The sequence below is a fragment of the Schistocerca gregaria genome, chromosome 7 (assembly GCF_023897955.1).
Source record: "Schistocerca gregaria isolate iqSchGreg1 chromosome 7, iqSchGreg1.2, whole genome shotgun sequence".
NCBI classification, from domain to species: domain Eukaryota; kingdom Metazoa; phylum Arthropoda; class Insecta; order Orthoptera; family Acrididae; genus Schistocerca; species Schistocerca gregaria.
Genome location: NC_064926.1, coordinates 499,043,672 through 500,197,104, shown reverse-complemented (window position 1 = coordinate 500,197,104; position 1,153,433 = coordinate 499,043,672). Strand labels below are relative to the sequence as shown.

The 1,153,433-nt window shown below is 42.0% G+C and overlaps 4 protein-coding genes and 1 pseudogene across 11 annotated transcripts; 3 read left to right on the top strand and 2 right to left on the bottom strand.

Annotated features, from left to right (window-relative positions):
* The first annotated feature begins 66,977 nt into the window (after positions 1-66,977).
* Positions 66,978-67,804, top strand: LOC126281463 (cytochrome c oxidase assembly protein COX16 homolog, mitochondrial). The gene is made up of 3 exons (XM_049980455.1): positions 66,978-67,173; positions 67,245-67,359; positions 67,545-67,804. The coding sequence occupies exons 1-3, from the start codon at positions 67,079-67,081 to the stop codon at positions 67,629-67,631; spliced, it is 297 nt and encodes a 98-aa protein (XP_049836412.1). The 5' UTR covers positions 66,978-67,078; the 3' UTR covers positions 67,632-67,804.
* Positions 67,805-116,901: 49,097 nt separating this feature from the next.
* On the bottom strand, positions 116,902-208,522 carry LOC126281374 (uncharacterized). Of its 2 annotated transcripts, none has more exons than XM_049980293.1 (8): positions 208,418-208,522; positions 199,201-199,382; positions 183,912-184,039; positions 180,120-180,374; positions 178,799-178,891; positions 170,925-171,948; positions 151,277-151,807; positions 116,902-120,440 (listed from the first exon to the last, which is right to left on the bottom strand). In XM_049980293.1, the coding sequence occupies exons 2-8, from the start codon at positions 199,333-199,335 to the stop codon at positions 118,326-118,328; spliced, it is 4,281 nt and encodes a 1,426-aa protein (XP_049836250.1). In that variant the 5' UTR covers positions 199,336-199,382; positions 208,418-208,522; the 3' UTR covers positions 116,902-118,325. The 2 variants fall into 2 exon arrangements, with proteins under 2 accessions (XP_049836250.1, XP_049836249.1); XM_049980292.1 differs by having other exon boundaries at positions 208,113-208,460.
* Positions 208,523-306,313: 97,791 nt separating this feature from the next.
* On the top strand, positions 306,314-306,431 carry LOC126282693 (5S ribosomal RNA; annotated as a pseudogene).
* A 145,404-nt stretch (positions 306,432-451,835) lies between these two features.
* Positions 451,836-970,035, bottom strand: LOC126281656 (protein SPT2 homolog). Of its 2 annotated transcripts, XM_049980795.1 has the most exons (9): positions 969,890-970,035; positions 757,951-758,253; positions 493,132-493,278; positions 472,327-472,462; positions 466,639-466,799; positions 462,188-464,975; positions 459,636-459,765; positions 458,339-458,424; positions 451,836-452,451 (listed from the first exon to the last, which is right to left on the bottom strand). In XM_049980795.1, the coding sequence occupies exons 1-9, from the start codon at positions 969,953-969,955 to the stop codon at positions 452,366-452,368; spliced, it is 3,903 nt and encodes a 1,300-aa protein (XP_049836752.1). In that variant the 5' UTR covers positions 969,956-970,035; the 3' UTR covers positions 451,836-452,365. The 2 variants fall into 2 exon arrangements, with proteins under 2 accessions (XP_049836752.1, XP_049836753.1); XM_049980796.1 differs by lacking the exons at positions 757,951-758,253; positions 969,890-970,035 and adding an exon at positions 493,460-493,889.
* On the top strand, positions 595,063-1,151,775 carry LOC126281658 (zinc transporter 1). Of its 6 annotated transcripts, XM_049980800.1 has the most exons (12): positions 595,079-595,196; positions 820,610-820,665; positions 1,016,491-1,016,592; positions 1,058,002-1,058,192; positions 1,078,950-1,079,078; positions 1,094,563-1,094,836; positions 1,109,684-1,109,875; positions 1,124,035-1,124,160; positions 1,124,243-1,124,421; positions 1,146,488-1,146,574; positions 1,147,079-1,147,261; positions 1,150,976-1,151,775. In XM_049980800.1, the coding sequence occupies exons 4-12, from the start codon at positions 1,058,004-1,058,006 to the stop codon at positions 1,151,231-1,151,233; spliced, it is 1,617 nt and encodes a 538-aa protein (XP_049836757.1). In that variant the 5' UTR covers positions 595,079-595,196; positions 820,610-820,665; positions 1,016,491-1,016,592; positions 1,058,002-1,058,003; the 3' UTR covers positions 1,151,234-1,151,775. The 6 variants fall into 6 exon arrangements, with proteins under 6 accessions (XP_049836756.1, XP_049836757.1, XP_049836762.1 ...); XM_049980799.1 differs by lacking the exon at positions 1,016,491-1,016,592 and having other exon boundaries at positions 595,063-595,196; XM_049980804.1 differs by lacking the exons at positions 595,079-595,196; positions 820,610-820,665 and adding an exon at positions 839,235-839,249.
* The last annotated feature ends 1,658 nt before the right edge of the window (positions 1,151,776-1,153,433 follow it).

The window sequence follows — 1,153,433 nt, the reverse complement described above, 5'->3', positions numbered from 1 at the left end:
CTAGAAGCTTTCGAAATGTGGTGCTACAGAAGAATGCTGAAGATTAGATTGGTAGATCACATAACTAATGAGGAGGTATTGAATAGAATTGGGGAGAAGATAAGTTTGTGGCACAACTTGACGAGAAGAAGGGACCGGTTGGTAGGACATGTTCTGAGGCATCAAGGGATCACAAATTTAGCATTGGAGGGCAGTGTGGAGGGTAAAAATCATAGAGGGAGACCAAGAGATGAATACACTAAGTAGATTCAGAAGGATGTAGGTTGCAGTAGGTACTGGGAGATGAAGAAGTTTGCACAGGATAGGGTAGCATGGAGAGCTGCATCAAACCAGTCTCAGGACTGAAGACCACAACAACAACAACACTAAAAGATTGAAGGAAAAAAGGGAAGACAGGCCTCCATAATTTTACAGCACAGGAACCATGATTGACCGTACATGGGCAAAGGAAAACTTTGAAATGTGCCACGTGATGACCAGAATGGCAGTCCATAGTTTCCACCACCTTACTTGCAAAAACACGTCGTATCATGAACCAAAAGCAATGTGTGAGTGTAAACTGTGTCATCAAATATGCAAACGTTACCATATGGAACTCTGTACCAAAAGAACACCCTCAGTAAGTGACTATTCAAATCACAATACGTAAAATTTCTAATTTAGTTTAGTATTATCATTGTACTTTGACTTTGTATGTCTATTTGGCTGCAATAAGCTTACTATTATTTTTATTTTTTCTTTAAGATTAGCTGCCCACGTCCGTAGAAGAATACTACACGTATATTTTCCAATGTATATTGAAATATAGTTGTCCTTATTCGTCTACTAATTGTATGCCTGGTGACTGAATTAAAAAGAAAATGGAAAAAGTAAAAAACACTAAATGAACAGAAAAATTACTTGAAACTGTTATCGCTGTATTTTCTGTAGTGAACCTTGATTCACAATCAGCCACAAGCGCCAGTTTTCGAAAAGGTGACTCGTTATGCGTGATCTTCCGTGAAATTATTGCCAACGCGTGAAATCTTCAGAAATGTTAACGACATTTCTTTCCCGAGTGATATTCATGAGAAGAAATATCCCTGCGGCAAAGGGGATTGCACCAACTCTTCCCGAAGAAAAAATGTATTAATAAGATATAAGAATTAAGAATTGATTTAAGAATGAAATAGAAGAAAATGTAAATTAAAAACGAAATACCGTACACACATATGTTATATAAAAATGTATTACACTTATTGTGAAACTTAGTTATAATTTTACAGTTAATACCACGCCCTTTTATTCCCTAACCTGAGAAGAAACATTCATCTAGTAACCACCTATGTACATGAGTAGATAAATGAACAAAATAAAATAAAATGAACTAACAGACTAAATAGGACTAAAAATATCATTTGATATAACACATTTCGTTACAAATATCAGCTACACCCATCCAAATCTTAAAATTCAGGAACACAAATATTTAAAACAAAAGAAAAGATAGCCATCGAAAATGGAGTATGTACAACGGGTAGGGCATTCCAAATGACTAAAAACATATATAACAAAAAAACTTTGTACTGGAACACAAAACTAAGACACCATTAAATAGTTGTAAGCCCTGAAACACTGTATGCAGCAGGAACACTTAAACAAACAATATATGGCGATCTTGAGAAACTGGAGAAACTGGGAGCTAGAAGCAATACCGATGTTGAATAGAAATTAAGATCTGACAGAGAGTTCTATTTGTAAATGGAAAAGCTAACTGATGTAATGAGCAAAAAAAAGTTCATTGTCACATATACCGAATGGATAATAATAGACTAACTAAGCAGACCTTCGCCGTGTGGGATAGCCTAGAGGTCTGGGGCTCCTTGTCACGGTCCATGCAGCTCTACCCGTCGGAGGTTCGAATCCTCCCTCGGGCATCGGTGTGTGTGTTGTTCTTGGCATAGGTTAGTTTAAGTTAGATTAAGTAATTTGTAAGCTTTGGGACCGATGACGTCATCAGTTTGGTCCCATAAAACCTTATCACAAATTTCCAATTTCCAGATCTTCAATTTGCTATACAGTTACAAATCCAAACCCATATGATTCACAGAAATTAACCAAGATATGAAGAACAGCAGTTAGAATAGATATAACAGATAAGAGAACAACTTTTAGAGAAGCAACACAAAAGGGAGAATTTCAGGAAAGAAACAGGTCTGCAAAAAGAAGAAAGTGGACCCAGGAAGAAAAGGAATAACACTCTCAAAGGATGAAGGAAGTCTGGCAGCAACGAAAATTAAATTTAAAGAAGCAAAACTAAAGTTCATTTATCGTACCCTCTAAAAGGGTTATTCGAATAAATAAATAAAACAACGATCGGGTTTCGAACACTGAACATATAAGTAAGAGACCGCGGCGCTGGACACTGGGCTACCAGTTAGGCCGAGTACATCCCGGTCTAAAACGCATATAATTTACATGACTTTCGTGTTCTCAGAATAATCAAGTATCTGCTGATAAACAGAGACACATGTTCGCTTATTTTCGCTCCCCTTCCCCTGAGCAAAGCTTCTCAGTAATCGGTTTGTGGCATTTGCTGTTTTCTACTTCTTCACCTACACCGCCCGATACTAAACGTGAAGCAACCAAAAAGACATGGTCGGATGTTAACGTAACTTACAGTAGTACACATACACACCTTCGACGAGTTTGTAAATGAGTATGGTTGCTTCCCAAAATACAGAAAGCAAAGATATTACGGCAGAAGAGGCCCTCTGCATTCTTATTCTTAATGTGATATCTGTTTCATTATGTTGTTTGATTGACCCTCTACGTAAATGTTCACATTTTCTGTAAAGTTATCTCACAAGAAACAATCCTGCTGCAGGAACATCAGCAACTGAGCAGTATAACAGAGGTTGAAGATACCGCTTTAGTTGTGTGTGTGTGTTTTTTTTTTATATTTAAATACGTAAAGGACGAGCGGTTTCGGCCTCTTATATACCCATCATCAGGTGTGAGAACTTTGTGCTGCGACGCCGAGCGCCGTGATGGACGAGTACAGGACGCGGTGTACTACCAGCGAGCGAGAGTCCTTGCTCTGCAAAAGGAAGAAGTTGGACCGAGGAAGAAGAGGAACGACCCTCTCAAAGCCTGGGAGCAACGAAAGTTACGCGCGACTCTGTACTCTGCGCTCTCTGGTGATAAGCCTCGTCCTGTACTTGCCCATCAAGGCGATCGGGGTCACAGCACTAAGTTCTCACACCTGATGATGAGCATGTAAGAAACCCGAAACCCGATGTGCTTTAAGTATCGGAAAATAAAAAGAACCTTACAACCTCTTCTATCTCACAAGAATCACTGTATACATATACTATTAAAAACTACGCTCTGATAATCACTAATATGTTAGTATTTGTAGAAACGGTTCACGCACGGGTACGTATGTGTGTACGCATATAAACATGGAGGGAAGTCTCTCCGCTGCGAAAAGCGATAGGCAGGAATAGAAAAGGTGGATTTTGGCGGTAGAATCGCAGAGAGTCTTTGTGGCATAGTGAGTCGGTGGTTAACATTCAAATTGTTCACATCTCGTGTGAAAAAGAAGGCAATGAAAGCAGAAATACTGAACAATAATGCCTCGGATGTGGAAATTTACTGGTTAGTAATTTATGTCTTTTATTAGTTAGCCCTGAAACATAAAAATCCAGCGCCAAGATCGCAATTTTCTGAGCATTTACACTTCAAGAGCCATCATAACATTTGCCGCCTTTACTTTCAGCCACAGAAGATCACCACAGCAACCACCTTCAAATCAAGGAAAAATTTAATATTATAAGCGTCTGCATGGACCAGTAATTTACTTCGGATGCACATAACAAGCACTTTGCTTTCAACTTAGTGTTGAGAACATTAATTCGTCCTTCAGTTATTTTACCTAGACAGAATCCTTTCCCGAGAGGTGCAGTATATCTAAAAGTGTTTTATTAAACAGCAGAGTATTTGTTACTTTAAAAGTGCTCATTAACTTTTGTAGAGTAGAAAATTTCTTAAGTGTTCATGTAGTTTTGCTCCTGGAATACTCCACGTGAACTGCATAGATGGATAGTTGCAGTTTTGTCAAAGGTGTGAATGTAAAGAAAAGGATTCATTAATTTGCCTAGATATCATTCTTGACAAAAATTTAGTTCGGTTTTAAAAGTAAGTCAATAAAATAATGATCATAAAAAGGGATTGCAGACCATTACAGTTTAAGGGCCAACAGGATGATTACCTGCTTCACAGGCTTGTAAAAATTTTGTTTCATTCATTCATTCGTGTTTATCCTTAACATGACTTTCCAGAAGTATTTGTTTTCATCCCAGTCAACAGAGAGAATAGTTTCTGGGTCCCCATGTTAAATGTAGAACCGGTATTATAGTCATTATTAAACTGAAAGTACTAATGAAGTTCAGTAATCATTTTATTAGATTTTGTGTTCTTGAAAGATTACCTGCCTACAACTTGTTCAGATCGTAGTAGATTCAGGGGCCCCATTTTCCCTGATTCTCTACTTAATGCAAAGAAATACGTAATCCCCCTGAAAAATTATGGTAATGATATCAGTCGGTACAGGAATTTAAAGATCATTTCTGTGTCAGTGTCATTCAACAGTTAGGTGGTGAAACCTCCTCACCTCCAAATTAGTTGTCCTCCTCCCTTATGTAGTGACACTGTGTAACGAATATTAGCTTTCTTGCTTTGAATACATATAGTATATGTTAGTGAGAGATAGTTTGTTGCCGGAACATTGTAATCTTATATCTGTACTACTCATGTAAAACTTCTTTTCCAATACTTGCTAGACTGTGCTACTGTTTCAGTCCTATTTGCCAAACAGATTTTAGAATCGAGTAAACTCATGTACAGAAGTTAATTTTCTTGATGAACAGTATAATCACTTGGTACAACTTTGTCTAATTAAGCTGGTGACTGTTTTTCTCATTTACGTAATTGCAGTTTACTTTAGAACTGCCATAATTTGGTTCGATTCCTGCAAGTTAAACTACAGCTCCCTATTAAAATTAATCATTCGGGTAACGAAACTAGTCCGTTACCTTTAGCATTAGCACACGATCACAGTAACCCAAAATCCTTTCGTAAGAGTAACATTATCGGCGCAATGCCTGCGTAGTAGTAACTGGTAGTACAGGGTGATTCAAAAAGAATACCACAACTTTAGGAATTTAAAACTCTGCAACGACAAAAGGCAGAGCTAAGCACTATCTGTCGGCGGATTAAGGGAGCTATAAAGTTTCATTTAGTTGTACATTTGTTCGCTTGAGGCGCTGTTGACTAGGCGTCAGCGACAGTTGATGCTAAGATGGCGACCGCTCAACAGAAAGCTTTTTGTGTTATTGAGTACGGCAGAAGTCAATCGACGACAGTTGTTCAGCGTGCATTTCGAACGAAGTATGGTGTTAAACCTCCTGATAGGTGATGTATTAAACGTTGGTATAAACATTTAACAGAGAATGGGTGTTTGTGCAAAGGGAAAAGTTCTGGACGGCCGAGAACGAGTGATGAAAATGTAGCACGCATCCAGCAAGCATTTGTTCGCAGCCCAGGAAAATCGACTCGCAGAGCTAGCAGAGAGCTGCAAATTCCACAATCAACTGTATGGAGAGTCCTACAAAAAAGGTTAGTTATGAAACCTTATGGTCTGAAATTGGTTCAAGCACTGTCTGCAGCTGATAAGATTAAAAGAATCCATTTCTGTGATTTTATCCTTGCTCAAATGGAAACAGATGAATCTTTCGTTTCAAAGATTGTGTTTAGTGATGAAGCAACTTTCCACACTAACGGGAAAGTCAACCGTCACAATTTCTGTATATGGGGCACTGAGAATCCGCGGGAAACAACTCTGTATGAACGTGACTCGCCTAAGGTGAACGTTTTCTGTGCCATTTCAGCCAATAAAGTTTTTGGTCCCTTTTTCTTCGAAGGTGCTACTGTAACTGGACTACAGTATCTGGAGATGTTAGAGAATTGGCTGTTCCCTCAGCTCGAACAAGAAGCACAATAATTCATATTTCAGCAAGATGGAGCGCCACCACATTGGCACTTATCTATCCGTAACTACCTGAACGTCAACTAACCGAGGTGATGGATCGGCCGCCAGGCAGCCCGTGTCAGAGCACTTCATCACTGGCCTCCAAGAAGCCCTGATCTTACCCCCTGTGATTTTTTCTTATGGGGGTATGTTAAGGATATGGTGTTTTGGCCACCTCTCCCAGCCACCATTGATGATTTGAAACGAGAAATAACAGCAGCTATCCAAACTGTTATGCCTGATATGCTACAGAGAGTGTGGAACGAGTTGGAGTATCGGGTTGATATTGCTCGAGTGTCTGGAGGGGGCCATATTGAACATCTCTGAACTTGTTTTTGAGTGAAAAAAAACCTTTTTAAATACTCTTTGTAATGATGTATAACAGAAGGTTATATTATGTTTCTTTCATTAAATACACATTTTTAAAGTTGTGGTATTCTTTTTGAATCACCCTGTATTTTATACCTTACCTCAAATTGATACATTTATTCTTCTCCGTCATCCCTGAAAGTTTTTAACGCCGTCACTGAATCACCCTGTAGATGAAGATATAGATGTATTGAGTTTTCTAAAATAATGAACTCTTTGCACATACAAGAACACAGTAAAATTAATTTAAGTAAGATAAGACTTTACATCACTAAGCACATACATTTCATTGTCAGTTTACTTTATAACATGGAGTTTCAAGCTTATGTAAGCTGTTGAAATTATCTCTTTGTTTCTGTTTTATCTAGCAGTACTGTGTTAATATAATATATCTTTTTGTGGCGTTATTCACTTCAGGAGTTAATTAATATTTAATATTTTTTATTCCGAACTCTTGGCTTAGCAATTAAGATGGTCAGTTACTAAATAAGTCGCAAACCGGGTAGGGACATTAGGGTCGCTTGTAGCAGCCTGAAATTTATTTTCCTTTTCAGTACATTCCCCCTATGAACTTAAACACTTATCCCATCGCTCGACAAGGCGTTAAAAGCCTGCAACACAAAACTCTAACGGTGGCGTCCGCATCTAACGAGTGACCTTTCGGGATATAACAACTTTAGTTGATTTCTTAACTTGCTGCAACCCGCAAAACAATGTGTCCTTGTGGTAGCGAAATACCCCTAGACGCCCTAACAATGTGCCATCACTGGGTAAGAGTGGCCAGGAAAATCCTTGTTTGTGATTTTTGATATTTTCTTGTCATTTAATAAGTTCCTGTATCCAACTGAACAAAAATTTCCATGAAATAAAGTTCTAACCAAATAAGGGACGAATTTCGCCATGGACGTGCTCCGCGAGCAGTTCCTCTGCTCATAAAAATCGCGTTGTTCTCTTCGAGTGCACACTCATAGCACACCTGCCGTCCAGATCCAACTGCAGATCATTAATCATTGGAATACTGTGTATCTGCTACCTTCCACGCGACATATGCCACTACCTTCTGGAGACATTGTTGTTGTTGTGGTCTCCAGTCCGAAGACTGGCTTGATGCAGCTCTCCATGCTACTGTATCTTGTGCGAATCACTTCATCTCCTTGTGACTCTGCAACCTACATCTTTCTGAATCTCCTCACTGTATTCGTTTCTTGGTCTCCCTTAAGATTTCTGCCACCCATACTTCTCTTCAGTACCAAATTGGTGATCCCTTGATGACTCAGAATGTGTTCTCTCAACCAATCCCTTCTTTTGATCAAGCTTTGCAGAAGTTCGTTATCTCCCCACATCTATTCAGTGCCTCCTCATTAGTTACACTGTCGACCCATCTAATCTTCAGCATTCTTCTATACCACCACATTTCGAAAACTTCTATTCCCATTCTATCTAAACTGTTTATCCTCCATATTTCACTCTAGACAATTATCTTTAGAAAAGACTTCCTAATACTTAAATCTATATTCGTTTTTAGCAAATTTCTCTTCTTCAGAAATGCTTTTCTTGCCATTACCAGTCTATGTTTTATATCCTCTCTACTTCGGCTATCGTCAGTCATTTTGCTGCCCAAATAGTAAAACTCATCTACTACTTTAAATGTCTCGTTTCCTAATCTAATTCCCTCACCATCACCTGTTTTAAGTCGACTACATATCATTATCCTCATCTCATATCCTCCTTTCAAGGCACTTTACATTCCGTTCAACTGCTCTTCCTTGTCCTTTGCTGTCTCTGACAGAATTACAATATCGTCGCAAGTTTCAAGGTTGTTATTTCCTTTCCCTGGATTTTAATTCCAATTCCAAATTTTTCTTTGGTTTTTCTTTACTGCTTTTTCAACGAATATGTTGCATATCATTGGAGAGAGGCCTGTCTCACTCCCCTCCCAACCACTGCTTCCCTTTCATGCCCTTCGACTCTTTTAACTACCATCTAGTTTCTGTATAATTTGTAAATAGCGTTTCGCTCCCTGTGCTTTACCCCTGCTACATTCAGAATTTCAAACAGACTATTCCAGTCAACCTTATCAAAGACTTTCTCAAAGTCCACAAATGTTATATATGTAGGTTTTTCTTTCCTTAATCTGTCTCATAAGATAAGTCGTAGGTCAGTATTGCCTCACGTACTCCTAAATTTCTCCAGAACCCACACTGATCTTCCCCGAGGTGTGCTTTTACCAGTTTCTCCTATCTTCCGTAAAGAATTCGTGTTAGTACTTTGCAGCAATGACGTATTAAAATGATTGTTCGGTAATTTTCACACCTGTCAACATTTGTTTTCTTTGGAAATGGAATTACTATATTCTTCTTCAAAACTGAGGGTATTTCATCTGCCTCATATATCTTGCACACCAGATGGAAGAGTTTTGTCATGACTGGCTCTCCCAAGGCAATCAGTAGTTCTGACGAAATATCGTCTATTATTTCTATTATCTCTTTGTTTCTGTTTTATCTAGCAGTACTGAGCTTTGTCAAATTCTTCTTGGAGGATTATATGTTGCGTCTCATCTTCATCTACGTCCACTTCCCTTTCTATAATATTGCTTTCAAGCTCATCTCCTTTGCATAGATCCTCTCTATATACTCCTTCCATCTTTCAGCTTTCCCTTCTTTGGTTAGGACTGGTTTGCCACCTTAGCCCTTGATATTCATACAGTTCTTTCTCTTTTCCCCAAAGGCCTCTTTAATTTTCCTGTAGGCAGTATCTGTCTCTTCCCTAGCGAAATGCCAGCCGGTGTGGCCGATTGGTTCTAGGCGCTTCAGTCTGGAACCGTGCAGGTTCGGATCCTGCCTCGGGCATGGATGTGTGTGATGTCCTTAGGTTAGTTAGGTTTAAGTAGTTCTAAGATCTAGGGGACTAATGACCTCAGAATTAAGTCCCATAGTGCTCAGAGCCATTTGAACCTACTGAAATATGCTTCTATATCCTTGCTTATGGCCTCTAGCCATTCCTACTTAGGATTATTGCACTTGCTGTCAATCTCAGTTTTTAAACGCTTGTATTTCCTTTCGCCTGTTTACTTTGCTGCATTTTTAAATTTTCTCATTTCATCATTATGGCTCTCTTTACCGAAGAATATAAAATCTACATCATAAAAGAGACTGAAGTAGCAGCTGAGGAAGAATTGTTGCTAATATTAACAGTAAAATAAAACAGACTGCATGTTTCAGTTTCTCTTGCTTATTTCACTTTTTGACTCAAGCAGGAAGAGAGTGTCTGAGGTAGTATTCTGAAGTAAGGCGTGTATATTTGGAGCGAGGGGGGGAGAGGGTGTAAGGAAGGGGTAGCTGTCTGAGAGAAACGATGTGAGGGCGAGCCTTCGTTAGGTCGGGAATGCAGGAGGGGAAGGGGACCTGCTTTGAAGTACTTGCCCAAAGGTCCCCTCGCCCCCCATCATGTGGTTACATCAGCCCTGCCTATCCACTCTCCCAATGTTAATTCCTTGTGACATTTCATCTTCTAATATTATTCTTACTTGTTAATTCTATAAATCCTTTTTCCAAGTCAGCGAAAGATGCACAAATTCCCCACATTATTCTAGTTTTTCCCCATTATTTGCAATAATCCAATTGCACCTCTTCTCCCGTCCCGTGTTTTGGAGAAGAAACTATTCTTCATCCAATTTTCTCTCATCGTTTTATTGCAATCGTCTATTCATAATTCTTAGTACGATTTTTACTAAATGATATTTAGTATTTCGTGCATTTCGTTTCAACTGTTGTTACCCCGAGTCGCAACCCTGGCAAGACAGATTGTCCTCCAGCAAAAGATGGAAACGGGACAGCCTATGCGGCCAGAATGTGAGAATATTCAATATGGACATGTGTCTGCCCTGGACCATTATTCTCTCCCATATAAATTGTTCTATTGACTGCTTCTTCACATTTGCTATCTATATCTGATAGAGAGAAGATCGATTGTGGTGTGCGTTGAGTGCCTCTCGCAGATGAAAGACGGGTGGAGGACACGTTTGCTGGTTCTCTAGACATGAGAAACACCTTAGTTGAATTTGTAAATTATGAGGACGGTTTGGAATCTGTTATATCACCGCCATCAGTATCGCGAGTGGTAATATCAGTTTACTCTATTTTTTTCGAGTCTTCACGTAAAGGTCTTCGCAAACGGGATACGTTTCTAGTTACTCAATGCCTCACAATGATTTCTTAGTCAGGGGGAAATTCTGTGATCTGGGTGGTGGAAGCTATGCTTGGAATGCACTGACACAAACTCCAACTTATCAGTCTGAATATATACACTACTGGCCATTAAAATTGCTACACCAAGAAGAAATGCAGATGATAAACAGGTGTTAATTGGACAAATATATTATACTAGAACTGACATGTCATTACATTTTCACGCAATTTGAGTGCATAGATCCTGAGAAATCAGTACTCGGAACAACCACCTCTGGCCGTAATAACGGCCTTGATACGCCTGGGCTTTGAGTCAGAGCTTGGATGACGTGTACAGATACTGCCCATGCAGCTTCCACACGATACCACAGTTCATCAAGAGTAGTGACTGGCGTATTGTGACTAGCTAGTTGTTCGGCCACCATTGACCACACGTTTACAGTTGGTGAGAGATCTGGAGAATGGTGCTGGCCAAGGCAGCAGTCGAACATTTTCTGCATCCAGAAAGGCCCATACAGGACCTGCAACATGCATTATCCTGCTGAAATGTAGGCTTTTGCAGGGATCCAATGAACGGTAGAGCCACGGGTCTTCACACATCTGAAATGTAACGTCCACTGTTCAAAGTGCCGTCAATGTGAACAAGAGGTGACCGAGACGTGTAACCAATGGCATCCCGTACCATCACGCCGGGTGATACGCCAGTACGACGATGACGAATACGCGCTTTCAATGTGCGTTCACCGCGATATCGCCAAACACGGATGCGACCATCATGATGCTGTAAACAGAACCTGGATTCAACCGAAAAAATACGTTTTGCTATTCGTGCACCCAGGTTCGTCATTGAGTACACCATCGCAGGCGTTCCTGTCTGTGATGCAGCGTCAAGGTAACCGCAGCCATGGTCTTCGAGCTGATAGTCGGTGCTGATGCAAACGTCGTCGAACTGTTCGTGCAGATGGTTGTTGTCTTGCAAACGTCCCCACCTGTTGACTCAGGGATAGATACGTGTCTGCACGATCCGTTACAACCATGCGGATAAGATGCCTGTCATCTCGACTGCTAGTGGTATGAGGCCGTTGGGATCCAGCACGGCGTTCCGTATTACCCTCCTGAACCCACAGATTCCATATTCTGCTAACAGTCATTGGATCTCGACCAACGCGAGCAGCAATGTCGCGATACTATAAACCGCAATCGTGATAAGCTACAATCCGAACTTTATCAAAGTCGGAAACGTGATGGTGCGCATTTCTCCTCCTTACACGAGGCATCACAACAACGTTTCACCAGGCAACGCCGGTCAACTGCTACTTGTGTATGAGAAATCGGTTGGAAACATTCCTCATGTCAGCACGTTGTAGGTGTCGCCATCGGCGCCAACCTTGTTTGAATGCTCTGAAAAGCTAATCATTTGCATATGACAGCATCTTCTTCCTGTCGGTTAAATTTAGCGTCTGTAGCACGTCACCTTCGTGGTGCAGTAATTTTAATGGCCAGTAGTGTATGTAAAAGACGTCACTGTGTGTTCGCTGGATTTATAAGTAACGAAAATACCAAAAGGTTTCGTGGGAGAGTCTGGGACTTTTTCAAATTGTAGTTAAATCCTTTATTCATCGATAAATACGTAATGGTTGGAGGCTTATTTGCAGTGCGAAAACGACACCCGGCTGATGCTAGTGTGGACGTATCATTCTGTTTATACACCTATAATTGATAGTCAGAGATGTTATGCTCCTGCTTGAACGTAAAGGTACCGTGGCTTATGTTTGTGAGAAGTAATCAAACTACTATTCACTACTATCACGTATATATAGTTGAAACGTCCCCTTAGAAAAGTTATACACGACTGTGCTTAAACTGACACACAAAATTTTTTAGCGCAACGCAATCTGACTTTCAGTAATCCCTACAAAAGAATGGCCCTGACTAACATTAACCTATATGTTTCACAAATCACTTACCTCACAAAAATCTTCGTTACTCGAACTACTGCAATACAGCGAGCACCACTACTGCCAGCTAACTAAAAGAATCAAACTACGGAAGTCACTAACTACTGATAGGCACAGTTAGCAAATGAAAGATTTTAATAGAGAACAAACAATGTATTTACCTTTATAGTCATAATACATATACCAGTTCATGAGACCAATTCTTACAAATTTCAAAACTCCACCATCTCTCTCCCCACGTCCACCACTGCTGGCGGCTCACCTCCAACTGCGCAACGCTACGCGCTGTTAACAGCCAGCTGCTTCTGCCCGACACTACAATTTCAGACAACAATGCAAACTAGCCACAGAATGCGCACAGCGCAGCCAGTGATTTTTCATACAGAGCGCTATGTGGCGTTACCAATAAGAAAACCTAAACAGCCTACTTACATAGTCGTAAAGGAAGGATAGATTGGACACGATTAATTGTGATTTCAACGCCCTGAAGAGCATATCCCAACGTAGGGGGTGATGGATTCATTTCGTAAGCGGCTGCACTATATAGCAATGCTAGGGCTCAACTGGACGTGCTGTAGTGTACAAACAGCACGGGCAATACGGCTGTAAAGAAAACGTCCCCTCATCGGCACCCCCTAAGCGTATCCTCGCGTCTTCCTTGTCGCATCATCGACAGTGATGTTGATTGCAGTACACTAACCCGTATCGGTGACGTCTTTCCAACCCTTTCGGCCACGAGGGCGTTGTCGATTATCACACAGTGCCGGACGCCTGTGCTTTATAACACTTGTTTGAGAGAGTCTTGACAGGGTGCAGCACCTGCCGAAAGCGCTGACTGGGAAACGTAAACGTCAGATAATTTCCTTCAACTGAAGAGAATCAAGACACATAGCTCGTGTGAGTGAGGGCGTACCATTAATTTTTCGGGCACTGTACACATATAAACCATAACTGCACTGTTTGTCTGAAGTGCGTATATATTGCAGTGTAATGTTACTGTGGCTTATGTTCAGGCATGTCCAGAGAAAATTGCTGTGTGTCCTATCGTGAGGGAAGTATACATTCAGCACGTCGATAGTCGTAAGGGGAATGAAGGTTTTTTTTTTTACGTGCCAAACTATATGTGCTATAGATACTGAGATTGGCCCCAGACCCACGATCGTAATGGTTCAAATGGCTCTGAGCACTATGGGACTTAACTTCTGAGTCATCAGTCCCCTACAACTTAGAACTACTTAAACCTAACTAACCTAAGGACATCACACACACCCATGCCCGAGGCAGGATTCGAACCCGCGACCGTAGCGGTCGCGCGGTTCCAGACTGTAGCGCCTAGAACCGCTCGGCTACTCCGGCCGGCTCACGATCGTAAAGAGTAGACATATCCAGTACATTGTTCTGTGCCAGACTTCGGCGACGATCCTAATATTTAACTGTAGTTACACCAAATTGATTCGAACAAGATGGAGGCAAGGTATCTACGGTAATTTCTGAGAAAGAAAGTGTTCAAAGACAAGTTGAAGCAGACCATTCATCTCTGGGCCATTTTTCTCTTCTTAGGACAGTCCTTCGAATTCTGTTTGTGTAATTCTTCCGATTCTCCCGCTTGTGCTTAGACAGTGCTCTCTTTCCAAACAGCAAGAATGCTTTTATAATTAACTGTGTTTCCGCGAGCGTGCACAGACATGATGAGGGCTTTTCGCGGTGAAAACTTTTATCTTTTCTGAGACGTATGTTGAAAGCAGGACGTCACGATTTCCGGGAAGGGAACACGTGGTGACTCGTTAGGACCAGCAGGAAGAATGCATTCGGTGTTACTCTGGGCTATATTCATAAGCACGACCTGTTAGGACAAGAACTTCCATGCAGACAAGCCGAGACATCACGAAAGCTCCTACAAAAGCGACGGTTAATTATTTCTGCAGCACTTTGCGAATTCCAGAAAGGGACTGGTAAGTAATGGACGGGCTGTCCCGTTACATCTCTCTCAGCGCTGGACCTGCAGCTATGCGTCATCGCTCCAGCAACGGTGGACACGTATTTCGTCAGGTACTTCTTAGGTGTCATGTGTCAAAGGGATGCCGCCGCCTCATCCTTGCTGGACCCGAACTGACACCTGCACGTCGTTCGGCAGCTGACGGCCGCGTCTCCACTTCCCGGGGAGCACCGATGCATGCCGACTCCTGGGAGCGTTTGTGGCAGCGCCCTGTGCGGTCCAGTGGACAAGGGACGGCGTGTGGTGGGCTGTGTAATTACGTGTGATGTGTGTTTCATGCCGGTATTCCTTGCGCAGTCGGATTAAAAAAATAAATTCCATTGATGTAATTACTTCTCACAAGACCTGCATCTTTCCAAACAACAGAGAGTGATGAGCAAGTGAAATCCAAGCCCCGCAAACTTTTTTTTTTTTTTATAAAAGAACAATATACCCTTATTTTTGTATTCGTGAGATTCTTCATCTCCAGGTAGAGCAGAGGAGGGGGAGAGGGGAGGAGGAGATGGGGGTGGAATGGGGTGGTGGGGGTGGTGATTGATTTCCCTGAAAAATTCGTAAATAAATAAACTATATTCCACACACTACTTTGAATCCGCTAAATTGTTTAAATAAACAATATACCACACATTGCCTAAATTGTTTAAACAATATTCCCTACACAGCAAAGGATTTCCAGACAAATTCTTTAGCTAAATAAATAAACTATATTCCATACACTGCTATAAATGACTAAACAATATTACATTTATTGTAAATGAAAAATGAAATGTCGTGTGACGAGGGTCTCCCGTCGGGTAGACCGTTCGCCTGGTGCAAGTCTTTCGATTTGACGCCACTGCGGCGACTTGCGCGTCGATGGGGATGAAATGATGATGATTAGGACAACACAACACCCAGTCCCTGAGTGGAGAAAACCTCCGACTCAGCCGGGAATCGAACCCGGACCCTTTGCATTGACAGTCTGTCGCGCTGACCACTCAGCTACTGGGGTGGAATATATTTATTGTATAAATTGTTTAAACAATATTTCATATACTACAATCGAATTCCCTCCAAATGACCGATCAACTGAGTCTTTTTCCCACCACTTTCCGAGATGGAGGGTGGGAGGGGAGGAGGTTTACCAGGGGGGAGAGGTTAATTAATTGATCGAGTTAATTAAGAAGTCAATCAAACTGATAACAGTGATAGGGGCTTTTCTAATAACTCAGACCTGAAAGTGTACCTGTAGCAGTTGGAGGGGGGGGGGGGAGGATTCCTAACGGGTGGGGGGGACAGGGGAGCAGTAGGTTAAGTGCCTGTCAATCAAAAGAAAGGATCCTTTTAGCAGAATAATAGGTTAATTACATGTCAGTCAAAGGAGAACAATAGGTTAAGTCCTGTCAATCATAGGAGAACAATAGGTTTGCCCCTGAGTGCAAAACTGCCCATGATGTAGGCAACCCCCACTAACAAAATGCACTGAAACATAATTTGTTCTACTACTGTTGTCAACACCCTTCGGTGGTGACGAAGTGTAGGACCAACAGCATCTATATCTATGTACACACGACCACTCTACAGTTCACATTTAGGTGTTTGGCAGAGAATTCATAGACTATGTTTAGACTGCTCCTTGACAGTTACAATCTTGAGCAGCAAGTCGGAAAAATTAAAATCTAAATCTTTTTTATCAGACTCTTAGTTCATCATTAGAGAGGAAGGTTGTTGGCACCTTTGAGCCAAATTTCAAACTTACGTGTCACAATAGGAGACAGTTACGGGGTTTCGAAACAGTGGTCGTCTATTTGTGTTGTGCAGTGTAGAAAGTGCGGAAGCAGAAATCGTTGTGGGTACTGAAAGCTGACGAAAACCAGAGATAACTTCTGCTGCATTTTTTACCACGGATCTAACGGTATTCAGGAGGTATGGACTAAATTCAGTTGGTAGTGTTGTGTCTGATGCTGTTGGCAGTACAATGAAGCGCCAAGGAGACTGGTATAGGCATGCATGTTCAAATACAGAGATATTTAAACAGGTAGAATACGGCTCTGTGGTCGGCAACGCTTATATAAGGCAACAAATGTCTGGCGCAGTTGTTAGATCGGTTACTGCTGCTACAACAGCAGGTTATCAAGATTTAAGTGAGTGTGAACGTGGTGGTATAGTCGGTCCACGAGCATGGGACACAACATCTTCGAGATAGCGATGAAGTGGAGATTTTCCAATTTCACTAGTCTACCGTGAATATCAGAAATCCAGTAAAACATCAAATCTCCGACATCGCTACGGGCAGAAAAAGTTCCTGCAACAACACGGCCGACGACGGTGAAAGAGAATCGTGACAGAAGTCCAACCCTTCCGCAAACTGCTGCAAATTTCAATGCTCGGCCATCAAGTGTCAGCGTGTGAACCATTCAACGCAATAACATCGATATGGGCTTTCGGAGCCGAAGGCTCGTTCGTCTACCCTTGATGACTGCACGATACAAACCTTTACGCCTCGCCTGGGCCCGTCTACGCCGATATTAGACTGTTGATGACTGGAAACATGTCGCCTAGTCGGACGAGTCTCCTTTCAAATTGTATCCGACGGATGAACTTGTACGGGCATTGAGACATCATGAATCCATGGACCCTGTATATCAGCAGGGGACTGTTCAACCTGGTGGAGGTTCTGCAATGGTGTGGGATGTGCAGTTGGAATGATATGGGACCCTGAAACGTCTAGATACGACTCTGATAGGTGACACGTACATAAACATCCTATCTGACCCTCTGCATCCATTCATGACCATTATGCATTCCGATGGACTTTGGCAATTCCAGCAGGACACGAGAGACCCACGCGTCCAGAATTTCTACAGGTTGGTTCCAGGAACACTCTTCTGAGTTTAAACACTTCCACTGGCCACCGAACTCCCCAGACATAAACATTATTGAACATATCTGGCATGCATTGCAAGGTGCTGTTCAGAAGAGATCTCCGCCCGTTCGTACTCTTACGGATTTATGGACACCCGTGCAGGATACATGGCGTCAGTTCCCTCCAGCACTACTTCAGACATTAGTCGAGCCCAGGCCACGTCGTGTTGCGGCACTTCTGCGTGCTCACGGGGCCCCTACACGATATCAGGCAGGTGTACCAGTTTCTTTGGCTCTTCAATGTAATTTACCTTGCACTAAAATAGAAGCAGATAGTTACTGTGAGTCTTGATAGAAGCTATACTGGACATCCGGAATTTCGTAATTCGTTCATTCTAACACTCCTTCAGATTATATAGCTGCTGAAGTATTCAAGAAAAATTGGAGTCTCATTTCGAATTGGTATCTGAATCACGCTTTAAAGTTAGATGAGACGTCAATCCAACCCTGATATGTTGGCGAAAATTCATGTTTAAAGTAGGTTATGGGCATAAAACATTTCCTAAATTGTAGTAAATGCTACATCCGACTCTTCAGCAATTACTTCACGAGGCCACATGAAGTGTAATTGGTTGCGACACCGTACCGGATTTTTTTAGCGACAAACAATCCTGACCAAGCAAAGAGTGTAATAACGGGTACAGGGGTTGATGACAACGAATCGTTGTAGCGAGGCTGAATACCGTAAATTCCAATTCCATCAAAACTAAACGCAAAATATATCTACTAGAAACGCAGATAAAAATTCAGTTCATGCCTTCCTAACAGACAGCCTCCACTATTTCCGAACTATGTAAGAGATAGCCAAATGGAACCCAACATCCACAATCACTACCTTCACTGCGTGACAGCAATGATAATGTTACTGAAGACTGGATTTCTAAAGCGAATTTCTAAACACTGTTTTCGGAAATTCTTTCAAAGGAAATTCAGTAAATATTCCAGAATTCGAATCACGAACACCTCTCAAAACGAGGTACTTGTTAGTAGACACCTCGGTGTAGCGAAATATCTTAATTCACATAGTAAAGGCAAGTCTTCCCGTACAGATCGTATACAAATTAAGTTCCTTTCGGATTATGGTGATGAAATAGCTCCATTTTGGGCACTCATATACGAGGGCTGTTCGGAAAGTAAGGTCCGATCCGTCGCGAAATTGAAATCACAGCTAAAATGAAAAATGTTTTATTTACAATAGTTAGCTACACTATCCAACTACTTTTCTGCACAGTCGCCGCCCTGACTGAGACACTTGTCGTAGCTCTGAACCAACTTCCCAACAACCTCGTCACAGAAGGCAGCTGCCTGTACTTGCTATTAATTCTCTATGTTGATCTGCTGCTTGTTACCGTGACAGAATGTTATCTTCATATCCAGCGGTTCATGTGATCAGAGAGGGAACTGTGAAGGAGCCAAGTCCGAGTTGTATGGTGGGTGGCTAAACACTTCCCGTCGAAAACGCTGCAGGAGCTACCTCGTTGCCCCTGCAGTGTGCGGACGAGACTTGTCACGAAGAAGGAAATGCATGACAGTTGCGTTGTGTGGACTGTATGATATCAGCCGAAACATCTCACAGGCACTCGTACTTGGCGGTAAACACCGTTTTCCAGGCTTCTTTACGCGTTCAGAATTGAAAAGAGCGACGTGCTGCCATCGTTGGTCATACTAGAGACACTTTCCAACACATCAGTGCGAAGCTTCGTCTGATTTTCACTGTGGTTTCAAATTCGCGATCGACCGGATCTTAGTCGATGTGGCCGAGCGGTTCTAGGCGCTTCAGTCTGGAACCGCGCGACCACTACGGTCGCAGGTTCGAATCCTGACTCCGGCATGGATGTGTGTGATGTCCTTAGGTTAGTTAGGTTTAAGTAGTTCTAAGTTCTACAGGACTGATGACCTCAGATGTTAAGTCCCATAGTGCTCAGAGCGATTTTTCGACCGGATCTTACTTCCTGAATAGCCCTCATAGAACCATTCTCTCGACGGAAGATGCTTACCTAAAGACTGAAATGTTGCACATGTTACATAAATACACAAAAAGGAAATATAAGTAAACCGCTGAATTAGAGGCCCATATCATTGGCATCGATTTGTAATTGGATTTTGGAACGTATACTGTCTTAGAACATCATTAAATACTTCAGAAAATATCATTCTCGTGAAATACAACTGACTCCTTATTCACACGAAGTAGTTAGTACTATCTTCACAGGATCTCAAGTTGATGCCATATCTTCGAATTTCCAGACCGCTTTTGACATTATTCCTCACAAGCGGCTTCTTGTTGCAAATCTCAGTCCCGCAAATCGTATGAATTAGAGCACTTAAGAGTTAAGCAGCTACGAGGAAGCCTCGGGGAGGAAGCGTTGCCTCAAGATTTGATAAGAGATAATGGTCAGCAACGACAAAGTGGCCCCAGGGAACAAGTAGGGCTACGTGCCAAGCAGTGCCCGCAGGCCCAGGTCACGCCAGGGGAAATTTCCCCGCCTCATCTTATATGGAAATTGCAGTATGCTGAATACGTGACTAGTCCTGCCTAGTGCGTCATAGAATGTTCTAGATTCCGCCCTATTACGTCATACGAACCGTATAAATACCAGCTCGCGAGGACCCAATAGGTAGTCGAGATCTGGGTGTATAGCGACGCAGCCTCTGTGTTGTTCTGCGCCAGACACAGAACTTAGAAGTATTCGCTAGCCTCCACTCAGTGGTACTCAAGGATATACGGGGTGGTCCATTGATCTTGGCCGGGCCAAATATCTCACGAAATAAACGTCAAACGAAAAAACTACGAAGAACGAAACTTGTCTAGCTTGAAGGGGGAAACCAGATGGCGCTATGGTTGGCCCGCTAGATGGCGCTGCCATAGGTCAAACGGATATCAACAGCGTTTTTTTAATAGGAACCCCCATTTTTATTACATATTCGTGTAGTACGTAAAGAAATATGAATGTTTTAGTTGGACCACTTTTTTCGCTTTGTGATAGATGGCGAGCACAGAAATACGGTACGGGTGCAATCGATGTTGATGTAGCATTCTCAACACCCGCGCTCTTGAGATTCCCGATTCTCGCGTAATTTGTCTGTTACCGATGTGCGGATTAGCCGCGACAGGAGCTAAAACACCAACTTGGGCATCATAATTTGTTGCAGGTCGTGGTTGACGTTTCACATGTGGCTGAATACTTCCTGTTTCCTTAAATAACGGAACTATCCGGCGAACGGTGCGGACACTTGGATGATGTCGTCCAGGATACCGAGCAGCATACATAGCACACGCCCGTTGGGCATTTTGATCACAACAGCCATACATCAACACGATATCGACCTTTTCCGCAATTGGTAAACGGTCCATTGTAACAAGAGTAATTTATCACGAAGCAAATATCGTCCGCACTGGCGGAATGCTACATGATACCATGTACTTATACGTTTGTGACTATTACAGCGCCATTTATCACAAAGCGAAAAAAGTGGTCCAACTAAAACATTCAAATTTCTTTACGTACTACACGAATATGTAATAAAAATGGGGGTTCCTATTTAAAAAACGCAGTTAATATACGTTCGAGTTCTAGCAGCGCCATCTAGCTGGCCAACCATAGCGCCATCTGGTTTCCCCCTTCAAGCTAGACAAGTTTCGTTGTTTGTGGTTTTTTCGTTTGACTCTTATTTCGTGAGATATTTGGCCCGGTCACGATCAATGAACCACCCTGTAGATTCAGTGGATTGGAAGATGAGTGATAGTGGGAATAAGTAACAGTGCCACTTAGACTGTCCATTGTTCAGATGAGTGGGAACTTATGATTTACACCCTGCTTCCCTGACCGATCCTCACCGTGTTCTATGCATGCTCTGCACCACCTCATAGCTTGATTCTTCCAGCTGGCCGAGTTTCGGAAGATGCCCATGCCTACTTCCACTCCTCGACAAAGGTGAGACCCATGGGTTGTAGAAACGGGTCTACGTCACTACCTCTCGGGACACGACATTCTAAGCAAACATTGTGACTATGAAATACAGTCTCAGCGGGAGTAGATTCGTGATTTCATGTCAGAATGGTCGCAGTTCGTAGTGATGACACGAAGGAGTGGATGTAATATCTGGGATTCCCCAGAAAAGTGTTCCTAATCTGTATTAACGACGTAGGAGGCAATATGAGCAGCCCTGTCAGATTGTTTTCAGGCGATGCTGTCATTTACCGTCGAGAAAAACCATCAGAACATCGATAGGAATTGCACAGTTGTGCGAAAAGTGCCTATTGACTCTAAACAGCAGCACGGGTGAGGACCTGTACAGGAGTACCAAAAAATCTGTTAAATTTCCGTTACACTACAAATCACAAATTTAAATGTTCTCTATTCAAGTAAGTACCAACCGATTACTATTAGGAGCAACTTTAACTGGGATCATCACATATAAAATGTTGTGGGGACAGTAGGCGAATCATAGGCTGCGTTTTATTGCCAGAACACTTAGCACATGCAACAAATTTATTAAAAAGAAATTCCACACTTCGCTTGCCGGTAGAATACTGTTGCGCGTTTTGACTTCAGTCAGGTCTTCGAAGAAAGCACTTGAGAGCTACAAATTCACGACATCCAAAAACTTATGGTTCTAGTATGTCAATATCGATTATTTTTCAAAGGTGTATGTGGGGCCAGAAGATGGCATAATGAATTGCCGAAACAGGCAGCGAAAATACAATAAAACAACATTTCAGTTACACGGCTATTTGGTGAATTTGATTGTTAAATACAGTACTCTTCTGTGGTTTCGTTGCGAGATGCCAGCCTTGTTTTGGCACCCTGCTCTTCAGACGGTACCACAAAAGCTTTCTTACTGCAATCGATGACAACGAACACGAAACTCGTGTTAAGACACAGATGTGGTCAACTACAAAACATAATCACTGGATGGAACCATCAAAAGAAGGAGCCCCTGGCCATGTCGAAAACTGGGAATTCTAGATATCTCTCGACTGAATACCAATTGTAACAAGAAGATCGCAAACAAATCTTGTAAAATGAGTACACACGGTACATTGTGACCTGTTCAGTTGCGTTGGGATTCAGACAGCCCGACTGCTATATTCCTGCCTGCTTGCCCTCAATCAGTATAATAGCGAGGTGCTCACTTTAACGACTCCTGATGCAACTGATGTCGCCCACTTCTAAGCGAAAAAACCCAAATTCATTGTTGTTTATTTATATTTACTTTGTGTTAAAAAATCACAAGTGCTGATCATAAAATGTACTCCTTTTCTCTGTTTTCAATTTCTAAGCTGCTGCTTCTAATACGAATTTTACAAAATTTACAATTATTTTCTTATTGTTATGAGACAGACTGATGTACGATTATCTAAGTTATAATGTGTTCGCTGTGCGACTGTTACTTTGTTTCTTTCGGGGCACACCATTGCAGTTTTGACTTCGTAGCCATTGTCACAATGATTCTCCAATTAACATACAAATTTCAGCATTAATACATTATTCTCTCTCTCTCTCTCTCTTTAGCGTTCAACCCTGAGGCTGATTTGCAGCAGTACGCCTTTCTCTTCATTTACGCCTGTGTATTGCATCCCGCATCGTTCATAATCTGCTGCATGTACGATATCCTCAGTCGTCTCCGGTGATTCTTTCCCTCAGTAGGTCCTTTTGTTATTGTTCCACTGCTGTTATTGAGTCTCAAAAGGTGTCTTACGAGTTTGTCTCTACTTATCTGGTTGTGCCTCCACAGAGATCTGGTTTCTTATACTCTTCTCAGCACGCACCTCATTATTAGTAACTCTGTGTTTCCGGATGATCTTTATCATCCTTCTGTACCACCAAATCTCCAAGGCTTATGGCCGTCTTCTCTGTTGTTTACCTACTGCCCAAGTTTCACACCTGTGAAGGGCCACTCGCCAAACAAATGCTTTCATAACCCGTTTCCTTATTTCCAGGCTGACATTCTTGCAGGTGAGTAAGTTCTTTCTCAAATTAAATGCAATTTTTGCCTCTGTTCATAATTTTTCTCTGGCTTCTACCATCCCTTGTAATCCAGCTTCCCAAATAGGTAAATTCTTTTACAATTTCTAGCTCCTCTCTCCCAATCGTTATTCTTAAAGGTTGATACTCTTCTTCTGACCTGCATACCATTACTTTAGTCTTTCACTTGTCTATTCTCATACGACACTGACTGCAGAAAATCAGCAATAGCAGTATCATCTGCGTAACGTAACATCACTATGTTCTGCCCACTAATTTTGATCCTCACCTCAGCAGTTTCACGACCTTGGTCTACAACTTGCTGGATATAAGCATTGAATATAAGAGGAGAAAGAGCACATCCTTCTCTCACGTATTCTCTTATTTTGCTTCTTGTTCCTGATGAAAATTCCCAACCACAACCACTTCGTTCTTTGCGTATCATTTGTAAGTCTTTGTATTTACAGAATGAAAAGTCACATCGAGAAGCTGTTAATGAGAAACATCCTTTCGATGTTAGTTGTATTGCATGCAGTAATCTGTTGTCACTTTTTATTTGTAGTTCACTGTTGTTGTTTGAGTTTACATATTGTCATTTTGTCATTTGTAAATAGTGGGTGGAGCTGTGGATGCTAGAAAATTGAGTGCCAAGTGGAGAAATCGGAACATTTCCAACATATTCTTCTGTTTGTGTTCAGTAGAAGGGTGACAGCAGCGGAGACGAGAGGAAACGTTTGCTCCGTGTATGAGGATAATTCCATTCGACAGAGCACGTGAAGAAAACGGTTTTCTCGTTTTAAACGGGATCGTTTTGACTATCCAAGTTCAGGAAGACCTTTGGGTTTGATGAAGATCGTCTAGACGCATTAACCCACAATGATCCGCGTCAGTATACTTTAGAACTGGCAAAGGCGATGACCGTTCCACCATAATGAGACATTTTCATGCAATAGAAGAAGTTCAAAAACCGGGTGTATTGGTATTCTGGATGGTCTAAGTCAGAATCACACAGATCAGCGGGTGGCCAAATGTGCATCTCTGCGGATCCTCATCAATTGGCTCGTGAACAACACCGACCATTCCTACCCTGCATCGTTACTGGTGACGAGAAATGGTTCTTGTATACTAACATAAGGATAAGAAAGGAATAGTAGAGCCCAAACAAACTATCAACTCCCTGTACAAAGACGTGCTCGCAACCGGAAAAATAATGTTAAGCATCTCGTGAAACACCAACGGTGTAGTGTACTACCAATTGCTTTCCCGAGGTGTAACCATCCTGCTGACATTTATTACCAATAACCGAAATGTCTTCCAGACGCAGTACAAGAGGCTACATCAGAAAGTCTTCGTGAAGTGATGCTACTGCACCTTAACGTCCGCCGGCATTCTACTGGACCGACACAAAACTTCATACAGGAGTTCGTTTGGGCAGTCATCCCACACCCAACTTATTCACCTGATGTTGCGCCCTCAGATTTTCGCCTTTTCCGCCCTGTATCGAACAGCCTTCAAGAGCCACCCTTTCCGGATGAAAATGCGCTCCGAACATGGCTCGACGATTCTTCGTCTCAAAACCACGTGATTTCTACAGGCGCGGAATAGAAAGATTACACCAGCGTTGGCAGATTGATGAAAATTGTGAAGGAGAATATATTACTGAGGGTTAAAGTCTCTGTTATGTGTATCTCATGTGTTTATGAAATTTATGAAGAAACGCTACTAACTTATGCAGTTCGCGTATATGAACTCGCGGTTAGGTTGGGCAGCAATCTGTGGTTGTATGCTGACGAATTTGGTGTACGATAAGCTGTCGAAGTAGAGTGACTGTAGGATGATACAAGATGACCTAGTCAAAATTTCCATTTGGTGTAAAGAATGGCAGCTGGCGCTAAATGTAGAACAACGTTAGTTAATGAGAATGAGTAGGATAAACAAACCCATAATGTTTGGATCTAGCATTAGTAGTGTCCCATTATATACAATCACGTCGTCTAAATATCTGGGCGTAACGATACAAAGTGGTATGAAATGAACCTAGCGTGCGAGGACCGTGGTAGGGAGGGCAAATGGTCGACTTTGGTTTTTGGAGTATTTTAGGTAAATGTGGTTCATCTGTAAAGGTGGCCTCATATAGGATCCTCATGCGAACTACTCGAGTGTTTGGGACCCGTACACCAGGTCGGATTGTAGGAAGACATCGGAGCAGTTCAGAGGCGGGCTGCTAGATTTGTTACCGTTAGGTTCTAACAACACGTTAGTGTTACGGAGATGCTTCGGGATCTCAAACTAGAATCCCTGGATAAAAGACGAGGTTCTTTTCAAGGAACACTATTGAGAAAATTTAGACAAACGTCATTTGAAACTAACTGCCGAACAATTCTACAGTCGTCAACGTGCGTAAGAAGCACGAAGATAAGATACGAGAAATTAGGGTTCACATGGAGGCATATACAGAGTCCACCAGAAAAATGTATACACTCTTTGTCAGGCTCTGTCGAGATATCGATATTGTCTTTCGATTGAGTTACGAGTGTGTAGTAGTATGCTCTTTGGCTCAAAAGATGTTAGTACATTCATCTCCGTATTGAGAGAATGAGATGCCTGGAGCACGCTTGACATTCGAGCAATGAAAATGCATTGTGAAGTGATTTTTCAAGTTTGATAATGCAGTTGAAGTGCAACGTTAGTGGAGGCGGGAGTTTGAAACAGAACCGCCAACCTGCTAACAGTTAAAAGTGCCATTGACAATTTTGAACTGCATGGAACGATTTGTGATATCCACAAAGGAGGATCAGGAAGACAGCGTACAGCTACGAGTCCTGCTTCGCCCGCTCTCGTGTTGGAAACGTTTGTTAATTCTACAAAGAAGTCTGCTGTGCAATGTGCACGTGAAGTAGGGTTAGCAGTCTGAGTGTACGAAGGATTCTGAACGCTGCAAAGTGGGAAGTTTACATTCCGCGATTACTCACGCGATTAATGATTTCGATCATGATTAGTGAATACAGTTTTGCAAATGGTACCAGTAAATTATAACCGATGACGAACAATTTTCGTCGAAGGTAGTGTGGAGTGACGAGGCACAATTGAAACTTAATCGAACCGTGAATCGGTATAACAATGTGTACTGGGCACCGGAGAATACGCATGTGGATAAAGCGCTCAATCTACCAGGGGTTCTTGTGTGGTGTGGACTGTCATCTAGGGGCTTGGTAGGACCCTTTTTCTTTGATGCTACTGTCACTGGAGAAGTGTGCCTGGAAATGTTACGCACATCAACTTTGTCAGGTATAATTTCGCTTTATGGAGCTGATGGTCTACCAACAGGACGGGGCGCAACCACACTACCACCTAGCCATACGAGCTTTCCTGGATGACAGTTTTCCTGGGCATTGGACGGTCGCCAGATCTAACACCTATGGACTTTCACTTGTGGGGAAATGTGAAAGATAACGTCTATCTACGTCAGCCGCACACGCTGGAGGAACTTCGCCAGGAGATTACAGCGGCATGTGCAGCGGACTCCACTGTAACATTGTCTGACGTGGTTGAGGAGACCGCTCGTCGTTCTGTTATGTATATAGCCGCCAACGGTAAACATTTTGAAGATTTAGAGTAACCATTTGCTAAACTGAAGGTTCTACAACTTCTGTTGCAACGTAATCTTCCAGTACTGGTGGTGGTATAAGTCCACCTAAGTAGGTAGATTACCGTCGCGGCCGCGGTGGTCTCGCGGTTAAGGCGCTCAGTCCGGAACCGCGTGACTGCTACGGTCGCAGGTTCGAATCCTGCCTCGGGCATGGATGTGTGTGATGTCCTTAGGTTAGTTAGGTTTAAGTAGTTCTAAGTTCTAGGGGACTGATGACCACAGATGTTAAGTCCCATAGTGCTCAGAGCCATTTGAACCATTACCGTCGCTTTGACATTTCCTACCGCTCCTGCAAGCTACCGTCTGTAGTAAATGGTTTCTTAAATTCGTGTGGTCCACGAAATTACTGGCCCCTGCGAGTTATTGCGGATATTAATAATTTCTAGCGGAAGGTTTTAACGAACCGGTAGAAATTTGAACGCAACGGATAACGCATTTCTTGAACCACTACAGAAGGCACCAATACAGGACTTATTAGGCGTTATATAGCTTTTATTTGCTTTCATGACCCAGAATTCGACTATGGTACTGACTGCCGCCTATTCTTTATGATGGAAGGAGTAAATAATCAGTCGAGGGTAGAGATTAATTGATATTTATTCAGTACCGATGGTATTTCAACAACTAGTCGTGTTTCTCTTGCAATGTACATCATCAAAACCGGTCTCTAGTTAACATGGTTCAGTTTCGCCACGTAATTATGGAATGGGACAGAGGAGTGCAGACCTGGCTTCAATGTAATTCTATAGAACCGCACATTTATACCTAAACCCTCGGTTATTACATTTAGTTAGTATAGATTACTCAGAATAAGTTCCGCAAAGACAATATAAGCAAAACTAGGTCAGGGTGGAAGAGTATTTCGCAAATCTTTATCAAATCAGTGGGCATTAAAATCCTCTACTTTTCCTAGTGGCACGAGTATTTTACTTAACGCACAACATCGCCAACAAATCAACTCGTTATGGGTGTGCACAAGAAACATCACTTCAATGCTGTTCAACCCACATGGCCAAGTTTCAGTAGCCAACAGAAACCCATAAAAATATGGACACACACGATTATTCCTTCCCTATTTTACACTCGCTCACTATCGTATGATTGTTCATCGTGCACAATATATTTTCAGACCAAAACTACAATTTATCTGTGCGGCGGTTGCTCCAACCGACCACGTGGCGCGAAAGCAAGTTCACAAAGAAAACATATGGAAAATAAATAAAAATCCCCAAAATATTACTGTAAATGGAAGAGCAGATTAAAATACATTTAATGAGTAAATTTCCGTTAAGCACAGAGCAATTACGTGACCGTGAGTTTAAGGCACATGGTGCGTTGCCTGAACAAGGCGCTAACGCAAGGTCTACTGAAGTTCGAGTAAATTAAGAAAATCCATTCCCTTATGGGGTTCAGTGGTAATTTCGCACCTGATGTCAACATCTGGACTTCATTACAGAGCAGATTTCAGACAATCTAATACCTACGTTAACATTACCAAAACGAGAGCTGCGTCTCCATGTCCGTCCAGCACCACGACCCAGGAACAAGTGCTCTTCCCACCGAATTCGCCCAACCGTTCCGCTTACAAACGTGGTGGGGGTGGCGCCCCAACCTGACAGAGCCAATTCGCGCGCCTACGTGTTTGCCCTGACTTGCAAACTTGGTCTCTGCTAAACCTGTTCACACTTGGGTGGTTGGTACTACCCTATCCCAGAACAACCATTCATGCAGTGTTACAATCTGTGCCTCAAGCTTTTGCTAGTTCACACACTCACTCATTTATACCGTGCAGGCCGCACAAAGGAAAGGAAAATGGGAAACGTGGTACACATAAGAAATAATTCAATAAATAACCCTGTTTAGTCCATTCTCTCCTTTTGGACACCAGCTGAGGTATTACCTGCAAGAGCAGAAACTCTTGCTAATAATTTCTGCGTGCTAGCAATTTAATAAAACATTGGAACAGTACAACTAGTTCCGTTTCACTGTGATCAATTATTAAATGTAAAATAAACACATAAGTAATACTTTTCGTTCCTGAAAGTGTGTATACGTTTTCCTGGCGGACTTCGTAAGTAGTCTTTGTCCCTCTCTCCGTTTGCGAGTGGAACAGGAAAGGAAATAGTAGTAGTGATGCAGGGTACCCTCGCCAAGCGCCGTACGGTGGCTTGCGCAGTGTCTACGTAGCTGTAGCTGTAGCTGTAGATGTAAACGATGTAACGTATCAAATTTTTATCTTAACGATATTTCCCAGCAGAACCTCCCCTGATGGAGCGCGTTCTCCTTCTCTGTTATCTCGTGGATTTCGCTTTCGGCTCTTGCTCCGCCAACTTAACTTCACGCTCCCTGCAACTTTCCCGGTGGATGTGAACCCTTCATCGCCTTGGCTTCGTGAGGCAGCCCGTGTTCATCTTGGCCCTCATTCGCTTCCTAAGGACACTACTCCAGCCTCGCTCTGTCGCATTCAGTTTCACGACCTTCTCATGGAATTTCGCGATAGTGCCTTTGTGTACACTGACGGCTCTCGGACTGACCGTGGTGTGGGTGTGACATCGTCATTGGCGCCGACGTATATCGCTATCGTCTTCCGGAACACTTCTCAGTACTTCCAGCAGAGCTTTCCACCCTGTATCAGGACATGCAGTACATCCGGCGACACAGGCTTTTCATCTGCGTCACCTGCTCAGACTCTCTCAGGCCCTTCAAAGCCTATGCATGGTGTAAACCATCCACTCCGTCGTGCATCGGGTCCAGGAAAGCTGTCACTCGCTCAGTGGTGATGAAGCCACTGTGGTGTTTATGTGGGTTCCTGGTCACGACGGTCTGACAGGAAACGAGGCCGTTGACGCTGCTGCCAAGGTTTCAGTCCTCGTACCTCATCCCTCTAGTTCTTAGATTCTGTGTCGCCGTCTGTCAGCAAGTGATGTCACTTCGGAATCATCACTAGTCCTCCCTTCATGGGAACAAGCTCCGGGGTATTAAGCCTCACCCAGTGGCCTGGACGGCCTCCTCTCGCCGCGAGATCATTTTAATTAGATTGCGTATTGGACTCTGTCTCTTCAGCCACCGCTATTTGTTAAGTGGTGCTCCCCTACCACTTTGTGCACATTGCGCCCAACTTTTGACTGTCCGCCACTTCCTCGCGGAATGCCCCTTTGTTAACCGCTTACGTTCCCGTTATGTACGTAACCGCTTACGTACGGAGTGTAGCCATGTATGGAAGTGGAACATGGACGATAGATAGTTTAGACAAGAAGAGAATAGAAACTCTCGAAATGTGGTGCTACAGAAGAATGCTGAAGATTAGATGGGTAGATCACATAACTAATGATGAGGTACTGAATAGAATTGGGGAGAAGAGGAGTTTGTGGCACAACTTGACTACAAGAAGGGACCGGTTGGTAGGACATGTTCTGAGGCATCAAGGGATCACCAATGCAGTACTGGAGGGCAGCGTGGAGATGAATACACTAAACAGATTCAGAAGGATGTAGGGTGCAGTAGGTACTTGGACATGAAGAAGTTTGCATAGGATAGAGTAGCATGGAGAGCTGCATCAAAAGAGTCTCAGGACTGAAGACCACAACAACAACAACGTTCCCGTTTGTGTTTGCCGCCTGAGTTATCGGCCGTTTTAGTGAACGACGCACGGGGTGTCGAACGCGTCTTACTTTTTATCCGTCGTAGCAATACGGGAGGGCTATTTAATTTTTAGTTCAGGACCTCCGTTTCTCTATGGCGTACTTTCTATACCTCTCTCCACGTCCCAATTTTTAGCTGTCTTCTCTTCCGTCGATTGGGATTGACGTGTAGTCGTTTTTTAACTCCCCTCTCTGTCATCGTGTCCTAGTTTTGACACAGGCGCGTATGACCCTAGTTGTTTTTGCGCCCTAAAAAAATCGTTCATATGGCTCTGAGCACTATGGGACTTAACATCTGAGGTCATCAGTCCCCTAGAACTTAGAACTACTTAAACCTAACTAACCTAAGGACATCACACCCATCCATGCCCGAGGCAGGATTCGAACCTGCGACCGTAGTTGCGCCCTAAAACAAAACAAAACAAACAACCACCACTGCAACAACAACCTGAGATTTTCGGACTGTTTCTGACCACCCCATTAAGGGTAATGTACTAATACTAAATATGTACGTTAATTGAAGAATCGATTGACAATGGCTATAAAGCTGAAATTGCAGTAGTCTGACAAGATGGAATACAATAAGTTTAAAGTGGCGAAAACATTATCTTTCAGACAAAACCTTTCTTTTTCTGTCCGGGTGGCAGAAGTTAGAAAAATACGAGCCGCTTAAACGGACCAGATCGACATGCCTCTTCACGATCTCCCGTCGGCGAGAACTGGAGACGGGAATCGAAGCCATGATCCGCTGGCGGCGGTCAAATATGGATACGGGTGTAGCGGGGGCGGCTGACAGGCTGCGCGGCTGTATTATTGAGGTGCGTGCCGCTGCCCCCGCCGTGTGCGTGTGTGCGTGGCGCGGCGGCCGGTCGTCGACCCCGCGAACACGCGCCGCTCCCCCCACCACCGCCGCCTCCCCCCACCACGGCGCCCTGCCCTGGCCCGGGGATGCTCATTCGATCCCGGGCGGCAGCAGACGCGGCGGCGGCGGCGGCTGGCCCGGCACTCCCCGGCCGCTCTACGGAAGTCGCCACCTGCGCAGCGGCAGTGACGTCACCCACTACTGGCGCCTCCTGCAACACACAGACACGTGGCAGCCTTTATGGTAAATAATGGGGCCAAGACAAACCCTTAATTCATTCCAGGAAGTAATGTTGGAGGTACAAACTTACGGAAATGGGATCTGAGTAAAACGAAGCAACCAGAGGTTGTCGGGAGTTTCAGAGGGAGCATTAGGCAAATGAGATGGAAATCGGTAGATGTGTTGTACACGTACGGACAAACAAATGATTAAAATTTCAGAAAAATTGTATAATTTATTCGAAAGACAGTATTCACAAATTATACAAGTCAGTAACGCATTGGTCCACCTCTGGCCCTTACGCAAGCAATTATTCGGCTTGGCACTGATTGACAGAATTGTCGGATGTCCTTCTGAGGGATATCGTCCCCAATTCTGTCCAACTGGTGCGTTATATGGTCAGAATCCCAAGCTGGATGGAGGACCCGGCCCATAATGCTCCAAACGGACTTTATGGCGGGTGACAGTCAGGTTGGTTTCCCACTGTAATCTGGGGCGTCGCCTGATACGTCTTCAGCCTGGAATCTTATTGACTGGAGTAGACAGTCATCAGTGATGAGTTCCTCCTCGAATTTAGGTCCAACCAGCAGTGTTGGTCAGGCGTGCTATTTCTTTTCATAGGCAGACCCCTTCGGTTGTCATCCACAGCTCCGTTACGGCACAGCCATAAGTCGACGATATTCTATGCCCTGCTTCGTTGCCCTTCATGGCATGCCATCGTGGGCTTACACTCCAGCAAGATAATGCCCGCCCGCACACAGTGAGAGTTTCCACTGCTTGTCTTCGTTCTTGCCAAATCCTACCTTGCGCAGAAAGGTCGCCAGATCTCTCCCAGTTGCGAACGTTTGCAGTTTTGTGGGCAGGGCCTTTCAACCAGTTCTGGATTCTGACGATCGACACCTTTCCAGAAAAATGTTTGCAGCTGCCTAATAAACCATGATTGCGTCAGTTCGGAAAAGTTCGGTCATGAATCTCTTTCTATAGGTCTCCAGTACCATGGAAATCACAGGGGGGACATCGGGACTGTATGCAGTACGTGTAAGAACTTCCCAGCGAAACGTCTGCAGGTAAGTCGAAATAATCTTGGCAACACGTGGCCAGGCATTTTGTGGGCAGGTTGATTCGGCTACGCTGCAGAAGTTTCCTGGAAAACCCTCGCACATCCTCCATACAGTCCCGATCTCTCCCCAAGCTATTTCTGGAGCGTTGAAGAGACGTTCGAGGCTGTCGATTTGCTTCTGACGAAGAGCTGCACGCCTTGGTACAGTCACGGTTCAGTAGGCAACAACAGACGTTTTTTCATGGAAACATTTACGGTTGTTTCACAGTGGAATAAATGTATTAACAGTTACGGCGACTGCTTTTGAAATAATACACAGTTCACTTACATTTTTTTCGTTTTGTCTTGTTTTCCATTTGACTGGTCCTTACAGATGGATATGAGATGGGAAGTGTGATATTGCCAGAAGCATTTGACAGAGCAGAAACAAGGCGCCTGGAATAGAAATGTGACAGGAAATAGCAGGAGTAGGAAGGTCGAATCGAACACTGTTTTCCGCCATTCTCATTGCAACTGACAGTGTCAAACGGCTCTGGATTCAAAATACTTTCTGTGGGTTCCTATCTTCAGTTGGCGATAGCTTTTCTTCTGTTAACAGCCAGTTTCAAAACCTACGAAATTATGAAACGTATTCTAATTTATCCAAGCCTACTGTGGTCGCAACAAATTTCATACACACTAATCCTTCTCAGTCATGTACATTATACATAGTAGGTATCTGTTACAAGGTTGCAGCATTAATTCCTTTGGTTATTCATAAACACCGTGTTTCATCAGTTTTGAGTTTTATTGTGGCCTGAGTTCCCAGTTGGTGCACATCGACAGCGCAGAAAGATACGTATATAGCTTCTTTTCTGTGTTTACTTCGTAGATTCTTACTTACATTGCGTGTGAGTTTCGTATAGGAGGTGCAATCTCGAGTTTTAGTTACTGTAATCGTAAATTCAGGCAGATTGTAGCGCAGTCGTTAGGCATTTGTACAGGTTAGTTCATACATTCTTTGCATGTTTCCCTTGCGTTATCTAGGCACGGACTCGTGTTTCAGTAACTGTTGTTCAACATCGATTAGAATGGACAGGGACTGTGACTGCTGTGTTCGGATGAGGACTGAGTTGGCATCCCTATGCTCACACCTGCAGGCAGCACTGACTTCGGTCACGCAGCTTGAGGCTGTTGCCAATGGGCACCACTGTGGGGAGCCGGACTTGGGTATCACGGGGATGTCATCCTCGTCCCATCTGTCCCCAGATCGGTCTGCCGCTGTGGTTGCCCAAGTTGCTGCCCACAGTGGGGCTGAGCTCTCGCCTGTGGTTGATTGGGAGGTTTTTCCTAGGCGTGGCAGGCAGCGAAAGACGTCCCTTGGAGGCTCATCAGACAGCCTCCCCGGTGCGTCTGACAAACAGGTTTCAGGTACTGTCCCTGGCTGAGCCAAATGCAGCTGCCTGCCCTGTTTCAGAGGATGATTCTCAGCCTTCAAGGTCCGGGCAATGGCAGAGGGTGGGCTTATTGGTAGTTGGGAGCTCCAATGTAAGGCGCGTAATGGGGCCCCTTAGGGATATGGCGGCTAAGGAGGGGAAGAAATTCAGTGTGCACTCTGTGTGCATTCCGGGTGGAGTCATTCCTGATGTGGAAAGGGTCCTTCCAGATGCCATGAAGAGCACAGGGTGCAGCCAGTTGCAGGTGGTGGCACATGTCGGCACTAATGACGAGTGTCGATTTGGATCTGAGGAACTTCTCTCTGGAGTCCAGCGGCTATCTGATTTGGTGAAGGCTGCCGGTCTTGCTTACGAGATGAAGGCAGAGCTCACCATCTGCAGCATCGTTGACAGAACCGACTGCGGACCTTTGGTGCAGAGCCGGGTGGCGGGTCTGAATCAAGGGCTCAGACAGTTTTGCGACCGTGTTGGCTGCAGATTCCTTGACTTGCACCATAGGGTGGTGGGGTAAGGAGTTCACTACACTCAGTTGGCGGCTACACGGGTAGCGGAGGCTGTGTGGCGTGGACTGGACGGTTTTTTAGGTTAGAAGGCCTCAGGAAACTACAGGGTGGGCTGCAATCTCAAAAGGTGCATGGTAAATACAGGACGTGCTTGGATCAAGGAACAGTCGGAATTGTAGTTGTAAATTGTTGTAGTTGTGCTAGGAAAGCGCTTCAAGCGCTAATAGAAAGCACAGAAGCTGAAGTCGTTATAGGTACAGAAAGCTGGCTAAAGCCTGAAATAAGTTCTGCAGAATTTTTTACGAAGTCTCAGACGGTGTTCAGGAAAGATAGATTAGGCAGAATTGGTGGTGGAGTGTTTGTGTCTGTCAGTAGTGGTTTATCTTGTAGTGAAGTCGAAGCAGATAATCCGTGCGAATTGAGATGGGTGGAGGTTATACTTAACAGCCGAACTAAGTTAATAATTGGCTCCTTCTACCGACCCCCAGACTCCGATGATATAGTTGCTGAACAGTTCAGAGAAAATTTGAGTCTCGTAACAAATAAATACCTCGCTCATACGGTTATAGTTGGTGGGGACTTCAACCTTCCCTCGATATGTTGACGCAAGAATACTTGTTCAAAACCGGTGGTAGGTAGAAAAAATCTTCCGAGATTGTTCTAAATGCTTTCTCCGAAAATTATTTCAAGCAGTTAGTCCACGAACCCACACGAATTGTAAATGGTTGCGAAAACACACTTGACCTCTTAGCCACAAACGATCCAGAGCTAATAGAGAGCATCATGACTGATACAGGGATTAGTGATCAAAAGGTCGTTGAAGCTAGGCTCAATACCGTTTCTTCCAAATCCACCAGAAACAAACGCAAAATAATTTTATTTAAAAAAGCGGATAAAGTGTCACTAGAAGCCTTCCTAAGAGACAATCTCCATTCCTTCCGAACCGACTATGCAAATGTAGACGAGATGTGGCTCAAATTCAAAGATATAGTAGCAACAGCAATTGAGAGATTCATACCTCATAAACTGGTAAGAGATGGAACTGATCCCCCATGGTACACAAAACAGGTCCGAACGCTGTTGCAGAGGCAACGGAAAGAGCATGCGAAGTTCAGAAGAACGCTAAATCCCGAAGATTGGCTAAAATTTACAGACGCGCGAAATTTGACACGGACTTCAATGCGAGATGCCTGTAATAGGTTCCACAACGAAACATTGTCTCGAAATTTGGTAGAAAATCCGAAGAAATTCTGGTCATATGTAAAATACACAAGCGGCAAGACGCAGTCTATACCTTCGCTGCGCAGTGCCGATGGTATTGTTACCGACGACTGTGCCGCTGAGTTATTGAAGGCAGTTTTCCGAAATTCCTTCACCAGGGAAGACGAACAGAATATTCCAGAATTTGAAACACGAACAGCTGCCAGCATGAGTTTCTTATTAGTAGGTACCTTAGGGGTTGCGAAGCAACTCAAATCGCTTGATACGGGCAAGTCTTCAGGTCCAGATTGTATACTGATTAGGTTCCTTTCAGATTACGCTGATACAATAGCTCCTTACTTAGCAATCATATACAACCGCTCGCTCACCGATAGATCTGTATCTACAGATTGGAAAATTGTTCAGGTCCCACCAGTGTTTAAGAAGAGTAGTAGGAGTAATCCATCTGACTACAGACCTATATCACTGACGTCGGTTTGCAGTAGGGTTTTGGAGCGTATACCGTATTCAAACATTGCAAATCACCTCGAAGTATCTATTGATATGTAATCAGCATGGTTTCAGAAAACATCGTTCTTGTGCAAAGCAGCTAGCTCTTTATTCGCACGAAGTAATGGCCGCTATCGACAGGGGATCTCAGGTTGATTCCGTATTTCTGGATTTCCGGAAAGTTTTTGACACCGTTCCTCACAAGCGAGTCCTAATCAAGCTGCTGGCCTATGGGGTATCGTCTCAGTTGTGCGACTGGATTCGTGATTTCCTGTCAGGAAGGTCACATTTCGTAGTAATAGACGGCAAATCATCGAGTAAAACTAAAGTGCAATCAGGTGTTCCCCAGGGAAGCGTCCTGGGACCTCTGCTGTTTTTTATCTATGTGAATGACCCGGGTGACACTCTGAGCAATTCTCTTAGGTTGTTCGCAGATGATGCTGTAATTTACCGTCTAGGAAGGTCATCCGATGACCAGTATCAGTTGCAAAGCGATATAGAAAAGATTGCTGTATGGTGTGGCAGGTGGCAGTTGACGCTAAATAACGAAACGTGTGAGGTGATCCACATGAGTTCCAGAAGAAATCTGTTGGAATTCGATTACTCGATAAATAGTACAATTCTCAAGGCAGTCAATTCAACTTAGCACCTGGGTGTTAAAATTACGAACAACTTCAGTTGGAAAGACCACATAGATAATATTGTGGGGAAGGCGAGCCAAACGTTGCGTTTTGTTGGCAGGACACTTAGAAGATGCAACAAGTTCACTAAAGATACAGAACACTACACTCGTTCGTCCTCTGTTAGAACATTGCTGCGCGGTGTGGGATCCTTACCAGGTGGGATTGACGGAGGACATCGAAAGGGTGCAAAAAAGGGCAGCTCGTTTTGTATTATCACATAATAGGGGAGAGAGTGTGGCAGATATGATACGCGAGTTGGGATGGAAGTCATTAACGCAAAGACGTTTTTCGTCGCGTTGAGATCTATTTACGAAATTTCAGTTGTCAACTTTCTCTTCCGAATGCGAAAACATTTTGTTGAGCCCAACATACATAGGTAGGAATGATCAACAGAATAAAATAAGAGAAATCAGAGCTCGAACAGAAAGGTTTAGGTGTTCGTTTATCCCGCGCGCTGTTCGGGAGTGGAATGGTAGAGAGATAGTATGATTGTGGTTCGATGAACCCTCTGCCAAGCACTTAAATGTGAATTGCAGAAATGAATTTCTGCTTTATTTCTTCCAAACCTCCCTCTGCAGTGAAAGTAATACGACTTCTCCTTACCCTCCTCACGGCCCAATAGTTCAGACCCGGTGCTTGCTTAGTAAATCATTCGTGTACTAATATTTGTTGCAATTCCTCCATGGGTTTGAAAGGTATTGCTGCCTTTAACCTGTAACCTCTTGTACCAACTTAAGTAAAGTGGTATGGCATAAATGGCTGCGAGTCTCCGAAGGCCAGGTTGGCTAACTAATGGAAAAACTTCTTCCTATCCTCCGCCCACAGGCAACTTTCCTTCGCAAGGTATGAGGGCTGTATTAGTAAGTGTATCTATAAACTGTAGGTGACGGTAATGTACTGTCTGTTAGGTAAGGTCATATTCGCCATTACACACACATGTTAAAAGATATCGCCTTACTTCTTTCACAGCCCAATACAAGGAACCATTGACCTTCACGCAATCTCAATAACGCGTTAGATTACGTTGAATTCGCAACTGATGCAGCAGAAGAGATGTGAGTACAGCTTACGCGCCCTATTTTGAGGCTCTGTTTCAATGTAGTCCAAAAATGAGTCTTGCCGCGGCGTGTAAATACAGGATGTTACAAAAAGGTACGGCCAAACTTTCGGGAAACATTCCTCACACACAAAGAAAGAAAATATGTCATGGGGGACATGTGTCCGGAAACGCTTACTTTCCATGTCAAAGCTCATTTTATTACTGCTCTTCAAATCATATTAATCATGGAATTGAAACACACAACAACAGAACGTACCAGCGTGACTTCAAACACTTTGTTACAGGAAATGTTCAAAATATCCTCCGTTAGCGAGGATACATGCATCCACCCTCCTGATGCGCTGATGCAGCCCTGGAGAATGGCGTATTGTATCACAGCCGTCCACAATATGAGCACGAAGAGTCTCTACATTTGGTACCGAGGTTGCTTTGACAAGAGCTTTCAAATGCCCCCATAAATGAAAGTCAGGAGGGGTTGAGGTCAGGAGGGCGTGGAGGCCATAGAATTGGTCCGCCTCTACCAATCCATCGGTCACCGAATCTGTTGTTGAGAAGCATACGAACACTTCGACTGAAATGTGCAAGAGCTCCATCGTGCATGAACCACATGTTGTGTCGTACTTGTAAAGGCACAAATGTTCTAGCAGCACAGGTAGAGAGTATCCTGTATGAAATCATGGCGGTGAATCGAGGAAGTACAGTACCCACTGACGAAACGAAAATGAGCTCTAACATGGAAATTAAGCGTTTCTGGACACATGTCCACATAACATCTTTTCTTTATTTGTGTGTGAGGAATATTTCCTGAAAGTTTGGCCTACCGTTTTGTAACACCCTGTATATGGGAAAATCGAAGTCATTTGTTGAAAAGTGGGTAACACGCTATAAGTTGGTTAAAGAACAACGTAGCTCAACTGGTAAAGTGACTCCAAAAAAGAAATAATGATTATTGACCTTTTTTCGGGAAATCCATTCTTAAAACTGCGTCAAGCGCAAACACAATCCACTTTGAAACAGCTGTTAGCACACATTCGACGCATTTGGAGGTCTTCAACGTGAATATGCAGGAAACTTGCTTTCAAGCATGTCTAGGAGACGTCAAGCAATTATCGACAATGCAGGTGATGGCACGTATTGTTAACTGTAGTTGCATTTTTCTTTAATTTGTAGCGGCACCACCGTTTAGGATAGGGAAAGTTAGTTTTGTGCGATATTTTGAGCACAAGTTACAGCCAGGTGCGGGCCAGATTGTAGTAAGTTACGCATACCAGCAGTTACGAAGGCAAATAGAGGCCACAGGAATACAGAACTGCTGGAGAGGTTTTACACAGCAGTTTCCATGGCGCAAGTCACAGGCAGAGAAGGGCCACTGGCCAACCTAAGTGTTATGCATACGTGACGCGAAGCGGCGTGCTTGGCAAAACAGAGGTGCACAGCCGAGTATAACTAGGTGCTGTTTTCTAATGAGATTCATTCGAGTGTGGCAGTTCTCCTGATTGGCAGGGCATGTCACACCGCCGGGCTACACGCAGCCACAGATGGGGCGACAGTGTCCCAGTCCACGGTTCGATCCGCTGAGGCTGACGCGTGGTCCGCAGCCAGCCAGCGGCGGGCCACTCTTCGGCTCGCTACCCCGGGCACTCGTCTCGGCTCCCAACACACACCAGGCTCTTCGTGAGGCGAGGGCCGCAGATTCGGACGCCGGATAGCGGGCGCTTGTTCGTCGCCACGATCTCACCCACGCCGACAAGGAGCAGCGCTGAGTCGTCAGGAACGCAGACCGCTGAGCCAACTCCTGGCATCCTGACGACGACGCACTCCCCTGGCGTACGAGGCTGACGCAGCCGCATTGCGCATGGTCGCTGGGGTGGTGGCCTCAGCGTTGCATGACCCTGTGACGTGGACCGAGGTGAATGGGGCGCTGTAGTGGAAAGAAATAAATCATTTGGAAAGTTCTTGCCGAGTTTTAATACGGCACCTCCTGGCACCCATCCACTACATTTGGTGTCAAAATAGCACACGTTGTCTGTCCAGTATGACGTTCGAGCCAACCGCATGCATTATGGTCACAAGATATAGTGAGTGCTGACCAAATTGTCCTTTTTGAGTGTTGGGCTTTTTCTTTCTTTTTTCGAGTATGACTCCTGGCAAGCCACATTTTAGATGTTTTGCGTGGGCATAGCATTTTTGGTTGTCAGAGTAAGTGTTAGTGTATTTGTGGTAGTAAGATTTATTATTTTTTCGTGGCATTTAATTACTTTTGTATTCGTTTATGATGATACTGAGCATCACGATATGAGGATGTAGGAAGTCAGGTTGTTCTTGTACGTAAACGTTATGTTTCGGGACTAACTGGGAACGAAAGAAACACAATGGCAGAGTCAAGGACGCAAGGTCTGTCGGAACCAGAAGCCGTGATGATTTTGATGGAAAATGTACCACAATTGATAGCGGACAATACGTAGTTGAGAAGTGAATTAGCATCTAGAAGTTAGCGTGAAACCGCATCTGATCAGTCCTTGTTGCCTAGGGAGCAGGAAATTGATCCGGCCGCCGTGAATTTGATTATTCCATTGTCTGGCAAGGCATCTGAGGATGTGCGTTCGTTTGTGGAGGACTTGGAAATTTCAGCTGAGATGAATGGTTGGTCTGGTGAACAATCGTTACGTGTAGCCAAGATTAGATTAACAGGTGAAGGGAAAACACATGTCGGCTGGTCCTGGTGGAGGTTCGAATCCTCCTTCAGGCATGGGTGTATGTGTTTGTCTTACGATAATTTAGGTTACGTAGTGTGTAAGCTTAGGGACTGATGACCCTAGCAGTTAAGTCGCATAAGATTTCACACACATTTGAACATTTTTGAAAACATATGTACGGTGTTCTGAGGCCTTAAGGAAGACAGGACAGTTTAAGCAGTTAAAGGAAGGGCTTTTGCAAAGGTACAAGAAACAGAATAGCGCTCGGTACTTTAGGGAGAGGTTAAGTACAATGACAAAGAGACAGGGGGAGACGGTGGAGATATTTGCGGACAGGATAAGGGAAATTAATGACTATACTTACGAGTTGGGTCAGAGCAATGAAGCGAATAGTGTTCTGTTGCAGGAGGCCGAGCAAAGGGCACTTGATGTATTTTTGAGAGGGTTACCGGCGCATATGTCATGGACAGTGCGTGAAGGGAATCCGAAAGATTTGTATTCGGTCATTCATCTGGCAATTGGATGTGAGGAAATAGACGTGGCAACAGGGGTACGCGAGAGGCAAACAGTATTTGCAGGAGGTACAAAATCTTATAAGTGTGGTTGTACGGGACATGTGCAGAGGCAATGTACCCAGTCACCGAAGAATAGGGGAAAGGGTGGAAATCAGCAGCGTGGAGATAGGAGAGGTGGACAAGCGTTAAGCGGCAGAGGGGGCCCAAGACACAACTAAGGGAGCTCCCGTTTAATTTCAATGCTACGAATATGTATGCAGAGGTGAAATGTTCAGCGGTATGATCCGTAGGAACTAAAAAGTTTAAGATTTTGTTGGACGCAGGGGTGCAAGTGTCAGTGGCTATTAAGAATATAATGGGACGAAGGAAGTTGGACCCACCACGTTATGGGTAGCGTGGAGTGGGGGATAAGGAGGTCACGCCTCTGGGATCGGTGACAGTTGACTTTCGCATAGGGATTTAATGCATGCATGGAGGTAGCACCAAGGGTAATTGAGGGCTACGACGTGATCCTAGGAGTAGATTTATTGCATCAACATCATGACAAAATTGACCTTGGACAACGAACTGTGGAACATGGTGGAATGTTATTTCCATTTGAAAGGAAGATAAAAAGAGCATATGGAAGAATGCAGGGGCATTCAACGTAATAAACAAACCAATTGAACCGCGTACATTAGCATTAAGGCTAAATTCGCATGAGTGTGTGTCTAGTGGCACCGGGGAGTCGCTTTAGGTGAGTTTGGAGTCGAATCTGCCTGTGGATACGGTATGTGCTATTGAACCATTGGAGGGTAATGAAGATTTGGGTTAATTGGGTTGTTTTGTGAAACGTAGTGTTGTACGCGTACAGGAGGGGAACGACGGGCTAGTAGTTCCGGTGAACGTGGATAATTTTAGCGGTGTAGACGGAAATTTAAGGAAAGGAGTTTTAGTAGCAAATTTGGATGTACCAGGTGATCAAGATTGGTGTTCAAGAGGTAGGCGAAGCGATCAACCACTATCTGCCGATAGAACAGCATTGCATGACAAAATTAACCATTTGAAAGGAAGATAAAAAGAGCATATGGAAGAATTATTGTGGGAATTTAAGGATTTGTTTTTTTCGCAAGATTGAAGATGATGGAAGAAGGGAAAGGTTGAGACCAGGTGCCACCACATAGCCTACTCCTCTCGATGAGCATCAAGAAGCCTGCCAAACTAACATTCCCATCCAAGGACAGGATCGCCATCAGCAGTGTCGCATGCCCTCACATCGTGAGACACTGCGGGGAGGTTTGGAATTTAATCCTCAACACTGGCGCAAAGACTGACGATAAGGGATTTTACGCCTCCACCCCTCCTATCCCTTATGGCGTAAAGTCAAAGGAAAACTGCCACCAGCGTACGGCGTACTTAGACGGTCATCCATCCAGATACTTGCCACAGCCAACGATTCTTAACTTTGACCACTTAATGTGAACCGGTGTGTCCACCTAGGCACAGCTGTTGACTTAAGGACTACCGATGAGTCACTTATGGGATAAGTAGTGCTTGGTGTACTGTGATTTAGTTGCGTTGTTAGACCTGCTCCACTCACAATTGGAAGGCTTCAGACACGACCAACCAAGTCGGCTAATATTTGGTACTTCGCTTGTGTACAACAAAATTTAAAAGACCCTAAAATATTTTGGCTCAACATCCACCCACTTTAGACAAAACCATCACTAAAGTTCATGACGCACAATCGCCTCAAAGGTCACAGAATTGACAGATAATTGAAAACTGAGCATTTTTCATCTTCTTATGAGATACGCAAACGCATATTTTGCTAGAAATCGAGGAAAGGAACTGTTACGAATGCTGCTTGTGTACCCGAAACGTAAATAGTGGTCAACAAAACATTTCTTGCCTATCGAACAAAGCATCTGGCTGGGGAGCAGAAAACCTGTGTTCGATTCTCGAACGCATCTTGCCGGGTTTTTAATATTTTTTTCCTTATCGAAGTTGCCAGGATTAGAAGGATTAATTTAGTACTCAATAAGAAATAACAACAAGATAGGCAAATAAATTTCTTTGATGACTCAGTAAAAATTAAAATTTAAGCTTAGTAGTACATCTCTGAGTAACACTGCTGCAAATCCATCAGGGAGGACCACAGATAGCAGACCGCGAGATGTTTGTTAACAGCGAAGGCGAGTGCAGAACTTTATTTGGAGGTTTCACAGTTACAATCTGCTTCTAGAAATCCAGTGAGAACTGCACAGCAACGTGATTGCAACAACAGTTCATAGCAAATTCATGACCTAGTTTCAATCCGTATTTTTTCGGGCGATGTTACCGTATGCGTGATATGTATTAATGTTAATATTTTTAAACGTTAACCAAGTGCATTTTCTGCCACATCTTCGGAAGGAAAGATGTTCAGGGTAGTCATGTGGGAATGTAATCCGGTAGAAGGAAAAGTAATAGGTGAATACGGAATGATGGTAAGAAATGAAAGAGGAAGCCGCCTGGTAGAATTTTGCACAGAGCATAACTTAATCATAGCTAACACTTGGTTTAAGAATCATGAAAGAAAGTTGTATACATGGAAGAGGCCTGGGTCACTGGGAGGTTTCAGATAGATCATGTAATGGTAAGATAGAGATTTAGGAACCAGGTTTTAAACTGTAAGACATTTCTAGACTCTGACAACAATCTATTGGTTATGAACTGGAGACTAAAACTGAAGAAACTGCAAAAAGGTGGGAACTTAAGGAGATGGGACCAGGATAAACTGAAAGAACCAGAGATTGTAGAAAGTTTCAGAGAGAGTATTAGGGAACGAGTGACAAGTACGGGATCAAAAATACAGTACAAGAAGAATAGGTAACTTTGAGGGACGAAATAATGGAGGCAGCAGACGATCAAATAGGTAAGGGCTAGTAGAAATCCTTGGGTAACAAAAGAGATATTGAATTTAATTTGTTGAAAGGAGGAAATATAAAAATACAGTAAATCAGGCAGAAAGGAATACAAATGTCTCAAAAATGAGATCGACAGGAAGTGCAAAATGGCTAAGCATGGATGGCTACAGGACAGATGTAGGGATGTAGAGGAATATATCACTAGGGGTAAGACAGATACTGCCTACAGGAAAATTAAAGAGACATTTGGAGAAAAGAGAAACGCTTGTATGAATATCAAGAGCTCTGATGGAAAACCACTTCTAAGCAAAGAAGGGAAGGCAGAAAGGTGAAAGGAGTACACAGAGGGTCTACACAAGGGCGATGTACTGGAGGGCAATATTATGGAAATGGAAGAGGATGGTGATGAAGATGAAATGGAAAATATGATACTGAGAGAAGAATTTGACAGAGCACTGAAAGACTTAAGTCAAAACAAGGCCCCGGGAGTAGACAACATTCCTTTAAAACTACTGATAGCCTTGGGAGAGCCAGCATTGACAAAACTCTTCCTTCTGGTGAACAAGATGCATGAGACAGGCGAAATACCCTCAGACTATAAGAAGAATATAATAATTCCAATCCCAAAGAAAGCTAGTGTTGACAGGCGTGGAAATTACCGAACTATCAGTTTAATAAGTCACGGCTGAAAAATATTGACAAGAATTCTTTATTGACAAATGGAAAAACTGGTAAAAGCAGACCATGTGGAAGATCAGTTTGGATTCCGTAGAAATGTCGGAAAACGTCAGGCAATACTGACCCTATGACTCATCTTAGGAAATGGATAAAGGAAAGGCAAACCTACGTTTCTAGCATTTGTAGACTTAGAGAAAGCTTTTGACAATGCTGACTGCTATACTCTCTTCAAATTCTGAATGTGACAGGGTTCAAATAAAGGGATCGAAAGGCTATTCACAATTTGGAGTAGGAATTAAGATCCATGGAGAAGAAATAAAAGGTTTCAGTTTTGCCAATGACATTGTAATTCTGTCAGAGACAGCAAATTGCCTGGAAGAACAGTTGAACGAAATGGATAGTGTCCTGAAAGGAGGATATAAGATGCATATCAACGAAAGCAAAATGAGGATAATGGAATGTAGTCAGATTAAATCAGGTTATACTGAGTGAATTAGATTAGGAAATGAGACACTTAAAGTAGTAGATGAGTTTTGTAATTTGGGGAGCAAAGTCACCGACGATGGTTGAAGTAGACTGGTAGTGGCAAGGAAAGAGTTTCTGAAGAAGAGGAATTTGTTAACATTGAGTACAGATTTCAGTGTCAGGAAGTCTTTGCTGAAAGTATTTGTACGGAGTGTAGCCACGTATGGAAGTGAAACATGTACGATAAATAGTTTAGACAAGAAGAGAATAGACGCTTTCGAAATGTGGTGCTACAGAAGAATGTTGAAGGTTAGATGGGTAGATCATGTAAATAACGAGGAGGTACTGAATACAACTGAGGAGAAGATAGTCCTGTAGCAAAGAGTAGAGAGTCATGCTACTGACTAAAGAGTTTTGCTATATTACTTGACGAAATCACTGCTGGGTCGTGCCAAAGCATTGTCAGCTACACATTGATGACAAGACTCTAAGGGCATAGCATGCTGATGACATTTTCTTTGTTAGTATACTTTTGTGTTCAACCAACCCCCAGAAGAGAGTCAGAACCAACTCCTAAAAATTTTGTGTTTGTTATAAAATCTACGAAATTTTACTCCACGTTTAATTTTGCAGAATGATTTATTCCTTTAAGAAGAAATTCGCGCCATTAGTTTTTTATGTTCAGTGTAAGTTTGTTGCTTGATGACCATTTATAAACATCTTTTAGAGTTTCGTTTGCTTTCTCTGCTAGGAGGTCTGGTTTTTATCTGCGATTAAAATGTTGGTGTCATCTGCAAAAATAATTTTTTCAATTGTTTTTGGCGTCAAGGAAGTCATTGATGTACTGTGTAACAAAAACAATATGGGTCCATTGCCTCCCAAGTGCTAAAAAGACCTTTGAGAGGTTTAAAAATATACCTGTGGCACAATCATCTTTGTATAGTGCATTTAGTACCACTTTTGTGGTACCGAGTGAGGTGGCGCAGTGGTTAGCACACTAGACTCGCATTCGGGAGGACAACGGTTCAATCCCGCGTCTGACCATCCTGATTTAGGTTTTCCGTGATTTCCCTAGATCGCTCCAGGCAAATGCTGGGATGGCTCCTTTGAAAGGACATGGCTGACTTCCTTCCCCATCCTTCTCTAACCCAATAAGACTGATGACCTCGCTGTTTGGTATCTTCCCCCACACAACCCAACTCAACCACTTTTGTGAATTCTATGATGGCTGATACTCTACTTTAACTACACACACTGGCTGATACTCTACTTTAACTGCTCCAGAAACTTAACTGTACCTCACTGAGGAAATTATATTTATTCTAATAATTCACTGGTCTGTCTTTCAGTGTGTATTGTATACAGCATTGTTCCTTTTGAACTGCAGTGGATTATTTACAACAAACTTCATGAGGGAATAAATATGCCCAACTCCTTAAGCAGCTGTCTACAATATCATCGTGGGTGAGGACCCATATTATTTTTACACCACACATTTTGTCCAACAAAGACTTTCTTCCTTAATGATAAGTTACCCCAGAATATTATTCCATATGACATTACTGAATGAAAATATGCAAAATATGTCAACTCACTGTTTTGCCTCTCCCCAAGATTTGCAATGATTCCAAGTGCAAATCTGGCTGAACTAGTTTCTTTTAGCAGTCCCAAAATGCACTTTTGAAAATTTAAATTCTCATCAATATGGACGCCTAACAATTTGGAAGTTTCTACCCTGTTTATTATTTCCTTACCATGCATGATACTTATCATTGGTGAAGTACCCCTAGATGTGTAGAAGTGAATATGTCGACTTTTTAAAATTGAGAGTGAGACCATTCTCAAGAAAAACAGGCAACAATATTTTGAAGAACTTTGTTTGACATTTCCTCTGTTTCTGTATGAATGCTTGGATTGATTACAATACTAGCATCATTTGATAAAAGAACTAACTGTGCTTGTTGTATGTTAGACAGAAGTTCGTTTAGATATATGAGGAATAATAGTGGATCTCAGACTGAGCCTTAGGGAGCCCTATATGGGATTTCTCCCAACCCAGAATTATGTCCTCCGACTATACTGGTGGAGTGTGCAAGTTTCTGCATTCTTTTTGTTAAATATGACATTATCCATTGGTTGGCTGTATCATCAGTCCCATAAAACTTCAATTTATCAAAGAGAATGCTGCAATTCACACAGTAAAATGGCTTAGATAGGTCGTCCAAAATACCAACTGGCACTATTTTTTATTTAATGCTTGTAAAATCTGGTGGTTGAAAGTGTAAATGGCATTCTCAGTAGAACAACCCTTCTGAAATCCAAATTGTGAGTTGGTGAGGATATTATCGTTGCTAAGGTGAAGTATTATTCTGGAATACATCACATTCTCAAACATTTTGGAAAATGATGTCAACATTGAAACAGGTTGGTAGTTATTGAGATGTCTCTTATCACCATTCTTAAAGAGAAGTTTATTAATGACATATTTCACTTCCTCTGGTAAAATGCCTTGAGTTTGTGGTCCACTGCGTATTTCTGATAAGACTGAGCTTATTATGTGGCAAAAAATCTGTATTATTGTATTGAAAATATCATCAAAGCCAGATAAGCTCTTATTTTTAAGAGAATATACAATTTTCTTAATTTCAGAAGGAGAAGTTGGTGATGCATTCATTTGACTGAGTTTTATAGGAGTTACTTTTGGAACATACTGCTGTGCTTTCTCTCTTGAAGTATTTCTACCTATAATCTCTTCTACATTTAAGACATGATTCTTAAGTATATTTGCTGTCCATTATTCACCATTTTAGCCCTCCATTCAGTTCCATAGTGATGATGTCTTGTTCTGGAGCTCATTGTCCAGTTTCTCTTTCCACTACATTCCATATAGCCTCAGCAGAGCTGAAAGATTCATTTTAGAAGTTAGTTAATGGGCTTGTATATTATCTATGAATTCTTTAAGTACAAAGATAAGCTCTTCATCTACTACTGCTGTCTTCTTATTTTTTTACTGTTTTCCTGGTTTCATGCTTTGTGGTACTTAATAGCGTCATTGTACTTCAGACATAATTTTTTTACTGGAACAGTGTTTGATTTTAAGAATAACTGTTGTAGTTTCTATTCTATATCTGAAAAATATTCGTTCCAGAAATTTGCATAGTCTCTTTGGATTATTTATCAACCTATACCTGTCTTTTCACATTAGCTATTGTTTCTGTTTCTATGTTCCTTGTTTCAAACCTTATTGGCAGCTTTCCTTTTATTCTCAGCATTTAGCATTATTTTCACATTTGCTGACTTTTTCTGGCATGCAACACTTTCCTGCAAATCTTCTTGCATCTTCAATAATGGTTTAAGAACTCTGGCTCTCTAATTTTTTTCTGGATCCTTTTTTAATCGAACAGAGATATAGATAGTCTGGGAGGATTTCTTAATATGAATGGTGGGCTCCATGTGGTTCTTAATATCTGCTGTTATCCACTTGTTCTTGTTGATCATTGCTGTTCATACGAATATTTTTGATTTTGGGAAATGACTGCTCAAAGTTTAGTTTAAAAATTGTACAGAATTTAGATAATTTTGCATCTACATTGTTATCTGTGTACACTTCATCCCACCTTCATTCTGATAATACCGTTGATAAATCCTGAATTTTGGAATTTGAAAGAGATCTTTTGTATATCTGCAGTTTGCTGTGCTAATCCAATGCAGCTTTTACTTTTATTAAATGGCAAAAAGAGAAGAGAGTTAAAGATCTTTTACATATACAACACAGTGTTCCCTATCTATATTTGTAACAACATGATCAGTTACTGACATTTACATACCAAAATTGTGAAGAATGGTATTGAGACTGCTGCTGTTAAGTCCATGATATTTTCATTTATATTTTCGTCTCCACATCAGATTATCTTGTTCTTGGACACTGAAATTTGTCCAGAACTTCAGATAATTTGAATAAAAAAGTATTTGTCACTCACAAATTTGTCAGTAAACACAAAGAATTTTTTTTGTAAATCCCAAAATCTGTTAGGTCAATACTTGATATTTCAAATGTCTCTTATCACTAACTCTGGTAACATTATGGCTGAGTTTAGGGGTTCCCTATTTGATATATATAATCTGCCTCGATTAAAGGAATTTGTACAAGAGAGACTTCCATCTTAAATGAGGAAAATGTTTTATTTGGATTTCTGTATCTATGCACCAGAGTTCTGTGATGAAAATAACTGTACAGTTTAAAGTCTGAAATTCACTTTCAAATGGGTGTATTTCATTTTTTTATTGATGGAATGTTTTCATGAAGAAATTTTAGACCTGTATGAACTTCAGTGTTACATGTCCTTATGACCTTTCACTGATTCTGCTGCCTAATAAGAGAGTTTTTTGATCTGATGAACTCCATCCTTTGTAGGCTAACTGTAGAAGTTCCTATATAATGTGATGTACATAGTGCTCCAAATACACAGCGAGGATGTTGGCTAATAACTTTGCCAGTTTGTATGATGGTGAACCAATGATAGATATGATGAGATGAGGTGGAAGGGTGTGCCACCATTATGAATCATGAGTGGATATAGACAGTAGGTGGCTGTGACATTTTAGCCGTTTGACATCGCTGAAAGCCAAAGAACATTTCACTTAGTTTGTTTAAACTAGGCCTGCTGAGTTTCTTTTCTTCTGTGGAGCTAAAAATTTTATTTATTCCAAGTAAGAACTGAAGTAATTAGTACACTAAACGACATTTATATTAATGCAGCTGAAAAACCTATGCTAAAGATTACTAGTTCCCAAAAACTTTTTGAAGTTATAATCACTAAGAAGTATGATAACAGTGTTAATTTATGATAAATGTAAATAATATACACTCTTCTTGAAAGGGAAAACTAGATTTAACATGACATGTTCATTAAAATATGTGCTACAGCAACTAAATCACAAAGAGCGAGTTACTATGAAATAGCTTATGCTAACAATTGCAACTTTCGGAGATTCCCAAAAAAATACGTTATTCATGCTGGTCTGCACTGGAATTCCAGGTGAAGTACTCTTTGGCAGTAATTATAAATCACAAATACTGATATCCTACGAAATAAGCTATTCACAACACTCATAACTGACGAAAATTTTCAAAAATATGCTTTTGTAAGCATATGGAAATTTTCAGTCACAAACTTATGTGTCACAGATTACACAGTTGAATCGGGAATTTTTTTTGACGAAGCTAGGCCCACTATTACCAAAAAATTCTAAAAGAGCACAATTTAAGCTTTAGTTTATAGTTGACAACAATACAGGTTTATTACACATATCTACAACTGTCTCCTCCTACGTAACAAGTGACAGTGGGTAAAATGTGAAAGAGGTTCTTCTCTAGAAACTTACTATTTTCTGTTTTCAACAATTGATTGTGGCTCACTGGATATCGAAACAATTATCAAGGATTACTTTATTACATAGATTATCATACATTTATATGAACACATGTTGTCATGATAATAAAAGTACAAGTTGAAGCCGATTCACACTGGCTGTCATGGCACCGTCATGTCTCGGCACCAAAACATCAAGGTGTATTCACACTGTCCATCATGTTGAGGCATTCAGGTTCCACAATCTCAATTTGCTTGGATGTCAACTGTTTTATGTGTCATGTGCACATACACGATGCAGTAGCTTATATACATGATGTTGGAGTCCATATTTTTACGAAAAAGGCATTTATTGGACTGTTATTATTTGTAGTTTGCAGATATAACTTGTATAGTGGAGAAAGAAGACAGATGTGCAAAATGATCCAAAGAAAGGGGGTGGATCTGACAAAGTCATTACATGGTACAGAAAGGGACTTTGGCACACTATGCCAGGAGCTCAAGAAAGCAGAATCTAAATTTTATAGTTCGAAAGGCAAAGCACCAGCTTTTTTCATTTGTTACATCAAACAGCCCACAGAGTTAATAAAACAAACAGTATTATGAGCTGCCATCACATCCCATGAAAAACTGGTTTGGTTAAGGTTAAGTTTAGCTGCCAGTCCAGCTAATTTTTTGTGCTACAGACTTATCTTCCTCAGTCCCTTTCCCCTCAAGATCTATGGGTTTCCTTTACATCTTGTATTTGACTTTCAATACTTCAAATGCCTTATTTGTATTGGGATTAACTAATGAAACCATATTAATATTGATCACTTATGCTTGCAAAACTGCTTGACATACATTCGAGACAGCTACTTAACAACAAATAAGCCTGCATCAAACACATATTTAAACAAGCAACTCTAATATATTACTCAACATATATTTTTAAAAACCATCATTTTTTTTCCTCTGTTGCAATGTCAGAAGATTTTAGTCCATTTCTTTGTGAAACACTTGAAACCTCTGATGACATTCACATAAATTCCACTTACCAGTCGATCTGATTCTACCGACAGTACTTTTTTCACTTTGTCTTACAGCCATACTGCAATCCATTCCATTGTAAAATATTACATTTGGTATCACTAAGTATAAAAACCCATTTTATAAATGTAATAGAGGACAAGTAATTTAGTATGTTCATGTTGTACAATTTAGACTGCTGCTTCACGGCTTCTATTAATATTTCGTCATCTATTGCTGATTTTAATGAAACAAAACAATGAAACAAAACAATTTATAACAAAAACAACCAACAAACAGCTGATATCAACCATGAAAACCATGACAAAACGAAATATGGAGATCTATCTGTGGGGTGGCGGGTGCTAATAAAGAATTATTTCTATTATTTGTTGCCATTCTCAACACAGGCCCTCTAACTACAATGTTGGCAACCAGAAAGTGATTATCAAAACGTGTTGACTGCAATTAAAGTTCACTGTGCCCACTCTGATGGAGAATTTAAGTCATTGATTATTGAAGTTCATTACTTTGAGGATTTAGGATGATGTCTGGGATTCATAGGAAATGCAGTTTACTATAACAATTTTCACTATGTTCTGAAAACCATAAAGCATAAAATATCAGACAAATGATTACCCATATTCGCTATTGTACTATCAGAGCTGTTCAGAGTCTATTGGGCGGATCCTATTATCCCTAGATAACGAACCTGTTCAATAATCGTTATCGATGTAAATGTTCAAAGTGAATTCTCGCCAAAATTTGGTATTAATACCCATCAAACGCCACACTAGCAATGGTAGAAAGTCTGTCCTGCGGCGACACGTGAAAATACGACATCCGCAAACTGAGAATAAATCATTGAAGTTGTGGCGCTATTAACACTTTACCCCAATGCGAACTCATTGTTATGTGCATACCGAGTTACGTAATACGGCATCCAAGGCTGTTGCTTCCAACTGCACAAATGCAACGCGGTTTCTGACATGGAGTGTGCGCTGATACGAATCTAGAAGAGAACTGGGGCCTTACACTAGCTCGCACACTTTTATTTATATAGCCATGGTGCGGACCGCCGAAGGCGCAGTCGACAAAATTTGCCTTCCAGACCAGCAGCCAGGCCTAGCAGAACAACACTTCGCGTTATTACATAATTAATTGCTTCATTCGCTGAAGGCCAATGAAGCTCTCGATTTAATTGTGCAATCAGCACATAGGTAAGTATCTATAATAAAATTCTAATGTGGCTAGGTTAAATACTTTTGGCGAGAGAATTATTTTAGCTGTACTGCACACAATAGATGACCTCTGAACTTGCGCTTTGGAGAGACGCTACAGCTATAGTTTTATAGCTACCTTTTTGAAACTTCTCACATCTTTGTTATTATAGTGTATCTCCATTCTACCTAAATTTAAACATCCTAGCTTTATCTAATAACTTACTTAATCTATCTTGCTTCCATACTGTTAGGACACAAAAACAGAAAATCATAAATTTCAACCAAAATATTACTTTTGAGATCCAGCGTGCTATTTCCATTAAATTACAATGAAAAACAAATCCGAATATAAATTTTGAAGTTTATAGCTCCTTCCTGTTGCGCCGATGATTTTTTATGTAAAACATCCAAATTTCGAAAACTGTTAAAGCTACTAAACTGAAACTTAACACATTATCATTTTAGCGTCACTCCTGACATGCTATCAACTTTTCAGATTATTTACTTTATTTTAAGGTATTGCGGAACATTCATGATGTCATAGCTAGTTACAGAGGAATAGGTTGGCACACAATGGAAAGTATTTGAATTCTATATGGCGTGAGTAGGCTGCTTCCCTACATGCCAATGGCTGTGTATCAGAAGAAAATGAGTCTGGGATCACATGATCAACAACGAATAGATGATGTCAGCTGTCAAAACTATCTTCCCAAGAAACCTTGCCAGTGTCATGATATGTGTTCTGAATTGAAGCATGTTTTGACAGGACATACTGTGATGTGACACAACAGCCAGCGTGAACTGGCCTTTAGAAAAGAAGGAAATATTACATCATTTACTTTTATATGCTTTATGGTTAACAGGTTGATGAGCTGACAATATTACTCAATATGTGAGGCCCCTTTAAAATCATCTTTAGGACAAGTTTCGTACTCTTCCATTGTATAAAAAGCCCTATCTCTAAGTCATTTCTATATGGCATTTGTAACAGCAATTCACAATAGCTATCACAGAATTATCATGTCACAGCACAGTCATGTCAAGATGTATTCACACTGTCAGTCACATCACAGCATTTCAAGTCAATATAGGTCAAGTGATCTTAACTTGGATGACTCTCCTAAAACGTTTTTCGTGAGAACTTCAATCTTTGCAAGATGATTTTCAGTTGAATGGTATTTTCACCCTGCAGTGGAGTGTTCGCAGATATGAAACTTCCTGGCAGATTAAAACTGTGTGCCAGACTGAGACTCAAAATTGGGACCTTTGCCTTTCGAGGGCAAGTGCTCTACAATCACATCTCACAACCTGTCCTCACTGCCTTACCTCCGTTAGTACCTCGTCTACTACCTTCCAAACTCCAAAGAAACGCTCCTGCAAGAGCAGAACTAGCATTCCTGGGTGAAAGGATATTGTGGAGACACGGCTTTGCAACAGCCAGGGAAATGTTTCCAGAGTGAGATTGTCACTGATATGAAACCTCCTGACAGATTATAGCTGTGTGCCACACAGAGAGTCGAACTCTAGACCTTTGCCTTTCATGGGCAAGTGCTCTACCAACTGAGCTATCCAAGCACGAATCACGACCCATCCTCAGAGTCCTCAGTCTGGCACACAGTTTTAATCTGGCAGGTGGTTTCATATCAGTGCCCACTCAGCTGCAGAGCGAAAATCTCATTCTGGAAACATCCCCCAGGATTTGGCAAAGCCATGTCTCTGCAATATCCTTTCTTCCAGGAGTGCTAGTTCTGCAAGTTTTGCAGAAGAGTTTCTGTGAAGTTTGGAAGGTAGGAGACGGCGGAAGTTAAGGCTGTGAGGAGGGGTTGTGAGTTGTGCACGGGTAGCTCAGTTTGTAGAGCACTTGCTTGTGAAAGGCAAAGGTCCTGAGTTTGAGTCTCGGTCCACCACGCAATTTAAATCTGCCAGGAAATTTCGTTTGATTTTCAATTGCTTTTACGTATGAAGCTGACATACACAATGTGGTAGCAAATACACTCCTGGAAATGGAAAAAAGAACACATTGACACCGGTGTGTCAGACCCACCATACTTGCTCTGGACACTGCGAGAGGGCTGTACAAGCAATGATCACACGCACGGCACAGCGGACACACCAGGAACCGCGGTGTTGGCCGTCGAATGGCGCTAGATGTGCAGCATTTGTGCACCGCCGCCGTCAGTGTCAGCCAGTTTGCCGTGGTATACGGAGCTCCATCGCAGTCCTTAACACTGGTAGCATGCCGCGACAGAGTGGACGTGAACCGTATGTGCAGTTGACGGACTTTGAGCGAGGGCATATAGTGGGCATGCGGGAGGCCGGGTGGACGTACCGCCGAATTGCTCAACACGTGGGGCGTGAGGTCTCCATAGTACATCGATGTTGTCGCCAGTGGTCGGCGGAAGGTGCACGTGCCCGTCGACCTGGGACCGGACCGCAGCAATGCACGGATGCACGCCAAGACCGTAGGATCCTACGCAGTGCCGTAGGGGACTGCACCGCCACTTCCCAGCAAATTAGGGACACTGTTGCTCCTGGGGTATCGGCGAGGACCATTCACAACCGTCTCCATGAAGCTGGGCTACGGTCCCGCACACCGTTAGGCCGTCTTCCGCTTACGCCCCAACATCGTGCAGCCCGCCTACAGTGGTGTCGCGACAGGCGTGAATGGAGGGACGAATGGAGACGTGTCGTCTTCAGCGATGAGAGTCGCTTCTGCCTTGGTCCCAATGATGGTCGTATGCGTGTTTGGCGCCGTCCAGATGAGCGCTACAATCAGGACTGCATACGACCGGGGCACACAGGGTCAACACCCGGCATCATGGTTTGGGGAGCGATCTCCTACACTGTCCATACACCTCTGGTGATCGTCGAGTGGACACTGAATAGTGCACGGTACATCCAAACCGTCATCGAACCCATCGTTCTACCATTCCTAGACCGGCAAGGGAACTTGCTGTTCCAACAGGACAATGCACGTCCGCATGTATCCCGTGCCACCCAACGTGCTCTAGAAGGTGTAAGTCAACTACCCTGGCTAGCAAGATCTCTGGATCTGTCCCCCATTGAGCATGTTTGGAACTGGATGAAGCGTCGTCTCACGCGGTCTGCACGTCCAGCACGAACGCTGGTCCAACTAAGGCGCCAGGTGGAAATGGCATGGCAAGCCGTTCCACAGGACTACATCCAGCATCTCTACGATCGTCTCCATGGGAGAACAGCAGCCTGCATTGCTGCGAAAGGTGGATATACACTGTACTAGTGCCGACATTGTGCATGCTCTGTTGCCTGTGTCTATGTGCCTGTGGTTCTGTCAGTGTGATCATGTGATGTATCTGACCCCAGGAATGTGTCAATGAAGCTTCCCCTTCCTGGGACAATGAATTCACGGTGTTCTTATTTCAATTTCCAGGAGTGTATATGTGGATGCTGGATTCCATATTTATACGAAAATGAAATCAGATTCAAATGGTTTGCCACTTGCAGAGATGGCTTGTATATTAAAGAAGTAAGACAGAATTGCAAAAGAACGCAAAAACAAGTATTGGTCGGAAAAATGTCATTATGTGGTGTAGAAGGGAATTTCATTCACTACACAAGGAGCACAAGGAAGAGGAATTTTCATCTTATAAATATTTTATAAAGTCAAAGCACCAGTTTTTTTTTTCATTTGTAATATGAAACTGCACTCAAAAAATACTAATAGGAACAATGTTATGCGCTACCATCACATCTAATAAAAAAATTATTTGTTTCAGGTTAAGTTTTGTTACCAGTCCAGCGAAAATATTTGTGCAGTAGTCACATCTCCATCGATACCTTTCCCTTCAAAATCTATAGGTTTCTTTTACGTTTTATATTTGGCTTATAATGGTTCAAGTGCATTATTTTCACTGGGGTTAGCCATAGAAAATAAATAAATATTGACCAATGATGCTTGCAGAACCGTTCACACACAATTCAGAGAGCTACCTAACAATAAATAAGCCTGCCACAGACACACACTTAAACAAACAAATTTAATACATCACTTGATGCAAACTTCACAAAAACGTCATTTTGCCACTGTTGCAGGGCCTGAAGGTTTCAGTCCATTTCTTCAAGAAACAAATGCTTGATAATATACAAATAAGTTCCACTTACTAATCAATCTTATTCTATCGACAGTACTTTTATCACTTCAAGTTGCACCCATATTGCAATGCATTTAATTGTAAAATATTAAATATGGTACCAGTATGCCCAAAAATCCATTTCATAAATGCAGTAGAAGATAATTTTGTAGAATTCAGACTGCTGCCCCCCCTGCTTCAATTAATCTTTTGTCATTCACCATAAAATTATAAATAGAAATAATGAAAGGAAACAATTTAAAACAAATAACAAAAATACTGAACAACCAACAACTGATATCAACAATGAAAACCAAAACGAAATGTAATATGAAGTTGTGTGCATGTTGTGTATTGGAAGGAAATGAGCTTTGGGGTCACATGATCAATCCAATAGATGATGTAAGCTGTCAAAACTTTCTACCTGAGAAACACTGGCTGTGCCACGATGTGATGTGACAACCAGTGCGGATGCTGCAATTTGAAATGCGTTGCAAAATGCCTTTAGACACACTCAGTGACACATTGCGTTCCTATGCTGATAACCTGTTAAATAGTTTTGCCGCCATGTACCGTCAAATGGGACTACTTGGCAAGGATTCAACTTTCAAATTACTGCACAGTTTAGAAATTTTGCATGACAGACACATTGATTGTAAATAAACTCCTTTGGCCATAAGTTGTAGTTAGTCTTCATCGTGAAATGAATGTTTATCTTTTGCTTGTGCCTGAAACGTTCATTGTTCTTGATGTCACAAGTTACCCTTCAGATGGGTAACTTGAGAAACTAACTTAATCTCAATAGTAATCCTATGTTTTGATATCTGAGTTCAAAGTTAAACTTTGTTTAGGTTATTTAGTAGATGGCAGAAACAACCAATAAGAGAAATCATTAATCAACTGTCAAACTAATGCATTTATCTCATCTTTATTACAAAATACAACTAAATACAAAATATCTCACTTGATTCAAATATGACGAGGCACATTGAATACATATCTACCCCTAATCATTACTTAATTTGTACAATAACCTTCATTAACTGATGTGTCTGAAAATTGTCTGTGTCATCAGCTGCAGGAAATACAAATATATTTGTTTCCTTTTATTGGTAGCTATGAAGAAATTTGCACTCATGGGCTCTATCAGTTTCTATTGAAAGTATTTTCTCTTCAAATAATTTTCCTTTAGCTTCTTAGTGCCTTCATCATAAATGAGTTTAATCATTACAAAATTACTAACACTTGGCTCTATATTTCCAGAGCGCTCCTCAAAATTTTTGTTACCATCATTTGCAATGGGTTCCCAAAACTCTGTGTCACATTCTTCATCTGATGCATAAAAATTATCAAATTCATCACTTGTATCACGAACTAAGAATGATTAATTATCAGCTTTGGACTCTGAGTCATCATTGTTACATTGCTTTTGTTTTTGGGTCTCAGGCAGAACTAAACTGGATCTGCCCCCTTTCACTTCACTGGAGTCAATAATTCTGCTTGGTATTGACACCTTTGCTCTTGTTGTTCTTCAGATCTCCAAGCATTTGTTTTGAAATGCTTTGACCTGCAGTGAGCTGAAGCCTCTTTAGCTTTTTCAGTATACAATTTACAGAAGTCTGAGTCTCGTGCAATATTTTTTCCAGTGTTGCTTTCTGATGACTCTCTTCAATAGCTCTTTTTGGTATCCTTCCCAACACTTGTTGTACATCAAGAGGCGTGATTCCACTTGCCTGAAATCCTCTTATTAGATTCTTACCTGCTTTCGCACCCATATGACATAAACATTTCTCCGCACAATTTGGAAGGTGTCAGGAGTTGTCCTGTCACGTTTGTATTTCTATTAATAAAGTACATTTCTCCATTCAACTTTGAAGGGTCTGAAGAATTCTAGGTCTAACGACTTACACAGATGTGTTGCATTGGGTGCCAGTAGAACAACTTTGATATTGTTCTTCTCACAGTCTTGTATCACCCTTATAGAAATATGACTTGGGAGAATGTCACCAATAATAACCTTTGGTCCATATCCTAAGGATTTCAGATATGGTAAAGCTAAGGTACAGAAACAATTTTCAAAAATTCGGTCTTTTGTGTCTGGCTCTCTAAGGCCTACTTCCACCCATGTTTGATACAGGTGATCTGCCTTATAAACAATGTAACGGAGTAGTGAATGTCTACTAGCTGTTCCAGCACACATTGGTGATGTGTTTGAGTTGGAGGAGTCTACGGACCATTCTGGACGTTTGTAGGTCTGTCAAACAATAACATTCTTCCATCCTGGTTCTTCACACAAGTTGGTCTGGTCATAATTTATAATAGCGTCAGTGTGTATGTCATTTAGTGTTACTTCTAATGTTTTAAAGTAGTTTGTTATTGATTCTTGATCAACAGCAGCTCTGAAACACTTGATGTTCTCTCTAAATCTCACTTTCATTTCATCAAGTTGTCTCTTCAGAAATTATTTCACCCAGTCAGCACCAGTTCTGTGTTTTTATATCTTCATTGTTGCACAATAATTTTTTCAAGATCTTTTGACTATCAGTGACACATCAAACTCAGTCAAAGGGAAATCCTAGTCTGCAGTCAACAGTAAAGAATCTGTCAACCTTTCTTTATCATCTGTTGATAGAATACATACACTCATATAAAAATATTTTGGAGTTTTTTGCCAACTTATTCTACCAACAATTGTACTCTTAGACACATCATACATCTCATGATCTTTCCTTACTGACATTTCTTTCTTCTTCACACCTCAAGCACGTTGCAGGTTCTCAAATGAAAAATCATGGTATTTTCGGCATCCAAACCGCCTATTGTACTGACTTGGCACGTTATTTGGTCTGAAACGTAATTAAAACTATTAACTGTATTTAATTTTGTGGATACCTACCACAGGATGTGTAATTTGGCCAACTGTCCAAAGTGTACTCAAAATTACAATTTATCTCTTAAATAAATATTACTTTCTTAGGTTGGCAGCAGTGCAAAATACAAATCATTTGATGTTGTTGAAAAGTGGGATTATAAAATTACGATATTCTCAGCTTTATAATTTCATTGTCTCAGCTAATGCACACAAAGTTTTTATGTATATTTTTCGAGAAAAACAGGTGCAGCGCATAAATCCAACCACAGTTACGCCCTGAACTTGATATTTCCTGGAAAAATATATATCTTACAAGTAAACATTATGTTGCAGTCACCTGTTGTGTTATGGCAGTTCTAACTGATGCAATTCTTGTCAAAGATATTCCAATGTATTGGTTCACATCGTCTCCATTCGGACTTCAACCCAAATAACCTACATCTACATCTTTAGCGTGAGGTGCGTGGCAGAGGGTGTATCCCACTATACAAATTAATAGGGTTCCTTCCTTTTCAATTCACGTGTGAAGTGCAGGATGAATGACTGTTTGAATGCCTCTGTGCATAGTAATTATTCTAATCTTTTTCTCACGATCCCTATGTGAGTGATGCATACGGGGTTTTTGTATATTTCTAGAGTCATCATTTAAGCCCAGTTCTTGAAACTCTACTAATAGACTTTATCAGGATAGTTCACATCTTCCATTTCAGTTCTTCACTATCTCTACAACACAGTCCCACAGATTAAACAGACCTATGGCCATTAGTGCTGCCCTTCTCTATATGTGTTCAACATCCCCGACATATCTACGCAGTGCATGGTCAACTATTCTTTTCAGCTTGAGCCTGAGCTGCTCTACATACTCCTCCCTGTACTGAAAGTTTCAAGTTCTCCATTGGGATATGACACTATTGATTTTTATCTAGTTTACTGAACATATATATCTTTCTGATTATTTTAATTGTCCTTTTTACTTTGTCAGTCCTAGTTTCCACAACTGTGTCGTGGTCACTGATACCAGTTTTGATCTGGACATCCTCAAAGAGATCAAGTCTATTAGTTGCCATTAGATCCAACATATCTCCATCATGAATGGGGTTCCAAACTATCTGTTATAGGTAGTTTTCAGAAAAGGCATTTAATGAAGTTTCACAGGATGTATTGTCACACCCACCAATAACAAAATTGTTATTTTGCCAGTTCATTGTTGGATGATCAAAGTCGCCTAGTGTGATTTCAATATGATTAGGAAACTTATGTAAAAGTGAACTGAGGTTTTCTCTAAAGTTTTCTATTACACCAGGAGATGAGTCTTGTGGGTGATGGAAGGATCCAGTTATCATTTTATGCCCTGCCCTGGTGCTGAATCTTGCCCAAACAATCTCACATGCAGCTTCACATTCTGTCTCAGTGGACTTGAGTTTTCCTGTCTACTATGACGAATACACCACCTCCATTTCCCATTTGCCTATCCTTCCGATGTACATTTAAATTTTCCCTGAAAATCTCACTGCTATAAATTTCAGGTTTCAAACAGCTTTCTGTATCTGGTATTACACGAGCTTCACTGCTTGTCATGAGTGATTCAAACTCTGGCACTTTGTTGCGAATGCTTTGGCAGTTTACCATTAGGATTTTAATACTCTCACCTGTGGGAGGCATTTCTTTCGATTTTACACTGATCTTCTATGTTTCCTACAACTATCGTTATCTGGAATGGATGGAGGATCACCTAATCTAAGGAACCCTTGTGTAGAACACACAAACACATTGAGCTACCTGAGTAACAGCCTCTGATGTGTAGTGTACACCTGACCTATTTAGGGGGACCTTACATTTCTCAACTATATGGCGCAAGTCCAGGATGTCTCAGCCTACCTTGTCACAGAGCTTTCGAAATCTATGGTTCAGTTCTTCAAGAGCCACAATCAGTTCTGGGGAAAATGCTGCAAGGCTGGTCTTGTCAAACTTCTCTGCTAGTCACAGGAGTGACACAAGCATGACCTCGAAGCCCAGACGACAAGCATCATTTGTTTCAACATGTGCCACAATCTGGAGTTGGTTGCACCCTGTTGCCTCAATGGCTGCCAGAAAGCCTCTTCAATATGTTAAATGAGGTCCCCAGGCAAAGACACTGAGTGTACCAGGTGTTCTTTCCCGTCCCTTACTGCCATTTCCCTAAGGGTACCATCATTTGCCACACGTCTGAACTGCCAACGAGAAATATATTAATTTTGCAGTTGTCTTCTCTTGACATTGGACAAATCAAGTTCCCTCAAAACCAGTGACATGGGTCCCACTGACCCAGTTTCAGTTTCAGTGAAAGACAATACCTCAAACTTGTTGGTTAGGGAAAGCTGTACAACATCCTCATTCCTCCCTGGAGCCCTTCCACACCACACAGGACGTCTAGGTCTACCATTGGCATCCCACTCACAATCAAGTGGACAGGTATTGACAGATCCTGTACTTTCTGCAGAGGAGAACCGATCCACAGGAGAGGATAGTACTTGAGGTACTGGTTCCTCTGGTACAGGTATCACAGGTACACGACTCTAAGGGGTTCTTACAACACACTGATTCGCACCAGCTGGTAACTGCTTGACAGTAGTCAGAGCGATTTTCAGCTACTTACGAACGTCAACCTGTGTTTGATAACAGCATTCACAGTGCATCTGTATTTTGGCTGGTGCAATGTATTACAAGGCAGTGAACAAATAACTTTAATGGTAAAATACCAGTGGTCACAGGTGTCAGAAGGATGCCTTTTTAGGATAGGGAAGGGGGAAAGAAGACTAATTTTAAGAGAGATTGGCAGACACACTCAGTTTAAGAAAACAGATGAGCAGGAGTCAGATTTTAGCGTACAGCCTCCATTTAAACAATGTTTAACAGAAAGTAATCAGAAACTGCCAGTTCATCTTCGCCAAAGCAGTTATAATCCCATTACTATGCAGTATCAGTTATCTTTATTACAACAGAACATTCCGGGACTCAGAAATGAAGCTGATGAACTACTCATTTGTATTGATGAAATGAATTCATCTAAATTGACATAATCTGCCTCTCTGAACATCAAGTGACCACTGGTATAGACATGTTAGACATTTCAGGATTTAAGCTACCTTCCTACTTCTGCAGAGTATATGTGGATGAAGGAGGAGTTGCCACATTTTTAAAAGCTGTCATAAAATCAAGGACATTGACATTAATAAATTCTGTTTAGAGCAGCATCTAGAAGCATGTGCAACAGAAGTAGTTACATAACAGATCCTATATAATAGTAACTATTTACCACGAACCTGCAGGAAATTATAATCTATTCATAAATCATTTAGAAGCTCTTTTGGGTTATTTAACAGGAAGAAACAAATAAATTTTGATTACTGGTGACTTTAATACAGATTTTCTAATGCAGTCTTCCAGTAAACATTTACTGCAGTTAGTAATGTTGTCTTTCAATCTAACTCACACTGTAAACTTTCCAACTAGGATCACTAAATCCTTAAGAACAACCATTGATAACATTTTTAAAGACAAATCAAAGGAACAAAATCGTATCGTAAAACCTGTAATAAATGGGCTATCAGATCATGACATGCAGCTCCTTGTTTTAGATGTAACCTTCAGGAACAATGTCAGTGCCATGTTTGAAAACTGTTTTCCTCTAAAAGTTACTCAAATTAAACAGAAGTCTATAATTAAACCATGGATTACACAAGCAATAAAGATTTCCTGTAAGACGAAAAGGAAAATGTATCTGTAGACCAGGAATAGCTCCAATGCTGATGATTTAGCTAAATACAAGGAATACTGTAAAATATTTTTAAAAAAGGAATTCAGTCATCTAAACAACTGCACTACTTGAAGAAGATAGCAATGTCAGGGAACAAAATGAAAACAATATGGGATATCGTGAAACAGGAGACAGGTAGAACCAGAAAGGAACAGGAGCAAAGAGCATTAAACGTAGATGACACATTTGTAACCCATGGGCATAGTGTGGCAAATCTGTTTAACAAGTAGTTTATATCCATTACTGATAGAATGGGATCAGTAAATAATCCCCTTGAATATCTGAAACTAGCCTTTACAAATAGCTTCAGGTACATGAATATGTCACTCACTTCACCAAAAGAAATAACTTCTATAATAAAATCTTTAAAAACAAAGCATTCTAGTGGTTACGATGAAATATCAACAAAGTTAATTAAGGCATGTTCTTGTGAGTTTAGTACAATTCTAAGCTACTTGTGTAACCAGCCAATTATAACTGAGACATTTCCTGACTGGCTAAAATATGCAGATTTTAAGCCTCTAATCAAGAAAGAGATACCATCAAACTACGGACTGATTTCACTTTTGCCAGCATTCTCAAAAGTTTTAGAAAAAGTAATGTACAGACAGCTTCTCAACCATCTGACCACAAATAACATATTATCAAGAACACTGTTTGGATTTCTGAAGGGTTCTGATATCGAGAAGGCTATTTACACCTACAGTGAAAATGTACTTAATTCATTAAATAACAACTTACAAGCAGCAGGTATTTTCTGTGATTTGTCAAAGGCATTCGATTGTGTAAACCACAACATCCTTTTAAATAAATTAGAATTCTATGTGTCACGGGCAGTGCTGCAAAATGGTTCAAGTCATATCTCGCTAACAGGAAACAAAGGGTGTCAGTGCAAGGGACTAGTGGATTAAGTCATCAGTCATCATCAGAATGGGAAGAAATTACATGTGGTGTCCCACAAGGATCCATCTTAGGCCCATTGCTTTTTCTTGTGTACATTAATGATCTCTCATCAGTTACACTGCCAGAATCAGAGTTCGTTTTGTTTGCAGATGACACAAGTATTGCAATAAATAGTATGTCGAGTGTAGTTCTAGAAAGATCTGCTAATGATATTTTCATGGATATTAATAAATGGTCTAAAGCCAACTCACTGACATTAAACTTCGAAAAGACTCACTATATGCAATTCAGAACCTGTAAGAGCTTTCCACCCAGCATATGCATAAAGTACGAAGAAGAGCAGATAGAAGAGGTTGACAGTCTTAAATTCCTGGGATTACAACTTGGTAATAAATTCAGTTGGGAGGAGCACACCACAGAACTGCAGAAACGCCTTGACAAATCTGTATTTGCCATTCGAGTGTTAGCAGACATAGGCGACATAAAAATGAAAAAGCTTGCATACTTTGCCTACTTTCATTCCATAATGTTATATGGTATAATATTTTGGGGTAACTCTTCAAGTCCAACAAAAGTTTTCAGAGTCCAAAAGCATGTACTACGTATTATTTGTGGAGTAAATTCATGGACATCCTGTAGAAACCTCATCATAGAACTGGGTATACTAACTACTGCCTCTCAGTATATTTACTCCTTAATGAAATTTGCCCTAAATAATATATCTCTTTCTCCATCAAACAGCTCAGTTCATACATACAATACCAGGAACAAAAATGATCTGCACAAGGACTTAAAAGCACTTACTTTAGTCCAAAAAGGCGTCCACTACTCAGGAACACTGATATTCAGTAATTTGCCAGCAAACATAAAAAAAATTAGTTACAAATAAAGATCAGCTTAAAAGGAGCCTGAAAGACTTACTAGTGGCCAACTCCTACTCCATTCAGGAATTTTTTAATAGAACCAAATTATATATTGTATATACTCATACTATTAGTACTGTTATTTCAGCTTAAAAAAATGATATGTTCCACATCCACGAGGATGTCCTCAGCACGGATCTATGGAACGAAAAACTAATCTAATCTTAGCTTAAATTAAGTCCACCGATTGTCTTTCAGTCTGTTGAGCTACAAAGTTGTTGATTTTATATAAGAAATGAAACAAATACGCAAAACAAGATTTCTGTTAGGGCAGCACAAAAACCTGTGGTAAAAACTACTAGTTTCCTGAAACTCGAAAACAGACTTAATTTACGAAAAATGCAACAATATTTAGGGCTACTCCTCTTTAAGACAAAACCAGATGTAACTGGATATGTTAATTGAAAATCCACATACGCCGATTTGCTACAAACTGATCGTAGATTATGCATAGCTTCCGAAAATTCTCAACAACGCACGTTTATTTGCGTTGATATACAATGAAATTCAGGAGTGGTGTATTCTTTGTCTGAATTGTGGACCGAAAACGCTGATTTGCAACGAATTAAATTACGTATCAGAAAAACTCGTACCAGTAACTTACGAAAATATAGTTTTGTAAGCACCCGAAAAGTCTCACACTCCTGTTTCTGGCTTAATTGTGCAATGAAAATGGAGACCGATTTTCTGAACGAGAACAGGCTTACTTTTCTCCAGATTTTAAAAGAGTACAATTTACTTTAACCCCACAACTAGTTTATCGCGGCCCTTGCGAATGTTCAAAATTTCACGATACAATCGGGTTTGCTACAATCAATGAAAGATTACGCAGAAGCAACACGAACAGTAAAATATGAGAATCTAGAACTTTAAATCGGTACACAATCTTGTACTCGCGGTCTCACACAAGGGCAAGTTCCGGAATCGTCTGTTATGTATAAATAAACGTACGTATAGCACGGATTTTCCACTTAGCTGATTCTGTGTACACTTGTACACTACATGCCGAATAAGAACACTGTAGCGTAGGTTTATCTCGATCAAAATCGCTAAAATCTGCAACACCAACAAATTACGTTTATTTCCTGTTGCAGCTAACAGAAACCCCGATTGACGACATTTGCAACTGTCTTGAGTTTCAAAAACAGCACGGAATAACCGTTTACAACGTACCTTTAAACATTTTTCGTTTGTTATAAGACTTAAATACTTTGGTACAATATGTTTGTCCAAAGGATATAGCACCAAGATAAGGCGATTTGCCGCATAATGTATGCCTATCTTCCAGCTGTTGTAGCTTTGGTTTTCTTGTGGCAAGGGGGAATATGAACACTTGGAGATAGTTGTCCAAGTTATGGGTTCGAAAAACAAATTTCTGCGATATGGACTACCGTTTGTGACGATGGTTGTGGTTGGATCATTTGGTTTAAAAGAATTTTCCGAGGTTAGGTATGCTATCATACTGTAATACATTTTCAAAAGAAACGGAAGAGAATTTGTTACATTTATGTTGTTTATAGGTACAAATTCAGGAAGTTCATGCCCCTAAAACCTGAAGAAGTCGAAAAGGCCAACATAAAAATGAAGAAACCTGGTGAAGTGACTTTAGAAAGCGAATACGAAAAATTGAAGCAGGTGGTTACCACTTAGACTTTGTTGTTTGTTTGAATTCAGTGCACTCTTTAGTAAATAAAGTACTACACGACATTTAATGTGTTGCTTACAGTATTTCTTAGAGTGATCGTAAATAAGTTATTCGAATTTACGGCGAGTGCAGTGTTTTTGTTAACCTTGATACAAACGAAATTTCTTATTTTCAGATTGACATTGATAACTGGCAAAGCATAAGAGGTCCAAGGCCGTGGGAAGAAGACACTCTCCACAAGAAGGATAAAAAATCAGCATAAACTATCTGCAGATGCAAGGGAATGTCAGCCTGCCAGTATGATTGACGTAGAGATCAGGTGATGCAAGAATTGTGAAGCAGAAACAAATTTCCTTACGAAAGAATGTTGGCATTGTAATTCGAACACTGTCAAATAGCGAATGTTGTTTTGTAATAAATGTAGTAACAAATCTTTGATAGCAGTTTTAATTTCTGAATGAGATGCCCCCATACAGACAAAGAGTGAATTTGTTTTCCCCATAGTGGTTTGATCTGGAAAGAGAGAGAGAGAAAGAAAAAAGGGCCGTGGAGATGTTATGATAAGAGTGTTTCAGAACAAACTAATTTTTGTATGTAGGCATTTATAGTAGCAGTAATCATTGCATTTGTTTAAAGTAGCCTAAATAGGGAAACTTTTTGTTGGTAAATTCAAGTCCAGAAAGCAACTGTTTGAAACTGCCATTTACGAATGCATTAAAATTTGTTGCTGTAGAATTATCTTCTTTTAGACACACACACGAAGCCTGCAACATGTTTGTATAATGTCAACAGTATTACGGTGTCCACACGTGTGTGCTGTGACATGCATGCTTTCAGAGTTGTAATGTGTTCTTTCGGTGGAAACAAGTTTAGCCAGTTTTGTTTTGAAAGATATTTTTAATATGAATGTTACATTCAGCCAACATATTGCCATGCCATTCAAAAATAAAAGATTTGTATGTGAACATACTTTACCCAATACTACCCTTATTGTAGTCTGTACACATTTGGCAAAAGAGTAGTTAATTGCTACTCTACACATTATTTATACAGCTTACTGTACTGAATGTGATATTAAAGTAGTGGTGAATGAACAAAAAGTTAAAAATCATCAAAAGATGCCTTGAACCATTAATTAAAGTGTTGATAACAGTCAATCCCAGCTATTCAATGAATATCTGTAGTGCCTTCAGTGGTGTTCGTTACCTTCTGTCAGCATTTTCAAATTTAGCACAAAATTTCAGTACGTGTAAAACCAATGTAATTGTAAACAAAGATCCAGCCTGTGAATCCAAAGGACTCAGGTTCAGTTTCCAGTCATCCCTAGGAGTATTGTTTGTCACTTACCTCTCATTTTGTCTCTAGTAATGTTTGTTGTAAAAAAAAAAAAAAAAATACATTGTGGTACAGAGTCCATATTGAACTACAGATTCCCCCATTATTGGCCAAGTGAGTCAGTTCAGCGTCCAAATGAAGGTAATGGTATACAACCTTCGCTAGGACACTTCTTAGTAAGGTACTGTGGTGTTCAAATCATGCTGCTTAATCCATACTGTTTGGAAAATTATGCATCTGTAAAAATATTCAACTAGCTCCATAATGAGCTAAATAAGTTGACCATGTAAGAAACCAATTTAATTTCTTTTAGTTCAACCATACTTAATCCATAAGTAATTTTTTTAGTAGATTAAATTGTGTGTCCTACTCAGGAGGACATCCCCATCAGGAGAAACAAAACACATTCTAAGGATCAGAGTATGGAATGTCGGGTCCCTTAATCAAGCAGGTAGGTTAGAAAATTTAAAAAGGGAAATGGAGAGGTTATAGTGGGAATTAGTGAAGTTCAGTGGCAGGAGCAACAAGACTTCTGGTCAGGTGAATACGGGGTTGTAAATACAAAATCAAATAGGGGTAATGTAGGAGTAGGTTTAATAATGAATATGAACAGAATAGTGAACACGTTATTGTAGCCCAGATAGACATGAAGCCCACGCTTACCACAGCAGTACAAGTTTACATGCCAACTAGCTCTGCAGACAATGAAGAGATTGAAGAAATTTATGATGAGATAGAAATTATTTAGATAGTGAAAGGAGACGAAAATTTAATAGTCATGGGGGACTGGAATTCGACAGTAGGAAAAGGAAGAGAAGGAATAAGACTAGGTGAATATGGAATGGGAGTAAGGAATGAAAGAGGAAGCTGCCTGGTAGAATTTTGCACAGAGCATAACTTAATCATAGTTAACACTTGGTTTAAGAATCATGAAAGAAAGCTGTATATGTGGAAGAGTCCTGGAAACACTGGAGGGTTTCAGACAGATCATATCATGGTAAGATGAGACTTAGGAACCAGGCTTTAAAATGTAAAACATTTCCAGGGGCAGATGTGAATTCTGAGCACAGCTTATTCGCTATGAACTGTAGATTAAAGCAAGAAACTGCAAAAAGCTGCAAATTTAAGGAGATGGGACCTGGATAAACTGAAAGAACCAGAGGTTGTAGAGAGTTTCAGAGAGAGCATTCAGGACCGACTGACAAAAACGGGGAAAAATGCAGTAGAAGAAGAATGGGTAGACTTGAGAGATCAAATAGTGAAGGAAGCAGGGGATAACTTAGGTAAAAAGACAAGGTCTAGTAGAAATCCTTGGGTGACAGAAGAGATATTGAATTTAACTGATGAAAGGAGAAAATATAAAAATGCAGTAAATGAACCAGGAAGAAAGGAATACAAACGTCTCAAAAATGAGATCGACAGGAAGTAAAAAAGGGCTGAACAGGGATGGCTAGAGGTCAAATGTAAGGATGTACAGGCATATATCTCTAGGGGTAAGATAAATGTTGCCTACTGCAAAATTAAAGAGACCTTTGGAGAAAAGAGAATCACTTGTATAAATATCAACAGCTAAGATTAGAGAACAAATTCTAAGCAAAGAACGGAAAGGTGGAAGGAGTATATAGTTAGTCTATACAAGGGCAGCATTTTGGAAATGGAAGAGGACATAGGTGAAGATGAAATGGGAGATATGATACTACGTGAAGAATTTGACAGAGCACTGAAAGATCTAAGTCGAAATAAGGCCCCAGAAGTAGACAATATTCCATTAGAACTACTGACAGTCGTGGGAGAGCCAGCCCTGACAAAACTCTACTGTCTGCTCAGCAAGATGTATGAGACAGGCAAAATACCCTGACACTCTAAGAAGAATATGTTAATTCCAATCCCAAAGAAAGCAGTGTTGGCAGGTGTGAAAATTACCAAACTATCAGTTTAATAAGTCACAGCTGCAAAATATTGACATGAATTCTTTAGAGATTAATGGAAAAACTGGTAGAAACTGACCATGGGGAAGATCAGTTTGGATTCCATAGAAATGCTGGAGCACATGAGGCATTACTGACCCTAAAACTTAGGAGATAAATAAAGGAAAGGTAAACCTACATTTCTATCATTTGTAGACTTAGAGAAAGCTTTTGGCAATGTTGACTGGAATACTCTCTTGAAATTCTGAAGGTGGCAGGGATCAAATACAGGGCACGAAAGGCTATTCACAATTTGTACAGAAGCCAGATGGCAGTTATAAGAGTCGAGGGGCATGAAAAGAAAGGAGTAGTTGGGAAGGGAGAGGGAGACAGGGTTGTAGCCTATCCCCGATGTTATTCAATCTGTATATTGAGCAAGCAGTAAAGGAATCAAAAGAAAAGTTTGGAGTAGGAATTAAGAGCCATGGAGAAGAAATAAAAACTTTGAGGTTTGCTGATGACATTCTAATTCTGTCAGAGACAGCAAAGGACCTGGAAGAGCAGTTGAACGACAGTGTCCTGAAAGGAGGCTATAAGATGAACATCAGCAAAAGCAAAACGAGGATAATAGAATGTAGTCCCACTAAGTAAGGCGATGCTGATGGAATTAGATTAGGAAATGAGACACAAAGTAGTAGATGACTTTTGCTATTTGGGGGGGGGGGGGGGGGGGGGTAAAATAACTGATGATAGTCGAAGTTGGGAGGATATAAAATGTAGACTAGCAATGGCAAGAAATGCATTTCTGAAGAAGAGAAATCTGTTAACATCAAGTATAGCTTTAAGTGTCAGGAAGTCTTTTCTGAAAGTATTTGTATGGCGTGAAGCTACGTATGGATGTGAAACATGGGCGATAAATAGCTTAGACAAGAAGAGAATAGAAGCTATCGAAATGTGGTGCTACAGAAGAATGTTGAAGATCAGATGGGTAGATCATGTAACTAATGAGGTGGTACTGAGTGTAATTGGATAGAAGAATTTGTGGCACAACTTGTCTAGAAGAAGTGACTGGTTGGTAGGACATGTTCTGAGGCATCAAGGAATCACCAATTTAGTATTGGAGGGTGGCGTGGAGGGTAAAAATCATAAAGGGAGACCAAGAGATTAATACACTAAGCACATTCGGAAGTATGTAGGGTGCAGTAGTTGCTTGGAAATAGAAGAAGCTTGGAGAGGATAGAGTAGCACAGGGAGCTGCATCAAACCAGTCTCTAGACTGAAGACCGCAACAACAACAACAATATGTGTTTATAAAGAAGATACGTAAATGGTGAAACAACTAATATGGCAAATAACAAATCTCTTTACAAGATCCCACACTTTTAACAGTTTTTCTTTTGTTTTTGAAAAATGAGATTATTGATGAAGTTCCTGTTAGATAATGAGAATTAAAATTCTTTTGCTAGTGTTATTTGTAACTGAGCCAGAAACTGCATCAAATTTATGAAGTTCCATTGCCTACATGTGGCATCGCCTTTCATAATTTGTATTGTCAACATTTAAGTAAAACTTTGTGTTTTTCCCTCCAACACTTCCTCAGCTGGTATTACTGCAAGAACTTTGGCAGGTGTGGAAGTTACTTAAAAGGGTCCACACCAGAATATGTCTGTCTGCTCAGGAGTACAATGGTTGTATCATTACCGTCATAACCCACATCATGTAGATCTTGCAATATTACCTTGCCACATGTTGCTCGGCATTATTGTGAAACATAAAATATCTCTGATAACCAGTGAAACACATGAAATTGAACACAACAGTGGAAAATCCAGCATGGAATGCAACAATTGATACAAGAAAAGACAATTACTTAACACTGAGAGAGACTGTTAAGATTTGAGTAACAGTTACAAAACAATGTGTGTGGAGTCAACCAGAGGGAGAGTCCTACATTACACCATGGTGAGGATCTAACCAGTGTAGATACTGATGTTCAGTCTATACATACATCCTGTCCAACTGTTAGCATCCACAAGGTAACCATCATGATGCATCACTTTATGGGGAACTATACCAAACCATCCTCCAGACAGATGATGAGTTATTGTCTGCTACCCTCTGGACTAAATGTGTTACTGGTGATGTGTTCATTATTCTGCTCATAGTATTTTCTTATTAATTATTAGGCCTACTTCTGCATTACTCTTATGTGACTCTGTGTAGAGTACTCTCTATTTACCTCACCAGAAGTCCTGTTCTACTTGGCACCCACACTACACTTTATATAACTTCACCCTATCTGTTTCCCTTTTTAAAATCTTGAACCTCCCTACCTAATTAGGGACCTAAGATTTGTACTCTGACCTGCATAATGCCAGTTTTGTTTTTCTGTTGACAACATCCTCCTTATTAGTCCATACATGGAGATCCAAGCTGGGGCTATTTTACCCTAGAGGATCCCATAATCAGTAAGCCATACAGGAGAGCTCTGTGCCCTCAGGAAAAAATTGATGGCTGTAGTTTCCCCTTGGTTTCAACCGTTTGCAGTACAAGCAAAGGAAGGCCACGTTGACTAATGTTATGATGCCAGATCAGTCAAGTACTCAGCCTATTGACCATGCAACTACTGAAAAAATACTGCTCCTCTTCAGAAACCCTAGATTAGTCTGATCTCTCCATGGATACCCTTATAGCCATCCTCCCCCTCCCCCCGCACCTCTCCTCCTTCACCCTCATCAAGATCCATAGTTCATTTGCAGGTTTTTCAGCAGGGATGATAAACTGCAGAACTCTGGCATTTGATGGTGGTTAATGGAGTTGAAAGAGGAGTTAAATAATATCAAATTATAGACAGTAGGCTTATGAAGTGTACCATAAAAATATAAACCACATAGAATTAAAACTTGTTTGGCTACAGAGGAATAGTGCAAGAATGCAATTCAACTTAGGCTTTACTGTAAATAAGAAAAGTAACAACATTAAAGTAAATATTTTTCAGCGAAGCATTTGTGTGTGATAGCAGAAATGACAAAAGGTCTTTTCAGTCCAGTGAAAAACCAGCCAAAGTTGCAAATTTCACTCTTTTCATTTATTCGATGACTAGTTTCAGTCCAGGGCCCATTTTCAAATTGTCATAACAAATACTCAAAATGGTCTTTCAGAAAATTCAAAAACCACGTCAAAAATATATTCTTCAAAATGTTATAGATTTTTGACATAGTTTTTGCATTTATGGAAATACCATTTTGACTATTTGTTACAATGATTTGAAAATGGGTCCCAACCCAAAACTAGCCATTGAATAAAGAGTAAAAGTGAAATTTGCAACTTTGGCTGGTTTTTCATTGTAATGAGTAGCAGAATTTGCTGACCTACAATTATTCGAGCATGCTGGAAGTTCATAAAATGGCATATGTCAGCAGAATTTTCCAGAGGGCAATAGATGTTTGTCCTTAAGTTATTCTCCCAAAAAACTACAGTTGGAAAATGTATTCTAACATGACAAGAAGCTTGTTAAACAAAAAATATGAGGTTCTCATATCGCTGCACACAATTTAAAAATCTAAAGGTATTCATACAGCTGTGATGTGCATAACAGAATATCGTAAGGACGTTACAATAATTGAGCAGATATACTTAGATGCATAAAATTTAGCATCATATTACTGTAGCCCTGATATAAGGAATTAGGTATTGGCGATATACACAAAAAGTGGAAGAAAGTTTGAGGCCATATATGTAACTGAGTACTTCATTGCAAAGCTCTTTGTGTGCTGTACATCAATAACAGGCTTTGGAAACATCAGGTAGCAGAAATTTTAAACTTTGATAAGCAATTCAAGAGCATCCTAATAATATGTGATAGCAATAACTAGGAAGTGATTGTGAAACTCGATCTCAGCTCAAATAGCTATGATCAAGGGTGCTTAAGAGTTAATAACGTCCATCTTTGGTTTGATCCCCACATAAACATCCCCAACAAGAATAGGGCGACGTAGTGTGAAGGAAAAGAGAAAATTATTTAATGCCAAATACTTCTATTAATCAAGACTGAAAAGGACACTGCAAGTAATATTGCAAAATTCTTCGCTATTTGATGAAAAAGTCAAAACCCACGTACAATGTACAAAAAAATTCAAAATTCCCAAATTAAAGTGTGGGTAATTTATAGCATTATTAGGCAAGAAATGGATATAATCAGCAAGGCAAGTAATATTAAACACCCTGGTGACAGGAGCTATGCGACAGATATTAAATCCCAGGTCATTGGCTACTGAACTCAATGAACTCTTTCTAATAGTAGATGAAAACACAGCAAAAGAAGTTGACTGTCAGAAACAAACACAATAGAGTTACTTAGAGTCCTTTGCTGACTTGTTAGAGCCCCACTTTTGTTACCTTTGTAACTCGTCTATGATTCAAGGTGTATTTTGTGAAAGACAAGTTTGTGGTAGTAACACTCATTTATAAAAATGGAGATAAGTAAGAAACCACTTAAAAAAAAAAAAAAAAAAAAAAAAAAAAAAAAAAAAAAAAAAAAACATTGTAGCGTACAGCAGAATAAGGAGCACCTTTCTGAGAATAAGATTTTAGCAGCAACTCAGTTTGGCTTCTGTTTCATATGAACTCGACTCTGTTAGAACTAAATGACAGAAAGCATCCTGTTGGCATTTTATATGATCTTCCCAAAGTTTTCAGTTGTATAGATCGTAAAATTCTAACAACAGAAACTAAAATGATATAGTGTTACAGGCATTCCTCTTTTATTAATAGAGTCTTATCATAACAATATAAGCCCATAGTCTAGTGCTTAGCATCGGTGCCTCCAGATTGCAGGGTCCTGGATTCAATTCTGGGCTGGTTTGAAAAGTAACAGCCCATAAAAACCCACTTAATACGAACATTCTCCAGTCTAATTCGGGATCACACATGTAAACAAAAGGTCTTAATATGTAATATGCCTGAAAAATTATAGCAGCAAAACTAACTATTACATTGCAATTACCTTAAAGTACAGAAGAAGATAGGAATACTTTCTATGAAGGGAGGCTACAGTAATTAATAAAATACATAAGTACATTATTGTAATTATGTATTCGAAAAGTTATACTCAAATCAAATCACGGACACAGACAAATATAATAATGTACTTGCTGTACAGGAGCAACATACATTTATATATTTATTATCAGTTTTTAAATGCTTATTTTAATTAATATTTAATCAAAAACTCATTTTAAACATTGTTGAGGATTGTTCGGAATTGTCAGCCATGTTGGCAGAGACTGGCAGTCTTGTTTTGGTGTTTGGGTAGTAAGCACGTAGCTGCTTCATGTATATTTTAAGTATTTTGTGAATTATTGTATAATATTTCGCAAGATGTTAATAAATAGACTATTGAAATCAACTTTGATTTTGACATTAATTTAACTTAGAGTTAAATTTTGCAGTTTATACAGAGAAACCCAGGACGATAGTGAAAACAGATCTGCACATTTGTATAATGAGTACACGAAACCCCATTCTATAAAAATTTATGTAGTTGCAGAGTATTAGATAGATACTTTACAGATTGAAGGTTTTCGTCACTCAGGGGCTGGTTGTTTGTGTTGTATTCATCATTTCATCTCATCTTCATTGACATGCAGGTTGCCAAAGTGGTGTCAAATAGAAAGACTTGTGAAAGGTGGCCAAACAACCCTGGGCAATGTCTCCTGGCCTGCAATGTTGTATGAGCATTTCATTTCAGTAGAAAACAGTTGATCATGCTAACAAATGAGATGACAGGAATAAAAACAAATTTAGAGTGGTGAAGTATTAAATAGAGTGTCCCGGAAAGTTTGTTGCTTAGCTCCCTCTTGTTTTTGACTTTTCTAGATGATTAACTTGAGAATTGGGGGACTCCTCATAAACTGTGAAGTTTGCTGATAACACAACCATACTGATAAAGACCAAACACATTCACACCAGGCACAGTCAGTAGAATAATGGAACAGGCATGCAGTAGTGCCATATTGTTTCTCATACGCGTAAATAACTTTCTGCTAATATAGAACAAGCTGCATTAATTCTATTTGCACATGACACTAGTATTTTAATCAATCCAGACATACATACAGCAACAAAAGAAATTGCAAATAATGTTTTCAAAACTATTATTGAGTTTTTCCCACAACTGATCTTACGCTCTCAGTTTCAGAAAAACTCAACACATTCAGTTATGCACATTAAGAGGTGCTACACCAATGACAAATGTAATGTATAGTGATGAAGTAATAAGTAGGGGGATTGGGAGGGGGAGGAATCCAAAAATTTTAGATTGTATATTTATAACTGAAATTGAAGAAGGAGGTGGAGGGAAACCAACATCATTGCATTTTGGAACTCCTAAGGCAACTCAAGTCCAGCCAAATTTACAGTTCAAATTATTGCAGATCTCAGGGAGGGAGAAATCAGTAACATATTTTGCATATTTTCATTCATTATGTCATACGGAATAATGTTCTCTGTGGCAAATCAATATTAAGAAAGATTGCTCAACAATGTGCTGTAAGAATAATATGTGATAGCCACTTACATTCATCTTGTATTCGTCTATTTCAGAAGTTAAGCATTTTGAAACTGCTTCACAGTATATGTATCCCCTAAAGAGATTTCTCATTAATAACCTAATGTACATAATTACAATATCAGAAGAAAAAATGACATTATTTATGCCACATTAAGATTGTCTTTAGTACAAAAAGAGGTGCACAATTCTACCACTAAAATTTTTGACCACTTACCCAGTGATGTAAAATGTCTGACAGGTAATGGAAGCTGAGTCTGAAAACAAACTGAAAAAGTTTATCCTTTAAAAGAATTTCTGTATATGTTTTATATACGAATGTAAAATTATTCTTCCACATCACAGTAAATCATATTGTTACATGGATCATAAAGCTGTCTGACTAACTAACTGATAGCAAATAGCCTTAACCATACAAAGACTCATGTTATGCAGTTCATTCTTCTTCTTCTTCTTCTTCTTCTTCTTCCTCTTCTTTTTGTCAAGATGGTCTAACAGCTGTCACTGCATCTCATATCTCTGCCACCAAATGCCTTGATCTCAGCATTCTTTCTCATCCTTTTCTATTTCTCTTCTCTTCATCACTTCTTGGCTACCTTCTTGCCACCCTTTTTGTGGTCTTCCTCTTCTTTTTCTTCCAGGAAGTTCCCATGAAAGTGCTCTCTTTCGTCATCTGTCTTCTCCATTCTTTTGACATGCCCTAACCTTCCAAACAGTCTTTCTTCTATTCTGTGTCTAACACTGTACTGGGGTACTGTCCTTTCTCTTATTTCCTCATTTCTTATCCTGTCAAGTCAGGAAAATTTTGCATTCTCTTCTTAAGTGTTCCAGTTCTTGCTTTAAGTATCTTTTTAATTTTCTCAGTGAGTTCCCAACACCCACTACCATAACTTGTTATTGGTTCCACAGTAAATTTATATATGTTATGAATGTAGTAACTGAATACTACAAAATAAAAATAACATTTATTAAGAGTATTTCAGAAAGGCTGGGTATGGACTGTCCTAATAACTTAATTTTGCATGCCTTAACATTCAGGCAGGCTGGCACACAAAATGTAACTCTTGCACACCATGAAAAAATATCTGTATTCAACTCAGCAGTTCGTGGATATTTTCAAGTTGTGATTCACGTAGCTGGGTGTTGTGCCATTTCTCCAAGCTTTGTGAGGGCAAATGTGTGTATATGTCCTCTCAGCCGACAAATGAAGTCAGTCTGGTCTTAGTCATAAGAGTGCAGAGAATTTGCATCAAACTTTGTGGAATCTGTAGACATTTCAATTCATTGGAAATTTGCCTTGACATGTGGAAACTGCAATGCAGTGTTTTGCAACCAGAAAGGTGACAATCACATGGCATGTCTGGAAACTGATGGAATTGGCACAGTTAGTTCATCTGTCACCTTGCAAACTGATTTTATGGAAGTTCCTGCATTTCCCGTGTTGTTTATGTGGCTAATCACATCAGGGTCACCAGTTTCAGAAGGTTAAGGTAATGGCCATCTGAAGAATGTAACTATACATGCATCGTAATGTTCTGCCTGTCCTCCATGTATCATGGCAGATAGCTTATTCAGTATAACAGAGGAAGAAAATATGTTGTTAAGAGATCACATTTGAGAGAAGTTTTACGTGAGAGTGAAATCTCTCTTTTTAGCAGTAATGAATTTGTAACTAAAAAAGATACTGATATCAATGAATGCAGTAGTATCAAGTCGGAGAATAAAAGGAATTATCACTGCTGAAACACAGTGCCAATGTCCAAGATGTGCTTGATACCAGTGCTGAACTGGGAGATAAATTCCAAATGGTTGTATTGACACAGCGAGCAGCTATTGTCATTTTGTTGAAAGACGTAGGTGGGTTGGCTTACGATCCGTGAAGGTGTGAACTCTATGGCTTCTAACTACGGATGAAAGTACTCGATTGCCTCACAGATTGTGAGGAGCTCTTGATCATATGCATTCGACTATTGCTGTGACGGTGACAACTTACACAAATAGAAAGCGAGTGGCCGTGATGTGCCATTGTGTAGTTGTTGACAAGCTGCATTATAGCATTTTGACTCGTGTTTACCACTGACTTGAGGGTTGCATCCAGTTCAGGGCATGTCGAGAGCATGATATTTGCTATGTTCTATTTTGTCACTCTTAAATAAACCAAATGGAGTGGTGATGACTGCCAGCAGAATTTGGGTTTAAACTTAAGTACACTCTTGAATGCTGAACACAGTTGCACCACGTAAAATATAATTGTAATCAATCCTACAACTAGTGTACCAGATACTGGTCCGGCACTAAATCAGCATTAAGTGCTTGATAGTTGCCACACGATCACCACACATCACACACATTAGGCATGAGGTGGAGAGGATACGACTGTGGGCTATTCGACAGGCAAATAATGCCTTGCTTGACCAAGGAGTCACAGTGGCTAGGTGGCCAGGAGCTACTTGTCTAGGTCTACATGAGGCAGGTGGGCCACCAGTAGTCTTAATAAGAATAAGAATCTTTATTAGCCGTTCAGTATTTTCTTATACAATGGGCTTTGCCAATAAGTTCAATTACAGTATAAAGATGGTTATATTCCCATAACAATGTATATATAAATCATATGAATGTTAGTGTAGTTCAATAGCACACATTTTGAACTTTATATATTGTTAATTTTCTTCTTCTTCCTCTTCTTGCGTTACGGCCTCTGTAGAACCACAGGTAGCCCCTTTGTGGACTGCATTCCCCTCTTCCTCTCCAAGAACCTCTTCATTCTTTCTCTTCTTCTCTCCTGCTCTTCTTCCGAGATCTTCAGTGTCTGTCTATCCTGTCGGCTCCACTGTTGACACACTAATCTTTTTCTGTATTCTTCTCTGTCATTGACCTCTGGCATATTGGTCGGTGTATATTTGTTCCTGCAATTTTCCTTTCCTTCGACCTTGATCCTCAATTCCAACCAGTCCTCCCGAAGTTCAACAGCCCACTTAGTTCCTGTCTTTCCCCTTGTCCTCCCTGTTGTTTCCCACACTCTCTTCGTCATTCTGTCTATACTCATCCTAACTACATGTCCAGTAAACCTTGCCCTTTTGAGTCTGATTTCCCCGGATATTGTTCTCATGTTCCGGTACAGTTCTTCCCTAGGTCTTCGCATCCACATCTCTCCATCTCTTTTGGGACCTAGTGTTTTTCTCAGTATTTTTCTTTCTTCTGTCTCTAGTTGTTCTGCCCCATTTCTTCCTAGTGTCATCGTCTCAGCAGCATACAATACCGCATTCCTCACTGTCGCCTTGTAGTGGCTTATCTTTGTCTCTGTAGATATATTTTTTTTATTGTATATCTCTCTCATCATGCAGAAGGCTGACCTCATCTTGTTTATCCTATCTGCTATTCCCTCCTTGCTCCTGTTCCTTCCTGTTATAAATTCTCCCAGGTATTTAAATTTGTCCACCATTTCCACAGTGCCTTCCGGTGTTTCCCAATCTGCAGTGGTATTTAATGTCTTACTGTTTTTATAGGCTATCCTCAGTACCAATTTCTGGCTACCTTACTTAAATCGTCGAGTTGTGTCTTTGTGTCTTCTTCTGTGTCACTTACTATTGCTATGTCGTCTGCAAAGGCTAAGTAGTCCACTTGAGCCCTGTTGTGCTTTTTGTCCCCCACATGGGTCTTTGGTATTCCCATTTCCTCGTTTATTGCACTCCACTGCCTGATCAATTCGTCCAGTGCTATATTGAACAACAATGGTGACAATCCATCTCCCTGTTTAACACCAGTCTTGATCTCAAATTCTTCTGACAGTGCTCCTCTGAATCTCAACCTTGCTTTTGTGTCTGTCAGAATTTCTTTTATGAGTTCTTGTGTAGTTGCATCAAGTCCTCTGTTCTTCATGTTCCTAACAAGAATCTGTCTGCTGATGGAGTCGTATGCCTTTGTGAAGTCCACGAGGGTTATTACTGTCTTTTTGTTTTTTAAGGCCCTATGTTCTATCAGTTGCTTCAGGATAAATATCTGTTCTATATAACCTGTTCCCTTCCTGAATCCCGCTTGGTAGTCGCCAACTGTACTTTCTACCTGTTCTTCTACTCTATTGAGCAATAGTTTTGACAGCACCTTGTATCCGATCTCTAGTAGCGATATTCCTCTGTAGTTGTTTGCATCACCCTTGTCCCTCTTCTTCTGTTTTGGTACTACAATTGCATTCTTCCGTCCTTCTGGCAACTTCTTTGTTCTCCAGATCTAGTGAATTATGTTGTCTATTGCTTTGTTGCCTCCCCTCTTTATCATCTCGGCTGCTATACCATCTTCTCCAGCTGCCTTATTATTCTTTAGATCACTTATGGCATGTGCGATTTCCTACCTGGTTGGAGGGCGTGGCGCTCTCTCTCTCTCTCTCTTCTGTGTCAGTCCCCAGTTCCAGCTCTTCTTCAGGTGGTTTACAGTTCAGCAGGTCGTGAAAGTGCTCTGCAAAAACCTGACAGTTCTCCTTTGCACTAACAGCCAGCTCCCCTTTCTTATCTCTTATAAACAGTTCTCTACCCTTGTATCCAATCAGACTATTTTTGAATTTCCCAAAAAAGTGCCTGCTGTTCTTTTTCCTGAAGTTGGTCTCAATCTCTTCCAGTTCCTGCTTCATCTTCTCCCTTCTGGTCCATCTTATTGTTCGGGCTGCTTCCTTTCTTGCTCCTAAGAAAACTTCAAATTCTTCTGGGTCCTTCTTTCTGCTCCAGTCTCTCCAGACTTTCCTGCAAGTCACTACCGCTTCCTCACATTCCTTGTTCCACCACCAGTGCTTCCGTTTCTTTCCTTCCTTTCCCCATAGTTCAGCCTGTTTCACCATATTTCACTTCATGTCATCCCATTCATTGAAACATTCATTCCTTCCTCATATCTGAATTGATTGTGTCTTAATTTGTCTCTGTCTGCCTTAATGTTTTCTGGTCTTCTATTCGTCTGTGGCTGTCTGTCCCTGTTTGGGATCCAAAGACACTTAACTTCTGTAAGATAGTGATCCGATTCTATTCTTGTGTTCTTCCTGACCTTTGTGCTCGTGATTTCTTTAGCATTTGTCCAGCTGATTTCTATGTGTCCCCAAGGCGGGTGCATGGGTTTGCCCATGTCTTTTTCATACATGGTTTGGCCCTGAAGTGTGTTGTCATGAATCTCATTTTGTGTTCTAGACATAGTTCAATTAGTCTTTCTCCATTTTTGTTTGCCCACTGGTGTGCAGGGTACTCACCCAATATTCCTTCATGCTGCTTCTGTCTTCCCGTCTGTGCATTATAATCTCCTATGAGTATCTTTACATGTCTATATGGTATGTTTTTCAGTGTATCATCTAGCTCTTCCCAGAAACTATCTGCAACTTTCTTACCTTTCCTGTTCTTGTCATTTGTAGGTGCATGTCCATTTATTATTGTATACTTTTTGTTCCCTGCTTGAAATGTCAGTGTTGAAATCCTTTCTGACCTGCTCTTCATTTCAGTTATGCCATCCTCATATCTCTTGTCTAGTATGAACCCTGTACCAAAGCATCTCGGTGCATGTCTTTCCTTTCCCACTTTAACTCCTGATTTCCCCTTCAGTATTATGAAGCCTTCTGACTCCACAGTATCTTCATCAGTGTATCTTGTTTCTTGCATTGCTAATATTCCAATGCTTCTCTCTTTCATTTCATCTATTACCTGTTTAAGTTTACCAGTCTTAATCATTGTCTGTACATTTATGGTTCCAATTCTGAAAGTCTTTTTAGTTTTAATCTTCTTTGAGTTTCTTGGGAGCTCCAACTCTTCCCTTCTGCACTCTTTGGCAGGTTCCTCAGAATCCGAATGCCTGCTTGCGTCGACCTGGGTCAATGGGGGATCGTTCCCCTGGGGTAATCTCGATGCCATAGTGCGATCCATTCCATGAGCTAAAATTTTTTTTTTGGTGTGACGGCTCGTGTCTGTTCAGTTATTCGACTGAAGTTGTTAGCCCCAGAAGATGTGTTCAGGCCGGGGGACACATATGCCTTTGGTAGCCGCCCCTAACATGGAGTACAGCTGCTACCTGATATGTTTTAGTGGCTCTTCTGCTCTCTCTGCCATTGGGAAGCGACGTTCCTCTTATGCCTTCAGGATCGTTGGCTGGGCTTCACCTGTAACCCTACGTGGGGGCCCTAATTGGGTGCTACCATCCGGAGCCAGATGGACCCAGGTTTTTTTAACGAGGTTGTGGCTCCTCCCCCTCCTCCTTCTCCATGACTTGTGAGATGGGGCCCGAGGCTTGGGACCAGCAATGGTGGAGTTATTGTTAATTTTAAAATAAAAAAGAAAACATTATACAAATTTATATTAAGCGGGGAGTATTCATGTTGACGACACTATGTCATTATCATACACATGTTGATACCACTATGTCACTATCCTAAGATACTGATACAAATATAGAGCACTCTAAACATGTCTATGCCTATATGTTAGATATTGTTTTTCCAAATTTAGGCAGAGGTACCTTTCTCTATGTTAAAACAGCAAATCTGCCATGTTACAATCTTCATATCCATCAACTGAGTAAAATTCTTTACCTTAGAGCCATTAACCCAATGTTGTCTTAAATTTATTTTTAGATACTGTTTGTACAATTTTAGGGAGCATATTAAACAGTTTGAGGCCTACATATTTATAACTATTATGTATCTTGGACAATCTAGAGTATGGTAGATCAATTGTGTGGTTTCGTCTTGTCAGATGACCTAAGGGGATATTGAGCTATGTTTTCTTTTACGGGTAATAAGCTATAATAGATGTACAAACAAGGAACTGACATGATGTTAAGTTTTTTGAAATGTTCCCTGCAGGTATCCCTAGGAGATAAATGCAGTATACATCGAAGAGTTTTTTTTTTTTTTTTTTTTTTTTTTTTTTTTTTTTTTTTTTTTTTTGCCATCTGAAAATTTATACTGAATTGGGAGAATTTTCCCAGAGCAGAATACCATATGAAAGATGGGGGTGGATATAAGCAAAATATGAATGCACCAGTAAGTTTTGGCTGACATTATTCCTAAGCTTATAAAGTAGGAATATAGCACATGCAAGTTTAGAACAGATGTATGTGATATGTTTATCCCAGCTAAGTTTCTGGTCAATCATCATTCCTAACACTTCAACAGACTTATTTTCTTTGTTTGATACCTTCAAATTAAAGAACATTTCCTCAGTTTTTGTTTCAGTTATGTATAGTGAGTTTGCACTAAACCAATGAACCGATTTTTCAAATATTATATTACTTTTTTCTCGTACAGATTCAAGAGTCTGTCCTGAATTGATAAAAGTTGTATCGTCTGCATAGAGGACTGTTTTACAGGGTAAACACTGTGGCATATCATTAACATACACTACAAACAGGAAGGGCCCAAATATGGAGCCCTGTGGCACACTTCTTTTTATTGTTTGTGGCTTTGACAGCTGCTCATTTACACTAACAAAGTGAACTCTGTTGCTTAAGTAGGATTCTAATAATTTCAGAGTGTCCTCTTCCATGCCATAGTGTCTTAATTTCATGATCAAAGTACTATGAGGTACAGTGTCAAATCCTTTATTCAGGTCTAGGAGAGTAGCACAAAAGATTAATTTATTTTCAAAGCCATCATATATATCACTAACAATATTTTCAAGATCTTTAACTGTGGTTAGTTTAGACATGAATCCATACTGTAAATTACTTAACAAGTTATTCCTCTCAAAATAGTGATTCATTTGTTGGTGAACACAGTCTTTGATTATTTTAGATATTATTGGGATTAACGAGATAGGGCAATAGTTACTTGGATTTGATTTATCTCCTTTCTTAAATATGGGAATAGTTACTGATATTTTCAGACAGTTAGGGAAAATCTCTTGCTGTAATATACGGTTAATGAGAGTGGTTAGACAGGACAGAATATCACTTGATATCTTCTTTATGACAAAGTTTGACAGACCATAGAAGTCCTCTGCTCTGGAACTACTTAGTTTGTCTATTGCTTTGCTAACATCATTTTCAGTTACTGTTGCCCAGTAGAAATGATGAACTACGTTCTTATTTGTACCTAAAAGAGTTTTAGCATCAAGCACGGCATTGGGTTGGGGGGGGGGGGGGGGGGGGACATATCTTATTGTAAACTGAAGTTAACAAAGTGTGAGTTAAAGATATCTGGGGCTATGAGTATAGCTGGTTGAGTAGTTGGTCGATTTATTTCACTTTTAATTACTTCCCAGGCAGCTTTACAGCTGTTTCTGGATTTAAGAATATAGTTATCATTTGCTCTACGTTTTGCCAAGCTCATTTCAGATCTATAAATTTTTCTTATTCTAATGTACATCTCTTTGTACTCACTGCTATCTACATCTACATCCATACTCTGCAAGCAACCTGACGGACTGTGGCAGAGGGTACCATGAGTACCTCTATCGGTTATCCCTTCTATTCCAGTCTCGTATTGTTCGTGGAAAGAAGGATTGTCACTATGTCTCTGTGGGGGCTCTAATCTCCCTGATTTTATCCTCATGGTCTCTTCGCGAGATATACGTAGGAGGGAGCAATATACTGCTTGACTCCTCAGTTAAGGTATGTTCTCGAAACTAAAAAAAAAAAACCCGTACCAAGCTACTGAGCGTCTCTCCTGCAGTGTCTTCCACTGGAGTTTATCTGTCATATCCGTAATGCTTTCGCGATTATTAAATGATCCTGTAACGAAGCGCACTGCTCTCCGTTGGATCTTCTCTATCTCTTCTATCAACCCTATGTGGTACGGACCCCACACTGCTGAGCAGTATTCAAGCAGTGGGTGAACAAGTGTACTGTAACCTACTTCCTTTGTTTTCGGATTGCATTTCCTTAGGATTCCTCCAATGAATCTCAGTCTGGCATCTGCTTTATCAACGATCAACTTCATATGATCATTCCATTTTAAATCACTCCTAATGCGTACTCCCAGATAATTTATGGAATTAACTGCTTCCAGTTGGTGACCTGCTATTTTGTAGCTACATGATTAAGGGATCTATCTTTTTATGTATTCGCAGCACATTACACTTGTCTACATTGAGATTCCATTGCCATTCCGTGCACCATGCGTCAATTCACTGCAGTTCGTCCTGCATTTCAGTACAATTTCCCATTGTTACAACCTCTCGATACACCACAGCATCATCTGCAAAAAGCCTCAGTGAACTTCCGATGTCATCCACCAAGTCATTTATGTATATTGTGAATAGCAATGGTCCTACGACACTCCCCTGCGGCACACCTGAAATCACTCTTACTTCGGAAGACTTCTCTCCATTGAGAATGACATGCTGCATTCTGTTATCTAGGAACTCCTCAATCCAGTCACACAATTGGTCTAATAGTCCATATGCTCTTACTTTGTTGATTAAACGACTGTGGGGAACCATATCGAATGCCTTGCAGAAGTCAAGAAACTTGACATCTACCTGGGAACCTGTGTCTATGGCCCTCTGAGGCTCGTGGACGAATAGCGCGAGCTGGGTTTCACATGATCGTCTTTTTCGAAACCCATGCTGATTCCTACAGAGCAGATTTCTAGTTTCCAGAAAAGTCATTATACTCGAACATAATACGTGTTCCAAATTCTACAACTGATCGACGTTAGAGATATAGGTCTATAGTTCTGCACATCTGTTCGACGTCCCTTCTTGGAAACAGTGATGACCTGTGCCCTTTTCCAATCCTTTGGAACGCTACACTCTTCTAGAGACCTACGGTACACCACTTCAAGAAGGGGGGCAAGTTTCTTCACGTACTCTGTGTAAAATCGAACTGGTATCCCATCAGGTCCAGCGGCCTTTCTACTTTTGAGCGATTTTAATTGTTTCTCTATCCCTCTGTTGTCTATTTTGATATCTACCATTTTGTCATCAGTGCGGCAATATAGAGAAGGAACTACAGTGCAGTCTTCCTCTGTGAAACAGCTTTGGAAAAAGACATTTAGCATTTCGGCCTTTAGTCTGTCATCCTCTGTTTCAGTACCATTTTGGTCACAGAGTGTCTGAGCATTTTGTTTTGATCCACCTACCGCTTTGACATAAGACCAGAATTTCTTAGGATTTTCTGCCAAGTCAGTACATAGAACTCATAATATTATGAGTACTCATAATATTATGAGATCTGTCCTTCAACATAAGAAGCATAATCCTGATGTTGAGGTATGGTGTAAACCAATTATTTAGTCTCTGTGGTTTATGAGCTTGATTATTATTGTTTTTTTACTAACCTGGGACAACAGTCGTCAAATATTGTTGCAATTTCCCCTATAAATAATTGGCTTGTGTTATTCACACACATATCTTTGTATAATATGTCATTCCAGTTAACTGACCTTAATCTAGTTCTAAACTCTCTTATGTTGCATTCATTCATAGGTCTAACAGTTTTGAGTTGTTCATGTGGAATACTGACTGGGACTGTAATCCATAGGCCATCATGGTCAGCTAGGCCTAACTTGACTACTCCAATTTCAACATTATTTTCATGGATATTACTTATTATATTGTCTAAGCATTCATTATATCTAGTAGGCTTATCATTTAGACAATAGCAATCAATAGCTCTTAGGCTATCCGAGAATTCCAATATGATATGACTTGTACCCTGATATCCATATTAATATCACCAAAAATTTAGATTCTTTGGTATTTACACTCCTGGAAATTGAAATAAGAACACCGTGAATTCAGTGTCCAAAGAAGGGGAAACTTTATTGGAACATTCCTGGGGTCAGATACATCACATGATCACACTGACAGAACCACAGGCACATAGACACAGGCAACAGAGCATGCACAATGTCGGCACTAGTACAGTGTATATCCACCTTTCGCAGCAATGCAGGCTGCTATTCTCCCATGGAGACGATCATAGAGATGCTGGATGTAGTTCTGTGGAATGGCTTGCAATGCCATTTCCACCTGGCGCCTCAGTTGGACCAGCGTTTGTGCTGGACGTGCAGACCATGTGAGACGACGCTTCATCCAGTCCCAAACATGCTCAATGGGGGACAGATCCGGAGATCTTGCTGGCCAGGGTAGTTGACTTACACCTTCTAGAGCACGTTGGGTGGCACGGGATACATGCGGACGTGCATTGTCCTGTTGGAACAGCAAGTTCCCTTGCCGGTCTAGGAATGGTAGAACGATGGGTTCGATGACGGTTTGGATGTACCGTGCACTATTCAGTGTCCCCTTGACGATCACCAGAGGTGTACGGCCAGTGTAGGAGATCGCTCCCCACACTATGATGCCGGGTGTTGGCCCTGTGTGCCTCGGTCGTGTGCAGTCCTGATTGTGGCGCTCACCTGCACGGCGCCAAACATGCATACGGCCATCATTGGCACCAAGGCAGAAGCAACTCTCATAGCTGAAGACGACACATCTCCATTCGTCCCTCCATTCACGCCTGTCGCGACACCACTGGAGGCGGGCTGCACGATGTTGGGGCGTGAGCGGAAGACGGCCTAACGGTGTGCGGGAACGTAGCCCAGCTTCATGGAGACGGTTGCAAATGGTCCTCGCCGATACCCCAGGAGCAACAGTGTCCCTAATTTGCTGGGAAGTGGCGGTGCGGTCCCCTACGGCACTGCATAGGATCCTACGGTCTTGGCGTGCATCCGTGCGTCGCTGCGGTCCGGTCCCAGGTCGACGGGCACGTGCACCTTCCGCCGACCACTGGCGACAACATCGATGTACTGTGTAGACCTCATGCCCCACGTGTTGAGCAATTTTTTATCGGTAAGTCCACCCGGCCTCCCGCATGCCCACTATACGCCCTCGCTCAAAGTCCGTCAACTGCACATACGGTTCACGTCCACGCTGTCGCGGCATGCTACCAGTGTTAAAGACTGTGATGGAGTTCCGTATGCCACGGCAAACTAGCTGACACTGACGGCGGCGGTGCACAAATGCTGCGCAGCTAGCGCCATTCGATGGCCAACACCATGGTTCCTGGTGTGTCTGCTGTGCCGTGCGTGCGATCATTGCTTGTACAGCCCTCTCGCAGTGTCCGGAGCAAGTATGGTGGGTCTGACACACCGGTGTCAATGTGTTCTTTTTTCCATTTCCAGGAGTGTATATTTAGGCTTAGTTAGTAAGACCAACAGTTTTTTTTTAAAATTTACTATAAATTCATATTCACTAGAGGATGGTGTGCGATATACAGATGCAACAATAATATTATGTTAAGGTATATGTACAATTGCAGCCTCAAAGGTGGTGTCTATACACAGGTCTGTGACATCAATAGTAAAGTATTGTAGATTTAGTCAATTCTTAATATATATTGCCACACCCCCATGTCCAATTGTTGATCTGCAGTAACTACTAGCTAAGGAGTGACCAAATGGAATATCGAGGTCAATTTCCGACGAACTGTGGTAAATTGCTCCATAAATTTTGAGTTATTATCATCAGTAAAGTGTTGTTCATGTGATATTATAGTGGAAAAAGGTATTAGAGCATGCTCACTAACGCATAAATGGTACCACTCAAGTTGTTTTGTGAAATTAAACTCTGATAAAATCTCATGCGATTGTGGTCTGCTGTGTAACAGTCTCCAAGTAGCAACAGAAATGTGCAGTGCCGGAATTGAACTAAATGTGTTGCATGAGCTTCACGCAGCTAGAAAATATGTAGAATTCCTGGAAAATCTAAAGCAAGTATTGAGGAATCCTCTTGAAAACAAAAACTGTGAATCAGAAAGTGCTTACAGCAGGCCTAGGTCTAAAAAAACTACAGAACAATTTCGCCATTCTAGATGGTGTAAAAGCAAACAAGGAAGACTTTAATGATACTGATTGCCATCTAACAGATGCTGCTGATATACGACAATATAGAAATAGCATTGCCCCAAAAGGCAGAAATGTCATGTGTCAACCAGGAAATTATCAAGGCCAACAGGCAATTACGCAAAATATGCAAAGCATACAGAAGCACAAACTTCCTAGATGTGAAATTCTTGGAAAGGAAACACTTCACCAGGCATGGTATGAATTTAAATGTTCATGGGAAAAAGTTCATAGGTTCTAGAATAAATGAGATGGCTGAGATGATGTACACAAGAATCATCATCATGCCTATTATTGTATCAACTCAAAACAGAGAAGCCATCTCATCACAAATGATACCAGCAACAAAAAAAGGAGCAGAACAAACACAACCAATAGCAGTTAACAAAATGCAGCAGTACAAAAAATAATCGGAACAGAAATGCCAACAACAGCATCACCACCAACAGCAGCATCACAGTCAGCAGCAAAAGCAGAAATCCCGGCAACAGCAGGAGCAGCAGTAGACATGGAAACAACCATCCACGGCGCAGCAAGTAGACGGAAAAGGACACCTCCTTCCCATCTGAAGGATTTTTCAATTGCAGATATGACGAAAAAGAAGCCACCAAGATAAGTAACATTAAATGTCTAACAGTACTCCACCAAAATATACAGTGTGTAAAAAACCAAGTGCAACAGCTAGAAGTCGAGTTACAAATCTTAGACAGCATTGATATCTGTATTACAGAGCACTGGTGTAAAGAAAGTGAAATCTTATATATTAATTTACCCTCATATGCTCAAGCATGCTCTTATTGCAGAAGTGCACTCCCTGCCGCCGTTGGATAAGCAGCTGCCAGCAGCAAATCGTATAGTCTTAGCTCACTTATTTATTACATAGTTTAATTCTTAATTTCTTTGCATGTTTTTGGGTACTTGAATTGTTTAATTAATAAATTTCAGGCATATTATAGTATTTGAGAGTTGTAGCATCATACTTTAGTACCTGAATAATGTAAAATCGCGTAGTCTCCTTCTGCCACTAAGCAGTGTGTCAGCAGTTCGCAAGTAGCAGCCATACTGCATTTACTAGGCAATCTTGTATTTTAATAACCATTAAAATTTTGTGTCGAATTGTTTGTGCTCTCTGTAGATTAGTTCAGATGTTCTTTGCACAACAGTTTTTAGCATGGATAGGGACTGCGACTGCTGTGTTAGGATGCGGGCTGAGTTGGCATCCCTTCCCTCCCAGCTTCAGGCAGTGTTGGGTTCGGTTATACAGCTTGAGGCTGTTGCCAATGGGCATCACTGTGGGGGTCCGGATGGGGGTTTATTGGGGATGGGCAGCTCGTCCCACACATCCCCCAATTGGACTACGGCTGTGGCTGTCCGCGATATTGCTGACATTGAGGCCGACCCCTCACCCGTGGTAGAGTGGGAGGTCATCTCGAGGTGTGGCAGGGGGCAAAAGACGTTCCAGAGGGCTGAACGGAAGGCCTCTCCAGTTTGTCTGACGAACCGGTTTCAGGTTCTGTCTCTCGCTGATACTGATCTTCGGCCAGACATGGCTGCTTGTCCTGTTCCAGAGGTTGCCCCTCAGTCTGCAAGATGCGGGCGGTCACAGAGGGTGGGCTTACTGGTAGTTGGGAGCTCCAACGTCAGGTGCATAATGGGAACCGTTAGGGATATGGCAGCAAGAGAGGGGAAGAAAACCAATGTGCAGTCCGTGTGCATACCGCGGGGGGGAGTCATTCAAAATGTGGAAAAGGTCCTTCCGGATGCCATGAAGAGTACAGGATGCACTCATCTGCAAGTGGTCGCTCATGTCAGCACCATTGATGTGTGTCGCTATGGATCGGAGGAAATCCTCTCTGGCTTCCGGCGGCTATCTGATTTGGTGAAGACAGCCAGTCTCTTTGGTACAGAACCGAGTAGAGGGTCTGAATCAGAGAGGGTGGTGGGGTTTCGGGTTCCGCTGGATAGGTCAGGAGTCCACTATACATGGCAGATGGGTACACGGGTAGCAGGGGTTGTGTGGCGTGGACTGGGCGGTTTTTTAGGGTAGATGACCTCGGGCAAGTACAGAAGGGCCAAAAGCCTCAAAGGGTGTGGGGCAAAGTCAGGACATGCAGGGACCAAGCAGCAATTGGTATTGTAATTGTAAACTGCCGAAGCTGCACTGGTAAAGTACCAGAACTTCAAGCGCTGATAGAAAGCACCAAAGCTGAAATCGTTATAGGTATGGAAAGCTGGCTGAAGCCAGAGATAAATTCTGCCGAAATTTTTACAAAGGCACAGACGGTGTTTAGAAAGGATAGATTGCAGGCAACCAGAGGTGGCGTGTTTGTCGCTGTTAGTAGTAGTTTATCCTGTAGTGAAGTAGAAGTGGATAGTTCCTGTGGATTATTATGGGTGGAGGTTACACTCAACAACCGAGCTAGGTTAATAATTGGCTCCTTTTACTGACCTCCCAACTCAGCAGCATTAGTGGCAGAACAACTGAGAGAAAATCTGGAATATATTTCACATAAATTTCCTCAGCATGTTATAGTCTTAGGTGGAGATTTCATTTTACCAGATATAGACTGGGACACTCAGATGTTTAGGACGGGTGGTAGGGACAGAGCATCGAGTGACATTATACTGAGTGCATTATCCGAAAATTACCTTGAGCAATTCAACAGAGAACTGACTCGTGGAGATAACATCTTGGACCTACTGATAACAAACAGACCCGAACTTTTCGACTCTGTAAGCACAGAACAGGAAATCAGTGATCATAAGGCCATTGCAGACTCCCTGAATGAGGAAGTAAATAGGAATATAAAACAAGGGAGGAAGATTTATCTGTTTAGCAAGAGGAATAGAAGGCAGATTTCAGACTACGTAACAGATCAAAATGAAAATTTCTGTTCCGTCACTGACAATGTTGAGTGTTTATGGAAAAAGTTCAAGGCAATCATAAAATGCGTTTTAGACAGGTACGTGCCGAGTAAAACTGTGAGGGATGGGAAAAATCCACTGTGGTTCAACAACAAAGTTAGGAAACTACTGCAAAAGCAAAGAGAGCTTCACTCCAAGTTTAAACGCAGCCAAAACCTCTCAGACAAACAGAACCTAAACGATGTCAAAGTTAGCGTAAGGAGGGCTATGCATGAAGCATTCAGTGAATTTGAAAGTAAAGTTCTATGTAACGACTTGACAGAAAATCCTAGGAAGTTCTGGTCTTACGTTAAATCAGTAAGTGACTTGAAACAGGATATCCAGACACTCCAGGATGATGATGGCATTGAAACAGGGGATGACACACGTAAAGCTGAAATACTAAACACCTTTTTCCAAAGTTGTTTCACAGAGGAAGACCGCACTGCAGTTCCTTCTCTAAATCCTTGCACAAACGAAAAAAATGGCTGACATTGAAATAAGTGCCTACGGGATAGAAAAGCAACTGAAATCACTCGAGAGAGGAAAGTCCACTGGACATGACAGGATACCAATTCAATTCAACACAGAGTACGCGAAATAACTTGCCCCATTCCTAACAGCCATGTACCACAAGTCTCTAGAGGAACGGAAGGTTCCAAATGATTGGAAAAGAGCACAGGTAGTCCCAGCCTTCAAGGAGGGTCATCTAGCAGATACGCGAAACTATAGACCTATATCTCTGACGTCGATCTGTTGTACAATTTTAGAACATGTTTTATGCTCACGTATCATGTCGTTTCTGAAAACCCAGAATCTACTCTGTAGGAATCAACATGGATTCTGGAAACAGTGATCATGTGAGACCCAACTCGCTTTATTTTTTCATGAGACCCAGAAAATATTAGATACAGGCTCTCAGGTAGATGCCATTTTCCTTGACTTCCAGAAGGCGTTCGATACAGTTCCGCACTGTCGCCTGATAAACAAAGTAAGAGCCTACGGAATATCAGACCAGCTGTGTGGCTGGATTGAAGAGTTTTTAGCAAACAGAACACAGCATGTTGTTCTCAATGGAGAGACGTCTACAGACGTTAAAGTAACCTCTGGCGTGCCACAGGGGAGTGTTATGGGACCATTGCTTTTCACAATATATATAAATGACCTAGTAGACAGTGTCGGAAGTTCCATGCGGCTTTTCATGGATGATGCTGTAGTATACAGAGAAGTTGCAGCAGTAGAAAATTGCAGTGAAATGCCGGAAGATCTGCAGCAGATAGGCACTTGGTGTAGAGAGTGGCAACTGACCCTTAACATAGACAAATGTAATTGCAGAACGATTTGAAGTGGAATGATCATATAAAATTAATTGTTGGTAAGGCGGGTACCAGATTGAGATTCATTGGGAGAGTCCTTAGAAAATGTAGTCCATCAACAAAGGTGGTGGCTTACAAAACACTCGTTTGACCCATACTTGAGTATTGCTCATCCGTACCAGATCGGGTTGATGGAGAAGATAGAAAAGATCCAAAGAAGAGCAGCGCGTGTCGTCACAGGGTTATTTGGTAAGCATAATAGCGTTACGGAGATGTTTAGCAAACTCAAGTGGCAGACTCTGCAAGAGAGGCACTCTGTATCATAATGAAGCTTGCTGTCCAGGTTTCGAGAGCGTGCGTTTGTGGATGAGGTATCGAATATATTGCTTCCCCCTACTTATACCTCCCGAGGAGATCACGAATGTAAAATTAGAGAGATTTGAGCACGCAAGGAGGCTTTCCAGCAGTCGTTCTTTCCGCAAACCATACGCGACTGTAACAGGAAAGGGAGGTAATAACAATGACACGTAAAGTGCCCTCCGCCACACACCGTTGGGTGGCTTGTGGAGTATAAATGTAGATGTAGAAACACAATGAAAGGTGGAGGACCATGTATTTATGTTAAGAACGACATTGAATTTAAAATCAGAAATGATATTATCATGCTAAGTGTAGACAAAGACTTTGAAGTGTCAGCAATAGAGATAGTTGCTATAAATATGCCCAAGAAACTAACTATATTATGTGTATATTGTTCTCCCAGTGGTAATTTAGAGATATTCTTTTCAAAACTTATACAAAGCCTAGAACTAGTGTTGACTCTGAAACATAGTATCCTTTTGTGTGGGGACTTAAACATAAATACAATTAAAACAGATGACACTAGTAACACATTTATGAATATCCTACATAGTTTTGGTTCATCATCGCTAGTCAACTGTGCAACAAGAATAACCACACATTCATCATCTACCATTGACCATCTAGATACAGATGTAGGCAGAGAAAACTGTGATGTATTTGTCAAAAATCTGGGACTCTCTGACCATCCATGTCAGATTATAAAAGTAAAAGCTTGTGTAAAAGAAGAATCAAAACTGCATGTATATAAAAGAGTCTACTCTCAATCAGCTTTGCAAGAGTTTTCCTTAAAGTTAGCACATGAAAGTTGGGAAGGAGTATACATAGAAACTAAACTGAATAGTAAGTTCTCCAATTTTGTGTCTGAGCTTAAATTAAAATTTGAAGAAACATTCCCCAAAGCATTAATTCCCATTGGAAAACCCACCAACAATAAATGGATTACTAAAGGAATTAGAAAAAGTGCTCAAACTTGTAAATACCTAAACTCCATTAAAAAGGACAATGTGATCCAGTTTTTTTGCAGTACTACAAAAGGATCTACAGGAAGGTACTCAACACTGCGGTTCATAAATTTAGCCAATAATAAAAGTAAAGCTACATGGGTTGTAGTGAAACAAGAAACAGGAACTGTGAAGCAGAGAGGTACAAACACACAAATCAGGAACAAGGAAAACTTAGAAAGTAACCCGACAGAATTAGCAAATTATGTGAATACCTACTTTAGCAGCATTGCAATGAATTTCCAAAAGGTGCTAATCAACCAATACAGAAGCATACAGCAAACTCAAAGGTATTGCTTCCAACTACTGAGGAGGAAGTATGCAATGTTGCAAGGCAATTAAAGAACAAAAACTCTGCAGGTTTAGATGAAATCCCAATGTGTGTGCTGAAAAAATGCATAAATGGTATCAAAGCTCCACTAACAGAAATCGTAAATGAATCCTTCAAGGCTGGTTGCTTCCCTGACTATCTGAAGCATTCCAAAATTTTACCAGTTCACAAGAAAGGTAACGTAGAAAACATTGAGAACTACAGACCCATAGCCCTATTGTCATGCTTTTCCGAAGTGATAGAAACATTAATGAAAAACAGGTTTTTGAGCTATCTAAGTAAATTCAACCTCCTCTGCAATGACCAGCACAGTTTCAGGCCTGATAGAGGTACAGAATCTGCAATAGCACAATTCACAAAAACAGTTTTAGAAGCACTAGATGAGAACAGCTATGTAACTGGCCTTTTCCTAGACCTGTCTACGGCATTTGATACAGTTGACCACCAAAAGGTGTCTCATAAATTATAGGTACTAGGAGTAAGGACAAGAAGAGAATAGAAGCTTTCGAAATGTGGTGCTACAGAAGAACGCTGAAGATAAGGTGGATAGATCAAGCAACTAATGAGGAGGTATTGAATAGGATTGGGGAGAAGAGAAGTTTGTGGCACAACTTGACTAGAAGAAGGGAGCGGTTGGTAGGACATGTTCTGAGGCATCAAGGGATAACCAATTTAGTACTGGAGGGGAGCGTGGAGCGTAAAAATCGTAGAGGGAGACCAAGAGATGAATACACTAAGCAGATTCAGAAGGATGTCGGTTGCAGTAGGTACTGGGAGATGAAGATGCTTGCACAGGATAGAGTGGCATGGAGAGCTGCATCAAACCAGTCTCAGGACTGAAAACCACAACAACAGGAGTAAGGGGAGTGGTTCTCAAATGGTTTCGTTCATACCTAGAAAACAGAGTACAGTCAGTAGAGATCACACATGTCTCCAGTGGATCAAAGTACATTGAGAAATATATATCTGATCCACAATATATCAAATTGGGGTCCCTCAAGGGAGTATACTAGGTCCTGTATTATTTCTGGTGTATATAAATGATTTCCTGCAACATATCAGCCATGGACAGAAGATATTGTTTGCATATGACAGTAACATAGTAATCAACAGTAAGACAACAGCACAAATGTTGGAAAATTCTACTGAAGTGCTGAGGGATGTTCACAGATGGTTTCAGGAAAACAAAGTAACTCTAAACATAAAGAAAACAAATACAATATGATTTAGAATGAACCGAAAACTAGATAACATCTCCATAAATGATGTACATAAAACAAAATTCTTAGGGTTGCACATTGACGGCCAAAAGAAGTGGAATGAACATGCTATGAAACTCTCGAAAAAGATATCCACAACATGTTATGCACGTAAGAGTCCTTGTATCCGCATGCAGTAGTGAATGTATGAGAACTGTATACTTTAGTTATGTTCATTCAGTAATCAGTTATGGTATTATTTTCTGGGGAAACAGCGCTCAGAATTTACAAACAGTACTTAAAATGCAAAAGAGAGCAGTAAGAATTGTAGCAAAAAGCACTAGGCGGGCCCACTGCAGAGAACTTTTCAAAATGTTAGGAATTCTAACTGTTCCTTGTGAATTTATATTCCAAACCATAATGTACATTAAGAAAAATATAGAAAATTATACCACAAATAGCAATTTTCATAACTATAGTACAATAACAAGTCACTGTCTCACCCAGACAGGAAGAATAAACATAAGAATCAACATAGCTTCTTGTATGAAGGTGTAAAACTGTATAATAAACTGCCACAGAAATAAAAGAAGCAGATAACATGTACCGCTTTAGGAAAAATCTTAAATTGTTTATGCAAGAACACTGCTTTTACACTGTAAGTGAATTTCTTAGTACAAAATGATTGTAAATAGCTTTTGTTGAACAATATTTTGATAATGAGAAGAAATGATTGTAAATAACTTATATGTCACAATGTTTGACTACATGTAACAACAAACTGTATAAATATATGAATGTACGCAACTGACAACATCCATACATTTTAAAATGTCCACAGATGGCTAAATAAATAAATAAATAAAAATAAATAAATACCACAGTTGGAAGTTTCTAACCAGTACTGCAATTCTCCCAACTTCTTTCTTAAAGACTGTATATTAATATGTAAGAACAGAAGACTATTTTTGCTAACCCTGGGCAGTAAAGAAGAGGGTTCAGATTGTCTTCTTGAGGGCACCTTCTATACAACTGATATCTTGAGTTGTTTGTAAGTCTACTGCTGGTAGCCAGGCCCCATTTTGACAACGTTTGGATACATCTAGTTTTCTGGGCTCAGAGTGAATGGTTTGAAGATTATATTGATCCTGCTGGAACATACCTGTTAATATTTTGCCAGACAGACTAGCAGACTTTACAGGTTTCTCTGGTCCAGTGGTATTACTGTAAAGGTGGCCATTTCTTTGCTCACAGTTTTGGTAATCAGTTTCGAGATTAATCTTCTTCCTTGGTCATTGAGGTGGAATCTTTGTCGTGTATAGCACTCCCTGTCAAACTCGGTAGCTTTAATGACTGTGGTATTTTTGAATTTCGAACACAATTGATATAGCTGTTTGTTTACTTCCAATACCTTGTGATTTACACAGGATTGATTTGCAAGATCGTATCTAAATGGAACATCGACAACAAACACTTTTTTCTATGCGAACAGTACTATGACGTATCTCTTTAGGACCTTCAGAAAGGTGTATCAAGGCTGGAAACTGGCACAGTAGATCTGTACACTCGGACAAGCTTGGTGGTGTGCACTGCGCTAGAAACCATTATCTGTCAGGGTGGTGATGCTGTCGATGAGTCTTGCACTGTGTCTGGCAGCAGTGTGCCATGAAGTCGACTCCAGTTATCAGTTCTGGGACGTTAGCAATCATAAAATGATTGCTACAGTTTTTTCCCCGCATCTAATTCAAATGTGTCATTAATTCCCCAAATCTAATTCAAACCCTGCATACCATATGTTCATATCAAAAAATTGTTTGCCCCAGACAAGCAGAACAAATTCGGTGGTCGACTGCCACGTAACAAAGTACATGGAAATATGTGCAAATCTGATCCGATGTCCCGCCAGGAATTTCCAACCTGACCAGTCACAGACGCATCGGCACTGTGACCGTGCTTGACAGTCGATTGCCGATGCTCTTAGCCTGATGGCTGCGTGCAACATGAAGTGCAGTTGCACACCTGGTTCACAAATTTTCTGTGACACCAGCAAATGAACTGCTGTTCTGCACTGGAAGTTGAAGAGTTTGTTGAGGAACAGTTACATGACCTCTTGCAGTGCCATCCCGTTATTGCTGGGGTAGCGGTGAGTCAACAATTCACTCATTTGTTTGATAATGTGTCAACTTTTGATCTCAGCTGCAACAGAATCGTAGTTGTGTGTGTGACCACTGATGCTGATACATTGTCACATGGTGCTGTCACTGTATTGATACAAGTGGCATCAGGATATCCTGTCTTGTCAGCCACGTCTGTAACTGCACCTAAAAGCATCTTAGCCTGTGGTGCTATAACAGCTTCGACTTGTAGTGATAAAAGGCTATTCCACAAGGTATGTAGCAAGTTGTCCAGTACAGTGCCGGTATCAACTTTACTTCTCAAATGTCTCGGGTACTACAATAGTTTCAAGTCCCCAATGTATTCCTGTGTCAAAAACTGTCATAAGCGTTCTTACTGTGAGGCAGAGACTGCCAATCAGTTCGGCCTTAGAATTTTTCCTAGGAATTAATCACAGGAGGCAAGTGTTATCACGTCCTTGACCTCTGCAGCAAAATGATGATCCAGTTGGCTGACCACTAAGGTGAATGTCATGGAATCTGTAGATATTCCAGCATAACAAAAGCTTGCCCCAGCTTGTGCAAACCATAATGCGGGTTTGTGTGGAGCGGGCAGTGGCATGGCAAGTCTGGAGACCAAGTATTGTCCCAACCAATGTGTATGTCATTTTCCGAAGTTGATCTCATGCATGTTCTTGCCTTTTCTGTGCTTTTTACACAGACTGATCTCGCCAGGGTCAACAGATTCAGAAATACTAGATATGGGTCACTTCAACAACTTATTCTGCACGTTGTAATATTCAGCCAAGCTCAATGTGAAGTGTAAGTTTTCCACACTGTGGAAAAATATCTTTATTCAACACAACACAGAATGAAAATATCTCACTGAGATAGAGCAACTTAAGAGAAGCTTTGTTTCCGAGTCAAATTGTCGCTCTTGAAGAATCATCCATAACTATGTAACTATGGAAATCTGAGAAGGATGTATTCTAAAGTCAAAGAATAAACAGAAACTGTCACTGCTGAAGCAAAGCGCCTCTACCAGCTGGCGCGTAAACACTTTGACAGCTGCGATAAAAACTAAACCACACAACACAAATGTAATAGAAGGCAAACTTGACCACTACAAATATCTTCCAAAATGGTACTTAACTTTGGCACAATTTGATCTGTAGCAGTGGATGTTCAAAATGGAATAAAATGATATCTAACTAACTTCACTGTCTCTTTGCATACTATGATATTGTAAGTATCACTGATGGTAATATTTGCAGACACTCTGTTGTTGGTCATAGTTCTATGTAAATAGCAACGGCTAACTCCGAGGTTAGTCTTCAGAGTAGTGTACCGAGCTAACTGCAGGCACTGAAGTGAACTGTTGTTATTGCTGGTTCTTAACTGTCTAACTGCGGGCATGGAACTGGCTGAGTGAGTGTGGTGCATTGCGTTTGAAGCCTTTTGTCAGAAGAAAATCCATGTCTGCCTGTACACAGTGGAAGTAATGTAGTCTGTGGTTGATATTGTTCCCTACTGGCTATTGTCCGCCCTGTCAGCAAAGTACAACATTTACAACTATCTTTTGCAAGCCACCATGAGGTGGATGGCAAATGGTATGTCCCATTCAAACGGTTATTAGGGTTTCTTCCACTGCCATTCTGTAGCGAGAGAGGGAAGAGTGATTGTTTGCATGCCTCTGTGCATGCAGTAATTATTCTAATCTTATCCTCATGATCCCTATGTGAGCGATATGTAGAGGGTTACTGTATATTCCTAGAGTCATCACTTAAACCCAATTCTTGAAACTTCGTCAATAAACTTTCACAGAGTAGTTTACATTGTCTTCAAGAGTCTTCCAGATCAGTTCTTTCAGTATCTCTGTTACACTCTCCCATGGATTAAACAAACCTGTGCCCATTTGTGCTGCCCTTCTATGTATTTGTTCAAGAAATCATTTACACAGGACAATCGTACAAACATACTGTCATTTGACCATCATAGACAGACTCACATACTGACGAAATAGAAATAATCATCCCTGGCGCGGAGACACAACTGAAAGATCTGTAACTAAATAAATCACCAAGTCCAGATGGAATCCCAGATCGATTTCAGAAAGAGTGACATTGGCCCCTTGCCTAGCTTGCATTTATCATTCAGCAATCTCTTGCCAAGCACAAATTGCCAACTGACTGGAAAAGGCACAGGTGACTCCATACATAAAAACGGTAAAAGAACATGCCCACAAAATTACTGGCCAATACTTTGTGCTGCTGTAGAATCCTTCAATGTATTCTCAGTTTGAATATAGTAAACTTATGTCCTCAAATCAGCATGGTTTTAGAAGGCATCACTTGTGCCAAACTCAGCTTGCCCTTTTCTCACATGATATACTGAGAACTATGGGTAAAGAGCAACAGGCAGATTCCAGATAGCATTTGACACAGTATTCCATTGCAGACTGTTAAGGAAAGTATGAGTGTATGGAATATGTTTACAGATATGCGAGTGGCTCGAAGCCTTCCTACATAACAGAATTCAGTATGCTGACCTCGTGGCGAGTGTTTATCAGAGACAAGGGTATCGTCAGGAGTGCCCCAGAGAAATGTGATAAGACCACTGTCTTTCTCTATATACGTAAATGAGTTGGCGGACATCAACCTGCAGTTGTTTGCTGATGATGCTGTGGTATACAGTAAGTGTTGAAGTTGAGTGACTGTAAGGAGATATGAGTACGAGACCACTTAGCCAAAATTTCTAGTTGTTGTGATAAATGGCAGCTATCTCCAAATGTGAGAAACATATGTTAATGAAGATGGGCACAAAGAACAACCTGTAATGTTCAAATACAGTATTACTAGTGTCCTGCTTGACACAGTCAAGTAGTTTAAACATCTGGGCTTAATGTTGCAAAGTGATATGAGATGGAACAACCATCTGAGAACTGTGATGGGAAAGGTGAATGGTCAATTTCAGTTTATTGGAAGAATTTTAGGAAAGAGTGGTTCACCTGTAAAGGAGACTGCATACAGAATGCTGGTGCAACCTACTCTTGAGTACTGCTTGAGTGTTTGGGATTGTACCAGGTCAGATTGAAAGGGGACATCGAAGCAATTCAGAGTCAGGCTCCTAGATTTATTCCAAGTCAGTTTGAACAACATGTGTTACAGAGATGCTTAGGGAACTCAAATGGGAACCCCTGAAGGTTAGATGACATTCTTTTTGATGAACACTGTTGAGAAAAGTTAGAGAACCGGTATTTGAAGCTGATTGCTGAATGATTCTACTGCCACCAATATATAGTGCGCATAAGGGCCTTGAAGATAAGATAGAAGATATTGGGGCTCATAAGGAGGCATATAGACAGTTGTTATCCCCTCACTCTATTTGCAAGTGGAACAGGAAAGGCAATGAATAGTGGTGGTATAGGGTACCCTCTGCCATGCAAAGTATGTTAGGTTGCAGAGTATCTATGTAGATGGAGATATGTTCAGTAGCCCCTGTCAGTCCTATCTGGTATGGGTCCCACACACTTGAGCAATGTTAAAGAACCAGAGTCATTTGTAAGCAATCACCTTTGTAGATTGGTTGCACTTCCTCAGTATTCTAAATACTACCACTTTCATTACCCACAACTGATCCTATGTGGTGATTCCATTTCATATCCCTATGAAGTGTTCCACCCATGTATTTGTATGAATTAGCCGATTCTAGTAGTGACTCATTGTATTATAGTCATAGGATACTATTTTTTGCTTCCTTTTTTTTCTTCTTCATTTTATGAAGTGTAAAATTTTACATTTCAGAACATTTAGAATAAGTTGCCAATCTCTGCTCCATGTTGGAATCTTATCAAGATCTGACTGAATATTTATGAAATGTCTTTCAGACAGTACTTCATTATAGACAACTGCATCATGTGCAAGGTCACTAACATACAAGATGAACAGCAAAGATCCCAATACACTTCCCATGGACACACCCAAAGTTAGTTCTACATCTAGCAATGTATCTCCGTCCAAGATAACATACTATGTCCTCCCTACCAAAAAGACCCCAATCCAGTCACAAATTGCACTTGATACCCCACATGATCATACTTTTGACAATAGGCATAGATGTGGTACTGATTCAAATGCTTTTTATAAATAACGAAATACGGCATCTACCTGGTTGCCTCGATCTAAACCTTTCAGTACATCATGTGAGAAAAATGCGAGTTGGATTCCACATGGTCAATGTTTTTGAAATCCATGCTGGTTGACCTTGAGGTCAAATCTATTAAAGATACTTAAGATTCTACAACAAATCTCTGTCAAGGATATTGGATGGTAATTTTGTGGATCACTTCTACTACCCTTTTTGTAGATGGGGGGTAACCTGTGAACTAGCACAATTTTTTGTTTGAAGGTTCTATGTTAGATTATAATTAGAAAAGGGGCCTAACTCAGCTGCAAATTCAGTACAGAATCTAACAGGGCATGAGGCTTTGATCAATTTTAACCATTTCAGCTGTTTCTCAACACCACTGACACTAATACTTATTGCATTCATCTTTTCAGTGGTAGGATTAAATTGGGGCAATTCTCCTGGCTTTTCTTTGGTAAAGGGACATTTGAAAATCTCTCTCTCTCTCTCTCTCTCTCTCACACACACACACACACACACACACACACACACACACACACACACACACATGGAGGTCCATTGAATTTTTGTTCAGCAAGCAGTACCCTCTGTCATAACTGTGACAATAGTATAGATACTGTGGATTAGCACTGCGCTTCTGCAGAGAGCTGTGAACTGTAAGTGTCTGGAAGGACTTTCTAATACCTGCAATTATCGCTCTGTTTTCCTTAGCTGCTACTGTTGAAGTGGCTACTTTTAGAAATACAGTACATCCTCACAATTTAATTTAAACAATGAGCATAATTTAGCGTCTACATTGTTTTCCATACACATGTCATCCCACGTTTTGTTTTGTCAGTGTGCTAGCAAAAGTATATAATTTGCATTCCAAGATCTGTTTGTAGGCCCATAGTTCTACCAAACCAGTTTTTGGGTTTATTACCTGGCAGTAATAAGCAGAGGGGCCAAGACGTTTTGTAAATATTACACTATTTTCCCTGTCGATATCTGATGTTGAACACCACTAGCAGTTTTTCCCCCATCTGGGCCATGCCAAAAGTGTTCATAGTGTTTAGAAATTTCACCTGCAACACCTTTTTTAAAATTGACATCTCTAGATAGTATTGTAGTAGTTTTGGGGGATGAGACTCTTTCCAGGCCTTCAGTTAAGTTATTAAAGAGTGTCAACATTAGCAGTAGCTTAGTGGGACACACAGAATGATTTAACTTCTTACGAATGTCTAGCTTTGCTAGTTCAACAACTGACAATTCAAAATCTTTGTCTACACTAATTGGCATCAGATTTGTCTGCAGCTTTAAAATGTGCTGGAAGAAAGAAGTTTCCTCTAATGGCCATTATTCACTTTTGTTTAGCATGCTACACTGCCATGGTATTTGTGACCATTGAAAAATGGCTTGGCTGGAGAGTTGCTGTTTGTACTGTAACAAATATCATGGCTGCAGCCCTCAAGCCCAGCCAACCGTGGACTGCCCATCAAATTACTTGACAGTTACCCAAAACATATGCAGTTAATGGGCTAATGATTTTGCTTGAAAATGGCTATACAGCCAAAACATTATAGTGCACACAACAAAATGGAAATGAATAACAGCCAATACAAGAAACTTGTTTCTTTCAAGAAGTTTATCACACTTGCAGACCCTGTTGCAGCTAAATTATTTACAATGTATGTCACTTCTAATGTATATTATCCCCCACACTTTAAAGTACACTACTGGCCATAAAAATTGCTACACCAAGAAGAAATGCAGATGATAAATGGGTGTTCATTAGACAAATATATTATACTAGAATTGACACATGATTACATTTTCACTCAATTTGGGTGCATAAATCCTGTAATGTACCCTCTTTCATCCGGGGTGAAAATCAAATATCAAGCGACAAACTTTCATTTAAATGCTATTTCAAACCCTGAGATTATGATGATCAACTGATGACACCCCGCCAGCTTGGGTGGTCTGTATCTACAACAGACGATGTTAAGCTTAATATTTAGACAAAAGAATGATACATCACAGGATACTGAAACTAATTAAAATACCTTACCTTTAGATGCTGAATTTGGTCTCATTGTCTTGATTCTCGCCATGGTGCATTCCATCTATCTAACATTGTTAATATTAGGTCCGGGTCTTTGTGTGCTAATGAAAACTGTTACTCGCTTGTTGTTTTACTATTGATTCTTCATTTTTATTAATTTAACTTTTTCACAATAATTTCCATCTTCATATCACATACTATTTATAGATACACTCTATATAAGACGACAGACTTCCTTCCGTACTCCCATCAACAGTCCACCTCACAAAACCACGCTCTCCGCACAACAATCCAACTAACTCACACCAACAGTCACCTTAACAATGTCCGACTGTCTACCTTTCACACACGAATGTCTTTGGCTCACACTGGTGCCAACATATTCTCCAGAAATAAACAAATAAAGTTCACATTATAGAATAATATAATAAAAAATATTTGGGCAAAATTAAAAACTACATACAAAATATTAAATAAAAAAAATCATAGAAATGTAATTGGAGCACTGACCCTGCAAGGGCAGATGCGACTATAAGGGTGGTATCGCACTCTTCAGTAATCCGTTACATTACAATCCTCAGAAAGCAGTACACAGAACAACCACCTCTGGCCGTAATAACGGCCTTGATATACCTGGGCATTGAGTCAAACAGAGCTTGGATGGCATGTACAGGTACAGCTGCCCATGCAGCTTCAACACGATACCAGAATTCGTCAAGAGTAGTGACCGGCGTATTGTGACGAGCCAGTTGCTCGGCCACCATTGACCAGACATTTTCAATTGGTGAGAGATCTGGAGAATGTGCTGGCCAGGGCAGCAGTCGAACATTTTCTGCATCTAGAAAGGCCGGTACAGGATCTGCAACATGCGGTCATGCATTATCCTGCTGAAATGTAGGGTTTCGCAGGGATCGAATGAAGGGTAGAGCCACGGGTCATAACACATCTGAAACGTATTGTGCACTGTTCAAAGTGCCGTCAATGCGAACACAAGGTGACTGAGACGTATAACCAATGGCATCCCATACCATCACACCGGGTGATATGCCAGTATGGCAATGACGACTTCCAATGTGCGTTCTACGAAATGTCGCCAAACATGGATGCGACCATCAGGATGCTGTAAACAGAACTTGGATTCATCCGAAAAAATTACGTTTTGCCATTCGTGCACCCAGGTTCATCGTTGAGTACACCATCGCAGGCTTGCAAACGTCCCCATCTGTTGACTCAGGGATTGAGACGTGGTTGCACAATCTGTTACAGCCATGCAGTTAAGATGCCTGTCATCTTGACTGATAGTGATACGAGACCATTGGGCTGCAGCACTGAGTTCCGTATTACCCTCCTGAATCCACCGATTCCATATTCTGCTAACAGTCATTGGATCTCAACCAACGCAAGCAGCAATGTCGCAATACGATAAACCGCAATCGTGATAGGCTGCAATCCGACCTTTATCAAAGTCAGAAACATGATGGTACACATTTCTCCTCCTTACACGAGGCATCACAACAACGTTTCACCAGGCAACGCCGGTCAACTGCTGTTTATGAGAAATCGGTTGGAAACTTTCCTCCTGTCAGCACGTTGTAGGTGTCACCACCGGTGCCAACCTTGTGTGAATGTTGTGAAAAGCTAATCATTTGCATATCACAGCATCTTCTTCCTGTCGGTTAAATTTTGCGCCTGTAGCACGTCATCTTCATGGTGTAGCAATTTTAATGGCCAGTAGTGTAGTTCTGTCATAGCAACTTGACGAACAAGAGATAATTCTGAGCAAATTTCTCTGGTGTTCATCTTTTTCTCTCACAACTGCCAAGTGTGCTCTCCAGTGTGGTACATTCTGTCACCCATGTACACACTGAAAAATTTTCAAAACTGCATGACACTTTCAAGGAAGGGGAGCACATTGACATGATTGAACCTACAAAGACCATGCCCATGACAACAGATATTTAACCATGTGTGGCCCCATACCCACCTGTGATCCTCTCATTAATTCCAGTGATCTCCCCTTACCATTCTTGTTGAGGTGCAAATAATGCCTAGTATAGCCCAATCTCCTGATAGTCCCTATCAGTACCACTGCAATGTGTGCCCGGTCAGTCATCACTGCCATTTCCGGCCTTGCTTTGATTCACCGTACAGCATTGCCGAGATGAGGGTGGTGGTCATGCTGGAACAACTCAACCATGCATACACTCATGCCCCTGGTTCCACTAAATATCTAACGCCTAAGTTTTGTCCTATTATATTAAATATAATTTTGTATGAATTGGTTACTTCTCAGAAGCAACATAAAGAAATTTTAATCTCTTTATATACTACTTATATGTGTGCTTGAAGTCGCTAGATAACATTAGATGACGATAGAAGGATGCGTAGAAGGAGAGAGAATTAAAGAAGAGGGGCAGATATGTGGAAAAATAAGAGTGAAGAAATGTAAAAAATGTAGGAACTAGAACCACAAAATTGTACTCAGGAAAGCTAGCATTTGAAGACAGGAAGGGAAATGTTAGCAGAATTGTAACTGATTCTCGGGTCCGAATTATGGTTACTAAACACCAAGAAGAGTTCCACAAATGGAAAGAGTACAATAGAGAGTTGTACTAGACAACCCAAAGAGTAAAGTTCATACCTTTTGAAATGTTCCAGTGTTGGTCGAAGATGAGAAAGGATACTGTAATTTGAAATATTAGGTTGCAAAATATCTTAATGAAATGAATCACTGAAAAGCAATAAATCTAGAGATCCATTCGCTGTGTAGGTACTCACCAATAACAGCCTGACTCAAATCAAGAAAACTTTTCTCCATACTACAGAGACCCTCACTGAATAACCTTAAGCATTAAGACTTAAAGTCTTAATACAACCAAGACTTCAACATCAGAGAATTAATGTTACCATGTGAGAACTTACTTTCTGGTCATGAAGAAAGTAGATCAATGTGGAAAATGCTCAAGAGATTATGATTTGAAGTCAGCAGGTGTAAGACCAACTTGAAGAAGTGGGGATTTTTCTGTGACACCACACGGTGCTAATGCGGAGAACGGCAAACTACGCGAGCAGTGTTGAAGCACATGATCCCTAAGAGAACTGATGGCAGCTACTCTTGAAGCCTGTGAGATCACTAAATATTAGTCACAAGGCATTTACAATGTGTGTTATTAAGTAACATCTGTTTGTAGAATGCTTATTGCACCAGACTGCAATTATTGTTATGTATTGTTTTTATTATATGGTCTATGTCTCCTGGCACTATAAAATGAATTGTCCTAATGCTCTTTTCAACAACTGTCAATTAGTGCTGAAAACATGAGAAAATAAGCAAAAGTATAAGGCTTTATTGAAGAGAACCACATGGTTCTTGAAGACAAAGGAGAAAAAGAGAGAGATAAAACTACATTACTGATGAGACAGGACATAAATGTATACAGAATAATAAAGAAACACATGTCTGTGCTGACTTTTGAAAAATATTTGACAGAGTGAAATAGGCTATATTTTTTTAAGGCTATATGAAAATATGCTAATATTACAAAAGATAAACAAAAGGAGGACACTGCCTACGAAGAAATTGTGCGGCAGATACATTGGAAAGAATGGGGTCAGAAAAATTAGGAAAGAGGAGATGGATCGCAAAGTGAGACTGGAAAATAGTTTATGAATAAGGGAATGGTAGTAAACAGAGAAATATTGTGAGCCAATCTATATATGTAAAAACGTAAATGTTTCTTTGTATCAAATTGTAAATCTCCAACAGTTCTTCAGCAATTATTGGGCTTTAAAATTTTGATACAGCATTGCACTCAAATATGCACATTTTTATATACCAGTTAGAGTGCCAATATAAATATGGAGACATCTATATATATATATATTTTTTGCACAATACTCTAATGAACATTTGGACATACACAGAATACATATCTGAACAGCAGTCTTAGGTTGTTTGCAGATGATGCTATCATTGACTGCATGAAGTAATCAGAAGATCAACACAAATTGCAAAACAATTTAGAATAGATGTTTGTACGGTGCAAAAAAAGGCAACTGACCCTCAATATAAAAGAAAGTTTGAGATCATCCACATGAAAGCTAAAAGGAATCGATTAAATTTAGGTTTAAACAATAAATCAATCAAATCTAAAGACTACAATATTAGAGAAGGAAAGTTGCTACTCACCATGTAGCGGAGCTGCTGACAAGGGAACCTCCCCATCGCACCCCCCTCAGGTTTAGTTATAAGCTATGTAGTGCTGGAATGAGAACGGAGGGGGCTGGATGGGTGACGACACTGGCTAACGAAGGTTGAGGCCAGGAGGGTCTCAACCTTCGTTAGTCACTGTCCTCACCCATCCAGCCCCTTCCCTGTTCCCATTCCAGCACTGCACAGCTGTCATTTCACTGCCACATCCAGTCTTTTAATTTCTCTCCTTTCTGCAACTTACCCCCCCTCCAACCTTCTCTCCTGCCCTCCGTCTAAACTGCAACACTTCACTGTCCACCCACCCACCCACCCACCTACACACACACACACACACACACACACACACACACACACACACACGTGTCTACTGTCTCAGACAACTGAAACCATACTTTGAGAAGCAGCACCAGTGCATGGTGGGAGTGGTGACTGAGTGAGGGTAAGGAGGAGGCTGGGGCAGGGAGGAGGAAGGGTAGTATGGTGAAGGCGGTGGACAGTGAAGTGTTGCAGTTTAGACGGAGGGCAGGTTGGAAGGGGGGGAGGGGGGATAAGTTGCAGAAAGGAGAGAAATAAAAAGAAATTAAAAGACTGGTTGTGGCAGTGAAATGACAGCTGTGTAGTGCTGCAATGGGAACAGGGAAGGGGCTGGATGGGTGAGGACAGTGACTAACAAAGGTCGAGACCCTCCTGGCCTCAACCTTCGTTAGCCAGTGTCCTCACCCATCCAGCCCCCTCCGTTCTCATTCCAGCACTACATAGCTGTCATTTCACCTCCACATCCAGTCTTTTAATTTCCCTCCTTTCTGCAACTTAACACCCCCCCCCCCCCCCCCACCTCCAACCTTCTCTCCTGCCCTCCATCTAAACTTCAACACTTCACTGTCCACCACCTTCATCATACTATCCTTCCCCCTCGCTGCCACAGCCTCCTCCTTACCCTCACCCAGTCACCAGTCCCATCATGCACTGGTGCTGCTGCTCGCAGTGTGGTTTCAGTTGTCAGACAGCAGACGTGTGAAAGTTGCATATGCGTTTTTGTGTGTGTGTGTGTGTTGCTGACAAAGGCCTCAATGGCCGAAAGCTATAATTGTGTGAAACTTTTTGTTGTGCCTATCACGACTCAGCATCTCTGCTATATGGTGAGTATCAACTTTACTTCTGTAATATTGTTATATTCCATCCTGGATTTTCCATTGTTTGAAATCTAAAGGCTAAATTCAATTAAATACCTATGAATTAAAATTACGAACAACTTAAATTGGAAAGGACATGTAGAAAACGTTATGGGGAAGGTGAACCACAGACAGTGTTTTATTGTTAGAACACTCAGAAGATGCAACTAAAGAGACGCTTAAACTAGAGCTTCTCAATCCTCTTTTGGAGTAATGCTGCGTGGTGTGCGATCCTTACCAGATAGGGTTAATGGAGTACATCGAGAAAGTTCAAAGGACAGCATGTTTTGTATTATCAAGCAATAGGGGAAAGTGTCACAGACATGAGACAGGATTTTCAGTAGACATAATTAAAAAATGTATGATTAAATGATGATGTCGTCCTCTTGGGTAAAATATTCCGGAGGTAAAATAGTCCCCCATTCGGATCTCCGGGCGGGGACTACTCAAGAGGACGTCGTTATCAGGAGAAAGAAAACTGGTGTCCTACGGATTGGAGCGTGGAATGTCAGATCCCTTAATCAGGAAGGTAGGTTAGAAAATTTAAAAAGGGAAATGGATAGGTTAAAGTTAGATATAGTGGGAATTAGTGAAGTTCGGTGGCAGGAGGAACAAGACTTCTGGTCAGGTGAATACAGGGTTATAAATACAAAATCAAATAGGGGTAATGCAGGAGTAGGTTTAATAATGAATAAAAAAAATAGGGGTGCAGGTAAGCTACTACAAACAGCATGGTGAACGCATTATTGTGGCCAAGCCCACGCCTACTACAGTAGTACAAGTTTATATGCCAACTAGCTCTGCAGATGATGAAGAAATTGAGGAAATGTATGATGAAATAAAAGAAATTATTCAGGTAGTGAAGGGAGACGAAAAATTTAATAGTCATGGGTGACTGGAATTCGTCAGTAGGAAAAGGGAGAGAAGGAAACATAGTAGGTGAATATGGATTGGGGGGAAGAAATGAAAGAGGAAGGCGTCTGGTAGAATTTTGCACAGGGCATAACTTAATCATAGCTAATACTTCGTTCAAGAATCATAAAAGAAGGTTGTATACATGGAAGAATCCTAGAGATACTAGAAGGTATCAGATAGATTATATAATGGTAAGACAGAGATTTAGGAATCAGGTTTTAAATTGTAAGACAATTCCAGGGGCAGATGTGGACTCTGACCACAATCTATTGGTTATGAACTGTAGATTAAAACTGAAGAAACTACAAAAAGGTGCTAATTTAAGGAGATGGGACCCGGATAAACTGAAAGAACCAGAGGTTGTAGAGAGTTTCAGGGAGAGCATAACGGAACAATTGACAAGAGTGGAGGAAAGAAACACAGTAGAAGAAGAATGGGTAGCTCTGAGGGATGAAGTAGTGAAGGCAGCAGAGGAACAAGTAGGTAAAAAGACGAGGGCTAATAGAAATCCGTGGGTAACAGAAGAAATATTGATTTTAATTGATGAAAGGATAAAATATAAAAATGCACTAAATGAAGCAGGCAAAAGGAATACTAACGTCTCAAAAATGAGATCGACAGGAAGTGCAAAATGGCTAAGCAGGGATGGCTAGAAGACAAATGTAAGGATGTAGAGGCTTATCTCACTAGGGGTAAGTTAGATACTGCCTACAGGAAAATTAAAGAGACCTTTGGAGAAAAGAGAGCCACTTGTATGAATATCAAGAGCTCAGATGGAAACCCAGTTCTAAGCAAAGAAGGGAAGGCGGAAAGGTGGAAGGAATATATAGAAGGTTTATACAAGGGCGATGTACTGGAAATGGAAGAGGAAGCAGTTGAAGATGAAATGGGAGATATGATACTGCGGGAAGAGTTTGACAGAGAACTGAAAGACCTGAGTCGAAACAAGGCCCCGGGAGTAGACAACATTCCATTAGAACTACTGACGGCCTTGGGAGAGCCAGTCACGACAAAACTGTACCATCTGGTGAGCAAGATGTATGAAACGGACGAAATACCCTCAGACTTCAAGAAGAATATAATAATTCCAATCCCAAAGAAAGCAGATGTTGACAGATGTGAAAATTACCGAACATTCAGTTTAATAAGCCACAGCTGCAAAACACTAACACGAATTCTTTACAGACGAATGGAAAAACTGGTAGAAGCCCACCTCGGGGAAGATCAGTTTGGATTCTGTAGAAATATTGGAACATGTGAGGCAATACTGACCTTACGACTTATCTTAGAAGAAAGATTAAGGAAAGGCAAACCTATGTTTCTAGCATTTGTAGATTTAAAGAAAGCTTTTGACAATGCTGACTGGAATACACTCTTTCAAATTCTAAAGGTGGCAGGGGTAAAATACAGGGAGCAAAAGGCTGTTTACAATTTGTACAGAAACCAGATGGCAGCTATAAGAGTCGAGAGGCATGAAAGCGAAGCAGCAGTTGGGAAGGGAGTGAGACAGGGTTGTTGCCTGTCCCCGATGTTATTCAATATGTATATCGAGGAAGCAGTAAAGGAAACAAAAAAAAAATTCGGAGTAGGTATTAAAATCCATGGAGAAGACATAAAAACTTTGAAGTTCGCCGATGACATTGTAATTCTGTCAGAGACAGCAAAGGACTTGGAAGAGCAGTTGAACAGAATGGACAGTGTTTTGAAAGGAGTATATAAGATGAACATCAACAAAAGCAAAACGAGGATAATGGAATGTAGTCAAACTAAACTGGGTGATGCTCAGGGAATTAGATTAGGAAATGAGACACTTAAAGTAGTAAAGGAGTTTTGCTATTTGGGGAGCAAAATAACTGATGATGGTCGAAATAGAGAGGATATAAAATGTAGACTGGCAATGGCAAGGAAAGTGTTTCTGAAGAAGAGAAATTTGTTAACATAGAGTATAGATTTAAATGTCAGGAAGTCGTTTCTGAAAGTATTTGTATGGAGTGTAGCCATGTATGGAAGTGAAACATGGACGATAACTAGTTTGGACAAGAAGAGAATAGAAGCTTTCGAAATGTGGTGCTACAGAAGAATGCTGAAGATTAGATGGGTAGATCACATAACTAATGAGGAGGTATTGAATAGAATTGGGGAGAAGAGGAGTTTGTGGCACAACTTGACAAAAAGAAGGGACCGGTTGGTAGGACATGTTTTGAGGCATCAAGGGATCACAAATTTAGTATTGGAGGGCAGTGTGGAGGGTAAAAATCGTAGAGGGAGACCAAGAGATGAGTACACTAAGCAGATTCAGAAGGATGTAGGTTGCAGTAAGTACTGGGAGATGAAGAACGTTGCACAGGATAGAGTAGCATGGAGAGCTGCATCAAACCAGTCTGAGGACTGAAGACCATAACAACAACAATTAAAACAAAGGCATTCCTCATTGTGGCGGGATTTTCTCACGAAGTTTCAACCACCAACTTTCTCCCCTGAATGCAAAAATATTTTTTTGGCACCAACCTACACAGGGAGAAATGATCATCATGATAAAAAATAAGAGAAATCCGAGCTCACATAGAAAGATATCAGTATTCAGTTTTTCCGCTGTTTGAGAGTGAAATACTTGACAATTATTGTGGATGTGGTTTTAGGAACCCTCTGCCAGGCTCTTAAGTGTGAATTGCAGAGTATCCACAGAGAGAGGGGGGGGGGGGGTGAGAAAGGGAGGGAGAGAGAGGGAAAAGGAGGGGAGGGGAGGGAAGAGAGAGAGGGGGGAGGGGACGATGAACAGAGAAAAGGAGGAGGAGGAGAGAGAGACAAAGTGAGGGGAGGAGGAGATGGGTGAGACCAGGAAGGGGGGGGGGGGGAAGAGGGAGATTAGGATTTACCGTATTTACTCGAATTTAATCTGCACCTGAAAAATTACAACGAAATAAAGGGAAAAATTTTCCTGAATTTAAGCCGCACGTGAAATTCGAGGGGAGAGAAAAGTTTTAGGCCGCACCTCCAAATGGAAACAAAGTTGGTCCATTGTAATACGAGACACAATTTAGGTCGAATGAATGATGATACATCTACAGTAGTTTGGTTCGAGTCGTAATCTTAGCACTTAAGCTTTACCAGGTAGCCATTGCTACACGTCAGGTGCTCCGTCCGTATTTATACGGGTACCCTCCCTTTTTCACGTGCTTCGTCTGGTTTGAACCGATTGCTTATTTTGCTTTGAACTGATAAGGGCCGTTCTCTTTGTTATAGGTGTTTGCGTCATTCTAAGCTGCAATTGCGTTACTGTACTGTGTCGTGCATTGTTTGTCGCATTCTGATAATGCGTGTTTACGGCCTGCCCATGCTCGCGGCATGGCTTGCTTTTGTGCGCGCTACCGCCGCTTACAATAAAATAAAAGAGAGGAATTGTCTCTAACCGAAACAACGGCAAGAGACTGCTATTTGTTGTTACTTACACTGCTGCTTTCTTTGATAATGATCAACAAGAACCAAATAATAGACGGCGTATGATAGAATTTGTTCCGAACGAGGCTTTAGCGAAAATTTTTCCATAAGAATAATACGAATATAAACATGACATAATATGTATATTCTTCCGCATTTGCTGTTGTCTCAATCTAGTTTCGTAGTTTATTACGCAGACAGGATTTAAATGAGATAGCAGCAAACACGAAAGAATACGCGGCACAATGTTTCCATTCTTCTACCTTTCCTTTTAATTTATTTACTGACGGATAGGTTATGGCGCCAGTATTCATCTTAGTGCCTGCAAAGCATGCCTGTATAGTGCTACAAGCTACATATACTAGACGGCAGAAGTTAGTTGTGACGGCACCTACCAACATTTTTCAGAACTTCTGCATACTTTGCACTCGATTCTAGGCCGCACGCGGTTTTTTGGATTAGAAAAACCGGAAAAAAGTGCGGCTTAGATTCGATTAAATACGGTATATTCAATTTCCCACAAATATTATAAATGTGTGCTTTCTGTTTTCTTTCTTTTCCATTTAACCAGAATGAACTGCTGCAGCACTGTACGGCCGGGGAAAGAAAGTACTGTATAAAGACTCACCTACGAGAAAAAAATTACAGTTCAGAAAAGTTGTACAGATAACATGACTGTGTATCCTGAATCAAGTGTCCTTTTTAAACACTGCATGTCTGCTGTATAACACAAACTAACCAACTGGCATACCATTAAAATTCCACCTCCCTGAAACAGCAACTTTTGTAAAACACTAGCCTTCAATTTTCTTCTACAGACAAACTTGCACTCTGGTAAACAATAAAATGGCTCCTTATAAATCCTGTGCAGATTTAGGTGTTCCGTGGTTTTCCTGCACCAGATACGGCAAATGGCAGGACTATCCCTCTAATAATAATAATAATAATAATAATAAAAGAAAGCATGATCAATATCTTTCCTCTCCTCAGTCCATTCTGAGGTTGCAGTCTGTCATCAATGGGACATTAAACTATAATCATCCTTTCTTGTTTTATATTCTTCTGAAGATGTTGCCCCAAATTCCCTGAAAGAAAACCTTCAATAATGTGATATTCAGAAGTGGCTGTTGTCAGTACACCTTTGAATGTTTTAGATCATCTTCCAAATGTTCATTATGCTTTGGTGAGGAAATTCTGCATTTCACAGATATAATTTCTTACTTAGGATTTCTTTCTGATTATCTGTAAATTTACTGTTTTCTCCTGTAAAAACAGCAGTGCTTTTTATAAATGGCACACTTGAACAATGACATACAGCATGTGCCTAAAAATTCATTAACTGTTCCACAATGTACTACCTGTTTACAAACAGTTGCATAGATGTTAACTCTTTTGGAATAAACACACCCCATTTGTAATTAAGTCCATTTTACTGAAAATTTGTATTAGCTAAATAAATCCAATTAGCCTTCTATGGTTCTATTTCTGAATAATTCCAGATATTTCCTTGCCATACATACACATTCTTATTCTAAAAAGAATGCAGAACATGTCAGGAGAATATTCAAACATGTGATACTTCTCCCCTCCTACGATATGCATACCTTGTCATTCTGTGCCTGTGGACTTCTGAAGTAGCCATTATAGAAACAAATGGGAACTCTGTGTGTGTATGTGGGAGGGGGTGGGGGAGAGATGCCATTTGGAATGGAACTGCATATATGCACATATTATACAATTTTCTTAACAATGCAGCACTGTTTTTGTTCATAAGGCAAATATTTGACATTTAAAATTCATACCATCCAATGGGAAAATTAAGTAAGTCTTCTGTATCAACATGTAGTGAAAATTTTGCAGCGATCACCAATGTCACTGTAGTGAAAATTTTGCAGCGATCAACAATGTCACTATTTTAGTATTAAAAAAAAACCACACCTCTTGATGACGATAACACAAGAAACAAACTGTTACAAGCAGATTAGATTAAGAAAACAATCACTGTAAGGAATAACTGAGAACAATGGAGATAAACTACCAAGCCTGTGGCATTCAGCTAAAGAATGAACAAATGATGTGTGAAAGGTTAAACTTATTTATGTGGCGAGCCAACTTTCTGAAGGTATTACAGACATCTGGAACTAATTCTTTCCATTTTTGATGCTCAATTGGTAAATTAAATTGCTATCACAAAGTGTAAATAGTGAAGGTACAAAGACCGACATAGTACAGAAAATATAATGAAACATTAAATATGACTGCAGTTTTCTTTGTATAGTTCTAAATGTAACTTAACACTCCTGAATAATATAGATTACGGCTTATTAGCAAAACGAAGACTTCTACAATAACACAAAAAACGACAAGAGTACCTGAACAATATGTTTGTCATCCCTCTCCGTGTAAACTATATATTCAGATGAAACAATGTAACAGATCAAAACTGTGTGCTACATTAGGTATTCAAATACAAACATTGTTCCTCCAAAAAGTGAACCAAATCTTTATCTGGCTCACATTCTCTGCTTTTATATTCTACTATGGAGTAAAAGTCTCAGTCTGGAAGTACTCAAGCATTCACAGTACTCCCCGTATATTTTGTGTGTCATTTTCTTAAATACAGTGACAAATGATTAACACACAGCAACACTGCTGACATGATAAGGGACACCTATTGCAAAAGTATTCTAAGCTAACAATATCAATAAGTTTTTTAAAATTTTATTTTGGCATCCTGTAGTATCTATTGTTATCCTTATTAGCAAATGCTTTTAATATTTGTATTTACAAGGAAAAATTTTAACACAATTTTCTGAGATACTAAAGCCACATTTCAACACTTCTATATTTTCTGATTACATAGTTAACATGATATACACACATACATAACATAAATCTATGTACAAAATATCTCACAATTAAAATATGTATTGCATTCTCATTTAAAATTTGTAATGGTAATTCAACTGAAGATGACATATATAAAGGGGACAAACAGATTTCTAAACAATTTGAGAAAAAATATTTCGTAAAGCTGGCATACAAACAATTGTAAAATTTAAGCAGACATGTGCAACAGTTTATTTTAAGAGAGTTCAATGCAGTCTTTAAATATGTGTAACAAGCTAGTAACAGTCACTCAGATTAGCTACAGTTCTTAATACACTGTCAAAGTAATGAGGTCATGACACACAGGAGTCACTGTTTTCTGTATCTTTGTTTTTCTGAGCCAACTGACTTCCAACAAAGTCACATGAATCCTCATCAAATTCATCCCAGTCCTTTACGAGATCTGATGCCATCCTTCTTGCCTCACTTACATCAGGCATTTGGATATGCCTGTGAGCTGAATAACTATCACCAGCTCCATCAGGAACAATGTTTTGCATTTCTGCCATTACAAGTTCTTGTTCAGAACCTTGTCCCTCAGGCTGAACCATAGCATTACTTGTACAAGTAGTATCAAATACAGGCACCTGCTGAGCTACGGTAGTTGCGATATCTGCTTCTAGCGATACACTTTCCACTTTCACTCTCTCACTGACCGAATGTCCTGCTGCCTCACCCTGACTAATCCCAACATTGTCCATAATAGACTGCACAACAGATGCCTGCTCTGCTCTGACAGTCACAGGTCTAATTCCTCCATCCGTATCTTGTGGTTTATGTCTCACACACCGAGCATCTTGTGATATTATTGTATTTGTTCGGCTCACTACAATACCTTCACTGGTTCCTTCGACAACCTTTGCCTGTACACTGCCACTTGTTATTATATTAGTAATTTCTTGACCAATATTATTTTGTTGTACTAAATAGGCACTACTTATCAGTTCTTGATGAATTTCGGTGTTGTCATGCAAGGGCTGCTTCCTTTGTACTGACTGTTCTTGCCTTTGCTCTTGAAGCAACTGTTCTTGGAGCAACTGCTGCTGATGCTGTAGAGTTTCCACTTGGCAGTTCTGGTGGTGCTGCAGATGCTGTTCTTGAGGCTTCAGGTCTTCCTGCCTTTGCTGCCGGCATAGCACATCCTGGTGGTGTTGTGGCTGTGCTTGAACTTGCACTTGCAGTTCAGATGGTTGCTGCTGGGGCTGCAGCTGCTGCTGTTGATGCGGGGTCTGCTGCTGCCGCAATGGTGGCAGGTGTTGTTGGTGTTGTGGCTGCAACTGCTGGTCTTTATTTTGCAGATGTTGCGCAGAAGGCAACTGCTGTTCTATATGTTTATGCTGATCTTGTTTATGTTGCTGCACTGTTTGCAGTATCTTCTCTTGGGTTACCTGCTGCTGTGCTGTTTGTTGTCGTTGTGGCTGCTGCTGCTGTTGTTGTTGCTGTTGCTGCAAACACAGCTGGTCCAATTTTTGCGTCTTTTGTTCTCGAAACTGTTGCTGCTGCACAAACTGATGTTGCAGGTGCTGTGTTAGCTGATGAGTGTACACTTCAGTATGTTGCTGTGGTGCCGCAATATGTCCTGTCTGAAGAATGGTGTTCCCATTGGGTCCAGGCTGTGTGATTATGAACATCATACCTTCACCGGTCATGCCTCTTAAGGCAACCTCATTTGCATAATCGTGATCCGATATAACAACACCGATACCCTCAGCATTACCTCCCTCTGAAACCTGTATTGGTGGTGGAACAATTGCTTGATTTAATGTTGGTCTCTGTACTATTGTAGAGAAAGAGGTGCCCCCAGCTGTAGTAACAACAGTGCCTTCGTATGGGTGCACTTCCTCCCCAGACATAATTTCAGGCACTATATACTCCTGAGTGTCAGCATGCACCATCTGCTCTTCAACATAGTCTTGAACCTCTGTATCACCTGCTGATCCCAGAATGTATTCTCGATTGTCATCGAGTACAATGACCGTCTGGTCACCGTTAAGGGCACCTGTAGAAAGTCCTAAAGAAGCAGCAATTCCACTGGCAACATTGCTCAAAGCTTCTGCTTCAGACGATGGCACCAGTGTCTGAACTGGTCCTGCGGGGCCCGAAGCCAAAACAGTCACTGCTGGAGCCAATACTACTGTCCCTGCTTTACTTTGCTGCACCGTGACCATACAGTTGTTGTCAGTCACCTCATTACGTCCAGGCCGCACCTCGTGTTCAGGTTCCTCCTTATCTGCTTTCCTCGCAACATCACCGTGGGCAGTGCGGAGATGTGCCTTCAGATTGATGTTGCGCACAAATGGCTTGTGACATATGGGGCATTCATAATTCTTCTTAGCTGGATCCGAATGCAAATTAGCTTGTATGTGACCTTGTAATGCTCCATTACTTTTGAATGTTGCATTGCATACCTGTGGAACAGCAACAGGAATTAATTTTTAAAAATCTATTAAAGTAACATTAGTTTCATACAATGAAGCACATTTTGGCAATACACTTTCAAATTTTACATGAAACTTGAGAGGTAGCAGAAATACTTCAGAATCTGATGTAATATTGGCATCCATGTAAGCAATTACGAACAAGTTTTTAACAAACTGCACAATGCACAATTTACAATAACTTATAAGTCACTGTTACTGGTGTCAGTATTAATGAGGACGTCTCTGTTACAAATTATTTTCAATATTGTACATGTTCATCTGACAGCTTCAGTCTGATGTGTAATCCCCATTCAGCACTATGATTTTGGCTCATATGTAAGTGGTGTAGAATGGGCACTAACTAGAATCTGCAGTTTTATTGCATTGCTCTCCAATTTATCATTCCAATGTTATTCTGCATTTTATATTCACTTTTTTTTAATCAAGAAAAGTGTTCTTGGTTACTCAATGATGTCAACAGCATGTGTAAGGGGGACATTGCTTCTTGTGCAACACACATTCTCTTCCCCAATATATGAAAGATTCTGCGTCGAAAAATTTTTTGAGACTGAAAAATTGCAACTAGTTCACACATCAGGTGTAAGTGATAGAACCATGTCAAGGCTACAAAATAAGACTGGATGGTTTACATAATCCATCAGATGGATTTCCTCTAGTACTCTTCAAAATTTAAAGATTCTAAGTAAAACACTGAACTTTAAATTCTCAATCAAGCATCTCTACCAATTTTCACTTCAGTAAGCAGATAATTGAATATTTAAATGACAAAGAATCACCAACTAGTATTTTCTGTGACAAATATTTTGGTTTTTTATTTATGATTACCCTATAATTGAGAAGTTAAAAACAGTTTTTAAAAAATCTTGCACCATCACTGAATGGCAGCCATATTTATTTGTAAGTGCACGACAGTTTTCAATTTTGAGACATTAGGATTAATTTGAATATCTCTGCACTGATTAAGTTACAACATTGCAATCTACATGATTGTTTTAGAGAAGTCTCCTCTACAACACTGTTTATCACCCAAAATATCATACAAGGTGTACAACTTTGCTTCTGCCATTTTTTCCCCAACATTTGAGGCTTTAATGAAACAAATTGGTTACACATGTATCATTCAAAGTATTTTCCATCGCTGGCCACTACTTTCTCCCATCTTTCAGGCCATGTACGAATCTGGCATTGAAAAAATTGTTCAACTTTTGAAGCAATACACGAATCGATCCAATTTGTGACTTCTTTATGAGACTGGAAGTGTTGGTCAGCCAGGCCCTGCGCCATTTATTTAAACAGGTGATTGTCAGAGGGAGCAATGTCTGGAGAATACGGTGGGTGGGATAGAACTTCCCATTTTAATGGTTTCAGCTCACACGGGACCCAAGTTCCTTCTTTCTGAATCATGCCCATAGCCTTGAGATGTTTTGAAATGACTTGCTGTGTCACTCACACTAATCATGCCAATTCTTCTTGAGTTTCACATGAGTCTTCACTCAGCAATGTCTCCAATTCTGCATCTTCGAAAACATTCTAGCTTCCACCACTATGCCAGTCCACAACATTAAAATCACCGTTCTTGAAGTGTTGAAACCACTCATGACACGTTCTTTCACTAATAGTGTCCTTACCGTATGTACTTGAGAGCATTCGATGAGACTCAGCCCTGTTTTCTTCCTACTGAAGCAAAACAGTAACACTTCCCACAAATAACGAGAATTAGGCTCGTAAACTGACATTTTCAATCAAGAACAACTTTATGATGCAAACACATATCGACTAATGTTTGAATGAGGTGTCTGTGATCTGTTTGTTTCGATCGCTACTTACCGTTGTTGTCATCTATCGGCAAACGGCAGAAGCAAAGTTGTAAATTCAAAAATAATCAGTCAAAATGACCTCCAAAGTTTGGTATTGAAAATTTAGAAAATCCACTTTTTAGACCCGAAAATAAAAACCAAGGAGTGAGTTATCATAGTGTATTTTTTTCTCTCATTGTATATCAAACTGCTAGTCTTATGTAGAGCAAAAACACTGACAAATGTTTCCTTTTTTTAATTTTTGAAATTTTAAAATCTTAATTTTTTGTTAAGTTTGGGGCTGGGTATCTATGGTGGGACTGAACACAAAAATTTGATTTTTTGCATAACTTCAGTTCTATGTTAAAAAATTCCCCATTTACATCTATGTTTAAGCTCAATTAAGTAGCACATTATTACTAGTTCAAAATGATGAATGTAAAATAATAAACATATGAAATTTCTCTACTGTTGAGAAGCCTGCACAAGTTCAGTCCTCAAGACAAGTGTGCACAAGAGCTCAGTGGACTGAATACCAAGTCTGCACAGGTGCCCAGTAGTCACTGACAAGCCTGTACTTGAGCTGTGTACCCCCACTACACTTGCTGGGTACATTAGAGTGGATGTCCACACTTCATTGAGAGCGTAGAATATTTTATGTGCTTTTGTCGTGAGTGTAATTTTTAATAAGCTAAGGTAATTTTAAAATTTTAATAGTAAATAAATCTGGAGGACATTGTATTGCAATAAAATGGATTATCAGTTTTCTATTGGACAGATAATAGGTGAAGTGCGTTCCAAAAAAGTTTATGGTTCAGTTTCAAAAAACTTAAAAAACTTTCTCTGAGAATTAATTTGAGCCCACACGAATTGTAAATGATTGCGATAACACACTCGACCTCTTAGCCACAAATAATCCTGATCTAATAGAGAGCGTGATGACAGATACAGAGATTAGTGAACACAAGGTCATTGTAGCGAGGCTCAAAACCATATCGACCAAAACCGCTAAAAATAAATGCAAAATATATCTATTTAAAAAAGCAGATAAAAATTCGCTTGATGCCTTCCTAAGAGAGTCTCCATTCCTTCCTAGCCTCCATTCCTTCCAAACTAATTATGTAAATGTAGGCCAGATATGGCTCAAATTCAAAGATACAGAATCGACAGCAATAGATAGAGTCATATCGCATAAGTTAATAAAAGACGGGACTGATCCACCATGGTACACAAAACAAATCAGAACACTGTTGCGGGAGCAACGAAAAAAGCATGCCAAGTTCAGAAGAACTCAAAATCCCCAAGACTGGCTAAGTTCCACAGAAGCCCAAAATTTAGTGCGAGCGTCAATGCGAGATGCTTTTAATAGTTTCCACAATGAAACATTGTCTCAAAATATGGCAGAAAACCCTACGAGATTCTGGTCATATGTATAGTACACCACTGGCAAATAAACAGTCAATACTGTCACTGCGCGACAGTGATGGAAATATTACCAATGATGGTGCCACTAAAGTGGAGCTACTAAATACAGTTTTCCGTAATTCCTTCATGAAACAAGACAAAGTAAATACTCCAGAATTCAAAACAAGAACAGCTGTTGGCATGAGTGGCATAAAAGTAAATATCTTGTTCTTGCTGTTGTGCCCTCCAGTCCAGAGACTGGTTTGATGCAGCTCTCTCCATGCTATTCTATCCTGTGCAAGCTTCTTCATCTTCCTGTACCTACTGCAACCTACATCCTTCTGAATCTGTTTAGTGTATTCATCTCTTGGTCTCCCTCTATGATTTTTACCCTCCACGCTGCCCTCCAATACTAAACTGGTGATCCCTTGATGCCTCAGAATATGCTCTACCAACCAATCCCTTCTTCTAGTCAAGTTGTGCCAAAAAATTTCTCTTCTCTCCAATTCTACCCAATACCTCCTCATTAGTTATGGGATCTAATATTCAGCATTCTTCTGTAGCATCAAATTTTGAAATCTTGTATTTTCTGCTTGTCTAAACTAATTGTTGTCCACGTTTCACTTCCATACATGGCTACATTCCATACAAATACTTTCAGAAACGGCTTCCTGACACTTAAATCTATACTCGATGTTAACAAATTTCTCTTTTTCAGAAACGCTTTCCTTGCCAGTCTACGTTTTATATCATCTCTACTTCGACCATCATCAGTTATTTTGCTCCCCAAATAGCAAAACTCATTTACTACTATAAGCATCTCATTTCCTAATCTAATTCCTGCAGCATCACACGATTTAATTCAACTACATTCCATTATCCTCATTTTGCTTTTGATAATGCTCCTCTTATATCCTCATTTCAAGACACTGTCCATTCCGTTCAGCTTCTCTTCCAAGTCCTTCGCTGTCTCTGACAGAATTATAATGTCATCGGCGAACCTCAAAGTTTTTATTTCTTCTTCACGGATTTTAATTCCTACTCTGAATTTTTCTTTTGTTTCTTTTACTGCTTGCTCAATAGACAGATTAAATAACATCGGGGAGAGGTTACAACCCTGTCTCACTCCCTCCCCACCCACTGCTTCCCTTTCATGCCCCTCGACTCTTTTAACTGCCATCTGGTTTCTGTACAAATTGTAAATAGCCTTTCGCTCCCTGTATTTTACCCCTGCCACTTTCAGAATTTGAAAAAGAGTATGCCAATCAACATTGTCAAAAGCTTTCTCCAAGTCTACAAATGCTAGAAACGTAGGTTTGCCTTTCCTTAATCTTTCTTCTAAGATAAGTCGTAAGGTCAGTATTGCCTCACATGTTCCAACATTTCTACAGAATCCAAACTGATCTTCCCCGAGGTCGGCTACTACCAGTTTTTCCATTCGTCTGTAAAGAATTCGCGTTAGTATTTTGCAGCTGTGACTTATTAAACTGATAATTCGGTAATTTTCACATCTGTCAACACCTGCTTTCTTTGGGATTGGAATTATTATATTTTTCTTGAAGTCTGAGGGTATTTCGCTTGTCTCATACATCTTGCTCACCAGATGGTAGTTTTGTTAGGACTGGCTCTCCCAAGGCCGTCAGTAGTTCTAATGAAATGTTGTCTACTCCCAGAGCCTTGTTTCGACTCAGGTCTTTTAGTGCTCTGTCAAACTCTTCACGCAGTATTGTATCTCCCATTTCATCTTCATATACATCCTCTTCCACAATATAGTCATCTAGTTCATCTCTCTTGTATAGACCCTATATACAGGGTGTTACAAAAAGGTACGGCCAAACTTTCAGGAAACATTCTTCAAACAAAAAGAAAAAAAATGTTATGTGGACTGGTGTCCGGAAACGCTTACTTTCCATGTTTGAGCTCGTTTTATTACTTCTCTTCAAATCACATTAATCATGGAATGGAAACACACAGCAACAGAACGTACCAGCGTGACTTCAAACACTTTGTTACAGAAAATGTTCAAAATGTCCACCGTTAGCGAGGATACATGCATCCACCCTCTGTCGCATGGAATCCCTCATGCGCTGATGCAGCCCTGGAGAATGGCGTATTGTATCACAGCCGTCGACAATACGAGCACGAAGAGTCTCAACATTTGGTACCGGGGTTGCATAGACAAGAGCTTCCAAATGCCCCCATAAATTAAAGTCAAGAGGGTTGAGGTCAGGAGAGCGTGGAGGCCATGGAATTGGTCCGCCTCTACCAATCCATCGATCACCGAATCTGTTGTTGAGAAGCGTACGAACACTTCGAGTGCATGAGCTCCATCGTGCATGAACCGCATGTTGTGTCATACTTGTAAAGGCACATGTTCTAGCAGCACAGGTAGAGTATCCCGTATGAAATCATGATAACGTGCTCCACTGAGCGTAAGTGGAGGACGTGGGGCCCAATCGAGACATCACCAACAATGCCTGCCCAAACGTTCACAGAAAATCTGTGGTGTTGACGTGATTCCACAATTGTGTGTGGATTCTCGTCAGCCCACACATGTTGAGTGTGAAAATTTACAATTTGATCACGTTGGAATGAAGCCTCATCTGTAAAGAGAACATTTGCAATGAAATGAGGATTGACACATTGTTGGATGAACCATTCACAGAAGTGTACCCTTGGAGGCCAATCAGCTGCTGATAGTGCCTGCACACGCTGTACATGGTACAGAAACAACTGGTTCTCCCTACAGTGACGTGGTCAACGTTACCTTGTACAGCAGCAACTTCTCTGATGCTGACATTAGGGTTACCGTCAACTGCATGAAGAACTGGCTCGTCCATTGCAGGTGTCCTCATCGTTCTAAGTCTTCCCCAGTCGCGAGTCATAGGCTGAAACGTTCCGTGATCCCTAAGATGCTGATCAATTGCTTCGAACGTCTTCCTGTTGGGACACCTTCGTTCTGGAAATCTGTCTCGATACAAACGTACCGCGCCACGGCTATTGCCCCGTGCTAATCCATACATCAAATGGGCATCTTCCAACTCCGCATTTGTAAACATTGCACTGACTGCAAAACCACGTTCATGATGAACACTACCCTGTTGATGCTATGTAATGATGTACTTGATGCTAGTACTGTAGAGCAATGAGTCACATGTAAACACAAGCACTGAAGTCAACATTACCTTCCTTCATTTGGGCCAACTGGCGGTGAATCGAGGAAGTGCAGTATATACAGACAAAACTAAAATGAGCTCTAACATGGAAATTAAGTGTTTCCGGACACATGTCCACATAACATCTTTTCTTTATTTGTGTGTGAGGAATGTTTCCTTAAAGTTTGGCCATACCTTTTTGTAACACCCTATATACTTTTTCCACCTTTCTGCTTTCCCTTCTTTGCTTATAACTGGGTTTCCATCTGAGCTCTTTATGTTCATGCAAGTGGTTCTCTTTTCTCCAAAGGTCTCTCTGTAGGCAGTTTCTATCTTACCCCTAGTGATATGCACCTCTATATCCTTACATTTGTCCCCTAGCCATCTCTGCTTAGCCATTTTGCACCTCCTGTTGTCTCATTTTTGGGACTTTGTATTCCTTTTTGCCTGCTTCATTTACTGTATTTTTATATTTTCTCCTTTCATCAACTAAATTCAATATTTCTTCTGTTACCCAAGGATTTCTACTAGACCTCGTCTTTTTACCTACTTGATCCTCTGCTGCCTTCATTATTTCATATCTCAAAGCTAATCGTTCTTCTTCTACTGTATTTCTTTCCCCTATTCTTGTCAATCGTTCCACAATGCTCTCCCCGAAGCTCTCTACAACCTCTGGTTCTTTCAGTTTATGCAGGTTCCATCTCCTCAAATTCCTGCCTGTTGCAGTTTCTTCAGTTTTAATCTACAGTTCATAACCAATAGATTGTGGTCAGAGTCCACATCTGCCCCTGGAAATATCTGACAATTTAAAACCTGGTTCCTGAATCTCTGTCTTACCATTATATAATCTATCTGAGACCTTCCAGTATCTCCAGGCTTCTTCCATGTATACAACCTTCTGTTATGATTCTTGAACCAAATGTTAGCTATAATTAAATTATGCTCTGTGCAAAATTCTACCAGGCAGCTTCCTCTTTCATTCCTTACTCCCATTCCATATTCACCTACTATGTTTCCTTGTCTTTCTTTTACTACTATCGAGTTCCAGTCACCCATGACTAGTAAATTTTTGTCTCCCTTCAATATCTGAATAATTTCTTTTATCTCATAATACATTTCATCAATTTCTTCATCATCTGTGGAGCTAGTTGGCACATAAACTTATATTACTATGGTAGGCGTGGGCTTCGTATCTATCTTGGCCACAATAATGCATTCACTATGCTGTTTGTAGTAGCTTACCCGCATTCCTATTTTCCTTTTCATTATTAAACCCACTCCTGCATTACTCCTATTTGATTTTGTATTTATAACCCTGTATTCACCTGACCAGAGGTCGTGTTCCTCCTGCCACCAAACTTCACTACTTACCACTATATCTAACTTTAACCTATCCATTTCCTTTTTAAATTTTCAAACCTACCTTCCCGATTAAGGGATCTGACATTCCACGCTCCAATACGTAGAATGCCAGTTTTCTTTCTCCTGATAACAACATCTCCAAGTAGTCCCCGCCCGGAGATCCGAATGGGGGACTATTTTACCTCCGGAATATTTTACCCATGAGGAAGCCACCATCATTTAATCATACAGTAAAGCTGCATGCCCTTGGGAAAAATTACGGCTGTAGTTTCCCCTTGCTTTTAGCCATTTGCAGTACCAGCGCAGCAAGGCTGTTTTGGTTAGTGTTACAACGCCAGATCAGTCAATCATCCAGACTGTTGCCCCTGCAACTACTGAAAAGGCTGCTGCTCCTCTTCAGGAACCACACGTTTGTCTGGCCTCTCAACAGACACCCCTCCGTTGCGGTTGCACCTACGGTATGGCTATCTGTATCACTGAGGCATGCAAGCCTCCCCACCAACGGCCAGGTCCAAGGTTCATGCGGGGAGGGGGGTATATATCTTAGGTGTTGTGAAACAAATCACTTAAGAAAGGAAGTCTTCCGGTTGAGATGTTATACCAATCAGGTTCCTTTCAGAGTATGCAGACACAATAACGCCTTTCTTAGCAATCATATACAATCACTTACTTGATGAAAGTGCTGTTCCTAAAGACTGGAAAGTAGCACAGGTCACATCAATATTCAAGAAAGGAAATAGGAGTAACCCACTGAATTACTGACCCATATCACTGACCTCAATTTGCAGTAGGATTTTGGAGCATATGTTGTACTCTGACATTATGAATCACCTTGAAGAAAATGACTCCAACATTGATTCAGAAAATATCATTCTTGTGCAACTCTTTATTCCCATAAAGTAATGAATGCTGTCTACAAGGGATCTCAGACCGATCCCATAGTCCTAGATTTCCAGAAGACTTTTGATACCGTTCTTCACAAGCGACTATTAATCAAATTGCGTGCATATGGAGTATCATCTCAGTTGTGTGACTGGATTCATGATTTCTTCTCAGAGAGGTCACAGGTCGAGACTTTTTTAGTTAGAATAAAGGACCATAATAATAGTTTTCAGGGATGTATTTCGGATATGACTGAGTCCCGTGCGCGCAAAGAAAAGCCAGGCTGTGAAGTAAGTAATCAGTCATTGCATGTCAGTCCCAAAAAAACAGTGTATGCAAAATGTCATAAAAAGTTTAACTCAAACAATTTTGATTCGTGCAAGATGGTAAGTAAACAAGAAGGGATAACACCCTTAAAGTTAATGCACTTAAATGTGCAATATCTCAGAATCAAACTAGACATTCTACAAATATTCATAGAGGAACACTTGCACATGTACTAGTAATAATGGAACATGGGCTAAAATGCAGTGAAATAATATACTATAGATTAGAAGGTTACATACTAGCAAGTAATTATTGTAGGCAAAACCATAAAGGTGGTGGTGTGACAATTTATGTTAATAAGGATGTAGAAGCTAAAAAAATTTCCTTTCTTGAACACCACACCAAAGAAGGATCAATTGAAATGACAGGTATTGTACTCCACAGTAATGATCTTAAGTTACCAAAGCATAAAGTGATTGGAGTGTATAGGCCACCAAATGCTGATGTAATGCTGTTTATGGATAAACTTTGTAGTGTTGCTGGTCAGGCTGGTTCTAATGACCTTACTATATTAGGTGACTTTAATATAGATGCAAACTCAAATAGTATAGTAAACTTGAAAGTCAGTGATGTACTGACCTCATACAATCTTGTAAATATAGTGAACTCTGACACCAGAGTGATGGACCCATGTTCCACTAGAATAGATTATGCTATAATCAACAAAGCTGCTTTAGATAAGGTAAATTACAGTAACTTAGATGTTCTTTATTCTGACCACTTCTGTCAGGTGATAGAATACAAAAATTCGGTTGTGCCTAAAATAACAAAAATTGTGCTACAGAAACGAATGCTGAATACCTCAAATATTAATGCTCTTAAAGAAAAATTAGCAAATGAGAAATGGGATTCTGTGTACCAGGTAAAAGGGTCGGATGAGAAATGGAATGAATTCTACTTAACCCTATTGCATCATTATGAATATAGTTGTCCAGTCAGAGAAATACAGAAGGTAGTTAAACACTGTCAAAATGGAAGTAATCCTAGACTAAAACTCCCAACAAATCTGATCAGGCTCAGGCAACAAGTACATGATCTAAACCAGCTTTATAAAGCTACTACTATGCAGGTTTTCAAGGAAAAATACAATAGGGCCAAGCAAACTTTTAAAACTGAAATTGTTAATCTAAGGAAGCAGATTAACAGCAAAACAATAGAACAGTCTGACAACATAAGCAAAGCATCATGGAAGCTGATTGACAAATACCTTAAAGGTCCCAACAAGATGAACATGGAACCACTCAGCATAAGACATGATGGCAACATTATAAAAAAACCAGATACTATAAGTAATATTTTTAATAACTACTACATTTCTGGTGAACAATCAACACATATTACAGATTCACAGGTAGAGATCCGATGCCATCTCACACAGCGTACCGAATTTGAATTTGTGGAAGTGAATGAGCAAGAGGCCTGCAGGGCAATATACATGCTAAAGAAAAATATTTCATGTGGATGGGATGGCGTATCCAGTGCCATTATTAAAGCGTGCTTAAAAAAAAATCTCTAAACCTCTTACTCACCTGATTAATTGCAGCATTAGAGAAAACATGTACCCAACGGTTCTAAAAATGAGTGTAGTGAAACTAGTGTATAAAAAAGGGAAGTAAGAAAGAAGTCTCCAACTATAGACCAAAATCATTAATTCCCACTTTTAGTAAGATATTCGAAAGCATTATCCTTTCTCAGCTAAGTGCCTTTTTCACAAAACATAAATTGCTTATAGGTTCACAGCATGGCTTCAGAAAAGAGCTAAGTACAACCACAGCAATTACACAGTTCATTCATGAAGTTTATTGTCTGTTGGATCAGAATATGCAGACTGCAGGTATATTTTTGGACATGACAAGAGCATTTGATATGGTAAACCATAGGGTACTCCTTAAAAAGCTAAAATCTTATAGTATTGGGGATCAAGCCATGAATCTTCTAACCACTTACCTGTTGAATTGTAAGCAAAGCACTAAATTGTCATACAAGCTAGATAATAAAATCATGAACTCCCAGTTCACCAGTAAACCTGTATTACAAGGTGAACCATAGGGCTCAATCCTTGGACCCTTTCTCTTACTTATATATATATTACTGACATTGCACAACCCATTAACTTCCATATTGTAAGCTATGTAGATGACACGTCAATCTTATTCTATGCGAGTGAATCTAAAGAGCTAGAATCTCTTGCTACTAGTGGTGTAACAGAAGTAACAAAATACTTCAATGATCAGGGACTCAAGGTGAATGTCACCAAATCTCAACTACTCACATTTAAAACAGGCAGTTCCCATCGCAACAATATGAATAGTGTGTGTAATATCTCTGCAACAGAAAATGGTAACTGTAAATTCCTGGGAGTATATGTTGATGAAAATTTGCGGTGGACGTACCACATTAATTTCGTATGCGGAAAAGTCAGTAGTGCCATATTTCTCGTCAGCCAGCTCGCAAAGATAGTTCCTAGCCAAGCACTGAAATTAGTATATTATGGAACATTTTACCCCTTTCTCAATTACGGAATTGAACTATGGGGCTGTGCAGCTGATGTACATTTAAAAAGGATACTATTACTACTACTACAGAAAAGAGCAATAAGACCAAGATATTATGGAACACTTTACCCCTTTCTCAATTACGGAATTGAACTATGGGGCTGTGCAGCTGATGTACATTTAAAAAGAATACTATTACTACTGCTACAGAAAAGAGCAATAAGACTTATACATGGGATGGGACATTGAGATTCATGTCGTTAAGTGTTTGTGCAGCACGAATATCTGACAATATATTCTCTGTCCATCTTCAAAATAGTTGTATTTTTTTAAAGTCAATCAACATAAGCTATCAAGGGCAGTGAGGTACATGATCACAACACTAGAACAAAGTGTAACAATTTCCGTAACAGAACAATGTTAAAAATGACTGATAGAAGTCCATATATCAGTGGTTTGATTTGGTATAACAAGCTACCAAACTCCCTAAGAACATACATGGGAAATGTTTTTAAAACAAAATTAAAATTTTTTTCTAATAGAAAAATGTTTATATTCTTTCAATGAATTTTAAGATAGTGATTGTAACATGAGGCATTAGCGTATCAGTTGTAATGTGATAAATGTAAAAAAATAGACATAAGAAGCAACAGCTACAGAATATAGTGTATTTTATAAGTATAAATATAACCATAGTATTAAGTCTGACATTTGCAAAAGCCATCGTTACGATGGCTCCACACAAATAAAATGTAAATAAATAAATAAATAAAAAGTTCGTAGTGATGGATGGTAAATCATCAAGAAGAACAGAAGTGATATCTGACATTCTGAAAGATAGTGTCATAGGTCCTCTCCTGTTCCTGATTTACATAAATGACCTAGGTGATAATCTGAGCAGCTCCCTTAGATCGTTTCCAGATGACACTGTAATTTACCTTCTAGTAAAATAATCAGACTATCAATTCCAACTACAAAATGATCTAGAGAGAATTTCTGTATTGTGCGAAAAGTGGCAATTGGCAGTAAACAAAGAATAGTGCGAGGTCATCCACATGGATGCTAAAAGAAATCCGATAAATTTTGGGTATACAATAAATCACACAAATCTAAGGGCTGTCAATTCGACTAAATACCTAGGAATTACAATTACGAGCAACTTAAATTGGAAAGACCACATTGTGGGGAAAGTGAAACAAAGACTGCGCTTTATTGGCAAAACACTTAGAAGATGCAACAAACCCATTAAAGAGACAGCCTACATTATACTTGTCCGTCCTCTGCTGGAATATTGCTGCGCAGTATGGGATCCTTACCAGTTGGGATTGATGGAGGACATCGAAAAAGTGCAAAGAAAGGCAGCTCGTTTCGTGTTATCACGCAATAAGGGTGAGAGTGTCACTGATATGATACACGAGTTGGGGTGGCAGTTACTGAAATAAAGTCTGTTTTGTTTGCGGCGAGATTTACTTACGAAATTTCAATCACCAACTTTCTCTTCTGAATGCGAAAATATTTTGTTGACACCCACCTACGTAGGGAGAAATGATTATCGTAATAAAATAAGAGAAATCAGAGCTCAAACAGAAAGATTTAGTTGTTCCTTTTCCCCACATGCCATTTGGGAGTGGAATGGTAGAGACATAATATGAAAATGGTTCGATGAACCCTCTGCCAGGCACTTAATTGCAGAGTAACCATGTAGATGTAGATGTAAGTTGTTCTGTATCATCACTTTGTGAGCACCATTAGAAAAAATATATTCTGCCAGAATCACGTAACCTTGTTAATGACATTTATATTCCCACAGAGGAAGCTATTAGCAAATTGTATTTTACTTTTCTAATTTAGAGGTATCTCCTGCTTCAAAAAGTAGAAAACTGAGAAGCATAAAAGGAAAAGCTGCTATCGAAAGCAAGATACAATGAATTTCATACAAAATTAGAAAAGACTTAGAATCATCGTTTAATAATGCAGATACCAATCATCCAACACTGAGTATTTGAGCTTAATCAAAAAATTAGAAAGCGAGTGTCCAGTGACACCTAGAGATGAAAGAGTTAAAATTTCAAGTCTGCTCCCTGACTCATGATCAAGAGAAAAAGCAGTTCACGAGTTCATTTCTGATCAGATGGTTAGACTAACCCGAAAATCAGTGAAAGAGCAAGGCATACTATAAGTTTTAGGAAATAAGAAAGGACTAGGTATAAGTCAAACAACTTAAAAGATCCAGCAGTTCTTTGAAGACAATGAAAACAGTAGAATGGGCTGTAGCAAAGATAGAAAAAGAGTTGTTATAAAGGGAGCTAAAATAACCAATGCAAAATTGGACTGTAAAAATTTTGTGAACTTTGCCCTAAGTGGTGTATTTTTACCAGCTCCTCAGGAATACACACTGTATGTGTTTGGTTGTATCATCAACATGTCAAACTGCTGACTGCAAGAGCAAACCTTAGTGATGTAAATTACACAGAGTTACTAGATTTAATGGTCTGTGACACTAACAATTATGACTGGACGATGAGTTTGTGTGATAAATGCTCTGGTGGTTCATGGTGTGGGTTCCCATAGTCATGTCCTAGTTCATGAACCACAGGCAACGTATGAGTGGCCAAGTAAGTGGTCCCGACAGTCGGGATACCAGTTACTTTGGAATAAGGCTGGGCATCTCGGACATATTCTGAGTCGTGGTCACCTTTGTGCTCATACGGCAAAGACTACCAAATCCACCGGTTAGTCCCTCAACCGTTAGGGGTAAAACTCAATGGGACTCGGGGCAAGTAAGGCTAGCAACCTGCTTCCCCGATACTTTAAATATGATGCTGGCTACAATCAGAGCAAAATGCCTCGGACCTATGGAGGTGACGGAGTCCCACCTCTAACTGACAAACCAGGGACTCCTAAGATACGACTTGGCAAACAAATGGTAATGATATGGGGAGCTATTAATATCAATGGGGCTACTCTGGGAAGAAGGTAGAGCTGGCAGAGGCTGCATGTAAGATGGGGCTGGACGTTTTAGCTGTTAGTGACATTCGGGTAACGGGTGAGAAAGAAGAGGAAGTGGGAGAATACAAGGTCTACTTGTCAGGAGTCAAAGCAGGAATAGCACAATGGGGTGTAGGGCTTTACATCAGGAAAGAAATGGAACCCAACGTAGTTGCAGTAAGGTATGTAAGCGAACGACTGATGTGGATAAATTTGACAGTGTCTAGCAAGAAAATTAGGATTGTGTCAGTATATTCGCATTGTGAAGGGACAGATCAAGATAAGATGGATAGTTTTTATGAGGCACTCAGTGATGTAGTTGTTAGAATAAAGGACAAGGATAGTGTTCTGCTCATGGATGATTTTAATGCCAGGGTTGGAAATCGAACAGAAGGGTATGAAAAGGTTATGGGTAAATTTGGAGAGGATATGGAGGCCAACAGGAACGGGAAACAACTCTTGGATTCCTGTGCCAGTATGGGCTTAGTATTCACAAACTCTTTTTTTAAACATAAGAACATTCACCAAAATACTTGGGAAGGCAGGGTAACCAGATCTGTCATTGACTATATAATTACAGATCAGGAATTCAGAAAGGCTGTGAGGGATACACGTGTATTCAGGGGATTCTTTGATGACATTGATCTTTATTTAATCTGCAGTGAAATTGGGATTGTAAGGGCAAAAGTGCAGGAGGTCAGGTCCACATGTAGGAGGATAAGAGTGGAGAAACTTCAGGATAAGGAAATCAGGCACAAGTACATAACAGCGATCTCAGAAAGGTACCAGTTAGTTGAATGTAGTCAATTACAGTCATTGGAAAATGAATGGACAAGGTACAGGGACACAGTACTAGAAGTGGCTAAGGAATGTCTTGGAACAGTAGTATGTAAAAGTAGGATGAAGCCAACAGCTTGGTGGAATGACACAGTCAAGGCAGCCTGTAAAAGGAAAAAGAAGGCATATCAAAAATGGCTACATACTAGAACTCAGGTAGACAGAGAAAGTTATGTTGAAGAAAGAAACAAAGCCAAACAGATAATTGCAGCATCCAAGAAGAAATATTGGGAAGACTTTGGAAACAGGTTGGAGACTATGGGTCAAGCTGCTGGAAAACCATTCTGGAGTGTAATTAGCAGTCTTCGAAAGGGAGGTAAAAACGAAATGACAAGTATTTGGACAGGTCAGGAAAACTGCTGGTGAATCCTGTGGATACCTTGGGCAGATGGAGGGAATATTTTGAAGAGTTGCTCAATGCACGTGAAAATACAATCAGCAATGTTTCAGATTTCGAGGTAGAATGGGATAGGAATGATGATGGAAATAGGATCACATTTGAGGAAGTGGAGAAAATGGTCAATAGATTGCAGTGCAATAAAGCAGCTGGGGTGGATGAAATTAAGTCGGAACTCATCAAATACAGTGAAACGTCAGGTCTTAAATGGCTACACAGGATAATTGAAAGGGCGTGGGAGTCGGGACAGGTTCCATCAGACTGGACAAAAGCAGTAATCACACCAATCTTTAAACATGGAAACAGAAAAGATTGTAACAACTACAGAGGTATCTCTTTAATCAGCGTTGTGGGTAAAATCTTCTCAGGTATTAGGAGGAAGTTATTGTCTGTTCTATGAGATTATGGAATAGGAGGCAAACTTTTGCAAGCAATTAAAGGTGGATAGTCAGGCAGCAGCTAGAGTTGACGGTAAATTGAGTTCATGGTTCAGAGTAGTTTCAGGGGTAAGACAAGGCTGCAACCTGTCTCCACTGTTTTTCATATTATTTATGGATTATATGTTGAAAACAATAGACTGGCTGGGTGAGATCAAGATATGTGAACACAAAATAAGCAGTCTTGCATATGCGGATGACTTAGTTGTGATGGCAGATTCTATTGAAAGTTTGCAGAGTAATTTTTCAGAGCTAGATCAGAAATGTAAGGACTATGGTATGAAGATTAGCATCTCCAAAACGAAAGTAATGTCAGTGGGAAAGAAATATAAATAAATTGAGTGACAAATAGGAGGAACAAAGTTAGAACAAGTGGACAGTTTCAAGTACTTACGATGCATATTCTCACAGGATGGCAACATAGTAAAAGAACTGGAAGCGAGGTGTAGCAAAGCTAATGCAGTGAGCGCTCAGCTACGATCTACTCTCTTCTGCAAGAAGGAAATCAGTACCAAGACTAAGTTATCTGTGCACCGTTCAATCTTTCGACCAACTTTGTTGTATGGGAGCAAAAGCTGGGTGGATTCAGGTTACCTTATCAACAAGGTTGAGGTTACGGATATGAAAGTAGCTAGGATGACTGCAGGTACTAGTAGATGGGAACAATGGCAGGAAGGTGTCTACGATGAGGAAATCAAAGAAAAACTGGGAATGAACTCTATAGATGTAGCAGTCAGGATGAACAGGCTTAGATGGTGGGGTCATGTTACACGCATGGGAGAAGGTAGGTTACCCAAGAGACTCATGGGTTCAGCAGTGGAGGGTAAAAGGAGTCGGGGCAGACCACGGAGAAGGTACCTGGATTCGGTTAAGAAAGATTTTGAAGTAATAGGTTTAACATAAGAAGAGGCACGAATGTTAGCACTGAATAGGGGATCATGGAGGAATTTTATAAGGGGGCTATGCTCCAGACTGAATGCTGAAAGGAATAATCAGTCTTAAATAATGATGATGATGATGCTCTGATAAAGAAACCACTCTCTAACTATTTAACAAATTTGAGGAGAAATTCCCGACAGTTTTACAGTGGGTCATAACCAACAGGGCTCAAATGAAAATATTGGTTAAATCTCAGGAAGAGTACTTTGAATCTTTAATTGATAACTAAGAAAATCTTAAAAGTCACCACTATGTATCTATAATCAAAGCAAGTTTTTGAAGGACAAAAAAGTACAACTTTATGAAACTGATTTTGCAGAAAACAGTACATTTGTGGTTCAGGATGAAATATAAGGATACCACTGGGTCAATGACCAGGCAACAGTGCACCCATTTGTTCTGTATTTCGAAAATTAGAATGATGAAGTTACAGTTCTTCGATTTGCATTCTAAGTGATTACTTGGAGCACAACACTTTAGTTGTCGACGCATTTCAAATGTATGTAACAAACTACATAAAAGAGAAGTTGCCAAAGGTTGAGAAGCTGATATACTTTTCAGACAGAAGTGATAGTCAATACAAGAACAAAAAGAATTTTTCAAATCTTTGCAACCACAAAGCAGATTTCAGGCTGGAGGTCAAATGGCACTTTTTTGCCTCTTGCCCTCGTAAAACACATGCTATGGAGTAGGAAGTACAATAAAATGTCAAGTGAGTAAAGCCAGCCTACAAAGAATGACCACAGACCAAATTCATACAATATATAGGATACCATTAAAGGCATCACCTGTTTCTCCTCGTCAAGAAAGAAGAGATTGTTCTTCAGATCAAAACAACTCTTCAAACCGGATTTGAAACCTGCACAGCAAAAAGGAACAAGGCAATTCCACAAATTCCTTGGTATTGCAGAAAACTTAGTGCTATACTATGCAAGGTCAGAAACCAAAATTTACAAGGATCATTGTTTCAGTAAAATTACATCTCTGTCTTTAATACTGAGTGACATAGTGGCATGTGTGTATGATGGACAATGATGGTTTGCACAGTTTGAAAGAATAAGTTTGGAAAACAATCAAGTTTTTGTGCATTTTTGCCAGTTTTCTGGCTCAATAACAACACTCAAGAAATCTACTAGTGACAGTGGATACTAATAAAAAAACACATTCAATATGCTTTTAGTGCTTGAACTTCCCACAGCAACTTGGTGGTCTTATTCTATATCACAAAACCTGTCTGAAGAAATAAGTATTATAAACAATCACCACTAAGACTAGGAAGCACCACATCTCAAAAGTATGTTAACTGAAAATATTTATTTTGTATCTGCATATAATTCAGTACCTTAACTTCAGTACTGACTGATTACATCTAGCCAATATCACACATGAATTAAGCAACAGCCATAAGATCAATTGTAGTGTAATGTGAATTATTTCCTCATTTTCAAAAATTCACAACTTTGTCCACAGTCAAATATCAATGTTGAAATTTTTACAGGTGTACAAAATGTGCAAAAATCAAATTTTTATATTTAGTCCCACCAGAGATAACTAGCCCCAAACTTTACAAAAAATAAAGATTTTCAAATTTCAAAAAATTATAAAAAATAAGGAAACCTTTGTCATAGCTCTTGCTCTATATATGGTTAGTAGTTTATAATATCTAACAAGAGAAAAAAATACTCTGATAAATCACTCCTTAGTTTGGGTCTAAAAAGTGGATGTTCTAAATATTCAATACCAAAATTTGGAGGTCATTTTCACTGGTTATTTTCGAATTTAGGGTGATTTGGGTAATAAACAATGTTGTAGAGGAGACTTTTCTAAAAACAATTATGTCAACTGCAATGTTGTAATGCAACCAAGTGCACAGATATTCAAATTAACACTAATGTCTTCAAACTAAAAGAGAGTCATGCACTTATGAGTGAAAATGGCCCGCATTCAGCAATGGTGCAAGGTAATTTAAAAAAAACTGTTTTGAACTTCTCAACTATAGGCTGATCACATATTTTTTAAAAAAAAAACAAAATATTTAAAAATGGTCAAGCAACCAACAATATTTTTATTGGATCACTTCACTTGGATTGATCCATATACAAAACTGACTGTGCTAATCACAGGATTAGGTTATAGAAACTCTTAAACTTGTCATATAAAGGTAATACAACTCACCTAATTATGCAAAACCTCTCTCTTTTGTTTCCTTTTTTGCTTATTTTCGTTTCTTAATAGCTTACAGGCAACTGTTCTGCAGCAGTTATTCATTTAGAATGAAAGTATTTATTGCTCAGGAGCATGTGCGAAGGTGGTTATGAGGTATCTACAACTGGATGTGCTGTGAACAACCTCTGTTATATTTGCTTCCTTATAAAATTTATCACAGCTCAAAAAGTCATCATCTACCTTTAACATTTTGGCAACGAAGGGAAGCGTAGAGGGCGAAAATTGTGCGGGGAGACCAAGGCTTGAAACAGTAATCAGGTTCTACTGGCAGTTATTACGCAGGGATGAAGACACCAGCACAGGATAAACTATCTTTGAGAGCTGCATCAAATCAGTCTCTGAACTGAACACTACAATGGCATCAACAACAACCACAATCATTAACATAATACAAGATGACAAAATTATCCACACCATTCATTATATCAGTATGACACAGAAAGAAGTCAAGTATGTGGCCAGTTAACCTGTAATATGAAAGGCTGAAGTACTATTTCCTGTGAACCATTGTTTCATTTCAAAGTAGATACAATGACATTTGTTGTGAGTTAGACTGGGGCACTACATATCTGCCTTCAAAGTCAGTGTCATCCCAATAAAGCTATTAATTTATCTGAACCTGCCTTAACTATAACAAGACAACTGTGACAAGCTAAACCTGGATGGCACACCAGGATTTGAACTGAGGTTCCCACCTTTCAGGGGCACTGTTTTTACAAATGACTCATGCACAACGAATAAACTACCTTGTGCACTGATTTTAATATTTATTTTAATGGCTGGTCTGCTGTACATCTCATAAGAACAGTTTTTCATTGCAAGTTATTCTAAACTATTCATTCCACTTCCCTTCCCTTTACTTTGTTCGTTTACAAACCCGCCTGGTTGTCGGCTTGACCAGGCAGCAGGGTGGAGTGAAACAAAGCAGAATGATTGAGGTTCATTAGGGTGGCCACAGGTAGTGGATGGAATTCCTTGAATGAAGCTATAGATGCGTGGTAAACTGGCAAAAGTGTCACTTTGCAACTGTGAAATATCACTCTCAAACATTGCACGGAAAAATATTAAAGTTGAATGAAACTGACCTAGTAATGAAAAATGTAAATTCCAGGTAGGAATATCAACAATGAAGAAAAAGACAGATTGCTATTTACCATAAAGAAGACACATCACATTGCAGATAGGAACAATTAAAAGACACTTACATACACCTTTCGGCCACAGTCTTCATCAGTAAAAGAGAGATACACATCATTCACAGACACAAGCAAGAACAACTCACGCACACATCACCGCCAACTCCAGCAGCTCAAGCTGGCATTAATTGTGCCTGTCTGCAACTTTCCATGTCTTCTTTATGGTAAGTAGCACTCTGTCTTTTCTTACATTGTTGACATAATAACGAGCATATCGAATAGTGTAGCTCAACGACACGAGTTTAATGCAGCATTACATGATGCTGTATGAACTCTTTTTTTAAGAAAAAAATTGACACTGATTTTTATAAACAATCACAGCAATAACACATTAAATTATCCAACTGGCAATCAAAATAGTCACAATCATTAACTATTACGTCGAACTGGAGCTGTACTGTACAATGAACACACATCAACCTAGTTTACCTGGAAATTACTGGATCCAGAGTAAACCCAACATTGATTAAAAACCTACTACAAATTTACCAGAACCCAAAGCACTCAACAATCATATTTCATTATGCCAGCATAAACCTCACATCTTTACTCGTGTCCTAAATGTGTTTTTATTTACATATAAAATACATTTAAATGTCAAACTAGGTATTATGCAATTTGATACCACCAATTAAATCAGCCATTATTCAAATTTGTTGTGTGCTACATAAAAACCAAGGATACCGTGTAAATGAGCAAGAAATTGGAATCTGTTTTGATATCTCACACTTGTGTATACATAAATATTTACTTGTATTTTCTTGTTTTCATTAATATTTAGTGCAATATGTATGCAATAATGTTTTGTTGGAAAATCTTTAGTGTTAAGAAAAGCAATATATTTTCAGTTATGATTATTTTAATATAATTCTGAACAAGTTTTTACATGACTAACATTGTTTGCTTTTTTTCAAGTTTTTAAATAAGCAGCACTGCTGTGCCTTGTAGTCATTATTTGAAGTAAGTAGTTTCCTGTGAACAGTGGTTGGTGAGTCTGAGTATTTTTCAGCAAGAGCTGAACTTAGTTTCTAAGCGGCAGTGCAGTCACACTGTTTTAATGCTTTGGAATTTTACGGGTGATAGAATTTTGATTAGTGTATGGGGACTTACGGCATTTTCATGGTGCTTTTGAGCATTAAATGTTTTTGTGACTGGGAGACTTTAATTTTGCACTAGTGTTAGTCTATTTTGTGATGAAGTTTGGCATATAGTGAAGTACATAACTGATGAATTCGATATTATCGCATTGCCAGGATTTTATGTAAGGCCCCCTGGCAATATTCGCTGATGTGAAAAATGTCCAGCTAGGTCTCCATATAACGGGCTGGGTAGTTGGCTCAAAGGTCATAAAAAGGCAAAGGCACACCACCTCCAACAGGTGTGTGCCTACTTAAGCTCTGTTGTGATCAAAACAGACTTTAGATTGATGACAGCCTTACTTTATGTGAAGCTATCATATTTCTGTTAGTGTTATAAATGAGCAATACACATTATTCAACTTAACTTCCCCACTATGTTGACTACATTCTTTTTTACTTTGTTTCCACTGAATTTTCATTCATTTTATTTAAATTATTACATTATTTATTAACTACTGCAATATAGTCTAAATTTCACGTATCTAATCTTGGTTGTCTGACAAAACCTACTGTAGACAGCTGGAGCTGTTAGTAGGGAAGATGCACAGGGGTGGAAAACCTACTCCTACGACTGTAGACTCACTTTTTGTTGTCAAGGTCATTCATTAGGCTGGATTCGAATAAATCCAAAAACCATTTTGAGAACATTGACAACATATCATATTATTTTCTCAACTTTGAGAGGGGGTTTTACCTTATAACTTCAGAAGTATTTAACAGAGGGACATCCAATTTGAACAGCTTTTGTGGATACAGACATAAACCATACTTCTATAAGAGCACTCATGGCTTGCTATTTTCACAGCAAAGAATTATGGTTACTTTCATAATACAACTCAGTCGCACTGTTTTGAAGATTTGCTTTGTAACAACAAGAATTTCTGATTCTTAAATCGAGAAATGGTTCATCGAATTAATACAGTGAGAAGTTCATCTATTTTCTTATCAGATATTTCTTTGTATAAGTAAAGTTTCAAATACATTCTAATAAAACATATTACTATAAAAATGGTGACATTTAAAAACCTGCATACAAATAATTTTGTTAAAAATATAAAGAACTGGTATCTGAATATTGTGTCAAATCTATATGTATATACCTTATTCCTCTTGGCACACTTTTTTCAAGCCTACTGTTAAAATGTCACACTTTTTCTCTAAAATCCACATTAAGTCTACAAAACATGTCCTGAGATGACAGAATAACTCTCAACTGAGAAAGACTAAAGTTACATTCACATGCGTGTCACATAATGATTTGTCAAAAGATCCCACAATGCATTACAAATGTGTGCATTCACATTCACTGGGATGGAATGCTACAGAACTGGACACCACCAAGAAGGATACTAGTGAAGAAAGTTTTGAAACTCACGTTGGGAACAAGACACAGAGGATGAAGTAAAGTGGCATTATGTATTGCTTTCTAAATACTGCCTGACAGTTTCACATCCATATATTTTCTTGATAAAATATATGTTGATGTTCTGAAATACTCGGAAGACCATTTTCCTATTCTTTCAATTATCAGCCATGTGGAAAATTTACTCTACATTCTTTGCCAAGAACATCATCATCTTTGTATCCTTCCTGTGAGCTGGGTGCGGTGTTTATGAACAACTTGTCTCCATGTTGCTCTATCTTGATGTACAGGGTGACACAAAAGTCTGTTAACATTTGAAAATTCATATTTCACAGATTAAAGTAAGCAGAGAGGTATAAACTGAAAAGCATGTTTGAAATGATATGAGGTTTTACTGAAACCAAAGAAAGTGCACAAAATGGCCAACAGATGGCACTTTATATGATACACAAGGAATAATTAGCATAATAATTGATTTTTAGAAAAGACGATATACTTCATAACACTCAACGTGTTGGCCATCATTCGTCAACAATACCTATAGTTCAGGGACAATGTTGTGAACAGCACTGTACAGATTAGATTAGATTAATTTTTCGTTCCATAGATCCGTGTTGAGGAGATCCTCATGGATGTGGAACATGTCACGTTTTTTTATTTTTTTAAGCTGAAATAACAATACTAATAGTATAAATATATACAACACATCATTTGTGTCTATTAAAAAATTCTTTGAAGAGGTTTCTACAAGACGTCCATGAGTTTACTCCACAAATAATACGTATTACACGCTTTTGGACTCTGAAAACTTTTGTTTGACTTGAAGAGTTACCCCAAAATATTATACCATATGACATTATGGAATGAAAGTAGGCAAAGTATGCAAGCTTTTTCCACTTTTATGTCGCCTATGTCTGCTAACACTCAAATTGCAAATACAGATTTGTTAAGGCGTTTCTGCAGTTCTGTGGTGTGCTCCTCCCAACTGAATTTATTATCAAGTTGTAATCCCAGGAATTTAAGACTGTCAACCTCTTCTATCTGCTCTTCTTCGTACTTTATGCATACGCTGGGTGGAAAGCTCTTACAGGTTCTGAATTGCATATAGTGAGTCTTTTCGAAGTTTAATGTCAGTGAGTTGGCTTTAGACCATTTATTAATATCCATGAACATATCATTAGCAGATCTTTCTAGAACTACACTCGACATACTATTTATTGCAATACTTGTGTCATCTGCAAACAAAACGAACTCTGCTTCTGGCAGTGTAACTGATGAGAGATTATTAATGTACACAAAAAAAAGCAATGGGCCTAAGATGGATCCTTGTGGGACACCACATGTAATTTCTTCCCATTCTAATGATGACTGATGACTTAATCCACTAGTCCCTTGCACTGACACCCTTTGTTTCCTGTTAGCGAGATATGACTTGAACCATTTTGCAGCACTGCCCGTGACACCACAGAATTCTAATTTATTTAAAAGGATGTTGTGGTTTACACAATCGAATGCCTTTGACAAATCACAGAAAATACCTGCTGCTTGTAAGTTATTATTTAATGAATTAAGTACATTTTCACTGTAGGTGTAAATAGACTTTTCGATATCAGAACCCTTCAGAAATCCAAACTGTGTTCTTGATAATATGTTATTTGTGGTTAGATGGTTGAGAAGCTGCTTGTAGATTATTTTTTCTAAAATTTTTGAGAATGCTGGCAAAAGTGAAATCAGCCTGTAGTTTGATGGCATCTCTTTATCCCCTTTCTTGAATAGAGGCTTAACATCTGCATATTTCAGCCAGTCAGGAAATGTCCCAGTTATAATTGACTGGTTACACAAGTAACTTAGAATTGTACTAAACTCACAAGAACATGCCTTAATTAACTTTGTTGATATTTCATCATAACCACTAGAATGCTTTGTTTTTTAGCTTATTAGTATGTACGGAGAAAAATTACTGTTGGATATTGTCTTTAAGCATCCCTGATGAGAGATCAGATGAATGCAGAGACTTGAGACTTCAGTCAACTGCACAACCAATAATCACACGGACTGAGGTCTAGGGACTTTCACACATGTAGCAATATGGGGTGGAGTGCCATTTTGCGAAAAAGTCTTAGCTTCCAGCAGGTGTTTATCAGCCAGGCTGTGGATGATCTGTCTCCCTTTCTCACTACAACACTTTTTATATACGATTCTCATGTGGTGTCACTGACATGTTGCAGTCCAGTTCCATCTGTTTGCCAATTTCTGCACTTGTTTTTGGTTTCAATAAAACCCCTTGTCATTTCAAGCATGTGTATCAACTTTGACCTCTCTACCACCATTATTCCATGAATCCGTGCATTTTCAAACGTTAAGGAACTTTAGCGTTGCCCTCTACTTCTTGCCTTGATATTGTTTCCCAGTTTTCCCTTCCATTCTTCAGATATTCCTTAACCTGGTCCAGCCAACTTTTTCTGGGTCACCCTACTGATCTTCTGTGCATATTTCTATCCAAGTATTGTTTTCACTAACAGTTAACCTTCATTCTCTTCACATGTCCAAACTACTTGAGCCATTTTTTTAAGAATATCTGTTATAAATTTTGATTTAGCCATTAATAAACTCTACGATCATTAGTAGTTCCCCTAATTCCGATATCACTTTCCGACTTTTTGTAACACCGATGGTCTCTCGTAATCTCAGTTTCACCACTCAGTATTGGATTTCTACATCTACATCTATACTCTGTAAACCACTGTGAGCAGCATGACAGAGGATACATCCCACTGTACCAGTTAGTAGGGTTTCTTCCTGTTCCATTTACATATGGACTGTAGGAAGAATGATTGACTGTATGCCTCTGTGCATGCACTAATTATTCTAATCTTATCTTCACGATCCCAATGTGAGCAATATATAGGGGGTTGTAATATATTCTTAGAGTAATTATTTAAAGTCAGTTCTTGAAACTTTGTTAATGAAAATAAAAATAAAACTTTCTCAGGATAGTTTACATCTATCTTCAAGTCTTCCAGTTCAGTTCCTTCAGTATCTTTGCAACACTCTCCCAAGGATTACAAAAACCTGTGACCATCTGCGCTGCCCTTATCTGTATATATTCAATATCCCCTGCTAGTTCTATTTGGTACGGGTCCCACACACTTGAGCAATATTGTACAACTGGTCATACAAGTGATTTGTAAGCAACCTCCTTTGTAGAATGATTGCACTTCCATAGTATTCTATCAATAAACTGAAGTCTACTACCTGATGTACCAATGACTGAACCTATGTGGTCATTCTGTTTCATATCCCTACAAAGTGTTACACCCAGGTATTTGTAAGAGTTGGCTGAGTCCAACAGTGACTCATTGGTATTATAGTCACAGGATACTAAGTTTTATTCATTTTGTGAAGTGCAAATTTTTACACTTCTGGACAAACTGACAATCTCTGCACAACACTGAAATCTTATCAAGATCTGACTGAATATTTATGCAGCTTCTTCCACATAGTACTTCATTATAGACAACTGCATCATCTGGAAAAAGGCTCATTTTACTATTAACGTTGTCTGCAACATCATTAATAAACAATTTGAAAAGCAAGGGTCCCAACACTCTTCCCTGGGACACAACCAAAGTTACTTCTACATTTGACAATGACACTTCATCCAAGGTAATATGCTGTATCCTCCCTACCAAAAGGTCCTCAATCCAGTTACAAATTTCACTTGATACCCCATATGATGATCTTTTGATAATAAGCGTGGGTGTGGTACTGAGTCAATTGCTTTTCTGGTTGCCTTGATCTAAATCTTCCAGTATATCATGTAAGAAAAGTGCGAGCTGGATTTCACATGATCGATGTTTTCGAAATCCATGCTGGTTGGCATTGAGGTCTTTCTGTTCAAGATACCTCATTATGTTTGAGCTCAGAACATTTTATAAGATTCTACAACAAATCGATGTCAAGGGCGTTGGATGGTAGTTTTGTGGATCACTTCTACTAGCCTTCTTGTAGATGGGTGTGACCTGTGCCTCTTTCCAAGAACTGGGCATGATTATTTGTTTGAGGGATCTATGACAGATTATAGTTAGAAGAGGGGCTAACTCAGCCACAAATTCAGTATAGAATCTGACAGGGGTTCTATTGGGGCCTGGAGCTTTGTTCAATTTTAACGATTTCAGCTGTTTCTCAACTCCACTGACACTAATACTTATTTCATTCATCTTTTTAGGGGAACGAGGATTAAATTGCAGCAATTCTCTGGGGTTTTCCTTTGTAAAGGAACACTTGAAAATGAAATTCAGCATTTCAGATTTTCTTTGCTACCCCCAATTTCGATTCCTGTCTCATTTGCTAGGGACTGGACACTAACTTTGGTGCCACTAACAGCCTTTACACACAATCAGAATTTCTTTGGGTTCTGTGAAAGCTCACAGAAGATGTGAAAGATAAAGTGAAGTGATACCTGTGTAATGGTGATGTTCCACCTAGAGTGAAAACACCTCCATTTAACAATGGTGCACCCTCACGTTCTAGTGTGAGTCAATCTCAAGGCTCACATAGAGGATGCCAGGTGCTGTATAAAACCACCATTAAGTTCTATAACTGGTAACTCAGTTTGTCTTGACAATTACAGGAGCATGCCATATCATTACTTTATTTATGAACACAGCAGTCACAGTTTAGAGGTGTAGCACTAACCAAATAAAATGCTCTATGGATAATAGGGAAGAAGAGCTAGTGTTTGACAGTGTTCCTAACTGTCATATTGTACTAAAGCACTTTTAGAAAAAAATAACACCAAAATACAATGACTTTTAAATTCACAGTCTGAACAAACATCATTGAGGAATTATGGTAAGAAGGTTTTTAGTTTTAGGTGGCAGCATTACACTGTTCAAAGTGTAAATGAAGATATGCTTGTTTGACGTGTGTCCTACAGATGGCAGATGTACACACTATTTGAGGCTGGGCAGTCTGCAATGGCTCAGAGTATGATTCACTAGATGCCACACAAGTCAGCTCTAAAAGACTACCATCCGAAGTGGTTTAGGGCTGACACAATATTATTTGCACAATGAGTGAAAATTAAATTGTTGCACAGCAAGGGCTTTCAAGAATTTCAGTCTGACACTTACAGCTGTCTCAAATGGTATGGAGGGGCAAGTGGTTGCCTGGGGCTGTAACCAATCAGTCCCATCATTTGTGATGCGTAAAAGTCTTTTCTATGCATTGTAAATACCCAAAGTGGCATATGTTCAGATGTTTCTTGATATTAGCAACTTCTTTCATCCATAAGCTCATACTAACTGTCACTTTGATCCATCTTACACTAATAAGACTGCCTACCCATAACTGTAATCACTTTGATGGGACTCTGAAACCTTCCTCTAATATCATTATCCATTGCAGGGAACAATGCCACATTACAACTTATTGCTTCCACCTTCATCAGTCTCTTGCATCATATTTTTCATTATCAGTTAACTCCGATAACACTATTACATGTAATGCAGAGAGAGACTTAGTTCCCGGATTATACAACTCACGGGGAGGAGTAGATTAAATGGGAAAGATTGTCTGAAATAAATGCATGCACTTAAGACACGATAAATTGTTGAAATTGAGGAGCCAATGAAAAAGAAGGAAGGAAGATTAAGAGTTTAAGATCTTGACATCAACAACGTAATTAGGGGAAGACCACATGCTAGGATTTGGGAAGGAAACTGAACAGTTGCTGAAATAAACTAGGATCTGATATGAAACTTCCTGACAGATTAAAACTGTGTGCTGGATCGAGACAAACTTGGGAACCATTACCTTTCGCGCGCATGTGCTCCATCAACTGAGCTACTCAAGTGTGACTCACAAACCATCTGCACAGTTCTACTTCTACCAGTATCTGTATTCTAGCTTCCAAGCTTCAGTAGAGATGTGAGGACAGGTTATGAGTCTTCCTTGGGCAGCTCAGTTGGTAGTGAACTTGTCTGTAAAAGACAAAGGATCCTGGGTTCTAGTCTTGATCTGGCACACATTTTTAATCTGCCAGGAAGTTTCACATAAGTGCACACGCCACCACAGAGTGAAAATTTCACTCCAGATTTGACTTGTTTTAAAAATGAATAATAGATATTCCATGGAAATCATTCAAGTCTAAATATCAATATGGTCACATTCTGATGAGATTTCAATAGGGCGGAAACAAAATGGACAAATGACAGCAAATCCCACTGTAACATTAGTGGATTTTAATACAAAAGTATGTCTAACACTGGAGAATGATTCTTTAATGAATTACACTGTATATGACAACAAATTCCATTGACCACACATTTGTAGAATTTACTGAAAACAACAAAACATTCCAGAAGAAAACAAATCCATAATGTATTGGCAAAGACCAAATGGAACTGAAAATTAAGCTGACTATATTTTACCTGACAATAAAGAAATATTGCTGAATTTGAAGGTCTTAAAAGAATAAATAATATAGCCCGCTTGGCTAGCAGCGCGGTCTAACATGCTGCTTCCCGAGAGGGAAGGTGTGCTGGTCCCCAGCACGAATCCACCTGGCAGATTAATGTCAGGGCCCAGTGTGCCGGCCAGCCTGTGGATGGTTCTTAAGGCGGTTCTCCATCTGCCTCGGCAAATGCGGGCTGGTCCCCCTTATTCCGCCTCAGTTACACTATGTCGGTGATTGCCGCCCAAACAGTATCTCCAAGTATGTGTACATCATAATTCCTCTACCACGCAAACATCTGGGGTTACACTCGTCTGGTATGAGATGTTCTTGGGAGAGGGAGGTCCACTGGGGGCCAAACTACACAATAACCCTGGGTTCGATGTGGGGCGTCGGTGGAGTGGGTGGACTGTTGTGGGCTTGTGAATCACTGAGGGCTATGGCAAGACGAAGCCTCTCCATTGTTTTTTTATTTTTTTCCTCCTAGGCCCCCAGTGCACGCACAAGTGCGTATGCCGCCCCCCCCCCCCCCCCATACACACACAATACAATATATAATATAAAGTGATCAAATATAATGAAATAATAGATACAAGAGCAGAAAGACACACATTCATGCAGGACGTTAGAAATGTACATTATGATAATTTATTTAAGAACAGGACTGTAAAGCAGCAAGTTCAGCATCTTAGAAAATGAATATTACACGTATACAACAGGCAATTATTTAAAAAGTACTTATGCAAATACTAAAATGTGCTGTGGGTATGTAAAAGCCAAAAGAAAATCTAAAATGAGACAAGGTGATAAACAGAGGGTGAAAATTTGAAATAAACAATAAAATGTTCGATTAGGCAATACTGTCTGAAATGAATGAGAGGTTGTGAGAAGGTACAATGGACATCTGATCACAGGAACAATCAAAAACAAAAAGAGTATGAATAAAACAAAATGGAAGGATGTTGGTTAAACAATACATTTCATCAATTTTGGCAGTTGGTGCAGTGAGTAACAACAGAATTAAAATTCATCCAGGAGCTGAAGACTGCTTTAAATGATTATGAGTTACATACAATGGTATCATTCTTTCACTATACATATGCAAGAGAGTGGACTGCATTTGTTTACACGCTTGCTGCTACAGCATGAAAATGTTATGCTGTTCGATATGTATTTATATAATCATATATCTTGCAACCTCTGCAGATTCTCATAGTTGTTTTTTCCTTTCACAAAGAAAAATCTACTTTTATTTCAAAACAAAATCAATTCATTCTGTATCCTTCCAGTCTCCTTCTACACCTATCTGTTTTTAATTTATTGTTTTTGTATTTCTCTCCTTATTTTAAATACAACATGCTACCAATAATTATGACCAAAATATAAGATTGTACTATATTTACCTTGCATACAAATTCACGGTTGTTTGTGTGGTTGTTGCGATGTTTTATCAGCAGGCTTTCTGAGAGTGCCACATATTCACACTGGTCACAACGAGGAAACTGGCAATTGCGCGGTGGGGGTACATTGTGCCTTGTATACAGGTGGTACAGCAGTAAGTTCCGCTTGCTCGCACGGTGACCACAGTGTTCACAAATGCGTGCATCAATTTTCTCCATATGAACGTCCTGTAAATGGCGGCGATACAGGTAGTAGGTTTCGAAGTTTACAGGGTCACCATCATTTCCACATGAATAGCACAGCCATGGTCCTGTCGTGTTCTCAGCACCTGATGCCACTGGCCTTGACACAACCAGTGAGTTCTTCGCTGACACTGCAGAGGTACTGCCCGATCCCCCGCTGCCTGCTGCAGCAAGCACACTACTCGGAAGCTCTGACAGAGGCTCCACTTTGTTTCCGTGTTTGAGAGCAACACTCCCAGTTATTGGTTTCCCCTTGCTGATAGCATCTGGCTTCAAAACTACATATGACACCTGCACAAAAAGTTCACAACATTAAGAACAGAAGATGAAAAGATCTAGTCATAAGATAACAAAAATTGTTTGCCTTTACCTGTCCTTTTTTTAAAATTATTATATGTCTTTTACTTTTCTTGTTTTGAATGAGGTTTATGAGGTTATGAAACAGAAGTAATGGCTAGTACCTACTTTCAGGAGACAAAATATTTAGTACCATCAACAAACATATGTAAGGGACACTACACCATCCCAGCTTTCAGGACTATTAGTTCCTTTCACAAGGAGGAAGAGAGAGGGATAGGCTGATGAAAGTTAAAAAAGAAAATCTTTTCACTTGAAACTCCAGGGTGAGAGGGACCTCTTGTAGGGAGGATGACGGAGGCAACCTTTGCAATTTTAAACAATTCTGCAACACAGTCAATGTGAGTCCCAGGATGAGAGGGATCTGCCCTTCCTTTTTAACATTTCCCACTCTATCTTCCTCTCCTACGTGAAGAAGCAACCAACAGTTTTGAAAGCTAGGTTAGTGTTGTCTACTTTTGTGTGTGTATTGGCAGTACTGAATATTTCTACCGCTGGAGGTAATTGCAATCCCCTGCAGAAAAATAAACATCAAAGTACCCCAAAGAAATTTCCTGATGAAGGACTGAAGGCTTTAACTCTTTTTATTTTTTTTTAATAACCTGAAACAATTCTTGTTAAAGAAGACAAGGGCATATCACCTCCAACAACACACAGTGTAGTACAGTCACTTGGTGTTCAAAACTGGAAAGTTTTCTCTGAGTTTTAAAAATTAGTATTATTTTAGATTTTGATATGCTCTTTTCAAATTTTCATTTGTCGCTCATGCCACAATATTGGAAAAATGGCACCCAAAAACAGCTTTTTGACAATATCTCATTTCCAAGACATTTTACAATGAAAACAGTTACTTAACAAATTAAACTAAAGAAAAGTCCTGTAATTTACGTGGCAACATTTTCTGCCACAAGCACAAAAAAATGCACCACATGCGTTAAGGGACCTTGGTGTTCGGGTGCCCTCTTTTACAGAACACCTGCTGACAGGACTCAAATATTCTGCCTGAATCATTAGTACAAGTGTCATTAGCATTTCTAGAGCCATTGTTTCTAAGGAACTGAACTGTTTTATCCACTGCAAGGAAGTGAGGTGACTGAAGTGAAGGAAAAAGGATTTGAGTGATTTCGTAAGTCAAGCATTCAAGGCGATGAAAACAAGGGCAAACTTTTGGAGGGACTGAGGTCGATACTGGTTCACAAGGTGTGTTGAAAACACTTTAATAACAAGAAATTTATCTCTGCATCTTTGTTTAGAGGAAGCGGTGTTGCACCTTCCCACCCACATCTGCAATCCACTACCCCAACATCTCATTGAAAGGTCTTTATTTTTTATGTGCTGCTGACTTAACAGCAGAGTTTGCAACAAAACAAAAACAGGCAAGAATGTGCAATCACAATATTACGTATGGTATATGTAAATTGTTCTTTGATTTGATTTTGGTTTTATAATCCCAGCATTCATCTTACATGTGGGCAGAGATCACTCTAAAACCTCAAGAAGAGATGATACATAAACCATCTAGTCATATCTCCTCCAAGATATCTATAGCCCCTGTGATCACTGTCAGTGCTTTTTCTGTATTTGTATGCTCTTATACTTAACAGGAGACAACTAATTTCTTCACTTATGGGTGATCAGCAAACACACACATGTAATGAGTAAACGTAGCCACTATCTGTACACTGTAGGCACCAAGAAGTGGATTTGGGGGAGAGGGAGAAGGAGAGGGGGAGAGGGAAGGGGAGAGGGGGAGAGGGAAGGGGAGAGGGGGGGGCACAATCAATTCAAAAACATTACAATACTTATTTATCAATGTGTGTCACTATTGCTCAACAACCTCATTATACAGTGCATGGTTGTCTTTGATTTTATTTTTCAGCCAGGATTTTGCAGTGTTTCATAAAGGAGGTGTGGATAACATAACTTAGAGGGGGAGAAGGGACTATACAAAAAGCTACATAATCTGCACCAGAAATTGTGAGAGAACTGCAGACAGTAATGATCCTTCCTTGGATCTTAAAATTATACCTTGATTGCCTGTAACTTGTAACTCAGTTTGTAGCAATTTCGAAACACCCTCATATTTAGCACCGCTGTCACAAAATGGCTTATCCAAATATAACCAATTAGTTCATAATGTGAAATGGCAATTTTATATAGAGATAAGAACAGGATTTAAATTTAAAGTTGGACTTTACTTTGAGTAGGTCAGTGTTCACCCATCCAGCTTAGTATATGAGGTATATAAAATTTAACATATTATTCACTAATTTGAATGTGATTCAGTAGTGATAAATCTTGATGCTGATCATTCTGAAGACTGTAAAGCCTAGTGCAACTTAAATTGTGACCACCGAGGAAAACAGGGTTAAATGTTATTCATGTCAGCTCTACACAGTTCATTGTACCTTTCTTTCTTCAAATGAATTAATAATTTCTTCTTCAAATAATTTCAGGATGAGAAGATCAATCTCTGTGTGTGTCTTTACTCCTATCATAAGTTCAGAGGGTGTTTTCTCAATATCTCTGTGGTATGACAAATTTGTGGCACACTGAACTGATGGTGTCACTTTTGTACCATATCATACGGTTGTCAATACTAAGTTTAGTGATGATCGTAGCCGAAGTTGAACTGATTCTTACAATATTACAGTTGTTTCCAGAGAATCCTACCACTTTTGAAATGTGTTCAGTTCATTTTGTCCTGCGATACTCCTCAATTCTTGAGAGACAAAGCAATTCCCTATATGTAATTATTTGTACTGGAATTCCGAATTAAGTTTTCTGTATTTCTATCTTGCTAATTACTTCTGCTGATTTTGTAACCACTGTGGGCCTACATTTGGCCAGCTGGTCAAATCTTGCATCATCCCAATTTGTGGGGCATTTGGATGTGACAGTGGGCCAATGTTGACTGCATGAGATGGTAAGTGGAGACATACTCATCATCAAGCTTCTTGTTGACTACGTCTGATCAATAGAAGAGGAGTTGCCATATTGTGAACCATGCTCACTGTAACCCCTTCACAACTGCATCTGTCATCTGAGCACAAGTAATGAACTTCCTGCAACATTTTGTGTCATCCTGCACCATTGTTCAGAGATCAGCATCAGCCAGACTAAGGAATTACTGCTCACGCTTAGATGCCATAACACCACAGTATAAATGGCTGTGTTTCAATTGGTTCTGTGACCGGGAAGCATAGACTTCTGATGAATGGTGTCGCATTGTGGTCAGTGATGAATCGCAGTTCTGCACTACCCCCGGTGACCATTGGTGGCTAGTATGGCAGCGAACTGGGGAGAGGTTTTATTCTTCCTGTGTTTCTGTGAGGCACAGAGGTTATACTCCTGGCATCATGGTGTGGGGAGCTACCAGTTATGACTTTATGTCACAGATAGTAGCGACTGAGGGAACTCTTGACAGCACAATGGTACCTTACCGACTCTCAGAAATCTTGTGTATTCATATTTCACCTATCATGTGGCAGTATTATAGTGCCATTTTTTACAGAACAATGCTCGTCCAAACATGGCAAGTCTCTACAAACTATTTGTGTGATGTTGAGGTAAACCAATGATTAGCAAGATCCCTACTACATCTGTCTCCGGTACAATATTTGTGGGACGTGCTCAGATGTCAATCCCATCCCAGTGCCAGTATGCAGGGTATCAGGCTGTGGGCCTGACTGCCTCAGGAGAGGATACAATGGTTTTACTTCCTGACCGAATCAATGCACACTTCCCAGGTCACAGGGGGTCAAAGTTATACTGATAAATGGGCTCATAATGGCAAGTTCTTTGCAAATTTGACTTCATTTTGTGATAATTTCAATAACATCACATACCTTCTCAACCTATGAAGTTTTATTTCCTCTTCCACTTTTGTGCACTTCCCTTTTTGTCAGGCAGTGCACTTAGAATGTGGTTGTATCCTTATGTCGATTGAAGTGGTCCAATATGATCCGTGTGATAGGTACATAATGACTCACCCACTTTGCTTTGAATAATGGATGAAGGAAACCACCTTCCTTCCCTGATTTCTTATTCACACTTAAAACATTTTACACAACTGAATATTACTCTTTTTCTCGTCACTCAAATCTGATAAATATTAACTTTGTTTTTCTGCTTCTTCTGTTCTCTTAACAGTATAATGCCCTGTCTCATGCACAAGCTTAAGGATTACATACTGCATAGTGTGTGGCATCAATAAACTCCCTCTTCCATTGTTGAACTTGAAAAAACTAATCTCTCATTAAAATATTTTCATAAGATCGTTCTTTGACAATGAGCATGACTGCTGCAAACTATCATTCTTATCTTTAGATTTCCTGATTCCAGCCATTAAAGTACATACAAAACCAAACAGTACATTTACACAGATCAGCGTTCAATGGTGTAGGATACTCTTAAGTTCATCTTCCTGTTCTTTGTCACAACTCCTCCCTATAAATGATCTTTTTGGAATACTATTGCACAATTTGTTACAATTTTAATGTGTACTCCCAGTAAAAACATCTGGAAATTCTTTACGGCATTAACTATAGCGAACACTTAAAACTCGTAACTACTGTATTCTTCCCATTCAGGTGTTGATTTCTTAACCAAAAGCTCGTAACTACTGCATTCTTCCCATTCAGGTGTTGTTTACTTAACCATGTAAGAGACCGGCTGGAATTTGTCACATTTTTGTACTAACACAGCTCCAAAGCCTGCTTTGGTTGCATCCATATTCAGTTCAGATCCATGTTGTTGGTTGTGGATTTTTAAAACTGAATCCAACAAAAGAGTCTTTGAGTGTTTCAGTAATTTACTCAGAGGTTTGGCAATCATAGAGTAATTTGAGATAAACTCTAAAATATCCCATTAGTTCCAGGAAACTTCCTGTTGCTGCAACAGATTCTGTTTTGGAAAGTCTGGAAAGCTTTTCTCTCTTCAGAAGATGGTTGAATTTGTCCAGTAGTTCTCTTCATGAACTGACATTTTGCAAAATTAATTTCCAAGCTGTATTCTGCTGGATTTTTACCACTACATTAAGCACTTTTGGTTAGTATCATAATACTGCCCACATAAATAAATTCGATGTTACCTCGAGCCAATGCCCAAGAAGCAGTGTTTATAAAGTGGTGGGACACTGCAGATGAATTTGATAATCCGAATGGAACTTTCTTGAATTGTAACTACCCTGAGTGTGTCACAAAGTATACTTTCAGCTCTGCTCTTCAACCTTGACGTGAAAACATCTGTTCTTGAAATCTAGTGCGCGAAACACTCAGGACGCTCGTAGTATATTTAAAAGATCTTCTATAAGGGGAAACAAGTAATAATCTTTTGCTGCAATCTTATTTAATTTTCAATTATGAAAAGGATAGATTGTTACTAACTATGAAGATAACACACTGAGTAACAAACTGACCCAACAAAAGGCTTTTTGTCAAAGCCTTCTTCAGAAAAGAAACAGAAAAACACACACACATACACAAAAGCAGGCACACCTGATGCATGAATGACTACCATCCAGCCACTCTAGCCGAACTGCAACTACTGTGCTGAACAAAAGCAGCTATGGGAGTATGGCAGGGAAGGGTGAAGGAAGAACATGCTTGGACTAGAAGCCAGCAGGGCAAGGCTGTCAGGGGCAGTGTCAGGATGCCATGGGGGAGGTGGGAGGGGGGCTCAGGCTAAGAGGAGCCGAGAGAGGAAAAAGACCGGTAGTGCGTTGGCAGAGACTGAGCATAATGAAAGTGAGGGGCATGAATTCGGAGGAGGTTATAAGGCAGAGAGGGCAGAAACTGTTGGGTGAAAGGTGTGGGGAAAGTAGCTTATCATAGGTTGAGGCTGGATAATTCTGAGAGGGGAGAATGTGTTGTAAGGATAACTTCCATCTATGCAGTTCCCAAAAGTTGGTGGTGGAGGGGAGGATCTAGATTGCCCGGGTTGTGAAGTAGCCATTAAAATCAAACATGTTATGTTCGGCTGCTTGTTGTGCCACAAAGTGGTCAACTTTGCTCTTCGCCATAGTTTGGCTGTGCCCATTTATTCTGGTGGACAAGTGGTCCATAGTCATACCAAAATAAAAAGCTGTGCAATGTTTACAGCAGTTCTGGCACATGACATGACTGCTTTCACAGGTGGCCCACACTCTGATAGGGTAGGATAAGCCTGTGACAGAATTGGAAAAGGAAGTGCTAGTTAGGTGGATTGGGCAGGCCTTACACCTGGGTCTTCCACAGGGATATGATCCCTGTAACAAGGCGCTGGGATTGGGAGTGGAATTGGGATGGGCTAGGATGTCGTGGAGATTGTGTGGGCGAAAGAACATCATTTTAGGTCACCCTTTCTAAAAAGTTACAATTATTAATAGTCTTCTTATCAACACTTGTATTCATTACCCCCTTTCGGCTACTTTTCTTCTTTGTTCATTTATATGAGATATGGCCAAACTCGTTGCAATTTTAGTATATTTTGCCCTTGTTCTTATGGTTGCAATCACTTGGCCTGTGGTCACTAGTGCCACAGTTTAAACACTTCCTGTTTGGATCCCAAGCTGCACTTTTGGTGTTCTTGTCAAGTGAATCTTTAGCAACTGTTACTGGGGTTTTTGAAATTTTCATTGCTGTAACTTGTTATTTCTTTTCAGCAATTACTTCATAGCTCTTCCATAATGTCTCATTTTCTTCTTTACCTCTTTCGCATTCCCAGCATCTTATAACAGAAGTTTTGTGCCTGAATGGTCTTTTACCCCCATCAATTTACTCAGTGCAGCTCACTATATAAGACTCTTCTCACCCTGTAGAAAAAGTTTAGCAAACCTGTAGTAATTCTGCTGCAAAAATAAGCATTTTAAATTGGTTCCAAGGTGTTAAAAACTCAGTTCTCTCAAAGACTGAGATCCACTTTTTAACTGGTTGTCTGCCACTGCCACTAAATGACTCTATAGCACCTTCAATGTCATGAAATGACAGAGAAAATTTACATTTATTTAGTAATTGTGGTGAGAATTTTGCTTTGCTTCCATAGCCTGATTCTGAAACACAATCTTTTCTCCATCTTCTTTTCCAGTAAACTCTTTTACTGATACCCATTTGGATTCCACCCTCTTCTTAGTCCCGCTATCTGTGCATAATACATTGCAGACTGCTCCCAATTCTGGTTCTAAAAATGATTCTTCAATACATTACGTCAAACAAGGAGTGATCCTAAGCAGTGGGTGGACTTCTTGAAACCATTTATATGGTGATGTGGGTTAAGGTCCAAGGCATCACACCCTGCAGCCGTTCACCCTAGCAGGCCTTCGTTTGTGGGGGGGGGGGAAAAAAAAAATCAGAATTTCGCAGTAATGCTCTACAGCTTTAAAAATAATAATTTTGATCCGACCATCACCATAGTGTAGTGGTTATTGTGTGGTCCTCACACATGAAAAATCGACTTTGATTTTTGTCACATGCTTTCACATTTTTCATTTTTTAATCCTTATCAAAATGAATGAGTATTGGTTTAAATGTATTTTTTTATTTATATTGGTTTGTTATGTCAATTTAATCAGTGTATTAACTGTTTCGACTGCTCTCACTTTTTCTTATCATCATTGTATTTCCACTTGGAACCTTTGTGCATCTGAAATCATTGATATTTATTGATTTCAATTTAAATTCCTCTCTTTTATAAATTTATATTTTCATCCATGTCACTGCATCATATTTTATTTTTTCTGGAGTTTCAATTTAGTTATAATTCCTTCTTTCATTTAAATCTATATCTGCATTATTTTGTGCATAGTTAAAAAAGAATTTATATTTTAAATGTCTATATGACAACTGCTATCCAAAAAGCTGAACACTTTGTAAAGAAAAATACTTTTTTGACACCATTGCATGATCATTATGAGTAAATTATTTTGTCTTTTGTTTGTGACTGATAAATTAGGATTTTCTAAAGTTTGAATATTAGGGAGAATAAATAAAAATAATGAAGGTCACGTGTGCACACATTCAAAGCAGAAAAAGAATGGTAAGAAGGAGGAATGACAACAATTGAAGCACTTAATATGCAATGAAAACGACATGATAAAGGAATAGAAATACAACAATTACATTTAAACCAGTTAACTGAATAAAAATAGCTGACAAGTTTCGAATCCAGACGCTATTGCATGTAAGGATCGCACAATAACTGTTGCACTATGGCAACAGTCTGATTAACATTACTATTGTTAAAGCTGTAGAGTATCACACAATTCGCCGAATGTTTTTTTTTTTTTTTTTCTTCATCTAGTACTATTAAATGAGGGCCCACCAGTACAATGGCTTCCAAGTGCAATACCTTGTATCCTAACACATATAACTGTAAAGATGGTTTCAGAAAGCTGATCCCATCGTTGGGGACCTCTCCTTGGTTTCAAGTTCCCCTGCTATCAACTGAAAAATATGGCCAGAAAATTCCATCACACATTTACGATTTTCTCTGTTGTTCCATGTTCAAACTTATTTTGAGTAACAGTTTTTGTTTTGTAGAATACACCTCCTTTCACCACAACATTTAAAATTTGTCCTTGTGTCATTTAGCTACTGCTAATCTTGTTAAAATTTGAATCCCCAATGTAGATCCACAATCCATGCAGTCACACATCCTTCCAAGCAAAACAGCATTCAGAATTACTTGTTGTAAACCTAATCCTGCACAAGCTGACCAACCGAAAAACTGAATGAGTGTAATGCTTTGGAAAATATTTACAGAACGACAACTACTCCTCTCCCAGCTCCTTCTAAAGAGTGTGGAACTCTCCTCCATAATTTCAATTTTTTAACGCTTTTTTAACGCATTTCTAACCCAGACTCTTTTTGCTATCTGTTCCTCACCAAGTGCAACAGCAATCATTGCAAACTGCTTTAAACTAAATTTTGGTATTTTATGACTATCTACTATGAACTACGAAATAGCACTTCTGGTGAGTATTTTATGAACCCAGTGTAATGGCACAATGTTCTTTCCACGTTAACGTGGGGTGTACTGTGAATGTTCAGGGATTTCTCTGACCACTTTCAAGTCAACATTCATGTACGTTTGCACTTATAATAGCATTAAAAGATCTTACATTTTGTCTTAAAAGAAACAAGGCATTAGAGAATACCCCAAGAGCAACAGAATTTCATAAACTGCACTAAAAGAGCATAATTTGGTTTAAAGTGCACTTTTGTATGTCCAAATTCACACTGCAGTATTTGGTATTAAGCTTTCTTAGTGCGGTTTTTACAATGCCAGTTTTCTTAAGTATGTGATCTGTTAATGCTATACATACAAGGAAATGAAAATGCGCACTTGAAAATGAACAAACAGTGGAAACTAGCCAATGAAACACTTTGTTTCGAATAAACTGAGTGCCTCATCAGAAAAGAACAGTTCATTTCTTTAGCAAACCAAGAAAAATAGCTTCGTTGTTCTGAAAAATGATTAATGCTCGATTTGCAAACAGCATGGAAATAAAATTAAATCAGAAAATTGGAACTAATAACATATAATTTTAGTCTTCCATGATTACACAGGTGTATTTTAATTCACTTTAGAGCTCCCAGTCACAAAAATCCGTTTGATTTGACAACAGTACTGTACATTAAATAAATACAGGAACCAGCAAAATCACCATACGTAAACATGGGTCACACGGAAACTATCCTACTACAACTCATGCAGCTATGTATGTGAATGAATCTTGCTGCTTGGGAGTGCCAGAATAATTTCTCCAGACTCTGGCTGCTTCTTGCTGTTTGCTGCTTAAACAACTGACAGCTATATTCTGGATAGTTGTACTAGCAGGGCAACACTGGTTTTAGTAGTGGAAGTTATGTGAGGTGCATGATGAATTAGGAGGTCCAGCAAACAGTATTAATCTGCCAGGAAGTTTCAAGTCAGTGCATTCTCTATTGCAGAGTGGACATTCATTTTTGAAGTAGGGGGTGTAGTTTGGGGAAGCGTTGAGGGAGAGGCAATAGGGCACTGAAAGAGTATTGGTGCAAATTAATGGACATACAGATTAAGTGGGGTGGGGGAGGGAAGGCATGGTGGCAGGGGAGGAGTTGAGTGTGGAACAATGGTCAGCAGAGATTGAGCTATGGGAATTGTAGGACTGAATTATGTTTTTTTTTTATTAACAGTTCTCATTCCTGAAAATTAAAGAAACTAGTATTTGCCAGTGGTGGTTTTAGGGGAGGTGTGATGGATCCAGATGGAATGAGTTGCATAGCTTAGCTTGTTGTGCCCAGTGGCATCCCGAGTGATCGAATCTGCTCATGGCCAAGGTTGGCAACAATTCTGACAACAGCACATGTAGAAGTTGTTGCAGCTTACTTGATGTACAACATGGCTGTTTTCACAGGTTATCTGCCTCTACTGGGTTATGTAATGCATGTGACAGGACTAGACTAGGATTCATCAGGTGTATGCATGGGACACATCTTGCACCTGTGTCTTCCACTGGAATAAAACTCATGTGGCAAAGGGCTGGAGATAGGTAAAACATAATGATACAACAGACATTCTTTCCACGGGAATACAGCGGCCAGCTAACGTATGGTGTAGGTTTGTGGATTTTAAGACAGAAATAGAAGGCAGATGTACAAAAGACAGTTGGGATCAGGAAAGCAACAGATTCGCATGAGAAGTTCAGGAATGGCGCTAAAGATTTGCACGTAGATTGGAGGTTATGATGAGCTTCTGGATTTAGAACACTATGAGAGAGATTGTAGGTAACAAAGAGCCCTCTGCTAGGTAATTACTGCAACTTTTCATTACTATGGTGGAGCCTTTATCTGCAGGCAGGATGGTCCAATCAGGATTGGGTGAAGATTGTGGCTTGATGATCTTCCTTCTTCTGAGAGGTTTATGTTAATGTGAAAGGGCATAGAAAAGGAAGGTGGGGAAAGATTGGAGGTGCCTAGTTATCAGAAAATAGTCACAAATGAAACAATCAAAAATCCAGGATGGATTGCCTGCAGTCTCATCTCGCAAGTGATGAGGAAGGAGGGGAGAGAGGAGTAACAGCTCGTAAAAAAACCTGGGTCCATCTGACTCTGGATGGTAGCACCCCGTGAGGGCCCCTGCCTAGGGCTACAGGTGACACCTGCTCAACAGTCTCAAAGGCAGAAGAGGAATCCTAACTTCCAATGGCAGAGAGAGCGAAAGAACCTAATGGAGAAAACCAAGAAAAATAATCATTTCGGGCTAACAATCAGATCTTACCTTGGAATTTATTTCCTACCACATACAACGTACAATTTCAATTGCAGAATGGAAAGTCCGCTAGAAGAAAGCACTACCCCAGGTGGTAACTCGAAAGAGGAATCCACCATTGCTTTAAGCAGTGCATCAGGACCTAGGGTTCTGGGGAGTCCCAACATCTGCATTAAGGATGAGTCGCACTCTTGGTATCCTTCCAAACTCAAGTTCAAAAGGAAATTATTTGCAGGCACCTTGAATGTAAACTTATTACTAACAATTGGTAAACAAAAAGAACTTGAAATTCTCTTAGATAAGCATGAAATACAAATTTTAGCAGTTCAAGAAACAAGATTTTTGAATGAAAATGTTACAGAAACCAAAAACCACAGAATTTTTAAAGGTAAACCAGCAATAAAAATCATAAAAGGCATGCTAATACATGGTACAGCTTCCTATGTTCATAAAAATTTACTACATAACATTACAGAATTCAAATCCAGTTCAGAAAGGCTATTCTTCTCACAGTTAAATGCAAAAATAAACAGTATACCTTTGTTAATTGTCATACTCCAATCAATGATGACAATAAGAAAAATCCAAGTAAAGTAGAAGCATTCTGGGAACTTCTAGAAGAAGAAATAATATAATATTCCAAAAGCAAATGATGTTATACTAATGGGGGATTTTAATACACAAATAGGGAGGGAAAATCATTTTGAAAAATAGTAGGATATTATCCAGTCCATAAAAGAACAAACAAAAATGACAAGACTAATAAGTCAGTCAGTTGAAGGTAATGTCAACCTTCTTCAAAAAATTACCAAGAAAGGCAAAAACGTAGATCTCTCCGGATGCAATGCTGGGGAATTCCAGTTAGATCACGTGGCTATTTCTAAATGCAATTTTAAAGAAATCATGATTGTAAAAGTAGCAAGAAACAGGGAATTTGATTCTGATCATTATCCCACTAAAATTAAACTGAAACTTCTCCCCAATATAAACCAAAAGAGGCAGAAAGAACTAATTGAATATAATACAGACAGGCTCAACATCGCCAAAGAGGTAATACAAAATTTTCAAGAAGAAATAAAAGTAACTAAATCAGAGAAATGGGAAGAAATATAGAAAAAATCAACAGAGCAGAGAAAAATGTATTTGGAACAACAAAAATGAAGAAGAAAGTCAGGTGGAGTGAAATCTGTGAAGAAGCAGTTACAGAAAGAACAAAACAGTGAAAGAAATGGAAATGTTCTGGGAAGCCTGAAAACCTTGATGAATTTAGAATGCAACGGAAAGAAACAGCAAGAATAATAAAGAGTGTTAAAAGATGTTTTGAGAAACCACAACTTCATGACGTACAAAACAACTTTGTATAAAATAACTTCCAGAATTCCTATCAGATGTTTAAAATTCATCTAAAGGGCTATCAAGCTCCAAGTATTTGCTTCACAGATGAAAATGGTAACTTAGGCCTAAGCAACAACCAGAATCGTGAAATACTAAGAAAGTACTTTGAAAATTTTTTGAACTGTGAAGAATGAAACGGTAAGCTAGAAACTCCAGATCTACATGAAAATACAGAAGCAGATCCACCACCAACAGCTGAAGAAATTAAAAAAGCAATAAGTACCCTGAAAAACAACAAAGCCAGTGGAGAAGACTCTATTACAGCTGAACTTATTAAATGGTCTCAACCAAAATTAATTACTAACATTCAGCTCATGTTTGAAGAAATATGGGAAACTGAAAAAATACCAGAAGACTGGAAAGTGGCTCTCATCAATCCCTTGCACAAGAAAGGTGATAAGCGAAATGTAAATAACTACAGAGGTATATCTTTGTTGCCAGTGGGTTATAAAATATTGTCAACAATACTACTTAACAAGGTAGAAGCAACACTTGATACGCATTCGGGAGAATATCGGAGTGGATTTAGAAAGGGCAGATCTTGCTCAGAACAGATTTTCGACCTAAAGTCCATAATTCATCACAGACTTACAAATTCCAAAGATATAGTTGTAACATTTATACATTTTAAAAAGGCGTTTGACTCAGTTGATAGGGAAACACTAGCTAAAGTGACCAGAGAATTTGGCATCAAATCTAAATTAGTACACCTTATTCGTGAAACACTTACAGACACTAAATCAAAAGTAAAGTTTCGGTGTGAAATATTGAAGGCATTCAACAAAAAAACAGGTGTAAGGCAAGGTGATGGTCTGTCTCCACTCCTCTTTAACTTCTTACTAGAGAAAATAGTATGAGAATGGAAACAAAAACTAAAAGAACAGAAGCTATCACCAATCAGACTGGGAACTAAAAACAAAGGTACTGAAATTCACTGCTTAGCATTTGCGGATGACTTTGTCATTCTTTCTGAAAACCTAACAAATGCTGGAATACAAATCTCTTAGAAGAAATAGCCAACAAAGCAGGTTTAAGAATATCTGTGGAAAAAACAAAATTTATGAAAAATACAAAAAATGCTCCGGAATCCCTAGCAACAGATATTGGTCAGACAAGGGGGTAAATAAATTTAAATATTTGGGACAAATTATCCAAGAAAACAGCTTAGAAAAATTCACAGTAGAAGAAAGATTACATAAAATGAAGAGAGTTCACGGAATAACTAGGAATGTCTAAAACAAAAGGTATCAGTCTAAAAATTTGAAGATACAGCACTACCATACAGTAGTAAAACCAGAATGTCTTTATGCAAGTGAATGTTTAGTACTGAACTACAAATCACACAGAGGTATGGAAATTAAGAAGCAGTAAAGAGGTTTATTGCAACACAGAAAACATAAATGAAACACTACGAAAGAGGTGACTGCTATTTTTTGGGCACTTACACAGAATGAACAACAACAGGTTAACCAAACAGATTTTTAAATATCTTTAGGACAAGCAGGCAGCAATATCCTGGATTCAAGAAGTTAGGAAGCTTTGCAAAGGAATAACGTAAGTGAAAAAGATGCAACAGAAAGAGAAATTTTCAAGAGTAAAGTGTTAAAAATGAAAGGATTCCAAGGCAGGAGGGAGAAGAAGACAGTGTCAAAATGGTCTGAGGTGAGAAAACAAATACTTAGTGAAAAGATGCAAGAATACTGGAAGAAAAAGAAAGACGAAGAAGAAGAAGAAGAAGAAGAAGAAGAAGAAAAGGAAAGTTGCTACTCACCATATAGCGGAGATGCTGAGTCGGAGATAGGCACAACAAAAAAAGACTCTTATAATTAAAGCTTTTGGCCATTAAGGCCTTTGTCAACAACAGATGGCGACGACACCGACACACACATGCAGACACAACTCGCACATACAACTGCAGTCTCAGGCAACTGAAACCACACTGTGAGCAGCAGCACCAGTGCATGATGGGAGTGGCAACTGGGTGGGGGTAAGGAGGAGGCTGGGGTAAGGAGGGGGAGGGACAATATGATGGGGGTGGCAGACATTGAAGTGCCGCAGGGGAAAGGTACGGAGGAAGGGGGGGGGGGGGGGACTAGCGGAAAAGGTGAGAAATAAAAAGACTGGGTGTGATGGTAGAATGACAGCTGTGTAGTGCTGGAATTGGAAAGTGGAGAGGCTGGATGGGTGAGAACAATAATGAAGGTTGAGGCCATGAGGGTTACGGGAACATAGGATATATTGCAGGGAATTCAAAAAAGCTGGTGTTGGTGAGAAGGATCCATTAGCATAGGCTGTGAAGCAGTCATTGAAATGAAGGATACCATGTCCTTGTTGTTTGTCAAGCCTATATAGAACACAGCATGTAGATTACATGACTGGTTTCACAGGTAGCCCTGCCTTCAATGGGATAGGAGATGTTAGTGACTGGACTGGAGTAGGTGATGGTGGGAGGATGTATGGGACAGGTCTTGCATTTAGGTCTATTACAGGGGTATGGTCCATGAGGTAAGGTATTGGAAGCAGATGACTAGATGTTTACCTCCATCTCAAAGATGGCTACATCAATATTTCTGTCCATATAAAACCTACTAATATCTCCACTTCCACAGCTGCCACCCACTCCATACCAAGAAGTCCCTTCCATACAGCCCAGCCACCCGTGGTTGTCACATCTGCAGTGATGAGCAGTCCCTCTCAAAATATGCCGAGGGTCTCACTGAAGCCTTGACTGACCGTAATTATCCTCGCAACCTTGTACAAAAACAAATTCCTATGCCTCATCCTTCCAGTCTCCTACCACCTCCCAAAGTCCCACCGTCCGGGCACAAAGGAGCATTCCCCTCGTTACTCAGTACCACCCAGAACTGGAGCAACTGAATTACTTTCTCTGCCAGCTCTCCATGCTACTCTATCCTGTGCAAGCTTCTTCATCTGCCAGTACTTACTGCAACCAACATCCTTCTGAATCTACTTAGTGTATTCATCTCTTGGTCTCCCTCTATGATTTTTATCCTCCACGCTGCCATCTAATGCTAAATTTGTGATGCCTCAGAACATGTCCTACCAACCGATCCCTTCTTCTTGTCAAGTTATGTCACAAACTCCTCTTCTCCCCAATTCTATTCAATATCTCATCAGTTATGTGATCTACCCATCTAATCTTCAGCATTCTTCTGTAGCACCACAATTTGAAAGCTTCTATTCTCTTCTTGTCTAAACTATTTATCGTCCACGTTTCACTTCCATACATGGCTACACTCCATACAAATACTTTAAGAAATGACTTCCTGACATTTAAATCTATACTCGATGTTAAATTTTTCTTCTTCAGAAATGCTTTCCTTGCCATTGCCAGTCAACATTTTATATCCTCTCTACTTCGATCATCATCAGTTATTTTGCTCCCCAAATAGCAAAACTCCTTTACTACTTGAAGTGTCTCATTTCCTAATTTAATTCCCTCAGCATCACCTGACTTAATTTGACTACATTCCATTATCCTCGTTTTGCTTTTGTTGATGTTCATCTTGTATCCTCCTTTCAAGACACTGTCCATTCCGTTCAACTGCTCTTCCAAGTCCTTTGCTGTCTCTGACAGAATTACAATGTCCCTATAATAGACCTAAATACAAGACCTGTCCCATACATCCTCCCGTCACCACTCCAGTCTGGTCACTAACATCACTACCCCATCAGTCAGGGCTACCAGTGGAACCAATCATATCATCTACAAGTTAACCCATTACTGGCCAAAACTCTATTGGATAATTTTTTGCAAACTTTTATACATAAATACTCTACATCGAGTGATTAATTGAATAAAAAGTTGTTTCGAAAATTTCCAGTTTATTAGAACAAAAACTATAGACGGTCCTATTTTTGGGACATTGGCCAAATGCGCTATCCAAATTCACAACCTTATTCTCCATGCATAATATTGTATGAAACAACACAAACAATAAATAATGTTTTAATATTATTGAATGTCTATTCATATAATTGAGGGAAACATTCCACATGGGGAAAAATATATCTAAAAACAAAGATGATGTGACTTACGAAACTAAAGCACTGGCAGGTCGACAGACACCCAAACAAACACAAACATACACATAAAATTCAAGCTTTCACAACCACCGGTTGTATGACAATGTCTGCTTGTGTCTGTATGTGCGGATGCATATGGGAGTGTGTGCGAGTGTATACCTGTACTTTTTCCCCCCCTAAGGTAAGTCTTTCCGCTCCCGGGATTGGAATGACTCCTTACCCTCTATCTTAAAACCCACATCCTTTCGTCTTTCCCTCTCCTTCCCTCTTTCTTGATGAAGCAACCGTTGGTTCTGAAAGCTTGAATTTTATGTGTATGTTTGTTTGTTTGTGTGTCTATCGACCTGCCAGCGTTTTCATTTGGTAAGTCACATCATCTTTTTTTTAGAATGTCTATTCTATATGAAATAAAGCAAAACACTTGTCGTGTGCACCAACATTGCACCTATTACAAATTTTTGTTGTTTTTTTTCTTGCAGTAAGCACATCTCTTCTGTGTTTTACTTGGTACAATGAAATGATTTCCACGATCTAGTTGTACATCTGTGCTCACCCGTCCTCCCATCAATTTGCTTCCTTGTGGTCCTCTGCATTTTGGTACTGATCCTGTTTTCTTTGATAGGTAAAAGATCACTATTCTCCATCGGACATCCAAAAGTGAGAGCTTCTCATTAGAGTTAGCAATTTGGTATGCCCACCATGTGTTTACTACACAGATATCTATCATCTCTGTGAATAATGGCCACCACCGTTTCTTTGACCTTATCCTCATCCTATAAAGTGAGGTCTGCTTGTCCAGTAGCTCTATGCTGCCCATATGGGCACATCAACAATAAATGATAGTGTAACATGCCATTGTCCCATTATTGGGACGCATAAAATATATCGATATTGCACTTACTTGAAAAAATCTGAAGTATACGTAATCTTACACGCCCAGATAACTAAATCACAGCTCATTATCGTCCAGGAACTACCAGCAGACATACAGTGCTGCCAAGTGCGAGAACAAAAGATCGGTAAGTTTATAATTTTCCTGACATGAGGTACCTAGAAAAAAGTTATTTATTTTGCATTCACAGGCATTATAGCAGTTAGCTGAACTTACAGGTGCAACAATAAAGGCTACAAGCTCCATTGCTTACGTAGAATTAAGTAAAATCTACACGTCCCAAAAAAGGGACAATGGCCAGTAATGGGTTAAGCTGCAACCACTGTGCTGCATTCTATGTAGGCTTGCCCATCAACAAGCTGTCTGTCCACGTGAACGGACACCGACAAACTATGATAAAGAAACAAGTGGACCACCCTATTGCTGAACACAGTAGCAAACATGGTATCCTTCATTTTAATGACTGCTTCACAGCCTGTGCCATATAGATCCTTCCCACCAACACCAGCTTTTCTGAAATGTGCAGGTGGGAACTCTCCCTGCAATACATTCTATGTTCCCGTAACCCTCATGGCCTCAACCTTCATTAGTCATTGTCCTCACCAATCCAGTCTCTTCCCCATTCCCATTCCAGCACTACACAGCCATCATTCCACCATCACACCCAGTCTATGTACTTCTCTCCTTCTCCACTACTTCCCTCCCTCCCCACCTCTCTTCTGCCCTTCGTCTAAGCTGCAGCACTTCGCTGTCCGCCACCTCCATCATACTACCCCTACCCCTCCCCGGCTGAGCCTCCTCCTTACCCCCACCCAGTCGCCACTTCCATCATGCACTGGTGCTGGTGCTCGCAGTGCAGTTTCAGTTGCCTGAGACTCCAGGTTTTGTGTGAGTGTGTGTGTGTGTGTGTGTGTGGTTGACTAAGGCCGTAATGGCCAGAAGCTTTAATTGTAAGAGTATTTTTGTTGTGGCTATCTCCAACTCAGGACCGCAGCTACATGGTGAAAAAGTAAGTCACAGATAGGTAGGTGGCAAAGGGGGAGATTTGAGGTTAAGAGGTGGTATGAACTGAGAGAAGCACGATTAACTTTTGGTAGTAAAAGTATGTTAATGAAGTAGTTGTTCTGTAAGGGAGAGAAGTTATTTGGCCATTTCAGCAAGAATGAATTTGGGTGTAAATGATGTAATTGAGAAATACCCTCAACAATGCATGCAAGAATGAATTTGGATGTAAATGATGTAATTAAGAAATACCCTCAACAAAGCATATCACTGAAGTAAAAGTTTGAGATTATTCAGTGAATCACCAACTCTGCAGAAATACATAAGACCCAATATAAATGGTTGCGTAAATATTTTACAACAAGAAACTTTGAGTACAGAAATACTTTAAACCTAACACACTTGTTTCAGAATGATTCACTAATTAACATATTTCTATTATGAATTTACAGTCTTAGTTGTTTTTATGCAAAAAAACATACTTACTTTTGACTTTACTCCTTTTCCATCTACAACATTCTTACATGATGAAGTGCCATCTTGCCCCCTGCGCAGGATTTTAAGCTTGATATTCTTCTTGTTATTCACAAGATGAGGATACTTTTTGAGAACTTCTGTAATAATTTTTGCATGATTTGCCAAATTTTCTTCTGGTGGTTCCTGATTGGAAGCAACTGAATCTGCCTCACGGGTAGGAGGTGAAGTAGTAACATTTGTATCTACTTTTGCTTCATTTTCTTTGCCCTCCGAAGACTCAGTATTGTCACCCAGAGAAAAACGAACACGTTTTGGGACAGAAGCTATTACTTGAGAGTTTGCATTACTGGGTGCAGCACCATCATGTGATGCCTGAGTTTTAAGAATAGATTTGGCTGGCTGTGGTGGTGGGACAGGAGCCGGAGGTTTTGTGATGCTCTCAGGATTCTGCTGCTGGTCAACATTCTCTTCACTATTCCCACTTTCTGTTGCATTTGCATGGCCATCATCCCTACTCCCTTCCCCTTCAACTTCAGCTTCAGCATCAGCGTCAGCGTCAGCATCATCATCATCATCGTCATAATCTGCCACCGCCATGTCGTCATCTACATCTTCACTACCATCTTCTATTTCAACGAGATCCTTTCGTAGTTGATGTTCTTGTACATACTCCTTCACTGCCTGCAAATCTACCATTTTGGGTTGCTTTTCTGGTGAAGCGCCAGCGCTATCACCGTACGATGGTCTCTTTATAGCAACTGCTGTCCTTCGCACCTCTTCAAAACTAGCTATTTGTTGCACTTCTTTTTTCACATTGTTCAAAGAACCAACTGGTGTACTCGTCAAGGAGTGAGAAGAGGACTGAGACACTGGTGTTTTCGGCGTATCTGCAGGCCTCACAAGGGGTTTTGTTTCATACGTGATGTCATCAAAACTAGGATGGTAAGTCTGCGGTTTCAAATCCACATCCGGCCAATCAAAGCGCATGGGACCCGAGACATCTTCGTGACGGGCATTTGCTCCACTCTTTGCACTAAAAACAAAATAAAGTGAATTAAATCGTTAATCTCATTAAGACAGGTGATATGTTCACATTTATTAAACATAAATACATCTGTTATGTGGAAGTTATTGAAAAGTGTCCACTGTATGCAAACAACAGAAGTATCTGACTGAAAATATTTAATAATTAAAACCATTAATTACAAAAATCAAAACTGGAAAATCCACGAAGCAAAATCAATGATCAGTTATGCAAAGATTTCTTACCAATAGTACTTCGCCACAGTACACACAATGCATGCAAATTCGGCAAATAAATGTTTCAAAAAACAATACTTGCTCCTTTACTTATAAATGTATATAACTCTTTTAAACAATACAGAAGTTTTAACAATGCTAATATGCTGTCTAATATTAATGAAGTTGTACACTAACATATTCCTCAGTGCGCCTATGGAATGTATAATAAAAATCTAAAATAAATAGCTGATAACAATGAACATTATCAGTAGCTGATACGGCAGTCACGAGTGCTATACTGGAACTCAGCACTCGTGGCTGCCGCATTGCAGTCACGAAGTGGCGCTGAGGCAGTGCCAGGTTAAGTTTTACATTCTGACGATAATTTATGGACTTGCAGTTTTAGCTTGACGATGTCCACTATGGTCAAAAGATAGATACTGTTATTCTGAAGAAGGTTCAATTATCCCGACTGAAACCTAGGTAAATTTCTAGGTACATTGTGGAACTGAGGATGTTCATTATTAAAATTAATATTTACACAGTTGCTGACAGGGCCACAAAATGTTGAAGATATTTAATTATTAAAATGATCATAAACATTTAGCTGTGGAAAACTGAACCCCACCTTTGCAGCCCACTCCTCTAATTCCTGCGCTTATGTTGCAGCTGGTGAGTCCCTTTTGTAACACTAAGGAGAAACAGAAAAAGCAAAATAGTCCACAAATAAGGTGCACTTTACAGGACTCGTTACCATAGACGTGACAGTGTGTATGGCTATGGCAAAGAGGGTAACACTGCCCCGAGGGGCGCCAATCTCCTGCTCAAAATGCTCTGACAGTGCATTACCAATATGGGAACAAAAACCCAATTAGACAAGAAAGGTCGTATGAAGATGGGGAGGTGGCCACGACAGCCCCCACTGACGAACTTACTCTAGAATACTGTGTCTCCAAGTAGTGTTAAAGAAAATACTGAAACAGTGATGTTTATGCAGAAAAGCCTGCTGAATAGCCACCTCTAGCAGGGTCAGGTCGTCGACAGTGGACCGAAATATGCAGAGTCCATACTGAGAGTGGCTAAGGAGTTGCCTGGTCTCTACCAACCAGACCAGATGACAGTTAACCATTTGCTCCAGTGTCTTTCCAATGCAACCCATTAAGGCAATACTCCGGAAACTATTGGGACATGTGCGGTCCCTGCCTGATTTGAGGAGAGAGATCAAAACTTCCTTTCTCCAAGAGTCGGGAAAGTGATCTGTCTGCCATATTACACTAAAACATTTTAGGAGGATTGCCTTTGATGCCGTAGGCAGATGTCAAAGGATGCAGTACAAGGTTTGGTCATGACCAGGTACAGTATCATGAGTCTCGGGGAGTGTAGATGTCAGCTCCCACAAAGAGGTGTAGTTGTAGGTATCAGAAGTGTTGGAGCTGAAGTCTAACTTGCCTCCCTCCACAATCACACCATACCAGCAAAACGCCAGATCCTGGCTGGCATTGGTAGTCGTGTTTGTGATGCTCTGCCATCATCTGAGCGATGTTCCCAGGCATTGTTGTTGCCGCTGCTATTGGTAAATGACAGAGTTTACTGGAAATCATCCTGATGGCTTCATGACCTTTTCTTGCTCTCCTTAGCTACACATCGAGCCCCGGCTCTCACGATCTAAGAGGCTGTGAGGTTTTCTGTTGTTGGACAGTATTTTAACCATTGAAGTGCCGCACGCCTGTCCTGGATTGTTGAGCACCAGTCATCAGTTCACTGAGGTACAGGTTGCCTCCTAAGACGACCTGAGGACTTTGGGACGCGCAAGTCAACGGCATGATGAATCATTTGTGTAATGTGGACCACTCATTCCTGGACACAGTCGTGGTATTCAGACACAGTCAGCTGGCTGACCAGTGTCCTGTTAGCCCTGTTGACCATCCATTTTGGTGACTTCTGTTCAGGTAATGCTCCATCCAGTAGAGGAATCCACAGTAGGAAGCGGTCATTGCAATGAACATCATCAGCTGCTTCCAACTCAGAAGAGTGTGCAACAGCGGGAGAGCAGAAAGAGAAGTCGATGGCTGAGAATGAACCGGAAACAGCAGAGATACGAGTTGGGATTTGTATATTGAAGATGCTGAGCTCTTGTGACGTAATGAGGTTCTCCAAGACTCGGCACCTAGGCCAAGCATAGCTACTGTAGTATTTTCATCGGAGACATTTTTCAGCCATAAATTTCTTTAGATGTTGTAAGTTGAAGAAGCCATATCTCATGAATAGGACATATGCTCCACCAAGTGGGGCTTTGTTTTTCCTAACTTTCCCAATAACAAAGCACCAATTAGGGCAATGCACTGTCCTGAAAAATTTTTTTCTTTTCCACATTTTGGTTCCTCAAAATGTAGTTGTGCTTTTCTGAGCAGATGAGAACAACTTCATCTTGTTTGGTTTAGACCTCTCGGTGTCCACCCATTCCTTAGACTACTGTTTTTTTTCTCAAGTTAAATATGGACCTATATCCCACCTGCAGCAGCAAATTACCACACAGTCAGTTTCATTGCTTTCAAAGTGGTACGAACATTTCTGATATGTTGATTTCTGGCACTGTTTCAGGCCAATTCATAAATGCATCATCCAACCAGCGGAAAGCATTTTCCTGCTTACTTCTCTCTTTACAATGTATCACACAGTTCCTTCTGCTATTTCTGTTGACACAGTTATAAGAAACAACTGTTATTGCTGATTGCCTAGTAGCGAACCTGACACTAACTATAGATTTTCATCTGAGGTGGCAGTGTTCAGATGTCTTTCACATGGATAATCTTCAAGAAGAGTTAGTCCTGCAGTGAGTTTTCACTCAACAGCAGAGTATGAACTAATTTGTAATGTCTTAGTAGATTAAAACTGTATACCAGATCAAGTCTCAAAACAGGGACCATAGCCTTCTGCAGGCAAGTGCCCAAATGACTGAGCTATCCACCCCAACTAACGTAGTATCCTCACAGCTTTTCCTACATCAACAAGTCTGTCTACCCTTCTAAATTTCACACAGATTTTCTTGCTTATATTGTAGGATTAGCACTCCTGGAAGCTGGAAGAAAGGATACTCCAGAGAAATGGCTTTGCCACAGCCTGGGGGATTGTTTCCAGAATGAACATTCTCCATGCAGTGAGTGTGCATTGACTTGAAACTTCCTGGCACATTAAAACTAGGCTAGGCCATGGCAATGAAAATTCCCCAAAATATCCTTTCTTCTAGGAGTGTTAAGTTCCTAAAGGTATGCAGAAGAACTTCTGTGAAGTCTGGAAGGCGGGCGAGGTGTCATTCGTGGGTGTAAAGCAGATCCTCACTTGTGCTTGAACAGGTCAGTGGAGCACTTGCTTGCAAAATGCAACTCTCCGAGGTTCCAGTGCCTTTCTGGCATACAGTTTTAATCCAGCCAGAAGTTTCAAATGTAAGTCCATTTCTCAGATCTAAAAAATGAAGGACGCTCGATACAACTCATTTACCGATTTCCGTCAGCAATAACACATCCAAACCAAGAATTTAACTATGGTAATTTATTGTACATTTTGAATGATAAACTTGAAATTACTGTAAATATCAGCAGCAACAAAATGAGTCTGCAACACAATCTGATTTGGCTTATGACTCTGTGCAACAGTAACAATGTAACAAACAAAATTTTGTCAATACCATCAGAATTTTTGTTCCACCTTCAGAAATTTGCCCTTGACATTGTGAAACACAAACTTACAAAATCTCACATGTACACCACAAAATAAATATGGAAAGCAGAAATGAAATTTCTGTTCGCAGAAACTGACAACTTTTCTGTGTACAAAAAAGATTTAAAGATTTATTGCCATGGCCTAGCCAAGTTTTAATATGCCAGGAAGTTTCAAGTCAATACACACTCCACTGCATGGAGATTGTTCACTCTGGAAACAAAGATTTAAAGAGAAAAGGATAAAAACTGCAATTCCTAAGGAGTCAGCACTTCGATATGACAGTGGCTATAGTCAACAAACCTGAAACACAACTCATTGTTATTGAGACTGACTTTATTGCAATAAATAAAGATATGATCACGATACAAAAATCAAACAGGAACACACTGAACAGAGGACTAGAGACTAGACTGTGCTACTAATAACAAAAATTATGACAGAGGATCAACAATGACAATGAAGACCCTGAATATTAATGGGGATTGGAAAACACCAGAAAGCAGTCTGTGAAAGTTGGACAAAAATGAGTGTTTGCGTCACTGCCCGGGAGGCTCCTTACGGGGCAGGTCCTGCCGCCTTGGTGAGGTCTTATTACATTCGACACCACATTGGGCGACCTGCACACCGGATGGGGATGAAATGATCATGAAGATAACACAACACCCAGTCCCTGGGCAGAGAAAATCCCCAACCCAGCCGGGAATCGAACCAGGGCCTATAGGATGGCAATCCGTCATGTATGAAGATAAGGTGCAGTACAATGAGACACTAGTGATAAATACTAAGGAAAACAATGGAACCTAAAAGAGATGGTGAGGGACAGATGTGAAAGGCTAGGAAATAACTATGCCGGAGCAAGAGAATATTATTAGGAGATATCAAATTTAAAAGTGTAAGATTTGCAAGACATATGGTCGAGATGAATATGAATAGAATGACCTAAACAGTTTGGGAAACAACTGGTAGGATAAGAGGAAAGACAATGACCAACTGGGTTGTTGAAATCAAGGTGGAATGGTCTGACTTGAGTATCACAAGAAAGGATACAAGCTCACCAGTGGTGCAGACAAGACAAGAGGACAATGGAGATGTCTGAAAAAGAACGGGAGACAAAAATTAAAAAGTTTGGGGAGAAGAAGAAAAAAATGCAATCCAAGAAAGAGCTACCTGTGGTCCTACAGAAGCCACCAATGGAAGAGATGGAAGAAGTAGTATACAAATGATTAGTTAGTTACTTTCCTTTCCTCTCCCCCCCCCCCCCCCCCCCCCCCTAAATTTTGGACTGCTGTTATGAACAATACACACTTTACATTTTCACACAGCAGATACATGCTTCAGTTTCCGATAACAAAATTCTTTATCATCCATTAATTTACCAAATGTTTCTGAACCATATAGCAAAGCCAAAACTGTCCCTTTACAAGTTCTTGTATTTGCACAGCTATCTTCAATTCAAATCTTGGCTTGACCACAGCAGTATTTACTAGGCATGGTTTTACTGAAAAAGATAAACCATTGGCTTGTCTTTCTCCGACTTCAGCACTGAATTACCCAACCAGTTACAGGAGTGGGCAGGGTCTTACTGAAAAAGGTAGCCCTTTGCGTACCTTCCTCTGACTTCAGAACCAAATTACCCCTCCAGTCACAGGAGTGCCATCAGTTCAATGATTTTTCACATTACTAAATTATTGTCAGAGATGAAAGAATCAACAAACAACAGAAAATATCTGAAAACTGACAGATTTGTAGTATGGCGCTCTCCCCTTAATCACTGAGCCTCTTATGCATTCTCAATTATTTGTAAATCCATCACCTGTTGTGGTACAACATTTTAACAATAAAGACAGTAATGCCTTCTCTCTCAACACTGATAATTAATAGAATTTTTCTACTAGTGTGACCAAAGGTTGTTTCTTTGAGTTCTACAAACAAATTAATTGTTCCATAAGTTCTCTGGCACAAAGCTGAGATGTCATCTTCTGACAACACTTAAATCGTTGGAGAGCAGCCACTTAGAAGAATATTGAGCCTAGGAAACAAGCTATGTAAGCTGTCAAGCAAGGCATTACTGACTCATCTTTAATGGATGTATCTTCAAGGGTAATATACACTAAAAAGAACCAAGCTTCAAGATTTGTTTTCACATTTACTTTAGTTCTTTGATAAGTCACAAATTTTACAATAAAGGTGACAGAAAGTATAATTATCCTCCCAAGGAAAAAATGTATGAGGTGAGTTATTGAGGAATTTCCTCCTCCTGAGCTTCCACAATTCCTTACTCAATAAATGTGACACATTTGTGGCAGAATTACAGCAAACTGCAAAGCTTTACGAGTACACGCACAAAATTACGTCAATGTGGTCATATTGGCTCAGCCATTAGCAACAGCAGTTGTTACGTTTCCTCGAGCTTCTTTCGAAATAATCCTAGAAATTGACAACAGAAGGCCACACTAATTGAGGGACAGATAGTGAGACATCTGTACATTATTCTCATCCAAAATTAGTCCAGTTTTTGAGAGAGAGGCGGCTCGCAGATTGAGAAAATCACAGCCCAGCCAATACTTGGGTGCGGTCTTTTTAACACAAAGCTATGCTCAAGCTTGGTCTATGAAGTGTTACCTGAAGACAAACAAGTTAAAATACTGGAAAAAATATGGATTCCAAGCAGCACATCCAGAAAAATAGAATTATTGTATTAACTCACCACTTGTTTTAGCCTGGAAGATTTAGCAATCGCCCTGAAGTCCATAAAAATGCAGTTTTAAAAATCTGTTCATTCATTACACCTTACTACATAATATTCCATTAACAGGCATGTGCTATCTTGGAGAAACTAAATAGAAACCACTCTCTTCATAACATATTCAAATTTCAATTTGAACTATTTAGGCAAAGATTATATTAATTATTTTACTTACAGTAGAAGGGGTGATGAGAAAATGACAGGAGTTGAGTCTTCAATGTGTGGAGTTATAACTGGCAGAGTACTCCTCCTCTTCCAAATGGGAAGTCTGAAAATATACATTCAAATCAAACTGTGAGTTACAATGAAAAAAGTGTACAGGCTGAACTTAAGTATGTATGAATTATTGCCAGAAAAATCGTAGTACACAGGTATCTCACACAGTGTGAATAAGAGACTTGTTCTGACAATATTAAGGGTATAATGACAAGAACAGCCACCATTCTGTAAAATGAGCATTTGATATGCCACCTAAGCTGACCCCGACCCCCCCCCCCCTTTTTTTTTTACCAAAGTAGCGTTGCTCAAAATTACTACATGACACTCAAATATGTATGACTTGTAGACAGCAAAAAACTGCACTTTTGAGAGGAAGATGACAGTAGGAACTGTTAAAGTAAGAGAACACATCTGAATTGCCAACTTGGTCGAACAGCAATGTTTACTGGTTCTACTATTGTTGTGTGTGAATGTAACACAGTGGATGGATCCCAGCTTACTCATGTTTTGCATGCCTTCTGTTATGAACATATCTGAAGACAACTCACATTTTCTACTACACACGCTGTCTGTGGATGTCATCTGTTGTGATGTTTCTGAACTACTTCATCTATTTAAACATTTACACCAGTCGTCAAAGTATGAAACTTGATTGCTTTCATGCACTTTTTTCTTATTTGAAATTTCTGATTGTAGTTTGATATTTCAAATAGTTACTATTTTCATCTTTAAGTTCCTCCTCCCTGTGGAGATGGCCCTATTCAGAAAACAGAAGGAAATGGAATGAGTCTGAAATACTTTCAGAAGTTTTTGATGTAGATGTTTCTACCGAGAACGAAGATTCAGATGACAGTGTGAATGAATGTTTCTATGGTTGTGAAGACAATTCAAGTGACAGCAACATCATTAACCTGTTAAGAAGTTTAAAGTGACCATTTGTTCAAGTTATTCTGAAAATAATGATGAACGTAATTCTGTTCTTGTGAAGGATTCATTTTGTCATAACATCATCCCTTTCAAGACAGCACTGGCATCTCACTTAAGCACTGGTTATGCCAGTGCACGAGTGAGACTTGGATGACATCTTGAAAGCATTAAGCAATAGTTTGGTATCACAGGTTGGGCTATTAGACAAAGAACAAAAACAAAATAAAAAAAACACAAAAGATAATAAGGTGTACCAATGAGAATAACTTTCTGAGAGGGGCACATGTTACTACTGTAACTTTCACTGTTTTATGACAATCCTTCTGCTATAAACAACGAAACTGACTCACTTTCGACCTGGCAGTGGTTCTGGAAGCTGAGAGTCACCTGTCTTCACAACTTTCTTCACAGGCAAATTCCAGGATGTATGGGATGGCACATGAAGTTTCTTGACGGTTGCAGGTTTAAGTGACCCCTGAACAGATGCAGAATTATACTGAGCATCCAGAAGCTTTGTCAGAACTGACATGCTCATCACTTTTGCTGCTGAATACAACTTTGAGTGTAGCTCATATTTGAACTCTAGGCGGCCTGTATACATGAAGCTGCAACAGAGAAGTGTAATCTTTAACATAATAAACATCACAGATAGTAGCAAGAAATACACATTCTCTACATAATAAAAGTGATTAAGTATTACCTACACCATAAAATGTAAACTTTCATGGCCAGAAATATCACAGTTAATAAAATGTTCCAGACTATTACGCCATGGTTGAATGGATTTAACATTAAAGCCCAACATTTTATCCCCACCTACTGACAAAAAAGAGAAGCATCCAGAAGATGTGGTCAGGTGTCAATGTAGCTTTGTAAATGATTGAGAGTTGCAATTCTTTGTGACAGATAGAATGGCCAATGGAGTGCATCAGTGTTGTTCATATTTAATGTTTTCACCAGGTCTGGGAGGAAATATGGGAGTCTCTCCTAAATGTTGTCAGGCATATTTTCTTTAGCGTTTTGGCAGATACATGCAATTTCATTTTTGCAATATATAACTGGAGCCAATCCAAACAAATACTGGTTATCAAGGCTTTCATGTGATTCCTGGTGTGTAGGGGAAAAGTTGTATTGTTTCCTGTTAGAAACAAAATTATTTTTAAAATGGAATGTTATACGTCCATTCAATAGGGTGGTCCCAGATGAGTTTAGTGCGACATTTGTTTCATCAATAAGTAATAAAGGGACAATAAAACGTGAAGAATAATTAGCACTCCAGCGGCAATTGAGTAGCACTGCTGCTTGGCGGTAGCAGTCAGCATAGTCAGGGCACTGCTGTCACTACTCAAATACTGTTCATTCTTCGCGTTCCAGTTTCCCTGTTAACAAATATTGATAAAAAGGATATCGCATTTAACTGATCTGTGGCTGCTGTATGGAATGAGTTTGTAACACTCTTCTTTAAAAATCATTAGATTGTAATGGGAATTACAGGACCTCTAAGCTTTCTGTTGACACTGGGTGTCTCATGAAAGATGTGATGACCAGTATTTGTTTGACCTGACACCAGTTACATACTACAAAGACAGAATTGCACATATCACACAAAACACCAGAGAAAATGTGCCTGACAAACTTATAGTAGAGTCATGTGGTATGAGGGGTGTGAACAGTGTCACATAATGAGTGATCATTATGAAAGACATGGAGATGTCTTGTACATGTGAGATGGTATTACCAGCACTTGACAGAGATCAAAAGGGGACTCATTGTGGGTGTCTACTTGGCTGACTCATCAAATCATGCAACATCCAGATATACAGGACATTTGGATGTGATAGACATGTATATGTGCGAGACGTTTGGATATGGAAGTGGCCCAATGTTGGACTGCATCAAAATGTGGGGGTTGGCATACTCATCGTCAACGTTTCAGTACACAACATCTAGCCACCAAAAGGGAGAATCGTCACACTGTGCACCGAGCACGTTGTAATCCCTTCACATCTGCACCTGCCATCCGAGAACAAGAACTGGACTAACTTAAAATATTCAGTGTTATGCTGCACCATTGGCTGAAGACTAGGAGTAGCTGGACTACAGAGTTACCATCCCACACACTGCACGTCACCACAGCTTTACTGGGGTAATAAACAGTTCCTGCATCAATCAGAACAACATCACAGAGGAAGGAAGGGGTCGTCAGCCCGAAGTCCGGGCACAATGAGCAAGAAGGTGTATTCTGAGTGCAGGTGCACTCATTCGGAATGCTAACAAAGTGGAAGATGCCAGCCAGCACTCCTGAAGCTAAAGGTATGAAATCTTGATATCTCTGACAAGGCTTCTGCAGGAGCTGACTATGGAGGAAAACCCGGGAAAATGAAGCCATCACCGCCCAATGGTGATGCCCAACCACTCGAACCTTCAATGAGTTTTGGGTTGGAAGTGCTGCTGGTGGAGAAATACTAACCAGCCCCCAAATTGCACTCTCAGCCTCAGATTTTCATTATACCCAGCAATAACCAGGTGTGAACCCCAGCTCGTGACTGCAAGACAGGGATCACTTGCAGCACAAGGTGACTCACTCATCTCCTGTCCGCAGACTTTGCCACCAGCAGCTACAGGCTCCTGCCTGAGCCGAGGTCTGCATGCAATGAATCTGGAGCCTCTGCTCCATTGAGTCACATGCTGGACAACTACTGGCTCTTGTTGGCCATCTCCTCAGTGGGCCACGAGTTCAAGCCTGGGTCAGTTTGTTGCCTACCTACAATGTTGCTGCCATATGGCCTGTGTGGGCCTACTACACAGTCACTGACCACCACCCAGTGCGGGAACACACAATCGTCATCTATGTTAACGCATGTAATTTAATCCTGCCTGCCACCTGGTGCTGCTCCCATGTCTGTGATCAAGAGGCTACTGCCGACGTCCACACTAGCTGCTGTTAACACTGCAATGCAAGTGACTGCGTTTTGAGTGGTTCCATGACCTGGAGGTATGGCCTGCTGATGTACGATGTCACACTGTGTTCAATGATGAATCGTGGCTCTGTGCAACTATGGATGACCATCACCAATAAGTATGGTGGCGACCTGGGAGAGGTCCTGTAATTCCAACATTTTGAAGAGGCACAGAACGTTTCATTATGCGAGGAGCCATCAGGTATGACTGCAGGTCACTGTTGGTAGTGACTGAGTGAATTATGACGGCACAATGACACACCGAGGGCCTCTCATGAAAATGAATGACACTATGCACTTTGCATTTGGTGGGATTTTCGATGGGAGTGGCTGTTTCAGGTTACAGAACGAAGAGGTGTGACCATTTGGCAACAAACCGCGCGGCCTTTTGTGATAATTTGGACGTACCTCTGCTCTAAGGTGACAGAGGCATTAAAACAATCATTCTTCCCATGCTCCGTACGTGAATGAAGCAGGAAGAAACCCTAATAACTGGTACAATTGGACTTACCCTCTGCCATGCACTTCACAATGGTTTGCGTAGTACAGGTGTAGATGTACATCTCTCTTCTCACTTTCCATTTCTACCTCATTTCTTTTCCTTCCAGTCCAACTTAATGTCAGTATCCTTTCACACATGCACATGTATTTTACTTTTACTCATACAATATTCTGTCAAGCTACAATCAACAGGCAATGTGTTTTAGTATTATAATCAAAAGCTTTTGATATTATCCGCAGTTTGCTGCTTGGACTTTAGCAGTATCATGAGAGATAAGCATAAAGTGCCGCCACCAAAATGACTACATTTTACAGTTCTGCAATAGCTACTTCCGACTATTTGACTAATTGAAAGTACTCCGTTTAGGGTCCTGTACCATCTGTGTAATTGGCCCGAAAGGTCTGGGGCATCCTGTGGAGATGAATAGTTCTGTGTGTGGCATTTGGGTGAGAATGCAATCTCACCTAAGACTCAGTTCAATAATGGAGAAACAGAATATGAAATGGAAACACACAAAATTATTTTACTGAATAATTACTGTTACCACAATCATATCCCAAAACCTCAGAATACAAAACAATTAATGATAAAAACTGAAAAATTATAGTTCTGTACTAAATAAACCCTTCATTTCTTCTATAAAGCAGTTTTCCACGTCAATTACACTCTGTAAAACTTACTTTATAATTGGAACGACGACCTCTGGATCCATGTCCTCTGGCATTCGTAGTAAATGGCTGCCTGGAGGATTCTCTTTCTCTAAAAGTTGGAAGTATTCTGTACATGCATAAAGCACAACACGATGCACCTGAAATGTGTGTTTAGAACTTATTAAAATACATAAATGCTGTACAACTTCAATCAGGAGGTGTATTTAAGTACAAACTGTAAATAATAGTTTAAGAAAAGATGAGTCAACATACATTGTTGTTGTTGTGGTCTTCAGTTGGAAGACTGGTTTGATGCAGCTCTCCATGCTACTCTATCCTGTGCAAATTCTTCATCTGGCTATAACTTCTGCAACCTACATATTTCTAAATCTGCTTACTGTACTCATCTCTTGGTCTCCCTCTAGGATTTTTAGTCCCACACTTCTCTCCTATACTAAACTGGTGATCCCTTGCTATCTCAGAATGTGTCCTATCAACAATCCCTTCTTTTAGTCGAGTTATACCACAAATTTCTTGTCTCCCCAATTCTGTCCAGTACATCTGCATCAGTTATGTGATCTTCCCACCTTATCTTCAGTGTTCTTCCATAGCACCACATTTCAAAAGCTTCTATTCTCTTCCTGTCTAAACTGTTTATCGTTCATGTTTCACTTACATACATGGGAATACCTCCAGAAAATACTTCCTAACACTTAAGTGTACATTCGATGTTAACAAATTTCTCTTCTTCAGAAATGTTTTTCTTGCCACTGACAGTCTACATTTTATATCCTCTCAGCCTCAGCCATCATCAGTTATTTTGCTGCCCAAAACTCACGGATCATTCCATACCAAGTGGTCCAAGAAAAAAATAATTGGTTGCTTGACCACCTCAGAAAAATTGTACAGGTATATTTGCTGGGTGAATTCCCAATGTTTATCAGTCACAAAAATATTTTTTTTAAATTTATTGTTTATTATTTTTAAATGGTGGCCATATTTGTTCCTGGCCGCATGCTTTTTTTTTGTATTTGCAAGCATCTATATTTTTTACAATTATTCAGTAGTGGATTGTCCTAAGCCTTTCAGACAAAATGCATTTAGTTCAACACGCTCTGAGCTACCAATTAAACCATCATTATCACTTAGCTGAATGTATTCTTTAATATATTTTTAATAGTTCAAAGTTATCAGCCACAAATAAAAAAACTCAATTTTTGAACAGTAATTTTCCAAAGAAAGGTTAATTTCTCAGCTTTACATTGTATAGTATAGTTACTTTTTTTATGATAGAGTATCAATGTTGAGCAGCTTACACTTAAAAACACATTATTTTAAAATTTTTCCATGTTGTGGCCTGCAATATCTTTGTTGTGGGACCACATAAAAATCTGAAAATTTCACAGTTAATAGACCTTTATATTTCAAACTTCAATATAAATTTCAGCTTTGAGATTAAATTGGAAGTTATGGAAAAAAATCACAAACATGAGTCAAAAATACATTTCTTAACATCTGCTATATCTACGCTTATGGAATAAAATATATCAATTACAGTATACAGGGTGGTCCATTGATCGTGACCGGGCCAATTATCGCACAAAATAAGCATCAAACGAAAGAACTACAAAGAACCAAACTTGTCTAGCTTGAAGGGGGGAACCAGATGACACTATGGTTGGCCCGCTAGATAGCACTGCCCTAGGTCAAACGGATATCAACTGTGTTTTTTACAATAGGAACCCCCATTTTTTATTACATATTCGTGTAGTACGTAAAGAAATATGAATGTTTTAGTTGGACCACTTTTTTCGCTTTGTGATAGATGGCGCTGTAATAGTCACAAACGTATAAGCACGTGGTACCACATAACATTCCACCAGTGCAGACAGTATTTGCTTTGTTATACATTACCCGTCTTAAAATGGATCATTTACCAATAGCGGAAAAAGTCAATATTGTGTTGATGTATGGCAATTGTGATCAAAATGCCCAACGGGCGTGTGCTATGTACGCTGCTCAGTATCCTGGACGACATCATCTAAGTGTCCAGACTGTTCGCATGATAGTTACGTTATTTAAGGAAACATGAAGTGTTCAGCCACATGTCAACCACGACCTGCAACAAATGATGATGCCCAAGTAGATGTTTTAGCTGCTGTAGCGGCTAATCCGCACATCAGTAACAAACGAATTGCATGAGAATCGGGAATCTCAAAAATGTCGGTGTTGAGAATGCTACATCAACATTGATTGCACCCGTACCACATTTCTATGCACTAGGAATTGCATGGCGACGACTTTGAATGTCATGTACCATTCTGCCACTGGGCACAAGAGAAATTACGGGACAATGACAGATTTTTTGCACGCGTGCTATTTAGGGAGGAAGCGTCGTTCACCAATAGAGGTAACATAAACCGGCATAATATGCACTATCGGGCAACGGAAAATCCATGATGGCTGCGACAAGTGTAACATCAGCGACCTTGGCGGGTTAATGTATGGTGCGGCATTATGGGAGGAAGAATAATTGACCCCTATTTTATCGATGGCAATCTAACTGGTGCAATGTATGCTGATTTCCTACGTAATGTTCTACCGATGTTACTACAAGATGTTTCACTGCTTGACAGAATGGCAATGTACTTCCAACATGATGGATGTCCGGCACATAGCTCGCATGCGGTTGAAGCGGTATTGAATAACATATTTCATGACAAGTGGATTGGTCGTCTAAGCACCATCCCATGGCCCTCACGTTCACCAGATCTGACGTCCCTGGACTTCTTTCTGTGGAGAAAGTTGAAAGATATTTGCTATCATGATCCACCGACAACACCTTACAACATGCATCAGTGCATTGTCAACGCATGTGCGAAAATTACGGAAGGCGAACTACTCGCTGTTGAGAGGAATGTCGTTACACGTATTGCCAAATGCATTGAGGTTGACGGGCATCATTTTGAGCATTTATTGCATTAATGTGGTAATTACAGGTAATCACGCTGCAACAGCATGCGTTCTCAGAAATGATAAGTTCACAAAGGTACCTGTATCACACTGGAACAACCGAAATAAAATGTTCAAACGTACCTACGTTCTGTATTTTAATTTAAAAACCCAACCTGTTACCAACCATTCGTCTAAAATTGTGAGCCATATGTTTGTGACTATTACAGCGCCATCTATCACAAAGTGAACAGAGTGGTCCAACTAAAATATTCATATTTCTTTACGTACTATACAAATATGTAATAAAAAATGGGGGTCCCTATTTAAAAAAACGTAGTTGATATCCGTTTTACCTATGGCAGTGCCATCTAGCGGGCCAACCATAGCACCATCTGGTTTCCCCCTTCAAGGTAGACAAGTTTCGTTATTTGTAGTTTTTTCGTTTGATGCTTATTTCGTGATATATTTGGCGCGGTCACGATCAATGAACCACCCTGTATAATTTCATCATATCTATGATAACTTAATTTTTTTATTGAAAATAAGCCTACTAATTACATTACATTGTTCTCTTGTTATTTGTACTTTGTACAGTGCTCATTAAACATTTGAGAAATTTGTTCACTCAGTTTGGGTGTTAGATCATAAGCTCACCCAGTCACAATTGTAATGTTCCATGGTAGACAGCTTCCTTAGTACATTTTTAAGTAGCATCCAAACTTGATCCTTCTTAATTTTTTAAAAGACTTCCTTGGTCCTGGAGGGTGATTAAATGCAATATGTACATCTTGGTTTTGACAGTCAATATTATCAACTTCACCAATCCACCACTGTTCATTGTAAACACAAGCCACTACATCTTTATTTTGAAGAACAAGTTGTAGAAGTTTTCCACACGGATGATGATCACTATCCAGTGAAGTTGATGTGATCTTACACTTCAGTAAGTTGTGTGAATCGGGTACAAATCAATGAAAAGATCGAGTGCCTTTAAGCTTCTGACAAGTGTTGTACCCTTCCTTCAAGACACTGTCAGACTTCTCGTATTTCCTCACATTGTACAAAACATAAGTAATTCCTTTGATATGTTTTTTACAGAATTCAAAGATTTCTTGAACTGTTATGATATGATTGTCATCAGTCCACTGCAGACTTGCTTTTGTGACAGCTCGCTTTGTTGTACTCCCGACACCATCACAAGCATTCTTCCTGTGGCATAAAGCAAAAAGTGCCATTCTACAACAAACCCAAAATCTTCTTTATGAAAGGAGATATTAATAATTTTTGTTTGTTTTTATACTAACTTGCTGCCCCGTCCGAAATGTAAATCAGTTTCTTTATGGAAGGGAGGTGTTGTTTAATGTAGTTTGTTACTTTTAGTTTAAAAATGTGCACTGCTGTAGTGCTGTGTTCAAGGAAGTCACTTACTACACAAAAGCTGTGGCTCATTAGTTTATCTTCATCTTTATAATAGAATACAAATGGATGAACTGTGGCCTGTTTGTTCACCCAGTGCAGCCCTTGTACTTCATCTTGCAACAACAAAGGAATAAATTTCCGAAAAGTCAGCAAGAACTAAGCATTCATCAGCTGCCAAGATTTGCTTTTTCTCTTTCAAAAATTTACTTTGAGATTTTGCAATAAAATGATGCATTTTCAGATTTTCAAGGTTATCCACCACCACTTCAAAAAACTCTTCTTGTGATTTTATGACTGTCACCATTTCAGTTCTGTCTTGTGTCACCCGTTGTTTGTATTTTATATTGTCAGGCATCAAATCGTCTTCGGATTCTTCAAACATGTCAAGTAGGGCTTGTATGCTTGGACAATCTTCACTTTTTCCCTTCATCATACAATTGTAACAGTCAATATTGCATACCATAACTTCCAAAAGGTCTTTATAGTCAACTCTAAGATTGGCCCCATCTATCATCAACTTTACGTTTTGATGATATAAACAAATACAAACATTAAGGGTGCCAGATGCCCCGGCAACGATACACCACCTTGGTCTCAACTCGCAAAACTTTGATCTTCCAATTTTAATGTCAAGATTTTCTTTTTTAAGTTCAGTGAACAGTTCATTTAAATTACACAATATTAGCCTTTTTTGTCTTTGAATCTTAGAACCATTTTCTATCACAGAAACACAGTCTTTTTTGCCAGACATCAAATGACTGTTATTGTCATAATCATAATACTTAACAACTTTATTGATTGTGTTTTCATCTACCAAATTAGATGCACTTTTCTTTTTGTAATGCTGGAAAAATTCCCTATTGTTTCACTAATTGCCTTGTTAACAAGATATTCTGACACTTCAAATTCATCACTAACCCTTGCTCAACTCCGAGAATTCGGTAGTAAACTGATAATCTTAATTTTACCTCATTGTTTTAAGTACTACATTTAGTTTTTCTATCAAACCATCATAGTCAGTTGATGAAGTTTTAGAACTTCCATCTGTTTTAGTACAAATTGTATTTTGAAATGAAACTTCCAAAATTCTTTTTGACCGTAGCTGTCACTTTCTCAATTTTTGTATTCAAGGCACTTGGTCTTTTATCTTGACTTAGTTTTCTAATTTTACTAGCAGGCAATATACCCAGGATTTCACAAGCTGTATCTACTTTTTTAATGGTTGCTGATAAGTCATTAAGTTCTGTATCTGAGGTTTCACTATCCTTTCTTTTGTGAATTACAAATATCTTAGAATAACATGTTGGACACAATGGTTTTCCTGGTATGAGATTTAGAATAACGATCAAATGTTATTACTCGCAAACCTTTTGTTATAGGTTTCTTATGTTCACAAAAGAGTCCATGTAAGACTGACCAAAAAGGTGATGAATTTTTTTAAAGTATTGCATTCCATGGCACTTGCATGTTGATTTGACTTCTGGGCCGACTCATAAGTAAAACAACACTTTTTCTTCTTCACTGTAATCTTCGATTAAAGTAATGTCTTTATGGTACACTCCATACACACTTTTATGACAAGCTTCATTAATAATAACACCAACAGAACACTGAGACGCCATTGTTAAACTGCACACTTCAAAAACTTCTAGCTAAATAAGTGTGAGATGACAATTGTTGGTGTGAGGGGTAAGACAACAATCACACTTGAATAAGCTTGCAGATGGAATTGTTAGCCTGCTGAAACAATTACCACAGAATTGTTTCAACAAATAATCATTAGCTAGTGTAATGAGGTGTGTCACATTATGCAATTGGTATACTTTATTTGATTAGCCTACCAGATATCGCAGATGTTAAAAAATTTATTTTTCACTTGTGTTTGTAATCTTTTTCCCATAACTTCCAACTGAATCTCAAAGTTGAAATTTATACTGAAGTTTGGTATCATAAAGATCTATTAACTGTGAAATGTTCAGATTTTTATCTGGTCCCCCAACAAAGATATTGCGGGTCACAAACTGGAAAAATAAAAAATAAATCAATTTCTTAAAATAGTGTGTTTTTTAAGTAAGCTGTTCAACATTGATACCCTATATAAAAAAAATAACTATACTATACAGTGTAATAGCAGAAAAAATATTAAAGCTGAGAAATTAATATTTCTTTGGAAAACTACTGTTCAAAAATTGAGTTTTTTTTTTAATTTGTGGCTGATAACTTTGAACTATTAAAATATACTAAAGAATACATTCAGCTAAGTGATAATTAAGTTAATTTGTAGCCCAAAGTTGTTGAACTAAATGCATTTTATCTGAAAGGCTTAGAATAACCCACTCCTGAATAATTGTAAGAATGTAGATGCTTGCAAATACGAAAAAACGCATGCGACCTGAAACAAATATGGCCACATTTCAAAATAATAAACAATATTTTTTTTAAATATTTTTGTGACTACTAAACATTGGGGAATTCACACAGCAAATATAAATTTTTTCTGGGATGGTCAAGCAATCAGTGCTGGCCCATTTGGTATGGATTTACATATCTCATTACTTTATATATCTCATTTCACAACTTAATTCCTTCAGCATCACCTGATTTAATTCGACTACATCCTACTATCCTCGTCTTGCTTTTGTTGATGTTCATCTTATAATCCTCCTCTCAAGACACTGTCAATTCCGAACTGCTCTTCCAAGTCCCTTGCTGTCTTTGATAGAATTACAATATCATCAAAAAACCTCGAAGTTTTTATTTCTTTTCTCTGAACTTTCATTCCCACTCCCAATTTGTCTTTGGTTTCCTTTACTGCTTGCTCAACACACAGATTGAATAACATTGTGGGAAAGGGGGGGGGGTGTTTGTAGGCTAAAACCTTGTCTCACTCCCTTCACACCCATTGTTTTCCCTTTCATGCCACTTGAATCTCATAACTACAGTCCAGTTTGTGTCCAAGTTGAAAACAGCCTTTCCGTCACTGTATTTTACCCCCACTGCTTTCAGAATTTCAAAGAGAGCATTCCAGCCAAAATGTCAAAAGCTGTTTCCAAGTCCACAAATGCAATAAACATAGTCTTGCTTTACCTTGACCTATCCTCTCTGGTACATCGTATGGTTAGTATTGTTTCAAGTGTCCCTATATTTCTTCAAAATCCAAACCGATCTTCCTCAAGGCTGGTTTATATAAGTTTTTCCATTCTTATGTAAAGAATTTGTGACAGTATTTTGCAGCCAAGACTTATTAAACTGTTAATTCGATAATTTTCACACCTTTCAGAAACTACTTTCTTTGTAATTGGAATATTACATTCTTTGTGAAGTCTGAAGGTATTTCGCCTGTCTCATACATTTTACACACCACATGAATGAGTTGCACAGCTGGCTCTTCCAAGGCTATCAGTAGTTATGACTGGATGCCATGTATACCTGGGGCCTTGTTTCAACTAACATTTTTCAGTGCTTTATTACGTTCTTCTTGCAGTATATCACGACCTTTCAGTGCTCTGTCAAATTCTTCTTGCAGTATACTCTATGTCACATCTTCCTCCTCCAGTTCTATAGAAAGACGTTGTCTCCCTTGTGTAGACCCACTACATATTTCTTACTAGTACAAATTTGAGGACTTCTAGCCACTATTGGGGGTCAAACAACAATGAACGAGGGTGGTTTGATATGTCCAGGGGGGGAGGGGAGGGTGGAAACCAACACAGTCTCCTTTGATGACGATGAGTTGGGTTGAGGGGGCACTCGACATCATGGTCATCAGCGCCCTGACAAAAAGTCAACATGAAATCTCATGGATGGGGACGAAAGCTGTCCCCACATACAGAGCAGTTTATAACGTACTAAAGTCTGCCACCCTTCCCCATCAGTTCAGGGATGAGGCCTGATATTTGACCAAGTTTCTCCACTCTGTTAAAACTGGTATCGGTATCTGCGAGGACGGTGGGCAAATCTCCAGCGAGACCAAGAGCTGCCCTAATATCAGTATACAGGACACACGTAGCCACAATATGTTGAACTGAAAGCAGCACGCCACAAACTTCACAGAAAGGTGGATCCTCCCCCACGAGGAGGAAGCCATGTGTGAAAGGGCAATGCCCGGCGCACAGACTGATAAGCAAAACCTCCTTCCAGCAGCGAGTCTGACACGCAGTCCGCCAAGCTTTTGTGGTCGGTTTGAGTGACCGCAGTTTGTTGTCCTACACCTGCAACCATTCAATCTCCCACTGCCGCATGATACATCTGTCAGAAAACGAGATAATGGCATGCAACGGGCTGGGACATTGATGGACAGCACCATCCCAACATGCTTCCTTGGCAGCTTTATCAGCCATGTCGTTACCCTGTATCCCAACGTGGCCAGGTACCCAGCAATAGATCACCACCTTGCCACGGCATTGGAGCCGCTATAAGCAGTCATGGATGAGCTGAATCAGTGGGTCTACCAGATACATTTGGTGAAGCACTTGCAGAGCACTAAGAGAGTCGGAACAGACAAGATAACTCATACGATGATGTCTGTGAACCCTCTCCAGTGCCATTAGAATGCAATATAACTCCACATCATAATTTGTAAATTGTTCTGGAAGACGCACTTTAAAAACCCTATCAGGGAAAACCACAGAACAACTCAGAGAATTACACTGCTGGGATCCATCTGTACAAATAACAATAAAACTATGGTACATACTTAAAATAGACGAAAACAAAGTTGTAAAAACCATATCTGGAGTACAATTTTTTGGGTACTGCATCAAGCTTAAAATCACTTTGGGCCTCCGAAGACACCAAGGCGGCAGTGCATTCCATCCCTGTGTGTGTATTTTCATGCCCGAGAGATCCAGATCCTTGAGGCAGAACACAGCATGTATACCAAATGGCTGGGTCACTTGGGGCCAATTCCTAAACAGCCGGTCGAAGGTGGGTTGGATCACTGAACTAAATGCCAATGACTGGGGTGATGCTGAGATTTTCAGCGTCTGTTGAGCCAAAAGGATATGTCGCCGAATCCAGAGTGGTGGTTCACCAGCCTCTGCACACAGACTCTGAACTGGGCTGCTCCGAAATTCTCCAGTCGATATCCGAATGCCCGCATGGTGGACAGCATCTAACATCCGGAGGTAGGAAGGACGGGCCGATCCATAGACCACGCTGCCATAGTCTAAGTGTGATCGAACAAATGCCCTATAAAACTGTAGGAGGCAGGACCTGTCAGCTATCCATGTTTTTCCACCAAGGCATTTCAAAATGTTCAACAACCGGAAGCCCTTTGTTCATAGGTCTTTCAGGTGTGGGAGCCATGTTAATTTTAAGTCAAATAATAAACCCAAAAAGTGTACTGTGTCTTGAAAGAGTAAAATATGGTCACCCATTGTAAGCTATAGTTGGTTAAAACTCCGACGAGCACAATTAAAACTGACACCCACCCACACACACACACACACACACACACACACACACACACACACAGTCTTCTCTGGTGAGAACCGAAGATCAGTTGTCTGGGTCCAGGTTTCCAGCCTCCTAATGGTCAGTTGCAGCTGTCCCATCATCATCATAAGATCAGAGGAAGAGTAGAAGATTGCAAAGTTATCCACAAACAAAGAGCATTTAACAGGACTCCTGACTGTGGATGAAAAGCCAATGCTAGCAATGGCGACCAATGCCACACAGAGGACACTGCCCTGGGGCACACCATTCTTCTGAAAATAGCAAACAGACATGGCATCACCAATGCAACAACGAAAACATCTGTCCTCAAGAAAGGATTGGATCAGAAGCGGCAAGCACCCACGTAGTTCCCATTCATGAAGTTGGCGAAGGAGGTTGTATCTCCAAGTAGTGTAATACGCTTTTTTGAGGTCAAAAAAACACACAAACTAAATGGTTTCGGCGTAAGGAGGACTCCTGTATCGCCGTCTCCAGTGGAATTAAGTTGTCAAGAGTGGAACGGTAGCGCCTGAAACCACACTGGGAGCAGCGTAGGTGACCTCAGGACTCGAGCAGCCGAACGAGGAGGTGGTTAACCATGTGTTCAAGAGTCTTACCCATAAAACTAGTAAGGGCAACACTCCGATAATTGTTAGGGGCACTACAGTCCTTACCTGGTTTCCAGAATGGAATTAAGATTGCCTCCTTCCAAGTCATGGGGTACTGCCCATCAAACTCAATCTGATTGAAACAAGAGAGGAGCTGACCTTTCGCTTCAGGGCACAGATGACAAAGCATGGTATAATGGGTCTCATCAGGTCCTGGAGCAGTGTCTCTGGCTGCAGATAAAGCTGATTCCAGTTCCCACACGGAGAATGGAAGGTTGTAGAATTCTTCATTATGCGAGAAAAAACTGAGTTTCCTCATCTCTGCAGTCTGACAGAATACCTGAACAGCGAGCTTGTCTGGTTGACTTAGTAACAGTAAAAAAGTGTTCAGCTAAAATGTGAGCGATTTCTTCTGGCATGTCCACTAAGACCCCATTGTTTGACAAGGCCATAAGGGGATGTGGACTACCCTTGCCTGAAATACATCTTATTGATTCCCAAAAGTGGGCAGCGGAAGTTGACCGATTAATGGAAGTTGTGAATGTCCTCCACAAAGCTCTCTTCCGTTCTTTGATCACTCGCCTTACATGTGCTCTCGCAGACCTGAAGACATGAAGATTGTCTGTAGTTGGACACCGTTTGAAGTTCCGAAGAGCTGTCCGTCTGGCCCTGATTGCCAATCGACAGTCGTCATACCACCAAGGTATAGGCCGTCGCCCGAGGTCGTTGCTAGAGCTGGGGATGGACTCTGCGGCAGCCCTTTGGATCTCATGAGTGATATGGGTCATCACCTCTTGTGCAAAATCCTTTCATTCAAAAATAGCCTGTCGACTGTACTCTGTACTGTAATCAATATGCCCTTTGTATCATCCATCTGCGTGGTCTCCTGCTGGTCACTGTCCTAGGTGGCAGATGAATCCACACTGGGAAGTGGTCACTAGAATGTAAATGTGGAGCCACTTCCCACTGAACTGAATCTGCAATAGCTGAGGAACGAAAGCAAAGATCAATAGCTGAAAAAGACCCTGTAGCTGTGGAAAAGTGAGTCATCTGACCCGAATTCAGAAGGTAGATATCCTCAGAATGGACGAGTCGCTCGATCAGTCGACCCCTGGAGCAAGTAGTAGCAGAGTCCCACAGCACATTGTGGGCACTGAAGTCACACACATGAAGGAATGGGCGCAGGAGTGCCTGGAGGAGGTCTGCCAGTGTGTCCGCATCCAAAGCGTCATGGGGCGTCAGGTACAAAGAACACACTGTGATAGTAAACGGTGAGAGAACTTGCACAGCAACTGCTAGTTCTTTCCTTTCTCCCTCAGAGGTGGTGACTTACCGGGGAGGTCAGGGGGAACATTAGCCGGTTCTGTGATCTCTAGTTCCTTCAATTGGAAGCCCATATCTTCAAGAGCATAGTCACCATCAGACACGGAGAGTGCTCATTGATCCGAAGGTTTAAGTACCGCTTTTTTGGACTTAGGACTGCTTCTTTGAAGGACGTTTTTCTTTACAGACAGGAGGAGGAGGAGGCTGCCTGGGTTGCTGGGATGGCTAACGTGGCTTCTGAATCTGGGGAGTGGTATGTGGCTTACGTGATAAGTCTACTGCTGACAGCTTCCAAGCAACATCAGTTGCAAGTGAAGATTTTTCCCCCACAGGTACAGCGGCAAGTGCATGTGCTTGTACTTGAATCTGTGGTCTGAGTTTGTGTGGAGGCATCATGCTTAGCGATTGGTGCCTCAATGGCTGATGCCAAAGAAGTAACAAAAACCGGTGGTTGCATGACTTTGTAAGCCTTTTAGCTTCATCATACAGTATCCATCTCTGTACTTTCAACTCTTGAATTTTCTTTTCCTCGTTGTAAACCCCACACTTTCTGCTCCACATTGGATGATCCCCAGGGCAGTTAACACATTTTGGAGGAAGTGTACGAGAAGTTCCTGACTCTCGTGAGCGGAGCCTCCACAATTGCCACACGTAGCCTTCTCGATACATCCCATAGAGGTATGGCCAAATCTTTCACATTTATAGCGTCACATAAGGGTTAGAAACAAAAGGGTGAACCTTAAGGCGGATACAGCCAGCAAGGATATGTTCCAGTAAATCAGGAGTACTAAACGTTAGAATAAACGTTGCCAATTTTTCCAATTGGGCATTGACTCTCCTCATATAATTCTGCACCTCTGTGACGCCCGCATGCTTCCACTCTTCACGCAACTCTGCGGGGTCCATCTCCATTATATCGGAGCAGGTAACCACGCCCTTACTATAGTTAAGGGTGTTATGCAATTCAGCCTCGAATGGATAGTCACCTAAGGCGTTACATCCCAGAAGCTTAGATATTGGGGTGGAATTTGCAGTTTCAACCAAAAGTGTTCCATTACATAGTTGTTTGACACTTTTCAGAGACCCAGCAATACCTTCCAATGCCTTGTTAATATAGAAAGGGGATATGTTCTCAAAGCTTCCGCCATTTCGCTTGATTACAATGAGAGTGTTATGGCACACTAATGCCCTGTTACTATTACTCTGAGAATTCTTTTCGGGAGGACTGACCAACAGAGCTCTCTTTGAGGAGCGGGTGTAGGTGTTGCCTGACGGTACACCCATCCCATCAGGAATAGCACTTTCATGAGACAGTTCCATAAGGATCCCACGAGACGCTAGGGAAACAACCGTCGATCCAGGCAGAACCCTGCATATCTGAGCAAGCCTAATCCAACTGGGGTGCGGAAGGTGCCACAGAGGTTGCTCGTTAAAGATTGTTTCATCAGCACGTAGCACACCTTGAGGTTGAGTTTTTTTTTTTGAGGTGGGCACCTTTCTCGCAGTCCAGGCGGTGAAGCCAAGACTCCCGTTCTCCGAAACACACAACATTCCACTGCTGCGCCACACGGTGGTCGTTGAAGTATGACCAGAGCTTACAGTGACAGAGGACTGGCGGTGCTTGCCAGCCCCAGCTCAGGAACCCCAGGGTCACCAAGCCCGTACTCAGCAAACAAATGCTAAGCCCCTGAGGGAGTCTCCTTTGAGGGATATACACTTGGTCCAGTGATCCTCAGCCTTTTCCATCCCATTGAAAAAAAGGTTCTGTCAAACTCTGCAAAATAATCATTCATTGCTACTATCACTTCCTCATTTGATCAAAATTTCTTCTCAGAAGGAAAAGTTTCAAGTCGGGGAATAGGAAGAAATCATTTGGAACTAAGTCTGGTAAACATGGTAGCTGAGGAACCAATTCAAAGCCCAATTCATGAATTTTCACTATTGTTATTGCAAATGTGAGGGGTAGTGCACTATTCTGGTGGAAGAGCAATTTTTTGCATGCCAGCCTTCATCTTTTTCAGCAAATGCAAATGTCAAACAAACCAGCAATGAAGTGTATTAGAGTATAATTATGTTTCTGCCTTTTTTTTCCAAGTAATCTATGAGAATTTTCCCTTGGGAATCCCAAAGAACAGTGTCCATCACCTTACCAGCTGGCAAAATGGTCATTGCCTTCTTCAGTGCACTTTCACCAGCCTTTGTCCATTGTTTTGACGGCCGTTCTGAGTGGTGCATCATGATGGAGCCAGGTTTCATCAATAGTCACAAATCAGAACAAAAAGTTTTTAGACTGTGATTAAACATCACCAGGCACTGTGTTGAACTGTTGTGCCGGATGCACTTTAGGTACACTGTGAGCAATAACTGCATCCACCTCACACACAACTTCATTGCAGCCAATTCTCCACACAAGATATTACGCGCACACTCAGCTAAGATGCAATGCAGTCTCAGCAATCTCATGAATTTTTATTTGTTGGTCCTGCATTACCTTTATATCATGGATCTTGAGCATGGTTTCCTTTGTGGAGACTTCAACTGGATGGCCAGAGTGCACTTCACCTTCAATGCTCGTCTGACCATATTTAAATTCATTAACCCAAAAGTAAACAGTCTTCAGTGATGGAACATAGTTTGCATGAGCTTCACCCAATTTTGTTTTGATATGTGCAGCAGTCCAATTCTTCAAATGAAAATGTTTAAAAACAGCACAAAACTATAATTTCTCCACTTTCAATTGCAGTCAACACACAGACCAAATCAGACAGCTTTCAACAATGAACTTTGCACCGCACACTACTGAAATTCTTTATACAATCATTGGAATAATCAAGCTTACCAACCATGAAGGCACAACAAAAATGTTCCATTCTGTCGTGGAATTCTACAAGACTTATCAAACCATCCTCATACTGTACTTGCAAAGTTCCATTTTTCTATACTGTGGTTGCTTCTGAGCTAAAATGAGTGATAAAGCAATTCCTACTCCAATGTGGGCAGTGGCACTTTGTTAGGTATGTTACATATGGCAAATTTCACAAGTGCTTGGTATAAAGCACAAAGCATTGATATATCCAACACACAGAGTGACTGAAGCGTGGCTGACTCCCTACACAAAGCAGTGGTCTGTTTCAGTGTAGGGCTAATTTCTCTTATATCTCTTCTACATCATTTGAGAGAAAGTGCACAGAAAGTAATAAAGCAATGTTGTGACAGAAGCGGGGCAATCACCAAGCACTTTAGAAGTGACTACTGACCATATACAATACATGAAACTGTACTGGACACTTTAGTAGTGTCCATATAAGAAATGAAAAATCTTGAATAGGCTCATTTTGGAGCAATAATAGCATATAGTGTTTATTTATTATCATTAGTTTCACAAATTAGTACAATGGGGTGCTAAGCCCAATGATGAATCTATGAAAAAGCTTTAATTTTAGAAACACTACTTTAAAAAATAAAATAAAAAATAAATAAAAAATAAAAAAGGGTCTCATTTCACAAACACTGTCAGAGTAGTATTTTAACACAGAATGAAGACCATTTAAATGCAAGTCACTAAGCAGTATACATACCTTTATCCTTTCTGCATTCTTGAATAATAGTATAAGGTCACAGAATTCATTTTTGCTGAAAAAGTGGTGCAACCTTTGCAGGAAAAATACTCCCCAGTTATCAACCTTCACTTGCTTCAAGCCCGTTTCAGTCATTTTGAACACATTTGAATATTAATGAAAACAATCCGAAAATATGTCACCTGAAATGAAGTTGAACCATGGTAATTTTAACAGAAACATGTAAGTCCAAATGAAGTTTTAATACTTATGTAGCTGGTACTATTCATAAAAATATTATGTAAAGGATAATCTATTACTCACCGCTTTGAGAAGGCATTGACTCAAAAATAGGTTGGGGGGGGGGGGGGGGGCAGTGTGCGCATTTGCTATTTCCAAATATCTTTCGGCCGAAAACTTAAATATTTAGCAGTCTTTTTATTGTGCCTATCTGCAACTCAATGCCTCCTTTCTGTGGTGAGTAGCATTTTATTCTTTTCATATTTCTTATTATTATTCCATCCTGGACTTTCCATTGTTTGATTCTATCTACATGTATATTGCTACAATAAAAAAATTACTGGCAGCATTCCACACATTTATTTTCAAGCTGCCTAAATTTAATCCCCCATAAAAGTTTCAGAGATGGAAATTTTTGGTCACATATCATAAAATTCCACTACAGTATGAAAAAAAGCACTTAAAATAATGTCCAATCTATTTTTTATTTATTTATTTTTATTTTTTGTGCAGGACCACAGTAATAATTTCACACTGCCTTACAACATGTTGATACATGAATTGAATAACAACTTAATATATTAACAACAGCAATGCAGATGGGAAAGAAAGTACTTTGAAAAACACAAACAAAATGGGTATGATGATGGATTGCCCAAATCAGTTTCCACCTGGAACAATTTTGGAGAATTAGAGATAGCTCACAAGATGCAACAAACTAACACCGCTTACAATTATAGATGTTCTGTTACACTACATATTAACAAGTGACATGTGGCAAATAATACGAAACACAATAAGCCTTACCACTCTACAATAAACGAAGTTAGACAACCAAGAAGATACTAACAGGGAGAGGTAAGAAAAAGTTTCCAATTTAGATCAAACATCTGGGTGGTTTCTGAAATTATATTTCAGAGACATATATCACAGTGAAGAATATCATGCCAACTGTCTTGTTGATTGGGTAGTTGCAGTAGTGCAAACTGTAAAGTGAAATGTAATCCACTGGATTTGGTATAATGGTGGTCAAGTATATTACGTAACCATTTAGGTGGCAGATACATAAAGCCAGGACAAGCTACATATGTTTCTTGAAAATCAGCCAGGAATTTGGAACTATTTGAAGTGCAGCACAAATCAGGTGTCATTTTTACAACATTCATATCTATTCTTTATCCAGAAAGGAGGACAATGAGCACTGACAAGTGAGTTACATTTTTTAATTTGGTCCTAGTGCAAGGCTTTTTCTTTATATTTTCGTGTTATTCACAGATGGCATCTTGGTGTGTTTATCACAATATTCACTCTTTGAGTCGCCATATACTGCTGTTATTGATGTTACAAAAGCACAGTCAACAGCACTATACACTGCTCTGTTCCTTTTACAACAAGAACTATACTTCACCAGTGCAGAAATCAAAGCACATTTAGGTATAGCTCCATGTAACTTGCTCATCACTGTACAAAGCGTCAATGCAAAATTGTACCCATTGTGTTCTTTGAAAGGCCCTAGAACTGAAGGCATGCCACTGCCTTCTTCCAAGCTCCATATCTTGTGTGAACCAGATGCAAACAGTGTAGATGATGAGTGGACAAAATGTTGTACATAGTTTTGGAAATAAAAAATAAATAAATAAAATAAAATATTCAAAATGTTAGCATCTTCTACAGTTGCATAGTCTAGTTGATTCTTATAGCAACAAGAAGGGTCTTGAGCTTATAGTCCCACCCATTCTCAATACTGTCATATCTCCTTATTCCACAGGACGCCATACAGGGACTGAAGGTACACAACTTACAGATGAACTGAATGCCACCGACTCTCCCTGCCCCCATGCCATTACCTGGTTCAAAGTTAGGTACTCCATGGTTAAACACACCAACAAAGTCATTATTTAGAAATCTGATCCACACAAGTAAACACTGTAGTCAACCATCTATTATGAATAACATTATTTCTAAGTGGAGCACCGAATTTATCTTTAGTTTTGAGAAACCTATACTTTTTTCTGTGTTATAATCGGTCCCTTTTATGTCTCATTGGGTTTGAACACAGGTAAATTATGTAAGTCATGTTTAAAGCCCCTCCCTCCTACAATTCTCCTGATTTGTAGATCACATAATGCAATAAAACTGCGTGCCCATATTTTGTCACTACTGAGAAGCATTACATGACATGATGACATCTGCTTACAACAGTGGCCAAAACAATGGTACACCGTTGTGCAACAACACTGTCTACAACCCAAAAGAATTTTATGTGAATTTAATCTGACCACAAAAGCTTGAAGCTGTCCTGTTTTGCTATTGCTCCATTTTTCAGTTTGGGTCACACATTCTTAACAGCCATTCTATATGTATAAATGACAAACAGAAGAGATTCAAACCTAGAACTTTAAGCATACATTCTCCAGCACCCACTATGACAGCAGCTAATCTTTCATTTCACTGTGTTAACTCTGTTTTGATCAATCAAACAAAAATCAAGTGCTTTTTAGCAAATATTTACACACTAGTATCTGTGACTTAATGGATTATTTTAATTCTACACATATAATAGTAACTTTCCTCACCAACAGGGGTCTTGTCAAATAAGAAGAAATGATGCAGAATCACACTTTTCAATCTTTACTATTGAAACTGCGTGAAAAATGTGATAGAGATGTATAAATGCTTAAGTGTCTTGCACTCAGTTGCATGTTGCAGGAGATTCTGCCGCAGTCACTAAAATTTTCTAGTGATACCAGGACCAACCAAAGCAGTGTACAACACTAATGAGTGTACTCTTTGTGTCAACACCAGCAACAAAACAGGAGGTACTGCTGATGTTAGAGCCAAGCCATGTGCAAGTCCTGTGATGACAGTGATAGCAATATGCCATGTGGTTAATTGCTCCTTGCTGGAGGAAGAATACAGAATAATAAAGAAAAATAACAACCTGTACACACTGTTCCTCAAACAGTTAAAAATTATTGGGTGTTTTCCCAAAAATAAACTTCACTTGCTCAAACAACGTGTATGCCAAGCACCTCTTGTGTATCCTTGGCAAGTTGCCAAAAATTTTATCAATGTACCATATAAGTTATTACATATTGTAATTCACTTATATCAGTTACATTAGATAAATTAAGATATAACACAGGATGAGAAGAGGGTGAAATGTAAAAATGTTATAAAATGACTTGTTGGTATTTGTTTCATGTATTTAGTTGACTTGGAATACTTTAAAAATATGAAGTACAAAATCTGTCTCTCTCATTTGTGTTGCTCAGTGTGTTAACAAAGTCACAAGAAGAGCACTACACTGAGGCAATAATTTTGTCAATGTGTTTTAGAACATACTATCATGCTACACCACTGAATAGCATGAATTGTGTGTGCAATATGGGTAAAACTGCGGGTAAGAAGCTAGTGCAAAAACACTTGCCTTATTAACACCAAAATCTCATAAGAAAGTTCAAATACATGCAGAAAGGAATTTCCAGCAAAAAATAATGCTCACTAATGTAATGTAACTGGTCAATACTCTTTTTTTTATCATCAAATATCAGAGAACCTGATACACTATAATTTAGAAAACAATCAAAAGACATAGAAATTGCTTTTTTTTAAAAAATAATTTTGACGTAAATGTACATTGATGAAGCATAATGCTGGCATAAGCTTAATACTCTTATGAGAAATATGATTATTTTTGTATTTCTAATGTACTCATAGCCTAATGGAAATAACAACACTGCAATTAGACTCTGTTACTCTGTATGGTTCTAAAGTGAGTGGACAGGTCAGACTGCTTGCCGACACACATACAGGGTGTTTATAAATGAATATTGAGGTGTTAATGCTTTATAATATTTATTACGTTAAACTTACAGTTATAAATGATACGCCAAATGAAAGAGCAACTCAAACAGTTGTGTTTGGCACCAGTGCACATGCACAGCACGCAATGTTTCTGCTGCAATTGATAGAACTTCTCTGTACCCAAGGGCTTGATAGGCCACAAGGGGGCCAATGACACTGCTTGTTTTGCATGGCCTCCACATTTACCCATCCTAATGCCATGCGATTTTTTCCTCGGGGGCTTCATCAAGTATAGTATGTATGTGCCTTCACTACCAGCAGACCTCCCTGAATTAAGAAACCGGATTGAAGCAGCTGTTGCTACAATCACTGAAGACATGCTTATCAATGTTTGGGAAGAACTCGGCTATAGACTTTGTGTGTGCCGTGTCACAAATGGTGCTCACATTGAACATTTATAAGGTTGTTGGTAAAACTGTTTGAGTTGCTCTTTCATGTGACATATCATTTACAACTGTAAGTTTAATATAATAAATATTATAAAGCATTAAAACCCCGATACTCATTTACAAAAACACCCTGTATAAGAAAACTGAGTTTAATTCACTGTAACACTAATCACTGGTTTATAATTGTTTAAATTGAATTAATGAACATCTGGGCAACAGTAATATCTCACACTATGTATCACATAAACTTCCAGGAAAAAACGTCACAAAATAAATCAAATTTTGTTTCGTGTAAGTTTAAAGACAGTTGCAAACTAACTAAATTCTAAGTGCAGATCAGTCACAAATAACCATGGTAAGGTCTTAGATTTCAGATTAGTTGCCTAACATGGAATATTCAAATTCCTCAAACTGAAAATATTTCAGAGTATTTGCTAGTGACACAAGAATCAATTGCTAGTCTGCAGCTCAGCACTTAGAAAAACTTTGACATACTTGAGACATGACCTACTGCCAGTCGTAAGTAATGCCTCTCCCAGGATTCAAAGCCGACTGCTCCATTTATCTGAATAATGTGGCCCGTGCAAGATAGCTGACACTATTCTAGAATATAGCTGACATTTCTACATAAGTCTGGAGGGACTGTGCCACTCAGGTGGTGAACTGCTGCAGAAGCCAAGAGCCACCAATGCCACTCAGCTGCAGGACTGCTGTACCAGATTTACCTCTCTTGGTATTTCTCTGCTTCACTACACTCAGTTTTTGTGGAAGTTTGACCTATGTGGCATCTAGTAGCTGTCTTCGAAGACTGTAGTAAACAATAGTATCCCCAGATGACAGTTGTGTTCAGTTTCAAAGTGCAGTTCACATAGTAGAACGCACAGGGACCAACAGTTCAAGAGAAAGATCACAGCAATGTGTTAAAGAAGTAACTCTCATCAAATTACATCATATGAATGGATCACCAACTTCTACTTCTGATATTAAGAGTCGCACATTCTCTCAAGAATAAAAGCTGTTCTGGTTTGGTCGTGTTTCAGATAGAGTACTAAAGATTTGTTCCCATGCAATAAGTCCAGTATTGTCAGAAATATGTAATACATCACCAAGTCAAGGCATTTTTCCAGAGAGACTAAAATATGCCATTGTTAAACCCCTCTTTAAGAAAAGTGGAAACAGAAATGTCAGTAACTATCAACCAATTTCACGGCTGACATCATTTTCCAAAATTTTTGAAAAGGTGATGTATTCTAGAATAGTATCTCACCATGGAAACAATAATATCCTCAGCAAATCACAGTTTGGGTTTCAGAAGGGTTGCTCTACTGAGAATGCCATTTACATGTTCACACACCAGATATTACAAGCATTAAATAACAAAATAGCACCAGTAGGTATTTCCTGTGACCTATCCAAGGCATTTGATTGTGTGAATCATAGTATACTCATAGATAAACTGAAGTTTTATGGGATTGATGGTATAGACAACCAATGGATCATGCCATATTTAACCAAATGAATGTAAAAAGTTGTACTTAGTAGTAATTCAACAAACAGAATCCAGGGACATAATACTGACTGGGGAGAAATCACGTATGGGGTTACCCAAGACGCCATTCTTAGGTCCACTACTGTTTCTCATATATCTAAATGATCTACCATCTAATGTACAACATGCATAATTAGTTCTTTTTACACATGACATCAGTAGTGTAATCACTCCCAGTATACATACAGAAATGGAAGAAATGGTGAATAAAGTTCTCAAAAGTATCATTGATGGGTTTTCTAGGAATGGTCTCACCCTGAATTTCACAAAGACACATAATACTCAGTTGTGCACCTCTACAGGTACTGCACCAGTGATAAGTGTAACACTTGATGATGAAGTAATACATAGGGTGGAAATTTCCAATTTCTTAGGTGTCCATACTGATGCAAATTTAAAATGGAAAAAACCCATTCTGGAACTTCTAGAACAACTTAGTTAGGCCACATTTCCACTTAGAATCATAGCAAGTTTTGGGGAGAGAGAAATCAGTCAGTTGACGTATTTTGCTTATTTTCATTCAATAAGGTCTTCATTGCCCAATAAATTGCTCTAAGAATAATATGTGGCATTCATCCACGGTCATCTTGTAGACATCTGTTTATGGAGTTGAGCATTCCGACTCCTACATCATAGTATTATTATTCCCTCATGAAGTTTGTTGTGAATAATCCACTACAGTTCGAAAGGAACAGTGAGGTACATAATTACAATACTGGAACAAAAAATGGCATTCATTACTCAACATTGTTGTTGTCTTTAGCAAAGAAAGGAATGCACAATGCTGCAACAAAAATTTTTGACCACTTATCCAGTGATATAAAATGTCTAACAGACAGCTACATAAAATTTGATAATAAATTGAAAAAGTTTCTCCTTGATAGCTCCTTCTACTCTGTAGAAGATTTTCTATGTTTGTAACATGTAAAAGGTGGTGGGTACGAATTGCAAGCTCAATCTGTATATCTTGTTTTCATTTTGGGGGGGAGGGGGGGGGGGGACCATGACGATGATGATAATAATAATAATAATACTGTGATGTTTAGAGAACAATCTGATTTGCAATACAAGTGTAAAACGACTCAATCCACATCATGGTGATTTATCATGGAAAATGATCTATGGAACATGAAAGTACGTAACTGACTTCTATGAAATACGCCAATACATCATATACTATTTTGAACACTTGTACCTAATTTGAAAATTTCCTTTTGACTCTCCCAAAGAGTGTCTTGATAGTTACTTTCAATCACAGAAGTGTTACAAAGCTGTTAATGTATTTTACATGATTTTTCAAGAACCATATCAGTTAAATGCAAGTTTTCAGACATCAATATCAAATCACTCATAATGAAGCAAAGAATACACCAAACACTTCTTACAGGGAAATGATTCAGAAGCAAAGTAATTTTTTTTTTTTTTTAATCACAAGCAAGATTTCAGTGAAGGGGTGAGATGTCCTAGTATCACATTCTAGCCATGATGCTAATGTTAACCCACCCACTGAATGGTGACAAAGCTAAACACTATGTTTTGCAGGTCAAGTGCCAGCTCTATGTTTCAGCCTTCGTTTATTTTTTTATTTCATATCTATCAACAACAGTAACACAAACTACATTTGAATGCACACAATGTACCTAGTCCATAGGTTGTAGGAAAACAAAGTATGATATCAAAATAAAACTGGCATAGTCCCTCAAGATATTTTTTCCCTTCCTGTGAAATAAGTATACTTAAAATTACTAGCTGTAAATAACATTTAGGCAAATTGCAGATAATCTTGTTCTCAGTATTGCAACATGGTTCTTTTAACAGCCCTACTCCCTTCAAGACCTGTTTGCCCCTCACTATTAGCAGCCACTGGTAATGATACTCAATTTTTATCCGCACTGGTGATACATTGTGTATTACCACGTATATAGTTCACATGTCAAGCTCTCAGTGTTTATTTTTATAAATATAATATATCCTTTATCAACAAACATTTCATGAAAAACGTTTATTATTTGCCCCTTCGCACTCTCCTGCCTGCAATTTAATGCAGTTGCAGCCGTGGATAAAAAGAGTTCAATCTCAATCTTCTTGACGGCTAAAGTTCTTGCAAAAACATTTGGTGCCCTTGCAACGGAAAAAGACCTGTGAAATACATCTTCAACGTTCTAACAACACGTTTTCTCACTGCTATTAAAATGAAGGAATCTACGCTACATCCACGAAGGTAAAATGATAAAAAATAACATTTGGTAATTCAGAGATTCAGCTTAAACTAACAAGAAAACAAATAGTTATCCGAAGTTTATGATGTACATCAACACTTCGTCTAATTAATTTTTTGTTTCGCCAATAAAAAAGGCCTTACAATGGCAACAATGTTTTAAGAGAAACAGAAATTACCGAACTATAGGTTCCAACAAGGTATAAATTTATAAGTCAAAACAACGACTTCTCAAGCCTACGAAGGCACATTCTGCTGCCTTCTGATGTCGGGGAATTAATTTTGACATGTTACAAATCTATCAAATTATTCAAAATAGCATCGTTATATGGAGGAATTAATACGATTTGACGAGTATATTCTATTAAAATATTGCATTCGCATATGGTAACTAAATACCATCCCACAGACACATCATCTATCAGTTGTGCATCATAACAGTATATGTTTTCCTAGACGTTGACATCTAAATGATGACAGGGAAACCTCTTTCAGTCTAATTCATCTCATCAATCTCTCGCAAAACACCACATCTGAAAATGCTATGGTCACAAATACTATGCTCACCGGTTCAAAACACAATGTTTATGTTACTTAACAATTTATCAACACACAATTGATATTTGTGGTCAAACAATGTCCAGATTACGTGTTTCTAGTTTCAGTTTACCTTTTCAACAAATGCTTTCTGCATTTCCAACTACTGTCACATTCTTTGTCCATCTCACTAACTACTTTAAGAAATGTTAAGGCACAACAATTTATTCTTCACGAGATTTCAGACATAACTCCTTCGATACCGAACATTAACATTTAGGTAAACGAAAATATAACATTACGCAAGGTCATTCCACCGCTATTGTCGCTAACTAAAACATAATCACAGTGTGCGGTATCATCACTATCCCTTCGACCATCACTCAATTCACTATCATGGATTGCCATGATGTGTTCAACTAATTCAAATATACAAACCAGAAGACGAAAGGCACAAATGTCCGTCCCAGCTCCATCTCTTAGCTCAACCTCAATTGCCAACGAAATATTGAACAACTTAGTTCAGAAAAGCTTCGCATAGATAGCGCCACGAACCACTTGAGCGCGAAAGTTCGCTGTCAAAATGCGTTAATCAATACAGACGGACATGAAATCTTGACAATCTACCTTTCAACCTTAATACTACAAAGGAAAACTATACTGCTACATCTTATCGCAAATGCTTAACATAAAATCTGACTCATTTTCGCACTAAAGCAAACATTAAAGTCTCCAGTTCGCAGAAACTCGTCCCATTACCAGCAGACTGGGAGTTGAAATCCAGATGAAATAAAATAAAGCGTAATAATTAATTTGTGGAAGGAGTAGCGGAAGGAATTATATGTCAGATTTCCCTCACAGTGCTTTTGTATCACTCTGAAAATTGTTAGCAACTATTTAAAGAGGTACAGATAATGGCAGATCAGAAAGGAAGTAAGCCACGTAGCAGCTTCCACGAAAGAATACATTTTAACACATTGACTGCCACGTGAGTTAAATATAACTCACAGGAAGTGTTCTCTTCGGGCCACGTGAAGTAAATACAACTCAAGGACATTTTTCCATTTAAAGCTCCGTGGTGCAGTTGTAACACACGAGCGTGCTGTGACTCGGTGTTATACTAGGTTATGGCCCCAGTAACAAATCATGTTTGTGGCCTACAGTTTTCAAGAGCTCAAGAGTAGTTATTGTAATTCGTGAGTTATATATAACTAGCCCCCGCCCCATGAACCATGGATCTTGCCGTTGGTGGGGAGGCTTGCGTGCCTCAGCGATACAGATGGCCGTACCCTAGGTGCAACCACAACGGAGGGGTATCTGTTGAGAGGCCAGACAAGCGTGTGGTTCCTGAAGAGGGGCAGCAGCCTTTTCAGTAATTGCAAGGGCAGTAGTCTGGATGATTGACTGATCTGGCCTTGTAACACTAACCAAGACGGCCTTGCCGTGCTGGTACTGCGAACGGCTGAAAGCAAGGGGAAACTACAGCCGTAATCTTTCCCGAGGGCATGCAGCTTTACTGTATGATTAAATGCTGATGGCGTCCTCTTAGGTAAAATATTCCGGAGGTAAAATAGTCCCCCATTCGGATCTCCGGGCGGAGACTACTCAAGAGGATTTCGTTATCAGGAGAAAGAAAACTGGCATTCTACGGATCGGAGTGTGGAATGTCAGATCCCTTAATCGGGCAGGTAGGGTAGAAAATTTAAGAAGGGAAATGGATAGGTTAAAGTTAGATATTGTGGGAATTGTGAAGTTCGGTGTCAGGAGGAACAATACTTTTGGTCAGGTGAATAGAGGGTTATAAATAAAAAATCAAATAGGGGTAATGCAGGAGTAGGTTTAATAATGAATAAAAAAATAGGAGTGCAGGTAAGCTACTACAAACAGCATAGTGAACGTATTATAGTGGCCAAGATAGGCACGAAGCCCACACCTACTACAGTAGTACAAGTTTATATGCCAACTAGCTCAGCAGATGACGAAGAAATTGGAGAAATGTATGAGGTGATAAAAGAAATTATTCAGGTATTGAAAGGAGACGATAATTTAATAGTCATTGGTGACTGGAATTCGATAGTAGGAAGCGACGGAAATGTAGTAGGTGAATATGAATTGGGGGGAAGAAATGAAAGAGGAGTCGCCTGGTAGAAATTGCTACAGAGCATAACTTAATCACTGCTAATACTTGCTGCAAGATTCATAAAAGAAGGTTGTATACTTGGAAGAAGCCTGGAAAATGGAAGGTCTCAGATGGATTTTATAATGGTAAGACAGAGATTCAGGAACCAGGTTTTAAATTGTTAGACATTTCCAGGGGAAGATGTGGACTCTGACCACAATCTATTCGTCATGAACTGTAGATTAAAACTGAAGAAACTGCAAAAAGCTGTGAATTTAAGGAGATGGGACCTGGATAACCTAACTAAACCAGAGGTTGTACACCGGCCAGAGTGACCAAGCGGTTCTAGGCGCTACAGTCTGGAGCCGCGCGACCGCTATGGTCGCAGGTTCGAATCCAGCCTCAGGCATGGATGTTTGTGATGTCCTTAGGTTAGTTAGGTTTAAGTAGTTCTAAGCTCTAGGGGACTGATGACCTCAGAAGTTCAGTCCCATAGTGCTCAGAACCATTTGAACCAGAGGTTGTACAGAGTTTCTGGGACAGTGTAAGGGAAAATTGACAGTAATGGCGGAAAGAAATACAGCAGAAGAAGAATGGGTAGCTCTGAGGGCTGAAGTAGTTAAGCCAGCAGAGGATGAGGTAATTAAAAAGGCGGGGGCCAGTAGAAATCCTTGGGTAACAGAAGAAATATCAAGTTCAATTGATGAAAGGAGAAAATATAAAAAACGCAGTAAATGAAGCAGGCAAAAAGGAATACAAATGTCTTAAAAGTGAGATCGACAGGAAGTGCAAAACGTCTAAGCAGGGATGGCTAGAGGACAAGTGTAAGGATGTAGAGGCTTATGTCACTATGGGTAAGATAGATACTGCCTACAGAAAAATTAAAGAGACCTTTGGAGAAACGAGAACCACTTGTATGAATATCAAGAGCTCAGATGGAAACCCAGTTCTAAGCAAAGAAGGGAAAGCAGAAAGGTAGACGGAGTACACAGAAGGTCTATACAAGGGCGATGTACTTGAGGACAATATTATGGAAATGAAACAGGATGTAGGTGAAGATGAAATGGGAGATATGATACTGCGTGAAGAGTATGACAGAGCACTAAAAGACCTAAGTCGAAACAAGGCCCCAGGAGTAGACAATATTCCATTAGAACAACTGACAGCCTTGGCAGAGCCAGTCCTGACAAAACTCTACCATCTGGTGAGCAAGCTGTATGAGACAAGGGAAAAACCGCCAGACTTCAAGAAGAATGTAATAATTCCAAACCCAAAAAAACAGGTGTTGACAGATGTGAAAATTACCGAACTAGCAGTTTAATAAGTCACAGCTGCAAAATACTAACGGGAATTCTTTATAGACGAATGGAAAAACTGGTACGAGTAGAAGCGGACCTCGGGGAAGATCAATTTGGATTCCATAGAAATATTGGAACATGTGAGCCAATACTAACCTTACTACTCACCTTAGAAGAAAGATTAAGGAAAGGCAAACCTACGTTTCTAGCATTTGTAGACTTAGAGGAAGCTTTTGACAATTTTGACTGGAATACTCACTTTCAAATTCTCAAGGTGGCAGGCGTAAAATACAGGGAGCGAAAGGCTATTTACAATCTATACAGAAACCAGATGGCAGTTATAAGAGTCGAGGGGCATGAAAGGGAAGCAGCGGTTGGGAAGGGAGTGAGACAGGGTTGTAGCCTCTCCCTGGTGTTATTCAATCTGTATATTGAGCAAGGAGTGAAGGGAACCAAAGAAAAATTCGGAGAAGAAATAAAAACTTTGAGGTCCGCCGATGACATTGTAATTCTGTTAGAGAGAGTAAAGAACTTGGAAGAGCAGCTGAACGGAATGGACAGTGTCTTGAAAGGATAGTATAAGATGAACATCAACAAAAGGAAAACGAGAGTAATGGAACGTAGTCGAATTAAGTCTGGTGATGCTGAGGGAATTAGATTAGGAAATGAGACACTTCAAGTAGTAAATGAGTTTTGCCATTTGGGGAGCAAAATAACTGATGATGGTCGAAGTAGAGAGGATATAAAATGTAGACTGGCAATGGCAAGGAAAACGTTTCTGAAGAAGAGGAATTTGTTAACATCGAGTATAGATTTAAGTGTCAGGAAGTCGTTTCTGAAAGTATTTGTATTGAGTGTAACCATGTATGGAAGTGAAACGTGGACGATAAATAGTTTTGACAGGAAGAGGATTGAAGCTTTCAAAATGTGGTGCTACAGAAGAATGCTGAAGATTAGATGGGTAGATCATATAACTAATGAGGAGGTATTGAATAGGGTTGGGGAGAAGAGGAGTTTGTGACACAACTTGACTAGAAGAAGGGATCAGCTGTAAGGACATGTTCTGAGGCATCAAGGGATCACGAATTTAGTATTGGAGGGCAGTGTGGAGGGTAAAAATCTTAAAGGGAGACCAAAAGATGAATACACTAAGCAGATTCAGAAGGATGTAGGTTGCAGTACGTACTGGGAGATGAAGAAGCTTGCACAGGATAGAGTAGCATGGAGGGCTGCATCAAACCAGTCTCGGGACTGAAGACCACAACAACAACAACAATATAACTCAAATGGCTCAGTCGTATTGGGCTTTCCTTCCTTTTATTATTTATTTATTAATTAGTTCGACATATTACTTACACAGTAGATGCAAATCACATACAGTTTCATTTACATTATTCAACTCTACTTGCAACAACAATGAAATTGTTTCTCGAACACCTGTATGCACTGTGCTTAATGAAAAAACATTCTACGAAAAAACATGAGTCACAATTCTTACATTCCGATGCAGTTTGTTTGCATTCCTTGACAGCTTGCCCTCGTCCAAATTCATTCTTCATTTTTTCGTAGCACACTGTACACCTACGTCTGGCTGCTCCGACGTTCACAAGTGCACAATATGCAGGTAACGCAGTGGCTTTGGTGAGAGATATCTCAGGCTCATCAGCATCTTCTATATGGAGCAGTCTCACAATCACTTCCCGTTTGAATTCTGTGTTTGAGAATTTCTTGTTGTTGATGTATCGGTAAATCACATGAGCATTTGCCAGTGCTGACCCTGTAAACAATTCAGTTGCAAGCTTCCTGTACCATTTCACATCCCGTATTAGACAATGCGAGTACGACTTCATTTCGTCAGAAAGATCTATAAAAGACTTTGATTTATTATAGTCAATTGTCATTGCTGGTTTTTTTCTTTGTGCCCTTCCTGGTTTGCTGATTTGAATTTCTGCTTCTTCTTCTCCATGAACAGCACACAGCACCAGAACATCCCTCTTATCTTTACATTTCAGTACTACTAAACTTGTGCTACTTTCCATTACTTTGTGTTCCCCGTTCTTCAGTTTTGCCTGTACAAGATCTTGAGGATTCAGTTTTCCGTTTGATCTTACAGTACCAACTGAATGTATTGATTGTTCAAGAAACTCGAGTGCTAGATGGACACTTGTGTTAAAATTGTCTGTATATAAGATTCTGCCCTCATTTAGTAATCATAAAGTTCATAACAACAGAAGTGGCAAGAGGAACACCAAGATTCGCATTCTTCCCACAGTAAACTTTCATATTCCAGGTGTAGCCATCACTTAGACAAAGTTTGAACAATTTAATTCCGAATTTATGGCGCTTATTCTTTGTATACTGAATGAAAATTAGTATTCCTCGAAATGGCACAAGTGTTTCTTCAATGCAAACTTCTTTCTCCGGCACGACTGCAACTTGAAATCTCTGCAGTAATTTATCAATAAGAGGTTGAATATTGAATATGCGGTTTCCCAGTGGGCACTGATTGTTATCGGAAAATGCCACATACGTAAAAGCAGTTCAAAACGATTGCGTGACATAACATTTTTTACATTGTTGTGATATTACATATTTCTTGACCAATAATTTGGAATCCTCGGTTTTACATTTAGTGACATCCATAACAAAAATCGTAAAAAAACTGTTCAATTTCAGTTTTGCTGACATCAGTCCACTATTTCAGTCGTGAATTAACAGTTACTGAATGACTTTCTCAGACTTGTTGTGCGTACCATTCAGTTTGTTGAATCACATATTCTAAAATTTCATCAGTTACAAAATATTCGAAGAAATCGTATGGTGTCTTGCCTTTGAGATTCAGTGCAACAGAAGAATTTACATAAGAACTGGAATGAATAAATGTAAAGTTTTTCGTATTTTTACCCGTAACTGGCCCCCAGACAATCTCATTAGAATTTGTTCTAAGTGTGTCATGTTCAGAACTTTCTGATGTTACTCTTACTTCAATTGAACCTGAATCAACTGCAATAGTTGTAGCACCTTGTTGCCTGGTTTTTACAGCTGTGAAGTCTGTTCCTTTGACTGAATGTGGACATAAAACTCTTCTTCCTACCTTCACTGATGTGATTCCATCATCAGAACTTCCGGTTTCGCTTCTGATCTCCTCTGGTAAAAATTCGTCTGAGCTATCACCAAATAAAGACACAGAATCTTCATCACTTTTGTCCATAACTTCATTTAAAAGCTGCTGTACATGCCTTTATTCATCTTCATAACTTCTACTCGACATTTTCTTCTGCCACAATATGACTTTGTTACAGAGCAAACAACAGTGAATAAAGACTGTAGCAACAATGCAGGAAAGCAATAATTGAACTGTACATAAATAATGCTCTGGAATGAAAAACTGACAGGAGTTCAAACTTAAAATTATTAGCGACATAGCAAATGACAGACCTGGCACCTTTACACTGGGGTCATGTGAATAATATGTTACTCACGTAAAGAAAATTAGAAAAAGGTACTAAAATGCCATATTGTCACTTTATTTGCGCTTAACAAGTTTACTTGGAGCAAACTAAAGCAGGATAGTGAAAAAAAGTAAATGGCCCCAAGGGGTCGGTAAGCCATCAATCTGTTAACTTAAAGTAATTTTCAAGCGACATTTTCAGTAAATAGAAAGTCAGAAATCACTCTGTTCGTTAATTCCAATGCCTGTAGGCATGCTGTGAGCGCAAAACCTGTAAGCTTATTTTGGCCTATGTAACGTAACCAAAACTATCATTGTCGTCATCGGCAATACTGCCATTAAATGCGGCTTAAATGCAGCTTTACCACTGAGCTGCCAATATTACATAAAGCCATAGTCACCAGTTATCCTCACTGTCACTTTCTCATCGTTGAATTCATCTGCGCAACATTCGCAACATCTGTTGTTGAAATTTGACACAAGCGCTAAATTTTGTCACTGGACCAACGTAGACTAAAAGAAGGCTTTTAATGATATCAGGGCTCCATCAAACACCCACATTGTTTATGTTCCTGGTCGTTGATTTCGTTAACTAGAGTAACATGCATCTCACTTTTCATGTCCTCCTTTTCCTGCTGTCCTCCCACAAGCAAATGTCTAATGGATAAGACTGGGCAAGCCAAAGCACTGGACCTAAATGTCCGATGCAGGAGCTTGGAAATGTGTTGTCTGGTAATTAACGCACAGACCACACAACATGGTGAAATATTAGGGGAATATGGCACATTTTTCAGTAATTTTGCAGTAGCTAGCTCAAAACTAGAAGTGTATTCTTCCATTCCGTCGTCATGCGACTACTCAGGAGTTTATCATGGATCATAATACGCTACTTTCATCCAAATTAATTTTAGTTATTATCCGCAACAACGTCACAAGAATTATACATCACTTTTGAATGTGATCTATTTGGCGAAAAAAGTTTCATATTTGGGATACAACACATATTTTTCACAAAAGCTGTAATTCAATGCTAACACTTCATAGGGCGCATGCTCATAGGAACACGTTGTGTTGGCTCATGCTGGCAATCCCTCCTCGGTGTCAGTTACAACTATTACCCATAGACTCCTTCATGTCAACGTGAATTGTACAAACACTGACAGTAAGTGCCTCACGTCTGGTATCTGAGCACCATAACAGCTACATCACCATCCACTTAATTCTTGCTCCCTGTCTATTCCAATAGATCACTGGTGCCTAACCCAACAAGGAAGTATGCCTAAGGGTCTAAGAACATTGTGTATGAACAAAAGTATGACATCATGTTCTGGTGCTCCAGTTTGTACCGTAAGTGGTCTCAAGTTCTCCAAATTTTGCTCATCAATTACTGCTATTGGAGTAAAGATGAAGACAATTAAGTAGTATCCTTCCTTCAATTCATTCCCTGAATTGTATTCAAACAAGATAACACTCATTCACATGATCAAAAGAATAAAAAAAATATCTTCTTGTTGCCTGATGTATTACTTAATCAACATACGAGGTGATACATCAGACAGAAAACTCATTGTGACTCTTATCCAGTAGCTGATGGAAACTCTAGACTTAGACTGAAGCCGTACAATATACGTATATCAACATTCTATTTTATTTTTACATCATTGCGTACAGATCATTACGACATGACAAGGTGGCTTGACAAATAAGGCACATTGCTCTAAATCTACCTAATTTCCTTCTCGGGAAAACTGTGTTCATGAGCTATATGGATATTTATTATGGTGAAGCGCGTTTTATGGCAACAAACCGTTTCTAAATCCATTTTATCCGCTGTAACTGTAGTTCCACAGTTTAAACCTGATCTGTCTGGCAGTAGCCACTGTATTGGAACGTGTGGTACTTTAATTGGAAAGTTTGTCAAACAATATTATTATGAGGCTTAGAGTTTATACACTGAAGAGCCAAACACTGTCTAATATCGTGTAGGGCCCCCACGAGCACACACAGGTGCCACAATGTGACATTGCATGGGCTCAACTAGTGTCTGAAGTAGTGTTGGAAGGAACTGACACCATGAATCTTGCATGGCTGTCCATAAGCCCGTAAGAGTATGGGGGTGGAGATCTCTTCTGAATAGCACGTTGCAAGGCATTCTAGATATGTTCAATAATGTTAATGTCTGCAAAGTTTGGTGTCCAGCAGAAGTGCTTAAACTCAAGAGTGTTCCTGGAGCCACTCTGTAGAAATTGTGGGCATGTGGGATGTCGCATTGTCCTGGTGGAATTGCCCAAGTCCATCGGAATGCACAATGGACATGAATGGATACAGGTGATCAGACAGGATGCACATGTAAGTGTCACCTGTCAGAGTCATATCTAGATGTATCAAGGGTCCCATATCACTCCAACTGCGCACACCCCACACCATTACAGAGCCTCCACCAGTTGAAGAGTCCCCTATTGACATGCAGGGTCCATGGATTCATGAGGTTGTCTCCATATCTGTAAATATCAATCCGCTCCATACAATTTGAAACGAGACTCGTCCGACCAGGCGACTTGCTTCCAGTCATCAACAGTCCAGTATCAGTGTTGACGGGCGCTGGCAAGGCGTAAAGCCTTGTGTCGTGCCATCATCAATGATATACGAGTGGGCCTTTGGCTTTGAAAGCCCATATCGATTATGTTTCGTTGAATAGTTCGCACACTGACACTTGTTGATGGTCCACCACTGAAATCTGCAGCAATTTGCGGAACGGCTGCACTTCTCTCATATTGAACGATTCTCTTCAGTTGCCGTTGGTCCAGTTCTTGATATTCTACCAGTTGCAGCGACGTCGGAGATTTGATGTTTTACCGGATTCCTGGTATTCACGGTACACTCGTGAAAAGGTCATATGGGAAGATCTCCGCTTCATAGTTACCTCAGAGATGCTGTGTCTCATCGTTCGAGCGCCGACTATAACATCATTTTCAAACTCACTTAAATCTTGATAACATGCCATTATAGTAACAGTAACCGATCTAACAATTGTGTCAGACACTGGTCTTGTATAGGCGTTACGAAGAGCAGCGCCCTATTCTGCCTGTTGACATATCTCTGTATTTGAATACGCATGTCTATACCAGTTTCCTTGGCGCTTCAGTGTAGTGTGTGTGTTGGGAAGCAGTTGGCAATGTTGCTCCCAACCAATGTCCCCAGTTCTGAGTTGAGTGAAAGGCTTGAACCATAAGTGACAAGATAGGTTGTGACTTCCTTCACTTACAGTAGATAACTGTGAACTGAAAGGTTCCCTGAATACCTTGGGGGTAACTACATGTCACAGCTCCTACCCAGGTAGTTGACTGTGTGTGGGATGTACTCTTAGTTTTTAGATTAGGCAACTGTCCATTTTGTCCATATAATGACAGCTGTAGGAGACTCCTAAGTTGCAGTGTAAGAACTGAAGAAATACACCCTACAGAAATCACAGCTTAAATAGAAATAATCAACATCTAAAAAGCCTTTCTCAAAATAGTGCCAAAAAGCAGTGGAGTTCGCAAAATACTGGGTAAATGAAATTGATTACAACTCAAAGAGCGGTTTTTGGTCTAAATCTAGTGGTACATTTAATGATTAGCAAATAGGAAAGGGACGTGGTCTATTTACTGCAATAGGTCTTGTTGTGGCCTAATATAGACTCACACAGAAAGGGCAATTCCCAGGTAGACAATTAATAATGAACACTTGATGAGCAGTAAAATAAAAAGAGAAAATGCTTTTTAACGTCAAGGGTTGCAGTTAAACCTGTCACAGACTTCAGGGTGCAATAAGAATTGGTAGCTGTCTTATAGCTTGATAATTTGTAACAACTCTTAATTGCAGTTTCCTGTTAAATACTCTCGCTCTAGGTCTGACGGAATAAATTTCTACACCCAGATGGACCACTATATGGACGGCGTCCGAAATGGGCAGTCATAGAAGAAGACTAAGATCGGTAAATACAGACCCTTGCGTTGGAGTCCATGGAGTCCAAGGTCACAGAAAATTGTTCGTGGTGGACTTCTGGCAGCTCGTAGAGGGCTCCAAAGTTGTTGATGTCTAGGATGTTCATCATCTTCAACCGGGTCATGGTTCAGTGCTGGGATTACAAGCCGTATGGATCCTTCAGAGAGATGATCCTCGATTGGTTCAGCAACTGAACTGCTTTTGCAGCTTTTTAAAAACATAGGATGGAGCCTCTCCACACCCATCAATGTCGTGACCATCACAAAAATTGTACTGTCACCTCCATGCTGTTAGTTTAAATGGAGGTCACAGAATGTGGGACTGTGATGCTGTCTGTATGTCTAAGTAGGATTACCCAGTAACACAAGTCCATCTAGGGGATAGAAGTGGTTGAAAAGCGAATGAAGGTTAGTGTCTTTAAGGGAAGAGGGAAAGAAATGCAAAGGCAAGCGCCAAGGGATAGTCAGGACGTGTAATACCAGTAGTAGTGACTTCCTTGCTATCTGCAATACATCATGCAAGGTTAAGGTTGTGGTTAGTTTTTGGGTATCGTGCAATGTTCAGAACCATTGGATAGCTCATGGTCGTCATAAAGAGTACCCATCCAGTCGGGAAGGGGTACTGCTGAGTCTGGGCACCTATGATGTCTTCTGGGCCAGCTGCAGCGTCTGTACCTGTTGCATGCCAAGGTTGTGATATGAGCGGCCAACTCGTCATAAATCGATCGCACAATGTGTGTTTGTGTTTAGTGTGCAATACAACTTCCCTGCATTGGACGCAGGATGGTCGGCTTTGTACTTTCAACTGGCATTGCCAGTTAGTTTTGTTGCAATGCAGGGGTTCACCAGTATTTGCTTTCTTCCTGAGCTTGCACTAGCCTTAGATAGTTTAACTGGCCCTAGAAAACAGTGATATTGGGCGATTATATTTCTATTTACGGCTGTGATCGTAGTTTTCCAGGTTTAGGACGAAGGGCTGTTTGAGTGTTTCGAGTTTATGTACATTTGTATAGCGAGCATTTTGAACACTTCCATGAGAGTCTCAAGCCAGTATTCCCTGTGGAGGTCCGCAGTGCATGTGTATTGTGGAACATTGCTAAAGATATGTAGCACCTTGTTCTGTATGACCTGTAGGTGATGCCAGCAAGCTGGAGCTGCATAACCCCAGACTAGAGCTGCATACATCAGCAGAGGTCTCCACGATGTTGGTTTCCACTCTACCCAGACACTGAGGTAGCGAACTTTCACAGCGGCTAGGCAGCTCCCTAAGTATGTGCCCAGTGGAAGGATACCTGTGCGTCACTCAGAGGGCAAGTGACTCACAAAGGAAAAGCAGAGCTCGCGATTGCAGCGCTGTTGAGAGTGGTACTTGTGCCACTGGTGCTAAGGCTGGCACCTCTCACTGAGTCCAGCATCACATGTTACTGTATCAGCTGCAGGAGTTTACTTTGGCAACAAATCAGACTGTTGATGTTCATGTCTGGAATGATTCTATACATGTGGTGCACACACTGGCCAGTACACTATACCTCGCTAATCTGGCCATTCCTCCCACATACGAGTGCCAGATTAGCGGAGTGCCGGATTATTGAGAGTCTGAAGTTTATTTTAGAAATATATGCGAGGCTTGTGAGAAAATAATGAGACTAATTTTTTTTTATCTCACAAAGTTTTTTTTTTAGACAACAATATTCTCCCCTTCAAAGTAGTTTTTTCCGGCAGCTATACACTGGCAGAGTCGTATTTCCAGTCTTGGTAGCAGTGGTGAATGCCTTTAACTGGTACTGCCTTTAACCTGTAGATCTCATTCTTTTGAATGTTCTCCACAGTCCCAAAATGACGTCCATTTAAGGTATTTTTAAATTTTGAGAAGAGAGAGAAGTCACAAGGACGCAGATTAGGGGAACAGGGCTGTGGAGTAACAGGTGTGCCTTTTGAGGACAAAAATTTCGTGGTGGAAGTGGCCGTGTGACATGGTGCATTGTCATGATGCAACATCCACTTGTCTGTCGTGTCCAGTCTCACTCGATTCATCCTTTTCCGTAACCTTACAATGCCAACTTTGTAAAAGACCTGGTTGAAAGTTTGTCCTGAAGGAACAAATTCTTTATGCAAAATAATGATACTGTCAAAAAACCAAATCAGCTTTGTTTTGATCCGAGATTTGCTTATTCGAGCTTTTCCAATCGAGGCGATGTCTCAGTGAGCCACTCCTCACTTTCCCACTTTGTCTCAGGATCGTGCTAAAAAATCCAACGACTGAAGCTTTTGTGGTCATTGGCAATTCTCTCAAGAAGATCAGCACACACGTTTCTTCAATTGTCCTTTTGCTCAACAGTTAGGTTTTCGGCACCATTTTGGCACAAACATATCACTTGTGCAAAACTTTGGTCAAAATCTGATGTAAGTTGAAAGTATTTATGTTTAAAAATCACCCATCATCCTTGTTGTTAAACAGCGGTCTGATCTCACAAGAGCAAGCATACATTCGACGTTTTGGTCGGTTTTTAAGGTTGAAGGTCTCCCTGAACGAGGTCCAGCTTAAGACAAAATAAAACAAATGCAATAAGAAAATTGTTAAACCCCCCACATACAAATCATACTTTAGTTTTCATACCTACAACAGATACAGGAGTGTCAAACCTAATAAAACAACTTAAAATTAAACATTCATCTTCCTTAGATGGTGTCACAGCACATTTCATAAAGGAATGCAGTGAATGTATATTAAAACCATTGACACACATGCTGAATGCTGCGATAGAAGAAGGTATATTTCCAGATTCACTGAAAGTAAGTAAAGTGAAGCCAGTATTTAAGAGAGGGAACAGGGATGAATTAGGAAATTACAGGCCAATATAATTGATCTCAACATTTGCTAAAATCTATGAAATGATAATAAAGAATAGAATTGTAAGTTTTATAACAAAGTACAGTATACTGCATTCATCACAACATGGTTTCAGAGAAGGGAAGTCAACAAAAACAGCGTCAACAGATATAATTGAGCACATTATTAATTTACTTGACAGGCAAAAAAAGACTTGTGGGATTTTTATGGACCTATCTAAGGCATTTGATTGTGTGAACCACTCAAAATTAATGATGAAATTGTATGAGTATGGAATTAGAGTAAAATCCTATGACATACATAAATCATACATTACAAATTGGAAACAATGCACGGAAATCAGACGTACTAGTGGGGGAAATATAACAAACAACAGATCAGAATTGCAAACAGTTAAACACGGTGTGCCACAAGGGTCAGTGCTTGGGCCAATACCTCCTATGTAAATGACTTCCCTAGCCATATAAATCAGAAACTTATAATGTATGCTGATGACACAACAATCATTTGCACAGCTGACGCAAAGGAGGAGCTCAAGAAGGAAGCACTCCTCAATATCGAAAACGCAAATAAATATTTAACACAAAACAACCTGTTTATGAATCAGTCTAAAACAATGAATGTAGTATTTCAGACCAAGCATAGTGAAAATTATAATATAAATTTTAATATAAATGGAAAGACTATTAAAGGGGTAACCAGCACAAACTTTCTAGGAACTATAATACACAAACATTTGGCATGGGGGGAGCACATAGATGCACTGTGTAAAAAGATAAACAAACAGATCTTCATCATGCATAAAACAGCTAAGACTGTGGATGATAAAGTCCTCAGATCAATGTATTATGGACTTGTCTTCCCACATTTGTCTTATTCAGTTAATGTATGGGGAAGTGCACAAGCTGACTATTTAAAAAGAATATTCACAATTAAGAAAACGGCAGCGAGATGCATTGCATAAATACCACCAAGACAGACCTGTAGGCAAGCTTTTGTACACTATAATATTATGATAGTGTATTCACTGTACATATACCAAAGCATAATGGCGGTAAGGTCAAGCAATAAACACCTCCTAAATAAAAATGTACACAAACACGGTACAAGAGGAAATGAAAATTACTACATGATAAACAGAAATCTAAAACTTTCTATGTCTGCCCCTGAAGAAGCAGGCAAAAGGTTTTTTAATAAACTCCCCAAAATCATTAAAAAAGAAACAGATGTAAAATTCGATGAGATTTCGGGATTGCAGCCGGATCACGTTGACTTCTTGCCACGATATTTCGGCTGGCAATCGTCCAGCCATCTTCAGGTGAGTGTGCGTCACTGGAGACTGCAAGTTCCGGGAGTCAGCTTTATAGCAAAAAATTGGAGCGAAAACGCATGCGCATTGGCCACCGTCACAGGAGCGTCCTCTGTCGAAGTCCGCGCCCTCTGGAGCTACTGTTCTATCTTTGGAGCGCAGGCACATGCGTAAAGGTGAAAACTACATGTCCGCCCTCTGTCGGAATGCGCGCCCGCGTCGCTAAAAAACAGACGTCAGATGTCGCTAGACGTGTCATTTAGAATAAACCGTCTTCTCTCAGAGGAAATTAGAGAGATCACCGGGTCCCAAGCCTTGTCCAGTTGAAAACCGCCGTCACGATTTATAAGATTTTGCGCTAGGCGTATCTCCACAGATTCTTTAATAACGGAATCCCAAAAAGTTTTCGCTGGGGCCAAGATTTTCGTGGCCGAAAATTCCATAGCGTGTCCTGTGGTAATACAATGCTCAGCTACGGCCGACTTACTGGGCTGCAAAAGGCGAGTGTGGCGTTCGTGTTCAACGCACCTTTCATGTACTGTGCGCGTCGTCTGACCGATGTAAGCTTTGCCACACTGGCAAGGAATTTTATAGATTCCGGCCTTCCGCAGACCCAGATCGTCCTTTACCGAACCGAGAAGGGCACTAATCTTCGCCGGTGGCCGGAAGATTACTTTTACTTGATGTTTCCTTAGGATCCTGCCTATTTTAGATGAAAGGTTGCCGGCGTATGGAAGGAACGCCCTGGACCTGAAAAGCTCCTTATCTTCTTGATGTGAGTGGTCACGTTTCTTCCTTCTTAGCGCTGCTCTAATCTGATGTGGAGAGTAACCATTACCTCTGAACACCGACTCTAAATGTTCCAGCTCCTTTGTAAGGCTGTCTCCATCAGAAACAACATGAGCCCGGTGCACCAACGTTCTAAGGACACCAGTAGTTTGTGAAGGATGATGACAACTCGACGCTTGCAGGTAGAGGTCCGTATGTGTGGGCTTACGGTAGACAGAATGCCCTAATGACCCGTCCACTCTCTTGGTAACCAAGACGTCCAAAAACGGCAAGCAACCATCCTTCTCTATTTCCATCGGGAACTGGATGTTATTGTGGATTGCATTCAGATGCTGCAAGAATCGTGACAGTTCTTCTTCACCATGGGGCCACACTGCAAAAGTGTCATCTACGTACCGCCAGAATACACTCGGTTTAAGTTCTGCCGAATCTAGTGCCCTTTCCTCAAAGTCTTCCATAAAAAAGTTTGCTACCAAAGGCGAGAGAGGACTTCCCATGGCAACACCGTCAGTCTGCTCAAAATACTCGTTATTAAATAAAAAGTAGGTTGAGGAAAGGACGTGATGGAAAAGTGCTGTTATGTCGGCCGTGAACTTATTGCTGATGAGAGACAAAGAGTCCATAAGAGGAACCTTAGTGAAAAGTGAGATGACGTCGAAGCTGACTAGTAAGTCAGTTTCACTGAGCCGAAGTGACTTTAGTTTACTAATAAAGTCAGCCGAATTGCGAACATGATGCGCACACTTCCCCACAAAAGGTCTCAGTAGAGAGGCGAGATGTGTCGCCAAATCATACGTGGGGGCGTCGATATTACTGACGATCGGCCGTAAAGGAACCTCTTTCTTATGGATCTTCGGAAGACCGTATAACCTGGATGGCACAGAACTGTGAGGTCTTAGTCTTTTCGCCACTTCTTGCGGAATAGAAGAAGAATTTAGCAGTGCTGATGTTTTCCTTTCCACTTTCGCTGTGGGGTCTTTGCCAATCTTCCGATACATTGGTTCATTCAGCAAATTGTAAATCTTCTGATTATAGACCTCACGTGGCAAAAGCACTGTAGCGTTTCCCTTATCCGCTGGTAAGATCACTGTATGAGGATCTTCTCGTAGCTTTCGTAATGCGGCCCTTTCCATGGCAGAAATGTTGCTCTTCTGACGTGGAGCTTTCGTGAGTGCACGGCAGGTTTCACGTCTAATTTCTTCTGCAGCATCACTAGGAAGAGGTCTTACAGCTTCCTCAACAGCACTAATAAAATCAGTTAAAGGCAGGGTCCTCGGCGTAGGAGCGAAGTTCAGGCCTTTCCCAAGCACAGACAGTGTTACGTTGTCCAAAACTTTATCCGTTAAATTGACCACGGAGCGTCGTAAAGCATCTTCTTGCGGTAACGTTGCTGACAGCCGGGTGAACTTCGAAACCTGTCTTGATGTAGATTCTTTATGAACCCAGTCCGATTTAGCCCAGGTCACGCCATCGACCCATGCCCAGGAAAGTGATGGCAGGCTGGATGCAATCTCCATATGCAGATGAAACAGCTGTTTCGATATGGCGTCCAGTTCACGCCGAGTAAACCGGATCCTCTCCTTCACTAATGCCAAGCTCGCCTTTCGTGTAATGAATTTTGCAGCGGCGGTCTGGATAAAATGCCTCACTCTGGCAAACTTCGGTATAAGGCCATTGTCCCGACACTTCAGTAAAAAACACAGAGAACTTAACAGTCTCGCTCGCTTATTGCGTAGCTTGTCCAACCTCTGGATTTGTAATGCCATCGCCTCCCCGAAGAGGTATCTGATGTGATTCTTGAAGTTTTCCCGGCGTACTGAGTATTCGATGAGATTTCGGGATTGCAGCCGGATCACGTTGACTTCTTGCCACGATATTTCGGCTGGCAATCGTCCAGCCATCTTCAGGTGAGTGTGCGTCACTGGAGACTGCAAGTTCCGGGAGTCAGCTTTATAGCAAAAAATTGGAGCGAAAACGCATGCGCATTGGCCACCGTCACAGGAGCGTCCTCTGTCGAAGTCCGCGCCATCTGGAGCTACTGTTCTATCTTTGGAGCGCAGGCACATGCGTAAAGGTGAAAACTACATGTCCGCCCTCTGTCGGAATGCGCGCCCGCGTCGCTAAAAAACAGACGTCAGATGTCGCTAGACGTGTCATTTAGAATAAACCGTCTTCTCTCAGAGGAAATTAGAGAGATCACCGGGTCCCAAGCCTTGTCCAGTTGAAAACCGCCGTCACGATTTATAAGATTTTGCGCTAGGCGTATCTCCACAGATTCTTTAATAACGGAATCCCAAAAAGTTTTCGCTGGGGCCAAGATTTTCGTGGCCGAAAATTCCATAGGGTGTCCTGTGGTAATACAATGCTCAGCTACGGCCGACTTACTGGGCTGCAAAAGGCGAGTGTGGCGTTCGTGTTCAACGCACCTTTCATGTACTGTGCGCGTCGTCTGACCGATGTAAGCTTTGCCACACTGGCAAGGAATTTTATAGATTCCGGCCTTCCGCAGACCCAGATCGTCCTTTACCGAACCGAGAAGGGCACTAATCTTCGCCGGTGGCCGGAAGATTACTTTTACTTGATGTTTCCTTAGGATCCTGCCTATTTTAGATGAAAGGTTGCCGGCGTATGGAAGGAACGCCCTGGACCTGAAAAGCTCCTTATCTTCTTGATGTGAGTGGTCACGTTTCTTCCTTCTTAGCGCTGCTCTAATCTGATGTGGAGAGTAACCATTACCTCTGAACACCGACTCTAAATGTTCCAGCTCCTTTGTAAGGCTGTCTCCATCAGAAACAACATGAGCCCGGTGCACCAACGTTCTAAGGACACCAGTAGTTTGTGAAGGATGATGACAACTCGACGCTTGCAGGTAGAGGTCCGTATGTGTGGGCTTACGGTAGACAGAATGCCCTAATGACCCGTCCACTCTCTTGGTAACCAAGACGTCCAAAAACGGCAAGCAACCATCCTTCTCTATTTCCATCGTGAACTGGATGTTATTGTGGATTGCATTCAGATGCTGCAAGAACCGTGACAGTTCTTCTTCACCATGGGGCCACACTACAAAAGTGTCATCTACGTACCGCCAGAATACACTCGGTTTAAGTTCTGCCGAATCTAGTGCCCTTTCCTCAAAGTCTTCCATAAAAAAGTGGAAAGGAAAACATCAGCACTGCTAAATTCTTCTTCTATTCCGCAAGAAGTGGCGAAAAGACTAAGACCTCACAGTTCTGTGCCACCCAGGTTATACGGTCTTCCGAAGATCCATAAGAAAGAGGTTCCTTTACGGCCGATCGTCAGTAATATCGACGCCCCCACGTATGATTTGGCGACACATCTCGCCTCTCTACTGAGACCTTTTGTGGGGAAGTGTGCGCATCATGTTCGCAATTCGGCTGACTTTATTAGTAAACTAAAGTCACTTCGGCTCAGTGAAACTGACTTACTAGTCAGCTTCGACGTCATCTCACTTTTCACTAAGGTTCCTCTTATGGACTCTTTGTCTCTCATCAGCAATAAGTTCACGGCCGACATAACAGCACTTTTCCATCACGTCCTTTCCTCAACCTACTTTTTATTTAATAACGAGTATTTTGAGCAGACTGACGGTGTTGCCATGGGAAGTCCTCTCTCGCCTTTGGTAGCAAACTTTTTTATGGAAGACTTTGAGGAAAGGGCACTAGATTCGGCAGAACTTAAACCGAGTGTATTCTGGCGGTACGTAGATGACACTTTTGTAGTGTGGCCCCATGGTGAAGAAGAACTGTCACGGTTCTTGCAGCATCTGAATGCAATCCACAATAACATCCAGTTCCCGATGGAAATAGAGAAGGATGGTTGCTTGCCGTTTTTGGACGTCTTGGTTATCAAGAGAGTGGACGGGTCATTAGGGCATTCTGTCTACCGTAAGCCCACACATACGGACCTCTACCTGCAAGCGTCGAGTTGTCATCATCCTTCACAAACTACTGGTGTCCTTAGAACGTTGGTGCACCGGGCTCATGTTGTTTCTGATGGAGACAGCCTTACAAAGGAGCTGGAACATTTAGAGTCGGTGTTCAGAGGTAATGGTTACTCTCCACATCAGATTAGAGCAGCGCTAAGAAGGAAGAAACGTGACCACTCACATCAAGAAGATAAGGAGCTTTTCAGGTCCAGGGCGTTCCTTCCATACGCCGGCAACCTTTCATCTAAAATAGGCAGGATCCTAAGGAAACATCAAGTAAAAGTAATCTTCCGGCCACCGGCGAAGATTAGTGCCCTTCTCGGTTCGGTAAAGGACGATCTGGGTCTGCGGAAGGCCGGAATCTATAAAATTCCTTGCCAGTGTGGCAAAGCTTACATCGGTCAGACGACGCGCACAGTACATGAAAGGTGCGTTGAACACGAACGCCACACTCGCCTTTTGCAGCCCAGTAAGTCGGCCGTAGCTGAGCATTGTATTACCACAGGACACGCTATGGAATTTTCGGCCACGAAAATCTTGGCCCCAGCGAAAACTTTTTGGGATTCCGTTATTAAAGAATCTGTGGAGATACGCCTAGCGCAAAATCTTATAAATCGTGACGGCGGTTTTCAACTGGACAAGGCTTGGGACCCGGTGATCTCTCTAATTTCCTCTGAGAGAAGACGGTTTATTCTAAATGACACGTCTAGCGACATCTGACGTCTGTTTTTTAGCGACGCGGGCGCGCATTCCGACAGAGGGCGGACATGTAGTTTTCACCTTTACGCATGTGCCTGCGCTCCAAAGATAGAACAGTAGCTCCAGAGGGCGCGGACTTCGACAGAGGACGCTCCTGTGACGGTGGCCAATGCGCATGCGTTTTCGCGCCAATTTTTTGCTATAAAGCTGACTCCCGGAACTTGCAGTCTCCAGTGACGCACACTCACCTGAAGATGGCTGGACGATTGCCAGCCGAAATATCGTGGCAAGAAGTCAACGTGATCCGGCTGCAATCCCGAAATCTCATCGAATACTCAGTACGCCGGGAAAACTTCAAGAATCACATCAGATGTAAAATGTTTTAAAAATCATTTGAAACTATATCTCACAGAGAAATGTATATACAGTTTGAGTGAATACTAAGATGGTGTTTACACTGGGCAAAGAATAAATAAATAAATAAACTTATTCTTGGCCTTCCAAAAATGATTTGTGTTAGAGAAAAACTGGTGCTCCCGACAAAGAAAGTTTCCCATAGGCTTTTTTAACATAAAATGCGATGGCATAACGTTGCTCTAAATTCTGTTGTTCCATTTTCGTAAAAAACAACAAAAACACTACTTCACTGATGGCCCTATCAAAACTCATGTGATAGCTGAGCGGTGCTGCAACTAGGACTGAGAATCTAGAATGGATGAACACACTGCTCTACACAACAAGTAAATCAACACAGTTTTGCCAGATCGGTTACCTTGTTGCCAGTCTCATTACTTTTCCACACACCTCATACTTTATTAAATCCAAAGATACAATTTTAAAAAATATGGGGGGACATACTTTATTAATCACAAAGATATACACTCCTGGAAATTGAAATAAGAACACCGTGAATTCATTGTCCCAGGAAGGGGAAACTTTATTGACACATTCCTGGGGTCAGATACATCACATGATCACACTGACAGAACCACAGGCACATAGACACAGGCAACAGAGCATGCACAATGTCGGCACTAGTACAGTGTATATCCACCTTTCGCAGCAATGCAGGCTGCTATTCTCCCATGGAGACGATCGTAGAGATGCTGGATGTAGTCCTGTGGAACGGCTTGCCATGCCATTTCCACCTGACGCCTCAGTTGGACCAGCGTTCGTGCTGGACGTGAAGACCGCGTGAGACGACGCTTCATCCAGTCCCAAACATGCTCAATGGGGGACAGATCCAGAGATCTTGCTGGCCAGGGTAGTTGACTTACACCTTCTAGAGCACGTTGGGTGGCACGGGATACATGCGGACGTGCATTGTCCTGTTGGAACAGCAAGTTCCCTTGCCGGTCTAGGAATGGTAGAACGATGGGTTCGATGACGGTTTGGATGTACCGTGCACTATTCAGTGTCCCTCGACGATCACCAGAGGTGTACGGACAGTGTAGGAGATCGCTCCCCACACCACGTTGCTGGGTGCTGGCCCTATGTGCTTCGGTCGTATGCAGTCCTGATTGTGGCGCTCACCTGCACGGCGCCAAACACGCATACGACCATCATTGGCACCAAGGCAAAAGCGACTCTCATCGCTGAAGACGACACGTCTCCATTCGTCCCTCCATTCACGCCTGTCGCGACACCACTGGAGGCGGGCTGCACGATGTTGGGGCGTGAGCGGAAGACGGCCTAACGGTGTGCGGGACCGTAGCCCAGCTTCATGGAGACGGTTGCGAATGGTCCTCGCCGATACCCCAGGAGCAACAGTGTCCCTAATTTGCTGGGAAGTGGCGGTGCGGTCCCCTACGGCACTGCATAGGATCCTACGGTCTTGGCGTGCATCCGTTTGTCGCTGCGGTCCGGTCCCAGGTTGACGGGCACGTGCACCTTCCGCCGACCACTGGCGACAACATCGATGTACTGTGGAGACCTCACGTCCCACGTGTTGAGCAATTCGGCGGTACGTCCACCCGGCCTCCCGCATGCCCACTATACGCCCTCGCTCAAAGTCCGTCAACTGCACATACGGTTCACGTCCACGCTGTCGCGGCATGCTACCAGTGTTAAAGACTGCGATGGAGCTCCGTATGCCACGGCAAACTGGCTGACACTGACGGCGGCGGTGCACAAATGCTGCACAGCTAGCGCCATTCGACGGCCAACACCGCGGTTCCTAGTGTGACCGCTGTACCGTGCGTGTGATCATTGCTTGTACAGCCCTCTCGCAGTGTCAGGAGCAAGTATGGTGGGTCTGACACACCGGTGTCAATGTGTTCTTTTTTCCATTTCCAGGAGTGTAATTTTGAACATGTAGGGGATTTAATTTATTAAATCAAAAGATAAATTCATTTTCAAAGAACACTTTGTCCTTGAGTGTGTACATAATGACACAGTAGTATCTCTCTCCCAAATTTTTAAGTATCATGATATACTATAGTAGCATGTTTTATCACAGAACCACTTTAAAAGCATTACATTGGTACTGTGTGTATCTATTTGTTGCATAATATACTCCAGGAAGATGCCTGTAGTTTCATCTCCAGCAGTGTGAAAAATCCTCATGCTCTCTGTCCTAAGTCCCCTTCTTAAATACTTTCATCAGTACTTACATACTTACTTGCACACTTTTGACTATTTCTTCATCTGTTAAAATCTGATCAGTCTTACAGTTTTCCTGACTCATCCACTTAGGAACATCTTCATCGTCGATTTCTCCTCCTACTGGAAGCTTTTCGAACATGCCACTGTACAAAGTATCTGCAACCAACGATTCCGAACTCACTGACTCATGACTTTCGCTCAGTATTGTACCGAGCACTGCGTAAATGGATTGCCACATTCTTCTGCAGCCTTTCGTTATGGTAGCTCTCTCCATTTCATCCCATGCTTTGGCTGCTTGGAAAACAAATCACATCTTTCTTGAGGGTATTTTTGTTCTGTCGTTGCAACTACAAAAATGCGTGATTTTTGCACCAGCTGCGTTTCGCTTTATTGAGGTAAAGAGTCATCAGCGGTTTAATTAAGTTAGTTATATTTCGATTTGCTTTTTCGGCTCATTCCTCGCTTACATCGTAAAATGCCATCTGCTAGCACATCGTTTTTCTGTGTTAGACACTGATAATTTTTGGTCTAATTTTTAGATGTTCTGCAGCACTACGCATTTCTCACAACACACTTTTATGTACAACACTGTATCCTGTTTGTTTTTGTACTTCAAATATGTGTTGTAGTTTGTGTTTTGTAGTGTTGCCAACATAACATTTCCATTACTTTGCCTTTGACCTACAACATTCTTTTTTTAATTGGATTACTGTATGTGTGTAAATCTCTTTCATTATGTTTCTGTGTATTTATGTACTCTGTAACAGCCTACTCTTGCGATGGAGTTTTTTCTTTTCTTTTTTTTAAGGGGAGGGGGAAACCATGGTGAGTGGACATAAGTATGTAGCAGTGTGATGGAGTGTGAGTTAGAGGACAAAGTGAGGAGCGAGAAGCGAATGAAACTCTGAGTGGGCGGTGGGAGTGGTGGGGGGGGGGTGGTTGTAGGAGAGTGGGGAAGGGTGAAGGATGGAAAAGGCTCTTTTCTTTTTCATATAATTTCATCAATTATTCTATATGGAGTCTGGTCTCCAATATTTGTCTGACATTGAGCAACTGTTTACTTTGTGTTAATACTCTTTCTATGTGTATGCATTAACATCAAATCATACACGTTCAGCATAGTCTCGCTAGACTCGTCTTCACATTCATTCGGCATGGAGACGACAAGTGCATGTTGATAATGACATTTACTTGATTCCAAAATTCCATGACCATGGGCTGAATCAGGGCTGTCACATTGGGTGGAAGAAAGAGTGCTTGTATATCTGACCTTAGAGTCACATCAGAAGGATGATTGGGAGCATTGTCAGTAGGAAGGATAGCTTTCAATGGAAGCTTTATCTTCTTCAGCTCCTTCCTCACTGCTGGTAAAAATGTTTTGTGCAATCACTGACAGAATATTTCTCTGTCTATCTACGATTTTTCTGAGTGCAATACTGCACTGGTAGTGTATTTATGTCACTATTTTCCACTCACCATGAGCGGTAGTTTATGATCCCATTTGCGTTACAACACGCCGTAAATGATATGCACTGCCCTGTTGCTTTTACCCACGAGATTGATGAAAGTGATGAAGAAGAGGACATAGGAGTAGGGAACATGTTTTTAAAGGAACCTTCTCGTAAAATGAGTCTGGTTTCATCAGCTCAGTACAAGGCATCAGCAGTTAAGTCTTCTTCCGCTATTATTTTCCATATTTTGTTTACAAACTCATTTATATCTTTTTCGTTAGCTGTGTGACTCTCCCCAGGGACTGTCCCCTGCCAAACACAGTATCGTTTCTCGAAGTTTGATGACCAACCCTCGCTTGCTGCAAACAAGTTACTACCGCTAAGTCGTTTCATTTCATTCATTATCATCCTTTGCGTCATTTGCTTGATATAGGAATTGTCATAATACTGTCCAGAATATGCACAGCAGAATATCACAAATCTCTATCAAACACATAAAACTAACATTATACAATATGTTGAAAATGAAAACATTGAAGTAATGGGTTGTTGTCTTACATGCTCTTTTCACATGTACCATATGTGATGAATTTATATATATTTAGTACATTTTTGAAAACACATATTAGACATAATTTAGAGTTAAAAGAGTACAAACGATATGTAGAACTGACAATGAGAACAATGTGATATTGACAACACAACTATCAGTTAGTGATTTAAGGATTCAAAACATTCCTGTATGACATAAAACATTTATTTATCACATACCTTTTTAATTCTGACTTAAATTTTTCTTCATCTTCTGTTCCCCTGATGCAGAGTGGCAGAGCATTATCAAGCTTTATTTCATAGTGGCTGACATGTTTTTGTTTTTCTTGTTCTTTCTACATGCAGATTCTTACAGATACATGTATTGTAGTCATGAAGATCTGAATTTACACGTAAACTACTCAAGTGTGTTCTTGTATGCAGTATGCTTTTTAATAAGTACAAAGATGGTACTGTATGTTCAGCTACGTGAACAAGGGTTTGCAGAGTGTTTGTGGAGAGCCGTGTGTAATAATTCTAATGGCCCTTTTCTGTACTTTAAAAACCTCTCTCAAGCGATGTTTAGTTAGACCCAGAATGTTATTCCATAGGATATAAAAGAATCGAAATAAGCCATATACACTAATCACATACACTCTGCACTGCAAACTCTATAAATTATTCTCAGTGCAAAGCATGCTGAATTGTGTTTTTTTGGATATGTATGTGACATGGTCTTTCCAGCTCAAGTGCTGATCGATGTACATGCCCAAAAATTTTGTAGACCAGACTTTCTCTATTTCATGGTCACTCATTAATAAATGGTGATCATACTTCTCATTTACTTTACCATACTGTATGCAATTTGTTTTATTTAAAGTGAGTGTTACCTTATTAGCGAAAAACCACTGATGCACACTCTTCAGAACTTTTTCAGCTGTAGTGAATAAGGATTTGCTGTCATCACTTATAATTATACTCGTGTTGTTGTTGTGGTCTTCAGTCCTGAGACTGGTTTGATGCAGCTCTCCATGCTACTCTATCCTGCGCTAGCTTCTTCATCTCCCAGTACTTACTGCAACCTACATCCTTCTGAATCTGCTTAGTGTATTCAGCTCTTGGTCTCCCTCTACGATTTTTACCCTCCATGCTGCCCTCCAATACGAAACTGGTCATCCCTTGATGCCTCAGAACATGTCCTACCAACCGATCCCTTCCTCTGGTCAAGTTGTGCCACAAACTTCTCTTCTCCCCAATCCTATTCAATACTTCCTCATTAAATATGTGATCTGTCCACCTAATCTTCAGCATTCTTCTGTAGCACCACATTTCAAAAGCTTCTATTCTCTTCTTGTCTAAACTATTTATCGCCCATGTTTCACTTCCATACATGGCTACACTCCATACAAATACTTTCAGAAATGACTTCCTGACACTTAAATCTGTACTCGATGTTAACAAATTTCTCTTCTTCAGAAACGATTTCCTTGCCAATGCCAGTCTACATTTTATATCCTCTCCACTTCGACCATCATCAGCTATTTTGCTCCCCAAATAGGAAAACTCCTTTACTACTTTAAGTGTCTCATTTCTTAATTAATTCCCTCAGCATCACCCGACTTAATTTGACTACATTCCATTATCTTCGTTTTGCTTTTGTTGATGTTCATCTTATATCGTGCTTTCAAGACACTGTCCATTCCGTTCAACTGCTCTTCCAAGTCCTTTGCTCTCTCTGATAGAATTAAGATGTCATCGGCAAACCTCAAAGTTTTTTTTTCTTCTCCATGGATTTTAATACCTACTCCGAATTTTTCTTTTGTTTCCACCACTGCTTCCTCAATATACAGATTGAATAACATCGGGGAGAGACTACAACCCTGTCTCACTCCCTTCCCAACCACTGCTTCCCTTTCATGTCCCTCGACTCTTATAACTGCAATCTGGTTTCTGGACTAATTGTAAATAGGCTTTTGCTCCCTGTATTTTACCCCTGCCACCTTCAGAATTTGAAAGAGAGTATTCCAGTCAACATTGTGAAAAGCTTTCTCTAAGTCTACAAATGCTAGAAACGTAAGTTTGCCTTTTCTTAATCTTTCTTCTAAGATAAGTCGTAAGGTCAGTATTGCCTCACGTGTTCCAACATTTCGACGGAATCCAAACTGATCCTCCCCGAGGTCCGCATCTACCAGTTTTTCCATTCGTCTGTAAAGAATTCGCGTTAGTATTTTGCAGCTGTGACTTATTAAACTGATAGTTCGGTAATTTTCACATCTGTCAACACCTGCTCTCTTTGGGATTGGAATTATTATATTCTTCTTGGAATCTGAGGGTATTTCGCCTGTCTCAAACATCTTGCTCACCAGATGGTAGAGTTTCGTCAGGACTGGCTCTCCCAAGGCCGTCAGTAGTTCCAATGGAATGTTGTCTACTCCGGGGTCTTGTTTCGACTCAGGTCTTCCAGTGCTCTGTCAAACTCTTCACGCAGTATCGTATCTCCCATTTCATCTTCATCTACATCCTCTTCCATTTCCATAATATTGTCCTCAAGTACATCGCCCTTGTACAGATCCTCTATATACTTCTTCCACCTTTCTGCTTTCCCTTCTTTGCTTAGAACTGGGTTTCCATCTGAGCTCTTGATGTTCATACAAGTAGTTCTCTTATCTCCAAAGGTTTCTTTAATTTTCCTGTAGGCAGTATCTATTTACCCCTAGTGAGATAAGCCTCTACATCCTTACATTTGTCCTCTAGCCATGCCTGCTTAGCCATTTTGAACTTCCCTCTACATCCTTACATTTGTCCTCTAGCCATGCCTGCTTAGCCATTTTGAACTTCCCGTCAATCTTATTTTTGAGACGTCTGTATTCCTTTTTGCCTGCTTCATTTACTGCATTTCTATATTTTCTCCTTTCATCAATTAAATTCAGTATTTCTTCTGTTAGCCAAGGATTTCTACTGGCCCTCGTCTTTTTACCTACTTGATCCTCTGCTGCCTTCACTACTTCATCCCTCAAAGCTACCCATTCTTCTTCTATTGTATTTCCCCCATTCCTGTCAATTGCTCCCTTATGCTCTCCCTAAAACTATGTACAACCTCTGGTTCTTTTAGTTTATCCAGGTCCCATCTCCTTAAATTCCAATCTTTTTGCAGTTTCTTCAGTTTTTATCTACAGGTCATAACCAATAGATTGTGGTCAGAGTCGACATCTGCCCTTGGAAATGTCTTACAATTTTAAACCTGGTTCCTAAATCTCTGTCTTACCATTATATAATCTATCTGAAACCTGTCAGTATCTCCAGGCTTCTTCCATGTATACAGCCATCTTTTATGATTCTTGAATGAAGTGTTAGGTATGATTAAGTTGTGCTCTGTGCAAAATTCTACCAGGCGGCTTCCTCTTTCATTTCTTTGCCCCAGTCCATATTCACCTACTACGTTTCCTTCTCTCCCTTTTCCTACTACCGAATTCCAGTCACCCATGACTATTGAATTTTCGTCACCCTTCACTATCTGAATTATTTCTTTTATTTGATCATACATTTCTTCAATTTCTTCGTCATCTGCAGAGCTAGTTGACATGTAAACTTGCACTACTGTACTAGGCGTGGGCTTCGTATCTATCTTGGCCACAATAATGCGTTCACTATGCTGTTTGTAGTAGCTTACCCGCATTCCTATTTTCCTATTCATTATTAAACCTACTCCTGCATTACTCCTATTTGATTTTATGTTTATAATCCTGTAGTCACCTGACCAGAAATCTTGTTCCTCCTGCCACCGAACTTCACTAATTCCCACTATATCTAACTTTAACCTATCCATTTCCCTTTTTAAATTTTCTAACCTACCTGACCGATTAAGGAATTTGACATTCCACACTCCGATCCGTAGAACGCCAGTTTTCTTTCTCCTGGTAACGACATCCTCTTGAGTAGTCCTCACCCGGAGATCCGAATGGGGGACTATTTTACCTCCAGAATATTTTACCCAAGAGAACGCCATCATCATTTAATCATACAGTAAAGCTGCATGCCCTCAGGAAAAATTACGGCTGTAGTTTCCCCTTGCTTTCAGCCATTCACAGTACCAGCACAGCAAGACCGTTTTGCTTATTGTTACAAGGCCAGATCAGTCAATCATCCAGACTGTTGCCCGTGCAACTACTGAAAAGGCTGCTGCCCCTCTTCAGGAACCACACGTTTGTCTGGCCTCTCAACAGATACCCCTCCATTGTGGTTGCATCTACAGTACGGATATCTGTATTGCTGAGGCATGCAAGCCTCCCCACCAACGGCAAGGTCCACGGGTCATTGGGGGGTGGGGGGGGGGAAATTATGCTCTTACCATCTGCAAATAACATAAGTTTGGATGATCTGTTGGTCCTTTCAATGTCATTTATATAGATTAGGAATAATAGGGGGCCAAGAACACTACCCTGAGTGACACCAATTGTCACTTTCTTAGCATCAGATACCCACTTTATTTTTTGCTTATTCTGAGATGAGTTGATGATCTATGGTAATGGAGGCCTTTGAAAGATGTAGGTTGATTCCTACCACACATTTGCTACTGTATATATTTCTAATAGTTTCTTCCATATAGGCCTGTATAGCTGTTTCTGTTCCGTGACCTGTATGAAAACCATGTTGATTACAATTTAGAAGATTAAAGGTGTCAAGGTAGCTTATGAGTCTAATTTTCGTAAGTTTTTTAAAAAATTTAGATAAATATGGAAAGGGGGATATAGGTCTATAGTTCTGTATAATTTTGAATAATGGTTTAACCTTAGAAATTTTCAGCCTTTGTGACAACACACCTACATTGAATGATAAATTGGCAATATGTACCAGTGGTTCCAAGAGCTGTGAGGTGACTTTTTTATTATTGTCACATCATCCAATCCTGCAGACATTTTGGGTTTCATACTGTTAATTACTGCAAAATACTAATACGAATTCCTTACAGACAAATGGAAAAACTGGTAGAAGCCGACCTCAGGGAAGATCAGTTTGGATTCTGCAGAAATGTTGGAACACGTGAGGAAGTATTGAATCGGACTTGGGAGAAGAGAAATTTGTGGCACAACTTGACTAGAAGAAGGGATAGGTTGGTAGGACATGTTCTGAGGCATCAAGGGATCACCAATTTCGTATTGGAGGGCAGTGTGGAGGGTAAAAATCGTAGAGGGAGACCAAGAGATGAATACACTAAACAGATTCAGAAGCATGTATGTTGCAGTAGGTACTGGCAAATGAAGAACTTTGTGCAGGATAGAGTACCATGGTGAGCTGCATCAAAGCAGTCTCAGGACTGAAGACCACAACAATAACAACAGTTAATTACTTTCAATATTTCATATTTATTAGTGGGACTTATCATCATGCTACTGACTACTTTTGGTGCTGTTGTTTTCTCTTCTTTGGTAAGGCTCTTGCTTATCAGGTACACTTAGAAAGTAGTTGTTATTGTAATTGCGCAAGACTTCCTTCTTTATTTCAATGTTATCACTAGATTTAAGTACAATATCCTCATCTTTAGATCATTTTCCTATTTCTCTTTTAACAATTTCCCAAGTTGTCCTTGATTTATTGTCTGACTTCATTATTAGTTCGTCGTTACTTAATAGTTTTGCTAGAATAGTTACCCTTCTACATACCTTACTATAGTTGCTAACATATCTTTTAAAATTATGTTCAGTATTAGTTTTCATTGCAGAGTTTAGTCTTTTCATAGTCTTGGAAGAGATTCTAATGTCAGATGTGATCCAAGAAGTTGTGTGTCTATGGCTAGACGAGTTGATTTTTAACTAATCTTTTTGGAAATCACATTTCAAAGTAGGTCATGAAAAAGAGGATAAAACATTGTATGCAGCATCTGTATCAGTTTGTGACAATAGTTCTGTCCATGATTGGTTAGTCGGTGTGATACCAAACTGGCTGCAGTTTATGGGACAGAAAATTCTCTTATACATATGATGTATTGTTTTTGTATGTATTGGAACTGTGAGCACTTTAATAATAAGTGCATTATGATCAGATATTCCGAGGTCTATATTCAAAACTTCTGTATCTCGGTTTTCTATATTGAAAATATATCATCTATAAGACTTTTTGAAGTTGTTGTTACCCTTGTAGGACTGTTTATATTAGAATATAGTTTGAAATTGTGCAGAATATTGAGAAATTTCATTTTAAATGAACTATCTACCAATATATTGACATTAAAGTCCCCACATACAATTATTGATGACTTCTCATCATGTAAGATGCTCAGCAGTTCTTCAATCTTGTTTTAAAAATCTTCTGGGTCACCACTTGGTGATCTATATACTGACATGACTGTTATTTTCCTACTTCTTTGATTCATTTGCACTGCAGTTGCCTCAAAATGTTTTTCTATGCTCAGGTGTTCAGCTTCAGGTCTGTTTTTTTACTTTAATATCTGGTTTTACACAAATACAGACACCCCCATTCTTGGCTTCCTTCCTAGAAAAATGATCAACCAAGGTATATGGGGAAATATTAATGTTTTCTAATTCATAATTTTTGCACCTGTCAGTACTGGTTTGAATTACCGCGACCGACGGTTTAACATCTGCGTGTGCTTGTAGGTTGCATAAGAGAAGTAGGATTGTCTCAGATTGATGAAATAATTTATTTACGAAACCCTGCGGTCTTAACAGACAATATTATACTGCAACCGACAACTCGTGCGAAGGCGTGAGAAAAGTTCAGTAAGGTAAATTATTCCGTATCTGACGCACTTGGATTCACGTTTTCGCCACGGAGTAGAACGTGGAAACAGAAATCAACAATCAAAGAATAAAACACTGAACAAATGTTGCTTGTGTATAGCGTCTCTGGCGCCCAACGGGAATGTTTCGCAGCACTGTACTTTCAAACAGCAGAGTATGTCATGGCGCTCGACAAAGACGCCAAATCAGCCCCCATGGTGGAAGCGGAGCGTCATTCCAAATAGCATGCTGAAAAATTGACATGTCGTACGCATCTTGAGGTACGTGGTGGTGGGTCAACTGTGGCCGCCGGCTGCGTCTGTGTCGGCGATGACGTTGACGAAGTGATCGCTGAGGCGGAAGCCGTGGTAGGTCAGGCGTCATTGCTTCCGGAAAGACGTACGCCGGTTTCACGCGGTCAATGGAGACTGTAGTCGCTTTTCCATTGATCAAGATGTCCAGGGTCTTGCTTCCTCTGGTTACGACACGCTGTGGGCCGGAATATGGTGGTTTGAGCGAGGGTTTAATAGCTTCCGTTCGTAGCATGATCTGTGTACAGGAGGATAGGTCGCGATGGACAAACGTGGCAGGAGTCCTGTGTCGGTGAGGTTGTTGCGGACGGAGGCGAGCCACATGTTGTCGCAGTTGGCGGAGAAAGCCATAGGGCTCGGCAGAGCGTCGGTAGCTACGAATTCTCCCGGCAGGAGCAATGCTTCGCCATAAACCAATTCGGCTGAAGAAGCATCCAGGTATGGCTTGAACGTGCTTCGGAGTCCAAGTAATACCACAGGAAGTGCTTTGGTCCATCTGGTGTCATGACACATTAGGGCAGCTTTTAGAGTACGGTGTCATCGCTTTATTAAACCATTGCTGGCAGGGTGATAGCTCGTTGTCCGGTGGTGAAGTGTGCCACAAAAAACTCTCGAAACAAATCGGAGTCGAATTGACGTCCCCTGTCTGTCGTAATGTGCAGCGGGCAACCAAAACGTGACACCCAGTGTGTGATTAAGGTATGCGATAGTTTCTGCTGTAACATTGTCCACTGGTGCAGCTTCTGGTCATCGAGTGTACCGATCAGTCATCGTAAGTACGTAACGGTGACCATCGGATGATGACAGAGGACCAACAACGTCAAGGTGGACATGCGTGAATCGTGCTGTCGTGATTGGAAAGCTTCCTACCGGTGAGTGGACGTGGCGATTTATCTTGCTGGCGTTTCAAGCAGCGTTTCGCCCATTGGCGGCAGTCCATTTGCATTCCAGGCCACACGTAACGTGTTGTTACAAAGCGTGTCGTAGCTCGTATGCCTGGATGACATAGTTGTGCAACAAATGGAAAGTGTCCTTCCGAAATTCTAGACGTAGGAAGGGCCTCGGCTTCGATGTGGACATATCATAATATAGCTTTACGTCGTTTCCAGCCATGTCTACCAGCTGCAGGTCCACCGCTGATTCACCATTTGACAGAATCGCTTGTAATTCGGCATCAGCTTGCTGTGCTGCAGCGAGGTATTGGCAATGCTGCTGAGGCTGGACAAACAATCGGCCACTGTGTTGTCTGGGGGAACAGTTCATGTTGTTCTGACGGAATGCATATGTTAGTGGCTTGTGATTCGGAAAGAAAACAAAGTCACGTGCTTCTAGTTGCGGTCTGAAGTACCTGACAGATTCGTAAATGGCCAGAAGTTCTCTGTCGTATACGCTCCAAAGTCTTTGTGAGGTTGTCAACTTGCGTGAAAAAAATGCAAGTGACTGCCACGTGTCACTACACTGTTGTTGCAGCACAGCGCCGACTGCGGTCTGCCTAGCATCGACTACCAGCGCTAACGTGGCGGTAGGATCTGGATGTGCCAGCAGGGCTGCGTTGGCGATGCTTTTCTTGGCCGCTTCAAATGCGACAGTCATTTCGTGAGTCCAAGTTATGGGCGCGTTACCCTTGGCTTTTGGACCAGTTAGCGCTGCGACTAAAGGTTCCTGTAGCTCAGCAGAGTGTGGCAAATGGCGGCGGTAAAAATTTAACATCCTGAGGAAACGCCGTAGTTCCTTGGCTGTAGCGGGTCTCGGAATGCGCGAAATGGCTTCCACCTTCTCAGGTACTGGTAGCGATCCTGCTGCAGAAATTCTATGACCGAGACCAAAGACACAGGCTGACGAAAGACACATTTTGAGGTATTGAGCACGATTCCGTAGTGTTCCAATCGCTTGAATACTTCGGATAGGTGGTGGCGATGTTCCTCAGGCGACGACGACAAAACCAAAATGTCGTAAACCCTGTAGCACAGAATCTATGAAGCGCTGCCATTTTTGTGTGGCAATCCTCAGTCCAAAAGTCATGAACATGCTCTCGAATGAACCAAAAGGACTGATGATGGCTGTCTTTGGAACGTCACGTTCGGCTAAGGGGAACTGTGTGTAGGCCTTTGCACAGTCTAACAGTGAACATTACTGAGCCACTCACTGCGTAATTGTAATTGCGCAACAAGGGTACGGGTTAACGATCGGTTATTGTTTGGGCGTTCAGGGCTCTATAATCGCGGCACGGTCTCCATGCACGCTCCTTCTTTGGCACTAGAAGTAATAGTGAGAACCAAAGGCTGTTGGAAGGCCAGCCGGCGGTGGTGGCCGAGCGGTTCTGGGCACTACAGTCTAGAACCGCGCGACTGCTACGGTCGTAGGTTCAAATCCTTCCTCAGGCATGGATGTGTGTTATGCCCTTAGGTTAGTTAGGTTTCAGTAGTTCTAAGTTCTAGGGGACTGATGACCTCAGAAGTTAAGTCCCATTGTGCTCAGAGCCATATGAACCATTTTTTTGTTAGAAGGCCAGATTACACCTTCGCGCAACATACAGTCAAATTCTGCCTTTGCTATTTTGAGGCGATCTGGGGCTAAACGTAGCGGCCTACATGAAGTAGGTGATCCGTCAGTAGTCTCCATATAGTGGACAGTACCATGTCTTACCTCCGTAGGTGCTCCGGGTGGTCGCATCAGGGTTGGAAATCCTTGCAGTAACTCCGCGTACTCGCCATCCACTACCTGAATTACCTTGGCAGTATGGACAGCGGCAACTCGATGGAATCAAGAAGTTGTTAGGCCGGTCGTGTTGTCGACCAGGCGAGAGCTTCTTATGTCAGGCAGCAGGTTGTAGTATGCGAGGAAGTCGGCTCCGATGATTGATTCGGCGACGTCAGCGACGGTGAAGTCCCACGCGAAAGCGCGCCGCAACCCGAGGACGAGATCTAAGCGCATCGTGCCATACGTCGTAATCCGGGAGTTATTAGCAGCTGTGAGGCATATGGGCGTAGACGGTCGTTTCTGACGTAGCATGGTTCGAGGAAAGATTGACAAATCGGAACCAGTGTCTACTAAGTAGTTCCAGGTGGAACGTCGGTCACTTACAAACAGGCGCCTGGATGTCGGACAGCAACCGGAGGAGGCGCTTACTTCCGATCGCCGCTGCCATTTGGGTAGGCACAGGGCGTCGTACACGTAGGTGCTTCCTCGCCAAACTTGTGATGGTACAAACAGACTGTTTGTTCTGTCCCTCTCGTAGTCAAGGCTGCGTGAGCGACGACGGAATCGATGTCGGCTCCCGTTGTCCGTATCGCGGCGGTGTAACAGCTCGCTGATTTGCCGTGATAATAAGTCCACTTTCTTGGCGAGAACATCATAATCCGCGCGCGAGACAATTGTCGCCGCGCAGGCGCACGCCGCGGTGGCGGAGCTAAATATTGACGGCGTCATTGCCTCTTGGATCTTATCGGTTAAATCGGCCACTGCATCTTAAGACGCGTCAGTCTGTGACACCACCATTGCCTTCACTGGTGGCGGTAACCGGCTGCTCCAGATCGCGCGCAGTAAGCTGTCCGGGACTGTACCTGCGTCTACTTTACTCCGCAGATGACGTAGGTGCTGCGAAGATTTCTTGTCGCTGATGTCCTCGTGGGTAAGCACCTGACGTATTCGTTCTTCTTGCGAAGCGGACACGCGTTGAATTAGTTCTGCTTTCAATCGGTTGTAGCTGTTCGTTCCCGGCGGGATAATTATGATGTCTTGAACCTCAGCGGCGTACTGGTGATCTAGTAGGCTGACCACCAGCGCGAATTTCGTGGCGTCGACCGTGATATCCGTGTAGGAAAAATTTGCTTCGACTTGCGCAAACCACAGGGATGGATTGTGCGGCCAGAAGGGTGGTAGTTGCACCTCTAGACGCGCCACACAAGTACACTACTGGCCATTAAAATTGCTACACCACGAAGATGACGTGCTACAGACGCAAAATTTAACCGACAGGGAGAAGATGCTGTGATATGCAAATGATTAGCTTTTCAGACTATTCACACACTGTTATTCGGGAGGACAACGGTTCAATCCCGTCTCCAGCCATCCTGATTTAGGTTTTCCGTGATTTCCCTAAATCGTTTCAGGCAAAAGCCGGGATGGTTCCTTTGAAAAGGCACGGCCGATTTCCTTCCCAATCCTTCCCTAACCCGAGCTTGCGCTCCGTCTCTAATGACCTCGTTGTCGACGGGACGTTAAACAATAACCACCACCACCACCACACGGTTGGCGCCGGTGGCGACACATACAACGTGCTCAAAATAGGAAAATTTCCAACCGATTTCTCATACACAAACAGCAGTTGATCGGCATTGCCTGGTGAAACATTGTTCTGATGCTTCGTGCAAGGAGGAGAAATGCGTACCCTTACGTTTCCGACTTTGATAAAGGTCGGATTGTAGCCTATCAAGGTTGCGGTATATCGTATCGCGACATTGCTGCTCGCGTTGGTCGAGATCCAGTGACTGTTAGCAGAATATGGAATCGGTGGGTTCAGGAGCGTAATACGGAACGCCGTGCTGGATCCCAACGGCCTCGTATCACCGGCAGTCGAGATGACAGGCATCTTATCCGCATGGCTATAACGGATCGTGCAGCCACGTCTCGATCCCTGAGTCAACAGATGAGGACGTTTGCAAGACAACAACCATCTGCACGAACAGTTCGACGACGTTTGCAGCAGCATGGACTGTCAGATCGGCGACCATGGCTGCGGTTACCCTTGACGCTGCATCACAGACAGGAGCGCCTGCGATGGTGTACTCAACGACGAACCTGGATGCACGAATGGAAAAACGTCATTTTTTTCGGATGAATCCAGGTTCTGTTTACAGCATCATGATGGTCGCATCCGTGTTTGGTGACATGCGGTGAACGCTCATAGGAAGCATGTATTCGTCATCGCCATACTGGAGTATCACCAGGTGTGATGGTATGGGGTGCCATTGCTTCCACGTCTCGGTCACCTCTTGTTCGCATTGACGGTACTTTGAACAGTGGACGTTACGTTTCAGATGCGTTACGACCCCTGGCTCTACCTTTCATTCGATCCCTGCGAAACCCTACATTTCAGCAGGATAATGCACGACCGCATGGTGCAGGTCCTGTACGGGCCTTGCTGGATACAGAAAATATTCGACTGTTGCCGTGGCCAGCACATTCTCCAGATCTCTCACCAATTGAAAAGGTCTGGTCAATGGTGGCAGAGCAACTGGTTCGTCACAATACGCCAGTCACTACTCTTGATGAACTGTGGTATCGCGCTCAAGCTGCATGGGCAGCTGTACCTATACATGCCATCCAAGCTCTGTTCGACTCAATGCCCTGGCGTATCAAGGCCGTTATTACGGCCAGAGGTGATTGTTCTGGGTACTGATTTCTCAGGATCTATGCACCCAAATTGCGTGAAAATGTAATCACATGTCAGTTCTAGTATAATATATTTGTCCAATGAATACCCGCTTTCATCTGCATTTCTTCTAGTTGTAGCAATTTTAATGGCCAGTAGTGTATTTGTCGGCTCTGGTGGATTCGCCATCTCAATTTCTTGCAAGGACTTCTCGTAAATTCAGCGCTCCCGCAGGAGAACACTTCGGGGTCACCACCTTGTCGGTACCGGTTTGAATTACCTCGATCGACGGTTTAACATCTGCGTGTGCTTGTAGGCTGAATAAGAGAAGTAAGGCTTGTCTCAGCTTGATGGAATAATTTATTTACGAAACCCTGCGGTCGGAACAGACAATATTATACTGCAACCAATAATTCGTGCGAAGGCGTGAGAAAAGTTCAGTACGGTAAATTATTCCGTATCTAACACACTTGGATTCACGCTTTCGCCACGGAGTAGAATGTGGAAACAGAAATCAACAATCAAAGAATAAAACACAGAACAAATGTTGCTTGTGTATAGCGTCTCTGGGGTCCAGTGGGAAAGTTCTGCAGCACTGTACTTTCAAACACCTGAGCATGTCACGGTGCTAGACGATGACAGAAGACGCCACAGCACCAATGCACTTGAATACAAATACATATACAATCGACACAATATTCACTGGCCTCAATCTCGAGATCTAGAATTTTATTTTTGAGACACTGTATGTTAAGGCTAAGTAATTTGAAGCTGTTGGAAATCGGTTGAGAGGAACTCTTACTTGTATTGCCTGGTGTTAACGGTTTCTTCGTGTTGAGGTTGGGTACTAAAAATCCTTTAGGGACACATGTTTCTAGCGTCTTGTCTTTCTTTCTTCTGGATGTGCTGCAGTTTTTGAGGCTGGAACTCCTGTTGTATCTGATGACTCGCTGCCCGTAAGCACATTTCTTGCTAATGATGCCGCTGTATAGTCTGTAGCTGCGTCTGATACTGTTGAAGTTGTTGTGGAGGCTTCATTTGCTTCAGCAACTTTTGTGGCAAGTCAAGATTCTACTGCTGGATCTGTTGCTGGTGAATCAGTTTCATTTTTACGTTGGAGAATTTTAGTTGCTGTGATAGGTGGTGTTAGTGCTATGGTATGGCAATTCTTGTCTTCAACTGCTAACATTGCATTTAGTATTTCTAGACTAATTAATGCTTTTCCAACTTTATTTCTGTGTAGCCCATGCCTGGTACAATGTCTTATTTCTGAAGATGGTACATTCACATATGTGGCATTCGGGAAGCTTCGATATATTTTTTTCAAATTTTCTGTTAGTAACAGCGATTTCTTTGTTGACACAAGATTTTTCCATCAGATCATGTCTTTGTGGTATACTTGCAATATAGAAGTTCAGATTTGTAATTTTCTGTAGTGTGCTTCTTAGCGCTCTTGTGGCGAGTTTACCCTCATTCCTATAAACGTCATTAGCGCCCCAGATTATTAAAAAGTTTCTTCCAGGCTCCAAAAAATGTTCACAGTTTTTTTAGAATTTCATTCAAGGGAGCGCCTGGTTTCGTTATTCCACTAACCTTAAACGTAGTTTGCATGTTACACATGATACTAGCTATCCCCTTTCAATGACCGTCTGAGAGCAAGTTAATATTTTCTTTGTTCTTATTACTTGTGGTTGTCATGTTCTCATGATATGTATGTTCCCTGCAAATTATAATACCGGAATTTCCTTGCTTGTTATTACAATGCTTCGTACTTGACTGATTTTTAATCTCTGCATTTGGTGGAAGTACTTCCTTTCTTTCGCTATTTTCACATCTTTTAGACTCATCACCGGTTAAAAGTTCAAAATTATTTGCTACTGGGAGAGTGCAGTTGTTCTGCTTACTGTTAACATGATGGAACTTTTAAGGCCATATGATGTTATCGTTTTGCCCATTTGCAACAGTTTCACTACACTCTGAATGGACTTCTATCACTTTTTCAAACTTCTGTACATACAGTTTGGCTAACATAAGGTCGTATTTTAATTAAGCAATCACACAGTGGTCTCGACATTCCTTTTGCAAACACAATATATCATGATAACTACAAGCACATTTCCACAGCCACAAATCATGTTTCTTTCTTCTAAAGTATTTAAACATTGTCGATGGATCCATTTTTGCGACCATGGGCTTAATTTAACACCGTTTCTCACCTTCTTACTACATTTTACACACGCACAGGATTTAAAAACTCGTAATTTTCCGTGGATCTGTTGATTAGTATGTGTATAAGCGGCGCTGCCATCTTATCCTTCATACGTTCGTTAAATGCAGTTATTTTTTCCTTTATTATCGACCCACGGACTGGAATACTTATACTGTGTTGTTAAACGAACCATCCATACACGTTCAGTTCTTCATTCTAACTCTTTCACATAACTTTCAGTTTTCCCAACTCATTATCCATCTGGGTTGTGTAATGTCGAACAACATCTTCTGTCTTTTTGATGTCATAAATACGCTCTAAGATCAAAAAAAGACGCACCACGAAAGAATTACCCAAATAGGACGGAAATCCGTAGATGTGACGTGCATGTATAGACAAACCACATGATTAGAATTACAGAAAAATTGAATGATTTATGCGACCAAAGACGTTCTGTTGTGAAATGAAATGGCACCCTAGGCCATCACTCCCGGCTGTCAGGCCGCATGGCGGATTACAGTAAGATTGGTATCCCACCACTGTCTGGGGGGTCTCCAGACATGTCTCCGATTGTCAGTGGAACCTGGAATCTAAGTGACTGGAATACGAGGGTCATTTTGAAAGTAAGAACCAACTTGCAATTGAGTAAGAGAAACTTAATTGACGACTGTAAATTGTATCACAAGCTGCAATATACACGTTTTTTTCATCTTTTAGCAAAGTCGTCATCAACATTTAAATACTTGTCAAACTGCGGCACCAGCCTTTTGATCCCAGCACCAAAGAACTCTGCCACCTGACCGTTAAACCAGTTAGTAACAGTTTCTTTCAACTATCATCATTTTCCAAGCGCTTTCCACCAAAAAATTCCTTCAGTTTTGGAAACAGATCAGTCTCATGGTGCTAAGTCAGGGCTGTATGGTGGATGATCCAGTAATTCCCAATGAAACATGTCCAGTTGTGTCTTTGCTCTTGCCGCAACATGAATCCCAGCATTGTTGTGAAGCAGAACGGTGCCACTAGAGAGCAGGCATTGGGCTTTAATAATGTTTTGCAACATCACTAAGCCTTTATTGTCAAACCCTTGGTAAAAAATCTAACGCCATAACTTTCTGCGTTGAAGGTTCTTGTTAGAATTTTCCTTCGTTTCGTCGTGGAGTTTGAATGTGCCGCTCACTGGATTGACGTATATTCTTGGGAGTTCAGTGTGCAATCTACGTTTCATCACTGGTCGCAATGTGACTGAAGAACGTATCACCATCCTTGTGACAGCGCTCCAAAACGGACAAAGAATGTGCCATTCACTTTGTTTTGTGTTCTTCTCTGAACATTTTCCTCGCCCATTTCATACACATTTTTCTCTAGTGAAGTTTGTCAGTAAAAGTGTGAAAAACTATCGATCTTGAAACTTGCAGAAATTCTGATGCAGATCGTCAATAGTGAAGCATGTGTTTTGACGAATTGCCTCTTCAGCTTTTTGTGCCACGTCTTTATTCATGATAGTAGGCCGGCCAGACCGTTCTTCATCATGAACATTTGTCCTCCTTCATTAACCATCAATTTAGGAAAATTTTCATCTTTTATTACACCTGCATCATAAACTTCAACAAGCTGCCGGCGAATTTCAGCTGGACGAACTTGTATTGCATTTATGAACCGAATAACTAGCGCACTTTATAATTGGCGGGATTACTGACTGACACAGCGACAAAAGAATCAGTATGATCATACAACCAGAATCGGCACAAACGTGAAACGTAATGAAAGTGAAATGAAGGACTGGTCCAGACTGGCCGACCGTGAACGGACGTCATGTGACATGATGCGTGGATACTATGCGTTATCAGTTGTTAGTCTAAAAATGCCCCTCACAGATTGTGTCCAGTGATGAGTCCCACTTCGCCCAGATGATCAGCAAAAACATGTCTAGAGATATTCCAGACAGTGGTGAGATACTAAGCCGACTGTCACCTGCCCTATGGCCTGACAACTGGGAGTGATGGTCGGGCGCCCCATTCCATTTCACAGCAGGAACCATCTGACTGTCATCCGCAAAACCCTTACAGCACAGTGCTACGTCAACGATATCCTACGCCCATTTTTGTTGCCATTCGTGGCAAGCCACCCATGGCTTATATTTCAGCAAGATAATCCTGGTCCGCACATGACGAAAGTTTATGCTGCTTGTCTTCGCACCTGTCATGGTCATCAGTCCCCTAGAACTTAGAACTGCTTAAACCTAACTAACCTAGGGACATCACACACATCCATGCCCGAGGCAGGATTCGAACCTGCGACCGTAGCAGTCCCGCGGTTCAGGACTGAGCGCCTGAACCGCTAGACCACCGCGGCCGGCTTTCGCACCTGTCAAACCCTACCTTGCCCAGCAAGATCCGCAGACTTATCCCCTACCCAGAACGTTTGGAGCATAAAGGGCAGGACCCTCCAACCAGCTAGGGTTTTTGACGATCTAACGCTCCAAATGGACGGAATGTGGCACAGTATCCCTCTGAGGACATCCAACAACTTTCTCAATCAACGCCAAGGCGAATAACTACTTGCATAAGGACCAGAGCATTTCCAGGGGCATATGTGGACTCTGACTACAATATATTGGTTATGAAAAGTAGATTAAACCTGAAGAAACTGCAAAAAGGTGGAAATTTAAGGATATGGGACCTGAATAAACGGACTAAACCAGAGGTTGTACACTGATGGCCTTGGGAGAGCCAGTCCTGACGGCCTTGGGAGGGCCAGTCCTGACAAAACTCTACCATCTGGTGAGCAAGATGTATGAGACAGGCGAAATACCCTCAGACTTCAAGAAGAATGTAATAATTACAATTCCAAAGAAAGCAGGTGTTGACAGATGTGAAAATTACCGAACTATCAGTTTAATAAGTCACAGCTGCAAAATACTAACGCGAATTCTTTACAGATGAATGGAAAAACTGGTAGAAGCTGACCTCGGGGAAGAATAGTTTGGATTCTGTAGAGATGTTGGAACACGTGAGGCAATACTGACCCTACGAGTTATCTTAGAAAACAAATTAAGAAAAGGCAAACCCTACGTTTTTAGCATTTGTGGACTTAGAGAAAGCATTTGACGTTGTTGACTGGAATACTCTCTTTCAAATTCTGAAGGTGGCAGGGATAAAATACAGGGAGAGAAAGGCTATTTACAATTTGATCAGAAACCTGATGGCAGTTATAAGAGTCGAGGGGCATGAAACGGAAGCAGTGGTTGGGAAGGGAGTGATACAGGGTTGTAGCCTCTCCCCGATGTTATTTAATCTGTATATTGAGCAAGCAGTGAAGAAAACAAAAGAAAAATTCGGAGTAGGTATTAAAATCCATGGAGAAGAAATAAAAACTTTGAGGTTCGCTGATGACATTGTAATTCTGTCAGAGACAGCAAAGGACTTGGAACAGCAGTTGAACAGAACGGACAGTGTCTTGAAAGGAGGATATAAGATGAACATCAACAAAAGCAAAACGAGGATAATGGTTTGTAGTCGAATTAAGTCTGGTGATGCTGAGGGAATTGGATTAGGAAATGAGACACTTAAAGTAGTAAATGAGTTTTGCCATTTGGCGAGCAAAATAACTGATGATGGTCGAAGTAGAGAGGATATAAAATGTAGACTGGCAATGGCAAGGAAAGCGTTTCTGAAGAAGAGGAATTTGTTAACATCGAGTATAGATTTAAGTGTCAGGAAGTCGTTTCTGAAAGTATTTGTATGGAGTGTAGCCATGTACGGAAGTGAAACATGGACGATAAATAGATTGGACAAGAAGAGGATGGAAGCTTTCGAAATGTGGTGCTACAGAAGAATGCTGAAGATTAGATGGGTAGATCACATAACTAATGAGGAGGTATTGAATAGAGTTGGGGAGAAGAGGAATTTGTGACACAACTTGACTAGAAGAAGGCACCGGTTGGTAGGACATGTTCTGAGGCATCAAGGGATTACCAATTTAGTATTGGTAGAGGGAGACCAAGAGACGAATACACTAAGCAGATTCAGAAGGATGTAGGTTGCAGTAGGTACTGGGAGATGAAGAAACTTGTACAGGATATAGCATGGAGAGCTGCATCAAACCAGTCTCAGGACTGAAGACCACACCAACAACAATAAGGATCAGAGGTGGACAAACGTATTACTGATTTTCTCAATTTATGAGGCACTTTCTCACAAATTTCATCAAATTTTTCTGAAATTGTAGTCATTTGTTTGTACATGTACTCCACACCTACCGATTTCCATCCCTGTCGTATAATTTCTTCATTGTGATCCTTTTTTTTGTCTTAGAGTGTAGTTGTTCGTCCAGCATTACACTCAGTAGCAGTACCTTTCTGTGAAGAAACTTGCTTCAATTCACAATATCTATGATTTAGAGTTTCCTCTTGACATGTAGCGTAGTGTGTTTACTTTTAAAAGACATAATACTGAACTGTAAAGAATGCCACAGTATAACTCTTCACCTGAACAGGCCTTGGAAGGCCAACAGCACCAGATGAAGGCATCACTGGATGCAGATATGGAGAGTAATATGGTCGGCACACCACTCCCCAGGCCACTGTCAGTTCTCGTGACCAGATCCACTACTTCTGAATGGAGTAGCTCCTCAATTGGCCTCACAAGTGCTGAGTGTAGCCAGCTTCCCAACAACACGGGGCCAACTTGGACAGTGACCCTTCCAAGTGCTAGCCAAGCCCGACAGCACTTAAATCCGGTGATCTGACAGGAACCAATGTTACTGCTGCGGCAAGACCGTTGGCCAAATCTGGATACCATTGTTTAATATTGTAATTCAATAACAATACTGCTGCGAACAACAATCAATTTTGTGTGACATTTCAGATGTGGGCTGGATCACTGAGAGGCGGACTAACGAGGGCTGGACTACTGAGAGTTCAATGTATTTAGCTTTCCGGCCTGTGTGCTGATTTTGGAGAGAGATGTTCACAATACTCAAGCAGAGTAATACACCTGACGTGGAGGGTCCCGGATGGCTGTAATGGCTGGCGAATAGTTAGGATATAGTGTCCCTCCCCCTTTCGAAGAGATGGTGAAGCCATCTTGGTGAAGTGTGATGACTTAGCCCTCTTTCTCCACTCCACCCCTTCCCCGCCTGAGTTATGTACGAGTACGAATGTATCATGTATGCATTTTGTTGTAGTAAGAGAACGGTTTGGGAGGAAGCGAGAAGTTGCCGTTTCTTGGTTCAAATGGCTCTGAGCACTATGGGACTTAACTGATGAGGTCATCAGTCGCCTAGAACTTAGAACTACTTAAACCTAACTAACCTAAGGACATCACACACATCCATGCCCGAGGCAGGATTCGAACCTGCGACCGTAGCGGTCGTGCGGTTTCAGACTGTAGCGCCTAGAACCGCACGGCCACTACGGCCGGCTTGCCGTTTCTTTCGAGGTCAGACACACTTGTATAACAACGTTACCATGGAGATAAAAATGAGGAGAGTTGTAATGATGTCAAATACTTGAAGCCGACTTCCGCCATCTTAACTGCCCTTAACTACTTCCTTCATGTGTTTCGGTTGTTTCGAGTGGTGAAAGCTGATTGTTCAAAAACGCCAGCTTGCGTCGTTTATGGCTGAACTACTCATTATCATCTTAGTCTAAAGTTTTTTTTTATTGGTAAGTGTTTCATCATAATATATAAAATGCAAGAGTTCCAAAAGACAGTAGATGAATAATGAATGAATAAAATCATATCTGCCTGGAGTGACATTCATCATTGGTTGAAATATTAGGAAGTGGGAGATTCTTTTGGTAATCAATACAGATTGTTTTCTTAATCACAGATTTTATGGACTTCAAACATTCAGAACGTTTCATCTAGAAAAATGTTTCTGCTTTTTTCTTATGTAGCTCATTTTAAGCCATTAGATGGTGTTTCCATTTATTAAAAGTTTGTATCTCAGATGCATCTCTCTCTTGTTGGTTATCTGTAAATCACGTTTAAAAAAGGTTGGCTCTAAATTTGTTACACACTGAATATGCGTGTGTTCTGGTGAACCAAAAATTCGTGTCGTAGTTAGTTACAAAAATCAATCGATATTGTTTCCATGACATAAGGTTGGTAGGATGTTTGTCTGAATATAACAGATATAGTTTTCAAATATTAAGCTCCTCTGGTAAATATAGCCGTTCGCTACCATGAATGTTATAATGTGAACTCTGGTCTCTCAATGTCTGTATATACTGATACACTTTAGATATGGTTTCTCCTTTAAGCATGTTTGGTCTAGAGTTACATTTTCCTCTGGTCTCCACATGTGCTTTCATTGCAGTAGCCAATGTCTTTCTACAAGTCAGTTGATGATACTGTAATAAACCCCCTTGTCCTCTATAATTCTTCCCTCGTACAAAAAGAATTCATCCCCGAATTCAACCGAAAAGTCAAAACAACTACAGTTCACATCACAAACTCCACAAAATGCGATTGATTCACTATTTACACTGTGTTCATACACTTCTATCCTCAGTCTAATCTTTGTTCATAAACATTACTCAGTGTTCTGCTGCAGTGCCTCACAACTGTTGAGTGATTTTGTCTGGACCCTTAGGTTAAAGGTTGGAAGGGGCGGGATTTGGGCTACCTTCCTCTTGAGTCGATAGTACACTAATCCTACGACCAAGATAAAAATACAGGTGGCGGTGGTTGATGATCCAATAACTAGTAAGCGTTGCTTATGTTCATTATGGTACTCATGTCCTACTCGAAAATGATGCTCCATAGTTATACGTCCATCCTGAGCTGCTAACATCCGGTCCAAAGAGAAGAGCAAAGTCGGGTCTAATGCGCTATAAAAAAAAAAAAAAATTAGATTTTCTTACGTGACGAATTGCACTGGTTGGTAGGGTACATAGATCAATGTGCATGTTATTTTCATGATTGTAGCTCCAGTAATCACGGCTGGTAAATGGAAAGTTGGCGCTGAAATGTCACACTGTGTGCCGTTAATTAACAGTCCCTTCCCCTGCAATTCTATTCTTTGCGTACTCCCTTGCTTACCCTGATCGTAAAAAAATCAAATAAGGACTGTGTTTTCCATTACTGAAAATACCCAATGTCGACCCAATTGCTGAAAGAACTGCACCATGCCTGCTATAATTTCCTTAGGGCACTCCACGACTGGTTTTTGAGAACGGAATAGAGAATACTAACAAGATTTGGGAACAGTGTGTAACAATTTCGCGGGGCAGATGGTAACTAGACCTGTTTGACAACGCAGCAAGTCTTCTGCAGTGAGGAACGCATGAGCTTGTCTGTTATGTGCCACTAACAGTATTTCCCGTACGGTTAATTGTACGAATTTCTGCAAAATTTCCCACTTCACTGGATATGTATGCAAGGCGTAACATTCAAATTTACAATCCTTACATGTTAATGGTATTATGATATGAATTCTCAGCAGGGTACCCGTCCACGTACTGGTAACAGTGGCCATTTTGTAGTACAGAGATAAGTGTTCGTCTGTTAATGTCGTCAGTAGCTCCAGGGGTGCGGGCAATACCGATTGAACTTTCCGTAATCCTTCCCGAAGTTGTTCCGAAAGTAACAGTACCGGGGTTAGGTGCCCGCGCATTGCGTGCAACAAAGCCACCTGTAGTTCCGTGGCTTCTGTGCGTGCTTCCGTAAGCAAGAAAACAGAGCAGCTTAGCGATTATCAGTTGTGAATCGATGTTATCCAACCGGTACTTGATTATACCCAAGTCGTGATAGGTTGTGTCGGCTGTGGCCTTAATGTGGGACATCAAGGTCGCAGCGAAAGCTCGCAATTGGCGCGTATTATTAACTACAAAATGGTTCAAATGGCTCTGAGCACTATGGGACTCAACTGCTGTGGTCATCAGTCCCCTAGAACTTAGAACTACTTAAACCTAACTAACCTAAGGACATCACACACATCCATGCCCGAGGCAGGATTCGAACCTGCGACCGTAGCATATTAACTACATCTTTCTCCATACTCTCTAATTGGGTTGTGTGAATATCTAACATTCCCTGGTTGTTATTCACATTATCCTGTACCTGCCGTAGCCTTTCATTAATACTTTTAATATCTTCCGCGTCAACGGTCCCAAAAACAGTCTTTAGGATACGGCCACCTGCGTCTTCTAACCATCCTCCTTTGCTACGGACGTGCGGGATTAACCCTGCAGTTTGCCGCAACTGAGCTTGTAAGAGTGCAAAAGCTGATTGTAGTAGCTGATATTCCCCCGGTGTGTCATTAAACCTTGACTGATTAGCCACCATGGAATGAAGTTCATTAAATATATCCCCTAATTTACAGATTTCGTCTTCAGCCGTCCAAATATTACAGTCCACCCTTAAGGTCCATTGATGTCTGGACATAATTACGTCCGCTTGTCTCGAGGACAAAACACCAATTGATATAGGACATACCTTCAAGGCTTCAGTTAAGTTGCAACAGCAAAACAGAATATCTATGCTGAGAGATAGTGCACACCTTCCCTCTTCAGCGCAACCCATGACGTTGGTATTGCTGGTCTTACCAGAACGTCACGCCTCCAGAGAAACAAAAGAAAAACAGCTCACATTAGCTCTTCCTTTTTACGCGTGGCCTAAGAGCATAATAGCATGTCTGATCGCTTCCACAACTAACTTGGTTCTCTTGTTTATCTACTCCTTTCTTATTCCTTTTCTTAGATTCATCTTTCTCTCCACTAGAAGTTATTGCACACAATGAAGGAAGTTCCTCACAATTCCCCCTGAAAGGCCTAATTCGGCTCACATGCACAATAGTAGGGCGAGTTGGGGGCTGTAATTATACATTCACCGCCGATGTCATCTCGATCACCTGGAAAGGACCTTGATAATGGGATACAATTTTTTTCGTTTTGCCTTTTGGTGCATATGGATTAGTCAAAATGGTTCAAATGGCTCTAAGTACTATGGGATTTAACATCTGAGGTCATCAGTCCCCTAAACTTAGAACTACTTAAACCTAACTAACCTAAGGACATCACACACACCCAGTTCCGGACTGAAGCGCCTAGAACCGCTCAGCCACCGCGGCCGGCTATGGATTAGTCATCATCACCCATTTTCCTACATGATATTTCGGTAAAGCCGCCTTTCTATTGTGAACTTCGTCCTGTCTCTCTAACGCTTAAGTGTTCATTATTTTCACCTTCCGCCAGATTGTTTTCAACTTTGTGGATAAATCCTTAACAGCTGAAACATCGTTTCCTGGTGGGGTCTTGAGCAATTCAAACGGAGACTGCATCTTCCGATCGAACAGTACTTCATACGGAGACAAACCTGTACTTTCATACACTTTGAGTTATACATTGTGGTTAGAAAAGCTAATAGGGTATCCCAATTGTTGTGTTGCGAATTTATATAATAACTTAACATCTTAGCTATTGTATGATGAACTCTCTCGGTCCGACCATTAGACTGCGGGTGTATCGCGCTCATTCTCAATTTCTTTACTTGCAACAACTTGCATAACTGTTTTATCAAATCGGACATAAAGTTTGTCCCTTGATCTGTAATTCTAGTTTCAGGTGTTCCGAGTTTCAATATCCATTGATGTACCATGGCGTGAGCCACTGTTTCGGATCGCTGGTCCGGGATAACTGTCATAGACACCTAGCGATTACCCTCTGGTGTTTGCACAAACGGTTGCATACGTCTAAGCCAAGTAATTGAAAAGGTCTACCCCCTTCCGGTAGTCATTGAAACACAATTTTCTGATGACCCAATTCCGCCCATTGAGCACACGGAATGCAATTCTTTACATACTGATCGACGTCTTGTCTATGTGTTGACCACCAATAACTCTGTGCTACCCTACTTTCCATTGCTCTTTGTCCTGAATGACCAGAAAACATTGAATTATGTGCTTGCCTTAAAATTTCTCTTCACCATTTTTATGGTACAACCATGCGTGGACCGTACCTAGTTTTACGGTACATTATCCCGTCTTCCACGACGAACTGTCACTGTGAGGTAAATCGTTGACAATTTGCGTCGGCGGTTTGTGCCTCCTTCCATTCATTCTCATTTATTCCTGTGCATTCCATGGCACACACTTTACGACTCAGATCATCCGTGTTTCCGTGCGATCTACCCTGTCAATGAATCACTTCAAAATCGTACTCACTAAGACACAAAGCCCACTTAGTTAATCTACTCGTTGGGTCTGTATGCCCTAACAGTCACTTGAGTGCTGCATGGTCAGTAATCACCTTGAAACGTCGTCCATACAGATAACACCGGAAATAAGTTATTCCGAAAATTAATGTCAGTAACTCCTCGGTTGTTGAGTAATTTTTTTCTGCATTGTTTAGCTGTCTGGAAGCATATGCTATCGGGTGTTCCTGTACCTCTTGTAAAAATTGGCGAGACTTAAATAAGACTGCAACTCTTTTACTTTTGTAGGTATCGGAAAATTCATTACCGCCTCTACAAGTTTAGGATCCGCGAGGACACCCTCCTGTCCTGTAATATGACCTAAATAACGAACTTCTTCCAACAAAAAATAACATTTTTCCATATGAAGAGTTAACCGCACTGCTTTCAGACGATTGAAAACTTCGCGCAAACGGCGCACATGCCCTTGCACGTCCTTTGAGAAAACAATTATGTCGTCCAAATATACCATACACTGAGTAGGTTCCAGCCCTTGTAACACGCTATCTAGTAACCATTGGAAAGTTGCCGGAACATTTTAGAGTCCGAAAGGCATTCGCCGATACTGAAAATGACCTGTAGGTGTTGAAAAACCTGTCTTCGGTCGGTCTTCCGGGGCGCCTCCAACTGGTGGTACCCGCTTCGAAGATCCAAGGTCGTGAAGTACCGACACTGACATAAATTATCCAGAGTTTCAGTGATATTAGGCATTGGGTACGCATCCAATACAGTTTTTTGATTCAGGAAACGACAATCAGGACAATAACGATATGCCTTGCCCCCATCAGGTGACTTTTTAGCCAGTATTACGACAGGAACGCACCAGGGACTACTACTCGTTTCTGTTATCCCATGCCTAAGCTGATGATTAATAAATTCTTCCATGACAGGCTGTAAACTTCTTTATTCCCAGTGGGGATGTAATGCTGACCTAACGGTGTGGCGGGCAGTGGACCATGAGAATTAAATAACTTTTTATATTCTGTCAAAATTTCTCCATGACTTCTCTGTCTTGCCCTTCTAAATGTGATACTTTACCCCTCAGTGCGGACAAGCTGACAGACTCTCTCGGCATTGTATAATCTGCTGCTAAATCCTTATCCAGTTCATCTTCCCCTATTATCTCCAGATTCGCTATTATGGTACCACCCCGTGCTAACTGCGCCTCTTCAAGGACAAAATTGTCAATTCTGACAGGCACAACCTTTTTTCCTTCTATCCCCCATACGTAGGACACGCTACGGCGCGTAAAACACTTCATTTTATCTAGTGGCACATTCTCAGACGAAGGTTCATCCCTAAGGGAGCCAGTACGCAGTTCAGGTGGCCCACCCGACGTATGGGCGGTTCCTTGCTACAGTAATGGTTTTTCGTCCCCAGAACCTACGCGAAATTTCCAGTTCTACTGTACGCCATTGCAGATTAACTTTTGCATGATGCGCAACCAGGAAATCCAATCCCAGTATGACATCATAGCTGCTGCCAACAACTGGAAGAACTTCTACTTTCACCTGGAAGTTCCTCATTTCCACTCGGAAGTTTAACACTGCTGATCCGAGTGACTTCACCTGTCCCCCACCCCCGTCACTTATCGTCCAGCATGATGGTTTTAATTCTGCTTTACCGAGTACATTTCTACTCGCCACGGATACCTGAGACCCGGTATCCAATAAAAATTGGCACGGTCTGCCCCTCTCCAAGTCTGCCACTGATTCTGCACTAGCATTAATCCTTACCGGGGGTGTTGCACAGTGGACACACCACCCATCTACCCTGTTTAACTGAGGGGGGTGAGGCCCACCTTGCAGTTTCCTATCAGGACCCATTGGAATTACGCTCCCAATGACCCCAACGTCTGCATTTCCTGCACTACACTTCCTTGCAATCGCGTCTAGTGTGTCCCATCTGACCACATCTGAAACATTTTATTTCTGCATTAAACACTGCTTTGCCGTCCCGCATCTTTGTTACTGCTTCAACTTCCTCTAACGCCACAGCGATTCCGACTGCCTAATTGAGAGTCTTAGGTAATTCCATCCTAATCTTGAGGGACGTTTCGGGTTATATTCCCAGCAAAAATGAGTCTACTGCCCTCTGCTCAGCTTCCTGCAGAATGGCTTCATTAACCCTATTAGAATCCATTAGCTCATAGGTATTAACATTAATTTTTCGATTTCGATCTACAAAAGCTTCTATTGATTCCCCATTCCTTTGAAATATTCTATTGAATTGTTCCCGATAATATGTAGACGTATTTTTCCTCCGATACCTTTCCAGCAACCCTTTTTCGAATACTTCAAAAGTCCGAGCATCCCTTCATTCTTCATGGCATGTAACGTATGCTCTGGCATCCCCAGTTACTTTCAACTTAGCCACATACAAAAGTGTTTCTGCGCCAAAATTTCCCAATTTAGCGGTCGTGCTAAGATTTTCAAAAAACTCATAACATCCTCCCCAGCTTTTCTCGAGAAAGGGGTGACCAAAGACGCAGCGTTAGTGTCAAGAATTACTGTATTAACTGGAAACCATTCCCTGCTCGCTTCTTTAGACCGAGCAAGCTCTCTCTCTAATTCCGACACTCGCTCAAGTAGCTGCTGAATAGCCACCTATGCTGACACAGACTGCTCCGTAACTACCAGCTATCGAATCAAGACTACAGTAAGCCCAGAAAGAAGAACAGGACGGGAAGATGGACTATGCTACAGGTTCAGACAAACCACCAAACGAATAATTGGCACTTACTTGTCATGTTGCAGGAGTTGTTGATCCATTGTTGCTCTTCTCAGGTGCCACATATCCTCGTCGATTACCAGCCACAATTCCCTCCAAATCGAGGGAGAAGACCACTACTGTCACTAATTGTAAGAGGAGTGTGTGATGCGCAGGTTGCCTGACTGACACCACGTGTAATAGGATGACCAGACGTGGTCAGGGTTATAGCGCATGGCTGGGTAGAAGAAGGTGGCTCTTTTTAGCAATCTTCCTCTTTATTGCTGGTTCTTCCAATACATTTTCCGATAGCTCAGCCCCATTGCTCGTGTCGTGGTGGAGACGCGCTGATGCACGCAGTCCGGGGAATGTGTGCCGTGCTCGGTCAGCGGCTGTGCAGGCGGTAGGAGGTTGGCAGCACGAGGCCGGGCCTATCTCACCTCCTGCAGACGCTGTGGCTCGTGACGACTCCGGTGCAGCAGTTGGCGACACCCTCCGCCGGCCAGTCCTTGGGGACAGCGTCACTGATGAAGACTACGTAACAGCGACCGAACTCCCAATCGGTCGAATCGATGCCGACGCCCACCTCTGATGCCCTTAAATAGTGCAGACCACTGCTGAATCCGCCAGTTACGCAGTGGCATGTTTATTATAATGTTCCCGATGAGTTGACTAACGCAACCACGCCACACGCGGCCCGCGCCTGCGTAATTCTGCTAATGCTGCATTCTGGCTTTTGATGGCTGCCGCGCACGTACACACATACCGACGCTCGTTGCAGAACTGTGTCGCCTGCATAACGCACTGGCCAGCCTTCGTCCACCGTCTGGAATGATGCTGGCGCATCGCGCACTGAAACACACTAAATCAAAATTTCGCACCATTTTTCCTAAAAATAACCCCTTGTCCTCTACAATACTATGAAATGTCAAGAATCCTGGTTAATATATCTTAAATCTTGTATTTCTCCATCTGTATTAATGCACTCCTCATAGACACATGAAAAATCGGTAAAAATTTGACTTGTAGCTTTATTTGGACTTTTCTTTGGTCTTCTTTGCATTACAGAATTTACACTGATAAGGCTAATCAGGTGAAGTCTGTTAGTCATAGGAAGCCATTTCATTGATTTCCTTCATTAATCTACTCCTTTCTATAAGTTGAACATTCTAGAACCATCCCATACTTAAGTGCATAGAATCGTCACCTGTGATGTGACGCATGGCTCATAATCTTTTTGAAGAATCAGAAATACGCCCAAACAGTTTTCTTTTCCTTGTATTCTGCATGGGGCTGGAATGTTGATCATCATTCTCCATCATTTCTGATGCCTTCATTTAACTTAAGAAATAACTTTGTGCACAATCTTGGTAACAGTAACACAAGAATGTTTCTGCTCAACGTACGAGAGAAACTCCTACTTTTGATGCACAATTTTTAGGGAACCTTTCCATTGTCATGGGAAAATTACAAAAATATGAGGTTTACAAAAAATTACTTAGAGGAAGATGCTTCACATTGGACAATGCTGAATTAGAATCGATTGTCCACTGTCAAAGACTTCACTATAGCGTTTAAGGTCAAGTATCAATTTTCCAAAGGAAATTGATGTTAGAGTTATTTGGGTCACAACGATATCAGCATATCTGGGGTGAATATAGGAACTTTGCAGAGTATCGTTTGAAACAAGCATTGTACCTGGATGAAACAGTCGTTTAATTGCACTTGATTGACGTGTTAATTACTCAGTTAATTGATAATATGTGAGAATGTTTGGTGGTTGAGAGATGGACACAGGCCCAGCATCTATTAACGTCGTCCGACCAGCTAGATTATTTTAATAAACTAAAGCTAAAGCGAAAATGAGAACATCTAACTGGATTGAAGTTAACAGGACTGTAAACAAATTCATTAAAGGAAGAAGTTAATGACATGAGAGGAATAGAGTAATTACACTCAGTATAGCAATCCAAATTACTCCAAGGTAAGAAACAAATGGGGATGAAATAATCAGCAGTTATGATAATTACAATGGGAATAACAACAATGATGATGATAATAATAACAATAGCAGACATAGTAAGTATCATAAGAGGAACTATACTTATGAGAATGGATGATTAGGAGTAATGATAGTCAGGATCATGGTATTACAGAGAGTTCTAATCTAGTAAGGGACAGAGTTGTGACCTACGGGAGAGTGTTCAAACCATCACTATGCCTATCACATCACAAATCTCTAATAATTAAAAAAAGTATATTTCTTAAATACTAAGAGCTATCAATAGATAAAGAGTTGCTTATGGAGAAATAACAGCATAGAAATATCACAAGATTAAATGGGCAAGGATATACTGAGAACCAGTTGGTAGAGTTTATTTTAGACAAGGATAGTCATGTAGAAAATAGGAGAAAGTGGAGATCTCAATCTTTTCCAGTAACCAATGTACAGGTGGCAGGGTTAACTGGCAATAAAGATAAAAAGGTAGAAGAAGAAGTGTTACTGACATTCAGTATTTCTGGGGTTGCTATACAACAGTCAATGCTAATGGTTGCTTACATTTATTTGCCAGTATTGTTAGGGATGGACTGTATGGTCAGCTAACCCAAAGTGTGTATGCTTATTCATGTTTCTATTAAGTTAAACATGGGATAAATCCACACTGATTCCTACGACAAGGTAAGTAGTTGGAAGCTAAAACTTGAACAAAATGTAGCATTGTCACGTGAGGAAGGTACAGTTGAAATGAATGGCATGAATGAGAGTAGCAAATAGGCAAATCAGATTAAAGAGAAGCATCACGAATCCTCTGAGCTGTCAGAGGGGAAAATAAAATTGGTAGAAATGCTAAAAAGCCACAAGAAAGCTTTTAGTGGTAAATCAGAGATAACTGGGAAGGTGAGGCGTAGCGTCGTATAACGATTCTGCCTTGGAGGCGGTTAAGTGGGAGATGTGTCTCAGTGCTGGATAGTGACAGATGGTGACGCGAGACTGGACACGCACGTAATTTATGTATCAGCCGATAGAGGACGATATAGGATAGGGGACTGATTTAGTTTCCATTGTGCCCAGTAGAGTGAAGTAAAATAATAGAATGATTTTCATAAATTGTTCTGGTATTTTCATAAAGTGTTATGTCTTTTTGTGTAGGTAAAATGTTATAAATGTGTTTTAGCAGAATCAATGATGCGTGAGTGTGGATTAATGTTAATATGAAGATGATTGTTTAACGAGTTATGTAGTAGGATTTAGTGTGGCAACATTTAGAAGAAGTATGGATATGAACAAAGGGGATTTTTGTAGAATAGATTTGTAAAGTAAGTTTATGACAAAGGGAAAGTTAATTCAGGTATAACAATAGTAAATAACTTTATGCATAAGCAAAACTTCAGCGTATTAGGTAGTTACGTCGGTAAAAACTGCAGTCGTTAGGTTCACTATTTTGCGATTGCTTATTGATGAAAAGGGCGGATTGACGCGGGAGAATGTCGTAATGCTATTAGCTGTTGAGTAAGCTGACCAATGGTAAAGCAATATTCTTCGCGCGCCTTTCTCTGCTGGTAGAGAAGTATTCTAGATAAGAGTCGAAGTCTAGCCATGAAAGAGATCGGACGTGTGCAGTAGTAGTTCCGATGGAAATGATAAGTTACCCTATGTAGCAGTGTTTCATACATCAAAAGTGTTGAAAAGTGACGGCATAATTATTCCGATTGTGTGAAGAAATTTCGGAATTTTTCAGTGAATTTTGTGACGAGAAAAGACATATATTCGGCGTGGCGTAGTGAGCAGGTCGGTGGCTAAAAACTGTGACTGCATTTGGTACCGACAGACTTAATATTTGGCGAGCATTATCGATCTAAAACAGTCAGCATTTTTGTAGCTATTACGTTTTCTGGAAATGCAACACCATAAACTTGCTAACGTGAGTGAAAGGGATTGTGAGTGACTGTGTTAAGAGTAGCACGGGCTTGGCAGTGATACTTGTTCACCGAAGTTTCAGAATATATTAATTGAGGACAAAATTGCCAACCTTTCATTTCTTGTGAAAACTTTCTCCCGAAACGTAGATTAGTGACTTTAATTGTAGCCTGGTTCACGTCGAAGTACAGCAGGTTTCGCTCGGCTTCCCTGCTGATGAAATGCTGAGACCATGTCCAAGATAGGTGCAGGTTCGTCGTAAAGGGACAGAAAGAACCGCGCCGCAGCAAAGGGTATGAGTGAAAACTTAATGTCAAGCCACACATACCATTTTTCAAGACACCCCATCCCATTGCTTTGAGGATAAGGGAAGCAATGTGGAAGGAGTTAAATCGAATGCTCAGCTGGAGGTTCCAATATAGACACAAGCATTAGCGACCATGAAGTCACTGTAGCGACAACGGTTACAGAAGTTAATAAATCAATCAAGGAGGACAGGAGAGCATTTCTGTTAGAAAGAGCAGATTACAATTGTTAGCATCCCACTTAGACAATGAACTGACATAATTTAGTTCCAGTATTATAGATGTAGAGGAATTATGGGCAAAGTTGAAACAGATGCTCTGGAGAAATTTGTGACTAGAAATCGATTAAAGGACGGAAAAGACCCAATGTGGTGTAACTACGAAATTCTAAAAATGCTTTGTAAACAAACGCTTTTGCACTCTTGGTTCGAAAGAGAACGCACAAATGACGACAGGCAAAAATTAGTAGAAATTCATGTGGCTGTAAAAAAGCGATGCTTGCACCATACAACTACCACCGTCAAGCCTTAGCAAAAGATCTTGCCGAGAATCTGAGAAAAATCAGGTCCTACGTTAAACAACCAAGTGGGTCTGAGGCTTCTGTCCAGTCACTCACTAGGAAAGTCAAAGTCTCAAATTTCTCATTTAAGAAATCGTTCACGCAGGAGAATCTTACAAATGTAGTGTCGTTTGACCATCGCACAGACTCCCTTGTGGACACAGTAATAAGCATCCCTGGCGTAAAGAAACAACTGAAAGAGTTGAAAGCAAATAAGTCGCCAGGTACAGATGGAACTCAAATCCGGTTTCACAAAGAATACTCTACAGCACTGGCCCCTTACGTAGCTTGCACTTTCTGCGAATCTCTTGCCCAGTGGAATGTCCCATGGGACTGGAAAACAAACGCAGGTGACTCCTGTATATTACAAGGGTAAAAAAACGAATCCGCAAAATTACAGGCCAATATCCTTAACATCGAGTTGCTGTAGAATTCTTGACCATATTCGAGTTTGCAAATGACACATTTCCTAAAACGGAAAAGCTTATGTTCATGAATCAGCATGGTTTTAGAGGGTATTGTTCTTGAGAAACTCAGAATGCCCTTTCCTCACATGATATCCCGTGAACCGTGGGTGAAGGGCTACAGGCTGATCCCATATTCCTTGATGACCGAAAAGCATTTGACGTGATGCTCCACTGCGGATTGTTAATGAAAGTACGAACATACGGCATAGGTTCCCAGACGTGTGAGAAGCCAAAGACTTCTTTAGTAGCAGAATCCAGTATGTTGTTCTCGACGACTCAGAGACAAGGTATCATCAGGAGTGCCCCAGGGAAGCTTGACATGACACCTGTTATTTTCTATAGATATAAATGGTCTAGCAGACAGACCAAGCAGCAGTCTGCAACTTTTTGCTGATAATGGTGTGGTATCCGGGAGGTAGTGTCAAGTTACTGTTGGGGGATACAAGATATATTGGAAAAAATTTCTAAGTGGTGTGATGAATGGCAGTTAAATGTAGAAAAATATAAGTTAATGCAGATGAGTAGAGAATACAAATCGATAATGTCCGAATACAGCATTAGTAGTGTGACTGTGTCAAGTATACAGTCACATTGATTAAATATCTAGGTGTAATCCAGAATGAGATATTCACTCTGAAGCGGAGTATGTGCTGATATGAAACTTCCTGGCAGATTAAAACTGTGTGCCGGACAGAGACTCGAACACAGACCCTTGCCTTTCGCGGGCAAGTGCTCTACCAACTGAGTTACCCAAGCACGACTCACGCCCCGTCCTCACAGCTTTACTCCTGCCAGTATCTCGTCTCCTACCTTCCAAACTTCACAGAAGCTCTTCTGCGAACCTTGCAGAATTAGCACTCCTGAAAGAAAGGATATTGCGCAGACATGGCTTAGCCACAGCCTGGAGGATGTTTCCAGAATGAGATGTTCACTCTGCAACGGAGTGTGCGCTGATATGAAACTTCCTGGCAGATTAAAACTGTGTGCCGGACCGAGACTCGAACTCGGAACCTTTGCCTTTCGCTGGCAAGTGCTCTACCACTGAGCCATGTTTTCGCAATATCCTTTCTTTCAGGAGTGCTAGTTCTGCAAGGTTCGCAGGAGAGCTTCTGTAAAGTTTGCAAGGCAGGAGACGAGATACTTGCAGAAATAAAGGTGTGAGGGCGGGGCGTGAGTCGTGCTTGAGTAGCTCAGTTAGCAGAGCGCTTGCCCACGAAAGGCAAAGGTTCCAAGATCGAGTCTCGGTCCACCACACAGTTTTAATCTGCCAGGAAGTTTCATCTAGGCGTAATGTTGCAGAACATGAGGGGTGTAGTGGGGAAGGCGAATGGTCTACTTTGATATATTGGGAGAATTTTAGCAAAATATTGTTCATCTATAAAGGAGATTGAACAGAGAACAATAGTGCGACCCAGTCTTGAGTACTGCTCTAGTGTTTGAAATATGCACTATGCCAGATTGAAGGAAGACATCAAAGCAGTTCAGGGATGGGCTGCTATATTTGATACTGGTAGCTATGAACAACATACACGTATTGCTTCAGGAACTCAAGATGTTTCAAGATGCTTCAGGAACTCAAATCTGAATCCCAATTTGGAAGGGAACATTCTTTTCGAGGAATACTATTGAAAAAATTTAGAGAACTGGAATTTGATGCAGATTGCAAAACGATTCTACTGCCACCAACGTAAATTTTGTGCAAGGATCGTGAAAATAAAATAAGGGAAATGAAGGGTACTACAGAGACATATAGACAGTTGTTTCTCCCTCACTCTAGTTGTGAGTGGAACAGTAAGTAAATGACTGCTTGTGGTAGAGTGTACCCTCTACCACGCTCCACACAATAGCACGGGGAGTATGTATGTAGATGTAGATGTTGGCGTAAATATAACTCCAATAATTCACATAGCAACCCAACAGATAATGTTAAAAAATCGAATGGCAATATTAGACTGGTTCTTGACGCCATCACCCTAAGATAATTAAAACTGAGAAAGACTGGCCACCATCTACTGATGAGATCTTGGTCAGTTTTCACAATGCCAAATATTTAAGTACTGTAGATCTCATATTGGGTATTGGCAAGTTTCTTTACTGTGGGATCTAGGAAGTATGCAGCTTTTCTATTTGATGGAAGGTGTTACCAGTTTAATGTACTACCTTTTGGCCTTAATATTGCAGTGAGGAAGGCAATTGGCACTTTTGATTTGCCATTCAGGGTTAATTACTTGGAAAAGGATTCATCTATGTTAATTATGTTATGTTTGTGACTAAGAGTTTGGAGGACCTCTTTTACTGTGTGAGAAATCACCTAAAAAGGTAATTGAAAAGGGTATAGTTATTAAGTTTACAAAAGCCCACTTTGGAAGTGATGAAATAAAGTTTTTGGGAATGCTTTGAGCCTGATCCCAAAAATATAGCGGTGATGAAAAAACTGTCCTCCTCCAAAGAATAAGAAGCAGCTAGAATCTTTTCTACAGAAATTCTATGCTAGGCCAAATCACGAACAGCCTTAAGTCCAAAGTGGTTTTAAAAGTAAAAACTCATTGGTTGAGGGGTGTAAAATGTCATGGAGGGTGGTAAACATTAAAATGGGAGCTTAAAAATCTTAAGTCTTTAAGAATTTGATTTTAGAAAAGGAATTTTGTATGGTGGTAGGTGCCTTTGGATATGGAATTGGATGCCAATTGTTTGAGTAGTATGAGAATCCAGGGGAAAAGACAATAATGACTAACTTTTGCTAGTCGAATGCTAATGGCACTGATATAAATTACTCTATACCAAAAAAGTAGTGCAGTATATTAAAAAATTCAGTTAGTTGTTTCATGGTCCTAACTTAAAAAAGTAGTGCAGTATATTAAAAAATTCAGTTAGTTGTTTCATGGTCCTAACTTAATTGTGTATTCTGACTATAAAACTTAAAAATTTTTAATGATGAATAAATTATTAGTTGACATAAAAGTTTTCTGGGTTTGGTATAGCATCATAATGTAAAAGCTACTGCTGCTATAGAAAAGCCAACGTTTCGGCCATGATTGCAACAGCCTTCTTATGGGTCTAATGGAGCGTTCTAGTTATGCAGTGTCTTTTATATTACTAGATGACTAATTAGGGGGACCCTTTTTCTACTAGAATGTGGCCTAGAGATGTGATAAATAAAAAAGGAAGAAAATAAAGTACCTAATGCACTCTCTCATTTACAAGTTGGGATGCAGGTTACTTGAATTGCATTGAGATTGGAAAGGAATTAACAAAATGTGAGGTTAGTTGTTTGGGATATGAAAAGGAATTGAAACAGTTAGTAAAAAAAATTGGCAAAGAACATGAGAAAGATTATTGGCCTAATAAGCATCTGATAACAAGGATTGTTGCGAAAAAAAATCGGTTTGGCGTAAAGGGTGATAAAGTGTTATACAGATAGAGAGCATGTATTCCCAAGGTGTGTGTTTAGAAATTAGTGTAATATGTTCACAATGTATTTGATCATTTTGGGATAAAATTGCTTAGTCCATATCAGAATTACTGTATAATACCATCATAGATGTGGGCTTTATCAGCTACTGGTATTTTTATGCTATTACTTCAAGGAGTAGGAGATGAGGTTTATATAGCAGTGATAATGGAAATGGTTCAAGTACATGAAATTATGTCTGGTAAGGCTACCCATTAATCTAACTATAATTAGAGATTTGTAAAAGGAGTACATCCCTGAAGTAGGAAAAAATAGATGTTTGATTCAGGTAATGGAGCTCAATTCACTTCACAAGCTTTGAAAGACTTTCTGAGGGCAAATGAAGTACAACAATGTTAACTGCAAAATACCACCCCCAGGCAAGTGCCTCAGACCGAGTAATGAGAGACTTATGGCATTTAGGGAGAACTAATTGTTTGAACAAATACACTAAATGGCCAATGTTTCTAGAGAATTTGAAAGAATACTAAATGATCTTTCTCATAACTGCACTGGGGTAGCTCCAAGGGAAATACCGGTAGTAACTGCTACAATCTAGTGAGATAGGTTGCTGGATAGAATTTAGCACTTCTCTCAGGAAAAGGGATGGGAGAAGGAAATAAGGAAATTGATAGATAGAAACTTTAAAAGAGGGCTTCAGAAAGAATGTCTAACTGTTTCCAAGGCATTATACCCATTCCGTTTCGTATTGGTGAGAAACTGTTGACCAGAAACCATTTGAAAAGTAAGAAGGATGATTAACATATAAAGAAATTTTATCTTTATGAGCGACCTTTTTGAGATAAAAGAAATCCCTCACCCCATGATTGTAGTTGTAAATGAGAGTAGGGAAGTATCATCTTCATGATGTAGGGTAATATGTGATGGCTCAGTCATATGTTGGGTCTAGTAGATATAACCATCAAGATGCAGAGACAAAAGAAGGGAAGAATCTCCTGTTGAGTCTATTTTTGGATAAGTCTATGAGATAAGGGACAAAGGTATGAGATAGAAAGAAGTAAGGCTACATCCATAACTGTTGACGGATTAAATAACAGGAGAGTACAGATAACCCTGTATTTGCGTAATAAGAGAGCAATATGAAAAATGAGAATATGACGATCAGTGAAGAGGACGAACATACATAGACAAATCAACATCGAAATAAGACAGAAATACGCTATAGAAAAAGATCCCAGGAAAAAAGGTCCGAGGCAGAAGACAGAAAATTTCAGGCTTACCAAAAGTAATTTGGTGAGTGGTGCTTCGATGAGAGGGGCAGCAAATGTTGGTACAGGTTTCCATTAATTGAAACCACAGGACAAAGGAAAATTTTTACATACTAAATGGCATTAAGTTTTTTTGAGTATTCTCACTTTTGTATTTTTATATGAAAGTCCATGTTATTCTTTCAGTGTTGATGTCCATCTGAAGTAGTAAAGGCTGTCAAGAGGAACTGTGTGTCAAGTTTTGTTGCTTCGTAATTATGGGTGGCATTTAGCTTTTGCATCATAAAAGCTGCTTAAGGTTGTAAGATGTGTTAGCTGGAGGCACACTCTTTTGAGATTACCTAAAACATGATATCTTCTACCTTCTTTAAAGATTGTTTTGGTGTTGAGTATCTAATTAAAGTGTTAAATGCAATCAGAGGCTGCCTAGTATTAAATGGGGTAACTCCATTATTGCGGGAGTAGTCAGTAATGGTTAGTACTATAGAGTAAACGAACTTCAACCAGTTATCAGCAGTTAGTGGATTTAAAGTAGTGAGGAATCGGGGCTACTTTTTGAAGCTCAGTGCTATGAAGCTGGAGATCAGCTGTCCACAGAACAGAGTTGATGAATAACTCTATTGACTGGCCCCCAGTGAAGAATGGCCTGGCGAGGGATTCCTTAGGGTGGGGGAGGGAGGAGGGTATCAATCAATAAGGAACTATTGTCTTTCTTTCTTGGGCTCTGATTTCCTCAATTGTTTGTTTTTCTTTCTTTCTCCCTCTAGTAGTAGAGGGAGCAGACTTATTTTCACCACAACTCAAAATATCATTAAGATACCCTTATTATTCCCATGAGTAACAATTTTATTTTAGTAAACCTAAATATTTGATATCAACTGGAGAGCTCGTTTGAGGAGTGCCATTCAGGGCATCCTAGGTGGAAGGATAATTGCAACCTGAAGGTATACATTCATGTGGGGGAGCTGAACATGAAAATAAAACATAAAAGAAAGAAACAGAGATAGGAAGTTAAGGTGTGGAAATTCCCTCTCCATGTGACTATAGTAAGAGTAAATCTAGTTGTGGTGAAAGAGGGGAAGAATGTGTATGACCCCTGGACTTTACACAAAGTTCAAAAAATGTTAATGGAAAAAATCTTAAGTTTAAAGTGGGATAACATATCAGATTGGTTAAAAAACTTTTGGTGGGAAACTCGAGATTTTCAAAAGAGAAATAGAAGTTTGACTTCCCATCCACAGAAGCAGTGTTTGAATTGAGTCACTCTGTCTGGTTTAATTTAAGTGCAGTAATATAACATAATGTTTACAGAAAGAGAAAGAATTAAATGTTAATTATTTTTAAGAGTGGGTCCATAATAGGGTGAGGCGGGGAGGAGGCTCGGTAACGTGCCAAAATAATTTTGCAGCGTATGTAACAAGTGATGTGTCACCTTAATTCATTACAGACAGAATTACGCCAATTGTGAAGCTAGAACGTACATATATGATGGTGTAGTGTACCATGATGTTATACATGTTGATGTATATTTTTGTAGAGAGAGAGAAAGATTTGGGATGAAGCGAGAAGTTGCCACTACTGGTGGGACCAAAGACACTCACTTAATAATGTTATGAGTGGCAAAGGTGCAGTGCCGGCTACTGGGGTAGGCTGCTATTTCACATCACGGTGCCTGAAACTGATAATCTGTACATTGTTAAAAAGTGACCTAACTGTATTCAGTTATTCGTGTTAATGGTTCCATCATGGTTTTATGTGGTTCCAACAGCCATTCCAGTCTCGTATTGTTCGTGGGAAGAAGGATTGTCGGTATGACTCTGTGTGGGCTCTAGTCTCTCTGATTTTATCCTCATGGTCTCTTCGCGAGATATACGTAGGAGGGAGCAATATACTGCTTGACTCCACGTTGAAGGTATGTTCTCGAAATTTCAACAAAAGCCCATACCGAGCTACTGAGCGACTCTCCTGCAGAGTCTTCCACTGGAGTTTATCTATCAACTCCGTAACGCTTTCGTGATTACTAAATGATCGTGCAACGAAGTGCGTTGCTCTCCGTTGTATCTTCTCTATCTCTTCTATCAACCCTATCTGGTAGTGATCCCACACTGCTGAGTAGTATTCAAGCAGTGGGTGAACAAGCGTACTGTAACCTACTTCCTTTGTTTTCGGATTGCATTCCCTTAGGATTCTTCCAATGAATCTCAGTCTGGCATCTGCTTTACCGACGATCAATTTTATATGATAATTCCATTTTAAATCACTCATAATGCGTACTGCCAGATAATTTATGGAATTAACTGCTTCCAGTTGCTGACCTATATTGTAGCTAAATGATAAGGGATGTTTCTTTCTATGTATTCGCATTACATTACACTTGTCTACATTGAGATTCAGTTGCCATTCCCTGCACCATGCGTCCATTCGCTGCAGATTCTCTTGCATTTTAGTACAATTTTCCATTGTTACAACCTCTCGATATACTACAGCATCATCTGCAAAAGCCTCAGTGAACTTCCAATGTCATCCGCAAGGTCATTTATGTATATTGTAATAGCAACGGTCCTACGACACTCCCCTGCGGCACACCTGAAATCACTCTTACTTCGGAAGACTTCTGTCCATTGAGAATGACATGCTGCTTTCTGTTATCTAGGAACGCTTCAATCCAATCACACAATTGGTCTGATAGTCCATATGCTCTTACTTTGTTCATTAAATGACTGTGGGGAACTGCATCGAACGCCGCTACCTGGGAACCCGTGTCTATGGCCCTCTGAGTCTCGTGGACGAATAGCGCTTCTTGCGTGTAGTGTATGCCTGACCTATTCAGGGGGATCCTACATTTCTCCACCCGATGAGGAGGTCGAGAAATTTGCACCCCAGATCTCTGCAAATTCGTCTGAGCAGCGATCGATTCTGGAAACGATAATACAAATAGTTAGCTCAGATTCCACCCTGCGAACGAGGTTTCCCACCTTCACCAACTCCGCCAACCGCCTGTATGAACTGAGGATGATCTCTGAACCCAGACGGCAGGAATCAATGGTGCCGACATGAGCAACAATTTGCAGTTGGGTACACCCAGTGCTCTCTATCGGCGCCAAAAGGGCCTCCTCCACATCTCGGATGAGACCCCCGGCAAGCAGACAGAGTGAACACTGGTTTCTTCCCCGACCTTTCCGCTATTTCCCAAAGGGGCTCCATCACCCGCCTAACGTTGGAGCTCCCAATCACTAATAAACCCCTCACTGAGCTGAATTTGGTTGGCAGGCACTAAATAAATCGTACTGAAACTATTTAGCTTCTTGATATCACTTTTTTCTGGTTGATTAATAAGCCACCTCAATGATAGGTTTAGGGGAACATGAGAACTTGCAGCAATATATATATATATATATATATATATATATATATATATATATATATATATATATATATATATATATATGTGTGTGTGTGTGTGTGTGTGTGTGTGTGGCTACTTTTGAATATATCACATTTTATGTGGAAGTTTGAAAGAAAGAATTTAAAAGAGCGAACTGGATACTTTAGGAATTAACATTTCGGTAACCCCATTCCAATTTAAAATAAAAGCAAAATAAAAGATAAAAAGAAGCACAAAAGAACATAGAATAATCTTATTTATGGGCTCTTCTATCACTTGATATTAGAATATTTCCATATTTAAGGTTGAATAATATGTAAAAATAGTTTGCTTGTTAGTCAATCTTAAAAAAGATCAATATACACTGAAGAGCCAAATAAACTGGTCCACCTGCCTAATACCATGTAGGGCCCCCGCAGAGCAAGCAAAAGTGCCACGACACGACGAGGCATGAACTCGACTATGTCTGAAGTAGTACTGGAGAGAACTGACACCATGAATCCCGTAGGGTTGTCCATAAATCCGTAAGTGTTCGAGAGGATGGAGATCTCTTCTCAACAGCTCGTTCAAGGCATAATGTTCATGTCTCGCGAATTTGGTGGCCAGTGGAAGGGTTTAAACTGAGAAGAGTGTTCTTGGGTCCACTCTGAAGCAATTGTGGACGTCTGGGATGTCACATCGTCCTGCTGGAATTGCCCAAGACTATCAGAATGAACTGTGGGCATGAATGGATGCAGGTGATCAGACAGGATGCTTATGTACATGTCACCTGTCAGAGTCATATCTAGATGTATAATGGGTCCCACATCACTCCAACTACACACACCTGACACCATTATAGAGCCTCCACTGGCTTCAACAGTCCCCTGCTGCCATGCATAGTCCATGGATTCACGAGGTTGTCTGCACATCTATATACGTCCATCCACTCGATACAATTTGAAACGCGACTCGTCTGATCAGGCAATATGTTCCCAATCATTAACAGTCTAGTGTCAGTGTTGAAAGGCCCAAGCGAATTGTAAGGCTTTGTGTTGTGCAGTCATCAAGGATACACGAGTGGGCCTTCGGCTTCGAAAGCTCTTATCGATGACGCTTCGTTGAATGGTTCGCAAGCTAACACTTGTTGATGTCCCCTCATTGAAATCTGCAGCAATATGCAGAAGAGTTGCACTTCTGTCACATTGAACGATTCTCTTCAGTCGTCGTTGGTCCCGTTCTTGCAGCATCTTTTTCTGGCCACAGCGATGTCCGAGATTTGATGTTTTACCGGATTCCTGATGTTCATGGCACACTTTTGAAATGGTCATAAGGGAAATTTCCCACTTCGATGTTATCTCGGAGATGCTGTGTCCCATCGCTCGTGTGCCGACTATAAACCACGTTCATACCTACTTAACTCTTGATAACCTGCCATTGTAGCAGTAGTAACCGATTTAACAACTGTGCCAGACGCTTGTTGACTTATATAGCCGTTGCCGACCTCAGCGCCAGATTCTGCCTGTTTACAGATCTCTATGTTTGAATGTGCATGTCTATACCATCTTCTTTGGCGCTTCAGTGTATTACCTAATGTGTTACTGTCAAGGAATTAAGTCACTTCAGCGATAATATTTGAAAGAACTAGCATAATAAAATCTACAGATAGTAACATTTAGAAAAAAATTAAAGCCAAATGATACTCATGATCTAGTCAGGAATATTCGTTAATCACTGATACGATTTTAGCGAGTTTATTTGAGAGGGCAATAAAACACAAAAAAGGAAGGACATCAAAAAGTATTTCGTTGGGTTACCATGAAAGAATTACTGAGAGGATTAATGCTGTAACACTACCTGGTTAATAGTTGAATTTTTGTTTACGAAAGATGTTCAACTCGGAAAACAATATGTGGAACCACTCGTAATGTTATTAAAAGGAGGAGGTAGTTACTCAATTTTGATGTGGGTTTCTTTAATATAAAATGGTATTACACATTTTTTTGAGAATTGCTACAGGCAGTTGTGCCCTTCTGGCCCATATATTGCAGAGAGCCTCACTATATGATATATAGTTAATGTTACAAAACATTTGGTTTATGCTACACTCACTAAACAATTGACTACCTACTTATATTCGATAGCAAAGGATTAATGTGATAGTAATATAATACTATGCATATTTCTGTGGTGTCTGGGGCAGTGGTGTCTAAAGTAATACATGGATATACTAGTGTATAAAGCTAGTCAAGTAGCAAATGTCCTTCCATAGTCTTGAATATATAGCGACAATTTATAATGGGGGAAGACATGAAAGCTTTCCGATATACGCAAGGTGAAGAAGAAAATGGTGCACTTGACGATCAGGATGCGATCCCTCATCCAAATTCGAGACAAAAGAGTATCTAGTCCCTCCAATAGGTTTAATAGAAATACAATTTAAAAAAAAAAACAACGCTAATGCAACACTGTAACTGCGTGCAGTGTGACCGAGAACAGGCAACAAGAACTCTGCACTGTGCCAGAGATGTCCTGTTAGCTCTGTGAGATGAGCAGTGCTGTGCAGAATGGATATGCAAGCTCACTGATGTTCAAGTTGAGTTCACGCCACACGCTTATTTGTTCAATTAAAACATAAAATTGTATCCAATTGACACTTCCAAAACCCGGTATCTTGCCTATTTCTTTCTGTTACTCTTATCTTTATTTAAACATTGAGATACAACATGAACACATTCCAGACATAAACAACAATCCTGTTTCGTCCATTAAAGAAATAAAGCCAACAGAAAATAATAGCAGATACAGTAACATCATTTGTATCCAATGAGCTACATACAATTAATTCAATAGATAGGCTACACTAGATCGTACATTATGCTACACACTGTAATTCCATTCTGTACATTTGACGTCTAGGCTTATTGTCACAGAGCGAGTACATACACGTACAAACAACGTTAACTTCAGAGATGTTCAAAGCGACCAGCTTCCATTTAAATTGCAAGCACACAACCTATTAGGTTGTGTACACCCATGGGCAGAGTACTATAAACTTGTTCCCTTAAGTGTTCACACAGGTAAAAATCTGATGAATTAAGGTCAGGGGAACATGATATGGAATGACGAATCTAACTTCACTTGTGAATATATTTTAAAACTCCACAATAGCCATTATAGGTCATAACACAACCCACAACTCACCCATGAACGTGTTTTCAGGCAAAAACATATGGGCTGGAATAGTGGGAAGAGGACTCCTCCAACGATTCCTGCCCACAGATTTATGTTCCATCCAATATATTTCCCTGAAACGCTTCGTTTAAATAGTTATTAACATTCATTTCAAAGTTTGATGGTGCACCACCATGCTGTCGCAGAACACTAGTGTGGGAAGTTTTATAGTGCCTCAGAGAAAGCACTGCAAAGAAAGGTAATGGTAGTAGTAGCCTTATTCATCTGTAGATCTCTTTTTACAAGGATATAGGACATGTCAAGTATTTATAAATTTAGATCATTTTAAAATAAACTAATTCGTATACACGTATATTTAACAGATTTCTAGTTAGAGACAATCATTAGATTTACCCCTGATATACAATACTTTTTTTTACTAATAACTTCTTAAATAATGTAATGCCACACTGAATAATGTAATGCCACACTGTTCACTAATATCTCACTATCAGTCACTGTACACACTATACACACATTGTTTCATAACACTTCACTCACTACACACACACACACACACACACACACACACACACATTGGTGATCTCTGGGCCATTTTCTGTACTGCAGCTTCCCATTTGCTATCCTGAAAAACTGAGTCAGCATCCCTCCATAATGAGTGAGATGATGAGCTCAGAAGGAGGAAGAGGTGTTAGTATTGTGGGTAAGTATTTCTAGAAAGGAAAAAAACATAAAGTGAAGGCGTTATACAGAATGTTGGATATTTTATAATCATCATTATTATTATTTATTTGTATAACATTTTTTATCAAACCCCTACTCTGTTTTAGCTAAGTAATCCTTCAATGTGTAATATGTATTGCATAACTGATACTTTTCAGCTGCCTTTTAAATAAGTGTATTTTTGCAGTTTCTTTCATCTCTTTTGGTAGTTTATTGAACAGTTTTATTCCTTGGTAGGAAATGCTGTTTTGAGTTTTATGTTTATTTTTTCTTGGTAAATGTAAGTTGAGTCTATCTCTTGTTGCATGGTAATGGACAGAGCTGTTGGTGCAGTAATTACCAATGTTCTTTTTGATGTGCACAGCTGACTGGTAAATGTATTCACATGGAGCAGTTAAAATCCCCAGTGTTTTGAACAGATCTTTACAATGAGCATGACTAGTATTTTTGGTTATTATTCTTATGGATCTTTTCTGCAGTTTGAAAATTGTGTTCATATTTTGTGCATTTGTTCCCCAAAAAAGAATGCCATAGCTAAGAATTGAGTGTAGATATGAATAATATGTAGCTAAAAACCACTGCATGTTACATACTGATGATAGGATTCTAAGAGCATAACATGCTGATGACATTCTGTTTGCAAGTATCTTTGTGTGTTCGCACCACTTCAACTGAGAATCAATATTCATTCCTATAAATTTTGCATTTGTTACACAGGCTGTAGAGTTGCCTTCTACATTTAATTTAACATTGTCATTTTTCCTCTTCAAACTAAAATTAATGGAATTAGTTTTTTATGTTCAATGTCACTTTATTGCTTATTGAGCAATCATAAACTTCCTTTGATTTTCATTTGCTTTCTCAGCAAGTAGTTCTCTTGTTTTCTCAGTGACTATAATATTGCTGTCATCAGCGAAGAGAATTTTTTCACCATGAGTAACACTACTGGGAAAGTCATTGCTGTATATCAAGAACAGTATTGGTCCTAATATACTACCTTATAGGACCCATATATTAATGTATTTTGGTTCTGATAAGTGTTTTACTAAATATTTAGCTCTATTTGATGTATGTGTTATCTCTACTCTTTGTACACTATCTGTTATGTATGATTGAAACCAGTCATTAGCTACCCCTATTATTTCTTAAGCTTCTAATTTATTTAACAGAATCTTGTGGTCGACTGTATCAAACGTCTTAGAAAGATCCAAAAATATGCCTGTGACACAATCATCTTTATCAGGAGCATCAAGTACAACTTTTGTTAATTCTACTATGGCAGACTCTCTGTTTTTGCCACTTCGGAAACCAAACTGTGATTCACTTAAAAGATTGTATTTATTCAGGTAATTCATTACTCTGTCTTCCATAATTGCTTCTATTATTTTTGAGAATGCTGACAACAGGGAAATGGGACAGTAATTTTCTATGTCTTCTGCATTACCTTTCTTAAGCAACGATACAACTCTTGCCTGTTTTAACTGCACTGGAAATGTCCCTATGTGAAGGATTCATTTATTATATTTGTTAAGGGGCCTTGTATACTCCCTATTCATTGTTTGAGTTCACACATTGGTACCTCATCTAAGCCTACTGACTTTTTATTTTTTTGTCTTTGAACAGCTTTATTGACTTAATTCTCTATGTTTGGAAGTACCATCATTGTATTTAGTGCAACATTATTTACAGATGTTATATCTGTTTGGGGGAATTTTTGCTGTAGCGTCTCTGCAATACTTGAAAAATGCTCGTTTACATAGTTTTCTAAGTGTTGTGGATCATTCATTACCTTATCCTTCTCCCTTAGCAGTATGTTATTGTGCGTTTGTTTGCCTCTCCCCGTTTCCCTTTTTATAACATCCCAGACTGCTTTTCTTTTATTCTCTGCATTATATATTATTTTGTCATTAAATGACTTTTTGCAGCAATCAGCACCTTTTGTATCTATGATAGAATTTAAGAATTCTGGATAATTGCGAATCTTTTTCATGCAACTGAGGTGTTTAAGTGTTTAGGAGGACTTTTTAATACCTGCTGTTATCCATCTGTTCTTGTGAGATGTTGATACAGACATGCATACTTCTGAAAATGAATTTTCAAAGTTCATACAGGTGGGCATTCAACTTATTTGGTAATAGGTAAGGTACCAAAAGCACTCCTCCCACGATTCCAACACACAGGTTTATGTCAAAGCATATCTGAAAACACGTTCATGGGTGACTTGTGTTCCGACCAACTATGGCTGTTGTGAAGGTTTAAAATAGATTCACAAGTGAAGCTGGATTCGTCAATCCATATCACATTATTTATAAAATATTCTTTCTTCTTCCACTTGGTGAAAAATCCACTCACAAAACTGGACTTACCGAATGTGGTCTTCTGGCCGCTAGTGTTAACTATAATGATGTGGATGCAGTTCTTCATTGCACAACACTTCAACAACCAGTCTTTGACGTATCTGGAACTGCTTTTCAGTATCATGGATACTTCGCTGAAGTGACTGATGTACGATTTCGAGAATCTTGTCCTCTGTTTGTGGAATACGTCTGGTCCTTGGATGACCTCTGCCCATTACACGCCAGCAACAGCAGCAGCTTAGTCATCGGATGCACCCAGTGTATGTGTCCATAGACGTTTCCACAGTTTGTGTGCTCCATAGGGAAGATTCCTTCTATGAACTTTATAGGACCATTTACGGTTGTGCACTGCGCGGTAAGTAGACACATGCATGCAATTTAAAGGATCCCACTGTCATGTGGCAGGCCATTGTCATGTGAAAAATTGATGTGCTGCATATAACGACAAGAACTAGGAAAAGGACGCTGAAAAAATAAGAAAAGAACCTGGCAGGGACTCGACCCATATCTCCAAGGTAGATATGGCATAGAGGTCTCAGCAGTCTACTCAGTGAGGTACGACAGCTGGTACAATAGGGTAGGGTGATACTAGTTCCTCTCAACGTTCTGATGCGCTCCTCATTTTCGTATATGTGTTCAGAGGAGCAGATCCCCTCGCCGCCTATCCAGGCGGGATACATAATTTAGAATATTGCAAGAAACATTTATGTCGCTGACTGTAGTGTCTGTAAAATTGGCTGTTTAATTCTCTATCTGTCTGGATAGGCGGCGCGGGTATCTGCTCCCGTGAACTGCTTCTGCAAAATAGGCCGAGAGCGAAGGACGCGAGTAGGAGCAGGAAAAGGTGAAGTACTTCGGTACTGCCTGTAGATTTTACAAGTTTACTACAGGCAAAAATATGAGTACATAAATGGTTACTTACCTTTGGCTGAGATGAGCATGTAGGTGCGAAGCTGTACAGGTATAAAGCTAACAGCTACTAGAAGTTACAAAGGCAAAATCTGTAGTGGCACGCCCACTATGAAATAGGAACAATGTTGCTTTCTTTCTTATAACCCATTCACATTCGCCGTATTGCATGTGACAATATTTATTTTGGGACGTGACAATATTTATTTTGTGTAATCAGCAGCATCCTTTTCTCATCCATTCCATATCTGAGAGTACTGTCTGCAAGTGCGAGGGCTGGAACTTTAATAGTGGCAACTATTTATTCACAACCGATACGAAAGAGTTACGTGTTTTCACTTGTTACTGTCCTTCAAAGTAGTCACCAGCGTTGAGTAAAACCCATTGCCAGCGATGTGGAAGGCTTAGTATACCGTTAGAAGATCCTGTTCTATTGATGGAGCGAATGGAGCGGTCTACTGCCTGTCGATTCTCTGGAACAGTTCTGAAGCGAATGCCACGAAGTGGTTTCTTTATCTTCGGAATCAAATCAAAGTCACGAGGAGTTAAGTCCCGGGAGTATGGTGGATGGTACAGTACTTCCCAGTCCCATCGACCGAACAGAGCAGCCACAGCTTGCGCTTTATGCGCCTGCGCATTCTCATGCAAAATGATGGGTGGGTTGCGTAGAAAATGTCGCCGCTTCTTTCGCAAAGCTGGTCGGAGGTGATGCTCCAAAAACGAACAGTAATACTATGCATTGAAGATCTGCCGTGGAGGAACGTAATGCGTTAGGATAACATCACCACAGTCGTACACGAGAATCACAATAACTTTAGACCGCTTCATTCGCACCATACAGAATAGGCTCTGCTAACGGTATACTACGCCTTCCACATTGCTGGCAACGGGTTCTACACAATGCTGGTAACTACTTTGAACGACAGTAACAGGTGCAAACATGTAACTCTTTCGTATCAGTTGTGAATAAATAATTGTCACTATTTCAGTTCCAACCCTCGTACGAATGTCTCAGTGTGTGTGTGAACTTGTCAGTGAGGGAAACAGAGACTCCCTTGTGTTGTCTGGTAGTGTATTGCCCATCTTGCTGGGCTTCTCCAAAGAGGCCCAGCAAAGTGCTTATTTTTGAGTCAAAGCATTCACATTGTTTTCTCTGTAAAATATTGGTAATGCGACTGGTCTTCATGGCATCTGACGATGGCTGTCCTTTTGTAATGGTTGAGCAAGTTTGATTCTCTGCGAATCAGAGCATTTTCTGCTCTTCCGTGTCCGGGAGCCTCGGCTGTCCACCACACCCACCTTAAAAAGAACATCTGGTTCCCTTGGCGACAGCCACTGGCCAGAGCTTCAGGATCCTTAGGTGCAGTAACCTTGATGTTCTTCGGAAGAAGTTTTGGTACATCTTTATGTTTCAGTTAGTGAGGACATACGCTAGTTTTGGTTGGGAAACTGCTTCATTTGTTTCATTAAGCATTCGGGAGTGTTCGTTGTTTCGAATTTTTGCAGTTCTTTTTGATCAGTTCTCCTAGATGACGTTTGAATTAGATTTCTTTTTATGTTTATGTTAAAGTGGACTATGTGCCATCAGCACTGGTGTTCCTTCAATTGGGAAACTGAATTTGTAAGTTACTTTTCTATAGTCGGGAACCTAACAACACTGATTACATTTGGTCCCTTGGTGCAAACAGGGTGATGATTACGAGTAATGAGTCCTGTGCAAAACTAACGCAGGTTAAAGTTTGCATCTGCCCTGTGTGAATAATAGCCTGCAGTGATAACCAAGTAATCTTAACGATTCGATCGCGAGTTTTGAATTATGTACCTTTGTTACTGGAGCAGGGGTTTTTGTCTAGGTGGCCGCCATGTGTATACAATGAGGAAACAGTGCATGTATTGGTCTTATTAATGAGTGAGACAAACAGTTCTGTGCGGAATGAGTCCCAGTCTATACAACGATTTTTAAATACCAAGGAAATTACGAAATATATTACGTTTAATAGGAAAGACTTGACTTCGCCTTAAGCAGCTGTGTAATGTGGCCTCTTGCTCTCTTGTGATACAAAACAGGGAGCTTTATTCCTTCCTGTTACTATGTTGTATGTGTCCACTTTAATATTAATGCTATATTATTTTCCCTTTTAGCATGAATTTCCAACTTTCAAATAATTATTTTTGAGGTCATCTATGCCATTGCTTCCTTGTAACTGCATTTAAGCCTGACATGTGGAAATGAGGGAGTGTGTAAATTTTATTCTTAGTCAAATGTTATGCTGTGTATTCCATGTGAATTATATCATGCAATAAATTCTGTCTTAGTGAGGGTTCACTCTCAAATATTTCCGTTCGCCATCTTCTTTTTCACCATTCACATCCCTTAATTGTATGTGAATAGCTGTCGAAAAATCCGTTTCTTAATTTTTGTCTTAAGAACTTCTCTGTAGTTTTCAGAATGTGAAAAAATTTACGTCTAGGAAAATGGATCACAGAAAGTACCAGAATTAGAGGAATTTATAAGTGGCTCCACGCACGTCGACGTCCCAATGGCAGACAGTGAGTTCTGTTTAAAAAATGTTTTGCTCTAATTTGTTTCGTTTTTATGACTTTTTAGTCCCTTAAGTTCGCTAACCTGCGAAAGCTTTACAGTTGCTTATCTTTTGTTTATACAGACAGTTTCGTCATTGTTTGCTGTTGTTTTGGAGCGAATATTTTGTACACAGCGAAGTTATTGCGTGCATGAGTTTCTTATTCCACTTGCAAGCAATGGGAAGAATTAAGAAGTTTGGTGTTAAACAATGTAATTGTGAAATGTATTAGCAAGTACTGTCATGGCTGTGCCGTGAAACTGAAAATAATAAATGTTTGATTAATTTTAGTCGTTATAGTGGAGTGATGGAATTTGAAGGTGTTGTGAATATATTTCACAGGTCAGTGGAGAAATATGGTATGATGTATTCATTTTGCGGCGTGCACTGCAGCTGTAGCGGTAATAAAGCTAAGTAGTGACACACTTATTTGTGCTGTGTAATACAGTTATTAAATTTAATAGATTTTAGCGGTGTTGCGTGCATCGTTCGCTCGCTGTGTTTTGTTATAGTTTTCTGTGCGTCGAAGTCGTTTGGTAAATTTCGTGCTTTAGTTTTAAACTGACGTTTATTATTGTTTCTAGTGAAATATTTCAGTATAAATTTCATTCAGTGTTTTAACGTCACTTAGTGTTACAGTGGCCGTTTGAATTTTTTGATTTTAGTTAATAATTTTGTGAAGTTTTGTTGATATTGGTATTAGCTGTAGTGTAGTATTATTAATACAAGTTGTTGATTTCTTAGGAGGCAGAGAATTTCGAGACCATTATTGTTAGTTCTTGAATAGTTCTACTGGTGTAACTGAACTTTGGTAACGTAGATGTATAGTTTTTTCAGTAACTGTAAAATTTAACCATGAGTGAGAAGTGTGGGCTCTGTTGTAGGTTTGTGAGTAGTGGATTACTGGGTTGGGATTTGTTCAAACTATTTTCACTGGGGGGAATGCAGTGGGGAAGCCAGTGGTCATTTTAGTAAGGTCCCCTCCTGAGACTGCACAAACTGTAGTAGAAACAAGTTGACAGAGGAACAGGAGTGTAAGATCAATGCCCTTCAGGTGCAGTTACAATTCTCAAAGGAGGAACTAGATAGGTTGAGGAGGGTGAAGGTTGGTGGGGAATGAGAACTGGCAGTTGGCAAGAAGGCAGCTTCCTGGTAAGAAGGCTGCTAGGAAGAGGAGGTATTCAGACAGGTTTACTTTGCATACACACAATAGGTATGATCAACTGTAAGAGTTGAGTGGAGAGGAGACTCGTGTAGCTGTAGATGTAGGGCACTTGCAGCAGTCCTCAGCAATTGGGAGGTCTAGGTTAGTTGCAAAGTCTAGCAGAAAGAAGTTTCTGCTGCTAGGTAGTTCCCACGGTAGAGGTGTGGGCCAGCAGTTGCAGGAAGTGTTGGGGAGTGAGTACGAGCTCACCAGCACTGTGAAGCCTAGTGCAGGGTTGGCTCAGGTGACTGAAAGCATTGGGGAATTACGTAAGAATTTTACGAAGGAGGATCAGGTAGTGTTAGTGGATGGAGCAGTAAACAGTCTCGATAGGGACAGGGAATATGACGTCAGTGGTGACTTGGTTAAGATAGCTACTCAAACTGGTGGCACTAATATGCATTTCATGCAACTGTTTCAGCGTCATGATCGGCCTCACCTTAATGCAGCTGTTAGGCACGTTAACCTGGGGTTTGGCTGGGCACTGATGGCAGAGGGTATGGGTCACATCTCAGTGGTGCCAGTTGGGTCTGTCAGTAGATCGTGTTTCACTAGGCATGGCCTGCACCTCAATAGGTTTGAGAAGGGGAGGCTGGCTAAGCTTATAGGTGACAGTGTAGTGGGTGGTGGTGGTGGTGTGACTCATGGAAAAATTCCTGTAGTAGTTGGTGTTAGAGCTGCACCTTTTTTAGATTGAAGTCAGCAGATACATGTACCTGCTTAAAGGAAGTCCCTCTAATTAAGGGCTTACCTTCAGAGGATGTAATGTCTCGAAGTAGAGAAGGAATTGGCATATTTCATCAAAATATAAGAGGTATTAGAGATAAAGTTAGTGAACTGCCAATAGATGTTGACTCTGAAATTATTGGTATATCAGAGCACCACTTAAATAATTTGATAATTCAGAGGCTTCCTTTACCAGGCTACAGATTAGCTGGCTGTTTCTCAAGGAGTTCTCTGCGGGGTGGGGGAGTGGCTCTGTACATAAAAAACAGTATTCCATTTGAGTCCATAGATGTATCATGACACTGCACTTAACAGATATTTGAAAGTTGTGCAGCGTTAGTAGAATTTAGTGAAACTGAACTTCTAATTGTTGTTGTTTATGGATCCCCTAACTCTGACTTCAGAGCATTTCTGCTCAAGCTAGAGAGGCTTCTTGATTCACTTTGTAGGAAGTACCAGAAACTAGTTATATGTGGTGACTTCAATATTCATATTGTATACGACTGTGCAAGAAAAAGGATGTTGGTAGATCTCCTAAATTCATATGATCTGATGCAAACTGTGTTTTTCCACCTAGGGTGCAGGGCAACAGTAGCACTGTCATAGACAATATTTTTATTCATTCTTCATTACTAGATGGGCATTCTGTTAGTGAAAGCATGACTGGTCTTTCAGACCATGATGCACAAATTTTAACACTCAAAGGCTTTTGTACTCAAACCAATGTCATATTTAATTACAAATTATGTAGGAAAGTTAATCCAACAGCAATAGAGAGTTTTTTAAAACTTGTCAAGGAACAAGAGTGGCAGGATGTTTATAGTGCTGATAGCATATATGATAAATACAGTGCTGTCCATAACACATTTCTCATGCTCTTTGAGAGTTGCTTTCCATTAGAACATTCTAAATGGTGTACTAGCAGTAATGGGCAGCCCGGATGGATGACTAGTGGGATAAGGATATCATGTAGAACAAAGTGGGAATTATATAAAAAGGTTAGAAGTAGTCATAATCAAGCTACAGTAGCCCATTACAAACAGTATTGTAAGGTGCATAAAATGTTATTAGGAAGGCAAAGAGTATGTGGTATACAAATAAAATACCTAATTCACAGGATAAAATTAAAACCATATGGTCAGTTGTGAAAGAAGTGTTTGGTCAGCAGCACAAAGTCAATTCACAGTAAAAATATTTCTGTTACTGATAAATCAGATATATGTACAGTATTTAACAATCATTTTCTGAGCATTGCTGGTGAATTAAATAAAAAATTAGTTTCTAAAGGAAATCATATAACTTTCTTGGCAAATGCCTTTCTGAGACTGATGTCTGAAATAGTCCTCTGTGATACAGACAAGAGGGAGACTGAGCCAATAATTAAATCACTGAAGACTAAGGACTCTCATGGTTATGATGGAGTGTCTGGCAGAACATTAAAGTGCTGTGCTGCACATGTTAGCACTGTATTTAGCCATATTTGTAATTTTTCCTTTAGGAATGGTCAGTTTCCTGAGCGATTAAAGTACTCAGTAGTCAAGCTGCTTTATAAAAAAGGAGAAAGGGATAATGTAGATAATTTTAGACCTATTTCTATGCCATCAGTGTTTGCAAAAGTTATTGGAAAGGCTGTGTATGTAAGGATAATTGAAGATTTTATATCATACGATTTGCTATCAAACATACAGTTCGGCTTTAGAAGTCGTTTAACAACTGAAAATGCTATATTCTCTTTTCTCTGTGAGGTAATGGATGGGCTAACCAAAAAGTTTCGAACGCTTGGCATATTTATTGATTTAACTAAGACATTTGATTGTGTTGATCACAAAATATTGCTCCAGAAGTTGGACTATTACAGAATATGGGGAGTAGCTCACAATTGGTTCATCTCTTACTTTAGCAACAGGCAGTAAAAGGTCATTATTCACAATGTTGATAACGTCTGTGATGTGGGATGTGAGTGGGGTACTGTCAAGTGGGGGGTGCCCCAGGGATCAGTGTTGGGGCCACTGCTGTTCTTCATTTATATAAATGATATGCCCTAGTATTATGGGTAACTCTAAAATATTTCTGTTTGCTGATGACACTAGCTTGGTAGTAAAGGATGCTGTGTGCAACATTGGCTCGGTTTCAAATAGTGCATTACATGGCCTCAGTTCATGGCTTGTAGAAAACAAACTAACGTTAAGTCACAGTAAGACTCAGTTTTTACAGTTTCTAACACACAATTCAACAATACATGACGTTTTAATTTTATAGAATGGGCATATGAACAGTTCAAATTTCTGGGTGTTCAGATAGATAGTAAGCTGTCATGAAAAGCCCATATTTAGGATTTTGTTCGAAGACTAAATACTGCCATTTTTACTATTCGAACAGTATCAGAAGTGAGTGATACTTCGACACGAAAATTAGTCTACTTTGCTTTTTTTTATATTCGGTTAATGGTATTATATTCTGGGACAACTCTTCCCATTCTAAAAGGATATTTTTTGCTCAGAAACAGGCGGTTCGGGCAATAAGTGGTGTGAGTTCACGAACCTCCTGTCGACATCTGTTCACGAGTATGGGTATTTTGACAATGGCCTCTCAATATGTCCATTCCTTATTATAGTTTCTTGTTACCAATATAAGTTTATTCCCAAGAATAAGCAGCTTTCACTCGGTTAATACTCGGCAGAAATCAAACCTGGATTCGGATCGGACTTCCTTAATTCTGGTGCAAAACGTTGTGCAGTATACTGCTGCATCTATTTTCAATAAACTGCCATTCAAATTCAAAAATATTAGCAGCAATCCACGAGCTTTCAAATCGAAACTGCAGAGTTTCATCATGGGCCACTCCTTCTATTCTGGCGAGTTCCTTGAAAGATTAAGCTGATTCTTATTGTATTGCTGATGTTGTTGTTGTGGTCTTCAGTCCTGAGACTGGTTTGATGCAGCTCTCCATGCTACCCTATCCTGTGCAAATTTCTTCATCTCCCAGTACCTACTGCAACCTACATCCTTCTGAATCTGCTTGTTGTATTCATCTCTTGGTCTCTCTCTACGATTTTTACCCTCCACACTGCCCTCCAATACTAAATTGGTGATCCCTTGATGCCTCAGAACATGACCTACCAACCGATCCCTTCTTCTGGTCAAGTTGTGCCACAGACTTCTCTTCTCCCCAATCCTATTCAATACTTCCTCATTAGTTACGTGATCTACCTATCTAATCTTCAGCATTCTTCTGTAGCACCACATTTCGAAAGCTTCTATTCTCTTCTTGTCCAAACTATTTATCGTCCATGTTTCACTTCCATACATGGCACCACTCCATACAAATACTTTCAGAAAAGACTTCCTGACACTTAAATCTATACTCGATGTTAACAAATTTCTCTTCTTCAGAAACGCTTTCCTTGCCATTGCCAATCTACATTTTATATCCTCTCTACTTCGGCCATTATCAGTTATTTTGCTCCCCAAATAGCAAAACTCCTTTAGTACTTTAAGTGTCTCATTTCCTAATCTAATTCCCTCAGCATCACCCGACATAATTCGACTATATTCCATTATCCTCGTTTTGCTTTAGTTGATGTTCAGCTTATATCCTGCTTTCAAGACACTGTCCATTCCATTCAACTGCTCTTCCTAGTCCTTTGCTGTCTCTGACAGAATTACAATGTCATCGGCGAACCTCAAAGTTTTTATTTCTTCTCCATGGATTTTAATACCTACTCCGAATTTTTCTTTTGTTTCCTTCACTGCTTGCTCAATATACAGATTGAATAACATCAGGAAGAGACTACAACCCTGTCTCACTCCCTTCCCAACCACTGCTTCCCTTTCATGTCCTCCGACTCTTATTACTGCCATCTGGTTTCTGTATAAATTGTAAATAGCCTTTCGCTCCCTGTATGTTACCCCTGCCACCATTAGAATTTGAAAGAGAGTATTCCAGTCAACATTGTCAAAACCTTCCTCTAAGTCTACAAACGCTAGAAACGTAGGTTTGCCTTTCCTTAATCTTTCTTCTAAGATAAGTCGTAAGGTCAGTATTGCCTTACGTGTTCCAGTATTTGTACGGAATCCAAACTGATCTTCCCCGAGGTCGGCTTCTATTAATTTTTTCATTCATCCGTAAAGAATTCGCGTTAGTATTTTGCAGCTGTGGCTCATTAAACTGATTGTTCGGTAATGTTCACATCTGTCAACACCTGCTTTCTTTGGGATTAGAATTATTATATTGTTCTTGAAGTCTGAGGGTATTTCGCCTGTTTCATACATATTGCTCACCAGATGGGTGAGTTTTGTCAGGACTAGCTCTCCCAAGGCTGTCAGTAGTTCTAATGGAATGTTGTCTACTCCAGAGGCCTTGTTTCGACTCAGGTCTTTCAGTGCTCTGTCAAACTCTTCACGCAGTATCGTATCTCCCATTTCATCTTCATCTACATCTTCTTCTATTTCCATAATATTGTCCTCAAGTACATCGCCCTTGTATAGACCCTCTATATATTCCTTCCACCTTTCTGCTTTCCCTTCTTTGCTTAGAACTGGGTTTCCATCTGAGCTCTTGATGTTCATACAAGTGGTTCTCTTGTCTCGAAAGGTCTCTTTAATTTTCCTGTAGGCAGTATCTATTTGCCCCTAGTGAGATAAACCTCTACATCCTTACATTTGTCCTCTAGCCATCCCTGCTTAGCCATTTTGCTCTTCCTGTCGATCTCATTTTTGAGACGTTTGTATTCCTTTTTGCCTGCTTCATTTATTGCATTTTTATATTTTCTCCTTTCATCAATTAAATTCAATATTTCTTCTGTTACCCAAGGATGACTACTAGCCCTCGTCTTTTTACCTACTTGATCCTCTGCTGCCTTCACTACTTCATCCCTCAAAGCTACCCATTCTTCTTCTACTGTATTTCTTTCCCCTATTCCTGTCAATTGTTCCCTTATGCTCTCCCTGAAACTCTGTACAACCTCTGGTTCTTTCATTTATCCAGGTCCCATCTCCTTAAATTCCCACCTTTTTGCAGTTTCTTCAGTTTTAATCTACAGATCATAACCAATAGATTGTGGTCAGAGTCCACATCTTCCCCTGGAAATGTCTTGCAATTTCAAACCTGGTTCCTAAATCTCTGTCTTACCATTATATAATCTATCTGATACCTTTTAGTATCTCCAGGGTTCTTCCATGTATACAACCTTCTTTCATGATTCTTAAACAAAGTGTTAGCTATGATTATGTTGTGCTCTGTGCAAAATTCTACCAAGCGGCTTTCTCTTTCATTTCTTAGCCCCAATCCATATCCACCTACTACGTTTCCTTCTCTTCTGTTGCCCCTGCAACTACTGAAAAGGCTGCTGCCCCTCTTCAGAAACCACACGTTTGTCTGGCCTCTCAACAGATACCCCTCCGTTGTGGTTGCACCTATGGTACGGCTATCTGTATTGCTGAGGCACGCAAGCCTCCCCACCAACAGAAAGGTCCATGGTTCATGGAGGGGGGGTGGTGGTATTGCTGATAGCGTTTATTTAAACTTATGCATTGACTTTTTTCAGGTTCATGAACATTTACTTTTATCTGTTATTACTTTTATGTTGTAATTTCATGTACTGGCATGTTCCATGACCTTGGAGATTTGCTCCGCAATTTGGTCCTATGGAACGTGACTTGTAAATAAATAAATAAAAATCTTACCTAGGAGATGTAGACTCAAATGGGGACCAAAGAGTTTGTGAATCCAAATCTTATGCTGACACAAAAATTGGAAAAATGGAATGTGTTGGACATTTCCAGAAAAGGTATGGTACAAGATGGAGGAAGTTGAAGAGGAATTTGAAGGAAAAGAAATTAGTTGATGGTAAGTGCATTAGCAGATGTGGTCGGCTTATAGACGAAAAATAGACAGGTTGCAGTAGTATTATGTACAAGCCATAAGACAAAATAAAAATGATCTCAAGTGAATGAAAAAGGCAATATTGACTACCTTCTTTCATAAATCCTCCACAGATGACAACCCATATCATGCACTCTGCCCACCAGGCAGTGATTCATGGTATAACTACCAGAGGGCTGTTACTCAAGATGAGAGCGACAATCATTCTTTGTCATTTGCTATAATGGAAGTTATGAAACCTATTTATCAGGATCTTTGTGACACAAGATTATTAAAGAAATGTTTACATGGTAGGACTCAAAATCCAAATGGAAGTTTCAACAATTGTATGTGGGAACATATATTAAAAACTGTTCTTATAGGACTAAATACTTTGAAAATAGGTGTGCTAGATGCTGTTCTATGCTTTAATTACGGTGCAGAGTTAAGGCTTAATGTTATGGAACTGATGGGAGTGCCTGGTGAACTAAATATACATAGAGCTCTCATAGCCATTGACCGAAGGAGACTCTTCAAAGCAGAAAAATCATAGTTAGAAGCAATCAAAGAAGGAAGGATAAGAAGTGTGAAAAACAGATTGGAGGAAGAACAACACAGGAAGCAAGCTGAAAATGGATCTGGGATGCATTAGTACCATGCAAGTTAATAAAAAAAAAGCAAGTTTTAACTTTAACTTGAATTTCCTGAAAGTTAAATTATTTTATGTTATGGTACACTTCTGCTAACAACTATTAAAGACAGAGAGCTGAAATTTTGTATACTGTCTTAATACATGCTTAACTAAAGATTGGATTACTCTTGTGACTTAACTTTGAACAACAAAATGCTTATTTGAAGAAAAACCCGGAATTCATTTCCCAAATTTCTGATAATCATACTTAAATTTTTTGTGTCTCAGTTTATGACACTACAATTTTGTCAGTAGTCTGCTTTTAAGATAATAGTGTAAAGAACTTGCAGGAAAAAATAAACCTTCCAATTTGCTTGTATTTTGAGTGATGTGTACCTATGATTAGCATTGTTTATTTCACTTGCAACAAAAAAATACAATTAGAAAAATGTATGTGAGCTAAAGCTGTGGTTAATACACAAAAATGTTCCGATAACATGTCTTAAAAGATGGTAAGTATTATAAAGGTTTATAAATATTAAGAGTTACAAAGTTTAGAAAACTGACAGTTTTTTCAAAGATGCCCCTAGTATTTGTGGGTCAGTCCCCTTAATCATATTTTTATGTACACTCCTGGAAATGGAAAAAAGAACACATTGACACCGGTGTGTCAGACCCACCATACTTGCTCCGGACACTGCGAGAGGGCTGTACAAGCAATGATCACACGCACGGCACAGCGGACACACCAGGAACCGCGGTGTTGGCCGTCGAATGGCGCTAGCTGCGCAGCATTTGTGCACCGCCGCCGTCAGTGTCCGCCAGTTTGCCGTGGCATACGGAGCTCCATCGCAGTCTTTAACACTGGTAGCATGCCGTGACAGCGTGGACGTGAACTGTGTGTGCAGTTGACGGACTTTGAGCGAGGGCGTATAGTGGGCATGCGGGAGGCCGGGTGGACGTACCGCCGAATTGCTCAACACGTGGGGCGTGAGGTCTCCACAGTACATCGATGTTGTCGCCAGTGGTCGGTGGAAGGTGCACGTGCCCGTCGACCTAGGACCGGACCGTGGCGACGTACGGATGCACGCCAAGACCTTAGGATCCTACGCAGTGCCGTAGGGGACCGCACCGCCACTTCCCAGCAAATTAGGGACACTGTTGCTCCTGGGGTATCGGCGAGGACCATTCGCAACCGTCTCCATGAAGCTGGGCTACGGTGCCGCAGATCGTTAGGCCGTCTTCCGCTCACGCCCCAACATCATGCAGCCCGCCTCCAGTGGTGTCGCGACAGGCGTGAATGTAGGGACGAATGGAGACGTGTCGTCTCCAGCGATGAGAGTCGCTTCGGCCTTGGTGCCAATGATGGTCGTATGCGTGTTTGGCGCCGTGCAGGTGAGCGCCACAATCAGGACTGCATACGACCGAGGCACACAGGGCCAACACCCGGCATCATGGTGTGGGGAGCGATCTCCTACACTGGCCGTACAGCTCTGGTGATCGTCGAGGGGACACTGAATAGTGCACGGTACATCCAAACCGTCATCGAACCCATCATTCTACCATTCCTAGACCGGCAAGGGAACTTGCTGTTCCAACAGGACAATGCACGTCCGCATGTATCCCGTGCCACCCAACGTGCTCTAGAAGGTGTAAGTCAACTACCCTGGCCAGCAAGATCTCCGGATCTGTCCCCCATTGAGCATGTTTGGGACTGGATGAAGCGTCGTCTCACGCGGTGTGCACGTCCAGCATGAACGCTGGTCCAGCTGAGGCGCCAGGTGGAAATGGCATGGCAAGCCGTTCCACAGGACTACATCCAGCATCTCTACGATCGTCTCCATGTTAGAATAGCAGCCTGCATTGCTGGGAAAGGTGGATATACACTGTACTAGTGCCGACATTGTGCATGCTCTGTTGCCTGTGTCTATGTGCCTGTGGTTCTGTCACTGTAATCATGTGATGTATCTGACCCCAGGAATGTGTCAATAAAGTTTCCCCTTCCTGGGACAATGAATTCAAGGTGTTCTTATTTCAATTTCCAGGAGTGTATATTTATGTATAATATATATTTGGAATGCAAAAAAGAGAATACTTTCCATATTTTGGAAGTTAAAAAAGAGGACATTTTATTCACCAGTTGTTAACTATATATCAGGAATGGAAAAGTGATAAAATGAGCGCCATTTATGTAATAAATAGTTTGAACTCAATAATGTGTAGGAATCCTTTCTGTATGAGTATCTGATGAATGTAGTGACCTAGAAAAGAGGAAAAAATAGACAGTCCTCATAAAACCACAATCTAATGTAACTTTTTCCAAACAGATCCAGAAAACTGTGGTAGCAACATTTACATTGAGGACCACTGACGGTTCACCAATTGTTGACCCATTAAATTTTATGGGCTCAGGGAGCATAGGAAGAAGGACTAGACTACTGCAGGTCAGGATAAATATAAGATTAAGTATTTCCTTTCCTATAAATTGAATAGGTTTGCAGAATATAAGTATCATAAAGTCTCAAGCAAATTCATCCACTTCAAAAAATGTCTCTGAGCACTATGGGACTTAACATCTCAGGTCATCAGTCCCCTAGAACTTAGAACTACATAAACCTAACTAACCTAAGGGCATCACACACATCCATGCCCGAGGCAGGATTCGAACCTGCCACCGTAGCGGATCCACTTCAAATGAAGTAAAAAGGCGAAGTGCTACTATTCTCATTTACGATTCAAATTTTTGTGATCACTGATTATTTCTTATGGCAAAATGAATAGTATTCATTGACTTGGGTGGAACGTATGAAATTTAGTTTCAGGCCAAGAACTCATTCTCGGTTACTGGCGTGTTCGATGATGAACGGCATTTTAGAAGTAGTTAATGTTAATTCAGGTGAAGTTATTTTGTATAAAGTTACCAGACTTTGAATTAAGATCCAGGTTGGACCTCATAATAATAAAATAACTAGTGACAGAGTGCTTAAGGCGCTTCCAACATAATTTAAACAGCCAGAAGTTAACTGCAAGATTTTATTGAAACAGAAGAACTAAGAAGTTTCTCGTTTTAAAAAATGGAACAAGTTTTAAATGTAATATCCCAGTTATAATCAATAAAAGTCACAGCGAGTACACTTATACCTGTTATGTGATGATGCCAGAAAGGGAAGAAGGAAACAATTTAATGTTGCACAAAATGATTCCGCCCTCATAGAACAAAGATTACCATAGCATAAGGGGTTTACAGACATTAATTTTACCAAGACTTCCTTTTTATAAGTACAATTAAAAGCAATAATTTTTTACTATTCATTGAATGTAGCTGCTATAATTCTGTAAACATTTTAACTCAAATAACATTAGGAATGATTATATTGAAGTACATAAGCAGAAATATCACTTGACATTATTATTATTATTATCATGTATCTTCAGGACTATTCAATCATGTAGAAGTGTTCACCTTCGATTTTATCAAAAGTTGTGTTATAGACAGAATGCTCCTGCCAAAGTGGTCTGTGGTATTGATCATCTCCCATGTCAGAAATGAAATATGGAAGTAATAAGATTTCCTAAAAGTGTGTTAAAGGAACATTCATGTTCCAATGTGTCGTGTATATGAAATTGAAATGAGACTGTTGTAATCCAATTGTTGTTAGGTCATATAGTTCGGCAATAGCAGCGTGTAACACAGAGTCTTCTGATTTATATAATAGAGTATGGATCAGAACAATTGAGTCATGGATCAAGAGAATGTAAACAGTCTATGAATATGCTTTATTTCTACATTTTATATTTAGAAACCATTACATATCCTACAACATGTTTCCTGTTATTTGCTCCTGGTTAATGGTAACCCAAGAATATTTTTCTGTAGAACTTTTCTGTCTCAGTAGTCGTTTACCATTCATTTGACAGCTGTGGAATTCATTGCAACTAAAATTTTTGTAATTAAACTATACTTGCAGACGATCTCGAAGGGTGTCTACAGACAGGGAGTTTCTCTATTTTCTCCACTGACTATGCATTAGAGAGAAAAGTGTTTCTGTTATCTCATTGTGGGACGTAATGGCAAAGAAAATTGCGCAATTTTAGCTGTTCTGAATGGCAGGAAGAAGGTCTGAATTTCTCGTAATGCATGGACCACTTTTTGCAAGGTTGAATTTTAAGAAATTATGGTTATGTTCATATTCTACATTAACAAATTTCTTCAGGCATAGAATTCAGAGAAATACTGCACATCATTTACAGGCACATCTCTATCCAAAACGTATTTAATGGTTGGTTCCACATTCATCGACTAAGGCGATTTTTGAAGGCATGCCCACATAAAACACATGAACTCTTGCATAGATGTCAACCATATTTGGGGATATTTTATACATCTTTCGTAGAGTCCAAATACTGCTTCAGTGAGTTTCTCTCATTGAGTGTCTGGTCCATGTTTACGTTTCTCTTTCAGTAATGCTTCCGGTTTTATTCTTGTAAATGTATTGGTATCATGATGAGTGAGCATGTTATTAGTGGTCAATAAGAGCAAGTGAATTAGCTTCTTTCTCAAACTTTGCTGTGTTTTAATGAACTCTACCAGAAATTGTTTGCAGGTGGTATAGATAGATCTTGATAATTTCATTTTCAAAGGACCTCTTAATGATCATAGATGGTTTACACTGTGGGAGAAAGTGTGATTTCATAGCAGGGAACACGTGAATGAGTTTGTTTATCTCTGGAAGTAACGATAACCTCCTCGTCTTGCTAAGCAATTGGCAATACTTCTTCTATTCAGTATCGATAAATTATTAAAATACTTGAAGTTAAATAGTCCAGACTGTATAGTTCTGGAAATCCTGAAACAACTCGGAAATAGTACTTTCCATATCATTCTCCAATATGTCCACGGTTTGAGGAATGCAGTTACTTAGGACATGAGCAACCCTAGTCAAAAGTTTTCCTTCTAAGAGTATTTTTAAGATTTGGAAAAACGTTTTTCCCTTCTGAACCCCGAAGCAATCCTCGAAACGTTGTGTCATACTTATCTTCTGCGAATGCCATACATTTATCAAGGAACCCATTATCCTGGACAACAGTTTAAAAAAAGAAGATATAGCGTCTGCTATCTCATTAGGTTGATGATTTAATTCAATTGCTGTGGATTACAAATCACCAATTTTCCAATCAAAATATTGAATAATGATTAGGAATATTTTCACTGACCCACAATTGTTGCTATCGGTAGAAATGCCATTATCTTTTGAATCTGTCTAGAATCAGTCTAGAAATGTCATTATCTTTGAAATATTTCATAACGCTTTCATCAGAATGAGGACCATGTACTGAGTTCATTATTGCTTCTGTTTTCGTTCTTAAACTCGAAAACTTTTCTATCATACTGGTACCTGGAAGAAAAGGATTTTATCAAACTAACTGTGCAGTCCATCACGTTATAGCTATTACGAAGCTTCACAAGCTGAAACGCAGAAGTACGTTCAGTGGCACACTCTACATTTCTCCTATACTCCTTGGTTTCACGAAAAAAATTAAATTTTGAAGATGATGCTTCTCCTCGGATAGTTCTTTTGTGCTTTTCAGACTCCAAATATGTTTGTAAATTTCGCCCTCCTTTCTTTCCCGCAGACACTTTTGTACTGGATTATTGAACCATATACTTGAAATTGAATGCAACCCTGCCACAGCTGAAACAAGCATACTTGCGTGACAGTTGCATATTGATATGGCAAAGGTCATGGATTAGCGATATGCACGTATAAAGATCGTGGTAATATCACTGCACTAGGTATAAAACGATAGTGTATTGGCATGGCCATCATTTGTACTCAGGTGATTCATGTGAACAGGTTTGCAACGGCATTATGGGCGCACGACGGAAGTTAACATAATTTGAGCATGGAATGGTAGTTGGAGCTAAATTTATGGGACATTCCATTTCGAAAATCATTATGGAATTAAATATTCAAAGATCCACAGACTCTTGAGACTGCCGAGAAAGCCAGATTTGAGGCATTACTTCTCACTTCAGACAATGTAGTGGCTGGTGGCTTTCACTTAATAGCCGAGAGAAGTGGCGTTTACGTAAGTAGTAGGGCAAGGGGGTTATCACCGCACGTTTTGGGTCGACTACCCCAGGGGCAAGCATACATTTAGGATAAACATATTGTTCTCTTTTAATTGACAGATCCTAAACCTATTGTTCGCCCTCTCCTTCCCCCTCCTCCTACTCCTCTCCCTCCATCCCTCAGGGAACTCCCATCACCCCTACAGGCACACATTTGTTTTCAGTTTGATTCACTAATTAATTAAATTGATCAATTAAATCCACACTCAGGGAAACCCACAGCACTCCCCCTCCCCTTCCCCTCTCCTCCACTTTCCTGGAAACAGGCGGAAAAAGTCTCAGTTGATCGTTCATTTAGAGGGAAACCGATTGCAGTGTATGGAACATTGTTGAAACAATTTAGACAGTGTGTGGTATGTTGTTTATTTAAACAACTTATGGGATTAAAGGCAGTATATGGAATATAATTCATTTATTTGATTCAGGAACTTTTTGGGAAATCGATTGTAGTGTAGGGAATATTGTTTAAATAATTTATACAATGTGTGTAATACTGTTTATTTAAACAATTTACGCGATGCAAGCTGTGTTTGGAATATAGTTTATTTATTTAGTTAAAGAATTTATCGGTAAATAGATTGCAGCGTAAAGAATACTGTTTACTTAAACATTTTACAGGATACAGAATGGTGTAAGGCATATGGTTTATTTAAAGAACTTGTCAGGAAATTGATCGCAGTGTGGAATATTTAAACAATTGCGGCCCTTTTTTATTCTGATAGCGCTTCGAAACGCTGAGTAGGCTGAGTTTATAGGGACGTTAAGGCTCATATTATTAATTTTTATCACTTTTCGAAGCATACTGGAATCTAAGCACAGACGGGAAAATCAGAACAATTACGTATCTAGAAGTTCATGACATATTTCCAAACCAAGTTCTGCAGACAGACAAATTACTAGAATCTCAGTGGCAATCTGATTTGTACAGACCAAAAAACATACAGCAGTCATATTGCACTGAAAGTTAAACCCTGCTAAAGTGATGGTATGAAATGCGGTATGGTAGTCGCCATTTGGGGTCACCCTTACATGCCTCTATGTCAGGTCACCACTACGAAGGTCAAAACGACCCAGTCAGAATCAGAATCAGAATTTTATTGTTTCGTAATGTACAAGTAAAATTATTGATTTTATGTACAGGAGACTTGTCAGCTTATAACTATGATAAATTAATACATGGAATACAATATTTTATATATAATCACAATAAAATCTGAATATTATTTATTATTATTGTTTTTATCCTGCTCAGATGGTCAGGTCAGTAAAACTTCATCAGAAGAATAATAACATTTCTGCACCAGGGTGCTATACAATTCTCTTTTTCCTGTCTCAATTTGAACCTTTCTGAAATTTGTGTCTTTCAGTTTATTGTATACTTTCATTCCCATATATTGTGGACTCTGTGCAAAAAGATTAAGTCTGTGAAGCTTTCTTTGTTTCCAGTTTCGGACCTATGCTGGAAATTATTTGACAAAAAGAGTTTCAGGTTATTACTTGTGAAAAGAATTATTTCATACAGATACAATAATGGAACGCTTAGTATCTTAAGATCTCTTAATAATGGCCAACAAGATTCTCTTCACTTTTCACTGCATATGTTTCTGATAATTTCATGTGCAAAGTTAATATTTTTGTCATATTGCTAGCATTCCTCCAGAAGACAATACTGTATCTCCCTACTGACTCAAAGTAACTACAGTATACTACTTTTTTGTGTGTATACTAGTGTCATTGGCTAAGATTGTCATAGCAAACGCCAAGCTGTTTAATTTATTTTTTAGGTAACCTATGTGTGAGGACCATGATAGGTTTCTGTCCAATTGCATTCCTAAGAATTTAATATGCACTGCTTTATTTAGCTCCTGGCTTCTGTGAATAGTGTGAATATGGTTTATTCGAGATTGTTTTGTCTTAAACTGTATCAGTTGTGTTTTTGAAATATTTAGCTTTAGGCCATTTAGATGGAACAAAACATCTAGGTTTCCTAGAGTTTCTATGGCATTTTCATGAATTTCTTCAATGTTTTTATTTTCTAACAGTACTGGTGTGTCATCAGGAAATAAAACTGAATGATAATTTATATTTAAGGGTGAGTCATTTACATAAAAAAGAGGATTGGGCCCAGAATTGAGCCTTGTGGTACTCCCTGTGAGATGGTTCCCCACTTCGAGGAGTATTTCCCTTTGCTTGATGTTATGACAGCCCTTTGCTTTCTCTCCATTAGATATTACTTACACCACTGTAAGGCGATACCCATAATTCTATATTTTTCATTTTATATAATAGTAAGGAGTGATTCACACAGTCAAATGCTTTGGATAAGTCACAGAAGATTCCCACAGCTTTTTGTGATTTGCACAGAGTGGAACTAAGTTTAGTCACAAATTCATTGATTGCATTAATTGTACTTTTGCCTTTCTGGAATCCAAATTGTATTTTTGAGATTACATCGTATTTGTAGCACAAATTTTGAATTTGAATTGCAACAATCATTTCAAATATCTTAGATAACGCAGGAAGAAAGGAAATTTGACGGTAATTCCCCGTATCATCTTTGGAGCCTTTCTTAAATACTGGTTTGACTTCTGCATATTTTAGAAAGTACCCTTCTTCAAGTCCTCTAATTACAGATCACATTACTAAATACAACTGACCATGGACCACATATCGGCCTCCTTCGATTTCGCAGAACCCCAAACAAAGCATCAAGTGGCGGCATTCTGTTGATCGGGAAATTCCAGAGTCTCTTCCTGTTTCTTGTCTTTCTGAAGAGGCCACTCCCTGATTGTCTGCGTGAACCAACCTCCCAAAACATGCGGACGGACGTATTGTTTAACATTTGGCGGTTTGTATGAGGGTTATGTCTCTCTTTCTAACATGCAGTGGTACCACTTGCAAGAAAAACTTATGAAACATGTCCGTCCATTGCTGATTTTCTCTGAGTATTATTTCGTATCTCCAGCAGTCAGTTATTTGTGGAGTATTATAATGGCTCTGGGCACTATGCGATTTAACTTGTGAGGTCATCAGTCGCCTAGAACTTAGAACTACTTAAACTTAACTAACCTAAGGACATCACACATATCCATGACCGAGGCAGGATTCGAACTTGCGACCGTAGCGGTCGTTCGGCTCTAGACTGTAGCGCCTAGAACTGCACGGCCACTTCGACTGGCAGTATCATACTTAGTAGTAGGGAATGCGTGATAGTTTCGCCTTGAACATCAGGCTTATAAAGTATATGTGTGTGTTACGACATGTGCAAAGGGAATGACTATGTCCAGTCGTAAGGAAGGTATGGATTTGATATGGAATACTGTGATAGCATAGGGGAAAGTATGTCAAGTCATAAGAATGGTACAGATATTTCTATTTCCAGAGCCACAGCCATTACAGCGTGTATTTCCGATACTTCGCTCATTGTAGAAAGTCGTCCAATTGAGACCGCAATCGTAATATTTAACTGTAACTACAGTGTAAAATATATATGTGGTCGGTTTCCTAGGATTCTTGTGGTAGGAATGATTCACGTTTCCAGCTAATGGTAGGAGCTGTCCGAATGGAGAGGCCTGTTGGGATGCAGGAATGTAGCTGACTTAACCGAGTCATCCTCTAGACGGCCGAATAGCGAACTAATACTTAGTATGTGTTGAATAGCTTTCTTGATATCGCGGAAATTTTTTGGAAGATTCTGGTCCCGGCGGAGGTTCGAGTCCTCCCTCAGGCATGGGTGTGTGTGTTTGTCCTTAGGATAATTTAGGTTAAGTAGTGCGTAAGCTTAGGGACCGATGACCTTAGCAGTTAAGTCCAATAAGAATTCACACATTTTTTAGAAGATTCAATATGGATGTCTGCCTGCCCTGGACCATTATTTCCTGCCACGTAAATTACTTGGTTGACTGCTTCTACACATTTCGCGCCTTTATTTGGTTGAGGGAACATCGATTGTGGTGTGTGCATTTAGCAGGTGAAAGACACATTCGCTGGTTCTCTAGACATGAGAAACTCCTTATTTGACTTTGTAAATTATAAGAATGCTTTGGAATCTGTTACATCGCCAACATCGGTTTCCTCTTTTTTTTTCGAGTTCACAATTAAAGGTCTTCCCCAACAGGATAAGGCTCTAGTTACTCAGTGGTTTACAGCATACTCCACCTTGCAGAGGTTCAGGGTTTCTAGAGAAATAATTTCCAGTCTATATCTAGAGAATTATACTGTGCAAGTGATACTACTGCTATGCAAGCAATATTGCTGTGTGCTTGATATCGAGAAGTATCGTGTAATTAGTATAATATTCTGGAAAACTAAGTGAAATTACATATGTTGTTGTAATCCCAGAGTCTATAGATGGGTGTAGAAGGCAAGCAACCAAGCAAGTTGGGGCCAGAAATAGTAACACCTTTGCTCCGAGGGGAAACAAGCCCATCGTTGTACAACAGTTCAGAGAGTGACTTCGGTCCACTGAGGGCACTCTGGTCACACGTCAGGAGTGGATGACTTGTGACCGTCGGCTGCGGTGGAGGACCGCCCGACCTTGTGGGAAAATATCTAGTGCTGCGAAGAGTGTACCTATGGTGCATGTGATTATGCTGTCTGTCTTTGCGATGTTTGTACGAGTGCCTGGCGGTCGGCAGCAATATGAATAATGCAAAAGGAGCGATTTTTTATGGTGCAGGATAAGAATTGCATGTTTACTACATCGACACAGTACGCAGTGGAATATTGTCGTGTTGGAGATTTGTGTCACACTGTAATATTCCAGCTTCCTTCCTTAGTGGCAGAGCAGTGTTACTGAGTAAGAGTCTTTCCATATTTGACGATCTGTAGGCTACTTTTGCAGGTTTCAACTGTCAGTGCAATATGGCGATCTGTACGAAATAGTTTTGCCGCTGAAAATCTCATCTGGGAAAAGAAAAAGGCAAACACTGGCAGCATCAGTATTTGGCGGGTTAAGTTCAGTAAGAGCCTGTCATAATGATCCATTCATTCACAAGACATCCTTTGTGTTGCGATGTAAGGGCCTCTACATAGCGGTGAAAACATCTGTATTTCGGAGATGTTCTTTGAAAGCAGGACTTAACGATTTCCAGGAAGGGTAACTCGTGATAGGGTGCCACGTTAGGACCATCAGGAGGAATGCATTCGGCGCTGTTGTGGGCTATTTTCTTAAACAAGTCCTGTTAGGACAAGAATTTCCATTCAGACAAGCTGAGACATCACGGAAGCCACTACAAAAGCGATGGTTAACTATTTCTGCAGCACTTTACTGTTTCTGAGAGGTAGACTTGGCTCTTATTTACATAGCCATGTGACATCAGTATAACAATGAGAGCCTTTTAGATGCGCCTGTGATGGTGAGTCGCTACGCGAACGTTTTGCAGTGATGCATCAGCCACACTGGGGTCAGATGCAGCTCGCATGTCCCATTAGGATGGCTAGGAATAACGCACCCTGTGTAATTCTGGGAAGCATTGCAACAGATTTCTACAGCGCGACCCCTGGCGTTAGAACCTTTTAGCCGCAAACATCTCTCTCGGTGCTAGACTGCAAGTAGAGGGGCATCGCGCCAGAAACAATGGAAAACATGTGCACGTGACCCAGAGGTGTCTCTCGTATGGGACCAGAATGAGCTTGCTGCCCAGCATTCGTACCTTGGGGCTCTGTAGGGAAGAGTTCGAGGACACGTTGCGCTTGACGGTATTTTGAAAGTGTTTTTACGTGCAATGAGTGCTTTTGCAATGCATCATTTTCGGCCGTTTAATTATTGTGAGTGTGTTTGCATAGCGTTTCACATGCTGTTCATTTTCAAAATTTACGATTTGTTTTCGTGCCTGTTGCATTATTTTGTGAACAGTTGTTGAGCCTGTGCGATGCATTAGTTTGACAGTTTATATTTAGTGAGCGTGTTTGCAGAGCGTTTTACATGCATTATTTTGACAATTTACGAGTTGTTTGTGTCTCTACACATCAGTGTACTGCATTGTTTGGGTGACGTACGAGTTTTTTGCAGGTCTCTATGCTGTATACTGTATTATTTTGGTAATTTACGAGTTGTTTTCGTTTCTGAACAACAGTGTTCTGCATTAATTTGGTTACTTACGAGTAGTTTTCAGGTCTGTAGGCTGTGTATTCTGACCCCAAGCATGTCAGGGCGAGTGCTTTGTATCAGTGTAATAAATAAATAAACTATATGAAATACATCCCTAAATAAATTGCTCCAAAATAAATAAAGTACACTCCTACCTCTCTCCAGCAGCCCAGAACAGGCTGAGTCCTTTTCCCACCAATTCCTAGGAAGAGGTGGTGGTCGAATGACTTAGGTTAGTGAAGCTTGCCCAAGTGACCTTTTTTCCCACCATTTTCTTAGGTTAGTGGTGGTAGCCCAAGTGACCTTTTTGCCACCAAAATTTGAACTTCCTGCCATTTTGTGGGGGGGGGGGGGGGAAGGGAGGAGGGATTAGTTTAGTGGAGGTAGCTCAATTAACCTATATTCCCATCACAATTCGAACTTCTCACAATGACATCATTGTGACATTGCCATATTTATCATCTCTATCTTGGATCCTACATCTTGAATAAATTTGGTAACAGTGCAATGTGGTTTGGTGCTCTCTTTGCCCTACTACTCCAGTGCGCTTCATGCAACCCACTACAGACCAGTACAACATGAACTACCCAAGGCGTATTGGTGATTGAAGCATCCATCCCACATGAATGGATAGAAGTGGAATAGAAACTGTCCTGAGAATCATATTCGACACCATATCAAAAAGATGATAGACAGAATCACCAAGAATGAGACTACCAGTGACGAGAGGATGCAGAAATTTTAGAGGTACACAGTCCCTGTCTGTGAAGAAATGAATGAGAATCTGACAGAGAGCAAAAAAATAGGCATGATTGATTAGCGGCAGAGGCTCTTTCTTCACTGCGAGATGGTATCCAATTTCCTGGCGCCTAACTCTTAAACTGTGAACAATTAAAAATGAAACTGTCAGAAGATGTTGTTAAGTTTGATAATCAAACAGAAGAGGCCATGTATCTAACAACTAATATGCAGTTGGGTGTCATAACAGTGCCATATGTTCTGGATTCAGGCAGTCAAGTCTTAGTACTGGATAACAATGTCTATGAAATGTGCAAAACGAAAAGAAGTGGCAAGTGTTCAAGATGTGGCCAGTGTTCAAACTACAGTGAGTGCGGACAGTGCAGTACACAGGAAGTAGACAGAGATTAAAGAACAGGTCAACCACACACTCAGCGACAATTTTCTAGTTATACATAATCAGTTAGTGAAGGTGATATTTGGGCTCGACCTTTTGAAATTCTACAGAGTGATACTTTACCTGAAACAGACATGTATGTTAGTAAGTTTAGACAAATTAAACTAACCTTAAAGGATAATCAGGACAGCTCAGCCAATGAGATCATAGCATTGTTAGGTATCGCACTGACTGGTGGATGGAGAATTTTACCAGGAGACAAGAGTGTACAGTCAATGAAAATAGATGAGAAGTTCTGAGGACAGAGGGAATGACAGAAGTAGTCACAGAATGATATCCATTAGAGTTACGAGAATGTTGTGAAGATGATGGTGAGTGGATGTTTCGACCAGTGACTCCAGAAAAGAGGAGATAAGTTACGAACACTTGGAATATAATATGCTAACAGAGATGGGCAAAACGTTTGACTTGTTTCTCCACACGAAAGAGAGTGTAGATGAAACGTTAGATTTACCGTAGGAAGATGATGATTCGACCAGAGATGAATTTGAAAGCTTCAACGGCAAAATGACGAAAACGACGAGAGATCAGTTGTGTTACTGAAAGAGAATGTCAAGCGGTTCTGATGGTAGAAAAAAGGAATAAAGTAGAAGGAACAACGCACGGTATTCAATTTGAGAGATGAGCAAAGCCAATAAGTACTGGAAGTAGCGTAATGTGTGTTACAAGTAGTTAGTGACGAAATTTCGACATGTACCTGTGCACAAGTTAAATTTATGCATTGTGATGAATAAAGAGAGCACAGTAAGGTGAATCAAGTTCCCAGAAGGCGATAAAGTTCTGCTAAATGCAAGGAAAAGATGACGGAAGAGCAAGTTTGTGAGTCAAACTTTTTTACACCTGTTCTATACTGTGCCGGGAGGCAACGGCCTTGCCACAGTGGATACACCGGTTCCCATGAGATCACCGAAGTTAAGCGCTGTCGGGCGTGGTCGGCATTTGGATGGGTGACCATCCAGGCCACCATGCGCTGTTGCCATTTTTCGGTCTGCACTCAGCCTCGTGATGCCAATTGAGGAGCTACTCGATCGATTAGTAGTGGCTTCGGTCAAGAATACCATCATGACGACCTGGAGAGCGGTGTGCTGACTCCATGCCCGTACTATCCGCACTCTCCACTGAGGATGACACGGCGGTCGGATGGTCCCGGTAGGCCACTAATGGCCTGAAGACGGAGTGCTATACTCTGCCAGGTTGCTAGATCATACATGACAACTCGGTGGAGATTGAGATCCTCAAAAGTCACAAATCAAAGGTACACCAACATGCAGAGTGGCCATAATTAAACTTTTGCTATTTGTGAGGGCTCCCTAAAAACGAGTGATCGCAGGACTATGAAACATTTGTAAGGACATGCGAAAGAGAAATAATGAATAAACCAATGAAAGAAACACATTTTAATTTCCACATGAGATGGTAACATTTGTTAATTGATTGCCGTGTTTATGTTCCAGGTTGCAAACACTGGTCAATGTGTTGACCGTCTGTATCCACTACAGCCTGGAACCTCTTACCACTTCACAACTGTTCGCAACACTTTTCGAAAGATGGACCATGGAGTGTTCAGCTGTCGCCACACACCTCGTGCACTGATTGATGATCGCACATTGCACCCATCATTCTCAGCCATGTCAACAGTTACAACAATTGGCCGCTGGCCTCTCCATGGAGCACTTATCAAATCGCCAATTAATTCGAACTTCCGAATCACGTTCTTCGACCCCAGTGAAGAAAGACGACATCGTATTCCTTTAATGTGTCCATACTCACGGAGAGAGCTCTCGGCTGTGATGCGAGTACGTCTACAGAGCGGCAAGTTAAGTGTTTATCCTTTTCTGTGTTTTCCAAGTAATATATTTATTAAATTTCGTGCGGGTCTGCTTTTATAGTTCTCTTCTTCAGTTAGTCTTGCTAGGATGGACAGGGTGTGTGCATAATGTGTGCAGTCGCAAGAGGAGCTGGCCGCAGTTCGCTAACAGTTGGACGTGCTGTTAGCTAGAACACTTTCAGGCTGTTGCCTGGGGGTATAGCAGTGGCGGAGAATCCGGCTCGTCGCATTCGACACTTCAGGTGTCACTTGTTTTGCCGTCGGTCTCTGTTTCCGAGGCACCTCCTAGTGCACACGACGCGGTGGATTTGCCCTCACAGCAAAGAGAGTGGCGGGTAGTAACGCGTTCTTGCCACTCGAGGGAGGGCCGGCCAATGCGGAGACTGGCCACCTGGCCTCGCGCATTCACCCTGTGAGTGGACAGGTGGCCGCCTCTTCAGTAGGGTCCGAGCAGGCGGGGAATGGCTTTAGTGGTTATTGGTAGCTCCAATGTTAGGAACGTTATGGAGCCCCATAGGCGGATAGCGAGCAGTGCTGGAAATGTGCACTGTATATATCTGCCAGGGGGACACATCTGAGATGTGGAGGCGGCCTCCCCTGAGGCTATCGAGCGTGCAGGGTTCAGTTGTCTGGATGTTGTGGCTCATGTCGGCAGCAGCGTCGCCTGTCGCATGGTTTGCACAGGCGGCTGCTGGAGGTGGTGGAGACTGATGGCCTCTCTCGCGGGGAGCAAGCGGAGCTCGCAATTTGTAGCATCGTTCCCAGAGTTGACCGGTCTCGTTTGGTTTGGAGCCTAGTGGAAGGTCTCAACCAAAGGCTTCATCGACTCTGTGAAGTTCTTGGCTGCAGATTTCTGGACCTGCGTTATTGTGTGGTGATTTGTATAACTCCTCTTGATACGTCAAGGGTGCACTACACAAAGCAAGTGACTACTTGGGTTGCAGAGTACTTGTGGAGTGCACATGAGGGTTTTTAGGCTAGGCGGTAGGTTGAGGTGCTCTGATGAACACTCGCCAGTCGTTTCACAGCAAGGGAAGTCAAATGGTGTTCAGAACAAAGACACTTCAACTGTCACAATTTTATCAGCAAACTGTTGAAGTATTCGTAATAAAGTTCCCGAATTTACTGCCCACCAGGAAAGTTCTCGCACTCAAATTATTCTTGGATCCAGGAGTGGGTGAAACCTGGAGTGGAAAGCTCTGATATACTTAGCGAGTCGTGGAACGTGTATTGGAAAGACTAGGGATGGGCTATGATCGCTCTCGAGAAACGCGCGACGTGAAGGCAATTTCTCGAGAATTTCTCGGGTGCGATCGAGAAGTTGACAGTGCTGCGCTCTCTGAGAAATTGCACAAACCTTCAGTACACGAAACACTGAGCCGTAGCAGTCTTACTCGTCGTACGTACGTGCTCGGAAAACTTTGAAATTCTATGGTTGATATCAACTGTACTACCGTTATTAATGTCTACTGAAGTATTAGTATATGACTCATAAGACAAAAATCATAGTATTGTTGTTTATAACAAAGCACAGAATTCGCATTAAACAGAAGCTTTATTCTTACAAAATAAATTACCTTGTACATTTTGCATGTATGAATTCATGCTTAAACGTAAAAGAGAAGTGCTATAGCCTTTTATGTACAGAAACTGCGTACATGAGTTTATTTACTGAAGAAAGAAAGGAAACAAAAGTTGTTCAGCAGAAGGCATTTTTACATCCCATTGCTACACTGCCGTCGATTTTTGCTTAGAAATATGATTTTGTAAACCAATTGGTCTTTTCGTCTGCTTCTTTGTTTGTTTATAAATAGTCCTGTTTTTGAAAATATTCTTTTACTGGGAAGAGAAGTCGCAGGTATTGCAAGATTTTTTTTGCCACGACAGCTAGACCTGGGTAGCTGTTTTCATTTTTTTCCAGTAGTGTAAAGGATTATCCGTGAGTTGTAGGTACGGTTCTTCCAAATATCGTTGTACTTCCAGGTCTATGCTATCACAACCGCTTTTCATGAGATTTTTATTGGAAACCTCTTCATCGAAAGAAGCCCATAAGGAACTACTGGAGTTTTGTACGAAATTGTACTCGTGGCTAGTGTCGTTAGCAGCCGAATGAGGAGATCGTACGGTCACTACCACGTTTGTGCACTCTGCAATTACGCTTGCAACGGCATGTTTTGAATGAATGAGATTCGTAAATGGTAACGTTTTGAATCTTGGATAGAGAACAGTTGCAAACGGCATGTACTTTGTTTGTTTCTATTAATCCTAACCGGGCTATTAGTGAGTTGTGCAGATGTTGCTGTAGCTCTTGCGCTGTCGTGGTAGCCCACTTCCCATTGCATGCGGTTTTGATTAGCTGTCTAATTATTGGAATAGCTTTCGAAAGAGAGGTACAGTTTTCAGTTGAGATTTCACTTGTTACCACTTCAAATGATTCTAATACACACAAACTCCTGAATACAAAGATGATAAACAGACTGCAATGTATTCCTTTTGCTCCAATAGACGTTGCAGCATATAAAACTTACTGTTCCACTGGGTTTCGGTTTCCTGAATCAATTTATGAACAGGTTTTTTCAGTAGAGCCTGGATCTCATGGAGTTTTTCATTAGCATTGCAACTTGTTTTAATATAGATAACAATTTTTCTGGCCTTTCCCCGCATTATGCAGAGCTCACTGTTGCTGTTCAAGGAACTTTTCACAGCTAAATTGATGGTGTGTACTCTACAAGGCACATGTTGCGTATCTATGTTGCCACTGTGAATAAGTTGTAGGGCTGCCGTCATGTTACTGGCGTTGTCAGTTGTGATGCTTACAACTTTGTTTTCAATGTGCCATTTTGAAATTACGTTATCTAAGGCCTCACTAATATTTAGCGCTGTATGCTTTTCCGGGAAACGGAATGTCTCGAGAGCTAAAGCTTTCAGGCACCAATTAGTGTTAATGAAATGACCAGTTACAGCAATATATGCCTCACTATTGAGTGAGGTCCAAATATCGGTCATTAAAGAAACACAAGTAGAGTCTTCCACGGCCAAGTTTACAGCCCCTTTCTGTTTATGGTAGCCGGCCGCGGTGGTCTCGCGGTTCTAGGCGCGCAGTCCGGAACCGTGGGACTGCTACGGTCGCAGGTTCGAATCCTGCCTCGGGCATGGATGTGTGTGATGTCCTTAGGTTAGTTAGGTTTAAGTAGTTCTATGTTCTAGGGGACTGATGACCGCAGCAGTTGAGTCCCATAGTGCTCAGAGCCATTTGAACCATTTTTTTTGTTAATGGTAATCGTCCTCAATCATGAGGCGCAACTTTTTACAATTTGGTATCGAGTATTGTGGGTCCAACAGTGAAACAAAACGTCGAAAACCAGTGTCCTCGACGACTGAAAGCGGTTGAAAATCGTCTGTTATCATGGCCACTAGTGTTTCATCTAGCTGTTGTTGCCGTTTACTTTCCTCTATGAAGAGAAACGTAAGATTTAGATCAGTGCTGCTGCGAGGGGATACGTTATGCTCGACAACTAGTCCAATAAAATTACAAATGGTATGGTGCAAAAGCTAGGATAGTATAGGTTTGATTTTAGTGTATGTTGTAGATTATCGGAGTACGATTAAAAAATCAATGTTTTTTAAGCGTGGCGGACCGCTTCGGACACTATCCGAACTTTTGCACGGAATTCACTTTTTGTACCATACGTACCTGGACATTTTGTCTGCCTCGCACTATTGGAAGAATGAGCCTCTGTATCCACGGACGTCGCTCTTTTATTGCTCGATAAATTGTGCAGTTTAAGATGTCTAATCATGCCCGTTGTATTTTTTTTTATACATTACGGAGATTTTTACGACAAATGTTGCAAGTAACTTTATATCTATCGTCCGTAAAGTATTGCCAGCACCATGACGTTGGTTTTCGAGTGTCCATATTGATTTGAATATTAACTTTACTCGAATGAAACCTGAGACATACTAGTTACGAGCACAGCGAGCAGCGAGCGTGTTTGTCTAACGGCGGCATTCAATCATAAAACAGCGGCGCGGCATATGTTGTGGCAGCCAATTGGCGTGCAGCGGCACACGCCGCCGAGCCGTTTCTCGTGAGCTTCTCGAGAATTGCTTGAGAACTAGAGGCTCGAGAAATTGTCGGTGCGCCCGAGTCACCGCGCCTCGCCATCCCATCACTGGGAAAGACAGTTTAGAGGCCACAGGAGGGGGAGTATTCATTGACATTGATAAAAATATTGTGTCCTTTGAGGTCGAAGTTGAGCGTGACAGTGAAGTCACCTGGTCGCGTGTAAGAAGTGTAGGTGAAATAAGTTGCATGTTTTTACTGGCCACCGGATTCTGCTGTGACAGTCGTAGGGCCATTCAAAGGAAATCTACGGTCAATAGCGCGTAAATTCCCTTATCATGCAATAATAGTTGGAGGCGATTTTAACCTGCCGAGTATAGACTGGGATGTCTATGGATTCAATGCGTGGACTACAGACAGTAAGGCGAAATACTTTTCAACAAGTTTTCTGAAAATTATCTAGAGCAGCTACCTCGGCAGCCCACACGCAGTGGAAGTATCTTAGATGTTGTAGCTACAAATAGACCGAGTATAGACTGGGATGTCTATGGATTCAATGCGTGGGCTACAGACAGTAATGCGAAATACTTTTCAACACGTTTTCTGAAAATTATCTAGAGCAACTACCTCGGCAGCCCACACGCAGTGGAAGTATCTTAGATGTTGTAGCTACAAATAGACCGGAACCTATTGACAATGTCAGTATAGAAACGAGGATTAGCGATAGTAATGTCATTATAGCAACTATAATTATGGAAGTTAATAAATCAGTCAAGAAGGTTAGGAGAGTGTTTCTATCAGATAGAGGATAAAAGCAGCTATTAACGTCTCACTCAGACAGTGAACTGGCATCATATAGTTCCAGTAAGATAGATGTAGAGGAATTCTGCGCGAAGTTGAAGCAGATCGTAAATCGTGGTCTAAAGAGATATATACCTTGTAAGTGGATAAATGATGCTGCGGACGCTGATGAATCACAGGCTGTTGCACCCTAGGTTCAAAAGCAGACGCACAAATGACGACAAGCGATGGTTAGTAGATATTCGCACGTCTGTGAAAAGATCCATGCGCGAAGCATACAACAGCTAACACCGTCACACCTTAGCAAAAGATCTGGCAGAGAACCCGAGAAGAAAATTCTGGTCGTACATAAAACCGTTAAGTGGGTCTAAGGCTTCCATTCAGTCCCTTGTTGACCAGTCTGATGTGGCAGTAGAAGATAGCAAAACGAAAGCCGAAGTTTTAAATTTCACGTTCAAGAAATCACGCAGGAGAACCGTACAAACATCGGACAATCTACCGTATGGACGACATAGAAATAAGCATACTTGGCATGAGAAACAACGGAAAGATTTGAAAACAAGTAAAACATCATGTCCGGATGGAATCACAGTTCGATTTTACAAAGAGTACTCTATGCCATTGACCCTACCTAGCTCCCATTTGTCGTGAATCTCTGTCACAACACAAAGTCCCAAGCGACTGGAGAAAAGTGCAGGTGACTCCAGTATAAAAAAAAAGGTAAAAGGACGGACCTGCAAAGTTAAAAACCAACATTCCTAACTTCTGTTTGGTGCAGAATCCTTGAACATATTCTCAGTTCGCGACTGGAGAAAAGTGCAGGTGACTCCAGTATAAAAAAAAGGTAAAAGGACGGACCTGCAAAGTTAAAAACCAACATTCCTAACTTCTGTTTGGTGCAGAATCCTTGAACATATTTTCAGTTCGAATATAATAAACTTTTTGTTGAGACTAAGAAGTTTATGCCCACGAATCAGCATAGTTTTAGAAAAAATCGCTCGTCTCAAACTCAGCTTGCCCTTTTCTCACATGATATGCTGCGAACTATGGATGAATGGCAACAGACAGATTCCATATTTCTAGATTTCCGAAAAGCATTTGACACCTTACCCCACTATAGACTGTTAACGAAGGTTAGAACATATGATATAGGTTCCTATATATGTGAGTGGTTCGGAGACTTGTTAAGTAATAGAACTCAGTATGTTGTAGTCGAAGGCGAGTGTTGGGAAGCAATCTGCGGTTGTTTGCTGATGATGCCGTGGTGTACGGTAAGGTGTCGAAGTTTAGTGGCTGCAGGAAGATACGACTTAGACGAAATAACCCGTTGGTGTGAAGAATGGCAGCTAGCCCTAAATGTGGAGAAATGAAAGTTAAAGCGGATGAGTAGGAAGAACAAACCTGTAATGTTCGGATACAGTATTACTGGTGTCCAGCTTGACAGAGTCAAGTCGTTTGAATATCTGGGAGTAACGCTGCAAAGCGATATCAGATGGAAAGAGCATGTGAAAACTGAGGTAGGGAAGGCAAATGATCGACTTCAGTTTATTGTCATAATTTTAGGAAAGAGTGGTTCACCTGTAAAGGAGGCCACACATAGTGCGCTGGTGCAGCCTATTCTTGAATACTGCTCGAGTGTTTGGGATCCATACCAGGTCGGATTGAAGGAAGACACCGAAGCAGTTGAGTGGTGGGCTGCCAGATTTGTTACCAGTAGATTAGAACAACACGTAAGTGTTACGGAGATGCTTCGGGAACTCAAATGGGACTCCTTCGAGGGAAGGCGACGTTCTTTTCGAGAAACACTATTATATAATTTGTGGAACGGACATTTGAAGCTGACTGCCGATCGATTCGACTGACCTCCACCATACATCGCGAGTAATTACCATGAAGATAAGATTCGAGAAATGAGAGCTCATACAGAGGCATACAGACAGTCGTTCTTCCCTCGCTGTATTTGCGAGTGGCACAGGAGGAGAAATGACGAGTGGTACAGGGTACCCTCCGCCACGCACCGTACGGTGGCTTGCGGAGTATCTGTGTAGGTGTAGCGGCAGCAGCATTCCTGGTGTTCTGAAAAAAAAAATACAAAAATAACAGCTTTACGAGTTAAGCACTGTTCACCTTCTCCAAACCGATGATGACTTTCTGCACCTGTAATGCCAGTTAATGCTCGAGTTTTAGTGCTATGTCACCATACTAGTGCCGGCGCCTAATAGCAAGCCATGACATTAAAACTACTAAGTACAGAATTCCTGCAGTGCGCATTCTGAAGAGCATTGCTATGAAGCTGGACGCCCATGTGGTAAATAGTTTTGCATCTACACTGGCTGAAGTGTCGAAACTGTTATAACCACCCTGTATTTTACGCCTCAAGAGATTTATATAGTAAGCGATCTTAGAGGCCAACGAACAAGTCTCACACAGTGGGCGCGTGTACGATGAAGAATCAGGGAGAATGACCAAAATACCGAAAGTTTATTTATAATAACGCTGTATTTCACACCTCAAGACATTTATTGAATATGGAACGTTAGAATCCACACAATAATGGTCATTCCTGTGGACGTGTGTACGATGGAGAATCAGTGAGAGTGATATGGAAGAACCTTTTGTAGTTTGCGTTTGGACGACTTCACAGTAAGGTTAAAACATTGTAACAGTATGGAAGATGACAAACATAACAGCATCGGACGAGATATTGGATAAGTTTATCCTGTGAGGATGATTTGCGTGTTGTAGTTTTATTAGGAGCCAATAGTGGGAAGCACTGAACAGCAGCTGCCGCTAGCCTTGTAGCACCAAGCACTTGAGGTTTTGCCAGGTGCGACTGTAGTGTGTGTAAACTTCTAGATGGCAGACCTCTCCCTAGTCCTGAATCGGTAGAAGTCGGTAAACGTCGGGAGGCTTCGGTAGGCACGCAGTTTCGACTGCTGCCAACATTACGTAGCTGACTGTGTTGTACAAGGTAGCCATTGTCCTCTGCTTAATTATTGTTTTTCGCTGTACTGTTCTGCATGTTTTTATTGTGCAGTTGTGCTAAACATTATCAAAACGAGTGAAGAGGCAGTTGCTGGCCCATCTTGGACGTCGCCAACAACCCCTACCGGTAGGCCTACGGTTAGAAGGAAACCAGTATTACGTAGCGATGCTCGCAAAATTATATCGCATGTGATTGAATGCTACGAGAGGGAAAGGGAGTAGAAAAAATTGCTTCACTCCATTTACAAATCTTCAGTGAGGGCTGCTACATACACAGGACAAAGCATGTGTAGCACTGGAAGATTCAAACAGTTTTCCAAGAATCATCCTGGCGTATCACCACAAATGCCTGGCGAGAAAAGGTGAGTTTCCATTTCTGATATTTTGCTCGCGATCACTTTGAAAGAGCCCCCTATTTCGTCTGAATTACCTTATATTTCATTTTTCCTTGCTACCATATTGCTTTGTATGGAAACAGAACTGGTTACTGTATTATTTCGAAACACATTCATATTACAGTACATTTCGAAATGGTTTGTGAGCGCATAGTAGACAAACATACATACATTCATTTATTTATATATATATATATATATTGATTTTAATGTACATGACGATTTCAGTTTCGTAAACGAACAACATTTAAAGCGAGTTTTACTTAGAAGCCTTTCGTCTGCTTTCGTGTAAGCATGACGCTCAATTTGTAGCGCCAGCACTGCAACTTGTAGGCGTGCCTTGTCTCCCTCCTCCACCCACCCACCCAATGGCTCCTCACCCCACTACAGCCAATGCTTGTCTCCTCCTCTCCCCGCACTCCCCCCACAATTCTGCCGCCTTACAGTTAACATGCCGTACACAACGATTCTGTGGTGATTTTTTATTGTGTTTAAGAAAGCCAAAAGCATGAGGCACTAAATGTTGAAGAAGGAAGGGTAAAGTTCAGACATGCCACGTCAGGTAAACGTACGTGAATCCCATCACCTAATGATGAATGATTTGTTTGTGTATTTCATTCATACATTTCGCATCTACAGGAAGTCATTGATTGTATGAGGGCCTGCTGAAAAGTAATGCCACCGATTTTTTATGTGAAAACTCTTAAAGGCTTTTAAATAAAAGAAATGTTATTAACATTCTACAGCTTTATCCTTCATATCTACACATTTATTTCTCAACATAGTCATCCTGGCGACGGACACATTTCTCCAAACGAGAGACCAGTTTGCCGACACTGTCACTGTAGGATGCTTGACTTTGTAGACAGAGCCACAGTCTCACCTCTGCTGACACTGTTTCACCACTATCAAAACTAAGTCCTCAAAGGCGCTCTTCAAGTTTTGGAAACAGATCAAAATCGGACGAGGCCGAGACTGGAGTGTATTGTGGATGTTAAATTATAGTGAGCCGAAAGTGTCTGATTGTTGCAGAGATTACAGTGCTCGTGTGTGGTCTAGCATGGTCGTTCTGAAGGAGAGGGTACTCCATTTACGGACATGCTCTGTTCAAATTCGTGTCTTCAGTTTTCCCACGCACCGGCAAAGCTGTTTTACACACCGCCATGTTACACATTACATTTGGGATCCCTCTAGCAGCAGAAGGTTGCGCTTGAGTCAGTGAAGTGGGAAAGTCGACCGAGTAATATGCATGACGTGCAATACCTCAACTGATACTGAGAACAGAATAAACTATTCGGTGGCATTACTTTTCAGCGTCCGCTCACAATAATGAACATCATGGAACAGGAGAGGTACAGTCCACGGAGGAAATGATTTGGTAAAGAATATATAACTTGAAAATAGAGGGATGGTAAAGTTCTGAACTCAGGTACAGAAACAAATCGTTTGTATGAGGATGACCGTTACTATGGTACTCACCTCAGGATCAATTTACTTGGGAGTCAACGACATAAGCTCATCTGGTTACTCGCTGAAACTATTACGACATTCTTAAGGCATTAGAGATGGAACTTGTGACATTATGGCAGACGCTGCACGTAGTAGAGATGAGAGCTATACAGTTTTTGGTTCTAAGTGGGCTATGGGCATGAGCAATTATGCTAAACACCCTACTGATTCCGATCAAGGTGTGCTCCTAGTTATCTGAAGGAACTTTTAATCTGAACTTATAAATCTTGCAATGTGTCTGTGAGAAGAACTACTAAAACGTTAGCTCTTCCACAAACATGGCATCATATGTGCTGAGCTATTGGTCAAGACAGTTCATGTCATGAACAGCATGTTTGCCGGAGAATGCGAAATTTATTAATTCCCTTTTGTATTTTATTGGTGTATTTACTGTGTCATTGTTATTGTTTTTATGTGTATGCATTTCTTAACAAATATGTAATCCAAGACTGGTCAGTCGCCCCATTCACAATTATTACTTAATAAAATTATCTTGATGTGCACTATGGGCAGGGTTGGAACTTACGTGTTTCCAATTCTATGGTAGTTTGTCACTCAGAACTAATAATTAATGAAATGAACTTGACGTGTACTGTCTGCTGCATCCCAACTTGTATATGTTTGTAACTTTATAAAATTTCTTTCACGGGTGCTTTAATACGAAAAATATCTAGGTTTTTGTGAGACTGTTAAGTCAGACCTTTGTAAAATGTAAAGCAGTTCAAGTCATACCTCACTAACAGGAAACAAAGGGTGTCAGTGCAAGGGACTAGTGAATTAAGTCATCAGTCATCATCAGAATGGGAAGAAATTACATGTGGTTCTAACATTCTGCGTGGTGTCTGTTTGTTCTATATCGTGTCTCCCTACCACTTTCGCGTAATGATGCTCTGAGCGTTTTTATGGAATTGACTAGTTTGAACCTGGGACCTGTTGCTGGTAAGGAGATGCCAGACCACACATGACATGTAGAATTCAGAAGAGTTCAGTGAGACTAGCGATGATATAACGAAATGATTTCAGTGTCAGTTCCACTGCACTTCCTGTAAAAGAATCTTAATACTAACTAAATTTAGTGGAAGGGATTCAAGGCTTTCCTATTTTTAGTTAGCTGGTAAAATAACGTCGAAAAAGCAGTTAAGTTTACCATTGGAAATTTTATTCTACTCACAAAACATTGTTTATAAATTGCACTATTGATAAAAGGAAATGTTTTAATACAGGATGGTAAAAACCAACTGCGTTCAGCAAAAATATGAACAAATATTCCCTGAATGGGTTTCCAAGTTCTACAATGGATCGAAGAATGACCTATGCCATATCGCATCTATAATTCAGGTTTAAATTAAGTTTCACAAAAGATAAAACTATCAAAATGGTCTACAGTGACAATCAATTAGCTTTAATTACTTATCTAACTTGTCGTAAGTTACGGTGGCTGATGTGGCTTCTCAATAACTATATAACAGAAAAATCATAACGTTTCAGATTTTTACTTCAAGTGGCAAATGTGAACACCATGAGCTTTAATTGACGATCGACACTAGTATTACACAAAAAGGGGGTGTAACAGATGAGACTTCTGCAGTTCTGAGTGAAGCGTTATGCACTGTTACGCGTTCATTACCTTGTTGGTGTTCGTCAGGGGGCGGCGGGCAGCACAGCTCCGCTCACCTCGCTGTCTCAGAACCAACTCTCTCCTAATTTCTCCTTACTACAATTTACCGAAGTTGGTTTTAAAAAAACTATCTGGCTGTGTTTTCATCTGACCAATCAGAGTCCCAATGTTAACTTTAAGCTCCGCCTAAAAAAATTCTGTCTATCCAATGAGAAACGTTATACTTTTTGTAGTGGGGCAATGTTTTAAAGTTTGCAACGTAACAGAGACTCGAAAAAGTCTCACGCTAAAACTTGCAGGTGGTGTGGTCCTTTTAGCGTTATCGTAAGATCTATATTGTTCTTCTGGAGGGCTCTATCTTTTAACATGGGCTGGGGGGTGGTCCTGACGTAACAGAGACGCGAAAAAGTCTCTTGCTAAAACTTGCAGGTGTTGTGGAGCTTTTTGTGTTATCGTAAGATCTATACTGTTCTTCTGAGACCTCTAGCTTTTAACATGGCTGGGGGTGGTCCTGACGTAACAGAGATGCGAAAAAGTCTCATGCCAAAACTTGCGTCTTGGGTGGTCCTAGCGGTTAGTTGAAAACGTAGGTGTCTGTCCCTTATCGTAGGGCCTTCCAGCTTAACACGGTTCTGCTCTCGGTTTCTGTTCTCGTTTATCCCCTCGAAACTGTGTCTGTCTCACGGTGGGAAGGTATGACATACATTTAGGCACTCTTGTGTTAGTCTGTGGTATTCCATTTGCTCACTCGTTACTCGTATTACTTTGGTTAATTTAATATCACGATTTATTCAGAGCTATGTGACATACTATTGGATTTGCTTATAATGTCAGGGTTTTCATGGAAGGTGTTGGATTTGCCTGACACTTTCGACTTTAATTTTTGCACTGAATTTAGGCAATGATTGAATCGTTGTCTAACACAGTCAAAAATTATTCCTTTATCTTAATTTTGTTGCCTACTGTTCAGTCACGTTATTCTGGTTCTATGCTAGTTTGTATTACTAATTTATATTTTTATATTCTTCCACATTATTCTCAAAAATGACAAGAGAAAAATATTTTTATGGTATTATTAATTTTTAATTATTTTCTTTCTTTATTTAAGTGTGAAGTTTGTTTTTTAAGAAGTTTGTTATCGAAAGTGAGGAGTCTTTCACATCGATTTTCTTAGAAATATATTTATTTTATAAATGTAGTAATTAAGTAAAATCTATTCCCAACACATTTTCTAAATATCATGTACAAGTAAAATGTTTTTGTTTCTAGACTCTCATTTCAACATTGTTACACTAAAAAATAAGAATTATTTCCAAGAATTGCTTTGACAAAGAAATATACACACAAAAGTATTGAGACTTTATCCTAACAAATGGTACAAATGTTAAAAAAAGGGAAAACATCCAACAACATAATTTTTCATTCTTTGTTTTTATAAGGAGAAAGTAAGTAAAGTATAGTTATTCATTTATGTTTATGAGGAGAAAATTAGTGGCATATAGTTTTAGTGTTTATTATGCCTTACTTTTGTTCTTTATATACTGTCCATTTCACAACTAATGACTTATTTTTATCTATAGTCTATTTTTTAGTTAAGTCCATAGTCAATTACTGTAATTTTGTAGTTTATTAGCTGTCTGGTGGGTTTAACTTATTTAGTTTTGCACACGTTTCTTTTGCACAATTCCTACATCACATAATTTGATTTCACACATTCACACAATCCAATGAATGTTTAAGCATGAGGTTGGCGAATGTTTTTTTTTTTCTGAAAGGTGATGGACTTGAGCAAGATGGATGTGGGCAAGTATTTGATGTACAGCTTCGTTCGTCGTTCCTTGTTGGCTTTGCAAGTGTGGTTTACTGGCTTTGTATGCGTGAAAGTCATCGTTATGTGTCGCTGAAAGCGGTCGTTTTTCATTGTAATACTTCGCAGATGACTAGTTTACAATAGGATAGGGTTTTGGGAAGGTATGTCGTCTATTCTTCACCCATCTTCTTTCTTGGTCTTAATCTTGCGAATCTTCAACTTCTGTTCTTTCTGCTTTTTCTCTGCTTCTTACTTGCTTCTTCGTTCTTCTCTGGTCAGGATATGGAAATATTTATTGATAACTAGTCGCTTTGAAGTTCTCCTCTTAGTAACAGTTTGATAAATTGTTTGGGCGTGTCATTTTTACTTTGTGGAAGTTTTGTTCAGTTTCGTGTATCAGCGTGCTGTTTAATAGCAGTAGTGTGACTTTTACACTTTTTTTTGCCAGTGGTGGCTTGCCCAAGCTGTCTTATCGTCGGGCCGTTTTTTTGCTCGCTCTGCTGAGGGGGGGCGTCCAGGGGTTTACGAGCGGTGAAAGTCCGATGTTTGCTTGTCAGTCCCTGCACCGGTCCCTTCTGGCGTTTGGTGTCCTGTCGTGTGTCTGCAGGGTTCTGTGTTCTGTCTCAGCAGGGTTCTGTCTAGTGGGCAGATTTACGGTCCACTTCTGATACCGGGGCCTTCTGTTGGTCTCACTTTCCTTTCCTTTCTCTTGACGCTTCTGCCTTGTAGGAATCGTGTCTTGCTAATTAAGTCCTTTTCTTTCTTGATACTTCTCACGTTGCAACTTGTGGGTCGTTGCATCTGGTCTTTGTTGGAGTTTTTACAATGGTTCTTACAAAAAGTTTTACTTATAATCATCTAACATATGTCTAGTACCTACATTGTTTTACGCCTTCTCAAAAAGCTTTACAAATTTCGGCGCCCTTTCCATGTTACAATTCTAAGATATTTTGAGTCTCAACTTCAAGAATCCTCAAATTCGTTTTTTATTTTTGTGTAGTGTCGTGGTGTATAGCATTTTAGTATTTCATGCTGTTAGACTATCTACACTTTATTCCTTCAGCTTAATCTATGGTACTTTTCGTGTTATTTTTGTTTTTGTTTTTATTGAAACTACTTTCTTTTCCCCACCTTCCTCTCTCTTCATTCTTCTTTCTCCTGACGATCTTATCTGCAACATAATCTTGGAATATTGTGCTGATTATTTACCAGTAATAAAATTAATCTCCATACTCTTTGATATGGCTCACATGGTGACATGGTGAAGTCCTAGGGTTTTGCCTGTTTTTGGATTCATTAGTTCCACAGCATTACCATGAGCAATTCGGCTAATTATGACAGGTCCTTTGTATGCAGCATAAAACTTATGTATTTTGTGTTTCTGTTTGCTGGAGAGATGGTGTGTTTTTACAAATACTTTCTGGCCTACTGAGAATGTTCTTTTAGTTGCTGTTCTATCTCCTCTTCCTTTTCTTTTAAAGGCTGCCTTTCTGATGTTGGAGAGTGCTGTTGCTATGACTTGTTTGTGCTGTCTACGTGGTAGAATAGGAAATCTGTAGCTTAATGTGATTGTATAGGGTGGCACTCTAAATGGTTTGTGCAGTTTTACTTCAAACTTGTACTGGATGTGTTTAATACTGCCAGTCTTAGGTAAAAATACCTCTGCTTTATCTCTTAAAATACCCTCTAATTCTCTTTTACTGTGTTCTGAAATACCTTGAATTTCTTGCAATTTTTCGTCGATTTCTTTATGGAATTCTAACATGAGTTGAGGCGATTCCTCCTTTTGTGCATACCTTTCTAATTCTTCATCCTCTTTATCTCGCGTCATTCTTAATTGTTTGTTTATAACTGGTATTTCTTCTAATATTAGCTTTTGCTCAAAGAGAAGTGTGACATTCCCGAATGTTATGTTACCTTTCCCCATATCTATTATCGCTCGTCTCTCATTTAAAAAATCTGCACCTATAATCAAATCTACAGTTAGCTTAGGTATAATCACGAAGTTGGCTTCGATGTTTTGACCTTGACACGAAAGAGTTAACCTTGTTTTTCTCGTAACTTCCGCAGCATTGTTTCTAATAGGACCTCTTACTTTAATCTTACGTGTTTTCAGAACTGGCAATTCCTCGTTAGCATTACACTGCATGAATAAATTTTCTGAGATCGCAGTCAGTTCACTTCTGCTATCAATTACAATATTGACTGGGAAATGCTTTACCATGGCCTTCACAATTAGTTGAATTTGAAAGGGTTGGTTCTGTTCTTCTTCTTCTTGCATCAATGAATCCTCCACTGAATCATACATGAGTCTTTTCAGGAATTTCCCTTGTGAATTCGAACTTTCTGTAGGATAAGCTTCGACTGCTACTTCTCTCTCTTTTATTTCCTCTTCTCTATTTCTTGCATCATTTACGCTTTCTTCAACATACTCTACTTTTTCCTCATCCTCGTCTACCTTCTCCTACTTCTTTGGTACTTCCACATAATCGCATCTAAATGCTCTAATTATCACTTCACAACTTCCTTCATTATATACGTTGGGTTGTGTGCCCACTCGTAACTTATTTTCAACTTCTGTCGACTGCGCGTTATCCTCATTGAATTCGCTTTCCCTGGTTTCCATCTCAAATAGCTCTGCAATACTCATTACTTCGTCCTTTCCTCCTACATTCGTTGTGCATGCCTCTGGTAATTCATCTTCCTCATCAGCAATCTCCCAATTAATTTCGTCCCAACACGATATTGTTATTTTTTGTCTTCATTTTCATCTGGTCCCTGCGGATTTGTTTCTTCCTTCTTCTCTTCTCGTAATAAGATTTTTAGTTCTCTGTTCAAGGTGCTGCAATTGTCCTGGGTCGGTGCGTCATTCTCTTTGGCATGGTCGCTTAGCTGTCAATTCGAACGTTTATCGGGGTTTGGTGGTCTTACCTCCACCTCTTCTATCTTTATTCTCTTTTCTTGTCGAGCTTGTTGATAGTGGTTTCTTTGTTGATAATTTGTCGGTCTATTAGTTCTCCAGTACCCGTTCCGGTTGTCGTTATTCCCTCTGTAATAGTTGTTGCCGTTCCTGGGTGAATTATAGTTATTGACATATTCTCTTCTGAACCCATAACCGGTTCTTTGTTGAAATCTATTGTCGTTTCTTGGTGCGAAGTTATCACATGGTTCGTAATTATTGTTTCTTCGTACGGTGTCTTGTGGATTCCACTGCTTTTTGCATTCTTTTTCACGTGCGCATCGTCTTTTTCTTGTGTCATCTTCCGAAAATATAACTTCTAGTTCCCTTAGAATACCTTTAAATGCTTCGACGTCATTGCCTCCGCGACCTACCAATAATTGCTGGTATTTCCATGTAGCTTCATCGCGCATAATTTAATCAACTCTCCGTCACTGTGTGGTACATCTAAGCATTGATTTTTCTTCGCCATTAATTCGAAAAATTACACGGGACTCTTCTCTCCTGAGTTTTCAAAATATGGGTTCTGTAATAATTCGTACTTCACTCTGTTCTGTGCTTCTCTGGACCAATATCCTGAGAGAAACTTCTCTCTGAAATCTTCGTACGATCGGCATGTCGCTGCAACATTCTGCATGGTTTCTGCGACTGTTCCTGACATGTCTGCACATATAAAATCTAATTTGTGTGCTAGCGTCCAGTGTTCTGGCAATCCTACTCGGAATTGATCAATAAAAGTTCGTGGATGTAATGAGTTTCCTTCTCGAAAGTGTTGAAATTTTCTGACTGTGAGGAAATGATCGTTGTCGTACTTCGTCATAGTTCCATATGAAATTCGCGATTCTTCACCACTTTTGTTTCTGATCATTTCTCCCGTCGTTCTTTCCGGTTGTGGTAGATCCATTGGATATTGTCCACTGTAACTTTCGCCTACCCTTGCGTAGTATCGTTGGAATGGTACGCAATAATTTTCTTCCATCGGTTGTGAACGTGTAGCTGAATGCATTGCACTGTACTCTTCGCAACGTGGCTTTCCATTGTCAGGTATTGGTTCGGTATCTTGTGCTGCTTCATTGCACGATCCAAGCTGTCTTGAAACATACATTTGTGGTTCCGCATGTGTTTGTGATGACGTTTGTTCATCATGAATTTCGAATCATGTTTGTTGCTGTGCAGGCTGTCTGATTTCATATATGTTACTTTCCGCCTGTGATTGGAATCGCAAATGCGTTATATCTTCGTTAATTGCTTGTTTTTCCGGTGCTGTTACAGATACGGATGTGGTTGCAGACTCTGTGCTTGTTCGATCCTGTTCACTACGCTCTTCAATGGTTTGCAACAACTCTGTTCGCAATGTCTGAAATTGTCGCTTCGTTTGCGCTCCTATTTTGACTATGCGGTTATCATATCTTTTCAGTGCTGCTTTTGTGATACGTTTGTGTAACACACTGTTTTCAACAATTTCACGCGCTGTACCTGCTGCTTGTCTAGTAATTTCGTTTATCTGTTTCTCTAGTTTCTTGACTTCTCCCTGGGTGTTGTTACGAAATGTTTTGATCTCGTCCTGAGTGTCATTACGCAATGTTTGTACGTCCACTTGTACCTTGTCAATGTCTGTTCTCCATTGATTGTGACGTGTTATTAAGTTTCCTATCACTTCTCGAAATTCTTTTGCCTCGTCTTCAATATGACTTAGTTGTAACTGAATTTTTTTGTTTTGTTCTTTAATCTCACGCATTTGTCTCGTGATTTCTGCAGTCTGAATTTGAATTTGGTTCGCTATGTCTTTATTTTGCCTTGTCATGGTTTCCGTAATTTGTTGTAATAATTCTGCCAGATTGGTTGGTCCTATTGCGTTTTGTTCCGACGTCCTACGCTCTGTGTTTTCGCCCGAGTGTTGGTTCATAACCGATTGCATTGAACTGTGCTGTGACACGTTTCTGCTCGCATTCCTTATACTCTGTGGTGAGTGAGCTCTGAGTACTTGTACTATGGGTTCTATGTATTCAAGACGCAAGTTAGAATCCTCATCGACTGTCTCTCTACTTTCCTGCTCCTCTGTCGTATGCTGGCCTAGGTTTTCTATGCCTTGACGTACATTATCCTCGTTTTGGTGTGTTATCTGTCCTATTTCTCGCGATTCTGCATCGTCTGTTGTACTGTCCTCTATTCTCTGTCCATTTTCATGCTGGGTCTCTACCTCAATTCGGTCAAGGTCTCGATCTGCCATTGCTAATCTTTCCGAATCCCTTATTTTCTGTTTTAAAAACAATTCACGCGCCCTACTTCGAGTCAACATGGGCTCATACGATCTCACGCGTTTCATAAACATTTTGTTCACACGACTTGACAATCAATTCACTTACTTGTTGGGTCAGAACTTGTCAACGATGTATCCGTCACCTGTGCGCTTGCATTGAGGAGAAAACTTAATTCTAACAATATTAAAATTCATAACTTAATTATGCTATTGTCTCTGCTAGAATTCTCACTTTTTATTGAATACTTTCTTACTATCTATCGCTGCAGTACTGTATTCGACTATGTGTAACTTTAAGAAAAAAATTTTTACTACGAAAAATTTTTAACAGGATATTTTTCTGACCTAGTTAGGCATGTGGTCGACCTTCAATCATGGTATTTTACCATCCGGACAGAGTCGCCATTCTCTAACATTCTGTGTGGTGTCTGTTTGTTCTATATCGTGTCTCCCTACCACTTTCGCGCAACGACGCTCTGAGCGTGTTTTTTATGGAATTGACTAGTTTGGAACCTGGGACCTGTTGCTGGCAAGGAGACGCCAGACCACACATCACATGAAGAGTTCAGAAGAGTTCAGTGAGACTAGCGATGATATATGTTCATCAGGGGGCGGCGAGCAGCACAGCTCCGCTCACCTCGCCGTCTCAGAACCAACTCTCTCCTAACTTCTCCTTACCACAATTTACCGAAGTTGGTTTAAAAAAAAACTATCTGGCTGTGTTTTCATCTGACCAATCAGGGTCTCAATGTTAACCTTAAGCTCCGCCTACAAAAATTATGTCTATCCAATGAGAAACGTTATACTTTTTGTGGTGGAGCAATGTTTTTAAAGTTTGCAACGTAACAGAGACGCGAAAAAGTCTCACGCTAAAACTTGCGGGTGGTAGAGGCCCTTTTTGTGTTATCGTAAGATCTATACTGTTTTTCTGGAGGGCTCTAGCTTTTAACATGGGCTGGGGGGTGGTCCTTTACGTAACAGAGACACGAAAAAGCCTCACGCTAAAATGTGCGGGTTGTGTAGTCGTACAGGTAGGCTGGCCCATCCGTCCCTTATCGTAGGGCCTTCTAGCTTAACACGGTTCTGCTCTCGGCTTCTGTCCTCGTTTCTCCCCTCGGAACTGCGTCTGCCTCACGGTGGGAAGGTACGACATGCATTTAGGCATTCTTGTGTTAGTCTGTGGTATTCCATTTGCTCACTCGTTACTCGTATTACTTTGGTTAATTTAATGTCACGATTTATTTGGGGCTATGTGACATACTACTGGATTTGCTTATCATGTCAGGGTTTTCATGGAAGGTGTTGGATTTGCCTGACACCTTACATGGTGTCCCACAAGGATCCATCTTATGGCCATTTCTTTTTCTTGTGTACACTAATTATCTCTCATCAGTTACACTGTCAGAAGCAGAGCTCATTTTGTTTGCAGATGACACAAGTATTGCAATAAATAGTATGTCGAGTGTAGTTCTAGAAGGATCTGCTTACGATATTTTCTAGAAGGATCTGCGTACGATATTTTCATGGATATTAATAAATGGTTTAAAGCCAACTCACTGACATTAAACTTCGAAAAGATTCACTATATGCAATTCAGAACCTGTAAGAGGTTTCCACCCAGCATATGCATAAAGTATGGAGAAGAGCAGATAGAATAGGTTGACGGTCTTAAATTCCTGGGATTACAACTTGATAATAAATTCTGTTGGGAGGAGCACACCACAGAACTGCAGAAACGCCTTACCAAATCTGTATTTGCAATTCGAGTGTTAGCCAACATAGGCGACATAAAAATGAAAAAGCTTGCATACTTTGCCTACTTTCATTCCATAATGTCATATGGTATAATATTTTGGGGTAACTCTTCAAGACAAACAAAAGTTTTCAGAGTCTAAAAGCAAACGATGTCCTGTAGGAACGTCTTCAAAGAACTGGATATACTAACTACTGCCTCTCAGTATATTTACTCCTTAATGAAAATTATCCTAAATAATATGTCTCTTTTTCCAACAAACAGCTCAGTTGATACATACAATACCAGGAACAAAAATGATCTGCACAAAGACTTAAAAGCACTTACTTTAGTTCAAAAAGGGGTCAACTACTCAGGAACACTCAGCTTCAATAATTTGCCACCAAATATAAAAAATTTAGTTACAAATAAAGATCAGTTTAAAAGGAGCCTGAAAGACTTACTAGTGGCCAACTCCTTCTACTCCATTGACGAATTTTTTAATAGAAACAAATGATGTATTGTATATATTCATACTATTAGTATTGTTATTTCAGTTTTAAAAAAATATTGACATGTTCCACATCCACGAGGATCTCCTCAGCACAGATCTATGGAACGAAAAACTAATCTAATCCAAACTCTCACGGCCAGAAATGTCGCAGTATAGCTTTACCTGATGAGCAAATAAAGCACAGGGTTGAACAGTCGGCCATCCTTGCTCAGAAGGAACGTGAAGTGAGGACGGCTTGCATGCCATAAAGTATGTTGAAAGGAATCCTTTTTAGCAGAGGCCAAAATCTGAAATACATGAGAAAACATGAGTCTGCAGAGTGTGGAAGAAGCCACTAGGAGCAGAAGAGGCCAGCTGGAAAGTTTGTTCAAAATCAAGTAAGGAGTTCTTTGGTTGACTCACAGGAATTATTTTGTTAGTGAGGGAGAGTTCCTTAGCATGTAATGTGGACATCTTCTCACTGGCCATAGAGTGAAATCTGTTACATTGTGGGGGAGATTTTCTGACTTATTATCCATGCAAAATGGAAAATATACCTCAATGGTTAACCACAACAAAATCCCTAAGAGTAGGAAATTGGTAAGCTTGATTATTAAATTATCACTGGTCAGAACTCGAAAGGTCTTTTTCAGTTGGCCAGTGAGGTTCCAATGGTGTCAGAACCAGTTGAGTTTTTGAGTGGAAAGTAAGAGAATACTTCTCCAGAGAGCGCCATAAAGAACGCTTTCTCAACTCAGTAGTGTAGTCAGAACGTTTTCTTAGAATGTCTTAGAGATGCAGAACGAGATAACTTTCCCTGTGGTAAGTGGATTGTCAGACCATGATGCACAACTGATTAACTTACAAAGCCTAACAGAGTGTACAGTTGAGAAACCATTAAGTAAAAGTGTGAGGTTGCTCAATCTGGTATCTATAGAACACTCCAGATAAAGTTTAAGAAATGTTAATTGGGGAGATGTATATAATTAGCCAAATCCGAATGATATATGCAACAAATTTCTTGTTAAATTTATATCACTTTTTGAACATTGTTTCACAAAGAACATTACTAAATGTAGCACAACACACTTTTCAAAGAAACCTTGGATTACAACAGGTATTAAAGTGTCTTCAGAAAGAAAAAGAAAACTGTATGAGACAGCAAGAACTAGTAAAGATCCAGAAGTAGTTTTACACTATAAAAATTATTGTAACAGACTGAGAAAAGTTGTAAGGAAATTAATAAATATGTATCCTAGAGAATAAATTAACAACACTGGCAATAAAATCAAATCACTGTGGAATGTTGTTAGAAAGGAGACAGGAAAAGTAACCACTGGGGTAGGTAGTATTACTATTAAAGAGAATGAGATCATCCCAACTAACAGTACACAAATAGCTAATGTATTTAACAACCATTTCTTAAGTGTAGAAGAAAAAAATTGGTGAGAATAGTTCAAAAGAAAAAGCCAAGCAGTACATAGAAGAGTCAGTTTTGAAAAATATTAGTCCGATTAATTTTCACCGAACGACCTCTTGTGAAATAAGTAAAATTATTAAATCTTTGAAAAATAAATATTCTATTGGAGTAGATGAGATCTCTAATATGATATTAAAACAATGTGGAGCAATTACAGATGATGTTCTGAGTCAGATATGTAGTGCATCACTAATTCAAGGTACTTTCCCAGACAGGTTAAAATATGCCGTTGTCAGGTCTCTCTACAAAAAGGGGGACACCATGTATGTCAATAATTATTGGCCAATATCCTTGCTTACAGCATTTTCAAAAATCTTCGAAAAAGTAATGTACTCAAGAGTGGTTAGCCATCTCAGCGGTAATGGGATACTTAGTAAATCAGAGTTCGGATTTGAAAAATGCTGTTCCACTGAGACAGCAATATAAAATTTTACTCTCCACATAATAGAGTCTTTAAATAGAAAAATGTCACCAATAGGAATTTTCTGTGACTTGTCCAAAGCATTTGATTGTGTGAACCATGAGATTATGTTACAGAAATTACAATTCTATGGTACAAATGGCATAGCATATGAGTGGTTTAAGTCATACCTACAGAACAGGAAACAAAAAGTTTCTTTATATGGGTCAAGTGATTTAAATAAGTTTGCCACCTCACATAACTGGGGTGAAATTACATTAGGTGTTCACAGGATTCAATCATGGGGCCCCTTCTGTTTTTGATATATGTGAACGACTGCCCTTCTTATCTGAAACAAGAAGCTGAACTGACACTATTTGCTGATGATACAAGCATCACTGTTAGTCCAGTAAAAGAAACTCCAATTGAAAATGGTACAAATAAGGTCTTGGAAAAGTCATTAATTGGCTTTCTGCAAATGGGCTTGCTTTAAACTTTGAAAAAACACAGTACATCCAATTTTCTGCTGTAAAAAGTACATATAGATGAGAATCTTAATTGGAAAATTGATATTTTGGATCTTATAAAGCGACTAGGTTCAGCAACTTTCACAATGAGAATAATTGCCAATTTTGAGGATATAGAAATTAGTAAGCTAACATACTGTGCATACTTTCACTCTCTGATGTCATACAGAATAATATTTTGGGGTAACTCAACACTTAGACAAAAGGTATTCACTGCTCAAAAGACAGTGGTTAGAATAATGTGTGGGGTTCATAGTCACTAATGAAATTTGTTCTCAACAACATGGACCAGTTTAAAAATAACAGTGACATTCATGATTGAAATACCAGAAAAAAGAAAGTCTTACACTATCCTTTGCTCAACCTATCATTGGCACAGAAAGGGGTAAAATATGCTGCTATAAAGTTTTTGACAAATTATCAGATGAAATAAAATGTTTTACATACAGCAGTAATAGCTTCAAAAATAAATTGAAATCATATCTCTTTGACAACTCCTTCTATACCATAGGTGAATTCTTGAATAGGTATAAATAAATCTATAAATATAGTATATGCCTGTTGTGCCATTTAAGGGAATGGGGTGAACAATAGAAATATTAATCTGTAACATTGTACTGTACCCCTGATTCAGTGAATAAAACATTTTTGATGTCTTTAGGCAATAAATCAGTTTATCACAGTGATCATTACTCTCCTGCTTTAGGCCGATGTACCTTTTTATCAACATGTCCACCTGAGGTACAGTTCCTATTCTTTCATGTTTAATTGGGCCATTCCTGGTAATTTTAATTTAATAAGTCATTACCTATTGCATGACCAAGTTTTTCGCTTCACATGATCTTATGGGGAGCTTCCCATCTCTGTAGGTCGTCAGGGTTGGAATCTGTAGCAATCCAGGGTACGGTAAACAGCTCAGCCGACACCCCAGAGTAGCTTTGCATTTGCCGATTCTTATGAACGATAAGCAGTAACCTTGCAGCTGATGGTAGCAACCATGCATTAAGCCTGTCGCCGCCCTTGTGGTCATTCCCTTGAGGATGCCTGAACAGTCGATCAGACTGGACTTTGCAGGGAGCGGACTGTTGATGACAGACTGCAATTTACCATGTTAGTTTATAGAAAGGAAATGAAACAAGGTGACTGCGAGGTAGCCCCTTCGGGAAGGGACTGATTTGCCTGAAATGCTGACACAGGAACGTGGAACCCAGTTAATTCAGTAGTCTGAGAGCATCTGGTAATGAAATTATTTGGATATGTTGTGACCAGAAGGGGATTAGCAGTATGAGAATACCCTAAATAGAAAAGTTGAAATCTGTTGTGCCTTGAGGGCGGATAGTAGTGTGAGAGCACCTTGTAGTGAAGTTTTGTGGATGTGTTGTGCACAGAGGGTGAATATCAGTGCTGTGATGTAAGACGCGCTTTAGGTTTTGTCGAAAATGAGGACTGTCAAGAAGCTCTGTAGCAACACGGTAAACCCCATTGAATGTGTATGGTGAATATTTTCATCCACGATTGGACTGACAAGGAATCCTGTAGCGTCGTGCACCAAGGAATTGCGAAGAAGGAAGAACCAACAATGAGTCATGAAGCATCAGGACAAATGTTGCTGAATGTGGAGTGTGCACATGATCACAAGCGTTAACTATGATATTGGGTAAGGTATGAGGTTCGACTGCCATGTTCAAGTAGGTAAGCAGCTTCAGCAGCTGAAGAAGGTATGAAGAAGGCCCATAATCTCCTGATCGTCCGTGTGTGATGATCTCCTGATCGTTCATGTGTGATAAAACGCAGTTCTAGGCAGGGAATGGAGTTGGACAAGTTATATTGCCTTGTCCAAAGTGGGAACCAGCGGCAGTTCTGTCGAGAATCTGTTGACGATGTAGGCAATCTGGCGAAGGATGTTTAGCGATAAAACTTATCAGGAAACCTGGAAGGTGATCTCTTGTGCCTGATTAAACAGTCCTTAAGGGACATGATAAAAATAAGAATGTCAAGTGATATTCTTGCCAATGGACTTCTGTGTAATAATTCCTATGTCGTTTCAGTTGAAATGTTTCCAGAATTATAGCAACTACACTGAATGAGGAATAAAAACTATTTATTTTAAGTGGACTTATAAATAGCAATATCTTCGTAAAATTTACTTCTGTAAGCCCCTTATGTGATGCTAATGTTTGTTCTACAATGTTGTAATTAGTTTATCTGTGAAAACAGTGGCACTAAACAGCATCCTTCTTTCCTCTCCAGCAATGGCACGATATTGATGTAAGTATATTCACTGTAACATTTTGCCAATAACATTTGGACTATAATGTTTCAAACTTGGTTTTATTTTATAAAATTCACAACGTCTCAATTCTTTTGCTTCAATTAAATAATAAAATAATTTATGGCCATTTAAATTAAGTTGTGACACAACGATAGAGCACCATAAGCATTCTATCATTAGGTATTTTATTATTAGAAACTCGAATCTGCATCTTAATTCGAATTCTGATTAATGTTTTACAAAAGAATCTTTTATCTACAAATATTAACTACATACATGGTAATACAGTACTAAGTGCGCCATTGAATAACAATGATTATTTTGGCTTGAATTTAATTTTCTTTCAAGTTAGTAAACCAATGAACTTGATTTTATATAAGGAAGAAATATCAGCATTTACAACAATTTCAAATGCAAATGACAATTTGCTTAAAACTATGATACCCATGAACAGCGAACTTAATCTAACAATACGAATTTTACCACATCAAGTGGCGACTATTCATCATTAGATAAATATAGTTTTGTTCAGTTTCCAGGATACAAAATTTTGTCGTCATGTAATTACAAATTATATGCTTCTTTTCCATATTCACATACATGTATGATGAGATGATCTGATGTGGCAAAACGGAGTAAATAAACAATATAAATAAAATTACATTTTAAAAACAAAGAACCATTAAATTCCAAAATAAAATTTTCCATTAATGACAATGTAGAATATGCCGCTACACACACGGTAAGGTTATCAACGTGTATTCACCTAATTATAAGTGTTAAAAAGTTTAGTCAGTGGTGTACTAGTTCACAGTCCATAATCTGCCACAAAACTGTTGTTCAAATTTACTAATTAATCAGTGTCTGTAAAACATTATGCTTCCTAATGCACTTTAAAATGTCGTGTGTAAAAACAGGATTTTTTGGAGGCTCATAGCTGAGGTTCTGTTGGTGACAGGAAGGTGGGGACAAGTGTTTTTCATAGCCCTTAGGCTAGGAGCCAGTTGTACACCCAACAGAAGGATCGTCTTAGTGTCACAATGTTACTGTACGGGATCAAAGTATGAATATTATACACATCCTCCAGCTTAATAAATGGAGCAAATCGTTGGTTCTTTTCGCATCCGATGTGGTCTATGATGGGCCTTAGGGGGTTTATGCAGGTACATTAGTTCATGGCCGGTTCCGCAGAAGAACGTGCTTTTTGCCATTTTTTCGTTCCAAAATGGGCTGGGGACTGCAACGCGGCTATGCACAGACAATGACTGAAATTATTGCGATACATTCCTAAGATCTCCATGTCGAACAACACGGAATATTTTATTGAATCTTTAACCGTTTCAGAGTTACAGAGGTTCAAAGTTACCCTGTTATTCGTTATTATCGAGAAACATCCCAAAATCATGGCTTTTCGTACCAAAACTAAGCCGCAGATCCGAAGACGGTTATGCTCTACAAATGACTGCAATTTTTAGGATATATTTCCAAATCCCCATCTCGAACAACCTTGAAATTTTCTTAGCCATTTGCGAGTTACAGAAGTTGTAAGTTACCCTACTTGTACACATAAAATACACATGTAAAATCCGTTGTGAGGCGAAACCATAGTTCATAAAGTGACGTCGCAAGGAGAAATATGTTGTAAAGTATTTTCGTTATCATCAGAAGGGTTCTGGGAACCCATGCTGAACTGAAGCACACGCAAAATATAAGATTATGCATGTAAATCAGGCCTGAGGTGTAACATTAGTTTTGTGTTATTTCATATAGATAGACTATCCAAATTTTGCTGACCAACAGATTTCTTTTCGTATGAGTCACATGCCCTACTGAAACACGGAAAAGAAGGGAACCAGAGTAAAAATGCTTCTATCAGAGCACAAAAACACATATATGCTTCCACTTATTTCAAAGACTCTGACTGATAAGTGGGGTAGCAGATGTCTCATTCTACCTCCCTAAGCAGCTTTAAAAATATTCACAAAAGTATTGGCATGCAAACATATTCACGTTTTTTTTAATTATGTCATTATGAGAGAAGAGGAAACAGTGGCATTGGGGAAGAGATGGAAAAGTAATAAGTACTGGAAGTTAGTAAACAGTGGTTATGGTACATGAGCATAGAAAGTGCGAAGGAGACGATGGCAGTGCGAGAGAAAAAGAGGGACACAGTGGGATTGGAACATTGTTGACAGTGGCAGAACAGTGCTAGGAAAATAGTGGAAAAGACAAGGCCAGTTGGAGATGAGAGAAGGAGGAAGTGGATGTGGTTTAGAGTCAGCGACAGTTAGAGACAGAGTCTGTGACACCAACAGCAAGGAAGCGAGAGTGGTGACAGTGAGAAGATACAGCACCAGTGAGAAGGAATTAATGAAATAGTAGCAGTAAAACAGACGAAGGCAGGAAAATTAACATTTTAACGTCTCGTCGACATCGAGATGATTAGAGACATAGCACAAGCTCAAACAGATTTAAGGATGGGGAGGAAATTGACTGGGCCCTATCAAAGGAACCATCCTGGCATTTGCCTGATGAAGTGTAAAACTGCACTGCCAAAACGAACTTCCACAGTCAGACTCCTACAGTTAGTGTAGTGTAGTTGATGTGGGAATCATGGAAAACCTAGATCTAGATGGCTGGACACAGATTTGAACCATCATCCTCCAGAATGTGAGTCTAAGTAAGACAGAGCAAGAGGGAGTCAATGATAGTGACAGGACACTGTAGCGGAAGGACAGAACGAAAGAGACTTTGACACTGTAGGAGTAGGACAGAACCGAAGAGATTTTGGTTGTGCAACAGGAGACAGTGACAGTCAGGGAGACACAAAGAAAAATGACAAAGAGTTGTGAATGAGTAAATGAGATTGGGCAAGTGGGAGTGGATGGGTTTGATCAATTTATAGTGATGGACTAGTGGATGTGAGCGAGTTTGTGGGAGTTCGTGGGAGTTAGAGGTGTGTTGCATTTTAAAAAGAACACAAACATGTTCACATACCAAAAATTTTGGGAGCATTTTTTAACATGCTGAAGAAGGTAGAATGGGGCAGCTGGTACCCCACTTTTCAGTCATAGTCTTTTAAATAAATAGGTACATATTCGCATTTCTTGTGTACCAATAGGAGCATTTTCCCGACGGTTACTTTATTCATGAGCTTGCGGCCACAAGATGGATGCCTTTGCGCACAGCTCTGTTAACTTGTTCCTGTAGACAGAAATCAGTCAATATTACTTGTATATTTGGGATACACAAAACGCATTGAAACAATTTCAGTCATCTGTGGAGTGTAAGAATTGGTAAAATAAGAAATATGGAATCTGTAGAGAGTATTAATCGTGAATCACATGCTGATGGCAGCGATTGATGATGTAGAACATTCAGCTGGCGAAATGAAATCATAAGTTGTAGGTAAAGAGTTCACTCCGCAAACTAGCCACATTCTGTATTCATTTGTAGAGTTGTATAAAAGATCAGAAGTAATGATGAATACCAATTTCGATACTATGTCATCAAAACATGAAGCACTATTGATGCAATTTTCAATAGTATTAAATCCAAAATCTCAGCTCAGCGGTTCCAGGCGCTGCAGTCTCGAATCCTGCCTCGGGCATGGATGTGTGTGATGTCCTTAGGTTAGTTAGGTTAGGGAACTGATGACCTCAAGTGTTAAGTCCCATAGTCCTCAGAGACATTTGAACCATAATCTCAGAATTAGAGTACTCTTATAATGGCATTCCTGATGCTATAAAGAAATTAATAAACGAAGTAGGTTCAATTGAAATGGGACAACCCGTTCTGAAAGGCACTGTTCAGAAGCTAATCCAAAGAGCAAATACATCTACATCCATACTCCGCAAACCACCTGACGGTGTGTGGTGGAGGGTACCTTGAGTACCTCTATCGGTTCTCCCTTCTATTCCAGTCTCATATTGTTTGTGGAAAGAAAGATTGTCGGTATGCCTCTGTGTGGGCTCTAATCTCTCTGATTTTATGCTCATAGTCTCTTCGCGAGATATACGTAGGAGGGAGCAATATACTGCTTGACTCCTCGGTCAAGGAATGTTCTCGAAACTTCAACAAAAGCCCGTACCGAGCTACTGAGCGTCTCTCCTGCAAAGTCTTCCACTGGAGTTTATCTATCATCTCCACAACGCTTTCGCGATTCCTAAATGATCCTGTAACGAAGCGCGCTGCTCTCCGTTGGATCTTCTCTATCTCTTCTATCAACCCTATCTGGTAGTGATCCCACACTGCTGAGTAGTATTCAAGCAGTGGGTGAACAAGCGTACTGTAACCTACTTCCTTTGTTTTCGGATTGCATTCCCTTAGGATTCTTCCAATGAATCTCAGTCTGGCGTCTGCTTTACCGACGATCAACTTTATATGATCATTCCATTTTAAATCACTCCTAATGCGTACTCCCAGATAATTTATGACATTAACTGCTTCCAGTTGCTGACCTGCTATATTGTAGCTAAATGATAAGGGATCTTTCTTTCTATGTATTCGCAGCACATTACACTTGTCTACATTGAGATTCAATTGCCATTCCCTGCACCATGCGTCAATTCACTGCAGATCTTCCTGCATTTCAGTACAATTTTCCATTGTTACAACCTCTCGACATACAACAGCATCATCCGCAAAAAGCCTCAGTGAACTTCCGATGTCATCCACAAGGTCATTTATGTATATTGTGAATAGCAACAGTCCTACGACACTCCCCTGCGGCACACCTGAAATCACTCTTACTTCGGAAGACTTATCTCCATTGAGAATGACAAGCTGCATTCTGTTATCTAGGAACTCTTCAATCCAATCACACAATTTGTCTGATAGTCCATATGCTCTTACTTTGTTCATTAAACGACTGTGGGGAACTGTATCGATAGCCTTGCGGAAGTCAGAAACACGGCATCTACCTGGGAACCCGTGTCTATGGCCCTCTGAGTCTCGTGGACGAATAGCGCGAGTTGGGTTTCACACGATCGTCTTTTTCGAAACCCATGCAGACTTCTACAATGTAGATTTCTCGTATCCAGAAAAGTCATTATACCCGAACATAATACGTGTTCCAAAATTCTACAACTGATCGACTTTAGAGATATAGGTCTATAGTTCTGCACATCTGTTCGACGCCCCTTCTCGAAAACGGGGATACCTGTGCCCTTTTCCAATCCTTTGGAACGCTACGGTCTTTTAGAGACCTACGGTACACCGCTGCACTCTGTGTAAAATCGAACTGGAATCCCAGCAGGTCCAGCGGCCTTTCCTCTTTTGAGAGATTTTAATTGTTTCTCTACCACTCTGTCGTCTGTTTCGATGTCTACCATTTCCTCATCTGTGCGACAATCTAGAGAAGGAACTACTGTGTAGTCTTCCTCTGTGAAACAGCTTTGGAAAAAGACAATTAGTATTTCGGCCTTTAGTCTGTCGTCCTCTGTTTCAGTACCATTTCGGTCACAGAGTGTCTGGACATTTCGTTTTGATCCACCTTCCACTTTGACATAGACTAAAATTTCTTAGGATTTTCTGAAAAGTCAGTACATAGAACTTTACTTTCGAGTTCTTTGAACGCCTGTCGCATAGCCCTCCTCACACTACATTTCGCTTCCCGTAATTTTTGTTTGTCTGCAAGGCTTTGGCTATGTTGTGTTTGCTGTGAAGTTCCCTTTGCTTCCGCAACAGTTTTCTAATTCGGTTGTTGTACCACGGTGGCTCTTTTCCATCTCTTACGATCTTGCTTGGCACATACTCATCTAACGCATATTGTAGGATGGTTTTGAACTTTGTCCACTGATCCTCAACACTATCTGTACTTGAAATAAGACTTTTGTGTTGAGCCGTCAGGTACACTGAAATCTGCTTTTTGTCACTTTTGCTAAACAGAAAAATCTTCCTACCTTTTTTAATATTTCTATTTACGGCTGAAATCATCGCTGCAGTAACAGCTTTATGATCGCTGATTCCCTGTTCTGCGTTAACTGTTTCAAATAGTTCGGGTCTGTTTGTCACCAGAAGGTCTAATACGTTATCGCCACGAGTCGATTCTCTGTTTAACTGCTCAAGGTAGTTTTCAGATAAAGCACTTTAAAAAATTTCACTGGATTCTTTGTCTCTGCCACCCATTATGAACGTTTGAGTCTCCCAGTCTATATCCAGCAAATTAAAATCTCCACCCAGAACTATAACATAGTGGGGAAATCACTCGAAATATATTCCAAATTATCCTTCAGGTGCTCAGCCACAACAGCTGCTGAGCCAGGAAGCCTATAGAGACATCCAATTACCATGTTTGAGCCTGCTTTAACCGTGACCCTCACCCAAATTATCTCACATTTTGGATCCCCGTCAATTTCCTTCGATACTATTGCACTTCTTATCGCTATAAATTCGCCTCCCCCTTCACTGTCCAGCCTGTCTCTGCGGTATACATTCCAATCTGAGTTTAGAATTTCAATACTGTTTACATCTGGTTTCAGCCAACTTTCTGTCCCTAGTACTATGTGGACATTGGGACCGTTTATTAATGAGAGCAGTTCTGGGACCTTTCTATAGACGCTCCTGCAGTTTACTATTAGCACATTAATATTTTATTCCCTGTTGCATTTTGCCTACTCCTACCTTGCTGCGTCTCAGGGGGCGTCTTGTCGGGCCTAGGGAGGGAATTCTCTAAGCTAAAAAACCCACATTTGCACTCCATACGTACTCCGCTACCCTTGTAGCCGCTTCCTGCATGTAGTGCACGCCTGACCTATTCAGGGGGACCCTACATTTCTCCACCCGATAGCGGAGATCGAGAAATTTGCACCTAGCAAAGGTCGAGAAATTTGCACCCCACATCTCCGCAGAATCGTCTGAGCCTCTCGGCTCCAAACCAGAAGACCGCGATCGGTTCTGCGAACGATACTACAAATAGTTAGCTCAGATTCCACCCCTCGAGGGAGGCTTTCTGCCTTCACCAACTCCGCCAACCGCCTGTATGAACTGAGGATGACCTCTGAACCCAGACGGCAGGAGTCATTGGTGCCGACATGAGCAACAATTTGCATTCGGGTGCACCCAGTAATCTCTATCGCCGCCGGCAGGGTCTTCTCCACATCTCGGATGAGATCCGCCCCCCCCCCCTCCCCCCCCAGCAAGCAGACAGAGTGAACACTGGCCTTCTTCCCCGTCCTTTCCGCTATTTCCCTAAGGGGCTCCATCACTCGCCTAACGTTGGAGCTCCCAATCACTAATAAAGCCCTCCCCCGGTGTGCCTGCTCGGACCTTGCTGAAGGAGCAGCCACATGTCCACTCACAGGCAGAGCGGGCGATGCCACACGGCCAGCCTCCACATTGACCCTCCGCCTCGTGCGCCGTGAACGCCGCTGAACCCGCCACTCCCCATGGGGAGAGGGTGGCCCAATCGCGCCCGGTACCCGCGAAGATGTCTCGACAGCAGGAACCGTGGGTGATGCATGTAACACCTGGGGTGTACCATGTGACGCACCAGACTCCCCACTGCCACTACACTCCGAGGCAGTAGCCTGAAGACGGCACACTAGTCACACATCCTATCCATCCTAAGAAATCAAGTTACTGTAGAGAGTTAATCAACTTTTAACTAGACTGCTAATTGACTAAAGGTGGCTGACACTTCTTGTAGAAATCAATGAAAATAACATTACTTGTCTCTGGACTGTATTCAAAACAAACACTAGCACTACTGGCACTATGGCTGACTAAAGGGACTCTCTCTGACTGTATTCATAACAAACACGAAATCTATGGAATACTATTACTAACTTGACTACTGAATGGGAGGTGAAATTAAAAAAAATATGATGTACAGAGCGAACTTTTCTCATGGGTTACGAAATGGAGAGCTGAGGAAGGCATGAAGATTAATCAAAAGCTAGACTCTGAGTTTAAGCAATTTAGTAATAGAATGTGATGCTTTGGGGAACTAATTCAATCTGAGTTGTATCAAATTAAAACTACATTAAGCAGGGACCTCCCTGAGTTGTGTAGAAATGTATCTGCACAGATTAATGACACGAGGAGGGAGTTGTGGTGTTAAGGAAATAGAGCATGAGACACTGCCCTTTGGTACTGAGGCAAGTGATACTTATAACACACCAAGTCAGTTTGATAGGATATATAGAAACAAAATAGATCACAGCAGTCCATCATCTACCCATGTATCATGCAGGATGGCGGCAGCTCTTACCTTGCCATCTGTTCTTTTATGTGAAAGTTTGCTAAATCATAGACAAACATCCAATCATTTTTATAAAATAATTTAAAGAAGTTTTGTCTAGGACATGGACTGATTTACAAAATATAGGGTACACTACGGGATTTATCCAGGGCGAAGCAGCACTTTGGGTAGACGTGTGAACAATTTGCAAAGGCTCTTTCATTAAAATATTGGTCTGTCTGTGCTCAGGAAAGGCTCAAGAAAGAAGTTTTTATTCAAGAGCCCTTCTGTAGCTGACAAGATAATTTATATAAATTATTAATATATGAACAAAATACAGTACTAGGACGAATCGATCTCACACCATGATGTGTTGCAGATTCTTAAAGATCTGATGAACGTAAGTAAAAGAAGGAATGTGACAGTAGGTACAATATACTTTGTATACTTTGTCAATGGAGGAAATCAGAGGCATAATAATAATAACAATAGGTGGAATTCCAATTTAAGAAATCAAGGTGAATCAAATATAAATAGTACTCAGCTGGGTAACATTCAAGTGTAAAATCACACTGCTAAAACAATCTTCTACAGTCAGAATTCAACAATTAGTGTGGTGTAGTTGAAGTGCAAAGGTAGCCACTCAGCTATGCCAAATTCAACGAACCAAAAGCGTCCTCATTAGGCCCTCCTGTGTGAGTTGCCAGATGTGGTAAAAGCAACAATTCTAGTTCTGTTAACCTATTGTACTACAAAGATGGAGCAGATACTAGAGATGAGGTATGTACTGATCTTAATGTGTGTAATGAACAACATGAAAATCTAGTTCAGGCTGTTGTTAATGCTGTACTGGAAAATATACCAATGTCAGTTGCGCTAGGTATTGGAACCACTTCTAATGTAATGTCCACTTATCTATTCAACAGAATTAGTGAGATTATGAAAGTTTCTATCTCGCCAGTTCTGAATTGTGAGATTATTGGTGCGGTCATTACTGGGCCACGCAGTGCCAAGGTGCAAACAGAAGTGCCTGTAATCCTAGGAAATGGAGTCATTAGATGCATGTTCCTAATTGTAGAATGTTTAATTGTGAATTCTCTTTTTGGTATTGAATTTTATCGAGAAAGGGCCCTCAAATTAAACCTCTCTAATGCTAAACACTACCTGTGTATTGATGGAATGAATATTACTGTAGATTTACAGAAGACAAACAAAACATGGCAAGTACTGTCAAGGTGTAAAGGTCAGGTTTGTTAAGACAAAAGTGCTGCATAACAACTGTCAGCAATCTCACCTAGTGAATATCATATTAATGACAGAGTCAGAACCCAAGTATTCTTATTTCACAGCAACAAACTGAACTATGTAGATAATTTGTTACTAAATTATTTAGAATTATTTGCAGAAAAATCAGGCATCATCAGAGGCTATGGATGTAATTCAGTACAAACCCTATAGTCATGAATCTCAGTCCATCTTGTGGTAGAAACGAGAGGCTTTAAAAAATACATAAAATATTATCCCAGAAGATTACTGAGCCCTTACTTCACCATATTATATTCCACTATTAGTAGTGGCTAAACCTGATGATCGTCTTGTGTTCGACACTAAGACAATGAATCAAATTATTGCTCCTGTTTGTACTAGGCCTGAGAACCTAGATGAAAAAATACAAAAGTTTAATGGTGTAAAATTTTTGACAAGCGCTAATCTGAGAGCCTGCTATTGGGAAATAGCGTTTACAGAGGAATCTTGCAAATATAGTGCCTTACAGGTGCGTTATACCAAGTTCGTGTTTTGCCATTTGGTTTAAATGTCAGTTCAGATTTCTTTATCACTGCACTAAACACTGTGCTGGGACTTGTACTGCATATCTCCAAAAATCGAAATTTGGTAAGGATAAAATCAAATTTCTTGGACATGTAGTTTTGTCTACAGGAATAATGCCACATGGTGGCAAAATCAGTACAATAAAAAAGTTCCCCACACCCAGAAAGAAAAAAGAATTTAAAGTATTTCTAGGCTTAGCCTCGTTTTCAGAAATTTTGTAGCCAATCAGTTATTGAATAATGATATACACCTGAGTGTATTGAGAAAAAATACAGTGTTTCTAACAAAAGATTATCAAATAGCTTCTGATTCTATCAAGCATGCCTTCATGAATTCTCTACTATTACACCTTTCTGATATGACTAAGGACTCCTGTCTTCTGGGACATGCTTCCACTTGTGGCTTTGAAGCTTGTTTATTTCAAATCAATGAAGATGGGGGTAAATCAAACATTTATGTCATAGAATTTGCTGGCTGTATTCTCTCTGTGCGTGAATGAGCATATTTTGCCACTGAGTTAGAAACGTTAGCCATTGTTTCAGCTTTTAAAAAGTTCCATTATTATATTTATGGTTATCATGGCAGAGCTTTTTATAAACATCAACCTCTGAGGTTTCTTTTAAACAGCAAACTTTTACATGCCCACATAGAGTAGTATTTTTTTTAAAAAGGATATGACTTTGATATAGTTCATGTTAGTGGAGAAAGCCATGAAGTGGCAGATGCTTTATCTCACCTTCCTGAAGGGCTTCAGGAATTCTCAGAATTAAGTGAACAGACTCCAGACTACAGGTTCTTGCTTATAAAGGACAACATTTGTAGGTAATATTATGTAGACACATGAAACAGTATGGAGACTTTCCAGGATGCTAACATATGTGGAAAAGGGTTAAACAGTTATTAATAGAAGAACCCAGTGATAAACTGTTCCAACACTATAAGAACCATACTCATGTATTACTCTATAGATGTAATGTACAGCCTGATTCTTGGTGTGTGTGTGTGTGTGTGTGTGTGTGTGTGTGTGTGTGTGTGTGTGTGTGTGTGTATTCCCACAGTCTGTCAAACCAGTATAATGGGAGCATCTTTATAGGAAATTACCCTTAACTGCTATTTTCTAAACATGCATAGACGGGTACAGGAAGTTTTAAAACTTGCATGATATGTCAAAATACCAAACCATCAAACAAGTGCTGTTGCATAGAACTACTTCAATGCTGCCAACTAAAGCACTGCAAATCGAGCTGATTGACGTCTCAGACCCCTTGTCTCAACCTCAAGGTGGATTAAAATACTTGGTCACACTTTATGATATCTTTCCTAAATATATCAGGCTGTACACAATGAAAACTACCACAGCATTATCTGTTATTAAAAGAATAACAAATGACTATACACCAAGGATTGGTAAGCTTGATGCATTACTATTAGAGAATGCTTCTCACTTTTCTAGAGTAAAGTTGAAAATATTCCAATGAGAACAGGAAATTAAGAAAATTTTAATTTCAGGGTCTCATCCAGAGGCACATTCAGTGGCAAGATTTTCAGTGAATTTACTCCATTAACTTGTATGTAAGCTGCCAATCAGCACATATGCTGGTTTGTGCACCTTGGACCTTTCGAACCAATTGTCAATAATTTACCACACACCTCTACCCAGTACACTCCAGCTGAATTAATGCTTAAACTGTCAGAAGTAAAGGAGTGGGTAGACCCATTTCCCAGAAGTCCAAGGAAGGAAAGCTCCTGGGAAGGTAAAATAACACAACCACTAATTACGCTGGCAGAAAATGATTGCCTAACCAAAGTGTACTATGATAAAAGGTGGGTAACAAAATACTTTTGAAAACACACCCAAATCTGTGCCTTTTAAAGACAAAATATCCAAGTGGTAACTGATGTATTGAGGTCCATTTAAAATAGAATGCCTCATGAATGGAGCTTCTTATTAGCTGTTCCTGACACAAACAATGTTAAAGAGTAATACTCTTACAAGGACCTAAAGAAATACATACAGTAACAATAAGTTGTCTACACATACAGGTTCATGTGACTACATAAAAGCCCTGAACCATACAGAAGTTACATACTTTACAGACATTGACAAAAACCTCTTTACTTAATTTATGCAAAATCAGAATGGATATAAGTAATTGATTAGCTACAAAATTTCTGAAAACGAGGCTAAGCCTAGAAATACTTTAAATTCTTTTTTCTTTCTGGGTGTGGGGAACTTTTTTATTGTACTGATTTTGCCACCATGTGGCATTATTCCTGTAGACAAAACTACATGTCCAAAAAATAGGATTTTATCCTTACCAAATTTCGATTTTTGGAGATATGCAGTACAGGTCCCAGCACAGTGTTTAGTGTAGTGATTAATATGACCTGCACTTACGTACATATCATATATAATGTATTAATATGTAGTTCAAAGAATATACAGAAGGAGAAATTTTCTTGTGTACATTAAATTTTGGGTGGAAGAACCTGTAAGTAATTCAAGCCTGTGAACACCTGGTTTTACATGTAAACATGATAGCAAAAAACCATTTCCGAAATTTGGTTGTTGTCTTTTGGAGGTTATGTCGAATCCAAATGTAAATATAAAACTCTCACGCTGACTAAATGAATATGTGATGAAGCATGGATTCATTTGTTGATTCTCCTACTTCTCTTTCGTTAATCAAACTTCACATGCATGCTCAGTCATACCACATTGAAGTTTGTGTGTTGCATATATCACATCTTCATGCATCAAATGGACAATGCTTTATTCCTCATTATGTGCATATGACGCCACTTCGCCAACAAAGTTACTGGAGGCTGCAGAGGCAGTGGGAGGGAGATGGATAGAGCATAATTCAGCGTCTCATCATGGTACCATAATTTTAGTGGTTTCTCAATGGGATGGTTTTAATTTATTTAATCTGTCTGTAATGGGAACTTATTGTAATGTTCATAAATTTGTGAAAATACATAAAGTGTCCACCCAACAAAAAGCTAAAATGCACGTCAATATATTTTGCTACATATAGACCTACTGTGAGTGACAGTGGTGTGTATTCATCAGATACAAAGTAAGCACTGCTTACCAAGTATAAACTGGAAATAATAGGGTAGCTAATGAAGACATTGTAGTTTAAAAGCACTCCTTATAAGAGTGAGTTCTTGAACACGTTTGACAAGCGGCTACTGGAAGTATGACAAGTATGGCAGATTCCTCCGAAATCCCCCAATGACATGAATGTGGTCCTTGATGCGAAGTTAGAACAACTGAAAGTGTATTTCCTTTTCTGGCCTGTGAAAATCGTGCACATGGTTGATATAAATGACTAGTTACAATTGTGGTACATAGTCCTGTCTCACCGCCCTAAACAGACTTCACAGTTTATAATAAACATTCCATAGAATTATTGGTGCTGGTGTGAAGATAAGCAACAATGCTCATTGCAGCAGGTGACGAAATCGTAGAGATCCAAACAGGGCAGCGACAGTGTTAACATGTGATTCTACTGCATAATAACTATGCTGCACACAGTTTCCAACAGAACATGTCATAATCTAACAAGTAGGCCTAAACCTGGTTCGTGCATCATAACTTAGGTAATATCTTACCTATGGAGCTTTAATACACAACAACAGTATCGAGGGGCTGACAGGATGCTCTAATACTTTGTACACAACTACTGCAGGTGATGGCTTTTGCTTTGAAATCATAAACACATTTGGAATAGTGTTGGTTATTGCGACACATCTAACGTTAACAGAGCCAAAAAAATAAACAGTCAGTTTCACAACCATTTTATCCATAAACAATGAAAAGCTGTGCATTTAGACTAGAACTGACTTGATGTTGCATGATGAGAAGGCAGTTCGTAAGTTAGAACATGAAAATTCGTGCAGAAGAATAGTGACATAATGAAGTGCTTAGTAATCGATGAGATGGTCTTCAGAGTATGTGATGAACCACATGCGTCTCTCAATAAAGGCCATTATACGATACTTGTACATTTTCCCAGAGAAAATAGCTGAAAAATTATTTAGAAGAGTCTTCTACATTCACAGGAGTGTCAAATCTAATACACAACAAGTTGATTGCTTCTGTTTCAAACACGCTTATGAAGCATACAATTGAATTGACATTTGTCACAGTTATACTACATCAAACAGCTGACGTGACGTCTCTTCAGTATTTCGCTATATCATAGCTGTTGGGCAGGTCCATGAATTTTTTTTTTAAATTCATGAACACATCTGAAGACAGAACAGCTAAGATATTCTGCCTTTTGTAGTGCATCTCAAGCTAAGACTGTGGGTACCAGGAACAGTAGTCAATGTTGATTATCTGTATGGCCTGCACTGAGGAGTGAAAAATACGTTTATTTCTTGAAAATCTGCTGCTCTGCAGCTTGTAGAAATTGTAAATACGTCATATTAACAATTAATTGTTTGACATAAGCTGCCTCTTGCCATTCGTTTATTTTACTGTAGTAGTTTAAGATGTTGCTCATCATTAGCAGTGTAAGGGTCTACGGGTTGCACGCAGCCGTACGGTACGTTAACACGCGCCTGCCAGCCGGCCTGTCTGGAATGCTGATATTCGCTTGGCCAGTACAGTGTGTCCGGCCGAGTGCGACACAGCGAGTACGCGACTGGCCGCCGTCCTAAGTGGGCAGTACTAACTACACTCCTGGAAATGGAAAAAAGAACACATTGACACCGGTGTGTCAGACCCACCATACTTGCTCCGGACACTGCGAGAGGGCTGTACAAGCAATGATCACACGCACGGCACAGCAGACACACCAGGAACCGCGGTGTTGGCCGTCGAATGGCGCTAGCTGCGCAGCATTTGTGCACCGCCGCCGTCAGTGTCAGCCAGTTTGCCATGGCATACGGAGCTCCATCGCAGTCTTTAGCACTGGTAGCATGCCGCGACAGCGTGGACGTGAACCGTATGTGCAGTTGACGGACTTTGAGCGAGGGCGTATAGTGGGCATGCGGGAGGCTGGGTGGACGTACCGCCGAATTGCTCAACACGTGGGGCGTGAGGTCTCCACAGTACATCGATATTGTCGCCAGTGGTCGGCGGAAGGTGCACGTGCCCGTCGACCTGGGACCGGACCGCAGCGACGTACGGATGCACGCCAAGACCGTAGGATCCTACGCATTGCCGTAGGGGACCGCACCGCCACTTCCCAGCAAATTAGGGACACTGTTGCTCCTGGGGTATCGGCGAGAACCATTCGCAGCCGTCTCCATGAAGCTGGGTTACGGTCCCGCACACTGTTAGGCCGTCTTTCGCTCACGCCCCAACATCGTGCAGTCCGCCTCCAGTGGTGTCGCGACAGGCGTGAATGGAGGGACGAATGGAGACGTGTCGTCTTCAGCGATTAGAGTCGCTTCTGCCTTGGTGCCAATGATGCTCGTATGCGTGTTTGGCGCCGTGCAGGTGAGCGCCACAATCAGGACTGCATACGACCAAGGCACACAGGGCCAACACCCGGCATCATGGTGTGGAGAGCGATCTCCTACACTGGCCGTACACCTCTGGTGATCGTCGAGGGGACACTGAATAGTGCACGGTACATCCAAACCGTCATCGAACCCATCGTTCTACTATTCCTAGACCGGCAAGGGAACTTGCTGTTCCAACAGGACAATGCACGTCCGCATGTATCCCGTGCCACCCAACGTGCTCTACAAGGTGTAAGTCAACTACCCTGGCCAGCAAGATCTCCGGATCTGTCCCCCATTGAGCATGTTTGGGACTGGATGAAGCGTCGTCTCACGCGGTCTTCATGTCCAGCACGAACGCTGGTCCAACTGAGGCGCCAGGTGGAAATGGCATGGCAAGCCATTCCACAGGACTCCATCCAGCATCTCTACGATCGTCTCCATGGGAGAATAGCAGTCTGCATTGCTGCGAAAGGTGGATATACACTGTACTAGTGCCGACATTGTGCATGCTCTGTTGCCTGTGTCTATGAGCCTGTGGTTCTGTCAGTGTGATCATGTGATGTATCTGACCCCAGGAATGTGTCAATAATGTTTCCCCTTCCTGGGACAATGAATTCACGGTGTTCTTATTTCAATTTCCAGGAGTGTAGCTCGGCCTCGGACGCGAATATGTCTCTCTTCTTACCTCACCTTGGAGCCTTTCGATACGACCGTTATTAGCCGGTGTTAGGATGTCAGACACATTGATTATGGGTGCGCGTAACGTGCGTGTTTTGTATTCCGCCTTTGTTAATAAAACTGTTTAAACTTACTTCTCGGTGTTCGCATATTGCCGTACCTCAAGGACCCACCGCTTACAAATCCTGACAAAATATTCGTGTAATCATCATCCTGGGCAACAACTCAGACTAACCTCCTTATAGAAGTGGTGTCAGTATGGGGGTAATTATGGAAAATCTACAGTCCTACGAAAGAACATCCAACGCTGGAATTCAGGTTCGTCTGCTCCAGTTTGGCTAGAATACGAAAGGCAGTGATGGATTTTTATTTTACATCTGAGGGACTCATTGGCGTTAAATTAGACGAAATGTCGCAGTCCAGTCAGAGTAACGATGTCGATATACAAACTGTTATTAACGAACTGCAAGAAGAGATTCGGCAGTTAAAAGCAGAAAGAAGCGGGCGTAACATTCCGAAAGACTTGTCAAATGATAGTTCATGCAGTACAAGTACAACTACTATAAAGAATTTTTCGTTATTGCCATTAGTACCAGCGTTTAGCGGGAAACCCGAATATGATGTGGCAATGTCTTTACGTAAACTTTAAGGTGCCTCCCTGTTAGGATCATGGACAGATTCCGATAAGATAGTGGTTGCCAAATTAAGAATTCAGGGAACAGCACAACATTTGATTATCGTGGAGCCTACTTGCGTGAAAACAGGAGATTACAATGAGTTTAGAACGATTGTTGTTCAGACATTTAAAGGGAAAAACGCGATGAGATTTTACAGAGAGCAGCTTCACAGATGCGAATGCGACGAGACGAATCTATCGAGCAGTTTGCTGACAGAATTCGAAACATCAACGCTCAAACATACGAGTTAGTAGAAGGTGATAACGAAAATCGAATGCAGTTGTTCGAAGCCGACCAGAGAGTCTTGGACACAATCATTCATGTTTTGCACGGAGAGGAAGTAAGCAAAGCTGTTAGATTGTCGCGATGTAAAACGTTTCAGGAAGCAGTAGAATCAGCTGTTGGTTCGTTGAAGCACTAAGACGACCGAATGAGATGCAGAAACAAGAGCGTAGAGTTTTCAACACGACAGTACAATACTACAGATGCAATAAGCTGGGTCAGCGTAAGGATTGTAAAGAGAATCGAATCTGCTATCATTGCGGGTCCGCCTCTTACCAGAGACAGTAATTCCTGTTAGTTCTAGCGAAAATTAGACCGAAAATGACTTCGTGATAGGTGCTGTATATCGCGGGAGAAACATCAAGCTGCTCATTGACACAAGAGCACAGACCACGTTAATGTGGTGTTGCATAGATAAACGGGATAAATTGAAACCGCCGCTATTAAAAGTGCGAGGGTTAAACGGAGGAACGCTATGTAACTATGGAGAAGTTGACGTAGAATTAATTCTTGGCCAAGGCCAAGATGAAAGTGCAAATAAAGATAAATACACAGCAAGGGTGCAAATAGTTTCAAATAACGAAACGCGTTATGACGGTGTACTTGGATTTGATTTCTGGGCCGCTAATGAGGCAGAGATATTTGTCGCAGAAAGAAAGATCAGACTAGGCCGTAGTAACTACAACCTGGGAAATCGTTCTTCAGATCGTACTCAAAGAAGCAGCAATACTGACGTCGTGGAATGGACCGCCCAAACGATGCATCAGTTCAAACCGTCCGAGTCGATGTTCAAATTGATCAGCCTCAGCAGATTCCCAAGGGAGCAGGAAAGCCCATCTACGTTGAAGTTAAATCACTCCGATGCAAGGAAGGAACTTTGTTATTAATTGAGCGATCCGAGAAAAGTGAGTTATTGGACACAATGCTATTGTTATGTTGCTAGAAGTGTAGGTGTCGCTACAATGGTGAGACAGAATGTCACAAAAGTCCTGGTTACAATAACGAATATGAGCAATGACGATGTTGTTTTGCCACAAGGAACGAAAGTTCCTGTTTCGCCACAAGGAACGAAAGTTGCTGAAGTGTCGAGCGTAATTAAAAACGACGTAATACATATTCCAGATGAGGTAACAAATGCTGCAGTTATAAACATAGATTTTTGTAACAGTACCGCAAAATTGCAATGATGAGACGATGTTAATAATGAACTGAAGGGCAAGATTTGGGAAAAGACAGAACATTTGACAGTTGATTAACAGAAGATTTTAGCACCTGTTTTGCTGGAGTATGCAGATTTATTCCGAGAACGTGCAAATTTACCTGTCACTCATTTAGTTCAGCATCGTATTCATACAGGGAATGCTGCCGCAATCACACAGAAACGTTACCGAATACCATTTAGTCAAAGAGAGTTGATAGAAGACATGATTGAAGAACAATTAGAAGCTGGAATTATAAAACCAAGAGATCCTTCAGGCCCATTTTGGTGTTCGCCTGTTGTAATTGTAAAGAAGAAATCAATTTCAGGAGAACCACAGTTCCGTTTTTATGTTGATTACCGATCTTTGAATGCTGTGACCACACCAGACATTTACCCCTTACCAAATTTAGTGGAAACCTTGGATTACTTGGGCAGATGTCGAATTTTTTCAGTATATGGTTTAACAAGTGGTTATCACCAGTTAACAGTGCATCCAGATGATCAAGCAAAAACTTCATTTGTAATAGCAACAGGTGTATACAAGTATCTTTGTATGCTGTTTGGTCTTCGTAATGCTCCAGCTACACTTCAACGCCTGATGGATTCAGTTTTACGAGGGCTCACCCCAACACAAGCAGTTGTTTACCTTGATGATGTAATAATTTTTGGTGAAAACATGAAGCAGCATACTGAGAGACTACAAGCTGTTTTTGAGCGTATAAGAAGTGCAAACCTGTCTTTATCAATAGACAAAAGACATTTTGCACAAAGTAAAGTTAACTGCCTTGGTCATGCTATAACCAGTGAAAGAGTTGACCTGATCCAAAATTAATTTAAGATGTAAAGAATTTTCCTGAGCCACAGAATTTGAAAGAACTACAATCATTCTTGGGATTGTCAAATTTATACAGACGATTCATGGCCGGTTATTCGAATATAGCAGACCCAATGACACAGCTACTGAAGAAAGGAGCCACATTTAATTGGTCAACAGAATGCAAAAAGGCAATGGAAGAGCTTAAAACTTCTCTAAGCACAGCCCCAGTGTTAGCTTATCCAGATTTCAGTAAACCTTTTATTCTTTCAACCGATGCATCCAATTTTGCCATAGGTGCAATCTTGTCTCAAGAAGTTTATAGTCATGAATATCCAATCTCATTTGCTTCCAGTCAGTTAAACAAAGCAGAATGTAATTATACTGCTACTAAGAAGGAGCTTTGGTTTTTGGTGTAACACATAACAGATATTTCTTAACAGGAAGAGAATTTACAGTTATTACAGATCATGCCATGCTTAAATGGTTATTGAGCTTAAAGGATCGAAGTTCCAGATTAAGAAGATGGGTATTAAGACTGAGTGAGTACCAATTTAAGGTTATTCACTGACCTGGTAAACAACATGTAAATGCTGATGCAATGAGTCGAAAAGTCAATGTTTGTGTTACAATAAGAGTTAAAGGCAGCTCAAGAAGAAGATCCACAATGCAAATTATGGAAAAATGATCAACGTTTTGTTGCAATAGATGGATTATTGCACAAAATCATTAGTAAAGGAAACCGCCTAGTTATTCCAGAAAGCATGAAAGAACAACACGATTCTTTATTATCAGAACATTGCGGTAAAAAAGCAACAAACATTAAAATAGCTTAAATGTTTTGCTGGCCGAGTCGCAAAGCTGACTTTTTCGAGTTCGTTTCACAATGTAATTCCTGTAACAGACGGAACGATGCAGGAAAAAGTAGAGCGCCATTGCAATAACTGCCAGAAACAAGTGAACCATTTGAACGATAGGAGTAGATGTCGTAGGACCGTTGCCTAAGACTAAAGATGGAAATAAATGCATATTGACAATGTTAGATCTTTTCTCTAGACACCGTCTCATGATACCAATACCTGATCAGAGCACTGAGACTATAGCTAAAGTTTTTGTAAAAAAGTGGATTCTTAAGTTTGGATCGCCATGTATAATTAGTGATCAAGGAACGAATTTTATGAGTGAATTAAACAGACTTGTAAGTTCGTGCAAATAACTCGGTTAAGGACTACACCAGCACACCCTGCAGGAAATGGAAGAGTCGAGCGAGTCCACAGAAAATTATTAAAATGGTTAGCCATTATGTGAGCAAAAACACGACAGTTGGGATGTCTGTTCACCGTACTTGGTTACAATGCCAAAATGCACAGCTCAACTGGCCTAAGTCCATATGAGATCGTCTACGGAAGAAGAATGCATTCATCCTTGGATTTTGCATGATCGACTGCCGGAATCAGCAATGAACACATAAGGGATCTAGCATGCAAGCTAAAAGAAGCATGGAGGGGAGTGAAATGACAGAATCATCACTCCTTTCTTCAGCAAGCAATACAACACGACCGCCAAGCAGCAGTGCCATAGTATCGAGTTGGAGATGATGCGTATCTGAGCAACGTGGTTTTAAAGAAGAGTCAAGTCAAAAAGTTTAAGAAGTTTTGGCAAGGATCATATCCAATCTTGGAGGTGTTGTCACCAGTCACTCTTAAGCTCCAGCTGCCCTTTCGTTCGATTGTCGTTCATGTCAATCGTGTAAAGCCATTTCTGGGTAGATTTCCTGTAGTATCGCAAGACGACGAGGACCGACCGAGAGGCAGCCCTGCTGTTCTCAAACCCAGGAAGCGAGAATCGCGAAGTCGCAGTCCAAACTTCGAGGCTGAGGCATCGCCACGTTCTGAGCGATCCTGTTCCAGACACCACTACAATCTGCGTAAACGTGTGTAGTGTGTGAGAGTGCAATGCGTTTGTTTATTTCAGCCATGTGCTTATGTGAATGTGTTGTGAAAATTTAGTACTGAAGCTGTTGCACAAGTGAAACTAAATCTTTCATTCCACTGGTTGCCCCAAGAAACGCATTTATTTTATGTTCATTGTTAACTCTAGTATTTAGAACTAATTAACCATGTTCATTTTTATTCTAATGCTTGCTATGGTAGCGTATTCTACTAATGCTGTAGTAATAGTACCACAGAGTACAGGTGTTTTGTTTGAACCACAATTAGGCATGGTAGTTTTAACAAGTAATACAAAACTTGTCCTCAATTACAATCTGAGTGAAATCCAGCAACAGTTCAATTCTGTAAAGAAGCAAATTGACCTAATTCGTTCTGTTAAGGGTAATGAAACAATTTTGGAATTGAGTACGTCTTGGTATAATAATTGGCCGCCGTCTACAGCAGGCAGTATTAGCTAGCGCGGCCTCGGGCACGAATATGTCTCTTTTCTTAGCTCACTATGGAGCCTTTCGTTACGACTGTAATTAGTTGGTGTTAGGATGTCAGACACATTGATGATAGGTGCGCATAGTGTGCATGTTTTATAATCCGCCTTTTTTAATAAAACTGTTTAAACTTACTTCTCATGGTCACGTATTGTTGTACCTCAAGGACACACCGCTTACAAATCCTGACAAAGTATTTGTGTAATCATCACCTGGGGCAATAACACAGACTAACCCCCTTATAGCAACATCTATATTACTAAAGACACATATTTCTTATAATACTCTACTTATAGTATACATAATCACCTTTAATGCTTGTGTGATGTTTGTATCATTATAATGTGACTAGCCTTATACACTCCTAGAAATGGAAAAAAGAACACATTGACACCGGTGTGTCAGACCCACCATACTTGCTCCGGACACTGCGAGAGGGCTGTACAAGCAATGATCACACGCACGGCACAGCAGACACACCAGGAACCGCGGTGTTGGCCGTCGAATGGCGCTAGCTGCGCAGCATTTGTGTACCGCCGCCGTCAGTGTCAGCCAGTTTGCTGTGGCATACGGAGCTCCATCGCAGTCTTTAACACTGGTAGCATGCCGCGACAGCGTGGACGTGAACCGTATGTGCAGTTGACGGACTTTGAGCGAGGGCGTATAGTGGGCATGCGGGAGGCCGGGTGGACGTACCGCCGAATTGCTCAACACGTGGGGCGTGAGGTCTCCACAGTACATCGATGTTGTCGCCAGTCATCGGTGGAAGGTGCACGTGCCCGTCGACCTGGGACCAGACCGCAGCGACGTACGGATGCACGCCAAGACCGTAGGATCCTACGCAGTGCCGTAGGGGACCGCACTGCCACTTCCCAGCAAATTAGGGACACTGTTGCTCCTGGAGTATCGGCGAGGACCATTCGCAACCGTCTCCATGAAGCTGGGCTACGGTCCCGCACAACGTTAGGCCGTCTTCCGCTCACGCCCCAACATCGTGCAGCCCGCCTCCAGTGGTGTCGCGACAGGCATGAATGGAGGGACGAATGGAGACGTGTCGTCTTCAGCGAAGAGAGTCGCTTCTGCCTTGGTGCCAATGATGGTCGTATGCGTGTTTGGCGCCGTGCAGGTGAGCGCCACAATCAGCACTGCATACGACCGAGACACACAGGGCCAACACCCGGTATCATGGTGTGGGGAGCGATCTCCTACACTGACCGTACACCTCTGGTGATCGTCGAGGGAACACTGAATAGTGCACGGTACATCCAAACCGTCATCGAACCCATCGTTCTACCATTCCTAGACCGGCAAGGGAACTTGCTGTTCCAACAGGACAATGCACGTCCGCATGTATCCCGTGCCACCCAACGTGCTCTAGAAGGTGTAAGTCAACTACCCTGGCCAGCAAGATCTCCGGATCTGTCCCCCATTGAGCATGTTTGGGACTGGATGAAGCGTCGTCTCACGCGGTCTTCACGTCCAGCACGAACGCTGGTCCAACTGAGGCGCCAGGTGGAAATGGCATGGCAAGCCGTTCCACAGGACTACATCCAGCATCTCTACGATCGCCTCCCTGGGAGAATAGCAGCCTGCATTGCTGCGAAAGGTGGATATACACTGTACTAGTGCCGACATTGTGCATGCTCTGTTGCCTGTGTCTATGAGCCTGTGGTTCTGTCAGTGTGATCATGTGATGTATCTGACCCCAGGAATGTGTCAATAAAGTTTCCCCTTCCTGGGACAATGAATTTACGGTGTTCTTATTTCAATTTCCAGGAGTGTACATTATGCTTTTTAGCATATGTCAGTCCTAATAATCGTGTAATAATACGATTATATCATTTACGTATGTACATACCAGTACCTGCAATCAGCATTAGGTATTTTTTACTAAAATATGTGTAGTTGTAATTGGCAATTGCTGTACATGTGAAGTTTTTCTTTTTTTTTTGCTATAGACCATCGAATATATATAACATTACTGCCTACTTATAATTTGTATCCCGTCTGTTAGTAGAACAAAGAAATATGTTGTCCTTAAAGAGTATGTGACGTTACAGTACAATAACAATTGCTGGAGGCAGCCAGCGCGAGCCATCTAGCAACAAAAAGGTGACGCTAAGCGGTAGTATTAACATTTAATAAAGTCGAGAGAGGGCAGCAGGGAATGGAGACAGCCAGTGAGAGCCATCTAGCGCCTGAAAAGAGAACGGTACTGCTAGCCTTACCTGGGGACAGTACTCCCCCTTTGGAAAATATAAATAGTGTGCAAGGAAAATATATAATAAGTAAATAAGTAAAAATAATAATTAAGCTGTACTGATGGAAGAAGAATAGATAAAAGCAAATAGATTATAAGTAAATGAACCAGTAATTTTACAATAACAACAAGAGGAGTCCCCCCCCCCCCAAGGTTATGCGGATGGAACACCGTAGCCGGCAGGCAAGAAAAAGAACAATGATCAGTAGTCAAGTCGAGGTGGCTCACGGCAGCGGAAATTTTGCACGAGAAGTGGCAAGGCCTAAGTACGCAGTGCACTAGCTTTTGTTAATTATTATAAAAGACAGCGCAGAGACGAAGTCGTGTGGAGTGGAGCAGTGGCATATACATGTTAAAAAGGGTTGCAGAACGAGAAGTAGTATATTTCACTGATAAGGGCGTTATTGTGCAATACGGCAATGACGGTGGCAGCCAGGTATACCCACGGCTTTGGACTCCACTATGGGCTATACAGAGGCAACGGTAAAGAAGAAAGTTACTAATTGCGCTGTGTTGGGCCAAGCTGGTGAATATTAGACGCTCTCAGCACCATGAGCGATTGTATGCGCGAAACCGCGCCATAGAACAATGACCAAAAACAAACAAAAAAGTATTTGTTTTTCCAATGTAAAAGAAGTATATGTATATATATATATCTATTGTGCTATGAGTGAAAGAGCATTAAATAAGTGTTTACCCCAAATAGTGGTCCCAGTGAATGTTATTTCAGTATTAACCTGTGTCCTTCAGCACCTGCTACATGGCTTGCATACAAGTCATGGAGTACACAAGAGGTTGACAGGAGCATTAGCAGTTGCTCTGAGGCGGAGAATTTCGTTAGTGACAGTTACTCAGAAATGACAACTGTGGATGTCAACGAGCTGGAGGGATCAGAAGACACTACAAGTTACTGTACTCGCAAGTTCTGGATGCTATATTGTGGGTGAAAATGAGTGAGCAGACTAACTGCATGAAAGTTTCAAGTGATCCAAATTGAAGGATTAAGGATAATTCCTGTGATTAAATCCAAAAAGATCACCACAGCTTACTAGCCTTATCAGTGGTTATTGTAAAGCTATTAGTAGATTAGTAGATGTAATATTCTAGTAATAATCCTTGTATTGTGTAGGGGAAAGGCGTGTGAAGGAATAGAAAAAACGAGGGTTCTTAATGAAGGATATGTGTGTCTGGATAAGGGATGATTAAATAAAACAGAATACCTCAAAGGGAATCAACCCAAGTGTTACTGCATGAAGTGTTGCCGATTATTCCCCATTATAAAATTTTTGTATAATATAAACAGAGCATGAGTATTGTCAACTACAGGTGTCAAGTGTGTTGTGGAGGGCAATCTGTCAGGCAAGTGTGCAGTCGCGCCAAATGAAGTCTGATGGAAGAATCCCAGGGAGGGCACGATCACCACAAGCAGAACTGAAATTTTAACGAATTGTATTATTTAGATTTGACTGTTCATTTACAAAATGTTTCATTGTATATATGAAAATTTCGATTTATTCGAATGTATTTAGTATGCTGTATTTTTTGCTAATATGTTTGACTCATAGGCATTATGTCGTGTCACTAGCTGTGTGTGATTTTGTTCTTTCTAATGTATACTAAATGAAGATAAGTTCATGACAGTCAGGTTCAAATGTTCTTTAAATCTTGTTCAGAAATTTTATCCAGTTTTTCCTATGCAGATTTTCACACAGTTGTCACATTTTAAGTTATAAACATCTGAATTGCAAATTTACAGAACTGTCATTGTATGTTATGAAAAATTTATGATCACAACATGACATGTGTTCTGGAGCCTATTTTTAGGTTGGTTTTCTGAAGCTCATGTCAGATTTGACCCGAAATTTTTCTCTAACACAGTATCATAGTGAATTATGTATTTATGCTACAAATGGTCCTTGTTAAGGTGATGTCTTTTATTTTAATTTGTGTACAGTTTTCTGGTAAATGTTGTGCCCAGGTGTGGCTCTTACTTTGGCACTCAAGTCGATGGCTCATGTCACTTTGGGCCTTAAACCAGACCTGGTTATAACCATTATATTTTGATATTTTTCTTAGAGTAGCGAGCACCAAAGAGGGGTAAGTGAAACTATAGCATTAAGTTACTAAGAGAGAAGGAAATCGGTGACTTCCAGTCGATAGCACTAAACTAAAGGAGTTAATTAGCCCAGGAGTAAATTTTTCATTTACTTCTGAAATAAATTTATTTACTCCATTACTGGTGGAGAGTACCACCGAAGAGTATGCTACTATGTTAGTAACTTAAGGAGCAAATAAGGCCAAAATTTACTCCTAGATAGTAATAGGAGTAAAGTAAGAGAGAAGGTGCGATCTTTGAGTTCTGCGTTTAAGTGTTGAATTCTATGGATTACTTGGAGTATGAAGAATATATGGAGATGGTGGAAGAGGCGAACATCCTAAGAATGAGGGTTGTAATGGAAAGAAAATACCCATTTGTGTTGAATAGTGACAGTGATTTCAAAGAGCGGTTTGGGTTTCATGAGGAATCTTTTGAGTTGGTGCTTGGTATGCTGGAGCCATTACTGCAGCATAATTCTGAACTTCTCATGACTTTATTAGTCGATGAACGACAGCATCATTTGCAAACAACCGAAGACAGCTGCTCAGATTGTCTCCCAAATCGTTTATATAGATAAGGAACAGCAAAGGGCCTATAACACTACCTTGGGGAACGCCAGAAATCACTTCTGTTTTACTCGATGACTTTCCGTCAATTACTAATAACTGTGACCTCTCTGACAGCAAATCACGAATCCAGTCACATAACTGAGATGATATTTCATAAGCACGCATTTGACTATGCGCCGTTTGTGTGGTACTGTGTCAAAAGCATTCTGGAAATCCAGAAATATGGAATCAATCTGAAATCCCTTCTCAATAGCACTCAACACTTCATGTAAATAAAGAGCTAGTTGTATATCACAGGAACGATGTTTCTAAACCCATATTGACTGCGTGTCAATAGACCTTTTATTTTTTGAGGTAATTCATAATGTTCGAACACAATATATGTTCCAAAATCCTGCTGCATATCGACATTAACGATATGGGCCTGTAATTTAGTGGATTAGTACTACTATCTTTCTTGAATATTGGTGTGACCTGTGAAACTTTCCAGTCTTTGGGTACGGATCTTTCGTCGATCGAATGGTTGAATATGATTCTTAAGTATGGAGCTAATGCATCAGGATACTCCAAAAGGAATCTAATTGGTATACACTCTGGACCAGAAGACTTGCCTTTATTAAGTGATTTAAGTTGCTTCACTACTCCAAGGATATTTACTTCTATGTTACTCATGTTGGCAGCTGTTCTCGGTTCGAATTCTGGAATATTTACATCATCTTCTTTTGTGAAAGCATTTCGGAAGGGAGTGTTTAGTAACTCTTCTTTGGCAGCACTGTCTTTGATAGTATCTCCACTGCTATCGCACAGAGAGGGCACTGATTGTTTCTTGCCACCATACTTCACATACAACCAGAATCTCTTCGGATTTTCTCTTAGGTTTCGAGACAAAGTTTTGTTGTGGAAACTGTTATAAGCATCTCGCATTGAAGCCCGCGCTAAATTTCAAGCTTCTGTAAAAGATCGCCAATCTTGGGGGTTTTGCGTCTGTTTAATTTTGTCATGTGTGTTTCGTTGCTTCTGCAACAGTGTTCTAACCCGTTTTTAGATTTTATAGTTTTAATAATCCACTTAATAACCGTTTCTAGCTTCTAAAATTATGGGAATGAATATAAATTACTCAGAAGGTGATGCAATAATGTCTACAATCAATATTTTCCGAGAGGTAATGTAATACACATGCCAGCAGTGTGCAGAAATGGCTTACTTTTTTAGTAAAAAGGCGTTACTACTTTAGTTAAAACTAAAGAAGTATATAGAAATTGAGTTCTCCAACAGTTAATAAAAGAGTATTTATGACAGAAGTAATTTACTAAAGTAGTTCAGACTAAAAAAGCAAGAGTTACTACAAGAGTAATTTGTACTAGTTCGGTGCTCAGCACCCTTAATGTCTTTAATTCAGATGTCCTTTAATCAATGCATATCTTGAAAATCTATGCAAGTTCGAAAATACACTTCTTTTAGTGTCCCCAGATGACGAGAGTTATTGTAAGCACTCTGAGATGACAAGAGCTATTGTGTATTATGCATTCTGTGGTTGTCTGTTTTAGGTAGATGCTAAATATGTGCGCTGGTCCAATTCTGGTGATTTTGAGATTACTAATATTATTTTATTATCCTGTTTGCGTTCAGTTGTAAACATGATAACTCTATGTATAGTGATGCATTTTGGGTGGGAGTTGTGTATTTCGCTTTTTGTTTCTTCTAATAAAATTAATGTATCATTTACGTATCTGCAACTGAACTAAAGTAAGGTGGCGGCCACTGAGTGACGCTCGTTTCTTCGGCTCGCTAGTTTTTCCGCTCATTGAAGGTGTTACAGAGAAGAGCGGCAGTGCACAACGTGTGCATCCGACTAAACACGTGTTACTTGCCATGGTGTATTGTTCTCCATTGATTACCACAAGTGATAAGTGATAAGTCAGTGAAAAATGGGAAGAGCACGAGTAAGCGGCAGCAAGCGAGGCTACAGGGGCGCAGGCGGCGCGGGCGCCCGGTCTCCGGCAGAGGTGAGGCCTCGCTTCCCGATATCGGGGAGCTTGTCCGGTCCCAGGTGAGGACGGCGCTGCTCAGTAAAGACACGCTAGGCGTAATCGTGCAATCCATCACGGACTCTGTGACGGCCGCGGTCATGGACAAACTGCAAGATTCTGTCTGGCGCAACAGCACCGGAATCCAGTCTCTTAAAAAGTCCCTGTATGCACAAGAGAAAAAAGCCGCCGACCTAGAAGCGATACGGTCTGCGGCCACCGATGAAATTGAGCAGTATCAGCGAAGAAACAGCTTGCGCTTGTTCGGGGTAGCTGAAAACGATCGTGAAAACACCGACGACCTGCATTAGCCTTGTACGTGAGAAAGTTGGCGTGCAGATCGACGGCGCCGATATTGACAGAAGCCACCGTGTTGGGCGCAGGATACCAGGTGCCATGAAACCTAGGCCCATAATAATTAAATTTGTGTCTTACCGTAAAAGAGCTGAAGTGTTTGCTCAGAAAAGAAAACTCGCCAAGAGTGGGGTTACCCTGAGGGAAGATCTGACACGTGAAAGACTAAAAGTTTTGAACGCTGCGATCACACAGTTCGGCCTTCAAAATGTATGGACCCAGGATGGCAGGATCGTAGTCAAGACAGAAGGAGGGAGGAAAACGGTGACGAACATGTTCGAACTGAAAGACTGAGCGAAATCTCGCGAGACACGAAGTCTCATGTACTTCTGTCTAAAATAAGTTAATTTTTGTTCTTTCTTTTCCTTTTTTAACGTAAATATTGCTTTGTTATTTCTATAAGTACCATAAGTACTATATTTAAAATTAGTCAATTGTTTCACATAAATATTGCTTCTTTATTTGTCTATCATAAGTGCTCACGTATACTCCTGGAAATGGAAAAAAGAACACATTGACACAGGTGTGTCAGACCCACCATACTTGCTCCAGACACTGCGAGAGGGCTGTACAAGCAATGATCACACGTACGGCACAGCGGACACACCAGGAACCGCGGTGTTGGCTGTCGAATGGCGCTAGCTGCGCAGCATTTATGCACCGCCGCCGTCAGTGTCAGCCAGTTTGCCGTGGCATACGGAGCTCCATCGCAGTCTTTAACACTGGTAGCATGCCGCGACAGCGTGGACGTGAACCGTATGTGCAGTTGACGGACTTTGAGCGAGGGTGTATAGTGGGCATGCGAGAGGCCGGGTGGACGTACCGCCGAATTGCTCAACACGTGGGGCGTGAGGTCTCCACAGTACATCGATGTTGTCGCCAGTGGTCGGCGGAAGGTGCACGTGCCCGTCGACCTGTGACCGGACCGCAGCGATGCATGGCAAGACTGTAGGATCCTACGCAGTGCCGTAGGGGACCGCACCGCCACTTCCCAGTAAATTAGGGACACTGTTGCTCCTGGGGTATTGGCGAGGACCATTCGCAACCGTCTCCATGAAGCTGGGCTACGGTCCCGCACACCGTTAGGCCGTCTTCCGCTCACGCCCCAACATCGTGCAGCCCGCCTCCAGTGGTGTCGCGACAGGCGTGAATGGAGGGACGAATGGAGACGTGTCGTCTTCAGCGATGAGAGTCGCTTCTGCCTTGGTGCCAATGATGGTCGTATGTGTGTTTGGCGCCGTGCAGGTGAGCGCCACAATCAGGACTGCATACGACCGAGGCACACAGGGCCAACACCCGGCATCATGGTGTGGGGAGCGATCTCCTACACTGGCCGTACACCTCTGGTGATCGTCGAGGGGACACTGAATAGTGCACGGTACATCCAAACCGTCATCGAACCCATCGTTCTACCATTCCTAGACCGGCAAGGGAACTTACTGTTCCAACAGGACAATGCACGTCCGCATATATCCCGTGCCACCCAACGTGCTCTAGAAGGTGTATGTCAACTACCCTGGCCAGCAAGATCTCCGGATCTGTCCCCCATTGAGCATGTTTGGGACTGGATGAAGCGTCGTCTCACGCGGTCTGCACGTCCAGCACGAACGCTGGTCCAACTGAGGTGCCAGGTAGAAATGGCATGGCAAGCCGTTCCACAGGACTACATCCAGCATTTCTACGATCGTCTACATGGGAGAATAGCAGCCTGCATTGCTGCGAAAGGTGGATATACACTGTACTATTGCCGACATTGTGCATGCTCTGTTGCCTGTATCTGTGTGCCTGTGGTTCTGTCAGTGTGATCATGTGATGTATCTGACCCCAGGAATGTGTCAATAAAGTTTCCCCTTCCTGGGACAATGACTTCACGGTGTTCTTATTTCAATTTCCAGGAGTGTATATTCATATTGTCAGTCAAACAGGAATTAACATTCTCCATTCACAGGAATCTCCTTAAAACCGCATTTCTGTATCTGTTATTTTCGTCGTCGTCACAACCACTACTACTATTCTTATTATCTTTTTCGTAACCACTACTGCTACTTTCCATCTTTCTTTTCGTTCCCTTCTCTGATACCTCCAGCCTGTCTGTCACCTTTAGCCCACAGACGCGTGAGTCAGCCACGAACTTGGGCACACTTGTAAACATGTCTTCCCCAGCGAAATCCAGCTTTTGTCCCTCTTCTGCCCAGCAGGTAAACGGAGCTCGCTCGGTCCTACAGGCAGCCACAATGGGATGGACCGGTTCCTGCGGCGGGCTCTTTGTGGCCCATGCGAACGCGCAGTCGCTAACGGCTCACTTTGACGAGTTCTGTGACCTGTTCTGCCAGTCGCTGTTCCATATTATCCTCGTCTCTGAACCTTGGTTGAAACTAAACATTTCTTCCGACGCTGTCCAAATCCCTGGTTACTCTCCCCTAAGGGCAGATCGTGAAACACGACGCGAGGGTGGTGTGGGTGCCTATGTTTGCTCTGATCTGACACCTACTATACTATGCACATCGGATGTAAAGGGCGAAGGAGAAGAAGAGTTCTTGTTTTTCGAAATACATACATCAAATCAGAAACTGCTAATTGGAGTAATCTATAAACCTCCAAAAGTCGGTGCCATGTCCTCCTTCCAGTCTGCCTTGTCCTCGCCCATGTCACAGTATGAACACATAATCATTATGGGCGACACAAACATCGACTTACAGTTAAAATCTCACTCTGCAGAAAAACTAAGGAGATTGTTCCACTCCAATGATATGAGTTTAACACAGCTGGATCCAACTCATCACACGCCACACAGCCAAACACTCATAGATATAATAGCAACAAAGTGACCAGATAAAATAATTCGCGCCAGTCAGACTTCCGCTCCGGGACTCTCTGCTCATGACGTGATATTCTTAAATTACTCAATCGATTCTACCACAGAAAAATCTCACCTGGTAACCTACAGAAACCTAAGAAATGTTAACCATGACGCTCTTCGAAAGGATTGCTCAGACATTGGCATGATATATGCAATGAACCGACTTTAGACGGAAAAATTCGGGAATTATGTCGCAAAATTATTGCATTGTATGATAAACATCCTCCTCAGAGCACTGTCAAGGTAAAGAGAGCTCCCGCCCTGTGGCTCACCACTGCATTAAGCTAGTTAATGAATAAACGTGATGCTGCACATGGGGCCTTCAAGCGTAACCCAACTCCTGAGGCGTACGAAGGTTATAGGAAACTCTGAAACAGAACCAAGCAAACCGTGAGGAACACCAAAATCAGGCATGCCCGCTCTGTTGTATGCGGCGTATCAAAACTTGCTGCGCTGTGGAAAAAGCTGCGCAGTTTCGGTATAGGGAAGCGAAGATCTGACACTGTTTATCAAGCGTCTGCAGAAGAATTAAACGATTTCTTCTCAACAGCTGTAAACTGCCATGCAGCAACAAATTACCAGCCCCAAGATATCAATCTCTCGAGAGACAAGTTTTCCCTAAAACATGTCACCTTCTGAGGATGAAGTGATACCAGTTGATGTATGTGAGAATTTTCCATTGTCTATACTCTGCAGTTCTGTGTACTGATATGTCCTTGGAGATGGAAACAGGCTTCGTCTGTCCACAGAAAGTTCCATGGCCATTCCATGTCCCCTTCCATGTGAGCAACAAATTCCAGAGCGTCTTGCTGCAGGTCAGAAGGAAGCAGCTCCTGAACATGAGTGATTTTGTATGGATACCAATGCAGGATGTTTTGTAGGATTTTATGCACTGTGTTCACAGGCATGTCTAATGTTAATGCAATTCCCTATACACTATATGTTTCCACACCACCCCTTGGCTCCTGCTGTGGGCACATCTGCGACAGTCGCTGGATCAACTGTTTTCTTTCTTCTGCCACACTGAATTTGAACAGAATCTGACTCCAGACCCTTAGGAGACAATTTACAAATGCTTTTTTTGTACCTACATGACTGGAAAATATTCAAGATTATCAACAAACACAATTATTACAATAAATATAATACATTCTACAAAAATTAATGAAAATATCCATGCAGTTTGTGAAAAAACAGATACAACCAATGGTATAGTACACGAAGCAGATAAGGGCAACAGATTAGTGTTCAAGCTCAAAACATACGACATAAAAAAAAACTTAGAATTTTTCAGCAAAGACAATATTACTTGTACAGAAAAACTCAACCATTTGAGTCTAAGCCCTCACTTAAAAAAGATCCGAATAAAAGTTAGATTTATTTGGTACAAGTAAAAAACATATTGCGTCATTATGAACCCATCTGCATCCAAATCAGGATCCCAACTAAAGATTCACAAAGCAAACACCCCTATCAGACAAACAGTTAATTGCATACCCAGTCCCACATATTGGCTTAGCAAAAACTATAATTATATTCCTGCTCAAAATTACATGTATGGTAATCAGTAATAGTAAAGAACTCAAGCGACCTGATACAACAAATTAAAGGTATTCACATTATAGATTGCAAAACATACTTCCTCTGGTACTACCAACATGTACATTAAAGTACCAGCTAATGAAACTATTGAAATTAGTGTAAACAATTTATATAACATGGTAAAATGTGCATAATCGAAGTAGGAGAAGAAGAAGAAGTAGAAGAATTCATTACTATATTAAATTTGCATTCTCTTGTAATATTCTAATTTAGCAACCCACTAGCTAATATTTTTTCTTCATCTGATAGTGACCAATTTTTAATCCATCCCAAATTAACTAATAAAATTAAGTACTACTGCAGATACATAAATAATACATTACTTTTATGTGAAGGAATATAAAACAAAATAGACATCTTGAACTCACAATGGAGTAACCTACACAAATATATCATGTTTACAAGTGAACATGAACAGGTTAAAATATTCTAGTTCTCATAACCACAAGAAATGGACTAGTACATTTATGAGAGCACATAAAGCAGCATATTTTCGAACCTATATACAGAGGCTAAGATTAAGAAGAATGAAAAAAAGTAATGGTTACAGTCTTATCACAGCCAACAAATGTTATACCAGGGAACTACAAAGAAATGAAACCAAAACGAACGAGTACACAATGTTAATAAGGACAAATTATAGTAAAAATACATAAATAATTATCATATCATAGCGAAAAAAATTCAGATCAAAGCAGTCTGGTGGTTCAGAAAACCAACTGAAAAATAAGCTTCAGAACACACAAAACATTGCAAGTAACAAATTTGTCACAGACTATTTTCTTAATTTGCTCATTCAGGTGTTTATATGTGAAAATGTAATAACTTGAGAAAATATAGAGAGGACCAACTGGATGATATTTCAAGAAAGGGTTTAAAGAGCACTTGAACTTGACTTGACTGGCATCAACTTATCTTCATTTAGCATTTAGAACAAAACCACACAGCCACTGATATGACATAATGCCCATCAGTCCTAGATATTGAATACAAATGCAGTTTATAAAATGTACCAAAAGAAAGAGAAATTTTGAAATATATAATGAAGCATCTTGAAATTTTTTAAATGCTCAGACAGATCTAAATAACACAATTTGTTGAAAATTTCATTAGCATTTCTTAAGGATAACACATATTTTATTCTGCTGAGAGATTACAAATTAGACATAGGAATCATGGAGGCATAATAAGGGGAATCACACTACAGGCTTACATTGTATCCTACTTTGAAACTCTCACTGCCATGCCAGATGCCCCTGTGTAAGTTTTCCTCCATATAGTGGAAATGAATAGTCCAGTGATAACAGCTGAAAATATTTCTGACCAAACAATTTATTTTTGACCACACAACACCATAATCCTCCTCACTTTCTCTCATTATTCTGTGTGGACTAACTGTCCATAGTGCAGAGGTTCCACACCTGTGCTCAGCCATATTGGTCAATGATCTACTTTGGCTCCATGTCCGCACTCCCCAAAACTTTAGCATATTACTGTTTGCAGTTGCTTCTTTTTCTTCAGTTCTGTTGTGTGTCTGCATGTATTATTTCAAACAGAAAATGTAACAGTGTTATTGTGAACAACACAACATGAAGAAGGCTGAATGGAATGGGAAGAAGGCTTAGTAATTGATACAATGGGACGTAGTAATGGCGGCCCCCAATAGTAATGGCGGCCACTGAGTGAAGCGCGTTTCTTCGGCTCGCGTGTTTTTCCGCTCATTGAAGGTGTTACAGAGAAGTGCGGCAGTCCACAACGTGTGCATCCGACTAAACAAGTGTTACTTGCCGTGGTGTATTGTTCTCCATTGCTTACCACAAGTGATAAGTGAGTGAAAAATGGGAAGAGCACGAGTAAGCGGCAGCAGGTGAGGCTACAGGGGCGCAGGCAGCGCGGGCGCCCGGTCTCTGGCGGCAGGTGAGGCCCCGCTTCCCGACATCGGGGAGCTCGTCCGGTCTCAGGTGAGTGCGGCGCTGCACAGCAAAGACACGCTAGACGTAATCGTGCAATCCACCACGGACTCTGTGACGGCCGCGGTCATGGACAAACTAAAAGATTCTGTCTGGCGCAACAGCACCGGAATCCAGTCTCTTAAAAAGTCCCTGTATGCACAAGAGAAAAAAGCCGCCGACCTAGAGGCTAAACTGTCTGCTGCCACCGATGAAATTGAGCAGTATCAGCGAAGGAACAGCTTGCGCTTGTTCGGGGTAGCTGAAAACGATCGCGAAAACACCGACGACCTGGCCATTAGCCTCGTGCGTGAGAAACTTGGCGTGCAGATCGACGTGGCCGATATTGTGAGAAGCCACCGTGTTGGGCGCAGGATACCAGGTGCCATGAAACCCAGGCCCATAATAATTAAATTTGTGTCTTAATGGAAAAAAGCTGAAGTGTTTGCTCAGAAAAGAAAACTCGCCAAGAGTGGGGTTACCCTGAGGGAAGATCATCACACAGTTCGGCCTTCAAAATGTATGGACCCTGGGTGGCAGGATCGTAGTCAAGACGGAAGGAGGGAGGAAAACGGTGACGAACATGTTCGAACTGAAAGACTGAGCGAAATCTCGCGAGACACAAAGTCTCATATTGTAATCCGTCTAATATAAGTTAATTTTTATTCTTTCTTTTCATTTTTTTAGCTCAAATATTGCTCTGTTATTTCTATAAGTACCATAACCTGTATGTTTATACTGTTTACACTGTCAACTATATCTTAACTTATGTATTATCAAATTATTCGTTTCTCTATATAACTATTTTTTTATCTCTAATTACTTTTTCTCATGTAATTTTTGTTATTATTTGTATTATGAACTTTTCGTTTCTCCACATAACTATTTTCATCTTTAATTGTTTTTCTCATGTAATTTTGTTAATTATTACATAAGGTAGTCTCACTTTCATGCTTAATTAGCAACCCACCATCATACTTTAGTTGTAATCCTCATAAGTGAAATTAATATCACTCTCTGTTGTAACGTGCAGATTACTCCCGTTGTATTTAGTGAAATTGCTTCCCCTGCCAGCCCACGGCTGCTTCCAGAACCGTTGCAGACCTTGCCGACCTTGGCCGCAGACCCCGTTGCCTCCCCGGGGACCTGCCCCCTCCCCTTCCCGACCGCTTTCACTGCACAGAACTGGGAGGACACTCCCTCACCCCCCCTCCTTCATACGCCTTCCGCATTCCTCATGCCAGACCCTCTTGTCACCGCCAACCACGACCCGCAAACATCGGTCGGCAGTCTCCTCGGGAAATCAGCACTCGAAGGCACCAAGTTGCATATTGCACATGCAAATGTCCAGTCTCTGCCAGCTCACTTTGACGAGTTCAAATATATATTTCAAACTGCTGATATACACGTAATACTTTTGTCAGAGACTTGGCTCAAACCAAGTATTCCTACAACTTCCGTAAACCTAGATGGCTATATCTTTCTCAGGCACGACAGATACAACAGACGAGGGGGCGGAGTAGGGGCGTACATACGCTCTGATTTGTCACCTACAGTACTACACACATCTGACTACAATGTAGATAAACAAGTGGAATATATGTTCATAGAGATCAAATCGCTTAACAGAAAGTGCTTAATATGTGTCCTTTACAAACCTCCTAAAGTAGGTGGGTTCGCCTGCTTCAAAACTGCCCTCTCTCTAGTCTCGAATCGTCATATGAACATGTAATTATAGCAGGCGACACTAACATTAATTTTCTGTGCAATAGTCCTTCCACTGGGAAATTTAAGAGGATGCTTTCCTCCTCAAATATGACGCTACTTCAGCTGGCACCTACTCATCACACAACTACCAGTCACACTTTCATTGATATATTCGCAATGAAATCTCCGAACAGAATAATCCGCACCTCTCAAATATCAGCGCCTGGCATGTCTGCCCATGACATCATTTCCATGACGTATTCACTAGAATGTCCTAGAAAGAAACAAAAACTGTCTACATACCGAGACCTCAAACGCATAAATTTGCCTGAACTCGAAACTGAGGCACAAGAAATAGTTTGGGGGATGACCTCTACTCCCCTCATGGACATAAACAACAAACTCCAGGATTTCACTAACAAAATTACTCGACTCTATGACAAATATGCTCCAATAAAGACCAGAAAAGTAAAAAGGAAACCTGCACCCTGGCTGACTGATGAACTAAAACAGCTCATGAATCTCGGAGATGCTGCACATCGAGCATACAAGATACACCCTACACCTGAAAATCATACTGTATACAAGCAGAAACGAAACAAAGTCAGTCAAGCGGTGAGAAACGCTAAGCTCAGACATGCCCGTACATTAGCTGACAATAGATGTGGACCAGCTATCCTGTGGAAAAATCTTCGTAGTCTCGGTTTAGGCAAAATAAAAGTTGCAGAAAATCACATGGTCCCAGCTGAAGAACTAAACCGATTCTTCACGTTACCTACAACCAAAATTGTACCGCAAAAAAAACAGAGAATCATTGATTACTTCATGGGGTTGAACGACTGTAGCAAAGAAAAATTCCATCTACAGCACGTCACTTGCAGTAGTGTCAAGAAAGCCATAATGCGGATTAGATCAGCATCTACTGGACATGATGGTATCACTATCCAGATGGTAAAACTTATTATTGACCAACTACTGCCCTCTATAACAGACATTTTCAACGATTCATTAATCACAAGTGTTTTCCCTGAGGCCTGGAAACTGGGACAAATTAAGCCTACCTAAAAAGGCCATAGCCACAGCACCCTCTGACTACCGCCCCATCTGCCTTCTTCCTGCACTATCAAAGGCCTTAGAATATATAGTTCATGACCAGCTCACCAACTACCTCACTACTAACAACCTACTAGACGAATACCAATCAGGTTTCCGTAAACATCGAAGCACAACATCTGCTCTGATAAAGGTGACAGATGACTTGAAACTTGCCATGGACAGACAAGAAGCGACTATCATTTGCTTCTTAGATTTCAGCAAAGCATTTGATACTGTCGACTTCGACATCTTACTGGCCAAACTTAGCGGTCTAAATTTCTCACCAGGTGCAGTGCAATGGTTTCGCTCATACATGACATCTCGTCAGCAACGCGTCCTATCTGAGAATATAAAATCACAATGGCGGCAGGCAGTGTCAGGCGTTCCCCAAGGCTCAGTATTAGGTCCTATACTCTTCTCTCTGTATGTCAACTATGTGTCATCGGTTCTGACTTATTGCAAATACCATATGTATGCTGATGACCTTCAGTTGTATCTAAGTGCGAAACCAAGCAATCTCAAGAAAGCTATTGAAAATTTCAATACTGACCTCGATGCACTGTCAAAATGGGCACAGGACATAGGTCTAAAACTAAACCCATCTAAAACACAAGCGGTACTTGTTGGTCACTCTAAGCTCATTAGCCCAAAACATCGGGAATCCTTACCACCCCTTATCCTAAATGGAACAAATATTAACTTATCTCCCTCAGCAAAGAGTTTGGGAGTAATAATAGATGAAAATCTAAATTGGACAGAGCACGTAACTGCAGTGTGCAAAAAAGCATCAGCATCCCTTCATGTCCTACAAAAATATAAAAAACTCTTCCCTTTCGATCTGAAAAAGAAATTAGTACAAACGCTTATACTCCCAATCATTGACTACAGCGATATTATCCTACAAGGCCTCTCTCAGGAAAATTCCCGACGTCTAGAACTGGTCATGAATGCCTGCATCCGATATATCTGTGACGTTCGACTTTTTAATCACATTTCACCAGCATATGCAAAATTGTCCTGGCTGCGTGCAGAAAAACACTGAGATTTCCATACACTCTGTCTCATCTACTGCCTTATAAATGTAAACTGTCCCTCATATCTCTCCTCGTCCCTAACGCTCATGTCGGAACAACATGACAGAAACACACGTTTCCATTATAATAAAATCCTCTCCATTCCACTGCATCGCTCAGTCACCTTCTCCAAGTCCTTTACAGTAGCGGGAACCCGACTCTGGAATAACCTCCCTCGTTATTTTAGAGAACTTAAAAACATGTCCAGCTTCAAAAAACAGTTAATGACGTATCTGCTTAAGCAACAGTAATGCCTTCCTCTGTACATGAATGCACTTCACCTCATTACTTCCCTCTTTCCCCCTCCTTAAATCCCCATTCCCCAAAACACGCTAAACTAGTAAACATCTACTTTACACACCAAGATATTATGTACATCTGCACAAACCTTCGTTACTATTGCCAACCCTTCTCATGTTTGTCATTATTATTTGATTTTTTTTACTGTTATTATTATTGCTTATTATTGCTTTTATCATAATCTGTATGTATAGCACCTGCTGTAAAAAACTGCCATCATTTAATTTATTAAGTCTTAGTCATGTTTATCATTACATTTTATTATTGCTTTTATCATAATCTGTATGTATAGCACCTGTTGTAAAAATACTGCCGCATTTACTTAATTAGGTCTTAGTGACTACTCTTTATTCATATTGTCACTAGAGTAAGCTAACATTCTCATTTACACTATTGTCATGATGTAACTCTGATGTGTGAAATGCTGCATGTGTGGAACACTGGTCCGATGTAAGAGAGGGCCTGATGGCCCTAATCTGATCAGGTTAAATAAATAAATAAATAAAAATAAATAAATAACTTCTGTCATGCACTTTATGTTGGCTTGCAGGGTGTAGATGTTGATGTAGAAGGCATTTCCAGGCGCTTTTCTGATCTTAAAAGCGTATTAGATTCACTAATACGATGCATTTCACTTAGCTGAGGTATCTTTCTATTTGTTACATGTTTTGAACAATCAAGATGAGAAGTGTGTGATGTGAAAAGGATTTCCATCATACAAACTGACGAAACTAAGGCTTGATCTAAGTTCTATTCCCAAGAAAGCTGAGAATATATTTTGCTGTATTTGATCACTTTCCAATCTCAAGGCGCTCACCCTACAGTTTTTTGAGTTGGACTGATAGGAAATCTAAACTGAAGTGACAGATGTTAAACCATTACATTAATAGTGAACAGTGTAACCAAATTCTGTGTTTATAAAAGAAAATTCACTTACAAATGAAATGTTATTCCTTTATCAATTTGAACATAATCGGAATGATCACTGAACTAGTAAATGATGCAAGCTGGCATTTTTGATGAAACGGAAGCTGAAATGGTAGATATTGGTTTCAAGTTCGTAAGGTCATGACAGCTCCCATTGATCTACTTCCACAGTACGAAAAAACTTTGCACATACAGCAGTTTCTAATGACAATTATACACTTTTTCATAGAAAACACCTTATGCTGACTTCATATATGTACATATTAGCTGCTACCCATGACTGCCCTCCCATACCAGTTGCTCTGTTATGTGGTTATGATGAGTAGTGGTGAGTAAGTGAGCTATTGTATGTGCAGTAACATCAGCTGTCTTCATGTGTCTGCCTGCTCAGGTAAGCCTAGTTCCTGATGTGCTCCCCATTTTCTTCACTCCCAAGCTGTCCCAACACATGTGCAGTGACAGGGGTAGGAGCGTTCATCTATGCATGATGCTATTGAAGGAAGTATACATTACACATAGACATTATGCAACAAATTTAATAACTTTTCACATATTTTGTGTTCACAGATGCAAAGAAAGACGATGCATCCCATACTTCACCATATTAGCGTTGATTTTTTTCTTTCTAAAGTATCCTATGTTCTTCCTCAGCAGTCAAGTTACCTACATACCAAATTTCATTGAAATCGGTTCAGTGGTTTAGTGGTGTTAGGCAGAGTCACTTTCACATTTAATAATATAGTTATGAAAGTATGAATTTAACACATTGAAGACTGTATAAGCCTTATATTCATTATGATGAATCATATCACATAGCACATAGCACAAGAACTTCTAGTAGATAAATATCAAGAAATTAAGCAAAAAAAGTTGTCAGAAAAGTATATCAGGTTTTAATTATCTAGATGATGATGATTTTTGCAAATGGAGCAAACGAGTTTATAGAAAATTTTCAGCTTTCGAGTCAACAATATAACTTTTATAGAAAATTTTCAGCTTTCAAATCAAGAATATAACTTATGGACTGGATAATATAGATAATATTGGGAAGCCACAAGAATTTTTTAATCAAGTTATAAAAGAAATAGTTATCAAATTAAAGAATATTTTAAGACAAAGACGATCAATTAAAGATAACATGAAATTTAATTTAATTTTAAGAGACAAAGAGAAATCCAAGAAATTAATTTTAAAACATTGAATCACATTTTATTAAGAACAACAGATCCAGTAGATTATTGTCAAATTTGAATGAATAAACTAATAACTGAAATGGAAGAAAAGCAAAGAAAAAATCTGATTGGTCTCTATTTTATATAGATATACATCTCCTGAATCAAGTCTTAATCAACATTCCTCCAACAAACATAAAAATTCTCCTTGGTGACTTCAGCGCTCAACTGGGGCAATAAAGAAGATACAAAGATATCATTGGAAAATGGCCAGCACATAAATGGACCCATAAAAATGGTCAAAGGTAAATTGAAACTTGTAGAAATCATAATCTGGTCTCAAAATCAACATGTTTTAAAAGGAAACCTCGCAAATTAAAAACTTGGAAACACCCTAATTTCCGAAAGGGCGAATGGGAATTGGACCATGTATGCATGGATAAATTTCACCATCATGAAATCTACAATGTCAAAGTTTTAAGGAGTGAAGACTCTGGGTCAGACAACTGCGCTCTGAAGATTAATATAAAATTAACACCAATGGTAAAGCAAAGATCCCAGAAAGGACTAGAAGAAAATTCGACCCAACCATTTAACAAAAAATGAGGAATACACCAGGAAATCAGGTGAAGGATCTATCAGCTATAATACACTAGAAGAATTAACCACCAAATTAAAATCCATAACAGAAAAGTTGGCTCCAATAAATACCTGGAAGAAATGTGACTGGTGGAATGCAGAATGTGACCAGGCATTAGAAAGAAAACACCAAGCTTGGATAAAGCATCAAGCCGAATTCGAGTCATGAAAGGGTACAGGCAACGATAGAATACAAGACAGGAACGAAAACCAACCCATGAAGGCTAGAAAACCAGGTCTGAATATCCCGTAAGTTGGAAGAAGAACACAAAGACTTGATTTATTTCTGTCTTCCAACTACTGCCACGCTTGGCCAAGAGATGGGACCATAGCACGGAACAAGTTTGTTCTTGCTCCATCTGCTGCATATCTTTTTAAATACTTAGTTTGCAAACAGTTGGCTGATGTGATTGCATGTTTGTGTACAGCTTTTACTAATCACTAATTTTTTCTTACTACAACATACTTATATAATGTCATCGATTTCCGAGAGTGATTCTGAAGTGGCTTCATCGTTCAGAAACAAGCGCAAAAAAAAGGAGTTCGCAATGTTCGCTGCTATAAACGTGAAGTACAGAAGAGGCAGCGTCTTCTTCGTCAACAATATGTGAGTACCTCCACAAGTAACACTATTCCCACAAAATAAAAAACCAACATGTCATGGTCTTGCAAGTTGAAATGTACAGACAACTTCCCTCCTGAAGGGAAGAAATATTTTCTAGATATTTTTTGCGTCAAATACGATTTTTATCCGAAATATTATAATCAGAACCATGGATATAGATTTGGGAGGCTCCAAATTGACGTCTGTAACACATGTGGGAAATTGGAAACGAAGATCAAATCACGAGTTCTCAACGACACCGCAAAACGTGTCGCAGTCGCTGAAAAGATGGTCCATTTACGTGAGGCCAAGAAATTTTACTCTGAACAAAAAGAAATGTTGCAACTGTGCAATGAAAAAGAAGAAGTAGTGTGCCTCGTCTTTGACTACATGCAAAATCTTCCATTGCCGAAAATTCCGGTGAAAGAGATGTTCTATCTAAAAAGCTTTGGCTGTACATTTTCTGTATCCTTGATGTGAAAACAGCATCAGCAAATTTCTACACATATCCGAAAGTTGTGGCTAGGAGAGGCCCTGATGAGGTATGTAGCTTACTGTGGTTGAAAATTCAGGATATGAGTCCAACTGTCAACGAACTTCACATTTTTAGCGACGCTTGCGGTGGACAATACTGTTGTCAGGTTTTTACTTGCCTTGGTATCACTTTGCCGGTTTGCTCCAATTCACAAATATTTTTCTATTCGTGGACATTCCTGCAGTGTGATAGGATCTTCGGTACCGGCAAGCGTAAGATTAGGAAAATGTGCAGCGAATACACTCCAGGCGAGTACTGTGAACTGATGCAAACAGCGAGAGAATCAGGATATTCTGTGAGACGGTGACCTGAGAACAAATCGTTATCTATTAGGATTGGTGGACAAAGTTCTTCAATAAATCAACGAAATGTACAGACAAACATTCAAACTTTTATGTTTCTAAATACAGATGCCTTCAATATTCAATTGATTTGAAGGGTTCTGTAGTAGCCTTCGAATTCATTGATGGCATCGTTCAGACGAGATTTTTCCTTCAAAAAACAAAGTTACTGGATGAAACAAGGTTTCCTACAGAGACTGCATACACAGGAAAAATAACCATAAATGAGAAAAACATGCAAGACGTAATCACCTAATAGCTACAGAAAAGAAATAGACCTTAATGATCTGACCTACCACCTCAGATCCAGCTGATCACGATGCTGAGTGATTTTTGTGTCCAAGTTTTTTCCTCTAAATCTTTTTGTGCATTCCTGGGGTCAAATAATTGTTGCCCTTTTAAACTTGTCAACTATATACATTTTTCCAAAAACCTATAGTGTTATGTTTTTACAATTTTAATAAAATTTGAAAGTCAATATTAACTTATTTCTTTATTTTTAGTCACATTTTCAATCAGTTGGAAGAATGAAACAAATCCATCAACTTTTTTAAATTTTATGAGTCAAACTACAACACCTGGAAATTGGCCAAACATTGCAAACGGATGGAAATGTAGTTGTGCATGTGCAGTAAAAAATAATTTCTGGTTGAATGAAAAATGCATAATATACATTTTTTTTAAATTTCCCAACAAACAGGTTTATGGAGTTATTTCCTTCCTCCAACTGCCGATTCAATTGAAATGTGGATCACCGAGAAAATTCCAGAGCACTGGACCTCAGGAATAATCCATCCATATTTTAAAAAGAAGGTAGAACTAACTCAGGTTATTGCAGAGGAATTACCCTTCAGGACTGCACATAAAAAAATTTCCTCTGCATAATTTACAATAGGACCAAAAACATCCTACGGCCACAACTTGGAAAATATCAAGGAGGATTTCGACCATATAGAAACTGCTCAGATCAAACCCTTCGCCTGAAACTAATAATGGAGTATTTTTAGTATAGAAACAAACAGTTATTCATCTCATCCATAGATTTAAAAAAAGCGTATGATAGTGTTCATAAACCACACTTCTAAAAACCCTCAGATCATATGGCCTTCATCCCAAACTGGTAAGACTCATTCAGCTAACTTTAACTAATATAAATTCAAAAGTCAAGTTTAGAGGAGAAATGCCAAAAGCTTTCACAATAAAAGCAGGACTCAGACAAGGCGATGGATTATCCTCTTTGCCTTTCAATGTGGCACTCGATTAAATCATGACAATCTGGCAAAAAGAAAATCCATGTAAAATCAAAATTGGGGGAAAACCAGCAATAAGAGCAAACTGCCTTAGGTTTGCTGACGATTTAGCTCTCTTAGCTCTTGACATGGAAGAAGTTCATATTCAGGTCATGAGTCTCCATAAAATTGCTTCAAAAATACGATTACAAGTATCCTTTGCGAAAACTGAAATCATGCCCATGAAACCTATTTAGAGAGATAAAATCTTCATAAATGATGAAGAAATTAACATAGTCCTACAATTTACATATTTTGGAGAAATAATTTTTACAACTTGTGTCAGAAAACAACATGGATAAATAGAACCAACAAAATGAAAAAAACACAATTTCTGATCAAAATATAATAAGAAATGTCTGTCAATAGACACTACGACCCAACTTTACAAAACTGTAACTCTCCCAGAAGCAACTTACGCTTGTGAAACTCTGTTCCTAATTAAAAATGAAAGAAGAACTGATTAACTCCTCAAGACTGAGCTAAGAATTATCAGAACATGTATCAATAAAAAAATACCATGTTGGTGGAGTCTGGAGAATCCCCACTAATGAAACTGTCTATTGTGAGATTGACCCAATCATCATGACAATGAAGAAGAACAGAATCTCACATTTCTTTCATGCCTTAGACTGCCTGACAACAGGATTTTAAAACAGCTAGTGATGAGAAGTCTTGGAAAAGAAGACAGGAGGACAGTGGGTCAAAGAAATTCAGCAAGATCTTTAAGCAGTTGGACTTAGAATTACTGATGCAGAGAAGGGATACAAAATTAACGCTCTCTTTATGAATCATATATATTCAGCAGAAATGATGCACAGAAGACCAGTATAGATTTCAGTCGATTTAAGAAAATTGCATTCAGAAAGAATGAAAAAGTACTGGGCTGAGGGCAAGAACTAAGTAATCAAATTTTCAAAGAGAAAGTGAACATGGAGTGACTAAAGTGGTCCAATGTGGCCAATCAATTTAATAGAAGTTGACAATTTATAATTAAATTTAAATAGACACAGTCCAATTAATGTTCTTCATATATTGACATACCAAAAGCAATTATAGATCAAGAAGCTGCTGTTAATGTGAAAAACACAGATCAAAAGTGGTTTCTGTGGGCTCTAAAATCTGCATTACAGCCTCAAGATAAAAATTCAGCAATAGCAAATAATTACAAAAAATATAGGATCAAAATTAGATGAAATTTATGAAAAAGAGAAAATTGATTTTCCAGCTCAGTTAACAGATATTCCAGAATTTGAGAATAAATCAAATATTTCAATTAATGTTTATGCATATGAAAGAAGTGGTGAAGAAGGAGAAATAATTATTGTATATCCTCTTTACCACAGACAAAATAAACAAGAAACATGTATAAATAATCCTTTAATTCGAGAAGAAAATAATCCATATTTTTTTTTGATGAAAAACCTATCTAGACTACTTAGCACACAAACAAGTAATCACAATGGAAGAGTTTGTGTTTATGATCGGTGTTTAAGATTTCTTTATTCAAAAGAAAAATTAGGCATTCATGAAAACGATTGTCAAGTAGACAAAGATGTAAAAATTGAATTTAAAAATTATAATCGCTCATTACAAGATTCCTTATGTTATTTATGGAGATTTCGGGTGTTTATTACAAGATATTTAAAGTTGTCAGCCAAATCCTGAAAAATCTCATATCAACAAATATAAAAAAATTTAATTTCATTCAGTTATCATGTTAAATGCCAATACTGACCTTACGACTTATCTTAGAAGAAAGATTAAGAAAAGGGCATTTGTAGACTTGGAGAAAGCTTTTGACAATGTTGACTGGAATACACTCTTTCAAATTCTGAAGGTGGCAGGGGTAAAGTACAGGGAGCGAAAGGCTATTTACAATTTGTACAGAAACCAGATGGCAGTCATAAGAGTCGAGGGGCATGAAAGGGAAGCAGTGGTTGGGAAAGGAGTGAGACAGGATTGTAGCCTCTCCCTGATGTTATTCAATCTGTATATTGAGCAAGCAGCAAAGGAAACAAAAGAAAAATTTGGAGTAGGTATTAAAATTTGTTGGAAAAGAAGTAAAAACTTTGAGGTTCGCCGATGACATTGTAATTCTGTCAGAGACAGCAAAGGACCTGGAAGAGTAGTTGAACAGAATGGACAGTGTCTTGAAAGGAGGATATAAGATGAACATCAACAAAAGCAAAACGAGGATAATTGAATGTAGTCGAATTAAGACGGGTGATGCTGAGGGAATTAGATTAGGAAATGAGACACTTAAAGTAGTAAAGGAGTTTTGCTATTTGGGGAGCAAAATAACTGATGATGGCCGAAATAGAGAGGATACAAAGTGTAGATTGGCAATGGCAAGGAAAGCGTTTCTGAAGAAGAGAAATTTGTTAACATCGAATATAGATTTATGTATCAGGAAGTCGTTTCTGAAAGTATTTGTATGGAGTGTAGCCATGTATGGAAGTGAAACATGGACGATAAATAGTTTGACAAGAAGAGAATAGAAGCTTTTGAAATGTGGTGTTACAGAAGAATGCTGAAGATAAGGTGGATAGATCACATAACTAATGAGGATGTATCGAAGAGGATTGAGGAGAAGAGAATTTTGTGACACAACTTGACTAGAAGAAGGGATTAGTTGGTAGGACATGTTTTGAGGCATCAAGGGATCACAAATTTAGCAATGGAGGGCAGTGTGGAGGGTAAAAATCGTAGAGGGAGACCAAGAGATGAATACACCAAGCAGATTCAGAAGGATGTCGGTTGCAGTAGGTACTGGGAGATGAAGAAGCTTTCACCGGACAGAGTAGCATGGAGAGCTGCATCAAACCAGTCTCAGGACTGAAGACCACAACAACAACATCATGTTAAACGTCCGCAGCTTGTGGTCTTGCGGTAGCTTTCTACCTTCCTGGGTTCGATTCCTGGCGGTATCAGGGATTTTTCCTGCCTGGAGATGGCTGGGTGTTGTTGTGTCATCTTCATCATCATCATCATTCATCCTCATTATGGTCGGAGGAAGGCAACGACAAACCACCTCCACCAGGACCTTGCCTAGTACAGTGGTGCGGGTCTCCCGCATCATCCCCTACACTCCTCGGAGTATGGGAGCTCATCACCATCATCATGTTAAATATTTTAATGTTGATTATAAAAATCCTGTTACTTAGAAAGGTATGGATGCAGCACCAAAATTTGTTGGAAACTTAAAAAAATCAACCAAAATTGCTAAAATATATAAACGAAATATTTCAATGAATTTACTAAAGAAGATGAACTTAATTTTAAAATTTAGAATCTTGCCATATTTGTGAACGAGAATTAGACTTTGACAACAAGACGGTAAAAGAACATTGTCATTTAATAGGAAAATATCGTGCAGGTGCACATGAAGATTGCAATCTTAATTACGAAATTATAAATTTCTTCCACTTTATGTTCATAATTTAATAAATTATGATGTTCATTTATCAAAGAATTAGTAATAGATAAGAAACATACTGATGCAATTCCAAATAATGATCAAAAATATCTTCCTTTCACTGAACATATTGAAGATAAACTAACATTAAGATTTTTGGGTACATTTAAATTAATACATTAAAGTATTGATAAATTATCTTCCTTCCCTACAAAATTCAGAGAATCAGAAAAGTATTTTGAAGCAGAAGAACTAAATTTAATAGTTAAAAAAGGAGATTCTCCTTTCGAATATATGGACTCAGAAGAAAAATTGCAAGAAACCAAATTGCCCAAAAAAGAATGCTTTTTTTAGACAGTATACATTAACATATCGACATTAAAAATTAATTCCAAACAAACTAAAAGATGAGGAAAACGATTTCTTAGAAGAATCGCACAGTTGCACAGAAGATTAAAATAACAATTTAAAAAATATAAAATTAATTAGTTTTTAATATTATTTTATGACATGGTATTTTTTATGTTTCCAAATAATATCTATACACAAACTTATCACTTAACATTAAACTTTACGATATTCTCTTTCTTTATATTTTGGATGAAGAAATGCTAATTTCTCATCTTTTGAATGATCACAGTTATGAGCATACATACAACCTTTATTAATTTCCGTTCCACATATTTCGCAAACAAAAGTTTTATGATGCCAGATATGAATCTGTTATTTTTGCATCTTTTTTATACAACCTTTACAGCCCAATTTTGGTGGTAAATTACATTCTGTTATTTTAATTTCTTCGTCAATTTATTTTCTTGGCTACACAGTGGACAAATCATTTTATTTTCACTTTCCATTGATAACGAACAAAACTTAAGAAATTAAAAAATAATTAAATTTTTAATTTATAAAATGAGCCACTTGTGGATTTAACAAATAATAAACTCATTTCTAATAACAAAAATGTTATAATAATTATTGATGAAAATAATTAACTATGTTTTAATGGAACAGACATAGCTAGAATCTTTGAATATATAAGACCCAGATATGCAAATTATGATAATACAGACAAAAAGACACAAAAAATCTATCGAATTAACTGTGAGTCAATCGCCAAAGCATTATAATGTAAAACCAAACACTGTTTTATCAACGAATCAGCTCTATACAAACTTATATTCAGATCTAAAATGCCTGTAGCTGAAAAATTTCCAGATTGGGTAACTAAAGAAATTTAACCAGGAATTCGTGAACATGGAGAATATAAGACACATGTTAATGTAAAACAAATGAAGGTCAAATAAATATTTAAAAGAACTGAATAAAGTTAAGGATGATTATATAGAGAAGTCAGATGAAATATATGATAGACCTGTAGAAATGTTATGTGAAAGAAATGAGCAAATAAATACATTATAGCTACATGATGTACCACAATTTGACAATCAAAATTTAAGACCAAGTTAATTTATTTATTAATTAATTAAGTAATTTTATTGAATAATTAAGTAATTTTAATTATAGTTATTATGTTATTGACACAAGATTTGAAAATACACAAAACGAAATAGATATCATCAGAACCGTGCACCAAAACTGTAAAGAATTTTTGAGAATTAATGAAGTGCCAGATTCAATAAATATATATCATCGAAATGGTGGACACCTCAAGAATTGTTTGCTTTCGACTCATTTCAAGACTTGGCTGAGTATTCGTCAGAAAATTTGCATGGTGACATAAATAATTTAACAAACGTTTTTTGAATGTAAAGCCAAATTTCGAGGTATTTTATTATAATTAAATTTTAAAAACGTTTATAAGTATTTTATTTACTTCTAATAAACAAAATTCACTAAAATCATCTGCTTCTATCAACTCAAATTTAAAATCTTCAAAAAATTTGACATTAAGTAATATTTGTTATACTTCACCTGAGCATCAAAATAAAGTCTATCTTCTTTAACGAAACAGTTAGAGTAATGAATTTTATATTCGATGGCAAACATGGTTAAAGTTTCAATAACACTCTCCATTTACATACGAAAATTTTGACAGTTTTTTAAAAAAATAGTTTGTCTTTATTTACGCAATTTTGTGTGAATTATCAAAATCCAACCATTTAACATAAGCATATGGGAAATTCGTCTTCATAAGTTCTTGTACATAAAAATTTCCATCAATAACTTCGAATTTATATATAAAAGGGTTGGAGATCGTAACATCTTCGATTTGGAAAATTTCTGTTGCACAATTGGCAATATATCCATACTCCAAAATTCCTTTTAGCTTACTTATTTTCACTTTATTGCCAATTTTAAATTTGGGTTCAGCATTCAGTAAATTTGTTACATAAACAATTTTCTGTAAGATCTTCTCAGCGTCTTGATTTATGTATTTTGGCGCCATTTTTATAGTTCAATGTCTCCTGTTGTTGTATTTATCAACTAATATAGGAACCCATTTATAATTTCATTGAAGATCAAATTTCTTCAACATTTTTTCTTTCAGTTGCTGTTAAATCGTTCAACAACACATGTTTTTAATTCACTAAAAGTTGAATAATGGTTAATGTTAAATTATTCATAACTCTTGAAATTCTTCATTATAAAATTCTCTGCCATTATCTGTTTGTAGATTTTCTGGTCATCGAGCAATGAATATTTTTTGGAAAGAATCATTTAGATTTTTGCGTGTTTTATCATTAACTGGAACAGCCCCAGAAAACTTTGAAAATACATCTATAACAGTAATAGATATTTATATCATTTACTTACTTTTGAAATTTGTTTCAGATTACCTGAATACATTCAACTAATTCAGCTTTCCAGAGATCATCTACCAAAAATAAATTATATTTTTCTTTTAATTTTTTTCTTGTTTGTTTATGTTATTCATTTATAATTTCTTTAAGAATATTTAGACCTTCACCTACAAAATTTTTAACGAATTTTTCGTTTTACAGATTGAACAAAGACGTTCGATTCTTTGCTTTCCATTTTTCATCGTTAATCTATGAGTATGAGGTTTGTCAGTAAACTTTTTCCACTTCAAAGTGTAAAGGTGATCATGATTTTCCATTTATATAGAACAAAGTTATTTTACTAAATAAAATTATCTTTACATTGACTGTATGAAGTAACGGGCGAGTTCTGGCGTCATGGAAATATTATAAGTTCATAGTTGGTGTGGCAGCACAGGGGCCTCACAGCGGGCCATGGCCCAGCAGCAACCCCAGTGTGTGGTGTATCGGCCACGTGACTAGGAATTCCTTGGTGATGCTTTGTTGAGGAAAGAGACTTGTATGCCGACAGTGCCAAAGATGGCAGACTTTGTGAAACCTTCATGGCAGACATGTCACAATTTGTATAGAAATTAATAGTAAACAGATGAATGATGATACCTTCAAAAGAAACATGTACATTACCACTATTTGCACATCGACTCTGATGGTGTATTCAGATTTTCAATATCTGTGTTAGTTTCAAGTTTAGTATCTGACGATACATTATACAAGTAACACCCAGAAACGAATTTCCAAAATGTAAACCGTCCATCCGATTTTGTTGATCGACATGTCTTTAGAAAGCTATTAGAGTATATCTAAATTGGTATAAATTACAGGCATGTAACTTGAATATTACATGGGTTATTGGAGGTCAAAGTGGCCAATTATTATCGGTCACGCCGGGCCATAGGTACTCCACAATGACACGAAAAACGGTAGCAGCTTGCTTATAAATATATTTATTCGTCTATCTCTTTTGTTATATCCGATATATACTATTCATGAGCCTTGCCGCAATGTAACACTGTTCAGATCACTGAAGTTAAGCACTTTCAGCCTGGGCCAGCACACGGATGGGTGTCCACCAAGTCTGCCGAGCGAGTCGGGGGCACTCAGGCCTTGTGGGGCAAACCGAGCAGCTACTTGATTGATAAGTAGTGGCTCTGGTCACAGAAACTGACATACGGCGAGGAGAGCGTTGCGATGGCCACATGCCCTTCCATATCCGTATCCAATGACTCCTGTGGGTTGAGGATGACAAGGATGACACGGCGGCCAGTCGGTAACTTTGGACCTTCATGGCCTGTGTGGGAGGAGTTTAGTTTAGTTTACTTTATATACTATACATGGAGAGTCTGAGTCAGAGGGTACATAATTGGGGCATAGCACCACATTTCATTATTAATATGAAAGCCTGCAACTGGAACAGTTTTAACAAATTCTTTTTCCACCCCAGGTAGCTGAGTGGTCAGTGCGATGGACTGTCAATCCAAAGGGCCCGGGTTCGATTTCTGGCTGGGTCGGAGATTTTCTCCGCTCAGAGACTGGGTGTTGTGTAGTCCTAGACGTCGTCATTTCATTCCCAGCCACGTGCAAGTCGCAGAAGCGGCGTCAATCAAAAGACTTGCACCAGACGAGCAGTCTACCTGACTGGAGCCCCTCCTCACATGCCATTATTATTAACAACCTTATAGTAAGAAAACTCGATTTATTTACTATTATTGACTGATTAAAAGGTGTTATTTCATATATAGTATCACTCCTTAAATATCAAAGTCATTATCGATAATTTTTTATTTATGTTTTGACCTATCACAATAACATTTTTTTAAAATGAACTTGTACTCGAAATTAAGAATTCTTTGTTCACCTTGAGTCACAATAGTAGATTCAATTATTTGTTTATTATACACTTTCCCTTTAAGATTACTTATGTTCAAGTATGCAATTAAATATGTTTTTGAAAAGTAATCTGAGAAAACTTGCAATTTTATTTCTTGGAATAATAGTTTTGGGTATAGTTAGCGAATTTACATCTTGTTGTCTAGGTTCTAAAATTCTTGTTTCCAAATATTTTTTGCTAACTGCATCCAAATCATCAAGTGGATCATTGATATAGCAATACTTCAATTTTTAAAATCTATATAATCTTTAGCTACTATAAAAAATTCTATTTAATTATTTATATAATCGTTTAGTTATATTACTTATTTTTGGATCTATTGATGATTGAGAACATCTTTGATTTTTGATCGAACATCTTAAAATTTTGTGGTTAACCCAATATTAATCTGTGGTGATAATAACGGAAAATCCTTAACAAGTGTATTTCCAGAAATGTTCATTTAGTAAACTTAAAATATCAATAAACTTATAATTTTTGCATAATAGTTACAAAACATACAGACACAAATGTCCACAAATTATTTCATCGTAATCTTGAAGTCTCTCGATATTGTAGAACACATAATTTTTACCCAGATATTTAACTAATTGTTTATGAATATTTCCTCCATATGAATCAAAAACAAATTTTATATCTTTATTTTTATAAGAACAAATCCAATGAGTACCAACACGATCAGAAGTATCTAAATTTACTACTCCACATTCTAAATTTTCGGCGGCAGTCACCAATCATAAAAACGAATGAAAATGATTAATTTTTAATTATTAAACTAGTTTTTCTAAGACAGAGTTATATTATGGTTCATTAAATTTTTTGAATTATTTATTTGCAAATTTTCTAACCTTTTCACTCTAGTGCCCTTCTTTTCCATTTCCAAATTATGTCTGTTTTGCCGCTCCAGTTCCTTATCAGCTTTTTTCTAGTTTATCACCACATTTACAACTGTTACAAATCCACCAGCTAATGGGCCAACTATTGCAAGATAATGTAAAGCTGCTAAAATTAATGGAAGAAAACTGCCTTCATATTATGTTAGAACAGCGCCTTCTTTCTTTTTTGTGCAACAATCAATAATTTTTTCACTACAGGAATAGTTAAAGAAACAAGCAAGTTTCCACCATTTTTCTTTTCTATCTTCATTTTTTGAAGAGTGCTCAAAAATGGCACAATCACATTTCATTGATCATTATTGAGCTTAAGTTTAATTGATCTTGGCTTAGTTTTGTCACTTGGAAGCAAGGTATAATGAATCGAAAACTTGTTCACTTATATACACTCCTGAAAATTGAAATAAGAACATCGTGAATACATTGTCCCAGGAAGGGGAAACTTTATTGACACATTCCTGGGGTCAGATACATCACATAATCACACTGACAGAACCACAGACACATAGACACAGGCAACAGAGCATACACTATGTCGGCACTAGTACAGTGTATATCCACCTTTCTCAGCAATGCAGGCTGCTATTCTCCCATGGAGACGATCGTAGAGATGCTCGATGTAGTCCTGTGGAACTGCTTGCCATGCCATTTCCACCTGGCGCCTCAGTTGGACCAGCGTTCGTGCTGGACGTGAAGACCGCGTGAGACGACGCTTCATCCAGTCCCAAACATGCTCAATGGGGGACAGATCCGGAGATCTTGCTGGCCAGGGTAGTTGACTTACACCTTGTAGAGCACGTTGGGTGGCACGGGATACATGCGGACGTGCATTGTCCTGTTGGAACAGCAAGTTCCCTTGCCGGTCTAGGAATGGTAGAACGATGGGTTCTATGACGGTTTGAATGTACCGTGCACTATTCAGTGTCCCCTCGACAATCACCACAGTGTACGGCCAGTGTAGGAGATCGCTCCCCACACCATGATGCCGGGTGTTGGCCCTGTGTGTCTCGGTCGTATGCAGTCCTGATTGTGGCGCTCACCTGCACGGTGCCAAACACGCATATGACCATCATTGGCACCAAGGCAGAAGCGACTCTAATCGCTGAAGACGACACGTCTCCATTCGTCCCTCCAATCACGCCTGTCGCGACACCACTGGAGGCGGGCTGCACGATGTTGGGGCGTGAGCGGAAGACGGCCTAACGTTGTGCGAATGGTCCTCGCCGATACCCCAGGAGCAACAGTGTCCCTAATTTGCTGGGAAGTGGCGGTGCGGTCCCCTACGGCACTGCGTAGGATCCTACGGTCTTGGCGTGCATCCGTGCGTCGCTGCGGTCTGGTCCCAGGTCGACGGGCACGTGCACCTTCCGCCGACCACTGGCGACAACATCGATGTACTGAGAAGACCTCGCGCCCCACGTGTTGAGCAATTCGGCGGTACGTCCACCGGGCCTCCCGCATGCCCACTATACGCCCTCGCTTAAAATCCGTCAACTGCACATACGGTTCACGTCCACGCTGTCGCGGCTTGCTACCAGTGTTAAAGACTGCGATGGAGCTCCGTATGCCATGGCAAACTGGCTGACACTGACGGCGGCGGTGCACAAATGCTGCACAGCTAGCGCCATTCGACGGCCAACACCGTGTTTCCTGGTGTGTCCGCTGTGCCGTGCATGTGATCATTGCTTGTACAGCCCTCCCGCAGTGTCCGGAGCAAGTATGGTGGGTCTGACACACTGGTGTCAATGTGTTCATTTTTCCATTTCCAGTAGTGTATATTAAAAATAATAAAAAATTTAAATCCCATCCATTTTTATAAACTTCTAAGCCGATTCCTAATTTTTATTTTCCATTCATTATTCCTCTAACTACTCTAGCTGCCATTTTTCACCTAAAGGACATCAGAAGGATCCATTCTTTCTTTTGCAAATAACTGAAGTTCTTTATCAGCTTCATGTCTTTTTTCTAAATCTTTATTAACTCTATAAGCAGTATCATGTTCTTTACATTTTTCATCTAATGAATTAATTCCACTGTCATTCCTAGCTAATCTTTCATCTAATCTTTCCTGGACCACAAAATATACAGCCTGGAATATGGGTACTGAATGGTAATTTGGTAATCAAAATGGTTTCTAAACCTTTCCCGTGTTTTTCACTTTTCAAAAATGTATGAGGTAAAGTAGTTAAAAATCTCATTAAATATGGATACCTTTTGGATTCTTGATAATGAAATCGCTAAATTTGTTTGTGATAATTTTTGTTTTGCCAACTTTACTTTATCATAATTTTTATTTCTTGCTAATTCATCACCATGTATAACTGCTAATCTGTCGGTTAATTGTCGGACATCATTCATCCAAATATATTCAACTGGTTTTTCTATGTATTTTTAACTAAACCTTCAACGGTTTTTTTATAGCTATGTGAATCCAATAATTTTTGGACACATAAACATCGACAACTTCTTTTATGAAATATTTAATTTTATTATCTTTATTTGATTTTATTTCATTCGGATTATTGTCATAATGTTCCTGATTGGATCAATGTATCTGCAAAGTTTGATAAATTAGAATGTGTAAACAGTGTATTCATATCATCCTTAGCATTTGTTTTTTTGTTAAGAGATTCATTAACCCATCTGTTCCTTCATATGTTATATCACCAATTGTAATTTATCTCCTTCAAATTTTAATTGAAATTTACCAACTAATTTATGTTCCAACAGGTCTAAATCCAAAAACCGTATCTTCACTATTTATTAATATATTTTAACATTCTTTCACTTAAATTAATTTTTTTATCATTTTCTGATGATGCAGTTGCCTGTTTGTCTTTTAACTGTTTTCTGTTTTTAATTTCCTCTTCATATTCATTCAATAAATGGTGTATTTATGATTTGCTTTGTGTGAAATCTCTTTTATTGCTTTCATATTTAATTGGATAAATTTTTCTAAATAATGTCGTTTATATGGAACCATTTGATTTCAACTTCATTATTTTCTTCACGTGCTTTTAAAACTTTATCACCGAAATCTTCAATTTCTTCTTTACTGTTTCTATTGTATCTGTAACTTGTTCATCTTTTCTTTACATTTTCCGTATTCTGTTCTTGGCTGTTTTTTCCATTTCTTATACTATTCTTTTAATTGTGCTTTATTTTTTTATTTTGTCTCACTTTTTTTAACTATTTCTGGATAGAATTTTGCAAACATTTATTAAGAATAAAAATTATGATAGTCGTTTTTTTATTTTGCATTCAACATGTCTTTTTATCATTCAATGCTTATGTTTCTGTATTTCGTTCAACATTCTTTTTAATCTTTTTAAGTTTAATGTTTATGTTCAGTGTTGAAAAAATTCTTAATATCTTCTCTATATTCAATTTTATCAAATTTTCTTCACATTTTGATCGTGACAAAACCGAATTCATCCTTATTCTAACAATTACTACAAAATTATTTAACTTCATCAAACTTTACATTGCCTCCAACGAATTCAAGATTTAAATCTGTGTCATCTTGTCTACAAATATTTTAAAAATTAGATTATCTCCACTAAATGCTTCGGTATTTTTGAATATGTTTGAGTTAAATAAAAAGAATCTATTCCTTTTGTCTCAATCTATAATAATTTTCTCTAACTATATTATGGTTCTCAAGAATTAAGTCATCAAATTCAGTATCTGATTTTTCTTCAGATTCATCTAAAGGAAGAATTTCAACATTATTTTCAGTAAAACCATCAATTCTATAATTAATTTTATCCTCAAATTTTTCATGTCTTTTTATAAATTCTTTATAATTTTGGTTGATCTAAATCTTTTGATTAAATGTACAAATAATGAATTTTTTCCAATTTAACCATCCTGGTGCTAAAATATAATTGTCAATAATTATTGTTGCTTTTCCACATCTGCTGAGCCCAATTATTGTACATATGATTGAATTTGGTTAAAGTTTACCATGTTTGTTTTTTTGATTTTTTTTCTAGAAATCTTACTTTTGGCTCCTAATTGGGTCATTATTCACATAATATTTACTAATATAAGTGAGGAGATTATTTCAATTCAGTGATAATTCTTCTGTTCTGATGAAACGATTAACTGTTCCAATAAGGAATTTAGAAACTGTTTCCACTGCTTGGCTTTTACTCAACTTTTTTATCTTCAAACATTATATCAAAAAAGTAATGAACTTTACTGTGATGGAGAAATGATAGAAATTCCTGTTGGTCAATATAATCAAAAAATTTATAAAAATTTGTTCATTCGAAAAGTCCAAGTATTCACATTAAAGAAGATAAAATTTTAATCACAGTCATCATCAAAAGTGATAAAATATATATGGATATCAAAGAAAGTTCTATTGCAACTGTGCTAGGATTTAATAATCAAGTTATTCAGCCTAATCGAAAAACTGTTGCTGAAGATGTTCCTAAAATTATTCCATTTGAGTCAATTAATATAAATTTTAATTTGACTGAATGAATGTTGTTACACATTATGATCATTTACATCAAGAAATTAATGTTATTGTTCATTTAAGCCAAATTCTGAATTTGGTGGTTCAATAATTTATGAACCAAATCATCCAACAAAAATTGCAATTTTTGATATTATTCAAAATTTAGAGATAACCGTAACTGATGAAAATGATAATGTGGTTGACTTCAATGGTGTTTATGCAATTGTTGTTTTAAAAATGAATTAATAATATTTCTGCTTCATTATTCAATAACCAAATTTAGAGTTATCACTTTTATTCATCTCCTATAAATGAGAAGACTAAAAACAGTCTAAATCTTCCCTACAAGGAGACTGAAATATTAATATTGGTGACGGTTGGGTTCATCCTAATTTGTTCTCAACTTTACATGACTTTTGATGTTGTTCAAACAAGTGGAACTGATTTTTCTGCATATTATGGAAAATCAAAAATTAAAGTGATTGATAATTACAACTTAAAGTTGTTTGATGTTATTACAATTAAAAAAGGAAACAATATTTTGTCTAGAGTTGAACATCCTTTTATTTCTTCTTAAGCTCTTATTCTCTTTTGAATGAATTAAATGTGGAAGAACATATTCTCAATGATGAAAAATTAAAACTAATAAAATGTAGTTCTTCATCCACTAGAATTATTGGACAATTTTTAAAGATTGTAAAGAAATTATGTTTGAAGGTGATTTAACTGTAATTTTCAGTTGGAGTTCGAGAAAAGATCGAGAATATTTTGTTCTTCATTGGACTACTGAAATTGATAGTTCTACTTTTCTAAAAGAAGATAAAATTGTATTAAAAATTATGGAAATTGTTGTTCCTGTTGTTAAATATGAACCAGAATTTTCTCTTGAACTAAAACAAGAAACACCTAAAAATCCAAAAATTCCAATTTCCTTCTTCGAACTCTAAACAACTGAATTTGATTTTTACAGGGAAAAAGAAGTTTTGAGCTATCTACTACTAATTACTATAATTTAACTAAATTTGATATGCCTTACTTTATTTTTGTTGTTTTCCGAACTAAAAGAAAAAATAATTAATTACTGGATTCTTCTTTATTCTATCTTGTGAAATTACGAAAATATCTGTGTCAAAAATTGAAGAAATGAAGTTTTTCAACAGTAATTATGGAATCTTGATCCATCAAATAATATTTTGGAGTCTTATGATGCTTTCTGTGATTTTAAAATAATAACTCCGTTAACTAGTGATGTAAATGCGACGACTAGGTTCGGAGATTAGTTTGCTCAGACACGCATGATGGTTTTTGATAAAACTGTTAATTATAATTCTGCCCAAGCTACATGTAGAAACCTCATGAAAATTCGTCTAGTGGTTTAGGAGACCAGAATATTCAAACAGGTGAACATAATTTATATGATTTGTGTAGTTGCAGATATAAATGATATAATCTTATTATTACACAACTATACGAAAAATCGTGTTTGGTATATGCTAAAAGGCGTTACATCTAAGGCAAGTAAGATCATAATTAATTGAAAAATCACACTCATAAAACACAGTATGTATACTAAAAGTAAAGTTTTATGAGACATATGTGTCTTTTGTAATGCAGACACTGCTGGTGCTGGACAATGCCAGAAACAAGTCCACTAAAATAACGTAATATCAACAAGCTGCTTATGTGAAACAATTAATTATTCAGATGATGTATTTACATTTATTTTTCATTGTTTCGCTTACAACTCATTTTAGTCCTATCGAGAGCTTTATCACTAATCAAAGAATGCTGAACTTTTCTCCTCAATTTTAATGGTCTTGCGTTTTTCTCAAAAAGAAGACTCTAGATTTGAAGTAATAAAATGATTGCCCAGTGAATGATTGGTAGATTTTGTTAAATAAAAAATGGAGTGATGACTCATTATTTTTATTACAGTGTTTTCAAAACTAAAATACACACACACAAATATATATACACATACAAAAGTAACACTTGCTTTTCATATATTTAATAGAGTGCAAAAAATATTAATAGTGCAGAATTACACATCTAAAGCACACAAAAGTACACATTTATCATTTTCAAGGACTATTCAGTCAGATCCAATTTGAGTATAATTTATTTCACTGAGTTTTTGGCACTTTGTAAAAATTGAGTAACAGTCTTTTGAGGAGGAGCCTTTGATGTATCTTCATCATCAAACATTTTTAATTGGAAAATAATCTGCTAGCAAAGACTATCAGATTAAGAAAACACTCCAAACCATGCTTGAACCAGACTGGAGACATCAGAAAAAGCGATGTGGATTAATATCATTGGTAGTTGCTTCAGTTTCGAAGCTCAAGGGTTATATCATTCATGAAATCCAATGTAACTAAAGGAACTATAACAAAGTCTTTTTTTCAAGAAGAGATGAGATTATATTTACTTCATACAATACAGGGTGTTCATAAATTCCTATTACCAACGTCTATAACTTCTAGAAGGGGAGTGAGTACATAATATTTTGAATAGGAACCATGTCTGGAAATGTATTGTTTCTGTTCTATGATAGTTTCAATTCAGATGTTTAAGTCATCCACTTCTGCTTATTGAGAAACTGAATGAGGCATGACACAATATAGTTATTAGGTAACAGTTCGAAACGCAACATAACAAAACATCTACATCTACGTGATTACTCTGTTATTCACAATTAAGTGCCTGGCAGAGGGTATTAAGTGCCTGGCACATTTGTTATTATTAACACATTATGTGTTTACATTATTCCAAACCAAAAAGGAACTCACGTACTGTAAATACAGAACAGTGATGATACATTACAACAGTGGCCCTATGTAGCGACCATAAATTTTGTTACTGAAATTGTACACATCATCCTTTTCTGCCCTATTGTATACCAGCTCAAGGAGCTCTGAGACTTTTGTTTTTCCCTCAGCAGTTATGAACACATTGCATACCTGAATTGAAACCATCATAGAATGGAAGCGGCATGTTTCCACACATGGATACCTATACAGAATATTAGGTACTCTTTCCTCTCTAGAAGTCCTAGAAGTTTGTAACGGAAATTTCCGAATGCCCTGTATTATTCATAATATATTTGAATACAATAGAGCAGAATTATTCACGCTGGGTGATAAAAAGGGGAAGCAAATATGGGCAAAAGAACAGAGGAATCCATTTTGATTGAGTATCTGGTAACACTAGCCCAGAGTGCCTCCTCATGATGGAGTTCTTCACATCATTTCGTGGAAAACTTACACAATTATTGCAATGAACTGGTTTCAGTTTCAAGACTTAATAAATCGGTACAAAGAAGCCTATAATGCTGCTTTCGCATTTTAAATCACGTTTCAAAATATTAGTTCAAATATTTTTACATAATTTTGCAAATAACTCTCCTCTCAATCGCGCATTATTTCGCATACTGCAAACAGAGATATGTTGATGATTTGTTTAAACTTATTAAATCAGATGATCTCCATGCAGATACTGTGGATTTATTTGGGCTATTTCGGCATCCTCTGCAGGGGGCTCCTTTCTTGGGAGTATGTGGGTGGCAACCACACGGGCCCTTAGCTAAGTCTGGCATTGCTTCCACTTACTTGTGTCAAACTTCTGCTTTCTTCTTTCCTGTTGGGATCTCTTGGTCAACTCTTGCTGCTTTGACCCTGACGGTATTAGGTTGCGAGGCCCGAGAGTGTCTTTCATTTTCATTTTCTTTTCTAACACATGGCTGTTAACTGAATGGCTCCCAGTATTAGGAGACCAACCTTACCAAGTGCCAACGGCCAGTAACGGGCAGATGAGCGCGTAAGGAAGGGGCGCCCCTTGTCCCAGGGATGAGAAATTAACATGGTCAACAGCAGGAGGATGCAGAAGGCAACAGGAAACCACTGCATTAACGATCCCATACAGGATTCCCAAATAGAAATATGGCTAGATCCAATTCAAAATTTTCTGGAGTTTCAATTCCCCCAGTCGGATCTCTGGGGGGAATGTCTTGGGCAAAGCTGTAAGGAGTAAAGGAATAGAAGAACAGATGATAACTGGAACATGGACTGTCAGAACCCTGTTAAAAGATGGGAAACTAGAAGAGGTTAAGATGCTGATGGAAAAGTCACAGGTGGACATATTAGGAATCTGTGAAACTATATGGGGCAGTAATGGTGATTTTATGTCAGGATCATCCACAGTGGTAGTGCTCAAACAGGAAGAAATGGGGTCGCTATTTTGAGAGAAAAATGGAAAAACAATGTGTTGAACACATACCACTGCAGTGATAGGATAATGATGATTAAAATTAAAACACAACCCACTGATTTGTGTGTAATTACACTTTACTTACCAACAACAAACAGCAAGGATGAGGAAGTAGACGTAGTATATGAGCAAATTGATGATTTAATGAAACTGGTTAAACAAAAGGACAATCTTATTATAATTGGTGATTTCAATGTATCAATTGATGAAGATAACAAAGGATTATGGAATGGCAAGAGTGGGCCAGGAAAAATGAACACTAGAGAAGAAGGGTTGCTTGATTTCCGTGAACAGTATGAGATGACAGTGACCAACACTTGTTTTGAAATGCCTGAGAGAAGAAGATATACATGGAAAAGTCCAGCAGATGGCAAAAGGTATCACATAGATTAGATCCTAGTCAAGAAGAAATTTATGAATCAAATAAAATCTAGCCACTCATACCCTGGATATGGTATAGACAGAGACCATGTTATACTGATAGCAGGCTATAGTAGCAGATTTAAGAACTTTAAAAGAACTAACCAACACAGACGGTTTGTAGAAAAACTTAAGGAAAAGCAAGTAGCTCCTGACATGAAAGAATTGACAGATAACCTGATAGGTAACAGGGAAGGATTGAAAGGATTCAAAGAGACCGTAGAAGTAGCTGCTAAGGAACTAGTAGGATTAAGGGAACTAGAACCAGGGAAACCATGGATGACGAAGGAAATACTAGACCTTATTGAAGCATGAAACAGGCTGAGGAACAAAGATTTCAAGAAGTACAAAAGAGTAAAAAATGCAGTTACACAGAAATGTAGATTTGAAAAAGGAAAGCGGATGCACGACAAACACAAGGAAATTCAACAAGATGTAAGTGGAGGTCAAATTGATAGAGCCTACTCTATAATTAAATCAATGCAGATAAAGCGAAGAACAAAAACAAATATGGTCAAGAATAAAAACGTTGACCTACTTTTCGAATTAGAGGATGTATGCAAAAAATCTAAGGCATATATTGAGGAACCGTATGGAGAAGAAGATATTGCTGACGAAGGGGGAAGTTTGGAAGAAGAGAGCAGTGTGGATATCGACATGATAGGGCCACCTATATCTAAAGAGGATATAGCGTCCCCAGTGCTATATTACGAAAAGACTTAAAAAACAGCATTTATAAAGAAGAGACATTTAAAAATTGAACAATATATTTTTATCATGTAGCCATAAAATAATAATTTCTCTATGTAAGTTTCGATTGCAAAGAAATAATTTATGACAAAATGATCTAAAGGGGTGACAAGATACACTCTTTTGTCAATTTGTTTAGTTGTCTTCACTTCTTCTCTTGTCTTGTTTGTGTATAGACGGACATCTTGCGAGTGCTGGCAAATGTAAGCATATTTGTATGAGTTAAGCAAATTATATATTATATATATATATATATATATATATATATATATATATATATATATATAGTTAATCTTATTGTGCACTTTTAATTTGTAAGAGGTGATCCTGATTTCATGTCCGCCTTCCATGAATTAACCTGCATTTAAGTAATTTACAGTTCAACAATCATAGCGGCCGATGCAGCCAACGACGCCATTACATGGCGATATTAACTTATGAAAAATTAGCGGAAGTGAAGTACTCGCCCGCTATTAATATAATATTAATTTTTCTCCACAGCCGCATCAAGTTGCAGAAATACGTAGCTTTAAGATTCTTATTTTCAGTACCATAGCTGACCGCCAGAGCCAGGACTCCAACTACGTGGCAATGGTTAACGGAGGTAAGAGAAAAAGTACTCTCGCGCGTTTGTGGGCCGCAATTGTGGTTAATAACTAAAGATCTTTTGCTTTAAAGTGAGCTGACTAGCCAAGGAAATTAATATGAATAGTTTATTACATTGTTCAGCTTATATACTCATGTTTTAAGATTCAGCGAGTCTATCATTCATTAACGTAACAAATAATTTGAGATTAATACTGTTAAAAAGGAGAACTTCAGGAAAGCATTTAATCGTAAATCAAAATTAAATGAAATATCATTTTTATTAAGGCCCACCACGTAAGTCGGCAACAATCAAAAAATAATAACCATAATAATATATTAAATTACGAAGGCTGATAGACGCGAGAGGAAATTTAACAGTACCTTGAATGATCTACGTAATGGAAAAGTGGCGGGCACAGATAACATCCCAGCAGAAATACTGAAGGAAATTGGAGAATAAACAAAAGAGCATTTATATAAACTTATTAAAGAGTACTATCAAGATGGAAAAGGACCTTAACAGCAAAACAGTAATAATCCCAAAAAAGAAAATGCTCTGGACTGTGAGAACTATGGACCTATCTCCTTACTATCCCACACTTCCAAAGTAATGTTTAACATAATAAAAAATCTAATAAAAAAGAAAATTGAGCCAAACCTAGGAGAAGACCAATATGGTTTCAGATCCAGAAAGGAACTAGAGAGGCAATACTAGCTCTGAGTATGGTATTAGAAAGATGGATTGGAGTTAATAGGAAAACCTATTTGACCTTTATAGGTTTTCAAAAAGCATTTGACATGGTTAATTAGAAATTGTTATTCCAAACAATGAAGGAAATAAATGTTGATTGGAGGGACAGGAGATTAATTTGAAACCTGTATAAAAGGCAGAAAGCAGAGATAGAAGTGAATGGCATGAAGAAGAAAGCAAAAATAAGGAGGGGAGTAAGGCAAGGATGCCCATTATCACCATATTTGTTCAACTTATTTATCGAAAAAACCACTGAAAAACTGAAATGAAAAACCATAGGATTTAAAATTAATGGGTGGAAAATACACTGTATCCATTTTGCAGATGATATAGTAGCACTTGCTGACTCAGTAAAGAAAATGGAGTTTATGTTGCTAAAATTTGTCAAAATCCTAAGAGAATTTAAGCTAAAAATAAATAAGAAGAAAACAAAAACTATGGTAGTAGGGAACACAAAAGAAAATGGTAAAGTTAATATTAAACTAGAAGACGATGTTGTAGAGCAGGATGAGAACTTCTGTTATTTGGGGAGCACAATCACTGATGACAAGAAATGTATCACATATATAAAGAGAAGAATAGCCTTGGCAAAGCAAGCTTTCCAAAATAAAAGGAATTTACTAACAGACAATAATATAAACCTAAAAAGTAGGAAAAAGTTTGCCAAAACTTTTGTCTGGAGTGTCTTAACATATGGATGTGAAGTGTGGACTCTGGGAAAGCCAGAGAAAAAGAGACTGGAAGCAATGGAAATGTAGATATGGAGAAGAATGACGAAAACAAGCTATGTAGACAGAAAAAGTAATGAAAATGTCTTAAGAGAAGTGCATGAGAACAGAACGCTGCTAAAATATATAGGAAGAAGAAAATTAAAAATTATAGGGGACATAATGAGACACAACAAGTTCCTAAATAATGTATCTGAAGGAAAAGTTTTAGGGAAAAGACCAAGAGGCAGGCCAAGAGCAACGTATTTAAATAATATCAAAGAAGATATGGGGATAAAATCGTATGAAGAATTGAAGAGGATGACAATGGAGAGAGGGACGTGGCTAAATCGACAAGGCATAGCCTTTAGTTTATGATGATGATTTTGGCATCTAGTGCCTCGTATGAGAGATGTTTCTCACCTCTAAAAACGATAAAGAACAGTGCACTTTCTTCACAAACTCAAGATTGGCTTCCAAACATCGCTCTGATATCAACTTGAATGCGCCTCCTGTAGCAGCTGTGGTTGTAACCCAAGTCTTATAACCCAGTCATCAAGAAATTTGGCATTGGGGGACAAGGATACAGTTTCATTACATATAATGAAATTTCACATTCAAAAGTAATATGTAATTACTACTGGTAATTGATGTACCCTTGCCTTCCTCTGACCTGTTAACCAGTTTTGCAGAACTAGTTTTTAATAGAATGTGTACCATAGAGAAAATTGAAATTTTTCATACAGATAAAAAATGCCAGGAGTGTTAGCTAAGTCTGATAAGAGCTAAGTTAGCTAAGCCTGGTAAGAGTTAAGAGAGAGGAAGAATTCAATTTCAGAACTTTGAATTTGTATTCTCACACATACAAAGCCATCAGACTGAATATGACATAGAACTCTTTCAGTATCATTTGAGTATCATAAAAATTTAAGCTCTAATTTGGTTAGATAAGAATTATTGTATATAGGCGTGATACAACATTTATTGAGCATTAGTGCAGCTATAGCTTTAGCTTGTCCAAAAAAGTGAGCCTCTGAGATTTTTGTATCTTGTTATTTCTCACCAATCATCTGCCGACTGGTACCTGAATCCCAAATATAACTGTGTCAGGCATTAGGACATTTGATTTTAATCACTGTGTAGATCTAGATAAATTAAATATACTGATCTAGTGTTAATATATTATTTAACTGGTAAGATATAATTTCTAAAATTAAACCACATACACAGCAGTTCTTGTGCTGAGTGTTCTACCTTATTTATAGCTTTGGCACAGAACATAGCACATCTGCAGAAGGGGGATGTGTGGGGAGCAAATGATTTTTTATTCATTTGCTTCACTTTAAACTGTTTCTGTAAATTCAATTCATGAAAGAACGAATTTTACGTGCTACCTTTATCTCGATTTTAAACCATTGTATTTCGACAACGAACAAAGATTATGAAATAAAAAATTTCATTTTGACTTTATCCATTTATCTATCCTTGTGCACATTTTGAACCAATACGTACAAATTTAAAGTACAGAAGTGGCGCACTCTAAAAACCTTCCAGAAAAATGTTTTTCTTGTATGTAAAATCCAAACAAAGCAAGAGTTTTTCAAACGGTGAAAACTTACCTTAGACCCAGTTTCAATACACCGGTGGACCAAACTTGAACCATTACACTCCAGATTTATTTATGGGTGACTGTTTATGCACGTAAAATCCGAACAGTGCACATTAAAGTGATGCCATCAGCTAAGCATTAATCTCAGCCCAATTAAGATCTTTTACAAAAGAAATTAATCGATTTGCACAATTTGCCTTGGTGTCAGCCCCAGTTTGCTCTTCAAACTTTGTTTAACATACTGTAACATAGTTACAGTAAGACAAATGTTCAAATGGCTATACAAATGGCCGCTAGTCTGGGCTTAAGCAAAAACATTTTACCCCATGTTCCAAACTCAAATAGGAACCGAACATCAAGACCCCCCCCCCCCCCCCCCCTGAAACCATGGTTCAGCATGCGGCCTTTTCATACATATTTGTTAAGTGCTTTCGCGCTGTAATGATTACCATTACTTCGATCATAAAGGATAAAAGGATAAACCTTGGGCCTCAAATATTTGGTGTAACTGATGTGCAGTAGATCTCAGTTGTTAGTGAAACAAAGCAGTAAAGTCAATGCCATTTGCAGTTCCCATGACATAGCAAGAACCTTCAACTCATGTCAGTGATTGTCATTTTTATATGGTGCCTCATCTTAAACAGGGAATGTCAGCTATACGAGCAGTACAACATGTGGAGCTTTAACCATTCACAGTGTTGGCTTTTTTTTGTTGCCGTTATTGGAGCTTTATCTTTAATAACTGAATGGTTTGGGGCAATATCCATTACAGTGACAAATGGCCCATTTAAGTTTTCCAGTAGTTGCCCCTTCAACCACTTCAGAAAACTATCGTGGTTCATTTCCTCATGGTAATTGTTTGTTTTCCTCGATTTGTAAACCTGTTGCAGTTACAGCATGCAAGACTAATTCTCGCGTTTTTCCCCACTAGACCAGCAGCGCTTCTACATATGATATCATCTTTCCAGTCTTTTCTGACAGAATGTGTGTGTGTATGTGTGTGAAATATTATGGGACTTAGCTGCTAAGGTCATCAGTATCAAGGCTTACACACTACTTACCCTAAATTATCCTAAGGACATACACACACACCCATGCCCAAGGGAGGACTCTTAACCTCCGCCGGGACCAGCTGCACAGTCCATGACTGCAGCGCCTGTGAGCGCTCGGCTAATCCCGCGCGTCTCTGACAGAATGACCGGCGTTTATCCAGGTTTCGTCGAGCCACACAATGTTTTCAAACGGCAATTTAACTATCTATCAGTCAATCAAATCGGCGATCGAGGACCCTGTAGACCACGCGCCGACCTCACAATTCTCCTCCACAGATGGCGATCCTGTGCACTTTGGATCTAGTTGTCACGGACTCCTAGCTGGCAGAGGTCTTTCTGTAGCTCATCCTCCCATCGCTTCCTGGGTCTTCTGATTGGACGGGTACCATCGGTTCTTTCCATAAATACGGCTCCTAGCAATGTGGCCTGCCAATCTTATTCTTCGCACTTTCAGTTTTTGAACGATGTTCGGTTGCCTCATCAGCTTATACAATTCACGTTTTTTTCTCTGTCTTCACGAGCTCCCTTCCTGGACACTTTAACTATAGTTCTTAAAAAAACGATATCGCCATGAAGATATGATGTCAGCTCTTTCCATTATAATTTTCCATCCATTGATTTTTTTATAGCGAAAATCGAGGACTCTGACAACAAAGATGTTTTGCTGCAACTGAATAACTCTGCCTCGCGAAGAGTAGTGCACAATGTTTTTAATAGTTGAATGGTATTTCCTCTCGTAAGATCCATACATGTGGCTGAGAACAGGATCTTGTTGAAAAGAGTCCATGTTTGTTACATGTGGATCTGTTCTGTTCTCTCCAGGTATGCGCAGTTTGGATGAACCTGGCTCTTCCCCTTCTGCACAATATTTCTCCTTACAGATTTTGAAGACAGTATTTTTGTGTATCTTCAAGGCGTCTGCAGTTCTTTCAGCTTATTTCGTTAGAGGCAATAGAGTTACACCGTGGTATCTCTCTTTGTCGAAGTATTCTCGCATCGGGCACACAAACTCACGTGCCTGGCCACGCAAAACATGAGTAGATCACTAAACTTTCCGTTTAGCAGCCACACTTTTTTGCACACTTCCACTACAAGCTTCAGAAATTTTGTAGCGCAAAATAAACTTGCCGTAAGGAGAAACAAAGCACACACCGAAAGGAACCATAACTGTTTACGTTACCGGCCACGAGCGTCGTCTACAACTGGCTACAGTAGCCGCTAACTGCAGCAGGAGAGAGATTTGTTAGGAGTGAACGGAACAAGAGGCGCAGTCGACCGTGTTTTATGATTTGTTGTTGCTGTGGTAGCAGCCCTGTGAGCAGGTAGACGTCAATCACTTCGTCATTCTGATCCAGGTGGCTAATGCTTCTGGCTAGTAAGCAGGGGACCTGGGTTCGATTCCCATCCTTTGTAAAAGGTTTCAGTACCGGCTTCAGTCAATTAAAATCAATTAATTCCTTTTTCAAAAGATTTTAATTGGGCTCAGATTACTACTCAGTTAATGGCACCACTTGTATGTGCGCCGTTCGAATTTTAGGTGCAAATACGATCAACCACATTCGGATTTTAAGTCCAAAATAGTCACCCTCATTCGGATTTTACAGGCAGAAACAGTCAACCTTAAATAACTCCGGACTGGGGTGAGGCTCTTCGTTCAAATTTGGTCTACTGGCATATTGGACCTTGGTCTACAATAAGTTTTATCTGTTCGAAAAAAATTTGCTTCATTTGGATTTTACAAGCAAAAAAGACGTTTTTCTGGAGGGTCTCTGAAGCTTCCACACTTTAATTTTGTATGAATCGATTCAAACTTTGCATGAAGGTAGATAAACTGATACAGTCAAAACGAAATTTTTATCCAATAATTTTACCCGTTTTCGAGACACAGTGGTTTAGAGTTGAGCTAAATGTAGCATGTAAAATTCGTTCTTACAAGAACTAAATGCGCGAAAACAGCGGGAAGTGGATTAAATAAACAAAAAATGCATTCTTACGATAATATAGAAAACTTGCTTTAAAAAATCTAGATTCGTTCACCACAATTTTGTGAGTTTTTCTATGTACGCTACTTCTATGTTCAGAGTTGTGGAATCATTTCAATTTTTTTAAGATGGTACACAAATAAATGTCATCAATGGTCGTCCTGTTGTTTTCTGAAAGCTTTATCCATTGCCATGATACAAGCAACATCGTTTGAAAGACAATAAAAACTAATGCTCCTACATACACAAAAACGCTAATATGTCTTGGGCAGAGTTAGGTAAGTAAAAGACTAGAACATTTTCGACTTAACTGGCAGCTTCAATGTGGGTGGTGGTGGGATCTCTCATAGCAAAATTCCGGTAGTAGTTGTTGTTAAAGCTGCACCTTTTTTGGATTGAAGTCAGCTGATAGGTATGCCGCTTAAATGAAGTCCCTCTAACAAAGGAATCACATTCGGAGGAGGTCAGGTATGCAAGTAGAGAAGGAATTAGAGTATTTCATCAAACTATAAGAGCTATAATGGTAAGACAGAGATTTAGGAACCAGATTTTAAATTGTAAGACAATTCCAGGGACAGATGTAGAATCTGACCACAATCTATTGGTTATGAACAGTAGATTAAAACTGAAGAAACTGCAAAAAGGTGGGAATTTAAGGAGATGGGACCTGGATAAACTGACTAAACCAGAGGTTGCACAGAGTTTCAGGGAGAGCATAAGGGAACAATTGACAAGAGTGGGGGAAAGAAATACAGTAGAGGAAGAATGGGTAGCTTTGACGGATGAAGTAGTGAAGGCAGCAGAGAATCAAGTACGTAAAAAGACGAGGGCTAATAGAAATCCTTGGGTGACAGAAGAAATATTGAATTTAATTGACGAAAGGAGAAAATATAAAAATACAGTAAATGTTGTTGTTGTTGTGGTCTTCAGTCCTGAAACTGGTTTGATGCAGCTCTCCATGCTACTCTATCCTGTGCAAGATTCTTCATCTCATAGTACCTACTGCAATCTACATCCTTCTGAATCTGCTTAGTGTAGTCATCTCTTGGTCTCCCTCTACGATTTTTACCCTCCATGCTGCCCTCCAATACTAAATTGGTGATCCCTTGATGCCTCAGAACATGTCCTACCAACCGATCCCTTCTTCTAGTCAAGATGTGCCACAAACTTCTCTTCTCCACAATCCGATTCAATACTTCCTCATTAGTTATGTGATCTACCCATCTAATCTTCAGCATACTTCTGCAGCACCACATTTCGAAAGCTTCTATTCTCTTCTAGTCCAAACTATTTATCGTCCATGTTTCACTTCCATACATGGCTACACTCCATACAAATACTTCCAGAAATGACTTCCTGACACTTAAATCTATACTGGATGTTAACAAACTTCTCTTCTTCAGAAACGCTTTCCTTGCCATTGCCAGTCTACATTTCATATCCTCTCTACTTCGACCATCGTCAGTAACTTTGCTCCCCAAATAGCAAAACTCTTTTACTACTTTAAATGTCTAACTTCCTAATCTAATTCCCTCAGGATCACCCAACATTATTCGACTACATTAAATTATCCTCTTTTTGCTTTTGTTGATGGTCATCTTATATCCTCCATTCAAGACACTATCCATTCCGTTCAACTGCTCTTCCAAGTCCTTTGCTGTCTCTGACAGAATTACGATGTCATCGGCGAACCTCAAAGTTTTTATTTCTTCTCCATGGACTTTAATACCTAGTCCAAACTTTTCTTTTGTTTCCTTCACTGCTTGCTCAATATACAGATTGAATAACATCGGGGATAGACTACAGCCCTGTCTCACTCCCTTCCCAACCACCGCTTCCCTTTCATGTCCCTCGACTCTTATAACTGCCATCTGGTTTCTGTACAAATTGTAAATAGCCTTTCGCTCTCTGTATTTTACCCCTGCCACCTTCAGAATTTGAAAGAGAGTATTCCAGTCAACATTGTGAAAAGCTTTCTCTAAGTCTACAAATGCTAGAAAATAGGTTTGCCTTTCCTTAATCTAGCTTCTAAGATAAGTCGTAGGGTCAGTATTGCCTCACGTGTTCCAACATTTCTACGGAATCCAAACTGATCTCCCCGAGGTCGGCTTCTACTAGTTTTTCCATTCGCCTGTAAAGAACTCGCGTTAGTATTTTGCAGCTGTGACTTATTAAACTGATAGTTCGGTAATTTTCACATCTGTCAACACCTGCTTTCTTTGAGATTGGAATTATTATATTCTTCTTGAAGTCTGAGGGTATTTCGCCTGTGTCATACATCTTGCTCACCAGATGGTAGAGTTTTGTCAGGACTGGCTCTCCCAATGGAATGTTGTCTACTCCAGGGGCCTTGTTTCGACTCAGGTCTTTAATTGCTCTGTCAAACTCTTCACGCAGTATCGTATCTCCCATTTTATCTTCATCTACATCCTCTTCCATTTCCATAATATTGTCCTCAAGTACATCGCCCTTGTATAGACCCTCTATATACTCCTTCCACCTTTCTGCTTTCCCTTCTTTGGTTAGAACTGGGTTTCCATCTGAGTTCTTAATATTCATACAAGTCGTCCTCTTTTCTCCAAAGGTCTCTTTAATTTTCCTGTAGACGGTATCTATCTTACCCCTAGTGAGATAAGCCTCTACATCCTTACATTTGTCCTCTAGCCATCCCTGCTTAACCATTTTGTACTTCCTGTCGATGTCATTTTTGAGACGTTTGTATTCCTTTTTGCCTGCTTCATTTACTGCATTTTTATATTTTCTCCTTTCATCAATTAAATTCAAAATTTCTTCTGTTACCCAAGGATTTCTACTAGCCCTCGTCTTTTTACCTACTTGATCCTCTGCTGCCTTCAGTACTTCATGCCTCAAAGCTACCCATTCTTCTTGTATTGTATTTCTTTCCCCCATTCCTGTCAATGTCTCCCTTATGCTCTCCTTGAAACTCCGTACAACCTCTGGTTCTTTTAGTTTATCCAGGTCCCATCTCTTTAAATTCCCACCTTTTTGCAATTTCTTCAGTTTTAATCTACAGGTCATAACCAACAGATTGTGGTCAGAGTCCACATCTGCCCCTTGAAATGTCTTACAATTTAAAACCTGGTTCCTAAATCTCTGTCTTACCATTATATAATCTATCTGAAACCTGTCAGTATCTCCAGGCTTCTTCCATGTGTACAACCTTCTTTTATGATTCTTGAAACAAGTGTTACCTATGATTATGTTGTGCTCTGTGCAAAATTCTACCAGGCGGCTTCCTCTATCATTTCTTTGCCCCATTCCATATTCATCTACTATGTTTCCTTCTCTCCCTTTTCCTACTACCGAATTCCAGTCACCCATGACTATTAAATTTTCGTCACCCATCACTATCTGAATAATTTCTTTTATTTGATCATACATTTCTTCAATTTCTTCGTCATCTGCAGAGCTAGTTGGCATATTAACTTGTACTACTGTTGTAGGCGTGGGCTTCGTATGTATCTTGGCCACAATACTGCGTTCGCTATGTTGTTTGTAGTAGCTTACCCGCATTCGTATTTTCCTGTTCATTATTAATCCTACTCCTGCATTACCCCTATTTGATTTTGTGTTTATAACCCTGTAGTCACCTGACCAGAAGTCTTGTTCCTCTTGCCACCGAACTTCACTAATTCCCACTATATCTAACTTTAACCTATCCATTTCCCTTTTTAAATTTCTAACCTACCTGCCCGATAAAGGGATCTGACATTCCACGCTCCGACCCGTAGAACGCCAGTTTTCTTTCTCCTGACAACGACATCCTCTTGAGAAGTCCCCGCCCGGAGATCCGAATGGGGGACTATTTTACCTCCGGAATATTTTACACAAGAGGATGCCATCATCATTTAATCATACAGTAAAGCTGCATGCCCTCAGGAAAAATTACGGCTGTAGTTTCCCCTTGCTTTCAGCCGTTCACAGTACCAGCACATCAAGGCTGTTTTGGTTATTGTTACAAGGCCAGATCAGTCAATCATCCAGACTGTTGCCCCTGCAACTACTGAAAAGGCTGCTGCCCCTCTTCAGGAACCACACGTTTGTCTGGCCTCTCAACAGATAACCCTCCATTGTGGTTGCACCTACGGTACGGCTATCTGTATCGCTGAGGCACGCAAGCCTCCCCACCAGCGGCAAGATCCATAGTTCATGGGGGGCAGTAAATGAAGCAGGCAAAAAGGAATACAAACATGTCAAAAATGAGATCGACAGGTAGTGCAAAATGGCTAAGCAGGCATGGCTAGAGGACAAATGTAAGGATATAGAGGTTTATCTCACTAGAGCTAAGATAGATACTGCCTACAGGAAAATTAAAGGGACCTTTAGAGAAAAGAGAACGACTTGTATGAATATCAAGAGCTCAGATGGAAACCAGGTTCTAAGCAAACAAGGGAAAGCAGAAAGGTGGAAAGAGTATATAGTGGGTCTATACAAGGGTGATGTACTTGAGGACAATACTATGGAAATGGAAGAGGATGTAGATGAAGATAAAATGGGAGATACGATACTGCGTGAAGAGTTTGACAGAGCACTTAAAGGCCTGAGTCGAAACAAGGCCCCTGGTGTAGACAACATTCCATTGGAACTACTGACGGCCTTGGGAGAGCCAGTCCTGACAAAACTCTACCATCTGGTGAGCAAGATGTATGACACAGGCCAAATACCCTCAGACTTCAAGAAGAATATAATAATTCCAATCCCAAAGAAAGCAGGCGTTGACAGATGTGAAAATTACCGAACTATCAGTTTAATAAGTCATGGCTGCAAAATACTAACGCGAGTTCCTTACAGACGAATGGAAAAAGTTGTAGAAGCCGACCTTGGGGAAGATCTGTTTGGATTCCGTAGAAATATGGGGACACACGAGGCAATACTGACCCTACGACTTATTTAAGAAGGTAGATTAAGAAAAGGCAAACCTACGTTTGGTACGAAAGGGTATTTACAGTTTGTACAGAAACCAGATGGCAGTTATAAGAGTCGAGGGACATGAAAGGGAAGCAGTGGTTGGGAAGGGAGTGAGACAGGGTTGTAGCCTCTCGCTGATGTTATTCAATTGAGCGAGCAGTAAAGGAAACAAAAGAAAAATTCGGAGTACGTATTAAAACCCATGGAGAAGAAATAAAAACTTTGAGGTTCGCCGATGACATTATAATTCTGTCAGAGACAGCAAAGGACTTGGAAAAGCAGTTGGACGGAACTGACAGTGTCTTAAAAGATGGATATAAGATGAACATCAACAAAAGCAAGACGAGGATAGTGGAATGCATTCGAATTAAGTCGGGTGATGCTGAGGGAATTAGATTAGGAAACGAGACACTTAAAGCAGTAAAGGAGTTTTGCTATTTGGGGAGCAAAATAACTGTTGATGGTCGAAGTAGAGAGGATATAAAATGTCGACTGGCAATGGCAAGGAAAGCGTTTCCGAAGAAGAGAAATTTGTTAACATCAGGGATAGATTTAAGTGTTAGGAAGTCGTTTCTGAAAGTATGTGTATGAAGTGTAGCCATGTATGGAAGTGAAACATGGACGATAAATAGTTTGGACAAGAAGAGAATAGAAACTTTCGAAATGTGGTGCTTCAGAAGAATGCTGAAGATTAGATGGGTAGATTATATAACTAATGAGGAGGTACTGAGTAACGCTCGAACCCCCTCTACCTTCCCCGGGGCGGGGGGGTTGCGGGGGGGGGGGGGGGTGGGGGGGGGAAGCGGGAGGGCGGCGCCTTTGAAATCTTAAATAGGAACCCCTACAATTTATTGCGACTTTTAAATCTTAAATAGGAACCTCTACATTTTATTGCAAATATGGATTCTCCACGAAAAATACGTAACTTTTGTACGAAACATTTCTTATGTTTCCTAATAGATGGCACTGTAATCGGCAAACATGGAAATGAGGTGACAATTGTTGCAAAACGGTACTAGCTCATCCAAATACACATCCGATTAAGACAGTCGAAGTACTATTTTAATATTTGTGATAATGCTATCATGTGACAACTCCCACAATAGATTGAAGTACAGACTGTGATCATGCTCTCAGTCTGCTATCAGACTGTGCATATTAATTCATTGATTCGGACTGACAAATGTTAAAGTTCCAACAAATGCAAAATTAGTCTCTTTTGATGTGCATAAGTTGTTTACATGTATTCCAGTGTAAGACTGTATAGATATTGTGTCACAGTCATTGTATTCACACAACATAAATCTAGAAGAGCAGCTGACATTGTTAGTACAGTAGAATGTTGTTTAATCAAAATTACTTCTGCTTCCAAGGGACCTATTATCAGCAAACAGATGGTCTGGCAATGGGCTCACCTTTCCCCCTTACTAGCAGAAATGTTCATTGACAAGTGGGAGAATGATTTTCTGAAGAGAAAACCACTGGCAAAACATGTTGTGTACTGGTACAGATATGTAGGTGATATTCTTTGTATCTAGAAAGGTTCCAACAGACAACTCCATAAATTATGGAAAATATGAACCAGTGGCACACTAACATAAATGTCAGCATGGAGCTAGGAGGACCCAACATAAATTTCTTGGACATTAGCCTAGAGATAGAAAACAGTAACCATAAATTTAAAATTACTGTGAAGATTCCTTCACTGACACTTTCATCCCAGCTTCCTCCCAACATCCTACAACCTACAAACTTGCAGCATTCCATCACATGATCCACCGTCTCCATTCTATCCCTACGTCCCAAGAAGACTTTGACCAGGAACTTAACACAATAAAAATAATAGCCATAAATAATGAATTTGACCCCAACACCATTGATAAAATTTTAGGTAAAAAGATGAGGAAACATGACAGGTCCCTACTGTCCTCAATGAAAAACACAGGCAAACGGGAAAAGAAGTGGTGCAGATTACCTTTTATAGGGAAAACATCAAATAGCATAAGTAACATCTTGAAGGGAAAGGGTTTCTCTGTTTTTCTATGTTCCTCAGAAAATAGGTGGATTCCTGTCCAAAGAAAAAGACAAACAACCAGATATCACAAAAAGGGGCGTTCATAAAATCACATGCGGGGAGTGTCACTCTTGCTACATTGGACAGACGGGGTGATAAATCTGTACCAGGATTAAGGAACATCACAGAAGCTGGAGATTGAGGAAGGCTGATCCAGCCTTTGCAGAACATTGCCTGAACAATAATCACAAATACACAACAGATGTACAAGTCTGACACAAAGAGGAAAAGGCACCCAAACTCAACCAATTAGAGATTTTAGAAATTGAAAGACATATATGTATGTCCCCACACTTATTATTAAACAAGTAAACCCAATTTAATTATTCACCTCTTTTAGATGAGATCACAACCCCTGGAGAGAAGCAAAACTTTGGACCCCAGTCCATTGTAGTTAAAAATATCTTAGCTGATGCATAACTTTAGTCTGATCATTGTAGTATAATTGGTGAATGTGTAATAATGGCTGCAATTTCTTAAAAATGGTCATTGATGTAAGTGTACATTAAGCTATGGGTCGATACCTAAGAAGTTGAAATTATCTTTGCCTGTCATCATGTTTATCTATGTATTATCATCTTTGGGAATCAGTAATGTACTTGAAAATAGGCTTGTAACCTGAAACCTAGGTTGAGCAATAACATTATTAATAAATTATGAAACAAGGCTAAAAACAGTGCTTGTTTAGTTAATTTACAATGTTTCACCAAGAACCCACAGTTGATTCAATTAAAATGAGTTTAGTGAGGTGTTTTAGATATGCAGGTAATTGATCCAAACTTCATATAAGGTACTCTGACAGGTCACATGTATAGCAACATTGTGGATAATTTTTTACCCATGTTAATGGACGATGTTCCGCTTCAAACAAGACTAGATATGTGGGTTCAAGACGATCGATGCCCAGCGCATTATTCACGACTAGCTAGAGAAGTTTTGAAACGAAACTATCTTGGTCAATGGATAGGACGAGGATGGCCTCAACCATGACCCACACGTTCACCTGATTTAACTTCTGCCGATTTTTTCCTGTGGGGAGGGCTAAAAGAGATAGTTTACATGGGTATACCAACAACCACCGAAAATATGCGGCAGCGAATTCGCGACGAACGTGTAAACATTAGCGCAGAGACACAATTACATTTCGAATTGTCATCCAGACACAAGAGTTGCAATGTGCATTAGGAACAACGGACAACATTTCGAATATTTGCTGCACTGAAACATTCATGAGAGGCACGGGGACTCACTGTTATCAAGCACACTGGGATAGTGAGAGGCAATGGGACTCACCAGAATCATGTAACCCGAAGGGAACGCATTACTACTACATTCACGTCGTTGTTTGTGGGTAACGCTAAATGTAGTCTACAAATGCATCGGGAGGATAAATGCTATCACATGACACCATATTGCCAAATATCAAATAATGTACTTTGACTTTCCTAATCGAAAGAGTATTTTTGTCACATATTACAGTTTTGCAACAATTGTCACCTCATATTCATGTGTGCCGATTGCAGCACCATCTATCTTGAAACGAAAGAAATGTTTAATACAAAAGTTACATTTTTTTCTCGGAGAATTCAAATCTGCAATCAAAATAGGGGTTCCTATTTAAGATTTCAAAATCACCCCTCCCCCTCCCGCCCCCAGGTGTGGTGCATGGAGGTCGAGCATTATGTTAATGGATGTCTCTCTTCGAAGTGAACAACGTTTAGTACAACTTTTTTTTAATGTGTATTTCGCCAAATATTCCGGCAAAGAGTTTTAAATGCCTTGCCCTGTATAATTAAAAACTACGTAGGAAAGCTAATCCAATGGCAACACCGAGTTTTTTAAATCTCATTAAAGAACAAGAGTTGCAGGATATTTATACTGCCAATAATATAGCTGACAAATACGAGTATTATGCTTTCCTTAAAACATTTCTCATTCTCTTTGAAAGCTGCTTTCCATTAGAACGTACTAAACAGATTACTAGTAGTAAAAGGCAGACTGGGTGGCTGACTAGTGGGATAAGCATATTATGTAGGACAAAGTGGGAATTATATCAGATTGTTAGGAGGAGTCACAATCAAGCTACAGTAGCCCAATGCAAACAGGATTGTAATGCGCTTAAAAATGTTATTAATAAAATAGAAAGAAACTTCCACATGGGAAAAATATATTAAAAACAAAGATTCCAAGACTTACCAAGCGGGAAAGCGCCGGCAGACAGGCACATTAACAAAACACACAAACAGAATTGCTAGCTTTCGCAACCGATGGTTGCTTCTTCAGGAAGGAGAGGGAAAGACGAAAGGATGTGGGTTTTAAGGGAGAGGGTAAGGAGTCATTCCAATCCCGGGAGCGGAAAGACTTCCCTTAGGGAAAAAAAAAGGACAGGTGTACACTCGCACACACATACACACACATACCCATCCGCACATACACAGACACAAGTAGCAGTCGCACGGTTCCGGACTGCGCGCCTAGAACGGCGAGACCACCGCGGCCGGCGTATATTCTTATTTAATGTTTGAAATGTAGTCTGAAACAATTTGATTCTGTTTAAAAAAGAAAGGCACAAAGATTTTGAGTGTGGTGAGAAAGCATTGCTGCCAACTGGAATTCGTTTCCTGCAGATACTGATCTACAAATTGGCTTGCTTTTATGAAAACTGATTGAACCTGCTGAGGAGGAGAAGCAGTACAAGAGGAAGAAACACTATACTATCCTGCTTTACTGGAGAGTAAAGCATTAAACTTTCCACTTTTTTTCAAGCTAAACGTTTTGTTTGACTAGTCGGACTGATACTGGGACAAGGTGTACATAGCATAACTGTAAATAAGCTTTTGATTCTGAGCTGTATACACACTAGTGGTAATCATTTACCAGGTACAAGTTTTCGGGTTACCTCCCTCAATAATGCAGGTCTTTACTTGTGGCGAACAATACCGCATTGTACCGACTGTAAAACGTCCTTTTTTCATCGAAAGACTGCCTTCAAAATTCAGATCGGTTTTATACTCGAATTTAATATAAAAATGACCAGTGTTTGATTTAAAATTCCTGCCAGTCCTAAAAATGGTCCTATATTCGACGCCGTAGGAAACCTACCTCTATGTGTCAACACTGGATTCTACTGGCAGCGGTGCACCGATGCGAAGAACATGAGTTGTGGGGATTCACAAGCTTGTTAACACTGTTTCCTTCTACCCAACGATCACAAACCTAGAACACTATTTAACCAATCATGCGTAATTGTAGTCTACGGTGCCAGTGAACTTGAATTGAAAGTGATTTGTGTTATCGGTATCAATACAATATTTCTGTTAGTAGCTATTTCGTACTGGAAAATGTAAAAGGTATTCATATGATGCAGGCTATAACTTGAAAGTAATAGCATACGCAGAAGAAGATCGAAACAGAGTAGCTGAGCGGTATTTCGGCCCTGCAACAACTGAAAAACTATTCGCGATTGGCGGGTAAGTAAAGAAGAACTGAAAAAAATTAGTGAGACTAAAGGTGCAAGTAGAGGACTGAATGCAAAGTGGCCAAAACTGTAAGATAACGTACTGAAATGGATATAGGTACACCGTGAAAACTGCACTGCAATTAATACACAAATGATTCAAATGCGCACTCGTAAGCTAGTGCTACAATGGAACTCAACAGACTTTAAGGGTAGGGTTGGTTGGTGCTAAGCATAAGGACTTAGCATTCGAACCAAAACCAAAATATCTCGGAAACTGCGACAGGAGAAATACGAGAAAATATCATCTTTCCATCTCTTTATTATTATTCAACATCGAAAGAAAATCAATGTGGAACTAAACCAAATCGCGAATATGGGCGAAACTCCTCTTACATTTGATGTGACGAGTAACAGAACTGTTGATACTAAAGATGTCAAAACTATAATAACAAGTGAACATGAAAAAAATGCACTACACTGTTATGCTTTCCTGTTGAGCTGACGATACGAAATTAATCCAATGGTCATTTTCAAGCACAAAAAATTCTGGAACACCGCCAGGTGGTGCTGTTCACATACGTAATAGGGGTTGGATGGACGTGGCTGGTATGAAATTATGGATTAACAGAATGTGGAACAGAAGTAAAGATGCTTTATTAAAGAAAATCAGAGCTTGCAGATATGCTGGGATGGCTTACTTCACAATTGCAACCTATTGATATCTCGACAAATAAACCATTTAAAGTAAATATGAGAGCAATGGAACAAATGGATGTTGGATGAATTCACGCAGAAGAGAGCTTTAAAACAATCTACAGTAAAACAAGTGGTTATCAATAGTAGTGGCCCAGAGTGAGAGAAGATATTGTTGAATCTTCCAACAAGTGGGGCGTAATTAACGCTCCCGATGGCAGTGAAGACCATCCTTAGAGGATAACGATGACGACGAAAGGGAGGAAGAAGAAGAAAGTTCTGATGACTATCTTAGATTTTTAACGTCAGTTCGTTTTTTTTTCCTTAGTCAGCCTTTGAAATCTAATAATAAAGATGGTAAAAATTTAGGTGCTATATTCAGTGCCAAAGCTATAAATAAGGCAAGACACTGTGCACAAAAACTAGCTGCCCATGTGGTTTAATTTTAGATGCCATATTTTACCAATCAAACATAAGTCTGCTGATGATCAGTGAGGTGTAACAAGATACAAAAATCCCAGATGCGCACTTATTTGAACAAGCTGAAGGCTACGACTGCACAAATGCTCGACAAATGATGTATCATACCTATATACAACAATTCATGTCAACCAGCTTAATGTGATATTGAAAGAGGTCTAGGTGGTGTTCAGTCTGATGGCTCTATCTGTAAAAACACATATTCCAAGTTCTGAAATTGAATGCTTGCACACCCGTTTTCTTACCCTCTTTATCAGGCTAACATAGCTTACATCATTGGCATTTTTTATTTGTATGAAAAATTTCAAGCTGCTCTATGGTTCTGATTCTATGAAAAACTAGTGCTGCAAAAATGCCCTTGTTAACAGATGTATAATAAATTTTGTCAATGATTCAAACCACAGCTGCTGCAGGAAGTGCCTTTCATTTGATAACAGAGCTGAGTTACATTCCTGAGTTTGAGAACAATGTGCATTGTCGTTTATCTTTCCTAGGGCTCTAAAGCTTTTCTCATATGAGGTACTAGATGCAGGAATAACTCAAATAAATTCACAGTATACTGTTCAGAGACCACCTGAATTAATAAACTTAAACAAATCGCCAACACAACTCTGTGTGCAATACGCCAAAGAGTGCACCAGTGAGAGAAGAATTATTTGCAAAATTATGTATAAAAAGCATTGAAACTACCATCTTGAAATGTGATTTCAAATGTGAAAGCAACAGTATAGGCGTCCTTGTCCAGCTTTGCATCTCAATCTATTATTATCTTGAACACTGAACCTGTCACTGCAATATTTGCATAAGTTTGTTTTCCACCACCTCCAGCCGTGCAGTCTTCCACTGATACACGATTCATCTGTCAGGTAATGAGATGACGGCATGCAAGGGGGTAGCAATCGATACACACCACCAACCCAACATGCTTCCCTGGCTGTTTTTTAGGCCATGTAGTTCCTGCATCCCATTGTGTCATCATACATCTACATCGTTACTCTGCAATTCACACTTAAGTGCCTGGCAGAAGGTTCATCAAACCATTGTCATACTACTTCTCTGCCATTCCACTCTCGAATGGCGTGTGGGAAAAAACGAAACCAGCAAAAGATCATCTTCTTGCCACAGTGTTGGAGACCCTGTAAGTAGTCATGGATGAACTGAATCAACTGAGATACATTTTGCGGATCATTTATGGCACACTGAGCGAGTCAGAATAGGTGAAGAACCTTATATTGTGAATCCACTCCAGTGCCATCATAATGCCCCATAACTCCATATAATTTGATAATGGTTCCAGAAGGTGCACTTTGAAAACAGCTGAACAACCAAGGTATTCTCTTATACATCTGTATTAACAATGAAAAAACTGTGGTACGTACTTAAAATGGAAGGAAATAGAGTTGTAAAAACAATCTAGAGTACAAGGTTTTTTTGTACTAGATCAAGCTTACAACCACTTTGTGCTTCTGAAGACGGCAAGGTGCCAGTGTGTTCCATCCCTGGCTGTGTGTCTAGATCTATAAAATAGTCAGTAGCATGTATCCCAAGTGGCTTGATCACATAGGGACAATTCCTGAACAGCTGCTCAAAGCTGGAATGGATGACCACACTAAACACAGTGACTGATGGAATGCTGAGATTTTCAGGGCCTGTTGAACCAGGAGGTGGCACCGTCTAATCCAGAGTGATGGTTCACCAGCTTCTGTACAAAGACTTTGAACTAGGCTAGTCCGCTAGGCTCCAATCAACATCTGAATACCCACATGGTGGACAGTGTCTAACATATGAATACCCACATATTGAAACAGTGTCTTAACATCTTTAAGTAGGAAATATGGTCTGATCCATAGACTGCACTGCCATAATCTGACAAATGCAGCAGGTGGTGGGACACATCAACACCCCATGCTGAGGAATTTCAAAATACTCAAAAATTTGAAGCTCTTTGTCCATAGATCTTTCAGGTGCTAGAGCCAGGTTAATTTCAAGTCATATACTAGGCTCAAGAAGTGCTTTAAATGTTAAGTACTGTCCCCATTGTGAGCTGTGGCTGGTTAAAATTGACACACAGTCTTCTCTGGTTAGAACCTAAAACCAGTTTTATTGGCTTTAGCTTCCAACCTCCTGATGACCAGCTGAAGTTGCCTCATTGTCACTGTAATATTGGGGAGGGGAAGAGTATAAGACTGCAAGGTTAACTATAAACAAAGAGCATTTAACAGGGCTCCTGACTGTGGAAGAAATGCCATTCATAGTGACACTGAGTACACTGCCTCGGTGGGCCCCATTTTCTGAATATAATAATCACACAGCATCCACCTAAGCGATATTGAAAGCACCAGTCCTTGAGGAGGTATTGGATAAGACACAGCAGACATCCTCGTAGTTCCCACTCATTAAGTTGGTGAAAGATGATGTATCTCCAAGTGGTGTTTTACACCTTTCTGAGTTTCAAAATACACATCAACCACATGATAATGGCGAAAATAGTAATCCTATATTACTGTATTCTGAAGAATTAAATTGTCAAGGGTAGAACGGTAATGTCTGAAACTACACTGGGAGTGGCACTGATGACCTCGGAGTTCGAGGAGCCAGCAGATGAACCATGTGTTCAAGAGTTTTACCCATACAATAGGTAACGGTGAGTACGATCCAATAACAGTTATGGTCAGCTTGATCTTTGCCTGGTTTCCATAGTGGAATTAATATTTCCTCCTACCAAGTCATAGGATACTGTCCATTAAACCAGATTTGACTGAAGCAAGATAAGAGCTTGCCTTTGGCTTCGTGGCAAAGATGACAATGCGTGGCATAATGAATCTGATCAGGTGCTGTAGCAAGTGTCTCTGGCCGCAGACAGAGCTGATTCCAATTTCCACATGGAGAATGGAAGGTTGTAGACCCCCCCCCCCCCCCCCCCCCCCATTATGCAGTCTCCTCATCTCCACATTCCTACAGAACACATGGAACACAGGAGTTTGTCTAGATGACACAATGTTAGTAAAAAAATGTTCAGCTAAAACATGATCCTTGTCTTGTGGTGCATCCACCAAGACCACAATTCTCACCAAGGCCATAATGAGAGGTGTACTGCTTTTGCCTGTAATCTACTTTGTATTGTCCCAAACTTGTACAGTGGAAGTGGACTGATAGATGGAAGTTGTGAATTCCTTCCAGGAGTTCCTCTTTCATTCTTTTTATCACATGCCTTGCTTTTGCTCTCGCAGTTCTGAAAGCGCAAAGATTTTCTGTAGTTATGTGATTGAATTTCTGCTAAGCTGTATGCATGGCTCTGACTGCCGAGTGACACTCATCACTCCACAAAGGGACAAGCTGTCATCTGAGGGCCTGTTGGCTGTATTGTGACCGATTTACACTTTGAACCATCCATCTTTACAGTCTTCTGTTGACCTCCGTCTGTGTCAGCAGACAGCTCCACACTGGAAAGTGGTCACTGACATGCAAATCTGTGGCCACTTCCCACTGAACTGTGTCTGCAACAACTGGGCAGCAAAACTAAAAGGTCGGTGGCTAAGGATGACCCTTTGCCTGTAGAAAGGTGTGTCATCTGAAAGAGTTCCAAAGGCAGATCTTCACTGAATGGACAAACCATTTGATATTCGACTCCATGAGCATGTGGTACCTGAGCCCCACAGCACATTGTGCAGACTGAAATTATCCATGAGGAGGATCAGCGGGAAGTACCCAGCAAAGCTCTGTCAGTGCATCTGCATCCAAAGGATCATGAGGTTCTGCATCCAAATGATCATGAGGTGAAAGGTATAAAGAACACTTTAAATTCAACCGCTGTGAGAACTTCCACTGGAAGTGCTTGTACAGCCATGGTAAGGGGGCAGGAAACAAATGGCATCTAACATTAATGCATACAGCCACTCCACTCTTAACCCAAACTCCAATAACATAATCCTTCCTGCAGGGGTGATAACCCCTTAATGCAGGTTTATGGGCGACTTTAAAATGGGTTTCTTGTAAGCAGATGCAGAATGGTCTCTCTTGGGCCAGGAGCCATAATCCTTCTAAATGTGACTGGTACCCATTTACCTTCCTCTGCAGCACAGAAGTCCCTGGGGGAGCTATTGATTAGTGATGGTTGTCATTGTCCTCCATCCTCAGTGGAGGTGATTTATTTGAGAGGTCAGGAGGAACATTAGATGGTGCCCAGCTCTCTGGTTTCTGTATGTGGATATCAATACCCTTGACAGTAAAACTACCATCGGAATGAGAACGTCACCTATCTGAAGGTTTAGCTGCCACTTCCTAAGATTTCAAACAACTTTTTGTGTGGCTTTTCCTTGCTTTTGGAGGAGTCACTTGCATGAGTAGAGAGGGTGGCTTAGTGAGGTTCTGATGGTCAGCAGTGGCATGTGTACAAGGTTCTAAGTCCATCGTTGACAGTTGCTGAAACACTTCAGGTTCAAGTGTAGCTTTGCATCCGCAGGTGCACTGACTAGCGCATGTGCTCTTACTTGAATCTGTGGTCTGGTTTTTGTGGAGCCATCACACTTGATGACTGGCTTCTTAAGGGCCAAAGCAAAGGACATAGCAAACACTGGAGGTTGCACAGCTTTAAAAGCTTTTATAGCTTCACCATAGGGTACGATCTTTTAACTTTGAACTCATGAATTTTCCTTTCCTTATTCTAAATCTCACACATTCTGCTCCACATTGGGTGATCCCTGGAGCAGCTTATATATTTTGAAGGAAGTGTACAAGAATCACTTGGTTCATGAGCTTTCACCTGATGTGAGCTGAGACTCCACAATTTCTACATGTAGCCCTCCTGTTACATGCTACAGTGATATGACCAAATCTTTTACATTTGAAGCATATTCAACCTAAGAACCAATTACAGAGTAATTTTTGTGCTGTTGTTGCTATGTTGATTTGAACAGTTTGTTGACTAGAAGTTTATTCCACTCTTCATGGAAATTGGAGCTGCTATAGGAAGCAATATGTGATGTTCATGTCTCACTCAATGCAATCCTGTGTTTTTAAGACAAGAGGTACTTTGTCAGGCTGAATGACTTTCAGTGAAATAACATTCTCTTTCAAGGAGAAAGGGTGTTAACTTCAGGATGACGGATCATCCAAGGGGGGAAACAGCAGAACAAAAACAGAAATATCCAATGTATTTTTACTCCATGATTGCTGTTAGACCTGCATAAGAAATATATTTGTCATGTAGAGGCTCATTATTCTGATGGTGGAAAACATGAAGAACAAGGGAACAAGGGGTTGACGAAGTAGAAGAGGAAGAAAATTAAGGACAGAGAGAGTATTCGTCTACATAGAAATATATTATAAAGATCTTTAATCAGTCAAAAATAGTTTGAGGGGACAAAAGCTATTTGCTTTACCCTGTACATTTTGCTTCACCCTGTACATAATTTTTTTGTTTTTCCATCAACTTAGATTATTTCATAATGCATCCCGTGTTGATCTTCGCCAACTGAACTCACCTTTACAGGCACAATTGTACTCACCTTCACAAGTATGTTACATTTAATGTATTTTGTCAGTAATTCATCTTTCAGTATGTAATACACATCTAAACCAAATGATGAATAACTTGATTGAGAATATGAAACACAATTAATTAAGTTTTTGTGTGTCAGCTACTAAAATGTTGTAAAAAAAGCGTGAAATGTATGTTACTAAATATTTATATTAAAAACAAAGATTCCAAGACTTACCAAGCGGGAAAGCGCCGGCAGACAGGCACAATGAACAAAACACACAAACACACACACAGAATTACTAGCTTTCGCAACCGATGGTTGCTTCTTCAGGAAGGAGAGGGAAAGACGAAAGGAAGTGGGTTTTAGGGGAGAGGGTAAGGAGTCAAGGAGTCATTCCAATCCCGGGAGCGGAAAGACTTCCCATGGGGGGGAAAAAAGGACAGGTGTACACTCGTACACACAAACATACATATCCATCCGCACATACACAGACACAAGCAGACATATTTAAAGGCAAAGAGTAAGGGCAGAGATGTCAGTCGAAGCGGAAGTACAGAGGCAAAGAGGTTGTTGAAAGACAGGTGAGGTATGAGCGGCGGCAACTTGAAATTAGTGGAGGTTGAGGCCTGGCGGATATCGAGAAGAGAGGATATACTGAAGAGCGAGTTCCCATCTCCGGAGTTCGGATAGGTTGGTGTTGGTGGGAAGTATCCAGATAACTCGGACGGTGTAACACTGTGCCAAGATGTGCTGGCCGTGCACCAAGGCATGTTTAGCCACAGGGTGATCCTCATTACCAACAAACACTGTCTGCCTGTGTCCATTCATGCGAATGGACAGTTTGTTGCTGGTCATTCCCACATAGAAAGCGTTCACAGTGCAGGCAGGTCAGTTGGTAAATCACGTGGGTGCTTTCACACGTGGCTCTCCCTTTGATCGTGTACACCTTCCGGGTTACAGGACTGGAGTAGGTGGTGGTGGGAGGGTGCATAGGACAGGTTTTACACCGGGGGCGGTTGCAAGGGTAGGAGCCAGAGGGTAGGGAAGGTGGTTTGGGGATTTCATAGGGATGAACCAAGAGGTTACGAAGGTTAGGTGGACAGATGAAAGACACTCTTGGTGGAGTGGGGAGGATTTCATGAAGGATGGATCTCATTTCGGGGCAGGATTTTAGGAAGTCGTATCCCTGCTGGAGAGCCACATTCAAGGTCTTATCCAGTCCCGGGAAGTATTGTGTCACAAGTGGGGCACTTTTGGGGTTCTTCTGTGAGAGGTTCTGGGTCTGAGGGGATTAGGAAGTGGCTCTGGTTATCTGCTTCTGTACCAGGTGGGGAGGGTAGTTGCGGGATGCGAAAGCAGTTTTCAGGTTGTTGGTGTAATGGTCGAGGGAATCAGGACTGGAGCAGATTCGTTTGCCACGAAGGCCTAGGCTGTAGGGAAGGGACTGTTTGATATGGAATGGGTGGCAGCTGTCATAATGGAGGTACTGTTGCTTGTTGGTGGGTTTGATGTGGACGGATGTGTTAAGCTGGCCATTGGACAGATGGAGGTCAACGGCTAGGAAAGTGGCATGGGATTTGGAGTAGGACCAGGTGAATCTGATGGAACAAGAGTGTCTTTCCGCCGTCCACCTAACCTTCGTAACCTCTTGGTTCATCCCTATGAAATCCACAAACCACCTTCCCTACCCTCTGGTTCCTACCCTTGCAACCGCCCCCCGGTGTAAAACCTGTCCTATGCACCCTCCCACCACCACCTACTCCAGTCCTGTAACCCAGAAGGTGTACACGATCAAAGGGAGAGCCACGTGTGAAAGCACCCACATGATTTACCAACTGACCTGCCTGCACTGTGACGCTTTCTATGTGGGAATGACCAGCAACAAACTGTCCATTCGCATGAATGGACACAGGCAGACAATGTTTGTTGGTAATGAGGATCACCCTGTGGCTAAACATGCCTTGATGCACGGCCAGCACATCTTGGCACAGTGTTACACCGTCCGAGTTATCTGGATACTTCCCACCAACACCAACCTATCCGATCTCCGGAGATGGGAACTCGCCCTTCAGTATATCCTCTCTTCTCGATATCCGCCAGGCCTCAAACTCCGCTAATTTCAAGTTGCCGCCGCTCATACCTCACCTGTCTTTCAACAACTTCTTTGCCTCTGTACTTCCGCCTCGACTGACATCTCTGCCCTTACTCTTTGCCTTTAAATATGTCTGCTTGTGTCTGTGTATGTGCGGATGGATATGTATATGTGTGTGTACGAGTGTACACCTGTCCTTTTTTTCCCCCCCAAGGGAAGTCTTTCCGCTCCCGGGATGGAATGACTCCTTGACTCCTTACCCTCTCCCCTAAAACCCACTTCCTTTCGTCTTTCCCTCTCCTTCCTGAAGAAGCAACCATCGTTTGCGAAAGCTAGTAATTCTGTGTGTGTGTTTTGTTCATTGTGCCTGTCTGCCGGCGCTTTCCCGCTTGGTAAGTCTTGGAATCTTTGTTTTTAATATATTTTTCCCATGTGGAAGTTTCTTTCTATTTTATCTACATCATTACTAAATATTTATTACTACACAGTAGCATATTCTAGAGAGATGCTGATAGTTTGTATACTTCTTGGCCTATTTTGATGCCCTTCATGTAAAGATATGCATACTTTCAGCCGTATTCTGACAACTGCTTCTTCATCCCACTTACAGAGCGGAGTGGCGCTGCGGACTAGGATACATATCCCTACCTGGACATCCGGATTCAGGTTTTTGATTGATTCCCTAAATTGATTAAGGTGAATAACAGAATAATTTTTATGAAAAGAGTGAATTTTTTTCTGTATCCCTGTCGTGTCCAAGCATGTGTTCATATGGAATAATTCACAGGCTTTCTTACTTACTTACTGTTCCATTTCACTTTAGGGTTTGCTGAAAGAATTGTGAGCTGTGTACTGTCTAATATCAATTAGGAACTTAGTAAGTGGTAGCTATAAAAACTTTGTGACCAAGTATATGAGAGTTATGGAACAAATTTAAGAATGAACATATCAAATACTACTAACTGCTCACCTGGTTACACAGACTTAGATGTCATCATGGCTCCCACCACTCATGCCAGCACCCCCAACACCGTGGATTCGACATTTATTAGGTACGTTGTTTTACATTATTTTCACATGTTACCCTCTTTCCATTCCCACCTCTATCCTCATTCCCTGGTTAAAATAACTTCCAGATGCTCACTGACAGCCCAGCAGCCCAAACCCAAAGGATGGTAACTGAACAATAATGTTAGCAACATGAGGAAAAGATAGATTGCTATTCACCATAAAGGAGAAATGCTGACATGCAGACAGGAACAATGAAAAGACACTTACACATTAACTTTTTGGTCAAAGTCTTCCTCAGAAAAGGAAACACACACACACACACACACACACACACACAAACACACACACACACGTTGACCACCTCTGCCAGCTAGGACTGGAATTCATTCTGCCCCAAGCTGCCGTAGCACTGGTAAGTAGCACTCTATCTTTCCCTTATAAATCTGGAATTTACACTGTTCAATAATAATGTTAGTAGACTTGGATTATTTCTACATGTGATACCTTTCCCCTTCTGCCTAGGGGTTAAACCCTGCAGTACTTCTTCCATACAGACAGCCATACGAGTATCAGATGATGTTGACATTGGTATTTCACAGATATTTTTAGCTGTCAACAGCTTCCAACCCATATGGTGACTGTTAATGGCACACACATTTTTCTCGAATAATAAATCACATATATAAAAAAATAAAAACACACTCATAAACATTAATTTGTGTTCTTGTCATCGTTTTACTTTTACCAACCATTCTATAACAACAACAATAATAATAATAATCTTTATTTGCCCATAATAACTTCACAGTCTTGGACACTGTCAATTTTTGTTCATTTACATTAATGAAACCACACCTCAAAATTATGAATACATAAGAGAAAATATCACATTAGATATTACTAAATAAATATTAACTACCACTAATACAAAATCACATACTAAAAACAGTATTACGGATAATGGAGTTTAGAAATATTCAAGTGAGTGTAAACATATTTTCATTAATAACTGTTTCAATTTCTCTTTAAAAAATGTTTCCATGGGGTTGCTTTATATTGTTAGGCAACACGTTAATGAAATGTCTTCAAACAGAAAGCTTTTATGTTTATTTATGTTCCTAATTATCTGTAGCTCTTACATTACTTAAAGTCATACGATAATCATCTCTGGTTTACATATTGTAATGACGACTGTCTCTATGCATTGAGCTATTTCCTAAATTCTCTTTTATAAAAATAAGTTTCTTAAGAATATACAAAAAGTACATCAATTGTAAATTTAACTTAGTAAAGTAGTCTCAACAGCAACATTTGTTTAAAGTTGACATGGTCAGACAGTGGCCGTGTACAATTAATGTAGGTTGATTCTTACAGCAACCAGCCACTATTAATAATGTTACTTATTTAAGTAAACAGCACTGTAACCGGTTTCAAACTGACGAATTCATTATAAGATGGCTGTTCACAAGATGCACTTTACATAACTGTCAGTTTATGATTTTTATTCTCCCACTGTAGCAAAATATTCTTGCTGTATTGGTGCCATCGAAAATTTCACGAAATTTTGTTGCAAAGTTGCAGGTTTGTATTTTTGAAATATTAGCACCACACACACACACACACACACACACACACACACACACACACACACACACACACACACACACAAAAAGTATTTGCCACATGTGAAGTTGACAGAACTTCACATGTGGAAAATATTTTTTGATGTGTGTGTGTTTTTTGCTTTTTTATCCTAACACAACGCAGGTTTATGCATGTAATATATTCTGTGATTAGACCAAAATTCCCTTTATTGTTTTGCACTGCTAACTGTTCCACACAGCACCATCTGATAAAGGATGTATCGCCAACATAGCTCACAAACAGTTTTGTGACTATCAAATAATTAATATATGGAAGAAATGTAAATGGCCCAAGAATACTTTCATATGGGACCCTGCAAATGAGTATCTTGGGCGGTGATTTCACTGCTGAGGTTGGCTCTTCATTTTTGCAACATAGCTCAGGTTTATCAAATCTAGTACTACTTCATAACTTATATGGGAAGTTTCTAATTAGCAAAAACTTACCAAATGATTCACGGAATTGAAACGGAGCAAAGTTTCACTAATTTTGTTTATGTTGTCCAGTCGAATCAAAATTAGCCTCTCAGAAGATGACACACCAATACCGTGTAAAGCTGCCCCTAGCCTCGATAAGGGCCTCAATTCGGTGAAGAACAGAGTTCAGAAGTTTCTTCGCATACACGGCGAAGCCAGTGATCAATAATCAGATCTCATAGAGCTATCAAACTGTGAGGGCAATGACTGCTACAATTTAACTACTGTTCCAAATAGTCTCGGAAATGTTCTACAAGATAAAGATCAAGTGATGTAGCAGGCTAGTCTAGGTGTGACAGGGCGCCAGGGTGCTCATCAAACTAGGAACGTATGCTTGCAACCCTACAAAAAGAGCTGTTGTCATCTTGAAAGCATACTCATCATGTGGATGTATAATAAAAGGCAACACTCAATGAGAATGTTGAAATAAACATCCTTGAACATGTTAACAATAGCTTTATGAATGGACCCAAGTAACAATACATAAAGCATCACGAAACCACTTCTGGCATGAACTACACCCTTTATATGCTGCAGGGTACCTGCCCATTCGGCAGTCGGCTACAACAAATCAAGCAATTTCATCATGGTGTGGTCACAGGCACGTCCAGATGAGACAGCCACTCTCCATCACTATTTCACCTCTCCATGTCGACACAAGTAATTGTGACGATTTCATACAACCAACTCGCATGTACACACCAGACTCATGTCAGTAATGCAGAGTCACTTGACGACCTGGTATCAATTCACCCTCATTTACACTGACTCCTGTAATCTTTTAAGAGTGTCATAAATGTTTTTCATGGTGGGCTTAATTCTAATGTAGTCCATGTTTGGTGTGCAGGCTTTTATTTAATTCCCTTAAGTCAAGAATTGAACATTTTTCACATTCTGAGCATGATATTCTAAACCTTGCATTTGTTTTTCTTATTTCTCTCTTAACACACAAGTTGTAGATTACATCATATTGATGTTTAATGGTGACAACAACAGTATTTGTTGATTAACCTGTTCTCGTTTTCACTATAATGAGCAGTTTCATTTTGTGATGTAGGGAGCTGGATTGGAGAAAGTAGAAACTATACTTAGAATCAAATCTCATTTGTTCAGTCTGTTTGTAAATTGTCTAGGGTTGTGTGTTAATGAGTGCCTCGAAACATTATTAGTATTTCTTCTAGAAAAACTTTTGGTATCAGTAGCTCCAAAACCAATTGTACAAAAAGGACCAGAATAAAAATTAAGAAATGGAGTAAAGAACATAAGAAATGTCTGTGTCTGGAAGAGTTACTATATCATCGGAAAACCTCAAAGTTTTTATTTCTTTTCCCTGAACTTTAATTCCTACTCCAAATTTTTCTTTTGTTATCTTTACTGCTTGTTTAATGTACAGATTGAATAACATTGATGATAGGCTACAAACCTATCTCACTCTCTTCTCAACTACTGCAAATCACTCCTAAATACCAATATTCCTATTGATTTTCCTTGAAATTTGAGGATACTCATTAAAATTCTAGACTCATTAGGCCCTAGAGGTACTTCTGGTTGAGAGAATTGGTGGTTGAATGAACAGCCACTATATTCTCAGTCAATGTCAATTTCGTTTCTGGAAAGGCCTATCAATAGATGATGTTTTCTCCTTCACCAATCAAATTCTGCATTCTCTTAACAGGAAATTGTCACCAGTCAGAACCCAATGTGACATATCCAAGGCTTTCAACTAAGTCAATGATGAATAAAACAGAATTCACTGGGCTAAATGGAATAGTGAGAACATGGACTTTTATAAGGTTGCCTACGATACTAATCACAAATAGTAATTGAATTCCAAATTATTTAAGTGGAGCATAGTGAACACTGGAGTGCCACAAGGCTCGATGCTGGTGACCTTTCTGTTTCCTGTGTTTGAAAATGATCTCCCACTCATTTCACTACAGTGAGCAAGTTCACCCTCATTGCAATACTTCTCTCCTAATTGATAAAACATCAATGGAAAACCTGAAAAGCTCTGCTAACAGTGTATTCAATGATATCCTCAACAGGATTAACTGTTACGGACTCATTATCTGCACGATAAAAGGAACCTCATTAGTACAATTTCATGTGATAGAAAGAACAAGTGGACATAAATATAAAATGTAACAGGCAACCAATACAACAAGTGGATTTTGTTAAGTTCTTGGGTATGTACACTGCTAGCAAATGAAATCAGTCATGTCATGTCCTAGATCAGGCAAAATAACTTAATCTGTAAGTTTTTTCTAACACATAAGGTTGCAAACACAGCTGCTTACTTTGGCTATTTCCAGCCATTGTTGTCTTACAGTGTCATATTTTGAAGTAATCAGCCCTAGGAAAAAAGGGAACTGCCCCTCCCTCCCACACACATATTGCTTAGAAGAGAGTGATATACTTTATAAGTGGTGTTCATCTGAGACGCTCTTGCAGGAATCTGTTCCACACACTACAGGTTTTCACAATGACATCTAAGGAATTTAGCATATTGTACCCTACAATGCCCAGTATTTAAAATTCTGTGAAAACATCGTGATTGCAAACACTGTAATAACACCGACACGTTCCATATTGTAACAACTTTAATGCTATAAGGACCAATGGAACTCTTATTTGTAAATAAAACAAAATCATGAAGCATTTGTTTACTTGAACTTTTGCATCAGCATTCTGCCCCAAGTTTTCAGTGATGACATATGGTTGCCCCCTTCACACTTCATCATGTCCGCCCCCGGTAGCTGAGTGGTCAGTGCGGCAGACTGTCATTCCAAAGCGCCCGGGTTCGATTCCCGGCTGGGTCGGAGATTTTCTCCGCTCAGGGACTGGGTGTTGTGTTGTCCTAATCATCATCATTTCATCCCCATCGACGCGCAAGTCGCCGAAGTGGCATCAAATCGAAAGACTTGCACCAGGCGAACGGTCTACCCGACGGGAGGCCCCCGTCACACGACATTTCATTTTTCACTTCATCATGAAATTTTGTGCTGTTATCTTCAAATGAGGGTCTGAGTGTTCAAGTGGTACAAGAGCCTGTTGAAGTAAACTACTGAGGAAATGAATGCAACAAAAGCCATGGGATAACACTATGCACATATGCGGGTGGTGGTAGTATTGCATACACAAGGCATAAATGGGCAATGTATTGGCAGAGATGTCATTTGTAGTCAGTTGATTCATGTGAAAAGTTGTCCAATGTGCCTGGCCACACAACTGGGAATTAACAGACTCTGAACGCAGAATGGTACGTTGGAGCTAGATGCATAGGACATTCAATTTCAGAAATAATTAGGGAATTCTATTCAATACATAGTCTCAAGAGAGTGCCTAGACTACCAAATTTCAGGCATTACCTCTCACCACAGACAATGCAGTGGCCAATGGCCTTAACTTAATGACAGATAGCAGCGGCGTTTGTATAGTAGAGTTGCTACTGCTAAGAGACAAACAACACTACATGAAATAACCACAATGTGGGACATACGTTGAATGTATCCATTAGGACAATGCGGCGAATTATGGAGTTAATAGGCTATGGCAGCAGATGAGAGTGCCTTTGCTAACAGCATGACACCACCTGCAGTGCCACTCCTGGGATTGTGGCCATAATGGTACCCTAGATGACTGGAAAACCATGGCCTCGTCAGATGAGTCTCGATTGCAGTTAGTACGAGTGGTGGTAGAGTTCGAGTGCGGCACAGAACCCACAAAGCCATGGACCCTAGTTGTCAATAAGGTACTGTGCAAGCTGGTGGTGGCTCCATAATGGTGGTGCCTCCATAATAGTATGGGCTGTGTTTACATGGAATGGACTGGGTCCTCTGGTCCAACTGAACCAATCACTGACCATTTGCAGTCATTCACGAACTTCATGTTCCCAGACAATGGGATTTTTATGGACGACAATGTGCCATATCACCAGGCCACAATTGTTTGCAATGAGCCCGAAGAACATTTTGGACAATTCAAGCGAATGATTTGGCCACCCACATTGCCCAACATAAATACCACGCACATTTATGAGACATAATCAAGAGCGCATTTAATGCACAAAATCTTGCACCGGCAACACTTTCGCAATTATAGGTACCTATAGAGTCAGCATATCTCAATATTTCTGCAAAGGACTTCCAACAACTTGTTGAGTCCATGCCACATCAAGTTGCTGCACTACACCAGCTAAAAGTTCCAACATGATATTAGAGGTAGCCATGACTTCTGTAACCTCAGTGTAGTTGTAGATATGGAGGGATTGTAATGCACCTGCATTATTTGTATAATACATGCTGCAGTAAAACAAGATAGATGAGTGATTAAAGTGAAATTAATCTAACAAGCTGAAAATATATTAAAAACAAAGATTCCAAGACTTACCAAGCGGGAAAGCGCCGGCAGACAGGCACATGAAAAAAACACACACACAGAATTACTAGCTTTCGCAACTGATGGTTGCTTCTTCAAGAAGGAGAGGGAAAGACGAAAGGATGTGGGTTTTAAGGGAGAGGGTAAGGAGTCATTCCAATCCCGGGAGCGGAAAGACTTCCCTTAGGGGAAAAAATGGACAGGTGTACACTCGCGCACACACACACACACACACACACACACACACACACACACACACACACACACACACATATCCATCCGCACATACACAGACACAAGCAGACATATTTAAAGGCAAAGAGTAAGGGCAGAGATGTCAGTCGAAGCGGAAGTACAGAGGCAAAGAGGTTGTTGAAAGACAGGTGAGGTATGAGCGGCGGCAACTTGAAATTAGTGGAGGTTGAGGCCTGGCGGATATCGAGAAGAGAGGATATACTGAAGAGCGAGTTCCCATCTCCGGAGTTCGGATAGGTTGGTGTTGGTGGGAAGTATCCAGATAACTCGGACGGTGTAACACTGTGCCAAGATGTGCTGGCCGTGCACCAAGGCATGTTTAGCCACAGGGTGATCCTCATTACCAACAAACACTGTCTGCCTGTGTCCATTCATGCGAATGGACAGTTTGTTGCTGGTCATTCCCCCATAGAAAGCGTTCACAGTGCAGGCAGGTCAGTTGGTAAATCACGTGGGTGCTTTCACACGTGGCTCTCCCTTTGATCGTGTACACCTTCCGGGTTACAGGACTGGAGTAGGTGGTGGTGGGAGGGTGCATAGGACAGGTTTTACACCGGGGGCGGTTGCAAGGGTAGGAGCCAGAGGGTAGGGAAGGTGGTTTGGGGATTTCATAGGGATGAACCAAGAGGTTACGAAGGTTAGGTGGACGGCGGAAAGACACTCTTGGTGGAGTGGGGAGGATTTCATGAAGGATGGATCTCATTTCGGGGCAGGATTTTACGAAGTCGTATCCCTGCTGGAGAGCCACATTCAAGGTCTGATCCAGTCCCGGGAAGTATTCTGTCACAAGTGGGGCACTTTTGGGGTTCTTCTGTGAGAGGTTCTGGGTTTGAGAGGAAAATCAAAGTCCTCAATCTTTCCTCTCCCACATCCACACCGGCTGTACATAGCATCCTCCTACAGGCCAACCGCAAATTAGAACAACATGCCACCCTCCACCTCAAAAAACTATCCAATCTCCCGGTTTCCCACCTCCGGAAAGGCAACTCACTCACCCTCCACAACCTTTCCAACAAACCTCAACCTCCTCTCATTGCACACAGACCCAGTCTCTCCCATCTACTCAATCTCCCACTTCCAGCTCCACTCCCCCGAACACCTCAAAATTCTAGTCAACACAATCTGGAACCACAACACCCCAATTCAGTAGTTAACCTTTCCTCCAAACCCCTCTCCCAATCCGAAACCTCTGTCCTATCCAAAGGCCTCACCTTCAGCCCCACTCCCAGGTTCAACCAAACTGTCCTTGTCAAAGATTTATTGTCCTACACTCGTAGTCTCTGCTGGAAATATCACTTTCCCACGAAGAAAAATAATCCTGCTCCCACTCCTAATGATCCAACTCCCCAAGACACTATCCAAATTGAACCCTGCCTGCAACAGTTCCGTCCTCCATCACAGCGGGACCCACCTCCTCTTCCTCAAAATCACCCTCTCCAAACCTTCCAGGAATTTCTCACTTCCAGCCTTGCCTCTCAATCTTTCTTGAAAAACCTTAATCCTACTCCCAACATCACCACAGCCGAAGCCCAGGCTATCCGTGATCTGAAAGCTGACCGATCCATCATCATTCTTCCGGCTGACAAGGGTTCCACGACCGTGGTACTTGATCGTCGGGAGTATGTGGCTGAGGGACTGTGTCAGCTTTCAGACAACTCTACATACAAAGTTTGCCAAGGTAATCCCATTCCTGATGTCCAGGCGGAGCTTCAAGGAATCCTCAGAACCTTAGGCCCCCTACAAAACCTTTCACCTGACTCCATCAAACTCCTGACCCCACCGACACCTCGCACTCCTACCTTCTACCTACTTCCTAAAATTCACAAACCCAAACATCCTGGCCGCCCCCTTGTAGCTGGTTACCAAGCCCCCACAGAACGTATCTCTGCCTACGTAGATCAACACCTTCAACCCATTACATGCAGTCTCCCATCCTTCATCAAAGACACCAACCACTTTCTCGAACGCCTGGAATCTGTACCCAGTCTGTTACCCCCGGAAACCATCCTTGTAACCATTGATGCCACTTCCCTATACACGAATATCCTGCACGTCCAGGGCCTCGCTGCAATGGAGCACTTCCTTTCACACCGATCACCTGCCATCCTACCTAAAACCTCTTTCCTCGTCACCTTAGCCAGCTTCATCCTGACCCACAACTTCTTCACTTTTGAAGGCCAGACATACCAACAATTAAAGGGAACAGCCATGGGTACCAGGATGGCCCCCTCGTATGCCAACCTATTTATGGGTCGCTTAGAGGAAGCCTTCTTGGTTACCCAAGCCTGCCAACCAAAAGTTTGGTACAGATTTATTGATGACATCTTCATGATCTGGACTCACAGTGAAGAACAACTCCAGAATTTCCTCACCAACCTCAACTCCTTTGGTTCCATCAGATTCACCTAGTCTTACTCCAAATCCCATGCCACTTTCCTAGACGTTGACCTCCATCTGTCCAATGGCCAGCTTAACACATCCGTCCACATCAAACCCACCAACAAGCAACAGTACCTCCATCATGACAGCTGCCACCCATTCCATATCAAACAGTCCCTTCCCTACAGCCTAGGCCTTCGTGGCAAACGAATCTGCTCCAGTCCTTAATCCCTCGACCACTACACCAACAACCTGAAAACAGCTTTCGCATCCCGCAACTACCCTCCCAACCTGGTACAGAAGCAGATAACCAGAGCCACTTCCTCATCCCCTCAAACCCAGAACCTCTCACAGAAGAACCCCAAAAGTGCCCCACTTGTGACAGAATACTTCCCGGGACTGGATCAGACCTTGAATGTGGCTCTCCAGCAGGGATACGACTTCGTAAAATCCTGCCCCGAAATGAGATCCATCCTTCATGAAATCCTCCCCACTCCACCAAGAGTGTCTTTCCGCCGTCCACCTAACCTTCGTAACCTCTTGGTTCATCCCTATGAAATCCCCAAACCACCTTCCCTACCCTCTGGCTCCTACCCTTGCAACCGCCCCCGGTGTAAAACCTGTCCTATGCACCCTCCCACCACCACCTACTCCAGTCCTGTAACCCGGAAGGTGTACACGATTCAAAGGGAGAGCCACATGTGAAAGCACCCACGTGATTTACCAACTGACCTGCCTGCACTGTGACGCTTTGTGTGTGGGAATGACCAGCAACAAACTGTCCATTCGCATGAATGGACACAGGCAGACAGTGTTTGTTGGTAATGAGGATCACCCTGTGGCTAAACATGCCTTGATGCACGGCCAGCACATCTTGGCACAGTGTTACACCGTCCGAGTTATCTGGATACTTCCCACCAACACCAACCTATCCGAACTCCGGAGATGGGAACTCGCCCTTCAGTATATCCTCTCTTCTCGATATCCGCCAGGCCTCAACCTCCGCTAATTTCAAGTTGCAGCCGCTCATACCTCACCTGTCTTTCAACAACTTCTTTGCCTCTGTACTTCCGCCTCGACTGACATCTCTGCCCTTACTCTTTGCCTTTAAATATGTCTGCTTGTGTCTGTGTATGTGCGGATGGATATGTGTGTGTGTGTGTGTGCGTGTGTGTGTGAGTGTACACCTGTCCTTTTTTTCCCCTAAGGGAAGTCTTTCCGCTCCCGGGATTGGAATGACTCCTTACCCTCTCCCTTAAAACCCACATCCTTTCATTTTTCCCTCTCCTTCCCTCTTTCCTGACGAAGCAACTGCCAGTTGCGAAAGCTCATAATTCTGTGTGTGTGTTTGTGTGTTTTGTTCATATATTAAAAACAAAGATTCCAAGACTTACCAAGCGGGAAAGCGCCGGCAGACAGGCACATGAACAAAACACACAAACACACACACAAAATTTCTAGCTTTCGCAACCAGCGGTTGCTTCTTCAGGAAAGAGGGAAGGAGACGGAAAGACGAAAGGATGTGGGTTTTAAGGGAGAGGGTAAGGAGTCATTCCAATCCCGGGAGCGGAAAGACTTACGTTAGGGGGAAAAAAGGATAGGTATATACTCGCGCAAACACACACACACACACACACACACACGCACACACACACACACATATATATATATATCCATCCATAGTTTGGGCAGAGATGTCAGTTGAGACGGAAGTGCAGAGGTAAAGATGATGTTGAATGACAGGTGAGGTATGAGTGGCGGCAACTTGAAATTAGCGGAGGTTGAGGCCTGGTGGATAACGAGAAGAGAGGATATATTGAAGGGCAAGTTCCCATCTCCGGAGTTCGGGGAGGTTGGTGTTGGTAGGGAGTGTCCAGATAACCCGGACGGTGTAACACTGTGCCAAGATGTGCTGGCCGTGCACCAAGGCATGTTTAGCCACAGGGTGATCCTCATTACCAACAAACACTGTCTGCCTGTGTCCATTCATGCGAATGGACAGTTTGTTGCTGGTCATTCCCACATACATCGAGTTTCAAAAATGACCAGTATATTTGAAACGGCAATAAAAACTAAACAAGCAGCGATAAAAATACACCATTTGTTGCAATATGCTTGGGACAACAGTACATTTTCAGGTGGACAAACTTTCGAAATTACAGTAGTTACAATTTTCAACAACAGATTGCACTACAAGTGATGTGAAAGATATAGAAAACAACGCAGTCTGTGGGTGCGCCATTCTGAACGTCGTCTTCCTACTGTAAGCATGTGCTGTTCACAACATGCAAGTGTGCTGTGGACAACATGGTTTATCCTTAGAACAGAGGATTTTTCTGGTGTTGGAATTCCACCGCCTAGAACACAGTGTTGTTGCAACAAGACGAAGTTTTCAACAGAGGTTTAATGTAACCAAAGGACCGAAAAGCGATACAATAAAGGATCTGTTTGAAAAATTTCAACGGAATGGGAACGTGACAGATGAACGTGCTGGAAAGGTAGGGCGACCGCGTACGGCAACCACAGAGGGCAACGCGCAGCTAGTGCAGCAGGTGATCCAACAGCGGCCTCGGGTTTCCGTTCGCCACATTGCAGCTGCGGTCCAAATGATGCCAACGTCCACGTATTGTCTCATGCTCCAGAGTTTACTCCTCTATCCATACAAAATTCAAACGCGGCAACCCCTCAGCGCCGCTACCATTGCTGCACGAGAGACATTCGCTAACAATATAGTGCACAGGATTGATGGCGGCGATATACATGTGGGCAGCATTTGGTTTACTGACGAAGCTTATTTTTACCTGGATGGCTTCGTCAATAAACAGAACTGGCGCATATGGGGAACCGAAAAGCCCCATGTTGCAGTCCCATTGTCCCTGCATCCTCAAAAAGTACTGGTCTGGGCCGCCATTTCTTCCAAAGGAATCATTGGCCCATTTTTCAGATCCGAAACGATTACTGCATCACGCTATCTGGACATTCTCCGTGAATTTGTGGCAGTACACACTGCCTTAGACGACACTGCGAACACCTCGTGGTTTATGCAAGATGGTGCCCGGCCACATCACACGGCTGATGTCTTTAATTTCCTGAATGAATATTTCGATGATCGTGTGACTGCTTTGGACTATCCGAAACATACAGGAGGCGGCGTGGATTGGCCTCCCTATTCGCCAGACATGAACCCCTGTGACTTCTTTCTGTGGGGACACTTGAAAGACCAGGTGTACCGCCAGAATCCAGAAACAATTGAACAGCTGAAGCTGTACATCTCATCTGCATGTGAAGCCATTCCGCCAGACACGTTGTCAAAGGTTTCGGGTAATTTCATTCAGAGACTACGCCATATTATTGCTACGCATGGTGGATGTGTGGAAAATATCGTACTATAGAGTTTCCCAGACTGCAGCGCCATCTGTTGTTGACAATTGTAACTACTGTAATTTCGAAAGTTTGTCTGCCTGAAAATGTACTGTTGTCCCAAGCATATTGCAACAAACGGTGTATTTCTATTTCTGCTCGTTTAGTTTGTATTGCCATTTCAAATATACCGGTCATTTTTGAAACACCCTGAAGAAAGTGTCACAGTGTAGGCAGGTCAGTTGGTAAATCACGTGGGTGCTTTCACACGTGGCTCTGCCTTTGGTCGTGTACACCTTCCGGGTTACAGGACTGGAGTAGGTGGTGGTGGGAGGGTGCATAGGACAGGTTTTGCACCGGGTGCGGTTACAGGGATAGGAGCCAGAGGGTAGGGAAGGTGGTTTGGGGATTTCATAGGGATGAACCAAGAGGTTACGAAGGTTAGGTGGATGGCGGAAAGACACTCTTGGTGGAGTGGGGAGGATTTCATGAAGGATGGATCTCATTTCGGGGCAGGATTTTAGGAAGTCATATCCCTGCTGGAGAGCCACATTCAGAGTCTGATCCAGTCCCAGGAAGTATCCTGTCACAAGTGAGGCACTTTTGGGGTTCTTCTGCGAGAGGTTCTGGGTTTGAGGGGATGAGGAAGTGGCTCTGGTTATTTGCTTCTGTACCAGGTCGGGAGGGTGGTTTGCAGGATGCGAAAGCTGTTTTCAGGTTGTTGGTGTAATGGTTCAGGGATTCTGGACTGGAGCAGATTCGTTTGCCACGAAGGCCTAGGCTGTAGGGAAGGGACCGTTTGATATGGAATGGGTGGCAGCTGTCATTGCCTTTAAATATGTCTGCTTGTGTCTGTATATGTATAGATGGATGTGTGTGTGTTTGCGCTAGTATATACCTATTCTTTTTCCCCCTAAGGTAAGTCTTTCCACTCCCGGGATTGGAATGACTCCTTACCCTCACCCTTAAAACACACATCCTTTCGTCTTTCCCTCTCCTTCCCTCTTTCCTGAAGAAGCAACCGTTGGTTGCGAAAGCTAGAAATTTTGTGTGTGTGTTATTTTATATAATATTGGTATATATATACCAAGGCATCAATGATTGACATGGCAAAGGGTGGAACTCAGTATGAAGACAGTCAGCTCTGTGTGCTGTTACTGTGTGCTTATGGGCCTTTCTTGCAGACGGGAAATAGGTACTGTTAGTGACAGTGTGCAGAGCATACATAAACCACAATTTGCCCATTTAGGATCAGACAGACATAACCACATTTTTGCTATCTTTGAGTTGTTAGTACCGGAATCAAGACCTACATTATGATCAAACAAGCATAACTCTATCTTATGTGGTTTCCGTTTTATTTGTCAACGTATCTACATTTTACGAAAAATAGTAAGGATCAGATAGATGGAAGAGCTGATCCGTTTTTGGACCACAGGACACAGTGTTGTGTTAATTTGTGAAAGGAAACAGCTCTTACATTTCTCTGATCCTTACACAACTGTTAGAAGTTGCTATTCCAGCTACTTATCTCTAGGCACATTGTCGTCTGTGAGAACTATGAAGTGCACCTTCCTCATAAGGAAGATAAATATTGTTTCAATCATGAATGGGTTTACGAGCAACTAGGAACACTATAGAGTCCAGAGGAAGAAGGATGGTGAAAATGTGTCTCGAGAAGGAACAGAATTTAATGGAATCTTGTAAGTATTAGAAACTGTTTCTTACTGTATATATTTCAGTACTAAGTACTATAGTAATAATAATAATAATAATAATAATAATTATTATTATTGCTGTTACTGCTGTTGTCATTATTTTTACTATTATTATTATTTCTTATATTCATAGCTGGGGAAGAATGTGATGTGGCGATGCTCAGGACATTCATGGGTTCAGATACAGATGACGATCCTTCCTATGAACCAGGCAACACTACAGATTCTGGTGAGAAACCAAACAATTACTAGACACTATAGCAGTTCCAGTTAATTTTCTTTTCCCTTACACTGAATACCTGTCATGTTATTATTACAGACAGCAGTCTTGATTGTGGAGCATCCCTTGGAAAGAATGTCACAAAAACTGCTGAGGGTGCAACTGGTGCAGAAGTAATCAGGTCGGGGAAATTGCAGATGACAATGCTGGTATTGAGAATAGTAACAAAACAAGAAAATGAAAAAAAAGGGTAGGGTTTAAAGAGAAATGAAAAAAAACCACAAAGAAAAATCAATCAACAGCACGTTAGGGCATATATTTCTACAAAAAATTCTGAATTTCCTGCAAGAAATGTGAAGCCAAAAGATTGCTCTAAATGTTCACAACAGTGCAGCAGTAAGTTTACTGAGTAAGACAGACAATATATCCATAGAGCCTACTGGGATCTTGGATCACTTGAGCTACAAAGGCAGTACCTAGATAAGTTTGTGGAGGAAGAAGAGGAACAAAATGTGAGGACAAAATCGGATAACTCATGGAGGAGGAGGATGATGAAATTCTGTCTTATACAGGGATCTGATAAGATTCAAGTGTGTATGCAATTTTTCCTCAAGACATTTGACATTTCTGAAACCTTTGTAAGAAGTACTATTAAAAAAAGGAGACGTACATCATGTAATTGAGAATAAGCAAAGAGGATGTAATGAGCCAGGTATAGAGAGACCAGAAGAAAGTAAAGAAGCTATAAGGAAACAAATTCAGAGTTTTCCTTCTGTCTCATTACAAGAGGAAAGAATGTACAGCAGATAACTTGCCTGCCGATATTAATATTAAGATACCATATGAGTTACATTGGGAACAATGCTATTAGGAAAGAAAGACAGTCGAGAAATTATGGCTGTATAGGGAGATATTCATAAAGGAATTTAATCTGAAATTCCATGGGTCACAAAAGATGTGTGTGATAAATGTTTAAATGTTCACACCTTTCGGCTGAGGAAAAGGAAGACAAAGATTTTAAAAGGGAACAGGGAGCGCATTTGAAAAGGAATGAAATGACAAGGGAATTTAAGAACATTAAGAAAGAAAGTGGAAGAAAAGGTGAATCTTTGTTAGCTGAATTTGACTTACAAGCCAATATTGTATTAGGTACCAAAAGCTGGTTGAAACTAGACATAAAAAACAGTGAAATTTTGAACTCAGATTGGAAAATGTTTAGGAAGGATAGGACTGATGCTATGGGAGGTAGTGTGTTCATTGCACTTAAAAGCTGTTTAAATGCAGTTGAAATCGATACAGGATTGGACTGTGAAATAGTCTGGAGAAAACTGTCAATCAGACAAGGATTGACCATTGCATTAGGATATTTTTATAGACCACCAGCATCCACAACAAACATTGTAGAACGTTTCAGGGAAAGTCTTGAGTACATAGGAAATAAATATCCAAATTATCCATCAGTTATAGGTGGAGACTTTAATCTGGCATCCATTGACTGGGATAATTACATGTTTATCACAGATAAGTTATTCTAGGAGCGCTCTCAACATACAACCATGAGCAACTGAATAGAAAACCAACTCAAGATGGGAACATATTAGATATCTTGGTGACAAACAGACCTGATCTTTTTGAGGAAGTTAATCTAGAAGAAGGTATTAGCGACCATAATGTCTTGTGGCTTCTATGTCAGTGGAAGTTGCAAAAAAACCAAAGAACCGGCATAGAGTTTTCTTGTTTGGGAAACAAATAAAAGTATCATTAATGAATATTTTCATAGTCAGCTCCAAGCATTCACTGCAGAACACAAAGATAATGAGAATCTTTGGTCGGAATTTAAAGGTATTGTCCACCATGTGCTAGAGAAGTATGTGCCTATCAAAAATATAGGGGAGGGAAAGAATCCACCTTGGTACAACAAACATATTAGGAAGTTGCTGAGAAAGCAGAGAATTCTGCAGTTGTTTTAAACATAGTCACTGTCCCACTGACAAACAGATATGCGAAATGAAAGCAGCTGTTAGATAGACAATGAGAGATTCTTTTAACAAATTTGAAAGCAATATTTTTTCTGCAGATTCTAAAATAAATAAATAAATAAATAAATAAATAAAAATAAAATTAAAAAAATTTGGTCGTACGTAAAACCTATGAACGCTAAAAATAATTCAATACCTTCCCTTGCTGACAGTATGGGTAATGTAACTGATGGTGATAAACAGAATGCCAAAATTCTAAACCCAGCTTTCAAACACTCATTTACGATAGAGGACTGCAGCACCATTCCCGCTTTCAATTATTGAACAAATGCAAGGACAGCTGACATAGTGTTTAGTGTATATGAGATTGTAAAACAGTTAAGATCCTTAGATGCCAGGAAGGCATCTGGCCCAGATGGTATCCCCATAAGATTATATGTTGACTATGCTACAAATATAGCATCATTCTTATCCATCATCTACCAGAGATCATTGGAACAGTGGAAAGTTCCACGGGACAGGAAGAAGGCCCAGGTCATAGCAATCTATGAAAAGAGTAGATAATTGGATGCAAAAAATTACTGGCCAGTTTCACTGACACCGATTTGTTGTAGAATCATGGAACATATTTTGTGTTCAGACATAATGATCTTTCTAGAATCTGAGGAGCTCATCTGCAGAAACCAGCATGATTTTAGGAAACAACTGTCATGTGAGACATAGCTGGCCCTCTTTGTGCATGATACACAACAGGCTCTAGATACTGGCTCCCAGGTTGATGCCATATTTCTCAACTTTCGAAAGGCGTTCGACTCAGTTCCACACTGTCGCTTGCTCCAAAAAGTTCGCACTTACAGTCTATCCGATGACTATTTGCAGTTGGATAGAAAGTTTTCTAACAGACAGAGAGCAGTACGTTGTCCTGAATGGGGAGACTTCAACAGAAACAAGCATGACTTCAGGTGTGCCCCAGGCTTTTTACGATCTGGTTGATGCTACTGACAGCGGCATTAGACTGTTTGCCGATGATGCTGTAGTCTACAGGAAAGTAGTATCACACGAAAGTCGAGAACAAATCAATGAGGATATGCAGAAAATTAACGCATAGTGTAAGGATTGGCAGTTATCTCTCAATATTAGTAAGTGCAACGTACTGTGTATAAGAAGGCGAAAATCCCCAATAATGTATGAATACAAAATAAATGCCCTGTCTTTGGAAGCGGTAACATCTGTCAAGTATCTGGGTGTGACTATTCGTAATAATCTCAAATGGAATGATCAGATTACACAAGTAATGGGTAAGGCAAACTCTAGATTGTGGTTTATTGGTAGAATCCTGAAGCGGTGCAGTCCTTCAACAAAAGAAATCGCTTAAAATACATTAGTTCATCCAGTCTTAGAGTATTGTTTGTCTGTATGGAGCCCTTACCAGTTGGGTCTGATTCAAGAGATTGAGAAGGTCCAAAGAAGAGTGGGAAGATTCATGACTGGTACTATTAGCCATCGCGAGAGCATTACAAATCTCATAGAAAGTTTGAAATGGGACACACTTGCAGATAGACGGCATGCTAAACAGAAAGGGATATTCACTAAATTCTGAAATCCAATCTTCACTGAGGATGTAGAACATTTATTATTACCACCCACTTTCACATCGCGCAATGATCACCATTCAAAGATAAGGGAAATTAGAGCTCATACTGAGGCGTTCAGACATTCGTTTTTCCCTCATGTGATCCGCGAGTGGAACAGAGGGGGGGAATATGACTTTGGTACAAATTGTGTCCTCCGCCACACACCGCTTGGTGGCTAGCAGAGTATATGTGTAGTTGTAGATTTACTGCCCTAAAGTGAATGCAAAGGCAATATTCTATAAAAGAAGGCTCTCCATGTACAATCTCACAGTTTTTAATGTAGGAGAAAACATAACTTATTGCTACATGTGGGACGAGACAACATCTAAAATGGGGTCCATAGAAGTGGCTTCATGCCTGTGATATTTTTTGAAAAATCCTGCACAAGGAAAATCGATAACCTTGCTTTCTGATACATGTGGGGGCCAAAACAGAAATGCCAAATTGAGCACTGTGTGTTTCCATGCAGTAAAAATACACTGCACATTCCAACTATCGGCCAATGCTTTTTTGAGCCTGGACATACACAATTGGAAGTAGACTCAGTGCACACAAGTATTCGAAGAAAAAGTAAACATGCGGATGTTTTTGATCCCATTCGGTGGTTTACAATTGTAAGAATGACCTCTAACAAGTACAGAAATGGATAACACTCAAATTTTACATTTCAACCAGCTTCAGAAGAAAATAATTCGGAATAGGAAAATGGCTGAGAATGGAGGAACTGTGAAATGGCTTAAGATTGCTTGGATGCAATAAAGGAAAGATCAACCTGACATGAGGTTTTTCAAGTATTCCTACAATGATTGTGACGTTCAAGTTTTGCACGCCAAGAAAAGACCTGGCCTATGAAATCCTTCGAATTCAGGATATGAAGACGATACTCTGTGCCCAGCATATGACAGTCCTTTCTGCAAAAGTAAAGATGAGAAAAAAACTCTTATAGATTTGTGTAATAAGGGTATTATGCCTCCTAGGTATCACACATTATATCAAGGACTCAATGCTGCTAACAATTTAGAAAATGAGGAAAACTTGGAAGAATCACAGGAATAGATTTCATGTTTATTTTGGTTTTTGTCTCCTTTATTATTGTTGCTAGTTCGTCACCTTAGTGGTTCATGTAAATAACTAATTTTGGCTCATTTAATTGTCTGTCTTGTATTATTTTTAAAACAGTAATCCACAAACAGAAAAACTTGTGTGAGGGAGCACTGTGTTTTGTGAAAATGATTTTTCCAATGTTTGTTAAAAAAAAAACAAAAAACACAAGAATATTATTTCTCTTACCTGTAAATTATTTATTGCGAGTTCAATGTTACTGCACACAAATAATGCAAGATGAAAATAATAATGACATTTATGTATTCTCCATCATAGACTGATAATAAACTTCCTGAGAAACAGTTCTCTTGCTTATAGTACTCTTTTGAATAGCACTGACACACATTCCTATAGCTTATTCCATGTAATCTGTATTTATAAAGACATTATTAACACAACTGCAGTAACCTTTAATATGATAATATTGCTTAAAGCTGCGTATTTGGTTGACATTCGTATGTTATACCACAGCAGCCAGTAAGTTATGGATTGGACAAATGTAACTACATGCATAATTTAACAAAATATTTCATTATTGTCCATCGAGTAACTAGAATAGTAACAGTAGAAATAGTAGAAAACAGTCAATCAAGTATACTTTTTATTTCCCATAGAAAGGTTTGTGAAAACTATTAGAAAGTACTCAGTTTTTTGGATAAAACCTTTAAATCGAATTACCTCAAAATACTGTTTTTGGAGTTGTGTTTCTTTGATCCTAAATGGGCGAATTGTGACATTGTCATGCAGAAAACAATTATGTGCTGAAACAGCAAAAATTGATTTATAGAAGGAAATGTGACACTCTAATTGTCAGGCAGCCAAGAAGTTCAACCATTACAGTACAGTGATTTATGATTTTGTTAGATTTGGGTCAAGTTATGGACAGAATGGAAAATATGGCAAAGCAGAAAATAAACTGAGGCACTGAAACTATTATTTTGGTGCAAAGCAAGGGCCACAAAATGTTATTCTTTGCCACCTGTTGCTGGTTTACAGTCGACAGTAACTGCAAGACGTGTATGACAAATTTTGTCAAATGACAAACATCTTGCATTCAAGCAATGAGTGCAGACACCTGCTCTAACACCCAACATATGGAGAATAGGTTGGAGTTTGCTGAAAAACATTCATCACAGACTTGAGATTGGGATAAAGTGAATGTCAGTGATGAGAAGAAGTTTAATTTAGTTGGTTTCGGTGGATCTCAGTATGATTGGCACAATCTGAGAACAGAGCAGCAGGTAAGAATGAGAAGAAATTTTGGTGGTGGAAGTGTTATGACCTTGGCAGCCTTCTGCAGTAAAGGTAAATTACGAATTGCTTGGGTGAACACTTAAATGAACTCCAATATGTGCACTGAGAATGTATTATAATCTACGACCAAAAGTCTAACGTTTCAACAGAGAGAGAATTTTTGAGGCAATTCAGAAGAACGGAAGTTGGACACAGTACTAGAAACTAAAAATGCAATAACACAACAGCACAGAGTGAACCTTTGCAGAGAGAGAGAATTTTTGAGGCAATTCAGAAGAACGGAAGTTGGACACAGTACTAGAAACTAAAAATGCAATAACACAACAGCACAGAGTGAACCTTTGCAGCAGTTTCCATCCGGGAAAAGCAGACTTTTTATTTTGTTACTCATGTTATGAAAGAAACAATGTGAATCCATCATGATTGTTTACGTTTTAAATGTATCTACCACTTTCATAATAAACTCGATACATGTAAGCTCCAGACATTGTATATTATTTTTCTAGAACACTGCCTTTATACTGATTTCCGCTACTGTAGGTAGGGCCATCTGTTAAATCAGTCTTACCTTGTTCTAGCTTTGCATAGGCTTTTAAGTGAGCACGACTACCAATCACCTGACTACCAGAAAGACTACTAAACTGTGTCCAAAAGCAGAGTTGACTAACTTGAGCCGGCCGGTGTGGCCGAGTCCTTCTAGGCGCTTTAGTCTGGAACTGCAGGACAGCTAAGGTCACAGGTCCAAATCCTGCCTCGGGCATGGATGTGTGTGATGTCCTCAGGCTTGTTAGGTTTTAAGTAGTGGTAAGTTCTAGTGGATGACCTCAGATGTTAAGTCCCATAGCGCTCAGAGCCATTTGAACCATTTTGACTAACCTGTGTTGCATCACAGGCTAACCCACCTTTGCAGATTGCTCTTGTCAGTGATGCCGGATCTGTACACATTGTGTGTTTGTGCATGTTAGACAAGACAGTAGGAGGGAAGTAACACCTCAGCTCCATGTAAATTTAGAATTGCGTACATTTGTTAGCCTTTGCATGTCCAGAAAATGAGATGGGAAGGCGTACAGAGTCTGACTTGCACAAAAAGTGTTAGTACCCTCAACATCAAAAAATTTTTATTGAAAACTGTAGAGTGCGTACACTTGATACAAGTATATTTGCTGCTACAAGTCCTGTGTTGTATATTGATATACTGACTGAAACCGGTTGATATGTATGTTTAAAATAAAAGCAGCTGATGGTGAAACATTCATTTCATACCTTACTTTACAGCTATTTATAGTCATCTTCCAAACCTTTTTAGTTACGTTTATACAATGTACCTCCCCCTTTGGTAGAGAAGCAGGTGTGTGTATTCTGGCTTGCAAAGCCAATGTCTGAATGACATTGTGCAATAGATTGTCTCAAGTAACTTGCACCTTTTGTTGCAATTTGGCGGTAGTCCTTGAAGGCTCTAGAGAGTGAATAAGTTCCAATTTCACTATGTTCCAAACATGTTTAATTGGTGAGAGTTCTCATGGTCTTACTGGCCATGACAGTTGATGTACCGACAATGCCAGTCACAAATGAATCACTAACCCTACATCCTCTCAGTACATACATGTTATACCATGGTGCCATTCGACACAGTCATTGAGGGTGTTCCACTTTTCCCCTGATCAGTATAGATGGAATCAAGTGACTAACAACTATTTTCAGAAGGATGGTGACTGAAGCATAACATCAGAAAACTGTAGCTCCAGCCCTTCAGAATGAGATATGTTTTTATTTATTAGGTCTACAACTTTGCTTCCACCGTTTTGCAATAGACGGTAGTAGCGGCAAGTGGAGTTTGGACAGTTGGTCATAGGTGTAATACAATAAGCTTAGGCATCTATAAACATAATGCCTTAAAAATATAAGTCGATCTGTGATTGCATCATAACGTTATTCTCGATTAAGTATATCAACTTACATACCCATTTCTTGCTGTTTGCGGGAAGTTTTAATTTTCTGCTTTAACACAAAGAAATCTGCGGCTGTGGCTCTTAAGGGGGGTAGGACGTCAAATGGACTGACTTGGAGCAGGAGAGGCATCACAGGACATTTTAATTTCCAGTGTCTATACTTTTACAAATAAATTCATAAAACTTTGTCAGCATCACCAGAAAGGATTCAGGATTCACACTCATTGCAGTCGAAGTTCGAAAACATAACAAAATATTTTTTTTTTTTTTTATGTGTGAAATTTCATCATTTTTTTCACTCACTAATGGCTGCATTTGTTGCTATAGGTACACTTTTCTTCATAAGTTAGAGAGATTCCTCGATGAATTTTGCACAGCATACATACCATACTTACAGGTGTATGAAACTCTAAAACATATTTAATTTATGAAAAAAACGAATAATCTGTTATATTTTAAACTTCATGTTTAGAAAAAACACAAATTTTGTAGCTAATTACCTCAATTTTTAATAATTTGGAAAATTCTAGAGTTTCATACACATTTAAGTATGGTTTGTATGCTATGCAAAATTCATCGAACCATCTCTCTTTCTTTAGTAAGTGAAAAAAATGATGAAATTTCACTTGTATAATAAATTACTTCATTATGTTTTTGAACTTCCACTGCTATGAGTGTGAATTCTGAATCTTTCCTGGTCATGCTGACAAAGTTTTATGAATTTATTTGTAAAAGTATAGACAGTGGAAATTAAAATGTCCTGTGGTCCCTCTCCTGCTCCAAGTCGGCCTGTTTGACATCCTACCCCCTTAAAATGCTGGCTAAGACCAATGGCGAGGGAACTATTAGTGGAAGAACATGCAGAGAATGTTTTCAATGTCTTAAGAAAGATGATTTTGATGTCTAAGACTGGTGTGGCAGTGGAAGACAGTATGTTTTTGAAGCTACTGAAATGGACGAAAACAGTCACAGCACATCATTATTGAAAGCAATTGATGCATTTGAGCCCTGCACTGAAACACAAATAGCCACAATACAGCGATAGACACGTAAAGGTAATTTTGCAGCAGGTCAGTGCTTGAACCCATGTCGCAAAACCCGCCAAATATACACGGAAACGTTGAAATGAGAAGTCTTATCCCTACCGTTGTATTCTCCATGCATTTCTCTCTCTGACTACCATCTTTTTCGATCAGTGGCATACAGTCTGGCTGACCAGCACTTCCGATCATATGAACAGTGCAAAATTGAATTGATTCATGGATCTAGACACCCAGCTGTTCTGCTACGGGATTTGTATGCTATCCAAAAGATGGGAGAATGTAGTGGCCAGCGATGGGCAGTACTATGAATCATAATTTTTTGGTAAATTTTTCACCATAAAGTCCCGAACTTCGAGAAAAATGGCAGAAGCAAAGTTGTAGACCTAATACAAGAGTTTTTTTTTTAAGGGGGTTAAGGGAGGAGCAACAGCAAGATTGGGTGTATAAATAGGTATGAAATCTGTGGGTCTAGGTAAGGGAGCATTTCACTTGAGAAGAATGGCTACTATCAAATTTCAATCTATTATTAAGATTTTGTTTCTGATCACTTATCATCATTTCAACACAACAGCAATATGTGAGCACTGTCCAAAAGTAACCTCTGTTTCTTGTAGTATGGACAGTAGTGAAGGGAATGCAACAGCCATTACTCTGCCTTATACAGTAGCTTGGGGCACTTAGTGGTATGATAGCAAGGAAGCCACAATGTTTCTTTGCCATAGCCGTTCAGCAAGAGTGTTGCAACTGAAAATCATACGAATTGTAAAATTTGTTCCATAATACAGATTTTATTGGCAAAAATCCTAACGTAGTTGGGAGCTGTCCTCGAAGCACGTCCTTCAATCCCATAATCCTCCTGGCTTCAATCTCCACTAGCCCCTACCCCTGGGCACAAACTTTAACCACTCTCTGCTAACAACCTCTTTCCCATAGTCTCCACTCCCTCTGTTCTAACACCAACCTCTCCACCTGCATCCACTACTCCCCATCATCAATTCCCCTGCCTGCACCAGAGTGAGCTAATCAGGGCCTCATTTGTACAATTTGCACCTTTCTCCCTCTCACTTCTCACCTCCTCCTCCTCTCCCCATAACCTTCACTGCATTTGAGCTGCAGTCAGCATAATGTACTTATCAGGGACAATTTGGCTGTACAGTTTGTGTGTGTGTGTGGGGGGGGGGGGGGGGGGGGGGGGCACACGGTAACACACTACGCTCTATAACTCTGAAAAAGAATTTGTCTAAAGACTAACAAAGTTCTGTCTTGTTTACGTTCAAAGACTCGGCATCTTTTCTGTTTACTGAGTTGTTACCTACAGCACATATTCCTTAAATTATTTACATTGCACTCCACTTTCTGCTGCCTAATTTATATCTGGAAGTCAACAACTAAAAGAAAAGCAAACTAGTGATTGACTGGCAAAGGGGAAAGATCTGGGTAATTATATAGAACAAGGAGGACACCTTGGTTAACATAGTTTATATTACAGCATAATTGGACAAATATTAGTTCTACTTATCAATCAAGAGCAGGAGAACTCACACACGAAAAAGTTTCACTTACTCAAGCTTCTGGAGCCAGTGGTTCCTTCTTTTGGCAGAAGGGTTGAAGGAGAAAGAAGAGGAGTGAAGGCAAAGGAACTGGAGAGGTTTAGGAGAAGCGATAAAGAGTTCAGAAAAGTCACCCGAAACCATAAGTCAGGGAAGACTTACTGACAGAATGAGAAGGAAAGACTGATTGCAGGGGACTTTCACCAGTTTCTTTCCCTTCCCCCCCCCCCCCCTCCTCCTGCCAGGAGGAGGAGCCACTAGCTCAGAAAGCTTGCATAGGTGAAACCTTTCTTTATACGTGTTCTCCTGCTGCCTCTTGGTGAGTAGATTTTTTTTATCTATACAATTACAATATATTGTCAAAAATGGATTCTTTTTGTTATATTATGCTGACAGTTGTGTGTGTTTTTAAGGTGTGTAGATATGATCTGTCTCGCGTGTGTCCTGCTCACAGGACTCTCAAAATGCCTCAGGTAAACAGGGTTGTTAAGTGTGTTGGAAGTCATTAAGCTTAACAAGTGGAGTAAGACAACCGCTACCTTGCATCTGTATAAATGCATCATAATTTTAAAGATTTTACAAACTCAGAAAGACATTATAAAGATCATTAATATTTGCTAACACATACAGACACCAATGACAAAATGTTGTCCAAGTTTAAATGTAAAACAAGTGGTATGTGAATTCCAATATAGTTAAAATTAGCACTTTCCTTTATAAATGCACGCCCCCCCCCCCCCCCCCCCCCCCCCCCGCCATTACTCCTCTCTCTCTCTCTCTCTCTCTCTCTCTCTCTCTCTCTCTCTCTCTCTCTCACACACACACACACACACACACACACACACACACACACACACACAGATTCTGATACAAAATGTGGGTGACTACAGCTGTTAACATACAATATCAAAATACTGTCACTATAACTAGTAAGGCGAGAACTACACTGCTCTTCCAGCTATTTCTTTATGCCACTACACATCTCAAATAATACTAACTGAGTGCAAAGAAACATTCGAAAAACAAACTACTTGCAATATCAAGGTATTTTTTTCTTTCCTTTTTCTTTTCTTCTTTTAAAGGTCTGTGGCATAGTTTTTATAAATACACATAATCTGTCACATTTTGAGGAAAAAGAACAAAAGAGAATGTTCACTGTGTGTTAACTTCCACTGGGAGAGTAATCAATGTCTTGAAAAGATGCAGTGCTGCTCAAGAACAAATTAATGACACAAAAACTAATGGGGATCTCTCCTCTTTCGACAAGCAATATACACTGGAAAATTCTGCCAACTTAAATGACATCAACAAATAAAGCACATATTTCTGCTTTTTTTAAAAATGAGTATATTCAAACACGAGTAGTAATGTTGTTAACGTAACAATAACACTTGACTGTAAATATCACAGAAAAATATAAATGATATTATAGACAGCAAGCAGCCATTTCATACACTTTCTTGTTACTCTTATTTAAATGCTGTGCTATAGTTTCTTTATGTTGTGTATGCCTGCTTGGGGAAAATAAAACTCACAAAATGCTAACACCACTATAAACTGTACATGAAAATAAATATACCAACCGAGACAAGAAGCAAGCAAAAACCACTCACAAATTATATAAAACAGCTCTTAGACAGATGACATTTTACACATACAATCAGCAACAATAAGCATTATACAAATTTGTGACCATAATGTGCACAAGGTATGTACGAAAATGATGCCTTGGTAATGGGGAATGTCGAGTGTCTTTAGAATCTTTCTAACTAAAATAAAAAATTAGTAATCTGTCAAGATTATCTGATGATTCATATTGCATATGCTTTTCTTTAAAATGGATGAAAACTAACACTTGTGCTTTCACATTGATAAATCATCATTACTTTCAGAGAACATGATTCTAAAAGGTTGAGAAGTATTAAATATCAATCAGAAAAGTAACAAAATGTATTGAATATAATTAAACAAACACACATTTCAATTTATGTTTTTATGGAAAAATGCATACACATCCTGAATACTTAACAACGAAAAAAGAGACTTCAGCTGTGCGATAACTTACAAATGGAGTAATACGTGTCTGCTTTTAAGTCCCCTTTTATCATTCTTAATATTTACTTTGTTTTGTTCTTTGCAATAACATATTGTCTTTCTGCTGAGAAATATAAGAACTATTTACAGCTTACAACAAACTATGAATAACATTTACTGTTATGCACAGATTTTAAAAGTATAATGAGATCTGATAACCAAAAGGAGAAAAACAATAAATATCACTATTTTTAAATAAACTGTGATAACAACAGAACAGCATCACATATTTAATGGCTTTAACAACTTTCACGATTAAACATTTATATTCTAAAATGCAAATTATTGGCATATGAAGCACGCATAAGCCAAAGCATCAAAAGCTACGAGATTCGTAGATTAAATTCACACTTTACACTTTCTTCAATAAAAGATATTTTGGCAGTAATTACTTACACATTGAAAACAAAGTAATTATCATTATGACCAAAAAACTCACTTTCACAAGCATTCCATTACCACTTCTGACATATTTACAAGACCTAAATAGACAGCAAGGATATTGTTGCCTTTCAAAACACTCTAGCAGACCTACATAACAACTAATAAAATAAATTCTGAAGAAAAAATATATGGTTGGGTAAGGAGGGCTGGGTGGTGTTCATTTACTCAGTAACAATGCTTTCTACACTACACTGCAAGAGCAAATTTGGACTTGGTTCTCTCTCACAAGCTTAGTTGAAATGCCATACTATTTTTCAGTCTTATTCGTCTGTTGAGTGTACATCTATCAACAATACTTACTCTGACCTTAATAGTTTTATTTGGTTTAATTGTGGTGACAGTCAAGAACTTAACACAAATTGTCCCTGTGTGTGTGAGTGTGTTGATTTTTCTTCTTTTGATTCAATACGCGATTAACTTTCAATAAAATTTGCCATAAAAGAGTAATAGTCACTGACTTCTTTAAAAAATTATGTAACTCAAATTATTCATAACATCTCCCATCATTTATGACTGTATTAAATCACAAGTTATTTATTCTGAAAACCAGTACTCATAATGTCTGAGGTATTTATCTTGAACTGATGTAAAGCTGTACTGCTATAGATTTATGTCACAAAATATACACTTTTTATTAGAAGGCAAAAGTGAAATTGTCAGCACCAATCAACGTACATATCTGAGGAACATCCGCCACCAAGATCCTTCCCTGCAATGACACCCAGTTTCATTGCTTGATGTGAAACAGCATCCATATACTGACAGGTCACAAATTCCTCACAGCAGAAATGGGATACCAACACTAATGAATAAAAATCTTACTGTCAACTGTCATAATACAAATTTTGGTGCAATTGCAGTGAAGACTTTGAAGTAGTGGCACATTACTTTTTAGAGATTAAATTCATAAATACACACTTCAGATGATAATTTTTTTCCACTCCTCAAATCAAATTATTTAAAAGAAATTTGGAAACCATATGGCTTCTATATTAATACTTGCTTTTAATATTTACAGATACATTTTATATAATTATCAAATGTAATTTACAGGCAACTAATGTAATTTTATTTAGAATCAAATGCTGTTATAATGGAAGTATATTACAAACCAATTTATGTACTCTCTCTCTCTCTCTCTCTCTCTCTCTCTCTCTCTCTCTCTCTCTCTCTCTCTCTCTCACACACACACACACACACACACACACACACACACACATTCTGGCAGTGTCTTCCAGAGCTCTTAGCTGCTTGTTTTATACACTTGGGACACATTTGTTGACCACTATTAACAAAAATGCAACTAAATTAATACAAGAAGGAAATTTGTGTGACTTGCCAAACATATGATACATACTGGTTATGATCCAGAAGGATTCAAAAATATTACAAAGCAAACTTTTGTACATGCAAAGGTCCCCAGTTACAATTTCATAAAAAATCTATACTTAGATTTCTCTATCGCACTGCTCCCTTATATTACACTGGGGTAAGACGGTGTGGAAACCCACAGAACTATCTAATTTTTCTCTTCTTTAACAGGGCTTTCCTTCTTTTTTCTTCTTGTTCCTTCTTTATGTCCTCCAGATCTTCCAGTATACCTGTTAATGAAATAGCATTTAATTTGGATTACAACTAAAACAGTCATTAGTCACACAAATAAATAATCCACAAAGCATAAAATACAAATAAACTTCAAAACTGAAATTTTATATTACCAAGTGACTCACAAAACAATACATTTTTTACTGAGACTAGATCATGCAAAAGATCTGTTTTAAGGCACCACTATTCAGAAAATCAAACCTTCTTTTACACATCATTTCTCGTTAGGTATGCCTTATGAGACTCTCAAAAATGTCAACACACTTCTGACATTACAATCCTGCAGCACTCAGAGTCTTGGGACACCAACAGGATTGGACAACTTTAGAAATGGGTCAATAGGCTGAGTGATAAATGGAAGTGTGTGGGCTGCTATTCACAGCAAATAGCATACTAATCTGTTAGGTCTGCAATGGCAAACAACACACAGAGAAAATTTGTTCATTCCCTCTGAGCTGTAGCATTAATCAAGGTTGCTTAGGAAAAGAGCTGTAGTGAATGCAGTGCAGTGCGTACTGAAGACAATGATGATGATGATGATGATGATGATGATGAGGATGAGGAGGAGGAGGAGGAGGAGGAGAAACAGCCATGTCTTCATGACCCATTTTTATAATAAAAAATGGTGACACTACAGATGCTTACATAGTAAGCAAAAAAGGAAAGGAAGATAAAAATTAATGTAAACCATTTCTTTTTGTTTATTTTATTCTAAGTTTAGAACAGGTATAATGTTAACTTTTATTTGGCTGATACTTTATATCCATAAACTAAAGTAAAAGCTACAATCATATTACATATATAAATGAAATGAAAACTATGGCATTTTTAGGTATTCACTCAGTGCAAACAAAAACAGTCCTCAATAATAAACTGATAGAACAGGTACCCAATTTCAAGTATGTAGGATGTGACACATTATATGATCGATACAGATATACAGAATAAAAACTACTTCTTACCAGCGTATATGTGGCACAATAACAAAAACACTTAAGGGTAAAACAAGGAAAGGGACATAACTGATATTTTGTGAAGTCACGGCAGTTCCTACTTTATATGGGGCAAAAAGTTGGACGCTAAGGAATGAAGATTTGCAGCAACTAAAAGCATCAGAAATGAAATGTCTAAGATCTGTGAAAGGCTGCACTAACGAAGACAAAATTATAAATGAAGTAATAAGGGAAGAATTAGGAATCCAATACAAAGAAAGTTGGGGAGAACATGCAATTCATATGTCTTGTCACCACAAGGACTTCCTAAACTAACAACGGATTGTAAACCATGAAGGCAGGAGAAGTGCGGGAAGCCCAAGGATGAGATTTGAGACCAGAGCATGCCCTACACCTAAGCCTGGAGTGGAAGAAGAAGAAGAAGAAGAAGACTTCATATTCATAAAACAGTTTGTAACTTTGATTAATCAGAGTATGCTGAAAACAGAATTTCCTCAGGAGACACTTAAAAAAGGGGAGGGGCAGTTTGTCTTATATCTAGAGTTGTCTCGTATTCACACAGATTTGGTCCATTCTTACGTGTACTTTAGGGATAAAATAACATGACTTTAGAACTACAAATACTGTGGTATTTATTCGATTGGTTTTCTATGCACAGCTTAATGTTATTACTTTGTTTCCTCTATTTTCATGAACTGTAAGTGTGAAATGGATTCAGACACCTTCAAGATGAATCGATTTTTTTCCTTTTCCCTTCAAACTTAGATACTTCAGGATTGGGGCTTGTGTAGGAGGCAAGTCACCATGTTAATACGACAGTGTGCCAGAATTTGTACATGCAAAATGATTAAAAATCCTTCCCAAGGGACACTGCCCTACCGAAGGTACCTTCAGTGCCAGGCGGGAGGGTTTACGTGCTCTGATGAAGTCAAGAGCTGTGTCGGCGGTAGTGTAGATAATGGCAGGATCACCCAAGCCAGAGTGGTCTTGGCAAAGGAGCCACACAAAGTGTGTCCCACAACATAGGGCAGGGAGGGCTCTACAGGTGCAGTGAAGCCAGCTTCCCTAAAGGAGTAAACCTCATACAAATCCTGGTCCTCCAAGTTGGAGGTCGGGCAAGCGGCTAACAAACCCTTCCTTGTTCAGAAAACACAGAGTAAAGAAGCCGGATGGATTTATTGACGATGACATGTCACTGTTAAAGGCAAACAAAAACGAAAAAATGATGTGTTTATGGAACCTGGAATGTACAATCGCTGTACAGGGCAGGGGCCCTGAGGTCACTGCTAGATCAACTCAATAAAACCAAGGCACGTATAATTGCCCTACAGGAAATATTACTAGACATGGAGTGCTTGATATAGGAAGCTGGATAATTTTCTATCATGGTTCAGAGAGCTACCATGAATTTGGTACAGGAGGGGTAAGACAAAAATTAAAACACCTAGTGAGTGGATTCACTGGAATAACTTCTAGGATCTCACATATGAGATTGAAGACCCAATTCTCAAACTACTCATTGATCAATGTACATGCACCCACAGAAGTATCAGATGACCAGGATAAAGACACCTTCTTTGAGAACCTCGAGAAAACATATGACAGATGCCCTGTGTATGACACTAAAATAATTATTGGAGACCTCACTGCACAGATTTGTAAAGACGAACATTACCTCCCAGCAAGAGGAAAGAACAGCCTTCATGAATACACAAATAGCAATGGCCACAGAGGCATTCAGTTTGCACATGGCTGTAGGTAGCACTGTATTCCCACAAAAAAGGATTCATAAAGCAACATGGTGTAGCCCTGATCAGCATACCTTCAACCAAACTGATCATGTAATTATTGATAGCAGGCATTCCTCAAAGTTACTATATGTACAAACTTACAGAGGAGTTAATGTAGATTCATAGCAAAACTACAAGCTCGAATAACTATTGCAAGAGAAGTCAAGGAACACCTCGAAGTAAGTATATGGTATCGAAGTTAAAAAATGAAGACATCTTTAAAACACACTCTAAGAAGGTTGCTGAGAATCTTGCATTAAACACCCCTAGTATAAGTGATAACCAGGTTCAGGTATGGAACTCTTGCAGGGATGCAGTCATTAAAGCAGCAGAAGTAGTGCTAGGGAAAGAAGGAAAACAACTGAGGAATTCCTGATCTGATGAAGAATGTAAGAGAGTAAGTCAGGAGAAAAATCTGGCTTACAGGAAAATGCTTGAAAAATCATACACTCGTTTAGTGGTAAGAAATCATTTAGATAAAAGAAAAGAAGAAACTGCATCGGTGAAAGAAAATGGAATGGGAAAGAAAGCAAACTGAAGAACTGGAGACAATTGTAAAAGCAAAAGATGATAGAAAATTTTATCAGGATATTAAAAGTGAAAGAAGAGTATTTAAACCATGCATCAACTTGTGTAAAAGTAAAAATGGGACACTACTAACCGATGATCAAGAGGTACTGGAGTGTTGGGTACAGTATTTCAGTGACTGTTGGATGCTTCAGATTCCCCTATTGAAGATATCCCAGTCGCTCCAGAAGATGATGCCATAGTAGCTCCCCCTTCCCAAGGAGAAGTGAACAAAGCAATTACCCGACTGAAGAACAATAAAGCACCAGGGACTGACAATGTAGCATCTGAACTATTGAAAGATGTGGAGGAGTTGAGCTACATCGTAGGAGCTGCAAGATTGTGTTCTTCATCTGGGAAAAGTAACAGCTACCAGAAGAATGGAATGTACGGATAGTGCATCTGGTGCACAAGAAAGGAGATCTATTTGAATGCAGCAACTGCAGAGGCATAACACTTTTAAATATTACATACAGAGTACTATCAAATATCCTGTTTAGTAGACATTCACCTATAGCAGAAGATGATAATGGAAGCTATCAATGCGGGTTCAAACCAGGAAAGTCAACTGTAAACCAGGTATTTACTCTCCGGCGAATAGTAGAAAAGACCAATGAATTCAATGTTGGTGAGCACAATCTTTTCATTTACTAAAAATCTGCATATGACACAATAAACCAGGCCAAACTTATGAGGCAATGAGGGAATTTCAAGTGCCTGGAAAATTGGTGCGTTTAATAGAGATCACCCTAAAGTATCCCCAGTGTACCGTGCGGGTGCAGTCAAGGCTATCACCTTAGTTTCCCACTCGAACTGCACTAAGGCATGGAGATCGGATTTCCGGCCTACTTTTCAACCTGGCACTTGAAAAAGTGGTGTGCAAATCAGGTATTCAGACAAGAGAACTATCTACTATAAGTCTGTACAATTGCTGTGATATGCAGATGACCCGGATTTAATTAACAGAACACTTAGAGATCTACAAAGTGCATTTTCAGCTCTAAAACTGAGTGCAGAGAAGATGGGTCTGAGAATTAATGAAGGAGAGACGAAGTATATGTATAATGGCACTAACCAACCCTTACAGCCCACAATAACCGTTGATGGAATGACATTTGAGCGAGTGGAATGTTTCACTTATCTGGACTCAGAAGATAGAAGCAAATGGCACCATCTTTACTGAAATTAAGGCTTGCGGAAGTTCTTCTAACTGACGCTACTTTGGAATGTTGCGACATTTTAAATCCAAGCTTATATCACGAGGAACTAAGTGCCGACTTTACAAAACGCTGATACACCCAGTACTTACTTATGGCTCAGAAACATGGACAATTACGAAGCAGGGTGAAAGCAAACTGAGATCACACGAAAGAAGTATATTGAGGAGGAAATTTAGACCTGTATATGAAAATGGGACCTGGAAAAGGCAAAGAAATGACTAACTTTGTGGCTGCTATAAAGAGGATGATGTGGTAAAGTTCATAAAGGTGTGTAGACTGAGATGGGCTGGACATGTAATGCGAATTGATGAGACGGATCCTGCAAGGAAAGCCTGCTGCAGTGAACATGGAGGAAGAAGAGCAAGAGCACGATCTAGGTTGAGATGAAGGGGAGGTTGGAGAGGATGCTGCCAGAGCCGGTCACCGTTAACTGGAGGTCCACAGCGAAGTCCAGAGAGGAGTGGCAGAAAATTATTGAGGAGGGCAAGTCCCATCCCCAGATGTAGTGCCAATGGAAGAAGAGGAAGATTTATTGCATCAAATAAAATAAAACTTTCAACAGCCATCCATTTCAGATACACAACAAGTACCCAGACACTTTGGATATCCTTTTGGGACTTACTCCTGGTGTTTGCCACAGGTGCTGTAATCAGTTGCTATCGCATGCGACGCAATAATGACACTACGATTTATCATACAAGGTAGGTTAGAGCCACATTTATAGCATTTGTACATTTGGAACTATCTTTTTCCCATGTTGAAAGGCACACAATCTTTGAAATTCTGAAGTTATAAGCGATATAATACAAAGTGTTAAAGGGTATGTACAATTTGTACAAAAATCAGACTGCCAATCTAAGAGTCAAACGACATGAAAGGGAGGCATTAGTTCAGGAGGGAATGAGGCAGGACTGTAGCCTACCCATATGTTATACAAAAATGAAATACTAAACTGAACTTAAAAAGTTTCAGAACAAGAAGTTTATGTGCAATAATTATTGAAAAAATGAGGCACAACTAGAAAAAGAAGGCAGAGTACACACACACACACACACACACACACACACATACACACACACATACACACACACACACACACACACACAAACGCGCGCGCAAGCGCAACTTGCACACACGTCTGTAGTCTCACAGAGCTGAAACTACAGGTGAAACAGGTATCATTCAGAGCTGTATGTCAAGAGGTAAAAAATGATTCCCACACAATGTAAGAAATACATTCAAAAACAGGGTTAAGAGACTGACTTTTTAATTTAAGTAATTTGTGCTTATCGAGAAAAAAGATTACTACAAACTACTTAACTAGATACAGAATACCCAAAAAATGTTACATACCTATTTTTGTGCTGACAAATTCCTCCTTTAATACTTGGGCAAAATCTGCTTCCATACACTCGTCGTCATCATCTATATCAAGATACCTAAAAAAAGGGTAGGAATTATAGGCAAGATTTTAAAGGGTGTAGCCAGGTGTGAGTTACAATGGTGTACTACTATGTTAATGTTGCACACACACACACACACACACACACACACACACACACACACACACATAATGAAAACAATGGATGAGAAAACTAAGAATCAGAAGTTTGGGATTGTTGACCACATATTATATATTAGTATTAATAACAGGCATTAGTGTATGTGCTTTATACTTACAGTATGCCCCAAGAACAATGTAAAAGTTATCACCTGTGTTTTGGTTTATAAAGATCACAAACAAAGAGGAAGATGCGGTGGTAGTGTATACAGATTATCAGTGACAGGTTATTACATAGAATTTCCAAATATTATTTTTAAATCTTGAAGAAATATCCAAAAAAAGTGTTTGAAGTTTTATACCACAAATGAGTAGATTTGCAATTAAATACTGGCACTAAATGGTCCATGCATATGCCATGGAAACGCTATCACCTAAAAGAAGATTAGGTGCTCAACTGAGGCAAGTGGCATGTTACTTCCCATACAGTGGAAGAGTTGTCACAGACACGCAATATGTCATCATTCCATCCTGGATTTCACGCTGAGGTAAGTGGAGTATATTTGGAGTAATTTTAATTAACATATTAATTAATTAATAAAGCACAATAAATCAGGTACAGCTTTTTGGTGAAGGACTAAAATTCTCACACAGGCTTTTGCCCCATAATTTAAAAAAAACTCCATGTTGTAGTTGATAATTTCCACATTTTAAGAGATTAAACAGAGAGTGTGACAGCGGATGTGGTTCTTAAAAATATGTCTGTATAACTGCAGGTCGACTGCCAATATAAGACAACATACGAATGTCTGTCTTTCGACAGTTGTACAACTTTTGGTCACAGCGCAATCAAAACACTGTCCATGGTTTTTTAAAATGATTTTTCTGCCAAGTTACATGGCTGTTGCAAAAGTATTGCCTGTAGTGTAAGTACACCCCCACAGTGGCCAATTACATGTGCTTGCACAGCTGAATATTATATTTATACACCTGGCCTCACAACCCTACATGTCACAGGTTGTTTTTCTCATATTTAGAATGAAATATTTGAAACTGTAGAAAAATCCATAGTCAATAAATATTAAAGCATACAACACTGACTGATCAACAGCTAAAATTCCACAATTAAGAAAGTATGTTATACCATACCTCGATTTATCGTAACCAAAAATTTCTCTGATGTGTTTAGAGTAATCCTCTCCATCCTCTGGTCCATCGTCTATGAAGTCGTCCAGCTCTGAATCGTATTCATCTTCATCATCAGAATCTTCTATACGCCCTGCATTCACATTAATGAGGAAATGTAACACAGACAATTTGAGACTAGATTTCAAAACAGATAGCAAGCAGTTTAAACATTTAAAGTTTTTTGAGTAGAAAGAATTGCTGGCAGACATTTCCCTTCAGCGGACAAAATTCACAGTACTGTTGACAAAAACATTTAAATGTAGAAAAAATTATAAATACGGTAATGGGAAGTTGGATGAAATGTAAAAAATTTAAGGAGACAAGAATGAAAGGTGAGATGTCAAAGGGAGTACAAGGTCTAGGACAGAACACAGATAAGCATTGCTCAACTTCATTCTAGAAATCATTCCAGAACAAAGTGAGAAGTGAAGACACATCAGATGAAGAGAAATGAGAACTATATGAAAGGCAGTTTGTTTGCCATACATGTTTCACTTTCCCTCTGTTCTACCTACCCCTCCCAGTCCATTCCTCCATGTCATCGTCTGATCATTATGACACACACTCCTCTGTCTGTGCCAGAATGAGCTAACGAGTGCCACATTCCTATTCTTTGTATGTGCTGCCACTCCCTCCTAGCTGTTAGCCATTCTTCCCAAACCCTCCCTCCCACACCATGCCTCTGTTTTTCCCCTTGCCCACTCCACACAACACAACATCTCATTCCAGTCAAGTTTCGAAGTGTGTACAATGTGTAACCTATACCTCTGATAAGGATTCATCCAAAAAGTAGCAAAGTTTTTAGTCCAGTGTACTTGCCTTTCAGTGATACAGAACTACATTTGGTGAGCTGTCACCTTTCTCCTTAAATCAGTACATCCTCTTGATATGTGGATCATCCTCAACAAGACAACTCATTTTATCAATTTCTCTTCATTTTTAGTTAATCTATGGAAGTCTGCTTGCGTCTGTGTTTGTGCAGATGGATTTACCATGACATTTCTGCTTACTAGCCCCTAACGAGTAACCCACATATCATCCAATACCACACAGTCTTTGGAAATGTTATTTAATCTGTACATCGAGCAATAAAGGAAACCGAGGAGAAGACAAATGGTCGACTTCAGTATTGGGAGTATTTTCTGGAAAGTGTGGTTCATCCGTAAAGGATACCACTTATAGTACCCTGGTGCGACCTATTCTTGAGTACAGCTTGAATGTTTGGGATCTGCACTGGGTCAGATCTAAAGAAGACATCGAAACAATTCAGAGACGTGCTGCTAGATTTGTTACCAGGAGGTTCGATTGGCAGTCGAGTGTTACAGATATGCTTTGGGAGCTCAAATGGGAACCCCTGGAGGGAAGAAAACATTCATTTTGAAGAATGCTCCTGAGAAAGTGTAGAGAACCAACATCTGACGACGACTGTAGAACAATCCTATTGCCGCCAACATACATTTCGCATACGGACCACAAAGATAAGATACACGAAATTAGGGCTCGTATGGAGGCATATAAATAGTCTTTTTCCCTCACTCTACCTGGGAGTGGAACAGGAAAGAAAATGACAAGTTGTGGTACAGGGTACCCTCTGCCACGCACCGAATGGTAGCTTGTGGGTTATCTATTTAGATGTAGAATATATCTAGATATTTGAAAAGGAAAGTATAAAGTTCAGGAAAAGAAATTAAAACTTCTGAGGTTTGCCAATGACATTATAGTTCTATCAGAGACAGCACAGCACTTGGAAGAGCAGATGAAAAGAATGGACAGTGTCTTGAAAGGAGGACATAAGATGAACACCAACAAGAGCAAAATAAGGGTAATTGGATGTAGTTGAATTAAGCCATGCAACACTGTAGGAATTAGATTTGAAAATGAGGCGCTACAAGTAGTAGGTGAATTACAATATTTGGGCAGCATTGGCTGAAGTAAAGAGGATATAAAATACTATAGCATGGAAAGCACATTCTGTTAACACCTGATATAAATTTAAGGGTTAGGAATCCTGTTCTGAAGGTATAAGTACAGAGTATAGACTTGTATGGAAGTGAAATGTGGAAAATAAAACAGTTCAGGTAAGAAGAGAATAGAAGCCCTTTAAATATGATGCTACAGAAAATGCTGAAGATTAGATGGATAGATCAAGTAACTAGTGAGGTGGTGCTGAATCCAATCAGAGAAAAAGAAATTTACAAGTCAACTTGACTAAAACAAGGGCTCGATATTAAGTTGTCACGATTATTTGGAAATGAAGAGCCTTATGCAGGACAGACTAGCATGGAGAGCTGCACCAAACCAGTATTCAAAATAAAGACAATGACAAAGATGATGACAATTCAAAAATGAGGAGTGTACTGTTAACAAAGATGGTGAGTAAATTTCCAGGTATTCCTAGTTTTAAATGTCTTTTGGCAATACTTTGAATTTTACTCCTCGAAAATAAGTACTGGCCACTCATTCGGTCTCTTTGTAATTAGACACTTTTCACTAGTTTAAACACGCATACTCACGCTTTACTGGAGCTGGCTTGGGCTTCTTCCTAACATCCGGTGGTGGAAACTGTTTCGGCCTCCGAACATCAGGAGGTGGAAACTGTTTCGGTCCTCTGACGTCAGACGGGGGAAACTGTTTCGGTCCTCGAACGTCAGGTGGGGGAAACTGCTTTGGCCTGCCTTCGTTGGGTGGCAACTTCTTAGCCTTATCAGTGGACATTGCTTGCCCCGGTCTGGCCTTGCCACCCTGACTGGGTCCTCCACTTTGCCTGTTTCCAGGCTGATTCTCCCTGGTAACCGCATCCAGTTTCCTCTGACGGAACGCGTCCAGCTGCTCTTTCGAAACTGGCCGAGTGACTCCGCCGCTGCCCTTAGCCTGCACTTTGCTCATGTTGCCACCTGGACCAACACCGGTTTTCTGAGATGAAAGTGGCTTGTTGACCATCTTCTGCTCACCATTTCTTCTTTCAGAGTCATTCAAGGCACTCTGCTGACTTTTCACAACTTTAGGAACACCAGATTTAATAACGGGGAGATCAGAATCACCAAACAGGTCATCGAGATCATTTTTACGGAAACTGTCTGCTTTCTTCAGTTTATTGGTATCCGCTGCAGGAGACTTCTTTGCCTGTAATCTAGAATCATTAGTTTCCTGCTGCTTTTTGCCAAATGAGGATGTACTGGCATTTCTCGCTATAGAACCACTGCCATTCCGCCTCTCTTCCACTGTACCACTCTTAGCACTCACGTTCTGCTGTGAAAAACTAGATTTAGAACGCTCCGTAGATTTTTCTGCTGGCCCTCGGACATCTGAATCGTGATCTGACAATTTTAAAGGCTTCTGCTGAGAAACTACTGAATTATCATATCTTCGTGATACGTCTCTCTTAAAATTCTGTTGCTCTTTCTCCTGTTTGTAGGTATCCGCTTGCCTTGCCACCTTCGCTTGTAATGCACGCTTATCACTGGCAGCATTTTGCACCGAGTGGTTCAGTCTGTTACCAGATTTCGGTTCCAACCTGTCAGTTGAACCGTCATTTGTTCTGTAACCTCCATTCAGCCGTTCCTCTCTCCTTTCACTTTCAGATAATTTTGCCGTTCTCTGCTTTTCGTCCCTCCTGTCTGTGTCAGACAATTTTGGTTTCTTGGGCTTTTCATCCCTAGGCTCACCTTCAGATAACTTGCGTATCCTGGGTTTGTCGTCGCGCCTATCATTTTCAGATAGTTTGGGTATCTTTGGTCTATCGTCTCTCCTTTCACTTTCAGTTGTTCTAGGTATCCTAGGTCTTTCATCTCTCTTATCGTTTTCACCTACTTTAGGTATCCTTGGCTTTTCATCTCTCCTCTCGCTTTCAGACAATTTTGGTATCCTCGGCCTTTCATTTCTCCTCTCACTTTCAGACAATTTTGGTATCCTCGGCTTTTCTTCCCTATCATTTTCATATTTTGGTACCCTCAACCTTTCCTCCCTATCATTTTCATAATATTTTGATGCCCTAGGCCTTTCTTCCCGATCAGTTTCATAATATTTTGATGCTCGAGGCCTTTCTTCCCGATCACTTTCATAATGTTTTGATGCTCGAGGCCTTTCTTCCCGATCACTTTCATAATGTTTTGATACCCTAGGCCTTTCTTCCCGATCACTATCATAATATTTTGGTATCTTCGGCTTTTCTTCCCTATCATCTCCGTGATATTTTGGCATCCTCGGCTTTTCTTCCCTGTTATCACCATATTTCGGTATCCTCGGCTTTTCTTCCCTGTCATCGCCATGATATTTCGGTATCCTTGGCTTTTCTTCCCTATCATCTCCGTGATATTTTGGTATCCTTGGCTTTTCTTCCCTATCATCTCCGTGATATTTTGGTATCCTCGGTTTTTCTTCCCGATCATTATCGTAATATTTTGGTATCCTCGGTTTTTCGTCCCGATCATTATCGTAATATTTTGGTATCCTCTGTTTTTCGTCCCGATCATTATCGTAATATTTTGGTATCCTCTGTTTTTCGTCCCGATCATTCTCAAATCTTGGTACCTTCAGTCTTTCTTCTCGCTCATTTTCAGAAAATTTAGAAGCTCTCTGCCTTTCTTCCCTCTCACTTTGAGAAAATTTTGGTATCCTCTGCCTTTCTTCCCTTTCATTCTCCGGAAACTTTTGTATTCTAGGTTTTTCTTCCCTCCTTTCATTGTCGGAATATTTTGGCACTCTGGGTCTGTCATCCCTCCTATCGGTGTCTCTTGCCCCCCTGCCCGATGACGAGTCGGAGCCCGAGTCCTCCCTGCCATTTCTGGCCTGTGCCGCCCTGCCCCCCTCCCCAGCGGACCCCACACCCTTAGAACCACCTTTCGCACCTCGCATCCTCTCATCAAGTGCCCTCTGGCGTGCTGCATCCCTCTCCTGCCTCCTGCGGCGGGCCTCCAGCTCTTTCTCATACTCCATCTTCTGCTTCTTTGTCATTGGACGGCCCATTTCTTCCTCATCCTGAGATTTGCTCTTTGGTTCTGGCTTTGTCACAGGTTCAAATTGCTTCTGCTCTGCCAGCTTCAGCAACTGATTGAAATCCATTGGCGGTGGCATTGGTTTTCGTGGTTTGGGCGGTTTATTTTCCGGTCTCCTATGTGGTTCTTCCCTCCTCTGCGCATCTTCTCTCTCGTCGGAGCCCAGATCGCGTTTATCACTCGAGGAATAATTTATTGTCTGGTCTCCATCATCATCCTTGTCTCCTTTGTCCTTAGATTTTCGCTTTCGCTTGTGTGGCATCATTTCTTCTTCTTCGGCTTTCAGCAATGCATTTCTTACTCTGTCCTGTAACCGAGAAAAAAGAAATTGTAACAAATAGAAGTCAAAAGTTCATTTACTTTATTTAACCAAAACAGGTATTGGGGAAGGTAGTGTTAACATGGGCATTACGGCTATTAGTGTAAAGGGAGGTGGCATCAATAGTGACAAGCAGGACACCTCAGGTAAAGGGACAGGAACTGTGGAAAGTGAGTGGAGGAAATGGTTGAACATAGTCCATAGTAAACTGTTACCTTGTTGTACATAGAGCAAAGCTCAGAATATGATCTTACAAGGCGACACTGTAGTGTGGATTCTTTCATACGAAGACAGAATATGGCTACTTTTTATTTGTAATTAAGAGTGATTTGAAAATGACATGAAATACAAAAGTTACAAATGCACTTGACAATGACACTTAGTTGAATTAGCTTATCACATGATTAAATAAACTATCACATTACAGCCTCTACAGGCCATCTTTATGTTTATTAGTTGTTGATAAATGCGAAATTGGCCAAGGTGAGCAGGAAGGATGTTATATGTTTGGAATCGAGTGGAGACTGATTGAGGAAATGTTCCTGCGGAAAGCCCATATACATAATGATGATGGTATAGATGGAGGTAGCATGAGCAGTGACAAGCAAGGTGTGCGTTGGTAGTAGGATCGGTCTAGATTTCAGACGATCTAGGAAATGGTTGGCGTCTTTAATAGAGGAGGGAAGTCTTTGTACTACAGGTTGCAGCTGTTGATCAACTAAGCTAGATATATGCTTGATGGGTGCTTTGAAGCCACTAACGTTTGGACAGCAATGGTGATTGGGTTTATGGTTCTTAGGAAGATGGTAGAAGGTGGGGGTGCACAGTTTGGGTGGGTAAGAAGTTCTATGGACCAATGTGTTAGTCTCATGAGGGGCCTGAGGTTTTAAGAAGGGATTGTAGGCCAGTACGTATCACAGAGATGGGATCTTGATGGTAGACACTGTACATAGAGGTGTCAGACAGCTGCCATAGACCCTCATTTACACAGTCTTGACAGTCAAGTACCACAGTGCTAGATACCTTGACTATTGGGAGGATAATATCATCAGTTTTTAGGGTCTGAGGAAATGGTTGTGAAGCAGTGCTGGGTGTTATGGAGGCTTGTAAGCGATGATTTTCAGGTAGGGGTGGTGGATCAAGTTAGGATCATGGCTGGACCTATTCAAGGAAGAGTTCAATGTAAAATTTGTTGTTAGAATGGTTTTGGAATTGGGTTGCAAAATGATGTTTCCAGTTAACTTTACATGTGGCAGAGTAGGTCCTCCAACAAGGCAGCATCATTAAATGCAGGTTTAGGGCTGAAAGTGAGACCCTTGGATAACACAGTTAATTCAGGAGGGTAGGTGCCCTAGGTGAGAGGTTGAGAATAATGTACTGTTGAGACAGGTTCTTGTGATAATGAGTTATCGTTGCTCTGGGAGGTAGTGCTGAAGGCTGGGAATGTTAAGAAGGTTGGCTAAGCATGGTTTGTAGGAGAGGCATGATGGCTGTTTAGGGAGCTGGTGAGGGGCAGGAAGGGAAACAGCACTGCCAAGTTAGTTTATGAGAAAACAAACAATTCAGATCACCAGCTGAGCTTACTGTCAATATTTGATAATGAAACTGTGACACATTTTATGCTGGACACTGCAGTATTTTACAAAGTTACCTTTGTGCTGTTTAAATCCTTTATGACACCTTTTGGTGCTCTTTGTGGAAAAGCTGGTTCTTCAGGTGGTGCCGATTGATACTTGTCCATTAGCTTGGCGTAGAATGCACTGGCTTCCTGAGATACATAACCATAATCATCTTCATCTGGCTGCGCTGGTCCTGCAAAACAAAGAGTAACAATTTTATAATTTAAGCTTCTTATAAAATGACACACATAACAGATAATTCTGCTGATGAATAAGAACATAAAATATAGAATGAACTGATAGTGTTGTTGGGCTTTATTTATCTTCCAGAAGGACAATTTCAGTACCGTCCATAGACACATTCTAGGCCTGTTCGTTCCTCCCTCAAGCATAAAATGTGAGGGGTTCACAAATGGAAGAGCAGGAGGGGCAGGTCAGTCAGACCCCAACTGAAAGGAGCCCACGCTGTGAAGGTTGACAGATCTTTGCCTTCCTTTGTCTAAACAATAAATGGGCCCCTGTCAGATGGGGTCCAACTGAACTGCCCCTATTGTTCACTGTTCTCAAAGAATGAGGAAGGAACAATTATGAAAGCTAAGTTGCAGTTTGTTATACAATTTAACCCTGCCTTTATGTTCCCAGAATTAATGTTTTCCCGCTGTTAACATTTTTAATCACTCCGGTAAAATTTCTTATGTTGGCAATTTTAATTTGCACCCATTTTTGTGTTAACATATTTTCCTGCAATTTACCATTTATGAAATAATGTTTGTGGAGAACAAAATGGCATAAAACAACACTGGCATTGCACTGGCCTTCGAGTAGTGTTTACAAACGTTACATGGTTAACTTTCTCAACACCAGAGTGCTCCATTAAGCAAATCTGAATCCGTAAAAGTTGGAACAATTCATGATTTGCTTCCTGCCGCTGCCAATCTCTACTTAGTGCAGTGGCTGGTGGGAGTAACTGTTTTGATAGAAGTCGTAAGAAGGTGTGACTACAGAGAAACAATCACTTGTCTCTTTTCACTACCAACTTGTTCTTTAGTATTGTGTGCTACAAAATAAGTAGTATCCTCTCATTATTGTAGCAACATTCTTTCAGCATTAACTTCGCCCTGTGATTATGATCACAGGCAGAGGACATCCACTTCCCAGTGTTTGTAATTTGATAATATACGGTAGATTCCTGTATGGTTCGTATATGCACTCAACACAATGTTGTTTGCTAACTAAGGTTGACAATGTTGGCAGCACTGACAAAACTGTTCCTACAACCAAGGAGAGCCAATTTGAATTGACACAGCTACTCTTGACAACTGCTGTGGCAAGAGTTTATTGTGTGAATCGTGTAGCGTGTTCATAGCCGTGTGTTAAGTGACCAAAATTTGTTCTTTCAAGTTTCTGACTGTTTTCTGTTGCAGTTTTGAGATGGAAAATACCTATGTTATGAAGAGACAGGAAAAATCTTTTCTATGGGAGAAGATAGAAATTCTCAAAAGTGTTGAAGCTCATCATGAAACACGTGTTGCATTAGCACAGAGTATAGGAATACCTGACTCCATGCTGAATACAATTGTGAAAAATTGAGCAGAATTAGTTTCAGGCAGCATATGCTTCAAACATTCCAATGAAGAGTATGATGTTGCATGAAAAGATGCTGAAAGTCACCAATGTGCTTGGGACCGAGGACATTACCGCAACTAATGGCTCGATTGGTAGGCTTAAGAAATGGTAAATTGTTGTACATAAAACTGTAAGTCGCAAAGGAAACAATGTAAATATAAAAGCCGTTAGTAAATTGCAGTGTGGCAGGTTACAGGAACATATGAAGCAATATAAACTGAAGGACATTTTCAACATTGATGAAATAGGTCTCTCTTTCAGCATCCTGCCAAACAAAACACCTACCTTCAACAGGCAAAATTTCCCATGGAGGCAAACACAGTAAAGTTTGTCTGACAGTAATGCTAGGCACAAACGTAGATGGTTCCGAAAAAGTTAAACCATGTGAGAATGGCAAAATGAAAAACAATACATTATTTTGAAAATATAAAATCACTGCCAACAATAAAGCATGGATGACACCAAAATTATTTGAGAAGCAATTACGTTGCCTTGAAAGAATGGGAACCCACAAAAGGAAAATTCTCTTTTTTAGTCGATTGATGCCTTGCACATCCAAAAAATATAAGTTTATGTAATGTGCAATTAGAGATTCTGCTATCAAACTGCACAAGCAAATTATGGCCCTCGGCTTTGGGTAGTAGACATGCCTTCAAAACATATTACAGGAAAGCAATTGTGAAAAAGGCTTTAACTTCAATGGGGGCTAGGAAAAATCCAACCTCCTTTAAAGTGCCAATTTTATATGCTTTGCACTTTATTTCCAAAGCATGGACAGAGGTTAAGACAGCCACCATCGCCAACTGCTTCTGAAAAGCAGGGTTCATTGAAGCTGATGAAGAAAATAGATCTGATACACCAGACCTGAGTGTTAATGACACTGAAAAACTACTTGCTTCATCACAGAAAAAGATGCGGCTGAAGAATCTGGTTCAAGATTTCGTACACACTTACTATGATGTTGTCACAGTGGAAAGTGTAGCTGTTGATGACTTGACTGACTTTCAGACAGAAGAAAATGCTGACAGTGCACAAAGTAAAATGTCAGTGATGATTACGACAGGGAAGTTCCCTCAACTGCAGTTGTAAATGCAGCAGTGCAAACAATAAAAAAATTATATTTCTGATGCAGATCTTGATAACAAAGCTTTCAACTGTTTATGAACTGGAAAACAACAAGGACAAAAATTCACCAAAAAAGTTAAAAACAACCCACTTTTTTGTGCTAAAAAGTAGTGACTACTGTACCCATTTGTTCAAACAGCATGCTTACTAAATAAAAATGGCTTATTAATGTTTTATAAAATGTGTGCTTCAAAGGCTACAGTGTAGTAAGTTACCCCTCCCCTGTAATCTTGGCTGTGGATACAGAACAATCTGTGTCATAGCCCTGATGGCTAGGCTGATCTGAAGGTGACAGTCTGACTGCAAGTTGACGAAGCAGTGAGTGTGAAATAAAGGCTGCACTGACAGATGGCTCTGCAGTGTAATGATAAATTTAATGCACCTTACAATATTTCAAGCACTTTTCTTTACAAAATCTAAAACAGCTAGATAAGTTGCGTGTACTGTGTACATCTACTGATATCAGTTTTGCAGGACAGTTATTTGATGTGGTTTAGAGAGATCTTTAATGCAGGTGTACACTTGAACTGCACTTTTTGTAGACTGCAAGTATAAATACTAAAACTGCCAAATATGCCACCTTTGTTTGGAAGGCACGTAAATCAACATGGCGGCTCATTGGTTTGCATTTTTTTTAGTGCTTTGTTGGGCCATAGTGTCAGTAAATGCCATGTCAACTGCTAAACATAGCACAAAATTCAGATAACTGTCATTAGATAATAAACAAGTTTTTGATGAGTATTTTGATGCATATCGTGAACATATACAAAACTACGAAAATGCAAGGGGGCCCTAGACGTAACTTGTACAGCTTCAAAAGTTATTTCCCACATTTTACAATTTCCTGCATTTTACACCATTTTTTTCAAGTCCCTTGAAAAGTGTAGAAGCAAGATTGTACTGTACTTTTAAGTGTGTCAGCATGCAGTAGTTGGAAATTCACCTTTGTACAGCAAGTAGTTTCTAGTCTTCTGCCTTAAAGTAATTTTAATGTTTTCGAATTCAACTTCCTTTTTGGTACAAAATAAACTGCTAGCTTTAAACAACAAACTCAAATGTGATTTTCCAGTACATTATTTTACTGCTAGATGTAATTTTTGCCTATAGTTACCAGTAACATAAACCAAGGTGATGGGCTGGTAACAGAAACATCTGAGGGCTGATACACATACAAACAGAAACAAAATGATAGAGTAAGTATGCAAAGAGATAGAGGGGCTGGCCAGTACTTACCTCAGCTCAGTACAGCCTATAGATAATTTTGTGTTTCTATCAGCTGTACTGAGCTGAGGTAAGTACTGGCCAGCCCCTCTATCTCTTTGTTAGTAATTGTTTCACATCTTTATATGAGATTTTCCATTAATTAGTTAGAGTAAGTATGCAGTTTCAATCACTAAGGGTATAAAGTATCTTACTTTGGTTTGCAATAAATTGAGTAAATTCTAAAGAAAGTGTTATACAATTATCAGGACATTAATAGGGAAAACCATGAAATCAACACAAAGTTTTTTCAGTGATTGTAGTCATGTTAACATACAGCAGTGAGAACTTAACAATGAACAAGTCAGACATAAGGAAATCAGGAGCTTTTGAGACTTGATTTTTAGAGGTCTGTACCAGACTTGTGAAAACTCAAGTAATGAGACAGATACGTAACTGAAGATATTTAATATAAATGAAGCTGGACACTAAACCAGGGGAAGAAAATACTGACTAACGTAATTCCAAAGACTTTACTACAGTATATGCCCATCATAGATCCAAGCCAGCCCACATTATGCTGACAATGGTGCTTTAAGTCTCTAAGCAGCTAGGGCTAACCGGCAATGAATACTCACATCTGATAAGCAAAACTAGTAATAAGTCAAATAATACCAACATGTGCAGTTTATCTGTACATTATAACGAAACAAATGGTAGAATATGTAATCCGAACAAGTTCCACATGTAATGACTATAGCTCAGAATGTGATTGCCACAATCTATCCAGAAAAGCCACACCATGGACTTATATTTTGTATGGGCATACCAGTGATGTTACTGGAAATTTTTAAGCTCTGTGATGACACTAAGATTCAAGATAAAGCTGTATGTAACAATGTAGTGGAGACCACTATTTGAAGTAGATCTGTTCATGGAGAAATAAAGTATGCCCACCCCCCCCCCCCTTCCTCTCATTTCATCAATTCCAAGTGAATTCCCACTTGAATTCAAGAAACTGCAGTTCCCCCCAAACGAGTGCTCCACAATGATGATAAATAATACGCAGGGTCACCAAGATTTGTAGTAGTTGATCTGCCATGGGACTTTTTCCCCATGATAAGTTTCAGGTGGCAAATAGGCTCACAACGCAACCTGGTTGTTTCGGTGTCACACACCGACTTGGCAAAAAAATCTGTTTGCAAAAAGGTACGATAAAAGTCCAACACACAAAGTGACACTTATACGTTCTAATAATGTACTAAAACATACGATTCAGTGTGTTTATTTTTATCCATTTCAGATTCAGTATCTTCCACCAAATCTATCTCCTTGTAGTCTGACAACAAACAACAAACAGGGACAGGTAGCTACAAACATTAAGCACTTGACAGACATTTACTGAACAGCTGAACTATCTCAAATTCTCCAAATTTTCCCCTTTCACCTCATGTATGATGCAAGACAAAACACATTCTTTTTCTCACTGTCTACTCATGATGCAGCAGTCAATATTACTTTTAAAAAAAAAATCTCATAAAGTAACAACAGTACGCATAGGTCCTTCTATGCCATCGTGATGAGCATCTGTGAGTGCATAATAAAAGGAAAAAATAAAATAAAAGTACAAGAGAAAATAATAAAATAACATTGGTGACAATATCTTCCTACCAATGTGCAAAATAAACGCAAAAAGAAGTAGGAAGAATATGTGCATTTAGACTGATTAAAGGAACTGAATGCAACTAATGGAAGCCACTGCTACATACCGCCCAGTGTCACAGCTGTGTTATCATTGTCAACTGCATCATCTATAACAGACTTATTTGCCGCTTTTGTCCTCTTGAGCATAGCTGCAACTCTTTTCTTCGCTTTCCCATCTTGTGAACGTAGTGCCAGTAGTTCCTACAGAAAAGACCAATACAAACTTGAAAACAAATTATCTCCCCAACAATGCACTATTAAAAATTAACACTTTGCATAAGAAAATCCATTAAATTTGGCATTATTTAAGAAGCTGAAAAAATTAGCACTATTAACAGTATGGCAACAGATAAAAGTAACACAATTCTTCAAAAACAATTGTGAAAGTTATAATAGGACAGCCTGCAAAACAGAGGATAGAAGTTGTAGGGTAAAATTTTGAATGTCAGACCAATAACATCTGAATGTATTAAGTGAAGGGTAATCAAGGATCAGTAATATCAGCAACATATATATGTTTAATGCACAATTATTGGAAAGTGAAGAAAATTTGGTGGCACATTTCAGAAGCTTATATTCTCTTCTTCTTTGAACAGCATATCATCCAAGTTTCGTTTCCATACAAAACCAAAACTACACTACGGCAAAACTTTAGCAGAAATGTAAACTTACATTCAGTACTAACAAATTTCACTTTTCAGGAAAGGTTTTCTTGCTACTACTAGAGTGCATGGTATATATACTTCCTTGTTGAGCTTTCATTAGTTATTTTGCTGCCCAGATACACTATGTGATCAAAAGTATCAGAACCCCCCCCCCCCCCCAAAAAAAAACATATCTTTTTCATATTAGGTGCATTGTGCTGCCACCTTCTGCCTGGTACTCCATATCAGCAACCTCAGTAGTCATTAGACATCGTGAGATAGTAGAATGGAGAGCTCCGAGGAACTCATGGACTTCGAATGTGATCAGGTGATTGGGTCACTTGTGTCATACATCTGTATGTGAGATTTCCACACTCCTAAACATCCCTATGTCCACTGTTTCCAATGCGATAGTGAAGTGGAAACACGAAGGGAGACATACAGTACAAAAACATACAGGTCCAACTCATCAGTTGACTGACACAGACCGCCGACAGTTGAAGAGGATAGTAATGTGTAATGGGCAGACCTCTATCCAGATCATCACACAGGAATCCCAAACTGCATCAGGATCCACTGCAAGTACTATGACAGTTAGGTGGGAGGTGAGAGAACTTGGATTTCATGGCCGAACAGCTGCTCATAAGCCACTCATCATGAAGGTAAATGCCAAATGACGCCTCGCTTGGCATAAGGAGTGTAAACATTGGACGAAAACAATTGACGACTGAACAGTGGAAAAACATTGTGTGGAGTGACGAATCACGGTACACAATGTGGCGATCCGATGTCTGGGTATGAGTATGGTAAATGCCTGGTGAACGTTATCTGCCAGCGTACATGGTGCCGACAGTAAAATTTGGAGGCGGTGGTATTATGGTATGGTCGTGTTTTTCATGGAGGGGGCTTGCACCCCTTGTTGTTTTGTGTGGCACTATCACAGCACAGGCCTACATTGATATTTTTAAGCACCTTCTTGCTTCCCCCTGTTGAAGAACAATTCGGGGATGGCAATTGTATCTTTCAACACAACTGAGCACCTGTTCATAATGCACACCCTGTGGTGGTGTGGTTACACGACAATAACTTCCCTGTAATGGACTGGCCTGCGCAGTGTCCTGACCTGAATCCTATAGAACATCTCTGGGATGTTTAGAATTGCTGACTTTGTGCCAGGCCTCACCAACCGACATCGATACCTCTCCTGAGGGCAGCACTCTGGCTGCCATTCTCCAAGAAACCTTCCAGCACCTAATTGGACGTATGCCTGCGAGAGTGGAAGCTGTCATCAAAGCTAAGGGTGGGCCAACGCCATATTGAATTCCAGCATTACCGATTAAGGGCATCATGAACATTTACGTCATTTTCGGCCAGGTGCCTGGATACATAGTGTAGCAAAGTTGATCTATTACTTTTAGCACCTAATTTCCCAATCTAATTCCTTCAGCACTGCCTTGTTTTTCTTTTGGCGATGTTCTTTCTATAACTCTTTTTCGCGTCACTATCTATTCCATTCCAATGATCTTCCAGGAGTTGTGCCATCTCTTACAAAATTTCAGTTTCCTCTACCTAAATTTTACTTCCCTTTGAAAATTTCTTATTAGTATTGTTCACAGCCTGCCCGATGTACAGACTGAATAACACGGGGGACAGACTACAACTCCGTCTCACTCCCTTCTCAACTACAGTTCCCACTTCATGTCCTTCAACTGTCTGGTTTCTGCAAAAGTTACAGGCAACATTTTGCTCTCTGTATTTTATCCCTGCTACTTTCAGAATTTCAAACAGTGAACACTAGTCAATTCTGTCATATACTTTCTCTAAATCTACAAATACTATAAAGTACAAATCTTTGATCCTTGGTGTTCTACAGCTTGTAAATATTTGTTAAAGGTCATCTTCTAAACACCATGAGCCTTACTTATGATGTTTACAGCCAAACTGGTATTTGGGTGTATAACCTGTCGTCAGTGGCATCTAGTACACAGGAAAAAAACAATAGTATGTATATCACTATTTACAATGTAACATTAGAAACACATTTTACATTAAGGCCAACTTACTCAATATGTTGCTCATGACAATTAACATCAGCTTTTATTTACAGTTGAGCCACAGTGTTTTGACATTCCATGTGATTTGAGCTGGTCTTAAGAAAATTAAAATTTAACATTAAACTAGAGTAAAAAATTTGTTTTCATACACTCTCTGCAAGTACATTTCACACACTTTCAAATGTGTTACATTTTTTTAACTTTCTTTCAATTTTCCACGTACAATATGGGCAAAACTGTCCCACTTAGGATTTTCATCATTCATAATGAACAGAAATAACCCTGGCCTTAGACTGCTAGTGCATTTCTATTACAGATGGGCAGGTACCATTAGGCTTTGAGGAGTGCTTGCTCTTTCTTTGTTACCCCTTCACTAACACGGACTGTCTGACAATTAGCTGTACAGTGCATACCATCTTTACTGTTACCCTTATTGTTGTGCCTACTCAACAACAGTGGTCATTAAAATTCAGGAGTCCGAAATAGCAATACAGTACACATCTTGTAACATTGGCTGACCATTGTTGTATGAATTGTAGTCGGTTGTGTGTTTACAACTGCATCTATATTCTGAAAAACCCGAAGAAGGTGTATGGCAGAGGGTATGTCCCATTGTGTCAGTATCAGGGTTTCTTCCTGTTCCATTCACATAGGGAGCATGGAAAGAATGATTGAATGCCTCTGTGCATGCAGTAATTACTCTAATCTTATCCTCACAAGCCCTGTGTGATTGATATGTAGGGGGGTTGATGTATATATCCCTAGAGTAATCACTTAAAGCTGGTTCTTGAAACTATGTTAACAGATTTTCTCGAGATAGTGTGCATCTGTCTTCAAGAGTCTGCCACTTCAGTTACCTGAGTATCTCTGATGACACTCTCCCACGGATGAAACAAACCTGTGGTCATTCGTGCTGCCCTTCTCTGTTTACATTCAATATCCCCTGTTAGTCTTCACTGGTATGTGTCCCTGCACTGTAGTGAGCCTACCTCTGTCACATCAATTTTAAAGTGTTGTAAATATTTACAGTGTACTGTACATATGCAACTGTGTCTCTTAATGTTTTAATTCATACATTACAATGAGGGGTAGGGGTAAGAGAAAATTTGTGCCACTGAATGTGAAACTGGAGGCTTTAAAAAGACTACACAAAGGAGAAACATTAAAAACACTTGCTGCTGAGTATGAAGTTGGTGAAGTGACTGTTGGAGACGGGTGTGGAAAGAGACAAAATTGAGATATTTTCATCAAACAAGTGTGCTATTGTATCACTTGAATGGAAGTCAATGAAGAAATCTGAGTATCAAAAACCAAATGAAGCTCTGTTCATTTGGTTTACTCAACAAAAGCAAAATTGAAATCCAATTTCTGGGCCTATTCTTCAAGAAAAAGCTGTAATTTTCAGAAACAATTATAGAAAGGTGAGGACGATTTTACGCAATGAGGGTTGGATAGGTGGAAGAAGAAATATGGCGTAAGGGAGCTTGAAATTTGTGGTGAAAAACTTTCTGTGGGCTCTCAAACTGTTAGAAAATTTTGTATGAAATTGGGAAAAATTATACAAGAGGAAAAGCTCACTCCTGATCAACAGTATAACTGTGATGAAACGGTGTCACATTATAAAATGCTTCAATCTAAAATTCTAGCCTCAAAAGAAGAAAAGATTGCTCACGGCTACAAAAAACACAGAGAGTTTAACAGTTTTTGCTGCATCGAATGCAAGTGGAGACCAAAACTGAAGCTGCTGGCAATAGCAAAGGCTGCTAAGCCTAGAGCTTTAAAAAATATCACTGCTTCTGCACTGCCTGTTGCACATGCACACCAGAAATCTGCCTCTGATGGACAAAAATATCTTTAAGAACTAGTTTTTAAGATTTTGTTCCAGAGACCAAAACATATCTAAAGATGAAGTGTTTACCTTCCAAAGCAACCTTAACACTTGACAATCCTGGTTCGCACACTGATGAGGAAGAACTACAATGTGACGGTATTCGTGCCTTGTTCTTACCCCCTAACATGACAAGTTTAAATATGGCTATCGACCAAGGCATTTTACAATGCTTGGAAAAAAGGTATCGTTGTAGTCTGCTTCAAACACTTCTAAAAAGAACAGAAGGTGAAAGAAAGAACTATCAAAGAATTAAAAAATTACGACAAAAGACATGGTTTGCCGGAGAGCTGAGTCATGGTCTGAAATAAAGATGGAGGGACTAATACTAACAAAGAGATAGATGGGCTGGCCAGTACTTACCTCAGCTCAGTACAGCCGATAGACACAAAAAACAACCGAAAATTTAAGTTCCTAGCTTTCGGAATAAATGTTCCTTCTGTGTCCGTTCATGCGCTCAGCCAGTTTAGTAGTTGTTAGACGAACTGTCCGCCTAGGAGATGTCCAATACCCAGTAGCGGAGCATGCCCTCCAGCATAATTCTAGGGACCTAGGAACCTGCTACACTGTATGTGCCATTTGGATTCTCCCACCCAACACCAGTCCCTCTGAACTGTGGAGATGGGAACTTGCACTCCAACACATCCTTTCATCCCGCCATCCCCCTGGACTGAACCTACGTTAACCAACCTCACTCCCATTTACTCTTCAGTCTTCTTCTCTTTCCCTTTCCTCTTTAGCCATTCATGCATCTTTTCATCCTACATCTTTATACTATACACCTCTTTACTTCTGTATGCATCCTCTTTGGTTTGAAGCTGGCACAGTACCTACAGTAGAATATCTTTGACTTCCCTCTGACAACCATGCCTCCATCCTTGCTACCCTCCCTGTTTTCCTTTCCCTGTTGCTTCATAACCTGGGTTGTGAGTAACTAAATCCACTTTCCTTTCTTCCCTTTCTTTCCCCTCTCTCGTCCCTGATGAAGGAACATTTATTCCGAAAGCTAGGAACTTAAATTATCGGTTGTTTTTTGTGTATCTATCGGCTGTACTGAGCTGAGGTAAGTACTGGCCAGCCCCTGTATCTCTTTGTTAGTATTTGTTTCACATCTTTATATAAGATTTTCCATTAATTATTTAGATGGAGGGACTAAAGCAGTCATGGAACCAAATTTTATGGAGCATAATAGGTACCTTCAGCACAGATGAAGATGACCTAATGTTGACAGAGCTGATGAAAAAGCTTACTGGATGTAAAAATTTGAATGTGAGCGATGTTTCAGAATGGCTGAATCGAAGTGAACAGTTTGAAGTGACTAATCTTACAGTTGTTGAAATGTTTAGTAAATCCACTGAAGATGGTGACAAGGAATTACCTGGAAACATTGTAACAGTGCCACATACACCGAGGGTTTGACAACACTAGATGTGGCATTGCTTTAAATCAAGCAACAAGTGGAAGCTATTCCAACTGACAGCATACTTCGTAGAAGATGGTTCGACATTGCTGCTAGAAAACGAGGTTCTATTTTAAAACATAATATATATTTTTGCAACTTGGAAATGTGTGCCCATGTATGTACATGAAACAAAGATATGTAACACAGTATTTTTTTATAATTATTATTGTGCTCTTTAATGATTGATTTATGATTTACCCATTGCTTAAGTGTTATTTCTGTACTATCTGAGTTTTTTGTCACCTGAGGTAACCTGAATTTTTCAATCATTATTGTGCTTTTTAAAGATTTATTCATGATTTATCCTTTGATTTAGTGATATTTCCATATTATCCAAGTTTTTTTGTAATTTGAGGTAGCCTCAACCCCAATTAGCTTGAATTACCAGGGCTCTACAGTATTTATAAATATTTTATACTTCATATACTCTATTCTTACATACTAATCATCCATGGTAAAGTATTTCACAAATATTGAATGCATGGCAAAGATGCAGAGGAATATGATTTCAGAAATAACAAGAAACAGGGAGATACACACCACATTTCATTACAATGCCCAGACTGAATGGTACAAACCAAAATAATTAAAAAAATATATGATGCAAATATCAAGATTTATAGGTCAATAATAAACTATAAGAAGCATTAAAGGTTAATTTATACCAAAAGTAGTAATTAATTAAGTACAAAATATTTATCATCACTTAGCAAATACTGAATAAAGAAAAAACCAATGTAGACTCTTTGCCCTATTTGTCAGTTCCATGTTTACATAATATAACAGTTACATCCAATGTGACCATGAAATTTTACCAATGTACACAAATGTTTTTGTTGTGTTCTGTATCAGATGCCACTGACAATGTGTTACACACCCAAATAAGAATTAGGCTACATAGTTTAAGTGCAAGTGCGTCTCTTGGTGGCTAGATGTCCTTTAACATCTATAAAAGTTGGTTTGCACTTTTTTTAAATCTATCTATTAAGATAAAGTTTTAGAGTATGCATTGCCTCAGTTGTTCCTACATTTCTTCATAAGTCAAGCTGATCTTCCCCATTGTCAGCTTCTACCAACTGTTCCGCTGTACTGTAAGTAATTTGTGTCAGTATGCATGACTTACAGAACTGATGGTTCAGTAGTATTAACACCTGTAGGCACATTCTTTTTTGGGAAGTGAGATTATCTGAGTCTTCTTGAAACCTGAGAATATTTTGCCTGTCTCATTTATCTTGTTAACCATATGGAATAGTTTTGACGAGGCTGTATTTACGAAAGATCTCAATAATTCTGACCGAATGTAGAATACTCCATAGGTCCTGCTCTGACTTAGGTCTTTCAATGCTCTGTCAAACTCTTCTTGTAGTATCATTTCTCCCATCCTATCTTCATTTACTTCCTCATCCTTTGCTATAAAGTTGTCTTCAAACTCATTTCCCTTTTATAGCATTCCTATATATCCCTTCCACCCCTAAGCTTTCCTCTTTTTTGCTTAGCAGTGGCTTGTCACCTGAGCTCTCAATATTCATACAGTTACTTCTCTTTTCTCCAACTATATCTCTAATTTTCCTGCAGGTGTATGGTTATCAACCAGCTAGCTTTTTCTAAACTCGTCCAACTTTCCAAGGCTTTTTTAATGCACAGTTGGCATTTTTTATTTTTAGAAAATACTCGGCTTTTTGGTAATGAAGTAGCATTTCATCATCTCACAAATTTTTGTGTGAAGTAATTGGACTGAAGTGTAAGTTGCTCACACCTGGCTATTTTTATTTTTGCAACATCAAATGTGTAATTCTTTGGAGAATCATTGTAGTCATTCATAGATGGTGTATACAATATCTCGATTCAAGATACTGTTGTTTGCCTCACACTGTCTCAATACTGTTACACACGGAAACAAATGCTTGTTAGTTAATCATCTGAAGTTGGAGATTCCTCATTTTATCACATTTAGAAATGCTGAGTCACTGAGGCTCTTTTTAAGTACTGTTGCCCTACAAGACTGCATCTACTAATTAGAAGTCTGTCATCTTCTCATATAAAAAATAGTGACAGCTGAAAAAGTCCTGCAACATCCAAAATTGGACCATATCTACAATCCTGGATGAAAACTCTACACTAGATCAACAAAGTTGATCTTTGCTATAAAAAAAGGTCAGAATGTCAAAACATTTTGAGAAATTCTGAAAATCTGCCAATTTTTCTAGTAACCCTGCGTCTACTGAATGTGTGTTTTTTTCTCATTGCATCTCAGAGGGCAAAAGAAAGGAACAGTTTGTTAATAGACTCAGTCAAAGGAATATTATTGGTCAAGTAAAATTTTAAGGATACGTTTTGGTTAATATTTCTCCTCTTCATACTGAAAAATAAAAGTCTCAAAGGAAGCACCACTGTAAAAGACTGAAAATTACATTAAGGTAATTGTACTTATTTGTGACCACACCATCATTTAACACTAATGCAGATTTTCTACACGAGACCTGAGTCTGTCCCAGAATATATAATGTTCAATTAACTAACGGAAATGCAGCAAAGTGGCGTCGTCGACAGCGGCCAATATTTTGACAGGTGACCACACTCTCATTTTCAAGATAAAACTGCAGCCATTAGGCAGGGGGCAAAAGCATATAAATCCTTGGCCTGCAGAGAAATTCTGGAAAAATAATGCAAACTCTCTCTCACACTCTGTAAACACTAGTGCCACCACACATCTAAAGATGACTCACACCAGAAGGTCATGATAGTGAAAACTAACAAACAACGGGTGAGGTAATTGGTTGTATTATGCAGAAAAATTATATGAAATGAATTTTGCGACCTCCATCTAAGATTAGGGTCCTTTTAGGGTCTGTTAAACATGGTCTTGTTTTGCATAAGAGGGGTTTCTATTGTATTCTTGCAGCTGTGGCTTGCCATATACTGGTCAGAGTGTCAGGACTGTGGAGGACTGATGTACTGAGCGCAAGCATCCCACATGTTTACAACATCTGAGAAAATAAGCTATTGCAGAGCACTGTCTATGCACTGTGCAACCTATGAAATATAACTACACAAAGATTCTATCCTGTACTTGTAGCTGTTGGGATAGTGTTATTGAGGAAGCAGTTGAAATCAAATCAACAAGTAAGATTGTATAGAGATTGAGGTGTTTGCTTAAATTCTGTCTGGAATCCTGCTCTCTTCCTAGACAAAAAATAAATAAATAAAATAACACGGAGCTGGAGTAAATGCCATATTACCCACTGTTCAGTAATTTTCACAATCGATAACTTCTTGCATTGGTCATTTTTTGTTGTGTGGTGACCTAGTGTTTACAGAGTGTGTGTGTGTGTGTGTGTGTGTGTGTGTGTGTGTGTGTGTGTGTGTGTGTGTGCACGCGCGTGTGTGTGCGTTTTACCTTTTCAGTACTGATCTGCAAACAAAGGTTTTAAATTCCCTTCTACAGTCTGTTGCAACCTGTGGTTGTAAAGGTACAAGCCGCCCATAGTGGCTCACCTTCACACATTCCTTTTTATATATTTTGTGACTAAAGCCCTTCTGGCCTGTTAATTATTTTATATGTGACGTATAAGTACTGCCTCTGTCTTATTTTTTATTGTTAGTCAGTACTTAGACTTTTTATATAAAAAATATATTTTCCTATAAATTTGTAACTTTGTTATAGGCCATTTTGTTTTAATTCTGATGAAGGCACTCGCAGAAGTGTTGAAACCTGGTCAATAGGACTAAAAGTAGTGACCGAGGGCTCATTTGTTTCAATTTTAATTTAGAAGCGGTCACTGAACGAAGCAGCCATGTTTAAAACTTTCCCTTCCACAATGTTTACTTGCTATAATTTTGCCTTGAAAATGACAGCATTGTCACCAGTCAAAATATTGGTGGCGGTTGATGATGTCACCCAGCTGCATCTTCTGTACTCCAATTGGAAATTTTCAATGTACGATTTTCTGCTCATATCGAGATTAGCATTATCATCACCCCAATGTGTAAATTATAAATGATTTATTGATTCTTAAACAAACTATCAGGCTTTTAAAAAAATGTTCTATTTCTTGTGAAGCAGTGTCCTGATTTTGATAATTCTGTATTGTTAAACCTATACAGATGGCAACTATCTTCCGTCTAGTTATACATGCTTTCATAGCTTTAGTTTCACCTGCTTTGCCATTTTGCACAGAGAGAGGGGGAGGGAGAGGGGGGGAGAGGGGGGGAGAAGGGGGGGGAGAGGGAGAGGGAGAGGGAGAGGGAGAGGGAGAGAGAGGGAGAGAGAGGGGGAGAGAGGGGGAGAGAGGGGGAGAGAGGGGGAGAGAGGGGGAGAGAGGGGGAGAGAGGGGGAGAGAGGGAGAGATTACTAGCACAATGCAGAGGTAGCAACCGATATTTTGGAACTATAAAAACCAATACCAAGGCTCCTCTAGGCACCAATTCACAGGCAATGACAAACACCGATGGACAGAAAAAACAATTTAGTACACAGCAGTTCGCCAGGCTAATAATTGTGGGACTGTGACACAGGAAAAACTGCAGATATGACCGATGTGCGCACAATAAGAACCCAAATTATCGTCTCCATCCTCTTAATGACATATATGCATCTACAAGGTATCTTTACACCTAAAGAAATACGGAGCAAGCTACACCAAGTCTACAAAAAGTCTGGTGTCTTCTGATGAATAGGATTACTGACACTGCTGACAATCAGACTTCAAAAAATCCTGTCAGTAGAGGAGTGTGTATCAAAGATAATTTCTACAATATAAAAATAAAACAGCTTGAGTTTAATAGTTGAAGAAGAATGGACTGGTTGTATTCTACTTACAGAGCCAGGAAAATATACATGTACGGTCAAGAGTTTAGAAAGCTCATGAATCGTGGCAGACTCCGTAAAAAACTGTTGCAAGAAACAAAAAATGGCATCTATCAAACAAAGGTAAATGCACGATGGAATGTAGCAATATTATGAAAAAGAAAGTTGCTACTCACCATATAGTGGAGATGCTGAGTCGCTGACAGGCACAACAAAAAGACTCACAAATTAGCTTATGGCCAATATGGTCTTCATCAAAAATAGACTACAAACAAACACACACACACACACACACACACACACACACACACACGACTGTAGTCTCTCTAGCAGTCTGGCTTTGTTGCCAGAGACTGCAGAGTAAGTGAGTGAGTGAGTGAGTGAGTGTGTGTGACACACGTGCATGTCCACACACACACACACACACACACACACACACACACACACACACACACACACATACATACCCACACTAGTGTTTCATCTATTTTTGATCAAGGCCATATTGGTCGAAAGTTAATTTCTGACAGTCTTTTTGTTGTGCCTATCTGTGACTCAGCATCTCCACAATATGGTGAGCAGCAACTTTCCTTTTCATAAAACAATAGCATCTGTTCTAAACGACTGATTTGTGGCACTGCAACAAGATGGCAGCTGGTCAAAAATTGACACTGCAAGAGCAAACAGATAAAAAATCTTCAGCCAAGACAACAACGTAACTTCTATTCTTTTCCAAAGCAGCTGAGGAGCTTGTCCCTTCCATGGGGCCAAATCATGGACGTGTCATAAACATAACGTAGAAAAACAAGTAGGTTTCCATTTGGATGACGCCAAAGCTTCCTCCTCGAAATACTCCATATAGAAATTCGTCCTATGGAAGGGACAAGCTCCTAGACTTCCTTACACGCCTGAACTCCATACATCCGAACATCAAATTCACTATGGAGACCGAAGCAGAAGGAAGTTTACCGTTCCTGGATGTCATGGTAAAAAGAGAGGATGGCACCCTGAGCCATGGGGCATACGGGAAGAAAACGCACACCAACCTGTATTTGCATGCAAATAGCTGCCACCACCTTTCGCAGAGGAATGGTGTTCTAAAAACACTGGTGCACAGGACGCGCACCATCTCAGATGCAGAGAGTCTACCCCATGAGCTGGAACACCTTAAAACTGTATTTCGGAAAAACGGGTACTGGGAATGGCAGATCAGGTGCGCTTTCCACCCCACCTCTACAGTACAGCGTGTGGAGATGGGCAAAGTCACGGAGGTAGAGATAGCCACTGCCAATATACCGTATACTGCCACACAATGGGGGAAAATAGGACAAATATTGAGGAAACACCGAGTAGGAACTGTCTTTTGCCCACCCAATAAAACACGAGCATTATTGGGAAGTGTCAAAGACGATCTCAGTTTGCGGAAGGCCAGCATATACCAGATGCCCTGTGAGTATGGGAAGACTTACACTGGACAGACAGTGCGCACAATCGAAGATCGTTGACAAGAACATCAGAGGCACACTCAACTTATGTACCCAACAAGTCGGTAGTTGAAGGGCACTGTTTGTCTGAAAATCAGGAAATGGACTACCAACATAGCAGGGTCTTGGCACAGACATCTAAATACTGGGACAACGTCGTTATAGAGGCTATCAAAATTCGTACCAGGGACACACTCATCAAGAGAGATTGCGGCTATAACCTCAGCAAAGCATGGGAACCGGCACTGAGTCTAATTAAAAAGAGGCTCAGCAAAGAAAACGAATGAGCGACCAGGGCGGACAAGGCAGTTACACCGATGACACCACAGACGCCAACGCCAGCCTCTCATCGACCGCCGACACGTGGCCGTGGAGAGAACGCCTTGCACGGAAAGGGGATTTAGGACGACCGCCCGCCCTCAGCAGCTCAGTTCGTCAGCACACCTGACAATGGCGACATGTCTGATTGCCGAAATATTGTACACTTTGGACCGGCAGTACACCCATGGACTGTTCGAGCAAGAAACAGGCCGGGAGAAGTTGAAGAATCATACATGATGACAGTTTACTGCTTTCATAAGTATCATGTGGCAAGATGTGCAATACAGGCAGTAATGCCTGTTGGCTCATTTGTGCAGGTGGACAGTTGAATGTGGAGTCCAGAACTGAGGCAAGGGGCACAGCAGTATTTCCCAAGTCCAAGAGCCACCGATGTGTGTGTCTTAATGTGGGAGGTATTAAAGAGTGGAACTAGGTTTAACACTGAATGACTGGAAGCATACCAGGAGTCACCAGCAGGTGTCCTCAGTGTGTGGACAGTGAAGAAATAAACTACATTTTATATTGCAAGTTACCTGAAACAATTTGCAATGTAAATGAAGGAACATTATACACTGGAGAATTACCAGATAAGGCACCAGTGCTGACCTCATACACGGGAGGATGAAACTGCTCTGTCCAGCAATACTGATTTGAGTTTTCCTGGATTGCTAAGGCAATTGCCATGACAGTTCCTTAATGTAGATCACGGCCAAACACTTGCACAATGTCATTAAAGGCATAATCCGTATCACTTCAGCCAGGCGGGTTACCTTCATAGTCTCGGATGTTATTGAATTTAGCTTATGTTAAAATTCAGGAGTAAGGTAGGAACATGCAATTTTTTTTTTGTTTTCTCCAAAAAAATTCCTGCCCCGAGATACACACCTCCAAAGATGACACTGCAAACACCATTTTGAAGATGCGAATTTCAGAATTTTTTTTTTTAAATGCTGTATCTCTGCAACAGTTCTAGATATTTTGTTTTTTTTTTATTTGAAGGATACTTGCTTTATGATTACAATGGTATCATCCATTTGGACATATCTGTGAAAGTTCTTTTACTGTCGCCTTTTGAATTTTTTTTTCTTCAAAAATGCAAATCCAGAAAAGCTAAGATTTTTTCCTGTTGATTAGTACCATGTAGTACTATATTCTCTTTAAAGGACAGCTTCCGCTTTTAAGCTAGACAGGCTTTATTTTAAAAAATAATTTATTTATTTATTTATTTATTTTCAAGGGTAATGTATGTCTTCACTGAAGTTGTTTCTTATAATTTCTTTGTTACAGTGTTTATTTCGACTGTCTTTGTTGCAGTTATTTCTTATCACTTTCTTTGTCGTGATTATTTCTTTTTAATTTCATTGTTACAGACATTTCTTACACGTTGTTGCTGTTTCTTGTCGGTTTCTTTGTCGTTGTCGTCCATTGCATGTTTCTGTATTGTAGTTGTCCAGTGCTAATTTGTTTAATGAAGAGGTGCCTAAGAAATCAGAGACCATCCAGAGAGTTCTGTGCTTTCATGAGGAATTTGCCAGTTGACACAGTTGTAGTGTTTGCGGTCAGACGGTGATGGTCGTTCTGGAACTCGACGGGGACGGGAGGACTTGTTCGACAGCTAATCAGATGACAAAGCAGCCATATTTAGCATCGCTCTACTTTCCCTAATCCAGGGAGGGGCCTAGAAAAGGTGGCCTAAACATAGCCCATCTCAACTCAGTGCAAGTGGCAAACTGCGGTTACCTGTTCACCAAAATCTGCGGTCGAAAAAAAATAATAAAGGAAATACTTGCATTAAACACTTTATGAATGGTACATGGAACATCCGTACTTTACTGGATAATGACCATAATCAATGTCCAGAGGGAAAGACAGCACTTATTGCTAGGGAGTTGGCTAGATATAACATTGACATCACCGCCCCAAGTGAAACACATCTTAGTGACTACGGAGAGCTGTGTGAACAGCTCGGAGGTTACACCTACTACTGGAGTGGGAAACAATCTACCGAAAGGGCAGAAAGTGGTGTAGGCCACAGAAGTCTTGGGAAAACCTCAGAAAAAGAACCAAGATTGGTTTGACGATACAGATGCAGAGATCAAAAAGCTTGTTAATGACTTCAGAGCATCTCTTCGCAGTCCTGATATTGACAAGCGTAAAGTAGCACATTACAACATGAAAGTCAAGGTGTGTGCCCTCAAAGGCAAATGGTGTCTGAATAAAGCCAATGAAATGCAATCATATGCTGACACAAACCAAACAGGCAGATTCTTCGAGTGTCTGAAAACTACCTTTGGTCCAAAATCAAGGAAGATAGCACCTGTTTATGACAAAGATAAAATCTGTTGGCTGACGCAACAGAGTGATACCCTTGCTCGGTGGGCAGGACATTTTGATGACAATCTTAATCCCAACCATCAGACGACTAATATTCCATACATAGAAACACTTGAAGGCCTGCCCGCCGCCGAACAACTTGCTGATGCCCCTTTGTTCAGTGAATTCATTTCAGCATTGGGTAAGTTGAAAAATAACAAATAAGCAGGGGAAGACAACTTACCATCACAACTTTATAAATATAGTGGACCAAACATTACGAACCCACTGTCTGGTCTAATTTCAAAGATTTGGAAGTGCGAAATAATTCCACAAGATTGGAAAGGTGCCTGCATTTGCAAAATTTACAAAGGCAAAGGTGACATTTCTGACTGCAGTTCTCACAGGGGAATCTCTCTTCTCTCAGCAGCTGGGAAAGTCCTGGCTCCTCAGCAGCTGGGAAAGTCCTGGCTCACATACTCAACAACAGGCTAATGCACCTTGCAGAAAAAGTGCTACTAGAGACCCAGTGTGACTTTCGCTCGAACAGAGGCATAATGGATGCCATATTTGTTGTCAAAAAATGCAAAAGAAAAGCTTAGAGCAACATCAGCCTCTCTTCATGTGCTTTGTAGACCCGGAAAAAGCATTCGACCGAGTCCCACGGGAAGCTCTCTGGATTATACTAAAGAAAACCGGCTGCCATGATGAAATTATTAACTTGATTAGACAGTTTCATGACAACATGATGGCAAAAATCCGCCAAGAAAATGAGCTTTTAGACCAGTTTCCCGTGACATGTGGTGTAAAACAAGGCTGTGTACTGGCTCCCACACTCTTCTAACTTTATTTCACAGCTGTTACGTGACACGCGACCAAATCCTGCAGTGGTCAAAAGGGTCTTGACTCGAGAACAGACAAAAGTGTCTTCAACATCTCTCGCCTCAGAACAAAAAGTTGTGTAAATAAAATATCTATCTTAGAAATTCTTTATGCAGTTGATTTATGCATGATGGCTAATTCTCCTGAATCCCTCCAAACATACATGAACCTGCTAAATGACTCCTGAAGAAGAGTTGGTCTAGTCATAAGCATAACCAAGACATAAGTCCTTCAATAACCACTTAGGGGTTCCAATACAGACGACTGCAGTATTAAGCTGGACAACAAACATTTGGAAAACGTGTCACACTTTAAATATCTGGGTAGCCACATTAAAAGTGACAACAGTCTAACAGAAATTGCAGCTCGTATAGCCAATACAGCCTCAGTTTTTGGCAAACTGTATCACCAAGTATGGAAGTCACATGATCTCAGACTACAAACTAAAACTGCAGTCTACAAAGCAATAGTATTACCAACTTTACTCTACGAATTTGGAAACCTCATGCTGTTATAAAGCTGACATTAGGAGGCTAGACACCTTTCATCTTCACTGTCTGAGATAAATTCTTCGCATGAAATGGGAAGACCATGTTCCAAACACAGAGATTTTGTGTCGTGTGAAACTGCCTGGCATTGAAACTCTCTTAATGAAACACCAACTGAGATGGATAGACCGTATCATATGCATGGACAAGGTGGCCAATACCTGCGATACAAAGACACCATCAAATGTCATCTCACGGCCTGTGGCATTCCGAGCAAATTTTGGGAGGAGCTTGCATTGCACCAATCAGAGTGGCGCTCAACTGTACACAGGAGTGTGGAGTAATTCAAGCATATCAGCCTAAAGAACCTGGATGATAAACAAAAGCTCCACAAATCTAAGCCCAAGCCTAATACATCTGTGTATAACTCCACCAGGCAACTGTATTGCACTTCGTGCGACTCGATCTTCAAAGCAAAGCTCGGTTTTGCAAATCACATCTGAGCCCACCATAATACGGACTGAACCACAATATGGACTGAACGACTGACGGAGGAGGACATGATGACAAGTGTGTTTTTGAAAAGGACTGCTTGAAATGCCTTCTGACTGCAGTCACAGGAGAGTGGAGTGTGCTAACTATTTGCATATCCATAAAAGAGTGATATACAAGACAAACAAAAAAACAGCAGACTTTGTTCAGGTTGGGAATAAGTGTTCTTGTTTGAAGACTGTTTCAAAGTGAAGATGTTTCCAGTGACGACTTTTTGTGTTCTAAATGTTTTAACAGAATAACAACAATGATAGTACCTGAGCAAGGTGAAGCCTCCCTCAGTGCAGATTATGCATCAACAGAGGAAGAATTAAATACCCTGAATCAGTCAACTACAGAAGTAGGTGTTAGTCCTGTCAACAAACCGTGGTCAGTGAAGTCGAGTCATAAGCTCTATGGATCAAGAGTGTGTAGAGAAACTACTAAAGCTATGGATGAATACACTACAGCAAAACTGACCACACTCTTCAAAGTAGGAATTCCATCTTCAGAAGAAAATAAACTAAAGCACTCTTGCATCTCTTGCCAGGAATTTTTCACAAATATCAATTCAGCTGTTGAATACTGTGCACTGTACAGTGAAGTGGTGCAAGTTTTAACTATTATTCCAGAGATTTTTCAAAGAAAACAATTTTGAACCACATTCCATCAGTATCAAAGTACACAGTAGGCAAATCAAGAAATGTGAGGTATGTAAAAAGAGTCTTTCGAAGACCAGATCCCTATTATGATCATCCTGTAGAATTTGCTAAGTTCAAATAGAAAACTGTTGCCTTTGACAGTTTCATTGATGAACAAGGTAAATGGTCAGTGACAGCAGAAGAACACCAGCATATGAAGAAATTGCAGCAACAACACATTGCAGAAGTGAAAGGGTGTGTACAGGCTAAAGAACTATGTCTAGTGCTTCACTGTGATTTTGCTGAGAACAAGAAGTACATGGGTATCACTGAAGTAATGACCAGGTTTCAAATTTTACAGGAGTGACATATTTTCAAAACAAGACCACAAGTTTGCAGTTACAAGTGATGACACAGGACAAGCTTTGCTAGCAATGCGCAAAATTCTTCAACAGCAAACAGGGGCAGAGAAGGTCATCAATATTTCTGCTGGTACTACTAGTCATTTTAAAAATAGTTGCCAGCTGTTTGAATTGAGTAAGACACTTGTGCCAACTGACTGGGTATACAGCGCTACTGGTCATGGGACAGGGCCTTGCAATGGTGTAGGAGGCCTGCTGAAGCACCATGCTAGAAAACATAATCTTTTCAGAACAAATACAGCTGCAATTCAGAATGCTGAGGATTTTATGAGAGTCATGAAATCTTAAAAACATCCACAGCCCTCTTTCTGTTGTCCAAAGAGCAAATCGAAGAATTCCGTGAGCAGAAAAAAGAAGAATGGTCCAAACTAACGACTCCTGTGAAAGGAATTCAGAAGACATTTTTGGACTCAAAGTGATGGGCAAACTCATATTGCACACACTTTAAAGAACAAGAAAGAAGAAATTTCGTTGGTTCTGCCAACACCTCACAAATAGCAGATTCACTACCTGAGAAGGGGGGATATTTGTGGCAAGTGTGTATGACTGACTGGTGGATTGCAAAGATTATAGATACTAGTTATGAGTTAAATGAAATGTAGTGAACTTCATGCTACCACATGGACTAGCTACTGGATACAGGTTTCCAGCTGAAAGACAGCAACAATATCATTAGTGCTCACTTCCTGTTCACATTGTTTTGAAGAATGTAAGTGCTCCAGCTCCTATTTGTTTAACAGGAAGGCATCACTCCATATCAAAGGAAGATACTAAAGCAGTGGAACACATTTTTAGTTCATTGACTGGCTAATTTATGTACAAAACAGAGTGCACAGAAGTTGTATAAACTGAAACCTTCAAGTCTTTGAACCTTTCACATACATTTTGGAACCATTTAAAATGCTTGGAAATGAGTCTCTTACTCATCTTTCAAAATGAAAATTAATGTAAATAAGGCTAGGTTTTGATTTTTATGAGCCTATTATGTGATAATGTGGTAATAAAACAGGTTTTATGTATGGCAAAAATTTCAATTGTTTATAAAACCTGTTCGACCTAAAAATGGAAGCTCTCCTTTTCAGGGAATATAGAACTATATGGCACTAATCAACAGAAAAAAATCAAAATTTTATGGTTGGCATTTTTGAAAAAGAAAAATATATATATATATATATATATATATATATATATATATATATATATATATATCCATAAATTATAAAAAACGTTCAGAAAGCTATAGTAAAACAACTTTGACAGGTAAGTCCAAATGGAGGATTTCTCTGTAATCATAAAGCAATTATCTTTTAAATTTTAAAAAAATTGAACTGTTCCAGAGATACGGCATTTTAAATTTTTTTCCAAAATTCGCATCTTCAAACTTTTGTGCAGTGTCATCTTTGGAGAACTGTATCTTGGAGCAGAATTTTTTATTATTATTATTATTTTTTTTTTTTTTTTTTTTTTGTTGAGAAAACAAAGAAGTGCGTGTTCCTTACTTAATCCTTCATTTTAACATCATGCCTAATTCAATAGCATCTGAGACAACAAAGGTAAGATTTTTTTCTAGCCTGCCTGAATCAATATGGACTATGCCTAAAGAATCTTATGAATGCTGTCTGTTATATTTTGATCTACTGAGTGGCACTTTATTATCTAGACAAATCCTGTATCATGGTGAGATGATCCTCAAATGAAATAAGATAAATAAATAAATGTCATGGCTTCCTCTTTCTTTATAACTTCATTGACCCTCACAAGATGAGCACACCATCTTGGATACAGTGTCTTCCCCAAGAACTGAGAGCCGGACACTTTCGAATGGTACTTTGGAAAAACAGTTATAAGGACTGGCAGATTAGATGTGCTCTGCGCCCTACAACTGCAGTATGACACGTTAAGATAGATGAAGTTACAAATTTAGGTGGTGTTGCCTCTACTAAAACACTTAATTAACTTAGGTCCTATCCTTATTTTTGTGTGTTCAGGTACTGTCTCTTGTCCAAAACATATGCAACAACGGCATTAGCCACATCCTTTGCCACCATGAGGGATTCAATACTCTAGTTATACATGCTCCCATATGGAACCTAGCAGATACCCTTGAAAACGGTTTTAGCAGCACAGTACAATATGGCTTCCGTAACATATTCTTTGTTTTTACATTACTAGTGATGTACTTTCATCTGTTCACAAGTAACTAGTAAACACACGGTATTGCAAAAAGCTGCTTATTGGATCTGAAGAAGACCAGTGATGGTTGCAATGCATTAGTTGTGAACAGATAAAATCAATGTTAGATTATAAAACTATTAAAACATAATATCAAGTATGGGTGTCTGTCTTGACAATATGTTGGATTTTTCATAAAGGACTTGTTTTTAATATTTTTTTTAATGTGTCAGACTTTTCAAACTGACACATAAATTATTAATGAACTCTATACTTGCATTCTGAACTCATTTCTGTATCAACCTAAAACGGAATTGAGTTCAAAACCATTTTTCTCTTCAGGTTTTTGCACGTGTAAATGCTGATTTCCAAATGCAATTTGTTGCCAAAGACAACTGCATGTATTTCAGACTCCTTAGTACACAGAAATGTCCTCCAGTCAAAAATGCATATATTCTAGGTAAGCTATTAATATGTGATAATAATTTATAGGAAAATAATAAATTTAAAAAAAATCCCAGCGAAGATGGCGCAAATTGATAATACATGTTTGGGTAATAACAAAACTGATAAAGCTGTGTCTTGCTTATGGTTGAATTTCTCTTCAGTAAAACATTTGACCCTTTTTACATTTAAAATTAGATACTTATGAGAAATACGGTCTCGTATGCGGCTTTCTTCACATATTAGCTGCTAACAGAAAACAATGAGGGAAGGGAGAGGTTGGGGGAAGATGCAACAATTAGCCACACTATACTTACAGCCCTCCTTTGCATAGCTTCTACTTCTCTCTTCTTTTCTTCTTCTTCCTTTCTCTGCAAAAATTTCTGTATGTTTACTGACAATGATTTGGAATCCCTCACTTCCTTCTTCGGCGGATCGAAAGTAGAACGGTAACATCTCGCAGGCTGAAACATTACAAAATCATCATGACAATAACAACACTGATTCACAAATGCTGCTGATGGAAATTGATACCTGGATACCAGTAATACTTTCGTATTCATACGAGGTGAGCAAAATATAAATTGATGACAGCAACATTCAATTGAAAAAGTGTAAACAAAACGGGGAATGTAAAACATGTACCTCTTTCTTTGAGTTTCGCTCGTTCTTTTGAGCAACGTGTAATAATGACCCAAAATCCATCTCTACAGTGAATAAGTAATTGATGACAGCGAAATTACAAAAATATTAGAGGCATTTATTCAACAATCTGCTACGTGTACAAATTCGTCCATCTTTCCTGTCTCTCATTTCGTTCTTATTGCTGCCAACATCACACCGTGAAACTACTTCTGCGAGAAAAGTAGATATCTCCATCACTAAAAACTCAGGTTCCTCTGTCAATAAGTATCCGAAAGGTGCTAATTCTTCTGTAGCCGTATTTATTTAGCCGAACTGTACTTCGCCAGCCAGCAGTGTTATTCACAAACAGCTGAAGGGAAAGAATGCCAGAGTACTTGCTCGTAACAATTCGTTACTCTTTTGTCTCAACGGGGGAACGATGTCCTAAATGAGACGCAATAAGCGACGCGCCGAGCAGACGGGTTTGTGGTGTTCTGCGCACTATGTTGTCGTGGAACATATGGCGCCAACATTTGAATGTTGGCGGAGTGTTATGATTTCCAAAAGACTGAACCAGATTCGAGTCCCGGTCTGGCACACAATTTCAGTCTGCCACGAAGTTCCAAATCAGCACACAAACTGCTACTGAGTAACATTCAATGAGATACTGATTACATTACCGGTATACGTTGGGAACTGCTAGGAAAGCGGTAGGCCTACTTAAAGATATGCATTTTCATCGTGTCATTTACCCTGCAGCCATTACGCTTGTAAAATGCTTTCAGTTGGAGAAAGGAATAATGTTTGAACAAACGCGAGCTTCACTAGAGTAACCCAGAGAGAAAGTAGAGAAGCTTTCACAACGAACGATAAGAGTGTCGATAAATATATTGTTTGTTGTGCCTCAGAGAACATTACATTACCTAATTTTGAAGCAAAAGACTTGAATTTTTCATATGAGAAACGTGTGCTTGAAGTCAGAGGCAGCTACCCAAGTAGTTGCGTGTGTGTGTGGGGGGGGGGGGGGGGGGGGGGGGCGGTGCATACGAGGGATTTTTTGAAATTAATTAGGCGACTCTTCTTGCATCCCACATAACTATTGCTGTGGAAAACCCAGAAGTATCAGTGCAAGACCTCCCTCCCCCTCCCCCCCCCCCCAAAAAAAAGGCCTCCCTCAGATGACAGCATCAAAAACCTACTGGTTAAGCTCCAGAGCATTCACAACAAAGTGTTAGAATTTGAAGTGCCTCTAAAGAGCACTGAAGTCGTCATAGTATTAGGCACAGAAAGTTGGTTAAATCCTGAAGTAGACAGTAGTGAGATATTTGTAAAAAAATTAAGTGTATGCCAAAGGAATAGGGAAACGGAAAATGGAAGTGGTGTATTTGTTGCAACAGATAGCAAACTCAAATCCGTGGAGATATATAGGTGAAGCTGTACATGAGACTGTTTGGGCAAGACTCAGTATCAAGGATAGGCACAAAATTATAATAGGGTCCTACCAACTACTTGATGTAACCAAAAACTTTCGAGAAAACCTCCCTTCACTTGTACATAAGGTCCCTAATGATACTGTAATCATTGAAGGAGACTTAAAACATTCAACAGTCGATTGTGATAGTTATAATTTTGTTATTGGTGAGTGTGACAACACATCCTGTGAAATGGTACTAAATGTGTACTGTGTAAATTAACTCATTCTATGTCATTTCACCTGATCTATGAGACATGTAACTAAATAACTAAATTAGAATGCCTTTTCTGAAAACTACGTAGAACGGAGAGTTCAGAATGCCACTCATAATGGAGACAGATCTAATGTCATCAAACAGACTGACCTCTAAGGAAGCTCATATTGAATCTAGCATTAGTGATCATGTGGCAGTTATAACAACAGTTTAAACCAAAACACAAAGGGCAGCTAAAGCAAGAGAAAGATATATATGTTCAGTGAACTAGACAAAGAAGCAATAGTGTCATACCTCAATGAGGAACTTGAGGCTTTTAACTTGGGACAGGAGCATGAAATATATATGAGTTCAGTAAATTACATGAAAAATCTTTAGTGTCATAACTCAGTGAGGAAGTTGAAACTTTCAAACCAGGGCAGGAGCATGTAGAGGAACTATGGCTCAAGTTTAAAAAAATCGTTGAACATGCAATGCATAGATATGTACCCTGTAGAACAGTTCATAATGGGAGGGACCTGCCATGGTGTACAGTCACTGTAAGGAAACTGCTAAGGAAACTGAGACTACTGGATAAAAGGTGGAAAACAAAGCATAGGACTATAGCTAGAGAGATACTTAATGAAATGCACTTGATTGTCAAGAGAGCAAAGCATGAACCCTTCAGTGACTACCGTATCAGAATATTGTCGGATGATCTTTCGTAAAACCCAAAGAAATTCTGGTCATATGTAATCCGTAAAACTATCATCCAACATTCTCTACATTGCTTTGTTGCAGAATCTTAGAACGTATCTGAGTTCAAACACAATGACATGTACCTTGAAGAGAATGATCACCTTAATGGCAACCAGCATGGATTCCAAAAACATTGATCATATGAAACCCAACTCATACTTTACTAACATGCCATTCTGAAAGCTGTGTATGAATACAGTTAGGTAATACTGTATCTCTTGATTTCTGAAAACCATTGAATCAGTACTGTAACTACAATTATTGTCAGAAGTGTGATCAAATAAGGTATAAAGTGAAATTTGTGATTGGACTGAGGACTTTTTGTTAGGGAGGATGTAGCATGTTATCTTGGATGGATAGTTGTCATCAGATGTAGGAGTAACTTTGGTTGTGCCAAAGGGTAGTGTATTGGACCCTTGCTATTCATATTGTATATTAAACCCATAGCAGACAATATTAACAGTAGCCTCAGGCTTTTTGCAGATGATGCATTCATCTGTCATGAAGTACTGTCTAAAAGAAGATGCATAAATATTCAGTCAGATTTTGATAACATTTCGAAGTGGTGCAAAGATTGGCAATTTGCTTCAAATGTTCAGAAATGTAAAACTGTGCTCCTCACAAAACAAAAAAATGTAGTATCCTGTGACTATAATGTCAGTGAGTCATATTGGCCATCTCATATAAATATCTGGGTGTAACACTTTGTAGGGATACAAAATGCAATGATCACATAGGCTCAGTTGTGGGTAAAGCAGGTGGTAGACTTCAATTTATTGGCAGAAAACTGGGAAAATGCCATCAGCCTACAAAAAAGATTGCTTACATATCACTCATCCAACCCATTCTAGAATATTTCTCAAGTGCGTGCGACTCGTACCAAACTGTACTAACAGGGGATATTGAATGTACACAGAGAAGGGGGGCACAAATGGTCACAAGTGACCAATGCATAAAGACACTGAACTAGAAGACTCTTGAAGAGAAACATAAACTATCCTGGGAAAGCCTACGTACAAAGTTTAAAGAACCAGCTTCAAATGATAATTATAAGACTATACTAAAACGCCCTACATATCACTCACATGCGGATTATGAGGATAAGATTAGAATAATTATGCATGCATAGAGGCATTCAAACAACTATTCTTCCTACGCTCAATACATGAATAGAATGATAAGAAATCCTAATAACTGGTATAATGGAACATACCCTCTGCCATGAACTTCATAATGGCTTGCAGAGTACAGATGTAAATGTAATTGTATGACAGATTGCTAGCCACAAGAGAATTACTGGCATTAACTGAGAACACACAATCTAGATGACTGGTCATGATTTCTCATGGGGTTTGCTTGTACTATCAGAACCAGCCAGCCATCTCATGTTAATGTGTTTGCCAATCGATGGATACAGCAATGTGCCCAGAGAAATGGTTGTTATTAAGAACCTGGATTTCACACATACCAAGGATTTCATCACTGTTCATCCAGAAATAATTAAAATTTAGGCCAGAACGTAAAAATGTAACTGCCTGCACTGGCTGTCATCAAGAGAGGAGGTAAAGTAATTTGAGGCAGCTCATCAATGCAAAGGGTGCAAATGAACAACATATATGTAGATTAAGTAGTGTATGACCTTAAATTAATGACAGAAGTGAAGTTCCCATGATTGATATTTCTGGAATAGCAACTGTGTAGCAAGATTCCAAGATTGGTGGTGCCAATCATATAGGATATGTAAAAGGGAAAGGTAAAAAAAACCATGGGTCACACAAGAAATGGTTTCGAAGATGGAGGAGAGAAGAAAATTGAAAAACAAGAACACTGAAGATGCAAGAAAGATATACCGAAGGTTAAATAATGAACTGCGAAGAGAAACAGAGCAGGCTAGGAAAAAATGGCTAAAAGAGGAATATGATGAAATTGAAGAACTGGACAGGAAGGGAAGATACGACTTACTATATAACAGAGTAAAGACTGTGACATGGGAACAAAACAGAGCAGGAAGTGCTACTGTGGAAATTTTGAGTAAAGGCGAAGAGGTAGTGTACAAAGATCGTGACAATGTCCTCCAGAGATGGGAAGAATATATAAAAGAGCTATATGACACAAATAGCAAACCAGAAAATCTGAACTTGAATCCCACAACAGTGTAAATGATTACGAGAAAGGACCGACCATCATAATGGAAGAAGTAAAGTCTGCCGTAGCTGCAATGAAAAATGGCAAAGCGGTAGGCACAGATACAATACAGGAAGAAATACTAAAATGCTTGAACCACAATGGGATAAGAGAAATATTGAGGTTATGTAATAAAATATATGACAGTGGTGAATGGCCTGAGGACTTTCTGACAACAGTAATGATTCCATTACCGAAAAAACAAGGAACCAAGAAATGCAGCGAACACTGGACAATCAGCCTCATTTCACATGCAGCCAAAGTGGTGTTAAGAATAATTAATAAAAGACTTGAAAAAGTAATGGAGGAGAATCTTGGCGAGGAGCAGTTTGGCTTTAGATGGAATACGGGCACCAGAGATGCAATAGGGCTCCTACGAATCTTGGTTTCGAGAAAGGTTTATTGAAAAAGGAAGAGACCTATATATGTGCTTCATCGATCTAGAAAAGGCATTTGACAATGTGGTTTGGGACAAGATGGCGACTATAATGAGGGAAAAGAGAATGGACTGGAAAACCAGAAGACTTAAAAACTTATTATATCTTAATCAAAAAGTTTCAGTTAAAGTGAGAGGAGAAAGCACAAACTGGATCAGACTAGGAAAAGGAGTAAGACAAGGATGCTGTTTATCACCTACTCTTTTCAACCTCTACTTGGAAAATATGATTGACCAATGCTCATTAGATGACAAAGGAGTAGAAATTGGAGGAAGAAGAGTAGGGTGTTTGAGATTTGCTGATGATATGGTCCTTCTAGCCACAGGGGAAAAAGAATTACAGGATTTGGTGGACGCCATTGCAACTAACGGAAAAAATATGGAATGAAAATTAACACCAATAAAACAAAAGTATTGGCACTAGGAGGAAATAAGGAAATAAAAATTATGCTGAATGGAGAAACACTAGAACAGGTGCAAAATTTTAAGAATCTTGAAAGCAGGATAGACACTGGCTGGAAGTGTACCACAGAAATTAAAACAAGGATAGTAATGGCAAAAGGGGCGTTTTATAAGAAAAGGAGAATCTTCTGCAGTGGTCTGGACAGAGAACTCAGAAAGAGACTCATAAAATGTCTTGTATGGAGTGTTCTTCTATATGGTGCTGAAACATGGACTATGAGGAAAAAAGATAGAGAAAGGCTGGAGGCTTTTGAGATCTGGACATAGCAGAAGATGGAAAGAATAAGTTGGATGGACAGAGTAAAAAATTAAGAGGTACTGAGAAGAGTGGGAGAGAAAAGACAGTTACTAGATGTAATAAAGAGAAGAAAAAGAAATTGGATTGGGCATATATTAAGAAAGAATGACGGACTGATAAAAACAGTTTTAGAAGGTTATGTAGAAGGGAAAAGGAAGTGACGAAGGAAGAGATTCCAGATACTGGATGACATGATGGATGGTACAACATACAACAGCCTTAAGAAGGAAGCAATGGATCGCAGAAAATGGAGAGGCAAAGGACCTGCTAATATAGCAGATAACTGATGATGATGATGAGGTTTGGCTAATGCAACATTCCAGCTTTACTGATCAGAAAGAATGGTAATGGAACTTGCAGTATCTTCTGTAAATTGCACAGTTTGCAGGTATGTTATGTGTTTGAGCTAATGTCCATTTATATCAGCGAATTTCTTTTACATCAGTTAATATTCTCTTCATACTTTCATAGAATTCATAGAGTAGTGGTGCAACAAAGTATAAATGTGTGTGCAATAGTGGCAGTTAGATTAGCGATTTCAATTTTCTGGAATGAAATCTCTTGCATAGTTAATTAAATGAAATGGACAGTGTACATCCATCAGCTGATTTTTTTGTTTTTTAATTTTTTTAAGAAACCTCATGATACATGAAAAATGAAATAGTACTTTATCTACATCTTGTTTTTTCATTCAAACTTTTCTCTGAGCCAACTTTGAAAATTGTGTGCTCATTTCTGATGATCGTCAGGAGTGGGGCTTTATTTTACACTTTCTGAGTTCTGCATATATCCAAGAGTCATTGACAGAAATAGTCCTAGGGTCCTTGGGACGAGCTTGAAGTTACTTCAAGCATGCCCAGAGAAGTGTACTGAGCCTCTCATTGTTTATGTTGTAGTCTATACTAATGACCTGGAAAACAATAATAACAGTAGCCAAAGACTTTTTAAGATTACAAAGTTATCTATAACTATAGTTGGAATCAAGAATGATGACGGTCGAGTTTGGGCATGTTCTATGTACCTACATCACACATACTCTAATAGCGAATGAGCATTTGGTAGTGTTATGAGTGCTTTGCTCTGAATGCTGTATCTAATGTGAGCATTAAACATGATCGCATTGAGTTTTTTAGTGAATTTCAATATCATTTATTGCATGCTTTCATCACTGATGGTGATGGTAAGTCATAAATTCTGCATAAGCAAATGAGAAACATAATATGCAGGATATATTCTCCCTTCAAGAGGAGAGTGTGCACATGCGCATACCGCAACTGTCACTTGGAATCGTCAACAATGTCATTCCTATCCATGCATCAACATGCGCAAACTGCCATCATTCATGTATTGAACTATAGCTTAGTGCTCAATGCTTCTTTCTTGTAGAATGTATGGTCAGCAAAGAATTTTTTTTATTTCTTTAACTGATTTTTCATGTTGTTTACAAATTGCAACATCTGCTAAATTTTTTATGTTAGTCAAGGCCATAGATACATGGGTTGTTCAGAATATACTTATGACCAAAAAGTGATTGCAGTAGCTGGAGTGCAAGGTTGTTGTTAATCATGCCTTTTGCATTCTTTTAGTGATTTTTCCATAGAAACTTTCATCCACTAACGCCCATTTCTTTATGTCTAGCCCAGAAGTGAAATATCAGTTTCACAGCTGTAATTTTTTTTTAACAAAACGAAATATTTCTTAAAAATCTTCATACCCTGTTTCCCTCCCTTAGGGGTTGAACTCCTTAAAACACTTAAAACAGAGCAACACATTTCCCTCCCCCCTCCCCCCCCCCCCCAACCTAGAAGTCAAATGCAAATTGTCATAGATTGACCATCAGAAATGCTTTCATAATGAAATATTTGCATAGTTTTAAAAGTGCTTCGGTAGTTCTTTAGTAGGGATTTATTTTCAAAACAACTTTCACCCACTACTTTACCCCCTTAGAGGTTGAATTTCCAAAAATGCTGAAACATGTTTTTCTTTTTTTCTGCCTGAGAAACCAAATACCAATTTTCATAGGTCTAGCTTCAAAATTGCCTTAACAGAGATACACTTTCAAAAAACTTTTCATCCCCTACTTCACGCCCTTAGGGGTGGAATTTTGAAAAATCCATTCTGGAGCAATGTCTACAGTGTAAGATCAACACCTTCTGCAAATTTCAAGCTTCTATCATTAGCCGCTTAGGCTGCATGATGATGAGTCAGTCAGTCAGGGTATTGTATTTTATAGGCAGAGATGAGGCACAGTCTGAAAAAAGCTGTACAAATATCCAGTCAGATCTTGATATAATTTTAAAAGGGTGAAAATATTGGAAGCTTATTTTAAATTTTCAGAAATATAAAATTATTCACTACACAAAATGCACAAAGGTAGAATTATATGAAAGCAAAAATCAGTCAACATACAAATACCTGAGTGTAGCAATTTGAAGGTATACAAAACGGAATGATCATGCATGCACTGTCCCAGGTGAAGAAAGTGGCAGACTTTGATTCATTGGCAGGATACTGGGATAATGTAGTCAGTCTATATAGAAGTCTGCTCTCAAATCACTTGTTCGTCTCATTTTAAAATATTGCTCAAGTGTGTGAGATCCATGCCAAATAGGACTAACAAGGATTAGAACATATACATTTACTTATTTATTGTATGGCTTTTTGACACAATGAAAGAATGCATAGGGTGTAGACCATAAGATTTACAATATAAAATCTTATAAACAAACATATAGAGCATTTGTGTAATCTCCCAAACTTGGTGTCACCAACAGAAAGTCTTCTGGTCTACCACCTACATCTACAGCTATACTCTGCAAAGCTCTGTGAGATGCATGACAGAGGTTACTAGGATTTCTTCTCATTCCATTCATGTACAGATCATGGGAAGAATGATTGTTTGAATGCCTCTGTGTGTGCGGTAATTATTCTAATCTTATCCTCACTATCCCTATGTGAACACACATATGGGATTTTAGTATATTCAGATTCATCTTTTAAAGCTGGTTGTCAAGAATTTGTTAATAGACTTTCTCAAGATAGTTTACATCTCTCTTCAGGAGACTTCCAGTTCAGTACTTTCAGTGTCTGTGTGACATTCTCCCATGGATCAATCAAACCTGTAACCATTTGTGTGGCCTTTCTCTGTTCAGTATTTCCTGTTAGTCCTGTTTGATATGGGTTCCACACACTTCAGCAATATTCTAGAGCCATTCAAATGAGTGATTTGTAAGCAATCTCCTTTGTAAACTGATTATTTGAAGAAATCCCTGTTGAACAAGCACACTTCCGGCCAAAACAGGGCTGCACAGATCATGTGCTGTCACTCACCACATACAGAGGCAGGGTTTCAAAGAAAGCTTAAAACTACAGCTGCATTCACTGACTTATTAGTGGCCTATGACACAGTGTGGAGAGGAGTACGATCTCATGTAGCATTCTTCTGTGATGTGTCTGGTGGGCAGTCACAAAGTGGGAATGGTTTCTTACACCATTTGTATAAAAACTATGCACACGTGACATGTTGATCTCTAATTACATTTAGTACTCCGCATGTTTTGCGTGGCAAGTCAAATCCTGATTGTTTTTGGGTGATACATCACAGATTATTATTTTGTTGCCCAGTCCATGCATTGGTAATGTTGATATTATCTTGCACAGCAACCATTGCTGTTATTGTTTGTGGTCATCTAGAGTGGAATTGGTTATGGTTTGCATTATGGGATTCTGGATACAGATTGTAATATATGTAGTAAATAGTTTCCAAGTTTTATATATACAAAGATATTTTACCATAAAGACTGAAACACATGATAACTGCATGAAGTACAAAGGCAGACTGAATTAAACATAGTGGCTCGTCAGAGCTGTTAATATTCCAAACATAGTAATTTGTGTGGTTGATGTGACCTATCGATGCCACACTGTAACCCCCCCCCCCCCCCGCTCCCCCCCTCCCCTTCCCCGCAGTACGGTGTATGGCCTATGAGACGTGAGAGGGGGTCGTGTGTGTGGGAGTCAGGCATCGGCATGAGTGGTTTGAGTTGGTAGATCGGGAGTAGAGCTATGGGAGAGGAGGTGGCGTGCGAGTGTGTCTTCCCCAAATGCAGACTGAGCTGTCTGGAGAAATGAAAGTCACACTCTTGTGGGAGGGACAAACTGTGCTCTATCTTGACGTTGAGTTCCTCGGTGAGGGTCAGGTCTGTGCTGTCGGTGAGCAGTACAATCATGCAATTGTCTAACACCATAATCGACACGTTATCAAAGCGGTCAGGTGGAACATTGCAGCGCAAAACAAAGGACGGGACATCTGTGTCTCTAGTATCTTAAATGTCTTGAAAACCTGTGAATGAGGATGATGATGACTTGCCTGAGGAACCTGCGAACTGTGGTGGTGAATCGTTGGCAAGAGAAAACCCAACCATAGGTTGAATGGACTCGTTAGTGGGTTCTTCAAAAGAACATGTGCTTGGACAGTTTGACTGGGATGACAGAGGGGTATCGGAGTCTATGAAGGCAGTCTTGAGCCTGTGTAGAGAAACGGTTTGTAGGTGATCTCTTTTTATAATGTTGAACATTGTCTCGCCGCTCTGGAGTACTTTGAAGGAACCGCGGTAAGGGAGTTGTAAGTGTTGTCTGACAGAGCCGTCCCTGAGCATGACATGTGAGCAAGAGTTGATTGCAGTCAGCATGGAAGTGTCAGATGGGGAATGGCTGACAGGTGCGTGTAGCCGGTTGTTTCTAAAGTGTGCACACATCATGCCAATAAAGTCTGGGAAGGAGGGAGAATCCCTGGTATCTTGGGGGAGAATTAGTTCCCCATGTAAAACGGAGTTTTCGCCAAAAACGAATTTGGAAATCGTCCCATGTAAATCTGGTTTAAATGTAGAATGTAGGCCCAGCAACACCCAAGGGAGTGCCTTGGACCAGAGACAGCCGTGGCACCTGAGTGCAGTTTTAAGGGTGTGATGCCATTGTTCCACCAACCTGTTGCTTTGCGGGTGGTAGGCTGTCATATGGATCTTTTGAATACCACAAAGTTTACAGAGGATCATAAAAAGGGCAGATTCGAACTATCAACCCTGGTTGGTTGTGTTGGTGGATAAGCAGCCGAACCTAGTGATCCAAGAAGAAACGAATCCTTTGGCCACAGTTTCTGCTGTGATGTTGGGTAAGGGGATGGCTTCCACCCAACGATACATGTGGTCTATTGTGGACTGGATATACCTGTGGCCCTCCGACGGAGGCAGGGGACCAATAAGATTGATATATACATGACGGAAATGTCCCTTAGGGATGTCAGACTTGCTGAGTGGTGGAAGGTGTGGCGTCCTATTTTGTTTTGTTGACAGGAAATGTAGCTGCGTGCCAATGTTTTAAGGTCCCGTTTCACATCTTTCCACACAAAATGTCCAGTGACGAGGTGGGCGAGATTATGCAAGGCATTGAAAACCTGTTGGCACAGTGTGGTGGGAACAAAAGCCACAGAATGCTCGTAGAAGAGTTGCACCACACTTCGTCCAAAATGCCAGGGAACTTAGCCTCGGTAAACACAAGCAAAGACTGTGGGTCCGCGAGCAGAACCTGAGGTCCTCGTCCGAAGCCTGTAGAGTGGCAAGGTCGGATAAATCGACGATACTTGAAAAGGCATTGATCCAAGAGGAAATCAGCGGGGATGTTCTCCGTGCATTTGATGTAGCGTACGTCCGTTGTAAATTGGGAGACCAGGTTGAAGTGGCAGAAACGTCAGGGGGAAGGATCCTCTGGTGGGTTACAGAAGGCGCCTGCCAGCTGTTTGTGATCAGTAAGAATGAAGAAAGGGTGGCCCTTGATATCAGTGCGGAAATGTTTGACAGCCTCGTACACCACCAGAAGCTCTCTATCAAAAGTGGAATATTTCTTCTGTGCTGTAGACAGTTTTTGGGAGAAGAAATAAAGTGGTGAAACTGTGTCGCCTTTGCTCTGTTGTAATACTGTCCCAACCTCGACATCACTGGTGTCTGTCGTGATGAACAAATCGGCAGACGGATCAGGGTGTGCGGGTATGACTGTGTGAGCTAAAGCTGTTTTAAGAGCCCTGAAAGCCTCTAGCATGGCTTTAGTCCAGCGGACTGGTTTAGTGTCCAAAGTTTGTTTTTCCGGAGCATGAGTCTGGAACGGGGCCTGCACAGCAGCGGCAGAAGGTAGATGATGACGGTAGTAATTTGTAGTACCTAGGAAACGTCAGAGTTCTTTGTACGTAACTGGGGGTGGCAATGACGTTATAGCCTGCACACAGGATTTGGGAGGCTGTATTCCATCTGCGGAGACAGTGTAACCCAGAAATGTCAAAGATGACTGATGCAATTGGAATTTTTCTTTGTTGACCTTGACACCATCGGATGCCAAAGTCTGGAGGACCTGGGATAAATGATCGTCATGGTCTTCGGTCGATTTTCTGAAAATGAGTTTTCATCCAGGTGTGTGAAGCAGAACTCGAATTGTTGTAAGATTGAGTCAATGAAACGTTGCCAGGTTTGTGCCACATTCCTTAAACCGAATGGCATGAAGTTGTACTGGAACAAACCGAGTGGCATGATGATCAAAGTCTTTGGAATGTCTTCCGGCTCTACGGGAATCTGGTGATAATCACGTTTGCAGTCAATCACACTGAAGATTGTGGCGCCCGATAACATATGCGTGAAATCGTTTATGTTTGGCATAGGGTAATTATCCATGACAGTGCAAGCATTTAAACATCTGTAATCACCACACATTCGAAAAGAACCATCGTGTTTAGTGACGAGGTGAATTGGTGAAGACCAATTGCTGTCCGATGGCTGTAGGATGCCTGCCTCCAGAAGTTTTTTAATTTGCTGCCGGGCCGTGCGCAACTTAATGGGGTTTAGGCGTCTAAACTTGTGTCTAATAGGCAGTGGTTATTATCTTATGTGTTGTTCCATCAGTGATGGAAGAGACTGAGAACTGCACACAAGGCTGAGTAAATTTCTGATGTGGAGTTTTGGGACAAGTGGTATGCGATGAAGAATAGCTATTAGTGCGAGTGGGACAAGGCAGCACGAAAGTCACATGCCTAATACGTGAGCGCGGGCGTGCGCTTGTTTGTATAGGTCAGCTGCACGCGCAGCAAGGAGCGGAGTCTGTCTGTTGTTAACTTTGCCTTGTGCAACCAGCGCAGTCGAGAGAGGCGCTGGTGTCGCGTGAGGTACAGCGATGGCCACCAAGTTGCTTGGCTTGCGTGTGGGAGAGGGGGAATATTTATCAACAAGCGGTGTGGCTGCCTGCATAGTGGGTGTTGTCATGCTGCGCGAGTGACTGTTATTAGAGACACTGTTTGAAACACGAGGCACTGCGCACGGGCACTTGGGCGGTGCTGAGGTCACTGCACGCGAATTGTCACAACAATGAAAGTTTTTGAACTAACCTGATGAGTGTTCAAACTGATGCTTGGCGATGAAGTTCGATCTGGTGAAGGAACTGCGGATTGCAGTTTCAACAGCAAAACACTGAGGTGTGGGCCGCAGTGAGCTTGTCGTAAGTGTGAGCAATGCTTTGTCTCAGCTCGTCTTTCTCCTGGCAGAGGTACACCACTGAGTCATGTTCTGAAAGTAGGTTAGTGATGCAGTTCACAATCTTGCCCGCGAGGGTGGAACACTCGCGAACTAAATCCCATGTTGCGGCAGAAACGGAACAAGGAGTATGGGTGATGGAGCATGGTATCTGAGTGTTAGATGGGTGTGTAACACTGACCACTAGACTACATTCAGGGAGAGCTCGTAATGGGACAAAAGATCCATACTGATAACTGGTTTGTCGATGTTGGCGATGTAGAAGGTCCATGGCAAATCCAGAGAAGGGGATAGGTGCACCATCACTTTCAAAGAACTGACAGTTTGTAATGTTGATGTGTTGACAGCTCGTAGGAGAGACTTCGTCGGTGAAAAGTCGGTAGGAGCCAATGATCGAGGTATGATAGACACTTCAGCACCAGTGTCAATTAGGTAGACAAACTGCGATGAATTGTCTGTCACATACAAATGACCACTCGGCTGGGGAGACGAGTGGATAGAGTGCAGTGTTAGGGGATGCCAGTGAAATTCCTCATAGGACTCGGTGTCACTTAGTTCCTGTGGTCGGTGTTTTAGTGTTGGCAAGGTAACCTGCACTTCTTGGCCTCAGCATCAAAAATCTTGTGGTTCCAACAATATGGATGAGCCGGATGTGGCAGTAGCAGTGACTGTGATAGTGGGAGAGGCTTGTCCTCGTTGATCTGTTCTGGGATGTAAACTGGAACATATGGAGCTTGGGCGAGTCTTGAGTGCTCGGAAAGAGGAGAGATCGAACGAGTACTGCCTGGCGGCGTAGAATGCGTGGAAGCGGAATGGGCCCCGCCCCTGCCTGCAGACAGCTGGTAAACAGGAGATGTAGTGTCACACAGTGCGAACTCGTACTTCGGTGGCAGTGGAGGTGAAAGTAACAGAACGCAAATTAAATCCGAGTGGTTGTGAAGGTGTGTGACCAAACATAGGAACTTGGAGTTGTCATCAGTCACTTGATGCAGCTTGAAGAGGTGCTCCACCAGTGTGAACCATGAAACTGGATTGTCCTCGTATAGGGGAGGTAGCTTGGGTAGGCAGCCTAGAGGTGCGGACAAAGGGTGCTTCAGTGTGTCTTGGAAGGCCTGCGGTCCTGCTGCACAAGAGTTCATGCTGGGATCCAGCATCACCAGAGCGGAAATGTTACTAGCACACACGTTCGGAACAACGGACTGTTGTAATGTCTCTGAAGACACCTGAAAACATGACACGGCAGGCACGATCGGTACCATGGGAGTGAACGGGGGAGCGGCATGTAATGAGGGCCCGTAAACTGGACCGGAAATTGCAGGAATAGCACAGACATTGTCCAACTCGGAAATGACACAGAAGGCCAGCACGGCAGATGCAGACGGTATTGCGGAAGCAGTGAGTAGTTGTATGGTCAGAATTGAGGCCCCCTGTGGGTGTGGGTGTGTGTGTGGGGGGGGGGGGGGTAGGGGGGCGGTGTACCCTGGAACTTAAAGTGGCAAGAATGAGAGTTTTCTGCACATACTGGCCACCCACCCTTCGTGGTAGGACCATAAAACACTGGTGAAAGAAACCTGCTGGCAGTCGCACTGTCATAGTACAATGTTGCTGGGTGAAGAGGCTATGTTATGTGCACTCATACCCACATGGTCGCGAAACTGGGCCACCGATCCGGTGGTTTGTTGTGCCTAACTGGATGCATAAAAATGTCTGTTACTGATTTGTGAGGAAAGCAAGGCTGGCGTAGCTTGGTAATAGTTGACTGTGCATGCGTTTTGCATGACTGGCGGCATTGCACACAGCACTACTGTAACCAATATCGTGTTTTGTAGAGGATCAAAGCACGTGTGAGAATTTTGGTCCCTTTGAACTTCGTACAAGTGATTGATCGTCACACTATTTAGTAGATCGTCGACTTCATTTTTCACTTGTTGTTGTGTGTAATCTGGCATACCAAAGTGTGAGTCCATTGTTTGAGGTAACTGCATAACATTTGGTTGTTGTGAAGTTGCTAAAGTAGAGGTTATTCTCATCGAAGATTGTCGATCATTGTCTGTTATCTGTGAAATAACTGATGGAGGAAGGTTGTGTTGGCCTGGTCATAGGAGCTGGGCCTCCACATCTTCATAAGGAATGTTCAGTGATGTAGCCATGGCGTCAGGTGTGAAACCTGTTGATTCTATATGACCGGCGTGGAAATCGCGGAAGACATAGAACTTTTTGTCCGGGGTCACCAACATGGGATTCTGGGTACAGATCGTAATATACATAATAAACAGTTCCCAATTTTTCTTTTTATACATATATTTTACAATAAAGACTGATACACATGAACACTGCATTAAGTACAAAGGCAGACTGAATTAAACATGGCAGCTCGTCAGAGCAGTTAATATTCCAAAGATTGTAATTTGTGTGGTCGATGTGACCTATCAACACCACAGCATCATTGACATCTTGATTAATTGGTAGATTTTTAATATCCATGCTCTTTTTGTACTTGTTTGTGAGAGCATTTATGTGTTGTAGTTGATGGAGTGGAATGTGGCTAACAAGGGAAACTCCCCATCACACCCCTCTCAGATTTAGTGGTAACATTTCGCAGTGGATAGCCCATCAAAAAATGCACAATGCTCAAGCATGAAACTAAGAAGAAGGTGTACTAAACTGTGAACAGACAAGCAAAATGGAACAGTGAATGGTCCAAGCTTAAGATGGGGACATCAACCACATTGACAGAATCATGGTATTGAGGTTGTGTGTTCACAGTATTGGACTGCAAAGCAAAAGATCCATGTTCAAATCTTCCTCATACCTCATTTTTTTCACAAAACTATGAACTTTCTGTCTGATTGTTGATGTGTCTGTTCTCCTTCTATAATCTTGACAATTGTCGTTCTATAGATTAGTTATAGGACATGAGTCATGTGGTAAGAATATATTATTACCATCACAAGTAAATGTGATTGATAGTGACAGCAGGCGGGATGCCTCATAGATCTGTCACAGAAATGAAAACAACAAATAAGTGGATGTGAACTATATTACAACCAAGGAATTCAAAAGTCAAAACTTCCAATATGGAATGCAAGAGTCATAACATGTGCCACTTGTGTTGAACAAATAGGAGGTACGTATGTCTTGAGGTCCCTTCCTTACACCTCGCTGTTGCAAATGGATGTTACACCACGACACAGATACAAATTTGAATACAGCAAACAGACACATCAGTGACTGGATGGACAGTCCATAATTTTGTTTGGGCAAAAGAAAGGGGGGGGATTAAGGAAGATTTGAACACCACGATGCCGTTGCTACTCATCTTCACTTGATGTTACACATCTTGAGCTTGGACTGTTTACTATTTTGATTTTTCTTCTTTCTCATAGCTCAGTACACCTTCTTTCCATTTTCATACTTGATCTGTGTTCAGTTTTTGATCATCTATCCACTGTGCCATCTTACCACTAAATCTGAGTAAGTACTGGGAGCTCTTCTGTAGTGTAGATTTTATAATGGCATCAATCATTCTCGTGACATTATTTAGTTGGCAATACGTCTTTTGTGCATGTGAGCTGCTTAACCTAACTGGGGCACAATATTCAGCAGTTAGGAAGACAAGACCCTGATCAGAAGGATGTAGGGTTGATGCTGATGCTCCCCATGTTGTGTCACATAGATACTGAATGACATTGTTTCTTGTTTTCTATTTTTTGGCTGTTTATGTTAGATGCTCTCTGAAAGATAGAATTCTATGAAGTGTTATCCCAGGTATTTTGGTGTTTCATTACGAGTGAATGTGGTGTTTTGAAACTATATGTTGAGGTTTTTTATGGCAAGTTTATTATTTAGGTGGACGCATGAAACATTCATTTTGATGACATTTTATTGGAGTCTACATTTGTGAAAGTACTTTCCCACTATATCCAGGTCCTGTGTCATGATTTCATTTGATTGTTCAATTGAGCTACATGTTGTTGCAAGTACCCATTTATTAATGTAACCAAACTTTCTTGGTTTTGTTTTTGGCACATCTTTAAGGTACAAGCTGAAGAGAAACAGAGTAAGTACTGATCCCCATGACAAACCATTTTTTAATTTTCTTCTGGAGCTGATGTTAGACTCCATAACTACTCAGAACTGCTGGTCATTTAGCATGTTGGTGATTAGCTGAGCAATTGGTTTACAAGGCATTATGTGAAGAGGCTTATATATTGTGCCTACTCTCCACAATGCATAATAGGCCTCTGATAAGTCAATGAATGCAGCTGTGGTTTTAAGTTTTCTTTGAAATCCTGCCTCAATGTAGGTGGTGAATGACAGCACTTGATCTGGTTAGAAGCCTGGTTGTTCAACTGGGATTGCTTCAAGTAATCCTGTTGTTATTCTTTTATGGATAAGCCAGTCTAGTAGCTTGTGGGTCACAGACAGAAGGACTACTGGTCTGTATCTCTTAGAGCTGTCACTTGATTGGCCAGGTTTTAGGGTAGCAATTCTCTTAGAACATTTAAATTCTTGTGGTACAGGGTGACACATGGAAGATGGATGGTATTGAACTGCATAGTACTGGAAGTGCAGTGGTGGGAGAAGATAGTTCTCCATACAAGGCGCCATTTCAGTTACAATGGAGCAGTGGGACCTGTGACATCATTTGTTCATCTATGACAGTTTCATTAAGTAGTGAGTCTCTTACAGCTAAGCAGCAATTTTTTAAATCTTGGTCAACATAGAGTTGTTCCAAGCCATAACACAATCCCCAGATGAGTGGAACACTTCAGACCAACTGGGAACACAAAGGGTGAGAAGTAAACAAGCCCAGGACACAGTGTAATGACGCCAGAAAATTTTGCAAGGTAACAAAAGCCCAGGACAGTCAGCTAGATGTCGTGCTAGTGAGCTAGCAATAAATCTTGACTTTGTTAGATGAATTTTACATACATTAAAATTCCAGTGCAACAACTGAAACTAACTGATTTTGTTATACATAAAGATTTTGGTACATGTGACTGGGGGCCGGGGGAGGGGCGAGATTGGAGTAGAGACTTGAATCATGCATTTGAAATGATGGACATCACCTGGACTTCATTATTTTTTACAAATAAGTTTGGCCTTCATTAAATGGCAAGCAGTGAGCTTCAATTTAATGTCAATAAACATACATTAATTCTAAAATTGACTGAGTATGCTTTATTTTAAAACTGTTCATCTCCCATGTGTCATCCTGTACATTATTCACTTGCATAACGTGTGGAAGAAATAAGCCATCCATACTTTTGTGTATTTGCCACAGTTTATTAGGAATTTCAGCTGGATATTTTCAAAAACTGAAGCATAATGTCTGGAATAAATAAGCCACCCATACTTTTATGTATCTGCCACAGTTTATTAGGAATTTCAGATGGGCATTGTCGAACCTTGGAGCATAATGTCTGGAAGAAAAGAACCATCCATACTTTTGTGCATTTTCCACAGTTTGATAGGAATTCTAGATGGATATTCTAACCTACATCTACATCTACATAGATACATTGCAAACCACTGTATGGAGCATGGCAGAGGGTACCCTGTACCACTACTTGTCATATCCACTATGACCCACTCGCATAAAGAGCAGGGCAAAAATGACTGTCTGTGCACCACACTCCTCATATCATATCTTTGTGGTCCTTATGTGTAATGTATGTTAGCGCCAGTAGAATCATTTGGCAGTCTGCTCCAAATGCCAGTTTTCTAAATTTTCTCAATATGTTTCTCGAATAGAATATTGCCTTCCCTCTAGGGATTTCCATTTGAGTTTCTGAAGCACCTTCATAACACTTATGTGTTGTCTGAACCAATCGGTAACAAATCTAGCCACCTGCCTCTGAACTGCTTCGATGTCTTCCTTCAATCCGACCTGGCATGGATCCCAAACACTTGAGCAGTACTCAGGAATAGGTTGCACCAACATCCTATATTCAGTTTACTTTACAAGTGAACCACTATTTCGTAAAATTCTCCCAGTAAACTGAAGCTGACCATTTGCCTTCGCTGCCGCAGTTTTCACATGCTCATTTCACCTCACGCCGCTTTGCAACAGTACGCCCAGATATTGAAATGACTTGACTGTCATCAAGGACACTAGTAATACTGTATCCAAACATTACAGGTTTGGTGTTCCTAATCACCTGCATTAACTTACATTTTTCCACATTTAGGTCTAGCTGCCATTCATCACGTCAGCTGGAAATTTTGTCTAAGTCATCTTGTATCTTTCTACGGTCACGCAACTTCGACACCTTGCCATACACGACAGCTTCATCAGCAAACAGCCACAGATTACTGCCCACCATGTCCCCCAAGTCATTTATTTATGTAGAGAACAACATAATTCCTATCACACTTCCCCAGGGCACTTCTGATGATACCCTCCTCTTATGAACACTCGCTATCGAGGGCAACATACTGGGTTCTATTATTTAAGAAATCTTTGAGCCACTCACATATCTCTGAACTTATTCCATATGCTTGTACCTTTGTTAACAGCCTGCAATGAGGCACTATCAAGTACTTTCTTGAAATCTAGAAATATGAAATCTGCCTGTTACCCTTCATACATAGTTCTCAGTATATCATGTGAGAAAAGGGCAAGCTGAGTTTCGAACAAGCGATGCTTTCTCAAACCATACTGATTTGTGGACATAATCTTCTTAGTCTCAAGAAAGTTTATTATATTCAAACTAAGAATATGATCAAGGATTCTGCAGCAGACAGAAGTAAGGTATATTGGTCTGTAATTTTGTGGGTCCATTCCTTTACCTTTCTTATATACTGGAGTCACCTGCATTTTTTTCCAGTCGCTTGTGACTTTGTACTGCACAAGAGATTCATGATAAATACAAGCTAGGTAAGGGGCCAATGTCATAGGGTACTCTTTGTAAAATTTGTTACAACATAAAGTGAAGTGCCGGCACACCAGTCAGGAACGATACAGACAAGACGAGTTTGAGAAGACGTCAGCCAATCCCAAGCTGAGCAACCCCTATCCAGGAGGACTATGCAACAGCAGCAGACCCTATGAAAAGATGACATAAGCTCCATGCCAGACAGGTCATGACCCTGTTCAGTAGTAGCTTTAAGACTAGTGACTAGTATAGCAGGGTCAACTATATTCACATCGCTTGTACTGTCTTTGTAGCAGAGACTTGGAATTGTTTACACTAAAGAAAGTTGTTTATTTTGTGTGTCGCCATTTGCTTGTGACACATCTATGTAATTGACAAGAATAAGTATTGTCTCTTTTCATTTTGTAAGAAAACTCTCTAATTCGATTTGTCTGAAAGTTTTCTTGCGGTCTGAGTAAGAAGGCTTTGTAGACAGCACATATTTGACAATGAGCATGGAGACATAGTAAAATTGAACTAGAATTCCATCCAGACCTGGTGATTTATTTGTTTTCAAATCTTTCAATTGTTTCTCTATGTCATGTACCATATTTCTATGTCATCCATAAGACAATCTGCCTGATGGTCAAATGGAGATATGTTTGTACATTTCTTGTCTATGAACTATTCTTGAACATGAAATTTAAAACTTCAGCTTTCATTTTGCTTATCTTCAACTGCCACACCAGACCGTTCAACAAGGGACTGAATGAAAGACTTAGACATGCTTAGCGATTTTACATATAGCCAGAATTTTCTTGGGTTCTGAGCCAGAGCTTTTGCAAAGGTTTGACAGTGGTAGTTGTTGTACACCTTGCACCTAGGTCTTTTCACAGAAGCACGGATCTCTACTAACCTTTGCTTGACATGATTTGTGCGTCCCCTTTTGAACCTAGAGTGTAACAGCCTCCACTTTCTCAGCATCTGCCGAGTTTCGTTATTAAACCATGGTGGGTCTTCTCCATCCTTTATCCACCTACTAGGCACGTAACTCTCCAGAATATGATGTACAATCTGTTTAAACTTTGTCCACAATTCTTCTACATCCATCTTACTGGAAGTAAGTGATGGCAGTTCACTGTCTAAGTGAGAGGTTAATAACTGCAGATCTGCTCTATCTAGCAAAAACACTCTCCTGGTCTTCTTGACTGATGTATTAAATTTCATAATCATAGTTGCTATAATGACATCATTATTGCTAATCTCTGTTCCTATACTGACATTGTCGATAAGGTCAGGCCTAATTGTGGCTACAAGCTCTACGATAATTCCACTGTGTGTAAGCTGCCGACTAGCTGCTCAAGACAGTTTTCAGAAAACGTGTTCAAAAGTATTTTGCATGACTATCTCCCCAGGCAATGAACCTGTAGACATCCCGGTCTAAACTCGCCAGGTTAAGCCCTGTAGCTGTTCTTGTACTAACATGTTTAAGCACTGTTGTTATATTTTCAGAAGCTTTGGCTTTTAGTGTTCTGCATTCTCATTTGACTTTTGTTAAATTCTATCCTGGATTTCTCATTTGACTTTGATAATATATGCTTTGTATTTTGGTGCTCTGCATGTCACTACTAGATGTGAAGAAATGGTATTTGGTTACCTGTTGTTTTATTCCTTCGTGTACGGGAAGGGGGGGGGGGGGATATATTGTGAAAATCCAGTAATTTCCATTCTGAAAGTGAATAGAACAAAAAACTGAACATAGTTTATGTAAGTATGCATGCACACACACACACACACACACACACACACACACACACACACACACAGAGAGAGAGAGAGAGAGAGAGAGAGAGAGAGAGAGAGAGAGAGAGAGAGAGAGAGAGAGATTTCTATGGAGTTAAAGGGGTTGTAAAATAGATAAAATTTCAGTAAATAATTTAATGAGTAGAGGTGATGAGTCATTGAAATACACATGAACAAGACTGAAAACTTTGTTAGCATTTGGGAAAATCAATTTTAGAACTAGAGTAGCACTGCTGCAATGGTTCCGCCATTTCACTTGCAATGAGAAATCAGTGTGAGCACTACGCACTACCTCACTCAACTGCTGCTTGGCAGTAACTGATGCCATTGAATGGCGGAAAAAAATTCACGCATGTACATGAAGGTTCAAGTTTGGCTCATGCAAGCTTGCTAGATTCCATTCCATCAGGTGTTTGGAGAAAAAGAAAAAAGAGTTTATATACTTTTCTAAAACACATTATGCACTTATAACAAAGGCTAATTATTGAGTAGATTAGAACTAGTGATAATTTGTTGTTAATATACTTTACAGAAATAGTCTGCTGTGTTTCCTTCTGGCTATTTATTTCAGTGTAGGTAATGCAACAGTATGAGACATATTTTCTACTTTTAACTCCCACCATTAGTTTCAGTCAGTGAAAAATATTTAGCCAACAGCATGCTGTGGTAGCAGTTCAACATTAGACATTCTCTTTAGCGTTGTGCTGCTGTCCCTTTCCACAGAGAAACAGAACTTGTCTTGTGATTAAAAAAATGTTCCATTCTCTTTTGGTGTCTGAACATTTATGCCACTCATTGAATGAGCCCTATAAGAGACGTGAACTATTTTATCTGTCTCATAATATTAGTGCATGTCCAACTGTGTCACACAAAAAATTTGCACAAGAAAAAAATTCAACTGAGGTACATAGTGTACTAGTCAAGGGGTATACAGACTTCCTGGTAGCTCGAGCCGAAAACCACTCACTGTTTGCTATGTAAGAGCTGAAGGAAAAAAGAAGTTTACATCATTTTTTTCATAAAATGTTTTACAAATATTATCCTGCTGGAATATACCACTATTTAGTAGTTTCCATGAGAGTGCACCCCTCTTTTCTGGGAGGGAGTTAAAAATTATTTTTAAAAAAGTACAAAAATGAACATTGAGGGGCAGGCTGCTATCAGATATCAGATCAATCGCTCACTAAAAGCAACCTGCGGACCACAATCTATGCACATCTGCAATAGGCTTTACAGCTAGAGTTTGCTTCAGCCTGCCAATAACAACAACTGGAGGAAGTTCTTTGATTAGTCATGCACTTAACATTTCATCATTTAAATCTTTATTTGCTTCGTAGTAGTAACTGCAGACCTGAGCACACAGGCATAGGGTTTTGGGGCTTCAACCCCCCCCCCCCTCCAAATCCAGCCACCCCCCAAAATAGTGAAAAAGCTAAAAAAAAGGGCGAAGTGATTTTTCAAACTGCTACAGAAGAATGCTGCGTGAAGGAGCATAGCATTGCTCCTTGGCACAACAAATAACATGCCTTACATTCCCTCAAACACATATGTTTTATATGTCAAACTCTTCAGAAAGATGTGTGCTACAAACTGAACGTACTTTTGAAACATCAATTAAAATTATTTTTTGACATCCTATCTCAAATGATTGAGATGGTGGGGGGTTCCACTATCACATTTTTGCCCTAGTTCGGAAATATCATAGATCCGGGGCTGCCAACAGAGGTCCAGATTCTTTTCCACCAATCCTCTCTCTTTTGCTGCATCTAGCAGGCTGCTTCCAGTATACACCTTGACATCACAGTCAGCTCGCCAATCAAGATATAGATTCACCATTTGTATGGGAACATTGGTGTAGGAGCCTAGGTGACCCTAAAAAACTGCAGCAGTTTTTGGAACACCTCTGCACTGGGTGTCAAGACGTGCCGACTTAAGCAAAAACATTTTCTTACACCGACCGTTAGGGCGTTCTCAGGAAGGTTTAGGATAAAATGTTGTCATGGCTATCTGCAAAAGTTGAGGCACATTCTCTCCTTTGCTGGAATCAATTTCCAGCACTCCATCTTGACGCGATGTGGCAAAGAAGACATAAAAACTCGGGTGCCAGCTTCTGCACAGAAATGCCCCATGTCCCATTAAAGATGCATCCCTGCATGACAAAGGCAAAATTCCCTGTTGCTTAAGGCCCATCTGTCACCAAGAGTTCTCGCCCATCGCCTCATAAACCTGAACTCAGTCCTTCGTATTCCCTAAATTCGAGGGTTGCCAAGAAAGTAATGCACCACATTTTTTCTCAGCCGAAAACAATGCTGCAAATGCAAAATGTTACGTATGTATTATTTGAAGTCTCCTGAGTGAGTGTGCAAGTTTTCTGTCACTTCTGAGAGATAGCACAGCTGCAGGAGAGTTTCAAAATGGCACCTGTAGATGATGCACGTTACAAGCAACATGCTGTAATTGAATTTCTCACTGCAAAGAAAGAAACTGTGGGGATTATTCACAAACGCTTGTGCAAAGTCTATAGAGCATCTGCTGTCAACAGAGGTACAGTTAGTTGTTGGGCGCGGAGGGTGAGGTCATCAGAAGGTGGTTCAGCAGAGCTCCACGACTTACAGCAGTCGGGGAGACCATCCACGGCTGCCACACCTGACACGTTGCAGTGAGCTGATGTTGTCATTCATGAGGACAGATGCATTATGACTCGACAGTGGGCACTGCAACTGTCAATCAGCAAAGGAAGTGCACACACTGAAGCACTGGCTCCGCCAACAGGACAAGGATTGGTACACGCCCTTGTTTCGCACTGGAGGAAGGCCATAGAATGCAATGGAGTTGATGTGGAAAAATAGGGTGTGTAGATAAAACACCATTCTTTTGCATGTGTAATTCTCACTATGTTCAATGAAGAATTGTTGAAAAAAAGTGTGGTGTATTACTTTCTGGGCAACCATTGTAGCCAGCAATGAAGTGGCTGTTCTGCTATCTATGCTGATGGTTGCCTCCACGACCAACAGCAGCCTTAGCTGTTCATGAGGACACTCTTCCAGTATGAGTACAATTCCCTCACCTCAAAATGCTGCATGAAAAATTATGTAGCAAAGCAATACCATGCCTAATCACTGTCAGTTCTCCATACTGTTCACTGAATTTGTAGCTGTGTCTCCTTAACGTGAGGTGACTGGCCTAATCTGCATGCAGTTCATAATTATGATCAATTAGGCGGAAGAAAGGTGAGCCTAAAAGACTAGCCACCTTTCAATATCTCCATGAAGATACCATTGACAAAAGATTTCTACTGACTGGTTTCTCCTTGATGTTGAATGTTATAATTTGTTAGCTGAATTACTCACACTAACTTAAATTGGATGCTCAAAAAGTACCCATGAGTGGGAACTTAAGGGAAGTCCGATACCTACTAAAATTTCAACCATTCTTCTCTGGCATGGGAGACTGAGTCATCTTTTGAGCGAAATTAGTTTCATAATTACGGAATTCCAGGACATTAGCGCCATGTAGATACACTACTGGCCATTAAAATTGCTACACCACGAAGATGACGTGCTACAGATGCAAAATTTAACTGACAGGAAGAAGATGCTGTGATATGAAAATGATTAGCTTCTCAGAGCATTCACACAAGGTTGGCACTGGTGGCGACACCTACAATGTGTTGACATGAGGAAAGTTTTCAACCAATTTCTCAACCACAAACAGCAGTTGACCGATGTTGCCTGGTGAAATGTTGTGATGCCTCATGTAAGGAGGAGAAATGCGTACCATTACGTTTCCAACTTTGATACAGGTCGGATTGTAGCCTATCGTGATTGCGGTTTATCGTATTGCAACATTGCTGCTCACATTGGTCGAGATCCAATGACTTAGCAGAATATGGCATTGGTGGGTTCAGGAGGGTAATATGGAACACCGTGCTGGATCCCAACAGTCTTGTATCACTAGCAGGCGAGATGACAGGCATCTTATCCGCATGGCTGTAACGGATCGTACAGCCACGTCTCAATCCCTGAGCCAACAGATGGGGATATTTGCAAGACAACAATCATCTGAACAAACAGTTCGATGATGTTTGCAGCAGCATTGACTATCAGCTTGGAGACCATGGCTGCGGTCACCCTTGATGCTGCATCACAGACAGGAGTGCCTGCGATGGTGTACTCAATGACGAACCTGGGTGCATGAATGGCAGAACGTCATTTTTTTGGATGAATCTAGGTTCTGTTTACAGCATAATGATGGTCGCATCTGTGTTTAGCGACATTGCGGTGAACACACATTGGAAGCGTGTATTCGTCATCGCCATACTGGCATATCACCCAGCATGATGGTATGGCGTGCCATTGGATACACGTCTCAGGCACCTCTTGTTCACATTGATGGCACTTTGAACAGTGGACGTTACAATTCAGATGTGTTATGGCCCGTGGCTCTACCCTTCATTTGATCCCTGCGAAACCCTACATTTCAGCAGGATAATGCACGACCACATGTTGCAGGTCCTGTAAGGGTCTTTCTGGATATAAAAAATGTTCAACTGCTGCCCTGGCCAGCACATTCTGCAGATCCCTCACAACTGAAAACATCTGGTCAATGGTGGCCGAACAACTGGCTCATCACAATACGCCAGTCACTACTCTTTAAGAACTGTGGTATCGTGTTGAAGCTGCATGGGCAGCTGTGCCTGTACATGCCATCCAAGCTGTGTTTGACTCAATGACCAGGCCTACCAAAGCCGTTATTACGGCCAGAGGTGGTTGTTCTGGGAACTGATTTCTCAGGATCTACGCACCCAATTTGTGTGAAAATGTAATCACATGTCAGCTCTCGTATAATATATTTGTCCAATGAATACCCATTTATCATCTGCATTTCTTCTTGGTGTAGCAATTTTAATGGGCAGTAGTGTATCAATACACATCTGTAAAATATAGCACTACTCACCAACTGGTGGCAGCAGAATACACATATAAAAGTTACAGAAATGTGTATACTTTCACCCACAGTGGCTCCTTTTCCCGACAGAAATCTTGAAATAGTAGGAAGAGGGATGAAGCAAAGACGACTGTCAAAATTTAGGAAATGGAGAGAGGTGCAGAAAAGTCACCCAAAACCCTATGTCAGGGCAGAATTGTGAAATGGGATGAGAAGGAAAGTCAGGGTGCCCAGAGCTTGGACATTGTTTATTTATTTATTTACATGTCTAGTTCTGTACGACAAAATTGAAGAGTCAATCTATGTGGTCATAGAATGAGTCATTACATGATATTACGCCATAAAAGTTAGTACAATAAAATTTACACGAATCTTATGCAGAACAAGCCACTGAGTATATATTGGTAAATTAACAATATAATACAGACATTTGCTTAAATTTTTGCCAGGAGCTCCCCGACTGGATGGAAGTGAGCCACAAGGAAATTCTTAAATTTAGATGTGAAAGTGAGAGGAGTACTAGCACTCCTGAGATTTTTTTAATTCTTGTGGTAGCTTATTGAAACTGGATAGAGCTGAAACATCTACAGTCACAATAGTCCAGGAAGTGCCATTGAGATGCAGATTGGATTTCTGCATAGTGTTAACTGAGTGAAAGCTGCCACTTTCAGGGAATAAGCTCATATTGTCAACGATGAACATTGCTAAGGAAAATGTCTTGAGGGGTCAATGTCAGAATTTCAAGACTCCTGAACAGCAGGCGATAGAAGGTTTGTGAACCTACATGACATACTGCTCGAATTGCCCATTTCTGAACCAAAAATACCTTCTTTGAATGGGAATGGTTACCCACAATATAGCCCCGTAAGTCATAAATGAATGAAAATAAGTAAAGTATATTAATTTTCATGTTGGACTAACACTTATTGTAGATACTGTTCTAATGGTTATTCTGTAAACAGAACACCTACAGTCAAGACAGTGCAAGAAGATCCCTGTCAGCTAGCAGCACTTTACCCTGCTTTCAACTATGAAGTGTGAACTGCTGTGAGTGAGATAAGAGCCTCCTATAGAGCTGCAGCAACACTGAGGCCTTGCCATAGAGACATTTACAAAATCATGTTATGTGATTGGTTGAGGCATTGCAACTGTCTTGGATCTTCATATGTCATCTCGACTATAGGGATTTGTGTTGTTCAACTCACCAATCATGTGCCTATTGTGTGTAGTCAAAATGTCAGTTTTACCTGAATTGTGTATTAAAAACTGTCAAACCTGGGTCTTATTGTGATGTAACCAATTTATTTTTCATGAGGCACAAACCTATGTCTTGAACTGCACTACTTGGTACAATGCATGTGTTGCACTCAACATCCTTCACTACTAAGCTAGTGCTATGAGCACACTGAAATATTTTAAAATCCCCTGCTGTAGACTCTAAAAAAAAGACGCACTGCATAGGAACTATCCAAATGGGATGGAAATTGGTAGACGCGATGTACATGTACTGGCAAACAGATTATTAAAGTTTCAGGAAGCCTGGATGATTGATTCAAGAGAAAGAGCTTCACAAGTTGGGAAGCCAGTAACATGCTGGTACACCTCTGGCCCTTATTCAAGCACTTATCCCAGTTAGCATTGATTGACAGAGTCATTGTAGGTCCTCCTGAAGGATATCATGCCATATTCTGTCCAATTAGCATGTCAGACCATCAAAATCTAAAGCTGATTGGAGGGCCCTGCCCACAATGTTCCAAATGTTCTCAATTTAGCAGTAGAAACTCTTGCCATGTGTGGGGCAGGCATTATTTTGTTGAAATGTAAGCCCACGAGCACTTGACATGACGGGCAACAAAACAGGGTGTAGAACATTGTCGATGGACTGCTGTACTGTAAGTGTGTCAAGAATGACAATCAATGGGGCTTACTATTAAAGGAAATGGCACCACAGACCATCATTCCTTGTTGTCAGACCATGTGGTGGGCAGCAGTTTGATTGGTATCACACCACTGCCTGGGGCATCGCCAAACAAGTCTTCGCTAGCTGCCTTGGCCAATAAAGTCACCCGACCTCTCCCCGGTTGAGAAAGCCTGAAGCAAAGCTCTCCAGTCAGTTCAGGATTTTGACGATCTAAAGCACCTGGCATGGTATCCCTCAGGAGGGCATCCAGCAACTCTGTCAATCAGTACCAAATCAAATAACTGCTTGCATGAGGGCCAGATGTGGACCAACACACTATTTCTCAACTTGTGATGCTCTTTCTCTTGAATAAATCATCCAATTGTTCTGTAATTGTAATCGTTTGTTTGTCTGTATATATAAATCACATGTACCGATTTCTACTCCATTGGATAATTCCTTCGTGGTTAGCTTCCGTAGCTGAGTGGTCAGGGCGGCAGAATGCCATGCGAGGGCCCCGGTTCGATTCCCGGCTGACCCGGAGACTTTCTCTTGGAGACTGGGTGTTGTGTTGTCTTGTTGTCTTCATCATCATTTCATCCTCATTGATACTCAACTTGCCGAAGTGGCATCAACTCAAAAAACTTGCTACAGGTGACCAGCCTACTCGATGGGAGGCCAAAGTCAGACATTTCATTACAATTTCTTCATGGTGCATCGTTTAGCTGTTTTAGAGTGTGTTGGGAGGAGGTGTATCATTTATATTTATGAGAAACAGTAGTGATCCCAGCAAGAAGTGAGGCATGCTGCTCCCCCCCCCCCCCCCCCCCCCTCTTAACAGTGCCCCAGTCACGGACACTATCTCATAATCATTACTGTGGAGAATGATCTTCTATGCTGCTTGTTCTTAAAGTATGAGAGGAACCAACTGAGAGCTGCTCACAACCTGGTTAGAGCCATTGTTGCTGCTAGAGGAGGCAGTTACATGTGCCAAATTTCTCACCCTGTATACTCTAAATTCAGCTACACACTTAATCAAGTAATCTTCCTATTGTGTGTTTACACATAATAAGTAACTTTTCGTTACTTGCAGTCCATTCTGGTGGTGCAGCTTTTACAGCCAGCAGTGCGTATAATTTTGCTTGGTAAGAAATGAATACAGACTATCCAGCAATATACGGGGTGAAGAAAAATGCCACACTTGGAGGTCAGCATGTGGTTTCTCGTCCTGCTCCAAGACATTTTTTATCTAGCAGAATCATATCATATCCATTTCGAAAAACATGTATGAAAACAAAGAGCTGGAAGGCTGTCATATTGTGCAGTGCATTGTAAAGTGCAGAGGAAAGTGTATCTCCCTGCACTACCACGCCAGCTATTGTAGCTCAGTGAGCGGCAGCACAGTAGCTCAGCATGTTCGGACAGACGGATAGCTGTCCTCTGTAATAAAAGAAACTGAGTGAACGTACCAATGATGAACTTAACAAGCATCATGGGACATCTGCCCTGAACAAATACAACAACCAATAACAAACAAAATGAGATTTTTAAAAAAAGTCAGGTGACCGCTAGGCCATCAAACCAATATCCACGATGGAGCCATGGTTCGAATCCTCGCCAGGTTCCTTTTTTATTTTTTAGATGTCCATACTGTAGTTCTCTCCATTTATAAACAGGGCATCATTTTGTCAAATGACAATAGCCTCTCACATGACAGTGGAATTCATTAAACTGCATGCATGCGTCTACTAACCATGCAGTACACAAACATAACTGGTCCTGCCATGTTCATGTAGGGAGGTTTCCTGGTGGAGTACACAAACAATGAATAAGCCAATGTGCATCTGATAACGAAGCTGCTGCTGCTGCTGCTGCTGCTGCTCATACATATTGTGCACTGTACCCTCAAAAGGGTCATCCTGACAAGCATGTTTATCGTTACCTGGAGCAACACCTTTGGGAAACTGGTAATCTTCATCCACAAGTAATGGGCAGAGGTCGTCCAAGGACTATACATACTCAATAAACTCGATTATTGAAACTGCTCACCAGTCACATTGGCTAAGTACCCATGATGCTGCAAGGCAGGTCCAGACTGTTGGTTGAAACATTGCACGATGAAGAACTGCACCCATATCATTACACATTAACTCAGCACCAGCAACCAGAGGACTACATTCGATGAGTACAGTTCTCTGAGTGACTTTTGCACCAAGTAGAAGATAACAAACATTTTATAAATAATGTGATATGGAATGATGAATCTAGCTTACTACAACAGCCGTTGTTGGTCGGTACACCCATATGCTACCCGTCGATGTGACTTTCATTCATGGTTTGGCATATATCAGTCTATGGGCTGGAATCAGGAGAGGAGTGATTTTTGGCCCTTATCTATTGCCAGACAAGTCAAATGTACCAATGTATTATACATTTCTTTGCAATACTTTTCCTGACACAGTAGAAGACACTCCACTTTGTGTTCAGTGACAACTATGGTTTCAGTACGATGGTGCACTGGTGCACTTTGCAATGAATGTGCATCATTTTATTAAATGAAGTGTTTCCATGGAAATGGATTAGTCATGGAGGTCCAATGTTCTTGGCTTCATGTTTCCCAGACCACAATCCACTATATTTTTATTGTTGGTAATGCTTAAAGGAACAAGTTTATAGTAGTCCACGCATGGTTGTTCATGAACTAGTAGCTCATGTGCATGCTGCTTTGGAAATTGTGGATTCAGGGTCCAGCAAAGTATGAAACAACGACTGCTGAAGTGCGTTGAAATGCAATGTGGTCATTTTTAACATCATCTCTAAATTAAACGTTGCTTGTATGTGTATGTACCAGCTCTGTGAATGTAAGCTTAGGCTTCAGGCGTACAGAATTATAGTACATAGCACAATGTGCAATGTAGTGTATCCTAAGTGTTTTGTACCTCATTGGATACAGGCAACATTACTGCATCCACTATTACTTTCTATTGCCTTTACTTGTCATGTGGTTGTTTCTGGATGTAAGAAGTTCATGTTACATCTTAATGTTTAAACAATGGCAAGAGTAACAGAAAGAAATATACAAGATACCACACTATGGAGGTGTATATTGGATACAGTTTGATGGTTTAGCTAAAAAAAGAGAAGTTTAGCATGAACGCAGCTCAAAGATCAACGAGTCTGCTTATTCATTCCCCCCTGTATTGGGTTCCTTGTCTCAGTGACCTAATGGGCCAACTCTGGCAGAGTGCAGAATTCACATCTCCTGTTCTTGGCCACGCTGCATGCAGTTACAGTGCTGCCAGATCGCAAATCACATTTCTATTAAACCAGTCGGTGGGACTAAGTTCAGTGGTGAGTTTACGTATCTCACGGCAAAACACAAACTGGCTGCAAGTTGCGGCCCATGTGGCTGCAACCCACATTCTGAGGCCATCTTCGGTTACTTTAGGCAGTTGGTTTAACCGATTAAGACAGCAAATCTCAGTAGAAGGTGGAAGCACAACAAACTATGTGCAGGATCCTACCCCAAACTAATCACCGTTCTCTGGTTTAGAGTTGAGCGGACAGCTTATATCAGAGACGCTGATGATTCTGTGGCACTCTCGGATGCGGATTTCTTGACATCTGCTACCGGTTTGGAGAACTGAAAAATACTCCTCAATAGGTCAGATGCGCACTACACATAGAAAGTGGATAGTTGGGTAGCAAAGAACGTTTGATGTGCACATGGATATTTTTGTGAGAAGGTGGGGGGTGGGGATGGGAGGTAAGTTAAGAATAACCCTTCCAGAGACAAGATGATCAACAATGGGCCGTAAACGGAGAAAGGAATCCATTAGCTGTGTTAATCACACGGAAATATTTGTCTTTGCAAGTCAGAAAAAAAATGTTTTGATGTGACATTACTTAAATGCTCGAGGGTCTATGGTAAGTTCTCATAATTAGCCTCACTATTAAAGGTTTAATGCCCACATTGTATTAGTAGCAGAGAGCTGGACAAAACCAGACGTGAATAGCAGCGAATCTAAAATTCAAATTTCAAAATATATCGCTAGTACAAGCTAGACACTGATGGTGGCGGCGGATTTGTTACTGCAAACTACTCAATCATATCTAGAGATAATACACATTCTGGATGTGAAATTATTTTGGCGAAGGTAGCAACAAAAATTAGTCAAACAAAGTAAACGCGTGCGTTTACAGACAGCCTGGCTCTGGAGCTGCAGTGGCAGAGTGCTTAAGATAAGACTCGGAGAATATGGGTGGTAAATGTCTCGCTCGCGCTATTGCATTAGAAGAAGATTCCAACTTTCCAGTTATTTAATAGGAGAGTTACTATGATTAAAACGTACGCCAGGCACAGGGATTTTCGTGAGCTTGTCCTGAACATTTTTTCTGAAACTAATTTAGAGCAATCACACAACCTGCTCGTGACAGCAGCATCTGAGTAGTGACGAACGGACCTCAACCTTTCTAATCAGTTGGAGGAAATCAGTGACAGCGAGACTTTTATATAATATACATACACTATGTGATCAAAAGAATCCGGAAACCCCCAAAAACACACGTTTTCGTATTAGGCGCATTGTGCTGCCACCTAGTGCCAGGTACTCCATATCAGCGACCTCAGCAGTCATTAGACATCGTGAGAGAGCAGAATGGGGAGCTACGCGGAACTCTCGGACTTCGAATGTGGTCAGGTGATCGGGTGTCACTTGTGTCATACGCCTGTACGCAGGATTTCCACACTCCTAAACATCACTATGTCCACTGTTTCCAATGTGATAGTGAAGTGGAAACGTGAAAGGACACAAAAACATACAGGCCGACCTCGTCTGTTGAGTGACAGAGACCGCCGACATTTGAAGAGCGTCGTAGTGCGTAATAGGCAGGCATCTATACGGACCATCAGACAGGAATTCCAAACTGCATCAGGATCCACTGCAAGTACTATGAAAGTTGGGCGGGAGGTGAGAAAACTTGGATTTCATGGTCGAGCGGCTCCTCATAAGCCACACATCATGCTGGTAAATGCCAAACGACGCCTCTCTTGGTGTAAGGAGCGTAAACATTGGACGATTGAAAGGTGAAGAAACGTTGAGTGGAGTGACGAATCACGGTACACAATGTGGCGATCCGATGGTAGGGTGTGGGTTTGGCGAATGCCCGGTGAACGTCATCTGCCAGCGTTTGTAGCGCCAACAGTAAAATTGGGAGGTGGTAGTTTTATGGTGTGGTCGTGTTTTTCATGGAGGGGGCTTGAACCCCTTGTTGTTTTTCGTGCAACTATCATAGCACAGGCCTACATTGATGTTTTAAGCACCTTCTTGCTTCCCACTGTTGAAGAGCAATTGAGGGATGGCGATTGCATCTTTCAACACAATCGAGCACCTCTTTATAATGCACTATTTGTGGCGGAGTGGTTAAAAAAATGGTGCAAATGGCTCTGAGCACTATGGGACTCAATTTCTGAGGTCATTAGTCCCCCAGAACTTAGAACTACTTAAACCTAACTAACCTAAGGACATCACACACATCCATGCCCAAGGCAGGATTCGAACCTGTGACCGTAGCAGTCACGCGGTTCCAGACTGAAGCGCCTTGAACCGCACGGCCACACTGGCCGGCAGTGGTTACACAACAGTAACATCCCTGTAATGGACTGGCCTGCACAGAGTCCTGACCTGAATCCTATAGGACACCTTTGTGATGTTTTGCAAGTCGACTTTGTGCCAGGCCTCACCGACCAACATCAATACCTCTCCTCAGCGCAGCACTCCATGAACAATGGGCTGACATTCTCCAAGAAGCCTTCCGGCACCTGACTGAACGTATGCCTGCGAGAGTGGAAGCTGTCATCAAGGCTAAGGGTGGGCCAACACCATATTGAATTCCAGCATTACCGAAGGAGGGCGCCAAGAACTTTTAAGTCATTTTGAGCCAGGTGTCAGGATACTTCTGATCAAATAGTGTATGTACCGTGTAAACCAGTGGGAAGTGCATGCAGAGGGTACTTAGCATTGTACCTCATCTTAGGATTTCTTCCATTCCAACAAGATATGCAGTACAGGAAGAATGACTGTCTAGATGCATCTGTGAATGCTGTGGTTGATCTAATCTTGGCATTCCGGTCGCTACGGGAACAATACATAGCGGGTTGAAGTGTACTCTGTCAGGCTGTGATGATTTTTTCCAGAAAAAACCTGTTGGCATTTTGCAGTTCGGGAGTCAAGATGTGCGGGACAAACTTTGCTCACACTTTTCTCTTCTTCAGAACATTGGGGATGCTGTCTCGAATACTTGATTTAGAGGTGTTGCTCCATTGTTGTGTCACAACAGCACTGACACACTACGGCCGTACTTCCACCACTTAACACTGACTGCTTAAAACTGACTGAGCGAATGCACGTCTGTTGCTTAAAGCTGTCAGTTTGAGCTCCTACCGTAGTTACCGCGCTGACGCTGTTTATACCCCAGGAATAAAATCAGTCTGGGAACCTTTTCAATGGACGATGTGTTTCTACAGTTTTCACCTAATATTGGTTTCTGAAACTTGCTGAGTGGGCTTTCGGTGAGTAATATTGACATCTACTTTCAATTGTCTGGCAATTTAGATTCTTCGGAATTTCCACGAGACCCTCCCGTGAGTGAAACAAACCTGTGACCATTCTTTTAGCCCTTCTTTATGTATGTTTAATTCCTCTATTAGTCTTATATGGTATGGGTTCCACACGCACTTGAGCACAAATGATTTGTAAGCTGTCTCCTTTGTAAACACATGTCAGCACCTGTTTTACCTGTGGCTAAACCTAAGTGATCATCCGGTATCATATCCATAAAGTTTGTTAGATGTCTGTTTATTGGTCTTGCAGCATGTTTACCATTCAGTTGCCCTCTTCAGTTGGAGTTAAACACTGATGAGCCTAAACCTTATGACCACCTGCTTAATAGCTTGTTTGTCCGTCGTTGGAACGAAATACATCACTGATATCTGTGTATCAGGGATCCGACAGTTTGATGGTAGGTTTGTGGAGGTGTAGGCATTAGATGTCTACGCACAAGTCGTGTAATTCGCCTAAATAGCGGGCCGCTGATTTGCGTTCGCTGTGGCGGGCCCGATAGCGACACAGATGGTCTCCAAAGGATTTACGTCAGGTGCATTTGGCCGCCGAGACATCAACGTGAGTTTACTATAATGCTTCTCAAACCACTGTAGCACGGTTCCGGCTCAGAGATGCGACAATTATACTGCTGAAAGATAACACCGCTGCCGGGGAAGACATCAAGCATGAGGGGATGAAGGGGGTTTGCAGCTGTCAGCGTGTCTTCGATTACCACCACAGGTCCCATGCAAGCGCAGGACAAAGTCTCCGATAGCATAACACTGCTCCCACCAGTTTGCGTGGTGGCATGTTGCACGTTCCGAGCCGCCGTTCTCCTCGATTGCGGCGTATGTGTAGCAAAAATGTTTCACCCGAAGAACCGACACGTTTCCATTGAGAGGCGGTCGAATCCCGACAGTCCTATGGCCATTGCAATCGTAATTGACGGTGTGTTTGGTCAACATGCGAACATGTAGGGGTGGTCTGCTGCGGAGTTCATAGAGTAAATATCTCTGGAGTGAGCATTGCGTTCTGCGCATGTTGTCAACATTAAACCAGGATTGTCACGTGTTTTCGGGACTTCGCTGTGCGTGTGTGCTTTCTGCAGCGTTTGAAGTTTATAATATGGAGAGTTTTTGTTGCGTTTCACCGTTTGTTGATAGTGTAATAGCGATGGTGAATTACTGTTGTTGCGACGGATGCAAAGAAAAAAATGTGTAAGGAGGGATAGTAACTTTTCATGGGTACATACCATGTAACTCTAATTATAGTTATCATATTAGTAAGAGACACTGTATATGTTTAAAAATTTGGAGGCGCGCTATAATTAAGACTTGATTCTGTAGACTTATTTTTCTACGCTTTTATGACTATATAATAGATATAACGGCTCGTACAAAAGTATACAAACAATCGCTTCCTCTCGTAAATTTGCTAGTGGAACAGGAAAAGGGATGTTTAGTTATTTCAGCAAATACTATCCTCCAAGCGTTTCTCAGTGAGTTGTCGATTATGTATATAGATTACTCAGTCTACTGTTTATTTAAAAATGGTTCAAATGGCTCTGAGCACTATGGGACTCAACTGCTGTGGTCATTAGTCCCCTAGAACTTAGAACTACTTAAACCTAACTAACCTAAGGACATCACACACATCCATGCCCGAGGCAGGATTCGAACCTGCGACCGTAGCAGTCGCACGGCTCCGGACTGCGCGCCTAGAACCGCGAGACCACCGCGGCCGGCACTGTTTATTTAATAAACTGGGAGCAAGTACGTAAAATGCGTTAAATAAACACTTCAAAGTGTCACCAGTAAGAAAAATTGTGCTTTAAGTCGCAAAAACCAGAAAATAAATACGCAGAAATAGCAGAAAAAGGACGAATTAGCAGGCATATAATCGCTAATGTGTGGCAAATTCGGTGTTTTTCGGACACTTGCTGAAGTACTAGCGTACTGTCATGTCGTTTTGCAAGACCATCGCAAAAATGTACGTCAGGCTCTGTAATACTATGAAGTGCCGTATCATACCGAAAATTACCAAAAATCGAGTGCATCTGAACTGTGACACCTATCGCAAAGAAGCAGAATGTAATATCATTTGCCGTTAAAAGTTACGTAGCTGCTTTATTCCCGGTATCAAATGGAGACTGTTAAAATGTCTGCGCAACATATATAAATAATCCACGACATGTACGAAGAGAAGCCGTCTGCACTAGGGATGTAGTGACATTCTAAATGTACACGGCGCTGTACGGACAAACACACGACGTCCCGAGAACACGTGACCAGGTCGGCAATGTATGTTGACAACACAAAATCTGTTCTGCGCACGTGAATGCTCACTCCAGAGATATTTACTCTATGGCGGAGTTCCACGTTTAACAACGTACGACGAACGGCGTGCTCCAAAACACTTGTGCGTGCACCAGGAGTGTGCCCTTTTGGCAGAGATGCCACAGATCACTATCTGTTCTACTTTACAGAGCAGACCAGTCTCCGAACTCCACATTCTGTGAAGAGTCGTGACCTTCGGACCATTTAGCACCTAGTGGTAGTTTCACTGTCCTTCTACCCCTTTCCGTAGATGGTGACACGAACATTCTACCAGTTTCGCCGTTTTCGAGATAGTGTTTCGGAGGCTCTGCGTTATAATAATCTGCACTTTATCAAAGTCGCTCATCTCAAGGGATTTCCCAATTTGCAGCCGATGCCTTCGCTTGGATGGTACCCCGTCCGTGCCTGCTCCGCTTAAGCCGTCGGCACATGGACCGTGCATCCGAACGTTGAGCGTTGAGCGTGCCGAGTTTCTGACGTCATAGCGTGGAATAGCACGCTCGGGAGTCTTTCCGAACGTGCAGAGCGATATCTAACATTTCAGATATTCTGAGCGTGCGTCTAAGCGTTGACCAATGAGATGCCACAACGCCACCTACGTCACACGCACTCCGTCTCGATTCAGTACAGAGTTGTGAGGCGCCATATTGGCATTCACTTCAAGCCTATGTGTATATATGCCGTTTCTGAGCACCAGCAAATTGAGAATCACAGGAAAACCAGTAGTCAACTGTGATATTTGTTACAATAAAATAATGAGAAACATCATATTCGTGGCAAAAGAATTATTTTGACTTGCGTATTATGAGAGTAGGCTATTTGAAAGCAGCGACACACTGAAGATCCACCCAAAACGTATTGTTCTTGGTACAATTTGTTATAATTAAATTTCAATTAGTAACATATCTACGATTAAGGATTTCAGCAAGGGGTAACATAACCTGATTACTTGTAAAGGGTGTGATGTTGGTTTAGCGTCATGACTAACCGGCATGGTAGCTCAGTGTGTTCGGTCAGAGTGTTAGCTGCCCTCTGTAATAAAAAACTGAGTTAATGGATGAACGACGATGTCCGCCCCGAGCAGAGGCAACTAACGAAAACGAACAAAAATGAGATTTAAAAAAAAAGTTGAGTCACTGACCAATGAAGAGTTTTATAGCGAGTCAGTGGATCGCGTCTTGACCCTACAAATTTTTTTCCTAACATTCGTGTTTTTATTAGGTTCTGATACTTTATTATTAGTTTAATATAAGCATATGTTATAATATTTTATGTTATGTAAATATAAGTTCACCTATTTTTTTGCTGAGTGACTTTGTTGGATTGGCTTAATCTACAGGACAGCTTGTGCTACTTCTATGAAGATATTTTGCTGCTTTTTCTTTTACACCTCGTAGTTCACATGTTGCAAAGATTCTGCTACTGCGTAGGAACAGTGATCAAGGAAGACTGACGTTGGGGTTATACTAAAATGTGGGAATGATGAAATAATGTTTATCTTACGCGAAGAAGTATTCCAAATTTGAATGCACTGTTTGTAATGGAACTTTTATAAGCCTGTGTCCTTTTTAATTGGACATGGTACTTTCCTTTTCGTGGACGATCGAGGAAATGTGCCTTTTAATAGAGCTAGCGCCCAGTGAGTAAACAGTGTGATTACGAACTAGAAGCATCCCTCAACTGCCGCTGGAGTGCGTTGCGATCGCGTATACCACGTTGGGGCCCACGTATCGTATGCACAAGTCGCATTGTTGCTAAGCGTTGAGCAGCACGTTGAACGCTGCACGTTAACGTTCGACAGCACGGTACGTGTGCCGACGGCTTTACACACTTTCGGTACCGCGTCACGAGCCCGCAACGCCAGCAGGCGCCGTCCAACGTCGCTGTGGGCTGTGGTCAGGCTGGTCAGTGAACACGTACTTTGTAGTTAAACACGTACAGTTTTAACACATTTACGAATTGACGATTGTCATTACATAATTACATTCAAATGTATTTCTTTGCGTATCTTTATAATCACACATAAATGAGTAGAAGGAAGGATGGAAGAGTGGGTTTAACGTCCCATCGACATAGTGGTCATAAGAGTAGGAGCACAAGGTCGGATTGTGACAAGGATGGGGAAGGAAATAGGCCGTGCCCTTTCAAAGGAACCATTCCGGGATTTAGCTCGAGCGATTTAGGGAAATCGTGGGGAACTTAAATCTGGATGGCCGGACATGGATTTCAACCGTTGTCCTGAATGCGCTTTCAATGTCATAAATAAATACAGCATCTTTTCCATTATAAAGGGTGCTTGTAAAGAATCTGTGCACACTTCATGGATGTAATGCATGGGTTAAATTGAGACTAACATGTTAAATAAAGTTTTGTCAGAAATTGCTTATTTCCGAGTTATGATGTATAATATCATCTTCATTAGGCAGTGCATTGTAGATGTGATACTACGTGAGGAGTTTGACAGAGCACTGAAAGACCTGAGTCGAAACAAGGCCCCCGGAGTAGACAACATTCCATTAGAACTACTGACAGCCTTGGGAGGGCCAGTCCTGACAAAACTCTACCATCTGGTGAGCAAGATGTATGAGACAGGTGAAATTCCCCCAGACTTCAAGAAGAATATAATAATTCCAATCCCAAAGAGAGCAGGTGTTGACAGATGTGAAAATCACCGAACTATCAGTTTAATAAGTCACAGCTGCAAAATACTAACGCGAATTCTTTACAGACGAATGGAAAAACTGGTAGAAGCCGACGTCGAGGGAGATCAGTTTGGATTCCGTAGAAATGTTGGAACATGTGAGGCAATACTGACCCTACAACTTATCTTAGAAGAAAGATTAAGGAAAGGCAAGCCTCGTTTCTAGCATTTGTAGACTTAGAGAAAGCTTTTGACAATGTTGACTGGAATACCCTCTTTCAAATTCTGAAGGCGGCAGGGGTAAAATACAGGGAGCGAAAGGCTATTTACAATTTGTACAGAATGCAGATGGCAGTTATAAGAGTCGAGGGACATGAAAGGGAAGCAGTGGTTGGGAAAGGGAGTGAGACAGGGTTGTAGCCTCTCCCCGATGCTATTCAATCTGTATATTGAGCAAGCAGTAAAGGAAACAAAAGAAAAGTTCGGAGTAGGTACTAAAATCCATGGAGAAGAAATAAAAACTTTGAGGTTCGCCGATGACATTGTAATTCTGTCAGAGACAGCAAAGGACTTGGAAGAGCAGTTGAACGGAATGAACAGTGTCTTGAAAGGAGGATGAACATCAGCAAAAGCAAAACGGGGATAATGGAATGTAGTCGAATTAAGTCAGGTGATGCTGAGGGAATTAGATTAGAAAATGAGACACTGAAAGCAGTAAAGGAGTTTTGCTATTTGGGGAGCAAAATAACTGATGATGGTCGAAGTAGAGAGGATATAAAATGTAGACTGGCAATGGCAAGGAAAGCGTTTCTGAAGAAGAGAAATTTGTTAACATTGGGTATAGATTTAAGTGTCAGGAAGTCGTTTCTGAAAGTATTTGTATGGAGTGTAGCCATGGAAGTGAAACATGGACGATAAATAGTTTAGACAAGAAGAGAATAGAAGCTTTCGAAATGTGGTGCTACAGAAGAACGCTGAAGGTTAGATGGGTAGATCACATAACTAATGAGGAGGTATTGAATAGAATTGGGGAGAGGAGGAGTTTGTGGCACAATTTGACTAGAAGAAGGGATCAGTTGGTACGGCATGTTGTGAGGCAGCAAGGGATCACCAATTTAGTACTGGAGGGCATCGTGGAGGGTAAAAATCGTAGAGATATACCAAGAGATGAATACACTAAGCAGATTGAGAAGGATGTAGGCTGCAGTAGGTACTGGGAGATGAAGAAGCTTGCACAGGATAGAGTAGCATGGAGAGCTGCATCAAACCAGTCTCAGGACTGAAGACCACAACAACAGCATAGGCATTGCAACATGGGTGGAAATGATAGATTAAGATCTGACCACGAATACTGTAGAAGTGCCGCTATAGGAGTACCTATCAAGTGCTACGGAGACAGCAGTTCTACCCTTTTCACCTGTAGAAGGTACAGAAGCTGATATCTGTAGACTACCCTAAACACCGAGCGCGCTGGCGCAGTGTATAGCACACTGGTCTCGCATTCGGCAGGACGACGATTCAAACCCACGTCCGATTCCCTAAATCGCTTCATGCAAATGTCGGGATAGTTCCTTTGAAAGGGCATGGCTGACTTCCTTCCCCGACCTTCCCTAATGCGATGGGAGCGATGACCTCGCTGTTTCATCCTTCCCCCAAATCTACCAAGCGACTACCCTAAACGTCAGAATTTCTTTCGGTAGTTCTTCGAGTGCCATGTTGCTGATCCACTGTTAAATCATAGGCTACTGTTTACGGATGAGAGTCCTTTTACTCGTGTGGGTATCGTGAACGCTCATAACATGCACTCGTGGGCGTATGAGAATCCCGCTGGACTTTACCTTTGGGGCCGACTCACGAAGCTCCTGTATCGTGTTGCAACTGAGAATGTGGCACAATTATGGCAGCGAATTGAAAATGGCTGTACAAGCGTGTAGAATGAGATGTACGGAGTCTGCAACATTCCGAGAGCGCTAAGACGTCGAGCACGTCACTGTCTTCGTCTACATGGACATCGTTTTGAATATGTTCTGGGGTAAATGTACTGTAATGTTACTTAAAAACCATCTTGATTGCAAATATTTTTATTCATATGACCGGTTTCGGTTCATTCAGAACCATCTTCAGATCTGTAAAAATAATGATACTAATTTACTATTTCACGGAAGCAAGTCTTTTTCATCCTATCTAATCAACATCAAATGTACCAGGGCGTACCTGATATTTCAGTTACAGGAGTAACCCGTCCAAATCCAGCAGTTTTCACATGCTACGTCACATAAAATTGGTTGGCAGAGTGCACGTCATTTATATTAATTATAACACTATTACCGACAGGTGGCGTCTGGTACATTTGTTACATTCCATTTGCACATACTATATTCAGTTGATCTTTGTTTATTAATTAAAAATACTTAATTAAAATATGTAGATGTCAAGGTTAAAATCTGTACTTGTTAACATTAATAAAAAACAGTAAAATTATCATTTTTATACGATCTAAAAACATAGGGCGATTTATATATCTATGTTGATGATGTGAACTTGTTTTCCTTTACGGTCTGCTTCCGTATTTCCCGCCATTTCGGTGTTGTGCCGCGGTCCGCTGAGTTGTCTGATGTCCATCGCCGCGGGCAAGAGGGCCGCACAGGAGGGCCCCGTCAACGACGCCAGGCACTGCACGCGTCTTCCGGCTTCTCCACCGCGCACCATCTCTCATCCCTTGGGCTGGATCTCCACACGCAACAGTTGTCATCTTAGTAGGTCGTCATAAATGCTAAAATAGGCGTTATGATTGAATTCGCTTTGCTCGTTGAGGATTAAATCCGGATCTTTATTTTTGTGGGTGTATATTTCAATTTCTTCCAAAATGTTAAGAAACCGTCCCTTATGGGCTCTATGCAGGATGTCTAAATTGTGTTCAATGTTCGTGACTGAGTGCTTTGTCGCAGCCATATGCGCCCCAAAAGCTGTTTTGTTTTGAGAGTAGGTGTGCTCCCTGAATCTGGTTTCAAAGTTCCTACCAGTCTGCCCTATATATTGTTTACAGCAGTCATTACATTTGACCTTATATACACCTGAATCCTGAAATTTATTCCTACTATTACATATTCTATGTCGGAGCTTAAATTTTAACGTGTTATTTGTTCGGAACCCTATTTTAACGTCGGATTTACGAAAGCATCTTTCAATTTTATCTGTAATTCTTCCATTGTAAGTGAGAGCTACATATTTTTTCTTGTTGTTCCTCTTAACTGCTACTTGACTTCCTTTTATTTGTTCCATTTGCCTCTTCTTTATCTTCCTATAAATATTCATCACCTGCTTACACGTATATCCGTTCGCTACGGCCACTTGTTTTAAAACACTTAACTCCTTTTCTACTTCCTGTTGGCTTAGTGGCAATCTTAGTAGCCTGTATACCATCGAAGTAAAATATGCCCATTTGTACTGCGGTGGGTGACAAGAGCTCTCATTGATAACGAGATCTGTACACGTAGGTTTTCTGAATATGCTAAATTCATGCTTGCCATCTTTCTTTATTAGTGTTAAATCTAAGTAATCTATACGGTTGTTTTCTTCAAATTCCATGGTGAATCTAATTTTCGGGTGTTGAGAGCTCATTTTTTGTGCTAAGTTTTCGATATCATTTTTATCTCCTTTGTATAATAAAATGGAGTCGTCAACATATCTCCTGTAATATACTCCTAATTACGCAAAAGTAAAAACCAGGAATATGTCAAACATAGCACAAATAATAAAACGTAAAAGTGAAGTATTATGGGTTAAAACTCAAATTCGAGCAGCATATAAAATGAAAGACAAGTTAAATAGAGAAGCTTTTAATCTTCACTTGATTATAGGTGACCTTTTATCTCCATTACAGTTCACATACGTAAGCAGAGAGATTGAAAATAGAATTGAAAGGGAGCGAGAATTAACTCTAAACAGACATCGGAAGAAACTTTTTAACCTAGGTGTAGATTTTAATATTGATAACGAAACGGCGTATAAAAAGTCGCATAGTTTTTGTGAAAGAGTCGTTAACTTAACAGAGATAGAATTAACAAAGGATGAGCAGAACCTTTTAAATAAAGGACTGCAATATAACCTAAATCCCGCAATTAACTGAAATACAATAAAAAAGACTGTCGCAGAAGTGAAAATTGCATGTGATATCGCAAAAATGAATAGATACGAACAGACCAACACGGCAGTTAAAGTAAAGAAGTCGATTATAGATGAAATGCAGTCTGCTCACAAGAACAGAAACGAACTACTAACTCTTAAGGGCTTCAATAAGAAATTAGAATCACATAAGGCTATCGTCACAAAGGCAGATAAGGGCGGCACTATGGTTATAATACATGATACAGACTATATACAGAAAACTGAAAAGTTCTTTATGGAAAATGGAGTAGTAGAAGTCAAGAAAGATCCAACCAAGAAATTTCAAACAGAAATAAGGAAACAAATACACTCCTGGAAATTGAAATGAGAACACCGTGAATTCATTGTCCCAGGAAGGAGAAACTTTATTGACACTTTCCTGGGGTCAGATACATCACATGATCACACTGACAGAACCACAGGCACATAGACACAGGCAACAGAGCATGCACAATGTCGGCACTAGTACAGTGTATATCCACCTTTCGCAGCAATGCAGGCTGCTATTCTCCCATGGAGACGATCGTAGAGATGCTGGATGTAGTCCTGTGGAACGGCTTGCCATGCCATTTCCACATGGCGCCTCAGTTGGACCAGCGTTCGTGCTGGACGTGCAGACCGCGTGAGACGACGCTTCATCCAGTCCCAAACATGCTCAATGGGGGACAGATCCGGAGATCTTGCTGGCCAGGGTAGTTGACTTACACCTTCTAGAGCACATTGGGTGGCACGGGATACATGCGGACGTGCATTGTCCTGTTGGAACAGCAAGTTCCCTTGCCGGTCTAGGAACGGTAGAACGATGGGTTTGATGACGGTTTGGATGTACCGTGTACTATTCAGTGTCCCCTCGACGATCACCAGAGGTGTACAGCCAGTGTAGGAGATCGCTCCCCACACCATGATGCCGGGTGTTGGCCCTGTGTGCCTCGGTCGTATGCAGTCCTGATTGTGGCGCTCACCTGCACGGCGGCAAACACGCATACGACCATCATTGGCACCAAGGCAAAAGCGACTCTCATCGCTGAAGACGACACGTCTCCATTCGTCCCTCCATTCACGCCTGTCGCGACACCACTGGAGGCGGGCTGCACGATGTTGGGGCGTGAGCGGAAGACGGCCTAACGGTGTGCGGGACCGTAGCCCAGCTTCATGGAGACGGTTGCGAATGGTCCTCGCCGATACCCTAGGAGCAACAGTGTCCCTAATTTGCTGGGAAGTGGCGGTGCGGTCCCCTACGGCACTGCGTAGGATCCTACGGTCTTGGCGTGCATCCGTGCGTCGCTGCGGTCCGGTCCCAGGTCGACGGGCACGTGCACCTTCCGCCGACCACTAGCGACAACATCGATGTACTGTGGAGACCTCACGCCCCACGTGTTGAGCAATTCGGCGGTACGTCCACCCGGCCTTCCGCATGCCCACTATACGCCCTCGCTCAAAGTCCGTCAACTGCACATACGGTTCACGTCTACGCTGTTGCGGCATGCTACCAGTGTTAAAGACTGCGATGGAGCTCTGTATGCCACGGCAAACTGGCTGACACTGACGGCGGCGGTGCACAAGTGCTGCACAGCTAGCGCCATTCGACGGCCAACACCGCGGTTCCTGGTGTGTCCGATGTGCCATGCGTGTGATCATTGCTCGTACAGCCCTCTCGCAGTGTCCGGAGCAAGTATGGTGGGTCTGACACACCGGTGTCAATGTGTTCTTTTTTCCATTTCCAGGAGTGTAGATAACAGTGTGTTTCTATTCACAGAGGAGGAAAAGTTTAAACTGAAAGTAATGAATCCTCGAATCCCCGAATTGCGGTCACAAATAAAGTTCCATAAAGTTGAAAAATCGATTCGCCCAATCGTTAATAACACCAGCAGCCCAAGTTATAAATTACATAAAGAGCTAAATAACAAATTGAAGGCGGCATATACATATCGTCGGACTTTCAACATTAGCAAAGTTACGAACGTGCCAAGCAAATTAAAGACGTACTTATACCTCAGAATGCGTCATTAGCTTCATTGGATATCACCAATCTGTACACAGACATTCCCGTAAAAGAAACGATTGAGATCATTAAGGACAATCTCCTCACTCATGGTAAATTGGCACTGGGGGAAGTGATTGAACTAGTGGAAATGTTGGAACAAGTCTTGTCGTTCAATTACTTTACTTTCAATGGTAAAATTTATCAACAGGAAGACGGGCTGGCAATGGGGAACTGTTTAGCTGGGACGCTGGCTGACATATTTGTAAATCACTTAGAAAACAAATTCTTTGATGAAAATCCTAATATCGCTGAGAAAATGGTATATTACAGGAGATATGTTGACGACTCCATTTTATTATACAAAGGAGATAAAAATGATATCGAAAACTTAGCACAAAAAATGAGCTCTCAACACCCGAAAATTAGATTCACCATGGAATTTGAAGAAAACAACCGTATAGATTACTTAGATTTAACACTAATAAAGAAAGATGGCAAGCATGAATTTAGCATATTCAGAAAACCTACGTGTACAGATCTCGTTATCAATGAGAGCTCTTGTCACCCACCGCAGTACAAATGGGCATATTTTACTTCGATGGTATACAGGCTACTAAGATTGCCACTAAGCCAACAGGAAGTAGAAAAGGAGTTAAGTGTTTTAAAACAAGTGGCCGTAGCGAACGGATATACGTGTAAGCAGGTGATGAATATTTATAGGAAGATAAAGAAGAGGCAAATGGAACAAATAAAAGGAAGTCAAGTAGCAGTTAAGAGGAACAACAAGAAAAAATATGTAGCTCTCACTTACAATGGAAGAATTACAGATAAAATTGAAAGATGCTTTCGTAAATCCGACGTTAAAATAGGGTTCCGAACAAATAACATGTTAAAATTTAAGCTCCGACATAGAATATGTAATAGTAGGAATAAATTTCAGGATTCAGGTGTATATAAGGTCAAATGTAATGACTGCTGTAAACAATATATAGGGCAGACTGGTAGGAACTTTGAAACCAGATTCAGGGAGCACACCTACTCTCAAAACAAAACAGCTTTTGGGGCGCATATGGCTGCGACAAAGCACTCAGTCACGAACATTGAACACAATTTAGACATCCTGCATAGAGCCCATAAGGGACGGTTTCTTAACACTTTGGAAGAAATTGAAATATACACCCACAAAAATAAAGATCCGGATTTAATCCTCAACGAGCAAAGCGAATTCAATCATAACGCCTATTTTAGCATTTATGACGACCTACTAAGATGACAACTGTTGCGTGTGGAGATCCAGCCCAAGGGATGAGAGATGGTGCGCGGTGGAGAAGCCGGAAGACGCGTGCAGTGCCTGGCGTCGTTGACGGGGCCCTCCTGTGCGGCCCTCTTGCCCGCGGCGATGGACATCAGACAACTCAGCGGACCGCGGCACAACACCGAAATGGCGGGAAATACGGAAGCAGACCGTAAAGGAAAACAAGTTCACATCATCAACATAGATATATAAATCGCCCTATGTTTTTAGATCGTATAAAAATGATAATTTTACTGTTTTTTATTAATGCTGACAAGTACAGATTTTAACCTTGACATCTACATATTTTAATTAAGTATTTTTAATTAATAAACAAAGATCTACTGAATATAGTATGTGCAAATGGAATGTAACAAATGTACCAGACGCCACCTGTCGGTAATAGTGTTATAATTAATATAAATGACGTGCACTCTGCCAACCAATTTTATGTGACGTAGCATGTGAAAACTGCTGGATTTGGACGGGTTACTCCTGTAACTGAAATATCAGGTACGCTCTGGTACATTTGATGTTGATTAGATAGGATGAAAAAGACTTGCTTCCGTGAAATAGTAAATTAGTATCATTATTTTTATAGATCTGAAGATGGTTCTGAATGAACCGAAACCGGTCATATGAATAAAAATATTTGCAATCAAGACGGTTTTTAAGTAACATTATAATTTCACTGATTGCTGTTGTCCCATAAGACATTATGTCTGTTTTTGCAAAAAATGTACTGTATACAGTTTTGTTGAATTTCTGGTCTCTTCGTGTAGTTACTTTCCGAGAAGCAAATAATTTTCTGTTGTTACTTTTGCACGTGTGATCCCTACTCTACTGCATGTCTCGGAAATAAAGCATTTCTAGACAAAACTTTATTTAATGTTTTAGTCTTATTTTGATGTCTGCGTTACGGTCGTGGAGCGTGTACAATTATTTTTGAATCATCCTGTGTATTGTTTCATATCAGCGCTCACACCGCTGCAGAGTGAATATCTCATTCTGGAAACGCTGTATATTGATTACAGAAGTACAGACTTGTTATTCCAGTTTCAAAGTGTGTATGTGATATGTCTACATTTTACATGAATGGAAAAATATGTTGAGATTGCGAAGCTATCGTACTCTTATTTAATAGTAATAAGTATTTTCTCCCTCACTATGCATATCCTTCAAATTACTTTGAAGATATTCTTCCACTGAATGATATGTCATATTTTTAAAACATATTTTTAATACTACCTTAAATTTACTTAGAGTGTGGATCTCTACTGATCGCGGCAGTTTATTATACATCTGCGGCTGTTATGTGTCTGCGATAGCCTTGAACATGGTATGTATAGCATGCAGTTGTTTCTGTTATACTGTGCGTAAGTACATTCATTCTCGGAGTAAATTTCTGTACATTTTCTTTGACATATATTAAGCAGTTATATTGAGTCGATTGAAGTGTTTCTTACAGGATTCTCTAGGACCCAGTCCCTTAATAGGCTGGACTACTTATTTCTGTCATCTGAAAATGCAGTTTGTACCTAGTGATTTCCACATTACAGTACCCCATGCTCCACCTGCGGCTGAAAGAATGCGTAGTAACAGAGAACCAGTAATTGTTTGTTGATATAATAACTTAGTTTATACAGTAGAAAAATCACTAGTGCAAGCTTACCAGTCAGGTATTTTATATACTCATCCAATGAGAGTCTTTGGTCTATTGTGAGGCCGAACAGTTTGATACGTTGACACTCTTCTTTTTATGCCTTTAGATTAAAATATATTTCCTCTGTCTTCGTTTAACTTATACACACCTAACAGTGACACTGACACTGACTGATCGTTTTCAGATAGTTTCTTATTCTTGTTTATAACTGCCTGTATATTCTCACTGGATGAAGTCACAGTCATATCATCAGCATATAGAACATACCTGCACGCCAAATAGCTTGAGAAGCTACTAACACAGACAATAAGACGGAATGGCCCAAGGACAGAGCCTCATGGGACTCCTCTCTTGATTCTCATTGGTTTTGACCTCTCCTTGTTAACATGAACTAATTGTTGCCTGTCGCTTAAGTAGGCTTTAACTAAATTTAGCGGTTTATCTATAAATCCAAAATGTTCTAGCTTTTTTGCAAGAATGTCATGTGATACAGAATCAAAAGCTGTATTTAATTCTATACAATCATGTGTCTGACTCATTTCAGTTGTGACTCATTGACCCCATCATCATATGAAGTGCATTTCTCAACATTTAATACGAGTAGCTAATCTTTACAGCCAGCCGAAGTGGACGTCGGCACGGTAGCTCAGCGTGTTCGGTCAGAGGGTTAGCTGCCCTCTGTAATAAAAAAACTGAGTCAGCGGCTCAACACTGAACTTGAACGGGTGTTCTGAGACATCCGCACCGACCAAATGCAACGAACAAAATCGAACAAAATGAGAACAATTAAAAAAAGTGGCCGAGCGGTTCTAGGCGCTGCAGTCTGGAACCGCGCGGCCGCTACGGTCGCAGGTTCGTATCCTGCCTCGGGCATGTATGTGTGTGGTGTCCTTAGGTTAGTTAGGTTTAAGTAGTTCTAAGTTCTAGGGGACTGATGACCTCCACAGTTAAGTCCCATAGTGCTAAGAGCCATTTGAACCATTTTTTAATCTTTACACTACGTCGAAATGTTATCAAGATTTTCCAGGACACTTGTGCAGCTTTTTTTGGGCAGTATCCTACTCTGTTTTACATTACCGCACCATGTGCGAGAAGTCTGAGGTTATTATTAATACTGTCTGCAAGGTCATTAATATATAAAACGAGCAGCGAGGGCGTGCCTCAAGTTAGCTCTGCTTGTGTTGATGACTTTACATCCAAGATAATATTCTGTGCCCCCGCTTTCCACTACCAACGATTCCTCAGTCCAATCACAAAATTGCTTTAGTACTCGATATGACCATTTTGGTGTAGTACCGAGTAAATTGTTTATCGGAAGTCAAGAAACACAGAATCTACCTGACTTCCTTGATCCGTGGCTTTCAGGACGTTATGTGAGACAAGTGTGACTTGCATTCCGTATGCACAATGTTTCTGGAACCTATTGTGTTTGGCATGAAGAAGGTCACTGTGTTCGAAATACCCCATTACGTTTGAGCCTAGAATGTGTTGTATGATTCTACAACAAAGGGACATCAGTGTGAATGGACGGTAATTTTGTAGATCATTTCTGCTACCCTTCTTGAAGACGAGTGTTACATGTGCATTCTTCCAAGCACCAGGAGCAGATTTTTGGTTACGGGATCTACAGTATGTTATGGTTAAAATGGGAGTTAACTCTGCTACAGATTCTGTATTGAATCTGATAAGGACACTGTTGGGCCCCGGGGCATTGTTAAATTTTAATGACTTTAGCTGTTTGTCAGTGCCACTGGCGCTAGTATCTCTACCACTCAGCTTAGCAGGGGTGTTGGAATCAAATTGTGTCAGTACTCCTAGATTTTTATTTGTAAAGGAACATGTGAAAAAGAGAGTTCATCATTTAGGGTTTAGCTTGCTTCTCTCGGTTTCAGTTCCTGTATTACCGATGACTTCTTTCTTTCTTTCACTGGTGCCATGTCCTGTGCTGACGCAGGGTCGGCATTGTTAGAAACGGATTTGGCAAGGTTAGTGGAAAGGGGTGGCCGGATGCCGTTCCTGCCGCCACCCCGAACCTCCTGTCTGCGTCTAGCGTAATTCATCGAATAGTGCAAACGTGTTCAGATGTCTGCGAGTCGTGTAACTAAGGTGGAACATGGGAACCAGCCCGGTATTCACCTAGTGGGTTGTGGAAAACCGCCTAAAAACCATCCAGGGGCACACCGACCGACGTCGGTAATCCGCTGGGCGGATTCGATCCGGGGCCGGTGAGCTTACCTGACTCCAGGAAGCAGCGCATTAACGCTCTTGGCTAACCTGCTGGGTTGTATTACCGATGAGTGTCTGGGCACTAACTTGGTGTCACTAACAGTCTTTACGTATGACCAGAATTTCTCTGGTTTCGTGAGATATCTACACCTACATCGATACTCTGCAAACCACTAAGAAGTGCGTGGGAGAGAATACATCCCACTGTACCAGTTATTAGGGCTTTTTCCCGTTCCACACATGGAGTGCGGGAGGAATGATCGTTCAAATGCCTCTGACCGTGCTGTAATTAATCTAATCCTTATGGTACCGATAAGGAGGGATTTGCAGTATATTCCCAGAATCATCATTTACCTCCGGTTCTTGAAACTTTGTTAGTAGACTTTCTCGGTGTAATTTACGTCTATCTTCAAGAAATATTCTGTTGCGGTCGAAACTGAAGGCTTCACGCGTTGCCCTTTTGACAGCTAATCACATTTGAATTACGAAATCTTCATCTGTAGGCCTTCTCCACTCCCCCCCCCCCCCCCCTCCCCTCTGTAGACGAGGTTGCTAACGCACGCCTGTATGGTGGCGCTCGACTCGGAGATACGTCGGTTCGAATTCTGGTGGTGGATGAAATTTTCGTTGCCGGTATTTGGCTGGCAAAGGGAGAACTGGTAAGATAAGGAATGAGCAGGTTCTCCATAAAATCGGGGCAGAAAGGAATATATAGAAAACGATGAAAAGAAGAAGAGACTGGATGATAGAACATCTGTTAAGACATCTGTCAATAACTTCCATGGTGCTAGAGGCAGCTGTAGACGATACTCTGAGATGACAAGGTCTGCACTGGAGAGACTGATGACAAGAAAGAAGGGGGTGGGGCGGGGGTGGGTGAGGAGAAGTGGTGGCGTAAAGTTCCTGGTCAGCAGTCTTTGCGCCAGTGTCGTGGACTCGTACCACCGAAAATGCAGATAAAATACCTTCTGCACCATCCAAAATTTTCACCGTTTAATATCAGCTGGTAACTTGTATTGTACTTCTGATTCTGAATCTGTAAGCTTTACTACAGAAACTAACATTTAATACGTAATGGATTTAATAGTGTATTTATTTCTGACTGTATATAATTGATTGTAATTATAATGTAAATATTGTAAATTGCTGTGTAATAGCCAAATAGTCAAGAAAACTTTATTTAAATGTATAGGTAGCAAAGACGAAATGGCAGTTGCTGTGCGGTTGTTAATCTTTGCGTATGGAGAGTCTGTCGCGTTGCGAGCAGAGAGGAAGCAGAGCAGCTTGAGTCATAAAAGAGTGCGGAAGTTTAAAGGCTGTTGTATTTCTTTCGCAAAGTATGATTAACCTGAATAATAACCTGCAATAGTTAAAACTTGTAGCGCTCCTGTGTTGTCATTGTCCTCAGACATTATAACCAAGTAGGGCCCTTTTCCTTTCCATGCAGTCACCGAGAGTCGTAAATATATGAAAATTGATTAATTATTTCCTGTCGGTTTTGTGTGTTCGCTAATGACCAGTTTCAGTCTAAATTTCCTGCCTCAGCAACTGTTCATTCTTGTATTTCATAACAGAGGACTACCTAATTTGCAATTTGAGTATTAATTTCACTGGCAGAACTAATAACTAAAGATACAGCACAAATTACGAGTGCGCAATTTCGTTTATTCTGTATGTAGCTTAGTGTGTGACTTCTGCTGGCTTGGTACGTATTTTATTGTCGTTATTTTGAAAGTAAAATCAGTTGCTCACTTGCTTAAAGTAAATTTAATCAATCTTACATTAATCAAAAGTAAATTATTCGCCTTTTTCTAAATTTTGCGTTACGTTACGCTGAGGTTAATGAAAGTTTTTTTTTACATAACAAAAATTTTAGTTACATTTGTTTAACTAGTAACTCAATTTAGCTGTACTTTCAAAATTTAGTGTTTCAGAAAAAGTAACTGCAAACTCAGTGCTTTCTGATTCGTTTATATTTTCGTGAACTTGTGCAAAAGCGTGACAACCTACTGTCGCCACACCAATGGGATTATTTGCTAAAATTTCTCTGCCATTACCGTTCTTAAGATTCTGGAGATTCATTGCCCTAGCGGTCGGGCGACCGTTTGATTATCCTCTTTTTAGCTAATCAGTGTTTTCTTTGTGTTATCAGTAATTTTTGTAGTAAATATTATGTGGTACACTTTTCCCCCTGTGTGGTTCGTGAGCGATTGCAGTATATTCCACCCATTTCAAAATTATCATCAATATTTAGATTAGGGTTAGAATAGATATTCCTTCAGAAGGGACTGCTGTACACTTTCCTCCAACTAACTGGTGTTATTTTCCTTCGGTAACGATAGCCTTAGTCACTGTAAAATTTCATTATGCTTATTCGATCACGGTCAGATATATAACAATCCAGTAGACCGATAGGGAAAGGAAAAGTTACAGGCGGATTTCCAAAGCTCTCCGTAGTGTCTTTTAAGTTGGGGAATGTTACGGTGTTGATCAAACATTCTCCTCTCGGGACGATGTGGATAAAATTGCAAAGTTTTGTACAATACGTTCGTGACATTCACCTTGCAAGCAATGTTTTGAGGGATGGGAATGACCTGTTGTGCTTCAATAGCTACCTGTTTTAGAAATCACTATAAAAGCAGAGCTCTTCATTACGGATTCAATCGAAGTCAATGCTTTGTAGACAAATACAAACTGAATAAAACCAAAATGAGCGTAAGTGGAGAAATGCGAAAGGGCATTCAGTGTAATATTTTGCTCACCGATCTGACCAGACAAACCTATGAAATTTTGATCTAGCACGAAATCTGGAAATGTATCGAAATCGTCTGTTCATTTATTATTAGACCATACTGGGATCGATGCGGATGATGACAACCAGAAGGGTGAAATACTCAGAATTATTAATAAAATAAAAATTAATTTAGTGATTTTCTTTTATAAACTGATGGTCTTCGTTAGCTCAACAACTAGAGGTACATTTATGCTGCAGGAGGATATTCAGGGTTTGGTTTAAAATTTCTACGTTGAAAAAACTTGTTGCAGCATCTTCATCTTCACATAGAGCATTTCAGTATTCAAATATGTCTAAAACTGACAATACATGATACACAAAATATAACAACTTGCTGCCAACCTCATATGACAACCACCTCTCACAACCACTAGAAGAGCAAAGATTATTCAATTATCAAAGAAATTCTATTATGTAACTAATGAGTTACTTGTTGACAGTCTTTTTTTTTTCAAGTTATTTCGAAAGTTTATAGTTCGCAGTATTAACGCCAGTGACTTAAAATGAAATAAAAATTGAATAGTCAAAATTTTGAAGGAAATCCATTATAGGAAAAATAATTTAATTTTTTGAAAAATAATAACATTAATATTATTTATGTAAGATCCATGTTTGTACACATGTTCTGTATGTAAGTGTACAAAACTATTTTATGGGTGCTATTAAAGCTATACGGAATGGGAAATTAAAATTTTGAACTCGTCTGTAATGGGAAGAAAATTTATGGAGTGTATCGTATAATCCACTTATTTTAATGCATTAACAAATACTATACACAGTGAAAGACGACCTATTGACCAGTTTCACTATACCTTCTTGCAGCAGTTATCACAGGCTACTGTAGAAAAGTTTGGTGGCAAGTGATTTGAAAAAATACCAGTTCACTTTTGTTTTCGCGAAGGATCTTTGAACCAATCCATTTCGCTTGCAGAATTATAGAGCACTTTTTGTGGTCACGCAATATGATCATTTTGATAAATGAAAATCTGCTCTACAGAAATCAAACGCATTCGTCAAACACAAATCTTGCGAGACTCAGCACGCACTGTTCACCCATTAGATCGACAGCTCGGTGATCCCGTATTCTTTAACTTGAGGGCCATGTATAATACAGTTTAGTGAACAAAATATGAACCAAATTTGTGACTGGATTCAGGAGTTCCTTGCACATAAAACTCAACAAGCTGTTCTTAATGGAACGAATCTGAATGTGTAAAATTAACTTAAGAATAACCCAAGGGAATTTTTATAGGTTCACAATATACATAACGTGTTTGCAAAATAATGTACGTAGTACAAAGTATTATGTCGTCAAAACTATCGATCGCTGTGCCACGGCTCGGTTATTGGAGGAACGAATACATTATGTAGTTTAAATTCATTGCCGCTAGATTTCAGCTGTCGTCCGTTTCCTTGGTTACCGCCACATGTAAAATGGCTGCAGAAATCATTCCGTGTTCTCAAGTTTGCGAAGTGTACTTCCGTGATTTACGTGCGAAGACGTTTCGGATGAGGTACCAAACTGCTCCTCTGAATGGATGGAAGTTTCACAGATGGTATCGATAGTCTGTAGACACAATATGTATATCTAAAGAAAAGAGTCATGGCTACCCTTGTATTTCCGTCGAAAATATCGCACTAATTCAAACCGCTTTCCAATATAGTCCTCCAAAATCACATAATCGTGAACTTGAATGACATTCAGCTAAAGTGAATGTGTTTTTTGCGGTACCCCACTAATCTGTTTATGGCCCACACTATTCCTTGATCGTAACATAGTTATGGTCAGCGGAATCTTGCATTGTTACAAAACTGGGTCTTCCTCAGATTGCACGACTACAGCTTCATTTCTCAACAAAATGCGGCACCCTGTCATGGAGTAACCAATGAAAATCTGAATGCAAATCTATCGAGCTGCTGGATTACTAGTCGAACAGCCAGCGACATAGCACTTCCAGCTAGCCACAACGGTCACAAAATTTGATGCCATGGGACGTCTTTGTATAGGGTTCCATTAAGAACAACATTTATGCACCAACACCACCACAGAACCTAGAAGAGTTGAAGAATCGGATCTGTGCTACCATAACATCAGTGATGATGGACATGCTTACCCGAGTGTGGGAGGAATTCGAGTATCTCTTTGACCCTGTTCGTCTGGTGGCGGACTTATTGAACATCTGTGACCTAAAACTGAAGGATTTGTAAATATGTGTCCCAAGTTTCATAGTGTATGTCTTACAGTTTAAAAGAGTGTTCAGAATGCATGTATTCTTTTTGAAACAACCTGTACATGGCGTATCAGGAGGAATAGAAACTATTTTGGAAAGTGTCAGTATAGACTAATTCGAATAAAACGTTTCATGTAACATGTGTCCAATTTTTATCTGTTACCAAACAGCTGGTTACAGAAGTAAGTTTTTATTTTGTGTGTTAGCATTCCAATTGCTGTGGGTTTATGTAAGGACTGTAATTTTTGTTTTGAAATTCAAGGTGTGAAGCTGTGCTTGAATTTTTCAATTGTGATTGAGATATACTGGGCAGTTCTCCTGTGTCGATAAAGCGTGCCGCGCATATTTACAAATGATGAACAAGCTGATATGGTTTTTGTGTACAGGTTATCTAATGGAAACGCTACTGCTGCTTGTAGAGAAGACAGTTAGACGACTCCATAATCACAGATTAACACATTCAAGGGTGTTCACATACACTGTTGTTGTTGTTGTTGTCTTCAGTCCTGAGACTGGTTTGATGCAGCTCTCCATGCTACTCTATCCTGTGCAAGCTGCTTCATCTCCCAGTACCTACTGCAACCTACATCCTTCTGAATCTGCTTAGTGTACTCATCTCTCGGTCTCCCTCTACGATTTTTACCCTCCACGCTGCCCTCCAATGCTAAATTTGTGATCCCTTGATGCCTCAAAACATGTCCTACCAACCGATCCCTTCTTCTAGTCAAGTTGTGCCACAAACTTCTCTTCTCCCCAATCCTATTCAATACCTCCTCATTAGTTACGTGATCTATCCACCTTATCTTCAGTATTCTTCTGTAGCACCACATTTCGAAAGCTTCTATTCTCTTCTTGTCCAAACTAGTTATCGTCCATGTTTCACTTCCACACATGGCTACACTCCAAACAAATACTTTCAGAAACGACTTCCTGATACATAAATCTATATTCGATGTTAACAAATTTCTCTTCTTCAGAAACGCTTTCCTTGCCATTGCCAGTCTACATTTTATATCCTCTCTACTTCGACCATCATCAGTTATTTTACTTCATAAATAGCAAAACTCCTTTACTACTTTAAGTGTCTCATTTCCTAATCTAATTCCCTCAGCATCACCCGATTTAATTTGACTACATTCCATTATCCTCGTTTTGCTTTTGTTAATGTTCATCTTATATCCTCCTTTCAAGACACTGTCCATTCCGTTCAACTGCTCTTCCAAGTCCTTTGCCGTCTCTGACAGAATTACAATGTCATCGGCGAACCTCAAAGTTTTTACTTCGTCTCCATGAATTTTAATACCTACTCCAAATTTTTCTTTTGTTTCCTTTACTGCTTGCTCAATATACAGATTGAATAACATCGGGGAGAGGCTACAACCCTGTCTCACTCCTTTCCCAACCACTGCTTCCCTTTCATGCCCCTCGACTCTTATTACTGCCATCTGGTTTCTGTACAAATTATAAATAGCCTTTCGCTCCCTGTATTTTACCCCTGCCACCTTTAGAATTTGAAAAAGAGTATTCCAGTCAACATTGTCAAAAGCTTTCTCTAAGTCTACAAATGCTAGAAACGTAGGTTTGCCTTTTCTTAATCTTTCTTCTAAGATAAGTCGTAAGGTCAGTATTGCCTCACGTGTTCCAACATTTCGACGGAATCCAAACTGATCCTCCCCGAGGTCTGCATCTACCAGTTTTTCCATTCGTCTGTAAAGAATTCGCGTTAGTATTTTGCAGCCGTGGCTTATTAAACTGATAGTTCGGTAATTTTCACATCTGTCAGCACCTGCTTTCTTTGGGATTGGAATTATTATATTCTTCTTGAAGTCTGAGGGTATTTCGCCTGTCTCATACATCTTGCTCACCAGCTGGTAGAGTTTTGTCAGGACTGGTTCTCCCAAGGCCGTCAGTAGTTCTAATGGAATGTTGTCTACTCCGGGGGCCTTGTTTCGACTCAGGTCTTTCAGTGCTCTGTCAAACTCTTCACGCAGTATCGTATCTCCCATTTCGTCTTCATCTACATCCTCTTCCATTTCCATAATATTGTCCTCAAGTACATCGCCCTTGTATAAACCTTCTATATACTCCTTCCACCTTTCTGCCTTCCCTTCTTTGCTTAGAACTGGGTTGCCATCTGAGCTCTTGATATTCATACACATGGTTCTCTTCTCTCCAAAGGTCTCTTTAATTTTCCTGTAGGCAGTATCTATCTTACCCCTAGTGAGATAAGCTTCTACATCCTTACATTTGTCCTCTAGCCATCCCTGTTTAGCCATTTTGCACTTCCTGTCGATCTCATTTTTGAGACGTTTGTATTCCTTTTTGCCTGCTTCATTTACTGCATTTTTATATTTTCTCCTTTCATCAATTAAATTCAATATTTCTTCTGTTACCCAAGGATTTCTAGCAGCCCTCGTCTTTGGACCTACTTTATCCTCTGCTGCCTTCACTACTACATCCCTCAGAGCTACCCATTCTTCTTCTACTGTATTTCTTTCCCCTATTCCTGTCAATTGTTCCCTTATGCTCTCTCTCAAACTCTGTACAACCTCTGGTTCTTTCAGTTTATCCAGGTCCCATCTCCTTAATTTCCCACATTTTTGCAGTTTCTTCAGTTTTAATCTACAGGTCATAACCAATAGATTGTGGTCAGAGTCCACATCTGCCCCTGGAAATGTCTTACAACTTAAAACCTGGTTCCTAAATCTCTGTCTTACCATTATATAATCTATCTGATACCTTTTAGTATCTCCAGGGTTCTTCCACGTATACAACCTTCTTTCATGATTCTTAAACCAAGTGTTAGCTATGATTAAGTTGTGCTCTGTGCAAAATTCTACTAGGCGGCTTCCTCTTTCATTTCTTAGCCCCAATCCATATTCACCTACTATGTTTCCTTCTCTCCCTTTTCCTACACTCGAATTCCAGTCACCCATTACTATTAAATTTTCGTCTCCCTTCACTATCTGAATAATTTCTTTTATTTCATCGTACATTTCTTCAATTTCTTCATCATCTGCAGAGCTAGTTGGCATATAAACTTGTACTACTGTAGTAGGTGTGGGCTTCGTATCTATCTTGGCCACAATAATGCGTTCACTATGCTGTTTGTAGTAGCTTACCCGCATTCCTATTTTCCTATTCATTATTAAACCTACTCCTGCATTACCCCTATTTGATTTTGTGTTTATAACCCTGTAGTCACCTGACCAGAAGTCTTGTTCCTCCTGCCACCGAACTTCACTAATTTCCACTATATCTAACTTTAACCTATCCATTTCCCTTTTTAAATTTTCTAACCTACCTGCCCGATGTGACTAAAAGTATCCAGACACCTGGCTGAAAATGACTTACAGGTTCGTGGCGCCCTCCATCGGTAATGCTGGAATTCAATGTGATGTTGGCCCACCCTTAGCCTTGATGACAGCTTTCACTTTCGCAGGCATACATTCAATCAGGTGCTGGAAGGTTTCTTGGGGAATGGCTGCCCATTCTTCACGGAGTGCTGCACTGAGGAGAGGTATCGATGTCGGTCGGTGACTCCTGGCAAGAAGTCGGCGTTCCAAAACATCCCAAAGGTGTTCTATAGGATTCAAATCAGGACTCTGTGCAGATCAGTCCATTACAGGGATGTTATTGTCGTTTAACCATTCCCCCACAGATAGTGCATTATGAACAGGTGCTCGATCGTGTTGAAAGATGCAACCGCCATCCCCGAATTGTTCTTCAACAGTGGGAAGCAAGAAGGTGCTTATAACATCAATGTAGGCTTGTGCTGTGATAGTGCCATGCAAAACAACAAGGGGTTCAAGTCCCCTCCATGAAAAACACGACCACATCATAACACCACCACTTCCGCGTTATACTGTTGGCACTACACACGCTGACAGATGATGTTCACCAAGTCCAAATGGCTCTGAGCACTGTGGGACTTAACATCTGAGGTCATCAGTCCCCTTGAACTAGTTCACGGATAACCTCACTACTTAGTTCGTTCGCTCTTTTCCGAAGACCGACGGACAATAGCGAGACGGAGCGACAGCCCGCAGTAGGCTTTAAAATATTACGTGATCAGATAACCAACTTGCTGCTGGTATTCGCGAACTCGATAAATACCTCAATGAAGAGTATTTAGATCGTAAAAAATATTCGCTTAAGTGGTGGCACGAGCGTCGTCAGTTGTATCCTCATGTATATATATCCATATGTTTTAAAGAGATTTAGCATATTAGCGACATCAGTGCCCTGCGAACGCATGTTTCCGGTGACGGGACAAATCCTTAATGAACGAAGGACACTCTTATCAACGAACAAAGTTTCCAAATTAATGTTTTTACATAATAATATATAAATTTTTGTAATATTTCACTTGAAAATTAGAAGACTGATTATTTAAAGAATGATAATGTGAAGCACAAAAAGTATGCTTTAGAATACGATCTCACTCAGGGGTCATAGTTATTTTTTCTATGTCTAATTGTTTGGTGGCAAATTATAAGTGTTAGTGTTTCTTCCGTTAATGATAAAGGGTATTATTGTTTGTGCCATATAGTACTTAACCTGTACCTAGAGCAGATATATTTTTTGTTTGTTATTTCCAAAGCTTTAAAAAAGTCGATTATTTATGAAAGTGTATTTTTATTCACAAAAAAACGCATTTATCATATTTTGTAAGTAATATTCCTACAATGAACTAATAAATAAATAAATAAATAAATATATTTTTAAATTAAAATATTACGAGTGCACTGTATGTAAAGTAAAGTAGTTAACTACCCCATTTTACCCATTTGTGTAAATAACTAGTTTATTTGCCCTTTCGAAGTCTAATTACTCGACATAAAATTGTAATAATACAGGCATTGGCAACACTGGTCATTATTTAAAAGACTAGCATAACGAATAAAAGAGCGTGTGCAGTAGCGGTAGCGAAGCGAGCGAACTGTCTTTCTGGAAATCGAGATGGGAGCTAACGAACTAAAATAGCGACCTAGTTCGCGACGGAACCGCGAACTAAACCGAACGTTCCCAGTCGCGAACTGTTATGCGCAAGACTACATTTGACAGAGTTCGATCATTCACAATCTTATCGCGAAACACAAGTCCAATACTCCACCTCGATAATTACACCAGGCGCGCAGCGGCTTACCGCTCAGAGACAAAGTCCCGCGATACTACACAACGCGAAATTTAAGTCGTTTCACTTTCTAGCTATCTAAAGACCGACTGTCCGCTTTCGCGAATCAATCCAAACTGTATCCTTTGGTGTCTAGACCAGAATTGTCTGGTTTCGCGTCTGTACCAGCACTGTCCCTTTGGTTCCTGGCCGGCCGGAGTGGCCGTGCGGTTCTAGGCGCTACAGTCTGGAGCCGGCGACCGCTCCGGTCGTTGGTTCGAATCTTGCCTCGGGCGTGGATGTGTGTGATGTCCTTAGGTTTAATTAGTTCTAAGATCTAGGCGACTGATGACCTCAGATGTTAAGTCGCATAGTGCTCAGAGCCATTTGAACCATTTGAATTTGGTTCCTGGACCAAAACTGTCCCTCTGCCCGTCTCCGGCCGCTGGCTTGGTCAGTTACCTTTCCTGAAGACATCAATCTGATTGGCTACAGCTTATTCTACGGTATTTTACATTTTAAGATGTTTAAGTAATCAAAGCTTGACCACTTTCACGCTTTAAATAAAATAACAATAATATCTATTACATAATAAACGTTAAATTCTTTTAAATAAAACCAATACAATTTCCTTCTTAGCAATGAATTCCACGGCCACTAGCCTTGCACCAATGTGCTTTCTGATAAATAAATAAAAAACAAAAGGGACTATTATGCACTAAGCTTTACAAGAAATATTATATTACCTAATGACTCAATAAGGTGTCATGCTGTCATCGTTCAATGTGTTTTGTGTGGAGGAAATGATTATCTGATGCTTAACTCAAAATACTAATAATTTAAATTTACTATTTTTGTCATTTTAATTTTGCGCTTCTATATGAAATGTCGATCGTTAAGATCGACCAAAGCGTTCAGATTTTAGCATTCAGTTCTTTGTTCCAAAACTTGTTAATTTCATTTTAACATAAATCATAAACTGTTATTGATATGAACAATATTCAAGTTTTATTGGGATTACGATGAAAATTTATGAAGGATTGTAGATTAAAATTTCTGTGGCTTTAAAATTTCCTGAATTACTACGGAATTAAATAGTTTCCATAAATGTTTCCCTTTGTGGCTAATTATAGGTCCGCCATATTTAACACAGCTACATCTCCTGGGCCACAAACGGCTTTACTGGGTTTCCCTATGACGTAGGTTCTCATCTGTCTCACTCGCACTCTACAGCGCTTAGGCCTCTATAGAAAATAGACGCTTCTGAGTTTCCCCATATTGTGGCGAACCTGCGCTCTTTGTGGCTCACGGTCCTGGACGACAGGTTTCGTTTCCAACTCATGAAGGCTGACCCTTTCGGCCATATATTTAAGTGAGAGCGAAATGCTCATTAACTCACAACGTTACCCACATTGGATTTTTGCCTGTAATTTTAATTGAAAGGCAAACTCTACAGAGAGAGAGAGAGAGAGAGAGAGAGAGAGAGAGAGAGAGAGAGAGAGAGAGAGACGAACTGATGCTAGAAGTTATCAACAGTGCTGCCCACATAAAAGAGTGCCGAAACGACCTCCGAGTTGCTACACAAGAAATAGAGTGCACATTGAAATAGAAGCTGGAATTTATGGATAACAACTTTTAACTTAAGTATTTGCCGTTGTTCGAAACATTCTGTGAGTATTTATTTGCGTTACGTTTTCGCAAATGTGTCTCTGCAACGTACAAAAAAATGACACGGATTTTATACGAAACGTTTTATTCGGATTAGTGTGTATTACCACTTCCTAAAATACACTCTAAGAATAATGAACGAAATACCCAAACGGGATAGAAATCGGGACATGTGCTCGGCACGTACAGACTACCAAATGATCACAATTTCAGAAAAATCGGATGACTTCTTCAAGAGAAAGACCTTCACAAGCTGAGCTAGTCAATGATGCGTTGGTCCACCTCTCGCAGTTATTTGGCTTGGCACTGATTGATATAATTGTCAGATGTCTTGGAATATCGTGCAAAATTCTGATTAACTGGTTGGTTAGGTCGTCAAAAACCCGGGCTCGTTGAAGGTCTCTGACCATAAGACTGTAAATGCTTTCAGTTGGGGAGAGATCCTGCGATCCTTTGACGAGGAAGAAGACAAGCAGTACAAATTCTCGCCGTATGCGGGCGGGCATTATCTTGCTGAAGTGGAGGCACAGGTGTCTCGCAATAAATGGCAACAGAACAGGGCGTAGAATATCGTCGACGTACCGATGTGCTGTTAGGGCGCAGCGGATAACAAACAAAGCGGTCCTTCTATGAAAAGAAACGGCAGCCCAGACTAGCACTTCTGGCAGTCGGGACTACGGTGGGCGACGGTCAGGTTCGTATCCCACCACTGGCTGGGCGTTTCCAGAGACATCTTCGAGCAGGAATCTCATTGACTTGAGTAGAACGGCCCTGTTGTGGAATTAAATGGCGCGTGCAGACCATCACTCCTGGCCGCCAACTTGGTGTTCTACAGCTGTCTGGAGCGACTCAAGACACGTAAGCCATTGAATCTCATCGACCGGAGTAGAATTGTCTTCAGTCATGAGTCCCGCTTCGAACCGAACTCCAACGACCAGCGGAGACGTTTCTGGAGGCGCCCCGATAACCGGGAGCGATGGTCTGCGATGTCCTTTTTTTTCTTAGCAGGACTTCTTTCTTTGTCATCCGCAGCACCCTTACAGCAGGCTATGTTGGTGAGTAAATATGTCGATGCAAGAGAAACAACGTGCTGCACTCCCTTAGAAAACTAAAAGCACGAATTCGAAGAGTTCGTCCACACATGTACCATTCTCTCGTTCAGCGTGACACACGCGAGTGCATCAGTCCGACGCCTTGCGTTCACTACCGTGGATCATCGTCCGTACGGTCCCGACCTGACCCCATCCGATTTCTATCCGTTTGCAAACCTTCAACGATACGTTCGAAGAATTCGCTTTCACAGTAAGGCTGGGCGCACACAGGTCCAGCATTTCACCTGAAGCAAAATGTTGCGCAACGTTTAGCTGCAAGCGTTTTGCTTCTTTGCTGCTCCTGTGTGTGGGAGGTAATATTTTGTTATAAGCAACAGTACACAATGTTTTTTGTATTGTTCTCCTCCAGTAGTGGCGCAATTATCATGTGTGACGAGGAAGTCAAGGTAGCTATTGCTTTATGGCAGTTTTTGCAAATGCTGGACTCAAATAAAAGGAAACATTGGGTTCACCCAATCAATCAGAGGTGAGATTAAGTCTTTCCTCTCAGAACTGAAATCAGATCCGAAATTTTTTTACGATTATTGTAGAATGAGTGCCAATAGTTTTGAAGTGTTGTTGGAACTCGTCGGAGACAAAATTTTCATAAAGGACACTAATTGAAGATGTAGCATCCCTGCTGAAGAACGACTGTCAATAACTTTAAGGTACGTTTAATTTACTGCAATTACGATTCAAACGGCTATGTAAAATGTGCAGTTATCACAGTGGATACCCACGACGCTTTATGAACTTTGTAAGTGCCATAATTAGCCTCATAATAACTCTATAATTAAAGTTTATAATTATATTTTGTAATGTGGAACAGCTATACCAGTGGTTCACAACCTTTTTACTGCTGATGACCACTTCTTACCCTTCAGAATCAGAGGCGGATCACATACAATATTTCGTTTTTAAATCAGCCATAAGAATATTTTTTTCTTTTTGGCAGCAATTCACAGTTTATATATGTAACAGAAATGGGACATCCATATAAAATCAATCGGCTATTTCGTCTTCCAAATTTGTTTCTTTTCTACATTTATCAATAAAATAGTTGAATTTATTTTGTACATTTTTGTTTCTATATGTTGCTCATATTGTAATATGATGGTACATAAATTCAAGTCGTTAGGCTTAAATGTCATGCTCATAAAACATAATAAATAAGCGCTGCTTATTTATACAATCACACATGTCATTGGTTAAAATGAAATGAAACCTTGAGTTTTATTAAAATATTTCATTAATTATAAAATAAAATTGATACCAAACGAAATAAAACAATACTGTTCAATGGAAGCTCAAAATATAATTGTTACATTATAATGAAACGTCAAAACATATTTTAAAGGAAGAGTTACTTTTTGTTGAACCACAAAAGGTTATTTGAATTATGATAGTCACCAAGCTGTAAAAGATTATATTCGTCTTGACCAGATATCTGAGATGGTGTCGAATCACCTGATGGGTTTGTGTTATGAGAACTGCAGGAAGTTGATGCTGGTGAAATTTGAGGGACATTCGGTTGTCCTGAATAAACCTCTTCTTCTTGATCAAGATAGTAGTTCAGCTGTTTTACAACATCCATTTTGAAACGTCTTTCAGAGGTGTCAGACAATTTTTCAGTTTCCGGCATTAGACCTCTAAAACAAATCATCATAGGATGTTCTTCTGATGATTTTTTTTGGATGATCGATTTAAAATATGCAGCCATTGGTTCAGCCACTACCTCCGCTGGTGTGTCAGCCTTTTTTTCCCCTTGGATTCATTTCGACCGCTGCTATAAGTGAAGATGAAATACCAGCGACTGCGGCAACATCTGTCTCAGTTGTGAGTTGTTCCAAGTTCTCTTCTGTGCGTTGCTCAGCTGCTACATCTGTTCACGTTCGAACCATATTGCTGGTCGTACATTTTGGATGTCCAATGTAAGTCAGCAAGAATCTCATTGTGTCAGCCAAATACCACTTTTTCTTGTTACCACCTGATCCACTTGACATTTTTTTCAGCTCACGCAGATAACTCGCGTATGAGGACCTCAGAACGTGCCACTTGGACTTGCACTCATTACCTAAAACAAAACAACAAAATCTTCGTGTTGGTGCAACGACAGTCGGATAAATAGTATCTGAGACACGTACTTATATTTGGGAAGTACTGTCACCGTTGTATGTGATGATTGAACCTGCACCTGAAAAATGGGCATCGGTAGCTGAGCGCTTTGAAGACTTGCGTAATTTTCCAAACTGCTGTGGCGCAGTAGATGGAAAAAATACAAGAACTGAGGGACCATGGAACTATAGATCAGCCTACTACAATTACAAGAACTTTCACTTTATCGTGCTACAAGCAGTGGTAAATGCCGAAGGAAACTTTCTGATAGTTGGCGTAGGAGTACCGGGAAGAAACAATGATGCCGGTGTTTTTCTCTCTTCGAGCTTTGGAAAGAGATTCGTTGACAAGAGGTTAAAACTCCATGTACCCCGATTGTTGTACCCAAACAATAACGTTTCGTTTCCTTATGTGTTTGTAGCTGATGATGCATACGGTGATGAAACCATTTCCAAGATCAACACTTCTAAGTAATGACAGAAAAATATACAATTATAGGTTATCTAGAGCTCGCAGAATAGTAGAATGCGCATGATGGTTAAAAAATTCAGAGTTCTTGAGCAAGCAATGCTCGTTCACCCAGATGTCACAAACAAATTGTATTACCCTTTTCTGTGTTGCACAATTTCATAAGAAAAAGGGAAGGAAAACTAGCAGAAGTCTGTGATGAGCTTATGCATATTGTTGGGGTTGATGAAAAACCACAGCAGGCTGGAACACGAGCCTCAAAAGCAGCCTACAAAGTTAGAGAAAGTTAATAGCCCAACAGGTGCTGTTACTTGGCAAGACAGGATGACCTTGTGTAATTAAGATATCAATCAATGAGTGAAGAATTGTTAACGTATAGACCGAAACGTAGATATGAACTCATGTACAAAAGTAAAGATGACGATTAAATTATTACCTTATTAACTTACTAAATAGTAATTTACAATCAATTTAGAAATATTTTTGTTTAAATCTTAATCAAACAGTATGTTTAAAGCTGTAAAACGATTAAAAGAAGAGGATTTCAAAATATGAATACTTTTATAGCTCATGAAGGTCATTCCTGATATAATTGCACGAATTTTATTAATTTGTTTTTTAATTATACATTTCTTACCTGAGATCTTCATTTCCTGACCTATGTGTTGCCATGCTTTGGCGATCACGTCCTGGTTGTGGTGATCTTTCCTGGTAATCACGTACAACTCGGGTCTGGTTTCCACGAGGGCTACAAGTTTATCAACATCGATAACTGCATCGTCGACCACGCCATCTTCCCCTGTTTCAATGTGTGAAGAATTATTAACGTGTTACACAATACACTTAACTTTAACACAGGTCCGAAAACACAAAGCAGACGCTTCTGTACGGTCAGACCTGCGTGTGACAGCTGTAGTGGTGGGTAGTGGAATGGAGTTGGCGCATGCGCGGAACGTTTTGCTCCTTGAAACATCAAGCATCGTGCTGTATCGGATCCAGGCGTCGAGCAACTGCTCAAATGTTTCAAGGTGCCGCGAAACGCCTCGCAACGTTTGCTTGATCAGCGCGCGGGCTCCCATTGAAATACGTGGAGCGCTCGTACCCAGCAAAACATTTTGTTTCGCTACACTTGCTTCAGACAAAATGCTGGATCAGTGTGCGCCCAGCCTAATGAAGCACCGTAAGCGGAGATGCGGCTGTGGCTCCATCAACAAAGTAAAAAATTCTTCAGTGACGGCAACGATAAACTGACCTACCGCTGGCGGAAAAGTGTTCGTCGCCAGGGTGTCTATGTTGAGAAACAAATATATAGACACAAGGAACAAATATGTATACTATTTTATTTAAGATATAGACTGTTTTATTTAAAAGCTTGAAGAGATTTCACACAAAAATTTCGGAGGCATTCCTTTCCTACACGCCCTCGTTTCTAGACAAAATTACAAGAAGAGAATGACTCGGCAGTGTTACTGTGGCTCCTCAATAGGAGGTCGAAGAAAATTGACAGCACTTTTGCCACACTTGTACGGTGAAGTTTGTTATAAAATTTCGTTTAACAGGCACATCCTAAATGACAACACCAAGTTCAGACTTTATTTTAGATTAAATGTCAGGCAGTCTGCTCATATTTTAGAATTTACAGAAAGTGGCATAGAGAAAAAAACCATGCAATCCATTCAAGAAACCCATCAGTGCGGGGATAAACCCGCAGTGACGCCAATTTTCTTGTCTGTCTCACAAATGTGTGCATAAAATTATTTAAAATATAATCTTCTCTTCGTTACAGTTGTAATGGATTAAGAACACATAATGGAACGTTATGTAATTCCTCATTTCGTACTAAGAGACAACATTTGCAGATGATAATTGAACCCCTTCGTGTTGCATGCTGCCTTACCTCTCCTTTAAGATGAAGGCAGTGAAACATGTATAAGGTAGCTATTTATCGACACTCTAACATATTACTTGGATAATAACATCTGCATAGTAGTGAATCACTGTGATAAAAGTCCTTATTTCCTCTACCCCCATCGACAGATTTACTATAACGAAGAAAAAAGGAATTAGATGTAAACAGTATTCATCAAAATGGTTAACTGCTTTTAAGAAACTTACCAGGTGTGGTAAAACGTGTCGACTTTTGTCCCTACGAACTACGATTTGCGGACAGCATTGGTTTTCTGTATCATTTGAAGCAAACTGCTGCAGAATCGGATCGAATGCTTGTTGAAACTCTCGGCGAACATGCTCTTGGGAAAACACAGTATTTTGAGTGGTTCAAAGAAATTAAAAATCGGTGATATCGACGTGAGATACGACGAGCGCGGGAAACCACCGAAAAAGTTCGAAGACAACAAATTGCATGCCTTATTGGATGAAGATGATACTCAGAATCAACCGGATCTCGCGGAACAATTGAATGCGATGCAGAAAGCCGCTTCTCTTCTGTTTAAATGTATGGAAAATGTGCAGAAAGTGGGAAAATAGGTTCCACATGAACTGAATGAAAGACGGCAAAGGCGGCCGGGTTGGCCGAGCGGTTTAGGTGCTACAGTCCGGAACCACGCGACCGCTACGGTCGTAGGTTCGAATCCTGCCTCAGGCATGGATGTGTGTGATGTCCTTAGGTTAGTTACGTTTAAGTAGTTTTAAGTTCTAGGGGACTGATGGCCTCAGAAGTTAAGTCCCATGGTGTTCAGAGCCATTTAAAAAAAGACAGCATGAAAATCGGAAGACCACTTGTGAAATGCTCGCCAGACATAAAATAAAGTCGTTTCTCAATCGAATAGTGACAGGTGATGAAAAATGGATCCTAAGCGTCGGAAATCATGGTTGAATCTAGACAAACCATCGACATCCACTGAAGACCAAATCGCTTTGTTTGGTGGCATCAGAAGGGCGTCATCTATAATGAGCTGCTAAAACCGGGTGAAACCATTGACACCTATCGCTACCAACAGTAAATGATCTGGTCAGGGAAACGATCGAGGCTTTCAGTTGGGAAATACTTGAGCATACGGCTTATTCTCCGTCCAATTATCACCTATTTGCATCACTGGGACACGCTCTCGCTGAACAATGCTTCAATTTGTATGGAAAAGTACGAAAATGGCCGAAGAGGAAGAATAAATGTATAAACAGCAATGGAGATTATTTTTAATATACACTACTGGCCATTTAAATTGCTACACCACGAAGATGACCGTGCTACAAATGCGAAATTTAACCGACAGGAAGAAGACGCTGTGATATGCAAATGATTAGCTTTTCAGAGCATTCACAGAAGGCTGGCGCCGGTGGCGACACATACAACGTGTTGTCATGCGGAAAGTTTCCAACCGATTTCTCACACATAACAGCAGTGACCGGCGTTGACTGGTGAAACGTTGTTGTGATGCCTCGTGTAAGGAGGAGAAATGCATACCATCACGTTTCCGACTTTGATAAAGATCGGATTGTAGCCTATCGCGATTGCGGTTTACCGTATCGTGACATTGCTGCTCGCGTTGGTCGAGATCCAATGACTGTTAGCAGAATATGGAATCGGTGGATTCAGGGGGGTAATACAGAACGCCGTGCTGGATCCCAACGGCCTCGTTTCACTAGCATTCGAGATGACAGCATCTTATCCACATGGCTGTAACGGATCGTGCAGCGACGTCTCGATCCCCCAGTCAACAGATGGGGACGTTTGCAAGGCAACAACCATCTGCACGAACATTTCGACGTCGTTTGCAGCAGCATGGAATATCAGCTCGGAGACCATGGCTGCGGTTACCCTTGACGCTGCATCACAGACAGGAGCGCCTGCGATGGTGTACTCAAGGAAAACTTGGGTGAACGAATAGCAAAACGTGATTTTTTCGGATGGATCCAGGTTCTGTTTACATCATCATGATGGTCGCATCCGTGTTTGGCGACATTGCAGTGAACGCACATTGGAAGCGTGTATGGCGTGATGGTATGGGGTGACATTGGTTGCACGTCTCGGTCACCTCTTGTTCGCATTGACAGCACTTTGAACAGTGGTCGTTACATTTCAGATGTGTTACGTCCCGTGGATCTACCCTTCGTTCGATCCGTGCGAAACTCTACATTTCAGCAGGATAATGCACGACCGCAAGTTGCAGGTCCTGTACGTGCTTTTCTGGATACAGAAAATGTTCAACTGCTGCCCTGACCAGCACATTTTCCAGATCTCTCACCAATTAAAAACGTCTGGTCAATGGTGGTCGAGCAACTGGCTCGTCACAATACGGCAGTCTCTACTCTTGATAAACTGTGGTATCGTGTTGAAGCTGCATGGGAAGCTGTACCTGTACACGCCATTCAAGCTCTGTTTGACTCCATGCCGAGGCGTATCAGGACCGTCATTACGGCCGGAGGTGGTTGTTCTGGGTACTGATTTCTCATGATCTATGCACCCAAATTGCGTGTAAATGTAATCACATGCCAGTTCTAGTATAATATAGTTGTCCATTGAATACCCGTTTATCATCTGCATTTCGTCTTGGTGTAGCAATTTTAATAGGCAGTAGTGTAATATTGTTCATCCGTTTCAAAATACAGACGTGTAATTATTGTAAACAAATTCCGGTTTCATACTTCTACACCTGGTACATACCCAGTTTCCACCATTTGAGAGGTTTGTCGACTTTTGTGGTCATATCGTGTTCTGAGGAGATGCAGTAATGGATTCTGCCGTTTTAGTTGGAGCTTGTAATTGATTTATTTTATATTGTAACGTATGTCCTATCAATATATCTTGTTTCTGGTAGTGAGAATCGTTTTAAAACGCCTCGGTATTCGTATGATTTATTATAACTAAATGTAAAATAATGACAGAATGGTGGTCTTCAAGAGGTGTAAGTAAAAAACAAAGACATGGATTTTGTGTGTCCATAGTGGAGTAGTAGATAGAGGTGACGAATTGCGAAGTGAAATATTGGTGGTGTGCTAATGGTAATTCAATAGAACAATGAAAAAAAAGAAAACACGAAGAAAGCAAATGTGGTGGCCCTATAGCAGGTTGTTTTTTATTTTTGTAGTCAGTTTTTTCTGAAGATTAAAAATTTTAGTTCCACTATAATTTTACGGCCTTGAACACATAATTTCGCATTTTAAAAATACCAACATTGATAACAAATAAGAATTTAAAGAAATAGGCAGGTTTAAGATATTTGGGGAAAAATTGCTGAAATAGTATCATGTTGGGGAATTTTATTGCCTGCTGTGGGAGAATTTGGAAAACTCAATCTGGGAACTCTGTTTGGTGTCGTTTCACAGTCGCAAGCCAGTTTCGCGCGTTGGACAGCGCATCTTAAGTTAACGCGGGCCAATTACGGAGATAAGCAACCAGCTCCAGTGGCTCACGCTACGAGAGAGGTATACTGGTGAAACTCCAGGAAGAACAGGACAACACAGTATTATTTCTCTCCGCCAAATACCTCTTGCGAAAGGGTCACGAAGAGAAATTAGCGCTCATAAGGGGCGTTACCGCCCGTCGTTTTTTCTGTGAATTATTCACGATGGAACAAAAGAAGGGAAAATAGTAGTGTTAGTACATCTACAGCTACATACATTGCAAGCTACCGCATGGTGCCTGGCGGAGGGTACCCTATACCATTACTAGTAATTCCTGTTTCACTCACGAAAAAGCGAGGGAAAACCACTTTCTGTATGCCTCTGTACGAGTCCTAATCTCTCTCATCTTATCTTCGTGGTCCTTACGGGAAATGTACGTTGGCAGCAATAAAATCGTTCTGCACCTAGCCTCAAATGCCGGTTCTCTGAATTTCCTCAATAGTGTTCCTCGTAAAGAACGTTGCCTTCCCTCCACTGATTCCTATTTGAGTTCCGGAAGCATCTCCGTAATACTTGCCTAACTATCTATTTAATAAGTCACAGCTGCCAAATACTAACCCGAATTCTGTACAGACGAATGGAAAAACTGATAGAAGCCGACCTCGGCAAAAATCAGTTTGGATTCTGCAGAAATGTTGGAACACGTGCGGCAATACTGACCATAAGACTTATCTAAGAAAATAGATTAAGAAAAGGAAAACTTACATTTCTAGCATTTGTAGACTTAGAGAAAGCTTTTGACAATGTTGACTGGAATACTCTTTCAAATTCTAAAGGGGGCAGGGGTAAATTACAGGGAACGAAAGTCTATTTACAATTTGTACAGAAGCCAGATAGCAGTTATAAGAGTCGAGGGGCATGAAAGGGAAGCAGCGGTTGGGAAGGGAGTGAGACGGGGTTGTAGCCTCTCCCCGATGTTATTCAATCTGTATATTGAGCAAGCAGTAAAGGAAACAAAAGAAAAATTCGGAGTAGGTATTAAAATCCATGGAGAAGAAATAAAAACTTTGAGGTTCACCGGTGACATTGTAATTCTGTCAGAAACAGCAAAAGACTTGGAAGAGCAGTTGAACGGAATGGACAGTCTCTTGAAAGGAGGATATAAGATGAACATCAACAAAAGCAAAACAAGGATCATGGAATGTAGTCGAATTAAGTCGGGTGATGCTGAGGGAATTAGATTAGGAAATGAAACACTTAAAGTAGTAAAGGAGTTTTTCTATTTGGGGAGCAAAATAACTGATGATGGTCGAAGTAGTGAGGATATAAAATGTAGACTGGCAATGGCAAGGAAAGCGTTTCTGAAGAAGAGAAATTTGTTAACATCGAGTATAGATTTAAGTGTCAGGAAGTCGTTTCTGAAAGTATTTGCATGGAGTGTAGCCATGTATGGAAGTGAAACATGGACGATAAATAGTTTGGACAAGAATAGAATAGAAGCTCTCGAAATGTGGTGCTATAGAAGAATGCTGAAGATTAGATGGGTAGATCACATAACTAATGAGGAGGTATTGAATACAGTTGGGGAGAAGAGGAGTTTGTGGCACAACTTGACAAGAAGAAGGGACCAGTTGGTAGGACATGTTCTGAGGCATCAAGGGATCAAGCATTGGAGGGCAGCGTGGAGGGTAAAAATCGTAGAGGGAGACCGAGAGATGAATACACTAAGTAGATTCAGAAGGATGTAGGTTGCGGTTACGTACTGGGAGATGAAGCTTGCACAAGATAGAGTAGCATGGAGAGCTGCGTCAAACCAGTATCAGGACTGAAGGCAACAACAACAACAACAACAACAACAACAATTGTTCAAACTTACTTGAACAACTCTAGCAGCCCGCCTCTGAATTACTTATGTGTCTTCCGGTAACCCAATTTGACGCGGAACCCAAACACTCAAACAGAACTCAAAAACGGGTCGCACTAGCGCCCTGCACGGTCTACTTTACACATGAATAACACTTTCCCAAAATACTTCTAATAAACCAAAATCGACCATTCCTCTTCCGTACTACAATCGTTACACGTTCATTCCATTTGATATCGCTCTGCAACTTTACACCTAGATATTTAATCGACAAGACTGTGTCATTTTCTGTTCGCGAATATTATAGGTTTCTTTTTCCTAACGATCTGCATTAACTTACATTTTTCTACATTTAAAGCTGTCGTTCATCACACTGACTAGAAATTTCGTCAAAGTCGACCTGAATCCTCCTAAAGTCACTCTACGGCGACATCTTCGCACACGTCACAGCATCCTCAGCAGACAGCCTTAGACTGCTGTTCACCCTGTACGCCAGATCATTTATATATACAGAAAATAACAGCAGTCCTAACACACTTCCCTGCGGCTCTCCTGACGATACCTTCGTCTCCGATGAACACTTGTCGTCGAGGACGACGTACTGAGCTCTGCTACTTAAGACGTGTTCGAGCCACTCACGTATCTGGCAACACATTTCATAGGCTTGCATCTTCGTTAACAGTTGGCAGTGTGGCACCGTGTCAGATGCTTTACGGAAATCTAGGGATATGGAATCTGTCTATTCCCTTCATCCATGTTTCGCAGGATCTCATGTGATTGGTTCAAGTGGCTCTCAGCACAATAGGACTTAACTTCTTAGGTCGTCAGTCCCCTAGAACTTGGAACTACTTAAACCTAACTAACTTAAGGACATCACACACATCCATGCCCGAGGCAGGATTTGAACCTGCGACCGTAGCGGTCGTGCGGTTCCAGACTGTAGCGCCTAGAGCCGCTCGACCACCTCGGCCGGCTGATCTCATGTGAGAAAAGCTGCATTTCGCACGAGCTGTACTTTCGAAACTTCTTTATTAAATCTTTTACTTAAACTGCTGAGTGAAATTGAATGCAAGTGAACCTACTTTCTCTTTACTTTTTCTTGTCATGTCAACACTGACCCACAATATTCTAGCGCAACGCAGTCTGACTGCTCAAAAAAAGGATAACCTGGCTTAAAATAATTAATTCAAAAGAATGGTCCTGAATAAAAAGAAATCTTAACAATAACCTATACATTTCATTAAGCACTTACCTCACAAAAGTCTTCATTACGCGATCTACTGCAATAGAGTGAGCGCCAATACTGCCAGCTAAATAAGAGATTCTAACTACTAAAGCCACTAACTATTAATAGGCATGAGTTTAGCAAAGGAAAGGTTTTGTTGCAAACCAAATAATGTATTTTTTTACCTTAATAATGTGACATCCAGTTCAAACACGAATAAAATCGTAATTGACATCTAGTACTAAGGTATATAATCATGGATAATATTCCATCTCCAAGTCGAACATGTACAGATCGTTAGCCTGTGCTAACACTTCAGACCTCTACCCTCCATCAATCCTAACTTCTCACATCTAATACAGTCCGTAACCGCGCGATCGCTTCGGTAGCAGGTTCGAATCCTGCCTCGGGCACTGGTGTGTGTGATGTCCTTAGGTTAGTTAGGTATAAGTAGTTCTAAGCTCTAGGGGACTGGTGACCTTAGAAGTTATGTCCCATAGTGCTCAGAGCCATTTCTCACATCTAACATCCACCACTGCCGGCCGTTGACCTCCAACTGCCCAACAATACTTCCATTACTGCTGGCGACTTACTTCCAACTGCCCAACACTACTGGCAATTAATTTCCAGCGAGTCCAACCAGTCACAGAGTCTCTTACAAAGAAAGCGCAGCCAGAGATCCAATGTAAAGTGCTACACAGCGGTGCTAACACAGAAGCAACCCACTTACACTTTCTAAAACCGAGCCTGTTTGTGGACAGAAGCTTTTCCCTCTTGAGGAAATTTAATACATTCGAACTGAGGATATGTTCAAAGATTCTGCAACAACCCGATATTAAAGATACTGGTCTTAATTTTGCGGGTCCATTCTTTTATCCTTCTTAAATACTGGAGTCTCCTTCGCATTTTTACACTCGCTTGGGACTTTCAGCTGGGCGAGAAATTGGCGATAAATTCAAACTAAGTAAGGGGCCAATGCTGTGGGATTCCATCAGGACCTGGGGGCTTATTTACTTTCCACTTTTTCAGTTGTTTCTCTACTCCAGTGATGCTCGTGACCATGTCGTCCATTTGGAAGTCTCTGCGATGCCCCAATGTCGACATGTTTGTACGATTCTGCTGCGTGAACGATTTCTCAAATCCGAAATTTAAAACTTCGACTTTGCTTTTGCAGTCTTATTCTGACACAACAGACTCGTCAACAAGTGACTGGATAGAAGCCTTACATTCACTTAGCGATTTTCCGTAGCACCAGAATTTTCTCCGGTTCTCGGCAAGATCTGTCGCTTAGATATGACGCTGGTAGTTATAAGCTTCGCGCTTCGATAGTGGAAATACCCTCGCCCACACACCGTAAGGTGGCTTGGATAGTATGAATGTAGACGTGTACATTTCGCGAGCCTACATTGCAACACAATTCAGTTAACACTGCGCTTTATCCAAAATGTACAAGGTTATTCGTAAGTACTTCCACGATTTCAGAACACAAGCGTGCGAAAACTACAAGTTGTAATGAAATTAGACACACATCAATGGGAAGAGAGCATCTCTGCAAGTTTCCAGCGCACATTATAGGTGCTTAATTCAGGCACCGTTTATGGTGCATCAAACATCAATACGTGCGTGCAGTTCATTGAAGTCACACGAATCGCCCGGGAAGTCGCGACAGCAGTCAGCTTTGGAAATATGTTCACTGGTTTGCCTGTCTCCATGTGACAATATGAGCGTATGATTTCTATACATGCCGCCCCGTTCTGGAACTACACCATGGCGCGTATTACAGTCGAGCTTCGTGACACTGTGCAGTGATACGTGTCATTTTTCTGTTTTTTTTCTGCATGTGTTTTAGTTTTCGCGCTGCCGCTTTCTGTAACCCCTGAAAAGTAATGCCTCCGAATTTGTTATTCTGTTCTCGGTATCGGTTGAAGTGTTACATCTCATGCATATTACTAGGTCGACTCTCCCCCTTCCCTGACGCAAGTTGCAACTGTCTGCCGCTAGAATACGCCGAATTGTAGCGTGTAACACAGCACAGTGTAAGGTAACTGTGTAGGTGCGTGTGAAAAGAAAAGTACCATTTCGAAGAGTTCGTCCGCACATGGAACACGTTCTCATTCAGTACGACAAAGTCATAACACACACACGAGCTCTGCGACATCTGCCACAGTCCGACGCTTCGGGTTCACTGTCATCGATCATTCTTCATACAGTCCTGACTGGGCCCCATCCGATTTTCATCTGTTTCCAAAACTTACAAAACGCCCTCGAGGACTTCACCCTGATAATGAGGAAGCCGTTCCAGTAGAGGTGACCTCGTGGCTTCGAGAGCAAATTCAAACGTTCTTCAGTGACGGTATCAACAAAGTGGTCTCTCGTTGGGAGAAATACGTTCGTCGCCAGGGCGAATACGTAGAGAAATAAATACGTAAATATGAAAAGTAAGATGTAGAGCGTTAATAAAGTTTATTTTACCTAAGGAGCTATAAGTGTTTTCACATAAAAAATTCCGAGGTATTACTTTTCAGCGCGCCCTCGTACTTATGAGTAACTCTGCATTTCGTGTGATGACATGGAGCGAAAATTGGCGAAATTAGGGCTATAGGGTGGGTTCTTCACAAACAGGAAACAGGAAAATGTTTTTAGTGTGCTTTGCACTTTCAGGCACACACCACAGGTATCCTGCGAATTCAAATGTAGATCTGTTCGCAAATGTATTTTATGTTGTTGTTGTGGTCTTCAGTCCTGAGACGGGTTTGATGCAGCTCTCCATGCTACTCTATCCTCTGCAAGCTTCTTCATCTCCCAGTACCTACTGCAACCTACATCCTTCTCAATCTGCTTAGTGTATTCATCTCTTGGTCTCCCTCTACGATTTTTACCCTCCACGCTGCCCTCCAATAATAAATTGGTGATCCCTTGATGCCTCAGAACATGTCCTACCAACCGATCCCTTCTTCTGGTCACGTTGTGCCACAAACTTCTCTTCTCCCCAAACCTATTCAAATGTTCCTCATTAGTTATGTGATCTACCCATTTAATCTTCAGCATTCTTCTGTAGCACCACATTTCGAAAGCTTCTATTCTAGTCTTGTCCAAACTATTTATCGTCCATGTTTCACTTCCATACATGGGTACACTCCATACAAATACTTTCAGAAATGACTTCCTGACACTTAAATCTATACTCGATGTTAACAAATTTCTCTTCTTCAGAAACACTTTCCTTGCCATTGCCAGTCTACATTTTATATCCTCTCTACTTCGATCATCATCAGTTATTTTGCTCCCCAAATAGCAAAACTCCTTTACTGCTTTCAGTGTCTCATTTTCTAATCTAATTCCTTCAGCATCACCCGACTTAATTCGGCTACATTCCATTATCCTTGTTTTGCTTTTGTTGATGTTCATTTTATATCCTCATTTCAAGACACTATCCATTCCGTTCAACTGCTCTTCCAAGTCCTTTGCTGTCTCTGACAGAATTACGATGTCATCGGCGAACCTCAAAGTTTTTATTTCATCTCCATGGATTTTAATACCTACTCCGAATTTTTCTTTTGTTTCCTCTACTGCTTGCTCAATATACAGATTGAATAACATCAGGGAGAGACTACAACCATGTCTCACTCCCTTCCGAACCACTGCTTCCCTTTCATGCCCCTCGACTCTTATAACTGCCATCTGGTTTATGTACAAATTGTAAATAGCCTTTCGCTCCCTGTATTTTACCCCTGACACCTTCAGAATTTGAAAGAGAGTATTCCAGTCAACATTGTCAAAAGCTTTCTCTAAGTCTACAAATGCTAGAAACGTAGGTTTGCCTTTCCGTAATCTAGCTTCTAATATAAGTCGTAGGGTCAGTATTGCCTCACATGTTCCAACATTTCTACGGAAGCCAAACTGATCTTCCCCGAGGTCGGCTTCTACTAGTTTTTCCATTCGTCTGTAAAGAATTCGTGTTAGTATTTTGCAGCTGTGACTTATTAAACTGATAGTTCGGTAATTTTCACATCTGTCAACACGTGCTTTCTTTGGGATTGGAATTATTATATACTCTTCTTGAAGTCTGAGGGTATTTCGCCTGTCTCATACATCTTGCTCACCAGATGGTAGAGTTTTGTCAGGACTGGCTCTCCCGAGGCCGTCAGTAGTTCCAATGGAATGTTGTCTACTCCGGGGGCCTTGTTTCGACTCAGGTCTTTCAGTGCTGTGTCAAACTCTACACGCAGTATCGTATCTCCCTTTTCATCTTCATCTACATCCTCTTCCAATTCCATAATATTGTCCTCAAGTACATCGCCCTTGTATAGACCCTCTATATACTCCTTCCACCTTTCTGCTTTCTCTTCTTTGCTTAGAATTGTGTTTCCATCTGAACTCTTGATGTTCATACAAGTGGTTTTCTTATCTCCGAAGGTCTCTTTAATTTTTCTGTAGGCAGTATATATCAGTGAGATAAGCCTCTACATCCTTACATTTGTCCTCTAGCCATCCCTGCTCAGCCATTTTGCACTTCCTGTCGATCTCATTTTTGAGACATTTGTATTCCTTTTTGCCTGCTTCATTTACTGCATGTTTATATTTTCTCCTTTCATCAATTAAATTCAATATTTCTTCTGTTACCCAAGGATTTCTACTAGCCCTAGTCTTTTTACCTACTTGATCCTCTGCTCCCTTCACTACTTCATCCCTCAAAGCTACCCATTCTTCTTCTATTGTATTTCTTTCCCCCATTCCTGTCAATTGCTCCCTTATGCTCACCTTGAAACTCCGTACAACCTCTGGTTCTTTTAGTTTATCCAGGTCCCATCTCCTTAAATTCCCACCTTTTTGCAGTTTCTTCAGTTTTAATCTACAGTTCATAACCGATAGATTGTGGTGAGAGTCCACATCTGCCCCTGGAAATGTCCTACAATTTAAAACCTGGTTCCTAAATCTCTGTCTTACCATTATATAATCTATCTGATACCTTTTAGTATCTCCAGGCTTCTTCCATGTATACAGCCTTCTTTTATGATTCTTGAACCAAGTATTACCTATGATTAAGTTGTGCTCTGTGCAAAATTCTACCAGGCGGCTTCCTCTTTCATTTCTTTGCCCCAGTCCATATTCACCTACTACGTTTCCTTCTCTCCCTTTTCCTACTACCGAATTCCAGTCACCCCTGACTATTGAATTTTCATCTCCCTTCACTATCTGAATAATTTCTTTTATTTGATCATACATTTCTTCAATTTCTTCGTCATCTGCAGAGCTAGTTGGCATATAAACTTGTACTACTGTAGTAGGTGTGGGCTTCGTATCTATCTTGGCCACAATAATGCATTCACTACGCTGTTTGTAGTAGCTTACCCGCATTCCTATTTTCCTATTCATTATTAAACCTACTCCTGCATTACCCCTATTTGATTTTGTGTTTATAACCCTGTAGTCACCTGACCAGAAGTCTTGTTCTTCCTGCCACCGAACTTGACTAATTCCCACTATATCTAACTTTAACTTATCCATTTCCATTTTTAAATTTTCTAACCTACCTGCCCGATTAAGGGATCTGACATTCCACGCTCCGATCCGTAGAACGCCAGTTTTCTTTCTCCTGATAACGACATCCTCTTGAGTAGTCCCCGCCCGGAGATCCGAATGGGGGACTATTTTACCTCCGGAATATTTTACCCAAGAGGACGCCATCATCATTTAATCATACAGTAAAGCTGCATGCCCTCGGGAAACATTACGGCTGTAGTTTCCCCTTGCTTTCAGCCGTTCGCAGTACCAGCACAGCAAGGCCGTTTTGGTTATTGTTAGAAGGCCAGATCAGTCAATCATCCAGACTGTTACCCCTGCAACTACTGAAAAGGCTGCTGCCCCTATTCAGGAACCACACGTTTGTCTGGCCTCTCAACAGATACCCCTCCGTTGTGGTTGCACCTACGGTACGGCTATAAATTTTTGTTTTTTCAAGTAATTCAATGAAAGTTGAATGTCAGGGCAAATTGGCTCTTTCCCTGCGACTGTATTTGTCATCTTGTCTGTTCTATCACTTATCTCACTTGATGTACAAATACAATTTATTCTTCAAGCATAGACGGAATCGTATTGGGTATTTTAAAGTTATATTTCGAAATAAGAAAAAACGAAAACATTTAAAGCATCAAAATTTAGACAAAAAAATTACGCTGTTGACACTCTTTCGAATTTTGGAGTTACCAGGAATAAAATAAGGAGGGTGCAAGTTTATTGATAACTTGCACAGAAACCAGACTGCAGTTTTTGGAGGAGAAGTACTTGAAAGGAGGCAGTGGTCGAGAATGGAGTGAGACCCATTTGTAGCCTATCCCCGCCATTATTCAGTCTGTATGTTGACCAAGATGTGAACGAAACCAAGGAAAATGTAGAAAGGGAGAAAAAAAATCTTTGAGGCTTGCAGATGACATTGTAATTGTATCAGAGACTTCAGAGGATTAGGAAGGACAGTTGCATGAAGTGGATAGTGCTCTGAAAAGATTTTATAAGATGACCACCAACAAAAGTAAAACAAGGGTAATGGAACATTGGTAAATTTAAGCAAGAGATGGTGAGGTAATTAGATTAGAATACGAGATAGTAAAAGTAGTAATTGAGTTTCGTTATTTTGACAGCAAGATTACTGACGATAGCCGCAGCAGAGAGGATATAAAGTGACGACTGCACTTCGATTAAAATTACTTCACGGAGCTGGTTTCCTCCAATAAGAGAGCTCAACATCACGCCGAAACTGTTCATCGTTGCCAAACTGCCACAACAATCAGACAGTTCACTTCCAATTCTTTGTATAGCAAGCTTTCTTGTTGTGTTTGGAGCCTGGAGTATGGGTCTGTCCCTCTCATTTCGTATTTCATTACACACGACTACCACACCAAAAACAACACACGCACACAACGACGCTATTGATATACACACATTTCATACGCAGCTCTAACCAAACACTTTTGGACTCCTCAGCGCAAGACGCGCTTCAGCGTCACATATACACTTATCATAATCACAGAAATCGGCCTACATTATAAACGCTTCGCACGGCATTGAATGAAACGAAATTTTTGAAGGCTGCAATCCATCGTTGTGAGCAGCCAACTGCAGTCTTAAATAACATTACTTAACGTAGTGTTCTGGCGTAGAGCAATGGTTAACGTATTAACCTGACATGAAGAAGGTCGTAGGTTCGAATGCCGGCACGGTAGCTCAGTGTATTCGGTCAGAGGGTTAGCTACCCTTTGTAACAAAAAACTGAGCGATCAAGTCAACAAAGAACCTAAACGGGTGTCATCGAACATTCACCCCGAACAAATTCAACGAACAGTATAGAACAAAATGAGATCACCCCCAAAAAAATCTTGTCCACTGTAGCGACTTTTTTTTATTGCTAAATCTAATAAAGAGTTTGATTATTATTTTTATTCAGCTAATTGATTTAAATTATTTTTGCCACATTTTCATCATGATATTAATTTTGTTATTTGCCCTTATTTTTCTTGCTATCCTTGTTCTTTCGTTTGGAATCTGGCTGTGTCGCCTGTCATCTGCAACCAAGAGCCAACGAGGACTCCTCGTCGGCTAGTAACGTGGCAGCTCACGCAGCCAGTGTAAGAATAGTTTCATGTAATCAACGATAGCGATAAATGAGGGCTTGCTTTCCCCTAAAACTGATTTTTTTCTGTCTCGAGTTTTCTCTTAGAGGTTAGCTTTAATCTCCATGAACAAAGTGATCGTGATATTAGTTCTGCCTCAGATTGTCGACTGCCATTTTCTCGCATAAAAAATGTTCAAATGTGTGTGAATTCCTAAGGGACCAAACTGCTGAGGTCATCGGCCCCTAGACTTACACACTGCTTAAACTATCTTACGCTAAGAGCAACACACACACCCGTAGCCGAGGGCGGGCTCAAACATCCGGCGGGGAGGGGGAGGGGGGGGGGGCGCAATTTGTGACATGGCGCCTGAAACCGCGCGGCCACTCCGAGCGGCTTTCTCGCGTACAATATGCAAACAATACTAGTTATGTGTAGATTAAAACTGAAGAAACTGCAAAAAGGTGGAAATTTAAGGAGATGGGTCATGGATAAACTAAAAGAACCAGAGGTTGTACAGAGTTTCAGGGAGGGCATAAGGGAACAATTGACAGGAATGGGGGAAAGAAATACAGTAGAAGAAGAATGGGTAGCTGTGAGGAATGAAATAGTGAAGGCAGCAGTGGATCAAGTAGGTACAAAGACGAGGGCTAGTAGAAATCCTTGGGTAACAGAAGAAATATTGAATTTAATTGATGAAAGGAGAAAATATAAAAATGCAGTAAATGAAACAGGCAAAAAGGAATACAAACGTCTCAAAAATGAGATGAGCAGGAAGTGCAAAATGGCTAAGCAGGGATGGCTTAGAGGACAAATGTAAGGATGTAGAGGCTTATCTCACTAGGGGTAAGATAGATACTGCCTACAGGAAAATTAGAGACTTTTGGAGAAAAGGGAACCACTTGTATGAATATCAAGAGCTCAGATGGAAACACGCGGTATCAAGTGGACCTTTCGGTCGGGAAGATGCAGCATGTTGTCTTGGATAGAGAGTCATCGTTAGATGTACAATTAACTTGAGGTGTAACCCAGAGAAGTGTGCTGGGACCCTTGGTTTCATATTGTGTACCTCAGACTTTTTGCGGGTGATGCAGTTATCTGTTATGAAGTACCATATGAAAGAAGCTGCATAAATATTCAATCAAATCTTGATAAGATTTCAGAGTGGTGCAAAGATTGGCACCATGCTTTAAATGTTCGGAAATAAAAAACTGTGTACTTCACAAAACTAAAAACGTAGTATCCTATGACTATAATTTCAATGAGTTACTGTTGGAATCGGTTAACTCATACAAATACCTGGGAGTAACACTTTTTAGGGATATGAAATGGAGTGATCACACAGATTCAGTCGTGGGTGCAGCAGGTGGTAGAGTTCGGTTTATTGGCAGACTACTTGGGAAGTATAATCAGTCTACAAAGGATATTGCCTACAAATCACTCGTGCGACCCGTTCTGGAATATTGCTCAAGTGTGTGAGACCCATATCAAACAGGACCAAAAGGGAATGTTGTTGTTGTGGTCTTCAGTCCTGAGATTGGTTTGATGGAGCTCTCCATGCTACTCTACCCTGTGCAAGCTTCTTCATCTCCAAGACTCTACCGCAACCTACATCCTTCTGAATCTGCCTAGTGTATTCATCTCTTTGTCTCCTTGAACGATTTTTACCCTCCACGCTGCCCTCCAGTACCAAATTGGAGATCCTTTGAAGCCTCAGAACATGTCCTACCAACCGATCCCTACTTCTAGTCAAGTTGTGCCACCAACTTCTCTTCTCCCCAATCCTATTCAATACTTCTTCATTAGTTATGTGATCTACCCATCTAATCTTCAGCATTCTTCTGTAGCATCACAATTCGAAAGCTTCTATTCTATTCTTGTCCAAACTATTTAACGTCCATGTTTCACTTCCACACATCGCTACACTCCATACAAATAATTTCAGAAATGACTTCCTGACACTTAAATCTATACTCGATGTTAACAAATTTCTCTTCTTCAGAAACGCTTTCCTTGTCGTTGCCAGTCTACATTTTATATCCTCTCTGCTTCGACCATCATCAGTTATTTTTCTCCCCAATTAGCAAAATTCCTTTACTACTTTAAGTGTCTCATTTCCTAATCTAATTCCTTCAGAATCACCCGACTTAATTCGACTACATTCCATTATCCTCGTTTTGGTTTTGTTTGTGTTCATCTTATATGCTCCTTTCAAGACGCTGTCCTTTCCGTTCAATTGCTCTTCCAAGTCCTTTGCTGTCTCTGACAGAATTACAATGTCATCGGCGAACCTCAAAGTTTTTATTACTTCTCCATGGATTTTAATACCTACTCCGAACTTTTCTTTGGTTTCCTTTACTGCTTGCTCAATATACAGATTGAATGACATCGGGGATAGGCTACAACCCCGTCTCACTCTCCCTTCTCAACCACTGCTTCCCTTTCATGTCCCTCGACTCTTATAACTGCCATCTGCTTTCTGTACAAACTGTAAATAGCCTTTCGCTCCCTGTATTTTACCCCTGCCGCCTTCAGAATTTGAAAGAGAGTATTCCAGTCAACATTGTCAAAAGCTTTCTCTAAGTCTACAAATGCTAGAAACGTAGGTTTGCCTTTCCTTAATCTAGCTTCTAAGATAAGTCGTAGGGTCAGTATTGCCTCACGTGTCCCAATATTTCTACAGAATCCAAACTGATCTTCCCCGAGGTCGGCTTCTTCTAGTTCTTCCATTCGTCTGTAAAGAATTCGCGTTAGTATTTTGAAGCCGTGACTTATTAAATTGATAGTTCGTTAATTTTCACATCTATCAAGGGAATATCGAACGTATACAGGGTATGGCAGCACGAATAATCACAGGTTTGTTTAATCCATGGGAGAGAGTCACCGCGATGCTGAAGGAACTGAACTCGAAGACTCTTGAAGATAGACATGAACTATACCGAGAAAGTCTACTATCAAAGATTCAAGAACCGGCTTTAAATGATAACTATAGGAATATACTACAACCCCCTACGTATCGGTCACGCAGGGATTGAGAAGACCCCATTAGGATAATTACTGCACTCACAGAGGCATTCACAAATAATTCTTCCCGCGCTGCATACATGAATGTTACGCGAAGAAACGGTAATAAATGGTACAATGTGACGTACCCGCTGCCATGCACTTCGCATTGCTTTGCAGAGCGTAGATCTAGACGTAAATGTAGATATTTCCTTATGTCTAGCCCATGTCTCACATAATCTTTGAAAGCATAAACAAAAATAAAGGTGGATTCTGCTGAGTTAGGAAACACCCTGGTATATAATGCTCTTAAACGGTGGCAGCCTACGGATCGATAAACAGAAGCCAGGCGGTTGACACAGATCGTCGGCACAGAAAGCCAGCACGAAGCCAGCGCAGCACACAAGTTTGTTTCTGATTTAAAGTGCTCCGTGGTCTGAATAACTTTCTTAAGCGAAGGTTTAGTAACGTCTTTCGGATTATGAGACTGTGTTATTACCCTGCGACGTTGTTTGTCAGGGACAAAAGGACCGGACAATAAAAATTAGTAGTCGATAATATGTGCATAGTATTTGGTCTCTGCTGCAGAGGATACACGTTTTTGGTGAACACCAAAAAATGAGAGATTTTTGTATCGTAGTCATAGTATCATACTCCCGTCGTACTCTCTGGCTTCAAGAAAAACATATTCAAATTTAGAATAGAACATGTGCTGACAGGTGACAGTATTATCGAACTATCAGTTGCAAAATACTGACATTAATTATTTGTAAGACAATGGTAAAACTTGCAGAGGCAGACGTCGGGGAACATTAGCTTGGGTTCCGGAGAAGCGTAGGAACATGCGAGGTAGTACCGACCCTACAACTCGTCTTAAAAGATGACAGAAGATAGACAAACTTATGTTTATAGCATTTGTAAATTCAGTTAAAGTTTTTGACAACGCTTAGTAAACTACACTGTAACATGATAGTCGCGAGGATAAAATATAGGGAGTGAAAGCTTACCTACAATTTGAATTGAAACCAGACTATAGCTATAGAACCGAATTACATGAAATGGAAGCCACGGCTGAGAAAAGAGTGAGGCTGGTTTGCATCCTGCACACAATGTTATTTAACCATCTATTAACTTGAGCAAGCAGTGAAGGAAACCAAGGAGAAATTTGGAAAGTGAATCAAAGCCCACGAAAAATATAAATACTCTGAGGGTTGCTAATGACGTAATAATTCTGTCGGAGATGGCAAAGGACTTGTAAGAGCAATTGAATGGAATGCTCAGTGTCTTGAAAACAGGTTATAAAATGAACATCAACAAAAGCAAAACATGATAGTAAATGAGACACTAAAAGCAGTACATAGATTCTGCTATTTGGGCAGCAAAATAACTGATGACAGCAGAAGTAGAGAGAATATAAATGCAGACTGACAGTGGAAAAAAATGTCTGAAAAGGATAAGTTTTTTAACATCGAACGCAAATTTGAACGATGGGAAATATTTTCTGAAGGTACATTGTAAAACAGAGAAACCACGCATCACAAAGGTATTATCCGAATGGGAAGGAAATCGGTAGTTGTAATGTACCGTCTGTTCAAAAAGTCAGTATAAATTTGAGAACTTAATAAACCACGGAATGATGTAGATAGAGAGGTAAAAATTGACACACATGCTTGGAATGACATGGCGTTTTATTAGAACCAGGCGCTCCACCCCATGTTGCTAGACGCGTGAAAGATCTCTTGCGCATGTCGTTTGGTGATGATCGTGTGCTCAGCCGCCACTTTCGTCATGCTTGGCCTCCCAGGTCCTCATACCTCAATCCGTGCGATTATTGGCTTTGGGGTTACCTGAAGTCGCAAGTGTATCGTGATCAACCCGCATCTCTAGGGATGCTGAAAGACAACATCCGATGCCAATGCGTCACCATAACTCCGGACATGCTTTACAGTGCTGTTCACAACATTATTCCTCGACTACAGCTATTGTTGAGGAATGATGGTGGACATATTGAGCATTTCCTGTAAAGAACATCATCTTTGCTCTGTCTTACTTTGATATGCTAATTATTGCTATTCTCATCAGATGAAGCGCCATCTGTCGGACATTTTTTGAACTTTTGTATTTTTTTGGGGTCTAATAAAACCCCATGTCATTCCAAGCATGTGTGTCAACTTGTACCTCTCTATCTACATTATTCCGCGATTTATTCAGTTTTCAAATTTATACCGACTTTTTGATCACCCGGTAGAGTAAGGAAAGTAATTGCCCGCTGATTACTTTTTAATGATTGTAAAACACCTGTTACGGTCGTAATTCTCTGCAGCGACATAACCTGCCGTCTTCCGTATTTTGTCACATTCAGTATCTGTAAAAACGATCCAGACATCGCTATGTAGTGTAGAACTGAACACTAAATGTCACGACAGGCGAACTCGCCAATATATACTTTTTGATCACCCGGTATGTGCACAGACAAACAAATGGTTACATGGTCAGAAATATTGGACGATTTCTTCAAGAAAAAGGCCATCACAAATGGAGCAAGTCAATAATTCGTTGGTCCACCTCTGGTCTTTATGCAAGCAGTTATTCGACTTGGCACTGACTGATAGAATTGTGGGTTGTCCTCCTGAGGGATATCGTGCCAAATTCTGTCCAATTACAGCGTTAGATCGTCAAAATTCCGAACTGGTTGGAGGGCCCTGCCATTAATGGTCCAAACATTCCTAATTTGGGAAAGATCCGGGGACCGTGCTGGCCAAGGTAGGGTTTGGCAAATAGGAAGACAAGCACTAGAACTGTTACCGTGTGTAGGCGGGAAGTATGTTGCTGAAATGTAAGCCCTGGATTGCTCGCCACGAAGGGCAATGAAATGGGGTGTAGGATATCGTCGCTGTGCTGTGCTGTGCTGTGCTGCAAGGGGTCCGCGGATGACAGCCGGAGTGGTCCTGTGTGGTATGGAGCGGTTCTTCAGTTCACCAGTCGTGGCTGTCGGGCCACGTGGTGGGGTGGCAGTCAGGTCGGCATTCCACCGCTGTCTGGGTCGCCTCCAAACACGTTTCCGGCTCGGAATCTCACTGACCGGAGTAGAAATGTGTAGAAATGTCTTCAGTCACGAATCCCGCTTCGAACTGAGCCTTGACCTTCACGGCAAGCTGGCTTTTCATTTCAGCAAGATAACGCGCGCCCGCTTCTTGCCTGCCGAACCCCACCTCGGGCAGCAAGGTCGCCGGATCTTTCCCAATTGAGCACGTTTCCAGGATTACGGGCACGGCCCTCCAACCATCTCGGGAATTTGACGACCTAAGGCGCCAATTCGACAGAATTTGGCACGATATCGCTCAGGAGGACTCCAACAACTCTATCAATCCGTGCCGAGCCGAATAAGCGTTGCATAAGGGCCAGAAGTGGAGCAACACGTCATTGACCTGATCTACATCTACATACATACTCCGCAATCCACCATACGGTGCGTGGTGGAGGGTACCTCGTACCACACCTAGCATCTTCTCGCCCTGTTCCACTCCCAAACAGAACGATGGAAAACTGACTGCCTACATACCTCTGTACGAGCCCTAATCTCTCTTATCTTATCTTTGTGGTCTTTCCGCGAAATGTAAGTTGGCGGCAGTAAAACTGTTCTGCAGTCAGCCTCGAATACTGATTCTCTAAATTTCCTCAGTAGCGATTCACGAAAAGAAGGCCTCCTTTCTTCTAGAGACACCCTAGTTCCTGAAGCATTTCAGTAACACTCGCGTGATGATCAATCCTACCAGTGACAAATCTAGCAGCCCGCCTCTGAATTGCTTCTATCTCCTCCCTCAATCCGACCTGATAGGGATCCCAAATGCTCGAGCAATACTCAAGAATAGGTCGTACTAGTGTTTTATAAACGATCTCCTTTACAGATGGACCACATCTTCCCAAAACTCTACCAATGAACCGAAGACGACTATCCGCCTTCCCCACAACTGTCACTACATGCTTGTCCTACTTCATATCGCTCTGCAGTGTTGCGCCCAAATATTTAATCGACGTGACTGTGTCAAGCGCTACACTACTAATTGAGTATTCAAACATTACAGGATTCTTTTTCCTATTCATCTGCATTAATTTACGTTTATCTATATTTAGAGTTTAGCTGCCATTCTTTACACCAATCACAAATCTATCGATTTACGTCCCATTTCGATAATTCCTTCTGCGATGCGTCGTTTTTTAGTGTTAGAGTGTAACTGTTAAGAAAAAAAACTCGACACTTCGCCCCGTTTTCGAATTATTTTGCACTTAAGTTAGCCAATCTGGTTGTCATGCGCACAGATTCAAGCTGCATTCCAGGGACAGTGTCGCCAAAATTGTTCTTCGTTTGGTTTCCTCAAACCGAAAGAAAGTAGCTTTTGCTCGAATACCTTAAATTTATCACTCCCGAGAAAGGTACATTTTAAATGGTAATGAGCACTTGAACAGGTGGTAACTCATGGACACTCTGTGTGCTACCGCATTCTAGAGGGTGCAGGTGTTTGAATTTGCCAACGCAACGATCTGATTGGCTAACTGCAATGTTAAATATCTAGTAAATGACGCAACATATAGAATTTTCTTGTTAACAATTATTTCTCAGTACAGCCTCCCCCTGCAGCATCCTTAAAAGTTTTTCAGACTGTTTCTGACCACCCTGTATAGTGAGGGAATATTTATATACGATGTCCATCCTTAGAGTCGTCAGAACGTCTCTCTGACGTGTAACTGGAATCAGCCCAGACAAATACTGCTCACATCTACATCTACATCTACATTTATACACCGCAAGCCACCCAACGGTGTGTGGCGGAGGGCACTTTACGTGCCACTGTCGTTACCTCCCTTTCGTGTTCCAGTCCCGTATGGTTCGCGGAAGAACGACTGCCGGAAAGCCTCCGTGCGGGCTCGAATCCCTCTAATTTTACATTCGTGATCTGCTAGGGAGGTATAAGGAGGGGGAAGCAATATATTCGATACCTCATCCAGGAACGCACCCTCTCGAAACCTGGACAGCAAGCTACACTGCGATGCAGAGCGCCTCTCTTGCAGAGTCTGCCACTTGAGTTTCCTAAACATCTCCGTAACGCTATCCCGCTTACCAAATAACCCTGTGACGAAACGCGCCGCTCTTCTTTGGATGTTCTCTATCTCCTCCGTCAAGCCGATCTGGTACGGATCCCACACTGATGAGCAATACTCAAGTATTCAGTTGGAAGGACTACATAGATAATATTGTCGGGAAGGCGAGCCAAAGGTTGCGTTTCATTGGCAGGACACTTAGAAGATGCAACAAGTCCACTAAAGAGACAGCTTACACTACACTCGTTCGTCCTCTGTTAGAATATTGCTGCGCGGTGTGGGATCCTTACCAGGTGGGATTGACGGAGGACATCGAAATGGTGCAAAAAAGGGCAGCTCGTTTTGTATTATCACGTTATAGGGGAGAGAGTGTGGCAGATATGATACACGAGTTGGGATGGAAGTCATTACAGCATAGACGTTTTTCGTCGCGGCGAGACCTTTTTACGAAATTTCAGTCACCAACTTTCTCTTCCGAATGCGAAAATATTTTGTTGAGCCCAACCTACATAGGTAGGAATGATCATCAAAATAAAATAAGAGAAATCAGGGCTCGAACAGAAAGGTTTAGGTGTTCGTTTTTCCCGCTCGCTGTTCCGGGATGGAATAGTAGAGAGATAGTATGATTGTGGTTCGATGAACCCTCTGCCAAGCACTTAAATGTGAATTGCAGAGTAGTCATGTAGATGTAGATGTAGATGAACGAATGTTTTGTAAGCCACCTCCTTTGTTGATGGACTACATTTTCTAAGGACTCTCCCAATGAATCTCAACCTGGTACCCGCCTTACCAACAATTAATTTTATATGATCATTCCACTTCAAATCGTTCCGCACGCATACTTCCAGAGATTTTACAGAAGTAACTGCTACCAGTGTTTGTTCCGCTGTCATATAATCATACAATAAAGGATCCTTCTTTCTATGTATTCGTAATACATTACATTTGTCTATGTTAAGGGTCAGTTGCCACTCCCTGCACCAAGTGGCTATCCGCTGCAGATCTTCCTGCATTTCGCTGCAATTTTCTAATGCTGCAACTTCTCTGTATACTACAGCATCATGCGTGAAAAGCCGCATGGAACTACCGACACTATCTACTATCTACTAGGTCCCATAACGCTCCCCTGTGGCACGCCAGAGGTTACCTTAACGTCTGTAGACGTCTCTCCGTTGAGAACAACATGCTGTGTTCTGTTTGCTAAAATCTCTTCAATCCAGCCACACAGCTGGTCTGATATTCCGAAGGCTCTTACTTTGTTTATCAGGCGACAGTGCGGAACTGTATCGAACGCCTTCCGGAAGTCACGGAAAATAGCATCTACCTGGGAGCCTGTATCTAATATTTTCTGGGTCTCATGAACAAATAAAACGAGCTGGGTCTCACACGATCGCTGTTTCCGGAATCCATGTTGATTCCTACAGAGTAGATTCTGGGTTTCCAGAAACGACATGAAACGCGAGCAAAAAACCACGTCTTTCATGCGACGCCCAGTGTCGCGGGAAAGTGTCGGTTTGTGTCCTCGTACAAAACAATTTTTAAAGCACTATTTTGTGTGTCCATCAGAAACAGTGGTCCCAAATTAGCCTAATGCGAGTCCCTTTTAGCCTAACAGCGACAGCAGAGCGCAGAGAATAACCAGTACTCTAGAAGCGACTGAGGAGCGCTGTTCCGTGGCGGTAGCAGTGAGCACTGGTCAGGACGCTCGGGCCTGCTGGAGTGCTGGTTATTCACTGTTTTAATGTTCCTGTTAATACATAACGATAAAACGTAGATCACACTACAGTAATTTGGGACCACTCTATCGAATTTTACATGCCCATGTAAGATTTCACTTTAAAAATAATTTTGTTCGTAACGAGAAACAAACCGACAGTTTCCGTCGACACTGGGCATCAAATGAAAGACGAGATGACTAGTGTTTTTTTTTTTGGGGGGGGGGGGGGGTAACTCCAGCTACTCATTTCATATATACGACGTTTGTCTGGAAAATACGTATAAAAGTTGAATAATGTCTTTATGTTACAAGTTGCATTCACCGCCATGCGGGACTACTGCTGTAATCAATCCCATCAACGCTCAGTTCGAGTCAGAGCACGCTGAGTGAAGGTGGGAGTGTGCGGCAGCTTGTTGACAGTTACCCTTTTTCACCTGCCGTCGGCATGGAGCTCTCTCTGATTGAGGAACAGCGCGTCAACATCAAGTTTCATGCAAAGCTAGGCAAGAATGGCCGTGAGATTTTTGAGTGTTTGAAACAGCTTTACGGAGACAATTCTCTGAAGGAACCAACCGTGAACAAGTGGTTGAAAAGGTTCCGGGTTGGCCGAGAAGAAGTGAACGATGACCCTCGCCCACGACGCCCGTCGACATCGAGTTCCGATGGAAATGTTGAACTTATTCGGGCGTGTGTTCTTAAACACCGTAGATTGACAGTCAGAATGATTGCTGACGAGCTGTCAATCCCCAAAACAATCGTACACAAAAAATTGAAATGAAGAAATTGTGTGCAAAAATCGTACCGTAGCTCTTGACGCCAGAACAGAAAGCAAAGAGGGTTGAGTGCTGTGAGGATTGGTTGGAAGCAGAGGAACGAGGTGACCTTCTCAACCGAGTCGTCACTGGAGACGAGTCCTGGTTTTACGAATTCGATGTGGAGCTCAAATCTCAAAGCAAGGAATGGAAACTAGCAGGAGAACCGAGAATAAAAAAGTCGCGAAAATCAAGGTCCAATGTGAAGACATTGTTGATTGTTTTGTTTGATTCTAGGGGCATTGTTCAAAAGGAATTTGTCCCTCCCGGACAGAGAGTGAACGGAAATTTTTACGTTGAAGTTCTGACACGTCTCAGAGCTCGTGTGGCCCGAGTTCGACCGGAGTTGGCAAAAGGGGGCAGGTGGATCCTTCATCACGACAATGCGCCCGCTCACACGTCGTTCGTTGTGCGCGAGTTTTTGGCCCGAAGCTCAGTCACCGTTACAGACCACCCGCCTTATTCACCCGATTTAGCCCCGTGTGACTTCTTCATGTCCCCGAAATGCAAAATGGTGCTTCAAGGGCGGCACTTGGGAGATGTGGAAGCCATCAAGACGGAAACGACACGGCAACTGAACAACATCACAACTGAAGACTTTCAGCAATGTTATCAACAGTGGAAACGGCGTTGGCAGAACTGTATCGCGTCTCAGAGCGAGTACTTTTAAGGAGACCATATTGTAATACCTGAATAATTGTAAAATAAAATTATTATTCAACTTTTAAACGTATATATACGCCTACGTGGACGTGCCACAGGATGGGGAGAGACACACTGCCGCTCAAAATCGACACGAAAAGGCCTCAGAGGTTGGTATGAATGACGTGAACGAAACGACTGTTTTCCCTGCGACGTTGATTACCATACGTTTCGCAGTCGAAAAGGACTCTTCTTAGTGCTGTGAGCGACACGCAAAAGTTCTTGACAGCTTATGACAGTGCTCACACCCTCACACGCTCGGACATTCCATTGGAGGAGACACTGTGGGACTGCATCCCAATGTAACGTGGTCTGAACTTTTTGCTCGTGTGTATACGTCGGAAACGCTACAGACATTTAAAAGCCATCCTACAGAATTTGAACGTGATTCGTGGCAGGAAAGTGTACATACGCATTTTCACGCTTAATTTTTCGAGCTCTTCTGTGGCGTTATGGGTCGAAACAAGGGCCCCAGAGTAGACAACATCCATTAGAACTACTGACAGCCTTCGGAGAGCCAGTCCTGACAAAACTCTACCACCTGGTGAGCAAGATGTATGAGACAGGCGATATCCCCTCAGACTTCAAGAAGAATATAATAATTCCCATCGCAAAGAAAGCAGGTGTCGACAGATGTGAAAATTACCGAACTATCACTTTAGTAAGTCATAGCTGAAAAATACTAACGCGAATTCTTTACAGACGAATGGAAAAACTTATAGAAGACGACCTCGAGGAAGATCAGTTTGGATTCTGCAGAAATGTTGGAACACGTGAGGCAATACTGACCCTACGACTTATCTTAGAAGAAAGATTCAGGAAAGGCAAACCTACGTTTCTAGCATTTGTAGACTTAGAGAAAGCTTTTGACAATGTTGATTGGAATACTCCCTTTCAAATTCTGTTGGTGGCTGAGGTAAAATACAGGGAGCGAAAGGCTATTTACAATTTGTACAGAAAACAGATGGCAGTTATAAGAGTCGAGGGGTATGAACGGGAAGCAGTGGTTGGGAAGGGTGTGAGACAGGGTTGTGGCCTATCCCCGATGTTATTCAATCTGTATATTGAGCAAGCAACAAAGGAAACAAAAGAAAAGTTCGGAGTAGGTATTAAAATCCATGGAGAAGAAATAAAAACTTTGAGGTTCGCCGATGACATTGTAATTCTGTCAGAAACAGCAAAGGACTTGGAAGAGCAGTTGAACGGAATGGACAGTGTCTTCAAAGAAGGCTATAAGATGAACATCAACAAAAGCAAAACGAGGATAATGGAATGAAGTCGAATTAAGTCGGGTGATGCTGAGGGAATTAGAATAGGAAATGAGACACTTAAAGTAGTAAAGAAGTTTTGCTATTTGGGGAGCGAAATAACTGATGATGGTCAAAGTAGAGAGGATATAAAATGTAGAGTGACAATGGCAAGGAAAGCGTTTCTGAAGAAGAAAAATTTGTTAACATCGAGTATAGATTTAAATGCCAGAAAGTCGTTTCTGAAAGTATTTCTGTGGAAGTGAAACGTGGACGATAAATAGTTAAGACAAGAAGAGAATAGAAGCTTTCCAAATGTAGTGCTACAGAAGAATGCTGAAGATTAGATGGATAGATCACATAACTAATGAGGAGGTATTGAATAGAATTGGGGAGAAGAGGAGCTTGTGGCACAACTTGACTAGAAGAAGGGATTGGTTGGTAGGACATGTTCTGAGACATCTACGGATCACCAATTTAGTATTGAAGTACAGTGTGGAGGGTAAAAATCGTATAGGGAGACCAAGAGATGAATACACCAAGCAGATTCAGAAGGATGTAGGCTGCAGTAGGTACTGGGAGATGAAGAAGCTTGCACAGGATAGAGTAGCATGGAGAGCTGCATCAAACTAGTCTCAGGACTGAAGACCACAACAACAACAACAACACGACGGGGGAGAGGAGAGGGGGGGGGGAGTTTCAACAGTAATATGCGTGAATAAAATGGGAAAGTGTCCCTCTAAGACCACCCAGTTCGGCAACGCTTTCGGTGCCACCGCTGAGGCATAGCGGAGCACGTTATAAGTGTACCTGTCGGTAACTTCCAACGCACTTTCCGCCTTGGGGTTGCTCTAGCGCCTGCTGACGGGCACAACCACCTCAAGGGTGTCGAAGGGGTTGCCTGACTCTCAGGAGCTACACCAGCCACGAGGCTTAATCCATATCAAAGTTCAGACAGGTACGCAGTGACAGTTACTGAACTATACGATAAAAACGTAAATTAGTTAGACACTACGATGTTCACACACTTTATTCACCATCAAAACCTCACAACAGATTTTCAGATTTAACTTATTCCATGTTCGATATGCCTACCATCATTGGCGATGATGTGGCGCAGACGAATAGCGGAACATCGATGCCGTCGATGATCTCCTGAAAGGCTGTTTTCAGCTCAACGATGGTTTTTGGCGTTACTGCTGTACACCTTGTCTTTAATATTGTTAGAATGCGGAGAATATGGAGGCCAATTGAGGCTCATGCCAGTAGCCTCTCGGTACTCCAGAACAAGAATTCGATACCCAAAATGCTGTTCAAGGACATCAAACACTCTCTTGCCTCAATGGGGTCGAGCTTCGACATGCATGAACCACTGTATGTAGGCTGTTTAGGTTTTTATGGTGGTAACGCCACGCAGCACTCTGTATGAAAATCACTCGCTGTGCTGTGTGAAGTCTGTGGCTGGTTTTGCCGGCCGCGGTGGTCTCGCGGTTCTAGGCGCGCAGTCCGGAACCGTGCGACTGCTACGGTCGCAGGTTCGAATCCTGCCTCGGGCATGGATGTGTGTGATGTCCTTAGGTTAGTTAGGTTTAAGTAGAACTTATATATATATATATATATATATATATATATATATATATAATGACTTTTGAACACTATTAAGGTAAATACACTGTTTGTTCTGTATCAAAATCTTTCATTTGCTAACTAGGCCTATCAGTAGTTAGTACCTTCAGTAGTTTGAATCTTTTATTTAGCTGGCAGTATTTGCACTCGCTGTATTGCAGTAGTTCGAGTAATGATGATTTTTGTGAGGTAAGTGATTTATGAAAGGTATAGGTTATTGTTAGTCAGGGTCATTCTTTTGTAGGGATGATTAAAAGTCAGATTGCGTTGCGCTAAAAATATTGTGTGCCAGTTTAGTAACGATCAGAATAAGTGAAGGGAGAGATGTCTGAGTACGTTTAGTTTTGCTCAGCTGATTGAAAATCAAGTAACGTAAGGGGTTTACCAGCACAGCAATTCCCTAATTTTTCTAAGGGGACGTTTCACCACATCTTGTCGAAATCAGTGTCGCTTTGGATAATGGGGATGAAATCATCTTCCCAAACCTTTATCTACCGTTCGGTCGTCACTGTTCCATCAAGGAATATCGCACCGATTATTCCGTGGCTGGACGTTGCACATGACAGAGTCACCTGTTTAGGGCGACGAGATTTCTCGGTCGCGAAACATGTACCCTCAGTCCCCCAAATGCCCCAATTTTGCTTATTGACGAACCCATCTAAATGAAAGTGGACTTCGTCGCTCAGTCAAACCACATTCATCTGATCGATTTTCTGGGGCTGGTTTGAAACACAGCGCCTGTCTTTTCGATGTTTTCAGGAGTTTTCACTCTTTTTGGACGACCGACGTTGCCGACACTGTAATCGCGAACACATCCAGTTCTCTCAGGCTTGGCAAACAAATTATAGACTGTTGCCTTCAGCTTGGACTCGGTCGCAAACTCCCTGAGAGCCGCAGTTGCGCTGTTATTGATCGCATACTTGGTTTCCCAAGCGCTAGCCGACCTCGGGGAAGATCAGTTTGGATTCCGTAGAAATGTTGGAACACTTGAGGCAATACTGACCCTACCACTTATCTTAGAAACTAGATTAAGGAAGGGCAAACCGACGTTTCTAGCATTTGTTGACTTAGAGAAAGCTTTTGACAATGTTGACTGGAATACTCTCTTTCAGATTCTGAAGGTGGCAAGGCTAAAATACAGAGAGCGAAAGGCTATTTACAATTTGTACAGAAAACAGATGGCAGTTTCAAGAGTCGAGGGACATGAAAGGGAAGCAGTGGTTCGGAAGGGAGTGAGACAGGGCTGTAGTCTCTCCCCGATGTTATTCAATCTGTATATTGAGCAAGCAGTGAAGGAAACAAAAGAACAATTCGGAGTAGGTATTAAAGTCGATGGAGAAGAAATAAAAACTTTGAGGTTCGCCGATGACATCGTAATTCTGTCAGAGACAGCAAAGGACTTGGAAGAGCAGTTGAACGGAAAGGACAGCGTCTTGAAAGGAGGATATAAGATGAACACAAAAAAAACCAAAACGAGGATAATGGAATGTAGTCGAATTAAATCGGGTGATGCTGAGGGAATTAGATTAGGAAGTGAGACACTTAAAGTAGTAAAGGAGTTCTGCTATTTGGGGAGCAAAATAACTGATGATGGTCGAAGTAGAGACGATATAAAATGTAGACTGGCAACGACAAGGAAAGCGTTTCTGAAGAAGAGAAATTTGTTAACATCGAGTATAGATTTAAGTGTCAGGAAGTCATTTCTGAATGTATTTGTATGGAGTGTGGCCATGTATGGAAGTGAATCATGGACGATAAATAGTTTGGACAAGAAGAGAATAGAAGCTTTCGAAATGTGGTGCTACAGAATAATGCTGAAGATTAGATGGGTAGATCACGTAACTGATGGGGAGGTATTGAATAGGATTGAGGAGAAGAGAAGTTTGTGGCACAACTTGACCAGAAGAAGGGATCGGTTGGTAGGACATGTTCTGAGGCATCAAGGGATCACCAATTTAGTATTGTAGGGCAGCGTGGTCGGTAAAAATCGTAGAGGGAGACCAAGAGATGACTACACTAAGCAGATTGAGGAGGATGTAGGTTGCAGTAGGTACTGGGAGATGAAGAAGCTTGCACAGGATAGAGTAGCATGGAGAGTTGCATCAAACCAGTCTCAGGACTGAAGACCACAACAACAACAATAGGATCAGGCACGCTGTACCGCGACATTTTCACGTGCAAATGGGCGAGAACAAGAAGGCGCTTGCGCATGTGCATGCTATTTCCCACCGTTCCCCGCGGCCAACCGCGCAGTTTGAAGGTCCTAACGCAAACCGTTCAGAAGTTATGACGATTTTAGTTTATGTTTTGTTGTTGTGGTCGTCAGTTCTGAGACTGGTTTGATGCAGCTCTCCCTGCTACTCTATCCTGTGCAAGCTTCTTCACCTCCCAGTACCTACTGCAACCTACATCCTTTTCAATCTGCTTAGTGTAGTCATCTCTTGGTCTCCCTCTACGATTTTTACCCTCCACGCTGCCCTCCAATACTATATCGGTGATCCCTTGATGCCTCAGAACATGTCCTACCAACCGATCCCTTCTCCTGGTCAAGTTGTGCCACAAACTTCTCTTCTCTTTAATCCTATTCAATACCTCCCCATCAGTTATGTGATCTACCCATGCAAAGAGGTTAGATCACTTGTAGTGGGAATGCAGTCCACCATGTCCTTACAGCAGGGTTGAAACGTCCGAGGGTATCAGTAGTGTCAAAGGTTGTCAAGATCGCTCCCTGTTGCTCACCGCACTGCGAATTGTCATTTCGACCGCAAAATGTGGTTTCATTGATGCCCTTTATGCTCAGCCCTTAAGCTTGCGGCGACCGGTAAACATCGTGTAAGCAGCGGACGCGGTCAGCTCATCACCTGTGTCTGACAGAGAGATTCGAGCGTTTGCCACGCGGAGCGCTCCCCGCGTGTCTTCCGTGCAGCAAAGAGACTCGCGGTGAAACTTAATGTGATTTATGTTGTAGTCAAGTACTGTCTTGTTGTCGGGCTTGATGATAAGTCATTAATGTATCCGTTCTTCGCAATAAATGTTCTTGGTCCCTTTCGTCACTGTTTATTGTGTGGATGGGAGTATGAAGAATTGCTACGCCGAAATAAGTAGCTGGCGCTCTTTTCTCTTATCGCACACACACGTAACATGCGTTTAATATGTGGCCCACTTGCAGCAGTGTAAGACTTGCCTCAAGCCTTTTCGTACCGGTTCTGAAGGTTTGAAGGTGTAATACCTTCAAACCTGACTCAGACAATCATTGTGATTGATGTCTCCCTCATACTACTTGAGTGCAAGCAGAAAGAACGGATATGATGGACCTTGCCCAGCCAAATGCGGTGTGTCAGAAGAATTAACTTCACTGGCGTCAAATAAATAAAGTCCACGGGAACGGAGTCAATGAAAATGCATTGACATGAAATAATAACGAAAACCTGGTATGGTATGATGGTATGAATATTTCGTGGTGCTGTTTCCTCATACCGAGTGCGGGATCCTTTGGTAGCAGTGTTTGGGAACCAACGTCGAAGAAACGTCAGTGACAACGGAAGATTGAGTCACATAAGGCAAGTTTGTCTGTTAGGGCGACTCCTCATGAGAAACAGGAATTCCAGGCTCGAGTTCCGGATTGGCAAAAATTTTTGTTAGTTATGTTGTATTCATTGCATTGCAGGTTAAGTATTTTTGAACTTCATTCCACTGTTATCTTGACATTGCATCTTCATTGATTTCAAACATCTCATTCATCCATTTTATATCTGTGAAATTAATTCAATTTTCATACAAAGTTTCAAACCATAAAATAAAGAGCACCCGCTAAAAATTACGTAGCTCCGTTGAAACATGCTTAAAAACCAAAACAAGGCAAACAATAGCGAAGCAATTGTGGCCAGAAGGCATGGGTGCAAATCCAGTAGCTCATTACCTGCGCGATGATAAAACAGTGAGTAATGTCGCCGTTTAATGCGCGCGCCGGCAGGAAACCGTAACGAGTGCCAAAGAGTGAATGGCTCTCCCGCCATACTGCGAATTAACTGTGACATAACCGCGAAACTGGCGCAGGCGTCGGCGGTAGTTCGGTCGGCCGGCGCGTGGCGGCGCCACCGCTGCTCGGGGGGCGTACCGCCGCTGCCCTGTATCGGTCAGTGTGTCACTTGCCGTTGCCGAGTGCGGACATTGAGTAGAGCCGGTGCGCCGTGTGTGAACTCGCAGGGCTGCCTCTTCCAGCGAGCGCGGAGAATTCGTCCAAGCTGCTGATGCTCGGAGGGAAACCGCATGTAAGTTGCACGCCTGCGTAACTGCCGCGTCGAAAAAATTTACGGCGTTGGTATGGCTGTGCTTTATTACAGCTATTTTGTAACATTCGATCTCAATCCAATGCCAGATTACTATACTCAAAATACAAACAACGAACTGTAAGGCAGACAATGCTAAGCACACATTACTCCATTTCGAATATAGTCTCTTGCCTCCGTTCGTGGTCACTAACGTCAAATAGGGCAGTGGAATATAGCAGAACCAAGTCGACTGAAGTTGGAAAAATTGTTATGAAATTAGCAGACGAATTTTGCTATTTTGGTATTATAGTACCTGGCGACGGCTGAAACAAATAGGATAAGAACTGTGGAATGGCAATGGGAAGAAAAACATTCCGCAAAAGAATGAAAAAGAATTAAAATCCTTAGTAACTAATATAATTGTGTTTAGAAGTTTCTTCTGAAAGTATTTGTGTGGTTTGTAGCCTTACATCGAAGTGAAACGTCAACAGAGAAAGAGAGAATATAAGTTTTTCGAATGTAGTGCTACAGAAACTTGCTGAAGACGGTTAGATGGTATAACTAGAGAGGAGGTACTGCCACGTTTAGGTTCTAGTTAGACTAAAAGAAGCGATAGAATGATCGAACACATTATGAGACTTAAAGGAATAGTTAATTTGGTACCAGAAGGAATTGAAGACCAATGCGTTACTACCTTAGGCAGGTGCAAGTGGATACAACGTGCAGTATTCAGGCAGATATCGAGACGTAACAAATAGTAAAGTAGCAGCATCAAACCAGTCACCAGATAGAAAGCCTTAACAGCAGAGGCTAATACCACTAAATTTTCCATGTTCTCTTCTTAAAGCACTCTAAGAGGAATTGAGCATCTTCTAAAAAGGTCACCAGTTTTCAACCTCAATCTACGTTACGACATACTACGATATGTAATAGGCAACATTGTGCTGTTGTCAGGTATTTATTTTCATAGTGGATAGTAAATTGTGTATGATTTAGAAATACAGCAGCTCTTCGGACACTTGCTCTTTTATTTTCAGCCATATAGCTTTCTAACAATGTTAATTCATAGATTTGCGGGCCAATGTGGTTGTTATACAGTCACTCGAAGGTCTGAGGTTTGGTCTAAATGGTTGGGTTCTGTATGTGTTGCTGTAATGGATCCTCAGTAGTGTGCTTACCCCTGTTACAACGATTACATTTTTATGTTGAAGCCTGCTGCACACCAGTACAAACGTTAGCCGAGTACGTAAACAAAATGTCTCCATCGATGTGTGCTACAAGCAGTTTAATGTCCACCCACACACCCATGTGCATATTCCGCAGGGCGCTGAGTGGTGTATGGCGGAGGATACTTGCGAGCTGCCATCCATCGCACTAAACAGAAATTCTGATCAGATCACCTTGATCCGCCCTGCAGTCATACAACGACGGCACTTTCCCGTACGCTGTAGTAAACAGTATTAGACTGCTGTCATCCATATCTGACGGGTGGCGTAGGTACCGGGAAAAGAGGATAGCTCGTATCATTAATCTCTGGACCACCGCTGACGTTACTTTCGCGCATGATGAACTCTCTTCGGGTTCTACCGATCGAGAAGTCTTCAGAGCCGATCACACACCTGAGAGCCCAGTCTCAGGACTGATGTCGATGTGGGCGGTACGCACCTTTTGTTTGCGAGTGAACAGCGGTAGAGCAACGCTATAGCAGCTCTAGAGACGCCTGCAGGCAACCGTGTTGTGCTTTGTTAGAATGGAGGACACCCGCCGCGTACAGACACGCGAAACCGAAGCAGTCGCATCTGAACGATTGGTGGCAAAGCTGGCGCCAGCAGTGGAAACGTTGTGCGGGATCAGACTTGTCGCCTACCCGTACTTGAGGGATCCCTGCCATACGTGACCAAGTCTGAGAAAAACAGGTCAGTCCAGAAACTGGGTCAAAAAGGCGTTACCTTTCGAGAAAACACTACTTTGCGTTATGCTCGAGACGTAAGACATCTTGGAGTGCTTTTTAAAATGAATCCTCTAGCACAATCACATACAGTAAACAACATTGTTTCGGAAAATGAACTTCTTCTAAAAAAGATGCTCTACTATCGCTCAATTCTTGGGCTTTAATATCTCCACATATTTGAAGTCTCTAGAAAATGATGAATAGTGTGTGGGGGAGGGAGGGGGTTGGGGGTTGGTTGCCGCATGGGCAAGTCTCATAGTCTCATTTTCTCCCTTCCAAGTTCATTCTGAACTGCGTGGGAAGAAAGACGGCCGGTTCCACTCCGCGAGAAACCGAATTTCTCCAATTGTAGCATATTAGTAGATGACATTGCCGAAGTAGATTATACAGGGTGTCCCAGAATGAATCATTAACATATGGTGTTAGGACTCGAACGACCATTCGGAACAAATATGTCTAGCAAACATTGGCTCTAACATGCGTACCTTTAAAGCTCTGAGAACATTAACGCTTTAAATCCAACGTTTACAAGACTTTTTTCTTGTTTTGGTTCAAGCTACCTCCTCCCAAAATATGGCAAACAAAGAGTGGGAGTGGTATGTTTCACAGTATCGAAGATGCAGTGCTTACGGTTCTTGAGGAATGCATTTTGGAGCGCGTGTTTACTAGACTTGTTTGCTTCGAATGATCGTGCCTGTCACATCCTTGAATACTGACCGTTCCCCCTGGGACAAACTGTATAAAATGAAGACTCACGATAGCAAGAAAAGCGTTTCTGAGTAAAGGGCCAGTCTGTTCGACGTGGTAAAAAGGGAGAAACACAGTCTGTTTTATTGAAGCTGTCGATTCAGAAAAATCCTTGATAGTGAAGCTCACAAATTTAATTTCGTTACCAGTTTCGGCGTATCTACGTGCCATCGTCAGATCAAAACAAAGTACATTGATGAATGTAAAATTGTCAAACGGGTGAGAGACTACTGTGCGATTAGTCTCACGAAGCTAGGCCAGATTATTTGTAAACTGTCTCATAGACACTACACGGACACCTAAAAGCAGACGTAACACGGGGAGCGTCCGCTCTTCGCCTTTATGACGACTTGATACCTGCTGTGGACACATTCAGTGAGGTGTCTCAATGTCTACAGGTGAGTGGCAGCCCTCCTTTCATCAAGAGCGGAAACCACAGAAGGTAGTGACGTTGGACGCTGCCAGGTGGAGCGAAGTCTACGTTTTGACTCATCCCAAAGGCGTCCCGTTGCGTTCAGGTCGCAGTTACAGGCTGTCCAGCCCGTTTCAGAAATGTTCTTGTACACAAACCATAGCCTCACAGATCTTGATTTATAACAGGGTGCATTGTCGTGCCGGTACAATCCTCGTCTCCGAAATGTTCCTCTACTGTACGCAGCACGCAGTGCTCATTTTCTTGAAGCGCAGTAAGGGGATCACACCCTAACCACGAAGAAAAAAACTATAGGTAGATGACGTTCTCCAGGCCCATCTGTCGAGTTACAGCTTGGTATAGCGGGATTCGTCACTCCTTACACCACCCGAAGCGTCACTTAGCATTGCTTGTCGAAATGTGTTGCCTGTGACGAGCTACTAGAACTTTCTAACTCCCTACGCACGGTGTTTGTGCTGGCTGGACTGCCGGTAGCACTTTGCGATTTTTTGCGATGCTCGACGGTCGCTGCCCGCCAGTACACGAGGTGCACCCGACCTTGCTTGGTTTACGTGTGGTTGTTTCTTCTCGTTTCCAGTTCAGTCACTTCATCAACAATCGACTTTGGCAGCTTTAGAAGTATTGACATGTCCGTCATGGATCTGTTTTATGCGCCCAGCATATATAAACAGATGTGGTATTGTGTACCGCGCAACCATCTGTGAGCACTATGTGTAAGGACGTGGCCTTTTGGACAAGGTGCTGAGTGTTTTTAAACATTTTAGTGATTACAAACTTTTATAACGCGCTGGGTTTTATCCAGTTGACATCGTTTGCATGAATTTCAGCGAAAAGGAACATATTTTAGTTCCAAAAAAAAAAAAAAAAAAATTACGACCTGAAGATAACAGCTAAGATTGTTGAAACAGGTTGTCTTGAATAAAATTATTTTGGCCGATCTTGGCTTTAGAATGGTTTTTAATATTTATTACTCAGGTTACTTCCAGTGGCCAGTTCACATGTAATATTTATGGCTTTACAGCCATCACATTCGGTTACAAGGGGCCCTTCTTAGAGCAGCTGAGAAGGCAGCGGTGGGAAGATGGCGTAATGTTGTGTAAGGTACAGATAACAGACGGTTTGTTCGGTACGGAAATCGTGTGAAAGACCGCCTAAATTGTCGTCCTTCTCCGCGATTGGCTGCTGCGTTCGGAAGTAGCGCGCCACAATGATAAATTTCTGTTATTAGTATTAGAAAAACTAACCAGTGCATTTATTTGTATTTCAGTTGAAAGCATCTCTCATTAGCAGGCTACCAATCCATTATTTCAAAATTGTTAAGTACCAGAAATATAATAAACAATAGCTAAGCGAAAAGGCAGACGGATCACTTCGGATCGCGCCTAACTTGGATGGCGGGCGAAGCGGTTCAGCTTTAAGATCAGAGCTGGTTGGTCAGCCTCGGAAGACAGACATATCCGCCTTGGTCGGTATCCTTAAAGACTTAACTAGCAATACCTGGATATGCAATTAAGGACAACCTGATAGTAATTACTCAAATACACAGTTTATTGCTTTATTTTTTATGAAAGTGTGAAGATTGGAAATTATTTGTAATTCATAAAGTGGAATGTAACAGAGTTTCTCTGTTCTGCCAATAAAAAGCGAGTAGTATCCCGTACAGACAAACTAACTGAAAATTTTATTATTCATATAATATCAGTTCATTACAGCCTCAGGATAACGGATTCACGTCCTGCGCGCTGTTTTCTGCGCAGGAGTCAAGAAATATAGGAGACTGCAGGTTGGTGAGCGTTAACTAAAACTAATGCATCCCACACAGAGCGATGGAAGCAAATAGGCAGTGCACTGCAGTCTCAGTACAAGTGAGATGAGTGACCCGTCATCTGTGCTGTGCAGAGGAGCTGTGAAGGAGAGGAATTTTCCAGGGGAAGGGGTTTTATCATACAGTCAGAAATACCTCCCATTTGCTATATCTCAGTACCTCTCTCCTTCCTCTTGCCGTGGAAATCACAATCAGTTCAACCCGTTCTGCTGTTACTGGTTGCTTCCATGATGACAGCACAACACTCCCCGCATCCTTTTATACTGTCGGGTTCGCCTCTCTTGACATCTGGCGGTCAATTTAGCATTAGCAAGAGGTATCCGGATATTTTTGATCGGATAGTGTGTATAACATAATTTGCACCAGCCTTAAGTAGGGGTGTAAGACCAGATGAAACCCCCAATCAGAAATATGTCATCTGATATGATGCCAAGCTAGTCACTTCCGTCACGTGGACTCTCCAACAACTCTGAGTTGGTAGCAGTTACTTCTGTAAAATATCTGCGAGTATGCGTGCGGAACGATTTGAAGTGGAATTATCATATAAAATTGTTGGTAAGGCGGGTACCAGGTTTAGATTCATTGGGACAGTCCTTAGAAAATGTAGTCCATCAACAAAGGAGGTGGCTTACAAAACACTCGTTCGACCTATACTTGAGCAATACTCATCAGTGTGGGATCCGTACCAGATCGGGTTGACGGAGGAGACAGAGAAGATCCAAAGAAGAGCGGCGCGTTTCGTCACAGGGTTATTTGGTAAGCGTGATAGTGTTACGGAGATGTTTAGCAAACTCAAGTGGCAGACTCCGCAAGAGAGGCGCTCTGCATCGCGGTGTAGCTTGCTGTCCAGGTTTCGAGAGAGTGCGTTTCTGGATGAGGTATCGTATATACTGCTTCCCCCTACTTATACCTCCCGAGGAGATCACGAATGTAAAATTAGAGAGATTCGAGCCCGCACGGAGGCTTTCCGGCAGTCGTTCTTCTCGCGAACCATACGGGACTGGAACAGGAAAGGGAGGTAATGACAGAGGCACGTAAAGTGCCCTCCGCCACACACCGTTGGGTGGCTTGCGGAGTGTAAATATAGATATAGATGTAGATAAACCGCATCCACCTACGACGTCACTTGGCGGGGAGCTATTTGACTGGTTGCGTCTAATCGCCATTTGTTTACGGAAAACAATGTGCGTATACCACGTAAGTAACTCAGCCACTCAGTAATTAATTCAGCCATGTGTAAGCCAATCCCTAACTCAAACAGGTGGCCTCTATATCACTGTTTCCCCGAACTTTTGAACAGCTCACTACGTGCTGGAGAGGAATGAATTCAGGTTATGCGTAACACAGATAATGGATAGGCCAATGTAGAAGCAATAAAAGGGCTCATTTGTTGTCACGTCATAGCTAATCAGAGAGCTTCCCGCCATGATTTCACACTGACGTCATCGTGATGTCACACAGATCATAGAAGCCAAGGCGGCAGCATTCGTTGCGTACTGTCTGCAAAATAGTACGCCTGTCGCTGAGACACGGATTCAGACACGAATTGTCCCGGTCCGCTGCTAGTATCCGAGATTTCTTTCGCTCCGTTAAAGACGACGTACGTTTTAAAGTGCCGTCATCCCTTTCGTATTTGGTAGCATCTAGAAAGGCCTAAAGATTTAAACTGTAGCTGAGCTGTATTAAGCAAATAGAACTGAACAAGTCGGCCGTGCTTAACATTGCCTAGAGCACTGGTATAAAATAAAATTTGGAAAGACGAGGTCTTGGCTCATGTGACTTGATGTAATGATTTCGTTACAAAGGACGCGGTGGAAATTAGATTAAACTGCGACAATTTTAACCGAGATCAGAGACAGTAGTAGGGCAAGACAGCGTACTTTGGACACCAGGCGGGAAGAGAGACGGATGCTGGGGGCTCACAGGGCTGCGACAGGAGCAGTGGTGTTTTTTCTTTTTTAAAAAAAAAACAATCTCAATTTGTTCGCTTATGTTCGTTGCATTTTCTCGGGGCGGACGTCGTAAGACATCCGTTGAAGTTCGTTGTTGATCGATTAAGGGGGGTAGGACGTCAAACGAGCCGACTTAGAGCAGGAGTCGCACCACAGGACATTTTAATTTCCACTGTGTCTAATTTTACTAGTAAATTCATAAAACTTTGTCGGCATGACCAGGAAGGATTCAGGATTCACGCTAATAGCAGCGGAAGTTCAAAAACATAACAAAATAAATTTGTTTTACATGTGAAATTTCATAATTTTTTCACTTACTATTGGCTGCATTTGTTGCTATAGGTACAATTTTCTTAATAAGAGAGATTCTTCGGTGAATTTTGCACAGCATATAAACCATACTTAAAGGTGTCTGAAACTCTAGACTCTATTTAACTTGTGAAAAAAATGAATGAGCTGTTACGTTTTAAACTTTGTTTAGGAAAAAAAAATCAAATTTTGTAGTTAATTATCTCAATTTTTACCACAGTTTTTACATATTTGAAAAATTGTAGAGTTTCAAACATATGCAAGTAAAGTTTGTATGCTGTGCAAAATTCATCAAAGAATCTCTCTTACTTGTGAAGAAAAATGTACCTATAGCAACAAATGCAGCCAACAGTAAGTGAAAAAAATGATGAAATTTCATATCTAAAAAAAAATTATTTTGTTATGTTTTTGATCTTCCGCTGTTTTACAGTGAGAATCTTGAATCCTTCCTGGTCATGCTGACAAAGTTTTATGAACTTATTTGTAAAAGTATAGGCACTGGGAATTGAAATGGCTAGTGGTGCCTCCTGCTCCAAGTCGGCCCGTTTGACATCTACCCCCCTTAACTCAGTTATTTTTATTACAGAGGGCAGCTGACCCACTGACCGAACACGCTGAGCTACCATGCCTGCGTTAAGTGTGGCGCCAGCCCCTCGCTCCATGTGACGTCACTGGGTGCCACGCGAGGCCTACGAGAAAGACAGGTCGCTCACGCAGCTCAGAAGACAAACTGCGTTTCTGCACATGTTAACTCGTAACTGCGTGTGTACGTAGAAACGAGAACTCACACTCTACTGGAATCCTCTATCGTGGAGTCTTATAGGCCTACTAATAATGTGTTATGGCTGTACTGGGGTACAATAAAATTGAAATCGTGCCAAAATGATTATCATTTCCATAAGGCACCACATCTTGTATGAAATGAGGACTGTTACGCAGAAGAGACTAACTCCTATAAACAAACCGTTATACCATTTATGTCGAGAATTTATCTTAAATTTTGTTGTACAATTAGTAATCAGTAAGACTACATAACACAGATTCCAGTAGAAGATGCTGTAACACCCTCCCGTCACTTATCTGGTTTTGGCGTGTTTTTGCCCCAGCTAATTGACTAACAGAGAGTGCAAAACTGCCGCAATATCGGATAACGCAAAAAAAGTAATAAGGCCCTGTGACTCCTGAACTGTGGTGGCAATGTTGGCATTAATTAATGCAGAATTGATCCCTTTTAATTTAAAAGGGTAGCACATGGATGTTATATTCAGTTATTGAACACCAGATGCAAATGTTAAACATAAAATTAATTAAGAAAGTGACCTGGGATTTCAACTACTTGATTGAAAACAGATGCAGTCGATTAGCACAAATTTATTTTAACTCCCGACCTTCAATCATCACATGACAAGACTCTCCTGTCAGGCAGTGGTAATAAATCGCGTTTGCGTGGAGTAAAGCGCGCTAAATCAGAAGTGATTCCTATCGACTGACCCAGGCGTAATGCGAAGTGCGAGAAGAATTCTACAATACACGGCCCATGAAACCCTCGTGGAAACTTTGCCGACATGATCCAACAAATTAATCACTGGCCGGAGCGGGCGCAATATCACCGTATTCAGCGTGGCGGGGCGGCAGCGTTATGCGGACGTCAGCCGACCTCGTGGTGCTACAAGGCTGCACTCGTCTGTTCACTTCTAGCTATCTTGCTCAGTACACAGATGAACCAAAACTTCCTATCTCCAAGCACAATCGTTCCATTTGCTAAGTCCTAAACTGCAGAGATGCTCACTCTTTCTCTGGCAAGCTGAGTAAAGAACGCCACGTCCGCACACTAGGCAAGCTGGGAACGGAAGACGTCTATGGGGACTTCTCCCAGTCCGCTCTTCGCCTCGGTTTCCCCTCTATCAAAATCACTTACGCCAATTGCAGCGCAAGTCGCGTTAATTATGTATCGCTTCCCAGCGCCGACCAATGGCTGCTCTGGGAAGTGATCAAATTCCCACAAAATTTCCCTTTCCTATCAACTTCTGCTATTTAGCTCCTCCCAGGCCACCCAGCAAGGTTAGTGTCTGCATAAAACAACAAATTTTCCGGAATTCTGACTCCCAGGAGAGTACTTCAAATTACTCGTCCTACGTTCCCATCGGAGGCCGGCGTATTTCATTCTGTCGCTCTTCACCTGATTTACTTCAGACTCTGCGGACCATGAATTCAGCATGAAGTTGCTATAGTTACGAACATGTATATTTTGGCCTCTGTTGACAGCTGCACTGTAGCTTTGCGCGGCTTCCTCGCATGTTTTACTTAAAACGGGACGACAGACATTTATCAACAGGCGTACAAGTTCTCAGTCTACTTCCCGGTACACCAGCACGGGGTCAACCACCCCTTCACTGTCACTCATCATAAGGCAGCTGGAGGCTACGCCCCGTTACCGCTTTCTCAGAGCTTGAGCCGCCCTAAGCTGCCTATTGTCACTTCCCTTCGCCGCTTTCCAGCCGGCCACGGTCAACTCGAATACTTCCCTGGGATAAACTAGCCTCCAGTAAATCGACGCGTTTCCACAAAGTTTTCAAGTCGTGTGAATTGCTTTAAAACCGTCACCTGACATCAATTATTCCAATATGTCCATACTATACGCTCTACAAGATGCATTGTGCCTTGTCAGTCATTTTTGTTCAGCCTTACTGTTCGCTCAACGTGAGTTAGGTGATATTTAATGACTTCATGTAAGGGGCATAGTTTTTCCCATCTTACAATGCAGTTCTCGTTAGTACGTACACACCCAGTTGCCAGTAAACAGGTTCAGAAACGCATTTTGTCTGCTGAGTTCAGCGAGCGAGATAGCTCGGCCCCACGTTATGAGAAAGGTGTTAGTAATATGACACTTCTATAAAAAATCATTGTTGTTATTGCCTTTTTATTTCAACTTAGTTCTGAAGGTGATACGCAACAACAATATGCAACGCAGATCGAAACCGGTTGTTGGTAAATTAAAAATCTTGTGATCCAGACGGTTGTTTATTATAACAAAAGGGTCACGGTTCCTAAAACATGGAGCCAATTACGAACTTGTCGAAATCTAGAGAACTTTATTTTAAATGACGTGGCTTGAAAGCAAACAAGATTTTGTTGACGTACTCTGTAACTATATCAACATGTTCGAACCTTGTTCTCCCTCTGCAATATTTAGGGCCTACAATACCAAATTAACTACTAATTGCAAGATGTGCTCCGTCAGCCTAACTCTTCTTTCTCTGTTCAGTACCTTTTCAGTAGATACTCGATCCATCCACCTAATTTTAAGCTTTCTTCGCATTTCAAAAGCTCCACTTCTCTCTCTCTTCGCCTGTTCTACTTATCATCCATGTGTCATTTCCACATAACGCTGTATTCCAAACAAATACTTCCAGAAAATTGTTCGAAAACATGTAAATTTACGTTAGATGTTAACATTTTCCTTTTTTTTCAGAGAAGCTTTTCTTTTTGCAAGGCGCTGGGATTGTTGTTCGATGTTGTCCCATTTGATATTACTTTCCTTTCACAGTATTCTGTTGTAGCAGCTCCATATTGGGTAATCATAAACGACCGCCTGTTCGACGAAAGATCCGTAAATAGAATTAATTCTCTGAATTACAGACTCATACCACAGAAGTCGATTTACAGTAGGATGTTAGAAACCGCGTGCGTGCGTGCGTGCGTGCGTGCGTGTGCGTGTGTGTGTGTGTGTGTGTGTGTGTGTGTGTGTGTGTGTGTGTGTGTGTGTGTGTGTGTGTACACATTATGAAAGTGGTGACTCGAACAAAAAGATGTGTTGACACATAGTCACTACGGCTTCAGAAAATGTTCTTTTGAGACACAGTGGGCTCGTTATTTACACGAAATAATGGATACTATCGACATAGGATTCAAATTGATTTTATATTTCTAGCTTTTCAGAAGGCGTGTGATGCTGTTCCTCACAAGTGGCTTGTAATCGAGTTGCGTGACTAGTGAGTATCGTCTCAGTTGTGAGACTGGAATCGTGATTTCCTGTCAGAAAGGTCGTAGTAACTGAAGGGAACACATCGAATCAAACAGAAGTAATATTGGGAGTTCCCCAAAGAAATGTAACAGACCCTCAACTGTTTCCAATTTATATAAAGGATCTGGCAGACAATGTGAACAGCCGCCTTAGATTGTTCGTATTTACCGTCTCACAGAACCATTATGCGATGAAAACCAATTTATAAACGATTCAGACATGACACATGTGGTGCGATGAGTGGCAGGTGGCAGTGAACAATAAAAAGTTTGAGATCCTCCACACGAACACTAAAAAGGATTCGTTAAATTTCTGTTAAAATATAAACAGCACGAATTTAAACGTTGTCGGTTCAATTAAATACCCGGAGATGAAAGTAATTACGAAGAACTTAAATTGGAACAATCACGTAGAAAATATTGTAGAGAGTGCGAACCAAAGATTGAGTTTTATTGGCAGAACATGTAAAAGATGCAACAAATCTACCGAAGAAAGTGCCCTTGTAGTCAAGAATTTGTTTTGGAAGTATATTTTCACGAGCTTTATCTATATGTTCCCACCATCTGTTTATATTTATATCTGCTTTCTTGTGCATTGGAAAGGCTTGTGAGATGCTACGCAGAAGTATAATTTCCGCAGCCTGGATCGTACCCTTTTGCGTGGAAACCCAGGTTTCACTTGCATAGAGCATAGGAGGCAGTGCCATAACTTTGTAACACTTCATCTGAGTCTCTTTCGCAGCTTTTTTGTATTGTATTTTTGATTGTTTTACAGACTGCGTTAAATTTTAGGATTTTGTTATTAGTTTCAGAATCTAAACTTCGTTCTGCGTCATTGCTGAGGTATTGAACGTGTGTGGCATGGTCCAGTATTACATTATTTTATTACAGTTTGAGATATCTTCCCTTATATGCAATAATCTTTGTTTTTCAGTGACGTTCGTTAGCCTTAGAAGCAAACAAATTAAGGTGATAAACAGCTCTTTGAAGGTGGTCTTCATTGCACTGAATTCTTATTTGATCATATGTGTATAGTAGAGCATTAAAATATTTGTCTCTCTCGATCTTTATACCATATGTGGTACGTTGTTTCGAAGCTCTGACTAGGTCATCTACGTAGATGTTTCCCAGGGAAGCGTCCTGGGACCTATGCTGTTCCTGATCTATATAAATGACCTGGGTGACAATCTGAGCAGTTCTCTTAGGTTGTTCGTAGATGATGCTGTAATATACCGTCTAGTAAGGTCATCCGAAGACCAGTATCAGTTGCAAAGCGATTTAGAAAAGATTGCTGTATGGTGTGGCAGGTGGCAGTTGACGCTAAATAACGAAAAGTGTGAGGTGATCCACATGAGTTCCAAAAGAAATCCGTTGGAATTCGATTGCTCGATAAATAGTACAATTCTCAAGGCTGTCGATTCAACTAAGCGCCTGGGTGTTAAAACTACGAACACTTCAGTTGGAAAGACCACAGAGATAATATTGTGGGGAAGGCGAGCCAAAGGTTGCGTTTCATTGGCAGGACACTTAGAAGATGCAACAAGTCCACTAAAGAGACAGCTTACACTACACTCGTTCGTCCTCTGTTAGAATATTGCTGCGCGGTGTGGGATCCTTACCAGGTGGGATTGACGGAGGACATCGAAAGTGTGCAAAAATGGCAGCTCGTTTTGTATTATCACGTAATAGGGGAGAGAGTGTGGCAGATATGATACGCGAGTTGGGATGGAAGTCATTAAAGCAAAGACGTTTTTCTTCGCGGCGAGATCTATTTACGAAATTTCGGTCACCAGCTTTCTCTTCCGAATGCGAAAATATTTTGTTGAGCCCAACCTAAATAGGTAGGAATGTTCGTCAAAATAAAAGAAAAGAAATCAGAGCTCGAACAGAAGGGTTTAGGTGTTCGTTTTTCCCGCGCGCTGTTCGGGAGTGGAATGGTAGAGAGATAGTATGATTGTGGTTCGATGAACCCTCTGCCAAGCACTTAAATGTGAATTGCAGAGTAATCATGTAGATGTTGAAAAGAATTGGAGACGTGTCACATCCTTATCTAACTCCTGCCTTATTATTACCTGTTTAGGCAAATTATCTCCATTTTTGATTATATATATATATATATATATATATATATATATATATATATATATATATATATATATATATATATTTGTGAAGAACTATTTAGATGCGTTGGGTAGTCTCTTTTTTTTACGTAATCTGCCACAGGTGTCCACTGGTTTCGTCAACAGCTTGTTTATAATCTATAAAGGCTACGTGCGTGGCTAGGTTAAAACCTTTTCTCTTCTGCACGCTTGCTTTATATGAGAAACACCATCATTCGGCCGTTCCCGAGACTACAGTGGGCCGCACGCCGCTAGACGCTAGTGCTTGCGCCGCTACGGCGTTTGCTCTGCTATCGACTACTGCGGCTGCAGGTAGCAGGGAGGTGCGGAACAGGTCGCTGGGCTCTGGGGAACGCACTTGGCGGCTTTCTGCCGGGGCTGCTGAGGCGGCGGCAGCGGCGAGCTGTTGAACTACACACACAGGTGTTGGACAAAAATAAGCAAACACCGCGAGAAACTCACGCCTGAACATAAACGCTGAAGCTAGCCAAGCCCGCAGTTGTGCTGCTTCATTTCACCAAGAACGGCACTTTTGTAATGCCCTCAATACGTTACAGCCGCGCGGGATTAGCCGAGCAGTCTGAGGCACTGAGGTCGTGGACTGTGCGGCTGGTCCCGGCGGAGGTTCGAGTCCTCCCTCTGGCATGGGTGCGTGTGTTTGTCTTTAGGACATTTTAGGTTAAGTAGTGTTTAAGCTTAGGGACTGATGACCTTAGCAATTAAGTCCCATAAGAAACTTCCTGGCAGATTAAAACTGTGTGCCCGAGCAAGACTCGAACTCGGGACCTTTGCCTTTCGCGGGCAAGTGCTCTACCATCTGAGCTAACGAAGCACGACTCACGCCCGGTCCTCACAGCTTTACTTCTGCCAGTATCTCGTCTCCTACCTTCCAAACTTGCCCGCGAAAGGCGAAGGTCCCGAGATGGAGTCTCGGTCGGGCACACAGTTTTAGTCTGCCAGGAAGTTTCATATCAGCGCACACTCCGCTGCAGAGTGAAAATCTCATTCTGGAATGTCCCATAAGATTAAAAAAAAAATGCGTTACAGGTGTGAGTTACGGTCGGAACATTTTTCTGTTTGGTTGTGAGCTAAGTGAATTCGAACGTGGGTAAATTATGCTCTTATGCTGGGTGCTTCCGTAACGAAGGGAGACGAAGTGTTTGGTGTTTCGAGAGCCACCGTATCGAAGATTTATACCACATACAGAGAAAGTGGAAATCACCATCCAATAACTCACAACGCGAACGAAAGTGTGTGTTGAATTATCCTAACAGACGGTCATCGGAGAAGACTGTGACGAAACACGAGGACGACAGCTGCGAGAATCACTGCTGAATTGTATGGTGCACTCAAGAAAGGTGTCAGCTCGAAAATAACACGAAGAGAACTCCACAATCAGGGAGCTGCAGGACGGACTAGAATTCCAAAACCGCTCAGAAGTGATGCATAGCCCCGTAATTGAAAGACATTGTACCAAAACCATAAAACCTGGACTGTGGAGCACTGGAAGAAAACCATTTGGTCGACTGACAAGGAGATGGCACGACCTTAGGGTCGGGGGTTTGTCCGCAATTTTGTGTGGTGAAGGAGGACCCCTAACACCTCACGTGGTTAAAATATTAGGACGCACTCCTCGGAGAATCCTGAGAAAAATCGGTCCAAAGTTTCTTAGGTGCCTTATGAGTATAAAATGTTAGCCCACTGCCGAGCCGCCGTTTGGCCTACATGGATAGCGCTGGCACCCTTACGCCAAAGGTCTCGGGTTCGATTCCTCCTCTGGCACTTTTTTTCTTCTGTTGCTTGCAAAACTGCAACGCATTGTTACAGGAGAATCGTGAAATTAATTCCCGGGAAGATTGTACAAAAATTCATTCTATAATTCACCATCAATTATCGTCACCAATATTCCGAGACATGATTCAACATGCCTGGTTTGCCTCAAAATTGTGAGAAACTCGAAACATTTTCGTAAATGAAACTTCCTGGCAGATTAAAACTGTGTGCCCGACCGAGACTCGAACTCGGAACCTTTGCCTTTCGCGGGCAAGTGCTCTACCATCTGAGCTACCGAAGCACGACTCACGCCCGGTACTCCCAGCTTTACTTATGCCAGTATCCGTCTCCTACCTTCCAAACTTTACAGAAGCTCTTCTGCGAAACACGCAGAACTAGCACTCCTGAAAGAAAGGATACTGTGGAGCTCAGTTGGTAGAGCACTTGCCCGCGAAAGGCAAAGGTCCCGAGTTCGAGTCTCGGTCGGGCACACAGTTTTAATCTGCCAGGAAGTTTCATATCAGCGCACACTCCGCTGCAGAGTGAAAATCTCATTCTGGAAACATTCCCCAGGCTGTGGCTAAGCCATGTCTCCGCAACAGCCTTTCTTTCAGGAGTGCTAGTTCTGCAAGGTTCGCAGGAGAGCTTCTGTAAAGTTTGGAAGGTAGGAGACGAGATACTGGCAGAAGTAAAGCTGTGAGGACCGGGCGTGAGTCGTGCTTCGGTAGCTCAGATGGTAGAGCATTTGCCCGCCAAAGGCAAAGGTCCCAAGTCTCGGTTGGACACACAGTTTTAATCTGCCAGGAAGTTTCATATCAGCGCACACTACGCTGCAGAGTGAAAATCTCATTCTGGATTTTCGTAAATGTTAATGGAGCATGTTTTTGTACAGATTTATTGCAAACGCCCTGTGATTGTAAAAAATCCGCTTTTCTATGTTGCGCAAGATGTCGCAAAAAATTATTGCTTTGTTTGTTTTTACGATAATTACCACTGCGGTTCTTGTTTATAATTACTATATGTATAAAACTGAATGTTTTCCAATCGTCTTAGTTCTGATTAAAGGCAATGTTTCTCCTCATATACTTTACAATGAAATATGGAAAACCCACCGCCATGATTTGTATTTTGGACAAAAAGAAAATAATTTGTATTCAATAATGAAACTAATTTGTTAAAGGTAATGTAGGTTTGGGAAACTTTCTGAATAATTGGTGGAATAACCAAAGAAAATGAAACAGAAAAAAAAGTGCCAGAGGACGAATCGAACACCTCTGGCGTAAGAATCCGAGCCCTAAACACCTGGCCCAGCCGGCGGCTCGGCAGTGTACTAACATTTTACACTCATAAGGCACCTAAGAAACTTTGGATCGATTTTTCCCAGGATTTTCCGGGTAGTGCGTCCTAATATTTTAACCACGCGAGATGTTAGGGGTCCTCTTTCACCACACAAAATTGCGGACAAATCCCCGACCCCCACGGTCGTGCCGTCTCCTTGTGAGTCTAATTTGACAGTTTCCAATTTCTGGTCGAGTTCGTGTTGCAAGAGTGGAACACGACGGGGGTCCGGTGGTGATATGTCCAGCCATAACGTGCTACTCCTTTGGCCTCACTGTTACTCTGGAGGTCTCGTTAATACTGCCGAGGGTCTGTGACCATTTTGGCTCATTAGGTCCACTAAGCGGAACAGTGTTTGTTCCCAAATGGTGATGCTGCGTTCTGCGGTGGCAGGGGTCTCTGATCGCACAGTTCGCATCGTCCAGGACTGGTTTTGTGAGCAGCAGGATCAGCTGCCGCATCTCCCCAGATCATCGCAGTGGCCAGATCTCAATGTTATTGAGCCTTTGTGGTGCACTTCAGAGAGAATAATGCTTGATCATCGTTACCTTAACTTGCATCTGTTTTCGAGGAAAACGGTATAAGATTTCCCTGAAAACCACCATAACGAGACGACTGAAATCTGTTTCGAGTGCGAACCGGTTTCCTACACCGCGTGAGGCATGGTAATGCGTTCTGCCTTTGGTCTCCCATACTTTTATACAACTAGTAATAACGCTTCTTGTACTAAACGTCAAACTGGGATGAAGTTGTCATGTTGGGGAATACAGTGATCAGCATTTCAGCATGACCGCACAACGTAGGAAGGAGTAACACAATATACTTACTGCGCACAAAGAAAGACTGCACAGTTACTCCTCCAGAAATCACAGCTAAACGTCGCTTGTTTGTCACAAGGTGGTGGTGTGCCTCGTGTAAGAAGGAGCAATGTCTGCTGGCGCATGTCGCTGTCGGGCAGTGGTGGGATCGAGTCTAAAGACACATCACTTCTGTGATCGGAACCTGGAATCAGTACCTTCTGGCAGCCAACCCGACGCCGTGCAGGATCTCAACGGCCCCACGCGACTAGCGCTGGAGAAGAGAATGACTACCATATAGGGTAGCAAAGCAACAGCGGCAATGCTTATATTTTCAAATGTTCCTTTACAAAGAAAAACCTAGGCGAATTGCCCTTGTTTAATCCTTGCACCATTGAAGAGATGAGTGAAACAAGTGTTGGCGTCAGTGGTGTTGAGAAACAGCTGAAATCGTTAAAACTGTACACAGCTCGAGGGTCGGAAGCATCGTCTATCACATTCTAACTGTATCTGTCTTAGATCCCTGGAACCAAAATCCGCGCCCCGTAGTTGAAAGAAAGCACAGATCACGCTCATTTTCTCAGAAGGATGGTAGAAGTGATCCACAAAACTGCCGTCCAGTGTCCTTGACAATAGTCTGATCTCAAACACAATGAGGTATCTCGAAGAGAATGACTTCCTCCTTGCCAACTAGCATAGATTCCGAAAAAGTCTGCAAGTAGGCTGTTTACGTTTTCTTATTGGTAACGCCACGTAGCGCTCTGTATGAAAAATCACTGGCTGTGCCGTGTGCAGCCTGTGGCTGGTTTGCATTGTTGTCTGCCATTGTAGCGTTGGGCAGCTGGATGCTAACAGCGCGTAGCGTTGCGCAGTTGGAGGTGAGCCACCAGCGGTGGTGGACGTGCGGAGAGAGATGGCGGAGTTTTGAAATTTGTAAGAATTGGTGTCATGAACTGATACATATATTATGACTATGAAGGTAAATACATTGTTTGTTCTCTATTAAAATCTTTCATTTGCTAACTGTGCCTATCAGTAGTTAGTGCCTTCAGTAGTTTGAATCTTTTATTTAGCTGGCAGTAGTGGCGCTCGTTGTATTGCAGTAGTTCGAATAACAGATTTTTGTGAGGTAAGTGATTTGTGAAACATATAGGTTCATGTTAGTCAGGGCCATTCTCTTGTAGGGATTATTGAAAATCAGACTGCGTTGCGCTAAAAACTATTGTGTGTCAGTTTAAGCACAGTCGTGTATAATTGTTCTAAGGGGACGTTTCAAGTCGCTAATGCGAAAATCAACTCGCACTTTTCTCACACGACATACTGAAAGCTTTTGATCAAGGCAGTCAAGTAGATGCAGTGTTTCTAGATTTCCGAAAAGCGTTTGGCTCAGTACAGCACCTGCGCTTATTGTCAAAAGTACGACCATAATGGAATACCAAGGGAAATTTGTGACTGGATTGCGGATTTCTTGGTAGGGAGGATGCAGCATAGACTATTATCGTCAGATGTGGAAGTAACTTCGGATGTGCTCCAGGACCCCTGCCGTTAATACTGAATATTAATGACCCTGGACTATGTTAATAGTACCGCAGACGTTTTGCAAATGTGTTATCTGTAACGAAATGCTGCATGAAAGAAGCTGCATAAATTTTCAGTCAGACCTTGATAAGATTTAAAAGTGGTGCAAAGATTGTCAACTTGCATTAAATGTTCAGAAATGTAAAATTGTGTGCGTCAGAAAATGATCAACATATTATCCTATGACTATAATATAAGTGACAGCTGGAATCTGGCAGCTCCTTAAAATAGTTGGGTGTAACACTTTGTAAGGATTTGAAGTGGAATGATCACGTAGGCTCTGTCGTTGATGAAGCACGTGCCAGATTTCGGGTTATTGGTAGAATACTGGCGAAATGTAGTCACTCTACAAAGGCGATAGCTTACAGATCTTTCTTGCGACCCATTATGGAATATTGCTCAGTTATGTGGGACCCATACCAAATAGGACTAACAGAGGATATTGAACGTATACAGGGAAGGGCAGCACGAATGTTCACAGGTTTGTAAGAGCTTGGGAGAGTGTCACAGAGATGCTAAAGAAACTGAACTGACAGACTCTAGAACGAAGACCGTAAACTATCCCGAACAAGTCTACTAACATAGTTTCAAGAACCGGCTTCAGATGATGACTGTAGGAACATACTATACCCTACAAAATTAAGGATAATTGCAGAATGTGGTGCCACACAACTTGGAACTACACAAAATTGGCGCTAATAGCATAGGCATATAGGAAACACCCACGACACAGTTCCTTAAGTCCACGGTATTGGTTATAAGTTGAGAAAACCGTCCCGAAACACATGTGCTACAAAACGCCACTGTTTCCTCAGCATGTGCCCCGACATCAATATGAGATATGATCACCATGCACACGTATACAGGCCGCACAACGGGTCGGCATACTCTGGATCAGGTGGTCGAGCAGCTGCTGGGGTATAGCCTCCCATTCTTGTATCAGTGCCTGTCGGAGCTCCTGAAGTGTCGTAATGGTTTGAAGACGCGCAGTGATACGTCGACCGAGAGCATCCTACACGTGCTCGATGGGGTTTAGGTCTGTAGAACAGGCAGGTTACTACATTCCCCTGATATCTTCTGTTTCAAGGTACTCCTCCACGATGGCAGCTCGTTGGGGCCGTGTGTTATCATCCGTCAGAAGGACGGTGGGATCCACTGCACCCCTGAAAAAGCGGACATACTGGTGCAAAATGACACCCCGATACACCTGACCTGTTCCAGTTCCTCTGTCAAAGACATGCAGGGGTGTACTTGCACCAATCATAATCCGACCCCACACCATCCAATCACGACCTCCGTACACGTCCCTTTCAATGACATGAAGGGGTTGGTATCTGGTTCGTGGTTAAGGCCAGATGAAAACCCGGCGAGAATCACTGTTCAGATTATACCTGGACTCGTCCGTGAACATAGCCTGGGACCACTGTTTCAAGGACCATGTACTGTGTTCTTGACACCAGGCTTTACGGGCTATCCTGTGACCAGGGATCAGTGGAATGCACCTTGGAGGTCTCCGGGCGAATAAAACATGTCTGCTCGGTCATCTGTAGACTGTGTGTCTGGAGACAACTGTTCCAGTGGCTGCAGTAAAGTCCAGAGCAAGGCTACCTGCAGTACTCCGTGGCAGCCTGCGGGCACTGATGGTGAGATATCGGTCTTCTTGTGGTGGTGTTGTACACTATGGACGTCCCGTACTGTAGCGCCTGGACACGTTTCCTGTCTGCTGGAATCGTTGCCATAATCTTGAGATCACACTTTGTGGCACACGGAGGGCCCGTACTACGACCTGCTGTGTTTGACTAGCCACCAGTCTCTCTAGTATTCTACCCCTCATAACGTCATCAATTTATGTGCCGGTGTGGCCGAGCAGTTCTAGGCGCTACAGTCTGGAACCGCGCGACCGCTACGGTCGCAGGTTCGAATCCTGCCTCGGGCATGGATGTGTGTGATGTCCTTAGGTTAGTTAGGTTTAAGTAGTTCTAAGTTCTAGGGGACTGATGACCTCAGATGTTAAGTCCCATAGTGCTCAGAGCCATTTGAACCATTTGAAAACGTAGGCACACTTACTCGCTGCACCGCACTGTGACTTGCACCAACACACCTCTGCGTATGTGGACTGTTGCCAGCGCCACTGTGCGACGACCGCAGGTCAGATGTACCAAATGCTCATACTCAGAGGTGATTTAAACCCGCAGATCGCCCACAAGAACATTGTTTCACCATGTATCAGTATATCCTTAATTTATTAGTGTATATAGACGCCTGGAAATTGAAATAAGAACACCGTGAATTCATTGACCCAGGAAGGGGAAACTTTATTGACAAATTCCTTGGGTCAGATACATCACATGATCACACAGACAGAACCACAGGCACATAGGCACATAGACACAGGCAACAGAGCATGCACAATGTCGGCACTAGTACAGTGTATATCCACCTTTCGCAGCAATGCAGGCTGCTATTCTCCCATGGAGACGATCGTAAAGATGCTGGATGTAGTCCTGTGGAACGGCTTGCCATGCCATTTCCACCTGGCGCCTCAGTTGGACCAGCGTTCGTGCTGGACGTGCAGACCGCGTGAGACGACGCTTCATCCAGTCCCAAACATGCTCAATGGGGGACAGATCCGGAGATCTTGCTGGCCAGGGTAGTTGACTTACACCTTCTAGAGCACATTGGGTGGCACGGGATACATGCGGACGTGCATTGTCCTGTTGGAACAGCAAGTTCCCTTGCCGGTCTAGGAATGGTAGAACGATGGGTTCGATGACGGTTTGGATGTACCGTGCACTATTCAGTGTCCCCTCGACGATCACCAGAGGTGTACGGCCAGTGTAGGAGATCGCTCCCCACACCATGATGCCGGGTGTTGGCCCTGTGTGCCTCGGTCGTATGCAGTCCTGATTGTGGCGCTCACCTGCACGGCGCCAAACACGCATACGACCATCATTGGCACCAAGGCAGAAGCGACTCTCATCGCTGAAGACGACATGTCTCCATTCGTCCCTCCATTCACGCCTGTCGCGACACCACTGGGGCGTGAGCGGAAGACGGCCTAACGGTGTGCGGGACCGTAGCCCAGCTTTATGGAGACGGTTGCGAATGGTCCTCGCCGATACCCCAGGAGCAACAGTGTCCCTAATTTGCTGGGAAGTGGCGGTGCGGTCCCCTACGGCACTGCGTAGGATCTTTGCGTGCATCCGTGCGTCGCTACGGTCCGGTCCCAGGTCGACGGGCACGTGCACCTTCCGCCGACCACTGGCGACAACATCGATGTACTGTGGAGACCTCACGCCCCACGTGTTGAGCAATTCGGCGGTACGTCCACCCGGCCTCCCGCATGCCCACTATACGCCCTCGCTCAAAGTCCGTCAACTGCACATACGGTTCACGTCCACGCTGTCGCGGCATGCTACCAGTGTTAAAGACTGCGATGGAGCTACGTATGCCACGGCAAACTGGCTGACACTGACGGCGGCGGTGCACAAATGCTGCGCAGCTAGCGCCATTCGACGGCCAACACCGCGGTTCCTGGTGTGTCCGCTGTGCCGTGCGTGTGATCATTGCTTGTACAGCCCTCTCGCAGTGTCCGGAGCAAGTATGGTGGGTCTGACACACCGGTGTATATATATATATATATATATATATATATATATATATATATATATATATATATATATATAGAGAGAGAGAGAGAGAGAGAGAGAGAGAGAGAGAGAGAGGGAGGCAGGGAGGGAGGATCCATAAATGCACTCGTATGTCGAATTAACTCACAAAAATCCACCTCATCATGGAGGTTTAAATCTCTAACATGCCTAGTGGAATTAAAATCAGTTGTATGCCTGTATGAATGGTGTCTGATCTTTGTGACTTGAATGCAGTGAAGGCCAACGTGATGATTCAGTACAGGGCACTTGTCGCCCGACCGTGTGAGGGACTTCACGTGTTGCGACGAGCAGAAATGGGGAAGAACGGCTATGGGGCGCTACATGGGTAGTGTGCGGTAAACGGGAATTGGAACAGAGTTGGGAGACGTGCTTATGTAGTCCGTTCACTGTGCCAAGGTGGTGCAGATTGTTGACCGATGTGCTTGGTAAGTGGGAGACCCGGGCTCGAATCCTGGCCGCGGTACAAATTTTCATTTGTCTCCAATGAATTATTTCACAGCCCATGTGCGGCAGATATCGGAATTTCTCCTTTCTGGAAACAAATTGTGTGTGGTGACAGTAAACTTGTAGATCGGATCAATGTCAATAGGCATGATAGTAGGCATTCACTGCAAGTTTAAAGAGCGTTAAAATGCATGCGCTATCTATGAAGTGTAGACGAAATACCGATATAGTGGTAAAAATTAAATTCCATGTACATTGTACAACAATCATATCATGTTTCAGCAACATCTATCAGTAATATTTATTCACTATTTTGGTGAAGTGCTCCGAATACTGATTTTTTTCTCGCATTGGTTTATGTAAGCTTCGCATAATTCGCTTATTTTTCCTTATATTGAAAATGAGAATCTCTTCTTTTAAGAAAAAGCTTATTATAAAATGAGTGCTTTTGTCTCGAAGAAAAGCTTGTAACCGTGCACTGTAATAATGGCAACTATGCATCGAATAAAATTTAGGCGATGGAACGTATTTTCTGTGCAGCTGGAATGTTCGTCCTCCTGTAGCTACGATTGTACACTGTCTGATGAGAGGTGGTGGGACACACCAGTGTCCGATGTGCCCACCCTCCTCCTTTACAACGCCTTGAACTCTGCTGGAGGCACTTTCAGTGAAGTGTCGGTGTCTGTGGGGGAATGGCAGCCCACTCTTTATCAAAAGTCGAACCACACAACGCAGTGATTTTGGAAGCTGTGAGTCTGGAACAAAGTCGTTCAAACTCATCCCAGAGGTCATCAGCTGAGCTGGTGTCGGGACGACGCTGCTTTGACTGGGTGCACCTGTCATGCTGGTACATACAGTCTTCATCTCCAAACAGTTCCTCTACACAGAGCTGTAAAATGTGTTGATACCCGTCCGCATTTAACCTTTTCTTAAGCGCAATAACAGGGTCCACACCCTAACCACGAAAACCACGCCCATGCAGTAACGCCACCTCCTAGTTCATACTTTATTTATTTATTGTTCCGTGGGACCAAATTAAAGAGAAGTCTCCATGGTCATGGAACGAGTCAATACATGAAATTAAAACACGATAGTAGAAACAGATAAAATGAAATACAAGAAACATATTCAGGCGACAATTCGTAAGTTTAAATAAAGAAAATCAACCATGTAACAACTGGAATTTGCTTAATTTTTCAGCTCTTTCAGGAGCTCCTCGACAGATTAGAAGGAGTGAGCCATGAGGAAACTCTTCAGTTTAGACTTAAAAGCTTTTGGGCTACTGCGTTAATTTTTGAATTCTTGTGGTAGCTTGTTGAAAATGGATGCAGCAGAATACTGCACTCCTTTCTGCCAAGAGTCAAGGAAGTGCATTCCACATGCAGATTTGATTTCTGCCTAGTATTAACTGAGTGAAAGCTACTAACTCTTGGGAATAATCTAATATTGCTAGCAACAAACGACATTAAAGAAAATATATACTGTGAGGGCAATGTCAGAATTCCCAGACTATTGAATAGGGGTCGATAAGAGGTTCTCGAACTTACACCACATATAGCTCGAACAGCCCGTTTTTGAGCCAAAAATAACCTTTTTGAATAAGAAGAATTACCCCAAAAAATAATACCACACGACATAAGCGTATAAAAATAGACTACTTTTCGTGTTGAACTGTCACTTATTTCAGACACTGTTTTAATGGTAAATAAAGCAGCATGTAGTTTCTGAACAAGATCCTGACCATGGGCTTTCCACAACAGGTTACTATCTATCCGAACGCCTAGGAAATTGAACTGTTCCGTCTCGCTTATAATATGCTCATTATGTCTGATCAAAATAGTTGTTGTTGAATTGTGAGTTAGAAACCGTAAAAACTGAGTCTTACTGTGATTTAGCATCAAATTATTTTCCACAAACCACGAACTTATTTCATGAACTACATTATTTGATACTGTTTCAATATTACACACAAGAACCTTCACTACCATGGTGGTGTCATCAGCAAACAGAAATATTTTAGAATCACCTGTAATACTAGAAGGCATATCATTTATATAAATAAGAAACAGCCACTACATATGCTGGCAGGTAACGTTCTCCAGCGTTCGCCAAATCCAAAGCCTTCCATCCGACTGCCACAGGGAACAGCGTGGTTTATGACTCCTAATCGCTCGTTTCCAACCATCCATTGCCCAGCGGCGTCCCTCTTTGCACCACCTCAAATAGTACTCAACATTGACTACAGAAATGTGTTGCTGAGTGGAGCTACTCAGCCAGTCAGAGATTCTGTTTAGTTCCCGGCGCACAGTGTTCGTGCTAGATGGACTGCTGGTAGCATTTCTTTGGCTCCTTCCGCTGATTTACAACCATCCACGGCGACGCTCGACTGTCTCTGTTCATCAGTACAGAAGGTCCTCCTTACCGTGGGTTGGCTGCCGCAGTTCCTCCGCATTTCCACTTCACAGTCACATAAGTAACAGCCATCTCGCGCAACTGCCGAAGGGTTCAAACGCCGCTGATGGACTGCCAGTTAAGATGACATCCAGTGATTAGTCGATTTTCGATAACACTGAACTCTTCTGATGTTACAGCTTCTCTACCGGCAACACAATACTCCCCACCGTCTCTTATACTTGAAATGTATTGACATTTGCGAACTTGGACAATCATCATCTGTATGATGGAATGAGGACAATGAAAATTTTTGCCCGGCCGGGACTCGAACCTGGATTACCCGCTTATCGCGATCAGCCGCCTTACCATCAGGCCATCTGCACACGAATGACACAGTTTAACCCAAATTTCCATATGTCGTCAACCATGTGTCTACAACGTGCACACGCACATTCATTATGTATATTCCTGTACAACGGAGGCATTTTAATTGAAAGTCATTTGCCTAGTGTCGTCATACCATTATACAGCCGGTGGTCGTCCATATTTGCAAATGCGAATAGGTTTCTTGTACTTCATAATGGCTGTAGTCGCCACAGTGGCTGTTCCCTCGGAGACGCCTGTATGTCGGAAGGAACATTGCATCGTGCAGCTAAACAACACAGGCAGTGCAATATCATGTAGATGTGGTGAAAGACGTGTGCAGGAATGTGAACGGACGAATAGACCTGCAGCTGCTCAACATCTGGACGCACAGATGAACCGAGGGCCTCCTCAATGACTGTTCAGCCAACGCTACTGCATACGGGCCTCTGCAGAAAGCATCGGTTTCCTGCACATGTTCAAATGGTTCAGATGACTCTGAGCACTATGGGACTTAACTTCTGAGGTCGTCAGTCCCCTAGACTTAGAACTACTTAAACCTAACTAACCTAAGGACATCACACACATCCATGCCCGAGGCAGGATTCGAACCTGCGACCGTAGCGGTCGCGCGGTTGCAGACTGTAGCGCCTAGAACCTGCACCTGTGTCGACTCCTGTTTTTCGTGGACAAAGGCTGGAATTTGCACGCCATTACTGCAACGAGTTGTCCGCTGAATGGCGGCGGTGGCTTTTCCGGGTGAATCACGTTCTATGCTCCACGGGACGGATGGCCGTCGGCGTGTACAGCTCTGTAACATTAGTCGGGAGGGTTCAACCCAGAGGAGGGATCTTTACGGTCTGCAGAATATTTTCGTGGCACTCTCTGGGTGATATCGTCATTCTAGAAGGCACAATGGGTTAACACAAGTATGCACCTATCCTTGTGCAGCACGTACATCCCTATATCCAGTTCGTTTTTTCTCCGGACGATGCCATCTATCAGCAAAAAATAGTTCAAATGGCTCTCAGCACTATGGGACTTAACTGCTGAGGTCTTCAGTCCCCTAGAACTTACAACTACTTAAACCTGACTTACCTAACAACACCACACACATCCATGTCCGAGGCAGGATTCGAACCTGCGACACTAGCGATCGCTCGGTTCCAGACTGTAGCGCCTAGAACCGCTCGGCCACACCGGCCGGCATCTACCAGCAGGACAATACAATACGTCACCCGGCTCATACTGTACGTGCATAGTTCTGAGAGCACCAGGGTGAGTTTACCGTACTCCCATGGACACCAAACTCCTCGGTTTTGATCTGAATGGAGACTGTGTAGGATCTCATCGATCGGGCTGTTTGCGTCACGGACCGTCAGTCCTGAAACCTAGCGCAGCTGGCAACGGCCGTCGAGTCGCCAGGGCTCCACGTCCCTACCGGTACCTTCCAGAACCTCAGTCTCTTCCTGTACTTCCTTGATGCAAAAGGTGCTTATTCTAGCTTTTGACTGGCGGTCACCACGTGAGTGCACCACATAATGGGGAGTTAAGCTTATTAAATTTACAGGTATGTGGAGTCCGAAATGTAGCAGCAGATTTGCTACCTCTGGCAGCAACACTCGCCCCAGCACGGCTGAGCAACAAGCACGCGCGCGCTTGTGTGATAGATACGCGTGAGTACCAGAAAATACAACTCCTAGGTGCTGATCGTGCCACTCTTTCGGCAGGCCGCGACCTCAATCTCTGAATGAACAAGAGATCAGTCTACATCGAGGTGGGTCGAGATAGCACCGGCAGCATGCGACCTTGCGTTATCTCGGCTAAAGATAATGTCAAGGAGACCTCGAAGATAGGACACAGCTCTGTCCGTAACTCGTCCGAAATGTGACGCCTGATACCCAAATTACCAGCTGTACTAACCAGAGGTGTCACGTGTTGTGTACCCAATGGCACCCCATACCATCATAGCAGGTGCTGTGGTCGTATGAGGGTGGTAAACGCAACCTGGAAAACCGGCACGGTAGCTCAGCGTGTGGCTAGCTGCCCTCTGGAAAAAAAAAAAAAAAAAGCTAAGTGGATCAACAACGAACTGAAAGTTTCCCTAAGATGTTACCCCCTTCTCTTGTTCATCGTCGGGCATTTGCTGCTCTCTGCGCACAAATGAAGGATGCTACATTTATTTACATTGATGGATCAAAAACATCTTTTGGTGTTGGGAGTGCCTATATTGTTGGCGACACCCCAAATCGATTTCGGGTTCCCGACCAGTGTTAAGTTTATACTGCGGAGCTTTACGCTGTTCTCCAGGCTGTCCAATACATCCGTCGCCATCAGAATGTTATCTGCTCAGATTCTCTCAGCTCTCTCCTCAGTCTCCATGCTCTCTACCCTGTCCACCTTCTGGTCCACCGGATTCAGGACTGCCTCCACTTGCTCCACTTGGGGAGCGTCTCTGTGGCGTTCCTCTGGATCCCAGGACAGGTTGGTATCTGTGGAAACGAGGCGGCCGATATAGCGGCCAAGGCTGCAGTCTCTCTTCTTCGGCCAACTATTCGCACGATTCCCTTCGCCGATCTACGGAATGTTTTATGTCGTCGTGTTGCTCTTTTATGGCACGCACATTGGTCGACACTTCCCAATAATAAATTGCGGGACGTGAAAACTCTTCCCTGTGCTTGGACCTCTTCCTCCCGAACTCGTCGTCGGGAGGAGGTAATTTTAACCAGACTCCGGATAGGGCACTGTCTTTTTAGCCATCGACATCTTTTAAGTGACGATCTTCCCCTGCTTTGTCCCCACTGCTCTCAACTGTGAACGGTAAGACACCTTTTAATTGAGTGCCCCTATTTCACTCCGTTACACGCCCGTCTACAGCTGTCGCCTGATATATCTTCCATTTTAGCAGACGACATGGGCTCAGCCGATCGCGTTGTCGAGTTTATTAGTGTCAGTGAGATGACGTCAGTCATTTGAAGCTCTTTTAGGGGACAAACAACCCCCGTTCTATAGTGGTTTTTTAAGCTTTCCATCTGTTTTTAGTTTCCCCACTTGTTTTGAGTTTCGCTCCCATTGATGCTGGTTTCCAGTTTGGTTTTTTTTTACCTTTTCTAAAGTCACAGACCGGGCGCTAATGACCGTAGCAGTTTTGCGCCCTAAAATCATAACAAAAAAAATAATTCCAGATGTGTCTCATTGATACTGCAGTCACGGAACACTGTGTTTTGGTTTTGTTAGAAGCAGTCCCCCTTTCCAACTCCTGTTGTGCTTTGGACTGCGACTGACTTTCACGTCATGGCACGGACTTTATGCAGCTGTGAGGTGTCGGTTGCACAAATATCGTGTTTAACATTATCTACCTGGCCATGAGTGGCAAATCGTATGAAATTCAATGTGAATACTAACTCAGTATTAGCCCTAGTCTCTATCCTAAGAACAAAACTGTTGAAAGGAAAGTACTGAACTTCCGTACGACCGACCAGCGTTAACAATTCACTAAACATTTCAAGTAAGATTTTCTCATGTGGCACATGCGGACTTGAAAAGGTGTGCACGTATACACGTAGTAGCGAAGTTTAACCAGCTAGGAAAGCTGCATAACGAACATTTAAGAGATGAACCGTACTCTCGAAACTGCATTTACATGGAACACACACAAAATACTAAACCTATGGTTCCATACAAGCGAACGACAATAACGGACTAACGATCGTTCGTCAACAAGAATTGGTATGATTAAAAAAACGCAACATGAACACACAATTGCTCATATACTGTTAGCTACCGCTTCTGTTTTGCTCCTTTCTGCTGAAGGTTAAGCCTGTGAGAAGAACGTGTAAGTGAAAAATTTTGCACATCGGATTTTATAACGCTAATTTGTCGCCCTGACACTTCTACGCTCTCCAGGAGGGTAAGCTTATCCTGTGCTCTATATGTGACGTTAACGTATATAGATACTTAATCAATCCCGAGAATCCAGAATCTCGACGATTTTTGCCTGTTGCGATATCGTTATTAGCAAGATGTCGGTCCTGGAAATTCCAAGATCATGTCAAACTCTCTGCCGTAGTCCCTGAGGCGAGTCCGGACACACAAAAGGAAGCGAGCAGGGCCGGCCGGTGTGGCCGAGCGGTTCTAGGCGCTTGAGCCTGGAACCACGCGACCGCTACGGTCGCAGGTTCGAATCCTGCCTCGGGCATGGATGTGTGTGATGTCCTCAGGTTAGTTAGGTTCAAGTAGGAAGTTCTAGCGGACTGATGACCTCAGCAGTTAAGTCCCATAGTGCTCAGAGCCATTTTCAGGACCGATGTGCTGTTATCCTTTCCTTGAATGGCGAAGGACAAACACTAGAAGACATTCATCGGAAAATGTGAATACGGAAAAACGTGTCCCGAAAACCACCGTTGTGGAGTGGAGCGCCAAGTTCTGTGGCGGCTGCACACCACTCCAGAAGACCGGGGGGAGGGAGGCAGCGTCACCTGGCAGGCACCCGAGCACCCGTCCTGCAGTCCTCGTGTCTCCGCGTGCGGACATCACTCCTTCGGTCCCTTAAAACAGGCCCTAAAGGGCGACGATTCCTGTCACACGAGGATGTGCAGCAGGTAGCTGTGGACTTCTTCACGCACCAGGACAGCGTTTTACCGAAAGGGTATCTTCGACATGCTCCATCGTTCGGATGATCGCCTCAATGTTCTTGGCGATTTTGTCCGGTTGGCATACCAATTATGGCCTGCAGAGCCTTCGTGCAGCAACTTTTTGTCGTCCCTTATGTGTCATCTACTGAATCACGGAAGTTGTCTTCACCGTATATTATGTACTAAATTACAGAAGTTTTGTTCACCAGAGTTCCTATTGTCTGCGCGTTAACGATCTCTTGCGCTCAGCGCTTGTTATTCTCTCTGCTACCATTCTTTTCTTCGTTGTCCGTTATCTGCTGAATGAATTAAATGTTGGGCGCTGTGTGACGACTCATGCTAGAAACAAAATGTGTGTGTGTGTGTGTGTGTGTGTGTGTGTGTGTGTGTGTGTGTATAAATTTGGCCACGTAGTTCGTGTTCTTGACTATTCAAATATTGGATCGCGATCTTTGCAACGCAGTTGAAGCTACCAATAAATATTTTATTCTGACACTGCTCAGACAAGCTTCTATCAGAGGGTCCGCGTAATTATTCTTAGATTGAATGAATACTTTTTTGCCTTTCGAAATTAAATTTTGTGGAACTGTTCACACTGACAGGTAATGCTGTGGCAATATGGAGAGCCTGCAGTTCGGTGACGAGTTTAGTTCTATTATTACCATGAACTATTTCGAAAGTTTATCCAAGCGAACCATTTCCCGCACAATCAAGTGAGAATTGCACTACGCACGACTACATAACAGCCACTCAAAATTGAACCAGCACTCGAAACAAACCCTATAATTTCAGTATTGGGAGTGCAAAGAAAGTCCATTTAACTTCAAGTCAAAGTATTCTTCCAGAATGAAATTTTCGCCCTGCAGTGGAGTGTGCGCTGGTATGAAACTTCGTGGCAGACTGAAACTGTGTGCCGGACCAAGGCTCGAACTCGGGACCTTTATTGCGACAAATTATTAATAATATTCTAAAAAAGCAAGAGAACGTCCGAAAAGACGACATGAAGCCCTTTCTATGTACAGTGTTGCCATCTGGCGAACACTGTCTCTGCATCTGAGTCAAAGGACGCAGCGAGAATGGTGTTCGTGCTGGCTGACTGACGTGCTCGAGATTAGGTCGCAGTGTATGAGTGAGTGTATACCTGTGCTGGCTCAAACGAGCGAATTTCATAGCTTAACGTGGGTGTACGATGCTGCAGGGTCGAGTGAACGATCTACATTTACATTTATACTTCTTGTCCCATTCATTTAAACAATGTGGGTAGAATGAGTGATTGATTGCCTCTGTGCGTGCTATAATTATTCTAATTTTGTTCTCACGATCGCTACGTGAGCGATACCTATTCACTAGTCGTATATTCCTAGAATCATCATCTGAAGCCGGTTCTTGAAACTTTGTTAGCAGGCTTGATCGGGATAGTTCACGCCTACGTTCTAGAGTCTGTTAGTTCAGTTTCTTTAGCATCTCTGTGACATTCTCCCACGCTTTTACAAACCTGTGAACATTCGTTCTGCCCTTCCCTGTATACGTTCAATGTCCCCTGTTAGTCCTATTTGGTATGGGTTCCACATACCTGAGCAATATTCCAGAATGGGTCGCACGAATGATCTATTAGCAATCTCCTTTGTAGAGTGGCTAGATTTCCGCAGTATTCTACCAACCACCCAAAATCTGGCACGTGCTACATCCACGACTGAGCCTCTGTGATAATTCCATTTCATATCCCTACAAAGTGTTATACCCTACTCTTTTAAGGAGTCGCCAAATTCCAGCTGTCACTTATATTATAGTCAGGATAATATGTTGATCGTTTTCTGACGCACACAATTTTACACTTCTGAACATTTAATGCAAGTTGACAATCTTTGCACCACTTTGAAATCTTATCAAGATCTCACTGAATATCTATGCAGTACTTCATTACAGATAAAAACACATCTGCAAAAGGTCTGCGGGTACTTTTAATATAGTCTAGCGTCATTAATATTCAATATTAACAGCAAGGGTCTTGGGGCACATCCGAAGTTACTTCCACATCTGACGATAATAGTCTATGCAAGGTAACATGCTGCATCCTCCCTACCAAGAAATCCGCAATCCAGTCACAAATTTCCCTTGGTATCCCATTATGGTCGTACTTTTGACAATAAGCGCAGGTGCTGTACTGAGCCAAACGCTTTTCGGAAATCTAGAAACACTGCATCTACTTGACTGCCTTGATCCAAAGCTTTCAGTATGTCGTGTGAGAAAAGTGCGACTTGATTTTCGCTTTAGCGACTTTTTCGGAATCTATGCTAGTTGGCAAGGAGGAAGTCATTCTCTTCGAGATGCCTCATTGTGTTTGAGATCAGACTATTGTCAAGGACACTGGACGGTAGTTTTGTGGATCACTTCTACCATCCTTCTGAGGAAACGAGCGTGATCTGTGCTTTCTTTCAACTACGGGGCGCGGATTTTGGTTCCAGGGATCTAAGACAGATACAGTTAGAATGTGATAGACGATGCTTCCGAGCCTCGAGCTCTGATCAGTTTTAACGATTTCAGCTGTTTCTCAATACCACTGATGTCAACACTTGTTTTACTCATCTCTTCAATGATGGAAGGATTAAACTGGGACAACTGAGCACACTGGCGCGCCTGAACCTTTGAGCAATCTTTTTACACTGGAGGGAGGGGAAGAGAAGACGAGATGACGAACATCGGAATGTGTCAGCCCTACGAAAGCTTCGTTATTTATTTCCGTTTCTAGTGTAAAAAGGTTGTTCAGAGGTTCAGGCGCGCCGGTGTGCACAAGCCAATTGTTCTGTGAATTCTCGTTCACTTGCGTTAGCTTCCATTCGCCTCGCTGTAAAGCGGGCTTAACGACTGTCCCGCGAACTGCTGAGTGCCGTATGCGACACGCGCCGCGACCGCTACAGGTCCAGCTGACTCACCTCACCTCTCTCGCCGCCCCCCTTCCCCTTTTCCCACTCCAGTGCACCACTCCTTACTGGACAGCGGGCACAGTTAACTGGAGCCTCCAGGCCGAGCCCCGGGCCGTCATATGGCGCGCGGCTACATAGACCGACTGCAGACGTCGTGCGGTTCGAAAGGTCTTCCCAAAACCTTGCCAGTGATTGCGGCCGTTTAGGGAAAGTTACACCGCAACTGTTTTTTTTTCCATCTTCCGTTTTTTGCACTTCTTCGGTGTTGTCCTCAATCTTTTCCGAAGCTGTGCTAAACTGTTGACTTCTGTATAATTGCACCGCTGACCACTGAAATTACACCAGGAACCACAGCCAACAGCGAAAGTTTACTTACTTTGAGTTTATAGTACATTAATAAGAATACACGATTATTTTTGTAGCTGATTTGCTGTATAGTGTCTGGAAAATTTAGTACATATGGCTGCCGCCTCTGGCAGCAACGATGATTCTAAACCGGCTTTGCACGTCGAAATGACCTCGGCTGACACACGGTACACCACATGAACGTGACCACCTGTCAGAAGTCTGAGTAACCAGGTTTCGTAGCGCGGACCGCTGCGAGACGAGCAGGAGGGGAAGCAATGGGGTTCTGGCAGGTGCGGACAGGGGTGTGGGTGGAGCCGCGGCGACTGCAGCGCCGTGGTCAGCTGCTTCGGGTGCCGCGACTGAGTAGCCACAGATTCTCAGCTGTGTTCAAATCTGGGGAGTTTAGTGGTCGAAGGAGTACGGTAGACTTACCCTGGTGCTCCTAGAGCCACGCAAGTACACTGCGCGCTGTGTGACACGTCGCGTTGTCCCGCTGGTAGATGCCATCGTGCCGAGGGAAAACTGACTGTGTGTAGGGATGTGTATGGTCAACAAGGATAGATACATACTTGTGTTGATGCAGTGTCCCCTCCAGAATGACGAGATCACCTAGCGAATTTCACGAAAATGTTCCCCATACCATAACGCCCCCACCTGGTTGCCTGCACTTCCTTTAATTATAGGTGACGATGCCTCTATAGCTGACTCAGTTTTACGTTTTATCCGTGCAGCTGGATTTTATCACTCTAGTGTGGGCGCTCTCGCCTGATTTCTCAGGCTACACCCACTCCAGTGACTTTTAATTGTGGCGTGGATACCAAAATAGTGTCTTTTATGGTAACACGTTGTGTTGGTACCTCTATCAACGCTTTACAGTTGGAGGTTCTTCGTTTGTAGTTGAATGATTTACCTTTTACCTGATCCATCAACCATTGTAGTCAGTTTAGTCAACTATTTGCTCTTCTCCTTTTAAGTTTCCTCTATCTTGTGTTATTGAGGTGTTCATTTTAGCTCTGTACTCCTTGGTGTTCCCTCCTTCTGGGTGCAGAGGTTACGCTTTTACTCTACAGGTCTTAACCAAATATGTCTGTATGAAACAAGGGACTGATGATCTCAATGTTTAGCCCCCATCAAATCCCAAAACCAACCAACCAATCCACCTGGTTACAGGATGTTTGCTTTCAGACGTTTCTCGCCGTTCACTCCAATTGCCATCTGCCCAGTGGAGCATAAAACTTGATTCACCTGAAAACACCAGCTGTTGCGACTCAATGGACGTCCAGTTGCACTGTTGACGCGCAAATTGCAACCTTCGTCGCCGACGAACAGCGGTCAGCAGGGAAGCATGAATCACGCACCTGCTGCGGAGGCCCATACGCAGCAACGTTCGCTCAACGGTCGTTGACGAGTCGGTAGGTCGTTGGCTCATTTGGGCGGTCAGTCGCTCAACACTTGCACATCGATCCGCTCGTACACACCTACGCAGCCCAGTGGCGTAGCGCACGTAACTAGCACCCGGAACACCACACTTTGACATGCCCCCCCCCCCCCCCCCCCCCGTCCTCGGCACCCAGGGTACGACACTACACTTCATTGTACCCCTCCCCCCCTCCCCCCCACTACAGAAACATACATATATATAATATTACTTGAAACTACAGCTCTTCGGTTGCACAGGTAAAGAATTTTCAACTTTACCTAGGTTTCAACTGCTCTAAGGCAGCCTTCATCAGAAGTAAAAAAATTTTGCATTACCTGTAACAGAGTTTTGGAATAATATAAAAATTATTAAATTAAACATATGTAATAAAATTACATCATAGCTGACTGTTACGGTACAGTAGACAAAGTATACTCACATAGAGTAAATAGTTATGAAATGGTTTAGAGCAACAGTGCTCACGTTAAAGATAAAAATATATTTGTACATTATAAAATAGTTCGTCATTCGCTGACCACCTTCTTATCACAGGACACAAACCTAAAGATGTTCATGATATTAGTATCTTACATACGGAAAAGAAAGGCTTCAGACTTGATATCCTTGAACAGTTGGAAATTTTCAAACATTTTTCCCGTAACGACCATTTAATCCTCAATGAGCAATTACAATTACGTGATAAAAATTTCTTTGATGGTGTAAAGCCCTTGCTTAAAATCACTTAACGCGGAATATTGCTATTATGCTTCCCGTACTGTAGCCTCAAATATTGTTCTCTCTCTCCCTGTTTAACAGTATAATATTTTGTTCTTTCGATCTGTTACATACTATCTGACATAATGCAATAAGCACATCACGTGCACTCCTGTTCCAATGCTTCTGACAGCTGTTGTCACTGTAAATTACAAGCATTCACTACTAGATGGCGCGATACAAGGTGGCGACTCGCTAACATGGACGGCGCGCGCGCCTCTCAGTCTGATCCTTCTTCCAGTGCCGGCCGCACACGCGGCCCTTAGCGCTGCGTCTTAATCAAGTTGTGCATTCCTAGGAATATTTTATAGTGTACAAATATATGTTTATCTTTAACGTGAGCACTGTTGCCCTAAACCATTTCATAACTATTTACTCTATGTAAGTATGCTTTCTTTGTTTACTGTACCGTAGCAGTTAGCTACGATATAAGTTTATTACATATGTTTAATTTGATAATTTTTATATTATTCCAAAACTCTGTTATAGGTAATGTAATTCTTTTTACTTCTGATGAAGGCTATCTTAGAGCAGTTGAAACCTAGGTGTGTTGTGTGTTGTTGTCTTCAGTCCTGAGACTGGTTTGATGCAGCTCTCCATGCTACTCTATCCTGTACAAGCTGCTTCATCTCCCAGTACCTACTGCAACCTACATCCTTCTGAATCTGCTTAGTGTACTCATCTCTCGGTCTCCCTCTACGATTTTTACCCTCCACGCTGCCCTCCAATGCTAAATTTGTGATCCCTTGATGCCTCAAAACATGTCCTACCAACCGATCCCTTCTTCTAGTCAAGTTGTGCCACAAACTTCTCTTCTCCCCAATCCTATTCAATACCTCCTCATTAGTTACGTGATCTATCCACCTTATCTTCAGTATTCTTCTGTAGCACCACATTTCGAAAGCTTCTATTCTCTTCTTGTCCAAACTAGTTATCGTCCATGTTTCACTTCCATACATGGCTACGCTCCAAACAAATACTTTCAGAAACGACTTCCTGATACATAAATCTATATTCGATGTTAACAAATTTCTCTTCTTCAGAAATGCTTTCCTTGCCATTGCCAGTCTACATTTTATATCCTCTCTACTTCGACCATCATCAGTTATTTTACTTCCTAAATAGCAAAACTCCTTTACTACTTTAAGTGTCTCATTTCCTAATCTAATTCCCTCAGCATCACCAGATTTAATTTGACTACATTCCATTATCCTCGTTTTGCTTTTGTTAATGTTCATCTTATATCCTCCTTTCAAGACACTGTCCATTCCGTTCAACTGCTCTTCCAAGTCCTTTGCCGTCTCTGACAGAATTACAATGTCATCGGCGAACCTCAAAGTTTTTACTTCGTCTCCATGAATTTTAATACCTACTCCAAATTTTTCTTTTGTTTCCTTTACTGCTTGCTCAATATACAGATTGAATAACATCGGGGAGAGGCTACAACCCTGTCTCACTCCTTTCCCAACCACTGCTTCCCTTTCATGCCCCTCGACTCTTATTACTGCCATCTGGTTTCTGTACAAATTGTAAATAGCCTTTCGCTCCCCGTATTTTACCCCTGCTACCTTTAGAATTTGAAAAAGAGTATTCCAGTCAACATTGTCAAAAGCTTTCTCTAAGTCTACAAATGCTAGAAACGTAGGTTTGCCTTTTCTTAATCTTTCTTCTAAGATAAGTCGTAAGGTCAGTATTGCCTCACGTGTTCCAACATTTCGACGGAATCCAAACTGATCCTCCCCGAGGTCTGCATCTACCAGTTTTTCCATTCGTCTGTAAAGAATTCGCGTTAGTATTTTGCAGCCGTGGCTTATTAAACTGATAGTTCGGTAATTTTCACATCTGTCAGCACCTGCTTTCTTTGGGATTGGAATTATTATATTCTTCTTGAAGTCTGAGGGTATTTCGCCTGTCTCATACATCTTGCTCACCAGCTGGTAGAGTTTTGTCATGACTGGCTCTCCCAAGGCTGTCAGTAGTTCTAATGGAATGTTGTCTACTTCGGGGGCCTTGTTTCGACTCAGGTCTTTCAGTGCTCTGTCAAACTCTTCACGCAGTATCGTATCTCCCATTTCGTCTTCATCTACATCCTCTTCTATTTCCATAATATTGTCCTCAAGTACATCGCCCTTGTATAAACCTTCTATATACTCCTTCCACCTTTCTGCCTTCCCTTCTTTGCTTAGAACTGGGCTGCCATCTGAGCTCTTGATATTCATACACGTGGTTCTCTTCTCTCCAAAGGTCTCTTTAATTTTCCTGTAGGCAGTATCTATCTTACCCCTAGTGAGATAAGCTTCTACATCCTTACATTTGTCCTCTAGCCATCCCTGTTTAGCCATTTTGCACTTCCTTTCGATCTCATTTTTGAGACGTCTGTATTCCTTTTTGCCTGCTTCTTTTACTGCATTTTTATATTTTCTCCTTTCATCAATTAAATTCAATATTTCTTCTGTTACCCAAGGATTTCTAGCAACCCTCGTCTTTGTACCTACTTTATCCTCTGCTGCCTTCACTACTACATCCCTCAGAGCTACCCATTCTTCTTCTACTGTATTTCTTTCCCCTATTCCTGTCAATTGTTCCCTTATGCTCTCTCTGAAACTCTCTACAACCTCTGGTTCTTTCAGTTTATCCAGGTCCCATCTCCTTAATTTCCCACATTTTTGCAGTTTCTTCAGTTTTAATCTGCAGGTCATAACCAATAGATTGTGGTCAGTCCACATCTGCCCCTGGAAATGTCTTACAACTTAAAACCTGGTTCCTAAATCTCTGTCTTACCATTATATAATCTATCTGATACCTTTTAGTATCTCCAGGGTTCTTCCACGTATACAACCTTCTTTCATGATTCTTAAACCAAGTGTTAGCTATGATTAAGTTGTGCTCTGTGCAAAATTCTATTTGGCGGCTTCCTCTTTCATTTCTTAGCCCCAATCCATATTCACCTACTATGTTTCCTTCTCTCCCTTTTCCTACACTCGAATTCCAGTCACCCATTACTATTAAATTTTCGTCTCCCTTCACTATCTGAATAATTTCTTTTATTTCATCGTACATTTCTTCAATTTCTTCATCATCTGCAGAGCTAGTTGGCATATAAACTTGTACTACTGTAGTAGGTGTGGGCTTCGTATCTATCTTGGCCACAATAATGCGTTCACTATGTTGTTTGTAGTAGCTTACCCGCATTCCTATTTTCCTATTCATTATTAAACCTACTCCTGCATTACCCCTATTTGATTTTGTGTTTATAACCCTGTAGTCACCTGACCAGAAGTCTTGTTCCTCCTGCCACCGAACTTCACTAATTCCCACTATATCTAACTTTAACCTATCCATTTCCCTTTTTAAATTTTCTAACCTACCTGCCCGATTAAGGGATCTGACATTCCACGCTCCGATCCGTAGAACGCCAGTTTTCTTTCTCCTGATAACGACATCCTCCTGAGTAGTCCCCGCCCGGAGATCCGAATGGGGGACTATTTTACCTCCGGAATATTTTACCCAAGAGGATGCCATCATCATTTAATCATACAGTAAAGCTGCATGTCCTCGGGAAAAATTACGGCTGTAGTTTCCCCTTGCTTTCAGCCGTTCGCAGTACCAGCACAGCAAGGCCGTTTTGGTTAATGTTGCAAGGCCAGATCAGTCAATCATGCAGACTGTTGCCCCTGCAACTACTGTAAAGGCTGCTGCCCCTCTTCAGGAACCACACGTTTGTCTGGCCTCTCAACAGATACCCCTCCGTTGTGGTTGCACCTACGGTACGGCCATCTGTATCGCTGAGGCACGCAAGCCTCCCCACCAACGGCAAGGTCCATGGTTCATGGGGGGAGGAAACCTAGGTAAAGATGAAAATTTTTTACCTGTGCAACCGAAGAGCTGTATTTTCAAGTAATGCTATAATTTTCACCTACGGTTGCTGCATTATCGGCCATGTTCAAAATTTTAATATATATATATATATATATTTACTCTATTAATAATAATAATAATAATATTTTCCGGAAAATCTTGTTTGTCTTGGACATAATTTGGTGGTTGGAGCCCCGCCCCCCTCCCTCCTGCAACAGGTATCCGACGCATGACAGATAACTCTGACGAACGTCCCTCCACTCTCCCCCCCCCCCCCCCCCACCCACCTACCCCACGCTCAGCCACTGCCGCAGCCGTCATTCGCCACTGTCATCTATGGCTCTTGTGCACCACAGCTGTCTCGGCCTGGGTTTGGGTACCGCCATATTGCGATTCAAGCTATTGTTTAACCACAGCGGCACGCGAATAGTTTGAGGACTTCGCCATGTCGGAAATGTTTCCACCCTTGGCCTGAGAGCCAATGGTCGTTCCCTTGACAGCCAGGTAAATCTCTCCATTTGCGCATTACCACAACTACAGTAGTGTTTTCCGCGTCCCCTGACGTGCTTCCACCCTCTACTACAGCAGAGGACTTGGAACAGCAGTTGAACGGAATGGACAGTGTCTTGAAAGGAGGATATAAGATGAACATCAACAAAAGCAAAACGAGGATAATGGAATGTAGTCGAATTAAGTCGGGTGATGCTCAGGGAATTAGATTAGGAAATGAGACACTTAAAGTAGTAAAGTAGTTTTGCTATTTGGGGAGCAAAATAACTGATGATGGTCGAAGTAGGGAAGATACCAAACGCAGACTGGCAATGGCAAGGAAAGTGTTTCTGAAGACGAGAGATTTATTAACATTGAGTATTGATTTAAGTGTCAGGAAGACGTTTCGGAAAGTATTCGTATGGGTGTAGTTATGTATGAAAGTGAAACGTGGACGATAAATAGTTTAGACAAGAAGAGGATAGAAGCTTTCGAAATGTGGTGTTACAGAAGAATGCTGAAGATTAGATGGGTAGATCACATAACTAATGAGGAAGTATTGAATAGGATTGGGGAGAAGAGAAGTTTGTGGCACAACTTGACCAGAAGAAGGGATTGGTTGGTAGGACATATTCTGAGGCATCAAGGGATCACCAATTTAGTATTGGAGGGCAGCGTGGAGGGTAAAAATCGTAGAGGGAGACCAACAGATGAATACACTAAGCAGATTCAGAAGGAAATAGGTTGCAGTAAGTACTGGGAGATGAAGAAGCTTGCCCAGGATAGGGTAGCATGGAGAGCTGCATCAAACCAGTCTCAGGACTGAAGACCACAACAAACAACTGCTAGTGCTGCCACCTGTAGCCTGTGGGTGGCTATTGCACGTTGGCGTCGAACATAGACGGTGGGCACGTTAAAGTGACTGGACTGTTTATACAGGCGCGCCGTCCTCACTGATTATGCGCTCTGGCAGATCTCATCAGTCGTAGCAGCTGCCAGAGTTGTGGCGTGCCACTGTCCTAGAGGCAACCTCTGACCGGATGTGTTCAGTGAATGATAGGTGTTGGAAAACGCACTGGGCTGGTCAGCAGCCGAACACCTGGAGTATCGAGCCGGCCAAGACAGCACTGGCAACGGGCGGTCTTGGCGTCATTTTATTCAAACAAAACATCACGAGACTTCGAAGACAGGGCGTAACCACCGGCTGCAATAAGTCGGAAACGTAACGGCTGCTGTCCAAATGACGGTGTATGCGAACCAGAGGTGATCATGTTGTGTACCTAACTGCACATGATACCATCACGCCATCTGTCGGGCCCGTATGTTGACGACTGCCCCCTTGGTAATTGTTGTTTTACTCAGAACGTATACACACGCGTAAGCGCATCGTGACGCTATACGCAGAACCGACAGAAAATGCAAACTTCAAAGAAACCCCGTGATCAAACTAGACGTGTCCATATCACGTAATACAAAACACTAACACAATACCTTGGCATAAACGAGTCAAGGCAAACACCGAACGCTTGAGATTACCACTTGTCGCCCTTCGTACATATCACTGCGCAGTGTTGGACCTATCTTGTGCGTCGCGGCCAATACACGGGTGCAGCGCCTCAACGTCGTTATAAGAGACGATAAAAAACTTGTAGTCCGAAGGAGGTGCAGTCCAGAATTGATATGCCAACCAGGCAAAATCGACGTGAGCATTGAGCAATCAACCCACGGACAGGAGGGCCGCTGTCGCCTACCTGTTCTAGGAGCGTCAGTCTGCTGCTACGGTCGCAGGTTCGAATCTTGCCTCGGGCATGGATGTGTGTGATAGTTAAGTTTAAGTAGTTCTACGTCTAGCGACTGATGACCTCACATGTTAAGTCCCATAGTGCTCACAGCCATTTGAACCCACGGACAGACCAGGTTGAAGACACCCGTTTGGTAAAACACCGTGTCCTGCTGCATGAAGAAGTTCGTGGCTACCTGATGCACGTCCTCGTCAAAACGGAATCGTCGAGCATTCGAGATCTTTATTAGGGAATTGAGGGTATGATGGTCGCATGGGGAGAGATCAGGACCATAGGGCGGGTGCTCCAGTGTCTCTCCCACCTGAGGTGGCCTAACTTCTGCGTGACGACATTTCCGATAAGAGGATGTCAGCTGTCATGGACCTGGCGCACCATTGCGCAACGGTAGTTTCCGACGCACATGTTGCCCCACATTCTCCGATGGATGTCTACCGGAGTCGATCCTTCGGCAGCCAACTAAAGTACTCTGATCCTGTTTGGACGTGTTTGGCAATAACGTTGTCATGGTTCACGTTTCCGCATTAACCGCACGCACATTGGAAAGACACGACTGCCAAACTAATTCCTTGCCTACTGTCGATGCGCATATTAATCACATCGGCGTCACGCTATGTTGCATACACGATATGTGATCAAAATTATCCGGACACCCCCAAAAACATAAGTTTTTCATATTAGTTGCATGGTGCTGCTACCTTCTGCCAGGTACTCCATATCAGCGACCTCAACAGTCATCAGACGTCGTGAGAGAGCAGAATGGGACGCTTCGCGAAACTCACGGACTTCGAACGTGCTCAGGTGATTGTCACTTGAGTCATTCACCTGTACGCGAGATTTCCACACTCCTAAACATCCCTGGGTCCACTGTTTCCGATGTGATAGTGAAGTGGAAACGTGAAGGAACACGTACAGCACAAAAGCGTACAGGCCGACCTCGTCTGTTGACTGACAGAAACCGCCGAGAGTTGAAGAGGGGCGTAATGTGTAATGAGCAGGCATCTATCCAGACCATCACACAGGAATTCCAGACTGCATCAGAATCCACTGCAAGTACTATGAAAGTTAGGCGGGAGGTGAGGAAACTTGGGTTTCATGGTCGAGCGGCTCAACATAAGCCACACATCACGTCGGTAATTGCCGAATGACGCCTCGCTTGGTGTAAGGAGCGTAAACATTGGACGATTAAACAGCGGAAAAACCTTGTGTGGAGTGACGATCCGATGGCAAGGTGTGGGTATGGCCAAAGCCTGATGAACGTCATCTGCCAGCGTGTGTAGTGCCAGCAGTAAGATTCGGAGACGGTGGTGTTATGGTGTGGTGGTGTTTTTCACGGAGGAGGCTGGCACGTGTCGTTCTTTTGCGTTCTACTATCACAGCACAGGCCTACATTGATGTTTTAAGCACCATCTTGCTTTTCTCTATTGAAGAGCAATTCGGGGATGGCAACTGCATCTTTCAACGCGATCGAGCACCTGTTCATAATGTACGGCCCGTGGCGGAGTGATTACATGACAATAACATCCCTGTAATGGATTGGGCAGCACAGAGTCCTGACCTGAATGCAATACAATATCTTTAGGATGTTTTGGAATGCCGACTTCGTGCCATGCCTCACCGATCGACATCGATACCTCTCCTCAGTGCAGCACTCCGTGAAGAATGGGCTGCCATTCCCCAAGAAACCTTAGCAACTGATTGAACGTATGCCTGCGGGAGTGGAAGTTGTCACCAAGGCTAAGGGTGGATTAGATTAGATTAATACTAGTTCCATGGATCATGAATACGATATTTCTTAATGATGTGGAACGAGTCAAATTTTCCAATACATAACATAATTAAATTAACTTAACAACATAATTAAGTTAATATCAGAACTTTATTTTTTTGTTTTTAAATTTTTTTATAATTTTCTTTTTTCTTAATTTATATCTAAAAATTCCTCTATAGAGTAGGAGGAGTTGTCATTCAGAAATTCTTTTAATTTCTTCTTAACCACCATATTGAATTACAGCGTTACCGACGGAGGGCGTCACGAACTTTTAAGTCATTTTCTGCCAGGTGTCCGGTTACCTATGATCACATAGTGTACGTTGTGGCAACGCCCTCAATCGGAAACGTTTTGACCGCCTCTTATGCTAGCAGAACTGCTGTTAGCCAAAGGTAAAGGGGTGTACTATTCAGGCTATCTCAGTGCGTCTCCAGACTACATTATTTGAAGCTGCCTTTGTGGTCTTGGGAATCTACCCTACATAATACACCATCAGATGTCGGACAGCAGAGTATTGAGTATTGGCTGAAGATGGGAAGACATGAAAAGGTAACTACCGTAACAGGGGAAGATATAACAGACAAACGGTACTTAAAGAGGTGGTCAAATAGGTGACTTTGTGACTACGGGGACAGGATAGCAGTGATAAGGACCCGTGGGAAGAGTTAGGAACGAGACACATCGACCCAAGTAGAGGTATGGTCCACTTTCTGACTGGACATGACCCTCACCTAATGCGTTTACAACGCATGTATCTCAGTGAAAGGGAAGAATATACTTGTGGGGAGACAGGTTCCCAGAGCGCGTTGGAATACACGGAACACTTCTCATACAGGCCCGACGATTACAGAGCATTCACGAGGACGTGTACAACGTGTTTCTAGACGAAATTGTATGGAAAGAAATAAACAGCACGACACGCACGATCTCAAAGGCCCTGTGCCTTCAGTACGTAAAATGACTACAAAATGGACCTGACTTGAGACCAGGGTCACAGCAATCATTCAACGGACAGATGCCTCAGAGGAAGACGGCGAAACTGACCAGAGAAGCAATGCAGGCGATGACAACTTCCTTCACCAAATCACCTTTCATATGAGCCACGATTGGGTATTGTATCTAGAGTCACATGAAACCTGTGCAGTAAATATTGGTTTATTGATGATAACAGCCACCACCAGCAGTGGGTGTATGGCTTCATGTCTATCCTAGGTATCTACTGCCTCCCCTGCCTCCCCCACCACTGGACTTCTGTGGCGTAAATCTGCAACACAGTTCTGATCTTTCATATCGTCTTTAACCCTTCATTACGTGATGTTTTTTTCTCAGTAACTATATCTTGATACACATTTAGGACTGGTTACAGGACACTGAAAACATTTTTAAAAATCCTCCGCTTACAGTTTTGGAGAAAAGTTGATTTTTTGGCACTTTGTACATATGCAAAGCAGCGCATTTGTAATCGTTCTAAGTGATAAAGTAAACTCAACAGCAAGAAGCTGAAACATTTCAAAACTATAAAATTAACAAAAAGGCTCGTGTCCTCTATTGGGTCAAGGCTGTTTGTTCCTCCACGCTTTCCTGGCTCCTGGCCTACCCTGCATAGGGTCTGGGCTAACTCAGTCCTAAACCTCTTTTTGTTTCATGGGCGTGACTGTTGACCCTATTTTAAGAAGCATTATTCGGTACAGTATACATGAATGTATTACCATTGTATCAAGCAGGTGAAAAAATAGACGAAGATACCATCTCTTTGACCTTTTCTTGGTGTGGTGTCTTCCTGTATTGCTGCCAAGCAGATCAACATTTTGCATGTGAGAATTGTATACAGAGGCAACTGATGGACAAAGCAGCGTTACGTGCTCCTTTTTCTTCCTGTCACATCTTCTCACTTCTGATTTTGGCCGTTCTCCAACAAAAGTGGAGAGGAAACTGACATTGTTGTTGCCCTTGTACAAAACAGTAGACATGTCAACTGACTCAAAATTTGTTATGAATTTCTCTGAATTAGAGCGTGATTCCTTTTTGAGTTCTTTTTCGTCACTGAACTTGCAGTGAAGAATTCTATTGCGTTGAATTGTACCAACGCACTGAATTCCTTTCTTGATCAAATACGCCTTTAAATCCAGAGAAGTATAGTATCTGTCAAAATATAACTTGCAATTCTGATATGTTGGCACTTCTCTTAGCAGTCGAATAATATCATTTCCACTACCTCCGATATCAGATTCCTCATCAGCCCGAAATTTTGGATTATTTTCCTGGACGCTGTAAATTTCGAATTTGTGAGCAAACCCAAGTCACCACAAAGCATAAAGAGTTTGTAACTGCATTTGCGTGGTTTGTCTTTCATATACATTTTCACGTGGTTTCTTGACACGTTCCACATAATTACAAAGCGTCGTATTCATGATCTATGGAACAAGTACTAATCTAATCTTGGTAGCACACATCCGTTCATTAATTGAAAGACGTTCACTCATGGATACTGAAAGACATCTTTGATTCAAGCAGTCTAGCATTGGCCTTATTTTGTATAGTTTGCCACTTTCCGGACCTTCGGGGTCTGATTGCTTCAGATTGTCATTGAAATGGAAAGTACTATGCCATCTCTCCGAGTACTTCAGTGACATAGTCTTTTTTACCATCTCAGTTCCAAATACATTATTCCATAGATCACGGATGTTGGATGATGGGGCCAAAGCACTGATTATGCATATGACAAAAATTTATAAATGTCGTAATTTGTACAATCAGTTGGCTTGTTTGGATTTTGTTGAATAGCACATAAATTTGTTTCATTCACAAATATTGATATAATTTCATTAGTGAGGAAATGTTTAAAAAATTGGTACTTTGTACACAGCTGTAGAAATGATTGCTGTAATTTGTTCTTTCCTGTGAATGGGAACTTGTCAGGAGAGAAAGGAAAACTTTGCTTTTCGCATAAAAGCTGATTTTTTAAAATATTTCTTCTATTGGTAACAGGAATTTTAGTTCGAATTTCCGGCAGAGATGGAGAATTTCCTTGAACATTTCCCTCAGCTGCATTGGACATATTTGAAATTGTTTCTGTTAGATTATCAGTTCCAGGATCACTATCGCTGTCTGGAGATTCAAGAACTTGAACGTTTATTGTTGGACCTTTGTCAGAATCGTCGATCTCCAGCCCATCTTCACCCTCTGAAGGGCAAACCATCGCCATTGATTCATCTGATGTCAAAACCTTACGCTTTTAATTATCCCATTACTCAATGGAATCCATCACATTAATGTTTTATCAAGAAGTGTACAGGCAACTGAAACAAAAAGCATGTAGTTGGAATTTGCATAATGTAAGAGTTGGAAACAACATTAAAACCATATCACGCACTTTTGCAGATGTGCAAACAGAATAATATTACATACTTGTTAATTAGCAGAATTATGCTAGAACACGAAGACACGTTCACCACTGTTATTGAATCACGAATATATTATTTTCGTTTTCACCGTGTGTACAGACTCTTACAAGAGGGCGCTTCATGGCAAGCTGAAGTTTCTGTGTACGCGACGAATGTGTCACATAAGTCGGCAGTGGCACAGACTAGTGGCAAACTCTTGCACACAGTTTTAGATACGCAACATCGCAGTTGTGCAAAGACGATTTCAACGTTAAACTAGCAACGACACCTGAGAAAATTTCGTTTAATGCTGCTTTGCAGATATGCAAAGTTGCATAGTGAAGGATTAAACTTCCTTCGGTTTCAACATATTATTAAGTCTTATCCAACACCCCTCGTTTCCACCAGTTAATTAAAATTTTCCTTTTTAAATCTTCATTATTACTTTGATTTTTATTCCTGAATACAATATTTGCTTGGAATAAGGAACAGTTTGTTATTACATGAAAAATTGTAAAATGTATGACGTACCGTACTTTAAAATACTGGGCAACAGGTCTATAAATATGCAATAAATGAAATGGAAAAAAAGGGATTCTTCTGAAAGAGCGGCGTGGTGGCAGCCTATTCTACAGTACTGCTGAGCGCGTCACTGCTAGCGCGCCTGTTGATGTCGCCGCATCAAGGAAATCTGGAATAGCAGCCCCCAATAGCCAGTCCATGGTGCTCTACGTACCGTTGCACTACGCATGTGGATATTTGTCTTGATGCAAACAGCCCCACTTTCTGTGTCAAGGTATGTGAGATGGTCTTGCACGATGGTGCTTGTCCTCTTAGGCGCTAGTCACACGGGATTCACAGAGAGCAGCATGACGGCGAGCACGACCCTAATAAACCCATCTATTCCAACCGCACAGACGGTCCACGTTTCCCTTTAACGCACACTTTGAAGATTTCTCCTCGATTACCGCATCACGAGTACTAGCAGAACTCTACTGTTGAAGAACGTTTTCTTTGGCTATGCCAGTCTACTTCTGATATCAATATTCCTTGCTTTGGCTATCCTGCTAAATTTGTTTAGTTCCTGTTAATGGGTCTTCGAAGTCGTCTTTACGAAGTCTATGTATGCCATCTCTGGACCTTAGCATAGATATGTTCCCCCTGAACTTTCATTCCCCTCGCGAAATTTTCTTTACATCCCTTACTGCTCCTTTGAGGTATAAGTTAACAGCAGTGGTGATAAGCTGCACCTCTGACTTTCACCTTTCTTAACAAGAAATTATCTTTATCGACCTTCAATTTTTATTACTTCCTCTTGGGTTTTGTATGTTTTGTGCATTTTCTTCTGTCTCTGTACTTTAGCCCCACTCTGCTATGGATAAGTGAATCCAAAATTATGCTCCAGACTAAAATCTTGATCACCTCTTATTGGTTCTGGAAAGGTGTAAAACAACTGGAACAGATAAGGGAAACATGAAAAATGGCGAGTAATGGTAATTACCGACCTGACAGTATCAGACGCTGTTATCGTGGGCCCTATTGCTATCTCCACCACCTCGGGCCGCCGTTTTGCGGAATTTTCGAGCTCTTCCTACTATCACACTGGCTTCCTCCACCGGAAACGAGCGGAGGAGGCTCGGGCGATGTCTTTCTCTTCTCGGAATGGTGAGTGCTACAGTGCCGTCTTTACCATGAGGGAGCTAGATCGTGCTCTCAGTTCATCCCGATCTTCTGCCCCAGGGCCAGACGTCACCGGCATTCAGATGTTGCAGCACTTTTCTCTCGCGGGCGAGCGCTTTCTGCTTAGCACATACAACCACATCTGGGTGGAGGGCACATTTTCCGGACGCTGGCCTGAAGCCACAATCAAATCCATACATCAACCCGGTAAGGACAGAAACCTTCCTTCTAGCTAGCGCCCCATCTCTCTTACCGGCTGCGTTTGCAAGGTGATGAAATGTATGGTTCATACCCGGATGGGATGGTGGCTCCAGTCTCGCAATTTAATGACGTATGCACAGTGTGGCTTTCGAGCGCGGTGCTCTGCACTTGACCATCTCGTTACTTTGTCCACCCATGTCATTAATGGTTTTCTGCGGAAATTCCAGACTGTGGAGGTGTTTATCGATTTGGAGATGGCCTATGACACCTACTGCAGAACTGGTATCCTCCGTACTCCTTACACATGGGGCTTCCGTGGCCGCCTGCTCTGTTTCCTTCAGGCATTTTTTAAAAGACCGAGTTCTCAAGGTTCGTGTGGGTTCTGCCTTGTAGGACACCTTTATTCAGGGAAACGGTGTGCCCCAGGGTTCTGTCCTGAGCGTCTTCCTCTTTCCTATCGCCATTAACCCACAATGGCCTGTCTCCCACCGGTCATCTCCGGCTCACTTTTTGTTGGCGGTTTTGCCATCTATTACAGTTCTCCTCGGACGTGTCTCACTGAGCGGCGTTTACACCGATGTCTTGAGCGTCTTTACTCCTAGAGCATCGACAATGGTTTTCGCTTTTCCACTCACAAAACCGTCTGTATGAATTTCTGGCGACGCAGTTGGTTTCTCCCACCAGCTTTACATCTTCGGCCTGTTCCCTTCCGTTCATTGAAACTACGAAAGTCCTGGGGCTCATGCTCAATAGGAAACTTTCTTGGTTCTCCCATGTGTCTTACCTGGCAGCCCACTGTGCGCGGTTCCTCAATGTCCTACGTGTCCTCAATGGTACTTGCTGGGGTGCCAATCGTACCACCCTCCTCCGTTTGTACCGGCCCCTTGTCCGTTCAAAACTCGACTATGGGTGCTTTGTTTATGATTCTGTACGCCTGTCCCTCTTACGCCGTCTCAACACTATCGACCATTGTGGCATCTGTTTGGCCACGGACGCCTTTTACACAAGCCCAGTTGGCAGTCTGTATGCTGAAGCTCCTGAACTACCACTGTTCTACCGCCGTGACTTTCTTCTCAGCAGGTATGCATGGCGTTTGTCTGCCATGTGTGGCCACTCATCCTATGTCGTCTCCTTTGTTAATTTCTTTGATCGCCAGTATGGGACGCATCCCTCTTCTCTGTTATCTCCTGGAGTCCGCTTTCGCCACTTGCTACAGCGACTTAACTTCACACTACCTGCAACTTTCCCAATGGGTGTAACCCTTCACCATCTTGGCTTCGTGAAGTGGCCCGTGTTAACCTTGACCTTCATTCACTTCCTAAAGCTCGTCTCACAGGGAGCAAGATTCGCTGTAAGTTTCCTAGCTGGCTCGCGCGACGGCTACCTTGCGGGATCCGTTGTCTGCTAGCGGGCTACCTTGCTGAGAACCTTGTAAGATTTACAGGATAGGTCCGGTGCTATTTTTCTTGCAAGGTTCCCTGCGTACTACCTGTGTTGGCCAATCATGAAACGTTTCGTTTGTGACGTCAGGCGCGGAAAGCTTGGGCGGGAAGCTTTTGTTGATAGTCGCTTTTCCGCTGTTGTGAGGTGCGGTAGGTTCTTATGATTATTAAATAATGGCACCGCAGTGGTCCAAAGAAGCGACTGAAGCATTGATATGTATCTATAGGGAAGAACAGTGTCTGTACGTCGTCAAAAGCGCAAACTATTGTAATAAACACTTGCGTGCAGAAGCACTCGAAAGAGTTGAAAGTGCCGCTTGTCTTGTTCGACCGTATGCGACGCGCAAGGAGTGCTATAGCAAAATGTACAATTTGCGTACACACTTTAAAGTGGAGTATGAAAAAGTAAAATCATCGAAAAGCAGTGGCGCTGGGATGAAAGACGTAAGTACAAAACTATGAATTTTTTGTTGAATGTAGAAACCTACTACTTGCAAAAATCGGGCACATTTAAGATTATTTCCTAGAAATGTCACATTGATTATTCACCCGATTTTTGAAAGCACACAAAAGTAGGTGTTATGCGAACTAGCCTCAACTCTTTATGAAGCATGGAGAGCATACCTTTTCCAGCGTTTCTCCTCTTAATCCAGTTTTTCGTCCATTCTTTCTTTCTTCTTCTCTCATTAGCATTCATTTCTGCATCGTTTAGCACCAAAACAGCTAATAACGCCAGTTTGCTCTGAACATCTGTACCTGAAGCAGTCATCTTCGTTCGATACAACATGCAGCCGATCTTGCACCGTGGGAGAGCTTCCGCGTGGAAGATAGCCAGCTCCTTTTGCTGCAAGCCGGCAGGCATGCACGCCATCTCGCAAACTTGCGGCGAACCTTGCTCCGTGTGAGACAGGCTTAAGGACACTACTCCAGCCTCGGTCTATCGCCTTCAGTTTCACGACCTTCGCATGGAACTTCGCGGTAGTTACATTTGTATACACTGGTGGCTCTCGGACTGACCGCGGAGTCAGGTGTGCCTTCGTCATTGGCACCCGTGTCTTTCGATATCGGCTTCCGGCACACTCCTCAGTATTTACAGCCGAGCCCTTCGCCCTGCATCAGGCCACGGAGTACATCCGGCGACACAGGCTTTCCAATTGTGCCCTCTGCTCAGTCCCGCTTAGCGCCCTACACAGTCTACGTGTGTGGTACTCGGCCCATCCCTTAGTGCAGCTGGTCCAGGAAAACTGTCACTTGCTCACTCTTAGTGGAGCCACTGTGATGTTTCTGTGGGTTCCGGGTAATGTCGGTCTGCTAGGAAACTAGGCTGCTGACGCTGCTGCCAAGGCTGCAGTACTCGTACCTCAGCCAGCGAGTTCCTATGTCCCCTCCGATGATCTCTGTGTTGCTGTCTATCAGGAGGTGGTGTCCCTTTGGCATCACCAATGGTCTTTGTTTCACGGGAATAAGCTCTGGCTTATTAAGCCTCCCCCAGTGGCTTGGACGATCCCCTCTCGGCCCTCCCGCCGGTAGGCGGTTATTTTAACTAGGCCGCGTATTGGGCACTGCCTTTCAAGCCATCGTCATTTGATAAGTGCCGCTGCCCCACCACTTCGTACACACTGCGCCCAAGTTTTAACTGTCCACCACTTCCTGACTGACTGCCCATTTTTTAACCGTTGACGTACCCGTTTCGGTTTGCCGTATGAGTTATCGGCCGTTCTAGCGAATGACGTGCGGGCTGCATTTTACTTTTTCTCCGACAAAGCAGTATGGCGAAGGTCATTTAATTTTTAGTTTTCGACCTCCGTTTCTCTATGGTGTCTTTTTTTAGCTCTTTTTCCATGTGCCTGTTTTTAGCTGTCTTCTATTATGTCAGTTGGGACTGACGTATAGTCGTTTTTTTAACTCCTTTCTGTCTTCGAGTTCTATAGTCTTGACTTGGGCGCGTATGACGCCAGTTGTTTTTTGCGCCGTAAAGCAAAACAAAACGATCAATCTCTCCCCTCCTTTAGGCAAGTTGCGCCATAAATTGTTTCCTACCCGATTCCATGCTATATTCGTCTGTGGCGCTACATCTTAAATGTTTCTATTCACACTACTGTGTATCGTCCACGTTTCTCTTGGATATGAAGCTATGCCCTTGTGTTATTTGTACGAGGGGCGTTCAATAAATAATGCAACGGATTTTCTTTTTAAAGCAGGTTGGTTCTATTCAGGATTCCGTCTCGGGGGCTCAGCATTCGTTTGCTGAGTACGTGCTTGGCGAGCTGTGCTGGGGGACTGAGCTGCGGACTGGTAACCACCTCCAGTCCTCTGTTACCGTAAGCTCTGGCCATAGTTCAGCGACCAAGGTTCAGCGCAGCGGTGGAATGTTGTATGTTTCGGAGAACGGGGCTTGGCTTCACCTCCTGGACCGCGAGGAAGGTACACATCTCTATAAAAAAAAAACCTCAACCTCAAGGTGTGCTACGTGCTGAGGAGGTGAATGGTTGTTCAGGTAAAACAGTCTTTAGCGGGCAACCTCTGGGGCACCTGTCCTCCCCAGTTGTATCAGGCATGCATGGATCTGCCTGGGTCGACGGTTGTTTCCCTAGCGTCTCGTGGGATCCTTATGGAACTGTCTCACGAAACCCACTCCTCAAAGAGAGCTCGGTTGGTGAGTCCTCACGAAAAGAAGCCTCAGAGTAATACACTCCTGGAAATGGAAAAAGAACACATTGACACCGGTGTGTCAGACCCACCATACTTGCTCCGGACACTGCGAGAGGGCTGTACAAGCAATGATCACACGCACGGCACAGCGGACACAGCAGGAACCGTGGTGTTGGCCGTCGAATGGCGCTAGCTGCGCAGCATTTGTGCACCGCCGCCGTCAGTGTCAGCCAGTTTCCCGTGGCATACGGAGCTCCATCGCAGTCTTTAACACTGGTAGCATGCCGCGACAGTGTGGACGTGAACCGTATGTGCAGTTGACGGACTTTGAGCGAGGGCGTATAGTGGGCATGCGGGAGGCCGGGTGGACGTACCGCGGAATTGCTCAACACGTGGGGCGTGAGGTCTCCAAAGTACATCGATGTTGTCGCCAGTGGTCCTACGCAGTGCCGTAGGGGACCGCACCGCCACTTTCCAGCAAATTAGGGACACTGTTGCTCCTGGGGTATCGGCGAGGACCATTCGCAACCGTCTCCATGAAGCTGGGCTACGGTCCCGCACACCGTTAGGCCGTCTTCCGCTCACGCCCCAACATCGTGCAGCCCGCCTCCAGTGGTGTCGCGACAGGCGTGAATGGAGGGACGAACGGAGACGTGTCGTCTTCAGCGATGAGAGTCGCTTCTGCCTTGGTGCCAATGATGGTCGTATGCGTGTTTGGCGCCGTGCAGGTGAGCACCACAATCAGGACTGCATACGACCGAGGCACACAGGGCCAACACCCGGCATCATGGTGCGGGGAGCGATCTCCTACACTGGCCGTACACCTCTGGTGATCGTCGAGGGGACACTGAATAGTGCACGGTACAGCCAAACCGTCATCGAACCCATCGTTCTACCATTCCTAGACCGGCAAGGGAACTTGCTGTTCCAACAGGACAATGCACGTCCGCATGTATCCCGTGCCACCCAACGTGCTCTAGAAGGTGTAAGTCAACTACCCTGGCCAGCAAGATATTCGGATCTGTCCCCCATTGAGCATGTTTGGGACTGGATGAAGCGTCGTCTCACGCGGTCTGCATGCCCAGCACGAACGCTGGTCCAACTGAGGCGCCAGGTGGAAATGGCATGGCAAGCCGTTCCACAGGACTACATCCAGCATCTCTACGATCGTCTCCATGGGAGAATAGCAGCCTGCATTGCTGCGAAAGGTGGATATACACTGTACTAGTGCCGAAATTGTGCATGCGCTGTTGCCTGTGTGTATGTGCCTGTGGTTCTGTCAGTGTGATCATGTGATGTATCTGACCCCAGGAATATGTCAATAAAGTTTCCCCTTCCTGGGACAATGAATTCACGGTGTTCTTATTTCAATTTCCAGGAGTGTAGTAACAGGGCATTAGTGTGCCGTAACACTTTCATTGTAATCAAGCGAAACGGGGGAAGCTTTGAAAAGATATCCCCTTTCTATATTCACATTGGAAGGTATTGCTGGGTCTCTGAAAAGTGTCAAACGTCTTCGTAATTGGAACTGCTAATACCAACCAAATAACTAAGCTTCTGGAATGTAAGTCCTTAGGTGACTACCAAGTCGAGGCTGAGTAACTTTAGTAAAGGCGTGGTTACCTGCTCCGATATAATGAAGGTGGACCCCGCGGAGCTACGTGAAGAGCGGAAGAATGTGTGCGTCACGGAGGTGCAGAATTATATGAAGAGAGTCAATAGGAAATTGCAAAAATCGGCAACGTTTATTCTAAAGTACTGAAGAATTACCGGAAGCTATATCCGCCTTAAGGTTCGCCCTTTTGTTCCTAACCCCATGCGATGCTATGAATGTCATAGATTTGGCCATACCACTATGGGATGTAACGGGAAGGCTACGTGTGGCAATTGTGGAAGCTCCGCTCACGAGTCAGGGACTTCTTGTACACTTCCTCCGAAATGTGTGAACTGCTCTGGGGATCACCCAGCGTGGAGCAGAAAGTGTGCGGTTTACAATGAGGAAAGGAAAATTGAAGAGTTGAAAGTAGAGAGACTCATACCCTATGGTGAAGCTAAAAAGGTTTTCAAAGCCATGAAACCTCCGGTTTTTGTTACTTCTTTCACATTCAGCCCTTGAGGCATCAATCGCTAAGCGTGATAACCACATAAACTCAGATCACAGATTCTAGTACGAGCACATGCACTTGTCGATGTATGTGCGGGGGAAATGCTCCACTTGCAACTGATGTCGTTCGGAAGCCGTCAGCAGTAGGCTTACCACCTAAGCCCCATACCATTCCCAAACATCAGAAGCCAGCTAAGCCATCCCCGCAACCCAGGCAACCACCTCCTTCTGTCAGTAAAGACATCTTCGGAGTTGCTCCTGGTTGTGTTGAGTCCTGCCGAGTCGTCAAGACTCAGCACAACCAGGAGCACTTCAGAAGATGTCCAACGTAGATTTGGACGAAACGTCAGGGATAGAAGAGTTCCATGGACCACGGCCATACAACCTGGAAGAATTCTCGGCAGCTGAAACTTCAGAGTTGATCATTGGACTATGAGGGAGAACTGCAAACAGAATAACCTCTTCGAAGTACCGGAAGACCATCACCATAACTTTACCGTCTGAGTGTGCGACTTTGAAATGTTTCTTCGGAGCAGAGGTGATATGGCGCCACTCCATGGTTTGCCGTTTTGTTTCCGGTTCGAAGTGACGAACCCAAGTTTCAATACCTGTGACTATCTTTGAGAAAAATCAGCCTCGTAACGAGCAGGAAACTGCGTATAGATGGTCCTTCGTTGCTCTTTAGGTCTTCTGTTAGGCTGCGAGGATCCTGGCGGGCACACGCCTTTGACTGCCCGAACTGGAGGACGAGTATCAGAACTAACAACAGAGACATCCAGTTGTGTCGATGACTTGCGATGAGAGCGTCCGGCCGTTGCAACACTGGAGGAGTCACAACTCTGTGTGGCCGGCCGGCACGCGCGAGATGGACAGGTTTGCGCGACGTTGTTGCGATAAAGACAGGCGCCTCGCTCAACGACTCGTCTTGCTTTTGTTGATTCCCAGGTCTCCCAAGACATTCAGCAACCGCCTATGACTATCTGGGGTGCTTTGGTTTTCTGCCAAAAGAAACTGCGACGGCTCTCTGCTTGGAACGCATCTCCGTTACAAACGCCTTTCTGAATGCTGCGAAAAGCGCCGCCACGTATCGGAACTTCATCAAACTACAGAGGCTGAAGAGGGGATATTCCACGATGTACCACAACAAATTCCTCATTTTTTTCAACCGAAACTGGCTAACAAAAAGTCCCACATTACTTATTGAACGCCTCTCACGGTTAATTATTTTGTGTGGTGTCCTAAGGAGGACCGCGCCTACTCGTTATCATAAATTTCATCTAAGTTAGTGGTGTATGCAGGGCTTGGTCAGAAATGAAAGTGACTGAATTGGGGGCTCCAGATCGGCAAGCGCTTAGAAAAAAAAAGCTTCTTTCTTGCAGATCGGGCGAGATATGAGTCATTTACATTAGCATAACCGCAAAGCAGCGGTTGTCGTAGCGGTAGTAGTACAGAATGGTAAGCCGAGGGTCGTAGGTTCGACAATCTGTGCGGGAGCTTGTTTAATTTTAAATTTTTACCTTACAAATAAACCGATACAATGCTCGGTATACTGTATTTATTAATATCTTCATAAGAGGAATGAAAAGAAAGTCTGGGGTTGCAAATAATTTCCAAGAAGGGCATGTACCAACAGCTTCCACGATGACTATGCAAATAACTCTCCGAGATGGGACTGTGGCCGACCGGAGTGGCCGAGCGGTTCTAGGCGCTGCAGTCTGGAACCGAGCGACCGCTACGGTCGCAGGTTCGGATCCTGCCTCGGGCATGGATGTGTGTGATGTCCTTTGGTTAGTAAGGTTTAAGTAGTTCTAAGTTCTAGGCGACTGATGACCTCAGAAGTTAAGTCGCATAGTGCTCAGAGCCACTTGAACCATTTTGGGACTGTGACTAAGGCGTGCAGGACTTTCGTTACTCTCATTCTGACTTTCGTGGAGCCATCGGTCGGTGTAATGGAGCAATTAGTTGTCCTGCTTTTGTGTGTAAGTTATCAGTTGTAATATAATAAGAGAATCTAATTTTATCCAAGAACTTTTCGTATAAGCCCTCCAATGAAATTTATCTGCAATTCCAAATCGTCATTGCCTCGCCTTTTCGAGCATTTTGGGAAAATATCAATAAATGCAATACCGCAGCGTTATTTCGGTTTATTTACCCTATAAGTAACGTACAAATTAATTATAATAACGAAGAAAAGGCTTTTTACATAGGGATTCGAAGCACGACTGCCGATCTGTGCTCTTTCTGCTGCGCCAGCTGCTGCCCTGAAACAACGGTAACATAAACGGCTAATGTTTGGCTCGTCCCGGGCCAAAAATGCTTTGTTTTTTATTTTTTAAAAATAAACGCTTAGCCATCTGGAGCTCCAACTTGGATGACTTTCATTACGGCCAAGCCCTGCATAAATATGCACGAGGCAGTTGGCGACGAGCAGGCGCGTTTCCCCTGGTAGTTGACTGTAAAACTAGCAAGCGAGGCACATCCCTTTCGATGATACCAGGTGCAGATATGCGGATACACATCATATCTCTCTCTGGCCTCAAGACATCTGTCGCGCTACTGCTCTCAGTAATAAGCTCCGCACAATCCAGAAGACTTTGAGCGCGGTGGCTCATTGGTCAGCACTCGGGACACTCATTCCGGAGGACGGTGGTTCAAACCCGCTTCCAACCATCCTAATTTCCCTGAATCGCTTTAGACAAATGCCGGGATGGTTCCTTTGAAAGGGAACGGCCCATTCCTTCCCCATCCTTCCCTCATCCGATGGGACCGATGACGTCGCTGTCTGGCTCCTTCCCCCAAATCGACCAACGAATCAACGAGACCACTGCAGTTTGGCCCTCTTCCTCCCGCTTCTCTCGAAAAGAAAAGAAAATGGTTCAAATGGCTCTGAGCACTATGGGACTTAACTTCTGAGGTCATCAGTCCCCTGGAACTAACAACTACTTAAACCTAACTAACCTAAGGACATCACACACGTCCATGCCCGAGGCAGGATCCGAACCTGCGACCGTAGCGGTCGCGCGGTTCCAGACTGTAGCGCTCTGGACCGCTCGGCCACTCCGGCCGGCTCTCTCGAAAAAGATTCCACTGTCTTATGCCGTGTACGCATTGTTCATACTGGGCTCACCCATTGTTTTCTGTTGCGTAACGATCAACCCCTACACAGTGGGGTTGTGGTGCCAGACTGACGGTATCCCTTCGTACTGATCCCCCTGCGGGTTCGGGGGTTAGAATAGGCCCGCGGTATTCCTGCCTGTTGTAAGAGGCGACTAAAAGGAGTCTCAAACTTTTCGGCCTTATATGATGGTCTCCTGTTGGGTTTGACCTCCATCTCTCAAAATTTTCCGAAGAGCGAGCCGATTGGGGAAGGGCGCCTTACTTGGTACATTGTGTCCATCTTGCGATCAGACCTTTCGCCAGTTTATACACCGTTGACCTGCAGTCCTGTCCGCTCTCCATCTCTTGGGCATGACTCTTTTTCTGTGTGCAGATAACACCTTGCACTGTGCAGTGCCTCTTTCTGCACCGACGGCGACCATGGACCACATGTTACCTAACATCCAGCACGGTAGCCAGTCCGTTGTGGTGGGGCCGCCATGTACCCTGTTGGTTGTAGCCCCCTGACAACACAGTGATCGCTCTACTGATGACTGCGCCGTTAACTCCCCACGGATGCCAAGGAGTAGTAGATGCCTATCCCTTTGGGGCATCAGGACTCCCGGCAATGGCCATCCTGCCAGGTGGCTCTTGCCGTGGCTGGGGGGCGCCCGTGGGGAGGGCCCTTGGTCGGAGTAGGTGGCATCAGGGCGGATGACCCGCAATGAAGCGTGGTACATCGTCTCTCGCTGGTGGCCAGCCGCCAGCAGTCTCTAAGCGTTCTCGGGCTCAGTTTAACGCTCAGAAGTACTATCCGAAAACGTTCCCCTCCCTGGCCTCACCGTGGAAGGAACGTAAGTCTCAGGATGGCAGTAGCAGTTATTTGCCCCGCTTCTTAGTTTGTACGAGGGTTGATGGGGAGTCTTTTCTCTCCACACAGCCTCAGTTCTTCGTCGAGCATTTAGAGGACAAGTTTGGGGAGCTGGAGGGCTTGTCAAAAATGCGCTCTGGGTCAGTCCTGATACAAACGGCATCCTCTGCCCAGTCACGACGGTTACTCGCTTGTGACAAGTTGGGGGATGTTGCCGTTACGATCACACCCCATAAGAGTTTAAATATGGTCCAGGGAGTTATTTACCATAGGGATCTTCTTTTGCAGTCTGATGAAGAGCTGCGCGCCAATTTAGAGCGCCGAGGTGTATATTTCGTCCGGCGCGTTCATCGGGGTCCGAAGGAAAATCAGATTGCTACCGGTGCCTTCATCTTGGCCTTCGAAGGGGATACATTACCGGAAAAAGTCAAGGTGATGGTCTACCGATGTGACGTTAAGCCCTATATCCCTCCCCCGATGCGGTGCTTTAAGTGCTGGAAGTTCGGCCATATGTCTTCTCGCTGCACTTCCAGCCTCAGATGTCGAGATTGCGGACGCCCATCACATCCCAATACTCCATGTGCCCCACCTCCCATTTGTGTCAACTGCGGGGAGCACCATTCACCTTGCTCGCCAGACTGCCGAATTTTCCAGAAAGAGCGTAAAATCATGGAATACAAGACCCTGGACCGACTAACCTATACTGAGGCCAAGAGGAAATATGACCGACTCCATCCTGTGAGAATGACATCTTCCTACGCTGCTGCTACAACACCTGTGATAGCCCCGTCTGGTTCTCCAATTGTGGCCGGATCGACGAGTAGTAAAACCCCTCCTGCCCCCTCGCCAGTGGGGGGGCTCTACCCACCGGGTTGCTCCTGCGCCACCTACATCAGCAGCAACACCATCCCACCCATCGGGGACGTCCATCCCCACTTCTAGGCCGGAGAAGTGTCCAACTTCTTCGGCTTCTCACGCTCGCAAGGGGTCCCTTGGGTCCCTCCCTTCCCAGGTTTCCGCCAGCGAGAAGTCTGACGACCGACAATAGCGTAAGTGCCCGCAATCAGCTGGTCGCAGGGCTTCACGATCCTCCTCCGTCCCGGAGACTGAATCGGTGAAGCCCTCCCAGCCGGTGCGACCCAAGGAACGGCGTAAGAAACCCAAGAAGAGCTCTCAGCCCAAGGAACTCGTGATGGCAGCCATCCCACCGCAACCTTCCAGCTCTGCGTCTGAGGATGCGGTGGAGATTCTGGAGTCCGCTGAGGACCTCCATCTCGCCGGTCCATCAGACGCCATGGAAAGCACTATCACAGGTGCTAAATCGGAGGCAGCAGGTGACCCAGCGGCGTAATCTCCCTTCCCAGTCCCGTCAAGCCTTTCTCAGCCATGGACAACACCATCTTCCAGTGGAACTGCAGCGGTTTCTTCCACCATCTAGCTGAGCTCCGCCAACTTATCAGCCTTCACCCTTTCCTCTGCATTGCTCTGCAGGAAACTTGGTTTCCGGCAATGCGAACCCCCGCCCTCCGTGGCTATCGGGGTTATTATAAGAACCGGGCAGCTTATGAAAGGGTGTCTGGTGGCGTCTGCATATGTCCTGAACTCTCTTCACAGCGAGTCTGTACCTCTCGACACACCTTTAGAGGCTGCCGCTGTTCGGGTGTGGACGCCACAGGCTGTTACCGTCTGCAGTCTTTACCTTCCACCGGATGGTCATGTCGCGCAGCATGTCCTGGCTACTCTGATAGCTCAATTGCCTCCACCTTTCCTGTTACTGGGCGACTTTAACGCCCGTAACCATCTGTGGGGTGGGTCAGTGGCAACAGGTCGAGGCGCCATCGTTGAGCATTTATTGGCGCAGCTCGATCTCTCGATCTTAAATGATGGTGCCTTCACACACTTCAGTGTGGCGCATGGCACATACTCCGCCATTGACCTTTCGATCTGTAGCCATAGCCTCTTACCGTCTGTACAATGGAGAGTGCATGACGACCTTTGTGGCAGTGACCACTTTCCGATCTTTCTGTCACTGCCACAGCGTCAGTCTTCTGGGCGCCCTAGCAGATGGGCTCTGAATAAGGCTGACTGGGACTTGTTCTCCTCAACTGCCGCTATTGAGCCTCTCTCTACCGATACCATTGTTACAGTGGTTCAATCGGTCACCACCGGCATCGTTACTGCTGCCGAATCTGCTGTTGCCCGTTCTTCTGGGTCCCTTCGGCGGCGGACTGTGCCTTGGTGGTCGTCTGAGATCGCTGAAGCGATTAAAGCTCGCCGGCGGGCGCTCCAGCGTCACAAGCGACATCCCTCAATCGACCACCCTATCGCCTTCAAACGGCTGCGTGCGCGAGCCCGCTGCATTATCCGCCAACGCAAGCAGGAGTGCTGGGAGCGGTATGTGTCCACCATTGGCCTCCATGTCACTCCATCGCAGGTCTGGGCCAAGATTCTCCGCCTCTATGGCTATCGGACCCCTGTCAGTGTCCCTGCGCTCTCACTGAATGGAGCAGTTTGTACTGACTCCGACGTCATTGCAAACCGCTTGGCAGAGCACTTTGCTATGAATTCCGCTTCTGCCAACTACCCCTTGGGCTTCCGCTCCATTAAGGAGCGGATAGAACGTCGGAGTCTTTCTTTTCGCACTCACCATCCTGAATTGTACAATGTTCCATTCAGTGAGTGGGAATTTCGAAGTGCCCTCGCCGCTTGTCCTGATACCGCTCCTGGGCCAGATAGCATCCACTCTCAGATGCTGAAACACCTTTCAGTGGACTGCCAGCGACGCCTCCTCGATCTTTACAACCGCATTTGGGTCGAGGGTGAGTTTCCGTCGCAATGGCGGGAAAGTCTTGTTGTCCCCATTCTGAAACCAGGGAAGAACCCTTTGGAGGTGGACAGCTACCGTCCCATTAGCCTCACCAACGTTCTTTGCAAGTTGCTTGAACGGATGGTGAGCCGGCGCTTGAATTGGGTACTGGAGTCTCGAGACCACCTGGCTCCGTCTCAGGGTGGGTTCCGTAAAGGCCGCTCCGCCGCCGACAATCTGGTGAGCCTGGAGTCGGCCATCCGTACTGCCTTTGCCCGCCGTCGGCATCTGGTCGCTGTCTTTTTCGACATGCGGAAGGCGTATGATACGACATGGCGTCATCACATCCTTTCAACGCTTCATGGATGGGGTCTTCGGGGCCCTCTGCCGATCTATATCCGCAATTTTCTGTCGTATCGTACCTTCCGCGTGCACGTCGCGGCCTCATATAGTTCCTCCCAAGTCCAGGAGAACGGTGTGCCACAGGGTTCTGTTCTCAGTGTGTGTCTGTTTTTAATAGCCATTAACGGGCTCGCTGCGGCCGTGGGAAATGCTGTCTCCGCTTCCCTGTATGCTGACGACTTCTGCCTTTACTACAGCTCTATTGGCATTGCAGCTGCTGAACGTCAGCTACAGGGTTGTTGGCTTTTCCTCTTTTTCTCTACGGTCGGCCAACCACCGTCACACTGGGTGTTTTAATTTGTTTTGTCTGGTCTCTGTCAGAGTATTTCATGTCCTGTTTTGTCTGCTGTCTTCCCTGTTGTTCGTTTTTTTATTCTCTTCGGGTGGTTTTAGTTTTTATGGAACAAGGGACCTATGACCATAGTAGTCTGGTCCCTTTAATCCCACCAACCAACCAACCAACCTACCTTCGTACTGAGTACAGCCTTCGAGATTCCTGGTCTTTAATATTCATGGATGGTTGAACTGGTCCCCAGTTTCCTGCGTGAAAGTAGTTTTTATTTTCAGTTATGAGGTTTTGCCTTGATGCTGGAGAAGGGGCGGATCGGCTGTGGACGGGGCCTTTCTTCGTGTTTTCCAGGTCACCCATGACCACTCCTCTGTGCAAAGATCACTCTTCTATCCCTCAGTTTTTAGATGTGGCCTATCCTTTTATGGCTTCTACTGTGTATTTTTACTTCTTTGCTATACAGTTTGACCCCTTGAATGGATCCGGTCACATGTAGAGCAGGCTCTATTTTAAGCAAGTAACTTTAAATTGCGGGACTGATTACCTCGCCGTTTAGTCCCATAGCCCCCGAAATCAATCAATCAGGAAGCGCTACTATTTTACATGACTCTAGGTAACAGACAAATTCTTCGTGTCGTAAATTTTCCCGATAATGCAGCTGTGTTCGCACGTTTGTTTATAATATGTCTGCCAAACTAGTCGCGAACCAGACTGGCACCTAATCAGACATTGCAGTATGTTGATTGTGTGTGTGTGTGTGTGTGTGTGTGTGTGTGTGTGTGTGTGTGTGTGTGTGTTTGGAGAGAGAGAGGATAGAGTGGTGTGGGGGGAGAGATAGATGGGCTTATATCACACACGAAACATGTTTGAACAGTGTTGTTAGATTAGGCATTACCGGACAGCAGTATGAGTAACCGATAACCTGAAACACTGATAGCATAATGATGCGATGCTGTTGCTCGCGCAGGGGAGAGAGAGAGAGAGAGAGAGAGAGAGAGAGAGAGAGAGAGAGAGAGAGAGAGAGAGCGAGAGCGAGAGCGAGAGCGAGCTGCTATCAGAGATAAGTTTAGTGGGCAGAGGAGCTACCGTCTGCCCTGCACCTCCGTGTATCCGTCCAAGGCCTCTTGTCACGGCCACACTCTACTCTGTGCGAATAGTCTCTCTCACCTGTTCCGTACATCGTGCTTAAATGCCGGCCATTTACAGGTCACAAGATAATCACTGGCTTAAGTTTAATGCTAACTACAGTAAGACTCAGTTTTTACAGCTTCTAACTCACAATTCAACAAGCGACACGGAACAGTTCAATTTCCTAGGCGTTCGGATAGATAGTAAGCTGTTGTGGAAAGTCCATGTCCAGGATCTTGTTCAGAAACTAAATGCTGCTTTATTTACCATTAGAACAGTGTCTGAAATAAGTGACAGTTCAACACGAAAAGTAGTCTACTCCCATATTTTTATACTCTTATGTCATATGGTATTATTCTTTGGGGTAATTCTTCTGATTCAAAAAGGGTATTTTTGGCTCAAAAACGGGCTGTTCGAGCTGTATGCGGTGTAAGTTCGAGAACCTCTTGTGGATCCCTATTCAATAGTCTGGGAATTCTGACATTGCCCTCACAGTATATATTTTCTTTAATGTCGTTTGTTGCTAGCAATATTAGATTATTCCCAAGAGTTAGTAGCTTTCACTCAGTTAATACTAGGCAGAAATCAAATCTGCATGTGGAATGCACTTCCTTGAATCTTGGCAGAAAGGAGTGCAGTATTCTGCTGCATCCATTTTCAACAAGCTACCACAAGAATTCAAAAATTAACGCAGTAGCCCAAAAGCTTTTAAGTCTAAACTGAAGAGTTTCCTCATGGCTCACTCCTTCTATTCTGTTGAGGAGCTCCTGGAAGAGCTGAAAAATTAAGCAAATTCCAGTGTTACATTGTTGATTTTCTTTATTTAAACTTACGAATTGTCGCCTGAATATGTTTCTTGTATTTCATTTTATCTGTTCCTACTATCGTGTTATAATTTTGTGTAGTGACTCGTTCCATGACCATGGAGACTTCTCCTTAATTTGGCCCCACGGAACAATAAATAAATAAATAAATAAGACACATCAATCTTTAGTCGTGCAACTTTCGATACTTTTGGAGTGCAAGCAGCAATTCAGAAATTATTTTAAATGACGTCATAAGTGAACTATGAAAGTGCGCTATTGCAGCCTTGTAGTTTATACTGTTACTCTCGTATTATGTTTTAATACGTCGTATTGTCTTCGCAGATGGTCGAAAATGGCACAAAAACGGAAACTGCAATGAATCTGTGAAACTTCTACAACTAAAACCGAACATGATATTTTAGAAAATTGTCGAGGCTGTGGACCCATATTTCAAGAAATTAAGGTAGTGATTGTAATCTAAATTAAAATTTTGATACAGACATTTTGTGTAACTGGAAAAATGATCAAAGATACTTGGGACTGCACACTGGATTTCTTTCTGAGACATAGGTTGTTTGAGCACCTCAGTAATAAGTTTTTTCCTGTCCAGATATTTCTCAGTACCTCCAACCAAGGCTTCTGTTTCGTTTCCCTATTTACTAACTCCTGTTCCACTGCTACACGAATGATTGGTGGTGTTGTAATTTTTCAACATTAACGGAGGATAAAGTTTTAGAAAAACATGTAACAATTATTTGATCAACAGTAACAGATTCATGTGTTGCATCCCGTATAACGGGATTAATTGAACCGCTTGTGTCATCTGCAACAAGAACTAAGACTGCTAGATGTACCAGTTGAATGGCAGGGGATTCAAGAACGAACCTTGCGGGACTCCATTCGCGAAACACCCTTTGCATTCTGAGGACAGCCACTGCCAGACTTTACAGAGTAGAGCCCGGGCCCCCGCAACTGACTTGTGACGTCACACTAGTAGCCTTGTCGGCCATACTTCGGGAATTCACGGCTCCGTGCAGGGCGCACAGGATATCAATACGTCAGTGAAAAAGTTCCACCTTAAGGTCTGGTGCTATTGAGAGCTTGCATACATTTAAACATGCATTTAAGTATTATTAAAATCGTCAGAAATAGTTATTCAACGAAAGACCGCCCGACGTGCCCATTATTTCTGTTGCAGTGTCTGCCACTGCAGTTCTTAAAGTACACTGACGGAAAAAAATCGCAACACCGAAAAATAATTAATGTTGAAAGTTGAAATTTTGGGAATACACATCTTTAGGTAACATATTTGATTAACATTGCAAGATCACAGGCTACTGTAAGTGAAATATAAGCCATTGCAAATGTGAAATGCTGGTACATTCATAGCCTGTGCAACCGTCAGAATATTGTGTGCAAGCGTGCATGCATTATATTGTGTTCTATTTCTCCAGTTTGGCAAGGGTCCCACAACGAAGAACGGTACTGGAGAACTCATTGAGCGAGGGTCCTGTAAATTGATTCCGTATTTCTATATTTCCAGAAGACTTTTGACACTGTAGCTTATGGAAAAACGTCTCAGTTACGTGATCGGATTGATGACTACCTGTCAGACAGGTCACAGATCGTAGTAACTGAAAGTCATCGAGTAAAATAGAAGTGATTTCTTGCGTTCCTCAAGGCAGTGTTATAGGTTCTCTGCTGTCGCTTATCTAGATAAACGATTTAGGAACAATCTGAGCAATCGTATTAGGCTGTTTGCAGCTAGTGTTGCCGTTTATCATCAAGTAAAGTCATCAGAAGATCAAAGCAAATTGCAAAACGATTTAGAAAAGATATTTATAAGATGCGAAAATCGGCAATTGACCCTAAATAATGAAAAGTGTGTTAAAAGAAATCCACTAAAGTTCGGTTACTCGATAAATCAGTCAAATCTGAAATTCAACTAACTACCTAAAAATTTCAATTACGGAGAATTTAAATTGGAAATTGCACGTGAAAAATGTTGTTGGGAAGGCAAACCAAAGACTGCTTTTTATTGGCAAGATGCAACAGATCCACCAATGAGACTGCCTACATTACGCTTGTCCATCCTTTCTCGGCGCCTTGCTTCTCAGTACTTCAAATAAAACTCTGTAATGCTACAAATCTTCTTCGTTCTTTTTTGGAGTACTGCTGCGCAGTGTGGGATCCTTACCAGAGAGGGTTAATGATGTACACTGAGAAAGTTCAAAGAAGGGCAGCACGTTTTGTATTATCGATAAATAGGAGGCAAAGCCTCGCAGGATTTGGGGTGGACATCATTAATCCAAATAAGTTTCTCGTTGCGGTATGACCTTCTCACGAAATTTCGATCACCAACTTTCTCCTCCGAATACGAAAATATCTTGTTGACGCCGACCTACATAGGAAGAAGCGATCATCATATTTAAATAACGGACATAAGAGCTCGCACAGAAAGATATAGCCGTTCGTTTTCCTCCGCGCACTATTTCGAGATTGGGATAATAGAGAACTGTTGTGAAGGTGGTTCGATGAGCCCTCTGCCAGGCACTTGATTTGCAGAGTATCGATGTGGATGTGGACCCTCTTCGTACGTGGATTACACTTACTTGGCGCTAGACACCGTCCTCCGCCAGTAGCGTCATGAGATGCGGCTTGATGGTGCTCTTCCGGCGGTTGTCGGCTCACCTGGCGCTGGAGCCGCTATTTCTCGTTCCTGCAGCTCCTGAGCTGGCACTCACTCCAGTCCTCCCACCAACGGGAAACACCTGGTAGTACCGGGAATCGAACGGGGATGCTCCGCATACCTAGCAGACACGATAACCACTCTTTCTTTGTGGACCATAAAATCTCGTATAGCCCATCCGTTCGCTCTCTTCCTTTATCGTCTACGACTAGCTTCGTTGTTTTATTGTTTTTGTCATTATAATGCAAAATCTAAATGTATTCTTCTGTGAAACTAAAAGTTATTCCTCTCTTAAAGCAAAGATATAATTGTTCTCGTGAAAAGATATTCTTCTTAAAGTTCTTTTCGTATGAACAAATGAATCCTGGCTCCTCTGTCGTCGTGGATCTGCTCTTCAGCAAGGAAAACAGAAGACTGAAATTCTCCTTTCTCGAGAATAAAAAAATCTCGTAATATCTTCCTCCTAAAAGTGGAGATTTAACCGAAACACCTGTTCAGTACAACTGGTCAGTATGGTAGTACAGCGGTCAAAAATCGGGCAAAGTTATCTTCGTATTTCCTGCAGTTTGGCACTCTGTTACGCTTCACTGTCAGGTGACACCAGTAATCTTGAAGATTCATTGCGGTCTTATTGCCAGTTGATTAGTAAGTTTAACGGGCTAGGAGCCATATTAATGCTTTCTGTTAAAAAAAAAAAATGGTTCAAATGGCTCTGAGCACTATGGGACTCAACTGATGTGGTCATTAGTCCCCTAGAACTTAGAACTACTTAAACCTAACTAACCTAAGGACATCACACACATCTATGCCCGAGGCAGGATTCGAACCTGCGACCGTAGCAGTCGCACGGTTCCGGACTGCGCGCCTAGAACCGCGAGACCACCGCGGCCGGCTTTCTGTTTCACTCTTGGGTAAAAGAACTTGTCTTGGAATGGAATGTGTTCTGTACTGTATGTGGATGGCGAAGTAAGCGTTATAATAGCAAGTTTGTGTCTCTTCTCAGCTATTTTCAGGCTTCTCACAGCATGTTAGACGGTGACGCATCGTCTCCTCTACGTTGCAGTTATTGGGGAGCGCGGCTTAAGCCCTTTCCTATGTAATTTGCTGTTTGTAGAAATCTGTTAGAGGAGAACACTGAGCCACAGAGGTCGTGCATTTGAGTTAATGAGTGGTTCATATGGCTCTGAGCACTATGAGACTTAACTTCTGAGGTCATCAGGCTCCTAGAACTTAGAACTACTTAAACTTAACTAACCTAAGGACACAACACACATCCATGCCCGAGGCAGGATTCCAACCTGCGACCGTAGCGGTCACGCGGTGCCAGACTGTAGCGCCTAGAACTGCTCGGTCACCCCGACCGGCAATTAATGAGTGGATTATGAATATTAGCTCTCATCTTTTTCCAGGTCATGCAGTTATTCTCAGTTTCAACTTCACTCGTTTACTGTTGCCATATTGCATCGTGTATCTGCCTAGAGCGATTTCCTGCAATTGTCTGTTCTATACAACTTTACGAAGAATGAGCGGACGCGCCTAAAATGGGGATTGATGCGGCTTACATCAGAGCTACGGAGATACACACATTTCGTTAAATTCATTCCAATATATTGCTGTCCGTTAAAATCGGAGTGCCGTGAAGACAGCGGGCAACAAAAGTAAAATTAGAATGATGTGTTCCACATACTTGCATGTGCAAATAAGGTCACCGGACAAAAAAAGTAATCACCCAATATTGAAATGATTACAAGCATCATTTAAGACCGTGGACTCGTAATTCCGCACCTGGATTTGATAACCGCTTGGATTCGGTTCAGAAGAAGGTACACAAGATTATGCAGGTACATCACATCCAGGTTAAATCACTCGCTGAGGATTTAATCGCGCAGTTCCACCAAATGGCAGCGAGCCTCATGTTGGCGTTTTACCCGCTGTTGCTGTTCCAACATGTCCCACAGATGTTCTATGGGGATCAAGTGAGGTGATTTCGCAGGCCAATCGTGATGTAATAAAGTGGAGGAGTGTTCAGAAAATCAGTTACACATTCGTCCAGCCCGACGAACTTTGCTGTTGTCTTTATGAGCCTATGTAAGCAATGTCCCCTTGTGAGGTGACCGATTCAAAATCTTCACTGCATGCAGTTTTCTCGCTAACAGGTTGCAGTCCACGTGCATTCACTGCCCGCAGTCATTTCTGTTGGATATGGAAGCGATTTCGATTCACAAGCCGTGAAACGTATCTTTGATTCATCTGTCGGGATCTTTTTCCGATCATAATTATGACTACGTGTTTCGTGACCACGCGTGTTAAAAAGGGTTCAAATGGCTCTGAGCACTATTGGACTCAACTGCTGTGGTCATTAGTCCCCTAGAACTTAGAACTAGTTAAACCTAACTAACCTAAGGACATCACACACATCCATGCCCGAGGCAGGGTTCGAACCTGCGACCGTAGCCCACGCGTGTTACATTACTGATTGTAGACAAGTTGAACGAGTCCGCGACGAAACGCCAACAAATCCAGCAACTTCACACACACCGCATGGCAATGGGCATGGCCAGACACGATTGCACCTTTTTGCTACTGTGTCACGTCCTTACATTTACCGAAGTTTAGGTACACTGACCACCTGAAACACAGGTGTTTCACTGATAGCCGCTGTCTTATGCTCACGTAGAAGCAGTGCGCGGTCGGCCGAATTTGTCACTCGATCGCTGCACCTTTTGTAGAGGCTTTGGGCTGACTAAATTTTTTCCGGTGGGCATAATAACTAGTTCAGTGCAGCCGCACGAAAGAGACAGGACTAAGGCCGTCTACATTGTGTGTATACGGAAGGATTAAGCAGCAGGCTTTTCGTTCATAAATCCCAATAGAATATTTGTTTGTGAAAAGATCGAAGGGCTTCATGAGGGCCATTTGTTTTGTTTTAAGGAGCGAAAGAAACTAAGGTGTTACGCGCCCATGTTAGAACCGCAAAATACGAAGATGAAAAAGGAGTTAAAAACGACTGCACCTGAAGCCCACTCGACGGAAGGAAAGACAGACCTAAAAACAGGGACTTTCTTGGACAAAAGGCCATAAAATGCGCCATAGGGACAACGGGGGGTCCTGAACTAAATATTAAATGTCCTTCGCCATCTCGCTACGACCGATAAAAACTATAACGCGGTCGACAGACCGCGCATCGTTCGCTAAAATGGCCGATAACTCATACGGCAAGCATAAATTAGAAAGCTATTTTGTCGAAAACTGACATTCTGAGCCCGTGGCTGTGTTCAAAATATAGATTGACTCTTACCTAGTAAATAATAGCAACAAGCCACTAATTATATTAAAGAGCGTCAGCGAGCTCTACAGTGACATAGGCGGCACCCGTCCCTAGAGCAACTAATAGCCTTTAAGAGGCTCTGTGCCCGCATTCGCCAGCTTATAAAACGACGGAAACAGGAGTGTTGGGAGAGGTACGTGTCGACCATTACGTGCCGTACGACACCTTCCCAAGTCTGGATGAAGATCAGACGTCTTTTTGGGTACCAGACCGCAACAGGTGTCCCTGGCATTGACATCAACGGCCTGTTATCTACGACGCGAGCCTCTGCGTCGGAGAACTACCGCCCAGAATTTCGCACCCTCAATCGGCGGATCGATAGGAAAGTCCTCTCGTTCACTATACGCCACAGTGAACCCGGAAGCACATCATAAACACCATCCAAGCGGACTTTGATTTCAGCTGATGCAAGATGTTCTTTTGTCAGGAACTTGATCGCGGCACGATAATCGATTTTATCCACCGCGTCCGCAGTTCGTGGTCGTGTGGTAGCGTTCTCGCTTCCCGCGCCCGGGTTCCCGGGTTCGATTCCCGGCGGGGTCAGGGATTTTCTCTGCCTCGTGGTGACTGGGTGTTGTGTGCTGTCCTTAGGTTAGTTAGGTTTAAGTAGTTCTAAGTTCTAGGGGACTGATGACCATAGACGTTAAGTCCCATAGTGCTCAGAGCCATTTGAATCAACCATTTATCCACTGCAGCGCCGCAGCTCGCAACGTCTCCCTCAAACGAGTGTCGCCGTTCTACTGAGGCCAGTAGCGGGCTGCAGTTCGTGTGCGCATCTGCTGACTTTTGGAACCTGCCTCGTACTTCTCGCCCGGCCGTACAGCATCGCGCCGCCACGTCAGTCAGGGGTCAAATGCCGCGGCACACTATCTGGCGTATTATGAAACCGATATTAATCACAGCTACCACTCAAATGAGTTGGCGAGTTTCTGACCTAGCGAAACGATCAGCAAAATTAATTCGTATCTGCAGTATTTTGCTTCTGCGCCAGTTATTAGAAAAAGGATCTAAACGATAGTCTTGGAGAACAGTTGAAAATAAAATTTTAAGCATCATAATTGACGGTTAGTTTGGTTATGACTGTTTAGTGGATGCATTATCCATCCTGAAATGAAGCAGGAGTGTGTTCTAGAAAGTATGTATGCTGTTTAACATGAAGTGGACTTAGCTGTTGCGGTTCTAATTCTTTGTTTGATTTCCTATTCTGGTACAACCGCGCACGCGCACACAAAAATTGAAGAAACAAGTTGAGTGTTTGTCGCGGCAGAAATGCAAACGAACTGGTTCTTCTCCGTGACAACGAAAGACCCCACCCAAGTCTGCGCACCCGACAGAAGCTCACAAACCCTCACTGGGCTGTTCTCCCTCACCCGCCCTGCAGCCCGGATCGCGCACCTTCGCTGTTTGGCCCAGTGCTCCGCGAGAACTATCACCTGGATGACGGGGATGTTGCTGATGCAGCAAGACGTCGCCTCCGACGAGGACCAGCAGAGTGCTCCCATGAAGGCATACAGGCCCTCCCAGTAAGGTGGCGTTAGGCCGTCGCATTGAACGGAGATTATAGTGAAGCATATGGTTCCGTAGCCAAAAGGGTGGGGAATAATGTAGTGTATTGGAATCCTGGAAAAAACACGAATCTGCTTTCAGTAAAAAAAGTGTTGCATTACTTATTGAGCGTTTCTGGTGTATTTATGCGACAGGGTGCGAGGTGCCGGGGCTAGCAGTGTATTTAACACTAAATTCTTCTAGAATCTTCATATGGAAATGATGCTCTAAGCCCCGCCCTCTATTCTAACTCCGACTTTTGCTGTTGCACATGGATTAAGAAGAAACGCGAACTGACTGTAATCGACCCTGCAAGTAGAGTAGAAAAGCGTTTAGCACCTGTAATAATTTAATTTGATAGAAATTAATTAAATAAAGGAAAGTTTCATTAACGTAGTGAGAAATGAAAGGGTTGCTCTACCAATTAACAGAATGAAGGTTCTGTCCAAAATAACAATATGATTTATTATGACTAAACTCGAAATAATAACCAAACACATGAAACATTTACAATACATCAAATTGGATATTCAAATAAATGCTGTGAAGGTGAAGTTGTCCCTAAACTAGATTGTGACATTTATGATGAAGTGGTATGTGTAGCCAATTCTTTGCAACTCGAATCTTAAAAGAAACACACAGCCAACCCAACATTAATTGCTGCCACAGTAGTGAGAACTCAGACAATGAACACCCAAGACAGAACAAAGTTAGAAAAGACGAACAGGCGCGCTCTGCTGAGCTCTGATTATAACGTAGCAAAATCATTAATCTGCCAGTGCTGCTGACATACATTACCAAGCTGTCTTCTTAAGTGCAAGAACACGATCTGGCGTACCGGAGGCGATGGCTGGTTGCTTCGACGTCCCGTCGTGGTGATGATAATGTCGCGAGTATAGCCCGAAACAAATTATCCTGGTCTGGTTGTTCCAGACCAAAGACTTCCTAGCAATACAAATGCGCCTCAGAGGGAGACGAAGAAGGCTCCTCACGCCATCACTGACGGTACAGTGATTGATTTTAACAAGCGAAGTCACACAGTAACTCCGATACAGTCACCTTTAGCCAAAACTGCTCTAGAGGGACAACATAGGCCGCTTGTACGCAGAACGCTCAATTGCCAACTGTCCTCGGCAAGTTGCGTTGAAGTCGAAACTTCAGCAACTTCGTCAAACAGTTACAATTAAATGAAAGTATATTAGACAGCCAGCAGAAGGCAGGCTGTCCTGAGCAGCGAGAGCTCAGTCTTGTAACCTACTCCGACCGAAAGGCGGAGAGCCGACCCTCTCAAGAGCACCCGTACAAACCGAACACAGAAATTCCCGCTCCCGCTCCCCCCCCCCCCCCCATCCCCCCGACAGTGGCCGTGGTTAAACATTCCAATCAGCAACTCGAAAACCGGCAGAAAATTCCACTCTATTGCCGAAGCACTACCATTCCACCAATGGAGATTCTTGGCGCCAATTTCTGCGCCGATTTTGCTACGTCAGAGAGCTATGCCCTGAGCAAGCCTATCATAGTGACGATTTTGCAGAAAACGCGGGAATTTGCCCGCCAAGACTGCCTGGGAACACAAGTCATTCCCACGCCTCGCTGGTAGCCCGCCAGAAAGTGTTTTCGCAAAGTTTCTGCGAAGTAACGTAATCTCTAGCCCAGCCGCCCATTCTGACTCCTCTGGGCGAGTCGCTCCCGCTCTTATGACAATGTCGGCGTCTGGAAAGCATCCACTCGACTCCCTCACACCGGTCGGCTTAACCCTTTCAAGATCAGCAGAACTCGCCTGTCACCGGACCACCCGGGTGACGAGAGACGCTGCGTGGGAAGTCCCCATGTGAAGGAATAGCGACTTTTCACCGCATGCAGTTAGAGAGGAAAATCGAATTACTCAGATTAAGATAGAAATATGAGAGGGGAGTCATGCCACCTCTCAAGGGAACGCCTCATTTTTCGTGAAAGAAGAGAACCAGCTTATACGTTTCACGTGATGAAGGCATCACTTCTTGAAATTAAGGTGCACTTGTTGCAAGGTTGGTACAAAATTGCTGTTCTGAAGCGCTCATCCATCGATGTTGCGACCATATTCACAGCTGTCCGCCAGTACAGATTATCTACATCTGATAAATTAACAACAGGATACGAGTGTCATTCGTGGTTCGCTAATACAGATCCCGAAAGAGCTGCAGCCTTCAATTTGTGTGTTTAACATCCAAACTACATACTCAGAAGGAAAGGTTTCGCATAGCATAGGAATATAGAATTACGTCTTCCCATTTGGATCCACTTACTTGCTTCTCACTAGGTGCTATCCTTCACTTCTGAGGAAAGCGTTCCTACGGTGTTATGGTCATTCTGTAAATGTTGTGGTAAGAAAGTGGAGTACATGTTCTGTTCGTTCACTACGTCTAACATGTCACATTTCTTCACCTTTGTTTGAACTATAATGGGTACTAAACATAGAGATGTTGACGAAGTTCAGGTGCATCGCAGTGTTTGTGCGGTAAGGCTAGGTGCAGTGCCACAGGCTGTCACACGGAGCACGTGACTGCTTTATAGGCGACACGCAATGCACACTCTGGTCGCAGAGTATACTCACACACTGTCGCCTCCGTAGAGGCAGATCCACCGAGCTAGGTAGCGCGCTGGGTGAGTGCAATGGACCCGCATTCGTGTGGAAGACGGTTCAAATCCCCGTCTGGCCATCCAGATTTTGGTTTTTGATGGTGTCTGTAAATATATACAGGCAAATGCCGGGATGAAATCCCGTCAGTTCGTAATCCGAGCTTGTGCTCCGTCTCTAATGGCCACCGCGCGTGGTGGCGCAGTGGTTAGACACTGGACTCGCATTCGGGAGGACGACGGTTCAATTCCGCGTCCGGCCATCCTGATTTAGGTTTACCGTGATTTCCCTAAATCACTCCAGGAAAATGCCGGGATGGTTGCTTTGAAAGGGCACGGCCGACTTCCTTCCCCTTCTTTGCCTAATCCAATGAGACCGATGACCTCGCTGTCTGGTCTCCTTCCCCAAAGAACCCAACCCTCTAATGGCCGCGCTGTCCACAGTACGTTAAACTGTAATCTTCCTTCATTTTCTTCTTTCTGACGAAGACGCCATATTTTACTCTATTCTGTAGCACCAGGACACTGTTTCCGCAATAATTCTCTCTCTACCGCTCCATTCATTCATTGCACAGACTTTAATTTAATCCCTGATGGCCTATAACTGTGTGCATCCGCTCCGTTATCTCATTTGATACACAAGAGTGACGTGCGCTATATCATATTTTGGCGGAGAGTGTCCGATGTGCCAGAAATTCGAGGTGAGTACTGGAACGTCCCTTTGGCCTCTTACTCAGACCTTCAGTAGCGAGGAAGTCGCTCACTGGTCGCGGTAGCGGCGACTGTCCACGTACACTCAGCGCAGAGCGGCGGGCGAGGCAAGATCCCTGCCGCTTCACAGGTTCTCCACGCAACGTCTAATGTCGGCGTCAGATTACTCCTCTGCACTGCTACACGCGCAGAACTAGTCTAAATTAGGGGCGCCAGCCTCGCTTAGAAACGCGATACAGAGTTAAACTTCCCACAAGTCCAAAGCCACTCATAAAAACCTTGTAGTTATCTAACTACTCTCAGGGAGATTCAGAGATCCGAGCACTGGACTGGAACACGTACACCGCTAACAGCTCACACACCGCCCCCAACTCACTCCCAGCAAAATTACACCTATAATCGCAACAACAACGAAGTAGGAATACAGTTCAGAGTCAAGACGAATAAAGTCGCGCAAAAGAAATTTTAAAAAAGGTCAACTAAAGGCTCCATACAAAATTACGTATATAGATACTTAATCAATACCGGGAATCCAGAATCTCGACGATTTTTGACTGTTAAGATATCGTTATTAGCAAGATGTCGGCCCTGGAGATTCCAAGATCATGTGAAACTCTCTGCCGTAGTACCTGAGGCGAGTCCGGACAGACAAAAGGAAGCTAGCAGGGCCGGCCGGTCTGACCGAGCGGTTCTAGGCGCTTGAGCCTGGAACCGCGCGACTGCTACGGTCGCAGGTTCGAATCCTGCCTCGGGCATGGATGTGTGTGATGTCCTTAGGTTAGTTAGGTTTAAGTAGTTCTGAGTACTAGGGGACTGATGACCTCAGATGTTAAGTCCCATAGTGCTCAGACCCATCAGAACCATCTGAAGCGGGCAGGGGACTTCAGTTTATACTCTTATACGCACTGACAAAATATTTAATAAAATGGAGAAGATAGATTCAGAGCCTTGTCCACTGCCATGGTTACTTGAACTTGAAAAGTCGGTCGCAGGAGCACACATTAAGTTCCATTCGGTAATATCCCACAATCCCATAGTTTTAAGCATTCCATTCCCCTTGAACATCCCTGCTCCTAGCATGTGGTGATAACTACAAGTGCGTTATATATGGCGTATACCCAGAAGGGTCCTGCCTTCTGAAAATATGATTGTATTGTGAGAATGTCCCGTGTGCACTCTCCCATATTTTCTCCCTCGAGAAGTAGTCGCGATTCTCTGTGGGAGTTTGGATCACCACGGATAGCATACCATAACCCGTTTTGTGTTGCCACCCTTCTTCTACTGACATCAATGCATGGCTCTTTCTAATGTAACCACCAATATATCCCTCATCCTGATATTAACAAGTTTACCAAAAGTCCACCATCTTACGGGATACAGGTGAAACAGCAGTTTTATCCGATGGTGGTACCTGATATTGGCAAGTGTACTAGCACACGGAGGCAGGTGCGGTCAGTGCTGACCTTCACTATTCAGAGGTGGCAATGCAATGACAAGGTACTTTAAATGGGATACAATAAACTCCAGCGTAGCTGGCAGTTCAGCCCACGCCTCGCATAGCCCTGCCAGACATTCGTCTCGTAGTAGCAAAGTAGGAGTTAGCTATCAATGTGCTCCTTAGTCCATGGCTTTCCATTTTACAAGAAAAGTAATATTTTTCTGTTATGCTTTTGACGTATGATGAATCCACTGTATCAAAACAGTTAGTTGCATGTTCCATAGACCATTTGAACGATTCTTCAACGAAATGATGTGGAGCGATTCAGTTAACAGGTTATTATACATGATTAGGGTTAACATTAATGGCCACTCCGTCTTCAGGCCACGAGTGGCCTACCGGGACCATCCGACCGCCGTGTCATCCTCAGTGGAGGATACGGATAGGAGGGGCGCGGGGTCAGCACACCGCTCTCCCGGTCGTTATGATGGTATTCTTGACCGAAGCCCTACTATCCGGTCGAGTAGCTCCTCAGTTGGCATCACGAGGCTGAGTGCACCGCGAACACATTCTCATTTTATTTCTACTCATGTAAGTACACTGAAAAGCGAGGATACTCGTCTTTTTACTGGCTACGATTTTTAAGTAGAAATTCGTCAATGGAAAAAGAGTTTTCCAGGAGAAATCATTTTTAAATTAGTGAGCAAATGATCAAAAACATTTATTGCTCCGTATTGAACTCCTCTTTGAGCCATTGGCGACAATTACAATGGGTAATATGTTGTTTTTCGCTGTAGTGTTGCAGGTATGTACATCACTGTTTTTCTCAAACTGTTATATATTATTTATGGCGATCTTCATCAGCGAAAGCATGTATTGTGATGGCACAGTTAAAATGGGTAGTGCTTTGAAGAGGTGCCTACATGACGTCTGTGGGTGAACACACAACATTCTTAGTGCTCGCTTATGTGCAATCAATACCTTATGCGCGGTGAGTTAGCCTACAAAATTATTGTGCGTGGCATTATTGAGTGGAAATATGCAAAAAAAGTCGGGGGGTTAATACGTTTGATTTCAAGATTAGGAATGATACGGAGAGCGAAAGTAGCTGAACTTAACTGTTTGAGAAGATCAGTAGTATGCTTCTTCCATTCCAAGTCTTCATCAATATATACACCAAAAAATTTGGTGTCTCCTACCCCACTTAATGACTCCTGCTCAAGTGCTGCATGACTCTATTTGTTGTACAGAACTGAATGTGGTGTGGTTTTTTTTTATCAAACTTTAAGAAGAACCCATTTTCAGAGAGCCACTTATTAGTTCTTTAGAAAACGTCATTTACTATATCTTCTGTTGCTTTCTCTTTAATGGGATTTATTGTAACACTTGTATCATTAGCAAATAGTATCAGTCTTACTTGTTAAATGTTAAGTGGAGGGTCATTCACATACCTAAGGAAGAGAAGTGGACTCAATTTTGAACCTTGTGGGACTCCCTTCGTGACCTTTCTTTTTTTTTTCCGCCTCAGTCAATAAGTGACATAAATAGACGTATCTTTTGGTTGCATTGACTTAGGAACCTAAATTTTTTACACCACCAAGGAACTGTAGACCTCAGTACGAGACATAAATTTTAACTTGAAGCACCTAGCCTACCCGTTCTTGAGACGGGGTTCTCAACACTGACACTAGGACAGACAGACGGACGGACGGTAAGGCGCACCTGTATGGGGTCCGTTTTCACTGACTGAGGTACAGAACCCTAGAGATAAGTCATATGTTTTGTGAAACAATTTGTCTAAAATTAAAAGAAAAAAGAAAATAGATTAAAGAAACATTTGAATCTCCTTTAACTGCTGTTCAAAATCATGTGCAGCAAATGGGAAGCTTCAAATATTTCTCTAATCTGTTTTATTTCTTACTTTCACACAAGTCATTTCACATAACAATTTGACTTTTTTTTAATTTTTTTATTTTCAAGTTTGTACGGACAATATGAAATTTAAATAAATGCCTGTAGGTATTCTACATACTATTATTAGGAATATACAGATTAATAGAAAGCAGAGATGTATAAATTTGTGCTGTAATTTGGTGTTCCGTTTCCCAACATGGATGAAGGAATTCCAGAATTTCTATACCAACGTAATTTTTTATGCTGAAATAGCTAGCCCTTGAGCAGACGAACTTCTTGGCACTTCATTTACGTACGCAGCAGCAGATGTCTGTGAAATACTGTTATTCCACCTCAACAAATTAAGTTTTTCTTTATTATTCTGTTTAGTTTCAAGTAGTTACTTATTTTATAAAATTTAGACCTCACACTGGTCACTTTGATACCCGATTCGTCCATACCATGCTCTTTGTTTGCCTATGACAATTAGGACAAAACCCACTGTGTAATTTTTAGTGAGCCTGTAACCTCCCCTTCACTTATTGACCTTAATGACAGTGAAAAATTAAACCGCCTGTACCTTATGGAAATTTGGGAAAAGCAATCTGTCGATAAAGAGGGAGCAAAGGGTTACATCTAAATGAAAGGAAAAATGCAAATGAAACTGGTGGAAATTAATTTTGGAAAGGGGTAAAGTTAATAAAGAAAGTAAATGTGCGGCCGTTACGTTAACAATTAACTAGCGGTAATTACATATTTGAGATTTGGTGAAATTACGCTCGCCAGTCCTATGGACAATTACTACAGTATCTGAAAAAGAAAGGTTATTACACATATAATTAGCACTAGAAGCGTGGCAGCTGAAGGTTGACACGTGTAGTGTGAAAACTGACAGTTTGTCAGAAGTAATAAATTTCGCTACACTCTGACTTAATTTAGCAAAAGAATTAATAAAACCGCAAAATTGAAAGTTAATTTGGTGACTGAAATTAATAGAGAGCTTTGTTTCTGAACCACATCGAAATTCAGTAAAATACAGTTAGTCTTGAGCCACCTCAACAACCATTTCAAAAGCTACTTGAATCTACGCAATTTAGAAATAAGAGATTTAACTTTGAACTTGAATTAAATGATTCTGAACAATTAACAATAGTAAAATTTGGTACATACCAAGCTGAGCTGCAGTCACAGGTAAGCTAAAATACGGTAACAAAACTCGCACTCTTAATTTGTGCTTGTGTAATCTAAATATTGTAGCCAGGTATGAATACCTTAACTGAACTTTGAAATTAAAGCAGTGAAATGGAATGATATTACTTTAATGCTGGCGTTTGAATTTCAACGACACTTGGGTTCATTCCGGAAAAGGAAGGGACCCTGCTTGGTAATGCAATTGGGACAATGAGCAACAAATTTTCGTGCTACGTTGCTGTAATTTAGTGAGAAAAACTTAACAGTTTGAAAAGTTGAGGTCTTCCATACAGTTCTAAGACTTTACGTGCTTCCAGTCTTCCTTGTTGGTTGATTGAAGGTTTGAAGCCGTCGATCGAGGAGGTGGCGACAGTCACTTATTGTCGGCCGTCGCTGTTGCAGAAGCTGGATGTTGGCGCGCCTTCTTCTCGACACGGTCTCCAGCCGAAACGGGCTCTTGATGTGCTCCAGCTAATACTTCCCGTCCGCGACCCCGTGCCAGAAAGTATCATAGCAAGTCGAGCGCAATTACATGCTGCCAAACCCCCGAAAGCGCGGCAACTCGCGGGAGCGTCACACAACACACCCGCTCCACCACCCTACCCCAGCCAGACTCCCTCTGCCCGCGCTCCATGCGGCAGAGTTATCACTACCAAAGATCCTAAACACTTTGGTTCTCCACACGACCTATCGATGTAGTCGTTAGATAGCATAGTTTTCCCCTAGGCCAGACCCAGCGTAAAAATACAAATAATATTTACAAAACAAAACACTTACACATCGACATAAATGCATAAATACATATATACATATATAAAAATACTAAAACAACTACAACATACAAAGGCACAGAAACGTTATACCTTCAGGTAACAAAATAAAGAAAAAAAATTTATAGTACAATAGATGTAAATAGGAGAATATGCAATTCCGACGTTACAAGCCTTCAAACTTTTGGCCAAATGATAGAACGACACTGAGACACTGAAATGCGATATGTCAGCTGCAACTAAACGAGACCAACTCCATCTCGTTCGCTAAACACCATCAAGCAACTGGCTACGTAGCTCCATAACCTAGTTTGAGTTAACGCTCGCTTAGAATACCGGAAATGATTCAACCAGAAGTCCACCCCTGCACACAGGAATGCGCTCCCGGATTCCCCGTTTACCGTACTGCAAGGTATAACTTGTTGGGTCACAGTCTCGGCTTCAGAAATACGCCACAAAATCACCACTGTTGCTCCAGAGGCACGCGACGTGACCCCGCGAGGCTGAACTGCGATTTCGCAAGTCCTGCAGCGCTCCATGAAATTGTTTCACATCCAGGCGTAGGTGCCCGCGAGGCGTCAGGGAGGGGCGGCAAAACTGGAAATTGGTGGTAAGGGTCTATGGGATCAAACTGCGGAGGTCATCGGTCCCTAGGCTTAGACGCTAATTAATGTAACTTAAACTAACTTACGCTAAGGACAACACACACATACCCATGCCCGACAGAGGACTCGAACCTCCGACCAAGGGAGCCGCACGAATCGTGATAAGACGCTCAAGACCGCGCGGCTAGGGGCGGCTAGAGGGGATGATTTCCCCCTACTGGAATCTGGATACAACCTTCTTACTCATTCGAGAATTTGTGCTAATGATTGTGACTCAACAAAATTGCAGATTTAACCTTGCCGTGTGCGAAGGGAAAGACCGTGACTTACACAACTAATACAGGCTGTTTCAAAAAGAGTATACGAACATTGTGGTGAGGTGGCAAGTCATGGATACCTCCTAATATTGTGTCGAACCTCCTGCCGCCTGGCGTAGTGCAGTAACATCGACATGGCATGGACTCAAGACGTCGTACGAAGTGCCCTGTACAAATACTGCCTCTACTGCCAGCCATCAGTAACTGCCGGTGCGCAGTTTTATGCACGAACTGACCTCGCGATTATGTGCCCTAAATATACGAGGGAAGCCTTGTCGGGCCATCTGGGTGACCAAATAATTCGCTCGACTTGTCCAGAATGTCCCTCAAACCAGATGCGAACAGTCGTGACCCAGTGATATGGAGCATCGGTGTTTGGGAGCGTGAAGTCCTTGAGTGGCTGAAGATAGTCTTCAAGTAGCCGAACGTAACGATATCCAGTCAATTATCGGCTTAGTTGGACCAGAGGCCCCCGTCTATTCCAAGTAAACGCAGCCCACACCATTGTGGAGTCACTACCAGCTTGCACAGTGCCTTGTTGAGAACGTGGACCTATGGCTTCGTGGGCTCTTCTACGCCTCACTTGTACACTAGCATCAGCTCTTACCACTGAAATCGAGACTCATCTGCCCAGGCCATTGTTTTCCTGTCGTCCAGGCTCCAACCTATACGGTCACGAGCCCCAGAGAACCGCTGCAGGTGATGCCGTGTTGTTAGCAAAGGCAACCTGCTGCCATAACCTAAGTACGCCGGATTTTACCACGCTGACCTAACAAATGCGTTCGTCGTATGTGTTACTTGTCTGTTAGCACTGACAATTCTGCATATAGAAATATTCCTGATTCATATTTAGTGTGTCATACAGTATAACTGGAAGTCGGTACTAGTCTGGCGCCGTTTTCGCTTGGGACATTTTTGAATTGTTTCGTAGTAACGAGAGCGCTTGTTTGAGCACCATCAGTAAGGGAGTTGGTGTGGCGGGCACACGGCATATCGTCGATAACTTCATTACGCGCCAGTGTACTGTGAAATGCAGCGATTAATAATGAGGACTTTCATTTGATAATCTACTATATCGACACGGCAGTTTCCTTGTTGAAAATCGAACTTTCGAAGCAAAGTAGAGGACGGAGGGAGATGTACGGATGTTGGATGACTGCGACGGAATCAGCCCGCTTCGTCATCCATACAGCTTTTGCTGCTTCTGTTTGCAACGGGTCCAGCTTCTTGACCTTTGGCGCTAACCGGTCTCCTTCCGTTGCTCGGCGAAAACACACATACACACACACACACACACACACACACACACACACACACACACACACACACGAGAGAGAGAGAGAGAGAGAGAGAGAGAGAGAGAGAGAGAGAGAGAGAGAGAGAGAGGGGGGGGGGGCAAGGCCACTGCAATAGCGGACATATAGCCAGCCATGACAAAATTATTGAACCTGGTGAGCAAGATATCACACGGGGGAAATACTCATAGATTTCGAGAAGAATGTAATAATTCTGGTTGCAAAGATGGAAGATTCTGACATGTGTGAATACTGGCGAACTATCATTTTGATGACTCGTGGTTACAAACTACTGACACGAGTTATTTTCAGAAGAATGGAAAAATTTGTAGCAGGAGACCTCAAGGAAGTTCATACTAGGTTCCACGGAGAAGTACTTTCACTTGTTTTGAAGATAGGATAAAGACAGGAAAATTATGTTTAAAGAATTTATAGATTTAAAGAAAACTTTTGACCATATTGACTGAATACACTCTTCGAAATTCTATAGTAGGCAGGGATAAATTAGAGGGGGCGAAAGATCATTTACCAGTTTTACAGAAACTAGACTGGAGCCATGAGTCCAAGAGCATGAAAAGCAAGCACTGGCTGAGAAAGCAGTGAGATTGGATTATTGCCTATCTTCGACGGGCGAGAAAGCAGTAATGGAAACCAAGAAGAAATTTGGAAAGGGAAATAAAGTTTAGGAAGAAACTATGAGTTTACCGATGACATTAAGGTTTTGTTGTATACAGCAAAGGACTTGGAAGGGTAGCTGAACGGAATGAATACCGTCTTGAAAACAGGTTATAAGATGAGCATCAACAAAAGTACGAGTAAAACAAGGGGAATGGAATGTAATCGAATTAAATCAGGTGACTTTCAGAGAATTACGGGCTGGTTATAGTTAAACTTGCGCTACTTGCTTGAGAGGGCTCTCTATGAAAAACAAGTGATTGTGGACAATGAAACTCGATGGAAACGTTTGTTAGGACGTGCGGAAGAGAAATGACGAATAAACCATTGAAAGATGTTGTTGTTGTTGTTGTTGTTGTTGTTGTAGTTGTTGTTGTGGTCTTCAGTCCTGAGACTGGTTTGATGCAGCTCTCCATGGTACTCTATCCTGTGGAAGCTTCATCATCTCCCAGTATTTACTGCAATCTACATTCTTCTGAATCTGCTTAGTGTATTCATCTCTTGGTCTCCCTCTACGATTTTTACCATCCACGCTGCCCTCCAATGCCAAATTTGTGATCCCTTGACGCCTGAGGACATGTCCTACCAACCGGTCCCTTCTTCTTGGCAAGTTGTACCATAAACTCCTCTTCTCCCCAATTCTATTCAATACCTCCTCATTAGTTATGTGATCTACCCATCTAATCTTCAGCATTCTTCTGTAGCACCACATTTCCAAAGCTTCTATTCTCTTCTTGTCCAAACTATTTATCGTCCATGTTTCACTTCCATACATGGCTACACTCTATACAAATACCTTCAAAAATGACTTCCTGACACTTAAATCAATACTCGATGTTAACAAATTCCTCTTCTTCAGAAACACTTTCCTTGCCATTGCCAGTCTACATTTTAATTATTCTCTACTTCGGCAATCATCAGTTATTTTGCTCCCCAAATAGCAAAACTCCTTTATTACTTTTAAATGTCACATTTCCTAATCTAATTCCCTCAGCATCACCCGACTTAATTCGACTACATTCCATTATCCTCGTTTTGCTTTTGTTGATGTTCATCTTATATCCTTCTTTAAAGACACTGTCCATTCCGTTCAACTGCTCTTCCAAGTCCTTTGCTGTCTCTGACAGAATTACAATGTCACCGGCGAACCTCAAAGTTTTTATTTCTTCTCCATGGATTTTAATTCCTACTTCAATTTTTTCTTTTGTTTCCTTTAGTGCTTGCTCAATCTACAGATTGAATAACATCGAGGAGAGGCTAAAACCCTGTCTCACTCCCTTCCCAACCACTGCTTCCCTTTCCATTGAAAGTAACACACTTTAATTTAATCATTTATGGAAGATGACTACCAACAGCCTTTAAGTAATGTACAAAATGCATGCTAGAACCAACAGCTGTTTCTATTTTAAACCCAAATATTTGGGTTTAAAATAAATGTAGCCGATGGTTCAAATATGCATTGTTCGAAAAACACATTGGTTGACACTGAGGGTTTCTAACCAACCACTTTCCAAGTACATTTCGAGATATTTTCCCTCACCAGAGAGGGCGAGACATCCTCCTACCGCCACCAGAGCTGCGGGCCGATCACCTTTAGGTTTTGCGAGCTTCCTGCAGTGCACGAAATTACGCCGTCTGACGTAAAAAGTGAATCACCTGGTAGGCGTGGAGGAAACTAAATGAAATTCCACGGGTTGGGAGGGTATGCACTGTTATTTCAATGACTAGAATATCGAGTCATATTTACGAATAAATTGTCAGAGTGAGTCCCCGTAGCACTTTCGCGTTGCACCTCCTCTGGCCTTCATGAGGGAGCACTGATTCGGCTGGGGAAGGTGTCATAAGGCGGTTGAATCCCCTCCTGAGTCGAGCTGGACCCCGGCTGTTGTAAATGTTCTTTGCTGTCCTGCTTACTGGCATTCGGACGAAGCTGACGTCCGAGCTGGTGCCACACGTGTTCTATCGTGGCCAAATCAGGGAATCTCGATGGACACAAGACTACCTCAACATCACGCATAAAGTTCATAGACACATGTACCATGCATGCACGAACATTGTCTTGGTGAAAATTGGCATGACGATACTGTCACACGAGAAGTAATATATCGGGGTACAAGATAAAATTTACTCTTTTTCAGTCCATCCGGCCAGGAACAGAAGTAATGATTTCCATCGGCCATTTCCTGCTTCAACTAATAGCAGTCTTCAGTAAAAGTGCTGATTCCTGGCAGAGCTTTTCAAAATTTTTCCAACAGGTGGCGGAGAAAACTACGGCCATCCTGGGAAAATCATTCACTTTGAAGTCAACGTAGTAGACCATTACCGTAATCCTTTTAGGTTAATGGACAGACCATGCCATGATCTTCAGGTTGGACAAAACGCCTCCCCACTCGCAACATCCTCTCCCTCCCCCTCACACGCCCTTCTCCTTCCCCCTTCTCTCCCCCCCCCCCCCCCCCCCCCCGCCCACAGATAGCATAATCCGCTACTGGCGTCCACAATAGCCAGCTGACGAGGACGGCCAGGGAAGAGGTGTCACAGCCCGTATTTTTCATGTGTTTCCAATTATTTGCACTCGCAAATCCTATAACGCGCCTTGAGTTATGCACTGAAGAGCCAAAGAAACTGATACACCTGCCTAATATCGTATAGGGCCCCAGAGAGCACGCAGAAGTGCCGCAACACGACGTGGCATGGACTCGACTGAAGTAGTGCTGGAGGGAACTGGCACCATGAATCCTACAGGGCTGTCCATGAGTCCGTAAGAGTACGAGGAGGTGGAGGTCTCTTCTAAACAGCAGATTGCAAGGCCTCCCAGATAAGCTCAATAATGTTCATGTCTGGGGAGTTTGGTGATAGTGTTTAAACTCAGGAGAGTGTTCCTGGGGCCACTCTAGCAATTCTGGACGTGTGGGGTGTCGCATTGTCCTGCTGTAATTGCCCAAGTCCGTCAGAATGCACATTGGACATGAATAGTTGCAGGCGATCAGACAGGATGCATACGTACGTGTCACCTGTCAGACTTGTATCTAGACGTATCAGGGGGCCCATTTCACTGCAGCTGCACACACCATTACAAAGTCTCCACCACCTTGAACAGTCTTATGCTGAGAAGCAGAGTCCATAGATCCATGAGATTGGCTCCATACTTTATACAAGTCCACCCGCTCGATACAATTCCAAACGAAAGTCATACGACCACGCAACATGTTTCCAGCCATCAACTGTCTAATGTCGGTGTTGACGAGCCCAGGCGAGGCGATAAGCTTTGTGCTTGCAGTCATCAAGTGTACGCGAGTGGACCTTCGGCTCCGAAAGTCCATATCGATGATGTTTCGTTGAATGGTTCTCTCACTGACACTTGTTGATGGCCCAGCATTTAAATCTGCAGCAATTTGCTGGAGGGTTGTACTTCTGTCACGTTGAATGATTCTCTTCAGCCGTCATTGGTCCCGTTCTTGAAGCAACTTTTTCCGGACACAGCGCTATCAGAGCTCTGATGTTTTACCTGACTGGTGATATTCACGGTATACCCGTGAAATGGTCATACGGGAAAATTCCCACTTCATCGCTACCTCGAAGATGTTGTGTTCCATCGCTCGTGCGCAGACTATAGCGCCACGTTCAGACACTCTTAAATCTTGACAACCTGCCATTCTAGCAGCAGTAACCGATCTGACAACTCCGCCAGACACTTGGTGTCTAATGTAGGCGTTGCTGATCGCAGCATCGTATTCCTCCTGTTTACATTTCTCTGATTTTGAATACGTATGCCAATACCAGTTTCTTTGGTGCTTCAGTAAATACGTCGTTACGCGTACTCGATCGAATACCGCTCACCTACCGAAAGGGAACCTTGGCGTCATTCAAACACAATGTGCCAGTTGTTGTTTAATGAGATACTGCGACTTAAGGTATTAGAGAAAGAAATACACGTTCATTTCACGTTCGGACGCATCCGTCTTCGGACGGATGACGGCTAACAGATACTGGTCCAATTTATTTATTATCGTGGGAAATTTCACCATACTTCCCTAATTTTCATTTGTACGAAAACGACCATTGCACCTGATGTCTGTCTCTCTCTCTCTCTCTCTCTCTCTCTCTCTCTCTCTCTCTCTCTCACACACATATATATATATATATATATATCCGCAAAGGTAAACGGAGCCCACTTTGCATTTAAACTGATGATAAAAGGACGTGCACGAGACCGTGAGGCAGCAGAACATAACAGATGGCTTCATCGCGGCCAGGGCGGTCACTGCCTATAGAGTCGTCCGTTCCGCTGTCGCACTGAACTCGGAAGCACTTCCTGGCTACTACAGTGAAGCGCCCTTCATAAAGAGCACACTCTTACCTGCTTCCTGTTTGGTATTTATCGCATCCAGCAGGGCGGACACGGCAGCAAAACAGAATGCGCGCTCGGTCCGTCCATCACAGAACAACACAGTGAAGCCTCCAAGTTCTTGGCCGTGTGTACCAAACAACCGTCTTTGGCGTTGTTCCCAGCGCCTGGCAACGTGGATTAGGGTTGTTCCAATACCATCCCGATGCTCACCCAAATCAATAGTACTCCAAAGTGTCGATGCCTACTTACATGGCTACCTTAATTTTTTGTCCAAAAGAAATAAGGGTGATATATTATCGAATCCTGCCCATTTGTCTGTTAGAGGGTGGCTAGGAAGCTGTTTTTTCGGATAGCTAGATAATAATTCAAGCAAATCTTATTACTTAACTTTGCTTATTGACAGAGAGGACGCAAGCAATTGGCGACATGCAAATAACCAATGTTCTTTGATATATACAATTTCAATGTGTGGTGTGCGTACTGTAAGACCTTCGGTACACACACCATCAGATTATTTGACTTGTCGCTCTAGCGAAGTAGGTGTGTGTCAGCAAATGTCTCGTGGTCTTATCGTGGCGTGTTTATCTTCTGCCGTTAGGTAAGACGATAGAAATGCCACTTGCACGCTTAGAGTAGCAGATTGACGGTGACCAACTATAACAGAACTTGATAAATTTTCACACACATTTGTTAAAATAATAATAAAGCACAGGCATTAAGTAACATGATTCTGGATGCTGTTTACAATTGACAATCTGAAGTTCCTGTGGTCTTGGTACGTTAATCTTATTCTCACATCTCTGATACTTGACAAAGTGACTATTCATTTATCTTCTTGGCTATGTACAGGAATATGGTGATCTTATTACGCGCAAACTGAAACTTGACTATAGACTTTTACAGACTGGTGCAGACAAATGCAGACTAATTAATCGGAGGTCTGTACACTCGTTATAATACCTTGCGCGTTCAGGTATCACTGCGCGAGTGTGATCCGCGAGGAGAAAAGGTTCTACGTTAGCAGCAATCTCATTGGCTGCGTTACATATTAATACGCGGATCGGCGGAAGAATAATTTGGTCCGTCTCTAAGACAAGCGTCATCTCGTAGTGCGGAGACGGACGAGCGCTGCGCCTGCGCTGTTATGCTTAGCGGGGCGCTCTCTTGTGGGAAAGTTGTGTACGCCCTGACTACGCGGAACTATGTACAGAACACAACACAATGCAAGCAAAACACAACACTTCATAAGTGACTGCTAAAGCGTTTGGATGACGGATCGTCTTCCAGTGCGCCCGCGGCTAGGCGGAACAGCCTTTACGTTCTCTTCGTTTAGATGCCGCTCCTGTCGTGGTGTCCCAGTCAGCGTCCTATTGGCTCACGTCGTCTCACAGGCGTCTCTGCTGTAACGTTCTAGGCCGACGTGCAGGCACTTGACATTACGCCGGAAGATATGTGATACTTAATGACTTATTTTATGTAGTCTAACAAAAACATTACTTTTATTTATTTATTGATAATTACATAAACAAAAAGTTTGCTTTTGGAAGGTCTTCCAAAAAGAGTAATTGCTGTAACTAGGAGACAACTTGCTTTTTTTCTGAGCCATAGTTGCACCAGATTTTTTTTAAAAATGAACACTCCCTAGACACAGATGCCGTAAAAACGATGATGTTTTGTTCAGCATATTCTGACTTCCATTCTACAAACGTGTTGGTTCTTTTGTGTTACACATAAAGGTACTTCGTCATTTTGGTGTGTCTCCTTTTTCTTTTGTGGCCGCGCGCCAATTGTTTATAAAGTTTCCAAAAGTCGTGTTCTTGTGTTTCAGTAAACGAAGCAACGTCTTCTTCCAAAATCGAGTTGGCTAGGACAGTCACAGAAAAAGGCAGTAGGAAGAATAAGGTAGAAAGTAAAGCTAGACGTCTAATAAGAACATAAAATTGAGGTAAACATTATTAGGAAGAAACGTTAATTCAGGAAATTATTAACACTGATCTTAGGGGTTTGTATACAGGACTACGAATATGAGTCGTAAATTAGGAAAATAGGTAAAATGGAAGTTTCACTGTACTTGTGGAAAGACGACACTTTCCAATACTATACATTTTGATTCTGTTTTCGACATAATTTTTCAAAGCATAATGTAACTTGGAAATTGAAAATGATAGTTACTCGTAGCTACAAACTGAATCAAATTACATTAGTGACAAACCTTAAAATAATGACAAGTAACCTAAAACAATAGGCCTACACAGATACAATAATTTTGTATCACAGGATATCAAGATTATTACACAACTGGCCATTAAAATTGCTACACCACGAAGATGACGTCCTACAGACGCGAAATTTAACCGACTGGAAGAAAATGCTGTGATATGCAAATGATTAGCTTTTCAGACTATTCACACACGGTTGGCGCCGGTGGCGACACCTACAACGTGCTGACATGAGGAAAGTTCCCAACCGATTTCTCATACACAAACAGCAGTTGATCGGCATTGCCTGGTGAAATGTTGTTGTGATGCTTCGTGCAAGGAGGAAAAATGCGTTCCCTTACGTTTCCGACTTTGATAAAGGTCGGATTGTAGCCTATCAAGGTTGCGGTATATCGTATCGCGACATTGCTGCTCGCGTGGGTCGAGATCCAGTGACTGTTAGCAGAATATGGAATCGGTGGGTTCAGGAGGGTAATACGGAACGCGGTATGCAAATGATTAGCTTTTCAGAGCATTCACACAAGGTTTGCGACATCTACAACGTGCTGACAAGAGGAAAGTTTCCAACCGATTTCTCATACACAAACAGCAGTTGACCGGCGTTGCCTGGTGAAACGTTGTTGTGATGCCTCGCGTAAGGAGGAGAAATGCGTACCATCATGTTTCCGACTTTGATAAAGGTCGTATTGTAGCCTATCACGATTGCTGTTTACCGTATCGCAACATTGCTGCTCGCGTTGGTCGAGATCCAATGACTGTTAGCAGAATATGGAATCGGTGGGTTCAGGAGGGTAATACGGAACGCCGTGCTGGATCCCAACTGCCTCGTATCACTAGCAGTCGAGATGACAGCCATCTTATCCGCATGACTGTAACAAATCGTGCAGCCACATCTCGATTCCTGAGTCAACAGATGGGGACGTTTGCAAGACAACAACCATCTGCACGAACAGTTCGACGACGTTTGCAGCAGCATGGACTATCAGCTCGGAGACCATGGCTGCGGTTACCCTTAACGCTGCATCACAGACAGGAGAGCATGCGTTGGTGTACTCAACGACGAACCTGGGTGCACGAATAGCAAAACGTCTTTTTTTCGGATGAATCCAGGTTCTGTTTACAGCATCATGATGGTCGCATCCGTGTTTGGCGACATCGCGGTGAACGCACGTTGGAAGCGTGTATTCGTCATCGCCATACTGGCGTATCACCCGGCGTAAGGTATGGGGTGCCATTGGTTTACACGTCTGTCATCTCTTGTTACCACTGACGGCACTTTGAACAGTGGACGTTACATTTCAGATGTGTTACGACCCGTGGTTCTATATTTCATTCGATCCCTGCGAAACCCTACATTTCAGCAGGATAATCCACGACCGCATGTTGCAGGTTTTGTACAGGCCTTTCTGGATACAGAAAATTTTAGACTGCTGCTCTGGCCTGCACATTCTCCAGATCTCTCACCAACTGAAAACGTCTGGTCAATGGTGGCCGAGCAACTGGCTCGTCACAATACGCCAGTCACTACCCTTGATGAACTGTGGTATCGTGGTGAAGCTGCATGGGCAGCTGTACCTGTACACGCCATCCAAGCTCTGTTTGACTCAATGCCCAGGCCTACCAAAGCCGTTATTACGGCCAGAGGTGGTTGTTCTGGGTACTGATTTCTCAGGGCCTATGCACCCAAGTTGCGTGAAAATGTAATCACATGTTAGTTCTAGTATAATATATTTGTCCAATTTATTTAGCGTATGAATACCCGTTTACCATCTGTTTTTCTTCTTGGTGTAGCAATCTGAATGGCCAGTAGTGTATTACTAGTTTCAAACATACGTTCCACTTGTTTCATCAGACCCGATCGAACTGATAACTTTCCGGTGTTCTCTTTCTACAAGAGTACTGGTGTATTTAAATAATTCGACATATTGCCACAAAACTTCAGTTTCAAAACTCTGTTTGCAGTGTGTCGTAGCGTCATTCATTTTATTATTAGTAAAATATTAGGTTTCGGCGGCGCCACGACGCAATAGAAACTAGTAAGCTTTTGAGGAGAGCACGCACAGCACGGTTGCAAACGAACCACAACAAACAATATGGACGACGAGCAGATGTAAAAGCCGAGCGGAAGAAGGGCAACTTGGGGGAGGGAGGGGGAGGGGAGAGGGGGGCGGGCGGAGGTCAGTACCTTAGACACACGTGGTCACTCTATCACTACTTGGATACGTGCGTTAGGTTGGTTCGATACAACTACTTCCCTCTCTATACTGAGTAAGTATCGAAGGCTAATTCGATTCTAATGGTACGCGGTACCGAAAGAAAAGTATCAAAAACTTGGGTATCTGAACGTCCCTAGCGTGGCTTGCTAAAGGAAGCATAAAAGTAGCGTCACAGCCTTGTGAGATTCTACACGCGACAAATTACACAAGACAACAAATTGATATTTCTGCCTCCTGACGAAAACCCGAACGAGATGGCGCCGTGCTAAGAATCTGGACTCGCATACGGGAAGAATTCAAACCCCTGTCCAACCATCCAGGCTGAGGTTTCTCCGTGGTTTCCCTTAATTAGTTGAGGCAAATGCCGGGATGGTTGCTCTGCGAGAGCATGATTTCCTTCCCAACCACTCCTACAAATCAAGCTTGTGCCCCGCCTCTAACGACTTCTTGTCTACGGGATAGTAAACACTGAACTTTATCTCTTCATTTCTCCCTTACATTCATTTGAAATGATGCATCGACGAACGGTTAATTTGGGGATGAAGGAAAGTGTGAGGAATGAGAATTGTAGACGGGTGTGTGATGTCTTTGTGCAAATCCTCTTCATTCATGCATAACTACATCCGCTGGTACTTGTTTTCTGTAGTCAAGATTTGATCTCCTACAATGTTTGCCTTTCAAAATTCGATACATTACGAAACTGACGATTGCCTGATGCCTCAAAAAATGGTTCAAATGGCTCTGAGCACTGTGTGACTTAACATCTGTGGTCATCAGTTCCCTAGAACTTAGAACTACCTAAACCTAACTAGCCTAAGGACATCACACACATCCATGCCCGAGGCAGGATTCGAACCAACGACCGTAGCGGTCACGCGGTTCCAGACTGAAGCGCCTAGAACCGCACGGCCACACCGGCTGGCCCTGATGCCTCAGAACGTTTACTATCAACCTATTCCTTCTTTCAGTCGGGTTGTTTCCTGAAGTTCTTTGCCGGCCGGGGTGGCCGAGCGGTTCTAGGCGCTACAGTCTGGAACCGCGCGACCGCTACGGTCGCAGGTTCGAATCCTGCCTCGGGCATGGATGTGTGTGATGTCCTTAGGCTAGTTAGGTTTAAGTAGTTCTAAGTTCTTGGGGACTGATGACCTTAGAAGTTAAGTCCCATAGTGCTAAGAGCCATTTTTGAAGTTCTTTAGAACACAGTTCCGTTCATTAACTCTTTATTAGTCACTCGGTCAATCTATCTACTCTTCAGCATTGTTCCATAACACAACATATTCGAAGCTTGAATTGTGTTCTTCACTTTCATAGGACGCTACACACTGGTGTCCAAAATTAAAGCAACAAACGGAAATTTTGCAAGGTTGCTGTTATTTAGCCACAAAAGAATTTAAACAGGTGATAGTAAAGTAAAAACAATGTAATGAATACGGAATGTAAACAACTGCAACAAGCATAACAGTAGACAAAAATGTTGCTTGTTTTTTCCAACTTAACGGACTTGCACGCACGTTCCAAGAAAACGTCAGCCACTCGCTCCCTACGCGGCCTAGCATTATCGCCCAGCAACACGAAGTCTCCGCCCACAGCACCTCGCAACAACCGCTCATGAGGCACCAAGATCTGGTCACGATACGTGACTGGTGTTAAACCTTGCCCATTGACTCTTAAAATTTCACGAGACATATTCGAGTTGTTGTTGTTGTTGTTGTTGTTGCGGTCTTCAGTCCTGAGACTGGTTTGATGCAGCTCTCCATGCTACTCTATCCCGTGCAAGCTTCATCATCTCCCAGTACCTACTGCAACCCACATCCTTCTGAATCTGCTCAAGTTGTGCCACAAACTTCTCTTCTCCCCAATCCGATTCAATACTTCCTCATTAGTTATGTGATCTACCCATCTAATCTTCAGCATTCTTCTGTAGCGTCGCATTTCGAAAGCTTCTATTCTCTTCTTGTCCAAACTATTTATCGTCCATGTTTCACTTCCATACATGGCTACACTCCATACAAATACTTTCAGAAATGACTTCCTGCCACTTAAATCTATACTCGATGTTAACAAATTTCTCTTCTTCAGAAACGCTTTCCTTGCCATTGGCAGTCTACATTTTATATCCTCTCTACTTCGACCATCATCAGTTATTTTGCTCCCCAAATAGCAAAACTCCTTTACTACTTTAAGTGTCTCATTTCCTAATCTAATTCCCTCAGCATCACCCGACTTGATTCGACTACATTCCATTATCCTCGTTTTGCTTTTGTTGATGTTCATCTTATATCCTCCTTTCAAGACACTGTCCATTCCATTCAACTGCTGTTCCAAGTCCTTTGCTGTCTCTGACAGAATTACAATGTTATCGGCGAACGTCAAATTTTTTATTTCTTCTCCATGGATTTTAATACCTACTCCGAATTTTTCTGTTGTTTCTTTCACTACTTGCTCATTATACAGATTGAATAACAACGGGGAGAGGCTACAACCCTGTCTCACTCCCTTCCCAACCGCTGCTTCCCTTTCATATCCCTCGACTCTTATAACTGCCATCTGGTTTTTGTACAAATTGTAAATAGCCTTTCGCTCCCTGTATTTTACCCCTGCCACCTTCAGAATTTGAAAGAGAGTATGCCAGTCAAAAGCTTTCTCTAAATCTACAAATGCTAGAAACGTACGTTTGCCTTTCCTTAATCTTTCTTCTAAGATAAGTCGTAGGGTCAATATTGCCTCATGTGTTCCAGTGTTTCTACGGAATCCAAACTGATCTTCCCCGAGGTGGCCAACATAATCCCTGCCCACACCATTAGGGATCCTCCTCGATATCCGTCTCTTTCCACAATGTTTGGGTCCCGAAAACGTGTTCCACGTTCCCTCCAGATGCAAATCCTTCGAGAATCACTTTCCAGACTACGTCGGGACTGATCTGTAAAAATAACGTTGACCACTTTTTCGACCGAGCACGTAGCATGTTGATGATTCCATTCTAGACGTTTCTTTCTGTGAGGACGCGTCAGAGGTGTAGCAGGTCTCCGGCAATAAAGGTCACTCTACCGAAGCCTTCTGCACGCCGTTCGTCTCGATACAGCACGTCCAGGGGACGCTGCGAGCTCACGTGACAGTTTCCGTGCAGTACTAAGGCGGTACCGTTTTGCCCTTACTGCCAAATAACGGTCATCTCTTTCTGATATCACACGTACCTTCTGGATACAGTTTCGGTCTCTCTAAACCGTCGTTACATCCAATAAACAACAGTACGATTCACATGAAGCCATTGGGCCACATTCGTTTGCGAATGTCTTGCATCCTTTTGTTTCTATGGTTCTCCACCGCAGTGTGTCCGGTATGCGTCTTCTCCGTGCCACACTGCACCATCTATGACTGTGTACACGGCGACTGTGGATCCGGGGCTACCCGGCAAACACTCTCGTTTGGTAGGTGCCCTGATGTCATCATCGGCGTGGTTGTCCGTTGACCGGAAGGTCATCTTTCGTACAGTACACGATCGTACGGAAATCTGGTTGACAGTTTGTACGAAAACATCGTGAATTAGAAACAGGACAGGGAAACAGCGGTGTGTTGATTTAATTATGGACACCAGTGCACTTTCATAGAAGACTTCTTAACACTGGAAATACTACTTAATGTGACGTTTACTTTTTCATATAATTTAACTTGTCTTACATACTGGTTTCTTCTGGTTTCTTAGCACGTGCCAAAGACCTTCGACAACAAGAGTCATATAATCATATAATCTTTAAGTGGAGGGGAATTTTAATCTGTATATTAATTTCTGAAATTGTGTCCTCGTCATAGGCAATGTGCCTAACATCCAAGATATTGAGTTGTTTATTTCGTAGATTACAGAACTTCATTTCCTAATTGTATTATCTATGTTAACCAAGTTTCTAAGTAGAGGCATGTATTTCAGCACTAAAGCTTTATGACAATACTGGAACAATTTTGGATGAATTATTTTCACGGTCTACAGGTTCAAAATAATGTGACGTTGTTCTTTCAAATACGTGAAAATTTATTTTTGAGAGTTTTCCCCTGTTTCATAAAGGGTTTGCTTTCTACTGCACGTCTACATTTCAAATGTTCGTTACCCTGCTGCTGTTTATTAATTTGACTCCCAAACAACAAAACTCTTCAATTACAGCTTTGTTTCTCATCTCCTGATCTAATTTCCTCAGTATATCGTGACTTTGACTAAATTTCATTTTTGTTTTGTTGGTATTCATCTCTAATCCCTAGCAAGAGACTATTCATTCCATTCAACTTATCTTCCACGTCGTTTACCATTTCTAACAGAATTATGATATCGACAAACGCTAACATTTTGTTTTATTTTCAATATCTGAGCTTCTCCATTTTCAAATACCTCATTAGTTTTCTCTACTGGTGTTCTGTACAAAAATTAAATACTGTAACCTTGTTTCATTCTTATCTCAATTGGTGTTTGTTTTCGTGTCCTTAGAGTTTTATTACAGCAGTCTGTTTCTGTACAAGTTGGCCATTCGATTATGCACCTATTGATGTGGGCCGGGCAAATGTCTAGTGTGGATGACATTAATGAATGGAATTTGCGCGGGAATTTGCTCAAAACAGTTTTAAATGCCCAAAATCCGGGAATTTAATAAAAAATACTTTTTAACATTTTTGCTGCTAGCATGTACACCGAATAGTCAAAGAAACTGGTACACCTGCCTAATATCGTGTAGGGCCCCCGCTAACACCCCGTGACAAGGACGCGACTAATGTCTGAAGAAGTACTGGAGGGGACTGAGACCATGAATCCTGCAGGACTGTCCATAAATCCGTAAGAGTACGATGGGGTGGAGATCTCTTCTGAGCAGTACGTTGCAAGGCACCCCAGATATGTTCAATAATGTTCATGTCTGGGGAGTTTGGTGGGCAGCGGAAGTGCTTAAACTCAGGAGAGTGTTCCTGGAGCCACACTTTAGCAATTCTGGAAGTGTGGGGTGTCGCGTTGTCCTGCTGGAATTACCTAAGTCCGTCGGATTGCACAATGGACATCAATAGTTGCAGGTGATCAGACAGGATGCTTATTTACAAGTCACCTGTCAGAGTCGTATCCAGGCATATCAGGGGTCGCATATCACTCCAACTGCACACGTCCCACGCCATTACAGAGCCTCCACCAGTTTGAGCAGTCCTCTGCTGACATGCAGGATCCAAGAGTTTGTCTCCGTACCCGTACACGTCCATCCGCTCGATACAACTTGAAACGAAACTCGTCCGACCAGGCAACGTTTCCAGTCATCAACAGTCCATTATCGGTGTTGATGGGCCCAGGCGAGGCATAAAGCTTTGTGTCGTGCAGTCATCGAGGGTACACGAGTGGTCCTTCGGTTCCAAAAGTATAGATACGTTTCGTTGAATATTTCGCACGCTGACACTCGTTGATTGTCCAGGACTGAAAACTGCAACAATTTGCGAAAGGGTTGCACTTCTGTCACGTTGTGAACGATTCTCTTCATTCGTAGTTGGTCCCGGTCTCGGAGGATCTTTTTCCGGCCGCAGCGATGTCGGAGATTTGAGGTTTTACCGGATTCGCGATACTCAAGGTACACTCGTGAAATAGTTGAACGGGAAAATCTCCACTTAATCGCTATGATTCTGTGCCCAATCGCTCGTGAGCAGACAGTAACACCACATTCAGTCTCACTTAAATCTTGAAAACCTGCCATTGTAGCAGCAGTAACCGACTGCACTAGACACTTGTGTAATGTAGGTGTTCCCGGCCGCAGCGCAGTATTCTGCGAGTTTACACATCTCTGCATTCGAATACGCATGCTTATACCATTTTCTCCGGGGCTTCAGTGCATAATTGACCATTGAAAATAAGGGGTGGGACGATACATACGATATTAAAAGTTATTAAATGTTTAAATGTAAACATACATATGACAATTAGTTCCTTTATTATTAAGGACGAAAGAAATGGAGAGAAACTTTTTATTTTTTTATTTATTTTTTACTATCTTTCCAACTTGCTCTACCAAGGAAGGGCAGGTGGTACTGACAGTTGCTTGTCACGCACATAACGTTGAACCGTTGAACAGCTGCGTAGTGATAAGCCGGCAAAAAAAAAAAAAAAAAAAACAAACTTGTCCTTGGGTCATCGCCTTGTAATATAACTCAATCTATAATCCGTGTCAAACGTCTGAGCATTACTGAAGAATGATAGTTGATAGGAAAATTATTACTGGAAGTATTACACAGTTGACATGTGTTTCGTGATTTAAAAAATGCGTTCTTAAATGTTAATCTGTGTAGCCTGTAGTGAAAGAACAAAAATAAAATCTTTATTGTCACATCTACTGCCTGCTCCTTTCCTTATCTGCTTTCGTATGACTGCACTGCTGTGGAGATAAAATGAGAATAGTGATATGAAAAAGATTTAAGAACAAGCGCATCAACGCCCGAGACGCTGTAATCGTTCGATTCCGATACTTTTCGATTCCTAGAGAATGCGCGATTCTCGGACTCCTGGAATCGGAATCGGCACCGGCACGACTCATCCATACTTAAAATCATTATGGGTAAACCTTTTTACTCTAATATTTTTGCAGTAGTTTAGTACAAGTAAAAATTTACCCATAGGTTACCTACTTAATATGAAGTAAGCCTTCCCTAACTCTCAAGCAGCATTTTTAACTTTGTTGCCTAGCAGTGTTGTAAAATACCTTTTCCAATATAAAATATCAGTTTAAAATTGTTTTAAGAGCCGCTTATTAGTCTTTAAAATGCATAAATGCGCGATCATTTATGAATTTTGGGTATTTTCGCAGGCATTTATCCTGGGTATTTCCCCCAACTCTTGAAAGACCAGGCGTTTTACATCACTGTACACACCCCAATCTCTGTTACCTTATTCTCTTGATCCTTACGTGAGATACATTATGCGGGCAATATCACTGTCGCACGGTCTTTACAAGTACAAACTGCATAAATTTGGATTACGATGTTGTCGGTGATATTTTACGGGATTTAATTTTTGTGCCTAGACAAATATCGACACTCTTTTGTCGATTCTAATTTAATTGAAATATGAAAACACTGACGGTAACTGTCAAGTTAGAAATTAGCCATAGAAACGGTTTTTGTCTGCTGCCATCTTCTGCCTTAAGTATTGATTGGTTAAGTTTTATGGCATCTTGGTTAATTAGACAGATAGGTTATCATTTGCAGCTAGGCGACGTTTTTGTGAAAGCATTTGGAGAGTTAGTAAAATCACTGTTTCTTCCCACTGTAATGTTCGTTGCTCGACAGTATTTCGTGAGTACTTAAAATTTGTTTCGTCATCCTTGTCCCTGACATGGTCATCTTTCAAGACTGAGGCGGCGCCAAACCCTTGTTCCTATATTTAGCAACAGCACTCACAAGTGTCAAAACTGAAATCTTAGACATAATGTTTCTTCGTTTTGTACGCATAGCTATACGCTATGTTCGACTGTCTTCGTACTTCCCCCACCGCTTGGACAAAAGCAACGTGATCAGAAGACAAGTCGTCCGAGCAGTTAGTGAAAGTCCCACTAAGAAATCAAAGCAAAATATTGCAACAGATAAAAAAATTGGCTTAGTTTTCAGTTCCTAATTTGATCGTAATAGATCTGTATTTCAGAAGCAGATAAAATAAGAACACACTGATTACAAATCTTTAACACCTTTTGGCTCTCAAAATAATTTAATTTTTTGTAAGTATCACGATTTCTTTATTATTCAATCATTAGACTGATGATGCATTTCAGTGAGTAATATATGTCCGTATGTGGTTTAATTTATAGGTTCTGAAGAAGATTCCATTACTGGAATCGAAACCTAGGTTGTTGTTGTTGTTGTCTTCAGTCCTGAGACTGGTTTGATGCAGCTCTCCATGCTACTCTATCCTGTGCAAGCTCCTTCATCTCCCAGTACCTACTGCAACCCACATCCTTCTGAATCTGCTTAGTGTACTCATCTCTCGGTCTCCCTCTACGATTTTTACCCTCCACGCTGCCCTCCAATGCTAAATTTGTGATCCCTTGATGCCTCAAAACATGTTCTACCAACCGATCCCTTCTTCTACTCAAGTTGTGCCACAAACTTCTCTTCTCTCCAATCCTATTCAATACCTCCTCATTAGTTATGTGATCTACCCATCTAATCTTCAGCATTCTTCTGTAGCACCACATTTCAAAAGCTTCTATTCTCTTCTTGTCCAAACTAGTTATCGTCCATGTTTCACTTCCATACATGGCTACACTCCAAACAAATACTTTCAGAAACGACTTCCTGATACATAAATCTATATTCGATGTTAACAAATTTCTCTTCTTCAGAAACGCTTTCCTTGCCATTGCCAGTCTACATTTTATATCCTCCCTACTTCGACCATCATCAGTTATTTTACTTCCTAAATAGCAAAACACCTTCACTACTTTAAGTGTCTCATTTCCTAATCTAATTCCCTCAGCATCACCCGATTTAATTTGACTACATTCCATTATCCTAGTTTTGCTTTTGTTGATGTTCATCTTATATCCTCTTTTCAAGACACTGTCCATTCCGTTCAACTGCTCTTCCAAATCCTTTGCCGTCTCTGACAGAATTACAATGTCATCGGCGAACCTCAAAGTTTTTACTTCGTCTCCATGAATTTTAATACCTACTCCAAATTTTTCTTTTGTTTCCTTTACTGCTTGCTCAATATACAGATTGAATAACATCGGGGAGAGGCTACAACCCTGTCTCACTCGTTTCCCAATCACTGCTTCCCTTTCATGCCCCTCGACTTTAATAACTGCCATCTGGTTACTGTACAAATTGTAAATAGCCTTTCGCTCCCTGTATTTACCTTGCAACTGAAGGCTGAAAAAATTATTTTCTACCCTCTGATTATACTCGCCCTGCTAGCCGCGCTCGTTAGAGCGGCCTAGCTGTGGTTTTTAGGCGGACTCCCACACCCCACTAGGTGAATACCGGACCGGTTCCCAGGGCCCACCTCAGGTATACTACTTGCAAACGTTTCGGTAACTTCCATTCACTGCGCGCAAGCAGCTGGGGTACGCTCATTCTCTCCCGGGAGTGACGCGGTGGAGGCAGAAAGAGCATCTGGCCATCCCTCACATCAGCAACGCCAAATCCGTTCACAACCACGTCGACTCTATGCCGATGCACAGGCACAAGAAGAAGAACCCACTGATAAAGATAAAACTTGGCTGAAGCTTGTTTGACGTATGAATAATTATTTAATTTTTCATTTGTGTGGCCATGTTGTCTGTAGTTGCTTTACAATTCCTGAGGGCATTTTCGCTTTGTCGTTGAAACTAAAAGAAATCAGATCCTTTTTTTTCTTCTTTTTTCACCAAACGCGTTTCGCTTTATTGAGGTGAAGCATCAGTCGTCTACAATTAAATGATATTTACACTTCATTTGTTTTTAAGATCGAGAAACAGTTCGTTAACAATATGTTGCTTTTTACTTGCGGTGATTTCCGCTTGGTTTCTCGCCTAAATCGGGAAGCGCCGCCTGCCGACACATCTTTGGTGTTTATCGTCGTCAGACATTGATACTCTTGCAGTCTAATTTTTAGTTTCTATGCAGAACAATGGATTTCTTACGTTCTCACAGCACAGTTTTTTGCACACCACTGTTTTCTGTTTATTTCTATATTTCTATGTACGTATTGTGGTTTGACCTAATGTAAATCTCATTAAACATGAGTTGCAACGATAGAACGAAAAATACCCTCAGGAATAATTATTTAGTTCGCAGATACAGGCAGGATCGAGTTCCTTAAATCGTCCAGTGTGTCAGATACGAATGAGCGAACGACTATTTATAGTAACGGTAGAACTTAAATGGAAAAAAACGAAATACTCTGCATTATTCGAGTTTCGCAGAAACTGAGAGAACAGCAGCAGCCCGAGAAGCTGCACAACGTGCATTTTTTGTGACCCATGACCTTCTAAAATAGCAGCGAAAACGTGCAGGGTTTTCTGAGCACGTTCCTTTTTTGCTGTGCATATCGCAGCACTGTGCAGTACTGAGAAAATTAATGTACTCGGTGGTCATTATTAAAGGGCAGAGGGCAGCCACACGCGCCGGTGTAGTGTCGGCTATAATTAGTGTATGGCAGCGAGACTTGGTAAATGTTCTAACGCATTAATGCTGACCGATTTAAATTGGAAAAAAATAGATCCAGTTTTAACAACCAGGTACAAGTCTGGCGTTGTGAATGCAAGAGAAGTTTTTCATATGTAGTGGATTAGGAAAGGGATGGCGTCAGAAAAGTGCAGACAAGTGCGGAAAGCATAATGTTGATATTGTTATCCGCCGTTTACACAACTGTTGAGCACTGGAGACGCAGATGTCGAGGAGGTGCTGTACAGTGCCACATTTACAGCCGACGGCCAAAATTGGAACAATTATTTTCCAGCGTAAATCGGATTCGGCATTAACGAATTAGCATATCTACGAAGTTTCGCTGCCATACGATAATTGCAGCCCACACCGGAGCTCTGTGAGTAGCTGCGCTTTAATTGTATCCGCCCGGTACTTGGGTCATGGCCGTTCTGAATATTATGTCATTTACTGTGCTTTCCGCCCGCTGATGCGTGTCGTTTTACTGGTTGCATAAACATCCACAATCGACATGACGATACAGTCCTCAGAGGAGGATAATTCTGGTACCATTATCATCCCTCCCTCCCCTCTTTCAGTTCCATTCTCAAATAGCGCGTGGAAGTAATGACTACCGGTAAGCCTCCGTATGAACTCCAGTATTTCAAATATTCCCGTAGTTCTTGTATCGCGAAGCGTGTATGGGAAGACGTAACACTTTGTCCGACGCTTCCTGGAGCGGACACCCTATTTAACACTAAACAAGTGCGTGACGCACAGCGCCTCTTCTGTAGCGCCTGCCACTGGAGTTCGATAAGCATAGCTACGGAGCAACGTGCAGCCGATCGTTCTCTCTCTTCCAGTAGCCCAGCCTGGTGAGGGTCGCAGACGGGGTAGCGATCTACATTACTGAACAGCCATTTGCAGGTTGTCTACCGAACGGCTTCCAGCGCAACAAGAATTTGATTTTCGACGTTCATATAATTATTCACCGAATTTAAAAATTTAAAACGCTATCACAATCTTCTCTTTAAGAGGTATAATAATGTCGTGTGACTAGGGCTTCCCGTCTTGCAGACCGTTCGCCTGGTGCAAGTCTTTCGATTTGACGCCACTTCGGCGACTTGTGTGTCGATGGGGATGAAATGATGATGATTTGGACAACACAACACCCAGTCCCTAAGCGGAGAAAATCTCCTAGTCAGCCTGGAAACGAACTCGGGCTCTTAGGATTGACATCCTGTCACGCTGACCACCTTTCTTTCTTTTCTTTTCTTTTTTTTTTTAAATCTCATTTTGTTCACGTTCGTTCATTGCATCTGCTCGGGGCGGACGTCGTAAGACATCCGTTTAAGTTCGTTGTTGATCAATTAACTCTGTTTTTTTTTTATTACAGAGGGCTGCTAACCCTCTGGCCGAATATGCTAGCTACCGTGCCGCCTGTCCACTCAGATACCGGAGGCGAACTTTCTAAGAGATAAAATATTAAGTTAAAGGCTTGTTTTGAGCCATCAGTCTCCTGACTGGTTTGATGCGGCCCGTCACGAATTCCTCTTCGGTACCAACCTTTTCATGTCAGAGTCTCATTACCAACTTACTTACGCCCTCAATTATTTGTTGGCTGTATTCCAATCTCTTTCTACCTCTACCTCTACCTCTACCTCCACAGCCCCCTCTTGTATCGTGGAGGTTATGCCATGACCTCTTAACAGATTTTCTGTCACCCTGTCTCTTCTTCTTTACAGACTTTTCCGTATATTCCTGTCCTCGTCAATTCTATGGAGAACCTCATTCAAAATTCCTCTGTAGCATCATACCTCAAACGCTTAGATTTTCAACTGTTCCGGTTTTCCCACTTTCCATGATTCATTGTCATAGAAAGCTATGCTCCAAAGATACATTCTCAGAAATTTCTGCCTCAAACTAAGGCCTATGTTTGATACTAGTAGACTTCTCTTGACCAGGAATGCTCTTTTTTCCAGTGCTAGTCTGCTTTTGATGTCCTCCTTGCTCCGTCCATCTGCCTGCATAGCAAAATTCCTTAACTTCGGCTACTTCGTGATCCCCAATTCCGTTGTTTCTTGCTTCTCTCAATTCTGCCACTTCTCGTAACTTTCGTCTTTCTTCGATTTACTCTCAGTTCGTTTTCTATACTTATTAGACTGTTCATTCCATTCAGCACATCCCGTAATTCTTCTTCACTTTCATCAGTATCATTAGGGGATTTTATCACTGATATCCTTTCACTCTGAATTTTAATCCCACTCTTGAACCTTTTTTTAAATTTTCGTCATTGTTTCTGGGAGAAACAGATTGAACAGCGGAGCCGAAAGAATAGCCTACATCCGTGTCTTACCCCCCCCCCCCCCCCCCTTTTTAATCCGAGCAACGCGTTCTTGGTCTTCATCTCTTATTGTTCCCTTTTGGTTCTTGTTGTATATTAACTGTCTCCCTCTACAGCTTACCCCTATTTTTTTCAGAATTTCGAACATCCTGAACTGCTTTACATTTTCGAAAGCTTTTTCCAGGTCGACAGATCCTATGAACGTGTGATGAGTCGTCTTCACTCTTTCTTCCATTATCTGCCACAACGTCAGAACTGCCCCTCTGCCACCTTTACCTTCTCTAAAGCCAAACTGATCGTCATCTAACAGATCGTCAGTTTTTTCCATTCTTCCGTAAATTATTCTTGTTCGCAGCTTTGATGCATGAGATAAGCTGATTATGCGATAATCCTCGGCTTTTCGGCTCTCGCTATCTCGGAACTGCGTGGGTGATGTTTTTTTGCAAAGTCTGATGGTATATCGCCAGTCGCACACATTCTACACACCAGCGTGACTGACTAGTCGTTTCGCTACCACTTCTTCTCCCAATGAGTTTAGAAATTCTGATGGAACATTATCTGTGCTTTCTGCCAAAGCTCTTTTAAGTTCTAACTCCGGGTCCTCCATTTCTTCCCTGTCAACTCCTGTTTCTTCTTCTGTCATGACCGAGCGAGGTGGCGCAGTGGTTAGCACACTGGACTCACATTCGGGAGGACGCCGGTTCAAACCCGCGTCCGGCCATCTCGATTTAGGTATTCCGTGATTTCCCTAGATCAAGCAAATGGCGGGATGGTTCCTTCGAAAGGGCACGGCCGACTTCCTTCCTCATCCTTCCCTAGTCCGACGGGACCGATGGCCTCACTCTTTGCTGCCCTCACCCCTAACCAACCAACCAACCAACCAACCAACCAACTAGTCTTCTGTCACGTAACCAGACAAGCCCTCCCCCTCACAGAAGTCTCCAGTGTGCTCTCCTCCGCATTTAACAGTGGAATTCCCTTTGCACTCTTAATGTTGCCACCCTTGCCTTTAATTTCATCGAAGGTTGTTTTGACTTCCCTATATGCTGAGTCAGTCCTCCTTATAATCATTCCTTTTTCGGTTTCTTCAAATTTTTCGTGCTGCCATTTCGCCTTAGTTCCCCTGCACTTCCTATTTATTTCATTCCTAAGTGATCAGTATTTCTGTATACCTGAATTCCGCTGAACATTTTTGTAATTCCTCCTTTCGTCGATCAACTGAAGTTTTCCTTCTGTTAACCATGGTTTTTTCGCAGTTACTTTCCTCGTACATACGTTTTTTTTCCCTCCAACTTCTGTGATTGCCCTTTATAAAGATGTCCATCCCTTTTTAAGGGAACTGTCTACTGGGATACACATTATCGCAGTGTCTAAAGCCTCAGAAAACTTGAATTCTTCATTCCTTAGTACTTGGGTAACCCATTTCTTTGCACACTGACTGCTGCTGAATACTTTCTTAAACTTCAGCCATACATAGAGCAAAATCCAGAATACGATCGTAAAGAGGACTCACTGTTGCGTGGATCCTTTCGTAAAATGACGAAATACGGCTACCTTTTACTTGCAATTAAGAGTGTTGAAAATGACATGAAATTCAGATGTTATAAATGTCCTTCACAATGACGCTTAGACGAAATTAGCTAATCGGACGATTAAATAAACATCGTATTACGGCCTACTATGGACCATGTTTACGTTTATTACTCATTACTAAATTAAGATCTGAGTCTATATCTGCTCTTGGGTACGCCTTACAATCCAATATCTGGTTTCTAAATATCTGCCCGACCATGATTAATCATTCAGTATCTCTCGGCCTTTTATAAGTATACTGCCTATTCTTGCGATTTTTGAATAGAGTATTCGCTGTTACTAGCTGAAATTTATTGCAGGAGTAAATAAGTCGCCCTCTTCTCTTATTTATACCACCCAGTCTATATTCTCCCGTGACCCTTTCTTCTGGTCCTTCTAATAAAACCGCATTCAAATCCCCCATGACTGTTAGACATTTATCTCCTTTTGCCTACTGAATTACCCGATCAGTATCTTCATATATATTCTCTACTTCATCTTCTGCTTGCAACGTCGGTATGTATACATGAAATATTGTTGTCGGTGTCGGCTTGCTGTCGATTCTGATGAGAGAGACCCTATCACTGAATTGTTCAGGGTAGCTCACTCTATGCCCTACCTTCCTATGCGTATCGAATCCTACTCCCGCTATACAATTCTCTGCAGCTGCTGATATTACGTTATATTAATCTGAAAAGAAATCCTTGCCTTCCTTCCATTCCACTTCACTGAACCCCCCACTATATTTAGATGGAGCCTTACTATTTCGCTTTTTAGATTTTCTAGATTCCTTACCACGTTCGAACTTCTGCCATTCCACGCGCCGACTCTTAGAACATTAACTTCTAGTTGGTTATTCCATCTTTCTCTCGTGGTCACCTCCCACTTGGCAGTCCTCTTCCGAAAATACGAATCTGGGATTAATCTGGAACCTTCTGCCAATGGAGAGATCATCATGACACTTACTGAATTACAGGTCACATGTCGCGTGGATACACCATGTGTTTTTAATGCAGTGTTCTCTATTGCTTTCTGCATCCTCATGCCGTTGATCACTGTTGACTCTTCCCCCTTTCAGGGATACTTTCCCACCTCAAGGGCAAGAATGCCCTGAACCTCAATCCGGTCTTCTGCCCTCTTTGGTAAGGCTGTTGGCAGAAAGAGCGCGACTTCTTATGCCGGAGGTCTTCGGCCGCCATTGCTGATTTTTTTTTTACCCAAAATGCAAGCAGTGGCGAGGTTCGAACCAGGGACCCAGGGTGTTTTGATTACTAGACAAAGATACTACCCCTAGACCGTGGGTTCCATTATTGTTAAAGTCTTAACAGTGCTTTCACCGTTAAAGGCTTAAGGCAGAGCTGTAAATTGTGGTGTCACCGCCAGACACCACACTTGCTAGGTGGTAGCCTTTAAATCGGCCGCGGTCCGGTAGTATACGTCGGACCCGCGTGTCGCCACTATCATTGATTGCAGACCGAGCGCCGCCACACGGCAGGTCTAGAGAGACTTCCTAGCACTCGCTCGAGTTGTACAGCCGACTTTGCTAGCGATGGTTCACTGACAAAACACGCTCTCATTTGCCGAGATGATAGTTAGCATTGCCTTCACCTTGCTACGATCTAGCAAGGCGCCATTATCTGTTACCATTGATATTGCGAATCATGTACCATAAAGAGCGACGTTCTCCATTAATGGATTAAAGTTAAGTATTCCACCAGCTACGTCCGTTTTTCTCAATTCTAATTCCCTTGTCATACTCCAGACCTCACGCCAGCTTGCGTGAGCTAAAACGTGTGCATTTCGGCCTCCTTTAAGAATACGGTGTTGGCTCTCCTGCCAACCACAACATAAATTGTGTTCGTCTTGAGGCAGTGCAACTCAAGGAGCAGAAATTACACAGGTCATATTCATCTAGTATTTGAGCATGAGAGCAATTAGCCACTTCCTACAAAATTTCAACATAATTTCAAACCCTTACGAAATTTTTTCTCGCTGACGAGTCCCACGAAATGACGGAAGGAAAAAAGTTAATCGCTAATTAATTTTCGCCGTTCGTGCAGTAAAACTTTAGCATCAGGCTTGACGTTTTAATCTAGTACTTTTTACTATTAACGGTAACGAGATGTATCAGAAATGAGAATAACTAGTACCTTAACATAAACATTAGAGATCACAAAGAAGACGAAGTTAAGGAATTTTACTACCTTCGAAGCAAAGTTACCTATGACGGACGTCCCCCTGCAGGTCCGGGTGTTAGAATAGGCCCGAGGTATCCTTGGCTGTCGTAGGAGGCAACTAAAAAAAGTCTCACACTTTTCAGCCCATTTTATGGTTTGACTTTCCACTTTCCAAGTTCTACAGAAGTTGGGGCCATATGAGAAAGGACGCCTTACGTGCAGCACAAGTTATCCATAGTGCCCTTAGATTCCATCTTCCGAACTTCTTGCCAGGGCTTTGTATCTCTACCTGCAATTCAGCTATTTGGGAGAGGACACTTTCTGGGGTATATCATCTCCTTCTTCCATTGTCTCCTGTCCTCTTTAGACCCCATGACAGTACTCGATTTCTCTGCCCCCAGTATCTGGCTACTTCGGAATCCCAGGAAATGAACTTGCCGACAGGCTACACGGAAACCGCCTCTGGAGATCGGCATCCCTGTAACTGACCAGTGATCATTATCACGCTTCAAGGTTTGTCAGCTTTGGGAGACAGAATGGCATAATCTCTGTACGCACAACAAACTGCATGCCCTTAAGGAGATACGAATGTGTGAAAGACCCCCATGCGAGCCTCTCGATGGGACTCTGTGCTTCTGTGTGGTCTCCACGTTGGCAATACGTGGCTAACACATGGCTACCTCCTCCGTCGCGAGGAGCCACCTCAGTGTCACTGTGGCTCACATATGACTGTCGTCCACGTCCTGCTCGACTGCCCACGTTTAACCGCTCTGAGGGTTTTTTTATCGTACCATCTAAGGGTGGGCATTTATCCTTCTCTCTGAGATCGCCACCGTCCATCCATTTTAACTCTGTCGCACTGTCTTTGCATTTGTTTGTCTCGGTGGTCGCCCCCCCTTTTTTTTCTTTTTCTTTTTCCAGTCTACTGACTGGTTTGATGCGGCCCGCCACGAATTTCTTTCCTGTGCTCCTGTGCTGACCTCTTCATCTCAGAGTAGCACTTGCAACCTGTTGTTGTTGTGGTTTTCAGTCCTGAGACTGGTTTGATGCACCTCTCCATGCTACTCTATCCTGTGCAAGCTTCTTCATCTCCCAGTACCTACTGCAACCTACGTCCTTATGAATCTGCTTACTGTATTCATCTCTTGGTCTCCCTCTACGATTTTTACCCTCCACGGTATACTTGCAACCTACGTCCTCAATTATTTGCTTGACGTATTCCAATCTCGGTCTTCCTCTACAATTTTTGCCTTCTACAGCTCCCTCTAGTACCATGGAAGTCATTCCCTCATGTCTTAGCAGATGTCCTATCATCCTGTCCCTTCTCCTTATCAGTGTTTTCCACATATTCCTTTCCTCTCCGATTCTGATTAGAACCTCCTCATTCCTTACCTTATCAGTCCACCTAATTTTCAACATTCGTCTATAGCACCACATCTCAAATGCTTCGATTCTCTTCTGTTCCGGTTTTCCCACAGTCTATGTTTCACTACCATACAATGCTGTACTCCAGACGTACATCCTCAGAAATTTCTTCCTCAGATTAAGGCCGGTATTTGATATTAGTAGACTTCTCTTGGCCAGAAATGCCTTTTTTGCCATAGCGAGTCTGCTTTTGATGTCTTCCTTGCTCCGTCCGTCATTGGTTATTTTACTGCCTAGGTAGCAGAATTCCTTAACTTCATTGACTTCGTGACCATCAATCCTGATGTTAAGTTTCTCGCTGTTCTCATTTCTACTACTACTCATGACCTCCGTCTTTCTCCGATTTATTCTCAAACCATACTGTGCACTCATTAGACTGTTCATTCCGTTCAGCAGATCATTTAATTCTTCTTCACTTTCACTCAGGATAGCAATGTCATCAGCGAATCGTATCATTGATATCCTTTCACCTTGTATTTAAATTCCACTCCTGAACTTTTCTTTTATTTCCATCATTGCTTCCTCGATGTACAGATTGAAATTGAAGAGTAGGGGCGAAAGGCTACAGCCTTGTCTTACATCCTTCTTAATACGAGCACTTCGTTCTTGATCGTCCACTCTTATTATTCCCTCTTGGTTGTTGTACATATTGTATATGACTCGTCTCTCCCTATAGCTTACTCCTACTTTTTTCAGTATCTCGAACAACTTGCACCATTTTATATTGTCGAACGCTTTTTCCAGGTCGACAAATCCTATGAACGTGTCTTTATTTTTCTTTAGCCTTGCTTCCATTATTAGCCGAAACGTCAGAATTGCCTCTCTCGTGCCTTTACTTTTCCTAAAGCCAAACTGATCGTCACCTAGCGCATTCTCAATTTTCTTTTCCATTCTTCTGTATATTTTTCTTGTAAGCAGCTTCGATGCATGAGCTGTTAAGCTGATTGTGCGATAATTCTCGCACTTGTCAGCTCTTGCCGTCTTCGGAATTGTGTGGATGATGCTTTTCCGAAAGTCAGATGGTATGTCGCCAGACTCATATATTCTACACACCAATGTGAATAGTCGTTTTGTTGCCACTTCCCCTAATGATTTTAGAAATTCTGATAAAATGTTATCTATCCCTTCTGCCTTATTTGACCGTAAGTCCTCCAAAGCTCTTTTAAATTCCGATTCTAATACTGGATCCTCTATCTCCTCTAAATCTACTCCTGTTTCTTCTTCTATCACATGCGTTCATCTCGCCTTGTCTTTTTGGGGTAGACATTTCAATGTATTGCAGAGTGACTGCCTCATGCTCTTTTATTATTGTGATCAGCCAGCCCAGACCATCTGCTCTATGATTTTAATACCTCCTTCTACTTTTTATTGTGGTGTATGTTTTCCCCTTTTTATGTTCGTTCCATTCGTTTTCTTTTTAGGTGTGGTGTTGGGTGTTTTTGTAACTTTGGCCTTGCTTGCTTCAGGAAAAAGGGACTGATGACTCTGTAGTCTGGTCCCTTTACACCCCAAAACAACGAACCAACTACGACGGACAAAGCGAGGACTTAAAAAGCAGACTATATCAGGCGGAGTGGGCGTTTCTGGCCAAGAGACGTCTAAAAAGCAGTGCGGGATTAGCCAAGCGGTCTGCGGCGTTGCAGTCATGGGCTGTGCGGCTGATCCCGGCGGATGTTCGAGTCCTCCTTCGGGCATGGGTGTGTGTTTGTCCTTAGGATAATTTAGGTTAAGTAGTGTGTAAGCTTAGGGACTGATGACCTTAGCAGTTAAGTCCCATAAGATTCCACATACATTTGAACGTCTACTAATATCAAACATAGGCCTTAATTTGAGGAAAAAATTTCTGAGAATGTATCTTGGAAGCACAGTGTTGTACGGTAGTAAGTCATGGGCAGTAGGAAAACCGGAACAGATTCGAATGGAAGCGTTTGAGGTGCGCTGTTAGAGAAGAACGTTGATAAGCAAGTGAATGTATAAGGTAATGGATGAGGAGGTTCTTCGCAGAATCGGTGAAGGAAGGAAAATACGAAAAGATTGACGAGAAGGGGGGACATGTATTAAGACTTACATGCTACTAGAGGGAGCTGTGGACGGTAAAAACTGTAGAGCAAGACAGACACTGGAATATAGCCAACAAGTAGAGGACGCAGGGTGAAAGTTTTGCTATAAGGTGACGAGTTTGGTGTAGGCGAGGAATATTTGGCGGGCTGCATCAAACCATTCAGAAGACAGGTTAGTTGCGTTAAAAAACACTGCTAACGATATTCGTAACGCAATTTGCTATAATACCAAATGTATCAGTGAAATTATATTACTGCACGACTCATTGTTCAGTATAATGACGTCATAGACACTGAGATACTTGGGAAACTAGCTTTCGATTAAAACGGAACGCAAATAAAGCAGACTATATTATTCACCTATTGTTTGATAAGGAGAGCACACAACGATTTCGGATAAAATTTAAACATGATTTCAAACCGTTTCTGAAGTTTTATCTCGCTTGCGTGCTGAAAGTCAAATACTTAACAAATTATCTCACTTATAAATCAGACAGGTGTCTGAATCTGTTTTATACCTGCTAGTTCTATTGTTCGAAGTATCGGACATGGGTGGCATAATGAAACTTAAGAATCGGTAGCACGAGTGTTTCGTAAGCCACGCCTTTTGTGGTTTAGTTACATTCCCGTACTATCCTCCCAACAGTTCTCATCCCGGAATCTGCTCTCCCTGCAGTTGTGTTCATGTGGTCACCCACACCAGACCGCTCCGAGCACTTACTTTGTGTTGCCATTTTTTTAATAATGATGTAATCGAAGAGTAATTGCTATCTTGCCTATTTATGCGTAATGCGTTACATTCATTTACCTTTAGGTTCAATGCCAACCCCCCGTATGAAACGTCGATCTATGGACGTCTTCCTGCATCTGGTTACACTTGTATGATTTTGCCAAGGTCCTATAAATTGCAGACGATATGGTCCACGAATAACGTCGCGCAAGCTTCCGATGCTATCCGCTGGAACATTTGCATATATATTGAAAACAGGAACGGCACTGTAGGACATCGTTGGGTTACTCCAAAATTACTTTTGCACCTCTCAATTTCGATGCGTAAGAAAGATGGGTGGAGTTTTCTCTTCTGGTAAGTTCTGAATTCAGTCACAAGGCTAATACCGCATTCCGTTACCTCCCATTTTATTGCAAACTATGAATTTTAATGCTCTTGTGCGGAATATAATGTAGTAACAATTGGAAATTTGTGGACACTGACAGCAAATATGGGCAGACGAAAATCCGCTTGCAAAAGTGATTACAGCTAATGAACACACATGCAGTGTGAGCCGGTGGGCAGGAATAACTTGTGATCGGACCACTGGTCGGTGTCTAATGTCAACCACACTGACTAACATGGGTGGTCTACCTCATTCCTCTTCCCACTGTGCTGCGTGAGCTGGGACTTCGTGACCGTCAGTTAATGCGGCGAAAACAAAGAAAGCTCCACGCACGCTGCAATGTAAATGTGCGGCGCCGCCTAGACGGCACGTACTCAAATCGATGGAGTTGTAGAGGGCTGACCTGCTCCATGGCCACCACGTTCATCAGGTCATACACATGTATACCATTTACCTAACGAGTAGCCACAAGGATAAAACACTGTTGTATGGGAAATTAATATATATAGTTGAAAGTAGTAGCTACACATGAAACGCCTCGTTGTCGATTGGAATTGAAAGCCTAATCTTTCTTTTTATTTTAAAAATTATTAATATACATTGTCCAGACCACCCGTGAAGTCCGTATAACGACATTTCGCAGCGCGGACCGCTCCAAGACGCGCGGGAAGAGACTCAGTGAGGTTCTGGAAGGTACCGAAGCGGATATGGAACCATGCCGACCCCAGTTCCTTTGTCCTTGGTGTGAAAGCCAATGATCACGCCCTTTTGGACGGTAGATAAATCGTTCCGTTTGCACATTAAGATAACGACTGCACTGTTTTCCGCCCCCCCCCCCCCCCCTCCGACACACTTTTTATTCCCTCCACTGCTATTGCTGGCACCTATCGTCTGGCAATGGTTATTGCACGTTGACGTCGAACGTAGTCGGTGGTCACATTAATGTGACTGTACCGTATAGTACCTACCACTAGTTTGAAGATCCATTCCTGAATTATGAACACTACGTGATCAAAAGTATCCGCACACCTGGCTGAAAATGACTTAAAAGTTCGTGGCGCCCTCCAACGGTAATGCTGGGATTCAATATGGTATTGGCCCACCCTCAGCTTAATGACAGCTTCCACTCTCGCAGGCATACGTTAAATCAGATGCTGGAATGTTTCTTTGGAAATGGCAGCCCGTTCTTCACGGAGTGGTGTTGCACTGAGAAGAGGTATCGATGTCGGTCGGTCAGGCCTGACATGATGTCGGAGTTCCAAAACATCCCAAAGGTGTTCTTTAGGATTCAGGTCAGGACTCTCTGCAGGCCAGTCCGTTCTAGCGATTAGAAGAATCCTAAGGAAATGCAATCCGACAACAAAGGAAGTAGGTCACAGTACGCTTGTTCGCCCAATGCTTGAATACTGCTCAGCAGTGTGGGATCCGCACCAGGTAGGGTTGATAGAAGAGATAGAGAAGATCCAACGGAGAGCAGCGCGCTTCGTTACAGGATCATTTAGTAATTGCGAAAGCGTTACGGAGATGACAGATAAACTCCAGTGGAAGACTCTGCAGGAGAGACGCTCAGTAGCTCGGTACGGGCTTTTGTTTAAGTTTCGAGAACATACCTTCACCGAAGAGTCAAGCAGTATATTGCTCCCTCCTACGTATATCTCGCGAAGAGACCATGAGGATAAAATCAGAGAGATTAGAGCCCACACAGAAGCATACCGACAGTCCTTCTTTCCACGTACAATACGAGACTGGAATAGAAGGGAGAACCGATAGAGGTACTCAGGATACCCTCCGCCACACACCGTCAGGTGGCTTGTGGAGTATGGATGTAGATGTAGATGTTATTGTCGTGTAACCACTGCGCCAAAGGCCGTGTATTATGAACAGTTGCTCGATCGTGTTGAAAGATGCGATCGCTATTCCCGAATACGTCTTCAACTGTGGGAAGCAAGAAGGAGCGTAAAACATCAACGTAGGCCTGTGCTGTGATAGTACCACAATAAACAAGAGGTGAAACCTCCGTCCATGAAAATACGACCACACAATAACACCACCTCCTCCGAATTTTTGCTGTTGAAACTACACATGCTGGCAGATGACGTTCATCGGCCATTCGCCATACGCACACCCTGCCACCGGATCGCCACATTGTGTAGCGTGATTCATCACTCCACAGAACGTTTTTCCACTGTTAAATCGTCCAATGTTTACGCTCCTTACACCAAGAGAGGCGTCGTTTGGCATTTACTGCCGTGATGTGTGGATTATAAGCAGAAATTTCTCTCACCTCTCGCCTAACTGTCATACTACTTGCAGTGGGTCCTGATGCAGTTTGGAATTCCTGTGTGATGGTCTGGATAGATGTTTGCCTATTACACATTACAACTCTCTTCAACTGTTGGCGGTCTCTGTCAGTCAACAGACGAGGTTGGCCTGTACGCTTTTGTGCTGTATGTGTCCCTTCATGTATGCGCTTCACTTTCACATGTTTAGGAGTGTGGAAATCTTGCGCACAGACTTATGACACAAGTGACACCCAATCATCTGAGCACTTTCGAAGTCGGTGAGTTCTGTGGAGCACCCCATTCTGCTCTCTCTAGGTGTCTAATGACTGCTGAGGTCGCTGATATGGAGTACCAGGCAGTAGCTGGCGGGACAATGCACCTCTCTAAACTGCATGAGACGTGTGCAGTACCCACTAATCATACACTGCCCGACAAAAAAATTGCAAGGTATCTAGAAGATATGGACATGTCAATGAAACTTTGTACAAGTACACACCATCGGCTGACATGTAAATTATTAAAGTTGCAATCTCTGTAATGGTTAGAACGACCACTAGAGTTTGTTAGGGTGGGTCAGTTTAGTGTCGATACCCGGCCTTGTGTGGTGTTCCAGTACTCAGGGACATGGCAAAAAAGTAATTCGAAACAAAGAAAGTCGAGTAAACATGGGCTCTACAATGGATATCTTAAGATCTTGGAGCACTTCTTCAGTAGGAAAGGCGTATTTCACAATAGTGAAGATGAACAAGTATTCATAGCTATTAAAATATGGGTTTTAGAGCACTTGTTTATTTGACTTTCCCCTTCGTTTGGTTATCTCCTCCCAAAATAAGAAGTCATGTCCTCCAATGTTCACCATTCCTCCTGGGACACCAGCTGTAAGTGGCGTGAACAGCGTCAGATGTGAGTGATCACTGTGTAGGTCATGGAAACCCTGCAATTTCATTCTTCACTGTTAGGCGTCTTGAGCGGCAGTTGACGGCAGCATGGGTACTGGAGCTGGAACTGCATCCACACCGCAGCAGTCGGCCCTGGGTGCTTCTGCGATGGGCAATCCATACGCACTGGACAGAGGACGAGTGCCAAAATGAGGACGCTACAATGAGGTTCAACTGAAATCCGTCATGTGGCGACGCTCCTTCACTACTATGGAGACGCCATATTGGATTTCGCCACCTTTCATTGTTTCCATATTACAACTCCCATTTTATGACAATATTCTGTTTCAAGGCAATGACGCATTCAATATATATTACAAACACGTCACTCTTGGTACTATTCTTCCTAATTAAATGTCAATTAATGACACATTGGCAGTGAAAGACTAAGATGAACGATAATAATGCTCAGAGTTGTATGTGATCGTGTGCTTGGAGACGTGCAGTTGCAGAGTAAAAGGAAGTGGGTTCGTGTACTGTGTGGGTAGCGTCCCTCTTCTGTTACCTCCTGGATTTCGCTTTCGTCTTTTGCTGCGGCGGCTTAGCTTCACGCTACCTGCCAGTTTCCCGATGAGTGTTAAGCTTCCACCGCCTCGACTTCGTGTGGTGGCCTGTGATCACCTTGGACATAATTCGCTTCCTAAGGATACTACTGCAGATTCGACCTGTCGCTGCAAATTTCTCGACCTTTGTACGGAACTTACCTTTGTGTACACTGATGGCTCTCGGACTGAGCGTGGTGTCAGGTTTGCCTTCGCCGCTGGCACCGACGTTTTGCGGTGTCGGCTTCCAGATCAGTATTTCGAGCAGAGCTCTCCGCCCTGTATCAGACCACGCAGTACATTCGGCGACACAGGCTTTTCATCTGCGCCACGTGCTCAGAGTCCCTCAATGCCCTTCAGAGCCTCTGTGTGGCGTACACCGCCCATCCCTTAGCGCGATGGGTCCAGGAAAGCTTTCGCTTGCTCACTCTTGAGAGAGCCACTGTTATGTTTATGTTGATTACGGTCACGTGGGTCTGACGGGGAAACGAGGCTGTTGACGCTGCTGCCAAGGCTGTAGTCCTCATACCTCGGCCCACTAGCTGTTACATTCCCTCCCACGATCTCCGTGTCACCGTTTCTCAGCAGGTGGTGTCGCTTTGGCGTCGCCACTCGTCTTCACTGGAACAAGCTCCAGGGAATTAAACCTCTCCCAGCGCCTTGGCCGACCTCCTCTCGGCCCTCTCGACAGAGGAGATAAAAAAAAAGTTCAAATGTGTTGAAATCTTACGAGATTTAACTGCTAAGGTCATCAGTCCCTAAGCTTACACACTACGTAACCAAAATTATCCTAAGGACAAACACACACACACACACACACACACACACACACACACACACACACACACACACACACACACACGTGGAAGGACTCGAACCTCCGCCGGGACCAGCCGCACAGTCCATGACTGCAGCGCCTCAGACCGATCGGCTGGAGATCATTTTAGCCAGGTTGCGTATTGGGCACTGTCGTTTTAGTCATCGCCGAGTGGTGATCCGCCACCACTTCGTGCATCTGTTTTTTTGTTTTGTTTTTTAACAGCTTACTTTCTGATGCATGTTTGCCGCCTGATTTATCGGCCGTTTTAGCAAACGCGTTTCACTTTTTATCCATCGTAGCGAAATGGCGAAAGGCATTCAATCTTTAGTTCTGGACCTCCATTGTCTCTATGACGTACTTCGTTGACCTTCCTGCAAGAGGAAGTTTGTGGTCTTAGTTCTTTCCTTCCATCAACTGGGCTTAACATGTAGTCGTTTCTAAGTGCTTTCTCGTATAAGTGTTCTAAGCTTCTGATAGGACGCCTATGATGATCGTCGTTTTTGCGCCCTAAAACAAAACAAAACAGATTCGTGTACTGATAACACTTATCTTTTTTATCTTTACATTTGTAACAGGTTGTGGGACTTTGTGATTCATATATAGAAGTTGTTCTGAAACATTCGGTATTATTTACATATATGAGCCCTCTTTATCAGGAATATGTTCTTGTATTTCGTGACTTCAGGCAGATTAACAAACGAAATATGGAATTGATAAGGGGGAAACGATCAGCAATGCTCGTTTTACTCACAGAAATTTAAGTTGTAGCTTACTCTTAGGTTCCAGCCTGACTACACTAGCGACATATTCGGGAAAAACGGCCAAATATTTGTGAAAAGAAAGAATGCAAATGTTATTGCTGTATGTTTCACTCGCTGCAAATTAATCTTCCGTTTTTTAATCTGAACGAAGCAACAAGTCAGAAGTAACTTATTCCTGAGGTAGTGCACTCTTATATGTAAATGACATCGAATATTGCAAAACATATTTCTTTTACATGAATAAGAAAATCTCAGAACCTGTTACAAACACGAAGATGAAGAATAAAAAAAGATAATGGCATGCAGCAGGAAGCAAACATATTTCTTTCGACTCTGTTACTGCGCGTCTCTAACTACACGATCGCGGTGAACTCGCAAACTCTGAGCCTTATTGTCGTTCATTTTAGGACCTCCTAACAACTTTCACCGCCCAAATGTCACTAACTGACATTCAGTCACACAGATCGTACTAAGAGAGTGATGTGCTTTTCACAGATCTTCAGTCGGCTGTTGCGCTGAGATGGCATACCATCGGAACACGCGAGATATGGGGCGGAAACAACGAAATACGATGAAATACAATATGAAGTTTCGAAATTAGTGAGCGTGGGACGTTACGTGACCGATTTCGGATTTCAGCTAAATGCTGTTCTAGCGCCCTCTGTTCAGTCACTCGTGGCGGAGGTAGCTTGGACTACAGTTAAATATAGACCGCCCCATAACGGCCTTCTACGTTAGCTATGTAAAATTCTGTAGATGTCTCCATCGTACAACTTCCTGTGTTCTATACAACTCCCTTGATGGAAAATTAATAAAGATATTAATCTAAAAATTAATTTTTCATAATTGAACAGCGTCACGTTATAGGAGGTGTGATTAGTTTTTCTGTATCAGTTTTAAGTGAAGCCTTTATGAAATCTCATTTTCAAGAAAATTATTAGAGAAAGTCTTGCAGAGAAAAAAGCATTTATACCACATCAACGGTACGGGTAGCTACTTAGATACATTCTACAGCCTTGTACATACAGTGGAGAACTTACTTATCGCAATTTCTGCATAAAATTGGCTACTGAAAGATATGACTGAATTTTGAATGCGACCTTCGGCTGTGTGTGTATCCTTCATATTGATAAATACACGTTCTGGTACTTCGCCGCAACTCCTTATCTTACCCGCTGGCCTCCTTGAGGGGCACTTGCACCGTTTAGGCCTATTTCACAACAGAGCGACTTGAAGCGAACTCAGTCATAGACAACGCTTAAACAATTTTCCGATGTTCACTACACTTCGCTTGTACTTGTGAACCAGCGTTTACCCTGAACGAAACAGAGGCCACGATAGAACGAGGATAGTATGCCAACACCACGAACGATGCGTTATTATTTCTAGTCGTACTGAATAGAATGGATAAAGTTATGGGGGAAGAATATAATATGAGAACTGATAAAGCAAAAACAAAAGTAATTGCATGCGACAAAAAAGATCAAGCGAAAGCCCTTCTAGGCAATGAACTGCTTGAACAATTTGATAAATCTACTTACCTGGGCAGTAATATTACCAGGGATGGAAGGAGCAAGACAGAAGAGAGAAGTAGAATTACTCAAGCAGAGGCTGCTTTTAACGAGAAGAAAAACATCTTAACATCTAAGAGCATCAGCCTTGAAATCAGGAAGAGATTTTTGAAATCATATGTGTGGAGTGTGGCATGCTCGAAATAAAGTGTGTAGACAAGGTCACAAACGAAGTGGTTCTGGAAAGAGCAGGTGAGAAGCTTCTGGAGTTTCATTGTTGAAAGAAGAATGCAATTTACAGGCCATCTATTAAGACATAAAGGACTCCTGAACACAATCATAGAGGGATATGTCGAGGGAAAAAGCCCAAGAGGAAGACCACGGCTAAGGTACATGGATCAAATCGTGAAAGATGTGGGATGTAACACCTATAAAGAAATTAAGAGAAACGCTGAAAGACGTACAGAATGGAGACAAGCTGCCATTGTAGCTGTTGAAAACCAATCCTTGGATTGACCACTACAGAAGAAGAAGAAGAAGAAGAAGAAGAAGAGACTAAGGATTCACTCAGAAACAACATTTGTTACAGCCAAGCTTCAAAACCTTGATATTCAGATATGATTATTTTGTATACTAAGCGCACTGTTTTTTTGATGTAGCAAGCAAAATGGCGTAGGGAAGAAGAATATATGTTGCTGAATTTGTACGTGAACGTGAAACGCATGGATGTTGTGCATTTAACATAGAAGCCTTCGTTACCATTTTTCTAAAACTTCTTTTTGCTGGCTTCTCATTACAACTGAGGAGGAAGTTTAAAAGTACAACACTAATTAGTGACGAGCAACATAGATTGAAGAAAGGCTAGATTTTTACGCCCTGGTTATTAGAAACTGCGTTTGTAATCGCAGTTTGGTAGCAGCTATACCTCAGACAATTCCTGGTGTCTGGAATTACATGTGGGAAACACTTCAATGATTTTATTATTAAAGTACGTATAAAAGGAAGGTGACGTCAGTAAACTATGGATAATGAATGTGAAATACATATATAACTTCCAATACTGGTTAAAATCTGCTTTACGGAGTGCACATTAATCAAACCGTCGAACTGTAGGGGCGGAATCCCTACTGAAAATGGAGGAAAGAAGGTCCTCTGAACATGTATCCGGAAATGGACGGTGTGCGTACAGCGACAACAAATCGTCCCGGAACGCAGAACAGAGCTGCGTCGCATCCATATCACAACAGATGTTCAAAGTCGCGTCCATGGCACTGCAGGTGGTAGGGATAGCAGCGGTGGTCACGTACGATGCATATAATCGTACTTTGGCTCACACCATCCTCTCAATGTCCTGTAGAACCTGCTCCTCCAAACCTCGCGTACGCTCAGTCCTCCGTCCTCCTGCACGTTCGTCTGTCTGAAAGGGCACCTGATCACACAAACGCCCAGAAAGGACTTGGAATGTTGTGCGATGTAATTGGCGTCCGCGAGGGTACTCGTTCTGGTATAGCCGTGCTGCCCCTCGACCGTCCCCACCTTCCTGGTCTACACAAGCACCATCTCGACTTGTTCCCGACATGAATACCGCACCATCCTGCTGCTTCCCGTACACACCGCCAGACACGCAGCCTGCAACACAGCAGATGAACTGCCAGTCGTCACTGCCACCTACCGTGACAACGATCCATTTCCGGACACGTGTTTATAGGACCTTTTTTGCTCCATTTCCAATCAGGAATCCATTCCTGCAATCTGTCGGTTAGATTAATATAGTATAGTTGTTGGAGGTGGCGGGAGGGGGGGGGAGAGATGAGGGCGACAAAACGATTTTTTTTTTTTTGATGATATGTCAGAAACCTCTAAAATGACAGTGATACGTCGTCCATGTAATGACAACTATCTCGAACATGGGCAATAAGAAAAGACTTTCGCATATTTTACGTATTTTACATTTTAACCAGCATAATAGATACATGTTCATACGTTTAGTTTCTTATAGTGTTGTTAATTTTTAATAAAAAAAAGCAAAGCTTGTTTAGATTCATCCCGTTCTCGCCTGATGATTGTCCTAATGTTCGCAGTTGGACCTTTTAGAGGTTTGGCAATTTTCTACCATCCTGCTTATTTTTCTTCGGGACCTGTGCTGTGGATCTCTCTTATCGCACAGGCTGCTGTGATGCCTATAGTCTCCCATCACCTACATTATCGGTACATCCTCTTCGAACCACTCCATCGATCACGCAAATCGCGTCAATAAAAGTGGTAGAGCACACGCGAAACAGCAGACTAACGCTCTGTGCGCTGCTAGCGTCGAAGCGCAGAAAACTCTGGCTTCCTTCTATAGTTCGTTGAAAGGTCATCGACGTGTTGCGTGAAGGCATATCAACAAATGCGAACCGAACGCGACCGACTGCTCTTCGCTCGCGGTCGCCTGCCATTTACGCCAGAGACAATTCTCGCTCGTTATTTGCTTGTTGCTTGCATTCGCCCCTGCGTAAACCAGGCTTTACCTGCCCAGTTTCTCTGAGTGTTCTGTGACCAACTGCCAGCGGGCTATATATATAATGACAATTATTGAACTAGATGATATAAAATCGGTCATAACTTCTGAACAGTTTGCGTTACGACGTACAAACTGCAAGGTGGCCGCGGGGCATGATAAGAATCAAGATGCGCGTATGCTTTGGTATAGCGACGAAGCTCGCTTTCGTTTAAATGGTTTCATCAATAGGCACAACTAGCGCACTGACAATCCTCATTTCGCAATTGAGAAGTCGCTTCATCCTCAGGAGGGAGGAGGGGGGGGGGGGGATGGTGGTGATTGTGTGGTGTGCAATTTCCAGTCACGGAATAATCGGTGCGATATTCCTTGAAGCCATGGTAACCATCAAACGATACGTGCACGTTTTGGAAGATGATTTCATCCCCATTATCCAAAGTGGCCCTGATTCCGGTAACATGTGGTTCCTGCAAGACGGAGCTCGACCCCATCGAAGGAGGGAAGTGTTTGATGTCCTGGAGGAGCACATTTGGGACAGCATTCTGACTCTGAGGTACCCAGAGGCCACTGGAACGGGCCTCGAATGGCCGCCATATTCGGAGGATCTGAACACGTGCGATTCCTTTTTGCGCGGCTATATGAATGATCAGGCGTAAAGCAATAATCCCAAAACCACTGATGACCTGAAAACAGCCATTCAGGAGGTCATCGACAGCATCGATGTTCCGATGTTCCGACACTTCAGCGGATCAGGCGGAATTTCGCTGTTCGTCTGCGCCACATCATTGCCACTGATGGCAGGCATATCTAACATATCATAACCTAAATCTGAATATCTGTAGAGTGCGTTTACACGTTGAATAAAGTTTATGCACTCCGCAGTTTGTAACTAATTTACGTTTTTTTTCATATAGTTCCATAATTTTCATCCTGTATACATAGACTCAAAAGGGAACTGCGATGACTTGATGTCCCTAGACATTCGAAGAGCTTGTGATTCAGTACCTTCTCCGTAGCTTTTGACTCGATACCTGTTGTAAGGAAAATACATTTCTGTGGAACGCCTAAACAGGTTTATGGCTGGATCTGAAATTTCAAGACAGGCAGGACGCAGCAGTGACACTATTTGATCAAAAGTATCCGGACACCTATTAGTGGACATTAATACCGGGTATGTCCATCCTCGGATATTAAGACGGTTTGAGGCCTGGAGCGAAGTCGACGTCAGAGGGACATTTTGCAACAAACTTTTAGAGAAGTGTGTCCCCTGATCGACCCTCTGCTTGGTTTAGTGCATGGTGGGGAAATTATTTGAGACTGCAGTTTCACGCTACTGGACACAAATGAACAACATTTTGCCTGATTGGTGTTCGTTGCCATTCCGACGCAAACGAGGGTGTCGGGTTCAGGAAAGCGTAATCGGGGTGTCTGGGATCGCCCTAGAGCCGACTTCCGGCGTTCGATCTCTGAGCGGGCCATCGTCCCTGTGTTCTGCGCTGGGGCGTCGTCCCGACCACTTAGCGCGATCCGCAGATTCCGGGCTGGTGCAGATTTCGTGCTGACCAGTATCTTCACGTCCATCGAAATAACAAGATTGGTGAGCATATTGTGCAGCACCGGCCCGTTAGGTGGGAGTCTACCGTTTTTAATAACGCCACACAGACGCCACAAAGTCGTTAGATTACTGATAAGAAGATAGGTTCACATTGGACCAGCAGCTAATGTATAGTCAGATTCGGATTCGCGGAATTTACTCACATTCTTTTAAGGGAATGTGCAACTTGAATCCATTATCCTTCCATGCCATTCATAAGAGGCTAATTCTGAAGGTAAGTTTACAAGAATTGTTTGAAGTACAGAAAATGAATTTATTTTTATAAAATTTACATTCGTTGTAGTATAGGTCTTGCATTATTTTCCCACATAATGAAATGAAATGTTGTGTGACTAGGGCCTCCCGTCGGGTAGACCAGTCGCCTCGTGCAAGTCTTTTGAGTTGACGCCACTTCGCCGACTTGCGTGTCGATGGGGATGAGATGATGATGATGATGATGATGATGATGGTGACGGTGACGACGGTGACGGTGACGACGGTGACGGTGACGACGGTGACGGTGACGATGGTGACGGTGACGATGGTGACGGTGACGATGGTGACGGTGACGATGGTGACGGTGACGATGGTGACGGTGACGATGGTGACGGTGACGATGGTGACGGTGACGATGGTGACGGTGACGATGGTGACGGTGACGATGGTGACGGTGACGATGGTGACGGTGACGATGGTGACGGTGACGATGGTGACGGTGACGATGGTGACGGTGACGATGGTGACGGTGACGATGGTGACGGTGACGATGGTGACGGTGACGATGGTGACGGTGACGATGGTGACGGTGACGATGGTGACGGTGACGATGGTGACGGTGACGATGGTGACGGTGACGATGGTGACGGTGACGATGGTGACGGTGACGGTGATGACGGTGACGGTGATGACGGTGATGACGATGATGACGGTGATGACGATGATGATGGTGACGGTGATGACGATGATGATGGTGACGGTGATGACGATGATGATGGTGACGGTGATGACGATGATGATGGTGACGGTGATGACGATGATGATGGTGACGGTGATGACGATGATGATGGTGACGGTGATGACGATGATGATGGTGACGGTGATGACGATGATGATGGTGACGGTGATGACGATGATGATGGTGACGGTGATGACGATGATGATGGTGACGGTGATGACGATGATGATGGTGACGGTGATGACGATGATGATGGTGACGGTGATGACGATGATGACGGTGACGACGATGATGATGGTGACGACGATGATGATGGTGACGACGATGATGATGGTGACGACGACGATGATGATGGTGACGACGACGATGATGATGGTGACGACGATGATGATGGTGACGACGATGATGATGGTGACGACGATGATGATGGTGACGACGATGATGATGGTGACGACGATGATGAAGACAACACCCAGATCCTGAACGGAGAAAATCTCCGTCTCAGTCCTGAATCGAACCTGGGCCCCATGGCGTGACATTCCATCGCGCTGACCACTCAGCTATCGGGGCCGACTTTCCACCTAATGACCATTTACCTCAATGCATTTTGCCATCCATGGGATGAGCTTTTTGTTTCCTGTATATAATGGTCGCCCAGTCGTAGATATTGCTATAACCGCACTAGTTCACTCCCATTTACGGAGCTTGTTAGCACTTGATGTTAGGTTGGCGCCATTAAAATGCATTGTGGTAATCGCTGCTGCTTGCTGGATCGCTGCTGTGTCTCGATGCTAATGCTAGCTCTAAATCTGGTTGTCTAGGGGTAAAAAGATGAGGTCCCGTGTTTTTGATGTGCTTTTCATGATAAATAATGAGCGAAACCAACAAATATTTAAACTTCAAATATTTATTACTCTGGTGGCCATCTTAATTCCACTGTCCACCAAAGACAATGACACAACACAAAGTAGCACTTCTTTTACATGTTCTTTGCAATGTTTATCCACATCGAACAATAACACACATACACTTTACCAAAATGACATTCAGACTCCGCCCCCGACTCTTCTTGCTACTTGTATTTATAACCTTGTCAAAGAACTACTAAAAAGAGATATAGTTTATAAGTCACATGTACATCTGTTATTGTAATTTGTGCACAAAAGTTATTAATTTATATCGAGTGACATAATTTAACAGGTTACTAAAATGACAGACAGATTTGTTGAGTTGACAGAATAATTCTTTGTTACAAAAAGGCCGTTTTCTAGAAGTTTGTCAATTGACTTCTCTAATTTGCGTAAATAAGCAAATAACATGAATTATTAAGAATTACATGTGTTTTCGTCTCAAATAGGAGTGTTTACGTGAATACTGATTTTTATTTAAGGAGATCCAAAATACGTAAGTTGGCCACTATTTTTCGTGCTTCATATTAATTATTTAAGATGAACTTAGTGTTTTTACATGATGACATTTGCTGTATCAGTGATATTAACTTTTGTGTGGGTCAGTTATTCACTATAATTTAATGGGTTGACTGTTTATGGAGACATGGTATGCAATCATTGTTAACATACACAATAACTTTTCTGTAATCATAAATACTCGTTAAACTGGTTGAATTTGGAGGGTATCGCATACTTGGGTAAAGTAAAGCCTTTAATAGGTTCCGTTACATGTGTCACAGACGTCTCCCGCCGCGTTCTTCTGCCAGTTCTTCACTTCGATTTTCACCTCATCGTCCTCGGAAGAGTGTATTCCTCGAAGCTGTTCCTTCAGTTTAGTGAACAGATGAGTCACTTGGTGCGAGGTCGGAGTTGTGAGTGGAGTGGCTTCAAACATCCCAACCAAACGAAGTCAACAACTCTTGTGTTGGATGAGCGGTGCGGGGGCGCGCGTCGTCATGAGGGAGGCGGACTCGAGTTATCAGATCCCGCTACCTTTATTTTCTACGACTCTGCAAACTTTCTTCATGGTTGCACCAATTATTGTTTCACTTCTTCCCCCCCCCCCCCCCCCCCCGCAAAAAAATCAGCGACAAGAACCCCTTTTCTGTCTCAAAACACTGACATCATGGTTTTCCTCGCTGTTTGCTGAGTTTTGAATTTTTTGGCTGAAGGAGAATGAGTATAGCGGCAATGCACTGATTGTCGTTTGTTCTCTGGAGTATCGTGATAAGCCCAAGTTTCGTCTCCTGTCACTATAAAGTTGAGAAAAGCCTCGCCTTCAGTCTCAAGACGCTCAGGAAATTCACGAGTGCCACTGACTTCGTTCATTTTGTGTGTTTCGTCAAGCGTCTTGGGCACCCATCGCGCACACAGCTTGCGATAATTTAGTCGATCAACTACGATTTCATGAACAACAGTTCGTGAAATGTTTGGAAAAAGTGCATGCCGATCGTCAATTGTCGAACGGCGATCAGACAGATGATGATCTTCAATTTTCTGCACCACATTGTAACACCCCACCTGTCACTTATCTGGTTTTGGCGTGTGTTCACCCCAGATAATTAACTAAAAGATCAACAGAAAGTGCAAAACTGCCACAATATCGGATAACGCAAAGAAAGTAATAAGGCCCTGTGTCTCCTGATTGAACAGCGGTGGCAGTGTTGACATTAATTGATTCAGAATTGATCACTTTTAATTAAAAAGGGCTGCACATTGATGTTATATTCAGCTATTGAACACCAGATGCAAATGTTGAACATAAAATTAATTAAGAAAGTGTCTTGGGATTTCAACTACTTGATTGAAAACAGAATGCAGTCGATTAGCACAAATTTATTTTAACTCACGACCTTCAATCATCACATTACATGACTCTCCTACCAGGCTGTGGTAATAAACTGCGTTTGTGTGGAGTAAAGCGCGATAACTGAAAAGTAATTCCTATCGACTGACCCAGGCGTAATGCGAAGTGCGAGAAGAATTCTACAATACACGGCCCATGAAATCCTCGAGGAAACTTTGCCGACGTGATCCACAAATTAATCAGTGGCCGGAGCGGGCGCAATATCACCGAATACAGCGATGCGGAGTGACATCGTTGTGTGGACGCCCGCCGACCTCGTGGTTCTGCAAGGCTGCGCTCGTCTATTCACTCCTAGCTATCTTGCTCAGTACATAGCTAAACCAAAATTTCCTATCTTCAAGCTCAATCGTTCCATTAGCTAAGTCCTAAACTGCAGAGATGCTCACTCCTTCTCAGACAAGCTGAGTAAAGAACGCCACGTGCGCACACCAGGTAAGCTGGGAATGGAAGACCTGTATGGGGACTTCTCCCAGTCCGCTCTTCGCCTTATTTTCCCCTCCAGCAAAATCACTTGCGCCAATTGCAGCACAAGTCTAGTTAATTATGTGTCGCTTCCCAGCACCGACCAATGCCTACTCTGAGAAGTGAACAAATTCCCACAAAATTTCCCTTCCTCTCAACTTCTGCTATTTAGCTCCTCCCAGTCCACCCATCAAGGTTCCGGAATTCTGACTCCCAGGAGAGTACTTCAAATTCCTCGTTCCTACGTTCCCATCGGAAGCCGGCATATTTCATTATGTCGCTCTTCACCCGATTTACTTCAGACTCTGCAGACCGTGAATTCAGCGTGAAGTTTCTATAGTCATGAACACGCATATTTTGGCCCCTATTGACCGCTCCACCGTAGCTTTGCGTGGCTTAGTCGCATGTTTCACTGAAAACGGGACGACAGACATTTATCAACAGGCGTACAAGTTCTCCGTCTGCTTCCCGGTACACCAGCACGGGGTCAACCACCCCCTCACTGTCACTCATCATAAGGCAGCTGGAGGCTGCGCCCCGTTACCGCTTTCTCAGAGCTTGAGCCGCCCTAAGCTGCCTATTGCCGCTTCCCTTCGCCGCTCTCCAGCCAGCCACAGTCAACTCTGTATACTTCCTTGGGATAAATTAGCATCCAGTAAATCGACGTCTTTGCACAAAGTTTTCATGTCGTGTGAATTACTTTAAAACCATCACCCGACATTAATTATTCCAATACGTCCATACTATACCCTCTACATCGTGCCTTGTCAGTCATTTTTGTTCAGCCCTACTGTTCGCTCAACGTGAGTTAGGTGATCTTTAATGACTTCATGTAAAGGGCATAGTTCTTGCCATCTTACAACATCATCAGTCACAGCAGACTGACTTCCGCTTTTGCCTTCATCGTGAATTTCTGTCCAACCAAAATTAAAATTCCTTACCCATTTCACCACATGCTGACTCGACATAAGGTTGTCTCCATTAACTGAAACAACTCTGTGATGGATCGCAGCGGCGTTCATGACCTTCGGTAGCGAATAACAGCGCGCACATCGCACTTGGCAGGAGCCGGAATGAGAACACTCACTTCCAACAGTCACCACAACACTAAGGGACGAGCTGCTGGCTGCTCGGAATTGTCGTTCCTTCCCACGGCTTCCGGCTACACGGCAGTGGTACCAACTTCCCCCACGGACATTCCATGCTAAAGCTACATGCCTTGTAACCGTAGTCTCCGAATAACCCTCGTAGCTGTGTTGATTAACTATTTATCTGGTAAGACTCGTATTGTAAATGTCTTGGTTTTCTTGTCTACGAAGTCGAACTTTTGTAATGAATCGCCAGTTTTCTGTGATTTGAATTTCATTTGAAGAAGGAAGTATTTGAATTATCTCATTTTTATTACCGCTTGTTTTTTATACATATCTATTACATGATTTTGTAGCAGTTCTGCCTCTTAGAATCTCACGTTGAATCCAAATTTCAGACACCGTATTTGTAGTGTGTTCAGTCTTCCAGCACTGGGTCCTAAGGAGTGTATAGGAGTCCAGTCTCTGACTGGTAACGATTTCTTAGTTCACACGCGTGGGGTATTGCATTGTGTATAAACACTTTTCTGGGAAACAGGGGAATGAAAAAACGGCGACACCTGTACGTGTGCTTGCCAAAGGCAGCGGCAGTCCACCAGCTGCGCGTCGCCGCTGTCGCCGCACGCACTCCTTGTCCCGCACTGCGGCCGTTGTGCGCGTTTGGGTGAAAGTGTCCGGACGGACGACTCTCGCCCGGCTACCGGCTTTCGCCAGCTTTTCGGACGGGCCGGAAGACGCGCTGTGCGGATTGGAGCGTGCTGCCAACTGAAGCGCTTCCGGAGCGCCGCCCTCAGTGAGAACGGCGAAAGTCCACAGTGGTGATCTCCGAGCGTGTTCACACCAGACCCACATCTAGTCGTCACGAGAAATGTCTGCATGAAACGTACCTTAGTCTCACTATACCGAGCCTGACTGCAAAATTGACTCGAATTATTTACAGAAGGGCAAAATCACTAGTCAAACCGAAACACGGAGAAGGCTATTTGGGTTCCGGAGAAATACGAGAAGGCGTAAATCAATACTCACTTTCCGACGTATATTAGAACAGTGGGTCTCTACCTGACAGTAGTTCCCTCTTGAGACGTGAAATATCATTTTCTTAGGAGTAAACACAAAAGGACTCAATTGTCTTTCGCTCACGAAAATGAATTTCTTTTAAAAGATCAGTACTATTTTCACTAATAATGCCAGAACCGTGCTACAGAGGTTTGAAGAGCTCTATAGAGAACTTACGCTGAAGTCTCGGCGACCAAATTCGTCTGATGTAAATCCTATGGAACCCATCTTTGTCGTTATCGGGCGCCATCATTGCGTACGCAAACCAGTGTCCCGTTTTATTTACGCGGATTAGATGACCTGTGAATAGACATATAATGCTCCATAATTTCAGACCTACCAAGAAGCTGTCTGATCCCCGATACGCATAATCACTGATGTATTTTATTCCAAAGACGGACAAACAAGCTATTAAACAGATTGTTAAAATTTTCTGGCTCATCAGTGTATAAGGGCAGTGTCGTTGTAACTGCCGTCTGCTTCACATCTGCTGTGCAGCGAGCTACGTAAATTTAAGTATTAACTGTGTATTTCTTGCTTGTCACTTCTTTTCCGTGTGTTTTTGCTTTTAGGAAGCTTTAATTTTCGAGTACTAGTAATAGTGTTCCATAGATTTCGTGTTTGTTTTGAGTACAGTCCAGAGACAGTGCTTATTTTCATTGTCTAGTAACAACAGTTTAATCAGCTATCAGGCGCCTTTAGTGAATTAGCACTCTAGTTAAAAGTTGATTACTTAACTCTCTACAGTAAATTATTGATTTCTTAGGATGGATAGGATGTGTGACTGCTGTGTACGGACGCAGGAGGAGCTGGCCACTGTTCGCGAACAGCGGAACGTGTTGATGGCCGCAGCCAGCCTTCTTCAGGCTACTGTCTCGGAGTGTAGCGGCAGTGGGGAGTCTGGTGTGTCGCATGGTACACCCCAGGTGTTACATGCTTCACCCACCGTCCCTGCTGTCGAGACATCTTCGCCGGTAACGGGCGCGGTTGCGCCACCCTCTCCCCAAGGGGAGTGGCGGGTTCAGCGGCTTTCGCGGCGCACGAGGCGGAGGGTCAATGTGGAGGCTGGCCGTGTGGCATCGCCCGCTCTGCCTGTGAGTGGACATGTGGCTGCTCCTACAGCAAGGTCCGAGCAGGCACACGGGGGGAGGGGTTTATTAGTTATTGGGAGCTCCAACGTTAGGCGGGTGATGGGGCCCCTTAGGGAAATAGCGGAAAGGTCGGGGAAGAAGGCCAGTGTTCACTCTGTCTGCTTGCCCGGGGGCCTCATCCGAGATGTGGAGGAGGCCCTTCCGGCGGCGATAGAGAGCACTGGGTGCACCCGACTGCAAATTGTTGCTCATGTCGGCACCAATGACTCCTGCCGTCTGGGTTCAGAGGTCATCCTCAGTTCGTACAGGCGGTTGGCGGAGTTGGTGAAGGCGGAAAGCCTCGCTCGCGGGATGGAACCTGAGCTGTTTGTAGTATCGTTCCCAGAACCGATCGCGATCCTCTTAGTTTAGAGTCGAGTGGAAGGCTTAAACCAGAGCTCAGACGATTCTGCGGAGATCTGGGGTGCAAATTTCTCGACCTCCGCTATCGGGTGGAGAAATGTACGGTCCCCCTAATTAGTTCACGCGTGCACTACAGTTAGGAAGTGGCTACAAGGATAGCGGTGTACACGTGGAGTGCACATGTGGGTTTTTTAGGTTAGAGAATTCGCTCCCTAGGCCATACAAGACGCCTCCTGAGACGCGACAAGGTAGTAGCAGGCAAAACGCAACAGGGAATGACAATATTATTGTGATGACAGTAAACTGCAGGAGCGTCTATAGAAAGGTCCCAGAACTGCTCTCATTGATAAACGGCCACAATGCCCACTTAGTACTAGGGACGGAAAATGGCTGAAACCAGATGTAAACAGTAATGAAATTTCAAACTCGGATTGGAATGTATACCGCAGAGACAGGCCGGGCAGTGAAGGGGGAGGCATGTCTATGGCGATAAAAAGTGCAATCGTATCGAAGGAAATTGACGGAGATCCGAAATTTGAAATAATTTGGGTGAAGGACACGATTAAAGCAGGCAAAAAAATGGTAATTGGATGTGTCTATAGGCCCCCTGGCTCAGCAGCTGTTGTGGCAGAGCACCTGAAGGAAAATTTGGAAAATATTTCGAGTAGATTTCCCGACCATGTTATAGTTCTGGGTGGAGATTTTAATTTGCCGGATATAGACTGGGAGACTCAAACGTTCATAACGGGTGTCAGGGACAAATAATCAAATGAATTTTTTTAAAGTGCATTATCTGAAAACTGCCTTGAACAGTTAAACAGAGAACCGACTCGTGGCGATAACATATTAGACCTTCTGGTGACAAACAGACCCGACTATTTTAAACAGTTAACGCAGAACAAGGAATTAGCGATCATAAAGCGCTTACTGCATCGATGATTTCAGCCGTAAATAGAAATATTAAAAAAGATAGGAAGATTTTTCTGTTTAGCAAAAGTGACAAAAAGCAGATTTCAGAGTATTTGACGGCTCAACACGAAAGTTTTATCGCAAGTACAGATAGTGTTGAGGATCAGTGGACAAAGTTCAGAACCATCGTACAATATGCATTAAATGAGTATGATCCAAGCAAGATCGTAAGAGATGTAAAAGAGCCACCGTGGTACAACAACCAAGTTAGAAAACTGGTGCGGAAGCTAAGGGAACTTCACAGCATCACAAACAGAGCCAAAGCCTTGCAGACAAACAAAAATTACACGAAGCGAAATGTAATGTGAGGAGGGCTATGCGAGAGACGTTCAACGAATTCGAAAGTACTGACTTGGCCGAAAATCCCAAGAAATTTTGGTCTTATGTCAAAGCGGTAGGTGGATCAAAACAAAATGTCCACACACTCTGTGACCAAACTGGTACTGAAGCAGAGGATAACAGACTAAAGGCCGAAATACGAAATGTCTTTTTCCACAGCAGTTTCACAGAGGAAGAATGCACTGTAGTTCCTTCTCCAGTTTGTCGCACAGATGACAAAATGGTAAATACCGAAACAGATGACAGAGGGATAGAAAAACAATTAAAATCGCTCAAAAGAGGAAAGGCCGCTGGACCTGATGGGATACCAGTTCGACTTTACACAGAGTACGCGAAGGAACTTGCACCCTTTTTGCAGCGGTGTACCGTAGGTCTCTAGAAGAGCGCAGCGTTCCAAAGGATTGGAAAAGGGCACAGGTCATCGCCGTTTTCAAGAAGGGACGTCGAACAGATGTGCAGAACTGTAGACCTATATCTCTAACGTCGATGAATTGTAGAATTTTGGAACACGTATTATGTTAGAGTATAATGACTTTTCTGGAGACTAGAAATCTACTCTGAAGGAATCAGGATGAGTTTCGAAAAAGACGGTCGTGTGAAACCCAGCTCGCGCTATTCGTCCACGAGACTCACACAGGTTCCCAGGTAGATGCCGTGTTTCTTGACTTCCGCAAGGCGTTCGATACAGTTCCCCACAGTCGTTTAATGAACAGAGTAAGAGCATATGGACTATCAGACCAATTGTGTGATTGGATTGAAGAGTTCCTAGATAACAGAACGCAGCTTGTCATTCTCAATGGAGAGAAGTCTTCCGAAATAGGAGTGATTTCAGGGGTGCCGCAAGGGAGAGTCGTAGGACCGTTGCTATTCACAATATACATAAATGACCTTGTGGATGACATCGGAAGTTCACTGAGGCTTTTTGCAGATGATGCTGTGGTATTTCGATAGGTTGTAGCAATGGAAAATTGTACTGAAATGCAGAAGGATCTGCAGCGAATTGACGCATGGTGCAGGGAATGGCAATTGAATCTCAATGTAGACGTGTGTAATGTGCTGCGAATACATACAAAGAAAGATCCCTTATCCTTTAGCTACAAAATAGCAGGTCAGCAACTGGAAGCAGTTAATTCTATAAATTATCTGGGAGTACGCATTAGGAGTGATTTAAAATGGAATGATTATATACAGTTGAGATTCTTTGGAAGAATCCCAAGGAAGTGCAATCCGACAACAAAGGAAGTAGATTACAGTACGCTTTTTCGCCCACTGCTTGAATACTGCTCAGCAGTGTCGGATCCGTACCAGATAGGGTTGATAGAAGAGAGAGAGAAGATCCAACGGAGAGCAGCGCATTCGTTACAGGATCATTTAGTAATCGCGAAAGGGTTACGGAGGTGACAGATAAACTCCAGTGGAAGACTCTGCAAGACAGACGCTCAGTAGCTCAGAAGGGGGTTTTGTTGAAGAACATACCTTAACCGAGGAGTCAAGCAGTATGTTGCTCCTTCCTACGTATATCTCGCGAAGAGACCATAAGGATAAAATCAGAGAGATTAGAGCCCACACAGAGGCACACTGTCAATCTTTCTTTCCACGAACAATACGAGACTGGAATAGAAGGGTGAACTGATAGAGGTACTCAAGGTTCCTTCCGCCACACACCGTCGGTGGCTTGCGGAACATGGGAGTAGATGTAGAATATAGAACAATAACAAAAATAAAAATACCGCCAGTCACAAGAATTTGTAGTGTTCATGTTGTATGTAGCCTCATGCGATCCTATGATATATTATTAAATGCGACAGGTATAAGTACACACTCCATACACACCCAAACACACGAGAAAAAGTCACTGTAATGTGTTCAACCACCCACAACACAGCTCGCAGTTGACTCGTCCTGAGTTTCATTTCTGCTCACGTGAACCGCTGGCTATGGACACAACATTTTTGTACAGATAACGAGCTGTAGACGAGCGTAGATAATTGCGGAATGGACAGGCGGCTGCTTCCTATGACAAGGGCAAGTCCGAGCTGCGACTATATAGAAAGTAGCTGTAAGGTTAATCTTAAGATTGCAAATAAAACATTTTTTATTTTCACAGTTTTCCATATCGGAACTTAGTTTCCAAATAGCCCTCGTATTTAAAGCATCTAACTGCATCCAGTGAATGTTCTGCAGTCGTTTAATTACAGAATAACAGATCTTTCCGCCTATTTATGCGCGGTATGCTACGTCTGGTCATGTCGAGGGTCAACTCCAAAACATGCACCAAGCGATGATTCTAAATGTTCTGCGATTCGTCCCGTATTTAGAGTACAGTTTAGTCTTGCCACTTTCCAGTGTACGGCAGCATCATCCACGAACAGTCTTACAGAGCTTACGAGACATTGTCAGTTCTACACTACTGGCCATTAAAATTATACACCAAGAAGAATGCAGATGAAAAACGGGTATTCATTGGACAAATATATTATACTAGAACTGACATGTAATTACATTTTCACGCAATTTGGTGCATAGATCCTGAGAAATCAGTACCCAGAACAACCAGCTCTGGCCGTAATAATGGACTTGATACGCCTGGGAATTGAGTCAAACAGAGCTTGGATGGCGCGTACAGACACAGCTGCCCATGCAGCTTCAACACGATACCACAGTTCATCAAGAGTAGTGAATGGCGTATTGTGACGAGCCAGTTGCTCGGCCGCTATTGAACAGACGTTTTCAATTGGTGAGAGATCTGGAGAATGTGCTGGCCAGGGCAGCAGTCGAACATTTTCTGTATCCAGAAAGGCCCGTACAGGACTTGTAACATGTGGTCGTGCATTATCCTGCTGAAATGTAGAGTTTCGCAGGGATCGAATGAAGGATCGTAACACATCCGAAATGTTACGTCCACTGTTCAAAGTGTCGTCAGTGCGAACAAGAGGTGACCGAGACGTGTAACCAACGCCCATACTTTCACGCCGGGTGATTCGCCAGTATGGCGATGGCGAATACACGCTTCCAATATGCGTTCACCGCGATGTCGCCAAACACGGATGCGAGCATCATGATGCTGCAAACAGAACCTGGATTCATCCGAAAAAATAACGTTTTGCCATTCGTGCATCCAGGATCGTCGTTTACACCATCACAGGCGCTCCTGTCTGTGATGCACCGTCAAGGGTAACCGCAGCCATGGTCTCCGACCTGATAGTCCATGCTGCTGCAAATGTCGTCGAACTGTTCGAGCAGATGGTTGTTGTCTTGCAGACATCCCCATCTGTTGACTCGGGGATCGAGACGTAGCTGCACGATCCGTTACAGCCATGCGGATAAGATGCCTGTCATCTCAACTGCTAGTGATACGAGGCCATTGGGATCCAGGACGGCGCTCCGTATTACCCTCCTGAACCCACCGATTGCATATTCTGCTATATTCTGCTAACAGTCATTGGATCTCGACCAACGCGAGCAGCAATGTCGCGATATGATAAACCGCAATCGCGATAGGCTACAATCCGACCTTTATCAAAGTCGGAAACGTGATGGTATGCATTTCTCCTCCTTACACGAGGCATCACAACAACGTTTCACCAGGCAACGCCGGTCAACTGCTGTTTGTGTATGAGAAATCGGTTGGAAATGTTCCTCATGTCAGCACGTTGCAGGTGTCGCCACCGGCGCCAACCTTGTCTGAATGCTGTGAAAAGGTAATCATTTGCATATGACAGCATCTTCTTCCCGTCGGTTAAATTTCGCGTCTGCAGCACGTCATTTTCGTGGTGTAGCAATTTTAATGGGCAGTAGTGTATATATAGCTTAAAATTGTGCTTATTTATGAGGCTTATTCGAAAAGTAAGGCTCGGCCGGTCATGAAAGAATAGATTCGTTCGGAAACTTTTGTTCTGACTGTTTTAGTTTCGTCAAAACATAATTCACTTTTCTAAGTTTTCTCCTTTCACTTTTTTTTCAACCGAATTGATTAGCCTTTGGTTTAAACCATACTAACATAAAATATGCCTGCATTTATAGAAATTAGCGTCAGATTATTTGTTGTAAAATCAATTGTTATAGAACGTTTATGTGCAGATCATTGACAGTGATGTACTGGCGCGGATACCTGCAGTAAGAGTGAATCTGTACATTGCGTGGAAAGTTCTGTGATCCTGTGTTGCTAACAAAGTCGTCACGCAGGTTGTTTTGGGGAAGGAGACCAGAGAGTGAGGTCATCGGTCGCATCGGATTATGGAAGGACGGGGAAGGAAGTCGGCCGTGCCCTTTGAAAGGAACCATCCCAACATTTGCCTGGAGCGATTTAGGGAAATCACGTCTTCAGGCAGGTCGGCAACGGATGATCAGACTTCACAAGTTCTTGTAAAAGGATTATAGTACTTCTTCTACTCTGGGACACCCAAAGAATAGGTGATCCGCGTCCTCTTATTCCCTATAATAGCTGGAAGTTCTCTCTACGACGTGAACTGTTGTGCACATAAAGCTTTTTTCTATCTTTATTATTGGTCTTTTGTTTCACGACCACACAGTCAAACATTATTTATAGATATAAACTACTTCCAGATTTGGGCATTATCTATGTACAGCTATGCACACAGACAGATAACAATGTTACTGTTATTATAAAAGAAAAAATTAGAAAATAATTAGAATGATATTATAAATTTTTAGTAAAATTCTGTATATAAAGCTGGCACAAAAGTCGCTAAACACTTTTATGTAGCTTTCAACGATCTGAGCAAGGTACAGGCCTATCAACAAACTGCAGTAAAAGTCACGTCTTACTATAGTCAGACTATCTCCCTTCTTCATTAATCACTGAAGTCTACCTGGAAGGCTACTACACACACGCAAACACAGCTCATTTTTGTTGTACAGATTGTGGAAGGCTGTCAGTTCTACAGTACGATTCCAACAGTTCCATGGTATATAATTTAGCTAGTTATTTCAGCAGGTGTGTGTACTGAAATGTAGAATTTCTGCATTTGTAATTACTCTCTGAACTTATGCGGAAAAATGACTAACATTGTAATCGGTATTAGAATGGACTTACATAAGTTAATTCTAGTTACCGATTCCAATCATTCCACGGTTCGTTACTTAGATTGTTTTGACAAGTGTGTGCACTAAAGTGTTACAGCATTTATACGCTTGGTATTACTCTGTGCACTGCTACGAAAAAGAGAAAAATTTGGAAACTGCACCTACAATATTTGTTACTTATTGGTAATATTTCTGAGAGCAATAAGAAAGCTAGAAATCCTACAAAAACATAGTCCAGCGGTTTACTGCAAAAATGTTGAAAATTATGAACCACCGAATAATTGGAATCGGTAACCAGAAGTGACCTCCTATATAAGTCAATTTTACTTACCGATTCCAACCATTCTGTGGGTCATTAATTAGATAGTTTTTTTAGCAGGCGTGTGCAGTAAAATGTAGGCTAATAGTGTTTTTGAACCTGTAATTGCTCTCTGAAGTACTGCCAAAAAAAAGACTAATGTTGGAATCGTTTAGCAGAATTGACCTATATAGATCGATTCTACTTACAGACTCCAGTTTTTGTTATTTCACCGCAGTAGTTTTAGAGAGCAGTTACAAATTTAGAAATGCTGTTAAGTTTCAGCGCATCAAAATCGTGCAAAAATAATTTGCACACAAATCATGGAACGGTGACTGGAATTTACCTATATAGGTTAATTCTAGTTATCGATTCCAATATTCGTTATTTTTTTGTGGGTTTTCGTTAGCTGTACACTGGCTTTTCTTTTAGAATTTAGTGCGTCGGTTTCTCCACATTTCATACTACTGTTTCGTATTTGTTTTCATTCATTCCAAAAAGTTTCTCTCCGCCCAAAACCCCAACTTTTCTGCGATTGTCCCAATAGTAAAATTAACGCTATCATATAATAGTGAGAGTTCTCCATGCCCTTTGCTGTAATGCAATGTAAAGGTTCTCTGTGCTGTTCTAACCGCATAAATTAAAAGAATAATTCTTATCAGACACGATAATCTTTTAATTCTTTTCGTTAATTATTTTCGTGGTCTTTAATTCGTTTCGATATAATTCATGGCTAAGTAAATAACTGCATGAAATGTGATTCTAATTTTATCGCTGTTATATTCGTTTGTTTACGAGTATGATTGGCTGCTTTCGTAGAATGCCTGTTCGTAGCGTCTTTGCGTTAGGTATGACGTCACTACCCAAAGTCGATGAGTGGAATCGGACACTTGAATTTATCTGTGGATGGCGTCCTCAACGTAACCACTCAACTAAAGAGTTCGTGTTTTTATTTACCAGTGACTTGTTTATTTTTATAAACGTACGCCTATTATTATTATTATTATTATTATTACTACCAGAATCCATTATATAGCACAACTATCGTGTACTGTAATTTTCCAAAATTAGTGCAAATTATGTGCCCGCCACATCACCACGGTACGTACTGCCGTTTCGCAGCGACGCTCTTCCGCTCAACGGAATGGTGATCGCCTGCGAGCCCTCGCTGCCCTTCCAGCAATATCAGAAACATCGTTGACGCTGCCGTCGCTTAGCAACGCTCTGCGCACAGCACAGCATGTATAGATGTGGCGTCTGCTGCGCTCAATCGATGCAAACTGCGTTCGCTGAATACGTCACTGACACTATAATGGCCCTACACGGGGCTCCATAACTGTGCACCTAGTGCCAAAATACACAACTGACCATTAAAATCGCTACACCACGAAGAATACGTGCTACAGACGCGAAATTTAACCGACAGGAAGAAGATGCTGTGATATGCAAATGATTAGCTTTTCACAGCATTCACACAAGTTTGGCGCCGGTGGCGAAACCAACAATGTGCTGACATGAGGAACATTTCCAACCGATTTCTCATACACAAACAGCAGTTGACCGGCTTTGCCTGGTGAAACTTTGTTGTGATGCCTCGTGTAAGGAGGAGAAATGCATACCATCACGTTTCCGACTTTGATAAAGGTCGGATTGTAGCCTATCGCGATTGCGGTTTATCGTATCGCGACATTGCTGCTCGCGTTGGTCGAAATCCAATGACTGTTAGCAGAATATGGAATCTGTTGGTTGAGGAGGGTAATACGGCACGCCGTGCTGGATCCCAACGGCCTCGTATCACTAACAGTCGAGATGACAGGCATCTTACCCGCATGGCTGTAACAAATCGTGCAGCCACGTCTCGATTCCTGAGTCAACAGATGGGGACGTTTGCAAGACAACAACCATCTGCACGAACAGTTCGACGACGTTTGCAGCAGCATGGACTATCAGCTCGGAGACCATGGCTGCGGTTACCCTCGACGCTGCATCACAGACGGGAGCGCCTGCGATGGTGTGCTCGACGACGAACCTGGGTGCACGAATGGCAAAACTTTATTTTTTCGGATGAATCTAGGTTCTGTTTACAGCATCATGAAGGTAGCATCTGTGTTTGGCGACGTCGCGGTGAACGCACATTAGAAGCGTGTATTCGTCATCGCCATACTGGCGTATCACCCGGCGCGTGATGGTATGGGGTGCCATTGGCTACACGTCTCGGTCACCTCTTGTTCCCATTGACGGCACTTTGAATAGTGGACGTTACATTTCAGATGTGTTACGACCCGTGGCTCTACCCTTCATTCGATCCCTGCGAAACCCTACATTTCAGGAGGATAATGGACGAGCAAATCTTACAGGTCCTTACGGGGCTTTCTGGATACAGAAAATGTTCGACTGATGCTCTGGCCAGCACATTCTCCAGATCTCTCACCAATTGGAAACGTCTGGTCAATGGTGGCCGTGCAACTGTCTCACTACTATTGAGGAACTGTGGTATCGTGTTGAAGCTGCATGGGCAGCTGTACCTGTACACGCCATCCAAGCTCTGTTTGACTCAATGCCCAGGCGTATCAAGGCCGTTATTACGGCCAGAGGTGGTTGTATTGGATACTGATATCTCAGGATCTATGCACCTAAACTGCCTGAAAATATAATCACATGTGAGTTGTAGTATAATGTATTTGTCCAATGAATACCCGTTTATCATCAGCGTTTCTTCTTGGTGTAGCAATTTTAATGGCCAGTAGTGTAGATACACACATTCCCTAAGTGTGTAGTCACTTTTGCGCCGTCCGCATATCCACTACAATGTGTACATCCATATCGCCATTTGTCGTGTACAATATTTCGTCACTCCTGCGGGTTATGCCTTTGTGTATTAGTTGTTCGGATGACTCTTCAGAGTGGCTGTGCTTCCAGTTGGCCATTTATTTCAGAGCATAGTTCTCCTCCTGGAAACTGAGTCAGGTGACACGGCGCTCTTGAGTTCCTCGTCAGTTTCAAACCGCGTTGTACCAAAACATTGACCAGCACAGGTAAAAACGGCTCGGCGCAAGGATGGAGCTGTGCGATGTCGAAATGTTTCCACCGGTTAGGCAGAATCTTATCCGTGGTGTGTGGAGGAGGAATGTCCTATACGACGTCTGTTCTGGATGGCGTGTCTCAGTTTGGTGAAAGTTTCGCAGTTGACGATACCTGTAACTGATAACCCACGTTCCATGATATCCACCAAAAGAGCGCCCTTCATCATCCCAGTAAACGGTAGCCATAATTTTTCTGCTCGTGTCTGGAGATTACTCGAATTTTTCGGCTTTGTCGAAGTTACACGGCCGGCAGGAGTGGCCGAGCGGTTCTAGGTCGCAGGTTCGAATCCTGCCTCGGCCATGAATGTGTGTGATGTCCTTAGGTTGGTTAGGTTTAAGTAGTTCTAAGTTCTAGGGGACTGATGACCTCAGAAGTTAAGTCCCATAGTGCTCAGAGCCATTGGAACTGCTTTTATGTTCTTATTCTGGGTCAACGTGCAGTATCCCCGGCTGGTCGCCCGTAACAAGGTGTGAAAACAAACAATCTCCGTCGTGCAACTTCCTGGCAGATTAAAATCGTTTACAAAACCATTTATGTCAGCGCAAATTCCGCTGGAAGTGAAAATACATTCTGAAAACAATCCCCCAGGATGTGTCTAAGCCGCGTCTTCGCAATATCCTCTCTTCCTGGAGTGCTGGACCTGCAAGTTTCGCGGGAGAGCTTCTGCGAAGTTTGGAGGAGAGGAAATGAGGTACTGGCGGCAAAGGTCCGAGGTTCGAAACAGGGTCCGGCGTGCAGTTTTAATGTGCAGGGAAGTTTCACATCAGCGCACAATCCTCCGCAGAGTGAAAATTCATTTCGGAATCTCCATCCTGTCGATAGCAGCCCTTGCACTATCGTCCGCTTAAGTCTTTGCCCTTTGTTTTGGTCATTAGGCATTTTCGGCACGCATCGCGCACACAGTTTGCCATACCTGAATGTTTCCCTGACAATTGCTATGCGTCCAACAGATATGCTTTAGCCATAGCACTAATCATCATTCATCCATCAGGTGGGCGTTTTTTGATGCCCTTGCTGCACAGTTTCATCATTGTGGATGCTGGGTGTGACAGATGAGTTCCCATAGTGTGTCCTTGTACGGCCACTTTTGAAGTTTAGACGCAGTTGTCGAACCTTCCTTATGTCATCACTGTAGGCGAGGAGTTCCCAAACTTTTTCTCTGACTTAACACTTTGACAAAACTGGTACTCTGTAGGAACACATTATTTAATTTTGAAGGTTAAAATCTTTTTTTTTTTTTGAAAAATTAGAAACTTGTTTTATTTAGCGATTACATCAATTTTAAATCATAACACCGAATTCATAACAGAATTATAAAAGTAATTATTATCGTCAAAAATGCCGAAGGAAAACGAGTTATTAAGAGTTTTCCGCGGAGCATTTACTCATTTTCCACGGAACACCAGTGTTCGGCGGAACACAGTTTGCAAAGTATTGCAGCCCTTAAACCTATGTGCAACTTCTGATGAAGTTGAGAATCTCTAGAACCTTCAGTAGCTGAGTGGTCGCCGGCACGGTAGCTCAGCGTGTTCGGTCAGAGGGTTAGCTGCCCTCTGTAATAGAAAAACTGAGTTAATCGATCAACAACGGACTTAAACGGGTGTCTTACGACGTCCGCCCCGAGCAGATGCAACGAACAAAAGCGAACAAAATGAGAAAAAAAGAAAAAGTGGTCAGTGCGACAGAATGTCAATCCTAAGAGCCCGGGTTCGATTGCCGGCTGGGTCGGAGATTTTCTCCGCTCAGGGACTGGGTGTTGTGTTGTCCTAATCATCATCATTTCATCCTCATCGACGCTCAAGTCGCCGAAGTGGCGTCAGATCGAAAGGCTTGCACCAGGCGAACGGTCTCCCCGACGGGAGGCCCTATTCACACGACAAAAAAAAGAAAACCTTTAATATTAGCAGTGCGTATATAGCAACGCGTTGATGCTTCTGATAATGGTGGTGATAGCAGTGATGAGATCACACAGCTGATCTCAAGTCTAATTTTACTGTGTTTCATTTGCACTTTGCTACTGGAATTTAAAATCGGACATGCCGCAACAGGTACCCATCGTGAACGTTGCATTTCTTTCCTCTACTCTGATAGACTAGAGCAGACACGGGTCAGCTTTCTTGACTGGCGGACCTGATTCACGTACTTAAGCTCACGGGCTGCTTCGTCACGTGATGTGACAGCAGCGCTACTAGCGCACAAAGCAGAACTGTGGCGTCCCTGACAACAGTGTTGAGTGGCACCCCTTTTTCGACACGCCACAACAATAATTTAATTTTGACGGCACGTTCACCTTGCACTCACCCTATCTTCAGGTGTTTAAATTTATTTACGCGTCATGAAAACATTCTTTCGATACTTGAAGTTTTCCAATAGCTGTCTTAAAAACTTCCGTTGGAGGTTGTGCAACGCCGTTAATAAAGGAACAATGTTCACGAAAGGTAAATGGATGTAAACGTCTGAAAGTGGGGTCAGGCACCTTCAAATAATATCAAGGAACTGCTTCCAGCTAACCAATAGAAGTCATAAAAATGGATATTATGAAAAGGATAGATTGCCGCTCATTATATAGTGTAGACGTCGAGTCACAGACAGGCAAAATCAAACGACTGGTAAATAAGTAAGCTTTCGGCCAAAAGATGTTCTTCTGAACTACACACACACACACACACACACACACACACACACACACACACACACACACGCGCGCGCGCGACCTTTGGCTGCCGAGACCGGCAGGAAAAGTGGTCATTTGTTTGTGTGAGTGTGAGTTGCGCTTATGTGAATGTGTGTGTACGTTGCCAAGTTCAGAAGAAGATCTTTTGGCCGAAGGCTTACTTATTTATCAGTCTCTTTGTTGTACACTATATGGTCAGCAGCAATCTATCCATCTCATAATACTGTCATCATTCCATCATGGATTTTCCATTGTTTGATACATATGTTCGACATCTCCTCCTAAATCAATGTACCGATTTCAACAAAACTAGGTACACACATCATTTTCAATCTGTGGGGGTAAGAAGCATCCACCCATGAAAGAGGTGGGGTGCGGTGAAAAGTCTGTGCCGACCACGACGCAGGAACCCCCGTGCTTTAGTTATACAGTAGTTTGAGAATGTGAGCACTTAGAAACTTCCAGCACACTTTTCACATAATTTCGAACCTTTATGGAACTTTTTCTCGCTGACTAACCCCACAAAATGACGAAAAGAAAAAACTTTGTCACTTAACGACATTTTCGCTGTTCATGCAGTAAAACTGCCACATGAAGCGTGGCCTTTTAATTTATCACTTTTTTGCTATCAACTCCATTCGCAACAAATTTCGCAGACAGTGTCCACATATGCCGCTGAATACACGAAAAAATGTCATTTTACCACACACAGTTCAGGAGATATAACGTTAAGTACTGAAATATGTGAAATATTGCCACATCACGCATCACCTTTTAATTTATTACTTCTTTGCTACTACTTCCATTAGCAACACATTTCGCAGGTAACATTCACACATGCCGCTAGAAACACATTTCACGAGACATGACGCCATAAACAATGAGACTCATGAGAAATTGCGGCATCGTGCATGACGGTTTAATGTACTTCTTCTTTACTACTAAGTACTCACAACACATTTCGGAGACATTAGGCATACTACTGATGTGCGTGGAAACTTATATCATTGCACAGCACACAGTTGAGAGAATGTCATAAACATTAAGCTGCGTGGAAATGAGAAGCGGGCCGAAATCCGCTAGACAGACAGGTGAAATAGGCGTACAAATACGCGAAAAAATGTTAAATATGTGTGAAATACACTCCTGGAAATTGAAATAAGAACACCGTGAATTCATTGCCCCAGGAAGGGGAAACTTTATTGACACATTCCTGGGGTCAGATACATCACATGATCACACTGGCAGAACCACAGGCACATAGACACAGCCAACAGAGCATGCACAATGTCGGCACTAGTACAGTGTATATCCACCTTTCGCAGCAATGCAGGCTGCTATTCTCCAATGGAGACGATCGTAGAGATGCTGGATGTAGTCCTGTGGAACGGCTTGCCATGCCATTTCCACCTGGCGCCTCAGTTGGACCAGCGTTCGTGCTGGAAGTGCAGACCGCGTGAGACGACGCTTCATCCAGTCCCAAACATGCTCAATGGGGAACAGATCCGGAGATCTTGCTGGCCAGGGTAGTTGACGTACACCTTCTAGAGCACGTTGGGTGGCACGGGATACATGCGGACGTGCATTGTCCTGTTGGAACAGCAAGTTCCCTTGCCGGTCTAGGAATGGTAGAACGATGGGTTCGATGACGGTTTGGATGTGCCGTGCACTATTCAGTGTCCCCTCGACGATCACCAGAGGTGTACGGCCAGTGTAGGAGATCGCTCCCCACACCATGATGCCGGGTGTTGGCCCTGTGTGCCTCGGTCGTATGCAGTCCTGATTGTGGCGCTCACCTGCACGGCGCCAAACACGCATACGACCATCATTGGCACCAAGGCAGAAGCGACTCTCATCGCTGAAGATGACACGTATCCATTCGTCCCTCCATTCACGCCTGTCGCGACACCACTGGAGGCGGGCTGCACGATGTTGGGGCGTGAGCGGAAGACGGCCTAACGGTGTGCGGGACCGTAGCCCAGCTTCATGGAGACGGTTGCGAATGGTCCTCGCCGATACCCCAGGAGCAACAGTGTCCCTAATTTGCTGGGAAGTGGCGGTGCGGTCAACTACGGCACTGCGTAGGATCCTACGGTCTTGGCGTGCATCCGTGCGTCGCTGCGGTCCGGTCCCAGGTCGACGGGCACGTGCACCTTCCGCCGACCACTGGCGACAACATCGATGTACTGTGGAGACCTCACGCCCCACGTGTTGAGCAATTCGGCGGTACGTCCACCCGGCCTCCCGCATGCCCACTATACGCCCTCGCTCAAAGTCCGTCAACTGCACATACGGTTCACGTCCACGCTGTCGCGGCATGCTACCAGTGTTAAAGACTGCGATGGAGCTCCGTATGCCACGGCAAACTGGCTGACACTGACGGCGGCGGTGCACAAATGCTGCGCAGCTAGCGCCATTCGACGGCCAACACCGCGGTTCCTGGTGTGTCCGCTGTGCCGTGCGTGTGATCATTGCTTGTACAGCCCTCTCGCACTGTCCGGAGCAAGTGTGGTGGGTCTGACACACCGGTGTCAATGTGTTCTTTTTTCCATTTCCAGGAGTGTATATTTGACATGTGTGTATGTAAGTAAAGCCACTGGTAGGAAGCTCATACTAAACCCCTGGAACGATTTCAATCAAATCGGGTACATGCATTATTTACAGTATGGAAAGAAATAAAGAAATACTGTAGGGATGAGAACCACACACACACACACACACACACACACACACACACACACACACACACACACACACACACACACACACACACACACACGAGGAAGGACTCGAACCTCCGCCGGGACCAGCTGCACAGTCCATGACTGCAGCGCCTCAGACCGATCGGCTGGAGGAAGAGGAGATAGACAAAGACAGCAGGAAGAAGAGAGAGGCAGAGAGATGGGGGAAGAGGAGATGGACAGAGAGGGAGGAGGAAATTGACAGAGAAAGGGAAGAGCAGGAGATGTGAAGAGAGAGGGGAGAGGAGAAGATTAACACAGAAATGAAAGGGCATGAGATGAGTAGAGAGAGGGTGAGGAAGAGATGGAGAGGGTGAGGAAGAGATGGAGAGGGTGAGGAAGAGATGGAGAGGGTGAGGAAGAGATGGAGAGGGTGAGGAAGAGATGGAGAGGGTGAGGAAGAGATGGAGAGGGTGAGGAAGAGATGGAGAGGGTGAGGAAGAGATGGAGAGGGTGAGGAAGAGATGGAGAGGGTGAGGAAGAGATGGAGAGGGTGAGGAAGAGATGGAGAGGGTGAGGAAGAGATGGAGAGGGAGAGGGTGAGGAAGAGACGGACAAGGGGGCAAGGAGGGGAGTGATAGGAAAAGGGGGAGGAGGGGACGAACTGGAGGTAGGGGTTGGGGTGGAGGAGGTGAAGATGGATAGGTAAAGGGAGGAGTGGAGCTGATTGACAGATACAGAAGGGATGGATAGAGATAGGAGGTGGATGAAGAGAGAGGGACGGGTAGAGAGGGGGGGTGAGGAGGAGGAGCAGCATGTGGATGGTGAGAGAGGGGAGGAGAAGATGGTCAGAGAGAGAGAGAGAGAGAGAGAGAGAGAGAGAGAGAGAGAGAGAGAGAGAGAGAGAGAGAGGGGGGGGGGGAGGTAGACAGAGAGAACGGGAAAGATGAGGTGCACAGCTAGAGAAGGGAGCAGGAGGAGATGGACTGATAGAAGACTGGAACAAGTATGAGTAAATATCTCGGCAATGCCTGGTTTGTTAGTTTGTTACAAATTACCTTCAGTTTCAATGACTGTTTTGTTCTACTATGTCAACCCTGGACGAGAATTATTTAATAATGTTAATACCAGAAAGAATGAAAAAATACGGCAGTGAGATATGCAGCTCTAGTCCACGAGCAATTATGAGTAACTCTGTGATTTTTGGCCACAGGCAAGTCATTCGAGTGTTTGAAATGTAGTGTGTTAATATCCGCAAACATTATTAGCAAGCATTTTTTTAGTTATTGGTCCAAAATACTTTCTACGGCTAGCTGCGGAAATATCTGAACATGCGTCCCGGCCGGTGTACAGTGCGAGCGCCTCGCTCATCCCCTCCACCATGAATTTCATTAGAGGCCGGATTGAACGCAATCTTTGGCCGGATCCGGGCGGGGTGCCGCCGGTCTCCTAACAGTGGTGTGGAGATTTTCGCTTCATGACGAGCGCAATTTTAGAAGAGACGCACTAGGGATAATGTTACAAGAGGCAGAATAGTCGCCGGTCTCACGCACCTTATCTGCAGCCACTCCACAGCGCAGTATCTCTCCGAATCGTTTCAGTTAAATATCAATTGATTACGCGTCTGCCGCTTTGATACACTTGAGACATGGAAGGCCACACGGAGGGGGCGTAGTGTTACATCTCGCCATGCCAACTCCTTCCGCCATCAAATGACACCTAGTGAAGGCGATGCCATACCATGTGGAGTTTCGAAGCATCGGATTCGATCCTATTTAAAGGCGTGACTCGAGCAGTCACTGTGGATATGGATTAATCGAATTCAATCATGCGGATGTACGTGAACAGAAAGCTAGTACAGTACCACAATCAGAACAATTCGAGGAGCCCAGATTAGATTCCATAATTGAGATACATCGTGTAGATTTGCAAGGTAACAGAAAACGATTAAGCACTGAGATCGGTAGGAACGAATGTCGAATAGCAAGATGTAGTATGAGATTTTCAATCTGCAGCGGAGTGTGCGCTAATATGAACCTTCCTGGCAGATTGTGTGCCGGACCGAGACTCGAACTCGGGACCTTTGTCTTTAGCGGGCAAGTGCTCTACCAACTGAGCTACCCAAGCACGACTCACGCCCCGTCCTTACAGCCCTACTTCTACCACTACCTCGTCTCCTACCTTACAAACTTTACAGAAGTTTTCCTGTGAACCTTGCACAACTAGCACTCCTGAAACAAAGGCTGTGGCTAAGCCATGTCTCCCCAATATCCTTTAGTTTGGAAGGTAGGAGACGAGATAGTGGTAGAAGTGGGGCTATGAGGACAGGGCGTGAGTCATGCTTTGGTAGCTCAGATGGTAGAGCACTTGTCCGCGAAAGGCAAAGGTCCCGAGTTCGAGTCTCGGTCCGGCACACAGTTTTAATCTGCCAGGAAGTTTCAGCAGGAAGTAGTGTTTAGTGTCAAGCTCAGAGGTTACTGAGCGACAGAATAGAAGTTATAAAACTGCTGTAAATGAAGCCTCTATAACGTCGAGTAGAGTGAGAGAAACTTTAGCAACTAAGAGCAACAGTGGAGCGCGAATTACCTGACCTGTGGGCTCCAGCGTCTGGCCGTGATGCGCTGACGGCGGCTGGAAGTCGTCAACAGGGGTCTGTGATGCACTCGGACGCTACTTGTTTGCTGGTCCAGGACGTCAACAAAAGTAGGGCTGAGTGAACCTGCTAGGTCCTATTTAAAATCTTGGTCCCAGAAAGAAATCGGAAGACTGTAAGGGTAGGCAGTATTTTCCATTGCAACCCAAAATCGCCATTCCTACAAAAAGCTATGTGCCTTACAACAGACTTCCGAGTGAACTCTACTGATCCGTCTCGTTGCCGTTTCTTGGCTGGTCCTAACCTCCAGCTTCCTCCCAGGAATGTATCCCTACGCTTTGGCGTTCTTCTTCAAACTAATGAGCTTCTCTAATAGTGACCACCAAAAACTATAGATTCAAGGGCTTTGCCTAAAAATGGCCCGAAATTACTCCTGTACATAGGGGAATAATGTTAAGTACTGTTTGTTTTGCGGACTCACAAAAAATTGGCGTAGGGTATATACACACTTTCATTTATACCTTGTATTGTATTGTATGTTAACCAGGGACCTAGAAACGACGCCCCTCACCGAACCCATGGTTATTGTGCAGTTCGGCCCCCGGTGAGCCCCCCCCCCCCTCCCCCCAGGGAACGACTCTCACCAGACCAGTGTAACCCATATGTTTGCGTGGTAGAGTAATGGTGGTGTACGCGTACGTGGAGAACTTGTTTGCGCAGCAATCGCCGACATAGTGTAACTGAGGCGGAATAAGGGGAACCAGCTCGCATTAGCCGAGGCAGATGGAAAACCACCTAAAAACCATCCACAGACTGGCCGGTTCACCGTACCTCGACACAAATCCGCCGGGCTGATTCGTGCCGGGGACCAGGCGCTCCTTCCCGCCCGGAAAGCCGTGCGTTAGAACACACGGCCAACGGGGCGGGCTATTTATACCTGAATTTTCGAATGAAATGAATGTAGTACCATAAGGGGTAATGATTGCTGCATCTGTAATATTCAATAAGTATCACGTGTCTCCTGGATCTTGCCAAATGGTGAGCACCTCAGGGAGGTCAGATTTCGTTAGCTGGTTACGGGTTTGGCGAATCTGAGGTGCCTAAGCTAGGGGCTCGAGAGCTGTGGGCAGGCTTCAGCGGCCGTGGCTGCGTTTCACAGGGGATGGGGATCTCGGCTAAAGCATCCAGGTCGCGAGACTGATACAAACGTGTATTAAAAATAACGGAGTGCATGGCTGTTGAGGCTAAAACGGCGTTATTGGGGCACGGCTGGTCTCATGTCGCTGGTCGCCCGAAGCCTCGCCCACACTGCCGGTGCTCGCTGGTCGGGTGCGTGTTACACTGCTCGCCAGGACCCTTCACCAAACAGCTGTTCACATCGCTGGTTGACAGGCATACCTGCAGTGCGTGAAGCAAGACGCGTGTTCTATGCATTATCTGATGACAGTAATAGTGGTACATTCACCCAGAAATGGCCGTAGTGGCCGAGAGATTCTAGGCGCTACAGTCTGGAACCGCGCGACCGCTACCGTCGCAGGTTCGAATCCTGCCTTGGGCATGGATGTCTGTGATGTCCTTAGGTTAGTTAGGTTTAAGAAGTTTTAAGTTCTAGGGGACTGATGACCTGAGAAGTTAAGTCCCATAGTGCTCAGAGCCATTTCACCCAGAAACGAGGTTATTGACAACGAGAAAGATGAGCAGAAAAGAGCGGTTATTGCAAAAGAGAAAAAAGGGGGTGGTATGGATGCACGCTTTCAATGTAGACATCCACACTGTAGATAGTTTTATCAGTTTAACAACTGATCAAAAATTACCTAGAGTACTTTCTCAGGTAGTTACTAACGTCTCAACAAATTTTCCACTGTATTTTATAAATTAATGAACCAGAAAAGTTAAAGATATGATGATTCGATCCAAAATTATTAAAGTAATTTCTGTAGAAGAGTGATTCGGTGGCCTACTCACTTTTACGTAATATTTCGTAATTTTTTTTTCCCACGTGTTTCATATATAACATATACCACACGTCGATTTTCGTGCTAATATTGCAACGCAAATAAGATATGAAACAGAACAACAAAATTCCAAAAATTCGTACACCTAATATTATCCATGATGAAACGGTTACGATGATTTAGACCGAAGGTCCGAGACAGCTTCTGGCCCGAAATGAGGGTGATAAGTGCCTTTTTAAAATCGTCACTTGTAGTCGTCACCACAGTCCTCCGTGCTTATGGTCGTTACATTCATAGGATACTGGAAAATTACGGTCAGTCTACAAAATGTCCGTGCGACCCTGCCTAGAATATTGTTCTGTTCTGTTAGATTCACACCAAATAAGACTATCAGCAGACTTTGAAAGTATGTAACGGGGGACAGCATCAATGGTCCCATGTTTGCTTGATCCATTTGAGAAAGTCAAGTATATGCGCAAAAGCCATGTATGTATGTTAACCGGGGACCCAGAAACGACGGAGAGGCTCCGTCCGCGCCGCAGCCGCAGCGGTCCACAACCCCACGACGACTACCGCAGTCCACTTCACCCCTCCGCCGCCCCATACCGAGCCCAGGGTTATTGTGCCGTTCGGCCCCCGGTGGGCCCCCCCTCCCCCCAGGGAACGTCTCACACCAGGCGAGTGTAACCCCTATGTTTTCGTGGGAGAGTAATGGTGGTGTACGCGTACGTGGAGAACTTGTTTGCGCAGCAATCGCCGACATAGTGTAACTGAGGCGGAATAAGGGGAACCACCCCGCATTCGCCGAGGCAGATGGAAAACCGCTTAAAAACCATCCGCAGCCGGGCGGATTCGTGCCGGGGACCAGGCGCTCCTTCCCGTCCGGAAAGCCGTGCGTTAGACCGCACGGCCAACCGGGCGGGCTTTGGCAAACCATAGTTGTGGAGAACTTGCCGAATGCAATTTCCGCACTTTCACAGTAGATTTATATTCATTTATTTCACACAATCATGAGTTCGGCTTTATAGCCATTCTGAAGTAAGTTTGTAACATCAATAACTGACCGATGACATGTCATCGTTCAATTAGTATTTATCGAGGCTTATCTGTGATTTAGTTTTGACAAATTCTAACATTACGGTAGTCGATTTAAGAGCATGATGAATGCAAGTAGCAATAATGTGTTGGCTGTCAAATACATATTACAGCTTGTTAATGTTTATTTGCTACACACAGTTTATCACTTTACGATACCTGTTCATATCCTTTAATATATATAATATGATGACTGGTTTATAAGACCAGATGAATATTATTTTGACAACGATATGTCATTTAGACATGACAGATGTTTGCTGAAATGTCAAAATGCACTTTTCAATGACTGCACAGCCGAGACCATGGTGTGAGAAATAAATGAATACAAATGTACCGTCAAGTGGCGGAAATTTCTTAAAAAACATAAATCTACTTACGGAGTATTAAGTGAGGAATCTATGAATATAGTACAGCTCAGTACTTATGTTCGTGCAGCGATCTTGAAGATAAGATTAACCTAATTAGTATTTGATGAAAGCCACCGGCCACCTGAAGTGCAAAGAGTTGGGTGAGTATCCCTTTGGAGTTGAATTGCGCCCCGCCCTTAACTATTGCAGTTATATGCAGTGACAGAAGGCACATAGGCACTACAGAGCTCAAGGCATAGTGAGCTTACGGAAGGCTGAGTGTGAAAGTAGTATCGAGTAAATGGAGGATGAGAGAAAAGAAACAATATTTACATTGACATACGATTCTCCAGTTTTGTCAGTTATACTAAAGCTGAGCGTGTAAGACTGAAAGTAAGACCAAACATCACCAAGTCCATGAAGTTGCCACAAAATTAAGTATAACACTATTGGATATAAAGGTGAGAGTGCAGGCGGAAATTGTATCATGGTTGCCTGCATGCACATCCTATGAATTCTGTGTGAAACGCCCAGGTGAACATCCAGCCCGCAGCAGCAGCGCGTGCGGTGTTCAGAGAAGGAAACGAGACTCAGAAACTGAAGGTAACTGAGCGCATACCATATGCTCATACGAAGGTGATACTCAAATCTGTTCAACCGCTAATCTCTGCTGCGTCACTTGTTGCAGGACTCGTGTACAAAAAATTAGATAATGCTTCCACATACAAGTCATCAAATGGTTCTAACACAAAACAATTCTCTTACAAGTACACCGCGGAAGCAAAGTTTTGGAAGGAATTGCTTAGCCGCCACACCAACTCTAATGATAACCAGAGCTTCATTACCAGAAGTACATGCAACATTCAAAGGGAAATTACTGAAAAACAGTTGACCTCAGCCTTAAAAGGTATCTTCAGATCAGAAAACGCCGATGGTGACGACCCGACAGTGTACATTGAGGTCTTCTTGAGCAGTTCTAAAGTCCTCTCAATTCTCTGCCTTCTGAAGTGTGTCGTTCTACAAGTATCAGAGAGATGGGGGGACGAAACCTTATCGATAAATCGTTCCTGTATTACAGTGCAACATTATGATGATTTAAATTCAACTCAGTTTGGATTCCGCAGAAATGTTGGAACACGTGAGGCAATACTGACCCTACGACTTATCTTAGAAAATAGATTAAGGAAAGGTAAACCTACGTTTCTAGCATTTGTAGACTTAGAAAAAGCTTTTGACAATGTTGCCTGGAATACTCTCTTTCAAATTCTGAAGGTGGCAGGGGTAAAATACAGGGAGCGAAAGGCTATTTACAATTTGTACAGAAACCAGATGGCAGTTATAAGAGTCGAGGGACATGAAAGGGAACCAGTGGTCGGGAAGGGAGTGAGACAGGGCTGTAGCCTCTCCCCGATGTTATTCAATCTGTATATTGAGCAAGCAGTAAAGGAAACAAAAGATAAATTCGGAGTAGGTATTAAAATCCATGGAGAAGAAATAAAAACTTTGAGGTTCGCCGATGACACTATATTCTGTCAGAGACAGAAAAGGACTTGGACGAGCAGTTGAACGGAATGGACAGTGTCTTGAAAGGAGGATATAAGATGAACATCAACAAAAGCAAAACGACGATAATGGACTGTAGTCGAATTAAGTCGGCTGTAAATGGTTCAAATGGGTCTGAGCACTATGCGACTTAACGTCTGAGGTCATCAGCCGCTTAGAACTTAGAACTAATTAAACCTAACTATCCTAAGGACATCACACAGATCCATGCCCGAGGCAGGATTCGAACCTGCGACCGTAGCGGTCACGCGGTGCCAGACTGAAGCGCCTAGAACCGCAAGGCCACACCGGCCGGCTAAGTCGGCTGCAGTAAGTAGTAAAGGAGTTTTGCTATTTGGGGAGCAAAATAACTGATGATGGTCGAAGTAGAGAGAATACAAAATGTAAAGTGTTTCTGAAGAAGAGAAATTTTTTAACATCGAGTATCGATTTAAGTGTCAGGAAGTCGTTTCTGAAAGTATTTGTATGGAGTGTAGCCATGTATGGAAGTGAAACATGGACGATAAATAGTTTGGACAAGGATAGATTAGAAGCTTTTGAAATGTGGTGCTACAGAAGAATGCTGAAGATTAGATGGTTAGATCACATAACTGAGGTATTGAATAGGATTGGGGAGAAGAGAAGTTTGTGGCACAACTTGACCAGAAGAAGGGATCGGTTGGTAGGACAAGTTCTGAGGCATCAAGGGATCACCAATTTAGTATTGGAGGGCAGCGTAGAGGGTAAAAATCGTAGAGGAAGACCAAGAGATGACTACACTAAGCAGATTCAGAAGGTTGCAGTAAGTACTGGGAGATGAAGCAGCTTGCACAGGACAGAGTAGCATGGAGAGCTCCGTCAAACCAGTCTCACGACTGAAGACAACAACAACAAATTCAACACACGGTCCAGTCACTGCGACCACCGCCTATATTCGACGTCAACGTGCAGTAGCCACTCACAGACTGCAGGTGGGAGCATAGCAGTGGAGGGTGTATAAAGGATGTCGAAGGGGGGGTGGGGGGTGTTGGAGGCGGCGGAAAAATGCAGACGTCATAACGCGAAAACGGAGCGACTTACCTGATGACCAGAAGGTTATGAAGATTGGCTTTCTGGTCAAGGGTGGAAGAATTTCCGAAACGGCTGGCTGTAAACTGTCCGCCTGCTGCCGTGGTTAAAGCATACCGCGTATGGCAAAATGGCGGCGACTGTGGTTCACCACGCACCCTACATGCCAGGACGACAGGGGTGAAGGGCGGTTGCGAAGATGTGTAGACGTGCTCTGTTGGGCAACTGACCCACTTAGATGAACGAAGGGTCTGCCAACAGTGTCTTGCCCCCTCATTGACCGTTCAGCGGATGTTGCTGCACGTGGGCTTCCGCAGCCGGCGTGTACTTCACGCATCCACGCTGACTGCTGGTCAGCGGCGGCCCAGGCTGAATTTGCGCTCCTGTGCTGCAATTAGACAACCGCTGAGTGGCGGCAGGTGGCCTCTTCAGGTGTGTCACGTTTGATGCTCCATCGGACATATGATCGTTGGCGTGTTCGGCGTGAAACGTCTGTAAGCGAAAGCAGCTTTCAACAATCGTCGGAAGGATGCAGGCTCGAGGAAGGAGCATTATGGTGTGGGGAGTGTTTCTGTGGCATTCCCTGAGTCATCACGTCGTTCTGAAAGGCACAGTGCAGCAACGCAGGTATTCTTCTATCCCTGGGGATTTAGTGCCCGCCTGCATACAGTTTGTTTTTCCTCGGCACTGTGGCATCTACCAGCAGGACAACGCAACGTGCCACGCAGCTCGCAGTGTACGTGTGTGGTTCAAACAGCACCAGGATGAGTCTACATCTACATGATTACTCTGCAATTCACATTTAAGTGCTTGGCAGAGGGTTAATCGAACCACAATCATACTATCTCTCTACCATTCCACTCCCGAACAGCGCGCGGGACAAACGAACACCTAAACCTTTCTGTTCGAGCTCTGATTTCTCTTATTTTATTTTGATGATCATTCCTACCTATGTAGATTGGGCTCAACAAAATATTTTCGCATTCTGAACAGAAAGTTGGTGAGAGAAATTTCGTAAATAGATCTCGCCGCGACGAAAAAAGTCCTTGCTTTAATGACTTCCATCCCAACTCGCGTATCATATCTGCCACACTCTCTCCCCTATTACGTGATAATACAAAACGAGCTAACCTTTTTTGCACCCTTTCGATGTCGTCCGTCCATCCCACCTGGTAAGGATCCCACACCGCGCAACAATATTCTAACAGAGGACGAACGAGTGTAGTGTAAGCTGTCTCTTTAGTGGACTTGTTGCATCTTCTAAGTGTCCTGCCAATGAAACGCAACCTTTGGCTCGCCTTCCCCACAATATTATCTATGTGGTCTTTCCAACTGAAGTTGTACACCCATGTACCTAGTTGAATCGACTGCCTTGAGAATTGTACTATTTATCGAGTAAACGAATTCCAACGGATTGCTTTTGGAACTCATGTGGATCACCTCAGACTTTTCGTTATTTAGCGTCAACTGCCACCTGCCACACCATACAGCAATCTTTTCAAAATCGCTTTGCAACTAATACTGGTCTTCGGATGACCTTACCAGACGGTAAATTTCAGCATCGTCAGCGAACAACCTAAGAGAACTGCTCAGATTGTCACCCAGGTCATTTATATAGATCAGGAACAGCAGAGGTCCCAGGACGCTACCCTGGGGAACACCTGATATCACTTCAGTTTACTCGATGATTTGCCGTCTATTACTACGTACTGCGACCTTCCTGTCAGGAAATCACGAATCCAGTCGCACAACTGAGACGATTCCCCGTAGGCCCGCAGCTTGATTAGAAGTCGCTTGTGAGGAATGGTGTCAAAAGCTTTCCGGAAATCTAGAAATACGGAATCAACTTGAGATCCCCTGTCGATGGCGGCCGCACAAGAACGATGTTTTGTGAAACCATGCTGATTACGTATCAATAGATCTTTCCCTTCGAGGTGCTCCTCTGGCCACCACACTCCTCGTATTTGAACCGAATGGAGAATCTATGGGACCACCTAGATAGGACTGTCCCGCCATGGATCCTCAACCGAGAAACCCGGCGTAGCTGACTACGGCGCTGGAGCCGGAATGACTCCAGTTACCTTCCAGAACGTCAACGACTATCTTCATCCACGATCCGCGCTGCCAAAGGTGGCTGCTCAGGCTTTTGACTGCTGGTCACATTAATGTAGCTGGACAGTATACTCTGAGATGACGTAAGTAGTGGGAGACCTTTTAATATGGTGGCGGACCACCTTTTTTCGAGGCGTACTGCAGGAACTCGAAATGGCAAAGGGCACAGGAAGTCGTTGAAAGTCCGCTGCAGAAATACTGAGCCATGCTGCCTCTATGGCCGTCCATAATTGGGGCAGTGCTGCCGGTGCAGGATTCTGTGCACGAACTGAACTCTCAACTATATTCCACAAATGTTCAATGGGATTGATGTAAGGCGACCTGTTCGTTTGAATTGTCCAGAGTATTGTTCGAACCAATCGCGAATAATTGTGGCCCAGCGGAACAGCACAATGGCATCCGTAAAATTCCATCGTCGGTTGGCGACATGATGTTCGTCTCCAAGCAGACGAACATAACCATTTCCGGGCAATGATCGGTTCAGTTGAACCAGAGGACCGTTCCATGTAAAGCTAGTCCGCACTATTGTGGAGCCACCACCAGCTTGCACAGTGCATTGTTGGCAACTTGCGTCCATGGTTTGTTAGTTCTGCGCCACACCCCAAACCTACAATCACCTCTTAACAACTAAAATCGGGACTCGTGTGACCAGGCCACCATTTTGCAGCCGTCTAGGGTCCAACCGACACGGCCACGAGTCCGGGAGAGGCGCTGCAGGCGACGTGTTAGCAAAAGCACTCGCGTCTGTTGTCTCCTGCATTAGTCCATTAACGCCAAATTTCGATGCACTGCCATATTTCATATTTCCGTCGTACGTTCCCCATCCATTTTTGCGATTATTTCACGCAGTGTTGCTTGTCTCTGTCAGTACTGACAACACTACGCAAACGCCACTTGCCTTGTCCGTTAAGTGAAGACCGTTGGCCACTGCGTTGTCCGTGCTGAGAGGTAATGCCCGATATTTTGTATTCTCGGCACACTGGTGGGTCTCGGAATATTGAATTCCCTAACGATTTATGAACCGGAATGTCCCATGCATGTGTTCATAGCACGTTAATTCCCGTCATGCGGCCACAATCACGCCGGGACCCTTTCCACATGAATCACCTGAGTACAAATGACATCCCTGCAAGCGGACTGCCCTTTTATACCTTATGTACGCGATACTACCGCCATCTGTATATGTGCATATCGCAATCGCACGTCTCTTGTCACCTCATTGTATATCATGTGGTATTCATGGATTTCCGTTGCGCCTCGTTTGTTTGTCTACCTTTTCGTGTTGTAGGTTTAATTGATGAATCAGTGAAAGCATATTTTACCCGCGCTTATATATCTTCCCCTTTTCCAATTAATCTTTCCCTAATGCTCCCAATGAAGTGACGTAAAACCTGTTTTTCCCCCTACTTGTCCAGGCTACACGACCTGAATTCCCTTCTTGCGAATTCTTCATTTTTTGTTCTGCGTTTATTAAAATTTCAGAAGGCTTGGAAGCGAGCTGCAGGCTGGTAGCAATGAACATTATGTTTCAGATACACGTGAAAGCTCTTCCCGTCGAAAATTCCCTTGTGTATAGAAATATTTTAGGCCCATTTCATTATGTTAGTGTATTATTAAGTCACAAAAATTCATTGGAAAAAATAAAATGGCTCTGAGCACTATGGGACTTAACATCTGAGGTCATCAGCCCCCTAGAATTAAGAACTGCTTAAACCTAACTAACCTAAGGACACCACACACACCATGCCCGAGGCAGGATTCGAACATGCGACCGTAGCAGCAGCGCGGTTCCGGACTGAAACGCCTAGAACCGCTCGGCCACAGCGGCCGGCGAAAAAAGAAAAACTGTTGATGTAAGGAGCCCTCACAATTTTTTCCAGGTTTAGGAATTCAGATTTTCGTTCCCCCGTTTTCGTAATAACAGGCTGTGGCAGGGATCGTTCATGTTACTAAATCCTGTAAAATGAAGTAGTCTCTGTCTTATCATCGGTATGTTCATTGTGTAATTTCATTATTCAGCTTTTGTAATTCCGCCCGCATCTCGTGGTCGTGCGGTACCATCCTCGCTTCCCACGCCCGGGTTCCCGGGTTCGATTCCCGGCGGGGTCAGGGATTTGCTCTGCCTCGTGATGGCTGGGTGTTGTGAGATATCCTTAGGTTAGTTAGGTTTAAGTAGTTCTAAGTTATAGGGGACTGATGAGCTCAGAAGTTAAGTCAGATAGTGCTCAGAGCCATTTGAATTTTTTTTTTTTTTTTTTTTTTAATTCCATACACCTTCAGGATCTGTTACAAAGTGGTTAGACATCATCTATCTGTGAGACAGCTGTGCACTTACGTGAAAACAGTATAAAGGAAAATGAAAAATTAAGGATTGTTATTCAGACCAGTCACATTAACAGATTTTTCTGCAGTTCAGTCAACGCCCTTATGCAAGGCGCGTTTTTTTGAGTAATAAATGTTGCACACACGAGCGCAAGTACACGCACACGTTCAGATATATATATATATCTGCATTTTTAAAACATTTGTAGTACTGCACCAGTAGCTATATCTTCGCCTGATTTTCAACGCAATTCCGTCCAGTATTAAGGCATTTAACACAGTTAACAACCAGCTCCTGAATTATGCCATTAAAACGCCGTCGCCGTTGCAGTGGAGCTGAAACTTAAGGAAACTTATTATGCACTACTGGCCATTAAAATTGCTACACCAAGAAGAAATGCAGATGATGAACGGGTATTCATTGGGCAAATATATTATACTAGATCTGACATGTGATTACATTTTCGCGCAATTTGGGTGCATAGATCCTCACAAACCAGTTCCCAGAACAACCATCTCACGCCGTAATAACGGCCTTGATACGCCTGGGCACTGAGTCAAACAGAGCTTGGATGGCGTGCACAGGTACAGGTGCCCATGCAGCTTCAACACGATACCACAGTTCATTAAGAGTAGTGACTAGCGTATTGTGACGAGCCAGTTGTTCGGCCACCATCGACCAGACGTTTTCAATTGCTGAGAGATTTGAAGAATGTGTTGTCTAGTGCATCAATCGAACATTTTCTGCATCCACAAGGGCCCATACAGGACCTGCAACATGTGGTCGTGCAATATCCTGCTGAAATGTAGGCTTTCGCAGGGATCAAATGAAGGGTAGAGCCACGTGTCGTAACACATCTGAAATGTAACGTCCACTGTTCAAAGTGCCGTCAATGCGAACAAGAGGTGTTCGCGACGTGTAACCAATGGCACCCTATACCATCACGCCGGGCGATACGCCAGTAGGGCGATGACGAATATAAGCTTCCAATGAGAATTCACCGCGATGTCGCCAAACACGGATGCGACCATCATGATGCTGTAAACAGAACCTGGATTCATCCGTAAAAATGACGTTTTGCCATTCGTGCACCCAGGTTCGACGTCGAGTAAACCATCGCAAGCGCTCCTGTCTGTGATGCAGCGTCAAGGGTAACCGCAACCGTGGTCACCGATCTGATAGTCCATGCTGCTGCAAACGTCGTCGAACTGTTCGTGCACATGGTTGTCGTCTTTCAAACGTCCCCATCTGTTGACTTAGGGATCGAGACGAGGCTGCAGGATCCGTTACTGCTATGCGGATAAGATGCCTGTCATCTCGACTGCTAGTGATACGAGGTCATTGGGATCCAGCACGGCGTTCCATATTACCCTCCTGAACCCACCGATTCCATATTCTTCTAACAGTCATTGGATCTTGACCAACGCGAGCAGCAATGTCGCTATACGATAAACGCAATCGCGATAGGCTGCAATCCGACCTGTATCAAAGTCAGAACTGTGATGGTATGCATTTCTCCTCCTTACACGACGCATCACAACAACGTTTCACCAGGCAACGCCGGTCAACTGCTGTTTGTGTATGAGAAATCGGTTGGAAACTTTCCTCATGTCAGAACGTTATAGGTGTCGCCACCGGCGCCAACCTTGTGATTGCTCTGAAAAGGTAATCATCTGCAGATCAGAGCATCTTTTTCATGTCTGTTAAATTTCGCGTCTGTAGAAGGTCGTCTTCGTGGTGTAACAATTTTAATGGTCAATAGTTTAGATGAGAGCGAAATCGTGAATGGTTTGTTTTGATGAATTTTTGCACCTTGTTTCTGCGCCAAGTCTTCACTGATACTGATGGTCACCCACTTCGCACTTCCAATGCTGTAACCTACTTTCTCACCATTCTATTTCTTACAGTGTGTTCTCCACAAACTTTTCTACGCTGCTGATAAATTTTCGCCACTTTTCCGTCTTTTGGACACGGAAAGTACATCACTGCGATTATGTCTTTTTCATGTCCCTGAGGCAATCTGAAGAATCACAGGCTAACATAACCGCGGACGCCTGCTTCCATTATGGCGCCTATGGGAAGCCGGTTGCTGCGGATAAGCATCGCCCATGCGCGGTCGCCTGTCGCAGCACTTCAGAGACCCCATTCAAAAACTCTAAACAGAAATAAAACACCTAGAACTCCAGCGTTCTGCCCGCACCAGCTCTGCAAACAATTTTTTCTGAAGCTCAGCTTGTACTAAAAAAATCGTCAATTTCGTAGGCTTATAGTAATAAAATACAAAACTGACATCAATGAATTCTATTAACGCCTTGCGCTTCATGTTGTATAGTTGATCTCAAATGGAATGAACAAGAGAAGCAGGTCTTTTCCAGTGTTCTGTGCAAGAGTAGGAAATACCGAGCTAACGGGACGGCTGTTCTGCCCGGAGATAAGCCGACGAGTTAGTGGCTGCTTCACCAACTGCTCATCGAGAGAGAGAGCAAAAGCGCCTTCAGAGGGTGTGACGCCGTACTGGAGAGCAGACTCACCTGTCTCTTGGCGCCTCCATTCCCTCCACCCTGTTCTTCGCTGTCGTCGGTCTGCTCTTCAGCTTCTGTCTTCTCTTCATCTTCCTCCGTGTCTTCTTCACCCTCATCGTCCTCTTCATCTTCCTCTTCTTCCTCCTCCTCCGTCTCTTCCTCCTCCTCCTCCTCCTCCTCCTCCTCCTCATCTTCGTTCTCATCCTCTTCCTTTTCCTCCTCCACCTTAGAATCCATGGCGGAGAGTGCGACGATTATATCTCCTTCATCCTCGATCAGTATCGGCTCCCCGTCCGTCTCTTGGAAGAATATCTGCCGAAACAGAAATGAATGTCAGCTGAGACATTTTTTGTCGACGCTGCTTCTTCTAGCGAGATAGCGTGGCATTTTTTCAGAGAATACAGATCCCCCATAAAATCTTAGTTTATTTTTAAATTGTGTTCCAACTGCGCTAATGATGTTGACGTACGGCTGCCTGATAAAAAAAGTGAAGCACTCAGAACACACAGTCCGATGCCATTGTAAAATTACACACTGCCGGTGGGTGTGCAAATGATCAGAGTTGTGATTCACTGTGGCAGGTAGGTCAGCCACCAGAGTGTATTACTGCTGTTCATCATGAATGTTGTTACAAAGCATGGTAGAGTATATATGGACTTGAGCAGCGTGGGTTGTTGGGTGATCATCGTGAAGGACACAGAGATGCCGTATACTCGTGAGAGACGTTGTCAGAACCGGACAGAGCTTGAAAGGTTTTTGTATGTCCACCCTCGTGACTTATGGTCTGTGGAACTTCGGCCGTTCATTTACGTAATAAAATGAAACACTTACAACCGTCGTTTTTTTATTATACAGCAATCAGTTTCGGTGACCCAATACACCATCTTCAGGCCTTAACTGATTCTGAGGGGGGTTAAGTCCAATCATATATAAGATCCCACCAGTGGACAACACAGGACATAGTTATTGCCCACTGATGGAATCGTCTATACGATCGGAGTTCACCCTCTCAGCGTCAGTTAAGGCCTGAAAATGCTGTACCGAGTCAACGAAACTGGTCCAATATAATATCAAGGTGACGGCTGTACGTATTCCATTTTATTACGTGAGTTTGAAAGGATATCTATTTCATCTGCTGGCCGTGTCGTGCAGGGTCTAGATTTGTGGGGCATTCGGGTGATGCAGTGACCCCACGTTGGACTGCATGGGCACCATGTGTTAGGCACTTCACTGTGAGCTACAGAGAAGGCATGTAGATGTAGCTGCAGTGGTAGTTGTACGTGTTATTTTACACACATGTCAGTTGAGTAAATACATTTGTGCTATGCGTATTTTATAATTTCGTTTTCTTGTTTTTGACAAACCAATTTGCTTACACTGTAGGAGGTTAAATTTTCGTACATCAGATGATGACAGCATGCTTCTGTCAAAACTAGCCATAGTGAAATAAATAATTTTTAGCGAACTTAGTTTATTGAAAAAAAATTCTTCTGAAGCTGACAGATCGCTTTCATCAAACAAACATATGTAAGCTATATACGAGGCGTATTCAGAAAACAAGGTCTGATTAGGCGTGAAGTGGAAACCACTGCGTAAATCCGATGGAACTTACACAGGTTTGTTGGGCAGTGTCTTTAATGTACCTGTCGATCGCCTCATTTCCCTCTTTTCAGTTCAGAACGCAAAGTGATAACGTTGAAACGCCTGAAACAACAGTGTCAACCGCCGAGTATGTGGATCTGATGAGAGATTTCGCCTGAAGCTATGCAACCCACATAACATAAATGTCATGCTTTTCTTTCTTCAAGACAATTTTCAGCCGCACTCTACAGGGGCAATGAACACGCTCCTGCAGCGTTTTCGATGGGAAGTGTTTGATCACCCACAATACAGCCTTTAATTGGCTCCCTCCGTTATTTACCTCTGCTCACATGAACGGCTGGCTACGAAGACAACATTTTGGCACAAAGAAAGGCAGACCAAAGTGAGGAATTGGTGGAAAACACAGGCGGCTCCTTTATGTGACGAGGGTATTGGAAAGTTTGTACAACGCTACGACAAATGTCAAAGTCGGAGCGGCGATTATTTAGAGAGGTAGCTGGAATGTGTGGTTAACTGTTGCGAATATTTTTTTTTTATTTTCACTGTGGTTTTGATTTCGCGACCGATCGGACCTTACTTTCCGAAACAGTTCTGGTAATTCCCAAAGGTACTGTTATAGGCCCTTTGCTGTTCCTTATCTATATAAACGATTTGGGAGACAATCTGAGCAGCCGTCTTCGGTTGCTTGCAGATGACGCTGTCGTTTATCGACTAATAAAGTCATCAGAAGATCAAAACAAACTGCAAAACGATTTAGAAAAAAATAGCTGAATGGTGCGAAAAGTGGCAGTTGACCCTAAATAACGAAAATTGTGAGGTCATCCACATGAGTGCGAAAAGGAACTCGTTAAACTTCGGTTACACGATAAATCAGTCTAATCTAAAAGCCGTAAATTCAACTAAATACCTAGGTATTACATTTACGAACAACGTAAATTGAAAAGAACCCATAGAAAAAGTTGTGGGGAAGGCTTACCAAAGACAGCGTTTTATTGGCAGGACACCTAGAAAATGTAACAGATCTACGAAGGAGATTGCCTATACTACGCTTGTCCGTCCTCTTTTAGAATACTGCTGCGCGGTGTGGGATCCTTTCCAGGTAGGACTGACGGAGTACATCGAAAAAGTTCATCGCGAAATATGGGAGAGAATGTCACAGAAATGATACAGGATTTGGGCTGGAAATCATTAAAAGAAAGTCGTTTTTCGGTGCGACGAAATCTTCTTCCGAAATTCCAATCACCAACTTTCTCCTCCGAATACGAAAATATTTTGTTGACACCTACCTACATACGGCGGAACGATCACCACGATAAAATGGGGGATATCAGAGCTCGTACGTGAAGATGTAGGTGTTCATTCTTTCCGCGCGCTATACTAGATTGGAATAATAGAGAATTGTGAAGGTGGTTCGATGAACCCTCTGCCAGGCACTTAAATGTGATTTGCAGAGTATCCATGTAGATGTAGAATTCATTGACTGTTCAGTCGGTCAGGAATGGCTTGGTAAATGTATAGTCTTGTTACTTATAAAGTGCAGTAACTAAGTTAAATTAGAGGTAATTCGTTGACTTTGCGCTATGGTTCATTAATCTCAGACCTTCATAACATTACGTAGATATTATCATTTAGGGATGTCGAAACTGAAATACCTTGCCGCCGCGTGAAATCGTCTTGAAAGTGTTACAGTATTGGACTGTATTGGACTTACGTCAAGCGGTATCTAATGCAGTTGAGGCCCACAGCAGACACCGAAGGATCAGTAGACTTTTCTTCGATACGTCTTCCTCGTCTGACTTGCCCCATCTCGTGTGGCCCATGGACCAGTGATACTGAGCCACTGCTGGAGGCCTGGTTATTTTTCGTGTTTTGCTGTCCCTATTAATATCTATAAACAGGATATCGGACTGGACTGATCTGGGACCACTCTATCGAATGGGATCCTTAAATTTCACTTTAAAAATAATTTTGTTGGCAATGGGAAAGAAACCGCCGTCTTCCTCTTACACTGGACGTTGCAGGAATAGGCAGCCTTTGTTTCGGCTGTGTTCAACTACACATTGCAAAAATGAAACTGCAAGTATTTGTCGAAGCACCAAAAGAAATGCGCCTGATGACCCATTGGAGAGAGACCCTGTATATGCACTCGAGGGTAGGATTCCACAGCTTTTGCCACTTCGGTAAAACTTTTGTGGCTATACACGGCTGCGCCATCTACATCTACATTTATACTCCGCAAGCCACCCAACGGTGTGTGGCGGAGGGCACTTTACGTGTCACTGTCATTACCTCCCTTTTCTGTTCCAGTCGCGTATGGCCCGCGGGAAGAACGACTGCCGGAAAGCCTCCGCGCGCGCTCGAACCTCTCTAATTTTATATTCGTGATCTCCTCGGGGGGTATAAGTAGGGGGAAGCAATATATTCGATACCTCATCCAGAAACGCACCCTCTCGAAACCTGGACACCGTGATGCACAGCGCCTGTCTTGCAGAGTCTGCCACTTCAGTTTGCTAAACATCTCCGTATCGCTATCAGGCTTACCAAATAACCCTGTGACGAAATGCGCCGCTCTTCTTCGGATGTTCTCTATCTCCTCCGTCAACCCGATCTGGTACGGATTCCACACTGATGAGTATTGCTCAAGTATAGGTCGAACGAGTGTTTTGTAAGCCACCTCCTTTGTTGATGGACTACATTTTCTAAGGACTCTCCCAAGGTATCTCAACTTGGTACCCGCCTTACCAACAATTAATTTTATATGATCATTCCGCTTCAAATCGTTCCGCACGCATACTCCCAGATATTTTACAGAAGTAACAGCTACCAGTGTTTGTTCCGCTATCATATAATCATACAGAAAAGGATACAAAGATCACTTGCTGCAAGGCGAGCGCTAGCGCACGCCTGTGAGAAGCTTTACAGGAGTAGGGTGTCGCTGTAGGAGTGGACAGCGTGTCGGAGCGTCAGTTGAACCCGCGCGCGGCGCTTTCACAGGAGGCTGGCTGGTCGGCACGTCCCAGTCATTGAGCTAGATTCGCACTGTGCGTCAACGGAGGGGAAGGGAAGGGCATCGTCAAGTGGTGTGATGACTGAGCTAGCGGAAGCAACGTCACGTCGTTCAGTGAAGCCCTGGACGGTGCGTATGAGCCTTTGAGGACCGAGCCACCTTAAAACAGACCAAGTATATGAGGTGTCAGCGTGAAGCGACTAGCAGCAGTTTGTTAACAGCCAAAGCTACATTTATAGCGGATATTTTTGACAGTGTCTTCGGTTAATTCTACACGCTTCTGCCAAACTGAAAGAATAGAAAAAAAATCGTAAATATATTTCAAAACGTCATATACTTTCTCCAGATTGTATACCGGGTCGTCCATTGATAGTGACCGGACCAAATATCTCACGAAATAAGCATCAAACAATAAAACTACAAAGAACGAAACTTGTCTAGCTTGAAGGGGGAAACCAGATGGCGCTATGGTTGGCCCGCTAGGTGGTGTTGCCATAGGTCAAACGGATATCAACTGCGTTTTTTTAAAAAATAGGTACCCCCATTTTTTATTACATATTCATATAGTACGTAAAGAAATATGAATGTTTCAGTTGGACCACTTTTTTCGCTTTGTGATAGATGGCGCTGTAATAGTCACAAACGTATAAATACGTGGAACCACGTAACATTCCGCCAGTGCTTCGTGATACATTATCCGTGTTAAAATGGACCGTTTACCAATTGCGGAAAAGGTCGATATCGAGTTGATGTATGGCTATTGTGATCAAAATGCCCAACGGTCGTGTGACATGTATGCTGCTCGGTATCCTGGACGACATCATCCAAGCGTCCTTTCCGTTCGCCGTATAGTTATTTAAGGAAACGGGAAGTGTTCAGCCACGAGTGAAACGTCAACCACGACCTGCAACAAACAAGTAGGTGTTTCAGCTGCTGTTGCTGCTAATCCGGACATCAGTAGCAGACAAATTGCGCGAGAGTCAGGAATCTCAAAAACGTCGGTGTTGGGAATGCTACATCAAAATCAATTGCACAAGTACCATATTTCTTTGCATCAGGAATTGCATGGCGACGTCTCTGAACGTCGTTTACAGTTCTGTCACTGGGTACAAGAGAAATTACGGGACGATGACAGATTTTTTGCACGCGTTTGTTTTGCGACGAAGCGTCATTCACCAACAGCGGTAATGTAAACCGGCATAATATGCACATCAGCTACCTTGGCGGGTTAATGTATGGTGCGGCATTGTGGGAGGAACCATAATTGCCCCCCATTTTATCGATGGCAGTCTAAATGGTGCAATGTACGCTGATTTCCTACGTAATGTTCTACCGATGTTACTACAAGATGTTTCACTGCATGTACTTCTAGCATGATGGATGTCCGGCACATAGCTCGCGCGCGGTTCAAGCCTTATTGAATAGCATATTTCATGACAGGTGGACTGGTCGTCGAAGCACCATACTATGGCCCGCACGTTCAGCGGATCTGACGTGCCCCGATGTTTTTATTTGGGAAAGTTGAAGGATATTTGCTATCGTGATTCATCGACAACGCCTGACAACATGCGTCAGCACATTGTGATTGTATGTGCGATCATTACGGCAGGCGAACTACTCGCTGTTGAGAGGAATGTCGTTACACGTATTGCCAAATGCATTGAGGTTGACGGAAATCATTTTCAGCATTTATTGCATTAATGTTGTGTTTACAGGTAATCACGCTGTAACAGAATGCGTTCTCACAAATTATAAGTTCACAAAGGTACATGTATCACATTGGAACAACCGAAATAAAATGTTCAAACAACCCTACGTTCTGTATTTTAATTTAAAAAACCTACCTGTTGCCAACTGTTCGTCTAAAATCGTGAGCCACATGTTTGTGAATATTACAGCGCCATTTAGCACAAAGCGAAGAATGTGGTCCAACTAAAACATTCATATTTCTTTACGTACTACACTAATATTTAATAAAAATGCGGGTTCCTTTTTTTTAAAAAAAATGCAGTTGATATCCGTTTGACCTATGGCAGCACCATATAGCGGGCCAACCATAGAGCCATCTGGTTTCTCCCTTCAAGTTAGACAAGTTTCGTTCTTTGTAGTTTCTTCGTTTCACGCTTATTTCGTGAGATATTTAGCCCGGCCACGATCAATGGACCACCCTGTATACATAAATACATAACAATCTATATTTCCTTGCTTCTCTAAGTCTCAAATGATCTAGCTACGTCTTCTCTAATAGAGACGACCGTTGAAGGAATTTCGGTTAAAAATTTATCTATTTATGTTTTCATTTATGCACACCCTAAGCTTTTTCTTTGTTAAGGTTTTGCAAAACGTAAATAATTTTCCCTTTCAAATATTTCGTCTCTTTTTGTGGGAGAACACGTGAAGGAAATATGTGAATTCGTGTCCAGCTCGCTCGGAGTGGAGTGTAGTGTAGTGTCATATTCGTATTGGGTGGTGGTGGTGGTGGTGGTGGTGGTGGTGGTGGTGGTGGTGGTGGTGGTGGTGGTGAAGGTGAAGAAGGAAGCGGGTGGAGCGCAGTGCCAGCACATACAGCCTGTTCCTCCTCCTCCTCGAATAGCAGCAAGTTGGCCGCCGACCGTAACGTCCGCATCCGATCTACGAATCGCCATTCACATTCTCCAGTGCCACATGCCCTCGTTTCACGAGACCCTGCGGAGAGGTCTGGAATTAAATCCCGATCATTGGCATATTGGCGCAAAGACTGCTGGTCAGAAGCCTTAAACCACCACCACCACCACCACCACCACCACCACCACCACCCCTCTTCCCCTTGCCGGCCAAATACCGGCAGTGAAAGTGTCATGAACATTCGAGTTGAGCACCACCGCCACCGCTCAGGTGCGCGTCAGCGCGACGTCGGCTACGGAGGAGGATAAATAATGCAGCCATTATGATGCCACAACAACACCTAATCCGCTGCTGTAACAAAACTGAGCCCGACGAGGCAGTAAATTTGCGTTGCTGCCAGAGTGACCAAGGGAGGTGGTCGAGACAGCGCTATGACAATGGACTCGCATTCCAGAGGACTGAGGTTCAAACCTCCCAATCCTCCTAGACAGATTCAACCGTTAACTGCGCTGCTTTGTTCTATGTACTGGCGTGGCAGAAAATCCTAAGAAATGTTGGTCTTATGTCAAAATGGTACGTGGATCAAAACCAAATGTCCAGACACTCTATGACCAAAATGGTACTGAAAAAGAGGATGACAGACTAAAGGCCGAAATACTAAATGTCTTTTTCAAAAGCTGTTTCACAGAGGAAGACTGTAGTTCCTTCTCTAGATTGTCGCAGAGATGACAAAACGGTACATATCGAAAGAGACGACAGAGGGATAGAGAAACAATTAAAATTCCTCAAAAGAGGAAAGGCCACTGGACGTGGTGGGACACCAGTTCGATTTTACACAGAGTACACGAAGGAACTTGCCCCCTTCTTGCAGCGGTGTACCGTAGGTCTCTAGAAGAACGAGGCGTTCAAAAGGATTGGAAAAGGGCACAGGTCATCCCAGTTTTCAAGAAGGGACGTCGAACAGATAAGCAGAACTATAGACCTATATCTCTAACGTCGGTCAATTGTAGAATTTTGGAACACGTATTATGTTCGAGTATAATGACTTTTCTGGATACTAGAAATCTACTTTGTAGTAATCAGCATGGGTTTCCAAAAAGACGATCGTGTGAAACCCAGCTCGCGCTATTCGTCCACGACACTCAGAGGGCCATAGACACGGGTTCACAGGTTGGTCCCGTGTTTCTTGACTTCCGCAAGGCGTTCGATACAGTTCCCCACAGTCGTTTAATGAACAAAGTAAGACCATTTGGACTATCAGACCAATTGTGTGATTGGATTTAAGAGTTCCTAGATAACAGAACGCAGCATGTCATTCTCAATGGAGAGAATCTTCCGAAGTAAGAGTGATTTCAGGTGTGCCGCAGGGGAGTGTCGTAGGACCGTTGCTATTCACAATATACATAAATGACTTTGTGGATGACATCGGAAGTTCACTGAGGCTTTTTGCGGATGATTCTGTGCTATATCGAGAGGTAGTAACAATGGAAAATTGTTCTGAAATGCAGGAGGATCTGCAGCGAATTGACGCATGTTGCACGGAATGGCAATTGAATCTCAATGTAGACAAGTGTAATGTGTTGCGAATACATAGAAAGAAAGACCCCTTATCATTTAGTTACAATATAGGTCAGCAACTGGAAGCAGTTAATTCCATAAATTATCTGGGAGTAGGCATTAGCAGTGATTTAAAATGGAATGATCATATAAAGTTGATCGTCGGTAAAGCAGATGCAAGACTGAGATTCATTAGAAGAGTCCTAAGGAAATGCAATCCGAAAACAAAGGAATTAGGTTACAGTACACTTGTTCGTCCACTGCTTGAATACTGCTAACCGGTTTGGCATCCGTACCAGATAGGGTTGATAGAAGAGATAGAGAAGTTCCAACGGAGAGCAGCGCGCTTCGTTACAGGATCATTTAGTAATCGCGAATGCGTTACGGAGATGATAGATAAACTCCAGTGGAAGGCTTTGCAAGAGAGACGCTCAGTAGCTCGATACGGGCTTTTGTTGAAGTTTCGAGAACATACCTTAACCGAGGAGTCAAGCAATATATTGCTCCCTTCTACATATGTGTTGCGAAGAGACCATGAGGATAAAATCAGAGAGATTAGAGCCCACACAGAGACATGCCGACAATCGTTCTTTCCACGAACAATATGAGACTGGAATAGAAAGGAGAACCGATAGAGGTACTCAGGGTACGCTCCGCCACACACCGTCAGGTGGCTTGCGGAGTATGGATGTAGATGTAGATGTGCAAACGAAATTTTCAACTCTCCATTCATCGTTGTCCTTGAACTTTAGCACTGGAAAGTGGCTTGCACGTGGGCATTGTCGCTTTACGGAGGTAACTGATAAGGACCTGCTAATGGGATGCACTAATGAGCTCTTCACGCAGCGGTGTGTGTGTCGCTCGGTGTTCTAGCATTGTCAGTGTCGTACACATTGTTCTTTTGATATTGGTTGATGGTGGTTGTAAGCAATACCAAGAGAACGTAAAAATTGTTTTTGCTTCTGTAATCTTAGGAGAATATACTGTTCAGTTCAACTAGAATTTCTGATAATAAATATGTAAATAATTCATGAATCAATTTTGTTTGCGTATGTGCAACACGCTTAGTACAGCTCCTAGCCACACTCGAACGGTAACAAATTAGCGTCTCCTTCATTCTGATTTCTTATCGTTTCGCGTCGTAGCTAGAGAGTTGTAGCGGGATAATTCTTGTGTTTTGAAACTGGATGACGCATAGTGAGGACTTGCGAAGAATTCATGACCCTAGACTGTTCGTCCGACAGTGAAGATTGCTTACATTTTGACGATTCGGATGAATGTCCTGCCACAACTGTAAATGAGCTTGAATCTTCAGACAGTGATAGCGAGCATGAGAGCATGAGAGTAGAGAAGGACTACATATAATTCAAATAATTTTTTGAGGATGATAATGAACGTGTTGCAGCTACACCGGTACTACAAGCTTCTGAAAAACACTCAAAGATAATAAAAATTTGGAAAAGACAAACAGTTTTTTCATAACGAATCAGATGTTGCAACATCTGGAAACGTGGTTCGCCCCCTAAAGGAAATTCTAAGGAACCACAATTACAAGATGTATTTTGACAGGTATTATACCTCTATAGAGCTATTTGTTACACCTATTCAAGCTAGTGATTCAATGTGTGGGAATGCTCCAAAGGAATAGAGTGCCAAAGTGTAGTTTTCAAAATAAAAAGGAGTTAACGAAAGAAATGCGTGGATGTTCTGAAGAATACATTACTGCTGTTGAGAAAGTTGACATCTCCTCCATTTTGTACGAAGACAATAGTATTGTCTGTTTTCTGCCCACTTTCGTCGGCGAGCTGCAAAAATCTCAGGTGGAAAAAGTTTGATAGAAAGGAGAGAGAACATAGAATGCTACCCTGTTCCACGGTTATTTCTATTTACAACTCACATATGAGGAATGTATATCTATTTGATAGAAACATTTCCAAATAACAAATAAAGATTAGATCCAAACGATGGTATTTACGTTTGCTTTTCCCTTTGATTCATTTATCTGCAATAAATTCTTACATCCTCAACAGAACGGTGTTCACTGAAAAAAATACAGCAGACATACCCATGAACCAGAAGTAGTTTAGAACTGCATTGGCTGAAACTCTTTGCCAGTGTGGTCCTGGAGCAAAAAATCGAGCGCAGATCCAATAGAGATCAACATAATTAAATATAATGGATCACCTTACCTCCAAAGGATAGCAGATTAAACCCCTTTCATCAACGGGTAGTGTGGAATGAAAATAGAACAACGTGAAAACGCCCCAACTGCACAAGCTATACTTTTGTCATACGTGAGAAATGCAAGTTAAATTTGCCGGCCTGGGAGGCCGATTGGTTCTAGGCGCTTCAGTCGGGAACCACGCGACTGCTACGGTCGCAGATTCGAATCCTGCGTCGGGCATGGTTGTGTGTGATGTCCCTTGGTTAGCTGAGTTATAGAGGACTGATGACCTCACATGTTAAATCCCATAGTGCTCAGAGTCATTTGAACCAAATTAAATTTACGTTTCAGGATACACAAAACTGCTTTCTTGCATTTCACAGTATCTACACACACTTACCATCCATCAGCTTTTGATAGTATCATTAATTCTATCATAGCTGTTGTTCGTTTGGTGTTTAAAACGTAAGAATTTATACTTAAAAGGAATTTATTAATTGTGAAATTTCACAGGGTTTTACGTAAGTCTAAAGTGTCACGCATGATTGAGTACGATACGTTTCACACGGTTTTGCATAAATTCAAGGTGCAAAAAATATATTTTTGTGGAACTAAGAATGTATTATTTTTCTCAATATTTTTCCTGATATCTTTTAACAACTTTAAAAACAAATATAATATGTCTTCTAAATTAATGAAGGGTTAAGTTTCGGGTGATTTAACTAAACAGCTGTCAGCAAATGCCTGGAAAGAGCACGGACGATTGCCTACCTCAATATGAGCGCCTGCTCCATCGCTAGTGACCTCGTCGTCGACGGGGCCGTTACGCTGTACTCTTCTTCGTCCTGCCGCTCCACCTTCCTGCTACTACAGGACGTCAAAACTTCTTTTCGACATTACTTTAGGGCACCTTGCCTCCGATTGAGTGCCTAGTGTCACGCTAGACGTTCCGTTCTGTTGCGTGACGTCTAGTGTGCCTCGAACTTTAGTAAAAAGCAACAGCATGCTATTTCGTTGCGGCAATAGAGACAGTGCGTTTGCTGGGCTGTGGCTCTGTGGCTAACGAGTACTGCTCAGGAGCGGTGGAAAGGTTCGACTGACTGGTGGGAAGACAACATTACACTGCGTAATTACGCATCCAATCAGTCTTTCCTATGTATTACTGCACCTATCTCTTCCTGTATTGTAACTTCTCTCCGGTTGAAAAAACTGAAAAAGCGACCAGTGACTCGTGCAACATAAACCAATCGGTTTTTTTTATGCGCTGCAACATCAGTGAAAAGTTATTGTGCGTGAGTATCGGCGTAGCTATATTACAAGAGAAAATAGTCGGAATTAACGTCGAAATTGCCACCAGAAGCCGCTTCATGCAACGGATGGAAGATGTCAGGTACTGTGCCACCTTAATTACTATCCAGCTCGATGTGGTGACTTTTCAGTACATTGCCATAGTCAAAAATTACTCGGTTCCGAGCAACGTGATTCTCAGTTAGTGTTTTCAGTAACTATATTGACAAGCAGATCTATACTGTTCTTTAATTAAGCGTTCAAGGAAATTGCTGCCACCATAGTACACATTGTGCCTTCAGCACAATGCAAGCTCAATAACATTAAATTCAGTAATTACAATTTGTGTAGTTTACATTAACCTAAAACAAGTTCAAGTGTTTATCATGTGTGTTTATGTATTGTGAAACGATTTCAGGATGTGGTATTGTTTTAAATGAATAATGCCTTCCTGCTAGGCAATATCAAACATACAGAATTAAGTGCTCCCTGTTCAGTCACTTCAAAGAGATGATGAGTGCTACTAATAATCAAATATAGACGTAAAAATACGCGCCATTATCGTTATTTATTCCAAAAATTCCGTGTAGTAGTTGGATCACCATAGGTTGTCTGTTCAAACCTATTACACGCGAGAGCCGCTTTCCGGAAGTCCGATGCCGCATTGTTTAATAATAATACAGTAAATTCGGGTAGTGGCAATGCACAGTCTCATCTGGTAAGGATCCCATACTGCAAATCAATACTCTGAGCGCGGGCAAGCATAGAGTAGGCAGTGAATTTCTTGAGATTTGTGCAATTTATCACGTAACCGAAATTTAACATTTATTTTAGTACTCTGGTAAGTGACCTCTCGATTTTTATTATTCAGAGACAAGTTTCGCTCCATATAGATACCGTCTCTAAATAATTTTGTAATTGCGTTTCACCTTGGGATGACGTTACTAAACGGTAAATGACAGCATCGTCTGCGTACAATCAAAGATGAGCGCTCAGATTCTCTCTTAAATCGTTTATGTAGATTAGGAACAGCAGATAGCCAAGAACACCTCCATGGGGAACGCCATATATGTCACTTCTGTTTCACTCGGCGACTTCCCGTCATTTACTGCGCACTGCTATCTATCTGATAGAAAATCACCAATCCAGTTGCACAACTGAGGCGATACTCCATAGGCACGCAATTTGATTAGAAGAAGGAAAGGCACCTGAAGCCTTCTGGAAATCTAGGATCTGTCCCGTGAGCCTTTTGTAAGCATTCTCGTTAGTAGACGCGTATTCTGAACTCTGTCCCTTGCTTTCCCTACGACTGAGTCAATGTCATCTTCTTCTCTTCTTTCGCGATCAGGCCCAATGGACTTCGCGCTGCTTTGAAAGATTGTCTCCACTTCAGCCTGTCTGCAGCTCCTTTCTGTCATTCTTCCAGCAGTCCCACTATCTGAAGGTCTATGGATATGCAGTAACTCCATCGAGTTCTAGCTATTCCTACGGGCCTTCTGCCGGTTGGCTTGGTGTTGACTACAGTTTCCGGCCATGGTTGTCCTGCATTCGAGCAACATGCCCTGCCACTGGAGTCGTCGTTTCTTCATTACAGCCACTATGTTCGGCTCTTTGTAAATATCATACAACTCTGTGTTGTGACGAAGCCTCCATTTTTCACTCTCATTATCGTAAACTGGTCCAAAAATCTTTCGAAGGACTTCCCTTTCAAATATTTCGGTCTGTTCAGATCTTGCTTGGTTGTACTCCAGGTGGCACATCCATACAGCACTGCTGGCTGTAGGAGTGTTTTGTAGATGTTTACTTTGAAACGTCTTGACAAACGTCTGGTTTTTAGGAGAGCGTTAAGGCCGTGTTAGCAGTGATAACCTGCCTGTAGTCTTGCCTGTATTTCCATTTTACTGGATGGTTCATCTTTGAATACTGCGTCCAAATATTTGAATTTCCTGACTTGACGATAAGAACCTTCAGTTGTCTGTAAGGGTGGAAGTGGTTCTTAAGTTTCATTATGTCTACGGTGTAGAACCATGTATTCCGTCTCGTCACGATTTATTTGAAGTCCAATTTTCCTCGCTGTTGTCTCCAGAATGTCAGCCATTTCCCCGGTCTGGACTCCTCTGAGTTCATTAGATGACATCTCTCGCATTACCTTCTCTCTAATGCGAGACTGAAAAGAACAGGTGATAGTTCATCGCCCTGCCGTAGCCCAGTTTTCATTTTGAATGCTTCAGTCACTTTACTTCCAATTTTTACCTTTGTTGTCGTATCATCATGCAGGACTTAGTGAGGCTTACTAGTTTATTGGCAAAACCGAACTCTTCCAGACACCTCAGCATACTTTCCCGATGAATGCGATCATATACTTTTCTAAAGTCGACAAACAGCATGTGTAGTTCTTGGCCAAACTCCCACCTTTTTTCTACGATCTGGCGTAAGACGAAGATTTGGTCGATAATAGATCTCCCGTGACGAAATCCTCCTTGATATTCTCCAATAACGGTATTTGCCAACTGTTGGATTCGATCTAGAAGACAGTTTAAAAAGATCTTGTAACAAATATTCAGCAGAGCGATACCACGGTAGTTTTCACAAGACATTCGGTCATTCTTCTTGTGGATGGGACAGATTACTGCATCCCTCCACTCTTCTGGAATGTTTTCAGTGTTCCAAACGGTCTCTATTAATTTGTGAATCCTTGCAACGAGGTATTCACCCCCTTCCTGAATTATTTCAGCTTGGATGCCAAATTCTTCTGGGATTCTGTCCTTTTTAAGCCGTTTTATCTGCTTCCAGATCTCTTCTACAGTTGGTGGTGGGTATTCAGGGTCTGCTGCCTGTGGCAGGGAGGAGTTAGTGTCTTTGGGTCTTCACAATTTGACAAGTCACTGAAATATTTTTCCCATCTTTTTGCAATTTGATATTCGTTTGTCAGCACGTCTCCTTTGGCATTTTTTATGAATTTTTCAGTGGGTTCATAGGTTTTTCACAGATAGTTGAAGTCGTATTTTGCTTCTGTAACAACCCCACTCACGAACTTCCTCTTTTCTCTCTGCAATACCGCTTGTGTTTCTCTCTGCCTTACTGCTCTGATCAGCTGCTGACTGTACCCAATTGTCACGGGCTTCTTTGCTCCTGTTGACCGTCTCTTCACAGACCTCATTGAACCATTTCGTCCCCCTCTCCACTCTTTCTCCAATGACTGCTCCTGCAGCCTTTGTAACCACATTTCTAATTTCTTACCATTGCTGATTTACATTTGAGTCCTTTGTTTCTGGCAGCACTGTAAAACGATTCCTGATCTCAACTTGAAGTTCATTTCTGGTTTTTTCCTATGCTACTTTTTCTATTTCTAAACGTGCTACTTTCTTTAGTTTACTTCTTTGGTTTGGTTTGGTTTCAAGGTGACTCTGAGTTGACTTCTAACCAAGAAATGGTCGGAACCATACTCAGCCCCAAGGGAATTTCTTACATCCATAAAACAATTCCTGGTTTCTGAGTTAATTGCTATGTGGTCTATTTGGTTGACTGTTCTTCCATCTGGGGATATCCATGTTCCTTTGTGCACCTGTCCATGTGGGAGGTTAGCGTTACTGATAAACATGCCCTTGGACGCAGCAAAGCTAGTTAGCCTTTTTCCGTTGTCGTGACTGTTTTCAGCAGACTGTGAAGGCCTGTTCTGGGAGTGCAGCTGGTCTCTCTTCCAATCTTGGAATTAAAATCGCCGATCAGAATTCTGCAGCCGTTTTTATGGAAAGAATCCAAAACATCCTCCAGCTCTGCATAGAATATATCCTTTACTTGATCTTCACTTTCCTCTGTTGGTGCGTAACAGTTCACAAAGGTAAGTTGGTTCGTTTTCGCTGATAGCTGTTCTAGGCGCTACAGTCTGGAACCGCGCGACCGCTACGGTCGCAGGTTCGAATCCTGCCTTGGGCATGGATGGGTGTCATGTCCTTAGGTTGGTTAGGTTTAAGTAGTTCTTAGTTCCAGGGGACTGATGACCTCAGAAGTTAAGTCCCATAGTGCTCAGAGCCATTTGAACCATTTGAACTGATAAAGTTAGAACTGAGATTCTTTGGTTCACTGCCGTAAAATTCTTTACCATTGGTACAATGTCTTTGTTAACACAGAAACCAGTTCCAAAACTGTGCTTCACTGCTTCCACATAGAATATTGTATAATTTTCTACGTTTGTTGTATCTGTACCTTCCTATCGAACTTCCTGCGGGGCGACCACCGACATTTTCTGCTTCTCCAACTCTCTGACTGAAGTTACTGCCGCCCCAGGTTTGTACAGAGACTGTGCATTCCATGTTACAAATCTTAGTTCTTTCCTATGCTCACTTCGTCGTATTGGGTGTCTGACCTGTATCCGAGGCTTCTCCCTAGCTTTCGTAACACGACTGGTTTTACGAGGTGGGGTTGTTAGCCCCACGCTCCACGCCCAACCCCCAACCTGGAGGACCAGGATATCCCATTCAGTCTGGATCATCTCCTTCGACCTGTTCGGCTTGGGAGGCTCTACTGCCTGTATAGCTATCATGATCGTTTGACTGCGCAAGCCCTACCACCACGACAAGGTAAGGATACCGTTGGGGGGAGAGACGATGTCATCGCTCCATTTACACCATTGGCCATTAAAATTGTTATACCACGAAGATGACGTGCTACAGACGCGAAATTTAGCCGACAGGAAGTAGATGCTGTGATATGCAAATGATTAGCTTTTCAGAGTATTCACACAAGGTTGGCGCGGGTGGCGACACCTACAACGTGCTGACATGAGGAAAGTTTCCAACCGAATTCTCCTACACAAACAGCAGTTGACCGGCGTTGTCTGGTGAAACGTTGTTATGCCTCGTGTAAGGAGGTGAAATGAGTACCGTCACGTTTCCGACTTTGATAAAGGTCGGATTGTAGCCCATCGCTATTGCGGTTTATCGTATCGCGACATTGCTGCTCGCGTTGGTCGATATCCAATGACTGTTACAAGAATATGGAACCGGTTGGTTCAGGCGGGTAATACGGAACGCCGTGCTGGATCCCAACGGCCTCGTATCACTAGCAGTCGAGATGACAGGCATCTTATCCGCATGGCTGTAACGGATCCTACAGCCACGTCTCGATCCCAGAGTCAACAAATGGGGACATTTGCAAGACAACAACCATCTGCACGAACAGTACGTTTGCAGCAGCATGGACTATCAGCTCGGAGACCATGGCTGCGGTTACCCTTGACGCTGCATTACAGACAGGAGCACCTGCGATGGTGTAGTCAACGACGAACCTGGGTGCACGAATGGCAAAACGTCATTTTTTTGGATTAATCCAGGTTGAGTTTACAGCGTCATAATGGTCGCATCCATGTTCGGCGACATCGGGGTGAACGCATATTGGAAGCGTGTATTCGTCATCGCCATACTGGCGTATCACCCAGCGTAATGGTATGGGGTGCCATTGGTTACACGTTTCGGTCACCTCTTGTTCGCATTGACGGCACTTTGAACAGTGGACGTTACATTTCAGACGTGTTACGATCCTTCATTCGATCCCTGAAAAACCCTACATTTCAGCAGGATAATGCACGACCGCATGTTGCAGGTCCTGTACGGGCCTTTCTGGATACAGAAAATGTTCGACTGCTGCCCTGGCCAGCACATTCTCCAGTTCTCTCACCAATTGGAAAACGTCTGATCAATGGTGGCCGAGCAACTGGCTCGTCACAATACGCCAGTCACTACTCTTGATGAACTGTGGTATCGTGTTGAAGCTGCATGGGCAGCTGTACCTATGTTTGCCATCCAAGCTCTGTTTGACTCAATGCCTTGGCGTATCAAGGCCGTTATTACTGCCAGAGGTGATTGTTCTGGGTACTGATTTCTCAGGATCTATGCACCCAAATTGCGTGAAAATGTAATCACATGTCAGTTCTCGTATAATATATTCGTTCAATGAATACCCGTTTATCATCAGCACTTGTCCTTGTAGCAATTTTAATGGCCAGTAGTATATATCCCTACTAATTGATACACCCAGGAATGTCTTTGATTCGTCCGATTCAAGTTATGACTTACTGGTATTTTAATCGTAGTAAACATGAACACCATCCACAGATCATGGCGGGTCCATCGGTATCGGCCGACCGCCGTGTCGTCCTCCACCAGTGGGTGCTGTATGGCAGGGCATGGGGTAAATACAGAGCTCTTTCGATCTGTCGACAGTTTTCGTGACCTGGACTGTACTGACAATACACTACGTTATTTCGATTTGTTAAGTTCTCATATCTACATTTCTGAACATTTTAAGCAACTTTCCAAACTCTGCACCACTTTGAAATCTTATCAAGTTGCAACTGACGATCTGAGCAGATTTTTTCCAGACAGTTCTACATTATAGATAACTGCATCCATTACAAGTCCCATGCTGCTGTTAATGTTGTTTGCCATGCTCCTAATACATAAAATCATGAGCAAAGTTCCCGACACAGTTCTCTGGGGGACGCCTCATCTTTCTTTCAGGTCTGTCAATTAGCTGCCGTTCAAGAGAACTTGGTGTGTTCTCTCTACTAAGAAATCCTCAATACAGTCAGAAATTCCACTTTATACGCCATATGATCGTACTTTCGATAAGATGAAAGGTTGCACGTGAGTCAAATGCTTTCCACAAGTCTAGAAATACGAGGCGTGTTCAAAAAGGGAATTTTGTAATTTCTCGTGATGTATTAGTCCCATCCAGACGATTTTTCTCTGTGTTGGTAAGCTTGTCTGAAATTTATCTGTACACGGTTAACCATATTGGGTCTTTAGTCTGTCGTCAGCTGTCAAGAAGGTTGCATTTGTTTCATTACGAGCTATTATTATTGATTTATTTTAACAATGGGTGGAAAAACTTGCATTAAATTTTTCTATAGAAATAGAGTAAAACGTGACAAAGTTTTAGAACTGTTGAATAATGCTTTCAGTGGGTCTGCTATGAGCAAAACAGTGGTTTACGAGTGGTATAAACGTTTCCAACATGGTCATCAAGATGTTGAAGATGAGATTTCTGAACGGCCAGCACATCGATTGCCGATGACAACGTGGAAAAAAATGAAAGAAATGATTATGAACGACCGACGAATCAAAGTCTCAGAAGTTCCTGTTGATAGTGGAATATGAGGAAAATTTTGGAAATTTGTGGTAAGGTCTTATTGGACCAAACTGCTGAGGTCATCTCTCTGTAAATCTACACACCACTTAATCTAACTTTAACTAACTTACACTAAAGAGGACAACGCGCGCGCACGCGCGCGCACGCGCGCGCACGCGCCCGAGGGAGGACTCGAACCTCCGACGGACCGTGACAAGGCGCCTTAAACCACACGGCTATCCCGCGCGGCTTGGCATATCAATTGGATCAAGCCATGAAATAGTTTCAGATGTTTTTGGTATGAAACTTGTGAAACAGTGCACGGCTTTTGTACCACATTATATACCTGCTCATACTTCATTGCTTGCTCATGAAGTTTTGGCAAAAGACACACTCCAGCCTCCATATTCGCAAGATAGCTGAAAGAGGTAAGCGTTATCCCAAAGATAGTTTCAGAAGTGAACTGTTTCGGGAATTGGAAGAAGCGTAAGTGTACAATATCTAATGGTGAATGCTATGAAGGTGATAACATTAATGTAGAGCAATAAATAAAATTATTCCCAAAAAAATAAAAATTCGCAGTACTTTTTGAATATACCTCGTAATGCATCTACTTGATCGCCTGGATTCTTGACATACAGTAAGTCATGTGAGAAAAGCGAAAGTCGCGTTTCGTATGACCGATATTTTCGGGACACCTGCCGCTTCGCATATAAGTAGTCATCCTGTTCGAGAAAAGTCTCTACACTTGAGCTCAGAATATGTCCAGCGATTTCACACAGCGCATGAGCAAGTTCGTAGAGTCAGAAAAAAACTTAAGTGCATGTGACACACCGCTTTCCCCGTAAAGCAGGACCATAAAGGCACTTGCTGTGGTGCTAGGCAGCGTTTAGCGCCGCACGCGTAGGAATTACGAGCTTGGGCAGCGCATTACGACGCCATTCGCATCCCGTTTCTGCCCGGCGCGGAAGAAACACAGCCGACTACCTGCGCCGTTACACACACTGAAGGCATACCGTGTCCAGAAGCTGTGTGTGCTGAAGTAGCGAGTTGAGTGGTAAGGCAAGACGTATCAGATTCTCGATTGGGTTTTAATCTGTGGAGTTTGGCGGCCCACGCACGCACACTACGAGCTGTGTGACACGTTGCATTGTCCTGCTGGTAGACGCCGTCGTGCCTACTAAAAAAATAGACTTCATGTCGGTGTGCATATTCCACAAGAGTAGATGCATACTTGTGTTCATCTACTGTGCGTTCCAGAATAACGAGATGACCCACAGAATGCCACGAAAGCACTCACCAGACCATAGCGCACCGTCCTTCGTCTGGGAACATTCCAACTATTGTTACAGGGTGTTCGCTTTCAGACGGTTCACGCCGTACGCGCCAATGGCCATCTGTCCAATGGAGCATAAAACGTGATTCATGAAAAAAGGTCACTTGTCGGCAATCAATGCACATTCAGTTGCGATGCTGGCGTGCAGATTCCAGCCTTCGTCGCCAGTGAGAGTCCGATTCCAGTTATGACTTACTGGTATTTTAATCGTAGTAAACATAAACACCGTCCACAGGTCTAGGTGGGTCCATCGGTATAGGCCGACCGCCGTGTCGTCCACCATCAACAAGAACTTCCGAGACTGTGATTCGGCGATCGTTCATAAATCATTCGTTCAGAAATCTCGTCATCTCTAGCGTCTTCATGACCATGTTGGAAACCTTTATATCACTCGTAAATCACTGTTTTTCTCATATCAGACCCACTGAAAGCATTAGCCAACAGTTCTAAAACTTTGTCACCTTTTACTCTATTTCTATAGAAAAATTTAATGCAAGTTTTTCCATCCATTGTTAAAATAAATCAATAATAATAGCTCGTAATGAAACAAATGCAACCTTACCAACACAGAGAAAAATCGTCTGTATGGGACTAATACATCACGAGAAATTACAAAATTCTCTTTTTGAACACGCCTCGTATTTCTAGACTTCTGGAAAGCATTTGACTCACGTGCAACCTTTCATCTTATCGAAAGTACGAAAATGGCGTATAAAATGGAGACATACACGCAGCAACGTTCGCTGAACAGTCGCTGAGTAGACACTGTAGGCAGCCCCTTGGTCCATCTGGGTGGTCAGTTGCCCAACAGCTGCACGTCTCTTCTTCGGCCATACACATGTCCACTGCCGTCGTTCGCGCCTGCCATTTATGGCCAGTGGTACGCCACAGTTGCGAGACTGACTGTTTTCGATGGCGCCATTTTGCCACGCACGGTGTACTATAATCACTGCGACACGTGAATAGTTTACGAATTTAGCCCTTAATGGAATGCTTCCAAACGTGCCCCAAAAACCAGTGGTCGTACAATATTGTGGACGTCAGATAAATCGCTCCGTTTCTGCTTTCCAACAACGACTGCACTGTTTTCTGCGTCCCCCCGACACGTTTTTATCCCCTCCACTGCTAGGGCTACCACCTACCACTGTGAGTAGTAATTGTACGTTGATATCGGGCATAGACTGAGGTCTCATTAATGTGACTGGACCTTGTAGATTGATACAAAAGGAAGACCCTTTGTACCATAACCTGAATTTTTGCGTAATAGAAGTTGACAATGATATAAGACAGTTTTGGCTACAACATAAAATTGCTTGAAATTGTGTGCCTCATTCTTTAACGACTTTTTACTTGTATTTACTTTATGAATTTTTTTCATGTGATTCAAGTTTTCATATTTGGTTTCTATTTTAGAAATTATCATCAGTATTATTTATGTCTATTCCTAGTCAGTCTTCGCAATGATGTAAAACATTTCGTGGTGGATTTGTTTCAATGAACTAATCTACGACAGCTGATTCGTGAGCTTTGCTCAACCTGTTTCTCGATACACTGTTCGACAAACATTCTGAAGTAACTGAATCACCATACTCGATGCACAGGCTCTAAATGCATCGATACAAGGAACTAGATTCGTCCAAACGATAATTTACCAATTAACTATAGTTAAAACATTCGTGACTCACGAGATACTTACAAATCCAGTTTTCTAATATGAACCTCAAACGCATTTTTATATACAGTGTAACATACCTAGTAATAACGGATATGTACTAGTAGATGTTCTGCAAGCTGAGTTAAGTGAAAGGATCTGCTACCATGGGGGTGGGAACCAAATGAAAGTAACCTGTTGCTGTTGACTCTACTGATGACTTGATACAAGAGTCGGCAGATGTCTGAGCAGGAATGATTAATACAAAAATGTAAGGAATGTATCCCATCTGATCGCAAGCTATGTAAAGTAAAAAAAAAAAAAAACTTGCGCCCGGAATTGTCGTGTATGGCTGACGGTTTGGTTAATCTATATCTAAGTGACATAGGGGTTAACTAATTACATAAGTGATATCCAGAGGAAATCGATTAATGCACATTTTTTTTTCCAAGAGCTACAGACACAAAAAATTGAAGACGAATGGCTTCGTTTAAAAATGACAAGAAATACACGAAGTATATAAATGACCTTGTGGGTGACATCGGAAGTTCACTGAGGCTTTTTGCGGATGATGCTGTGGTGTATCGAGAGGTTGTAACAATGGAACATTGTATAGAAATGCAGGAGGATCTGCAGCGATTTAACACATGGTGCACGGAATGGCAATTGAGTCTCAGTGTAGACAATGTAATGTGCTGCGAATACATAGAAAGAATGATCCCTATCATTTAGCTACAATATAGCAGGTCAGCAACTGGAAGCAGCTAATGTCATAAATTATCTGGGAGTACGCATTAGGAGTGATTTAAAATGGAATGATCATATAAAGTTGATCGTCGGTAAAGCAGATGCCAGACTGAGATTCATTGGAAGAATCCTAAGGAAATGCAATCCGAAAACAAAGGAAGTAGGTTACGGTACGCTTGTTCGCCCGCTGCTTGAATACTGATCAGGAGTGTGGGATCCGTACCAGATATGGTTGATAGAAGAGAGAGAGAGAAGATCCAATGGAGAGCAGCGCGCTTCGTTACAGGATCATTTAGTAATAGGGAAAGCGTTACGGAGTGGAAGACTCTGCAGGAGAGACGCTCAGTAGCTCGGTACGGGCTTTTGTTGAAGTTTCGAGAACATACCTTCACCGAAGAGTCAAGGAGTATATTGCTCCCTCCTACCTATATCTCGCAAAGAGACCACGAGGATAAAATCAGAGAGATTAGAGCCCACAGAGAGGCATACCGACAATCCTTCTTTCCACGAATAATACGAGAGTGGAATAGAAGGGAGAACCAATAGAGGTACTCAAGGTACCCTCCGCCACACACCGTCAGGTGGCTTACGGGGTATGGATGTAGATGTAGTTGTAGATGAAATATTAAACTGTCGCCCGCCGGAGTGGCCGTGCGGTTCTAGGCGCTACAGTCTGGAACCGAGCGACCGCTACGGTCACAGGTTCGAATCCTGCCTCGGGCATGGATGTGTGTGATGTCCTTTAGTTAGTTAGGTTTAAGTAGTTCTAAGTTCTCGGGGACTGGTGACCTCAGACGTTAACTCCCATAGTGCTCAGAGCCATTTTGAATAACTGCGTTACCCATAGTGGTACGGAGAGGCTAGACATGCATTAGAATTAATTCGTGTAAGAGTATGTTAGTGATAACTCAAGATTCACTGTAACAAATGTTGAGTCCCAAATCGCAAAAGAATTTAAAGGAAAGTTAAGAATCATGACTTGGACTGTGAAACGACTCTAACTAGATCGCAAGGTTCCTAAACTCCACACGATGCCGCCCCTAGTTGTATCCTGCAATGCGCGACGATATTTATCATTCTGGCTGCCAACTCGCTTCTCGAACGAAAACCAACTGCTCTCCATCGATATCCGTCATCGGACCTTCTCTCCACCGCTCTCCGGAACAGAATGTCTTCTCTATACCGCTCTCCACAACAGAATATTCTCCGTTCCGCTCTCAGAAACCGAATGACCGCTGCGCTGTTTAGTTTTTCTAGCTCTGGCGTCTTGACAACAATACCCGGTCAGCCAATCAGGGCTCGTGGTTTTTTTTTTTATTTATTTATTTCCCCGCAAGAGGGAAATTTTCCACCCGACTCCACGCCTCCTCTTACGAGTCACACAAGGAAGCCGTTGAATGCGATGTCGCAAGTTCAACCTTTAGTAAACCACATTCGATTGTGTTTTGTTAGGGACAAATGCTGCTAATGACTCACTACGTGCATCAGGAGAGTGACAGAAAATGAATGTCCGGCAGGGAGAGAGATCAGCCCTGCATGGAATGTGTGTACTACACTTCACAAAATAATCGTCGTCGACATTCAAGAAATGTTCAAAACAAGCGATTGAATGCATCGTGAACACCGAATGAACAATGGCGCACCACAGTGATCACAAAGGCTCGCACTATCAAGATCGAAGACGAACTCCTTGGGAGTTACGAACCGCGGAACCGGATATCCTTTAAGGCGTAGCTGCAGATAGTTTAATAGGCACGGAAAAATAAATATATAGAGGCCAAATTTGTCCAGTGGTTCTAGGTGGTATGCACTGCAATTTCTACACTTCTCAGGAGGGGTAGTTTGCTTCAAGGGAGTATGATTTTTATACTCAGTCCAGGAATCGAGCAGAAACAAGTTATTTCAACGAGCTGGTGGCCAAGAGCAGTCTTCACACCACAGCTGTAGTTCTCTTGTACTTGTTTTCTCACCTCTTGCTTGCTGTGATGTAAATATTCCCTGCCGCCCTTGCAAGATCACCCACACGAGAAAAGATCTTAGGGGGTCAGAGGACCTCTAACTTCCCACAGCACAGTAAATAACACATTAACAGTTGGTATAATTGTATACGACTGCATTACGGCATTGCTGTTAGTTGATCTTGATACAACTATCTAATTTCCAGGGTTCCTTTCATATACATTTCCCCTTGAAATCCCGATTGTTTGGTTTTGAAAACAAATTCCTTACTGAACGACCGAATAAGATCGTTTATCCCAACTACAAATTTTGGGACCGACTCTGCAGTTTGCTGTGAATAGTCAAGTTGACGCTTTCTTTGAAATTTCGTTATTTTACGTCTTCCAATTCTGTAGCATTAATTGAAGTTATGTAACCGTCCACTTGTGGGGCGGCGGGTGGAAATATTGTTAATGAAATGTAGAAAGGTCATTCCGGCTGATGCACCATATGTGGGAATAATTGTTAATTAAATGTTTCTATGATTTATTTAATGCTGTTGTTTGCTGTTCTCAACACTGGCTCTCTAACTACAACATTGGCAACCAGAAAGTGATTAACAAAACGTGAAGCCTGTAATTAGAATTCCTAGTGCCCACTTCATCTGAGAAATACACTTATAGCTACAGTTTATAGCTCTGAGGAATTGGGAGATTCTTTGGGATTCATAATCAAAAACGATTCTTTCAAAAATGTTCACTATATTCTGTAAGTCACGGACCAAAAAAGAATCCACACAATCCAACTACCAGAGCAGTTCAGAGTCCAATGCGCTGATGCAACTATAACTGTTCAAATTAAATGCTTAAGTGAATGCTCGCCATAATTTGATGATAATGTTCATCAAACGCCACGCTAAATAACGGTAGAATGTCAGTCCCGCGACGGCACGTGAAAATACGACATACGCAAACTGAAGATAGATCATTAAAGTCATCCCAGAATTAACACTTCACTCGAAAACGATTTCATGGTTAAGCGCATCCCGAGTGACTTATTACGGCATCCGAGGCTGTTTATAGCAATGATACCGACGCGACGCGACTCCCGGCCCAGATGGTGCGCTGATCAGCGTCTGGAGAGAACTGGGGCCTTACTTTCTCGCGCAGCATTCTTATATAGCGGCGGTGCGGACGGCTAAGGGAACGCCTGATTAAATCCGCTCTCCCGACTAGCTGCTGGGCTAGTAATGCACCACTTCACGTTATTGAATAAATCATTGCTTCCTTTGCTGATGGCCGATGAAGCTCTAAATCTAAATGTGCAATCAGCACACAGGTAACTAATCATAATAAAAGTCTGATGTGGCTAAATCCAATAATTTGGGCGAGAGAATTAATTTAATTACACTACACACAGTAGACGAACTCTGAACTTGCCCTTTGGAGATACGCTATCGCTATAGTTTTATAGTTATTCAGTTAAAACTTCTCACATCTTTATAAATATACCTGATCTCCCTTCTACTTAAATTTAAACATCATAGCTTTATTTATTCACCTACTTAATCTATCTTGCTTCCTTAATTTTTAAGACACAAAGCAGAAAATCATGAATTTCAAATAAAATTTTAATTTATGCGATCCAGAATACTGTTTCTACTAAATTATTTTGCAAAAGGAATCTAAATATAAATTTTTAAGTTTCTAGCTCTTTTCTGTTGCGCCAATAATTTTTACAGAAAAACGTCCAAATTTCGAAAATGGTTAAAGCTATTGAACTGATATTCAACACACAATGGTTTAGTATTGCTGCTGACATACTAGAAACGTTTCAGGTTATTTTCTTGAATCTTAAAGTATTGCACAACATTTATTTTTCCAGCTAGTTACAGCGGACTAGGCTGGCACACAATGGAAAGACTGCTGTGAATTTTATACGGCGTGAGTAGGCTGCTTCCCTACACACTGCTTCCCTTGAAATCACTGTAATGTGTGTTGGGCGCAATTTGATGTGCATAACTAAGCAGCCTCTATCATGTGCATTCTGTAAATGGTATGGAGCATCCTTGAAACGAGCAAACACCAATTTTTGTAACAAGCGCGCCTTGTTCTCCTTTGAATATGGTAGTTTTCCATAGGCACTGCATGGTCATATTGCTGCGGACTTAATATTTTTTTTTTACTATGCTGTGTATGATCATATATGCACGTAATTACGTTTAGCCACAGCTCCTTGGACGACGATTGTCCTTTACCACGTTTCACTGGAGGCAGGATTTGTGGCTTTCTGTCCGACGAGGATGTTGAACTACATGGCTCGGCACCTGTTTCAGCTCCACTTTCACTTGTTAAGCACGTGTCGTCGTCATTATTCTCCTCACGTACTATCACGCGCAAAAGTATCCGGACGACCTGAATTGTGATCAGCCTGATTTGCATGCAACCAACATAACGTAGCTGTCTAGCGGGTCCTCTAATCGCTTTGCGGTACAGTCGTTCGACTATAAAGTGGGTACCATGAGAGACCATTAGACAACACTGTTCTTAAAGGCAATCAGTGCGATGTAATATCACACGATGATACTGCATAAACTACAGTGGAAAAACACGTAATTAGAGATGAGTTAGTCCCTAACGCTTGTACAGGTTACAATGATTTTCAAAAGCGTTACCATCTCATTACAATCTGAAACAATGAACAATCCCTTAAACCATGTAAATGTTTGCATGAACAAGATATTCTGAGACAATGTCTGGACTAATGAAGGTTTTCCAACACCTGCTAAATGTCCCAGTGACGATTGGTTTTTGCATAAACGGGTCGTTAAAGGAACTAGTTAAAGGAAACGAGATAAACAGCGGTAAACGCTCTACAGAAACCGCAATATTAATGGAGTATAATCAGTAAGGTCACTGTACTAATTATTAATCAGAAATTACTTGGCCACATGTTTCAACTATAAATGACATGACGAAATTTTTTGTTCTTGATCTGGACAGAAACCCAGCAGACGTGGCCACTACTAACTAAAATACACTTTCGCACCTGCCCGAGACTGGATCAAGGCAACGATCATCGATGCTGACTAGCCGTAAAGAGACGTGAAATATAAAGGTTTTCACCAGTATTAGTTAACACATCTGAACTTGAAACGAAATGACGAAATTATTTCTACTACATCAAAACCATTGTCGCCGTGTTAACTAACCACGAAAGACGTTTAATTTACTCTCCTTCACAAGTAACCAAGTATGCCTGTGCTGAAAATTGGGATGCTATGATTTAAAATGTTGTGGCGGGATTTTCTACCCAGTACGTTATCGGATTGTTAACTAAGTAAAATCAGGTGCTAGAAATAGAATTTATTTACCAGCAGCGAGCTGTATCAATATGAGGTGAAGGTGCAGTTTGTTTTGCTTGCCCGGGAATCGAACCCGGCGCGCACTGTCGCTGTTTGCCACCCATAAAAAGACGTTAAGTATCAACTGCTTGCACACCAGTAGTGAGATGCTCGCATGTTCCACTAGAAATAACGGTACCTAGCGTTATTTTTGACTATTCGTAAACAGACATTAAATATGCATATTATTTTTCGGCGGTAGGTCTGCCAAGGCGTAAAATGAAATTATGAGTATGTTTGTGCTGGACCAGGATTGCAACACACATACGTTCCACTCCTAAAGATCCGAATTCGTATTCCAGTCGAGAACCAAAAATTGCTACGTCTCAAGTTCAAATTAAATATGAACACTGTGAACGAAATAACCATTCCTGAATTAAATGAAATACTTTTTTGTGCTAGTTTACTGGCGACAGAATTTGTGCCTTTGGGTAGAAAATCCCGTCACAACATTTTAAATCAAAGCATTCAAATTTCCTGGAAGGCATACTTGGTTACTTGTGAAGGAGAATATATTATACGTCTTTGGTGGTTAGTTAACACGGCGATAATGGTTTTGACTTAGTAGAAATAATTTCGTCTTTCGTTTCAAGTTCAGATTTAACTATACTGGTGAAAACCTTTATACACTACTGGAAATTGAAATAAGAACACCGTGAATTCATTGTCCCAGGAAGGGGAAACTTTATTGACACATTCCTGGGGTCAGATACATCACATGATCACACTGACAGAACCACAGGCACATAGACACAGGCAACAGAGCATGCACAATGTCGGCACTAGTACAGTGTATATCCACCTTTCGCAGCAATGCAGGCTGCTATTCTCCCAGGGAGACGATCGTAAAGATGCTGGATGTAGTCCTGTGGAACGGCTTGCCATGCCATTTCCACCTGGCGCCTCAGGTGGACCAGCGTTCGTGCTGGACGTGCAGACCGCGTGAGACGACGCTTCATCCAGTCCCAAACATGCTCAATGGGGGACAGATCCGGAGATCTTGCTGGCCAGTGTTGTTGACTTACACCTTCTAGAGCACGTTGGGTGGCACGGGATACATGCGGACGTGCATTGTCCTGCTGGAACAGCAAGTTCCCTTGCCGGTCTAGGAATGGTAGAACGATGGGTTCGATGACGGTTTGGATGGACCGTGCACTATTCAGTGTCCCCTCGACGACCACCAGAGGTGTACGGCCAGTGTAGGAGATCGCTCCCCACACCATGATGCCGGGTGTTGGCCCTGTGTGTCTCGGTCGTATGCAGTCCTGATTGTGGCGCTCACCTGCACGGCGCCAAACACGCATACGACCATCATTGGCACCAAGGCAGAAGCGACTCTCATCGCTGAAGACGACACGTCTCCATTCGTCCCTCCATTCACGCCTGTCGCGACACCACTGGAGGCGGGCTGCAAGATGTTGGAGCGTGAGCGAAAGACGGCCTAACGGTGTGCGGGACCGTAGCCCAGCTTCATGGAGACGGTTGCGAATGGTCCTCGCCGATACCCCACGAGCAACAGTGTCCCTAATTTGCTGGGAAGTGGCGGTGTGGTCCCCTACGGCACTGCGTAGGATCCTACGGTCTTGGCGTGCATCCGTGCGTCGCTGCGGTCCGGTCCCAGGTCTACGGGCACGTGCACCTTCCGCCGACCACTGCCGACAACATCGATGTACTGTGGAGACCTCACGCCCCACGTGTTGAGCAATTCGGCGGTACGTCCTCCCGGCCTCCCGCATGCCCACTATACGCCCTCGCTCAAAGTCCGTCAACTGCACATACGGTTCACGTCCACGCTGTCGCGGCATTATACCAGTGTTAAAGACTGCGATGGAGCTCCGTATGCCACGGCAAACTGGCTGACACTGAGGCGGCGGTGCACAAATGCTTCGCAGCTAGCGCCATTCGACGGCCAACACCGCGGTTCCTGGTGTGTCCGCTGTGCCGTGCGTGTGATCATTGCTTGTACAGCCCTCTCGCAGTGTCCGTAGCAGGTATGGTGGGTCTGACACACCGATGTCAATGTGTTCTTTTTTCCATTTCCAGGAGTGTATTTCACGTCTCTTTACGGCTAGCCAGCATCGATTATCGTTGCCTTGAACAAGTCTCGGGCAGGTATTCTAGTTAGTAGTGGCTACGTCTGCTGGGTTTCTATCCAGATCCAGAACAAAAAAATTTCCACGCGTCATTTATAGTTGAAACATGTGGCCAAATAATTCTTCATGAATAATAAGTACAATGACGTTACTGATTATACTCCATTAATATTGCGGTTTATCGCGTTTTCTTTAACTAGTTCCTTTAATGACCAGTTTATGCAAAATCCAATCGTCACTGGGACAATTAGCAGGTGCGGGAAAACCTTATACAGAGGAAAAATACTTCGAACTGTCATAGACCTTTATTAGTCCCGACATTGTCTCAGAATATCTTGTTAATGCCAACATTTACTTGGTTTAAGGATTGCTACATAGTTTATGTGGCATAGTTAGTTTTTTTCAGATTGTAATGAAATGGTAACGCTTTTGAAAATCATTGTAACCTGTAGAAGCGTTAGGGACTAATTCTCCTCTAATTACGTGTTTTTCTAGTTTTTGCAGTATAATGGTGTGATGTTACATCGCACTGATTGCCTTAATAAGCAGTGTTGTCTAGTGGTCTCTCGTGGTACCCATTTTGTACAGTCGAACGACTGTACCGCAAAGCATGTAGAGGACCCGCTAGACAGCTACGTTATGTTGGTTGCATGCAAATCAGGCGGATCACAATTCAGGTCGTTCGGATACTTCTGGGCATTATACTACATTGTACGCACTGTCGAGCGCATACGACATTACACGTTCCACTGACCTCGCAGAAACGCTGATATTTCATTTGCCACCTCTTTCTCACTCTGAGAAATTCCTTGGGTCCTTTCTGAAGAAATGTCAGCTTCGGCAGATGTTGTTGAGTGTATACGGCAATGTCTCCTTTGTTTGTCATTGCTATTGCTCTGCTTCATATGAACACCACTAGCACTGTCGTGAGTTACTCGTCGACTAAAAAGTTGAAGCACGTTTCGTAGCCTCATGCTGTGCTCACCAGTGGATGCTTCCAGCCCGCCCCCTGTTGCCATTAACAGTCAATACTGTGGTTGTATGGTAGGCTATATGTGAGACGATAATATTTTTCCAAAGTGTCTCAACTCCTCCCACAGTTTTCCTACACACATTTGGCGTCAGTATGTTTGTCGAGTGCGTAACTTCCTACTTAAAAACAGGCTGTCAACCTGCGACTGAAGGCAGTAAGTGGTCGGGTGCGTTACTGGACACTAGTTTCGAAGCTGTCGTTCCTGGCCTGGATCCATCGAGCCTTCAAGGGGCGTGTATCCACCATTAATCGGAGAAGTGTCCAGTTCGATGCATTCCGCCGAGAACGCTCAAAGACGGCCGCCTTTATGGAAAGGGCGCGCAACTCGCGTGTGGAAACCGGCCGTCTTAAATAATTGCTCATACGAACAAAATCTATTATTTCCATAAGATCTGACTTGCTTTTTTTTCTTGACGTATTAAGACGAGTATCGAATTGTCTGTCTAAATTATATTAAATGGGGGTAATTACGAGGGTGGCTGCAATTGTTTCTGTTCTATTCACACTGAAATCAGTGGTGGAAACGAATTTTAACTAACTTTGGGCGATGACTAATACAGCTTGTAGAATGTAATGCTGTGGCCGAGAGGTTCTAGACGCTACGGTCGCAGGTTCGAATCCTGCCTCGGGCATGGATGTGTGTGATGTCCCTAGGTTGTTTACGTTTAAGAAGTTCTAAAGAACTGATGACTTCAGATGTTAAGTCCCATAGTGCTCAGAGCCATTTGAAAAAATTTTGAGCATGTAAAGTTCGTCTCTTCTGGCTGGCGACTACAAATAAATCATGATACTGTCATGAGGCACGATGTCGATACTGTTAAAGTAAGTTTTGATGCAGTCTGTGTGAGCGGAGCCGTGCGTTCGCTTATATGTTCGACTAGTGGATGGGTGTACACTTGTGAATTATTTGCGTGGCGTTAGGCTGAAGCATAACATAATCCATGTGCGCTGAATGGCGTTTGATCACAAGCCGACGTTACACCTCTGTTTTAATTATATCCACCCCAAATCCTGTATCATGTCCGTGACACTCTCTCCCCAATTTCGCGATATTACAAAACGAGCTGTCCTCCTTTGAACTAGTTAGATGACTTCTATCAGTCCTATCTGATGCGGGACCCATACCGCACAGCCAGCTGTATTCCACAAGAGGGCGGACAAGCGCAGTGTCAGCAGTTTCTTTACTAGACCTGCTGCATTTCCTAAGTGTTCTGCCGACAAACCGCAGTCTCTGGTTTGCTGTGTCCACAACATTATCTATGTGACTGTTCCATTTATTCGTAATTATAATCTCCAAGTAGTGGCTGAATTGTCAGCTTTTGGATTTGTCTAGTTCATCGTGTAATCAAAATTTATCGAGTTCCTTTTAGTACTCATTTGGATTGTGGGGTTCTGCCCACTTGTCTCGTATGGGGTGCCTAAAGGATGCTGCGTTCTCGAAATGCTGTACAAAAATTCAAGCAAATCACATTAATAGTTTTTATTACAAATAAACCACATTGACAATACTTAACTTTGAATTTACAGCGGTGTCGCAAGCGATGGGCGACATGGAGACGATCAGAGTCCTTTTCTGTGTACAGGGTCCATGTCAGCAAGTGATATGGATCACACGTCACAGCTGTCGTAGTGGTTTCCTACTACTCTGCCAATACTACCCGGACGAGGTAGGCAGGAGCCGTGCTTATACTATACAGAGTGTTACAAAAAGGTACGGCCAAACTTTCAGGAAACATTCCTCACACACAAATAAAGGAAAGATGTTATGTGGACATGTGTCCGGAAACGCTTAATTTCCATGTTACAGCTCATATTAGTTTCGTCAGTATGTACTGTACTTCCTCGATTCACCGCCAGTTGGCCCAATTGAAGGAAGGTAATGTTGACTTCGGTGCTTGTGTTCACATGCGACTCATTTCTCTACAATACTAGCATCGAGCACATCAGTACGTAGCATCAACAGGTTAGTGATCATCACGAACGTGATTTTGCAGTCAGTGCAATGTTTACAAATGCGGAGTTGGCGGATGCCCATTTGATGTATGGATTAGCACGGGGCAATAGTCGTGGCGCGGTACGTTTGTATCGAGACAGATTTCCAGAACGAGGGTGTCCCGACAGGAAGACGTTCGAAGCAATTGATCGGCGTCTTAGGGAGCACGGAACATTCCAGCTTATGACCCGCGACTGGGGAAGACCTAGAACGCCGATGACACCTGCAATGGACGAGGCAAGTTTTCGTGCAGTTAACGATAACCCTAATGTCGGCGTCAGAGAAGTTGCTGCTGTACAAGGTAACGTTGACCACGTCACTGTGTGGAGAGTGCTACGGGAGAACCAGTTGCTTCCGTACCATGTACAGCGTGTGCAGGCACTATCAGCAGCTGATTGGCCTCCACGGGTACACTTCTGCGAATGGTTCATCTAACAATGTGTCAATCCTCATTTCAGTGCAAATGTTCTGTTTACGGATGAGGCTTCATTCTAACGTGATGAAATTGTAAATTTTCACAATCAACATGTGTGGGCTACTGAGAATTCTGACGCAATTGTGCAATCACGTCATGAAACAGATTTTCTGTGAACGTTCGGGCAGGCATTGTTGGTGATGTCTCGATTGGGCCCCATGTTCTTCCACCTACACTCAATGGAGCACGTTATCATGATTTCATACGGGATACTCTACCTGTGCTGCTAGAACATGTGCCTTTACAAGTACGACACAAAATGTGGTTCACGCACGATGGAGCTGCTGCACATTTCAGTCGAAATGTTCGTACGCTTCTCAACAGCAGATTCGGTGACCGATGGATAGGTAGAGGCGGACCAATTCCATGGCCTCAACGCTCTCCTGACCTCAACCCTCTTGACTTTCATTTATGGAATGTTTTCTGAAAGTTTGGCCGTATCTTTTTGTAACACCCTGTATATGGTGCGGTCCTTGTTAGCGGGCGTCGTCTTACGGCGTCGTCTTACGGCCTTCTTTGCTCTTGCGTTCTCCATCTTGGTGCCGTCACTTTTCGTTATCCCGGAACATGAATCACCTCACATGTTTCATTATTTAGGATCAAGATGCAACTTTTCGCACAAGATAGCTATCTTTTCTAAATCATTTTGTAGTTAGTTTTGATCATCTGATGACTTTAAGGGACATTTATGTTGATCAGGAACAGCAGAAATTGGAAATTGTAGTAAGGTCTTGTGGGACCAAACTGCTGAGGTCATCGGTCCCTAAGCCTACACTCTACTTAATCTGACTTAAACTTACGCTAAGGACAACACACACACCCATGCCCGAGGGAGGACTCGAACCTCCTACGGGGGGAGTCCCAAGGACCCTGACAAGGCGCGGCTGTAGAGGGCGAGAACGCCACGTATTGCTTCTGTTTTACTTGATGACTTTTCGTCAGTTACTACGAACTGTGGCTTTCCTCGCAGGAAATCACAAACCCAGTCGCACAAGTTTTAATATTTTTTTTGTTGGATATAAACCTCTCTCAAACCGGCCTGATTTAGCTTCACTGATCAGGATAGTAAAAACATGCGTATGTTAAGGGAATTTTCATTCACAAAGCAGGCTTATCACATTCACACAGTTCAATACTGTTCTATCCTGATTAAATTGAGCTTAACTTAAATTCCATAAGGTAGTGAAGCAATTTCGAAGTCTCGGTGCGACGAAAATTGTCAGTCGATCTCCTAAAAACATTTGAAATAATTATTAACTTTCGGTGATCACATGGGGAAGACCGGAGATCTGCTGGTAAGACCGTGTTAGCCTATTTATTTGAAGTAATAAACTGGATATCTTAAGCATACAAAAGGGCAGGTTCGTCCAGTGTAAATCAGACGTTCCCCACTGATCCCGTGCAACACAGCGTAGTAAGCAGACACTGTCAATAATAATCAGTTGTATAATACGCTAACACACTTACTTTAGTTTAGTTGATGTATTAAATTCCTTCTCATACAGAATCCCATTAAGATGGCGACTAGCTCAACAATTCATACATATACATCCTCCTTCTTTCACGGCTAATCGGCAAGCTCCTTCATTCTTTTCATAAGAGAAAACATAGATAGCAGAGAAGCTATTCCATGGAGTAAATGGACGCTCCAAGGAATAATAGGGCTTGAAACTACTTTGCATTCATAATCATCGCATATTTCGAGATATATACTGAGTTATACAATTTATAAAATTTCTGAAAATATCACGGAGAGACCGCTGCAAGAGACATTACAAAGTGAGATGATACTCCGATGGCACGCAACTCGATTACAAGTCGCTTTCTGTGTAGCTGGCTCTCGTACCTTCTGGCTCACACGGCAACAGCGGTACAACTCGCCTAGTTCGCACGATGGATATGGAAGTACGAGCGCTGGTACAAGCAAATAATAGTCAAAATTGTGTGTGAAGGACTGGAGGTGCTAAAGGCACAAACCGAGCTGTTGCGTGGTCAATTCTCAACGAGCAGTTAGTTTATCCGTACCACCCACAGTGTGTACAAGCTCTTATGGACACCAGACCATAATGACAGATAGCTGTTCTGCTGGTGGGTTCTTAATACGGAGCGATGAAGGGACTCAGTTCACGGCTTGCATTTTACTTAGGATGACGCAGGATTCACATAGAGCGGATTAATAAATTATAAGAATAACGACGTATAGGTCCTCGAGCAACAGGCTCGTTTTAGTATCAGTGTTTGAGCAAGGAATGTGGGCAGCACTCTGAGCCTTACACAGCTTACCTGAGAAATTAACATAGTGTCGTGTTTGCAAATGATCCCATGTGTACAAGAACGATTTTTGGATCTTTGTTTTTAAACGGGCTGCTGCGTAGAGGATGTCATTCGCTTGCATAAGTACCTGTTTGCGTCGTTTCACACTTCAGAAACCACTCATCTTGTTCTGACGTCGGAACAGCCCCAAAACCGCCCTTCTGGACGACTGATGGAGGGAGTCAGTTGTAAGTCAACAGCGCCACAGTCAAAGTATTAAGATCAGAAATAAAAAACTATCAACAATGGAATGAGAAATGAATTTAAAAAGAAAGACAACCTAGACCCTTTTGAGTGCTAGCCGTTCTCCACACAAATCTAGATCTGTATCGTACTGTGCAAGCCATCTAACGGTGCGTGGCGGAGACTACTTCTGACACCGTTGTCTGATACCCTCTTCCTTGTTCCACTCGCCAAAGTGGCATGCCAACAAGGAATGTCGGTGAGCCTCTGTATTAGCACTAATCTCTGGAATTTTCTCGTTGTGGTCATTTCGCAAGACGTATGTAGAAGGAAGTAATATGTTGCCCGACTCTTCCCTGAACGTGTTATATCGAAATTTCGATAGTAAGCCCCCTCCGCAATGCATAACGCCTCTCTTGTAGTGTCTGCCATAGGTGTTTGTCGGACACCTCCGTAGTGCTCTCGCAGCGACTAAACGATCTCGTGAAGAAACGAGTCGCTCTTCTTTCTTGTTCTCAACGAGCCGCTCTTCTTTCTTGTTCTCCTCCCTCCCTCCCTCCCTCCCCCTAACAGTCCTACCTGGTGATGATACCAGATCGACGAACAATATTCAAAAAATGGGTCGAACTAACGCCTTATAAGCGACTTTCTTCGTGGACGAGCTACATTTCCTGAAGAGTCTTCCTATGAATCGGTCTGACATCCGCTTTTCATTACTATTTGTTTTATGTGGTCATTCCACTTAAGGTCCGTATGGATACTTAGACCTAGATTTTTGCGGTGGGTACTGTTTCTAGCACTTTGTCACCAATAGTATAGTTGTACAGTAGTGGATTTCTTTTCCTATGTTAGCGCAATATGTTACATTTATTTATGTTCAGGGTCAACTGCCGGAGCCCTTGTCTCAACAAGTAATAGTTTCCCGTCATTTGTACACAGAGCCATCTTTTTTCTAGTTCTACTATTTCGAGCATTTTTAAATACTCTGTGCCCTATAAACATTCATACGTAATAAGCATTTGTGAAAGGGTTTAACTATTTGAGAAATTGTCTCTGCATAAAATTGTGGTGCCTGAGATTGCAGCCTGTCCATGAGAACGTTTAGTCTCATCAGCAAAACTCGAATGTTTAAAAAAGCGAACTTCAACTTATAAAACTGCTTCGAATGTCAAATTACTTCACGAATGAGTTAATGTGTTAAATATTTGACGTTAAGCGTGAAACCAAGAAAAAATTTAGAAAAAGTTTGAAATTATGTAAATTTTTTTGATAATCGCCAAGTCCTCTCATTCTCAATTACTGGATGAATATTGTGAGTATCTGTGTACGACGAGTTAAAGAGCCTGAAGACAACATATACGTAGTTTCTAACTTTTCCCATTGCGTTAAACTTTCAACATAACATTATACCAGTTAATGATCAGATAATGTCAGCTTGGCAAATTTTTAAATTGGATCAATAATTACATAAAATATTGAAAATCTCTGTTTTGTTGCACCTGGAAGCCTTTAGACAGGCAACCTACAACTGGGGCCGGGTTCCCGCCCCGCGTTAGTGTCTTAGTAATATACTCCCAGGGAAAGAAAGTAGCACACGCTTTTGCAGGTTTCCAATTCACTCAATGGAGTGCATTTACAGATCAACAGCAGAAGCGCTTCCGCTGAAATACCCATATTAGTACCTGGCGTAGCCCCTACGGGCGGCTTTGCAAGGGCTGACACTGGCAGCCAGTCTCTCGTACAGATGGCGAATACTGTCCAGCTACACGTCATTCCACACCCGCTCCACCTGTTGACGCAGTTCCGTAAGAGTTGGTGGATGACAAGTCGCACGAGTCACTTGTTGTTCGTCATATGCCACACGTGCCCGACTGGAGACAAATCCTGGGATTTTGCTGGAGAGGGAAGTTGCTGCACGTCTTGCAGAACACGCTGATTTTCACGGGCAGCGTCTGGGTGAGCATTGTCCTGTTAGAACAACACCTCACCCTGCTGATGCAAGAACGGCAAAAGAACGGATTTAACAACATCCTTCTCGTACCTAGCACTGGTTAACGTCTTCTCCAGAAACTCAAAAAGTGAACGAAAGCTGTAGCTCATCGCAGCGCAGAACATGAGGGACGGAGTGTGGCTGGTGTGTTTTGGACGAATGCACCCTGCGAGATAGCGCTCGCCAGGTGTGCGTCGTACCAACACCAACCCAAAGGAAGGCCTCGGCGCTTGTTCGTGACGTCACGTCAGCTAGGCAGGGTGAACGACAGGTCTGTTGCAGGACTCTTATAACGGCGGTGTCTCCCTCTCTGACACAGGAAATTGTGAAACTATTGGCGGTAGTTGACCAACACACATTGTTCTCAGAGATTTCTGCAATCAATTAACTGTGCAATTGAAACTTCCTGGCAGATTAAAACTGTGTGCCGGACCGAAACTCGAACTCGGGGCATTTGCCTTTCGCGGGCAAGTGCTCTACCAACTGAGCTACCCAAGCACGACTCACGCCCCGTCCTCACAACTTTACTTCTGCCAGTACCTCGTCTCCTACCTTCCAAACTTTACAGAAGCTCTCCTGCGAACCTTGCAGAACTAGCACTCCTGTAAGAAAGGATATTGCGAAGACATGGCTTAGCCACAGCCTGGGGGATGTTTCCAGAATGAGATTTTCACTCTGCAGCGGAATGTGCGCTGATATGAAACATCCTGGCTAAGCCATGTCTCTGCAATATCCTTTCTTTCAGGAGTGCTAGTTCTGCAAGCTTCTGTAAAGTTTGGAAGGTAGGAGACGAGGTACTGGCAGAAGTAAAGCTGTGTGGACGGGGCGTGAGTCGTGCTTGGGTAGCTCAATTGGTAGAGCTCTTGCCCGCGAAAGGCAAAGGTACCGAGTTCGAGTCTCGGTCGGGCACACAGTTTTAATCTGCCAGGAAGTTTCATATCAGCGCACACTCCGCTGCAGAGTGAAAATCTCATTCTGGAATTGTGCAATTCATTACACTTCTTAACTAATAGTGTACTCCTGAACTTAAATTTCCACCTGTTTTGAGGATTGACATACAAAAACAGCTTCATGGTCCAGCAGCGACAGCATTCGTGCTTCTTTACCTTATTTGTAAATCTGAGGAAGTTACGTTTGTACTGGGTTGCTTTTACAAGAAACTGTGAACGTGTTGGTGCTCTTCTTTAGGTATCTTGGTTGACTATGGGGTGAGGAGCACAGAATGTTAATGGAATATCTTTCAATTGTACACGTTAGTGGAGGGGGTGCGGGACAGAAGAAGAGGCAAAAGAGAGATACTTGTTTTATCAAATAAAATTTTTTTATCTTATGAAGTTTCTCCTTTCAGTTGCAAGAGGGGAATATTTATCTTTTCTAATGTGCATGTTTAAAAAAGTTTAAGCTCAGCAGTATTTTCGATGTATGAAGCTATTTCGTTTCCTGTTTAGAATTCCTGTAATCTAATGACTAGTAACAGTTGAACACTTACACATGTAAATTAGTCCACATTTACAATGACGATGTCAAACGAAAATAAATAAACAAAAGAAACGAGTTAATGGTAAGGGGGTTGGGGTAAGTTTCGATAACAACATGGATCAAGTAAATATAGTTACTTGAATGTAAAATTTCCGAAGCTTGCAGTGGGGCAAAGCATCTTCTCATATTGATCAACGTTTGTTTCGACAGGATTCATAAATACAGAACTCTGATCTTCATTTGTAGCTTTACGATAGTAAGAAAGTCTTTGACCTAAATAAAACTACAGAATCCAAAACAATACCAAACATTTGGTCCAAAAATAAGAGATTTATTGTGATAAGCACGCCCAGACGTTTCTGCCTGCAACAGACCTGGCGTTCGCCGTGCCTAGCTGACGTGACGTCACCAACAAGCGCCGAGGCCTTCCTTTGAGTCGGTGTTGGTCGTACTCGCAAACGACCACCACTTGCATTCATGCAGGATCTACTTTCATCGCTGAAGACCACAGAGCGCCATAACATCTTCCAACTGCTCCTCTGGGCAGAGCACGTCGGTGCCGTGGCGTGAGTGGAGGACGGTCTCGAGGTAAACGTGCCCGCAGTCGCTCTGCTAATGACCAGTTCGTGTCAACACTTGTGGGCTCACGAGTCATCTTATCTGTGCTGTGGCAGCTGTACGGCCTGCTGCTCTTACAATACGACGACCCCAGCGGCGCATGTGGGCTGCGAGGACATCCAGAACGTCGGAGACGGGTGTGACAATGTTCTGGTTACCACTGATTCCAGCATCGTACTGTACGACGATCCCAGAGGTCGTATGTGCTGCATGGACATCCAGAACGTCGGCGACGGGTGTGGGAGTGTTCTCGCGACCACTGATCCCACCATCGTTTACAACCGACGCAGCACGCCAAACTTGCGTGACAATTCTCCCAAAGGACCACCCCTCCAACCAGAAGACCACAATTTGACCCCTTCACAACTCCCTCAGTAGGCTGTAGGAAGCACTAGTGGATCTCCGTGACACGACTGCCTGCTTGCTTCACACGTCTGCACCACCCTGAGCTTTCTGACTGTGAACTTTGCCTATTAAGGGATTGACATGGACGGTGCTCTGCACTTCTCTTGTTGGCGGATGACGTCGAAATTATCATCAGTACATCTACTTTCCTACAGGAGCATATCTCGTCACCGGATCAAAATCAACGCAGTCTATTCGGCTATGCTGGAGATGTAATTTGCTGTGCTCCATGACTTCCACCGTTATCACTGCGATGGACTGACGCTCCCGCGTTCATCTTTCGCATGCTGCTGTAGAGACTGTCACTGAATCAGACTAGTGCCGCTTACCTCCATTTCGCTACTTTATTCACATAATTGTATACGCCAAACTCAGGTTTTTCTTCTGGTTGTAGTGTCAGATAAACCCGGTACAATATCCCAGACTTCTTCATTTTGTATTGAGAGTAAAAGTACTGTTCCTGGCGTTTTCTCAGTATCTTTCACTGACTGCATCACTGTGTCGTCACTTCCGACGTTCATGAGTGGCGCTCAAAATATTTTATTTCGTCGACACCCGTTCATCAAAAGTGTCCGAATATTACTAGTGTACATTGATACGGGGTGCGTCGACTCATCGCCTTAAAGATGGCTCGAACTCTGCTGGACACGCTTCCGGCAAGGTTTCTGAATATCTGCGGAGGAACAGCAGCCCATTCCTCCTCCAGATTCGATACCAGAGAAGGTGGCAACGTTCACCGCTGGAGTCTGGAGGGAGGTCAACACTCTCGTTCATTACAAAAGGTTTTCGATTGGGTTCGGGTCGTAACTCTAGGCAGGACAGTCCACTTCAGGACTTTCAGTGACCACAAAGCATTGCCTCATAGATGCTTCCTCGTGGCAGGGTTCATTCTCAAGCTGATACAATCACTCATTGTCTCCGAACTGTCCCCCTACAGTACACAGTTCACAACGCAGCAAAATGTGATCATATCCTCATACATTTAGCGTTCTCTTAAGCGCAATGAGAGAACCACACCCTATCAACAAAATACTCGCTCTTACCGTACATTACTGTTGGCACTACAAATGATGGCAATTAATGTTCTCCACGCATTACCCAAACCTAACCCCGGATCTACACACATCAAAAAAAGTTTTGCATCATCTCGGTCCCGAGATTTCGGGAACCTGTACAGAAAATTGGAATAGAGATCAACATAAAAATAATTTCCGCACTTTTTATTCGTTATTAAAATCACACATCGCATGTTCTACCATCATACAGTGAGACTTTCAGAGGTGGTGGTCCAGATTGCTGTACACACCAGTACCTCTAATACCTGGTACCACGTCCTCTTGCATTGCACAGTGAGTGTATTCGTCGTGGCGTACTATCCACAAGTTCATGAAGGCATTGTTGGTCCAGATTGTCCCACTCCTCAACGGCGATTCGGCATAGATCCCTCAGAGTGGTTGGTGGGTCACTTCGTCCATGAACAGCCCTTTTCAATCTATCCCAGGCATGTTCGATAGGGTTCATGTCTGCAAAAGATGCTGGCCACACTAGTCGTTATCCTGAAGGAAATCATTCACAAGATGTGCACGGTGTGGGCGCAAATTGTCGTCCATGAAAACGAATGCCTCGTCAATATGCTGCCGATATGGTTGCACTATCGGTCGGAGGATGCTACTCACGTATTGTACAGCCGTTACGGCGCGTTTTCCATGACTACCAGTGGCTTACGTCGGCCCCACATAATGCCACCCCAAAATAGCAGGGAACCACCACCTTGCTGCACTCGCTGGACAGTATGTCTCAGGCGTTCAGCCTGATCGGGTAGCCTCCGAACACGTTTCCGACGATTGTGTTGTTGAAGGCATATGCGACACTCGTCGGTGAAGAGAACGTGATGCCATCCTGAGCGGTCCATTCGGCATGTTGTTGGGCCCATCTGTACCGCGCTGCATAGTGTCGTGCTTGAAAAGATGGACCTCGCCTTGGATGTTGGGAGTGAAGCGCATCATGCAACCTATTGCGCACAGTTTGTCATAACACGACGTCCTGCAGCTGCATGAAAACCATGTTTCAACATGGTGGCGTTGCTGTCAGGGTTCCTCCGAGCCATAATCCGTAGGTAGCGGTCATCCACTGCCCCTGGGCGGCCTGAGCGAGGCATGTCACCGACAGTTCCTGTCTCTCTGTATCTCCTCCATGTCCGAACAACATCGCTCTGGTCCACTACGAGATGCCTGGACACTTCATTTTTCACAGTCCTTCCTGGCACAAAGTAACGATGCGGACGCGATCGAACGGCGGTATTGACCATATAGGCATGGTTGAACTGTAGACAACACGAGACGTGTACCTCCTTTCTGTTGGAATGACTGGAACTGATCGGCTGTCGAGCCCCCTCCGTCGAATAGGCGCTGCTCATGCATGGTTGTTTACATCCTTGGGCGGGTTTAGTGACATCTCTGAACAGTCAAAGGAACTGTCACTGTGATACAATTTCCGCAGTCAACGTCTGTCTTCAGGCGTTTGGGGAACCGGGGTGATGCAAAACTGTTTTTGATGTGTGTATGATGTTTTTGATGTGTGTATGATGTTTTTGATGTGTGTATGATGTTTTTGATGTGTGTATGATGTTTTTGATGTGTGTATGATGTTTTTGATGTGTGTGTGTGATGTTTTTGATGTGTGTGTGTGATGTTTTTGATGTGTGTGTGTGATGTTTTTGATGTGTGTGTGTGATGTTTTTGATGTGTGTATGATGTTTTTGATGTGTGTATGATGTTTTTGATGTGTGTATGATGTTTTTGAACCGTCCCTCTCCCCCGTCCCAGTCGAGCGTTTGAGATAGGATGTCAAAAATTTTAAAAATCGATTTTTCTTCAAAAACGTTTTCATTTTATAGGGCACTTCTTTCTGAAGAGTTCGACATATAAAACATTACCCTATGTTCCAGGAAATGTAAGACATGTTATTTGGTCTTAAATGTGCTAAAGTGCAGTGCCACGGCTCTTCACAGTATTGTAATGGCCTAATTCCTTTTATCTAGCAGACAGTGACAGAACAGCCGTAATCATATCGAAAAACATCAGTCTATGATACTATTCATAACAACAGCTTTTTTAATATGAGACATGGCACATTTCGCTTTGTGGAATTCAGTCGTGTATATTTTGTAATGGAAGCCATCAAACCTATATTCAGGACAGCGGAAATTAAAATGTCTCACGGTGTGTCTCCTGCTCCACGTCGGCCAGTTTTGTTATCCTACCCCCCCCCCCCTACCTAGAAAAAACTCACAATCATTACTGGGTGGGATTATCTGTGACCCGAGAAAATAAGAACCCGAAACTTACTGGCATTCCCGAGTTCGGGTCTCGGTCCGGCACACAGTTTTAATCTGCCAGGAAGTTTCATATCAGCACACACTCCGCTGCAGAGTGAAAATCTAATTTCAGAATATGAACCCATTAGAAAATTTGCACTCTTTATTGCCTGTTAGCTAATAACTTTCTCTTTTGTGGGACATAAAATTAAATTAGTAAACACAAAACTAGTAAAGATAAGCGACAAACAAGACAGTCCATTACAGTACAGTTCACATTTCTTCAATCCTTAGGTCCCAGCATTTTTTTCTCTCTAATCTTGCTACAGCTTTACACGGCGTGCTTTCCTTGCTGGCAAAGAATCTATTACCTCATCAAAGTTCGTCAAAGCTTTTGCTACACGAAAAATCAATGTTGTCTCATATTAAACAACTGTTAATATGAATAGTATCATCGACTGATATTTTCTATATGATTACGGCTGTTCTGTCACTGTCTGCTAGATAAAACGAATTAGCCCATTGCAATACAGCTAAATCGTTTGTTGTTGTTGTTGTTGTTGTAGTGGTCTTCAGTCCTGAGACTGGTTTGATGCAGCTCTCCATGCTACTCTATCCTGTGCAAGTTTCTTCATCTCCCAGTACCTACTACAACCCACATACTTCTGAATCTGCTTAGTGTAGTCATCTCTTGGTCTCCCTCTACGATTTTTACCCTCCACGCTACCCTCCAATACTAAATTGGTGATCCCTTGATGCCTCAGAACATGTCCTACCAACCGATCCCTTCTTCTCGTCAACACACGCTAAATATGCTCTTTAAGGGTATTCTCAGATGAAGCAGTTGTTTATACCAAAGTAGCAGCGCCAGAGGATAGTAAGAATTTGCAGAATGACCTTCAGAGAATTGATGAGTGGTGCAGACTCTGTCATTTGACCCTGAACGTAAATAAATGCAACACATGGGACATACATAGGAAAAGAAATCCACTGCTGTACAGCTATACTATCGATGACAAACAGCTGGAGACAGCGTCTGCCGTAAAATATCTAGGCGTAACTATCCAGAGCGACCTTGAGTGGAATGACCATATCAAACTGATAATGGGAAAAGCAGACACAAGACTCAGATTCATCGGAACATTCTTCAGGAAATATAACTCATTCACGAAAGAAGTGGGTTATAAGGCGCCTGCATCCGATTCTGGAATATTTTTCATCTACATGGGATCCCTATCAGGTAGCACTGAAAGAGGAGAGAGAGAAGATCCAAAGAAGAGCTTCACGTTTCCTCACGGATCATTGTTTGGCATCTCCGTAAAGCTCTCTCGCCAACTAAAACTCCACTGGCAGACGTTACGAGAGAGAGGTTGTGCATCACGGAGGGATTTACTATTGAAGTTCCAGGACAGCGCTTTCCAGGAAGAGTCAGACAACATATTACTTTCCCCCCACATACATCTCGCCTATTGACCACGAGGAAAACGTTCGAGAAATTAGAGCCAATACAGAGGCTTACCGGCAATCATTCTTCGCACGAACTATTCGCGAATGGAGCAAGGTTGGAGGGATCAGATAGTGGTACCGAAAGTACGTGGCTTACGGAGTATGGTGTAATTTTTATAATGTCCATGTTTTTTCTCATTCCTCGTTCAAACAAATAATCTCGTCATCACTAATTCTGCCGCGCGGGGTAACCTCGTGGCCCATGGCGCCTTGCCCGGTTCGCCCCCCCCCCCCCCCCCCCCCCCCCCCACCACGGAGGTTCGAGTGCTCCCTCGTGTGTGTGTGTGTGTGTGTGTGTGTGTGTGGTGTGTGTGTGTGTGTGTGTGTGTGTGTGTGTGTTGTCCTTAGTGTAAGCTAGTTTAAGTTAGATTAAGTAGCGAGCTGATGGACCGATGACCTCAGCAGCCTGTCCCATAGGATCTTACCACAAAAAATTTATTGTGTAACTATTCCTTCCGCTGCCAAAACTTATTCTCTCGATAACTTCGCTACCCCCAACAGAATCACTCGTTCCGTTATCCCTCGATTATTCTCCGGTTGAGCGTCATTACATGTTCGTACAACGCAGTTTCCGAGCGCTCACCCGAAGACAGTACTTAGGCGGCTGCTAACTGGGGACTGTACGACTGGCCCTTAGCAGCGTAGTGATCTGGCAAAATTTTTCAGTAAAAGTTTCACTTCCTTGAATACACAGAGAAGATAAAAAGTAATGTTCGTTACCTGTTGTTCCTGTATGTCGGTTATTTCCACTCTGGTAGTCTGAATCTATGGATATCGCTAGTAATTATAATAACGCTTATCATTAATACACCCAATCAACCACAAATACCAACACCGATTGGTATTCACCCGTTCGGCTCAGCTCATATAACTCCATCCCCTTTTCTCAGCGGGAAAGTGTTTTAATTCTTGATGCGACGGGAGTTCCCCTGCCAGACACATCACGAACACTAGCACATATTCAAAAATCATCTTATGATTCTTACAGAAATCAACTTAGAATGTGTTCAAAATTAATTTTTTCGTAATGCTGGGCCACAGTCATAATATATTTCTTTAAAGTCAGTACCGCCAGAGTGTTTTTTATTTGCAGTGTTACATTTACACGATCATGATTTCGGCTTAAAATGCGATTATCCAGTGTTTTAATGTTATTCAGTGCCTAAGATGACATACTGTTGTATTTAAAATACACTATTAGACACATTGGGTCAATATTTCTGGTAAATATTGACCCTTAGACAATGTGCCTAATAGTGTATTTTAAATACGACAGTATGCCATCTTAGGCACTGTATAACATTAAAACACTCGATAATGGCATTTTAAGCCGAAATCATGATCGTGTAAATGTAACATTGCAAATAAGAAACTCTCTAATGGCGGTAATGACTTTAAAGAAGGTGTTAAAAATATTCAAAAACCAGCACGGAGGCTTTTTCAAAATCTTACCAATGATTGATAGACCAACTTGTGCTGGATGCTAGGCGCTTTGGGGAACAAGGTTTTTTTTTTTTTTTTTGAAGAATATGAATTGGGCGCCACCCCGAAACTGCTGTATTACCACAGGAGACAGCGTCATTCGTCACTTCAGGTAAGCTGTCCACCGCCCAGTGGCGCCGCTGTTTACGTCGCTTCAAAACTCGCTCAGCGTTGACTACATAAATGTGCGACTTGCGAGGAACTGTTCGTTCTATAACTTCATTCGCACAGCCATTGCGCCAGCTGGACTGTTTGTAGCACCTGGCAACTCTCACGTGATTCCTTCCACTGATTTCATGAAGTTTATTGGAGTGAGCGTCCAGTATGGTCGACAGCCTCCATCTGTTAGTACACGAGGCGTGCCTGGTCTAGGTGTGGTTGTGGTTGTTCCTTCGCGTTTCCACTTCAGTCACACCGCCAGCAGTCGACTTGGGTATCTTCAGAAGGGTTGATACGTATTCGGTAGGGTCAGTACTGGAACTCCAGAGTGACTTAGCTCTCCCGAACGACCCCGTTCCGCTGATCGCTGTTAACTCTGTTGACGACGCAGCACACCCCGGCTGTTTTTATACTGGCAGGTGCGGCTCCCGTGACATCTAATGATCAGTTCTGCATTACACAGAGATTACCGCACTACTTTTCAGTGTATGTAAATACACATTCTAAACCACAGAGAAATGCGTGGCAGAACAAATGTTTCACTGTGTGAGTATTAGGTGTACAGCACTGGAAGAATGGCTACTCGGATGCATCTCCGTACACTGTAATTAGTCCAAAGCAATACACAGCACGGTGTAGTGCATTCCTATGTGCATCGTTAGCTGCAAATTACATTTGTGCTTTCTACAAATTTTGGCATTACTATCCTCGTTCAGACAATTGTTCTTCTTAATTTCAGTTAATGTCTAAATACTTTTTTAATTATAAGGAGGTATCAAAAAGGAATTAGATTAGGAAATGAGACACTTACAGTAGTAAAGGAGTTTTGATATTTGGGGAGCAAAATAACTGATGATGGTCGAAGTAGAGAGGATATAAAATGTAGACTGGCAATGGCAAGGAAAGCGTTTCTGAAGAAGAGAAATTTGTTAACATCGAGTATTGATTTAAGTGTCAGGAAGTCGTTTCTGAAAGTATTTGTATGGAGTGTAGCCATGTATGGAAGTGAAACATGGACGATAAATAGTATGGACAAGAAGAGAATAAGAGCTTTCGAAATGTGGTGCTACAGAAGAATGCTGAAGATTAGATGGGTAGATCACATAACTAATGAGGAAGTATTGAATAGGATTGGGGAGAAGTTTGTGGCACAACTTGACCAGAAGAAGGGATCGGTTGGTAGGACATGTTCTGAGGCATCAAGGGATCACCAATTTAGTACTGGAGGGCAGCGTGGAGGGTAAAAATCGTAGAGGGAGACCAACAGATGAATACACTAAGCAGATTCAGAAGGAAATAGGTTGCAGTAAGTACTGGGAGATGAAGAAGCTTGCACAGTATAGAGTAGCATGGAGAGCTGCATCAAACCAGTCTCAGGACTGAAGACAACAACAACATCAAAAAGTCTGCGTTCCGAGGGCTTACAGTACCGAGTCGGTTTGCCAGTCGGGCAAAATCTCCGTGGGAATGAAGGCAATCATCCCATTAACGCACCAGGTCGAAGGTACGCGTTTGGTAAAACAACGTGTCCTGCTGCGTGAACAAGTCCGTAACTGTCCGCAGCACTTTCTCGTCCGATACGAATCGTCACCCTTCCAGGCCGTTTTTGACGGACTGAGGCGTGATAATCGCACGTGAAGAGCTACAGGGCGAGTGCTCGAACGTCTCCCTCTTGAATTGGCCGTAATGGATGGGGCAGACCTCCCAGTTCGACCGCCGTCTTGTGTAGAACCGCTACCACCACAGAAACTGGTGCACCATTCCACAACGGTGGTTTTAGACACACACGCTGTCCCGTTCTCCGATGGACGTCTACCGGTGTTGTCCGTAAGCAGCCAACACGCATTTGGTAGGAACGGCGCCACAGTTGACCTTCCAGCGTTTACCGCGCGGTCATCGGAATAACAGGAATGCCTACCGGTCGGTTCACAGTGTCCGCAGCTCGTGGTCTAGTGGCTAGCTCTGGATCGCAGGGTCCCGGGTCCGATTCCCGGCCGGGTTGGGGATTTTCTATACCCGGTGTTTGTGTTGTCCTCGTCATTTCATCGTCATCCCCGTCATTCGTGGCAGTAGCTGGATTCATGGGCGCTGATGACCGCGCACTTGAGCGCCCCACAAACCAATCATCATCATCATCACATCATCAGCATAGCTTCGCAGTCAGAACGCAGACGTCTACAATCAAGATTCGCTCCAAATCATCCAACCTTGTGAAAAATGTGTCTCGTTGAATGCTCACAAGGAGACCGTACGAACTTGCCTTCGACGATTTGATTTATATCGACAGGGTGTGTATGGCACGACTATAACTTGCACAGCAGTGAACAGGAGGACGCAATTCTCGCCAATTTCCGAGAAAATCGAGTTTGTAAAGTTCAAGCGTGCTGAAGAGTCAAAGAAACTGGTACATCTGCCCAACATCGCGTAAGGCCCCCGCGAAGCACGCGGAAGTGCCAACACGACGTCTCGTGGACTCGACTGATGAATGAAGTAGTGCCGGAGGGAATTCACATCATAAATCCTGCAGGGCTGTCCATAAATTCGGAAGACTACGTGGGGGTGGAGATTTCTTCTGAACAGCACGTTGCAAGGCATCCCAGATATGCTCAATAATGTTCATGCCTGGGGAGTCCGCTGGCCAGCAGAACTTTTTAAACTCAGAAGAGTGTTCCTGGAGCCACTCTGTAGTAATTCTTCATGTGTATGGTGTCGCATTGTCCTGCTGGAATTACCCAAGTTCGTCGGAATGCACAATGGACTTGAATGGATGCACGTGTTCAGACAGGATGCTTACGTACGTGTCACTTGTCACTTTCTAGACCTATCAGGGGTCCCATATAACTCCCGCGCCTCACACCATAACAGAGCCTCCACCAACTCGAACAGTCCCCTGCTCATATGCAGGGTCCATGGATTCATGAGGTTGTCTCCATACTCGTACACGTCCATCCACTCTATACAATTTGAAACGAGACTCGTCCGACCAGGTAACGTATTTCCAGTCACCAACAGTCCAATTTCGGTGTTGACGGGCACAGGTGAGGCTTAAAGCTTTGTGTCGTGCCTTCATCAAGCGTACACGAGTGGGCCTTAGCCTCCGAAAGCCCATATCGATGATGTTTCGTTGAATGGTTCGCACTCTGAGACTTGTCGATGGCCCAGCATTGAAATCTGTAACGATTTGCGGAAGGGTTGTACTTCTGTCACGTCGTTGGTCCCCTTCTTGCAGGGTCTTTCTCAGGTCGCAGCAGTGTCGGAGGTTTGGTGTTTTACCGGATTCCTGATATTCACGGTACACTCATAAAATGGTCGTATGGGAAAATAAGGAATTCACCGCTACCTCGGAGAAGCTGTGTCCATTTCTCGCGCGTCATCTCTAACCTAACGACCAAACTCACTTAAATCTTGATAACCTACCATTGTAGCAACAGCAACCGATCTAACAACTGCGCCAGACACTAGTCTTATATAGGGTGTTTCAAAAAGGTACAGTCAAACTTTCAGGAAACATTCCTCACACACAAATAAAGAAAAGATGTTATATGGACATGTGTCCGGAAACGCCTAATTTCCATGTTAGAGCTCATTTTAGTTTCGTCAGTATGTACTGTACTTCCTCGATTCACCGCCATTTGGCCCAATTGAAGGAAGGTAATGTTGACTTCGGTGCTTGTGTTCACATGCGACTCATTGCTCAACAGTACTAGCATCAAGCACATCAGTACGTAGCATCAACAAGTTAGTGTTCATCACGAACGTGGTTTTTGCAGTCAGTGCATTGTTTACAAATGCGGAGTTGGCAGATGCCCATTTGATGTATGGATTAGCACGGGGCAATAGCCGTGGCGCAGTACCTTTGTATCGAGACAGATTTCCAGAACGAGGGTGTCCCGACAGGCTGACGTTCGAAGCAATTGATCGGCGTCTTAGGGAGCACGGAACATTCCAGCCTATGACTCGCGACTGCGGAAGACCTAGAACGACGAGGCCATCTGCAATGGACGAGGCAATTCTTCGTGCAGTTGACAATAACCCTAATGTCAGCGTCAGAGGAGTTGCTGCTGTACAAGGTAACGTTGAGCATGTCACTGTATGGAGAGTGCTACGGAGAACCAGTTGTTTTCGTACCATGTACGGTGTGTGCGGGCACCATCAGCAGCTGATTGGCCTCCACAGGTACACTACTGCGAATGGTTCATTCAACAATGTGTCAATCCACATTTCAGTGCAAATGTTCTCTTTACGGATGAGGCTTCATTCCAACGTGATCAAATGGTAAATTTTCACAATCAACATGTGTGGGCTGACGAGAATCCGCACGCAATTGTGCAATTACGTCATCAACACAGATTTTCTGTGAACGTTTGGGAAGGCATTGTAGGTGATGTCTCGATTGGGCCCCATGCTCTTCCACCTACCCTCACTGGAGCACGTTATCATGTTTTCATACGCGATACTTTACCTGTGCTGCTAGAACATGTGCCTTTACGACACAGCATGTGGTTCATGCACGATGGAGCTCCTGCACATTTCAGTCGAAGTGTTCGTACGCTTCTCAACAACAGATCCGGTGACCGGTGGATAGGTAGAGGCGGACCAATTCCATGGCCTCCACGCTCTCCTGACCTCAACCCTGTAGACTTTCATTTATGGGGGCATTTGAAACCTCTTGTCTACGCAACCTCGGTACCAAATGTAGAGACTCTTCGTGCTCGTTTTGTGGACGGCTGTGACACAATACGCCATTCTCCAGAGCTGCATCAGCGCATCAGGGATTCGATTCGACAGAGGACATTGAGCATTTTCTGTAACAAAGTGTTTAAAGTCACGCTGGTACGTTCTGTTGCTGTGTGTTTCCATTCCATGATTAATGCGATTTGAAGAGAAGAAATAAAATGAGCTCTAACATGGAAAGTAAGCGTTTCCGAACACATGTCCACATAACATATTTTCTTTCTTTGTGTGTGAGGAATATTTCCTGGAAGTTTGGCCGTACCTTTTTGTAACACCCTGTAGAGGCGTTGCCGACCGCAGCGCCCTATTCTGTCTGTTTGCAGATCTTTGTATTTGAGTATCCATGCCTGTACCCGTGTGCTTGGCGCTTCAGTGTAAGTTCTTAATTTCATAAGTGCAGGGTTTCTGGATCAAATCGTGCTGCTCGTACTTTTTCTATTGCGACGTAGTTTGGGCTACAGAGTTATTATGACGCTATGACGCTGTAAATTATCAATATCTAATGAATCATTTATTATTTTTGTAGTATTTATCCTGAAAAAGGAGAAAGAAAATTGTTCGTAATGAGACTGGAAATGATTAAAAGACACACTAAACTTTCAATCAAATCAATATACTCATTGTATTTGTTATATTATATCTACATTTGTGACACGTACTATGTGTAAACTATGGAGCTCTGCACGAATCGTGATGATTATAATGATAGAAATATGGAAAACAATTATTATGACATACAGCACTTGTAATGAACTACGAAGTTTTGCATGTAAATGTTTTTTTTTTTCAAAGTGTCTATTGCAAAAGAAAATTGGTTTACATTCATAAGCGGTTCTCGGTCATCACAAAATTTCGCGGCGTACAAGACACATGTAAGCATATCACCGAATAATGGTGCAAGTAACAGATAGTGTACGACTGACTGAATTTTCTGCAGTGTTCTTTAGAAGCGCTCTCTCTCTCTCTCTCTCTCTCTCTCTCTCTCTCTCTCTCTCTCTCTCTCTCTCTCTCTCTCTTCTGTTCGATGATGTAAGCAGAGTTTTGTAGTCTTTTATGAGGTTCTTCACCTGTCTGCGAAGATAAACGTCCGCTGCACGAGCGGAGTACATTTTTGGAGAAATTACTTTAATACTGCAAGTTGGCAGACCATATCCACCTTGAAAAGCAAAAAAGAGAACCGACAACGAGGTTCGATGCTGGGACCCCGTCCATATGAAACCGGGCGCTTACTCGCACATATGCAGACTCTTCGAATACTAGCCATCGTACAAAGTTCATAAGCAAGCCTAAAATTTTCAAACTAGATTATCTCGATAACAGTTTAGAGTTGTGTCGTCTTGTTTACACGTATGTAGCCGTGTCCTACACAGCGTGTCACTATGAATCGTGACGGGGTATTTGTGCGGTCCCTTTGTGGTATGTTAGGTTTAACACGAGAGAGGCAATTGTGACGTTGCGGTTGATAATGGAAGCAAGGCTAAAGAACAATCAAGACACGTTCATAGGATCTGTCGACCTGGAAAAAGCGATTGACAATGTAAAATAATGCGAGATATCCGAAATTCTGAGAAAAATAGATGTAAGCTATAGGGAGAGACAGGTAATATACAATATGTACAAGAGCCAAGAGAGAATAATAAATGTAAACGACCAAGAACGAAGTGCTCGGATTAAAAATGATGTAAGACGGGGATTTAGTATTTCGCCGCTACTGTTCAATCTGTGCATCGACGCAGCAATGATGGAAATAAAAGAAAGTTTCAGGAGTGGGATTAAAATTAGTGGTGGTGGGATATCAATGATACGATTCGCTGATGACATTGCTATCCTAAGTGAAAGTGAAGAAGAATTGCATGATCTGCTGAATGGAATGGACAGTCTAATGAGTACAGAATATGGGCTGAGGATAAATCGAAGAAAGGCGAAGGTAACGAGAAGTAGCAGAAATGAGGACAGCGAGAAATTTAACATCAGGATTGATGGTCACGAAGTAGATGAAGTTAAGGAATTCTGCTATCTAGGCAGTAAAATAGCTAATGGCGGATGTAGTAAGGAGGGCATCAAAAGCAGACTAGCAATGGTAAAAAGAGCATTCATTCCTGGCCAAGTGAAGTCTACTAGTATCAAACATAGGTCTTAATTTGAGGAAGAAATTTCTGAGAACGTACGTCTGGAGTACAGCATTGTATGGTAGTGAAACATGGACTATGGGAAAACCGGAACAGAAGAGAATCTAAGCATCTACATCTACATTTATACTCCGCAAGCCACCCAACGGTGTGTGGCGGAGGTCACTTTACGTACCACTGTCATTACCTCCCTGTCCTGTTCCAGTCGCGTATGGTTCGCGGGAAGAACGACTGCCGGAAAGCCTCTGTGCGCGCTCGAATCTCTCTAATTTTACATTCGTGATCTCCTCGGGGGGTATAAGTAGGGGGAAGCAATATATTCGATACCTCATCCAGAAACGAACCCTCTCGAAACCTGGACTGCAAGCTACACTGCGATGCAGAGCGCCTTTCTTGCAGAGTCTGCCACTTGAGTTTGCTAAACATCTCCGTAACGCTATCATGCTTACCAAATAACTCTGTGACAAAACGCGCCGCTCTTCTCCGTCAACCCATCCTGGTACGGATCCCACACTGATGAGCAATACTCAAGTATAGGTCGAACAAGTGTTGTGTAAGCCACCTCCTTTGTTGATGGACTACATTTGAGACGTGGCTATACTGACGAATGTTGAAAATTAAGTGGACTGATAAAATAAGGAATAAGGAGGTTCTGCGCATAATCGGACAGGAAAGGAAGTGGAAAATACTGATATGGAGAATGGACAGGATGATAGGACATCTGTTAAGACATGAGGGAATGATTCCTACGGTACTAGAGGGAGCTGTAGAGGGCAAAAGCTGTAGAGGAAGACAGAGATTGGAACACATCCCGCAAATTATTGAGGACGTAGGTTGCAAATGCTACTCTGAGATGAAGAGGTTGGCACAGGGGAGGAATTCCTGACGGGTAGTATCAAACAAATGAGAAGACTGAATCTTCCTGGCAGATTAAAACTGTGTGCCGGACCGAGACTCGAACTCGGGATGTAAAACTGTGTGGACGGGGCATGAGTCGTGCTTGGGTAGCTCAGTTGGTAGAACACTTGCCCGCGTAAGGCAAAGGTCCCGAGTTCGAGTCTCGGTCCGGCACACAGTTTTCATCTACATCTATATGGTTACTCTACAATTCACACTTAAGTGCCTGGCAGAGGGTTCATCGAATCATTTTCATACTACTTCTCTACCATCCCACTCTCGAATGGCGCGTGGGAAAAAGGAATACCTAAATCTTTCCGTTCGAGCTCTGATTTCTCTTGTTTTATTATGATAATCATTTGTCCCTACGTAGGTGGATGCCAACAAAATATTTTCTCATTCGGAAGAGAAAGTTGGTAATTGAAATTTCGTAAATAGATCTCGCCGCAAAGAAAACTGCCTTTGTTTCAGTGGCTGCCACCCCAACTCACCTATCATATCAGTGACACTCTCACCCCTATTACGGGATAACAGAAAACGAGCTGCCCTTCTTTGCACTTTTTCGATGTCCCCCGTCAAACCCACGTGATAAGCATCCCATAACGCGCAGCAATATTCCAGCAGAGGACGGAAAATTGTAATGTAAGCTCTCTCTTTAGTGGGTTTGTCGCATCTGCTAAATGTTCTGCCAACAAAGAGCAGTCTTCGTTTCGCCTTCTCCACAATATTATCTATGTGGTCTTTCCGATTTAAGTTGCTCGTAATTGTAATTCCTAAGTATTTAGTCGAATTGACAGCCCTTGGATTTGTGCGGTTTATCGTATACCCAAAATTTATCGGATTTCTTTTAGAAAGGAAGTTTCATATCAGCGCACACTCCGCTGCGGAGTGAAAAATATCATTCTGAAGTCAGAAGACTGATGACCGAAAGAAAAGGTTTAACACATCACACAGTTTCATGGTCTCAGGTTCATTTTTCAATGTGATCTTCAAAACTATATGATGATTCCCACCCGTACAGCACATCTAACACAGTAATGTGAATCGTGTGACGGAGGCCACTTTCAGAATGTTTTCTTAGTTTGTCAGTTTCCCGTGACGTCATACTACCTTTTGAACAGCTTTTAGTGTTGCGGCTAGTGTTAACTATTTTTGTGGAAGTCTCAAAATGTCACTCTGTAGTCACTGAGATCTATTCGCGACCAGATTCGACGCCCAAACGGCTTCTCAACATCTCTACAGTGCTTCGCCCCGTCCAGAACTCGGCGTAATCGGTACAAGTGTCTCCGGGAACAGAGCGAGGGAACGTGTCGTGCTGGTGTGGGAGTGGGCGCGCCCTGGCAGCCGGCTACGGTGCCACAGAAGGCACTTCCTGGAGTCGCCGCGCGACCTCCTACAGGGCAATCTGAAAGCTGGCGGAAGCCCGAACAGCGGGACGCACTTCCCAGAAACACCTGTTGCCGACACTTGCGAAGGCTGCGTGCCTTTCAGCACCACTCAGGCAGGAGTCAGTGGGGCAGGTTCTCAGAGGTGGGTTACGGAGTTACTCATGTCGTTGATAGGAGTCTACTGGGGTACACTTATACAGGCTGTTACAAAAAGTCACGGCCAAACTTTCAGGAAACATTCCTCACACACAAATAAAGAAAATATGTTATGTGGACATGTGTCCGGAAACGCTTAATTTCCACGTTAGAGCTCATTTTAGTTTCCTTAGTATGTACTATACTTCCTCGATCCACCGCCAGTGGGCCCAATTGAAGGAAGGTAATGTTGACTTCGGTGCTTGTGTTCACATGCGACTCATTGCTCTACAGTACTAGCATCGAGCACATCAGTACGTAGCATCAACAGGATAGTGTTCATCACGAACATGGTTTTGCACTCAGTGCAATGTTTTCAAATGCGGAGTTGGCAGATGTCCAATTGATGTATGGATTAGCACGGGGAAATAGCCGTGGCGCGGTACGTTTGTATCGAGACAGATTTCCAGAACGAGGGTGTCCCGACAAGAAGACGTTAGTAGCAATTGATCGGCGTCTTAGGGTGCACGGAACATTCCAGCCTATGACTCGCGACTGGGGAAGACCTAGAACGACGTGGACACCTGCAATGGACGAGGCAATTCTTCGTGCAGTTGACGATAACCCTAATGTCAGCGTCAGAGGAGTTGCTGCTGTACAAGGTAACGTTGACCACGTCACTGTATGGAGAGTGCTACGGGAGAACCAGTTGCTTCCGTACCATGTACAGCGTGTGCAGGCACTATCAGCAGCTGATTGGCCTCCACGGGTACACTTCTGCGAATGGTTCATCCAACAATGTGTCAATCCTCATTTCAGTGCAAATGTTCTCTTTACGGATGAGGCTTCGTTCAAACGCGATCATATTGTAAATTTTCACAATCAACATGTGTGGGCTGACGACAATCCGCACGCAATTGTGCAATCACGTCATCAACACAGATTTTCTGTGAACGTTTGGGCAGGCATTGTTGGTGATGTCTAGATTGGGCCCTATGTTCTTCCACCTAGCTCACTGGAGCACGTTATCATGATTTCATACTACCTGTGCTACTAGAACATGTGCCTTTACAAGTACGACACAACATGTGGTTCATGCACGATGGAGCTGCTGCACATTTCAGTCGTAGTGTTCGTACGCTTCTCAACAGCAGATTCGGTGACCTATGGATTGGTAGAGGCGGACCAATTCCATGGCCTCCACGCTCTCCTGACCTCAACCCTCTTTACTTTCATTTATGGGGGCATTTGAAAGCTCTTGTCTACCCAACGCCGGTACCAAATGTAGAGACTCTTCGTGCTCGTATGTGCTGTCCGTTTACAGACAAACAAAAGAATAAAATTTCTGAAGAATTGTTAGATTTCTGCAAGAGAAAGTGTTTCACGAAATGACCAACTCAGTAATTTGTTGGTCCACGCCTGGCCCTTACGCAGGCAGTTATTCGGCTTGGCATTGACTGATACATTTGTTGGGAGTCGTCCTCAGGGATACCGTTGCAAATTCTGTCCAATTGGCGCGAAAGCTCATCAAAATCCCGAGTGGCTGAAGGGCCATGCTCATTATGCTCCAAACCTTCTCAGTTGGGCAGAGACCTGGCGACGTTGCTAGCCAACAAAGGTTGTAGCAAAGCACGAAGATAAGCAGTAGGAGCTCTCGTCGTGTGTTATCTTGCTGAAATGTGAGCCCACGATGGCTTACCATGATGGGCAATGAAATGGGGCGTAGAATATCGTCCACGTAATGCTGTTCTGTAATGGTGTCGCCGATGACACAGGGATCCTGCCATGAAATGAAATGGAATGGCATACTAGATAACCATCCCTGGTTTTTGGACTGTATGGCGTGTGACGGTCAGGATTGTTTACCACCACTGCCCGTGGCGTCTCCAGAGACATCTTCAGCCTGGAATCTCGTTGGCTCGAGTAGAACTATCTTCAGTGATGAGTCCCGCTTCGAACTGAGCCCTGGCGACCAGCGAAGTCGTGTCTGTAGACGCCTCGGACAGCTGTGCGCACCAACCTGACTGTCACGCAGCATTTGGCCCAACAAACAGTAGTGATGGTCTGAGGTGGTTGTTATCCGCAGAAGTCTTTCAGCGCAGTGGTACGTAGAGGATGTTCTACAGCCCGTTGTGTTTCTTTTCACGGCAAGCCATCATGGGCTTACAGTTCAGCAAGATAATACCATCCCACATACGGCGAGAGTTTCTACTGGTTTTCTTCTTGCTTGCCAAAGCCTACCTTGGGAGTAAGGTTGCCGGATCCCCCTAATTGAGAACGTTTGGAGAATTATGGGCAGGGCCCTCCAACCAGCTTGGGAGTTTGGTTATTTAATGCGGCAGTTGGAGAGAATCTGACGCGATATCCCTCAGGAGGACATACAACTACTATATCGACCACTGCCAAACCGAATAACTGCTTGCATAAGGGCCAGAGATAGACACTGCTATTGACATGTGTTCTTGACATGCTCAATCTGTGAAGCTTGAATAAATGATCCAATTTTTCTGAAATTTTAATCATTTGTTTTTCTGTACATGTACATTATATCTAACAATTTCCGTTCCATTCGGATTATTCCTTCGTGATGCGTAGTTTTTTTTGTCTTCTAGTATAAACAAGTTACTCAGTAACCTGAAATCACACTGTGTTGAGGACGCTTTTGCTTTGCTAACAATGCAGGGAGTAACTAAATTCCCTTTGCAGAGTTCGAGGACAGGTTCCTTACACCAAAACAAGAAAGTATTGTAAACATTGGCTCTAAAGTGCATAGTTAAGACCTATGTACACTTCCTTAATAGAAGAGACGTGTTTCACTATAGCGGAGATGAGCAAATGCTCAGACTTAAAGTAAACGTTTTAGAGCCCATGCTTACTGGATGTGTTTTCCCTTATTTTGGTCCACTCCGCCTCCTCCGAAAACATGGAACGCTTTCTGTAGAAGAGATGTGTTTCACAGTATCGAAGATGAAATGGACCTCATAGCTCTTAAGGTAGAAATTTTTGTTTCTTTTTTTTCGGTGTAACGACTCTGTCACCTAAAGTATGTAAAAGGAAATTAGTTACACCAATGGCAAGGAAAGCGTTTCTGAAGAAGAGAAATTTCTTAACATCGAGTATAGATTTAAGTGTCAGGAAGTCATTTCTGAAAGTATTTGTATGGAGTGTAGCCATCTATGGAAGTGAAACATGGACGATAAATAGTTTAGACAAGAAGAGAATAGAAGCTTTCGAAATGTGGTGCTACAGAAAAATGCTGAAGATTAGATGGATAGATCACATAACCAATGAGGAGGTATTGAATAGAATTGGAGAGGAGTTTGTGGCACAACTTGACTAGAAGAAGGGATCGGTTGGTAGGACATGCTCTGAGGCATCAAGGGATCACCAATTTAGTATTGGAGGGTAGCGTGGAGGGTAAAAATCGTAGAGAGAGATCAAGAGATGAATACACTAAGCACATTCAAAAGGATGTAGGTTGCAGTAGGTACTGGCAGATGAAGAGGCATGCACAGGATAGAGTGGCATGGAGAGCTGCATCAAATCAGTCTCAGGACTGAAGACAACAACAACAACAACAACAACAACAACGTATGTAATAAGTATACAGGAAATATCAGAGCAGTAATCGTGTGATTGTGTGTTTTTGTGTGTGTGTGTTTGTGTGTGTGTGTTTGTGTGTGTTTGTGTGTGTTTGTGTGTGTTTGTGTGTGTTTGTGTGTGTTTGTGTGTGTTTGTGTGTGTTTGTGTGTGTTTGTGTGTGTTTGTGTGTGTTTGTGTGTGTTTGTGTGTGTTTGTGTGTGTTTGTGTGTGTGTGTTTGTGTTTGTGTGTGTGTGTGTGTGTGTGTGTGTGTGTGTGTGTGTGTGTGTGTGTGTTTTTGTGTGTGTTTTACACTAACGTAGAGCAAACTGCCCTTTTTTCTTCCACGTGAAAGATTTCTGATTTGCTAGAGCAATTGTAAACAGCGATTCACGAAAAGAAATGCAACATTTTTCTTAACGCGTAGATTAAGGAATACGGAAAGAGATTTTTTTATAGTAAGGAGAATTTATCACTGCGTAAATGTAACAGCTACAGGTTGGTGGTAGTACTCGTCCGTATCCAAGCAGTACCTTGAGAAATGAGGGAAGAATATGTGACCAATGGAATGGCATTGTGGTTCAGTAAGCTGTGCATTCACGGTGACTATTCTTTATTCGAGTCAGAAACAAATAGAACGTATGTTTATCATTACAAACAAATAAAGAAATAAAGCACAATAAAGTTACGCAGCTGTGCAAGCAGTAGACCTTGTAGGGCAAGATGTAAGGCATGCTGAACACTCCAGCATGTGCTCCACGGTCTGTGGTTCTCCTCGGTCAGAGTTTGTGGTACCCGCAGGGAAGCACCATTTATGGAGGTAACTCCTGGACCGTCCAGCTCCAGAATGAAGACGGTCGAGTGGGCTTCACACGATCCAATTTTGTTCGTTCCCTGGTGGGTTTCCGAAATATTCTCAGTATTCTCAAATGAAGAAATCCACAGTTCTTTCCTTGTAGCTGCTGCCTTTTGAAAGACTGATATGCTCTCGAGGAAACTACTTCTGGGCCTCGACTTTGATGTTGCTGCAACGTGCCCACATAATGGACGGTTTTCTGACAAGCCTGATTTCTCCTTTCCGCATTGGCAGCTGCTTCATGATGAATGGCAGGTGGTTTGGTAGAAGTTACTAATGAACCTGATTTCCCGACCAATGTTTGTTGTGTCTCAATACAAATGAATTTGCCGATAATGTATTTTAGTATTCTGAACATATTATTTTGTGCTTTTACCATTCGCAATTAGTACATTCTTTGGTGGTTGTAAATTCTTCGCTTGTTTATTTTGTACCAGTATGCTCAATAACATCTTTGACGATAATGCCACGTAAGAAGCTAATAACACCAACCCCATGTCAAAGAAATGAAGATTAACTAGTGAAATACTGGTAAAACTGTCTATTTTTCCACTGTAGAGTTTTGCCAAGTACCGACACTGAAAACGACAGGAAAAAACAGAGACTCATCATCGCAAGTGTCGAAAGTTGGAGGGGGGGAGGAGGGGGTAGGTGATAATCTTTCATTGCCGTTTACTGAAGCCATACCCATTCGACAGAGAATCAGCCTCCTGCAGGCGTGTGAAAACTCAGTTAATAACTGTGGAAAGCCCATCAGAACAATAATGGTTGTAGTAGACATTACTGTTTGCTAGGAAAACAGTGTCCCTGGTAATAATCGCACGAGTTTAAGTCAAGGCTTGTATTTTTGTATTTGGAGTATTTATCTTTAAAGTTTACGTTCGCATGTCTTTTCATACTGAAGATCTTTTATCCTAAGATAGCATAATAGGCATATTTCGGTTCGAATTGTAAATGAATATGTACTTTAAAATATGTTCATTATAAATGAGTCCTTCGGTTTAAGGGGAACTCTTATAACAGTGGATTCTAATTATGGCAATACACGTGTATTTATACAGGTAGGATAGAGCTTATGTAAGTGTTTGTAGTTTTATTTGTGGTTGGAATGACTGCCCACGTTTATATCTGATTCTATACTCGAGTTAGTTCATGCGAGAATAGCATTAATGAAAAAAAAAAGCTTTGTATTCTATAAAAGACATTTTGCTTCAAGGAAATGCTTAAAAATACGATCAGCACCTTGATACTTTTGTTTCGATATTATCGAGATACCGAGACAATTTTGCTAGTTGGTTTCGACACCTTGGTATCTAATTTCGTATTCTAATGTCGCTGAGATCACTCTCTTTCTCCGACGCAAAGTAGGGGGAGGGAGGGAGAGAGGGTCAGCGTGCAATTCAAGTACTCTTGAGAGCCGGCCTTAGTTTTGGGAAGCATCAGTCACAGAAACTTTCTCATGTCGTCCTCGTCATTTCAGGTGCCGGGTGTCGGTGATGCCTGGATCTACAGCCACGCCTGCCTCTAGCCATTTCGGTGAGTATAGCGACTTTGCTTTCTCAGCAATTAACGGCAACTTGTCAGATGCGTAGCTCGTGCCGCTATGCAAAACTCGACAACACTGCAGTGAGCAGCCGACGATCGCTGTACACCAGCCGAGGGAAACGAAGTTAAATTGAAAAAAACAAATGTTAAACAATAGTTCAGTACACAGTGCATTTCAAAAATATATTTTTATTGAACAGATTTGTGACAGTCTAAACATTCATGGTGGTGTCTGTCTGTTCTATATCGTGTCTCCCTACCACTTTCGCTCAACGACGCTCTGAGCGTGTTTTTTAGGGAATTGACTAGTTTGAACCTGGGACCTGTTGCTGGTAAGGAGACGCCAGACCGCACATGACATGTAGAATTCAGAAGAGTTCAGTGAGACTAGCGATGATATAACCAAATACTTAATGATCTCAGCGTCTGCACCACTGCGCTCCCTGTAAAAGAATCTTAATACTAACTAAATTTAGTGGAAGGGGTTCAAGGCTTTCCTATTTTTAGTTATCTGGTAAAATAACGTCGAAAAAACAGTTAAGTTTACCATTGGAAATTTTATTCTACTCACAAAACATTGTTTCTAAATTGCACTATTGATAAAAGGAAGTGTTTTAATACAAGATGGTAAAAACCAACTGCGTTCAACAAAAATGTGAACTAATATTCCCTGAATGGGTTTCCAAGTTCTACAATGGATCGAAGGATGACCTATGCCATATCACATCCATAATCTAGGTTTAAATTAAGTTTCACAAAAGAGAAAACTATAAAAATGGTCTACAGTGACTCTCAATTATCTTTAATTACTTATCTAACTTGTCGTAAATTACAGTGGCTGATGTGGCTTCTCAATAACTATATAACAGAAAAATCATCGCGTTTCAGATTTTTACTTCAAGTGGCAAATGTGAACACCATGAGCTTTAATTGACGATCGACACTAGTATTACGCAAAAAATGGGATGTAACAGATGAGACTTCTGCAGTTCTAAGCTTTTTGCGCTCAAAAATGCGGCATCGCGTGCGTTCATTACCTTGTCGGTGTTTAGGCAGCGTCAGGGTGGCGGCCGGCAGCACAGCTCCGCTCACCTCACCATCTCGGAAGCAACTCTCCACTAACTTCCTTACTACAATTTACCGAAGTTGGTTTAAAAAAACTATCTGGCTGTGTTTTCATCTGACCAATCAGGGTCTCAATGTTAAGCTTAAGCTCCGCCTACAAAAACTCTGTCTATCCAATGAGAAATGTTATACTTTTCGTGGTGGGGCAATGTTTTTCAAGTTTGCAGCGTAACAGAGACGCGAAAAAGTCTCACGCTAAACCCTGCAGCTGGTGTAGTCCTTTTAGAGTTATCGTGAGATCTATACTGTTCTTCTGGAGGGCTCTATCTTCTAACATGGACTGGGGGTGGTCATAATGTAACAGACATGCGAAAAAGTCTCACGCTAAAACTTGCGGGTGGTAGTGGCCCTTTTTGTGTTATCGTAAGATCCACACTGTTTTTCTGGAGGGCTCTAGCTTTTAACGTGGGCTGGGGGGGTGGTCCTTGACGTAACAGAGACGCGAAAAAGTCTCACGCTAAAACTGCGGGTGGTGTGGCCCTAGTGGTTAGCTGGCGACGTGGGTGTCCAGTCCATCCCTTATCGTAGGGCCTTCTAGCTTAACACTGTTCTGGTCTCAGCTTCTGTTCTCGTTTCTCCCCTCGGAACTGCGTCGGTCTCACAGTGGGAAGGTACGACATGCATTTAAGCATTCTTGTGTTAGTCTGTGGTATTCCATTTGTTCACTCGTTACTCGTATTACTTTGGTTAATTTAATGTCACGATTTATTCGGAGCTATGTGACATACTACTGGATTTGCTTATCATGTCAGGGTTTTCATGGAAGGTGTTGGATTTGCCTGACACCTTACAACAGTATTACTAACTCCAGAGGTTTCTTTCTGCAGAATGATTAATTTGAGAAGAAAACATTAGTTTAACTTTAAATACCGTGTTAGGCACTCATATCCATACGGTAATAATTATCGTCCTCAAAATACTTTAAATACGTTCAATACGGAAAGACTGGACTATTCGAAAATAGTTAATGTGGTGCACCGCAGTGGAATTTCGTGATGAGGCAGTGTACGCTCAGGGAACGAAAACCATGGGACGCCTCCTAATGTCGTGCCGGATGTCCTTTTCCTCGGAGTACTGCAGCAACTCGACGTGGCCTGGACCGGACCCAACAAATCGTTGGACGTTCCCAGCGGAAACATAACCCAATATGCTGCGTCTATAGCCATCCATAATCCCGAAAGTATTGTCGGTGAAGCCCTCTCCATATCTTTTTTAACTTATGCTTCAAATCATCGTTCAGTAAAATTATTCCCTGTTTTGATTCGATTTTTTATTTTTATTTTATTTTATTTTATTTTTATTTTTTACTTTATGAAGGTGTGAAAGTCAAGAGTTTAGAGTTTCGAGAGCAGCCTGGTGAAACATGGGATATTGAAGTCGATTATTTGAAGGAGGTGTTGCGGAATCTTGTGGAGATTTGTAACGGTACTTTGACTACCGCGCGTTCGCCAGAGCAAAGATGTGATTTACGATCGCGCATGCAGAAGAACCCTGCGCCAGTGACGGATTTTCATAAGTAATTTTGGTCCTTTTTTTTTACTTTTGCGTAGGTGCTTGTTTTAACAACTAGTTCATTACTATCTTGTTATCTTGTCTTCATATGTTTAAGACGTGTATTTTTTGGCGCTGATAATGAAGAATGATTTTAAGCGGAAATTAAAACTATATTACGAAACGAACACACAGCGTCTTCAAGTTATTTCAGTAGTGATTCGCAATGGTTATCTCCAAATTTATAAATTAATCCGCACAGTGAGAACTTCAAGGAATTGTCATCAGACGGAGAACAAGAGGGCCAGCGAACAATGAGAAAAGGACATCCTACAAGAAAATCAAGAAATGTTGCAGATGCAGCCACGAAGACTATATTATAATAGGTACTACGTTTCTGACAGAATTATAAGGTAAATTTCAACTTATTTCTGACGCTATTTCCTTACAGTCGCCTTTTGTAGTGTTGCCGACCTGGTCTGCCATTCACGGCCAAATTACAGCACGATCTCAATCAGTAATACGAAGTCCGCCTTATCCGTAACTTATTCCATCAAAATTCAAACCCCAATCAGATTTTCTGTTTTGTATTTTCACGGCGGAACCCCGAGGAAAGGAAACACTACAGACTATGCTAACTGCAATTTTGAGGAAAGAATAGAAAAGGGCGTAATAATGTATACACGAAATTGGGTGTATCATTCGGAAGACAACTAACTGGGGCTGGATGTGGAGCCCATGTAGTTCACAACACGATCAAAACAGCTGTGGGCTTCGAATGTATCATTACGAAAATTTACTTTTTTACATCTGCAGCTTCCGAGTGGAAGGTCTCAGAGAGTCCTGAGATTCCAGTGACAAAGAATACCAGAAACTGCTGCGCTACACCCAAACCAGGTGCCATGTGGCTCACGTTAATGCTGGACCTTGAAAGAATTTTAAAAATGTTTCAAAATATTTCATCCCTTAAAAAGCTATTGATCATCTATAAATGTCCAAATATTTTAAAAACGTTTTTCGAGAGTCCCACCTCTGAATTATGGTTACTTTTTGCGCGTATAGGCAGAGATTTTCCATCAAACGGAGTTAAAAATTCAAGCACAATGTGTGTCTGCTATAGAATCTACAAAGGAAATTAAGCGTCTCTCAGACAACCTGCCACGTAAAGAGAGTTCGCTTATTCTTGCGCACCGTCCGTAATCTAATAACAAAATTACAAGAAATTGACGCTGTTGTTCAGGGTGTGCAAATTGCGGCAGCTGAATTTTATAAGAGAAGAAAGTAATACTTAGAGCAATCATGTCAGTTCAATGCAGACTTAAAAGTGCTTGAATGGGCACCTATGTGGGAATAAATACAGAAAGTGATGGATTTGCTGATTACACAAGGATTTCTTAGCAACAACCAAGATACGGACGTATTCCACGAATTTTCGCTTATTTCCAACTACGTCACAGATGAAAGAATATCAAGGTGGAACGTTACAATTGTTGCTACTGAAGACCATTTGGTGGAGCTGTTACACATTTCTTTGACTACTATGTAAAATCTACGAAATTTCGTGTAATAATTGAATACGTTTTACGATTGCCTGGAAGTAACGTGCCTGTCGAAAGTGATGTTTCTCTAATGAATAAGCTATGGAGAAGTGACAAAACACTGTTACGTTTTGAAAACCATTTTGATTACCAAGACGAGCTTCAAAAAATCATGTGATAATCTCCATTTCTACTTGAGAAATAGACCCGACATTTTGAAACAGGTTTCCTCCGCCGACAAATTTAAAACAAATGAGGCTGCAACAGCAATATAATGTTGATTAATTAAAATTATATATAATTACTACATTGTTGTTCTGTCCTTGTTTTTGAACAAATTGTAATTAGTAAAATAAATTTTTCCTAAATTTTGCAAACGTCTCTCTCTGACAAAAGAGAAAGATCACGTTATACTACCGCCGTCCGTTATCGAGTGTCAGCCTTTAAGCTTTGGAGTCGGTAGAGCACAAGGGTATCAGTTTCTCGGAGAATGTCATACTTAATAGATCTGCACGTTTCTTATTAGTGTCAATCTAGAAAACCTATCGCGTGGAGGTATTCGTTATAAATCTGGAGAATTACTTTGCTTTGTTCAGAATTATTCATCGTACTTGAACCCACGAAACCTTTTGGTTTTATGTTTGTGTCCAATTTTCTGTTTGTCATAATGTTCGATTCTGTTCTTGCTCGGAAACCATACATTGGGACCACTTTCAAGGGTTTCTTCTTTCTGTATGTTTTCAATACTCCGATATAATCTTCAAGTAAATAAAGTCGATGCTAATGCATCACTATTGTTTCACAGTTAGAAAAATCATAATTGTTCCGTAGAAAACTGCGACATGATATCACCAAACGCACGTGAACGCTTTGCAGACATGAATGTTGTTAGAATACACCTTTCTCAATTAGTGAAGGAGACTGTGTATAGCATTACGAAATCGAAAAATGTGACGCTGTGCCGTGTGCTGCGTGACTCGTAATAGAAGACACTGAAACAATCTTAAGTTCGTTGTCCAGGGAATGTCAATCAGCAATTTTCTTTTCTCTTTTTTTTTTTTCATGTCTGCCGTTTCAATTACGTGCACGCATGGAGACGGCAGTCAGTGTAATTCCAACTGGAAAGGTATCAGTGTCCTTCATCTACACACCTTTCCGCAAGCCACCGCACGGAGTGTGGCAGTGGGTTCCTTGTATCACTACGAGTCATTTTCTTTCCTACTCCATTCGAAAATAGAGCGAGGGGAAACGATCATCTACACTCCTGGAAATGGAAAAAAGAACACATTGACACCGGTGTGTCAGACCCACCATACTTGCTCCGGACACTGCGAGAGGGCTGTACAAGCAATGATCACACGCACGGCACAGCGGACACACCAGGAACCGCGGTGTTGGCCGTCGAATGGCGCTAGCTGCGCAGCATTTGTGCACCGCCGCCGTCAGTGTCAGCCAGTTTGCCGTGGCATACGGAGCTCCATCGCAGTCTTTAACACTGGCAGCATGCCGCGACAGCGTGGACGTGAACCGTGTGTGCAGTTGACGGACTTTGAGCGAGGGCGTATAGTGGGCATGCGGGAGGCCGGGTGGACGTACCGCCGAATTGCTCAACACGTGGGGCGTGAGGTCTCCACAGTACATCGATGTTGTCGCCAGTGGTCGGCGCAAGGTGCACGTGCCCGTCGACCTGGGACCGGACCGCAGCGACGCACGGATGCACGCCAAGACCGTAGGATCCTACGCAGTGCCGTAGGGGACCGCACCGCCACTTCCCAGCAAATTAGGGACACTGTTGCTCCTGGGGTATCGGCGAGGACCATCCGCAACCGTCTCCATGAAGCCGGGCTACGGTCCCGCACACCGTTAGGCCGTCTTCCACTCACGCCCCAACATCGTGCAGCCCGCCTCCAGTGTTGTCGCGACAGGCGTGAATGGAGGGACGAATGGAGACGTGTCGTCTTCAGCGATGAGAGTCGCTTCTGCCTTGGTGCCAATGATGGTCGTATGCGTGTTTGGCGCCGTGCAGGTGAGCGCCACAATCAGGACTGCATACGACCGAGGCACACAGGGCGAACACCCGGCATCATGGTGTGGGGAGCGATCTCCTACACTGGCCGTACACCTCTGGTGGTCGTCGAGGGGACACTGAATAGTGCACGGTACATCCAAACCGTCATCGAACCCATCGTTCTACCATTCCTAGACCGACAAGGGAACTTGCTGTTCCAACAGGACAATGCACGTCCGCATGTATCCCGTGCCACCCAACGTGCTCTAGAAGGTGTAAGTCAACTACCCTGGCCAGCAAGATCTCCGGATCTGTCCCCCATTGAGCATGTTTGGGACTGGATGAAGCGTCGTCTCACGCGGTCTGCAAGTCCAGCACGAACGCTGGTCCAACTGAGGCGCCAGGTGGAAATGGCATGGCAAGCCGTTCCACAGGACTACATCCAGCATCTCTACGATCGTCTCCATGGGAGAATAGCAGCCTGCATTGCTGCGAAAGCTGGATGTACACTGTACTAGTGCCGACATTGTGCATGCTCTGTTGCCTGTGTCTATGTGCCTGTGGTTCTGTCAGTGTGATCATGTGATGTATCTGAACCCAGGAATGTGTCAATAAAGTTTCGCCTTCCTGGGACAATGAATTCACGGTGTTCTTATTTCAATTTCCAGGAGTGTATATACCTCACAAGGGAACCTCCCCATCGCACCCCCCCCCCCCCCCCTCAGTTTTAGTTATAAGTTGGCACAGGGACAGGCCTTGAGAAACTGAACACAGATCAATCGAGCAAACAGGAAGAAGTTGTGTGGAACTATGAAAAAAAATAAGCAAAATATACAAACTGAGTAGTCCATGTGCAAGGTAAGCAACATCAAGGAAAGTGTGAGCTTACGAGCGCCGTGGCCTCGAGGTTAGCGTGAGAAGCTGCGGAAAGAGAGGTCCTTGGTTCAAGTCTTCTCTCGAGTATAAAGTTTAATTTTTTATTTTCAGACAATTATCAAAGTTCAGGCACTCACACATAATCAACTTCACTCTCCAAAATTCCAGGCCATGTTCAGATTTGCTACACACAGAAACATTAGAAAACGTAAAAAACATATGTTTTGACAGAGCACAGGGAAAACTGTGCGACTGTGAAACTGTTGCATTCATTTGTTGCAGTTTATCTGACGAACTCTTATGTTTTCATCACTTCTTTGGGAGTGATTATCACATCCACAAGAAAACCTAAATCGGGCAAGGTAGAAGAATCTTTTTACCCATTCGCCAAGTTTACAAGTTAGGTGGGTCGACAACATATTCCTGTCATGTGACGCACATGCCGTCACCAGTGTCGTATAGAATATATCAGACGCGTTTTCCTGTGGAGGAATCGGTTGACCTATGACCTTGCGATCAAATGTTTTCGGTTCCCATTGGAGAGGCACGTCCTTTCGTCTACTAATCGCACGGTTTTCGGTGCGGTTGCAAAACACAGACACTAAACTTATTACAGTGAACAGAAAGGTCAATGAATGAACGGACAGATCGTAACTTTGCGAAAATAAAGAAAGTAAAATTTTCACTCAAGGGAAGACTTGAACCAAGGACCTCTAGTTCCGCAGATGCTCACTGTAACCATGAGACCACGGCGCTCCTAAGCCCACACTACCCTCGATATTGGTTATGTTGCGCATGGACTACTCAGTTTGCATTTTTGCTTATTTTTTCATAGTTCCACACAAGTTCTTCCTGTTTTCTCGGTTGATCTGTGTTCAGTTTTTCAAGACCTATCCACTGTGTCAGTTTATAACTAAATCTGAGTGGGGTGCGATGGGGAGGTTCCCTTGTCAGTATGGTGGCCCTTGTGTGAAATTTATGTTGGCGGCAGCAGAAGCGTACTGCAGTCAGCTTCAAATGCCTGTTTTCTAAATTTTCTCAATAGCGTTTCTCGAAAAGGACGTCGACTTCCCTCCGGGGAAACCAATTTGAGGTGTTGAAGCATCTCCATAAAACTTTCGTGTTGTTCAAACCCACGAGTAAGAAACCTAGCAGCCCGTCTTTGAATTGATTCGACGTGTTCCTTCACTCCGACCTGGTGGGATCCCAAATACTCGATCAGTTCTGAAGAAGCAGGTCGTAGCAGGGTCGTGTATGTTATCTCATTTACCAATGAACCACACTTACCTAAAATTCTCCGAATAAACCGAAGTCGACCTACTCTACCACAGTCGACAAATGCTCGTGTCATTTCATTTCACTTTGCAACGTTATGCCCAGACATTTGAACAACGTGACTGAGCCAAGCAGGACACACTTAATTCAGTATGCGAACATTACTTGCTTTTTCCTACTCATCTGCATTAACGTACACGTTTCTACATTTATAGCTAGGTTACCACTCACCAAACCGAATAGAAATTTGGTCTAAGTAATCTTGTATCCTGCTGCAGTTACTCAACTTCGATAGCTTACCGTACACCACAGTACCATCAGTAAACAGGAGCGGATTCTTCCCCATGCTGTCCGCCAAATCATTTATATCTACAAAGAGCAACAGCGGTCATCTCTCACTTTCCTGGAGCACACCTGACGATACGTTTGTCTCTGAAGAACTCTCGCCGTCGAGGAGAACGTACAGAGCTCTATTCGTTAAGAAGTCTTCGATCCACTCACATATCTGTGAACTTATTCCATATGCTCGTATCTCCGTTAACAGCCTGCAATGGAGCACCGCGTCAAATGCTTTCCGGAGATCTAGAAATACGGAATCTGTCTGTGTGCCCCTCATTCTCATAATCCCGAACATATTGTCGGTGAAGCCCTCTCCATATCTTTTTTTAACTTATGCTTCAAATCATCGTTCAGTAAAATTATTCCCTGTTTTGATTCGATTTTTTATTTTTATTTTTTACTTTATAAAGGTGTGAAAGTCAAGATTTTAGAGTTTCGAGAGCAGCCTGGTGAAACATCGGATATTGAAGTCGATTATTTGAAGGAGGTGTTGCGGAATCTTGTGGAGACTTGTAACGGTACTTCGACTACCGCGCCTCCGCCAGAGCAAAGATGTGATTTACGATCGCGCATGCAGAAGAACCCTGCGCCAGTGACAGATTTTCATAATTAATTTTGGTCCTTTTTTTTTGCTTTTGCGTAGGTGCTTGTTTTAACAACTAGTTCATTACTATCTTGTTATCTTGTCTTCATACGTTTAAGACGTGTATTTTTTGGCGCTGATAATGAAGAATGATTTTAAGCGGAAATTAAAACTATATTACGAAACGAACACACAGCGTCTTCAAGTTATTTCAGTAGTGATTCGCAATGGTTATCTCCAAATTTATAAATTAATCCGCACAGTGAGAACTTCAAGAAATTGTCATCAGACGGAGAACAAGAGGGCCAGCGAACAATGAGAAAAGGACATCCTACAAGAAAATCAAGAAATGTTGCAGATGCAGCCACGAAGACTATATTATAATAGATACTACGTTTCTGACGTCTTCGAGCCACTCACATATCTGTTGAACTTATTCCATATGCTCGTATCTTCGTTAAGTCTTAAATGGAGCACCGCGTCAAATGCTTTCCGGAGATCTAGAAACACGGAATCTGTCTGTGTGCCCCTCATTCTCAATTCGCAGTGTATCACGTGAGGGAAGGTCAAGCTGAAGTTAGCACGAGCGATGTTTTCGATAATGTGGAAACATGCTTCTCGGTCTTAAGAAAACTTCTTCTACTCGAAGTGACAATACGTTCAGGAATTCTGCAGAAAACCGATATTAGGGGTGGGGCAGGAGCCGGGAACGCTATAGACGGCGTCAGCGTTCCAATTCTGGTTCTGTAAACTTATTTCGAAGAAGAATTATTGTTTTATAGGGGCTCAGCTAGCGTAAGACTTTGAGTTTGGTGTTGGATCGTACACACGCGCAGACATCCCCACCGTGCGCTCTCAAGCGTTTCAGCTATGTAATGACCGTAATGGAAGCTCAGTGGCAATGCAAGGGCACACATCCAAGCGACTGAATGATAGGTAGACCAAGGAAGGTTTTGCTGGATTCCAAGAGACGTAAAAAAACCAAAAGGACGGCTTAAAAGACGGTAGGTAGGTTACATCACAAAACTTATTGGAGTAACACGCCGAAGACTGTAACGCATGGGAAAATGTCAGTGTGTTGATTGATTTTTGAGGATTTATACTTGAAACTGAATGATCACAGGTTTGAATTTATTTTTAAAGTTTGTTGGAACTCGTTAAGTGCCCCCATTATCAAACAGTGGATGTATATAATCAAAGTAATTTGCACTTTGTTTTAATCAAAAGCTAGCTTTTCACGCATTTCAATGTTTATGACGCCATATCTCCTAGACTATGTGTCGCAGAATGATAAAATTTTACAGGTACGTTCACTGACATTAATGGATACTGTCTGCAAAATTCGTTGCGATTACAGTTAGCAGCAAAGAAATAAAAATTAAAACGTCGTATGTCATACTGAAATACTCTAAGTGGCAGATGCTTGAAGAAGGAAGCAAGCAGGCAAGATTAGGGTTTCAAGTTCCTTCCACAACGAGTTCATTATACACTGAAGAGCCAAGGAAACTGGTATACCTGCCTAATATCGTGTAAGGCCCCCGAAGCACGCAGAAGTGCCGCAACGCGACGTTGCACGGACTCGACTGATGTCCGAAGTAGTGATGGAGGGAATTGACTCCATGAATCCTGCAGGGCTGTCCGTAAATCCTTTAGAGTACGAGGGGGAGGAGGTATCTTCCGAACAGCACAATACAAGGCATCCCAGATATGCTTAATAATGTTAATGACTGAGGAGTTTGGTGGTCAGCGTAGGTGTTTAAACTGAGAAGAGTGTTCCTGGAGTCACTCTGTAGTAATTCTGCACGTGTATGGTGTCGCATTATCCTGTTGGAATTGCACACGCCTTTCAGAAGCATAATGGACATCAATGGAAGCAGGTGATCAGAGTCGTATCTAAACGTATCAGGGGTCCTATATCTCACTACCTGCACACGCCGCACACCATTTCAGAGCCTCCACCAGCTTGGACAGTTCCCTGCTGACATGCAGGATCCATGGGGTTATTCCATACCCGTATATTTCCATCCTCTCCATATAGTTTTAAACGAGGCTCGTCCGACCAGGCAACGTGTTTCCAGGCACGAACAGTTAAACGTCGGTGTTGACGGGCCCAGGCGAGGCGTAAAGCTTTGCGTCGTGCACTCATCAAGGGTAAACGCACCTACAGTCTGGAACCGCGCGACTGCTACGGTCGCAGGTTCGAATCCTACCTTGGGCATGGATGTGTCTGATGTCTTATGTCTTTCGGTTAGTTAGATTTAAGCAGTTCTAAGTTGTTGAGGACTGATGACCTCAGAAGTCCCATAATGCTCAGAGCCATTTGAACCATTTTTGGTACACGCATGGGCCTTCGGCTCCGAAAGCCCATATCGATGTTTCGTGAATGGTTCGCAAGCTGACACTTGTTGCTGGCCCAGCACTGAAATCTGCAGTAATTTGCGAAAGGGTTGCACTTCTGTTACGTGGAATGATTCTCTTCAGTCGTCGTTAGTCTCGTTCTTACAGGATCTTTTTTCGGGCTGCAGCGACGTCGGAGATTTGATGTTTTACCGGATTCCTGATATTCACGGTACACTCGTGAAATAATCGTACGGGAAAATCCCCACTTCATCGCCAACTCGGAGATGCTGCGTCCCATCGGTCGTGAGCCGTCTATAACACCACGTCCAAACTCCTTTAAATTTTGATAAACCTGCCATTTTAGCAGCAGCAACCGATCAAACAACTGCACCAGACGCTTGTTGTCTTCTACATCTACATGATTACTCTGCAATTCACATTTAAGTACTTGGCAGAGGTTTCATTAAACCACAGTCATACTCTCTCTCTACCATTCCACTCCCGAACACCGCGTGGGAAAAACGAACACCTAAACCTTTCTGTTCGAGCTCTGATTTCTCTTATTTTATTTTGATGATCATTCCTACCTATGTAGGTTGGGCTCAACAAAATATTTTCGCAGTCGGAAGCGAAAGATGGTGACTGAAATTTCGTAAGTAGATCTCGCCGCGACGAAAAACGTCTTTGCTTTAATGACTTCCATCCCAACTCGCGTATCGTATCTGCCACACTCTCTCTCCTATTACGTCATAATACAAAACGAGCTGCCCTTTTTTTGCACCCTTTCGATGTCCTCCGTCAATCCCACCTGGTAAGGATCCCACACCGCGCAGCAATATTCTAACAGAGGACGAACGAGTGTAGCGTAAGCTGTCTCTTTAGTGGATTTGATGCATCTTCTAAGTGTCCTGCCAATGAAACGCAACCTTTGGCTCGCCTTCCCCACAATATTATCTATGTGGTCCTTCCAACTGAAGTTGTTCGTAATTTTAACACCCAGGTACTTAGTTGAGCCTTGAGAATTGTACTATTTATCGAGTAATCGAATTTCAACGGATTTATTTTGGAACTCGTGTGGATCATCTCACACTTTTCGTTATTTAGCGTCAACTGCCACCTTACACACCATTCAGCAATCTTTTCTAAATCGCTTTGCAACTGATACTGGTCTTCGGATGACCTTACTAGACGGTAAATTACAGCATCTTGCCGACCGCAGCGCCGTATTCTGCCTGTTTATATATCTATGTATTTGAATAAGTACGTCTGTATTACTTTCTTTGGGGCTTCAGTGTAGATCGAGTACAAGCTCGTATCGTTTCGAAAATATGGAAGGAAATAAGCGGTGTCCTTTCAAGGGAACCATCCCAGCATTTGCCTGGAGCGATTTAGTGAAATCAGAATAAACAAAAACAAACACCGTCCGAATAGGCCTTGAAGGACCGCCGGTACTCACCGGCCTCCGTGACCTGTTCAGCCCTGAGGCGTTACCGGATGCGGATATGGAGGGGCTGTCCCAGCCGTAGGTCAGTTTACGAGACCGGAGCCGCTACTTCTCAATCAAGTAGCTCCTCAATTGGCCTCACAACGCTTGAGTGCATCCCGATTGCGAACAGCACTCGGCAGACCCGGGAGGTGACCCATGCAACTGTTAGATAAGACCGACAGCGCTTAACTTCGGTGATCTGACGGGAACCCGTGTTACCACGGCGGAAGGCTGTTGGCGATTTAGGGAAATCATGAAATATGTAAATCAGGATGGCCAAACGCGGACTTAAACAGTCGTCCTCCCGAATGCGAATCCAGTGTGGGTGCCTGAAGATAAACGAAAACTATGCTGTGAAAACCCACTCTCAAATTTTCAGGAACCAGTATTAGATGAGGAGTCCAAAAATATACTACATATCGTACGACGGAAAGTAACAGACGTTTAACCCGGAATGGTAGTTGGGGCAAGGTGCACGGGACATTCCATTTCGGAAATCCAGGAAATTGTACATTCCGAGAGCCCAGTGTGAAGAGAGTGCCAGGAATACCAAATTTCAGTCATTACCTCTCACCACAGACAACCCAGTGGCCGACGGCCTTCACTTAACGACCAAGTGCTGTGCTGTTGTGAGTCCTAACAGGAAAGCAACAGTGCGCGGAACAGTCGCATAAATCAATGTCGAACGTACGACGAACTTATCCGTCACGACACTGCGGCGAAATTTGCCGTTAATGGGCTACGGCAGCAGATGACCGACGCGGGTGGCTTTACTAACAGCACGGCATCGCCTCTCCTGGGGTCGTGACCGTATGGCTTGGACCCTAAACAACTAGAGAACCACAGCCTGGTCAGGTAAGTCCCGATTTCAGTTGGTAAGAGCTGATGGAAGGGTTCGAGTCTGGCAGAGATCCCACGACTCCACTGATCCAGGCTGTCAAGAAAGCACTGTGTAACCTGGTGGTGGCTCAATAACGGTGTTGGCTGTGCTTTCATGGAATAGACTAGGTCCTCTGGTCGGAATGAACCGATTATTCACTGAAAATGGTTATGCTCGGTAACTTGTGGACAATATGCAGCCATTCATGGACTTATTTTTCCGAAACAATGATCTCATGTCACCGGGGCACAAAAATTTGCGACTGGTTTGGAGAACATTTTACACAATTTGAGCGCCCTATATCAATCGCATCGAACATTTATGGGACGTAATCGAGAGGTGAAATCGTGCACAAAATTCTGTAGCGGCAAAACTTCCCCAATTATGGACGGCTACAAAGGCAGCGAATAAATAACTGAATAAGCGAACTTTACGTAACACTTCTTTTTGTTCTCGTCTCTTTGTTAATGCCATTACTATGTACTGCTGTTACGAGCAGTTCATATATGTGTAGAATTAACGTTTTGCGTTCGCAATCAATTTATTTATCGAAACTGTGAACAACCAGAGACAAAATTGACGTCTGGAGTTGGAAGCAATCTGAGACCGATGATGACTTGGTTGTAGGTAGGTGAGTGTTATCCTTGAATGACTGTGTGTTCATTCGCAGTGGTTTGGACAGAACTTCTATTTTGTGTACTAAGTGGTAGCTTGCTTTAAATGTAGTTCAATGTCAGTTAATGAAGGTGGGTAAGAGAAACACTCCTGTAATGTTGTAATACAGTATTAGTGGTGTGTGACCTGACTGAGACACTTATATTAAACAAGTAGGCATAAAGCTGCGAAACGACATGAGATGAGACGAGGACATATAATTCGTTGTATGAAGGGCGAATGGCGGTTTCTTAGGAGAGTTCTGGGAAAGAATAGTGCATCTAGAGTGGCAGAAAAGAATCGGCACAATCAAGGAGGTCAATTTAGTAACAAGGTAGGTGACAGATAGTTGGTCGTTGTAAGAGTATGTGATAACAAATTCAGACCAAATGAAAGAACAATCTCAGAGTAAAGGGTGCACAAACAGTCGCATCAATACACATTGTATCCCTCTTTGGCGTTAACACAGGCGTGTATTCTCATATGCATTGTTGTTATGGTCGTCAGTCCTGAGACTGGTTTGATGCAGCTCTCCATGCTACCCTATCCTGTGCAAGCTTCTTCATCTCCTAGTTCTTGCTGCAACCTACATCCTTCTGAATCTGCTTAGTGTATTCATCTCTTGGTCTCCCTCTACGATTTTTACCCTCCACGGTGCCCTCCAATGCTAAATCTGTAATCCCCTGATGCCTCAGAACATGTCCTACCAACCGGTATCTTTTTTTTGTCAAGTTGTGCCACAAATTCCTCTTCTCCCCAATTCTATTCAATACCTCCTCATTAGTCACGTGATCTACCCATCTAATCTTCGGCATTATTCTGTAGAACCACATTTCAAAAGCTTCTATTCTCTTCTTGTCCAAACTATTTATCGTCCATGTTTCACTTCCATACATAGCTACACTCCATACAAATACTTTCAGAAACGACTTCCTGACACTTAAATCTATACTCGATGTTAACAAATTTCTCTTCTTCAGAAATGATTTCCTTGCCATTGCCAGTATACATTTTATACCCTCTCTACTTCGACCATAATCAGTTATTTCGCTCTCCAAATAGTAAAACTTCTTTACTACTTTTAGTGTCTCATTTCCTAATCTAATTCCTTAAGCATCACCCGACTTAATTCGACTACATTCCATTATCCTCGTTTTTGTTTTGTTGTTGTTCATCTTATATCCTCCTTTCAAGACACTGTCTATTCCGTTCAACTGCTCTTCCAAGTCCTTTGCTGTCTCTGACACAATTACAATGTCATCGGCGAACCTCAAAGTTTTTATTTTTTTCCATGGATTTTAATACCTACTCCGAATTTTTCTTTTGTTTCCTTTACTGCTTGTTCCATATACAGATTGAATAACATCGGAGGGAGGCTACAACCCTGTCTCACTCCCTTCCCAACAACTGCTTCCCTTTCATGCCCCTCGACTCTTATGACTGCCATCTGGCTTCTGTACAAATTGTAAATAGCCTTTCGCTCCCTGTATTTTACCCCTGCCACCTTTAGAATTTGAAAGAGTGTATTCCAGTCAGCATTGTCAAAAGCTTTCTCTAAATCTACAAATGCTAGAAACATAGGTTTGCCTTTCCTTAATCTTTCTTCTAAGATAAGTCGTAAGGTCAGTATTGCCTCACATGTTCCAATATTTCTACAGAATCCAAACTGATCTTCCCCGAGGTGGGCTTCTACCAGTTTTTCCATTCGTCTGTAAAGAATTCGTGTTAGTGTTTTGCAGCTGTGGCTTATTAAACTGAATGTTCGGTAATTTTCACATCTGTCAACATCTGCTTTCTTTGGGATTGGAATTATTATATTCTTCTTGAAGTCTGAGGGTATTTCGCCCGTTTCATACATCTTGCTCACCAGATGGTAGAGTTTTGTCAGGACTGGCTCTCCTAAGGCTGTCAGTAGTTCTAATGGAATGTTGTCTACTCCCGGGGTCTTGTTTCGACTCGGGCCTTTCAGTGCTCTATCAAACTCTTCACGCAGTATCGTCTCTCCCATTTCATCTTCATCTATAGATCGCTTATACAACCGTAAAGAAAATCGTTTTTTCCTCGTTCCATTTGCGAGTGTAACAAAAAAAGAATGAGTAGAAATGACAGACAGTACTTTTCGTCACGCCCTGTTCTGTGGTTTTACGAGTATGTATGTAGATAGAGAATTGGAATAGGTTGTATAAAAGTCTAGCTTATTTTAAATGTGTAAAAAAAATGAGAGATTAACCGGGCGTTTACGGAATGCTAGCTCTGAGTCTTGTCGTGCTGTGCAGAGGTTACGAGATGAAGAACTGCTCGCCCACCATACGTGGAGGGCCGTGCCAATGCTGGATTCAATATGATATTCGCTTTCGATACCAGTAACTAAAATTACATCGAGACCTCGATAAAATCAGATCAGAGTATCAATACCGACTGACTTGATTGTGTTTTTGAGTATTTTTAAGAATTTCCTTAACACCAAAAGATTTCTTTAAAATACAAGAAAAAACATTGAAATTATGAGAAATTTGAGTGAACTACAGTTAGTATAGAATTAAATACAAAATTAAGCTGGTAGGTTCAAGTATTCCAATCACAAATAAAATTACAGATCATTATATAATCTTTTTGCTACGTATATGTGTCGTCATTAGAAAGCATTAATGAAGTGTTACATTAAGCTACAGGAGTTACATTTACATTTAGTTTATTTCTGGTAGAAATAAATTTAGAATTCAAGACAAAAATGAGAATTATGCTATATCTGAATGAACAAGCTTGAGTTTAAAAAGAAATTCAAATGCAGGCAGTAAATGATAAATATACCAAATAAAAAAAATGTACAGTGGATTGGGATAAAGTTCATACTACTGTACAAACTCGTGCTATAATTACAGGAAAAATCGTTTTCCTAATGGGAAGTCATATTTAGTTGAAACATTCTTCTTCCGATAAGGTGCCCAAAAGTATCCCTTTTCTACTTGTTTGCCGGAAATTTGGTTTCTCTTCTCAGGTGATTATTGCGCCAGCAAAAAAAAACAGTAATAACAGTTCCGTGGGGATCAAGTCTCTCAATTGGTCACCACTTCATCGAGCGGCGTGTTCCTAATCTCGCCAACTAATCCCAGTACCCACGGTTAAACGTGGAGTTCTTCAAATAGCTCTAAGCACTATAGGACTTAACATCTATGGTCATCAGTTCGCTAGAACTTAGAACTACTTAAACCTAACTAACCTAAGGACATCACACAACTCCCACGAGGCAGAGAAAATCCCTGACCCCACTGGGAATCGAACCCGGGAACCCGGGTAAACGTGGAGTTCGAACCACGTGTCGCTCCTGCCGCATCGTCACGGCATCGAGAGGTGGAGGCTAGCTTACAGGCAGACTGAAATATTTCGAGGTGCATCGTAGATTCGATACCTCTCCCTTCAGTTTTCCACGCACGAACTTAAAGCACTTGACCAGCAGACGCGAGAAGCAACTGTGAATCATTATTTTGCGCAACACACTTCGATATTCCCGATCGTGTTTAATATAAAGTAGCAGAAAATATCGATTACTGTTTATCTGTACCGATACAACAGTCATCGGAGGCAAGTATTGATAGTTACTCATATCAGCAATATCGGAACGTCGATACACGTGGGCCAGTTTGTGAAGGGAGAGCAGAAAGAGGCTGCTGGCGGTTGCTGCAAAGTAGCGAGTGAGCAGGTATTAGTTGCGCCAGTAATTAGGCGGTGCTCTCCACCTGCCGATAAGCCGTCGGCCCGTGTGCACCGTGTTGTTATCTCGTCTCTCTCTCTCTCTCTCTCTCTCTCTCTCTCTCTCTCTCTCTCTCTCTGTGTGTGTGTGTGTGTGTGTGTGTGTGTGTGTGTGTGTGTGTGTGTGTGTGTGTGTGTGTGTGTGTGTGCATTCGCGGCTCGGTAGCAGCGACGCTGGAGTCGAGCGACACTACGCCGGCTGCAGTTGCTGCGTCGCTTCTGGGAGGTGGGTGAGTACTCCAGAGTGCCATGCCCAAAACTTCCAACAGTCCCTTTCAGGCATTCTTCTTTTTCAGTGAAACACAACAATAATTGAAATAATCTGAATACAACTTCACTAACCTTACCTCGGGAAATCACAAAATTACGGAAGTGACTCGAAGAAAACACCATTGTTCAATGACTAATATTAACTATTTGTTGTTGTTGTTGTTGTTGTTGTGGTCTTCAGTCCTGAGACTGGTTTGATGCAGCTCTCCGTGCTACTCTATCCTGTGAAAGCCTCTTCATCTCCCAGTACCTTCTGCAGCCTACATCCTTCTGAATCTGCTTAGTGTAGTCATCTCCTGGTCTCCCTCTACGATTTTTACCCTCCACCACGGGTTGGGGAATGGAGGTAGGCTGTAATGCATTGTAAACTGCTCCGCACGTGGGGACAGCCCTCGACGCCACCCACGAGATTGGCATGCCGATTTTTCGTCAGGCCTCTGAGAACCACGATGTTGAGCGCCCCTCACCTAAAACTATCATCATCCATTTCTCGAAAGTAGAAATCCGCTCCTCGGTGAATGAGCCAGTCGAGATTGCTGCGAATCAGTTCCCCGACTGCCCGGACGTTGTTGCGCGTGTTCAGTGTCGGGCGTTCCTTCCCTATTATCACCAGACACTCCCGTGCGGCTTTGGTCAAATTCTTGGCACCATTCCACTACTGTTGAACGCGACACTGCATTTGGACCGCTTGAATTTCGTGGTATTTTAAGTGGAGTTCAGACGTTTTGCCCACGAGGATCGTGCTGTCACGCTTACTCCAACTTCGGAGTACGTTTCCAGTTGCTGCACCATTTCTCTCGCAATCTGCGCTGCGCCAGTTACATCAATGTCCGCAGGGAGCCCTGAACATGGACCACTCTTCATGTGATGTGGTCACGACATGTGTAACCTAGTGGCTAAAGTCCCTTCGTATTTCTTCATCTTCATCTACATCTACATCCATACTCCGCAAGCCACCTGACGGTGTGTGGTGGAGAATACCCTGAGTACCTCTATCGGTTCTCCCTTCTATCCCAGTCTCGTATTGTCCGTGGAGAGGAGGATTGTCGGTGCGCCTATGTGTGGGTTCTACTCTCTCTGATTTTATCCTCATGGTCTTTTCGCGAGGTATACGTACTAGGGAGCAATATACTGCTTGACTCCTGGGTGAAGGTATCTTCTCGAAACTTCAACAAAAGCCTGTACCGAGCTACTGAGTCTTCCACTGGAGTTTATCTATCATCTCCGTAACGCTTTCGCGATTACTAAATGATCCTGTAACGAAGCACGCTGCTCTCCGTTGGATCTTCTCTATCTCATCAACCCTATCTGGTACGGATCCCACGCTGCTGAGCAGTATTCAAGCAGTGGGCGAACAAGCGTACTGTAACCTACCTCCTTTGTTTTCGGTTTCCATTTCCTTAGGTTTCTTCCTATGAATCTCAGTCTGGCATCTGCTTTACCGACGATCAACTTCATATGATCATTCCATTTTAAATCACTCCTAATGCGTACCCCCAGATAATTTATGGGATTAACTGCTTCCAGTTGCTGACCTGCTATATTGTAGCTAAATAAGGGATCTATCTTTCTATGTATTCGCAGCACATTACACTTGTCTACATTGAGATTCAATTGCCATTCCCTGCACCATGCGTCAATTCGCTGTAGATTCTCCTGCATTTCAGTACAATTTTCCATTGTTACAACCTCTCGATATACTACAGCATCATCCGCAAAAAGCCTCAGTGAACTTCCGATGTCATCCACAAGGTCATTTATGTATATTGTGAACAGCGACGGTCCTACGACAATCCCCTGTGGCACACCTGAAATCACTCTTACTTCGGAAGACTTCTCTCCATTGAGAATGACATGCTGCGTTCTGTTATCTAGAAACTCTTCAATTCTATCACACAATTGGTCTGATAGTCCATATGCTCTTACTTCATTAAACGACTGTGGGGAACTATATCGAACGCCTTGCGGAAGTCAAGAAACACGGCATCTACCTGTGAACCCGTGTCTATGGCCCTCTGAGTCTCGTGGACGAATAGCGCGAGCTGGGTTTCACAAGACCGTCTTTTTCGAAACCCAAGCTGATTCCTACAGAGTAGATTTCTAGTCTCCAGAAAAGTCATTATACTCGAACATAATACTTGTTCCAAAATTTTACAACTGATCGACGTTAGAGATATAGGTATATAGTTCTTCACATCTGTTCGACATCTGTTTTTGAAAACGGCGATGACCTGTGCTCTTTTCCAATCGTTTGGAACGCTACGCGCTTGTAGAGACCTACGGTACACCGCTGCAAGAAGGGGGGGCAAGTTCCTTGGCGTACTCTGTTTAAAATCGAACTGATATCCCATCAGGTCCAGCGGCCTTTCCTCTTTTGAGCGATTTTAATTGTTTCTCTATCCCTCTGTCGTCTATTTCGATATCTACCATTTTGTCATCTGTGCGACAACCTGGAGAAGGAACTACCGTGCAGTCTTCCGCTGTGAAACAGCTTTGGAAAAAGCCATTTAGTATTTCGGCCTTTAGCCTGTCATCCCCTGTTTCAGTACCATTTTGGTCACAGAGTGTCTGGACATTTTGTTTTGATCCATTTTGTCAGTCGAGCTACTGGCAATCTCCCCGACGGGCACTGAACTTTCCACGGAACCACAATCCAGGCCTTCTTTCAGAGTAAGCAAATCTTAACTGCTCTTTGAACACAGCCAAGTCATTTCACCAAGTCTAATAGGGAAAGCCGTTGTTGATCTCTGATGTGTGTAGACTCGTCCAAAGCCAGGTTCATTGCTGAACGTTCAAAAATATTGTTTTTCTCAGATTATTTATAAAATAGGCTGTTCCAACATTACTGCCCAGGACATGGACATTACTGGGTGGTCACAGCCCATCGACAGTCATGCACAATCGGATGGTCTGCCCTCGGGATGGTCACGTTGTACGCGTCCACTGAATGCGGGAACCATTTGGCCACCCACTGCGAGAATCCGCTAGGGCCCTTCTGCCCGAATATAGCCACTGATAACAGAAATTTGTACCTCTATTGTTAAGGGTAGATGCAGGACAAAATTGCAAAAAATTCGAATTTTTTATTGCGTAATTTATTACACTGATTCTTTAAGAATAACATCACAAAGTTTCAAAATCGAATTCTGGCTAGAAATATGTTTAAAAAAAGTGTGTTTGGGCGTCTGCGCCTGCCACGACTCCTTTTTCTAAGCTGTGATCCACATCATCTCTTCGCTAGAAATTTTTTGTGCCTCAATTTTTCTTGCACACAATAGAAACAAACTGCATACGATTCTAGAAGGCTGTGAGAAAGATTATCTTTGCTTGTTTCTTCTTTTACAACGTGTTTTTTTAATAGTACATGCTGCAGACTTATTTCAGTTTTGCTCGAAATGGATCATAACAGTGGATGCTTGTTAATAAAAGTGAGGAAATGTAAAATTTCGCGTGTAAAAGGTACATTAAATTTAAATAAGTGTAAAAATGGTACTCCTAAGTGTTTAGAACAATTTTCGACAAAGTTACTGAGTTAGTGAAGAAATTTATGAAGCTGTCTACAGTGCCAAAGACGAGTTTTCCAGTTAATTCAGGTTAACTGACTTTGAAATACTTGTCAATGTGATTAATGTTTCATGTGGATGTGGTAATTGTGGGTGAAATGGCCTTACACTCTTTGATGACAGTGACAGTATTTGTGTCATCGTTTGTTGTGAAGATAGCTGCATTTAATGCCTGTGTAGTGTTCAATAGTGGAAATGTAGGTGGGATTAAGTGTCTGCAGAGACTAGGGTTCCATCCAGATGAATTCACACTGAAGATACTCTGAAATTTTGGCGAAGCGTAACTGGACAAAGCTGAGGCAGCAGAAGAAGAAATGCAAAACTTGGCTAGACAAAGGAGGCTGTGGAAGAGATTACGCCAAGAAGACGACGAAGAGAATAAAGATTATGGATATGGACAGCATTAGTCACTAGAGGCGAAGAAATATTGTCAAAAATTGAAATAAAAACTTTAAATGCGAATTGCTGTTAAGTGACTTTCTTCAGCTGCCTTTTCGGAGGAACTATAAAAGCTTAAATCCTGAAATTAGGCGAAGTTCTTAAGAATTACTCACTGAATAAATGTAAATGCCGTGTGACTAGGGCCTCCCGTCGGGTAGACCGTTCGCCGGGTGCAAATCTTTCGATTTGACTCTACTTAATCCTGTTCAGCATTTTTCCGTTATTTTTCTTTGAGAAAAGTTATCCTTTAAAATCTAAGAATAATAGAGCAGTCCTGGGTAACAGAAAACTGAAAAATTCATTTTAAAGCAACCTTGATCTTAAACAGAAATGTGTTCCACGCTTTTTATTAGCCTCTTATGCAGATGTAAAATGTGAGAGTCCAGTTTTATTGTTTGATTAATTTACGAGATAAGGTACATTATAGAAATAATTGTAATTAAAAATTCAAATTCTTATAAAATGTAAGTCGATGCCCATTTTGAAACAAAAATAGCCCAGAATATCAAGTATGTTGTTGTACATAATAGTCTCAAGTTTTACTATTTTAGCTGTAATATTTTTATAGACATTTATATGTGTTTAAGTACAAGAATGTACTTTTCCCTACGTTTTTCGCTGAGTGTATCAGTGAAGACTTCCTAAACCAAATCAATAAGCGAGTCACTAGACTCAGACAAGAATGTTCTGTTGGAAGCGAAAGTGCTTTTACTGGCTGTAACTCACATCTAGGTTACTTCTGATTTTTTTAAAGAATTTCAGTCCCTTGATAGTATGCAGCAGAGTGGATGTGCCAATTGGCATAGCGGACACGTTCAGTGAGTTAAACGTACTGAGTAGGTAGCAGTGAAGAGAAGTTAAGTTATAAATATGGTGAATCGGTTTATGTGCAGAGCGAGGAGGACAGAAAAAGCATAAAAATGTAAGGATAAAAGGACATAAATAAAATTATATAGACCCCGATATGACCATTAGATGCCACGAGAGGCAGACCTGCTGGTATCAAAGAAGGCAGTGAGTGTTATGTTGTCGTTAGAGAAGTAGTAACAGAACAATGGCAGCAGAGCTAAGTGACGTCATTGTTAGCTATTGATTGGAGATCATCTGAGTAACAAATCCATCAGGGACATAGCAACATTTCTAAAGCACCCCAAGTCGACCGTTGGTGATGTAATGGTGAGGTGGAAATGCGAAGGAGTGATCACACCTAAACCGTGGCCAGAAAACTGAGGGACAGCAACCGCCGAGCATTGGGGAGGGTGCAAGGTCTCTGTTGGATTCCTTTCATGTTAATTTCTTAAATCTGTTGTCATTTACGGCATAAATCCCTCTTCTAAATTTACTGTGGTGTTTCTGACTCTATCTGGGAGGGGACTGAGCAGTGGAACTCGTTACTTTTACACATAAACAAGAAAGATCTGTCACACTACTCCACTTTAAAACCCAGTTTATATGTAATTCATGTCACACAGTCTCATACGGAACCTACACCCGCTTTTGTTTTATATATACTGTATATGATAAGATACTGTCATCCCCCTTCCCTTCTGCGTGAAAGGATGAATGAGAAAATGTATTTCTAGTTGCATGCTTGATGGTAGCAGACAAGCCTGTCTGCTAGAGAACAGTAGGACCAACGTCGGAACAGGTAGCTACCCTTTCTAGAAGCAAAGAGGTTTCTATTCTTAGTATGGTCCTGTCCGTCCCTTGTCATGTTGGTACAGGGAGCTGCCTCTCTGGTCACTTTCGTTTGTATTTGTAAAGCACGCTCGGTAGGAGCGCAAGTCAGTCTGTCTGTGGCGAGCGTCTGAAGTGGTAAGATCTCCGGCTAACTGTGTGTCTGCTATGTCCGTAGGGCAATGGATTTCTTAAGTTCACCCTAACTGAAACTTTAATCACCTTTATTTCAGGTTTAGATCTAAAATATCTTACGTTATTTAAATTTGCAACGCAGTGTGATTGGAGTGTGAAGTTCTGAATATGTTCCAGTAGTTGCTTTGTCACTAATTTGTGAGTAAAGTGGACCCACGTGTTGATGATCCGTAACTCTAACTAAGATCATCAATCTTAAATGCGAATGTGCGTGAGATTATAACGTCTCATCTTGACAATATTTTTCAATATAGCAACTTTTATGTTCAACCCACGTGAGGTGTACTTTGTGAGACCAGTACCACGTGCTTATACAATTGTTTGACCCATCAGGTTAATAGTAAGACGATAGTAACCAGTTCGAGGTTTTTGTTTTGTAAATTGCGTTTCGACGTAATTTATTTTAATTATCAAAATTATTATGGAGTTACACTCCTTGTGTAAACCAAGTTGACCACGTGAAGCATGTGGTGTTACCATCAAAGTAGCCCTCAGCTATTCTTTTCGGGAAGATTTCACAGAGTGTTAGTATGAATTTAGTATACCAGTGTGTGGTAATTTCATGACGGGCAGGATTGCGCTACGAACGTAACTTCTTTGGGTGAAGATTGAATTGGTTGGTTGTGGTTAATTTCCTCTTGCATATGTTTCAACGTTCTTCGTGTGTTATTTTATGAATGCAGTGTTGTATGCAGTCTCTCAATCTTAGCTCCATATTTAATGTGTTCCGTAAGATTACAAACTCATATTTTCACAATCCTAAATAAGGCACCAGTTTAGTTATGAATCAAGTTTGATATGCTGAAATTTTAATGGAACAATGATCAATGTTAAAACAAATGTCCAAATATAAACTGACTTATTTCTTTTTATTTAAATTCTCTTATATATAAATCACCGGTTGTCGTAAGATGACTATTAAAAGATTATAATTAATGTTAGTCTGGTTGGGAATTTGGTAAGCTAGACTGGGTACCTGGTGAAACAGTTGCTCAGTAATGCAAGGTGAACTTCCCCACATACCTCACAGCTTTTAACTCGCTTTTATTGTCTTGATTATCAGCACCGCTTTCAGAACAACTTAATGCATCAACATTAAGAGGGTGGTTGTAAAAAATCGCGCGAAGTCATCAGAAGGAGACACTCGTGAGTGCTGCCACACGTCCAGCCCTGCGCAGGGAGTGGCGAATGGAGCACAATGGTCGAGCACCACCTCATGAGCCACGCGTTTCTGTAGTCAGTGACGAGCGACGACTGGGGTGGTCTGAAGTGGGAAGCCGCTCGACAGTGGATGGCTGGAAGCGAGTGCTTTGGCGAGATGAGTCATCTATTAGTGGACATTAATATGGGGTGCGTTCACTCTTTAGCTTTGTGGCGGCTTTAACTCTATTGGGGACGCTACCAGTTAGGCGTCCGTCGCCTGTGCAGGAATGGCAACCTATTCTTCCTCGTAAACCAAAGACCAGAGAACGACGCTGGGTTCTGGACAAAAGTGGACGATATAACTTATCCCAAAGGTATTTCCTAGGGTTAAGGACGGGAATCGGAGCAGGCCAGCCTACTTCGGAAACGCCGTTGTCCGCAAACCATTACCTCACAGAGGCTGCTTTATGACAGGGTGCAGCAGCGTCCTGTCCTGTACGTAGAACACAATGCTGTAGCATGTGTTATCCAACACTACACCCACCGTACTTCGCTTTATTATTATTCCCGAGTCAGAAAAATACGATTTACAGCAGCCGCTCACTACATATATTGTATTTGTTACATGTGCTCAGTACTTTTCAACCTCCAAGGGCTTGGAGTGGCTTGCAGGAAATAATTCTTCGTGCAGAATTTAGGGCACAAAGGGCATTGAAGCATGTGGCTTGTGGTTTGTCCTTGTCCACAATCACAGGATGTGTCTTCTGTTATGAAGCCCCATCTCTTCAGGTTGTCTCTGGATCGTTCAACCCCTGATTGTAATCTATTTAAAGATTTCCTTGCCAGCCAGCTTTCATTGTGTCCAGGAGGTAGTTCTTCAGCTTCTGGTATCCATCCGCGCAGGTGAGGCGTCGACTTCTTCCATAACTCCAGCCTTGCCTTCTCTGGTGAAAAGCTGAGCTTGTCGGATGTCCCCAGGAAGCTCTTTCGCGAGCTCAGCCGTTACTGTGGTGTATCATGTCCATACAGTGTATGGGCACTGTTCTGTTCCACTTTCAGTCTCTCGTTGTTGGCAGCCACTGCTCTGCGTACCCACGGTGGCGCTATTCCAGCCATGTAGTAGAGCTTATCAGTTGGGTTAGGTCTTAAGCAACCTGTGATCAACCTGCAGGTTTCGTCGAGAACAGTGTCTACTTGTCTGGTATTAGCTTACCTGTACCAGACTAGGGAAGCATATTCGGCAGTAGAAAAGCACATTGCCATTGCAGAAGAGCGAATAGGTTGTGGATGTGAGCCCCACTGAATCCCCGCTAGTTTGCGTATTAGGTTGTTTCGAGCGGAGGTTTTCATTTTGGTGTTCTTGCAGTGGGTTTGGAATGCCAGAGTTCTCGAGAGTGACTCCCAAGTATTTAGGGGCTTGATGATGCTGCAATTGGATACCTGACCATCAACAAATAACTCCTTAGCTTCCCTGTTACTTAGGTTAAAGGCATACACTTGTGTCTTCGAAGGGTTTGGTCTGAGTTGGTTCCAATTGTAGTAGCTTGACAGTGTTCTAAGTGCAGTTGTCAGGTTTCTTTCCACTGTTTGAGGGCATCAGCTATGCAAAGCAAGGCTAGCTCATCTGCATATAAAAATCTCCTCGTGCCCGAGGTCATTGGCTGGTCGTTGGTATAAATTTTGACGAGGAGCCAAGACACTTCCCTGAGGTAGACCATTTTTCTGCTCTCTCCAGCGACTGCGTTGTCCTTCAATTTCAACAAAAAACCTGCGGTTTTGGAGGAGGGCGCTGATTAATCTAACTAGGTGGGCGTTCTTGACCATATTGTATAACTCTGCATGGACAGTACTTCACTCTCGTCGCTACACATGATGGCAGGTAGCGATCTCCAGGCATTCGCCAAATCCAAACCCTTCCACCACATTGGCACAGGGTACAGCACGGCTTATCACTCCAAATCAGTCGTTTCCAGTCGACATATACATGGATATTCTGCAAATCACACTTAAATTATTGGCACAGCGTTAATCGAACCATCTTCAAAATATTTCTCTATTATTTCAATCTGGAACAGAGCGCGAAAGAAACAAACACCTATATCTTCCCGTGCGAACTCTGATTTCCCTTATTATCTCCCTATATAAATATTTTTGCATTCGGAGGAGTTGGTGATTGAAGTTTTGTGAGAAGATTCCGCCGCAACGAGAAACGCCTGTGTTTGAATGATGTCCACATCAAATCCCGTATCACGTTGGTGACATTCTATCGCCTATTTCGCGATAGTATAAAACGTGATCGTCCTGCAATACATCAAAAGAGGACAGATGAGCGTAGTGTAGGCAGTCTCTTTCGTACATCTGTTCCTTTGTATTTAACTGATTTTACGGCCTTTAGATTTGACTAATTTGTCGCGTAACCCAAGTTTAAAGCATTCCTTTTGGCACTCACGTAGATCACTCCACAATTTTCATTATTCGCGGTCAATCGCCGATTTTCGCACCATACACTTATCTTTTCTAAATCGTTTTGCAATTTTTTATCTTCTCATGACTTTACTAGACGATAAACGGCAGCATCATTTGCAGACTGTCTAAGACGGCTGCTCAAACTGGCCCCTGAATCGTTTTTTTATAGATAAGAAACAGCACATGGCCTGTAACACTATCTTGGGGAACGCCAGAAATCACTTCTGTTTTATTCGATGACTTTCCGTCCGTTACTATGAACTGTGACCTGTCTGACAGGAAATCACGGATCCAGTCACATGACTCGGACGATATTCCATAGGCATGCAATTTCACTTCAAGCCGCTTGTGTGCTACAGCGTCAAAAGCGTTCTGGAAATCTGAAAATACGGAATAAATTTGAAATCCCTTGTCAATAGCATTCAACACTTAGTGTAAGTGAAGAAGTAGTTGTCTTTAACAAGAACAATGTTTTCAAGATCGGCGTTATTGTGTGCCAGTAGACGGTTCTCTGCGAGGCACTTAATGAGGCACCAACACAACACAACACAGCACAGCACAGCACAGCCATCCGCTAGCCAGTGCGCTGCCCGTTTACGCCACCACAAGCCTCGCCTCACTCAGCGCTGACTGCAGAAGTGTTTGGCTTGTGATGAGCTGCTCCACCTCTACACCACGTTCTTTTCAACTCCCTACGAACTTCCATTACGCTATTGTAGTTTGAGTGACTTCTTCTACTGACGTCTTCTTGGTGTTGTGATCGTGAAGTTGAAACGCGAAGGGATACTCACAGGCAGACCAACAGTCGACTTGAGCAGCTTTAGAAGCGTTAAAACGTCCCTGATGTAGTGTTACTCAGGCGACGTCCAATGTCCGAACTCTCTGAGCTCTCATGACCGGTCCACTGCACTCTTACTGCTTCTCTGCTGACAACACAAAACCCCCCGCTTCCTTCTGTACCGGTCAGTTCCACATTACGTAGGGTTGTCCGGATACTTTTAGTCAGAAAGCGTATTGTCACAAGACATGTTCATCTTGTTGACAGACGGTCCTTTGTGAAATACTAAATATTCAATTTTCAGTTGATTATTTAATGCATTTTTCAGAAACGACACAACTGAAGCATACGTTTTGAAAGCAATTACGTCGAGAAGACAGGCCATACCTTATAATTTTGTTCCAGGTAATCACGCGTTTCAAGTCTTTGTCTTAAATGACAACATCAAATAAAATTTCTTAAGGTAACAGAAAATAATGTATCTGATTATCTTCATGTAATTAACTTGTCAGTTACGATATTTACAACACATTACCGAAAACGTGAGAAACAATTAGAAATTCAGACCAACAGAAAAGACAAAGTAGCAGCTTACAGCAATGGTTTCAAAAGAAAAGCGCGTAAAAAGGACTGAAAGGTACAAATGGTAAGAGAAAGATTGTGTGATGTGATGTGAAGGAAGAAAAAGGAGATCTAGTGAATTAAGGAAAGAATTTGGCCGAAAAGAAAATAGCAGGCGATAAAAAACTGAAATTGGCACATGTTCCTGAGTTGGCCATAAAAACTAATAACCATTACGAACTAAAATTCTTAGATTGTCCAGCGGTTGTAAGTTTTGTATGTTGATGTAAAATATGGTAGCGAACTGCATACCGGTCTGCTAGTGGCTGCCGGCTAATGTGGCCGAGCGGTTCTAGGCGCTTCAGCCCGGAACCGCGCGGCTGCTACGGTCGCAGGTTCGAATCCTGCCTCGGGCATGGATGTGTGTGATGTCCTTAGGTTAGTTAGGTTTAAGTAGTTGTAAGTCTAGGGGACTGATGACCTCAGATGTTAAGTCCCATAGTGCTTAGAGCCATTTGAACCATTTGCTAGTGGCTGCTGGTCAGTGTTCCATAGCATCTGTGCTGCTGGCTTATCATTTGATTACAGTCCCAACTACATAGTTCAGCTATTATGCGGACACTTAGAGGTCGCTCCTGAACTACCGCTGCCAACCGCAGCAAACAGTTGCCCTGTAGCCACTACCGAATGCTTTGTGTTCTCCAATTTCCTTTACGTTGTGAATTGGTTGTTTTTTCTTCTTTTTTTTTGTTCTAATTTTGAATTGAGTGAAGAGACTAATCCTCGTCCATAAAGGGATTCGAAGAAAGAAAAGCACGTGAGTCCTGTGACCGTTACGTGGCAGCCTTCGAGAGCGAGGCGGAGCTATTTCCGCGTAACGCTCTCCCTCGGACAGACCAAGTTCTCGTTTGTTTGTGTGTGTGTGTGTGTGTGTGTGTGTGTGTGTGTGTGTGTGTGTGTGTGTGTGTGTGTGTGTGTGTCTGAGTTTGTTTTCATCGTAGATCCAGCAAGGTTTTTGCACCCGGCTCGTTATGTGTGCCATATGATAAACGCCTTTGCACACGGCACAAATGCTTGTGGAAGGTTTCTATTCATCACAGTGTGTGAAGAGCAATTAGGCATGGCAGAAAGTGTACTGCCGGAGATATCAAATGCGGCAATAGCTGGTTCACTCTTATCTTGCACCTTATCACCGGTATTCTGTCTATTTGCTGGTGGTGTTGTCCTTTCCTCCTCATTTTTGGCGAATTGTTAACAAGTTAATGTGATTGGGCCTTGCCTCTAGATACTAGAGGGATGCATTTCCTAAACTAGACAAACTTCCGTTTGTCTAGACAGCGGGGTCACTTAATGTCAAAATCACATTCGCCGTGAAGGGTGCAGAGAGGCATTAATATGCGCTGGGAACACGCAGGGCATTCTATTTTTTGGGAACCGAAGTAGTGTCTCAGCAATTTGTTCACAATTCTCCCATACATCAGTTGCACTGCTTTTATCAAAACGACGTGGAATGAATCGTTTCGCAGGCTACAAACACAGAATGTATTTGGCTATTTACAGATTGCTAAATACCTCACTGCCTTAAATTAATAAGAAAAAAACATACGAAACTTCAATAATACTCATATAATAAGTTACACATTTAGCTTTAATTGTTATAGCTGCACATGAAACTAGCTTTTAATTAAAAATTCGCCTTTGGAATGGAGGAATTGTCCGCACGAAAATTTCCTTTCCTGGCTGTCAGACATGTTATGTTGATGAGTAGCCTTGTGGCGTAAGACATCACTACTACTGTCAAATTGTGATTGATTATTTATGACTAATACATGAAGAGATGCCAACAAGATGACTGTGAGTCAACACTGCCTATTACTCTCACTGCTTGCTTTTGTGCAGTCAATACTGTGATAAGTTACCTCAGAAAATTATGATACGAATGGAAATGTGCAAAATATAGGGTGTAACGGGCATAACTGCAAATATTTCTAGTGGTTGCTGAGGAGGGCATACTGAACAACATTGCGTTATTTGCAGACTAATAATTATAGCCATTACAACTTGTATGTTTTTAGGTTGGTTAGTAGCTCTAGGTACGTGTGGCAAGAGCAGGCCAGTAATGCTTATTTTTCCCTGGGCAGCAGTTCAGGCATTTAAGTGTAGCCGCGTGGTCACAAAACACAATCAGTACTTACAGGCTTAGTCGGCTTAGTGGTGTAGTATAGCCGTGTATAAAACATCAGGTTGTGAAGTTTGTGACACGTTTGTGGGCACTATTCGACACGGGGGAAAAGCAACCAATACACTGCGTGAGTATATTAAGCTATAGCATACAAAAATATCTCCACTTATGCCTGTTACACAGTGTATATTCAAATGTTGATTTGATTGTTTCCAAAAGTAACAATTATATGAAGAGAGAAATCTATGTAGCTCGTTTTCTTTGAGCACTTTAATAATGTGTTTCTTCCAGTGCAAGTTTCCATCACCTGGTGGTCTATTGGAAAGCCACGTGCCTGGAGACCAAAAGCTCCCAGGTAGAATCCTGGTTAGACCACGGAATACTTCAGTCTGCGTTTAACCTAGCCTTCACCTCTCAATGACGTGAAGACTCACTAGGAAGGACACGTGATGCAGATTCCACGTTAAACTGTAGGTCCCGTTTCCCCAGTTGGTTAAGGGGGCCACGATAGGGACACACATGTCACCGATGTGACGTCTAATTGAAAGACACGGTCGTTGAGCCACACACTATTATTAATTATTATTTCTTTCCTTTCTCAGACGTTATGTCTGGTTAAAAATGGAAAGTGACGCGGACCTTGATCAAGAGTGACTTCCTTTTAACTGTATGGTATATGTTACATTGCATTTAGGAACTTTCGGGTAATTGAACATATATCAATAACTACAGATTGATGTAGTTGTATATATACGTTTGGATGTAGCTGTATTGCGTTGATGTACTGGTAGATATTGCGTGGTATGGCTCCTGTAGTTGACAGTATAATTGGTATGATGTGAACTTTATCCTGATGCCTCATGTCCTTGACTTCCTCAGCCAGTTGGATGTATTTTTCAATTTTTTCTCCTGTTTTCTTCTGTATATTTGTTGTATTGGGTATGGGTATTTCGATTAGTTGTGTTAATTTCTTCTTTTTATTGGTGAGTATGATGTCAGGTTTGTTATGTGGTGTTTTATCTGTTATAATGGTTCTGTTCCAGTGTAATTTGTATTCATCATTCTCCAGTACATTTTGGGGTGCATACTTGTATGTGGGATCGTGTTGTTTTATTAGTTTATGTTGTATGGCAAGTTGTTGATGTATTATTTTTGCTACATTACCATGTCTTCTGGGGTATTCTGTATTTGCTAGTATTGTAGATCTGCTTGTGATGTGATCTACTGTTTCTATTTGTTGTTTGCAAAGTCTGCATTTATCTGTTGTCGTATGGGGATCTTTAATAATATGCTTGCTGTAATATCTGGTGTTTATTGATTGATCCTGTATTGCAATCATGAATCCTTCCGTTAACTGTATATATTGCCTTTTCTTAGCCATGTGTTGGATGCGTCTTCATCGATGTGTGGCTGTGTTGGATGATACGGGTGCTTGCCATGTAGTGTTTTCTTTTTCCAATTTACTTTCTTCGTATCTGTTGATGTTATGTGATGTAAAGGGTTGTAGAAGTGGTTATGAAATTGCAATGGTGTATTTATATGAGTGATTGCTTTGTGTAGTTTGCTAGTTTCTGCTCGTTCTATGAAGAATTTTCTTAACTTGTCTACCTGTCCATAAAGTAGGTCTTTTATGTCAATAAATTCCCTTCCTTGTTCCTTTCTGCTTAATGTGAATCTTTCTGTTGCTGAATGTATGTGATGTATTCTATATTTGTGGCATTGTCATCGTGTAAGTGTATTGAGTGCTTCTAGTTCTGTGTTACTTCATTTCACTACTCCAAAAGAATACGTCAATATTGGTATAGCATAAGTATTTATAGTTTTTGTCTTATTTCTTGCTGTCAATTCTGTTTTCAGTATTTTTGTTAGTCTTTGTCTATATTTTTCTTTTAGTTCTTCTTTACTATTTGTATTATCTGTTCCTATTTTTTGTCTGTATTCTAGATATTTATAGGCATCTGTTTTTTCCATCACTTCTGTGCAGTCGCTGTGGTTATCCAATATGTAATCTTCTTGTTTAGTGTGTTTTCCCTTGACTATGCTATATTTCTTTTCCGAAAGCCATATTTATATCATTGCTGAATACTTCTGTTATCTTTAGTAATCGATTGAGTTGTTGATTTGTTGCTGCCAGAAGTTTTAGATCATCCATGTATAGCAAATGTGTGATTTCGTGTAGGTATGTTCCAGTAATATTGTATCCATAATTTGTATTATTTAGCATGTTGGATAGTGGGTTCAGAGCAAGGCAGAACCAGAAAGGACTTAATGAGTCACCTTGGTATATTCCACACTTAATCTGTATTGGCTGTGATGTGATATTATTTGAATTTGTTTGGATATTAAATGTGGTTTTCCAATTTTTCATTACTATGTTTAGGAACTGTATCAATTTAGGATCTACTTTGTACATTTCCAATATTTGTAGTAACCATGAGTGGGCTACACTATCAAAAGCTTTTTGGTAATCAATGTATGCGTAGTGTAGCGACCTTTGTTTAGTTTTAGCTTGATATGTTACCTCTGCATCTATTATCAGTTGCTCTTTACATCCACCTGCTCCTTTGCAGCAGCCTTTTTGTTCTTCATTTATAATTTTGTTCTGTGTTGTATGTGTTATTAATTTCTGTGTAATGACTGAGGTTAATATTTTATATATTGTTGGTAGGCATGTTAGGGGGCGATATTTTGCGGGGTTTGCTATGTCTGCTTGTTTTTAGGTTTCAGATAAGTTATTCCTTGTGTAAATGTATCAGGGAATGTGTATGGGTCTGCAATGCAACTGTTAAATAATTTAGTTGGATGTGAATGTGTTGAGGTGAACTTCTTCTGCCAGAAATTTGCTATTTTATCTTTTTCAGTGGATTTCCAATTGTGGGTAAAATTATTTGCTCAGGTGAGTTAATATTGCAAAATTATCACTTCAGGCATTTGTGGTATCATCTTGTATGTGTCTGTTTCTGCTTATATCCACCGTGCACGTCTGTTATGTTGTACTGCGTTTGACCATATGTTGCTCCAGAAGTGTTCCATGTGTGTTATGTTTGGTGGATTGTCTATTTTAATGTGTGTGTTATCTATTGTCTGGTAAAATTTCTTTTGGTTTGTGTTGAATGTTTGGTTTTGTTTCCTTCTATTTTCACTTTTTATGTATCTTCTAAGTCGTTTGGCCAATGCTTGTAATTTCTGCTTCTTTTCATCTAATTGCTCTATCGCTTCTTGCTGTGAGATTTTACCTAACCTTTTTCGTTTTTTGTCTGATATTTCATTTCTTATAAATTGTGTTAGCTGTCCGATGTCTCTTCTCAGTTTTTCTATTCTCATCTGTAGCATGTGTTGCCATGCTGCTTTTGTGGGTTTCTTCTGTGTGTTGGTTGGTTCTGATCTCAGCCTAGTGTGTATATTTAGTGTAGTGAGTGCTCCTCTATAAACCAGTAGTTGTAACTCTTCCATAGTTGTATTTTCATTTATTTTGTTTTGTATGATTGTGTTGATAGTTATTGTTGTTTCGACTTGTGGGTTATTTGGTGGCCTATGCAAGAATGGTCTAATGTCTGTATTTGTGTCTTTGTATTCTATATATGTCAGCTGAAATTTTTCTTCTATATCTAACATGTGTGTCACTTCATGTTCTATTTGTGCTTATTCTGTTGCCTGTCTTAAGATTAAGTTTTCCTCTGATTGTTTAATTGATGCGTGTTGTTCTCTGTTTGTTTGCTCTGGGATGTGTGAGTCCGTTACTGTATTTTCTTATTCTTCTGATTGCATATTATTTTGTTCCAGTGTTTGTTGTTTGATGTTTTCTAGTTCTGAGTGGGGTATCCTGTTGTTTCTGATTATTACACGGATCTGATCAGCTAGTCATTGTTCTGTTAAAAATTTTAATACTGGGTGTCTGGTAATATATGTTGTGTATACTTGTGATCTGTATCCAGTTGTGTTGGTTCCTAAGTTTGTTGCTTGGTAAGAACAGAACATGAGGTGTCAGTTAACTTCATCTGACCATCTCACCCTGTGTCTTTGCTTTCCTTCTAGGGTGGTTGCAGGAAGCATAGCCTGCAAAACACCTCTATTTTGATTTAAATTATTTTCCGCGTGGCTAGCAGTTTGTTACCATTGTGGACGGGCATAGGGTTCAAGCGTCGTCGCCGACCATGACAGCGCTTGTCCAAGCCTTCATTAGTTCTGTCCTGAAGCAACTAATCTCACTAAAAGGGGGGGGGGGGGTTAGCCCTATTAGTGGTTTGTTCTTTTCGTCGCATTTTACGACTGGCAGAACATGCCGGAGGCCTATTCTTTTCCAGGGCCTCCACGGGGTTTATTATTATTATTTTTACTACTATCGTTATCAAACCTTGTTGGAGTTATTCCTTTTGTTGTACAGAACTGAATAGAGTAACATAGAAGTAATATATATGGTGCGGTGAAGCAGCTCAGATCAATTAATAAAAGCAAACATTCCATTCTAGACAGTGTACAAATCAGATTCCTCTCAGAGTATGACGATACAACAGCTCTGCACCTAGCAGTCACACACAGCGGCTCGCCCCGATGAAAAATGCGTAGCTGAAGGCAGGAAAGGAACTACCTCGAAGAAACGATCCGTTGACAGATGGTCAGCTCGGAACAGGAAAACATCATTCTTGTGCAACACAAGCAGCTCTTTATTCTCATGAAATAGTGAATGCTATTGATAGAGGACCTCAAACTGTTTCCATATTTCCAAAATGCTTTTGATGATTAGAGGCTACTGGCATTTTCTGTGACCTGTCAAAACCATATGAGAGTGTTAATCGCAGCATTCTGTTGAGTAAATTAGAATATTATGGTGTCACCGGCAGGTCTGCGAAATGGTTTGAGTCTTAGTTATCTAACAGGAAACAAAGGGTGTCGTTGCGAAATACCTGCGCAGTAAGCATTCAGTCTTCTGAATTGGGGATTGGGGATTAATTAGATGTAGTGCTCCTCAGGGTTCTATCTTGGGTCACTTGCTTTATCTTCTGTACGTTAATGACCTCTCGTTTGTTGCATTGCCAGATGCTAAGTTTATCTTTTTTCCTGATGATACAAACATTCCATAAGTAGCAAGTCAAGTACAGATTTAGAAATGGCTGCTAATCTAATTTTCACTGACATTTATAAATGGTTTAACGCTAGTTCAGTGTCATTAAATTTTGAAAAGACTCACTGTATGCAGTTCAGGACCTGTAAGAGATTTCTTTCCAGTATGTGTATAACATATGAAGACATGCACATCGAAGAGGTTGACAGTGTTAAAGTTCTGGGATTGCAACTCAATAATAAATTCATTTGGGAAGGCCACACCACAGAGCTGCTGAAGCATCTAAACAAGTCTGTATCTCTAGTGAGAATGATGTCAGATGTATAGGATATGCTTATTTTGATTCTATTATGTCATACAGGATCATATTCTGGGGCAACTAGACAAACCGAGCAAAAGTTTTTAGCGTCCAGAAGTTTTTAGCGTGCAAAAGTGTGTAGTAAGACTGACTTGTGGTGTAGAATCAGGAACGTCACGTGGAAACCTGTTCCAGAAGCTCTGCGTTGTAGCCACTGCTCGTCAGGACATTTATTCCGCAGTGAAACTTGTTGCAAGTAACACATCACTACTTCCAATAAATAGCTCAATACCTAGTATCACTGCTAGGAATAAGACCAATCTACACAGAGAGACCTAAAAACACTTACGTTGGTCCAAAATGGGATATAGTATACAGGCACAACATTTTCAATAAATTTCCAGCAACCGTTAAAAACTTGCTTTAGATAAAGCACAGTTTAAACAGAGGGTGAAAGACTTTTTGATAGGCAACTCCTGCTCGATAGATAAATATATTATCAGGGACTGTTAGACCAGCTTAAGGGTAAAAACGTCTGTTAGATTTCAGTTTTGACAGCACTTCGTCACAACAGATTAGGCATTTGGTGTACGATAAATTTATTAAAAGTGATAACTGTGTTCCATTCTGACAGTGTATTAATTGTGTAAATATTATCAGTAAATATTAGCACTCCCCGTGTTCTGTATTATAAAATTTTAGCAGTAAATATTGGCAGTCCCGGTGTTCTGTCATGTAGTCAACTACACTCCTGGAAATTGAAATAAGAACACCGTGAATTCATTGTCCCAGGAAGGGGGAACTTTATTGACACATTCCTGGGGTCAGATACATCACATGATCACACTGACAGAACCACAGGCACATACACACAGGCAACAGAGCATGCACAATGTCGGCACTAGTACAGTGTATATCCACCTTTCGCAGCAATGCAGGCTGCTATTCTCCCATGGAGACGATCGTAGAGATGCTGGATGTAGTCCTGTGGAACGGCTTGCCATGCCATTTCCACCTGGCGCCTCAGTTGGACCAGCGTTCGTGCTTGACGTGCAGACCGCGTGAGACGACGCTTCATCCAGTCCCAAACATGCTCAATGGGGGACAGATCCGGAGATCTTGCTGGCCAGGGTAGTTGACTTACACCTTCTAGAGCACGTTGGGTGGCACGGGATACATGCGGACGTGCATTGTCCTGTTGGAACAGCAAGTTCCCTTGCCGGTCTAGGAATTGTAGAACGATGGGTTCGGTGACGGTTTGGATGTACCGTGCACTATTCAGTGTCCCCTCGACGATCACCAGAGGTGTACGGCCGGTGTAGGAGATCGCTCCCCACACCATGATGCCGGGTGTTGGCCCTGTGTGCCTCGGTCGTATGCAGTCCTGATTGTGGCGCTCACCTGCACGGCGCCAAACACGCATACGACCATCATTGGCACCAAGGCAGAAGCGACTCTCATCGCTGAAGACGACACGTCTCCATTCGTCCCTCCATTCACGCCTGTCGCGACACCACTGGAGGCGGGCTGCACGATGTTGGGGCGTGAGCGGAAGACGGCCTAACGGTGTGCGGGACCGTAGCCCAGCTTCGTGGAGACGGTTGCGAATGGTTCTCGCCGATACCCCAGGAGCAACAGTGTCCCTAATTTGCTGGGAAGTGGCGGTGCGGTCCCCTACGGCACTGCGTAGGATCCTACGGTCTTGGCGTGCATCCGTGCGTCGCTGCGGTCCGGTCCCAGGTCGACGGGCACGTGCACCTTCCGCCGACCACTGGCGACAACATCGACGTACTGTGGAGACCTCACGCCCCACGTGTTGAGCAATTCGGCGGTACGTCCACCCGGCCTCCCGCATGTCCACTATACGCCCTCGCTCAAAGTCCGTCAACTGCACATACGGTTCACGTCCACGCTGTCGCGGCATGCTACCAGTGTTAAAGACTGCGATGGAGCTCTGTATGCCACGGCAAATTGGCTGACACTGACGGCGGCGGTGCACAAATGCTGCGCAGCTAGCGCCATTCGACGGCCAACACCGCGGTTCCTGGTGTGTCCGCTGTGCCGTGCGTGTGATCATTGCTTGTACTGCCCTCTCGCAGTGTCCGGAGCAAGTATGGTGGGTCTGACACACCGGTGTCAATGTGTTCTTTTTTCCATTTTCAGGAGTGTATTTTGATAGTCTCCTGACAAATGATTAGAGTGGTGAGTATTATATTCAAGTTTTTATGTTTTTCATGTGACATTTTCTGACTTGTTCTACACCAACTGGAATGATCTCATTTTTGGATCTGTGGAACGAAAAGTGGATCTGATCTAATCTAATACCGCTCCTGACTCGCAGCTTCTAAACAACTTGCACCCTATGGAACATCGTCTCAGTTGTGCGTTTGGGTAGGTAATTTTCTGACATAATTTGTCGTAAATGACGGGAAATCATCGAGTGAGACAGTAGTGTCTGGCGTTCCCCAAGGAAAAGTTATAAGCTCTCTGCTTTACCTACTCTATATGTTCAAATGGCGCTAAGCACTATGGGACTTAACATCTGAGGTCATCAGTCCCCTAGAACGTAGAACTACTTAAACCTAACTAACCTAAGGACATCACACACATTCACGCCCGGGGCAGGGTTCGAACCTGCGACCGTAGCAGCAGCGCAGCTCCAGACTGAAGCGCCTAGAGCTGCTCGGTCAGCGCTGCCGGCTCCTACTCTATACAGGGTGTAAAAAAAAAGTCGAATATTTTGATAGGTGGTAAGAAGATAAGTTTAAGACCGTAAGAGCTAAGGGCACTTGTTCATTTTCTCGACGGTGAAACATGTGTCTTCTATTGAACATTGTTCATAGCTCTTGCGGTATGCATTTTAGAGCCCATGTTTAGTGGAGATTTTTTTCTTGTTTTGGTACGTACTACCTCCTCCCAGAGTATCAAATGCAAAGATCTTTCAACAGAAGAATTACGTACGTAAACTTCAGACAGACTGAGAAATAATCTCGACCAAACACCCCAGGACGCCATATCGTAACATGTAAAACGATGCCTTTAAAATGGCGCTATAGCCGGAATGAGACTCGTCGTATGTAAATGGTTTAAAAAATAATTGTGCAGCAGATAATCAAAAAAGACATAGTATATCTTTCACTAACTTAATAATTGTTTTGGGCCAATCAGAAAAGAAACTTGCGGAACTCCACTTGGTGAATCGGCTACAGGTTTCTTTTCATTCGAATCCATCGTAATGACCATCCGAAATACAGTATTTGGCGGTGGGAAATCTACTGCATTGGAAGAGAAAAGTGTGCTCCACAATGCGGTCCAGGAAAATGCATGTGGTTCGCTCTACATAATGTTTGCCGCAAACCATGGTACCCTGTAGACGCAACGCATCCATCGCACAGCATTATGTAGTCTCTGCTTGACTGCAGAAGCACCGAAATTTGGGCTGGAACGAGAAAGTCAGCTTTAACCTGGTGTTTTTTCTGTATATTGTATCGACTTTATAATAAATATTACCAATATATGGCCAGTAAGCTGATGTCTTGAATGCCTCATTCTCTTACAATCGGTCATTCCGACGTCTACAGCGCCCTCTGCAATTGACGGTGTCAATAAACGACGTAGGAACACAGTACGGGGATTATCCAGTTACATATACAGCCTCTCCGCATCACAGTTGAAACTGGTTTATTGTATGAAGGTCATGAGAATGACCTTTATCTGAGCACGAATGTGGAAACCGGTAGACTGTAAAAACAGATGTCTACAAATGGTCTTTCAATACACAGAATGTACAAGTGTGCCATCTTTAAGAGGACTAAGGCCTCGAAAAACGACAGCCACAATTCTCCACCTGCACTGTAATTGAATGCTGAGGTATGGAATTAACGTATTCCAAAAACTCCTAGAGACTGTCAAAATATTGAAGCCAAATCATCAATGTATGACCAAAATATTGCCGGTTTAAGAGCTCGCTACTCAAAACTCCAAAATCGAACCATCAGGTTCAAAAAATGGTTCAAATGACTCTGAGTACTAAGGGACTTAACTGCTGTGGTCATCAGTCCCCTAGAACTTAGAACTACTTAAACCTAACTAACCTAAGGACATCACACACATCCACGCCCGAGGCAGGATTCGAACCTGCGACCGTAGCGGTCGCGCGGTTCCAGACTTTAGCGTCTAGAACCGCTCGGCTACCCCGGCCGGCGAACCATCAGGACATGCAGAAAACTCCCCATGGTGAAACCTTCGGATTGTTAAAAACCGCCGTTAAAAAATCTTCTTAAGAAGGTTGAAATATCACAACGATTATTAACATTTAAAGTTGACTTATTACGAGGGATCTACTGTATGATGATGATGATGATGACACATTTGTGAAACCTCTGCGAAAGCGATCCGAGAAACAGTCGCGAAACTGCGATGCCTACCGACTGTCTTGTGACAGCAGAAAGAGTGGTGTTTGGATGAGGTTTACAGTTTTCCTAGTGAGATCCACAGCTCTCTAAGTACGTCAAGTAGAACAACAGACCTCTACAACAGCCAGAAGCAACCTACGCGCACTTGTACCTGTCAGGATTTCGGACGAACGGTGGCGTCCTGGGAGAACTCTATACTCCCGACCTTCGTCTTAACTACTTTCTTGCACGCGGACCACTTGTACGAAGTATTCCCTCGTGGAAGCTTTAAGGCTATCCCCAGCGGTTCCGTGTAACGGATGGCGCATCAGCAATCTGTCGAAAACCTACTGAAAGGGCGGCGGCTTCGCTGTCTGCTGTTAGCCGCAGATCAGACTTTCGTCCCCCAACTCCGAAAGGTCGCAACATTTACACCTACATAGATATTCTGCCAACCACTGTAAAGTGCATGGCGGAGGGTACTTCACATTATACAAGCGTTGAGTTTACTTCCCATTCGTGTCGCATGTGGAGCGCGGAAAGAATGGCTGCTTCAGTGCGTCTTTGCGAGCTGTTATTAGTCTGTCACTGTGGGAGCGATAACTAGGGAGTTCTGGTAGACACCTTCGCTTGAAGCTGCTTCTTCAAATTTTGTAAGTAGGCTTTCACTGGACAGTTGGTGTCCACCTTCAAGCACATGTCAATTAACATTTTTTTGCTTCTGCGTAACGCTCTCCCACGAGTGAAACAAGCCCGTCACCGTCAGCGCTGCCCTTAGTCTTATTTGGAATGGATTCCACGCAACTGAGCAATACTCTTGAATTAGACGCTCAAGTGATTTGTAAGCAATCTTGTTCGTACACTGAGTGCATTTCCCCAGTACTCTGTCAATGGATTAAATTTTTTCTCCTGCTGTAACTACGACTGAGGCTTGTCTTCTTCCATTTGACATCTATACAAACAGTTGCAGTCCGATATTTGTATTGGTTAACTAACTCCAGTTGTGTTACTGCGGAGCTTCACGCTGTTCTCCAGGCTGTCCAATACATCCGTCGCCATCAGCGGATACAGTATATTATATGCTCAGATTCGCTCAGCTCTCTCCTCAGTCTCCAAGCTCTCTACCCTGTCCACCCTCTGGTCCACCGGATTCAGGACTGCCTCCACTTGCTCCACTTGGGGAGCGTCTCTGTGGCGTTCCTCTGGATCCCAGGACATGTTGGTATCTGTGGAAACGAGGCGGCCGATATAGCGGCCAAAGCTGCAGTCTCTCTTCCTCCGCCAACTATTCGCACGATTCCCTTCGCCGATCTACGGAATGTTTTATGTCGTCGTGTTGCTCTTTTATTGCAAGCACTTTGGTCGACACTTCCCAATAAGAAATTGCGGGACGTGAAAGCTCTTCCCTGTGCTTGGACCTCTTCCTCCAGACTCGTCGTCGGGAGGAGATAATTTTAACTAGACTCCGGATAGGGCACTGTCTTTTTAGCCATCGACATCTTTTAAGTGACGATCTTCCCCTGCTTTGTCCCCACTGCTCTCAACTGTGAACGGTAAGACACCTTTTACTTGAGTGCCCCTATTTTACTCCGTTACGCGCCCGTCTACAGCTGTCGCCTGATATATCTTCCATTTTAGCAGACGACATGGGCTCAGCCGATCGCGTTGTCGAGTTTATTAGTGTCAGTGAGATGACGTCAGTCATTTGAAGCTCTTTTAGGGGACAAACAACCCCCGTTCAGTAGTGGTTTTGTAAGCTTTCCATCTGTTTTTAGTTTCCCCACTTGTTTTGAGTTTCGCTCCCATTGCTGCTGGTTTCCAGTTTTTTTGTTTTTTTTTACCTTTTCCAAAGTCACAGACCGGGTGCTAATGACCGTAGCAGTTTTGCGCCCTAAAATCATAACAAAAAAATAATTCCAGATGTGTCTTATTGATACTGCAGTCACGGAAAACTATGTGTTTTGGTTTTGTTAGAAGCAGTCCCCCTTTCCAACTCCTGTTGTGCTTTGGACTGCGACTGACTTTCACGTCATACCACGGACTTTATGCAGCTGAGAGGTATCGGTTGCACAAATACCGTGCTTAACATTATCTACCTGGCTATGAGTGGCAAATCGTATGAAATTCAATTAATACTAACTCAGTACTAGCCCTAGTCTCTATCCTAAGAACAAAACTGTTGAAAGGAAAGTACTGAACTTCCATACGACCGACCAGCGTTAACACTTCACTAAACATTTCAAGTAAGTTTTTCTCATGTGGCACATGCGGACTAGAAAAGGTGTGCACGTATACACGTAGTAGCGAAGTTTAACCAGCTAGGAAAGCTGCATAACGAACATTTAAGAGATGAACCGTACTCTCGAAACTGCATTGACATGTAACACACACAAAATACTAAACCTATGGTTCCATACAAGCGAACGACAATAACGGACTAACGATCGCTCGTCAACAAGAATTGTTATGATTAAGAAAACGCAACATGAACACACAATTGCTCATATACTGTAAGCTACCGCTTCTGTTTTATTCCTTTCTGCTAATGGTTAAGCCTGAGAGAAGAACGTGTAAGTGAAAAATTTTGCACAACGGATTTTATAACGCTAATTTGTCGCCCTGACACTTATACGCTCTCCAGAAGGGTAAGCTTATCCTGTGCTCTATATGTGACGTTAACTAGTTGTATGCAAATCTGATTAGTTTCTAACCATATCCTCAGTATACGCTAGAATGTTCAGATGTTCTGACCTACAAACACTGCCTCCACCAGGTGGTTGCAAACATGAAATACACAAATAAGGACATAATAAAATGGCAAAGGAAAGTACTAGCTATGAAATGATACACTCAGTAGTGTTAAATTCTTTACTCTTCTGCAATTCACTCTATTCAAGATTACACAGTACGAGCAACATTATAGTTCTGCCTATTCACATTTGGCAATCGCTCTGTCTGGCACTGTCCTGTGATATATAATCGCGGTCGTAAATTCAAGCGCGGAATACTGACATCAACTACGGCAATTGCAATTATATTTTGAGCTACACTCGCGACTAGCAACGTGAAGCCTCAGCATAGAACGAAAAAGACACGTGATCAGCAATTTACTTTACTTCCCTCGCACAACCACTACAGTGATCTGACGCTTATCGCTGCAAAGGCTCTCGGCTCAGCGAGATAACATAAATTCTACTTCACCAAAAGCTTCCCTGGGCACCTCCACGGCTGCCGTGGAACACCAGACGATCCTCAGGCTCTCGCTACAAGTCCTCTGTCCCAGTAACGAGGTCGCACGCCTCGCCAGGAGCAACCTCTCTCCTCGACGCTCCAGAACAAGTGTTTCTCAGTCACTACGCTTTTTCTTAGCTCCTGTTCTTTTCTTTCTTCCCCCTTTTAATGTGTGTGGCCAATCATGTTGCTGTAAGGCGTTCGTATCCGAGCACCGACCAATCTCATTTTTGCAACCGACTGAAGCTTCTAGAAGCTTCCAGACTGTTCCAGAAGCTTCTGCTCCGGCCGTTGGGAAAACCACCGTGTCTTCTCCTTGTCCTCGGCCACGTGGCTCCCGCTAAGCCGCGGTCCACCCGCCTGGAGTTCTCAGAGTAGCTTACGGGCGCTGTTGTCTTCAGGTCTCAGGCCTGCCTGCCACGCTTGTGTCTTTCCCGTTCTCCTGCCAGCCTCCCGTCTCCGTCCGATTCACTATCGCCCAACGTGCAGATATTCTGCTACAAATTAAGATCCCTAGCCGATGTCAGTATCCTTAATGGTTTCCTGTCTCGATGTTTATACTTTCGGAGTGGTGGTTATAATGTCGCTCAAAATGTTGCCACCTTACAATACCTTACACACATTCATCGGGTAATCGGAAGCAACGTTCACTGTTTCTATTAATAAGTAAATCGCCAAAGCTGGCCCTTGACTCAAGGTGAGAAGTGAACTGGTAAACAGTACGTGAAGTAAATCATGACCGTTATAGGCCAGAGTTCGGTTCCGTCTAAATTTATGTGAAACGATACTGAAATCATAACTTGCGAGAATTCCACACTGCTACTAACGATGGAATTTAATCGTTATAAAGAATCCTAACTCGAAACTGAACTCACTCCCATCAGAGCCACTGTTCATGTGTGTACAGACACAGCACATCACACGTGACTAAGTCCGCAGCTCGTTGTCTAGTGGCTAGCGTTGCTGCCTCTGGTTCACGGGGTCCCGGGTTCGATTCCCGGCTGGGTTGCGGGTTATCTCTGCCTGGGGACTGGGTGTTTGTGTTGTCATCATCATCATCATCATCATCATCATCATCACCACCATTCGTGACAGTGGCTATAATGGCCTATGGAATAATTGGACTCTAAAAACATTGGGACTTTGTACGGGCGCTGATGGTCGCGTAGTTGAAACCAAACATCATCATACTTGACTACGGAGCAGTGAGAGATTATTGCGACTCGACTCCTCCAAGCCCTGGTACGTTCCGTCTGAATGCAACCTGCCTCGCCTCCATGTGCCGAGAACAAACAAACTTGATGGAGGTGCACAAATGAGTTTGCTAGTATGAGAAAGGACACACAACACCCGTTTCTTTCGGCCTAAAATTTTCAGTTTCATTCAATGGCACAAATTTTGAAGACATATCCAAGCGCTTGGATTCGAAAGGTCCAACTGCGAGGCCGCACGTCTAGGTACGTGCTATCGAGTGTGGCGAGGGAGTGTTGACAGCAAAACTAACCACAAAGATTACACTCGACTGCCTTCCAGGCTGCTACTAAAAAGCTAAACCAAGAACTTCTACCTGAGTTTGCCTAGTGGGAAGCGTTTGTAATTACACCCACATTCATTCAAACGATCGATCATCCATGTCAGGGCTGGTGGTCTTGGGTAAATGTTGTGCTGAGTAGTAACTGAGATGAGAATAAAGACAATTTAGATTCAAAGTGGCTCTAAGCATTTTCGGACTTAACATCTAAGGTCACCAGTCCCCTGAACTTAGAACTACTTAAACCTGACTAACCTAAGGACATCACACACATTAATGCCCGAGGCAGGATTCGAACCCGCGACTGTAGCAGCAGCGCGGTGCCGAACTGAAGCGCCTAGAAGCGCTCGGTCACAGCGGCCGGCTACAATTTAGGTTCCCAGAGTGATATTCCTCCTTGGCGAGGAAAATATGACAAAATGCAGGCACATGAAAGGTACTCCGTCAAACTTGTTAAAGCAAAACCATAAAAGTATATGAGAGGCAGATTGATTGGCGCCTTTCGTTGTGGAGAGCAAAATTATATATTTTTAAGATTAAAAGTAGGTCGTCAGTTTTTCTACTAAATTTAAATCTTACGAAGAATTGACTGCAAAATATGCGTTCACCTTTTTTGAGATAGTTCTTCACTAACGGTAACTGCAACATCTGCAAAAACTATGAGATTAGAGTTAATATTATATGCCAGGCTCATAATATACGTCAACAGCAACGGTTCCAATATACATTCCTGGGGCATGCTTGAAGTACTTCTACGTTTTTCGGTGAGTCTCCATCAAATATAGCGGTGTGCGTTGTCCCTACTAACAAATCGTTAATCCAGTCACAAACTTGGAGTTTACTCCATATGACAGCGCCGACAGAAATTGCAACTCTCAAAAATGTTCAAATGTGTGCGAAATCTTATGGGACTTAAATGCCAAGGTCATCAGTCCCTAAGCTTACACACTACTTAACCTAAATTATGTTAAATTATGCTAAGGACAAACACACACACACACACACACACACACACACACACACACACACACACACACACACACACACACACACACACACACACACACGAGGGAGGACTCGAAACTCCGCCGGGACCAGCCGCACAGTCCTTCAGTCCTTAACTGCAGCGCCTGAGACCGCTCGGCTAATCCCGCGCATCAAATTGCAACTCTCAATGTGGCTCCGGCTCCAATAGTTTTGATGAACTTTCACGGAAAGTGGAATTTGGATATCTGAACTTCGGAAATCAAAAGGTCAATCAGCGTTAAATACGAAATATTCTGTTCGACCGATACGTTAAATGAGTCATACCAAAGATTCTGATGCCACTGCCCAATGACGAGGAAGGCTAGAATGATAGCACATACAGCAGAAGCTACCCAACCCAGTAGTAGCTCTGATACTGTGGAGAAAAACACGTGGAAGAAATAACCACTGTTGATTACCAAATATTTCAATGAGCCGCGATGATAACGCCTCTAGAGATAAGGAATATCTTGTTGACAAGCTTACTCTGAGGAAAAGCTATTTATAGATTTTGTACGGCACTTCGTGGTATTGCAAAACCTCTGTATTAATTAATTGTGCTACGGTGACATCGCGCTAAAGAAAACTCCCACCACGAATTTTGAACTATGACGTGAGGCACATTTTCGTTGCACTACAAAAAACGGCTCTGAGCACTATAGGACTTGACATCTGAGGTCATCAGTCCCCTAGAACTTAGAACTACTTAAACCTATCTAACCTAAGAGCTTCACACACATCCATGCCCGAAGCAGGATTCGAACCTGCGACCGTAGCGGTGGCGTAGTTCCAGACTGAAGCGCCTAGAACCGCTCGGCGACAACGGCCGGCCGTTGCATTACACTTTGAATGTTGACGCACCAGATTCTCCTGTTTTTACCTTCTCATGTTGCCTATTCAATCTTAGTGAAAACTAAAACAGTAATCGAACATTATCATTCTCCACGTAATAGCTACTGGATATTACACATATCAATAAAGGTTTTGCATCACCCCAGTTCCCAGAACTCCTGAAGACAGACGTTGACTGTGGATATTGTATCACAGACACAATCCTTTTTACTGTTCAGAGGTGTCACTAAACCCGCCCAAAGATGTAAACACCATGTATGAGCAGCACCTATTAGACAGAGGGGGTCCGACAGTCGATCAGTTCCAGTCATTCCACCTGGAAAGAGGTACACGGATCGCGTTGTCTATAGTTCAACCATGCCTAGACGGTCAATACCGCGGTTCAATCGCGTTCGCATTGTTGCTTCGTGCCAGGAATAGCTCTCAACAAGGGAAGCGTCCAGGCGTCTAAGAGTGAACTAAAGCAATGTCGTTCGGACATAGGGGGAGATACAGAGAGACAGGAACTGTCGATGACATGCCTTGCTAAGGCCGCCCAAGGGCTACTACTGTAGTCGATGACTGCTACCTTCGTATTATGGCTCGGAGGAACCCTGACAGCAGCGCCACCATGTTGAATAATACGTCGGCCGGTGTGGCCGAGTGGTTCTAGGCGCTTCAGTCTGTAACCGCGCGACCGCTACGGTCGCAGGTTCGAATCCTGCCTCAGGCATGGATGTGTGTGATATCCTTAGGTTGGTTAGGTTTAACTAGTTCTAAGTTCTAGGGACTGATGACCTCAGATGTTAAGTCCCATAGCACTCACAGCAATTTGAATTTTTTTTAATAATACGTTTCGTGCAGCCACAGGACGTCGTGTTAAGACTTAAAATGTACGCAATAGGTTGCATGATGGGCAACTTCACTCAAAACGTCGATGGCGAGGTCCATCTTTGCAACCACGACATGATGCAGCGCGGTACAGATGGGCCCAACAACATGACGAATGGAGCGATCAGGGTTGGCATTAAGTTCTCTTCACCGATGAGTGTCGCATATGCATTCAACCAGACAAACGTCGGAGACTTGTTTGGAGGCAACATGATCAAGCTGAATGCCTTAGACACATTGTCCAGCGAGCGCAGCATGGTGGATTTTCCCAGATGTTTTGGGATGGAATTTTGTGGGGCAGACGTGCGCCGCTGGTGGTCATGGAAGACACCATAACGGCTGTACGATACGTGAATGCCGTCCTCCGACCAATAGTGCAACCACATCGGCAGCATATTGGCGAGGCATTCGTCTTCATGGACGACAATTCGCAGCCCCATCGTACACATATAGGATAACATCGCTCGACTAGAGCGGCCAGCATGTTATCCAGACATGAACCGTGTCGAATATACCTGGGATAGATTGAAAAGAGCTGTTTATGGACGACGTGACCCACAAACTGCTCTGAGGGATCTACGTTAAATAACAGTTAAGGAGTGGGACGATCTGGACCAACAGTGTCTTGATGAAATTGTGGATAATATGCCACAACCAATAGAGGCACGCATCAGTGCAAGAGGACATGCTGCTGGGCATTAGAGGTACCGGTGGATACAGCAATCTGGACCACCAACTCTCAAGGTCTCGTTGTATGGTGGTCGTGCAATGTGTGTTTTTCATCAGCAATAAAAAGGGCAGAAATGGTGTTTATGTTGATCTCAATTCCAATTTTCTGTACAGGTTCCGGAACTCTCGGATCTGAGGTGATGCAAAACTTTCTTTATGTGTGTATTATTGTACGGCTACTGCTCTACCTTTATTATTATCTATCCTTGTAGGAAAGGAAACAAAATACTTCTGTGGAGCATCTAATTGATTTAAAAAGCTTCCAGTGGGATAGACTGGATGGAATATTAACTTCTATATGATCCTACAGCCCAGCTAAGCCGCTTTAGAAATTGGGATGAGAGATTAAATCGCGGTCCAGGTAGTAAAAATCGTAGTGTCGCGCAACGGAAACGTTTTACACGTACAGATGGCGAAAGATAGCTTGGATGAGAATGCTATCAGTCGCGCAAGTCAGGTCATACAGCAGCACTTAGGAGTGGGGGGGGGGGGGGGGGGACATTCGTTGAGACCAGCTACAATCATTCCTGCATGACGTAAAAATGTCTACCCTCGTTTGGCTCTATACTTAGCTCTCTCGTTTGACATGCCTGCCCTTTTGCGACTGTTAAGTTTCGCGTAGAAAGGGAAAGGCTAAAACTCGTTACATTTTGAAACACCCAACATTACAACGCGTACAAATCTGCGTCCCTCTGTCTCTCCACACTTTGCCTTCCTCATTATTTCTGAACGGCGCTCGGTCTTAAATAGAGAGGGAGATAGAGAGGGAAGAGCCGACCGGTGGATTTGAAACACACCAAACGAAGGTCGTGCAGGACACGCATTTTTCTGTCTCTTTGCCATCCTGGGTTTATGCCTGGAAGTCCAAAACACGCTCTCTCTCCCTAGCGGCGAGGAGAAATATCCGTTTGAATTCGAACTCACCTATGATTCTCTCCTTGTCAATCACGCGTTTTGTCGTCTGCCGCTATCTCACTCACAAAGAAACTCAGGTGGTGAGGAGGGGTTTTCGTTAAAGTTTACGGTCTTCCTAAAGGCAAATTACGCATTTGTCTTCCTAACAGTAACATAAAGTTTCAGGGTGGGAGCAGTTTACGTTACCAGTTGAAAATCAAACCGTCGAATCCGCCTTCGCAGTATTTTTCCTTCCTCTGCCACAGCGATGCCCTTGATTCTAGCTACGCAACTACAGTCGTACGTGGGGATGAGGAATAAAGAAAATTAGCTGCAATAAAACACTTGACCTGTCCCATTTCCGTTCCAGAAGTCTTTTAGCGTCATTTTCCTAATGCAAAATTTGTGTGGCACACTGAATATAATGTCACCTGCATGACAAACAGATGATATATTTCGATAATCATTGTGAAACTAAGTAACCGTCACCTTTCACTACGGCTTCTTTAAAGTCAGCACAATGGCTTGTAACTGTGAATAATAGACAGGAAAAGATTCAGGCTGTAATATATATATAATCATTTGCAGATTAACATTACTTGAAATTTGTACGCATCCAACTGACTAACTGGCAACACACAACCAAATTTATCTAGCACTTGCAAATATATGTCCATACAGTCACACAGTTCTACACTAAGATTTTATGCCATCATTACATTGTATCTCGATATTTATACACACATAAAGCACCGATTACTACTATGATAATTTAAATTCGAAAATTTGTGTTACTTAGCTATGAAAGATAATTTTTGTCTTTTTTTGACGAATTTAGATTTCCATCCCTAGCGGCAGCAATTCTGCGGAAATGCTACTACTGATAAACAGATACATTAAAACTGGGCAAATCCGTGTAGTATTAAAGTTTTAGTCGTAGTGCAGAACCTATTCAGACAACGTTGTTCGAAAGGCAGGTAAAATTACGAATTTGATGGTGACTCCATAGACATTTCAAATGGTTCAAATGGCTCTAAGCGCTATGGGACTTAACATCTCAGGTTACCAGTCCCCTAGACTTAGAACTACTAAAACCTAACTAACCTACGGACATCACACACATCCATTTCCGAGGCAGGATTCGAACCTTGGACCGTAGCAGCAGCGCGGTTCCAGACTGAAGCGCCTAGAACCGCTCGGTCACAGCGGCCGGCTCATAGACATTTTTGCTATACGGTAGCAACATACGATTTGACCACCACAGGTGCCGGCGGTGCCTTAAATGTAGGAGCTCTGTGCACTTTCGCCGGTATATACTAGCTAGTTACGATCGTTTCCCGAAATTCCGGGGACAACCAAACAGCAGTTCCTGTTTGCTATCGCCTACATGTAGGGCAGTACCCTACACAGCCTGCCTTCGCGGGCTGCATAAGTGGTCAGGCGTAGCTGCTACGCAAGCGCGGTGTCCGCCGGTAGCAGAGCCACGCGGCATTCACAAGGGAAGGGAGTCAGTCGTGGCCAACTGATACCGCTCTTGTTTGGCAGATGGGATCGGTATATGAATCAAAACCGAGCATAATGTATCAGCATATACTGATGTGCAGAACTTAAGGACGAAAGTAACTTTGGCATGACATGTCGCTGCCAAGTTACGTAGCTTGCTGAAACTTTGAAAGTGCTACAGTGCATTACATTACGGTACAATACATCACAGTACGTAACATAACGGAAAGAAATACGCAATCAGACGACCAGATATGACAGTATTATCCAATGACAATAATGATGGTCTCTCGGACATTACAGAAGGCGAGACATCGTTCTTAGGAGAGTGTGTGGTGATCACTGACATCAATGCTCTGCAGCTTGCTCTCGTGGCGACTACAAGGCTGGTGACAGCTTCTTGTGGTAGGGTGTTCCATTGCTCTAGCAGCGAGATGACAGTTACTGGGCGGTCGTCGGTGCACTGCATTACGTCTCCCCAGTGCGTCGCACACGTGCTCAATGGGTTTCGGACGCTCATGATAATCTGTAAAAACCAAGTCACGGTTAAATGAACCCCTGAAAAGACACACATGGGGAAGGAGTAAAGCGTCACTATAATGTTTACCGGTGAGTTGAAATATTTGGAGGCCAGTACGCTCTTGCAGTATTATGACTCCCTCCAACACCTTCCACCAAAACGATTATTTTCAACAAAGCTGGACCGGCCGGAGTGGCCTAGCGGTTCTAGGGGCTTCAGTCTGGAACCGCGCTGCTGCTACGGTCGCATGTTCGAATCCTGACTTGGGCATGCATTGTGTGATGTCCTTAGGTTAGTTAGGTTTAAGTAGTTCTAGGGGACTTATGACCTCCGACGTGCTCAGAGCCATTTTTCAACAATGCTGGACGTACTCTTACATGGCGAAAGGTGAAACACATAATGAACCTAGGAACATTGTCGGTACGATCGTTTTTGGTGGTCTAGGTGTTATGGTATTGTCAGGCATAATGTTACATGGGCGTACTGTCCTTAGGATCTTTGAAATATGTACAATCACCTATCCACGATTGCTCTCATTTTTATGGATGAAAATTTGCGACGGCATCAAACTGCGCAGGTGGGGCAGCTCTTGGAACGAGAGAGTATACGGCAAATGTACTGCATCTACATCTAGATGATTACTCTGCAATTTACATTTAAGTGCTCGGAAGATGGTTCATCGAATCACAATCATACTATCTCTGTACCATTCCACTCCCGAACTGCGCGCGGAAAAAACGAACACCTAAACCTTTCTGTTCGAGCTCTGATTTCTCTTATTTTATTTTGATGATAATTCCTACCTATGTAGGCTGGGCTCAACAAAATATTTTCGCATTCGGAAGAGAAAGTTAATGACTGAAATTTCGTAAATAGATCTCGCCGCGACGAAAAACGTCTTTGCTTTAATGACTTCCATCCCAACTCGTGTATCATATCTGCCACACTCTCTCCCCTATTACGTGATAATACAAAACGAGCTGCCCTTTTTTGCACCCTTTCGATGTCCTCCGTCAATCCCACCTGGTAAGGATCCTACACCGCGCAGCAATATTCTAACAGAGGACGAACAAGTGTAGAGTAAGCTGCCTCTTTAGTGGACTTGTTGCATCTTCTAAGTGTCCTGCCGATGAAACGCAACCTTTGGCTCGCCTTTCCCACAATATTATCTATGTGGTCCTTCCAACTGAAGTTGTTCGTAATTTTTACACCCTGGTACTTAGTTGAATTTACAGCCTTGAGAATTGTACTATTTATCGAGTAATCGAATTCCAACGGATTTCTTTTGGAAATCATGTGGATCACCTCACACTTTTCGTTATTTAGCGTCAACTGCCTCCTACCACGCCATACAGCAATCTTTTCTAAATCGCTTTGCAACTGATACTGGTCTTCAGATGACCTTACTAGATGGTAAATTACAGCATCATCTGCAAACAACATAAGAGAACTGCTCAGATTGTCACCCACGTCATTTAGATTGATCAGGAACAGCAGAGGTCCCAGGACGCTTCCGTGGGGAACACCTGATATCACTTCAGTTTTACTCGATGATTTGCCGTCTATTACTACTGGCCGTTCTCGCAACTTAGATCGCACCGAGAATATGTGGGACGTATTCCAGCACATCCACTTGCACTAACGGCCATTCAACAGCTGCCACCCGCACTGCCGGAGAGACGGAATGCCTTACCACAAGAACTTGCCGCGCTGTGATACCCATACAAATTCAAATTCATTAGGCATGCGCGTTCACGGTCGTTTTATCGTATTAACCGATTAGTAAGAGGTCAGGCTGGAAACTTCTCAACTGCCTTGTGGCACCGTAGGAACTTCTTGCTAAGGATGTATTGTCATCCCCGGTGATCACACGCCGTATTATGAACCGTGTCCCTCCTTTTGTGATGTCCAGGAAGCTACCACGAGTCACAATGACTTCAATGTAATTATTGTCTTTGAATAAAAGTGTCATTTCTATGTAAGTCACTGCGTATTTCTTTCAGTTATCTTCTGTAATATACTGCGGCAGCTCTTTTTATGTATCGTCCGAGTTAGATCGAGCTATGTTAGTTGCCTGTGACACATCTGCGGTAGCTACCTTTGTCCTAAGTTATACGCACTAGTGTCAATAAATTAACATATTGCTCGCAAAGACTGTTCCACTGCACAGTTTTCGCTAGATCACTGGAGCCGGTAACCAGCGTCAACTACCAAAGTCAAACACCAACAGTGACCTGAAATAGAATAACCGTATGATAGTAGTTGCAGGAAGTCGTTCGACTTATAATGATGTAATCTCATCTCCGTGTAAGTTTTAGATAACTTTCTATTAGCTATTCTAGTCAACACTGTGAACAGTCCATACAGGGTATTACAAAAAGGTACGGCCAAATTTCAAGAAACATTCTTCACACACAAAGAAAGAAAATATGTTATGTGGACATGTGTCCGCAAAACGCTTCCTTGCCATATTAGAGCTCATTTTATTACTTCTCTTCAAATCACATTAATCATGGAATGCAAACACACAGCAACATAACGTACCAGCGTGACTTCAAACACTTTGTTTCAGGAAATTTTACAAATTTCCTCTGTTAGCGAGGATACATGCATCCACCCTCCGTCGCATGGAATCCCTGATGCGCTGATGCAGCCCTGGAGAATGGCGTATTGTATCACAGCCGTCCACAATACGAGCACGAAGAGTCTCTACATTTGGTACCGGGATTGCGTAGACAAGAGGTTTTAAATGCCCCCATAAATGAAAGTCAAGAGGGTTGAGGTCAGAAGAGCATGGAGGCCATGGAATTGGTCCGCCTCTACCAATCCATAGGTCGCCAAATCTGTTGTTGAGAAGCGTACCCCAACACTTCGACTGAAATGTGCAGGAGCTCCAGCGTGCATGAACCACATGTTGTGTCGTACTTGTAAAGGCACATGTTCTAGCAGCACAGGTAGGGTAGCCCGTATGAAATCATGATAACGTGCTCCAGTGAGGGTAGGTGGAAGAGCATGGGGCCCAATCGAGACATCACCTACAATGCCTTCCCAAACGTTCACAGAAAATCTGTGTTGATGACGTAATTGCACAATTGCGTGCGGATTCTTGTCAGCCCACACATGTTGATTGTGAAAATATATAATTTGATCACGTTGGAATGAAGTCTCATCCGTAAAGAGAACATTTGCACTGAAATGAGGATTGACACATTGTTGGAAGAACCATTCGCAGAAGTGTACACGTGGAGGCTGATAGTGCCTGCACACGCTGTACATGGTACGGAAACAACTGGTTCTCCCGTAGCACTCTCCATACAGTGACGTGGTCAACGTTACCTTGTACAGCAGCAACTTCTCTGACGCTGACATTAGGGTTATCGTCAACTGCACGAAAAATTGCCTCGTCCATTGCAGGTGTCCTCGTCGTTCTAGGTCTTCCCCAGTCGCGAGTCATAGGCTGGAATGTTCCGTGCTCCCTAAGACGCCGATCAATTGCTTCGAACGTCTTCCTGTAGAGACACCTTCGTTCTGGAAATCTGTCTCGGTACAAACGTACCGCGCCACGGCTATTTCTCCGTGCTAATCCATACATCAAATGGGCATCTGCCAACTCCGCATTTGTAAACATTGCACTGACTGCAATACCACGTTCGTGATGAACACTAACCTGTTGATGCTACGTACTGATTTGTTTGATGCTATAGTAGTACTGTAGAGCAACAAGTCGTATGTTAAGCGAAGTCAACATTACCTTCCTTCAATTGGACCAACTGGCGGTGAATCGAGTACGTACAGTACACACTGACGAAACTAAAATGAGCTCTAACATGGAAATTAAGCGTTTCCGGACACATGTCCACATAACATATTCTCTTTCTTTGTGTGTGAGGAACGTTTCCTGAAAGTTTGGCCGTGCCTTTTTGTAACACCCTGTGTTTGAGAAATGTACATTTGCCTCTTTTTAAGTGTATCCAGTAAGATAAACCGTAAGTTTGCCACCCCCCCCCCCCACCCCCGAGGACAATCCCCCCCCCCCCCCTCGCTCTACCTGGTGGGCAGACACCAGTCGTTCAATTTCTCTACAGATTCTCGGAGACTTGGTATTCAACCGAGGCCTTTAGCGTGTAAACACGGCAACGGAAATCGGATTCCTAAATTTGTCTTTCGTCTTGATGACGTTTTGTGGTACGCCAGGGTGAGCGCGGTGATTAACCAAGCACGACGCAGGTTTCAGCCCGGTCTGCCGGCTGCACTGTGCAGCTCAACACACTCATCCCAGCCAAGCTGAGCCAACTCGCCGGGTTGTGCGCTGAGGCTACTCCCTGGTCCAGTCCGGTCGCCTCTGCCGCAAAGCCTTATCCTTCGTTGTCGTTCTTTAAACTAACCGTGCGGGCGCAGCTGGCTGTTTGGCAGACTGTTATAGTTTATAAGTTTCAGTGCCACGTTTATCCATTTGTTTTTTGGCCAGGCGCGCATGAACGATTATCCGATCGACCAATCACAGAATCGTTTTGCAATGACAGTGATATTACATGGAATCAGGTGCATGGGCGTTCGAAAAATCGGCCTGCTAAAAAAGCCGTAACAAGACAAGAGACTTTCGCCGATCCACAACGGCCGAGGGAATGACGCGTACAGTACTGGAAGCTGCAACTCGCATCATTTGTCTTTTCTCTGGGCCGATTACTTCGCAGTTTGACAGTTTATAAAAACGGAAAATATTAACAGCCTGGAATTAATTTCTGTAGTACAATGTCGACCAAAAATTTACGACAAAAAAGGGAAAATTACAGTGATCGCCAAATAAAAGAAAGATTATAACTGCAAATCTATGAAACACTGTCGCCACAATGGGCAGAACTAACCTGTGCTAAAAAAAAGGAAACTTTTTACCTAACGTAACAACAGTATAAATAGAGGTATTTCAAAGTTATTCCGACAAACTTCGACAGTTTGCAATGTGTGAGTTGAGGAACAAAATGGCGATAGAACCCGTGTACGGAAACGCCATCCAACGACGCTACAGAACGTAGAGCTTACAGGTTTCGGCACCTGTATATTTATGAACATACAAGGTGATGATTCAGACTTTCAGGGATGATGAAGAAGAATGTACGTATCAGTATAAGGGACCATGGTCGGGAAACGAACGAGTCGAAACTTACGAGCAAAGACCTACCTGACACGGTTGACAGTGGAGTACATGTGCGGGTACTGTTCTTGCTAAGATTGACCGGTAGGCTATTTACAGAGGAGCTAGTATGAAGGAAACAAGAAAAAAAAGTCAAGTAAACATGGACTTCAATACAGGAGATGTTTCACAGTAGCGAAGATGAACCAGTCGTTAAAAAACCTCAGCTATACATTTTAGGTCCGATGTTTACTGGATATTTTTTCTTCTCTTGGTCCATACTACCACCTCTGTCATAACGATTTTCGCTTGTAACTTTCGACTCGGTCTTCTCCGGAACAGAGTTCCTTACCTATGATTGATAAACTTATCCATCATCCTGAAAGTTGGTAACATCATCACGGAAGTATGTCGGCGCCTATAACTTCGACACACTATATCGTCGTTGAGTGACGTTTCCGGACACCGGTCCTATACTCATTTTGGTCCTGAAAACACCTTCAACCGCCCTCGAAGTTTGTCGGTGTACTTTTGAAACACCCTGTGTGCATTAGTGTAACTTATATACCGAATTGTTCAAAAAGTCGTGTTATCTGACACACAATGTTGAAATGTAATTATAAAAAACGTTGCTGACAAATATGTCCATATATGGTCATATTGCTAATCAACAAATGCTGCTGGCCAAATAAAATAGTCAGAAAAATACTGCACTAACTATTATCTTGAGACACTTCAGAAGCACTTTTTTTATTGCGGCAATACCGAAAAAACTGTTTCTTTGCAGGAATGTTGCTCTTCTATTTGTTTTCCATTATGTCGCCTCACAAGATTATGAAGTACGCAACAAGCTCTTATGATGATTACAAAATAGTCGGGATTTCTGTAGAGAGGTCCATGTAATAGTCTCCATTTCTTTAAGAGAATGCCACAAGCACACTTTCACATTCTGCGAGCTGCACATAGTCTAACACTGAATATTCATATTAGATGCTTCAAATTTGATTTTGCATAAGGCTATAACACAAGTTCTGATAGACGAAATGCCTCATCACCAACAAAAAAATGACATGGATATTCCATTTGCGTTGCCTGGTAAACGACTTCTGTGAGGAATGTTTAAATTACATGAAAGTTGTTTCAGAAATTCGTGATCTTACATATTACTGAATCACTGCACCCACTGCACCCACAATACCTTATGGCAACTAAAAGCCTTTCACTACATGAAATACACTACTGGCCATTAAAATTGCTACACCAAGAAGAAATGCAGATGATGAACGGGTATTCATTGGACAAATATATTACACTAGAACTGACATGTGATCACATTTTCACGCAATTTGGGTGCCTAGATCCTGAGAAATAAGTACCCAGAACAAACACCTCTAGACGGAATAACGGCATTGATACGCCTGAGCATTGACTCAGAGTTTGGATGGCGTCCACAGCTGCCCATACAGCTTCAACACGATACTACAGTTCATCAAGAGTAGTTACTGGCGTTTTGTGACCAGCCAGTTGTCCGGCCACCATTGACCAGACGTTTCCAGTTGGTGAGAGATCTGGAGGATGTGCTGGCTAAGGGCAGCAGTCGAACATTTTCTGTATCCAGAGAGGCCCGTACAGGACCTGCAACATGCGATCTTGCATTATCCTACTGAAATGTAGGGTTTTGCAGGGATCGAACGAATGGTAGAGCCAGGGGTCGTAACACATCTGAAACGTAACGTCCACTGTTCAAAGTGCCGTCAGTGCAAACAAGAGGTGACCGAGACGTGTAACCAATGGCACCCTATACCATCACGCCGGGTGACACGCCAGTATGGCGATGACTAATACACACTTCCAATGTGCGTTCACCGCGATGTCGCCAAACACGGATGCGACCATCATGATGCTGTAAGCAGAACCTGGATTCATCCGAAAAAATGTTTTGCCATTAGTGCACCCATATTGGTCGTTGAGTACACCATCGCAAGAGCTACTGTCTGTGATGCAGCGTCAAGGGCAACCGCAGCCATGGTCTCTTACCTGATAGTCCATGCTGCTGCAAACGTCGTAGAACTGTTCGTGCAGATGGTGGTTGTCTTGCAAACGTCCCCATCTGTTGATTCAGGGATCGAGACGTGGCTGCATGATCCGTTACAGCCATGCGGATAAGATGCCTGTCATCTCAACTGCTAGTGATACGAGGCCGTTGGGATCCAGCACGGCGTTACGTATTACCCTCCTGAACCCACCGTTTCCATATTATGCTAACAGTCATTGGATCTCGACTAACGTGAGCAGCAATGTCACGATTCGATAAACCGCAATCGCGATAGGCTACAATCTGAGCTTTATCAAAGTCGGAAACGTGATGGTACGCATTTCTCCTCCTTACACGAGGCATCACGACAACGTTTCACCAGGCAACGTCGGTCAACTGCTGTTTTGTATGAGAAATCGGTTGGAAACTTTGCTCATGTCAGCACGTTGTATGTGTCGCCACCGGCGCCAACCTTGTGTCAATGCTCTGAAAAGCTAATCATTTGAATATCACAGTATCTTCTTCCTGTCGGTTAAATTTCGCGTTTGTAGCACGTCATCTTCGTGGTGTAGAAATTTTAAAGGCCAGCAGTGTACTTTCACGTACGACATTCTGATACGCAATACGTACTGAAGTAATTGCAAGTAACGTGTCGAAACTGTTGATAGACGTTCTGGTATGCCCACGAAATTTTGAATATTGAAATCCCAGTGCTTCATACGACCTATTGAATTGCACTTTATTTTATGGATCAGTATTTGCACAGCGAAAATATGAAGATGTGCACTTATTTTGTTTGTCTTTCACTTACTGCTGGATGTTCCCAATATTTTGGCGGCCGTTTCTTCTGCTTTTATTTTACAATAGGACCGCAAACACCCGCAACCTTTCAGTATTTATGTCAACTGTCGACGGTTTAATAAATCGGTCAAGCGCGCACGCAGTTATCGACCGATTTGCAAAAGCTCGGTGCTCGCTGTCGGCTGAGTAAAATCAGCCAATCGAAAAAATCGTTCATGTGCGCGCAGCCTTGCCTCCATCCAGTTACAGTATGCACACCGGCACTTCTTATAAGAGCGTATGTGATAGCAATAGTAATCACAGAATATCTTTATTCTGAATAAATTCTTCTAACAATAGTTCTTAATTTACAAGTAGTGGATAACATTTTTACGTTGGTGGAATTAAATGCATTGCATTCTCGTAGCAGGGAATCGCTGATAATCACAGCCACATGGTATGAATAAACTCCTTGACTTCCTTACACATCTAAACTCCATACACCATCAAATTCACTATGGAGACTGAAACGTAGGGTAAATTACCTTTCCTTGATGTCTTGGTCAGGAGAAGGGCTGACGGCACCCTAGGTCATAGGGTGTATCTAAAGACAACACACACTGATCTGCATTTGCACGCAGACAGCTACCACCACCCTTCACAGAGAAATGGGGTACTTAAAACTCTAGTACATAGGGCGCGCACTATCTCTGACGCAGAGTGTCTACTCCAGGAATTGGAACATCTGAGAACAGTATTTCGGAAAAAATGGGTACTCAGAGTGGCAGATTCAACGTGCTCTCCGCCCAACCATTACAGCCCAACTTATGGAGAAGGAGGAAATCACGAGGGAGGAGGTAGGCACTGCGTTTATTCCATATACAGGCGCAATCGCGGGGAAAATCGCCCGCATTTTGAAGAAACACCGGGTCGGAATTGTGTTTTGTCCTCCGAATAAAACTCGTGCACTCGTGGGGAGCGCCAACGATGACCTCGGTTTGAGGAAGGCCGGCGTGTACCAGATTCCGTGTCAATGTGGCAAGTCGCATATTGGTCAGACGATGCGTACCGTCGAGGATCGATGCCGTGAATATCAGAGGCACACTCGACTGATGTATCCGAGCAAGTCGGCGGTCGCTGAACATTGTTTGTCGGAAAATCACGCTATGGAATATGAACGCACGAGGATTCTGGTACAGACGTCGAGACAGCGTTGTTAGAGAGGCCATCGAAATTCGCACCAAGGCTTGGGAACCAGTGATTGGGTTAATCAAGAGTAAATCGAGGAAACGTATAGTTGTGACGACCACAGCGGACAGAGCCATCACACCGACGTCATCTCAGACGCCGTCGCAATCTGTTCCACCGCGCGACCGTGGCGCGGGGCGCGTTCAGCGGAGGGAGCGCGCCGCGGGCGGAGGGTATTTAAATCGGCCGCCGCCGCGACCGAACCCAGTTCCCTCTGAGCAGCCATAGCGTACGGATCTCCGTGCCGGCACGTTCACAGGAGCTCAGTCCGTCAGTTCACCTGATGATGGCGACATGTATGACCGCCGAAAAATTGTGCCCGTTGGACACTGTAGACCGGCACCGTGGATATTTTGATTATCAAATACTCCAGGAGAAACTCAATCACACAGTGTAAGAATTCGTAGATGCAAAGTAGGTATCAGTTGGTACACTGTGCCACAAACCGAATTTACTTCTTAGCTTTAGGACGTTTTGGCAGACGCAAAGTGTGCCGCAGTACAGTATACGGGCTGGAGAAGCACTTTTTTCCAGGAGGTGCTGCCTGGAACAGTGGATGCCGCGATCTCGGTGCACAGGACGGGTCTGGTGAGTCGCGTGGGTGTCGTGTGCCGGTGAGCTGGCCTGCTGGCACACCGTCCTGATGCGAACCCTGGACCACGAGGGTGTCGGAGCGAAGCGAAGCGGCCGCTCTGTCCCTCCCTACGTGTGCAGCGCACTCCACTCGCATGCGATGCGCCACCGTCTGCGCGCTCGCCCGGTCGGCACAATACATTCATTATGGACGGACGAAAGAGATCTTTAATGGACAACTTGTAACGCCGGAAATGCATATCCACCTATTTCAACAGTACATTTTCAGGCAGACAAACTTTCGCAATTACAGTAGTTACAATCGTCAACAACAGATGGCGCTGCGGTCTGGGGAACTCTATAGTACGATATTTTCCACATATCCACCATGCGTAGCAATAATATGGCGTAGTCTCTGAATGAAATTACCCGAAACCTTTGACAACGTGTCTGGCGGAATGGCTTCACATGCAGATGAGATGTACTGCTTCAGCTGTTCAATTGTTTCTGGATTCTGACGGTACACCTGGTCTTTCAAGGGTCGCCACAGAAAGAAGTCACAGGGGTTCATATCTGGCGAATTCATAGAAATATTCATTCAGGAAATTAAAGACGTCGGCCGTGCGATGTGGCCGGGCACAATCTTCCATAAACCACGAGGTGTTCGCAGTGTCGTCTAAGGCAGTTTGGACCGCCACAAATTCACGAAGAATGTCCAGATAGCGTGATGCAGTAATCGTTTCGGATCTGAAAAATGGGCCAATGATTCCTTTGGAAGAAATGGCGGCCCAGACCAGCACTTTTTGAGGATGCAGGGACGATGGGACTGCAACATGGGGCTTTTCGGTTCCCCATATGCGCCAGTTCTGTTTATTGACGAAGCCGTCCAGGGAAAAATAAGCTTCGTCAGTAAACCAAATGCTGCCCACATGCATATCGCCGTCATCAATCCTGTGCACTATATCGTTAGCGAATGTCTCTCGTGCAGCAATGGTAGCGGCGCTGAGGGGTTTCCGCGTTTGAATTTTGTATGGATAGAGGTGTAAACTCTGGCGCATGAGACGATACGTGGACGTTGGCGTCATTTGGACCGCAGCTGCAACACGGCGAACGGAAACCCGAGGCCGCTGTTGGATCACCAGCTGCACTACCCTCGCGTTGCCCTCTGTGGTTGCCGTACGCGGTCGCCCTACCTTTCCAGCATTTTCATCCGTCACGTTCCCAGTCCGTTGAAATTTTTCAAACAGATCCTTTATTGTATCGCTTTTCGGTCCTTTCGTAACATTAAACCTCCGTTGAAAACTTCGTCTTGTTGCAACAACACTGTGTTCTAGGCGGTGGAATTCCAACACCAGAAAAATCCTCTGTTCTAAGGATAAACCATGTTGTCCACAGCACACTTGCACGTTGTGAACAGCACACACTTACAGCAGAAAGACGACGTACAGAATGGCGCACCCACAGATTGCGTTGTCTTCTATATCTTTCACATCACTTGCAGCTCCATCTGTTGTTGAAAATTGTAACTACTGTAATTTCGAAAGTTTGTCCGCCTGAAAATGTACTGTTGTCCCAAGCATATTGCAACAAACGGTGTATTTCTATCGCTGCTAGTTTAGTTTTTATTGCCGTTTCAAAGGGTGTTACAAAAAGGTACGGCCAAACTTTCAGGAAACATTCTTCACACACAAAGAAAGAAAATGTTATGTGGACATGTGTCCGGAAATGCTTACTTTCCATGTTAGAGCTCATTTGATCTCTTCAAATCACATTAATCATAGAATGGAAACACACAGCAATATAAAGTACCAGCGTGACTTCAAACACTTTTTTTTACAGGAAATGTTCAAAATGTCCTCCGTTAGCGAGGATACATGCATCCAACCTGCGTCGCATGGAATCCATGATGCGCTGATGCAGCCCTGGAGAATGGAGTATTGTATCACAGCCGTCCACAATACGTGCACGAAGAGTCTCTACATTTGGTACCGGGGTTGCGTAGACAAGAGCTTTCAAATGCCCCCATAAATGAAAGTCAAGAGGGTTGAGGTCAGGAGAGCGCGGAGGCCATGGAATTGGTCCGCCTCTACCAATCCATCGGTCACCGAATCTGTCGTTGAATAGCGTACGACCACTTCGATTGAAATGTGCAGGAGCTTCATCGTGCATGAACCACATGTTGTGCCGTACTTGTAAAGGCACATGTTCTAGCAGCACAGGTAGAATATCCCGTATGAAATAATGGTAACGTGCTCCATTGAGAGTACATACTGACGAAACTAAAATGAGCTCCAACATGGAAATTAAGCGTTTCCGGACACGTGTTCACATAACATCTTTTCTTTATTTGTGTGTGAGCAATGTTTCCTGAAAGTTTGGCCGTACCTTTTTGTAACACCCTACATATATATTATATATAATTGGTTTGTTTTGTTAGTACTATTTGTATTTTTATGCTGAGTCTGGCCTATGGAGGACTGTGCTATCGAACGATTACATCGATAGGTCGTGTGGAGAACCAAAGTGTTTAGGATCTTTGGTAGTGTTAACTCTGCCGCGTGGAGCGCGAGTAGTGCAGTGGAGCAGGCGTGTTGTGTGACGCTCCTGCGAGTTGCCGCGCTTTCGGGGTTTGGCAGCATGTAATTGCGCTCGACTTGCTATGATAGTTTCTGACACGGTGTCGCGGACGGGAAGCATTAGCTGGCGCACATCAAGAGACCGTTTCGCCTGGTGACCGTGTCGAGAAGAAGGCGCGCCAACATGCAGCTTCTGCAACATCGACGGTCGACAATGAGTGACTGTCGCCACCTCCCCGATCGACGACTTCAAACCTTCAATCAACCAACAAGGAAGACTGAAAGCACGTTAAGTTTTGGAACTGTATGGCGGACCTCAGCTTTTCAAACTGTTGCATCACAAAAATACAGTAACTTAGCATGAACCTTTGTTGCTCATTGCCCCAATTGCATTACCAAGCAGGGTCCCTTCCTTTTCTGGAGTGAACCCAAGTGTCATTGAATTCAAACGCCAGCAGTAAAGTAATATCATTCCATTTCACTGCTTTAATTTCAAAGTTCAGTTAAAGTATTCATAGCTTACTAGATTACTAAATTAACTTTCAATTTTCCCGTTTTATTAATTCTTTTGCTAAATTAAGTCAGAGTGTAGCGAAATTTATCACTTCTGACAAACATTCAGTTTTCACACAACACGTGTCAACCTTCAGTTGCCACGTTTTTAGTGCTAATTATATGAGCATTAATCTTTCATTTTCAGTTATTATAGCAGTTGTCCATAGGACTGACGACCGTGATTTTCCCCAAATCCCAAATATCTAATTAATGCCAATTAATTGTTAACGTAACGACCGCACATTTACTTTCTTTATTAATTTTACCCTTTTGGTCAAAATTAATTTCCACCAATTTCATTTGCATTTTTCCTTTCATTTAGATGTAACCCTTTCCTCCCTCCTTATCGACAAATTAACTTCGGTGACGATTGCTTTTCCCCAATTTCCATTAGGTGCACGCGGTTTAATTTTTCACTGTCATTAAGGTCGATAAGTGAGGGGGCGGTTACAAACTCCTGTGTCAAGTATCAACTACTGAAAAAAAGTTATCTACGACAAAGGAGTGGAAAAAACGTTACATATTCGGAAAGACAGTCACATGGAATTTCACCATTTGTATAAAGAAAGAGAGATATGATGCTGCCTGAAGAATTTGACACAGCACTGAACGACTTAAGTCGAAACAAGGCCCCGGCAGAAGACAACATTCCGGTGGAGCTACTGATAGCCTCGGGAGAGCCAGCCATGACGAAGCTCTTCCACCTGGTGAGTAAGATGTATGAGACAGACGAAATACCCTCAGACATCAAGAAGAAAGCAGGTGCTGACAGGTGTGAAAATGACCGAACTATCAGTTTTATAAGTCACGGTTGCAAAAAACTAACACGAATTCATTACAGAAGGATGGAAAAACTGGTAGCTGACCCTGGGGAAGATCAGTTCGCACTGAGGGGAAATGTAGGAACACACGAGGCGGTACTGACCCTATGACTTCTCATAGAAGATATGTTAAGGAAAGGCAAACCTACGTTTATAGCATTTATAGACGTAGAGAAAGCTTTTGACAATATTGACTGGAATACTGTCTTTCAAATTCTGAAGGTGACGGGGATAAAAGGCTAGTTACAACTTGTACAGAAACCAGATGGCAGTTACAAGAGTGTAGGGGCGTGAAAGGGAAGCAGTGATTGGGAAGGGAGTGAGACAGGGTTGTAGCCTATCCCCGATGTTATTCAATCTGTATGTTAAGCAAGCAGCAAAGGAAATAAAAGAAAAATTTGGATTAGGAATTAAAGTCCAGGGATAAGAAATAAAAACTTTGAGGCTTGCCAATGACATTCTATCAGAGACAGCAAGAAACGGGGAAGAGCAGTTGAACGGAATGAACAGTAACTTGAAAGGAGGATATACGATGAACATCAACAAAAGGAAACCAAGGCCAGTGGAATGTAGTCGGATTAAATCAGGCTGTGCTGACGGAATTAGACTAGGAAATAAGACAAAGTGGTAGATGAATTTTGCTGCTTGGGAAGCACAATAACTGATGATGGTAGAAGTACGGAGGATATAAAATGTACACTGGCCATGGCAAGAAAGGCATTTCTGAAGAAGAGAGATTTGTTAACAACGAGTATAGATTTAAGTGTCAGCAAGTCCTTTCTGAAAGTATATGTATGGAGTAAAGCCATGTATGGAAGTGAAACGTGGTCGACAAACAATTTAGACCAGAAGAGAATAGAACCTTTCGAAATGTGGTGCTACAGAAGAACGTTGAAGATTAGATGGATAGACCACGTAACTAATGAGGTGCTGAATAGAACTCGGAGAAGAGAAATTTGTGATATAACCTGACTAGAAAAAGCGGTCGGTTGGTAGAACACATTCTGAGGCATCAAGGGACTACCAATTTGCTACTGGAGGGAAGCGTGGGAGGTAAAAATCACAGAAGGATGTAGGTTGCAGTTGTTATTCGGGGCTGAGGAGGTTTGCACAGGATAGATCAGTATGGAGAGCTGCATCAAACCAGTCTCAGGACTGGAAACTACGACAACAATAAAGAACATAAGTGATAGGCTTGGCTCTAAGTGACTCGAAGCTCCCGTGGCGATATCAGACGTTGCCTCCAAATGCTTCTATTTTCTTCTACTTCCTACCAACTACTTATACCCATCTTGTTTGCATATGTGCTCCTGGGTCTCCACTTTGGCCTCTTATCAAATGAATTTACCATGAATGTTCTTGAAATCACTTGATTCTCTTTCGTTCTCATCAGATGGCTCGACCATTGCAATCTTCTGGAATCTATTGTGCTTATTATTGTTGCTTTTTGTGGTAGCATGCGGATTTCTGTGTTGTGTCTTCTCTTCCAGCTTAACGATTCATTATCATAGAATATCACAAAGATTGTCTTGTAAACTTTGCTTTCAAATACTTGTAGTCGATGTTCTTCCCCTTTAGCTAAACTCCATGTCTCTGTGCCATAGGTTAGGATGGGTCTGATGGCTGTGTTCTGTAGTTTCATTTTAGTTTCGCCTGTCAGTAGTCTAGACCTTAGAAGTTTTTTATGGAGTAGTGGCCTCTATTAGCATTCCGCGGTCTCATTTCCAGTTCTGCTTGTCTGGTTTTGTTTGTCTGTCACTGCGCGTAGCATTTGAACTGTTGTTTGCCGATTATCAGCTGCGATCGGGTGTCTTGTTCATCTCCACATCTTGGAACTGTCGTGTATTTTGTTTTCTGCTCGTTTACTTGTAGCCCAAGCTTGGATGCTAATCTCTGTTTCGCTTTTTCAAGCGAGTACTATATCACCTACACACGCTAAAACCTTATTTCTTTGGAGGATCCCACCTGGCCGTAATTCCAGCTTCCTCACAACTCTGAGGCCACAGAGCATCTCGCTGACTTAGTCCAGTTTTAAAGTGGTCACATTTTATTCCATCTAGCCAAACTCTGCTTATATCATCGTCAATACAAATTTTTCAAAAATTTATAACTTTAATTGGAAATACTACGTCCTTCATTGCACTCCAGAGGCTTTGCTTGTGTTTCGAGTCAGAAGTTCTCATGAAACCGACAAACAAGGAATGTTTTTGTTGACATTCCAATACTTTTTCATTTATTGCTTTGATTACAAATATATTGTAAGTAGTTTATCTGTTTCTGGAAAATATTGTGATATCCACAATTATTGAAGCATCTACCCTCTCTATTCAAGGAATATGATGGAATGTTACCTACAACGTTTGATTATATTGTGGAGGCTATGAAACTTGATTTGCAACTGAATTTCACGTATTTCTAACGAACTATTTCTGTTGTACCGTTGATGGCGACTATAAGGAAATAAAACAAATAAGTAATAAATTAGATATTTCTTTATTGCGTAATGATATATAATTACTCTTTTATGTATGTTAAAGGGTAATAAGCACTGAATGATAAAGTAATGGCGTTAGTTGTGTACTTCGTTTCGACAGCACTTTTAATAACAACTCTTGCATCAGCGTTGTGAAATGTAATTTGTTAAACTACGGCAACAGTTTCATGCGGTGTGTATCGTGAAAGCTGTAACTTTATTAGACTACAACAAACTTGACTTACGATCAATAAATAAGGCTGAGGTTGCATATCGCTCAGGATATTACCTGAAATATCGAAAACATCACAAGACAGTTTGAAAAAGAGACGTAATGATTCATCAGTCGTCTTTTCAACAAAATCCTATACAAATAATGTAAACGACACTGATTAATAAATATGTTATATGTACTTAGCTCCCGTGGTGGCCAAGCGGTTCTAGGCGCTTCAGTCCGGAACCGCGCGACTGCTACAGTCGCAGCTTCGAATCCTGCCTCGGGCATGGATGTCTGTGATGTCCTTAGGTTAGTTAGGTTTAAGTAGTTCTAAGTTCGAGGGGACTGATGACCTCAGATGTTAAGTCCCATAGTGCTCAGAGCCATTTGAGCCATTTTGTACTTAGCTGTATAATGCGTTCATCATGAGAATAAACCTGATGTAATCATTGCGCTATGTATTCTTCCGCGTTTGCTGGAACCTCATTGGATTTCCGTTTCACGCGGGACTGCAGCCAAGCAAGGTATATAGCAGCCAAGCTCGAGTACTATCAAGTACGATAATATGGGTACGTTTTGGGTTGTGCGTTGTGCGCATATCGACTTGGCGATAATACGGGACAGCAACTTAACCCGCGCATTTAACTTGGACAGCACTGGCCAGTCAGTTGGTGCAGCTAGCCTGCAGCGACGTGGCCAGCTGCAGTTCACACATAAAAAGAGACGAACAGAGGAGCAATACAGCTTCGAATATCTTTTAATTTTTAAGCGGAATGAAATAATACACTGCAAATCTTCCACAATACGTTCCTTAGACGACTAGACGAAAACCGCGACACATTATCTTTTTCGGCTAACGTACTATTGCACTTAAAAACAAGAATGATGAAAATTCCTGACATAACCACAGGGTAATTTTTCTGCATTAGGTGTGTGTAAGGTAAGAGAGTATTGAAGAATTTCAGCGTATATTAAATATTGAAGCCACTGAAGGTATTACTTACAGTCAGTAGTCTGGTAATCTCTTCTACATCTACATCTACTCCGCAAGCCACCTGACGATGTGTGGCGGAGGGTACCCTTCCTTACCCGAATCCGAGAAATACATTTCAGTTCTGGAAGTATCACCTGCTACGTTGATAACGACCCTATCAACAACAGAATACACGAAGACAATCAGGCGCAGCATTTTCTCTTCCTTTATGACGAATCGTTCTATATCCCGCCAACATTCGGCAGTGACGTGTGAAAAAGCTGCGTGCGTTAGTCCCAGTACATGTGGCAGCTTAACAGTCTTGTTACTTCTCGGGCCAAATCCTGCAGCTTGGCTTCAGATCAGTCCTGTTGGGTTCATATTGTAATGGTATAGTAGCAAATGTAAAAATGCAGCGTTTGTATGATATTCTCGATGGTGTGAAAATGATTTTTTCCTCATTTTTCTGCGATATTTATCTACCTCTGTAGTATGAAATGATGGACATAGTCCAAATAAAGAGGATGTGGTTTAAAAGTTAAATTACGTTTTCTTAATTTAAATAGCTTTTATGAACAGTCTTTCGTAAAACATCGATGGTTAAGAATTTTTATTAGAAATGGAAACGGGAATTTCGGGTCCACTATGTAATTAGAAACAAGAAGACTTGCATTATTAATAAAATATGCTGATTAGTTTCGTAATGACGAGATGTAGGTACTTCAAATTGAACGAGAAAAAGAATTGATATTGTGGAGATATGACCCAGCGCACGAATGACCGCACCGACTGCGCCACGCGATCACTGTAGTTTGTGAATCTACTGCATTGCATAGAATGCTGGTAAAACTTCAAAGCCTACTATCTCCGTAAATTATGAAAAACATTAGGAACAGCCTATTTCTCGGCACTTTTTAACCGTGTTCTACGAGCGTGTTTCTACATCTACATCCGTACTCCTCAAGCCACCTGACGGTCTGTGGCGGAGGGTACCTTGAGTACCTCCATCAGCTCTCCCTTCTATTCCAGTCTCGTATTGTTCGTGGAAAGAAGGATTGTCGTTATGCCTCTGTGTGGGCTCTAATCTCTCTGATTTTATCCTCATGGTCTCTTCGCGAGATATACATAGGAGGGAGCAATATACTACTTGACTCCTCGGTTAAGGTATGTTCTCGAAACTTCAACAAAATCCCGTACCGAGCTACTGAGCGTATCCCCCTGCAGAGTCTTCCACTGGAGTTTATCTGTCATCTCCGTAACGCTTTCGCGATTACTAAATGATCCTGTAACGAAGCGAGCTGCTCTCCGTTGGATCTTCTCTCTCTTCTATCAACCCTTTCTGGTACGGATCCCACACTGCTGAGCAGTATTCAAGCAGTGGGTGTACAAGCGTACTGTAACCTAGTTCCTTTGTTTTCGGATTGCATTTCCTTAGGATTCTTACAATGACGACAACGACGATCAACTTTATATGATCATTCCATTTTAAATCACTCCTAATGCGTACTCCCAGATAATTTATTCAATTAACTGCTTCCAGTTGCTGACCTGATAAATAATGGATCTTTCTTTCTATGTATTAGCAGAACATTACACTTGTCTACATTGAGATTAAATTGCCATTCCCTGCACCATGCGTCAATTCGCTGCAGATCCTCCTGCATTTCAGTACAATTTTCCATTGTTTCACTACGGAACAGAAAGCAGCCTCAGCCATTTTCATACTGCGCATTAACAGCGCGTCAATCAGAGCACAACGCTGCAGAGGCTGCGACTGTTCACGATTTTTGAAATGAAAACTACGTAGCTAAAGCGTGATTACGAAAAACGTTGATGGCTGTTAATACATTTTAATATCTTAAAGTTTTATTTAACGCAACTTAATAACAAGATATCTACAAATAAGTAGGAGTTAGTTCCAAGAGCGTAACAATACCAGAGTACGTGTATTACAGCTTCTGACCAATCATCGCGGTTGTTTTTGTTTACATCAGGTTTATTCTTATGATGAACGGATTATAGTAGCAATTATTTTGGCAACTTCTTTCCATTCGCAGCACGATACAAAACGGTTAGCATAGTTTTTATTTCTCTTTTCCAACAATACGAGAAGTTCTTTAACTGCACTGATGAAAATGTCAGACATTGTTAAGTTGGAAAGCGCACCGCAAACGGCGTCCACTTCGCGTGGAAACATCAGACGAAGCGACTGCGTCCGCAGCGCTGCGTCGCGCGTCCCTCGCCCCCCTCCGCCCCTCGCCATTTCTGCCCCCCTCGCCCCCTCTGCCATCCCACACCACCAATCGTCCCCCCCCCCCCTCGCCCCCCTCGCACCCCACCACTCCCCCCCATGTGTGCGCGCTCGCACAGGACAGTTCAAGCGATGGCTGAGGTCTGATCTCCTGTTCGATCGCCGCGTCACGTTCGCAGCAGTTCGCTTACGTAGAACGACACCAAAGAGAGAAGATACGTAGATCGGCTGGGGCACGTTGTTTATCGCTCCCTGCGATACCACACTTGTTGTAATGGTCACCATATATTGTAGGGCAATTCTGCGGCTGTTTGGAAAGAGATTCAATTCGTGAGTGATCTTGTTAGATAAGCAATTGCTAAATTTCTTTTCTGAAGCGTCGTTAGATCAGCGTGTAACTGCAAGCACAAGAGCAATAAAACTATGAATATTTCTTATTTCAAGCGAGTACCGTTTAAAACTATTATCTGTTAGTGATTCTGTGGTCGTGCGATTCTAGGCGCTTCAGTCCGGAGCCGCGCTGCTGCTACGGTCACAGGTTCGAATCCTGCCTCGGGCGTGCATGTTAGTGATGTCCTTAGGTTAGTTAGGTTTACGTAGTTCTAAGTCTAGGGGACTGATGGCCTCAGATGTTAAGTCCCATAGTGCTTAGAGCCATTTGGACCATTTTTTTGTTGGTGATTCTGTAGTTTGTATTATACACCACCACAGAAAGTACTTGCACGTGTATAACTTAACGTGAATAAGAGCATTTATTATTTTACACAATGTTTCCACTGAAAATTGATGATAAAGAAATGTGTTACTGCAAAGAAAAGATTGGATGGTTGGTTGCAGGGGGGAGAGGACGAAACAGCGACATCGTCAGTCCCAGCAGATTCGGAATGGGAAAGGAAGTCGGCCGTGCCCTTTCAAAGGAACCATCCCAGCATTTGCTTTAGTGCTTTAGGGAAATCGCACGAAAACTAAATCAGGATGGCCGGACGCAGGTTTGAACCGTCGTCCTCCCGAATGACAATGAGAAGGAAAATCTGGTTGCCGCACGGGATTAGCCGAGCGGTCTCAGGCGCTGCTGTCATGGACTGGTCGGCTAATCCCGGCAGAGGTTCGAGTACTGCCTGGGGCATGGGTGTGTGTGTTTGTCCTTGGGGTTATTTAGGTTAAGTAGTGTGTAAGCTGAGGGACTGATGACCTTAGCAGTCAAGTCCCATAAGATTTCACACACATACTGAACATTTGAAAATCCGGTTTCTGACAAAACACGCTCGTGTTCGTTCTTCACAATTTGAAGCTAAGTTCACGAATGAAGTAAACGGCAGACGGCGACTGTATGCAAATGTTGCGCCTATTATTTTCAGAGTTTTCGAAGTCCTCTGCAATATATATATATATAATATAACGCACGGACTTGTTCACGTACAGAGTGGGTGCTGGACGAAAAGCGTTTGCAAGAAACTCACTCCAGTGTCGATAGATCCAAAGCATCGTGAAGATCAACATCTTCTAAGTAAGTTCCATAAAAACACGGCAGAACTGCCGGATGCCAGTAACGTCCTTCCACAAGATTTCAGCCCAAAGTCTTCTGTCCATCCTCAGGTGAGTACTACTATTACAGTAGTAATCACCTGAAGATGGCCAGGAGAGTTTGAGCTGAAATATTGTGGAAGGACGTTACTGACATCCGGCAGTTCTCCCGTGTTTTTATGGAACAATCAGTACACCGGGAAAGCTTTAAACATCACATCTTCTAAGGAGATATTTTTGTGTTTGTTCTTCGCTGAACGTCAACGGTTGAATGTTATTTTGCACTTTCCTTACACGCTAAACTGTGACTACGCAAAACGTGACGGAGGGTCGTTGAGTGTCCTTCTCTCTGAGTGCAGTGTTTCCTCTATACTGGAGGATTTCCCAAACTCTGTACCTCAGAACACTGGCGTTCCGCGAGAAATAAGTGTTCTGCGAAAAATTATTAATAATACGGCGGTGTTTTTTAATACTTTTTTATTTTCTAATATTTTATCATGCTTTCTGTGTTATTAGCTATGATTTGAAATTGAAATAATCACTGAAAAAACAGGTTTTTCTCATTTTTAAATGTCGTTACTTTTACTAACCTTCAAAATAAAGTGTTCCATCAGAGTAACTGGATTCTCAGTGTTCCTTCACAGGGGTAGTTTGGGAACCCCTGCTCTCCGGTATTCTATCCTTATGCCTCTGTCTATGGCCCAAGACAAGCACGGGCCGGCGCGCGGCATACGGGCTGAAACCTGCACCACGACTGTGTAATATGTCCGAAGTCACTTCACGACTGACAGCCACATACAACGTCGTGGCACGAGTCCCGCGCGGGGGCGCGGCCCGGACTGAACCAGTGTCACGAGGCGCGTAGCAGCAACGGCGACCTGCAGTGGCGAAATCTTCGCTCGTCGACCACTGCGACACTTGTAGCCTGCACTGCGCTTCAGAGCTCGCTGCTGTGTCTGACCGTTCGTTGCGCTCCGTCATTTTGTTCCTTTCCGTGTCTCATTGTTGCAGTTTATTTTTTTTTTTTTTTGCGTGTAGTAAGTACAGCGATGCTGATTATTTCAGAAACAAGTTCGTCAAACGTTCAATAGAAACGTTTAACACCACTCTCTCGGACAGGGAATTGCTGAGAGGCTGATCGAGGTTGCGTGGTTGGCGCCTATCTCAAGACAGAAACATGTAATGGAAGTCTGTGTGGCTCCGTTAACAAGGCGATAGAGAGCACTGTCGCAGCTTTGAATATACAGGGTGCTACAAAAGGTACGGCCCAACTTTCAGGAAATATTCCTCCCACACACAAAGAAAGAAAATATGTTATGTGGACATGTGTCCGGAAACGCTTACTTTCCATGTTAGAGCTCATTTTATTACTTCTCTTCAAATCACATTAACCATGGAATGGAAACACACAGCAACAGAACGTAACAGCGTGACTTCAAACACTTTGTTACAGGAAATGTTCAAAATGACCTCCGTTAGCGAGGATACATCCATCCACCCTCTGTCGCATGGGATCCCTGATGCGCTGATGCAGCCCTGGAGAATGGCGTATTGTATCATAGCCGTACACAATACGAGCACGAAGAGTCTCTATATTTGGTACCGGGGTTGCGTAGACAAGAGCTTCCAAATGCCCCCATAAATGAAAGTCACGAGGGTTGAGGTCAGGAGAGCGTGGAGGCCATGGAATTGGCCCGCCTCTACCAATCCATCGGTCACCGAATCTGTTGTTGAGAAGCGTACGAACACTTCAACTGAAATGTGCAGGAGCTCCAGCGTGCATGAACCACATGTTGTGTCGTACTTGTAAAGGCACATGTTCTAAGAGCACAGGTAGAGTATCCCGTATGAAATCATGATAACGTGCTCCATTGAGCGTAGGTGAAGAACATCACAAACAATGCCAGCCCGAACTTTCACAGAAAGTCTGTGTTGATGACGTGATTGCACACTTGCGTGCGGATTCTCGTCAGCCCACACATGTTGATTGTGAAAATTTACAATTTGATCACATTGGAATGAAGTCTCATCCGTAAAGAGAACATTTGCACTGAAATGAGGATTGACACATTGTTGGATGAATCATTCGCAGAAGTGTACCTGTGGAGGCCAATCAGCTGCTGATAGTGCCTGCACACGCTCTACATGGTACGGAAACAACTGGTTCCCACGTAGCACTCTCCACACAGTGAAGTGGTCAACGTTACCTTGTACAGCAACTTGTCTGGCGCTGACATTAGGGTTATTGTCAACTGCACGAAGAAGTGCCTCGTCCATTGCAGGTGTCCTCGTCGTTCTACGTCTTCCCCAGTCGCGAATCATAGGCTGGAATGTTCCGTGCTCCCTAAGACGCCGATCAATTGCTTCGAACGTCTTCTTGTCGGGACACCTTCATTCTGGAAATCTGTCTCGGTACAAACGTACCGCGCCACGGCTATTGCCCCGTGCTAATCGATACATCAAATGGCATCTGCCAACACCGCATTTGTAAACATTGCACTGACTGCAGAACCACGTTCGTGATGGACACTAACCTGTTGATGCTACGTACTGATGTGCTTCATGCTAGTACTGTAGAGCAATGAGTCACATGTCAACACAAGCACCGAAGTCAACATTACTTTCCTTCAGTTGGGCCAACTGGCGCTGAATCGAGGAAGTACAGGACATACTGACGAAACTAAAATAAGCTCTAACATGGAAATTAAGCGTTTCCGGACATATGTCGACATAACGTCTTTTCTTTCTTTGTGTGTGAGGAATTTTTCCTGGAAGTTTGGCCAGACCTTTTTGCAACACCCTGTGTAGGGTGAGAATTGTTGAATTGTATGAAAAATTAAATTAGTCACAAACTACGGCCTGCACACACTTTATACAACATGTAAACGTAACTACAGATATTCTGATTTAAGCTAGCACAAGTTGGACATGCCTGCCATCATTAGCGAAATTGTGCATCACCCGCTGAAGTGTCGACATACCGATGCTGTCGGCGACCTTATGAAATGGCTGTTTTCAGCTCAACAGTGATTCGGGATTATTGTTGTACACCTTGTCTTTAATACAGCCCCACAAAAAGGAGCCGGATGTATTCAGATCCGGAGAATATGACGGCCAGTCGAGTCCTATCCCAGTGACCCGTGCGTACTCCAGTGACAGAATGCGGTCCCCAGAGTGCTCCTCAAGGACATCAAACACACTCCAGCGTCGAAGGGCTCAAGCTCCGTCTTGCATGAACTAAATCGTGTCGAAATCAGGGTGACTTTGGATAATGGGGATAAAATCATATTCAAAAAACTTCACGTGCCCTACAGCTGGTAAAGCAGTAAAACAGTGACAGTGACAACTCGATATACAGTGATGAAATAAAGATGTAGATGGGGATGTAGAGTGATGGGGATGTAGAGTGATGGGGATGTAGAGTGATGGGGATGTAGAGTGATGGGGATGTAGAGTGATGGGGATGTAGAGTGATGGGGATGTAGAGTGATGGGGATGTAGAGTGATGGGGATGTAGAGTGATGGGGATGTAGAGTGATGGGGATGTAGAGTGATGGGGATGTAGAGTGATGGGGATGTAGAGTGATGGGGATGATTAAAAGGAAAATGTGTAAGTGGTTGCAAAAAAACGGTCACTCTAGAAACACATCACATCAGAAAAACCACACTATGTGGTAAAAAGATGGAAAATAAAAGCCCACTGAAGATGCTGCAACTGCAGTGAAACATGTTTGGGTTAAAAAACAAAATTGCGTTTGGTAAAGGCGTACCCTATCCAAAAACATAGATACTCTTCACATTCGTCATAAATCGCGTTCAGTAGTGTGGATGCTGGCCGCTAGGCGCGCAGCCTTCGTGGCGTCTGCGGCAGCGTCACGGCTACAACCGTATACATTAGACTTGCGTGGAACCACGTGTTGTCAGCGGGGGTGGGGAGGTGGGAGGGTCCGACGCCTGGCCATCTGCCGAGTCCGGACCAGCCTCAGTGGGCCACGGCCGGCGGCGACCCGGAATGCGCAATGAAGAGAGAGACGAGGCGCAGCTGAGCCGTACTGGGAGGCTGCGAGCGTCGAGAAGCACTGCCAAACACCCCACGAAGCGTTGCGAGGTTATGGGTAACCGACTGAGGCGTCAGTCGCATCTAAGGTTGCTCGAGTTAGGTTTTCAGGCCACAACCAGTCCGTCTGTCATTACTTGTAGTCACACAATGGCGGCATTAACGGGCGGCTTCCTTAGCTACTGGTGAATCATCCAGCTTGTATGGTCTCGGTCCACGAAACTAACGTTTCCAGAACTGCATGGACATCTTCAGAGATACTCTCGGTTCCACTGAGTGTTGTCGTCTGACGGGTTCCCTCATAAAAAATATTATTAGACCTCTGTCACAATCAACAATGATTAAACTACTCTAGCTGGTAACCGAGGTAAATGGTACAGGCAAAATACTCTCAGACTATAAAGAGGGTGTAATAATCCCGATATAGCACGTTCCGATACGTGTTAATATAACGTACTGTCAGTTAATAAGTGATGCTTACACAACGTGCGAACAGCTGCTAGATGATAGGCTGAGGGAAGATTAATTTTGATTCCGATAATCACACCGCCTCTCTTCGAAACAGTCGAATATATCCTCCGTGAAAGTCTGTTACACTTTCTTTATGACAACAGCAGCGTGTTCCTGAATTCATTCGATATCTGTTGTATTTCTATTTGATAAGCACGCTAAACGTTTGAACAATACTCTACGATTGGTCGCATTAGCGTCATGTATGTCATTTCCTTTACACTTGCATACATTTTCACAGAACCCTTCGAACTAGTAAAAGTACTCCAACCGTCTGCCGTAATAATAATTTCACGTCTTCCTCCAATTTCATATTCCTCCTGACAAGAAGGCTACGAAGTTGGCATCTGTTCTTTCGGACATCTTCATATCGTTAAGGCTAACCGGCTGATGACCTCCTTCGGTGCGGATGCACACGATTTGCCTGAACTCTTCGGGGCTCTGTGGATTGTCTGCCGCGAGTAATGGGTATAATGGCAGGGGCATTACGAATGTAGTGTGTGGACTATAAGTTGGGAATGTGGGTCTCACGGGGAGCGTGCCAGAGACAAGTCCCTGCAGTCGCACTATCCGCTGTGTCCTCGGTGGCTCAGATCGACGCCGGCACGGTAGCTCAGCGTATTCGGTCAGAGGGTTAGCTGCCCTCTGTAATAAAAATAAATAAAAAAAAACTGAGTTGACAGATCAACAACGAACTTAAATGGATGTCTTACGACGTCCGTCCCGAGCAGATGAAACGAACTAAAGCGAACAAAATGAAAAATTAAAAAAAAAGATGGATAGAGAGTCTGCCATGTAAGCAGGAGATCCCGGGTTCGAGTCCCGGTCGGGGCACACATTTTCAACTGTCCCCGTTGATGTCTATCAACGCCCGTCAGCAGCTAATGGTATTGATTTAATTGTAATTTATTACAAGAGGGAGGTCTCAGACACGGCCAATCGATTCGGCTAATATGCGGCAGGTTCCTTTTGTACAAAATGAAATGAAAGACTAAGGCATTTCGGTTCTACCCCACCACGGTTTTGAGAGATCACTCCTAAACTTGATAACACCTAATCGACTCAAAATTGACAGGACCACTTTTTTTGAGCCATCAGTGTTCTGAATCGTCTGATGTGACGCGCCACGAAGTCCTCTAAGGGTAGCACTTGTCACCTCAATTACTTGCTGGATGTATTCCAATCTCTGTCTTCCTCTACAGTTTTTGCCCTCTACAGCTGCCTCTAGTACCATGGAAGTCATCCCCTGATGCCGTAACAAATGACCTGTCATCGCGTCCCCTCTTCTTGTCAGGATTTTCCGTACATTCCCTTCCTCGCCGATTCTGCAAAGAACCTCCTTATTCCTTCCTTATCAGTCCACTAATTTTAGACATTCTTCTGTAACACTATATCTCAAATTCTTTGATCCTCTTCTTCGGTTTTCCACACAGTCCGTGCTTCGTAATCATACGATGATGTACTCCAGACGTACAGTCTCAGGAATTTCTTCCCCAAATTAAGACCAGTATTCAATAATAGTACAATTCTCTTAGCCAGGAATGTCCTTTTTGCCAGTGTCAGTCTGTTTTCTATGTCGTCCTTGTTCCGTCCGTCATGGGTTATTTTGTTGCCTAGGTAGGCAAGTTTAGCTTACCCCTGTTCTCATTTCTGCTGTTTCTCACTACTTTCGTCTTTCTTTCCCATTATTCTGTATATTATTCTTGTCAGCAACTTGGATGCATGAGATGTATGTGCGATAACTTTCTCTTGTCGACTCTTCTTATCTTAGGAATTGTGTGGCTGATGATATTCCGAAAGTGTGATGGTATGTCACCAGTCTCATACACTGTACACACCAACGTGAATGGTAGTTTTGTTGCCACTTCCTCCAACTATTTTAGAAATTTCAATGGAATTTTTTCTATCCCTTCTGCCTTATTCAGTCTTAAATCTTCCAAAGCTGTTTTAAATCCTAATACTGGGTTCCCTGTGCTTACCTGTCGACTCCTGTTTCTTCTTCTACCACGTCATCAGACAAGTTCTCCCCCGTCAGGTAAAGAACTATCGTTCAAAAGAGTAGCAGTTTCTCTGGATATACGGCTCGTTGGGTCCTCATCAATTTTGCGGTACACAGAATCACTTAGTTGACTATATATCTTCTCGCTGTAGGCTTCCCTTGTCAAAAAGACTGTAGCATGACCCTTATCAGCAGTGAGTACTACAGTACCAATATCTTCAGAAAGGTACAACACGATTCCAGTCGAATTTCGCCTGCAGAATCCGCGGAAAAAGGTCTAATAGCCTCTTCAATAGAACTGATGAAACTTACGGTTTACGTGTTGCGAGACGATTAAACTTAGTACTTCGTCTATTGCTTAGGAAGAATAATATTAGTGTCATCTTCCGTCCACCAGCATAGAGCAGGGCCTTAGTCGTATCCGTTAAAGACGACTTTCAATTCAGGAAGGCGGATGTTCATAAAATTCGCTGTGATTGTGGCTCTGCATATATAGGTCAGACGACACGAACGGTCCAGGAACGCTGTGTAGAGCACGATAGACACTCCCCTCTGCGTCAGCCCTTAAAATCTGCAGTAGCAGAACGTTGCATTTCCATGGGACATTCAATGGAATACAATAATACCAAAATTATAGCACCGGGTTACACCTTCTGGGACTCTGTAATTAAAGAATCCGTGGAAATACGTCTTGCTGATAATTTAATTAATCGTGATAACGGCTTTCAGCTGGATAAAAATTGGAATCCGATTATTAAAATTATGCAGTCACAGCGGAATCGACTTGCTCAGTCGATACTCAGCGATTAGACTGTTCTTACTTCACCACTGAGGGCAGCACACACAACTTGGCTGCCTCGCGCGTCACCTTCTAACCCATACGCCGTAAACCGCCAGAACGATTCGCACGCGCGGAATTCGCTATAAATACCATCACTGCATCAGGTCTCTTCAGTACTTCGCCTACTCACCTGAGAATGGCCTGACGTCTCTGGGCCGAAATATCGTGACAAAATTATGATGGGATCTGGCTGCAACCCGAAAATTACTGGAAGAATAAATAAATGAATATTACTTGTTATAAGCATCCATTTGGTGCATTTATTCTAATAATCATGTCGTTATCAGGCTTACACGATGTGCCCTGCTGAAGATATCCATCAGTTATCTTTTAATCGTATGCTGCTGAGTTTTCCTCTCTATTAAGAACATTATCTTGCTGTCACTTCGTTATAAGAAGTGGGAATCTCGCGTAGGTCTTCGCATATTTTCTTACGATATTGCAACGGCGCTACTTTCCTGTACACAACATTGTGGGAAATGGCATTCAGACGACAATTCAGCTTGGTGTTTAGACTCTTTAAAACTTGAGACTTACCATCAAACTTTTGGAAAAACAATTTGAGAAAGGTAAAGATACCAGAGAGGCAGTTTTAATGTTGCACTTGTTAATATAAACAAGGCTTAAGAAAATTCAGGACCCATTCATAGAACCTGCCAACTTAGGAAAAGCGTTCGATAATCCAAAAGGGTGCAAGACGTTCGAAATTCTGAGAAAAAGAGGGGTAAGCTATAGGGAAATACGAGTAATACATAATATGTGTAAGAACTAAAATGGAGCTATAAGAATGGAAGACCAATAACGAAGCCACCTGATTAAGAAGTGTGTAAGACAGGGACAGCGATGCAACCTTCATGTTGTCTGTATCTTCCGTCGATTCTTGGCAGAACAACATTATAATACATGAAAAGCGCTAGTTTACTTTTGTTCTACAGTATTTTATTTTGTTAATCGGTTTTCGGCTTACAAAGCCATTTTCAGATGTTTGTGTGCCTGAAGATGACCTTGTAAGCCGAAAATCTGTTAACGCAATAAAAGTAATACTGTAAAACAAAACCTACTGTTCAGTTTGTATGTCAAAGAAGCAATGGCGGAAACAAAAAGATAGGTTAGGAGTGGGATTAAATTTCAGAGCGAAAGAACATGAACGATAAGATTCCCTGATGGAATTGCCATCCTCAGTGAAAGTGAAGAAGAATGTTGAACTGAATGGAAAGTCCAATGAGCACAGAATATGGGTAGTGATAATGTTAATATGTTTTAATAAAACTGGGACCACGAATCAGACGAAGTGAAGCAGTTCTGCTACCTTGGAAGAAAATAACATATGACGGACGAAGCAAGAACGACATACGATAGCGCTATTGTATAATGGAGTCTTTCTGACGGATATCTATAATTTCACAGCGTAAACGCCCAGAAGATGACCCCTCCGTCAGGTTGAAACCGGTTGGCGGTATATAATAATAATAAATGCGATTAAGACTGTTTTTGAATATTTGATTAATCATACTAATCGCGGCTTCATCTCCACAACCATGTCGTCAAAAAATCTATGTTATCTCAACCTGCCATTTAGAAGCTCCAACGATTATTTAACGGGCGAATTGTTTTACGATCTTCCGCGGTGAAATAGTTTCGGAAGACCGACTTCAGATTTCGACCTTCTCTCTGTCGTTTTCCGTTTCGGTTCCATTATGTTCACTAATTGACTGAATACATGATTTCGAACCGCTTACTGATTTTACGTAAGATGAATACCAATTACGATTTTAGTCAGATCGATTGACAAAATTTTACTTTTACAGTTATTGATGCTCCTCTCATTGCTCTTCTTGCGCTTCTTTTCCTTTCGTTTAGTCTCTGCTCGTTACCTAGGTTACGACTTATCCTGAATCTCTTTGTTTATGTAACAGTTTTGCAGCACTGCTATTAAACCACGGTGTGTTTCCCGACGCTTAAGACCTTGCTCGGAACATAATTTTCTGAGAAATATTGAATGATGATTTCTTTTGATTTGAGCTTCACATCTTCGTCCTCAGCACTGAATATTTTGATATTGTTCAGATACTCTGCAATTTGTATCGTGCCACTCTTGCTAAGCAAAAATATTTTCCTAGCGTTCTTAACATTCCTCGTAATATTCTTAGTGGTAGATGCTATCACAGCCTTATGATCACTGATAAGCCGGCCTCTGTAACCGAGCGGTTCTAGACGCTTCAGTCTGGAATCGCGCTGCTGCTACGATCGCAGGTTCGAATCCTGCCTCGGGCACGGATGTGTGTGATGATGTCCTTAGCTTTATTAGGTTTAAGTAGATCTAATTCTAGGGGACTGATGGCCTCAGATGTTAAGTCCCGCAGTGCTTAGAGACATTTGATCACTGATACCCTCCTCTACATTAACCAGCGAGCTGGCTCAGTGGTAAGCACACTGGACTAGCATTCGGCAGGACGACTGTTCAAACCCGTCCGGCCATCCTGATTTAGATTTACCGTGATTTCCCTTAATCGCTTCAGGCAAATGCCGGGATGATTACTTTGAAAGGGCCCGGCCAACTTCCTTCCCCAACTTCCCCTAATCCGGTGAGATCCGATGACCTCGTTGTTTGGTCCCCACCCCCGAATCAACCAACCAGCCTCTACATTTACTGATTTTACAAGTTCAAATCTGTTGCTTGCCAGGAGGCCTGAGACATTACCTTCATGAGTTGACTCTGTAACTGTCTGCTTGAAGTAATTCTATGGTGCAAGAGGGAGCTGTCTAGGGTAAAATCTGTAAGCGAAAAGCAGAGATCATTGAGGACGCTGGGTACAAGCGATACTTTGAGATGAAGAGGTTGGCGCAGGAGGGGATGCCATGGCCGGCTTCATCAAACAAGTCAGAAGACTGATAAGCCAAGAAAGATGAGACACTAGCATCGTCAGCGGACAGTCTGATCCCATCTGATAAACAGTTTGTTTATTTAAAAGGCTAGAGGTTCTGTTACAGTTCATTCCTTAAAATATTCTCCGTCCTGAAGCGTCAGGTACAAGAACTACCTCATCTGCGGCAAAAATCGCGATACGCTCAAGATGCATGGAAGGACAACATGGCGCAACTACAGATGCGCCGCTGCCTTAGACAGCATTGTGATTATGGAGCGCGCGCGATAACGGAATCTTGTGTACCCTCGACGGTAAACGCGACCTTCGAGCTGAGATTGTGATATCACTGTGGGTGAGATGCTCTCCACGCTGCTCAGCTGGTTGGGAAAGTGCCTGTCTTCGCTCCATCTTGTCAGTTTTCAAGGCCAGGAAAACGTAGCGAAATGCAGCAAAACCCGCAGAGGGTCGACTTTTATTCCAGAAACTTGCAGTGGGCCGTCAGCGATTAAAATGTAATGTACTGGGCAGAAGTAGGTAAAGATGTTAATTACTGTTCGATTACACTGTTGGCGATAAATCGCTGGAGACGGGAACAAGTGTTGGTTGTATTAGGATCTTTCGTTGTATACTGGTTTAGTCTTTTTGGAATATTACACTGCGTTGCTTATATCAGTACATCGGGCAAAGCAGATATGAGCGTGGTGCAGTCGTATGTTCGTTAATGTCAGACCACGATACAAGAGCCTTCAACATAGCAGCGCGTCAGCAATCGTCGGTTAATATATTAAAAAAAAATAAAAACCCGCCTCGATTGCGAAAAAAGCACCTAGTGTTAACCCATGTTTCGGCGTAGATAACTACACCTTCTTCAGAACAATAAAACCCACAAGTGCCTAAGAAGACCTTTGTCAATGATTATAAGAACACCATAGCTATACATTTATAAACGAAAAAGAAAAGGAAAACACAAACAGTACATATGTACAGAGTCAACATAATAGTGTACGCCCCACCTCACACTGGCCCATGTTCGATGGGCCATGATGAAATGTCGCCTTAGAAAACTTATTTAATGACTGTGCTCATAAACCTTTTACATTATTTGATTTTCAAACAGCTGAGCAAAACTGAACGTACTCAGACATTTCGCTCTTTACCTATTCTGATCAACACTAAACTGACACAGTATTTTTTAGCGCAACGCAATCTGACTTTTAATAATCCCTACAAAAGAATGGCCCTGACTAACATTAACCTATACCGTTCACAAATCACTTACCTCACAAAAATCTTCGTTACTCGAACTACTGCAATACAGCGAGCGCCATTACTGCCAGCTAAGTAAAAAGATTCAAACTACTGAAAGCACTGTATACTGATAGGCCTAGGAAATGAAAGATTTTGATAGAGAACAAACAATGTATTTAACTTAATAGTGTTCAAAAGTCATAATATATATAGCAGTTCATGACATCCATTCTTACAAATGTACTGTTTCTGATGGACACACGTCCAGATCATCCGCTCTCAAAAATCCTCCATCTCACTTCCCCACATCCACCACTGCTGGCGGCTCACCTCCAACTGCACAACGCTGCGCGCTGTTAACAGCCAACTGCCCAACACTACAACAGCAAATTCCAACAATGCCATCCAGCCACAGACTGCACACAGCACAGCCAGTGATTTTCATACAGAGCGCTACGTGGCGTTCCCAATACAAAAACCTAAGCAGCCTACTTATAATGACCCGCCATAAACATGGTGTTCTTTTAATCATTGACAAAGGTCTTCTTGGGCACTTGTGGGTTTTAGTGTGCTGAAGAAGGTGTAGTTATCTACGCCGAAACCTGGGTTAACACTAGGTGCTTTTTTCGCAATCGAGGCGGGTTTTTAGTTTTTTTAATAGACCAGGATATAGTTCCTAACAATAAGTCACCCCCCGATGGTACATAGACTATAACCGTCAACATAGCGAGGGGTCCTTCCTGTGTAGGTGGCACTTGCATGTATTCTGGAGTTTCTTTCGTGAAACAACCCGCTTCACAGCACATTTGACTATGTTAAGCCGGCCGGTGTGGCCGAGCGGTTCTAGGCGCTACAGTCTGGAACCGCGCGACTGCTACGGTCGCAGTTTAGAGTCCTGCCTCGGGCATGGGTGTGTGTGATGTCCTTAGGTTAGTTAGGTTTAAGTAGTTCTAAGTTCAAGGGACTGATGACCTCAGAAGTTAAGAACCCATAGTGCTCAGAGCCATTTTGCACTACTGTTAATAACACGTATTTGGCCATTGTTGGATTAGCAAGTTCTGTAAATTTTGTGGCCTAGCACTGCAATTAAGTTTAGAAATACACTGGTCGCATTGTAAGTCACTACGACATTATACAAAAGGCACACTGTAGTCTATCAATGGTTCTGAAGTTTCTCAGTGATACACTCATAAATATCGCAAAAATAAGTCAAGATCGAGGATACATAAACAAAGCATGCCACAGCACGTATTATTTATTAGCGGATACAACACATTGCTACCAAACCGTCCGATCCTTCACGACATCGAAGCCACATTTCAACGAAACTTATATAACATTAGCAGGAGCAACACGACGATCAGCGTTACGCGGTTTACTCTCCTGTACGCCAATGTCTCGCCACGGATGGGAGTCCCAATGCTGGCGGCCTGATAAGTGTTCAGATACTAACGTGGGACGACAGTAACGTCACAAATACGTGGAAGTGACCGTCTGTAATGATAATATAAAAGTATACGCCACACAGAGAACACTGAAAAAAACTGGAAAGCAAAAGTACTCGGTCCACAAAAGTGGCGTATTTCAGAGTATTTACGAGTAGTATCACCCTCAGACCCTTCCAACATTCAATTACTAAAAGTACAGAAGACTGAAAGAAGAGTGGTTCGTTCCGTTGCTGGTTAGATTATCGAGTGTGAGAGCGTAAAGGAAATACTGCACTCCAAGGGCAGACAGTACATCATGGCGTACTTTATAGTGAATATTCCGAGAGCCCATTGTTCCTCGAAGAGCCAAGCAGCAATTTGCTTCCACCAGCACATCGCGAGTGGACCATGAAGGTAAAATGAAAGTGATAAGTGTTTCATCTTCCCAAGGGTCATTCGCAACTGAAATAGGGAAAGGGGGGGGGGGGGAGGGGGGGACGACTTGAGAATGGCACCAGAAGTAGTGAGACTGGTCTAAATTTTGGCTGCCATTTACTTTTTAAAGCACATCTGACGTTATATTCAAAATAAATTAATGTTGTTGTCGTGATCTTCAGTCCTGAGACTCGTTTGATGCAGCTTTCCATGCTACTCTATCCTGTGCAAGTTTCTTCATCTCCCAGTACCTACTGCAACCTACATCCTTCTGAATCTGCTTAGTGTATTCATCTCTTGGTCTCCCTCTACGATTTTTACCCTCCACGCTACCCTCCAATGCTAAATTTGTGATCCCTTGATGCCTCAGAACATGTCCTACCACCCGGTCTCTTCTTCTCGTCAAGTTGTGTCATAAACTCTTCTTCTCCCCAATTCTATTCAATACCTCTTCGTTAGTTGTGTGATCTACCCATCTAATCTTCAGCACCACATTTCGAAAGCTTCTCTTCTCTTCCTGTCCAAACTATTTATCGTCCATGTTTCACTTCCATACATGGCTACACTCCATACAAATACTTTCAGAAACGACATCCTCACATTTAAATCTATACTCGATGTTAACAAATTTCTCTTCTTCAGAAACGCTTTCCTTGCCATTGCCAGTCTACATTTTACATCTTCTCTACTTCACCCATCATCAGTTAAAAAATATTTTGGCTGTTCTACTTTAAGTAATTAATATGAAATGTATCATACTTTCTCTATTTCTTGTTTCAAATATTAAAAATATTGGTGAATGTACACAACTCGGAGGTGTGGTCTAAATTTGGACTAGTTCCAAAAATATTCCAATATCGTTGAAAACCATAGTAACATAAATGAAAACAATTTATTTATAGAATACAATATCAAAACAATTTATGAAGTAGTTACAAAATAATATGGCATAGTTTTATTTTAGAATCACTGCGGTATTCAAAAAATCAGGTCACATAATGTAAAATATTGTATTCTCTTCCCAAAATTCACAAACATAAATATTAGTCCCTGCACATTCGTTGTGGTGCCCACATTAAGTGTGGTGCACATAACACACCGCTCTCCTTGCAAGTCATCACAAAAATTTCCTTCGCAAAAAATGCGTTCTGCATCATCAGTTTGGCCTGTTTCTGTCCAGCGGGAAAGTCTAAATCACTCGAGTCGTCGCTAACGAGTCGCGTAGTCGGTTCACCTATCTGTGACTCATCTGGACTATCTTCATGCTTTTTTCGTCCTTTTCCATTTGTAATTTTTTCATTTTTCTCAAGCTTCACTTTTTTGGATGAGATTTCAGACTCTTTTTCAAACTTCGGTTTATTTTTCACAGTGTATCGTTTCAGAGGACTAGCAAAAAAATTTTCGTCAGTAGCACTCTTTTGTAACATTGTTTTGTAAGGACTGTCAGTTATCAGGACAGATCCGACGGCTTTGTCATTTGTTGCTTTTCTTAAGAGCGCTGATCTGCCTCGTTCTTTCTTCCTGTTTCCCTGCAGGAGATATTTTTGTTTTTTTCTCTTGTTTGTAGAACTAAAACGGTATAGGATAATCATATCGACAAAATGGTCCAATATGTAGACTATCTTTAGCCCAAATATAGACCACACGTAATAGCCCGAATTTAGACTACTGCTGTTATTAATTTTCAGGGTAATTAAAAAACATCGAAAAATAGTACCTATTAAAACTAAAGATACTCTAAAAGCTAATATTACCCTTAATACGACACTCCAGAGAGAAGACTATGTGTTAACAGAAACTGCATGAAAAAATAATAAATGTTTACGTGCAAAAATTTTAAGAGGATCGAAACTGAGTTTATGTTGACCACAATCGTATACGACAAAGAACTGTCGTGGCGGTTTTACAGAACAGCTGACGGGGCCAGAAACGCTGTTTTGCGTTGTTGCAGCTAGCCTGCAGTCTTTCGCAGTAACAAATTTCCAACAAGCCCAAATTTAGACCCTATCCTAAATGTAAAACACTTCATCTGCCCTCCGCCACACTCCATAAGGTGGCTTGCGGAATATTGATGTGCATGGAGACGTAGATTTGAAGAGAGCTACCATTCGATAGACCTATTTTAAAGGTAAAAAGGGAAAAAGATCCGAGAGGAAGCTTGGGCAAACAAGTGACTAATCCGAAGAACGAAACTCATCAAGAACCTACGCTCTGTTACTTAAGGAGCTGCTTTTCGTAATTATCTAAGAATGGCTGAAGCTTCCTTTTCGGAACTGCTTAACATCATCGTACCATTCGTAACGAAACATAATACAGTCGTGGGAGAGACTTACGTTGGAAGGAGAGGTTGTCAGGTACGTTACGGTTTCCGGCCCCTGGCAGAGGTTGACAGGTCCTCTTATAGTGACATCTAAATGTCGAGGAAAATTAGTTTGATGGCATATAATTAATGATTAATTAAATCCTAGAGCACTAAAGGGGGCGGGGGAATGTTACATTGCTACTAAACTATCGTAAATTTTACTATTCCAAATTTCATTCAAAGGAAATAATGATTTATAGGTTATGTACTAGATTATTGCAATTACTAGAGCTCCAGCGGTATGTTACATACAAAATAAGTATAAATTGTTCTGTATTATAGCCTATAGTCGAAATTGGAAAAGAAGCCATAATTTCTGTTATGCACTAGTTGCGAATTATTGTAATTATTATAACTCCAAGAGTACTTTAGACACCTAATGAGTAGAGTATCCTATTTTAGACATTACTATTGCAATCTATGCAAGACCTAGCTCATTATTCTGCGCAGACTGCTCTTGAACAGTGGTTACAAAATGTTGCCATTCTTCATTTGCTCGAAGGACAAAATGAGCATACTTTTCTCCCTTGAAGTACTTTATACGTTCTTCTTCTTTTTCTTATTCTTCTGCTGTTGTTGCTGTTGTTCAGGTGAAGTTTCTCCTCGCACAGCACGCACTACGTTAGTGGCAAAATCAAACTCGACATCTTCCATCTCGAGCTAATTTCTGCAGCTAGCGACGAAATCAACACCGAAGAGGGCCAATGTGACATACCCTAACACCCTTCTGCCACTAAGATAAATTCTCTGCGATAAAAGAAATATGCGAACTATTAGAAAACACACACACACACACACACACACACACACACACACACACACACACACACACACACACACACACACACACCATGGCTTAACATTCGTAATATTTACTAGAAAAACACCAGTACCAGCGAACCGCTGCAGTCAGGGAATAAATAATTCAGCCATTGTTAATAATAATGTTTACCATGAAAGTACTCAAGAGCATGTGTCGCTCACGACTCCGGATTGGTGGGAACCGCAAAAAGATGCCAAATGCAATTGTAAATTTTACGAGGATTTAGTAATCTACTGTTAATCGGCTTTTGGAATTAATTCATGACGACAGACGATTCGCCAATTTGCGTAGAATGTGAATCTACCATCGGAAAATCAAATTATATTTTTACTGGACACGTTGTGTTTGTCAGGACGGCTGGACAAGATGTCAGGCGTTGCTACTTCGCACCTTGTGGTAGGCTCTGGGAAAGTCTCCGCACTACACAAGCTCCAGTTAAACACTGAGATATCGAGTGTACACAATCGCAGAGTTTTACAGATAAGCGATCTTGGAAGGTGTTAGGACAGACGTATATCCATATTTGAAAATAATTTTTGTACAGTTCCAATCAAGCGTTCGATCTGTGGTACTTGCTTTGCATCCTATGAAACATCTACATCTACATCCATACTCCGTAAGCCACCTGACGGTGTGTGGCGGAGGGTACCTTGAGTACCTCTATCGGTTCTCCATTCTATTCCAGTCTCGTATTGTTCGTGGAAAGGAGGATTGACGTTATGCCTCTGTGTGGGCTCTAATCTCTCTGATTTTATCCTCATGGTCTCTTCGCGAGATATACGTAGGAGTGAGCAATATACTGCTTGACTCCTCAGTGAAACTTCAACTTCAACAAAAGCCCTTACCGAGCTACTGAGCGTCTCTCCTACAGTGTCTTCCACTGGAGTTTAACATCTCCGTAAAGTTTTCGCGATTACTAAATGATCCTCTAGCGAAGCGCGCTGCTCTCCGTTGGATCTTCTCTATCTCTTCTATGAACCCTATCTGGTACGGACCCCACACTGCTGAGCAGTATTCAAGCAGTGGGCGAACAAGCATCCTGTAACCTACTTCCTTTGTTTTCGGATTGCATTTCCTTAGGATTCTTCCAATGAATCTCAGTCTGGCATGTGCTTTGCCGACGATCAACTTTATATGATCATTCCATTTTAAATCACTCCTAATGTCTACTCCCAGATAATTTATGGAATTAACTGCTTCCAGTTGTTGACCTGCTATTTTGTAGCTAAATGATAAGGGATCTTTCTTTCTATGTATTCGCAGCACATTACACTTGTCTAGATTGAGATTCAATTACCATTCCCTGCACCATGCGTCAATTCGCTGCAGATCCTCCTGCGTTTCAGTACAATTTTCCATTGTTACAACCTCTCGCTACACCACAGCATCATCTGCAAAAAGCCTCAGTGAACTTCCGATGTCATCCACAAGGTCATTTATGTATATTGTGAATAGCAACGGTCCTAGGACACTGAGTTCGAAAATAATAAATTTCCTCGAGAACGGAAAGCTTGTATCCACGAATCAGCACTGTTTAAGAAAGCGTCTCCTTTTGTTGAGAAGCGTACGAACACTTCGACTGAAATGTGTAGGAGCTCCATAGTGCACGAACCACATGTTGTGTCGTACTATTAAAGGCAGATGTTCTAGCAGCACAGGTAGAGTATCCCGTATGAAATCATGATAACGTGCTCCATTGAGCGTAGATGGAAGAACATGGGGCCCAATCGAGACATCACCAACAATGCCTGCCCAAACGTTCACAGAAAGTCTGTGTTGGTGACGTGATTGCACAATTGCGTGCGGATTCTCGTCAGCCCACACATGTTGATTGTGAAAATATACAATTTGATCGCGTTTGAATGAAGCCTCATCCGTAAAGAGAACATTTACACTGAAATTAGGATTGACACATTGTTGGATGAACCATTCGCAGAAGTGTACCCGTGGAGGCCAATCAGCTGCTGCTAGTGCCTGCACACGCTGTACATGGTACGTTAACAACTGGTTCTCCCGTAGCACTCTCCATACAGTGACGTGGTCAACGTTACCTTGTACAGCAGCAACTTCTCTGACGCCGACATTAGGGTTATCGTCAACTGCACAAAGAATTGCCTCGTCCATTGCAGGTGTCCTCGTCGTTCTAGGTCTTCCCCAGTCGCGAGTCCTAGGCTGGAATGTTCCGTGCTCCCTAAGACGCCGATCAATTGCTTCGAACGTCTTCCTGTCGGGACACCTTCGTTCTGGAAATCTGTCTCGATACAAACGTACCGCGCCACGGCTATTGCCCCGAGCTAATCCATACATCAAATGGGCATCTGCCAACTCCGCATTTGTAAACATTGCACTGAGTGCAAAACCACGTTCGTGATGAACACTAACGTGTTGATGCTACGTATTGATGCGCTTGACGCTAGTACTGTAGAGCAATTAGTCACATGTTAACACAAGCAACGAAGTCAATATTACCTTCCTTCAATTGGGCCATCGAGGAAGTACAGTACGTACTGACGAAACTAAAATGAGCTCTAACATGGAAATTAAGCGTTTCCGGACACATGTCCACATAACGTCGTTTCTTTCTTTGTGTGTGAGGAATGTTTCCTGAAAGTTTGGCCGTACCTTTTTGTAACACCCTATATTTCAGGTTTTATTTTATTTATCGTGTCAGAAGCAAACTAAAATAAATATTAGATACACTACTACATACATACATACATACATACATTATGGTTTATAAATTAAACTAATCAAGAATGAAATAAATGATTAGACACAGATTGTGTTGTCAAACATAAGGTAATTTTAATCTATACAGTGGATGCCCAAAAATTTGCAACGTGCAGTGCACTTTGTGTAGCGTTTACGAGGTCCTCCATGGTGCACACAGTTGGAGGTAATGTGCATTGTAGTAGATGTGTTGATGTCTGCACGGCAGCTCCGTAGTCACACTGGAGAGAGTTCACCTGGAAGCCCCACCTCTCCAGATTACTCTTGGATATTGTGACAGAAGAACGCAGACGGTTGAGTGATTTCCATGTGGACCATTTCTCTGTGTGGCCTAGGGGAAGAACTTTTTGCCACTCCTCCAGATGCTGGCATCTGACATGCCATCTCTTCTCCCGGTGTTGATGTGGAGTGTCAGCGAGTGGTTCTGCGCTGTGGAGGAAGCTCCTTCTAGACACAAGTCTTTGCTGTGCCTGTCGGTGGCTATGTAGTGGGTGGGCTTCGGATGTTACTGCCTTCTTCATTACACTCCGTGCTGCTGTATCTCTTCGGATGTCCGGGGGGGGGGGGGGGGGCGGGGGGGCTATTGCCGGATCGGATAAGCAGTACAGTTTTTCCACAGGTGTGGCTCTTAGACAACCCGTAGTGATACTACATGTCTCATTCAGAGCAACATCAACTTTCTTTGTATGTGTAGATCTGCACCATACAGAGCAAGCGTACTCAGCTGCAGAGTATCAGAAGGCTAATGCGGATGTGCGCACTGTGTCTGGCTGTGCTCCCCATGTTGTTCCAGTCAGCTTCCTAACCACATTGTTCCTGGCAGCCACTTTTTACTTTGTTTTTAAGCAGTGTTCCTTATATGTAAGAGCACGGTCCAGAGTGACTCCGAGGTATTTTGGAGTCTTGAAGTGTTCTAAAGAGGTTCCTTCCCAATCTATCTGCAAGGTTCTACTAGTCTGTCTGTTTCGGAGGTGGAAAGCACAGGTCTGTGTCTTACAAGGATTTGGTTTAAATTGGTTTGAATTGATTATCCCTGTAATAGGCAGTTAATTCTTTCAGAGCATCAGTTTGCTTCCACTCCACCCTCTCAAAGCTGTGATCTTGTGCTGTGATTGCTCGGTCATCTGCATATATGAACCTTCGTGTTCCTTCTGGTAACTGCTGGTCGTTAGTGTATATGTTGAAGAGGGTGTGTGCCAGTACACTGCCCTGTGGCAATCGATTTATCTGCTGCCTCCATCTGCTTCTTTGTCCTTGATATTCCACAAAATATCTTCGGTTCTGCAGAAGATTTCTTATGAGACAGGTTAGTTTGTAAACCTTGGTGAGGTTGTATAGCTTCAGCAACAAGAGTCTGTGGTTGACAGTGTCGTAGGCGGCTGGAAGATAAACACTGCTCCTGTTATCTACCCTCTTTGGAAGCCGTATTTCAGGTAAGGACCACGAAGATGAGATAGAAGAAATTAGGGCTCACACGGAGACGCACAGACATTTGGTTTTCCTCTCTCGGTTTACGAGTGGAACAGGAACAGAAATGACTATTAGTTGTACAGCGTGCCCTGCACCATGTAGGCAGTAGAGGTGGTGTTGGCCCGGCGCACAGATTCCGTGATACGGGGTGTCGGGCAGCGGCGCGCCGTGGCGCTGCGTGGGCGTAACAGGTAGCCAGCCAGCCAGCTGGTGGCGCTGGCAGTCCAGCGCGGCCGCCACCGGCGGTCAGTCTGCCCGCGGACGGCGAGCGGAGAACACGGCGGGACGCGCCGGGGTGAGTAGGCCGACACCACGAGGTTGCGCTAGCGCAGCGGCACTGCCGGATTCCTACTTCTCGTAGGGAGACCGCAAGCAAACACGAATACCTTCACAAGAGCGCAAATTTACTGTCGCGGACGCTTTTGGGCCATTACGCTCATCGTGATACCCGTATATTTGTTTTAGTGCAGCGAGAGAATCTTCAGCAACGTATCTGCTCGTCTAGTGCGTAAAAATATTTCAAGTTTGACGTTGAGTCCATTTTCGGCAGCTGTCACATAAAAGTTCGTTTTTTAATTTCAAGCGCGTTATCCTTGCTGCAATCTAATATCTATTAACGTTCCTGTCACGTTCGGCCGCTTATACATTTTGATTGTAGAGACATACATTCACTTTCGTTAATAAATTACTAGTTTTATGAATTTATTCATGGAAATGAGGTTATTTCGAAATTTCGCGTTTCCCTGCGCCACCCTGTATGAAAGGCGTCCTCACTGGATCTTTTCCTGCGAACAGCTTTTGTGCCAACGATAGTAGATTTTTTTAGTGATAGATCACAGTTCTCGGAAGATAAATCAGATGTTGTTCTTATATCAGCAATGGAGTCTTTTGCTAACGAAAACCGAAATGTGAAAGCTACGTAACCAAAATATCTCTACGTGAATATGTGCCGATTTTTCACAAGTGTAATGGAAGTGCGCTCTCTGACGTATCGCCAGAGAGGGAATGCAGATTTTGGCAGGACAGACAAACAACTCCAAGTACCATTTTATACATGTAAAAACTGTCATGTGAACTGTTTCGGCCGGCCGGTGTGGCCGTGCGGTTCTAGGCGCTTCAGTCTGAAACCGCGCGACCACTACGGCCGCAGGTGCGAATCCTGCCTCGGGCATGGATGTGTGTGATGTCCTTAGGTTAGTTAGGTTTAAGTAGTTCTAAGTCTAGGGGACTGATGATCACAGATGTTAAGTCCCATAGTGCTCACAGCCATTTGAACCTTTTTCTTTATTTTTTGACCTGTTTCGAATATATGAGCATCCAATATAAGAACAAAACTTTATTACACCAGCGCCGCTGCAGATGCCCATAATTTAAAAGAAAGCCCGTGGAATGTAAATAAAGACTTTCGCAGCGCTAGTTTATATCGTGTACTGATAATTTAGAAAAAGGTTCATGCAATTTCACAATACAATCTTTTACAAGAATTGAGAGTGAAATAGTGTGAATTTTAGCTTATGCATAGCACCATATTTTTATCTCGTTTTCAAAAGAACTACCCGATTTTGCCGGATTGTATCTTTGTCACTTGTGGACTTATAACTTCAATGTTAAACAATTCTGAAATGTACACCGAAGTTTTCATTTACCTTTCACAAATATCTTGTGCCCTCCGCGAACCGCAGACATCCAGACAATAGTCAAAAACCCATACCTCTGAAAGCATGTCTGGGGTATAGCATCTACCCCCGCTGTTGTGAATAGTTATCTCAGAATTGTCCTAAGGGTAGACACACAACGTATCTCATACACACCCATGTGTTCTTGTAGGTCAACTGGATAATGCGAAGTCGATATACCCCTTACGTCCAATCCATCGTTGAAACTCATGCCGCGCAGCTATAACTCAATTGCCCTCGTTGAATTCACGAACGACAACGCCTGTCATTGCTGTACTATGTATATGCAATTGAAAACGAACAAAGTCTAAAAGTTCCGTGAACTTAAATTTATTCTATTGAGCGATTTTTTCCTCATTTGCCCTAACGCATTTCAGAAAAAAACACAAGGTGAGTAAATGTAAATAGCATGCACACATTTCGCCATCCACTGTGGCGCATCAAAATTTCAGAATATTTATCACGATAGTCGCAGCTTAAGACATGTGCTCTACAGGTAATGTTCTCTTTTACAAGCAAGGATTTTCCACCAAGCAAACGTAGAATAGATTTTCCCACAAACGAAGATTTGAACTAACTTTCGTTAAAGTATAGAAAATGTGTAGGAGGTGCAAAAAGTTAAGAATTCCAGCGCATAATTGATCCACACGAACGAATTTCTTTCAAGACATCTCGTAGGTGACTGCCTACAACTGTGAAACATACGGAAAAAGGGTATTTGCGCCGTCAGATGGACAATACATGTTTATTTTTATGTTGCCGAGCAACAGCTATACAAAAATCTTTTAATTAACACACCGCCATTTGACTGTATTGTTAATTTAATTACGACCTAGGTTTCGATCTTTTATGGCGTTTTCAACTGATTGTCATTAATGCATATAGCAAGACATCAATCTGAAAAACGGGCAAAAATTAAGAAAATATTGACTCCACACGAAATGCCAGATGTAAAATCATCGTCTTTTAAAAGATCTGTAAATGTTCGCAACTCGTGGTCTAGTGGCTAGCGTCGCTGCCTCTGGATCACGGGGTCCCAGGCTCGAATCCCGGCCGGGTTAGGTATTTTCTCTGCTCGGGTACACCCGTGGTCTAGGGGTAGCGTCTTTGATTCATAATCAAAACGTATTCGGTCCCGGGTTCGATCCCCGCCACTGCCTAAATTTTGATAAGTAAACAGCATTGGCAGCCGAAGACTTCCGGCATACGAAGTCAGCCTCATTCTGCCAACGGCCTTGTCAAAGAGGACGGAGGAACGCATAGAGGTTTAGGGCACTCTCTTGTCCTAGGGGTGGGAAATTGCCCCTAAAGGCGGAAGAATCAGCAATGATCAACGACATGAGGATGCAGAAGGCAATGGAAACCACTGCATTAAAGACACGTAACGTGTATCCACAGGACATGTGGCCTGTAGTTGAAGAAGTGTCATGATGATCTCTCCATTGGCAAAAGATTCCGGAATAGTCCCCCATTCGGATCTCCGGGAGAGGACTGCCAAGGGGGAGGTTACCATGAGAAAAAGATTGAATAATCAACGTAAGGATAATGCTCTACGAGTCGGGGCGTGGAATGTCAGAAGCTTGAACGTGGTAGGGAAACTAGAAAAGAGAAATGCAAAGGCTCAATCTAGATATAGTAGGGGTCAGTGAAGTGAAGTGGATGGAAGACAAGGATTTCTGGTCAGATGAGTATCGGGTAATATCAACAACAGCAGAAAATGGTATAACAGGTGTAGGACTCGTTATGAATAGGTAGGTAGGGCAGAGGGTCTGTTACTGTGAACAGTTCAGTGACCGGGTTGTTCTAATCAGAATTGACAGCAGACCAACACCGACAACGATAGTTCAGGTATACATGCCGACGTCGCAAGCTGAAGATGAACAGATAGAGAAAGTTTATGAGGATTTTGAAAGGGTAATGCAGTATGTAAAGGGGGACGAAAATCTAATAGTCATTGGCGACTGGAATACAGTTGTAGGGGAAGGAGTAGAAGAAAAGGTTACAGGAGAATATGGGCTTGGGACAAGGAATGAAAGAGGAGAAAGACTAATTGAGTGCTGTAACAAGTTTCAGCTAGTAATAGCAAATACCCTGTTCAAGAATCACAAGAGGAGGTGGTATACTTGGAAAAGGCCGGGAGGTACGGGAAGATTTCAATTAGATTACATCATAGTCAGACAGAGATTCCGAAATCAGATACTGGATTGTAAGGCGTACCCAGGAGCAGATATAGACTCAGATCACAATATAGTAGTGATGAAGAGTAGGCTGAAGTTCAAGACATTAGTCAGGAAGAATCAATACGCTAAGAAGTGGGGTACGGAAGTTCTAAGGAATGACGAGATACGTTTGAAGTTCTCTAACGCTATAGATACAGCAATAATGAATAGCGCAGTAGGCAACACAGTTGAAGAGGAATGGATGTCTCTAAAAAGGGCCATCACAGAAGTTGGGAAGTAAAACATAGGTACAAAGAAGGTAGCTGCGAAGAAACCATGGGTAACAGAAGAAATACTTCAGTTCAAGTACAAACATGTTCCGGGAAAATCAGGAATACAGAAATAAAAGTCGCTGAGGAATGAAATAAATAGGAAGTGCAGGGAAGCTAAGACGAAATGGCTGCAGGAAAAATGTGAAGACATCGAAAAAATATGATTGTTGGAAGGACAGACTCAGGATACAGGAAAGTCAAAACAATCTTTGGTGACATTAAAGGCAACGGTGGTAACATTAAGAGTGCAACGGGAATTCCACTGTTAAATGCAGAGGAGAGAGCAGATAGGTGGAAAGAATATATTGAAAGCCTCTATGAGGGTGAAGATTTGTCTGATGTGATAGAAGAAGAAACAGGAGTCGATATAGAAGAGATAGGGGATCCAGTATTAGAATCGGAATTTAAAAGAGCTTTGGAGGACTTACGGTCAAACAAGGCAGAAGGGATAGATAACATTCCATCAGAATTTCTAAAATCATTAGGGGAAGTGGCAACAAAACGACTATTCACGTTGGTGTGTAGAATATATGAGTCTGGCGACATACCATCTGACTTTCGGAAAAGCATCATCCACACAATTCCGAAGACGGCAAGAGCTGACAAGTGCGAGAATTATCGCACAATCAGCTTAACAACTCATGCATCGAAGCTGCTTACAACAATAATATACAGAAGAATGGAAAAGAAAATTGAGAATGCGCTCGGTGACGATCAGTTTGGCTTTAGGAAAAGTAAAGGCACGAGAGAGGCAATTCTGACGTTACGGCTAATAATGGAAGCAAGGCTAAAGAAAAATAAAGACACGTTCATAGGATTTGTCGACCTGGAAAAAGCGTTCGACTATATAAAATGGTGCAAGCTGTTCGAGATACTGAAAAAAGTAGGGGTAAGCTATAGGGAGAGATGGGTCATATACAATATGTACAACAACCAAGAGGGAATAATAAGAGTGGACGATCAAGAACGAAGTGCTCGTATTAAGAAGGGAGTAAGACAAGGCTGTAGCCTTTTGCCCCTACTCTTCAATCTGTACATCGAGGAAGCAATGATGGAAATAAAAGAAAGGTTCAGGATATCAATGATACGATTCGCTGATGACATTGCTATCCTGAGTGAAAGTGAAGAAGAATTAAATGATATGCTGAACGGAATGAACAGTCTAATGAGTACACAGTATGGTTTGAGAGTAAATCGAAGAAAGACGAAGGTAATGAGAAGTAGTAGAAATGAGAACAGCGAGAAACTTAACATCAGGATTGATGGTCACGAAGTCAATGAAGTTAAGGAATTATGCTACCTAGGCAGTAAAATAACCAATGACGGACGGAGCAAGGAGGACATCAAAAGCAGAATCGCTATGGCAAAAAAGGCATTTCTGGCCAAGAGAAGTCTACTAATATCAAATACCGGCCTTAATTTGAGGAAGAAATTTCTGAGGATGTACGTCTGGAGTACAGCAGTGTATGGTAGTGAAACATGGACTGTGGGAAAACCGGAACAGAAGAGAATCGAAGCATTTGAGATGTGGTGCTATAGACGAATGTTGAAAATTAGGTGGACTGATAAGGTAAGGAATGAGGAGGTTCTACGCAGAATCGGAGAGGAAAGGAATATGTGGAAAACACTAATAAGGAGAAGGGACAGGATGATAGGACATCTGCTAAGACATGAGGGAATGACTTCCATGGTACTAGAGGGAGCTGTAGAGGGCAAAAACTATAGAGGAAGACAGAGATTGGAATACGTCAAGCAAATAATTGAGGACGTAGGTTGCAAGTGCTACTCTGAGAAGAGGAGGTTAGCACAGGAAAGGAATTCGTGGCGGGACGCATCAAACCAGTCAGTAGACTGATGACAAAAAAACAAAACAAAAACGGGAACTGGATGTTTGTGTTGTCGTCCTTCCATCGTTCATGAATGTGGCTAAACTGTCCTGTATACATACTGGAAATGTACACGGGAGCTGACGACCACGCAGTTTAGCGCTCCACAAATCAATCTCATCATCATCAGTAAAAAATAGTGGGAGCACGTCATTTTTCGTAAAAACAGTAAACCGTTTTTTACTAAATATATTTTAAATATAGGTCGTAATTAAACAATAATGCAGTTAAATGGCGGTGCGTTCATTAAAAAAACATACATGTTCATTTTTTCCCAGAGTCAGATATTACAACCATCTTCACGGAAGATTCTTTGACGGATACTGGTTTTTGCCTGTGAAGAGGAAACCAGTAGAGAATAAACATACAATTGTAGAACTTTTTAAAAATTATTTTTCAAGGGTTACGTGACATTGTCTTATAATCAATAGCCTATTTTAAGGATCTCTGTATAGTGTACTAATTTGGTTTGCATATCTGTAAACACTTTCTCCTGTGGCAGTTATTTGGCTGAAAGAGCTGAGGTTTTCCAAGTGCAGTGGCAGTTTATGCCAACACGAAGTTAACTGCGCAGCACGTATTTCGGCGCCATTAATTTATCCACGGTACTGGTGGCTGAGCCCAATGGCTATGGATTAATTACTGCAAGAAATGCAGTAAACCAGTCAAAACTTTATTTATGCAGAAAAGCATTTCAGGGTTTTACCCATCTACAACTGGCTCAATACATTTTCATATTCATCGTCATTAAGCTCACGTCGACAGCAATTTTTAGTGCTGCAGCTGCCGTGCGAAAAAATAATTCCTGGAGCCACAATATTTTCGCGAGTTGTATGTTTACGTCCAATTTACAGTTAGGTGCACGTAACATTTATTGTTTCCTGTAGCTCCTTGCTTTGATATTATGTACGTGTCCCAGATCAGGCACACTTACATGGAGTGGTGCTCTTTTTGCAACGGAACTTTTCGATTTTAAATTCTCATCAATAATTACACATACAATTTTTGAATTTTGCTCCCTAGTTATTATTTCTTCTGCTTGATTAGGCAATCGACCCAGTCCCTGTTCACTTTCACCAACTACTACTGTGTCCTCAGCATACCGTACCATCCTGGTTTTCTGTAAATGAGAATCGATTCCCATACGCAGAGCCGGCCTTTTGTGACCGGCGGTTCTAGGCGCTACAGTCTGGAACCGCGCGACCCCTTCGGTCGCAGGTTCGAATCCTGCCTCGGGCCTGGATATGTGTGATGTCCTTAGATTAGTTAGGTTTAAGTAGTTCTAGGGGACTGATGACCTCAGACGTTAAGTCGCAAAGTGCTCAGAGCCATTTGAACCATATGCGGATAGTCGGTCTCATTTTCTGCACAATACACACGTTAAATATCAGTGTTTACGATTTTGAAACATCGATTTAAGGTCTACCACCTCATGCTGCAGGTGTATTATTATTATTATTATTATTATTATTATTATTATTATTATTATTATTGCTAAAAAATGGCTCTGAGCGCTATGGGACTTAGCAGCTGTGGTCATCAGTCCCCTAGAACTTAAAACTACTTAAACCTAACTAACCTAAGGAAATCACACACATCCATCCCCGAGGCAGGATTCGAACCTACGACCGTAGCAGTCGCGCGACTCCGGACTGAGCGCCTAGAACCGCGAGACCACCGCGGCCGGCGTTGTTGTTGTTGGCGTTGTTGTTGTTGTTGTTGTTGTTGTTGTTGTTGTTAAGTATAAATTTTCAGTTGTTTTTGATACTGGTAAGACGTCCGTCCCCCTCATCGTAGTACCATATAACAATTAAATCGATCGTGGAAGAGACAGCAACTCCATTCATTCTTCAAACAGCGTGGAACTATAATGAACGTCACTAGTTAGACGGCTCGCTGTCGTCACTCTACCAAGCAGTTAGAAAGTCTTCCCACTTCCTTTGTGAACAGAAAATGTCGTCAGCTGTTACTGTAATACTTCCGTACGGCTCAACGCCCTGGCCCGGCCTGCCCTTGTGCAAGTCTTCCAAGTGGATGTCACTTCCAACAATTGCGTGTCCTTAAACCATCCCAGTAATCTTGCCACGGAAACGGGCCTGCAGTTTACCTGTGCAAACCGAATCACGTGTCGTTCCTGGGAAACCTTCATATCAGTGTAGATTAAAAGCAGACTGAAATATTTCGTGATCCGACTCCGTCTCGATCCAGTCACCTTTCCGTTTCGAGGCACGCGCTTTACAGTTTCTCGCCCGATGTCTGTCTTGGTCGTTTTTTTCGTCAGTGGTTCTGTGCAGATGTCGCATGACATGTTTCAAATTCTGTCTGTGAGAAAAAACACTCATTTTTCCTTTTTTTCCCTGAACACGCAGAGTTTCCGTTCCGGCTGTCTAGGTCATTAATCCCGACTATTATCACTGATTACAAGGTTTTATAAATCTCTTGCACGTGACAGACGTCTTTCATATGAACTATTCATTCCGTAAACCATTTGAGATTTTTCTGTTTTCCATACAGGGTGATTTTTTTTCCACCGTGTACAAATTAGGGATCGATCGATGAGAGGATACGTAATAAAAAAGTTTTAATGAACGTATGACCGGAAATGCATGGTTTCCAAGCTAGAGATCATTTGTGTCATCCAGTCTACTCATAGAGGCCACCTTTACGTGGAGTGGTACCTTCAACTTTCGCAATAGTCACCTATAGGATAGTATGCAGAATCCCCAGCATCAATGCAGCCGGAAAGTGTGGGCCGAGATAATTGGGGACCGTATTTTGGGACCAACTTTCCTTCCACGTCGCTTAACACGCCGGAATTACCAGCGTTTCTTGCGGGTGACTTTGCCTCCCTTGCTGGAAGAAGTGCCACTGATGATTCGAAGGGTACTCCAGCCCACTTCTCGCATTACAAGCACTTCAGCAAATGTATCCAGTAGACCAGTTAATTCAGCTCATTCATGAATCCTACCAGCGATTCCAAGACTGTCGCAAGGAGGTGATCTTCGGCTGGTTACCTGACCACATCGGCATACAGGGAAACGACATGGCCGACAAAGCAGCCAATGAAGCGTGTCGGGATGGAGTTGTCCGTCAGACCCCTTTCGTTGCATGCCGCCATATTATTTTCTGACAGCCCCATCATACGTCAGTGGGAGACTGAACGGTTGAAGGTGACAGAAGACAAACTGCGAAACCGACCACACAGGCACTGGGAGGAGGTTCTGCTTTCCAGGCTGCGCATAGGACATAGCCTTTTAACACGCGGCTTCCTCGTCCAGCGGGAGGATCTACCAATATGTGAAGTTTGTGGTGTTCTGCTGTCTTACGTACTGATATCGGGCAGCCGTCAGTCTCGATGGACATCTGCCCTCGCCGATTTTGATTCCAGTGTTATGAGGGTAGTGACGTTTAGTGAACTGTCAGGCCTCATCCCTATTGGTGTGGAACGGAGACAGACTTTAATGCATTATAAACTGCTCCACATGTACGGGGTAGTCTTCGTCCCCACCCACGAGACTGGCATGCTGACTTTTCGTCAGGGCGTCGATGTCTATGAAGTTGAGTGCCCCCTCATCTCAAATCACCACCACCACCACCACCACCACCACCACCACCACCACCACCACCTTCATTCACACTAGCAACTGGACATATTAAGTCAGCAATAATTAAGAAACGACGTAATATTCATGGAAGATAGTTTCATTTCAAAAAACCACAGTTTTTACTACTGAGGATTTCACAGTCTAAGATGTTGACACCTTTCGGCCACAGTCATCACTAGTAGGAATTGCTGCTGGATCGGAGTGCACAGACGTTAAAACAGCATCGTCTGTGTGAACGTATCTGCTATCGTCAGACTTCTATAGGTGCGATGCAAAGCGCTATACACCTCACTTCCACAAAAAGAATCAGTTACAGACATAACAATATTAATCTTGGAATATAAAAATATTTATGCAAATGTAGATTCCGAGAACAGTTCTACAATGGTGCGAAACGTGGACAGAGGAGAAGACAGAAACGAAACGATTACGAGCCTTTGAAAATTGGTGTCTGGAGGCCAGATGGATTGAATGAGAAAGGAATTAACGTATTTTGTGGCAAATAAATAAGCAAAAATGTAAAATAGATAGCGAATCAAAGTGCTAGAGTGGTTGGAGACATTTTACGACGTGTGGCATTGCTGAAAAGTGTAGTGCAAGGGATAGTGAAAGGAAAGAACCTAAGGGACAATGATATACATATATGAGTACGTAAGACATAGTATCTATGGCACGGGATGTGACAGTTGTGCTGAAATTGAGATAAATGGAATGATCGAGCAGAACACACCGCGTGGCGTAGTTCGCCCACCTAGAGCAGGTCTGTCTTCTTGATGCCACTCCCAAGTCTCGGTAAGCGACGAGGCGGCCAAGAGTATCGAATCACAGAATAACAGCAGAGCAACTGCAGCACCAGAAATTATACCAGTCGAAGTGAGTTCTTCCTTTTGCTCTTGAGCCCTTTTAAATCAAGTGGATTAAGACAGTCAGCGAGCGGTGCTGCACCAGCCTTGGGATCGCTTTCTTGTGCCTCTTCCCCTGCGCAAAGCATTTTGCGGGCCAGTTCTCCGGACGCGAAAATTCCGCCCACTTCGAGGGAAAACCCTAATTTCGGTGTTAATCAAAAATAAGAACAAATTCTGTACATGCTTAGACAGTATTTATGTATAGAGGTTGGACAAAAATGTGAAAACATCGCGAGAGATGCACTCTTTGACATAAACGCAGATGCCCGCCAGCCTGCAGGTTGTGCTCTGTCGTGCTCGGCCACGATCAGCAGCTGCGCAGCGCCCTCAGCACGTTGTCAGTCGTGGTCAGAACAGCGTTCCGTGTAGGGATGAGTGCACTGTGTCTCAGCTACGTGAATTCCAGCGTGGGAAAGTTGCTGATGCTGATATGGTGCGTGTCTCCGTAGACGAAGTGTCTGCTGTTTCAAGAGGCACAGTATGGAAGATTTTTACTGCATACGGGGAAATGGGCAAAAAACATCATTCGCTATGTCACAACGTGGACGAAAATATGTGTTGAGTGATCGCGACAGACGGTCGTGGAAGAGGATTGTGGCAACAGAGGAAGACACCTGCGAATCACTGCAGCACCAAAAGAACGAAGCAGCTCAGTTAATCTGGAGGGGGGGGGGGGGGGGCTCCAATTCAAATTTTTCTCCTATACCTACGTTTTTCAAATTTCGATCTAAAACGTGCCCTTCCCTAAACCTACGTGTTAAACTTCGCCAGTCTGGGAGGGTCCAGACTGTGGTGTCACCGCCAGACACCACACTTGCCGTGTGGTAGCCTTTAAATCGGCCGCGGTCCGTTAGTATACGTCGGACCCGCGTGTCGCCACTATCAGTGATTGCAGACCGAGCGCCGCCACACGGCAGGTATAGTCTAGAGACTCCCTAGCACTCGCCTCCACTTGTACAGCCGACTTTGCTAGCAATGGTTCACTGTCTACAGACGCTCTCATTTGCAGAGACGACAGTTTAGCATAGCCTTCAGCTACGTCATTTGCTACGACCTAGCAAGGCGCTTCTATAAGAAATATCTTCAAGAATGTATTCTGAACAGATAATATTGTGAATCATGTACCGTCAAGAGCGACGTTCATCATTAATGGATTAACGTTAAGTATCAAACTAATTTCGTCCGCTTTCTGAATTCTCATTCCTTGTCATGTTCCAGACCTCACGTCAGTATAGTTCTTCCCACCTCACGCTAGCCTGCTTGAGTTAAAACGCGTACATTTCGGCCTCCACTAGTAACACGGTGTTGGCTCTTCTGTTAACGCAAAATAGACCACCCAACCGTACGCACAGTCTCCACTCATCCGTATTTTTCATTTCCTCTGTCTCCTCTCTTTCGCTGCCACTGCTACTATCTCTATCCACCTCCCTTTCCTATTGACTACCACTGTCACTAGCCATCAATATCTCCTCTCTCTTTACCTCCCATTGCTATTATCTTCACCCGTCACTTTCTTTCGCTCCCACTTTCTCCATTTCTATCTCCTCTCCCTTTCCCTCCCTGTCTCCTCTCTCTTCCACCGTCATTGTCCCTCTGCTATTCTTTCAGCACAAAAGACCGCGAGTATTTTCGTATGCCAAGATTTTTGGTGAGGAAGACGGATTGAGTACTGAGGCAGCTGTTTCTCCACTTTCCTGTCAGGAACGTATTCGACGACTTTGTTCTAAGACATTTTCGCCGCTGAAGCATGGCCTGCTTCTTATATAAAACAAATTCTATAGGTCAGTAGCGTATGAGAGTTTGTTTATATAATCACACTCACTCACACACACACACACACACACACACACACACACACACACACACACAAATACTTCGAAACAGTGAAGTACGCATAATATAAAGGTAACAAACATCGTTTGCTTTACTTTTTTTTCTGGATACTAACTCGTCGATCGTAATTCATCGAAAACGCCCGACTTACGACTTGTCTCTTATGAGCTCAGACTAGTTTACAATGCGGAGGCTGTTCTTTTCTAACTGATCTAACATGGCCGTTATTACTGTCAAAACGTCTTTAATACTGATAAAACAGTGCTAGTGTAGCGACGCTGTGTTGCGCTGTTTGTGACTGCAATTTTATGGAGGATGCATCTTTAAATGTATGATGGTAAAAACAACGCGTAGAGGAATTTGAGAAACGCCCAAATGCTTTGTGCATGTGTACCAAAAGCGAAAGGTCGCGTTAACTACGTGATTCCCAGAAAAGAACTACCGATGATGCTTGGCTGAACAGACAGCGTTATCGGAGGGCCGGCCTGCCGACTGCACACACTGACCACAAGATAATGGGCCTCTGAGTGTTTGCTCTGTACTTCGGGGCAGAAGCGGAATTATACGACTGGCGCCGTTTTCGGTTCTCTTTCCGACGCTCTTATTCATTTTACTGTCACCAAATGGACGCAGATTACAACAAAGAGGAAGAGAAAAGGAGCAGTTGTTGTAATGTAGTTAGCACCACAGAGGATGTAAGAACCTCGGACAGTGTCATAGTACGCCTGAAGAGCAACTGCAGTCATCATCATCATCCATCATCATCAGTTTTTCACTCCAGTTGCCTAGGTGAAATTTACAAGTATGTGTCCGTGTACCCTCTTCTCTCAGGACTATGTACCAGCTGATTCCTCTTTTTCCTATATCCTCCATCTCTTTCCTTGGGCTTCCTACCGGTCTTCTATCATCAACAGCTGTGTGCAGCCACTGTTTTGCTATCCTGCCCTCGTCCATTTGCTTAACATGACCTGACGTCTGAAACGAGCCCTTGTCACTTCTTCTTTCAAGGTCAGGTACATTCCAGCATCTTCCCTTATTTTTTTACCCTATCGTTCCTAGTTTTCTGGTCCATAGTTCGTAAGAACTTAATTTCTGCAGCTTGTAGTTTGTTTTCCACTTGCTTCGTTATTGTGTAGGTTTATAGACCATATGTTATCATCGGGATAAGGTATGACTGAAGGAGTGTTTGTTTCGATATTAATGGAAAATGTTCGTTCTAGAGTAGGATCCGAACTTGTTGGTAGAACAGAGCTCAGTTTTGAGTTCGATAATTAATGTAAAGTTGCGTCCTGCTATCGCTTGAAATGACTTATCCTAGATATTTGAACTCGTCTGCTGTTTCCAGTTGTGTATCTTACTGCCTTAATTTTTCTTTCTTATTTTTCCTGTTGATTGACATTGCAAACTGTTCCTGATTTATTTATTGTTAATGCTTTTATTACACCCTCCATCAACACCACTTGTGCCAACGCCCGTCTCGCTTATCTCGACTTGTTGAACAGTGAAGTTCGCTCTCTGTTCTTCCACTATTGCGGTGAATCCAAAATAGTGTACTCAGTATGTCGGCAGAAAAATAGAAAAGATTAATGATAAATCTACAGAAACAGTTAACAAATTTGTATTAGAAAAAGTGAAAATTGCAAGCCGATGAAGACTTAGAGAAATAAAGTAAGTCAAAAGTGAGTTAAGTCTTTTGGAAAACTGAATGTTGTATTCAGAAGTAAACTATCACTATTTTTTCAACGGAAAGTCTATAGCCAATGTATGCTGCCAGTAGTAACTCACAGATGTGGAAATGAGGATGAAGTAAGTTCAGTTGCTGATGGAATAAATGGCGGGCTTCGATACGCTGTTAGAAACTGTATCGAGTGAATACAAAGCAGCACGAATGGTCGAAGATTTGTTTGAGTCGCTAGGAACTTACACAGAAGAGCCAAAAATATGTCAATTTGCAGATGCTCGATGTCTCACACAATAACCGGCCCTGCGAGTGGAAACTACGACTATTAATCTTTCTACATTTTGCCCTCGTCAGGCCAGACATGCGTGGAGTGGCTGTTTTGAGATTGAAGACCACAACAACAAAAAGCCAAGACTCGTAAGAAGTTATTCTTCCACCGCCCACGAATAGAACTGAAAGAAAACTTAATGTGCAGGGCACTAAAGAGTACATTCTGACATTCACTCTGTTTTGAAGAGCATAACAGAGGCTGAAATAGGCAAGAAAATTGCCTACTCACAGCCAGAGCATCGAGGAAAGTTAGAAACATTGATTCTTATGAAGTTCATACTGAAATTTATGAGCAACTCTTTGTTGTTTTTGTTGTGGTCTTCAGGCCTGAGACTGGTTTGATGCAGCTCTCCATGCTACTCTATCCTGTGGAAGGTTCTTCGTCTCCCAGTACTTACTGCAACCTACATCCTTCTGAATCTGCTTAGTGTATTCATCTCTTGGTCTCCCTCTACGATTTTTACCCTCCACACTGCCCTCCAACGCTAAATTTGTGATTCATTGATGCCTCAGAACATATCCTACCAACCGGTCCCTTCGTCTTGTCAAGTTGTGCCACAAACTTTTCTTCTCCCCAATCCTCTTCAATACTTCCTCATTAGTTATGTGATCTACCCATCTAATCTTCAGCATTCTTCTGTGGCACCACGTTTCGAAAGCTTCTATTCTCTTCTTGTCTAAACTATTTACCGTCCATGTTCCACTTCCATACATGGCTACACTCCATACATATACTTTCAGAAATCTATACTCGATGCTAACAAATTTCCCTTCTTCAGAAACGCTTTCCTTGCCATTGCCAGTCCACCTTTTATATCCTCTCTACTTCGACCACCATCAGTTATTTTGCTCCCCAAATAGCAAAAATCCTTTACTACTTTAAGTGTCTCACTTCCTAATCTAATTCCCTCAGCATCACCCGACTTTATTCGACTACATTACATCATCCTCGTTTTGCTTTTGTTGATGTTCATCTTATATCCTCCTTTCAAGACACTGTCCATTCCGTTCAACTGCTCTTCAAAGTCCTTTGCTGTCTCTGACAGAATTACAATGTCATCGGCAAACTTCAAAGTTTTTATTTCTTCTCCATAGATTTTAATACCTACTCCGAATTTTTCTTTTGTTTCCTTTACTGCTTGTTAGGAATATTAATTTTGTTTTTCGGAAATTCCATGAATCTAGAGACTTTTACTTTCCGATAACGTCGATTTCTTTTCACAATTCTCCTGCTTTTGTTTCCCCTTGCGGCTGCCTGAAGGCTCCAGCTCACCACTTCTTGTATGTCCTCCGACTTTAACCTCGGAGCGCTATCCTACCAGAAGCGAGAGGCCGCCGTCCCACCGGACTGTCCAAACTGCCTGCGCCGCCTCGAGGACAGTACTGTCGCGCTGAAGCGTGCTGTTCCTCCCAGGGTGACGGTCGACGCAGCTACCAAGGTGTCTAAATGTAGCACAGTCCATTGTTTCTCTCTCGAGGATCGAGAAAATCAGCCAGATTTCAACCCTCTGAATTCGAGAAGACGCTGCCCATAAGCCTTTCCCAATTTCGCAGCCTGTTTGTTTTTATGATAACGAATCGAAATGTTGCCGTTGCCCGCCCTGGTGGTTTGTTTTAGAGTAATAATGATGGAACCAGACTTCATCGCATGTTAAAATACAAATTATGTAAACAAAATTTTCAAGTACGAATTGTTTTTAAAACGCACCAGTAAGTGTAAAATAATTTATCCTTGTCCCATAAATACGGTTATGAAAATTTGTGCTTGCGAATTTTTAATAGCTATGAAAATACTTCTAGAATTTAAAACGAAAAACGTGGGGCACATGCGACAGGTAACAGCAAGGAGGTGAACTATTCATGCACCAGTTATGTATTGCATGCGAGCCATTTTTTCATTTTAACTTGCATGACTATTTTCATAGCTATTAAAAATTCGCAAGAGCAAACTTTCAGGACTATCTGTATGTTGTTGTTGTGGTCTTCAGTCCTGAGACTGGTTTGATGCAGCTCTCAATGCTACTCTATCCTGTGCAAGCTTCTTCATCTCCCAGTACCTACTGCAACCTACATCCTTCTGAATCTGCTTGGTATACTCATCTCTCGGTCTCCCTCTACGATTTTTACCCTCCACACTGCCCTCCAATGCTAAATTTGTGATCCCTTGATGCCTCAAAACATGTCCTACCAACCGATCCCTTCTTCTAGTCAAGTTGTGCCACAAACTTCTCTTCTCCCCAATCCTATTCAATACCTCCTCATTAGTTACGTGATCTATCCACCTTATCTTCAGTATTCTTCTGTAGCACCACATTTCGAAAGCTTCTATTCTCTTCTTGTCCAAACTAGTTATCGTCCATGTTTCACTTCCATACATGGCTACACTCCAAACAAATATTTTCAGAAATGACTTCCTGACACTTAAATCTATATTCGATATTAACAAATTTCTCTTCTTCAGAAACGCTTTCCTTGCCATTGCCAGTCTACATTTTATATCCTCTCTACTTCGACCATCATCAGTTATTTTGCTCCCCAAATAGCAAAACTCCTTTACTACTTTAAGTGTCTCATTTCCTAATCTAATTCCCTCAGCATCACCCGATTTAATTGGACTACATTCCATTATCCTCGTTTTGCTTTTGTTAATGTTCATCTTATATCCTCCTTTCAAGACACTGTCCATTCCGTTCAACTGCTCTTCCAAGTCCTTTGCCGTCTCTGACAGAATTAGAATGTCATCGGCGAACCTCAAAGTTTTTACTTCGTCTCCATGAATTTTAATACCTACTCCAAATTTTTCTTTTGTTTCCTTTACTGCTTGCTCAATATACAGATTGAATAACATCGGGGAGAGGCTACAACCCTGTCTCACTCCTTTCCCAACCACTGCTTCCCTTTCATGCCCCTCGACTCTTATGACTGCCATCTGGTTTCTGTACAAATTGTAAATAGCCTTTCGCTCCCTGTATTTTACCCCTGCCACCTTTAGAATTTGAAAAAGAGTATTCCAGTCAACATTGTCAAAAGCTTTCTCCAAGTCTACAAATGCTAGAAACGTAGGTTTGCCTTTTCTTAATCTTTCTTCTAAGATAAGTCGTAAGGTCAGTATTGCCTCACGTGTTCCAACATTTCGACGGAATCCAAACTGATCCTCCCCGAGGTCCGCATCTATCAGTTTTTCCATTCGTCTGTAAAGAATTCGCGTTAGTATTTTGCAGCTGTGACTTATTAAACTGATAGTTCGGTAATTTTCACATCTGTCAGCACCTGCTTTCTTTGGGATTGGAATTATTATATTCTTCTTGAAGTCTGAGGGTATTTCGCCTGTCTCATACATCTTGCTCACCAGCTGGTAGAGTTTTGTCATGACTGGCTCTCCCAAGGCCGTCAGTAGTTCTAATGGAATGTTGTCTACTCCGGGGGCCTTGTTCCGACTCAGGTCTTTCCGTGCTCTGTCAAACTCTTCACGCAATATCGTATCACCCATTTCGTCTTCATCTACATCCTCTTCCATTTCCATAATATTGTCCTCAAGTACATCACCCTTGTATAAACCTTCTATATACTCCTTCCACCTTTCTGCCTTCCCTTCTTTGCTTAGAACTGGGTTGCCATCTGAGCTCTTGATATTCATACACGTGGTTCTCTTCTCTCCAAAGGTCTCTTTAATTTTCCTGTAGGCAGTATCTATCTTACCCCTAGTGAGATAAGCCTCTACATCCTTACATTTATCCTCTAGCCATCCCTGTTTAGCCATTTTGCACTTCCTCTCGATCTCATTTTTGAGACGTTTGTATTCCTTTTTGCCTGCTTCATTTACTGCATTTTTATATTTTCTCCTTTCATCAATTAAATTCAATATTTCTTCTGTTACCCAAGGATTTCTAGCAGCCCTCGTCTTTTTACCTACTTTTACCTACTTTATCCTCTGCTGCCTTCACTACTTCATCCCTCAGAGCTACCCATTCTTCTTCTACTGTATTTCTTTCCCCTATTCCTGTCAATTGTTCCCTTATGCTCTCCCTGAAACTCTGTACAACCTCTGGTTCTTTCAGTTTATCCAGGTCCCATCTCCTTAATTTCCCACATTTTTGCAGTTTCTTCAGTTTTAATCTACAGGTCATAACCAATAGATTGTGGTCAGAGTCCACATCTGCCCCTGGAAATGTCTTACAATTTAAAACCTGGTTTCTAAATCTCTGTCTTACCATTATATAATCTATCTGATACCTTTTAGTATCTCCAGGGTTCTTCCACGTATACAACCTTCTTTCATGATTCTTAAACCAAGTGTTACCTATGACTAAGTTGTGCTCTGTACAAAATTCTACTAGGCGGCTTCCTCTTTCATTTCTTAGCCCCAATCCATATTCACCTACTATGTTTCCTTCCCTCCCTTTTCCTACACTCGAATTCCAGTCACCCATTACTATTAAATTTTCGTCTCCCTTCACTATCTGAATAATTTCTTTTATTTCATCGTACATTTCTTCAATTTCTTCGTCATCTGCAGAGCTAGTTGGCATATAAACTTGTACTACTGTAGTAGGTGTGGGCTTCGTATCTATCTTGGCCACAATAATGCGTTCACTTTGCTGTTTGTAGTAGCTTACCCGCATTCCTATTTTCCTATTCATTATTAAACCTACTCCTGCATTACCCCTATTTGATTTTGTGTTTATAACCCTGTAATCACCTGACCAGAAGTCTTGTTCCTCCTGCCACCGAACTTCACTAATTCCCACTATATCTAACTTTAACCTATCCATTTCCCTTTTTAAATTTTCTAACCTACCTGCCCGATTAAGGGATCTGACATTCCACGCTCCGATCCGTAGAACGCCAGTTTTCTTTCTCCTGATAACGACATCCTCCTGAGTAGTCCCCGCCCGGAGATCCGAATGGGGGACTATTTTACCTCCGGAATATTTTACCCAAGAGGATGCCATCATCATTTAATCATACAGTAAAGCTGCATGTCCTCGGGAAAAATTACGGCTGTAGTTTCCCCTTGCTTTCAGCCGTTCGCAGTACCAGCACAGCAAGGCCGTTTTGGTTAATGTTGCAAGGCCAGATCAGTCAATCATCCAGACTGTTGCCCCTGCAACTACTGAAAAGGCTGCTGCCCCTCTTCAGGAACCACACGTTTGTCTGGCCTCTCAACAGATACCCCTCCGTTGTGGTTGCACCTACGGTACGGCCATCTGTATCGCTGAGGCACGCAAGCCTCCCCACCAACGGCAAGGTCCATGGTTCATGGGGGGGACTATCTGTATGGCGTTAGGAATCAGTATCGGGCTAGGGGAAGTTATTTTATACTTTCAGTCCGCATTAAAAACCTTACGTAGCAAAATTTTTATTTAAATAATTTTCTATTTTTTAGTCTTGGTTGTCTTATTTTTCAATCAGTTTCAAACATTTTGAGAGATTACAACTGACATTTGTTAAATTTCAGGATTATTTCAGTTTCCCTTCGCTTGACTCAACCAATATATAGCTTCCTCCTATCACTACCTCACGAAAAGACCTCGTAGATTAAGAGAGGATCGAGCTCCCACGGGGACTTACCAGCAACCGTTATTAGCACGAAATATTCGAATAAGAAAAGGGGGCAACAGGAGTTGTACATAAAGCGCTCTCAGCCACATACCAGATACTAAAGGGAGTTAATATTGTGTTGCTATCGAATTCTGAGCTATATTGAAGGTTTCAAGTCTCTAAATCATCGGGAAGTTAGTTTAAAATAAAGTGCAAAAACTGTACCAAACAAATAGACAACAAAGCGATCTAATACAAACGTGTGAGAAAATACTCTTCTTCGTTTAGAAACAATTAAAGGTCAGACTTTTCGTTTAGCCAAGCTTTGGATCATTCTCTGCGCTGCACTACGATCAGTGTAAACTTCTGTTGCGAGTCATTCACAGTGACACGCCTGTCCGAAAGATTTGAATTGCTGGCTTGCTGCGTACCGCGGAGACAGTTGTAGCGGATCTTCTACGAGGCTCTTCTCAGACTCTGTTGCATTCGCGTCTTGTGTGTTTCAACCATATTTTGTATCACCGCTTGCGTCCTTGCACACATCCCCGTATTCACGCTGGAATCTCAGATAGATTTCAGCAGCAGATCTCTTCTTTCAGAAGCATTCCAACGACAGCAATTAGTTCAAACGAAACACCGACGTTGCCCATTATATAAATTTAGCCTACGTGTTACGTGTTAATGATATCATAATGTCAACTCACGGTGTAAGGTCTGTAGATCAGAATTATGAAGTCGTTTTTGTTGCATTACTAGCTTAATGCCCGTTGCTTCGCTCGCGTGGACAGTATGCTCCCCGTAGATTCTTTTTTCTTTAATCCTATTTTCATGTTTTCACAAACTGCAGCGCCTTCCAAACTTTTCACGGTAAATAAGCCACAGAAACATGGTCTTTACCGATTCTGGTATCTGGAGCCGGAAGTCTTTTTTAATCCTGCCTTTTGAGTTCTTTTGGTGATACTTCCACAGCAACTTTCATCCCCTGACGTATATATCTCTAGAAGTGAAATGCCAATTTAACGTAAAGAAATATTTTCATAAGAAATTTCACCTCCTTAGGGGCTGAATTTCCAGAAACACTGAAACACACTTTTTTTAAAATTTATAACCGAAAAATCAATTATTAATTTTCATAGATGTAGCTTTAAAAACTGTTCAAGTTTTTTAACACTGGTTTATTAAATAAACCTTTCATCCATTATTTCACCACCATAGGAGTTAAATTTCTAACAACGCTGAAACACGTGTTCTTTATATCTCTGTCAGAGAAACTAAATACCAATTTCCGTAGTTCAAGCTTTAAAATTGCTCTAATAGCGGGATTTTCAAAAACCATTATGATCCCCTATTTGACCACCTTAAGGGTGAAATTTCAGAAATCCCTTTTTAAACGATGGCTACAATATAAGCTCAACACTCTCCAAATTACAAGTTTCTATCCTTAACGGTTTGAGCTGAGCAATGATGAATGTGTCAGAATATTTCCTTTTTGTATGTAAGAGATTGGAATTGCAATTCTGGCAAAGGTTTGTTGTTGCTGTTTTTTGCAGTCTGAAGACTGGACTGACGCAGCTCTATACGCCACGCTATCGTTCCAAGCCATCTCATCTTACGCGTAACTACTGCAACTCCCAATCACTCTAAACTACTTTCTGTAGTCTTGTCTTGCTCTGCCTCTACCTGTTTACCCTCAATACGTCCTATTATTACCTAACTGACGAGTCCTTGATGCCTCAGGATATGTCCTGTCACTCAGTCTCTTCTTTTAGTCAAATTGAACCAAAATTACGTCATTTCACAAATGACACGAGTAGAACAAAAAAGGACATTGACCCGCCGCGTTACAGAGTAGCTGAACAACTCGCCAGTTCAGCAGCGAGCCGCGGAGCCTCGGTGAGTAACGCGGCAGCCGTGTCCACCAGAAGCAAACACCACCCGAGCCAAACTGGCGTCGGGCCCAGACAACGGCGGAGAGCGAGCGAGACCCCGAGGCGTTGGCACGAGTGGAGTTGGAGGGAGCAGTGTTTGAGGTTAGAGAGAGAGAGAGAGAGAGAGAGAGAGAGAGAGAGAGAGAGAGAGAGAGAGAGAGAGAGAGAGCAACTATCGAAAAATAGAAGATCCAGATCTACACGGAAACAAATTCCACATGTATAAAGCGGCGTGCTCTAAAAAAGTGTTAGACAGTTTTATAATCAACGTAAACATCACTCAAGGTTTCGGCCTTAGGCGTGTTTCGGCTGGTCGACTGCCGCCTATAAGGTAGTACGAGGAGCGATCTACGATCGTGGGACCTGTGATAAGCGGCCAATGTCGCCGGTAGACGAGTTTGGTGATGCTACTGATTCCTTATTCAACGAACTCCTCATTTGACCTCGCGAGGCTCAGTGGACCTCATCCCAGACCTCGCTACCTCAGAAAAAAATCTGAGGTGACATCAGGAATCGAATCTGGGTCTTTTTGCACGGAAGGCAGCGACACTAAAAGTTTGTTTTCCTTCAATCTGTTCCTCTGTCCGTTCGGCTACGAAGGCGACCTCGATTTTAAAATATTGCTCAGATGCGTGGGACCAGTACCAGATATTACTAAAGGAGGACACTGGACGTAAACAAAACGTCTCTTGTGAATGGTCGCAGTCGTTTTTCACTTTAGGAAGAGTATCGCCAAAACGAAGTGCTAGGCCCTTGAAGACAGACCCCAGTCATCCATCGAAAGCCAAATTACGAAGTAACAAGAAACAGTATTAAATAAATAATCTGGACATATTCTGCGTAGAGACTGCGAAGACGAGACTAGCCCTTACTTGACACGTTTCTGCTTGGCACGCTGGGTTGGATCGCACCCGAACTACAAAAATCGTTGTAAAAATTAATCTGACTGTTTTTACTGGAACATTTTTATATATTTTCAAAAGTTTTCTTTTTGATGTCATATAGGTGACACAGCCAAGAAAAAGATTAAATAAATCAAATATTGTAAAAATTAAAAACATTACTGTTTTAAAAAACGTCATAACTTTAACATATAAATGGCTAAAAATTTAACTGAGTTTGCTTAAGATACAACACTGCGAGAAATACATGGTATATTAGTGAAGCATCTAAGAAAGATAATCATTCTGCAACATAAAAGGGAGGAAAATCGTGAGAAATGAATGTTTTATCAAAATAATCAAATTTTTTCATTGTTTATGCATAATATTCAAACGATTTTCATTAGAAAATATTAGAAACATGTTCATAATAACGAAATGAAAACGCCGGACGTTGTGGCCGAGCTGTTCTAGGCGCTCCAGTCCGGAACCGCGCTGCAGGTTCGAATCCTGCGTAAGGCATGGATGTGTGTGATTTCCTTAGGTTTGTGAGGTTTAAGTAGTTCTAAGTCTAGGAGACGGATGACCTCAGATGCTAAGTCCCATATTGCTTAGAGCCATTTGAACCACTTTCTTTTAAAATGAAAACGTTGCACTCAAATTTAGATATCTTCGTCGTATTCACTCCTCGCAGACAACGATTTTCGTCCACTTCAAGCAACTCCTCACATACACGCAGAGTTTGTAACTTATACGCCAATTATTTGAATAAAATGTTTCGTATCGTACAAAAAAATTAGACCTGATAAAATGTAGTATACTTCATTTTTCTCTCTGATTCCTAAATATACTTCAAATAAAATGCACCTAAATGTCACACGCTCCATCTTACTTGACACGCCGCCCGCGGTGGTCTCGCGGTTCTAGGCGCGCAGTCCGGAACCGTGCGACTGCTACGGTCGCAGGTTCGAATCCTGCCTCAGGCATGGATGTGTGTGATGTCCTTAGGTTAGTTAGGTTTAAGTAGTTCTAAGTTCTAGGGGACTAATGACCACAGCAGTTGAGTCCCATAGTGCTCAGAGCCATTTGAACCATTTTACTTGACACAGGCGATATGGGCAACCCCAGTGGACTGTGGGCAGTTGCCGTGGACGGATTGACGCCACTGCCTCTAGCGGTAGTGGTACTGTCGAACGTAAAACAGATGACGCCGTAGACCCCATTTTCTCAGGTTTGCTTAATTAAAATTAATGGAAAGTGGGCGTGGGGTGTAAAAGACCCCAGTAAGTCAAACAACGCTTCTTGACGCGCTCCGTACTTTAATGAAGTGGGAAGCAACGCTATTCCGTGGTACAATGAGAAATAATCTCAGCCGGACGCTCTACATTGGTTTGGAGAGTAGGGAAGTACACGAGAGAGCACCGTAATAAATGAACACTGCCGCCTCCGAAATGGTCACGTTACCCACTGTATGCCCCTGCCACTTCCTTCCGATATGAGAACTGATTTGTCAGGCTGAACGAAGACTCCGTACCACTACGCATCTTGACGGTATTTTTCACGTAAACCAGTTTCAGCATGTTAATACGAGGTTTGAATACAACACCATTAGCATAGTAGAAGCAGCAATTACCGCCTGAGCCACGGTACCATAACAAAGCTCTTTACTCATTAAGGTACTATTCTAAGTAGCCTGTTTGTATGTTGGCACCGCTATGGACTGTGTTAATATCGCTTACAGCACTCTGCGCCCTTGGCAAGAGATTCTGTAGTTGGGCGGACTAGCAGTTAGAGTGTGGACAGAGAAGTGTCTGGACATGATAACCTTAGTGGAGACTCTTGTGTTGTTAGGACATGCATTGTAAAGTGAGATGAAATGATGTGTTCATAAGAAAATAAGCAAGGAAGTGTACGATGGTGGATGTTTGGTTGATAATGTTTGGACAGTGGAATTATTGACAACTATACAATTTTTAGAACAGGATGTCACACAAATAAGGTAAAATTTTCTAATTACATTGTTTGCTCTTCAACAAAATCTTTCTTTCGCTAACCATATGCCTCCTAGTAGTTAGTCTATAGTAGTAATAATCCTTTTATTTAGCTCGCTGTAGTTGCTACTTGCTGTAGTTCGTGTTACGAAGATTTTCTATGAGGTAAATAACATGAAAAATAATGGGGTTTTCACTGTTGGGATTCGTGATTGAAATGAGTTTAGGCAGTTAACAAGAGTTGGAGGTATATTCATATTTCTTTAATTTCATATTTTTTGGATTTGTATTATTGTTAGGATTTCTTGTAATTCAGGGCCATTCTTTTGTGTTAATTGTTGGAAGTCATGTTTCAATGAATGGCACCCAGATTACGTTGGGCTTGAATACTGTAGGTAATAAATGAATAGGTTAAGTTTGTGTTGTCTTTGTCAGGGAAAATTCTGTCTTCAATAAAAGTAATTTAAGAGGTAGTTTCACTATTAGGTACTTTTCTTAATTCTGGGAGGTTCTCACTTTGAAAGGATACAGAAATAGCTTCAAAAACTGCAGTTAATGTACCAATTGGAGATACAAGAAACTGCTGCTTTAATTCGCCTACTACAGTGCCTACTGCCGTTCAGGGTCTCGAACAACCTTAAAACTCGATAAATGCCTTCCGTAGTCTTCGGTACAGCCGTCCACGCCACAGTGACGATACATTCGCTTCGCTTCTTGTGAAAAGATACCCTGACTGCAGATATCCATCGGTGCATTCGGTAGTTCCGGGCCTGCAGCCTGTTCCCGCTCAAGTGGTGCTTGAGCCAACACCAGCAAACGAGAATTTATGTATTGAGCATATATACTAGAAAAAGATCCACAGCAATTTGGCCGTCAGACGTCTCATCATCCTATTGCTGATATGAAGGGAGATAGACTACATTTAGTTTTACCCTTTTTGTAAGCTGTTAATGCGCACTACTGACCATTAAAATTGCAGAAGAAATGCAGGTGATATATACATTGGACAAATATATTATACTAGAACTGACATGTGATTACAATTTCGCGCAATGTGGGTGCGTAGATACTGAGAAATCAGTACCCAGAACAACCACCTCTGGCCGTAATAACGGCCTTGGTATGCCTGGACATTGAGTCAAACAGAGCTTGGCTGGCGTGTACAGGTACAGCTGCCCATGCAGCCTCAACACAATACCAGAGTTCATCAAGAGTAGTGACTGGCGTATTGCGACGAGCCAGTCTCACGGCCACCATTGACCAGACGTCAATGGTGAGAGATCTGGAGAATGTGCTGGCCAGAGCAGCAGTCGTACATTTTCTGTATCCAGAAAGGCCCGTACAGGACCTGCAATATGCGGTCGTGCATTATCCTGCTGAAATGTAGGGTTTCGCAGGGATCGAATGAAGGTTAGGGTCACGGGTCATAACACATCTGTAAAGTAAGGTCCACTGTTCAAAGTGCCGTCAATGCGAACAAGAGGTGTCCGAGACGTGTAACCTATGACACCCCATACCATCACGCCTTGTGATACGCCAGTATGGCGATGATGAATACTCGCTTCCAATGTGCATTCACCGTGATGTCGCCAAACATGGATGCGACCATCATGATGCTGTAAACAGATCCTGGATTCAACCGAAAAAATGACGTTTTGCCATTCGTGCACCTAAGTTCGTCGTTGAGTACACCATCACAGACGCTCCTGTCTGTGATGCAGCGGCAAGGGTAACCGCATCCATGGTCTCCAAGCTGATAGTCCATGCTGCTGCAAACCTCGTCGAACTGTACGTGCAGATGGTTGTTGTCTTGAAAATGTGCCCATCTGTTGACTTAGGGATCGAGACGCGGCTGCACGGTCCATTACAGCCATGCGGATAAGATGCCTGTCATCTCTACTGCTAGTGATATTAGGCCATTGGGATCTAGCACGGCGTTCCGTATTACCCTTCTGAACCCACCGATTCCATATTCTGCTAACAGTCATTGGATCTCGACCAACACGAACAGCAATGTCACGATACGATATATCGCAATCGCGATAGGCTGCAATCCAACCTTTATCAAAGTCGGAAACGTGATGGTACGCATTTATCCTCCTTACACGAGGCATCACAACAACGTTTCACCAGGCAATGCCGGTGAACTGTTGTTTGTGTATGAGAAATCGGTTGGAAACTTTCCTCATGTCAGCACGTTGTAGGTGTCACCACCGGCGCCAACCTTGTGTGAATGCTCTGAAAAGCTAATCATTTGCATATCACAGCATCTTCTTCCTGTCAGTTAAATTTCGTGTCTGTAGCATGTCTTCTTCATGGCGTAGCAATTTTATTGGCCAGTAGTGTATAACATGAAGGTGAGGGTCATCTATCAACCTCAATGAAGAGAATTTGGGCTCTTGGCGTAATGAACTGACGAGATAATGAGGCGACAAAGCTTGCCAATAAAGTTATAGGCAGCGGTACCTGGGATGCATTTAGACTGATATTCTCGAACCTGGACGGGCCATAAATGCTGTCTGCTACATGCAGGCATTTTTGAAGTCTGTATTCCAAATGACGATAAACACCCCGGAAAGATGATCACTCTGCACCACGATAACAATATCAACTGTAACTTTAGGATCTTTGTAGATGATGCGGTTATCTGTAATGAGTATAGTTTGTAAAAAGCTGCACAAATATTCAGTGAAATTTTAATAATATTTCATAGTCGTGCAAAGATGGAAACTTGCTTTAAATGTTCTGAAGTGTAAACTTACGCACTTCACAAGACGGGAAAAGGTAGTATCCTGTGGCACAAATGTGACTGCCACAGTTGGAATAACTCAATTAATACAAATATTTGGGTAACAATTGGTGGGGATATTAAACGGGACATCCAGATATTCATGGGCTCAGTCTGGACTACACCTTTATGCAATACCCACAAGACACCATATGGTATACAGCGGAGGGTACCACGTACGATCCGCCAGTAACTTTATTCCCTGATTCACTCGCAAATGAGGCGAAGGGAAACCGACTGTCTATAAGGCTTTGTGTGAGCCCTATTCTCTTACTTTTTCTTCGAGCTGCTTTCGCGAAATGTGCATTGGCGGCAAAAGAATAGATCCGCCGTCATCAGCAAATGCCTATTTTCTAAAATTTCTCAACCAAGTTCTGCGGAAAGGACGTCTTCCCTGCTGGGTTTCCCATTTGAGTTCACAAAGCACTTCCGTTACAATCGCTCGTTGATCGAACCCACCGGTAACAATCTTAACAGCTTCGACGTCTTCCTTTAATCCGACCTGGTGGGATTCCATACACTCGAACAGTCTCAAGATTGATTGGCACGTATTTTCTATACGCAGACTCTTTTGTGGGTGAGCTACTCTTTCCTCAAACTCTCCCAATAAACCCAAGTTGATTATTCTCTTTTCCTACTACTGTCTTCACGTGTTCGTTCCACTTCATACCGCTTTGTAACGTTACGCCCCGATATACAATCGTCGTCACTTAGTCAAGCAGTACACCATTAATACTGTGTCTGAACATTAGGTAAAGTAGTTCAAAGACTTTAGTTCCTTGGTAGAGGGTTGGGGAGCATGAATTCACGAAGGTAATTGCTTAAAAAACACTTGGGCGACCCATCTTACAATACTGCTCAAGTGATTGGGATCCGTAACAGAGAGGACTAACACCCAATACTGATTATCTACATAGACGGGTAGCTCAGATTGTCGCAGGTTTGTTTGTCTCATGGGGGAACGCCGAGCAGGTGCTGAAAAACCGGAACCGGCAGCCGCGTGAAGGTCGCAAACTATCCGCGAAAGTTTCATGAACCAAAATTTAGCGATGAATCTATTAACACAGTACAAACCCCACATCGCTGCTCTCGTGAGGAGCATGAAGACCAAGTTAGACTAGCTACAGCGCGCGCACACACATTTAACCAAACATTCTTTCCGCACTTCGTATGCGAACGGGGCTGAAGGAAACTGTAAAACTTCGTACAGTGGGAAGTACCCTCTGCCGTTCACTTTAGTGATTTCCACACTACCACACTATAGTCGTAGACGTAGGTAACGCTCCTTCTTGGTCGTTGGTGTTGCTGTAGTGTGTCAGGGCAGTGGTTAGGGTAATCTTCCGCACTTTCGGTCTGCTGTCTTTCCCGCTGTCTGAAAGAAAAGCCGCGATGCCGACACTATGAAGCATTGGGGAACCTTCTGGTACTGTTTAGTTTCTGCCAATTTTTCTTGGGCTACCCTCCAGTATGGTTTCGTTCCCTACAAAAATGAGCTGTGTAAAATTTCGGCTCAGTAGTATGAAAGGAAGGGGGTGTCCAGAGGTTCAGAATCGAAAGACCCTGAAAAGAAGAAAAACATCTCATAATATTCCTTCTGTTTGATAAATACATTCATTACCTAAGTACGCCGTGTCTTACTTCAGCCTCCTTAACTGAATCCGTTCTCATATCACACACAACATTCGATGGATGGCGCGACAATTCAGTGATAGGACAAGAGCAGAGAGATAGGCCATTCTTCTTTGTGTCTCAGCCCAGACAACACCATTTGTGTGTTAATAGCTTCCGTTTATACTCCTCGGTCCGTAAATTAACTGCGCGTCAAAGAGCCACTCTATCTGTGATGATTTATTTAGAAAGCACAAATGGCGATGCAGTTGCTTACAAACCTATACCGATTTTACATGAATACAAATAAGTACCCAATTACACACTGAAAAATCGTTTAGAGGTTAATCAGCGAGAAGAAACAGCTTGATAACATCACATTTGCTTTGAGTACCAGTAATATTGAAGAAGAGCTGGTTTTGACCAATCGACTGTTGACACAAGGGTTAAGTTTCTTTCATGTAATCGACCTCCAGTTACTTGAGACGGTACTCCTGACCGAACAAGACAGCTGTGGAGAAGCAAGAGCGAAGCGAATACATAATAAAACGGTCCAGTAAGTTGTGTGCTTTTGAATGTAGTTGTAACATGAATTTTGTACAAATGTTTCTAAAAGTAAAAAATAAATACCCCTTTTCAATGCAGATAATTTTATGCATGTTTGGTCGTTTCACTTCCGGAAAATAGCGGGGAAAAGTTGTCAATGATACCTTCATTGAAGGAGGTTTTCACACCTACGCCAACGCTTTAGCTTTTGACAAAGCAGACTCCAATACGTGGTTTTTAGATTTTTTTTTTTTACTGGAAAAAATTGAAAAACATCTTGCTTCCACCTTCCTGGTGTCATAAATATGAAATTCTTCCCAGAAGAAATTTTGAGAAAAAGGTGAACTCTAGAAACTTGATCTGAAACTTGGTCTAATATTGAATTCCAAACCGCTTTGGAATTTAACTTCAGCAAGAAAACTTCAGGGAACACTTGAATGAAGTCGGTGTGTCTCGAACCCTCAAGTTTATTCGAAGTACTTTGAGTACACAGCAACCTAGAGAGGATTATATCGAATTACTAGTGAATCCAGCAATGCTTCGTAACTGCTAAATATGTATGTGAATTGGATGTACGTCCTAATCTCTCTCTGACCCCTCCCTCTGTCCATCTCCATCCCCCCCCCCCCGCCCCCATCCCGTATCTTCTTTTTCTGTCCATCTTCTCTTCCTCCTCCTCTTCTTTTTTTTATTCATCTCCTCTTCGTCTTGCTCGTTTCTGTTAATCTCCTCTTTTCCTTCTCTCAGACCTTGAACCTTGTTAACTGTTATTCCAAAGGACTCCTTGATTGGGAGCTGAAGTCTCATAAAATGAATGGGTAAATCGGTGGGATCATTGGTTCACGGGGTATGAGATACATGTCCTGGTGTTGGATCTCTGAGGCTAGTAGTTTCACTGACAGTATTTCGTATAGTTTTCATCTGCAAACGGGTAGCATTACAAAGTTTCGGACGATTCAGATTCCGTAGTAGTATTCTAATCATAAGCTATAAATACAACTCCCCTGTTTTCTGTGCATACCTGCTGCGAGAAAGGAAACACAACAGCACATAGTTGTGTGTATAACTTTTGTTTAAAATTTGAATTAAATAGGTCAAGAACTTGAGATTTTCTTACAACGTCTCTTATATATATTTGCAATATTTACACGATGTTCTAATTAACGTGCAGACGGACATAAGATTCCATCCGTCTGAACGATAGAGCATCGTGTAAATTTTGGAAGTAAATCTTCAAGAATTTTTCGAGATTATGGGCAAAAACGTTAAAAATTGACTTGTCTTTATAGAGTAGTATAGATTAGATTTCTATGGTCGCTCATACTGAAGAACTGCCTCGCAGAGTATGTTCACATGTTCCAGGGACTATCCATCACACAAGATGGATTGCGAAAGCTGTTTATTGCTTGAAAGCGTTTATGTTCAATATTTTCCTTCTAACAATGCAGGCGGAACTTGATCTGGGTCACTGTATTTGACTTCCAGCATCCCTTAGAAAGTGTGTAAATATTAGGTTGTCGATAGTGAGAGCTCACACGTGGCTTCACAAAAACTGAAATATGTTTTATGGTACCTGTCTCCTGTTCTGTCACTTTCGTCATATCTGACACAAATTTTTCGTGAGGTAGAACCATCAGACAACATATTAAAATTCTTCAAGTAGAGTCCATCAAAAGTCCTAAAGTATGAATGAGATGAAGCAGTTTGTGCCTGTAGAATAATATTTTCACTGGATTTCGCTTGACCAGTTGACGAATTCCTTAAGTCGAATCATCCATGGCGGCATGAAAGCGAAGATTTTGTCCACGCTCCGCATACGGTAACCAAACTGAAACGGAAAGCTGTAAATGATACAGTTGAGAGCGATGTTAAGCTCATAGAGGGCACTTCAGGATGTGCCTGCCAAACGTTTACATCGTATAGACACTTGTAAGAAAATACGAATTTTAAAAATAAAATGTGATTTTCTAGTGTCATTTACCTACCAGCAGTCGTACATAGTGGTTTAATGGATTGCACTAGTGACGTCAAAACAGAATTACTAATAAGTTAGGTGCAAGTAATAATTTTATTATTTAATCATTTTTTCAAATTCAGGAGCGAAGGGGTGCCCCCCTTTCCCTTTATATATCCGCGCGCGCTTCATATGACCTTCATAGTCAAGTGTGTTTGTAAGATTCCTCGATCCTCTTCGTGAACAGTAAAGCTGACCGGGTGGATAGTTTCATTGTCTGTTACATCTATAGCTATGCTCTTCCAAACATAAACTGCGTGACACAAGTTCCTTCCTGTCAGACCGTAGGGGAGAGTGTTGTACTTGAATGTATTCGCAGCTGCGAATGTGGACAACCATCAGTTGTATAATAGAATGACGACAAATGAAAATTTCTGCCCGACCGGGACTCGAACCCGGATTTCCCGCCTATTGCGAGCGGTCGCCTCAACCACTTTGCCTATCCGGCCAGACCCAAACTTGTCACAATGTATGAAAGCCGGGGTCGAGTCCCTGTCAGGCAGAAATTTTCACTGTCGTCATTCCATTATACTGCTGACATATTTAATGTGTTTCGTAACTGCTGTAGTTGCCGCAATGCCTGTTCCATCTCTCATGCATACATGTCCGAAGCAACTTCACGACAGTGAACCAAGGCACACGTTTCCCTGTCGGTGTTTCAATATGGTGACTGATCCTAGAATCGCACGTTGGCGCGCGTACTAGAAACCACCATAGAGTGAGTCCGGCATTTTTTGCTATTTCCGCTGCTGTGAGACATGAGGTTATGTTTTGAGCAGCATTTATAAATATTTCGATCTCTACGTATGTAAGTGCTGTATAATATATTAATAGTGTTTGGAGGATATTGTTCATTATCCAGTTAGTTTTAAGCTGAGTAAAATTATATGGTGTTACAAACAGGTACGGCCAAACTTTCAGGAAACATTCCTCACACACAAAGAAAGGAAATATGTTATGTGGACATGTGTCCGGAAATGCTTAATTTCCATGTTAGAGCTCATTTTAGTTTCGTCAGTATGCTTTGTACTTCTTCGATTCACCGTCAGTTGGCCCAATTGAAGGAAGGGAATGTTGACTTCGGTGCTTGTGTTGACATGCGACTCATTGCTCTACAGTACTAGCATCAAGCACATCAGTACGTAGCATCAACAGGTTAGTGTTCATCACGAACGTAGTTTTGCAGTCAGTGCAATGTTTACAAATGCGGAGTTGGCAGATGCCCATTTGATGTATGGATTAGCACGGGGCAATAGCCGTGGCGCGGTACGTTTGTACCGAGACAGATTTCCAGAATGAAGGTGTCCGACAAGAAGACGTTCGAAGCAATTGATCGGCGTCTTAGGGAGCACGGAACATTGTAGCTTATGACTCGCGACTGGCGAAGACCGAGAACGACGAGGACACCTGCAATGGACGAGGCAATTCTTCGTGCAGTTGACGATAACCCTAATGTCGGCGTCAGAGAAGTTGCTGCTGTACAAGGTAACGTTGACCACGTCACTGTATGGAGAGTGCTACGGAAGAACCAGTTGTTTCCGTACCATGTACAGCGTGTGCAGGCACTATCAGCAGCTGATTGGCCTCTACGGGTACACTTCTGCGAATGGTTCATCCAACAATGTGTCAATCCTCATTTCAGTGCAAATGTTCTCTTCACGGATGAGGCTTCATTCCAAAGTGATCAAATTGTAAATTTTCAACTTTCCACATGTGTGTGCTGGCGAGAATTCGCACGCAATTGTGCAATCACGTCATCAACACAGACTTTCTGTGAATGTTTGGGCAGGCATTGTTGGTGATGTCTTGATTGGGCCCCATGTTCTTCCACCTACGCTCAATGGAGCACGTTATCACGATTTCATACGGGGTACTCTACCTGTGCTGCTAGTACATGTGCCTTTACAAGTGCGACACAACATGCGATTCATGCACGATGGAGCTCCTGCACATTTCAGTCGAAGTGTTCGTCCGCTTCTCAACTACAGATCCGGTGACCGATGGATAGGTAGAGGCGGACCAATTCCGTGGCCTCCACGCTCTCCTGACCTCAACCCTCTTGACTTTCATTTATGGGGGCATTTGAAAGCTCTTGTCTACGCAACCCCGATACCAAATGTAGAGACTCTTCGTGCTCGTATTGTAGAAGGCTGTGATACAATACGCCGTTCTCCAGGGCTGCATCAGCGCATCAGGCATTCCATGCGACGGAGGGTGGATGCATGTATCCTCACTAACGGAGGACATTTTGAACATTTCCTGTAACAAAGTGTTTGATATCACGCTGTTACGTTCTGTTGCTGTGTGCTTCCATTCCGTGATTAATGTGATTTGAAGAGAAGTAATAAAATGAGCTCTAACATGGAAAGTAAGCGTTTCCGGACACATGTCCACATAACATATTTTCTTTATTTGTGTGTGATGAATGTTTCCTTAAAGTTTGGCCGTACGTGTTTGTAACACATATACCCGAGGGAGGACTGGTGCCTCCGGCGGGAGGGGCCGCCACTATCTCTGTTGATGACGCTGTTGACTACTCACATTTCGATATCATCCATTTGGAATGAATCCGATAAGTACAGGTGTGTCCTAGAACTTCCGTCTGCCCGTACTTCAGTACCCAGCTGTCCCGCCACCAGCGGCTCCCAAATCACCGCCGTCACACTGTGGAGAGCGCCGGGAGCGCGAGGTGCCAGTCGGCTTCTTCGGCTCTGAAAAACTACACTCAGCTATAAAAAAATGCTGTGGCTGTGGCTGTTATCTACGACGTTTGCGACTTCCATAAGTTTCTGTGTGCGGTAACGTTTCATGCGGTGGCTGACCGCAAACCCTGCTAGCTCTGTTCAGTCCTGATTTTCGCTGCCAGACTGAACACCCCGATACGTACAGAGGTGGGCCTCGTTCCTCTCAGCACACACATTATGCAGGCTCTCATCTGGTCCAGATACAGAGCTTGACCAGCAAGAGATCGTTTCTTTCAAGATACATGTCGAAACATGCCACGTTGAGGAAGATTACCCGATTTTTGCATTAATGATAGCAGTGGAATCAGAGGAGGATCCTACCTTGCGGCGACTCCTAAAATGGATGCCATTAGGTTTGCTTGACCGCCTACCAGCATGGGCTGACCCGATACTAAAATCTATTTTTTCGTGACGCAAACAGCTCAGGATGGCGTTCTACTTATTGGTACTAGGATGAGCCCTACCGTGTTGTCGTTCCACCTACACTACATGGCAAAGCGCTTTCGCTAATTCATGCAGTGCACTGGTTTATGACCTCCACTGAAGGCCTCAGTCTGCCGCCGTGTCTTTAGACCAGCAATGGACAAGAAATTCGAGCTCATGGCCCACGCATGTCTGTATTGTGGGCATCACCAGACTGCTCCTCAACCATCCAGTCTCTGGGGACCAGGTACATAGCAACTTCACAGGACGATTTTGAATGCTATGTGGCTCGTAGTGTTAGATGATTTTTCTAAGTTCCCTCATATAAGGCTAAAGTGTAAGACAATGACAGAAACCACAGTCAGGATGCTCACAAAAATTTTCGTCATTGGGGGTCCTTCAAAGGAGAGTTGACAGTGGCCCTCAGTTTACGTCTCCACGAAATTTTTTGACTAAACTGGAATCCAGTACCTCTGTACTGTCTATTCCATACTACAGTGGAGAAGTCCATTTCCAAAGAGAACAGTTGCCATCGATACCCAAAGAAGATGCATTTTGTTGAGCATTTACAGGGTTAAATTGGTTGCAGTCAGAAATACTGGAAAGCTTCAGCATGACAGGCAATTTTGAACCCTACTCCAGCCCCTCCGTGCTCAGCAGTACGAGCGACTGTCACTGTGTCATTGGTTCTGCACGGACCCCTCAGTGTGGGTGCGAATGTTTGGGAAATGGCCAGGACAATCGCCCACAATTACGATCGGCGCCCAGGGACGCTTCCTATGTCATATAAATGAAAATGTCTGCGCTGGTGGAAGGCTCGTCCGTCACCAATGCCTCCTTTCCAGCAGCAGCAAGGACTGCGCAAGCGCTAGTTCTCGGCGGGTCCTATGGACTGGCTCCTTGTACCCTCTCCACAGAAAGAGCAGCGCCTGTCGATGTCAAGGACCCACTCCCCACGCATGGCAACAATGCTGCTGACACTATGATACTCCAAACATAAACCAGCAGGCTGACAGATCCACAAGTGGTCCTTCAGAAGCCAGCTTCGCTGGAGAGAGATATCGGGATCGATGAAGTGCACCCCAGGCGTCTGCGGTGGCCCCTCTCACGCTCCAGGTTGGAGTCAGCTTCTGCTGGGTTCGTGCCTCCCCTTAATGCAGTCATTGTGGGAAGGTATACTGTATCATGTGGTTCAGATATCAATATCGGCAATCGGGTTTGCTCAGTCCTAGGACCGGTGGCGCACCAATCACCATGGTTACACCGCAAATGGCACTACTGTCAGAAATACATCTCCAGGCGACGCGTGCGATCACGCAGCGGCAATTAGCTTCTTCCGACTCACAATGAAGGTGCCAACACGCTTAGCGGAGGACCACTTACCTGTTGCCCTTGCTCAATGATTCAGACGCTGCAGTCCGGCTGTTATTTCTACGACTACTACGGCGAGGGAATATGACTGAGGTTTACTGTGTTAGCTGGATTCTCATCAACAGTTCTTAGTTTGCTACGCCTGGACCTAGTTTCGAGTATTACGCTTTTTCTTTGTAACCACATTGTGATTAAAAACAAGCCACGTATCACGATTCAATACCCTGTAACTATGCAGTGTCCTGTAACCCCAAAATTTCTGGGTTGAGTGAGTTCGGTGTATCTCTTTAGCTCCCAGCACCTTTCTTCAGCTTTTCCATAGTGTGTGCCAGATCGACGCGTTGCCGTATGTGCAAGAACTACTGCTCTGTAACCAGGCGCTTATGGTGGGTTTTGATGTAGTCTCCGCCACACACCGTCAGGTGGCTTGTGGAGTATGGATGTAGATGTAGATGTAGTCTGCCACTTCATCGGGGTGCGGCTTTCTGATCATGTGAAGCTAATCAGACAGGAGTTCAGACCCACAATGATTAACTACGAATTCGTCTTAACATCTATATTATTTCTCGTAAATAGAAATGGCGACTATTATCAACAAATGAATGGTGCCACCATGGAGTATACTCAGTCACCGGTTGTAGCAAACTTATCTGTAGAGGATTTAGAAGACAAAGATCGGGAAGAAGCTGTACTGAAGCCCACATGCTTTTTCAAATACGTTAAAGACACATTTATGACATGGCCACAATGGTGTGAAAGGCTGCAGTAGTTTGTGCGACATATGAACTCTCTACACTCCAGAATCGCAGTCGCCAAGGAAGAGGAAGAGAATGGCAAATTTCTCATTTTGGACTTCCTAGTGAAGCGCAAAGCGGACGACATACAAGAATGCACCCACGTCGATTTCCACAAGCTCAACCGCCATCATTCAAAAGAACGTGTGTGTGCTGCGTACACTGGTCCAGAGCGATGTGCAAAACCAGACGAAGAAAGCCTAACAAAGAAGCTCAACCTCAGTAAGGATTTATTCAAGAACAATGGATAAGACTAGACAAATGTGACATGGTTTCAGGGAGAAGGTAAAGACACAGATAACAGAACACGACGACGACAAGACTTTAGAGCATGTGCCGTACGCCGCCAAAAATCGAACTAAACCGGCGTCTTCCACCAGTCCCCAGACACGGGTGCACTGCTAGATATGGCTGAGAGATGGCTTCTGCCTCCGTAAACTGGGTGTCCCACGTATTCCATGCAAATGCAGTAAAGCTTGCATCGAGGCAGATTGTGCAGACAATCGAAGAAAGATATCAGGAACAAAACGAACTCAACTAACACAAAATCTGCAGTTGCGGAACAATGCATAGCTACAGAGGACACAGTAAAGTATCAAGAAACGGAAATTGCAAGACAGACTTAGACATCGTAAGACTGCGTTCTAAGCGAGGCAAGCCGGCCAGTGTGGCCGAGCGGTTCTAGACGCTACAGTCTGGAACCGCGAGACCGCTACGGTCGCAGGTTCGAATCCTGCCTCGGGCATGGATGTGTGTGTTGTCCTTACGTTAGTTAGGTTTAAGTAGTTCTAAGTTCAAGGGGACTGATAACATCAAAAGTTGACCCATAGTGCTCAGAGCCATTTGAACCATTTTTAATCGAGGCTGTTGAAATTCGAGCCGCTGGCCTGATCAATAGACACAACGGTTTCCCCCTCAGTAAAGCGTGGCAGCACCACTCTACCCGATGTGCTGACATGTAGTGGCGGGAGGGTGTGAGAGCAACAGAGGCACGATGTCTGGAAGACGCTCATTGTACAGGAAACACCTCGAGTAAGTATACTGTCGAAATGTCGTCTTTTGTAAACGACTGTTAAGCATCACAAAGGGTTACATTATGTTTGAACGTCAGTAAATACATATGCTAGTGAACTTCATCCATGCCTAGATCATTTACAATGCTAGTAGATATTTGTGATTAAGATTACAGTGATACATAATAGCAAGTTAACAAATATGCAAGTGTATGATTACTAACAGTTCTCTTCGAATCCTAAACTAATGTTGTACTGCTTGTTCAGTTTAAATATAAGTCGCTTCAAACATTGCCTCACTAGATGCACATCCTGTCGGCGAATATCAGGACTATGGTGATGCCCTTTCTTTTCCATTACATTCTTTGTGCTTTACCATTTGTCTGATTCAAAAATTGATTCAGTATCCCACCGTAATGGAAGATATATTGATGTGAGGAAGATGTACGGTGGTTTCCATTTCTGATCTTGGGTATACAGTTTTCCACCAACGTAAATTAATTTCTGATCGTATATTGTGGAATTACGAACTTTTTTAATTTTTACCACTCTGAAACTTTACCAACTTCGCACTTTGCGTTATTTAAGTGATCATTTATTGTATGTATGGTTTAATCTTTATCACTGAATTGCCTTTGTAAACGTGTTGGTTGTTACAAAGTTTAATTTCTGATAGAAATACTGTTTAGAATACTTGTTCTTCGCAGTACGTGTTGGTTTGTTGTTCCATGATGATGAACATACGTGATAGTGTAATAGTTTTTTCTTAATAAGCCATGTTGGTTGATAGATATACATTGTTGGTGTTGTATAAACAGATTTGTATGGTGAACCCTATCATTGTTTGTAGTTACTATTCTTGTGGTCCTTTTCTAGAGTTTGAATATCGTGCCTATATTTCGTGTAGTTGGTCCCCAAAAATCGTACCATATCCGCAGACTAAGTGTACGTAGGTATACTATCTGACGTCGAGGAGTTTGCTTTACTTTAACGCAGTTCCTTATAGATCAATAACCACAAGAATAAATTTTGTTTCCTTTGTGTATGCTTCTCCGATTTGCTTCCCAGCAATACTTGGTGGACATGTACATAGGTCTACTTCTAGTTCCCGGTTCACACGGGAGATCGTAAGCAACTCCTCGGGGAAAACATGCGGTTTCTCGTCTGTTATCGCAAAAAATATTTGCTAAAAACTGCTGAATTAAATTTCTCCTAAACTGCAAAATTTTGGTATTTAACACTCAAGAATAATTATTTCCATGCAAAACTCGGTATCTGTCACTGTACTTCTGGACTGGATATTATTACGAGACCTATTCCAATCATATTTCGCACTTCCTCGTTCGTTCATTTATTTTTATTGTAGCCAGTCTGAATTAAAGTTTCACAAATTTTTCAGTGTTCCCAAGAACAACGCTGAATGTCGTCTATTCATGCACATGGCGTTTACTTTTTACCATTTCTATTTGCTGAACAATTCCCATTTTTCAAGAAAAATCAGAATGGGGTTATTTAATCTTACAGTCTGGGGTGATGCCATTTACACATCCGTATCCAATTCTTCGGCAGAGTATGGTTTTTTTCTCTGCCTCATTTAAGGTGAATGCATAACTACTATTAGTTGTTCTAATCAGTTGTTACTACCCTTCACCTCACGATTCTGAGATTTTATTTATTTTCTTCTACTACTTCCACAGTTTAAGCAATTATTCGTCGTTGGTTATTTCTTCGGCAGCTTAGTTCAGCTTCACCATTCTGCCCTTCAGAACTGTAATAAATGTTCATTTATCTTTAACTACAACTTAATTTCTCTTGCACAGTTTAAAGAGTTAAACATAGTGCCTGGACAGTCTACGTTTCTCATTGTACTAAAACTCTTAATTTCTTCATTCTGAACCTGCGTAGTACTCCCCGGCATACGGCTATCCGATGTGCAACTTGATGTCTCGTTCGTTTGAAACATTCTATTCGCGTCGTTCCAACCCCAAACATCTGTTTGTTGCGTGCATCAGATTAGTGCGATCCCGATCAGTCATCTATCCTTTCCTGTTTTGTTTCACTTCAGGAAAGTATATAAAGATCATTTAAAGTACTTAGACGAGAGCTGTTTTGTTTTCAGCCTCAGATAATACGCGAAATTAAAATCGTAGCAGAAATCTGATGAACCTTTGCGCAGAAGTGTTGGGCAGTTCTCTAGTGTGAACGTTGATAGCATCATGTCGAACTTTTCAGTTTTGTGTGCACAATGAGCACGTGAAGATGCACACAGCAGTAATGTTTCTCGCAAAGTGTAAAGTGCACGCTGAGGGTTGTCGCCTCATTGCATGTGCCCCCACACAGTGTAGCCGCCATCCGTTCCCTTCTTCACGGCAACGATCGGCAGCACGCTGTAGGAGCAACAACACCGCCCCCACAGCGTTTTCGGTAGGAGGTGTTTGACCACTGTTTTCCATCTCTTCGAACACATGAGCCGCTGGCTATGAGGATAGCGTTTGGTACAGACAGCGAGCTGCAGACCGCTGTGGGGAATTGGCGGAAACTAAGGGCAGCTGCCTTTAATGACGAGGGTATGGGAAAGTCAGTACCTCTCCAGGACAAATGTCGATCTCGAAGTCGGAGCGGTGACTATGTAGCTGGAAGGTGTAGCTCAGTGTTGCAAACAGAACGTCATGGCTTTCACTGTGGTTTTCATTTCGTGATCGATAGCTCGAAGAAAGTTGCTTCAATGTAAATCGAAGAAAATAAGTCAGTTCCACTCAAAAGAGAGACATGGGGACGATGTAAGGGATGCACAAGGCACCACAGAATCAACCATTAAAGCGATACATTCTGTCTACACCCATAACTAATAGTTGCAAACGATGTGAAATGCATGACCGAGGGGAATTTTCCATTGTACAAGGTATTAGTGTTCCTTCCTCTTCCATTCGCGTGTGTTACACGGGAAGAACAGTTGGAGTGCCTCTGTGCCGGCTGTATGTGACCTAATCTTGTCATTGTGGTCACTTCCGGAGCGATACGAATGGGCTGTACTATATTCCTACATGCCTCGCTTAATACCGATTCTTGTAACTTTGTAAATAGGCTTTCGAGGGGATAGCTGGCGTTTATTTGCAAGCATCCGACAGTTCAGGTGTTTCAGATCTACCGTGACTCCTATGAGAGAGTCAAGCCGTATATGGCCCTAGCTTATCGATGGTTGGGATGCGAACAGCAACTGGATGCCCACCAGCTGATGTTCACGTTAGGGAGTAGCTAATCCAGCACTAATAATGAAAAATGTATCAAGACGTCTACAAGTTTTTTCAAGATTTCACTAAAACATATTTTGTAGCGTCTTCGTTTATCACCATAAATGCAACACTAAAACACATTTTGAATTTTAAATTTTCAAAGTAAAATATTTACAGAAAATCTTGACAATGTCACTACTTTCTGTTCGACTTAAAAGAGGGTTCAGTTAAAATTGTGAGTCTCAAGTATTTACGAGCTGTCACCCATATAAGAGGGAAATGATACCCATGTATATATGAGAAATAAAATTTGTAATACTGTGGCACCTGAGTACAAATTACTAATTAACTTAGCGATGGGTCGCGCGCCAGACTTTCGGCGCGCCCACGCAGCCGGAACCCTTTCTCGTGCATCCCTCGCAACGTCTGGCAAGAGCCGCCTCTGAGTAGAACAGACGTGGAACAACACATGCTGCCCTTCTTTGGATCCGTTAAATATATCCCGTTAACACTACCTGATAAGAGATTCACACAATCGAGCTATCTGTATTATTAAATAGCTATGAAATTCAAATGGTTCAAATGGCTCTGAGCACTATGGGACTTAACATCTGAGGTCATCAGTCCCCTAGAGCTTAGAACTACTTAAACCTAACTAACCGAAGGACATCACATACATCCATTCCCGAGGAATGATTCGAACCTGTGACCGTAGCGTTAATAGCTATCCCCTAGTCCGGATGCAAGTTACAAGTTGAATATCTACTGGATTCCAGGGGTAACAAAATTTGATTTTCAATATTTCGCATAATTATTGACCGAATATAAAAATTATAAATGCCTTAACAATACGCTTAAGAGCTATAATTTTATGTTAACACCCCAACACAATAAGAGGAATATTACAGTTAGAAACTGTGTTTGTATTAAGGTAGCGTGACTGAGGTCACACAAATACCCGAACTATATCCTCCAGTATTTCAGAATGAGAGTATTTTGCGACATCCAACAAACTTCACACACAGTTTCAAACTTTGACGAAAATTTTCTCGCTTTCACCCCCCACAAAATGGTGGAAGGAGAAAAGTTTATCGCCTAATATATTTTCGCTAATCATGTAGTAAAACTTCAGCATAAGCCATGACATTTTGACTATTTATTTACTGTCCTGTTCCCCCAATGGCTGCGGGAACAGTCTATTCAACACAATAAGGAAGCCCCCAGGCATACACAATGAGTGCACATCTTGTTCCGTCCCATCCTTTGCCGACAGTTCCTAAAATCGCTAAGCGGGTCTAACGTTTCTATCCAGTCACTTGTTGACCAATCTGGTGTGGCAGTAGAAGATAACTAGAGGAAAGCAGAAGTTTTAAATTTAGCGTTTAAGGAATCGTTCACGCAGGGAAATTGCAAAACAATCATTTGACCATCGCACAGACTCCCACATGGAGGACATAAAAATATCCCTGCCTCAGATAAGCAACTGAAAGAGTTGAAAGCAAATAAGTCGCCAGGCCCTGATGGAATCCCAATTCGGTTTTATGAAGAGTAGTCTACAGCAATGACCCCTTACTTCGCTGACATTTATCGCGAATATCTCGCACAGCGCAAAGACCCAAAGAACGGACCCGCAAAACTACAGATTAGTTTCCTTAACATAGCTTTGCTGCTTAATTCTTGAACATATTCTCAGTTCGAATATAATAAATATCCTTGAGTCCGATATGGTATCAACATTCGATACCACACTTGTTAGGGGTTGCAATTATCGACCGCGGTCCGTATTAGTATCGATGGTTCCGCGAGTAGCGACCAGCGCCGCTCCGCGGCTTGTAACGAGTTTCTAGCGAGCTCTCGTCCACTCTTGCTCGGGACGTCAAGCAGTAAAGTAGGATAGCCTTCAGCTGATAGGCAGCAACCTCTAACACGGCGCTTAGCAACGAATGGCCTAAGTGAGACCTCAACAGCTACCTGTTTACAATTATACAGGGTGATAAAAAAAGGTACGGCCAAACTTTCAGGAAACATTCCTCACACACAAGTAAAGAAAAGATGTTATGTGGACATGTGTCTGGAAACGCTTAATTTCCATGTTAGAGCTCAATTTAGTTTCGTCAGTATGTACTGTACTTCCTCGATTCACCGCCAGTTGGCCCAATTGAAGGAAGGTAATGTTGACTTCGGTGCTTGTGTTGACATGCGACTCATTGCTCTACAGTACTAGCATCAGCAGGTTACTGTTCATCACGAACGTGGTTTTGCAGTCAATGCAATGTCTACAAATGTGGAGTTGGCAGATGCCCATTTGATGTATGGATTAGCACGGGGCAATAGCCGTGGCGCGGTACGTTTGTATCGAGACAGATTTCCAGAACGAAGGTGTCCCGACAGGAAGACGTTCGAAGCAATTGATCGGCGTCTTAGGGAGCACGGAACATTCCAGCCTAGGACTCGCGACTGGGGAAGACCTAGAACGACGAGGACACATGCAATGGACGAGGCAATTCTTCGTGCAGTTGACGATAGCCCTCATGTCAGCGTCAGAGAAGTTGCTGCTGTACAAGGTAACGTTGACCACGTCACTGTATGGAGAGTGCTACGGGAGAACCAGTTGTTTCCGTACCTTGTACAACGTGTGCAGGCACTATCAGCAGCTGATTAGCCTCCACGGGTACACTTCCGCGAATGGTTCATCCAACAATGTGTCAATCCTCATTTCAGTGCAAATGTTCTCTTTACGGATGAGGCTTCATTCCAACGTGATCAAATTGTAAATTTTCACAATTGTAAATTTTCAAATTTCCACATGTGTGGGCTGACGAGAATCCGGACGCAATTGTGCAATCACGTCATCAACACATATTTTCTGTGAACGTTTGAGCAGGCATTGTTGGTGATGTCTTGACTGGGCCCCATGTTCTTCCACCTACGCTCAATGGAGCACGTTATCATGATTTCATACGGGATACTCTACCTGTGCTGCTAGAACATGTGCCTTTACAAGTACGACACAGCATGTGGCTCCTGCACATTTCAGTCGAAGTGTTCGTACGCTTCTCAACAACAGATTCGGTGACCGATGGATTGGTAGAGGCGGACCAATTCCGTGGCCTCCACGCTCTCCTGACCTCAACCCTTTTGACTTTCATTTATGGGGGCATTTGAAAGCTCTTGTCTACGCAACTCCGGTACCAAATGTAGAGACTCTTCGTGCTCGCATTGTGGACGGCTGTGGTACAATACGCCATTCTCCAGGGCTGCATCAGCGCATCAGGGATTCCATGCGACGGAGGGTGGATGCATGTATCCTCGCTAACGGAGGACATTTTGAGCATTTTCTGTTACAAAGTGTTTGAAGTCACGGTGGTACGTTCTGTTGCTGTGTGTTTCTATTCCATGATTTTTGTGATATGAAGAGAAGTAATAAAATGAGCTCTAACATAGAAAGTAAGCGTTTCCGGACACATGTCCACATAACATATTTTTTTCTTTATGTGTGAGGAACGTTTCCTGAAAGTTTGGCCGTATCTTTTGTAGCACCCTGTATATTACCAACGACTTCTAATTATTCTAGTCGTTGCAGATTCAGACCATGCAGCCAGCACATCGACGTTACTGATAAACCTTCTATCTATGATTCATATGTTTCTATTTAGCATTGGCCACCAGTCAATATTTGCGACGACTCGTCCGTCGTCATCAAAAGAACCGAAAAGCATGAATCAGCACTGATTTAGAAAGTAGCTCTCAGGTGAAGCTCACCTTGCCCGATTCTCACATGATGCACTGCGAAATTTGGATGAAGTGCGACGGACAGATGACATGTGATCAAAAGTATCCCGACACCCCCAAAAACATAATTTTTCATATTAGGTGCATTGTGCTGCCATCTACTGCCAGTTACTCCATATCAGCGACCTCAGTAGTCATTAGACATTGTGAGAGAGCAGAATGGGGCACTCAGCAGAACTCTCGGACTTCGAAACTGTCCAGGTGATTGGGTGTCACTTTCATATCCACACTCCTAAACATTCCTAGGTCCACTGTTTCCGATGTGATAGTGAAGTGGAAACGTGAAGGGACACGTACAGCACAAAAGCGTACAGGCCAACGTTGTCTGTTGATTGTTGAAGAGGGTAGTAATGTGTAATAGGCAGACATCTATCCAGACCATCACCCAGGAATTCCAAACTGGATCAAGATCCACTGCAAGTACTATAACAGTTAGGCGGGAGGTGATAAAACGGATTTTATGGTCTAGATGCTGCTGATAAACCACACATAACGCCGGTAAATGCCAAACGACGCCTCACTTGGTGTAAGGAGCGTAAACATTGATCGATTGAACAGTGGAAAAACGTTGTGTGGAGTGACTAATCATGGTACACAAGGTGGCGATCCGATGGTAGGGTGTGGGTATGGCAAATGCCCGGCGAACGTCATATGCCAGCGTGTGCAGTGCCAACAGTAAAATTCGCAGGCGGTGGTGTTATGGAGTGGTAGTGTTTTTGATGGAGGGGGCTTGCACCCGGCGTTGTTTTGCGTGGCACTATCACAGCACAGGCCTACACTGGTGTTTTAAGCACCTTATGGCTTCCCACTGTTGAAGAGCAATTCGGGGATGGAGATTGCATCTTCCAACACGATCGAGCAACTGTTTATAATGCATGGCTTGTGGTGGAGTGGTTACACGACAACAACATCCCTGTAATGGACTAGCATGGACAGATTCCTGACCTGAATCCTATAGAACACCTTTGGGATGTTTTGGAACGCCGACTTCGTGCCAGGCCTCACCAACCGACATCGATACCTTTCCTCAGTGCAGCACTCCGTGAAGAATGGGCTTCCGTTCCCCAAGAAACCTTCCAGCACCTGATTGAACGTATGCCTGGGAGAGTGTAAGCTGTGTCATCAAGGCAAAGGGTGGGCTACACCATATTGAATTCTAGCATTACCGATGGAGGGCGCCACGAAGTTGTAAGTCATTTTCAGCCAGGTGTCCGGATACTTTTGATCAGATAGTATATTTCCGTTTTTCTAGATTTCCGAAAAGCATTTGACACGATACCCCAATGCACTCTGTAAACGATGGTACGAGCATACGGAATTGGTTCCCAGATATGTGGCTCGAAGGCTCCTTAAGTAATAGAACCCAGTACGTTGACCTCGACGGCGAGTGTTTATCAGAGACAAGGTCATCGTCAGGAGTGCCTCAGGGAATTGTAGTAATACAGTTGTTGTTATCTGTAAACATAAATGATCTGGCGGACAGGGTGAGAAGCAGTCTGCGGTTGTTGCTGATTATGCTGTGGAATACGGTAAGGTGTCGAAGCTGACAGGAGTATACAAAACGACTTAAACAAAATTTCTAGTTGGTCTGATGAATGGCAGCTAGCTCTAAATGGAGATAAATGAGAGTTAATGTGGATGAATATGAAAAAAACGTAATCTTCGAATGCAGCATTAGTAGTTTGCTGCTTGTCACAATCACGTCGTTTAAATGTCTCGTCGTAACTTTGCAAAAACGAACTGAAGTAAAACGAGCATCAGAGGATTGTGGTAGGGAAAGCGAATGGTCGACTTCGGTTTATTGCAAGAATTTTGGGAAAGAGTGGTTCATCAGTAAAGGTGCCCGCATACAGGACGCCAGTGCAACCTACTCTTCAGTACCCCTCGAGTGTTTGGGATCCACATCAGGTCGGATTAAAGGAAGACATAGAAGCAATTCAGAGGCGGGCTGCTGCATTTGTTACCGATAGATTCGAACTATGTGCAAGTGTTACGGAGATGTTTCAGGAACTCACATGGGAATCCCTAGACGGAAGGCTACGTTCCTTTCGAGAAACGTTATCGAGAAAATTTAGAGAACCGTCTTTTGAAGATGATTAAGATTGTACCGCCGCCGACGTACATTTCGCGTAAGGATCACGAAGATAACATAGGAAATTAAGACCCAGGCTGCATGCCCAGGAGGCATGCAGACTGTCGTTTCTCCCTCGCTCTATCTGCGAGTGGGACAGAAAAGGAAACGACCAATAATGGCACAGTACTCCCTACGCCACGCACCGTACGGTCGCTTACGGAGTTTAAATTTAGATGTAGATTTAAGAAGTAGCATTATTAGCCGTACGTTTGAATGGTCGAGGATCAGTATCCCACTATAGTTTTGCGTTTGCCTCGTCTTTACAGAGAACACAGCAGGTTTTCCAATAGGTGAAGTCTCACTGGCTCGGATTGGGTTTCAGTGGAAGACAGCACCTCGAACTTACTGGCTACGGAGATAGTGTATCACCCTGAGTTCTCCCTGATTCCTCTCTCTCGTACATAGGATGCCTAGCCCGACCATTGATACTGCAGTTACAATTAACAGCGTGTACCACGTCACTAATATACACTGCCGCTCATTAAAATTTCGTCACCATGGAGACTACATTCAGTAAACATCATATTGGCATGAAGTTTGTTACAAGTTTGGATAAGCAAAGGGTCAGATTTTCGGCGCAGTCGACCATATTATGTAAGACTAAAGCCAATCACGTATTATGTAATGGGTTTCCCATTGAGAAATCTCCTTCGAATGTTGGTTGTATGTTAGAAGATCGTGTGCTTCTGCCTCATGTACGAGTAGTACTGTCTTACAGCACGTGTCGGAATTAGGCAATAAACTATTTCATAAGTGTATCTCACCACAGGGCATTACTCTATCTTTAATCTAAGGCCTTCAGACAGCATGGAAATACTTCGTGCATTGTAGTTCTGAACCTTTATATCTGTGTTTGTGTATACTTATCAAATACTGCCGCATATATGTAGCTTTACATTATTATTATTATTATTATTATTATTATTATTATTATTATTATTATTATTAATGTACTTGTAGCTGGTTCACTTATAGGTCTGCTATGTTGAACGTGCGGCATGTTATGTTGTACAGTGTAGCAGTGGACGAGACTCGGTTGGCGAATACCCCTGCTTACAGATCTCTATATTCACTCCGAAAGCCACGGTGACGTATGCAGCGGAAGGGTGCACAATGCGGTTGGTATTTCCCTACCCTTTCGCATATGCTACGGTCTAAGGCTGAATGTGGGTACTGCTGCGTATAGGCCGGAATTTCTCTGATTTTAGCATCGTGATCATTAGGTAAGATGAACCATTTCGGAACGTGTTCTCTGAGTGTCTTAAGTAATGCTGTCAGCGGTGAATGTCGCCCCCCACCCCCTTTCGCTCATGCTGTTCGTTGTTCATTCGGCACTTGTATAACGCTTTTACGCTCACAAAACACACGCGTGACGAAGCGTGCAGCTCGTCTTTGAATCCTTTCTATGCTCTCCGTTATGAAGTTGGGTTCAGCTTACGAGAAAGACGAACAATAGCTAAGAACTAGTCGATCTATGCCCTTGTAAGCTAGTACTTCCGTACCGCCCTTCCACTGAAACATTTCCCTTCGTTCATCCTCGCGCAGTCCCCCTTGCTGACAGCTCGAGAATGCACGCACTCTGAATGGTGTGTAGTTTGCGAGAGAAATTATGCGATTTAATCGGAAGTCTACTGGGACAAATCATGTGCACTATTATACTATTAAATAAGTAAATATAAAGCTTGCTTCGACCTGCGAGACGCGGTTAAACTTATAACTATCCCCAAGTCGTTAATTATTAAAACCCTCTAGCTAGTTAGCCCCAGCTAGATCCCAAGGTCCAACCTCTGGACTAGAGTGGATGACTAAAGAGAATTATATGCCTGCCTAAAGGAGCGCACTTCATATTGTAAAGCTCCACCGCTCTGGACTCTCACGGGCCCGTCGGGCCAGCCTACTGCTGTGTTGTCTTCAGTCAATGGCGTCCTGAGAATGTGGAATGGACTGGTGTCTGGGGTCAGCAACGGCTCTGCTTCTCAGTCAGATGCACGGTCCGTTTAAATTAAAGTAACCACTGCCTATGCCCCCTGTTGGTCCAGGTGGTAGAATAGGCCCGTATTCCTGCCTGTTGTAAGAGGAGACTAAAAGGAGTCTCACACTTTTCGGCCCTATGAGATCAGGTCCCATTCTATGGTTTGGCCTGCCACTTTCAAAACTCTGCAGAAGTGCGGGCCATATGGGGAACGACGCCTTATGTGGTGCACGAGTTTCCTTAGATTCGATCTCCTGAATCTCTTTTAAGTACTTTGCATCTCCACCTGCGATTCAACTATTTGGGCGAGAACACTTTCCTGGGTATCTCATCTTCTTCAGTTGTCTCCTGTCCTATTTCACCCTCATGAATATTGAATTTATCTGCACCCAATATCCGTTGTGGTGGGGCTGTCATGTACCCATTTGGTGGGAGCCCCCTGCTGATGCCTGTCTTCCTGGGGCATCAGGACTCCCAGCAACGGCCGTCGTGCCAGTCGGCCTTTGCTGTGGCTGGATGGCACCAGTGGGGAGAGCCCCTGATCAGAGTGGATGGCATCAGGGCGGATGACCTGCAATGAAGCGGACTAAGTCATCTCTAAGAAGGACAAGATAGAATACAATGACGACAGGTATGACCCTAATATGACTCTAATTTGTTTTCCCCCCTCGCTACAACATGGGAGGAATGTAGGCCACAGAACGGAGAGAGCAATGTTCGCTTCGGTTTTTAGTCTGTAGCAGAAACAATGGGCACCCTTTTCTAATTACTAAGCCTCAAATTTTTTTGAACACCTTGAGGATAAGTTTGGAGAACTGACAGTTTTGTCCAAAATGCGAAACGGCGCAGTCTTGATTCAGGCAGCACCCCAGCCCAACCCCAAGCGTTACTCGCCTGTGACAAATTGGGTGATATTCCTGTTTCCGTTACTCCTCATAAAAGCTTCAGCATAGTCCAAGAGATTAGTTTCCATCGTGAGCTGCTCTTGCAGTCTGACGACGAGCTCAGCGCCAATTTAGGACGGCGGATGTTCATTTCATCTGGCACGTTTACAAGGGACCCAAAGACAATAAGGTTGTTACCAGTGCCTTCATCTTGGCCTTTGAGGGTGATTCATTGCCTGAAAAGGTCAAGGTGATGGTTTACCGCTGTGACGTTAAACGATATGTCCCTCCCCCTATGCGGTGCTTTACGTGCTGGTTGTTCAGGATTATGTCTTCCCGCTGCACTTCCAGCACCACATGTCGAGACTGTGGACGTCCACTGCACCATCGTACTCCATGTGTGCCTCCTCCCACTTGCATCAACTGCAGGGAGCACCACTCCTCCTGCTCGCCAGACTGCTCAGTACTCCAAAAGGAGCAGAAAACATAGAGTACAAGACCCTGGACCAGTTGACTTACACGAGGTGAAACGTAAATTCGAAAGATTACACCCCATTCGGTTGATGTCGACATACACTGCAGCTACATAACCATCACTGACCCAAGTGCCAGTGCTTCCCCACTCTGTGCCACGAACAGTGGGATCTCTGGCCCACCAGAATACTTCCGCCCCTTGGTGGTAAGGGGTAAATCTTCCTCTGTTGCTCTCAAACGCAGGGGGCCTCGGTCCTCTCTCCTAAGCCAGAGAAGCAACAGCTTCCTCTGGCTCCTCTCGTATGGAAAGGGGCCCCTTGGGGCCCCCTCTCCCAAAGTCTCCACTGATACCACAGTGGACACTCGCCAGTGACTCAAGGATCCAAAAGCTGCTGGACGAAGAGCTTCATGGTCTTCCTCTGTGCCTGAAGCTGCTTCAGAGAAATCTTTGCAGCAAACCCCTAAAGAGAAGCGAGAGAGCAAGCAAACTATGTCGTAATCTAAGAAACAGGACCCTCTGGTGGCCCCAACACCACCACTCCCTATCAATTCTGCATGTGTGGATGCACTGGAGATCTTAGTGTCCCCTGCGGACCTGGATCTCACTGATACTTCATCCACAACAGAAATAGTTACTCAGAGGCAGCAGGTGACCCTGAGGCATAACCTGCTTCATTGTGCGCTTCATGCCTTCCCAGCCTCACAATAACGACATCCTCCAGCGGAATTGCGGCGCTTTTTTCCGCCACCTGACTGAACTATGGCTACTGTTAAGCTTTACACCTGTTTACTACATTGCCCTCTAGGAAACCTGCATCCTGGCAATGCGCACCCCCTGCCCTCCACGGCTATGAGGGATATTACAGGAACTGTAGCGACTATAATAGAGTGTCAGATGGAGTTTGCGTTTATGTCCTAAACTCAGCCTGTAGCGAGCCTGTGCCCCTTCAAACCCCTCTTGAAGCTGTGGCTGTCAGGATACGGACGATGCAGGAAATAACTGTCTGCAACGTATATCTCCCACCAGATGGTGCAGTACGCCTGAATGCATTGGCTGCACTGATTGCAACTCCCTAAACCTTTCCTACTTTTGGGAGATTTAACGCTCATAACCCCCTTGTCTGGAGGCACTGTGCTTACTGGCCGAGGCAGAGATGTGGAAACTTTACTGTCCCAATTCGACCTCTGCCTCTTAAATACTGGGGCTGGCACATGGCACATATTCAGAGATGGATCACGTGTTTGCAGTACCTCCGTAGTTCTGTAATGTGCTAGTCCTAGCGAGACCTTTCAGAGGTATTGGGAAGACTCACCATAGCGGGAAGACAAGCTCTAAAACCAGTATAGCCAGCCCCGACCTTAGCCCATTTAGGAAGATTATGGAAGAAAAGCGCATCATCCTGAAGCTGAACTATAACCGCCCTTCCATCTGCTACCGAAACTGGCCCTGGCGTCGACAGGACCGAACGGGACGCGCCGTCAGTAGTGGGCAGGAAATGATACGTCACAACACTTGAAAATTTTTCGAATAAAGGCGTTCATCGTGTACCTACTCCACTGCTTGACTTATATCGCCCTTCAACATTACGTCGCTTCCGAGGGAAACTCGTTGAAACATGAAGGCTATGACACTCCTCTGATTAATCACCAATTGATTAGTCGAACGATATCGGATCCATTAGTGTATTTACATTCGTTACATTTTTTGTAACGTTTACAGTCTAGTGACAATCTTGGCACCAGGCACTGAACATCTGCGAGTCTCCGCATTTCGTAACAAGTTTCTAGCGGTGTCACCTCTCTTTGCACAACTACGTAGTATGTCAACATCATCATAGTGCTTCAGACATACGTGATGCAAGAGAGATGGGATACAAAACGGTGAAGCGTTAGTGTTAGGCTACAAGAAGGCGTAGTTCGATGGGAGTTCTATGTCGAAACGCTTCGCCCTTCCTGATTTCAGCTATGGAAAGTGACTGAAAACAGAAAACTACGATTAATCTATAAAATGAAACCCTGCACTGCCACCATAGCTAATGTGAAGGAGTTTTACAGGCTGGTGACCTAACTTATCCCCATCAAACAACTTTTGAGTCGTTAAATATTTCTCATTGCTTTGTATCTAGACGAATAATGAGCAGGAAAAGAAAGAACAACTGCCTTGTACTCACTTGTATTTGGGTTAAGGCTAGCCAGCCTTCAAAAGAGGGCCGCAACAAGGCACGGTGTGTTTTACGCCACATGGGACTCAAATATTTAGCAAATGGACATCCTCCCCCCCCCCCCCCCCCCCACCGCGCCAAAAAATGCGATATAAGCGGACACACCAGAGGACACGAAGTGACCGAATGCTGGTCGCTATTTCGACGGTATAGAGATGGAATTCTTTCCACACATCGGTCAGGGGGCTGGAGAAGGCGTAATGAAACGCTGAAATTAGGTGCCAAATAAAATGAAACTGGTTTCGTTTGACATTTTGTAGTGAACAGCCAAGGTCTCGCAGCTAACAGAGAATAGAAGATCAATAAGAGACAGATACCTCATTTGTATGTCTGATGACAGCATACGAGGGAAAAACATTGTCCGTCGAGAGTGGCGTAAACACGACGTATCGCTTATCTCGGCGTCGCTGGTTTCCATGGAGAGTGGCGTCAACTTGTGGGCAGCGCCACAACAGCAGCACAGAAACCGTCCACATCTAATGCAGTATTACCCCGCGATTCCTAGTCACACCTTTCCGAGAGTTACACCGCTGACTTCGCTGTTTCTCATGCAGGTTACCTAGCATGACGCAAAACGAGAAAAAGCGTCTATTTAAAAGCAAACAACGTAGATACACAGTGTCTTGAGGGGTTTAATGAAGTTAGGAAAACGAGTTGACTTTTCTTACGGGGGTGCCCCTCCTTGCTATTCGTCTAGGTCAGGGGTGTCCAAACTACGGCCCGCGGGCCGAAACCGGCCCGCGTTAGCTGACCGGACATCCCTGGTATTAGGCCCGCCAAATATTTGCGGTGGTGCCTAAACTGCCAGCAATAGAGTTTCGAGGCCTATCGTGACCAAAACACCGCGACATTGTCGGAGCTGTATCTTTACAAAGCGGAAGGTCATGGTTAAACTTGTGGCTATCCACAATAAACAGACAGACCATTCTCCTTGCGATAGCGAAAAAAAAAAAAACGGTTAACAGAATAGTTTGGCGGAAACATTTTAAGTAAAAAAAATTCTTTGCCTTTTATTCTACTCACGAGTCTGGCGCAAGTCTTTCAAATGGACGCTGCTTCGGCGACTAGCCTTAGTAATCAGTCATTATGGAAGATGCTTCTTAAGTAAGGTTTGACTTTCTTTACGTATTTCGATTTTCATATTTTCCTTCTCTAATCGAATTCAAACTTTGAATTGTCCCACACCTACTAGTACAGCGCATAAAACACTAAAAAACTCGTGAGACACTAGCAACAAGATACAATCACGCAACGAAACTATCAAATATATGCTCTGACTCTTCTACTCGCTACAAGACTACATAACTAAACTTATTGTTGCGCCGCTTGAAATAACAATGCGTTGACATACTCCACCTCTGTTACGTCTTGCAGTAAGTGTTGCTAACAATGATTTTGAGAATTTGTTAACTTTGCAGGACGCTTTCGCGAAGAATGTGCATTGACATACTTTTTTGTCAGTGAAATTCGCCAGAATAAAATATGCCAGAAATTCGGTCAGGTACGTCCACCAATCAAAATTATGTAATGAAATAAAAATCGTAGTTCGTTTCAGTGTTAGCTAATCCCACAACCTTAGATTTTTGCGATTTCATCTTTCCTTTAGCCTTACATTACGGTGATCGTGGAGTGCTAGGGTTCTTTAATCCCACTAGATAGATCTTGGCCCTAATGACTTCGTGGAGGAATCGATGTGGCCCGGAGACTAAAACGTTTGGAGACCCCTGGTCTACGTGAAAAAAATAGAAATGTCTGTAACGAGACCAAAGTTATTTGAAGTGGAACAGTTAGGCAACTCACCCTGTTAAGAGTCGATAAGGCTTTGTGGTTGGCGAGCAACGCCATCTTCACGATGTTAACAATTACGTGACACCACCTCCCTCCGCCACCCGAGTTTTGGAACGGAAGTAACTGTCCGCTTGGTTGAGCGGTAATTGTCGAAGACGACACTTGTTACGGGGAGCGTTAGGCGGCCGGTGGCAGGTGCCGGGGACTCACCTGCGAAGCGGCCACGTCGAGGTCCAGGTAGGAGCCGGCCGAGTCTTCACTGGAGCGGTCTGCCATGGCGGCGAGCGGAGGTAAAGCGGGGTGAAGCGCGGCGCGGCGCGGACGCTGGGCCCGACGAGACCCTGTAGACGCGGACGGCGACTGCCCGCCGCCTCGCCGCCTCCTCTCCCACCTGGCGCGCCCGGCCGCCGTATAAATAGCGAGGCCCACCGCGCCTGCCACCCGTGGCGACGATGGACGCCCACGCCGAGCAGGCCCAAAGTCCTACCGCACCACCGACTGCCAAACTGTTAGCGCTGACAGGCCGCATCACGTTCCTCTTCAGCTACGTCTCCAAACTTTCGGCTCCTCTGCTGGTATCTAACCAGGGATGTGTAAGAAATAACGATATGCAGGGTGTAAAAAAAAGAATTATCCGATTTGCGACGTTCGTATTTCTGAAACTAATAAATATATACAATGAATGTTGTTGATAATTCTTCCGCGTTATATGGCCGTGGTCCATGGAATTCTTCTATTCCTAACGTTTCGTCCAATACTACGTTGGACATCCTCAGAGGTATGGCTGGTCCTGCTGAGTCCTGCCGACTGACGAGTCGGGCGTCGGAGAGCGGCCTATATACCGAGGGAAGGGGGCGTGGTCTACCTTGCACATAGTAGCAGAGAGGAAACTAGTCAAAGATAAAATGTAACCATCGATAATAGTCCGTCATAGAAAAAAATCACTTACCGATTCTGTAACGCCACTGTCCATATCTCGCTTAATTTCAAGGCCTCTTCTTTTCTATTAAAATTATCTTCATGTTTACAAATTTGAATAGCCTCCCTATACAGTCGTGAATTATAGTTCGTGGTAGCACTTAAAACTGTAGTTTCAGAAAACGTAACTACATGGTCACCTGACTGAAGTGCATGTTCCGCAACGGCCGTTTTATCTATTTTTCCCAGTCTGCAAAGACGTTTATGCTCCTTTACCCTCGTATTCACACTTCTTTTCGTAGTACCGATATAGACCTTGCCACAAGTACACGGAATTTTATCTTTGACTAGTTTTCTCTCTGCTACTATGTGCAAGCTACACCACGCCCACTTTCCTCGGTATTTACGCCACTCTCCGCCGCCCGACTCGTCAGTAGGCAGGACTCAACAGGACCAGCCATACCTCTGAGGATGTCCAACGTAGTATTGGACGAAACGTTTGGAATAGAATAATTTCATGGACCACGGCCATTCAACCCGGAAGAATTATCAACAACAGTACCATCCAGTCGTGAAAACCTTCATTGTATGATATACAATGAATGTAGTGAATTTTAAAATTTTCCCGGCGAAATTTTCAAATTTCGGGCTTGCAGCTGGTCGTCGTTCAATACTTCGCACGATATTTCAACTGGGCACCTGCCAGCCATCTTCAGGTGAGCCGTCGCAGACTGGCGAAAACGTCATCCGTTCCGCAATATATAGCGTAGTGGAACTATTGTGCGCATGCGTCGAAAACTTTATAGATAACCACCATCCGCCCACCATCGAAGATGGCGGACCTTCTGGGATCAGTTAAGGACAATCTGTTACTACGAAAGGCCAATGTGGTATGGCTTACATAGGTCAAACCACACGCAGCGTGAATGAACGCTGCACTGAACATCGACGTTACACTCGCCTTTTGCAGCCGAGCAAGTCCACTATCTCTGAACATTGTATTTCTACTGTACATTCAATGGAGTATCAGAAAACAATGATTTAGTCCACAGCAACGTCTTTTTGGGATTCCATTACTTAAGAATCCGTAGAAACACAACTGGCGGAAAATCTGTTAAACCTTGACAGCGGCTACCAGCTGGACAGTGCATGGAATCCCATCATCTCCACGATTTGCTCAAATCGAAGACGACAGACTGCGTCGACGGCGGTGGCAAACAGCAACGCAGAGGGGGAATGAGTTCCGCTATTCCACCAGCGAGAGCGCTGCCGACGGGCAGTGTGGTTCAACTATCAAGTTTTCGACGCATGCACAGAATAGTTACAGTACGCTATATATTGCGGACCCCCACCCACCATGAACCATGGACCTTGCCGTTGGTGGGGAGGCTTGCGTGCCTCAGCGATACAGATAGCCGTACCGTAGGTGCAACCACAACGGAAGGGTATCTGTTGAGAGGCCAGACAAACGTGTGGTTCCTGAAGAGGGGCAGCAGCCTTTTCAGTAGTTGCAGGGGCAACAGTCTGGATGATTGACTGACCTGGCCATACAATATTAACCGAAACGGCCTTGCTGTGCTGGTACTGCGAACGGCTGAAACCAAGGGGAAACTACAGCCGTAATTTATCCCGAGGGCATGCAGCTTTACTGTATGGATAAATGATGACGACGTCCTCTTTGGTAAAATATTCCGGAGGTAAAATAGTCCCCCATTCGGATCTCCGGGCGGCGACTACTCAAGAGGACGTTGTTATCAGGAGAAAGAAAACTGGCGTTCTACGGATCGGAGCGTGGAATGTCAGGTCCCTTAATTGGGCAGGTAGGTTAGAAAATTTAAAAAGGGAATTGGATAGGTAAAAGTTAGGTATAGTGGGAATTAGTGAAGTTCGGTGGCAGGAGGAAGAAGACTTCTGGTCAGGTGAGTACAGGGTTATAAACACAAAATCAAATAGGGGCAATGCAGGAGTAGCTTTAATAATGAATAAAAAAATAGGAGTACGGGTAAGTTACTACAAACAGCATAGTGAACGCATTATTGTGGCCAAGATAGACACGAAGCCCACGCCTACTACAGTAGTACAAGTTTATATGCCAACTAGCTCTGCAGATGACGAAGAAATTGAAGAAATGTAAGATGAAATAAAAGAAATTATTCAGATAGTGAAGGGAGACGAAAATTTAATAGTTATGGGTGACTGGAATTCGGTAGTAGGAAAAGGGAGAGAAGCAAACGTAGTAGGTGAATATGGATTGGGGGTAAGAAATGAAAGAGGAAGCCGCCTGGTAGAATTTTGTGCAAAGCATAACTTAATCATAGCCAATACTTGGTTCAAGAATCATGAAAGAAGGTTGTATACATGGAGGAACCCTGGAGATGCTAAAAGGTATCAGATAGATTATATAATGGTAAGATAGAGATTTAGGAACCAGGTTTTATATTGTAAGACATTTACAGGGGCAGATGTGGACTCTGACCACAATCTATTGGTTATGACCCGTAGATTAAAACTGAAGAAACTGCAAAAAGGTGGGAATTTAAGGAGATGGGACCTGGATAAACTGACTATACCAGAGGTTGTACAGAGTTTCAGGGAGAGCGTAAGGGAACAAATGGCAGGAATGGGGGAAAGAAATACACTAGAGAAAGAATGGGTCGCTTTGAGGGATGAAGTAGTGAAGGCAGCAGTGGATGAAGTAGATAAAAAGACGAGGGCTAGTAGAAATCCTTGGGAAACAGAAGAAATATTGAATTTAATTGATGAAAGGAGAAAATATAAAAATGCCGTAAATGAAGCAGGCAAAAAGGAATACAAACGTGTCAAAAATGAGATAGACAGGAAGTGCAAAATGGCTAAGCAGGACGACAGATGTAAGGATGTAGAGGCTTATCTCACTAGGGGTAAGATAGACATAGCCTACAGGAAAATTAGAGAGACCTTTGGAGAAAAGAGAACTACTTGCATGAATATCAAGAGCTCAGGTGGAAACCCTTCACGAAGAGATTGCAGTAGCTAAATTTTGTTTGGTTTTATATGTAAACGTCGACCCAACACACAGATATCGAGGGTATGTTGTCGAGCTTCATGGTGAACGGATTTCTGCGGACGGCTCCTGAAACTATGGCGGATGCGTCCGACGTCTGTTTCTCGGTGTCGTTCTTGCCATCGTCTAATGCTCTATGGTGGAGGAGGATCCACACCATACGTAGTATGAAAGTCACGTTGAAGCGTTACAACTGGCCCGCATTGCGCAAAACTTTGAACACAAAATGCTTCCTATTGTCCCGACACCATTTTTACTACAACTGAAGTGGGCGCACAGTGCTGCTACCTTATGGTATTGGACACCTGTTACTTGTGCGGCTTCATACATCAATAAACGCAATTAACCTTTTGCAGAATGCTTAGTTTAAAATCTAATTACAAAGCTTCGTGTTAAATTCAAACCTAAGTACTACGTTATTTTGTATGTCGTGTAAAATGTTTCTCCTTTATAAACAGCTAGGGAGTGAACTGCGTAACGATTCGCCCTGCGCTTCTTCGCCTGGTGCAACGTCTCTAACAACTTCCAACAACGTTGCAACAATATGTTAACATGAATCACAAAATTTGTGCGGATGAACCGTCAAAATTAACATTATTTTCTAACACAAGCAAAACTGTGCATATACACTTACTATTTCCTTTTTGTCACCGGCCGCAATTCATGGTCTATACGCCGTCCTTTGCTCCAAGTAAATTAAAACTCAGTATCAAAGGCATAACTATAAGCCAGCAAGCGACATAGCGTTAACTCTTCTCGTAACTCTGTAATCGGAAGAAAGTACTACTTTTTCTTGTAATATTAGGTTAGTTAAATCAAGATAAATATTGTCTTTTCTCTTTATCCCCCTTTTCACTGTTGAAAGAAAATATTTTGAAAACTATCAGTGCTTTTCTTGTCTTTGATTCTCTTCAATAAAGTTAGTCTCAAAGAATATCTCTGATTGTTTAATTTCGAAACCTATCTTTCTTTTTGTTGAGAGACCTTACTTTTCTCTTTCTTTTTCCTTTTCTTCTATATAATTGGCATTTTATTTCGAAATAGATTTGGAGTTGCTAGTTTCTATCTTTGAAAGACAAATTACTCGCGACTCCTTTTTTTAAAAAAAATTTACACAACGAACGTGTTTTATATACCATAAACAAATACGTATAGTACGTTGCTGCGCACGAATGCCTGCGTTACCCCATGTACTACTGCTAAACTGGCTTCCTGAACAAAAGAATAATCTAAATGCTACCACCCCTTTGACCCTAAATTAACATGATTAATCAAAGCTGTGCCTCTTCAGGCATTGGCGTCTACTATTCTTTCCCCGGATGTTAGCATTAAATGGCCAATTGCCGCAGATCTCCTGAAGTGGGTACTATCGCTGTCCATGATTCACGTAATTGGTTCCTTGGATTGTATGTGTGTGTATAGAGTTAGACCTTATGAAACAGCGTGCTACCATGGCTACATCGCCAACTGCAAAAGTTCCAATACTATTTAATTAGCGCCAATAAATTTAGCACATGTGTCGTCCAACGATTCCAAGGGTCTCTCTCTCTCTCTCTCTCTCTCTCTCTCTTTCTCTTTCTCTTTCTCTTTCTCTCTCTCTAGCCACTATCTTCGAAAACTGGAACAAAGTCGGAATCTACGTAGTCTCAAAATGCCAACCAATCAAACCTCAATCAAACGCGTAATATTCGCGATAATACTGTGCCGTAACCCAACATAGGTCGCGACATATCTGCTTTAGAAGCTCATCCTGAGAAGTTTCGCCGGATTTTGAGGTAATCCGTTTCTTATTACAGGAGCGGCTCGTTAAAGGAGTGAAAGTGTGACAGGTCTCTGTGGATGGAAACGGTACAGAAAGACTTGGAGGCCAGGCTTAAGGAGGTAGATGTGATGGTGACTGGAAGACACTTTGGTTTAGCTTACTGGTCTATTTTTTTATCGTTTCGTCACGTGTTCGCAACGAACGTGCAGCAGAGCACAGACACTGCTTTACAAAAACTTAGATGACGCGTAATAGATTCTCCAGTTACCGGAGGAAATTGCCACCCCAGCCTCTAACTTTTAGATTTGGCTATATAGGCCCACACTATAATGTACTACAGACCACGAACCATGAAAAGCCAGATTCTGTTCCTTTAATCGAACACTTAGGTTCAGGCACTCGTCGCAGTGTGCCATACAGAATAGGTACATGTAGATAAAAGTAAGATGGCAACCAGTAACCCTAGCCTAGAGGTATGTAAAGGCAAGCTTTAGAAGTCCTCCTTACACCCAAACCTCCAGATGTCAGACACTCAGACCGGTACCAAACGTGATATATCGATAGATTATCAACCAAAACACCGATTTAATTTGTGCTGTCCGCTGTCCTCCAGGAGAAGATGCGTAAACGGTAATTAAAAGTAACGCGGAGTATACTCAAACCATATCTTTGAGCTGTAAATGTGAAGTTCTCTGGTAGGTGGGCCAGCAGAGCGTCAGATTGACATGCTGAAGGTCCCTAGTTTGAAGCCCACTGATCGTGATTTTTTAACATATTACGCGTGAGATTGATATATGGGAGAACATTTTTCTGTCATGTAAAAAGACGTTTCGGAGTTCGTAGCAATGTTCTTTTGGCATTCTGCTTTCGCTTCGTTAGTCGAAAGTAACAAACCTATAGCGTACATTTGTATACATAACACCACACTTATCTATATAAATGTAATCCATAGGTTTCCTTCTTTTAGCTAACGAAGCGAAAGCAGACCGCCAAAAGAACATTGATACATACTCTTAAACGTCATTTTATATGGCAGAAAAATACTGTTCCATACAGCACTATCGGACTTAACATGTGAGGTCACCATCCCGTAGACTTAGAACTACTTAAACCTAACTAACCTAAGGACATCACACACATCCATGCCTGAGGCAGGATTCGAACCTGCGACCGTAGCGGCAGCGCGGTTCCGGACTGAAGCGCCTAGAACCGCTCTGTCACAGCGGCCGGAAGTTTGTGTTCTTTCCACGTTCGTCTAATACACTTTGTGTTACATCAAAGTTTTAAAATAAAAACTAGTAAATATTTTTACATACATTATGATGAACTGCACTTACACGTCAGGTAAAGTCCGACTGATGCTAAACTGATTCATGACAGCGAGTTGTCAGGCACCCCCCAATGGCGTTAAAAACAGTAGGCGACCTCTTTGTCCTGCCAGGCTCTTCAGGCACACTCTGCGTGACGTCACATGCACAGCGCACAGTCGGTACGTTCAATACTCCATTACTCCGTAAAATATATTTACGACTAAGATTGTTCATATTAACTAATTTTTATATTTTCAAGTCGTCTGTACACCCTCCTGTAAAACAAAATATGGGGCTAAAGAAATGATAAATGAAAAGCTCACGGCTCCCCAAAGAGCAATAGAAGTAGTTTTTAACTATTATCATAGCAGAGTCTTATCTGAAGATCTCTAGCAAAACCCAAAGAAATTGGTCATGTATAAAAGCGGCGCAAGAGTTTATTGTCGGGACACTCACGAATGAAACAATAGCTGAAATAGAGGATAACAAAGCAAATTTTCAACTCTCGCATTACTGCAAACTTTGCCAATACACACATTAGTGTGCAATCACATTATTCCGAGTCCCGATGGAATCCCTGCCCTGCTATGGGTAATTTGCGGCCGAGTTAATCTTTTTTAAGGGTAGAAAATCAAAGAACCTTCGATAAAAAATAATTGACCATTCGCGCTATGAGGGTTCTGTGCAAACTTAATTATGTATAGGCAGTCCATCCATTCCGCGAATCTAGGATTTTGACTTCTTTGTCTGTTATTGACAGTGACACTGGCAAGATATCGATGCCATAATGTTTTAAATTAAAGTTCTACACCGGATTACAAATGACTAAAGACATTTTTTCTGCTATATAATTACTAATTAACAATTTTTTGATTTTTTCTGTACTTGTACTACTAAACCTTTCTTCTCAAATTCCATGACTCTACGTCAGGGGAAAGTACACTGTAGGTTTTAATGAATGACTTTGCGAGTATCAAAGCACGTGACCTAAATAGCCGCATCTTTTGATTGTATGGACTTAGAAGCTAACGTTCACTATACCGACAAGGAACCATAGATTTTAGTATGTGACGTAAATTTCAGCTTGCTGCGTCTACCTGTTGGAGCGAAAAAGGGTTTTGAACAGACGGACTCTATAAAAAAGTGATGCTGTAAGGGTTCTGTCTCTACCGAGTGAAGTACAGAACCCTAAAAGACAGTTCCCAGTAGCTGGAGAGAAGCACAGATCACACAGCAGCAGAGGTTATCCACATATAAATTGTCTAATATATTTAACATAGATCTGTCGTAGAATCTTCGAACGTAGGCTACATTGAGCTCAAACGCTATGTTGTTCCTCGAACAGTATGGCCTTCTCCATGTGAGCCAGCATGGATTCCGAAAAAATCTGTCATGCGAAACCGACCTTGCGCTGCTCTCACGTGACATGGACCAAAGCAGTCAGGTGGTTGTAGTATTTCTCGGTTTCCAAAAATTGACTCAACATTGCACTGATGTGTATTACAGAAACTATTTTCATTCAGGGTATGAAAATAAATTTGCAACTAGACTGAGGATTTCCTGGTAGAGAGGAAGCAGTACATTATGTTTTGCTCCCCCTCTTGTGTACTATTAAACTGAGTGACAATAATAAACTCACGTTTTTTAGATGATGCAGTTATCTATAATGTCTGTCTGGAAATATTGCTCGCATCATTGACAAATTATAAAAAGATTGGAACCTTGCTTTAAATGTTCAAAAACTTAAAACTGAGCACTTGGCGTAACGCGAAAACATAGTATCCTGTTACTACATTGACAACGACTCAATGTAGGTATCAGTCATCTGAAACAAATACTTGAGTCAAACAATTTGTGGTTACATGAATCTGGATTATCACATAAGGTCTTTCGTAGGATTTTAGTTACACTTGTGGATATCGTAAAACTAGCGGTAGCTTTACAGAGTGAGGAGTTGGTTTACGACATTCTTATTTTTAATACAGCTTCGTCTGAAATTCATTACTGTGGAAACGCCGTGATGGCCGGTGGTCTTTAGTGTTTCTCTTGAAGCCCTGCTCCGATTCCAAGCTCTTACTGTCAGCGTTATTTTGCACTCGAGAAAACAGAGTGCTCACCACTGCTCGCTTCCGAGATGGGTGGTGATGTGAAGTGGCACCTAAGTACCTCTTTGTGCAGGTTTACACCACTCTCTGTCATTATCAGTTATCAGTACCTAACGGCAGAAGTAAAGAGGATTTAAACGGGGATTGTCAATAGCAACCAATTCGTTTCTGGAAAAAGTGAAAAAAATTAACACGTAATTTTCCGAGAGGATTTTGCTTTGAGTGTAGCCCCTATACGGAAGTGAAATGTGGACGATAAACAACGCAGACAACATAAGCTCTCGATGTCTGCAAAAGAATAAAGAATCGATAGGAATCGATAGATGATCGAGTAAGTGACATAACATATAAGATACAGATTGACAGGAGACATCAACATATATAAAGGAATAGTTAATTTGGTAATAGAAAGGAAAGTTCGGGGTGAAAATTGTGGAGGGAGCGCAAGATAGAATCCAGTAAGCAGATTCAAATGACTGTTGGTTACCGAAATTTGTGGAGTAATGTAGGGCTGAGTGATATAGGGGCTTGCATAGGATAGATTAGCGTGGAGACTGGCATCAAGCAACTCTTCAAAGTCAAGACCACGGCATCGCGAATATGAGCAGGAGATTCAGACATTTACCGAACTGAAGAGAGAATTCGCATCACATGAACAGGCGGGTTCGCTGAGAAGACCACACGCAGAGCTGTGGGGCTCATAATGGTGGAACGCGAGCCGCTGGTCGGCGTCAACTGTCAGGGTATATGGCGCCGGCGGAAACTAATGGCCCGCGATAACCTTTCTCGCGTCGCAAGTTGTAGCCACTGCTGCCTAAGGTCTCTCCTTCTCTTCTCCCTCCCCCGTGCGTTCCGATGAAGATCACCTCAGCTTAGGATACTTCAGGGTGCGGTGCCAAAGCATCGAAGAAAGGAGGGAAGGAAGAGTAGATAGTATGTTGACAGTGCACTGTTATTCCTCACAATAGATGCCATTTCTAAACTTTCTGGTTTCCTGTTATCTTCTTAATGGAGTAGTTCTCTCTGATTTTCGTATTTTTTAGAGTAAATTAAAAAGTAATGCTAAACCCGATGATACAGTTTTATTCCTTACACTTTTGTATTTACCAAATCATTTCTGTGTCCAGACAGGACGCTCCCTGTAGCCGCTGCAGCAGGTGGAAGAAGCCGTTGCTGCCAGAACGTTGGTTATTTCTTTGTCATGTCATGTTCATAAGTTATTAAGTATCAAGTTTCACAGATTCAACATACATAAAATATCACAATCTATAGAACTACATAAATAATAGTTACATACAAGTTAAATGAATGTGAAAAGAAAAAATAAATATATTTGATTCCATGCGGAATTGAACCCGCGAACTTAGGCTACAGATTACAGTGCGCTAGCACGTAGCTATTTTTTTCTTTTTTTTTCTTTATTAAAACAACCACATAAGTACATAAGCACAAAAACAAAATAATGAAGTGCTGGAACTGTTTCAACACGAATTGTATCCTACAATAGACTGAAGAACACATTTCAGTATGGTGCCATTAGTAAGCTTACAAAATAGAACAAAAATATTAAACTGACAGTAGCATCTTCAGTCCAGACAGAGATATAGACACAAAACGCAAATATATAAAAATATGACTGTCTTAACTAGAATGGAAGTTCTGTCAATTGATTCACAACCGCCGAAACTTTCATTTGGAGCATACAAACGGATAACAAAGACATGCACAGGAAACATAGATTAATGAAAACTTCATAATGAAGTTAATAACACCATTGAGAAGTCGGGGGCAGTCCTAGGAACAGGTGTAACCCATTATTCATTGTGTATTTTGTTCGCTACATAGTCTTGCATGTGGTTTGTGTCCTTACCGGCGTCGAGAATTACCCTACGCCTTGTTTTTCAAAAATTATGTCTAACACGTTAGCAAACATCTTCCTCAAATTTGGGTAACGTTTAATTTTCCAACGTGCCGTTCTCATGTAAGCCTCGAAACTAATGAGATTCGGTGCGAATTCCCACCGCTCTTCTACTGGCACTGCAACAAAAATAACACTGTACAAATCATTGTCAGAATATTTTTCTCAGATGATGCTGTGGTGTATCGAGAGGTTGCAACAATGGAAAATTGTACTGAAATGCAGGAGGATCTGCAGCGAATTGACGCATGGTGCACGGAGTGGCAATTGAATCTCAATGTAGACAAGTGTAATGTGATGCGAATACATAGAAAGATAGGTCCCTTATCATTTAGCTATAAAATAGCAGGTCAGCAACTGGAAGCAGTTAATTCCATAAATTATCTGGGAGTACGCATTAGGAATGATTTAAAATGGAATGATCATAGAAAGTTGATCGTCGGTAAAGCAGATGCCAGACTGAGATTCATTGGAAGAATCCTAAGGAAGTTCAATCAGACAACAAAGGAAGTAGGTTACAGTACGCTTGTTCGCCCACTGCTTCAATACTGCTCAGCAGTGTGGGATCCGCACAGATAGGGTTGATAGAAGAGATAGAAAAGATCCAACGGAGAGCAGCGCGCTTCGTTACAGGATCATTCAGTAATCGCGAAAGCGTTACGGAGATGATAGATAAACTCCAGTGGAAGACTCTGCAGGAGAGACGCTCAGTAGCTCGGTACGGGCTTTTGTTAAAGTTTCGAGAACATACCTTCGCCGAAGAATCAAGCAATACGTTGCTCCCTCCTACGTATATTTCGCGAAGAGACCATGAGGATAAAATCAGAGAGATTAGAGCCCACACAGAATCATACCGACAATCCTTCTTTCCACGAACAATACGAGACTGGAACAGAAGGGAGAACCGATAGAGGTACTCAGGGTACCCTCCACCACACACCGTCACGTGGCTTGCGGAGTATGGATGTAGATGTAGATGTAGAAACATTGAAAAATAATATCTAACAAAAAGGAGAGGTACTGAGATAAATGTCATTTTCTTCAACCACAAAATCGAGCCAAAAACGTACGCCGAAAATCGACTTTTGGAGATACCGCAAAACAGCTAGGTAGGCGGATAGAAAAATCCATTTACAGTACTATACTCGAATTCCGACCAAAATCGTATTTATGGTTCTCAAGTTATGTTTCCCGCCAACTGAGAAGAACGCGTTTAAAGTTTTGGTTTTCATTTTTGGTAGTTAAGTTAAAACACACCTCTCATCAGCGATCCCTGGACGGTAGAGCAAGCCTTCTAGATCCAAAACGAGGTCCTCCTCCATCATCTTGGAGGCCGTGGTGGAGCAGCCGGCCTCTTCTGCAGATCCTGTCACCCTCTGTTCTGCTCTGCTCGCTCGATATGTTTATCGTCCGTTTTAGAAATTGTAAGAGGTTTGATCGATCTCATGATTTGCCTAATGCCTCCGTTGAAATTACATGTCCACTATTTCTTCCCCGCAGTGAATGCTTCCGAACACACTTATTCACAAATCGGCTTTTAAGTCGATAACGGTGTTTCTGGCGAACTTGGGACGAACACTGCAATAAAGTGTACGTCTCAGAGAACATTTTAACCAAAAAATTAATTTTTTAAAACTTTCAAAGAGGACGTCCACCTTAAGCCACACACTAATTTACTTGATCTCCAACAGTCTGTATGGTATGAAGGCCAGTAACTCGATAGGCACCCACCAAAGGACCGATGGAGCGCGAAAGCTTACCAAAAAGAACGACAACAAAGATAGTTTAAGAATTGACAGCGATATGTGGCAGAGTCCTCCTGCGCCACGTGTTCGTATCTTCCGCCTACAGGAAGAAGCCTTTCCCTCGGTCTGCACGCCGTTGTCACAGCTTCATTTCGTCTAATTAGCTTGATAAGGAAATTATTGCCGAATAGGCGCCATGAGTTACATATCAACAGTGTACTTGGCTCATACTGCTGCGAGCTACAGAGCTAACTGCTACTTTGCAACGGTGCTGTAGGATCTCGAACGTTTGCGGCTGGGTGCTGAAGCAAATAGGCTATTTGACCCAAGGCTTCTGTTTTTTGTCGATTTCTGCCTATAGAGTACAGGAGTAAAATTACTTAAAGGGCCTCAGACTATTTAATAAAATAATAAATGAAATGGGGAAACAAATCTCATATATAACACACCATTCCACCTCACTTTAATTTCCTCTCGGAAACTCCTTAAATGAGATCTCCGTATCTTATTTTGACAAATATGTACAGCAGATTTTGCTACCAAATATAGCAGAAATGTCGGTACTGCTGAGATAAAGAAATAGAGACTTTGAAATTCTGGTATAAAGGGCTAATCGAGAGCACTGGCATCGCTTTTCATTAGCATATTTTGAAATTTTTTTCGACATATGGGTTGCGAGAAGCGCATCGAAATATCAAAATATATATTAGTTCTAAAGGATACTTTACTACTTTAGTGACCAGCATATTGTCGACACTGTTGCAGCAAATTAAAGGTGATACAAAACTACTTGAGGTCGAGTATATCTGAAGCAGACTGTAAAATTCAGCCATCGTGGAGACAACACAGAACAGCTACTAAAGTTGACTTCGGTGACATATTCAGCGAGTCTGCTACGCTCAAAGCTAGGAAATGGCAAGGAAAATTAAAATAAAATCATAATTTTTGGAAAGGGATGTGTTCTCAGCACTTTACAATTATTTATGCAAATTAATAATTTATGAGCAACAAACAAAATCTGTTGTTGAAGGTACCCGTTTGGTAAAACACTGTGCAGTGCTGCGTAAATAAGTCTGTAACTGCCTGCTCCACCTCCCCATCCGAAGGGAATCGTCGGTTCCTCAAGGTCTCTTCTAAGGGGCCGAAGGCGTGGGGAGAGACCAGGACTAAGTCACGTGCTCGAATTCTCCCACTTTTGAGTTGGCGTAACTCCTGCGTTAGGAGATATCCGATATGAGGACGTGCATTGTTGTGAAGGAGCAAGGAACTTGGCGCACCATTTCACAACGCTGATTTTCGACTTACACACTGCTCCATTCTGGAGGGAGACCAAGGGATGAATACGTTAAACAGATTCAGAAGGATGTAGGTTGCAGTAGTTACTCAGAGATGAAGCAGCTTGCACACGATAGGGTAGCTTGGAGAGCTGCATCAGACCAGTTTCTGGACTGAAGACCGTAGCAAGTACTCGTACTACAACTACTACTGCTCAACACACATTCTTCACTCTCTGATGAATGTATACGGGTGTTTGCCCTGTGCCAGCCAAGAAAAGAATAACAGCACGTTGGTCCTGTTTGAACGCACTGGGTAATAACGTCGCCATAGTTTACATTTACTGCACGCACGTCGGGAAGACAGGAAAGCCACAAATTCCCTTGCCTACATGTCGAAGCTTATAGACCCGCATCTGAGTACGCTACGCCCTCAAACTGAAACTTGTTAATCACCTCCTTAAACTTCGTATGAAAACAAAGTAGCTGCCGTAAACGTAAGACATAGATTTTGCTTTAATTTGAATTCTTTTTAGGGAGTTTATACAAGTGTAATTTAATACAATGATACATCTAATTTGTTGTGCACAATAATTTTCATTTATGTGTCTCATATAAGTACTATTTTTCAATAACACTTCATTTTTAATCAATATACCTTACAAATTACAAAATTTGCAAATTATTTGTAGAGAAATTTGTAGATATGCTTTCTCTGTGTGGGAGGAGTGGCGCTTTCTGCTAGGGTCGCAATATCACCTCGGTACCTACAGTAGAACAGCCTGTATTATTGTGTACTGCACGAATCTTAACGGCGTGCTCTGCTGACGTTGCCACTTCGTACCTGTTATTTTTCTCAAATGAAATGCATGAATAACTTCGGTTGATAAGCTTGTTGTATAGCCTAGTACAGTGTGGAATGTGTAACACTTTTATTTTGCGTCGCGTTCTGTGCTGATAGAAGTTCAGTAAGTCACAAAATACACTTATTCGATTCTTGAGTGCTGCTCACCAGTCTGGCACACTTACCAGGTTGTATTAATAGAAGAGATATACAAGATCCAACGTAGAAGTGGCACTTTTCGTCACGGGATCGTTTAGTCGGCGTGAGAGCATTACGGAGATGAGCAGCAAACTCCACTGGCAGACGCTACGAGAGGGGCGTCGTGCATATTGAGAGATATGCTATTAAAATTCCGGAGAACATTCCCGTCCGAGTTGTATTATATATTATGTCCTTCGTGAAAAGATCACAACGAGGAAATGCAAGACATTAGAGCAAGTACAGAGGTTTACCGACAATCTTTTCTTTCCGCGCGCGCCATTCGCGAATGGAACAAGAAAATGGGGGACCAGACATTGATATCAGAAGTACCGGTTGCTTGTGGAGTATAGATGCAGAATCATAACCACCGCAACGCTATAACGGCATAAGAGACTGTTCATCTGACTTTGCTTGTACGTATGTTACAGGCAGAACCATGTAAAATTGCGATATTTCAGCTACATTGCAAAATAGCCCATCCCCTTCAATCCTACTGGGTTCGCTACCTGCGGAGGCCCCAGCTCAGCTGACTTAATAAGCCTGATTTTATGCTCACGTACAACTTTTTTCTGCAAAAAATTATTTTTTCATACAAATCTTTATTGACGAGCAAAGGTACATATCACAAAATACTAACACTAAATAATTTTCACCTATAAATTGATGTACCTATGTTGCAGAAAGTGGCGGCCAAAATACCTCTGTGCAGATAGCGCAACTAAACGGTTCGCGCGATTGATGAAGTTTAGGTCTCCAATCAAAATTAAACATATGTACATTATCAGAATTAAAATCTTTTTTGCGTGAATGTCGAAGATCAAATTTCCTTAAGTGCATTTCAAAATGGGGCCATTTGAAAACGTAGCTACTGAAAATCGACCTTTTTTGAGAGCTTTAAATGTAAATAAATAACAAATATTATGAAAAATGTATTGTTTTTTATTGCATTGATTGACTGATCCGTCTGTTCTTTGTAGAATATTTTGTACATTATGAATGAAACGCACGCAACACGGTGTAATATTCCACAATACTTATTATTCGTTACACCAACCGGTTTTTGGCAGTTAAGACAACATCAAGTACGAAGATAAGTACGTGGTGCAGTGAACTTTTGTTGCATCATAGATTTTAAACTAATAACTGTGCAGAGTATCTTCATTTCCAGAGATAAAAACGTAAATGTTAGATTAGGAATAAAACAAACTAGGTTATTTCGGTGTAAATGAGAAGTAAGATTATTTAACTAAGATAAAATGTGATACATTAACTAATGAGGTGTAGACAAATGACAACAGTTGTAAAAACAAAAACGTAATTAAATAATAAGCTTTGGTCACCCATTCCAAAGATGTGGCACAATAAAATAACTTGCAGACACATGGGATATAGTAGTGATATTAAGCAGGTGAGTGATGCAGCTGTGATTATACAAAGTAAAAATTTTTAATACAACAAGAGAAATTTTAGTTAATGAAACAATACAAGTGGAATGAAATTTTCACTCTAAAGCGTAGAGTGAAAATTTCATTCTAGAAACAATCCCCAGGCTGTGACTAAGCCATGTCTCCGCAATATCCTTTCTTTCAGGAGTGCTAGTTCTGCTAGGTTCGCAGGAGAGCTTCTGTAAGGTTTGGAAGGTAGGAGACGAGGTTCAAAATGGTTTAAATGGCTCTGAGCACTATGGGACTTAACATCTGAGCTCATCAGTCCCCTAGAACTTAGAACTACTTAAACCTAGCTAACCTAAGGACATCACACAACACCCAGTTATCACGGGAGACGAGGTACTGGCGTAATTAAAGCTGTGAGGACGAGGCGTGAGTCGTGCTTGGGTAGCTCAGTTGGTAGACCACTTGCCCGCGAAAGGCAAAGGTACCGAGTTCGAGTCTCGGTCCGGCATACAGTTTTGATGTGCCAGGAAGTTTCAATACAAATGGAGCATGTGAATAAGAGGGGTAATTTACATCATGGTGTGGTACTATGAGTAGTATTTGTAGTTAGAAGCGGTAAGGGAACTGTGTCTGGTCATTCAGCACTAGACTTGGGTTGACTGACATGCCTTTGATTTCCACAATTTCCAGACAGTTCATCTTCCCAGTTTTTTTGTGTGATGTAATACTTCGTGTTTCACCTTGCAACTATAGCACGCTTCAAGCAGGTGGTCTGCAAAAGTAGAGACTCTCTTTCTAAGTTTCCAATTTCTGTGGTGTTCCTTCAAGCCGGTATTATTGCCCTGCCAGACTGATCTATACAGAATTTGCCACAGTTAAAAGTAGGTTTACATATTCCACTCTTTTTTTGAAAGCTGGAGTGCTGTCTTTTCCGTTAGGCAAAGTGTGTCCAACAGTGTTATCCACTGAAATAATCTCGCTTGTTTTATTCCTGTTCTATCATTAACATTTTCATCTCTGGAAATGGAGATACTCTGTACATGCAGTAGTTTAAAATCCTTGCTCCAACATAATTTCACTGCACCATGTACTTACCTTTGTAACTAATGATGGCCTAACAGCCGTAAACCGCTTCGTGTAACAATTATTAATATTGTAGAATATTACACCAGTGTTGTAGTTTTGGCGTGAACGTCAAAAACAACATGAATGAAACACACAAGTGTCTATTTTATTAAACTCAAAACTCCATCTTATTTGAGCGAGTACTTTTTTAATCATGTAAACCAGTAAAAAATTGTATAGAGAAATACATAATTAACGTTTCGAGTTAGATTTTTGCGTATATAACTTCAAAATTTTTCAGTTCCTGGACCGTACAGTAGACCTTCCTCTTCTTAGGAGATCTCATTTTGTAAAGCGCGACTCCCTTTAGGGGCAATTCTATCCTCTGTGCTGTTTCGGAACGAGCGCCGGTCCAAACGCTTGAGGCGTTTCTCGTCCCTTTTCGTGGCGAATGAGCACGCCGTGGTGCCCATGACTTTGATGCTATGCACGACACCCTTATATCCGTCGTTAAAAATGACGATCGTTAGCAATTTGGATGATCCTTACACTCGAAACCATGTGCTTTGGAGCAAAATCCAAATTAGTGAATTCAGTGCCCCATTGTTGTTCTGTGTAGGGACTCCAAGCCTCCTGTCCATCAAACTGCTGTCAGATGCTTGTACACATAAGCAGTAGCGTCACTAACTTCAGTCGTCAGTGGTGGCTTATGATCACAAGTATCCAGTGTGTCGTCCATCTGTCCCGTGTTGTTCCGAATTACCACGCAATGTTGCTTTGGACAGGACAGGCATTGCGACGACTACACCCGTTACGAAATAGATTAAATGTATTCGCAGTTGCGAGAATGGACTGTACCACCAGCTGTGTAGTGCAATGACAGTGAAAATGTGTGCCCGACCGGTACTCGAACCTGGATTTCCCGCTTATCGCGAGCAGTCGCCTTACTATTAGGCTATCCGAGCACGACCAGATAAAACTTCCACATGTCGCCAGCCATGTATCTACAACCTGTTCTCGTACTCCCGATATGTGCCTCCCTGTACAGGGGAGACATTTCCCTTGAAAAGTAGCTTACCCGTTGTCGACAGATAAATATGATACTGTAGCGCCTATGTTATTCTGAATCACGATACAATGTTCCTCTGGAAATGCATATGGCAAGTTATTAATAATGTGGACATTTTCCGTAAGTCTTCGTCGTCGTTAACTGTGCTCTGCTTTTAATGTAATGACGTTCTGTAACGTCCCCTTAGAAAAATTATTAATGACTGTGCTTAAACTGACACACAATATTTTTAGTGCAACGCAATCTGACTTTCAAAAATTCCTACAAAAGAATGGCCCTGACTAATAATAACCTATACCTTTCACAAATCACTTATCTCACAAAAATCTTCGTTACTCGAACTACTGCAATACAGCGAGCGCCATCACTGCCAGCTAAATAAAAGATGCAAACTACTAAAGGCACTAACTACTGATAGGCATAGTTAGCAAATGAATGATTTTGATAGCGAACAATCAATGTATTTACCTTAATAGCCTTCAAAGGTCATAATATATATCAGTCCATGAGATCCAGTCTTACAAATTTACTGTCTCTGATGGACACACGTCCAGATCATCCGCTCTCAGAACTCCGCTATCTCTCTCTCTCTCTCTCTCTCTCTCTCTCTCTCTCTCTCTCTCTCTCTCTCTCTCTCTCTCTCCCCCCCCCCCCACCCCACGTCCACCACTGCTGGCGGCTCACCTCCAACTGCACAACGCTGCGCGCTGTTAACAGCCAACTGCCCAACACTACAACAGCAAATTCCAACAATGCCACCCAGCCACAGACTGCACACAGCACAGCCAGTGATTTTCATACAGAGGGCTACGTGGTGGTGGCGTTACCAATATAAGAACCTAAACAGCCTACTTACAGTTCATGTTGTCTTTTTTCTTTTTTGGTCTCTCTCTTCCACAGTCACAGATATAAAACATGTATACATTACATACCGTCAATTGCAACAGTAATAGGTCTTATTAAGACCAGACGCTTTTCGCTTTATTCTAAAGCATCTTCAGTGGTCACTGTAACAATATGGGTTCAAATTTTTTTTTTTTTTTATTTTTGAATTTGGCCACCTATTGACCGCCTACAGCTTAAGACTTATGGGGGTTCTTTTTCTTCCTTTCTTCCCAGTACTTCATTTTCTCTCCAACTGCTCGTCTCTTCTCATCTGTCCACGCTATCTTGGGTCGAGGATTGGGTCATCTTCTCCATAGTTTGCATTTTCTATCAGTATCCTGAAATGATTCCGGTCACGTATTTTTTCTTCTGTAACATCTATTTTGTTGGCGTCTTTCTTTACTGCCTCTATCCACCCTACAGTTTTTTCAGCTTACCAACGTAATTAAAATTTTTCTGTGTTTCTCCCATTCTTTCCAAATGTCCATAATATTTTAGCCGTCTCTTCCTCATTACATCTGTGATGTTTTCTGTATTTTTTTATAAATCTTCATTTCTCGTTTTAATTCACCCATTTTCATTGTTTTTCTCAGGATCTAGAATTTTTCTTACTATTTTTCTCTTTTTTCCAGTTTCTTAATTCGCCTTTTTTAAGCAATGCTAGGCACTCTGATCAGTATGTTGTTTGTGTCCTAATAACTTAATTATGTCTAGTCTTCGCTTGTATGGATATTGATTTCTTACTGTAGTAGTTTTGTGTTAATTTATATGCAAATTCTAACTTTTTTATTGTTTCTTTATTTGTTGTGTTATCCAGTCCATTGGCTTCGATCCACTCCCAAAGGAATCTAATTTTATCAACTCTCTTAATTTTTCCGTACTTTGTTTTCATAACCTTTTGTGTTTTATGTTTGTGTTCTATATACAGAGAAAAAAAATCACATTTTTACTGTGACCACTGAAGATGCTTTAGAATAAAGCGAAACGAATCTGGTCTTAATAACATTTTAATCGCAGTTGCCAAAGACGCTAAGTAACTTACGCAAATTTTATAATAATGTTCATGTAGTTATCTAAAGGGCATCTTATTCGCTACTGATTGACCTGTTTGTTATAATTTCCACGGTTGCAATATCAACCTCAGACCTTTTCAAGGGGTTGAAGCTGCTCAAAATGCAGCGATCCTCAACATCGATAAAATGAATAAAAAGAATCCGTCTCTTATTCATGTCAGCATTCGGTTCGGATATCTCTCGAAACTAGATTCGTGCTTATTGCACATGTCAGCAACGAACACCGTACCAGAGAAATATAACTGTGTGATCTAGTTATCTGTTCGTAGCCCGCGGTGACGTCACCGTTATGGCTGGCGCGGTCTTCTCTCTAGCTAGCCGCATCTGTTGCTGTAGCAATTGCTGTGTCGGCCTGTCTGCTACATAACGAGCCACCGATTTCAGAATCCTGTTCTATGGATGTTTCCGTTCCTCTGAACGGGTTACATGTTATTCGTCATCACTTCGCACGTCGAAGTATAAGTTCTTAAATATTAGGCACGTATCCCGACAAAATGTTTTCAAAATGTAGATCTTGTGATAACAGTGAGCGACATGTGTTGATACTTCTGCTACCGACAGACAGTAGTGACGTCATACGTTCTGCATGACAAAAATTCAGGACATTAGTTAATGATGGTGATACCGCTGACGAAAATAAGCCACCACAGTCTTTGATTTGGAAATAAATACGAGATAGTTGAAATATGTGCAACTGTACAATAACATCTGACATAAGAGGCAGCTCTACGTCATGTTGGAGTAAATAAAAAGAGACAACATATGTTTCATATAACATCTAATAATGTGTTCTGGGAGAATATTGTAACAGAGACTAAGCGCCAAGCAGAACAAATACGAACCAATCCAAACAGAATACGAAGGGTCAGCTACAGTTGGTTTCCTGTGGAATGTGGATATTTTGCATTGTCTATAATAATGGCTCAGATAAAGAAATAAAGAATTCAACTGAACTGGTCGAAGAGAGCTGCTATAGAAAGGCTCATATTTAGAAAAACAATGCCGCTAAAAAGATTCCTGAAAATTAGATGATTGCAGTTTGCAAATAATGATCTGGTTTCCGGTATAGACAAATTGAACAAAATAAGAGGTGTGACAAAGTATCTGAATCAAAAATTTAAAGAAGTGCATACAATGAAACACGATATTACTATCAATAATCGCTCATCAAATATGAGCCGCGGTTACTAACGGTTCAATCCGTCCCAAAGGGCGCCATTTGGGTCTTGCACGTACTTTACGTTCCGTAAATCGTGAGCGATTGGCACAACATCGGGCAGATTTTTCTGAACCGTGGAGAGGCTCTAAACAGGACGTTGGCATTTTGGTCCAAGATTGTTGGAAGATCGTAGTTTATGGCGTCAAAGTCCCAGCAGAAGTTTGAAGTAGGGGTGGGGCTGTCTGGTTGGAAGTGGGGGATGGGGAGGTAGGAACGAGTCAGCTGTATCGTTTTCAATGGGACAATAAAATAAAGGAGCACAAGAAAACACTTCCTGAACGTATAAGAAATCATCTTGTAGCATAACCTTACGTACTTCACTTGGAAATCAGTAGAACTTGTATGCATTTTTTATATTTTTTAAGGAAATGATTCCATTTTTCCCGTTCTGCCCGAATCCATGCGGTAGAAAGGGATAAGACTTTTTTTTTTGTAAAACTGTTGCATAAACAATGAAATTCTTATGGATATAACCGTAGTCGAAAGTTAATAATTTTAGGGTTATTAAAATTTTTGTGTTTTTATATTGCAGCTGGGTTACCTGTCATCCTACGCATCTAGTATACTCGGTTCGATGGTCAAGTGGTCGAGGCAAACCGCTGGTTCATGTTCGATTCTTGGTCTTGGCTTTTTTTTTTTCATTCGGTATTTTTATCGATGTATCTGATAATATTTTTATAATGGGAATGCGTTTCTAAGACTTTTTCAAATTAAAAGTTCTGAGTGTGTGATTAATGATCAAATAAGTATACAAAATGTATTGGCTGCTACTTTCATCGTGATACACGACCCGCTGGATACGTCTTTCGTACATGATGACGCTCAGCCGACCTGCACCATGAAAGTAATGCCACCGAAATATGCCTTTGTCAACCCTCTGACATTTCCTTTTCCCGACAGGTAAAGAATTTCATCTTACGACTTCAAATCATGCGACATCACAGCAAGACAGAGAATTAAAAGATAAGAGGGATGCTATCAAAAATCATGCATTGATTCAAATGACTCTGAGCACTAAGAAACTTAACATCTGAGGTCATCAGTCCCCTAGAACTTATAACTACTTAAACCTAACTAACCAAAGGACATCACACAACACACACATCCATGCCCGAAGCAGGATTCTAACCTGCGACCGTAGCAGTCGCGCGGTTCCAGACTGAAGCGTCTAGAACCGCGCGGCCACAACGGCCGGCAAAATCATGCATTGCTCGATAACCAATTGTCTTCGTATATCTTGTAATATATGTTCTTATACACTTGATAGCATCCAAATTTATATTTGGTAGCTCTGTTTTTAGCAACGTGAATAGGATATGTTTTTCACAATGTACCGGAAAACACAGTGTGGCGAGCTTTCTTTCGTGTGTTTCGCATGACGCAAAGAAATACTTCTCTTGCCCGTTTCCACGATACGTTTGACACCATTGATTGCGAGAACGCTCACTAGAAGGCCATCAATCAGGATTGTGCAATAATATACTTAGTGTTATTTTTGTACACGTATGACGAAGAAAATAATTTCAATATATTGTATATATTTGATTATTAATTATATTTCGTGATATTTTATCTTAAAAGATGCAAGGAAAAGTACATCAGAATATTATCAATTACACCGAAGAAAAAAGTGAGATGAAAGAAAGCCACTGGCAAGAAGCGAACACGGACCAGTAGTTTGATAGCCCGATGCCTCGACCGCCGAATTCGCGCAGCTAGACACGCAGAACGACACCTACCCTAGGTACGCCATTAAAACGCAAAAATGTTAATAACTCGAACATTATTAACTTCGAACCCCGTATTCTGCTGATAAAAAATGTTTGTTTTTAGACGCTCTTTCTATGTTCAGCATTCAAAATACGACTTTCCTTCATTAAATTTGATCTCAATGTTTTTCAGAAACTGGGGTATGTCTAGCAAACAGCCGAAACACGTGTATCTTTATTTTCAATATAGATCGTCCGTGGATCAAAATCGGTGACCCACATGTCACACCCTCCCGTTGTAGGACCTGAAGTTGTTTGATGAACAATTTAGACTAAGGAATATGGAAACTTCAAAATATTCTTTAATACAAAAATACGAAAATATTTTCATGTCATATGGAAAATGTACAATTCTTTTTAGTACCTAATTCCAAGTTACTTTTTATTACTTCATTGAATCCTATCACTCGTGCTCTGAATGGATTGTTTGGTGTGCGAATAGGCAACATGGAATGCGTAGTAGTAAAATGTATGACTTAGTCCTGCCCAGCTAGACAAGTTTCCTTGTCAAATCTGTGCGGTAAACCATTTCTTTTTGCTAGCTGATAGGCTAATGATCTGACAGTGAGGTGTTCCGTTGTTGGAATAAAAAGACTGACCTCCATTGACTGCAAGCAGGCTACCACGAGGTCTTTTTGTTCTGCTGTAAGCACACTTTTGAATTTCCGCTCTGATTTTACGACTTTGTGGTTAGGATTAAGCTTAGTTTTGCGAACGTATCTTTCCAATGTTGATTTGGGTACATTTTAACTCCTTAGATGCTTTTAAAACTCCCACTTCACAAGATAAAAGTACTCGTACTACCACTTCCATTGATTTAATGTCCAGGTGCTGTCCATCAGTCTTTATAATTTTAGTTCACATCATCTGAAAAAGCAAGGGAAAAGAAACAGATTAAAATCCACTTGCATCAACAAATGGAGAGGCAGAACGGGACTATCCCATTCTGCCCCGTCCAATTCCACCCCAAGAGCCTATTTCCAGTTAACAACTTCTATGGGGTATAATAGCGTAAAGCGAATGGCATGCACTTAGATATTGCATACCATTTAAGGACGTACAATTAAGAATTAGCGACTTACCTAGCGTTTAAATTCATTAAAATTTATTAAAAACACAACTAGAAAGTTGAAGGGAAACTGTTCACTTAAGTCACACTCCAAATTAAGTCAAACTGGGTGTCGCATCTTGCCTTCCACTCAGAGACATATTTAATGTCACTACGATAGGTTGCAGCGTTCTCCAGTTTAGAAAAACAGCACAATTCCAAACAGTATTTGCCTTAAGCGATACATGAAAATTCGGGAAGACCTAAATCTGGATGGGTTCCCGACCAAGGAGTCTAGTGTCTCATCAACGCATGGCCACTTCGCTGCTCTCGGCAAGCTGCCTGAATCCTGGCGTTTCTACGTAGACTGCCTGCGCTTCGTCAGCTGCCGAACTTGGCGGATCCTCCTGGCCGGGATAAGCGCCAGCCGCTGGAATCCCTACCTGCTGCTCCAGTCCTCCCCATTGTACGGTCTGGGCCTTTGAGCTCACAAGCCACGTTTAGAACATTCTCTCTTCAGGACTAAAATTTAGGTCTGTTTTCTATATAGCTTTTCTGTCGCTTTCGTATTTAATCTCCATCGCCTGTAATGTGACTTAATAAAATTTTTAATCTATTATATCTGCTTTCGTTTTCGTAGAAACATTGGAGCACGTGAGGCAATACTGACCCTACGGCATATCTTACAAGCTAGATTAAGGAAAGGCAAACCTACGTTTCTAGCATTTGGAGACTTGGAGAAAGCTTTCGACAATGTTGACTGGAATACTCTCTTTCAAATTCTGAAGGTGGCAGGGAGCGAAATGCTATTTACAATTTGTACAGAAACCAGATGGCAGCTATAAGAGTCGAGGGGCATGAAAGGGAAGCAGTGGTTGGGAAGGGAGTGAGACAGGCTTGTAGCCTCTCCCCGATGTTATTCAATCTGTGTATTGTGGAAGCAGTAAAGGAAACAAAAGAAAAGTTCGGAGTAGGTATTAAAATCAATGGAGAAGAAATAAAAACGTTGAGGTTTGCCGATGACATTGTAATTCTGTCAGAGACAGCAAAGGACTTGGAAGAGCAGTTGAACGGAATGGACAGTGTCTTGAAAGGAGGATATAAGATGAACATCAACAAAAGCAAAACGAGGATAATGGAATGTAGTCGAATTAAGTCGGGTGATGCTGAAGGACTTAGATTAGGAAATGAGACACTTAAAGTAGTAAAGGAATTTTGCTATTTGGGGAGCAAAATAACTGATGATGGTCGAAGTAGAGAGGATATAAAATGTAGACTGGCAATGGCAAGGAAAGCGTTTCTGAAGAAGAGAAATTTGTTACATCGAGTATAGATTTAAGTGTCAGGAACTCGTTTCTGAAAGTATTTGTGTGGAGTGTAGCCATGTATGGAAGTGAAATGTGGATGATAAATAGTTTAGACAAGAAGGGAATAGAAGCTTTCGAAATGTGGTGTTACAGAAGAATGCTGAAGATTAGATGGGTTGATCATATAATTAATGAGGAGGTATTGAATAGGATTGGGGTGAAGAGAATTCTGTGGTACAACTTGACTAGGAGAAGAGATCGCTTGGTAGGACATGTTCTGAGGCATCAAGGGATCACCAATTTGGTGTTGGAAGGCAGAGTGGAGGGTAAAAATCGTAGAGGGAGACCAAGAGACGAATATACTAAGCAGATTCAGAAGGATGTAGGTTGCATTAGGTACTGGGAGATGAGGAAGCTTGCACAGGATAGAGTAGCATGCAGAGCTGTATCAAACCAGTCTCAGGACTGAAACAACAACAACAAATGCTTTAATAGCTTTTAATAAAGTGACGTCAAAACAAAAGAGAATTAACTCTAATAATACTGTGAACAGTGTAATGTATTTTTGTTTAGCCCGTCGCGTATCAGCAACTAGGTCCGTACTCAGTGTGGTTGCGGGACTATGAATAATTCTCTCTCTCTCTCTCTCTCTCTCTCTCTCTCTCTCTCTCTCTCTCTCTCTCTCTCCTGAAACCCCGCAGATATTCTCCAATCAAAAGTATAGTTAAAACGCACGTACTTATAGCACAAGATAATATTACGTATGCCAGTTCAATTTGAAGTAATAAAACCCGTAACTCCATATCGTGGTTTCGTCTCGAATACCAATACAAGATAAGCATAATCTTTTGCAGATGACATATTGTATTAGAACTAAAATCCTGTTACCATGCCTTTCTGCCTGGGATATTAACTCGCATCCTTGAGAAAATCTGAAAGTGAAATATATTAAATTATTCGTAGCGGCCACATAGCTCATAGAATCTGAAAGAAAGCTTAGTGTCCTAACTGGCTGCACGTATCTAAGATGAGCTGAAACAAAATTACTAATTATATTCTAGTATGGCGCTTAGCAATAGTCAGTATTCCGTTAAGGCCACGTCTACTCACGACAAGTAATGTTGAAGAATACACATTATTGAATACCGCACACAAATTTTAAGTTATGAACAACAATATTTGTCTTCGTTTTTGAGTTACATACACTATTACAGCAAGGTGAACTTCAGACACTCGTTCTTTTTTTCTTAATGTCCAATAACAGAAGAAGGCGACAAAATAATAGTGTGTTCAGACACAGTGTCTCGAATGTCCATGGAATTCTATATAATGCATTCTGCATTCTGATGTCCCCTGTCCATGACGAATCGACAGAGATTGATTTTCAGTTGGCATAGTTCTCAGCATATCAAGTTTTTGTCGTATTACACACTCTTAGTGTGTTTCGTAGGTTGTCAGTAAGCTCTCTTTTCTCACACCTTTTGCCTTTCACTATTATCTAGTGTTAAAATTTTCCACTCCCGACACGGACTGAGACAAACGTACAGCGGTACACTCAACGATAGAGGAGCTTTATCATTACAGGATGTCATGAATGGATGCTCTCTCATAATGTCTATAACAAATAGAGAGAGCAACGGATTAGAAGACTAGTGACGAATGTATGAACTTGTTACATGGACTAAATAATTAATGGCAAAATGTACTAAGAAGCACTATGTTATGAAATGAACACTTAAAACCAGTGCCACACATGGTTGAGTGGAAGACTTACATTTGAAGAGTGACAATGGAAAACAGTCTAAGTTCCATTTTTTTCACAAAACGAGTTTTCAGTACTATTGAGTTTTCGGTACTCTGCTACAAGTTCCTATCTAAATCCAGGAGCCAGACGACACGTAAAGTCCTTCAAACGTGCGGTAGTAGATGGTGGACGGTCTTTGTGTCAAGCTGTGCTCCCTTCTGGAGTTCCAAAATTTAAAAGATACCAGAAACGGTTTTTATTGACTATAGTTCTATTAGTTAAAAACCGAATGCTGTATTTCCGTACCTGTATTATCCTAAATAACACGTAGTACTCGCCTATAAATGGCACTTAAAACACCCTGTCTTCCTGCTACTTTGTCGGAAACTGACATTTCTGAGACCATAGCTGTGTACGAAATAAAAGTAAAGTTCTGCGAAGGAACCACTATTAATAATACTGTTTATTTACGCAATTTTTGAATACTTCCTATCTTGGTACCCTCCCAATGGTCTCGGCACGAGATGAGTACCCCACCCCTCACCACTTACTTTAAGCGGCCACTCCTCACAAGGTTTTTTTTTGCTTTAGGGCCCCACACCCCAATGAACTTTCGCCACAAGGGGGAGGTAGGGTGGGAGAAACAACCCACAACCAATGTAAACAACAAATGTAATCTAAAAGTGAGCAGCCGTCTGAAGATGAACGTGTTGGATCGAAATCGGCAACAGTGCTGTTTGTGTACACAAACAATTTTACTAAAAGTGAGCGGCTGGCTGGCTGCTTCTTTGCAAGAATAATCTCGCATAATTTTATTATTAGCAACCAGAACCAGTCAACTCTCTGGTATCGGTCTTACAACGTTCTTAATAACGTAATAGAGTGATTATTTTCTAATTTATCTCATCATATTTGTGGATATGCAGTGAGAAGCATAATTCCGTGGTATCAGAATACCTTCTCATTTTTTTAATACTAATCAATTATCTATAAACAGAGATACACTGTTTTTTTCATTCTCCTGACTGATGTCAAATATGATACTTAAGAACGTTTTGCATTTCTTCTCTGCATTTGACGGAAGGATTCTGTGAAATTATGATGCATCTGTGTATGAAATCGCATACAACACTCATATCCTACGAATTCTAGTGTGTTATTCCGATGTTCGGAACCTTTGAGAAGCTGGCGTTACAAAAGGGATAGAACGGTATCAGAAAGACGTCGATAGGATCGTAGCATCTACATCTACATCCATACTCCGCAAGCCACCTGACGGTGTGTGGCGGAGGGTACCCTGAGTACCTCTACCGGTTCTCCCTTCTATTCCAGTCTCGTATTGTTCGTGGAAAGAAGGATTGTCGATATGCTTCTGTGTGGGCTCTAAGCTCTCTGATTGTATCCTCATGGTATCTTTGCGAGATATACGTAGGAGGGAGCAATATACTGCTTGACTCCTCGGATAAGGTATGTTCTCGAAACTTCAGCAAAAGCCCGTACCGAGCTACTGAGCGTCTCTCCTGCAGAGTCTTCCACTGGAGTTTATCTGTCATCTCCGTAACGCTTTCGCGATTGATTACTAAATGATCCTGTAACGAAGCGCGCTGCTCTCCGTTGGATCTTCTCTATCTCTTCGATCAACCCTATCTGGTGCGGATCCCACACTGCTGAGCAGTATTCAAGCAGTGGGCGAACAAGCGTACTTTAACCTACATCCTTTGTTTTCGGATTGCACTTCCTTAGGATTCTTCCAATGAATCTCAGTCTGGCATCTGCTTTACCGACGATCAACTTAATATGATAATTCCATTTTAAATCACTCCGAATGCGTACTCCCAGATAATTTATGGAATTAACTGCTTCCAGTTGCTGACCTGCTATTTTGTAACTAAATGATAAGGGATCTATCTTTCTATGTATTCGCAGCACATTTCACTTGTCTACATTCAGATTCAATTGCCATTCCTTGCACCATGCGTCAATTCGCTGCAGATCCTCCTGCATTTCAGTACAATTTTTCATTGTTGCAACGTCTCGATACACCACAGCATCATCTGCAAAAAGCCTCAGTGAACTTCCGATGTCATCCACAAGGTCATTTATGTATATTGTGAATAGCAACGGTCCTATGACACTCCCCTGCGGCACACCTGAAATCACTCTTACTTCGGAAGACTTCTCTCCATTGAGAATGACATGCTGCGTTCTGTTATCTAGGAACTTCTCAATCCAATCACACAATTGGTCTGATAGTCCGTATGCTCTTACTTTGTTCATTCAACGACTGTGGGGAACTGTGTCAAACGCCTTGCGGAAGTCAAGAAACACGGCATCTACCTGCGAACCCGTGTCTAAGGCCCTCTGAGTCTCGTGGACGAATAGCGCGAGCTGGGTTTCACACGACCGTCTCTTTCGAAACCTATGCTGATTCCTACAGAGTAGATTTCTAGTCTCTAGAAAAGTCATTATACTCCAACATAATACGTATTCCAAAATTCTACAACTGATTTACGTTAGAGATATAGGTCTATAGTTCTGCACATCTGTTCGACGTCCCTTCTTGAAAACGGGGATGACCTGTGCCCTTTTCCAATCCTTTGAAACGCTTCGCTCTTCTAGAGACCTACGGTACACCGCTGCAAGAAGGGGGGCAAGTTCCTTCGCGTACTCTGTGTGAAATCGAACTGGTATCCCATCAGGTCCAGCGGCCTTTCCTCTTTTGAGCGATTTTAATTGTTTCTCTATCCCTCTGTCGTCTATTTCGATATCTACCATTTTGTCAACTGTGCGACAATCTAGAGAAGGAAGCACAGTGCAGTCTTCCTCTGTGAAACAGCTTTGGAAGAAGACATTTAGTATTTCGGCCTTTAGTCTGTCATCCTCTATTTCAGTACCATTTTGGTCACAGAGTGTCTGGACATTTTGTTTTGATCCACCTACCGCTTTGACATAGGACCAAAATTTCTTAGGATTTTCTGCCAAGTCAGTACGTAGAACTTTACTTTCGAATTCATTGAAAGCCTCTCGCATAGCCCTCCTCACACTACATTTCGCTTCGCGTAATTTTTGATGTGTCTGCAAGACTTTGGCTATGTTTATGTTTGCTGTGAAGTAACCTTTGCTTCCGCAGCAGTTTTCTAACTCGGTTGTTGTACCACGGTGGCTCTTTTCCATCTCTTACGATCTTGCTTGGCACATACTCATCTAACGCATATTGTACGATGGTTTTGAACTTTGTCCACTGATCCTCAACACTATCTGTACTTGAGACAAAACTTTTGTGTTGAGCCATCAAGTACTCTGTAATCTGCTTTTTGTCACTTTTGCTAAACAGAAAAATCTTCCTACCTTTTTTAATATTTCTATTTACGGCTGAAATCATCGATGCAATAACCGCTTTATGATCGCTGATTCCCTGTTCTGCATTAACTGATTCAAATAGTTCGGGTCTGTTTGTCACCAGAAGGTCTAATATGTTATCGCCTCGAGTCGGTTCTCTGTTTAACAGCTCAAGGTAGTTTTCAGATAAAGCACTTTAAAAAGTTTCACTGGATTCTTTTTCCCTGCCGCCTGTTCTGAACGTTTGAGTCTCCCAGTCTATATCCGGCAAATTAAAATCTCCACCCAGAACTATAACATGGTGGGGAAATCTACTCGAAATATTTTCCAAATTATTCTTCATATGCTGAGCCACAACAGCTGCTGAGCCCGGGGGCCTATAGAGACATCCAATTACCATGTCTGAGCCTGCTTTAACCGTGACCTTCACCCAAATCATTTCACATTTCGGATCTCCGTCAATTTCCTTCGATACTATTGCACTTCTTATCGCTATGAACACGCCTCCCCCTTCACTTTCCAGCCTATCTCTGCGGTATACATTCCAATCTGAGTTTAGGATTTCATTACTGTTTACGTCTGGTTTCAGCCAACTTTCTGTCCCTAGCACTATATGGGCGTTGTGACCGTTTATTAATGAGAGCAGTTCTGGGACTTTTCTTTAGACGCTCCTGCAGTTTACCATTAGCACATTAATATTGTCGTTCTCTGTTGCATTTTGCCTACTCCTACCTTGCCGCGTCTCAGGAGGCGTCTTGTCGGGCCTAGGGAGGGAATTATCTAACCTAAAAAAAACCATGTGCTCTCAACACGTACTCTCCTACCCTTGTAGCCGCTTCCGGCGTGTAGTGCACGCCTGACCTATTCAGGGCGACCCTACATTTCTCCACGCGATAGCGGAGGTCGAGAAATTTGCACCCCAGCTCTCCGCAGAATCGTCTGAGCCTCTGGTTTAAGCCTTCCACTCGGCTCCAAACCAGAGGACCGCGATCGGTTCTGGGAACGATACTACAAATAGTTAGCTCTGATTCCACCAACCGCCTGTACGAACTGAGGATGACCTCTGAACCCAGACGACAGGAGTAATTGGTGCCGACAAGAGCAACAATTTCCAGTCGGGTGCACCCAGTGCCTTCTATCGCCGCCGGTAGGGCCTCCTCCACATCTCGGATGAGGCCCCCCGGCAAGCAGACAGAGTGAACACTGGCCTTCTTCCCCGACATTTCCGCTATTTCCCTAAGGGGCCCCATCACCCGCCTAACGTTGAAGCTCCCAGTAACTAATAAACCCCTCCCCCCGTGTGCCTGCTCGGACCTTGCTGTAGGAGCAGCCACATGTCCACTCACAGGCAGAGCGGGCGATGCCACACGGCCAGCCTCCACATTTACCCTCCGCCTCGTGCGCCACGAACGCCGCTGAACCCACCACTCCCCTTGGGGAGAGGGTGGCCCAACCGCGCCCGGTACCCGCGAAGATGTCTCGACAGCAGGAACAGTGGGTGAAGCATGTAACACCTGGGGTGTACCTTGCGAAGCACCAGTCTGCCCACTGCCGCTACACTCCGAGGCAGCAGCCTGAAGACGGCTGACCGCAGCCATCAACACGCTCAGCTGTTCGCGAAGAGTGGCCAGCTCCTCCTGCGTCCGTACACAGCAGTCACACATCCTATCCATCGTAAGGAATCAATTTACCGAAGAGACTTAATCAACTTTTGACTAGACTGCTAATTCACTAAAGGCGGCTGATTATTGACTAAACTGTGATTGCTAGCCACTTCTTGTAGAAAACAATGAAAACAGCACTACCTGTCTCTGGGCTGTATTGAAAACAAACACCAGCACTACTGGCACTATGATTGACTAAAGGGATTCTCTCTGACTGTATTCAAAACAAACACGAAATCTATGGAACACTATTAATAGCACTCGACAATTAAAGCTTCCTAAAAGCAAAAACACACTGAAGAAGTGACAAGTAAGAAAAATACAGTTAATACTTAAATTAAGGTAGCTCGCTGCACAGCAGACGTGAAGCAAACGGCGGTTAGGGCGACACAGCATGTTTGTACAGCCCATACGAAAGTCCAATAGAGATGCTCGAGAAACTTCAGTGGGAATCGTTGGGACAAAGACGCCGTTGTTATGCTGAAACCCTCTTCGGTAAATTTGGACTATCGGTATTAGGCTGCTTCTAACGCACGCCTCATGCAGGGAATAAAGGAATAGTCGATTTGCGAACTGAGGGAAGTGTAGAGGGTAAAAACTGCAGACTGAGCCCTACGCTTGCATGTAGTAAGCAGGGTAAAGTGGATGTAGATTGCAGTGAGTAGTTGTGCAGAGATGAAGCAGCCTCCAGACAGTAGAATGCAACCGTGCAGATCTGCACCAAACAAGTCTACATATCGGAAAAACAGCTACTAAAAACAAACAACAACTACTACTACAACTACAACAACTACTACTACTACTACACCAGTCTTCACCCACCTGCCTTTTTTCAATGTTTCGGTCAGCTATCTCCCCAATTTCTTTAGATATTTAGTGTACCATTTGTTCGCTTGTCTAAGATCTCTCGTAAGTGTGTGTGTGTGTGTGTGTGTGTGTGTGTGTGTGTGTGTGTGTGTGTGTGTGTGTGTCTTCTTCCATGATCGTGGATGTACGAGGTTGGTTTCATAAGTCTAGTAAAAAAAGGCAGGAAAAAATATTTCGTAAGTAAATCACCTTACTGCTCGATATAGTCTCCTTTGAGGGATATACATTTAGTGTAGCAATCCTCCAGCTTTTTCATGCCGTCGGAAAAATAGGTTCCATCAAATTCTGCAAAAATACTCGTTGGCTGCAACTGTCACTCGCTCATTTGTTGAAAATCTCTTCCCAGCAAGACAAAGTTACAAGTTAGGGAACAGGAAGAAGTCACTTGGTGCTAAGTCTAGTGTATCGTGTGGACGAGGAAGAAATTCAAATCTCAGTTCGTGCGTATTCGCCATTGTTACCGCTTATGTGTGATCGCGCACTATCCTGGTGAAAGAGCGCTTTTTTGCGTGCTAACCTAGGTCTTTTTTCAATCAGTGCAAGTTTCAAACTATCCAACAATGAAACATATAGGGTCGAATTATGGTGGCTTTTCCCAAGTGCCTATGAGGATTATTCCTTGAGAAGCCCAAAAATCACAGGCTATCATCATACGAGCTGCCTTCTTCAGTGCACTTTCACCGGTTTTTATCCATTATTCTGACTGCCTTTTTGACTCTGGTATGTAATGGAGGATCAATATTTCACCAAAAGTCAGAAATCTGTGCAAAAAGTCTTGCAGATTGAGATTAAACATAGCCAAACATTGTGTTGAAATATCGTGCTGGGTGCGTTAATGGTCGACTGAGATATTCTGCATAGACTGATCAACTTTTCTAAACGAAAATAAGCGAGATCCGTATATCCTTGACAAAAATTAAGGGAGATCAATAGCACGGCTAAATTTCCCCAAAAATCAAAGCAGTATTTGTAAAAGTAGACTATTTATTTACACATCACAATTACTTATACATATTTTGCAACAGATTTTGCCTCAGTCAGTATTTTTACATCATTTTTAGCAAATTCAAAGAATTCAGTACACGAATAAGGAAAATTCATGGCAACTTGCAGTTCAGATTTGATTAAGTTTGTGCTACTTCTGTTCCTTACATCAGTCCACTTATTATTCATAAGAGAAAATACTCTCTGTGTGAGTATTACTTCCTGGTTTACTCAAAAGAAACCAGCTTAGCCAAGTTTTCAAAATTAACATTATTTGATTTCAAAGTTGTGAAAACATGTATCCATTTCTGGCTAACATTACCATCTAAAGAGACAGCACATTTAATTGCATCATTAGAAATACAAAACTCCTCATATACTTCATCTTCATTAATACAATCCAGCTTAATATATTCTACAACTTCATTGTCATTGAATGTCATTTCTCTTTTTAGACATAGTGGGAATAAACTCTTTAAACTATTATCAAATTTACTACCTAACTAAGAATATAAACAACCATAGAATTCAATGAAGTTGTTCTCACTACTAGATTTCAAATTTAAATCAAGAACAGAGGCTAATAATTTATGAGTACCACTACCAAAAAACCTATCTTTTTTTCTCAGTCTAATTTTACTAATCTGTAAGTTTACATGTTCATGTGATTCCATAATACTAAGGTCGGAATTCTCCAAATACTTTGCTTTTTGAATGAAAACATTTCCAATATTCACAAAAAACTAATATAAGCTTGAACAATTGTTTCTACTTCTGTATTTTCATTGCAAAAATACTTTTTCAGGACTTTAGGATAGTCTGAACCATCTGTGCTTTTAAAATAACTTTTTATAGGCTCCCAATTTTTAAAAGCCTTTCTACAGCAGAAGTGAGAGATAACTATCTAGTATTCACATGTCGCAAGATTTCAGCCCATTCCACATCAAGAAATTCAAAAATGATTTTAACATTTCCCTTAGGTTGGCAGAACAGGAAAACTGACTATATATTTTTAACACCAACACTTCAACATCTGCATATTGTGAACAGTTGCAAGCACGTTTCATTGCATTATGAAATACATGGTTAAAACAACTTGCTTTAAGGATTTTTCATTTTTGTTAGTTAATAGTTTCATGACTGAATTATGCTTGCCGTAATTTATATTGGCACCATCAGTACAGTATGACGATATATTACTGATATTCAAAATATTTGATTTCGGTGAGGTTTTTAACAACCTATGGACATCAATTGCACTTTCATGTGCCTGTTCTACGAAATTCAGCAATTTGTTTTGAATTCCGCTGAAGGGGTCGAAATATCGTATGGCAATTTGAAACATTTTCCTGTTTAGGTGATTGGAGGCATCTGTTGCTAACGAAAAGGACATGAAACACTTCTTGGGGTCATTTAAAACTTCCAGAAAATCGTTCACACTTCTTGGGGCCAATAAATTTATCATCATTATTTCAGCTTTAGTTCGCCCGCAAGATATTTTCTTTAACAGATTAGTGTCACTGAACACGTTTTTCGAAAGTTTGATAGTACAGTCCAAGCTCCTAGAGCTTAGATTGTGTTGCACTGTGTGGTAGACTACTGAAAGTTCACCATCTTGTTTGTTAACCCTTTGCTCAGGTGAGGAGAGATGAAGAACGTAGTTATTTTGCTTTGCTTGCTTTTGTGACCTACAAGCAAATACAAAATGTTAACTCAGAAAATTGCGGATTACTAATTACTACGCACTGAACAGTAAGATATTATATTGAACTATTCATGTTCTGTAAACAATCGTTCTTGCCGCCATGAGCGATGCTAAACTCCCGTTTGCAAACTGAGCAGTTTGTTTTATAAGCATTTGACTGTGCTGGTCCAATCAAGAAATATAAAGCTTCCCATTTCGTAAGATATGTACACAAATACTTTTCTTTTTTGGTGGTGTTTTAGCTTCGTCTTCGCTGCCCATCATAAAATCTTGAACAAGTTAACGGCGATTCACAGTAAGCACTGCACAGAAACAGTCACATCTAACCGCCAAGCGCCGGTCGATCATTCCAAAGATATTCAATAGACATAATGTCGACATATATGGTCGAAGTTCGAGAATCAGTTGTCTCTGCTGTCTACGAACTAATGCTGACAGTGCGTGCAAAATTTAAATGATTGAAAAATAGTTTTACATACCGGTACGCGATAAGAAAAATAGAGTTAAAAACGGGAGATAAACGGCCACTGAGCCTGAAAATACGGGAGCCGGAAGATTATGAAAAAATGTCTCTAAATACGGGAGATCCCGGGAAATACGGGAGAGTTGGTCACTCTAATTCTGCATAGTCAATTCTCCGTGCAGAATATTACGCAGTCGCTCAGTTGCAATGCCTCCAGTCTCGGCAATCTCTCAAATTTTTATTCGACAGTCTTTCAGCTCCGTATCAGGGATTTTATCAATGGTTTCCTTTGTGGTGACGTTAACTGGACATTCGGAAGGCGCATCGTCTTCGGTGTTTGTCTGACCACGTTCAAATTCATTAATCCAGAAGTATATGGTCTTCAACAATGGTAGGGAGTCCGCATGGACATCTAGTTCTGTTTTGATTTGTCCGGCAGTCCAACCGTTCAAATGAAAAAGCTTAACAACAGCACGGAACAATATTTTCTCCATTTTCAATCGCAGTCCACACACTGACCAATTCAGACGGCTATTAACAATGAACTGTACGCTGTACATTGTTAAAATTCCTTATACGATCCTTGAAATAATCAAGCTCACCAACCATTAAGCCATAACATAAATGTTCCATTCTTTACCAGAGTTATCAAACCATCGTCGTAAGCTAGTGTACAGAATTACTTGTGTATTCATTACCGTACTCGATAGATTCATAAAAGTATTTGTGTGTTACATTTCGAACCAGTGAATCCTTAAACCGATTAATAAACTTGATTGCCATTTCAGTTACTGTGCTGGTTGAGCCTTACAAAAAGTGACACACAGACATTACGACCAGGCTCGTAGGATCGTGCGATACCCACCAGCCGCCATTTCGTCCTATGCTTATGGCGTAATTTGGATGCGGTAAGGCGGGCCAATGACTCAGCATACCGCATTGTCAGCTATCTTAACAATAGACAGCAACCACCCGCCGTTAATAATGCTATTTATTTGAAAATATCACACTTTACCGTATTGATGATAAGCGCAAATCATTTTCTTCGTGTGGGGTGTAACATAAAAATTTTCGACAAAATAACATGAGTTACTTTTCGTATAGCCCTTGCCTATAAACCGGATTTTGTCCATACTTCATGCATTTGATTCGCAAAGGGAGCTGGAACAGGTAATGAAAGAGTGAGAGGACGTATAGTCCGCCGCCGCCGCGCACATTGTGGAGGGTTGAACCCTCTGCTGTTATCGAAGTTCTAGCACCTGTAAGGCGCTTCTCCTTCTGGCATGATGTTGGGAGATGGGATGTCGTGATTCGTTGTTGTTGCTTTTGACTGTTGTGTTGCTTTTTTTAAAAGAAGACAGGACAGAGAAAGGAACAGTAGAAGATGGCGGAAAAGGACGTATAGTCCGTCTTCGAACTGATAAACGAGCAGGTAGCTTCCCCCCCCCCCCCACCCCCCCCACCCCCCCACCAACGACGTCACAAGCAGCACGCACAAACTGTTTCACAAAGTTATAACGATCCTTCCGCAGTGCCCATTAGTGGCGACTTAGTGCAGACACAAACAGGATTTATTTGTTTTCCACTAATGCATTAACCCTACAAGGAAAACAGAAATCTGTAACTAATATTACTAACACAAGAAACACGCATCAGTACATTCGACGTAAATCACAGCGCGTTGCACTCCACCGCTATATAGGAATCTGATACTTAGTCGCCATATACGTACGGTAGTCGTAGCGTAGTGCCACTTAGGCCACCACAAGCGCTGCCCCTCTTTCGTTTACAGAAAGACTACACTGTGATTCCCCTAAATTACATTCGGCTGACTCCTGGTATTCCTTCAACAGGGTATAACTCTCTACTGCCCAAAATATTATTTCCCGTAGAAAAAATATTTATATGGACAGAACGTTAAAGAATTATTTAAAGATAAAAGATGGACTTTTGTTTTTTAAATTATTTATGTATTCAAAACACCTTTTGTGACTCTGAGGTCACGGTGAGCAGTCACACCTTCATCTTCAGTCCTGTACGGATATTTTACTATTTCCATTACGAGACGACAATGCAGCTGTATGATACAATAAAATCTCAAAAAAGTAAAGAATAATGGAATAACACTAAATAACATGCTGAAATACACACGATAATTATGAAAAATACGCAGTTAATTGCTTTTCATGTCATGCTTTCTGAGATTTTGAGCTTCTCATATGAACTGTTTAGTATGATAATTTAAAAAAAAATTGGTGTGAATCAAAGATGCATTTCACGTTTTGTGCAACACACTTTTGTTGGACCATTAAATCCTGATTTTCTGAAAATTGCGGCCCCGCTTCTTTTTAGGCCATGTTGCTGCTGACCCAATTTTCTTCACCGGGACTGCAGTTTCAATTGACGAATGTTTTCCCCCTTTTCTCTGTCCATCCCTATTCTCTTTGCAAAGACAAACAGCAACATGTGCTATGGAGTCAAATAGACTGAGCTGATCTGATTTTTTTTTCACTTCACAGCCTGTACAATCTCTTTCGTATAGCAGCAAAGCAACGTTCAGTTTCATATTTATCAGTGCTTATTGGTTCCGAAACGTATTTATGCACTGCGTATAAGTTGGTTTGATGTACAGCATTTTTCACAATTTTATCGCCTAATAGATGTCCGAAATAGGCCACAGGTAGAGAAGTTCGTCCGGTACACAATTTGAGAGAACACTTCCACGGTGGAATAGGACGAATAACACGGTTGGTAGTACTTCTCCGGTCATAGCTGGTTCGAACTTCATCGCAAACGTTCTCATCATTCCAATGTACACCACTTCAGCGTCCTCCGAACTTTCGTTGTCACTCTCGGCTGTAATTATGTTTCTTCGGGGGTTTCCTACTATCTGGGTGTCGTCTTCACTACCTGAAGCTAAGACAGAATCTTTCTGATTCATACCCAGAAATAGGCCTAACTTCATATTATCCACCTTTTCCTCAGTTTTCCGTAGAACATTCTGGGATTCGTTCGGTTCAAATGGCTCTGAGCACTATGGGACTTAACATCTATGGTCATCAGTCCCCTAGAACTTTGAACTACTTAAACCTAACTAACCTAAGGACATCACACAACACCCAGCCATCACGAGGCAGAGAAAATCCCTGACCCCACTGGAAATCGAACCCGGGAACCCGGGCGTAAGAAGCGAGAACGCTACCGCACGACCACGAGATGCGGGCCTGGGATTCGTGACTGTAACAAAGTGAAGTCATGATTCCATTATCGTCCAAAGTCACTTCAGGTAAAATAAGCTAAATTCACACATAAAACGTTCGACGTTTATACTTATATGAACTACAGTATTTTAATAATGAAGAATGAAACTTAGGTTTATTGCTATGTATTTGCCGGCCGCTGTGACAGCGGTTCTAGGCGCCTCAGTCCGGAACCGCGGTGCTGCTACGGTCGATTCCTGCCTCGGGCATGGATGTGTGTGATGTCCTTAGGTAAATTAGGTGTAAGAAGTTCTAAGTCTAGGGGACTGACGATCTCAGATGTTAAGTCTCATAGTGCTTAGAGCCATTTGATCTATGTATTTGTATTTATTGAAAAAATGAAAATGGAATCACTCTACATAACTAAACTAGCATAAACACAAAAAGCCGCCAAATGAATGCAGTCCAACAATCTGTGCGACCTACTGACAAAAATATTAACTTGGCGTCAGTATAAACAACCTAAATGTAAAGCAGCCATATTGTAGCACTCAAGTCACACTGGTCGAGAAAGGAGTAATGGTCCTATATGGAAATATGATGACGAAATTCGACGTGACTTAAGAGTGGCGGCAGGCAGCGGAGGGATAAGGTATCGGTTAAAGTCGATCTGCCCGTCCGCCATTGTTTCTTGCCTGCCTGCTTGTAGGTCGCCAAGGGAAGGCGTCACTAATTTTAGTTGCCCCTCCTCCCTCCCCCCCCCCCCGCTGCTATAGTCTGCGACCTCCCGCACCACACATCGCGTCCTTCCCAACCGAAACCTCACCACCCACGCTAATTGTGTGACATGCCACAGCTGCAGACCGATAACCTCATGGCCCTAACCGGTAGTCTAAAGCTTGCTTAATTATGCCAGGAAGCTGACCAGGTAACTGGTACTACAGCAGTGGAAATCAGTATAAAGGCATGGATATTTGTAGGAAAACTAATATTCTCGGTAGGAATAGTTGAGCACAGTATACACGCACTTGTTTGAGACCCAATATACTGACAAATGGTATCACCTTTGATGTTGGTAGTACAGTACATAAAAGCCGCTAATGATTCAGGTAGTAGGGGGTGGAACTCAGTGTAATGGCAGTGGATCTGTCCGTTTTTAGTGCTATTTCTGCAGATAGGAAACAGACACCATTAGTGACACTGCATATTGCGTACGTAAGCCATGATTGTGACAGTGCCAAGCGGAAAACAGTTTCATGTGATGAAAAAGCAAAAATCGGTGCGTAGAAGGAATCGTCAAATCGCCAAGAAGTTGAACCGTTAAAATACAGTGATTTATAATTTCGTTAGATTCAGCGCTCGATAAGGGCAGAACGGAAATTATGAACCAAGTAGAAAATTATCTGAGGCATCTCAATAGTTACTTTGCGCAAAGCAAGAGCCACAAACCGTTATTGTTGTCACCTTGTTGCCAGTAGCTGCCAGACTTGTACAACAACTTTTGTCAAATGAAAACAGCTTACATTCCAGAAACCACTGCTGAAATCCGCTCAAACACTCAAGCTTGGAGTTTGCTTTGACATATGCCATGGACCTGAGAATAGAATAAGGTGATCATCAGTGATCAAAAGAATTTAGATGGTGCGGATGGATTTCAATACGATTGACATGACCTGAGAACAGAGCAGTAGGTGAAAATGAGCAGAAATTTTGGTGGTGGTGGTTGTTATGATTTGGGCAGCATTCTGCACTAATGTTAAATCACAAATAGCTTGGGTTAAAACTTTAGAGTGCCTGTCGACCTAAGGGATGAAAGTCTTTTGTTTCAACAAGGTAAATTCTGGGCCTGCTTGGAGGTTCTTTAGCAGATTCTTTGAGAAATTTACGCCGAACAGTTGTTGCAGAGTTCGTTTCATGAAACCAAAACACACGGCAAACACGCTTTCCACTACTGACAGCAGCCATTTTAGCTGTGCACTACGCTGGCGCTCCTGATGGCGGAATGGAGTACTGATGCACTACGCAAGTCAAACTCCTGAAGTTGCTACAGAATGACACATCTACCGATTCTGCAAGTTATCTCAATAAATTTCCATATCATTCCAAAGCCGTGAAGTCCTTTTTGACTCGCCCTGTATAAATATTAAGATGCAATATATCTTTAATATATAGACAATGTCCTGACGCCCAGCACAAACCGCTGAAGGATGGAAACTTGAAATAGAGATACTCTGTTGATCTTACACTGTTGAGGTAGTTTAAGAAGGTATTTTCCGAAATTCCAATCCTAAGAACTTGAAACAGCGAATGAAAGGTTTTTTTGAAAATATGTCGGTATTAAGGTAATTTTCAACCTAGAGCTAGAAAAACTGATTCTCCTGTCAGCAGTAAAAAATGCATGCATCCACACTTTTGGAAATTTAACCATTAAGGGTTGAAACAGAGGGCGAAAGTATTTTTAAAGTTAAATATGTGGAAACTTGTATTTGATTTCAGTTACAAACAAAAAAAGTGCTGCCGTGTTTTTCGAACACTGCGTGCGGTGTGTAGCGGAGGGAACTCTGTTCCACCACTAGTCATTTCCTATCCTGTTCCATTCGCAAATCGAGCGAGGGTAAAACGACTACGTCCGAATGAGCCCTAATTTCTCGTATCTTATCTTCGTGGTCTTTACGCTCAATGTATGTTGGCAGCAGTACAATCTTGTGACAGTCAGCTTCTAATGTCAGTTCTCTATATTTTCTCAATAGTGTTCCCAAACTTGGTGGCCGAGGGGTCTGCGGTCGCAGATTCGACTCCTGCATAGGGCATGGTTGTGTGTGATGTCCTTATGTTTGTTAGGTTTAAGTAGTTCTAAGTTCTAGGGGACTGATAAACTCAGATGTTAAGTTCCATAGTGCTGAACCATTTGAACCATTTTCCCGAAGCATCACCGTAACACGTGCTGTTCGAGCCTGCCGGTAACAAATATAGCTGCCTGCATTTTTAAAACTAAATCTATGAAAATCTGAATGTCTTCTCTGTTAGAAATAAAAAAATAAGCGTTTTACTGTTTTCGAAATTCAGTGCCTCAGGGGGTGAAATTGAGTATGAAAATTTACAAGAAAAAATGTCGTTGTATAAAGATTTTAAAGCTAAATCTGTGAAAACTGGTATCCACTTCGGTTACATATAGAAATATGTAGTGGGAGATGAATTTTCTATAGAAATATCACCATAAGAGAGGAAAGGCATGACTGACAAAAATTTCGGACTCTATCTACCAGGATCGCTTGTTCGTAAGAAGTACATCCGGAAAAGTCTTAGTCAGCGTAAAAAGTTTGGAAGGTATTGCAGTTCGCGAAAGACTTTAAAATGCAATTAAAGAATAAGAAAGAGAAACTGTGGAGACCATAGTGTTACTTAAACATCAATAGCATTTTTAAAACTATCGATGTATCGAATAACTATCGATTGTTTTGGGTTGGTATTTCAAATGAAAAATGGCTTTCTAAGAACTTCTTTCTTAAAATATAACAATACAACCGTTGCAAATTTTGTTTTATGAAAAGTAAGATATTTAAATTCTTGTCCTTCAGTCTGTTGTTTAAAATACAACATTAATAGATACGCCTAAGGTGTTTAAATTCTTCTCCTTTAGCCCGTTGCTATTTTAAGTAATTATTTATCCTGCCTTGGAGGAAACCCTCTCTGTAGGAACTGTAGTCGCTGTACACCAAAAAAATATAATGGCCATAACACGCAAATTACTATTAGATTTTGCAGAATATTCTAATACACAAGCATGCTTGTCTATTACAGGTTCTTCAAAATATTGATGTAGGTCAATAATTGTAGGTCGATAATTATTATGGAATCATAGACTGGTGTAACGATATCGACGTTACGGTGTTCCTAATTGGGCAAAAAGGTTGGTAGTCAGATTTCAAACTGTTATACTATCAGGTGACATATTACCACTGTTTCATGGATGCTTCTGTTTCAGCTATTTTCTTGTAGTTTATGCAATGATAGCAGCATACTCTTTCTGAAGTACTAGTGCAGCGTTCTCTGCCTCTTGAAATGTCCTGAAAAAGTTTTTTAAACCTAGGGTCTAATAATGTCACAAGCGCATTAACAGTTACCGTGTTAAATGGTTTCGCTGTTTCACTGACTGATTTAATCAAGGAATCCAGAACACTTCGTCCTTCATTAGTTGTTAAGTTGTTTTACAAAACTGTAAACTTTGCAGCAATACCTCGTATAAGATGTATAATTATGGAAGTAGTGGTGTATGACTTCCCTGAGATTGTTGTTGTTGCTACTTCGAAAGGTTTAACATCTATTATCTCTTGTATAGCTAAGTAATTTTCTGCTGTGTTGGTAGACATTGCTTTTGAACTTTCATAATCTCAAGCTCACTTTGTACTTCCAAATATTTCTAAGCGTTTGGCATGAGCTGTTCCTTCGAGTTGGCACCTCTTGTATCAGTCTCAGCATTTTTTACGCTGGCTGGTATAGAGTTATGAAAGAACCAAACAACAGCCTTTGTCTTCAGTAAAATTTTGGAAAATGTTTCTGCTTTGAAACAAGTTCGTTCTGTTACGTTGATGCAGTGAGTAAAGCAGGGTGAGTGTCGAATCCTTAAGATTTAGGCAGCTTTTTCATAGCTGCAGCGTTGTCTGTAACTACTACTGCTGTCTTATCCCGGATATTGTATTCTAGTAAGATTTTATTGATGACCTCAAAAAATGTAATGTTAAAATAACCCGCCAGTATGTCCGAAATTTTGCATAATATTGTCCAATTTTTTAACGTCTTATCTGAAAATTTCTTTCATACATAAATAATTTCATAAAAACTGTGCCAACATATTACTTGTAGATGTTACGTTAGCTTCAGCGTCTTAGAAGCAAGGGGAAAGCAAGAAGACGAAGACGATGAAGACGAAGACGAACATCAGTAACTTATATACTCTGCTTTCAGGCCAATACTTGAAATCTGTGCACTAAGTGTCTTACTTAGATGGTTGGAAGATTACGCACACATTAACATCATGCCCATCTAATAAGTAGACGACAATCACGTACTTCAGTCACAAGTTTTTCTTCTGGAAATATTTATAGTTGATAGTCAAGATTAAGGTTATTATTCTATAACTAATCAGTATGTAGTTTTCTTCCTGTTGGTAGCACTATAGTATATGTAGTCTACATTCCAAATAGTATCCTGAAACATCCCAAAAAAATTCATACCTCGAGCTCAAATAGATTTTTTCGGCATAAAATAAACATATCATAAAATGTAATTCTCACAATATTCAGTTTAAAATTATGTTTGATATCGACAACGCCTCTGTTGTTCCTAATACAGCAGAATCTTCTCGGTTTACATGTTCCTCATCTTTTCTCTTCCTTTCTTCGTTGCTCTTGTTATTCTGGCCTCTTCAGTTTCCTCAAGGATCCACTTCCCAGCTTTGGCCACTCTCGTGGAATCAAGTACCACCAGTGATTGCCTCATACTGAACTCAGAATATATTCCTAGTAACTCTAGAACTTCACACCAGTACCAAAACACTTTTCTGGAGGCATGATAACTCTCGAGGACGACAAAATAGCAAAAACTCAAATTACAGAAAAGTTTGTCAGCAAAACAACGCTCGAACACATATAAAGGAAAACATAAGACCATGGCAAAGCGCATCTTCTAACAGAGCTGTCAACTCGAAAAACAGTTGTGTAGTATTTACTTCTCCAATGGGAGCCTATTGACTAGATGTAATGTATGAAAGCAGCGGAAACGTGTGGGCGCACACCGAGAGGTATTTCAGTCGGTTGTTTAATAACTTTCCTATGTCCAAGTCAGTTTTTTTAACAACTATTTTGTTCAAAAAACTAAGTATTATTTTAAGATGGAAAACAAAGAACTGATTTTTTGACTCGGGTTCACAAGTAAGTTTGTTTAAATGAAATAATAATAAAGTAAATGATGAATGCTGGTTTCAAGCCTTCGTGAGTTCCTGAATTCGTAAGTGGTTGGTTTTAAATAATTGGTTAAGTTTATCGTGTAAGTACTAACCACCGCATTAGTCGCAATACCCTGGTGATTAATCACACAGTAAGGTGATAAGAAAAAAAGGCATGGTTTTTCCTGTGTGATGAAAAATGTTTACAACTCACTGACCTTTGAGTTAAACAAATAAAAGTTCAACGATTGCTCTTTAAGTACAATCAACGTCTCAACAGCACTTCAGCTTCTAAATTAAAGGACCACATTATCTAATTGCACAGGATGTGGAATGCTACGAGTGAGCGTCGGATGGCAGCATAGGGAAAGAGTCGAAAGAAAAAAATCAGGTTTATTGGACGAATATTAATAAAACGCGATTTATCAGTGACAGAACTGGCTCACGAAACGCCTGTAAGACCGATTCTTGAGTATTCTTCGCCAGTGTGCGACAGATGAGAGTCTGAATTAACGGAAGAAGCAGAGAAAAGATCCAACGAATAGCGGCGCGTTTCGTCACCGGATCACTAGGTAAGCGCGTCCGTGTCACGGAGATGCTCAAAACCTCCAGGGGCAGACGCCGCAAGAGGACCGCGGTCCATCATACCAGCTCCACACACACATATAACACGCAAAATAGCCGCGATGATAAAATGACCGAAATTAGAGCTAACCCGGATCTTCATAGACAGTCACCCTCCTCATTCCCCTTTTGCAAATTGTGTGCCGCTATCGTTTCCTCCTCTAACAGTTCAAAGTACCCTCCATAATATAGTGGCCCGCGGGTGTAGATGTAGACGTGTACACTCAAGTACGACACCCTTCCCTGGCTCTGCTGAAGCCCCTTTTTATTGATGAATTGTGTTCCGGGCATGCGGGAGTAATGCTATCCTTTTCGGTTGGTTTTGCAGCTGGAGTATGAGACGGACTTTCGGCCGGAAGAGGCGGCGATCGTGACAGTGTGTGACACAGAATGACGCAGCCGTCTGCAGAAACCTAGCGGCACCTCTCAGGTACGGCAAACACGACGAGGCGTACAGTAAGAGAGACCGGTTCATTTCCTCAGCTTTCTTCATTTTTGTGTTTAGAATTTATACATCATCGAAGAACACATTTTAGCCACATTATTTTACATTAAGATAAATCCGGCAAATACAAGCCTCAATTTCGGCTGGAAGGCACTGGAACCTCCCAGAGAACGTTTTTGAACTCACTGGATCACCTGCGGGTCCGGAGGTTAGAATAGGCCCGCGGTATTCCTGCCTGTCGTAAGAGGCGACTAAAAGGAGTCTCTCACTTTTAGGCCTTTATGTGATGTTACCCTGTAGGTTTTGACCTCCATTTTTCAAAATTTTCCAGAAGAACGAGCCAATTGGGGAAGGGCGCATCACGTCGTGCATCGTGTCCATTGTGCATTGAGATCCTTAGCCCACTTTCTCGTCGTCACATTGCAGTCCCGCCCATTCTCCATCTCCTGGGCGAGAACACTTTCCTGGGTGCGTATTCCACCAGGCGCTATGCAGTGTCGCTTTCTGTGCCGACGATGACCATGGACTTCTTTGCACCTCATATCCAGCACAGTAGCCAGTCCATTGTGGTGGGGCCGCCATGTACCCTGTTGGTTGTAGCCCCCTGACAACACAGGGATCGCTCTGCTGATGCCTGCGCCGTTAACTCCCCACGTATGCCAAAGAGTAGATGCCTGTCACCCTTGGGCATCGGGAGTCCGGGCAATGGCCATCCTGCCAGGTGGCTCTTGCTGCAGCTGGGTGGCGCCCGTGGGGAGGGCCCTTGGTCAGAGTGGGTGGCATCAGGGCAGATGACACGCCACGAACGGTAGTACATCTCTTGCTGGTGGTCCGCCGCCAGCGGTCTCTATGCGGGCAAAGCCTAACTTTAATGCTAAGAAATATGACACTAGTTTTGCAAGTCCTACTCGCACCTGGCGATTTTTTATTGTGAAACTAAATAAGTCACGATTACATGGCATCCTGAGTGACGGAAAACATGTGAAACTGTCTGCGTCTGTCCCTATACCGACTGTTTGTGCCAGGTATAAATTGTATTCTCTCTTCAACGCGCCAAAAATAGTTCAATAATGCATTAAAAAAATTGTGTTTGAGAAATGTAAAACAAAGCCGCATGCGGCTGATTAACGGTCCCTCCCCTCCCCTCCCCTCCCCTCCCCCCTCCCAGCTCAATAAAGCGTAACGTTGGAACTGTGCACTCTGGCGAGAGAGATTGGCACGCATGCATGAGCACCACATACGAGATGAGTTCTTGTCCACCTATGTTTGAGATAAAACATTTTAGTGAAATACGTGTTACACTATTTCAAAGGTAAATCCATGAATAAAATGAAAAAAATGGCAGAGATATTATATCATTATGCAGATATTATTATATATAAAAATAAAGGGAAAATTCGTGTGTGAACAGAACTAATCATCGAACACTTCGGAAACTTATTTTCCCTGCTATTGTAGAAGGTATTTCTGAACAGTCCCTTTTTAAAGTACAGCAGTAATCTATAAACACACGCTTATCGCATCTTCCTTGGTGGTGGTCCTCTGTAGTTTCAATATCATGGTGAAATCGTCCATCTTGTACCTCACTAGCATCTCCTATATCGTCTGGAAAACGGCCCGAGTATTTGTGTAAATATTTCCCCTTAATACTCCTCTTTCACTCAAGGGATTTCAAACTGTTCAGCACCTCGTTTACCAGTCCAACATAGTTTTTAGATTTGCGTTTGTCCAGAAAAATTTCTGACAGCTGCACCAAATGTGTTCCAGGCTTTAAACTGAGCCACGTTCATTTATGAAGGCAATATCGTTAATGAGTTTTTTATATGTTGACCGTTAAATATTCCTGCTTCAATTTTTCCCACTCTCAGATGATATGTACAGAGTGTTACAAAAAGGTATGGCCAAACATTCAGGAAACATTCCCCACACACAAAGAAAAGATGTTATGTGGACATGTGTCCGGAAACGCTTAATTTACATGTTAGAGTTCATTTTAGTTTCGTCATTATGTACTGTACTTCCTCGATTCACCGACATGATTTCATACCTGTGCTGCTAAAACATGTGCCTTTACAAGTATGACACAACATGTGGTTCATGCACGATGGAGCTCCTGCACATTTCAGTCGAAGTGTTCCTACGCTTCTCAACAACAGATTCGGTGACCGATGGATTGGTAGAGGCGGACCAATTCCATGGCCTCCACGCTCTCCTGACCTAAACCCTCTAGACTTTCATTTATGGGGGCATTTGAAAGCTCTTGTCTACGCAACCCCGGTACCAAATGTAGAGACTCTTCGTGCTCGTATTGTGGACGGCTGTGATATAATATGCCATTCTCCAGGGCTGCATCAGCGCATCAGGGATCCCATGCGACGGAGGGTGGATGCATGTATCCTCGCTAACGAAGGACATTTTGAACATTTCCTGAACAAAGTGCTTGAAGTCACGCTGGTACGTTCTGTTGCTGTGTGTTTCCATTCCATGATTAATGTGATTTGAAAAGAAGTAATAAAATGAACTCTAACATGGAAAGTAAGCGTTTCCGAACACATGTCCACATAACATATTTTCTTTGTTTGTGTGTAAGGAATGTTTCAGGAAAGTTCGGCCTTACCTTTTCGTAACACCCTGTATATACGCGCAAAACATGATCCGTTCGTATGAAGAATCTTTACCAACCGTTTTGAAATTCTTTCGATAATTATTTTGCAAGACGTACGGAAACGTGTGTGACGTTCTGTCTCTGACGATAAAAAAAATTTTGATTAAAAAAAAACTTAATCCTCTGTGAATTATGAAGAAATCAATTCTCAACTACCTGACTGCGATTTTTAACAAAACATTCTCTAACGTCTGCTAACAACTGTTCTGCAATGCTCCTGTGTGCAACGGACAACTTACCTCGTCTTGCCGCTGCAACTACATGATCAGCAACATGCTAGAATATTTCAAAACCAATGCTGCTATCCATTCGGAGTGCAATACATGAACTAATTGCAACAACTACTGCTATATTTGTTATACATAGAAACTGAATGATCAGGAGGGGTTTGATCAACTAACCTTAAACGATGCAAGGAAAAATGAAAGAAACCAATAAAGTGTATAGTCTGTTATTTTTGCAATATATTATTTAAACACTGACAAACTTTACACAGAGTTTTAATTATTCCACAATATCTATACTCAATAAACATGTTTCTGGTCACAACAAATGTACCGATATTATTGTTAGTGTATACACAAATCTTATAGAATCCCTCCAGTACGTAAGCAACCAGCAACTGCGAGGGTTGGAACTTAAATAGTGCCAGCTGTTTATTCACAACCGATACAACAGAGTCACATGTTTGCACCTGTTACTGTCATACAAACTAGTCACCAGCGTTGTGCAGAACCCGTTGCCAGCGATGTGGAAGGCGTAGTATACCGTTCGCAGAGCCTGTTCTGTTGATGCGAATGGAGCAGTCTGAAGTTATGGTGATTCTCATGTACTGCTGTGTTGGTGTTATCCTAACGCATTAGGTTCCTCCACGGCAGACCGTCAATGCACACACTTACTGTTCGTTATGGAGCATCATGTGCGACCAGCTTTGCGAAAGAATCGGCGACACTTTCTGCACTACGCACCCATCATTTTGCACGACAATGCGCGGGCGCATACAGCGCAAGCTGCGGCTGCTCTGTTCCGTCGATGGGTCTGGGAAGTACTGTAGCATCCACCACACTCCCCGGACTTAAGTCCCTGTGACTCTGATTTCATTCCAGAGATGAAGGAACTACTTCGTGGCATTCGCTTCAGAACTGTTCGAGATTCGACAGGCAGTAGACCGCTCCATTCGCAGCATCAACAGAACTGGCTCTGCCAACGGTATACTATGCCTTCCACATCGCTGGCAACAGGTTCTACACAGCGCTGGTGACTACTTCGAAGGACAGTAACAGGTGCAAACATGTAACTTTTTTGTATCTGTTGTGAATAAATAGTTGCCAGTATTTAAGTTCCAACCCTCGTACTTGCAGCAAAATGGCAAATTACCAAAAAATCCTCAATTAATACCAAAGTCTCCTCCGGCGCTACCAGCACGATCACGGAAGGTTGCGACCTCTCCCCACCACCCCCTGCGTCCGACCATTTCGGACTCACCTCGACAACTCCTAGCTCTCCGCTACTCGCGACAATATTTCGGAGTTCGCGTGTGCACACAGCAGAATCATATACGTCCGACTTTCAGGCCCAGTTTGATATGCAGTGGAGGGAAGACGATTTTCTCTCGTTCAACAAAAGGCTAGATAATGACACTTTTTTCCTCAACGTCCATGTTTCCTCTCGTAAGTCACACTTTTTCTCAACCAGTGGTTGTTCTATATCTGCGGTCACAGAGGCACAAGAAGTAAGAATATTTGTTATCGTCATTGTGCTGTCAAAGGAAAAAGTTAACCATTTTTATCTCCACGTTCATGTCCGTGATACTTTATCTTCTCTAAGATCAAAGCTACAATCTTGAATGACTTTTTTTTCATTTTCTTTGTGTAAGTAGTTCGTAACGAACCACATTTGTTTCCATTGTGTAGAACACATTTCAGTCTTAGGTCTAAACTGCCAATAAATAGGCGACAATCATATGGAAAACATACAGAAAGTACCATTTTTTTCCCGTGAGTCCTCTAAATTCGTGGCAAAATACAAGACTGTCTTCTTGAAAGCAGAAGGGTGGTGTTTTTGCGGTCTTCAGTCCCGAGACTGGTTTGATGCACCTCTCCATACTGCTCTATCCTGTGCAAGCTTCTTCATCTCCCAGTACCTACTGCAACCTACATCCTTCTGAATCTGCTTAGTGTATTCATCTCTTGGTCTCCCTCTACGATTTTTACCCTCCACGCTGCCCTCCAGTACTAATTTGGTGCTCCCTTGATGCCTCAGAACTTGTCCTACCAACCGATCCCTTCTTCTAGTAAAATTGTGCCACAAACTCCTCTTCTCCCCAGTTCTATTTAGTACTTCCTCATTAGTTATGTGATCTACCCATCTAATATTCAGCATTCTTCTGTAGCACCACATTTCGAAAGCTTCTATTCTCTTCTTGTCTAAGCTATTTATCGTCCACGTTTCATTTCCATACTTGGCTACACTCCATACAAATACTTTCAGAAACGACTTCCTGACACTTAAATCAATGTTAAATGTTAACCAATATCTCTACTTCAGAAACTCTTTCCTTGCAATTGCCAGTCTACATTTTATATCCTCTCTACTTCGACCATCATCAGTTATTTTGCTCCCCAAATAGCAAAATTCCTTTACTACTTTAAGTGTCTCATTTCCTAATCTAAGTCCTTCAGCATCACCCGACTTAATTCGACTACATTCCATTATCCTCGTTTTGCTTTTGTTGATGTTCATCTTATATCCTCCTTTCAAGACACTGTCCATTCCGTTCAACTGCTCTTCCAAGTCCTTTGCTGTCTCTGATAGAATTACAATGTCATCGGCGAACCTCAACGTTTATATTTCTTCTCCATGGATTTTAATACCTACTCCGAATTTTTCTTTTTTTTCCTTTACTGCTTGCTCAATATAGAGATTGAATAACATGGGGATAGGCTACAGCCCTCTCTCACTCCCTTCCCAACCACTGTTTCCCATTCATATCCCTCGACTCTTATAAATGCCATCTGGTTTCTCTGCAAATTGTAAATAGCCTTTCGCTCCCTGTATTTTACCCCTGGCACCTTCAGAATTTGAAAGAGAGTATTCCAATCAACATTGTCAAAAGCTTTCTCTACATCTACAAATGCTAGAAACGTAGGTTTGCCTCTGCTTAATCTTTCTTCTAAGATAAGTCGTAGGGTCAGTATTGCCTCATGTGTTCCAACATTTCCACAGAACCTTTTTCTCTTGAACAGTAAAAGTTAATTTTGGTTTCTTGTTCCTGTATATTTTTATTGTTCAACCTGGAAGCCAGTAATTCAGAAGCTTCTTTTGACACTTTAACATCTCTGGTTAGGTCTTTTAACTGATCCTCGCTAAAATGGCGAGGAACTGATATCACCTCATAATCTCTGTCTCCTTCATTAATATGTGAGGGCAAAACACATCCTGACAGAGATGTGTTAGCTGGTGAAACGTTGGGCTGGCCACTTCCTCCGAGTTAGGGGCCGACCTTATTGCACAGACTAAATCACTATAAATTCTCTTGCTAGAGTTGTCTCAATTGATTCCAGTAATATTTAATAGGCAACCGATTTTCAGCCTTCCTCTTTTTCCATTAACCCATTGTCTTAAACGTTCTGTAGAAGTTTTACACATCTGACGTGGCGCCTAGGTCCCATCCTGATCACGAAGCCCAACATTAAAGATCCAAGACAAGCTATCTTCCAAAGTCGCTAACAGTTGTAAGTAGGCTGTTTAGGTTTTTATATTGGTAACGCCACGTAACGCTCTGTATGAAAATCATTGGCTGTGCCACGCACTTGTGGCTCGTTTGCATTGTTGTCTGCCATTGTAGTGTTGGGCAGTTCGATGTTAACAGCGCGTAGCATTGCGCAGTTGGAGGTGAGTCGCCAACAGTGGTGGATGTGTGGAGAGAGATGGCGGAGTTTTGAAATTTGTAAGACTGGATGTCATGAGCTGCTATATACATTATGACTTTTGAACACTATTGAGGTAAATACATTGTTTGTTCTCTATTAAAATCTTTCATTTGCTAACTATGCCTATCAGTAGTTAGTGCCTTCAGTAGCTGGCAGTAGTGGCGCTCGCTGTATTGCAGTAGCTTGAGTAACGAAGATTTCTGTGAGGTAAGTGATTTGTGAAACGTATAGGTTAATGTTAGTCAGGGCCATTCTTTTGTAGGGATTTTTGAAAGTCAGATTGCGTTGCGCTAAAAATATTGTGAGTCAGTTTAAGCACAGTCTTGTATAATTTTTCTAAAGAGAAGTTTCACAGTTTCTTGTTTCCTTAAACCGTTGTGTTCTCCGCATATGAAGCAAATCACATCAGTTAGATTCACACAACTTCTCCTTGAAGTCATTTTCTTTCTGTTTCACAACAAAAATAAAACAATCTACGAAACAGAGCGTTTTTGGTTAGTTTTTTAAAATTTCTTCCTGACCACAAATAACACACGAGACCCAACTTCGCTCTACCTTGTAAGGCGAACTCGCAAACTAACCTAACTTTAGCGTTGAATGTCATTAAGTTAGTATGTCCTTACTCATTCTGATGGACTTCCCTGCAAGTAAGATGACGGCAGACTGACAGTAGGGCAAAGATACAAGTACCAATCCTTCTACATGTGATGTAGAACTGCATAAAATGGATTTTAAACTCTACATTTCGCGTAGAACTGCACATTAAAGAACGCCGATCTGAAAAAGTAGAGCAGAATGAGAAAATTTGATTTCATATTTACTCACTGTCCCTAATTAAGCTAAAATCAGTTTAAAATTCTAGGCATCAAGTAAAATCTGTGTCTTTGTAAGCCCGTGTTAACTACTACATTGTTTACATTTGGCTCTCAGTTATGAAATTGTAGAGCCAAACATTTGTGGTATGAAGCGGCTTTTGGTTGTAGCAGAATAAATATTGCAGCCACGGTCAACATTTGAATGATCCTTTCAAAGCACGCAGGTGTTTTATGTCTTTAAGTAATTCTATTAGTTTTATCTTACAAAGTAGGGCGATAGGTTTTACTGAGCTTCATCCAGGAAAATATCCGTCCAGCAGAAAACCATCAGATCATTGCGAGTGAGAAATAATTGTCGATTTCCACTCTCATTACGGGTGTAATTGCTAGAGTCACCTGCAGGCACTAGCTACCTATTCAGGGCAGCAAGGATCTGATGGTCAAGGGGAGCAGCATCTTACCTTGGATGGAGGCACTGAAGTGTGTTTGGACCATTTGCTCATGTACACGAGTGTGTGCAGAAAAGTATTACTTCCAAATCTTCTTTTTTTTCTTTTGTTCTCAACATCGGTTGAGGTATTACATGTCATGCGTATTACTCGGTCGACTTTCCCGGAAGTGCAAATGTTGCTGAAGTGCTCCGAATTGTAGCGTGTTACATGGAGGTGTATAACGTAACTATATAGGTGCGTGTGAAACAGCGCGCTGCAGTTTCTAACAACCCTACCACAACAAAGGTCAGCATTTAATAACGATTGTGGTGTTGCTCACGCTGCTAAATACTGCATTTTCGGGCAACAACAGTCATATTAAGTGGCAGGTGTCATTAGAGCACAGTTAATAGTCATTTCATGTAATAATGAAAAAACTAGGCACTCATCTTTTTGTGTTTCCCACGCTGGTGTCGTAAAATCATGGCTCAATCGTTGAAAATCTAGGTGATTACGATTCCAAGCTCGGATGCAGAGAGCCCTAGGTTTTATTCTGCTATATTCAAGAGTTATGTAGATGGGCTTCACAAACCACTCTTTGAGATTAAACCTTTCAAAGTTAGCCCAATAGTGATGTAAAAAAATAATCAACACTCCGAATTTAAGTTACACTTCCTTTTAATTGGTTTTATTGCAATATCACGTAACACACAAACATCACTTCACAATGCAAAACATACTTGAGAACATCTTCCTCACATTTTATAAGCCGACTACAATATGCATCTTTCCAACATGACGTCCAAGACTTGATTCTCGGTCCGTCTCTCTAACAACAACTAACTGATAATCGCTTACGCGCTCAAAAATCAATGTTACAAGTAGGTCAAAGATCATAATGACAAAAGAAAGAATACACATAAGAATAATATCATTGCGATATAAACATATCGATGTATCAAAAGTGAAATCAAATCTGAATGTTGTCTCAGAAATATGTTAAGTAGTTAACAGAAATACAATAGAATATTACTGGTATCGAGAGGTTCAGATGAGGTGCCGTAATGGTTACGTAATTCAAGTAGCATTACAAGTTGAGATTCTAACCGCGGAGTAGTTCGTCCACATATTACGGAGCACCCTCTCCGTCAGCGTGACAATGCCGGACCGCACAACACACGAGAGCTCGGCGACGTCCGCAACAATCCCGACGCCCTGGGTTCCCCTGCCACCCATCATCCCCCACACACACCCGACTTGGCCCCATCCGATTTTCATCTCTTTCCAAAACTTACAGGAACTTCGAGGGACTTCACTCTGATATATAGAAGCGGTGCATCTACATTTACATACATACTCCGCAATCCACCATACGGTGCGTGGCGGAGGGTATCTCGTACCACAACTGGCATATTCTATCCCTGTTCCACTCCCAAACAGAACGAGGGAAAACTGACTGCCTATATGCCTCTGTACGAGCCCTAATCTCTCTTATCTTTGTGGTCTTTCCGCGAAATGTAAGTTGGCGGCAGTAAAATTGTACTGCAGTCAGCCTCAAATGCTGGTTCTCTAAATTTCCTCAGTAGCGATTCACGAAAAGAACGCCGCCTTTCCTCTAGAGACTCCGACCCGAGTTCCTGAAGCATTTCCGTAACACTTGCGTGATGATCAAACCTACCAGTAACATATCTAGCAGTCCGCCTCTGAATTGCTTCTATGTCCTCCCTCAATCGGACCTGATAGGGATCCCAAACGCTCGAGCAGTACTCAAGAATAGGTCGTATTAGTGTTTTATAAGCGGTCTCCTTTACAGATGATTCACATCTTCCCAATATTCTACCAATGAACCGAAGAAGACTATCCGCCTTTCCCACAACTGCCATTACATGCTTGTCCCACTTCATATCGCTCTGCAATGTGTAAGTAGGCTGTTTAGGTTTTTTATTGGTAACGCCACGTAGCGCTCTGTGTGAAAATCACTGGCTGTGCTGTGTGCAGTCTTTGGCTGGTTTGCATTGTTGTTTGCTATTGTAGTGTTGGGCTGCTGGATGTTAACATCGCGTAGAGTTGCGCAGTTGGAGGTGAGCCGCCAGAAGTGGTGGACGTGGGGAGTGAGATGGCGGAGTTTTGAGAGCGGATGATCTGGACAGAGACAGTAAATTTGTAAGACTGGATGTCATGAACGATATATGTGACTTTTGAACACTACTGAGGTAAATACATTGTTTGTTATCTATCAAAATCTTTCATTTGCTAACTATGCCTATCAGTAGTTAGTGCCTTCAGTAGTTAGAATCTTTTATTTAGCTGTATTGCAGTAGTTCGAGTAACGAAGATTTTTGTGAGGTGAGAATTCATGAAATGTATAGGTTTGTCAGGGCCATTCTTTTGTAGGGATTACTCAGTCAGATTGCATTGTGCTAAAAATATTGCGGTGCGCTAAAAATATTGTGTGTCACTTTAGTGAATTTCTGAGTACGTTCAGTTTTGCTCAGCTGTTAGAAAATCAAATAATGTAAGAGGTTTATCAGCACAGTCATTCATAAATTTTTCTAAGGGGACCTTTCAAATGTTACGCCCAAATATTTAATCGACGTGACTGTGTCAAGCGCTACACTACTAATGGAGTATTCAAACATTACGGGACTCTTTTTCCTATTCATCTGCATTAATTTACATTTATCTATTTTTAGAGTTAGCTGTCATTCTTTACACCAATCACAAATCCTGTCCAAGTCATCTTGTATCCTCCTAAAGTCACTCAACGACGACAACTTCCCGTACACCACAACATCATCAGCAGACAACCGCACATTGCTATCCACCCTATCTAAAAGATCATTTATGTAGATAGAAAACAACAGCGGACCTACCACACTTCCCTGGGGCACTCCAGATGATACCCTCACCTCCGATGAACACTCACCATCGAGGACAACGTATCGGGTTCTATTACTTAAGGAGTCTTCGAGCCACTCACATACTTGGGAAAATACAGATGAGGCGGTTGCTCCGTCAACAAAATCAAAAGTCCTACAGTGACGACGACTACAAACTGGTTTTTCATTGGGAGAAATGTCTTCGTGACCAGGGTGACTATTTTGGGAAATAAACTTGTTAATAACGTTCTTTAAAAAATTTTACATAAGTTCGGAGGCTTTACTTTTCAGCACGCCCGATTACACCTTCTGTCAAAGATACTTTATTTGAATAATTTGTACTGTACTGCATTGTTAACAAACGTCAGACGCAGGACGACATGGGACAGCATACGGGTAAGAAGTTCGAGAAGTGTCTTCACCCTCTATGGGTGACTGTGTGGTGAGCAATGTCCACTCACGGAATAATTCGTGCGGTATTGTTTGATGGCACGGTGCCTACCGAACAGTACGAGAAGGTTTTAAAAGATGATTTCATCCCCATTATCCAAAGTGACTCTGATGTGGTTCGTGCGAGATGGAGCTCATCGAAGCAGAAGAGTGTTTAATGTCCTGGAGGTGTGCTCGGAGGGCCGCATTCTGGGGGAACCCAGAGGCCACTGGCATGGGTCTCGATTTGCTGCCATATTCTCCGGATCTGAACACCTGCCACTTCTTTTCGTGGGGCTATATTAAAAACTTGACTTTCAGCAATAGCCTCAAAATCATTGCTGAGCTGAAAAGGGTCATTCAGGACGTCATCGACAGCATCTATATTCCGACAGCGGGACATGCAAAATTTCGGTTTTCGTCTGCGCCACGTCATCGCCAATGATGGTAGGCATATCGAACATGTCATAACCTAAATCCGAATATCTGTAGTGCCGTTTACATGTTGAATAAAGTGTGTGGGCGTCTTAGTATGTAACGAATTTACTTTTTTTCATATAGTTCAATAATTGTCACCCTGCATGAAGCTGCCGGCTTGCTACTGTCTCTTACTTACATAGGCGCAATGCAAGGCGCTACACATCAATCTTAATCCCACAGAAAACGCCAGGCATTCTGTGCTGAGGAAACAAACCTTGTTGCACTCAGAATTCAGGAAAGAATGCGCGTATAACAGGCAGAAGTTAGCAGTAACTCGTGCGCCCGTAAGAAGTTCACTGCGTCAAGCACACAGCTTCCACCTTCATACCTCAGCGAAACATTTTTCCGAGAAGCCGAGAAACTTCTACTCATACGTAATATCAATAAGTGAAACGAACCCTTCCATCCAGTCACTTGTCAACCAGCATGGTGTAGCAATAGAAGGCAAAGGAAAACTGAAGTTCTAACTATCACGTTAAGAAATCATTGAAGCGGGAGGAAAGTACAAACATAGCGCCGTTTGACTGTAGCACAGAGTCCCGCATAGATGACGCAGAAATAGACATCCGTGGTGTAAGGATGCAAGTAAGAGAGCTGAAAACAAATAGGACACCAGTTCCTGATCGAATCTCAGTTCGGTTCTATGAAGAGTACTCCACATCACTGGGCTCCTTACTTAGTTTGCATTTATCTCGAATATGTCGTCCATCGCAGTGTCCGAAACGGTTGAATAAAGGGCAGGCGACTCGTGTATGCAAGAAGAGTAAATGAACGGACCCGTAAAATTACAGATCAGTATCTTCAACATCGGCTTGCTGCAGTCCTTAAACGTATTCTCAGTTCGAATACAGTACAGTTCCTTGAAACAAGAAAAAGCTCTTGTACCCAAATCAGCGCGGATTTACAGAACATCGCTCGTACAAAAGTTAGCTTTCCTTTTTCTCACACGATCTCCTACTAACCACGAATGCAGAACAACAGGCAGAATTCGCGTTACCAGATTTCCGCTGCGGTGGTCCCTTGCAGACCGTTGAAATATGCCCGAACATACGGTTTATATTCCCAGATATGAGAATGGCTCAAAGACTTTTTAAGTGTAGGCACGAGCGCCCCAGGGAAGTGCGACGGGATCGTTCACATTGTCTACAGACATAAATGATCTGCCGGCCAGACTGGGCAGCACTTCATGGTTGTTTGCTGACGATTCTGTGGTGTAACTGGAAGGTATCATCGTTGAGTGGCTGTAGGAGTGCACAAGGCGACTTAGATCAAATTCCTATTTGGCGGATGAATGATGGCTTTCTCAAAATGTAGAAAAATGTAAGTTGATACAGATGAGTAGGAGAAACCATCTTGCAGCGTTCGAAAACAGCACTCGTAAGGTACGCTGACACAGGCACGTCGGTTAAGTATCTAGGCGTAACATTGGAAAGCAACATAAAATGGAACGAGCACACCAGGTTGGTGGTAGGAAAGTCTTCGTTCTATTAGAAAAATTTCAGGAAAATGCAGCTCATCCGTAATGGTGTAGGCGTGTAGCACGCTAGTGCGACCCATGCTCGAGTACTGTTAGTGTTTCGGATCCCCACCAGGTCGGTTTGAAGGAATACCTCGAAGCAGTTAGAGGTGGGCTGCTAGCTTTGTTACCGGTAGATCTGAACAATACGTAAGTGCTACGGAGAAACTTGGCGAACTCAAATGGGAATCTTTCGAGGGAAGAAGACGCTCCTTCCGCGACGCACTACTGCGGAAATTCAGAGAACCAGTATTTGAGGCCGACTGCAGAACGACTCTACTGGCGCCAACATACATTTTCCGTGAGGACCACGAAAGTCAAGTGCGAGAAATTAGGGTGTTACGGAGGTTTTTACACAGTCGTTATTCCCTCGCTCTGTTCGCGAGTGAAACACGAAAGGAAATGACTGCAGTCGGAGTCGACGATGGCGGTCGAGTTTAGGCTCGTTCTGCGCACCTACGTCACGTATTCTCCGACGTTCGATGAGCGTTCAGCAGTGTTCTGGGCGCTCTGTGATACATTCTGCACAAGCAAGCGAGACACACAATTTGCAGGATACACGCTTACTTGAAGCAGAAACCACGTGCGTGCGCGTCCTCTAACTGTCGCTCGGAATCGTCAACAATGCAGTCCCCGTCTGTGCCTCAACATGCGCGAACCGCCATCGTTCGTGGATCGGACTATAGCAGAGGGTACCTTTGGCTGTCAACCGCAAGGTGGCTTGCGGAGTAGATTTGAAGAGCGCGCTAATTGTAGAGAGCAGCCTACTCCCAGGGTGGTGGCTGTACAGTGTCTGATAATCAGTTAGTGGCTTCACTTAGATATGGAATACCTGCTGACACTTGTGCACGCTCTTTCTTGCCGATTTGACGCTATTGTGGACGCTGGAAGAGGCGTGACTCTGTATTACCGTGAGGACTCCTGCGGATGATGATGATTTTTATTATTTTTTTTTTCCTCTTGTGCCTTGTGCGCGTCCACGCGGACCCTGACCCCAGCTGAGCCGAGCTGACCTCACCTGAGCCGGCACAGTTTGCGCCGCTGTACCGTGTCGGCCGCCACGCCCGCCTGCCCCCGTGTTGTTTGCGTCGGTGTCTCGCGTTGTGTCCGGTGACCTCCAGCCGGCTGCGCCCAGCCCATCCACCCACTGGCTGCTCCACACTTCGTCGAGGAAATGGCGCACGTTTAGCCCTCTGAGTACCAGTCGTTTCTGCCTGAATTTTAATTTTTTTTTCAATTGCAGTTGTCTTCAGCATGAAACCAATGCTATTGTGAGACAAACACCCAGTGTTACACTGACGTATTTCACTTCCAGCGTACAAAGCAACAGTCAGCTCGAGGATTGTGGTACGTGGCTGTACGAGACGATACAGTGTTTCTTTTTTTTACTTTTAGATAGTGCCCGTATTGAGGAGATCATTGACGGTCAAAATCAGTATAAAGCTGAGTTTGTATCGTGACTGATTTCCAAACGAAACCACTGGGGCAGTAAGTAGTTTTGATGCAAAAAAGTGGTTCAAATGGCAATGAGCACTATGGGACTTAACATCTATGGTCATCAGTCCCTTAGATCTCAGAACTACTTAAACCTAACTAACCTAAGGACATCACACAACATCCAGTCATCACGAGGCAGAGAGAATCCCTGACCCCGCCGGGAATCGAACCCGGGAACCCGGGCGTGGGAAGCGAGAACGCTACCACACGACCACGAGCTGCGGACATTGATGCAAAAGTAATTACATTTTAAGCCCCGTTTTGCTTTTTATTTAGGAGTATAATTTTAGGCTTTATAAATACATGAAAGTTTTGAGATGTCGGATTGTGTCTACGGGAAACGCTAATTGCCTTTTAAATATTCCACATGAAATAATCGGTGGTTGAAAACTGTGTGTCCTAGTGGTATTCGCTGCTTGCTATGATGATACAGGTTAATGTTGTGGGAAGTTTTAAAAATATGTTCGAAGAAGAAACTATCAACTTAGAACAATTGATTGTTTACTTTTTGCGAATTTGTTCTTGTATTCGTTGCTTGCTAGTTTTCCTCTGCGAAAAAATGTAATTTATATTTTCTCATATTGTTGGGACTCAGAGGGTTTAACAGCAGCCGGTTCAAATGGCTCGGACTACTATGCGACTTAACTTCGGAGGTCATCAGTCGCCTAGAACTTAGAACTACTTAAACCTAACTAACCTAAGGACATCACACACATCCATGCCCGAGGCAGGATTCGAACCTGCGACCGTAGCGGTCGCTCGGCTCCAGACTGTAGCGCCCAGAACCGCACGGCTACTCCGGCCGGCTAGCAGCAGCCGGCTTACTTAAAACTCGTGAAGGTACTTTTTTTATTTTATTTATTGATTTATTTAACCTGGCAAGATTAGGGCCATCAGGCACTCTCTTACATCTAACCATGCACTCTACTTATTTTACATTCATATTTTTTCGTAGGCATGTTAAACTACATCTAGTACAAAAAGTGAAATAAACAATTACAAAGGCACACTTGGAAAAAATACATATATAGTTCAAATTCGTAGATAAGTACTGTTATAACTAGACATTATGAAAGAGAGAGTTTGTAGATAGGAGTGCTAGCAGCAGGGAGTATGAGTGATGGTGAAGGGAGGAGAAGAATAGAGACATGGTGAAACATAGTTAAGGAAATATAAAGGAAAAGAAGATTGCGTGGCTAATAGAGATAGATAATGAAGAGAAAGGAGCAAGATAGGAGACACTAGCTTTGCTACTTGACAGAGGGAGACTCCCCCTGCCATGTAATGTATTGCTTGCTCTGGTCCGGATGGAAGGTGCGAGGTGTGTACGTCGTAATGGTTCCCTCGGCTGTGTCGCTGGACGTTTGATCGAAGTATCCAAAGTGGTTATTTCTTTCCGTGCACGTTTCGCGCTCGTCTATCGGATTCCCATGCGTGTCGTTAACCTCAACCCCACGGGCCGGAATCGGCATATGTACAAAACATCCAACTAAATCTAATTTCCGAATTAAATAAACGGAATTCATTAACGCTTCTTCTGAGTGAGTTACGTATTCCCTGAGACGCATTCACTCGTTGTCAGTATACCAACAGCACTTTAGCGTTCGTATTACAGAAACGCGTCTTGGAAAGCAACCTGTTGCCGCCAAGTTCGTACCACGACTCGTGAGTCAAAACCAAAAAGACCTTCAGCTCCCAATATATAACGAGCTTCTGGATCGCGCAAATGAGAATAAGATGTTCCTTAAGAGCATCATAACTGGTGATGAGAAGTGTGTCTACGGTTATGATGTTGAGACCAAGATTCAATGGGTCGGGGAAAGTTCTCCAAGACAAAAAAAAAGCTCGTCCGGTCAAATGTCAGAGACACTTTTCTTTGACCTTGAAGGATTAGTTCATCCTGAGTTCGTGCCACAGAGATAAACTGTTCATAGATGGTGCTATCGGGACGCGTTGCGGTGCCTGTGAGAAAGAAATGGCCTGAAATGTGGCGGGACATTTCATGGCTCTTGCATCAGGATAACGTACTAGCGCATTCATCCCCGCTGATGCGTGCACAAAACACGAAACCCTTGTGCTGCCTCATCCTCCGTTCTCTGCACACCTGGTCCCTGCGGACTTTCCTGTGGTGCAAATTTCTCGACCTCCGCTACCGGGTGGGGAAATGTAAGGTCTCCCTGAATAGGTCAGGCGCGCTCTACACGCCGGAAGCGGCTACGAGGGTAGCGGAGTACGTGTGGAGTGCACATGGTTTTTTTTTTAGGTTAGAGAATTCCCTCCCTAGGCCCGACAAGACGCCTCCTGAAACGCGGCAAGGCAGGAGTAGGCAAAATCCAACAGGGAATAACAATATTAATGTGCTAATAGTAAACTGCAGGAGCGTCTAGAGAAAGGTTCCAGAACTGCTCTCATTAATAAACGGTCTCAACGTCCATATAGTACTAGGGACAGAAAGTTGTCTGAAACCACATGTAAACAGTAATGAAATCCTAAACTCAGATTGGAATGTATACCGCAGAAACACGCTGGACAGTGAAGGGGGAGGCGTGTTTATAGCGATAAGAAGTGCAATAGTATAGAAGGAAATTGACGGAGATTCGAATTGTGAAATGATTTGGGTGAAGGTCACGGTTAAAGCAGGCTCAGACATGGTAATTGGATGTATCTATAGGCCCCCGGGCTCAACAGCTGTTGTGGCTCAGCACCTGAAGAATAATTTGGAAAATATTTCGAGTAGATTTCCCCACCATGTTATAGTTCTGGGTGGAGATTTTAATTTGCCGGATATAGACTGAGAGACTCAAACGTTCATAACGGGTGGCAGGGACAAAGAATCCAGTGAAATATTTTTAAGTGCTTTATCTGAAAACTACATTGAGCAGTTAAACAGAGAACCGACTCGAGGCGATAACATATTAGAACTTCTGGTGACAAACAGACCAGAACTATTTGAAACAGTTAATGCAGAACAGGGAATCAGCGATCATAAAGCGGTTACTGCATCAATGATTTCAGCCGTAAACAGAAATGTTAAAAAAGGTAGGAAGATTTTTCTGTTCAGAAAAAGTGACAAAAAGCAGATTACAGAGTACCTGACGGCTCAACACAAAAGTTTTGTCTCAAGTACAGATAGTGTTGAGGATCAGTGGACAAAGTTCAAAACCATGGTACAATGTGCGTTAGATGAGTATGTGCCAAGCAAGATCGTAAGAGATGGGAAAGAGCCACCGTGGTACAACAACCGAGTTATAAAACTGCTGCGGAAGCAAAGGGAACTTCACAGCAAACATAAACATAGCCAAAGCCTTGCAGACAAACAAAAATTACGCGAAGCGAAATGTAGTGTGAGGAGGGCTATGCGAGAGGCTTTCAATGAATTCGAAAGTAAAGTTCTATGTACTGACTTGGCAGAGAATCCTAAGAAATTTTGGTCCTATGTCAAAGCGGTAGGTGGATCAAAACAAAATGTCCAGACACTCTGTGATCAAAATGGTACTGAAACAGAGGATGACAGACTAAAAGCTGAAATACTAAATGTCTTCTTCCAAAGCTGTTTCACAGAGGAAGACTGCACTGTGCTTCCTTCTCTAGATTGTCGCACAGTTGACAAAATGGTAGATATCGAAATAGACGACAGAGGGATAGAGAAACAATTAAAATCGCTCAAAAGAGGAAAGGCCGCTGGACCTGATGGGATACCAGTTAGATTTCACACAGAGTACGCGAAGGAACTTGCCCCCCTTCTTGCAGCGGTGTATCGTAGGTCTCTAGAAGAGCGAAGCGTTCGAAAGGATTGGAAAAGGGCACAGGTCATCCCCGTTTTCAAGAAGGGACGTCGAACAGATATGCAGAACTATAGACCTATATCTCTAACGTCGATCAGTTGTAGAATTTTGGAACACGTATTATGTTGGAGTATAATGACTTTACTGCAGACTAGAAATCTACTCTGTAGGAATCAGCTTGGGTTTCGAAAAAGACGGTCGTGTGAAACCCAGCTCGCGCTATTCGTCCATAGACTTAGTGGGCCATAGACACGGGTTCACAGGTAGATGCCGTGTTTCTTGACTTCCGCAAGGCGTTTGACACAGTTCCCCACAGTCGTTTAATGAACAAAGTAAGAGCATACGGACTATCAGATCAATTGTGTGATTGTATTGAGGAGTTCCTAGATAACAGAACGCAGCATGTCATTCTCAATGGAGAGAAGTCTTCCGAAGTAAGAGTGATTTCAGGTGTGCCGCAGGGGAGTGTCATAGGACCGTTGCTATTCACAATATACATAAATGACCTTGTGGATGACATCGGAAGTTCACTGAGGCTTTTTACAGATGATGCTGTGGTGTATCGAGAGGTTGCAACAATGGAAAATTGTACTGAAATGCAGGAGGATCTGCAGCGAATTGACGCATGGTGCACGGAATGGCAATTGAATCTCAATGTAGACAAGTGTAATGTGATGCGAATACATAGAAAGATAGGTCCCTTATCATTTAGCTACAAAATAGCAGGTCAGCAACTGGAAGCAGTTAATTCCATAAATTATCTGGGAGTACGCATTCGGAGTGATTTAAAATGGAATGATCATATAAAGTTGATCGTCGGTAAAGCAGGGGACTGCAAGGCACCCCAGATATGCTCAATAATGTTCAGGTCTGGGGAGTTTGGTGGCCAGCGGAAGCGCTTAAACTCAGGAGAGTGTTCCTGGAGCCACACTTCAGCAGTTCTGGAAGTGTGGGGTGTCGCATTGTCCTGCTGGAATTACCTAAGTCCGTCGGGTTGCACAATGGACATGAATGGATGCAGGTGATCAGACAGGATGCGTCACTGAGATGACTGCCTGAAGGCTCACGGCGATTTTGCCCCATTCCCTTATCGATTTTCGACTGTAGGGCCTTCGCACGGAAACTTTCTGATCGCTCCTTATACTTCATCTTGTACCGAACCGGAAGGGAGCCTTTAAACTGTGTGTTCGTTCTTGCTATGTACACGTGACACTATTTTGTCCACCTGTGCTGTCAATGTTTATCGACGGCCAAAGATATAGGAAAAGTAGTCTCTTCTGACAATTTACGTGGCTGGTGGCTGGCACTGCAATCTCTGCCTTCGCTGATTTTGACAATATGACTTAGCGCCTTTCTCAACGTTACGCGAGCATACATCTAAATGATCACAGACGCTCTTTGGAGTTAACATTGCTTGACTCAAAGCAGCTTTTCTGAAAAGCACAAATTAATTCGGATCAGTGTATGGTCTATCCAGGTGAAACTAACCTTTTCAATTTACTCACAGTTCACGATATTTGGTCATATTTCATCGTAACGCCCAATATATAACTGTGCGAACGCGACCACATATTAAACAGAAAAGATACACAATGCAATTAGGTGTGGCAGGTCTTAGCAAAAGTGGCTCTAGTGGTCCTCAGTCTGACGATTGTTTTGATTCAGCTCTCAAATGCGACTTAACATCTGCAGTTATCAGTCCCCTAGACTTAGAACTACTTAAACCTAACGAATCTAATGACATCACACACATCCATGCTCGAGGCAGGATTCGAACCTGCGACCGCAGCAGCTGCGCGGTCCCTGACTGATACGCCTAGGACCGCTCGGCCACAGCGGCCGGCTTGCAGCTCTTCATCCAAGTCTTTCCTATGAAAGCGTCATTCTCTCAGAATAACCATTGCAACGTACAGGTCTTGGAACCTGCATACTGTATTCATACCTTGATCCACCTTCAGAAACCCCCCCGCACACACACACTTCCCTCCGGTACTAAATTAATGATCCCTTGATGTCTCAGAATGTGTTGTATAAACCGATCCTTTCTTTTATTCAAGTTCTGCCAGAAATTTATTTTGTCCCAAACTGTACTCAGTTCCACCTCATTGATTACATGATCTACCCACCTAATCTTCAAGATTCTTCTGTAGCACAACATTTTAAAAGCTTCTATTCTTTTTTTGTCTGAACTGGTTATCGTCCTTGTTTCGCTTCCATAAAAAGCTGCACCCCTACAAATTTCTTAAGAAAAGACTCCCAAAGACTTCCATTTATTTTTGTTATTAATAAATGCTTTTATGCTAGAGCCATACTGCGTTTCATATCCTTTCCACTTAGACCACCATTCATTATTTGTCGCCCAAATAGGAAAACTCACCTTCTACGGTTAATGACTCATTTCTTAACCTAATTCCCTTAGCATCACCTGATTAAATTAGACCACATGCCATTACCCTTGTTTTACTTTTGGTGATGCTCATCTTATAACCTCTCTTTCAGTATATCCATTCCCCTCCAATGCTCTTCAGAATGGTTCAAATGGCTCTAAGTACTATGGTACTTAACATCTGAGGTCATCAGTCCCCTAAACTTAGAACTTCTTAAACCTAACTAACCTAAGGACATCACACACATCCATGGCCGAGGCAGGATTCGAACCTGCGACCGTAGCGGCCGCATAGTCCCGGACTGAAGCGCCTAGAACAACTCGGCCACCGCGGCCGGTCACAAATGCTCTTCCAAGTCCTTTGCTGTCTCTGACAAAATTATAGTGCTGTCTGCAAATTACAACAATTTTATTTCTTCTCACTCAATTTTAATTCCCTTTCGTAAACTTCTCGTAACTTCCCTCTATTGATTACTCACCGAGCGAGGTGGCGCAATGGTTAGCACAGTGGACTCGAATTCGGGAGGACGACGGTTCAAACCCGCGTTCAGGCATCGTGATCTAGGTTTTCCGTGATTCCCCGAAATCGCTTCAGGCAAATGCCGGGATGATTGCTTTGAAAGTGCACGACAGGCTTCCTTCCCCATCCCTCACTAATCCTATGGGACCGATGACCTCTCTGTTTGCTCCCATTCCCTATATCAACCAATGTACAACATGGCTAGCATTCTGGATAGTTTAAGTGCCTTCTCAACTACTGTCTTTCATTTTCGACTACTTGGTTGTTACACACACACACACACACACACACACACACACACACACACAATGTTTCCAGTGATTTCCTCACTTTCCGTTTTCCCCTTTCCCTTTCGCTCGTATTTCGGACGCTGGAGTAGGTGGCAGGTGCAGGCATAAGCAGACACGCACAGTGGGTCTAAAATATAGGTGTAGAGGGAGGACGCGTCACCGATCCGCCAGTAGGGATAATCCACAGGTGCAGCAGACGGCAGTAATCCCGGGACCCGAGGCTCCTGTGTGCCAGCCAGTCGGACGAGGCAGCCCGGCCGAAGCGACGCCACTTCGACAGGTCAGCTAACGCTCACGCCCTGTTGTTTTTTTCTTCTTATTTTCAATTGCCGTCAGGCGATTAGTCTAGCCTGTTCATTACTTCTTCTTGCAGTACTGTGAATCGTCTTTTACAAGCAACGATTCTTTCTTTCCGTTGCTCTTATAGGTGGTTTCATGCGAGCCTCCAAGATTATCCCTGCTATGCCAGCCTCATCTTACAGTAGCACATCAACATCGCGAATTATTTGTTGTGTGTGTTTAAATCACAATCATCCCCTAAGATTTCTCTTCTCTACAGGTCAATCTAGTGTCGTGCAAGTTACTGCCTGATGACTCAACGCATGTCGTATCATCGTGTCCTTCCTTCTATTCAGTGCATTTTCCTTGTCGATTCTGCTGAGTAAAATATCCCTCTTCAATAATAACACAGTAGTGGAAATCAGTATGAAAGATGGATATTTGCAATAAAATTAACATTGCCGGTTGAAATAGTTTCGCGGAATCTACACGCAATTGTATGAAATCCAGTGTACTGACAAATGCAGTCAAATGGTATCGTATTTGGTGACAGTAGTACAATATGTAAGAAGACATCATTGATTCAGGGGGTAGAGGGTGAAACTCGGTATAAAGCCAATCGGCTTGTAAGTAGGATGTTTAGGTTTTTTTATTGGTAACGCCGCCGCCACGTAGCGCTCTGTATGAAAATCACTGGCTGTGCCGTGTGCAGTCTGTGGCTGGTTTGCATTGTTGTCTGCCATTGTAGTGTCGGGCAGCGGCAGCTGGATGTTAACAGCGCGTAGCGTTGGGCAGTTGGAGGTGAGCTGCCAGCAGTGGTGGACGTGGGAAGAGAGATGGCGGAGTTTTGAAATTTGTAAGAATTGATGTCATGAAGTGATATATATATATTATGACTACTAAGGTAAATACATTGTTTGTTCTCTATTAAAATCTTTCATTTGCTAACTATACCTATCAGTAGTTAGTGCCTTCCGTAGTTTGAATCTTTTGTTTAGCTGGCAGTAGTGGCGCTCGCGGTATTGCAGTAGCTTGAGTAACGAAGATTTTTGTGAGGTAAGTGATTTGTGAAACGTATAGGTTAATGTTAGTCAGGGCCATTCTCTTGTAGGGATTACTGAAAGTCAGATTGCGTTGCGCTAAAAAAATATTGTGTGTCAGTTTAAGCACAGTCTTGTATAAAATTTTCTAAGGGGACGTTTCAGGCTCTCTGCCGTGGTAGTGTGCGTGTACGTGCCTTTACCGCAGGTGCGTGTTGCGTACATAAACCACGATTGTGGCAATGGCATGCGGAAAACAGTTTTGTGATGAAAAAGCAAAAATTGCTATGCACAAGGAAATGGGACACTCTAATCATAAAATCTCTTAATAGTTGAACTGTTCTAGTATAGTAATAGATAATTTCGTTAGAATGGAGTATATGATGTGGACAGAACGGAAATATGGGCAAAGTAGAAAATTATCTGAGGTATATAAAAGCTTCCTTTTGTTCAACACAAGGGCTACAAACAGTTATTCTTCTCAAATTGTTGCTCATTCAGTTGCCAGTAACTGCCAGACGTGTAGGGCAAATTTTGTCACATGACAAAAACCTTGCATCAAAAAACGACCGCAGAAACCCGCTTTAACACCCAGATATAAACAGGCCAGATTGGAGGTTGTTGAAAAACCATACGTCATGGACTTAAGAACGGGATAAACTGCTCTACAGTGATAAGAGGTTCAGTTTAGGTGGCCGGGTGGATTTAAATATGCTTCATAAATTCTGAAAACAGAGCAACGGCTAAGAATGAGGAATAGTTTTTATGCTGGAAGTGTTAAGATTTGGGGAGCCTGTGGCGAAGCAGCGAGCGAGTGTGCCAGGACTTAACCCACTTCACTACGTGTCGTCACTTCGCGTCTGTGCATATCACCCAAGTATTGCACCATAATTAACAATGAAATTAAAAGCTAAACTTGCTTGTTCAGACTTCGTCAACATATGATTTAGTGTAATAATGTTTAAACGGTCAAGTATCAAGTTAAATACATCGTCTTAAGAAAAAAGTGGCTCTAAATAATAAAGTTAGGAAGCCAGCATTTGATCATAATGTGCAGATGTATGTCAAAATTACCTGGTACAAGTCTCAATGTGATTAAAGCAATATTTTGGCCAGAATCCACGGTTTTAATAAAAATTGGAGGCGCTAAATATTAGACATAGAAATTTGAAAATTTGTATGGCGCTTCAGTTCAACATAAAAACATTAATTATTTAACCCCATTGAGCTACCTCTAGTAGTTTTCAAGTAATTTGCAGAAAACTAAATTTGGAACTATTTGTAGTAGATTAAGTATCTGTTATATTAATGCTAGAAAGTTTTGGTTACAGCACATGATAAAACCTATTAAACACTAGAACTATAAAAAGTTTCAAGGCCTGGATGTATATAGTAGCATAAAAGGTGTCTTAAAGTTGTAGTTCAGAAATCATGTTCTACTGTCAGTACCACTCTAAAAATTCTAGAAGACAAAGTTTTAATGCAGGCGAGCTAAAACTTTTACTGTGATTTTGACCAACTTACCTATATTCATATAAAAATTACGAAGATTTTAAATTGATTCATAACATTTTTATTACATATTTTTGGTCCGAGAAAGCGGCCCTTTAGAGACTGCTGCAGTGTGCATAGGGCGGATGACAGCAGGTGTTCCCTTGGCCGTCCGCTGCACCACACATATAAACAAAGCCCGAGAGGCAAGACTAGGTTCCACTTATCACCCAGTCACTGTAAGACCCGCGTCAGTCAAAAGCCGAAGTGCAAGCTGCCTCGTATGACGTCAGAGGCAGGCTGTTGCAAAACGCTTATTTTCAGTAGTAAGAGAAGAAGAGAGAAATTTGTTAACATCGGGTATAGATTTAAGTGTCAGGAAGTCGTTTCTGACGGCATTTGTATGGAGTGTAGCTACGTATTTAAGTGAAACATGGACGATAACTAGTTTGGACAAGAAGAGAATAGAAGCTTTCGAAATGTGGTGCTACAGATGAATGCTGAAGATTAGGTGGGTAGATCACATAACTAATGAGAAGGTATTGAATAGAATTGGGGAGAAGAGGAGTTTGTGGTACAACTTTACAAGAAGGGACCGGTTGGTAGGACATGGTCTGAGGCATCAAGGGATCACAAATTTAGCATTGGAGGGCAGCGTGGAGGGTAAAAATCGTGGAGGGAGACAAAGAGATGAATACACTAAGCAGATTCAGAAGGATGTAGGTTGCAGTATGTACTGGGAGATGAAGAAGCTTGCGCAGGATAGAGTAGCATGGAGAGCTGCATCAAACCAGTCTCAGGACTGAAGACGACAACAACAACAACAAGAGAAAATGAACTCTCAAAGACTGTACACCGTCCTGGATAGCTTATATTTCGCAAAAGTAACTGTTAGTGTGAGGCCCGTAATGTTTACAAATCCGCATGGCAAGTGGTGACAATTATTTTCCACTTTTGTGGTGAGCATATTTACTTTGATTATCAGTAGTCAGGGCAAAAGACAATTTAGTACGAACTTACCAAGAGGTCGTTTCTGAACTGCTCATAGCGCTGTTTAGAATACATAGATTTACTGTCAGTATTAACCTAATGAAGATTACAATGTTGTGCGTGTCAAACTCCAATTTGAATACACAATCTTCATTTACAATCATAGCCCTGATCCCGCTGCACAAACAGAGAATATAAAAATTTCTGTCAGTGGACTGGACAAGAATGTGGACGTGCAGACTGGGAACTACGGGCAGTATGCTCTCTATCGCTTTCTGGCTGACCACAGAAATAGTTAGCAGGCTCTCGTAAAACACGGCGAACAATATTTACAACTACTGCAATTTCCTCCTGTGACTGATGATTATTAATATGAAACCCGACACGCCACCCCACAATCCTTGTGGGCTAAATGTAAATCACGGAGTGCTTCACCGAACACCAGAATGAATTCTGATGTGTACGCTAGGATTCTAGAGACACAGCTGGATAGAGTACATGAGCACCTAGGGTATGAAGGTCTAACGTTTCAACAATATAATGTTTCCGCTTCAGTCAAAAAGTGATACGAAGATAAAGGTATCGGTATCCTGTCCTGGCCTGCACGTAGCCCGTATTTTAACACCGTGGAAAACCGCTGATGAATACTTGCAAGGCATGTTTATCGCAATGGATGGCAATTCTAGGCCGTATGTTAGTTGAAAGGAGTGGGCGACAGTTTCAATTGCAAACTACAACCCCGAACAAAATCAAAACCTAAGAGAATATTTGAGGTAATTACGAATAGTGGAGGTTGAACATAGTACTAACAATAAAATAACACAACAGGATAGTAAGTGCCTTTACACCAATTTCCATCCAGGAAATCCAAATGCCTTATTTTGTTATTCGTATTATGAAAGTCTTCCGTTATGATTGTTTATGTCCTGTATTTATCTATTACTTTCATAGTTCCCAGAATGAGATTTTCACTCTGCAGCGGAGTGTGCGCTGATATGAAACTTCCTGGCAGATTAAAACTGTGTGCCCGACCGAGACTCGAACTCGGGGCCTTTGCCTTTCGCGGGCAAGTGCTCTACCATCTGAGCTACCGAAGTACGACTCACGCCCGGTCCTCACAGCTTTTCTTCTGCCAGTATCTCGTCTCCTACCTTCCAAACTTTACAGAAGGTAAAGTGAAACGACTTAGAAAATTTCGCGTTGTGTGGTATCGCGGGACTTAGTCTCTGAGTAGCAAGCAGCCGAGCGCCTGGTGTGAACGCTAACGTTTCGTGTAAATGACGAGGTGGAGTATCGGACGTGTGTTTCGCGATGAGATTGTGAATCATCGAACTGTGTCAGATGGATATGCGCTGGACTGTAATAGTAATTATAAATACGACCACTTTCACTACTAGTTTTCTTTGTGAGTAAACATTATTCTAACCATATCGCAACTGTGTGGCCTATGTCATTTATGGGTCGTTAATTTAGTTCCCGATATTATCATCACTGTTATTATATGTTACATTAACTTTGTTTCATACAGTTTCGCAAACCAGGCACTTTAACCAAAGGGTCACAAGTGTCTAATTTAGGTCGTGTAATGCGACACGTGCTGTTCAACCCTTAGATGAGTTTGTGTCAAGACATTTCTATGAAGAGGGACCGCATGTGAGCCTAAAAATCTTTGGGGTGTTAGCCTGCAAACGCCTCTCTTGTAACGTCTGCCAGTGGAGTTTTTGCAGCATCTCTGTAAAGCTCTCTCGCCAGCTAAACGATCCCATGACGCGCCGCTCTTCGTTGGATCTCCTCTATCAGTCCTACCTGACAGGGATCTCAGATGAATAATACTCTAGAATCGGGCGAAGAAGCCCCTTAAAAGCCACTTCTTTCGCGGATGAGTTACGTTCCCTTCAGATTCTTCCTGTGAATCTGAGTCTGGTGTCAGCTTTTCCCACTATCTGTTCTATATGGTCATTCCACTTTAAGTATCTCTGGACAGTTACGCCTACGCCAGCTGTTTGTCACCATTAGTGTAGCTGTACAGCAGTGGATTTCTTTTTCTATATATGCGTAAAATGTTACATTTGTTTACGTTCAGGATCAACTGCCAGAGCCTGCACCATACATCAGTTCTGTGCAGGTCGTTCTGCAAATTCTTACTCTCTTCTAGCGTTGCTACTTTGATAGAGACAAATGCATCATCTGAGAACAGCCTTAAAGTGCGTCCGACGCTTTCTACTAGGTCATTTATATATATTGTAAGTAGCAACGGTCGTATCGCACTTCCATGTGGTACTCCGGATATTACCTCTGTCGATTATTTCCGTTAAGAGCGATATGTTGAGTTCTATCTGCAAGAAAGTCTTGAATTCAATCGCAAGTCTGCCAATACCTCATAAGTTCGTTTTTTTTTCCTCATTAAACGGCAGTGCGGGACGGTGTCTAATGTCTCACGCAAATCAAGGAACACGGCATCAGCCGGACCGCCGTTGTCCATTGCGCTGTGGGTCTCGTCGAGGAACAGAGCGAGCTGAGTTTCCCAGGATCTCTGTTTGCGGAATCCATGTCCACTTTTATAGAGGATATGTCATAATTCTCTATCACAAAACATATTCCATAATTCTACAACGGATTGACGTCAGCGATATAGGACTATAATTGTGTAGACCTGTCGTAAGGCCTTTCTTAAAAATGGGAATGACCTGCGCTTTTTTACAATCGTTAGGTACCTTTCGTTGCTCAAGCGATCTACGATAACTTACTGCTACAAGGGGAGAAAGTTCTTTTGTATAATCTTTATAGAATCTTATAGGTATCTCATCTGGCCCTGACGCCTTTCCACTATTAATCGATTGCTGCTGCTTCTCAATTCCGCGATCGGTTATCTCAGTATCTGCCATTTCGACAATTGGAAGGAGGGACAGTGTTAAGATCTTCCACTGTGAAACAACTTTGGATGACCGAATTCAGTATTTCGACCTTGTCTCTTTTATCTCCCATTTCGGTGGCGGTGTGGTCGCAGAGAGATTTTGACCCATTTACTGATATTGCATTCGGCCAAAATCTATTAGGGTTTTTAGTCAGGTCGGTTGTCAACATCTTACTTTCGATAAATATTGAACGCTTCTCTCATTGCTGTCTTGACGCTCATTTTAGCTTCGTTCAGCTTTTGTCTGTCAGATAGGTTTTTACTTCTATTGAATCTGAAATGAAGTGCTCATTGTTTACGTAGCGCTTTTCTAACACGGCTATTAAACCATGGTAGATCTTTCGCATCCCTTAAAACCTTACTCGGAACGTACTTGTCTGTGGCATATTGAACAATGCCTTTTTTCCATTTGTTCTCCACATCTTTCTCATTATCGTCATTTGATGCTGACTGCTGAGATATTCTGAAATTTGTATCCTGTCACCCTTGCTGAGCAAACAAATCTTACTGCCTTTCTTAACATTACTTGTAGGACCCGTCGTCATAGCCTTATGGTCGTGATACCTTTTTCTATGTTAACTGATTCGATAAGTTCAGGTCTGTCTGTCTTGCCATGAGGTCTAAAACACCCTCACGAGTGGGCCTCTATTTGCTCAAAGTAATTTTCGTACAACACATCCAGAACAATGTCACACGATTCCCTGCCCCTGGCACCAGTTTTGATGGCATAATACTCCCAATCTATACCTGGCAAGTTGAAGTCACCCCCTATTACATTGGAATGATCAGGAAAAAGACCAATGGGATTCTGCAAGTTCTGTGTGAAGCGCTCTACAACTACAGATCCTGACCCAGGTGGTCTATAAAAGCATCCCATCACCATTTTGGACCGTTCTTTGATATTCAATTTCACCCAGGTTAATCCACATCCGGAATCTGTGATAACCTCGCTAGATTTTATCGAATTTTTTTACTGCAATAAACACTCCGCCACCATTAGTGACTAATTTATCCTTACGATAAACATTCCAGTCTGAACTTAGGCTTTCGTTGTCAGTGACGTCTGGTTTCAACCAGCTTTCTGTTCCTAATACTATCTATAACTTCAGCCTCCCCAGGGGGCTCACCGTTCTTTCGTGAGTACGTGCGTGGCAAGCACAGGACCCCGAGCTATTGCAGCCTTCCTTCTTTCCAGGGCTGGATTTTCCTTGCCCTTCGCCCTCTCCTTTCCCTCTCTTGGTGTCCTTGCTTACGTTGGCCCCGCTATCCTCCTCGTTATGTTGGATTTGCAATTTGGTTTTGTTGCGTAATCACCTCATCCTTTTGGCATTCCCTGGTCCCCCTCTGGGGTTTGACCTCCATTACTAAATTTCTCTTCCGTAGTGTGAGCCATTTGGGGAAGAGCACCTTACCTAGTGTCTTCGACGTGTGATCTCCTAGTTTCACTTTTTCTTTCACGTCGTTGTCTGATGCTAGGGTGCATACCCAGCACGGTAGCCAGCCCGTGTGGTGAGGCCACTATCTACCCTTTAGGTTGAGCCTCCTGAACACACAGGGCTCACACTTCTGATACCTGAGCTGTGACCACCTGATGTAAGCAAGCCTGGGAGTGGTTGCTCGTCATCCTGGAGCATCGGAACTCCCGGCAATGGCCGCCGTCCCAGACGGCCCTGGCTGTGGCTGGGTGGCGCCCGTGAGGAGAGCCCCTGATTGGAGTGGGTGGTATCAGGGTGGAGGCTATGCAAATGAAACGCATACAGGTCCAGAACTCTGGCCGTTCTTCTGCGGCCGTCCCCCTGCGTGGAACTGATTCTTTTAGTGCTCTTTCTCCTGTCCTTTCGGCCTTCCCTTCCATGGCTACCCCCTGGGAGGAGGATCGGGCCCGTCAGTTAGGGGCGAAACCTTTCCCCTGCCAACTGATTTGCACAAGGACTGCAGTTTACTAAAATCATATTAATCTTTTTTATCTCTGATCTGCGAGGACCAAGATCCTCTGAGATCGCTGTGCCTGATTTAACAGGCCAATCGTCTTTGCTCCCATGGGAGGGGTTCTCTAACCTAAAAAAAGCCCCATGTGCACTCCATACGTACAACGCTACCCCGGAAGCCGCTTCCTGAGTGTAGTGCACATCGGATAACCATAGAATTCTGCACTAGATAGCGGAGGTGGTTAAATTCGCATCCGATACCGTCACAGAGCCCTCTGAGCCTTTGGTTTAGACCTTCCACTCTGCTCCAAACCAGAGAACCGCGGTCAACCGTGGGTATGATGCTACAAATAGACAGCTTAGCCTGCACCCCGCGTGCATTGCTAGTTGCGTTCACCATATCGGCCAGCCACCAAAAGGAGCCGCGGATGGCCTCAGAACCCAAGCGGCAGGCGTCAATCGTGCCGACATGTGCGACTACATGCAGTCGGTTACACCCACTGCCCTCGATTGCTGCCAGCAGGGCCTCCTCCACATCACTGATGAAACCTCCCGGCAAACATACCGCATGCACACTGCAATTCTTTCCCTCCTTGACTGCTATCTCCCTGTGGTCTCCATCAACCGCCTAACATAGGAGCTCCCAAATGATTAGCTTACTCACCCTCTATACTGGGCGGAAAAATCGACCGCTGGCCCAACAGGATCGGCATCCCGTGATGGCTTAGAATTATCGTCAACTACATGCCATCTACTACAAGCTCTTCGCTGTTACGAACAACCTGCACAACGCAGTAAAACTAGGACACATTACTCTGTTGCTGTCCATGCATGAAAAGTACAGTAAACACCTCTAACGGACTGGCAAAAGGAAGACGATAACCGAAGATCGTATCTGTCGCTTCCGGTATGGAAAATAGGCTATAGTTACGCTGGTAAATCCAAAGATAAAACCACAAAGCATAAGCATTTCAAAAACTTACGTAAACACATACGGCTACCATTAGAACTAATGTAGGCACTGCACTTAACCAGAACTGTGAATACGGTTTACAGTAACAACGCTAACACGCGTCTACTGCGTGCTTTATCGGTGAATAACATTAGAGCAATGTCTCCTCATTTGTACAGTGCATTCTGTACGTCGTCTGTAATAGCAATACTTGAATATTGCTCGTCAGTATGGGATCCGTGGCACATAGAACTAATAGAGAAGATCAAAGGCCAGTACGTTTCGTTAGAGTTTCTGATACGGAAGGATTGCAGGACAAAGGGCGCTGGAGTGTAAGGACCAAACCCAAGTCGAGGATGCAGTCAAACACATTTTGTTTCTTTTATTTGCCCACTTGCGATATACTGGTAGCATGCATAGAACAATTGTTTAGACGCACTTTAATTACAGGAAAGATTTAAATTGAAACAATTAAGCAAACTATGATTTTACTGACGGGCTCAGCAATCTGACTAGAAAATCAGACTCAATACAAATGTTCAGAGAAACCTTAATTAAAGCAAAATTAGACTGGAAGTCTAAAATATACTAAAGGTTATCCAATGCAATAAAACTGAGCAGTCTGCACCTGAAAATAAACTTGCACACAAATTTCATAGCTTTACTTGCGATTTATGTACCAGAGAATTTTCCCAGAAGGTTAAGAGCGACGTATAACATGGCTACTGTGTGTTGGTCCTCTCTGTTGACCTAGACACCGGGCTACATGCAGAATAACTTCAGCAATGTTACAAAAATAACACTGGCCAACAAGAAAATTTTTTTCAATGTTTCCTGCGCTTCGAGTCAGTTCTCACTAATTTCTGTCTAGAAAAATGACAATGAAAAATTTTCCTTAGCTCTAGTTTCTGTGATACACTCTACGTGGAAGTATTTCATATTCACAGATTAACAGAAAAAAATTACATTTTAATTACACATGAGAACACCATTGAAAGCGTATTTCACATTTTTTAAATGGTAGTTACATTTTAAAAGTTCTAAATTGCTTGAACAGTACCTCACAGATGGTTGGGTCTGACGAGAATCACGTGATGACTGCATGTATCATCGTCTTTCAGCCTGCCTCTTGTAACAGAGTTCTGGAGCACCCCTACACATAGACCAACAGTAATCCACAAGCATTGCTTCATTCCAGTATCTCTGGCATCTTTGTTTCATAATAGAAATGTCCTGATGGAATCTTTCTCCATGTTGTGGAAGTGGCGAAAATGTATTTTAAGGGACATGGTGGTAGACTATCGATAATAAAGTAAGAGATCCTGGCAGGGGACGCCAAATACAAAGCTTCTATTTACGTTTCTAATCTAGACTGTAATAATAAAGTGGGAAGGAACTGTTACTCAGAACTCAGGGAGAAGTTGTGATCTAAATAACACTAGATGTATTCATTCTTAACATTAAAAGACAATAAAAATGACGAAAGTAACATTACACAAACATTTTTTTTATTTAACAAACGATTTTACTAACATGGGGTCTATGGTGTACAAAGTGATACACTAACAAGAACACAAATCGCTTTCTGACTTCATACACGTGAATCCGGGTTATGACACAAAACTATGCCACCACCATGCACCTATACTCTTTTATTTAACAAACGATTTTACTAACATGGGGTCTATGGTGTACAAAGTGATAACCTGGGGATCGACATACTACACTAACAAGAACACAAATCGCTTTCTGACTTCATACACGTGAATCCGGGTTATGACACAAAACTATGCCACCACCATGCACCTATACTCTACTGTTCAAAAAAGAAAAATATGGTTCGAAAGAACAGTGTGCTGAGAAACATATACACTCCTGGAAATTGAAATAAGAACACCGTGAATTCATTGTCCCAGGAAGGGGAAACTTTATTGACACATTCCTGGGGTCAGATACATCACATGATCACACTGACAGAACCACAGGCACATAGACACAGGCAACAGAGCATGCACTATGTCGGCACTAGTACAGTGTATATCCACCTTTCGCAGCAATGCAGGCTGCTATTCTCCCATGGAGACGATCGTAGAGATGCTGGATGTAGTCCTGTGGAATGGCTTGCCATGCCATTTCCACCTGGCGCCTCAGGTGGACCAGCGTTCGTGCTGGACGTGCAGACCGCGTGAGACGACGCTTCATCCAGTCCCAAACATGATCAATGGGGGACAGATCCGGAGATCTTGCTGGCCAGGGTAGTTGACTTACACCTTCTAGAGCACGTTGGGTGGCACGGGATACATGCAGACGTGCATGGTTCTGTTGGAACAGCAAGTTCCCTTGCCGGTCCAGGAATGGTAGAACGATGGGTTCGATGACTGTTTGGATGTATCGTACACTATTCAGTGTTGGCCCTGTGTGCCTCGGTCGTATGCAGTCCTGATTGTGGCGCTCACCTGCACGGCGCCAAACACGCATACGACCATCATTGGCACCAAGGCAGAAGCGACTCTCATCGCTGAAGACTACACGTCTCCATTCGTCCCTCCATTCACGCCTGTCGCGACACCACTGGAGGCGGGCTGCACGATGTTGGGGCGTGAGCGGAAGACGGCCTAACGGTGTGCGGGACCGTAGCCCAGCTTTATGGAGACGGTTGCGAATGGTCCTCGCCGATACCCCAGGAGCAACAGTGTCCCTAATTTGCTGGGAAGTGGCGGTGCGGTCCCCTACGGCACTGCGTAGGATCCTACGGTCTTGACGTGCATCCGTGCGTCGTTGCGGTCCGGTCCTAGGTCGACGGGCACGTGCACCTTCCGCCGACCACTGGCGACAACATCGATGTACTGTGGAGACCTCACGCCCCACGTGTTGGGCAATTCGGCGGTACGTCCACCCGGCCTCCCGCATGCCCACTATACGCCCTCGCTCAAAGTCCGTCAACTGCACATACGGCTCACGTCCAAGCTGTCGCGGCATGCTACCAGTGTTAAAGACTGCGATGGAGCTCCGTATGCCACGGCAAACTGGCTGACACTGACGGCGGCGGTGCACAAATGCTGCGCAGCTAGCGCCATTCGATGGCCAAAACCACGGTTCCTGGTGTGTCCGCTGTGCCGTGCGTGTGATCATTGCTTGTACAGCCCTCTCGCAGTGTCCGGAGCAAGTATGGTGGGTCTGACACACCGGTGTCAATGTGTTCTTTTTTCCATTTCCAGGAGTGTATTAGAGCCCTACGCCACAGCAGCGATTACTTTACCACGATACGCACGACGACTGAAGTTGTGGAAGGCAGCAATCTGTTATTATTGGCACGTTCCAGAAAAATGTAAGTACGCGGTCTCGTGTTCAATTAATTCCTCCTCCTCCTCCTCCTCCTCCTCCTCCTCCCCCCCCCCCCACCCTACTGTCTTCATTTTCTACTTACACACAATGTTCGGGTGGCGTAGGAACTGATAAACTATCTGAATGAGAAATAGGTCGATTAGCAGGTCGAAGTTTCGGATACTGATCTGTTCTTACTTTCTTTATAGACAATGCTGCATTTATAATTGGAGTCAAGCAGAAATAGCACTTGTATGTATAGTTTGTAGGCTACCGCCAAACCATAGGCACAGCAAAAGCCGTAGATAGTTTCTTATTTTTCAGCCATTCTCGCAGTGTAACTGAACATGGGTTGCAACATACATATGGAGCCCAAGACTTATGGTGGTCCCCTTCTTTCATACCGCAATAATGCTGATAGGCAGTCCTCCCGAGAGGCGACAGGCTGCGGTTCTGCGAGGAAAATGTTATTTGACCACAAATGCAACAAAAATCATTCCTTCGCCTTATATATACATTTTCGCGATATTTTTAGGAATTTTAAACTGCAAAAGCATTCTGAAACCTAAAATTCTGCTTTAATTACAGCAGAAACTAGATGAAACTCACAGTAACAGAAACAGTATCTATGTTTACGACTTACAAACAGCTTAAGACATTTGTGTTTTGTTATTAGACAGGTGTGCCAACTCCGGAAACAAAATTTCCCCCAAATTGAAAATATTGACTATCAGAATGATATGTCACCTTATCTCCAAAGCAGGTGCTAATCTGTCATTTTTATGGTGATTTTTTTAATTCAGCAGTTGAAAATGTATAAGTATGAACTATTTTACAATCCAAAACAGTTTCATTGTTGTCCAGTGTATTTTGAGATGATCTAAAATCACTAACCACGGCACCAGGAAAACTTTTAGCTTAAAGCAATGCTTACAAAAAAAAAGCATAATTCAAACTGAGGCCTCTTTAACGGGTCAATAAAAATAGTTTCCAGATTTTCATTTAAAGTACTCTGAACCCCCTTTAATGGTGGGATTACAATAGCAAACATTTATTCTGAGGCGCCTTTTAAAGCAAATGTCAAATTTTCAAGAGGGAAAAAAGATTTTAAACAAATGCACGCAATTCTAAAAATAGTAAGGTTACAGTGAGGAGTCTTTAAAGGGTAGTAAAAACCTTTCGGACCTTAAACAAACTCGCAGTAGTAAGATTGCACTGAGCCACTCACGAAGGGCGAGCACCTTATCTTCCACATCCCCATCAGTTCAGAGGCAGACGTTGCGGAATTACGATTATTACGAACTAATTTACAAGGCGTAAGTTCCGTAAAACGTGGCATGCCGGAGGGGACCGAAAACGTGGGCACTGCCAAGCCAAATCAAATAACTACTACGCCGATACGGTGTAGGAAAACACAGTACGCTGCGGGCAGGGGAACTTTGACAGTAACCACTAAAGGGGAGAACCGAAGAAGAACCTCCAAACCAAATAAAGCGTCTTCAGTACGGGCAGTAGCCAGCAGAGCAGCTCACAAGGACTCTGACTACAAAGTAATTGCTCGAGAAGCACACACTGCCCAGTTCCGCCATACGAAGCGCTGCTCCAGCTGAGACTCCCGGTGAACACCAGCTGCTCCAGAGCGGCGCGGGCTCCCGCGGCAGATCGCGCTGCCCTGTGTGCACCCGAAACGGCTGTCCACCGGCTCCCGGTCCAGACACTCCTCACAACTTCACGATCGCTTCCTCTTATATCCCCCCAAACCAAAGAGATCACTCACCCCCTAGATAAACCCTCTGGCCAACAACACCGTGACGTAATCGGAACTAAGGCATCAGGTTCATATTTAGTAACCGTGAAACTGTCACGGAGATACAGGCTTTATTATGCTATGCGGAACATTCTCTTGGGCATCCAATGGAGCTCGTGCAAGGCACCACGATGGTCAAGCACTATCGTTGATGCATTAATTTGCTCTGATTGGGGTGCTGACATTCAAGACAATAAAAGCGGGTTAAAAGCTGTGAGCTATCGGGGGAAGTTAACCTTGCATTACTGAGCAACTGTTTCACCAGGTATCCAGTCTAGCTTATCAAATTTCCAACCAGACTACCATTAATTAACATTAATTATAATCTTTTAGTGATCATCTTACGATGACCGGTGATTATTTAAATTGTGTGTGTGTGTGTGTGTGTGTGTGTGTGTGTGTGTGTGTGTGTGTGTGTGTGTGTGTGTGTTATTTTATGAATGCAGTGTTGTATGCAGTCTCCCAATCTTGGCTCCGTATTTGATGTGTTCCGTAAGATTACAATCTCACATTTTCACAATCCTAAATAAGGCACCAGTTTAGTTATGAATCAATATGCTGAAATTTTAACTGAACAATGATCAATGTTAAAACAAATGTCCAAATATAAACTGATTTATATATATACCACGAGGGTCAAGCAGTTATATATAAAAATCAGTTTATATTTGGACATTTATTTTAACATTGATCATTGCTCCGTTAAAATTTCAGAATATTGATTCATAACTAAACTGGTGCCTTATTTAGGATTGTGAAAGTGTTACGGAACACATCAAATATGGAGCCAAGATTGGGAGACTGCATACAACACTGCATTCATAAAATAACACACGAAGAACGTTGAAACATATGCAAGAGGAGATTAACCACAACCAACTGATTCAATTTTCACCCAAAGAAGTTACTTTCGTAGCGCAATCCTGTCCGTCATGAAATTACCGCCCACTGGTATACTATATTCATACTAACACCCTGTGAAATCTTCCCGAAAAGAATAGCTGAGGGATACTTTGATCATTACACTACATGCTTCCCGTGGTAAACTTGGTTTACACAAAGAGTGTAACTCCACAATAATTTTGATAATTAAAATAAATTACATCGAAACACAAATTACAAAAGAAAAACCTCGAACTGGTTACTATCGTCTTACTATTAACCTGATGGGTCAAACAATTGTGTAAGCACGTGGTACTGGTCTCACAAAGCACACGCCACGTGGGTTGAACATAAAAGTTGCTATATTGAAAAATATTGTCAAGACGAGACGTTATAATCTCACGCACATTCGCATTTAAGATTGATGATCTCAGTTAGAGTTACGCATCATGAACACGTGGTTCCACTTTACTCACAAAGTAATGACAAAGCAACTGCTGGAAGATATTCTGAACTTCACACTGGAATTACACTACGTTGCAATTTAAGATAACATTAGATATTATAGATCTAAACATGAAATAAAGGTGATTAAATTTTCAGTTAGGCTGAACTTAAGAAATGCATTGTCCTACGGACTTAGCAGAGACGCGCTCAGCCGGAGATTCTTACCACTTCAGACGATAGCTGCGGACAGACTGCCTGGGACCCTACCGAGGGTGCTTAACAGATACAAACGGAAGTGACCAGAGAGACAGCTTCCTATACCAACATGACAAGGGACGGACAGGACCATACTAAGAATAGAAACCTCTCTGCTTTTAGAAAGAGTAGATAGCTGTTCCGACATTGGTCCTACTGTTCTCTAGCAGACAGGCTTGTCTGCTACCATCAAGCATGCAACTAAAAATACATTTGCTCATTCATCCTCTTACACACAAGGGAAGGGGGATGACAATATCTTATCATATACAGCATATAAACGAAAGCGGATGGAGGTTCCATAAGAGACTGTGAGACATGAATTACATATAAACTGTGCTTTAAAGTGGAGTAGTGTGACAGATCGTTCTTGTTTATGTGTAAAAGTAACACGTTCCACTGCTTAGTCTCCTCCCAGATAGTCAGAAACACCACAGTAAATTTAGAAGAGGAATTTATCCCGTAAATGACAAGAGATTTAAGAAATTAGCATGAAAGGAATCCAATAGAGACCTTTCAACATTTGTTGCAGACCACGTAAACTCTTTCCTGATGATCATTTATTCAAACGGTAGTGGTATTTTCCAGCAAGATGCTGCGCCATGCCACAAGACCAGGATTGTGATGGAGTCATTGGAGGAACAAAGTGCCTGGCTACAATTGATGCGGTGGCCCCCCAACTCGCCAGATCTGAACCCGATCGAACACATGTGGAATGTCATAGAAAGTGGTGTCAGAGCCGAAATTTACGGGATTTAAATGACTTGTGTGTGCAGATTTGATGCCAGCTCCATCCAGTGACCTACCAAGGCCCCACTGCTTCCAAGCCATGAAGCGCCGCCGTTGTCATCCGTGTCAAAGGTCTATTAGGGGGTTATAATGTTCTGGCTGATCTGTATGTGTGTGTGTGTGTGTGTGGGGGGGGGGGGGGGGGAGAGTGTATTTTCGGAGTCTTGTGTCCATACAAATCCTCGTTTACAGAATCCACATTATTTATTACAAAGGAGATTTTTAATCTTCGCCAACACGTGAGTGTAAAAATGTTCAGAAATTGTGTAACAAAATGACGTCAGCGAAAGAGATATATGTCTTTGTATGTCTGTTCGACGACCCTTCTTGAAAAACACGGGTGGCGTGCGAATTTTTCCAATCACTTGCAATGCTTCGCTGCTCCAGTGATCCACGCTACACTGCCGTTACTTGAGGAACAAGTGCTCTCGCGTATTCTGTATAGAAACGTACAGGTATCCTCTCAAGCCCAGTTATATTTCCTCTGTTAGCTCAAAGCAATAGGTTTTCTATCCTACAGTCACATATTTCGGTATCTATCATTAGCGAAACTATTTTGGAAAAAGGGATCTACATGGGAATATGGAACCTTTTGAGCAGGGTTGGAATCTTTTGGACAGGGAAGAAAACCTTTTGGGGAGGGGACGACCCCCTAACAATGAGTGGTGGACCTTTTGGGTTGGGTTGGGATGGTGGTGGGTTTTGTGTTGGGGTGGTGGTGGGTTTTGGGGGACCGTAGGGGCTTTTGAATAAGGGTGGGGATGTTTTGCGTGTGGTTTGTGTTTTGGGGCAATGATGGTGAATGTTTTTGTCTATGTAACCTTGTACTCTCCCCCTCACTTATCGACCTTAATGATAGTGAAAAATTAAACCAAAGTACCTAATGGAAACGTGGGAAAAGCAATCGTCACCGAAGTTAATTTGTCGGTAAAGATGGAGGAAAGGGTTACATCTAAATGAAAGGAAAAATGCAAATGAAACTGGTGGAAATTAATTTTGAAAAGGGGTAAAGTTAATAAAGAAAGTAAATGTGTGGTCGTTGCGTTAACAGTTAACTGGCGTTAATTAGATATCTGAGATTTGGTGAAAATTACGGTCGCCAGTCCTATGGACAACCACTATAACAACTGAAAATGAAAAATTAATGCACATATAATTAGCACTAAAAGTGTGGCAACTGAAGGTTGACACATGTTGTGTGAAAACTGAATGTTTGTCAGAAGTAATAAATTTCGCTACTCTCTGACTTAATTTAGCAAAAGAATTAATGAAACCAGAAAACTGAAAGTTAATTTAGTGACTGAAATTAATAGTGAACTTTGTTTCTGAAGCTCTACGAAATTCAATGAAATAAGGTTAGTCTTGGGCTACCTCAACAATAATTTCAAAAGCTGCTTGAATCTACACAATTTAGAAATAAGACATTTAACTTTGAACTTGAATTAAATGATTCTGAACAATTAATAATAGTAAAATTTAGTACGTACCATGATGAGCTGCAGTCACAGTTAAGCTAAAATCTGGTAACAAAATTTGCACTCTTAACTTGTGCTTGTGTAATCTAAATATTGTATCCAGCTATGTATACTTTAATAGAACTTTGAAATTAAAGCAGTGAAATGAAATGGAATGATATTACTTTAATGCTGGCGTTTGAATTTCAACGACACTCGGGTTCATTCCGGAAAAGGAAGGTACCCTGCTTGGTAATGCAATTGGTACAATGAGCAACAAAAGTTCATGCTACGTTGCTGTAATTTTGTGAGGCAAATTGAACAGTTTGAAAAGCTAAGTTCTGCCATACAGTTCTAAAACTTTACGTGCTCCCAGTCTTCCTTGTCGGTTGATTGAAGGTTTGAAGTCGTCGATCGAGGAGGTGGCGACAGTCACTCATTGTCGGCCGTCGCTATTGCAGAAACTGGATGTTGACGCGCCTTCTTCTCGACACTGTCATCAGGCGAAACGGGCTCTTGATGTGCGCCAGCTAATGCTTCCCGTCCGCGACACCGTGTCAGAAACTATCATAGCAAGTCGAGCGCAACTACATGCCAAACCCCGAAAGCGCGGCAACTCGCGGGAGCGTCACACAACACACCTGCTCCACCGCCCTACTTTAGCCAGAATCCCTCTGCCCGCGCTCCATGCGGCAGAGTTATCACTACCAAAGATCCTACCCACTTTGGTTCTCCACACGACCTATCGATGTAGTCGTTCGATAGCATAGTTTTCCCTAGGACGGAGCCAGCGTAAAAATACAAATAATATTTACAAACAAACCAATTTTATATATATATAAAGGCACAGAAATGTCATATCTTCAGGTAACAAAATAATGAAAAAAATTTATAGGAGGATATGCATTTCCGGCTTTTTGGACAAGTAGAGCCCTTTTGGCGTTGGCGAGATCTTAAGTGCTATCAGTTTGGGTTAGGATGTGTAGGGTGCTCTGGTTCTGGGGGAGGGCGGGGGGTGGTACAGTTTCTTCATGAGCAACAGTAGTGTTTCTTCTTCCCCACTCATCAGACAGTTGCTTTTCAGCCAGTGGTTTAGTGGGTGCCTCAACCACACAGATGCTCTCTTTGCCGTGGTGTGTCGCTTACCAGCAGCTACAGAAGACGTGACGAGCTGTCGGCTGCGGTGCTCAGACATCAGTTCTCGGTGCCTGTTGCAGAAATGGCGATGAAGCAGTGGGTGCGCCGTCTGCAGCCGCTGGCGCTGTACGCGATGCTGGCGGCCACCGTGGTCTTCCTGGTGCTGCAGCTGGTGCTGGCGCACGCCACGCACGCCCTCACCCTGCTGGTCGACGCCTACCACATGCTCTGCAACCTGGTCGCCCTCGCCGGCTGCATCATCACCATCAAGGTGAGCACGCTGGGGGGCATTTTTCACTGCCTGTACTTGTATTCACTGTCTGTCTTTCCTCTCGTTTTCCGGCCTCGATTATTATGTGCCGACCTTACTTTATGCCTCGAGTCAGTGTTCTCAGGTGACCTCGTGTCTTGCAGCACTCAGTAGTTAGTGTGCACATCAGTTGCTCAAAGGTGTGCCATCCCTTGATAGCAGTGCAAAGTTAAGTACCTTCACTCGGAATATTCAGCACTTCTATTCAATTTTCTTAAGTTGTTTCATTTATTTATTTATTTATTTATTTATTTATTTTATTTCATTTCATTTATTTATTTTTCATTTAATGTATTTATTTCATTTCATATGAAGACTGTAACTGTTCTTGAAAGCTGTGGCCATGCGGTTCTAGACGCTTCAGTCTGGAACCGCGTGACCGCTACGGTCGCAGGTTCGAATCCAGCCTCGGGCATGGATGTGTGTGATGTCCTTAGGTTAGTTAGGTTTAAGTAGTTCTAAGCTCTAGGGGACTGATGACCTCAAGTCAAGTCCCATTGTACTCAGAGCCATTTGAACCATTTTTTGTTCTTGAAAGAACAGATACTGTTGATGACCGTGCAGCTTTTTTCCTGGAAGAAATGATGACAGCTGAAAATATAAGGTACTTTACATATGTAGATTTGTGGACAATTTGGAGTGTGAGTCTCACGGGAAGCGTACAAGGGATAATTCCCTGCAGTCGCGCTATTCATCTGTGTCCTTGGTGGCCCAGATGGATCTAGCCGGCACGGTAGCTCAGCGTGTTCGGTCAGAGGGCTGCGTGCTCTCTGTAATAAAAAAACTGAGTCAATGAACCAACGATCAATTTGAACGGATGTCCTATGACGTCCGCCCCGACCAAACTCAACGAACTATATCGAACAAAATGTGTAAAAAAAATAATAATAATGGATAGAACGTCTGCCATGTAAGCAGGAGATCCCAGGTTCGAGTCCCAGACGGGGCACGCACATTTTCAGCTGTCCACATCGAGGTATATCAACATTTTATTTATTTCATGTATTTGTTTATTTCATTTATTTATTTATTCATTTCATGCACTGTCGCACCATGTAGGAAGGAAGGAAGATTGTGGTTAACAACTTGTGATAACTGTATCATTAGAGTCAAGATTACCAATTCAGATTGGTCCAGATTGGTCCAGATTACAGAAAGAAATCAGCCGTATACTGTAAACAAAAAAAAAGTTATCCCAACATTTGGATCAGGGAATTTGGGGAAATGAATGAAAACTTTTATTTCGATGGTAGTTTAAAGAAAACTGATATTCTGACACTACGGCTGTGTACAAAACGAAAGTTGTTTCATGCAGAAAAGAAAACAGCAAATTATTTACACAAATAGCGTCTCTACGGATTTCGAACCAACAGATTCATCTTCAGGCGGCTGTTTACGTTTAAATTACATTTGTTGTCAGCTATTTCCTCCCCCCCCCCCCACCCCCTTTGTGGCGAAAGTTCATTGGGATTGTAATGCACTACAACAAAAAACGAGGAGAGAGACAGCCAGTTGAAAGAATTTGTAAGGACTGGGCTACCAATTTCGCTCAGTGACCTGTGTGAGGTTACTAAGATAGAGGAAGCGTTTACGGAGTGTGTGTCAGTTTTCTCAGTAGTGGAAGTACCGTGAATGTTTCGTTTGTGCAAGTCTCGTCGCCCTCTTTTCTTAAGATGCTTGTGTAGCCCATGATTTACTGCGATGGAAATTAGACTATTATAAGAGAGACTATTAATGCAATTTGGCTCTTATTAACAACTTCACTAATTATCCCTCTAGTGTCGTTAGCAGACAAAAATTTCTCATGAACCCTGTTCGCTATTATGTCAATAGGTAAACTTCGTGTGAGTACACGTAAAAGACTTCTTATTTTTTGTTAGACGTACGCAAACAAAAATGCCAATGACAATTTGCCCTCGGTGGAACTGTGTATGGTCCAAAATGACGCAACTTAGGGGCAATATATAAGCATCACACATCTCGACTGAATAATTCATTTTAGGTTCAAGGCACTCAAGAAATAGGTTTTTGACTTCCATTCTTGACGAACGGGAGTAACAAATGTGTCGGATTCTCTCTCTCTCTCTCTCTCTCTCTCTCTCTCTCTCTCTCTCTCTCACACACACACACACACACATATATATAATAACGCAAAATGGAATAATTAACCCCTGGAAACTGGGAACCTGAGAAGCTTTGCTGCATTCATTTAGGTTGGCAGCCATCTGGTTGCGGGAGGAAGGCAGAGCAGACGGCCCGCCCTGGACCTCTGGTGCTGGGGTCTACCAGATCTCGATGGCCGACAATCAAACCATTGATTACACAAACAAGGCGAAATTATGTTGTGTATGCAAAACATAAACATATTACCATGCAATGGTAATTGTCAGTGGGTGTTGGGGTTGGGTTGTTTTGGGGAAGGAGACCAGACAGCGTGGTCATCGGTCTCATCGGATTAAAGAAGGGCGGGGAAGGAAGCCGGCCGTGGCTTTTGAAAGGAACCATCCCGGCATTTGCCTGGAGCGATTTAGGGAAATCACGGAAAATCTAAATCAGGATGGCCGGACGCGGGATTGAACCATCGTCCTCCCGAATGGGAGCCCAGTGTCTAACCACTGCGCCACCTCGCTCGATCAGTGGGTGTGGTCAGAAGTTTTAAATTTTTTGTAAAACATTGCGGGAAACTTAAAAGTTGTAGAATGATAACCAATTGAGCTAGATGCAATTATTCAAACGGTTTAAAAATAATCACGTAAGTCCAGTTTATTTATTACTTATTAATTTTTTTACTGAAGTGTTATTCTAAAAATTGCTGTTTGAAGATTATACATAATATTATATAGTTTATTTTATGAATATAAGAATCCAACTATGTGAACTAGATCTGTCATCTAAATTTAAGCAACGGTTTTTACCAACTGTAAACATCAACACTAGAGTCATCTAGACTTTATACGCCCGAAGTAATCTTAGAAAAACTTTTGATAACTTTTTTCAAATCGGGAAAGACTGCAGAGAATACGTCAGAAGGTATTCAACAGCAGTTGGAGAAGGATATGGACTGGTTACTGTGTTGTGCAGGCTCGAGGCTGCCGTCAGCGCCAGCTGCACACGGAGCAGCACAACGAAAGTTACGAGAAGTCAAAACAAAAGCTGTTCAGTTCCTTTGCCGATAATTCCTTAAATCTTTCTGGAGTTCCTCTATCCTAGAGTGTCCCGTCTAGTGTCGCAAGTTTAGAGAACTTATACTTCTCATCTTCTACATACAGATGGAAATTACTTGTTGAGAAAACAGGAAAAAGTTTGAAACGATTGTCTGAAACTCGTGCTCATTACAGTTCAGTTAGTCATAAAAGAAAACGTGGAAACAGTTGTGGGTACTTCAGAAGAAATGCAAGATCCATTCAAGGCAAACCTTCACACTAGATATGCAGCAAGCTTGTTCCTTCCAAGTATGTGTGATTTTACTTGTGGCACACGAGACCGCAGGAAATGAATTTAGCTGAACAGTTTCTGCAGTATCCAGAAACTAATCAGGAAAACGGACTCTCCAAATGAAAAACCGTGAATGAGTTTTTAGTGACGGAACGAATTGCAATTGACTCGGTAGTTCTAAGAAGGAAACGAATCCAAAACCTCCTTTTGTGGGAAAATATAAAAAACGTTCTCCGTTCTTTATAATTTTGTCTTAACCGAGCAGTTATGAGATTCCTCTCATTAAGCTGCTGTTTTAGCACGCTGGGAGAAATGAATTTGATTGTCCTGAAGGATACATCACAATCTTAAAAATCCAGAATTTGTTCCTTACTTCAAACTGATTATCAATTAGGCATTAAAAATTCTTATAACAACAACACAAATATTCATATTTTCAAAAAACTTCCATAATACAGCATATACAGGAAATGTCTTTACTACTAAGCTGGGTTTAAATAACACAACCTTTACGTAAGAAGTATTTTGTCTATTCTTGGAAGTCGAAAATGAGGACTTTCGCAGAGATTTGGTTTACATAACTTAGGCCACCAATTCTTTGAAGTACTTCCAGCCGAGATTTGAGTAACACTGAATTGTCTTCATTGGACTGAATTGAATAATTTATTACTGTGACGTGTAAATTCTGTATAGTCGTCTGATTTTGCTTTTTGCAAACCCAAAATTGTGATCACATTGAAGAAAGGAGTGCCCTCGCAATGGGAAGTTGTGATAAATATTTGTAGATTGCCTACTAACAACCAAAGCAAGGAAAAAGCACACTAAATGTTTTTCAGGTTTTGACCCCCACAGGCGACAATGACAAGGTGAAGTTACTCAATTTTTCAACCGCTGTATACTACATATTTCGTCACGGCCACGTATAGCTTCTCCTTTAAGATAAACGTAGAAACCGACAGTATGTTTTTATATCGTGTAATACAAAATACATATAACCACAGTTTCCTCAGTTAGACCATTTCCAGAACAGGCAATTTTGCCCCAACCTTCGGGTCATTAGAACAGAGTTTTTATATCTGTTTGTTTCGGAACTTGTGAGAACGACAAAAATGTAAGGTCTTTTCGGCGACAGCAGCTCACTTTGCATTGTCGTTCCGATATGAACAGTTAGTTCTGTATGAATAACAGATATCGAAATGAGGGCGCTCAAATCTATAATAACTTTCGTGGAAGCACTTTCCATAAAAGTATGAGAGTCCAATTTTACTTTCTTGGAAAAAACTGGATTTTTTTGCAAAAGAGGGCATACATAGTTTTGATAAGTTCGGCACTTAAATACTATATATTCTGATTGTTGTTATGTTTTCCTTTAACGGGAAATATATTAATCTTTTCATCGATAAAAGCGCGAATGTTGTTCGCTACTGCATTACTGCGAAGTCCGTGCTTGTACCTATTCTATATAAACGATAACCTGGTTTGCAATTATTAGTGACGTTAATGGGAAAATTGCTTTATTCTTTATGTAATATACGCATCTAAATGCAGTTCTAAACAGAGCACTTTTGTTTCTCATGTAATGAAAGGCAATGAACGTACGATAATCTCGTTTGAGTGCTGCGATTCTTTGAGAGTCCCTCCCTAGTGGTGATTTTCGACCAATCATCCCCGTTTAAAATGTGTCCTGCTCGTTTTTACAACGCACATGAAGAAAACTTTTCACTTAAAGTTTTGCAGCGAAGTTCCTTCTCATCTACACTTAACCTTTCAGTTCATTTACGTTTGGTCTTAGACGATACTGTTACACGTATCCTAATACTCGTATACTGGACACCACGAAGTCATTTATTTTTCTGCTCCTCATGACCACATATTTGTGGACGACGAATGCCTGTTTTCTTTTTACAGTAGCAGAGTCAGTAATGCCTTCAGAGGTGGATGAAGCGGCCGTAGCAATAACCTGATACGTAGCCCCACAACAAAAAACAAGACGTCCACTAGGAACACGAAACAAACGCGCTTTTAAAATATGCAGAGTAGTTACATCAATAATTATTATTCATTTATCCTTATTGAAGAATATCTTAACTCTGACGTCAGACACTAAACACACTACAATACTCTGATGCACTGTAGACAAGAGATTTTAAGCAACAGCAGATACGAACACCGACTGTTACCGCAACCATGGCGTGGAGGGAGACAAACTTGAAACTATGATATGTTGCTGCTTCAAACTAACGAATATTACCAAGTGCAATTATCTCGGTAGATGGGTGATTTTGGTTCCCTTTTTGGAGCTCAATACGGGCATCTATATTCTAACAACGTTTGGTGAAAACAAACAAAAATTAGATTTTTGGCGCTTGTCTGTTTTTCAAACTACCGCTTCAATTATACATTTTTGGAATTAAAAATCCAATGATATGGACATTAACATTAACCTACGAGGAAGGAGGAGGGTAAATAAAACAGTGCCGGGTGAACTAGCAAACGATGCTGGATTATCATTTCAAAAAGTAGTTCGGCGAGCAATTTTTGAATGCATAGAGAGATTTATTCGAGAACTTCAACGATACACAGCAATGAACGAAATCGTCAAAATTTTCCAAATTTTGGAACAAAATTTATGCTTGAAGCTTCAGATTACCTGTTGCTGTAGCTCTGGAGAATCTGGTACAAGTTTGATACTGATCAGGTGCTGCAAGAAATAAAAATGTGGAAAATGTGAAAAATTTCATATTACCCCCTGGAACTGCTGGTAAAGTAATTTATTTACAGAGTCATTCCACACAGAGTCGCCTCCGTGTGCTATGAATCTGTTCAAAGCGTTAGCGCCGATGACAGTTTTAACATGAATGAGTACACTACCTATCACCCTTCCATAGATTGATGATGTAATTTATATTGCGATATAACAAAAGCGTGTAATTCATGATTTTCATCACCTGATAAGTGATTTTATAATCCTTCTAACATGATGCTGTCAATACTTTCATGAACCTGATGACTGACAGCCCACTGAAACTGGATGTGTAAATATATTTTTTCAGCAGCAGCTCAAGGCGGCATTATGACATTCTTTCAAATGTGTAATAGCTGTGAGGCACCACTTCCTGAAAATAAAAAGGTATCGTAGTCTAAATTTCTGTATGATATAGGCAGCCCAAGAAAGCCTTCAATTTGTAAGCAAATAGAACTTCTGTGAATCATTGCCACATACATCACTTGCAATCCAATACTTCTTAACCATTTTTGTCTCAGTCGCGCCATTCGAGAGAACATTTTCTAAACTGAAACTCACAAAAAAATTATCTTCGCTCTACAGCCAGTCTGTCCATTTTATCAACGGAAAAAAGTTTCACGTGGAATAAGACGTTATTGAGAACTTCAGTAAAATAAAGGCACGGAAACGTAGACTACAACAATATCAATAATAACTACACTCCTGGAAATTGAAATAAGAACACCGTGAATTCATTGTCCCAGGAAGGGGAAACTTTATTGACACATTCCTGGTGTCAGATACATCACATGATCACACTCAGAGAACCACAGGCACATACACACAGGCAACAAAGCATGCACAATGTCGGCACTAGTACAGTGTATATCCACCTTTCGCAGCAATGCAGGCTGCTGTTATCCCATGGAGACGATCGTAGATATGCTGGATGTAGTCCTGTGGAACGGCTTGCCATGCCATTTCCACCTGGCGCCTCAGTTGGACCAGCGTTCGTGCTGGACGTGCAGACTGCGTGAGACGACGCTTCATCCAGTCCCAAAAATACTCAATGGGGGACAGATCCGGAGATCTTGCTGGCCAGGGTAGTTGACTTACACCTTCTAGAGCACGTTGGGTGGCACGGGATACATGCGGACGTGCATTGTCCTGTTGGAACAGCAAGTTCCCTTGCCGGTCTAGGAATGGTAGAAAGATGGGTTCGATGACGGTTTGGATGTACCGTGCACTATTCAGTGTCCCCTCGACGATCACCAGAGGTGTACGGCCAGTGTAGGAGATCGTTCCCCACACCATGATGCCTAGTGTTGGCCCTGTGTGCCTCGGTCGTATGCAGTCCTGATTGTGGCGCTCACCTGCACGGCGCCAAACACGCATACGACCATCATTGGCAGAAGCGACTCTCATCGCTGAAGACGACACGTCTCCATTCGTCCCTCCATTCACGCCTGTCGCGACACCACTGGAGGCGGGCTGCACGATGTTGGGGCGTGAGCGGAAGACGGCCTAACGGTGTGCGGGACCGTAGCCCAGGTTCATGGAGACGGTTGCGAATGGTCCTCGCCGATACCCCAGGAGCAACAGTGTCCCTAATTTGCTGGGAAGTGGCGGTGCGGTCCCCTACGGCACTGCGTAGGATCCTACGGTCTTGGCGTGCATCCGTGCGTCGCTGCGGTCCGGTCCCAGGTCGACGGGAACGTGCACCTTCCGCCGACCACTGGCGACTACATCGATGTACTGTGGAGACCTCACGCCCCACGTGTTGAGCAATTCGGCGGTACGTCCACCCGGCCTCCCGCATGCCCACTATAAGCCCTCGCTCAAAGTCCGTCAACTGCACATACGGTTCACGTCCACGCTGTCGCGGCATGCTACCAGTGTTAAAGACTGCGATGGAGCTCCGTATGCCACGGCAAACTGGCTGACACTGACGGCGGCGGTGCAAAAATGCTGCGCAGCTAGCGCCATTCGACGGCCAGCACCGCGGTTCCTGGTGTGTCCGCTGTGCCGTGCGTGTGATCATTGCTTGTACAGCCCTCTCGCAGTGTCCGGAGCAACTATGGTGGATCTGACACACCGGTGTCAATGTGTTCTTTTTTCCATTTCCGGGAGTGTATTTCGTATTACGGCTACGAAACAAACTGGTATTACACGCATAATTGCACGAGCTTTGTTTCCAGACATACAAAATAAAAGGCAATTTTCTTATTCTATTCTTCAATATTTCTCTGCGCTCTGCCTGATGGTTCCTGTGCTAAATGTTGATACGTATTCGGAGTTTCTCACCAATATCGTTAAGTGTGAATGTTAAAGATAGTGGAGCATACAGGACTCAATGATAAATACTTGAAATTTTTTGTGCGCCATTACGTCTACGTCACACATTATTTTACAAAATGGACGCCAGCAATACATCTGTTTCTAAGCGGAGCAGTGGTGTCGCTTAGTTTTGGCGCCCCCAGGCGTCTGTAGGGCTTTGTACGACACGGTAAGTAACGGTAAAAAATTGAAACTTGAGAAAAACCTGATTGATAGACTTTGTAGCAGTCAGGTCAGTTGTGAACAGATTAATAATTCACGTACTAGTACTTGCAATACAAAAATTACGGGATACAATATAAAAAATAGTTCCAATTGCGTTAAATGGAACGAAGACCGCAATGGCAGACGGCAATAAACAATTAATTTTTGACCCCATATATCCATAATTAGTGGCGTAAGATTGATAGTGCATCACTACAGTAAGAGCAAACAAGAATGAAAGCGGGAACAAAAAAACTGTGAACATAAAAACGTGCCATGTTTCGTAAACAGAGCTGAAGTGCGACATCCAGTATGTGAGCAGATGAGAGGAAGCGAAGACGCCAACAAAAAACGCGAAGAACTGTAAGTAATCGCTTATTTACATAAAAAATACGTGAGATGTTTTATAATGTACAAAATAACATACCAAAACGAAACTGTGCAATTCTAGATCCCACTGACGATGGCTTACAGTGATAAAAGACGAAACGTGTCTGGTAGAAATAAAACACAGTGCAGCAAGAGAAGGCGCTTTTTATTTACAAAACAAATATTTCTGCTTGCTGCGGAGGATGGCCGCTCAAACAAATTCGCTTTTCACTTTTTAGGATGTAGAAGAATTTCCGCTACCAATTATTAGTCACTCTACCGGTTTTGGGCTTGTGCCCATCTCCAGGTGTTTATACACTTAAGTGCATGTGTATATTGCTGGTGACTAAACAGAGAAGTGGAACAATCGTAAGTGGCAAGGCAGCATTTGTCGAAAGTATACCTGTACTTACATAAAGATGAAGTATCCTTACTATAATTACGAAACATGGACGTGAAAATGATAACAAATGTGCAGCTGAGTGGAACAATTGTCACTACAGAATAATTGTAATAAGGATGCCTCGTCTTTATGTAAGAAGAGACATATTTCTACATCTACACTTCGCAAGCCACCTGATGGTGTGTGGCGGAGAGTATCTCTATCGGTTCTCCCTTCTATTCCAGTCTCGTATTGTTCTTGGAAAGATAGATTGTCGGTATGCCTCTGTGTGGGCTCGAATTTCTCTGATTTTATCCTCGTGGTCTCTTCGCGAGATATACGTAGGAGGGAGCAATGTACTGCTTGACTCCTCGGTTAAGGTATGTTCTCGAAACTTCAACAAAAGCCCGTACCGAGCTACTGAGCGTCTCTTGCAGAGTCTTCCACTGGAGTCTATCTATCATCTCCGTAACGCTTTCGCGATTACTGAATGATCCTGTAACGAAGCGCGGTGCTCTCCGTTGGATCTTCTCTAACTCTTCTATCATCCCTATCTGGTACGGATCCCACACAGATGAGTAGTATTCAAGCAGAGGGCGAACAAGTGTACTGTAACCTACTTCCTTTGTTTTCGGATTGCATTTCCTTAGGATTCTTCCAATGAATCTGTCTGGCATCTGCTTTACGGACGATCAACTTTATATGGTCATTCCATTTTAAATCACTCCTAATGCCTACTCCCAACAATTTCTGGCTTTCCACTTACAATTGTAATACTCGTCCCTGATTAGTCACCATGAATGTAAACATGTACATGAATGTATAAATACCTGAGGATGGGCACAAGTCTGAAACCGGTCGTGTGACGAATAAATAATCCCTTATTGTGACTGGTATCGGGATTTTTCTGCGCCCTATACCACGTGTACCGGTATGAAATGAGCGTTAAGATACAAATGTGTCGATAGGGAACATTTGTTGTGAACGAGCCGTATTTTTTTGTTTGGTTGGTATGACATCTGTCAAAGATATTTAGTATACATCAAGTCATGGAACAAACATCATCATATTTTTCATCGTGTTAACAATGTCGAATTTTGTACCAGAAAGTGATGATTTGTGGAAAGCATTAATTTTTTGTTTTCATTTGAAGAAAAGTGCTGCAGAGTCGCATCGAATACTTGTCATATGCTGATCACGCTCTATCAGAAGCAACATGAAAAAGATTGTTTCAACGGTTCAGAAATAATGGTTTTGATGTAAGAAATGAAGAACGTGAAGACCACCAAAGAAGTTCGAAGACGCCGAATTGCAAGCAATATTGGATGAAGATGATACTTTGAGTCAGAAACAAATGGCAGCAATGCTAAATGTTGCACAACAATCAATTTCTGACCGTTTGAAAGCTATGAGAAAGGTCCAAATGTGTGGAAAATGGGTGCCACATGAATTGAATGAAAGACAGATGGAAAACCGAAAAACCATTTGTCAAATTTTGCTTCAAAGACATGAAACAAAATCAATTTTGCATCGATGAAAAATGGATTCATTTTAAGAATCTTAAACGGGAAAAATCGTGGGTTAATCCGGGACAGCCATCAACATTGACTGCAAAACCAGATCGATTCGGCAAGAAGACAATGCTCTGTGTTTGGTGGGATCAGAAAGGTGTGGTGTATCATGAGCTTCTAAAATCCGGTGAAACTGTGAATACTAAGCGCTACAGACAACAAATGATTAATCTGAACTATGCATAGATCGAAAAAAAGACCAGAATGGGCCAGAAGACATGGCAAAGTAATTTTTTTACACGACAGTGCTCCTGCACACAAAACTGGCTCAGGATACAATCAAAACACTTGGCTGGGAGCTGCTACGCCACCCGCCGTATTCACCAGACTTGGCCCCTTCCTACTACCATTTGTTTTAATCAATGGGACACGCATTGGCTGAGGAACACTTCGATTCCTACGAAGTAGTCGAAAATTGGGTGTCTCGTTTGCTCCAAAAGACGAACATTTCTATTGGCGTGGTGTCCACAAATTGCCAGAAAGGTGGTCAAAATGTATAGAAAGCAATGGTCAGTACTTTGAATAAAATGATTTTACTTTTCAATTCAAAATTAGTGTTTAATTTTCACAAAAACAGGCTCATTTCATACCGGTACACGTGGTAAAGGAACAGTCACGGAGTTTAACAGCATCCACTATGTACAAAATACGCTTTTCACTATGTTTTCCTCCTCCTCCTCCTCCTCCTCCTCCTCCTTCTCCTCCTCCTTCTCATCATCATCATCATCATTTAAGACATTATTCCTTTCAGCGTTCAGTCTGGAGCATAGCCCCCCTTATAAAATTCCTCCATGATCCCCTATTCAGTGCTAACATTGGTGCCTCTTCTGATGTTAAACCTATTACTTCAAAATCATTCTTAACCGAATCCAGGTACCTTCTCGTTGGTCTGCCCCGACTCCTCCTATCCTCTACTGCTGAACCCATGAGTCTCTTGTGTAACCTTGCTTCTCCTATGCGTGTAACATGACCCCACCATCTGAGCCTGTTCGCCCTGACTGCTACATCTGTAGAGCTCATTCCCAGTTTTTCTTTGATTTCCTCAATGTGGGCACCCTCCTGCCATTGTTCCCATCTACTAGTACCTGCAATCATCCTACCTACTTTCATATCCGTAACTTCAACCTTATTGATAAGGTAACCTGAATCCACCCAGCTTTCGCTCCCATACAACAAAGTTGGTCGAAAGATTGAACGGTGCACAGATAACTTAGTCTTGGTACTGACTTCCTTCTTGCAGAAGTGAGTAGATCGAAGCTGAGCACTCACTGCATTAGCTTTGCTACACCTCGCTTCCAGTTCTTTCACTATGTTGCCATCCTGTGAGAATATGCATCCTAAGTACTTGAAACTGTCCACCTGTTCTAACTTTCTTCCTCCTATTTGGCACTCAATCCGTTTATATCTATTTCCCACTGACATTACTTTCGTTTTGTTGATGCTAATCTTCATACCATAGTCCTTAAATTTCTGATCTAGCACTGAAATATTACTTTGCAAACTTTCAATCGAATCTGCCATCACAACTAAGTCATCCGCATATGCAAGACTGCATTTTTTGTGTTCACATATCTTAATCTCACCCAGCCAGTCTATTGTTTTCAACATATGATCCATAAATAATATGAACAACAGTGGAGACAGGTTGTAGCCTTGTCTCGCCACTGAAACTACTCTAAACCATGAACTCAACTCTAACTGCTGACTATCCATGTAAAGACCTTTAATTGCTTGCAAAAGTTTGCCTCCTATTCCATAGTCTCGTAGAACAGACAATAACGTCCTCTTAGGAACCCGGTCATATGCCATTTCTAGATCTATAAAGCATAGATACAATTCCCTGTTCCACTCGTAACACTTCTCCATTAATTGCCGTAAGCTAAAGATCTGGTCCTGACAACCTCTAAGAGGCCTAAACCCACACTGATTTTCATCCAATTGGTCCTCAACTAATACTCGCACTTTCGTTTCAACAATACCTGAGAAGATTTTACCCACAACGCTGATTAAAGAGATACCTCTGTAGTTGTTGCAATCTTTTCTGTTTCCATGTTTAAAGATTGGTGTGATTACTGCTTTTGTCCAGTCTGATGGAACCTGTCCCGACTCCTCCTGTGAGCACTAATTAGCAATTCTGACCGAATAGAGATTAACGGTGTGTAAAACGTCACCGTGACGCGTGTGGGACCAGGTCGGGATGGGACACGGCGCACGGCTCTATCACGGCTACGTACTGTACAGCGGCGCTCGCCGTTTATCCCATCAGGGCGCTTCCTGCGGCCACAAGGACACGCGGCGGCGAGGCGCGCCCGCAGCGCCGACCCGTGTGCGAGCGGTGGGGTCCCGCTCTGAAATACTCTTAAACAGGATCACACACGGGTGACAAGTCGCGGGACAGCGGTATGCACGTACACGAGGTATGAAAGGGCGGTTCATCGGTAGAGACGTCATTTGTACTCGGGTTGCGGCGGCGCGGTTTCTTCCGTCCCTTTACGACGAACCTGCACCTACCTGTGAACATCCTCAGCAGATCATCAGTAGGAAAGCCGAGCGAAACCTACTGTACTTCGACGTGAACCAGGCTGCAATTGAAGTCACTAATCTACGTTTCGGGAGAAAGTTTTCACACAAATGAAACGTTGGAAATGTTGTCCTCAATTAATATATTCTGAAACTTAGGTGAACAAGTATCACTGCCAAGCCCGCGCTAGTCTTAACACAGTCACTCATAATCCCTTTCACTCACGTTAGCAAGTTTACGGTGTTGCATTTCCCGAAAACGTTATAGCTACAAAAATACTGATTCTTTTTGACTGAGAGTGCTCGCCAAATATTATGTCTGTCGGTACCTAATGCAGTCGCAGTTTTTAGCCAACGACCTCCTCAATACGCCACGCGGAATAAATGTCTTTTCTTGTCACAAAATTCGCTTAAAAATTCCCAACTTTCTACACACCCATCGGAATAATTATGCCGTCACTTTACAACACTTTTGATGTACGAAACGCTGCTAGATCCGGCAAATTATCGTTTCCATCGGAACTACTGCTACAAACGTGCGAACTGTTTCGTGGCTGGGCTCCCACTCTTCTCTAGAATAAAGTCTTCTCTATCAGCAGAGAAAGGAGTGCGAAGAATATTGCTTTACCATTGGTCAGTTTACTCAACAGCCAATAGCAAACCAACATTCTCCCGCGTCAATCCGCGCTTTTCACCAATAACCAATTGCAAAATTATAAACATAACGACTGCCCTTTTACCGACGTAATTTTCTAATATGCTCAACTTTTGCTTATGCATAAAGTTATTTACTATTGTTATTTATACCTGAATTAACTTTCCCTTGACCATAAACTTACTGTACAAATCTATTCTACAAAAATCCCCTTTGTCCATATCCATACTACTTCGAAATGTTCCCACACTAAATCCTGCTACATAACTCGTTAAACAATTATCTTCATATTAACCTTAAACCACACTCACGCATCATTCATACTACTAAAACACACAACATTTTTCATGCACGAAAAACATACTAACACTTTATGAAAATAGAACAGTTTATGAAGAACACTCTATTACTTAGTGCACTCTAGTGGGCACAATCGAAACTAAAATCAGTCCCCCTATCCAATATTGTCCTCTATCGGCTGTTACAGAAACTACGTGCGCGTCCACTCTCGCGTCACCATCTGTCACTCTCCAGCTCTGAGACACATCTCCCACTTAACCACCCCCAAGGCAGGATCGGTATATGGCGCTACGCCTCAGGGTGACTTAGTGGAAAGGTTTGCGGCGTGATTATGGTCGCACGACGCGAAGTAAGACTTCGAACGCAGATTGTTAGTTGGAGCTACACGCCTCTCGTGTACTCGTGACCGTATCGGTTGGACGATAGACTGAAAAACCGTGGCGTGGTAGCGCCATTCCCGATTTCAACTGGTAAGAGCTGACAGAAGGGTTCGAATGTGGCGCAAACCCCCGAAGCCGTGGACACAAGATGTCAACGAGGCACTGCGCAAGCTGGTGATGGCTCCGTAATGAGCGGGCTGCGTTTACGTGGAGTGGACTGGGTCCTGGTTATGTTCAGCTACTTGGAGGCAGCGTGCAGCCATCCACGTTCCCAAACGACGCTGGAATTTTTATGGGTGACAACGCGCCATGTTATCGGGCCGCAATTGTTCACGATTTGTTTCAAGAACATTCTTGGCCGGTCGGTGTGGCCGTGCGGTTGTAAGCGCTTCAGTTTGGAACCGCGTGACCGCTACGGTCGCAGGTTCGAATCCTGCCTCGGGCATGGATGTGTGTGATGTCCTTACGTTAGTTAGGTTTAAGTTGTTCTAATTTGTAGGGGACGGATGACCTCAGAAGTTAAGTCCCATAGTGCTCAGAGCCATTTGAACCATTATTTTGAAGGACAGTCTTGACTATACGAGCGATTGATCTGGCCAACCAGATCGCTCATCAGTCCCGTCGAACATTTATGGGACATAATCGAGAGGTCAGCTCGTGCACAAATTCCTGCAACCGCAACACCTTCGGTACTGTGGACGGTTACAGAGGCAGCGTGGCTCAGTATTTCTGCAGGAGATTTCCGACGACTGAGCGGATACCGCGTTGATCTGCTGCACTGTGCCGGGCAGAGTGAGGTCCTGCACGATGTCAGTAGGTACACCGTGACTTTCGTCACCTCAGTGTATCTCAGTTCGGTTCCGACCACTAAGGACCACGTTAAGTGATGATGATACTTTACAGTAAGGCTCTGTTGCTGATGCCAGGGAAAAGAAATTAGGCAACAACTGAAAAATGAAATGGAAATGGTCGTATGGCATTGTTGGCCGGGAAGTTCGGCCGCAGTATTGCAAGTCCTTTGTAGTTGACGCCACTTCGGCGACTTGCGAGTCAATGATGATGATACGATGATGAAGAACACACAACACCCTGTCATCAAGGGACAGAGAAAATCCCTGACCCCACCGGGAATCGAACCCGGGACCCCGTGCGCCGGAAGGGAAAAAGCTTCCGCAAGACCACGAGCTGCCCACAGGCAACAACTATTTGTTGCTTACACAAAACGAAATATACATCGTACAATATACGTTAGATGAGTATGTGCCAAGCAAGATCGTAAGAGATGGAAAAGAGCCACCGTGGTACAACAACCGAGTTAGAAAACTGCTGCGGAAGCAAAGGGAACTTCACAGCAAACATAAACATAGCCAAAGCCTTGCAGACAAACAAAAATTACGCAAAGCGAAATGTAGTGTGAGGGGGGGGGGGGGGGGGGGGGGGCTATGCGAGAGGCGTTCAATGAATTCGAAAGTAAAGTTCTATGCACTGTCTTGGCAGAAAACCCTAAGAAATTTTTGTCTTAGTTCAAAGCGGTAGGTGGATCAAAACCAAATGTCCAGACACTCTGTGACCAAAATTGTACTGAAACAGAGGATAACAGACTAAAGGCCGAAATACTAAATGTTTTTTTTTCAAAATTGTTTCACAGAGGAAGACTGCATTGTAGTTCCTTCTCTAGATTGTCGCACAAATGACAAAATGGTAGATATCGAAATAGACGACAGAGGGATAAAGAAACAATTAAAATCGCTCAAAAGAGGAAAGGCCGCTGGACCTGATGGGATACCAGTTCTATTTTACACAGAGTACGCGAAGGAACTTGCCCCCTTCTTGCAGCGGTGTACCGTAGGTCTCTAGAAGAGCGAAGCGTTCCAAAGGATTGGAAAAGGGCACAGGTCATCCCCGTTTTCAAGAAGGGACGTCGAACAGATATGCAGAACTATAGACCTATATCTCTAACGTCGATCAGTTGTAGAATTTTGGAACACGTATTATGTTAGAGTATAATGACTTTCCTGGAGACTAGAAATCTACTCTGTAGGAATCAGCTTGGGTTTCGAAAAAGACGATCGTGTGAAACCAAGTCACGCTATTCGTCCACGAGACTCAGAGGGCCATAGACACGGGTTCACAGGTAGATGCCGTGTTTCTTGTCTTTCGCAAGGCGTTCGATACAGTTCCCCACAGTCGTTTAATGAACAAAGTAAGAGCATATGGGCTATCAGACCAATTGTGTGATTGGATTGAAGAGTTCCTAGATAACAGAACGCAGCAAGTCATTCTCAGTGGAGAGAAGTCTTCCGAAGTAAGAGTGATTTCAGGTGTGCCGCAGGGGAGTGTCATAGGACCGTTGCTATTCACAATATACATAAATGACCTTGTGGATGACATCGGAAGTTCACTGAGGCTTTTTGCAGATGATGCTGTGGTGTAGCGAGAGGTTCTAACAATGGACAATTGTACTGAAATGCAGGAGGATCTGCAGCGAATTGGCGCATGGTGCAGGGGATGGCAATTGAATCTAAATGTAGACAAGTGTAATGTGCTGCGAATACATAGAAAGAAAGATTCCTTATCATTTAGATACAATGTAGCAGGTCAGCAACTGGAAGCAGTTAATTCCATAAATTAGGCATTAGGAATGATTTAAAATGTAATGATCATATAAAGTTGATTGTTGGTAAAGCAGATTCCAGACTGAGATTCATTGGAAGAATCCCAAGGAAATGCAATCCGAAAACAAAAGAAGTAGGTTACAGCACAATTGTTCGCCCTCTGCTTGAATATTGCTCAGCAGTGTGTTATCCGTACCAGATAGGGTTGATAGAAGAGATAGAGAAGATCCAACGGAGAGCAGCGCTCTTTGTTACAGGATTATTTAGTAATCGTGAAAGCGTTACGGAGATGATAAACTCCAGTGGAAGACTCTGCAGGAGAGACGCTCAGTAGCTCGGTACGGGCTTTTGTTGAAGTTTCGAGAACATACCTTCACCGAAGAGTCAAGTAATATATTGCTCCCTCCTACGTATATCTCGCGAAGAGTCCATGAGGATACAATCAGAGAGATTAGAGCCCACACAGAAGCATACCGACAATCCTTCTTTTCACGAACAATACGAGTCTGGAATAAAGGGAGAACCGATGGAGGTACTCAGGGTACTCTCTGCCACACACCGTAAGGTGGCTTGCGGAGTATGGATGTAGATGTAGACACTTATTTGAACAGCATTACCAGCAATTACCCTAATTTTTATTGCTTAGCTCAGTTTTCGAACAGCATATGGAAAGACTATGGCAACGCAAGCTAAAATGGCCCAGTGTTTCCAAAATAATTGACTGTATTAAGGTTTGCAGTGAGTCTGAACTTGACCTTTCGGGATTGATGAACGATCTGGTTGGCCAAATCAGTCGCTTGTATGGTCAAAAACGTTCTTCAAAGAAATCGTGAACACCTTTCGTGGCCATGATGAAACAGCAGCATCTAACAATGTTGAACCCCGCGCACACTGACGAAAGACGAACTTTCGTCTGGCTTGGCACGACAGCACTGCACACGGCGCATATTATTGCGTGAAGTAGTGGCGGGGATCGAGTGATTCGGCTGTTGAGCGGTACTGTCCCCGGGCCCCCCACGCTTGGCCAAAGCGCACACACGCACCCGGTTTGTCGGCCGGTACACTATTCCAGATTTTACCGTCGCTTCACAGGCCGGAACACACAGTACAAGGTTGAGGCAGGCTGGCTGGGCAAGTCTAATCTACATACTGCTTAGTGGTGGAACCTGACACTGTGGCTGAGAATGGGCACCTGGCGTATATGAACGGGTTGAAAAAAATACACAGAGCACACGGTGTATGAACGTAAAAGGAAAGTAGAACGGGGCAGTAAGAAAACAGCACGAAGTGAGCCACATTATCACTGACTTCAAAGTCAGTCTTTGCAGTCTGGCTGTCCGACTGTTTTGCTTAGCGGCCTGCATGGTCTGATACGAGAGTATATGAAGACATGCGCGGAAAAGGGGGATAACCCTTATAATGAATCCTCCTCCTCTAAAATTACCTTTTTTTAAAAAATAGAGATAACCGATACCATGTATACTATCGGTTCTTGCTCAGGTTAAAAGTATCCCAGCTATTTCATTAAAACAATTCATCTGATTTTTGTATATGGTGTATAAAAAAAAGGAATTAATGTGTTACAATCGATACATACAAACAGTTAAAATTACCCTTCTTCCAAAAATAATTGAAATTAGAAAATTTCTTGCCTACTTAAAATTCAAATTATTAATTGAACAATCTAATGCTAATTATTAAATTTGTTTCTTGATGAATTTATAAAATATATTTTAATGATGATTTATCTTTTGCTTTGTAGGCTCTTTTGCTTTGTAGGCTCTTTTGCTTTGTAGGCTCTTTTGCTTTGTAGGCTCTTTTGCTTTGTAGGCTCTTTTGCTTTGTAGGCTCTTTTGCTTTGTAGGCTCTTTTGCTTTGTAGGCTCTTTTGCTTTGTAGGCTCTTTTGCTTTGTAGGCTCCTTGGAATAATGTGAGTAGTGCAGAATGTAAGTAATAGTGGGCATGCTTCAGATGGAAGTAGACGTTTTTTATAATTTTGTGACCAACAATGTAACTATTGGTTTTTTGAATGTGGGTATTATAAAGTCGGTGCGATTTAGACGAATGGGATAAAATAAAAAAAAAATACTCATGGCAGAGGCAATTCTTCATCAGTTATTTCATCTTCAAGAGATCGCAATGTCAAATCAGAATTTTCAGCAACAAGAATGTACTCCTAGACACAAGATTTTGAGCCAACAACAACAACGAGATAATCAAGATAAGTAACAAAGTTCTTTTGAAATCTTACTCGTCCTGAAGTTTTCAAAATTTGTGGAAAGAATGAGAACACTAATGCTGATGTGTGGGAGCGTAAGATTACACCCTCAAATGTAAAAGCTTAGAGATAAATGTTGCTATCTGTTGCTGAATATGGGAACTATCAAAATTTACATTGGTCTCATTCCTAAGGGGTATTTACGGGCAAGACCAATGTAAATTTTCATAGTTCCTGTACCCATCAACAGATGGCAACATTTATCTCTCGGCTTTTACGTTTGAGGGGTAGCCTGTTTTTCCGCGCATGTGTTAATCTTCATACCAAGGAAAGCGTTTTAGGCGATATTTGTTAAAACAATGTAAAGCGCTGGCCGGTAGGGCCGAGCGGTTCTAGGCACTTCAGTCTGGAACCGCGCGACCGCTACGGTCGCAGGTTCGAATCCTGCCTCGGGAATAGCTGTGTGTGATGTCCTTAGGTTAGTTAGGTTTAAGTATTTCTGAGCTCTAGGGGACTGATGACGTCAGATGTTAAGTTCCATAGAGGTCAGAGCCATTTGAACCATTCGAGCACCTCTTTTATAGATGTTATTTTGCAGACTTTTTTATGGTGCCGACAATCATCAGAACTTCGTGAAACTATACGGGCTGAAGCGGGAACATCCCACCATGTTACACGAAAAATTCCGAAATGAAATTAGCTGAGAAAAGATAAATGTATTTCATTACTTACTGAAAATACCTAGTAAAATTTCGCTTTCGCAATAATAAGCGACAAGTTTTCAAGCTCAATGACCCAGTGACTCATCGACAGAAAAAATGTCAAATTTGGAATATTATCTCCTTCTCCCTTTCTCCCCAGTGATAAATTTCTACAGCTCCGCAAGCTTTGGATACGAGATGGAAACGGCCAGACAAAAAATGTTGCACTGTGTTCTATCGCTTTGAGAGATTTGTATGCGTGATTTTGTTGCCCACAGCTGATTCTGTGGCGTTGTTGGGTTTCAGTACAGCAGCGAGGAGCACGAGCACGACCAAGAGGAGGAGGTGGAGGGGCAGGCGGAGATGGAGGACGCAAAGGGCGAGGGCGAGGGTGGCTGCGGCGGCGGCGGCGGCGGCCCACCTCCCGGGGAGGCGGTAAGGCAGACCCTCTGGGCCGCGGCGCGCCGGGGCGGCCTCTACTGGAACCGCCAGGGTGTGTGTGGGTGTGTGTGTGTGTGTGTGTGTGTGTGTGTGGGTGTGTGTGTGTGTGTGTGTGTGTGGCAATGGCGAGGCTAACCGCCTGGGCCGAGTGGCCACTACTTCAGCCACCACCATCCTGTGTGTGTGCAAAACCTTCCCCGCCCAATAAGATCCAACACTTTATCCTGAGTTCATTTGTTTCAGTAACCAGGCAGCACACTTAACAAATGGGAAGCAGCAAAGGGGGCTATGGAATTAAGTACATTATTTGTACTTAGGGCTAGTAGAAACCCTTGGGTAACAGAAGAAATATTGAATTTAATTGATGAAAGGAGAAAATATAAAAATGCAGTGAATGAAGCAGGCAAAAAGGAATACAAACGTTTCAAAAATGATATCGACAGCAAGTGCAAAATGGCTAAGCAGGGATGGCTAGAGGACAAATCTAAAGATATAGACGCTTATCTGACTAGGGGTAAGATAGATACTGCCTACAGGAAAATTAAAGACACCTTTGCAGAAAAGAGAACCACTTGTATGAATATCAAGAGCTTTGATGGAAACCCAGTTCTAAGCAAAGAAGGGAAAGCAGAAAGGTGGAAGGAGTATATAGAGGGTCTATACAAGGGCGATGTACTTGAGAACAATATTATGGAAATGGAAGAAGATGTAGATAAAGATGAAATGGGACATATGATATTAAGTGAAGAGTTTGACAGAGCACTGAAAGGCCTGAGTCCAAACAACCCCCCGGAGTAGACAACATTTCATTAGACCTACTGACGGCCTTGGGAGAGCCAGTCCTGACAAAACTCCACCATCTGGTGAGCAAGATGTACGAGATAGGCGAAATACCCTCAGACTTAAAGAAGAATATAGTAATTCCAATCCAAAAGAAAGCAGGTGTTGCAGGTGTGAAAATTACCGAACTATCAGTTTAATAAGTCACAGCTGCAAAATACTACAGCGAATTCTTTACAGATGAATGGAAAAACTGGTAGAAGCCGACCTCGGGGAAGATCAGTTTGGATTCCGTAGAAATGATGGAACATGTAAGGCAATCCTGACCCTACGACTTATCTTAGAAGAAAGCTTAAGGAAAGGCAAACCTACGTTTCTAGTATTCGTAGACTTTAGAGAAAGCTTTTGACAATGTTGATTGAAATACTTTCTTTCAAATTCTAAAGGTGGCAGGGGTAAAATACAGAGAGCTAATGGCTATTTACAATTTGTACAGAAATCAGATGGCAGTTATAAGAGTCAAGGGGCATGAAAGGGAAGTAGAGGTTGGGAAGGGAGTGAGACAGGGTTGTAGCCTATCCCCGATGTTATTCAATCTGTATAATGAGCAAGCATTGAAGGGAACAAAAGAAAAATTCGGAGTAGATATCAAAATTATTGGAGAAGAAATAAAACCTTTGTTCGCCGATGACATTGTAATTCTGTCAGACAGCAAAGGACTTGGAAGAGCAGTTGAACGGAATGGATAGTGTCTTGAAAGGAGGATATAAGATGAACATCAACAAAAGCAAAACGAGGATAATGGAATGTAGTCGTATTAAATAGGGTGATGCTGAGGGAATTAGATTACCAAATGAGACACTTAAAGTAGTAAAGGAATTTTGCTATTTGGGGAGCAAAATAACTGATGATGGTCGAAGTAGAGAGGATATAAAATGTAGACTGGCAATGGCAAGGAAAGCGTTTCTGAAGAAGAGAAATTTGTTACATCGAGTATAGATTTAAGTGTCAGGAAGTCGTTTCTGAAAGTATCTGTATGGAGTGTAGCCATGTATGGATATGAAACGTGGACGATAAATAGCTTAGACAAGAAGAGAATAGAAGATTTCGAAATGAGGTGCTACAGAAGAATGCTGAAGATTAGATGGGTGGATCACATAACTAATGAGGAGGTATTGAATAGATCTGGGGAGAAGAGGAGCTTGTGGTACAACTTGACTAGAAGAAGGGATCGGTTGGCAGGACACGTTCTGAGACATCGAGGGATCACCAATTTAGTATTGGAGGTCAGAGTGGAGAGTAAAATTCGTAGAGGGAGACGAAGAGATTTATACACTAAGCAGATTCAGAAGGATGTAGGTTGGAGTAGGTACTGGGAGATGAAGCTCGCACAGGATAGAGTAGCATGGAGAGCGGCATCAAACCAGTCTCAGGACTGAAGATCACAACAACAACATTTGTTGTTACTTTTTCGGTGTTACAGTCTTCAGCATGAAGACTGCTTTCGACTACTCTATCTTGAGCTAGGCTTCATCATCTCTGCGTAACTATTACTACCTACTTCCAGTAGAATCTACGTCCTGCATTTTTGTTTGGGGTCTCCCTCTAAATTTCTCCCCCCCCCCCCCCCCAACCATGATGCGTTGGGACGCATCTGATCAGTGTGTGCCATAAATTTCGATTTAGTATTTTTCCTTTATTATTCGATCTGCCCGATCAATCTCCACCATTCTGCTTGGAGCACCGCTTTCCAAAGGCTTCTACCCTTTACATGTCTGTACTGTTTATTGTCCACATTTCACTTTCATACAAGGCTACCCTCCAGAGGAATAGTTCCAGAAAAGTAGGTAACCTTTAAATATTAGTTGATTATAATTAACGTGCAACTACTCACAGAGGTCCAGTGTCGGCTGTAATAACTGTCATACGACAGCAAACTTGGTGGAAACATTAAAGAGTTATTGTGGATCCAATTTACTCTGGAAAAACAAATTAGTTCCAGCTGTGGCCACCATTTGCAAATCTGGCGCTGTACACTGTACGGCATCATGACATTCACACTGTCATCTGACAAGCTATAATGTGAGTCAAGAATACAGCTATGGAGAAGAACATCGGCAATTACAGTGCTGCATTGAGATAGTACAGCCGACTGATAGGTCTGACAAGAGGCTGGATGTCATTAAATGTTTTAAAGATGATGATGAATTTCAAAAACGCGGGCTTGATGTGGCACCTGAAAGAGGAAGGCGCCCTACCCCAGTGGAAGTTACTGACGATGTTGCCGCTACTTTGACCGCCCATGCAGCGCGTGTCCCAGTTAGCGGTAGCGCTCGTGCAGCGTCACGAGAATTTTCCACTGCATGGTCAACAAGATCCAGACAGTGCAGCAGCTAAAACCTCATCATACACAGCAGTGTCCTGAATTTTCTCTTCGGTTTCTGGCACGGATAGACAGAAAAGCGCCAACATGGGCACTGTCAACCTTTCCCCCACTTAGACGAGACGGGGGAGGGAGTAGATGTAAATTACATGGTATGATCTTCAAAAGAGGAATGACAAGATTAAGGTCAGAATGATTGAATGAATGGACACACAAGGGAAACACACATATTGGAATTACACAATTGCAAAATGTCACAGGATACGTGTACCTGGGTCAACTTAGGGAGACTTAAAACCAGGAGTATTTCAACGAATTAAACTGAGCTGACAAGCTTACCGAAGATTCACTCAAGTTTTCAAGTGTAAGATGTAGCCTATCTGAAATAAGTTTTTGACCAATTGTACTACCAGTAAGACCTTACATCAGGGATGCAAGCACGTAGAGTTCATTGTTAGAGAGCTCGCACTAGGTTAGTGACATAGTGGAAAGAGTAAATACCTTGAAATGCCAGTGAAATGCTCATGTCGCTCGAAGAAAGGAAGACAGAGTCTCAAACGAAATGTTACCTAGGAGGCCACCAAACAGATGGGCTGGGGATTTAAGAAATACAGCTGGATTTAATTGGCAGCAGAAATGGTGAACCTGGTGGGATACTGTTTTGCACACCGACTGAGAAGGTCACATCACCAAGTGATTGAATTGATGACGACAACGATACGAGAGAAAGACGCCATTGTAGTATGTGAAATCATTTGCAAATAATCCAATACAGTTCAAAACAAAGAAGACAGATATCAAAGCTTAACTTTAAAACCAAAGATATCGAAGCTTAATAATTTGAAAACTATCTAAAGAGTTCCTTTTGTGTCGGTCTCTCCGTCCCAGAGAAGAATTTTTATTCACTGGCATGTAGTTCAATAGTGTACAGACCCAGTTATGTAATAAAACCAACTATCGTTTACTAGTACTTGAATGGTCATCATTCATCCAAATTTAATTGTGAATTAATTTAATAGCCAGTAAAACCCACTCATTCCATTTGGTTATGATGTATCATAAAACTGACACAGTCAACACCCAAATAATTAGTTAACCTCAAGAATCCAGTATGTCCTCCATTTAAATCATGGAATGGCGTTGGTGATTTCTGTCAGTTCCTGTAGGTTTCCTGACGATTTAATAGCATTGCAAGTGTTCTGAGATTGTGTCGTGGTAGCACTTGCACAAACTAATTCACTGTTTTGCACTTTAACGGCTTGCAATGTACACTTACTAACCAAAAAAGTTAAGGATCTAGGGGGTCAAAAGAAATGAAATTGCACACATTGAGAGGTTATGTGCTTTTATTTCAGTGATTATAAAACAAAGTTGCGTGAAAAAATTGGAATTACCATGACACTGCTGGTGCCTTGTGAGTAGCGCGTTACACGTTCTTGGTGTGTGGATGCATGTCCTGTTTCGGTAGGGAAGAGTGTCGTGAAGATGTTATGTCATCTTATGAGGTAAGTTGTGGGTTAACTGCTGTAACTGGCACTCGATATGCCAGATACTGACGCTGGGAAGTAGTGGACATCAAAGCAGGTCCCACAAGAGCTGTGTTGCGCAGAGAGCGGTGGATTTTGCTGCCCAAGATGAGAGTAGTTCAGACACGTGGCTTCTGTGGACAAGCCTCGTGTTACTGATAGATGATGCCAGGATCTGTCTCATGAGGACTCACACATACGGACCAGGATCTCTGTAAAGTATTGTTATGGTATCAGAGTGCCGCAACAAGATCGGACGTGATCAGTGATATCCCATGTTGTGTCTCTAGTAATAACATGGCATTTCTCTCTTTCTCTCTTTCCATTCGCAACCGTCTCCATGAAGCTGGGCTACGGTCCCGCACACCGTTAGGCCGTCTTCCGCTCACGCCCCAACATCGTTCAGCCCGCCTCCAGTGGTGTCGCGACAGGCGTGAATGGAGGGACGAATGGAGACGTGTAGTCTTCAGCGATGAGAGTCGCTTCTGCCTTGGTGCCAATGATGGTCGTATGCGTGTTTGGCGCCGTGCAGGTGAGCGCCACAATCAGGACTGCATACGACCGAGGCACACAGGGCCAACACCCGGCATCATGGTGTGGGGAGCGATCTCCTACACTGGCCGTACACCTCTGGTGATCGTCGAGGGGACACTGAATAGTGCACGGTACATCCAAACCGTCATCGAACCCATCGTTCTACCATTCCTAGACCGGCAAGGGAACTTGCTGTTCCAACAGGACAATGCACGTCCGCATGTATCTCGTGCCACCCAACGTGCTCTAGAAGGTGTAAGTCAACTACCCTGGCCAGCAAGATCTCCGGATCTGTCCCCCATTGAGCATGTTTGGGACTGGATGAAGCGTCGTCTCACGCGGTCTGCACGTCCAGCACGAACGCTGGTCCAACTGAGGCGCCAGGTGGAAATGGCATGGCAAGCCGTTCCACAGGACTACATCCAGCATCTCTACGATCGTCTCCATGGGAGAATAGCAGCCTGCATTGCTGCGAAAGGTGGATATACACTGTACTAGTGCCGACATTGTGCATGCTCTGTTGCCTGTGTCTATGTGCCTGTGGTTCCGTCAGTGTGATCATGTGATGTATCTGACCCCAGGAATGTGTCAATAAAGTTTCCCCTTCCTGGGACAATGAATTCACGGTGTTCTTATTTCAATTTCCAGGAGTGTATAATATGGTATTGCAGTCCCTGTGTTAATTAGAAGTACTGTGGCGAGTACAGTGTTTATCAAACACATGAAACGTATTTGCAGTTGCGAATATGGACAACCATCAACTGAACAATGGACATTCAACTAAAATGTCTCCCCTCTATGGGAATATACATAATGGGCTGAAGAGTGCAGGTTGCACACACATGGTGAGCTAGAGTCACAACAATAAAATTATACCGAGTCTCAATGAGTACTTAGTCCAAGCTGAGGCGGAAGTGTTATGTTCAGAAGTCGATGGCCCAGTTCTTGGCACAGCACAGTGGCGATCTTCAAATTGCTTGCTGCGACGGAACTGCTCCCCAGAAACGTGCACCAGCCTAAATATCTACCTTGTGGACGGATACTTGTGAGCCTTTTTTAGACATGTGATGTGGCGGATGCAGGAGGATGTGCAGTTAGCCAACGACCTCTATCGTCGCTGTGTACACTGCCTGGTAACACCCTCTGCTGGTCTGGCTTCAGAGTTCCCGGATAACAAAGCTCTCACTCGTCTGCACTGTAGGGGTTGAGCTCAATAGACGCCGCTACGATAAATAAGTTGTGGATGGTGCCATCGATGCCTAATCTTTATGGTGCCATGGCACTATGGTTGCAGATGATCAACTGAGATAGTGCAGAACCGAGCTTCATTACTCAAAAGACATGACATCACTCATCAGCCCATGCTTCCCAGGTACACCACCACCACAAAAGCAGCTGTGTGTGTTGCAGTATTAACTCCAGCCCACCAATGGGACAGTGGTTTGGTAACATGGCTCCTGCTAGTATTCAGTGGTGCGGGATGACACAGGTGGCGTGAGACTATATGTGATCGCTCAGCAATATTGATGCTTGCGTTGATTTGGGTCCCATGACTGTCGCGCAAATATGGAGTTGCTGGGCTGTGGAAGGCAATACTTAAGGTTTTGCAGGATATCAACAGCCAAACATGACTAGAGCCTGACAGGAAAGACAATTTTTCAGATAGCTGTGCAAGGTCATACTGCAACTGCTATCGCGTAATGTGCCTCCAGACAGAGAAAAGGCTTCTTCTCAGCGAGACAAGTGTCTACACGAAAAGCGTGACAAAATCTAGAAGGCCATCGTGACTACTGTTACGACTTTCCTTGCTGCAGCAGGAGAAAGTGGTGCGCCCAGCGACAGCAGGACGTAAGAGCGGTGCAAGTCGTCTTATCAGCTGAACCCCACTTCTGTGTATGGATGTGTCCATGTGTCAATGTGTGGAGAGTCTGGGAAGGACGAACGCTGTCTGACTGCGTTCCTCATCGTGATACGGGCACAGCACCTGGCGTGATGATATGAGGTGCCATTGAGCGCACAAGACGATTCCTTCTAGTTACATTGACTGGTAATTTGGACAGCAGCCTTTGCATTTCTGATGTATTAAGGATGGTGGTTGTGCTGTCTCTTTGACGTCTCCACTAATTTGTCTTTTGGCATCGTAACACAATGAGCATGTTGCCTGTGCATTATTGAACTACCCTGATACAGAGGGTTTTCCTCCACTGTTACCCTGCTCAGCAAGTTCTCCAAATGTTTCACCCACTGATATCTGGTTATGGGTTGCCGAGAGACTCGTTCGCTACTACTCGCCAGCCACCGTGACTGTCGAACGCTGGGACAGATTTGAGCCAGTTGTATTAGCGCCACTGTAGCTGCAGCCTCTGGCAACTCTGCGTCCTAAGTTTCGCAACATGTACATCTCCAAACTCCTACAAATTAAATCATTTATTCCTCCTACTATACCATACACGTAAATTAAGTACCATTTTACCTGTTTTGAAGCCATTGCAATACTGTCTCATGAATCGGTACTGTGAATGTTAACGCCAACAAGTCAACGCTTTGGAATGACAATATGTCAACCAATATTCCATTCATGTCTGGTAAATTGATGTCAAATTTTCATTAACTCATTATTTGTTTCTCTCTCAAACAACAGTAGTAATTTTTTGATATGGTACTGGTCGATACTTGCCACAGTGAACTGTAAAGAACATTTACAAAAAACATTAAGATTAAAGTGCACCGTAACTGCATTAACCTTCCCCATAGCGCATTCTTTTTAAAACTGTTGCAGCAAACAACCTCTGAAAACTACAAGGAATTGATACCTGATCGTGCTACTCATGCATCTTGTGCATTTTCATGTGTCAGTACCTTTGCGCTTGTTTCTCCACCTAATTTGTAACAAAAAATTAGCTTTACGTTTTTTTACTTGAAAAATTAGACTTGTATGGTAGAAATTTTCCATTCAGATTTTAATATTTGTTAGAATGATAAGATCTGATTAATGAAAACTAATAATTACACTAATATTCGACTTTATTTATCATTACTTACAAGAAAAAGTAATACAATAACAACATTGTCATCCCAACGAAACAAACAGGGACACCACTTGGAACTTCTGCGCCGGCCGCGGTGGTCTCGCCGTTAAGGCGCTCAGTCCGGAACCGCGCGACTGCTACGGTCGCAGGTTCGAATCCTGCCTCGGGCATGGATGTGTGTGATGTCCTTAGGCTAGTTAGGTTTAAGTAGTTCTAAGTTCTAGGGGACTGATGACCTCAGATGTTAAGTCCCATAGTGCTCAGAGCCATTTGAACCATTTTTTTTGGAACTTCTGCATTCTTGTAACTCGACTATTTCTCCACAGATTGCAATACGAGTACGTTCCCAATGTAGCAGTAGTCAGATAGACCCTTGTCACACTAGCAACTAATTTTCTTCGATTTTGTCGACTGGAACTTGTCATTCTAAAGAGTGGAATTGTCAACTTTGAACTATTTTTAGCACAAAATGTTCCTAGACTAAGTTATGCCACCGACAAATGCTAAAAAACAAGGAAACCAATCAATAAATCGCCATATTACGCCTACTGACAGCCATACATCGTTCAGCAGTTTAACGTCCCTTAAAGCGTGATTGCTATAAGCCACCGTCCAAAGTAAAAGACAGCAGCAGCCGTGGACTGTCAAACTGTGCTTAAAGGCACAGTTGTAAAATGAAGGCATGTGTCAGCGTGTTAAATGAGAAGACAGAAGTATGAAAGGGACATTGCAAGGCCCACTTCAGTGGTTCCCTCCGTGGGAAGCAGACACCAACTTATTCGAATTATGTTTTGCGTTTTCTGTTGGCCGTTCTACGTTGCTGTACGCATTGCAACGTAGGTGTAGGATTGGGTTTTTTTAGAATTTGACATATTATGTTCATCGATTTTATGGCTGGCTGTATCATCGTTCGGAGTTGTGAGGTATGTATTTCCGGAAAGTACTATCATTTGGTAGGTGAGAGCCGCTGTCTTTTATTTCCAACTGTGTTTCGAGAGTATAACATGCTAACATGTTCTCGTACGTTCTGCAGAGCGAAGTTCATATAACAAGAGGGAGTGTGCCATCTTCGATGTTTGTTTTAATATATTGTGAGCATTAATCACTTGACAAAGACAATTACCTCTTGAGTAAGGAAGAAACAGTATTGAAAAGAAAGTCTCCTCTCAAGTAGTGAAAGAACAATATTTATAGATGCCAAAGACTGAACGATAAAGCTACTCCTTGTGGAAGAACCAATGAACATATAGATGGTCTGAATACCTTTAGGGAGTAAACAAATACTTCTAGGAGCTATGACTAATTAGTAAATACACAATGCACTACGATAGCCAGAGTTGAAGTCCTGACAGGACAGTCCAAACTTACACACAAAACGAGTTAGTCCCAGGACAGTTCAGTTTCGGGCTTCCAGCGTGATGAAAAACAGTCAAGTCCGGGGAAGCAACAATGACAAGAGACGCTTACACGTAGTTGCGGCCGCTCCTGACTGATGGAATGCGACTGGACTCGGCGTCTGGCGCTGGAAGGCCACTGCGGTGGCCAGGCTGCTGTAGGCACTGTTTTCATCACGGGGCCTGCGGAGAATAACACAGTGAGGTGGCAGGAGGCGTGGGACAGCGATGTGCACGTAAACACGAGGCGGCAGTGTGGGGTACACGGGCCATAAAAGGTCAGTGCTTTGCCGGAGCTGTCATTTGTACTCAGATGATTCATGTGAAAAGGTTTCCGACGTGATTGTGGCCGCACGACAGGACTTGACAGACTTTGGACATGGAATCGCAGTTGTAGATAGACGCACGGGACATTTCATTTCGCAAATAGAGAATTCAATATTCCGAAATGCACAGTCAAAAGTATGCCGAGAGTACCACATTTCAGGCATTACCTCTCACCAGCGACAACTCAGTGTTGGACGGCCTCCGATTAACGACCGAGAGCAGTGGCGTTTGCGTGGAGTTGTCAGTGCTAGCAGACAAGCAACACTGCTTGAATTAACAGCAGAAATCAAAATGAGATTTTCCATCTGCAGCGGAGTGTGCGCTGATATGAAACTTCCTGGCAGATTAAAACTGTGTGCTAGGCCGAGACTCGAACTCTGGACCTTTGCCTTTCGCGGGTAAGTGCTCTGCCAACTGAGCTACCCAAGCACGACTCACGCCCTGTCCTCACAGCTCCTCACTTGGTAGAGCATGTGCCCGCGAAAGGCAAAGGTCCCGAGTTCGATTCTCGGCCTAGCGCACAGTATTAATCGGCCAAAAAGTTTCATGTCAGCGTACACTCCGTTGCAGAGTGAAAATCTCAATCTGGAAACATCCCCCAGGCTGTGGCTAAGCCATGTCTCCGCATATCCTTTCTTTCAGGAGTGCTAGTTCTGCAAGGTTCGCTGGAGAGCTTCTGTAAAGTTTGGAAGGTAGGAGACGAGGTAGTGGCAGAAGTAAAGCTGTGAGGACGGGGCGTGAGTCGTGCTTGGGTAGCTCAGTTGGTAGAGCACTTGCCCACGAAAGGCAAAGGTCACGAGTTCGAGTCTCGGCCTAGCACACAGTTTTAATCTGCCAGGATGTTTCAGCAGAAATCAATGTTGGATGTATGACGAACGTATCTGTTAGGATACTGCGGCGAAATTTGGCGTTAGGGGGCGTGGCAGCAAACGACCAACTGGAGTGCCTTCGCTAATAGCACGCCTGCAGCTTGTCTCCTGGGCTCGTGACGATATCGGTTGGAGCCTAGACCACTGGTAAACTGTGGCCTAGTCAGTCGAGTCCCTTTCGGTTGGTGAGAGCTGATGGTAGGGTTCGAGTATTACGCAGACCTCACGAAACCGTGGACCCAAGTTGTCGACAAGACACTGTGCGAGCTGCACCGAGCGAGGTGGCGCAGTGTTTAGCACACTGGACTCGCATTCGGGAGGACGACGGTTCAATCCCGCCTCCAGCCATCCTGATTTAGGTTTTCCGTGATTTCCCTAAATCGTTTCAGGCAAATGCCGGGATGGTTCCTTTGAAAGGGCACGGCCGATTTCCGTCCCAATCCTTCCCTAAGCCGAGCTTGCGCTGCGTCTCTAATGACCTCGTTGTCGATGGGACGTTAAACACTAACCACCACCACCACCACCACCACCACCACACTGTGCGAGCTGCTGGTGGCTCAGTAAAGATCTTGGCTGTTTTTTATATGGAAAGTACTGGTTCCTCTGGTCCAACTGAACCGATCATTGGTTGCAAATGGTTATGTTCCCGTACTAGGAGACCATTTGCAGTCATTTATGGACTTTATATTCCCAAACAATGTAAGACGTCTCCTGACCTTCACTGCTTACATATTCCGCCCTCACAATCATATTCCGCACATCAAGATGCTTCATTCGAACCCAAACTCGATAAGATAAAGTCAATGTTGTATGAATTCATGTAAACGATATGCAATTAACAAGTAAGCGCACTGTGGTTGAAATACTCGAGGCTGGCGTACACACATACATTCCAGACACGACGATCACAGAAACCGCACAACGGTACGCCGGTCCCTTCAGAGGACGACCCAGCCTATGACGCCTGGTGACCGCCTGTGTAGCGGACAGCGTGGGCCCAAGTGAAATGGGGGAACGGCCCTGTGTTTGGGTTAAAAGCAAATTCCGCTACATTGTGTGGGAGCAGCCAGCCTACTCATTCTTTACATATAGCACGCAGTTTCAGAGATTTTCACAGGGAGACACCAAACGCCAATGCTACAGGTTTTCGTATTAGTCACCTTAAATGAAACGTCATTCTCCCGTTTTAGAAGAGCAATGCTGATTGGCAGACGGTATTTCTGACGTCTTGAGCTGAAGGAATAATGGAAGAGACTGAAAGATATACCTCTGGCGTGGAGAGGCGCTGTTCCGTTGTCGCTCTTGGAGCGAGGAACAAGTCTCTCCTCAGTACGTCACTGGGAGAGCACCTCTGTCGAGAGCGAATCGAAGTGCTACTCTATATTGAGTCCCTGCGATTAAGCGTTGTTCACTGTGTTGGCCGACACACTTATTGTACGGTGTGAACGGACAGAGTTATAGTTAAATGCCTGCGAGCGAATTTTGAGTGGCGTCGCAGTGGACTGGTTATGTGACCGGTGTATCACGCCAGTAGTTAGACTAGGGGCGAGTAGGAATCCTTGACTTCATCAAGGCATAGGGAGAGTTTGATTGGCGAAGGTCAATCCAGATAGAACGAGAGTTATCTTATTTGTCAGCAGCGAGCGGCTTACGGTATTGTGCACTACAGCTATTGCGAGCCCCATATTTCCTCCACAACAGTACACTTCACTGCATTTCACATGCGACAGCCTCGACCGTACCTAGCAACATTCTAAAGGATAATTATTTAAGTTGAGTAGGCGCACCCCTCAGCCATTGTTCCAAGTCAACAACCATCTTAAACTTTGTATAGAAATTTCATTAGCGAATCCTATCCTTGAGAGGTAACTTCACATTCCGAAAAGAACCAGGATATAACTTGTTCAATTCATAACTAAAAGTGCCATTGTAATTTCTCAGAATTTTTGCAAAATAAATGACTTTCGTTAGTTTCATATTTTTCTTACACTAACTAGCACTACTCCAGTACCCAAGTATCCCATTAGTTACGTAAGAAATTTTGTGAATTTTTGTGTCATTTCCTTACAGCGGACTACTCCAGAAGATATTTATTGCTGAAAGTTTTTCAGGCATTTCTCTTTAGAACGTTAGGAGCGTCTGTCTGACTTCTGTAGTAGTGTGGGGGGGGGGGGGGGGGGAAATTGCGTCTTGCAGGAGCCACAGGGTAAAGGGTACATCTCAGATTAATCCGTTGCGCAGGATAACAGATCAACCCCACACCTCAGAACAACGATGGACTTTTGTGGATGACAATGCTCTATGTCACTGGGCTACAGCTGTTCGCGATTGGTTTGGAGATCACGCTGGCGAAATCGAGCGAATGATTTGGCCACCCAGATCGCCCGACACGAATCCCGTCTAACATTTATGGGACGTAATGGAGAGGTCAGTTCGTCCAGAAAATCCTGCACCGGCCACACTTTTCAATTATGCACGGCTATAGTTGCAGCATATTCCTGCTGGGAACTTCCGACGAGCTGCTGCACTACCTCGCGAAAAAGGTGGTCTGGAACGACATTACGAGGAATGCGACGACTCTTGTCACTGCGGCGTGGTCCAGTGGGGCTGGCTATCTCTATCAGCGCCTGGAATGAAGTCTGGTGGCCGGGCGGGTCGTTGTCGCGGCCGTATTGCGTTTGCCTACAGTGAGTCTGGCCCCTGTGAGTTGCGTGAATGCTTCCCTCGGGTGTAATGTTGGTTGCCACCTTGGTAGGCGTAACACCTATAGCAAACATGAGATGTTCCAAGGAGAGTTTTATATTTGACAGGTCGTGTTTGTTGCTATGTGTTTGCTTCTGACGGAGCCCCGCGGCAAAGAAGCTTTAATGTATGTTAGTACAGGACGCTAACGTTCAGTTCTGCGATTTATTGTTTGTTCACGTGTTTTATAGCATTTGATGGTGGGATAACGTTGTCCCGATGCAAGCTCCCAACGACTGGTATTTAGATCGTAAATGCCGTTAATTCTCCCTGTCTGTGGCAGGCTGAGAAGGGAGTTTGCTTAATTTTATCAGCAGGGCTTACTTTTATACATTTTTATATTCCCTGACCATTCTGCCCGCTTTAGAATTGATGTTTAGGCCCATCAAAGTTCAGAATACAATCTTATCATTTGAATTTGAAGTTGCGACGGGTAACGCAATTGTAATTTTGAGGATGGTCAGAGAAAACTACATCCTGCACGAATCTAGTCTTGTGCCAATAATTTTAGTAAAGGGGCAGCGTGATTGATACGATTCTCTTTTCTTATGTATGGTTTAAATTTACAAGACGAAAACGAAAATTACTTCGAAAAACAAAGTTAATTTTATTTTAACCAACTTAGACAAATTTACGAAGTTACTTCAACAATCTTTTGAATACACATTAACTATGGACAAAGGTTATTTAACTATGCACATAGATTATTTCTCCTTTGAATTACAAACCGTGTTGCCTTTGATTTGCATCGTCCTGTGGGGGGAAGGAAAATCTTGGAGAGCACGTGGTCACTACTACTATGCTGATACATGCTCATGCACTAAGTTATAACTGAAATGCAAATATCGTTACTATTTCTCTATGCAGATTCTCTATGAACAGTGGCTGGCATCGAGCAGGACTCGTGGCTGCTATCTCCATCGCGAAGTGCTTGAATACGCAACGATTCATCTTAGAAAAGCTACCCTCGTCACTAAATTTTCAATAAGTTTTTAAACATCGACACACACTAGCATAAATGTTCAGCAATCGCAAAAACGGGCTATAACTCCCTCTATTAGCTTTCTCGGCGGTTGCAGTTTGAAACTATGCACCACGTGGCGGGTCGTAACGGAAATCTCGAACGGAGAATGTCATTCTTATATCGGATAAATTGAACAAAGATCAATAAATGGTTCTTAATTAATCAATCGCGAAAAAGCCTCTGATAAATAAATTGTTAACATTAAACATACTTAAACATTCAAGTACCTTTGTCCTGATTTCGACGCAGCGTTCTGAAGGAACGTCTGGTCGCTTACCTGTTATCCAAAAAACTCCTCTTAACCGTTGCTCGGCTCTTTCTCCCGAGCAGTGAGAGGTGGTGGGGGAGGCCCATGACCAACCTCTGGTAAGAAAACTTTTTTTAAGACTTTCGCGCCTCTGGTAGAACCATCCTGTTGCTGCTCTCTGCCTTCCACTGACTGTGTGAAAGTTGGTACAAGATTCTGAGACCCACTACATATCTGGTTTGTCTGCTACCCCACTCAAAACATTCACACCTGATCACGTACTTTAAGGAGAGGTGGGGAAATGTAAGTAGTGACACAGGAAGTGCATATTGTAATGAGAGTAAGACTTTGATCCATAATTGTTTCTGCATGCATGTAATTTGGGGCTGACATTATTTCACTGTTCATTAATTATGTAAAGTCATTGAATTTACGCTGTTAGTGTCTGTCAGCTGATAGCAACATAACACTGATTTTAACTATGTAAAGAAACCTACTGTGACGTTACACCGAAACAAGTTGTGCTAAAAATGACACATTTGACAACTGGCCGCATAGCACAGTGAGTACCGATAAGCAACACCCGCTGCCCTGGCAGGTGCTACAGCGTTAACGGCGTGCAGTGTACACAGGCGGAGGAGCAGCGGCGGCTGCAGCGAGCGAGCGCCCGCGGCCAGCGCCGGCTGAAGAACACGTTCGGCTGGGCGCGCATCGACGTGCTGGCGCAGCTCGTCGTGTGCGTGCTGCTCGCCTCCTTCTGCTTCTCGCTGGTGGTGGAGGCGGTGCAGACGCTGGTGCACATCGGACACCAGGACGAGATGCACCACCCGCTGCTGGTGCTCGCCATGGGCGCCGCGGGGCTGCTGCTCAACGGCCTCTGCTACCTGCTCATCGGCGGTACGCCGCCTCGCCTCCTAGCGCTCACACACACACACACACACACACACACACACACACACACACACACACACCCTCTCCCTCTCCCTCTCCCTCGCTCTCTCCCTCTCCCTCGCTCTCTCCCTCTCCCTCGCTCTCTCCCTCTCCCTCGCTCTCTCCCTCTCCCTCGCTCTCTCCCTCTCCCTCGCTCTCTCCCTCTCCCTCGCTCTCTCCCTCTCCCTCGCTCTCTCCCTCTCCCTCGCTCTCTCTCTCCCCCTCGCTCTCTCTCTCCCCCTCGCTCTCTCCCTCTCCCTCTCCCTCGCTCTCTCTCACCGTCGCAAATGCTGCGCAGTGTCTACGTACACACATATATTTCGGTTGGATACTTCACTACTGCGTGCGCAAACGCACGCACGTGCTTACCCAACGGCGGCTGTTTTCTTGCTGCTCCCACTGCTAGCTAAAGACAAAATTCTGCAGTTTTCATTATACAGGGTGTTACAAAAAGGTACGGCCAAACTTTCAGGAAACATTCCTCACACACAAAGAAAGAAAATATGTTATGAGAACATGTGTCAGGAAACGCTTACTTTCCATGCTAGAGCTCATTTTATTACTTCTCTTCAAATCACATTAATCATGGAATGGAAATACACAGCAACAGAACATACCAGTGTGACTTCAAAGACTTTGTTACAGGAAATGTTCAAAATGACCTCCGTTAGCGAGGATACCGGGATCACCCCTCCGTCGCATGGAATCCCTGATGCGCTGATGCAGCACTGGAGAATGGCGTATTGTGTCACAGCCGTCCACAAAACGAGCACGAAGAGTCTCTACATTTGGTACCGAGGTTGCGTAGACAAGAGCTTTCAAATGCCCCCATAAATGAAAGTCAAGAGGGTTGAGGTCAGGACAGCGTGGAGGCCATGGAATTGGTCCGCCTCTACCAATCCATCGGTCACCGAATCTGTTGTTGAGAAGCGTACGAACACTTCGACTGAAATGTGCAGGAGCTCCATCGTGCATGAACCACATGTTGTGTCGTACTTGTAAAGGCACATGTTCTAGCAGCACAGGTAGAGTATCCCGTATGAAATCATGATAACGTGCTCCATTGAGCGTAGGTGGAAGAACATGGGGCCCAATCAAGACATCACCAACAATGCCTGCCCAAACGGTCACAGAAAATCTGTGTTGATGACGTGATTGCACAATTGCGTGCGGATTCTCTTCAGCCCACACATGTTGATTGTGAAAATTTACCATTTGATCACGTTGGAATGAAGCCTCATCCGTAAAGAGAACATTTGCACTGAAATGAGGATTGACACATTGTTGGATGAACCATTCACAGAAGTGTACCCGTGGAGGCCAATCAGCTGCTGATAGTGCCTGCACACGCTGTACATAGTACGGAAACAACTGGTTCTCCCGTAGCACTCTCCATACAGTGACGTTGTCAACGTTACCTTGTACAGCAGCAACTTCTCTGCGCTGACATTAGGGTTATCGTCAACTGCACGAAGAATTGCCTCGTCCATTGCAGGTGTCATCGTCGTTCTAGGTCTTCCCCAGTCGCGAATCATAGGCTGGAATGTTTCGTGCTCCGTAAGACGCTGATCAATTGCTTCGAACGTCTTCCTGTCGGGACACCTTCGTTCTGGAAATCTGTCTCGATACAAACGTACCGCGCCACGGCTATTGCCCCGTGCTATTCCGTACATCAAATGGACATCTGCCAACTCCGCATTTGAAAACATTGCACTGGCTGTAAAACCACTTTCGTGATGAACACTAACCTGTTGATGCTACGTACTGATGTTCTTGATGCTAGTACTGTAGACAATAAGTCGCATGTCAACACAAGCACCGTAGTCAACATTACCTTCCTTCAATTGGGCCAACTGGCGGTGAATCGAGGAAGTACAGTACATACTGACGAAAGTAAAATGAGCTCTAACATGGAAATTAAGCGTTTCTGGACACATGTCCAAAAAATTTGTGTGTGAGGAATATTTCCTGAAAGTTTGGTCGTACCTTTTTGTAACACTCTCTACATATATCGCAAGCCATAGCACGGTTCTTGGCGGAGGGTACCCTGTACCACTACCAGATGTTTCCTTTCTTCTTCCACTCCCATAAAGAGCGAGGTAAAAGCGATTGTCTACATGCCTCCGTATAAACCCTTGTTTCTCATATTATCTTCGAGGTCCTTTCGCGCAGTGCATATTGACGGCTGGAGAATCGTTCCGCAGTCAGCTTGTTCTCTTAAAATTGTAAAAAAAGCTTTACGATTATGTTGAATAAATATCTGAACTGTGGAATTGGTACTTAACTCGAGCTGTGTTGCGTGTCGTAAGTGCAAATGGTGTACGTACCCTATATTATTGTTAGCAAAACTTTACGCGAATTGCTTGGGCAACCCAACTCCCAATACCAATAGAGTAATATAGTCACTGCGAAATACACTACTGGCCATTAAAATTGCTACACCATGAAGGTGAGGTGCTACAGACGCGAAATTTAACCGACAGGAAGAAGGTGCTGCGGTATGCAAATGATTAGCTTTCCAGAGCAAGGTTGGCGCCGGTGGCGAACACCTACAACGTGTTGACATGAGGAACGTTTCCAACCGATTTCTCATACACAAACAGCAGTTGACCGGCGTTGCCTCTTGAAACGTTCTAGTGATGCCTCGTGTAAGAAGGAGAAATGCGTACCGTCACGTTTCCGACTTTGATGAAGGTCGTATTGTAGCCTATCGTGATTGCGGTTTATCGTATCGCGAAATTGCTGCTAGCGTTGGGCGAGATTCAATGACTGTTAGCAGAATATGCAATCGGTGGGTTGAGGAGGCTAATACGGAACGCAGTGCTGGATCCAAGCGGCCTCGTATCACTAGCAATAGAGATGACAGGCATCTTATCCGCGTGGCTGTAACGGATCGTGCAGCCACGTCTCGATCCCTGAGTCGACAGATGGGCTATCAGCTCGGAGACCATGGCTGCGGTTACCCTTGACGCTGTATCACAGACAGGAGCGCCTGCGATGGTGTACTCAACGACGATCCTGGCTGCACGAATGGCAAAACGTCTTTTGTTCGGATGAATCCAGGTTCTGTTTACAGCATAATGATGGTCGCATCCGTGTTTGGCGACATGGCGTGAACGCACATTGGAAGCGTGTATTCGTCATCGCCACACTGGCATATCACCCAGCGTGATGGGAAGGGATGCGATTGGTTACACGTGTCGGTCACCTCTTGTTCGCATTGACGGCACTTTGAACAGTGGACGTTACATTTCAGATGTGTTACGACCTGTGGCGCTACCCTTCATTCGATCCCTGCGAAACCCTACATTTCAGCAGGATAATGCACGAGCGCATGTTTGCAGGTCCTGTACGGGTCTTTCTGGATACAGAAAATGTTAGACTGCTGCCCTGGCCAGTTCATTCACCAGATCTCTCACCAGTTGAAAACGTCTGGTCAATGGTGGCTGAGTAACTGGCTCGTCACAATACGCCAGTCATAACTCTTGACGAACTGTGGTATCGCGTTGAATCTGCATGGGCAGCTGTACCTGTACACGCCATCCAAGCTCTGTTTGACTCAATGCCCAGGCGTATCAAGGCCGTTATTACGGCGAGAGGTGGTTGTTCTGGGTACTGATTTCTCAGGATCTATGCACGCAAATTTCGTGAAAATGTAATCACATGTCAGTTCTAGTATAATATATTTGTACAATGAATACCCGTTTTCTGCATTTCTTCTTGGTGTAGCAATTTTAATGGCCAGTAGTGCACATTCAGCCCCTAAGGCACTGAATCATCTAGCCCTATTCAATACTGACGGCCTCGAGATGTATGTGAGATGTCTCTGCTGTTGCCGCCTCCACTGGTCATCGGGGCTCAGTTCGAAGCGGAACTCATCACTGAAGACAATTCTACCCCAGTCAATGAGGTTTCCGGCCGAAGACGTGTCTGGATACGCCCCGGACAGCGCTGGGATACCTGCCTGGCTGTCGGCTGCCATGTGGCCCGGAAAGCGAGAGCGGTGGTCTGGCGGCGTTTCTTTTTACAGTAGGATCCCCCCTCCCCCCCCCCCCCCCACACTGGCTGTCAAACGCGACATCCTAACGGCACAGCGGTACACCAACTACATTCTACGCCCCGTTTCGTCGCTCTTAGTGGTAAGCCATCCTGGGCTAACATTTCAGAAAGATGATGTCTGCCCGCACGTGGCAAGAGTTTCTACTCCTCGTCTTTGTGCTTGCCAAACCGTGTCTCGACCAGCAAGGTCGCTATATTTCTTACCAACTGAGTTTGTTCTGGGCATTATGTGCAGAGTCCTCCAACTCGCGATTTTGACGCTCTGACCCGCCAGTCTAACAATTTGACACGATATCCCTCAGCGGTACATCCAACAATTCTGTCAATCAGTGCCAATCCGAATAAGTGCTTGCACGAGGGCCGTGGGTAGACCAACGCTTCATTGACTTGCTCAATTTGTGAAGCTATTTCTCACTAATAAATCTTCCATTTTTTCTGAAATTGTGATAATTTGCCATTGTCAGTATATGTACATGGTATTTCAAATGTCCGGGAGCACTTTCTAAACTTTATTGTAGTCGAATGAGTAGCATTTTGAAGTAACAATACACATTTCAGAGAGTAAGCTTGTAAGTTTTTTTCAGCAACTTTCACTTCACATACACTGAATGTGGGGACCATGTGTGATCTCCTACAAACGTCGACGCGATAACAGAACTCTTGCCACACATAGGCCAACACGTCTTCATAGATTGTGGCTGTTGCTTGTTTGATTCTTCTTTTCAATTTCACATCATCACCTGGAAGAGCAGGGACACAAACGAGGTCCCTAACATAACTCAATAAAAAGAAATCACAAGGAGTAATATCCAGGGACCTAGGAGGCCACTTTAGCACACATTTGCCTGTTGCTCTACTGTGGCCAATTTGTTCGGATATGCCCTAAATCGCGGTGAAAATGTGGGAGTGCACCATCTAACTGAAGGACAAATTTTTCTGTTTCTGTTTACAACAAAGGCATTAACCGGTTCTGCAATATCTGAATGAAGGACCCCCCATGAACAATATGTTCTTCAAAGGAGAAAGGTCCATAAAGTTTCTTGTCAGACACGGCACAAAAGTCCTTGCCCTTCGGAGAATCTCGCTCGCATTCAACAATGTTAGACGGGTTTTCTGTTCACCCAAATCCTACAATTGTGCTTGTTTATTTCCCATTTGTGTGAAATGTTACGTCGCCGAAAAAATTACCGTATTCACAAAACCATCATCTTCGACTTCCAATGCACAGAAAAACTCGAGCCGTTGTCTTTAGGGTATAATTTTTGAACTAACTGTAGTCTGGATGGTCTCATGTTTCAAATTTTTACGAAAAACACGCCACGCAGTCATTTCTGACATTTACAACTCACGTGATGCTCTGCGTAGACACTTTGCCGGACTCATTGTGAAAGATTCTCTACCTTGTTCAATGTCATTTCCATTCGCGCCTGGCCGACCTCTTCTTTTCTTGTCACACAAACATCCAGTTTCAAGGGACTTTACATGCCATCAGTAGACTGCCTTTCTGGCTGGTGCTGTTCTCTCGTACTTTATCCTAAATTTTCGTTGGTCATCCGTTGCATTCTTCGTTTTCTCAAATTCTTGACGCATAAAGCCTTCTCAGCTCCATATTCATTATGACACCATGTAACGAACATACGTGGAACTACATGTCACACCTACAATGAAAAAAACAACTTAAAAGTTTACCCTTCAAATTATATATATATATATATATAATTTGATGCCGGCCAGTGTAGCCGAGCGGTTCTAGGCGCTTCAGTTTGGAACCGCGCGACCACCTCCCTCGGGCATGTGTGTGTGTGTGATGTCCTTAGGTTAGGTAGGGACTGATGAACTCAGATGTTAAGTCCCATAGTGCTCAGAGCCATTTGAACCTTATAATTTGATGCTATGTATCTTGAAAATGAGAGTGTCAAAATTTGTTCAACCTTTGTTCGATTTGTAACTATGCCCAAACGAGACCTTGTCAGAAATAGTTTCAGCTCCATGTACACTTAAAAACCCATGGAGCATCACAGAGGATATATCATTCCTCTGTGATGTTCCGTGTTTTTTTAAGTGTACATGGAGCTGAAACTATTTCTGACAAGGTCTCGCTTGGGCATGGTTGTTTTTGGTCCTGACAACTGCATGTTTTGTTGCAAGTTCTAAGTTTTTGGTTATCGAACGTTTTATAAATACTTCTAAACTTTTTAATTTTTCATCTTTTATTGCTTTATGTTCTATAACAAACGCCCGTCGCTCTTTGTTGCTTAATCTTAACTGCTGGCACCTGATGACGGCAGTAGCAGAAACCAGTGTAATAAATACAGAAATTTGTTAATCAATGTAAATGGTTTTATTCAGGGCTTCATTTTGGCCGCATCGCATTACCTCCCATGGAATATTTTCTAACTTACTGGAACACGTCGGCGTCGGATATTTAAAACAGTACACGTGTATTAAACCAAGCTATAATTAGCCGCAGTAGCGGTTTACTGCCCTCAGCTCACATAGGAGCTGGCAAGCACGTAACCTCTTTCCTCTCGCTGCAAACAATGACAGCCAAAGTTGTCTAGAGGCTAGGAATGACGGTTACCGCTAAACAGCCGGTTTTCCGTTATAGGTTCTTTCGACGCCAGTTTAACCGGACTGTTAAAACCGCACAAACTAACTGGTTTATGAAATAACCGATTTTCGGTTTTTATTCCCAATATTTCTTGTAACAGACGTAGAAATCGAACAAAGGTTGAACAAATTTTGTCACTATAATTTTCAAGATTCATAGCATCAAATATTAAATTGAATAGGCAAATAAAAGATGATTGTCTCCGCCAACATTTGCTGCTTTTCTCGAATAGTAATAAGTGTTCGACTTTTGTAATAAAATCACCAATATTCTCCCAATGATCCTGATTTTTTTTTCAAATTCTCCTTAGAAATCTTTTTGTAATCGGGGATCATACCACCATTTACACAGTACGCGTGATCAGTGCATAAGGGCGATAACTGAGGATGAAGAACTCTGTTTTTCGTTTTAATTTGTCCGTTTCCAAGAGCTACTAGCAGATGAGCTACTTTATATTTTTATTGTAGGTATGAATAAACCGTTAAGTTTCAATTTTTCTCCTTCGCACAAGGTTATAGCCTCCTAGCCAGTTTTCACCTACGAAAGCAACTGGAGTATTGTGTATAATTGATATCGCAGTTCTTAAAAAAAATCTTGAAGGCTAGGGATGTTGCCATTCTGTAATGCACCTGAGGTCAGTGTGAAACTGCCAAGAAGACCAGATGGGGCAAGTCCTAGCAGGCCACGTCACGGCACGTGGTAGCACGTGCATTGTTGTGTCAGCAAGGATGTGCTAATTCTAATGACGTGTTTGTTGTTCGTTTCTGTCGGCAGTTCTATTAAAGTAGCACTAATAGCTTTCCCCATTTTTTAAAGAAAGCAATATTTCAAAGCAATGCAAATTTTACGAATAAAAATTACTCTTACTTCAAAAAAGCTTTATTTAGCAACTAAAAATCTTAGCACCGCTGCTATGGCTAACTGATATTCCTGTTTTTTGCCTGGTTATTGGTAAAAAATAAAAACATCTGTTACAACAGAGACCAAATAAATACCGAAAATTTCTGGTTATTCAGAACTAAAGTACCGGTAGTGATTATAACTGGCCGGATTTTCTCATCCCTACGTCGATGCTAACATACAATAATATTATTTTAGTTCAACTTTTACATGTATTCACTTGTTCATTAATGACGATTTTACCTAGTAACGTAGACACTGCTTATTTAATTTACGAGCTACAAATACAAACACACTGCAAATGATCCATTTATTTATTTACACACTACTTTCACAACCTTGCTGCTCTTCCACTTTAAAATTAATGCGAGCCTATTTTTTTTATCTCCTGTGCACTTGTTTTCGTTGTATATCTGCTCAGCTTAGGGGCTTGCAACAAGAAAATGTAGCTTTGTAGTGGTTAAATTATAAATAGTGTAAAAATATCGTACATATATTTTATTCGGTTGGTTATATTTTACATTTAGAAGCTTACTTATCTCCTGTATATATAAAACTTGTGACCTATTTTCCTCTCATTGTTGCGAAAGTTACGAACGACAAACTCTGACAGGAATATTACGTCTCCATAGCTGTATGGGAAGGAGAGGAAGCCGCAGGGTGACAAGGCGAATGAGGGTGCCACGTCTTTCTCTCCATGTTGTATTGCCGCGCGCCAGTCAGCTGCTATATGGTACAAATGGCTCACGCAATTAACGTTTTATGAAGGCGTGTTATAGAGGCGTTAGTGTTCAAATGTCTTGCTTATTTGTAGTAATGACTGAGACCTTAAATACTCCAGTCCTTATATAACTGAATGAGCAGAAGACAAATAATATTTAAAGCACTTATTAAACATCTGAGTCCATGTCTGAAGTCACATCGTGTTTTGTTTTTTCCTAACTCTTCGGGAAGTCGGAATTGTGCGTGACCCTGATAGACTAGGAATTATGTATATCTTCAGTGAACAGCTGCATGCTACTGTTTGAAAGTAGCATCTATCAGCAGTTGGAAACATGACGTCATAGTCACAAACACTACCGTCTTGTGCCAATATGTATAGAGTACAACTAGGAGGAAAGTGGCAGTGCTGTGGGGACAAATGGTGGCACCTGTTGTTCGTATTAAATTTTATGTTTTTATTTATTTTTTATTATAAGGTATTATGGTCTGGGAGTCGGAACAGGTTCCATCAGACTGGACAAAAGCAGTAATCACACCAGTCTTTAAACATGGAAACAGAAAAGATAATTAGCGTTGTGGGTAAAAATCTTCTCAGGTATTGTTGAAAGGAAAGTGCGAGTATTAGTTGAGGACCAATTGGATGAAAATCAGTGTGGGTTTAGGCCTCTTAGAGGTTGTCAGGACCAGATCTTTAGCTTACGGCAAATAATGGAGAAGTGTTACGAGTGGAACAGGGAATTGTATCTATGCTTTATAGATTTAAAAGGCATATGACCGGGTTCCTAGGAGGAAGTTATTGTCTGTTCTACGAGATTATGGAAAAGGAGGCAAACTTTTGAAAGCAATTAAAGGTCTTTACATAGTCAGCAGTTAGAGTTGACGGTAAATTGAGTTCATGGTTCAGAGTAGTTTCAGGGGTAGGACAAGGCTGCAACCTGTCTCCGCTGTTGTTCATATGATTTATGGATCATATGTTGAAAACAATAGACTGTCTGGATGAGATTAAGATATGTGAACACAAAATAAGCAGCCTTGCATATGCGGATGACTTAGTTGTGATGGCAGATTCGATTGAAAGTTTGCAAAGTAATATTTCAGAGCTAGATCAGAAATGTAAGGACGATGGTATGAAGATTAGCATCTCCAAAACGAAAGTAATGTCAGTGGGAAAGAGAGATAAACGGATTGAGTGCCAAATAGGAGGAACAAAGTTAGAACAGGTGGACAGTTTCAAGTACTTAGGATGCATATCCTCACAGGATGGCAACATAGTGAAAGAACTGGAAGCGAGGTGTAGCAAAGCTAATGCAGTGAGTGCTCAGCTACGATCTACTCACTTCTGCAAGAAGGAAGTCAGTACCAAGAATAAGTTATCTGTGCACCGTTCAATCTTTCGACCAACTTTGTTGTATGGGAGCGAAAGCTGGGTGTTCAGGTTACCTTATCAATAAGGCTGAAGTTACGGATATGAAAGTAGGTAGGATGATTGCAGGTAGTAGTAGATGGGAACAATGGCAGGAGGGTGTCCACAATGAGGAAATCAAAGAAAAACTGGGAATGAACTCTATAGATGTAGCAGTCAGGGCGAACAGGCTTAGATGGTGGGGTCATGTTACACGCATGGGAGAAGCAAGGTTACCCAAGAGACTCATGGGTTCAGCAGTAGAGGGTAGGAGGAGTCGGGGCAGACCTAGGAGAAGGTACCTGGATTCGGTTAAGAATGATTTTGAAGTAATAGGCTTAACATCAGAAGAGGCACCAATGTTAGCATTGAATAGGGGGATCATGGAGGAATTTTATAAGGGGGCTATGCTCCAGACAACGCTGAAAGGCATAATAAGTCTTAAATGATGATGATGATGATGATGATGATGATGATGATGATGATGATGATGATGACGTCATCGATGACGATGATGATGTATTATGTTTTAAGAACCTGAATTTCAGAACAGTGTTTTGTAAAAACATCATTTCTTACCGTACTTTTAATCACAAGTTTTCAAAAATCTAAACCTGTCATTTTCATGGTTGGGAGGGTGGAGGAGGGGGTGGGGAGGGTTGCATGGTTGAAGAGGTGCATTCTGGCACCCAAATTTTCTTGAATCAATCACTGGTTTTATTCACAAAATATTCGCAATGGTCATGCACTCATACAGGAAATGTGCACTGATCAGCCAAAACGTCATGACCATTGCCCACCGCGACGTTGGATTCCACCTAGTGGCGTTGCGGGAACGTGACCCAGTAACAAAAGAATATGTTAGCGGAGCAGACACGGGCGGGGGATCACCCTAGCGAAGATATGGACTTCAAATGGGGAAATCCATTGAGATAAGTGACTCTGACAGTGGACAGTAGTACTCGGAGCCTGTGAACGAGTATCTCGGAAATGGCGAAGCTGATCCAATGTTCATTTGCTACTCTCGTGAGCACATACGGAAAGAGGTAGGGTAGTGAAACTACGTGTTTAACACTTGGACGTCCACGTCTCTTCACCGAATATGGGGTACGGAGGTTTGTCTGTTGCGAAAAGTAGGATAGATGGTGAGATGTGGCGTCTCTGCCGAAAAAGCACAATGCTGGTGCACGCACAAGGATTTCGGAGCACGCCGTTCGTCGTAAACTGTTGAATATGGAGATCCGCAGCAGACCACCCCAACGTGTTCAGATGTTGACCCAGCGACATCGTCAGTTACGGTTGCAGTGGACATGGGACCAGCAAAGTTAGACTGTTGATCAAAGGAAACGTGTCGGCTCTTCAGGTTAATCACGCTTTTGCTACACTTGGTCGACGGTCATCTCCATAAACGCTGTCATCGATGTGAACGATTAACCGAAACGTGCAGCACCCCACGGATGCAGGCTGGTGGGAGCAGTATTATGCTGTGGAAGACGGCAAATCATCGAGTAAAACTGAAGTGATATCAGGTGTTCCCCAGTGAAGCGTCCTGGGACCTCTGCTGTTCCTGATCTATATAAATGATCTGGGTGACAATCTGAGCAGTTCTCTTAGGTTGTTCGCAGATGATGCTGTAATTTACCGTCTAGTAAGGTCATCCGAAGACCAGTATCAATTGCAAAGCGATTTGGAAAAGATCGCTGTATGGTGTGGCAGGTGGCAGTTGACGCTAAATAACGAAAAGTGTAAGGTGATCCACACGAGTTCCAAAAGAAGTCCGTTGGAATTCGATTACTCGATAAATAGTACAATTCTCAAAGCTGTCAATTCAACTAAGTACCAGGGTGTAAAAATTACGAACAACTTCATTTGGAAAGACCACATAGATAATATTGTGGGGAAGGCGAGCCAAAGGTTGCGTTTCATTGGCAGGACACTTAGAAGATGCAACAAGTCCACTAAAGAGACAGCTTACACTACACTCGTTCGTCCTCTGTTAGAATACTGCTGCGCGGTCTGGGATCCTTACCAGGTGGGATAGACGGAGGACATCGAAAGGGTGCAAAAAAGGGCAGCTCGTTTTGTATTATCATGTAATATGGGGGAGTGTGTGGCAGATATGATACGCGGGTTGGGATGGAAGTCATTAAAGCAAAGACGTTTTTCGTCGCGCCGAGATCTATTTACGAAATTTCAGTCACCAAATTTCTCTTCCGAATGCGAAAATATTTTGCTGAGCCCAAAGTACATAGGTAGGAATGATCATCAAAATAAAATAAGAGAAATCAGAGCTCGAACAAAAGGTTTAGGTGTTCGTTTTTCCCGCTCGCTGTTCAGGAGTGGAATGGTAGAGAGATAGTATGATTGTGGTTCGATGAACCCTCTGCCAAGCACTTAAATGTGAATCGCAGGGTAATCATGTAGATGTAGATGTAGAAGACATTTCCTGCGCTTGCACGGGACCTGTGCTAATAATCGAAGACACACTGATAACTGCGAACCACCTGTATCCCTTCATGCTCGATGTCATCTTTCAACATTATAACTGTCGGTGTTTCGGAGCCACAATAGTGGTTTGAGGAGGATTATGGTGAACTCTCGTTGATGTCACGGTAACCAAATTCGCGTCATGTAAATCCTACGGAACCCATCTGAGTCGCCATTGGGCGTCATCACTGCAAATCTGCGGCCTGTTATTTACGCGAATGTCATGACCTGTGTGTATACATCTAATGCCACGTATCTCCACAAACCTACCAATAAACTGTCGGACCTCTGACACGGAGAATTTAATTCCAAAGACAAACAAGCTATTAAGCAGGTGGTCATGACGTCAATATTAAAAAACATATCGGCTCAGACACTTTTTTTATAGTGTAAAACACTAAGATTGACGCGTTTCGGAAGTCAAGCTTCCATCATCAGAATAATAAAAAGTAAAAGAACCTGTTAAACTCACTAAAATGGAACATGCACCCGGCACGATAAAATTGATAGTAAAATTGAAACATCGTGGCTGCTTCCCTTGTTGCAGTCGTGTCTTCTAAGGTGCAGCTCCACGTAGTCGTCAAAATATAAAAAAACTCTAAAATGGTGTCACTTATAGTGTTCAACATCTAACCACATGGCTCTCTCCTCTACCGTCGTAAACCGCCCGTGCGTCTTCGTTGATACCACACATCACGTAGCCAAACACTACACTAAGAGCTGGGGTCTATAAAATTCCGTGTAACACGTGCAAGGCAAGCTATGTAGGCCAAACTGGTAGTTCCTTCAAAGTACGTTACAAAGAACATAGCGATGCTTTCCGGCTTAATAATTTCGAAATGTCAGCTGTAGCCACGCATATTTGGGAAACGGGACACCCCATGTTGGGAATAGATCAGGATCTCGTTATTTTACATAGACAGGACAAAGGCAAAAAGCTGGATCTACTAGAACAGCTGAAAATTACGATACATAGCGTGGATAATCAGAACACACTGAATGAACAGATAACTGGTGATACAAATAACTTTTTCAAACATTTCACTAGCTTCTTTTAGTAACTACACTTTTAGCAATTGGCAGGATAGCATCATTTCATGAGGTCCTTGGAACATGTATACGTTATCTGTTTGTACAGACATCTCTGTGACTTCCTTGTTTACTTGCGTGTGAGCTCACTCGCGTTTTAGTGTCGTGTTTGACTACGTGGTGTGTGGTATCAACGAAGACATACGGGCGGTTTACGACGATAGAGGAGAGCGCCATGTGGTTAGATGTTGAACACCATAGGCGACACCATTTTAGAGTTTTTTATATTTTGACGACTACGTGGAGCTGCACCTTGGAAGACACGGCTGCAACAAGGGAAGTAGCCACGATGTTTTAATTTTATTATCAATTTTATCGTGCCGGGTGCATGTTCCATTTTAGCGAGTTTAACAGGTTCTTTTACTTTTTATTATTCTGATGATGGAAGCTTCCGAAACGCGTAAGTCTTACAAGGGAACCTTCCCATCGCACCCCCCCTCAGATTTAGTTATTAGTTGGGACAGTGGATAGGCCTTGAAAAACTGAACACAGATCAATCGAGAAAACAGGAATAAGTTGTGTGGAACTATGAAAAAAATAAACAAAATACACAAACTGAGTAGTCCGTGCGCAAGATAGGCCACATCAAGGAGAGTGTGAGTTCAGGAGCGCCGTGGTCCCATAGTTAGCGTGTGCAGCTGCGGAACGAGAGGTCCTTGGTTCAAGACGCCGGCACGGTAACTCAGCGTGTTCGGTCAGAAGGTTAGCTGCCCTCTGTAATAAAAAAACTGAGTTAATGGATCATCAACGAACTTAAACGGATATTGTACGACGTCCGCCCTGAGCAGATGCAACGAACAAAAGCGAACAAAATAAGATTTAAAAAAAAAGTCTTCCCTCGAGTGAAAAGTTTACTTTCTTTATTTTCGCAAAGTTATGTGTCCGTTCGTTCATTAACGTCTCTGTTCGCTGTAATAAGTTTAGTGTCTGTGTTTTGCGGTGCGGTCGCAAAACACAGCCACTAAACTTATTACAGTGAACAGAGACGTCAATGAACGAACGGACAGATCATAATTTCGCGAAAGTAAAGAATGTAAACTTTTCACTCGAGGGAAGACTGTTCCTAGGACCTCTCGTTCCGCAGCTGCTCACGCTAACCACGGGACCACGGCGCTCCTCAGCTCACACTATCCTTGATGTTGCCTATCTTGCGCATGGACTACTCAGTTTCTATATTTTGCTTATTTTTTTCATAGTTCCACACATCTTCTTCCTGTTTTCTCGATTGATCTGTGTTCAGTTTTTCAAGGCCTATCCACTGTGCTAATTTATAACTAAATCTGAGGGGGGTGCGATGGGGAGGTTTCCTTGTCAGTGTTTTACACTATAGACAAGTGGTTGAACCGATATATTTTTTAACATTAACATTGACATTCACAACCACGACCTCTTATCCAGTATGGATAAAATCAAAATGGTCATGATGTTTTTGGCTCCATCAGCGTATTTCCTTAATTAACACTATAGCAGTAGGCCTACAGAATGTAGTGTGTCGCCGTGCTGCGAAGCAGAGAGAGACGCGGAGCTGTTGTTGCGCCGGCAGGGTACACGTTCCACCAGGCGAGCTTCCTGCAGGTGACGCCGAGCGGAGACGTGGTTCTGGCGCACGCCGTGACGCGGCGCTCGGTGCAGCAGGGCCGCCGTCGGCTGTCTTCGCAGGCTCGCCAACCTCCGCTGCCGCCGCCACAGCAGCAGCCCAGGCAGGGGCCGCGGGAGATGTGCCGCGACACGCTGGGTGAGTCGGCTGTCACCCGTACTTTCAATACACCTATGATGATAACTATAAAATATACAGGGTGAACTTTAATAAAACAGACTGCAGGGAAGGATTCCTGACTACAAACGGAGGAAAAAAGGTATTATGAACATGTAGCCGAAAAATACACTCCTGGAAATTGAAATAACAACACCGTGAATTCATTGTCCCAGGAAGGGGAAACTTTATTGACACATTCCTGGGGTCAGATACATCACATGATCACACTGACAGAACCACAGGCACATAGACACCGGCAACAGAGCATGCACAATGTCGGCACTAGTACAGTGTATATCCACCTTTCGCAGCAAGGCAGGCTGCTATTCTCCCATGGAGACGATCGTAGAGATGCTGGATGTAGTCCTGTGGAACGGCTTGCCATGCCATTTCCACCTGGCGCCTCAGTTGGACCAGCGTTCGTGCTGGACGTGCAGACCGCGTGAGACGACGCTTCATCCAGTCCCAAACATGCTCAATGGGGGACAGATCCGGAGATCTTGCTGGCCAGGGTAGTTGACTTACACCTTCTAGAGCACGTTGGGTGGCACGGGATACATGCGGACGTGCATTGTCCTGTTGGAACAGCAAGTTCCCTTGCCGGTCTAGGAATGGTAGAACGATGGGTTCGATGACGGTTTGGATGTACTGTGCACTATTCAGTGTCCCCTCGACGATCACCAGAGGTGTACGGCCAGTGAAGGAGATCGCTCCCCACACCATGATGCCGGTTGTTGGCCCTGTGTGCCTCGGTCGTATGCAGTCCTGATTGTGGCGCTCACCTGCACGGCGCCAAACACGCATACGACCATCATTGGCACCAAGGCAGAAGCGACTCTCATCGCTGAAGACGACACGTCTCCATTCGTCCCTCCATTCACGCCTGTCGCGACACCACTGGAGGCGGGCTGCACGATGTTGGGGCGTGAGCGGAAGACGGCCTAACGGTGTGCGGGACCGTAGCCCAGCTTCATGGAGACGGTTGTGAATGGTCCTCGCCGATACCCCAGGAGCAACAGTGTCCCTAATTTGCTGGGAAGTGGCGGTGCGGTCCCCTACGGCACTGCGTAGGATCCTACGGTCTTGGCGAGCATCCGTGCGTCGCTGTGGTCCGGTCCCAGGTCGACGGGCACGTGCACCTTCCGCCGACCACTGGCGACAACATCGATGTACTGTGGAGACCTCACGCCCCACGTGTTGAGCAATTCGGCGGTACGTCCACCCGGCCTCCCGCATGCCCACTATACGCCCTCGCTCAAAGTCCGTCAACTGCACATACGGTTCACGTCCACGCTGTCGCGGCATGCTACCAGTGTTAAAGACTGCGATGGAGCTCCGTATGCCACGGCAAACTGGCTGACACTGACGGCGGCGGTGCACAAATGCTGCGCAGCTAGCGCCATTCGACGGCCAACACCGCGGTTCCTGGTGTGTCCGCTGTGCCGTGCGTGTGATCATTGCTTGTACAGCCCTCTCGCAGTGTCCGGAGCAAGTATGGTGGGTCTGACACACCGGTATCAATGTGTTCTTTTTTCCATTTCCAGGAGTGTAAGTCTGTGTGCAACAACTGAGAGTCTTCCAGGAGGGGGGGGGAGGGGAGGGGGGAGGGGGTAGTATCCAGTCACTGTATAGGCCATACAGAACACACACACACGACCACTGTCTCTGGCCATGGAGGCCAGTCTAGAAGCATTTGTGTATGATGGGAGAAACATTCTGAATTGTGGGGATAAGGAGGAGGCTTAGGTGGGGAGGGATAGCAGGATAGGGGTGTGGGACAGTAAAGTGCTGCTTGTGAGAGCATACAGGAATATGGTGTGGACAGGATAGAGCATGAGTAGCTATGTGCAGTTGAGAGGTAAGATAGAGGGTGGGGGAAGAGGGTGCAAAAGGAGAGAAGTAAAAAGACTGTTGTTGGTTTGTTGAGGACATAGAAGGCTGCTTAGTGCTGGAGTGGGAATGCGCAGGAGGTTAGGTGGGTGAAGAACAGTGACTAAACAAAGCTGAAGCCAAGGGGGTTGCAGGAATGAAGGATAAAGTGCAGAGATAATTCCCACCTGCACAGCTCAGGAAAGCTGATGTTGATAGGAAGACATAACCTTTGAAGCAGTCATTGAAATGAAGAACGTTCTGTTTGGCAACATGCTCATCAACAGGGTGTTCCAGATGTTTCTTGATTACAGTTTGTGTTTGGGCATTCATGAGGACAGATATCTTGTTGGTTGTCATGACAACATAAGTAGAGAGGCTAGGGGGGAGGGGGCAGGGAGGGAGGGGGAGGGGGTCATACTATTATTATACTTTCAAGTGTGTTTTCTATATACAGGGTCGTCCATTGATAGTGACCAGGCCAAATATCTCACGAAATAAGCATCAAACGAAAAAACTACAAAGAACGAAACTCGTCTAGCTTGAAGGGGAAAACCAGATGGCGCTATGGTTGGCCCGCTAGATGGCACTACCATAGGTCAAACGGATATCAACTGCATTTTTTGTAAATAGGAACCCCCATTTTATTACATATTCGTGTAGTACGTAAAGAAATATGAATGTTTTAGTTGGACCACTGTTTTCGCTTTGTGATAGATGGCACTGTAATAGTCAGAAACGTATAAGTACGTGGTATCATTCCGCCAGTGCGGCAGGTATGTGCTTCGAGATACATTGTCGTGTGAAAATAGACCGTTTAGCAATTGCGGAAAAGGTCGATATCGTATTCATGTATGGCTATTCTGATCAAAATGCCCAACAGGCGTGTGCTACGTATGCTACTCGGTATCCTGGACGTCCCCGGATTTCTTTCCGTGGGGAAAGTTGAAGGAAATTTGCTGTCGTGATCCACCGACAACGCCTGACAACATGTGTCAGCACATTGTCAATGCTTGCGCGAACATTACAGAAGGCGAACTCGCTGTTGAGAGGAATGTCGTTACACGTACTGCCAAATGCATTGAGGTTGACGGACATCATTTTGAGCATTTACTGCATTAATATGGTATATACAGGTAATCACGCTGTAACAGCATGCATTCTAAGAAATAATAAGTTCACAAAGGTACATGTACCACATTGGAACAACCGAAATAAAATGTTCAAACGTACCTACGTTCTGTATTTTAATTTATAAAACCTACCTGTTAGCAACTGTTCGTCCAAAATTGTGAGCCATATGTTTGTAACTATTACAGCGCCATCTATCACAAAGCGAAAAAAATGGTCCAACTAAAACACTCATATTTCTTTACGTACTACACGAATATATAATAAAATATGGGGGCTAGTACTTAAAAAAAAAAAAAAAAAAAAACGCAGTTGATATCCGTTTGGCCTATGGCAGCACCATCTAGCGGGCCAACCATAGCGCCATCTGGTTTCCTCCTTCAAGCTAGACAAGTTTCGTTCTTTATAGTTTTTTTCGTTTGACGCTTATTTCGTGAGAGATTTGGCCCGGTCACGATCAATGGACCATCCTGTATATCAAATACTTGTCTGTACCTGGCGTCGTTAGTATCATGACAGGGTGGGTGAAACATCCTCATCACAAGAACTTTGTTGTTGGTGACTGGTCCTGTGAAGATGCAAATGAAGACAAGAAGAAGAAGAAGAAGAAGAAGAAGAAGAATAATTCTCCTTCCTGATAATATACGAATAGTTATTGTAGGTCCATCCAATTTTGGGAAGACTCATGTCCTCATGACTCTAACACATGTAGATGGAGTCCGATTTGAACATGATTGTGTATTCTCGAAAACACTGTTTCTACCCAAGTATCAGATATTGCAGGAGACACTGCACGGTGTAGATGGTGTTACATACACGACATTTAGTGAAAGCAGTAATATCCCCCCCCCCCCCCCCCCCAACTGAAATAGCAAAGCCGAACACGTCTTCATATTTGACGATGTTGCTGCGGAAAACCAATACCAAATTCGAAAATATTTCTGTTTCGGTCGTCATATGGGTGCTGATGTATTTTATCTAAGATAACATATTCCAGAATCCCAAAACAGTTGGTTAAGGATAACGCAAACCTCATTATAGCCTTCAAACAAAACAATCTGAATTTAAAACATATTTACCTGGCACATGTCGGAACAGACATGTCGTTCAATGATTTTGTATAAAGATATGTGCAGATTGCTGGAATCATTCACAGTAAGGGTTTCTCGTTACTGATAAAACAAGAAAACTGAGTGATGGTAGGTACAGGCTAAACTTTCAGGAATTTCTTCATATATAGCACGGTAAGAGAGGTTGGTACGCCAGTCTACGCTACACCACGGACAAATTCGAGCGTACGTCTTCCTCTCAAACCGAGAGGATGGGTGTACAGGTATAACATTTGCCTGTACCTGAATGCGAAAATTCAGGCTATTGCGCATGAAGTTGCAGGTATGCGCAGCGAATTAGAGACGTATTATCAGACTCTTCTGAGAATGGTGAATGCGTTAAATGAGCTAGTTAAGTCAGTGAGAAAGTAAGCAACTTAACGGAAAAGGTCGAGGCTGTTGAGGGGAAAATAGATGTAGTCTTCCTTGTTGAGAAGAGCGATCAGGATCATGGTAAGAGGAGGAAGAAAATGACCGAATATATAAAGCCTCACGCTGGGGAGATGTCTGATTAGTATACACCGAGATGTCGACGAAGCAGAAAGTGATTCAGGCGAGTATAGCAGTTCGTGAGAAATTACGGCTGTTGGGGTTAGGGCATACGGATCGACAGCAAACACTGAGAGAGACCTTTAAGCCGGTTACTGAATCTCTCCAAAGAGCTCTCAGCAAAAGCAAAAACATACGATAACGAGGGTGTTGCCATTGATGAATACATTATTCGTCACACCCCTGTTCAGATAGTTAGAACATTCGGCGTCAGCAGGGGCAGACCGTACATGTTAGGTACGCATCCTACAACTGTAACCGATGACACAATATAGATTGGTGATAGACGGTTTGAGAGAACACCTGGCTTAATGAATCTTATTTTCCTAAGACCTGCCAAAAGGACCTATAAATTATTCAGTTAATGATAGGGAAACATGCCGTGAAATAGTGTATATGACTGGTGTACGCAAGAGCACGAAAAGCCTGAGCAACAAGAAATATAAAACCAATACTTGAAGGCGAAAAAAACAACAACAACAACAACGCAGCGGTCATGGTATTGACATTGAGCATAAAGCAGTGAACAATCGAATCCCTCAGTATTATGACGATCCCAACCCACTAATAGACGACTATGGCTGCTCACAGCATCAACTGCTGCAGGTAATACAGCTCATTCGAATGAGGTTGTTTCAAAAACCTCGGAGCTTGGAGAGAGAGATATCATCGAATAAGTATGGAGACATTAGTTCCAGAACTGCACAAACCAGCACGCAAAACATACCCTCGCAGACATATTATGACTTGGGGCAAGCTGGTCTTGTAGAAACGAGGGAATATCCACAGCAGCATAATGGATTCAGATATATTTTAAGGTTACTGATACAACTCCAAATTTGCCTGGGCATTGCCTGTCAAAACAAAAACGGGTCGAAATGTCGCGGATGTTTTTGAGCGTTTGCTACAGACAGGAACGAATCAATTGCCAGACAACCTCCAAACCGATCACGGTGGGGAGTTCTACAATAGTTATTTCAAGACCGTGATGCAGCGGTACGGAATACATCACTACTCAACATTTGTTCACCTGAAGGCAAGTATCGTGGAGCGTCTGAACAGAACAATAAAAGGTCGAATGTGGATGCGTTTCAACCTTCGCAGCTCATACAAATGGACAGATATCCTCCCAGAAATAATTTCTCAGTATAATCGAACTAAACATAGCGCAATAAAAATGAGACCAATCGATGCTCTTGATAATAGACTCATGGATACGATGTACTATCGCATTAAGATGCTGGATCCACGCAAACAGAAATTTAATGTACGTCATTTGGTGTGTATCTCAAAACACAAGACAGCATTTGAGTAATCATACCTACCGAACTAGTCAACTGAGATATTTACAGTTTCAAAGGTGCAACGAACGAATCCTATAACTTATATATTGAAGGATAGTAAAGGTGAAGAAATTTCAGGCTGCTTCTACACCGAGGGGTTGCAGGAAAGCTCAGAACCGGATGTTTTTCCCGTGGAGAGAGTCATAAGACGTCGGGGAAATAAAGCACTAGTCAAATGGGTTGTTTCTCCTGCTACACAAAACAGTTGGATTGATGCCGGCGATTTGCTATATAATGGGAGTGCATAGTCCACAACCACCACATTATCGTAACATGCATGCTTGGAGACACATTAGAGGAGGTGGTGGTATTCTAGACAAGCTACCAGTGGAATTACACATCCCTGGGTATAGCTACTGTAAACCTGGCACAAAGCTTCAGAAATGCTTGGTGCAAGGTGATAAGGGGATTAATCTGCTCGACGAAGCATGTATGGAGCACGACATTACATACGCTGCAAATAAAGATCTATCAAGTCGTCACATTGCAGATAGGATTTTAGCTGATAAGGCTAAGGCAATAGGGAGAAGAAAGGATATTGGAATAGGTCAACGCATCGCAGCATTTGCGATTGATAAAACTGCGTGTGGAAAAATTAAGTTAGGTTTAGGAGTGACGAATTTGCTCATTGTGCACTAAACAAGGAGAAGGAAAAGGGCGGGAAGCAGAACTGTTTGAAGAACTGTGTCCTGACAGCGATGTATGCACCTAAAAACGCATTGAAGCAGGAAGATGTGGGAAGAAGAAGAGGAGAATCGGTTAAAACACCTCGAGTTCTGCCAATACCCAAGACATCCAGAGGTGTTATTCCATTTCTCATCCCAGCCCTCTCCACGCTCTCGGGGGTAGCTTCCCTCACGGGTGGTGCTGCAGCTATTGCTCGAACGTGCAAAACTCCCAAGTACAGTTGGAAGAGGCAAGAAGACATAACCACATGATGGAAGCCGATACTTGAAACCGTACAGGAAAGGGCTTGGTCTATTCATAAATAAATAAAAAATAGCCCATTAGCGGTCCTACCAGATCGACCACTCACTAATACAGACCATCTTAAGTCTGTTAGCCTCAAGATACCAAGATTCCATGGTGTGTTTATGCGGGATACCTTACTAAAGACTATGTGGAAAACTGGTGAATGCGGTATTGTGAATTTAGATGTTGCTGGTGGCTCCGGCACCCACTGGGTGTCATATGTTATGAAAAATGCGGATACCGTCTACTATTGCAACTCATTTGGTGACCTGCAACCACCAGAAGAATTAAAACGATACTTCACTCACAGAAGACGTGAGCTCTAAAATTATCGACGCTATCAGAACTTTAATACACACCTCTGTAGACATCTATGCATCATGTTTCTCTTGACGTTCACAAAGAAGAAGAAAAAGAAGAAGAAGTTGAGCTTCAGATGCAGTGTCATACACTTTGACATTAAAAGAACTATCATATGTATTGCATGCAAATTACTTCTCACCAATTTATTTGAGCGTTGGTGACTGGAGTATTGCACTGATTGGACTGGAGACATACAATAGCATCCCACATATCACTGAGGCTAACAATAAACTGCATCTGGAATTAATGGTGAAATAGACATTGTGGAAATAGAACCAGGTGTATATGATATCGATGATTTAAACGAAGTCTTAAAACAGTTTGGAAAAGGTTTTGAACTATTTGCAAACATCAGCACACTTAAATCTTAAATAAGGACTAAATGCAACGATTGACTTTAACGAGAAAGGTTCAATAGGACGCCTGCTGGGTTTCACAGAAGGGCGGGTTTTGAAGAAGGATCCAAGTAAATTTTACAAGTCAGATCAAACTGTGGACATACTCCCCATCAGCACAATCCACGTTGAGGTTAACATTGCAACTAACTCCTATCTCAACAATAGTCCGATTCACACTATTTACCGATTCTTCCCCTCAGTTGCAGCGGGGTATAAGGTTATTGAGACCCATGCCAATGAAATATACCTTCCAGAGACAGTTCAGACATTGGACTATTTAGAACTGTGTATTGTGGACCAGAATAATCAACTTGTTGACTTTCACGTTGAGGAAATCATTGTACGATTACATCTAAGACAGGGTGGACATACGGTATAAAACGAGTGCACACAATCCACAGCATGCCACTTCACTACCGAACAGCAAAGTGATAACACCTGCGAACGAAGAGTTCCTTACTTCAGTTGTACTGAAGCCATTCAGTGATGTCTTCACTCAGTATAACCAGTCCAGTAGAGTATGATGAGAGAATTATATGTCAAGAATACTTCTCTCATAAACCCTACGTTTCAACCACGTTTAACAAGAATGATGAAATCAGGATTGTCATCTAGCCCCAAGACGCACTTACGCTTCCATGCAACAGTTTCATATATCTAGGTGGGACATTCAAGAAAACCGACAGCAGCGATGCAGTGGAATCCAAGCTGACACGTAACGCTATAGCATTCTTGTTCAAAGAGATAACGCTACGAACTCAGGGGGTCAGAGATCGACCATACACGCAATGTTGGCATAACATCAACCCTTAAAACATATGTCTCGGTATCACCAGCAGATCTGCATGGTTTAGAAAATGCAGTATGGTTTGTAGACGATCCAGAGGATAGAACAGTTGCAGGGTACAAGCGATTTACTGCCTGCATACCTCTAAAAATGGTTATGGGATACTTTGAGGACATGAGACAGATTATTATGAATGCTAAACAGGAACTCATTCTGGTGCAGTGTGCGACAGACATTAACTCCTACGTTTAAGGAGCTCAAGAGGAGAATATGATCACAATCAGCAAGATAATATGGAAAATGCCTCACATCAGTATATCAGACGAGGAGTGTTTGAAGCTTTTAAAAGTCCTTAATTCAGGTACATTTCTGTCATTGACATTTCACTCATGGGAGATTTTCGAGTACACAGTGTTACCGAATACGAGCAGACAGACATGGGTTATTAAAACCTCCAGCTATCTAGAGACAGCTAGATTCATCATACTTTCGTTTCAGAGTGATGGAAGAGGTAATGTAGCAAATGATTCCACAGTGTTCGACAATTGCAAGTTAACTAATACCGAAGTCTACCTCAATTCAGAATTCTACCCATGTTACAATCTACATCTGCAGTGGAATCAAAATGTATACAGTCAAGCGTATGACATTTATGCAAGGTTTTGCACTTCTTACTATGAAAGTTTACTATGAAAACTAGTAAAGGAGTTTTGCTATTTGGGGAGCAAAATAACTGATGATGGTTGAAGTAGAGAGGATATAAAATGTAGACTGGCAATGGCAAGGAAAGCGTTACTGAAGAAGAGAAAGTTATTAACATCGAATATAGATTTATGTATCAGGAAGTCGTTTCTGAAAGTATTTGTTTGGAGTGTAGCCATGTATGGAAGTGAAACATGGACGATAACTAGTTTGGACAAGAAGAGAATAGAAGCTTTCGAAATGTGGTGCTACAGAAGAATGCTGAAGATAAGGTGGATAGATCACGTAACTAATGAGGAGGTATTGAATAGGATTGGGGAGAAGAGAAGTTTGTGCCACAACTTGACTAGAAGAAGGGATCGGTTGGTAGGACATGTTTTGAGGCATCAAGGGATCACAAATTTAGCATTGGAGGGCAGCGTGGAGGGTAAAAATCGTAGAGGGAGACCAAGAGATGAATACACTAAGCAGATTCAGAAGGATGTAGGTCGCAGTAGGTACTGGGAGATGAAGAAGCTTGCACAGGATAGAGTAGCATGGAGAGCTGCATCAAACCAGTCTCAGGACTGAAGACAACAACAACAACAACTACTACTACTACTACTACTACTACTACTACTACGAAATTGCTGAAGGAGAGGCAGGAGGGTGTCTACTCGGTCCGCGTAAGTTCGAAGAGCTTTCACCGATCATCATAATAGACTGCTCGAAACAGAATGAGATAATTAAATGTGGACCTACAGATTTTTAAATTGAATTTGACTCATCAACAAATTTCCCAGAACACACTGCGACCTATGCTCTAGTTCTACATGACCGTGTGATCAACTACCGCCCGCTCACAGGTGTTGTTCAATGAGGTGTATAAATGAATAGGTACTGCACCGTAACTAGAGCATTTCATGATGATGTGCCATGGTGTGAACATCATTGCGGATGCTCAGGGTTTCTATGACAATGAGTGTAGACAGTTTGTATTTAAAGATGTTGCGGTTGTAGTGTACACACAGGATTCTGGAATAATGGAGACATTTTCAACAATCATTGCATCACCAAGATATTTCAAGCAAGTGATGTGTACTAAGACATGGAGAAATGCAAAGTGGTTAACACATGTAATTCACTGGGTGGATCTGGATATACCACATAAAGATATGGTCACTGCGCTTTAATTATTCAATCACATGGACACCATCGTCTATGTGAAGGGGAAGGAGAAGATCTCATGGATGCGTCGAATCTTTAAATTTGCTTCTATTCAAGACCTGGAATACTACGGCTGTCCTATCCATCGACTCAAGAACATGTATCAAAAACGTGCTACTGTACCTGCTTATGAAAATGTTGGATGAGAAATAACCTACATCCTTAGCATGTAAGTTTAATTATGATACTGTACCTGCCTCCACCTATATCTGCATTCCACTGGAACTGTCTGACCCACTTACCACAGCCTTTGCACGTTGTCACCTGGAGAGTAGCGGTACTTGCGCTATTAATAGGTATTGGCTCTAATATACATAGTCAGCAACAAAGAAGAAAACCAGCAGAAGACATCACTGATTTCGATTTCTAGATATAAACTGCCCCCCTCCTTCCTCCCAAATACCACACCGGCAGCTACATTAAAAAATTAAAAAAACAATGGACAAAGTGTTCTAGACTAATCTAGTTTAAGACTGTTTATTTTTAAGTAACATTTCTCTATGTATGTATATATATATGTATGTATTAACACTTGAAAATGAACAAAACATGTTCAAAACGCATTGGATTATGTTAGATTAAGGTTAAAATAAAATAAAAAGTGACTGGTAGCAGAAACTTGAAATAGATTGAGGAACCTACAAAGAGAAATGAAAGGAAAGTTGCTATCTGATGGAAAATCTCTGTCTGGCCAAGGCAGATTGACAGAAAATGAAATATACTTTCTTCAGAGTTATTATAGACTGGCCATTAGACAAACTGCACCTCCAAATGATATTACAGCAACGAGAAAAGCTGTATGGCCCACCTACTTTCATAAGTTGTCCACAGATGACCACCCTGTCCACGGAATTTGCCCTAAAGGAGCAGATTCTTGGTGTGGTTACCACAAACCAAAATAAAGTGGTCAAATATGCCATGATAAGCATTCTCTTTCTCTTCCTGGCCCTGTTATGAATGAAATAAAACCAATTTTCAAAGACCTGAGTGACCCTGTTTTGCTTAGTAAATGTCTTCATGGTGGCACTCAGAATGCAAATGAAAGTTACAACCATTGCATATCAGAAGGATTACCAAAGGATGTTTTTTAGGACTAGATACACTAAAAGTTCGTGTACTAGATGCAGTGAGACGTTTCAGTGATGGAGTTGTAGGAAGGTTGGAAGTCCTGAGAAATTTAGGCATAAAATGTGGCTTTTATATGGAAGATCAGTTGCTTGCGTGTGACAGAATATGGGTGCATGCAGCTGAAAGACTTGCTCAAGTTACCAAAGAAGCAAGAAGTGCTAAAAGGAGGGCCAAGAGGAAATTTGAAGATGAAGAAATGCTGGAGGTTGAAGACTATTCTTCAGGAATGTTCTGAGGCACAGTTTAGTTGGACTAATATCTTCATTCGCAATTTCCTGCAAGTTGTATTTTTCAGAATTCAGTTACAAATATTTCCTACAGTTTATAAAGCATTTCTCTAATTTTTTTCTGTAACTTGCAATAATCTATACTTATGTAGTAGACCTAAGCTTTAGTGCAGAATCAACTAAATTATAGAAAAAAGAACATTTTTAGTAGGAAAAAAATAATAGAAATTGAATTTGAGATGTGAAACTTTTTATCCTTGTAATATACATCATAGGTGGAATTAAATAGGTCTAGTACCTCAGCTATCTTCTCACGCATATCCGGTAAAAATGTGGTCTCCTTCAAATGTATAACATTGGATTTATGGGTTTTATGTGGCATTGAACTGTAATAACACACTTTTAGGATCGAAACAACATTTATTTCGTTGCTTAACAGAGCACAGTCAAAGAAATGTCACTTCACGTCAGAGATGCCACAGAGGCGCCCTCCCCCAGGAGTGTAGAGCATAGTAGGGCAGAGCTAGCACACATCCACAAAAAAATCTTCGTGTCAGCACGGCAGGTGTGGAGGCAGTGTCCGGTGCACGAAGTGTGCGTTGGTCAGCTGAGCAGGTGGTGGCGAGTTGAAGGGGCCCACAGCAGCGGCAGCAACAGGCAAGGTGTCGGTGAAGGCAGGTCAGCATGGAGCAGCGAGAAGTGGCTTTGGGAGGGACCATGCAGGCTTTAAATGTTGTACCAAAACCGTACTTGGGCAGCCGTTGAGCAAAATCGTGAATGTATTGACCCCGCAGTGTAATACGCAGTGCAGGCCAGAATACGGAGGTTGCAGAGCCACACGAACAGTCATCTCATAACATGATGAAATTGCATGATTTCAAGTCCTCGTGAACAAACACCTGTGGCGTGGTGTGAGCGCGAGGTACAGGCAGGTGAACAATGAATTCAGAAGGCAGGACGAGCGGTTCACCATACAGGTCCTCCTTGTGTACGGAATGGATCCCCAGCAATACCCACAGCAGAGTCTCAGACCAAAGCCTGCCGTGGTACATGAGTGCAGCTTTTAGAGTTATGTGCCATTGCTACACTAGTCCATTGGCCTGCAGATGATAAGCACTTGTGTGAAATTTCGCCACCCCGCACAACTCACACAGGCGAGCGCAAAGCGACAACTCGAATTGGTGGCCTTGGACCATGGTAAGTGACAGGGGGCAACCAAATCTAGCCACCCATGCCAATGACATCAGGCAAGTAAGAATGTGTGACCCCACACGCATGAGAGTTCAGAGTACAGTTCTCGAACTGCATCTGCACATCGAACTAACTGGAAGGTGACTGCTTAACTGGAGGGTGAAACACAATGTCTTTCACATGATTATCGTTCACTATGTCGGTGAGTGGCATGGAATTTCTGGGTGGTGTGCGCTGTCTGGGTGGCAGGCCCTGCTGCGTAGTAGCATTTGATGGAGGCCGTGTTGGGCTGGCAATGGTTAAGTGGCTGCTGGCATGGCAGGGGCCAGTAAATTGTTCACTTTTAACCAACTGTACACTAGGAACACTATTAAAAACACAAAGCCAATTGCTAGGGCATGAGACACTTCCACAAATCGGCACTGGAAGATCCATTGTCCACAAGACAATGTGGGCCGGCACATGGAGTCTGTCACTGATGAAAATAATTCCCGAATGCACAATGTTGAAGTCAGGGTCACCACTGTGGGTTTTTGTGGCATTGAACCATAACAACGCACTTTTATGATTGAAACAACATTCATTTTGTCACTTAATAGAGTGAATACAGAAAAATGGCTGTCGAACATAGCGCTAGAACACAAAGAAAAAGAAGCAAAACAAAGAGCAAAGTCAAAGAACTGTCACTTTGTTTCAGAGATGCCACAGATTAAATGGTATTTCAATTTGAAGAAGCATTTTGGAAAAAAATTGCATTAATTTCTTTGTAATTTTTAAATAACCCTAAGCAGATTCAAAAATATTGAAAATATTTCTAATTTGTTTAGAAAGTTGCTGCATTACCCAATATCAACAAAAAAAATCTGTACAACATATACATTATAAACAGTGCCTGAAAGAAATAGGTGTTGATTTTTACATACTATTGAGCCAGAAAAGTACCCTGTATTCTTAAATGTGAACCCAATTTAGGTCTTTCCTAATTATATATGTATATTTGGGTTCGTTATGAGTAAGCTTTACTTTTTTTCCATTCCAGTCCTAACAACTTGTTAAGAAAACATGTTGTTTTGTCATGATTGTGTTCAAGGTGTGTGTGTGTGTGTGTGTGTGTGATACTGTGGTAATAAATAGGTGGTGCTAACAGACTACTTTTTCTGCAGGTTCCATATTGGTAATAATCTGTGCAGTCATTGTGTACTTCACAGATGTGTATGTAGCCAAGTTTGTGGATCCTGTCTTGTCTATCATCTCGGCAGTGTCCCTTCTAGTGCTAAGTTACCCATACAGTAAGTAAAGGAAGAAACATGTCTTCATATTTCTACACCATATATCAGTGTGCATCTTATTAACTACATTGTACTGTTACAGTGAAGGAGTCGGGACTGATCCTTCTTCAGACAATACCAGATACGATCAACATAGACTCATTCAGAGTAGAGCTCATACGAGAGTTCCCCGACATCATAAATGTGCATGACCTGCATGTGTGGAGACTGACACCAAGCAAGGTGTTTTGCACAGCACATATAATTTTTCTTAATCCAAAGGTGAGAAACTGATAAGAATATCATGATTAAGTAACCATTGACATAAAAATTGTTCTAAGATTGAAATTATTCAAATTTCTCAAGGAATTGTTAGAAAGGTCTTAAATAAAATACGCTGACATTAAATATGATTCCTTGTGACACAAATAAAAATAATCACTGTTGTACATATAGGGCACTGGGTACTTGCAGTGTTTGAACATGTGAAATGAGAAATTATCAGAGTACACAGTATGGCTGTTTGGGTCACTGACTCACTTGAGCATCATTTTCACAACATAACTTCTCAAAGGATATGCGTTTTCAGAAACATCCATCTCACAGTAACAATCCAAATTGTATAACAGTAGCCATTACTTCCCACAAAGCCCAGAATTTATAGTCAGTTCGAATGGGTTTCCCTTTTAGAAATTGCTTCAGAGAATGACAGTTATAATACCTAACCATCATTTCATCAAATGAAAAAATTTGCATAAAAATTTCCGATTTGTGGACATTTTTATTCGTAGTGACAGTAAGACTTTGCTCTTGACCCTTCAGTTCCTTTCATTCGCATTTGCTTCATTATTATCTATGGGATGGAATGATGTTTTTAGTGCAAGGTATTTATTATGTGGTATGAACTTTTTACAAGTGGCACTATCATATCACAGCTTGCTAACAACTAATCTCTCTGGTTGGACTACCTGTAGCACCAGATAAAATTATGAAACCAATAAAATGTTTCAATCATCTGCTGAGGTAGAAAAATAGGGCTAATTTTCCCAGTTTTTAACTTATTTTCCAAGTTCTTTCATAACTCTTTAGCAACACAGAATAAAGAAACTCTTTAGTGGGATACTGCCTAGTAGATAATTAACAATATTTTAAAAGTATCATCATCATAATCATAATCTTCATCATCATCATGAAAACCCTGTTGGTCATTTTATCAAAATTAGGTGATAACTTAATCGTGTCTGCCTATGTTGTTGTTGTTGTTGTTGTTGTTGTGGTCTTCAGTACAGAGACTGGTTTGATGCAGCTCTCCATGCTACTCTATCCTGTGCAGGCTTCTTCATCTCTCAGTACTTGCTGCAACCTACATCCTTCTGAATCTGTTTAAGTGTATTCATCTCTATTTTTACCCTTCACACTGCCCGCCAATACTAAATTGGTGATCCCTTGATGCCTCAGAATATGCCCTACCAACCGATCCCTTGACTAGATCAAGATGCACCACAAACTTTGCTTCTCTCCAATTCTATTCAATACCTCCTCATTAGTTATGTGATCTACCCATCTAATCTTCAGCATTCTTCTGTAGCAACACATTTCGATAGCTTCTATTCTATTCTTGTCCAAACTATTTATCGTCCACTTTTCACTTTCATACATGGCTACACTTCCATACATGGCTACACTTCCATACATGGCTACACTTCCATACATGGCTACACTTCCATACATGGCTACACTTCCATACATGGCTACACTTCCATACATGGCTACACTTCCATACATGGCTACACTCCATACAAATACTTTCAGAAACGACTTACTTTAAGTGTCTCATTTCCTAATCTAATTCCCACAGCATCACCCGATTTAATTCGACTACATTCCATTATCCTCATTTTGCTTTTGTTGATGTTCATCTTATATCCTCTTTTCAAGACACTGTCCATTCCGTTCAGCTGCTCTTCCAGGTCCTTTGCTGTCTGACAGAATTACAATGTCATCAGCAAACCTCAAAGTTTTTATTTCTTCTCCATGGATTTTAATACCTACTCCCACCATTTCTTTTCTTTCCTTTACTGCTTGCTCATTATACAGATTGAATAACATCGGGGAGAGGCTACAACCCTGTCTCACTCCCTTCCCAACCGCTGCTTCCCTTTCATGCCCCTCGACTCTTATAACTGCCATCTGGTTTCTGTACAAATTGAAAATAGCTTTTCGCTCCCTGTAACGTAGGTTTGCCTTTCCTTAATCTTTCTTCTAAGATAAGTCGTAGGGTCAGTATTGCCTCATGTGTTCCAGCATTTCTATGGAATCCTAACTGATCTACCCTAAGGTTGACTTCTACCAGTTTTTACATTCATCTGTAAAGAATTTGTGTTAGTATTTTGCAGCTGTGGCTTATTAAACTGATAGTATGGTAATTTTCACATCTGTCAACACTTTCTTTCTTTGGGATTGGAATGATTGTATTCTTCATGAAGTCTGAGGGAATTTCGCCCCTCTCATACATCTTGCTCGCCAGATGGTAGAGTTTTGTTAGGCCTGACTCTCCCTAGGCTGTCAGTAGTTCTAATGGAATGTTGTCTAATCCTGGGGCCTTGTTTCGACTTGGGTCTTTCAGGGCTATATCATCTGCCCCCGGTAGCTGAGTGGTCAGTGCGACCGACTGTCAATCCTAAGGGCCCGGGTTTGATTCCCGGCTGGGTCGGAGATGTTCTCCACTCAGGGACTGGGTATTGTGTTGTCCTAATCATCATTATTTCATCCCCATTGATGCGCAAGTCACCGAAGTGGCATCAAATCAAAAGACTTGCACCAGGCGAGCAGTCTATCCAACAGGAGGCCCTGATCACATGCCATTATTATTAGTGCTATGTCAAACTCTTCACACAGTATCATATCTCCTATTTCATCTTCATCTACAGTCTCTTCCATTTCTATAATATTGTCCTCAAGAACATCACCCTTGTATAGACCCTCTATATACTCCTTCCACCTTTCTGCTTTCCCTTCTCTGTTTAGAACTGGGTTTCCGTCTGAGCTCTTGATATTCATGCAAGTGGTTCTCTTCTCTCCAAAGGTCACTTACATTTCCTGTAGGCAGTATCTATCCTACCCCTGGTGATATGCACCTCTACATCCTTAAATTTGTCCTCTAGCCGTCCCTGCTTAGCCATTTTGCACTTCCTATCGATCTCATATTTGAGATGTTTGTATTCCGCTTTGCCTGCTTCATTTACTGCATTTTTTTTAATTTTCTCCTTTCATCAATTAAATTCAATATCCCTTCTGTTACCCATGGATTTCTACTAGCCCTCATCTTTTTGCCTACTGGATCCTCTGCTACCTTCATTATTTTATCTCTCAAAGTTACCCATCCATCTTCTACTGTATTTCATTCCCCCATTTGTGTTAATCACTCCCTAATGCTCTCCCTGAAGCTCTCTACAACCTCTGGTTCTTTCAGTTTATCCATGCCCCATCTCCTCAAATTCCTACCTGTTTGCAGTTTCTTCAGCTTTAATCTACAGTTCATCGCCAATAGATTGTGGTCAGTCCACGTCTACCCCTGGAAATGTATTACAATTTAAAACTTGGTTTCTGAATCTCTGACTTACCATTATATAATCTATCTGAGACCTTCCAGTATCTCCAGGCTTCTTCCATGTATACAACCTCCTTTTATGATTCTTGAACGAAGTGTTAACTATGATTAAGTTATGCTCTGTGCAAAATTCTACCATGTTTCCTTCTCTTCCTTTTACTACTATCGAGTTCCAGTCACCCATGACTATTAAATTTTCATCTCCCTTCACTATCTGAATAATTTCTTTTCTCATTATTTCATCAATGTCTTCATCATCTGCAGAGTTAGTTGGCATATAAACTTGTACTATTGTGGTATGTGTGGGCTTCATATCTATCTTGGCCAGAATAATGCGTTCACTCTGCTGTTTGTAGTAGCTTACCCATATTCCTATTTTCCTATTCATTATTAAACCTACTCCTACATTACTCCTATTTGACTTTGTATTTATAACCCTGTATTCACCTGACCAAAAGTCTTGTTCCTCCTGTCACCGAACTTCACTAATTCCCATTACATCTAACTTTAACCTATCCATTTCCCTTTTTAAATTTTCTAACCTACCTGCCCGATTAAGGGATCTGACATTCCACGCTCCGATCCGTAGAATGCCAGTTTTCTTTTTCCTGATAATGACGTCCTCCTGAGTAGTCCCCGCCCGGAGATCCGAATGGGGGACTATTTTACCTCCGGAATATTTTACCCAAGAGGACGTCATCATCATTTAATCATACAGTAAAGCTGCATGTCCTCGGGATAAATTACGGCTGTAGTTTCCCCTTGCTTTCAGCCGTTCGCAGTACCAGCACAGCTAGGCCGTTTTGGTTAATGTTGCAAGGCCAGATCAGTCAATCATCCAGACTGTTGCCCCTGCAGCTACTGAAAAGGCTGCTGCCCCTCTTCAGGTACCACATGTTTGTCTGGCCTCTCAACAGATACCCCTCCGTTGTGGTTGCACCTACGGTACGGCCATCTGTATCGCTGAGGCATGCAAGCCTCCCCACCAACGGCAAGGTCCATGGTTCATGGGGAGGGGGGAGGGGGCTGCAATGAGTTTCCCAAAATAGCTGATGTGTTCATTTCTCTTTACCTTACACCTTTTAATCTTATTATGTTTATATTCTTCTGGGTTTTGTTGGTCATTTTTGTGTTTTTGAGGTGACTCATTAGTATCATTGTCCATGTTTGCATGGAAATCAACTATAAAACAGCACTCAACCAGCTGCTTGAAAAATTTACTAAAATGGTCACCTGATAGCAGCAGCATAGTTGTTTTGGAAGGGACATTAGTTCAGGGGTAATGCCCTTTTCAAAAGATTCAACAAACCCATTGCCTTCCTCTGCCTATGTTATGCATTGGACTGATGCCGTTTTCATACAAAATGATGTATCTATCTCTATAGATACCAAATCCAAGCATAACTCAATACGGCAAAAAATGTGACTCATGCCCTTTTCAAAGTAACTGATTCAATTTAGGAATTAAGGTGCAGTCACAAGGACTAAAGTCCAGGGAGTGTTGTGGTGGTGCAAGACTTCCCAGCCCCACTGAGCAAACAATTCGATCACAACTTGCACTATATGTGCCCCCAAGAATAGTCCTTCAAAATAATTTGCGAGTTCACCTCTTCTTTGTCTAAGCTGCTCAGTTTTACAACACAGCCTCTGACTAACTTAGAGAAATAAGAGGCAATGCTTTCTGCAAGATTCACCAATCACTTGGCAGGTCAGTGTTTCTTGGTGTGATCAGTTCTCCCTGGTTTTGGGATGAAAACAACTTTCACTGTCCTCCAAACATTAGGAATGACTCCTACTGCTAGTCTAACTCCAAACATTCTGCATAGGAATCTAAGTAGTCCCTCCACTTCTTGTTGCAATAGAGCCGGTAAGATTCCAACAGAACCTGTGACCTGAATGTTTGAAATGTTCCCACTGTCTACTGGGTTGATTTTTTATTTTTTTAGTTTAACATGTGCAGATTCAGAGTTCTCCCTTTGGTTTCCTGAAAATGAGTACGTTTCTGGGACTGAATCTTGGTCTGTGTTATCTGCAGAGTGCAATGAAGGAAGTGAACCTCGAGGAGCCCATCCAGCATATCACGTGCTGTCTTTGTATACTCATCATCTTCCTTCCTTAGAGTGCCACCTGAATTGGTTGTTATTTTAGTGAGAGTTTTTCGAAGTCTGGCACATGTAGCTGTACCTTCCACTTCCTCACAGAATACCTTCCAGGTCGATAGTTCCAATTACATAAATGTGAGATTGTATTTATCAAGGGCCTCCCAATATTTTGCCCATTGTCCTTTCATTCTTACCTGCTTGCTTTGTGGTGATTACTATAAGTCGCGGCAAGCAAATGCCAGTATAGTTTCTTTGGAAAGGCGTGGCTAATTTCCTTCCCCATCCTCCACAAATCTGAGCTTGTGCTGTGTCTTTAATGACATTAAATCCAATCTTTCTTCATTCTTTCTTGGTTACTTTCCAGTTCCAGGTTACTGTTCCACCAAGATACCATTCTGATTTGCACACTTCTTGATGATAAGAGTGTTTTATAAGTATGGTAGATGTTTCTTCATCTGCCATTTCCTCAGACCTGCTAGATTCATTATTGAAGTTCTGATTTCAGATAGGCATGATTTTAGGCCTTTCCTTTATGAGTCCCAGCCTGTTTTCCTAGGATTCCTGTAGGCCATGGTCTGTTAAGCACCCATTCCAACCTCAAACTTGATATGCCTGAGGTCAGATAAGGATGGCTCCAATGCCAAACGCCATTGTTTGATGTAACAACCCATCAAGAGGGACGCAGAAGCTATTTCAATAACTACTTCCCTTCTTATGTTCCTGATGGTAGGTTCTCTAACCCTGTTAAGGCTCTCCATACTACTCTTTAGTAAATATTCTAAAAGATACTCACGTCTGCTGTTGGTGTCACTGCTTCACCACAGTAGATTGTGGGTATTGGCACTAGAACCAACCAGCAATTGTCCATTCAGCTGTGAATAGCTGTCTACAATTCTCCTAACTTCCTGGTAAGGAGAAGTCTGGGCTTGTTTTATCTCAAGCAACACAACCTGCCACTTCAGGTGCCAACCAGGGAACTGCAAGATTTCTGCACAGGATGTTTCACAATTAGAAGCAGTTACCGAGGGTGTCAAAGTGAAAGTGGCAACCAAGTGCATGATTATAGTGTGTATAACAATTAGTAGTAAAATATGACATGGGTGAGAATGTGCAGGGGGGGGGGGGGGGGTACCAAATTATGCACCACTTCTGTGGAACAATGTTCTTAAACTGGCCCTGAGAGGAGCACTGTCCTTGTGAGAAAGGTAAATTGAGGCCATAAAATTTCCCTCATGCTACATTCCTTTTGCTGCTTCACCCTGATGGTTATGAAGCCCCTGGAACAAAAGTCCACCTTCAGCTTGAATGGAATTCCATTCTTGTTACAATAAATGTTCTGGAGTGCTTTCAATATCTAGCAAAAATCAACATACCTCCAGTTCCTTTGAAGTCTGAAACACCCCCTTAATATAAACAGTGTTCCTGGATATCGATCTCCTGTCTTCCCAGCAGATGACTCAGGGCAGCAGTTGGCCTATTACTCTGTTTCAGTGTGTCTGCAACACATGTACCTGCCAGTTTGCTTCCATAGTTACTTCTGATGTCTTTGGTTGTCCTGACGGTAACCTGCAAAGGATTCTTCACTGAGTTTCACCTCAAGATTTTGGCCATCTGATACAACCTTTCATTTTCTTGATCTCTATTCCTCTTTAGAGACCTTGTGGTTGTGCACCTGAACTTTATCAGACAATGTCTTTGGTGGAGTATCCTTAAGAAATTTTAGTACCCAAATTGATCTCTTTGCAGTCCCGAAGAGGTCAGCCACTGTCTTGACCAGCAACTTCACCTCCTCCCATAGAAGTGTCTTGGGCACTATCTCCTGAAACCAATCCAATGTTCCCATTCCCTCACAGACAAAGATTACAGCAAAATCCTCGCCAATCTTCTCAAACAGAGCCATCTGAATGAGCTTCACTTGATGTGAGGTGATGTTGACAGGTGGATATCCCTTTTGGATTACCACCATCATGAAAACTGAGACTACAGTACTATGGGTATCTTTCCCTCTTTTTTGCCTTGGCTTTTTACGGATCTGATTATCCTGAGAAGTGGGAATATTAGACCCCTCTCTTGTTTCCTGTTTTCGAGGCAGTAAGTGTCTCCAGTTGGAAGGAGCACACAATCGGAGTTGCTGGCAATCTTGGGGATTTTCTCACATTGAGCCGTTCATCATCTTCAGTCTATGTCTATTAAACATAAATGGAATGAGGCTAACAATTCGAAGATATTCCCAGCTGCACTGTGGGTCCTTGTGGTTTCATGTAATCAAGATGGTCATTCCTTTGCTACAGTTAATCTGTTTATTATTCAGAAGGGTGTTGATCCAATTGCCGGCCCTGTGAAATCCTGCTCCATTTATGCAACAGCACTTTGCTTATGGAGACTAATCCTGATTCTAAAGCACAACAATTGACTTGTGCTTTGCTCCTCCATGGCTATCCTGCATGTGTCAAGGCTCGTCGAATGCTGAATTCTTCACATGTCATTATTTACACTAGGCTGCTCAGTGGTCTGATCAAGGCAGAAATCCAAATTTACCTGTCTGGTCAGGGCATCACTGCAGCCTATCGGGTGATGAAAAAGATAGATGCATCCTTACTGCCCACACACACTCTTTCTCTCACATTTGATAGAGTAGTGTTCCCCTCAAAGATCAAGGCAGGCTATGAAGTCATCACAGTCTGATCCCAATGTGCTGCTACCAGTGCTATGATTACAGCCACACTCAAATGTCCTGTAGACACCTGGAAAAATGTGTTACCTGCGGTAAGAATACTCACAAGGACGATTGCCTGTCTCCTTCTCCCCACTCTATCAATTGAAATGGCAACCATACAGTCTCCTCCAAAGAATGTCCCATGTATCTTGATGAGCAGGCCATCCAGTAGGTCTGGGTGAGGGAGAAATTGCCTAACCCCATCTCTCGTAAGTTGTTGGCTAGTCGGAAGCACTGTGTTCTACCATCTAGCACTTACCGTATCACTCTTGCTACATCTCGCTCCATGAAGGATGTGGCCAAGCAGACTTGTGACTTCAAATTCATTACTGTGATTGTAAAATTTCCCTGTGTCACAGCAGCATTTGCATCTTCTCCTCCAGTTGTGCAATGAGTTGAAATCACCTGCTACACAACCAGCAGGTCAGACTGGATGGAAAGAATACCCATGTGAAGAGTTTTTACACCCCTGCAACCATGAGCATCTGAATCTTCACCCACCAACCCCTAAAGGATCCGAGAAATCAAACGAAGCAAACAGTCTTCTCCATCACCAACTTGGAGATCCTCTTCAATGGTGTCGCTGCTTGGTACCCGCACACAGCCAACCTCCTGTCGCCGGTGGGTGGCGCTAACTATATTTCTGCCTTGGTATTCACAGACTGAGCAAGGGAGAAAGCTGACACCTCTTTAGCTCTCACAGAGCAGGACCCTCCAGCCTCTGCACCCTGTAGCAGTGTGCCTTTGAATGCTGGCGCTCGACAGCCACCAAGGTGACACCCCTTAATTTTTTTTTCCTCCTCCCCTTTTGTGGCCATGACCCTCCTCCAGTGGAACTATCACAGCCATAGATTCAACAAGGAGGAATTACAGCTGCTCTTGGAATCACAGTGTTCACATGTTCTCTGCCTCCAGGAAACAAAGTTGCATACTCGTGACTGCTTCGACGTCTCGCATTTCTTTGTTGTCCATTTTGACCTTCGCCCCTGACGATGGCATTCCATCTCATGGCTCATGCCATGCTGCTCATCTGCAATGTTCATAGTGAGACCATCTCATTGAACACCTGACTACAAGCTGTTGCAGTCTGCATTTGCCTTCCACGTTTTCTCTTTGTACCTTTCATCAGTCAGTGTTACCAGGCCAGACTAGCTCCAGCTTATTGGGTAACATCATCCCCTTTGGGGCTTTTCCTGAACCTGTCAGAGAGGTGCCTTCTTGGCTGACCTTCTCAATCAACTGAACCTCATCTGCCTTAACACTGGAGCACCCACTTTCCTTTCAGACTCCACACACACACACACACACCTATTCCCATTTAGACCACTCATTCTCCACTGCCCAGTTTGTCCATCATCTTGAGTGGTCCATTCTCTCTGACATGTACTCGAGCAAACATTATCCATTTGCTGATTCCTACGCCATCTACACGTAAACCCAAATGGCAGCTTTCTAGTCTGATTGGAGGCTTTACTCCTCCCAGGCAACATTTGCTGGACACCATTTCCTGTGCTGTGATGAATAGTTAGAATACCTTACAAATGTTATCCTTACCACTGCAGAACATTCCATTCTGTGCACTTCACCTTTACTGCACCATGTCCCGGTCCCTCAGTGGACTGAGACATGCCACAATGCTCCCCATGTTTTTAACTCTCATCCTACAATGGCAAACTACATTTGCAACTGTTCATTATATGTGCAGTGTTGTAGCATTCTTCGAGATAGCAAAAAAAGCTGGCTGGATTTCCTTTAGTAGTTCTTTCGACAGTTCTACTCCCTCTTCCATCATGTGTGCCACACTCTGCAGGCTCTCTGGGATCGAGGTCCATTCCCAAATTTCTGGCCTGGCCATAGAAAATGATATCATACTGGACCCTGTTACCATTTACAACACCTTGCGCCACTATTTTGCTGAGATTTCGAGCTCCACCAACTATCACAGTGCCTTCCTCCACAGACAAGTGGAGGAGGCTTGGGTGGTACCCTTCCTCAGAATAATGCATGCTACAATGCTGCTTTTACTATGAGGGAGCTAGATCATCCTCTCACTTCATCTCAATCCTCCATCCCAGGGTATTTTCTGTACTCTCTTCTGAGGCCAGCTGCTCCATTTCCTTCACGAATTTTTAAAAGATTGATTTTTCAAGGTACACACATAAAAAAAAAAAGTTTTGCATCACCTCATTTCTGAGAGTTCTGGAACCTGTACAGAAAATTGGAATAGAGATCAATTTAAACATCATTTCCGCTCTTTTTATTGCTCATGAAAACAACACATTGCATGTTGTACCACCATACAGCAAGACCTTCAGAGGTGGTGGTCCAGATTGCTGTACACACTGGTATCTCTAATACCCAGTAGCATGTCCTCTTGCATTGATGCATGCCTGTATTCATCATGACATACTATCCACAAGTTCATCAAGGCATTGGTGGTCCAGATTGTCCTACTCCTCAACAGCAATTTGGCATAGATCACTCAGAATGTTTGGTGGGTCACATTGTCCATAAACAGCCTTTTTCAGTCTATCCCAGGCATGTTCAATAGGGTTCATGTCTGGAGAACATGCTGGCCTCTCTAGTCGAGCGATGTCATTATCCTGAAGGAAGTCATTCACAAGATGTGCATGATGGGGATGCGAATTGTCATCCATGAAGATGAATGCCACGCCAATATGCTGCCAATATGCTCATACTATCGGTCCACTATTGGTTCACTCAGACACCTGGACACTTCCCTTGTTGAGAGCCCTTCCTGGCACAAAGTAACAATGCGGACATGATCAAACCACAGTAATGACCATCTAGGCATGGTTGAACTACAGAGAAGATGAGCCATGTACCTCCTTGCTGGTGGAATGACTGGAACTGATCGGCTGTCAGACCCCCTCCATCTAATAGGTGCTACTCATGCATGGTTGTTTACATCTTTGGTCAGGTTTAGTGACATCTCTGAACATTCAAAGGGACTGTGTCTGTGATACAATATCCACAGTCAAAGTCTATCTTCAGGAGTTCTGGGAGTCAGGGTGATGCAAAACTTCTTTTGATGTGTGTATGTGTGAGCTCAGCTTTATCACACACCTTTATCCAGGAAAATTGTGTGCATCAGGGTTCTGTTCTGAGCATCATCCTCTTTGCTAGTGCTGTTAACCCAATTATAGCCTGTCTCCCACCGGGTATCTCTAGCTTTGTTTTTGTTGATGATTTGTGATCTATTGGAGTTCTCCATAGATCTGTCTCCTTGGGCAGCGTCTTCAGCATTGTCTCAATTGTCTTTACTCATGGAGCATCAACAGTGGTTTTCACTTTTCCACTGACAACAAATTTGTATGAATTTCTGGTGGTGCAAAATGTTTCTTCCACTATTTTTATATCTTGGGCCTTGCTCTTCCACTTGCTGAAACTATGAGATTCCTGAGGCCCTTGCTCAAAAGGAAACTTACTTAGTCCCCTCGCATGTCTTACCTGACTGCATGCTGTACCCGGTCCCTCAGCGACCTATGTGACCTCAGCAGTACTTCCTGGAGAGCAGATCAGACCACCCTCCCCCATTTGTATTGATCCTTTGTCTGTTCAAAACTAGAATATATGTGTTTCATTTGTATATTGGTATGTCAGTCCATCTTCTGCTGTCTCAATATAGTCCAGCATTGTGGCATCTGTTTAGCCACTGGCATGTTTTACACCATCCCAGTTGAGAGTCTGTATGAAGCTGCTGCCAAACTATTGCTGTAATACCAACATGATGTTCTCCTCAGTGGATATGCATGCCATTTGTCTGTGATGCCTGGCCACCCATCCTATGCTCCTTCTTTGATGAGTCCTTTGATCACCAGTATAGGGTGTGTCCCTCTTCTCTGTTACAGCCTGGAGTTCACTTTTGGCTACTGTTCTGGCAGCTTAACTTCACACTACCTGCTACTTTACCAATGATTGTCAACACTTCACTACCCTGCCTTCATGCAGCAGCCCACATTCACCTGGTATTTCATTCATTACTAATGACAAGACTCCAGACTCACTCTATCGCCATACGTTTCTCAACCTTCTCACGGAACTTTGTGATAGCACATTTTGCATACACAGATGGCTCTCAGACTGACTGTGGTGTCAGGTGTGTCTTCTTCATTGGCATTGACGATTTTTGGTATTAGCTTCTGGAAGACTGCTCACCAGAGCTGTTCACCCTGTATAAGGCCATGCAGTACATCCGGCAACACGGGCGTTTCAACTGTGTCTTTTGCTCTGACCCTCTGTGTCCTCCAGATCCTCTGTGTGCTGTACACAGTCCATCTCTTAGTGCCTTGGAGGAAAGCTTCCACTGGTTCACTCTTGATAGAGCCACTGTGATGTTTGTGTGTGTCTGGCCACATTGGTCTGACAGAAAATGAGGCCACTGACACTGCTGCCCAGGCTGCAATCCTGTTACCTCAGCCTGCCAATTCTTCCATTCCCTCTGATGATTTCTGTGTTTGCCATTTGTCAGCAGGTGGTGTCCCTTTGGCATCACCACTGGTCTTCTCTTCATGGGAACAAGCTCCACGAAATTAAACATCTCCCAGTGGCTTGGTGACCACCTCACAGCCTTCTCGCCATGAGGAGATTGTATTAGCTAGGTTACATATTGGGCAATGTCGTTTTAGCCATCACCATTTGTCAAGTGGTGATCTCCCACCACTTCATGCCAACTGTCATCAATCTTTCATGGTTCATCATTTCCTGACTGAATGCCCTTTTTTTAACCACTTATATTCTCATTTATGTTTGTCATCCATTGTAGCAATACGGCGAAGGACATTTAATCTGTAGTTCAGGACCTCCTTTGTCTCTGTTGTATATTTTATGGACATTTCACTGTGAGGAAGGCCCTGTTTTTAGCTGTCTTTCCATCTGTCGATTGGGCTTAAAGTGTAGTCACTTTTAACTCTCTTTTTACATCCTCATGTTCTATGGTTCTGACATGGGTGTGTATGACCTTAGTTGTTTTCGTGCCCTAAAACAAAATGAATATTAACATTCCACATCTTTCCTTGAGTTGAGAAGTCTCAGGAAGTACCTTTAGCTACATTTGCACCCTCTTTCATTATTGTGCAATGTGAAACACCAGCAGCTGCTGTTATCTTCTCTAGCACAAGTTTAAAGAGATTTTTATTCGCTCATTTACCTCTTCTGACATAAATTGTATGATCTTGCACTAAATCTTCCATCCCTTTCTACCTACAATGCATAGAGACTACAGTGCTGTACTGTGTAGGAGAGAGATCAAGAATGTGCAAAATATGTGGACAGCAGTTGACATACAGTTGATGACTGACTGACAGATGATGTGCACAGTTCAGCAGGTGACATGTAATTGAGGCAGATACCCCTTCAGAGCGAAGTAATGGATTTGTTCAGTTAAAGATGAGAATGCATCTTGCACAGGGTCAATGTTATCTTACATAAGCTCTAGTAACATATGTTTGGCTTGCTTATGTTATCACATGACCCCATCAGTAGAGGCATATTTAGTGAAGTAAAACTATCACCTGACTGCATCAGTGTATTGCCATACACATACATTAAACAAGCATGTTTCCTGAGTAGGCACCACATAATGAAATGCAGAACTCAGTTTGAGACACCAGGATGAGGGGAACCCACTTGGTTCCAGGCTGATCAATTTTTAACTCTTATGCTTTGTTATTGATAGGTACATTGTCTCTGTCAAGTGTCACTCCTTGTTGTCCTCATAATCCTCTCATCATCATAGATGCACACATTGTCCAATGTGGTGTCACATAAAATAAGACTTGCAACAAGGTAGCCAAACCCTGATGGGACCTCCCAGCAAAGAATGCCATACTATCATTTCATTTCACTCCTAACAGCTGCTTGCCCCTCTTTACAATTCTCCATATTTGAGCCCCTGGTGTGTGCAAGAAAACTCAATATAATGCTCTGTAACTGGCCACAAATGTGAATGTAGCACCTCACACGATGTAAATAAGCTGTCCAGTCTAGATCAAATACCGCAGAAGTGATGTCCTTCTCCTGCCACTACCATCCACAATACCGCCCCCATCATTCCACAACTCTCCCATTCCCCTCCTTTTTGCCAATGAGCCCAGCCTGGTCTTATTTAATCTCCCAAGCTCAGCATGTATCTTCCTTAAACCCAACCATAATCCTAATCAAACTCGAGCAGTCCACAATCACTGTCCCATTCAGTCCTTAGTCTCCCACTCAAATCCCTCTCTAATTCTGACATCCATTCTTTCCAAAGACTTAACCTTTAGCCAAATCCAAACATAGTCAAAGATTTCCTTTCATTCACCTATAACCTCAACTGGAAATACCACTTTGCTACACAATCCCAATCCACAACCAACTGAATGAGCATTCCCACTTTTTTCATTAAGTACTTTCATAAATGATTCAGAACTGTGATATCAAAAATAATGAAAACCATATGATATTTACAAACACAAAACAGTGAGAAAACTATCTGCCAAATTATCAAAAATGAGCAACAGCAACACACAGCTAAAATGTTAGTTTTCTTCACAGTGGAATTGTAAAGGACCTCAAAGTATCTGTGACTGTCATTTCAGAACATTTATTCAGTCACACAGTTTAATGAACATCACACAAATGTAAAATTACAAATAAACTGCTAAGTATTCTGATGCCGAAAGTTCAGTGTGCAGGCCAAGATTAAAGAACAGAGCAGGTCTCTCTCTCTCTCTCTCTCTCTCTCTCTCTCTCTCTCTCACACACACACACACACACACACACACACACACACACACACACACACACACACACCGAATGCTGCCACACTGCAACTGACAAGAGACTTTATGTGCACAAGCCTGTTTTAAGTGAGGAAAGTCAAAGTCAAACTGGTGACTCAGATCAAAAGCATTAAATAAAGCAAAATTCACTGCGCACTTGATGACAATAATAATCTAGAGAGCATTGAAAGGGTCTCAAGATTTGAAAGCGAGTATGTCCCAGTTTGGTATGAGTGTGCACTATACACAATACTAGACAGGGCTTTGCCAAAACAAGCGAGGGAGGGGCAGTCCAGTGTGATACTAGGCAACTTCTATGCCACCTTGTGACAAAGCAAACTGTAATCTTCATACTTCCTCTCTTGTTTTTCCATCTGCCCCCTTAAATTCATTTTTGGCTAATTACCATTGACACATGTTAGTATAATCTGCATTTTCATAAAAGGGAGAGGTTGGGCCCTCAGTCTTAAGAAATATAATACCAGATATAATTTGCGCTTAGTTTTGTGTATGTAATGAATTTCTTAATTTATTTTGACTATTCCCAGTTAATATCTTTTGTTACATGGTGAAATCAATAATTGTTTCATGACACATATTCTATTGTTTACTTACAAACAAATATAAATTTTATACTAATTATAAATATTTGGAAGAAAAAATACTAGGATTCTTAAAGTATTTATTTGGCTCCACTTGAAAACATATTAGCAAAGCTAGCCCTTATTTAATTTCAAAATAATTACCAGGTTTGTAAAAAGTATTGTTTGTATAACTACATCTGTTAATTTCATGATTGAAACAAATAATTCTGCCTAATCTTTGTGATAGAAGGAACTGTTAAAAAGAAAGAATTTTTCCATGTATTCAGTTAGTTAAATGAGTTAAGTTTCATTGTAATTTCTGTAACTTAAACATTATTGTGAGGATATATAAAGGCCCAATTTTTGGTCCCCAGGCAGTCAGTCCATGGTCGATTTTCAGACAAGAAGCCTGTATTGGTTAGGTCAGCAACAATACTTCAACTTAACTGTGAAACAAGTGTAACACAAATAGGCCATGTGTTAAAATAATGACAGTGTCTGTTCAGTAGTGCCACACATACCGTATTATTCTGCAAGAACTGTGTGGTTAGGTTTTTACTGCTCATAGATGTTCAATGGTAACCTATTGTAGCAGTATGCTGATATTTGCCTGCAAACAATTAATGAGGCTTATCAAAGGTTTACCAATAGTGAACTGGCCACATTAACTTGTTATATATGGGGTGGGGGTTTGTGAACAGCAAAAGTAAAGAACTGTGAAACAGAACTGTGCAATTGTCAGCTACATCATTTAAAGTAGTCAGTGTTGAACTTCCACCCCCCTCCCCCCCTATTTTTGAGCCAGTATAACAACATAGTACATCGACACCAAAGAACTATCAACGAAGAAATAAAGCAGGCAAACGTCACAACCTCACTACAGCTGGAGTTAGCTGAGCCTCATTATTCCCAGCACAGAAGAGTAGTGCGAGTTCTTGCTGTCCACTCCTCATGTAAGGGAGTTTGTATCGGGCGACATAATGGAGGTCAAAACACTTCCCCCCCCCCCTCCCCCCCCCCCCGCCCCCCCCTCCCAAGGAGTCTCACTGGGCACTCACATTCTCGAGCAACCCACACCTTTGAAAGCTGCATCTCAAAGCTGTCAAGACAGTAGTTGATTTTGATGACATAATGACAGGTTCACAGCACGCAACAACTCAAGAATTCTTACTCTCCCTCAGAGTGCTTTGTTTACATATCGCATTCCTTCTCACGCACAGCCAGTGTAGTGTAAGCTTAGGCAAGTCACACCATACAGTGTCAGCAGCAAGTGTGTTAAAACTGAGCTGGTCTGGAAGTTTCCCACATCTGCAATTGTGTAGCAGATAGAGGCTTCATGTTGTGAGGAAGTGTGCTTGCCACCATTTCCTCACATCTCATTGTAGTCACTGTCTTCTGCATTTGAACCTTAATGACCAGTGTGCCACATATGGAGTGAAGTAGCTACATTCAGGCCAGTATTTCATTGCACATAATACCGTATCTTATACCAAAACCTATGTTTCATTTTTTCCTAATGAAGATTAGGCCTGAATGTTAACACAATTTTGAGGAGATGCTTGGAGTTTGTGAAATTGTGGAGTTTGGTCATATCCTTTGTGGATGCAGAGGGCAAGTCTGGGATAGGAATGGTGTTTTGTATTGTTCAAAATTTCAGAAATTGGTAGTTAGCGATCCTCAGTGACCAACAAACTATTTTTTTTCAATACAGAAACCCAACTATAATTCTAAAATGTGTTCTAACCTGTGGACTAGGAATTCTACTTAGTCACTTTCCAGTTTTTCAGGCTAGTATTGTGGATAAGTGAGTGTCCAATTGTTTGATTGGCAGAGGCCTCGTATTAAATTGTGGAGACATTAAATGAGTGGAGGTGATGGATAATGAAAGATACAGACTTAATGAGGTCTAATTGAAGCAAACACAGGATTTTTTGGACATACCTCTAGGGTTTCAGAAACAACTGCACAAAATCTAAAAGATATACAGAAAAGTCCACATATCGGTTGATGTAGAGATGCTCTAAGTATTTAACCCATATTAGAGATGCTCGACATGGGCACTGTTCGTGACGTGCTGAACATGAGTATGATCATAAACTCTTCGCGTATGTATCCCTACACATTGTGATCAACATCAGTGATTGCGTTAATTGGCCTTTCTTGCAACTGTTCCAAATTCAGTGGCAATGGAGGCAGGAACATATGATCTTTGACATGACCCCATAAGAATAAATCATATGTAGTTGAGTACTTTAACCATAGGGGGGCAGAGAAAGGTAAGAGTCATGATGCAAAGTATGTCCAACCCACCAGTAAGGCAGTTTGGTATTGAGATAATCATGAACATCTTAAAGTAAGTGTGAATACTCACTGTTCCATTGCAAAATGAAGTCTCCACTGTCATGCTGTAACTGAAGCATTTCCAGGGACAAGAAACTAGTCACAATTTTCTCCACAAAGAAAAACAGTCCATGAACTTTTGAAGAGGACATGGTGCTGAAGATGTTAACTTTACCGGAATCGCAAATGTGTTCCAGAATCTTGTGTAGCTATTCTGGTTCCCAACCAAACACACATGTTAAGATTATTCACCTTTTCAGACATATAAAATGTGGCTTCATCTCTGAAAACTAACTTCTGTGCAAAACTGTCTTCCCCAGTAGTCACGGCAAGTCGTCACAAAAGTCAGAACAAAGGTCATTGCCCCAAGTAGTTTGTAGATGTAACAACTGCAGCTAGTACAGTTTTACATACAGATGTTTGCACAGAATGCACCAGACTATTGACTGCAGTATTTACAGTTCTCTGCTCATGGTTGTATTGATTTCTTCAGGTTGCTGATGAATGATTCCCGTACATGCACCACTTTCTTTGCTGATGCTCCAGGCACCACATTAGCAACCAGTGTCACTGAATGTGTTGTACCACCTATGGATTGTTTCATCTGTTGGAGTTTTTGCGTAATATTTAGTATGAAATTGTTGCTGAAATGTCACATCTGACAAATATTTATATAAATTCAGAGACACAAAATGCACACATTGCTTCATTATATGCCATGGTCTGACACACCTGTCCATTTGTGGTGCACTCTGAAACTATGCCACAGTGTGTATTACGAATCAGAACTTGCAGAGCTGCTCTCTCCACTGATATGTGTAATTATTCTGTATATCTTGTAGATTCCGTGCAGCCATCCTCTGAAAACCCAGAGGTACTTCCTGTATCTTACATTTGCTTTACTTGTGTTTAGTGTGGCTGTTTGCTTATTGATCCTGAGGTGTTGTCCTGTTTTGTCTTTATGGACATGATTGGTAGACGGTACTGAGGAGTACCTGGAGGCAGTGTGTGTACTGTCATGTTTTCCATTCCACTGGTTCGATCTTGAAATCTTGCTGAAAGTGATTAGATAGCTACAGAAATAGTGATGCAGGACAAACAAGAATTTAATAGCACAACAGTGGTGATAATTCTCCCATGTCCACCAGTAAACACCTCTCTTAGCTAATCTTTGGAGCTAAACAGTGCATAATTTGTCTTGCGCCATGAGCACATTGATTCTGACAATAGCAAGCGGGGCTTCGTGTGATGAAAAATAACTTCTCAAAGGATGAGGTGCATGAACATTTCATTCTGTGGTGCTGCTACAGAACTCTTCAGAGACATCCCCCATACACATTCTCAACTAGACACAAATTGGACAACCCACACGTCGAAAACATGTCTGGCAGGTCATATCGGTACAGTGGGAAGTGGATCTACGGTGGATTGAATACCAGAATGGTTGTAGTACATACATCCTGGCTCACAGTACCTATACCTGGTGTCACAAGGAAAAGTATGCCAAAACTAACAGATTCCTTTCCCATTCCCCAGATTAATTAGCACTCTCATCCTGGATTTTCCATCCCATTGTCAAGAACCAATCTGACCTCACATAACTGCACACTGCAGTAAATATTCAACTGCACTACCAATGGTATCCCTCCAATTTGAAAATATCTCATTACATTCCCATCTCATGAAGAGCTTCGAATTCTGAAGACACCAATTTTCACTCGTGCAGCAATGCAACAATGTGTAATAATTTCTTCTCCCCAAGTGACTGATTCAACACAATGGATTTTGAGATGTTTCTGTATAGGCATGAGAGAACATTTTCTGCATTAGCAGTGGTGGAACTTTGCCATCATTTTTGTATGACAGGAGGCAATGGAGCTACAGATACTTGATCTAGTAAAGAAGCCATGGTGCTGGCATTTTAGCTGTATAGAATGTCATCTTTCACATTACTGTGTTCTCTTTGCCTGTTATATTATTATTCTTTCCCGTATGATGTAGTCATTCTGAGACATACATACCATTATCTAATGTTTGTTTGTGCATGGACATAATGAACTTTCCCAGTCTAAATCATAGGACAAAAAAAACAGCAACATAAAAAAATTGTCACCTGAAGATGACATGAGAAGCCAAAAGCTGCTTCTTGACCAGATAAATATAATTTTGCAGAACATTAGGATGCCTTTTCCTTTTTTTATATTAAAATAATTTTCCTCAGCATAACCCTTAGAAATACCTTGTAAATTATTTTTACACTCATTGTTTTCTTGCCACTTCAAATAAGTAGCTCGATGTAGAAGACAGAAGATTTTTCACAAAGAATAAATTTTCAGCAAAATATTTACTAATTCACCCACTTAAGCATTCTTTACATCAGGTTACAGAATTGCATTGCAATGAGTGATATTGTTTTGACTTTTCATCTGAATAAATCTCCATAAAACACAAGGAGGGTCTTCAGAGTGCAGCCACTATCTTCTTGCAATTGCTGGCTGTCAACTAATAGACTGGATTGACTTGCACTCTATGTATGTTTGTATTCCAGTACATATGTTGATCTATTTTAAGCACACTGCCAAACATGACATCCTTCACTTCAGTGACTGCTTCACAGCCTGTGCACATGGATCCTGCCCACCAACACCAGCTTTTCTGAATTGTGCAGGTGGGAACTTTCCCTGCAATACATCCTATGTATCTGTAACCCTCCTGGCCTAAACCTTAGTCAGTCACTGTCCTCGCCCATCCAGCCCCTTCCCTGTTCCCACTCTAGCAGTACATAGCCGTCATTCCACCATCACAGTCTTTTTACTTCTCTCCTTTTCCACTACTCACCCCCTCTCCATCTCTCCCCTGCCCTCCATCTAACCTGCAGTACCTCACTGTCTGCTGCCCCTACCATACTATCCCTCCCCCTCCCCGCCCCACCCCAGCCTCCTCCTTACCCCTACCCGTTCACCACTCCAATCACACACTATTGCTGCTGCTCGCAGTACGGTGTTTCAGTTGCCTGTGTGTGTGTGTGTGTGTGTGTGTGTGTGTGTGTGTGTGTGTGTGTCTGTGTGTGTGTGTGGTCTATTTTTGACGAAGGCCTTCCTGGCCGAAAACTTTGGGTGACGGTCTTTTTATTATGCCTATCTGCGACTCAGCATCTCCACTACACTATATGGTGAGTAGCAACTCTCCTTTTCATAATATTGTTCTATTTTAATTTGTTATTTTTTAAATAAATTACTTCTGGCTGCATTTAGATGTTCCACAGTTTCCATTGATGAAGTGAGCAGCTGTCATCAGGGAGATGAAAGCTGCATGCTACAGTAACCAAAATGTCAGTAGTCTCAACACATACGGCATGATCATACAACAAGAAAATTTTTATTGAAACAAATTCTAGCTCATATACGTTGATGTACTGCATGTACTGATATGGTGACCACACTCCCATAGAGGTTGCACATTTTTCATTCTTCACAAAGAACTTCATGCCTTTCATTGTATGATATTACTCCATTCCATTGGAAGACATATGTCATCAGCCACTATTTCTAGAAATTATTTGAATACCTAGCGTCAAGGATTGACAAGTTGTTAGCTAATGACAAGTGGCAGTCCTCATTATAAAGTTGTGTCACAAGAAGTAATATATTGTTAACAGATCTCTCTTTATTACAGAAGTAGATAGATATTTTCATTGAAAAGTAACGATGTAATACAGTAAATATTAAGATACTAACAGCAGATTAATAGTAACTATCTAGTGTAACTGAGGATGCAGCATTTTTTTTTCAAGTATAAACCTCATTACTAATTAGATGGATTAAATTTTGCTGGAATAGCCAGTGACAACATTAAGCAGTGTAGTGATACGTTATTATTAATAGGGTCTAAAGTATACAGTGACTCACTTGTTTGGTTAATGTATACCTTCACTCATAGTATATCCCTGAAAGTTCTCCTTGAGATTTATGGAATTGAGCACATGATTGAACATGGGATGCAGTTACATGTTGGTCTTTCCACACCGCTGTATGTATCATGGCATACCGAGAAATGGAAACATGCAGTACAACTTTTCTGTTTTCCTACTTCATAATGCCTAAGAGATGAGGCTTGGCTAGTTGCCAATGAAATTTAATATTACTTTCAGATTAACAAAAAAACTATTTACAGAAAAACTATTCACCCTGTATTCAATTGATATTTATTTGCAGGATTATGCGAAGAAATCTCAAAAAATAATTGACTTCTTTGAAGAACAAGGGATAACTCAAGTGACGATCCAACCAGAATTTTTTGAGGTATGTTGGCACTCTGTCAAAATTTCACATAGATAACAGAATGATGGATTTCATAGCCAGTAATTACTTATGTTATAACTTCCAGGCTGTAAGACAACCAGATAAGGCTTACATAGCAAAACACTCTTTAAAATGTGAACACACAAAACAAAATTTTTAGAAGCTAATATTTTAGTGAACACGATACATTGTTTTGTGAGCTTTCATAGAGAGGTATAAAAAGTGTATAAACATTTAATGACTTTGACAGAAAGAAAGTGTGTAAAATTAAATAAAACATAAATGCTGATTTTGCATGGCAAGGAATTCTGATGGTTGAAGAGCTGTGAGATTTCTACTCAATTTCCAGTCCTTCACCTCTGAAGACAGCCCCAATGGGTGGGAATGAATGTCTGTGAATAGATTTACACATTGATCACAGCCACACGGAAGTTTTAAGAGAAGAATTTTAAGAAAATTTTGCAGTTTTATAGTAGTAACAGTGATTTCCTTTCTGTCTGACAGACTGACAATGACACCAACATTATCGCACTGCCCAGCATTGAGGAGAAAAGCTGCCTGGTACAGTGTCGTGGCCAGGGCTGCATTGAGAGACACTGCTGCCTCAAGTTGGTGCCTGGCATCTCTGTGGACCCCGCCTGCAAACAGCTGCCCCAGAAGGGTGCCCCAGACAAGGAGTGCATTAAGGTGCAGTTTACTTCCAACTGCTTTGGAAGAATATAGTATATTTTTTTAGTAGTTCCAGTGTTTCCTTTGTGTCTGCTCAAAATTCTTTATTATTGATTGTGGTTTATTATGAGGTGGTTTCCAATCTGAAGATTGGTTACATCCTCCTGAATCTGCTTACTGAAGTCAAATCCTGGTCTCTCTCTATAATTTTAACCCCTCCCCTCTCATCCCAACTCCCTCGATACGCCACTTCTTCATTGATTATCTGATCAACCCATCTAATCTTCAGAATTCTTTTGTAGCACCATATTTCAAAATCTTCAGTTCTCTTCTGGCCTGAGCTCTTTATTGTTCATTTTTTGCTTCTGTATAATGCTACACTCAAGAAAAATACCATCAGAAAAGCCCTTATATATATTGCCAGTCTGTGTTTTATATTCTCTTTACTTACCCAAGCAGAAAAACTCATCTGCTACTTTTAGTATGTCATTTCTGAAGCTAATTGTGTCAGCATGGTCTTATTTAATTCAACTACATTTGATTACTCCGGTCTCAGAAACTGACATACGGTCGGGAGAGCAGTGAGCTAACCACATGCCCCTCCTTATCCACATCCACTGACACCTATGAGCTGAGGATGACACGGCGGCCGGTCAGTACCGTTGGGCCTTCATAACCTGTTTGGGAGGAGTGTAGTTTTTTAAGTACATTCCATTACCCTTGTTTTACTTTTGTTGTTGTTCATAATCTTATAACCTCTTTCCAAGGCACACCCACTCCATTCAGCTGCCCTTCTAAGGCACAGTTCACACTGAGGCTACACAATATATGATGCGACTCTACATATGACACAAAAGCAACTCACATCAGTGGAGCACATAGAAACATATCTGAAGCAACTTAACTGGTTCACATTGGAATGACAGTGATAAGACACAAACAGATACCTCTGTCATATCCCCTGGCACAACACAGTATGCAGTGACTCCTTGCAATTTGCATTGTACAGTACATGGTGAGGGAAATTTCATCTGACATGTCTAAAAAAATTGTTTTATGTAGACAAAGTTAATTTCTCAATAAAACTTTACTTTTCACGTAAAGTATTAAAATCCACTATTTTGGGATTCACATGTTCTCTGCTGAGCTGTCTTTCACATTTGCTTTGAAAAAGTTATTCTTTAACAAAAATCTTGTAGTCAGACATCACATCTTGATAATGTACTGGTTTTGTTTTTCATTATTGTGCCTAGTTGTTATGGTAGTTTGCAGTTAAGTAAACCACTTGGTATTTTTTAAGAAGTTTGCACTGAAGGTGAAGTCACTGGCCAGTTCACTACTGGTAGGCTTCAAGTCACAGAGTACTACATTCAAAATATAGCTAATATATCAGAATTGCTTTTAAGGGTGGAAGGAGAGTGATACCTTGTTCCATTCTTGAGTAAATAAATGAGATATATTGGAGATAATCTGTGATGAGGTTGGCTGCTATGTGCCACATGCAAGGCTGTTGCTACCTGCTATAGCCTGCTATGCAGAGTACGGAGTTTGTCTTTTTTGTATGCTGATGATACAGGCCAAAGTTCAAAATGGAAAACTTACTGAAATGAAAAAAAGAAAGAAAGAAAGAAATGAAATGAAGACACACAAAGTCATCCGTCGATGATATTGAGTGGATGTTACATCAGTCAATGCTCCCTGATTTCAGGAAACTTTGTGACAGGCATAAGGGATCGAAAATCTAATTTCCTGTAACTTGCAAATGAGCACATGGCCATCCATTTTTACACAGTCAGTGATGACTGATCTCACTTCAAATCCAGCAGCATTTCTTCTGAATATTCCTCAAGCTGGATCATATAATACTTTGAAAAACTGAACTGTTGTGAAAATACCGTCCTAAGTCTATTTTTTGAAAACATTATTTACATATGCATCATATTGAATAAAGTACCATACTAGGTGGTCATACAAAAAAATAAACTTTTCATGGTGGCACTTTTAATGTAATTCACATGCTTCTTCCAGCTTGCCTTATTGTTAAAGAGTAGCTTCTCAGCTGAAGAAACATGATGAGTAAAGATAAAATTCCTGAAAGACTTACGTATGTGGTAGTAACACTCATTTACATAAGTAGAGATAAATGAGTGGCTTCTAATTGTAGAAATGTCATCCTACTACCTACATTACCAAGTTTTAGTTCCATAAATGGCTTCTCCACATAGAATGCAACCTGTAACATCATAAACTCTGTGTGGATACAATCAAAAAAGAAAATCACCCTGCCAGCAATTTCTATGGTCTTGTAAGGTCATTGATTATGAGGACCATAAAACTCTAATGAGGCACTGAACAGAATTGGGGACAAGAGGAATTTGTTGAACACAACTTGATTAGAAGAAGGGATTGGTTGCTAGGACATGTTCTGAAGCATCAAGGGATCACCAATTTAGTACTGGAGGGAAGTGTGAAGGTTAAAAATCATTGAGGGAGACCAAGAGATGACTATGCTAAGCAGATTCAGAAGAATGTAGGTTTCAGTAGTTATTTGGAGATGAAGAGGCTTGCACAGGATAGAGTAGCATGGTGGGCTGCATCAAACCAGTCTCTGGACTGAAGTCCACCACCACCACCACCACCACCACCACCACCACCACCAACAAGAACAACAACAACAACAATCTGCATTCTCGATCATTAATTCAGACTTTCTTCAAAAGCTAATTTGTTATGATGGTTACACAAGTACATTGATAAAGAGCTCAAACACGCCCATGCCATACACACCCACAACAATATGGTAACAGGTTTACAGCTAATTCACAATGAACAGTTTAACTCTTAAAACAATTTAACTTACGGGTATGATAAATAGAGATAGAGCTTCATGTGTCAAGTTCCTGGTCATCCAGATATATAATTAAATGAGGTGGCATCAACATGAGGATAAGTTAATCAGAAAGCTCATTCTTCCTGCTCTACACATAGGAGGTTGTGGGATTGTGCTGACCTGCAGAGAAGATCAATAGCATACCTTCATACGAAACTGTCCTAGGGCATAATCTATCATGGCAATGGACTGAAAAAGTATTTTCTCTACAGGTGAAGTCAGTAAGAATACTGTGTAAAATTGATAACAGAACATCTTGCAGATCTCTCTTTGAGACACACGGATTTTTACATTTACTCCATAATGATAAATATGTGTGGTTAAGAAAAAGAGTAAGTTGAGTGTAAAATTCACAAGCACACTACTAGGTTTCATTTCCACATTCCTATCTGGGGTTCATAATGGAGTTTCATATTTTGACACAGAAGTTTGTAACAGGTTACTTGTATATCGACAGCTGATAATGTTCTGTGTAAAGTTAAACAAATTGTTTATGGCCACTCTATGAAAATGGAATTGATCATCTTATCTCCCGATGGGATAAATGTCTTAATGCATCTAGTGATTATTTTTTAATGGAACCATTCCATTTTCTCATTGTAGCAGGTGTTTGGTTTTTATTTGACTGCCTCTCTCATACAGTAAATTACTGAAAGTTTGTGGATGGCATAAAAATAATAGCATGAGTAAAAGTATTTATTCACCAGATCGTTGAGGCATTGACAGATGCGTAACTGAACTTTCAGAACTTGTCTGTTTTGGATGTAACTAATATATAGCTTAACACAGAGCTTTATTACAGTATTTAATCTTCAATTCATTGTTCATCTTTGTTCTTTTAGATCTCCTCACAAAGTGTCGCGGAGAGTACAACACTTCCCTCTGATGACATTTCAGAGAAAACAGAAAGTGCCGAAGAGCATAACGCTTGTCAGTCAGCTGGGAGGCAAACACCAGATGAAGAAGAACAAGTTTCTGCAGCAAATGAAACCCAAGTGCCAACTATAGATGAATCTTCTCTCACTTCAGAAGTGGTTAAAGACTTATCTCAAAATAGTGACAAACATGAAAGTGAAGACCCACAACAGGAATGTTTGTGACAAAAGTTTCTCACTGATGCCTCAGTGGGAAAAAGTGAAGATTCTGCTCTAGGCCTTTGCCAGTCCTGGGCCCAAGTACCAGCCAAGCAAGTCCAAAGAAATTTTTCACACAACTATGTTCCTGACAAAATGTTCATCCTGTGTTACCTTTAGCTTTATGTCTTTTAAGACAACAGTGTTGATGTGTGGTGTTAAAAATGTGTGGCAAATGAAAGTGTGTGTGCAATTTGGCTGATCTAATGTGAAAGAAAATAGAGATTTTGATCTCCAGATATTGGTAGTGTGTCATATGAAATAGTGTTTTTTTTGCCAAAGATGTGTACTGACAAATATATTTTACTAGTATGTACATATGAACCAGAAAGTTCATTTATTTTATAAACAAATTAAATAAATATGGATACTGTAAAAGTGTTGCTTTTGTATACGTTGTGAGTACTTTTTATTATAAGACTGTTTGCAACATTGTAATTGTTATTGTTGTAATTGTCATTACTGTACAAATTTTAAAGAAACAAATAAGACAATGTGCTACCTCTTTATCTCAGAGTTGTACAAAAACCCAGTATCCCCAAAGTGTGGAAGCAGATGGAGCGACGAGGGTGACTAAACTATCTCAGTGAGATGAATTTGAAGGAATTAATAGTTCTTCCATTGACACCAATAGGGATTTAATCAATTTTGTTTCAGTATTTTTTGTTTTTACTGCAAATCTTATATCACAGCATTTACCTGCATCCTTTCCTTTCCAGAACTTGTCACTGATTCATCCTTCACATGATAGTCTGGCTTCACTTACGGTAGCATTGTCTGTCTCTCTTCTAGCTAGTTAAAGGGTGATACGATCTGCTCTTCAGTCTCTCTGTTACCATTTAAGTCCAGAAGAGTTCTGACATTCCATGTTCCAAGAGCCATAATCATATTGTGCTATGTAGTCAATGACATTACTGCCCAAGAGATTGTGTGGCCAATGCAATGACTGTATGAAGAGCCACGGTAGAATTGTGAAGCTGAATGGAAGTGTTTTGGCAGAGTGCAGAATAAGGAATATTATGAAGAAAAGAGGTTTACTTGATTGTAATAATCCGAGATTAAAGAGTGTAAATGCTAATTTCTAAGACTTTCCCGGCGATTTGTTGACATCTCGAAAAATCGGGTGTACTGCCGGTGGTCCGCGTCTTCCCAACACGATATTTCGACGTCGTAACTCGGCGTCTTCATCAGGTGTTCCCTGAGACTGATTGGCCAGCTGACCTCATCCCATATTTATGCCTGGGCGGTGTGTGGTGCTCCCTATGCCGTCCGCGCCCGCTGTGGCCATTTCTGTCGGTGGTATCAGTATCTAGGCGCTTCCTCTTCGGTCTGCGCCCGTTGCGGCTCTCTTCTGAGGTAGCAGACGTCCCAAGGCGTTCCCTATTGGGTCCGCACCCAATAAGCGCGATCCTAGCACTATCATGGCCCTGCTGAAGCTCCTTGTGCTGTCCGCGACCGCGGCGAGTTTCTCTTGTGGCCGAGCCATTGTCCTGGCCTTCTGAACCCGGTATGCGCCTGTGAGGTGCGCTTCTTGTGGCATCCGGCTGTTGTTGGAGCTGAAGCCTCTGTTGTACAGCAGTTAGCTGAAAGTAGACTTAGGCTACAATTCTTAAGAGAAGTTATTCATTAATAAACTAGCTGTAACTATTCAAATGCCTTCTTATGACACTCAGTTAGCATGTTGTTTGTTGTTGTGGTCTTCAGTCCTGAGTCTGGTTTGATGCAGCTCTCCATGCTACTCTATCCTGTGCAACTTTCTTCATCTCCCAGTACCTACTGCAACCTACATCCTTCTGAATCTGCTTAGTGTATTCAGCTCTTGGTCTCCCTCTACGATTTTTACCCTCCACCCTGTCCTCCAGTACTAAATAAGTGATCCCTTGATGCCTCAGAACATGTCCTACCAACCGATCCCTTCTTCTAGTCAAGTTGTGCCACAAACTCCTCTTCTCCCCAATTCTATTCAATACCTCCTCATTAGTTATGTGATCTACCCATCTAATCTTCAGCATTCTTCTATAGCACCACATTTCGAGAGCTTCTATTCTATTCTTGTCTAAACTATTTATCGTTCATGTTTCACTTCAATACATGGCTACACTCCATACAAATACTTTCAAAAATGACTTCCTGACACTTATATCAATACTCGATGTTAACAAATTTC

Excerpts from the sequence above, each read along its gene's own strand:
- LOC126281463 (XM_049980455.1), top strand. The coding sequence starts at position 67,079 with ATGGGTTCGAAAAACAAATTTCTGCGATATGGACTACCGTTTGTGACG. Across the intron at positions 67,174-67,244 it reads AAAGAATTTTCCGAGGTTAG|GTACAAATTCAGGAAGTTCA; the intron begins GTATGCTATCAT and ends TGTTGTTTATAG. Across the intron at positions 67,360-67,544 it reads AATACGAAAAATTGAAGCAG|ATTGACATTGATAACTGGCA; the intron begins GTGGTTACCACT and ends TCTTATTTTCAG.
- LOC126281374 (XM_049980293.1), bottom strand. The coding sequence starts at position 199,335 with ATGACTGAAACGGGCTTGAAGCAAGTGAAGGTTGATAACTGGGGAGTA. Across the intron at positions 178,892-180,119 it reads GAACCACTGCCAGGTCGAAA|ACTTCCCATTTGGAAGAGGA; the intron begins GTGAGTCAGTTT and ends GTATATTTTCAG. Across the intron at positions 171,949-178,798 it reads TTCTCATCACCCCTTCTACT|TGCAAAGAGTGGAGCAAATG; the intron begins GTAAGTAAAATA and ends TTTTGTTTTTAG.
- LOC126281658 (XM_049980799.1), top strand. Across the intron at positions 1,079,079-1,094,562 it reads GCCCACCTCCCGGGGAGGCG|TGTACACAGGCGGAGGAGCA; the intron begins GTAAGGCAGACC and ends AACGGCGTGCAG. Across the intron at positions 1,109,876-1,124,034 it reads GATGTGCCGCGACACGCTGG|GTTCCATATTGGTAATAATC; the intron begins GTGAGTCGGCTG and ends CTTTTTCTGCAG.
- LOC126281656 (XM_049980795.1), bottom strand. The coding sequence starts at position 969,955 with ATGGCAGACCGCTCCAGTGAAGACTCGGCCGGCTCCTACCTGGACCTC. Across the intron at positions 466,800-472,326 it reads CACAGCTGTGACACTGGGCG|GACCAGCGCAGCCAGATGAA; the intron begins GTATGTAGCAGT and ends TTTGTTTTGCAG. Across the intron at positions 458,425-459,635 it reads TTTGGTTACGATAAATCGAG|GTATCTTGATATAGATGATG; the intron begins GTATGGTATAAC and ends CCCTTTTTTTAG.